The following is a 961,476-nucleotide window of genomic DNA, read 5'->3' on the forward strand; positions in this document are numbered from 1 at the left end:
CTTTATGGGAAATAGATGGGGAAACAGTGGAAACAGTGTCAGACTTTATTTTTGGGGGCTCCAGAATCACTGCAGATGGTGACTGCAGCCATGAAATTAAAAGACACTTACTTACTCCTTGGAAGAAAAGTTATGACCAACCTAGATGGCATATTCAAAAGCAGAGACATTACTTTGCCGACTAAGGTCTGTCTAGTCAAGGCTATGGTTTTTCCTGTGGTCATGTATGGATGTGAGAGTGGGACTGTGAAGAAGGCTGAGTGCCGAAGAATTGATGCTTTTGAACTGTGGTGTTGGAGAAGACTCTTGAGAGTCCCTTGGACTGCAAGGAGATCCAACCAGTCCATTCTGAAGGAGATCAGCCCTGGGATTTCTTTGGAAGGAATGATGCTAAAGCTGAAGCTCCAGTACTTTGGCCACCTCATGCGAAGAGTTGACTCATTGGAAAAGACTCTGATGCTAGGAGGGATTGGGGGCAGGCGAGGGGACGACAGAGGATGAGATGACTGGATGGCATCACAGACTTGATGGACGTGAGTCTGAGTGAACTCCGGGAGATGGTGATGGACAGGGAGGCCTGGCATGCTGCGATTCATGGGGTCGCAAAGAGTCAGACATGACTGAGTGACTGAAATAAACTGTTAACTATATTTACTACATTGAACATTAGATTCTCAGAATTTATTCATCTTATAACTGAAAGTTTGCACCCTTTGATCAATAGCTCCCTATGTGCCCCTTCCCTAGACTCCTTGAAACCACCATTCTACTCTCTGCTTCTATGAGTCTTTTTTTTTTTTTAAGATTCCACATATAAGTGATACCATACAGTATTTGTCTTTCTCTGTCTGGGTTTTTTCATTTAGCATAATGCCCTTCAGATTCACTCATCTTGTCTTTGATATCTATAATTTCAACACTAATTAAAAACTAGAAGCCTGTTTTAGATTTATTTTATATATTTCATAATAAAACAATTTTTAAACAAAAGCTAAATGCCTATTGTCAAACTTAGGATAAATCCCAAAAGGCTTTGAACAGTTACTGATACAAACCCATAGATGGACTGCCAGTAGATCAAACCAGTCAAACCTAAAGGAAATCAGTCCTGAATATTCATTGGAAGGACTGATGCTGAAGATGAAGCTCCAATACTTTGGCCACCTGATGTGAAGAACTGACCCACTGGAAAGGACCCTGATGCTGGGAGGGATCAGGGGCAGGAGGAGAAGGGGACAACAGATGATGAGATGGCTGGATGGCATCTCCGACTCAATGGACATGAGTTTGGGTGAACTCTGGGAGTTGATGATGGACAGGGAGGCCTGGCCTGCTGCTAGTCATGGGGTAGCAAAGAGTCGGACACGACTGAGAGTCTGAACTGAACTGATTGCTGGACCATGTACTGTTTTACTGTATTTTTTAAAGCTGTGATGAACTTTTTTTCACCATTTTTGGGATTATTAGCCTAAAAAGTTTCTAAGAAACAAAAGTACAGGGTGAAAGAGAATGAATTAAAAAAACTAAAAATATAATGCTAAATGACAGTAAAGAAGTAATAGAAGTGATGCTCTTGGAAACACTCCTGGAAACATTGTGAATTGTTATTTGGAAGGCAGCTTAGTAATAGAAATTGTGACCCGTACTAATAAATGGAAAGAAAACAAAACCTTGTTACTTTAACTTGAATTAACAGCGATATTGAACATCATTATATATGTTGATCACCAGTTGTACTTCTGTGAAATTTTTTTCATGCCTTTTGCACTTTAACTCATTGCTTTTCAATTCTTTTATAAAAATTCTTTATGTAAAATACACACCAATCCTTGTATCTGCAGTAAATAAGTCCGATTTTTAAGGTATGAAGTAAGTGCTGTTCATCTCTATCTTATGATATTGAATCCTTTTCTAAGCTCTGGAAGTTATTCCATCTTCAGAGATTCAATATTCTATTATGTTTTTTTCTACTGTTGGTGTATGTGTTTATATTTAATTCTCTAAGCTGCCTAGAATTCATTTCTGGATATGTTGTGAGCTGTCGTTTTAAATTCTCCAAAACTCATAGTAATAAATATGGCATACGGCATGTTTGGGGCTGGTACACGGGGATGACCCAGAGAGATGTTGTGGGGAGGGGGGTGGGAGGGGGGTTCATGTTTGGGAACGCATGTACACCCGTGGTGGATTCATGTCAATGTATGGCAAAACCAATACAGAATTGTAAAGTAAAATAAAAAATAAATTTAAAAAAATATATAGAATACAAGATAATAATAATAAAAAAGAAGATCTGGTAGATACATATAATTAAATGGCATATAGTCATTAAAAATCACATTTGAAAGAGTTTCAATTGCATCAGAAAGTGAGTATTCAGTGAAAGTAGGCATAATATGGTTGATCTAAAATATTGATATATGAAAATTTCACAGAAAAATGGGAATTTGAGGAAATCTACAAAAACATGAACTTTTAGCAATGGGTATGAAGAAAAAAGGAAAATCTTAAACACAGTTTCATCTATTATGTCTTAGGTTCAATAATATTTATATTTATGTGACTTAACTCTTTTATTTTTTGAGTGAGAATTTTTTTATTATTTTTGTTATTGCCCTAATTTACATGAAGGCATGCTATGCTCAGAAAAATTAAATAAGTCATAAAACTAAAAAAAAAAAAAATTTTAAGTTTTATATGTTTCATTTTATTCTCAGCACATTTATGGAAAGTCTTCATAAATTCATTGGTTAAGGAGCAGTTCAAGAACAGGGAAAGAATAAGATATATTTTATATATGTAGGCCTCAGTCTCATTGTGGGTGATTTTTTGTTTTATCTTTTTGGTTTGTTTTGCTTTTACAAATGAAAGTCTGAGTAAAGGTTTATCTACAAAGCCTGAGGGCTCTTAACTATGGATGGTTCTGGAATAATTATTAGAAAGGTAACATCTGAACTAAATGGAGATTTAAAAAAAAATTGAGATTCTAACCAAGAGTCAGGGACTTCCCTCTGTGGTTCAGTGGCTAAGAATCTGCCTGCCAATGCAGGGGACACAGGTTCAATCCCTGGTGTGGGAAGATTCTGGAGCAAAGTCCTGGAGCAAAGCCTGTGTGCCACAACTACTGAGCCTGTGCTCTAGAGCCCATGCTCTGCAACAAGATAAGCCACCAGAACAAAGAAGAGTAGCCCCCACTCACTGCAACTAGAGAAAGCCTGAGTACAGCAATGAAGACCCAGCACAGCCAAATAAATAAATAAAATTTAAAAAGAAGCTAATCTGAAAAGGCTACATACCATGTGATTCCAGCTATATGTTCTGAAAAAGGCAAAACTCTGGAGATAGTAAAAAGATTCCTGGTTGGACTCTACAAACCCTGGGGTTTAGAGGCAATTCAGGACAAAGAGGGAAACTTCAAAGAAGGAGCTAATTTTAATAAAAACTAGTAAAAAAAAAAAATGTTTAAAGAGCCAGGAGGTAATTATACCTGCTTTCTCAAAATCTCAGACTAGAGATGGCATGCTGGGATCTGGGAAGGTGTGTTGGGTGTCCTAAATTAAAAAGTTAGGAGTTAGTGAAGCATAAATTGAGAGAAAATGCTGAAATAGTTGAGCATGAGGGGACTGAATTTGAGTGGTACTTGTAGACCATATCCAGAAGCCAGGCCTTTCTCCTAAGGGTACATGGGAGCCACAGTGGATTCTATGCAAGGGAGTGACTCCAGTCTCTGGATGTGATTTGCATTTGGGAAGATCTCCTGTATTCCTGTGTATTAGCAGGAATAACACTGTAACTAAGGCTAGTTAGAAACTTTTAATAGTCTGCTGAAAAAATATGTTGAAAGTCTGAATAATAACAATCATTTAAATGACAGCAGACAGGAATTAAAACAATAGTCCCGTCACATATTTAATCTCGTTTACCCCACAGCCACCCAGTGTTGGCACTGGTGTCAGCTTCTCCATTTTACAAGTAAGGTAAAGAAGGTTGAGAGGATAAGTACAAATAACTTGATCAAGTTCACTCAGCACCCAGATCTGTTTGACTGCAGCGTTCTCTTCATTCCCTTGGACTAAGGTATTGGATGTTGATGCTGATGATCACGGTGATAACGGTGAATGTAAAGGCGTTTTCAGTCATTCCTCATACATTCGAGACCTGAAAGCCAGCTTCAGCATTCAAAAAGCGGAAAAGACAAAACTGATGAAGGTGTCTGAGCAGCTAACAGAATATAAAACTTCCCTAATTGCAGAGTGACGACACCATTACCGCCCGTTGATCCCCACTCACACCAGACACACGCCCGGCCGGGACTGTCCCTGCAGCGCCTCCAGGGCTAGCAGGCCCCGCCCCGCCCCGCCCCCTGGCGCCTCCTTGGATCACGTGGTCCGGCGTGCGCGCAGCAGGGTCCCGCGCCGGAGCTTCCGGGTTAGCTGCGACTACGGCGGCGGCGCAGGGACGCCAGCTGCTGGCCGGGCGGAGCTGGGATCCTGGGCGGGCCCGGCGCTGGAGTGCCCGCCAGGCAGCCAGGGGGGCGGGCGGCGATCCGAACCCTGCTGGGCGTCCAGATAGGTAGGTCCGCCACCAACCCTCCGTCGGTGGGCGCTGCACCCGTGCGCGTATCGACTCCTCTCCAGCCGCCGCTCCCCGGTCGGTCCCCAGGGGTCCAGGCTTGGAGGTGGGGGGCCTCCCTCGCGGCCGGCTCCCCGCTGGGTGGGCTCCGGGGAATCGCCAGCCAGGCGCCTTGCGCCGCGCGCGGTCGTCCGCCAGGCTGGGCAATCTGTGCCGCCTTTCCAAAGTGAGGGCCAATGCGCCTTACGTTATTGTCCGTTGCAGCCACCTCCAAATTTACATGGTACCTGTACGTTTTCTTCTCCCTTTCCATTTTTGTTTCACAGACAAAATGGCTCCTAATATGTGAAATCGAGACACCGTAGTTTTCATTCTCGTGTTTGTGCAACTGTGGAAAGTTAGCACAGTGAAGGACTTTAGAGATAGTTGATCCCAATTCCTTCATTTTACAGACCAGAAAACAGACCCCGAGAGATCACGTGGACGTCGGAAGTTCACCCCAGCTGGATAATGGTACAATAGGAATAAGAACCCCAAAGTTTTTACATAATCTTTTAAAAGTGGTAAAAAAAAAAAAAAAAGCTAACAAAAGTGAATAGTTCCTTTGGGCTGGGATTAATCTTGCTAGAGAATGTCTCCCTTTTAAACATTACTTTCTTATTTCAGGCTTAATCCTTCTTGAGCTTCTAAAGAAAATGGCAGAAACATCATCAGAGCCTTCTGGGCAGCTGGTTGTACACTCAGACACACACAGTAACACTGTCCTGGCCAGTTTTGAGGATCAGAGGAAGAAAGGCTTTCTCTGTGACATTACTTTAATCGTGGAGAATGTGCATTTCCGGGCCCACAAAGCCTTGCTTGCTGCCAGTAGTGAATACTTCTCAATGATGTTTGCTGAAGAGGGGGAGATCGGCCAGTCCATTTATATGCTAGAAGGCATGGTTGCGGACACATTTGGTATCCTACTAGAATTTATCTACACTGGCTGTCTCCAGGCCAGTGAGAAAAGTACAGAACAGATTCTGGCTACTGCCCAGTTCTTAAAAGTCTATGACCTGGTAAAGGCTTACGCGGACTTTCAAAATAATCATAGTTCCCCAAAGCCACCGACTTTGAACACAGCTTGTGCTCCAATGGTTGTTATTTCTAATAAGAAAAGTGATCATCCAAAGCGAAAACGGGGAAGACCAAGGAAAGTCAACAGTTTACAGGAAGGGAAGTCAGAACTGGCTGCAGAGGAAGAAATACAGCTGAGAGTGAACAATTCTGTTCAAAACAGACAGAACTTTGTAGTTAAAGAGGGAGACAGTGGTGTACTGAATGAACAGATTCCAGCAAAAGAACTGGAAGAATCTGAGCCGACTTGTGAGCCAGCTAGAGGGGAGGAGATGCCAGTTGAGAAAGATGAGAACTGTGATCCCAAGACCCAGGACTCTGGGCAGGACAGCCAGAGTCGGTGCAGCAAGCGGAGGATTCGGAGGTCTGTCAAACTGAAAGACTACAAACTTGTAGGGGATGAAGATGACCAGGGTTCAGCCAAGAGGGTCTGTGGACAGAGAAAGCGCCCCGGTGGGCCTGAGGCCCGTTGTAAAGACTGCGGCAAAGTATTTAAGTACAATCACTTTTTAGCAATCCACCAGAGAAGCCACACAGGTAATTATGCTTTTGCAGCTTATTGGAATGTGTTTTGGAGAAGTAACAGTAATAACAGCTTTCAGTTATTGTGCAACATCTATATGATGGGCATTGTAACAAAGAATGTGTTACTGCATTGAATTCTCCAAACTGTCTGGTGAAATATGAAACGTTATCCCAATTGTACAGTTGAAGAGACTAGGTTGTAGAAAGCTTAAAGTACTTGCCCAGGGCATCCATGTAGTGACAGAGGTGGGATGTGAACACAAGGAACCTGATTCCAGAACCTCTCTTCTTACCTGAAGTTGTTGCTTCAAGGCTTGAATGTTCAAGAATCGAGCGCTAGCCAAAATTAATCTGCTTTATGATTCTTGAAGCTTCCTCATCTTGACCACAGTTGTGTTTTTGCTTGGATATGTCTGGACAGTTCTCTCACTCAGCCATCTGTCTGTAAATGTTTGCTTTTTGATCCCTCTAGCCCAACGCTGGCCAATAGACCATTTTGTGAGGATGGAAATGTTCTGTATCTGTGCTGTTGTTTTTGGTGACCTCTCACTTTCATGCATTGGAGAAGGAAACGGCAACCCACTCCAGTGTTCTTGCCTGGAGAATCCCAGGGACGGGGGAGCCTGGTGGGCTGCCGTCTATGGGGTCGCACAGAGTCGGACACGACTGAAGTGACTTAGCAGTAGCAGTAGCCCCAGGTGTATTTTGAGTGCTTGACATGTGGGGACTATGACTAAGGATCTGAATATTTTAATTAAATAGCTACTATGTTGGACAGTGCAGCCCTAGGCAGAAATCCCTTCCTCCTTTGAGCTGTCTCTTATGTACCTACCTCAGTCTGCTTTTGATCAGGCAGTAGTTATATACCCTTCAGCCTAGTTGTAAGCATTAAGTATAGAGTCTGGTACTTAAGTACTTAAGACTTCTTGTCATCGAGCAACCTGATGCCTTAAGACCCAGCAGCATCCAGCACTATGGTTCTCAACCTGGCCCCACTGATGCCCCGAGGCGGGGGACAGGAGACCTAAGGTCGGGGCCAGAGGCTGCACCCAACCCCTGCCTTCCTCACCCTCCCAGATGGGCAGGGGGAAAGACAGGCGAGGGACCCCGCAGACAGGCCGGCAGTCTCCCAGGGAGCTTCTAACACCACCAGAGCTTCTGGTTTTATTGAGCGGTGGTGTTTTTAAAAGCGCCCTGGAGATTTTAAGCACAAAGAGCCTGAGAACCCTGAAGTTGGTTCTTTGAACAAAATAGACACTTAAGAAATATTTGCTTGTCTGTGACAGAGGCTAAAGAGTTAAATAGTTCTATAAGATTTTAAGGAAAACAAGGTGTAGGCTCTTCCCTTTCCCTCAAGTTGTCCTGCAGTTATGCATTGAATCACTTTAGTGTGGGGCTCTTCTTCCATTTGAGTGGATACCAGTAGATCCATACAGTATGGAAACTCATCTTTTAGTTCCAGAAAAATTTCCTGAATGTAATCCTTGCTCTCTCTTTTTGGAACTCCTCCTATTTGGATGTTGAATCTCCTGGACTCATCGTCTAACTTTATCTTTTCTCTCCTATTTTCCATTACTTTTTGCTCTACTTTCTGGGACATTTCTACTTTATCTTTCAACTTTTATTTTTCTACTTTTTTTTTTTTTTTTTTACTTCTGGAAACTCTTCTAAATTCTTTTTTTGTTTGTTTTTAAGTAGAATCCTCTTTTTGTTTCACAGTATAATGTCTTGCTTCTATGAGCCTCTTAATAACTTTTACTTATTTGTTATTTTTAAATGTTTTCTTCACTCTGGGAAGTATCTGTTTTCTGCAGGTTGCTTTTTCTCTTCTCTGTTTTGTTATCTATTTCTACTGTGTCTGGTGTTTTTTTTTTTTTTAACTCATTTAATTATATGCAAGAATGGTCTGCTCATAGCTACTTGCAGCTCTGCAGGTGTGGAGAGGGCCTGTAGACATCCTGGCTGATACCTGGCATCAGGTCCTCAGTTCTTTTACTGCGGGCCCTTTGTATTCCAGGAAAAGATGCTCCAGCGCCAGCCTGGAGCCATAGGCCTGGCTGCCAGTGTCCAGTACAGGAGGAGGCAGAAGTTTTCGGGGTAGTCTTCATCATCCCAGGTGTAAACTCTGACTTCTTGTCCCCGTGGTAGTCCTATTCCACTGCTCTGGGTGACCTCTAACCCAGAGACCCCTAGTCTGGAGATCCTTTGTCTGATTTACCCTCTTCAAGAACAGTCTCCATCTTCCACTGGGGAGAAGGGCAGTCTCCTGGTTGCATGGAGACTGGATCTGTGTGTGTGGGGGGGCCTAACTCCCTTTGAAACAGACTGTCATTTATTTCTTCCTCACCCCCATTTTCAGAGATAACAGATGCCACCAGCTCCTGACCTCCTGAAGGTTCTGTCTTCAGTTAGGTTGTGTATCAGCGTTCCTGGCGTCACACTTGTCTGCTCCCACTTGCAAAATGTTGTTTCTGATGTTGTCTCTCCTGCTAATTGTGATTTCCATTTGGGAGGGAACAAAGAGGCGTGCAGATTCTTGCTCACACCATGTTTCTGGGGCTCTTCTCCCAGGGGAGCGACCTTTCAAATGTAATGAGTGTGGAAAAGGCTTCGCCCAGAAGCACTCCCTGCAGGTCCACACCCGGATGCACACGGGCGAGCGGCCGTACACCTGCACGGTGTGCAGCAAGGCTCTCACCACCAAGCACTCGCTGCTGGAGCACATGAGCCTGCACTCAGGTACGGGCCTGCGCTCGGGAGCTGCTGCCACCGGGTGCTTGCTCCTGGGGTGGGCATTACCATGCTGTAAAAGGTCTTTTCTCAGTCTCAGGTCATTCCCCATGTGGGTTCATTTAAAGACAGAATCGTGTATCTCTCAGAGTGGTGGCTCAGGGGTTAAAGCGTCTGCCTCCAGTGCGGGAGACCTGGGTTCAATCCCTGGGTCGGGAAGATCCCCTGGAGAAGGAAATGGCAACCCACTCCAGTATTCTTGCCTGGAGAATCCCATGGACGGAGGAGCCTGGTGGGCTATAGTCCACGGGGTCGCAAAGAGTCGGACACAACTGAGCAACTTAACTTTCACTTTCAGAGTGTGGTTTAGAGTTCTGCCCAGCCTTGAGCCTTAAACTAGCATTTATAAACTGGCTGCTGAAAGTTGAGTGTATAATCAGGATGTGTTTAAACACCAGACTTCAGAATTATTTTACTTTGGACGATGTTGGGGGGAACTTGAATTCTTTAGCACTGCCCTAGTCTCTACCACTCCCTATTGCCTTACGTGCCTTCACACATTGATGGCTCTGAAGACATTTGGGTTTGTAGACAAGTCACTTGTGTTATTTGTAGAAAATGGGGACCTGGGCCCACTGTGATACTTAATTACTTTATTAGTGAGCATTCTAGTTCTTTATAGTGTTTTGTGTGTTTTGTTTTTCATTTGGCAGGACAGAAGTCTTTTACCTGTGATCAGTGTGGAAAATATTTCAGCCAGAAAAGACAACTAAAGAGCCATTACCGAGTTCATACAGGTACAATAAAGTGAGAGAAAATTTGGGTTGGTGGGGGAGAAATGCAAATACAAATTGTTTCTGAATCAGTAGGTTCATGTTGTAAAAGATAAGTGAGTTTTTAGGGAAGCAATCTAAATTAGGTGTCCTTGGGTTACTCTTACCACCTTGCAATTTATATTGTATTTTTATATTACAGTTTCTGTGCCACACACAGAAACCCTACAGAATCGGTACCCTTGAGGGCGCCACTTGGCTAAGAGGGCGCCAGTTGATTGGTTGTTAGTTGTGTCCGGACAGAGGTGTCACCACCCCGTAGCTGTCAGTCCAGGCTTTCTCCAGCCTGGCCCTACCCATTGTCCTTTTTTTTCTTTCCTGCCAACTGATGAAAAATGAAGATGAGATTGGGAGCATCATTTGAGATCAGTTGGCCACAGTCGCACCAGTGCTTTGAGGGAAAAAGGGGATTTACACTTAGGGGGATGGGAAGGGTCCCGCCTTTGTTTGAGAAGCAGTGAGTTGAGATGCATAGGAAAGTATTAACTGTTACCAAAATTAATTTAAAAATTGTTGTTGTATTAAAGTACCATATTTAAAGTGATTATTTTTCAGGGAAGTGCTTTAACACAAATCACTGAAGAAATGCAGGGACAGCATATATGCACTGACACTTTTTTTATTGTTGCGACAAGGCCACTCATTACCGGAATGCAACGACTGCCACCGCAAATTCATGGATGTGTCTCAGCTAAAGAAACATCTGCGAACACACACGGGTAAAAGTCCATCTCACCCTTTCTTTCTGGTGTATTTCATGTTTTCAGGAGAGCACGAACTGAAATATTCAGAATCCCTTCCTCAGGCTGTGCGTATTGTGGATTGTGCGGGAACTTTATAAGTAGACTACTTTGAAAGCCCGCTATCCTGTGTCGCGCTATCCTGTGGGGAAATCACATCTGTGTAGGTTAGCAAGATGAAACGTACTTACTGAGCGCTATTCATAAATGAAACCTCACTTCATACTACAGAAAATTGAGTTGGCCAAAAAAGTCCATTTGGGTTTTTCTGTAAGTTACCCAATGGTGGGCTGTACAGCAGCAAATGTTTCCTCCACAGAATTGCTCACCTCCTTGCTTCGGTGTCTACATGTTTGAGGGAAAGAACCACACCTTACTCTTCCTCTGTGTCCTCGACACTTAGGACACAGTGCTCAGGTACACAGTAGGTGCTTGCTAAGTGCTGCATTTAGTCGCTCATGCTTATTGAGGGTTCAAGTGGTATTGCCTTTGTTCTTTTTTATATTGTGAAACTGTAGGGGTGGTTTTCGCTTTTTGTTTTATCTAGGATAAAACAAACGTTTTCCCGTTTTTTTAGGTGAGAAGCCATTTACGTGTGAAATCTGTGGCAAATCTTTCACAGCAAAGAGTTCTCTTCAGACCCACATCAGGATCCATCGGTAAAGTTTCCCTCATACTTTTCTCCCATGGAGTTCTCATCCAGCCCTGGCATTCAGCAGGGTGACATCCATTACCTATATAGTGTGTGTGTTAGTCACCCAGTCGTGTCTGACTCTTTGTGACCTCCCAAGGACTATAGATCACCAGGCTCCTCTGTCCATGGGATTCTCCAGGCAAGAATACTGGAGTGGGTTGCCATTTCCTTCTCCAGGGGATCTTCCTGACCCAAGGATCGAACCTGGGTCTCCTGCATTGCAGGCCGGTTCTTTACCATCTGAGCTATAGGGAAGTCCCAGCCTGTGTAGTGCTTTCCCCAAAATTATTACTCTAGGAGAAATTCCTGGGCAGCTTATTATTTTGCTTTAAGAAATTCCTCATGCAGGCAAAATTAGGAAAACTGATTCTGACCAGCAAAAGTTTGAGTTATTAATGTCATTTGTCGAATTTTGATTTTGGCCTTGGGGGATGATCCAAAGTGTAAATCTTCAATCAAAACTAAATTTTAAAATATTTATTTATTTATTTATTTTTGACTGTGTTGGATCTTTGTTGCTGTGTGAGGGCTTTTCTCTAGTTTTGGCAAGCAGGAGCTACTCTCTAGCAGCAGGGGTTTGGTTGCTCTGAGGCTTGTGGGATCTTCACGGACCAGGGATTGAACCCATGTCCCCTGCATTGCAAGGCAAATTGTTAACCACTGGACCACCAAGGAAGCCCCTAAAACTAAATTAAGTTTAACTTAATATTTTCTGAATAAATTTTTTTGTTCACATAACTTGTTTCCAGAATTGATTTAGTAGTTCCTCTAACACAAATATTTAGGGGCTACTCATATCTTTAATTGGAGAAGGCAATGGCACCCCACTCCAGTACTCTTGCCTGGAAAATCCCATGGACGGAGGAGCCTGGTGGGCTGCAGTCCATGGGGTCGCACAGAGTCGGGCACGACTGAGCGACTTCACTTTCACTTTTCACTTTCATGCATTGGAGAAGGCAATGGCAACCGACTCCAGTGTTCTTGCCTGAATCCCAGGGACGGGAGCCTGGTGGGCTGCCGTCTCTGGGGTCGCACAGAGTCGGACACGACTGAAGCTACTTAGCAGCAGCAGCAGCAGCATATTTTTAATATTGAAATCAATCATATGTATACTTGCTTGGCATCTAGAATCTAAAAATTGGCTGTGAGAACTAAAAACAAAAAAGAACTTTTGTAACATGTATTAATATTTACCTTCTTATCTGAAGTACACACTGTGACCATAAAATTTTATCACATCTGACTCAGCCCCACAGCCCCATCCTTAGACATCCTTCCCCACCCCCATTTTTTTTTCTTGAGACTAGAAACTGAAGCCCTTGGCAAGTGTGATACTTGCTCCAAGTCTTTAAGTTAGTAAGAGAACCAATGACTTAAGTCTCCAAGTCAGGTTAATTTTCCTCTCCTCTGGACTGCTTCTCCCTAAATAGTCAGGAAGTAGTGAAGTCTGTTTTTAAAATAAAATGTATATTTTCTTGCAGAGGAGAAAAGCCATATTCCTGTGCCGTGTGTGGCAAATCCTTCTCTGACTCGAGTGCCAAGAGGAGACACTGCATTCTACACACAGGCAAAAAGCCTTTCACCTGCCCTGAGTGTAACTTACAGTTTGCTCGCTTAGACAACTTGAAGGCTCACTTGAAAATCCACAGCAAAGAGAAACACGCGTCTGATGCCAGCAGTATTTCTGGCAATAATAATGCTGAAGAGGTCAGGAATATTCTTCAGCTACAGCCCTATCAACTCTCTGCCTCTGGAGAGCAGGAAATTCAGCTTCTCGTAACCGATTCTGTACATAACATCAATTTCATGCCAGGTCCTAGCCAAGGAATCAGCATCGTCACTGCAGAGAGTTCCCCGAACATGACGGCAGACCAGACTGCAAACCTCACCCTGCTCACACAGCAGCCAGAGCAACTGCAGAACTTAATTCTTTCAGCTCAACAGGAGCAAACAGAACACATCCAGAGCCTCAATATGATTGAAAGCCAGATGGAGCCCTCACAGACCGAGCCAGTGCACGTCATCACACTCTCCAAGGAGACTTTGGAACATCTGCACGCCCATCAGGAGCAAACAGGGGAGCTCCATTTAGCGAGTGCTTCAGATCCGGCTCAGCACCTGCAGCTGACGCAGGAGCCGGCTCCGCCGCCAGCCACCCACCACGTGCCCCAGCCCACGTCGCTGAGCCAGGAGCAGAGCTGACCTGTTCACAGGCTTGGCTGCTCTGTTGGTCTCTTCTCCGTCAGCCCCCTGTGACCAGCCTGTGTGCTTGAAGTTAGGCTTTCTGCAATGCTCACTTATGGATTCTTACAGAGAAGCAGTAGCTTGCTAAGCTAGGTGATAGCTTAATGCTTTCCATCCGAGGAGCAGGATGTGGGTATCATGTTTTATATCTAATGTTGATTTGGACTTAACATTTCGATATTGATGAGTGGTTTTCACTTACTACATCTCTTAAAGACTTGGGTAACTTTTTTTGAGGGCATTGCATTAGACTTTTTCTAAGTGAGTATTAAATATTCACAGCCATAGATAATGGTCTTGCTGATCTTTCTAGTTATATTTGATTTTTTAGAACAAATGAAATCATATGTTGACTTGGGTAAAATGGTTGGTTCCCCTTCCTTATTTGTCTTAGGCAACACAGTTGCTACTACAAGTTGGGGCTGAATGTAACAGATTATGACTTGGGGATTCTGTCCTTTTAATAACTTCCAATCCCCTAAGACAGAGTAACTTCTCAAAATTTAATCTTTGCATGTACAGTGGGCTCATCATATCATGTTTAAGAAAGATTGAAAGACATAGAAACGAAGTGTCTATTTTAACTTGAAATTTACAAAGGAGGAAAGCCAAAAGGATAGGATCGTTGTTTAAATTCTGAATTCAGCTTTTCTGAAAAGCATAGATTGACATGGTTTCTAAAAGCAGGTTGTTGGAAATTTAAAAGTGTAATTAAGGTGTGAAATTGGACAAGATGTTCACCCCAAATTCTGAACTTTTTGTCGGCATTGATATTAATCTCCATGATGAAGATAAATTCTTTCTTAATTATCCTGGAGTGTAAAATTCAGTGTAATTTGTGTTAAATATACTGGATTCTAATTGATCTCTAGAAATGTTGATCTGTGTATTGTGTCTGGTAAGTTTTTTGATAGGAACTTATAATCTATTTTTATCACAAAGTAGGTTAAATCTCACAAAATAGATACATAATTTTTTAAAGTAAATTCTCCTAATTTTAAAAATACTTTTGAGCCTCAGCATCTTAGTAAGCCAGCATTGTCTATAATAGTGTGATTTCAAATAATCATCAGAAGGTTAAATTATGTTTTTGTTAAGTTTTCCAGCCCAGCCTATTTTATTGAATACTTTGACCACTTTCTCTCAAGTAAACTGATAACAGGTTATTGAGAAAAGAAGGTGGGCATGGGGGAGCCTGGTGGGCTGCCGTCTATGGGATCGCACAGAGTCAGACACGACTGAAGCGACTTAGCAGCAGCAGCAGCAGTAGTGTATATAAATTAACAATGTTGATTGAGAGTAGCAGTAATCGCCACTAAAATTAACAGGATCTTCACATCAGTCACTTCTTTGGTTTAGAGATCTTTGATTTCTACCCGAGTCAAATAAGTTTTTGGAGAAAACTTAGAATTGTTCAGGTTGAGAGACGATGAAAGTCTTTTTCTAACATGTCTACCAAACTATAGTTGTTTTATTGTATGTAATTAAAAAATCCTTAAATGATTTATCTTATATGTATCAGCCAAATTATGCTAAGTCAGGCCTGACTGGAGACAATTTTTATAAATACAGTTATGTCCTAAATATCATTTCAGATTCTTGACTTAGTCATTTAAACTATTTACCTTAACCTTATTGTTAAAATGCATTGTCTTTACCAGCTTTTCAAAGCCTACTGGCCCACATCTTTTTCTCCTGGAGATATGTGATATTAAAGCAGATAAATGCTTAACTACTCATTCTGGGTAGCTGGATAATTATTAATTATTCAGGAAGTATGATCATGATCATATGACTATTTCAAAGTGAAGTTTAACTAGCTTTATGACAGTCTGCCTCTACTCTAAGAGAAATGTAGTGTGAGCCACATGTATAATTTAAAATTTTCTAGTAGCCACATTAAAACATGAAAGATGAGATTAATTTTAATAAAATCGCTTATTTAATCTTAACGTGCCAAGCTTTGCAGCATGTAAATATGAAATATTAAAATATAATCATACTTGACAAATTCTTTTTTTCATACTATGTCTTCAAAATCTGGTGTGTATTTTACATGGGGACTGCACACTCAGTTTGGATGCTCATGTTCATGACACACTTGATCTGTTTTTAGGGTTCATACAGTTTACAGTTGAAAACCTAGGTTCACATATCTAGGTTACAGATACAGGTTTTCCCCAATAACTGAAACAAGTGTGTTTTAAAACTTGTATTAGAATTAATTAAAAATAAAACCTAGTTCCTCAGTCACAGTAGCTGCATTGTGAGCGCTTGGTAGCCACATGTTAGCTAGTGGCTCCTGGAGCACATGTTACCCGTCTCTAGCATGAGAGCCGGGCTCAGCAATAAAAATCTCTTTTGGAAGATTCTGGGTTATTTGACCAGCTGTCAAAGGGAAGTGAGAAAAGGAAAGCTTTATAAATCAAGTCTCTCTTCTATGTCCTAAATACACATTCTGTCCCTTTGAATTAAATCCTTAATTTTAAGGTTTCATTGTTTGGTTTTTTTTTGTCAGCCCAGGTGTGGGCACACAGGATCTTAGTTCCCCAATCAGGGATTGAACTCTTCCCCCCTTGAAACTCTCTCCCCTTGCAGTGGGAATATGGAGTCTAAGCCACTGGACCACCAGGAAAGTCCCTGAAATCCTAGTTTTAAAATTCAGTGACTGCACCCAAAGGAAATGACATGTACAGAAAAATGTTTCTATTGTCTTTGAGAAGTTGTTGGCTCATTGTTTCACAACTTATTTTGTATTAAGCTTGTGCAGTTGAAATAATTGTTTTAACAAGTACAGAAATACAAATTGCAGTTCTTAGGGACTAGTAGAGAAGTAGTACTAGTAGAAGCCTAGTAAGTCTTCCCTGGTGGCTCAGACAGTTAAGAATCTGCCTGCAATACAGAAGACCCGGGTTCAATCCCTGGGTCGGGAAGGTCCCCTGGAGGAGGGCATGGCAGGCCAGTCTTCTTGCCTAGAGAATTCCACAGACAGAGGAGCCTGGTGGGCTATAATCAGTGGGGTCACAAAGAGTCGGACATGACTGAGCGACTAACATGATAGAACTATAGCAGAATATTATGTTTCCAGACTGCTGAAACGACCTTATCACTTCTGCAGGTGAAATCTTTGGTTTTCTCTCAGTAGAAGGCTAGCCTTGGGAAGACTTGAGCTCTTGCCATCAAAATGAGCTGTCCTTGAGCTTGCCCTGTGTGTTTCTTGAAACTCCTCTTTCTGTCTCTCATCTGTGTATTTTTCTGCATCTGATTCTTGTGCTGTGCAGGTGAGCAACTGGTCACATGATGCTGAGGGATATGAGAGTCTCATTATAGATGCTTACACCTAGGTTTTCATAAGCTGGAGTAATAACAATATCTGCCACATTGAATCTTTACTGTAGGCCTTGAACAAAGCCAAGTGTTTCAGGTCTGTGTCTTAGGACCTCTGAAACCTTTTCTATATCAGGGTGCACAGAAGGTCTCATACGGTACCCTTCAGTTAGAGGACTCCAGGCATCTCTGGCCATGATTGGCATATTAGTTTGCTAGGTAGGGCTGCTATAACAAATACCACAAACTGAGTGGCCTAAATGACAAATTTATTTTCTCACAGTTCTGGAGGCTGAAAGTCTAGTATGAAGGTGTTGGACTGGTGAGGACTGGTGTCTTCTGAGGCCTCCTTGCCGTCTTTTCCTCCTTGTGTCTTCACATGCTCTTCCTCTCCGTGTTTTTATCCTAACCTCCTTATGAGGACACTACTCATATTGGATTAGGGCTTACCCTGGTGACCACATTTTACCCTGGTTACTTCATTAAAGGCAGTATCTCCAAATAGTCACATTTTGATGTATGTGCGTTAGTAACACCTGGCATCTGGAGTGAGAAGGGAAGTAGTGTTGGACACACCCATAACCCATTTGAAGCACAATCTTATTTTACTTAATTGTCATGACGTTTCTATATTATTACGCCTATTTTACAGATGAGAACACTGAGGCACCGACAGATGACGCCCATTGCCCAAGGTCACATAGTAAGTGGCAGAACTGGAACTGGGGCACAGGGCTGGCTGTTCATACCGGATGGGCTTAATACCATCAGCCTTTTGAAACATTAAGCTGGGTTTCTCTTTACATATGATCTGCTTCATGTAGTAGAACCTTATTGACTAGAGGATCTGTTTATGAAATTTTAGCATACAATCATAAGCTTTTTCATAAAACAATAATAGTAAAAGTCTCCTACAAAATGCACGAACTACCATATTAATAATACTCATGTTAGTATTTTACAACTATTAAGCTTCAAATCTTAATTGCAGTTTGCCAATTGAATAGAAGTTTCTACTAAAGTGAAAACTAATATGAACTTCTGTAAGTGGGCCCTTTTTTCAAATTTCTGACTGAGGCTATTTTGTATTTAAGGCAGATTTGCTTTATTTTTGCTAACCTTATAAGTATTAAGGTAAATGTTCATTCTTAGTTTCCAAACTAAAATAAGCTTAAGTTCTCAGGAATTTAAAGAAAATGCTTTGTCCTGCTTTTGTAAAGAGTAGATCTGGAGGACTTACCCGCCCCTCCCCCACCTCCAAAAAAAATTCCCTTTGCCTTTTGTAAACAGCAGGTATAACAGAATGACCTCTAAAAGAAGCTGGAATGTCACTGTGATAATTTATCTTGCTTTCAAATTCTTTACACATAGTTAACACATGAGTTGACTAGAATATATATACATATATATATATGACTTATCATCATTCTCACTGGAAATGTACCACACTAGGAGAGCTTTGGAGAAGGCAATGGCACCCCACTCCAGTACTCTTGCCTGAAAGATCCCATGGACGGAGGAGCCTGGTAGGCTGCAGTCCATGGGGTGGCTAAGAGTTGGACACGACTGAGCGACTTCACTTTCACTTTTCACTTTCATGCATTAGAGAAGAAAATGGCAACCCACTCCAGTGTTCTTGCCTGGAGAATCCCAGGGACGGGAGAGCCTGGTGGGCTGCCGTCTATGGAGTCACACAGAGTCGGACACGGCTGCAGCGACTTAGCAGCAGCAGCAGCAGGAAAGCTTTTGGGCTTCCCTGGTGGCTCAGACAATAAAGAATCTGCCTGCAATGCAGGAGACCTGGGTTCAATCCCTGGGTGGGGAAGATCTGGACAAGGGAATGGCTACTTACTCTAGTATTCTTGCCTGGAGAATTCCATGGACAGAGGAGCCTGTCCAAGAGTTGGACATGACTGAGTGACTAACACTTTCACTACTTTCAGAAGAGCTTTTATACTGAAGCTCATTTGATCACCTTCTGAACATAAAGTGTAGGAACTTTAGATAACATTATGAAGAGATCTTAGCTTTTTTCCTTTATAATATAAGTGAAAAATAGTACTATATCCAGTGTGACATATAGAAAGGGGAAAATTTGAGCAGAGGTCAGGGAACTTTCTTGGTCTCAGAGCATAGATTTATTGTTTTGATTTTTTTTTTTTTCTTTTGGCCACACCATATGGCATGGAGGATCTTAGTTCCCCAGCCAGGGATTGAACCCTCACCCCTTGCAGTGGAAGCATGAATCTTAACCACTGGACCACCAGGGAAGTCCCAATTTGTTTTGAATTCTTAATATCCATGATATTGTTAGTCGCTCAATCTTATCTGACTTTTTGCAACCCCATGGACTGCAGCCTGCCAGGCTTCTCTGTCCATGGAATTCTCCAAGCAAAAATACTGGAATGGGTTGCCATTCCCTTCTCCAGGGGATCTTCTTGACCCAGGGATTGAATCCAGGTCTCCTGCATTGCAGGCAGATTCTTTACCATCTGAGCCACCAGGGAAATCTTATCCATAATATTAGATCATTTAAAATATGGATTTGAAAATATTCCAAAGGAATAGTTTGGCTTTTGTTTTAGTTTGTTTGTTTCATCCTTGGATAAAAAGTTAAACTGAAGCTTCCTTAGGCTAAATTAGAGTTATAAACAAGAATGTCTACATTAAAAAAAAAAACCTACCTCTTATAGATAATTCTAGTATGATTAAGTGGCTTCTGGACAAATTTTCCTATAATCTTAATGTCTGAAGTATAAAAGTACTCTCAACAAAAATATGGGAAAGTATTTAAACAGATCCTGAGCCTATTTGTGTTTTTAATCTCTGTCCTTTGTGTTATCTCAGAGTATATGAAATCATCATTGATTTCTGGGGAAAGTATTTGAATAAAAAGCAGCATATAGAGGATGAGGTTTCAGGGCAGAGTAAGAAAGGATGAGGGACCCAAATTTTCAAGTCGCTCACTCTTACCAGCCAAAAGAGAACGCTGGGATTCATTCTTGATGGGCCTCTCCTCACGCTCCACTCCCAATCCATCATCAAGTTATATCAGTTTCACCTCAGACTGTACTTTGAGTCCATCCACTTCTTCCATCCAAACTGCTGCATCATCACCACATTCTCTTGCCAGTATGCCTGCCTTTCTTCCCCTCCTCTGCCCCCTTTTCTGCTGGAAACGGTGGTCCATCTGGGCTCACCGCCCTGCCCTGAGCATCAAGCACAGCACCTTGCTAAATGCATGACTAAAACTCAGCAGTGGCCACAGGACTGGAAAAGGTCAGTTTTCATTCCAATCCCAAAGAAAGGCAATGCCAAAGAATGCCCAAACTACCACACAATTGTACTCATCTCACATGCTAGTAAAGTAATACTCAAAATTCTCCAAGCCAGGCTTCAGCAATACGTGAACCGTGAACTTCCTGATGTTCAAGCTGGTTTTAGAAAAGGCAGAGGAACCAGAGATCAAATTGCCAACATCTCCTGGATCATGGAAAAAGCAAGAGAGTTCCAGAAAAACATCTATTTCTGCTTTATTGACTATTCCAAAGCCTTTGTGTGGATCACAATAAACTGTGGAAAATTCTGAGAGAGATGGAAATACCAGACCACCTGACCTGCCTCTTGAGAAATCTGTATGCAGGTCAGGAAGCAACAGTTAGAACTGGACATGGAACAACAGACTGGTTCCAAATAGGAAAAGGACTACGTCAAGGCTGTATATTGTCACCCTGCTCATTTAACTTCTATGCAGAGTACATCATGAGAAACGCTGGACTGGAAGAAGCACAAGCTGGAATCAAGATTGCCGGGAGAAATATCAATAACCTCAGATATGCAGATGACACCACCCTTAAGGCAGAAAGTGAAGAGGAACTAAAAAGCCTCTTGATGAAAGTGAAAGTGGAGAGTGAAAAAGTTGGCTTAAAGCTCAATATTCAGAAAACGAAGATCATGGCATCCGGTTCCATCACTTCATGGGAAATAGATGGGGAAACAGTGGAAACAGGTCAGACTTTATTTTTTTGGGCTCCAGAATCACTGCAGATGGTGACTGCAGCCATGAAATTAAAAGATGCTTACTCCTTGGAAGAAAAGTTATGACCAACCTAGATAGCATATTCAAAAGCAGAAACATTACTTTGCCGACTAAGGTCCATCTAGTCAAGGCTATGGTTTTTCCAGTGGTCATGTATGGATGTGAGAGTTGGACTGTGAAGAAGGCTGAGTGCCAAAGAATTGATGCTTTTGAACTGTGGTGTTGGAGAAGACTCTTGAGGGTCCCTTGGACTGCAAGGAGATCCAACCAGTCCATTCTAAAGATCAGCCCTGGGATTTCCTTGGAAGGAATGATGCTAAAGCTGAAACTCCAATACTTTGGCCACCTCATGCGAAGAGTTGACTCATTGGAAAAGACTCTGATGCTGGGAGGGACTGGGAGCAGGAGGAGAAGGGGACGAGAGGATGAGATGGCTGGATGGCATCACTGACTCGATGGACGTGAGTCTGAGTGAACTCCGGGAGCTGGTGATGGACAGGGAGGCCTGGCGTGCTGCGATTCATGGGGTCGCAAAGAGTCGGACACGTCTGAGCGACTGAACCGTACTGAACTGAAAGGAAAGGAAAGTGAAGTCGCTCAGTCGTGTCCGACTCTTTGCGACCCCATGGACCAAGCTCCTCTGTCCATGGGATTTTCCAGGCAATAGCACTGGAGTGGATTGCCATTGCCTTCTCCAGGGGATCTTCCCGACCCAAGGATCGAACCCAGGTCTCCCGCATTGTAGACAGATACTTTACCGTCTGAGCCACCAGGGAAGTCTGAACTGAACTGAACTGAATGCAAATATGATCATTACCTCTGCTCTGCTTATAATCCTTCTGCAGTTTCCCATTGCGCTCAGAATAAAATCCCCAGCCCATCTTCCTCTTGGGTCCCTTCCGCATTCTCACTTCCAGCTACACTATCTTCCTTGCTGTTCCTGAAACACAGCCAGCAACTTCCTGCCTGAGGCTTTGAGGCAGGCAGTTTCTCGGGCTTGAAAGGTTTCTGCCCCTCCCTCCGGCTCAGTGTCTGCACATCTGTCAGAATTCAGTGTGCGCGTCACTCCCTCCCCCTCTAATTCTCTCCTTCCCTTTAATCTCAGTCAAGCCACCTTCCATATCTGTCCACAGCAAGCTACACTTTGGACTCAGCCGGTAATTATTTTACATTAGGAGCTGTGTCTGCTTGGTTAGACGGCAGTTGTGGCTCCTGACACAGGACTGTGGGTGTGGCGTTTGAACACACTAACCTCCGGGTATAAAGTCATATATAGGATGGTATAGAACCATCACCTGCAGTATTAGGGATCCAGTTTCTGACTCCAGGTTGAGGAGATGAAAGGATGGCAGGTGAGGTAAGGATGGCATTGCAGAAAGACAACATGGTATAAATTAGAGGAAAGGAATCCTGTTTTAATGGCTCAGGTTTCTAACCTAGGCCACTACTCGCATGATTTATTTGCAAAATCATTGGAATGGGATTCTTTTATTATTTTTTAAAATGTGTATTTATTTTTGGTTGCACTGTGTCTTTGTTGCTATACAGGGACTACTCTCCAGTTGCGGTAGGGGAGTTTCTCAGTGTGGTGACTTCTGTTGGCAGAGGAGAGGCTCTAGGCGCGCAGGCTTCAGGAGTTGCCGCTTGTAGGCTCTTGAGCACAGGGTCAGTCATGGTGGCCCACAGACTTAGCTGCCCCACGGCATGTGGGATCTTCCCAGACCAGGGATGGAACTATGTCCTCTGAATTGGCAGTCAGATCATTATTCTGTGATCTTTTGTAAAGACATTTTACCATCTGCCAGTTGGAGAGTCAGATTCTTAACCCCTGAACCACCAGGGAAGTCCTGAGATTCTTTTAAAAGTGACTTTTTGTGGAATTCCCTGGCAGTCTAGTGGTTAGGACTCAGCATATCCACTGCTTGAGTTTGATCCCTGGTCAGAGAATTAAGATCCCACAGGCCATGTGCCACATGGCCAATAACAAACCAACAAAAAACCCAACTGACTTTTCACGTATCAGCCACTTATTTGACCCAGTATAAATTAGCCAGTGTGTTTGTGCCAGTATTTTTAGTTTTGTATACACATGTAATATGGATCATGACTCAATAATGTGGCTCACGACTGTCTTTGAAGAAAGTCTAAAATAGAATTTGTTTTGGGCCTTCTAGACTGTACATTTCTTAGAATCACCAACATTGAGTAACAGGATTTTAGAATCAAAATGGATTGAAGAGGTTCAGTAATTAAAGTGCCTCCATTTAGAGCTGAGACTGAAACATAGTGGTTGGTGACTTTTCAAGGTCACTTAAGTTCATGTGAAGTAAAGCTGCCATCTGGCCAGATCTTCTAGATTACAAACCATTCCCCATTGCTCTCTGCTCTACCCTGTATCTTTAATTAACATAGAGTGAAACTCCAAGTCAGCAGTTATTTTTAAGCATTGATGAAGTCATTATTCTGTGATCTTTTTTTAAAGACAAATTTTACCTTCTGTCATTTGGAGAGCCGCAAACCCCTATTTGGTTGAAATGCAAGTTATTCAGTCAAGGGCCAGACAGTGCTGGGCCTCTGCTAACCTCAAAGTCAGAGCCTCTGGTTATTTACCATCTACTAATGAAAGGGAAATGGAATGATTCTAAAACAGGTAACCCATTCAGAGTGGACTTAGAATCCTTCTGACACAATGTATTTAAATATGGGTGTGTCTCATATTTGGCAAATTGATTTCAAGCCAAATGACTAGTCATGCACAAGAGCTAGGATGGGCCCAGCTGGGAGACTGCCCTGGTTTCCTGAGCTGGACCTGGCTCAATTCCTTGCCTCTGCTGGCAGAAAGCAGGCATTTCCCCTTCCCTGCTTCTCATCTCAAGCTGGGAGCAGTGTGTATATAGGTTTTACTGGGTCTCAGAGGGTTTCCAGGGAATGCAAAATGAAAATAAAGAGGGGAGAGCCATAGGGTCCCCAGCTCTTTCCAGTGCCATTCATTCCTGTTTTGTGAGTGTTTCCAGTGTAATGGTGTCACTTCCTCTAAACAAGAAACAGTCTCTCAGGATGCCAGCCTTTCACTTGTCACATTAGATCAACACTGGTGTGGTGTTAGATAGACCTGGGTCCCATACCAGCTCTGCCACTTGCTATGTAACTTTGCCATGGGTGACCCTCGGTTTCCTTTTCAGTAAAACGGGACATTTGTGATCATTGAGATTAATATTCGTAATAGATGTTTAATAAAGGAAAACTGATGTTTTATTAATATTAACTAGTTGAATGACCTTGGAAGAGTGCCTTCGGATTCAGCTGTTTCCTCATTGGGAATATGAGGAAGTTGGTACCAAACAGTTCTGTGGATCCTTTCTCCCAGGCACTCTTGAATATTGGGGAACCAGCCTCTCATTTACACCTTTCTCATTTCCGCCTGTCTTAGAAGTGGTCCCCCAGCCCCACCCCAAGACCTTCTTGCCCCCACTTCTGCCGCTGTGAACGCTGCAGATTGCTGAGTTTCCAGGACTTTGCGTCCGTGCTGGATGCCCTCAGCTCGGGTCTAGGTGCAGACTGGTTGCAGGGTAGGCGGACACCGAGCTTGGATCCATCGTGGAGTACCCGGGCTGTGAATCTCCTCGTAGGAGAGGTGTAAAGGACGCAGATGCTTCGGCGCTACCCACAGCTTCTGCAAACTTCTTGATCAGTGCGAGCTCCTTCTCCGGGCCAGGGCTCGGAGGCGGCAGCTCAGTAGGTACTGCGCAAGGGCGGGTTGCCTCGCCCGCCTGGGAAGGACAAGCTTTTAGGCGCAGGCTCCGGAATGGAGCCGGAGGCCGCTAGTGTGCTGCCGGGCTCCCGGAGCCTCCGCCGCTGGTGTGCTGTCGGGATCCCGGGACCTCCGCCGCTGGTGTGCGGCCGGGCTCCCGGAGCCTCCGACCCTTGGCTTAAGCGACCAGGCTAGGCTGGGCCGGGGTCTCCCGCCCCTAGCCGGAACACTGCGTCTGCGGCGCCACGCCCTCGGGCACCACCCTGCAGCCGTGGGCGGGCCCCTGGCTGCCCCCAGCCGGGGATCGCCTGCTAATGAGATGTTAATGAGGCTCCAATAAAGTCTCTGCCGGCTGAGCGTGCTTGGCCGAAGCCCACGCCCAGCTAGACTCGCCGGTCGGGAGTACCGGCCCGCAGCCCTCAACCCCGGGTTTTGGTCCGCGCCTCCTCTGCCTCTTCCACCCCCCCCCTTCCTCCTCCTCCTCCACCCCTCTTCCTCTGTCCCCGCCTCCCAACCCGCCCAGACTGGCACGCCCGCCTGGCAGGAAGAGACCCCTGCGGGCTCCCAAGCCCCCGGGTAAGTTGTCCAGCTGCGCCAAATGTGCGCCCCCCGACCCGCGGGGTCCCGGGGTGGGGGTAGGGATGCGCCTCCTGGGAAATGTGGCTCGAGGCCCTCGTGAATCCCGCCTGGCCGTCTCTCTGCGCCTCCCAGCCCCTCCCAAACTTTACGGTCCAGAGTGAGTACTCCCAACCGCACGCTGCCAGTGGTCCAGCTCCCTCTATCCTTCTGGACCGCCCTACCGCTCGCACATTCTTTGTCTTGGTGTTTCCAGATTGGGTCGCCCCTCTCCCCACTTCGCTGAGGTCTTCCTCCTTTCCACCTTCCAGAGAGACCTTTGCTCTTACTGACATTCAGTCTGCCTAGTCCAGGTGACCTGTGGCGGTGATTCTAATCTCCTGCCTGGGCCTGGCCTGCGGGGCTCCGGGCTGGGACCGGGGAGGCGACTGATGGGGTCAGGGGGATCAGCTCAAGGGTCTTCCCCGGGGTAGGCCACGACCGTCCTTAACTCCCCCGTGGGCAACCACATCCCCTTACCCTCTGATTCCTCCTGGTCCCAACGTGAGAAAGCTCTGCCACCCCTCAAGTTGCGTGGGTGGGTGCCCCAGAGAGGGAAAAGGGGACAAAGAGAAGCCTTGTCTGGAGAGATTCCTGGGAGAGCGAGCAGGGATGGGGCGGGGTGTCTACGGGAGTGAGAGAAGCTGGGCGGAGCGAATCCTGCTGCCCTGACGCCCCCCAAATCCCCAACGGTCTTGTGGCCACTGGAGCAGTAGCAAGTCACAGGGGAAGTATTCTGACCACAGTGAGTCAGAAATAGGCCCAGTTGTTTGTCACCAGACAGATGCAACATCCTGGGGCTGTCTGTTAAGGTAGTTTGGTGGTGGGAAGTGGATCCTACTTGGTTAGAGAAGGGGCTTCCCTCCAGGCTCAGTTGGTAAAGAATCTGACTGCAATGCAGGAGACCGGGGTTCAATCCCTGGGTCAGGAAGATCCCCTGGAGAAGGAAATGGCAAGCCACTCCAGAGTTCTTGCCTGGAGAATCCCATGGACAGAGGAGCCTAGTGGGCTACAGTCCATGGAGTCCCAAGAGTTGGACAGGACTTAACGACTAAACCACCACCACCACCTCCTCCTCCCCTTTAAGGGGCAATGGCAAGTGCTAAGGAGGAAAACTTTGCCCCTGGCATAAGACACACCACACCCAAGGCACACTGAGTCCGTTGAGGGCTGCGGGGCACAGGGACGCATGGGGTGAGATGGGACAGTGTGTGTGCCTGGCAGCTGGGGTTGCAGATATTAGATCTGTCTCTGTCTGTACTGCAAAGAAAGCCCATTACTCTGACACCCTGCCCTCTTCATGTCTGAGAAATTCCCCCGGCCTGCTTGCAGGGCCTCACTGAAGGCGGGGTAAGAATTGCTGTCCCCCAGGGATGGAGTATAGGGCCTGGAGATTCCTGGCTGAGAAGGCTGAGCTGGAGGCTCCCTAGCTTTCTGCAGGCCCCCTGGGCTCAGGACTGCTGATTTTTCATTTCCAAATTTGGCAGATTTCACTTGAAGTGGAACGGATTGCGGCTGTCTGTGGAGCAGCTGACAGAGAGGAGAGGAGCCCATCTGGGTAGGACCCGGAGCTCCCTGGGGATGCCACACTGCCTTCTTCTCCTCTTCCTTTTCCCTTCCTTTCTCCAGCCTCTTGCAATCTCTTCCTTTCTTCTTTCCAGCAACCACGTGCCTCTGCCCCTCCCCAGGAACCCCTCCCTGGGGTCTCCATGGCCTCACCCACCTCCACCAACCCAGCGCATGCCCACTTTGAGAGCTTCTTGCAGGCCCAGCTGTGCCAGGATGTGTTGAGCAGCTTCCAAGGGCTATGCGGGGCCCTGGGGCTGGAGCCTGGTGGGGGGCTCTCCCAGTACCACAAGATCAAGGCCCAGCTCAACTACTGGAGTGCTAAGTCGCTGTGGGCCAAGCTGGACAAGAGAGCGAGCCAGCCGGTCTACCAGCAGGGCCAGGCCTGCACCAGCACTAAGGTGTGTCTCAGTGCCTGGGGCGGGGCTTGGAGAGTGGGCAGAGTCAGAGGAGGGGGCCGCCATGCCTGTGCTGCCTTGTGTGTTCGCAGTGCCTGGTGGTGGGGGCGGGACCTTGCGGTCTGCGGGCTGCCGTGGAGCTGGCGATGCTGGGGGCCCGAGTGGTGCTGGTGGAAAAGCGCACCAAGTTCTCTCGCCACAACGTGCTCCACCTCTGGCCCTTCACCATCCACGACCTTCGGGCACTCGGCGCCAAGAAGTTCTATGGGCGCTTCTGCACAGGCTCCCTGGACCACATCAGTGAGCACCGTGTGGTGGCCTGGAGGGGCGGATGAGCCTGGGCCTAGAGACAGGCCAGTAGGTGGGGGTCAGCCCAGGGCAGGGTGGTCAAGATTCACTGCAGTCAGATGGCTTTCAGGACTCAGGTCCCTCACCTGTAAAACAGGCACTTGGACTGAGTGAGCTCTAAGACCTTCTCCAGCCTGGACCAGGTACACACTGGTGTTTGGGGAGGCTCTAGGATCCTGGGGTCCCTGTCACTAATGTCTTCTCCCTTCCAGGCATCCGGCAACTGCAGCTCCTCTTGTTGAAAGTGGCATTACTGCTGGGGGTGGAAATCCACTGGGGCATCACTTTCACTGGCCTGCAGCCTCCTCCCAAAAAGGGTAAGTACTTCTCTGCTCTTGAGAACCCCCATGTACCAAGGATACCCTGGCCTTGCAAAAGAAAAAGGGTGGGTTGGGAGTCAGCTGAGTCTCCCTTTCTCACAGCCTGGCCTTTTTCAAACCCCTCTGAGTCTCATTTTGGGCTTTTGTAAAATGTGAAGTATTTCTTTCCTCACCTCCTTTCCATGGCTGTTGTGAAGGTATCATTTGATCGACAGTGTGTCACTGCTTTGTAAACCACAAAACCTTTTAAATGTTTTATTTCATTGGATTGTCCTGGGGATATAGACACCCCTTCAGTTTTCTATATTTTTGTACCACTCACATCCTCTGCCCCAGGGAGTGGTTGGCGTGCCCAGCTCCAGCCCAGCCCCCCAGCCCAACTGGCCAAGTATGAATTTGATGTCCTCATCTCTGCGGCTGGAGGTAAATTTGTCCCTGAAGGTGAGTTGAGTGATCCCTTCCCTTGAAGAAGCCAGCATCTTGAGCTCCTCCTGGGCCTTTCTAGGCTGTTACACCCCTCACCCTCCAGCCACTCCCCACCTGTCCTCACCTCTAGGCTTCACAGTGCGAGAAATGCGCGGCAAACTGGCAATTGGCATCACGGCTAACTTTGTGAATGGGCGCACCGTGGAAGAGACACAGGTGCCCGAGATCAGTGGTGTGGCCAGGATCTACAACCAGAGCTTCTTCCAGAGCCTGCTCAAAGCTACAGGTCAGGGCCCTTCCGCACAGGGTTTCCCTTCCGAGTGCCTAACTATGGCCTAGCTCCTGACTCTCCCTCTTAGACCTGTCCATAGTCCAAAGAATCCCACACTTGTCCATCTTTGTGGTCCTGGCAGCAAAGAACCTGAGCCCCCAGAGAATCAGCAGGCACAACCGCACTTGGTCACCCAGCATGACAAGTCTTAGAAATCTCTTGCCAAAAGCATGGGCTTTTGCTTTGTGCTTCTGTACATAGGCTTTAATATAAAAGTGACATAAATTCAAAGTGTAAGTGGTACTTCCAGAAGGTGTTCTAGGTTTTCTTTGGCTTCACACTACCATGCCCTTTGGAGTATACACATCTCATTTGGAGAAACCAGGCTGTCCTCTGCAAGCCTGTGACCGTGTGGTACACGTCTCCCCGCTGCCACTCCACCCAAGTTTCTCTCTTTGCTCCTCCATCTGCTGGGCCTGAGATAGATGGTCCATAGTGCCACCAGAACTCATGGGTCCCTGTGTAGGGAGGACCCACTGCAGGCTAAGCTGTGATCCCAGCTCAGAGGTCAGGCATGTCTGGGGTATTTGGAGAAGTGACACATAATGAGAGGAGACACATCCCCTGCACCCTGCCCTGACCCCACAGGCATTGATCTGGAGAATATCGTGTACTACAAGGATGACACCCACTACTTCGTGATGACAGCCAAGAAGCAGTGCCTGCTACGGCTGGGAGTGCTGCGTCAGGTGGGGCCCAGGCCCTGGCAGGGAGGGACTGAATGGTGGACCCTGGGAGGTAGGGTCCAGGCCTGGACATGGTCTCCCCCTGGGTGTGGAGGGAGTCCATCCTGTCTGCAGTGGCACTTTCTCTACCTCAATAAGCTCTTCTCCTCTGAGACTTACATGGCCACTTGAATCCTATTCTGGGGTCAACGCCATATACCAGTCACAGCACTGCACTCCATGAGAACTAAGCTCCACGAGGGGTTTTGTCTGTCTCTTCCTTGCTGATGATTCCCAGAGCTTAGAATGGTGCCTTCTATGTAGTAAGCACCCTGGCGGTATCTGCTGAATGAACTAGTTGAACACATGTAATGATGCTGGACCTGGGAGGCAAGATGTTCACGTCTAGTCCCAGCTCAGCCTCCAACTGCTGTGTAATCTGGGGGAGCCCGTTCCTGGGGCCTCAGGATGTGTACCTGCTATACCTGAGGGGACGGGACACTGATCTGTTGTTCTGATCTGTTGGCCATGCAGGACTGGCCCGATACTGAACGGCTGCTGGGCAGCGCCAACGTGGTGCCCGAGGCTTTGCAGCGCTTTGCTCGGGCAGCTGCCGACTTCGCCACCCACGGCAAGCTTGGGAAGCTGGAGTTTGCCCAGGACGCCCACGGGCGGCCGGACGTCTCTGCCTTTGACTTTACAAGCATGATGCGGGCAGAGAGCTCTGCTCGGGTGCAGGAAAGGCACGGCACCCGCCTGCTGCTGGGGCTGGTTGGGGACTGCCTGGTGGAGGTGAGGGCTCAGTGTTCCCTGACTGGGGGTGGCTCTCTGGATTCCGTGTAAGGAGGCATGGGGATTCCTTGGTTAGTGGAAGAAGTGGCCTCATAGAAGGGGAGGGTAATAAAAGGTTTACTGTTGTAAAGAGGAGCTGAGGGTGGCCTGGTGGTGTCACGGAGCTCCCTCCTCTGGCCTTGGGGGCATGTGGGCTCCGGCAACCCTGTTGGGTTGGGCCCTCTGCTAGGCTCTCACTGAACTGTTTCTTGTCCTCCTGGCCCTGCAGCCCTTCTGGCCCCTGGGCACTGGAGTGGCCCGGGGCTTCCTGGCAGCCTTTGATGCCGCCTGGATGGTGAAGCGGTGGGCAGAGGGCGCTGGGCCCCTAGAGGTGTTGGCAGAGAGGTGAGGCCTGAGTTGGGGGGTGGGGCAGGGCAGGGCTGGATGTGGGACAAGACTCGGGAATAGGTTCGGAGATGCTGGGTGAGTAGATGGGGGAGAACAAGGAGAACAAGGCAAAGGCCCGGTGGTGGTTGAGGGGTGAGCACTAATGGTGCCCTCCTGCTTGTGCCTGTCCCTCACCCTCATCCCCCAGAGAGAGCTTGTACCAGCTCCTGTCACAGACGTCCCCGGAGAACATGCACCGCAACGTGGCCCAGTACGGGCTGGACCCCACCACCCGCTACCCCAACCTGAACCTGCGGGCTGTGACCCCCAGTCAGGTCAGCACTCCACCCCAGGGCAGGCCTTGCCTCCTGGTCCCTGCAGCCACTGTCCCTCTGGGTGAGCCTCACCCAGGCAGCCCTCCCCCATGGGCTGAGCGGGTGGGTGGTGAGCCCGCCTGGAGACCTGAAAGGGGCTGCCGTAGGTACGAGACCTGTACGATGTGGAGGCCAAGGAGCCTGTGCAGAGGATAAGTGACAGGACAGACTCCGGAAAGCCAGCCACTGGTGAGCAGGCCTCCTCCAGGGGCACGTCTAAAAGATTGACCGAACAGTGATGCGTAAGCACCGATAGCAGCTGTAGCCACTGGCAGCAGGGAGCAGAGTGCTGGAGCCCCGCTGGGTTGGGGGGTGGAGATTGGGGGCGTCCTGGAGAGCAAAGGGCAGCGGGCGCTTGGCAGCAGCCTTTTGGCAGCCTGTGCAGAGTATCTCAGCACTTTACCGCTGAAACACTGGATGGCAGCCGTGCCGTGCTGTTCTCGGCTGTCCTGCCCCTTCCCACCTGGCAGACCCCCAAACCTTCCTCTCCTTTCAGCCTCTGGGCTTCCTTTGCCCCTCAGTTCATAGCCTGCTAGCCTCTCTGTGGCTAGCAGTGATTTCACTTTATTTCCCCCAAAGATTTTTTTTCAAATGAGAAAATGGGGATGAAGGAGGTGCTGCTCACATTCTTAGGCTGGTGCTCAGTCGGGGTGGGTCCCTGCTTCTGGCTCCCATAAAGACCCCCACAGCCAGCAGCTGGGCTCTCTCTGTGGGCTGGGGTGCCCTGGGTACAAGCGCAGCCTTCTCTTCCTAGGGGCAGTGGGCTCCCAGGAGGAGCTGCTGCGCTGGTGCCAGGAACAGACGGCTGGGTACCCCGGTGTGCATGTCACTGACCTGTCTTCCTCCTGGGCTGATGGGCTGGCTCTGTGCGCCCTGGTGCACCGGCTGCAGCCCGCCCTTCTGTAAGTCAGGGATTGGGCTTGGGGGTCCCTGATAGACCCTCCCTCTCTTCCATGCCTCTGCGCTGCCCCCTCCAGGCAGTGTGGAATGGCAGGGGATCACCATGTAGGAGGGGCACAGCCACTGCATCCCAGCACCATCACTTGCTAATAATTCTGCTCTAGTCACTTCACCTGCCTAGAGATAGTACTCCTGCTCCTCTGCCCATGAGCATGCATTCAATAGGGAGAGCTCTGTGAGTGGTGGAAGCCCCCCAAGGCCAGAAGCCGTTGTAATTGGCTAGGTGGTGGTAGGTGTGTGGTGGTGAATAAAAACCCTTCCTCCCTTTGCCTCCCTTTCCCGCTATCCCTCCCCTGCTGCTGTCTCCCCTTTCTGTGGGCTCAAGTTCTGGTCTCCCACTGACCTTTCTCCCTGCTGCCCCATAGAGAACCCTCCGAGCTCCAGGGAATGGGGGCTCTGGAAGCTACTTCTTGGGCGCTGAAGATGGCAGAGCATGAGCTGGGCATCACACCAGTGTTGTCCGCACAGGCGATGGTGGCAGGGAGTGACCCACTGGGCCTCATTGCCTACCTCAGCCACTTCCATAGTGCCTTCAAGAGCACACCACACAACCCAGGTGAGCTGGAAGATGAGGGTGGGACGACAAGGGGGTGTGTGTGTGAGAGAGAGGGACAGACAGAGCAAGGAAGAGAGCTCCCTATAAGGGACATCCTGGGAGAGGTATCCTTTAGCCTTCTGGGCTGGCTCATAGCTCACTTCGGGGGATATAGTATCGCCCCTGATCTCTACAACTCTCCTCACAGGCTCGGTCAACCAAGGCTCCCCAGGTGCTGCCACTGCTGTACTATTCCTTGGCAAACTGCAGAGGACCCTGCAACGGACCCGGACTCAGGTGGAGTTTGGGTGGGGTTGGGCTGGGCAGTGGGGTTCCCTGAGGTGAAGAGGACGACATCCAGGATGGGGGGAAAGGAGAAGTGGGGGCTCAGAGCCCACGCTTAGAATGTAGGACTTATTGCAGGAAAATGGGGAGGATGCTGGTGGCAAGAAGCCTCGCCTGGAGGTAAATGCATGCAGGGGCTGGACAGTCCCTTCCCTGAGGTGCTCACCCACGTCCTGTCCCCCAGGTCTTGCTTGCTACCCAAGCTCCTGTACCCAACCACCCCCCATCCAGTCTCACTGCCTTTCCCTTCCAGTTCTTTCATCTGCACACATGACTTCCTAACTGACCCTGTCCCTCTACCTCTCGGCCTTTTCAGATAGAGGCTGAGACCCCAGGTACTGAGGAGCCACCTGTCCAAGAGCCTGATCAACCAATGACACTGCCATCCCAGCAGCAGGACGTGAGCACAGGGGCCCTGTCTGCAGGCAAAGGCCTGGGAAGGGCAGGGAGGTGTGTTTCAGGGGAAGGGCCGACCTTGGCTTTGACTCCAGCTGACCTGGGACCTGGGGGTCACTGCAGGCCAGTGCTGAGGATCTGTGTGCACTTTGCGGGCAACACCTCTATATCCTGGAACGCCTCTGTGCTGATGGCTGTTTCTTCCACCGGAGCTGCTTCCGCTGTCATGTCTGTGAGGCCACATTATGGCCAGGTGGCTACGGGCGGCACACAGGAGATGGTGAGTGGGCCTGGGAGGCACTCAGAGGGACTTTGCATTTGGCCCTAACAGGTGGGGTCAGGAGCTTGAAAGTGGAGAGGAACTGGGGTGCTGTGCATGAGGTAGACAAACAAGCTGAAGATGACGCTTTCTTCTCCCAAGCTCAGTCTCCTCTGTCCCCTCCAAAGCCCCAAATGTGGGGTTCTGAGAAACCAGGAGGCTGGCAGAAATTCACCAGCAAATGCAGTCTTGTCACCCCCACCTTCCCTGATAGACTGAATATCTGATCCTTGGTCTGCCTACGTCTGATGCCTCCTTCCCTCTCCCACCTTCTCAGGATATTTCTATTGCCTCCAGCATCTGCCTCAGACAGGCCACAAAGAAGATAGCAGCAATAGAAGTCCTGAGACTCAGGTAAAAGCTGTGGAAGTGTGTGGTGGGGGTGGTGAGGAGGAGGAAAGGGCTCCCCGGCCCAGCAGAGTGAGTGGGGGGAAACTGAATGTCCTCCACGAGAGTGTAAACTCTGTGATGGCAGAGATCTTTGTCGTGTTTTACATACTGATGTATTTCAAGTATCCAGAACACTGCCTGACACTGTTCAGTAAATGGCACAAATGGATGCATGCCAGGGCCTACATCTCTCTCAAGGGGAAGCCTCAGCCCATGCTGGGCAGGTCACTGACCAGAACATTTGGTGGCTTTTCTAGGACCTTCCCATGCCGAGTGAGAATAACATGCCATCAGGCCCCATGACTCCCGTGGCCCTCCACCAAGGGACCAGTCCTGTCCCAAACCCCAGCCAGCCCACCCGTCGACTGATCCGCCTCTCCAGCCCAGAACGCCAGCGTTTATCGTCCCTTCATCTCACCCCTGACCCGGAAATGGAGCCTCCACCCAAGCCCCCCCGAAGCTGCTCTGCCTTGGCCCACCAAGCCCTGGAAGCAAGCTTCAAGGGCTGGGGAATGCCAGTCCAGAGCCCTCAGGGTAGCCGCTGGCTCAGGGTGGGGATGGGCGGGTGGTTTTTGGATTCTTGGACAGGGATGTGGGGCATGGGGAGAGAGATCGTGGGGATTCCAGCCCATGTCCACATCCTGCTCAGTTCTTGAGGCCACAGGAAAAGGGGAAGAAGAGAGTTCCTCCTCCAGTGAAGAGGAAACAGAGGAAGAGGAAGATGTGCCTTTGGACTCAGACATGGAACAGGTGAGTGGGAAGAACCTGGCCACCTATTCTGCCCAAGCCAGCACACATCCACTCAACACACACTTCCCCTCACCCAGGAGAAACCCACAGCACCCAGCCTCTTCTGAGCCCAAATATCTCCAAATGCCTTCTCGCCTGGTTTGACTGTTTCATGTCTCTAAGCCTCTACCTTTTCTATCAGAACTTACCCCACTTCCAGCCTAGGGTCTTTCTGGTCCTTCTTAAATGGGAGCTTCCCCAACCCCTATCTACCTGTCACAGTTTCTGAGGAACTTGGCTAAGAACTCAGGCACCATGAACAATTATCCAACGTGGCGTCGGACTCTGCTGCGCCGGGCCAGGGAGGAGGAGATGAAGCGGTTCTGCAAGGCTCAGGTGCGGCCTCAGGGTTCCCAGAGGTTCTGATGGGGTCAGAATCCTGAGACTGGGGATCAGAGCTCCTCTGGGACTCTGTTCTTGAGCAATCACCAGACTCCTGGGCCCCGTTTTGTACTCCTCAGGCCATCCAGCGGCGACTAAATGAGATTGAGGCTGCTCTAAGGGAGCTGGAGGCCAGGGGCACAGAGCTGGAGCTGGCTTTGAGGAGCCAGAGCAGTGAGTAAAGACAGGGGAGGGATAAACTAGGAGACCTCTGCCTCCTGGCACTCTGTTCTGACCCCAGCAACCCCCAAACTGCTAGGTCTGACTCACAGCAGGCTCAATTCCTCATGCCACGACTCCTATGATCCTGGCTGGAGCCCTGATTGGCCCCCTCTCTTCCTTATCAGGTTCCCCCGAAAAGCAAAAGGCATTATGGGTAGAACAGCTGTTACAGCTTGTTCAGAAGAAAAACAGCCTGGTGGCCGAGGAGGCTGAGCTCATGATCACGTAAGGGGTGTCAGGGTTGGGGAGGGGGGGACAGTAGCATTGCATCAGGCAGGCCCCAGCCAGGGCTTTGCTCACCCTAGGCATCTGTGCCTTTTCTATTCCTGCCCTCCACAGAGTGCAGGAGCTGAACTTAGAGGAGAAACAGTGGCAGCTGGACCAAGAGCTGCGAACCTACATGAACCAGGAAGGTAGGCAGGATGTGGGGAGGGGAGAGGCTGGTATTTGCACACGCCTCGTGACTGCAGACACTGCCCAGCAACAGTCCTCTAGTCTGCCCAGGTCCTCCAGTCTGAGTACCTCTGAGGCTGAAATGCCTCTGGAATTGCCTCTTGAACTGAAGGACGCCAGAGGATGGGGCTCCAAGCCCCTACTCTGAACCTTCAGTCAGAGCTGCACAACTGAGCTTTTACACCAGATTTCCTTTAAGAATGATGTTGCAGCTAAACAATGCTAGAAAACCATTAGTGTTGACAAGCCAATCTGACGGTGGGAAACAGCAGGGGTAGAAGTCACACAGGCCAGAATTAGGCTGTGCCTCTTGTGCCTCTCCGCCGCATCCTCTGTCCTCTAAGCTTCATCTCCTTCCTTCAGAAACCCTAAAGACAGCTGCTGATCGGCAGGCTGAGGACCAGGTCCTGCGGAAGCTACTGGATGTGGTGAACCAGCGAGATGCCCTCATCCGCTTCCAGGAGGAGCGCAGGCTCAGTGAGCTGGCCTCAGAGCCCGGGGTCCAGGGCTAGAAGAGGGCAGGCTGCCTGACTTATTTGCCAGGAAGACCGCCTTACCACAGGACAGCGCTATCCTGTGTTCATCTGGGCTGCCTGGGAGAGGGCCTCAGTGTTTACAATAAAGTTTCTGACATAAAGAGGATTTCTGGCTAGCGGCAGGTGTGAGGTGGGGACTGAGCAGGGAGGGCAGACGGGTGGGAGCCCAAAGGTCTACACTGTGACAGTCACACTGACCCCTGGCCCCAGTCACTGCCTCTATAAGGGAAAAGGCCGAGCCACAAAAGTGTCAAGCTTTATTGTTCCTCAGCTCTGTCTCTCTCCTGCTGCCCTAGGAGCAGGGCTGGCTGGGACTCTGGGCCCAGGTCCTGGGCCTCTCTTGCCCTTCCCAGCACATGCTGAAGCTCGGCCCGGGTCTTACACAAGCCCTTGGCCTCTTGCACGTGGAAGAGGTAGAAGGCACCTGCCCCCAGCACCAGTCCTACGCTGGGGGTCCAGAGCAGTAGAGCAGCTTCCCTGATCCATCCTCCGGCTGCCAGGGCACACAGCAACGCCAGGAGAAGAAGCCCTAGACCAACTGCATAGCCGGCCATGGTGGCCCACCAGTGAGCCTGGGCCATGCCCTGGTCCACTTCTGCCCAGGCCTCCCTTAGCACACTGGTCAATGGCGAGCTCTCTGCTGGTCCTACAACAAGGCAGGAGAGTGAGAAGGCAGAATAACGGTCAGAGTGGAGCGGATACCTGTGATGCAGAAGGGCCAAAGGAAGGGATGCAGATGACTCACCATGGGTAGGGCTGGGGTTGTGCTGGGCGGGGCTGTGTCTCACACACAGAGTAGCCATCAGGGCCTCATGATCAGAGAAAGGGGGGCCGCTGTAAGGGTCATGGCCTGTAGTAGTTTTGAAAGTCTTACAGGAGATGTATAGCCCAGACACTGCCTAGGAAAAGGGCCAAAGAGAAACTTCTATTTGGAAGTATGTTTCCAGAGAACCAGTTCCTGGCTATCCATTCTCCAGCTGCCAGTGACGTAAGACTAGACCAGCTGGACAAAGGATCAGCACAGGCTGGTGAGAGATGAAGAGACACGGTGGGTGTGGCAGGAAGAGGCCGGACCTTATAAAGTATGTAGTCGATGCGGATGCCTGAAGGAAACGGCCCCAGCTCCTGGTGCTTGACATAGCAGTTCTTGGGTACCATTGTACAGCCTTCTTCAGAACCCTAGGTGAAGAGTGGGCTTGAGTGAGGATGCAGGGGAAGGAGGAGGGAAAGAGGCTGAGGGTGTAGGTGGGGAAATAATTAGGTCCTCACCTTGAAGTCCCGGGTCTCCAGATAGGCATCATGCAGCCCGGTCCACTCTTTCAGCAGGCGGCAGCCCAGGTCCTTTGGGTGCAAGTTGAGGTCCCCACACAAGAGAACCACATCAGCCTTCTTGGATGTGTGGCTGGAGGAACCAAGATGGTGAGGCAGGAATTCTTCCCTCATCAGTTCTGCCCTAAAAGTGGGACCTTACAGCCACCACTCAGTTCCTCGATCCCACCCTATGTCCCCTGTTAAACCCAGGCTCACACACTGGATGAACTGGGCCAGTTCCCAAGCTTGGGTCACGCGATGTGCTAGGTAGATGTCCTTCTGTCGATTGTACTCCGCATGGAGCTGCTCAAGATAGAGGAGACAGTAACAGGTGAGACTCAAGGTCCCAAGGGCAAGTGTAAATCAAGTTTGTCACTTGCCATGGTGCTTGGTAAAATACGTGTGAACTTTGCCTACTGACCTTAGGAATCCTGCCCCTACAACTCACCCCAAGGCGACTCCACCAAAGGCATCCCCTCTCTCCCTCCCAGGACCAGGCTGCCTCTCCCAGCCCTAAGCACTGTGGGCTTCACTCACGTGGGTCACATAGGCGTTGAGCACCAAGCCACTTAGATGGAGTACCAGCAGCCCCACAGCCTTCCCACAGAACCAGTCACAATGATGGATCTGCAGGCAGGAGTGGGACAAAACTCAGAGAACTGCCACCCTCTCTCTGCCCATCCCTTGCAGTCCTGGGAAGGTTACCTCCTTTACCATGTGTTAGAGGAGGTGGGGGAGGGCGGTGGACCAGTTGGAGATCAGGCTCACCATGTAGGGGTAGCCATTGAGGCTGAAGACATGCTGGGTGAATTCCTGGATTGGGTGTTTGGAGAAGACACAGAGACCACTGCCAATGATGCCGCTGAAAGCCAAATCCTGGTTAGCAGTCACAAAAGCAGGGAGAAAAATACCCAGCCCTTTCCCCCTCCCTTATCTCCCAGCTCTTATCAGCTACTTTTTTCTCTCTCTGCAGCTGATGGAAGTTCACAAAGTGTTAAGCTGTTTGTGTGGGGTGATAGGACGGCCTGAGAGTAAGTCTGATGAGCTGTACAGCTAGATTTTCCTCATTCCACCTTCTGCTTCCACACCCAGAGGAGAGGATGCTGGGGGAGAGGAAGTAGAGTGCAGGCAGCATAGGGAGCAGGGGCTGGCAGAGCCAAGCACCTCAAGGTCTGAAACTAGGCTTCCAGGCCAGTTGGCTGCTCACCTCCTGAAGTAGTGTGCAGCCGGGTAGGTGGGCAACAGCTTCTGTCTCAAGTACTGGAAGTCCTGTTCACTCCACACCTAGGGGAAGGGGTTAAAGATACCTTCCCGGTCCTTCCCCCTAGCAGAGCGCCCCCACCCCCGCTGCCCCCCTGCAGCCCGGTTCCGCACCCCACCTCCTCCAGTAGAGCTAGGTCGAAGCTCTCCATGTTTAGAAAGTCTCCCAGGCGCTTCACGCGGTCGGCGCGATGCTTGCTCAGGTAGGGAATGCCCCTGAGGACGAGAAGCGCAGAGGGGAGGTGACGGCTGCGGGCGCTCGGCGCTCCGGGGCAGTACCGGACTTGGGGCCAGGGGCCGGCCGTGGAGGTGCGGGTTACCCCCCGCACCCCGAAGCTGTAGGGCAGGGGAGTGCCGTGGCCCGGATGTGAGGAAGGCCTCCTTCCTCTGGCAGTGCGGATGCCGGGGGGACGCGGCCCCAGACCCGCGCTGCGGGGCGCACTCACCAGCAGTTGAGGTTAAAGACCCTCAGTCGCAAGGTGAAGTTGGGCTTCATGGCGGGGACGCTCAGCGGCGCGGGACGGTTCGGCCTCCAGAGCGACGGCCGCGGCGGGGACACGGGCGGGGCGGCTCTCCTCCCGGGCCACTGTGTACAGGTGGCCGCCCGGCTCCCGCGCTCCCCGGAAGGCCGCGGCGCCCAAGTGCACGCGCCTGGGGGCGGATTCCTGCGTTACCCAGGCAACCGGCCGGCGGGGCCCCAATCTGGCGGCGCGCCAACCCGGAAAGGCGCTCTGCGGTAAAGTCTGGCGCTGAGCGGAGGCAACCGACGCGCTGGAGGACCCTGGGCGGGGGCAGAGGGATCCCAGAGGCGGGGGCGGGTGGGGGCTCCCAGACGAGGTTCTGGGAAGCGGCGAACCGGACTGAGGCACGCGGGACGTGGGCTCCGCGTTCCTTTTCTGCGAAGCTCGTCCCTGGTGGCCGCCGCGTATGGGTCCTCTCCCGCCTCTCCGCCGGCTCAACAGCAACAGGCGCAAAGTTGAGGAAAGGCCGGGCCTTCGCCGACCGCCCCGCCCCCCTCTTCCCCTCGAGCGGCGGGGGCGGGCTGAGCGGTGGTTGCCCTGGCGACGCGCAGTGTTTGTGACCCCAGGAGTCCCCGCGCTCAGGCATGGCGAGCCGGCAGCAGTCGGTTCCGTGCATCTCGCGGTCGCCACCCGAACAGCCGCTTCAGGTGAAGGTGGTGGGGCTTTTCAAGAGCTCCAGCTTTCAGATCGCTAAGAGCGCCGCTGAGGTAACTGCGAAGAAACCGCAAGTGCGACCCGCTTCCCGGTCTTGCACCACCTGGTGGCGGGGGTCGAGGTTCAGGGAGGGGTTGTCCCGGCTGGGGTTGATCGGAGCGTGCAGGTGACAAGTGCCGGTCTGGGCAGGAGTTCCACTTCGAGAAGGGTTGCCTTTAACGAGAGATTCGAGTGAAGGAATCGTTCAGAACCTTGCTGGGAATGGAAGGTGATTCCTATTTATACATTAACACATTTTATTCCACATTAATTTTTCATTGAAATTATAGCTTTTGAAACTCCGTGGGAAAAATATTGCCGTATAACTTCATAAAATACTTAACAAGCAACATTATCATTAATTGAATGTCATTGAAAACACAGTTGATTAGATCTTACTAGCTATTTATACTAAAAATATTCTAATTAACAAAATATTACCATATAACTAGCTGATTTTTTTTACAAACTCCTTCCCCAACTGATTTTTGAAAGCTATTCATTCGGGGGGAGTTGTTTTCTGTTTTTTCCTTTAAATTTTCTATAGCAGTCACTACATCCCAGTCGAATTGTTGCTTAAGGGATTTCTTAACAAATGACCCCCAAGTGCTCTGGAGAATCCAGACGTTTCTTTGTAGTAAACATGCAGAACATTGTAAAATGAAAAACACTTTAAGTAACTGAAAGAATTTGGCCAGGTCTGCAGTGCTGCAGCACTCCTATAACCCGAACACAGGAGAAATGTAGAAGTATGTGAAATGTTAAAATGTAAAATTCAGCATGTCTTTGGGGTTTGCTCCAGATATGCTGTTAGAAGATTAGGCCAAGCTTCCGTCCTTGAAAACTACACTGGACTACAGGACAAAGTCTTGTTAAAGCTTGTATCTCCCAAAGTACCCAGCTGGACCACTTGACACAAAATGTTCCCGAAGAGAAGAAATCTTAAGACATTGCTAACTTCTTGCCTGCTCCAAGTCCACAGAGTTACAGTTTTGAATTTACATCAAATCAGGAAATGGTGACGAATTTGTGAAATAGGTAAAGCCTCAAGATGAAGAGAGCAAGTGATAAGAAGTCTGTGAAAATAGTCTATGTTAGCTGGGCTGATGGGATCAGCAAAGTTATATGGCCCACAACTGTATTTAATGAGTTGGAGGGATTTTTTTCTCTTGCTTTTTCTTAGTTCCTTATCTGAAGGAGCATGTTTTCTTCATACTGTAGAGAAGATGTTGGCAGATCTTTTTCTGTAAAGTCCATACATAAAATTGTTAGGCCTTTGGAGCCACAGACTCTCAGTCATGACTACAAAACTCTGTCCTTGTGCAAAAAGCAGCCACAGAAGGTTTGTAAATGAATGGTGGTTTTCCAATAAGATTTTTATTCTGGACAGTGAAATTAAACTTGTATATAATTTCACATGACATGAAATGATTCTTCTTGTGATTCTTTTTTAACTATTTAAAAATCTAAAAATTATTCTTAGTTCTCAAGTCTTAGAAAAACAGGCAGTGGTCCAGATTTGGCCTGCTGATCAGCTTGTCAACCGCTGTCAGAGAGGACACTAAGTCAAGAAAACAACGTCTTTATTTTATTAATAATGTTGTTTTTCACTTTCTAAAGCTTTTGCCTACTGTAGCTCTATTTGAGTATGAAAATATATCAATGTAAATTCGGTTAGTTCTGTGTTAATAAAGGATCCTTGAATATATTTCCAACATGATCACTTGTAGGCAATCTCCGATACCTAATTAACTGGAAGATTTAGATTTATAAAGAGTAGTATTACATAATATAGTCCATTCTGGAACAAATTATGAAAAAAGTATGATTAAGTATGCTTAATTTGAAAACTCTTGGGCTTATTAGTTACACCAGGTGGTCCCTCAGTGAGAAACAGCAGTCATCTTGCATGACTGCCTCAGACAGAGCACAGACACTAGAATTGAGAAAAAAGGACCCATCAGCTGTTGGTTGGGTACAGTGGTCTAGGAAGGCAATGGCCACATTGCTGTTGCCCTCTTTTGCTACCCCTGGTCCCAAGGCAGGGTACACTCATGTCCTGGCTTTCTCCCCCTTGGACTATCCACCCTTGAGGAAGTATGCTAAGCCAGTGTCCCCTTAGACCATGACAGAAGCAGCCAGCTGACACTTTTCCCTGTTGGTTCATTTATTCCCCAGATCTGCTCAGAAAAGTGCTGCCTTCTCTTGCTTTAGAAGAAGACAAACTATAACATTAAAAGGAGCATTAACATTTAAAAAAACTTTTTTTTTAAACAGGTATTGTTAACCAGAAAGAATTTTCTGATTCATACAGACAAAATATATTAAGTCAATACATGCTCAATATCTAGACCAAAACATATTTAATATTTACTTCTCTTTTCCCCAGGGGCTATAACCACAACTATATCTTTTGGTTATTCTCCATGTCAGTGAATTAAAGTAATATATATATATATATTTTTAGTTAAAAGTACTCATGGCTCCACTGAGATGTAGTAAGAGTTAATTTAGGGAAAAACTGGTCCTAAAAGAACATGGCAGATCACAAAACTGTTGGCACAAACTCATTTGTTCACTTGTTTATGCAGTTGCTATGTGTGGATGGTCTATGCTGCTGCTGCTGCTAAGTCGCTTCAGTCGTGTCCGACTCTGTGCGACCCCAGAGACGGCAGCCCACCAGGCTCCCCCATCCCTGGGATTCTTACTGTGTACCAAATATTGAGGCCAGTGGGAAACTAAGACATAGTCTTTGCCCTCGGGGAGCTTATTTTCTTCAGATGAGAGACAAATAAGTGTGGCCTGGGAGGGCCTTAATAGAGGTAAGCATAGGGCCCTCTGGAAGCTGGCAAGGGGCATCTAAGCCAGACTTTGTGACTTGGGTGAACACTGTGTAAAACTTCCTGAAGACTCCATAAAAATCAGGGGGAATGATTTCTACTTTAAAAGAGAATGTACTTTAAAATAATATTCTATTTTGAAACCTAGAGTCTGAAGAGTAATTATCCATCCAAATTTGAAGATCCTATAATAATTCCTGTTCAAGAATTTGCATGGCATCAATATCTACAAGAGAAAAAAAGGGTAAAGGATATTTGGGGTATGGGAAATGAGCAAAGTTTTGTCTGAATTATTTACCTGTGCATTGCTTTGGAAAAACAAAAGCAGTAATTTTCATACAAATAGATTTTATTTCTCTAAATTATGCACTTTTCCTAAATTATTTCAGTCATTTTACCAAGCTGATATTAAGAAAAAGTAAAACACTTCCAGGATTTTCTTTTGGAAGGCAAGCAATAAAGGTAAGTTTGACACTGTCAGTGCTGCTATTTACTCTTGCTGATGACTACCCCTCTTTCCCTGCATATCACTTGTTCTACTTCCTGTGACACCCTGGCACTCAGGTTACTATGGCTTGGTACTCTTTTAGGCCTGAATTGTGGAAGGTTTCAGTGGTGTCCAGCACAGAAACAGCAAGAGAGCATGTGGGATGATCCCAAGGGAGCTCTGAGGGCAGGCATCAGCTTCCCACAGGATAACCATGTCCAAATGGGAGCTTCCTTCTCTGCACTCTCCCTAATAACAGTACCCCTTGAGGACCCCAGACCCTAAGGCTGGCAGAGATTATCCAGAGATGGCAGATTGGTTTCCTCTTGAGTGCCAACCCTAATTAACTGGTAGTGCTGCCTGGAACGTGTGATATGAAGGAGTCTAAGGTGGCATCTTAGCTCTGTTACAGCTCGTGTTGAGGGCAGACTGGAATGGATACATCTCCTGGCCCTGTCCTGTAGAGTCCCAGTCCTGGTTTCCCTGCCCCACCCCATCTCTCAGTGGCTGATGAGATCGTATTTCTCCTGATCAGAGCAGTTTTGATTGTCCTGTGTTTCACTGCACGAGGATGTCCTGTGATTATTATGCAGACTGTGCTGCTTTACAAGATCACTGTCTCCCCAGTCACATGAATAGTGCAAGATAAAGTTAAGAATACCATTTAAGTCTCATACCATTTTCACAGCCACAGTACATTTTCATTGTAATTCAAATAAAAATATAACAAACACTTAGCCTATGGTGCTTATTATATGCTAGGCTCTATTCTAATGACTTCTATAAAGATTAACTCTAATCATTACAACAGCTATGGTGACCAATGGTCCTGGTTTGCCTGGATTGGAGGGGTTTCCTGGGATGCACAAATTTCATTGCTAAAGCTGGGATTGTTGTTGTTATTCAGTTGTTAAGGCATGTCTGACTCTTTGAACCCCATGGACTATAGCCTGCCAGGCTTCCCTCTCCTTCACTATCTGCTGGAGTTTGTTTGGTCCATTGAGTCGGTGATGCCATCCAACCATCTCATCCTCTGTTGTCCTCTTCTGCTTCTGCCCTCAATCTTTCCCAGAATCAGGGTCTTTTCCAATGAGTTGGCTCTTTGCATCAGGTGGTCAAAGTATTGGGGCTTCAGCTTCAGTATCAATCCTTCCAGTGAATATACAGGGTTGATTTAAGCTGGGATGGTCTGAGGCAAACCCAGACAGTTGGGCACTCTAACGTAAAACAATGTTTTTCTTAATTTTTATCATCAAACTTCCTAAACTGCTGATCATACCATGTTCTCCACCTACAAGAGAGCCATGATTTCATGCTTTGAGGTTTGTACCCATTCTCTTCCATATTCCCACCATACTGGGAAGACTGGCGTGGGTTCCATTCTGCAGTTTCTGACCTGTCAGTCTGGGTTGCTGACAATGAGATGTTTTGTGTTCTCTTGTGCTTTTCTCATGGGGGCTGAATGAGGCTTCCTAGGTCATTACTGCTGCTTCTTCCCACATACCCTTTAACTCCTGTCTGTCTTTTCTCCACCTCCACCCGACCCTCATCTCCTGGATACTTGCCACCTTAACCTCTTCTTCCTCTTTAGTCTTTTGTTCTCCTACAAAAGCATTGTCATGGGACTTCCCTGGAGGTCCAGTGGCTAAAACTTCGAACTGCCAGTGCAGGGGCCTGGGTTTGATTCCTGATCAGGGAACTAGATCCCTACGTGCTGCAACTAAGAGTTTGCATGCCACAACTAAAGATGCTGCGTACTACAACTAAAAGGTCCTGCGTGCTACAACTGAGATGCAGCTCAGCCAAATACATAAATATTTTTTAAGAAAAGAGCATTGTCTTATGTTATACGTAGTGCTTCTTAGCACATATCAGGTTAGTCTGAGGTGGCCTTATGCTTCAGCAGAATGTAACGCCAACTCTGAGGGATGGCTTCTGAACATTCCGGAAGGCCTTTCCCCCACCTCCAAAAAAGGGAGCATCATACATCTTAGTGCTGGGAAGCCCTAGAAACCATCGGGTCCAGCCCACCATCTTGAGGCAGGTGATGAGGGCTCCTTATATATAGAAGACACCCAGAGAAGGCATGTAATAACCTTCAGCTTCCCAATAAAGTCTATTTGTTCCTGCATTTCTCCTACCAGGCTAACTAAAATATCCACAGTTAAACTTTTCCTCTCCTTTTTCAAGTTTTGTGTCCTGTAAAATGAGAGACCCCTTATAAATGTAAACATTCCAGGGAGTACTGACCCAGGGGCTATCTCAGTGACTGACAGTTCAGCATGAACAAGTGAGGAACTGGAAGTGAGCTCCTCCTGGGACAGGAGCTGGGAATGGAGCATGTTGTCAGCTAAAGGCACGCCATTCCCCAAACTGGCATTTCTTCAAGTGCAATCTCCAGACCAGCAGCAGCAGCATCTCATGTTCAGTTCAGTTCAGTGGCTCAGTCGTGTCTGACTCTTTGTGACCCCATGAACCACAGCACGCCAGGCCTCCCTGTCCATCACCAACTCCCGGAATCTACTCAAGCTCATGTCCATCGAGTTGGTGATGCCATCCAACCATCTCATCCTCTGTCATCCCCTTCTCCTCCTGCCCCTAATCCCTCCCAGCATCAGGGTATTTTCAAATGAGTCAGCTCTTCGCATGAGGTGGCCAAAGTATTGGAGTTTCAGCTTCAGCATCAGTCCTTCCAATGAACACCCAGAACTGATCTCCTTTAGGATGGACTGGTTGGATCTCCTTGCAGTCCAAGGGACTCTCAAGAATCTTCTCCATCTCCACAATTCAAAAGCATCAATTCTTCGGCTCTGAGCTTTCTTTATAGTCCAACTCTCACATCCATACATGACCACTGGAAAAACCATAGCCTGACAGAATGTGGTCCACTGGAGAAGGACAAACCATTTCAGTATTCTTGCCTCAAGAACCCCATGAACAGTATGAAAAGGCAAAAAGATAGGACACTGAAAGATGAAATCCCCAGGTCGGTAGGTGCCCAATATGCTACTGGTGATCAGTGGAGAAATAATTCCAGAAAGAATGAAGGGATGAAGCCAAAGCAAAAACAACACCTAGCTGTGGATGGGACTGGTGATAGAAGCAAGGTTTGATGCTGTAAAGAGCAATATTGCATAGGAACCTGGAATGTTAGGTCCATGAATCAAGGCAAATTGTAAGCATCTCACGGGATGCTGGTAAAAAAAAAAAAAAATGCAGTCTCAGGCCCCATCCCAGAATCAGAAACTTGGGGTGGGGCTCAGGGATCTATGATTCTGGAGAACAGCTGTCCCAGATGACGCATCGGTCTACCAGGACTGGCACTGGGTAATAATAAACCAGATCTCCTCCAAGGTGACGGTACTCAGCGGCCACACACAGGTTTAGCACACTGGCCGTCACTGTTGTGTGGATGAAAACACTTACACGCTTAATTTTGAAGGGCTTAGGACTTAAAAGTGTTAAAGAAGTTGAGTTACCTTCCTCATGGCCCCTCATGTGTTCCAGAAACCCTGCTGGCCCTCAGGAGGCATTTCCTCACCTGGTCTGACTTCCCTCCATCAAAAAGGACTCTTTTCCATCCTTGGCATTGAAAACCATGTCTTATTTAGGACCCCTAACCAAGTATGTGTACAGTAAAATGTGCTCCAGAAATGAAGCTAGAGGAGTGCATTTTGTTTTTATATTCATATATAACAAGTATGCTATGCAGACTGACTTTTATTACCAGATTACCATCTATTTTCTAAGATTGTACCATTTTAAAGATTACTTTTAGGTTATTGATTTCAGCACCTTCAGAGTTTTGAAATGTTCTTAAATTCCCTTTGAGAGCAAAATTCTGAAAGATGGCAAAAAATACATTTTTTTAAAGGTTCAGTCTTGGGATTGATGGAAGCTCTGGCTTGTGGGTTTAGCAAGGTTCACTCCCCATCCCCACACCCCATTAATTTTTTTTGTTTTTGTTTTTGTTTTGGCCTTTTTCCTTTACAGGAACTTAAGAATGAAGTCTGGGAATATTCTTCCTATGTGATGTGTTTTATTAATGATAAGCTCCTGGGTGATGCACTTGATCTACAGAAATGGGCCCACAAAGTATGGGATATAGTTGATTTTAAGCCTCCTGCACTTTACGAAGCACTTACTGTGGATTATTCTGCCAAATTCTTAAGAGACACCAAGGCAAGTTACGCTAATTTTTAAAAAAAGGAAAATAGTGGAATCTTTGAGCATTTATATTGATTAAGCACTAATTACTGATAAACCTAGTAAAGGGAATATAAAAGGACTAGGTTAAGTTCTCATTGAACTTGTGATCTTTAGTTGCAAAGAACTGATGGGGTTTGGCTTGGTGGTGTGTAAAGCCAGCCTATCTCACAGCAGGTAGATGGCACAGGCAGAAGAAGCATCCCTGTTCAAACATTTCGACTCTCCACGAGAAGCTTATGTGCATTAATTGGCATCTATTTAAAAATATTAAGACCTCCTCCCTCAGACAAAGTCAAACCTATCCTTTACTCACTTTGAGCATGAAATATTCTGATTAGTATTTTGTAACACCTAAGTGAGAGCTCCTGCATGGAAAGACTGGCAAGTCTGAGAAGAAAGGTGACACACAGGTGGCAGGAGGAGCAGCGAGCGATGGTCCTGCGGGTTTCCAATGGTAGAGGATGGTCATGAAGCTTGAGGTCCAGAGAACAAGAGACAGACATCAGGGTGGGATGGGCAACCTCCATGAGGCTGGTCAATGGATGCAGTTTTGCTCAGGAACCTTGTTGCAGCAACAGCTGCCACATGCTGAAAATCATGTCATGCCCATGGTGGCCTGTGCCTACATAAAGACCCAGAGCTAGGATCTAAGCCATGCAATGGCCAAGACCTTGTCTTGTTCACCCTTATTCAACCACTGCCTTGAACAGAACCTGAAACAAAAGAGGTGCTCAGTGAATATTTTGTTGAATAAACAGTACACTTGCAAAATGCTCTAAACTCTAAGGCATGGAGAGGAACTTAACATTCATAGCAGTTCATTCCCAAAGGGCCAAGAGTCTCAAACTACATGGTGTGCTCTGGGGACGACAGAGGACAGTAAGGAGGCCCGAATGAGCGGAAAGGACGCTGGGGAAATGAGAGCATCGGTTGGGATTCTTGGTGCCAACAGTACCAAGCTGTTCTGATTAACTTGAGAAAAAGTATGTACTGAGGGATGTTGGTAAATCCACAACTGACAGGAAAGTTGGAGAGCCAGCTTTGGAAAGCAGGCAGGAACCGAGGGAGACCTGGCAGCAGGAAAACATGGCCAGAGTCACGCCCCAGGCAAGTGCAGCCAGGGTGCTGCCATGGGTGCCTGCTGGCCCTTGGGTCTCCCTGCCGCCTTCGCTGAACATAACTTCTCTGTTCTCCTTGGGTCTGTGCCACTCCCCAGAGGTCGAAGGCCCCAGGCAGAAGCACCTGACCAGTCAAGCCCGGGTTATATGCCCACACCCTGGCTCTCACATGGTAGGGAAAGACAGAATGTTCTGCAGAGGCTGGTGCAACCCTGGGAGGAGTTTCCCAAAGAGGAAAGCTGCTTTCCTTTCCTATTTTTTTGTTTTATAAAAACAAAAAACAGAAAAACTCCAAAACCAGATCCACTAAGAAAAGGTTGAACTTACTGTCCACTCTTAACCAGGGAGTTTGATTTTATCTAGAAGAAAGCAGGCCAACAGAACTTTTCATCAGGAGTATGACATAACCTTCTTTGGTGTTTTAGAAAAAAGTTCAGGCCTGAGGCTGAACAGGGTGGCTTAGGGAAAGCTTGATGGCAGGGTGGCCATTTGGAAAGCTGCTGGAGTAGTGCGGGCTAGAAATAATGGCAGCCTGAATTAATTAGTGGGTGAGGAAAGAGGACCCAGATTCTAGAGAAAATCCTTGGGTTTTTTGCCCAGAGGCTAGATTTTTCATGCTGAGTTAAACCCAGGGAGACTTGTTTACTTCTGGTTTGGAATGATAGAGTAGATAATTAGGTTTGGCTGATAGGTGACATTACCTTGTGTTAAAAATCACTTGCTCTGTTTTTATTAGGATTTCTAAAATTATCTACTCTTGACAACCACATAAAGATAATATATTGATGCCCAGGGAAGTTTAATAATGCCTAAATGGACTCACGCATTTTAGAAGTCAATCATAATTTCCAATATGTCCTCTTTTTCCTCCTAAACCGGTGAAGTTTACCATATTATGCCTCTTAAAGTTATAATATTCTTTTATAATTAAGAACTTGTAATACAGAAGCAGAGAGGCACAAACATAATCATAATTATTAATAGTATGGATATAAATACTTCATTCCTGGATACCAGGTATTATAATACTATCTTAGTCTTTAATTTAAAAAAGAGCTTGCTGCTGCTGCTGCTAAGTCGCTTCAGTCGTGTCCGACTCTGTGTGACCCCAAGATGGCAGCCCACCAGGCTCCCCCGTCCCTGGGATTCTCCAGGCAAGAACACTGGAGTGGGTTGCCATTTCCTTCTCCAATACATGAACATGAAAAGTGAAAGTGAAGTCGCTCAGTCGTGTCTGACTCTTCGAGACCCCATGGACTGCAGCCTACCAGGCTCCTCCATCCATGGGATTTTCCAGGCAAGAGTACTGCAGTGGGTTGCCATTGCCTTCTCCGAAAAAAAGAGTTAGAGCGACATAAAATAATGATAGTGATACATTTAAAAGTGATTTCGTTTATGCCTCCTAGATTCTTAAGAAATAAAGTGAAAGTGAAGTCGCTCAGTCGTTTCCGACTCTTTGCGACTCCATGGACTGTAGCCTATCAGGCTCCTCTGTCCATGGGATTTTCCAGGCAAGAATGCTGGAGTGGATTGCCATTTCCTTCTCCAGGGGATCTTCCTGACCCAGGAATAAGGCAGGGCAAATTATGTACTTGTTCAATCAAGCAGCATTTTTATGTAGGAGAATGGTGCCTAAGAGTTGCAATGTATTCTATTAGATGTGGTTTGCTACCAAAATGAATGCCACTGTGATGGAGAACAGTGTTTTCATTTTGGGTGCCTCTTTGTAGGGCTAGGCAAGGGCTCACAAATGTTAGCTGCCTCTACCAGAAAGGATGTCAATTGAAAATAAGAGCTTGGGGCATCTGGGAGTATGAGGTCATGAAAGAAAGAACTAAAAAGTTACAGCATCCTCTCTTCCCTCCCCCTGGCATAGTACCTATGCATACAGTGGCCTTATTTTTCTACTCAGAAAGACTGTGGCCTGGCTCTGCTTAGCTAATCTGTGCAGTCTTTGAAAATCCAGAACACACAGTAACCAAACCTATGGGCTCATGTGGATCTTTCTCCAGAATTCCTCCGGAAAGAAAAGGCTTCCCAGTCTGCTCTTTCTCCCAAAGGGACTGATCAGTGTCCCTTTCCACACCCGGTTGTGATGTGGTTGCTATCTAGGCCGTGTGTTCTCAGCCTTGTGTGATAGGTTAATGTGATTCACTACTGAAAGATTTTAAAAAGCATGTGACTTAGGTTATAAAATTGTAGTATAATAAAATGGAACAGACTTTTCAAAGTCATTCGTTTGATTTTGCTCTTACATCATCTGTGTTAATGCTGTCAGTCATCTTAACACTGAAAACATTATTAGGTTGTATTTTTGGTCACTTCTAAAACTTTCTTCTGAAACACTGACCTGCATTACCTTCTTCTCTTTAATTTTAATAGCATAATTTTGTGTTCTTGGACATTTCTATTGATCTTTATCCAATTGGAAGATTGATTTTTGAGGTAAGAGGATTTTGGTGGTTGTTTTTTAATAAGTTGGGGAGAGTGAGAATCTCTATCAAAATGTTTAATCTTTGAAAACTTTTATCTTTATTTTTAGCTATATTCTGATACATGTCCCAAAACATGTAAAAATTTTCAGATCTTGTGCACAGGAAAAGCAGGGTTTTCCCAAAGTGGCATCAAGCTACATTACACAGGTTCCATTTTCCATCGAGTGGTAAGGAATGGCTGGGTACAAGGAGGAGGTGAGTTTTTTAAAACTATTTAAGTTGAAACCTTAAATTGCAACATCAAATCTGAATATCTAAACTTCTGTTTATCTGCCTCTTTGAAATTCATATAGAATTAGAATATATTTAACATTATATGTTATATAGATATATTTAAAGGATGGTCAAATAATGAATTAAGATATTCATACTCTTTTTTAAAATTCCATCATTATTAAAATAAAGTGTGTTACTAGGAATATTCCAGATTAAAAAGTGATATAAGAAAGTAGGATGGGTAACATATTTTTAACCAAAAGATAATTTTAAATGCTCACCTAAAAATAAAGTATATAGAAAATACAGTGCTTTTAAGAAACATTCTAAAGGTAGGAATTTGAAAACAGAATAAATGGAAAACAGCTTATTTCTCACCAAAGATGTTACACTGTTACAAATGAAATAAGATCAAAAGCATTTTGGTCTCCATCTTTGCTTTCTTTCCAGGTCAGTCCTCTGGCTTTACATAAAGGAGGTACCTTGATTAGCAACACAAAATTCAATTTTTGAGGCCTTTTAGGAGATATCCCATAGGGAGCAATCAGGCAGCAATTTAAAAATAATTGGTTTAGTGTGGAAGGAGATTTTCTTGAACTTGAGGAAATATGCAAAGGCTTAAATTAATAATGTTTCATTATTTTTCTACAATCTGGAACATTCTCAGGCTGATGAGGAGAAAAATATAGATTTAATCCAAGTATCTTGTATGTAAATCAGCTCTTGAATGTAAATCAGCTTCTCCAAAATGAGATATCACTAGTACTGTTTCTAATCCAGTTGTTTTTCTACTTAATATTTATGGTGTGTGCTAAGTCACTTCAATCGTGTCTGCCTTTTTGCGACCCTATGGACTGTAGCCTGCCAGGCTCCTCTCCAGGCAAGAATACTGGAATGGGCTGCCATGTCCTGCTCTAGGGGATATTTCCAACCCAGGGATTGAACCCATGTCTCTTACATCTCCTGCATCTGCAGGCGGGTTCTTTACCACTAGCGCCACCTGGAAAGCCTGGTCATGTCAGGTTGTGTGTGTGTGCACTCAGTGTGTGTGTGTGCGCTCAGTGTGTATGTGTGCGCTCAGTGTGTGTGTGCGCACTCAGTGTGTGTGTGTGTGTGTGTGCGCTCAGTGTGTATGTGTGCACTCAGTGTGTGTGTGTGTGCACTCAGTGTGTGTGTTTGCGCTCAGTGTGTGTGTGTGCACTCAGAGTGTGTGTGTGTGTGTATGTATGTGTGTGTGCGCACTCAGTTGCTCAGTCATGTCTGGCTCTGTGCAACCCTTTGGACTGTAGCCTCCCAGCCTCCTCTGTCCATGGGATTTTTCAGGCAAGAATACTGGAGTGGGTTGCCATTTCCTCCTCTTAGGTGTCTTCCCAACCCAGGGATCAAACCCAAGTCTCCTGCATTACCCCTGAGGCATTGGGAAAACCCACGTCAGTACACATAAATACATCAAATTTTTATGGTCCCTCTTGAGGATTGTCTTATATTAACAAAAAATGAAAGACAGTCTAAATGTTCACCAATGGGAAATTAATTAAATGAGCATAGCAATATAATGAAAAATTGTGCTATGCTGTGCTTAGTCGCTCAGTCGTGTCTGTCTCTGCAACCCCATGGACTGTAGCCTGCCCAGTGCCTCTGTCCAGGGGATTTTCCAGGCAAGAATACTGGAGTGGGTTGCTATGCCCTCCCCCAGGGGATCTTTCCAACCCAGGGATCGAACCTAGGTCTCCCACATCTGAGCCACCAAGGAAGCCCCTAAAAATTTTATGTGGTTATGTATATTGACATATAAAATGTTTAGGATCAGCCTAGTTTTTCATCATATTGCTATGCCAATTGAAGTAGTTTCCCGTTGGTGAACATTTAGACTGTTTTTGATTTTTTGTTAGTGTAAGATAATCCTCAAGAGGGCCCATATCCATGTCTCCTGATACTTAGTTCAGGTTGTCACTGCTCCTCCAGATGTGGTGTTCTGTTTTGTTTTTAGCTAGACCTCCTCTCACCCCTGTGAGCCAGAGCAGGATTTAGGGAAAGTAGACCATGATATTTATTTATTTGAAGCAAAATATCCAAAAAGTGCATAGGTCTCAGTTCATATTTTCAGATAACAAAGCAATGATGTTTAAGGAGTTTGGAAAAAAATTCTGGTTAACAGATTCAGATCCAAACTGACACATATAAGTTGCACCATGTTGGATAAGGAACTTGTGATCTCTGAGTCAGTTTCCTAATCACAAAATGGGGATAATTGTAATATTACAGGATATGTTCAGGATTCAAGGACATGGTATATTGAACTGCTAAGCTCCATAAGCAACCTCCTCCTTCAGATGTCAGATTCTAAAGGGCTTTGGGTAGAATTTTGGAGTACAGGAACTGACTGTGGTTTGGTGTTATGCCTTAGGATGCTTCCAAGCACTACTGCTTGCTCTCAGGGACCAAGAGGCCCTACAAAGTCTTCTTCCTCCCTCAACCCCATCTCATCATCTGACCTCTCCCTCTTGCTAATTCTGCTCCACACATAGGGCTCCTTGCTGTTCCTTAAGTATATCAAGCATATGTATGCCCTGAGATCTTTCATTGTTTCTTTTGGGGAGATATGTACACCCAGCTATTCCTCTGCAATCCCCCTGCATCACCCCCTGACCTGTTTCTGGTTTTTGCTAAGAGCTTATCTCAGGAGGGAATTACCTGACCACCCTATTGAAAACCAGCCACCTTCCTCTCCATATACTTCTCCTCTCCCCTTTCTGGGCTGCTCTCCTGTCCCCTTACCTAGCTTTATTTTTCTTTCTAGCACTTTTCACCACAGGACATACTATTAATACTTCTTTGTTAACTGACTGCCTGTTGTTTTCAATAGAATGTAAGTTCCATGAGTGCACAGATTTTTATCTATTTCATTCACTGTTACATCCTCAAGTTAGAGAACAGTGCCTAGCATACAGTTTTAGCAGATGCTTTTTAAAAGTCTGTTCAAGGAATGAATAAATGAAGACAAACGGGAAACATACACTCTGTTCATTTCTAAAGCTGAAGTTAATGAAAATACCAAGTTGTTTTGCCACTTTGGCAGGATCCTCTTTGTGGCTCCCACAAGGCCAACTGCCTTGAGAAGGATCTCTTGAGATTTACTTTAATATATTTTATCATCATCATGGTCATCAGAATGATAGTGAAAATGAGAAGATGCATTCCATAAGTGTGTGATGATGCACAATAATAACGGCCACTAATGAAGGAGCATGATACTCTGTCAGTCACCATACATGTGCTTTCCCTCAGTTTGGTTCAGCTGCTCAGTCGTGTCCGACTCTTCGCGACCCTGTCCATCACCAACTCCCAGAGTTTACCCAAACTCATGTCCATTGAGTCGGTGATGCCATCCAGCCATCTCATCCTCTGTCATCCCCTTCTCTTCCTGCCCCCAATCCCTCCCAGCATCAGAGTCTTTTCCAATGAGTCAACTCTTCGCATGAGGTGGCCAAAGTATTGGAGTTTCGGCCTCAGCATCAGTCCTTCCAATGGACACCCAGGATTGATCTCCTTTAGGATGGACTGGTTGGATCTCCTTGCAGTCCAAGGGACTCTCAAGAGTCTTCTCCAACACCACAGTTCAAAAGCATCAATTCTTCGGCGCTCAGCCTTCTTCACAGTCCAACTCTCATATCCATACATGACCACTGGAAAAACCATAGCCTTGACTAGGCGGACCTTTGTTGGCAAAGTAATGTCTCTGCTTTTGAATATGCTATCTAAGTTGGTCATAACATTCCTTCCAAGGAGTAAGCGCCTTTTAATTTCATGGCTGCAATCACCATCTGCAGTGATTTTGGAGGCCAAAAAATAAAGTCTGTCACTGTTTCCACTGTTTCCCCATCTATTTGCCATGAAGTGATGGGACCGGATGCCATGATCTTCATTTTCTGAATGTTGAGCTTTAAGCCAACTTTTTCACTCTCCTCTTTCACTTTCATCAAGAGGCTTTTTAGTTCCTCTTCACTTTCTGCCATAAGGGTGGGTCATCTGCATATCTGAGGTTATTGATATTTCTCCCGGCAATCTTGATTCCAGCTTGTGCTTCTTCCAGCCCAGCTTTTCTCATGATGTACTCTGCATAGAAGTTAAATAAGCAAGGTGACAATATACAGCCTTGACATATTCCTTTTCCTATTTGGAACCAGTCTGTTATTCCATGTCCAGTTCTAACTGTTGCTTCCTGACCTGCATATAGGTTTCTCAAGAAGCAGGTCAGGTGGTCTGGTATTCCTATCTCTTTCAGAATTTTCCACAGTTTGTTGTGATCCACACAGTCAAAGGCTTTGGCATAGTCAATAAAGCAGAAATAGATGTTTTTCTGGAACTCTCTTGCTTTTTTGATGATCCAGGGGATGTTGGCAATTTGATCTCTGGTTCCTCTGCCTTTTCTAAAACCAGCTTGAACATCTGGGAGTTCACAGTTCACATATTGCTGAAGCCTGGTTTGGAGAATTTTGAGCATTACTTTACTAGCATGTGAGATGAGTGCAATTGTGCAGTAGTTTGAGCATTCTTTGGCATTGCCTTTCTTTGGGATTGGAATGAAAACTGACCTTTTCCAGTCCTGTGGCCACTGCTGAGTTTTCCAAATTTGCTGGCATATTGAGTGCAGCACTTTCACAGCATCATCTTTCAGGATTTGAAATAGCTCAACTGGAATTCCATCACCTCTACTAGCTTTGTTCATAGTGATGCTTTCTAAGGCATCAGTCTGACTTCATATTCCAGGATGTCTGACTCTAGGTGAGTGATGACACCATCATAATTATCTGGGGCGTGAAGATCTTTTTTGTACAGTTCTTCTGTGTATTCTTGCCACCTTTTGTTAATATCTTCTGCTTCTGTTAGGTCCATACTATTTCTGTCCTTTATCGAGCCCATCTTTGCATGAAATATTCCCTTGGTATCTCTCATTTTCTTGAAGAGATCTCTAGTCTTTCCATTCTGTTGTTTTCCTCTGTTTCTTTGCATTGATCACTGAGGAAGGCTTTCTTATCTCCTCTTGGTATTCTTTGGAACTCTGCATTCAGATGCTTATATCTTTCCTTTTCTCCTTTGCTTTTCACTTCTCTTTCTTTTCACCGCTATTTGTAAAGCCTCCTCAGACAGCCATTTTGCTTTTTTTGCATTTCTTTTCCATGGAGATGGTCTTGATCCCTGTCACCTGTACAATGTCTTGTTCATTGGGCACTCTGTCAGATCTAGTCCTTTAAATCTATTTCTCACTTCCATTGTAAAATCATAAGGGATTTGATTTAGGTCATCTGAATGGTCTAGTGGTTTTCCCTACTTTTTTCAATTTAAGTCTGAATTTGGCAGTAAGGAGTTCATGATCTGAGCCACAGTCAGCTCCCGGTCTTGTTTTTGCTGACTGTATAGAGCTTCTCCATCTTCGGCTGCAAAGAATATAATCAGTCTGATTTCGGTGTTGACCATCTGGTGATGTCCATGTGTAGTGCTCTCCCTACATGACTGCATTTCACACTCAGAACTACCGGGGAGGCATTTTCCATCAACGCTGTCTATAGCAGATGAGGAAACAGTGTTGGGAAAGGTAACCAACATCAAGATCAAAATCAAAATCATCTGACTTTGGAGTTTACTTTTAACCACTGTTCTGCATTGCTGAATCTACTGTCAGAAGTATAGAAGATATCCAGAGCTGAATCCAAAGGGGTGGGTTATGGTCACAAAAAATATTAAATACTGAATGACATGGTGTCAATATAAAATATTCACCTGGGAGATCAGAAGCAAAGGGCAAGAGTAGTGACAAGTGTTGGAGAGAGAAAGCAAGGGAGTGTCACTGCTATTTACATAAGTCCGCAGACAGGGGAATCACCTGGGGAGGTTCACCAAGCAAAGCAAACTCTGGGACGGGAAGGAATTGGTGCTAGAGGACATTCAAACCTGGATTTAGCCTGTGGCTACTGCAGCAGGCTTCTGAGAACAGCCTTGGGCTGTGGTGAATGGGGTGGGAGTGGCAGGAAGGAAGTATATATCTGGCAGAGTAGGTTGAATACTTAAGGTTTATCAGTTAACTTTTGAACCAGCTTTATGAGTAGTATAATTTAAACACTATATGTCCCTTTCCTGCATAAATTCTCTTCACATGCTTGCTGTTGCATCAGATTTCTTTAAATAGCACAGACACTTTTATTATAAAGCACTCATACTGAGTTTAAATGGGCCAGTTCTTCAATTTATTTATTGCACATTATTCGAGGAGGCCGTCTAAAGAGCTGAAAGAAGGAAAAGGGCTGATGGGGAGAGCACAGACCTCGGAGACCTCTAGTTTCACTAGAGTTAGCTTTGCTTCTGTTGTAGCTGTGCATAGAGGAGTTTTATAGTGGGATCATTGCCTAAGCCAAAATATGCATATAATCCATATAATGTGAAACAGGTTCTGTAAATACCATTAAAAAATCTTTATATTGCAAAGGAACTTCAGTGTTAAAACACCAGATAAATGAGTTATCAGTACAGAGTTCCAAAGAATAAAAATTTGAACATTAATTCTTTTTACAGCATCTATTTTCATTCTTGTGTTAAAAAGACCTCACTGTTCCTGTTTCATCCTCTGCTAAATCTTTCCATTTTTTTTCTGAAAAGTAAGATCAACCATGGAATAACTTGTGAAATAAGTCAAACCTATATGAACACAATTTAAATTCTAGCCACAATTATAATTTAATACTTCATCATTTCAAAGGTTTTACATTAAATTTAGCCTACTTGGGAGTTATGAGGGGAAAAAATGGGATCAGGAATGTTAAAGTACTTACAAAATATAAGTGAATCATTATAGAAGTATTTTCATGGTATAGATACTGAACAACTAGGTCACTTACTCTGGTTATTGTTATAAATGGAATCATAATTTAAAGCATTTTCCCCTGCCATTATCTCTTTTTTAGTTTCAGAATTTTAATGTTTATTTACTGCTATTTCTCAGATATAGTTGCTGGAAAAGGAGATAATGGAGAGTCAATTTATGGACCAACATTTGAAGGTATGTGTCTTTAAATTTTGACAGTCATATTTTAATTGATAATTCAAATTTAACAGGACTGGACAGTTTCACAATCTCAAATAAGATAGCGTTTGGAGTAATATACTACAAGGACACACACTAGAAGTGGGAGTTAAAAATGGGATAGGTGGGAAGGCACCCCAATTCAGTTCAGAACAGCTTTGTACTTTCTTTCACTTGCCTCATTGTATTATTTCTTTAGAATAAGTTTCTAAAATTAGGATTGTAAGGGTAGAAGGGAATTTATGTTCTTAAGGCTTGTACTTTGCTATGCTCATACTTAGAATTGGTGCCTGATTACCGTCCTACTAAGACTGCCACTGGGGATCCTGGGAAGATGATAGTGGTAGTGGCATAGGTTTTAATTGTTTGAAATCCCAACCTAAAAACAGACAAAAAACTAGATGGGAAAACTAAAGACCCATGGGTAACACAACAAAACTACGTGCAAGGTATCTACACGAATTTAAAATATAAACAGGTGAGGTCACACTACCAACAGTCACACAGTCCGCATGGTATCTGCATGGATGTGAGCAAAAGCAGGACATTTTTGTCAGAGCTGAGGATATAAAACCCCACGATAGGCAAGAGCAGGGTAGTACAGGGGACCCCTTATAAGGCTTGAGGCCAGAGCAGTCAAACCTTTGTGAATTCTCAAAACTGATCTGAAAGCCCTCTGTTCTAGGACAGGCCCACACTGAGAAGAAGTGTTGGGAATGGAATCAAAATTATGCAGGTATTGGGATAACAGTGATGAAGAGGGAAAGGGAACAGAGCCAGAAATCCCAGAAACCACGCGGCCACTCAGATGACCAACACACGAAAACAGCACTAGAGGGAGTTTGTGAGGTTGGGAAACTACCTTCCTTCTAAAGCCACACCTCCTTCTAAACACCGAAGGAGACTAATTCTACATAAAAATAAAGTTGCATTCGAAAGCAGCAGAAATTTTCTTGAATGAAAAAAAAAGTACATAGTCATATAACTACAGATAATGAAAGTATCATAGAAAGAAAGCTCACAGGTCAAACTGATTTCAAAATAAGCTAAAAGACATAAAGTAAATTATATGACAGGAAAGAACTCGTAAATCAGAATTAGAAAACCTCAGATATGAGGTTGTTTACAGAACTGAATAAAAGAATTAGCAATAAAAGAAATTCCAGAAGTGAACAAATTATAAGGAACACAAGACCAAATAAAAACAACTGATATGTGTATTAAAAGAAGCAAAAGGCAGAAGGAGAAAAACATTTTTTAAACCAAAATGAGATGAATAAAGATGAAAAGGATTTACAACAAAGTGATATAGAAAGAAGATCCAGCATACAGATGATAAGTATCCTTAAGGAATTAAACCGATAGAAGGGAATGGAACAGATACTAAGAATCATAATTTTAAAAAGCTTTCCTGAAATAAAAAAGGATCTGATATTGTGTATTTTGTTTGGGTGGTGGTTACACAACTATACCCAACTGTCAAAATGCATCAAACCAAACATCTAAAATATATGCATTTTACTGCATGTTCATACCTCAAGTAAAAATATCTTTTTAAAAACTTGAAACTACTTACTGAAAGAACAGACAGCTATCTGACAGTACTGAACCAGAACAACCAACACCAGACATATTTTACTAATATTATTAGATATTAAAGAAAAAGAAAAAAGAATCTTTGGGCAGTTAGACAAAAACAGTAAGTGATTTATAAGGGAAAGAAAAGTACATTATCATCATATTCTTATGCCAGAAGAAAACAGAGTAATATATTTATGATGCTCAATTAAAATAAAATGGAACCTGGGGGCTTTATATCCAGTCCAACTGAATATGAATTTTAAGGGGCACACAGAGTTATCAATATGTAAAACTTCAGGGAATAGTGTTGTCATGAGTCGTTCCTGAGGAATCAATGACTGCAGAATGAGTTTCATTCAGCCAGGTTACAAGAGGGATCCTGACAGAAGAATTGGTGGTGAGCATTAATCATATAATTACTTATAAAACTAAAATTCAATGAGGAATAAAAGGGTGAGAGTATGATATATAATGACTATATGCTTTGTCTAACAATTTTTTAAAAATGAAAGAAATGGGGAGAATATATGCAAAATTTTAAACTACTTTCAGTTAAATTTTACTGGTGATAGTTGTATTATACTGAGATTGTTGTATATACAATGTAGGAAAAAACAAGTAATTATGAGATATTCTAATTTTATAATTTCCTGTCCTTCAGAGTTAGAATCTTCATTGTGGAAGAAAGGAAATACAGATAAAATATAATAGAGGTTAACAAGTAAAATATTCCATAGTCCTGAATATGAATTGCAAATATCCTGTTAAACTCAAGAAGTATCATATCTATATCTTAGTTAGGTCATGGAATTTACCTATAGTGACCAGCCCAGTAGTGATACATTCTCCTAGAATTTAGATTGTTGTTTTGAAATATCATTTCTTGCTTTAGAAACCAGGGTCTCCGGAAAACATGGCAGATTCGAGTTTTGAGACAGGAAATTTCAAAATGAGCGTGGAAGCTCATGTTCAGTCATGCTATCATGACCTAGCCAAAAGCGCTATTAAAAATTTACTGGGGTCATGGCAAAGGGCTCAGGAGTCAATTTGAAGAGTCTCTCACTGGTCAGAGATGGAGTAATTTGAGTGGTAATTGCAGCTAACTGAAACCCAACAAAGATTTTAAATCTATGAGTTCACAATGATATTGTAAGATAAATCCTACTTGTTTACCTTCAGGGAAATGATAGGAAACAAATTCATTATCTTGAAAACTGATAAATATAGGTAAAAATCCAGCATTTCTCTTGCCTCTCCTATAGGAACTATACTAAATCATAGATAAGGGGAAACATCTTGTTATAAAAGAATTCCAATTTACAGTGAAAAGGAAATTAGAATGTCACCCCTTTGCTGCCCCCAGTGAAATAATAGATGTGGGCATTTGCTGCATCCGTATCGACTGCCTTCACAAGAACAGGGACAGTCAGACAGTGTGGGCCTTCTGCTGAGAGAACACACTACCAAAGGGATAGAACATGAGCCCGATGAAGCTTTTGGACCCAGCATCCAGTTGGCGAGAAATGCAACCAGTTCTGCTAGTAATATGTTCTTAAAAGATCTCTGTGCTTTGTCAAACCACACAGTAAAAACCACAGGGCTGACTGATGGCATAACTGAGGTAAAAAAAAAAAATTCCTCGGTGACATATTAAAAAAATAAGTTCGCAATAAAAGCAGTAACATAGTTTTGGATGTTTTATGTGGTCAAGAAACACATCAGTGTGATAATAAATAAGGCACCTTACCCTGAAAAGCCCCTGCTGTGTGTGGAGGCGGTGTGGGAAGAGCGGCATTTGCGAGCGAGCTGGAGGTGGCGGCAGGCGCGTTCTCTGCAGTCGGAGGGAGGCTGTCACTCCAGATGGGGGCGGGCGCGGCTCACACGCGGTGACCAAGCTGGTTGGTCACGTCTGAGCTGTCTGTGCTCCTGGGCAGCTGGCTCAGTTCAGTGGAGGCCATTTCCTACAGTTACCTGGTGGTTCTCCCGGAGGGAACGGCACATTAAAGGAGGGGTGAGCTTCATCATGCTCAAGTCACTTCCTCCCTCACTTATCAATCAAAGTGAAGCAACATGCATCTTCAACACGAGCATTCACACAGAACCGACAGGACAGGGAACAAGCGAAACCTGCTGATCGGCACCGTGTGTGTGCAGTTGGCAGACTCCAGCCTGCGAGAAATCCTAAAGGTGAACTAGCTCAGGAACAGACAGTGCAAGGAACAGAAAGGGACAGAGAGAAAACCTGTGGATTAAGAGAGATTTAAAAGGCATCACAAGTTCAGTAAAATGAGAGAGATTCAACTATTGTGCCTAGGGAGGCATACTTGGATGGTAAAACTACATGAGTTACATAAAACATTAAGGATGTGCTTTGGAGGGGGAGAGGGACTTGACAAGACTCTGGGGAAGGCTGGCGAAGTTCTTTTTCTTGGCCAGAATGGTGTTTAAAAGGGTATTTGCCTTATAATAACTTTAACAATACTATACATTAGTTTTACAAGGCTTTTTGTGTCTACATTTTAATAGAATGAAAAGTTTTTTTTTTTATATAATCATATTGAATCAATGGCCAAAGAGAACAGGAAAAGAGCTAGTTTTCCTTCTAAATTCATGCGGATACAGCTTTATCAAATAAAATCATGCAAGTGACACTACTCTTTTATTTATTTGTTCATATAACTTTAAATTCTTAAGTGCCAACATGGTGCTAGGACCTTAGGAAACATACATGTTGTGACCAGGTTTCCACCCTTAAGGATTTCAGTGTTTTTGCCTAGACAGATGTTTAAACACATAAAAGAACTGGTGCGGTGCCCAGTGCCTTTACAGAGGAAGCAGCCAGGGCGGCACGAAAGAACAACTGCCTGGGAGAGCGGAGGGTGCTGACCAGAGCAGCTCTGAGCTAGGGCTTAAAATAAGACATTGCGGACAGGGAAAGGGCACTGGGGCAGCTTTCCTGAAATCCTTTATCTCCGATCAGGGTCCACAAACTTTTCCACCCCGCAACCATTAACAGATCACCCAAACTTTCTGCTTGGAAGTGCAGTCCCACGCAGAGCCTGGGTCTTCTGTCCAGGAGATCGATCTCTTGGCTCATCTGCTCACTTGGCCCTGTGGACATCCCCATGCCTCCGTCCATTCCCCGTTCGCTCCCGTTAGATACTGTGGGGATTTCCTCTCCAGCTGGAGGCCTGGCTCCTCTGGTGCCCAGGGAGCTTGGTGGGCTTAAGGAAGCTTTCATTCCTCAGTTTGTCTGGCAGTGCAGAATCCAAGTGAAAAGAGATGCTCCCAAAGGAAAGATAAATGGCTGAAAGAGAGAATGTGGGGCCAGTTTTCAAAACAGCTACAGCATGGGTTCCCTCTTCACATAGACTCACCCTCCCCTGGCCCCATGGAAGGTTAGTTAATACGTCGACAGCCAGACCTCCTTCTACATTCTCTCACTGGACCATATTTCCATGAGATGCACAGTTAAAACCCAGGGCTTCTTAAAAAGTTATAACCACAAAAATCACTTTTATTAAGCTTAACACAGTGAATTTAAAAGAATGAAATAAATTTTACCTAATTGTTGTTTTATAAATTGGTTAGTCTTTAACTTGAGGAAAGTTTTGCTTCGTTTTGAATAACTTTTTGTTTAGTTTTGGCTGTGCTGGGTCTTCGTTGCTGCGTGGGTTTTTCTCCAGTTGCGGCGTGAAGGCTTCTCCTTGTGGTGGCCTCTCTGGTTGCAGAGCACAGGCTCTAGAGCATGTGGGCTTCAGTAGGTTGGGGGGCTTAGGCTCAGCGGTCGTGGTTCCTGGGCCCCAGAGCACAGGCTCAGTAGTGGTGGCACGTGAGCTTAGTTGTTCCACAGCATGTGGGATCTTCCCGGACCAGGGATTGAAGCCGCGTCTCCTGCATTGGCAGGCAGATTCTTAACCACTGAACCACCAGGGAAGCCTTGTTTTGCTTTATTTTCAATCACAACTATTTTTGTCTTCCCAGATCCTGTTGTGAATGTTAGAAGCTAAATATCAACTCTTCCCCTGCTTTGTATTCCTTGTATAATATCCCTAATCCTTTGCACTCTCAAAGGATTGGTGACTCCATGGCCTGGGCTGACTAGAGAAAAGGCTATTTATGTGAACAGCAGAAGAAAAGAAAGTATATATGTATTTTTAAATAATTTTATTCATTTTGGCTGTGCTGGGCCCTTGATGATTTGCGAGGGCTTTCTCTAGCTGTGGTGGACAGGGGCTACTCTTCACTGCGGTGAGCAGGCTTCTCTTGTTGCAGAGCATGGGCTCTAAGCATGCAGGATTCAGCAGTTGCTGCGTGCAGGCTCAGTAGTTGTAGTTCACGGGCTCCAGAGCACAGGCTCAGTAGTTGTGGTGCACGGGCCTAGCTTCTCCGCAGCATGTGGAATCTTCCAGGACCAGGCATTGAATCCGTGACCCCTGCATTGGCAGGTGGACTCTTAACCACTGCGCCACTAGGGAAGTCAGTAATGCATTTAAATACTTGATTATCCTTATTACTTTAAGTAGACCAGTTTCTTAATATTAGCATGTGCTCTTAAAATCCATTTGTCTAATTCCTAGATCTCCTTTAAATGAAAGTAGACATTAACAAAAAGTAGAGAGCCTGATGCACTGTTAATATTCAATAATGCAACTAAAAGCTGTACAAGAGTATTTTTTGGTAGAATTAAGAACTGAAGATAATATGGCTGGGTAGCCACTTAAGGGCTATTCTTTTTTAATTCTGAGATTTATTATATATATATATATATATATAAAAATTTCATATGTACAGTTTAAAACTAATTATAAAGCAACCCCCTATATTACCATCCTTGTCAAGAAAGAACCACCAGCATGCCAGAAGCACCCCATCTGCCCATCCTCAATAATAACTCTATCTCCCTCTTAGAGGTAACCTCTAACCTTTTTCCTTGCCTTTCTTGTTAGTTTTACCATTCATGCGTGCGTGCGTGCTGTCGCTTCAGTTGTGTCTAACTCTTTGCGACCCTATGGACTGCAGCCTGCCAGGGTCCTTTGTCCATGGATTCTCCAATCACTCATGCATAAATCCCTAAATAAAAAAATTAAGTTTTTCCTATTTTTGGACTTTATATGAAGTGGACTTGGGCTTCCCTGTGGCTCAGACAGCAAGAATTGGGCTGCAATGCAGGAGACCCAGGTTTAATCCCTGGGGTGCAGGGGGGTGGGGATAAGATCCCCTAGAGAAGGGAATGGCTACCCACTCCAGGATTCTTGCCTGGAGAATTCCATGGACAGAGGAGCCCAAGGGCTACAGTCCATGGGGTCACAAAGAGTTAGACATGACTGAGCAACTAACACTTCACTTCAACCCTGAATATTCACTGGAGGACTGATGCTGAAGATGAAGCTCTAATACTTTGGCCACCTGATGTGAAGAGCTGGCTCTCTGGAAAGGACTCTGATGCTGGGGAAAATTGAGGGCAGGAGGAGAAGGGGGCGACAGAGGAAGAATGGTTGGATGACATCACTGATTCAATGGATATGAGTTTGGGCAAACTCCAGGAAACAGAGAAGCACAGGGAAGCCTGGCTTGCTGTAGTCCATGGGGTTGCAGAGTCTGACATGACTTAGCAACTGAGTAACAATAATGAATGGACTCATATGGCAGGTGTTTTGTGTCCTTTCTTTTGTTCATCACTGCCTGTGAAATTTATCCATGTTGTCTATAGCTGGAATTCTCTCATTTTCCTGGTTTAATATTATGAATATTCTTAAAGAATTTATCCATTCATATATTGATGAACACTTGGCTTTTTATACCTAATGTCATGCACAGAGTCAACATGTTTTAAAATAAATATTTCAGTCCCAAAGAATGTTCTGCCCATGTTCTCTTCTAGGAGTTTTATGGTTTTAGATCTTACATTGGAGTCTTTAATCCATTTTGAGTTTATTTTTATATATAGTTTGAGGGCATGAGGGTATATTCTAATCTCCTTGTTTTACACATAGCTGTCCAATTTTCCCAGCACCACTTACTGAGATTTTCTTCTCTCCATTGAATAGTCTTGCTTTCTTTGTCATAGATTAATTGACCATGGATTTATTGCTGGGCTCTTTATTCTGTTCCATTGATCTATGTGTCTGTTTTTGCACTTGTACTGTACCATGGCTGTTTTGATTACTGTGGTTTTATAGTATAGTTTGAAGTTTGAGGGGGAGATACCTCCAACTTTATTCTTTTTTTCCCAAGGTTGCTTTGGCAATTTGGGATATTTTGTGGTTCCGTAAAATTTTTGGTCATTCCACAGAATTTCTTCTAGTTCTGTGAAAAATGTCATAGGTATTTTGATAGGGAATGCATTAAATCTGCAGGTTGCTTTGCATCTTTGTATCTGTTTCCTAAGGCAAAAGAAATAAAAGTGAAAATAAACAGCCTAAACTTAAAAAGTTTTTTGCACAGCAGTGGAAACCACCTACAAAAATAAAGAGACAACCTACTGAACAGAATAAAATATTTGCGAATGATATGACTGACAAGGGGTTAATATCCAGAACATGTAAACTGTTTATACAATTCAATTTCAAAAAACCCTAAACAGCCCTATCAAATGGGTAGAAGATCTTCATAGACATTTTTCCAAAGAAGATATGCAGATGGCCAACAGGCACAGGAGAAGATGCTCTGGATCACTAATCACTGGGGCTTTCCTGGTGGCTCAGAAGGCAAAGAATTTGCCTGCAATGAAGGGAAAGGGTTCAATCCCTGGGTCAGGAAGATCCTCTGGAGAAGTGAATGGCTACCCACTCCTGTGTTCTTGCCTAGAGGGTTCCATGGACAGAGGAGCCTGGTGGGCTACAGTCCATGGGGTAGAGAAATATAAATCAAAATGATTGATTCATTGAGATATCACTTCACATCCGTTCAAATGGCCATCATCAAAAAGTCTACAAATAACAAATGTTAGAGAGGGTGTGGAGAAAAAGGAACACTTGCATATTGTTGGTGGGAATGTAGTTGGTATAGCCGCTATGGAGAACAGTATGGAGGTTCCTTAAAAAACTAAAAACAGAACTACAGCATGATCCAGCAATTTCACTCCTTGGTATATATCCAGAAAAAAAAAACAAAAACACTAATTCAGAAAGATACATGTACCCCAGTGTTCAAAGCAGCACTATTTATAATAGCCAAGATATGAAAGCAACCTAAGTGTCCATCAACAGATAAATGGATAAAGATGTAGTGTATGTGTACATATATATATGGATATATACACACACACAAAGAGATGTAGTGTATATATATGTGTATGTGTTTTTGTAGTGTATATGTGTAATATTCCATTTTGAATATTGTAACCATAAAAGTAACCACCATGGATATGGCTTGTTTTGTTGACCTAGCTTTGAAACTTAAGAATAACAGCAACTGCAGTTTAGAAAATCTTGACAGTTGATATTCATCTCTCAATACACACTCAGTCATAAAGAAGAATGAAATACTGTCATTTGCAGCAATGTGGATGGACCTAGAGAGTATTATGCTTAGTGAAATAAGTCAGAGAAAGACAAATATTGTATGTTACCATTTATATATGAATCTAAAAAATAATATGAACAAGTGTATATAGCAATACAGAGAGAGACTCATGGATATAGAAAACAAACCAGTGGCTACCAGAGCTGAGAGGGAAGCAGGGAGGGACAAGGTAGGGTATAGGATTAAGAGATACATACCACTATGTATAAAATAAACAACAAGATATATTATATAGCACAGGGAATTATAGCCATTTTCTTGTAATAACTTCTAATGGAATATAATCTGTAAGAATACTGAATCACTGTGCTGCATACTTGAAACTAATATACTTTAAATCAACTATAATTTATTTTAAAATATAAAAAATAATTTATTTAAGCAGCAATTTAAAAATGGTAGGCAGCACACCTACTCGGAGAAGGCAATGACACCCCACTCCAGTACTCTTGCCTGGAAAATCCCATGGACAGAGGAGCCTGGTAGGCTGCAGTCCATGGGGTCGCTAAGAGTTGGACACAACAGAGCGACTTCACTTTCACTTTTCACTTTCATGCATTGGAGGAGGAAATGGCAACCCACTCCAGTGTTCTTGCCTGGAGAATTCCAGGGACGGGGGAGCCTGGTGGGCTGCCGTCTCTAGGGTCGCACAGAGTCGGACATGACTGAAGCGACTTAGCAGCAGCAGCAGCAGCAGCAACAGCAGCAGCAGCAGCAGCAGACCTACTTTTATATAACAATAAATAATTAGTGAACATCTATTATTATTTAAAGATGCTGGTAAAATTAGAGCAGTAGGTTTAAAAAACTGATGTTGTAGGACTCAAGTCCAATTTCCACTCGACATTACTGTCTTCAGAAAATTATATGGAAATGGCCCTAAACTGTCTGATTATTCTCTTACCAGAGACAATGCAAGGCAATTTGCCTAAACCTGGTAAAGTAGTAGTTGCTTTCATTGTAAACATCAGAATGAGTTTTATATTAAATTCAGAAACTGATTTTCATCAGCAGTTGAATTTTGATTTCTAGTTCAAACAAATTTACACCTTTAATGCTTTAAAAGTTCTCCCATAATCACAGAATTTTTGGTAAAAATGTTACAACTCTATAAATTTTCTTTCCAACTAATTCCAGATTTTAAGAAAAATGGATCATAATATCTAAAAGCAATGACAAAAATCATTTTGTTAAAACTCTTTGAATCTTTGCTTGGGCAGATTTCTTATGCCATGCCATTTTCTGTGAAATTAATGGGTTACTCTCTATTCCATCAAAATGAATATGGAGTATCAATGTAATTATAAAGATACAATAATATTTTATTTGCATTTCATAAGATTTCAGGTCTTTATTCAGTGTGCAGTTTAACAAGCTAAAAGTAACTACCATGGGTATGGCTTAATTGTTTCATTGACTTAGCTTTGAAACTTAGAATAGTCAGCAACTGTAGTTTAGGAAAATCTTGACAGTTAATATTCATCTCTCAATTATCCCCAGAATTTGATATAGTTCCTGAATGAAAACTTTTACTGAATTTCTCTTCTATTATTTCCTTCTGTGTTTTTGGAGGCAAATCTTATTTCATGCTGGAAATGGTTCTTCCTGCAAATAGTGGTCTGATAATCACTGTATAATTTTTTTTACTTGTTAAATCTTCTGCTTAAACAAAAATCACTTTCCACAAAATCTTGGTCAATCCATGTAAGGTCTGAGATTAAAATTTACTTAAAGACTACTAACAATAAGCATAAATTATTTCCATCAATATTTAAGGCCACACATATGCCAAGTAATGTGCTAGGTGGCCCTGGGGATAAAAGGTATGATGAGATAAAGTCCCTGCCTTCACAAACAGGAAACAACCTGTGAACAATTACAGACTATTTTAAAGACTACAGTAGAGGCCTGTGGAAGATGCTGTGAAGGGAAGGGTCTGTCCATGAAAGGTATCTGCAAGGAGGCATTTTTAATAATCACATTGGTAGTTTGAATAACATATTACTGTCAAAACAATACAAGAATGTTTACTGTCTTTAATCCCTAAAAAAGGTACGCACTTCCGTTTACATTTTTAATTTCAAGTTTTTCCTTTTACGTTATCAATTTTCTTCCCACACTTGTTTTTAAGGATGCTAATGATAAACTAAAGGTAAATGTTTAAATAGTTATAATAAGACTTTCCAGCTTATCTTTTTTAACAGCCCAGTTGAGTGAAAGTTATAAGAAACAAATAGAATATTTACAATTTGGAATATATTGATAAATATGATTTGTGAATCCTTGTAACCAAGCATTCTGTTTGTGCTCTATGTGTTACAATCAGCCAAGAAAATAAATATTTTAATGACCTACTATGTATTGTCTTTTCTAGATGAAAACTTCTCAGTTCCTCATAATAAAAGGGGAGTTCTTGGAATGGTCAACAAAGGCCGTCACAGCAATGGGTCACAATTCTATATCACACTACAGGCTGCTCCGTATCTAGATAAAAAATATGTGGCTTTTGGGTACGTGCATTTTAAGTTTGTCTATGTAATATTTATATATGTTAAAATGTGGTTCAAAAATATTTGGGTGAGCATTGTACATAGCCTATGAGTAAACTAAAAACAATTAAAAAACAAAAGTAATACAAATACTATAGACAAATATATTTAGAAATCAGTATTTCGTAAGAAGCTTGCTTGGAGAAGGAAATGGCAACCCGCTCCAGTATTCTTGCCTGGAAAATTCTGTGGACAGCAGAGCTTGGCAGGCTACAGTCCATGGGGTCATAAAGAGACAGACACTACTGAGCGACTGAACACACAGGAAGCTTGCTATCTATTAAAAACACAGAAACTATTTAGCCATTACAATATTCTGTGCATCCATTCATCCATCATCCATCCTTCTGTGGATCTTTAGCCTCAAGGATATTGTCAATGAAAGTGAATAATACCATAGCTCTTAATAATGTGTATATATTTAGATGCAGAAGTGAGGCAAAGCCATTTAAGTTACTATCCATGAACAATGTGAAGAGAAAGATGACAGTCATCCAAGTTACAAGTAACTTTTTGTTACTGAGCAATTTAAACCGTGGAACGTGCATGCATGCTTAGTCGCTCAGTCATGTCCATTCAACTCTGAGACCCCCACGAACTGTAGCTGGCCAGTGTCCTCCATTCATTGGATTCTCCAGGCAAGAACAGTGGAGTGGGTAGCCATTCACTTCTCCAGGGGATCTTCCTGACCCAGGGATTGAACCTGGGTCTCCTGCATTGCAGGTGACCCATCTGAACTTTACCATCTGAACTACGAGGGAAGCCCTTAAAATACAGAAATGTCTCAGGTAATAATTATTAGAGTATCATTCAGTTCAGTTTAGTCGCTCAGTCATGTCTGACTCTCTGTGACCCCATGAATCACAGCATGCCAGGCCTCCCTATCCATCACCAACTCCTGGAGTTCACTCAAACTCGCATCCATTGAGTCAGTGATGCCATCCAGCCATCTCATCCTCTGTCGTCCCCTTCTCCTCCTGCCCCCAATCCCTCCCAGCATCAGAGTCTTTTCCAATGAGTCAACTCTTCGCATCAGGTGGCCAAAGTATTGGAGTTTCAGCTTCAGCATCAGTCCTTCCAATGAACACCCAGGACTGATCTCCTTTAGAATGGACTGGTTGGACCTCCTTGCAGTCCAAGGGACTCTCAAGAGTCTTCTCCAACACCACAGTTCAAAAGCATCAATTCTTTGGCGCTCAGCTTTCTTCACAGTCCAACTCTCATATCCATACATGACCACTGGAAAAACCATAGCCTTGACTAGATGGACCTTTGTTGACAAAGTAATATCTCTGCTTTTCAACATGCTATCTAGGTTGGTCATAACTTTTCTTCCAAGCAGTAAGCATCTTTTAATTTCATGGCTGCAATCACCATCTGCAGTGATTTTGGAGCCCCAAAACATAAAGTCTGACACTGTTTCCACTGTTTCCCCATCTATTTCCTATGAAGTGATGGGACCAGATGCCATGATCTTCGTTTTCTGAATGTTGAGCTTTAAGCCAACCTTTTCACTCTCCTCTTTCACTTTCATCAAGAGGCTTTTTAGTTCCTCTTCACTTTCTGGCATCAGGGTGGTATCATCTGCATATCTGAGGTTATTGATATTTCTCCTGGCAATCTTGATTCCAGCTTGTGTTTCTTCCAGCCCAGCATTTCTCATGATGTACTCTGCATAGAAGTTAAATAAGCAGCGTGGCAATATACAGCCTTGATGTACTCCTTTTCCTATTTGGAATCAGTCTGTTGTTCCAGGTCCAGTTCTAACTTGCTTCCTGACCTGCATATAGGTTTCTCGAGGCAGGTCAGGTGGTCTGGTACTCCCATCTCTGTCAGAATTTTCCACAGTTTATTGTTAGCAATAAGCATATAGGCATGTGGACCTAAAATGAATGGTGATGATACTCTTCACCACTCCTGTGTTTCATATCTCTATTTGATTACTGAAATGAATATAAGTTGAAGCTAATACTTAGTCTTTCCTGAAATGATATATAAAGTGTCAGAACGTTTCTGAATATTTAGATTATTCCAGCGACTCAATAGGGATAATTACTGACCCTTCATTCCAAGGAAAACTTCCAGGCCAATTTTAAGCACAATTATTCCTTCAGGGTAATGTGGATGATATTTCCAGGTTGAAAAAGCATAAAGTGTATTTTCAGCCAAAGGAGATTTCTTTAAAGAGGTAATTTTAACAGCTACATAAGCTAAAATAATGCATTTTCCTCCATCTTCCCTGGCTTAATAAACTATATTCTGATTTTGAAAATGCATTTTTCAATATGTTTTAAGTCCAAATAATTCTCACAGGTTCTTAGATCTTTTAAATATCTTCCTGTCACCTTCTGGCAGTGTCACTGCCCTCAACCATACTCTTGGATTCTTTATCGCCTTCTGAAAAGAACCTTTCTCAAACACACACTGACCGTTTTGCAATGTTTAATGCCTCTTTCACCATCTCCACCCCCAGATGCATACAGCCTGGAGTTCAGAGTGGCATTTTAGGTCCCGCACCCTCTGGCCCCCCATCTTTTTTCAGCCTTCACTGCGGCTGGCCTTCTGACCTATTTATTCACCTAGCATTTTATTAGGCTCCCACCAAATGCTAGTCCCTGTGCTCAGTCCTGAGGAAAGAGTGATGAGACGCAATTTCTGCCTTCAGGGAGCCTATAATATGTTAGAGAACCCAACACCTGAGAGACAGTGAGCCATGAGACAGCAAGCCCATAAAAAGTGCACTGGGACCAAAGGGGCAGGGCAAGGCAATAGATACCCTCCAGCTCCTTAGTAAAAGCCAGCGCAGATCCTTACAGGCCGGTAGTGGAGTAGAGGAGTGCTTGGTCTCCTTTTGATGACTGCTTTTCCCATGTGGTTCATCTTTGGGGGAAACTCTCCCACTGAATCATTATCACCAACACATTGGCCTCAGAGAGGCAGCTGCACCGTTTTATTGCTCTAGCCTAAATATAATCTCATTTTTTCCCCCCTGAAGCCTCCAAATAACAGCTGAGTCTGGGCTGAACTATTTAAACAAGACCTTCCAGAAGGTTAAGGGAGAAGCAGAAAAGTAATACCACAGTAGGCAACTAGATAATCCGACAAAATAGAACCAACTCCTTCAGAGATATCCTCCTTCCCTGCTGTGGGGCTGCCTCTAGTGGGAGATGCTTTTTCTTCCCTGTCATCACAGAGCACCCCCAGCTTCATCTGAGCTTCCAGAAGCTCAGACATGGCTGGCAAAGTCCAGAGAGATACAGAAATTTCCTCTCCTATTTGAGACAGACCCTTCCTCCAAGCCCTAGTTTCTGGTGCATCACCTTGCCTTGTCTTCAGAAGGATAACACTGGGAATGCCCTTTGGGGAGGCGGTGTCAACCCACAGCCCGTCTGGTTGATGCCCTTGCCCAGTGGTTTCATGGGGAAAGAATATCAAAATACAAGTCCATTCACACAAATGTAGAAGGGATATATGTTGGGAATAGTGCTAGGGAGGAATTAATTGCACTATAAGGGACCGCTAAAGTAGGGGGGAGTCACAGAAAGTTTCATGAGAAGGTGAAATGAGGACTGAAAGTCATAAAGAAGTTAGGCAGACAGAGCACAGTGGAAATCAAAATGAGTAAAATCCGTTTTGGAAGGAGTGAAGAGCCTTTGCAGAGGGACCTGAGGAGTAAGGGGAGTATCCTAGCTACCAGTCACTTAGTCTGGCTAGAGCTTAATGCCCAGGGGAAACGGAGAGCGCAGTGGCTGGAGAAGATGAGATGGCCAGGGCCCAGCTCTCAAAGGGCTGAGGGTGCCATGCTGCTGAGCATGGATCCCCACCGGAAGGCCCTGGGAAGCCATGCAAGAATTTTAAATTAGGAGCAACATGACGAGGTTTTCGTTCTGAAAAAGGTATCTTTTTAGCAGAAGTGAGGGATTAATTAGCAAAGGATGAAAATGAAGGGAGAAAGGCCAGGTAACAAGGGATGGTAACAGCAGGCCATGAAGTTTTCATCTAAGGCAATAGCAGTACATATGAGCAGGGGATAAATGAATACAAATTCAAGAGATATTTGGAACTTAGATTCAACAAGACTTTATGACTGTTTAGATGTTGGTGGTGAGGTTATGGGAAAATTCTAAAGCAATGATACTTAATAGAACTTTCCACAGAGATGGAAATATACTAGGATCAGTGCTGCCCAATATGATAGCCCCTGCCATATAGAGCCACTGAGCAGCTGCAATGTGGCCAGTGCAACTGAGGAACTAAATTTAATTAAATGTAATCACCGCCTGTGACTAGTGGCTACCATTCTGGGCAGTGAAGAGCTGGAGGAACTCCGAGGATTTTGGAACTGGTTGGATGGTTGGTGCCATTCACTTCAGCAGAGAATACGAAAAGGAAGATATGGGAGAGAAGACCATGAATTCAAGATGGATAAGTTATGTTTCAAGTGAAGACAGCTCTATGACAGGCAGGTGGCAACTCCTCAATACCAGAAGTAAGGGATTCAAGCTGCGCCAGGCCTGGAGATGTACATTTGGAAGCTTTCAACATGGCGGCTGAGCTGCAGCCAGACCCAGAGTACCATCCCTCCCAGAACACCCTCTGGGCCTCTGCTTGTCTTGTCACTTTCTGTCTTCCTTCAGTCTGCCAAAATCCCATGCAGGGCTTAGGTCAGAAATCCCCACCAACTACCAAAATCAAACTGCTTCCTTGTCCTCTTTGGCACAGTGTGAACAACTAGAAACAGGGACTGGGCCTCATTTATCTTGTGCCCTAACACCTGGAGAGGTGCATACAGTAGGTGCTCAGTCAGTGTCTATGAAACCAATTTGGAGAATAGGCTTCGCATCCTCTTTGGACAAAGGTGAGTCTATTTCTTCCCTGCTCTCTATCCTGAGAAAATACTTTTTGTCCTGCTCTGTCATGTTTTCTAACTGGGATGGAAAAATACAGCCCCTGCTCCAAAAGAAAAGAGAGAGAGAGATGACTAGCATATGGTCAGCATCAGCACTGACTGCGTCCCCTAAAGGGTCATGAAATGGAAATCACACCTCGTCAACCACTACTTCAACCCAAACCCTGGCAGGGGGCATAGTCCTATGTTTAGGGCTGGCTCTCTGGCCCCTGCTGCCTTTTTTTTGAGTTGTGAGAACCATCAGAAATCTAGTTCCACTCAGGGAGTTTTGGCTTGTGGCCACTGAATGAGTACAGAGACTCAAACTAGCACGGCTTTGGGCTGCCTTTAATTCATGTGTTCAGTGGATGCCGATGAGGTGCCTACTCTGTGCCAGGCACTGAGTAGCACTAAGCAACAGCATGATCTCTGCCCTCAGGGAAGAATCAGAAATTAACTCAGGAAGCATAGAAATAGGTGTCAAATTTATCCCTGATCACTCCTATAAAGAAGGGGAACTTGATATAAGTCGGGTGGGGAAACAGGGTAGTGTCTAGGAAACATTCCCCAAGGAAGTGATGACTGAGTGAGATCCGAAGGAAGCCAGGAGGTGACCAGGCAGAGGGAGTGGGAGGCAAAAACAAAGCAGACAGCTGTGGCAGGAAGGGCACATGGGGTAGCTGAGGTGCTGTGAGCTGGTCCAGCTGGAGCCGAGAGCAAGGGAGCATGCTGCAGGGCGCCCTCAAGGGGAGCGCGGAGGTGGGTGATGGTAGAGACCGTAGGTCTTTATCCTAAGGATAATGGGAGATTATTGAAGTGGGGAGGTGAGACTACATTAGCATTCTTAAAAGATCACTCTGGCGGCAGTGAGGATAACAAACTTGAAGAGACCCGGAGCAGGTGTGGAGGAGCGTGACAGAATACACACATCTAGAGCAATTTAAGATATTTATGACTGAGGTGAATTTAATTTGTAGCCTTAGCTAAGCTAGACAGGACTCAATTTAAGAATGTAAGGTATACGTGAAACTTGACAATATTTTTTCCCTTTTTTTTTCTCCGATATAGGCAACTGATTGAAGGAACAGATGTTCTTCATCAGCTAGAATCAGTTCCAACAGAGAATGAAAGACCAATACAAAATTGTGTAATTACTGACAGTGGAGAGCTTTATGCCTAACTTTCATATCAGTATTTTCTGACAGTTTTATTATTATATATCGGATCAGCTGTTTCTAGATTTAATTAAATGGTGCTTGATAAAATTTAATTTGAAAGCTGTGGCAGACGCTGTAGAGTAGCTCTCCAACACCCAATCCCTCCCCATTTTCCTTTCTTATCTAAAGCAAAACCCACAATTTTCCAGCTTCCTTTGCATCAGGAGTAGCCATGGGATACTGTATCGGCCAGTCAGACAGGAGCAGAATGCCAGTGGTCCCGCCCCTTCCCTTCTATCCAGTCTTGAATGCAGAGAGGCTGGAGCCATGAAGGAAAGGCCAAGAGAACAACAAAGATATCAGCTCCAGTTCTCCCGCTGTAAGGACCGAAACAAGCACTTACCTGTGTCTCAACTTCTTACTACAGAGACAAATAGACTACTGTTGGTTGGTTGGTTGATTTTGTTACTTGTAGCCAAAACCATTCTTAACTTAGCAGCAGTACTTAATGGCCTTGAATCCTAAAACATTTGTAACTATAATAGAATTATGTTGCTGTTTATAATTATATTTCTTCCATAAGAAGCTTGGTAAATAATCAAATATGAGAGGCACTAGAAAATAATTCATTGCAATATTTGTTTATACATAGCATTCAGAAAAGGGTATACACTTTGGATGTTTTTATGAGTAGAAAGCTTGTCTCTGAGTCACACCAACCATGTGAAAACCAAGGGCTTGAGTTACAGTCCCTGTGGTGGTGGATTCCTGAGATGCTACTGGGCTCCAGTTTTATCAGCTGCTCCTTAAGCTAAGAGGTGTCAACTAGGGAACTTTTTCAACACCGGTGGCTGGATCCTTGAGCCACAGAATCTCTAAACATGGGACACAGATTCTTGGCATTCACCCAGCTCTCTCCCCAGAGGTTCTTTCTTAGTCACCTGGGCACTGGTCACTTGGGAATCACTGCAAGACACAAGCAACAAGTTTCAGCCCCCTTCTGTAGTCAGGGCACGCTTGTCTGCGTTGGTGGTGGCCACTCTCAGTTTTCACCACTGCTGCCACACTGCTGCTCTGCCCAGAGCCACCACACTTTTCTTGCACTTAAGTGAAGGTTTGTCTCCCAAGAGCGATCTCTCTCTGAGCCAATCTTCAGGAGACAGCCCTCTAGTTGACTTGGGTTTTGCCAAAGAGAAGCAAAGGATTTAAAATGTTTTTTAGTCTGAAATGATTATAGATTCACAGGAAACTGCAAAAATAGAGTGGTCCTGTGTACTGATCACCATTTCCCGAGAGGTCCTATCTCTATGAGTGAAAAATGCTCAGTCATGTCCAACTCTTTGCTACCCCATGGACTGTAGCCCACCAGGCTCCTCTGTCCATGGGATTCTCCTGGCAATAGTACTGGAGTGGATTGCCATTTCCTTCTCCAGGGGATCTTCCTGACCCAGGGACTGAACCTGGGTCTCGCGCATTGCAGGCAGATTCTGTACTATCTGAGCCACGAGGGAAGCCCTTCTTATACTAAAGTACAATATTAAAACCAGGCAATTGTCAGTAGCGGAGTTGTCATTTTCTCCTGTGCAGATCTGCGTGACTGGCACCACAATCAAGACACAAAACTTTTTCAGCACCACCAAGACCTCCCTTGCCTAGCCCTACACAGTTATACCTACTCCCCTGCTTCCCGCCATGCCTAGTAATTCCTGCCAACCAGTGTCTGTGTATCTATCCATCTACCGATCTCCCTCCCTCCCTCTCTTCCTTCCTGATGACAGCTTTATTGCTGCGGTGACAAGGCTCCATCCTCAGGTCTGAGGTGGATGAGGAGGAAGCGTACTGCCTGTGTCACACCATCAATGACCTGGGGGCTGCAGAGTATTACGAATGTGTGCTCTGGAACTAGACAGCTAAAGTTAAGAGTCCTGGCTCTGCCCATCCCTCGCTGCATGAACGTAGGCAAGAACTTCGCTGTCTTTTTTGCCTCGTCTCAAAACAGCAGTACCTACCACACAGGGCTACTCTGAGGGTTCAGGGAATTAATACTTTGTAGACAGGATCTAGAATACTAACTGTTACGTTCTAAGTGCTCAATATATGTATGATTAATAAATTGCTGGTGTATGACCTTCAGAGTGTTGTCAAGGAACTTGCATTTAAAAAAACTTCCGCAGTGACTGATTAACAGCCAGATTTGGAAAACACTGAAGAGGAGCTATCTCCTTTTCCTCTACTCTGAGGGCCTGTACCCTACCTAAGAATCCCAGCTCTTTGTATTGGGAGGGGTTCCTCCGGTCACACTGATGACACGGCAAACAAAGGGGTGCTGACCTTGCCACAGAGAGACTCAGCAACTCCTGAAGCATGTGATTAATCAAACTGATGCTTTGCAAAAATCCTGGTTAAAACACATTACAAGCATTAGTCATGTAATAAGTAGCAGCAGAACAATTCTTACTGACACAATTAAGCATTTATCTAATATTGTTAAAGAACTGGGATATCGTCATGGACACAAGAAACTCTGTATTTTTAGTACAGCTGCATTGAAAAGGTAGAACTCCACTGACCAGCTAAAGGTGCAAGGTCACGGTCCCTTTGTCTGCTCTCACTTCCCACTTTCAGGGTGTGTAGAAACTTTAATCACACGTCTGTATGTGCAGTGGTTCTTATTCAGTTCAGGTCAGTTCAGTTCAGTCACTCAGTCGTGTCCGACTCTTTGTGACCCCATGAATCGCAGCACGCCAGGCCTCCCTGTCCATCACCATCTCCCGGAGTTCACTCAGACTCACGTCCATCGAGTCAGTCATGCCTTCCAGCCATCTCATCCTCGGTCGTCCCCTTTTCCTCCTGCCCCCAATCCCTCCCGGCATCAGAGTCTTTTCCAATGAGTCAACTCTTCACATGAGGTGGCCAAAGTACTGGAGTTTCAGCTTTAGCATCATTCCTCCCAAAGAAATCCCAGGGCTGATCTCCTTCAGAATGGACTGGTTGGATCTCCTTGCAGTTCAAGGGACTCTCAAGAGTCTTCTCCAACACCACAGTTCAAAAGCATCAATTCTTCGGCGCTCAGCCTTCTTCACAGTCCAACTCTCACATCCATACATGACCACAGGAAAAATTTAAAGGTACACGCACTAATACTTCTGTATTAGAATATATTCTTAGAATGATTTAAATGTTTAACCATAACATTTGGAGAAGCCATTACAAAGGACACAAGCTTATCCAAATAACTCCAAATATAAGACTTTGATTTAAGCAAAATGAAAGATTTTGATTTGATTAAATAGAAGGAATTCTAAATTTTTCCAAGTCCACAAATACAAGAGTAAGGGCATTCTGATGATTTATACAAAATGCTAGTTATGCAACCTTGTCCTAACAGCTGATATGGCAAAGGCAAGCACATATGCTGTATCTTACAGCAAGCTATGTTGATAAACAGAGTGTGGTATCTGTTCATTTTGGAGGGGGAGATTTGAGATAAATGTTTAAAATTCTACCCAAAGAACATGTTTTCCCCAACTCCAAACAATGCCAGCTATTTGTTAATGAATGAATAGGCTGGCAACCTCAGGATTCCATACTCAAGAGTATTTACATTTTATACATATTTAAAATCAGGTGTGTTTGTTTTAGTCCTAACTAGTTAGCAAAATGGTGGCCAAATCACTTAACTTTGCATTTTCTTCATTTGTTAAAAGAAGTAAAGAAGCTTGTCAGCTCCCCGCTGGCTCTAATACTGTGGTGGTTCCCTGACTAAATTTATATGATCAATAACAACACTATAATTTACTTTGGGTCTTCAATTTCATTAGTAAAATTGGGGCACATCTCATAACGGCTTGAAGATTGAACAAATTTGTGAAGACACCTCTAGTGATGCTTGACATAAAGCATAAATTCAACGAAAGTTGGTTTCCCTTCTGGAATGTCAATCCACAAAAACCAGAGAAAGTGCCACTAACAGAACATTATTATCATTTCGAGAACAAATCCCTGTTATGCTCAGTGTTAGCTATTCTCACTAACATACTAATTTCCAATTGACTGAATTAATTCAAAGGTAAATCCTCAAAATAAAAATTAATCTCCCTCATGGAAACTCACTTTTTAAACTACTATATTGCTTATACCATCCACTACCCTTCCCAAAATGGAATCATGGCTTAAACTAGCAAATCTAGTCAATCCATATCTCCAGTAAGTTTTATACATCATACAAAATATTTGTAACAAACTCAGTAGTAACACAACATAAAGTCTGACACTTGAAAGCAAGCTTTGAAAATGTGATGAATCATAGGTTCTTCAGTGTGCCTCAAAATGCTTGAGCCTATTAAACCACAGATTCTTGGACCTCACACCAGTTTCTGGTTCCGTGGATTTGGAGTGAGTTGGAGAATTTGCATTAACATGTTCCAGGTGCTGCTGATCTGGAGACCACATCTTAAGAACCACTGGGGACTTCCCTGGTGCTACAGTGGATAAGATTCTGCCTGCCAAAGCAGGCGACACGGGTTCAATCCCTGGTCCGGGAAGATTCCGCATGGCACAGAGCAACTAAGCCCGTGCACCACGACTACTGAGCCAGCACACTTAGAGCCCGTGCTCCGCATCAAGAGAAACCACTGAAATGAGAAGCCTGCACACCACAGTGAAGAGCAGCCCCTGCTTGCCGCAACTAGAGAAAGCCCGCTGGTAGCAACAAAGACCTGGGGCAACCAAAAATAAAAATTAATTTTAAAAAAGAACCACTGGAATGTACTGAAGTCATAGATACACGAGAGACTTCGGGCATACAAGTATGCAGAACAAAGATAAACGTTACTAAAACACCAAAGTGTGACAACAGAAAAGAATGAGGAGCATTCCCTGCTAGTCCAGTGGTTAGGACTCCGGGTTCCTACTACAGAGGGCCAGGGTTTGGTCCCTGGTCAGAGAACTAGGATCCTGCAAGTGGCATGGCCCCCAAAAGCCAAAACAACACACACACACACAAAAGAATGAAAAATAAGAAACTGATTTCATCAAGGCAGAAGGGAGGTATGCAAACACTGGCCAATCACAAGGGACAGCAACTAGAGGCCTGATGCAGGGTCCCAGAGCTCTTGGCTGGGTTGGAGGTGAGCCCTCCGCTGCTGGAGAGGCAACGGGGCCAAGTCGGGGGTTTCAGAGGAGGAGGGAGGGACCGTTGGGCTGCTCAGGGTGATGCCCTTCACCATTCAGAACAGAATCACTGGAATATTTTTAAGAAGCAGAATATTCATCGGGGTGTGTTGCGGCTGAAAAGCAGAACTCCAAATAGGGTTAGTTCGGTTCAGTTGCTCAACTGTGTCTGACTCTGCAACCCCACGGACTGTAGCACGCCAGGCTTCCCTGTCCATCACCATCTCCTGGAGCTTGCTCAAATTCATGTCCATCGAGTTGGTGATGCCATCCAACCATCTCATCCTCTGTCGTCCCCTTCTCCTCCTGCCTTCAATCATCCCCAGCATCAGGGTCTCTTCCAATGAGTCAGTTCTTCGAAACAGGTGGCCAAAGTATTGGAGCTTCATCTTCAGCATCAGTCCTTCCAATGAATATTCAGGACTGATTTCCTTTACCACTGACTGGTTCAATTAGGAGGAGCACAAAGATGCCTGGGCACAGGAGAAGGTAGCAAGTAATGCTGAGTATCAAAAAGCTGCCTGGGTATAGTTCAGCTTGAACTTTGGGGTTGTTCCTAAGGTATGAGTTATTAACAAGACTTTCTCTGTTTCCTAAAGAAATATAATGGGGAAAGTTCTAGCCTGCCCAGGATTTAAAGCAGTATAGAAATAAAAATAAATGCATCTCAAGTGCCAGTCTACAGGGAACGTAGGCTGGGCTCCAAGATTCCTGCACATCCAGGAGCTTTGTATTGTTTGTACCCCAACCTTACATACATTTGTAAAACAAGTAAAAACCCAAACAAAGAAACAAAAACTTCACATGTCCTGCTTGATGTAATTTTGTAGAGGATTCACCACTAAGTATTGCAGCCACTCAGGAGGGTAGACTCCTCCTGAGTAACTCCATGGGTTAGAGTGTCAAGCAATCTTCTTAGACTTTAATGGGCGTATGTTTTGATCTGCATATGGAACAAGGTGCAGCCTGTGATTCAGGAGGTTTGAGGTGAGGCCTGACATTCTGCACTTATAACAAGTCTTCAAGGGCTATGAACGGTATAGGTTCATGAGCCACACTTTGAGTAGCAAGAGTAAAGCAGTGGTTTGCTTTACTAAGATGCAGAATAAAAACATCTGCAGAGCTTTTAAAACTCCTGATACCCAAACTTCATTCCGGACGAATTAAATCAGTACCCAGGCATCACTGCTTTTCAAAACTTGCTGGTGGTTCTTATGTGCAGCCAAGGTTGAGAACAACTGCTATAAAATGTAATGCTTCCCTATGAAACCCTGAACAATTATCAAAGCAATATCCACAAAGTGGAGAGCATCTCTAGTATTTTATCACCAACCCTAATCACAGTGTTAACATTAAGAATCTGAATATACAGTTTTAGCTCACATTAATCTATGACTTATTACAATCCTTCTCTAACTTTGTTGGAAGTTAGTTAAGCTTTAAAACATGTTAAAACTGTATTATATGCATGTAAATCAATGAAGTTGGAACACTCCCTCACACCACACACAAAAATAAACTTAAAATGACTTAATGACATGACACCATAAGACTCCTAGTAGAGAACATAGGCAAAACATTTTCTGACATAAACCGGAGCAATGTTTTCTTAGGTCAGTCTCCCAAGGCAACAGAAATAAAAGCAAAAATAAACAAATGGGACCTAATCAAACATATAAGCTTTCACACAGCAAAGGGAGTCATAAACAAAACAAGACAACCTATGAACTGGGAGAAAATATTTGCAAATGAAGCAACTAACAAGGGCTTAATTTCCAAAATATACGAACAGCTCACATAACTCAATAACCAAAAAAACAACTGCATCAAAAAATGGATAGAAAACCTAAATAGACATTTCCCCAAAGGAGACATACAGATGGACAACAGGCACCTGAAGAGATATTCAACAATGCTAACTATTAGAGAGACATGAATCAAAACTACAATGAGGTATCACCTCATACCAGTCAGGATGACCATTATTAAAGTCTACAAATAACAAATGCTAGAAAGGGAAAAAAGAGAACTCTCCTACACTGTTGGTGGGACAGTAAACTGATACAGCCTCTATGGAAATGGTATGGAGGCTCCTGCTGCTGCTGCTAAGTCGCTTCAGTCGTGTCCGACTCTGTGTGACCCCACAGGCAGCAGCCCACCAGGCTCCTCTGACCCTGGGATTCTCCAGGCAAGAACCCTGTGTATATAACTGCAGAGAACTGTAACTAGAAAGGATACATGCACCCCATTGTTCAGGGCAGCACAATTTACAATAGCCAGAACATGGAAGTAACCTAAATGTCTCCCTGACAGAGGAGCGGATAAAGAAGATGTGGTACACAGATGTATTAATACAATGGAATATTACTCAGCCATAAAAAGAATGAAGTAATGCCATTTGCAGCAATATGGATGGACCCAGAAATTATCATACTAAATGAGGTCAGGCAAAGACAAATATCATGTGAGATCACTTACATGTGGAGTTTAAAAAAATTGTAGAAATGAAGTTATTTACAAAATGAACTCACAGACAGAGAAAAGAAACTTATGGTTACCAAAGAGGAAGGGGTTTGGGCGGATAAACTGGGAGTATGGGATTAACATATGCACACTACTAAAGAGATAAACAAGAACCTACTGTATAGAACAGGGAACTATAAAAAATATCTTGTAACAAACTATAATGGAAAAGAATAAAAAACAGATATACTATAATATGTATAACTGAATCACTTTGTTCAGTGAAAAAGCACAACACAGTAAATCACCTAGATTTCAATTTTTAAAAATCCTGTATTTTAAATGCCAGTCCCTGATCTGAAATGGTGAAAAAAACTTTTGAAGTTCTTGATCTAGCTCAACAGATGCCATGTAAAAAAAAATTAAAAAGAAAAAAAAACTGGTGATGCTTTTCTAGTCTTAATTCAAGAAAGTGAAATATCCCCCTAAAAACACTAACAAAAATTTGAGGACAAGAGGTAAACACCGAGATGGCAACTTGTAAAACAATGGCCTCCACAGTGAGGTGTGTTTATTTTAGCTTGTAAACAAGACACTCCATCGAGCTATCCAAAGAAAAGAGAATTTATATTTTTAACCTTAAAAATAATAACGGTTGACTACTGGCCTTCATTTGCTCTAGAGTCAGGTTATGCGCTAAATAAACACCGTGTGACGGATATCCTGAGAGAAGAGATATCTTTTTTTGTTTGAGGATGGATGCTGCTGCTGCTGCTGCTAAGTCGCGTGAGTCGTGTCCGATTCTGTGCGACCCCATAGACGGCAGCCCAACAGGCTCCTCCGTCCCTGGGCAAGAACACTGGAGTGGGTTGCCATTGCCTTCTCCCGAAGACGAATGAGACCTCACTTACTTGGCTGTATTCTGACGCTTCTTGCCATTGGTTGGATCAGTCAAAACGAGTTTTTTGTTTACATCCAAGCAAGTCTCCAACTAGTGTAGTTGATGGAACAAATGTTCATAGTCATGAAGGTACTGACTGGATTTTAGTTAGGGTTGGGTTAGGAAAGACTTCAATTTAGATTTTTTTTTAAAAGTGCATATGCAGTCTTTTTCGCGGTTTGCATAGCAAAGCAGATCTCAAAAAAGCAACTGATGTCCTATTATTTTAAAGGGTTGTTTGTAATTAAAATTAGATGATAAATACAAATAGTTGAAAATAAGAGTTAAATACAGCTTTTATGACCGAACTTTAACCACTTGATGTAAGCACGGCTGCACTTGTAAATATTTTTGTGAGACTGGACATCAGATGGCGCTCATCTCACTAAAAGGCTGAGCCGTGATAGGGATTTTGAAACACAGCCCTGAGGCTAAGCAACTGCGCCTTTCGGGCAAGTCTCTTGAGTCTCGGTGTTTTCACCTGTAAAGTGGGATTGGGAACAGACCGGATGAATCTCCAACCCATACTGTCTTTGATTCTTCGACTACAAAGGGGGCACTGACTAGCTGTTTCTACCGCTGGCTGAAATCCCCAAAAGAAGTCAGGGTGGGAAAGCGCGACAGAAGTAGCCGGTGTGCGGCACCGGCAGACTGCTTTCGTGTTTCAGCCGCTCTCACTACGTGGGCGGCGGAGCACAAACTCCTCAAACGCGTGGGGTCTCCATCTCCCTGGGGTGTCCAAACACAAGGTTACTTTCAGCGAAATCGACTTTCAAGGGGTAATGCGCGGGTCCTTCGAAGGATACCTATGCAAGCATGCTGGGAACGATGGAGGACAGTAAAAACTTAACTCTTGCCGGGGGTTCTAAGCGAAATGCTCGAAAACAACTTCCGCCCAGCGCGAATCCGTCCGGGAAGGCGCCGCCCCAGAGGTCACATGGGGCCTAGCAAGTCTTTCTCGAGGACGCCGTCGCCACGTCATGTAGGTTGTTCCATCTGAGTCGAGGTGGGATCCTTCTCTATTGCAGGAAGGAGAAAAGCCCGGCCGCGCCCTGTGTGGCAACCTGAGGGCAAAGAAAAGAGTTTGCTGTATCTGGCCAGTTTCTTCGATTGGCCAATACAGTCGCCTGAGATCGCCTGAGAGAAAACCTTTCCTGGGTTTCCTCTCGGTTCCTCCATCCCTCTCCTCCCAGAGGGTTCCACTTGGTATCGCCGGCGCCCCGCCTTCGCACGCCGCCCTCATGTGACGCCGGCGCGATCCCGCTGGGGGAGCGGAGTCTCGGAGGCGGCGCTGCAGTGGACAGAGGGACGGACGCGGCGCAGGCTGTCCCAGCTTCTCGCTCTAGCGCCAGCGCGGAGGACGCGATGTCTGGGCTCTCCCGCCCGCTGCTTTTGGCCGTCGGCTGCCTGGCCGCGCTCTGCGTGATCACAGCGGCCAGGAACACCACCGTGGCCCCGAACGTGACTACACCCTCGTCTCCACCGCCCACCACCGCGCCAGTCCCGGTGTCACCGACGACTCTCACGCCGCCGCCGGTGACCACTCCAGCACCAGGTGGGCGCCGGCCCAACGGGCTTTCTGCGCTCGCCCGCCCGCCAGTCGGGCCGAGCCGCCCTCCCTGCGTGTGGTGCGCGGGGCCGGGGCGGGCCGCGGTCCGGCAACATGGCGGCCCGTCCGAGTCCGGCTGGGGCCGGGCCGAGGTGGCCGCGGTGGCGGAGTGCCCTGGTTGGAAGGGTTGGTGCAGCCTCGGGGGCGTCGGGTTGTTTGCGACCCCACAGTGTTCCGCTCCGAGGTGGTGTTTAAAAGCGCCTCGTAATCCCCAGCCTCGCTTCAGGCTCTGAAGAGGGGACGTGGCTTCCTTCTGCGGTGGCGGCAGTGAGGTTGCTTGTGGGGCGGGCGAGGCGACCTCCTCCAAAGTTGGCGATGAGACCCAACTCCCTCTCCCCGAGGTTAGTCGTTTGTGTCCACCCGGGCAACCCAGGTCGTCTTTTCGAAGGGAGGTTTTTCCCGAAGTTGGCGAAAGAAGGAAAGAGACGCTGGGAGACAGAAATACTCGCTGGTGTCTCAGGGCTGGGTCTGAAAAAATTAGTCGCTTGGGACTTAATTACATAGATTTTGCAGGATATATCTGAAGTTTGAGCATTTTAGTTAATTAAAACTTTATACTCGGTGATGTGTGCAAAGGAGAAAAAGTACCTATTTGTGTACCCGGTGTTTCGCATATATCTCTTAGTATTTTAGGCTAAACTGGAAGATAAGTGGTGAAACCTAGGAGTTGGATGGAGATAAAATAATTCCACTAGAACCCTGTGTTTAGAGATTGTGAAGCTGACATTGGAACCCAGGTCTATCGATTTTTCAGAACCCGGTCGGGACCTTTTGTTAAGCTCTGACTCCATTTGGGGACTGGTTGAAACGTAAGCTGAGTCTTAACGGCGGAAAAGGCAATGTCATGGCAACACGCGTAACTGAGGGGGAGATAAATTTGAGTTAATAAGTGAAGACCCTCCCTAGATATTTAAAACTTACGAGTCCAGTTTGATTGGTTATCCTAGTTAATACTGGGTAAGGAGTAACATATTGACCTAAGAATTGCTGCAGTGTAAGAATTTTTTTCCAGGCCGATCTATTTGAAAATATCTTCTCTAGTTTTTGTGTTTTATAGGGGTTTAAATAAAATATATAATGAAAGATTGTAAACAGCTTTTAATGAGGAAAGTAAATTGCAGTACAGTACTGGAGATTCTAATCTCACTATTTCCAAGATGATAGACAGAATTTGTTTTGTGCTCTTTTGGTAGTTTCCTCCTAGAATTTTTTTTTTTTTTTTGGTAGGGTGTGTGTGTGTTTGAAGAGAGGTTTGGAGATACGTTAATTGCATTTGTGTATTTTGAAATGAGTTCAAAGGAGATGATTAGTCTCATCTGTTAAGTGGTGGTTGGATAAACTGTAGTCTGAAAGGCAGCAGTTTAGTTCATTGTAAGTAACACACACTATGCTAACCAAACATTCATGACAAGCACAAAAGATTTTAAACAACTAGCGTTTTTCAGGTGTATACAAACCTCTGAACTTATTTCTACTTTGTGACTCTCCTCCTACCCCCAAAAAAGTACTGTATTTGTTCCAATTTTTGATAAATAATGAAATGCAGTTCCTCTTTGCAGAACTCTTTTTTTAGGCAGGGGGAAAGCAAATGAGAATATTTTTGGAGGCACCTAGCTTCTAGGAAAATGTGTGGAGCCCAGACACTGAATTGTATGTAGCCTTCTTCAGTATTCTGTCTCAGAGCTGTTTGGCTTAAATTATTGACAAAGACCATGCTAACTTGTTAAATTTTGTGAATGTAGTCCCCTCCAGGTGAGTTGTCTCTTATCCTCTCATGGAAAACCCCGGAAAGCGTGGATCATTTGTGAGTTTTATGATCTCAGGTTTTTCAAAATAGAAATCATTGGAGCTTGGGTTCAACCTATAATAAATCTTTATTATTATTAATTCCATTTCACATCTGATGTTTGGGGGCAGTGATTTCCCCGTGTGTAATGTTGGCCTTCTAACAGCCTTTTTTCCAATATTTTTCTTTTTTAAAAATGCCTCAAGAATCTGAGCATCTGAAATGTTTCCTGTGCACAAAGGGGTTGTTTAGATAGGTACCATGAAGTGTTGAGTGTTAACACTAGCTTGTGCTTTGTTCCCCCTTTCTCTTGAGTTGCCTTCTGGTTTCATAAGTCTTTTACAATGATTGGAAAGAATTTTTTAGTAAACTATAGTTTGGTTTTTTATGTGTCTGGTTTAAAAACACATAAGATCTACCCTCTTAATAGCTTTTTTAAAGAATATATTTTTATTCTTTATTTTTTATTTTGCTGGGTCGTCTTCGTTGCTAGGTGCCAGCTTTTTCTAGTTTCCTCCAGCGGGGGTGACTTCTTTTGGTGGGGTGGCTTCTCTTGTTTCAGAGACTCTAGGTGTGCCATTCTGATGCAGGGGCTTAGTTGCCCTGAGGCATGAGGGATCTTCCCTGATCAGGGATGGAACCAGTAACCCCAGCATTGCAAAGCGGATTCCAAACCACTGGATCAACCAACAGGGACGCCCTCTTAATAGATTTTTAAGTGTACTGTACCATAATAAACTATAAGCACAGATCTCCAGAAATTTTCATGTTGTTTGAAACTTTGTACTCATTGAGCAGCAAACATATTCCCCTCTCCCAGCCCCTGACAACCACCATTTTACTTTCTGCTTCAGACTTTGACTATTTTAGATACTTTATGTAAGTAGAGTCATGCAGTGTTTGTCCTTCTGTGACCAGATAATTTTATTCATCATAATGTCCTCAAGGTTCATCCATGTTTTAGTGTATAACAGGATTTCTTTCTTTTTTTAATGGCTGAATAATATTCTATTGTGTAGCATATTTTTATCCATTTATCTGTGAATGAGTTATAAAGGTTTGCCATTTCTCTGAATAAGTCTGATACGTATGCAGTGCTTGCTGTTGTTTAACAAAGATAAGTAGTACAGACTCAAAATGAGATACCGATTGATTGATTTTATATATTTTAACTCCCACCCCTAGATATCTGTGGAAGCCGAAACAGTTGTATTTCCTGTGTTGATGGTAATGCTACCTGCTTTTGGATAGAATGTAAAGGTAAGAATCTTTGGGTTTGCTTTAAATTTGAGAATGCTATATTGTTTTGTTCTAACATTTTAAAAAATTGCTGCAAGTTATTCTTGAACATTTGGAAATGTAAAACATTTAGGATGGTGGGCACTATTTGTTTTGCAAATCAAATAGTTTTCCTTTAAAATATCAGTTGCTTAATACTCCCCCTAAGATCTTTTATTGTCTCCCATGCTCCCCCCTTTAATTTCTTAGACTTGATAATCAAGGCTCAATAGCTTTAAAAGGAAGGGAAATTTTAGACCTTGTGGTTAGGTTAAATGTACACTGAAATTAGCCATGAAAGGAAATTATGGGATTTTCCCCTGAAAACTGTTGCCCTGAAAAATGTTTGAACCATATTTATCTTCTGCAAATGTAAGATGGTTGAATTTTTTTCTTATTGGTAAAATAATCTCTCAGGTTTCCTTTTTATGTAAAGAAAAATCCAAAGCTGCATGGTATTAAACTTTGTTATTCTTCATTGAAAAATTTAAGAGTTCTGGAAATTGTATCAGTATGTAAGAAAGTTTAAAAACCTCTTTTAAAAATAAGGAATTAGCCTAAGTTTGAATTGAATTAACTTTTTTGTTATATAGGGTCACTTTTCTTTAGGTCATAAAATGGAATTTAAGAGTGTGCCCCTCCCCTCTTGTATGACAGGATCAGCAAGTTCTGGAGATTGGATGCCTTACCATTGAACATGTTGGGGAAAACTTTCTCTTACTCTTGCTACACATCTTCCCATCCAGGAAAGCAGTTTTAGAAAGTGTAGAAGACTAAAGCAGAGGTCTGGAACAGAGCTGCTGCTCTGGGGCACCTCCCATGTTTACTAAGCCTTTATTAGTTTCTAAGCACTTCTCCCTACTGACTCAGCCGTCTTGTGAATTCTAGCAACCTTCGTTGTACCACAGTTCTGCGGTCTGTGTGTTTTGGACTTAAACCTGTTCAGTATATTCATGTGGATTTTAGAAAGTCTTGGGAGAGATCCTGTGTAGTACTTAAAACAATGAGGAAAAGATAATAATGGAGTATTTGTGGACTTCTGGAGAGTTTGTACTTGAGTTCTATTTTGGGGAGGAACTCTGGAGCATAGTAACAAAGTCAGAGATAACATAAGTGAGTTAATTGATACTTTTTTTTCCCTCCATCCCATACCTCCCTCACTTCCCATAACAGGTAAAAGCTACTGTTCAGATAATTCAACAGTTAGTGATTGCAAGGTGGTGAACACCACAGGATTCTGTTCTGGTAAGTGTTCACTTTGGTATCTAAGAAGAGGAGATGAGGAAGATCATTGCCTCAGGAAACCTTATTTCAATATTTGGTGTGAAGCATTTCCATAATTCTATCTTGTAAGAAATTTGGATCTGAATAGCATATTCATACTCATTGCATTGAAGCTTGATTTAGTTGTTTGGTGGTACATATGTGGAATGCTATAAGTACAGATATCTCTTCCTCTACTTTTATTTTTCTTTAACCTTTTCCAGATAATCACTGAATTTTAGACCCTCTCTATTTGCTGCGTTTTACAGGCTTGAACAACATTGTTCTGTCACTTTCTTTATTATGGTACTGGTGATTATCACAGTCAGCTTAGTTTGTGCTGTGAGTAAATGAATCCTTGCTTTATTCATTTGTTTTCTGTATTTTAGTTTGAGAAACTTGATGGTTTAACCTTTCATCTTTGCCCAGGAAATAGTTAAAATTCCTGCATGAAAGCTGGTTTTTCTGAAAAGATTATAAATTAATGGGAAAGTCAAATTCCTAATTTGGTATATTAATAATTAAATAGAATAAAATATTTTTCTAGAGTAAATAACCTTTCAAGTCTACCTGTAACTAGTTTCAGTAGTCATTTCCCCTTCCCTTCCCTCACCCCAACTTGAACTTTCTAACTGAAACTTTCCTTAGTATGAGATCAGTGATACCCTACATAGAGTCCATAATATGGTTTAGGTGGTAAATGAATGAACAGTTTTAGTATTTAATGTAATTTTATGATAATATTGCTTAGAAATAAGAGTATAAAATTTTAAAATATGTTAAGGAAAAATTGAATAAGTAATTCTATTCATTTGGCCATCAAGGACACAAAACTCCAAATTAAAGTGGTTTAATTGATAAGATTAATTTGGCTCTCATGTAAAGGAAATCTGGGCTTGAGTGCAGCTAGCGGGCTAGAGTAGCATCTGCAGTCATTAAGACCCAGGCTCTTTCTATGCTTTTACTGTGTCATTCCTTAGAAATGGCTTTGCCCTTATTGTCCAAGGTGAATGCTCATGTTCCAGCCATCAGAATGGTTTTTCTGCCAAAAGGAAGAGGAAGGGAAAGTGAGAGACCTGTATGTACTTTACAGATGCTTTCTAGCAGTTACACATGGCTACCTAGCTGCAGGGGAGACTAAGAAATGTTTTTGCAGGGGAGGGTGTCACTAAAAATTGGTGCTATTTCTAAAGAATGGAGGACCGGTATTGGGACAGAGCAACTGTCTTGTCTCCTCCATAGGTGGTACTAAAATAAAAAAATTGTAAATGTACTCAAATGACTGCAGGTTGGGAAACAGTGTTATAGATTATTATATTTTAGCAGCTTTGATTATATTTTAGACGGCTTTGACTTACATGTTTGTTTTTTTAAATAGTGCCCACTACCACACCAACACCAACCAATTCTACAGGTAATACAAGATAATTGACTCTTTTCTTCCTCCTTTGAGGGTTTTTTAAACTTTTGTTGATGAGTAACTTTAGTAATTAATACCTAAAAATCATTAGTTTAATTTTAAAGATGAGTAGACATATTTAGTCTTGGACTGCAATAATTACATTAATATGTACTGTTTTTGACAGACACATAACTATAGTGTTTCATGTTCATTGAATCTGAACAGATTGGTTGTAGTTTTGTACATAGAGTCTAAAAACTGCGTTTTGTGGATTTTGTGAAACTTTTAAGGAAATACAGAAGCCTAAAGGAAATGAATTCTTGTCATCCATAGGTACACCAAAATGTCTTCAGTTCTTTCAGAACTAACTAAATATTTATATATATATAGATTTCCTAATAAATACACTTATTAGGAAATTGGTTGATATGCCCATGCACATTTGAATTGCTTTCTTACTGCACACGTAGTTGTATGCACTTTACCCATCTACTCTTAGTTGGATAGGTCATCTTTCATTCTCTGTGAGTGAATATCTTACAGGAAAATACTTGCTGTCATCTCTGATAGGATTGATTCAAACAGCATTCTGGGTCAAAGGGTATGATAATCTTAAGGCTCTTAATACTGATTGCTTTCCAGAAACCAGAAAGTTTTTAAACCACACCTTCAACAGCATTCCCTGGTGGCTCAGCTGGTAAAGAATCTGCCTGCAATGCGGGAGGCCTGGGTTCAAGCCCTAGGTTGAGAAGATCCCTGGAGAAGGGAACGGCTACCCACTCCAGTATTCTGGCTGGAGAATTCCATGGACTGTACAGTCCATGGGGTTGCAAAGGAGTCGAACACAACTGAGTGACTCATTTCACTTCAACAGCATTAAATATTATCTCCTTGTATAAATTTTTACCAGTTTAATAGAGTAAATAAAAACGTCTACTCCAGGACAAGTACTAGGTTAGAAGATAGGGATATAGGAACAGAAATAAGATAGTATTTTGTCTCTTGTAGGAACTATGAAAGGTCAGGAAGCACAGTGCGTTGGGGGATTTGTAGGAAAGTGTGTGTGTTAAGTAATATGTGGTGACAACTTCCTGGAGATGTTGAGTAGACTTCAGGTAACTGAGTCTTGAAGTTACCTGGTAAAATAAGAGGGGAACTTTCCAAGTAGAGCAGGGCAGACAGCACATGTGAAGGAGAGGTGAAAGAGTGTAATAAAGTCAGGGAATTGCATTTGAAGTATCCAGTAACAAGATGAGAACAAGTTAAGCAGGTCAAGAGCCAGACTGAGAAGTGCCGTTGTGTGCCTTGCTGGTATGTTTGAAGCGTGTATGATGAGATTTGCATTATAATAGGGAAAGAGGCAAGATTGAGCACAGATGGGGTATTCTGTTGTGGTAATTCTAGAGAACTATTTTAAAAATTGAGTGCAACTTCTACAAGTATCTAAAAATTAAACCTCATAGCTCTCTCTTCATTGATTATGTAGTAGGCTTCTAGAGCTTCAGAGACTGAAACCAGTGCAAATTAAAAAATAATTTTTTTGCCATGTTCAGAGGGTGAATAGACACAAATGGCAAATTTGCGAATTTTTTCTCCCAGTGTTGTCAGACAAAATTAGTAGTAGTATTTTAGTCTTGTAAAGGATTTGATACATGTTTAATTTATAAAGTATATTTTTTTATGGTTTCACAGAAGGTACAAACAAGGAAAACTTTGAATGGATTATGAGTCTTAACCATACCCTCTAATCTAGGAAATCTGTATAAGAATCCGTCCTATCAGAGAGGAGATCACGTATTTCCCTGTGAGATGTTCATAGCTTGGAGAAATGAAAGATGACCTAACTATCCAACCAAGAGTGGGACCACAGTGCTTACAATGACAGAGAAAGGAGTACAAATAAGTGTGTGAACATATCATAGTGTTTACTAATGTTATTGGTAGTATTGATTCTGTCTGAAGTCTCTTTTAACATAGTGCTGTAGTTCCTAAAATGTGTTTACATTCAAACTTATTCTTCCCATGAGTGTGCATTTCTTTAGAGACACCAGCAGATAGTTATTTGAACTCAGGTGCTACAGTAGAGGAGAGCTTACCCTTGGGCTCTTAACATCATTTAGATGAGGGAAATTAGGGCCTTAGGGTACCTGTGGTTATAAATGAAATTTTTTGGAACACAGCCATGTGGATTCATCTGCTTGTTGTCTTTGGCTGCTTGTGTATTACACAGTGCACAAAGTCTAAAATGTTTATTGTCTGCCTCGTTAAGTTCGCCAAACCCCTGAAATGAAGAAGATAAATCTTGATAGCTACTTTAAGAAATACTGAATTATATTTGTTTCTTACCATGACTTACTAAGTTAATGGGTTTTGTCTTAAAAGCAAGATTATTGAGAAAGAACCAAGAGTTCCCTCAGCTAAATTCTTGCCCACCTGTGTGTCTTTTTGCAAACTGTATCCAGGTGTATATATAAATTTTTATATTTAACTATGTATATAGATGCTAACATAGATACAACTTTATGATTGCTTAATGTTTTAGAATACACTTCAAAGCTAATGTTCTGAATGTGCAGATATGCTAGTAAACCATTAACTGAGATTTGGCCTTTATTCTGTTAAAAAAAAAACAACTGGAAGCATGTTGAAGTTGTAGTTATGTTTTTTAAAGATAGATGCTAGATAATTGAGAAATTCAAGTTTTTAATACATTTCATTTGCATTCCAGCTAAAACCACAACTCTGCCTTCCACTACTACAACTTCCACCACAGCTACTACATCAGGTAATTGTGGTTTTTAAAACTAACAGTGAGATAGGATGTGTGTGCAGTGTTAGCTTTTACTATTTGTTATCACTTTCCAATTTTATTTTTAAATAGTTAGGAACTGAAATCATCTCTTAGATTTGGAAGACCAAGGTAGTAGGCTGTTAAAGCAATAAGGATAGGTTTGCTGAGAGTCCTCTAATACATTTTAAAATTGTAATCACATTTGGCGTGACATGTTAGAATTAAATAGTAACGGTTTTCCAAAACCCTTTTAGTACAATCTGTAGGTAAAATCTAATTTCTTATAACTTAAACATTAAATACTGATTACTGTTGGAGATTGGTTGTGTGCTGTGTTAGACTATGTCAATTTGAAGATAATATAGCCATCCTTTTTACTTGTAGTTAATACTGAAAATTTTGATTCTGTGAATTTTTTTGGCTTTATTAAGATTATTTTTGTAATTTGAAAACCTGTAATCAAATTTTCATTTACCTTTTATAAATTTAGAAAAATGCAAAGTATGAATTTTAAACACAAATATTAATATTTACTCTAGCAGTTAACTAAGATATGTAGTCTGAAGAAACTGCAAATTTTAAAAGTGCTTAATATGTTCACAGGGCATACTGTGCTAAGAGAATAAATTTTCCTTTTCATATTTGAAATTATATTCGCACCATTGACCACTTGATGTTGTTGGATAGAATGAAGAGTGGGATTGATAAATGGTTCTTCCTCAATTAGGAAGCTGTTGACATAAGAGGAAATACTTTATAGAAACACATGACAAAAAGGCTCAGATGAGTCTTGAAATTATCATAGAGGATCATGAGACTTACTGAGTATCTTACTAAGTATTGTTATTTCTTTTATCTCATTTAACCAGGTACAACTAATACCACTTTAACTCCAACTATACAACCTATGCGGAAGTCTACCTTTGATGCAGCCAGTTTCATCGGAGGAATTGTCCTTGTCTTGGGTGTGCAGGCTGTAGTTTTCTTTCTCTATAAATTCTGCAAATCTAAAGAACGAAACTACCACACTCTGTAAAGAGACCCACTAAATTAACAAGGACTGGCGTGTAACTCACTGAAACCAAAATATTATCTTTCAAGATGTCCCACATGGAAGATGCTATTCTCGGATCTTTAATTTTTCAAAGATGCATATAGGAGCACCACCCTTGAAGAAGAATCAGTTCAGTCACTTTGCTCAACGGGGCTATTTAAAGTACACTGCATGAGTCCTTGTGGCTGTCTTTCATTTTACATGGCTGCTGCTGTGGGATTGTGTTCTCTCTGCTTGACATGCCAAATGTAACTGTAAGTGATGGAAAACATTGTCCTGCGCAGACAACCTCATGACTCTCTTGGCAATTTAAATGTAGTCGTTTTAAGCCTGAAAGCTGCATTGTTTTCATCCTAACTCAGGATGTAGTTTAGTGACCAGAATTGAGAAGAATGTGCCAAATGAGCATCAATCAGGTGGATTTTTGGCTATCGTTTCAAAAGTGGAATAAATTTATAAATTTAGTACCCTTAGAGTAAAATTTTGTGCTTGATACCAGTTATTTTTTTCTACATTAGAAAAAAGATGCCACACAGGGAATTACATTCCAGATTTAAAGAAATGAGAGGATACAAAACATGAAAAGTATAGCAGGTTATTGTTCATACTTGTAAAGCACCTTTTATCATTGAGAAAATAAAGAACAGTGCCTTAAAAGACAGACTGAAAGGTAGACTGTAACTTAAAAAATGTTAGTGATTTGTTCTTTTACGTTAATGAAGGGAAAAGTTGGTCTGAGGATGTAACTGTTGATGTGAGCAGTAGTAAACCTGCTTTTAGATACCATACTGTTAGTATTTAATTGAAAACTTACCTACTTTATTTCAAGCCTGAATAACTTAAATGATGTTCTACAGAGTCAAAAGCCTTCATCTATTGGACCTACCACCATTTTTCTTACGGCTGTTAAAAAGTATAAAGTTGATTTAATTATGTTTTCCTTTGTACTTCAAAAAAGTATCCTAACACTGTTGTACCTTAAAAAGATTTCCACCGAGCTTTTTTGAAAAGTAACTTCTATAAGGCAAGGAAGAAATAAATTATTTTAGAATCAGTTACTAACTCTTTAAATGAGACAGTCATTTTAAGTTTTGAAATAGCAAGTGTGAGCAGTATAATTTCAGAAAAAATTTAGTTGATCAGATGACTAAATTTTTATTGATAATTTCCCTGGATAAACAGATTGAACCTTTTGTTTCTCCTCTCCCAGCCTTTCTTCTTAGTTTCGATTCCTGTTGTAGGAAAAGCATGCGTACTTTCATTTTTTAGTTTCCTCATGAAGCACTAGTTTTTTTCAGGTTGAGGGATATTTCTTCCCTGCCTTTGACACATTGGATTAGTTTCAGGGGCTTAAATCAGTTTAAAATGAACTTTTGCTTTTCTAGGTCATTAAGATGTTTTGTTTTAGTTTCTTTAGCCAATAGGGGCCGATTTTAGTACTGGTTTTCAGTATTTTATAGTACAAGACAAGTTGCTTTGGTCCATTTCATAAGCCAGAATTCCTTATATTTAGATAATTAAAGGTTCTTAAAATGAAGATTTACTGTTTCTTTGTTACTTGCTGGTACAGCTAAAGTTTGTTTTACTTGCACATTTGTACATATACCTAATGTTTTCAAGTGCCTTAATTGTTTAAAATCTCTGGCTTCAAAGGTTTTTGGGAAAAGGTAGGCTTACCTCACATTTTTGTGTTTCCGTCAGTAGTGATATTCTAGGTACCTCACAAAAATTTTTATTATGGTGCCATGGCTGTTAGCTTTTAGTGATTGCTTTAAGATACAAAATTCAGTTGAAAATACACAGAATTTCCATTCTCCCAAAGGGGTGAAAATTAGCTACAGTGGTGTAATTGTCATTTACTTAGATACGAATACCTTGCCACACATTAATGTTAATGCTATAGCTATCTCTGTGAACATGTAGCTGATGAAGCCTCTCATCCTCTGTAGTTTTGAATACTGCTCTAACAGAATCACAATATGGAATCAGATTTTACAAGAAGAGCTCTTACAGCGAACTCACAGCCTTTTCCCCTCTTGAGCAGTTTAGTATCTTGAGCCATTAATGATTTGGGTTTTTTTTTTTTTTTGGATCCAGAAGGTATATAGAAACATTTTCAGATTTTTCACCTGATTTGTTCATGCAGATTGTAGTTCTATTAAAATCCCGTATCTTACCTTAACAGATAATTGTTGCACAGGCAGACACTGCTGTATTTAGAAATTTCTATTTCAGTTCATTAAAAACTGCAAAACCAATCTGTATCATGTACCAAACCAATCTAAAATAAATCTACATGTTTATTGGGTTAATCTGCTCTTTTTTTTAATTAACTGGAGTGTGTGTTTATATTTTGACTATGAAATTTAATGCTAGTGAATTTATTTCTTTTTGGAAATGGCTTGTCTACTCAGTGTTTCCTTGCTCCTCAAGACCAGCAGATAGTAGCTAAGGGATGTCTTTATCAGTGGTGAACAGAGTCTTAGAAAGGATAGTTGGAGGGAGGACTTGGTTTGCCTTGCTATTGACAAAGTTGATCTTCCTCAAATAGAAATCATCTACTTATGTGCTAGTTTACCAAGTATTTATGAGAATACCATCTGCTGTTAGATATTTGAAAGCTTGTTTGTGACTTTCTGCCTTACTCAGATTGCATGTAAAGTAAAATTGGGTTTCTGTTCAGAGTCTTTGGTATAAATATTTAGCACCAAGCCACATGCTGGTATGTGAAATCTGATTCTGTAGGCCCATGTTTTGGGCAAAATTAGGTTCTATATGAAATTGCAGAACTTGGACTAAAGAAGAGGGAATAAATACTCTTCTATCAGCCTTAAAGCCCAGAAGAGTGAAGACTCTTAGAACATTGCTAAAGACAAACTGTTATTTTGATGAGCATGGTGTTCACAGTTTGTTTTTTTGTTAATGTTTTAATGATTAACGTCCTGTGTATTTACCCATGTAGTTACTATGTTTGTGCTCTTCCTTAATTTGTGTAGGTAACATGTTGCTGCTGGTATTCACCTTCTGCCTAAAGGATGTCTTTTAACCTTCAACATTTCTAGTTTTGTTGGTACAGATAGTAGTTATGACTTCTTACAGTTTTTGTGTACTTTCATTTTTGAATGATTTCATTGGATAGAGTTCTAGGTTGACATTTTTGCTTTTAGCCCTTTAATGATGTTGATCCAGCATCTCACATGCATTGTGTCCTATGAGAAACCTCATCTTTATCTTTTGTTCCTCAGTACCTGTCTTTTTTTCCTCTTGCTTTTACAAGATTTTTCTCCTTATCACTTGTTTCGAGCATTTTGATTGTAATGTGCTATGCTGTAGTCTGTCTGGTCAAAGCTATGGTTTTTCTAGTAGTCATGTATGGATGTGAGAGTTGGATCATAAAGCTGAGGGCTGAACAATTGATACTTTTGAACTGTGGTGTTGGAGAAGACTCTTGAGAGTCCTTTGGACTGCAAGATCAAACCAGTCCATCCTAAAGGAAATCAGTCCTGAATATTCATTGGGAGGACTGATGCTGAAGCTGAAACTCCCAATACTGTGGCCACCTGATGGGAAGAACTGACTCATTGGAAAAGACCCTGATGCTGGGAAAGGCTGAAATCAGGAGGCGAAGGGGCCGACAGAAGATGAGATGGTTGGATGACATCACCTACTCCATGGACATGAGTTTGAGCAAGCTCCAGGAGTTGGTGATGATCAGGGAAGCCTGGCATGCTGCAGTCCATGGGGCTGCAATGAGTCGGACATGACTGAGCTGAACTGAACTGATGCTGTGCTGTTTCTTGTGGTTGAGGTTTGTTGAGCGTCTTGGATTTGTGATTTTTCATCAGATTTGGAAAACTTTCAGCTATTATTTTTTCAGATATCTTTTTCTGTCCTTCCCATTCTCTGTGTTGGGGACTTTAGTTCCACGGAGGCTGCTAGAAGGTGACTTAAAATTTACCCGTGCACTGTTTTAGTTTTTAAAAACTTTTTCTACCTCGTGTCAGATTATTACTATCTTTAAATTCACTAATACTTTCTTCTACTTTGTTTAATCTATTGTTAATCTTACCTGGAGTCTTTTCACTTCAGATGTCTTCATTTTTAAAGTTCAGTTTGGGTGTTTTTCATATTTCCACATATTCCAGTTTTACGTTTTGAACATGTAACAATTTTTAACATCTGGGTCAGTTTCTATTGATTTTTTTCTCACTATAAGTCATAACTTTCCTGTTTCTTTGTATGCTTGGTAGTTTCTTATTGCATACCAGAGGTAAATTTTAACTTGTTGGGTGCTGGTTATTTTTGTTCTGGGACATAGTTAAATTCCATGATAGCAGTTGGCTCCTTTCAGATCTTGCTTTTTAATCGTTGTTAAGAGAGCAGAACATTTGTTCTAGGATTAATTGTTCCCCAGTTCTGCACAGGCTAATTATCTACCCAGTGCTCCCTGGATTAAGAGGCTTTCTGGTCTGGGTTAGTGGAAACAGCCTCTATTCCTAGCCTTGTGTGCGTTCCAAGTACTGTTTCCTCTAAACCTTTCCCCAGCCTTGGATGGTTTCCTCGTGTACATGTCCTGACCAATACATTGTTGAATACCTGAGGGGTACCTTCTGCAGGTCCCTGGAGGTCTCCTTTGTGTAGTTCTCCCCTCCCTGGTCCTCTGCCCTGGGAACTCTATCTGGTTTCATCTCCCTTAACTCTCAGCTCCATCTCCTCAACTCAGGGAAGTCCACCAATTCTGCCTAGGTGTTCCCTTCCTGCATCAGGGTTTAGAAATTCAAGGCAGTAAGCTGGGTTGGTGGTTTCCTTGTTTTCAAGGATCACTGTTCTCTGGCTGAAGTCCAGTGTGTTGAAAACCACTGTTTAATGTGTTTTGCCTAGTTTTTCATTTGTTTCAGGGTATATCCAGTCTCTTATTTCATCTTGGCCAGAAGTAAAAGTTCAAGATAGGACTTTTGAAGTCTTCATTTTTAATTATTTAAGTAACAAATACATATTCTCTTTTTTTTTTCTTCTTAAACTATTACAGGTAAAGTCTGCTTTGATAATCCCAGCCCCTTCCCCGTCTTTGTCCTTCTCCACTTTCCAGAGATAATTACTAGAACTGGTTTGGTGGTAAACTCTCCCCCTCAGCATTTATATACTCACAACTGAATATACCCTTAGAAAATACGTGATATGGATTTTTATTATTATCCTGCAACTTTTTTTTCACTCATTAGCTATGCCAAATTCTTAAATTCTCTGTTGGTATATGTAGTTAGGACTATTGTTAAGTACCTACTGAAGAACAATTAGGCTGTTTGTAATTTGTAGATTTTTTTTTTTGTTTTCTAAAAGAATATCTTGGTACATGCCACCTTGCTTATATGTGTGAATGTTTCTCTAGAGCAAGCAGAAGTGTACACCTGTGCCCAGGGTTCCACTCTGAAAATTTTCACACACTGAGATTGCCTTCCATTTCCTACCAGCAGATATCAGAGTTTTTTCTTTGTCCTTCCACTTACTATTACCACTTGTTATTTCATCACTACCCTTGTGCATCACTCCCCTCCTGAGCTTATATCCACACTTCATTGGAGAAGGTGTGGCCAAGGCTGAATGGGAGAGGAGTTCACTGAAGCTGTGAAGGGTGGGGTAGTGGGGCAGGGGGCCGGGGGGAGCCCCTTCACAGGAGGTGCTATGCCAGTGGCACTCCACCAGGAAACTGCATGCACCACTGGAGTTCAGTACTGGAAAAGCGGCAGGTGCCTGCCTAGGTGAGGAGCCCAGAACCCAAGAGAAACCCTTCTTCCTCCAGCACTCTCTACTGACAGAGCTTAACATCCTGCCTGGTGGTAAAGAAGACATGTTTGCAGGGTCCAGATTCATTACTTGATAGAAGACAATGAAGAGTGAATTTGGACCTGAGAAACTTAAGTGGTATCTTACCTGGTCATGGCTGATTTTTTAGTTTTGATCTCAGTCATCAACCTTCCTTGTGTTTTTTATTTTGTTTCAGAAATAAATTTGCATGTGCATTTAGATATTTAATATATAAGTTTATGTCTGTAAATATGTTTCTCTGGTCTCTTCTGTTCCATTTATCTATTTATTGATGTTTATTCCTTTACCCAAGATAAATTTTCCTATCTCAACAAAAAGACTTGGATTAGGACTTTACAAAAATCTGAAGAGGGTTTTGCTGTTAGTAGGAAGAATAAAAAGACTTGAAAGAATGGTGCTCTTACGTGAAACAAATAGAAATAAGTGCTTTGAAATTTACTTAGCTTAGTCTCTGACCTGGTTTTTCACTTGTTAATAAATATGTCTGGCCAGCAATGCCCTCTTGGTTGTCCCACCTAATCAGTAACTAGAACCCATATTAAGAGACTGCTGGTTGACCTAGGCAAGGCTTAGGATGTAGAAATGCAAATCAACTGTTAAAATTTAGGGTCAAATCCTACTTCACTTGGGACATTCAACATATAATCATCTCAGTCCTTCCATACCATCTTCACATATGCTAAAATTTAGATAAAAGGCTTAATGGAATTTAGAATCATTTTTATTCATTCAAATGCTCATAGAAATAAAACTTGGGAAAAGGCTATATGATTACCAGTCATGTCTAAATGGGGTTCTGGATGGAGCTGTTTGAAAAGCTGGAAGTTGAACAGTATCTGCCACATTGGGTAGGAAGACATAGTCTGTTCTTTTTTTGTGTTTAATAGGTACCTGCAAAATAATTATTAAGTAGGTATTAGAGCCTTTTTAAAAGATGATGAATAATAATTATAGCATCATTACAAGTCACTGTTACTAATGAGACCAAGATCATTGGTTCAGTCTGGGTTAGACCATTTAGTGTCCCTTGTCATGTATATTTTGCCTCTTGTTTATAAAGGGAACTAGTCAGGGATGAATCCATTAATGGAAAGCCATGTCCAGCTAAGGAAGGAAAGATATCTCATGTTTGGAGAAATCAATAAATTCCTTAATGTTTTATCATTTATGTTAGTGCAGTGCTACTTTTAAAAGAAAATCAGTGGTGGTCTTGTATTTCAGCCCTCTATAAATTTCTCCCGGTCTGTATTTATCTGACTTGTCTCACAGACCTTGTTTAAGAAGTCAGACCTTAGATTCGAAGAGGTGCCAGATGATTCTGTGACTTTTCTGGACCTCAGGCTTTTTGCCTTTGGTCTCCACTCTACACAAGCCAATTGGCCCAAAAGACACTTCCTTATTTATTACAGTTTATTTATTTGATAATGTAGGCAACAATTGGTCTTAGACCATAACCCTTCTAAATCTGAAACCTAGTGCATCTCCGCTAATGTACGTAGCTCCTTGGCAGCTTTCTCAGCCATAAGAGTTGTGATCAGCAACCTGCCCCATAAGGAACGTTTGCTTTGGGGAGTGAAGTGGGGATAGAGTAAGGCTTAAAAGTCGTTGTGGTCCCATACAGGTCAACAGAACATCGCTTCCTTTTGGAAAGGGCTTTTGCAGAAGCAAATAGACATGTAGTAGAATGTCACCTTTTGGTGAAAGATGACTGCACAGAGATTGGTGGGTCAAGCAAAATGCAGGCATTGATAATGTAGCCCTACTTGGTCAAGGTTCTCAGCTGGGTATGTTCCTGACCTGCTTCTTCCCTCTCTGTGTGTCTCTCTTTAACTGCATGTCTGGAAATACTGCAACAAACTTTTGGTCCAATAACTAGACCATTGGCTTCAAGAGAGGCCTTAGGATGGCATATTTCTGACAGAATGATTGTATTTTTTCCTCTTAACTCTTCTCAAGGTAAGAGGAGAGGAATTAAGTGCTGATTAGATATATATACCTCTCTGGAGGGGATTCTGAAAAACAGAGGAGCAAAGAGTGTAATACTTATGAAAATAGCATAGAGAAGGTTGTGAAAGGGGATTCAAATGGTGTCTTACAATAAACTAAGAGGTAAAACAGTTAAAAACATTCTTCAAATAAGTGCTATACTTCAACCTAATCTGTATTCCAAGCATTTCTCACATGTTTTAAGGCTGACTTCTGAAATTATTTCTGCTCTGCCAGGGAACACAAAGGCTGTGGCACTGCTAGTTAATTACTGTAGATGATTGAAAAAAAAAAAAATTGAGAGAACATGTCCAGGTGTTGTACTGACTTTCACACCCATTTACTGAATTGTAATTGAGTAAGTGCTTTTGGGCTTGTTTCAACATTAGAATTTTATTATTGAGGAGTGATGCCATCAAGATGGCAGAATAGGAAACCCTAGACCCTCCTTCCTGCAGGAACATGTTGATTCAGCAATAATTCATGGACAAATTCCCTTAGTGAGAAACCCAGAATATTATTTTCTAAGATCCAACCATTGAGATAAGATCTTGATACACAATTTTTTAATGTAAGTTTGAAGTGACCCTAAATCCATGATTTCATATTTACATTTTTCATTGTTTCATATAATCAAATTTATCATTACTTACAGTCTTTGGCCTTTGAATCCTTGTTATTTTGCTGCCCATGAGTTGAGTCTTTAAAAGGTGTTGCTGGGTGTATCTGGATGATGTGGAAGCAGAACTTAGGGAGTAGTGAGCTTGGGATATAAGGCCTGTAATGTGAAAAATGTTAAATTATATCTCTGGTTGCAATGTACAGGTCTAGGTTTAATTCATAAAATTTTAGAGCTTAAAATGGGTATCTGATTCAGCTTCATCAGTTTTGAGTGAAGATGTCAAAACATGGATAGTGTCTTTTGCCTGAGTGTCTATGACCAAGTGAAAGAGATGATGGGTTACTTGGACCTGTGGGTAGAAGTAGACAGACTGAGATATTCACATTAATAGGACTTGGTAATTAGTTGGGTATGCAGGGTAAGGAAGAATAGCTTTCAGATTTCTGGCTCAAACAACTGATCAGATTTTATGGTGGGTTTTATGCTGGTGGCACATACATGCTCAACAAGTCATTGTTCATTGCAAGATCAGGATAGATGGGTGGGAAATATGAATGTGTAGACAGGAAGTAGACAAAGATTAGCTCAAGGACCCTGAGACAGAAGCCCGTGGGATGCTGGTCACAGTGATTGTCCCAGGGAGGAAAAGGAACACCTTTTCCATTTTAACAGGAAGGAAGGAGAAGCAGCTGAGTTTAGGTTTAGGTAGGCTGAGGACAAGAAGTAGAGGGTGTTCCCATCTGATAGGGGAGGAGGACAGTGTCTGCAGAGACCATGAAGATTGAAAATAGTTGCTGTATTATAACAACTTTTTAAAAAGTATAATCTATAAAAATACTGAATCATTATGTTGTATATCTGAAGCTAATATGATACTGTAAATCAATAATACTTCAATTAAGAATAAATAAGATAAACTAGTTGCTGTGAAGAGGAGGAGAGAGTGAGCTGACCTTCCCCTCAGCTCCAGGAGAACATGTGAGCTGGGCCTAAGCCCACCAGGCATCTCAGTCTCTGGCTTCAGTGATTTGTTCAAAACTGGTCACATGACCTGAGTCAGCCCAGTACCCTCTTCATTCCCCACTCCTGCCATGTGAGCTTGGACAGAGGATGGAAGCTACAGAGATGACAGACATCTTGCTTCCCAAGGGGCTCTACTTCCTGTCTGCTCCCAGCATGCTCAGGGCCCAGAGATGCAGAGAGAAATCAGTCCTCAAGAAACAAACCTTGATCAAGCCTGCATGAATCAGTGGAACAGAATAGAGAGCCCAGAAATAGACTCACGCATCCACGATCCGTTAATCTTTGACAAAGGAGGCAAGAATATATATACATTGGAGAAAAGAGAGTCTTTTCAGCAAGTGGTGGTGGGAGAGCTGGACAACTACATGTAAATCAACGAAGTTGTTAGAACATTCCCTCACACCATACACAAAAATAAAATGGCTTAAAGACTTAAACATAAGGCATGACACCATAAAATTCCCAGAAGAGAACATAGTCAAACATTCTCTGAAATTGTAGCAATGTTTTCTTAGGTCAGTCTTCCCAGGCAATAGAAATAAAAATAAACCAATAGAACCTAATCAAACTTTAAGTTTTTGCATAGCAAAAGAAACCATAAAACAGACAACCTACAAACTGAGAGAAAATATTTGCAAATGATATGATTGACAAGGAAGGGCTTAATTTCCAAAATATACAAATAGCTCATACACTCAATGACAAAAAACCAAACCAATAAAAAAATGGGCAGAAGACCTAAATAGACATTTCTCCAAAGAAGACACACAGATGGCCAACAAATACATGAAAAGATACTCAACACTGCTAATTATTAGAGAAATACAAATCAAAATTACACTGAGGTATTATACTAGTCATAATGGCCACCATCAAAAAGTCTACAAATAATAAATGCTGGAGAGGGTATGGAGAAAAGGGAACCCTCCTACACTATTGATGGGAATGTAAATTGGTACAGACACTATGGGAAACAGTATGGAGGATCCTTGAAAAGCTAAAAATAGTTGCCATATGATCCAGCAATTCCACTCCTGGGCATATACACAGAGAAAACTATAATTTGAAAAGATAGCATAGCAGCAGTATTTACAACAGCCAAGACATGAAGACAATCTAAGTGCTCATCAACAGATGAGTGGATAATGTGGCATATATGTATATACATACAATGAAAGACTACTCAGTTATTAATAAGATTCTTGCATCTTCCTGTACATAGAGAAACACTAAAATCATTACCTTGTTTTTCTGTGATTAGCAGTAATCTTATGATGTTCAACTACATGATTTTTTTTCAGCAAAAACTCTAGTAAGCTCTTCAAATAAAACTTAATCACAACTTTTAGGTTGTGCATTTCTTATTCAACAGACAACATGTAGAAAGTCCTGAGCAAACCCCCTCGCATGCAAACCCCCTCCCATCACTGCAGAAGGGAGCAGATGGGGGCTGACACCTGGGAGTAACTTCTACCTTTGCTTCCTGAAAAAGAGGCTTCTCTTTCATTCCTGCAGCATTCCTATCCTGGTAATTAGGGTTCTCCCCATGTACCTCCTGCCTGACTCTTGCCCTCTTTTGTAAATGTGCAGGTCTTAGAAGACACAGATGGCAGTTTGATTGGACATGTTCACTCGGAGAAGGATTTAAAAGATGTTTGGCTAGGCTGGAGGCAGAAGGGAAAGGGAGAAACAGAAAACCCGAGGGAATCTGTAGAGGATAGTGGGAGGTACAGAATCACTCAGGGTGATTGGTCAAAATAGGGCCCTTGGGTGCTCTTGACACTCTTTCTCTTTGCATCTGGGCTTGGGTGGGGGACGCCAGTCCCACTGTTAGGCCCCAGGCCGCAAGAATGGGCAGGGAGGGGGTGAGTGAGTGAAGTCGCTCAGTCATGTCCAACTCTTTGTGACCCCATGGACTGTAGCCTACCAGGCTCCTCCGTCCATGGGATTTTCCAGGCAAGAGTACTGGAATGGGTTGCCATTTCCTTCTCCAGAAGATCTTCCCGACCCAGGGATTGAACCCAGGCCTCCCTCATTGTAGGCAGATGCTTTACCGTCTGAGCCACCATGGATGTCACAAGTCAAGCCTTTTTCCTAGAACTCTCTTGACCTTTAAAAATGATCTTTCTGCTTCTGACTGTGTTTCCTCACATCATTCACACCACTGTTAAGTGGCCAAAAGAAAACACAGCTAAAGGAGGACACACGTATGAAAGTATAATAACAAACATTTGCACAATGACCTAGTGTTACTACACTCTGAGGCAGACACACACTGTTTCATAGAGTCCTCAGGATTCATCTTTGAGGTAGGTATTTTACAGAGAGGTGAATTAACCTGTCCAGAGTCACACAGCTAGCAGTGACAGAGACAGGATTTGAACTTTGGCTGTCTTATTTCAAAGTCCATACTGTCAACCACCAGGCTGTGCTATGGAACAGAAAGGAAAGGCCTAGCTGACCTTAACAATAGGCTGATTGTGGCTATTGATATCTTTGATAGACCTAAAAGAGAACTTGGAATTTACTTAGTCCTCATCTTACATAAGAGGAAGCTAGTTTAGAGACATCCCAGGTTCTGGCCTCCGTTCCATTGCTGCTCACTGACTGTGTTGTCCAGAGTGCTGTTTTGATTGTCATTTCCATAGGACTCCTCAAGCCCCTAGGACCCAAGAATCATAATGTGCTTTATGAATAACATCTGAGAAATGTGGTCGCTAGTATCCTGTCAGGAGGAAGAAATTTTTCTTTACCCTTCTAGGTTCTTCTTTTGGCTGGTCTAAGAATTCAATTGATACGAGATTAACAAGAGAAAATCACACAACAGTTTAATTTGCTGACATTTGTTGGATTATGGAGAAAGCAAGGAAGTTCCAGAAAACATCTATTTCTGCTTCATTGACTACACTAAAGACTTTGACTGTGTGGATTACAACAAACAGTGGAAAAATTCTTAGAGACCTTGCCTGTCTCCTGAGAAACCTCCATACAGGTCAAGAAGGACTGGTCACGGAACAGCAGAAAGGAAGGAGTACTACAAGGTTGTCAGAGAAGGCAATGGCAACCCACTCCAGTGTTCTTGCCTGGAGGATCCCAGGGATGGGGGAGCCTGGTGGGCTGCCATCTATGGGGTCACACAGAGTCGGACACAACTGAAGTGACTTAGCAACAACTACAAGGCTGTATGTTGTCACCCTGCTTAATTAACTTATTTGCAGAGTACATCATGAGAAACGCTGGGCTGGAAGAAGCACAAGCTGGAATCAAGATTGCTGGGAGAAATATCAACCTCAGATATGCAGGTGATACCACTCTAATGGCAGAAAGTGAAGAGGAACTAAAGAGCTTCTTGATGAGAGTGAAAGAGGAGACTGGAAAAGCTGGCTTAAAACTCAACATTCAGAAAACTAAGATCATGGCAACCAGACCCATCACGTCATGGCAAATAGAAGGGGAAAAAGTGGAAGCAGTGACAGATTTTATTTTCTTGGACTGCAAAATCACTGCAGATGGTTGACTGCAGCCATGAAATTAGACATTTTCTCCTTGGAAGAAAAGTTATGACAAACCTAGACAGCATATTAAAAAGGAGAGACATCACTTTGCCAACAAAGGTCTTGTCTAGTGAAATCTATGGTTTTTCCAGTAGTCATATATGGATTTGAGAGTTGGACCATAAAGAAGGCTGAGGCTGAAGAACTGATGCTTTCCATTTGTGGTGCTGGAGGACTCTTGAGAGTCCCTTAGACTGCAGGAGAGCTAACCAGTCAGTCCTAAAGGAAATGAACCCTGAATATTCACTGAATGGACTATTGCTGAAACAGTCAATTGGCCATCTGATGTGAAGAGCTGACTCACTGGAAAAGACTCTGAAAGACTGAAGGCAAAATGAGAAGGGGGCAGCAGAGGATAAGATGGTTAGATAGCATCACCAACTCAATGGACATGAATTTGAGCAAACTCCAGGAGATAGTGGACAGAGGAGCCTGCTGGGCTACTGTCCACGGGATCACAGAGAGTCAGACATGACTTAGTGACTGAACAACAAACACATGGGCGAGACCTAGGAAAACTGAGTACTTGGCAGCATTATTGAAGTGCTCAACTTAAATGCCATCCTCAGCTAAAGACAGGAGATGTTGAGGATGGGGGAAAGTCACTTATGAGAGGTTACCAGGAAAAGCACAGTAAATGAAGGTAACACTGTTACACAGATTTGTCTTTTCCACAGATAAATTTCTAGAGATTTGGTCATCCATCTCTTCCTTGTGCTGAAGAAAGAGATGCTCTTAAAACTGTAAACATTTCTTACAAAAGGGCAACTCCCTTCCCATGTCTGCTTTTTCTTAAAAATAATCAGCTTAAAACTTTATGCCAAAGAGACGCATTAGGATGGCAAATTCTACTCCTCTATTCTCCTAAGGTGTTAGCTTGCTTCAGAATCTCGTGATGTACTCAGTCTTCTTTTGGTGACATATTTCAACTTGAACTAGTTTTTATGATTGAAACCTTTTAATATATCAATACTCCAAGGTGAACTAAAACAGAAAGTTCTAACTGCAAATGAGAACAAAGGGTCATTCATTCATTCAACAAATATGAAGCCCTCCCTTCATGGCCGCTGGAATGTTGTCATTAGTCCCCAGGACCCTCCTTCAATCCCCACCCAAGACCCTGGGAGCTTATTCTACCCAGAGAGGGGGTATCCTTACCGCCAGGTGAGTTTCTTTGGGTGGAGGATTGCTCAGCATCATTAAGCTGACTTTGTAGCTCTTCTACCCACTGGAAAGCATCCAGCTTCACACTACGCTCATGGGCAAGCCGGCTTCTCACCTGAGTGGAAAAGTGCTTGGGAAGCAGAAATGCTTTGGGGAAGCAGAACTTTCACTGTGAAGGGTGGGGTAGGGGGATTGCCAGGGAGAGTGTGGGTCCAAAGCTATCCCAGGAATATAAGTTTTCAAAAAATTCCTGGTCAGGCTGAACTGAGCCTTATGAAAATCAGGAGCACCAGAAAGGTCAAGAACTTAATCAGCGAGGAACAGAGGCAGCCCTTGGAACATTTTATCCTCTTATAATAGAAGTTTACTCACAAAAGTTATCTTTTATCAGAGGAGAAGCGGGGAGAGGAGAGGAACCAGTTCACAGGGGACCTTGTAGGCCAAGCCCCAGTGCCTGTGGGACCCCTGATGCCTTCAAGCAAAGACTTGATCTCTCTCCCAGACATCTAAGTTCAACTAATCATCTGCAGGGAATGCACTGAGCACCATCTCCAGGCCTAACACAAGGCCCACATCCAGAAGACAACTTCATGTTTGCTCTCCCCTTGCAACCCTGACCCAGAGTCCCCTGGCCAGAGAGTCTCTGTCTAAAGTGACTCATCTGCATAGATCACAGGCATTTTTTTTCTTTTTAAATTTATTTTTTATCATCTAATTGTTTTTAATTATGAAAAAGTAATAGTGTAACAGGTTGAATAGTGTCTCCACAAAGTCATGGACACCTGGAACCTCAAAATGTTACCTTATTTGAAAATAGTTTTTGTAGACATGATTAAGTTAAGATGAAGTCATACTGGATTAAAGGGAGGGCCATAAATTGAATGCTGATGACCTTATAAACAGTGGGGCAAGCACAAACGCACACACAGAGAGATTCAGGGAAGAAGGCCGGGTGGAAAGCTGCAGCTGCATGCTGAGGGACACCGGGGACTGCGGTCACCGCCAGCAGCCAGGGGAGCCATGGAGCAGGTTCTGCCCAAGCCACCTGGAGGGACCCACACCTTGATTTCAGACTCTGGCCTCCTGAACTGTGAGAGGATACAGTTTTTGGTCATTTATTTTGTAAAATTCCCCTTATTGACTTCCTTGAGCACTTAAAACAGTCAATCATTTAACCTTCTGATTTCTGTTTACTAATATATCTGGGGAATTAATTGACTTATTTATTCAATGAATATGTGTGAAACACCTGCCCCAGAAAGTGCTATTTTGGCTTTTTTATTTTTCCTTTTGTGTTGAATTTCATTCTGTGGTCTCCTTTGTTGGAACTTACATTAGTCCACATGTACATTATTTCCTTTTTTTTTGCTGTGAGGTATATCGAAGAAGAACATACTGGGTCTGGAAACCACTTCAGCCTTTCCTTTTTATTTCTACAATTCCAGAAACACCATGAATAAAATTCCCTTACAATAATACTTGCTGCTTTTCCAGACTACTTGTCAGGATTTTCTAAAAGATCCCTCCTAGCTCAAAGATTAGAGCCATGTGGAAATATGCTTTCCAAGTGGATGACAAAGATGCTAAGATTCTGGGCATGGCACTCAAGTCATCATCTTTGCTCACAAGCAGCCTGAACAATCACCCAGGTATAGATATTTCCACTTCCCTGCTGTTCCTGGGAGTGACCAAGGTAAGTAACACCGCTGTGGAGGCAAGAGAGGTGTGGAGAGGATGACAAGAAGGAAACCACTCTGGCTGGTGCGCCCTGACTTGCTACCTCTCACTGGGGTTACCTGTCGGAGTTCTCTCTGAATTTTCTTCTGCTGCAGCTGGCCCAGTTTAGAAGCCCTCTTGGCATCTTCAGTAAGGAGCTGCAGGTGCTGTTCCTTTTGCTCCACATCCTTTAAGAGCTTCTCCATGCTGGAGGCTTTCATTAGGTCCAGCTGCTGCCTGTGGAGAGCTTCCTGGGTCACTCGGTGTTCTAACTCTTGCAGCAATTGTGCCTGTGGCAGGAAACAGCCAAAGGAAATGAGAAAGGCACACGGTCTTTCTCAGCAGAGGGAATGAAACGTTGGCCAACACAACTGTCCCCTCAATTAAAACCCAGGAGCAGAATTGTGTGAAGTGTTCCTGGGTTCGGGTACCACCTCCCAGCCATTCTGTCCTGTCTTGTGCCAACCAGCAGCAAGACCCAACAGTCATCCCTACTACAGACTGCATCTGCATGTCACTACACCTTTATCACGTGGTAGCAATGGAAGGGCTGGACCTGGGGAGAACGTGGTGATGCAATACGTACAGAGAGTGGGCAAGGGAGGCACTAATCTTGCCTGTTTTGACTTCTAAAAAAACCTGGGAAAAGCCAGGTTGCAGATGGTTTAAAAAGTGCAGTAATAATTTGGTTCTGTTCTGAAATTTTTCTAATCAACAGTTATCAGAAGGTCGATCCTTACTTACAATATTATATTAATAATGAGGATTAATATTTGTAGGGTGACCTCACATAATTATATATCATAACACACTGGCACACCATAATGAAGGAACTAGGGTCCAAAAGGAACAGATTATATTTTATGTCTTAAAATATGCCCAGGCTGTTTCCTAGGCTGTTATTTAAACTCAGCTCTTGTCTCTCTAAACCTAAGGTCTCTGTTTCATTTATGCTCAGAGGGTTGGCACAGTTATTAAGAGCATAGATTTTTAAAAGCCTTTATTTTGGTGCCAGTTCTTTAGAGCAACAGTAACTTCTGAAATTAAGATTTAGTGTAGGTCACCAGGAAAGGAACCAAGACTCTCTGCTTGGGGCATAATGCTGATGGCTGTACCACACTCATAGAAAACATGCTTGGAGCATGAAAGGAAGGTGTTAGAGGCAGAGACTCAGACCCCTAGATGCTCTCTGGGTAAAAAAAATACTCAGAGAAACACAGAGAGAGAGATCAATCTTAGATATGAGCAGTATTTCACCATTTTTAGCCAAATATGAATAACAACAAAAGCCTTTTGGCCACTGCCCCTGGTCTCTGGGCTGCAAAGGAGGGAGAAGGGAAGCTGGGGTCCAGGCCATCTTTCTCCAGCAGTGCCGTCTGCTCAGCTTCACACTGCGGCACTCTGGTGACTGCCACAGGCAGCTCAGTGCCGTGTCTCCTGGCCAGAACGTGTTCACAGAGAGGGAGGAAGAGGGCTTCTGAGCTCAGATACCTGATTCTCCTGCTGCCTGCACATCTTCACATTGTCCGCCTGAGCCCTAGCCAGGGCCTGCCTTAGAGCCAATAGCTGTTGACGAAATAAAACCACTTCTCGTTCTGCCATTAGCTTGATGTTCAAACACTCTTTTTTCGTTTGCACAGCTTCCTGTGAACATCCCAAACATAGTAAGGTAGGATATGAGTTTCTTTTCCACATTTTCAGTTTCATAAGCAGTCTCTGAACCATCATCCATCATTCTTTGAAATTTCTGGAAGCATAGAGCTCACGCTGGCCACTGCCTCCTTAATTTCAGTTAAGAACAGTGTGACAGATCAGCATAAATAAAATCTTTCAGAAACAGTAAGTCAAAGTTTCCAAACCACTATTGATATGTGCTTTGGTTTCAATTTTCCTTGAAACAGACTTTCAACTTACTTGTTAGTGCATTTCCCGCCGATAATCATGTTTGAAACCCAAAGATTTGCAGTGCTTTGACAATGTTTGCCAACTCCATCTTTTCCCTTTCCTTGTGCTAAACTCTCTGATCTGTCCTCTCATTTGCTTCTTTGCCATTTGCTTCTGGCTCTTTCCTGTTCATCCCCAGGCTCTGATATTACCAGTTCCCAGGAAATCTGCAACTGTCAGATTCTTTAAGATGGTCCATCCGTCTTGCAAGATGGTCCATCCGTCTTGCTACCTGACACCAGTGCGGCAGCTGCATACAGGGAGGCCAGTGCCACCCTTCCCCCTGGCTGTGCGGGGCCTCCCTCCCCCAGCGCTCACCTTCTCAGCCCTGCTCAGCTGGCCCCGGAAGTGCGCCTGCTGCACCACCAGCCTCCAGTGGCCCAGGCTCCTCAGTTTGCACACCAGGGCAGCCAGGCTGCGGTCGTCCTGCTCCAAGGCCTGCAGCTGCTCCTGCTTAGAAGGCTCACTTTCAGAAAAGGTTGCCCCCAGCACTTTCCTCCGGAAGGACAAAAATCCTAACGTCAGAAACATGCCTTCCAGAAGATGAGACAATTGTGCAGTGAGCCCCAGTGCCCTTTTAAAATGCCTGACACAGCTTTCTCTGGGAAACAGAACAGGAATGCAACCCAAGCAAGCGGCAGGGTCAGACGCTAGGATGAAGTGCTGATACCCCACTCTAAGTGAAATCACATACTTTGGCTGGATTTTCTTTCATTTCTTCGTCAGGCCTGGCGGAGCCCCACTTCTTCTTTAGGCTTTTCATGTTGTCAATCCCTTCTGTTCTTACTTCGCCGATGAGCTCACACACTTTCTGGATCAAATTAAGCTGATTCTCATCCAACTTCTCCTGCAAAGTGCAGACTCAGGTTTAGGAAGGGCAGTTGAGGAAGAGTCATTTTGCCTTCTAAAACCAAACTTTCAGGAATGATTTCACATTAAAACATCATCAACCAAACAATTACTCTTTCGGGTATTGTCTGAAAGTGTCGCTTGTGGCCCTTTTAGTCCTTTAGTGTTGTCCTCAATCTGCAGGGCTTCATTCTGCACATCTTAGAGCCTGTGGTTGTCAGACGGCAAGGAGGCAGAAGAATGGGATGTCACAGGTGGAAAAGCAAATCACCGTCCCATTGCCCCTCAACCCCCTCAGCACCAGAAACACACACAAAGGGTTACTTGGGAATTTGAACCTAGGGATTTTTGCTATGAGATTTACTCAGCAGAATCTGAGCAGATAAGACACTATCCATGAGCCACTAACAAAGAACTCCATTAAAATAGACACATTAGAGGAAGGAATCAGGCCGGCTGCCTTCCTCTCTAGGCTCCGGCGGAAATCTCATTATCAAACAGCCCGTTCATTCTGAGTGGCTGTGGCTAACAGCTTATGGTGAAACAGCTTGCTCACTGCTTAGTACAACTTGAAGACCCAGCATCTTGTGTAAGGAGTGACTGTGGGGTGTCCTGTCACCTCTGAACCACTTCCCTGAAGAGGAAACAGGAGGTTAGTGCCGAGGAGACACAGCAGAAAGCTTGGCTAGTGACCACACAGCATAAGCTTCACCACCTTCTTGGGACCCTGGGATAAAACAGGGGTTCCCTACCTCCAGGGGCTTGTGCAACTAGTTGAGCCTGAGAGAAATAGAGAATTTCTTGTCTTGGAATCTGACAGAAGCTAAAAAGAACCTAAGAAAATTTTAAACAATTTCACACCTGAAAGATGGCTTAGTAAATTCTAGGCTTCACTGTCTGCTTACACTTTGCTGCAGTGCCACGCCCAATGCAAGTTGGTTTGGATCCCTTAGTATTTGTAAGCACTTGTACTTTATGGACACTTCACAGTAAGAAGCAATGTTCAATCCTCTCTGCAATAACCAGATAAAGGCAGAGAGGCTCAGTGGAAACTCTTCTCAATGAACAAGTCCAGGAACCACCCTGGAATCTCCTTGGAGGAGGGAGTGATGGAAGGACCCACATGGGGCTGGCTCTGGGGAGAATCTGCTATCAGGGAAAGGGGCAGATTTGGGGGACTTGGAGGAGGTATGGCTGTGCTGAAATTCTCACTTGTGGGACAGCTGGACCAGGCTCCCTGATGGCCTGTTTTAGGCATGGGTCTCCATCTTACAGCTGCTCAGAAGTCATAAGACATGACAGGCTTCCACAGTGCTGTGGGCACATGTGCACCCATCACTCCTCTTCTGAGTAGACCTTTACTGAGGTGGGCTGCAGTCTGTGGGGTCACTAAGAGTCGGACACGACTGAGCGACCTCACTTTCACTTTTCACTTTCATGTATTGGAGAAGGAAATGACAACCCACTCCAGTGTTCTTGCCTGGAGAATCCCAGGGACGGGGGAGCCTGGAGGGCTGACGTCGATGGGGTCGCACAGAGTCAGACATGACTGAAGCGACTTAGCAGCAGCAGCAGCAGCAGCAGCAGCAGCAGTTCCCTGACACTGTATATGCCCAGCTAGTGGGAGTTTTGAGGGCTGTAAAATTTTCAAAAGCTGTTTCAAATTCTGAATCTGCCCAGTGAGCTTCTAGGAGGTAGCTGTTGCTACCTACCCTGGGGCTTGGCCTGGCCCAGGGTACTGCCCTCTCCTGTTTTGGATGGTCATTCAGTAGACAAAAGAGTAACATAAAACTGTTGGGGTTTGGGAGAAGAAGAACTCCCCCTTGCCTCAACAGCAATCAGATGGTAACAATGCAGTAGAGTGAGGAAAATAGCAAATACCTAAATTATTTAAAATTTAGTGTCTCTTTTGGTAGAATAATGACCACCCATCGCTGACTCACTCTCTTCAGTGAAAGCCTAGAGCTGGAGCATTCGTGGACCCAACAATCTCTTGTCACAAAGCCCACTCTGTTATCGATCCCTCTGTACAGCCACTGTGGGAGTCAGGTACACTTGGGTCTCCACAGGACTGTCCAGACATCCCACACAGGTCACTTACTTTGATGTGCAAACATGTCACAAACAAAGCTCGGACTAAAGCTTCATATTCTTCTTGGACTTCTTTTCTAATTTGCTTTTTGAGATTTAGATTCTCCTCCTCCAAATCCGTGAGTCGGGCTCTCAGGGCAGTGATTTCCATGATCATATTGTGACTGAGTTCTGCAACCTAGTGGCAGAAATATTTTTTTCTTAATGGGAACTAACTCAGGAATTCCAAATAGCCACTGCAGAAAGAGTTCTTTATATATCAATGTTGAATTGGCATTCTGCTTTGGGTCCAATGAAGAAGGTAAATGTCTTGTGCAAGTATAGGCAGAAGCTAAGGAAGGTTTAAGGGTCCCAGAACAGTTCCAGACACAGAGTAGGTGCTCAATAAATGGTTGACAAATGAATGAACCCAGAAGAAATGCTACTTAAGCACTTTTCATATGGAGAAAATACTTCAACTGTCTTGGCTTCCATTTCCAGACTGGCCTTCCCTTGACACCTTAGCCTAATTACCTTTTCCTCAGATGGCATCCTGACCTGAGAAGGAACCAACCCCCGGGCCCCCCCCCCCCACCACAACCAATAACAACAAAAAGAAAAAACAAAGAAATAAAAAATAACAAGAGTCACCAAAAAAACTAAGGGAAAAAAGTCTCATTGCTTAAAAAGTACAAACACACTCTTTGGATGTCTCTGCAGGGGACCAGTCATTGACAGGATTTCTACAGGAAGAGGCACAAGATGATGATAGCAGCATGTCCCATGTCTTGCTACTGCTGAGACTGTAGATTTGAAAAATGGAGAAGAAAGGTTTTAGAGTAACAACTGGCCTACCTGACCAGCCTTGTCTTCAGGTGGACTTTGACCTCTTCGTATAATGTCCAATTCCTGAAGAGGAAAAAACAGGGCACCGTCGAACTCAAACATTTATTCAGTACAACATGCTCCAGACTTCTCTTATTTGTGTTACTGGGTCTTTGTTTTGAGATCCTCAAGCTCCAACTGGAGCCAGGACTGTAGTTGTTGCCCTACTGCACTTGGGGATAAGATCTCATTTTAAGATGGTCTCATCAGTGAGACCCATGATGCGCATCCTGAAGACAGCTTACTCAGGGATCCTGGCTTCTTGCTGGACCAGGAACAGCACAAAGTTCCCTGTGTTTGCTGAGTGGGAAGGTCAGCTGAGGATCTTCTCCAAAGGGCCAGCTGCCTTGTTGTTCACCTCTTATATTCCCCATTAGAAGGCTCCAAAGCATACAACCAGTGTTGCTGGGGCCATCACCATCCCAGCTGAGAAGACCAGAGCCCAAGGAAATAAGCCAACAAGAAAAGAAATTCGGAGAGTACCATTTACCCTCAATTCTTATATTAAGAACACCTCTTGCATTGTGGAGTCACTCCTGGGCCTCCCTACCCACACCTTCCCCAGTGTATTTCTCATCTGTCTGGGAACATACTTGCTCCTTCTGGCAGAGCTTCTGTCTAACATGCTCCAATATATGCTCGTAAAACATGGAGTAGCTCTCGAAGTTGCTGCGTTCTCTGGCCATCACATCACAACCCAGGGAAAGGAGGCAGGCCTCGAGGTGGTCTTTCCTGAAAGTGACCTGAAAGGAAAGGGGCATCACTCACAACAGCTCCTCCAGGGCAGCGCCACCACACGATTGCTCACGGCACACGTTGCTTTGGCTCACAGACCCACTTCTGTTCATCCTCCATAGAAAAACATTGGTGTCAGCCTTGCAAGCTTCTCTTTCAGGTCTGGTCCTAACATCCGCAGGGTCAAGGATAACAGTACAAATGAGACATAAAGAACAGACCTATGGACACGGTTGGGTGGGGGGAGGGAAGGAGAGGGTGGGATGTATGGAGAGTAACACAGAAACATACATTACCATATATACAATAGATAGCCAATGGGAATTTGCTGTATGACTCAGGAAACACAAACCGGGGCTCAATAACAACCTAGAGGGTTGGGATGGGGAGGGAGGTGGGAGGGATGTTCAAGTGGGAGGGGACATAGGAAAACCTATGGCTGATTTCTGTTGATGTTTGGTAGAAACCAACACAATACTGTAAAGCAATTATTCTTCAATTTAAAAAAAAAAGTACAAATGGAGGCTCACATTCCAGATGTCTAAGTGTCTTAAATATTTAACAGTTATAAATCAAACTAACTGTTAAACTGAAAATGTTTAATTCTTCCACTTTGAAAAACAGACCTTCAAATGACTTGGGAGACCAGGTTTGATTTTATCATTCTTGGACAACCCTGAGTTCAGTGCTGAGATATGGTTACTTGGGGGAGAAGTAGGCCTCAACGCATAGTTTACAGTTTGACCCTCATCGCTCCCTACCTTTGCCCGCACATCACACTGTGGGACGGGTTGGGGGGAGGGTTGTATATGTGTAAGCAGACACCCCAGCTGTCCCTGCCCTTGCATAGCTGTCGTCGTCTATGCCACTGGCCAGACTGTGCATACAGGTGGTGAGGTCCACTCTCTCTCTGGGAAGGATGATCTGGGGACCAGGCCCCGGATTCAGGGCATCCCAGGGCCCCAGGTGTCTGGAGCATGGTCCAAAAGGGAAGCCAGGGATCTGAGTGGGTGCATCCCCTTGGCTATGAGGATTTCCTGTGGGGAACAGTGGGGCTGGAGCAGAGCCAGAGGGGCCTCTGAAGTGGGCCATCTGACAGGACCTCCTCTTGCCTTGGTCAAAGGGCCATAGTGCTCACTCTCTCGGCTGTCCCGTTTCTTCCCTTTCAACATCTTTTTAAAGAAATGGCCATTAAGGAACAGAGGAAAAGTCTACCCCTCCAAGGCAGACTTAGTCTTAGGTTCCAAGAGAAATGGGAGCCAATATGTGGGCAGCAGGGCGGAACTACCTTACCAGCACCTGCATGTCCACGGGAGTGCTCGTGTCTCTGCATGTCTGTATCAGCCAGTGTGTCTGTCCATTTGTGTGTGTGTCTGTATTCACAAGTCCATGTCTTTGTGTGTCTGTACCTCTCTGTGTATGTTTCCACCTGTGAGTATCCATATAGGTCTCTATGTGTCTGTATGTGTCCCTCTACACGTATTAGTAAGTGTGTTCGTGTGTGTGGGGCCCACTCCAAGATTCAGCCTGCTCACTTTATGCAATGACTACCCGTGACACCTCCAGTATCAGGCCAGCTCTAGGCTCCCAGGAAGTCTGCTGTAGATACTAGGTTCCCTTCCAGCCTGGGGTGGTTCCCCTGGCTCTGATTTGATTATCCTGGTGACACCGTCCCATCAGTGCAACCTCCATGCCATTGACCTCCAGAGAGAGCAGAGATAGGCTTTGCCAGCTGAGTTGTTCAGGCAAATTAACAGAGGTGGCGCATAGTGATAAAACCCAGTATTGACGGAATGAGGAGAACGGTTTCCTCATCACTGCTGATGGGAGGGGAAATCAGCAAGGTATTCTGGAGGGTGGACTAGCAGTGTCTATGAAAAGATTTTAAAATATTCATGCTCTGTGACCTATCAATGCCTCTTCTAGGAATTTATCTTTAGAGAATGATAAAAGTTATATACAAAAATATATGTTAACAGATGTTCTGTATAGTAGTCCTTTCAACAGAAAAGAAAATTTAGGAAACAACCTAAAGTGCTTAATAATGGAAAACAGGTTGAATGTGCTTATTCATCTATACAGGGAAATACTAAACAGCCACCAATAACTGTGCTGTGGGTGTATGTTTATTGACAAGGAAACATATTTATAGCATATAGTCAAGTACATCATAACAGAAAGGCATATAGAATAATCTTATTTTGTTTACTGCTAAGTCGCTTCAGTCGTGTCCAACTCTGTGCGACCGATAGACGGCACTCCACCAGGCTCCCCCGTCCCTGGGATTTTCCAGGCAAGAACACTGGAGTGGGTTGCCATTTCCTTCTCCAATGCATGAAAGTGAAAAGTGAAAGTGAAGTCGCTCAGTCATGTCCGACTCTTTGCGACCCCATGGACTGCAGCCTACCAGGCTCCTCCGCCCATGAGATTTTCCAGGCAAGGGTACTGGAGTGGGTTGCCACTGCCTTAAAAAGTTACAAATAAAGCTTGGAAGGAAAGGCACCAAAATAACAATAGTGGTTATCAATGAGGGTAAGCTAATGAGTGTATTTTCTAATACATATTTCTATTTTCTAATATACTCACAAAATGTATATATAATTAAAATAATTAGATATAAAATATATGTATTAATAAAACATATACTAATTAAAAAATAGCAAAGCTTTGGTAAAAGTTATCAACTGCAGCAACTTGGCAGGAATGCACTCAAGACACACAGAATGGAATGTCTTGGAGGATTTAATGAGCTGGAGCCAGGCAGTCAGGGGTGGTTCTCAGCCTCCCTCCCTCACTCTCCAGGGCCTCCTCAAGGGGGTCCCTCAGCTGAAGGGGGTGAGGGCAATTCATTCTGCCCCTGGCAAGTGAACAGTAGGACAGCCAGAGTCAGCTGCTGCCTCCAAGGCAAGGACACCAAGATTCCATCCCCTGGACCTTGTCTTCTTTATGGTGACAGGGCCAAGGCTACGTGAATTAGCATCCACAAAGGAAACATTTCTTGGACTGAGTACAATGAAAGCCTGAAGCTTTGAGAAGTCATGAGACTGCACTGGAGGCCAGCAGGGTGTGGCCAGTGACCTCAGCCAGGTGGGTGGAGCCCAGTGCTTGGAGTCAGCCGCAACTGACTCACACCTCTCTGCCCTGGGCGGCAGTGCCAGTGTGCCAACAGGGCCTCCACAGCTCTCCACTAACTCTCCATAACCACTGCAGATAAAGGATCCCAAACAAACAGAAACGCAGGCTCAAACCACCATGGCCCTCTGCCATCCTCTCTTAGCCAGCATGCTATTTGAACCAGCCCAGGTTAAGGAAGCCTTGGGTGAGTCCGTGTTATACAAAAAAAGTGAGAATAGCCAGGACTCCCCGGAGCATCTCCAGAGGCCAGAAAAATTGTGTTGCTTCCTTCCCTGCAATGGCTCAACTGAGGCCTTACGAGCCTGGGCTGAAAGATCAGCTCAAAGGGATGGCACACAGAGGGAGAGTGTGCAGGCAGGGAGAGAGGTAAGGGCCCAGCCAGGGCATCTTCAGTGGGCACTTGGAATGTGGACCATGTGTGAGCGGGGCAGACAGGCAGCCATGGCTGACAGGTGACAGAGAGGTACAGGGAGACCCCCAGTTCCCAGCAGTCCCTCTCTGCACATGGTCTTTGCTTTTGCAGATGGTGCCTGGCCTCCCAGAGCATCAGTGGAGCCACCAGAGAAACATCTATTATGGGGCTGGAGCCTACATGCTTCTCTTGGCACAGTCCTTCTATGAGGTCTCAGAGCAATTTGCTTCTCAAAAGTTGTTCTGCAACTCATCCCTGCCTTCCTTGGTCACTAAGAGCTCAATGTCAAAGTGCAGCACCAAGGGCCTTCATCTGCCAACTTCCCCTCCAAGGCAGGCCCCTGGGTTCCATAAGAACCAGAGTGATGACCGTTGGCCTGGTGCCCTCCAGGTGTCACCAACACTTAAACCTGAACTGTGTCAGATGGCATCGGCTGGAAAAGCATCACAGTGTCCCATGAATTCTTCTGGAGACCCAGCCTGGGTGAAGGATGGCAGGTGCCAGGCCTTGTTATGGCCAAAGTCGCTGCTGGAACAAACTGTGCTTCTGTAACTGTGCTTCTCATAGCAATCCATCTAACATCAGGCACACACATAGTGTTTTGATGATATTTCTAAAACCTACCTCTGCTGACAAAATGCTTCAGTGACTTCCCACTGACTGTGGGATGAAATCCAAACTCATAAGGCTTACACACAAGGCCATTCAGCATCTGGCCCTGCTTACTTTTACAACGTCCTCCTCTGAACTCTGCTAGAACCCCCTTCCTAGATTGTTGCCTTCCCTCCCCTGCCCTTTTTCATCTGGCCAATCCTGATTTATGCTTTATAACTTGGCTCAAACAATATCTCCTCCAGGAATTCCTCCCGGACTACTTCCCACCCCTCCTCCCGCTAGCTAGGTTGTGTTTCCCTTTCTCTAAGCTAACACAGCACCCTATTTGTGTATTTATCAAAGTGCCTAATGTGAAGTACCTTTTCTGGGTATCACTGGTTCACCTAACTTTTTCTATGAGTTCTTTCAGGGCAAGGACTGTGCTCTGTACATTTGTATCTATAATAAACTGCTTGAGAAAAAAGGAGATCCATAAACACTTGCTGAATGAGGGAATGACTTCCAGTATATGAATGAAAATGGTTCTGAAATCCACAAAATAGACTATTTCAGTTCTGATTTCCAAAAAAAAGGTCAGTCTCTAACTTCAGGCCAGTGTGTTTGGCATAAAATTTGGCCAATATATTAGAACTGATTGTGAAAGTCTGGTGTTCTAGAATTTGGAGAAGGAAGCAAAAATCACGAGATACTAACATGGGTTCAAGATAGTCAGATCAGATTAATCTTTTCCCTGAGGAAATACAGCAGATGCAATGTATCTGGGTTTCGGCAGGACATCTGAGAAGGTTTCTCATGATGTCCTTTTGGACAAATGGAGAACATGAACTGAGTGACAGGACAATCAAATGAGCTTCTGGTCAGTGCAAGACTGTGCCCAAAGCAACTGTTCAGTGTGGAGGGGACCCAGAGTGGGTAGCACTGCTTTGGGACCCATCTGTCATACCTTATTATTAGAAGCTTCAATGAGGATACTGAGGGTAAGCTGCTGTGAACCCGGGAGGGTGACAGAGTATGCTAGATGATAAATCCAGATTTTTAAAGATTTCAAGAGGTTCAAAGAGTGAACCAGGCTGAAAAAGAACAAGACTAATAATGTGGCAGCATCAGGATGCCTGAAGGCCTTGTGTGGGCTTCAGGTGGCTATTAGCCTAATGAGTCACCTATGACAAAATCCAGCACACTCATGGGCGCTAATCAAAGCACAGCACCCAGGACAAGGACACTCTAGACTGGTCAGACAGCCATGAAATTAGAGGAGCCTGACCAGGAGGGTGGGGCACTCCTATAGACAGATTGTAGGAAAGGAGGCTGGTGTAGTCTGAAGGAAGGAAGGAAGGTGGGCCTTGGATTTTCCTTGCACACTAGTGTGGTCTGCTCTGCACAGGGGCACCCAGGCCAGGTGACCATGATGCCTCCTTCATTTACATGTCTGTGTCCCTGATATAGGCTGCACTGCCCACAGAAAGGGGTAACAATTTGTTGCCCACCACCCAGAGAAACACCTGTTTGGGTGTGTCCTCCTGGAGCCCATCCCACTTGTAATTTTACAGAAGATTCACACGGGCTAGCAATGGCACCAACTGAGCTTCTCTGACTGACTTGCCCTCAGATATTTAAAGGCTTGTTGTGATGGGTTAGAACCATGATTTGTGGTATCCCAAGGACAAGAACTAGGATCCATGGTGGAGATGGTGGGGAGGCCAAATTCAGCTCAGTAAGAGCTGCCAGAAACAGGAGCTGCCAGGAATGGGCGGTGGGGGGTGACACTGAAAGAGAGTGGACTCTCTGACACTACAGATGATCCAGAAGAGTCTTGAGGCCCACCAAGCACAGATTTTGGAGAGACCTAACATCCTGGACAACCGTCAGCTGGTACCAGCCTCATCAGTGCACCCTGAGTTTCAGCTGTGCCTGATGTGGGCTTGCCCTGTTTATTAACACCCATATTTCTTCCTAGAAGATCCTGTCTTCAATGTTGGGGTGAAGTATATAGATAAAGGACAAGAAGATCTTAAGCCACACACTTTTTTTTGCTTTTGTCATGGTAAAATATACATGCGATTTGCCGTTTTAGCCATTTTTAGTGTAAAGTTCAGTGGCATTAAATACATTCACACCGTTGTGTGATCAATCTCTAGAACTCTTTTCATGTTGCAAAACTGAAACCCTATACATTGACAAATGCCATTCTACTTTCTGTCTCTTTGAATCTGACTACATTAGATACCTCGCATAAATGGAATCACACAGCATTTACGTTTCTGTGATTGGCTTTTTTCACTTAATAGAATGTTTTCCATGATGAAGCATGTGTAAGAATTTCCTTTCCTTTAAGGAAAGTCATATAATTTTTTGATTCAAACATTTTTCTGCACATACCCCACTTTAATCACCTCTGTATCTCTCATTGAGAACCACTGAACTGCAGAGACCCAGGAGGAAACACTTTACCCCCTCATCAGAATACATAGTATTACACTGGGTATAATGGAAAGCTTAAAACAAATACATTTAAATCACATGTGAATTCTGAGGAAGCATGTGCCTCTAACCAACCTTGTAAATTCTCTACCTTACAAGTAAGAACTAAAATGCTTATTATAAAATTATGGAGAATATTTGAAGAGTTTCAGTTCAGTTCACTCACTCAGTTGTGTCCAACTCTTTGCGACCCCATGAATCGCAGCACGCAAGGCCTCCCTGTTCATCACCAACTCCCAGAGTTCACCCAAACTCATGCCCATCGAGTCAGTGATGCCATCCAGCCATCTCATCCTCTGTCGTCCCCTTCTCCTCCCAGCATCAGGGTCTTTTCCAATGAGTCAACTCTTCGCATGAGGTGGCCAAAGTATCGAAGTTTCAGCTTCAGGATCAGTCCTTCCAATGAACACCCAGGACTGATCTCCTTTAGGATGGACTGGTTGGATCTCCTTGCAATCCAAGGGACTCTCAAGAGTCTTCTCCAACACCACAGTTCAAAAGCATCAATTCTTTGGTGCTCAGCTTTCTTCACAGTCCAACTCTCACATCCATACATGACCACAGGAAAATCCATAGCCTTGACTAGATGGACCTTTGTTGGCAAAGTAATGTCTCTGCTTTTCAACATGCTATCTAGGTTTGCCATAACTTTCCTTCCAAGGAGTAAGCGTCTTTTAATTTCATGGCTGCAATCACCATCTGCAGTGATTCTGGAGCCCCCCAAAATACAGTCTGACACTGTTTCCACTGTTTCCCCATCTGTTTCCCATGAAGCGATGGGACCAGAGGCCATGATCTTAGTTTTCTGAATGTTGAGCTTTAAGCCAACTTTTTCACTCTCCTCTTTCACTTTCATCAAGAGGCTCTTTAGTTCCTCTTCACTTTCTGCCATAAGGGTGTTGTCATCTGCATATCTGAGGTTATTGATATTTCTCTCGGCAATCTTGATTCCAGCGTGTGCTTCTTCCAGTCCAGTGTTTCTCATGATGTACTCTGCATAGAAGTTAAATAAGCAGGGTGACAACATACAGCCTTGACATACTCCTTTTCCTATTTGGAACCAGTCTCTTGTTCCATGTCCAGTTCTAACTGTTGCTTCCTGACCTGCATATAGGTTTCTCAAGAGGCAGGTCAGGTGGTCTGGTATTCCCATCTCTTTCAGAATTTTCCACAGTTTATTGTGATCCACACACTCAAAGGCTTTGGCATAGTCAATAAAACAGAAATAGATGTTTTCCTGGAACTCTCCTGCTTTTTCGATGATCCAGTGGATGTTGGCAATTTGATCTCTGGTTCCTCTGCCTTTTCTAAAACCAGCTTGAACATCAGGAAGTTCACGGTTCACGTATTGCTGAAGCCTGGCTTGGAGAATTTTGAGCATTACTTTTCTAGCATGTGAGAGGAGTGCAATTTTGTGGTAGTTTGAGCATTCTTTTGCATTGCCTTTCTTTGGGATTGGAATGAAAACTGACCTTTTCCAGTCCTGTGGCCACTGCTGAGTTTTCCAAACTTGCTGGCATATTGAGTGCAGCACTTTCACAGCATCCTCTTTCAGGATTTGAAATAGCTCAACTGGAATTCCAATAGCTCCACTAGCTTTGTTTGTAGCGATGCTTCCTAAGGCCCACTTGACTTCACATTCCAGGATGTCTGGCTCTAGGTGAGTGATCACACCATCATGATTATCTGGGTCATGAAGATCTTTTTTGTACAGTTCTTCTGTGTATTCTTGCCACCTCTTCTTAATATCTTCTGCTTCTATTAGGTCCATACCATTTCTGTCCTTTATCGAGCCCATCTTTGCATGAAATGTTCCCTTGGTATCTCTAATTTTCTTGAAGAGATCTCTAGTCTTTCCCATTCTGGTGTTTTCCTCTATTTCTTTGCATTGATTGCTGAGGAAGGCTTTCTTATCTCTCCTTGCTATCCTTTGGAACTCTGCATTCAAATGGGAATATCTTTCCTTTTCTCCTTTGTTTTTTACTTCTCTTCTTTTCACCGCTATTTGTAAGACCTCCTCAGACAGCCATTTTGCTTTTTTGCATTTCTTTTCCATAGGGATGGTCTTGATCCCTGTCTCCTGTACAATGTCATGAACCTCTGTCCATAGTTCATCAGCCACTCTGTCTATCAGATCTAGTCCCTTAAATCTATTACTCACTTCCACTGTATAATCATAAGGGATTTGATTTAGGTCATACCTGAATGGTCTAGTGGTTTTCCCTACTTTCTTCAATTTAAGTCTGAATTTGGCAATAAGGAGTTCATGATCTGAGCCACAGTCAGTTCCCGGTCTTGTTTTCACTGACTGTATAGAGCTTCTCCATTTTTGGCTGCAAAGAATGTGATCAATCTGATTTCGGTATTGACCTTCTGGTGATGTCCATGTGTAGAATCTTCTCTTGTGTTGTTGGAAGAGGGTGTTTGCTATGACCAGTGTGTTCTCTTGATAAAACTCTATTAGCCTTGCCCTGCTTTATTCTGTACTCCAAGGCCAAATTTGCCTGTTACCCCAGGTGTTTCTTGACTTCCTACTTTTGCATTCCAGTCCCCTATAATGAAAAGGACATCTTTTTTGGGTGTTAGTTCTAAAAGGTCTTGTAGGTCTTCACAGAGCCGTTCAACTTCAGCTTCTTTAGCATTACTGGTTGGGGCATAGGCTTGGATTACTGAGATATTGAATGGTTTGCCTTTGAAACAAACAGAGATCATTCTGTCATTTTTGATATTACATCCAAGTACTGCATTTCGGATTCTTTCGTTTACCATAATGGCTACTCCATTTCTTCTAAGGGATTCCTGCCCACAGTAGTAGATATAATGGTGATAAATGTGGAGAAAATGTTTCAAAAAACTAAGCACATTTTGCTAAGGCAGGGTTTAAAAATGATTGAATTTCAAAGGAAACTAGATTCATAGCTACTTACTGCACTTTGGTGTAATTTGTTAAAGATCCTAAAAACTCTGTTATGGCCAAATATCCACATATATACTCCTATCCTGCCCTTTCAGTAGATTCTTTTGATTTAGAAATGTACTTTCTGTCAATAGTAAACAGTTCAAAACTCCAAGGACCATATGTATGACTGTTCTATGTATTAACTGTATATTATTGTTATATATATATTATATAGAGTTGTTATGAATTCAAATACCAATAAATACATACAAATTATTGATACTGGCTTCCTTTCGGAGCGGAAACTGGAGATGATAGAGTGGAGGATGCATGAAAATGTTACCTTTTGGAACTGTTGTTTTTTTCATGTTGTTCATTTAAAAATGTTTTCTAGGTAGTGTTTTCATAGGCTATTTTGTTTTTTCTCTTAAATTTTTTATACTAAAAAATCAACAACAGGAAATGTTGCTAAAAATAACTCATCCATAAATAAGCTCCAAGGTTATGTTAAAAATTGGCCAAATCTGAAATTAGCCAACATGCATATTATAATTACTCTCCCATCTTAGTTAAAAATCAGTCTTTTTCCAAAATTAAAATTGTAACATGTTATTTCTACTTTGAGTTCAGGCTCAGTTCTCATATCTTCACTTTAGGGGAGTAAGAGAAGCATTAGGAGATGTATTGAAAAGAAAGTCTTTCTCATTTGGGTTTGTTTTTTTAAAAAAAAAAGCAAACGACACTCTATAATGACTAATTTTCACCTCATACCTCTAATCCACCATCCTGGTAATTCTCCAGTAATCTCTGTACAAAATTTTCAACTATTTGCGGTCTGATAATTGAAAAGTTTTCTTCCATGACTTGGTGTTTCCAAAGGTCTAGGGAAAGAAACACCAATAATAGTATCAGGAAACATTGAGCAACTATTAATAGTTACAAGTTGGCGACTGTCCAAGACACAACACAAGGTGTCATTTCCAAATACACAAAAACTAACAGGTGAGGGAGGGGAGGTGGTGGCTGAGGATTCAGGATCCTCCAGAATATGGGAATAAGGATGATCTGTAACAAGATTCCTAAGAAAAGATTTGGAAAACACCTCTGAAGCCCAGTGGACAATATTTTGTTACCATAATTGTTGACCTTATATGACATCTGTTTTCATAAATTCCCTACATGTAACTGAACAATTATTTTGATCTAACACAACTATCAGAAATAAATGAAGAGCTATTATGTTTATCTATTTATCTATTTAAGTGTTACAAATTCAAGTAAGTTGAATACAGAGTTAATTTTAAAAGGTCAGGAAATTCAAAAGAAAGAAGAGTCACAGATTAGAAATGTAGAGAGCTGCAGAATATGAACTTTAGCTCCTGTACTGAAGCAGCAACAAGGCTGACACACATGTGATAAATGAAAAAGTGAAAGTCACTCAGTTGTGTCTGACTCTTTGCAACCCCATGGACTATATAGTCCATGAAATTCTCCAGGCTAGAATACTGGAGTGGGTAGCCTTTCCCTTCTCCAGGGGAATCTTTCCAACCCAGGAATCAAACCCAGGTCTCCCGCATTGCAGGTGGATTCTTTACCAGCTGAGCCATGAAGGAAGGATGTGATAAGGCATATACACAATTATTGACTAGCATTGTTTAGGACATCAAAAACTTAGAAACTACACACAAACCATGGTATATCCTTCCAATGGGACAGTATGCAACTGTAAAAACAGAGAAGAATTTCTCCATGTACTAATGTGAAAAGAATATTCATAGATAGTTAAGTGGAAAATGCAAGGTGTATAACAGTGGATATAAAATCCTGTCTTTTATAAGATACAGTAAATACAATAAAGGGAGAGGCCATCCCCTCAAGCCTATTCAAAGTCATTGCTCCAAAAATTTGGCTTTCTCTGATATCATCATTTCTCCTGTTTCCCTGGATCCTTCACAACAGCACACATTCTTTCTTCAACCTCATAAAAATCTTCCACTTGACCCCATTTCCCATATCAGCCTTTGCTTCATTCCTTTGCTCCTTTCTCAGCAAAACTCTCAAAAAGAGATGTCTACACTTATTGTCTGTGACTTCTTTCAAAATCCTTCTTAGACCCACTCACCCAGCTGTTACCTTCACCATTCCACTGAAAGTGATTCTGTCATAAATACCAGTGACCTCAACATGGCTAAAACCACTGTTTTTACTTGACTTCCAGTAACATTTCACACAATTTTCCACTTCCTCTTGCTTGAGAAACTTCCACCACCAAACGTTGGGGGACCACTCTGTCCTAGTTTTCCTCTACCTCACTGTTTCTTGTAGGCTCCTTTTTCTGGTTCTCCTTCTACCCACCAGCCCCACCCAGCTCTTAACATTAGAGTGTCCTAGGACTCAGCCCTTGGTTTGCCTTTATTTTTGTTTCTATCTATACTCATCCCCTTGACTATTTCATCTAGCATCATGGCTATCTATATGCTGACAACTCTCAAATTTAGATCAAATGCCCACTTGGCATCTCTTCTTGCATGTCTGAAAGGCATTTCAAACTTCACTTGTGCATAATTAAACTTCTGATCTTCCCTCCCTAATTTGCCATCTCAGCAGATGGCAATTCAGTTTTCCCAAATGCTCAGGTCAAAAATCTTGGAGTCATCATGGACTCTTCTCTTTTCTCCAAACCTTATACCCAATCCATCAATGACTTCAAAAATATGCCCCAAATCTTACCACTTAATACTTCCACTGCTTCTAACTTTGATTCACCATCTTCTCTTGCTTGGATTCATAATGCAATAGCCTCAAAACCAACCTCTCCCTTCTTCAGCCTTTTCTTTCCAACATAGCAGCCAGGGAAATTCTATTCAAAAATAAGTCAGATCATGCCACTCAAATTCTGGGACAGGCTCCCCATCACATTCAGAGTAAACACTGAAGTCCTCACAAGAGCCTACATGATATTGCCCTTTCATCTTTCCTCTCTGACATCCCCTACTGCTCTCCTTCACTCTCTCCACTGCAGCTACACTTGGGTCTTTGCTGTTCCGTAAACATGACAGGTATGCTCTGCTTCAGGGCTCTGTATGGATTGTCTTTCTGTCTGCAATGCTCTTCCTCCAGATACCTGCATAGCTAACTCCTTCACCTTCTTCAATTTGGCTCAAAATGTCACTTTCTCAGTAAAGTCTATCCTGACCTCCCTATTTAAAATGACAGTGTGTCCCTTCAAACCACCACACCACCATCCTCCTCACTCCACTATTTTCTTATTTCTTATGTCCCTTGATTATTGTCTGTCTATCCCCTACAAGATGATAAATTCCATGAGAATAAGGATTTTTGCTCCATGAACTTTATTTAGTTAGGATGTACAACAGTCCTCCCTTATTCATGGTTTTGCTTTCTGCAGTTTTAGTTGCCTGTGGTCAACTGCAGTCTGCAAATACTAGATGGAAAATTGCAGAAATAAACAACTCATACATTTTAAATTGAGCACTGTTTTGAGTATCACAGTGAAATCTTGTGCCATTCAGCTAAGTTCTGCCCCACCTGGGATCCACAACCACTAACATAGTCTTCTCCTGGCATCAAAGCATGGACATCACAACGGCCGTATGATCCAGGATCACCCAAAGCAGATGATCCCCCTTCTGACCTATCATCGAAGCTCAATGGAAGCCTGAAGAGTGTTAAATCACAGTGCCGACGTCACTTTCTCTCGTCACATAGGCATTTCATCATTTCATATCATTACACAAAGAAGGGTGAGAACGGTACACTATTTTGGGAGAGACTACATTCATATAACTTTTATTACAATATATTGTAATTTTTCAATTTTATTATTACGACTTCCCTGGTGGCTCAGATGGCAAAGTGTCTGCCTACAATGCAGGAGACCTTAATTTCTTATTGTGCTAAACCTACAAATTAAACTTTACCACAGGTATGTATGTATAGAAAAAAACATAGCATACTATATATATATACATATATATAGTAAAGACACTATATTTACTGTAGTACAAATATGTATATATATTGGAGCAGGCAATGGCAACCATGGGCTCAGATGGTAAAAAATCCGCCTGCAATGTGGGAGACCTGGGTTCAATCCCTGGGTTGGGAAGATCCCCTGGAGGAGGGAATGGCAACCCACTCCAGTATTCTGGCCTGGAGAATTTCATGGATAGAGTCCATGCGGTCGCAAAGAGTTGGATATGACTTTCACTTCACTTTATTAATTTCTTACTGTGCTTAACTTATAAATTGAACTTTATCATAGGTATGTATGTATATAAAAAATATACACTATGTTTACTATAGTATACAATGCATTGGAGCAGGCAATGGCAACCTACTCCTGTATCCTTGCCTGGAGAATGCTATGGACAGAGGAGCCTGGTGGGCTACAGTCCATGAGGACACAGAGAGTCGGGCATGACTGAAGCATCCGAGTATACATACGTGTGTGTGTCTAGGGTTTGGTACCATCTCCAGTTTCAGGCATCCTCTAGGGGTGTTCGAACATGTTTTCCACAGAAAAGGGGGGACTACTATATGCCCAAAACAGTGCTTAAAATATATAGCCTAGAAAATAGCAGGTGCTTAGGAAATAGGTTGGAGAAGGAAATGGCAACCCACTCCAGTGTTCTTGCCTGGAGAATCCCAGGGACAAGGGAGGCTGGTGGGCTGCCATCTATGGGGTCGCACAGAGTCGGACACGACTGAAGTGACTTAGCAGTAGCAGTAGCAGGAAATCGGTATTGAGTAAAAGGATGAATTAGTATATGTATAAAAAGCACTGAAAGGATACATTAAAAACTGAAAAAGATGATTACGTAGCGGTGGCAATGAACCTTCTAAATATATGTTTAGTCATTTTGAGTTTTGAACCAAGTGAATGCATTATATGTTAAAAAAAATAAAATCAAGTTAAATATATGACAGTGCTGTAACAATGAAGTATGTCAACACTCTAACTTCCATGTGGGAGAGCAAAGGTACCTGTGCACAGTAATTATGCTGGGTGGGGCCTATTTCCTTGTGCATGGTGCCCGGATAGTCTTTTTTTTTTTTAATTAAGGTATAATTAACCTACAACATTGTGTTAGTTCCAGGTTCAAACAGTGATTCAATATTTCTATAGATCATAAAATTATCACCACCATAAGTCTAGTTACTGTCTGTCACCATACACACTTATTACAATATTATGAACTATATTCCCTATGCTGTATATTTCATCCCTGTGACTCATTTATTTTTGCGACTGGAAGCTTGTACCTCTTAACTTCCCTCACCTATTCTCTCCTCTTCTCACTCCAGGGTAGTCTTGAAACTACGAGAGACCTATGGTGTCAGAGGTAGGAGCCAAGCCCCGTTCCTCCACTCCCTTTTCTGTTGGGGGTAGGACTGGCCCTCAGCAAGTGCACCCACAGGGCCTCTCCCTGCCTCCGGCTATTTCTAATTTTAGATGGGATTTCCTACTCATACTTCCATTTTTCTGACAGGAGACTCAGTACACACAAGAGAAAGCATCCAGCAAAATCCTCCCAGAAATGTGATATGACAGAGCAGGAAACTCTGGACCTTACATTTACTGTTATTTACTGGGGGTCCTGGTTTTCAAAATGGGATTCCACATTTCTTCTACAATTGGCTACTTTCCATCATAAACAAATAAATCTGATTTTGTTTTCTTTAGGATAATGAAAGTAAATAGACATATTGCCACTTTCCTAATATAGTTGAAGTAGGAAATCCAAAAGAATTAATGTTGTGACTAGAAGTTCATGCTTCTAAGAAGTTTAAGACTTTCATAAATCTAAACTTTGATAGGGCAGAGCTCATGTATGCTTCAGAAATTCTCAGATAAGGAAGTGTGTATAGGGTTTTTCTTCCAGGGTACTCTCCTGGCAGGTCACTGGCTCAGAGATAAGCCTGGCGAGTGGCTACACATTTCTAGTTTGGAGACCTTCCCCTGCCAAATTCCTACAAAGCTGGTTTGGGGTTTAGCTATGGGCTTAGCTGAGGAAGCAACCCCATGTCCAAGGACTGGCAGCTGTGCAGGCGCAGGAGGGCTGAGAGGAGCTACTGCACGTTCAAGGTCAGGAGGGGCGACTTGTCCAAGATAAGGAGCAGTGGCTGCACTTTGCTAGAACAGCCGTGAAGAGATACCCCACGTCCAAGGTAAGAGAAACCCAAGTAAGATGGAAGGTGTTGTGAGAGAGCATCAGAGGACAGACACACTGAAACCATAATCACAGAAAACTAGCTAATCTGATCACATGGACCACAGCCTTGTCTAAGTCAATGAAACTAAGGCATGCCCTGTGGGGCCACCCAAAACAGATGGGTCATGGTGGAGAGGTCTGACAGAATGTGGTATTCTTGCCTTGAGAACCCCATGAACAGTATGAAAAGGCAAAATGATAGGATACTGAAAGAGAAACTCCCCAAGTCGGTAAGTGCCCAATACGCTACTGGAGATAAGTGGAGAGATAACACCAGAAAGAATGAAGGGATGGAGCCAAAGCAAAAACAATACCCAGTTGTGGATGTGACTGGTGATAGAAGCAAGGTCCAATGCTGTAAAGAGCAATATTGCATCAGTTCAGTTCAGTTCAGTTCAGTCGCTCAGTCGTGTCCGACTCTGCAACCCCATGAATCGCAGCACACCAGGCCTCCCTGTTCATCACCATCTCCCGGAGTTCACTCAGACTCACGTCCATCGAGTCTGTGATGCCATCCAGCCATCTCATCATCTGTCGTCCCCTTCTCCTCCTGCCCCCAATCCCTCCCAGCATCAGAATCTTTTCCAATGAGTCAACTCTTTGCATGAGGTGGCCAAAGTACTGGAGTTTCAGCTTTAGCATCATTCCTTCCAAAGAAATCCCAGGGCTGATCTCCTTCCAATGGACTGGTTGGATCTCCTTGCAGTCCAAGGGACTCTCAAGAGTCTTCTCCAACACCACAGTTCAAAAGCATCAATTCTTCGGCACTCAGCCTTCTTCACAGTCCCACTCTCACATCCATACATGACCACTGGAAAAACCATAGCCTTGACTAGACGGACCTTAGTTGGCAAAGTAATGTCTCTGCTTTTGAATATACTATCTAGGTTGGTCATAACTTTTCTTCCAAGGAGTAAGCGTCTTTTAATCTCATGGCTGCAATCACCATCTGCAGTGATTTTGGAGCCCCCCAAAATACAGTCTGACACTGTTTCCCCTGTTTCCCCATCTATTTCCTATGAAGTGATGGGACCAGATGCCATGATCTTTGTTTTCTGAATGTTGAGCTTTAAGCCAACTTTTTCGCTCTCCTCTTTCACTTTCATCAAGAGGCTTTTTAGCTCCTCTTCACTTTCTGCCATAAGGGTGGTGTCATCTGCATATCTGAGGTTATTGATATTTCTCCCAGCAATCTTGATTCCAGCTTGTGCTTCTTCCAGTCCAGCGTTTCTCATGATGTACTCTGCATAGAAGTTAAATAAGCAGGGTGACAACATACAGCCTTGACGTACTCCTTTTCCTATTTGGAACCAGTCTGTTGTTCCATGTCCAGTTCTAACTGTTGCTTCCTGACCTGCATACAGATTTCTCAAGAGGCAGGTTAGGTGGTCTGGTATTCCCATCTCTTTCAGAATTTTCCATAGTTTATTGTGATCCACACAGTCAAAGGCTTTAGGAACCTGGAATGTGAGGTCCATGAATCAAGGCAAATTGGAAGTGGTCAAACAGGATATGGCAAGAGTGAATGTCGACATTCTAGGAATCAGTGAACTAAAATGGACTGGAATGGGTGAATTTAACTCAGATGACCATTATATCTACTGCTGTGGGCAGGAATCCCTTAGAAGAAATGGAGTAGCCATTATGGTAAACAAAAGAGTCCAAAATGCAGTACTTGGATGTAATCTCAGAAATGACAGAATGATCTGTTTGTTTCAAAGGCAAACCATTCAATATCTCAGTAATCCAAGCCTATGCCCCAACCAGTAATGCTAAAGAAGCTGAAGTTGAACGGTTCTGTGAAGACCTACAAGACCTTTTAGAACTAACACCCAAAAAAGATGTCCTTTTCATTATAGGGGACTGGAATGCAAAAGTAGGAAGTCAGGAAACACCTGGGGTAACAGGCAAATTTGGCTTAGGAGCACAAAATGAAGCAGGACAAAAGCTAATAGAGTTTTGCCAAGAGAACACATTGGTCATAGCAAACACCCTCTTCCAACAACACAAGAGAAGATTCTACACATGGATAACCAGATGGTCAACACTGAAATCAGATTGATCACATTCTTTGCAGCCAAAAATGGAGAAGCTCTATACAGTCAGTGAAAACAAGACCAGGAGCTGACTGTGGCTCAGACCACGAACTCCTTATTGCCAAATTCAGACTTAAATTGAAGAAAGTAGGGAAAACCACTAGACCATTCAGGTATGACCTAAATCAAATCCCTTATGATTATACAGTGGAAGTGAGTAATAGATTTAAGGGACTAGATCTGATAGACAGAGTAGCTGATGAACTATGGACAGAGGTTCGTGACACTGTACAGGAGACAGGGATCAAGACCATCCCCATGGAAAAGAAATGCAAAAAGCAAAATGGCTGTCTGAGGAGGTCTTACAAATAGCTGTGAAAAGAAGAGAAGTGAAAAACAAAGGAGAAAAGGAAAGATATTCCCATTTGAATGCAGAGTTCCAAAGAATAGCAAGGAGAGATAAGAAAGCCTTCCTCAGCAATCAATGCAAAGAAATAGAGGAAAACACCAGAATGGGAAAGACTAGAGATCTCTTCAAGAAAATTAGAGATACCAAGGGAACATTTCATGCAAAGATGGGCTCGATAAAGGACAGAAATGGTATGGACCTAACAGAAGCAGAAGATATTAAGAAGAGGTGGCAAGAATACACAGAAGAACTGTACAAAAAAGATCTTCATGACCCAGATAATCACGATGGTGTGATCACTCACCTAGAGCCAGACATCCTGGAATGCAAAGTCAAGTGGGCCTTAGGAAGCATCACTATGACCGAAGCTAGTGGAGGTGATGGAATTCCAGTTGAGCCATTTCAATCCTGAAAGAGGATGCTGTGAAAGTGCTGCACTCAATATGCCAGCAAGTTTGGAAAACTCAGCAGTGGCCACAGGACTGGAAAAGGTCAGTTTTCATTCCAATCCCAAAGAAAGGCAATGCAAAAGAATGCTCAAACTACCACAAAATTGCACTCCTCTCACACGCTAGAAAAGTAATGCTCAAAATTCTCCAAGCCAGGCTTCAGCAATACATGAACCGTGAACTTCCAGATGTTCAAGCTGGTTTTAGGAAAGGCAGAGGAACCAGAGATCAAATTGCCAACATCCACTGGATCATCAAAAAAGCAAGAGAGTTCCAGAAAAACATCTATTTCTGTTCTACTGACTATGCCAAAGCCTTTGAGTGTGTGGATCACAATAAACTGTGGAAAATTCTCAAAGAGATGGGAATACAAGACCACCTGACCTGCCTCTTGAGAAATCTGTATGCAGGTCAGGAAGCAACAGTTAGAACTGGACATGGAACAAGAGACTGGTTCCAAATAGGAAAAGGAGTATGTCAAGGCTGTATGTTGTCACCCTGCTTATTTAACTTCTATGCAGAGTACATCATGAGAAACGCTGGACTGGAAGAAGCACAAGCTGGAATCAAGATTGCTGGGAGAAATATCAATAACCTCAGATATGCAGATGACAACACCCTTATGGCAGAAAGTGAAGAGGAACTCAAAAGACTCTCGATGAAAGTGAAAGAGGAGTGAAAAAGTTGGCTTAAAGCTCAACATTCAGAAAACTAAGATCATGGCCTCTGGTCCCATCGCTTCATGGGAAAAAGTGGAAACAGTGTCAGACTGTATTTTGGGGGGCTCCAAAATCACTGCAGATGGTGACTGCAGCCATGAAATTAAAAGACGCTTACTCCTTGGAAGGAAAGTATGACCAACCTAGATAGTATATTCAAAAGCAGAGACTACTTTGCTGACTAAGGTCTGTCTAGTATAGGCTATGGTTTTTCCTGTGGTCATGTATGGATGTGAGAGTTGGACTGTGAGGAAAGCTGAACGCCAAAGAATTGATGCTTTTGAACTGTGGTGTTGGAGAAGATTCTTGAGAGTTCCTTGGACTGCAAGGAGATCCAACCAGTCCATCCTAAAGGAGATCAGTCCTGGGTGTTCATTGGAAGGACTGATCCTGAAGCTGAAACTTCGATACTTTGGCCCCCTCATGGGAAGAGTTGACTCATTGGAAAAGACCCTGATGCTGGGAGGGATTGGGGGCAGGAGGAGAAGGGGATGACAGAGGATGAGATCGTTGGATGGCATCACTGCCTCAGTGGACATGAGTTTGGGCAAACTCTGGGAGTTGGTGATGAACAGGGATGCCTGGCGTGCTGAGATTCGCAAGGAGCTGGACACGTCTGAGCGACTGAACTGAACTGTACTAGCTGAGGGGGAAATACTCTATTTATTAAAGGTTTGAGAAATCTTCCCAGCATGCTTCTTCCTCCTGAGTTCAAGTTCTGGCATGCATCTGCATCTGTGTGCAGGAGTCAGGGTGAGTAGAATTCATCCAAGAGAAGCACTTCCTGGCCAGGTGGTGTCCGTGGTCTCCAAATGTGTTTTATTTTTGGTGTGTGTGTGTGGCTATGGCTTCTCTAAGAAGAAATGTGGACGTGGGAGGGAGATAGTACACTGGGGGTTCAATTAGGGCTTTTTCTTCCCTTTTACTTTGTTCTCAGGTCATTTGACTGAAGGAAACTTTGACTTCCTGGTGGCAAAACCCACTTCCCTTCTCTTCTCTGAGCACCCCACCTGCCCGACCCCCATACAGCCCCCTTCTTCTAGGAAGGGCACCTTGATTTGGCAGCACTTCACTTCTCTAATTCCTGGAGAAGGAAATGGCATCCCACTCCAGTATTCTTGCCTGGAGAATCCCCTGCACAGAGAAGCCTGATGGGCTACAGTCCAAGGGGTCGCAAAGAGTCAGGCATGACTAAGCACACAGTACAGCACTTCTCTAACACCACCACAGACTCACTGTGCCTGAGCAGCCCCTGGCTCCTAAGCTAAGGCAGAACTGAAGGCACACAAGTGCCAACAATCAGCGTTGTTTTCTTGACCAGCAGGGTGATGGTGGTGGGGAGCAGGTAGGTTGAAAGCCTTATTGCTTCAAGCATACGTATGAATTCTGTACTCCTTTGTGTCTCAAAATGCTGCCCAGAACACTAGTTCTTTGAGTTGACGAAAGATATTCCCAAGGTCCTGTGGTCATATAAATTCAAAGAACATTTCATGCTCTCTCTGAAGATTCACAATACACAGGATAGTAAAGGCTCTGAGAAGGTCTGGAGTAAGAGGACCTTTCTAACATTATTTACTCTCAGTTTCCCAAACACTTTTAAAAAGCTAATAAAACCCTTACCTTCTTCCCTAACCCCTGCAAGTAGAAATCCTCCTGTCCAAGCCAATCAAGAGTAAGAGTTGGTTGGTCAATCATAAAAAGTCTGTTAAACTAGAGAATGCTTTAAAAATGACATGCACTATCTAAAAAATTTTAAATTAAAAATTCACAAATATACAAACATTTGTCAGTCTTCTAACATAGACTCTAGGCTTTTTCTTTGTATGCACCCACTCACTGGAATTCTGTACCATAAGTCATAATACAAGTGTGTGGTCTACAATTGTGTGTGTGTGTGTTTTGCTTTCTTTTTATGGAGATAAATTTTAAAGACCATGAAACAACCCAGATGCCTGATGCTTTGTTTTTTTAAAGAAGTTTTAGGTCCACAGAATAACTGGACAGTTCAGAGTTCCCACAAATCCCCTGCACCCTCACTCAAAACACACAGCCTACCTGACTATCAACATCCCATACCAATGGGTACACTTGCTACAACTGATGAATCTACATTGATACATCATTGTCATCCAAAGTCCACAGTGTACATTATGATTCACTCTTGTGAAACTATGGATTTGACAAATGTATAATAGCATGTATCCACTATTATAGTATCATACAGAATAGTTTCATGGCCCTAAGAATCCCCTGTGCTCTGTTTATTCCTTCTTCTCTCCTCTCTCAACTGCTATCGACCACTGACTTTGTACTGGCTCCATAATTTTGTCTCTTCTTGAATGTCACATGGTTGGAATCACACAATATGTAGTCTTTTCAAGTTGACTTCACTTAATAATATGCATTTAAGTTTTCTTCATGTCTTTTCATGATTTGATAACTCATATCTTTTTTACTATTTAGTAATATTCCATTGACTAGATGTACCACAATTTATTTCAATTAGGTTTTTATAGAATAGATCTTTCTTTTTGTACTATTTCATTAGTTTACATAATAATTAAATTACTCAAACACAATGACAAGTAAAACTGGTACAAACAGGTTTGGAGCAAACAATGATCAGTGATGCTAGGTAAACATATGCAACCCAAAGGCTGTCATTAGTGAGCACCTTGCTGGCTTGTATTACCAAGAAAGATCCAGGTAATCCCTGAGTCTGTGGTTGGGAGAACTACTGCATTAACGTGTTGAGGAGTTAGTGCTCTAGGGCACACTGCTGGGGAAATGCTGACTCGGCCCATGTTCTCCCAGATGTTTTGATTGTGCTTCTTTCAAGAAGAGCATTTTTGTTGACTCACCTTTAACATATGTCTGTTTATGTATTCATAACTATATCCAGTACTATCACTGGCTAATATTGCAAAACATGCTGTACATAGGGTGAGATTCACCAACAGTGAGAGTGAATCTCAATCCATACTCCCAACAGTTTTTTTGACTTAAAAAAAATTTTTGTCTGACTTCTTCGATGTGATTAGTTTATCTTTTTAAACCTCATAATGTGATTGAAGATAAGCATGTACTAGGATTAAAACTGTCAACTCTATTATTTCTTATTATTCTCTTGTGGACTGCCTCCCCATGGTCACGTTAGGACACCTTACTATAGAGTGTAACATGGATTTCTTATGTACGGACTTAATCTATTTAGAAATTCTAGTATTTTCTTTCCCTATCCCTGGGCTATATGTCTCTACTCTGGAGACTGCTGGTCTTATAACTGCTCCGAGAAATTGAGAAAGTCAATTAAAAGTTACTTCAATGCCAAAACGTCAAAGATGGGGGATGCAGAGCCTCTTTGAATCAGTGGAGCCTATCTCTCTGTTAAGCAAGCCCTGAGGCTGAGCGAGGATGCCTGGGGCTGCTTTTGATTGCTCTCAGGAGGAACACAGACTACCAAGAACTAGGTATGGCTGTGACATTTTCAGATGCTCTCAGACAAACTGGAAGCTCATTCAGAAGCTTATAAAAAGATTAAGTTCCACGACAAGGTGTGGAGGAGGGAAGTAAACAGGAGAAATATTCAAGCCTGTGATGTCCCCTGTTCTCAATACTCTCCATTTCCAGCTCCCTCTGGAGAAACCCCTAGCCCCAGGCTAACCTTGACCACAAAGCGTGATCGCTGCATGAAGAGGCAGGCCCTGTTGGAAGCCCCAACTCACTATGGCTGCTTCCTGCTGCTGAGATGAGCAACAGGTGAGTGAGATTTCCAAGGTTTTACCATCCTCCTCTTCTGCGAGACCCAGCCCACAGAGGTCTCAGGAAGACGAAGTCGAAGAATATAAAAGCACCCCTGGTACACAGTGGGGACTCCCTCACTTGTACTGGGGGACACTCAGCAGAGGAGGAGACCCAGGCCTTCACACCAAAGCAAGGTGAACAAACCCCAAACCAGCAATAACAAAACACTCTCACTACTGCTGTTTATTTTTAAAATCTTATGAGTACAGAATCTGAACAAAACTTTAGAATTGGCCAGTATATTCTAGCCAGAGTTTGGTAATATCAACCTTACCACCATTAAAGATAACTCTACCCCTCCCCTTTGCCTGACTCCCACCAGCTCCTTACTGAAGGCCCTTTCGAAGCACAGCTGATGAGCGCCCTGCACAAGGCAACACACAGCACAGCCGCAAAGCAAAGACACTTCCTCCCCCGGGCCTCCACCTGGCCACCTCATAAGAACCACGGCCCTAAATCGTGCAGATGGCTGCACCTGCTGTGTGCTTGTGGATTTTCTCCAAGAACTCAGAAGGAAGTTGCCTAGATGCAGCAAACACAGCATAAACAATCGAGGCTGTGTGTCTTGTTAAACGCTCTGTAACTGGAGCTCAATCACACTGGGCTCTCTGGCTCTCAGAGACACTCAGTTAGTGGGGCTTCCCCTCTTGCTGCACAGTTCCTCAAAGTCCTGCTTGCAGAATCCAGTTACTTGAAGCACTGATGAAACCACAGTGTCTTAGTGAGGACAGAGGTTATTAATTAACATTACAATGTCTGTGGACCTTGTCTCAAAAGGAAACCGTAATTAATTTTGTCAGTCAGACAATTCTCCTTAGCTCAAAGACCGGGGCTTTTCCTACAGAATTAGTAGGAGTTAGGAACAGACACTGTAGTTCAGAGAGGACCAGTCACACAATCTATGGTGCCCCATGAAAAGTAAAAATTCAGGCTTGTTCAAAACACGGGAAAAAGGTGTTTAGTACCATTAAAGGTACTAAAATATAAAGTATTTTTCTTTCTTCTGTGGTCTCTCTCTTGACCTGTCATGGTGTTTTTGTTTTAATGTTGAACTCCCGAGCTTGGGGATGCTGGCAGGGCAAGTGCAACCTTCATAGCCATCAGGGCCCCTGCCCTGTAATGGGGGCATGAATACACATGGTCTACCAGCTACTGGACCGAGGCTTCATGCCCTAGCCAGGGGCAAAGACGTTAAGCCAGGTGTCTCTTCTTCCCACCGGCCCATTGCTCCTATCCACCATGGATGGGCAACCCCAAGGGTACTGCATCCTCTGCCCTGGGATATTCTAGGTACACAGGGATGGGCAGGCAAGCTCACTTTCACTAAGTCGCTCATCAAACACACCACAGTGCTGTCAGTATGGAGTCCCTGAGATGCTGCCAGGCACACATGCCCCACACATGCCCTCACATGCTCAGGCCCCCACTGGGGTGGGGAGTGGCAGCAACTGCTGGATGAGGATGGTGAGGGGGAGGTTAGTGATGCCTGGGGTGGCAGAGAACAGAGGATTGGCCAGAGAACTCCTCCTGGCAAGATGGGGAGGCAGCAGGAGGTGGGACTGTGAGCCCAGGCACCAAGCCTTTGGTGCCTATTCCATTGGTTCACTGGACACCACTGACAGAATACAAATTCTAGGTTGAAATAAAGCATGTCAAGATGGCACCAATAGAGCGTTAAACCCCATGTGCCCCTGTGGGAGTCTTATGAGAGTGCACGGGTCACTTAACCACGAAGTCCTCCTGACTTTGGACCTCAGATGAAAGGAAACAATTTTGATTGCCTTCCCACCCCAAGTATGTGTATTTCTAAGACAGATATTTATATACATATATATATAAGAAAAAGCTTTATGTATTTCCTCCATTTCAACTTTATTCTTTATTTCAGTTAGGAGTTAATCAGAAGAGACTGAAGTTTACAGATGTTCTCTATTTAAAAGCCTGCAAAGTGATATTCTTTAAAACATGAAAAGTACTCCTTTCTGAGCTCAGGTAACTATATTCAATATTTAGTAACAAACTACAGTGGAAAACAATCTGATAAAGAATATACATAACTGAATCACCAGATACAGATACAACATTGTAAATCAACTATACTTCAATAAAAATTTTTTAAAAGTACTTATTTGAACTCCTCTGGTGGCCCAGTGGTGAAGAATCTGACTGCCAATGCAGGAGACAAGGGTTTGATGCCTCATCCAACAAGATCCCACACACTGTGGAGCCACTGAGCCTGTGAGCCACAACCACTGAGCTCTCACTCTGGAGCCTACAAGCCGAGACCACTAGAACTCCCGCAGGAATGAAAACCCAGGGAAGCCAAAAATAATGTAAATAAATAACTTTTAGATACTATTTTCTGGGCATTGCAGTGTTTTTGTTTTCCCATGAATATGGATAGATACATGGATTGCTTTTATAATTAGGAAAAATAATTAAAATGTTATTTTCTAAAGTAATAAACATACTTTACCTGTAGGGAGAGTATGCTGCTCCTTGGACTTTTCTGATACAACCAGTGTTATCTCTCTGTTAACTTTCCTTAATACCTCCTGGATCATATGAATTTCAAGATTCTCCAGAAGTTTCTGAAGCTAGAATAAGCAGTTTGAGAGTCACTCTTCACTATTAGTTTATACTTCAGGCTCCTAAATTTTTATATAAGGGCCTTGGGCTGGGTCCTGTCCTTTAGCTACTCTCTACTGAGGAAGAAGAAAGGTTTCTTTTTTTGAGGTTCCCAAGTTGGGTAGAGGCATCTTTTTGGAGACATATGTCTCTTCTTCCTGGCTCATATCTCAATTGATAAAATACAACCCTTTTTTACCAGGTTCTGCTAAATTGCAAAGTGCTCAGTGTCTGAAGTGACTTCTTATGTTTTGGAGTCTCAAATACGGCCAGGAATTTCATGACGTGTTTTATAAAAAGCGTGAAGGTCTGAAACTCAATTTAGATACCAAGGAGGATTTCACAAGAAAATATTAATCCATACACGACCAAGAGAAAACTCTGTTCCAATACCCATGAGCCCTTACTCTACCCTTTATGCTTGCAAAGCCCATGTTTCTCCCTGTCAGAGAACCCCTGGTGGTAGAGAGGAAGCAGAGTTCAAAAGGGTAAGCAATGGTCATGAGACTGGGGTGTGTGTGGAGAAGGGATGGTGCTGAGTTCTCCTGGATGCTAACCGGACATGTATCTGTGTACTTACACCCATGCAGCTAGAGTCTTTGTTCCCTGTTACAATAAACACAGCCAGGGACAGCCTGTGTCCCAGGACCAAAGGGAACAAACACTTGGAAAAACAACCCCTCCACACACCATCAACACACACTGAATAGACTAGTACATAAATTGTGTTGTCTTATTCGCAGAAAAACAATTGCAGAAGCTATTTTAAATATTCTATTTCTGTGAGCGTGTGTTGGGGTGAGAGGATACTTGTGTGCTGAACTTTATGTTTAAGATGCTAGTGGTTATGTTTTCTGTTGTCTTTTTTGTGGTGGTGCACTTTGAGGAAAATAAGAATATGAAAACCTAGAATTACAGAACTGAGACATTAAGGTTAGCTATTTGCTTAATCAAAGCCCCACATACCTTTAAACATTTAAGCTTCCTTAGAGTCTGTTCAACAATTTACAAACCCTCAATTTACACTTAACTTCTAGAAGAAAAACACCACTTGGGTATAGCTGTAGGTTTACATGCTAATGCCATAAAGCAGGTTTTCAAGCCAAGTTCAAAATAGCTTCTACATACCTGTTGAGTTTTTATTTCAATTTCTGAAGCTCCTTTTGGGGGAAGAATAGACTGACTAGTTATTAAAATTTCTTCAAATTCATCTTCCTTCCCCATTCGCCTAGCTATAGCTTTCATGCTGGGGTAGAGAATATCAGTTCTATTAAAGAAGAGCAACAGAAATTAGCAAACAAACATTTTTTTCTCTTTTAGATTTTCTGACAATTCTTCTCACTCATATTCTGTTTCCTGTCATCATGCATAAACCTCCCAATTTGTCATAGATACTCACATCAACATCTAAATACACCATAGTTGCCACTCCCTTAGTCAATATTGAATCCCAAGGCCTTTTCTCATTGGCACATTTAATTTCTTTGTTCTTCAAAATATTGACATGTCTTCTCATTCTCTATTTACCAGGAAAGCTGGCTATCATAACTCATAACATAGACAATTTGGATTAGGCCACCAAAGTGGGCCTTAGGGTCCTCAGTGCAGTCCAGCATGGCAGGTGGGTGCTTAGTGAATGCTTGTTTGGTAACAGACACATGGCAGAGGCCACCTGCCTTTCCTGCCAGCGAAGGCATCCCAGCCAGCTCTTGAAGCTGAAAAAGCAACATGGGCCACAGACTGAACACCTCACACTGCACCATACTGTACCCCGGCTGTGACGCTGAAGCTCTCAGAGACTCATTAGACATAAGTCCAATGTGGCAGAGAGTGGGGAGGAGGTCACAGCAGCGGCACTCCCTACTCAATACTCACTGGGATCCTATGAGCTAAAGGGCTTAGAGTCAGTACTGAAGGGACACTTCAGAAGCACGTTTCCAGGGCCAGAACTCTGGGTAAATGATGTAAAGTGTTACTCAGTGGAATCCAGTGCTATGCCTGCAGTCTACAGAACTCAGCCTTTCCTGGAAGGCACTGCTAATGGACAGACACACTGCCCAGTTTCCTTGGCAATCAGTGGGGCTAGGTATACCAGATTCCCGGACCAAATGTCACCCTCAGAGCAAGGGCAGTAATCTGCCAGACCCCAGGTTCCACTCCTCCACATGAATTTCCCCCTGAGCAACACTCACCCATAGAGCTCCGAGAACTGTTTGTGGAGAGAGGGAGAGTTGATGTCCTGGACTTGGAGCTTGAGTCGGCCCCAGTGCTCCTTTAGCACTTCCAGCTGCTTCCACAGCACCAGAAATGATCTCAGCAAAGCAAGGGACATCACTGCATCACATGGGCCCCCTAGCAGCTTGGAGGCCTTTGGGCTGCTTTGGAACCGACTTCTGAGTCCTGGCACTCTGGACAAATCTGGCTGAAAGCATTACAGAAATTCTTCCTCATTCATCATAGACCACTACAAGATAACCTTCTACATGCAGCTCATGCACATTGAAGTCTTGGGAGAATGACTCTTCACCCCAGGAGGAATGGCTTACAGGCCAATAGCACATGTAGAACTTAGGAAGGAGAAGCATCCTTCCTGAACACAGGTAGTATTCAGAAAGGAGAGAAATGTCTCCATTTAAAATTTCTGCTTGAGTCATGAACCACTGACTTTTAAAACTCTTTTATTTGGGTGCTAACATTTTTATCTGCCTTTGAAAAATTGAGCCTTTCATGTTTAGCCTCTGTGTTTTGAAAAGCACTCTTCAACACACTCAAGATTTAACAGCCCATCATGGTAGAGCTATATTATAACCTTAAATTGAAGATTTTATCCATTTTATGGGTAAGGAAATGGAAGCTTGGGTTTATCTTATCTCCTATTCCTCCTTCCGTCCTCTAAAATTTAGGCAGAGAATATGTCACTTGATTTGAATTTATGATTCAATAGGCAATTTTACTTTAAAATCATGATTTATTCATTCATTCATTGGTGTTTCCTTAAATGAATGTTGGTTGAGGGGCTGCTGTAAGCCTTGGAGGATGTGGAGGGAACAGGGTTTTCAGGCCCCTGATCTCCTTTACATCAGCGATACGAAGGCCAGGGCTACCCAGAGAATGACAGACAGAATGGGGACCTGTATCTCACCCATGGCCTGAAGACAGTATCTCAGCTATAGGGAAAGGAGCTTTCCTTTGCAGACTCAGATCAGAGGACATTCAGGTAATAGCACCTTGGACACTCAAGCTTCCTGGCCATGAACAGGAAGAACCACCACCGGGGTGTAACTGGACCCTAGATCAGTGCTATTAACATATGGGGTGGTGGGGTGGAGGTGAGGCTGCCAGAAAGAGTTGGTCAGAAGAAGAACTAACAGGCATGTCCCAGAGGAGAGTGAACTCCTGCCAATATCTGGCAAGCCCTCCACCTAGTAGTCTACCTCCTAAACAATCAGCTAATACATGCACTTCTGGATTTATTTCATCCTCAGAAACTTATGCAAATGAAATCTCACTCAGTGACCCAAGATATCCAACAGACCAAGGCCAAGCACTGTGACAAGGAGGGGGCAGCCTACAGGCCACATAGTTGGACCCCTCCACTCAAAAGGCCCCAAGCTCCTGCCACTATTTTAAAAGCCCTGAGCTGGAACTTCCTTGGTGGTCCAGGGTTAAGAAACTGGCTTGCAGTACAGGGAATGCTGGTTCTATCCCTGGTCAGGGAACTAAGATACCATGTGCTGTGGAGCAACAAAGCCTGCATGCCACAACTAGAGTCCGTGTGCTACAATGAAAGACCCCACATGACACAGCAAAGATCACATGAACCAACGCAGCCAAATAAATAAATATTAAAAAAAAATAAAATAAAGGCCCTGAGCTAATCCATCCCCTTTACTTGGGAGTCTTAGAGATGGAAGTCTAAAAGGTCACAGAACTGGTGACATAGCTGGGACAGGAAACCTAGAGTCCTAGGTCATAGGCAGCATAAATTTCAGTGCTGCCCATTGTCTATGAACATGGAAATGCTATTAAATAGAACCAATCATAAAATAAAACTAATTAAAATAAACAATAATTTTAAAGCAAACGTATCTATTAAGAAAAGTCACCTCTTCCTAAACTTTGCAGAATGGGTGAAGGGACAGGAGACAGGATAAAGAACAAGGCAGAGGTGGCTAGGAGGTCAGGGAAAGATGATAACCCATCAGAAACAGGGCCAAAAGAGGGAAAATAGAAGGACCAAAGAGCCTAGCATGCTTCTTGGCCTTGGTATTACTTGGTCTACATCCAGCTTTGTAAATGCTCCTGCTAGAAGCACTGACTCCTGTTATGGATTCAGATGGCACATCTAAACACACTTCCTTTTCCACTAATTGGCCTGATATGTACTTGTGACTCAGTTTTAGCCAGTGAGAGACAAGAAAATTCTATTGGAAGTTGTCTGGAAAAGATTTCCCTCCTTGACAAAAAGACAAAACCCCTTAAGGGGAAAGCTTTTTCACTCCTATCTTCACCTTACAAGGATGAGGGAGACATTCTGCTGACACTCAGGATGGCCCAGGTGCCTCCACCAATGTGAACTGGCTCCTTCTAGACTTGACAGTGGAAACAAAATCAAATCCAAAATCACTGCAGATGGTGACTGCAGCCATGAAATTAAAAGACGCTTACTCCTTGGAAGGAAAGTTATGACCAACCTAGATAGCATATTCAAAAGCAGAGACATTACTTTGCCAACAAATGTCCGTCTAGTCCAGGCTATGATTTTTCCAGTGGTCATGTATGGATGTGAGAGTTGGACTGTAAAGAAAGCTGAGCAACAAATTGATGCTTTTGAACTGTGGTGCTGGAGAAGACTCTTGTGAGTCCCTTGGATTGCAAGGAGATCCAACCAGTCCATCCTAAAGGAGACCAGTCCTGGGTGCTCATTGGAAGGACTGATGCTGAGGCTGAAACTCCAGTACTTTGGCCACCTCATGCAAAGAGCTGACTCATTGGAAAAGACCCTGATGCTGGTAGGGATTGGGGACAGGAGGAGAAGGGGATGACAGAGGATGAGATGGCTGGATGGCATCACCGACTCGATGCACATGAGTTTGGGTGAACTCTGGGAGTTGGTGATGGGTAGGGAGGCCTGGTGTGCTGTGATTCATGGGGTCGCAAAGAGTCGGACACGACTGAGCGACTGAGCTGAACTGAAAATCAGAAAAAAGAATGCTTAGGTTGAATAAAATGCTACAATTTATGATATTAATACATTTTTCTTTATATTAACACAATTATAAGCTATAACTCTTCACGTTTTTTAATGGAGACATGAGCCCTCAAAGGCAAAAGTGGTAGAGTCATGGAAGTCAAAATGTAGCCCTGGCAGTGGTAGAAGTGGGCCAGAACCCAATAAATAACATTTTCAGGATTAGCAGAGGTAGGGGAGCTGACAGAGAAGTCTGAGAAGGCCTGGCCCATGACATCAGAGGAAGACTGGAGAGAGCTGTGCTTTAGAAGCTAAGGGCAGACAGGCTTCAAGAAGGACACACTGTTTCAAATGCTGCTAAGGCATCAGGTTGGAAGGGGACTGAAACATATCTATGGGAATTCAGTGGCAAGGTCTATGGTGCTCTTGATGAGAGCAGTCTCAGTGATGAGAGGAGAAAGAAGGCAGAGGGCAGTTTTTAAGGAGTGAATGGAAGGTAAGGACATGGAAATGGCTGGTGCAGAGTTTGGCTCTGAAAAGGGGGCTCTTTAAATGGGGCGATGGCTAGTTTACCCTGTGTCCACACAAGTTATCTGTCTGGTTCCAGATATATGCAGAATTGTTTCAAGCTATAATACTAGGGGGACTACAGGCTCCTGGTACCTTATAGCTTCAGAGGGACAAGTCTGGAGAAGGGAGTGCTTGCCTAGGAGTCCATGAGCTAGCTGAGTGATGAAGACAGGAACCAGGCTGGAGCTGTTCACCTGGAGCCTCTATCATACCCTTCCAACTCCAGTCCTAAATGTGTGACTCACAAGGAAAAACAGCCAGCTGGAGTATTCATTCAAACTGGTTTCAATGGACTGCCGCCCCCCCACCCCCCAGTGTCTGTAGTACTTCTAAAATTAAAAGAAACTGATATACCATTGATCATAGGATTATACTGTGAAAGAAAGCACTTTGGAGAGGGTCTGACTAGCTACTGCTGCTTCACTGCTGCTCCCGTGTGGCACTAGTACAGCCCTGGAACTCTGGGAGAGGCTATGGGACAGATGAAGCTCTTTAGTCCATCTCCCAAATAGAAAGGTCCTTCAGTACAACACACCACTGGTCAAGTATGTAGACTGTTCACCAATACCTGTGTATTTTTGTCTGGTGTGGCCTGCTGTTCTGGGAGACCCTCCATGATCATAGGATAGTTACTCAGAAGAATATCTTCCATTAGCAGTTGCATGCCTGCCAGCTCTCCATGAGCCACCTTGAGGTCAGGGTCACTCAGCCCACAGAGGCATAACTAAAAACAAAAAGGAACAAAACCAAACCAAAACACCCATTTTGAACACTTCTATGTATCCTTTACATGTGGTCCTGGGGGGAGATAACTAGGAGTAGTTGTGTTTACAAGCCCCATGCTCTCAATTATTTAAAAAATCCATAAAAATCAGAGTAACATTTTTAGTTCAAAATCTGCCTTGAAAATATTAGACATTTGGCTCTGTATGAAAGTCCAAGTTCCCCAAATGTTATGGTGGTGTCTGTATATGGTTGTATGAATAGTGTGATACACGTATGCACAGGGAAAACACAGGAGAAAAACCAATACCCCAAAGTGGGGGACTCTGATTAATATTTTAAAACTATTTTTACTATTTTACTTAAAAAAAACTTTATTTTTGGAAAATTCTGAGCATATGCAAAGGAACAGTTTGCATATGCAAATATATGCAAACAGAACAGTTCCCATCACTCAGTCCCCAAAACTACCAACCTCTGGCGAGTTCTACCCCATCCTCATCACTCCCCACCTCCTCATTATTTTGAAGCAATGTATCATTGATTTTCATGTTGTTGATAATACTTTTAAAGTATTTTCTATTTTAATACAATAAGACTTGCTTGAACAATCAGAGGGAAACATACATTTGAAAGAAATTCTCCTTCTGAGTTCTGCTTAAGGAGCTCTCTTCCTACCACTGTAGGTGGGTCACAAGTCACACATCTCTGAACTGCCAGTCTGGAAGTTACTCTAAGAGGCCCAGAGAGTGACCAGAAATGGATGACTACTCCCCGAGATCATTATTAGCCAGGAGAATTTCAGCTGATTCAAGTCTGATTCCAGCTGCAAACATGATTTTCTTCTGTCGTAAGAACACATGATTCATCCTGCAGCACTGGATTTATAGCTTCATAATCAAACACCTTGCTTATCTCATATTAATAAATTATTCACCACTGGCTAGAGTATGAAGGATTGGACCTATGGATGCAGTGACATCTGCTTTGCAGTCTGTATTCAGTTCTCTCTGTGACAAGCAGGAAGAACTATCTTACCTGCATGTGATATTCTAGGGTATCTGGGCTGCTACTTGTAACTGGAAATGGTCCTCCATCTTCCAGAAATGCTCTCCAAGGGAACAGCACAAATGCCTAAAAGAATCAAATAATAAATATAATAATGGTACATAATAATGTCCACGAGTAATAGGCATTTGTATATGAACAAGATATCTTCATCTGTACACTAAAACATTATGAGATTACTTCTCTATTATATAGAAATAGTTCTTGATGAATAGTCTCTGATGATGCAGAGGAGAGAGTAATAATTTTGTTTTTTAAACTGATTTTTCAGAAAGTAACTAAACATATAAGGGTACTTAAAGTTTCCGTGTAAATAGTCAGCACTAGTGTTTGGAAGTCCCAGAATAGTATAAAACCAATGATACATATTTATAATCAACAAAAGTAAACTTACTCAATTTTTTTCAGTATTACAAACCTTAAATATTTGTCCTTTATCACCACTGTGCTCCAATCCTAGGCAACAACTCAAAACGAATGCTATGACATTACACATGGGTCCCCATCTTTTCCACATCACTGTTCAACAATCAAGGCATTCCTACTCCATGGGGCATGACCTGCAGCCCAGGATAGAGTGGGCCTGTCCATCTGATTCCATTCTACAGTTTCAGACCTGGTACTGGCTTCAGACAATTCTCAAAGTTGGAGTTGATGCAGGTGGCAGGCAGCCAGGACATCTGCAACTACTTAATGCCAAGCAATGCCCAAAGGCAGCAGGAGCAGGCCCAGCAGTCACAATCCAACCCTGTCTTCAGGTCTTCATGAGGGTCAAGGCTTGGGCCGAGGGTCATTATCTTATAGCCAGGGAAAGTAAAAGTGTGAGACTTACATGGGGTTGATGCTGGCATTACCTGCCTTAGCTTTGTAACATAAAAACATTAAGTTGGAGGTTTTGGAGTCAAAAGATATGGGCTTGTGAGGTGATTTTAAAGATATGTCCACAGGGACTTCCCTGGAGGTCCAGTGGTTAAGACTCTGAGTTTCTACTGTAGGGGGCGTGGGTTTGATCCCTGGTTAGAGGCCTAAGATCCTGAATGCCATGTAACATGGCAAAAAAAAAAAAAAAAAAAAAGTGTCCACAAATTTTTTGATTCTGTTTCCACTAAGAGTTGGAGCACCTTGACCTTGACCACAGCTTCATAAGAGATTGTGAACTGCAACTACCCAGCTAAACTGTACCCAGATTCATGAACCTCAGAAACTATGAGATAATGAATGTCTATTGTGTTAATATGCTGTATTTGGGAGTAATTTGCTCTGAAGCCATAAAAAGCTAATACAGTTTGTGACCTAGTGTTGCCAGGACTGCATAGCAGTCTGATCTCTGGCCTTCCTGACCTCAAACTCTTTAGTTGTAGCAGGTGGATAATAGAGTTGGTGCCTAGGAGCAATAATAGTTGCCAGGATTACATTTGATAACACATATTATTATTGGGCTGTTCAAAACTCAGCTGCTGATCTAATTTACGTATCATAATTGCTATCATTATTATTTATTACATGAAAGAGATCAGGTGTTGGTTTTGCTACCAGCTGTGAGCAAATAAGCTGTTATCCCAATTAGCCTGTTAAGCGGTTTGGAGACAGAGCTCCTGACTAGAAATAACAGCAAGCCACAGGGGCCCTCTCTACTATATGAGTAAAGGGGAGCTTACCAAGGCCAATGGGTATTTTGGCATGAAGAGCCTCCTATGCACAATGCACATCTTATTACAAAATGTGCTCTTAACACATCTCAGAACAAAAATAGCTCTCAACACACCTGGAGGCTCTGTGGATCCAGCGGTTGTGGTAGGCTGAGCTGGGAAGCAAAAATGCTCTTCATTGGAGAGTTGCTCAGTGATGGCAACCCATGGTACATGCCGTCTGTGACAGACTGGTAGGCAGAAGCATTTCCAGCTGCCAAAAATGTTCGTCTACCAAAACAGGAAAGCAATCTCATTAAAAACAGTTACTCAAGTTTCTAAAGCTCAAAACTCTCTTCAAGGCTATTTGTAGCAAGATAATATTTTGAGATGTCAACAGGTTTCTTCTTCAGCAACATCATCCCTCATTCATTTTTATTTACCACTGCCCTTCACTCTCACAATTCATAGCTCTCAAGGGAAAGACCAGTGCTGTCTAATAAGATAAGTTGAGGGGATCCAAAAGGTCCCCAGGACAAAAGGGATCTTTTGCCTAAATCTTCCATAGACTTGGATCAAGTCATGCATAAATAGACATCAAAAAAGAGATTAGCAATGATTGAGGGAGATGTTATCACTGATGGGAGTGAGGCAGTCTCTCAGAGATTAGCAGATAATTAAGTGTTGAGGAAAGACCTGGGGAGTGCCTAAGACCCCACAAAGCAGTGTCCAAGTGGGGTGCTGAGCAGCAGGCCAACCAGAAGAGATCTGGGGTTGAATAGAGATGGGTGAGGTACCACTCCTCATCAACTGCTAGGATGACTTATAAGCACCCCAGAACTTAGATCACCTCTGAGAAGCATAAAGGAGGAGAAGGTGTGGTATAAGGCCTAAGTTAAGATCCATTATTAGTGCTGCCTTGACATCTGGTAAAACTGGCAGGGCCTTGAATGACCTAACTACAAGTTTCCCTCCCTATGGAGGGAAGGTCCCCTAGTCAAACATAGGGACCTATGTTTATTTACTTTCCTTATCATAGGGACCAAGTATAATTCCTGCTTATCCATCCACAAGCAGTGGTTTCCAGTTCCCTGACAGACCACAAAATTATTCCAATGGACCAAGCACATCCTCCCATGTGCCTTCAATAGGCACCACATCCTCTTGACACTCAAAGCCTGCCTCTCAAGCCCCTAGCTGTTCACTCTGTTCACAAGTACAAATCTTCTGTGGCCTTACGTGGCATGCAATGTTCTGTTCCCCTTGGCCATGAGTGTATGTAACTAGTAAACTGCTGTTGATCTCATTTGTCCAGTATTTAAAGTTATATGTTTGGTCATCCCCATAACCTTGGAGCAGAATCCTTCCCTCACCAACAAGGTGAAAAGGAGGCATTTAAAACAAAGGTAAAGGGGGATGATCTTGAAGTAGCTGATTTTATATCTCAAATTCACCACTTTAAATTCTAAATATGGCTGAATGACATAAAATTGAAAAAAGAAGTAGGGGCTTATGAACTTAAGTTCAAAGACAGATAAAGGGAGCTCTATATTTGCATATCAAACCATTGAACTAGTACAAAAATCATATTACCCTTTTCACATCCTTGTGAGAATTAACAAAAGATAGTTGCATACAGTTATATTCTGAGACACTGAATAAAAACACTGATTTATCCTGATAGTTCAAGGATGGAAACTAGAGTCGCTCATGCTCAGTGGATATGACCATTTTCTCCTGTTTCTCATATTGTTCACATGCTTTCTCATGATTCTCAATGGGCCCAGCCAAGGAACCTGTGATTCACTCAACACAGTGATGTTTATGTTTCAAGCATCTACTATGTACAGGATACTGTGTCAGGAACTGAGATACAAAGATGCTGCTGCTGCTGCTGCTGCTGCGTCGCCACATTCGTGTCCGACTCTGTGCGACCCCATAGACGGCAGCCCACCAGGCTCCCCCGTCCCTGGGATTCTCCAGGCAAGAACACTAGAGTGGGTTGCCATTTCCTTCTCCAATGCATGAAAGTGAAAAGTGAAGTCGCTCAGTTGTGTCCAACTCTTAGCGACCCCATGGACTGCAGCCTACCAGGCTCCTCTGTCCATGGGATTCTCCAGGCAAGAGTACTGGAGTGGGTTGCCATTTCCTTAGTGCAGACAAAAAATGTTGCCTGCCGTACCAGTTAACAAAGAATGCTGCCTGCCACCAAGCCATCAGCAAATGCAGCTGCCTTCCAATGGTGCACTCTGAGGGGAATTCAGGATAGAAAAAAACAGGATACTGGGTCTAGATAAGATGCATAGCTAAGAAATAATTTTAATGAGTCCAGATTCTTACCTCTTCCCACACATAGAAAAGCACTAAAATCATTAACTTGTGATGTCTGTCTTTTGTGATTAGCAGTAATTCTTTGATGTTTGATCACATGAGTTTTTGTTATTGCTATTGTTCAGCCCAAACTCCTCCATATCCTAGCTCCTTCCTTACTTCTTCAGATTAGATACTTAGCTATCTGACAAATTGTCTCCCAGGCGATAGTCTTCAGTAAGGTTCCAGAATAAAATATTTACAAATTCTAAGCTGTGCCTTTTTCTTTAGTCAGTGGCACTAAAAAGCAGGGTATTCTAATGGAAACATTTCTTTTCGATCCAAAATCAGCACAGAAGCCCAATATCCCAATGAATCTCTCCTTGGTTGACTCCTTCAGTGTCACTGCTGTGCTTCTCTCCTTCCAATCCACACAATTCTCTCTTTCTCTCAGCCTCTGGGCCCAGCTTTGTTCACGTCTTATTGTTTAATCCTTGACTGTATTGCTCATATTTTAAAATTCCATTTTTGTTTATTATGATGTTTTAACATCTTTAAAAACAACAACAAAAAAAACCCTGCTGGCTGGGGAGAGACTGTTCCTTCCTCTGTAGCCAATTCTTAAAGACAACTGAAGGCCTAGCATGCTTTTGATACCCAAACAAACCAGTCTGAGCCACACCTCCTCTGATCTCTGCAACCCAGGAGGCAATATTCCTCTCATTTAATCATCCTAGGGCTAATTAACAGGCAACTAGAGACCAACATGGGCTTCCCTGGTGGCTCAGACAGTAAATAAACTGCTGCAATGTGGGAGACCTGGGTTTGATCCCTGGGTTAGGGAGATTCCCCTGGAGGAGGGCATGGCAACCCACTCCAGTATTCTTACCTGGAGAATTCCAAGGACAGAGGAGCCTGGCAGGCTATAGTCCATGGGGTTGCAAAGAGTTGGACATGACTGAGTGATTAAGAATAGAACAGAGACCAACCCTACAGCCCAAAGCCTGCTGGAATTATTCAAACCAGCAGACCTTAAAATGTTCCCCTGCTCTGCCTTGCCTTTCCAGGCCATGGCCTAAGCACTCTCTTTGCTCCTGACCCATGGCCCTGTGCGACGTGGCATGATGGATGTGTCTAGGAACAGAATATAATTTTATTTCCCTGAGTCTCTCCTGTATCTCCTCCTGTGATTGCACTAGATTGATTATCACATAAAAGAACACAGAACAATGACTTGTTCTTTTATCTTGCTAAGTTTGTGCAGTTTTTAACTAAGGGCCACAAACAACCACTATTATCGGGAGAGTTTTAGAGCCCCGAACACATACTAGGTCTATTAATTTATACATACTTGGAGACTATTACAAAATAACACAGTTCAGATATGACTGCTACTCTAAGTGACAGAATCATAGCATATGATATACTGTCTGGAGAGACCAGAGTCAGTCAGATTCTAGGCATCACCACTGATCAAATCACTGGTTATCCTATTCCCATTTTCTTAATTCTTCAGTTAAGATCACTGTCCTTGGTAGGTCCCACATCCCCTTTATCAACAGAACTGTTTATTAGGAAGCTGAACAAAATAATGCCATGTAAAGAAAGGAGTTTCAAGATGATATCTAACATTTTTAGCACTATATCCTCTTTTTTTTCCTTCCTCTCCATGGACCCCATATTTTGAAAAAAAAAATTTTTTTTTAACCAAATTAAGCATTCTCCTGCTTTCAACTCAAAGCGACATAAGCACCTAGCCTAAGCTCTGAGCTGCAGGAAGAGATAAAGAAATATGATATAAAGGAAAGAACAGGGCTTTGGAGTCTGACAAACTGTGTTAATGTAAGGTCTGTTACAACAAGCATGTGACCCTGGGGCAGTCATGCAACTTCTCTCTATCCCCTCATCTGTAAAGATGGTAATGTAACTGCTTTCTCACAGAGTTGGCACATGGTAGGAGTTCAATCAAAGCAAGTTTCCTCTCCTCCTTATCTTACTCATTCTTATGATTCCAGTTTAAAAAAGAAAGAAATGTGACATTTTCTTTACTGCAAAACTTTTGGACAAATATGTCTTTTTCATCATGCCTAAAATACTTCTAAAATATTTCTAAAATACTGAAAACAGCTTATTGTGATAGCTCTCTCAGACCCTCAGTTGGTAAACCCTGGCCTGCACCTTCTGCTGGGCTAGCTCTAATCAGTGCAGCTTGCCAGCAGCATTCAAGATAGAGGGAAACCCATAGGAATGAAAGGTCAATTTGTTGCTTGTGCCAGTGGTACACCTGCCAACTGCCAGCTCCTAATCAAGTCAGGTCTTCCCAGCAGCCCACTAAAATACAAATATAGATGCCTCACATCCTCCGAATGGTTTTGCCACACTCTCGTTGCCTTACTGTCAACAAGAGTCAAGGGTTTCCTAGAATGCCAGTCATCTTGTGTGTGAGTTACCCATAGTGTGATCCCAGGTAAACTGGCTCCAGCCACAGGGAACAAGGAATTCATGGAGCATGTGCTAGGTTTTTTCCTGGATGCAAGGATATATATAACAAAACAAAACCCAAAAAACAGCTGCAAAGTAGTCCTGAGGAGGCCAGGAAAAAGTCGTGGCTCTTCACTTCTCAGACGCTGGAGACCAGGACGTCATGAGGGCTTCTCTGTATCTCCCAGAAATCCCCAGATAACTCTGAAGCACACTTTAATATCTGTGTGTTCAGAGACACTTAAACTAGATGAGCATAAAAATAAATTGAAAAATGAAGAGAAAATCAACACAAATTCAAGGACTAAAAAATCTGGTGTTTTCTTCAGAGATCCCTTGATGTACTCCTAAATAAGGCTTATGGCAGGAAGTTAAGGCACCTTGGATTTATTTCCTCAAACTCCTCCTTTTTACAGTAATCACACCGAACATCAACAGCACATTCAGATTAGTGGTACTTTTCAAGGCATATGTTTTATTCCTATAGAGTTCCTCTGAGGAACTTTGTTTTTTTCCTTCTTTCTCTCCATTCTTGAATTTCAAAGGAATTCAATCCTTTAAATCAGGGAGTGGCAAACTCTTTCTTAAAGGGTTGGATAGTAAATATTTTCAGCTTCATGAAGTATACGATCTCCACTGCAACTATTCAACTCTGTGGTTGTAATGTGAGAGCAGCCAGAGGTTATCCATAAATGAATAGGCAGGGCTGTGTTCCCAAGAAAAAAAACCCTCCATTTCTGGACACTGAAACTTGAATTCCTCAGAATTTTTATGTGTCACAAAATACTACTCTTGAATTCCCCCCGCCTCAACCACTTAAACACCAGCCTTAGCCCGCAGGCCTTACAAAATCAAGCAGGGGCCTATGATTTCTAACTTAAACAGATGAATTTGATTAAATCACTGTACCACACAAGCATTTATCTTTGGCACAAATGATTAATTCACCAGAAATTAAACATAAACTCAATTCTCAGGCATTTCTTGCATTGGCTAATAAATTTTATAGGTGGTGGACATGCTCAGAGGTGAATGGCAGGCCTTAGGCAATGTGATTCTGACACCATTGGAGGACACACCAATTTGCATCAGGTTCTTGCCTGAGTTTGGCAACAGAGGCAGAGAGAAACTTTTGTGCTTAGAAACATGTATCTTTCTGGCAACCTAAGCTGGTTTGTGCCACAGTGAAGCAGGTGCCAGGTAAAGAGGACTCCATGGGGCCACTATGCTGAGCTATATCCTGCCTTTCCTCCCCTGGTCTATGGAAGTATGCTGCTTTCATTTCAGATGAGAGTTTCTTCTTTTCAAACTCTGAAGAAGGCTTCAGTTTATGTAAGAAAAAGGTTTCCTGGAATAAAAGTCCTATTCACCCAGAGTTGGAGAGCTCTGGGAAGGGCCAGGGAACTTCCTCAAGCTTTCTGTCTCTTTTGGTTATCTAAGGACTTATTGCTCGTAGGTTCAGCACAAAGTGTTAATAAAATCCTCAAGTAGAATGACACTGATCTTTCACTTCTCTTTTTCTCCTGCCTCCTGTCTTCTCTTCAGAGTTTCCCTTTCCATCCATCCTGCTGCTGTCTGGCATCCATCCTAGGTCTCAGGCTTTGGAGTCAAATGCACCTAGGTTCTAATCCTGGTCTGCTGCTTACTAACTGTGTGACTCCAAACTCACACATAACCTAAAGGGCTCTGAAGAAAAAAAGGGCATTTCCTGTAAATGAAGGACTCCTGGTTCCTTCTGAGGTCCTCTGAAAAATATACTGACTATACAATACTGAAACCAGACATAGGACACATGACCCTCCATTCCTGCAGACTGAGTATGCCAGGGCAGAGAAAGCCCCCAAAAGCAGTTCCTAGGGGAAGCAGAGGAGAAGGCAATGGCACCCCACTCCAGTACTCTTGCCTGGAGAATCCCATGGATGGAGGAGCCTGGTAGGCTCTGGTCCATCGGGTCATAAAGAGTCTGACATGACTGAGTGACTTTGCTTTCACTTTTCACTTTCATGCATTGGAGAAGGAAATGGCAACCCACTCCAGTGTTCTTGCCTGGAGAATCCCTGGGACGGTGGAGCCTGGTGGGCTGCCGTCTATGGGGTTGCACAGAGTTGGACACGACTGAAGCGACTTAGCAGCAGCAGCAGCAGCAGAAGCAGCAGGGGAAGCAGAACGGTTTCCCTGGGAGAACAGGAGCAAGATGAACTCCATGGAGCTGGAATTCCAAAAGAATTTCTGGGGTATAGTCCTATTTCTTCAGTCTGTGTAAATTCCCTGCAAATTCTGACTTGAGATTTTCAGAGCCCATAGGGCTAATGAATGGCCACCCTGACAATTAGTCAGATCCTCTATATCCTACCTACTTGACAAAGCTATAGCTCCCAAAGCAAACTGTCAATAAAAAAACCAAACAAACAAAAAACCAAATAGCCTGATTATTTTCGTCCTGCTGAATTTGCATTCTAAATCCAGAGTCCTCTGATGCTAAGAGTAAAGAAAAAGCAGAGAGAGAAAACATTAGGTTAAGTATAAACTCCACATTTCTATTCTCTGTGGACACTCATGCCAAACAGTTGGAAATGATTATAATCCACTGATAAGAGTACTGCCCTCCAAGGTCCCCCTCAGTTCCCCTAAATACTCACACTGGGAATTTATTCAATGAAGTTAATTTTGACAATTTAAGAATAAGCAGGGACTCTCAGGTCTAACCTCTTCCCTTCCCATGTACAACTTATTATTTATACAGGAAACATTGTGATTCTTAATTCAAACTAGTTTTTTGATCAATCATGACTCATTAACCAAACAAACATTCTTTTTTGATGCAGAGTATTTAATACCTACAAGGCTAGAGGTAAATTAAGTTATTTATAAATTTAACTCAGGTAGTCAATTTTGTTGGTTTCAGATGTGCAGTGAAAATTCTGTTCTTCTGAAAGGTAATTAAGGGCTGAAAAAAGTAAAACTTGGTAGGAAGAATAATCTTCAGCAGTATAAAAAATATAATTCCCCATAAAACAGTCTGTTATGCAAATTAACTACATTGGAATCACATTTAACAAAATCAAGAATATTATCTAACAAGAACACAGTCCTCCTGGACAGCCTTTGCAGCAGAACACATTTGGTAGCCGCAGTGCTCGGGATCAGGTTGTGCCCTTGACTATTTTAAGCTCATTATCTAATCATGCCAAGAGTGGCCTCCCTCCGTGAGCACTCAGAAACACCTGCCCCACAGAATTTACTAGACAGGAATAGCCCTCCAGCCCTTACCGGATGAGGTACCTCACTGCAGCATCAAACCGCAGAAACATAACCTCCCTTTGGAGGAGAAGGACTTGGGACACCAGAGTGGGGTCTTGGGGGCTCTGGAGGCTGTCAATCATTTTCTGCAGCTCTTGAAGTTCAGATCCTAGAAGACAGATGACATTTTAAGTCAGATTGAAATACAGGCTATCCCAGCTACCTTGTGAACTATCATTTCACCTCCAAAGCTAACTTTTTACCTAAATCGACTTCTGTTTGTTTGTTTGTGAGTATACTAATTAAATATTTTGCAATATCAGCAAAGTCTTATGTTCCAGAATCCAAGGCCGGATTTATCTTTTCTTCCTTCCTTCCTTCCTTCCTTCCTTCTTCCCTCCCTCAGGAATATAGTAACTTCCATTGCTTTTCAGCAGAATAAGAACATACTGCTGAAAGTAAGTTTCAAAGTATGCAAGGTTATAAACTCTAAATAGATTGAAAAAAGAAATTACAAGGAATGGGAAAGGTATAGGTCTCAGTAAATCTATTCAGTTCAGTTCAGTCGCTCAATTGTGTCTGACTCTTTGTGACCCCATGAATCACAGCATGCCAGGCCTCCCTGTCCATCACCAACTCCCGGAGTTCACTCAGACTCACGTCCATCGAGTCTGTGATGCCATCCAGCCATCTCATCCTCGGTCGTCCCCTTCTCCTCCTGCCCCCAATCCCTCCCAGCATCAGAATCTTTCCCAGTGAGTCAACTCTTTGCATGAGGTGGCCAAAGTACTGGAGTTTCAGCTTTAGCATCAGTCCTTCCAAAGAAATCCCAGGGTTGATCTTCAGAATGGACTGGTTGGATCTCCTTGCAGTCCAAGGGACTCTCAAGAGTCTTCTCCAACACCACACTTCAAAAGCATCAATTCTTCGGCGCTCAGCCTTCTTCACAGTCCAACTCTCACATCCATACATGACCACTGGAAAAACCATAGCCTTGACTAGACGGACCTTAGTTGGCAAAGTAATGTCTCTGCTTTTGAATATACTGTCTAGGTTGGTGATAACTTATCTTCCAAGGAGTAAGCGTCTTTTAATTTCATGGCTGCAGTCACCATCTGCAGTGATTTTGGAGCCCAAAAAAATAAAGTCTGACACTGTGTCTACTGTTTCCCCATCTATTTCCCATGAAGTGATGGGACCAGATGCCATGATCTTCGTTTTCTGAATGTTGAGCTTTAAGCCAACTTTTTCACTCTCCTCTTTCACTTTCATCAAGAGGCTTTTTAGTTCCTCTTCACTTTCTGCCATAAGGATGGTGTCATCTGCCTATCTGAGGTTATTGACATTTCTCCCAGCAATCTTGATTCCAGCTTGTGCTTCTTCCAGTCCAGCGTTTCTCATGATGTACTCTGCATAGAAGTTAAATAAGCAGGGTGACAACATATAGCCTTGACGTACTCCTTTTCCTATTTGGAACCAGTCTGTTGTTCCATGTCCAGTTCTAACTGTTGCTTCCTGACCTGCATACAGATTTCTCAAGAGGCAGGTCAGGTGGTCTTGTATTCCCATCTCTTTCAGAATTTTCCACAGTTTATTGTGATCCACACAGTCAAAGGCTTTGGCATAGTCAATAAAGCAGAAATAGATGTTTTTCTGGAACTCTCTTGCTTTTTCCATGATCCAGGATGTTGGCAATTTGATCTCTGGTTCCTCTGCCTTTTCTAAAACCAGCTTGAACATCAGGGAGTTCACAGTTCACGTATTGCTGAAGCCTGGCTTGGAGAATTTGGGGGCCTGAAATTATTAAAACCAGTGGCCATTTCTTACAGCCCTACCATTCAAATCAACACTGGCAAAGACTCATCCTGTCAATGGCTCATGGATTAAAAAAGACTCAAGACCATCCAAGGAGGCAAAAATACATATACATATATGTATACACAAACATACATCCTTCTAGGAGATTCACATCATTTCAGGAGTAGATGTGAGAGATCCTAAATAGGCTTATTTCTTGGACCCTTATCCTAAAGGATGTATATATGTTTTGGATGGAAATTTAAGCTAGGGACTTTTTACGGTACTCAGTACTGGTTTGAGGAACCTGGCCTGGGTCTAGATGGCTGTACTAGCATCTCTATTATTGGCTCAGGAAATGAGGCACTCAGAATGGGAAAGCACAGAAAAAAAAATCATGGTCCTTAGGGAGCACTGGTCGGGTGGGTGGGTGGGTGGGCCCTGTTTCCAGGTCTACAGAATGTCAGTTGATGTGAAATGCTCATCAGCTCCCTGTGGAGACAGTAATAGTTTTCTACTTGAGAGGACATCCCTGCTATGCAAAGAGAAGCAATGTGGAAACTGATCACCATCTCTGATTGTAGCCCAAGGCAGAAGTGAGATGGGAGACCTATGAAGCATTTCCAAAGTTACGCTGTATAAACAGCTCACCCAGACTTGAGCAGCCTTGTACCCTAACTGGCTTGGTACTGGAACTCTGTCTATGTTTCTGGGATGGAAGGCAGGGGACTGAGAACAGGGAGGCTGTCCACAAGAGCCTGATCAGGGAAGAACCAGGTCTGAGAATGGTTGCCAACATGTGCTTGCAACATGGGATCTTGGCTTTAGAAAAGGATGTGAAGTAGCTCAGTTGTGTCCGACTCTTTGCAACCCCGTGGACTGTAGCCTACCAGGCTCCTTCCTCCATGGGATTCTCTGGGCAAGAATACTGGAGTGGGTTGCCATTTCCTTCTCCAGGGGATTTTCCCACCCAGGGATTGAACCCGGGTCTCCCGCATTGCAGGCAGACGCTTTAACCTCTGAGCCACCAGGGAAGCTCATCCTTAGAAAAGGATGAGCAGTCCAGATTTCATACCCATTGGACATTTTACACATAACAGAAGAATATTTTGGGCGTATTTTTCCAACCACAAAAGAATTGGGGTCAATCATTAGACTTTTTATGAATCCTTTATAAATCTGATGGTCATATCAGGCTGAAAAGAAACTTCCACCAGAAGAGGAGTCACAGCAAATGGTACAAGAACTCAAAGAATTCTGTGGTGGATGGAAGGAGGGGTAGTCAGTGAGCCTTATTTGTTCAAGGTCTAGTGTGCTTGGTCTACAAGCAATACACTCTGTCAGGCTATGCAGTAACCAGGAGAAAAAGTTTGTAATCCCCTGCAATGACAATAAAAAAAAAGAATATAAAGTTGCACATACCCTGTGATTAAAGCTCTGTAAAATGTATTTGAGCAGGGTTAGAAGGAAGTAAAGTAAAATTATTTCACTTGTTAGAATAGTTGGATTATGCATGATTTTTCTCATTATTTCCATTATTGTTTATAAAATTCTTTTTTTTTTTTTAATTTATTTATTTATTTTTAATTTTTACTTTACAATTCTGTATTGGTTTTGGCATAGATTGACATGAATCCACCACAGGTGTACATGCGTTCCCAAACATGAACCCCCCTCCCACCCCCAGTTTATAAAATTCTGTGTGTGCACTTTTACACGGTCACTTCCCAGCAAAACTGTTATGTGCTGGCAGATGGCATTATCATTAAAATATAGGTACAGAGGAGGGCCTACCTTTTCTTAGTTACACACTGATAATACTGCTCATTTGGGACTTTTTCTGTGGAGTCGCACTGCTCAGAGGGAGCAGGGATGGTGGGCATGGGCAGGGAAGGCAGCCTGTCTGTGAGGATGGGGCAGGTGGTTGCATGTGGTCATGGAGGGGGGCGATGGTGGGGGAAGGAGGAGACTCTTCACTAGGATACAAATGAGCCTTTTCTTGTGCCTTTCCACAGGAGGGTTCTATGTGGGAAATCAGAAAGAGAAGAATCACAGTGGCCCAGCCTCCATGTGAATACTCAAAGCCAGTACCTTTTGTTCCTGAAACCCTAAGTTCAGTGTGTAGTGTCTGGGTTTCTTTGGTCTCCTAATCCTTTACAAGGAAATCACAATGTAAACTCCCACATTCTGATTACATCTTCTGCTTCACACTGACTCCAAAGGGAGTTGCTGGCCTTCAGGGAAGGAGAGAATTTGGCAGGGTCCACAGAACTAGTCCACAGTGTCTAAGAGCTGCTTCCTCTGTCAAGTGGGAGGACCACAGCTGAAATTTGAAGTGTTTCTTTAAAAAAAAATTTTTTTTAAGTACATAAGTCTACGTACGTCCTTTTATCTAATCCAAATAATTCTGAAATGGCTAAAGGGAGTTGGGTGGGTATATGAACAGATCCATCTCATCTTTTCACCTTAGTTCTCCTTGCCTCCTCTGGGAAGCAGGCCAGGAACTAAGCAGCCTAGCCTTTAAAAAAGATGATTATCTTACAGTGGAATTTTTTTTAGTTCAGTTTGCTCTTTATCTATTTTCAGCAAAGCAAAGTATGTAAAACTTTGTACATTCTCCCTGGAGCACAAATATTTTTACTGGCAACATGACAACATGTAGGTCTCTAATTGCACACCTCAGAAAGCCTGGACCCCCGGATATTTCAATGGTTTCCAGTTCATAAGCATATAAATAGTAAGAAACCAATTGCCTTCTTGCTCAGTTCTAGGTCCTCAACAATTAGGCCTTATTTCCTACTATCCCTCAGTGTCGCACTGGTGGGTTCATCCTTCTGGACTGGCCACGTGTAGCCTGTTTCCTTTGCCAGCATCCTCTTTTCGTCCTCCTGCAGGACAAGCCCTCCTATTTTTTTCCATTGATTCAAGTGGGGGTAGGTCCCCCCAGATCATCTTCCGTGTGGGCTTCTCCTCTCCCAGCTGCTATAGAACTTCCTACGCAGGGATTTCTGGAAACACAGCTCTGGCTCTTCCTCATCTCCATATAACACCCGTCTGCCCTTCTTGAGGTGGGGGTGGCATTTTTCCTGGCCTATCCTCCTTTCTTCTTTTCCTCAACTAACGTCCAGCTCCATACCCCCCCAACATCCAGCTCTACTGAGAGCATTTTAGTTTATTTTCTGAGTAAACCCCTTTTACAATAGTCCCAAGATTAGCAAAAGGAAAGGAGCTAAGAGTGCTTTGGAACTTCTGTAATTTCTTGATGCTTATTGAAGACTTGCTAGTAGGCCTGCAGTAATTCTGAGCTTTCTCTGCCGGGGAAGCACCAACCCCATTCCTTCATGCTGGCTCTCCTCAGATATAGGCATCAATCTCCCTCCTGGAATAAGTCAGAATCTCCCACAAACACTTCCTTGATGCACTGGCCAGAGAGGAATAGATTCAAATTATATCACATTTGTTTTAAGATCACTTAGGTTTAAATAGGCATGTTGCCTCATTGTTTTAGCTCATCTCACACTTTAAAATCCTTGGCTACTATGTTATAATATATTGATATCAATTAATTAATATTTACATGACCAATGACATAATTTGGATGGGAGTCAAATTATTAAAATAGTAAGATTAGTTTCACTGCTTTTGATAAACCCAGTTTACTAAGCATCTCAGTGTCTTTATCTCATGTATTTATCCGAGAAATTGTGCTAAGTTGGATTAGCAATGGGCAGATAAAACTAAAGCCTCAACTGTTCTTACTAACAGGACTACCAAGTGGGTCTTGTTAGCTACCTAAGGGCTGTCTGCAAGGCTTTGACCTTTCAGGAAGGCCAGGAGGGGAAAGGGAATGAAAGCAAACTAGTATTTAAAGGATACTTGTACATCCTTCTAAACTTTTTACAGATTCTAATCCACAGAACAACCTTCTAAGATAGTTATCATCACCCTTATTCTACAGATGACAACAGAGACCCAGAGAGTAAAGAGCCCAGCTTCTAGTAATCCAAGTGACAGAGGCAGGGCAAAACCCCAGGCCCCACAGTTCTGACTTGGCATACTTTGTGGTTTAGCCAACAAATGTGGAAATCAATCAGTTTGGAGACAGTATATGACGGGACTTTCCCTTTGCCATTTTGTCATTTATGAGGAAATATTTTAGTCATGTCTTTTTGAGTATTCCTGGTGGCTCAGACGATAATGTGTCTACCTGCAATGGGGGAGACCCAGGTTCAGTCCCTGGGTCAGGAAGATCCCCTGGAGAAGGAAACGGCAACACACTCCAGTACTCTTGCCTGGAAAATCCCATGGATGGAGGAGCCTAGTAGGCTACAGTCCATGGCATCACAGAGAGTCAGATGCGACTGAGTGACTTCTCTCTCTCTCTGAGCATTAAGGGCTTCACAGTAATTAATTAGATGGGGGAAATCCTTCCACAGTGTATACTGTATATGTATATCAAATATTACATTGTTCACTCAAATTTTATTCTTCAACTATGCCTCAATAAAGCTTAAAAAAAAAAGCATGTCATGGAATTTCAACTGAATATTGAAGGCAATTTTAATCACCTTTAGTCACTTACCAATACCCTCAGTTCCTCCCCAATCACCTCTCAGGTTAGGACTCAGAGGAAATTCAAACCATGCTGGACAATTTCCAAGTTTAGCAAAACTGAAAAGGTAGGCCACAATGTCATGGAGAGGGGCTATCAGCTGCAGAGTTAGCTTTAAGGCTCTAAAAGCTACCTGTGAGTAAAATCAATACAAAGAAATAAGTTTCAAGAAATTTCTAAGGGGACATAAAAATACATGAGCATTGATTAGGGACAATATATTTAAGAATTTTTAAATAAACATTTTCACATAATAATACATGATAATAGCTACAAGGCAGTATCTGAAAAAATGAACAACAAGCTTTTCATGAACTCGGGTTATACAAGTCTTTTGACAAGGTAACTCCTGCTGGGGAATTAAAACAATGTGTTTCTCTTTCTTTAAAGCCATTGGTGGCCAAAAACACATCAAAATATGATTGTATTGCCAATGATCAACAAATTACAAAGTTCACAAATAAATTCCTAGCAGGGACTCATATTCAGACAACATTGCCCTGAGGGCTGTTATTTCTTCCTACCTGTAAGGAAAACATAACTACTTATCAACATAGTTTAAACACAAGACTAAAAAACAATGGATCTTAAATATCAACATTCAGCAAAGGAAAAGAGAAAAATTACGACTAACTGCAGAAAGTAGCAGTTTTATATTTTTTAAAAGCCCTAAAAAATGCTCATGGTGAATAAATGAAGTAAAGGGTAGTTCTATTTCTAATTTCTTGAGGAATCTCCACACTGTTTTCCATCATGGCTGCATCAATCGTCATTTCTACTAACAGTGCACAAATGTTTCCTTTTCACCACAACTTTACCAACAGTTGTTCTCTTGTCTTTCTTAATAACAGCCATCCTAACAGGTGTAAGGTGATACCTCATCACAGTTTTGATTTGCGTTTCCCTGATGGTTAGTGATGTTGAACACCTTTTCATTTATGTGTTGGTCATTGGTATGTCTCCTTTGGAAAAATGTCTACTCAGGTCCTTTGACCATTTTACAATGAGATTATAGGTTTAAAAAATTTTTGTTTTGTTCTTGCTTTTGCTATTGAGTTATATGAGTTCCTTACATATTTTAGGTATATATAGTTTGCAAATATTTTCTCTCATTATGTAGGTTGTCTTCTCCTTCCATTGATTTGTTCCTTTGCCAGCAGAGGTTTTTTAGTTTGATATTATCTCACTTGTTTATTTTTGTTCTTGTTACCTATGCTTTTGTTGTTGTATCAAAAAAAATCATTGCCAAGACTGGTGTCAAAGAGTCTTTTTCCCGGTTTTCCTCTAAGATTTTATAGTTGTCTTTAATCCACCTGAAGTTAATTTTTGTGATTGGTGTAAGACAGGGATCCAGTTTCTTACTGTTGCATGTAAGATTATCATATATGATCCAGCAAACCCACTTCTGGGGATATATCAAAAGAAATAAATCAATATATTAAGGAGATTATCTGCACTTCCATGTATAATTACTCACAATAGCCAAGATATGGAAACAACCTAAGTGTCCAGTGTATGGATAAATGGATAAAGAAAATGTCACACACACAAGCATACACACACACAGGAATATTATTCAGACGTAAAAAAGAACTGCCATTTACAACAACATGGGTAAACTTGAATGACATTATGCTAACTGAAATAAACCACAGAGAAAGACACACTGTATGATCTCACTCATATGTGGCATCTAAAAATGAAGGTCAAACTTACAGAAAAAGGTGGTTACCAGGGGATGGGGGAAATGGTGCGATGTGGTCAAGAGGTACAAACTTTATTTATAAGATAAATAAGTTCTGAGGATCTAATATACAGCACGGTGACTATAGTTAACAACACTGTATTGTATACTTGAAATTTTGTTAGAGTTGGATAAGCGTTCTCACCTCCAAAAAACAAAAAAAGTAACTATGAAGTGATGAATGTATTAACTGTGGTAATCATTTTATAATATATATCAAATCATCATGCTGTACAATTTAAATATATACAATTTTATTTGTTAATTACACCTCAATAAGTATTAGTTGGGAGAAGGAAATGGCAACCCACTCGAGTATTCTTGCCTAGAGAATCCCGTGGACAGAGGAACCTGATGGGCTGCTGTCCACAGGGTCTCACAGAGTCCGACACGACTGAAGCAACTTAGCAGCAGCAGCAGGAAGTATTTGTTGCTCAGTCATGTCTGACTCTGCAACCCCATGGACTGTTTGTAGCCCGCCAGGCTCCTCTGTCCATGGAATTCTCCAGGCAAGAATACTAGAGTGGCTCGCCATTCCCTTCTCCAGAGGATCTTCCCGACCCAGGGACTGAACCAGGATCTCCTGCATTTCAGGCAGATTCTTTACCATCTGAGCCACCAGGGAAGCCCCACACCTCAAAAAAGTTGAGTGGGGCTGGGGGGTGGGGGGGCGTGGAAAGGGTGACAAACCTAGATTGCTAAACAGGTTTTCACTTCCAAAGAAAAATCAGAATGTTCTCAAATTGCCGTTTTCAACACTGCATTTTATTTAGTTAATAGTTGAATGCATTACGCATTTCTGTATCTATTCTTTTTAATGGTTAACCTTTATCAGTAAATGAGGTACTTAGAGGAACTCTTCAAAAAAGAGAAACCAGCTAATTACTGTGATTAAGTGTGATCTCAACCTCTCTTCAGCTTCAGCACATCAGGGTGGGGTTTTCTTGGAGCTGGGGAGGAAATTAAGGATTAATAAGGAGTCTCAGAAGCTCCATTAGTGTTCAGTAATGACCACGGAGAAGCAGAACTATGAAATAACGAGGCACAAGGGAAATTATAATAAAGCAAGCAAAATATGAGAAGCTGAGAGATTTCAGTTATTAAATGTTCCTGGGGAAAAAACCCAACAAGAGATATTCTCTGAAACTGACATGTTTAACTGTGGGACATAAAAACAGCCAGTTTCCATTCTGGCACACATAAAAAAAAAATACAAACCTTTTCTGGCAGAGTTTTGAACATAACCAGCACTTCAGAAGGATGGGGTATGAACCATAAGTTGAGGAAGACTTTCCCATCAGCAGACAGCAAACGCCGTGGCCGGGGCTGAAAATTCCTGTGGTATGAGAAGAGAGATCCAGTAGTACAGCGTTTGTCTCTCTAAAAGGGGCTCCCGGTGTGAACTATTTATACCTCCGCCCTCCAGCCGCAGCACCAGAGTCCGCATTGCTGTACACACATCGAGTGTCTAAGCTCGAGGGCAGCAGGACTCCTTTTCAAGCAGCTCGCAAGGGGACACAGTTATAAATAACTCACCAGGAGAAGAGCAGTTGGGCTGGTTTTAGCCACAGCTGTGTTGGGAGGAAAGCGTGGGCACAGACGCAGGGAAAGGTGTGATAAGAAAGGAAGCAGAGAGGGCATGAATTAGGTGCTGATGAAGGAGGAAACAGACAGAACAGGCCTGTCTTGAAAGCAGGACTCCATCTTGGGCTGGACTCTGGACTTTGATGTATATGCCCAGTATCTATGGAAATGACATACCAACTGGAAAACCAGACCCCCGGATGGAAGAGCCCCAGGGCTCATACCTAGACTCTTCATCACCTAAAAGAATATGCTAATTATCTGTGTAACCGAATAGAATCATAAATTCTATTATGCTTACTGGGGTATGAGCACAGGCCTATTGATAATTGTCCACTGTTAACTACCTAGGCCTAAGGCATATGAATCACTGGTTATCTTTGACTGTATCTTTCTTTTCCTTCCTTCAGACTAGTTTCAGGGAATTTAGGGAGGTGGGTTTGGGCATGTACACCTAGGGTATATACGGTTTTCACAAAAACTGGTCCGGTCCTTGGCTAAGAGGAGACTCTGCCTTGGTCCCACCAGTGTAATAAACTGCTCTCCACTATCTGCATTGTCCTGCTGAGTGAGTTTGTTTCTCAGAACGCATGGCTACAACACTGACACCATATTGGGGGTGACAATTTTCTCACTTAATTCTTATGACAAACTTGGGACGTTCCTATGCTGTTCGTGGTTCACAGAGGAGAAAACAGAGGCCCTACCAGATGGCTGGATGGCATCACCGACTCAATGGAAATGAGTGTGAGTAAACTCCTGGAGTTGGTGACGGACAGGGAGGCCTGGCATGCTGCAGTCCATGGGGTCGCAAAAAGTTGGACACGATGGAGCGACTGTACTGACTGACTGACCAGGTTACAAAGATCTTGCCTAACCAACTCATAAGAGAAGAAGTTGAGATTTAAGCACAGATTTGTCTAGTTCCAGAATTCAGGCTCTGGGGACCAGCTTCTGTTTTCCTTCCTTCCCCACCAGATTCTTGTCAAGTTCTCCAGACTCTGGCCCTCTTTTCCCTCCTCCTTCCTATATTGTGCTAAGTCGCTTCAGTTGTGTCAGACTCTTTGAGACCCCATGGACTGTAACCTGCCAGGCTCCAGTGTCCATGGGATTCTCCAGGCAAGAATGCTGGAGTGGGTTGCCATGCCCTCTTCCAGGGGATCTTCCTGACCCAGGGATCAAACCCACATCTCTTGTCTCCTGCATTGGTAAGAGGGTTCTTTACCACTAGCTGCCACCTGGGAAGCCCCTCTTCAAATATTGGGTTGGCCAAAAAGTTGGTTCAGGTTTCCCCATTAGATGTTACAAAAACTTAAATGAAGTTTTTGGCCAACTCAATACTTTATCATTTCTTAGGCACCAGTATAGCAGGTTTTTTGTTATAAACATAATTCATTTATGTCTGGTTTAAGGATTCACACAGCCCAGTTACCCACTACCTGGCCTGGGGTATAGAACATGGCCAGTTCCTTGGAAGCCCCTTCCCAGTTCCTTAGTCCCAACTTGCTCCACCTTGGCTGGCAGTGCCTCAGACCACCTCAGTCAAAAAAGGCAAGAACTGAACTCCTCACCCCCGCCCCCACCCCGATCCTGGGCTTCGTCCTGTGTTAAGAGAACCATAACCTCCAAGTCCTCAAAACCAGAACCCAGGGTTTTTAGATGCTTCCTTCTTTACCCCTCAGGTCCTACTGACCCCATAGCTCTCTTGTGTGCAGTTTCCATTCACACTCCATTGTCTATAGCAAGGACTCTCAATGGGAGGGTTTCACCTTCTAGAGAGCATTTTGGAAATCACTGGGGCAGTTTTTGATTGTCATTATTTCTGGTCCTTAGAAGAGATTCAGATGACCCATTTCATTTCCTAAAATAAAATATAATTCATTTTAACTGAGGTCTAATGTTTTCCATATCAAACATTCTGAATATGAAACTTAAAATTTTTAAAACTCTACTTGGGTTAGTCTCAAGCCTCAGGATTTTAACCAGGTAATTTGAAGTTCAGAAACAAAGTATGGTCATGTTAGCTTGGAGAACTTCTCTTATTTCAGCCACCAAAAAGTCAGACTATCCGGTCCTGGAGCAGATCAAAACCAGCTTAATCTTGTCCTATCTCTGTTATATGTTCAAACGTGCTCCAAAGAAACACTACAATCAACAATGAGCACAGCCGATCATGTGAACTACACTCCCACCAGCACCTTCAATTTTTTACTTCTTCGTGCTTACAGCCCATCTATCTAGCAAAACCCCAACTCTGGATCCCTCTAGCTAGCCTGCTTTCTGCTTCTAGTCGCATGTTGCTGAGCACAGCTGGAGGAAATCACACTGTTAATTTTATTGATGCAACAAATAAATGGTTTCCAGTCTGAGCTGTGTCACGCCAGGAAAAACTGGTTTTCTTTCCCTTGATCAGCTCTCATGTCCATTTCCATTTTTCAGTAACTCCAAATCTTCCTTAAGCCTCATACCAGATTCCTAGCAGCAGATGATGACATGGTCTATTATTTCATAATTGAATCAAAGGGGCTGGACCTGCCTCCACTTCCTGAGGGCTCATTTCCCCCTCCCCATCCTCTCTTTCAAACCAAGGTCCAAGGCAGAAGTACACACCCAGGGTATGGAGTGAAGATAGGCTCTGCCCTCAAGGATCTTACATTCCAGAGGCAGCTAGACTTGAAGCATGATGCTGTGATGGATGTGGAGGAATGGAAGTATGTGAAAGTGGAGAACATCTAGAATAAGAAGAGTCTGAGCCCTGTTGGGAGACCAAGGGAAGAAATTCATAGCTGGTGCCTTTGAGCTGTGATTCATTATCTCCCCCTCCACATCTCTCCTCTTAATGGCATGACCATTCTTCCCCCCACATTAAAAAAATGTGATAAAACATTCATTAAATTTACTATTTAAACTGTTTTTAAGTGCACATTTCAGTGGCATTAAGTACATTTACACTGTTGGGCAACCTGCCACCATTTATCTCCAGAAAAAAAATTTTTTCCATCTTCCAAAACTGAAATTCTGTACCCATTAAACAACAGCAAGACTACCATTTTTTTATTCACAAGCCAGAGACTCTGGGTAACATCCTAGATTCCTCTTCCTTCTCCTCACTCAGTTCTGCATTAAATCTAGCACCTAGCTGATTTAACTTCCCTAAACATCTCCTGTCTGCACAGTTTCAGTAGGTTCCTAAATGGTCACCAACAATCATCTTGCTCCCCTTCTCCCTGTTTGAAAGTGAAAGTGTTAGTTACTCAGTCATGTTCGATTCTTTGCGAGCCCATGGGCTGTAGCCCACCAGGCTCCACTGTCCACGGAATTCTCCAAGCAAGAATACTGCAGTGGGTTGCCATTTCCATCTCCAGGGGATCTTCCTGACCCAGGGATTGAACCTAGGTCTCCTGCATTGCAGGCAGATGCTTTACCGTCTGAGCTACCAAGGAAGCCTGTTTGTTGAAGGACAAAGAGCAGACTTCTGGATCTTGCCCATTTCACTATCCATTCTGCTTCCCCAACTCATTCTCATATACCCTGGAACAGGAGCCACTGGGAGGTCCACATGGCTGTCTCATATCATGAGATATGCTGTCTCATATCTATGTGAGTCTCCCAGCTTGAACTGAAATTCTTTCCTTGTCCACCTAAAACACTAGTCTTTTCAAGACCCAGGTTTATTGTACCCCCTTCCCTGAAGCCCACCTAGTTCTTCATCCCCACCTCCCTGATCCTTGAGATAATACTGAATACTGCCTGGTGCGTTCTTTCATTATACTTCAATTTTATTCTTTATCACAATGTTTGGTCATTGTCTATTTCCCCTTGCCTGAAGGGCAAGAACCATGTTTAATTCATTGCTATACAGTTCTTGGCACCAAGGCTACCATGTACCATTGTTCAGTTTGTGTCCTGAGGCAACCAGCAGTAGCTAAAATCCAGCCTATACTTGACTTGCCAAACTGTGGACCCTGGCATGGGACTACCCTTGCCCAGAGGAAACAGCACTTTCTTATTCATAAAGCAGCCGTGTGGGAGAGTGGTGGATCTGCCTGTCACACAGTAAGGGCTTGAGTATTAGTGTCCTCTCTCTTTGTTCCTTCTTTAATCACCCATCAGCCAACACCACTACTCCTTGCTCCTGGGAGTATGGCCACACGTCAGCCTAGTTGAGACTCCAGTCTCCTCTAGAGCCATGAAGGGCACAGAGCCCTCAAGGGGCATCCTTCTTTGCAAGAGAGCAACCCCTGGCCCCTCTTCTATTTAGGTTCTGGTTCAGGGGCAGGGTGTCTCTGCTAAAACTAAACAGTATGTTTCAGCCCTTTAAGGATTAAGTAGCATCTTAGAATTTTAAACCTATGGAATATATGGGACTCTTCTAGTCAAGGAGATGGCAAACACAAGCAGGGAGGCCTCCTTTCTCCCTTTCCTTGACCATGGTCATCGCCAATCAATCACAACAATCTCATAAGCTTGGGGTGTCTTAGAATCCTTAGCAGGACACTAATACATTGTGGGAATCTACATTTAAAATAAAATATTTCTTATTCCTAATATAACCCAACTTCTTATTTTAGGAATAAGGCAAGGACTTCTACCCATGATCCTCATTCCTCAACTCTGTCCCTTCATCTTTAGCTAACCTTGACCAGAGTCAATGACATATTTACCTTTGCAACTCCAGGATACATAGCAAAGTGCTTGATACTAAGTAAGCACTGAACAAACAATGGTTGAATAATCCATGAATGATAAGGGAGCAAAAGAGTTGTCTGATACAAGTGGTCTTTCAATTCCCTTCTATCTTTCTGTTCTGTGGTCATATTTATTAAGTATTACCCTTCAGTTCAGTCGCTCAGTCGTGTCCGACTCTTTGTGACCCCATGAATCACAGCACGCCAGGCCTCCCTGTCCATCACCATCTCGTGGAGTTCACTCAGACTCACGTCCATCGAGTCGGTGATGCCATCCTGCCATCTCATCCTCTGTCATCCCCTTTTCCTCCTGCCCCCAATCCCTCCCAGCATCAGAGTCTTTCCCAGTGAGTCAACTCTTCACGTCAGGTGGCCAAAGTACTGGAATTTCAGCTTTAGCATCATTCCTTCCAAAGAAATCCCAGGGCTGATCTCTTTCAGAATGGACTGGTTGGATCTCCTTGCAGTCCAAGGGACTCTCAAGAGTCTTCTCCAACACCACAGTTCAAAAGCATCAATTCTTCGGCGCTCAGCTTTCTTCACAGTCCAACTCTCACATCCATACATGACCACTGGAAAAACCATAGCCTTGACTAGATGGACCTTTGTTGGCAAAGTAATATCTCTGCTTTTGAATATGCTATCTAGGTTGGTCATAACTTTCCTTCTAAGGAGTAAGCGTCTTTTAATTTCATGGCTGCAGTCACCATCTGCAGTGATTTTGGAGCCCCAGAAAATAAAGTCTGACAGTGTGTCTACTGTTTCCCCATCCATTTCTCATGAAGTGATGGGACCGGATGCCATGATCTTCGTTTTCTGAATGTTGAGCTTTAAGCCAACTTTTTCACTCTCCATTTTCACTTTCATCAAGAGGCTTTTTAGCTCCTCTTCACTTTCTGCCATAAGGGTGGTGTCATCTGCATACCTGAGGAGATTGATATTTCTCCCTTACTCAGCACTAAATTCTGTGCCATGCCATAAGGGAAAGAGTAAGGAGGGAGGCAACTTTACCTTATAGGGTGTTTCTGCTCACTCTTTTTAATACGCTGTCTAGGTTGGTCATAGCTTTTCCTCTGAGTAAAATATTAAAGCCACAACAGTTCTATATTATGTCTACTTATTTGCTCGCTTATTTTAGATTATGGCTTATATAAAAGGGTGTGACTGATGAAAATTTCTGGGTACTCCAGGGCAAAACAAAACTTCATAGATTGAAAAAGCAGTCATACAGCCCATAAACAAAGAACTCCTTCTATATTCAAATACAAAGATACTCTTATTCTTAGAGTATAAACTCTTTCTTTTGCCCTTCTGGACAGAAGATCAAGGTTAAATACCAAACTTAATAAATCTCTCCCCTGGGAGAAGTGGGGAGGGAATGGGGGAATAACCAGCTCGAAAGAAAATTCCACACCTGGGGTCATTCTTGAGGCCATCATTGGAGTTCCTCAACTCCTTCTTTTCTTGCCGTTGTCCCACCATGAAAAAAGTATCTCTGATGGTAGGGAAATCGTCCAGTAGGGCTCTCAGGCTGTTACAGTATGCTATGATCTGCCCCCGGAGAGCATAGTGAGACATATGGCGGTTGAACCTGAAAAGTCAGAAGAAGAGATAATGTGCAGAGGTGAATTCAAGTTGGTCAATCTCTCACAGAAGTTCGAGGATCTAAGTCCCTGGAGACTTTTCAAAGAGAATAGAGGACTTCTGTCAAGAAGAAACTTCTGACTTGGTCAGATTGCTATTGCCTGAACACAAAGGCATGAACCTCTTCCAAATGCCTCTTATCTGTCATTTCTGATGCTGCTTCCTCTGTGTGTCAGAGGACAGTTCAATTTGCTTTCATCCCAGAAACATTACTATGAAAAAGATAGTGGAGGTGATAGAATTCCAGCTGAGCTATTTCAAATTCTAAAAGATGATGCTGTTAAAATGCTGCACTCAATATGACAGCAAATTTGGAAAACTCAGCAGTGGCCACAGGACTGGAAAAGGTTAGTTTTCATTCCAATCCCAAAGAAGGGCAATGCCAAAGAATGTTCAGACTACCGCACAATTACACTCATTTCACATGCTAGCAAAATAATGCTCAAAATCCTTCAAGCTAGGCTTCAACATTATGTGAACCAAGAACTTCCAGATGTACAAGCTGAATTTAGAAAACGCAGAGGAACCAGAGGTCAACTTGTCAACATTCACTGGATCATAGAAAAAGCAAGGGGATTCCAGAAAGACAGTTACTTCAGATTCATTGACTATATATTCTAAAGCCTTTGACTATGTGGATCACAACAAACTGTGGAAAATTCTTAAAGAGATGGGAATACCAAACTACCTTACCTGCCTCCTGAGAAACCTGTATGCAGGTCAAGAAGCAACAGTTAGAACTAGAAATGGAACAACAAACTGTCTCAAAACTGGGAAAGGAGTATTTCAAGGCTGTACATTGTCACCCTGCTTATTTAACTCATGTGCAGAGTACATCATGCAAAATGCCAGGTTGAATGAAGCTCAAGCTGTAATCAAGATTGCTGGGAAAAATATCAATAACCTCAGATATGTAGATGATACCACCTTAATGGCAGAAAGCAAAGAGGAACTAAAGAGCCTCTTGATGAAAGTGAAAGAGGAGAGTGAAAAAGCTGGCTTAAAGCTCAACATTCAAAAAACTAAGATCATGGCATCTGATCCCATCACTTCATGGCAAATAGATGGGGAAACAGTGGAAACAGTGACAGACTATTTTCTTGGGCTCCAAAATCACTGCAGACGGTGACTGCAGCCATGAAATTAAAAGATGTTTGCTCCTTGAAAGAAAAGCTATGACCAACCTAGACAGCGTATTAAAAAGCAGAGACAACACTTTGCTGACAAAGGTCCATCTAGTCAAAACTGTGGTTTTTCCAGTAGTCATATGTGGATGTAAAAGTTGGACATAAAGGGGGATGAGCACTGAAGAATCAACACTTTTGAATTGTGATACTGGAGAAGACTCTCGAGAGTTCCTTGGACAGTATAGAGATCAAACCAGTCAATCCTAAAGGAAATCAACTCTGAATATTCATTGGAAGGACTGATGCTGAAGCTGAAACTCCAATACTTTGGCCACCTGATGCAAAAAGCTGACTCATTTGAAAAGACCCTGATGCTGGTAAAGATTGAGGGCAGGAGTAGACGGGGACGACAGAGGATGAGATGGTTGGATGGCATCACTGACTCAATGGACATGAGTTTAAGTAAACTCTGGGAAATGGTGAAGGACAGGGAAGCTTGGTGAAGGACTGTGCTGCATAGGGTTGCAAAGAGTTGGACATGACTTAGCGTCTGAACAACAATAGGACTGTTAAATAGGCTTATTTAAACACAAACCAGCTAACTAATTGTCCAGATTTCTACATAATACTGCTGTTTATTGAGTTCAGAGTCAGAAATCAGAATGTATAGTTTACATATATTATACTCACTTCTGGCAATATTCAACTATAACATCTCTCTTGACTTTCCCAATTTCATCCTGTAATAAAAGATAATGATAGTTTTCCTATTAGACAATTGGGTATAGGAATTCCCCAAGCTAATATATGTGCACAAACTTATAGTCAACTTAAAGTGGGAGTAGGTCACACCGTTGAGATGTTCTTTCTGAAGGTCAACCTATTGGGAGGTACTCTCCCTGTGGGTCTTTTCTACTCCTGCACATCTTGTGAGTACACCAAGAATTCAATGCCCTGACGACTTTTTACCTGAACCATTTCTCAGGGTTATGTTAGCAAAGAGCACTCTGGAGGGATGAGGTAATGTCTCCCTCCATGAAACAGAGCAAGTTTGCTATAATAGAGGTAGATTCCTAAACTCAATATTCTTCAACTGTGACACAAAACTGTACAACCTCGGCTCCTCCATGTTGCCCCTGTGGGACTTGGGAGGCAAAGGGAGATGACACAAACGTGAGGCTCATGATGCTGGCTCTGCTGTGAGTAACAAAGTTCTTTTTCTCTGACCTAAGAGTCTAGTGTTCTCTGTCAGCATCTTCAGAGCAGTAACAGGCTACCTTCTTAGCTTATAAGTAGGCTAAAATCCCAGACCTCGACAAAACTGACAAGTATCTTGCCTGAATCCTTTCTAACCTGATAGGCATTAGATATTCCTGAAGGGCAGTTAATGAGCTAATATATTTTCACTTGGTCAGTATTTTTTTTAATATTATAAAGAGTAATTTATGTATCAAAGTAATTTACTTAAGTACTTATCAGAAGGAGTCGTTTGCCCACATCATTGCTGAGCAGTAATCTAGAAGCCCTAGCTTCCATCATATCCAATTTGTAGAACTGAACTAGGTAAATTGAAGTCCTTCCTTTTCAGTCGTAAAAGAACAAAGCCTAGAGATTATAAACCTCGTCATTTCATTTCCAAATAACTATAGATTAGCCTAAGGACTTCCTCATCAAAGTAACGAGTAATGAAATAATATTCATAAAATTAAGCAACACTTTTAATGGACTAATGGTTTAAATTTTATGGAAAAGGAAATGCCACCCCAAGGGTTGCTGCTGCTGCTGCTAAGTCGCTTCAGTCGTGTCTGACTCTGTGCGACCCCATAGACGGCAGCCCACCAGGCTTCTCCATCCCTGGGATTCTCCAGGCAAGAACACTGGAGTGGGTTGCCATTTCCTTCGCCAATGCATGAAAGTGAAAAATGAAAGTGAAGTCGCCCAGTCATGTCCGACTCTTAGCGACCCCATGAACTACAGCCTACCAGGCTCCTCCGTCCATGGATTTTCCAAAGGTTAGGTTAGTATAAAACCCTTAAATGCAAACATGGTGGTAGTGTCTGAAAAACATAGTGGTGATGTCATCAACCTAACAGGTGAATTATAGATGGCAAATGCCCTTGGTTACCTTGTCTAAACCTAAGCACCTGTGGGTCACTCAGGAACCATCAAATGTTTCCAAGTAGGTACTGAAACTCTTTCTGTTTAGAAAGTGACAAAGCATAATGTGCCCTTGTGAAAATGTACATATCTTAAAAAGTAGACTGCAATTAGCTTGACTTCCTTCCTTTCTATTTCGTATTGAACTCTCTTTTTCAGTTCTTTATATTTTCAATGGTTTTACCCAAATAGGCTGAAAGCAACAGGTTCCAAGTTAAGGATTCTTACTTGCTCAAATGTAAAAGATGATGAGATCTTTAGGGAGCCCTTCTTACTATACTCACAAGGTTTTTCATTCTGTCAGCCATGGCTTGTTTCCTGAGGAGGAAGGCGTTCAGCATCATGTCCCGCAGCCCCACCTTTTCTAGTTGAATAGACACGAAAGCTTCCGGAGCCCTGACGAGTGAACAGAGGCATGTGAGCCCAAGGCAGGAGATGAGTGCCCATACAACAAGAGGACAACTTGAGAACTCTCTGACAGGAGCACCTGGGGCTGCAAACTGGGCACTGCAGCAGGAGAGCAGGTATCTCTGCTTCTGTGGTCCTCACCTGCTTCAAGTGTTTCTCTTATATTCACTGGGCATGCTGCTGTGTCACCATCCTTGTTGGGGACCACAGTGTGCCTAAAGCATGCACCAGCAGTCCCTCCCCACTCCCAAACTCCATAGCCCAACCCAGTGTTTATACTCCCAGTGTCCCTTTGTACCTTCCTGTTCTGAACTGTAGGGGTCCCTGGACTGATGTGGCCTTAAGGGTCCTCTTGACTAGACACATTGGTCTTAAATCTCCCATCCACACACTGGAAGTGTGGACTTAGGACACTTGAACTCTGGCCATGTGTCAGATTAATGGCATCTTGAGGAGTAGAGAAGCTTTGCTTGTCATTTTCTTTTTCATTCTAAATTTGCCAGGATTAGACTAGAGTGTCATTGGTATGCCTCAGTTATTCAGAGTATTCGTAATTATTACAGAATACAAATCTCTCTCTTTGTCACAGTGAGATGTGATCAGGATATAACAGGATGTCCCTAGTTTATAGTAGAGGCCCTGCCTCTCTGACAGTTACCGTTCTATTATTCTCAGCAATGGAAAAACCCGTGGTAGGATAGTGAGGGTAGTTCTGTACTTTTCTGTTTAAAACAGAAGTGGAAAACTTGGACATGCTCATACTTTTCTTCCTTATGTTCTACCTTCTTTGGAGTTTGAAAAGTAGAGAGGGAAGGAGGGGATGACAGGAAGAGAAAGATAAAGGAAAAGAGGGAGAAGAGAAAAGAGGTTGAAATTGGGAACTATTGACTCTCCTTCATAGACTGGAGCATATTAGAAGAAGCTAAGCCTTCTTAGTTGTTCATACAATGTTTTCAGACAAGGTCTTAAAATTTTTAACACATGCTGGTCACTCTGGGAGTTTAGGCATCCTTCAATCCCATAATACTTGTATTAAATAACTTAAAAGAGGATACTTTTGTTATTATAAACAACCGCCCACTGCTACCCCCGTGCAGTACCTTTTGGTAGCCTGGAATCTTTTTGAAGGATGAGTAAGAGCATCTGAGACTTTTGGAATTGGGGCTAACAGCATGCCTTCTATGCCATTCACAATTCTGGAATTTCTTCTGGTTGGACCCACTTCACTATGATTTCTCAGACCAGAACTTATTTCCTACAATATTTCAAACCAAAGTGAATTAAATTTGCTGAATTTGTAAGTCTTGTGGTGCTGACAGTAAAATTATCTAACAGCTATAACTGATCCCAAATACATGTAAATGGCTGGGCACCCTAGGGGTGAGAGAGAGTAGAAGGGAGAGAAGAAAAGAGAAGAAGTAAGGGAGCGCATGGAAGAGATACCAGTTTGTACAATGAAAGGGTGAGGCACTAAGTGTGACTATTTCCAGAACAGAGTTGTCTAAAGTGCTCTCAGAAAAAATTTCTCCATCTTACAAGGTGGCTAGTTGGAGTGCTTTGTATAGGGGCCTCTCAAGAAATACAGCTGATGAACTTCAGGGTACAAGATCTGAAAAATCATCTCAGGGTGCCCTTCTGGTACAACCTAAGCAGATGGAGGTGGGCCGTATATGCTGTCCTGTACAATGTAATAATGAATGAGGGAGAGGAGGAAGGATGGTGGGGAAGAATGGGAAGAAAAAACAGGGAAATCTGCATCTTCCAATATTCCTATTATTTAGGGAGGATAAATACAAGGAAAGAGAGATGGGATTCTTTTACATTTTTCTAAAATACTAAAAGAAAAACATTAAGCCTTCAAAGGAAAGCCCATTCTTTTTCAAAGAAAGAAGGTTTTCCACAGCTGAATTACTGAAGGAAAGGAAAATGAGGCAAAAGAAAAAAATCTTGAGTTAAAAAGTCTAAAGTTTCCATCTTGATTTTTTCTGAAGACTCTTGGGCTAGCCCAGTCTCCTAAAAATAGTAGAATATACCAGTTCAGAAAACACAAGGGGCCTTAGAAACGATATGAGTGAACTAAGAGGAAAGAAAAACAAGCTCTGTAATCAGAGCCCAGTGCTGACACTCAGCAGGTAGTCTTGGCTCTGTCCCTTAACCTATCAGCCTCCATCTCCGAAGGTTATTCAGAGCATTCCATGAGTCCAGGCTCATCCATCACTTAGCTTACCACCATGCCCGGACAACAGAAACTGCTAAATTGAACCCTTAATTTCTTGACTCCCTCAAGTGCATCGAAAATCCCAACCATGATGATCTTTTGTTTCTATCCTCAATTTCTTTTCCAGTCCCTTCCTACAAATATGATTACATCTATTTTATTCTTAATTCTCCTACACCTCAAGCTTCTTTTTAAATTCTGACCCAACTTCTTAAAGAGTTATGATGGACTAAATGTTTGTGTCTCCTCATAAATTCTTAGATTGAAGCCCTAACCCCCAATGTGATGGCATTTAGAAATGGGGCCTTTGGGAGGCAATTAGGGTTAGATGATGTCAAAGGGCAGGACCCTAATCTGATAGGGCTGGTAAAGCTGGTATAAGAAGAAGAAGAGACACCAGGACTTTCTTTCTGACTTGAGGACAGTGAGAATGTGGCCATCTGCAAGGAAGAGAACTGTTATTAGAAACTGACATGCTGGCTGCTTGATCTTGGACTTCTAGCCTCCAGAACTGTGAAAAAATAAATTTCTGTTGTTGAAGCTACCAGTCAATACTACCTTGGTATGGCTTCCCTAGCAGACTAATGCAGAAGCTGTAAATATTCTCTGCTTCTACATTTCTATCATTCTCTTACTTCTCTACTCTGGTAGTCTGGCTTTCACTCCATCCCCATTAGAATAGCTCTCTCAGAGTCAGCAATGAACTTCTGAGAATGTAAAATAGCCTAATTTCAATTCCTGCTCTTCTTGTTCTTCCCTCTACATTTAATTCAACTTCTTCCTTCTCCTCCTCCTAAAATATAATAGCTTTATTTAGGTATAATTGACATTCAGTAAACAACACACAAATATACAGTAAATTAAAGTATAAAGTAAATTAGATAAGTTTGGACATAAAAGTATACAACTGTGAAACCATTACTGCAATAAAAATAAAGACCATAGCCATCCCTCCTACCCAGCCCTCTTCCTCAAGCAACTACTGCTCTACTTTCTCCAACTATAGATTAGAACACACTTCCTAGAATCTTATATAAATGGAATTATGCAGTTATATATTCTTTTTTTTTGGTTTGGCTTCATCCATATTGTTGTATATGTCAACAACTTATTCCTTTGTATTGCTGAGCAATATTCCACTGTAAAATATACCACAATTTATTTATCTATTCACCTGGTGGTGGACATTTGGATTTTTTCCAGCTCTTAGCTGTTTTAAATAAAGCTGCTATAAACATTTACATATGTCTTTGGACAGACATGTGCTTTCATTTCTCTTAAGTAAACACCTAGGAGTGAAATGGCTGAATCATATGGTAAGTATATGTTTAACTTTCTAAGAAACTGCCAAGCTGTTTTGCAAGGTAACCAATTTGCATTCCCATCAGCAGTGTATGAGCTTCAGATCCTCCATGTCATGCCAAGATTCAGAATAGTTAGTTTAAATTTTAGCCATTCTAGTGTGTACGCAGGGGTTGCTCACTGGAGTTTAAATTGTATTTCTCTACTAATTAATGTTGTTGAACATTATTTACGTGTTTATCTGTCACCTGCTCATCTTCCTTGGTGACTCATTTCTTCTTGAAACACTCTCCACCTTTGGCTTGGACACAGTAACAATTTTATTACTGTATCAATTTTATTTTATTACACAGTAACAATTTTAGTAACAATTTTATTCTGTTTCTTTCCTTCCTTCCTTCCTCCTTTCCCTTCCTTTTACTTGTTCCCTCTCAAAGTCTCCATCATTTATTCTTCCTTACTATATCATTAGACTTCCTGTCCCACATCTGTAGAAGAGTATATAAATACACATACACACACACACACATATATAAAACTCACATGTATTACTATATATATTCATGTATTCATACACTGAAGCGACTTAGCAGCAGCAGCAGCAGTGCCTCTCTACCCCTCCTTGTGCTATGTCTTTTCAGGCTATTACTCTAAATGCCTTCCCACCCCTGTTCTATCTTTCTATTTGGTGACTTTCACCACTTACTTCCTGGAGGAATCTCAGGAAGTGACTTAAAAGCCTCTCAACCTGGAAAACCCCATTTATATCTGTTTTACATATTGGTATTCTTCATAAGATTCCATATGTCAACTATGCATGAAGACCACAGGTGGGGCCAAGCTGGGCATCCATTTTTACCTAGTACTCATTTGTCTTTTCATACTAGGCTTGAGCATCAGAAGGTCTTCTCGCCACTCAAAATGATCACATAGTCATCTCTGCCAGTCAAAACACTCATCCTTCAAGTTTTTCCAAATGTCCCCACTCTGTGCTGCCCTTTCTGGTTCCCCAGATGTGAGCTCTCTTTTTAAAAAATTCCTTCTATAGCTTGTTGAACCTCTATTATTCCTTGTATTTAAACCACTTATGAGCCTGTCCCCATTTTATACACCAGATATAATTTCTCTAGTATTCTTGCCTGGAGAATTCCATGGACAGAGAAGCCTGGCAGGCTACAGTCCATGGGGTCACAAAGAGTTGGACACAACTAAGTGACAAACACTTTCATTTTCACTTCATGAATCAGACTTCAGCGTTATCTGATGAGCCTAACTTAAAGTAGGTACTGAATTAAGACTTGAGGGGTTGAATTTTTAGAAATCAATATAACTTACTCTATCCCTATTTTCTACTTCAGTATTTGATTTCTATGGGAATTAGTATTTAGCAGTAGAAGTGAAGATTGAATATTCTTGCCATACTTATGAATGTATACTCTTTTATTAATGTAAAGAGTGAAAATACAGAAATGTGCTAAGGGATAAAATGTGGTAAGCTGTATAGAATTCATATATCAAGAATATAGATGCTGGGAAAGACTGAGGGCAGGAGGAGAAGCAGGAGAGAAGACGAAATGGTTGGATGGCATCACCGACTCTATGGACATGTGTTTGAGCAAACTCTTGGAGATAGTGAAGAACAGGGAAGCCTCAAGTGCTGCAGTCCATGGGGTCACAAAGAGTCGGATATGACTAAGGGACTGAACAACAACAATATACAATTCATAAGGCTTAGAGGATGTTTAAGACCATCTGGAAAGTTGACTTCCTAAAGTTATATTTAATTTTGCACCTAAATTATATTCACAAGTATATACACATAAGAGAGAACTATATAAAGTTGTTTTTGGAAATGGGGGGAAATCTCTGTGAATTAATTCAGAGTGATTTCTAGGATATACTGGTAAGTGGAAAAAAATGCCTTAGAGTATTATATACAGATAAAATCGAAAACCCCTTCATGATAAAATCATCAAAAAGCTATGAATAAAAGGGAGTGTCCTCAACTTGGTAAAAAAAGTTATCTAAGAAAAACTCATAGCTAACATCATATGTAATGGTTAAAGACTGAAAGCTTTCCTCCTAAGATAAGGAATAAGACAATAATATCCATTCTCACTGTTTCTATTCAACCTTGTACTACAGGGTCTAGCTAGGGCAATTGGACAAGAAAAAGTAATAAAAGGCATCCAGAATGAAAAGAGAATGTTAAATTTATCTCTATTTGCAGAAGACATAATCTTTTATATAGAAGATCCTAAGGAATTTACAAGCTCAGCAAGGTTGCAAGATAAAAGATCAATTGTATTTCTATAAATTAATAATGAACACTGAAAATGAAACTGACAATTCCATTTACAATAATATTAAAATAATAAAAATATTTTGGAATTAATTTAACAAGAGAAGTACAGAACCTGTACACTGAAAACTATAAAATATTGTTGAAAGAAATTAAAGAGTACATAAATGAAAAGACTTCCCATGTTCATGGGTCAGAAGATTTAATATTGTTAAGATGGTAATAGTATTCAAACTGATTTACAGGTTCAGTGCAATCCCTGTCAAAGTCCCAAATGGCTTTATTTTTTCAGAAAATGACAAGCTGATCCTAAAATTCATGTGAAAATGCAAAGGACCTGAAATAGCTAAAGCAATCTTGAAAAAGAACAAAGTTGGAAGACTTATACTTAATTTCAAAACTTATCACAACTCTACAGTTATCAAAACACAGTAGTACTGGCATGAAAACAAACATATAGACCAGTGGAATAGAATTAAGAGTCCAGAAATACACTGTTACATTTATGGTCTATTGATTTCTGTTAAGGGTGCCAGGACAATTCAATGGGGAAAGATGAGTCTTTTCAACAAATGGTACTGGAATAGCTGGATAACTACACTCAAAAGAATGAAACTGGATGCCCTATCTCATACTACATATAAAAATTAACTATAAATGAATCATAGACCTGAAAGTAAGAGCTATAACTACAGAACTTTTAGAAGAAAACATAGGAGTAAATTTTTGTGACTTTGGATTAAACAATGGTTTCTTAGATATTAATATAACACCAAAAGAACAAGTGAAAAAATAAAAATAGGTAAATTGGACACATCAAAATGAAAAACTTCTGTTTCAAAGAACATCATCAAAAAGTAAGAAGATGATCTTCATAATAAAAGAAACTATCATATACTTGATAAGGAACTTATATTCAGAATATGCAAATAACTCTTACAACTCAGCAACAAAAAAATTCAACTTTATAAAAGGGCAAAGGATTTGAATAGACATTTCTTTAACATATATATACAAATAGCCAATAAGCACATGGAAATATGTTCAATGTCATGTCATAAGTAATTAGAAAAATACAAATCAAAGCCACAAAGAGATATCTTTTTACCCTATTAGGGTGGCCAAAATTAAAAAGATAATAATAAATGTTAGCAAACTCAAAACATACATATGTCCTTAGAAAAACTTATACTTAAATGTTCATGGCAGTATTATTTATAATAGTCAAAAAGTAAAAACAACCCAAAGTCTGTCAGTTGATAAATGGATACATAAAATGTGGTATATACATATACTAGAATACTATTCATCAGTAAAAAACAAAACAAAAAGAAAATGAAGTACTGGTACTTGCTACGACATGGATGAAACTTGAAAACACTGTGCCTAAGTGAAAAAATTCTGACATAAAAGGCCAAATGTTGTATGATTCAATTGATATGAAATGTCTAGAATAGGGAAGTCTACAGAGACAGAAAGTGGATTACTGGTGGCTAGGAGATGAGGAAAGTGGAGGATGGGGATTGACTGCTAGTGGATACAGGATTTCTTTTTGAGAATGAGGAAATATTCTGGAATTAGATGGTAGTGAAGATGATATGATCCTGCAAATTATATGTTAAATGGGTGAATTTTATGTTATGTGAATTATATCTCAATAACACCTAAAAAGTTCAAGAGAATATCTTTTGTGTTACCTTTTGTGACAAAAAGAAGGGCAAATGTATGCTTACTTTTGCAAAAAGAAATACAGGAATGATAAAACAGAAAACAATGTAATCATCTGTCTACAAAGGGTAGGAGTGGAGGAATAGGCTATTTTCTGCTGGTTGATTCTAGCTGGTCAATATTACAGCATTACACACAATGGAAAAATTAAAATTATTAGCAAACTTCTGTAAATTAAGAGGCCCAGTAAGAATCTGATCATGTGTTACTATGTATTAGGAAAGGAGAAAGGGAGGGGAAGAGGGAAGGAAAGAAAATAAAAATATAGGGGGAAATGGTCAAAAAGGGAGAAAGGGAAGGAAGGAAATGGAAGGATGGGGAGAAAGCAAGTAGGGAGGCATGTCAAATTGAGGGAGGGGAAGGGGGATGGAGGGAGAATGGGGCAGCCTGACAGTAGCGGTAGCATGCCTCAGGCTTCTCTTACAGCTGACCTTGACATCAGCAGGACAGCTCCCACGAGGAGTGTGATAGCAGGATGCCTGCTGGACAGCCACCATTAAAGCATTCTTCTGAGTAGCCTGGCATGCTAGGGTCACTTGCATATTTTCCACTCCTGAATGGCACAAGAGCTAAAGGAAGAAAATGTAAAAGTAATCAGGAATTTCTCTCATACAGAAAGAGATTAGGTTGAGGGTGGGGATCACCACTCACTCAACATGTAAATTATATGGATCAAGCTTTTGGATTTGCTGAGACCCTTGCTCCTCTTCGACAAGCCTAAAGCTGGTTTCTCCCTAAGCAGTATTTCATCCTGTGAAGGCAGGCTCTAGGCCGAATTGCTCTGTATCTGGACACCATCAGGTTTCTCCAGTTGTCAGATGCAGGATGCATAGCCTCTGATGAACTAGCAAACATATGCTTAAAGGCAGGCTCTTGTAAAACTGCCAACATTAGATTAATGTTTAAAACATACACACACATATACAAACCTGCACATACACATACAGAAGCAAAGAAGTCCATCTGAGTGGCAGGGAAAAATAACACCAGGTTTGAAAATATCGCTGGACTGCCAGGGAAGTTCCAAAATGGGTTTCTTTTTAATACCAAGCAGAGGTTATCTCAAGAGGTATTACATATCAGACAAGAAAAGCCATCATCATTATTTATGAAGGTAGAACCTTTTCTTGTATATGAGATCAAACTAATATGAATTAAACATTATACTTTTTAAGGAATATGCAAACAAGTTGCTTAATTTTACTTTAGTTTCCTTTTTAGAAAAAAAAAAATTTACCTTAAGAATGGCTTCCTTTGTATAAAAACTAAATTTGCCAATTTGGTTATCATCCACTTCAGAGATAGCTAAGACAAGAGTAGCAGGAGAATATCTGCAAGAAGAAACATGAGGTTATTTTGATGTGCCATACAGTTAGCCAGGAGATGTCTGTTCTGGAGGGACAGAGTGACGAGATCAGCTCTGAAATACCAGTAGTAACAGCAAGGACAGATTGTGTACAAGACTTAGTATTTCCATCCAAAAGCTGAAGGGCTCCAGTGTCTTTGCAGTCCTTACTGGCCTCAATCTTCTTGCAGTTTGGTTGTGGTAACCATCTATCTCAGACTTTCTGAAATTCTTTTCTCATGATCACTATTCCTTTGCTCTCTTCCATATTTCCTCTTACCTTCTTGACCTCATTTGCACAGGCCCCTCACTGACTTGGCCCCATTTATTCACTTCCTCACTCTCTCCCATGGCTCCAACAATTGTCTAAATGGTCTTTGCAGCCATGTTTCTGTCTTGGGACATGGTCCTTCATTCATAACTATAAGACTTTGTCAAGTAATTGAATATCTAGGAATCTTGGTTTCTTCATCTGTAAATGGAAATACCACCTATCTTAATGGAAGTAATATGCATGAAAGTGCTTCTCAAAATGTAAGTCACTATGCTTACACTATGTAAGTCATGGTTGGACGGCATCACCGACTCAACGGACATGAGTTTAAACAAGCTCTGAGAGACAGTGAAGAACAGGGAAGCCTGGCGTGCTGCAGTCCATGAGGTCACAAAGAGTTGGATCTGATTTAGCGACTGAACAACAACAATAATGCTCATGTTTGGTATGTGTTGTAATGGCACTCCAAAGTGATAACTTGAAGGAATTAACACATAAAACAAATGCAAATTCAAGATACAAGTTCCTTGGATGTAAAACCTTCCCCTGGTAATTCAGAAAGTGCTTCAGATCTTGAAGGATCTCTGGGTCATCACTGGAAGGACCAGTCACCACTTGGCCAGGCCACAGAACATTCAGACAGTTTGTGTTGATGGGTTGATTCTAGCTGAACAAAAATATGGCCTATTTTCACAGCAGTGTAAAATAACAGCTCTGGCAGGAGGCCCTTGATGATCCAGAAAACAGCTTGGCTCCAGGTTGGGGACCTAGCCTCATTTGAGGCCCAATCACACTTCCTGCCTTCAGCTTCTGTGAGATATCTTTGTATCTTTACAATAAATCACCTTTTGCTTTAGGTTATATGACAGGATACAGCATGGGGGATTTTGCTTTCAGGGGACAAGTGGCAATGGCTGGAGACATTTTTGATCATCACAAATGAGGGAAAGCATACTGCTGACATGTGGTAAGTAGAGATTGGGGGTGTTATTAAACTACCTCTGATGTAAAGAACAGCCCTCTCCAAGAAACAGTTTTCCAGCCTCAAATTTCAAATTGCTGAGGTTGAGAAATCCACTCTGTGGTCCTAACCCCTTCATTCCAGCCTATGCTCTCTCCTTTAGCATACTGCTATACTTTGAGCAATGATACACAATAGCAAAGCAAAGGTGACCTTCCCTCCTTTAGAGTCAGCTCTGCCTTCCTTGGGGTGGGACTCATACCAGGAATCTCTAGGACAGAGCTAAGACCCTCAGGGGAAGACAGACAAGGAAAGAAGAGGGAGATGAGTTTAACCCTGACTTTGTATGGGGGGAAAAGATTCCCTTACCCCACTGAGTAGATTCTGGTCTGTTACTAGTAAGAGTGTTTTCTTTTGGGCAATGGGCTAAACCTATGGGGCATGAAAAAGAGGTCTCACTGGTTTGAGTTGGGTTCTTACACTGGCAAACAAAAGAGCCTGACAGATTGTCATACATGTTAGATACACATTGCATTAGAGTTTTGAGCAAACAGTTGCTAAAAACCTTGACTGACTTTTTCCTGGTCCCAGGGAAAGTAAGAGCAGGGACCTGGGCAGGGATCCATGATTCTTGCCCCATCAGACCAACCCTCACACCCCTTTCTATCGGGAAGCAACATGGTTGCCCTGGGCAGTTGCTGAGCCTAAGATTCCATCCATTTGAGCTCTCTAATCTGATTCTTCCATTTTTCAGTTACTCGATGTTTTTAATCAAATTATCCCCCTTGATTGAGATCTTATTTTTTCCCATCCTATTAAAAGGAAAACAAAATATTGACATCAAGGCAAATAGATTATAAAGGAGAGAGAGAGTTTAGAATGCAATTGCATTTGTGATGCTGATAGAAATTATTTTTCACTGCCATTCTACTGTTTCATTATTTTTACTTTGACTCTCTCAAGGCTCACCTGTCTATGCAATCACTGTCCTCCAGCAGAGAGGTTATAAAGACAGGAGGTGGATGGACCACCTTGTCCTTGTGTGATGCAGATTCAAAGTGAACAGGCCTCAGATACAAATGGAATTCCTCAAAACCCATCTCACATGCCAAATCCTTATAGAGACTAAACGAGAAAAAAAAAAAAGCCAAGAACATTTGCTGTTAATTTCCCCAAAAGGAAAGTAAGTGGCAAGAAAACCAAGGCATCTGAATAAGCATAAAAGCAAAAGTCAAAACAAAAGTAAGCCAAGTCCGATGTGAAATAAATGAGTCACAAAGGTTTTGAGTCTGCCCTCAGCTATGATGGTTAAAGATAGTAGTTAAGGTAGGAGGAGATATGCTTGGGTGCTTCCCCAGCTCTCATTTCCTGCAAGCTGGCTTCTGTCTTCCGAGTGCTCCTGAGGTCACCAGTATTGCTCTCAGTAGAAAGTTGACCATTTTTTTCTCAGAGATCCTCAGGGCTGGCCTGTCTGCTCCTTGAACCATTTTGTTCTCCTGAATCCAGGATCTCCATGCTTCTGCCTCATAACCACTCTGTCTTCACTGGCTTCTCCTTTTTTCCTTTTTTTTGAAGCAGCCTTCCCCCACCACCCAATGGCAACCCACTCCAGTATTCTTGCCTGGAGAATCCCATGGACAGAGGAGCCTGGCGGGCTACAGTCCATGGGGTCACAAAGAGTCGGACATGACTGAGCGACTTCACTTTCCTTCCCCCACCACCCATGCCATGCCATTGGCCTTGTTGGAGACCCTTCAGGACCCCATGCATGTTACCCAGATTGCTTGGGAGGGGACCCCCACCAGCCGCTCCCTCAGGCTGTTGATGACACAGTTGCTGATTGCTCTGATGGACCTCAAAGAGCTGCACTCATGCCATGCCAGGGCCCTGGCTGTGGGGGGGCGGGGGCCAAGCACCACTGCCCACATCCTGCCACTGCTGCTGCCACTGCTTTCTGGCTTCTCCTCTTCATTTTCAAATTCCTGGTGTTTCCTGGGGTTCCAAACCCAGTCCTCTTCTCACCTTCCCCATGCCCTCCTTGGGAAGTCTGTCATTCAACTCTCGGCCATTATCAACTCCCTTTTGTGTAAGAATCTGTGACCCCATCTCTGTCCTCCTTCAACTCTGAGCTCTACTCCCCCATGACTTGCAGCCAGGCTCCATTCAGATGTCGCTGTGGCATTTCAGCCTTTTGTGTTTAGAATTCCTTCCTTTCTTCTCTTATCCCCATTTAAACACATTTCTTCATCTTGAGAAGTTGGTACATTAAGGCTGAGTTCAAATGACACCTACATTAGTTTGCTAGGCTGCTGTGGAACAGTACCAAGAACTGGGGGTGGTGGTGCTTAAACAACAGAAATCTGTCTCAGTTCTGGAGGACAGAAGTCCAAGATCAAAGTGTCGCAGGGCTGGTTCCTTCTGAGGGTTCTGAGTGAAGGATCTGTTCTAGGTTCTCTCCTTGTCTTACAGATGTGCATCACATTCTTATGGCTTCACACCGTTTTTCTTCTGGATACATCTGTGTCCAAACCAGCTCTTCTTAGAAGGACACCAGATATACTCCAGGGCTCTCTATATTAGAGCCCACCCTAATAACTTCATTTTCTCTGTAAAAGACTCTATCTCCAAATAAGGTCACATTCTGAGGTACTAGGCCTTAGGGCTTGAACACTTGAATTGTGGAGGTACACAATCATCCCTAGGCCTTCTTCGGTGGAGCTTTCTCTGATTCACTTAGAAAGAATGAAATACTCCACTCCCTGTGCTCCCATAGTATTTTGTTCATATGACTAGAATAGCATATTAAACTTTATCAGGGGTAACTTTTACATTGTGAACTCCCTGAGAACAAGGATCAGAAATTATGAGGTGGTAGTATCATAGTGGTGAATATTATCTTGGCCCATAGTTTGATTTCTGCTTCTACTACTTTCTGGTTATGTGATCTTAGGAAAATTACTTTTCTGAGCCTCTACTTTCTTGGTGGTAAAATGTTTGCAAGCTATCATATCATAATATCATATCATAAGGACATCATTAATCTATTATAATATAAGAATATTTTGAGACTTAAATGAACTAATACATGGAAAGTTCCCAGTACAGACCCTGGACACAGTAGGCCCTAGATCATGGTTTATGGTGGATAATTGGACTCTCTGTGTCTTCAGGGACTCTCATGGGACAGAACACGAAACTCATATATGTTTGCAACAAATCCTCAAGTTCCATATTTTTCCCGTTTAGGGAACATGTTCACTTAAATGTCTTACCATCCTCTCATGCTCAAAGCCAAAACAGAACTCACCAAGCGTTCTCTCCCCCTACCTGTTGAACATTTCATACTTCCACCAGACCTGGATGCTATCACTGACTCATTCTTTCCTTTCTGAAGGCCCTCCACTGGTTCTTCTCTGCTATTCAACTTCATTCTATTTGAGCACTCAGTATCATTAGGTGCTTGATGAGGGTCAGTCTTTATACCCAATAGGATAGTATGGAAAACAACACGGACAGAGCTTTTACATTTAGGGAGCTTGCATTAGCAGGAAAACTAATAAACCAACATTAAGCACCTAATTAAAAGGCAAAGGCCGAATGGAGAAAAAGCCCAGGTGCTTACAGGAGAACCCAGACTAGCTGAGTAGTCAGAGAGGCCTGTGGGAGACCTGAGAAGAGAAACAGGGAGGGAGGGAAGGTGGAAAGGAGGTCATCATTTCAGTCATTTAGAAAGCTCACTCTGGCTACTCTGGGGGCACAGATGGGGCAAGGCTTGCGGTAGGAAGATCCACAGTCTATTACCCTCCATGTGGATTGTGAGTCCCCCTACTGACCGTGCCAAGTGTACACTCTCCAGACTCATCTCTATCAGCCTATGCCGGAGGGTCAAGAGTTCCAAAAGTTTGGAAAACATCTCCAGGAGCAGCATTTGGGAATCTTGGCCTTGGTTCTGTCCTTGGTCTGCTGCAGATTTGAGTGCAAGCAGTCCTGTCTCCCCCACAAGAAAGGGATCACCCATCACTTTAGCTGAAAATAGCTGAAAGAAAACAGAATACTTTTAAAAATACAAAATAAAGAAATTTGAACATACTAAGAAAAATATGTCAGCAGTACAGACTCTGGATCCAGAGTTCCTAGGCTTGAGTTCTAGCTCTGGCACTTACAAGCTGTGAGATTTAGGGCAATTCACTCAATTTAACTGTCTCTCAGTTTCATCATCTGTAAAGTGGCAGTAAGGATAATAACAGCACCTCAATTCAGTTCAGTTGCTCAGTCATGTCCGACTTTTTGCAACCCCATGAATCGCAGCACACCAGGCCTCCCTCTCCATCACCAACTCCCAGAGTTTACTCAAACTCATGTCCATCGAGTCAGTGATGCCATCCAGCCATCTCATCCTCTGTAGTCCTCTTCTCTTCCTGCCCCCACTCTCTCCCAGGATCAGGGTCTTTTCCAATGAGTCAACTCTTCCCATGAGGTGGCCAAAGTATTGGAATTTCAGCTTTAGCATCAGTCCTTCCAATGAACATCCAGGACTGATCTCCTTTAGGATGGACTGGTTGGACCTCCTTGCAGTCCAAGGGACTCTCAAGAATCTTCTCCAACACCACAGTTCAAAAACATCAATTCTTTAGCGCTCAGCTTTCTTCACAGTCCAACTGTCACATCCATAAATGACTACTGGAAAAACCATAGCCTTAACAGGAACTAATAAATCATAACTGTATCATAGGGTTGTTGAGAGGGTTGAGTTAAATATATGCAAAAGTGCTTGGTACATAGCATTTGCTATTATCATTATTATAAATGTTTTAAGCCAAAATAAAGACAGAAATGACAAAGATGACCTAAATAGAAGTCTCTGATATATTTCAAGTATTTTAGTGACCAATGATAATAATGATAATTTCTTATAAACTCTAATTGAGGTTTCAAAATTTCAAGTATTTTCATTTATATTAACTCATTTTTATTTTCAAAAGATCCCCATGATTTAAATCACAGATACTATTATGTCCATTTTATCAGTTAGGGATCTGAAGCAACACTGAAATTTTCTAAGGTCAGACAACACTACCAAGAATAAATTTAGTTTTCCTAGTTCCAAGCTACAGTTCTAGAGTATACCAAGCTGCCTCTTCAGTGCTCCTCTGCTCAAGTCATCCAAGCCTTGGGTGATTTGTGAAGTTACTACATTGTTCTTTAACATCCTCCTGCCTTGGTCACCTCCTCTGCTCTGACATTTTTGCTAGCCTCTAATATACCACTTCCAGCAAGGACCAAGTCTGGGGACCACCTCTAGTCTGTCTTTCCTGGCTTGGCATTCCAAGAGTAGACAGACTTATCTACCAAAGGCCTTGCCTACTCAAGGATGCAATTTCTAGATAACTGAAGTCTTCCGAAGTGATCAAGAGATTTATTAATTTCCTGCTTGTCTTTTGAGCACAATACCTGCCCCATTTTCTGTCCCAGTACAAAAGATTAATCTGAATATTTATCATTTCTCAATTTGAACATATTTTTAAAAATAATAATTTAAACTGTATGGGAAATTCTCTGGTGGTCCAGTGGTTAGGACTCGGTACTTTCACTACTGAGGGCCTGGGTTCAATCCCTGGTTGGGGAACTAAGATTCTGAAAGCCATGCAGAGTGACAATCCATCAATCAATAAAAAATAAAACTGTGTGGCATCAGCCCAGATATTCACTACAATTTTTAAGAGAACTAAAAATACATTTTAAAAATCTGGTATCATAATTGCTGCTGTTTTAGTCATTAAATCATGTCTGACTCTTTGCAACCCCATGGACTATAGTGCACAAGGCTCCCCTCTCCATGGGATTTCCCAGGCAAGAATACCAAAATGGGTCACCATTTCCTTCTCAAGGGATCTTCCTGATCCAGGGATCAAACCTGGGTCTCCTGGATTGGCAGGCACATTCTTTACTATTGAGCCACCAGAGAAACCCTGGTACCAAACTACAGTGTGAAAATAATCCTCAATAAATGGTAGTAGGCTACACAGGTAATAATGTGGGGAAAAATTCTGTTTTGAGTCATATCTTACACCACATACTCACTCATACGCACATACACACACACTCCAGGTGGAATACTAAAAGGAGTTAAATATTTTTGAAATAAAATAAAAACCGTTAGAAGTTAGAATAAAGGAAGACAAATATGAAACATCTGGAGGAAGTTTGGCTTTCTGGATTTAGGATAGAAGAAATCACAAAGGAAACGATAAACAGATTTGACTATATGAAAATAAGTTTCTGTTAAAAATTTAAAAGACAAATTAGGGAAAATAGTTGCAGAAAATATTATGGACAAAGTTTTTTTTTAAGAAGCGCTTGTGTAAGTGGATAGGAATGATATTAGGATTCCAAGAGAACAATAATCTAAGGGGAAGAACAGAAAATTCATAAAAAATACAGCTAGTATCATGACATTTGGAAGAATATTTAATCTCAACAAATAGCAAGGAAAGAAAATTAACAGTGTAATGCCACCTTTATATATTATATGCATATATTAGCACAGATATTATATGCTTACACCTAACACTGTAGAGTATTGCAGAACTGGTACCCTGAGACACTATTGGTGGTATTACAGTTTGGCATGACTTTTCTGGGAAGTGATCTGCCAACATGTATCCAAAGACTTAAATTTTCTTTCAGTAAATCCAATTCTAAGAATCTATCCAAAGGAATTGATTCAAAATATGGTAAAATCTGTGAGCATAGAGATGTATCTTATGGAATTTTTAATAATAATAAAACATTGGAAATTACTTGAATGCCTATTGATAGGGAAATGGTTGGATAAATTATCATTCACCACTTAAAGGAATTTTGTGGTCATAAAGGTTAAGTATAAAGACTATTAGCAACAGCGAAGAATATATAATATGATGCAACTCAGAAAAATAGGAGATAGTATATGAAGGATATGATTAGAAAGAACTATGTAAAATATGTATATAAAGAATACTTGAATTTAGAAAAATAATGATTACAAATGCATTTGAGTGGTTTTATTTAGGGTAATTTTCTGTTTTCCTCTTTTGCTAAAACTCTGAATTCTATTTTTTGATCAACTTAAAATTAATTTAAAAGAAAATAAACTTTTGTTTGAACTGGAGAAGATAGGAGGCTGAGATAGACCTGTAGAACAGATATTTTTGGCAGCTGGAGCCTGGACATTTCCTTTATCTTATAGCAAGTACCTACAGAGAGTAAGATCAAATTAGAAACCCAGGTCTCCTGCATTGCAGGTGGATTCTTTACCAACTGAGCTATCAGGGAAACCCAAGTTAATGGCAGGGCTGAACTCAGTCCCGATCACTGACTCCTCCCTCACTCAGTGCTATCTCTCCTCTACCAGATTTTAGCTCAGGACAAAACAGTACATTTTAGGAAGAGTCTTAGAAAGAAAAAAAATTTAATTAAAAAATATATATTGTTAAACTATAACAAACCAGAAAATACCTTCCCCCTACCTGTGTACATTTCCCTTTAAATGATAACTGTAGCAGCACCACAATAAACTGGAAACATTGACCAAAATGAACAAAAAAACCCATAAAAATGTTGGCAAGCCCTAGGACTATGATCAATCTCTGGCCAAACAGGAGGGGAATAGAGCCAAACAAAAACAAAGCTAAGTAGTAACATCTGGGAGGAAACATTCTCTTTGCCAAGGACCCACCTAACCCCCTCAGAGAACCTACATCTTTCTGGAGCTGTGCACTGTACCAGGACTCAGGCTTGGCTGGGGTGAGCCACACATCTAGGGCCAGCTGCAGCACACGTCTCTCCAGCAAGGTGAGGGCACTGGCTGATGTGGGCCTCCAAGTGTGGTGGGCCTCCCTGAGGAGGTACTCGAGGGCGCTGGGGATACAGGAAGCCAGGCCCAGGGAAGGGTGGAACTCCAGCAGATAAATGTTTTTCAAAGCCGAGCTTAATGAAAAGAAACAATTAATGACAAATTTTACACGATGAAGAACTTATTCTGTTTCCAGATCTTATATTTTTCAAGACCAATAAAACACTCTTACAATCCAGAGCATTATAAAAAACTGGCAACTCAACAGGGCCTTAGAGGCTGTCCAGGGAGCCCATCAGGTTACACAACATGCTTTTTGCTTTAATGTGAACTTTTTTTAAGACATAGTTTACTCTAAAAGCCAGTAAGAATAAGATTCATTCATTGTATGTCACATCATTATGCTGTACACTTAAATTTATATATGCTAAGCTGCTAAGCTGCTTCAGTTGTGTCCGACTCTTAGCGACCCTATGGACTGTAGCCCACCGTGGGATTCTCCAGGCACGAATACTGGAGTGAGTTGCCATGCCTTTCTCCAGGGGATCTTCCCGACTCAGGGACTGAACATGCATCTCTTATGTCTCCTGCATTGGCAAGTAGGTTCTTTACCGCGAGTGCCACCTGGCAAGCTCAAATTTATACAGTGCTGTATGTCAACTGTATCTCAACAAAATAGAAAAAAAAATCTAAAATTGTATATGGAAAACCTGTCAACATTTCATTAGCCATATATTTGAGAACAAGATCACTTCAAAGTGTCTAAATATTAAACAAATACCTTCCCTGACTATTTCTATTTTTCACCTGGTTCTTTATCCCTTTTTCTTCCCAAAATGATAATGAAGATGGTTTTTAAGTTCTGTATGCTGCTACTGCTGCTAAGTCGCTTCAGTCGTGTCCGACTCTGTGCGGTCCCATAGACCGCAGCCTACCAGGGTCCCCCGTCCCTGGGATTCTCCAGGCAAGAACACTGGAGTGAGTTGCCATTTCCTTCTCCAATGCATGAAAGTGAAAAGTGAAAGTAAAGTTGCTCAGTCGTATCTGACTCTTAGCGACCCCATGGACTGCAGCCTACCAGGCTCCTCCGCCCATGGGATTTTCCAGGCAAGAGTACTGGAGTGGGATGCCATTGCCTTCTCTGTAAGTTCTATATACAACTATTGGAATCATTCATGTTTGCCATAAAAATGTTATATTTTATAAATGAATGAGGCCAGAAACAATAAAACACTTGTCTGTGGGTTCTTTTGGAAATAAAGGATATAGTATCAGTCAAGTCAAGGGCCTTTCTATACCTGCTAAGTTGCTTCAGTCGTGTCCGATTCTGTGCGACCCCATAGATGGCAGCCCACCAGGCTCCTCCATCCCTGGGATTCTCCAGGTAAGAACACTGGAGTGGGTTGCCATTTCCTTCTCCAATGCATGAAAGTGAAAAGTGAAAGTGAAGTCGCTCAGTCGTGTCCGACTCCTAGCGACCCCATGGACTACAGCCTACCAGGCTCCTCTGTCCACAGGATTTGCCAGGCAAGAGTACTGCAGTGGGTTGCCATTGCCTTCTCCCTTTCTATACCTACATAGAACTAAAGCCCCAGCCCAGCTTGGAGCTTGTCACCAGCTTCTTGATTCCTCTGTACCCTCAAAGCCTGGAAAGGTGCGGTGAGGGTGAGTCACATTACATATCAAGGAGGTGACCTTATGTATTCTCTCCGGGTAATCTCAGGAAATTCAGTCTACAACAAAAGGGGTGGGGTGGGGTGGGGGTCACAAGATGAGTCTGCAGAAACCTTTCTGCTGACACTTGCTAGAAAAAAGAAATTCCTTTTTGAAAAATTTTAAGCACATCCATGTTTCACATATGTTGACTTATATGGCACCTCTAATAAATCCTTTGACAGCATTCTAATAGCAACTGGATTTTTTAGGACTTCTCATGGGAATGAAGATTCTGCACCCAGGGGCTGCTGCTGCTGCTGCTGCTAAGTCGCTTCAGTCGTGTCCGACTCTGTGCAACCCCATAGACGGCAGCCCACCAGGCTCCACCGTCCCTGGGATTCTCCAGGCAAGAGCACTGGAGTGGGTTGCCATTTCTTTCTCCAATGCATGAAAGTGAAAAGTGCATAAGTGTAAATTCTGGCCTTTTATTCCTTATTTGCAAAGTGAATCAACATCGAGTTCACAAAGGAATCCTTCTTCTATGCCTTTTATATTTGCTTCTCTCATCACCAAATCGGAGAAGGCAATGGCACCCCACTCCAGTACTCTTGCCTGGAAAATCCCATGGATGGAGGAGCCTGGAAGGCTGCAGTCCATGGGGTCGCTGAGGGTTGGACATGACTGAGCGACTTCACTTTCACTTTCCACTTTCAAGCATTGGAGAAGGAAATGGCAACCCACTCCAGTGTTCTTGCTTGGAGAATCCCAGGGACGGCGGAGCCTGGTGGGCTGCCGTCTATGGGGTCACACAGAGTTGGACACGACTGAAGTGACTTAGCAGCAGCAGCAGCATCACCAAATACTTGAGTGGTGTTTTGTAGAACAGTAGTATACTTAACAGCATACCCTTAAATTATCCAGAAATTAAATGTAAAATGTCTAAAGACAACACCAACTTACCAGCTATTGTTGATGGAAATGAGTTGTTTGCAAATTATGTTAAGGGGAAGTCCAAATGTATTGCTAGCATCTGGATGGCCTTTTTGCCAAAGCCTCTGGACATACTCACGCTGACACTCTATCTAGAAATGTCACATAAAAGTTAAAATTAGAAAAGTTAAAGTTTCCCATGGATGTGAGTTATGAGCCTTGGCATGAGAAGAACAGAACATCAGCCCTTTGCGTATCTTCATTATTTGACTAATTTTCACCCAGACATGAGTTTTAGGGATTCCCTCACACAGAGACATGGTTGTTTTTTAGTCTGAGGCAAGGATCAGTCAGAAAAAGCAAAGGCAACCAGCTTTAGCCAATCACAAGAAAACTTCTTTCTGTAAAATAACTGACTACAAGGAAAAAATTCTAAGCAGGCCTAAGGAACTGTATTAGCTTTTCCCTGGAAGTCATAGACTGTGACCATTTCCTGTAGTGTTCTAGAAATAGTTGCAACATTAAAAAATATATATATATATAATTTTACACATTTAATGTCTTACAAAGGGGTAGGCTTAGTCCTTTCACTATAGATAAACTGTGATTGAATGAAAATAGGTTGTCAATTCTTTGTGGATCATTAAATGTAATCAGGATTGGAAACCTCCCTTTAAGACTGTAGTTATGCTTAGAATTCAACAATGCAAATAAGCTTACAAATAAACATTATGTATATGCTCTTCTAGGAAACCCAGATTCTGAATTGGTACTGAAAGGAAAATACAGTTTTCAGTTTTGACCTGTGTTTTCCATCCCCTTCCCACATGGAATCTTCAGTTCAGTTCAGTCGCTCAGTCGTGTCCGACTCATTGTGACCCCATGAATCGCAGCACGCCAGGCCTCCCTGTCCATCACCAGCTTCCACAGTTCACTCAGATTCACATCCATCGAGTCAGTGATGCCATCCAGCCATCTCATCCTCTGTCGTCCCCTTCTCCTCCTGCCCCCAACCCTTCCCAGCATCAGGGTCTTTTCCAATGAGTCAACTCTTCACATGAGGTGGCCAAAGTACTGGAGTTTCAGCTTTAGTATCATTCCTTCCAAAGAAATCCCAGGGCTGATCTCCTTTAGAATGGACTGGTTGGATCTCCTTGCAGTCCAAGGGACTCTCAAGAGTCTTCTCCAACACCACAGTTCAAGAGCATCAATTCTTTGGCACTCAGCTTTCTTCACAGTCCAACTCTCACATCCATACGTGACCACAGGAAAAACCATAGCCTTGACTAGACAGACCTTAGTCGGCAAAGTAATGTCTCTGCTTTTGAATATGCTATCTAGGTTGGTCATAACTTTTCTTCCAAGGAGTAAGCGTCTTTTAATTTCATGGCTAAAAAAACCCAAATATACTCACGTGCTGGTTGAGGATGCCCCTCACCAGCTGCAGGTGAAGCCTCAGACAGGTGCATTCCTCTTGGTAGGCCTTAATGAAGTAAGGATGACTGAAGTCAAACCTTGGGCACCTGTGCATAATGTCTGTGATCACTTGTGCTAAGGCAAATCTCTCCTCTGGGTCCAATGCATGCTGGTAGGCTTCAAAGTAACTGTCCAGAAGCTGTAAATAAGGTTTATAGTCAGGGGACAGGGCCCAGCAAAGGAAGAGAAGTGAACTCCCAACCATTTCCATGCTTTAGGAAGCCTCTCACCATCAATAGGAGAGAGACAGCTCTGGGTATTGGCCCTGGGTGGGCAGCCGCAGCACCAGAGCAGCACAGACCAAGTTAGGGAGGGTGAGGAAAAAAGCACTCATTGCACCTCTGTCCCCTCTTCCTCTGCTCTCTACACATAAAGGGGAGAAAAATATCATGAATAATACAACATCTAACAATTATAAGTTCCAATGAGACAGTGAATTTGGTGTCACTTCATCAAATTCATTTATCTTCAACACCTTTTCCCACAGACCCACTCTCCTCCCCCTGTTTTATTCTATTACCAAAGGCAGGCAAGTAGCCTCCACCCCTCTTCTACATACTCAGCCCCATTTATGACACCTTCTCTTTAATAGCTTGCCTGTTTAAGTGTCACATATGTAGAAATGGTGGGGGAGGGGTTAGAATGGCAAGTGGAGGATGCAAGTCCCCTCTAAATATAAAGGTATTTATTCCAGATCAGACTCCACTCGGAAGGGCCTATGTACAAAACTCTCAAGAGCATCCGGGAAGCTTCTGTTTTACTGGAGTTCACAAGTCTTTTCTAAAAACTGAAAAAGGCTTCCCCACACTAACTGTTGAAGAAACTCAGAAAGATATGCTCTTTATTTTGTTTTTACATTTGTTTATGAACTTAGGGAATTTCTGTTCTGCATGTAAATTTTATTTATTTTTAGTTAGTCATGGTGCTAATCAGCAAAAGCTCTTCAGAGTTCACTGGACTGGAATCCCAAACAGATACCTAACAGCTGATATGCAAGTAGTTCTGAACAGTGTAGTTACTCTTTTTGGGTTGTTTTAAAACTTTCATAGGCCTTAGACACACTTAGTTTTGGAGACCCCGTCCCATACTATATCAAATATATTAAAACTCATATCCTAATCAATATTTTTGGTAAAAATGTTAAATGATATTTATAATTTTGCTTTTCAAATTGTTTGGCTATGAGCAATACATTTCATTAATGATGACTGATTTCTGGGTAGTATGCATTTGAGGATTTTTATGAAGTGAGAAAATCTGATCTATAAATTATTTTCACATGTAATGAGATGTTTCCAAGTACTCAAAGTTTTCACTTTTTATGGACATGTCATTTAAGCATTTATTGGTATCTATTTTGTATTTTCTTTTCATATTTCCATGTAATGCATGTTTTCTCTCAGATAGCACATATATCCAATGGTCCCTGAAAAGCCTTTAGATTCTAAACACTGAGTCTATATCACCTGATGGACAAAATCAACTCTGGCTGAAAGCTTCTGAACTTCTGCTCCCACCAGCCTCACAATGCAATGGATTCCTTTCCTCTGCCTATATAATCCAGCATCATCCCTAGAGTTTCAGCTCAACATGCCCCTCCTCAGTCTTCTCTTACCCACTCCTCTAATGCAGGCTTCATGCTTCTGAAAGGCCTCAGCTCCTAGGGTAGCTGTAGCATCAAAGACACAGGTGTGCCCAGTGAGTTAATTTAGTTGACAGCAAGGAGTGGATTGTTGAGTCTGCAATTTTTGCCAACCTGATAGCCAAGCACACTTTGAGATGCATTAGAGCATTTTTTGTTTCCTTGGGTAGTGGTCTTCCTGATGGTTTGAGGCCTGGGAGCCAGCCCACTTCTTAACAAACTAAGGAATTTCCTAAAAGGAGATAAAGAGCACCTTTCATTGTGTAGAGTCCATAGCTAGGAATGAAAGGCCAGAAAGAACTGAGAGGGTGTCAGCACTGCTTGAATATAGGTGGCAACAGCTCAGGAGGAAGTAAAGGAACCTGAGTGGCAAGAAAAACCAGGAGTGTCTCCATCTTGCAATAATAACTCCTGAGGCTCCCAAGAAGGCAAACACTTGAGAATCAATAGAAGCCTAGGAATCAAATACTGCCTTAGCAATAGATGTCCAGTGTCTGAAGGCTATTCAATGCTAAGGCTCAAGGAGGGAGAGCCTGGGGCACTTTATTTAAAGTGAAAGTGAAGTCGCTCAGTTGTGTCTGACTCTTTGCAACCCGTGGACTGTGGCCTACCACACTCCTCCGTCCATGGGATTCTCCAGGCAAGAATACTGGTGTGGGTTGCCATTTCCTTCTCCAGGGGATCTTCCCGACTCAGGGATCGAACCCAGGTCTCCCACATTGCAGGCAGACGCTTTAACTTCTGCACCACCAGGGAAGCCCTTAAATACAAGAATCCAAGTACTAACATAAAAGATTTCAAGGGAGGAAAGGAAGCCAGGTTGAAAGAAGAAGGGGGAGGAGGCGGGAGAGGGGGCGAAAGGGGTGGCCTTACAGACATCTCCTGCCACCTACATATATCCAGGCGTTATGGGACTTTTCCCTGGGCCTCCAGAGAAGGGAGGACTGGAACTCAGCCCTACCAGAAATCAGACCAGACCAGAACCAGAATTCGAATTCTCTGCCAAGAGGAGGTGATCAGTCTCCAATCCTCAGCTCAGGCTGAGGGCCCTTCGACCAGATTCCTGCATCTAGGACCGGGTGACTAGAAAAACAGGGAAGGATAGAAAGGGTTAAGGAGAGGAAAGAGAGAGGGAAGGGGAGAGAGGTCAATAAAGTCTCTTGTTCCTTACTGGTCAGGGCACTCTGGCCAGTTGTCCGCATCAGGGGGAGAACAGGGACAAAAGGGTCCCAGTTGCGGCTGCTGGGTCTGGTCCATTGGCAGGCAAGCTGGCCCCTGAGTACCCCGAGTGGTCAGGATGTCAGTCTCAGTGAAGAAGAGTCCTCACCAGAGTCGCCATTTGTTGCAGGAAGAGGGATCCCTTCCAGGGCCCGAAACTGGGCTCTTGTCTAACACTCGGAAATGAATTGTCCGAGGAGACACATGTGCTGACAGAGATTTTTTTGGGAAAGGGCACCTGGGTGGAGAGCAGTAGGGTAAGGGAACCCAGGAGAACTGCACTTTATTTAGCATCCAGTTTTGCAGGATGCACTTTGGGAAACACTGGTCCATGGGAACTTGGGTGAACCTTAGTATACAAAGGATAACACCAGAAGAAGCTAAAAGCTTAGTGAAGGAGACTTTTGGGCCTAGAAAAGAAAACAACAGTTTCAAAGGCCCTTGCTGAATCATCTAACTTCGGAGAAAACAAAACAGAACTTTAGGTCCCGCCCTGATGCTCCAGGCATCTATCTGGGACTTAGCCCCTGTTCAGAAACCTTCCACCCCCTACACCTGCCCAGAAGACTCATCACCCCCTGCCCAACTACAAATGCCATCTCAACTAAAGAATACTCAAAACATCCCGCCTGATTAATGTTTCCCTTATCGCTTCCACAAACCACCTTATAAATATGGAGCCTCCCTGATCCCTCTCCACGCTCAGCCTGGTCGTTAGGCCAACTGTCGCCCCTCCTTGCCTGAATAAAGGTAACCTACTTCTGTTGAGGTCGTCTTTCCTCTTTCTGCCTTGGCCTGAACTATACCTTACACTTAGGACAGAGAGTGTGCTCCACAAGTTAAAAACTCACACACCTCAGAGTGTGAAATGAAGAAAGGTGCAGATCCCTTGTCTTTAAGAGAGCCTCAGGGAAAATGAAGCCATCAGGGTGATCTAAATGACCTTATTCTATCCACAGAGCTCTCTACTCTAGAGTAGCATTCAGTTATTAAATAGCAGAAGACAAAGCAGGAACAGAGGAGTGGTGGGGTAAGAAGGCTGTCACTCAATAGCCTAGGGGAAGATTAAGAAAGAAACAGTAACTTCCCTAAATCATTCTCAATGAATTTAAACCTTTTTGGCAGGACCAGGGCAATCCCAGGAGCTGGTTTACAGAATTTGTATTGCTGTGACCTGCTTTTGTACAATGAGCCCTATTGTTTGGTTATTTGGCAGGGGAAGATTGTGGGGAGGGTTCTTGCTAGTGATTCCACTCTGGTGATACCAGGTTGCAGAGGCAGGTGCTAAATTGCCATCATCACTTTGTTGTTGGTAGAATTACCAGGCTTAACAAATAAACATACAGGTCATCTAATTAAATTTGAATTGCTGATAAACAACCAATACTTTTTTTAGTATGTCACAAATATTGTCATATTTTACCTGGCACCCCCAGTTGTTGAGAAGGAAAATGTGGCTCTTTTTAAATTGACAAGACTTTTTTCAAGCTTTGCCTTCCACCTTGAAAAGCTCTCAGATGGCCCTTTGCATAATTTTATTATGAATTCTTTCATCAGGGGTAGGGCCGTGATCTTTACACCTCACAGGTTCTATTTATTATCTGTTTGCTAACTGGCTCATTTCCATTTGAACTCTGGACTGGCATTTGTCTAAGAAGTCTTCCTAGCCTGTCAAATGTCACCTGTGTATGTCAAGGGCCAACTTGCAGGCAAAATAATGTGTGGTGCACACTGATGGTAGGCATCAAATACTGGAGAAAATAGAAAAGAGCCAGAATGAATAATCTCAAACCATACTGTGTTTATAGACATTTTTTTTTTAACCTAAGCCTCTTTTTATTTCTCGGATTTAAAAAAACTTTTAAAAACAGTACTTTAGGTCAAATGAAAGTGTAAAAGAGAAAATCAGTGGCAGATACATCTTGTCACAGAATTTTCTGCGCTCCCCCCGCCTCCCTTTTCTTAGTGCTCTAAACACTAATTCAAATTATCCTGAAAATGTGTCCTCTGGTGGCTATGGAGAGAATTAGCAGTTGGTATAAATGTCACTTAGGAACTGGCACAGCTGATGCCTGGCTTCTGAGTCTCTTAATCCACCTAAACTCATACCAGCTCTATTTTTATGAGCAGTTTATATAATATGGTTACTTGAAGGATTTAAGGCAACCTAATGTGTTTGAGCAATTTTTAACTTTAGTGATTCCAATATATTTAACAATCAAAAACAGCTGAAGATACTTAGCAGTAGCATCAGTACTGGGGGAAATCAATTGTATTCCAGATAAAAGTCTAGTTTATCAATTAAAAATAGGCTCTTTTGACAATTTCTGGAATTCCAGAAATTGATTTGGAAGGCTACATTTTCCGGGTTTTTGCAAAGATAAGTCAGTTTCTATAGGGAACTTATTCTCAGGGTAGAAAGGAGGGAGATTATTTTCAATGGTTGTTTTAAGTTAAAATATTTTCATGTACCATAGAAGAAACTAGTAGACAGCCCTGGTAACTTAGCACAGAATGAACACTAGGCCAAAGTGAGGAGAAATTGGTTTGTTTATTTATTACTCTTTGCCTTTCTGTTCTTCTCTACTATTAAGTCCTCTGTAGGAGGCCTAGAAGAACTGAAAACAGAGGTGGGGAGAGCACAGAAAAGGGGTACTGCCTACTACTCACATCTGGACAAATAAACATGTCAAGTTTGAGGATTTTGTATTACTTACACTTCATGCAGCCTCTCCAGTTTCTATACTATGAGGCTAAATCTCCCATTTACTCAGTTGATCACAGTGAGCTTCTAATTGACAGATCAAGTGTCCAGATGCACACTCTAGAAATCAGTTGTCTTTGGAAAGAGGAACAATTTTCAAAGCTATGGCTTGTACCCTGTAAGTCTAGCCAGTTGTTTTCCAAAATTGGATGATCTACATCTCCATGAGTAACAGACCAGAGGGTAGATGAAATGGTAAAACCCTCTACTAGAAAAACAATTCAAAGAAAACATTTCCCCGTCCACATCCTCTTACCACATCACACTACCCTGTAACCTGGTTTCCACCTCTGCTGCTTTTTGAGAGAGTCCTACAAAGCTAACTATGACTGCCTGATGGCTAACCCCTTGTCTGATTGTTAGGACTCACGTTTCTTTATGTTTCAACTGTTCTCCACACAGGTCATCATCCTCTCCTAATTAAGATTGTTTTCCTTCTGTGGGCTTTCCTAACGTTATCCTTTTCTTTTTGCTGCAGTCTCTGGCTACTCCTTGTTCCTCATGGATTCTTGTCCCATGACCTTCCCCTTAAATGTAAGTGTTCCCAGGGACCCATTTCAGACATCTCTTTTACTACTCATTTTGATACATTACTATAGTATGACTTCCACCTTTACACCTCAGCTAATATCTGCTCCTGAACTTCAAACCTACAGCTCCTGTAAAACATTCATGCATACGTGCTAAGTTGCTTTAGTTGTATCCCTATGGGCTGTAGCCTGCCAGGCTCCTCTGTTCATGAGATTCTGTAGGCAAGAATACTGGAGTGGGTTGCCATGCCCTCTCCTCCAGGGGATCTTCCTGATCCAGGGATCGAACCCGTGTATCTTAGGTCTCCTGCATTAGCAGGCAGATTCTTTACCACTAGCGCCACCTGGGAAGACATTCACACCTGAGTTTTAGCAAACTCTCCTCACATGCCTTGTGTCCTAGACTCAAAAAAATGTTCCCTTCTAAAGAGGCCCCTCTTCTTTCATTCTGTTTCAGTCTACAGCCTCCTCCCTGAGCTTGAGGAAGTCATTTTAATTCCACCCTCATTCTCTCATGCCAACATCTAGTTTTCAAATCCTGTCATTTCCATTTCTGGAAATCTTTGCCCAACTGCTCTCACCCACCCACATGTGGCCTACCCTTCTAAAGACCATAATAAGGTCTGTCGGTTTGTCTGCATTTAGCAAAGTGAGGCCTGTCCCTGACAGCACAATGAACGCGAATGGAATCATCACACATTCTCACTAAAAGCATACATGTCATAAAAGGGCCTAAATTATACAGCCCTCTAACAAATTTCCCTTAAGCTGAAGCCATATCCTTCACATTTTGTTTTTTGTAACAAAGAACCATAGTAAAGAACATAAAATTGATTATATACTTACAACTAGCTAAGATTTTTAAAACACTTATTCACTTCATTGGGAGTTGCCCTAAAAGACCCATGGGGTTAAACAAATATATTGGGTTTTATAAGAATGTTTTTAATAGGTGTTTTGTTTTCTAGGCAAAAATACCTGGCGCTTGCTTTCTAGAAGAGTTGCTTCCCAAGTCCACATGTCATACAGCACAGCAAATCTGTCCACACCTGCATGGGTCCATCCCCAGTCCTGGTCAATATGTGACTTGCTGCCCTCTTTGTGACCTGGGAGAGAAAAGGATGAAAATGATTTGAGACAGGCCTCACTATAGAGGTACTGCTAGTAGAAAATGGACCTGTCAGATTGTCAGCTCCCTCTCAGGAATGAAAACTGGGATTCCTAAGAACTGGCTAAAGAGACATGGGCAAGACTAGGTAGGTCTTAAGTTCATACTTGCTGACTTCTAGATCAACAAAGGTTTTTGTTTTTACTTTTCGTTTTAAAAGATAATTTTAGAAATATAAACCAAAATTCAGTTAACATAAAAGATTTACTAAAATCTCCTCAAACCTGTAATTTAAAAGCAAAATGTACACTTCCCCTCTGTAAAAAACAGGTTCCTGGTGGTTTAACAACAAACCTAGTTTAAACTGCTGTATCAATTGATGCCAACCAAGTCAAAAATTTTCAGGGAAATTTCTAAGGTATTTCTTAATTGTGCTAATTACTAACTTAAATCAGTAAGAGTAACCATTGCCATTATTCAGCTAAAATATTTTCCCACTATAGTACTGTAAGTTTTCATTGTCAGCATTACTATTGCTTAAAATTTTAAGTAGTCTGTTTCAGAATAAAATATTAAAAAGTAAGGGATTTTCAGGTTTAGTGATTATCAAGAATATGATGGTTACTGAACAACAGAAAGCCATTGGTCAGGAATTTCTCCAGCAGCAGTTGGGAAATAATTTCACAATGAATGACCGTATACTCACTAGCTCAGTGAGACATGCTCATGTGACTAAGTATTTCAGTCAAAGCAAGTTCTTAGTAGCTAAACATAGTCACATTCTATTATAAATTAACATCAGCAAAAATGGTGCATTGGTATGTAGGATCACCAGTAAAGATAAAAGCTAAAAGTTGAAATTAGGTGCTCTGGAATGTTGGATGCCATCACTGCATCCCATGACTCAGATCCCAAATGGTCTTTGGCAAAGGGAGAACAAAGAATTCAAACTAATACTAAATTAATTCTTTCTGGGATCTGAAAGGTTAACTGTCAAACATTCTTAGAGCAGCATTTTATAACAATATGAACATGAATCATCCTTAATTAAAGTCTACATATATTACAAAATAGCACAATCTCTTGCTAAATTTCCCTCTAGGTGTTACAATTCATCTAGAAACTCTAATTTCTTTCCAAATGGAATACTAATGCCATCATATTATTCCAACAGGAATATTCTTACCTCATCGATTTCTAAAACTGGATAAATTTGAGTGATGCCAAAAGAAAGAGAGAATACAGATTATGGGTTATTTGATTACCCTGACTAATGATTTCTCCCTCTGGGGCTTGTCTGACATTTTCCTAGCCAGGTCTTCTTGCATCCTGGTGGTTTTTTGTAAGGAACTCAGAAATATCTCTGCTTCTAACTGCAGTTTCCCCAAGGTCAATTATTTCCTTTTTTGTCACTTAGGGAAAAAAGTCATTAATTTCACTTGCTTACTTTGCTTCCCTCAGGGCCCCGCACCTAGTACATAATGCAGAAATGCTACTGGGCAACAAGTAGAGTCTAAACAACAGTGTCAGACTTTATTTTTCTGGGCTCCACACTGCAGATGGTGACTGCAGCCATGAAATTAAAAGATGCTTACTCCTTGGAATTAAAGTTATGACCAACCTAGATAGCATATTCAAAAGCAGAGATATTACTTTGCCGACTAAGGTCCGTCTAGTCAAGGCTATGGTTTTTCCTGTGGTCATGTATGGATGTGAGAGTGGGACTGTGAAGAAGGCTGAGTGCCGAAGAATTGATGCTTTTAAACTGTGGTGTTGGAGAAGACTCTTGAGAGTCCCTTGGACTGCAAGGAGATCCAACCAGTCCATCCTAAAGGAGATCAGCCCTGGGATTTCTTTGGAAGGAATGATACTAAAGCTGAAACTCCAGTACTTTGGCTACCTGATGTGAAGAGTTGACTCATTGGAAAAGACTGTGATGCTGGGAGGGATTGGGGGCAGGAGGAGAAGGGGACGACAGAGGATGAGATGGCTGGATGGCATCACCGACTCGACGGACTTGAGTCTGAGTGAACTCCAGGAGTTGGTGATGGACAGGGAGGCCTGGTGTGCTGTGATTCATGGGGTCGCAAAGAGTTGGACACGACTGAGCGACTGAACTGAACTGAACTGATAACCAAGCTACAGTTTCCAACAAAACTTTATCTTTTCTAGAGTGGTGTGTGTTGGGGAGGTATAAATGCTTATTGACTTTTCCAATACTATTATATATGTGTTTATATTTTGAGGTGGGAGGTGTTAAATAGAGCCCTTAGCGTTTTTTGTCTATTCGGATAGGTTGATTTTTGTCTGGTTAATTTTTAAAAATCTGACTTCTGACCTTTTTCTCTCTCAATGTAATGGCTGGCCACAAGCAGCAGTTCTGTCTCCAGGTCCTTCAGATCACTCAAGGCTTCATCATACATGACATACACCCCTTGCTGGTCCTGGGTGTGGATGTAACCAGCATCCATACTGTAGTAGTCATCCTGGTTCTCCACTTCTGAGAACTCCATAAATTGGATGCTCTGGACCTGGGAAAGAAAGCCAAGCCTGGAAGTTACCAGAACAGGGAGAGCAATATTTTGCCAGCTCAAAAGGACAAAATGGCAGGCTTCTGTTCCCACACAGTGGGCTATCAGCATGGAGCTGTAGACATGATGAATGTACAAAGAGCTAGCTATGTGTAGGGAAAAAGATGACAACAAAGAGTGTCAGGGAAGAGTAGTTCCTAAGATGGATAGATTAACCAGTTGATTAAATTTTATAATTAATTCAGGATTATCTGGGAAAAGGCAGACAATAGAGCCAAGGGATAAATGTGGTCTCTGAAACCAGAGTGCCTGCGTTTAGGTCCTGGGGCTTCCCAGGTGGTTCTAGTGGTAAAACAACCCGCCTGCCATTGCAGGAGGTGTACGAGACGTGGGTTCGATTCCTGGGTTGGGAAGATCCCCTGGAGGAGGGCATGGCAGTCCACTCCAGTATTCCCCCACCACCCCTGCAGATTTCAAACTATATTAGAAAGCTATAGTAATCAAAACAGTTATGACATTGTCATAAAAAAATTGGATAAATGAAACAGAATATAGAGCCAAGAAATAGACCAACACATATATGGCCAATTAATTTACCACAAAAGAGGCATTAAAATACAATGAGATAAGGACAATCTCTTTAGTTCTTTTTTCCTTGTTGGGAAAAATGAACAGCCACAGGCAAAAGTATTAAACTAGACCATTATTTTACATTATATATAAAAATTTACTCAAAATAGATTAAAGACCTGAATGTAAGACTAGAAACCATAAAATTCTAATAAAAAAAACATATATGGTAAACTCCTTGTTATCACAGTTGGCAATATTTTTTACATCTGACTCCAATAGTAACGGCAACAAAATAAATACATGATTTAAAAAAATTTTTTTAATGAAGAATGTGAATTCAGTGAAAGTAACTTTTTTTTTGACAAGAAACACAATTTATTATTTGCTTGCTTCTCTGAGGGTTCACCACGTGGCATAATGATACCCATAATGACCACATGATACCCAGATTAAAAGCATGGCTTTGGTGGTTGGGGCTTTAAGTAAGAATAGAAAATTCACCTTCATCATCGTGTATGCATGCATGCGCAGTCGCGTGCAACTCTTAGCAACCCCGTGGACTGCAGCCCACTAGGCTCCTCTGTCCATGGGAGGATTCTCCAGGCAAGAATACTTGAGTGGGCTGCCATTCCCATCCACAGCCAGTCCAGTATTCTTGTTTGGAGAATCCCATGGACAGAGGAGCCTGGCGGGCTACAGCATTTAGGGTCACAAAGATTCTGACATGACTGAAGCAACTGAGCACACATGCACTCTGCCAGGACCTCACTTTAAGCAAGTCACTTAGACTTTAGACTCCATTTCTGCATCTATCACACGGGGACAGTGGAGACACTACAAAGTTTGTTGCCTATGATACCATATGTGTATGTATGGCCTCACATGTATGTGAGGCCCTTGAGATCTATCATCAGCTATTTCTCTTAATATTATAAACACTTCTAAAATGCATTAACACAATCTCATGACTTGGTGTCCTCCCAAAATTCATGTCCACTTGAAACTTGTGAATGTGGCCTTATTTGGAAATAGTCTTTGCAGATGTACACCAGTTAAGATGGGGTTATACTGGATTAAGGTGAGCCTCAATCCAATGACTGGTGTTCTTATAAAAAGAGGAAATTTGGAAGCAGACACAGAGGAGAGAAGGCCACGTGAAGACAGAGGCAGAGACTGGAGTAGTGCATCTACAAGCCAAGGAGCACCAACGATTGCTGACAACTACCAAAAGCCAGAGAGGTAATGGGGATTTTCCCCTGGGGCCTTCAGAGACAGCATGGTCCTGCTGACACCTTGATTTTGGACTGTTTCCAGAATCGTAAGAGAATAAATTTCTCTCCCAGCTGTTGTGAGCTACTCACTTTGAGCTATATCACTTTGTGGTACTTTGTTATGGCAACCCTAGGAAACTAACACAAGTTTTGAGTAGTCCAATCATAATTTTATTTTTAGATGACCAAGGGCCTATTGCTTCCTGGGAATCATTATTCTCATAATAACTCTCATAATTTCAAACTCCTCTACCCTGTTCCCCACTCCCAATGTCCAGCCTCCCTCAGTCTCAGCTGATGCCCCTCCTCTTCTCCATTCACACACAAGCCCACCACGCTTGCCCCCCTCTACTGCTCCCTCTGCACTGTAGGGGCCTAGTATACTCCCCTTCACTAAGGTCACTCCCTCCCGCTCTGAAGCATCACTTCTCCTTGCACATCTAATTCATCTCAACCAGAGATTTCCCAACTGACACTGATACATGCTCCTGGCACTCTTATTTTAAAATGTCCTCATACCCTTCCCCAGGTTCCACCTTATGTCCCTCTTTCTCACAGTCCAATCCCTCCCTAAAACATCATCTGTCTCCTTCTCCTCACCTCCTAATCCTCACCCATTCCCATCTAGGTCCTGTTTCCATCAAGCCACCTGAACCACTTTTACAAAGACCAACAATGACCATCCAGCAGACTTTCTATAGTCATCTTTATGTAATCTCTCAGGAAGATTTGACATGGTTTAGCATTCCCTGCTTATTGACCCACTTTCTGAGGTGGCTTTCTGGGACTCCACATTTTTCTTGCTATCACCAATTTTTTAGCCATTTCTTCTTTATCAGGTCATCAAATAGTGGCCCACACTCAAGCTCCTAGGACTTCCATCTTTTCTTCCAATAGTCCTTCCCTTGGAGACTGTACACTTTCACAGCTGAGATAACCATCTTTAGACCATTTGCTCCCCCATTTATATCTCCAATCCAGACCTCCTAGAATTCCACACCCACATATCCAATTATCTATTTAGCATCTGTTTCTGGGCATCTCAAAAGCCCCTCAAATTTAACATGATCAAATCATGTGCTCTCCCCCATGAACCTAGGCCACCTCCAGCTTCCCCACTTAGTAAATTGCACCACCACCCATCTACTTCCTCTAGCATGAATCATTCCAGATGTCTCTTTCTATCTCACCCTACATGTCCAATCTATCACTAAGTCCTGTTGATTTTACTTCCTATGTCTCAAATCCATCCAACTGCATCTCCACCACCCACTAGCCTAGTCCAAGCTGTCACTATCAGGCACTAGAACTAGTCTAGCAGTTTCTAAACTGGTTCAGCCTGTTAAATGGTCTTTCCACTTTCCTTCTGGCATGGGCTTATTCTCCCCTCCATTTTATTCACTACTAGCAGAGGATCTTTTAGAAATGGAGCTTAGATTATGTTATCCATTCTCCCCTTTAACATCTAAAGCCTCTAAAGGCTTCCCATTGCTCATAGTACAAAAAAAAACTCCATAAAAAGACCTACATGGTCTGCTCCCTGCCTATCTCTTTCCAGTAGTTTTGAACCAAATGTGATTTTACCCTCAGAGGACATTTGGCCATGTCTGGAGACTTTTTTGGTTATTATAACTTGGGGGAGGTGCTACTGGCATCTAGTGGGTGGAGACCAGGGATGCTTCCAAATATTCCACAGTGCACAAGACAGTCTCTCACAATAAAGAATTATCAGGCCCAAAATGTCAATAGTGCCAACATTGAGAAACCTGGGGTTACTTTTGTTTTGTACCACTTTCCACCTGGATTACTGTGTCCCAGCCATTCATGTATTCTTTTGATTTCCTCTGGGTACCATGCTTCTCTGGCCACAGGTACTTTGCACAGACTACGTATCCTTTCTTTGTGGAATTGGCAGACATCTGGTGTTCAGTTGCTCAGTTCAGTTCAGTTCAGTCGTTCAGTCGTGTCTGACTCTTTGCGACCCCATGAATCGCAGCACGCCAGGCCTCCCTGTCCATCACCAACTCCCGGAGTTCACTCAAACTCACGTCCATCGAGTCAGTGATGCCATCCAGCCATCTCGTCCTCTGTTATCCCCTTCTCCTCCTACCCCCAATCCCTCCCAGCATCAAGGTCTTTTCCAATGAGTCAACTCTTCGCATCAGGTAGCCAAAGTACTGGAGTTTCAGCTTTAGTTGTGTCCAACTCTTTGCGACCTTATGGACTGCAGCAAACCAGGCTTCCCTGTCCTTCACTATCATCTCCCAGAGTTTGCTGAAACTCATGTCCATTGAGTTGGTGATGCCATCCAACCATCTTATCCTCTGTCATCCCCTTCTCCTCCTGCCTTTAGTCTTTCTCAGCATCAGGGTCTTTTCTATGAGTCAGTTCTTTGCATCAGGTGGCCAAAGTATGGGACTTCAGCTTCAGCATCAGTCCTTCCAAATGAATATTCAGGACTGATTTCCTTTAGGATGGACTATCTTGATCTCCTTGCTATCCAAGGGACTCTCAAGAGTCTTCTCCAGCACCACAATTTGAAGACGTTGATTCTTCCACACTCAGGCTTTTCTATTGTCCAGTTCTCACATCCATACATGGCTACTGGAAAACCATAGCTTTGACTATACGGACCTTTGTAGGCAAAGTAATGTCTCTGCGTTTTAATATACTGTCTAGCCTTGTCGTAACTTTTCTTCTAAGAAGCAAGTGTCTTCTAATTTCGTGGCAGCAGTCACCTTCCACAGTGATTTTGGAACCCAAGAAAATAAAGTCTGTCACTGTTTTCATTGTTTCCCCATCTATTTGCCATGAAGTGATGGAACTGGATGCCATGATCTTAGTTTCTGGAATGTTGAATTTTAAGCCAGCTTTTTCAGTCTCCTCTTTCACCTTCATCAAGAGGCTCTTTAGTTCCTCTTTGCTTTCTGCCACAAGCATGGTATCATCTGCATATCTGAGGTTATTGATATTTCTCCCGGCAATCTTGATTCCAGCTTGTGATTTATCCAGCCCAGTATTTCACATGATGTGCTCTACATGTAAGTTAAATAAGCAGGGTGACAATATACAGCCTTGATGTACTCCTTTCCCAGTGTGGAACCAGTCTGCTGTTCCATGTCTGGTTCTAACTGTTGCTTCTTGACCTGCATACAGGTTTCTCAGGAGGCAAGTAAGGTGGTCTGGTATTCCCATCTCTTTCAGAATTTTCCACAGTTTGTTGTAATCCACACAGGCAAAGGTTTTAGTGTAGTCAGTAAAGTAGATGTGTGTGTGTGTGGGTTTTTTTTTTATTCCCTTGTTTTTTCTATGATTCAAGATATTGGCAATTTGATCTCTGGTTCCTCTGCCTTTTCTAAATCCAGCTTGCACATCTGGAAGTTCTATGTTCATACACTGTTGAAGCCTAACTTGATGGTATTTGAACATTACTTTGCTACCTTGTGAAATGAGTGAAAGTGTATGGTAGTTTGAACATTCTTTGGCATTGCCCTTCTTTGGGATTAGAATGAAAACTGACCTTTTCCAGTCCTGTGGCCACTGCTGAGTTTTCCAAATTTGCTGGCATAGTGAGTGCAGCACTTTCATAGCATCTGCTTTTATGATTTTAAATAGTTCAGCTGGAATTCCATCACCTCCACTAGCTTTGTTTGTAGTGATGCTTCCTAAGGCCCACTTGACTTTGCATTCCAGGATGTCTGGCTCTAGGTGAGTGATCACACCACTGTGGTTCATTAAGACCTTTTCTGTGTATTCTTGCCACCTCTTCTTAAGATCTTCTGCTTCTATTAGGTCCATACTGTTTCTGTCCTTTATTGCACCTATCTTGGATGAAATATTCCCTTGTTATCTCTAATTTTCTTGAAGAGATCTCTAGTCCTTCCCATTCTATTGTTTCCCTCTATTTCTTTGCATTGTTATCTTAAAAAGACTTTATGTCTCCTTCTATTCTCTGGAACTCAGCACTCAGATGGTTATGTCTTTCCTTTTCTCCTTTGTCTTTCACTTCTCTTTTCTCAGCTATTTGTAAGGCCTCCTCAAACAATCATTTTGCCTTTTTGCATTTCTTTTTCTTGGGGATGGTTTTGATCACTGCCTCTTGTACAATGTTATGAACCTCTGTCCATAATTCTTCAGGCACTCTGTTTACCAGATCTATTCCCTTGAATCTATTTATCACTTCCACTGTATAATCATAAGGGAATTTGATATAGGTCATATCTGAATGGCCTGGTAGTTTTCACTGCTGCTGCTACTGCTAAGTCGCCTCAGTCGTGTCCGACTCTGTGTGACCCCATAGACGGCAGCCCACCAGGCTCCCCCGTCCCTGGGACTCTCCAGGCAAGAACACTGGAGTGGGTTGCCATTTCCTTCTTCAATGCATGAAAGTAAAAAGTGAAAGTGAAGTCGCTCAGTTGTGCCCGACCCTCAGTGACCCCATGGACTGCACCCTTCCAGGCTCCTCCATCCATGGGATTTTCCAGGCAAGAGTACTGGAGTGGGCTGCCATTGCCTTCGTTCTTCAATTTAAGTCTGAATTTTGCAATAAGGAGTTCATGATTTGAGCTACAGTCAGCTCCCAGTCTTGTTTTTGCTGACTGTATAGAGCTTCTCTATCTTAGGCTGCTGCTGCTGCTGCTGCTAAGTCGCTTCAGTCGTGTCCGACTCTGTGCGACCCCATAGACAGCAGCCCACCATGCTCCCCTGCTACAAAATACATAATCAGTTTGATTTCAGTATTGACCATCTGGTGATGTCCATGTGTAGAGTCATCTCTTGTGTTTTTGGAAGAGGGTGTTTGCTATGACCAGCACCTTCTCTGGGTAAAACTCTGTGAGTCTTTGTCCTGCTTCGATTTGTACTCCAAGGCCAAATTTACTTGTCACTCCAGGTATCTCTTGACTTCCTACTTTTGCATTCTAGTCCCCTGCGATGAAAAGAACATCTCTTTTTTGGTGTTAGTTCTAGGAGGTCTTGTAGATCTTCATAGAACCATTCAACTTCAGCTTCTTCGGCATTATTAGTTGGTGCATAGACTTGGATTACTGTGATATTGAATGGTTTGCCTTTGAAACAAACCAAGATTATTTTGTTGTTTTTGAGAATGCATCCAAGTACTGCATTTTGAACTCTTTTGTTGACTATGAGGGCTATTCCATTTCTCCTAAGGGATTATTCCCATAGTAGTAGACATAATAGTCATTTGAATTAAATTCACCTGTTCTGGTCCATTTAAGTTCACTGATTCCTAAAATGTCAATGTTTACTCTTGCCATCTCCTGTTTGATCACTTCCAATTTACCCTGATTCATGGACCTAACATTCCAGGTTCCTATGCAATATAGTTCTTTATAGCATCAGACTTACTTTCACCACCAGACACATCCACAACTGGGCACTGTTTCCACTTTGGCTCAGTCTCTTCATTCCTTCTGGAGGTATTTCTCTGCTCTTCTCCAGTAGCATATTGGACAACTACTGACCTGGGGGTTCATCTTTCAGTGTCATATCTTTTTGCCTTTTCATACTGTTCATGGGGTTCTCAAGGCAAGAATGCTGGAGTGGTTTGCCATTCCCTTCTCCAGTGGACCACATTTTGTCAGAACTCTCCACATATCCTGTCCATCTTGGGTGACCCTACACAGCATGGCTCATAGTTTCATTGAGTTAGGCAAGGTTGTGGTCCATGTGGTCAGCTTGGTTAGTTTTCTGTGATTGTGGTTTTCATTCTGTCTTCCCTGTGATGGATGAGGATAAGAGGCTTGTGCAAGCTTCATGACTGGGGAGGACTGACTGGGGGAAAACTGGGTCTTGTGCTGGTGAACAAGGCCATGCTCAGTAAGTCTTTAATCCAATTTTCTGCAGATGGGAGGAGCTGTTTTCCCTCCCTGTAGTTTGGCCTGAGGCCAGACTATGGTAGGGACAATGGCAATGGCAACCTCCTTCAAAAAGACTTATTCCAGCATGCTGGGACTCCCAGGACTGTTGCACTCAGTGCTCTTGACCCCACATTCCAGGCTACTGTTGAACAATATCTCTGCAAGAAACTCCCAAGCATACACAGGCAAATATGGCTCAGTCTCTTGTGGGGTCACTCCTTTCTCCTAGGTCATGTATGCACAAGATTTTGTTTGTGCCCTCCAAGAGTTTCTGTTTCTCCAGTCCTTGGAAGTTCTGTAATCAAATCCTGCTGAGCTTCAGAGTCAGATTCTCTGGGGATACTCAGTCCCTTTTCCAAATCCCCACGTTGGGAAGTCTGTTGTGTGGCTTAGAACTTTCTCAGCAGCAAGAGAACTTCTTTAGTATAATTGTTCTCCAGTTTGTGAGTTGCCCCCCACCCCCAGCCCTGGCGCCTCCCTGGTGGCTTTACAGTGGCACTAACAGTGATCTCCTTTGAGAGGACTTATGCCACATGACGTGCCTCCCAGGACTGCTGTTGCTAGAGCCTCTGTCTCCGTGGCAGACCACTGCTGACTCATGCCTCCACAGGAGACCCTCAAACACTCAAAGGCAGGTGTGGCTCCATCTCTTGTGGAGGTCACTGCTCCCTTTCCTTGATCCTGCTGTACACAAATTTTGTTTGTGCCCTCCAAGCATTTCTGGCTGGTATGTGAATGCACCCCTTCTACCATCTTGTTGCAGCTTCCCTTTGCCCTTGGTCATAGGATAGCTGGTCACATGATATAATTGCTAGACATAAGACAGTTCTATTTTTAATTTTTTGAGGAACCACCATACTGTTTTACACAAGCAGTTGTACCACTTTCAGTTCAGTTCAGTCACTCAGTCATGTCTGACTCTTTGCAACCCCATGAATTGCAGCACGCCAGGCCTCCCTGTCCATCACCAACTCCAGGAGTTCACTCAGACTCATGTCCATCGAGTCAGTGATGCCATCCAGCCATCTCATCCTTGGTCGTCCCCTTCTCCTCCTGCCCCCAATCCCTCCCAGTATCAGAGTCTTTTCCAATGAGTCAACTCTTTGCATGAGATGGCCAAAGTACTGGAGTTTTAGCTTTAGCATCATTCCCTCCAAAGAAATCCCAGGGCCAATCTCCTTCAGAATGGACTGGTTGGATCTCCTTGCAGTCCAAGGGACTTTCAAGAGTCTTCTCCAACACCACACTTCAAAAGCATCAATTCTTCGGCGCTCAGCCTTCTTCACAGTCCAACTCTCACATCCACACATGACCACAGGAAAAACCATAGCCTTGACTAGACGGACCTTAGTTGGCAAAGTAATGTCTCTGCTTTTGAATATGCTATCTAGGTTGGTCATAACTTTTCTTCCAAGGAGTAAGCGTCTTTTCATTTCATGGCTGCAGTCACCATCTGCAGTGATTTTGGAGCCCCCAAAAATAAAGTCTGACACTGTTTCCACTGTTTTCCCAGCTATTTCCCATGAAGTGATGGGACCGGATGCCATGATCTTCGTTTTCTGAATGTTGAGTTTTAAGCCAACTTTTTCACTCTCCTCTTTCACTTTCATCAAGAGGCTTTTTAGTTCCTCTTCACTTTCTGCCATAAGGGTGGTGTCATCTGCATATCTGAGGTTACTGATATTTCTCCTGGCAATCTTGATTCCAGCTTGTGTTTCTTCCAGTCCAGCGTTTCTCATGATGTTCTTTGCATGTAAGTTAAATAAGCAGGGTGACAATATACAGCCTTGATGTACTCCTTTCCCTTACCACTTTACAATACCATTAACCCTGGTGGCTCAGAGGGTAAAGCATCTGCCTATAATGCGGGAGACCCAGGTTCGATCCCTGGGTCAGGAAGATCCTTGGAGAAGGCAATGGTACCCCACTCCAGTACTCTTGCCTGGAAAATCCTATGGACTGAGAAGCCTGGTAGGCTACAGTTCATGGGGTCACAAAGAGTCGGACACAACTGAGTGACTTCACTTTCACTTTCAAGAAAACACAAGAGTTACAATTCCTCAACATCCTTACCAATATTTGCTATATTATATATATATATGTGTATTTTTTTCTTAGTTGTTATATTCATGAGTCATTTAAACTATGGAACCAACAGGTCCCAATCTTTTATTCCCTATCTATTCATTCTTATAAAAACTTTGTTCAGTAATCAGTTGTTGGATAGAATCCATTTATCTATAAATTTTAAGCAGTCATTACATGATGGCTCTCAGAAGATGTATCATTTACTTTTTGTAAACAGGCCAGATGATTACTTGTGTTGATGGATAATTGTCAGTATCAGAAAGGTGGATGGAGTGTACTCTGTGGGCCCTTTCAATACTCTGGCTCTGTATCAGTTTTTATGTCCTGTGCTTCCCTGGTGGCTCAGAGGTTAAAGCGCCTGCCTCCAATGTGGGAGACCCGGGTTCGATCCCTGGGTCGGGAAGATCCCCTGGAGAAGGAAATGGTAACCCACTCCAGTATTCTTGCCTGGAAAATCCCATGGACAGAGAAGCCTGGTAGGCCCCAGTCCATGGGGTCGCAAAGAGTCTGGCACGACTGAGCGACTTCACTTTCACTTAAGTACACCAGGTAATTAAATATTTAAAGTCCCTGAAAAGACTCCTCTTTAATGAGTTGTTCATTCAATTACAGATTTTTAAATATTCAAGCTGAAACTCAGAAATATTCTAATAAGTAAAACTAGGACCATTTCTAAATAATAGCTATGGTTCATGACATTCCACCAAGAAAATATTTTTTTGTTAAACATTTTTCTGGTAGGTGGTTGCTTTTGGTATACTTTTTACTATTCTTTTAGGCAAAAACTTTTTGATAATTAGGAGCTTCCTTTGTCTAGGAGTGCCAAAAGTGAACATGTTGTTTTTTGTGAAATGATAGGCACCAGTGGAAAACAGAAATGCTGCTGAGAAAATTACATGAACATAAAAAAATTAAACAGTTCACTTAGATTAACATGTTGACTTCTATTGGCATTTAGCTCCTAAAGCCTGTTATGCAAAATGAATTATTCTCTGAGGAAAAAAAGGGACAACTTAATATGGTATGCTTTACCCACTTCATTGGAAAAGACCTTTCTTTCTCAGTGTCCTTGTATAGCACAATTTCCTGAGCTGTTAAAGAAATGGCAACTAGATTAAGTTCTAAAGCTGATGGAAAGCAATAACAGAGTCAAGACACTGACTCTAATGCTACCAGCTATTTAAATGGTCTTTTTCCCTCCCCACTTTCCCCATACCCAATTCATTGTTTGAGCCCTTTAGATAGACATATATATTTTTCCCTTTCCCTCCCTGTGTCTGAAATGTATGCTTGTGTCCATAGAAGATGAACCTGAAGACCAGATGTCCAAATTACCCTACGTAGAATTATGGTTCAGTCATTATAATATTTCCTTTTTATTTTAGTTTCTTCCATGGCTATGTAGAAGACCTTCCTTCTAATGTTTTTTGTGTTGTAGAAAGTTGATCCTTCAATATTATTCTTGGAGGAGTGGCAAGAAAAGGAAGGCAATAATTACCTGTTTGGCTAAGGTATAATCTGACCTTTGGGATAATTCATATGCTTTTAAGTCTGCAAATTTACTGATGCCAAGGTAACTATTTGAGTATAGTAGTTATAGGAAAATTGGTGGGCCATCATTAACTCTTTTCACTCTACTGGTTTCTGCTATCACTTGTTAACAAAAAGTTTAGGCCTTTTGGAACACTTCTCTGACTAACTTGCCTTTTTCTAAATCATCTTTTCATTAATTTCAAATAATAAACAGTACTACTACTAATAATAATATTAATACAGTCTAAGAACTCATCAAACTTTGTTGGGTGAATGATTCAGTCTTTAGGCTCAATATTTTAAATCTTTTAAAAGGAAAACAAAAAATATCTCCTAGTCTCCGCCTCACTTGTAGAGTATAATACTTTACCAAAACTATTTTTTTCTGAATTTGAACAGTATGATAGACTCTGCAAAGCACTTTCATTTATGTAGACTTTTTGTGACCTCACAACTATTCTGTTATGAACAGTCTTTCTTTTGTTCAACAAACATTTATTAGATACCTACTAGATGAAAGATATATATGCAGTTCTCTATTTGCTTTTTGCCACCTGAACTTCTATTAAGAATGGCAAAGTTTCAATGCCCTTAACCAAGAGCCCGATCTTCCCAACAAATTTGCGCTAACCACATCATAGATGATGGCAACTCCAAACTTACAGATATTCAGGCCAAAACTTTGAAATCAACAATGACTTCTCTCATATTCTACATCCCAACAGCCTGGAAATCATACAGAACCTAACCATTTCTCATCCTGTGTCTTCTCAGATGGTGTCTCTAGTTTGATCAATGTAGTAGCTAGTCTCTGTTCAGCCCTTCAGTCTATTCTCAATACAGCAGCAAAGATGTTTAAAAAAAAAAAAGTCAAATCACATCACTCTCAAAACTCTCGAAGGGCTCTTCTTCTCACTCAAAGCCCTCAGAATGATCCACAAGGCCCTGTATAATTATTCCAGTCTCTCTAACCTCATTTGCTGCACTAAGCTCCTTGCTGTTCCTATGACACTGCTGGGCACAGTTCTGCCTCGGGCCTTTGCTCTTCTGCCAGTCAGTCACATGGTCTGCTTCCTGATTTCCTTCAGGTCTTTACTCAGAGTGTACCTTCTCAGTAAGGCCTTCCCTGATCACCTCCCTTCCACCTGCAATATCCTATCACCAACTCTCTATCCCCTTATCCTACTTAATTTTTCACCACAGCTTCTATCACCATCTTTACCAGTCCACAAAGGCTAGATTATTCTGTGACAAACAACCTTAAAGCTCAGTAGTCAACACTTCAAATTAATTTCTAACTCAGGCAGAGCCCACTGCAGGACTAGTTGCCTTCTAGGCTTCTCTCTTCTAGCAGTGACCCAAGGATCGAGGATGTTTCTATTTTGTGGCTTGACACATGCCTTCCACTGGCTGCAGCAGGGGAAGAGAGCTGGAGGGTCATGGGTCAGCCCTTACATGCTTTGGACTGAAGTGACACATGTCACTTCTCCTCACAGTCCACTGGCACCTCCCAACTGCAAGGGCCTAGGATGTCTGGAGAAACTTTGGTGTCAAACCTTTAGCCATTCTGCAGTGTCACTTATTTATTTAATATCTGTCTCTTTCTATTAAATAGTCCCATAATGGCAAGAATTTGTGACAGTTTTGTTTACTGCTGTATGCCTAGTGCCTAGTATATTTATTGGTCAGAACATTTGTGGGGTATATGAATGGGAGAATGAATGAATAATGGGCTCATGGCCTGTGGGAGTAGATAAGCCAACAGTCTGGAATGAGTCACGTGCTGTAATGTAGGTAGATAAATCAGAGGAAGAAGCACTAAGCTCTGTATAGAGAAATAAGAAAGACTTCTCAGAGAGGTAACGTTTGAATGGACTTGAATAGAGTGAGCCTTTATCAAGGAGAGGAGGTAAGGGACAAAAAGGTAGCTAAATATAAGATTCAGAGGCATGAACAGCTCTGCCCCTTCAGAGGAAGGGCAGGCCCAGGTCTGTAAGAATGAAGGTATAGGGACAGGAGGAGGGAAATGAGGTCCGAGAGGTTGGCAGGGGCCGGCTTGCACCCAGCCTTGTAAACTTCACTAAAGGGCTTGGACTTTATCACTTTATCTTGTGAGAATAGAAAAATTCATGAACAGTTCAAGCAAGGGAATAAACATGATTATGTTTGGGCAAAGATCTTGAGAAATTTAAAAAGCAATGAGGAGTGCCATTTTCTTGTTTAAAATTCTCTCTTCCTCACCAATCTTGAAATTAGTTCCATGTCCTGAACAGAGCCTAGCCTTTCATGGTCTCCTTTCTTCTGCAGCTTTATCTCCCGCTACTTGCTTACAACAGTCTCTGATACCGGCATGCCAAATCTAGGCAGATCCTGAACATGCCATAATGTGTCAGGCCTACATGCCTGAAGAAACATGCTCAAGGTCAAACAGCCAGGAAAAGCCTGCTGCCTCTCATTCTGGGGGCTTTTCTACTCCGCCACATGCCTATTAAATAGTCCCATAATGGCAAGAATTTGTGCCTAAAGTAGGCACGTGGCAAAGTGCCCATGACAGGTTGTAGGGGCTTTCCTTTTTTGGTATTATCACTGAGCAAATATGTGTTAATACTGGCCTAAGATTTTCCTTGTGCGATCAAACACCCTGGGCCCAGGGAAGAGGGTTTCCATCTCAGTTGCTTCTTCTTTATCTCTGCTGGCTGCTAAGCCCCAAAATCTTGCTCCAGGTAGCCTTAGCTCTGGTCTAGTAAGATCAACCCAACAAATTAGCATCTGTTTCTTCCATCCTCTACATGAGAAAGAATCACATAGTTAGTCTGGACATTCTAGATTAAATGCTGACATGGCCACATACAAGGAGTGCAGCTAAATCACATGGTCCTATTAAAGACCTCAAAGAAAGGCTACCTCCTTGAGTTTCTCACACTAAAGTAGCAGCTGCTGGCAGTTTCTTAAGGGTGATGTTATTCCTACCATTTATGAGACCATAGGAAAGAAATACTGTGTTACCCTTGAAAAACTCCTCCTATAATCAATGGGACAGGATGGGATTTGTCTCCTCTCTCCACCCTTCCTTTCCACCCTACCCCATCCTAGAACAAACAAACTGGGAGAGGGGTGCAGTGGTAAGAAAGATCTTTTTTTAATCTATTAGCAAATAACACACCCAGATGTGGTATAAGACAGGCTGGATATTAGCAAGACAAAAGATGTGTTTGTTTTATGGGTGTGTTTGTTTCAAAAGTGTCTTAACCCTCCTTTCCAGTTCCACTGAGGGACATACTAACTGAACTTGGCTCACCATAAATTAGGATCAAGCGAAGAAGGAAGAAAGGTAAAAAGGGAAATCTGTATACAGTGAGGAGAGGGGAGGGGGAAATTGATAGGGAAGAAGACCAAAAAGAAGAATTTCCCAGATATTGAGTAAGTTGGACTTGAAATGACTAGGCAGGAAAAATAAGAAAATGTTTTCTAATATCCAGAGCTGAATTTTTCAATACAGTAGGCTCTAATCACATGTGGCTATGGAGCACATGAAATGTGGCTTGAGATGTAACTCATCTCATCTGAGTTGAGATGTACTATACCTGTACATATGAGCTGCATATTAACAACAGGTTTTGAAGATTTAGTATGAAAAAATATATAATATCTCATCAATGATTTCTTTATATTGATTACATGTTAGAAGGATGATATTTTAGATACACTGGGTTTAAATAGATTACATTATTAAAATTAATTTCATGTTTCTTTATGTTTTTTAAAATATGGCTATTAGAAAATTGTATATGACATCTGTGGTTTGTGTTACATTTCTACTGGACAGCACTACTCCAGACTGCATATGAGCAACAGTTGATAATAAGATTTCATACCCTTAATAAAACATGACAATCATAAGTCACGGGTCATACAAGTTTAAAATATGACCTATTTAGTAGCAAAATAGATATTATTTTTCACATTTGTCAAGCTAGTATCTTTTAAGAAGATAAAAAATTCATATTAAACCCTACCATCAAGAATAAAATTTCTGGAGATTAAGATGAACATATTGCAAGAGTGTCTACAATATTTCAAGAAAATACATTTTTCAACTTTACTCCCAAAGAAAGGGATTTAATATGAGATTTAATATGAGTTTTTTTAGATTATATAAAAATATATCCAAGAGATATTAAAAGCACCAAGGGACTAGCAGGTTTGGGGAGGGATAGAATAATTCAATATTTGAATCTTTCAAGTTTTTTTCCTACATTTATTTTTTAATCTATTTTTTTAAATTGGGGCTTAGAAAACAGAAAAGAGGCAAAAAAAAAAAAAAAGTACTTCTTGCAATGTCAAGGAGGGTCTTATAAGAATTCCTCTGTAAGGACATGTGGTTTTCTGAAAGGGCTCCTCTTGGTCTGTTCACTATAAAGTGGATAAATCAGCAGTTAAATGCCTGCCTTCCTTCCTATTGTGGTTTCCAGGGCTTCATGTTCTCTGCCTGTGTCCTGCTCTCAAGTGGACACTGTATTTATTGTGGTTAAAAAGCCATTTCCCTTTTCACTGCAATTTTTCAAAAAAGTTATTTTCCTAGAAACTCCCACCTGTTACTTCATTATTTTAACTGATTCCAGGTGCTAAGAAGAAGTAGCTTGGAAGACAAGATGATCATGGGAAAAAAAACTGTAACACAATCCTCACCTTGTGCTCAGCAGGTGTCCCGTGGGCACAGTGGTGAGCACCTAGGCCTTGCGAGGCGCCCATGCCTCCTTTTGCTTTATTTACCCAGGAACTGTCTTCTGAGGTAGGGACCAGGCTCCCTGAAACCAAGGTAAGGCCTGAAGTGTTGATCGTCAGCGTTCGCTCAACAGATCTAAAATAGTTCAGAATTCCTAAGCAGATGCGCTGAAACAAAGAAAGAACAGGGTCATGACCCTGCCTTTGCTGGCCCACCCTACAGAGTGAAACTTACTGGGGTCCCAGAAGTTGGCAGGTCAACCCTACTGCTGGGAGAGGAACACACCACCCTCCAAAAGGCTTGATTTCATGGAAGAATCAGAACAAAGTGTAAAAATGCACATTGCTGGAGCAGCAGGCAAGCCCCCTTTACAGACAACCAAACAATTCAGATGCATGCAAGACCATCCACATACCTGCAGCTCCCGGATCCTCAGGTGACGCAGATACAGAAAGGACAAGTAGGTCCCCCTCATCAGGACAGGATCCCTGTCACTGGGCCCATTCCTGTCATCCAAGCCCAGCAGCTGTAGGGCCATTGCATAACTGTACCTTTAGCAGGCAGGAAAAACAGAACAAAGGCCTTTCACCTCAAAGTGGTTCAGAAAATTCACATACAGCATACTGAAGTCATTTTATTTAATTTCACAATAGCTACTCTTAAAATCCACTGGAAGGAAAATAATGGCTCTATATGTACAAATTTAAAAGAAATTTCTCTTAGCAATCACTCTCATTAAAAATTCAGTCCTAGGGTGAAACATTAGTTATCTGGTTGGCTGTAACACTACTTTTATTTCAGCCTTGAATATTTTTTAGTTAACTTGTAACTGACATGTTAAGCAATCATTCAGTTTTCTCCACAGTGTTTAATCATTTTCTTGAGTCACCATTAAGTGATTTCATTTTACCCTGTCTCTTTCTTCTGCTTCACAGGCTTATTAACACACTGGCTAAGATTTATTGCTGCTGGGTCATTTTCATCTTGTTGCACTGAAAGGTCATCTTCCTTAGTGTTTTCATTCTAGGAAAAAAGTAGCATTAGTTGAATTACATAAACATTTGCAATCTTATTAACAAAATCAAAGTTGGGTTATCACAAAAGTAAATCTCCTGATCCAAGGCATATTTCATGAACAAGTAGAAGAGCATTATGATCCATTTCAACCTGACATATGAAAATCTGGGTTTCTAAAATAAATTAGAGGTCACTATTTTTACTATGATTCATTTTATGAAAAGATGACCCATGCATTTGTAGATGTTTGGAACCCTGAACCTCTCTAATCTAGTCTTGTCCCAGACTGACAGAGATCAGTGGATTAAACTCTTCTACTTTTAAGCTATATGACTTAATAATTTAAAGTCTTGATCCTTTTTTCACATTTGTAAAATAGCACAAATTTGGAAAATAAGTTGCTGGTACCTCATAGGTGCTCAGAACATGCCAGTTCTCTCCTGACCAGGGATGGCATTAGTCAGTCAGCCCTGTAGGACTGATCACAGAACCTGTGGTTTACACTTATTTCCACAGTCACCTTTCGAGAAGGGTGAGGTCATGAACCTAGGGCCCTAAGGAAAACTGTGAAGAAGGTGATATTGATGTGTGGTCCCACTCCTGCCCTCTGGTCAGGCCCTCTCTGCCTGTCCCTGGGCATTTACCCCATTCTCATAATATGTGCTCTTTTATAGTAGAACTGATTCTCATGAAAACACTGAGTGTCAATGGCTTGCTTGTGTTACTTGTCTTCTAACAGTGGTTCTCAGAATTCCAACAAGTCCTTATGATAGAAACAAGTCCTTAACGGTTGCTCCCCAGTATCCATCTTCTTTTCCCATAGTACTTGAACATTTATTTTGGCACATGGCCACCCAGATAAAGATGACATTTCCAAGCTCCAGGGGGTAGGCTAGGAGCCATAGCTTTTCTCTGATAGGTTTGTGACTCTTTCAGGCTTCTAAAATTATCCAGAATTACACAGGAAGGAATAGAAAGTGACGTCAAGTTGCAGTGAATGACTTTGAAGGAATGACTGAACAAACTACAAGAATACTGTTGGACTGGCAGGTTGCTGGGAAGAAAGGAAGGCGGCACAGCAGGCTAGGGTGAGTAAAGACAGAGAGCCCAGCATCCTCCGGGAACAATGAGCTAACCATAACCCACAGAGACAAACTGCTCAGGAAATGCTGAAAGTCCACAAGTGTATTTCCCTAAGAGAACTGGACACAAAGCAGGTTAGCAGAGGGCTGATGAGGAAGCAGAACATCACCACCAACCGTGTTCTTTCTCTCTTCCTGGGCTGGTTACCTTCTTTGACATTTATTCTACCTTGTATCTGGATCTTCATCAGAATGGCTGAGTTCATGTATTTTGACAGTTCTGAGTTTTCCACTGATTGCAAATCTCATTTTCTCCTGGAAAACTGGCAGGGGCAGTGGAGTGGGAGGTAGAGTGGAGGGAATAATTAGGGGGAAAGTAAACCTATTAAGTATTTCCCACCTGCCCAAATGTCTCTACAGTTTACTTGTGTATACACACAGAATAAAAAGACTGGAAGGATGATATAGACCAAATGCTAACAATACTGTTATATTTGGGTGATAAAATAATGGGTGATCCGTATATTCTTCCTTGAACTTTTCTATATTTTCCAAATTTTCTGTGATAAATACATGTCACTATTGTCATAAGCAAATGTTTCTTTTTAAAATGTTCTATTGAATTTAATGAGGGAAGCCGGGAAAAAGGTGTTTCGTGTTTCCGTGAACTTCCTATAGAAGTTCAGGAAACATACAACACCACTTTTGTGAGCGTACACCACATACTCATGGTAACACATAATCGCTGGAGGTGGAGGGGAACCAGAACATAGAGAGGAGAAAATGACTGTCCTCTTCTTCCCTCTTTGGTGTGGCCAGTGAGAAGAAGCAAAAGAAGAAGCAAAGGATACAGTGTTTTTTGCCACTTTACCATAAAGTTAAAGAACAGTGACCAATTTAAACCATATCTTTAGAAATATGATGATCAATAGCAGTATTTAATGTCCATACAAAGCCATTTTCATAAACAGGTGTTTGGGGGGAGAATGGCATTGGACACAATGACTTAATTACAGGTCTGGGAGGATCCATGCAGGGCTAGCTGATTCTTCTTCTGATTAGGACTGCAGTTAAATTTTCTTCAAAAGAATATCTAAAAATGCAGTCCATTTGGATCAGAATTATCTCTTTGTAGTTATTATACTTTTGTCAGTTATGAAATTTTGATGTTATTTCTTTACCTCCCAAACCTAGATCTTTACATGAATGTCAAATTAGAGTTGTGTTTATAAAGAAAAGAGTGGCCAGTCTTCCATGCTAATATTAAATAAAAGGCCAATTTACACTGTAATAGAAACATGACAAACATTATCAATATTTAGACAAGCATATTCAATGTTAAAATGGCTGTGGGAAAACAGGTTTTCTTATAACTTGCTAATTAGGTAAAAATGGTATTACCACTTTGGCAGGATTTATGAAAAATTTCAAATGTGCACATTCTGTAACTTAGAAAATCAGCTTCTAAATATCTATGCAAAAGAGACACATCTCTGCACAGGAGGCATAAACAAGAAAGTTCAGTAACCATGGTTTCTATTAATAACTGGGGGGCAAATTGCAATAAGCATCCATAGAAGGGTAGCTGTGAGATCTATAGTATATAAGAAAATATAATGCAGCCATTAAAAAGAACAGCAGAGACAGGCCTCTAAGATGTACTGTTTGGTGAAAAAAGTACATTACAGAAAAATATCCATAGGGTATGACAGATGGTTCATATAGAAAATTAAAAATAAAATTATACTGTATATATACATATATGTATTCTTTAAATAGGGACATATGTATGGATGAAAATGCATTGAAAAGGCCTGAAGCAATACCAGTATAAACCTGAGGTAGTAAATAGAGGGCACAAGTACTAGAGTCCCCATTAGTTTATTTAGTTTTTACTTTTGTAGTTTAAGTTGATTTTTTAGAAACTCCTTACAGAGAAAAATGGTAACTTTACAATGAAGAAAACTGGCAAACATTAATAGCTTCACCATGCGGTCAAAATGAACATCCCAATGATGTCATGTTGATGGCGTTTGTCCCTGATATGATGTGATGAGAAGGGCACTTCACCTCTGGGGTGTTCTTAGCCAAAACCTATAATCCCAGTGTAACCACTAAAAAAAAAGTCTGACAAACTCAAATTAGGAAACATTCTACAGGTTGCCTGGCCAGTACTGCTAAAGACTGTCAAGGTCATGATAAACAAAGACAGACTAAGGAACAGGCACAGACCTGAGGAGACTGGGGAGATGTGACAATCAATGCATTGTGGTGCCCTGAGAACTCTTTGTACTTGCAAACTCTCTGTACTGTCTTTGCAACCTTTCTGTAAATCTAAAACTACTCAAAAATTTAAAAAAAAAAAAAACATTAAAAAACTCTCTAAAAAAAAAAAAAAAAACTCTCTAAAGAGAGGTTACTGGCCAAGAGTCTTCACTAAGAATTTTTCAAAAACTGTTCTGAAGTTGCTGTACAGTTAGTGCCTGTATTCTCTCAGAACTGTCAAAATGAACAGTACTGTGAGGTTTGCTTTCCTTCATGCAGAAGGGCCTTAGGAAAGTTATTTTTCATAGGATATTAGTGTTCAGAATCAGGATTCTGCTCAGCATATACACACTAAAATTCATACTTGACTGCTGCGTGCTTGCAAAATAGTAACAGAGCTTTAAAACTCTACCCATATTCCCAGTTGCCACCTTTTACTTAATCCTAATTTCATCTCACTAGTATTCACCATTCAGAATGGCAGCAACATTACCACTGATGCTCTGATACTGTATAAAGTGCTTGGCCAAAGCAGTACTGGAGCAGTTCACAAAGCATCACCCATAGGAAAATGTGAAGGAAGGTGGCTGCTGCCTATTGGTTGCTGCCTCAGGATTTACTTTTTAAACCCTGTTCTATTTTCTGGTCCCTACTTGGATACCTCTTTTCCAGCTTGTGTGCATGGCTGATTCCTTGTTCATCAAATTTCAGCTCACATGCACCCTTTTTTGAAGATCTTGGCTGAACTCCCTACCAGAGGGTGCTCCTCTCTACCCCACTGCCCTCTACTTCTTGGTTTTCTGCATGGCACCCACACATTAGAGATGCAGATTTAGTTCTCTGTTCACTTGTTAACTGCATGTTTCATTCCCTAAGCCAGCACAATTCCTGGCACTAAAGCAGTAGCCATGCAATTATTACTGAACAAATGAATAGGCAACTGAAAAACTTATATGACACTAATATGGGTAATGTGTGTGTGTGTGTGTGTGTGTGTGTGTGTGTGTGTGTTATGTTTCCTCCCATGTTCCACTTCTAGACTCTATAGATATTCTAAGTCTCCTTGGGTCTATATACCATAAATCAGCTTAAAAATACAGCACTCACATTTCTCTTCCTTTGGTCAATTTCAAGAACAATTTTACAAGTCAGTAACTAGCCAGAAAAGACCTTTTCATTGGAAAAGACTCTGATGCTGGGAAAGATTGAGGGCAGGAGGAGAAGGGGATGACAGAGGATGAGACGGTTGGATGGCATCACTGACTCAATGGACATGAGTTTGGGTAAACTTCGGGAGTTGGTGATGGACAGGGAGGCATGGCGTGCTGCGGTTCATGGGGTCACAAAGAGTCAGACATGACTGAGCAACTGAAGTGAACTGAACTAGCCAGAAAGTGATATTCTTTCTCTTCTTTCCACCTTCCTTTCATCCTATTAGCCCCCAGGAATTTAGTTTCCTCTGCTCTCATAGCCAAGGAGGTAAATAGATTTGTGGTGATGGCCCTCCGATGTTAATACCAGAACTTCCTGGGTAATTTCACCAGCACCTTTGACTATCAGGATCCTAGGAACAGAGGTCCTGTTCAGAGATACTTGAGCTGACTCTGCCTTCACCCCACTCCCTTTTTCCATACTCCTTGTTTCCTTCCCCTCAAGTCTGGTTCAAGAAGCAGAAGAGCCAGATGTTTTTAAAATGTCCCCTTGTTAGTAGAAGGTCTCTTTGAATGCTGACATATACCTCAGTGTGAAATGGCAATGGAATATGAACTATGTGGCAAATTTTTCAAGTCTGGCAGGATATTAGCTGAGGAGGGGCTGTCACTGGTAGCTGCACACCCTATTGGGCAATTCAGGGGCCAGGGAGGGCCATGATATGGTAGGCTGCATCTCTTCCTGGTCTGTGTGGCCAATTCATTACTCATTAGATTCTCTAGACTTTCTAGATTGAAAAGGTATAGAAGGTGTGTGTGTGGACATGGGCATGCTTCCAGCCTGTGTTTGCTTACAGACAACCTGCAACTCATTTGATGTATTTCGGGCTTCACCTTTCCCCCATGCCCACTCCCAGATAGTGGACCATGATAGTGCTTCTTTCCTCTAGCATTTTACTAAACTTCTGTATACCTGTGACTTTATGTGTAATTTTTAGTCACTCTATAATTATCTTTAGGGGTGAAAGTAGTAATTACGCAGAATGGACTCACTATAAATTTATGCCCTCTTACTTCGACTGGGCTCTGTGAACTACACTGGCATCCTTCTATTTTTATCTCACTGGTGGTTCTGTGGCCTCCCTATAGTGATACGCCTCCTCGTGTGTCACTCACACCTTCTACCTTACTAATGCAGATCTCTTCCTCCTCTCTCTGAGAGAGCCAGGGCCATTCACAAGTTCCTGTATCTTATCTTTCTGCACCTGAAAATTCTATGTACCTTTCTGCACCTGAAAATTCATTCACTGCAAGGGAAGTGACGCCATTCTCCCTTTTTCAAAATTACTCATGCGCCTGGTTTCTTCATCTCATTCCCCCAGGGTCATCTGTTTCTCAGATTTACGCTTTCATGTCTTTATCTCTTCTCCACTCCTCCTTCCACTCAGACTATAAACACACTGGTATTGCTATCTTAAATAGCAAATGAAACAAAACTCTTTTTTTAGAGCAACAAACAATAGCTGATAACAGCTTCAAATATATAGCCTTGATGTACTTCTTTTCCTATATGGAACCAGTCTGTTGTTCCATGTCCAGTTCTAACTGTTGCTTCCTCACCTGCATATAGGTTTCTCAAGAGGCAGGGCAGGTGGTCTGGTATTCCCATCTCTTTCAGAATTTTCCACAGTTTATTGTGATCCACACACTCAAAGGCTTTGGCATAGTCAATAAAGCAGAAAAAGATATTTTTCTGGAACTCTCTTGCTTTTTCCATGATCCAGCAGATGTTGGCAATTTGACCTCTGGTTCCTCTGCCTTTCCTAAAACCAGCTTGAACATCTGGAAGTTCATGGTTCACGTATTGCTGAAGCCTGGCTTGGAGAATTTTGAGCATTACTTTACTAGCATGTGAGATGAGTGCGATTGTGCAGTAGTTTGAGCATTCTTTGGCATTGCCTTTCTTTGGGATTGGAATGAAAACTGACCTTTTCCAGTCCTGTGGCCACTGCTGAGTTTTCCAAATGTGCTGGCATACTGAGTGCAGCACTTTCACAGCATCATCTTCCAGGATTTGAAATAGTTCAACTGGAATTCCATCACTTCCACTAGCTTTGTTTGTAGTGATGCTTTCTAAGTCCCACTTGACTTCACATTCCAGGATGTCTGGCTCTAGGTGAGTGATCACACCATCGTGATTATCCGGGTCGTGAAGATCTTTTTTGTACAGTTCTTCTGTGTATTCTTGCCACCTTTTGTTAATATCTTCTGCTTCTGTTAGGTCCCTACCATTTCTGTCCTTTATCGAGCCATCTCTGCATGAAATGTTCCCTTGGTATCTCTAATTTTCTTGAAGAGATCTCTAGTCTTTCCCATTCTGTTCTTTTCCTCTATTTCTTTGCATTGATCATTGAGGAAGGCATTCTTATCTCTTCTTGCTATTCTTTGGAACTCTGCATTCAGATGCTTATACCTTTCCTTTCTCCTTTGCTTTTCACTTCTCTTCTTTTCACAGCTATTTGTAAGGCCTCCCCAGACAGCCATTTTGCTTTTTTGCATTTCTTTACCATTGGGATGGTCTTGATCCCTGTCTCCTGTACAATGTCACGAACCTCCGTCCATAGTTTATCAGCCACTCTGTCTATCATCAGTTCAGTTCAGTCGCTCAGTCGTGTCTGACTCTTTGCGACCCCATGAATCGCAGCACGCCAGGCCTCCCTGTCCATCACCAACTCCCAGAGTTCACTCAGATTCACGTCCATCGAGTCAGTGATGCCATCCAGCCATCTCATCCTCAGTCGTCCCCTTCTCCTCCTTCCCCCAATCCCTCCCAGCATCAAAGTCTTTTCCAATGAGTCAACACTTTGAATGAGGTGGCCAAAGTACTGGAGTTTCAGCTTTAGCATCATTCCTTCCAAAGAAATCCCAGGGCTGATCTCCTTCAGAATGGACTGGTTGGATCTCCTTGCAGTCCAAGGGACTCTCAAGAGTCTTCTCCAACACCACAGTTCAAAAGCATCGATTCTTCAGCACTCAGCCTTCCTTAAATCTATTTCTCACTTCCACTGTATAATCATAAGGGATTTGATTTAGGTCATACCTGAATGGTCTAGTGGTTTTCCCTACTTTCTTCATTTAAGTCTGAATTTGGCATTAAGGAGTTCATGATCTGAGTCACAGTCAGCTCCTGGTCTTGTTTTTACTGACTGTATAGAGCTTCTCCATCTTTGGCTGCAAAGAATATAATCAATCTGATTTTGGTGTTGACCATCTGGTGATATGTAGAGTCTTCTCTTGTGTTGTTGGAAGAGGGTGTTTGCTATGACCAGTGCATTCTCTTGGCAAAGCTCTATTAGCCTTTGCCCTGCTTCATTCCATACTCCAAGGCCAAATTTGCCTGTTACTCCAGGTGTTTCTTGACTTCCTACTTTTGCATTCTGGTCATAGAACAACAGACTGGTTCCAAATAGGAAAAGGAGTATGTCAAGGCTGTATATTGTCACCCTGCTTATTTAACTTATATCCAGAGTACATCATGAGAAACACTGGACTAGAAGAAGTACAAGCTGGAATCAAGATTGCCAGGAGAAATAACCTCAGATATGCAAATGACACCACCCTGATGCCAGAAAGTGAAGAGGAACTAAAAAGCCTCTTGATGAAAGTGAGAGAGGAGAATGAAAAAGATGGCTTAAATCTCAACATTCAGAAAACTAAGACCATGGCATCCGGTCCCATCACTTCATGGGAAATAGATGGGGAAACAGTGGAAACAGTGTCAGACATTTTTTGGGGGGGTCCAAAATCACTGCAGATGGTGACTGCAGCCATGAAATTAAAAGACACTTACTCCTTGGAAGGAAAGTTATGACCAACCTAGAGAGCATATTCAAAAGCAGAGACCTTACTTTGCCAACAAAGGTCCGTCTATCAAGGCTACGGTTTTTCCAGTAGTCATGTATGGATGTGAGAGTTAGACTGTGAAGAAAGCTGAGCACCAAAGAATTGATGCTTTTGAACTGTGGTGTTGGAGAAGACTCTTGAGAGTCCTTTGTACTGCAAGAAGATCCAACCAGTCCATCCTAAAGGAGATCAGTCCTGGGTGTTATTTGGAAGGAATGATGCTAAAGCTGAAACTCCAATACTTTGGCCACCTGATGCGAAGAGTTGACTCATTGGAAAAGACTCTGATGCTGGGAGGGATTGGAGACAGGAGGAGAAGGGGACGACAGAGGATGAGATGGCTGGATGGCATCGCCGACTCGATGGACGTGAACTCCGGGAGTTGGTGATGGACCGGGAGGCCTGGTGTGCTGCAATTCATGGGGTCGCAAAGAGTCGGACACGACTGAGCGACTGAACTGAACTGAACAGCTTCAAAAAATCCTACAGCTCTGAGGCACTTTGCTCATGGTCCAATGGTTAAGAATCTGCCTTGCAATGCAGGGGACATGGGTTCGATCCCTGGTTCGTGAACTGAGATCTCACATAGCTCGGGGCAACTGAGCCCCAGTGCCATAGCCACAGAGCCTGTGCTCTCTGGAGCCTGAATGCTGCAACTAAGACCTGACACAACCAAATAAATAAATAAATTTAAAAAATCTTATAGTTCCATTGCAAAGATAAGTATCCACTAGCTTTGTATAGAAACTTTCCTTCATTGGTAATCTCCATGCCTATCCTATATAGTAGCTATCTATCTGACTTCCCTCCCTCCAATCTTTCCCTCTTTCAATCCAACTGATATCCAGCTGCCACATTAATCCATATATATTTATATATATATGATTAAGCACAAATTCCTTAGTCTGGATTTCTGGGCATTCACAAAGTACCTCTCCTCCCTACTAAAAATACTTCTCTTCACTCTATTTCCACATGAATCTTCCACTCAACCCCACTGAGCTTGAACACTCCATATACAGTATCTCCTCTGCATTGTTGTTCAAGTTTCTCTTCTAGAACAGGCTGCCTACTTCCCTCTCCACCACCACTTTCCTAAGCCTCATGCTTCCTTCAGAAAGTGAAAGTGGAGTCACTCAGTTGTGTCTGACTCTTTGTGACCCCATGGACTGTAGCCTACCAGGTTCCTCCATCCATGGGATTTTCCAGGCAAGAATACTGGAGTGGGTTGCCATTTCCTTCTCCAGAAGATCTTCCTGACCCAGGGACTGAACCTGGATCTCCTGCATCATAGGCAGACGCTTTACCGTCTGAGCCACCAGGGAAGTCCCTAGTGGCTCAAAGTAAATTCTAAGGTCTACAAACAGGTGGTGAGTTGAACAGAAAGGCATATTGGTTATTTCTTCCTGTTGTACCTAGTAGAGGTTGATGTTGCTATATATTTATGACCAAATCTCCCAGATTTGGTCATAGTTGCCCTGGGAAGCCACATGTATTGGATGAGACTAAGGCAGCAAGATTGCTTCCTTTAAGCCCACCTCAATTTCCTCCTCCTTCAAGAGATTTTCCCCAATAGAACCAACCCTGTGAAGACCACACTCCCTCTAAACACTCACAATATTTAAAGAAAGTGAAAGTGAAGTTTTTCAGTCGTATCTGACTCTTTGCAACCCCATGGACTGTAGGAAAAGATTTCTCCTACCAGGCTCCTCTGTCCATGGGATTTTCCAGGCAAGAATACTGGAGTGGGTTACCATTTCCTTCTCCAGGGGATCTTCCCAACCCAGGGATCAAACACTGGGTCTCCCGCATTGCGGGCAGATGCTTTACTATCTGAGCCATGTCCAACTCACTAGTATTCAGCACTAGAGTGCGCAACTCTGCATTGGTACTTATCCGCTGAGTATAAACCCTGGTAGCAAGAACATATTGTATTACACCTCTTTATATTCCTCTTTTGAGGGAGGATCTCTAAAAACCCACCAAAGTAAATTTCTAAGGTCTACAAACAGGTGGTGAGTTGAACAGAAAGGCATATTGGTTATTTCTTCCTGTTGTACCTGGTAGAGGTTGATGTTGCTATAAATAGTCTCCCAGATTTGGTCATAGTTGCCCTGAGAAGCCACACATGTTGGATGAGATGAAGCCAGCAAGACCGTCTTTGCAGCATGATCCTGGAGCACTTGCATTACTCGCTCAGGATTGGAAATCTTGAGTAGAACACAGAGGAGAAGAGATGGTTGGGAGAAAGGTTATTCCATTCTTCTCAGCAAGAATTTGGTCACATACACATGAATGATAAGAAGTCCCAGGTGGGACTTTATTCATTTAAAAAATAAAAGTAAACTCAAACATTGTAGTTCCCTTAGGCATGTTACTCCAAAGAACACTAAGTATTCAAATATACATAAGCAACTAATTAAAAAGTTCTGTGACAACCCCTGAAACACAGTAGCAAGTAGCACCCCTACACATGTTGTGGCACCAATGAAAAGATAAACTCTCATCACTTTTGGGTTTGTCTCCTCTTAGGAAGTTGCCAGGAGATGGAGGAGGAGGCAGCTGGGTAGTGTGAGAAAAGCACAGGCTCTGTAAGGACACAGCCCTGGGCTCATATTCCTGCTGAAATCCTGGCTTTTCATGTAGAGCAGAATAGGTACACTAATGAGGTCTCTCCCAGAATTGCTGCAATGCTTGGCATGTAGTAGATGCTGAATAAATGTTCCTCTAGAGGTAAAAACTCACAGTCCCAGAGCTGAACTTCTACTTCAGTGATACACATATTACTATATTTCAATTATTTTAATATTACAAGGAACCTTCAAAGATTATTTAATCCTATCTCTACCAAAATTTCAACAGTTTTTTGGTTTTTCTTTTTTTGGCTAAAAGAGAAAAATTCATCCCAAAATGCATATGGGATCTCATGTTCAGTCACGTCTGACTCTTTGCAACCCTGTGGACTGTATCTCGCCAGGTTCCTCTGTTCATGGGATTGTCCTGGCAAGAATACTGGAGTGGGTTTCCATTTCTTCCTCCAGGGGATCTTCCTAACACAGGGACTGAACCTGCATCTCCTGTGGCTCCTGCACTGGCAGGTGGATTCTTTACCACTGAGCCACCTGGGAAATCCCAAATAGCCAAAAAAATGTTGAAAAAGAAAAACAAAGTTGGAAGATTCAAAATCCTTGATTTCAAAACATATTACAAAGCTACCTCAGTCAAAATGGCATGGTACTGGTGTACATTGGACATACAGACCAGTGGAATAAAATGGCAAGCTTAGAAATAAATTTCTGAGTGCACAATCAAATGATCTTAGTAAAGGTGCCAGCACCATGCAAAAGAGAAGGAACAAGGGACATATGTATAACTATGACTGATCCATGTTGATGTATGGCAGAAACCAACACAATACTGTAATTATCCTTCAACTAAAAATAAATAAATTAAGAAAAAAAGAGAAGGGACAGTCTCTTCAACAAATGGTGCTGGGGAAAAAAAAATGGATATTCACATACAATATAATGAAGTTGGATCCTTATACCATATATAAAAGTTAACTCAAAATGGATTAAAAATCTAACCATAAGACCTAAAACTGTAAAAGTCTTAACAGAAAATGGGGAAATTTTCATGATATTGAACTTGGCAATGATTTCTTGGATATGACACAAAATGAACAGGCCAAAAAAAAAAATAGACAAATGTGACTCAGTCAAACTTAAACAATTCTGTGTATCAAAGGACAAAATTAACAGAGTGAAAAGGCAACTTAAATAATGAGAGAATAATTTGCAAATAATGTATCTGATAAGGGGGTAATGCCCAGAATATATAAGGAAAATTCCTACAACTCAACCATAAAAAAATCAAATAACTCAATCAAAAATAGGCAAAGAACTTCAAGGAAAAAGAAAGAACTTCAAAGGAATTTCTCCAAATATGATATACAAATGGCTAAAAATAATAGGAAAAAGTGCTCAAAATTACTAATCATTAGAGAAATTCAAAAAGGAAAAAAGATCACACTGAAACATCACTTCATATCTACTAAGATGACTAATATTAAAAAAAAAAGAAAGAAAATAACAAATGTTAATGAGGATATAGAGAAACTGAACCCTTCTGCACTATTGGTGAGGTTGTAAAATGCTGCAACTACTATGGAAAATACTGTGGCGCTTCCTCAAAAAGAGTTAAAAATGGAATGATATTATGGTCCAGAAATTTTACTTATGGGTATATATACAAAAGGACTGAAAGCAGGATTTCAAAGAGTTATTTTCATATCCATGTTAACAGTAGTCTTATTCACAATAGTCATGAGGTAAAAGCAACCAAAATGTTCAACAACAAATGAATAGACAAAATGTAGTGGATACATAGAAAGAAATATTCAACCTCAAAAAAGGAAGGAAATTCTAACAAATTCTATGAATGAACCTTCAGGATATTATGGAGGGTAAAATAAGCAGTCACAAAAAGACAAATCCTGTATAATTCCATAATAGGTGGTGCCTGGAGTAGTCAAACTCACAGAAACACAAAGCAGAATGGTGGTTACTAGAATTTAGAGGAAGAGAGGAATGAGGAGTTATTATTTAATGGGTAAAGAGTTTCAGTCTGCCAGATGAAAAGAGTTCTGGAGATGGATGTTGGTGATGGTTGTACAACTTTATGAACTTACTTAATACCACTGAACGGTAAGCTGAAAAATGGTTAAAATGGCAAATTTCAGGTTATGTATAATTTTACCACAATTTGAAGGGAGAGAAGGAAAAAATAATATAAAAGGATGCCGTGTAACCCTCACTTCGTTTTCGCCAATGTAATTTCTTGCAAAATTATAGTACAATATCACAACCTAGATACTGGCATTGAGACAATCAATATACAGTACAGATTCATCATAAGGATCTTTCATATTACCCATCTATAATTATACTTCATCTCCTTCCCCATCATTCTCTTATTAACCCCTAGAATCCATGAATCTGTTCTCCATTTCTATAATTCTGTCATTTTGAGAGTTTGCAGGGCTTCCCTATAGCTCAGTTAATAAAGATTAACTGCAATGCAGAAGACCCCAGTTTGATTCCTAACAGAAGCAGAAGATATTAAGAAAAGATGGCAAGAATACACAGGAGGACTATACAAAAAAGATCTTCATGACCCAGATAACCATGATGGTGTGATCACTCATCTAGAGCCAGACATCCTGGAATGCAAAGTCAAGTGGGCCTTAGGAAGCATCACTACAAACAAAGCTAGTGGAGGTGATGGAATTCCAGTTGAGCTAGCTATTTCAAATCCTGAAAGATGATGCTGTAAAGTGCTGCACCCAATATGCCAGCAAATTTGGAAAACTCAGCAGTGGCCACAGGACTGGAAAAGGTCAATTTTCATTCCAGTTCCAAAGAAAGGCAATGTAAAGAATGTTCAAACTACGGCACAATTGCACTCATCTCACATGCTAGGAAAGTAACACTCAAACTTCTCCAAGCCAGGCTTCAACAGTACATGAACCGTGAACCTCCAGATGTTCAAGCTGGATTTAGAAAAAGTAGAGGACACAGAGATCAAATTGCCAACATCCACTGGCTCATCAAAAAAACAAGAGAGTTCCAGAAAAATATCTACTTCTGCTTTATTGACTATGCCAAAGCTTTGACTGTGTGAATCACAACAAACTGGAAAATTCTTAAAGAGATGGGAATACTAGACCACCTGACCTGTCTCCTGAGAAATCTATATGCAGGTCAAGAAGCAACAGTTGGAACTGGACATGGAACAACAGACTGGTTCCAAATTGGGAAAGGAGTATGTCAAGACTGCATATTGTCACCCTGCTTAGTTAACTTATATGCAGAGTACATCATAAAAAATGCCGGAAAGCTGGAAAGCACAAGCTGGACTCAAGATTGCCAGGAGAAATATCAATAACCTCAGATATGCAGATGACACCACACTTATGGCAGAAAGTGAAGAGGAACTAAAGAGCCTCTTGATGAAAGTGAAAGAGGAAAGTGAAAAAATTGGCTTAAAACTCAACATTCAGAAAACTAAGATCATGGCATATGGTCCAGTACTTCATGGCAAATAGATGGGGATACAATGGAAACAGTGACATACTTCATTTTTGGGGGCTCCAAAATCACTGAAGATGGTGACTGAAGCCATGAAATTCAAAGATGCTTGCTCCTTGGAAGAAAGGCTATGACCAACCTACACAGCATATTAAAAAGCAGAGACGTTATTTTGCTGACAAATGTCCATCTAGTCAAAGCTATGGTTTTTCCAGTAGTCATGTATGAATGTGAGAGTTCGATGATAAAGAAAGCCGAGTGTTGAGAATCGACGCTTTTGAATTGTAGTGTTGGAGAAGATTCTTGAGAGTCCCTTGGACTTCAAGGAAATCAGACCAGTCCATCCTAAAGGAAATCAGTCCTGAATATTCACTGAAGAACTGATGCTGAAGCTGAAGCTCCAACACTTTGGCCACTTGATGCAAAAAAACAAAACAAAACAAAACAAAAAAACTGACTCATTGGGAAAAACCTGATGCTGGGAAAGACTGAAGGTAGGAGGAGAAGGGGACTGCAGAGGATGAGATTGGTTGGATAGCATCACTGACTCTAAGGACATGAGTTTGAGCAAGCTCCGGGAGTTGGTAATGGACAGGGAAACCTGGTGTGCTGCAGTCCGTGGGATTGCAAAGACTTGGAAATGACTGAGCAACTGAACTGAACTGAAGAGTGGAATAAATAATAAATAAATGGAATCATGCAGTCTTTATGGGTTGAGTTTTTTATTCACACAGTTCTCTGACTATTCATCCAGGTTTTTGGGTAAATCAACAGTTTTGTTCCTTTTTATAGCTGATTGATGTTTCATGACATGAACATACTTCAGTTTATTTACTCATAGTTCCAGAAAAACATCTATTTCTGCTTTATTGACTATGCCAAAGCCTTTGACTGTGTGGATCACAATAAACTGTGGAAAATTCTGAAAGAGATGGGAATACCAGACCACTTGACCGGCCTCTTGAGAAACCTATATGCAGGTCAGGAAGCAACAGTTAGAACTGGACATGGAACAACAGACTGGTTCCAAATAGAAAAAGGAGTACGTCAAGACTGTATATTGTCACCTTGCTTGTTTAACTTACATGCAGGGTACATTATGAGAAATCCTGGGCTGGAAGAGGCACAAGCTGAAATCAAAATTGCTGGGAGAAATATTAATAACCTCAGATGACACCACCCTTATGGCAGAAAGTGAAGAGGAACTAAAAAGCCTCTTGATGAAAGTGAAAGAGGAGAGTGAAAAAGTTGGCTTAAAGCTCAACATTCAGAAAACAAAGATCATGGCATCCAGTCCCATCACTTCATGAGAAATAGATGGGGAAACAGTGGAAACAGTGACAGACTTTATTTTTTTGGGCTCCAAAATCACTGCAGATGGTGACTGCAGCCATGAAATTAAAAGACACTTACTCCTTGGATGGAAAGTTATGACCAACTTAGATAGCATATTAAAAAGCAGAGACATTACTTTGCCAACAAAGGTCCGTCTAGCCAAGGCTATGGTTTTTCCAGTAGTCATGTATGGATGTGAGAGTTGGACTGTGAAGAAAGCTGAGTGCCAAAGAATTGATGCTTTTGAACTGTGGTGTTGGAGAAGACTTTTGAGAGTCCCTTGGACTGCAAGGAGATCCAACCAGTCCATTCTAAAGGAGATCAGTCCTGGGTGTTATTTGGCAGGAATGATGCTAAAGCTGAAACTCCAGTACTTTGGCCACCTCATGCGAAGAGTTGACTCATTGGAAAAGACTCTGATACTGGGAGGGATTGGGGGCAGGAGGAGAAGGGGACGACAGAGGATGAGATGGCTGGATGGCATCACCGAATCGATGGACGTGAGTTTGAGTGAGCTCTGGGAGCGGGTGATGGACAGGGAGGCCTGGCGTGCTGCGATTCATGGGGTTGCAAAGAGTTGGACACGACTGAGTGACTGAACTGAACTGAACTGAAAGGACATCCAGGTTGTTTGTAGTTTTTGGTTATTGTGAATAAAGCCGATATAAATGTTCATGAAAAACAAGAAGGAAGGAAATCTGGTCACAGGCTACAACATGGATGAACCTGAGGACATTCTAGTAAGTGAAACAAAGCCAGCACAAAAGGACAAATACTGTATATCCTATTTATAGGAAGTATCTAAGAGTAGTCTAATTCAGAAACAGAAAGTAGAATGGTGGTTGCTTAGGGCTGTGAGGAAGAGGAAATAGGGAGTTTTTTAGTAGGCAGAGAGTTTCGTTTTTGCAAGATGAGAAAGTTTTGGAGATCTACTTCACAACACGGTGAATATACTGAACACTGATGAATCATACACTTAAAAATGGGTAAGATGATACATTTTATGCTTGTGTATATTTTTTTTTACCATAGTAAAAGTAAGATGGTTCAATGTTTAGTCCACTAGTTTGGTTTCCCAAACGAAGAAATGAAAACCTAAAGAGGTTATGTGACTAGAGCAATATCACACAGAGACTTAGTGTTAAAGCCAACTCTTTTGACAACTGTCACTAATGAAAGCTAACAGGATATAAAATCTGGCAATTAGATTAGACAATTCCAAATAAAGCCTTCATAGTGAATCCATGGCTAACATTTTTTAAAAGTGTAAAGAATTCAATTTTCTGAGAACAGAATTTTATCTACAAGGAAACATGGTTACTTTTTTACCTTCAAAAACTTTGCTTGGAGTTGCATTAATACATCTATTCTTCTCCGTTCTTTTAGTTTGGTCAAAAGCTTCTTTTGCCAAGGATCACATTTTGGCTTAATCTAGTGGACAAACACACACAAACTTAAATATAACAAATGATTCTCAATAAAAGTTGCAAATAAAGAGAACCAAGGACTTTCTGAAATGGGATCTGGCCTCAGTGGTAGTTTTCTGGAGCATGTGAAGTCTTGGCAAGGGTCTGTGTGGATTCTCAGATCTGTGGAGGGAGAGGGCAACAGCAGTTTCTGCTGGTACCTGGCCTGAGATGCACTAGCTCCATCTAGAATGACATGGCATCATTTACTGACAGAAGGGACCCTAAATCCAACAATGTTGGGCACTGCACTAACTTTGTGGGGCAAGAGAAGTTTGCCCACAAAATCTCCTTGTGGCTCCACATGTAAAACTTCACCTTTCATATTAACAAGTTGTATTTCAAAAATTAGTTCTATGGCTGTAAATACTTCAGTGTACTCATAACTTTCAATTTTAGATCTAGCTCTAAGCTCCAGCCTGTTATATCCAACTATCTCCTTGATATTTATACTTGAATGGCAAGTATAATAATCTAAAACAGAAAGTCCTGCTTTCCCTACACCAACCACCTATTTGCTCAAGCCCCAGATTTAGGAATAATCTGTGATTTCTCTGCTTTCCTTCCATCCATCTTTATCACATAAGATGCCGGGGTCCAGCCCCGGTGGATCCAGGGAATTCGAAGCGGGGATGGCATTGGCAAGGAAAACTTATTTATTTATTAATATAGAAATAAACACATGTACACCCATGGTGGATTCATGTCAATGTATGGCAAAACCAATACAGTATTGTAAAGTAAAATAAAGTAAAAATAAAAATTAAAAAAAATATATAGAAATATAAGATTAGATTAGGGAGAAATAGTGTAGTAGGAAAATTAAGTGGAGAAAGAAGGCTGAATAACTTGGTTTACGTGGGAAGCCAATAAAGTTCCAGACAAAGAGCTTGCACCATCTACATTAGGCCACCGGCATCCTCTTGAATATCAGGGGGTGCCCCACCTTGGGCTCCCCCTCGCGTGGATCTTAAAAGCCGGGGCAAGTAAGTAGACATGGTGAGCCTCCACGCCCCAGATGGGAATTCAGCCAGAAATTAGAGAGGAGACACGGGGGGAAACCAGTCCAGCGACTGGCCCTGTCCTCTGTTGTTCAGAAGGCCTTTTATACTTTTTGACTATATATAGAGATCAATGGGTAACACAAAGTTATGCAGCGTTTAGCAGTCCAGACTCTTATCAAAACCTGGCTTTTCTCTCTGCATATCTAATTGTATACACAAGTCTTAGGTGATTTACATCATCTTCTGGCCCAAAAGGGCCAATTAACATTTTACAGCCTTTTTTCTGATAAGGGTTTGTTAACTAGAAGACTTATTTGTGTTGATCTTCCCAAAGTCTGGTGCCACTCTCAGAAAGCACTAAATAAAGTTACATTCTTATATAGCAAGGACACAAGAGGAGTGCAGTGATATATAACAAAGAGAAAAAATAATTAACTCAAAAGTCTAGTGTTGCTAACATCAAAACTATTATATATCTTTTTCTACATCCCGATTACACTGATTAACATCCTCCCAGGTGCCTAAAAGATAAAGAATATGGAGGCCTGGCAACAATCATTGAGTCAACAGTGAAAACCTGTCACCGATATGATCTTTAACTCTCTAGAAAAGGCTCTGTATCTTTAAGATGCTTTTAAGCTTTGTGCCTCTCGAGGTTGGGGGGCTGTAAGCAATTCACAAGCTGTAAGAGGTCGGGGGAACCTGTTAGGCAAGCTAGGGAGCTATCAGAGGGGTTTAACTGAAACATCCCTTTCAAATGCAGAATGCTAAAGCCCTGATTTGACTTTTTCCAGAGAATATTAGAAGAGTGGAAAAGCAGGCAGATTCTTATTTTTTGGGGGGTGGATGCTCAGGAAATTCCAGGGGGAATCCCTGAAGTCTGATCACGTCCTTGCGTTTTGTCAGGCTTCCTTCCTCATGACCTTGTCACTGGTGGGATTCCTCATGCTGGCTCCCGGCAATAAGATGTTTCCTTCATGACACAGTTGATTCTCATTATTCATGGATTTTGTATTTTTGGATTTGCCTACTCACTGAAACTTATTTGTCATCCCCAAATCAATACAGAAATTTCCTGGACATTCATGGACATGCACAGGATGGATGAAAAGTTCAAGTCACCCAACCCCACATTTCCAGCTGAGGACAAACAAGGGTGACATTCACCTATTTACTACTTATTTGAGTGTGTACTATAAACAAATGTTCTTTTTATGGCCTGATTAGTGCCAGGTTTTTATACTTTTTGTGCTTTTCATTAGTAATTTCACTATTTAAAATGGCCTCCAACAGGGGGCTGAAGAGCTGTCTAGTGTTCCTAAGTATAGGAAGGCTGTGATGTGTCTTGTAGGACAAGTGTTCAAAAAGCTTCGTTCAGGTATGAGTTATAGTGCTGTTGGCCATGAATTTGATGTTAATGAATCAACAACATATATTGGATAAAGTCTGTTCAAATAGAAACACATATAAAACTAGTTATGTATTGATCAGTTGATGAACTTAACACAGGGAGGCCTGATGTGCTGCAATTCATGGGGTCACAAAGAGTTGGGCACGACTGAGCAACTGAACTGAACTGACTGAACCTTTTACTTCCCCTATGAGCAGTGGCTTAGGATTTGTTAATTCAGTGTTTGTGGCAACTTTACAGAACATAACTACCCCCAAACAATGAGAATCAACTGTATTTACCACTATCTCAAATCAACTCATTTAATCTACTCACTTTTGAATAATTGTGAATTGTGTATCTCCAGCACCAAGGGCCACGTATGACACACAGAATGCAGTCAGTAAACAGTTCTTGACTAAAAAACTGGATTTACACAACTCAAGTATAACTTTGAATGTTCTTTATTCTTGCCCAGTAGCCCAGGTCACTAACAACAGAAAGGAGTTCTGACTCAACAGAGATGGGCAAAGAAATATGTGAGAACTTCCAGAAAAGATAGATCAGCCTCGCTAACTTCAACAGACTCAAGGCAGGAAGAAGCTGGGGGATGGTGGTACATGAGGCCAGGTTTTCTAAGCTACCTCTCCTAAGTCAGGCAGGCACCTACCCTTGCTCCCAGGGCACAGTTTGCTGAGGGCATTGAGGAGAGGGGATAATAGGCATCTGACAGACCTGATGCTGCCAGGTTGTCTGGCCTCCTTGGAGGACACTCTGTGACATGGCTGACATCATTCACAAGTGACTGTCACCACAGGGCTCCTTACCTTTATAAAGGAAGTCCAGTTGGCTCTCTTTTTCAAGGCCCTACCAGGTCTTGCCAAATCCAAATTTTCCACTTTAGCTATCCCAGCATTATAGTCTGGAAACGTGTGCATTCTCTGTTGCTCCAAGAAGATGCTTTGAAATTTTTGGGAAACCTAAACAGGATGGAGAAAAGAGAAGCCCAGAGGGGAAAAATAGTCTCAGGCTGCAGGCAATTTCAGGAACAGGTACTGACTGCCTCTGAAAGAGTTTTGGAGTCAAACTATTTTATACAACATGATTCTGTGACAGTAATAGGTCTTAAATGTAAATACTTGAGGGGCACATGCATTCAGTCAGCCTATTACTATAATCATGTGTGTGTTACTTGTTTTGAATATCTGCTCCAAAGATTGGAAATAATGTAATATATTCATTTATATATTTTTTTAAATGGACCCTCAATGAGCAGTAGACTGTCTTTCTTTGGGAATATATTCCCTTTTCCTGACCACCTGGTAAATGAGAAAATTTAAGGGTTAGATAAATCCTGCTCCCAGAAGCCTGACCAGGATATTGCTAGAGAGAAGAGTCCAGATGCTGGGACCTGTTAAAACTCCTTATGGTACATCAGTCACATCCCTCACATCTCAGTTCCAGAATGAAGCTTTCTATGATATAACGGCCTACTGCTAAGATGCAGACACTGCGTGCTCCCTTCTCGGGCAGACCCAGGCCTCCCGAGCCTGTGCAGGTGCCTTCATCAGTACACCGGCCACCTTCGTCATGACTTCCTCAGTGCAAGGAGAGCTTGTGGAGGGAATCTCAAGAATCTACCCCATTGTGATGGTTGCAAAACAATGTGAATGCTCTTACTACTACTTAGCTGTACACTTAGAAATGGTTAAAATCTTAAATCTTATGTATATTTAATTACAGAGAAAGAGAGAGAACCTGACACACCCTAGGGACTGAAAAAAAGTTTCCAGAATGAGTAAGTTCAGTGAGACACAGAGCTAAAGATTCTTCCAGTTAATGCTATGCTATCCAGGCTGTGCTATCCAATACTATTGCTCTTAGCCATATGTGGCTATTTAACATTTAAATGCAAATTTATAAAAATTAGATAAAATTTAAAATTTAGTTCCTCATTTACACTACCCAATGTTTTACAGTCACATGTGACTAGTGGTTACCACATCAGACAGACACAGATCATACCCATCAGTGCACAAAGTTCAATGAAATGGTGCCAGTCTAAGCTAGAGTGGCAAACTTTTTCTTAAAGGGCCAGATGGTAAATATTTTAGACTTTGCAAACTACATGGTCTCTGTTACAACTACTCAATGCTGCAGTTACAGTGTGAAAGCAGCCATAGCCTGTGTACATAATGAAAGGGCATGGCTGTATTCCATGGCTGTGTTCCACTTAACTTTAACAAACACTAGGAGGTGGACTGCAGGCTGTAGTTTGCTGACCCTGCTCTAGGGCTTTGGAAAACCAAAATAAACACCCTTCCTGTTTATAGAAATTCATCCTACACAAAAAAATGTGTTGTAATGTGATTATCTTGGGAGTACAATTAGCACTGCACATAATACTGTTACAAGAAAATCAAAAGTGGAAACTCTGTGTGAAGACAAGCTGTTCTTTGGGGAAAAGGCTCCTCTGTGCGAGAGTTCTGCAGCCTCAAGTTCTTTTGTTATCACTGATGACAGTCTACTGTGCCATAACCTATCTTTATTTATTTGGACTCTTTTTAACACTGTCTTGCTCTGATTCTGGTTTGGGTCTATCATAATACTTGCTGATAATGAATGAGGGTGAGGATACTCCCATAGAAGCACTCTCTACTGAAGACAGTGCTACTACTGATATGAAAAGAAAGACAAAAGCTAAACATCACCACCTTCAAAGAAACCAGAGGACATGTGATACCACTGGTTCCAGTGAGCTTAAAGAGTCCGTGTTACATAATAAAAGAAATAATCCCAGTAAAATAATGCTGGAACCAATACACATGGATGTGAAACTTCAAGGTAAAAGTAAATGGTGATATAGTAAGTAAGTAAGTGGTTCCTTCTTACACAAAGGGTGTTCAAAAACATACAGATTTGATCTTTGCCTTTTTGGATTAATCAACTTATTATTTTTACCTAGCAAATACACATATTTACAAATATTATACACCCAGATCTAGAAAAATACCTTTTTGTTGAAACTCTGGCTAAAAAGTTTATTATTGTAATTTTCAGGTTCTCTATGTATAATACTATTTTTTTCTCTTTGAAACAAGTTCTAATATGGCTTTTGATAATATGATTTTTTTATTCAAGGAGGTGCAACACTATGAGATAGCAGACTATGACTGCTTAATTTTAAAAATCACTACACAATATACACTGTACTGAATATAAAGCATTTTGCCAACTGAAGAGCTATTGGTACACTTTCTGAGAATCAAAGGGCTTTAGACACTAGACAACTCCATATTTTAAAAGTGCCAAATCTTGGCTATGTTTACATCATCTATTATGAACTACAACCTACCATTTTCTTTAAATTCTGCAGAAAAATAATCCTACAATCCCTCTGGGTTGGATATTCAAGGGTTTCAAAATTCTAACAGAGAGAAAGTTCAATTGCTAGTCTAAATCTCACCTATTACTATTATATTTTATCACTCTAGAAACAATTGCGGCAGTGTGAATATCCAACTTCGTGGCAGATACTAGTATTTTCTTTCATGAACACCTATATTTGCATTAAGAAAGAATCCATAAAGTACCAAGGCAAAAAGTTCTGTCTCCTTAGAAGCATCCTTCAGCTCTTCCACGTCATATGAGATACTGAAATGGGAGAGCAGAAGCCTCAGCTGAGGTTTCAGTTCTTCTGTTTCTGTTGTGTGTTGGGGCAGAACGAAAGCAGTTTCTGTTCTCATTGGCTCTGAAAATATCCAAAATCAAGAGCATTAACACCAATGAATACCAGTCTCAGAGGAAAAAAGGAGAGTCCTTTGAAAAAACTGAAGTCAGGGCCTTTTCCATGGATGGTGAGGGCCATTCTGCTCCATGCCCAGCCTTCTCTGCCTTCTCTGCAAGTCTAGCACACACTCAGCCAGGCCTACCTGACAAACTTCTGGTGCTGGTTTTCTGGGGGAGATAGTTAGGACTCCCCCTTCTCGTAGCCCGCAGGAGAAATCCAACAGACCCTTTGGGGAATGACTTGGTGAGAACAGAACTACTTGTAGTCCTTTGGAGTAGACAAAGAATATGACTTACAAGTTAACAAACAAATCAGGAGAAGCTGAGAAGCTTCACCTCCTTTTGCCCAGCTCATTCTTACACATCTCTAAGCACCCAGATTGGACTTCCCATTTGAGATACCTTCTCTGATTCCCCACAACAGGGTTGGCTGCCTCTCCAGATGCAACTGGTAAATTCATCACTCAGAGTAAAAACCTGATCAGATTTCTAAGTCATCTGTAACATAAGGTAAGGGTAAGAAGACTATTAAATTGATTCAGATAAGGGAAGTCTTTAAAGATCATGTAAAATTAAAAATGAAGGGACTCTGCTCAATGTTATGTGACAGCCTGGATGGGAGGGAGATTGGGGGGAGAATGGATACATGTATAAGTATGGCTAAGTCTCTTCACTGTTCACCTGAAACTATTACAACATTGTTAATTGGCTATACCCCAATACAAAGTGTTTTGGGCATATAAAAAAAAATAGAAATGAAAAGTTTTCAACCCTGGGGAAAAAAAATGAAGGTGACCTTAGTGATCACTTAATCTAAAAGGTTTATTTTGGAGATGAATAAATTGAGGCCCAAGAAGATGAAATGACTTTAACATGTAGGCTCACAGTGAGGCCACAACAGAATAGCCCTAGAGCCCAGTACTTCCAACTTCAAGTTTATTGCTTTTTCCCCTTCTCTTAATTGTCTAGCTATAAAGATGGAGATAATAATTTCCAAGAGAAGTGTTTGTTATTTTTTTCCACCAGAAAATTTTAGATTAATACTTGTTAATTAAGAAGATAAAACTTTTGGGAATTCCCTGGCAGTGCAGTGGTTAGGATTTGGTGCTTTCACCACCGGGGCCCAGGTTTGATCCCTGGTCAGGGAACTAAGATCCTATAGACTGCATGGCATGGCCAATTTTTTTTTTAAGATACAATTTTTTTGGTACATAGAAAAATTTCAAGCAAATCAGGTGCACACGTGCAAAACCACAATCTTTTCTCCACATTTCCCAAGGGAAAAGAAGACCTCTTACCTGAAACACTGGTATTTGTAGAGTCTGGAGATACAGAACCCTGGATGTCAGAGTCAGTGTCATCAACAGGAACCTTTTCATTTTCCTGACCAACCTCAGGGACTTCGTGAATAGCTACACTCAGAGCTTTGGAGATGGGTAAATACTGGAGGGCCTACAGAAGGGGACAACCAAGGGGCCACGTGTCAATTCAGTTTTCAAAGAAGCTTCCAGACTTTGTTTCAGGAGCAGCCCTTTGATTTGATAGAGAAGGAAGGAGGTGGAGGTGGACCTCAGTAATCTGCTCAATCATGAGGGTCTAAATTTGGAGCTAGAGAACTTGTGTTGTCACCAACTCTAAGTGACCTTAACATCCAGGCATGCCTACCTTGATCAATGACCCATAATGAGCAGGGCATCGTGTGGGATGCTAGAGATATGAAAATAAGTAAGACATGGACCAAATTCAAAGAGTTCAGAGTTTAGCGGGGGACCAGGACTTAGGAGCAGATCATTACTATGCCACATGACAGGGGAGAGATGCTTCACAGGTAGAACCCACAGTGACTGATTGGGGAAGGGATGATGTCAGGATGATGGCCAGGAGTTATGGTTGGTGGTATCACTAAGATGAGGTGTAGTGGAGTAAGGAAAAAATAGGTGGCAAAACAGCAATCTTTCTAAAACAGAATATGGTCACATCACTCCGTTCTGATGCCTGTATCTTGCAGTAGGGCCTCTCCTCTGTGACTCTCTTTACTCTGTGATTATACTCATCACATTGTATTTAAGTTGACTATTTACTTGCCCTTTCCCCTATCATCCTGTGACTCACATTTTGTTGCTGCTGTTCAGTCACCAAGTCATGTCCCATTCTTTGCGAACCATGGGTCACAGCATGCCAGGCCTCCCTGTCCCTCACCAACAGCAAAGATTATACACTCCCATTGGCCCAGGATATGTCCCTGGGATAAATTAGACCCTCACTAGAGGTTGCTGAATAAAAAAAGTAGATCTAAATTAGAGAGCATAAATCCAGAACAAGAGGCTGAAAACAAGAAATCATAGAGTGAATACAAAGTAGTGTAACAGAGACATCTTTGGGAAAGCTAAATGGAGTGATTTCATTACAGCAAGGTTCCAAAAGAAAAATAGTTTCAAAGGTCTCAAAGCAAAAAGCTAGTGACCCATTATTTTCCTGTCATTTGTAAGGCAGATAGAATACAGAAACTGACAACCCCAAATTAGGTGACAGGTGTGAAGAAAACAATGTCCTGACCATCCTGGGAAGGCAATGCATCACCATATAACTGTTTCACGTACCTGCACATAGTGGTGAATAATCTTGACTGAGTGTAGGTGACACACTAACCAATTTGTGTAAATAATCAGGTCTTCCTGTGTCACTAAGTTAGGAGGATTCTTTCTTCCCATAAGGAAGTTTTCTCGAGCAACAGACAATCGATCAGCTCTCTGAAGAGCATCATAGTATTCCTGCATAATGTAGACAACTTGTTTCTGTTTAAGAGAGATGCCAAGACAGAAGTTGATGATTTGCAAGCCTTATTCTTTGTGTCATTTGCTTCCAAGTATAGTGTATTACTGTTTGGGAGCCAAATAAGAAGCTCTTGTAATATTAAAACTCTTTCATATTTTGAATTTGACTGATAAGGACAGCAATCAGTCATATTCTCACAACTTTGAAGGAAACTGACCCTAGCAAAGAGTCAGTGCATAAGGAAATTTAGTAACTGGAGTTGGCTTCTTAGATTTTTTAGCTACAGCCTATGAATAAAAATAAATTTTCTATAATATAAAGCCACCCTCAAATCTCATTCTTAAAAAACAGTACCATTATCTTCTGCCACAGGAAGAAATGGCAAGTAAGGGCATCCATTAGTTCCTTTCCCATCTTTAACCACCACTTAAAACATTGACAAGATATATTGTTTGTGGAGATGTAAACTGGTGCATCTAATGATAATATGAAAACAATATAGAAATTTCTCAAAAAATTAAAAATAGAACTACCATACTGATAACAGCCACTATGGAGAAAAGTATGGAGATTCCATTAAAAACTAGGAATAAAACTACCATATGACCCAGCAATTCTACTACTCAGCATATATCCTGAGAAGACCATAATTTAAAGAGACACATATATCCCAATGTTCATTGCAGCACTATTTACAATAGCCAAGACATGGAAGCAACCTAGATGTTCATCGACAGATGAATGGACAAAGAAGTTGTGGTACATATATGCAATGGAATATTACTTAGCCAGTTAAAAAAGGAACAAATTTGAGACAGTTTAACTGAGGAGGACAAACTTAAAATCTGTTATACAGTGTGAACTAAATCAGAAACAGAAAAACAAATATCATATATTAATGCATAATATAAATGCATATATTTATATACAGAATCTATAAAAATGGTACTGATGAAACTATTTGCAAGGCAGGAATAAAGACAAAAACATAGAGAATGGATTTGCGGACATAGTGGGGGAAGAAGAAGGTGGAATGAATTGAGAGATTAGCACTGAAACATACATTGCCATGTTTAAAACAGATAGCTAGTAGGAAGTTCAGAGAAGGCAATGGCAACCCACTCCAGTACTCTTGCCTGGAAAATCCCATGGACGGAGGAGCCTGATAGGCTGCAGTCCATGGGGTCACTAAGAGTTGGACACGACTGAGCGACTTCACTTTTACTTTTCACTTTCATGCATTGGAGAAGGAAATGGCAACCCACTCCAGTGTTCTTGCCTGGAGAATCCCAGGGACAGGGGAGCCTGGTGGGCTGCCGTCTATGGGGTTGCACAGAGTCGGACACGACTGAAGCGACTTAGCAGCAGCAGCAGCAGCAGCAGTAGGAAGTTGCTGTATAACACAGGGAACTCAGTCTGGTACACTGGGATGACCTAGAGGAGTGAGATGAGGGGCTGGGAGGGAGACTCCAGAGGGAGGGGATATATGTATACTTATATCTGATTATTGTTGTATGGCAGAAACAACACAATATTGTAAAGCAATTATCCTCCAATTAAACATAATTAAAAAAAATAGAACTACCATATCATCCAGCAATCCCATTTTGGGGTATATATATCAAAGAAAACAAAATCAGTATTTTAAAGTGATGTATTTCAATATTCCATTGCAGCATTATTCATAATAGTCAAGATATGAAAACCTAAGGGTTTATTGATAGATGAATGGATAAAGAAAATATGGTAAATTACATATAATGGAATATTATTCAGCCACGAAGAGGAGGGGAATCCTAATAACAGGAATAAATCTGGAGGACATTATGCTAAATGGAATAAGCCAGACAGAGAAAAAGACAAATACTGTGTGGTATCCCTTTTATGTGGAGTCTAAAAAAAAAAAATATCGAACTCAGAGAAGCAGAGAATAGAACAGTGGTAACCAGGGGCTGGGGCTTAGGGGAAAAGGGGAGATGTTGGCCAAAGGGTACACATTTACAGTTTATGCAGCATGAATAAGTCTAGAGATATAAAGTACAGGCATGATGACTAAATATAACATTGATAAGCTTAATGGCCATATTGTTTCATTATAGAAAATAGCCCATAGATTCTGTTCATGGGCTTCCTACCTTGTAAAAAGGATAAAGTTGCTCCATGATCTTACTGTGATGGCAAAATCTCTTCCACCTAAGCATGTGTAAATATTTACTCTGGGCCAGCTGGGTAATTCTCTCTGTATAATGCTTTAACAACAACAACAACAACAAAAATTAACTAGAATACAATTATAATAGGAAGGAAGGGTGTTCTCAGTCATGACTGACTCTTTGTGACCCAATGGACTGTAGCCCGCCTGGCTCCTCTGTCCATGGGATTCTCCAGGCAAGAATACTGGAGTGGGTTGCCATTTCCTCCTCCAGGGGATCTTCCCACCCCAGGGATTGAACCCATGTCTCCTGCACTGGCAGGCGGGTTCTTTACCAACTGCCCTATGGGAAGACTGGATTAAACCTTAAGAACAAAAATAATAGGAAAATAAGTTTGGCTGTTTTGGAAGGACCTATCAATACTTTCTACATGAAGATCATAAAATTAAGAAACCTGGCTCAATATACCATTCAAATTTAAATAAGTATTTTGTCAGTCCAACAGATTATAATTTCATCTATCAGTTGTTGAAGTTTTAACAGTGACATAAAAGCCTATAAAATTATCTAAAGCTAAGCTTAAACATTTTTTAAAAACTGAAGTTTATGAACCTAAAGTACAAAGAACATTATAAATGAGATTATAGCTTTTAACCTTAGATCAAGAATTTTACTTGTACTTAAGTGTAGTCAAATAAGCCAATTCTTAAAAAATTTTATTTCTGATAAAAATAATACTGCTATGATGGAATAAGTGGGGTCAGATGCACCCTTCTATCATAAACAATTAGAAAATAGGGCAAATTACACAAGGCAACTGTTTACTGACATGCAACAACAGGCAATGCAGAACTCTTGTCCTTGAGAGAAAGGAAACAAATGAAATGAGCTCTGGTCTTCTGTCTGAAGAAGGCAGTTTTTGAACTAGAATAGGAAATCAGAGCATGCTGGTCTCTCCGAGTTAAGGATAGAGAAATCAAGTTTGAGAAGTTGAGTCAGCTGGAGTTGACAGGGCAGAGTAACGGAGAGGAGAAAGTTATGCAGAAAAAGGGCTCCAGAAACCTACATAGAGATTTCCGAGTTCTTTGCTGACTATTAAGCACTGCATGCAGAGGGTGGAACTCCCTGAGGCTGTGCAAAGAATAGCAAACTAGGGAACTGTAAACTGAACATTTCTCAGAGTTCAAACAGAACTAGGAGATGTTCAAATTTCAATCTGACAGAGTAAAGAATCCTCACTAAATACCTGGGGCATTCAGCAGAGACACAAAAGGGGTGACAATTTAGTAAGAAGAATAAACTATGTCTGGAGTAAAAGTTACTCTAAACCTGCTCTAGCAAAGCTTCAAGACCAAGCCTTGTAAGTGTGAAACTGATCTATAACTTAATTGCCTGCTAGAATGAAGTATAACATCCTTAGAGGAATGAAAAAAAAATCAGCATTCAGCAACGTAAAACTGCAATGCCTAGCCTCTAGGAAAAATTACTAGACATGGAAAGAAGCAGAAAAATATGACCCATAAGATGGAGAAAAATTAATGAAGAGAAATAGGCCCAGAAATGGCACCGGTGATGAAATTAGCAAACAAGGACTTTAAAAGAGTTTTTATTACTATGCTCAGTATGTTCAAGAATTGAAAGGAAAATGTGAACATAATAGAGAAATACAAAATATTTTAAAAAGTTAAATAGAACTTTTAGAAATGAAGACTACAATATATGAAATAAAAAATTCATTGGATAGGATTAACAGCAGATTAGAACTGGACATGGAACAATGGACTGATTCAAAACTGGGAAAGAAATATATCAAGGTTGTATATTATCACCCTGCTTGCTTATATGAAGAGTACATCATACTAAATGCCAGGTGGGATGAATCACAAGCTGGAATCAAGATTGCCAGGAGAAATATCAACAACCTCAGATATGCAGATGATACCACTCTAATGGCAGAAAGTGAAGAGGAATTAAAGAGCCTCTTAATCAGGGTAAAAGAGGAGAGTGAAAACTTGGTCTAAAACTCAACATTCAGAAAACTAAGATCATGGGATCTGGTCCCATCACTTCATGGCAAACAGATGGGGAAATAATGGAAACAGTTACAGATTTTATTTTTTTCTGAGCTCCAAAATCACTGCGGATGGTGACTGCCCCCACAAAATTAAAAGATGCTTGCTCCTTGGAAAGAAAGCTATGACAAACCTAGACAGCACATTAAAAAGCTGAGATATCACTTCGCTATATACATATAGTCAGTGCCATGGTTTTTCCAGTAGTCATGTATGTATGTGAGAATTGGACCATAAAGAAGGCTGAGTGCAGAAGAATTGATGCTTTCAAATTGTGGTGCTGGAGACGACTCTTGAGAGTCCCTTGGATAGCAAGGAGATCAATCCAGCCAATCCTAAAGGAAATCAGTCCTGAATATTCACTGGAAGGACTGATGCTGAAGGTGAAACTCCAATACTTTGTACACCTGATGGGAAGAGCTGACTCATTGGAAAAGACCATGATGCTGGGAAAGATTTAGGATAGGAGGGCAAGGGAGCAACAGAGGATGAGATAGTTGGATGGCATCACAGACAAAGGACATGAGTCTGAGCAAACTCAGGAGATGGTGAAGGACAGGGAAGCCTGGCCTGCTACAGACCAAGAGATCACAAAGAGTCAGACAAGACTTAGCAACTGAACAACAATAGGAGCAGCAGTGGATTAGACAGTGCAGAAGAAATGGTTAGTAAACTTGAAGATATAGCAATAGAAACTATACAAAATGAAGCACTGGGGGGAAAAAGACAGAAAAATTTAACAGAGCCTCAGGGACTTATGGAAGATATGAAGTGATTTAACATATATGTCTAGGCTTCTCAAGTGATGCTAGTGGTAAAGAACCCACCTGCCAATGCAGGTATATGTAAGAGACACAGGTTTGATCCCTGGGTTGGGAGGATCTCCTGGAGGAGGGCATGGCAACCCACTCCAGTATTCTTGCCTGGAGAATCCCATGGATGGAGGAGCTTGGCAGGCTGCAGTCAATAGAGTGCAGAACAGACACGACTGAAGCATGCATGAATGAAACGTATATGTCACTGCAGTCCCAAAAGGACAAGTAAGGATATAAAATACATTTGGAGAAATAACAGTTGAAAAAAATTTTAATTGATGAAAATGATAAAATTACAATCCTAGAAGTTCAACCAACTCCAAGCAAGAGAAACACAAAGAAAACCTCATCAAGGAACATCATAATCAAATAGCTTAAAACCATTAAGAGAAAATCTTAAAAGCAACCAGAGAACAAAAGAATAAAAAGTATTAGGAAATGGGAAACAATGCAAGCCAGAAGACAGTAGAGCAACACATTTAAAAGGATAAAAGGGAAAAAAATATCAGCCTAGAATACCATATTGAACAAATATACCTTTCTAAAATGAAGGCAAACAAAGACCTTTCTTTTTTTTTTCTTTCAAACAAATACCAAGAGAATTTGTCTTTGGCACATCTGTTCTACAAGAAATGTTAAATTAAGTTCTTTCGGCAGAAGATAAATGATAACATATGGAAACTTGGATTCTACCAAGCTTTTTCAAAGCTTTTGCCCATCTAGTTAAAGTTATGGTTTTTCCAGTGGTCATGTATGGATGTGAGAGTTGGACTATAAAGAAAGCTGAGTGCCAAAGAATTGATGCTTTTGAACTGTAACGTTGGAGAAGACTCTTGAGAGTCCCTTGGATAGTAAGGAGATCAAACCAGTCAATCCTAAAGGAAATCAGTCCCGAATATTCATTGGAAGGACTGACGCTGAAGCTGAAACTTCAATATTTTGGCCACCTGATGCGAAAAAGTGACTCATTGGAAAAGACCCTGATGTTGGGAAAGATTGAAGGCAGGAGGAGTAGGGGATGGCAGAGGATGAGACTGGTTGGATAGCGTCACTGACTCTATGGACATGAGTTTGAGAAGCTCCAGGAGTTGGTAATGGACAGGGAGGCCTGGTGTGCTGTGGTCCACAGGGTCTCAAAGAGTTGGACACGACTGAGTGACTGAACTGAACTGAAGTTTTTTTAGCCTCTGCACTATTGATGTTTGGGACTGAATAATTCTTTGTAGTGAAGGGGTGGTTCTGTGTATTGCAGGATGTTTAGCAGCATCCCTGGCCTCTACTCACTAGAACCCAGTAGCAACCCACTCCCTTCCCCAAATTGTGACAGCCAAAACTGTCTTGCCAAGCATCTCCAACCTTCACCCTCCCCTCCTCATCTCTCCTACACACACACAGGAATGAAGAGTGCCAGAAATATTAGGGAAAGAGAATCCTGGATGAAAATAAAGACATTAGTTTGACTTGCAAACAAAATCTGAATATTTTTGTTTCTTTATGATTTACTTATTAGTTAATTGCTAACTTATTACTTATTAGTTAGTTGCTAATAATATACTTTGTATGCATAGTGAGGTTGTAACTCAAAACACAAAAGTAAAGAACAATGAATTTTTAAAATCTAAACAGTACATGCTTATTATAAATTTTTTTAAATTTTAGAAAAATTATAAAATTAAAAAAAATTTCTTTTACAAAAAAATTAGAAAATACATAAAAGCAAAAAAAGGAAATTCATTGTTTGCCATTCAAAGACAGTAATTACTAACATTTTGGCCTATGTCTGTTCTTCAAGTGATTTTTCTGTACACTACATGATCATTATTGTAATATATATACATACATATGTTTTTGTTACCTAATGTTACATAACACAATAATTCCTTATGCAGAAAATCTTTAAAGGCAGAACAATAATCTATCAAATACCATACTGTTTTTCTTAACTCTCCTATGATTAGACATTTAGGCAACTCTAATTTTTTTCACTTTTATTATAATGCAGCAATAATGATCTTTATTGGAATATCTTCCCCCTACTCCCCATGTTGTGAGTTATTTTCTTAAGAGAGATTTCCAGAAATATCTTCCTTAGGTCAGCCAATAGTTTTTGAGGTCTGCAACTATCTTAGTCAATGTTGTATTGCTTCCTAATACCAGCACAGGGAGTAACTAGTAGAAACTTTGCCAATTGTTTAGTGGCTGTAACTAAGCTGAACTTAAATGGCATGTTGTAGCTGTTGTTCAGTTGCTAAATCGTGTCTGACTCTTTGTGACTCCATGGACTGCAGCACATCAGGCTTCCCTGTCCATTATTTCCCAGAGTTTGGCATGGGTCTCTAGCAAAGAAGAGCATTAATATATTAACCAAATTCTGCAAACCATACATATAGAGAATATTGTACCCTGGCCAGAGGACATACCAGAAAGCCAGTTTTGTTCATACATTTCTACTAAATTTCAAATCTGCTTTTCAAATTGCACAATGACTCTTACCTGCAACAGTAGCAAAGGTAAATTTTCAGGAGTGTACTCTCTCCTTAGGCAGCTCTCTAGCTCCCTCTGCATGACATCTGGTTGAATAACAAGGGACTTTGACTGAGCCACCTGAACCCCGGAGAACAGAGCAAGCAAAGAAAGGGAAAGAAGGAAACAAAACAATCAGTGTCTATGATAGAAAATGACATACAATTTCTGATAGCTTTCATATGTTATGCTGTTATACCTAAGATTTCAAATAAGTATTTTTAACATCATAAATCAAGGAACTGTAAAGTTGAACACTCTACAAAAATCAGGTATCTCCGAAGGATTGGCCTTCTCTGGTCCAGCAGTGTGCTGAATGTTTTTTCTTAGTAAACACCGTCAGTAAGATCAGCTGCTTGTTTACAAAAAGTTTTCCTTGTCAAGAGTTTCCAACAACTTAGCAAATCCTAATTCACTGTTATATTGAAATAGCCCATTGTTTTACTCACCTGTAAAGTTTTCTTTAGGGCCAGTTCCCTTTCTCTTCTAAAGTAAGAGATGTCCTTTGGCATTCGAACAGAGCTGCAGAAAATTTTATGCAATAGAAGTTGTAATTATAGAAGCTATTATAAATCAGATTAAAGACTGTTGCTATTGTTTAGTTGCTAAGTCAAGTCTTACTCTTTGCAACCCCATAGACTGCAGAGCGCCATGCTTCCTTGTCCTTCACTATCTCCTGGAGTTTGCTCAAACTCATGTTCATTGCGTCCGTGATGCTATCCAAACATCTCGTCCTCTGTCACCCATTTCTCCTCCTGCCCTGATTAATCTTCAACTCCACAACTGCTCATTTCTAAATAAATATATTATACTGGATTATTGGTCATATGTAAAGGCCACAGTCTTCTGTCTTCAGTCAGAATCTCTCTTGTGTACACCTCACTCCTGTTAAACCTTAACTTGGGCCAGATGTCCTCTCCTGCTCACAAATACAGAGTCTTTCCTTTTATCCCAACTTAAACCCACTCCAGTGTTCTTGCCTGGAGAATCCCAGGGACGGGGGAGCCTGGTGGGCTGCCGTCTATGCAGTCACACAGAGTCGGACATGACTGAAGCAACTTAGCAGCAGCTTCTCTCTAGAAACAGAGACAGTGGTGAGGCCATTTCTTACCCCTACCCATAGTTCCTTCAATAATCTCATTTCTAACAATTATTGTGCTTATCAGACCTCTATTTCATCAATTTTATTTGACACATAAAATAACATATTATTCAAACAAAATGTTTTCATTTTTGTGTTCTAGCTCAGTTATCTGAAGGGTGAAAATGATCCTTAAATATCAAACATGAACTACTCTGGAAATTATCTTAACCAAATTTTCTGCTTCAAAAAATTTATTCATCTCTAGGAAAAACACTGCAGAAGTGCTTGCTTAAGCACCCTCATTGACTGTTGTCCAAGCCTAACCATGAGGAAGGTGTAAGGAAGTACAAGCAGCATTGCCCTGGGGCCTGATAAAGGTGGGACCCTGGGTCAGAAAGAGGAATCCTCTCCACATTGGGTGTAAGATACATCCCAGGGTTTGGCAGCTTTGGGAACATTAAAACCATGGTGCAAACATTACTGTATTAAGATGGGACTCTGCAAACACTGGCAAGGGGACCACAGGAGATAGTTCTGGAATACACGTGAGAAACGAGATTTGAAGGGGATTGTAGTCAGTAAAGTTCAGATTAATATTGTTCATGTGACCATTTATCAGTCCTCCTTGGATAAGTTTTAAGGGAAGATGAAAATAGATTGTTAGTTTATACACTTGTCAGCAGTTCACCCCCACTGGAATCATGGTCCTGTTTCTCAAAGGAACACCAGGCTGACAGTCAGAAGGCCTCTCAATCATGTGAGACTAATAAACCCATGAGCCAGCTACGTTGAATTCCCAACTGCAGTTGGAATAATGCCTCCTCTTATCTCTTCATGTCTTGGTTTTGATGGAAAAAGATACAAGTTTTGAAAGGGCCTTGAGGGTAAAAGCATGAATAAATCAAAGGTATAATTTCTGTGATTACTGGGTACCTGTATCCTGGCTACAGCCTCACAGAGATGGAAAACCAGTAACCACCTAGAAAGGGGACCAGCTACTAAATAGGCAGTCAGGGAAACAGAAGAAACCTATTCTTTCCCTGCCTTCTTGTCTTCTAATTCTTTGGCATGCTGGGAGTTTGGGTGGGATTCAGGGTTCAGTTCTCTGACCTTCTCTTGCTCAGATCATGCCTTTCCTCTCAGTTAACCTCAAAATGTATGTGAATGACCTAAAGAGTTCAATTGCTATCATTGGCAGCATTTACCTATAGAATAGTTCCTAATAGAACATCATTTTACAGAATTCACTATCAAATACCTCATATTATTTTCGTTTTGAAATTTCTCATCAAAATCAAGGTCAAATTCAGTTAAAATATCATTGGAGAAAATAAGGTTTCATTGACTATGGTTTGTATAATAGCTTCTGGAATCTTAAGACAATGATATGTGTGAGATGGAAGAGCACTTTTTCATTTTCTTTCGTAGCACATTGCCTCCAAATGCCTTGATGATTCTAGAATATAGGAAAGCCTTAAGGGCAGCAGTCAAGCCTGAGCTTGAGATGATGCCAAATGTCCAGGTAAAAAGGAGAGGTGGGGCTCTGATGGAGATTATGGGAAGTGAGTAGGGGTTGAAGCTCTTGAAGACCATGCCTTCACACTGCCACTATTTACCTGTAAGTTTGATGAGATGACCCCTGGAGAGTCCGTTGTTCTTCTATCTCAGACTTCAGCTCAGTCAGTTGCGTAGCCAGTTCTTTTTCCAACACCTGGATCCTTTCTGTGGAAGCGATCTTATAAATTTCATCCATGGATAGCAATTAGTAATTTTCTGATCCCTGAAAAAAAGAGCACAAAACTTGTGGCTGAGTCTCTTGGTGACCATTACCCAGTGTGTGAGACTTTGTCTATCATTGTCCAAGAAATCATGTCAATTTTGTGGAAATGTATGCTTTTATAATTTGGAGAAACAACTGGATTAGACTATCATTTATGAGTTAATCACTGTTTGGTAAATAGTAGAGAAAATACAGGTTATATCTCCATTGATCATCTTTGTTCAGCCCAGTTCACCTTTAGAAATATCTCTATTTCAGCTTTGATTGTGCTGCTGCTGCTAAGTTGGTTCAATCGTGTCCAACTCTGTGCAACCCCATAGACGGCAGCCCACCAGGCCCCCCGTCCCTGGGATTCTCCAGGCAAGAACACTGGAGTGGGTTGCCATTTCCTTCTCCAATGCATGAAAGTGAAAAGTGAAAGTGAAGTTGCTCAGTCGTGTCTGACTCCTAGTGAGTCCGATTTATTAAATGAGATTGAATCTCCCCTGCCTGACCTCCATTGCCTTCATAAAGACTTGTGGGGCTTACACACTAAATGTTTGAGTGGTGGTCACTTCTGCTTTCTATCACTTCTGCTGGGACAAATAATAGGTATGTACAGGATCCTTCTACATGCCTAAAGCATATCTCCATAACTTTTTTGAAGGCATGAGCTTCTGACCAGAGGGAATAGACTGTGGGTGGACAGCTGTGTAACATGATCATCATCCATGTAACTTTTGGACTCAGAAGAAAATCATGCTTATGTATATGGAAGTATTTTCTTAATTTTAAATGCTTATATTTGTCCTATACCTTTCATAAATAAAATAGTTGATGACCGCAACCCCTCCTACTCCCCACCACCACCCCAGTTCACAGCCTGTCAGATTCAATACAACAGTATGCTAAGTACTTAGTGTCAATATTTTTATTAGCAACAGATTAACTTCATGACCCAGAATGAGACACATCGATTGCAAGAGATTCAGTAGATGACATGTTTCCTCTGCTACTGCTACACTCATCTGTCCTGGACAAGGGGGTAAAGTCAATCTTGGGCCACCTTAGGGAAGTTTAAAATCTTTAAATCTTCCTTTTAAAGATTTTCATTTTTCATCTTCAGAGGTATTTCCTCAAGTTATCTGCTGGATTTTCAAAAAAATATGTAAGATCTAGATTTCTTTTGTGTGTGTGTGTGTAGAGGCTACCTTTGGAAGCCTATTTATTCTTTTTATAAATATTATAAATGGAAATGAGCATCGTGTTCAGTCAAGGTTGTGAACCTGCAGAGTTATAAATCTGTCATGTTTGGCACACTGCTGGAGCTCAGTAAAATGTACTGTTGTTGTTCTCAGCAAAAGCAAAATGTTATGAAAACTATTTGCCACTTGGCAGTGAGTGTCCTTTCAAGTTGGGCAAACAGTTAAACAGCTGCCTTAACAGCTGCATTCCAACTAGCAGCCAAGAGTGGCAGCAACACAGACTGACATTTTTCTCCCAAAGGGTGGACATTCTGCTTTTATTTTCTGATCCATTTTCAACACTTCACAGCTCAGAAATGAGAACATTTATTCCGGCATCATTTAGCTTGCTACACAGTCAAATACAGTATTCACAAAATTAACATAAGGAGAGATTGGTCATTGCCAACTGTCCATGAAATGCATCCAACCCAGAGTAATCCATGCCTGCTGAGCACTCATAACTAGTGTTAAAGAGACAAACAACTGTTTATTCTGGGAGGGGAAAAGGTGAGTTCCTTTTATTGAGCACCTACTCTGTGTGAGGCAGGCACTGGGCTCTCATTTAGTCTCAGAAAAGATTCTCAAGAATTGTTTCAGTAGTGTTTTTTAAATAAATACATTTAATTAACTATCAACTGTAAACTAACCAAAACCCCCTTTATTAACTATGTTTAAAAAGTGATAGAATCTAAGCTGTAAGAAAAAGATGGTAAGATTAGCTTGAGCAGGGTGTGAGGGTGTTCAGTGCGTAAAGTGGGCTTCAAAGGGTTCAGGGATGTTTAGAAGAGAAATACTTAGCAACTTTAGAGTATTATAGGAAAACGTATAATTAGTGTCAAAAACTTCAAAGTGACTACAAAAAGAATGGAAATGCAACACAGACCTTCCCAAGCTAGTGGGGCAGGTGGGGTGGTGAGGGATAGGAAATGGGTCTTTTATATCCAATAGAGGGTAGGAAAAGAGGCTATGGTTTTTCCAGTGGTCATGTATGGATGTGAGAGTTGGACTGTGAAGAAAGCTGAGTGCCGCAAGAATTGATGCTTTTGAACTGTGGTGTTGGAGAAGACTCTTGAGAGTCGCTTGGACTGCAAGAAGATCCAACCAGTCCATTCTGAAGGAGATCAGTCCTGGGTGTTATTTGGCAGGAATGATGCTAAAGCTGAAACTCCAGTATTTTGGCCACCTCATGAGAAGAGTTGACTCATTGGAAAAGACTCTGATGCTGGGAGGGATTGGGGGTAGGAGGAGTAGGAGACGACAGAGGATGAGATGGCTGGATGGCATCATCAACTCGATGGGACGTGAGTCTGAGTGAACTCCGGGAGTTGGTGATGGACAGGGAGGCCTGGTGTGCTGCGATTCATGGGGTCACAAAGAGTCAGACAGGACTGAGCGACTGAACTGAACTGACCCTGAACTGAATGTAATGTGTTTGGAAAATGTGTGTAAACTAATGTGTCTGCTCCTCTTGGACAATGACCCTGGACTCCTTCCAAGTCAGTGCCATCATCCCCTAGGCATTGTTCAAAGAAACATATTTGTGTTTTCTCTTTAGTGTGGCTATAGAACATGACCTTTAGTTGGATGAAGGGACGCAGACAGATATATTTGATGTTCTGAATTGGTTAACCTGCTTCTACCTCTAGTTTGTTGTTGTTGTTCAGTTGCTCAGTCATGTCCAATTCTAAGACCCCATGGACTGCAGCATGCCAGGATTCCCTGTCCTTTGCTATCCCCCAGAGTTTGCTCAAACTCCTGTCCATTGAATTGATGATGTCATCCAACCACCTCAATCTCTGTCACCTGTTTCTCTTCCTGCCCTCAATCTTTCCCAGCATCAGGATTTTTTCCCAGTGAGTTTACCATGAGCTTTGTTTTTCTTGAATGGGTACTGAATTGTGTTAATTGTTTCTTTGGCATCTATTGAGCTGTGCTGTGCTTAGTCACTCAATTTTTGCAATCCCATGGACTGTAACCTGCCAGGCTTCTCTGTCCATGGGGAGTCTCCAGGCAAGAATACTAGAGTGGGTTGCCATGCCCTTCTCCCAACCCAGGGACTGAACCCAGGTCTCCTGCATTGCAGGCAGATTCTTTAACAGCTGAGCCACCAGGGAAGCCCAAGAATACTGGAGTGGGTAGCCTATACCTTCTCCAGGGGATTTTCCTGACCCAAGAATCAAACCGAGGTCTCCTGCATTGCAGGCAGATTCTTTAACAGCTGAGCTACCTATTGAGATTAGCATGTGATTTTATTTTTTAATATGGTGAATTTCACAGATTTTCTATTGTTAAAGGCAAAACTTCTTTTCTGGAATAAATCCCACTTGGTAATGATCTTTTTTTTTTTTTTTTAAAGAAAAATGAACTCACTTTGCTACCACGGTGTTTAGGATGTTTGCATTTATGTTAAAGCAGGCTTAAAATTAAAAAACCTAAGATCATGGCACCCAGTCCCATCACTTCAAGGAAAATAGATGGGGAAAAAGTGAAAACGATGACAAATTTTATTTCCATGGGCTGCAAAAATCACTGTGGATGGTGACTGCAGCCATGAAATTAAAAGATGCTTACTCTTTGGAAGGAAAGCAATGACAAACCTAGACAGTGTATTAAAGAGCAGAGACATCACTTTGTTGATGAAAGTCTGTATAGTCAAAGCTATGGTTTTTCTTGTAGTCACACATGGATGTGAGAGTTGAACCATAAAGAAGGTTGAGCACCAAAGAATGATGCTTTCGGACTGTGGTGCTGAAGAAGACTCTTGAGAGTCCCTTGGCCTGCAAGATCAAACCAGTCAATCCTAAAGGAAAACAACCCTGAATATTCACTGGAAGGACTGATGCTGAAACTGAAGGTCCATACTTTGGCTACACAATGCAAAGAACTGATTCATTGGAAAAGACCCTGATGATGGGAAAGACTGAGGGCAGGAGAAGAAAGGGGCAAAAGAGGATGAAATGGTTGGATGCCATCACTGACTCACTGGACATAAGTTTGAGCAAACTCAGGGAAATAGTGAAGTAAAGGAAAGCTTGTCGTGCCACAGTCCACAAGGTCGCAAAGAATTGGACATGACTGAGCAACTGAACAACAACAACCTCTATATTCCCATATAATTCCTTATTATAGCCTACCTTAACCTTAAAATTTTGTTTTCATGCTGTATTCCACTCTAAAGCTAGCATTTTTTTTGCAGTCTACCTTTTACTATCCAAACGAAAACCTTATAATGATTTAAGCCATACACCTCCTTCCTATAATTCATGCAAATGTTTACTTTAAATACTTCTACATAAAACTCCACAATATATTTTATTCTTGCTACTTTGAAAGTCAATTATTTTTACCCATATATTTGTCTTTCCTGTTGCTCTTCTTTCTGGAAGGTCTGTGCTACTATTTGAGTTCATTTTCCTTTACCCTGAAGAACTTCCTTTAATATTTTTCATAGTGTGGGTCTGCTGTTGATGGTTTCTCTCAACTTTTATTTGTCTGAATAAGTCTTTTACTATGATCTCTAAAGGTATTTTATCTGGATACAAATTTGACAGATTTTTTTTCTTTCAGCACTTTAAATGTCTTTTGGCTTCCATAATTTCAGTACAATAGTCATCTGCTTTATTGTTCCTTTGTGATAAAGTAATGTGCCTTGTTTTCTCTTGATGCTTTTAAGACTTTATCTTTGTCAGCAGTTCAGCTACAATACACTTATTTACTTAATCCTTTGCATATATCCTTTCTGTGGATTAAGGTTCATTGAACTTCTTTAATGTTTGAAATGATATCTATCACCAGTTTTGGAAATTTCTTGACTATTATCTCTTCATATATTGCTTCTACCTCTTTTTCTAATACTTATCCTTCTATGACTCTAATTAATATATGTTTAATTGCTTCCCCATATTCCATATATCTCTTATATTAGTTTTATTCTTCCCATTCTTTTTGTCTCTGTGCTTCAGTTTTGTGTTGTCAACTTTTCTGTCCTCAAGTTCACTCTTTGCTCAGTCCAAGCTATTGTTAAAACTATAAATGAATTCTCAACTTTAGCTATTATATTTTTAAAATCTATAATGCATGTTAAATCATTTTTATAGATTCCAATTCTCTCAAAATTATACATCATTTTATCCATTTGTCCCATCTTTTCCTTTTCTTCCCTGCACATAAATAATTATTTTAAAAACCCTGCTTGCTAATTCCAGTATCTGGATCATCTATGGATCTGCTTTTATTATTTGCATTTTCTCTTATCACACACATTTTCTTGCCTCTTCTCAAGTCTTGTAATTTATTATATGCCATATTTTGGGTTTAAAATGGACAAATGGGACTTGTAATGATGTTATTTTCCCTCATAAAGGTTCTCCGTTTCCTCTGTTAGATGCATAATTTGAAGAGCTGATCACCTTAATACAACAAGGAACTGAACTAAGTTGGTGCTGGATTCCAGTTTTAGACTCAGTCTACCTCTTACTTTTCTCCTTAAGGTGTGGCTCACTTGCACTTCTGATCCGTAGCTTGGGAGGTCTATTTCCTTTCAACACTTAAACACTATGGGAGATTCAGTCTGCCCTTTGGAAGTTTTGTTTAGCTCATTAGCCTCCCACCTCATGTAGCTTGAAAATCTGGCAAAGTCTTGAGAGGAAAATTTATCAAGTGTTCCATGTTGATTTCTGTCATTAGTATAAATTTGTCTTCAAAGCACTGTGGATAGATTTCACCATAACTTTGCAGTCCATCTTATTTCTTGGATATGGCCTTCTAAGGCTTCTGACTCATAGTTGGTCATTCCCTTCCTTCTCATGCCTGAAATTCCCTCCTTCAAAAATTCTGAGCTTAGCCTTCCATTCCATCAAGTTCAGTATCTGGCAAAAACTTGAAGGAGAGACCTATCATATTTTTGATGCAGTCCCTTTTTCTTGTTGTTCAGTCTCTCAGTAGTGTCCAACTCTTTGCAACCCCAGCATGCCAGGCATCCCTGTCCTTCACTATCTCTTGGGTTTTCTCAAACTCATGTCCATTGTGTGGGTGATGAAGCTCATCCATCTAACTCCTTTGTTGCCCCATTCCTCCTGCTCTCAATCTTTCCCAGCATCAGAGTATTTTCCAATGAGTTGGCTCTTTGCATCAAGTGGTCAAAGTATTGGAGCTTCAGCTTTAGCATCAGTCCTACCAATGAATATTCAGGGTTGACATCCTTTAGGATTGACTGGTTTGATCTCCTTGCAGTCCAAGGGATTCTTAAGAGTCTTCCCCAACACCACAGTTCAAAAGCATCAATTATTTGGTGCTCAGACTTATTTATGGTCTAACATATGTACATGACCAATGGAAAAACAATAGCTTTGACTAAATGGACCTTTGTCAGCAAAGTGATGTCTCTGCTTTTTAATACTGTGTCTAGAATTGCCACAGCTTTTCTTCCAAGGAGCAATCATCTTTTAATTTCATGGCTGCAGTCAACATCCAGTGATTTTGGAGTCCAAGAAAATAAAGTTTGTTACTCTTTTCATTGTTTCCCCATCTATTTGCCATGAAGTGATGGGACTGGATACTATGATCTTAGTGTTTTGAATGTTGAATTTTAAGCCAGCCTTTTCACTCTCCTCATTCACTTTCATCAAGAGGTTCTTTAGTTCATCTTGACTTTCTACCATTAGGGTGGTATCATCTGCATATCTGAGGTTACTGATATTTCTCCCAGCAATCTTGATTCCAGCTTGTGACTCATCCAGCCTGGCATTTCACAGGATGTACTCTGCATATAAGTTAAATAAGCAGGGTGACAATATACACCCTTGATATACTCCTTTCCCAATTTGGAACCAGTCCATTGTTTCAGGTCCAGTTCTAACTGTTGCTTCTTGACCCATTTACAGATTTTACAGGAGGCAGTAAGGGGGTCTGGTATTCCTATCTCTTTAATAATTTACCACAGTTTGTTGTGATCCAAACAGTCAAAAGCTTCAGTATAGTATATGAAACAGAACTAGGTATTTTTCTGGAATTTCCTTGGTTTTTCTATGATCCAACAGATGTTAGCAATTTGATCTCTTGTTCCTCACCCTTCTCTAAATCCAGCTTGTACATTTGGAAGTTCTTGGTTCACATACTGTTGAAGCCGAGCTTGAAGGATACTGAACACTGCCTTGCTAGCATGTGAAATAAGCACAATTGCATGGTAGCTTGAACATTCTTTGGCATTGCCCTTCTTTGGGATTGGAATGAAAACTGACCTTTTCCAGTCCTGTGGGCACTGCTGAGTTTTCCAAATTTGCTGGCATATTGAGTACAGCACTTTACAGCATTCTCTTTTGGAATTTAAATAGCTCAGTTGGAATTCCATCACCTGCACTAGCTTTGTTCCTAGCGATGCTTCCTAAGGCCCACTTGATTGCACACTCCAGGATGTCTGGCCACACCATCATGGTTATCCAGGTCATTAAGACATGTTTGTATAGATCTTTTGTGTATTCTTGCAACCTCTGCTTAATCTTTTCTGCTTCTGTTAGGTCTATACTCTTTTTGTTCTTTATAGTGCCCATATTTGCATCAAATGTTCCCTTGGTATCTCTAATTTTCTTGAGGAGATCTCTAGTCTTTCCCATTCTATTGTGTCCCTCTATTTCTTTGCATTGTTCACTTAAGAAGGCTTTCTTAACTCTCTCCGCTATTCTCCGCAACTCTGCATTCAGATGGGTATATCTTTCTTCTCCTTTGCCTTTTGCTTCTCTTCTCAGCTATTTGTAAGGCCTCCTCAAACAACTATTTTGCCTTTTGCATTTCTTTTTCTGAGGGATGATTTTGATCACTGCCTCCTGTACAATGTTATGAACCTCTGTCCATAGTTCTTCAGGCACTCTGTCTATCAGATCTAATCCCCTAAATCTATTTGTCATTTCCACTGTGTAATCATAAGGGATTTGATTTAGGTCATAATTGAATGACCTAGTACTTTTCCCTATTTTTTTTCAATTTAAGTCTGAATTTTATAATAATGAGCTTATGATCTGAGCAACAGTTAGCTCCAGGTCTTGTTTTTGCTGACTGAATAGAATTTCTCCATTTTTGGTTGCAAAGAATAAATCAATCTGATTTCAATACTGACCATCTGATGATGTCCATGTGTAGAGTTAACTCTTACATTGTTGGAAGAGGGTGTTTGCTATGACCAGTGTGTTCTCTTGGCGAAACTCTGATAGCCTCTGCCCTGTTTCATTTTGTACTCCAAGGCCAAACTTGCCTGTTACTCCAGGTATCTCTTAACTTCCTACTTTTGCATTCCAGTCCCCTATGATGAAAAGGACATCTTTTTTTGGTGTTAGTTCCAGAAGGTCTTGTAGGTCTTCATAGTACTTGTCAACTTCAGTGTCTTCAGCATTAGTGGTTGGAGCATAGACTTGGATTATTGTGATGTTGAATGGTTGTCCACGAAGATGGTAGAGAAGGACATGTGCTCATCTTCTCTTGCGAGAACACCAAAATTGCAGCTAGCTGCTAAGCACAATTGACAGGAGAATGCTGGAACCCACCAAAAAAGATACTCCATGTCCAAGGACAAAGAAGAAGCCACAAACAGAAGGTAGGAGGGACACAATCGTGTTTAAAATAAAAATCCCTGTCAGAGACTCTTAGAGGACACAAACAAAACCTTGTGCGCACTAGGACCCAGGGAAAGGAGCAGTGACCCCCCAACTACAGTCTGAGCCAGACCTGCCTGTGAGTGTTTGAGGGTCTCCTGCAGAGGCATGGTCAGCAGTGGCCTGATGCAGGGACAAGGCCACTGGCAGCAGTGGTCCTGGGAGTTGCAGCCTGTGACAAAGTCCTTTGGGGGAATTCTCTATTAGTCCCATCATAGAGCTGCCAGGCTGGCAATCCACAAACTGGAGAACAATTATACCAAAGCAGTTCTCTCACTGTTGTAAAGGTTCTAGGCCCCACAACAGACTTCCCAACCTGGGGAACCAGCAAAGGGACTGGGAATCCCCACAGAATCTGACTTTGAAGGTCAGCGGGATTTGGTTACAGAATTTCCACAGGACTGGGGAAAAAGAGACTCTTGGAAGAACAAAACCTTGTGTGCACTACAACCTAGGAGAAAGGAGCAGTGACACCATTAAAAGTTAGGCGTGCCTGTGAGTGGAAGTCTCCAGCAGAGGCACAGGTCCATTGTGCATGGCTCAGGGTCAGGTTCACTGGCAGGAGCATTCCTGGGAGACATGGTATGTTGGCATAAGTCCTCCTGGAGAAGGTCACCATTAGGTTTAGCACAGAGACTATAGCCCTTCCATAGAGACTACATACTGCAGAACTGGGCTGCCTCAGGACAAACTACATGAAGGGATCACAAACCCACTTATCAGCAGAAGATTGGATTAAAGATTTGCTGAGGTTGGCCTTTCCCACCAGAGCAAGACTCAGTTTTCCCCACAGCCAGTCCCTCTCATCAGGAAGCTCATACAGCCTCTTATCCACAACCATTACAGGGCAGACGGAATGAAAAACACAATCACAGAAAACTAACCAAAACGATCACATGGACCACAGCCTTGTGTAATTCAGTAAAACTATGGGCCATGTAGAGTAGGGCCACCCAAGATAGACGGGTCACAGTGGAGAGTTCTGACAAAATGTGGTCCCCTGGAGAAGGGAATAGCAAACCACTTCAGCATTCTTGCCTTGAGAACTCCATGAATAGTATGAAAAGGCAAAAACAAATGACACTGAAAAATGAACCCCGCATGTCAGGTGTTCAATATGCTACTGGAGAAGACTGGAGAAATAGCTCCAGAAAGAATGAAGAGGCTGAGCCAAAGCAGGAACGACACCCAGTTGTGGATGTGTCTGCTGCTCAAAGTAAAGTCCAGTGCTGCAAAGAACAATATTGTCTAGGAACCTGGAATGTTAGGTCCATGAATCAAGGTAAACTCAGTTCAGTTCAGTTGCTCAGTCATGTCTGACTCTTTGCGACCCCACGGACTACAGCATGCCAGGCTTCCCTGTCCATCACCAACTCCGGAAGCTTGCTCAAACTCATGTCCACTGAGTTGGTGATGCCATCCAACCATTTTATCCTCTGTTGTCTCCTTCTCCTCCTGCCTACAATTTTTCCCAGCATCAGGGTCTTTTCCAATGAGTCAGTTCTTTGCATCAGATGGCCAAAGTACTGGAGCTTCAGCTTCAGCATCAATCCTTCCAGTGAATATTCAGGACTGATTTCCTTTAGGATGGACTGGTTGGATCTCCTTGAAGTCCGAGGAACTCTCAAGAGTCTTCTCCAATACCACAGTTTAAAAGCATCAATTCTTCAGTGCTCAGCTTTCTTTAGAGTCCAACTCTCACATCCATACCTGACTACTGGAAAAATGATAACTTTGGCTAGACAAACCTTTGTTGGCAAAGTAATGTCTCTCCTTTTTAATATGCTATCTGTAGGTTGGTCATGGCTTTTCTTCCAAGGAGCAAGCATCTTTTAATTTCATAGCTGCAGTCACCATCTGCAGTGATTTTGGATCCCCCCAAAATAAAGTCTGTCACTGTTTCCATTGTTTCCCCATATATTGTCATGAAGTGATGGGATTGGATACTATGATCTTAGTTTTCTGAATGCTGAGTTTTAATCCAACTTTTTCACTCTCCTCTTTCGCTTTCATCAAGAGGCTCTTTAGTTCTTCTTCGCCTTTTGTCATAAGGGTGGTGTCATTTGTGTATCTGAGGTTATTGATACTTCTCCCAGGAATCTTGATTCCAGCTTGTGCTTTATCCAGCCCGGCCTTTTGCATAATATACCCTGCATATAAGTTAAGTAAGCAGGGTGGCAATATACAACCTGACATACACCTTTCCCCATTTGGAACCAAGGTAAATTGGAAGTGGTCAAACAGGAGATTACAAGAGTGAACACTGACATTTTAGGAATCAGTGAAGTAAAATGGATTACTATCATGTTGAATGGTTTGCCTTGGAAACGGACTGAGATCATACTTCACTGATTCCTAAAATGTCAGTGTTCACTCTTGTAATCTCCTGTTTGACCACTTCCAATTTACCTTGGTTCCAAATGGGGAAAGGTGTATGTCAGGTTGTATATTGCCACCCTGCTTAGTTAACTTATATGCAGGGTACAATGGTATAGATATAATGGTATAATAGATATAATAGAACTAAAATGGATGGGAATGGGGGAATTTAATTCAGATGACCATTATATCTATTACTATGGACAAGAATCCCTTAGAAGAAATGCAGTAGCCCTCATGGAGTGTCTGAAATGCAGTACTTGGGTGCAATCTCAAAAATAACAGAATGATCTTGGTTCATTTCCATGGCAAACCATTCAACATCACAGTAATCCAAGTCTACGCCCTTTCTCTAGCAGGAATTTATCTCTTCACCATGAGACTGCATATCTTATTCTGCCTTTCTTGGACAGTTTCTTTTATACTCTAGCATTCAGCAAATACCAGTCATACTTTTCAGAACTTAAACCAAATCTGTCATGTCTGTATCCATGACCTTCAAAAACTCCCCTGGCTTTTCTTTGTTCAAGGAGAGTACCCATACTAAAAGCAGGGTCACTGTGACCAGAATTGGTAAATACTCTAAGAAATAAAACAGGGATTGAGTGACCCAGGAAGGCACTTCCCTTTCTGGAATTTTCATTCTTCTAGTTTTCATTGTGTCTATAATTTTTAAATGACTTTAAACATATGACTTTATAATTTATCTGTTTTAGTGGGAGTGTGGCCTTTCTAAATCTTACCTGGAGTAGAAGTCTCAATAATTACTTGAGAGCAAATGCATTCTGATATTTTCTATCCTATGTCATTAAATCAAACTTTTAGTCACAACCCACCAGTGATCAATGTTAGGAGCCACTAATGTCTCATAATCTGTATTTTGAGAAAAACTGCTCTAATAGATCTCTGGGAAAAACCAAGATGTCTGGCTGTTTGGAAGAGTTCATCTAATAGATATGGATTAAATGGACTTCAATCCTCTTAATATTACATAAATTTTTGAACTGTAGAATTCTGCATGTATTTTTCTTTGAAGTATGATAAGGTCAGCTTTTGCATAGAATTAACCATCTCACTGAAATATTCTGCAAATGCAATTTTGTTCTACCGCTTCCCCAGTCTTTTTTTGTCAAGCAAAATAAAATTCTTATGATTTGTCTTAGTCATTAGTATTTTAACCCCCTACATTCTAAGTTTCCATTATTTTGTCCACAAGATGACAATTTCTTTCAAGAAAAGCGATCCCTCATATCTAAAGCACCTTCCCTCAAACTTTGGCTTTCCTCTCTGTATTACTGTCTTTCACCTTAAGTAATAAACCACCTCAGTACTTGTTCATGAAAGGATTTGTAAGTACAAGGACCAGGCAGAAAGGAAGCATGTGTGGAAGCAAGACTGACAAAATGCTTTGCTGCCATTATCAATAAATTTGTATATCATAATCAGAAAATAAAACAACTTGTACCCTGAGAGAACTAAAATAAGCAAACACAAACAGGGTCACTGTGCCTAGTTCAGTTTCGCAAAACAAAAGAATCCTTAGGTTTTGTTTGTAAGAACTGACTTCCTAATAATAGCAACTTTGGGGACTTTCCTGGCAATCCAGTGGTTAAGACTTTGCTTTACAATGCAGGGGGTGCAGGTGCAATCCCTGGTTGGGGAGCTAAGATCCCCATGCCTTGGGACCAAAAAAACCAAAACATTAAATATAGAAGCAATAGTGTAACAAATTATATAAAGCCTTTGAAAATGGTCCACATCAAAAATCTTAAAAAAAAAAAAAAAGTAACTTTGTCACCAACTTTCCGTAATATTGATAGTTGAAGATCTGTGATAATCTTTGTGGCTTTAACAACTGTATCAGAAAATTTCTGTCTTTTCTACCATGGACCGACTAATTGCAAACTTGGTAATGTTGGTAATTTTGTGGAGTTTTAACCCTCTTTTTTGTATATTTTAATTTGACGAACCAGTTTTTCTAAAACTTAAGAGTTTGGGACTTCCCTGATGGTCCAGTGGTTAAGAATTCACATGCCAATGCAGCAGATACAATCCAATCCCTCGTCCAGGAAGATTCCACATGCCGTGGGGCAACTAATCCTGTGCGCCACAACTACTAAGCCAATGCTCCAGAGCTTACACATTGCAGCTACTGAAATCTAGGTGTCCTAAAGCCTGTGCTCCACAACAAGAGATGTCAACACAATGAGAAGTCCGCACACCACAACTAGAGAAAGCCTATGTGCAGCAACAAAGACCTAGTACAGACAAAAAAAGAAAAGAAAAATCCTTGGAGTTTCTTGCAAACTTTTCTTGGAAGTAGACTTTTCCAAATGCTTGTATATGACTATTCCTTTGACAATTTTAGAGGTTCTGTCAAGATTTTATGTATTTATCTACCAGAGGTGTATTCATCAGCCAGAGCCAAGTAAACTGCATTGTCCATGAGGAGCAACTCAAGGGTTCTTTGAGGTATATTTTTTTCTAGTTTTAGGGTGAATCTCCTGTGGCAATATTTTTTTAATTGAATCAAATTATTATACTGAGTTAGTTTCAGGTGTATAGCACAGTGATTCAGTTATACATATGTACATATATTTTCAATTCTTTTCCATTATATATTATTACAGGACATCGAATATAGTTCCCTTTGCTATAGTAAATCCTTGTTGCTTATCCATTTTATATATGGTAGTATGTATCTGTTGGGGGCTTCCCAGGTGGCTAGGTGGTAAAGAATCCGCCTGCTAATACAGGAGACACAGAAGGTGCTAGTTCAATCCCTGGGTTGGGAAGATCCCCTGAAGGAGGAATAGGCAACCCACTCCAGAATTCTTGCCTGGAGAATTCCATGGACAGAGGAGCCTGGCGGGCTACAGTCCAGGAGCTGCAAAGAGTTGGACACAACTGAGCAACTAACACATAGAAGCACCTTAATATATAAGGCAAATACAGACATAAAAGGGGAAATTGATAGTAACACAACAATAGTAGAAAACTGGACAGCTATGTGTAAAAGAAAGGGATTAGAATACTTCCTAATACCATACACAAAGATAAACTCAAAATGGATTAAAGACCTACATGTAAGACTAGAAACTATAAAACTTTACAGGAAAACATAGGCAGAACACTCTGACATAAATCACAGCAAGATTCTCTATGACCCACCTCCTAGAGTAATGGAAATAAAAGCAAAAATAAACAAGTGAGACCTAATTAAACTTTAAGCTTTTGCACAGCAAAGGAAACCACAAACAAGGTGAAAAGACAACCTTCAGAGTGGGAGAAAATAATAACAAATGGAACAAGTGACAAAGGATTAATTTCCAAAATATACAAGCATCTCATGCAGCTCAATAAAAGAAAACAAATAATTCAGCCAAAAAGTAGGCAGAAGACCTAAACAGACATTTCTTCAAAGAAGATATTACAGATGGCTAATAAATACATGAAAAGATGTTCAACATCACTCAGTATTAGAGAAATGCTACTTAAAACTAAAATGAGCTATTGCTCAAAATGTCCATCTCAAAAAATATACAAACAATAAATGCCAGATAGAGTGTGGAGAAAAGGGAACCCTCTTGTACTGTTGGTGAGAATGTAAATTGATGGAGCCACTATGGAGAACAGTATGGAGATTCCTTAAAAAACTAGGAATAAAACTACCATACAACCCAGCAATACCACTACTGGAGAAAAACCACAATTCAAAAAAGACGCATGTACCCCAATGTTCACTGTAGCACTATTCACAATAACTAGGATATGGAAGGAACGTAGATGTCCCTTGACAGATGAATGGATAAAGAAGATGTGGTACATACACACAAATGAATATTACTCAGCTATAAAAAATAATGCATTGGAGTCTGTCCTAATGAGGTGGATGAGCCAGAGCCTATTATACAGAGTGAAGTACGTCAGAGAGAAAAGCAAATATTGTATCTTAACACACATATATGGAATCTAGAAAAATGGTACTGATTAACTTATTTGCAGGGCAACACTAGAGATGCAGACATAGAGAATAGACTTGTGGACACAGTGGGGGAGGGAGAGGGTGGGATGAATTGAGAGAGCAGCACTGAAACATATACATTACTATATGTAGAATAGACAGCCAGTGGGAATTTCCTGTATGACAGGGAGCTCAAACCTGGTGCTCTGTGACAAACTAGAGGGGTAGGATGGGATGGGAGGTGGCAGGGAGGTTCAAAAGGGAGGATACATGTATATATCTACAGCTGATTCACATTGCTGTATGGTAGAAACCAACACAAGAATGTAAAACTATTATTCTCCAATCAAAACAATCAGAAAACTAAGATCATGGCATCTGGTCCCATCAATTCATGGCAAATAGATGGGGAAACAATGGAAACAGACTTTTTTTTTTTGGCTCCAAAATCACTGCAGATGGTGACTGCAGCTATGAAATTAAAAGACACATGCTCCTTGAAAGAAAAGCTATGACCAACCTAGACAGCATATTAAAAAGCAGAGACATTACTTTGCCAACAAAGGTCCATCTAGTCAAAGTTATCGTTTTTCCAGTAGTCATGTATGGATGTGAGAGTTGGACTGTGAAGAAAGCTGAGTGCCGAAGAATTGATGCTTTTGAACTGTGGTGTTGGAGAAGACTCTTGAGAGTCCCTTGAACTGCAAGGAGATCCAATCAGTCCACCCTAAAGGAGATCAGTCCTGGGTGTTCACTGGAAAGACTGATGTTGAAGTTGAAACTCCAATACTTTGGCCACCTGATGCGAAAAAATGACTCATTTGAAAAGATCCTGATGTTGGGAAAGATTGAAGGCAGGAGGAGAAGGGGAAAATAGAGGATGAGATGGTTGGATGGCATCACTAACTCAATGGACATGAGTTTGAGTAAACTCCGGGAGTTGGTGATGGACAGGGAGGCATGGCATGCTGCAGTCTGTGGGGTCTCAAAGAGTCAGACACAACTGAGTGACTGAACTGAAGTGAAATTAAAAAAAAAAAAATCTGGAGACTACTTATTGCCTACTCTGTCCAGAATATACATTTTCTCTCAAGGTGATAGTTAAGTAAATCTTCATAACATGATTATGGGTTATTTCAGGAAAAGGGGGATTTTATTCTTCATTAACTGATCATTGTTGGCTACTACAAATTAATATGAGTCACTGAGTCTTCTCCAGGCTTCCCCTGTGGCTCATCTGGTAAAGAATCTGCCTGCAATGTGGGTAACCTGGGTTCAATTCCTTGGTTGGCAAGATTCCCTGGAGAAGGAAAAGGCTACCCATTCCAGTGTTCTGGCTTGGAGAATTCCATGGACTGTATAGTCCATGGGGTCACAAAGAGTGGACACAACTGAGCAAATTTCACTTTCACTGAGTCTTCTCCACAGGCAGTTTCTGCTTTTTCCTTACATTTGCCTAGTCTGAAGTTCCTATTATGAGCTACAAAGACCAGAAATTGGGTGTTCTGGCAGAAACATGAAAACAGTGAAAGCCTCAGTAAAGACTTATCATACTCATAACTATTAATTCTACAGGGAGTAGACTATGGAAACAGACTTTTCAGTGTAAGCTGATAACAGAATGACAGACAGATACCTGTCAGACTACCAAAAGATTCAGTTCAGTTCAGTTGCTCAGTCATGTCCGACTCTTTGGGACCCCATGAATCGCAGCACGCCAGGCTTCCCTGTCCATCACCAACTCCCAGAGTTCACTCAGACTCACGTCCATTGAGTCAGTGATGCCATCCAGCCATCTCATCCTCGGTCGTCCCCTTCTCCTCCTGCCCCCAATCCCTCCCAGCATCAGAGTCTTTTCCAATGAGTCAACTCTTCACATGAGGTGGCCAAAGTACTGGAGTTTCAGCTTTAGCATCATTCCTTCCAAAGAAATCCCAGGGCCGATCTCCTTCAGAATGGACTGGTTGGATCTCCTTGCAGTCCAAGGGGACTCTCAAGAGTCTTCTCCAACACCACAGTTCAAAAGCATCAATTCTTCGGCACTCAGCCTTCTTCACAGTCCAACTCTCACATCCATACATGACCACAGGAAAAACCATAGCCTTGACTAGACGGACCTTAGTCGGCAAAGTAATGTCTCTGCTTTTGAATATGCTATCTAGGTTGGTCATGACTTTTCTTCCAAGGAGTAAGCGTCTTTTCATTTCATGGCTGCAATCACCATCTGCAGTGATTTTGGAGCCCCCCAAAATAAAGTCTGACACTGCTTCCACTGTTTCCCCATCTATTTCCCATGAAGTGATGGGACCAGATGCCATGATCTTAGTTTTCTGAATGTTGAGCTTTAAGCCGGCTTTTTCACTCTCCTCTTTCACTTTCATCAAGAGGCTCTTTAGTTTCTCTTCACTTTCTGCCATAAGGGTGGTGTCATCTGCATATCTGAGGTTATTGATATTTCTCCTGGCAATCTTGATTCCAGCTTGTGTTTCTTCCAGTCCAGCGTTTCTCATGATGTACTCTGCATAGAAGTTAAATAAGCAGGGTGACAATATACAGCCTTGATGTACTCTTTTTCCTATCTGAAACCAGTCTGTTGTTGCATGTCCAGTTCTAACTGTTTCTTCCTGAGTCAGGATTTCTAGGATTCTTTAAATCCAGAAGCAGATGACTTTGTGAAATTGATTGCTTCACCCCAAATCAGAAAAACCAGAATTTTTTACCCAAGACTAAATTAGTTAATTATGACTAATGTCCTATATCTAATGGACATATAAGAATAATTCCATTCTTCATTTCAAACTCTTATTTGGCCACACTCGTATAAACTGGAATAAAACACTCTTTAAATGGCATTGTTCTAACAGAGGTTTTGGAATTCAGAAAAAAAAATTCTGTGGAAATCTTAATATAGCTTATCAGTAACACATTGTTCTGTTCAGTTCAGTTCAGTACAGTCACTCAGTCCTGTCTGACTCTCTGTGATCCCATGGACTGTTAGCACACCAGGCTTCCCTTTCCATCACCAACTCCCAGAGCTTGCTCAAACTCATGTCCATAGGGTTGGTGATGCCATCCAACCATCTCATCCTCTATCGTCCCCTTCTCCTCCTGCCTTCAATCTTTCCCAGCATCAGGGTCTTTGCAAATGAGTCAGTTCTTTGCATCAGGTGGCCAAAGTATTGGAGCTTCAGCTTCAGCATCAGTCCTTCCAATGAATATTCAGGATTGATTTTCTTTAGGATGGACTGGTTAGATTTCCTTGAAGTACAAGGGACTCTCAAGAGTCTTCTCCAACACCACAGTTCAAAAGCATCAATTCTTTGGCGCTCAGCTTTCTTCACAGTCCAACTCTCACATCCATACATGACCACTGGAAAAACCATATCCTTGACTAGACGGACCTTTGTTGGCAAAGTAATGTCTCTGCTTTTGAATATGCTGTCTATAGGTTGTTCATCACTTTTCTTCCAAAGAGCAAGTGTCTTTTAATTTCATGGCTGCAATCACCATCTGCAGTGATTTTTGGAGCCCCCCAAAATAAAGTCTGTCACTGTTTCCATTGTTTCCCCATCTATTTGCCATGAAGTGATGGAACCAGATGCCAAGATCTTCATTTTCTGAATGCTGAGTTTTAAGCCAACTTTTCATTCTCCTCTTTCACTTTCATCAAGAGGCTCTTTAGTTCCTCTTCGCTTTCTGCCATAAGGGTGGTGTCATCTGCATATCTGAGGTTATTGATATTTCTCCCAGCATTCTTGATTCCAGCTTGTGCTTCATCTAGCCCAGCGTTTCTCATGTACTCTGCATGTAAGTTAAATAAGCAGGGTGACAATATACAGCCTTGACATACTCCTTTTCCTATTTGGAACCAGCCTGCTATTCCATGTCTAGTTCTAACTGTTGCTTCTTGACCTGCATACAGATTTCTGAGGAAGCAGGTGAGGTAGTCTGGTACTCCCATCTCTTTAAGAATTTTCCAGTTTGTTGTGATCCACACAGTCAAAGACTTTGGCATAGTCAATAAAGCAGAAGTAGATGCTTTTCTGGAACTTTCTTGCTCTTTTGATGATCCAATGGATGTTGGCAATTTGATCTCTGGTTCCTCTGCCTTTTCTAAATCCAGCTTGAACATCTGGAAGTTCACCGGTCATGTACTGCTGAAACCTGGCTTGGAGAATTTTGAGCATTACTTTGCTAGTGTGTGAGATGAGTGTAATTGTGTGGTAGCTTGAACATTGTTAGAGAAACATAAAAATTATGATTCTGGAGAAGACATATAAAAATACCCCAAAATAGTTAAAATGGTTAAAATTACACAAAATACCTTTACCTAGCTCCTTTACTTTTCATGGCCATGTAGCTGTTTTACATTGTTGCTGCTGTTCAGATGCTAAGTTGTGTCCAACTCTTTGCCATTCCATGGACTATAGTGCACATATTTCCTTGCTATTTTACATAGGTTCAATAAAAATATTCTCCTTTCTGCAATGCAGTTATTTAATAATTGCTTTTGTAACCATGGTCACACCTCAAATCTCATTAAATTACATACAGAAAGCCCAATATTAAACAACAAGGTCCAAGCTTGAGGTGAACTGGATGGTTGTTGGTTTCTTGTCTTCATATATGAGCTGATAAGAGCAATATTTTACATGTAAAAATAATGAAAACCTTATGAAATTTACAAAGTTTCTAGATAAAGATAACTCCTAAATTTTAGTGTCATGTGACTTTAATTTTATTAACCAAATTACAAGAAGGTTTTTTGTATATATGTGCATACTTTCATCACATTTACATAATAAAAACAAAATATCCAAGTAATGATACTGCATTAGAAAATCACTAAACAGATTTATGCAGTCAAAGTCATGCCTTAGGAGGAAATTTGAAGGCAAAATTGACACTGTAACTAGAGTAAGAAATGCACATCACATTCCAAAGTCAGAAAATGAAATACAACAACCCTGTGTTGTAAAGGATTAACCTTTCACATTCCAAAGAAAGGTTTTACCCTTGCTCAACTCCTGGGAGATAACCTCTAAGACCATGGAATAGCCTGCCTGATAAAAACACTTTTAGTTGGTGGCTCAGATGGTAAAGCGTCTGTCTACAATGCAGGAGACCTGCGTTTGATCCCTGGGTCGGGAAGATTCCCTGGAGAAGGAAATCGGCAACCCACTCCAGTACTCTTGCCTAGAAAATCCCATGGACAGAGGAGCTTGGTGCAGGCTACTGTCCATGGGGTCACAAAGAGTTGGGCACAACTGAGCGACTTCACTTCATTTCACTTCATGCTCTGCAAGATAGTCTACGCTAACAATGTGATTTATGAGGGAGCTTTCAGCCATTTGGTACCAGCTTGGTGGCTCAGACAGAAAAGAATCTGCCTGTAATGCAGCAGTCCCGGCTTCAGTCCTTGGATTGGGAAGATCTCCTGGAGAAGGGAATGGCTACCCACTCCAGTATTCTTGCCTGGAGAAAACCGTGGACAGAGGAGTCTGGTAGGCTACAGTCCATGGAATGCAAAGAATTGGACATCACTAAGTGACTATCATTTTCACTTTTTCATAACCTCCAGAGGGACTGGAGACTGAAGGTCAGTCACATGGGCAGTCAGCCATGCTATGTGACCAGCCCACAATAAAAAAATTGGACACCAAAGCTCAGAGGAGATTCCTTGGTTGGCAATACTCCAAGCATATCATACATCATTGCTAGAATTAAGTGCTATCTGCATGACTTCACTGGAAGACAAGTACTAGTTCATGCCTGATGTTTCCTGGACTTTGCTGTGCTGTGCTTTGTTGCTCAGTTGTGTCTCTTTGTGACCCCATGAACTGTACCCCACCAGGCTCCTCTGTTCAGGCTCCTCTTGTTCTCCAGGCAAGAATACTAGAGTGGGTCGCCATACCTTCCTCCAGGGGAATCTTCCCAACCCAGGGATCAAACCCAGGTCTCTTGCATTGCAGGCAGATTCTTTACTGTCTGAGCCACCAGAGAAGCCTAAGAATACTGGAGTGGGTAGCCTATCCCTTCTTAGGGGATCTTCCTGACCCAGGAATTGAACTGGGATTTCCTGATTTGCAGGCAGATTCTTTACCAGCTGAGCTACCAGGGAAGCCCTAGACTTTCTGAACTTTACCTTATGTCCTTTTTTGAGTTGCTGATTTAAATTTGTATGTTTTTGTTGTAATAAACCATAACCATGAGTATAATCACTCTTCTGAGTTGTATGTATTCTTTTAGTGAATCACTGAGCCCAAAGGTGATCTTGGAAATTTGCAACCGAGATAAAGTAACATCAGCAAAAACAGTCAATTTGTCTGATTCTTGTTCCCTCAGTAAATGAAACCTTGAGTCTTTCCTATAAGATATTCCCTGACAGAAACAAATATATCCCTGATTTTGGCAATGCCAATGTCTGAAGATATGTGATAATCTTTTTGGATATATAATATCCAAAAGCTGTTTTCTACCCTGAAGAGATTAACTGTAAACTTGATGACCTTGGTATATTTGTAAGTCTTTTTTTTTTCTTTCAAATACTTGTCATATCTTTAATTTGTGAGAGCTATCCTTCTATATCTTGGACTCTCTCACAAATCTTGTTGGCATATAAACCCTTTTCTTTTCTAAATGCTTTAATCTCTGAGTGGTTTATATTTTACTTCAGCCAGTGGTAGTTTGTATCAATAGTATTTTACTAGACTGGTTAGGAGAATCAAACTCCACTATTTGTGGCATATCTATAGAAATGCTCAGAAGTGGATCTGAGAATTAGAAATCACAGGAAAACATTCTATCCAAATACCAAAGGCAAAGCTCTCACTCTGCTTAAGAGCTATACTATAAAAGAACAAAGAGAAAATGACCCTCTCTGAAAATTTACTTAGGCTTAGGTGTCCAATATTTAAATCACACCACAAGAAAGAAGCAGCGTATATAATACTGATATAAATTCTTTCAAGTTTATCAAATCAAAGAGTTATATACATAAAATCACAGAATAAGCTTTTAAAAGACAAGTTCATTTTGAAATTAAAGTAACAGTAGAACTTCTTAACCCAGAAATATTTCTTTTAATTCTGATACTGAACTTCCCAGTTTTAAATTTGTGGCTTAGCTTATTTTGGGGGAAAATAAAGGTAATAATTTTGTGCTGTGTCCAAGCATTCAATATTTTAAGATATTAATAGTGCTATTCTTTCACATGTATTATTACAAAGTCTGGGGTTAGCTATCTCTGAAAATACATTTTTAAGGTATTAAAGATACTTTTTTTTTTTTGCTAGAAATTATAAAACCAAAAATGTTCCATGGAATTCTCAAGAGTGTTTTAAAATTTAATTTTAAATGGGTTTCCTGTGTACCAATAAGATTTATGTTTTAAATAACACACTTGTGAAGTTAAAAGAACCTACAGTGATGAAAAGTTAAATAGTTTCCAATTTAACAAGAAGATTCTGGACAACTGCCTTGTAAACAACAATCTTATATTTCAGGCAAGAAATGATTCACATTCTGTACTAGTTCAGTAATAGATTTTTCTAAGAAATATCCCACAAGTCAATGTACATTTAATTTTAAAGAAAATTAACCAAAGAAAACCTTCCAAGGTTTTTCAAAACTTATCCTAAAATTTACTTGATCAGATTAAGCAAAATTAGGTCAAAAGAATATTTTAGCTATGACTAGAAGGTCTGGCTCACTTTATAATCTTCTTTTCATAAAGACTAAAATCTATTTAACAATTTAAGCACTTTTAATACTTTGTAGTGGTGAACAAACTTTTACAAGTGAGTAGAATCCTATTATAATGAACATCACTCTGATTAGCTTACTTATGGCACTTCTTCCTATGTTCTAACCACAGTCAAAAGCTGACACGGCCTGAAGAAACGTGTTGAACAGGGTATCAAGTCACAGAACCACAGCCTCTCCGTTGGCAGTTATTTCATTTAATGAAGCTGTTTTTCAGGTAAGATATTTATATACTCCATTCACTCTTTTCAAAATATTTTATCAGTTCAGTAAAATGACCTGTTTTTAAAGAGTGTCCTGTTGGTAGTACATCAGGTTTCAAACTTTTTTTAGTGTTGTTGACTGCTGATGCTCAAACAAATAGGGTTTCTCACAGGATAAAATTTTGCTCATTTCAGATTCAAGACATGCACACAGTTTTTCCTCTCACAAATCTCACTTCTTTATACATTTTAAAACTGTCTCAAGCACCTACAGAAAAGATTTTTTTCCTAATCATAAGACCCCTGCTTGGTTAGATTCCACACAGAGGCAGTGACAAGACAGAAACAATGGCTGAGGAATAATTGAGGCCTTTTGTTAAGGAATTCATGGTGAATATATTTATTTGTATCCACATTAGAAAAACAACACTTTTCTAACGTAGGTTGGCTAATGTTTGAAAAGAGTATTCTATAGACCAGCAAATGTAATGGTATTGACTAAACTGGGACTTTTACCTATAAAACATACAAAACAAATTTGAAATGATACTTCTGGGATCAACAGTAGACTGCCACAAGTCATAGTAGGGAACTTGAGAGTATTCCTATTTTATACTGGCTATCTCACTGTCCTCCACAACATTTTTCAAATTCATTCCCTTTGAACATTTATTAAAAGCTGGCTTTTTCTTTTCCAAATAACATTTAGAAATTATAATTTTACATTTTAAATTATAATTTTGCATTTTAAATTATAATTTAGTACTCAAAAATTTCATAAAACAGCACTACCTTCTCTATGTGTGAAGCACTCTGACAGTTTCAATGCTATTCTATATTATTTTTAAAAATGTTGACAGTGACCCACTAAATTGATTTCACAATCCATTAATAGGATATGATCTAGTTTGAAAAATACTGACTTGGCCTAAGTGATAAAGAAGATGAAGTATGAGGAAATTGGGAGGGTTAAATTCATAAGTAAAGTGACTAGAAATTATTTGCATAATTCTGTGAAAATCAATAACTGGTCTTTAGTATATAACTTGCCACTATATCATTTTTCTGTTGCAGTCTAAATCCTTATTGTTTGACTTTTGCCCCAATTACTCTCCACTCTCTTCCCATATACTTCAGTGTTTCATACCCATTCTTTTGACTCATGTCTTTGAATTTGGTGCTGGTTATGTGACAATACATGTGTTTGAGACTACTGGGTGGACTGATTTCCTCAATCAATAAGTTATGTTAAATTAAGAATCTGAGACCAATTCTGCCATGAGGAAATAAAGCAGAGGAGAGCCATATATATCAAGATAGCGAATGAAGAAATACAAACAGGCTGACTTCATCTATGAATGGATGAAAACAAAGGTTTGGTAGACAAATATTATTTGAGCATCTGCTCTGTGCTGATCATTATACCTCTGTGCCACCTGTTTTCTTTCTTATATGTTTACGTATAAGTCTTATCTCTACTATCAGACTATAAGCAACTTAAAGACATAATCCATGTATAATTTCTTCTATAGCAACTAACACAGTATCCTAGGATCAACAAATTCTTGATTATTAGAGATCAATACTTGCTGAATGAACATTTCAAACACACCAATATACAAGTAAAGAACTACCTTGATTCTCAAACCTCTTCCTCTTAGCATCATAATATCAAAGAAAGCAACATTCTGAGTGCCTATTGTCTGTTTCCCCCCCAAAAAACAAATAATAAAATACTTAAGTATTCTCAACTAGTGGTTATATAAAATATGGTCACATATCCTTAAAAGATGAAACAGCAGAATAGCTGAACTGGTGCCTGAAACAGCAGTACTTGATCCAATATGCTCATTCCAAATGAGTTCACCAAATAAAGTTAATGTATTTCCATGCAATGTAATTATTAAATACTTATTGAGAGGCTACTTATGGGCCAGGTACTATGCCAGGTTCTTGGCTACAGTGGTGAGCAAGAAATGATCTTGCCTTCAGGAAGCTTTCAATCTATGGGAAGACAAACAAACAAATGATAACAAGAAAGTGTGCAAAGTGCAAAGACAGAAGAAGTATCTAGAAAACACAGCTAAGCCAGATTTGGGAGCAGGTAGGTATGTGAAGAAGATACTTAAAGAGGGTTTTTTAGAGGCAGCAGTAAATTGAGATCTGAAGAATTAAGAGAAGCTAGATAAGCAAAATCTAGGCAGAAAGTATGGTGGATAACATCATACTTATTTTAAAAGATTATTCTAAAAAGCTGATTATACCATTCAAAGAACCTTTTCTGTCTTTCTTTGATAGAAAATTCATAATGCCCAGCATTCTGCCTACAGCCTGGATCCAGTCTCTCAACATTACAAACGGATGAACTGGCATTTATAAGTCTTACATGGTTGAAAAACAGAAACAAAAAATACCTCAGAGGGTAAAGTAACAAGAGATCAATTTACTTCTTTTCTGTTAAAACTGTTAAACAGATATAGTACAAGGAATACAACAGATCATGCATATATAATAAAAAATACATTTCTTCAGTGGGGGTGTCCTAGTTTATAAGTTTAATAATTGTCTACGGCATCTAATAAGCTTTTGAGAATGCAATGACACTATACTGGTATGGAGAACACTCTCAAAAACCCATCAGGACGGTTTCCCTGGTGTTTCAGCAGTAAAGAATCTGCCTGGCAATGCAGGAGTCACAGGTTTGATCCCTGATCTGGGAAGATTCCACATGCTGTGGAGGAACTAAGCCCAGGCACCCCACAACAATTGAGCCTATGCTCTGGAGCCCGGGCGCTACAACTACTGACCCACATGCCACAATTACTGAAGTCCATGTGCTCTAGAGCCCATGCTCTGCAACTCAAGAAGCCCCCGCACTGCAACTAGAGAGCAGCCCCACTTGCTAAAACCAAAGAAAAGCCCTCTCAGCAATGAAGACCCAGCATAGCAAAAAAAAAAACCCATCAGGAGAAAAAAATCAACCTGATTCTTTATGTAAACACTTCATAGCTATAATCAAAATAAACTCTGGTCTAGACAATATTTTAAAACTTTAAACTTTACCATTTTGCTATATCTAATTCTCCCTATATAACAAAACACCAAAAAAAAAAAAAGGAGGAAATTTAAATAAGTACACAGGTTATGAAGAATAAGGCTGAGGTACTGGCAAGGTCTATTTACCAAGAAGTGAATTTATTTTCACACCGGTGACAGTCAATTATTATTTTTATTTATTCTCATTTTACTTTAATTAAAAGGTGCCATGGCACCCACACAGAGTTTTTTTTTTTTTTTTTATCTCAAGATGCTATGCCTTAGATAGGTTTGTATTGTTATACATCTGGGAGTCAGCTTAAACTTATCTAAACTTCACATACAATTAAATTAAATGTTCTCTGTAGGTACAGCTTTAGTTACAGATGAATAGAGTTCCAGGAAAACTCCATTAGGAGTTTCACTATTTACACTATACCAACAATGGCAGCTGGCGCATTTTTGTCCACACTGAGCACTCCTTCCATTGCTCATGACCAACCCACCCTTTCCCTCTAGTTTGATATCTCACAAGTCAAGCTTTGATTTACATCTTGATGTCCTATCATGGATTAAGAATACTACTCTACAGTTTAAATTTTATTTTTAAAGGAAGAAAGCTTTACACATAACTAAAAAATAATTTTCAAGCATACCATCCCAGCCAGTTAGCACACTGTATTAAATATTTCCTTTAACCTTGTACTGTTGAAAATAGGGCATTTCCCTCCAATCTTCCTATCTTTAGCTACAACTTAATAAAAATGGTCATGTTACCAATGACCCACACAAATACAGTTAATTCAAGATTCCGACTCCTATTTCCAGGATTAGAATAGTCACAATACCTACTGCTTTAAACACTCAAACTTTCTAGTTTCATAGTCGCATCAAAGTTGAGACTTGGATAAAAGTTCTAATTTCATTTTTTTCAACTTCTGATTAAATAAAAAACAAGCAAACCTGTTTTTCACTTAAGTGAACAAAAATCTATGATATCCTACCGAGTTTCTGCTAGGCAGAGCACAGCTTCGGGGTTGCTACAGCAACTCTTGTACACTGACCATAGACAGCCCCATCCAGGAAGGAAATCGTTTGCTCCACCCCCTGAGGAGTCAAAGGCAAGCAGCAGTCTGTGAGCAGAGACACATTTTCAGTTCAGTAATTGTGATGGAGCAACAGGAGACCATTCTTTATCATCTTTCCTAATACATGTCACCCCAACAACCCAAACAAACTTCAAATCAAGTTGCTACATGAGTACATATTTCCACATCATGGTAGGATTGTATTCTTTACCCAACCCCCACTAGAAACCTGAGCCAGGGAACAAATCGAAGGAATTTCATCCTAGGCATGTAGAAAAAGAAAAAAAAAGTAAATTTAGAATATTCTCACTTTTATGAAGAGTACCTTTTGGTTCTTGCTTTCAGGCTTTAACCCCTGCAACTCAGGATCTATGACAATTTTTTCTCTTTTTGGCTGCTCAGATACAACATTTACTGAGTTTTTATTCAGTGCCAACCCTTCTGCTGGGTTCTTTGACATGTTATTTCATTTAATCTCACAACAACCCTATGAGGTAGGTAGTAATACAATCCCACTTTTACAAATGAGAAACAGAGGTTCCAGAAAGTCATTTGATTGTCTAAACTACTAAGTGGCAGAATCAGCACAAACCCAAGTCTCTTATTTCTGAGATCTATGTTTTTTCTACTACATTGCACTGATTTTGCATGAAAATTCACAATTCTTAGTTAAAATATTCAAGTGTTCCTTAAGTGATTTTAATTTTGTATGGTAATTAGTTTTAGTAAAACATTTCCACAAGTAATGACTTTAGTACTAGTAAATTAAAAATATTCAGCCACCATCTTAAGTGCATAGCAAATAAAGGCATACCCTGCTGAGTTTTTTGCCAAGTATAAACTAAGGCACTCACATTCTTGAGAAAAGATAAAGTAGAAAAATAGGTAAGGTGATGAAACTGAGTTTAGGTGAAGCAGTCTGTGGAACATCTCTTGGGTTGAAGGAGCTGTAAGGGGAGAGGGAGTGAAAGTGGGTGAAGGACAACATTTATTTATTTATTTATTTTTTTTTACACTGATTTATACATTTTAATTGGTTGCATATATTAACATGTACTATAAGATTCTTTTCTACGAAGCATTACATAATAAATGGATACTGTAAAAAGATCTGATTAGTTAAAAGTAACAAGCATTAACAGATACATACAAAACTCAGCCTGATCAGACTGGGTGTGAGCCTGTGATGGAGCGCAGGGCACCAGCCTTCCCACGTGGTGGCCTTCACAGGAGGGGGTGGGTAAAAAGACCACAAGACGGTTAAAAAAATCAGAACTAATTAGACACAGATTAACTGTAAACAGTTCTCTCTCCAGTGGACAAAAGGAAGAAGCTTCCAGCGCAGACTCCACCCAGGCGGGCGTGCGCCACCGGCGTGCTGCTGCCGTGGAGCCCGGGGGGGGGGCGGCGGTGGGTCTGTGGGGCGTGTGCGGGGGTCGGCGGTGTGCTGGGCTCTCCGGGCAGCTGGGCGAGAGATGACTGTCTGTGTGGAGGAGGGGCTTGTGGAAGAAGGCCTGCACGCTCTCGGTCGCAGAGGACTCTGTGCTCTGCTCTCTGCCTCTTCAGCAGCTGCAGCTCTCGGCCGAGGCCTTGGGGCGGTCGTTCTTGTCCAGTTTAATGGGCTCGGGGAACTCGTTGTACAGCTCCACTTCCGTTTCCTGCTTGAGAGCATTCCGGGCGATCGTCTGGAAGGCCTGCTCCACGTTGATGGCCTCCTTGGCGCTGGTCTCGAAGTAGGGAATGTTGTTTTTGCTGTAGCACCAGGCCTGTGCCCGCTTGGTGGCCACCTGTCTGTTTTCGAGGTCAATCTTGTTTCCCAGCACGACGAAGGGGAAGTTCTCGGGGTCCCGGGGACTGGCCTGGATGAGAAACTCGTCTCTCCAGCTGTCAAGGGTCTTGAACGTGTTGGGGGCGGTCACGTCAAACACCAGGACGCAGCAGTCGGCGCCTCTGCATGGTCACGAGCCTGTCGTGCACCATCACCTCCTTTGTCAGGAAGTCCGCCCCTATTGTGGCTTTGTACTGGTTACTGAACTTCTTGTTCACGTACTGGTTCATGAGTGAGGTCTTCCCGACTCCAGAGTCTCCCAGGATGATCACCTTCAGCAGCACTTTCTTTCTCGAGGTCATCCTTCAAGCGCGGCCGCTCCGCTGGGCTCCGGGCCGGGCGCGTCGCGAGGGCTCCGCCGAGGAGGAGACGGGGGGGGTGACCGGCGCGCGGGGAGGTCCAAGCTGCGGCTCCTGCGGGCTCCCGGGCCTGTCCAAGCCTCCAACGCCGCCGCCGCCGCCGCCTCGGGCTTTATGGCCAAGACTCCGGCTCCGCTCCCACTTCCGCCACCCAAGGACAACATTTAAACCAGAGGGAGAGAAACATTTATTTCAGTCATTAGTTACTTTCAAGGACAATTCCAGGTATAAATCTGCCCATTTTCAGTCATATCTCCTCTTCAGGTATGGAAAGGTCTTCAAGAAGCACCTCTTTTTCTCTTCATAAGAATGAATTATAGTTTTTCTCCTTCCCCCGCAGAGAGCCCACAATTACTCTCTTTCTCCTACATACACTCTTTGGGATTTCCCAAGAGGATATAAAGACTATCTTTTAAAAAATTGCTTTTCCTAGCTCCCCAAGATCTTGATCTTTTTATTCTTTCATACCTATAGTTTGAATATCCCCCAGCTATAGATAAAGATGTACCTCCAAAACTGTCCCTTTGGAATCACCATTTTTTAAATTGCTATCCTATCTTCTGAGCTCCTCCCTTCTGTTATGCCTTTTGTGTCAGTCTTCCAGTTCTACTTCAGGTGATGACTCCAGTTCTCTAGTTGCCCCAAAGGATTCTGGTGAGAAACAAAGTAAGTTCAGTAGAGTTGTACTAGTTTCTACACGTTTCTGGAAAGACAGGTCAACAAACGTAAATTCACTATAAAGCATATATGTACAAAGAAATATCTTATGGCATCACGAATCAAAGCATAAAAATATAGTTATAAAGGAGTCAGATTTAAAAAAAACAAGAGCTAGATTTACAAAAGAGAATGGGAATAGCAGAGAAAGGCTTTCACAGTTGGATTACTGTCATCTAAAAGTTAGTTAACTATGAGTTCCTATTTGTAACTGTCACATTAAAAACGGACTAAAGGCCTCTTCATGAAGCTTTTCCCTTTCCAAAAAAGAAAAACATTCCCCAGCTCTAAAACAAGACAGGGAAGAAGCACAAGAAAAGTTAAAAGGCCTGTCCATACTCTGTTAATTTTATATTTGTTCTTTATAAGCTTCTTAAGGTTACACGCCTATTAAATGAAAAAGTGGAACAGCACTTATATCTCAAATTCAATTCAATTTTAAATATCATCAGTCTAGTATAATGTTTTAAACTTAGCTTAACATATCTGCAAAGTGAACAATGTTTCTTTTTTAAAAATTTATTATTATTATTATTTTTTTAGTTCTACCAGTTTATTGCTACCAACCCATCACCCTCCACCCTCATGCACACATGCTCAGTCATGTAACCCCATGGACTGCAGCCCGCCACGCTCCTCTGACCATGGACTTTTCCAGGCAAGAATACTGGAGTGGGTTGCCATTTCCTTCTCCAAATAATGTTTCTAAAACATGGTATGCTGAGGTATTTTAGTCAATAAAAAAGAACAGGGAAGCAATCATTTATTATTTGGGTTTCTTAGGAGGTCATTAGGCATTCATTTTAAAATACTACAATTTGATACTTTATAGAGGCTAGAAACATAATTCAAAATTTCATAAAGGTTTTAAATTAAAACCACTTTAGACAGTTCAAGATCTCATTGACAAAGTTCATTCAAGATGATAGTTTTGCTTTGTGTTACTGTTCCCACATAATATCATCTTGTCTCAATTTCATCTGAAGATTATGGACTCGTATTGGACGACAGTTGCTGTTCTTTTGAAGAGAGTTAGTTAGCAAACATTTTCTGGAGCTATTTTTTATATTCTTTGTTCCTTTACAGTTGCTGTCTTCTTGCTGAATAGCTGAAGTTTCACTCATCTTTGAATTCTGAACTTTTTGCTGTAGTTTGCGGACCTGGAAAGGAAAAAAATCTAATATTTCAGTCAAAAATATACTTAAAATATACCTTATAATAGAGGATTGGATTGATGGTTTAAAGATTACATGAAATTAAAAAGTTTGGTAAGTATTTATTGAATACTTATTGCATGCCTAACACTGTGCTATTTATACAGAAACATAATGAATAAAACAACCATTGCTTTCAAGGAGCTTATTGCTCTTATTATTAGAGAAAAAAAAAGCATATATGTGACAACTAGAGAATAATTCAAGCCAGAATAACTTTGAGTAGGACAAAAAGTGTATTCTAAGAAGGATAAAGAAGGACAAGACTGATGTGGGCTGGAGAAGCTGAGAGAAAGAAATGTTTGTTTTTGTAAGATAAGAAATGGGAAAAATCAGAACATGAAGGAGAGAGAAGGACCTTTCTGGTGACATTAACAACAAAGCAAAAATTTGGTGCTAGGGGTGAACATCAAGTTTATAGAGTCTATATTTTTTCTTTAAAGTATTCCTGAATTTAAAGTACTACTGAATGCCAGTTTTGTCTTGTTTTTAAAGGCAAAGGAATAAATAACCTTATCTCATTGAGGAGTTTCTAGCAATGATTGGGTTGATGGAATTAAACAAAACAAAATCTATAAACTAGTTAAACCCTTTTCTTCCAAGTCTAGTCCATTACTGAATCTTTAAAAAAAATATTTATTTTGGCCACATTACATGGCTGGTGGGATCTCAATTCCCCAATCATGGACAGAACCCATGTACCCTACTGAGGAAGTGTGGAATCCTAACCAATGGACCGCCAGGGAATTCTCCACATTACTTCATCTATTTCACCTAAACATAGCCTGATCTGTAGAGCTGGTCCAGACATTGGCTAAGTATCTGGTGTTTTGTTTACCTAAAAATTATTAAAAATTTTTACTTCTATAGTATTATATATATATAATATATAAATTATATACATATATAATATTTTTCAAAATATAATTTATGTACATACTGCCTAAATTTTAAAAATACAACTACTCTTCTACTCCTTTCAGGTTTCTCCTATGTGATTCTAAGAAAGTATACAAGTTACATAATTTTCACCCTAACACAATCATACAGAAAGTTTACTTACTATAGCTTTAAAAGCCAGTTAAGTGAAAATGTTTGCTTCAAAATTTCATTTCCTTCTATCTTTCTTTATTGGCCACAGAAGAATAAAGGCAGTAAAATTTTGCATTCTTTATTACTTTCCTATAAAAGTGGGGAAGGCTTAATTGTGAGGTTAATATATTACCAACTTATATGAATGCTGATTATTCCATTAGCAGATAGCTACATGATATGACCTGAAGGTTCCTGGAAAGATTCCCTCTGCTTTCTGTTCCAGGAACATAATAGTCCTAAGAGTGAATTCATTGTCTTGGGATAAAATGTAATATTCCATGATTTTTTTTTGTCAAAATATTAAGACTGTTATGCCATTCATAGTTATTACGAATTTATACACAAGGATAGAGTCCTCCTCATCACCTCCACTAGAGTGAGCTAAGCATAGGTCCACAAGGAATGGAACACAGCATGGCTTGTTCTGAGAAACTGGAAATGGTGGTTTTAGAGATGGGGTATGCTTTAGACACCTGTTGACATAAGGGACTTCAGTAAGGCATTAGGAAAGAGAGGGATAAGAGGAAAGAATGCTAAATGGATAGCTGGGAGAGCTGTAAAGCAAATTTAGCCTGCTAAGTCACTTCAGTTGTGTCCGACTCTGTGTGACTCCATAGACGGCAGCCCACCAGGCTCCCCCGTCCCTGGGATTCTCCAGGCAGTACTGGAGTGGATTGCCATTTCCTTCTCCAATGCATGAAAGTGAAAAGTGAAAGTGAAGTCGCTCAGTCATGTCCAACCCTCAGCGACCCCATGGACTGCAGCCTACCAGGCTCCTCCGTCCATGGGATTTTCCAGGCAGGAGTACTGGAGTGGGGTGCCATTGCCTTCTCTGATATATACGTGTGTGTATATATATATATATATATATACACACACATATATATATAATTTACTTAAAAAAAATCAGATCCCTGAAAATTTAGGTCCTCCTAATTTTTAGCTATGGTCAACAAAGCAGCTGTATTTTGCAGACACTGACTGAGCAACCTGGGTCTGTGGGGCACTGTAGGGTGCTGCCAAGTGGCACTAGTGGTAAAGAACCTGCCTGCCCACGCAGGAGATGTAAGAGACTGCAGGTTCAATCTCTTTGCCAAGAAGATCCCCTGGAGAAGGGCATGGCAACCCACTCCAGTATTTAGCCTACCTCTCAATTTTCCCAAAGTTACTACTGAATACATAACTAAATTTTCTCGTTTTTTTTCTCCCTTTGGCTGTGCCGTGTGGCTTGTAGGATCTTAGTTCCCCAACCAAGGACTGAACCTGGGCTCCAGCAGTGAAAGCATAAAGCTCTAACCATTGGACAGCCAGAGAATTCCCTATAACTAAATTTCTTTGTTCCCTTCTCTTTATATTATATTGAGAATTATGTAACAGATCATATTATTTCAATGTACAGATGACTCTATTTTATGATAAGTCTAAGTGACTCCTATCTATCATCTTTTCACTAAGCCACACATACAGGCCTCAAATTTGGAAGGTCTAGAGAAACGTAACATTGAATCCAGATATATTATCTTTTTATTAAAATTTTTTACTAAAACTTTCTTACGCTATCTTGATGCTGCATTAGTTTGGAAATTTGTTCTCCTTTAATTTCCATTTTCTTGACTAAACACTCTAGTTCACATTCTATATCTTCACAGACTGATTGGCTTTCAGTTTCTTTCATTTGATTCAGCAGGTCCTGGTACTCTCTATGAAAGAAAAGCAAGTATCAAGCACTATTACAGTTTATAGTATACAAATTATATATATATATATAATATATATATAAATTATATATTAATCTTTGTCAAAATTAAACAATATTCTGCTCAATCATAAATTTTAACCAGAGTTAAATATTAACCTTCAAAGACAGCTTCTTTTTGTAGAGTTATCAAATTAAATGTATGGTAATTATAAACAGGCTCTTATGATTTGAGATTAGATATATTTAGAAATATCTCAGACTTAGGATCTCAAAGAATCTTAAAAAATGTCTGAATTCTTAGTGTTCATAGTTAAATGTAGTAAAATATTCTGATGTCCTTAGCTAGAGGCATTAAGGGACACTTTTTCATTCTAAGTTTGGAATTCTTAATGTAGAATCTTTGGAAGAATTCCAGCTATAGAAGTATTTGCCTGAGAAATTCCTAGATTTGGTGAATGCCTGCTCAAAAAAACTACTGCTAACAGAACTAGTTATATCTTCTTAGTTCAACTAGTTGGCCACCCAAGTCACATATTTTCTGGAATATCTTTTGAAAAGATATTTAAACTTGAAGCTTAAAATATGTATCCCATACAGAATCTTTGAAGCATATGGATGCTTCAAACATGCAATGCAGACCAGCCAGAATGGAAAATAAGAAATTGCATTCTTATTTGTCTAATGAAATAATTCACTTAACTGAAAAGATTATAAAAAGCAGAAGGAGAATCTATCTTGGAAAAGCATTTGTGAATTATAATTTAAGGTCACCAGACCCCATTTGTTAGAATGACAGAAATATTTGTCTATCAGTTCAGATCTTGGGAATATAGAAACACTTTAAATAGAAAAAAGTAGTAATCTTCAGATCAAAATAAGTTCAAAAGGCTAAGTAAGGCTTTCAGGAATTTGTAAGTGACATTGTTTGAAAGATTGAGAAGAAAAAAAGATACCTAAATTAATCTTGCTACTTCTAGTGATAAATACTTACATAGTCATTTGGTCCAGCTCATCTTGCATTGCCATCAAAAGTTCAGACAAATTGTTGCAAATAGAAATGGACTTTTCTGAGTCAGAAGGTACAGCTTTACATTGAGAAGTTGTTCTAGAAGGCTTGTAGAGACATCTAAGCTCAGTAACTTCAGCTGGTTTCTGCAGGATACGTGGCCCAGAATGTTGCACTGTTTGGAGGTTTTGTGTACTTGCATCCGCAGAATGGCTTGCACTGGCAGACTTTGGGGGAAAAGAAATGGCTGAGAACGATTTGAAATAACTGATGGCATTTAAATAGCACTTATACCAAAGCATGAATTTATCTGAACAAGTATCCTCATTTTTCCCTTCTTACCTTCTCAGCCATAATAGGCAGTGTTCCAAATTTTGAACAAATTTGCTGAGGCGGTCCTCTCTTTAAACATTTAGTTTTCTAAATATTGACAAGAGAAAAAGTAAACAAAAATATTTTTAAAGACATTTATCAAGTTAACACTATTACACATTAGGAAATGTAAGTTACAATGAAATATCACTACACACCTGTTAGAATGGGTAAACAAAAAATGTGACAACACCAAATGCTAATAAGGAAGTGGAGAAGCCAGATTGCTCAAACACAAAAAAGAATGCAGCCAGGTTGGCAGACAGTTTGGAAGTTTCTTGTAAAATTAAAGATGTATTGATAGCCATCATTTGATTCAGAGATTTCACTTTTAGATATTTACCCAAGGAAAATGAAAAATATGTTCACACAAAAACCTGTACACAAAGTTTATAACTGCTTTATCTGTGATAGCCTAAAACTGAGACAGCTTCCTTTGTAGCTCTGTCAATAAAGAAGCTGCCTGCAATGCAGGAGATCCAGATTCAATTCCTGGGTTGGGAAGATCCCCTAGAGAAGGAAATGGCAACCCACTCCAGAATTCTTGCCTGGAGAATCCTACAGAGGAACCTGGAGGGCTATAGTCCATGGGATCGCAAGAGTTGGACACGACTTAGCAACTAAACTACTACTACTAAAACTGGAATCCCATGGACAGAGGAACCTGGTGGGCTATATAGTCCATGGGGTTGCAAAAGAGTGGGACACAACTTAGCAACTAAACAACAAGAACAACAAAACTGAAAACAACCCAAATCTCCTTCATCAGGTAAATGGTTCAACTGTGGTACATCCCTAACATGGGATACTACACAGAAACTTTTAAAAATGCATCAATACTTGGATTGACTGAGTAAAACAAGCCTCTCAAAAGGTTATATACTATATGATTACATTTATATAACATTCCTGAAATAAAATTATAGAGATGGTAACATTATAAATTGCTAAGGGTTAGGGAGGAGAAGGCAATGGCACCCGATTCCAGTACTCTTGCCTGGAAAATCCCATGGAGGGAGGAGCCTGATAGGCTGCAGTCCATGGGGTCGCCGAGAGTCGGACACGACTGAGCGACTTCCCTTTCACTTTTCAGTTTCAGGCATTGGAGAAGGAAATGGCAACCCACTCCAGTGTACTTGCCTGGAGAATCCCAGGGACGAGGGAGCCTGGCGGGCTGCCGTCTATGGGGTTGCACAGAGTTGGACACGACTGAAGTGACTTAGCAGCAGTAAGGGTTAGGGAGGATGATGTGTAACTATAAAGGGATAACATGAAGGAACCTTATAGTAGTGGAATAGTTCTGTATCTTCATAGTGGTGATGCTTACAAGAATCTACACATGTGATAAAACTGTATATGATCACACAACTGTTGAAATCTCCATAAGCTCTGTGTATTATACCAATTTCAATTTCCTGGACTTTATTATATTTATGAAAGATGTTACCATTAGGGGAAGCTTGTTAAAGATATACGCTGCTGCTGCTGCTGCTGCTAAGTCTCTTCAGTCATGTCCGACTCTGTGAGATCCCATGGATAGCACCCCACCAGGCTCTGCCGCCCCTGGGATTCTCCAGGCAAGAACACAAGAGTGGGTTGCCATTTCCTTCTCTGATGCATAAAAGTGAAAGTGAAGTCACTCAGTTGTGTCCGACTCGTAGTGACCCCGTGGACTGCAGCCCACCAGGCTCCTCCGTCCATGGGATTTTCCAGGCAAGAGTACTGGAGTGGGTTGCCATTGCCTTCTCTGAAAGATACACTGTACCCCCCTTTATATTTTTTTTTATCACCTCTACTCTATAATTTTTCAAAATAAAAAGTAAAAAACAAACAAAAAAAGACACATGGTTAGGATATGGAACAATGGTAACTGCTGACTGGAACATAAACTGGTCCAGTCACTTTGAACAATATCTTATAAAGCTAAAGTGCATGACACTTATGGCCCAGTATCTCAGAGAAACTCCTGAACACTTACAGCATGAGGCATGTACAAGAATGCTCATAACAGTGTTGTTTATAATAACAAAAAGTGAGAAACAAATCAAATGATCACTGAAAGGAGAAGGAAAAAGAAATTTTTAGCAATAAAAAGCAGTGAACCATTCATATATGCATCAATTGGAAGAATATCATAAACTTAATGTTGAGTGGAAAAAGACAGTTGCTGAAGAACACAAATACAGTAAGCTCATTTATATAAAGTTCAAGTGTAAACTAACAAATATATTTCTTATAAATACTTATTTGGCAAAGTAATTTTTTTTTAAACCAGGAGAATGATAAAAACAAAATCAGAATTGTGGTTACTCCTTGGATGGAGGGAATACAATTTAAGAAAGATACACACTGGGCCTTAACAGTGCTGGTAATGTTCTATTTCTTAAGCTGTGTGGTGAGTACCAGTGTTAATGTCGTTATTATCCTTTGAGCAGACATTTTTTGTTATATTAGGTTGGCCAAGAAGTTTCTTCAGGTTTTTCAGTAACATTTTATGGAAAAACCCTAACGAACTCTTTGGCCAAATCAATATGTACTCCTTCGTGAATCATTTTTAAAAAGACACTGCTAAGGTCGCAAAGAGTCGGACACGACTGAGCGACTGAACTGAACTGAACTGAACTGAAGCTACATTCTTAAAAGTAAATGATTTCACTATTTTTGTTGGATGGATTGAACTAGGGTGACCAATTGTCTCAATCTGCCCATGATACAGGATCTTCAGTACTAAAACCAGTACAGTCATAGGCAAACTGGAGTGACTTGGTCACTCTATTTAACACTTTAGCAAGAGAATAATCAATAAGCTGAGCATATTCCATAATAAAAAGAAAACAAAATATTCCCAATTCTAAAGGAAAATTTAGGTATCTTAACTATCATAAACATTGATTTTTTTTTAATTAAAAAAATTAAATGGCTTAGAGGTAGAGATATCACGTTTGTGAGTCAGTTCTTATTCACTCAGATTTTCTTGGTGATCCTGGACAATCATTCAAGCTCTGTACCTTAGGAATGATAATTTCAAGTAATAGAAAATGATGGTCTGATCAAAGTCTATTTTAAGCAGTTAAATTAGAACAAAAGAAATGTAATTTTTTTTAGTTGTTATACTGAATGAGATTTCTGACTGATAATTACAATCTATCCTTTCAAAAGAATAATGAAAACCTCACAGGACAGGCTTCCATTATCTTGCTTACAATATTCAAGCTCACCTTATGCTGTTGTTGGTAACTATCTAGAAGTATAGCTCTAATCATGTCTCTATAAGCGTTCAATGGTTTGCAATGATTTATAGAACAAAAGTTCAAATTCTTAACACGGCATTGAAGATCAGTCATAATCTCACTTCAAGCTATATTTTCAGGTCTCATATGGTACTAGTATTGGACAATTATTTACAGTTTCATGTAAAAATCAGCTATACTCTCAGACTATAACACACCTCGCCTCATCTCTATCAATACTTACTCATTTTCCAAGTCTGCCTTTACTACTTCTTGTGTGATCTTTTCACATATTTTTTATGTGTACAGCACCAGAATACTTTGTTTATACCTTTATTAAGTTTTTAGTACACTCTGTCTTATATTTTTATTTTTGTCTGCTTCTCTGTAAATTCCTGTGTTATCTTTTTAATACCTAAAGGTACTAATCTATGTAAATCAAGACATATGAGTTGAATGAACTATGTCCAGGATATGAAGCAAGTGTCAGTGAGACAAGCAGGAATCTCACAGAGGTCTCTTAAAAAAACTCAGATACTACCTTCAGCAACATTAGTGCTCCTGTTACCTTTAAAAGGAGGCACTTACAGATCTATGAACTTGGAACTTAAGCTAACTGCTTTTATAAAGTGGTTTTGCTGTCAATTATTTTTTCTTTTCTTCCAGGAGCTACCTTTTCTTTCCTTCATTTCTTTTACCTTGTTTTTCCCTGTACCTTATTAAAAAATATTTTCCACCAGATCTTCAAAGGATGTCATAAAACATAACTACAAAAATAAGTCAGTATTTTTCCACTTGTATAAACTACTTATAGTGATTCTCTATTTGGCTTTGCAGCTTCTAATCTTACTGTGGAGATAAGACACAAAACATACTTAAGGAAGGAAATAAACTAAAAAAATCAATATAAACGGCACTGGGAAAATAGTCTTCATTACTGTAGTTTGTAAATTCTTTGAAAGAAACTAATCTGTGAAAAATGCAGCCAAACTACTGAATTTTTTTTTCTGAATTCTTATTTACGGAATAAACAACTAGCTAAAGTTAAGTATAATGTTTCCTCCATTATTGTATCCACGGGGTGAACCTATGGCAGTGGCCAGAACTCACAAATAGCATACTTGGTTTGTACAGCAAATAGCACACAGAAACACTACATGCATACTGAATAAACAGTAATAATGGTCATCAAAACTAAAATTTCAGAATCATAAAAGGGACTAACATTTTCTTTACCATTATAAATAAAAAAGTTTAATATAATAAATTCAAAACATCAATTTATCAAGAAAATTATTATTGGTAAAGCTATAAAGCACTCATTCCCCAATCTTTAGGCAAGTCCTAAGGATATTAGCATAAAAAAATACATAATTTCTTTAGAGAAATGACTATAATTATAATCTAATATTATAATTTCTAATACAATATAATTTAATAGTATATCTTGTCTTTTTATTGTGGGTGTATTATATAAAACTGCTTCCAGAATCTATTGTGTTGTATCTATTGTATTGTTTAGTGCTTCTTTTAAAAAGTATCCAAAGTACATTTCTTTAACAGTTTAGTACTAGCAATATGTTTACCTTTCTAGAAAAATTAGAATGCTTATTGTTATTTTACAAATTTAGACGTATTGCCCATTATATGTCCCTTTTTGCTTTGGGTGTCAAGCAAACTCAGAGCTAGGTTTTGTGCTCAAATGCTGCTACTTTCTTCAACCTAGGTTTTATGGAATTTGCTGTCCTCACACCCCAAACCATCATTACTTGACTTATGTTTTTAGGTCCATTTCATAGAATTATTTCATGTCTTAATATCTTCAAATTCTCTTTAAAAAATGCACAGGTATAATTACTAAAAGGATGAAGAAATAAGCACTAGCAGATAAGAATAAAGTATTTGCATACCTTTGAAGATTTCTTCTTTTCCTTGAAGTGCCTTGGATTTGTTACTGAAGACATTAAAATTCTACTGATTTCAAGTCCAGTTTGAAGCTATGATAGTGAAAAAAAACCTTTACTATTACTTGACTTTTAACAAATTTTTCTTCAAAAACATTATAATGAGGGATCATATATCAGTTGATATATGATTGATATAAAAACGTTTTTTTGAAGAAGAAAATCCCAAATATTACTTTTTTTGTGTTAAAGTCACCAAGTCTACCAGTAATTACAATCATTTTCTGTTTATAACAGAATGAGTTATTTTATATATCTCAAACTGAAAACAATTGATAGGATGAGTTCTTTCAACTGAGAATATATGTATGTTTCTCAGAATTTCAAAAGACCAAAAGATCTTTGGCAATACATCCAAGTCTATGAGTATACTTGCTGACTTACTGAAATTTCATTATTATAGCAAAAAAAGACAAAACTCATAAGTTAGGAAGCAGAAATTAGAGTCCAGGGTAAGGCTTCAGTTAATAAAGTATAATAAAACATGTGATTTTAAAGTGCCAGATAATACAGTTTTCTGTTTACCTGAGAAGCTTTATCTTGAAAGAGTTTACGCTGATGTTCTTCTTCCTTTAGTTTTTCCTCTAAATGTTTAATCTTGTCCTACAAAAGAATTGAAAAACTGGGATTATTATACAAAAACTAGAGCTAAATATCTTTTATTCCTTTTCCAAATAGAGCCCTCAGCATCTTGATTCTTAATAGTTTGGTAAATTAAAGCAGAAAGTAAGAAAAAGAAATGGCAAAAGATGCTAAGTTTTCCTTAGCTTTCTTTGTATGATTCTTTACCTACTTTATGTAAGAAGGACAAAGGAGAAGCAAAGAATTTATATGCATAGGCTCTATTAATTTTAATTAACAAAATCATAATACTGAAAATTTGGGAGGTTTTAAAGGTCTAGAAGGTCAAACAATATAGTCTTGGGTCTCAATGTTTCATTTAAAATATAGAGAACTTACAATAAAAGACTATGCTGTACTTAGGGAAAAGTGAAAGTGAAATTGCTCAGTCATGTCTGACTGCAACCTCATGGACTGTAGCCTGCCACGCTCCCCTGTCCATGGGATTTTCCAGGTAAGAATACCAGAGTGGTTTGTCATTTCCTTCTCCAGGGGATCTTCCTGACTCAGGGATTGCACTGCAGGCAGACTCTTTACCATCTAAGCCACAGGGGAAACAAGACTAATATACATGAAACAATACGATTTGACCCAGGTCATGAATATATATGTATAACGTTATACACAAATGTATTTCATCTTATATCCATGGTATAGTTTGGAATAGGAAGACAGTATTATCTCAAAGGGAGAACTTCCTGAGTGTTCAAAATCTCAAGGAAGGCTTCATAGAGGAAGCAGGAATGGGAGAATGCTACAAAATGGATGGGATTCACTTGGAAAAGGAGAGGGCATTTCAGGATAGGATCTAGAATAGGCATAACTTACTTGCAAGTGGTGAAAGGCTACCTTTTCAATATCCTTTAGGTAAATCACCTAAGAAATGAAAATATCCTACCACTGCAGAAGAAGGTAAAACTACAATTTTGCATCAAAAAGCACACTCATTTATGCTGTGATCTATAGGTAATAACTCATATCTGGCTTACTAAAAGCTATTAATGAAGTTTTACAAATCTAATTTTATTGTATATTCATATACAGGGTAATTACACATAACACTAAAGATTTATTTCTGGTATCACCACTTCAAAGAAATAAGTTGAAGCTTACCTCAGCAGTTTTCTGAGTTGTTGTAAGTTTAAAACATTCTTTTTCTAAGACATCAAGCTTTTCAAGTTTTGCATGAAGCTTCATATGATCCTGTTCTTTTTCCCTTTGAAGCTGGGCCTGGAAAGGAAAACAACAAAACCTAAATTTGGCAAGTGAAGCCGATTGCTCAAGAATAATACAATTTCTGAGAATTCAAAGCACAACATAAATTGTCATAAGAAACACATAACAAACATGCACATACTTTAGGTGCTTTAAAAGCAAAAAAACAAGAGAAAATACTTTTCAAAAACAAAGAAACTGTGCAAAAAAAGATATTAGATCAATGGAACAAAATCTTCTATGTATCTTTATATAACATTTCTACTATGGAAAAAATCATCAGTGAAACATATTAAATAAACAAGGTGTTATTACAAGGTGATCAAACCTACTTATTGACTTACCCTCTAACTATAACATAGAAAAGCAGCTATCAAAGGACTAAAGCATACAGAGAACTTGGAGAAAATTAGGAAATAGGGAACTTAAAAAATATTTTTAGTTGAAAGAATGAAAATATAAAGTGGCAAAACCTGTGGGATGCAGGTAAAGCACAGTTTAGAGGGAAATTGATAGTTTTTAATCACAATATATCACATTTAAAAAGAAATAATAAAGTTCTAAAATCAATAATCTAAGTTTCCAACATCCAAAGATAGGGAAAAAATAGCAAATTAAATCCTACATTAGTAGAAGGAAGGAAATAATAAAGATGAAGTGGAAAGTCAATGAAATAGAAAATAAAAGTTTTTATAAAGATTTATTTTTTTAATTTTTATTTATTTATTTATTTATTTGGGGGGGGGTCAGCAGCTTTAATTTCCAAATATTTTTTAATCTATAAAATTTATAAAGTGATATATAGGTTGATAGTTTTAAAAAGAGCACAAATACAATTTACTAGTATCAGGAATGCAAGAGGGGACATCTCTAAAGACACAAGAAAAATAGATAATCTGAGTAGCTGAATTTCTGTTATAAATAAACTGAACTTATAATTAAACACTATATATTTAAAGAAAACTTCAGTCCCAGATAGCATCTATCAAATTTGAACTCTGTCAAACATTTAAGGAGAAAATAAAACTATTCTTATACAAGGTCTTTCAGAAAACAGAAGGAATCCTCCCAACTAATTTTATGAGGTCAAACAAAACCATAATACCAAAATGAGACATTGTGAGAAAATTACAAACCAAGATTGCTTAAGGATGAAGTCACAAAAATTGTTAAGTGAAATCTTTGCAAGCTGAATCAAGCAATATAGAAAAAAGATACTACATCAAGATTGATTGGGGCCTATATCAGGAATGCAATGTTGGTTAACATCTGAAAATCAAACAATGTGAGAAATGAGAAGAAATGAGAAAAATCATATGACCCTTTCACTAGATGTATAAAAAGCAAATCGCAAAATCATTCACAGTAAAAGTTTTCAGCAAACTAAGAACAGAAAGTAATTTCCACATTTGATAAGGGATAATTATGAAAAACCTAGAGATAATAGTCTAGTGAAAGAGTAGCACATTTCTCCCAATGATCAGAAACAAAACAAGGATGTCAGTCTTTACTACTTCTAATTAACACTGTACTAGCTGCAATAACCAGTGCAAGAAAGTGCAAAAAATAAAAGCCATAAAAATTGGAAAGGGAAAAATAAAACTTTATTTATTCATAGATGACATGATTATGTATATAGAAAATCCGTAGAAAATACTGAGTTCTAGAAATAGACTTGATCTATCTTTGTCAATTGTTTGTTGATCAAGGTGCCCAATCAATTCAATGGGAGAAAAGAAATCTTTTAACAAATGGTGCTGGGACACCTGGGCATCCACATGGAAAAAAATTAACCTTGAATAATTTTCTCTCACTATACAAAAGTTAATCGCAGATGGATCATAGAACAAAATGAAAATTAAGAGCTTTTAGAAGAAAATATTTTGGAAAATACTGTGATAGTTTCTTATAAAAATACACCTACCCTGTGGTTCAGTAATTCTACTATTAGATATTTATCCAAGAGAAATTAAAACATATGGTCACAAAAAAGTCTGTACAAGAATGTTTGAAGTATCTTTACTTACAACACCTCCAAACTGGAAAAAGGTCAAATATCCATCAAATGAAAAATGGATAACCAAATTGTGGCATATCTATATAATGAAATTCAACACAGCAATAAAAGGAATGAACTACTGATACATGTAACAACATGGATTAATCTAAAAAACTTTATGTTAAACCAAAGAACCAGACACAAAAAGAGCATTTTCTATCATCCAATTTATATGAAGTTATAGGACAGGTAAAATTAATCTGAAGTAAAATAAATCAGAATAGTAGTTGCACTGTTGGGAGGTGGGGAGAGAGCAGGGAATAACTTGGCAGAGATATAAGAAAATTTCTGGGGTGATAAAAATGTTCCTTTATTTGGTAGGACTATAGATTACACAAGCATATTCATTTATCAATAATCACTGAACTACTGTATATTGTCACCTTGCTTATTTAACTTATATGCAGAGTACATCATGTGAAATGCCAGGCTGGATGAAGCACCAGTTGGACTCAACGCTGCCAGGAAAAATACCAATAACCTTAGATATGCAAATGATACCACCCTTATGGCAGAAAGAGAAGAAGAACTAAAGAGCCTCTTGAAGGTGAAAGAGGAGAGTGAAAAAGTTGGCTTAAAATGCAACATTCAAAACACTAAGATCATGGCATCTGGTCCCATCACTTCACAGCAAATAGATGGGGAAAAAGTGGAAACAGTTGACAGGTTTTATTTTCCTGGGCTCCAAAATCACTGCAATGGTGACTACAGCCATGAAATTAAAAGACACTTGCTCCTTGGAAGAAAAGTTATGACCAACCTATAGAGAGCATATTAAAAAGCAAAGACTTTATTTTGCCGATAAAGGTCTGTCTAGTCAAAGCTATGGTTTTTCCAATAGTCATGTATGTATGTGAGAGTTGGACTATAAAGAGTTGAGCACCAAAGAATTGGTGCTTTTGAACTGTGGTGTTGGAGAAGACTCTTGAGAGTCCCTTGGATGGCAAGGAGATCCAACCAGTCCCTCCTAAGGAAAATCAGTCCTGGGTGTTCATTGGAAGGACTGAAGCTGAGGCTGAAACTCCAATACTTTGGCCACCTTATGTGAAGAGTTGACTAATTGGAAAAGACCTTGATGCTGGGAGGGATTGGGGGCAGGAGAAGGGGATGACAGAGGATGAGATGGCTGGATGGCATCACTGACTCGATGGACATGAGTTTGAGCAAGCTTTGGGGAGTTTGTGATGGACATGGAAGCCTGGTGTGCTGCAATTCATGGGGTCGCAAAGAGTTGGACACGACTGAGAGACTGAACTGAACTGAACTGTGATTTCTTTTATCCTGCAAAATGCCTCTTCATAACTTTGCCCATTTTTCTACCACTGCTTTGTATTTTTTGTATCTTGCTTAAGAAATCTCTCTTAACTCTGAGGTCATAAAGGCACTATTCTGTATTTTCTTCTAAAAATTCCAAAGTTAACATATGTCTTTAATCCATCTGGAATTTATTTTTGTGTATGATGTGAGGTACAGATCCAATTTCTTTCTTTTTCTCTCACATAGATAATCAATTTCCCCCAAACATTTACTGAAGTCTAGCATTTCAACAATGTTATGCAATGGCATCCTTGTTTTATATTGACTTTCCATATAAGTGGGTCTGACTATACCCTAATCCTTTATTCTTACTGTCAGTCCATAAAAATATCAATCTAATTTTGATAGTATCAATATGTCATAGGGCAAGACCTCATCTTATTCTTCCTCAGAATAGGTTGGCTACTTTTGGACCTTTCCTTTTCATATGAATTTTAGAATCAAGTTTTCTAGTTCCTTGAGAAACCTATTAAATACTTGGCCCATTAAAATCCAGTATTGACTGGTACTTTTATCCATTTTCAACATAAAGCAAAGATCTTAGAACACTTAAACTGTATTTATCAGTTCTAATTTATAAGTTACTATTCTCATTAATTTCAGTCCTTTATATATATATTTAAATATATAAAATAAAACATAATTATTGCTGTTATATATTTATTTACCTATATATTTACCATCTTCATTGTTCTTCATTCCTTCCTGCATCTCTGATCTTCCATCTAAGATACTCTTCCTTCTGTCTGAATGATACCTTCAGTGTTTCCTTAAAATGTATCTCCTAGTAACAAACTACCTCAGATTTGGTCAGTCTTAAAATGTATTCACTTCACCTTTATTTCTGGTGGATATTTTCACCAGGCATTGGACTCTACATTGACAGTTATTTTCTTTTAATATCTTAATTATAATCAGTTTGTTTTCTTCCAGATTCAGTATTTTCTATTGAGAAGTCAGCTGTCAATTTAATTTTGTCCTTTTCAACAAAACCCTTTTATTTTCCCCAGAAGCTTTTAGGATTTTATTCTTGTCTTATTATTTTTTATTTCTATTTGTTTTTCCTGCTTTGGTTTTATAGGGTTTCTTAAATCTATGGTGTGATTATTTTTTTAGTCAATTTTTTAAACTTCCCAGCCATTATATCTTCAAATATTGTTTCTGTCCAATTCTTTCTCTTTTCCTTTTGGAACTCCAATCACACATAAATTTGACCTCACTCTAACTTATGTCTCTTGCTCTCTTTTCTAAACTTACCATTGTTTTGTCTCTTCATTGATCTGGATGGTTTCATCTTCTAATTCACTAATTATCTCTTCTGATCTACTGTTAGATGCACCATTAAGTTCTCAATTCCATTTATTGTATATTTTACAATATTGTAATTTTTATTTGGTTCCTTCTCAAATCTACTCTGCCATTTTATGGTTTCTAATGTTCTGCTGAAAATTTTGATCCTATTTTCTATCTCCTTGATTATAGCAAGTGTAATTATTTTAAAGTTTGTATCTTCTAGAGCTAGGATCTAGCTGGAGCAAACTTGTGAGAGTGTTTATATATAGTCTGTTATGTATGCTATTTCTTTTGATAGTGTTTTATCTCCTTCTGCCTGGTTATCTTTCATTGCAAAGTTTCTCACTGTGTAGAAGAAAAGTTTATAGAAATAATATGAGGACCCTGGGAACACTAGCCATCAAGGATCACTTTAATCCAATTTCAGGGACTAAGATTTTCTAGATTACTCTGCTAATCTAGAGCTGAGCTGTAATCTGTCTTATTTTCCTTCTTGTTCATCATTACAAAGCATTCAGAGCACAGAATATTTACCAGGGTTCCTACCCTTGGAAGATCTTGAACTCTAACTTCTTTAGCCCCATAATGATGGTTTTCAAAAGCACTATTTAGCCTTTCAACTGACTCTTCTGGAATCAAAAAAGTCCTAAAATGGAAGGGACCCAAAACCAACCACTCTGGAGGTCAACTTCTTTGAATTTAAGTATGCACACATACTTCTGAATTGGTGACCTTTCATCACCTGGTTAACTCTCCATCAATTCTGTGTATTTTCTTTTCTTCCTTTCTCCCTCCCTCCCTTCCCTCTTTTCTTTTTTAATATTCTGTCCAGTGTTTGTGTTTCCTCTATAGAAAAGTTGGTTCAAATGACTTAGTGTGCATCACTGTAACTGGAAATTTCCTACATACAGCTTTATATCCTATTTAAATTACAATATGACAATTTTCCCATGACATTAAATATTCTTCAAAAACATATTATATTGCTATAGAAAATATAGTCACCTGTTGTTCTAGGATCATATTCTTCTCTCGTTCTACATTGAGAACCATTCTCTTTGTATATTCTAGTTGCTTCTCTAGGAGGATGCAGCGAGACTGGGCTGAGCTTAACTGCATACTTATATCTATGAAAAAGAAAAAGTAATAATGAATCATATCAGAGAGTTATCACAAGAAATGTATTATATGAATTTAATTAAAAGTCAGAAGTTCAAAACTTCCTTACTTATGAAAATGACTCTCCCAAAATTATTAACATAAAATTTGTGAATATCTCATTAATTATATATAACTAATTTAACACTGACTCATAAAGACCCAGAGAGTATACTTCTGAAAGGGAAGGATGTCAGTGACTTGTGGGATCACAAAAACCTGGCTATTCCTGGGAAATAACACCATCTGGAAAATAGAGGACCTAAGAGAACATTTCATACAAAGATGGGCACAATAAAGGACAGAATGGTAAGGACCTAACAGAAGCAGAAGATATTAAGAAGAGGTGGCAAGAATACACAGAAGAACTATACAAAAAAGATCTTCATGACCCAGATAACCATGATAGTGTGATCACTCACCTAGATCCAGACATCCTGGAATGCGAGGTCAAGTGGGCCTTAAGAAGCATCACTACGAACAAAGCTAGTGGAGGTGATGGAATTCCAGTTGAGCTATTTCAAATCCTAAAAGATGATGCTGTGAAAGTGCTGCACTCAATATGACAGCAAGTTTGGAAAACAGCAGGGGCCACTGGAAAAGGTCAGTTTTCATTCCAATCCCCAAAAAAGGGCAATGTCAAAGAATGCTCAAACTACCGCACAATTGCACTCATCTCACACTCTAGAAAAGTAATGCTCAAAATTTTCTAAGCCAGGCTTCAACAATATGTGAACTGTGAACTTCCAGATGTTCAAGCTGGTTTTAGAAAAGGCAGAGGAACCAGAAATCAAATTGCCAACATCTGTTGGATCATCAAAAAAGCAAGAGAGTTCCAGAAAAACATCTATTTCTGCTTTATTGACTATGCCAAAGCCTTTGACTGTGTGGATCACAATAAACTGTGGAAAATTCTTAAAGAGATAAGACTACCAGACTACCTGACCTGCCTCTTCAGAAATCTGTATGCAGGTCAGGAAGCAACAGTTAGAACTGGACATGGAACAACAGACTGGTTACAAATAGGAAAAGGAGTACATCAAGGCTGTATATTGTCACGCTGTTTATTTAACTTATATGCAGAGTACATCATGAAAAATGTTGGACTGGATGAAGCACAAGCTGGAAGCAAGACTGCCAGGAAAAATATCAATAACTTCAGATATGCAAATGACACCACCCTTATGGCAGAAAGTGAAGAAGAACTAAAGAGCCTCTTGATGAAAGTGAAAGAGGAGAGTGAAAAAGTTAGCTTAAAGCTCAACATTCAGAAAACTAAGATCATGGCATCCGGTCCCATCACTTCATGGGAAATAGATGGGGAAACAGTGGAACAGTGGCTGATTTTATTTTTCTGGGCTCCAAAATCACTGCAAATGGTGATTGCAGCCATGAAATTAAAAGACGCTTACTCCTTGGATGGAAAGTTGTGACCAACCTAGACAGCATATTAAAAAGCAGAGACATTACTTTGCCAACAAAGGTCCGTCTAGTCAGGATATGGTTTTTCCAGTGGTCATGTATGGATGTGAGAGTTGGACTATAAAGAAAGCTGAGCACAGAAGAACTGATGCTTTTGAACTGTGGTGTTGGAGAAGACTCTCGAGAGTCCCTTGGACTGCAAGGAGATCCAATCAGTCCATCCTAAAGGAGATCAGTCCTGGGTGTTCACTGGAAAGACTGATGTTGAAGTTGAAACTCCAATACTTTGGACACATGATGCGAAAAGCTAACTGATTAGAGAAGACTCTGATGCTGGGAAAGATTGAGGGCAGGAGGAGAAGGGGACGACAGAGGATGAGATGGTTGAATGGCATCACCGACTCAATGGGCATGGGTTTGGGTGGACTCCAGGAGTTGGTAATGGACAAGGAAGCCTGGCATGCTGCAGTTCATGGGGTCGCAAAGAATTGGGAACGACCGAGCAACTGACCTGAACTGAATAATACATGAATTTTGTTGGTACTCTAAAAATATTATAATTCCTAAATACAATTTGCCTAAAACTTAATTTTTCTTTTAATCTCAATAATTTATGAACTGGGATAACGGATAATATACAGGCAAGTTTAAAATTATATCCATTTAGTGCAAATATCAAAATATCTGAGAACAAGCCCACAAGGTGTGAACGCATATAAGAACAAGATATTGAGTAAACCTTCTTAGACTGGGCTTTTTATATTCAAGTTGTAAACTTTGGTAATCTCTTCCTTCTGAGAATTATTGAATTTTCTTACCTTTTTTCTGCTTTATCAGTTCCTCGTGTGCCAGATTTCTCTCACTTGTTTCATTCTCCAAGGCCTTTTTATATTGTGCGGCTTCTCTGGAAAGAATGTTCAGGTTATCTTCAGCTTGTGTTCGCTCTAACTCTAAACGATGAATCTTTTCCTGAAGAGTTTTTAATGCTAAAATAAGAGCTGTTGAAAAAATTATCTTGATATTTTAAGTGAGAATTTTTGAGTACTTATAATCATAGCAGCATATAAAAGTAAGCAGTATACTTTTGTTACTTAAGTTAAAAAAAAGTAATTTATATTCCTCATAAAAAAGAAAAATGACTAAAATTCTAAAGAGGAACAAATTCTAACATGTCTTATAAAAATAATGTATTTATGATTATATTTAGTAGTTTTCTAAGTTTGAGATGTGAGAAAGCTAATAATCACATTTCAATTTAACAAAGCAAATATGTTCAAAACATGTAAAAAATATACATGTATATGTGTGTGTGTGTGTGTATAGAGAGAGGGAAAGAGTAAGAGAGACAGGAGTGTGGGAGGAAGGGAAGAAGTGGGTGAAGAAGGCAGGAAGAGAGGGAGCATGGGAGAAAGGAGAGGAAGTTTGAGGCATACAAGTCTGAGCATGGATAAGGAAAATTAAAATATGCTGTTCACTAATTAACAAGGAAATTTAGGTTTAAAGTTAAAAATTGTTCTCAGTTCTTGATGTATTCAGTTTCAGTCAAATCACAAACATTTATTGTTTCTTTGTCCAAGATATAATGTTAATTATTAGGACATATGAGGTAGAACATTGCTTCTTCCATCAAGAAAAAATTACAATCTAGTGGTTTAACTGATGTCAGGCTTGAAAGATTGTGATACACGTGTACTACTATGATTATTATTCAGATACATTAATATCTTCATAATTCAGGTAAGCTCGAGTTATAAAATTTTCAAATATTATATGTTCTTCTCAGTTACAACCTTAAATTATAAAACTATAGATGAATGGAATATAAATAAATATTCAAGATTAACTTTCATATAGTTCATATCCAATTAGAAAGATGTCTGTTAGAGATTATTGTTTGATTTGGATTAATATTTCTTATAGTTGCTTTGTCCACAAAGCTATAGTCTATCTATAATGGCAACCATTATTATTAAAGATTAAAAAACATGACTATCAGCATCTTAGAAAGTAATGTGTATGATACAGGTATGCCTGGAATCATAAATGTTTTTCTAATTCAATTTTAAGATTCTCCTAAACTTGTATTTTAAAAGTTATAATACTTGTATCTTGTATTTACTCCAGTGAACTGGATTCATGAAGAATTTTCAAGGGTAATTTTGGATCTATGCAATTTCTGAATTTAATCCTTGAATAAGATTAGAATCAACTTAATTTAATAACTTTAATATTCTAACCATCTTATTCATTAGAAGGATTCTCCAAATCTGATCTTTTATTCTTCAGAACATTTTCCTATTTTTAATGACATTTTAAAGATAAATCTGCAATATGTGCCTAGCTGGTTATATTAGTCTTCATCTTATAGCAAAGAAGCCAAAATAAAAAATGTTAAGTAACTTAAATTTACAGAAACTTTAAGCAACAGAGTAAAAATTAGCATTTTACTAAGATTAGTTAAATACACAATCATCTTATATTCTACATAAAAATGAAAAGTTTTATATAACCTGCTTCCTAATTTCCCTAATTTAAAATATGATTTTTATTAGCATTACCTTGGCTATTTGGACTACGAAGCATTTTAGAAGATGTAACTTCTAAGTTCACAGAGTAGTGAGTCTGAGATGATTCATCACTCTGAGTGACTGATGGAACACACACTCTTTCTGGAGGTTTAAGATAGCTTCCGACTATACTATGCATTAATTCAGAATCCATTATCTGTAGAGAATAAAGGAAAGATATAGTATAGCATCATTTTTTTCCTATGTGAATAACAAAGATATCAGAAAAAATTCAGCTGGAACTTTTAACATAAATATATAGTCACATACTGTGGAATTGTGTCTTTATAAAGTTTATTATCACAAGTTCAACCATAATAAGTTCACTAGTAAAAGAAAAAAAATGACAGTTTACTCTATAAACAGTATAGACAATTCTGCCTGATTCTCAGAGTATATGCTCTGAAGTGAGCATTACGTGAGTGGTGTGAATTTCCTGGTTTCTCACTTGATTGTAAGATCATCATCTGAGCACTCCTCTACAAAGTTTGACTCTAGCATTCAAACATAAAGTACATATTCTAAAAGACAACATAGCTTTGAAACAGAAGCCACTCATATAATATGATTCTCTAGACTCCAATATGACTTCCTAAGGTATTTTTAAGGGTAATTTTGGATATATCAATTTCTGAATCTAAGCCTTGAATTCTACAACCCTATTTAATGCACTAGCATTCTAAGCAGCTAGTTTAGGATTCCAAATCTAAAAATCTAAAAGAGCTTTATCTTGCCATTTTGAGGGTTTTTTTGTATGTTTGTTGGAGAGCCATTTTAAGTATCTTAGCAGGTAATTTTTAAAAGTTTCCTAAGTCATTTTCTTTTTCTTTCTGTAGTTTAAATATTTTAGAAATATATTATACTTAATAGATTATAGTCAATGTTAATTAATAACCACACTGAAGCAGAAAATTGTTTATATACAAAACAATTCATCTACCTAAAGAAACTAAAGACATATATATAGAAAACTATAAAACACTGATGAAAAAAATCAAAGAGGACACTAATAGATGGAGAAATATACCATGTTCATGGATCAGAAGAATCAATATAGTGAAAATGAGTATACTACCCAAAGCAATTTACAAATTCAATGCAATCCCTATCAAGCTACCAGCGATATTTTTCACAGAAGTAGAACAAATAATTTCAAGATTTGTATGGAAATACAAAAAACCTCGACTAGCCAAAGCAATCTTGAGAAAGAAGAATGGAACTGGAGGAATCAACCTGCCTGACTTCAGGCTCTACTACAAAGCCACAGTCATCAAGAGAGTATGGTATTGGCACAAAGACAGAAATATAGATCAATGGAACAAAATAGAAAGCCCAGAGATAAATCCACACACATATGGACACCTTATCTGTGACAAAGGAGGCAAGAATATACAATGGAGTAAAGACAATCTCTTTAACAAGTGGTGCTGGGAAAACTGGTCAACCACTTGTAAAAGAATGAAACTAGATCACTTTCTAACACCGCACACAAAGATAAACTCAAAATGGATTAAAGATCTAAATGTAAGACCAGAAACTATAAAACTCCTAGAGGAGAACATAGGCAAAACACTCTCCAACATAAATCACAGCAGGATCCTCTATGATCCACCTCCCAGAATTCTGGAAATAAAAGCAAAAATAAACAAATGGAACCTAATTAAAATTAAAAGCTTCTACACAACAAAGGAAACTATAAGCAAAGTGAAAAGACAGCCTTCTGAATGGGAGAAAATAATAGCAAATGAAGCAACTGACAAACAACTAATCTCAAAAATATACAAGCAACTCCTGCAGCTCAATTCCAGAAAAATAAATGACCCAATCAAAAAATGGGCCAAAGAACTAAATAGACATTTCTCCAAAGAAGACATACAGATGGCTAACAAACACATGAAAAGATGCTCAACATCACTCATTATTAGAGAAATGCAAATCAAAACCACAATGAGGTACCACTTCACACCAGTCAGAATGTCTGCGATCCAAAAATCTGCAAGCAATAAATGCTGGAGAGGGTGTGGAGAGAAGGGAACCCTCCTACACTGTTGGTGGGAATGCAAACTAGTACAGCCACTATGGAGAACAGTGTGGAGATTCCTTTAAAAATTGCAAATAGAACTGCCTTATGACCCAGCAATCCCACTGCTGGGCATACACACTGAGGAAACCAGAATTGAAAGAGACACATGTACCCCAATGTGCATCGCAGCACTGTTTATAATAGCCAGGACATGGAAACAACCTAGATGTCCATCAGCAGATGAATGGATAAGAAAGCTGTGGTACATATACACAATGGAGTATTACTCAGCCGTTAAAAAGAATACATTTGAATCAGTTCTAATGAGGTGGATGAAACTGGAGCCGATTATACAGAGTGAAGTAAGCCAGAAAGAAAAACACCAATACAGTATACTAACACATATATATGGAATTTAAAAAGATGGCAATGATGACCCTGTATGCAGGACAGCAAAAAAGACACAGATGTGTATAGCAGACTTTTGGACTCAGAGGGAGAGGGAGAGGGTGAGATGATTTGGGAGAATGGCATTGAAACATGTATAATATCATGTAAGAATCGAATTGCCAGTCTATGTCCGATGCAGGATACGGCACGCTTGGGGCTGGTACGCGGGGATGACCCAGAGAGATGTTGTGGGGAGAGGGGTGGGAGGGGGCTTCATTTTGGGAACGCATGTACACCCGTGGTGGATTCATGTCAATGTATGGCAAAACCAATACAGAATTGTAAAGTAAAATAAAAAATAAATTAAAAAAATAAAAATAAAAGTAAACAAACAAACAAAAAAAACAATTCACCAGCACAATTTTTAAAAATAAAGTTGCTTTAAAATGTAAATTTAAATTTCTTTATATAAATTAACCTATTTTAATTTTTGAGAATTGCAAATTTTCATTGATTTCACTACCTTCCCAATTCACAAGGCAAGGGAAGACACTTCCGTGACTGTGTTTCCTGTGATGGCAGGAAACATACTTCACTCAATAGGGTTTTCTGCTTAGCCACTGCCATGGTATGTTGTCTTCAAGGACATTCTTCATCAGTCTAGATTAGAGGTTAGATAGCCTAGGAAGCTTTGCCAGAATACTTGATGCTCTTAAATCTTGAAAGGCGATCGTTTTTCTATTGTTATCAGCACTGGCTACCATTTACTAAACATGTCTCTGTCTCTCTGGGTTCTTGCTCCTCAGACACGGTCTGCTCCCCATGGGATACTGTATCTATCTAAACTGTTGTTCCTTTAAAAAATAAGAGAGCAAAGTTAGGTAGAGCCCCAAAGGGCAGATGTTCTGAACATGACTGTACATCTTCAGAGAGAGGGATGTGTTTAAAGCTATCCAAAGAACCTTGGAGTTAATCAAGATACTCGATTTTGTTTTCAGCTCTCCTGTTGAGTCTCTCCAATAATGAAAAGAATAAAATGTTGGATTAGTTACTATACCCTGAAGTCCTTGGGAAGAGTGTCTGCTTCCTCAGTCCCAAATATGGTATTACTTTACTAGATGAATTTTTGCATGAATTAAAAACAATTTCAAATTCAAAGGTTTTAATGTATATGAAATGATTACTCAGAAGATACCAATTAAAAATTAGACCAAAGTTTATTTAAATTAAGTGTGTAAACACATCTGAAAGCAGGCATAAGCAGAATAAAAACCCACTAGGTTATGATGAAAAGAAAAAGGCAACAATAAATGAGAGAAAAGAGCCATGAGTTTTCACTGTACTAGGGGTTTCAGCTTAAGCCTTATAACCTAGTCCTATATTGTAAGTGAGTCCTTAAAAATTGTTGTTCAGTTGCTAAGTCATGTTTGACTCTTCCAACCTTCTGGACTACAGCATGCCAGGCTCTTCTGTCTTGCAGTATCTCCCTGAGTTTGCTCAAATTCATGTCCATTGAGTCAGTGATGCTATCTAATCATCTCATCCTCTGCCATCTCCTTCTCCTTTTGCCTTCAATCTTTCCTAGTATCAGGGTCTTTTGCAATAAGTCAGTTCTTCACATCAGGTGTCCAAAGTATTGGAGCTTCAGCTTCAGCATCAGTCCTGATGAATATTCAGGGTTGATTTCTTTAGGATTGACTGGTTTGATCTCCTTGTTGTCCGAGAGACTCTCAAGAGTCTTTCCCAGCACCACAATTTGAGAGAATCAATTCTTCAGTGCTCAGTCTTCTTTATGATCCAACTCTCAGATCTGTAAATGACTCTGGAAAAAACACAGTTTAGAACATATAGACTTTTGTCAGCAAAGTGATGCCTCTGCTTTTTAATATGCTATATAGGTTTGTCATACTTTTCCTTCCAAGGAGCAAGAGTCTTAATTTTAATGGTTGCAATCACTGTCTGTGGTGATTTTGGAGCTCAATAAAACCTGTCACTCCTTCTACTTTTTCCCCGCTTCTATTTGCCATGAAGTGATGGGACTGGATGCCATGATCTTAAGGTTGTCTGAATGTTGAGTTTGAAGCCAGCTTTTTCACTCTCCTCTTTTCATCAAGAGACTCTTTAGCTCCTCTTCGCTTTCGGCCATTACAGTGGTATCATCTGCATATCTGAGGTTGTTGATATTTCTTCTGGCAATTTTTATTCCAGCTTGTGATTCATCCAGCCTGGCATTTCGCTGACATAGTCTGCATAGAAGTTGAATAAGCAGGGTGACAATGTGCAGCATTGTCGTACTCCTTTCCCAATTTGGAATCAGTCAGTTGCTCTATGTCCAGTTTTAACTGTTGTGTTTTGACCTATATACAGATTTCTCATATAAGATGGTCTGGTACTTCCTTCTCTTTAAGAATTTTCCACAGTTTGCTGTGATCCACACACTTAAAGGTTTAAGCATAGTCAATGAAGCAGAAGTAGATGGTTTTTCTGGAACTCCCTTGCTTTCTCCACGATTCAACAAAATGTTGGCAATTTGATCTCTGGTTCCTCTGCCTTTTCTTAATCCAGCTTGAACATCTGGAAGTTCTCAGTTCATGTACTGCTGAAGCCCAGCTTGAAGGATTTTGAGCATAATCTTGCTAGTATAGGAAAAGAGTACAATTGAATGGCAGTTAGAACATTTTTTGGCATTGCTCTTCGGGATTGGAATGAAAATTGACCTTTTCTAATCCTGTGGCCACTGCTGTTTTCCCAATTTTCTGGCATACCGAGTGCAGCACTTTAATAGCATCCTCTTTGAGGATCTGAAATAGCTCAGCTGAAATTCCATCACCTGCACTCGCTTTGTTTGTAGTAATGCTTCCTAAGGCCCATTTGACTTCACACTCCAGGATATCTGGCTCTATATGAGTGACCATGCCATCATGGTTATCCAGGAAATTAAGACTTTTTTTGTACAATTGTTTTGTGTATTCTTGCTATCTCTTCTTAATCTCTTTTGCTTCATTTAGGTTCTTACCGTTTCTGTCCTTTATTGTGCCCATCCTTGCATGAAATGTTCCCTTGATATCTCCAATTTTCTTGAATAGATCTCTGGTCTTTCCCATTCTATTGTTTTCCTCTATTTCTTTGCATTGTTCATTTAAGAAGGCCTTCTTATCTTTCCTTGCTATTCTCTGGAACTCTGCATTCAGTTGGGTATATCTTTCCCTTTCTCCCTTGTCTTTTGCTTCTCTTCTTTTCCTCAGCTATTTGTAAAGACTCCTCCTCCAACCACTCTGTCTCTGTGCATTTCTTTTTCTTGGGGATGGTTTTGGTCACCACCTCCTATATAATATTATGAACCTCTGTCCACAGTTTTTCAGGCACTCTGTCTACCAGATATAATCCCTTGAATCTATTTGTTATCTCCACTGTAATCATAAGGGATTTGATTTAGGTCATACCTTAATGGCCTAGTGGTTTTCCCTACTTTCTTCCATTTAAGTCTGAATTTTGCAATAAGAAGTTCATGATCTGAGCCAGTCAGCTCCAGGTCTTGGTTTTACTGACTGTATAGAGTTCTCCCCTCTTTGGCTGCAAAGAACATAATCAATCTGATTTTGGTATTGACTGAAGCTGAGGTACCACTGCATAAAGAAACTATCCCCTACCTGAAGAATGTGTTAGACACAAATACTTAACTGAAAAGCATTTTCACTTGCTCTTGAGGGAAGCAAATGTTCCAAAATGGTCTGTTTAAACAACCAATGTCTATACTTGCTGGTGGCTGACTGTGCCATCATCATTGCACAATCCCAGAGGACTATTAGGGAGACAGCATTTAGGAGGCGATAAGAGATACTACAAGAGGGTCTTGAAACAGAGGACTCTCTGTTTGGCATTTCACTGGTAATTCTTGGTAATTCGCTGGTAATTCTTTCAAGTTTAGATTTTTCTTTAGAGAGACTGGAGAAAGGTCAATAGTTCTATTTCTTTTATCTGGTTTTCTTTGTGTATGCATATAGGTTAACTTATCTAAAGAACAAACACAGTAAAGGTTGGACTAACTTTATTTTATTGTTAATGTATATTATTATACTTTAAAAAGTACTCTTACAGCTGAGTAGAAAAATCTGTGGTTAAGGGATCTGCCTTATAGGTTCTCTAATAGATATTACAATCTATTATTTATAATATGTAATAATTATAGCATTAAGATAGTGATATAAAAACAAACTGGTCAATAGAAATTAGTAAATCTAAGAACTTCACATAAATACTTCCAGAGGATTCAACAAATGATTAATTTGTTGTCCGTTCAATAAATGATGTTACAAAAAATAGGGGGAAAAATCCAGTTAAACATTTATCTGACTGCACGCATCAGTATAAAACTTCAGATATAGTACAGAGTTAATTTTCTTCTATTAAAAAAAACAGTGGATAGTTAATATAATCTTAGAAGAGGGTGAGACATTTTATGTTTAAAACCAGGGAGAAAATAAAGATAAAGATATAAAAGCTACATTAAAATTCATACCACAACATACAGAAATTATGAACAAAATTGAACAAAATTGAAAGACAAAAGGAAAGCAGAATATATTATTTGCAATGCTGCATTCTGTCCAGGAATGTGTTACCTGAATCTTAGCACATCATATAAGCCCCAAATGAAAGACATTCTATTTTTACAAAGGGGGGACTGTATTCTTAAAAAATGTCAATGTCATAAAAATGACACTTCTAAGTATATATATCCAAAATAATTGAAAGCACGGTCTCTAATAGATATTTGTACACCCATATTCATAACAGCATTATTCTCTATAGTCAAAAGGTAGAAACAATCCAAACATCCATCAATGAATAAACAGATAAACAAAACATATAGACATACAATGGAATACTATTTGGCCTTAAAATGAGAGGAAATTCTAACGCATGCTAAAACACGGATGAACATTGAGGACATTATGCTAAGTGAAATCAACCAGTCACAGAAAAACAAATACTGTATGATTCCACTTATATGAGTTATCTAGAGTAGTCAACCTCATAAAAAACAAAAGTAGAATGGTAGCTGAGGGGAGGGGCAAATGCAGAGTTGTAGAGTTCCAGTTTTCCCAGATGAAAAAGTTGTGGAATATTAGTTGTACAACAGTGTACAGTCTGTACAACAATGTGTGGTAGGGGAGACAAATTAAAAACAAGATATGATTCAATGGGATCAATTCCATAACAAAAGCATACATAGAGTGTCACAGGAACACAGAAGAGAGATAATCTAACTCTTTTTGCTTGACAGAGAGATAAGTAAAGCCAGAAACAATTTGGCATTATGAACAGTTTGGAAAGAGCAGTTTAGGTAAATATGGCAGAGTGAACATATACACTGACTTTTGCTTCCTCTCTAAATCCACTAAAATAATATTAAAACTTAAAAAAAGTTATAAACCTACAAGGACAAAGAAATCAGAAAAGGTGACAACAATATAACTTTGGAAAATGGAAAACAGATGTACAAGTAATAACAGACTTAGCTAATGCAAAAAAGGCAAATTCCTAACTCAAGTAATGAAAATGACTTTTAAACAGATCTCTGAAATGGCTCATGAATTAGCTGTACCTCTGTAAGTAATGGGAGTCTCAGGTGGCTCAGGTAAAGAATCGCCTGCCAGGGCTGGAGATGCAGGAGAAGAGAGTTCAATCCCTGGGTTGGGAAGATCCCCTGGAGTAGGAAATGGCAACCTACTCCAGTATTCTTGCCTGGAAAATTACATAGACAGAGGAATCTAGTAGGCTACAGTCCATGGAGGTGCAAGGAGTTGGACTCAACTGAGTATGCACACATGCAGTGTGAATAAACTTGTAAGTTGTTAAGATAGGGCTGAAACCTAGAGAACAGGATGAAAGTTTAGTTTAGAAGTAAATTGTATGTCTAAATCCCCATTGCTTCTCCACATAACTGGAGATTGCTTTATCCCCCCTCTGGAAAGAAAATTAGAAGTTTAGTTTTGTTTTTTTGTTTACAAGGAGGGAATTTGGGAGTATCTCTGGATTGGGGGACACTCAGCACAGGTGAGGGTGGGAAACCAGACTGAAAGCAGGAAGATTCAGTTCACAGAATAGATGGGGAAACAATGGAAACAGTGTCGAACTTTAGTTTTGGGGGCTCCAAAATCACTGTAGATGGTGACTGCAGCCATGAAATTAAAAGATGCTTACTCCTTGGAATGAAAGTTATGACCAACCTAGATAGCATATTCAAAAGCAACGATATTACTTTGCCAACAAACGTCCGTCTAGTCAAGGCTATGATTTTTCCAGTAGTCATGTATGGATGTGAGAGTTGGACTGTGAAGAAAGCTGAGCGCCGAAGAATTGATGCTTTTGAACTGTGGTGTTGGAGAAGACTCTTGAGAGTCCCCTGGACTGCAAGAAGATCCAACCAGTCCATTCTGAAGGAGATCAGTCCTGGGTGTTATTTGGAAGGAATGATGCTAAAGCTGAAACTCCAGTACTTCGGCCACCTGATGTGAAGTTGACTCATTGGAAAAAACTCTGAGGGATTGGGGGCAGGAGGAGAAGGGGACGACAGAGGATGAGATGGCTGGATGGCATCACCGACTCGATGGACGTGAGTTTGAGTGAACTCCGGGAGTTGGTGATGGACAGGGAGGCCTGGCATGCTGCAATTCACGGGGTTGCAAAGAGTCAGACACCACTGAGTGACTGAACTGAACTGACACATCCAAGTGGAGATGGGAAAATCCTTATCAAGGGACTATGACTAGCCCACGGTAACTGAGATACTAAAGACAATAAAATGAATGAATTGGATAAATCTGGAGTTTTCAATTTAAAAAAAATTATTATTTTATCTTTTGGTCATGCCATGCAGCATATGGCATGTTAGTTTCCTCACCAGGGACTGAACCTGCACCCCCTGCATTGGCAACAGAGTCTTAGCCACTAGACCACCAGGGAAGTCTCCTAATCAGTTTTTTAGTGCTCCATTCTGAAATATAAGTTGTTCAGCCAAGGCTTACTAGACATTGAGGAAAGATATGAAAGATAGAAATCAAAACAAGCAGACAATAAGAGGCTTAACAGGAATATAAAATTTTCAGATACATAATTATTGGAGATAGAAGTATAAACAAGGAGGGACATGACAGATCCTAGTGAATTTGGTTGGAGGACACTAAATAAATGTCAGCAATAAGAGATGGCTAGAAGCTCTTAGAGGAAAACACAGGCGGTGCACTCTTTGATACATATCCCAGCAAGATCTTCTTTGACCCACCTCCTAGAGTAATGGAAATAAAAACAAATGCAAACTAATGGGACATAATTAAACTTAAAAGCTTTTGCACAGCAAAGGAAACAATAAACTAGATAAAACAAAGACAACCTTCAGAATGGGAGAAAATAATTGCCAATGAAACAACTGACAAACAACTAAATATAAAAACAGCTCACGCAGCACAATAAAAGAATAACAAACCACCCAATCAAAAAATGGGCAGAAGACCTAAACAGATATTTCTGCAAAGAAAATATACAGATGGACAACAAACACAAGAAAAGATGCTCAGTATTAGAGAAACGCAAAGTGAAACGACAATGAGGTATCACCTCACACTGACCAAAATGGCTATGATTAAAAAAATCTACAAACAATAAATCCTGGAGAGGATATCGAGAAAAGGGAACCCTCTTGCACTGTTGGTGGGAATGTAAATTGATTCAGCCACTATGAAGAACAGTATGGAGATTCCTTAAAAAACTAGGAAATAAAACTACCATATGACGCTACAATCCCACTAGTAGGCACATACCCTGAGGAAACCAAAATTGAAAGAGATACATGTATCCCATTCTTCACTGCAGCCCTATTTACAATAGCCAGAACAAGGAAGCAATCTTGGTGTCCACTGATAGATGAATGGATAAAGAAGTTGTGGTACATATACACAATGGAATATTACTCGCCATAAAAAGGAACACATTTGAGTCAGTTCTAATGAGGTAGATGAACCTAGAACCTATTATACAGAGTGAAGTGAGTCAGAACGAGAAAGATGAAAACCATATTCTAACACATATTTATGGAATCTAGAAAAATGGTACTGAAGAATTTATTTACAGGGCAACAATGGAGAAACAGACATAAAGAACAGACTTATGGACATGGGGAGAGGGGAGGAGAGGGTGAGATGTATGGAAAGAGTAACACGGAAACTTTACATTACCATATGTAAAATAGATGGCCAATGGAAATTTGCTGTATGGCTCAGGAAACTCAAACAGGGACTCTGTATCAACCTAGAGGGGTGGGATGGGTAGAGAGATGGAAGGGAGGTTCAAAAGGGAGGGGATATAAGTATACCTATGGCTGATTCATGTTGAGGTATGAGAGAAAACAGCAAAATTCTGTAAAGCAATTATCCTTCAATAAAAAATAAACAAATTTAAAAAAATGGGCAGAAGACCTAAACATATAGTTCTCCAAAGAAAATATACAGATGGCCAACAAACACATGAAAAGATGCTCAATATTAGAGAAACACAAATCGAAAAGACAATGAAGTATCACCTTACACTGACCAAAATGGGGCTATCATTAAAAAATCTACGAACAATAAATGCTGGAGAGGATATGGAGAAAAGGGAACCCTCTCGCACTGTTGGTGGAAATGTAAATTGATACAGCCACTATGAAGAACAGTATGGAGATTCCTTATAAAACTACCATATGACCCAACAATCCCACTACTAAGCATATAGCCTGAGGAAACCAGAATTGAAGCAGACACATGTACCCCAATGTTCACTGCAGCACTTTTTACAACAGCTAAGACATGGAACCAACCTAGATGTCCATCAACAGATGGATATGGAAATTATGGTATATACACACAATGGACTATTACTCAGCTATAAAAAAGAATGCCTTTGAGTCAGTCCTAATGAGGTGGATGAAGCTAGAGCCTATTGTATGGAGTGAAGTAAGTCAGAAAGAGAAACACATTGTATATCAATGCATGCATCTGGAATCTAGAAAGATGAACCTATTTGCAGGGCAGCAAAAGTGAAGAGGAACTAAAAAGCCTCTTGATGAAAGTGAAAGTGGATAGTGAAAAAGTTGGCTTAAAGCTCAACATTCAGAAAACGAAGATCATGGTATCCGGTCCCATCACTTCATGGCAAATAGATGGGGAAACAGTGGAAACAGTGTCAGACTTTATTTTGGGGGGCTCCAAAATCACTGCAGATGGTGACTGCAGCCATGAAATTAAGACGCTTACTCCTTGAAAGGAAAGTTATGACCAACCTAGATAGCATATTCAAAAGCAGAGACATTACTTTGCTGACTTAAGGTCTCTCTAGTCAAGGCTATGGTTTTTCCTTTGGTCATGCATGGATGTGAGAGTTGGACTGTGAAGAAGGCTGAGCACCAAAGAATTGATGCTTTTGAACTGTGGTGTTGGAGAAGACTCTTGAGAGTCCCTTGGACTGCAAGGAGATCCAACCAGTCCATTCTGAAGGAGATCAGCCCTGGGATTTCTTTGGAAGGAATGATGCTAAAGCTGAAACTCCAGTATTTCGGCCACCTCATGTGAGGAGTTGACTCACTGGAAAAGACTCTGATGCTGGGAGGGATTGGGGGCAGGAGGAGAAGGGGACGACAGAGGATGAGATGGCTGGATGGCATCACTGACTCGATGGACTTGAGTCTGAGTGAACTCCGGGAGATGGTGATGGACAGGGAGGCCTGGCGTGCTGCGATTCATGGGGTCGCAAAGACTCGGACACTACTGAGCGACTGAACTGAACTGAATGGAGATGCAGACAGAGAACAGACTTGTGGATGCAGCGAGGGAAGATGAGGGTGGGATGAACTGAGAGAAGAGCATGGAAACCTACACATTACCATATATAAAACAGAAAGCAAGTAGGAATTTGCTGTGTGACACAGGGAGCTCAACTTAGTGCTCTGTGACAACCTAGAAGGGGTGGGATGGAGAGGAAGATGGGAGGGGGATTCAGGAGGGAGGAGACATATGTATGCCTGTGGCTAATTCATGTTGGTGTATGGCAGAAGCCAGCACAATACTGTAAGACAATTATCTGCCAATTAAAAAAAAAGAGAGAGAGAAATGCCTAATAAGTATATGGGCCAAACCACCTAGGATCTGTATAACACAAAAGGAGTTTGTATTTTATAGGATCAGGCAGTGGGGAGGTAAGAAGGGATATAAAGGGGAACAACATGATCAGGTTTGTATTCTGACAAGTTTATTCAGACAGCCCTGGGCGGGAAGAAATTACAGACAGACAAATTAGGAGGTTACTGAAGTAAGTAAAATGGGGAAAAATATAAGGCCTGAATGAAGACTGGAGTAAGTGAGATCAACATGAAAGATTCTTGGAAGATACAGTCAAAAGGACATAGGAACCAACTAGATATGTGAAATGGAGGAGAGGAAAAAATCAAAAACACTCCCCAAAGTTTTACTTGGGCAAGGAAAAAGATAGTAGTGGCATTAACAGGAATAAGGAATAATATAAAAGGAGATACAAGTCTGATGAAAACAACAAACTCTGTTTTAGATATAGTTGAATTTGAGGTGCTTACAGACAAGACCTATCCACCAACTGAATTGAAATACAGGTTTGGAGTTTAGGTGAGCAGTCTAGGCTAAATCTAGAGATATAGATTTGGTTATCCATTAGATTACCCAAGGAGAGCATAAAGATTAGCATGTGTGTGTGTGCATGAAAAGGGGTGGCTAAGATTCAATGCCTTTATCCATTAGAGAGCTAATGTTATCTGTCCATTGTGGTGCCCTTCAGACATGAGGCAAAAATTTAAAAGGTCAAGAATGACAGATTTAGGAGAGAAATGAGTTGAGTTCAAAATGCTGATGACCACATAGCATTTAGAAGACAAATGAAGAATCAAAGGAGATCAAAGAGGAGGGAGCAAAAATGGAGGGGGTGGGGAGAAGCTGGAGAAAGTAGTAACAAAGTCAAAGTAAGAACAGGTAATTGTTTAGCATCTACATGTAACATGCTATGGCTTGTAGAGAAAAACAAACAGGGCATGGCTTCTGCAGTCAAGTAGTCTGCAATCTCACTTTTGAAGAAAGATGAGTAAGAGACAATGAGAGTAGGGACAAAACACAGGGGTTAAGTTTGTTAGCAGTATATCCAATAAAATTAGTTTGCTTATTTCATAATTATTAAAATTTTATTGAGCATTCAACTCTATTATCCTAAATGAGTTTAAATAGAAGAAATATGATTACATTAATACAATACCCAGTTTTTGAAAGAGTGCAAAGCAATGCCAATCTTTTATAAATTGTAATACAGCATCTAATTGTTATGTGCACAATTAATTCTCACTGCCATGATATAAGTGCTACCTAATTTCCAAGCAAATGTAACAGTGTGTAGATTTAAAACATCTAGACTTACAAACATTTTATCTAATAAGTAGAAAGTTAGATTTTTCCTTACCGAATTTGAATATAGCAAGTTTAAAACTTAACAATGTCTGAGATTATGTAAGTGATTAGACTCTCCATCACCTTTACCTGTACTTTATCTTGAATATTCAGTTTGGAGCAATGTTCTTGATTTAATATAAAGTGAATAAAGGATATAAAATTATATAATTATAGCTCGATTTTTAAAAAGGACAAAGATAAACATAGATAAACGACTATAAATGTACTAAATAATAGCAAATAATATCCATTATATTATATAATAATAATAATTGCAAATATATTAAATGTTACTAGAGGGACAACAGATTTTTCTTTTGTTATTTTGACACAGGATGAGATGGTTGGATGGCATAACTGACGTTATGGACATGAGTTTAAGTAAGCTCCAGGAGCTGGTGATGGACAGGGAAGCCTGGTGTGCTGCAGTCCATGGGGTTTGCAGAGTCAGACACAACTGAGCGACTGAACTGAACTGACTGATTTCTATTTTCTTACACATTCTCTACAATAATACATATTAGTTTTATAAGAAGAAACAAAATTTCCTAGTTTCTTTTTAATTAGATTTCTGCAAAGGTAGAAACAGCTGAAGACATACAGAATCAATGGTTTATATTGATATTTGTAGAGGCACTTATATCTTTCCATTTTTAAGGGTCTTATGCTCTTAAATCAACATAAATTCAGGGAAGGCAATTATGTTATTTCTTCTGTGAGTTCCTACAATCTAAACTTCTATGCTCTGCAAGAGGGCACTGTATTCTCAGGACCTAATCCAAAAAATACTTGTAAAATGAATTCCCTGAAACTAATTTGGTAGGTCAACAACTTTTCCCTACTTTTTTACACTAATGTTTGTCATAGTCAAACTGAACAATTCTATAAATACTGCCCTACATTAAAAAAAAATCACACATTCAGTTCAGTTGCTCAGTTGTGTCCAACTCTTTACCTTGGTATATACTTTTACATACAGTGTTTAATTTAATATCATTTTATTTAAGAAAGTAAATCTTAATTATTAGAATTTTAAAGTATTACTGATATTTCTTCAGAAAGTTTTCATTTAAAAAAGTGATTTTAAAGGGTTTCAACATTCTTAAGTTTATTATATTTATCTGTCGAACTTTGTTTCTAATCATTTGTCTTCTAAAAAGTTAATTAACAGAAACTTCAATTAAATAGAGTGGAGAGATCAGAAGAGGGAGCTCTCATGCTCTGTGACATGGCTGAGTCCAACAGGAAGAAAAAATAATCCTCTTTCCTGGCAAGGATTCAGCCAATGAAAAGCCACAGACTCTTGGTTTACTACAGCCCTCCCAACTTCCTTTTCCCCTGTATAAGAGTTCTCCTTCCCTTGCCCTGCTGAGACTTGCACAGGGCCCACCACAATTGCAGACTCCAAAGTGTAATTTTGTGCTGATGCCAAATAAACCCATTTTTTGCTGGAGAAATATCTGGCAGTCTATTTTTTTGGGGGGGTCAACACCCTTTAGAATGATTGATGGCAAAGTTATTAAATGTATAAAGAATTTAGAAATTGAGTCAACAAATAATGAATTTTAAAGTTAACAGTACTCAGGTTAGTTGCTATAAATCTTCCTTGGCCTTTACTTTTTTTCTCTCCCACAGACTGAGCACACTCAATATTTGGAATTAATTATGGGAGTACCGATTAGTCACACAACCCAAGGGGGAATGAGCTGTTGGACAATGATAAATAACTAAAGCTTATCTATTTAATTGCCAAATTTTATTTTAACTAGTTTTAAAAGAAATATTTCTAAAATGTTTAACCTAGTTTTCTTCCTTTCAGGCAGAGTATACTCAACACAATTTAACCTTTGGGATGACTTAAGGATATCATAATAGCATTTTAATTATGCATGATGATACTTAAGAGAATCACACTGATAATTGTTGATTTGCCTGCCCTTTTGCTGGAAAGTTCCAGATTGTTACAGACTTTGTTTTCTGTCTTTTCACCTCTTGCTATCTCTTCCCTTCCTGTCTTTTTATGAACTACTTGATGCAAGTAGAATATCCTTTCCCTAATTACTTTCCTAACCTATAACAAATAAGAAATAATAAAACAATCACATTTTATTTATTAGCCATTCCAAGATGAAAAACACAGTCCCTGGCAGTCCTTAAAACATTAACAGCTTAATTATACTAAAAAGGGTGCCATGGGAACCCAGAGGACGGGCATCTAAAACGTTTGGGGGTTTCAGAGATGGCTTCCTGGAGGATCTAGTTCTTAAACTAAAAAACAAAGGATGAGTAAGTAGGATTTGACAGGCAAAAGAAAGTGAGAAAATGGATAGAGAGGAGGACCAAGTATACAAGCAAAAGAAACAGCACAGTAATAAAAATAATGATACCTCATCTTTATTACTTGAGGGGTTAATTTACTAAAATCCACCTAACAACTCTATGAGGACAATTATTTTCACTTTAAAGATGAGTAAACTGTGGCACAGAAAAACTGTTTTGTGCAAGGTAACACAACTAAAGTAGCAAAGTCAGAACTTGGGCAGCTTGACTCTAAAGCTCACACTTTTAACCACCATGCTTTATTGCTTATTTATCCGAAGTTATGACATCTAGAGAGAATGTGATGTTTTGGGAGAGCTACTACAAGAAATGTTGGAAGACTGCAAATGTGCCTAAGTATTGCAGAAGAGAGGGCAGAAACCAGATCTGAGGAGCCTAGTAAGCCAGGCACAGGTGTTTGGATTTTATCCCATGGGCAATGAGAGTCAGAGAAGTAGCAGTATCACATTGCCTTTGATAAAGATTTCTGAGAGTCAGAACAGAGAAAAACAACCAGAGGTTAGACTTCCAGACAAGACTATTCTAGAATACTATGTGTGAAAATAAAGATCTGAACCAAAGCAACAGAAGTGGGAATGAAAAGAAGGGGACAAATTAGAGATAATTAGGATACTGAATTTATAGAATGTATGACTGGGATGAAGAAAATTAATGATAGGGAGAAATTAAATATAGCTCTAGTCAAAGCAGAAAACAGATTTTGAGGTGTGTCAAGGTTAATAAAAAAGGTTAATTTTAGACATGTTTTAAGTGTTTGTCAGACAATGTGTATGTGTGTGTGTGCACATGCTTAGTTGCTCAGTCATGTCCAATTCTTTGTGACCCCGTGGACTGTAGCCCACCAGGCTCCTCTGTTCTGGCAATTTTCCAGGCAAGAGTACTGGAGTGTGTTGCCATTTCCTTCTCCAGGGTATCTTCCCGATCCAGGGACTGAACCTGGGTCTCCCGCACTGCAGGCAAACACTTTACTGTCTGAGCCACCAGCGAAGCCCTTGTAGGACAATAACAACATAAAAACAGCTGCCACTTACACTGAGCTAATACCAGCCACAGGTCAAAGAAATTTACATGTGTTGATCCACAGAACTGTCAAAGCAACCCCTATAAAGTATTTGTGTTAATTTCATTTTACTTGAGGCAACTAAGAGATTAAGGAACTTTGCCAAAGGTCACACAGTTATAAGTGGCTGAGCTGGGACTTGAACCCATGTACCCTTGATCAGAGTGTATTCTGCCTTTAATAGAGGCATCAAGGAAGAATGGCTTAGACTAAAGATAGGATTTGAAAGTCATCAGTATATATAGATAGCAGCTCAAGCCACGAATATTCACTTAGATACAGAGTGTGCAGTTTTTCTCCAAGTATGGTTCTTCAATCACTTAGGTATAAACACCTTGAGGATATTTTATAAAGTGAGGATTCCTGGGCATCCCCTCAGTTCAGTTCAGTCACTCAGTCGCGTCCGACTCTTTGCGACCCCATGAATCGCAGCAGGCCAGGCCTCCCTGTCCATCACCATCTCTCAGAGTTCACTCAGACTCACATCCATCAAGTCAGTGATGCCATACAGCCATCTCATCCTCTGTCGTCCCCGTCTCCTCCTGCCCCCAATCCCTCCCAGCATCAGAGTCTTTTCCAATGAGTCAACTCTTCCCATGAGGTAGCCAAAATACTGGAGCTTCAGCTTTAGCATCATTTCTTCCAAAGAAATCCCAGGACTGATCTCCTTTAGAATGGACTGGTTGGATCTCCTTGCAGTCCAAGGGACTCTCAAGAGTCTTCTCCAACACCACAGTTCAAAAGCATCAATTCTTCGGCGCTCATCTTTCTTCACAGTCCAACTCTCACATCCATACATGACCACAGGAAAAACCATGTCCTTGACTAGACGGACCTTAGTCGGCAAAGTAATGTCTCTGCTTTTGAATATACTATCTAGGTTGGTCATAACTTTCCTTCCAAGGAGTAAGCGTCTTTTAATTTCATGGCTGCAGTCACCATCTGCAGTGATTTTGGAGCCCCAAAACATAAAGTCTGACACTGTTTCCACTGTTTCCTCATCTATTTCCCATGAAGTGATGGGACCAGATGCCATGATTTTCGTTTTCTGAATGTTGAGCTTTAAGCCAGCTTTTTCATTCTCCTCTTTCACTTTCATCAAGAGGCTTTTTAGTTCCTCTTCACTTTCTGCCGTAAGAGTGGTGTCATCTGCATATCTGAGGTTATTGATATTTCTGCCAGCAATCTTGATTCCAGCTTGTGTTTCTTCCAGTCCAGCGTTTCTCATGATGTACTCTGCATAGAAGTTAAATAAGCAGGGTGACAGTATACAGCCTTGACATACTCCTTTTCCTATTTGGAACCAGTCTGTTGTTCCATGTCCAGTTCTAACTGTTGCTTCCTGACCTGCATACAGATTTCTCAAGAGGCAGGTTAGGTGGTCTGGTATTCCCATCTCTTTTAGAATTTTCCACAGTTTGTTGTGATCCACACAATCAAAGGCTTTGGCATAGTCAATAAAGCAGAAATAGATGTTTTTCTGGAACTCTCTTGCTTTTTCCATGATCCAGCGGATGTTGGCAATTTGATCTCCGGTTCCTCTGCCTTTTCTAAAACCAGCTTGAACATCAGGGGCATCCCCTAGGTCCATGTAAATAATCTCTGGGATAAGATGCAGAAATATGTAATTTTCACTCTCCAATTGATTCTTATGCAAAAGTTTGAAGATCACTGATAGGAATGAGCAAAGAACTGAGTAACAATGACATTGAGTTTATTAGAACTATGTCTACAGTGAAAGCAAACAAGTTCTGAAGAAGTATGGTAAGGGCCTAAGCAAGCATCTGATGGATTTTTTAAATCAAATCTAAGCTACCATGTATTATAAGATGCACTAGTCTCTTATATACCACAAGAAGATAAAAATAGGAGACCTCTCATGTAAAGCTGGAACAACAGAAGAGCTAACAAATACAATGTAGAATACATGGAAACTAAAACCACAATGCAAAAAGAGACAGCAAGAAAACTTGCAAGTCTCTACCTTTTAAGTACTGGGCACCAGGTAGAGGGAATTTCACCCAAAAGACAGTTCTTACACAGGTTTATGATCTGAATTCACACTACTAGCAGGGTATAAAACAAAAAAACCTGTAGTGCTCAGAGAATTTAAAACGGTCTCAGGTAGCAGTGCAAATGACTGCTAGAGGCAAATGCAAGTCCTTTCTGAAGTAATCTGATTTCAATCTAGGACAATAATGACTACAACATGTACCCCTATTTTGGAAGTGTTTTAAATGTGAAAAAATATGTTTTAGAATCACAAAAATACAGTAAATGGAATATAAACCAAGGACTCTTCTGAATTCCCAGACACTTTGGGGTGGAGTGTCGGTGGAGTGGTTACTTTCTGGCTCTCAAGCGTACTTCACACATAATTTCATATAGGTGTTGATTTGTTTGTAAAAGAACTACCAAAAAAGATTGTTAAAAATTATAAAAATCCTTTTCCTCTCCATTGCAGTAAACATTTTTAATAATCCCTTTAAATATAAAAAGTCTCATCCATAAAAAAATATAAACCAAACACAAAACAACCAACAAGTGAGATCAGACAACTTGTACCCCAGAGTCCATGTAAATGCTTCAACATTCTCTGGAACTTTGAGAACTAGATTGCAAAATTCACCACAGGCCCTGGTAACTGTCCAGACATGACAGGAGGAAGAGAAAAATTTGCTCCTGCCAAGGAAGATGATTTACTGCCCCAGTCCAACACTCGGGGTTCTTTCTTTCACTCACAGGCCACAAACATACTAACTTAATATTTTCATTATATCCAGAATATCCTGGCCCCTTTTAAGAAAAGCTGATCAGTTCTCAACAAAGCCGCCATGAGAAAAAATTTCTTTAGCACTTTCATAATTTTCCAGAAAAGGAGTGTATTCCTGGTTCAGACAATGCACTTTTCATCTTTTCCAAGGGTAGTATAAAACATTGCACAAATCACTTCCCATGACTGCTCTGGGATCGTATAAAACTGCAAGTTCACTGAATAGCAAGCATATCACCCAAATAGGTTGTTAGAGGACTAAATGGCTTTAGAGTGAAAGTTAAGCACTAATTGATCACTGTGAGAAGTCCCCCAATTCAAATGTGTGACTTACAAATACACTAATTATAGAGCCAAACTGCTGCCTTCTTCCTGCTTTTAGTAGATGAAGGTCCTCAAAATCTCTCTCAGAGTGCAATCTATCTAGAGCAACTGATAAAATAATTCTGATTCTCACTCTTGCCACTCCCCACCACAGTACTTTCACTAAGGAAAGCTACTTCCTTTCCTAGGAGCAAATGTATACATACACGTATGTACATGAATATAGGGATTTTCTAAGACTGCAGAAAGTGAAGTTTCTGACACCCCTATCTACAATTTAATATTAACTTTCCCATAGAATAAAGAGAATAATGGTTTTGTATAGTGCCACTACTATTCCAACCATGTCATAAAAATACTATTTCTACATCTATCTGTGGAAATGTTTTTTGTGTGTGTCTATGCGCAGGAATTGTTTCATCCTCAAAACAATCCTCTGAACCAGAGGCTATTTCTCTCTCTTTTTTTAAAATATAAACTTATTTTAATTGGAGGCTAATTACTTTACAATATTGTATTGGTTTTGGATACACTGACATGAATCCACCACAGGTGCACATGTGTTCCCCATCCTGAACCCCTCTTCCACCTCCCTCCCCATCCCATCCTTCTGGGTCATCCCAGTGCACAAGCCCCAAGCATCCTGTATCATGCACTGAACCTGGACTGGCGATTCATTTCACATATGATAATATACATGTTTCAATGCCATTCTCCCAAATCATCCCACCCTCGCCCTCTCCCACAGAGTCTAAAAGACTGTTTTATACATCTGTGTCTCTTTTGCTGTCTCGTATACAGGGTTATTGTTACCATCTGTCTGAATTCCATATATATGCATTAGTATACTGTATTGGTGTTTTTCTTTCTGGCTTACTTCACTCTGTATAATAGGTTCCAGTTTCATCCACCTCATTAGAACTGATTCAAATGTATTCTTTTTAATGGCTGAGTAATACTCCATTGTGTATATGTACCACAGCTTTCTTATCCATTCATCTGCTGATGGACATCTAGGTTGCTTCCATGTCCTGGTTATCATAAACAGTGCTGTGATGAACATTGGGGTACACGTGTCTCTTTCAATTCTGGTTTCCTCAGTGTGTATGCCCAGCAGTGGGATTGCTGGGTCATAAGGCAGTTCTATTTCCAGTTTTTTAAGGAATCGCCACACTGTTCTCCATAGTGGCTGTACTAGTTTGCATTCCCACCAATAGTGTAAGAGGGTTCCCTTTTCTCCACACCATCTCCAGCATTTATTGCTTGTAGACTTTTGGATCAGCCATTCTGACTGGGGTGAAATGGTACCTCATTGTGGTTTTGATTTGCATTTCTTTGATAATGAGTGATGTTGAGCATCTTTTCATGTGTTTGTTAGCCATCTGTATGTCTTCTTTGGAGAAATATCTGTTTAGTTCTTTGGCCCATTTTTTGATTGGGTAGTTTATTTTTCTGGAATTGAGCTGCATGAGTTGCTTGTATATTTTTGAGATTCTTTGCCAGTTGCTTCATTTGCTATTATTTTCTCCTGTTCTGAAGGCTGTCTTTTCACTTTGCTTATAGTTTCCTTTGTTGTGCAGAAGCTTTTAATTTTAATTAGGTCCCATTTATTTTTGCTTTTATTTCCAACATTCTGGGAGGTGGGTCATAGAGGATCCTGCTGTGATTTGTGTTGGAGAGTGTTTTGCCTATGTTCTCCTCTAGGAGTTTTATAGTTTCTGGCCTTAAATGTTTAGATCTTTAATCCATTTTGAGTTTATTTTTGTGTATGGTGTTAGAAAGTGTTTTAGTTTCATTCTTTTACAGGTGGTTGACCAGTTTTCCCAGCACCACTTGTTAGAGATTGTCTTTAATCCATTGTATATTCTTGCCTCCTTTGTCAAAGATAAGGTGTCCATAGGTGCGTGGATTTATCTCTGGGCTTTCTATTTTGTTCCGTTGATCTATATTTCTGTCTTTGTGCCAGTACCATACTGTCTTGATGACTGTGGCTTTGTAGTAGAGCCTGAAGTCAGGCAGGTTGATTCCTCCAGTTCCATTCTTCTTTCTCAAGATTGCTTTGGCTAGTCGAGGTTTTTTGTATATATCCGTACAAATTGTGAAATTATTTGTTCTAGCTCTGTGAAAAATACCATTGGTAGCTTGATAGGGATTACATTGAATCTACAGTTTGCTTTGGGTAGTATACTCATTTTCACTATATTGATTCTTCTGATCCATGAACACGGTATATTTCTCCATCTGTTATTTCTCCATATCTCTCCATCCTCTTTGATTTCTTTCACCAGTGTTTTCTATATATAGGTCTTTAGTTTCTTTAGGTAGATATATTCCTAAGTATTTTATTGTTTTCATTGCAATGGTGAATAGAATTGTTTCCTTAATTTCTCTTTCTATTTTCTCATTATTAGTGTATAGGAATGCAAGGGATTTCTGTGTGTTGATTTTATATCCTGCAACTTTACTGTATTCATTGATTAACTCTAGTAATTTTCTGGTGGAGTCTTTAGGGTGTTCTATGTAGAGGATCATGTCATCTGCAAACAGCGAGAGTTTTACTTCTTTTCCAATTTGGATTCCTTTTATTTCTTTTTCTGCTCTGATTGCTGTGGCCAAAACTTCCAAAACTATGTTGAATAGCAGTGGTGAGCATGGGCACCCTTGTCTTGTTCCTGACTTTAGGGGAAATGCTTTTAATTTTTCATCATTGAGGATAATGCTTGCTGTGGGTTTGTCATATATAGCTTTTATTATGTTGAGGAATGTTCCTTCTATTTCTGCTTTCTGGAGGGAAATATTTTTTAAAAAAGTAATACTATTCACAGGTAACAAAACTTAAACAGCACAACAGAAAATCTATTCCTGGACCATTCATTCCCAACCACATTTACTGCTTTCCCCTCTCTGAAGATAGCTACCACTAGCAGATTCTTGAGAATGGAAAGAAAAAAAATTATTCCTATACCTAAGTACTATTATTTTGGTGACTCTCCTGTCATATACGTCAATTAGCAGGAAAGAGTCATCAGATTCTAGAAGCTTGGCCATCTTTTTAATTACATTATTACTGGTTCATTCCTTACATTGCATCCTTGCTGCTCATGCTACACTCTTGGATTTGATGATGATGACTAATTCTTTTCTTAGGCATTTCCCCCTCCATTTCTATGGATCTGAGGACTGAATCTGCATGGTTCTATTAAGGAATATGTAATGGAAAGAGCTCTGGATTGAGTCATAAGTCCTGGATTCTTTACTGTTTCTGACACTTAACTAGCAGGTAATCTTAGTTGTCACTTCCTTTCTCTTAGTTTTGAAAAATATAAAATATTATGTAAATATACAACGGTAGAAGTAGCAGTGATAATAAACTTTATCATTCTTTTCTTGGGAGTTTCCTATATTTCTATTTCAGAAATTTTTTTGACTTGTCAGGTTTTCCTTGCCCCTAATTAGCAACGTAATTCCTCTCCCTCGCTAATATATATATGTATGTGTATACAAACACACATGTACATATATATATAGTCTTGACACTAAACTAGTTCTGAAGTTTTTACCACTTTACATTTTTAGAAATATTACTTTTATAGGGACTTCTGTTTATACAATGCATTTCTATTCTCCCTAATGAGCAAAGGTACCTATAACCTGTATTGTTTAATAAGGCATAGTGGCTAACAGGTGGGTTCTGCAGCAAGACTCTTTGGAGGTGAATCCTGTGTGATCTGAGGTAAGTTTCTTAAATCTTCTATGGTATCCCCTACCTAGAAAATAATAATAATAAGTCTATATACAAGCTGAAATCAAGATTGCTGGGAGAAATATCGATAACCTCAGATATGCAGATGACACCACCGTTATGGCAGAAAGTGAAGAGGAACTAAAAAGCCTCTTGATGAAAGTGAAAGAGGAGAGTGAAAAAGTTGGCTTAAAGCTCAACATTCAGAAAACGAAGATCATGGCATCTGGTCCCATCACTTCACAGGAAATAGATGAGGAAACAGTGGAAACAGTGTCAGACTTTATTTTGGGGGGCTCCAAAATCACTGCAGATGGTGACTGCAGCCATGAAATGAAAAGACGCTTACTCCTTGGAAGGAAAGTTATGACCAACCTAGATAACATATTCAAAAGCAGAGACATTACTTTGCCAACAAAGGTCCGTCTAGTTAAGGCTATGGTTTTTCCAGTAGTCATGTATGAATGTGAGAGTTGGACTGTGAAGAAAGATCAGCACCGAAGAATTGATGCTTTTGAACTGTGGTGTTGGAGAAGACTCTTGAGGGTCCTGTGGACTGCAAGGAGATCCAACCAGTCCATTCTAAAGGAGATCAGTCCTGGGTGTTCTTTGGAAGGAATGATGCTAAAGCTGAAACTCCAATACTTTGGCCACCTCATGCGAAGAGTTGAATCATTGGAAAAGACCCTGATGCTGGGAGGGATTGGGGGCAGGAGGAGAACGGGATGACAGAGGAAGAGATGGCTGGTTGGCATCACTGACTCGACAGACATGAGTTTGAGTAAACTCCGGGAGTTGGTGATAGACAGGGAGGCCTGGTGTGCTGCGATCCATGGGGTCGCAAAGAGTTGGACATGACTGAGTGACTGAACTGAACTGAACTGAATTATCACTGATGTCCATAATGATACTGAGAAACCACAAAATCCAAAAATCCCTGTTAACTATCAAAAGCTAAACTATATCCATCTTGTTCTAGTATTATGTCATACTATGAAGTTTGCCAACAGGTACTCTATAAATGGTATATAAGATGACTTTTCATAAAGTGAACTCACAAAGTGAGTTTCCCACAATATTTAACCTACTTATAGTAATAACTTTACAATACTGCTGTACAAACTTGATTTTTATACCTAAACCGTTCTCTACATTCAGTCCTCTTCAAACAACAATATTACTTTGGGGGTTGTCCTAATATATTTGTTTTTCATTTCTACTCAAGATGATAATTTATTTCTTATCAAGTACTGATCACTATTTCTCTGAATTTTAAGAGTTCAAATCTACCCAGATGTCCGAAAGGCACCTCAAATTCATATCTGATACTTAGTATATCATGAGGTGAGGTGAAGTCGCTCAGTCGTGTCCGACTCTTTGCAGCCCCATAGATTGTAGCCTACCAGGCTCCTCCATCCATGGGATTTTCCAGGCAAGAGTACTGGAGTGGGTTGCCATTTCCTTCTCCAGAGGATCTTCCCAACCCAGGGATCGAGCCCAGGTCTCCCACATTGTAGGCAGATGCTTTACCATCTGAGCCACCAGGGAAGCCTTAGTATATCATAATTCCCCTGAAAACTTTTTCTTCTACGTTTTTAACCTCACTTAATGGTACCATTCTTCCTAACCCTCAACCCTCAAGTCCTCAGGATTTCAACACCTAAAACACTTTTTGAATCATCTATACCATCGCATTCTTACCACCACTAGTTAGGTGTCTTAGCCTAGGCCTTCATCATTTTTTGCCTGGACGACAATGGCCTCCTAAAGTGATTTCCCTGTCACTGATCTTGTCCCACTAAAGCTATACTCTTCTCTGCCTCTAGAGTGATCTATCTAAAATTATAATCCAGTCATGTCACTTCAGAGAAGGAAATGGCAACCCACTAAAATATTCTTGCCTGGGAAATCCCATAGACAGAGGAGCCTGGTGGGATTGAGTCCATGGGTTTCAAGAGTCAGACATGACTGAACGATTGAACCACCACCATCACCATGTCACTTCAATCTCTAAAACACTTCAGTGACTCCTCACTGCTTTCAGGATAAAGATCATACATATTCTCAGGGCATAAAGGGCCCTCCATAACCCATTCTCTGTCAATCAAGTTCTTTTCTTCTGCCTATATTGCATGAACATATGTTTCTAGTGTTCATATTGTTCTTTTTTCCTAGAATAGTCTTACCTATTATGCAAGACATAGTTTATCAGTTAATCTGCCCATGAAGCTTTCCCTTTGCATAGCTATATGCTTAATATATTATAATGAAATAATCTGATTATGTCCTCCCCATTAAACTGAAAACCGAGAGGACAGGGATCAAGTCTCATTCATCTTTATGACCTTAGTACCTAATTCAATACCTAATAAATGCTTACTAAACTGAAATGAATTAAAAGCCTAAAAGCCATGCAGAGTTTCAAGATAAATCCTACCAACAAGTCATCTCATTATGAGGTAAAAGGACGATGTCTATGCCACTGAGACAAAAGAGGGTTCAAATGACTAACAGGGATGCCTGAGTTATTCTTTCAAAAAGCAACACACCTAGGATTGTCTCCTTAGCACCCAGAGCTCAATATTCATAATTCTAGTTCTTTTCCCTATTAGCAAGTTGCAGTATCTTAACCACATCGACTTTTAACCCATATGCCTGAAGTGAACAACTGTTCTAAAGGGCTGAAGTAATCTATTGATGGACAGAGTTGTTGACAGGCTAATCTGTAAAGAGACACCATTAAGCCCTTATGTTTTTTTTTCAAACTGGACTTGTTGGCACAACTGTTAAGGTCTTAACATGAGAAATAGCATATGTTATTGAATAACACAGAGGGCAAAATGACAAAACCAGATTTTCCTGCCTAGCTGAGGTAGAAGCTTAGTTAAGATGTCAAAATACATTTTACTTAAAATGCATCTGTGAAAATTTATATTACTCTCCTATTAAATTTTCCAATTCTTCATTAGTTTTCAATATGTATACTTTATTCTAGCTAAGTATATATATCATTCTGCTAAGTCACTTCAGTCGTGTCCGACTCTGTGCAACCCCATAGATGGCAGCCCACCAGGCTCCCCCGTCCCTGGATTCTCCAGGAGTGGGTTGCCATTTCCTTCTCCAATGAATGAAAGCGAAAGGTGAAAGTGAAGTCGCTCAGTCATGTCCAACTTAGCGACCCCATGGACTGCAGCCCACCAGGCTCCTCCATCCATGGGATTTTCCAGGCAAGAGTACTGGAGTGGGGTGCTATTGCCTTCTCCGATATATAACATTCTAGCTAACTATAAATATATAGCTAAATGTAGATGTGCTGAGGGTCTCTCAATGTTTCACTGGTAGCCAAAGTACAAGAGGCATAGAGAAGACCCTATTATGATGGCTAAACATAAGATAGCTTCATTATTCCTAAGAACTTTTCATGCATCCAAACAGCCTAGCCCTGTGACTGTGTCTACATAACTCACTTAAGACTTAGATGACTTTTTAGTAAAGCTAATGCTAGGAATCTGCATAATTTTCAGATTTCATTCCACTTCAGTTCTAACACCATTTGCTGAGTGTCTAAATGTGCCAGATTTTGTGCTAGACATGGAGGTAGAAAGAGAAAAAGTTCACAGTCTAAGGGGAAATAAATTCAATGTCTAACCAACATGGGCCTTTGAACTTACTCTAAGCTAGTAAGAAGCTGTTGTTGCCGTTCAGTTGCTAAATTGTGTCCAACTCTTTGTGACTCAGTGGATTGCTGCACGCCAGGCCCTTTTTGCCTTTTCATACTGTTCATAGGGTCCTCCTGGCAAGAATACTGGAGTGGTTTGCCATTTTCTCCTCTAGTGGACCACATTTTGTCAGAACTCTTTACTATATAGACCCATCCGTTTTGCGTAGCTGTACACGGCAGGGCTCATATCTTCATTTAATTACCCAAGACCCTCTGTCAGACAAGGGAAGTACTTCCCTTGTCCCTTCCCTTCCACGAAGGGAAGTACTAAGCTGGTGTCCCACAAAACATGGGGTTGACCCTCCAATGCAGCTTTCATTGTGGTCACTGACCAGGTTTGCCAGTCCAGCTCAAATGAGCTCTAAGACAGACTCAATTTCCTTTTACATGACCAACTTTCATTTTTGAACTAAAAACTTCCCATTGGCTGCAAACTAGATTTCACTTAAAGATATACAAGCGGTAAAGCACAGCAAAACCAAAAGGCACAGCCAAAAGTATCTGCAATCATAAGTTCAATAATTAATAATATCATTCTTATGTATAATTATATAGCTAACAACTTCTTATAATTACATTATATATAAATCCATGATATTATGCTAGCTGAGAGATTAGAGTATTTGGAAAGAGGTTTGACAAAAAACCAAAAACACATAAACTGTTTTATCCCCCTGATTACAAGAGTAATACATGATCATTCTACAAAATTTGGAAGTCACAGAAGAAAATAACAATCACTATAAACTCTAGCAGTCTAAGACAGTTAAGGTATTTATATACTATTTTGGTATCTACAGTAGCTCAGATGGTAAAAAACCTGCCTGCACTGCAGGAGACCTGCATTGATCCTTGGGTTGGGAAGATCCCCTGGAGAAGGAAATGGCAACCCATCCAGTATTCTTGCCTGGAGAATTCCATGGACAGAGGAGCCTGATGGGCAACAGTCCATGGGGGTCTCAAAAAGTTGACACAACTGAGTGACTTTCACTTTCTTTGGTATCTATTAAATCAGTTTTTATTATTTTAACCAAAGTTCAGTCAGTTCAGTTGCTCAGTCGTGTCCTACTCTTTGAGATCCCATGGACTGCAGTTCACCACCAGGCTTTCCTGTCCATCACCAATTCCCAGAGCTTGCTCAAACTCACGTCCGTTGAATTGGTGATGCAATCCAACCATCTCATCCTCTGTTGTCCCCTTCTCCTCCTGACTCCAATCTTTCCCAGAATCAGTGTCTTTTCTAATGAGACAGTTCTTCACATCAGGTGGCCCAAGTAGTGGAGATTCAGCTTCAAGCATCAGTCCTTCAAATGAATATTCAGGACTGATTTCCTTTAGGATGGACTGGTTTGATTTCCTTGCAGTCCAAGGGACTCTCAAGAGCGTTCTCCAACTCCACAGTTCAAAAGCATCAATTCTTTGGTGCTCAGCTTTATAATCCAACTCTCACATTCATACATGACTACTGGAAAAACATTAGCTTTGACTAGACAAACTTTGTTGGCAAAGTCATGTCTCTGCTTTTTAATATGCTGTTTAGGTTGGCCATAACTTTTCTTCCAAGGAGCGATTTTAAATTTCTAGCTGCAATCACCATCTTTGGTGATTTTGGAGCCCAAGAAAATAAAGTCTCTGTTTCCATTGTTTCCCCATCTATTTGCCATGAAGTGATGGAACCATATGCCATGATCTTAGTTTTCTGAATGTTGAGTTTTAAGCCAACTTTTTCACTCTCCTTTTTCACTTTCATCAAGAGGCTCTTTAGTTCTTCTTCGCTTTTTGCCATAAGGGTGGTATCATCTGCAGTTTTAAGGTTACTGATCTTTCTCCCAGCAATCTTGATACCAGCTTGTGCTTCATCCAGCCTGGCATTTCGCATGATATACTCTGTATATAAGGTAAGTCAGCCAGGTGACAATATACAGCCTTGATGTATTCCTTTTCCTATTTGGAACCAGACTGTTGTTCCTTGTCCAGTTCTAACTGTTGCTTCTTGACCTGCATTCAGGTTTCTCAGAAGGCAGGTAAGGTGGTCTGGTATTCCTATCTCTTTAAAAATTTTCCAGTTTGTTGTTATCCACACAGTCAAAGGCTTTGGCATAGTTAATAAAGCAGATGTTTTTCTGGAACTCTCTTGCTTTTTAGATGATCCAACAGATGTTGGCAATTTGATCTCTGGTTCCTCTGCCTTTTCTTAATCCAGCTTGAACAACTGGAAGTTCTCAGTTCATGTACTGTTGAAGCCTCACTTGGAGAATTTTGAGCATTACTTTGCTAGTGTGTGAGATGAGTGCAATTGTGCAGCAGTTTGAACACTCTTTGGCATTGCCCTTCTTTGGGATTGGAATGAAAACTGACCTTTTCCAGTCCTGTGACCACTGCTGAGTATTCCAAATTTGCTGGCATATTGAGTGCAGCACTTTCACAGCATCATCTTTTAGGATTTGAAATAGTTCAATTCGAATTCCATCACCTCCACTAGCTTTGTTCGTAGTAATGCCTCCTAAGGTCCCCTTGACTTCACACTCCAAGCTATCTGGCTTTGGTGAGTTATCACACCATCATGGTTATCTGGGTCATGAAGATCTTTTTTGTATAGTTCTTCCATGTATTCTTGCCACCTCTTCTTAATATCTTCTGCTTCTGTTAGGTCCATACCATTTCTGTCCTTTATTGAGCCCATCTTTGCATGAAATGTTCCCTTCATATCTTTTCTTGAAGAGCTCTCTAGTCTTTCCCATTCTATTGTATCTCTCTATTTCTTTGCAATGATCACTGAGGAAGGCTTTCTTATCTCTCTCTTTCTTATCTTGCTATTCTTCAGAAATCTGCATTCAGTCTGCATTCCTTTTCTTCTTTGCCTTTTGCTTCTCTTCCTTTTCTCAGCTATTTGTAAGGCCTCCTCAGACAACCATTTTGCCTTTTTGCATTTCTTTTTCTTGGGGATGGTTTTAATCACCACCTCCTGTACAATATCATGAACCTCCATCCATAGTTCTTGAGGCACTGTCTATCAGATCTAATCCCTTGAATCTATTTGTTACTTCCACTGTATAAACATAAGGGGTTTGATTTAGGTCAAACCTGAATGGTCAAGTGATTTTCCCCACTTTCTTCAATTTAAGTCTGAACTTGGTAATAAAGAGTTCATGATTTGAGCCACAGTCAGCTTCCTGTCTTGTTTCTGCTGACTGTATAGAGCTTCTCCATCTTTGGCTACAATGAATATAATCAACTTGATTTCAGTATTGACTATCTGGTGATGTCCATTTGTAGAGCTGTTTTTTGTGTTGTTGGAAGAGGGTGTTTACTATGACCAGTGCGTTCTCTTGGCAAAACTCAGTGAGCCTTTGCCCTGCTTCATTTTGTACTCCACGGCCAAACTTGTCTGTTACTCCAGGTATCTCTTGACTTCCTACTTTTGCATTCCAGTCCCCTATGATAAAATGACATCTCTTTTTGGTGTTAGCTCTAGAAGGTCTTGTAGGTCTTCATAGAACCATTCAGCTTCTTTCGCGTTAGTGGTTGTGGCATAGACTTGGATTACTTTGATAATGAATGGTTTTCCTTGGAAACGAACAGAGATCATTCTGTTGGGTGCAACAGAGATTGCACCCAAGTACTGCATTTTGGATTCTTTGGTTGACTATGAGGGCCACCCATTTCTTCTAAGGGATTCTTGCCCATAGTAGTGGATATAATGGTCATCTGAATAAAACTCACCCATTCTGATCCATTTTAGTTCACTGATTCCTAAAATGTCGATGTTGACTCTTGCTGTCTCCTGTTGACCACTTCCAATTTACCTGGATTCAAGGAACTAACGTTCCAGGTTCCTAGGCAATTGTTCTTTACAGTATCGGACTTTACTTCCATCACCAGTCACATCCACAGCTGGGTATTGTTTTTGTTTTGGCTCTGTCTTTTCATTCTTTCTAGAGTTATTTCTCTACTTTTCTCCAGTAGCATATTGGGCACCTACTGATCTGGGGAGTTCATCTTTCAGTGTCATATCTTTTTGCCTTTTCATACTGTTCAAGGGGTTCTCAAGGCAAGAATACCGAAGTTGTTTGCCATTCCCTTCTCCAGTGGACCATGTTTTGTCAGAACTCTCCACCATGACCTGTCAGTCTTGGGTGGCCCTACATAGCATAGCTCATAGTTTCATTGAGTTAGAAAGGCTGTGACCCATGTAATGATCACTATGGTTAGTTCTCTGAGATTGTGGTTTTCATTCTGTCTACCCTCTGATGGATAAGGATAAGAGGCTTGTGGAAGCTTCCTGATGGGAGAGACTGATTGTGGGGAATCTGGGTCTCGTTCTGATGGGCAGGACCATGCTCAGTAAATCTTTAATTTTCTGTTGTTGGGGAGATTGTGGTCTCTCCCTGTAAGTTGGCCTGAGGCCAAACTATGGTAGGGGTAATGACAGTAATGGTGACCTCCTTCAAAAGGACTTATGCCTGCACTGTAATATTCAGTGCCTCTGACCCCACAGCAGGCCAGTATCGACTCATGCCTCCGCCGGAGACTCCTGGACACTCACAGGCAAGTCTGGCTCAGTCTCTTGTGAGGACATTGTTCCTTTCTCATGGTGCACCCAAGGTTTTGTTTGTGCCCTCCGAGAGTCCATTTCCCCAGTTCTGTGGAAGTTCTGTAGTCAAATCCCACTGACCTCCAAAGTCAAACTCCCTAGGGGTTCTCAGTCCCTTTGCCAGATCCTCAGGTTGAGAAATCCATTGTGGGTCCTAGAACTTTCTTAACAGTGTGAGAATTTCTTTGGTATAATTGTTCTGCAGCTTATGGGTCAACTGCTTGGTGGCTCTATGGTGGGACTAATCGTGACCTCCTCCAAGAGGACTTATGCCACACACTGCATGTCTCAGGTCTGCTGCAGCCAGAGTTTCTGTCCCTGTGGCAAGCCACTGCTGACCTGTGCCTCTGCAGGAGACAGTCAAACACTCAAATGCAGGTCTGGTTCAGTCTCTGTGTGGTCTCTGGGTTCTGGTATGTACAAGGTTTTGTTTGAGTTCTCCAAGCATCTCTGGCAAGTATGGGTTTTGATTCTAAACATGGATTGCATAATACAAAATGTTTATCTAAATTGCCTTTCTATTTAATAATATATGATAAATATTTTCTTGTATCATTAAATATTCTTTTAAAGTATATTTTTTTAGTACCAGTAGGTAAATATTTATGTAAACTACCTTTTTTTTTTCATTAAGATACAGTCTAGAAAATAGTATTAAGTTAAAGACAGTTTTGATGCTTCTGATACATACTGTCAAGTTGTCTGGGGCTATTTTAGATGAAGAGGTTACTGTTGCTTAGACTGAAACAAAGTCTTACAGTTCACAATTCTCACCATGTCTTGAGACTATTTCTCCAATTTATAATATTCCATTTTAGGCAAAGTTTCTCTTGGTTAGCTTCTTATTAAAACTTTATGACAAATCAGATTAATAGAAAAAATAGAAACTGTACATATATAGAGTAATATATATCAATCTGCCTACTACACTGTTAATAAAAGTATCTCTAAAATGCTTAAACAGCAGAAAATGAGATTCTAGGAAGTACCTACAACAAATTTCCTCCTTTAAAGCTAAAGCTCGTATGTGTGCATGTATGCTCAGTCACATGCAACTCTCTGTGACACCATGGACTATAACCTTCTAGGCTCCACTGTCTATGGAATTTTCCAGGCAAGAATATTGGAGCAGATTGCCATTTCCTACTACAGGGGATCCTCCCAACCCAAGAATCAAACCTGTGTCTCCTGTAGGCACACTATTATTTTATAATTAATGTATTTATATTAATTGGAGGATAATTACTTTACAATATTGTGATGTCTTCTGCCGTACATCAACATGAATTGGTCATAGGCATATATGTGTCCCCTTCTTCCTGAATGTCCCTCTCACCTCCCTCCCCACCCTATCCCTACAGGTTGTCACAGAGCACCTGCTTTCGGTTCCTTGGGAGTTTGGAGGTCATCAAACTCCCACTGGCTATTTTAAATACGGTAATATATATGTTTCAATGATATTCTCTCAAATCATCCCAACTTTTTCTTCTCCCACTGTGTCAAAAAGCCTCTTCTTTATGTCCGTGCCTGCTTTGCTGCCCTGCACATGGTATCGTTGGTACTATCTTTCTAGATTTCATACATATGTGTGAATATATGATATCTGTTTTCCTCTTCTGACTTCCTTCATTCTGTATTATAGGTTCTAGGTTCATCTATCTCATTAGGACTAACTCAAATGCATTCTTTTTTTATAGCTGAGTAATATTCCATCCCAACATTTCATGCAAAGATGGCCACAATAAAGGACAGAAATGGTATGGACCTAACAGAGCAGATGATATTAAGAAGAGGTGGCAACAATACACAGAAAAACTATACAAAAAAGATCTTCATGACCTAGGTAATCATGATGGTGTGATCACTCACCTAGAGCCAGACATCCTGGAATGTGAAGTCAAGTGGGCCTTAGGAATCATCACTACGAACAAAGCTAGTGGAGGCAATGGAATTTCAGTTGAGCTATTTCAAATCCTAAAAGATGATGCTGTGAAAGTGCTGCATTCAATAGGCTAGCAAATTTGGAAAACTCAGCAGTGGTCACAGGACTGGAAAAGGTCAGTTTCCATTCCAATCCCAAAGAAAGGCAATGCAAAACAAAGCTCAAACTACTGCACAATTGCACTCATCTCACACGCTAGAAAAGTAATGCTCAAAATTCTCCAAGCCAGGCTTCAACAGTACGTTAACCATGAACTTCCAGATGTTCAAGCTGGATTTAGAAAAGGCAGAAGAACCACAAGTCAAATTGCCAACATCCGTTGGATCATCGAAAAAGCAAGAGAGTTCCAGAAAAACATCTATTTATGCTTTATTGACTATGCCAAAGCCTTGACTGTGTGGATCACAATAAACTGTGGAAAATTCTAAAAGAGATGGGAATACCAGACAACCTAACCTGCCTCTTGAGAAATCTGTATGCAGGTCAGGAAGCAACAGTTAGAACTGGACATGGAACAACAGACTGGTTCCAAATAGGAAAAGGAGTACGTCAAGGCTGTATATTGTCACCCTGCTCATTTAACTTCTATGCAGAGTACATCATGAGAAACGCTGGACTGGAAGAAACACAAGCTGGAATCAAGATTGCTGGGAGAAATATCAATAACCTCAGATATGCAGATGACACCACCCTTATGGCAGAAAGTGAAGAGGAGCTAAAAAGCCTCTTGATGAAAGTGAAAGAGGAGAATGAAAAAGCTGGCTTAAAGCTCAACATTCAGAAAACGAAAATCATGGCATCCGGTCCCATCGCTTCATGGGAAATAGATGGGGAAACAGTGGAAACAGTGACAGATTTTATTTTTCTGGTCTCCAAAATCACTGCAGATGGTGACTGCAGGCATGAAATTAAAAGACGTTTGCTCCTTGGAAGAAAAGTTATGACCAACCTAGACAGCAGAGACATTACTTTACCAACAAAGGTAAACGAACAGTTTTACCAACAAAACTAGATTTACCAACTAGTTTTACCAACAAAACTAGACATAGCATCTAATCAAAGCTATGGCTTTTCCAGTAGTCATGTATGGATGTGAGAGGTGGACTATAAAGAAAGCTGAGCGCTGAAGAATTGATGCTTTTGAACTGTGGTGTTGGAGAACCAAAGTCTTCTCTTGAGAGTTCCCTGGAAAGCAAAGAGATCCAACCAGTCCATCCTAAACGAACTCAGTCCTATTCATTCAGGACTGATGCTGAAGCTGAAACTCCAATACTTTGGTCACCTGATGTGAAGAACTAACTCCTTGGAAAAGACCCTGATGCTGGGAAAGATTGAAGTCAGGAGGAGAAGGGGACAACAGAGGATGAGATGGTTGGATGGCATCACTGACTCAATGGACATGAGTTTGAGGAAGCTCTGGGAGTTGGTGATGGACAGGGAGGCCTGGCGTGCTGCAGCCCATGGGGTCGCAAAAAGTCAGACATGACTGAGCGACTGAACCGAACTGAACTGAATATTCCATTGTGTACATGTACCACTACTTTCTTATAGGTATCCTCTCACACCAGTCAGAATGGCCATCATCAAAAAAATCTACAAACAAAAAATTCTGGAAAGAGTGCTGTTGGTGGGAATGCAGGCTGATACTAGCACTATGGAGAACAGTATGGAGATTACTTTAAAAAGCTAGGAATAAAACTACTGTATGATCTAGCAATCCCACTACTGGGCATATAACCTGAGGAACCCAGAATTGAAAAATACACATGTACCCCAGTGTTCACTGTAGCACCATTTACAATAGCTAGGACATGGAAGGAATCTAGATATCCATCAGCAGATGAATGGATAAGAAAGTTGATGAAAGAAATCAAAGGTGACACAAATAGATGGAGAGATATAACATGTTCTTGGATTAGAAGAATCAATATAGTGATAATGACTATACTGCCCAAAGCAATCTATAGATTCAATGCAATTGCTATCAAACTGCCAACAGTATTTTTCACAGAACTAGAGCAAATAATTTTACAATTTGTATGGAAACACAAAAGACCCCAAATAGCCAAAGCAATTTTGAGAAAGATGAATGGAACTGGAGGAATCAACCTTCCTGACTTCAGACTGTACTACAAAGCTTCAGTCATCAAGAAGGTATGGTACCAGCACAAAAACAGAAATACAGACCAATGGAATAAGATAAAAAGCCCAGAGATAAATCCACATATCTATGGGCATCTTATCTTTGGCGGAGGTGGCAAAAATAAACAATGGAGAAAAGACAGTCTCTTCAACAAGTGGTGCTAGGAAAACTGGTCAACTACATGTAAAAGAATGAAGTTAGAACACTTTCTAACACCATACATGAAAATAAACTCAGAATGGATGAAAGACCTAAATGTAGACCAGAAACTATAAAAACTAAGTCTAGGAGAAAAACATAGGCAGAACACTCTGACATAAATCACAGCAAGATCCTCTATGACCCATCTCCCAGAGTAATGGAAATAAAAACAAAAATAAACAAATGGAACCTAATTAAACTTAAAAGCTTTTGCACAACAAAGAAAACTATAAGCAAGAAAGACAACCCTCAGAATGGTAGAAAATAACAGCAAAGGAAACACCTGACAAAGAATTAATCTCTAGAATAAACAAGCAGCTCATGTAGCTCAATACCAGAAAAACAAACAACTCAATCAAAAAAATGGGCAGAAGACCTAAACGGACATTTCTCCAAAGAAGACTTACAGATGGCTACTAAACACATGAAAAGATGCTCAATATCACTCATTATCAGAGAAATGCAAATCAAAACTAGAGGCAGGCAGATTCTTTCCCACTGTGCCATCTTGGAAGCCTCTTGGAAATCACCTGGGAAGTCCTGGGAAATCCCCAGGGCTGCAAGAGACATGGGTTCAATCCCTGGGTCAGAAAGATCCCCTAGAGTAGGAAATGGCAAACCCACTCCAGTATTCTTGCGTGGAAAATTCCATGGACAGGGGAAGTTGGTGCACCTACAGTCCATAAGGTCGCAAAAAGTCAGATGACTGAGCATGTACTCACAGTAAAGCTCATATTGTTGTCATTCAGTTCTATCCAACTCTCTGCAACTGCATGGACTCATAAACACAGATAAATCAAAACTGCTAAACTCAATTCTGCAGAATATTTATAGTCTTTTATAGCATATTCTTCATATCTGTACTAAAAGGCAAAAATCTAAAAATTATCAAACAATACTTGAAAAGTATTTACAATAATTTACAAAGCCTTTACACATCAAATTTTGTTCTAACAAGTTTAAAAAGTAGCACTACTTTTACTACAGTTATTTTTTAACACATGAAGAAAAAAGCAAGATTAAGTGACTTGTCTAATAAATGGCAAAAACTGTATTCAAATCAGGTCCCCAGACTCTAAATATGGTGCCCTTTCTTTTTCTGTACTGCTTTCAATAAATCATAGAGGATCTAAATTTCTCTATATTTGTCCTCAGATCACAAATAATATTAACAGATTTATTTTCCTAATGTTATTTATTTGAGCCAATATTAAAATAAGTTTGCATTCCCCAAGTCACACACTGATAATGGAGGGGGTGGTAACTAATACAACTGTTGAGAACAGACAGATGCGAGCTTAAGGTTAACACTTTTCCTTTGTATAAATCCAAACACAAACATGTCTGACTGAGTATAATTCAATTTGCAAATTCTTTTCCAAAGAAAACAAACATTTTATCTAAAGAACTATTTTCTCTTTAAATATACCACTATGAAGATAACAACTGAGAAAAATATATCTTTTAAGTAAATTCTATTCTCACCTTTAAAAAAAAAACACACACATATACTCAAAAATAAATATTTCCTTTCATTTTTCCCTCCTACCCACCAAGCCCCCAACTGCCTCTAACAATGAAAGAATAAAAAAGTTAACAACAGATGGTTTAATTGGTGATTTTCAACTTTTACAAAGCCATTGACTGTCATTGATTTAGCATTATCTTTAACATACTTGTTAATTATAGTTTGTGTAATTTAATTAAGTTGCTTTAAGAAACTTAGCTTTATTTTAGAAAGATTTGGACATATCTGCCTTCCTTTATGGAGAAGGCAATGGCAAACCACTCCAGTACTCTTGCCTGGAAAATCCCAAGAATGGAGGAGCCTGGTAGGCTGCAGTCCATAGGGTTGTAAAGAGTTGGACATGACTGAGTGACTTCACTTTCACTTTTCACTTTCATGCATGGGAGAAGGAAATGGCAACCCACTCCAGTATTCTTGCCTGGAGAATCCCAGGGATGGGGGAGCCTGGTGGGCTGCCGTCTATGGGGTTGCACAGAGTCGGACACAACTGAAGCGACTTAGCAGCAGCAACAGCAGCCTTCCTTTATATAGTTCCTTAAGAGCAGAGACATTTTATTTTCTGTTATCCACTGACCTATTATATGATAGTCATTCAGTAAATATTTGTTGCAGTGATTCAATTAATGTAGAAATACATAAAATGAAACACATCTAATAATTAATAAACATTTCTTAATATATGTAATGCATATATCCTACTACTCTGAAATCAGGATTTAACCTTAAATTATATTTGGCTTTTGCACAGCAAAGGAAACCACTGACAAAATGAAAAGACAGCCTACTGAAAGGGAGAAAATATCTGCAAATGATATGACCAATAATATCCAACACATATAAACAGCTCATACAACTCAACACCAAACAAACAACTCCATTAAAAAATGGGCAGAAGAATGAACAGATATTTTTCCAAAGAGGAAGATGTTCAGCACAGCTAATCATCAGGGAAATGCAAATCAAAACAACAATGAGATATTACCTCACAGTTGTCAGAATGGCTATCATCTAAAAGAACACAAAAAACAAGTGCTGGTGAGGATATGGAGAAAAAGGAACCCTCACACACTGTTTCCTAAGTCACTTCAGTCGTGTCCAACTCTGTGCGACCCCATAGACGGCAGCCCACCAGGCTCCCCCGTCCCTGGGATTCTCCAGGCAAGAACACTGGAGTGGGTTGCCATTTCCTTCTCCCATGCATGAAAGTGAAAAGTGAAAGTGAAGTCGTTCAGTCGTGTCCGATCCTCAGCGACCCCATGGACTGCAGCCCACCAGGCTACTCTGTCCATGGGATTTTCCAGGCAAGAGTACTGGAGTGGGTTGCCATTGCCTTCTCCACATACACTGTTTATAGGAACGTAAATCTGTGTAACCACTAAGGAAAACAGTATGGAGGTGTCTCAAAAAACTAAAAATACTACTGCCATATTCCTGCTGATATCTGAAATATATATATATCATATATATCTGAAAAAAATAAAACAAAAGCACCAACTCAAAAAGATACATGTACCTCCAGAGAAAAACAAGTACTGTATGATATTACTTACATGTGAAATCTAAAAATTACAACTAGTGAATATAAGAAAAAATAAACAGACTCAAGATACAGAGAACAAACTAGTGGTTACTAGTGGGGAGAGGGAACAGGGGAATATAAGGATAGAGGATTAAGAAGTAAACCTATTATGTATAACATAAACTAAAGATATATTGTACAACGTGGGAAATATAGCCAACATTTTATAATAGTTAATGGAATATAACCATCAAAAATATGAATCACTATACAGTATACCTGTAACATATAATATTGTACATCAACTATACTTCAATAAAGAAAAAATAAATAAATATATGAGGCAAGCAACAAGCAAATGAAATCAAATGTTAAGAAATTTTTCATTCCAGGAGGTAGGTGAAAGGGTTTTATTAATGTTATGTTATTCTTATTTTTTGTTAGAAATATTTAGCTTTTAAATGATACAAACTTTTAATATCTTAACTCTATATATGTATATATTCACATAAAATAAGTGGATAAGGAAAACAAGAATAGAAAAAAAAAAATGAAACCAGCAATGAAATTTGTCTATAAAATTTGTCATAAATTGTGTGTAGCTGCCTAGTGAGTTGACTCACAAATATCTCAATAAGGGCAAAGTGAATATAGATTTTTAAAAAAATTAAAAAATCTATTAAAGTATGCCAGAAATACAGGAGATTTAGACATTTAAAACATATTGCAGTAAATTTGGTAGGCTTTCCAATGGCTCAGTAGGTAAAGAACCTGTCTGCCAGTGCAGGAGACATAGCAGACGCGTGCTCAATCTGTGGGTCAGGAAGATCCTTTGGAGAAAGAAGTGGAAACTCACTCCAGTGTTCTTGCCTAGAAAACCCTATGGACAGAGAAGCCTGGTGGGCTACAGTTCAAAGGGTCACAAAGAGTCAGACACAACAAAGCACAAACACAGACACAACTAAGCACGCACGCATACCGCATAGTAAATTTGGTAACATCAAAGACAGATGAAGTAGAGAAAATACTAAAAGAAAAAATTTACTAAAATAGTAAATCTCACTTAAGTGGTTCATTCATTTATTCTTGAAAAATAGGAACAAAATAACACAAAAAAGAAAAAGGAATGCTTTTCTAAGAATAGTATGTATGATAATGTTTTAGGAAATAGGTGTTTAAAGGGTGAAAAGAACGTAATTCAAATCAGTCTTGTTAAGGAAAGAATTCAAATCAATTTTGTTACCAATACCTTAAAAATAAACTCTAAAGATTCAAAATTTAAAAACCTTTATGATCCATCTGGACAACACACACACATACACACCAAGGTACACATATAATAAATAAATGGTTGATAAACTATTTTTCTACAAGCCAAAATTAAAAAAAAACAAAAACAAAAACCTAGTATTTGGAAGTAAATCTATTTGTGCTACTAAATGATAGACGATTAGGAAAATTTCCTTTAAAAACATAAACTGAAGTCAGTCAAAATATAGAGAGATAATATTTAAGGTTCAGATGGCTTCAATATTTCACGGTATAAAAAGGTGAAACTACTGGAGAGAAACCACAGGTGGGCTTTTGCAAGCCTATATGACTAGTCAAGGGCTTTCCTGGTGGCTCAATGGTAAAGAATCTACCCGCCAATGCAGGAGACACAGGTATGATTCCTGGGTCGGGAAAATCCCATGGAGAAGATATATTTAAAACAAGACTGATTTGAATTATGTTCTTTTCACCCTTAAAACACTCCAGTATCCCACTGACAGAGGAGCCTAGCAGGCTATAGTCCATGGAGTTGCAAAACTTAGTGACTAAACAACAACAACTAGGAAAAGTTGCAAAGAAATCTCAAATGAACAAATAACAGGGGGTTTGATTGAAGCAAAATATTCCTAATTGTAGGCAGTCTTTCCAAACAATCTGCACATACACCACTCAGCCAGCTTAACAATATAAAACAGTAGAGTACTGAAATGGAGCTGTTAGTCCAGTCTCCTGACTGTTCCAGATAAAGCTCTCCATGACCCCATCTTTGGGTAGACTTAAAGTCTCTTGCTCAAGGAACACTTTGGAAAAACAAAACTTACATAGTTGTAAAGACTCAGCATATTATTTGTTCTTCTAAATTTCTGTCACCTTTTAATATTATTGATCAAAATGAATAATTTCAGATCAGAAGGAACTTTGTTAATAAAAATATAAGTGAATCAGGCATAGATCTTATAAGAAAAAAAAAGTTGCTCGGTTGTGTCTGACTCTTACTTCTTTCACCAAAAACACTCTACCTCGAAACATAAACCTGTAGCATAAAACACAAAGCTATGAAACTCCTAGAGGGTAACACAGAAGAAAACCTAGGTGACTTTGAGTTTGGCAATGACTTTTTAGATACAACACCAAAGGCATAATCCATGAAAGAAAAACTGACAAGTTTGCCTCTATTAAAATTAAAAACTTCTGCTTTGCAAAAGACACTGGCAAGAGAATTGAAAGATGAGCCACAGACTGGGAGAAGGTATTTGAGAAACATATCTGATAAAGAACTTATGTCCAAAATATACAAAGAACTCCTAAAACTCAACAACAACAAAAAACCAAACCAATCAGTTTTAACACTAATCTTTAAAAAGACCTGAACAGACATTTCACCAAGAAGATATACATGTGGCAAATGAGCATATTAAAAAATGCTCAAATCATATTTCACTAGGGAATTGCAAATTAAAATGAAATATCGTTATTTACCTACTAGAACGGCTAAAATCCAAAACAATGACAAACACCAAATGCTGAGAAAGATGTAAAGGAAGATGAACTCTCATTCATTGCTGGTGGAATGCAAAATGGAAGAGTCACTTTGGAGAACAGCTGGAAAATTATTACAAAGCTAACCATAAGTGATCATGGCGTGGCCTAGAGCTAGATATCCTGAAGCGTGATGTCAAGTGGGCCTCAGGAACCATTACTACAAACAAAGCTAGTTCAGGTGATGGAATTCCAGCTGAGCTATACCAAATCCTAAAAGATGATGCTGTAAAAGGACAGCACTCAATATGCCAGCAAATTTGGAAAACTCAGCAGTGGCCACAGGACTGGAAAAAGTCCGTTTTCATTCCAATCCTAAAGAAGGGCAATGCCAAAGAACATTCTAACTACCATATAATTGTGCTCATTTCACATACTTGCAAGTGAATATTCAAAATCCTTCAGGCTAGGCTTAAGCAATATCTGAATTGAGAACTCCCAGATGTACAAGCTGGATTTAGAAAAGGCAGAGGAACCAGAGATCAAATTGCCAACAACCACTGGATCATAGAGAAAAAAGGGGGGGGGCAGGAATTCCAGAAAAATATCTACACCTGCTTCACTGACTACACTAAAACCTTTAACTCTGTGGATCATAACAATCTATGGAAAATTCTTAAAGAGATGGGAGTACCAGACCACCTTACCTGTCTCCTAAGAAACCTGTATGCAGGTCCAGAAGCAACAGTTGGAACTGGACATAGAGCAACTGACAGGTTCAAAACTGGGAAAAGGAGTACTTCAAGGCTGTATATTGTCACCCTGCTTGTTTAACTTATGTGCAGAGTACATCATGCAAGATGCCAGGCTGGATGAAGCACAAGCTGGAATAAAGATTGCTGGCAGAAATATCAACAACCTCAGATATGCAGATGATACCACTCTAAGGCAGAAAGCAAAGAGGAACTAAAGAACCTCTTGTTGAAGGTGAAAGAAGAGAGTGAAACAGCTGGCTTAAAACTCAACATTCAAAAGCTAAGATCATGGCATCCAGTCCCATCGCTTCATGGCAAAAAGATGGGAGAAAAGGGGAAACAGTAACAAATTTTATTTTCTTGGCTCCAAAATCACTGCAGATAGTGACTTCAGCCATAAAATTAAAACATGCTTGCTCCTTGGAAGAAAAGATATGACATACCTAGACAGCATATTAAAAAGCAGAGACATCATTTTGCCAACAAAGATCTACATAGTCAAAGCTATGGAAGGAAAGTTATGACCAACCTAGATAGCATATTCAAAAGCAGAGACATTACTTTGCCAACAAAGGTCCGTCTAGTCAAGTCTATGGTTTTTCCAGTAGTCATGTATGGATGTGAGAGTTGGACTGTGAAGAAAGCTGAGTGCCGAAGAATTGATGCTTTTGAACTGTGGTATTGGAGAAAACTCTTGAGAGTCCCTTGGACTGCAAGGAGATCCAACCAGTCCATTCTGAAGGAGATCAACCCTGGGATTTCTTTGGAAGGAATGATGCTAAAGCTGAAACTCCAGTACTTTGGCCACCTCATGCGAAGAGTTGACTTATTGGAAAAGACTCTGATGCTGGGAGGGATTGGGGGAAGGAGGAGAAGGGGATGACAGAGGATGAGATGGCTGGATGGCATCACTGATTCGATGGACGTGAGTTTGAGTGAACTCTGGGAATTGATGATGCACAGGGAGGCCTGGCGTGGTGCAATTCATGGGGTCGCAAAGAGTTGGACATGACTGAGCAACTGAACTGAACTGAATTGATGGTCTTTTCTAGTTGACATGTACGGATGTGAGAATAGGACCATAAAAAAGCCTTAGAACCAAAGAACTGATGTTTTTGAATTGTGGTGCTGGAGAAGACTCTTGAGAGCTCCCTGGACAGCAAGGAGATCAAACCAGTCAATCCTAAAGGAAATAAACTCTGACTATTCACTGGAAGGACTGATGCTAGAGCTGAAGTTCCAATACTTTGGCCACCTGATGCAAAGAGCCAACTCATTGGAAAAGACCCCGATGCTGGGAAAGATTGAGGGCAGAAGGAGAAGGAGCAACAGAGGATGAGATGGTTGAATGGCATCACCTATGCAATGGACATGAGTTTCAGCAAACTCCGGGATATAGTAAAGGACAGGGAAACCTGGCATGCTGCAATCCATGGGGTCGCAAAGAGTCAAACATGACTTAGTGACTGAACAAAAATAACAACCATAAGATTACCATATAATCTAGCAATCATGCTCCTAGTTATTTATCCAAATAAAAACTTATATCCACAAAAAGCCTGCCCAAGTGAAAACTTATGTCCACAAAAACCTGCACAAAATATTCACAGCATCTTCATTCATGACTGCCAAAAACTAGAAGCAACTGATGTCCTTCAACAGGCAAATAGATAAACTACAACCACACAATGAAATATTATTCAGTGATAAAAATAAACAAGCTATAAGCCATGAAAAAACATGGAGGAGCTTTAAATGTATATTTGCTAAGTGAAAGAAGCCAATTTGAAAAAGCTACGTACTGTATGATTCCAACCACACGACATTTTGAAACAGCAAAGCTATACAGATAGTATAAAGATCAGTGGTTGCCAGGGGTTCAGGGAGGGAGAAAGTCTTAGTTGTTCAGTCATGCCTGACTCTTTGCGACCCTACGGACTGTAACCCACCAGGCTCCTCAGTCCATGGGATTCTCCAGGCAAAAATACTGTAGTGGGTTGCCATTCCCTTCTACTAGGGGATCTACCCAACCTAGGGATTGAACCCAGGTCTCCTGCACTGCAGGGAGATTATTCAAGGAGAGGGAAGTGTGAAAAGATGGGAGCACAGGGAATTTTTAGGATGGTGAAACTATTCTATACGATACTGCAATGGCAGATAAATGACATTATGCATTCATCAAAATCCATAAAACGTACAAGTGTGGACCCTAATGCAAATTATGGACTTTGTTAAGAAAAAAAGAAAAAATATATAGTCCAACTCCCCTCATTTTACAGCCAAAGTCTCTGAGGCCCAGAAGACCAAGAGACTTGCCAAAAATTACACAAAAAAAGAAGAGCTCAGGCCACAGCTGCAATCTGTTTTTATGGATATAATTCAAAAACTGCACTGTGATGGATATCAGGAGTTAATTCAGCTCTGTTAAAGCTTGAGCTGGGCTACTATTAAAAGTTAAGACCCTTGAGGCTTTCTGACAGTGAGATATTAAACACAATAAGGGTACAAAGGATAAAGAATTCAGCTTAAGTTATGATTCTTTCATTTTAAGTACAACTGTAAAGAAGAGGCTAAACAACTGGAACTCACGAGGTGGCACCTCAAGAGAGTAGAAAGCTTTTCTTCAGGGAAGGCTGAATGAACATATGAGCTCTAATTTGGTATTTGAGCTCTACACTTAGGACCAAAAAAATAAAATAAAATAAATCTGCAACAAGAAAAAAGTTACCACTAACAGTTCTTTATCAGGAAGCAGATAGATATGGATTTCAATTCTGGGCCTGCCATTTATTTGCTATGTGTTATGGGGAAAGTTATTTCAACTCTCTGGACTAAGTCACCAGGGAAACCCAAGAATACTGGAGTGGGTAGCCTATCCCTTCTCCAGGGGATCTTCCCAACCCAGGAATCGAACCAGGGTCTCCTGCATTGCAAGTGGATTTTTTTACCAGCTGAGCTACCAGGAAAGCCCATGCTGCTGTACACTCATTGCCAAACATAGAGTGTGGCCATATTAGGTTTTCAATAAATACGGAAGTGCTGTTTAGTCGCTAAGTCATGTTGACTCTTTTCGACTCCATGGACTGTAGCCCACCAGGCCCCTCTGTTCATGGTATTTTCCAGGCAAGAATACTGGAATGGGTTGCCATTTCCATCTCCAGGGGATCTTCCCGATCCAGGGATGGAATCCTCATCGACTGAACAAATGAATGCAATACTGGGCTTTCATTTCTCCATTCCCCAGCAATGAAAAAAGGTCACTGATGTAACTGATGAAGGAAAATGGCATTGCTTTCTTTAATAAATAAAACTGAGATCTACGGTTGACAATGAAAGAAGAATCTCTACATACAGAAGGGCAATTTATGAGTTAAATCCATGAGCTCCAGTTCTTGTCTTCAATATTGACTTTCCCCTTGGAGATCTCATTATCACTGTCCCTCCTTACTGGCCTTGTCGGGAGAAGAGTGTTGCTCCCCTTATAATGCTCGTCCCTTGTTAGATCTACGATATGACTCCCTTATATATCTTGATACAGAAAAGATAAAGTTACAATATTTAAATAAAACTTTACCAAGGCCAGAAGATAATAAAAGAGAAGAAAACACAGACATCAAAAAATAAATCAGGCAGAGAATCTTAAAAGTTAGGATTTTTCTCTCTGGGGCTTTTAGGTCCTATTCTGTGATAGTTCCTGATCTACCCACAACTGGTGAATAAGAATCCATGCTTACCATAACCCCTCCTTAAAGACTAAAGCTAGGAAAGAGAAGCCCAGAAGGATCCAGGGTTACCTCTCCCCACCTAGTTAAATCATTTTACCCAAGCTGTAGTTTCCTGATCTGGAACCTACATTTTTGGAAGGGCTGAACAAGAGAAACGTCGGTCCTTTAGGAGAGACTCTCCTATATTCAGGGAGCTGCTATGGTTTTACCCTATAGGCTATCCCAAGTCAATCAATCTTTATCTCAATTCAGCATGTGTGCATGCTCAGTCATGTCCAACTCTTTGAGACCCTAAGGGATTTTCCAGGCAAGAATACCAGAGTAGGTTGCCATTTTCTTCTCCAGGTAATCTTCCCGAGCCAGGGACTGAATCCACATCTCCTGTGTCAGCTGCATTGCAGGCAGATTCTTTACCACTGAGCCACCAGCGAAGCTCAATATTTCTTCAGCTCAATATTGAATATTAATAATTCAATATTAATATGGGAATATATGCCAGATGCATACACAGCAGGATAACAGAGACTGCCTACTGTCAAAGTGAAAGTGAAGTCGCTCAGTGTGTCTGACTCTTTGTGACCCCATGGACGGTAGCCTATCAGGCTCCTCTGTCCATGGGATTTTCCAGGCAAGAATACTGGAGTGGGCTGCCATTTCCTTCTCCAGGGGATCTTCCCAACCCAGGGATTGAACCCAGGTCTGCTGCATTGCAGATAGACGCTCTACCGTCTGAGCCACTAGGGAAACCTACTGTCAAACCATTCAGTAATTTTAGCCCTCTAGAAATGTTAGTTGGAGAAGGCAATGGCACCCCACTCCAGTACTCTTGCCTGGAAAATCCCATGGATGGAGGAGCCTGGTAGGCTGCAGTCCATGGGGTCGCTAAGAGTCGGACACGACTGAGCGACTTCTTTCACTTTTCACTTTCATGCATTGGAGAAGGAAATGGCAACCCACTCCAGTGTTCTTGCAAGGAGAATCCCAGGGACGGGGGAGCCTAGTGGGCTGCCATATATGGGGTTGCATAGAGTCGAACACAACTGAAGCAACTTAGCAGCAGCGGCAGCAGAAATGTTAGTAGCATTCTACAAGTTGACTAGTCATTTCTTCTTGAAATTTGCAAATTCTTTGTTGCCCATTTCTAGGTTATTCTCTTTCTTCTCTGGTTAGTTTCAGACTCTCACTCATGCTTGTGTCATGCTCAGTCATGTCTGACTCTTTGCAACCCCATGGATTGCAGTCTATCAGGTTCCTCTGTCTATGAATACTGGAGTGGTTTGCCATTTCCTCCTCCAAGGGAGAGCCAGGCATCGAGCCCAAGTCTCCAGTGTCTCCTGCACTGGCAGGCAGATTCTTTACCACTGAGCCACCTGGGACGCCCAGTTTCAGACTATCCTGGCTCTTATTCTGCATTCTCACCATAGCCAATTGAGTTGTTCCCATGGTTAGAGTATAACACTAACACAATGGTTACGAGTAAGCTTTGGATCAACTCTAGCATTTTTTTTAAGCTATGCAAGGGTAAAATAATATATGTGCAAAGCATTTAAGAGAGTGCCTGAAACACAGAAGCTCACAGACATGGTAGATTAAAAGCAAAATAAAACAAAATATTGTAATAATTTCCAAATATACATATCTAGCTCAGACCTCACTGCTGAGCTCAAAATGTATCCACATATGAAACATGGGGCCTATGAAAACTTAGAAATAAGATTACCCTCTGAAAGCTAAACTATCAATCTGTACATAATGGACCAGAGCAGATATATGCAAAGTTGGCTTAAAGAGACAGAATGACTCCAAGACTAGAGACTAGGTTACAATATAAATGTTTCAACATATTTAAAGACAGAATGTTTTCATCAAAAAGAAGAGTTGTCAAAGAATGGAAAAAGCAGCCTAAAGAGGTAAAAACTGGAGGCAATCTTAAGTTCTGCTGTAAAGGTTCTCATAGCTTAATGTTATCAAGTGACCACAGCATATATCTAATTTCCTTTGTTCCGAGTCTAAGCTCCTAAGCAACCTGGTGATTTCTCATATACTTTTCCTACAGAGAAAATCCCTTAGTCAGAGAATCAGTATGCTATGTACTTGACAAATATCTCAAAGAATTCAATAATTTGGCATACTAATAAATTCATCGGTCAGGTGTGTATGTGTATCTCACAAACTCTGGTGCACTTACCAAGACTGTGTTTGTAAGTGCACAAGACTTAGGAGCCTTGTACAAAGCCCAGAGATAAATCCATGCACCTACAGACACCTTATCTTTGACAAAGGAGGCAAAAATATACAATGGAGAAAAGACAATCTCTTTAACAAGTGGTGCTAGGAAAACTGGTCAACCACGTGTAAAAGCATGAAACTAGAACACTAACAACATACACAATAAACACAAAATGGATTAAAGATCTAAATGTAAGACCAGAAACTATAAAACTCTTAGAGGAAAACATAAGCATAATACTCTCTGACATAAATCACAGTAAGATCCTCTATGAACCACCTCCCAGAGTAATGGAAATATAAACAAAAATAAACAAATGGAACCTAATTAAACTTAAAAGCTTTTGCACAACAAAGGAAATGATAAGCAAGGTGAAAAGGCAGCCTTCAGAATGGGAGAAAATAATAGCAAATGAAACAACTGACAAAGAATCAATCTCCAAAATATACAAGCAGCTCATGCAGCTCAATACTAGAAAAATGAACAACCCAATCAAAAAGTGGGCCAAAGAACTAAACAGACATTTCTCCAAAGAAGACATATAGATGGCTAATAAACACATGAAAAGATGCTCAACAGCACTCATTATTAAAGAAATGCAAATCAAAACCACTATGAGGTATCATCTCATGCTGGTCAGAATGGCCACCATCAAAAAGTCTAAAAACAATAAATGCTGGAGAGGGTGTGGAGAAAAGGGAACCCTCTTACACTGTTGGTGGGAATTCAAACTGGTACAGACACTATGGAGAACAGTGTGGAGATTCCTTAAAACACTGGAAACAGAAATGCCATATGACCCAGCAATCCCATTGCTCAGCATACACACCAAGGAAACCAGAATTGAAAAAGACACATGTACCTCAATGTTTATTGCAACACTGTTTACAATAGCTACAACATGGAAGCAACCTAGATGTCTTGTCCATTGACAGATGAATGGATAAGGAAGTTGTGGTACATAAACACAATGGAATTTTACTTAGTTATAAAAAAGAATGCATTTGAGTCAATTCTAATGAGGTGGATGAACCTGGAACCTATTATACAGAGTGAAGTAAGGCAGAAAGAGAAACACCAATAGAGTATATTAATGCATATATATGGAATTTAGAAAAACAGTAATGCTGATCCTAGGTGCAAGGCAGCAAAAGAGACACAGATGTAAAAAACAGACTTTTGGACTATATGGGAGAAGGCGAGTGTGGGATGATTTCACAGAATAGCATTGAAACATGTATATTACCATATGTAAAACAGATGGCCAGTGCAAGTTTGATGGATGAAGCAGGGCACTCAAAGCCAGTGGTCTAGGACAACCCAAAGGCATGGGGTGGGGAGGGAGGTGAAAGGGGGATTCAGGACGGGGGGCCACATGTGCACCCGTGGCTGATTCATGTCAATGTATGGCAAAAACCACCACAATATTGTAAAGTAATTACCCTCCAATTAAAATAAATAAATTTATTAAAAAAAAACACTGATCATACCTCAAGAAACAAGAAAAAAGTCAAATAAATAACCTAACTCTACACCTAAAGCAACTAGAAAAGGAAGAAATGAAGAACCCCAGGGTTAGTAGAAGGAAAGAAATCTTAAAAATTAGGGCAGAATTAAATGCAAAAGAAACAAAAGAGACCATAGCAAAAATCAACAAAGCCAAAAGCTGGTTCTTTGAAAGGATAAATAAAATTGACAAACCATTAGCCAAACTAATCAAGAAACAAGGGGAGAAAAATCAAATCAACAAAATTAAAAATGAAAATGGAGAGATCACAACAGACAACACAGAACTACAAAGGCTCATAAGAGACTACTATTAGCAATTATATGCCAATATAATGGACAACGTGGAAGAAATGGACAAATTCTTAGAAAAGTACAACTTTCCAAAACTGAACCAGGAAGAAATAGAAAATCTTAACAGACCCATCACAAGCACAGAAATTGAAACTGTAATCAGAAACCTTCCAGCAAACAAAAGCCCAGGTCCAGACAGCTTCACAGCTGAATTCTACCAAAAATTTAGAGAAGAGCTAACACCTATCCTACTCAAACTCTTCCAGAAAATTGCAGAGGAAGGTAAACTTCCAAACTCATTCTATGAGGCCATCATCACCCTATTACCAAAACCTGACAAAGATGCCACACAAAAAAAGAAAACTACAGGCCAATATCACTGATGAACATAGATGCAAAAATCCATAACAAAATTCTAGCAATCAGAATCCAACAATACATTAAAAAGATCATACACCATGACCAAGTGGGCTTTATCCCAGGGATGCAAGGATTCTTCAATATTCGCAAATCAATCAATGCAATACACCACATTAACAAATTGAAAAATAAAAGCCATATGATTATCTCAATAGATGAAGAGAAAGCCTTTGACAAAATTCAACATCCATTTATGATTAAAAAAAAAACTCTCCAGAAAGCAGGAATAGAAGGAACATACTGCAACATAATAAAAACTATATATGACAAACCCACAGCAAACATTATCCTCAATGGTGAAAAATTAAAAGCATTTCCCCTAAAGTCAGTAACAAGACAAGGGTGCCCACTTTCACCATTACTATTTAACATAGTTTTGGAAGTTTTGGCCACAGCAATCAGAGCAGAAAAAGAAATAAAAGGAATCCAAATTGGAAAAGAAGAAGTAAAACTCTCACTGTTTGCAGATGACATGATTCTACATAGAAAACCCTAAAGACTCCACCAGAAAATTACTAGAGCTAATCAATGAATATAGTAAACTTGCAGGATATAAAATCAACACACAGAAATCCCTTGCATTCCTATACACTAATAATGAGAAAATAGAGAAATTAAGGAAACATTTCCATTCAACAATGCAATGAAAAAATAAAATACTTAGGAATATATCTACCCAGAGAAACTAAAGACCTATATATAGAAAACTATAAAACACTGGTGAAAGAAATCAAAGAGGACACTAACAGATGGAGAAATATACCGTGTTCATGGATCGGAAGAATCAATATAGTGAAAATGAGTATACTACCCAAAGCAATCTATAGAGTCAATGCAATTCCTATCAAGCTACCAATGGTATTTTTCACAGAGCTAGAACAAATAATTTCACAATTTGTACGGATATATACAAAAAACCTCGACTAGCCAAAGCAATCTTGAGAAAGAAGAATGGAACTGGAGGAATCAACCTGCCTGACTTCAGGCTCTACTACAAAGCCACAGTCATCAAGACAGTATGGTACTGGCACAAAGACAGAAATATAGATCAACGGAACAAAATAGAAAGCCCAGAGATAAATCCATGCACCTATGGACACCTTATCTTTGACAAAGGAGGCAAGAATATACAATGGATTAAAGACAATCTCTTTAACAAGTGGTGCTGGGAAAACTGGTCAACCACCTGTAAAAGAATGAAACTAGAACACTTTGTAACACCTTACACAAAACTAAACTCAAAATGGATTAAAGATCTAAACGTACGATCAGAAACTATAAATCTCCTAGACGAAAACAGAGGCAAAACACTCTCCAACACAAATCACAGCAGGATTCTCTATGACCCACCTCCCAGAATACTGGAAATAAGAGCAAAAATAAACAAATGGGACCTAATTAAATGTAAAAGCTTCTGCACAACAAACGAAACTATAAGCAAAGTGGAAAGACAGCCTTCAGAATGGGAGAAAATAATAGCAAATGAAGCAATTGACAAACAACTAATCTCAAAAATATACAAGCAACTCATGCAACTCAATTCCAGAAAAATAAACAACCCAGTCAAAAAATGGGCCAAAGAACTAAACAGACATTTCTCCAAAGAAGACATACAGATGGCTAACAAACACATGAAAAGATACTCAACATCACTCATTATCAGAGAAATGCAAATCAAAACTACAATGAGGTACCATTTCACACCAGTCAGAATGGCTACTATCCAAAAGTCTACAAGCAATAAATGCTGGAGAGGGTGTGGAGAAAGGGGAACCCTCTTACACTGTTGGTGGGAATGCAAACTAGTACAGCCACTATGGAGAACAGTGTGGCGATTCCTTAAAAAACTGGAAATAGAACTGCCTTCAGTTCAGTTCAGTTCAGTTCAGTTCAGTTCAGTCGCTTAGTTGTGTCCAACTCTTTTCGACCCTATGAATCGCAGCACGCCAGGCCTCCCTGTCCATCACCATCTCCCGGAGTTCATTCAGACTCATGTCCATCGAGTCCGTGATGCCATCCAGCCATCTCATCCTGGGTCATCCCCTTCTCCTCCTGCCCCCAATCCCTCCCAGCATCAGAGTCTTTTCCAGTGAGTCAACTCTTCACATGAGGTGGCCAAAGTACGGGAGTTTCAGCTTTAGCATCATTCCTTCCAAAGTAATCCCAGGACTGATCTCCTTCAGAATGGACTGGTTGGATCTCCTTGCAGTCCAAGGGACTCTCAAGAGTCTTCTCCAACACCACAGTTCAAAAGCATCAATTCTTCGGTGTTCAGCATTCTTCACAGTCCAACTCTCACAAACATACATGACCACAGGAAAAACCATAGCCTTGACTAGACAGACCTTAGTCAGCAAAGTAATGTCTCTGCTTTTGAATATACTATCTAGGTTGGTCATAACTTTTCTTCCAAGGAGTAAGCGTCTTTTAATTTCATGGCTGTAGTCACCATTTGCAGTGATTTTGGAGCCCCCAAAAATAAAGTCTGACACTGTTTCTACTGTTTCCCCATCTATTTCCCATGAAGTGATGGCACCAGATGCCATGATCTTCGTTTTCTGAATGTTGAGCTTTAAGCCAACTTTTTCACTCTCCTCTTTCACTTTCATTAAGAGTCTTTTGAGTTCCTCTTCACTTTCTGCCATAAGGGTGGTGTTATCTGCATATCTGAGGTTATTGATATTTCTCCCGGCAATCTTGATTCCAGCTTGTGTTTCTTCCAGTCCAGCGTTTCTCATGATGTACTCCGCATAGAAGTTAAATAAGCAGGGTGATAATATACAGCCTTGACGTACTCCTTTTCCTATTTGGAACCAGTCTGTTGTTCCATGTCCAGTTCTAACTGTTGCTTCCTGACCTGCATACAGAACTGCCTTATGACCCAGCAATCCCACTGCTGGGCATACACACCAAGGGAACCAGAATAGAAAGAGACACATGTACCCCAATGTTCATCGCAGCACTGTTTATAATAGCCAGGACATGGAAGCAACCTAGATGTCCATCAGCAGATGAATGGATAAGAAAGCAGTGGTACATATACACAATGGAGTATTACTCAGCCATTAAAAAGAATACATTTGAATCAGTTCTAATGAGGTGGATGAAGTTGGAGCCTATTATACAGAGTGAAGTAAGCCAGAAAGAAAAACACCGATACAGTATACTAATGCATATATATGGAATTTAGAAAGATGGTAACGATAACTCTGTATGTAAGACAGCAAAAGAGACACAGATGTATAGAACAGTCTTTTGGACTCTGTGGGAGAGGGAGAGGGTGGGATGATTTGGGGCAATGGCATTGAAACATGTATAATATCATATATGAAACGAATCGCCAGTCCAGGTTTGATGCATGATACTGGATGCTTGGGGCTGGTGCACTGAGACGACCCAGAGGAATGGTATGGGGAGGGAGGAGGGAGGGGGGTTCAGGATGGGGAACATGCGTATACCTGTGGCGGATTCATCTTGATGTATGGCAAAACCAATACAATAATGCAAAGTAATTAGCCTCCAATTAAAATAAATAAATTTATATTAAAAAAACACTGATCACAGATCAGAATAACAAATATAATAATAATGATTTTAAATACTGCGACAATTACCACTATGTGACAGAGACATGAAGTTAGCAAATGCTGTAGAAAAAATGGTGCCGATGTACTTGCCCAATACAATGTTGGGCAAGTATATAAAAGTCCAATTTGTAAAAAAAATAAAAATAAAAAAGCATTACTTGTGAAGAACAATAAAAACAGGTATACCTGTTTTTTTTAAAAAAAGATTTAGGAGCCGTGGTTTTTTAATGAATTTCATAGTGAAGGCCTCTTGTTGGAGTACAGCCAGTCAGCCTTTTCCTTGACTAGAGTACTATTCATTTAAAGCAGGAACTCCTCTACATATCCTCTACTTTGTGTCCAGTCAATATCAGACTCTTTGCGAGCCCATGGACTGTAGCCCACCAGGCTCCTCCGTCCATGGAATTTTCCAGAATACTGGAGTGGGTTACCATTTCCTACTCTAGGGGATCTTTCCAACCCAGGGATTGAACCCACATCCCTTGTGTCTCCTGCATTGGCAGGAGGATTCTTTTCCACTTAGGGCCACCTGAGAAGCCTCATCCTCTACTCTATACTATAAATACGTGTGACTATCTTATAACAGGATGAGATATGTAGGAACATGATAAAAATTATTAGCAAATCCAATTTCATGAGGGTGAACACTACAATTTACTAGCAATAAGTTTGCTCTGTTAAGACTACTTTTCTAAAATGTTGCATTATAAAATACCTTCTTCCATTCATTAATTATCTCATGTTTTTGTGAACAGGTAAATATGCAACACCTTTGAAAATTCTGACATTAACATTTTTCTTCCATTCTTTCAAATATTTAGTAAGTTCATTCTGTCAGGTACTGTACTCAGAGCTGGAGGTGATTTGCAAAAACTGGCACAGCTGCTGCTCTTGCTTGCTAACACTTAGAAGCAGACATATTTCAATCAAATTATCATACTAACAATTGTAAAACTACATTTGTGACTTACTAGCAAGTAAAGGTGGAGAAGGAAATGGCAACCCACTCCAGTATTCTTGACTAGAGAATCCTGTGGATAGAGGAGCCTGGTGGGCTGCTGTCCGTAGGGTCGCACAGAGTTGGACATGACTGAAGTGACTTAGCAGCAGCAGCAAGTAAAGGTATAGGGCACAATAAGAGTATGTAATAGGGGCATTTAATCAAATCAGGTAAATTTCCTGACCCAAGGATCGAACCCAGGTCTCCCACATTGCATGCATAATCTTTATGGTCTCAGTCACCAGAGAAACCCCAAGATTATTGGACTGGGTAGCCATGCCCTTTTGAGAGGATCTTTCTGACTCAGGGATCAAACCCAGGTCTCCTGCATTGCAGGCAGATTCTTTAGCATCTGAGCTATCAAGGAAGCTCATAAACTTCTCTGAGTAAGTGATATTTCACCACAGATCTATAGCACAGGAGTCAGAGACTAGTCTGAACAAAGAAAACGGTACAGGAGGTGCTGCATCCATATTCAGTGTCTCTAGCTCTTCTCCTGAAAGTTGCTCAGTTGTGTCTGACTCTTTGTGACCCCATGGACTATACAGTTCATGGAATTCTCCAGGCTAGAATACTGGAGTGGGTAGCCTTTCCCTTGCTCCAGGGGATCTTCCCAACCCAGGGATTGAACCCAGGTCTCCCACATTGCAGGCAGATTCTTTACCAGCTGTGCCACAAGGGAAGCCCAAGAATACTGGAGTGGGTAGCCTATCCCTTCTTCAGTGGATCTTCCTGACCGAGGAATCAATCTGCAGTCTGCTGCATTGCAGGTGGATTCTTTACCTACTGAGCTATCAGGGAAGCCCAGCTCTTCTATTCTCTCTTAAATAAAACACCCTTCTGGCTTTCAAGATCCTCAGTGAGCTCCATGTTGCTGTATGCAGGGATCAGTTATCCTTATACCACTTGACTTAAAGCAGCATTTAACATAGCATTCCTTCCTCCTCAGCCACTTTCACTTGGCTTCTAGGATATCATGCTCTAGGTTTTTCTCTCTGTTCACTGGCCACTCTTGCACAGTCATCAGTTGCAGGTCACTCCAAATTGATCCAGACTCCACGGAGTGCCTCTTTCTGTGATATCAACTATTCTCAGTCTTTATCTACTATCAAAACACTACTGGCGGGGGCGGGGGGGCAGGTGGGCAGGGAACTACAGTGAAATCCAAAATTGTATCTAAGCCAGATCTTTACCCTCATCTCCAGACTCATTTACCAAACTGCCTACTCCATATCTCTACTGTAATATCTTAGAGTCATCTCAAACATAAAATAGCCAAACTAAACTCCTGATCTACCCATTTACCCCCAAACACGAATCTGGAGACTTTCCCATTACATTGGCAATTCCTTGCTTGTAGTTGCTCAAGGTAAAAAATTGTAATCATCTTTGACTCTTTTACTTTCAAAACCTCATAGCCAATCTGTCAGCAAACCTGTTGGCTCTACTTTCATAATACATCCAGACCCTGGCCTCTTCCCACTGCCTCCACTGTTATTATCCTGGCCCACTACCACTAACATTTTTCACCTGGACTATTAGCTTACTATTAGTGTCTCTGCTTCTACCCTTGCTTCTCCGTGGTCCACGAACAACACAATTTAAAAGAAGTAATCAATTTAAAAAATCAGATTATGCAACCCATCTGCTCAAAACCTTCCAACAGCTTCCTGCCTCAATCAAAAAAGTCAAAATTTCTTTCAGTAATCTACATGACCTCCTTCCTCTGTGACCTCATGCTATTCTCTCTTCCCACACTGCTATTTGTCAAATGTGAGGACCTGCAGGTCTTTGTACTGGCTGTTCTCTTCATAGAAAATTCTTACTCCAGGCCTCTGCATGACTTTCTCCTCCTATTTCAGATCCCGTCAAATGTCTGCTCCTTGATTAGGTCTTCTCTGACCACCTTATTTAAAAGTGAAACTTGCCCCCCAAAACCTAGAACTCTCTATTCCCCTTCTGAGTTGGTTCTTCTTTTTTCTCCACTGCATTTGTCTTCACTCCCAATATGTCACATATTTACTGTCTATATCTCCTTACTAGAATGCAAAATTATGAGTAAGGACTTTTGTACATTGTGCTCAGTAGTATAACATCAATGTCCTATTACATAGTAGGTACTCAACAGATAGTTGTTGAGTGAACAAATGGATAAAAAGGAATAGGAGAAACAGTGACTAAAAGATCTGTATGACTGAAGCACATAAAGTTGGAGAGTGGTATGCTAGGTGAGGTGGAAAGGGGCCAAATGACATTAGGTTTTATAAAGAAATTTTGCCTTTAAGATTAAGGTAAGACATCACTACATAGTTTTAAGAGAAATTTGCATTTCAAAAAGATTATTCTGGCTGCTGTGTGGAGAAGTGAAGTGAAGTGAAGTGAAGTCGCTCAGTCGTGTCCGACTCTTTGTGACCCCGTGGACTGTTGCCCACCAGGCTCTTCTGTCCATGGGATTCTCCAGGCAAGAATACTGGAGTGGGTTGCCATTTCCTTCTCCAAGGGATCTTCCTAACCCAGGGATCGAACCGAGGTCTCCAACATTGCAGGCAGATGCTTTAACCTCTGAGCCACCTAATGGAGAACCCCCAGGCTGAATAATCACTATTGCAATGGTAATGGCAAGAGATTATGGCACTTTAGAAAAGACTGCTTATGTAGATTCAGGGAAAAGGATGGATTTGGGTGTTTGGGAGATAAAATTCATAAGACTTAACAAAATCACTGCTGATGGTGACTGCAGCCATGAAATTAAAAGACGCTTACTCCTTGGAAGAAAAGTTATGACCAACCTAGATGGCATATTCAAAAGCAGAGACATTACTTTGCCGACTAAGGTCTGTCTAGTCAAGGCTATGGTTCTTCCAGTGGTCATGTATGGATGTGAGAGTTGGACTGTGAAGAGGGCTGAACACCGAAGAATTGATGCTTTTGAACTGTGGTGTTGGAGAAGACTCTTGAGAGTCCCTTGGACTGCAAGGAGATCCAACCAGTCCATTCTGAAGGAGATCAGCCCTGGGATTACTTTGGAAGGAATGATGCTAAAGCTGAAACTCCAGTACTTTGGCCACCTCATACAAAGAGTTGACTCATTGGAAAAGACTCTGATGCTGGGAGGGATTGGGGGCAGGAGGAGAAGGGGACGACCGAGGATGAAATGGCTGGATGGCATCACTGACTCGATGAACGGGAATCTGAGTGAACTCCGGGAGTTGGTGATGGACAGGGAGGCCTGGCGTGCTGCGATTCATGGGGTCGCAAAGAGTCAGACACAACTGAGCAACTGAACTAAACTGAACAATAATCTGGCTACACATGTATTAAGGTGTAGGAGCAAATTAACCAAGATGGTGGTGGTCAAGCTCTCTCGCCTCCACAGCCTCTCACTATTGCCCCATGTTTCATAAATACATGGTTATGTAACAGCTGAGATCACTTACAGCACTGCACATGCAGGTCAAGATGTACCCGCTTGGCCACCAGCCACTTTTTGCTCTGTAAACACATATAAGCTCCACCGGAAAAGCCGCTGCAGCTACATTATAGCTGTGTCCACTGGGTCAACCATGAGAGAATCCAGTGTGTCTGCTGTTATGGTTGCTACGCCAGTCAGGAGAGAATAAACATGTCTGTAGTTTCTATGGGTCCTTCAACTTTGTTCCAGCTTTCCTGCTTGCGCCTTGCCTATCCTGGGCTCAATGAACAGTGTAAACAGTGAGGAACAGTGAGGCAGAAGCACATTAAGAAACCAAGAATAAAGATTAGATTTCAAATTTTCATCACAAGTGGTTGGAGTTACCCTAAAGTGAAATATGGAACACTGGAGAACAATCAGAGGTGATAACCATGCATTTGGTTTTAGGCCTGCTGAATTTGAAGTGCTTGTGAGCTATCCAAGACCTATCTTGGAAATGCATATAACAAAGCTCAAAGGTAAAGCTGGATGGAGCTATACATTTAAGAGTCATAAGTGGTGGTGAAACCACAGCTACGAACGAGATCATATTAAATTACACAGTAAAAAGGAGACTTGGACTTAAGAAACTACCCTACCCTTTGTGGGCTGGATAAAGGAGGATGAGTCCCTCAAAAAGAAAAGAAAAAAACAGGTTTTTTGGATTTTGAACCATATTCGTAAGTTCTCTTTTTAAAAAAAATTGATTTAAGCCAGTAATCTCAGAATGTTGAAGGCTTCCCAAATTAAACCAATTCATCAGAACTCTTTTCAAAGATAGGTCACTTTCAGAAACCATCTGGAAAATTCACAGTACCATTCTACTTGCTGCTTGAAAATACATCAATATACAAAAAGCTATCTCTTCCAAAATATATATGACCTCGGCTTACTGCAGTTTCCTGAAATTACCTTCTCTCTCTTTTGCTCAGGGCTTCACCATATGCTGTTCTTCTGGCCCTCTTTCCCCAAGATGAAGATTTTCCTAACTTTCCAAAACTTGGCTAAGTGATCTTTTTTCTGTCCATCCCAATAATATATCATAGTGCTGTATGTTTAATGTGTGTACTGTGTGTTTAACCATTAGATGTCTTTTCCACTGTTGTATATTTAGTACCTAACAAGGCTAAATTTTTAGAGACACATCTATTCTGCAACTTTAAACAGTTAAAATCTAATTTGGTTATCAGTCCGTTGCCTGGCGTGCAGCTGTCCATGGGGTCGCAGAGTCAAAAAGATGGAGCTACTGAACAACCACTGCTGCTGCTGCTAAGTCGCTTCAGTCGTATCCGACTCTGTGCGACCCCATAGACGGCAGCCCATCAGGCTCCCCAGTCCCTGGGATTCTCCAGGCAAGAATACTGGAGTGGGTTGCCATTTCCTTCTCCAATGCATGAAAGTGAAAAGTCAAAGTAAAATTGCTCAGTCGTGCCCGACTCTTAAGAGACCCCATAGACTGTAGCCTGCCAGGCTTCTCCGTCCATGGGATTTTCCAGGCAAGAATACTGGAGTAGGTTGAACCACTGACAACCGTTCAAACGTTGACTTTCCTCTAGAGGAATGACTCAAATGGTAATTTGTAAACAAACAATTGAATCTTTAAAACGTACTAAATTTTGGAGATTCTTTTCATACGGTATCCTTAAGGCCTGCAAAAATTCATATTTAGGAATACCAGGGATTCTTTCCCCTTGAGTCTCATACAAAATGGATTTGACAGCTTTCTTTGAATGCCTGGCTTGGGATGTCATTCCAGCAAGTAAAGCACAGAACACCCCTGTACAATGGCAAACAAAGACTGCAACTGCACAGGGATACCCAATCCATCACGCGCGAGCCCGCTTGGCAGGACGGAAGCAGAGGCAGCAGAGTGGAGCACCGGTTTCCACAGCATCCCCCTTGTCTGGCCTTACGCCTCACCCTCCGACCCTCAGGATAGCGACCATTCCCAAATTCTCGCCTCGACGCGGGAGAACTGGACACCCGGACTAGTCCTTCCCAACTTAGATTACTCATAGAAGTCCCTGGACTAAGACTTACAGTCCTAGATGGCTCGGTTTCTAAAATCCCAGAGGAAATGGAGGAAGGGAAAAAATCCTGTCAAGGAAAAGTGGCAGCCAAGCCCACAGTGCTCACCATGCCGACGCTCTCAGTCAATCCTTGTCAGCGATAACCGTTGGCTCGCAGGCCGCCAAACGCAATGTCGCAGTGGCTCTTGGGGGCTGTAGTTTTTGCCGCAAACGAAATGCGCAGACAGCACCCAAACTACCTTTCCCAGAAGTCAATGCGAGCACGCCGTGCTTCCTTAAATCTGGGGTTTGGCGTAATAAAGCCAGCGTTCTTAGTTTTAGACTGACCTTAAACTTAGATTCAGGCACTTTCAGGTGTACGTCTGTGCACACTTTCTTTTCCCTGTTTGTGTTGTCTGTGATAGCGTACTTCAACCTCCCCTCACTTTCTTTTCTCCCCCTTTTTCGGGACAAGGAAGCCAAACGCCAGGGGATAGAAAACGCTCCCCGGCGCAGATTAAGTGCCTCTTAAAGCGCATGCGCCTTGCTTGCTGTCACGCTTGCGTAGCAACCGGCAGCGGTTGGCGGCCGCGCGCGGACTTGGGGTCTGGAGGTAGCCAGTGGGTGGGCGGGACTTTTTCCAATGGCTTTGCCTCCGCGGGTCGCGTCTACTAGGGCGGGGAAGAGGGCGCAGGGGCAGGGGAGGCTCCTGGTTTGTGCCGGGCGGAGAAAGGGGAGGGGCTGGGGGGTGAGGACCCCATCTTCCCTCCCCGCTCCCGCCCTCTGGGCAGAGCCCCACAGATGAGGCTGGGCGAAGGGGCGGGCTCTGTGCCGCGGGCCCCGCCGCTCCGTCAGCTTCGCGGCCCAGCCCTGCGCTCGGGGACTGCGGGGCTGCCCTGTGCCCGTCTGGCTTGGAGGGCGGTGGGCGAGGACGCAAGGATTGGAACAGAAGCGGCATCTGCCCAGGGCACCCGGAACCGTTAGGACAGGAGACGCTTTTCCTCCAACGCTACCGAGACAGCGGCTGCACAAGGCTGCCGCCCCCCGGGAGCGTCAGGGTCTCTGGCCGTGGCGGCCAGCGAGCCAGGGTTCCGCAAGCCTTCCCAGCCAGCGCCGGGCCGAGAGGGAGGAGCTGCAGAAGGCGGGGACTGGTGCCGGAGGAGGGGCGGGGTGGGAACGCTCCCGAGAACACCGTGGCTGCTCTGACAAAAAACACCGAATGGCTGGAGAGCGTTCAACTGTTACCAGCCTTTTTGGGCAGAGCACGAGTTTGACAGCTCCCCAACGTGAGGATATCCGCTGACCCCGCGGGTCGCTGGAGAATACTTTCCCGACACTGGCTGTGCAGAAAGCCAGCGCTGTAAGGTTTCAACTTGCCAACTTTTTTTTCCAGTCTCTGGCCAGAAGACTGCCCCTCCGGGTAAAAGGAGAGGGCGAGCTGTATTGTAGCTCGAAGAGACGCTTCTGGTTCCAAATGTCACCCAGACGTGTTTTTTCATGACGATTCTAGTTCTCTGATTCCATTCTTATATTTCTCGTTTTAAAAATATAAAGTGCTTTGGGGGGCATGCTGAAAGTTAACTGAAGACGGCAAAGAAAAAACTCCACGGTTGTCATGGCTGAAGGAGAGAATGAAGTGAGATGGGATGGACTGTGCAGTAGAGATTCAACTACTAGAGAGACAGCTCTGGAAAACATTAGGCAAATCATTGTGAGAAAAACCGAGTGTCTTCGTTTGGTGAAAGAGACACCTTATCGGAGTCCAGCAGACGGCCTTTCAAATGCTGTTTCTTTGGATGGACTGAATAAGCTTCTTGCTCATCTGCTTATGCTTTCTAAGAGGTGTCCCTTTAAAGATGTGAGAGAGAAAAGCGAGTTTATCCTGAAGAGCGTCCAGGTAAGAAAGAGCATTTTAAGTACAACCATTTATCTAGTACAGTGACGTTTACTTGCAGATATTCACTTTGTAATTGCTTCAAGTAAGTTGTTATAATTTGAATTACCTTAAATTTAGAGCGTTCTGTAAAACGTTTAATTTGCGGTTAAAATTGCACAAGGTGAACTAAAGTAATTTTCAAGTACAGCTAAATAAGTATTGTCTTTCTAGAGAGTTTTAGCAGAAATGCATTCTTCCTGGGAAAAATACTTGAAAATTACAGTTAATTACAAGTAAATAGTTGCATTTCTTTACATTCATTTTTACATGTTGTTGGAAACTGTAGCCAGTATGCTTTTCATATTGTTACAAACAATGTTCTATGTGGAAAGTTTCACGTTTAAAAGCTTCTAAAATGATAAAGAATATTAAATGTTTCCTAGTCAGCTTGTTCGAGATAACTGGTGAAACAATTTTCTCTTGTTCTTAAAAACAAAACAAAAAACCCCAGAATCTGTTTCCTAAATGCAACCTTTCTTTTCTGAAAGAAAGAATTATATAAATAATAAAAGCCCATGTTGTAAAGGAGCTGACATCTGCAGATTGAAAAATTGGATCCAGGTTGAGTGACTGATAGACTCTTATGGTCAATTACTTAACTAGCTTTCTCTGTGTTTGCCTAAGTTTGATTCTTTTCTTTCTCACATACATTTCTATTTAAGTTGTAAAAAATTAAGAATGCTATAGTTTTCCTTCTGCTTGTACATATTCAGTTTATCTTTTTTTATTTGAAGTTTTTTTTTAAGAATAAGGTTTTTTAGAAATTAAGAATGGTCGAAATGCTCTTTATGTTTCTATCTAAATTACTCAGTTCACATGTGTTCAAAGTCATGGCACCAGAATTTTTTTAAATGTATGATTTACTTGGGTGTGTATATATACATCTATATATATATATAAGCTAAGATGAACAGTTTTTCTGTTCTGGTTTGAATTCAGTTTAAAGCAACAAAAAAATAATAATGTACATAAAACAAAGACTCTTTAAAATCTTGGATATTTCTTTTTACAAACAGTGGAAACAGTTGTTACAATTTACATTTATCCAGAGTTACTAGAGAGGAATTATTATTCCAGCACTTGAAGTTTACCCTTTTTAGCATCAAAAGTTATTTCTCTATGTTAGTGACTACAACAGCCATTCCTTTTTTCATAATGGGGTCATCATTTTGCATATCAAGTACATACTGTTGTACAGTTGAGGGTGGAATGTATGTATAGGACTCTATGATCCACTTTGAATTTGTGTGTTCAATTTTTATAGTTTTTCTGTTCCTTCCCTTGCTGTCAGTATTCTTCATTTCATCCTCTTCTTGAATGCTTTATTTTGCTACTTTAAAAGTACTAGAATGGGAAACCAGATAGCCAATTTTGTTAAGAGTTAGATTGAAAACTGAAGTAATTAGGCTCTGGAGATTACAAGGAAAAAGGACTGACATAATGGTAAGTAAATGGGTACCGGTATCAAACCTGGGCTCAGATTCTCCTCCTTTATTAATATACTGTATAACCTTGAATGAGTTATTTGACCTCTCTTAGCTTGGATTTCCACATCTACAAAATGGGTATAATAATACAGAGGTGTGTTATTATAGTAAATTAATATTATAAAGGAGATATAAAATGCCCTATATGTAATGGATGCTTCTGTCTTCTTCCTTATTTTTTAAAAAACATTTATGTATTTGTCTGCATGGACACTCAGGACCTTCAATCTTCCTTGCAGCATGTGAGATCTAATTCCCTGAACTGGGACCTAAACCCAGGCCCCCTGCATTAAGAATGCAGAGTTTTAGCCACTGGACCATCAGGGAAGTCCTTCCTCTCCCCTTTCATAAATGAAATACATGGACTATGTGATATGTATTTTAAGACTCATTCATTCTGCAAAAGGAATCAAGAATCTCTACTATGAAGTTTTCCTGTCAATTTATACCTTCATTTTCATCTCTGCATCTATTGTATATCATTCCAGCCACAATTCTAACAGGCACTTTACTTATATTGGGTTATAATCACATATTTATGTGTCTGTCTCCTCTAGGAGGGCTATAAGTTCTCACGAGTATTGACTGTGACTTGCAAGCTACTAAATAAATATTGTGTCTTAGTCTGAATAGGTGAAGTTACTATTAATAGATATGGGATTTTCCATCCCTACATCATTCATTCCTGCCTTCATTCAACAAATGTTAATTGAACTGCTAAATGCCTTTCTAAGAACTGAGAATCAGTGGTAACAATTTTGACATTCTACTGAAGGGAAACTGACCATAAAGAAGTAAACAAATAAACAATGTAATTTTAGATAATATAGGAAGACTTCCCTGAAGAGATGGCACTTAAGCAGAAATGAGTAAGTATTATCCAGGCAAAAATGAGATTGTGAGGGGAACATTCCAGATGTAGGGAATAGTATATGTGAAGGCCTCATGGTAAAAGAGATCAGGTGAATTTAGGAGTGGAAAGTAATGCAGTTTGAGGAGAGTGTGAAAGTTTAAATAGATGCTTAGGAGTCAGAGCTGACTCCAATACTATACTAACTCTACAACCTTTGGTAAGTTACATAATCTCTCCTTGACTCAGTTTTCTTATCTGCAGAATGAGGATGAGAATAGTTCCTGCTTAACAATGAGAATAAAGTGAAATAATGCTTACAAAGCATAGCACAGTGCCTAGCAAATAAGAAACACCATAAATCTAGGAATTCTTCCTGTTTTTAGGCAGGAGCCAGAGAACAGAGGACCATGTTAAGAGTTATAGACTTCATCCTAGGAACAATGAAGGGCGTTGAGCAAGATGGTGACATGATACATGGTGTATTAGAAGCATCACTTTGGAAGAAATTTGGAGAATAGATTTCAGGGGTCGAGACTGAATGTGCAACAGTAAGGAGGTTGTTCACTGCTGCTGCTGCTGCTAAGTCGCTTCAGTCGTGTCCAACTCTGTGTGACCCCATAGACGGCAGCCATCCCTGGGATTCTCCAGGCAAGAACACTGGAGTGGGTTGCCATTAGTCCAAAGCAAAAGTGGTGGAGTGGGATGTAGTAGACAAAGTGGGAAAAGGTGACTAGGTTTGGGAGGTAGTTAGGAGTTAGAAACCATTGGATATAGTATTCAATTGGATATAGGAGATGAAGTAAAATGAAGCATGGCTCTAAAGTTTCTAGCTTAAACTCCTTGGTGAATAGTTAAGTCATTTCAGGAGACAAGAGTGGTAGAAGGTTAATTTAGGGGAGTGCTGAGTTCTGTTTTACACAGGTTGAGATTAAGTTGCCTTTGATAAATCTGATTAGAAATAGCTCTTAAAGGGATTTCTGCTCCTGACACCACTGTTCTACTTCTGACATTGATATCTCTCACTTTGCCAGACAACCTGTCCTCCACCTTCCTATCCATCCTCTTTATCTAAAACAGAAATCTGACATGTTTCTCTCCTCCTGAAAATCCCTTAGGTTGGAATCTAAACTTCTTAATGCCTAGCATCATCTGGTCTGTACTTGGTGCTGCAGCTTCACTTCTCACACTAGCTTCACAAGGGAAACCAGGTAATGTAGTGCTCCATAATACCTTCTGTTGTTCATTAGTAAGCAGCAGAAGCTGAACTGTATTTGCAGTTTGTGCAGCTATTCCTGATGGCGCCCTTAATTGCTATAGGTCATGTTGTCAGGGAGAGATGGTAGGATGGATTCAACTCAAAATCACTAAGTGTGTAAAAATGGGCACTTTGAGAGGTAGCATTCTCTGTTTGTATTCCTGTTCTCAATTTATTGATTTCAAGTCAACATACTTAAATCTGTTCAACACATTTTTGAGAGCTCTTCTTTGCTAAGCAGTGTACTTAGGAGTCAAAGATCAATTAGATTTATTCCCTGCTTTTGAAGAAGTTCTTCTGTTCTCATAGGAGTTGTGCTATTTGTTTAAACCTATAATACGTTTTGGATATGCTTGATTCCCTAAGCAAAGAAACGGACTGGCCCATTATGCTAATACAGTCTACCTGTGAGCTATGGTCTTTATGATGCAGGAAATTAAGGGAGAAAATGTGTGTGTATATATTCATCAAAACATCATGAGGTGTATCTGGAATAGCCAAGTACTTTCCCAAGAATAGTCATTTGATCCTTTTCATTTCTGTACCATGACAAAAGATAATTTAAACTTTCTTATATGTCTGCCAGCAATGAACATTGTCTGAAAGTAACTTGGCTTAAGGTAGAAAATTTAGACCATGCAACAGAGTATTTATCTTTGTTATGTGGGATGGAGGAGACTTTCATTTAGTGAAGTGATTGTTAGCAGCATCTCCCCACCTGCCCAGGGAGAAATGAAACTTTAACTGTTGGGTATGGTGCACATTTATAGTTGTTAAAGTTGCAGTTGAAGTATCCAGTTGGTATCCATTGGGTAATATATAGTTTGTGGGTTTAACAATAGAGGTTAATAAATCTCTTGTTCACATAGTGAGTCTGGAGGTTGGGCTGTTTCAGCTTGAATGATTCATTAGCTGAACTGCATTACCCTTTTGCCTTTTATCATTTTGTTCACCTTTGCTCAGTGTAGCAAGGGCTGTCTTAGCTCATGGTTGCAAGGTTGCTACAGCAATTCCAAGCACCATGTGCAGTCATTGAACATTTTCAGCTTAGGAGGAAAAGAGTTTTTTCCTGTCTATCTGTCAGGGGAGAAAAACTTTCCCCAGAAACCCTCCAGCAGTGTCACATGCCCTTTACCAAGCCAGTAACTGGCAATGAAACTGGGCACTTATATTTTTGGTTTGGATTAATCCACATCCAGCCTCTAAGAGCCGGGAGAGCCCCCATCATGTGAACAAAGATTCCTGTTCTTGAGGAAAAAGAGGGATGGAAGATAGGTTTAGTTAGAGGCTGTCAATAAAACTTATATTGAACTAGGTAATATATTGCATTGGTCAAGTTATAATTTAGATTCTGTAAGATTAGGAACATAACTAATTTATAATGATACTATGAAATATAACAGATTGGGAACATTCTAGAAACAGATTTGGCCTTTTAAGATGATTTTGTTTTTATTTCTGTTTTACTGCTGTGACTAGTCAAAGTCACACATTTAAGGTAGTCCATCTGAAACATTCACTGCTGACTGTTATGTATCACAGCAGATATGAAAGTGCTCTTTCAGTATCTACACTGAGTTTCTCTCTTCCATATACACTGGTTTTTTGCCTTCCTTACTTTATTGATACACTGAGAACTCAGTCCCTTTCCCTCAGAAAGCCTACTGCCTTGCTTCTCTCTTCTATGCTTCCTCTTATTACTATCTCTGACCACTTTCTTTGCTTTTGAGTGCAGAGAATACTATCTACCCTCAGGTTGTCTGGACTTGTTTGAATGAAAACTGTAAAGAAATTGAAACAAACCTTACAAAGTGAAGGGCCTGTGTTCTTTTTAGCTACTGGCTTACAAGGATGAATAGTATCTAGGCTCTCTACCCTCAGTGTCCTCTTGAAATATATAAATCATCCTGTCCTCTTTCTTTGTTTTGACTTTTAAGAAAGATTGAAACTAACAAGGATTATTTTTTTTTAAGTTTTCATATTTCAAATATTTTTCCTGTTTTAGTGTCCCAAATGGTCTCTAGCATAGAAACAAAAAGGTAGAATGATTAGTTTTTAGAATAGTTTTTTTTTTAACATAGTTATTGTTTTGTTTATAAATGGGATGTAGTGTTTGGTAGGAAAATGGGATGTTAAATGTTTGCCTATTAGATTTCGACTTAAGGTCTTGGATAGTCTGTATTAGGAGGACTCCCTGAAAAAATAGTTTAGCTTAATTAGAATTATTTTATCTTTAACACTTTGTGCCCTTAAAGTGCTGTACAGATCATTCATGGAGTAAAAGACAACAAATAGATGTGCTGATCTTTGTTTTAGAGTTATATTAATTTTCTTTTTGGTAAGCCATTAGAAATTTGCAGGATATCTTTTAACTATTTGAGTAGATAATAACTCAGACAGCCAATTTAAAGATTTGTTGAAACTTTGATGTAACAGAAGTAGCTGCAGACTCTTGGGTCTAATGAAGAGTTAGTAATCAGAGCCCTATTTGGTGTTATGTCTTCAGTTCAGGTCAGTTGCTCAGTCATGTCCAACTCTTTGTGACCCCATGAACCGCAGCACGCCAGGCCTCCCTGTCCATCACCAACTCCCGGAATCTACCCAAACCCGTGTCCATTGAGTTGGTGATGCCATCCAACCATCTCATCCTCTGTTGTCCCCTTCTCCTCCTGCCCTCAATCTTTCCCAGCATCAGGGTCTTTTCCAGTGAGTCGACTCTTCGCATCAGGTGGCCAAAGTATTGAAGTTTTAGCTTCAACATCAGTCTTTCCAATGAACACCCAGGACTGATCTCCTTTAGGATGGACTGGTTGGATCTCCTTGCAGTCCAAAGGACTCTCAAGAGTCTTATCCAACACCACAGTTCAAAAGCATCAATTCTTCAGTGCACAGCTTTCTTTATAGTCCAACTCTCACATCCATACATGACCACTGGAAAAACCATAGCCTTGAATAGATGTACCTTTAATCATAAATAATTTCATATCTAAAAACAGTGTTTATAAGTAGCAAATCAGCAGGTACTGGAGGAACAGGGGAGATACGGGTGAAGGGAAGGCAGTGCCTAAAATTCATAAAGAGATGAAAGTTACGCTGGACGTACATCAGTTCTTATGTCCAGCTCGTACTAGCAAGCTTCACCAAAAGTTATAATCTTCTTTGTCACAGTTTCTCAAATCAGTCTATTTTTTTCACACCATGGTAAAATATTTGTTTTTTAATTGAAGTCAATGGAAAAAAGGATTTATTTTAACCCAGCTTTTATAGATCATATTTATTACATTAAGAGAAAAAGACCTAATGGACCTTGATGATATGACCTAGTACTTCAGCGACACTGGCACAGTGTACTCTGGGCACCTGAGGATTCTTTAGAGTATTTGATGACGGTATTACTGCCTACAGTGGGAAAACTGGAAATTTAAGTCACACTCCCTTGGAGAAGGAAGTGGCACCCCACTCCAGTATTCTTGCCGGGAGAATCCCATGGACGGAGGAGCCTGGTGGGCTACAGTTGATGGGGTCGCAAAGAGTCGGACACGACTGAGAGACTTCACTTCACTTCACTTCGTGGCAACATTGGGGCTTCCCTGGTGGCTCAGAGGTAAAGAATCTGCCTGCAATGCAGGAGACCTGAGTTCGATCCCTGGGTCGGGAAGATCCCCTGGAGGAGGGCATGGCTACCCACTCCAGTATACTTGCCTGGAGAATTCCATGGATGGAAGAGTGTGACAGGCTACAGTCCATGGGGTTGTAAAGAATCAGACACAACTTAGTGACTAACACACAAACATGGAAACATTATTTTATGCTTTGCTTTTTTTTCCTGTTGGTTACTATACCAAGTTAAACTAATGTCATTAAAGATACATTTACCATGACATTTGTGTGTAGAATAAAAAGTGGTTTAAAAGATTCCAGTTTTTTTTTTAATGGTTTTTCACTGAAGATACTTAGGGAGTTTTTGTAGGATGACTGTTAGGACCATTTATTGGATTTTCACAGTAGGCATTTTTATTGCTGAAAGCTTGTGCACTACTAATGGACTGTCACCATTTGTGACATGAAAAGTTTATATGAAAACTTGTGAAATTTGGCTGTGAAAGAATTGTCTTCTGATATTCTAATCTCTTATATAATTACTTAAAAGAATCGAATTCGATTGCAATGAAATATGGAATTACTTTAGGAAAAAATGAGATACTTTTAGTGTTTTGCTTTAAATTTTACTTTTTTAATTTTAAAAGGGAAAGGTCCTCATAGGTTTATAAATTATTACTTATAAAATTACTTTCAAACTACTTCCTAAACTTTTAAACCATACTAAAGGAAAATAAAGTTTATGAAGTGAGTTTTGTTAGTCTTATTACCCAAATAAACTTTCATATATACATATTCATTAAATGAATAGTATTAGTGTTTTAACTTAAATATATGTATGTTTTTTTAAAAAAATTACCTAGGATAATTTGTCAGTTCTGTGTGTAATGTTTCAGTAAAGTCTAATTAGAATCTTAGTTTACTCTTTCTCTAATTAGAATTTTAGTTTACGGGTAAAAATGAGCATTTACTCTTTTGACACTTGACAGGCATTGCACAATCATCTTTAAACTTTACATGATTTCATTTTCTAGCAAGTTGGCAGGTGTTAGCTGTCTATAATTATAACTGAGTAATTTTTCAAATGCTATTCATAGCCTAAACACAGTAAGAAATTCTTCCGATCATGTGATAAAGACCAAGCCTTGCAAAATAGTGGTAGGGTGATATGTGTTCAGTGGTACTAAAGGACATATTTAAGAGAAGCCTTTCAAAAGTGATTTAAATGATAGGGAGATGGGTTTTCTCAAAAAATAAGATCTCTCAAAGTCATTAATAGTGATCACACCTCACCAAAGTAAGGTGTGTCTCTTTTTTCATCTAACAAGTAATGCATAATTTGACAGACTTAAAGGATAAAGTCTATATTCAGTTTTGTTGATGACAGAGATTCTGAGTATAAGAAATAATTGAAATTTTATTGAGGCAGTATAGATTTTACCATTGAACCTAGGGACTGATTTCTTCTCATTTTATGCATGAGGTATTTACTCTGTACCTACTATATGCCAAGCACTGTGCTTATCTATCTTTTGACATATCAGAGGAAAGGCTGTAAGCTTCTCTTAATTTTAGCAATGATTTGACTTTAAAAACAAGAGAAGCTGTTGCTTTCTTTTCCTTGATTTTTTTTTTTCTTTTCTTGTCTTCTATTTTAAATATACAAGAGTTTCACTTTGACCAGAGATACTACTTCAGAAGGTTTAAAGATCGGGGATTTGCTTTACTAGCTATACACTCATGAATAAATTAACCTCTGCAGTCTGTTTCTTCATCTGTGAACTGACATAATTTTAATATATGCCTCATGATGTGATTATAAAAATTAAAGATCATATTGGTAAAACATTTTGTTAACTTTAATATACTGTACCAACTTAATTACAAATAAATTTTGAGACTATTCATCTGCAATATGTGGGTAATAAGAATACCACTCTCATAGGGTAGTTTCAAGAATTAAGTGAACAATGAAGTATGTAGAAGTGGGCCTGGTTCATAGTAAGTGCTCAGTAGATATTGGTGATGAATACTGGTGATAATGAAGGTGAAGATGATGAACTTGATCTAGTTCTTTTAACATGAGTCAAACTCCAAACTGGCATTACTTTAGGATTATTATGTAATCGACTGTCATATATCCCACCTTTTGTGTTCACATGTATTTACACCTCTAATTGCCTTTTGTATGGTAAATTTTAATATATTAGCTGATTAATGCTGATCTCTACTTTACCCAAGAGTGCTTCTAACCAACCGCTGCACAGGGTAAGTGGTAGACTTACCCAGAAGTTTGCCTTATGAGTGAGGCAGATCTGTGGCATCCATCCCCTCCTTGGAGTTCTTTACCTTTCTAGTTTGTCAGCATGGCACTAGTAGGGAGGGGTTGCAGGCAGTTACACGTGTCATCCGGGTGCTTCATTGCCAAGGCCTATGCTTTAATTATCTGTACAACAATAGAAGAGAATGGTCAAAACCATGAGCTTTGGAGTTAGTCAGACCTGGCTGTAAATCCCACTCTGCCAAACTTCGTGACCTTGAGCAAGTTATATAACCTCCTTAAGCCTCAGTTCCCTCAGAGTTGTGAGGATTAAATGAGGCAACATGTGCAATGTTTACTGTAACTCAGTAAGCACTCAGTGAATATTAACTATTAGTCTTCTGATCTGCCCTCACAGTGTGATTGGGGGAGAGGAGATGGGAAGTTGAGCCCTCTGGTACCATCTGCCCTTTAGGGGACCAAGTCTCTGGGACACTGGAAAAGTTTTAACCTGCTTTCAGGGCCCTTGGCCCTATAGAATAGCACCTTGGAAGAAATAACACCTCTAGGAACCAAGGTAAGGGTTTTGTGAATATTGTTTTAGCACTCTTGGAAACTGGATTTCTCCCCTGAGATCATGCTTATTTATTATTCCACTTAGGAACATTTGACTTTCCAATGTATCTTCAAGGATATAAAATATGGAAAAGCAAATGATGGCTTGTATGCCAGTGCTATCAGTAAGCAACTGAATCCTCTGTGCCTCATCCATTCACATCTGATACTTCAGGCAAGTTTGCTGCAGAGACTGCTTGCCTTGAAGGTCTACTGAGGGAGATTAAAGCTGCACCATCAGTGTTCCTGCTCTGCATTCCTCAATGAGAGCTTGAGATATTAACCAAAAAGTCCCCCAAATAGTCCTTTCACTCTGCGGATAACTGGCCTGGCCTAGACAGCTTGATATGATTTTAGAAACAGAGTAACTAAGCAAAGATTACATTGCCCTAAAGATACCCCAGAAGTAACAAGGCTTGAATAGATTTTGTACCATGTTTGATTTGAATTTGCTTCATTGTGTGTGGCAGGTGTCTTTCAGGTTCCTGAGCTCCCATACCTGCCCCACCCCCCACCCCCACCTTCTGCCACACATTGACACAAAGTTATCTTTTCTTCAGCAATCTCAATCTTTCTAGTTTTGTAGAATGTATATTTTTGAATGTAATAAAGATAGGCATTCGGTATGTGAAACCTAGTTCTTAACTCTCTTCATATATTCTTAAACCCTTTTTATTTAATTTTTACCACACTGTAAGAATAGGTATTATTATCCCCATTTTATGCATCAGGAAAAAAAAATCAAGGCTCAGATAGGTTAAATAACTTGCCCAAGGTATCATAGCTTAGTAAGAAGAGGAGCCAGGTTTCAAACCCAGGCAATGAGACTCCAGAGTTTAGGCTTTTCACTGATGTACTGCATTATCTGAATAAAACTTTAATATCAGCTTCCTAATAATGAAAATATATAATATTTTCTTTTCCAAATTATTTTTCCTTCAGGATGAAATGTGAAAGCACATTTCTCAGGTATTATTAAATTGCATATCAAATTCTTATTTAAGCCCTGACTCATCTTGAGATTGTATTTGAATCCTGATGAATCTTTGTGTTTCACTGTGGCACATAATTTTCATTATGTCATCATTATACATTTCAACTGATTTCAAGAAGGTGCTAGGCTGTGATCTTGGAAATGTGATATATAAAAGGCTTATCTTTACATTAAGAGATTACCAAATAAGATGATTTCTTTAGTGAACTGCCTAAAAGAAAATGTGGTATATTTCCATGGGTAATAGACTCAAGATTAGCTTTGAATGTTAAGAGAGCATTCTCCTAGCTAGTTCATTGTTGCCATGACAGTGCTGGCAGTGCAACTGTTGTAGTAACTCCTTGCAATGATCTTATTTTAGACCCTAATGTTTGCAGTGCTGAACATCCCCTTCCCCGCCCCACAAGTAACTAGTGGAAAAGTACTGGTTTTTTAACTGGCTTATGGCTTTGTAGCTGAAAGACTGCACTATTGTGGGCTTAAAAAAAAAACAGTGTAGGAGTGTTGAGTGTTTTTCCCGTGGATTATAAATGTTTGAAGTTTCCCAAAATATGGTATTGCATTACATGTCATACAGCAAGTTGTTTACAGCTAAAAAGAAAAGGGGCCTCTATTGTCTTTTTAAGAAATCAAGCCCAGATTATACCATTAATTTGAGCTCATTTATTAATAGAAATCATTTTTCCATTTGTATGTTTCATGTGCATATTTTAAAGTCTTTAGATTGTTTTATTTAGTTATTTTGGAAAATTATCATTAGAATCATAAAGGATTATGTTTAAATAGTGTAAAAGGTATTTTTTTCTTGTCCTTTCCATAGTTCAACATTTATCTGATTGAATTGGAACATTTTAATCTTGATTTCTGAAATTATGAATTAGAGTTATGAAATGATTTCAAGAAATTACCCAATTTGAACTGTGTACTTAAACTAACATAATTGTTTAGGCATTCTTAACTTTGTTGCCTGTAAGTTATAAATTAGATTTTTAAATATTTCATTGATATTTTCTAATTGTAAACCCCATTATAACTATACTGTTAGGCACAAAATATTTTCAAACTCGTAATAGTAAGTGCCATTTTGTATACTTTTGCATACCCTTTATTAGGTCAGAGTTTTGGTATCTATGGCATGTGCACTAAAAATACAGTATACATGATGAAAATAATAATTATGGCAATAAATCTTATCAAAGAAGATGAAAAGTCTAAATATTATACTTCTTTCATTGGTGTGACAACTACTAACAAATGATTACATTTGCTTTTTTGTCCCCTAAATGCTATATTAAAAGTTTACTTCATCTTCCATAGATGCTGAAAATTGAAACAAATCTTGTGTGATTGGGCCTGTACTGAGTATTAGAGTATGGGTATCTGGCAAGCTCTTTTCTTTTTTCATTCTAACATACACATTTCTAAACAAAAACTTGACTCCAAGCTAAAGTTGTGTTTGGCTCTTCCATCAGGCAATCAGTATTTTTAACCTTTATTTTATTATTAATATTAGTTCCTTTAGTGCATTTTATTATTATAAATAAGTCCTTAGTGGTGATTGTTCTGATTAAGATTCTAATTCCAATTTATACCGGTCTTTGGCTCCTTCTTTGAACTTGGAAGTGGTTGTATAGTCAAATGTGAAGTCAAACCTGAACTACATATTTGTATTGAATGCTTTTTATTTTTGGAACGAAACTAAATTATAGTTCTTTTTCCTTTCATAAAATAATTAATAGCAGGATTTTTTTTCCTGAACCTCAGTATACCTCTAGCTGACCTCCCTCTCCATTCAAAGCTGAAATGGAAATACTTTTTTAAAGTGAGAATTCATTTAAAAATCTTTCTTTGTGCCTAGCACTGTTATGAGATATAAAGAGAAGTTGAAAACACCACTACTATCAAGAGTTTTGCAATGATTTGGAGAAAAGAGATTAAGAACAAATCAAGACTTTCACTAAAAATGTTAAATTTTATGATAGTGTGTTGACAATAGTGTGACCCTTGGTGGGATTGTATGTGCATAGTAACAATTCCACATCTAAGAAATCATCTGAATTAAGATTTATATATGAAACAGTCTCATTTATGATATATAAATGTGTTATATTTATGCATTATTATTTATAAATTGGTAACCTAAATATCCAATCACTAAGTTATTAAATTATGGTGCACTATATAAAGGACTTTAATAGTTACTGAAAGTTGTTTTAGAACATATAAGAAAAGAAAATATATATACATATATTTAAGTGGAAAAGCAACTTTTAAAATAACAGGCTGCATATATATATATATATTTATAGAGCAGGGAAAATGAAACCCGCTTGTACTAAAACAATACTGAAAGCCTGGTTCTCTTTTAGAGGTGGGATTGTTGGAGATTTTAATTTTTCTTTTTATAATAATCATTAATACTTAATTTTATTGAGTGCTTACTATATGCCAACCTTTGTTATAAGCTTTTGGCATACAACATTTGCAAGATTTCAAGTGGGTTACAGGTTTTTAGGAAGCTATCTTCCCAAAACAAAACAAATATACAAATATGGATACCCCGCTTGCTGTGAGATTAGATTAAGTTTCTGATTTATTTAGCTAAGGAGACAGGAACATCTCAAAAGCTAGGCTCTCTCATTGAGAAGACGCACTTAGAGCCAGCTTGAGGGGTGCTTGACTGAGCTGAGCTTCCCTGGCCCCTGGCGCTCCTCGGGCGGTGCAGCTGCTGGTGACACTGCCTGTGTCAAACCAGATCCACGAAACTCACTTTTTACTCTATTACTGCCTTTTTGTATTTGAAGTTTATCTTCGCATACTGGAGAATTTTTACAAACTATCCATGCACTTCCCTTGAAGGCCCGTTTAACTGCAATATCTAGTTTTGTAGATACAACCATTCTCTGATGTGAGTTTTACATTTTATAGATGAGGAAACAGATTAAGCAACTTAATTCAAGTAGTAAATACTGAGAGTCAGGAAGTGAAGTCTTACTCTTCATCCTCAAGCACTAATCTGTTTTCCTATAGCTTTTTGTTTTTGTTCTTGAGCACACATTACTTGCATATTGGAAAATGACTTAAAATCAATGTGAAAAAATTTTATGACATATAAAGTGTTAAAACAATTCAGTACAAGGAAAGATCAGAATGGGTTGGGTCATAAAGACAGCTTAGTGGAGCAAATAAATTTTAATGTAATAATTAACTTTTCTTCTCGGCTATCTGTTTGTTTACACAAGTACACACTGCTTCTATCCCCAAACCAAACCTCTCATGACTGGCTGTAACTAATGCTCTGTTGTTCTTTCCTACACACTAAGTTTTGGCCTCATTTTTGTTTCCTTTTTGTGCCCCCCCCTCCTTTTTCCCTTTTGCAGTCTGTCAGTGCATATAAGAATATAAAACTATGACTTTTGTCGAAGCTCCTTCTCACTATACTGTTGGGCATTATAAATAAAACCCCTTTAGCTTGGGAGTTTCCATGTGGTGATACTATCATAATATAAAGACTGAGCTGGCTAAAAGGAGTTGTAAAAATTACATTAATTATGTTTAAAAACTCATTAAAGGAACTAGAACTAAGATCTTAAATATTATCTGATAATCTAACCTTACAGCATAAACTAGAGCTGATATTCAGTCAGTATGTGCTGGCACAGCAGTACTTGTCAAAACACTAAAGTATTTTCATACTAGTTGGTAAATAGTAAACAAATTCCAGAAAGCAATAAAGCTAATAATATATAGTCAGGATGAGTGTTTGTCTTAGAAAACCACACATGCCCCTTAGATTCATAGTCTGGTCACTAAAACATGGAGCTAGGAGTTTTGCTCAGGTGTTCTGTTATTTATTTCAGATGTTGAAGGTGCAAAAGCCCTTGGGTAGGAAGGAGAGACCAGGCAGGTGAACTGAGGAGAACCTAACTGCAAACCCACAAAAGAAGTGCCCAGTTGTGCCAAGGGGACAAGCCAGGTCCAGGCTTTTGTGTGACTAGCGAGGATGCCGTAAGCCAGCGACAGACTCTCAGGGTATAGTCTCTCAGGTGAGCCTGAGCAGTTTCTTTGTCTAACAGCTGAATTACTTCTCTATTGCTTCATAACAAATTTGGTGAACTGAACTGAACTTAAAACAATACACTTATTATCTCATGATTTCTTTGGGTCAGTAATCTGGCTGCAGTTTAGCCAGGGACCTTTGCTTCAGGGTCTCCCATGAAAATGCAGCTAATATGTCAACCAGGGCTATGGTCTCAATTGAAGGCTCAAATGAGAAAGACTGTTTTCAAGTTCACATGCTGTAGGAAGGATTCAGTTCCTTGCTGATAATTGACTGGCAGCTCTCTCTATTCCTTGCCATGTGGGGGTCTCCACTTGCTTCTTCAGAGAGAGCACCTGAGAAGAGCCAGAGACAAGGTACCAGTGAATGAATGCCAGCGTGACAGAAGTCAGTTTTTTGTAACCAAATCTTGGAAGAGACATGCCATCACTTCTACCTTAATCTATTCATTAGAAGCAAAACACGAGTTCAGCCCATACTCAAGGGGAGCATATTAGAGTGAATGCCAGAAGATAGGGCATAGATCCTTGGGAGTCATTTTAAAGCAACCTACTACAACAACTCATCTCCTAAACTAGGTGCTGGGGAGAAGTGACCTCCCTGCCTACTATGAAGAGTTATGATTTAGGTTATATGTTCAGGAATGTAATTAATGCCTAGAAGAGAGTGTAGTCCAGCAAGTGATAGTCTTACACTACCAGGCTCTGCCCCCCTCCTCAGCCTTGCAACCAGTCTCCAGATAAAGGAGCCTCACCCCAGGGCCCACCAAGGTTCAGTTGGAGAGGCCCGCCCACCTCTCTCTGGCAGCTTCTCGGTCTTTTTTCCTCCATATTCCCCCATGACTCTTCTGACCCTGTTATTCCTTTGTGATCCTAGGAAATTCCCTGATTCTCACTCTTTGTCCTAAATATAAAAACAGCATTTTTCCAAAAGGTAGAAAGTGGCAGGCAGCTTTCTTTTCATCTTTTAATGACTATCTAATAAGTTATAAATCAAATCTCAGCTGTCTCTGTGATTTGAGGGGAAAGGGAATTAAAAATAAAGCCAAAAACACTTATGTTGTTGTCCAGTTGCTCAGTCATGTCCGACTCTTAGCGACCCCATGGATTGCAGCATGCTAGGCTTCCCTGTCCTTCACTGTCTCCTAATTTGCTCAGACTCATGAACGTTATTGTGTTGATGATACCATTAACCATCTCATTCTCTGTTGCCCCCTTCTCTTCTTGCCCTCAATCTTTCCCACCATCAAGATCTTTCCCAATGAGTTGGCTCTTTGCATCAGGTAGCCAAAGTATTGGAGCTTCAGCATCAGTCTTTCCAATGAATATTCAGGGTTGATTACCTTTAGGATTGATTGTTTTGATCTTGCAGTCCACGGGACCCTCAGGAGTCTTCTCCAGCTCCACAGTTTGAAAGCATCAATTCTTCAATTCTTCAGCACTCACCCAAAATGGCAACCCACTCCAGTATTCTTGCCTGGATAATTCCATGGGCAGAGCCTGGTGGGCTGCAGTCCATGGGGTCACAAAGAGTTGGACACGACTGAGTGACTAACACACCAGCCTTCTGTATGTTCCAGCTTTCATATCTGTACATGACTACTGGGAAAACCATAGATTTGAATATGCTGCTGCTGCTAAGTTGCTTCAGTCATGTCTGACTCTATGTGACCCCATAGACGGCAGCCCATCAGGCTCCCCTGTCCCTGGGATTCTCCAGGCAAGAACACTAGAGTGGGTTGCCAGTTCCTTCTCCAATGCATGAAAGTGAAAAGTGAACGTGAAGTCACTCAGTCGTGTCTGACTCTTAGCGACCCCATGGACTGCAGCCCACCAGGCTCCTCCATCCATGGGATTTTCCAGGCAAGAGTACTGGAGTGGGGTGCCATTGCCTTCTCCAGATTTGAGTATACAGGACCTTTGTCAGCAAAGTGATGTCTCTGCTTTTTAATATGCTGTCTAGGTTTGTCATAACTATTCTTCCAAGGAGCAAGCATCTTTTAATTTCATGGCTGCAGTTACCATCCATGGTGGTTTTGGAGCCCAAGAAAAAAGAATCTGTCCATTTTTTCCTCATCTGCTTGCCATGAAGTGATGGAACCGGATGCCATGATCTTAGTTTTTTGAATGTTGAGTTTTATGCTAGCTTTTTCACTCACCACTTTCACCTTTCACCCTCATCAAGAGGCTCTTTAGTTCCTCTTCGTTTTCTGCCATTAGAGTGATATCATCTGCATAGCTGGGGTCATTGATATTTCTCCTGGCAATCTTAATTTCAGCTTGGGATTTATCCACCCTGGCTTTTTAAATGATGTACTCTGGATATAAGTTGAATAAGCAGGGTGACAATATACAGCCTTGATGAACTCCTTTCTCAGTTTTGAATCAGTATGTTTTTGCATGTCTGGTTCTGACTGTTGCTTCTTAACCTGCATACAGGTTTCTCGGAAAACTTTTATGAGCATTCTCAAATTGAATAATAATAATATTGTTATTGAATATTATTTAATTGAATAACAAATAATTATTTAATTTAATAACAAACATTATGGCAAACCTAAATTTTTATTCAAATATCCCAAATCCAAATTGGTATGTTTTACTATCAATTTTGTAGTTTCTGAGAGAGAAAAGATGAAATAATTTCTTTTTTCATTATATAAGCCCCAGTTCTTATAGATTTTGGCTATTGTAAAACCAGATGAAAATGTTTACATAACTGAAAGCAATTTTTAAAAATTGTACTCCACTGAATACAATGTTGAGGCTAGGTTTTCTTTTAAATGTAGAGAAATCTTTTAAGTTTAAAAAGATTATTTATAATTTTTCTCATATTTAATTTTTAATATTTTGGCCAAATATTTGGTAAAAATTAAAATATTTTCCATGTATATTTTAAATCAAGGATCAGTTCAGTTCAGTCGCTCAGTTGCATCCGACTCTTTGCGACTCCATGATTCGCAGCACGCCAGGCCTCCCTGTCCATCACCAACTCCTAGAGGTTACCCAAACTCATGTCCATCAAGTCAGTGATGCCATCCAGCCATCTCATCCTCTGTCATCCCCTTCTCCTCCTGCCCCCAATCCCTGCCAGCATCAGGGTCTTTTCCAATGAGTCGACTCTTCGCATGAGGTGGCCAAAATTCAGCATCAGTCCTTCCAAAGAACACCCAGGACCGATCTTTAGATTGGACTGGTTGGATCTCCTTGCAATCCAAGGGACTCTCAAGAGTCTTCTCCAACACCACAGTTCAAAAGCATCAATTCTTCGGCGCTCAGCTTTCTTCACAGCCCAACTCTCACATCCATACATGACCACTGGAAAAACCATAGCCTTGACTAGACGGACCTTTGTTGGCAAAGTAATGTCTCTGCTTTTGAATATGCTATCTGGGTTGGTCATAACTTTCCTTCCAAGGAGTAAGCGTCTTTTAATTTCACGGCTGCAATCACCATCTGCAGTGATTTTGGAGCCCCCCAAAATAAAGTCTGACACTGTTTCCACTATTTCTCCATCTATTTCCCATGATGTAGTGGGACCAGATGCCATGATCTTAGTTTTCTGAGTGTTGAACTTTACGCCAACTTTTTTACTCTCTTTCACTTTTCATCAAGAGGCTCTTTAGTTCCTCTTCACTTTCTGCCATAAGGGTGGTGTCATCTGCATATCTGAGGTTACTGATATTTCTCCCAGCAATCTTGATTCCAGCTTGTGCTTCTTCAGCCCAGCGTTTCTCATGATGTACTCTGTATAGAAGTTAAATAAGCAGGGTGACAATATACAGCCTTGACATACTCCTTTTCCTATTTGGAACCAGTCTGTTGTTCCATGTCCAGTTTTAACTATTGCTTCCTGGCCTGCATATAGGTTTCTCAAGAGGCAGGTCAGGTGGTCTGGTATTCCCAACTCTTTCAGAATTTTCCACAGTTTCTTGTGATCCACACAATCAAAGGCTTTGGCATAGTCAATAAAGCAGAAATAGATTTTTTCTGGAACTCTCTTGCTTTTTCCATGATCCAGCTGATGTTGGCAATTTGATCTCTGGTTATATGTAAAATCTCCAAATGCTAATAGTTACCTCTAGGCTGTGGTTCATACTCTTTTACATTTTTCCAAAATGTTTATGATGGATACTTCTGTTTCCTCTCATAAGACCAATGAACACATGCCATTGAAAGGAAAATAAGTTCAATGCACTGCTCATAGCAGGATGACCTTTATGGTATGTAGAACTTGAGCATACTCTCTGAAGTGTTTCTTCAAATATGGTGTATACTAAGTTTTACAGCTCTAATTCTTTCATTTTCTATAGAAATACCTTTCTTTTAAAGACCTTGGCTGTCGATAAACCAGATTTTCTTAATTAATTTTGCATTTTTAGGGTTTTTTGTCTTCACACTGAAAATTTACTCTGAATTTTCAGCTTGTTGTAGTTTTTATGAACACTAGATGGCACTCTCACTCAACTGAAATCCAGCTTATCGATCATATTTTGGCGCTGTGAGCCTTAGAAGAGTTGGAGGTGCAACTGAAGAATGCTTGTTTCCCTTTTGTTTTTAGAGGGAGGGAGTTTGGGGATAAGGGGAAAAATTTTCAAGTTTAAGTAGCTGAGCTTAAATGATTCAGGTTTTTTTTTTTTTTCATCTATCCAGAAATCACCACTTTGATAATAGTAGTATCAGTCTTTCATTCCACAAATATGTACTGAGCACCTGCTGTTTTTAGCACTATTCTAAGCACTATGTACATCAATGGGCAAAAGAGATTAAAAAATCTCTACCCTCATATAGCTTACATTCAGTGCTTGGACTTTTTCTTCATGTGCCATTCTAAGTACTGTACTTAGAATGTACCTCACCCATTTAATAAGGGGAAACTTAGGCACAAAGAGGTTATCTAACTTGCCCCTGTTCACCTGGTTAGTAGTATACATGGCAAAGCTAAAATTCGCATTCAAGCATTTAAGTCTCTGAAGTTTATTCATTACAACACTATTCTGACTCCAAAGCCAAAGAATATTTTATGATTGATTCTGTTGAATGTAAGTAATATAAATTTACCTGTTTGTTTATATTTGTTCTCTGCCTATGGAATTCTCTAGGCAGGAATACGGGAGTGGGTAGTCGTTCCCTTCTCCAGGGGATCTTCCCAATCCAGGGATCAAATCCAGGTCTCCTGAATTGCAGGCGGATTCTTTACCATCTGAGCCACCAGGGAAGCCCATATTTGTCCCTAAGTAAGTAAGTAAGTGTTAGTCGCTCAGTCATGCCCGACTGTGACCCCATGGACTGCAACTCACCAGGCTCCTCTGTCCGTGAGATTTTCCAGGCAATGATACGACAGTGGGTTGCCGTTTCCTTCTCCAGGGGATCTTCCCAACCCAGGGATCGAACCCAGGTCTCCTGCACTGCAGGCAGATTCTTTACTGACTGAGCTACAAGGGAAGCCCCCCCTATATTTGTCCCTGCTGCTGCTGCTAAATCGCTGCTGCTGCTGCTGCTGCTAAGTTGCTTCAGTCATGTCTGACTCTGTGCGACCCCATAGACGGCAGCCCTAGATCTATCCAATTCAAATACTATTGCCATTTTTATTGAAAAAACATGGGCTAAATAAAATGCCTATTTTTTAATGATTCTGTGGCCAAATATCAAAGTATTCATTCTCTTTCAAGATAATAGCAATCAAGTCACAAACACAGCTGGCCTTGTTGAAGCATATATTTAAGCATCTTTATAGCTCTATTTACTTTAAACTGTATTGCCATATAATAATTTGGGTATGTTGTATTAATGACAGCTTAATCAGGTTGTGATTCAATTATTGTATAATGAAACATGGGGCATCAGGTGATGAAAGTTACAACTTCACTATTTGGTTTTACATTTTAGTAGTACTGTGTTTATAAAGAAAATAGAGTAAGGCCAACAGTACGCTATGAAAGTTTCATGATTTAGGGGAGGAGTGGGAAAATTTACCTTCCTCTAATAAAAAGAAAGTTTTATGTAACTTAGGATACTTGTATTTCTTGTATTTCTGAAGGACCAGAGTTATATTTAACAACATACTTATTGTAAGCCACTAAGTGTAAAGGGAAAGGTAGCCACCACAGAATAAAAATATTGATGACTAATTCATATACAGATAATTGATAGTAAACCTTGTCTTCAGGGAAGTGGAAATAATTAGTTCTTAACAGCTAGCGAGGTGCCTTTTGTTTTTTTGCTGCAAAACTGTATTAGATTACAAAACTGTATTTTTTATTTGATTGGGCTTCATGGGTGGCTCAACAGTAAGGAACCTGCCTGAAGTGTGGGAGACTTGTGTTCAATCCCTGGGTAAGGAAGATCCCCTGTAGAATGAATTGGCACCCCACTCCAGAATTCTTGCCTGGGAAATCCCACGGACAGAGGAGCCTGGTGGGCTATAGTACATGGGTTGCTAAAGAGTTGGACACGACCGAGTGACTAATGATAACATGTTTTTGATTGCTAATAATTAGATTCACTATCTTTTAATTAAATGAAATAATTAGTAAAAGAGAATCACTGTTGTTCACCAGGGAATAGGTAGAAGTTTTTGGACAAGAGATTGATTTTGGCAGATGCTACAGTTTACGGATTCTTAAATTGGGAATTTTGGCTTTTCTAGGGGCCTCTGTGCCCTATAGATTGAATGCAAAGCTGTGTACACTGATGAGCTTTATTTCTTGGGAGAGAGCCCAAGTTTTATCAGATGTTCAAAGAGGTTATAACCCTAAAAGATTAAGAACTACTTCAAAAACTAAGTGACCCACTGCATATTAAACTTGCTTTTCTTAAACTTTAGAGATAAGTTCAAGTGATTGAAATGTGGGAAAATTTTGCTGATTCAGTGTTAGCTTATCCCTCTTGGTCTGCTGATGCTCTTGTGGTATATCTGGTGATATTGGTACTTGAGTTACTTATGTTTGTCATAAACTGGGGCAGGCCCACACCTGGCAGTTTAGACATTAAAAGTTCAAGTCTTGCTTCAAGACTGTGAAGATCCAGCGAGCCCAGCTGAGCACAGCAGCGCTGCCAGCCACTGAAATTTGGGGGTTGTGGTTTTCCTCAGCAAAAGTTCATTAATACAGAAGTTGGAAATAGTCATACTGGCAGGGTCCATATCCTGGTTATTCTAACTGTTTAACTGTGGACAAGTTACTCAACATCTCAAGGTTTCAGTTTTATTACCAGCAAAATAAGACATTAGCACCTCATATCAGTGAGATAATAGCACCTTTATCTCTAAGGTACTCAGCATAGTGCCTACTTTAGTACTTAGTATGGCAAAAACATTAAATCTATCCCTGTATATGACTCAGTTGTCTAAAATAGCGAGCCTTCTTATCTGCTAGCTCCTTATGTTGATTTATTTTTCTTCTTAGCCCCAAACACTACCTGACATTGCTTCCTTGTTGATTCTATCTGCCCTACTAGGTTGTAAGCTCCTTGAAGATGGAGACTTTTTCTTGTTCATTTCTGGGCTCCTTAGGATAGTGCTAGCAAATACAAACAGATGTCCAATATTTGATGAATAAATAGCTACTATTACTAACTGGCAATATCTGTCTACCCTCCCATCTGCCTGTATCAACTGCAGCTTCAAAATGAGGTAGGTAGACCAGGAGGACGGAGAAGGCAATGGCACCCCACTCCAGTACTCTTGCCTGGAAAATCCCATGGACAGAGGAGCCTGGTGGGCTGCAGTCCATAGGGTCGCGAAGAGTCAGACACGACTGAGCGACTTCACTTTCACTTTTCACTTTCATGCATTGGAGAAGGAAATGGCAATCCACTCCAGTGTTCTCGCCTGGAGAATCCCAGGGACGGGGGAGCCTGGTGAGCTGCCGTCTATGGGGTCACACAGAGTCGGACTCGACTGAAGTTACCTAGCAGCAGCAGCAGACCAGGAGGAATGTCTCTTTCCCTAACTGGGATAGCTGAAATTATAACTTCAAAAGAAACAGTAATCTCTTTAGGCACTCTTCTGCGGCCTATAGACCAGTAGCATCTGTGTCATCTAGGAAGTTAGAAATGAAGAATCTCAGGCCTCACCCTAGTCCTTCTGAATCAGATTTGAATCCCCAAGTGACTGTAATACACATTATAGTCTAAGAAACACCATGTTGACCATTTTAAGGATTTTGGATTTTATCTGAAAAATAATAGAGAACCCACTACATTTTAGGTTGGAGTGGAGATTACATTTTCAGATTTGTTATTTAAAATGATCACTCTTGTGTCAAAAACAGTGGTTGTCTTTGGAAAGGGAAAGCTTTTGACTGGGGACAGAGTTGGGACTGATGCTTTTTTCAGTATATTGTTTCCCAGATTCACTCTGATACGGCCAGCATGTAGCCTGCCTACCCTGTCCTCCTATCCCAACCCCACTCTTTTGACTTATACCACGAAGGCTAGACACCTGCCCTCATATCAAGACTCTATGCACACCACACATATAGCTACCACTTGCCCACTTCCTGGGCTTAGAGGTGTCCTGATGGGCCCTGTGTTCAGCCAAAAGGAGGACAAGCCATAAAGCCTTGGAAGAGAGCTTAGCCCATTTGGGCAGAGAGTCCCAGGATTCAAGTACTTGGAGCATGGTCTGGATGAATATGGCCTTGACTCTGTGTGTAAGTATAAGTGTAGTTGCTCTGTGGTGTCCGACTCTTTGTGACCCTGTGGACTGGAGCCCACCAGGCTCCTCTGTCCATGGGATTCTCCAGGCAAGAATACTGGAGTGGGTTGCCATTTCCTTCTCCAGGGGATCTTTCCGACCCAGGATCAAACCTGGGTCTCCCACATCACAGGCAGATGCTTTACCCTCTGAGCCACCAGGGAAGTATTCTTCACCTACTGGAGGGGTGCACCTGAAGGAGGCCTGTAATGAGCCCTCTAAAGTGCAGGGACACCACTGTTTAGGTCTCAAAGATGTAATGCCTTTCTGTACCTTCTATTTTCAATGTACTTTTTAATGTGAATATATTACCTACATTAAAAAGTAAGATAGAATATTAAATCATAATAAAATCACATGGGCTCCTGTGTGGGAATGGATAAGAGAGGTACAGCAATGGAAACACAAAAACCAGTTAAAAAGCTATTGCAGTGTTTCAGTAATAATTGATGTAATGTTTTGGACTAGCGGGCTTCTCTGATAGCTCAGTTGGTAAAGAATCCACCTGCAATGCAGGAGACCCCAGTTTGATTCCTGGGTTGGGAGGATATGCTGGAGAAGGGATAGGCTACCCACTCCAGTATTCTTGGGCTTCCCTTGTGGCTCAGCTGGTAAAGAATCCGCCTGCAATGCGGGAGACCTGGGTTCAATCCAGGGATTGGGAAGATCCCCTGGAGAAGGGAAAGGCTATCCACTCCAGTATTCTGGCCTAGAGAATTCCATGGACTATACCCATGGGGTCGCAGAGTCAGACATGACTGAATGACTTTCACTTGAATTTGCAGAATAGTAATGAAGATGCAGTTTCAACTACTTTTTCATTTGAGTATTTCACTGCTATGTTGCTTAGATTGCATAAACTCAGTATTATTTTTTCTTCAACAGTATGTGAGACTTAAACATTTGACCCTTGATTATTTGTGTTTTTACTCTGCCCTCAGGTTTTATTATGGTTCATTAGAATTCTAGACTAAAATCATTTTCACAGAACTGTGGAGATGTTCCATCATTTTCTAGCACCTAGTGTTTATAGTGGAGAAGGCAATGGCACCCCACTCCAGTACTCTTGCCTGGAAAATCCCATGGATGGAGGAGCCTGGTGGGCTGCAGTCCATGGGGTCGCTAAGAGTCAGACACGACTGAGTGACTTCACGTTCACTTTTCATTTTCACGCATTGAAGAAGGAAATGGCAACCCACTCCAGTGTTCTTGCCTGGAGAATCCCAGGGACGGGGGAGCCTGGTGAGCTGCCGTCTCTGGGGTTGCACAGAGTCGGACACGACTGAAGCAACTTAGCAGCAGCAGCAGCAGCAGTGTTTATAATAAGAAATCTTACGTCAGTCTGAGTCTTATTCTTTTTTAATGAAACCTGTTTTTGTTTGTTTTATTTTACCTTTCTCTGGGAACGTTTTCTTTTTCTCCAACTTAAAAAAAAAACTCTTGAACAGATCAATGAATAATATAGTAAATACCAAGTAGCCTTAATTCATAAATTAACATTTTGCCACAGTGCCTTTCTCTAAGTTTTTTTCTCTCCTTTTGCTGAACTTATTGAAAGTTACAAGCACTTCTCCTCTAAAATACTTTATCCTATTATTTTCTAAGGACAAGGATGTTCAGGGAACTTAAGATTTTTTTTTTCATCCTTAGATTTTTGAAATATTGTTAGTATATGTTAGAGTGTGTGTGTGTGTGTCTCTGCTGCTGCTGCTAAGTTGCTTCAGTCGTGTCCAACTCTGTGCGACCCCATAGATGGCTGCCCACCAGGCTCCTCTGTCCCTGGGATTCTCCAGGCAAAAACATTGGAGTGGGTTGCCATTTCCTTCTCCAACGCATGAAAGTGAAAAGTGAAAATGAAGTCGCTCAATTGTGTCTGACTCTTCGAGACCCCATGGACTGCAGCCTACCAGGTTCCTCCATCCATGGGATTTTCCAGGCAAGAGTACTGGAGTGGGGTGCCATTGCCTTCTCTGGTCTCTCTCTCTACCTATCTTTTATTATTAATCATTGCAAGGGCTTCCCTTGTGGCTCAGCTGGTAAAGAATCTGCCTGCATTGTGGGAGACCTGGAGTCAATCCCTGGGTTGGGAAGATCCCCTGGAGAAGGGAAAGGCTACCCACTCAAGTATTCTGGCCTGGAGAATTCCATGGACTGTTACAGTCCATGGAGTCACAAAGAATCAGACATGACTGAGTGATGTTCACTTTCACTTTCTCCTTCTTGGTTTTATATATACCCTCAAGCAAATCTCTCACATGTTAGAGTGTGTGTGTCTCTCTCTCTACATATCTTTTATTATTAATCTGTTGCACTCCATGTCTTTCAATATAAAGATTTGAATCTCAAACTATTCTTTTTCTTCATTATCTCTGTTATATCTGTCCTTTTGGACCTACTGCTAGGTAGGTATTAGAACTCCATCTTAATGTCTTCCAAATTATAAATTTGCTCTTCAGCCTGGTTCTGTTCTTCAGTGCTTCTGCTGATGTGTTTATTTAGTGGTGGTGGTTTAGTCCCTAAGTCGTGTCCGACTCTTGCAACCCCATGGACTGTAACCTGCCAAACTCTTCTGTCAATGGGATTCTCCAGGCAAGAATACTGGAGTGGGTTGCCATTTCCTTCTCCAGGGGATCTTCAGAATCCAGGAATCAAACCCGTGTCTCCTTCATTGCAGGCAGGTTCTTTACCAACTGAGCTACGAGGGAAGCCCTGTTTATATGGTAATAATGTTTTTAATTTTCAAGAACTCTTTCTTATTCTCTGATTGTTCCTTTCTCAGAACAACCAATTCTTGTATTATGAATATTTCATTCTCTGTAATCTCTCTAAGGATGCCAATATAATTTTTAATTAGTTTCTTTTCCTCCTTGCTGAATCAGCCAGGATTCTGGCAGGAAATGATGGCACACTCAGATGGGGTGTCTGAAGAGAATTTAATGAAGGTGTGGGCAGAGTTAAGGGAAACCAACAAGATGAAACCAACAAGATAGTTCTTTTGAACTATCTATGAACCTAAAGGGACAAGGTCTGGGAGAAGTTACTGGAACTCCATGAAATTTACAGCTATAGGAGAAGTCTGCCCGCTTAACAGGAATTGTGGCCTTCAGTAGAGGAATATATTCATTGCTAGCCCTCAGCCTGGCACAGAGTAAGTGGAAGAATAAATACCCTGACCTTCTTCCTCCTGACTTTTAATTTGTTAGTGCCTCTCACTGGAAGAATGAAATTGTAAGCCAAATGGCAAGGGAACCCCAATGATACAGTCCATAGGTCAGAGAGATGATTTGGAGAGGCAAATAGAGAATATATGACATGCCTATATTGTATCAGTTTCATGGTGTTTAGGAAGACATCTTGATGGGTGGATTGGGCTGTGAAGAGAGTAGCCCTTTGGGCTGATGTGGTGTGGTAGAAGATCAGTCAGTCAGTTCACTCAGTCATGTCTGACTCTTTGCGACCCCATGGACTGCAGCATGCCAGGCTTCCCTGTCCATCACCAACTCCCAGAGCTTACTCAAACTCATGTCCATCTAATCGGTGATGCCATCCAACCATCTAATCCCCTGTCGTCCCCTTCTCCTCCTGCCTTTAATATTTCCCAGCATCAGTCTTTTCCAGTGAGTCAACTCTTCATATCAGGTGGCCAAAGTATTGGAGCTTCAGCTTCAGTCCTTCCAGTGAATATTCAGGACTGATTTCCTTTAGGATTGACTAGTTTGATCTCCTTGAAGTCCAAAGGATTCTTCAAGAGTCTTCTCCAACACCACAGTTCAAAAGTATCAGTTCTTTATAGTCCAAGTCGCACATCCATCCATGACTACTGGAAAAACCATAGCTTTGACTAAATGGACCTGTGTTGGTAAAGTAATGTCTCTGCTTTTTAATATGCTGTCTAGGTTGGTCATAGCTTTTCTTCCAAGGAGTAAGCATCTTTTAATGGTAGAAGATAGAAGGTAGCAGCAAGAATAAATTGTTTGGGTGAATAATCAAGGTGAGAGCAGTTGGGAGCATTATCATTATTATTATTATTTAAAGATTTGAGGATTCAGAAACAAGGGAAGAGAGAGGGAGGATAAGACTGGAATATAGCTATTGGAATGAGACTCTGCCAGGGAAATGGATCCCTTTGAAGTGTTTACATTCATTCTTATTTGCATTTGGAGAACAATCATATTTAGCATTTAGTTTTAGGAGAGCTTCTCGATCCTTACAAGACTTTTACACTCAGTGACTATCTGTTAGTGATGCTTTGGAGATTGATGGTGGGGTGGGCACTGTGCAGGGGGAGTGCCATGAGAGCTCGAGGAAGTGTGTTACTGTGTGGAGGAGCCCACAGTAAAGGTGACACAATCCCTTTGTGCCCAGATAAACTGGATCTCTGTGGATGAGAAGCGGAGGTTACATAGTTTGAGATTCAAGTTTTTGTTGATTAATAAGGGCTGCAAGACAGTAGGACATCCAGAATGCAGGCTCTCGTGGCCATATGATCTTTTAGTCATCAGAAAAGCAGCTAGATTCAATGATATTAGGATGAAGATTTAAAAGAATATATGTTAAGTAAATCTATCTAAGGGAACAATTGCTTTTCTTAGTATTGCACCAGAATAACTGTGTCCAAGGAGGTGAGACGATAATAGCTTTTTGTCCTCCCTCTCCACCCCCTCACCGCCAGATCTGTTGGTTTTGTATTCCGGTATCTCTTTACTACTTCATATGTGATTTATGTTTGCTGTGTTGCAAGTCTTCATTGATGCTTGACCCAAAGAAGTCAGTTTTTCTCTGCATGGACTCTCAAACTTTTAACACTGTTTCACTGTTGTAATGTGTTTCCTGTGAAAGCAGTCACTGTTTCTTCTTTTATCCTTTAAGATAGTTGATTTATATTTATTGGATATTCAAGGAGTTTAAGAACTTTCACCATTTTAGATGTCTTCTTGGACCCCTTGCAACGTCTACTCCCCTTTTGGTAGTTTTTAATACTTGTTCCTTAGACTTATGTTAACTTTAGAGTTACATTGTTGTTGTTCAGTCACTAAGTTGTGTCTCTGACTCTTTGCAACCCCATGAATTGCAGCACACTAGGCTTCCCTGTCATTCAGTATTTTCCATGAGTTTGCTCAAACTCGTGTCTATTTAGTCAGTGACTCCATCCAACCATCTCATCCTCTTTCGTTCCCGTCTCCTCTTGCCTTCAATCTTTCCCAGCATCGGTCTTTTCCAGTGAGTCAACTCTTCATATCAGGTGGCCAAAGTAGTGGAGCTTCAGCATCAGTCCTTCCAATGAATATTCAGGGTTGATTTCCTCTAGGATTGACTGGTTTGATCTCCTTGCAGTCCAAGAGACTCTCAAGGATCTTCCCCAGAACCACAGTTTGAAAGCATCAATTCTTCAGTGCTCAGCCTTCTTCACAGTCCCAACTCTCACATCCATACATGACCACAGGAAAAACCATAGCCTTGACTAAACAGACCTTTGTTGGCAAGGTAATGTCTCTGCTTTTTAATATGCTATCTAGGTTTGTCATAGCTATTCTTCCAAGGAGCAAGCATCTTTTAATTTCATGGCTGCAGTCACCATGTTGATTGGAGCCCAAGAAAATGAAATGTGCCACAGTTTCCACTTTTTATCCATCTACTTGCCATGAAGTGATAGGACCAGATGTCATGATCTTAGTTTTTTGAATGTTGAGTTTTAAGCCAGCTTTTTCACTCTCCTCTTTCACCTTCATGAAGACACTCCTTAGTTATATGATATTCTTCAGAGTTATATGATATTCTTAATTTTATCTTGTTATGTTTTGGTCTGCTTTTTATTGATTCTGGTAGTTTGGTGGTTCTATGATAGATTTTCTAAGAGTGAACATTTATTATTCCATCATCTTCCTAGAAATCCCACTGGCTTTTTAAAAAAAATTTTAATTGGAAGGTAATTACTTTACAATATTCTGATGGTTTTTGCCATATATCAAAATGAACTGGCCATAGTCATACATGTGTCCCCTCCCTCCTGAACCTCCCTTCCCACCTCCCTCCTCACCCCATCCCTCCAGATTTTCACAGAGCACCAGCTTTAAGTTCCCTGCATCATACATCAAATTTTCATTGGCTTTTTTTCCCCCTAAAATTAAATAACTATTTGATAATTTTCTTGGGTTTCTAGTCTGCTGCTGGGTTATTTAAGCACTTTGCATCTTTTTTTTTTTTCCTCCATTAGTGGCTCTTTCAGAGTCACCTCCAAGATAAATTCATTTTCTTTACATCATATCACACATTCCTGAAAATAGAAGACTATCTAATTGACCTCTTTGGCTTCATTTTTTATTAAACTTAAAGGCCATCAGATAATCTCAGTGCTATGATACATGTCCAGATCTTAGTTACCAAATTGGTTTAATTTTCCTAAGGGAAATAGAATAGACCCACATATGAATAATACCTATTTTCTTTTTCATCCTATCCCAGAGGGTTTCACATGACTTTCTTATCCTCACTACAGGGAAGAAAGAGAAGTAGTAACCTCTACCCCTCCCAAAAACAAGAACAAAATGACAACAACAACAAAAAACTGTAGTAACTAATCTGTGCTTCCTAAACAGGCTTATGCTTGCTTTTCCCTTTATTAGGAAGCTATGGCAAAGGATCTAGGGAGAAAGAGATATGAACAGAAATTGTAGGTTTGTGTCTTTTTATTAATTTACAGATATACTAACCTAAAAATCAAGATATGATATCTAACAAAGTATTACCTGTGAATATGAATATTAGAATTAATTTGGATGCAAAAGAAAAATTTCTAGAGTATTATCTCAGTTTCATAATTTTACCTTCCACTCTGAATATATTCGTAATTCTTTTATCTGTTTGGAAAATATCTTGTTCAGAATTTGAGAGGCAATCTCATTCTTAGCTACCTTAGACTCTTTACCTTATATTAGAGTAAAAAGAGTTCTTATAAGAAACCTTCAGTGTTTTGGTTTTAGACTATAATTATAGGTAGTAGTTTGTATTATAATAGAAAAAAGGTATTACTGTGTTTTAAAGAAAATAAATTATATTTTTGTTATTAATATTTTTATTTCTTTAATTTATGGGCAGTATTTTGTGATACTGAGAAAATTACTGTCACTCTGTCCACGCATGTCTGAAAGACAAATGTGTGATTCAGAGCCTTTCTACACCTGAATACACATGTACTTTATTTTGGGGCTTGTAAGCCTTGTCCTTGTTAAGTCCAGTAATCTTGTTTTTACTTTTTTTCAATCCTCTAGTCATCTCATATTACCTTTGAAGCTACTTTAGAAAAAACAACTCTGCTTCACAATTTCCTCCCCTTGTCTCCATGATCATAGAGAAGGGAATGTGTGAGAGAGTCAATTAAATGATTTAAAAACTTTCTAACACCATACACAAAAATAAACTCAAAATGGATTAAAGATCTAAATGTAAGACCAGAAACTATAAAACTCCTAGAGGAGAACATAGGCAAAACACTCTCCGACATAAATCACAGCAGGATCCTCTATGACCCACCTCCCAGAATACTGGAAATAAAAGCAAAAATAAACAAATGGGATCTAATTAAAATTAAAAGCTTCTGCACAACAAAGGAAACTATAAGCAAAGTGAAAAGACAGCCTTCAGAACGGGAGAAAATAGCAGCAAATGAAGCAACTGACAAACAACTAATCTCAAAAATATACAAGCAACTCATGCAGCTCAATTCCAGAAAAATAAACAACCCAATCGAAAAATGGGCCAAAGAACTAAACAGACATTTCTCCAAAGAAGACATATGGATGGCTAACAAACACATGAAAAGATGCTCAACATCACTCATTATCAGAGAAATGCAAATCAAAACCACAATGAGGTACCATTTCACACCAGTCAGAATGTCTGCGATCCAAAAGTCTACAAGCAATAAATGCTGGAGACGGTGTGGAGAAAAGGGAACCCTCTTACACTGTTGGTGGGAATGCAAACTAGTACAGCCACTATGGAGAACAGTGTGGCGATTCCTTAAAAAACTGAAAATAGAACTGCCTTATGACCCAGCAATCCCACTGCTGGGCATACACACTGAGGAAACCAGAATAGAAAGAGACACATGTACCCCAGTGTTCATCGCAGCATTGTTTATAATAGCCAGGACATGGAAGCAACCTAGATGTCCATCAGCAGATGAATGGATAAGAAAGCTGTGGTACATACACACAATGGAGTATTACTCGGCCATTAAAAAGAATACATTTGAATCAGTTCTAATGAGGTGGATGAAACTGGAACCTATTATACAGAGTGAAGTAAGCCAGAAAGAAAAACACCAATACAGTATACTGACACATATATATGGAATTTAGACAGATGGTAATTATAACCCTGTATGCAAGACAGCAAAAGAGACACAGATGTATAAAACAGTCTTTTGGACTCTGTGGGAGAGGGAGAGGGTAGGATGATTTGGGAGAATGGCATTGAAACATGTATACTATCATGTAAGAAACAAATCGCCAGTCTAGGTTTGATGCAGGATACAGGATGCTTGGGGCTGGTGCACTGGGATGATCCAGAGAGATGATATGGGGAGGGAGGTGGGAGCGGGGTTCAGGATTGGAACTCATGTACACCCGTGGCAGATTCATGTCAATGTATGGCAAAACCAATACAGTATTGTAAAGTAAAATAAAGTAAAAAAAATTTTTTTTAATTAAAAAAAGTAATATATAAAAGTAAAAACTTAAGTGAGTTTGTATTTTAGTTATTTATAGCACAGTAGATTACTGTTTTTAAATTGAATAGTAAAAAGAAACAAGTCTATGAAGATTGAATGAGTAAGTGGAAATAGGAAAAGAAGTTACTAAATGCCAACATTCTTATAAAGCTGAGAAAGGCGGTATAATAATAACAGTATCAGGGGAAAACAATATTTTTATAAACCTGTAAGAACACTGATAATATTGGGTTGGCCAGAAAGTTCTTCAGATTTTCCCATAAGATGGTACAAAAACCCTGAATGAAGTTTTTGGGCAAGCCAATAATGATTCTCAAATATGCCTATATAGTTAAAGAATATAAAATTTAATGAAAATTAAGGCAATTTATGTGAAAATTAGAGATAATAGGGAAAGAAAATTTTAAAGGGTTAATTCTCTATTAATTGGGGGGACTAAACACAAGCTGGAATCAAGATTGCCGGGAGAAATATCAATAACCTCAGATATGCAGATGACACCACCCTTATGGCAGAAAGTGAAGAGGAACTCAAAAGACTCTTGATGAAAGTGAAAGAGGAGAGTGAAAAAGTTGGCTTGAAGCTCAACATTCAGAAAACGAAGATCATGGCATCCGGTCCCATCACTTCATGGGAAACAGATGGGGAAACAGTGGAAACAGTGTCAGACTTTATTTTTTAGGGCTCCAAAATCACTGCAGATGGTGACTGCAGCCATGAAATTAAAAGATGCTTACTCCTTGGAAGGAAAGTTATGACCAACCTAGATAGTATATTCAAAAGCAGAGACATTACTTTGCTGACTAAGGTCCATCAAGTCAAGGCTATGGTTTTTCCAGTAGTCATGTATGCATGTGAGAGTTGGACTGTGAAGAAGGCTGAGTGCCAAAGAATTGATGCTTTTGAACTGGTGTTGGAGAAGACTCTTGAGAGTCCCTTGGACTGCAAGGAGATCCAACCAGTCCATTCTGAAGGAGATCAACCCTGGGATTGCTTTGGAAGGAATGATGCTAAAGCTGAAACTCCAGTACTTTGGCCACCTCATGGGAAGAGTTGACTCATTGGAAAAGACTCTGATGCTGGGAGGGATTGGGGGCAGGAGGAGAAGTGGACGACTGAGGATGAGATGGCTGGATGGCATCACTGACTCGATGGACGTGAGTCTGAGTGAACTCCGGGAGTTGGTGATGGACAGGGAGGCCTGGCGTGCTGCGATTCATGGGGTCGCAAAGAGTCGGACACAACTGTGCCACTGAACTGAACTGAAAAAGGAGAGATATTGAAATAAGTATAAAATATTAAGTTTGGCAGCTCAGGAAGTTGGTTCAATAAGAGAAATTGTTGGGATACATATTAGGGTAAACTACCCAAGTTAATTCATATGTCTTATTCAAATAACACAGTTTCATATGTGAAAGGTAACCTATATGTCACAGTTAATGAAAAAACTAAGAGCATACAGTTCTGTTATTGGTAACTATTTTTATACTGTCACAGCATACTTGGTAATCTGAAGGTTTGATGATGATAGATGGGTGTATAAAGTATGAAAGAGAGGCCAGTTAGTTGTTTTGCCTCTGTTACATAAGCAGAAAACAAAGTGTTACTAGTTTATGAACACACAGATTTTGCCAACATTATATTATCAGTGATGCATATTTGTTACATTTGATATACTCTCTATGGTTTTCTTTTTTCCTTTGCTTTCTTTTCCTTTCCTTCTCCTTTTCTTTCTCTCTCTCCCTCTGCCTCCCTCCCTCCTTTCCTCCTTTCCTCTCTCTCTCTCTTTCTAATATTTGATATTCTCTAAGCTTGTTAAAAAACTAGCTGGTTATGATCCATGTTTTGATTTGGTGATTGATGATGGCTTATGGCTTTCAGATCTTGCCTTTTGTTCTCAAGGACTACATACTGTCCTTAAATTACTTTCCATTTTGTTATTGATTAGTACGTCATGGGGCAAAGTATTATCTGCATAGCTGAATCCATGACGCTTTGGGGTCAAGTATACTGCCTCCAAGTATAGCCTTATATAGGGCCTGAATCACCTTTAGGTTTTTTTATTGACTTTAAGCATATAATTCAAGAATATAAAGGTATAGCTGTTTAATTATTTGGAATGTTCATAGCCTATAGGAAAAAAAGGGGTTGGGAGAGGAATCCTAAAAATTTGCAGATATCAAGCCAGTTTAATGACCAGGCTAAATATTAGTTCACAAAGATCCTAAGACTATTTCATGATGATTTGACCATTTGTTGTTGATTTCCATGTTGTGAATTTCAGTTAATTCTTTGGATCCAAAATTATGCACATGGCTCGGTCTTATTTCTTCTACTTAGCATTGATATGAATAGAATCAAAGATTGAAAGTTAGGGTGAAATAGGAGAAAACCTAAAATTTTCAAGGTTTTTTTCCCTCTTTAAAAGTATAACTATTTTCAGATACCAGATGTGAAAGTTTCTTTTTTCCCCTCCATAAAATGCTTTATTTACTTCACAATATACAATGAATATCTTTCGACACAAATGTCTAAAGCTCCCCTGATAAGGGATTTATAGACTGAAGGGAAGATAATCAGATTAAAATGTTTAACACAAGACTCACCCAATAAAAAGTATATCAAAAGATTAAATCAGCAAAGGTATACCCAAAAGATGCAAAGGGAAAACAGCAGTGGTCACAGTATTAATCTCAGAGACCTCAGGATTCAAAGATTAGGCAAATGGCAGAAGAGTGAGGAGGCATAGAGTTCCTTGGTAGTAGTTTCCTAAACTTTCTCTTGATAGTTCTCCTCTCCTTCATGAACATTTCCACATCCTCTTCATCCCCTCCCATTCATCATTGTCATTGAACTGCCTGCTGGGAAAGGCCCATGGGGAATTCGGGGCAAATAATTGGTCTACTTCCTGCAGCCTACTGGCCTTTCCCCACCCTGGTGGCTCAGACAGTAAAGCGTCTGCCTACAATGCAGGAGACCCAGGTTCAATCCCTGGGTCAGGAAGATCCTCTGGAGAAGGAAATGGCAACCCACTCCAGTATTCTTGGCTGGAAAATCCCATGGACAGAGGAGTATGGTAGGCTACAGTCCATGGGGTTGCAAAGAGTTGGACACGACTGAGTGACTTCACTTTCTTTCTTTCCGTTAATGTCTGTCCTCCACTAGGTAGAGATCCTGCCAGGTTTTATCATCATTTATTTATCACTCAGTTTTTATTGTTGTTCAGTTGCTAACTCATGTTCGACTCTGCAACACACTAGGCTTCCCTGTCCTTCACTATCTCCCAGAGTCTGCTCAAACTCATGTCCTTTGAGTCATGATACTATCCAAGCATCTCATCCTCTGTCACCCCCTTTCCTCCTGCCCTCAGTCTTTCCCAGCATCAGGGTCTTTTTCAGTGAGTTGGCTCTTCACATCAATCAGGTGGCCAAAGTAGTGAGCTTCAGTATCCGTCCTTCTAATGAATATTCAGGGTTGATTTCCTTTAGGATTGACTGGTTTGATCTCCATGCAGTCCAAAGGAGTCTCATGAGTCTTCTTCAACACCGCGATTCAAAAGCATCAGTTCTTTGGTGCTCAAACTTTTTTATGGTCCAGCTCTCATATCCATATGTGACTACTGAAAAAACCATAACTTTGACTATAGGGACCTTTGTCGGCAAAGTGATGTCTGCTATTTAATATGCTGTCTAGGTTTGTCATAGCTTTCCTTCCAAGGAGCAAGCATCTTTTAATTTCATTGCTGCAATCACCATCTGTGGTGATTTTGGAACCCAAGAAAATAAAACCTGTCACTGTTTCCATTGTTTCCCCATCTATTTGCCATGAATTGATGAAACTGGATGCCATGATCTTATTTTTTTGAATGTTGAGTTTTAAGGTAGCTTTTTCACTCTCTACTTTCACCCTCATCAAGAGGCTCTTTGCTTTCTGCCATTAGGGTGGTATCATCTGCACATTTGAGGTTGTTGATATTTCTGCTAGCGATCTTCATTCCAGCTTGTGATTATCCAGCCTGACATATCAAATGATGTACTCTGCATATAAGTTAAATAAGCAGGGTGACAATATACAGCCTTGAAGTACTCCTTTCTCAATTTTGAACCAGTCCGTTGTTTCATGTCTGGTTCTAACTGTTGCTTCTTGACCTGGATACAGGTTTCCTGAGAGACAGGTAATGTTGTCTGGTATTCCCATCTCTTTAAGAATTTTCCACAGTTTGTTTTGATCCACACAGTCAGAGGCTTTAGCCAGTGAAGCTTAAGTAGATGTTTTTCTGGAATTCTCTTGTGCCAGTGAAGCTTAAGTAGATGTTTTTCTGGAATTCTCTTGCTTTTTGTGTCCAATGAATGCTGGCAATTTGATCTCTGGTTCCTCTCCCTTTTCTAAATCCATCACTCATTAGGCACATAGTAAAAGTTAAATAAATATTTGTTAGATTAATTAATTTGGAAGAGAAAGACAAAGTCAAGTTTACTACATAGCTCAAAATATTTAGGGAAAATCAATTCTGATATATCCATTTAATTTTTAAAATAATTAATACATTTATGTTTATAAGTGTCCAAAATTTTAGAATTTTTATGTTATACATAAATAAAAAGTTCTAAGACTTTAAATTTATTGGAAAAAACAATTTTTTGTTCAAGACTCTTTCTTATATAACATGCCTTTCAATTATTTGGATTTAATCTGTGCCTTTAGATGTGGCTCCCAAGTCTCTGTGTAACTAGTTGGCTCATTGTCCTTTTTTCCTAAGGGAACTTTAAAAAAAATTATTGTTGCTTTGATTTTATATTCATATTTTAAAATCAGTTACACATCTGAGTTGTGAATAATATGTATAAAATATTTCAGAATTGATTGTATTTCAAAGAAAATGTTAACTTTCTATTATTGTTATAGCAGTTTTAATCACATTAAATCAAGGCTCATGCACATTTAGTGAATCGACCATTTAAATTTATTTGATTTGAAGTAGTCTATCCTCATGGAAAAATTGGAAAGGGAAGTTAGTATATTTCCCTTTTGAGACATTGAAAGTGTCTGGCATAAATTTAATGCAGAGGGAAGGAAAAGCATGTGATTATTTTTTATAATCTTGGTCACATGTCTTGGAGGAAAATTTGTTACCTTCCAGTAACAAATTTTCTGAGGTTTACTAAATTTCTCCATGACACAGTTAGTACTGATCTCATTTAGTCATAATTTAAATAAGATAGTTTAAAGTATTCTATGTAGTTAAAGTAGGATGGAGCATCCAACAGATACTGTACTAATTATAGTCATTAATGGCCTACTTTTTCTGACCTAAAAAGGTAAGGAGGGAATTATCTTTGTTTCAGGGATTTTCCCTCTGAAAGATACCAGTTCACTGTTATTGTTCTTTATTTTCACATGACACTTATCTAAAATCCTTCTAAAACTCCACAGTACTAAACTAATCCATGGCATCTTCTCCCATAGAAAAAGACAGCAGGTCAGACCTCTCTCACTTCGATTAGAAATTGTGAGGTTTGGGGAATTTCCTGGCTGTCCAGTTGTTAGGACTTCACACTTTCACTGCCAAGGGTCAGGGTTCGATCCCTAGTTGGGGAACTAAGAAATTGTGAAGTTTTATAAACAGGCTCTTTATTAAAAGAACGTAGACGTAGATTGGATCTATGAATCAGCAATCCACACATAAAGTGTTAGTATGAACATGCTATTACAACTTTCCTTATAATACTACCCTAAAAAGTCTCCTTTTAACTGTTTTAGAATCTATTCCAGGAATTAAAAAAACTCAAAAAATTACACTTTGTTAATGTTTTAGTTAGTAGTATGAGCTTTTTCACAAATTAGGTGATATTTACTCCTTAGTATAAATGTGCTTGTGTATTGTTGTTGTTCTCTTTTATTAATGTGCAATGCTTAACCGAAACCTATGTGGGTGCTTTTAGGCTCAGAACTAAAGGGGTGATTTGTAGAAAACCAAAGTAGGTCAAAGAGTACCATGGTAAAGCAAAGGGGAAGTCCCCAAGCTTACTCATATTGTCTTGCCTCTGTTGGAGTTCACTTTCATTGTTATGGTCTAGATCTGTCTTCCTGTGAATGGAAGAAAAATCAAATTGAAGAAAAATCTCAAAACATTATCATAAGTAGAATAATATGTTATTAGTTATTGGCAGGACAGGTGGGGGCAGCATAGGTGGGAATGAAAATTAGAACTGAGTTTAACCCTAAATTTTACAGATCAAAAGCAGTAGTATGCATAAATAGATAGCTTCTCTAAGTATAATACAAGGAGTGCTGTGTGGGTCTGTGTGGAATGGGAATTATTAATAGTATTTCAACTTTTGCCAGCCTGTTCTACTTTTTCACGTGTTGTAGAAGTGACCATGTTTTAGGATGAAGGAATCAATCCATTTCATATTAGTTCTGAACATATGCAATTGAATGAACATTCTAGGCAAATCTACTGACCATTGGAATAGCAACTATCACATGTCTGTGAAACACTTGTGCCTGCTTTACTTCACTAATCTACTATTAGAATCTAGGAATGTACTTAAGCTAGCTTCAACCATCCTAGAATGCTTTTTACATCTTAGAGTGAAAATGAAATTTTCTTAAAATGAAATTTTTAAATTTAATTAAAATGAAATTTTTAAAATGAAATTTTAAGAAAATTGGGAAACTAAATTAGGTGTTTCCTCAAATGTAGTATGCTAGTATCTTGGATCATATTTTCTCTTACAGTAGAAGATTTCTTTTCTGGCTAAATTTCCTTTCTTGGGTTCTTCCCCTGCTTTACCTTTTTTAAAGGCAAGAGACGTGTGAAAGCTAAACCTTTTAGAGCTCAGAGTTGTTGAACGTACTTTCTCTCATCCAAGTACTAACCAGGCCTGACCCTGCTTAGCTTCCAAGATCAGATGAGATCGGGCATGTTCAGGGTGGTTGGCCGTAGACGAACTTACTTTCTGTCCTTGTATTTGCCAAGAACTGCTGACAACTTAAAAGCTATCATATGAGTGAATACCAGTTGTCTGGTTTTTTGATTTTTGGACAAGCGTGAATCAGGATTTCCTGTAATTTTTCTTCCTCTTCTGGGGCTGTGTTGCCTCTATCTCTTGAGCAGTTTTACACTTGGAAAGAAAAAGCAAGGTCACTGGATCTAAATTACTTTTACTTCTGTGCCAGATGAAACTTTCCTTCTGTTATGTGTTACAGTTTGGGTATCTTTTGGCATCTAGAGAGAGACTTACATTTGGAAAGGGGAGTGTGGGGGTGTTTAGGAGAGGAGTTTGTTTGTTTTAGCTTAATCCTCACTTTTTCTGTACTTCATTCAGGATAGACAGCCAGTCCCTGCTCTTTGGCTGACACACATGATAAAGCAGAGCATCCTGAGAGAAACCAGTGTTCCTGTGGATTATAGCATCCAGCAGTATAGAATCCATTCCTGAATTCTCTGTTCTGAGGTGTAGCTGAATGGATTTTTAAAAAGGATCCATCAAAGGAAAGATTTATTTGAATATTAGGCATACTACTTAAAGAATGTAATTACTGCCTAAGTGAAGGGGGTAATTCTAACCGTTGCCTTCAGATACTAGGAGTATCTGCTGTTCAGTCTGGATATTTTTTCTGGATCAGGGAATGAACAGCTGGGTTCCAAAAGATAAGAGAAGTATGAACTTCTGAGCAGAGGCATAACTTTGAATAAAAGGAACCTCTCTTTGAAAATTATAATTAGGTTTGGGGTAGTGTTGAGTGTGTTGCTTAGGAATGTGTTTGGGTGCAGATAACAGAAAACTTTACCATGTGGCTTAAACAGATGGAGGTCTTCCTCTATAAGAAATCTTAATTGAAGTAGTTCAGAGCTGATGATCATGCTTAACTATATTAATGATGACTCTATACCATCCATAGAATGAGGTTCTCATCCTCAAGGTCACCAAATAGCTATTATATTTTCAGGCATCACTGTGTTTTTTAATCTATTGTCCACATTACAAATTACCCCAGAGCATATCTTAAAACAACAAACATTTATTATCTCATACAGTTTCTGAGCGTTGAGAATTGAGAGTGGTTTCTCTGGGAGGTTCTGGCTCAGGGTCTCTCATGAGGTTGCAGTCCAGATAACAGCTAGGACTATCATCCAGTTAAGGTTTGGCTGAGCTGGGGATCTGCTTCCAAGCAAACTCACATGACTTTTGGCTGGCGACTTCAACTCCTTACCACGTAGACCTCTCCATAGGGCTGCTCATGACTTGGCAGTGGGCTGTGCTGTGTTGTGCTTAGTTGCTCAGTCATGTCTGACTCTATGCAATCCTATGGACTGTAGCCCGCCAGGCTCCTCTGTCCACGGGGATTCTCCAGGCAAGAATACTGGAGTGGGTTGCCATGCCCTCCTCCAGGGGATCTTCCCAACCCAGGAATTGAACCCAGGTCTCCCTCATTGCAGGCAGATTCCTTACTGTCTGAGCCACCAGGGATAGTGGAGTGGAAGCCTATCCCTTTTCCAGGGGATGTTCCCAACCCAGGAATTGAACCAAGGTCTCCTGCATTGCAGGTGGATTCTTTACCAACTGAACTACCAAAGAAGCTCTGGTAGTGGGCTGCTGCTGCTGCTGCTGCTGCTAAGTCACTTCAGTTGTGTCCGACTCTGTGCGACTCCATAGACGGCAGCCCATCAGGCTCCCCCGTCCCTGGGATTCTCCAGGCAAGAACATTGGAGTGGGTTGCAACTTTCTTCTCCAATGCATGAAAGTGAAAAGTGAAAGTGAAGTCGCTCAGTCGTGTCTGCTACCCCAAGGCAAATGATCCAAAAGGGAAGGGGAGCAGTCTTTTTATAACCTCAGCTTGGAAGTGAGATATCATCACTTCTGCCTTATTCTGTTGGTCACATGCCCTGATACAGTATGGGAGGGAACTACACAAAGGTGTGAATAAATAGAAACAGGAATTACCTAAGCTGCCTATTACACATCACAAATGTGTTCCTGTCAATAAAAAGTAAAGGAAAGAAGCAATGCTAACAGACATCTGTTTGTGTCTCACTGGCCAGAAATGTGTAACAGGTCCTCTAAAGGGAGGCCGAGAAATCAAGTGTTTAGCTCTTAGAGCGTCTGTTGTAGAGACAGCGAGGGGAGAAGTGGGTGAGAATTGGAATTTGGGCTGGCCTGATGTCCATTGTCTGCCACTACCAGGAGATTTGAAGACTATAATTATTTTTATTTGTCTGTATCGCCCATTCTGATTTAACAGTTTTCCAGGAGGAGATTTAATCAATAAAAGTGTGAATAAGTGGCACCCTGAAAAACTTTTTAATTGAGGTATATTTGACATGCTATGCTACTCTGCTGCTAAGTTGCTTCAGTCATATCCAACTCTGTGCAATCCCATAGACAGCAGCCCCCCAGGCTCCCCTGTCCCTGGGATTCTCCAGGCAAGAACACTGGAGTGGGCTGCCATTGTCTTCTCTGTGACATGCTATAGTAGTTTCAAATATACATTGTTATGATTCAGAATTTGCATATATTACAAAATGATCACCACAGTATATTTAGTTAACATTCATCACCATAAAAAGTTATAGAATTAAAAATTTTTTCTTTTTAATGTAGTGATTCCTTTAATTTTACAGAAATAAAGCTCTTAGTGGTGGCTTGCTACCAGAAAATATCAGACATTTACTTAATTATGAATCATAATAATGAAGTTTATTATGAAGAAATTTTAGGTTATTTTCTCCTCTGTATTGTTTTTTATTTGTTTGAACAAAATGTTCTGACATTAAAAGTTCTGAAATTTGAAATTATTCCTGGTGTCTGTATTTTCAGACCTAAAAAGATAAATGCTTCCCTGCAACAAACATTCGTTGAGGGCTTATTGTATAGCATATATAATTAGATTAGTAACATAAAATTTTTGGAAAATTTGAAGTAATCTCTGCCAGGCACTGTTTCACTTGGTGATCTTTTTCTTTTTATTGATTACTGAATTGGGGGGAGCCATTTTGTTGATTGGAATAACCATGTTTGAATTTCATATATTCTTTCAGTGATTAATACCAATTAAACACCTGAAAAATGCCCTACAACTTGAAAACATGAGAGTAGAATCTGAACTTAACCTGGGGACCCAAGAAGGACTGGAGAGGAAGGAGGAGGAAGCTGGATGCCAAATAAATTAAAGGGAGGTTAGGAACAGAGTTATTCTATGCTGTTTTACCCAGAGACCTATTTTCTCTCTTCAGAAAATAGGCTGTAAAAGACACTGTAAAAATCTAATGGATGAATCAAATCTTCATTGTAAAATTTATGGTAAAAGAATTTATTTCAATGAAAGTCATTTCAGGAAATTGAAAAAGTTGGGTAAAATGTAACTATCAGTTCAGTTGCTCGGTTGTATCCAACTCTTTGCCATGGACTGTAGCACTCCAGGGTTCCCTGTCCATCACCATCTCCCGGACCTTGCTCAGACTTGTGTCCATTGAGTTGGTGATGCCTTCCAACCATCTCATCCAAATGTAACTATACTATATAGATAATTCTTCATAGTCTTCAGTTGCTTTAGAAAGTATACTCTAGATGAAATTGATTATCATCATAATTAATAAAAGTTCAGAAGATAGAGTTAAAACATTCTGAACCTATGGGATCCAAAGGACTATGTAAATGAATATAGCAACTAATCTACATGTTAATGGAGATTACAAAAGATTTATTATCCAAGGGTCAAATTCACTGAAAGTAACATAGTTTCTATATGATATACAATCTTGTTATATTAAGATTGTTGGCATATAGGGAGGGTATTTTAAAACTTATCTGGGAAATACCTTTTACTATTAACTTTCCCTTTACCCTACTTCCCACAACCTGATGAATAGCCCAGGTTTTTCCAGCCTATTCTTAATGGTATGTTTCCATTTTCATAATTTGGACACCATCATTTCTTGACTCTATTAAGTCTGAAATCTGTGTTAACTTTTCCCTGCTTCTAGCTCAGACTTAGGGCCTCCATATGCCTCGGTATTAAATATCAGCTGACTGACCCTCATCCATTACAACCTAGACCGGAGCCATTTTCTAGTAGTATCTCTTTATAAAATTCTTTTATCTAGTTGTACATCAGATGCAGAAGGAAAAAAACCAAACCTCTTTTAAATTAGTCCATATTTTAGTTTATTTTTAAAGGTATTTAAAGGACTACTTTTGTTCCTAAAGTATTCAGGCTTATTGATATAGATATGATAGGTACCAGAAAATATTTTTACAACTGAGCAGATCTTTGTCCTTCTATTCCTTCTTTCATTAATCCAGCCTTTGTGAATTTTCCACCCTTAAGTTTTTAAGTTTCAAATAAAAGAAATAAAAATGTCTTGTGCCTTTTTAGGATTAAAGCCAGTATTCTTGGTGTGGCCCATGAGGGCTTTCACTGCCTGGGTCCTGCCTGTTCTTTCATCAGGGGCTCATTAGTTGTGGCACATGGGCCCAGATGCTCCACAGCATGTGGAATCTTCCCAGACCAGGGATCAAACCTGTGTCCCCTACACTGGCAAATGGGTTCCTATCCACTGCACCAGCAGGAAAGTCCCTGCCTATATAAAGTAAATCATTTGACTTCTCCCTGAGACTCAATTTCTTTATCTGTAAAATGCGGGGAAATAATTGACTCATAAGGTATTATGATTATTAAATGAGAATAAGCCATGTAATGTACTCAGTTTAGGGCCTAACATTGAATAAAGTAGTCAGTAAATGTAGATAAAAGTATTCCCAACTCACCTTCAACTCCTAGTTCCTGATACATACACACATATTACCAAACAGTCTAGGCCAACTCTTTTGCTATTATGTAGAGACAAGTTATATACGTCTTATTCCTAACACTTAAAGTTCACCACCACTGTGTTTTTAAATTCATTTGTTGATTGGTTAATTACTTTATAAGCTCAATGGGAGCAGTACCTCTAGTTTTGCTTATTATATCCTTATATTACTGTTGTTGTTCAGTCACAGGGTCATGTCACACTCTTTGCAACCCCACAGACTGTAGCACACCAGACTTCCCAGTCCTTCACTTTCCCAGAGTGTGCTCAAACCCATATCCATTGAGTCAGTGATGCCATCCAACCATCTCATCCTCTATGGTTCCCTTCTTCTCCTGCCTTCTGTCTTTTCTCAGCATCAGGGTCTTTTCCAATGATTCAGCTCTTCACATCAAGTGGCCAAAGTATTGGTGCTTCCGCATTAGTCCTTCCAGTTAATTTCATGGTTAATTTCCTTTAGGATTGACTGGCTTGATCTTCTTGCCATCCAAGGGACTCTCAAGAGTCTTCTCCAACACCACAATTCAAAAGCATCAATTCTTTGGTGACCAGCCTTTCTTTATGGTCCAACTCTCACATCCATACATGACTACAGGAAAAACTATAGCTTTGACTAGATAGACCTTTGTTGGCAAAATAATGTCTCTGCTTTTTAATACGCTGTCTGGGTTTGTCATAGCCTTTCTTCCAAGGAGCAAGCATCTTTTCATTTCATGGCTGCAGTCACCATCTGCAATGATTTTGGAGCCCAAGAAAATAAAGTCTGTCCCTGTTTCCATTTTTTTCCCCATCTGTTTACCATGAAGCGATGGGACCAGATGCCATGAGCCTAGTTTTTTGAATGTTGATTGTTAAGACAGCTCTTTCACTCTCATCTTCCACTTTGATCAAGAGCCTTCTTTAGTTTCTCTTCACTTTCTGTCATTAAGATGGTATCATATGCATATCTGAGGTTGTTGATATTTCTCCCAGCAATCTTGATTCCAGCTTGTGCTTCATCCAGCCTGGCATTTTGCATGAAGTACTCTGCATATAAGTTAAATAAGCAGGATGACAATATACAACCTTGATGTACTCCTTTCCCAATTTGGAACCAGTTTGTTTTTTCACATCCAGTTCTACCTGTTGCTTCTTGACCTGCATACAGGTTTCTCAGGAGGCAGGTAAGGTGATCTGGTATCCCATCTCTTTGAGAATTTTCCAAAAAAAAAAAAAAGAATTTTCCACAGTTTGTTTTGAACCACACAGTCAAAGGCTTTAGTGTAGTCAATAAAGCAGAAGTAGATGTTTTTCTGGAATTCTCTTGCTTTTTCTGTGATCCAACAGATGTTGGCAATTTGATCTCTGGTTCCGCTATCTTTTCTGAATCCAGCTTGTTCATGTAGAATTTCTTGGTTCACATACTATTGAAGCCTAGCTTGAAGGATTTTGAGCATTACTTTGCTAGCATGTGAAATAAGTGAAAATGTTCTTTAGCTTTTCCCTTCTTTGGGATTGGAATGAAGAAAACTGACCTTTTCCAGTCCTGTGGCCACTGCTGAGTTTTCCAAATTTGCTGGCATACTGAGTGCAGACTTTAACAGCATCATCTTTTAGGATTTGAAATAGCTCAGCTGGAATTCCATCACTTCCACTAGCTTTGTTTGTAGTGGTGCTTTCTAAGGCCCACTTGACTGCACACTCCAGGTTGTCTGGCTCTAGGTGAGTGATATCACCATTGTGGTTATCTGGGTCATTAAGCCCTTTTTTGTACAGTTTCCATGTATTCTTGCCACCTCGTTTAGGTTCATACTGTTTCTGTCCTTTGTTATGCCCATCTTTGAATGAAATGTTCCCTTGGTATCTCTAGTTTTCTTGAAGAGATCTCTAGTCTTTCCCATTCTATTGTTTTCCTCTGTTTCTTTGCATTGTTACTTAAAAAGGCTTTCTTATCTCTCCTTGCTGTTCTTTGGAACTCTGCATTCAGATGGGTATATCTTTCCTTTTCTCCTTTGCCTTTCACTTCTCTTTTCTCAGCTATTTGTAAGGCCTCCTCAGACAACCATTTGGCCTTTTTGCATTTCTTTTTCTTGGGGATGGTTGTGATTACCACCTCCTATACAATGTTACAGACCTCCGTGCATAGTTCTTCAGGCACTCTGTCTATCAGATCTAATCCATTGAGTCTGTTTGTCACTTGCACTGTATAATCATAGAGGGATTTGATTTAGGTCATACCAACCTAGATAGCATATTCAAAAGCAGAGACATTACTTTGCCAACAAAGGTCCGTCTAGTCAAGGCTATGGTTTTTCCAGTAGTCATGTATGGATGTGAGAGTTGGACTGTGAAGAAGGCTGAGCGCCGAAGAATTGATACTTTTGAACTGTGGTGTTGGAGAAGACTCTTGAGAGTCCCTTGGACTGCAAGGAGATCCAACCAGTCCATTCTGAAGGAGATCAGCCCTGGGATTGCTTTGGAAGGAATGATGCTGAAGCTGAAACTCCAGTACTTTGGCCACCTCATGCGAAGATTTGACTCATTGGAAAAGACTCTGATGCTGGGAGGGATTGGGGGCAGAAGAAGGGGATGACGTAGGATGAGATGGCTGGATGGCATCACTGACTCGATGGACGTGAGTCTGAGTGAACTCCGGGAGTTGGTGATGGACAGGGAGGCCTGGTGTGCTGCGATTCATGGGGTCACCAAGAGTCGGACACTACTGAGCGACTGAACTGAACTGAACTGAATGGTCTAGTGGTTTTCCCTACATTCTTCAATTTAAGTCTGAATTTTGCAGTAAGGACCTCATGATCTGAGCCAGTCAGCTCCCAGTCTTGTTTTTGCTGACTGTATAGAGCTTCTCCATCTTTAGCTACAAAGAATATAATCAATCTGATTAAGCCAGTAATAAATATTTGTTGAGTGGATGAGCAAATGAAAGAATGAGAGATATATCTTGTCTCTTCTCAAAACAGCATACTAGATGGTAATGTTTCCTGTAGGATAATCTTGCTTTTAAGCCCATAAATCACAAAGTCAACACCAATGACTAGAGAATAAGCTAGTACCAGTACCTTACATAAAACTTACTTGTCACTAAAAAAATGTTTTCAGTTCTTTTTGAATATAATATTTTAAAAATATTAAAGAAGACCCTTGTTTCCATCATTAAAAAAGGCTTACAAAAATGTAAATGTACAGTGAAGGCTAGATCAGTTCAGTTCAGTTGTTTAGTCGTGTCCGACTTTCTGCGACTGCATCATGCCAGGCCTCCCTGTCCATCACCAACTCCCAGAGTTTACTTGGAATCATGTCCATTGAGTTGGTGATGCCATCCAACCATCTCATCCTCTGTTGTCCCCTTCTCCTCCTGCCTTCAATCTTTCCCAGCATTCAGGGTCTTTTCAAATGAGTCAGTTCTTCACATCAGGTAGCCCAAGTATTGAAGTTTCAGCTTTAGCATCATTCCTTCCAAAGAAATCCCAGGGCTGATCTCCTTCAGAATGGACTGGTTGGATCTCCTTGCTGTCCAAGGGACTCCCAAAAGTCTTCTCCAACACCACAGTTAAAAAGCATCAACTCTTCGGTGTTCAGCTTTCTTTATAGTCCAACTCTCACATCCATACATGACTACTGGAAAAATCATAGCTTTGACTAATCATACCTTTGTTGGTTAAGTAATGTCTCTGCTTTTTAATATGCTGTCTAGGTTGGTCCTAACTTTTCTTCCAGGGAGCAAGCGTCTTTTAATTTCTTGGCTGCAGTCACCATCTGCAGTGATTTTGGAGCCAAAAATAAAGTTTGTCACTGTTTCCACTGTTTCCTCATCTATTTGCCATGAAGTGATGGGACCAGATGCCATGATCTTAGTTTTCTAAATGTTGAGTTTTAAGCCAACTTTTTCACTCTCCTCTTTCACTTTCATCAATCAAGAGGCTCTTTAGTTCTTCTTCACTTTCTGCCATAAGGGTGGTGTCATCTGCATATCTAGGTTATTGATATTTCTCTCATCAATCTTGATTCCAGCTTGTGCTTCATCCAGCCCAATGTTTCTCACGATGTACTCTGCATATAAGTTAAATAAGCAAGGTAACAATATTACAGCCTTGACGTACTCCTTTCCCTATTGGGAACCAGTCTGTTGTTCCATGTCCAGTTCTAACTGTTGCTTCCTGACCTGCAAGCAGATTTCTCAAGAGGAAGACTAGATAGATTAGTTTAAGTAATGTTTGCTCTCAACTCTAAAAATATGCATAGGAAAAAGGGCTGAGAGTAAATATATCAGTATGTTACAGCAGCTTTGTTTGAGTGGTAAAATTGTGATCATATATGTTTTAATATATGTTTTAATAACATATATGTTCATACAGGTAACTTTCTGTAGTTTCTTACAGCAAAAATATTAGTTTTACATTAACAAGAGTTATCTTTAAATCTTTCTTAAATATTTCTGAAATGTGTAGAGGATTACTTTTCATTCAATTGTTTATCCAACAAGTATTTATTGAGTTAGGTGCAAAGTACCAAGCACTGTTCAAGTGGATGAGCTTATAATAGAATAAGTAAAAATCTTTGTCTTTGTGGAAATTCCATTCTGATACATTGCAGCTATCTGTGTGGCTTTGGTTTGAAACTTATTTTTCACATCTTTCCTAAAAACTTCTGATATCACATTAGTAATTTATCATTTTCATCCTGTATTCAGCTACAGAAAAAAGAAAAAAAAGAAAACCATAACTGCAATTTCTAAACTTTTTGCAATTCTTCAACCCTTCTAATGTTTTTCATACTTTGGAATGCTGTCTTTGACTTAATAATAGTCCTGTGTAAAGTTGATAAGAAGGACCCAATTTAAACATTCCTTAAAAGGTTACCTTTTCTCTTACAAAGAATCCATTCAGTTATTAGCATACACTGTTGCAGTTTACCTGACTTCTTTAATGTTAAAAATAGTCAGCTGATTTGTTATATCATCACTAAAGTAGCACTGAAGTAGTCCCATTATAGTCTGACTCAGTTCAAGTGTTCAGTAAATAAAAAACTATTAAATCTAATTTTCTTTGAAACTTCTTGAAACCCTGTTACTACGTAAAACCAACTTTAAATAAAGCTACTGATCCAAAAGAATTTTAAACTGGTAAACTAATCTCTGAAATGAATTCCTCAGTTTTTTAACAGGAACTAGTTTGTAAATCAGCCATTTAGGACTCACCTTATATTTCTGTGTATAAGAGGTATTAATACTTGGTGATTAGTTCCAAGGATCAGCTCACACCAAGTGTTCAGCCCATTCTTACTTGAAGAGTTATGATAATTGAACAATTTTTACCATAACAAACTACCACTTCCATTATTCCTATGGAAATGGATGTTTTGTTTCTATTGCCTCCCCTGCCTAGGCAATAGAAGCTGTGCTTTTGCTTCTTCCGTTTCCTTTCTAGACTGGGATATAGAGACATGAAAGAGGGTTGGGAAAAGAAGGGAGTCCAGTGGTGAGTGATTATTTGTTGACACTAGTATTTTGTTAATTCCACATGCTTATTAAAAGAAGATAGCTCTCTTGGAAAGTTGCTTTTCCTGCGGTCAAACTGGAAGACAGAGCATTTACCCTTAGGCCTAGAAACCTTGGTTAAGGGTTGTGTATGTCTGCTGTTGGTGATTTGGGAGATGGGAGGGAACTACTACTGTTGCAGGAAGGGAGACCCCTTCCAGGGCCCGAGAGCAGGCAGGCTTTTGTCCAATACTCAGAAATGAATTGTCTGAGGAGACACGTGCTGACAAAGCAAGAGACTTGATTGGAAAGCGGTGCCTAGGCAGAGATCAGGAGGGTAAGGCAACCCAGGAGGACTGCTCTGCCATGTGGCTTGCAGTCTTGGGTTTTATGGTGATGGGGTTAGTTTCCAGGTTGCTTCTGGCCAATCATTCTGGCTCAGGGTCCTTCCTTGTGGTGCATGCATTGCTTAGCCAAGATGGATGACAGCAAGAAGGATTCTGGGAAGTGGTAGAACACATGACATCTCCTTTTGACCTTTCTCAAACTCCTCTGGTTGGTGGTGGCTCATTAGTTCTTGTTCCTTATCTCCTGTCATAAAATAGCTCATGCAAATAGTTACTATTCGTGCCTGGCCAGGGTAGGCAGTTTCAGTCAGTGTTTCACCTAACTCTACTGCTTGCCCACTTGTTTAGACCAGGTATTTGAAAGTTGGAAACTGCTTTGGTATTTGTCTGCCTCCCTTAGAAAGTGAATCTCATCAATCTTTTAGATCATTGCAACTAACTTGATTCCTCTTGCAATTTAAACTCTGCTTTTTAATATTTAAAGGCTTGCCATACTGTCTCTATTCTTTAGCAAGATGGTAAATCTATGACTCTTTATAATTGAAATGATTTTTTTTTAATCCATTTGTCTTTTCTAGGCTGGGGATGTATTCGCTGCTACCTAAGGTATTGTTGCAGACAGACACCACCTCACCTGCAGACAGACACCACCTCACCACCTCACCTCACCACAGTTGATCAGTCTTTGGGCAGACCAGTTATCACTCTTATTTGGACACATTTAGATTTGAAGTTTCTCCTTTCCACTGGGTGTCTCTAACATGTGACTAGAAAAAGATTGTGACATGCCACAAAACCTGTTGAAAATTGAAAAAGTAGTTAAGTCAGATGCCTGATAACCAATTTGACTTTGTCACTGAACTGGCCAATATTTTTACTTCACATATAGAGAGGCTTAATGGAGATGCACACATGGAGAACAGACTTGTGGACACGGTATGGGAAAGAGAGGGTGGGGCAAATTGAGAGAGTAGCATGGAAACGTGTACATTGCCATATGTAAAATAGATAGCCAGTGGGAATTTTCTGTGTGACACAGAGAGCTCAACCCAGTGTTCTCTGACAGCCTAGAGGGGTGGCAGGGGGTGGGAGATGGAAGGGAGGTTTAAGGAGGAGGGGCCATATGTACACCTGTGGCAGGTTCATATTGATGTGTGGCAGAAACCAGCACAGTATTGTAAAGCAATTATCCTCCAATAAAAAATTTTTTTAATCAGTTTTTCCTATACTTACCTTTCTTGCTGTTGTTGTATTTTACAACACTGTTTTATTTATGAATCATCATTTCAAAATTTCATTTAAAGCTGTTGCCTAGGTTTCAAACCAAAGTCAGACATGTAGTTTTATTTATATATGTACTCTTCTCTGGATATTTATGTTTTTTAAATAATTTTATTCTGGAGTATAGTTGATTAACAGTATTGTTAGTTTCAGGTGTACAGCAGAGTGATTCAGTTATATGTATATATGTATCTGTTTTTTTCAAATCCTTTTCCATTTAGGTTATTATAGAATATTGTTCCTGGTGCTATACAGTAGGTCCTTGTTGTCTGTTTTAAATATAGTAATGTGTACAAGTTAATCTCAACTTCTCAATCTACCCTTCACCCCACATCCTTCCCCCTAGTAACCATAAGTTTATTCTCTATGAGTCTGTTTCTGTTTTATAAATAAGTCCATTGGTATTGTTTTCTTTTTTAGATTTTACATATAAGCAATATCTCATGATATTTGTCTTTCTTCACTTAGTGTGATAATCTCCAGGTCCATCCACATTGCTTCAAATGGTGTTATTTCATTCATTGTAATGGCTGAGTAATATTCCATTGTATATATATACCAAATCTTCTTTATTCATTCGCCAGTGGACATTTAGGTTGCTTCTATGTCTTGTCTATTGTAAACAGTGGTGAAATCAACATTGGAGTGCATGAATCCCTTTGAAATATGTTTTTCTCTGGATATATGCCCAGGAGTGGGATTGCTGGATCATGTGGGAGCTCTATTTTAGTTTCTTAAGAAACTTCCATACTGTTCTTCAAAGTGACTACCTACTTACATTCCCCCCAACACTGTAGAAGGGTTTCCTTTTCTCTACACCCTGATGATGGCCATTCTGACAGGTGTGAGGTGATACCTCATTGTAGTTTTGATTTGCATTTCTCAAATAGTTAGCAGTATTGAGCATCTTTTCATGTTCCTCTTGACCATCTGTATATCTTCTTTGGAGAAATGTCTATTTAGGTCTTCTTCCCTTTATTTTAGTTTTTGCTACTGAGTCACATGAACTGTTTATAAATTCTGGCAATTAATCATTTGTCAGTTGCATCATTTGCAAATATTTTCTCCCATTCTGTGGGTTGTCTTTTCATTTTGTTTATGATTTCCTTTGTTATACAAAAACCCTTAAGATTAATTTAGTCCTATTTATTTATTTTAGTCTTTATTTTCATTACCCTAGGAGATGGATTGAAAAGGATATTGCTGCAATTTTATGTCAAAGAGTGTTCTGCCTATGTTTTCCTAGTTTTATAGTGTCCAGTCTTATATTTAGGTCTTTAATCTATTTTGAGTGGGGTTTTTTTTGTATGATGTTAAAAAATGTTCCAATTTCATTATTTTACAGGTAACTGTCCAGTTCTCTCAGCACCATTATTGAAGAGAGTGTTCCCTCCATTGTATGGTCTTGCCTCCTTTGTCACAGATTAATTGACGTAGATGTGTGGGTTTATTTCTGGGCTTTCTATCGTGTCCCATTATCTATGTGTCTGTTTTTGAGCCAATACCATACTGTATTGATGACTGTAGCTTTGTAGCATAGTCTGAAGTTGGGGAGCCTGATTCCTCTAGCTCCGTTTTTCTTTCTCAAGATTACTTTGGCCATTCAAGATTTTTGTGTCTCTGTATAAATTTTAAGATTGTTTGTTCTAGTTCTGTGAAAAATGCCACTGATAATTTAATAGGCATTGCATCTAATCTGTAGATTGCCTTGGGTAGTATTGTTGTTTTGACAATACTGATTCTTCCATTCCAAGAATATGGCATATCTTTCCATCTGTTTGTATCATCTTTGATTTCTTTCATTAGCATCTTATAGTTTTCAGAGTACCACTCTTTTGTTTCCCTAGGTAGGTTTATTCCTAGGTATTTTATTCTTTTTGATGTGATGGTACATGGGGTTGTCTCTTTAAATTCTATTTCTGATCTTTTGTTTTTAGTATATAGAAATGTAACAGATTTCTAGATATTAATTTTGTATCCTGCAACTTTATCAGATTCATTTATGAGCTCTAGTAGTTTTCTGGTACATCTTTAGGATTTTCTATGTATGGTATTATATCATTTGCAAACAATGAAAGTTTTATATCTTCTTTTCCAACTTAGATTCTGTTTCTTTTTCTTCTCTGATTGCCATGGTTAGGACTTCCGAAGGTATACTGAATAGAAGTGGTGAAAGTGGACATCCTTGTCTTGTTCCTGACTTTAAGGAAATGCTTTCAGCTTTTGATCATTGAGCTTGATATTAGCTATAGGTTTGTCATATATACTCACTACAGTATTCTGGCCTGGAGAATTCCATGGACTAGTCCATGGAGTCACAAAGAGTTGGACATGACTAAGTGACTTTCACTTTCACATTCACTTTGTCATGTATGGACTTTATTATGTTGAAGTATGTTCCCTCTATACCCACTTTCTAGAGAGTTTTTATCATAAATGTGTGTTGAATTTTGTTGAAAGCTTTTTTTTGCATCTAATGAGATAATAATATGATTTGTATTCTTAATATGGTTGATGTGCTGTATCACACTGATTGATTTATAGATACTGAAAAATCCTTGCATTCCTAGAATAAAATCCCACTTGATCATGGTGTATGATCCTTTTAATGTATTGTTGGATTCAGATTGCTAGTATTTTGTTGAGGATTTTTATGTCTGTGTTCATCAGTGAAATTGGCCTGTAATTTTCTTTTATTGTGGTATCTTTATCTGTTTTCGCATCAGGGTGGTGGTGGCCTCATAGAATGAGTTTTGGAGTATTACTTCCTCTGCAATTTTTTGGAATGGTTTCCAAAGGATAGGTTGGTTGACTCTTCTTTAAATGTTTTATAGAATTTGCTATGAAGCCATCTGGTCCTGGACTTTTGTTGGGCGTTTTTAAATCACAGTATCAATTACATTACTTCTGATTGTTCTGTTCATATTTTCTATTTCTTCATAGTTCTCAGAAGATTATATACTTCTAACGATTTGTGCATTTCTTCCAGGTTGTCCATTTTACTGGCATATAGTTGCTTGTAGTAGTCTCTTATTATCCTCTGCATTTCTGTGGTGTCTGTTGTAACTTCTTTTTTCACTTCTAATTTTATTGATTTGAGCCTACGGTCTTTTTCTCTTGATGAGTCTGTCTAAAGGTTTATGAATTTTTAAAATCTTTTTAAATAACCAGCTTTTAGTTTCATTGATCTTTTCTGTTGGTTTTGTTTCTATTTCATTTATTTCTGCTCTGATCTTTATTATTTCTTTCTTCCTACAAACTTTGGATTTTGTTTATTCTTTTTTCTAAAACTGCTTTAGGTGTGAGGTTAGGTTGTTTATTTGTGATTTTTATTGTTTCCTAAGGTAAGATTTTATTAGTATAAACTTCCTAATTAGAACTGCTTTTGCTGTGTCCCAATGTTTTGGATCATTGTGTTTGTGTTTCATTTGTCTCTAGGTGTTTTTGATTTCCTCTTTGATTTCTTCAGTGATCCATTGGTTGTTTACTAGCATATTGTTTAGCCTCCACATGTTTGTGTTTTTTTACAGTGTTTTTCTTGTAGTTGATTTCTAATCTCATGGTGTTATGGTCAGAAAAGATGCTTGATATGATTTCCGTTTTCTTTAATGACTGGGGCTTGTTTTGTGGCCCAGTATGTGGTCTGTTTCAAAGAATGGACATGTGCGCTTGAAAAGCATGTGCATTTGCTGCTCTATAAATATGTTAAGTCTGTCTTATATAATGTGTCATTTAAAGCCTGTGTTAACTGATGTTCTTTCTGGATGATCTGTCCATTGATGTAAGTGGAGTGTTAAAGTCCCCCACTATTATTATGCTACTGTCAATTTCTGCTTTTATGGCTCTTAGTATTTGCCTTCTATATTGAGGTATTCATATTTTGGGTGCATATATATTTACAACTTAGAATTCTCATCTCTTCTTGGATTGATCCCTTGATCACTGTGTAGTGTCCTTCTTTGTCTCTTGAAACAGTCTTTATTTTAAAGTCTATTTTGTCTGATGTAAGTATTGCTACCCCAGCTTTCTTTTAATTTCCATTTGCATGGAATATCTTTTTCCATCCCCTCACTTTCAGTGTGTATGTGTCCCTAGATCTGAAGTGGATCCCTTGTAGATAGCATATATATAAATATTGTTTTTGTATCTATTCAGCCAGTCTCTGTCTTTTGGTTGGAGCATCTAATCCATTTACATTTAAGGTAATTATTGATATGTGTCTTCTTATTGCCATTCTGTTAATTATTTTGGATTTGCTCCTGTAGGTCCTTTTTCTTCCTCTTTTGTTTTCTTCTCTTGGGATTTGAAAACTAACTTTAGTGTTGTGTGTGATTTCCTGTGTGTATGTGTGTCTGTCTGGTTCCTGCCCACTGATGCCTGCCCACTGGTAAGTTGACTTGGATCTTGTCAGCTGGGATCTTGGCGGATCTTGTCAACTGCTGGGCAGGACAGTGCTCAGGAAGACTTTAAGCAGCCTGTCTGCTGTTGTGTATAGCTGTGTTTCTGCCCAGTTGGTGGTTTGGCCTGAGGCATCCTAGCACAGGAGCCTGCAGGCTGTTGAGTGAGGCTAGGTCCTAGGGAGAAAAATGGCACCTTCAGGAAGGCTTATGCCAATGAATATTCTCCAGAACTGCCACTGCCAGTCACTTTGTCTCTGCAGTCAGCCACAGCTGCCCCCTGCCTCTGCAGGAAACCCTCCAACATTGGCAGATAGGTCTGGCCCAGTCTCTTATGTTGTTCAGTTACTAAGTCATGTACAACTCCTTGTGACCCCATGGACTGCATCATGCCAAGCTTCCCTGTCCTTCACCATCTCCTGGAGTTTGCTCAAATTCATGTCCATGGAGTCAGTGATACCATCCAACCATCTATCTCATCCTCTGTGTCCCCTTTCTCCTCCTGCCCTCAGTCTTTCCCAGCATCAGGGTCTTTTCTTATGAGGTCACTGCTTTTTCCCCTGGGTCCTAGTGTGCATGAGACCTTGTGTGCACCCAGTAGAGTTTCTGTTCCCCCCCATCCTGTGGAATTCTTGTGATCAAACCTTGCTTTCACTCCTGTAGGAGAACTTCTATGGTATAATTATTTTCTAGTTTATATGTTGCTCACCCAGTGCATATTGGATTTGATTTTATCATGATGGCACAGCTCCTACAGTTACATTTAGTTTCTTCTTTGTCTTTGGATATAAGGCATCTTTTTTGGTAGGTTCCAACATTTTTTTGTTAATGGTTATTCAGCAGTTAGTTGTCATTTTGGTGTTTTTGTAAGGCATGAGCTCATGTCCTTCTACTCTGCCATACTGAGACTTTCTCCCCTTTATGCTTGATTACATATTAATTACTATGATGGAGTTTTCTTCTTGAAAAAATAAATTTAAAGTTTTTATGTAAGTTAACTTCCTTTCAGTTCTATATTATTAAAATATGTGTTAATATATATAATTGACTTCAAACACTATATATTAAATGTTAGTGTATAGCATGTTAATATAAATAATAAATATCCACTCTCCTCTGTTTCCTGCTCTGATGTGCCAAGATGTTCTCCACGTTTTACAGAAGTTTTGGCTATCGTTCACTTATTCATTCAACCATTCATACATTCTACAGATGTTTGTTGAAAGGCAACTCTGAGAAGTATGCTAAGCAAAAGGAAGAGAAATACTGTGTCCTAGCTCCTGTCCTCAAGAGACTAGCTATTTAGTGGAGGAGATAAAATAGTAAACAGTTAAAATGTTTAAAGTACTCACCCCCTCACTTTTTATAGTTCTCAGCTTCACAAATTGGAGTATTATTGCAGCCTAGGATATGTGGCTATACGTCTGTGGAGTAAATATATGACAAGTTATAACTTGAATCTATTGCCTTGCCTTTATTACATGTAAATTTTGAATTTTGTGACCAGTGATGTTGGTTTTATTTTGTGTTTATAGGGTTTGCCATTAATAATTAATGCACCTCTTACAGAATACTTCTATTTGTATGTCAACAAATGTACATTTTTTCTCCTGTTTAGCCTACAACCCTTTTGGTACACTTAGCAGTTGATTTCTGTTGATGGTTCTCTTTCTTAGTGTTTTAAGTTGGAACCTAGTTTGCCTCATGAACATTTAAATTATTATTTTAAGTTTCTCCCAGATGAAGTACTCTCATCTAACATATGCTTGAATTGTGCCACTTCCAGTCATATGCCAGCTATACCATCCTCTCCAGTATGATATTTCTGTTGCACCTTGTATGCTACACACTGATATTTGATATTATGCTACACACTGATATTTGATATTATGCTACATGCTGATATTTGATATTATGCTACACGCTAATATTTGATATTATGCTACATGCTAATATTTGATATTATGCTATACACTGATATTTGATATTATGCTACACACTAATATTTAATATTATGCTACACACTGATATTTGATATTATGCTACACACTGATATTTGATATTATGCTACACACTGATATTTGATATTATGCTACACACTGATATTTGATATATAGAAATCTGCATATCTTCTTTCCCACCTAGAATAAATGCACCGTATCTCCCTGGAATTTAAAGTGGGATGGCGTTTACAGGGGGAACTAGTCTGAACAAGAGATAGGTAATTTAATTGTTAAGTAATTTTAAACATTATTTTAGGTGAAAAATAAGAATGGCTGTGTTAGGGACTAAGATACAAAGTTTGACATAAGTAATTATCCTGCTTTGGGCCAACTATTCCTGGGTTGGTCACTGCTTTATCCTCTATGGAAAGAGTTCTCACCCTTAAAAGATTAGAAATGCCTCTGTGGAAAATTTTGAGAGGCTCTTCCTATCTGATCTTATAAACTTGTTGGTGTTAAAAGGAAAGGCTAGAGAAGGTAGCTGCCTTTTCAAAGCCTTATTTCTTTGATAGTTGCTACATTTTAACAGCTGTCCTATAGATGTAGTTCCACTGCTTTGTTGACTAAATCCAGTGGAGCAGTACTGATGGGGCAGATCTCAAGCTGAATAGGCAAGGTAAGCAGAGGAATGTCTATGGTAAACTCCTACACTACCTATGAGCAGGGCCAGTTAGGGGCAGCTAAAGGTTTATTTAAGACAAAAGATGTGGGGAGGCTGTTTATAATGGACATTCTTCTTATCATGGTCTCAGTGAATTCTGAGAACAAAAGTATTCCATCAGATTTTTTAAAACCTTGTAACTATACCATTTTTTACTTATGTTCCACATTGGATGAATTATTGAATGTTGAGGCACTGATTTTTCTTTTAGAGCAAAGAATGGAATACACTTTCTCTAATCCATACAGATTCAAAATCAAATTCTCATTTCATTTAGGGTTTTTCTACATCATGCCTCACATGCATTTATTTATTTAAGAGACATTATTGAGTATTTACTCTGTGTACTGGGAAACAAATAAGGCAAAGGCTTCACTCTCAGGGAACTCACAGACAGGTGGTAGAAATGGACAGGTAAAAAGCAGTTGCAATACATAGTGGCAAGTGGTCTGAAGGAAGGTAAACTCATCCAGGAAGATGACTAAAGGGGCAAGACCTCTGGTGGTACTATGGTATGAACATGTGCTCGACTCCAGAAGTATAGGGTAGTAGAGGAGGCTTTGGATGATTGAAAATGAGGGGACTCAGATAAAGAATGGTCAGAGGAAGGCTCTATGGAAGCGTACAGCCTCACCTAAAGCCTGACTGAGAAGTACCTGGTTGAAAAGGTGGGAGATAGGGTGCTCTCATCAGAGAGACAAGCATGTGCAAAAGCACAGAGTTGTGAGAGTTAGCATGATTCAGAAGGGAACTGTATTCCATGGGAGGAATCTGGATCTCATTCTAAAAGTTAAGGGGGAACCTATGAAGGACTGTAACATCATCAGACCTGCAATTTAGAAAGACTGTTCCAGGATGGAGAATAGGCTAGAAGGTGGCACAAACAATGAGAGAGAAAGAAGGCTGTTGCCATAACAAGAGAGACTGGAAGCAGAAGAAGGCAGCCATGGAGTAGTGAGAAGAGGAAAACCCTGAAATAGCTGACAGATATTCATTGGGAAATATGGGCAGGCCAGTCTGCAAACAGTAGCTGAAATTGGGAGGAATTTTGCTTATTCCCAAAGTAGATGAGTGCAAGAGATTCACTGTAAGAAGAACTGAAGAGACTGGAACAGCTTTTATGAACTCTTAAAACCAACCTTTCCATGACTTCTTTCTAAGATAGGGTCCCCTATTGAAAAACAGTTGCTAGGAGTAGGATAACAATTAAGCAGAATAGGGACAACAGAGATGAAAGGAAAAGAAAGTCTATGAGAGAGGAGAATGGAGCCCTCAAAATTGCAGAATGCAAGTTGTCACACTGCTCAGAAACAACAGAAAATTCCATGTAGTTAGAAAATCTGTTCTGACTCTATCTCATTCAAGCTTATTTCACATAAAAATGAGCAACATATAAAGTTATAAATGAGAATAAGGAGTTGAATATTATCTACAATGAAAGCATACTTGAAAGATTAGTCAAATACTGTAACCTACTATTTAAAACAGAAGACATTAGGAAAACAATAAATGAAAGAACAACAAAAATCAGAAATAGAAAAACTCAGAAATGAGGTAATATAACTCTGCAACAACAAAAAAAAAGAAAAATCATTTGAAGTAATGCATTAAACTGGAAAGAACATAAATCCAAATAAATTATACCATAAGAGAAATAGGTTAAAAATAAGGACGCTTTAAAAATATAAAAGAGATGAAAAAAATTTTTAAGGATTTTTGAAAAGTGACAGATATTAAGAGTAGACAGAAGAGCCAACATACAGATTATAGCCACTAGAAAAAAAAATCAGAGGAAGGGGAAAATATGAGTACTAAAAAGTACAATTCAAGAATATAGTCTTGAAATTAAAAAGAAAGAATCTACATATTGAAAGAATATATTGCATGCCTAACAATATTAACCCAGAATGACCATTACCAAGACATAGTCATACTAACTTATAAGGGAAAAGTTACATTATCATCAGACTTTTCAATAACAATATCAAAAGAAAATAGAGCAGCATATTTAATATACTCTAGGAAAGAAAATGTGAGCCAAGGATTTTCTAACTTTCAAGCATAAACAACAAACATTTTCAGTATTTCAGAGCTGGAATTTCCCTGGTGGTCTAGTGGTTAAGAATCCACTTTGCAGTGCAGGGGACGTGGATTTGATCCCTGGTTGGGGAACTAACATCCCTTGTGCTGTAGGACAACTAAGCCTGCGTACCGCAACTACTGAGCCCATAGGCTTTGGAGTCCACGTGATGCAAGGAAAGATCTTGCATGATGCAGTGAAGATCCCGCATGCTGCAGCTAAGACCTGTCACAGCCAAATAAATAAATATGTAAGGGGAAAAAAGCTCAGAGAATCTGTTTCCTGTGGTCACTTCCTATAGAATCTACTTAAGAATGAGCTTCAGATTATTAAAATGACCAGAGAGACATCAGCGAGATGTGCCTATTGCTACTAGGGTGTCATTCATTGCTTTTAGGCCCTCTTGGCAGACAGAGCAAGGAAATATATATGTGTGTACATACCTGTGTATGTGTGTGTTAGTCGCTCAGTCCTGTCCAACTCTTTGTGACCTCAGAGACTGTAGCCCACCAGGCTCCTCTGTCCTTGGAATTCTCCAGGCAAGGATACTAGAGTGGGTAGCCATTCCCTTCTTCAGGGAATCTTCTGACCCAGGGATAGAACCCAGGTCTCCTGCACTGCAGACAGATTCTTTACTGTCTGAGCCACCAGGGAAGCCCTATGTATAAATCTATAAATACTTGTGTATATAACCCTCTGTATCTGTATTAAGCTAAACTTGAGTTTGTAGTGATATTTCTAACTCTAATCAGTTACCACATGGACCATTCTAGATTTCTCTCCTTATCTGTAATGTCCCTCCTCCAACAGTGGGACATCTGGCTCACACCAGTCACAATTCATTTACTTATTCAATTGTAGTATATATGTATAGCAGTATAAAATTATTGACCCATATTATGTGGAAAACTTTAGCAATGACAGTACAGTGCTTACATACAATTCCTTTTGCTTTAGTCTTATAGACTCTACTTGTTTTCAAAGTTACTTAGGTCAGCACATTTTTTCCTGTTATTTAAAAAATAATTTCTCAATGCTGTATTGGTAGATTTTGTTATGAAATTTTTAAATAGTTCAGGAATTATGACATCGTTTAAGGGAGAAGAAATCCCAGTATTCTTAGTTAGGCAGTCAATTCTGAACTTATCAGTGCTACATTATTAAAGTATTTTATGTTATTCACATATTAATTATGGGTCCTATTGTTTTCCCATGACATAAGGAATTTTGTGATTGAACCTTTATTTCTTATTTTCTGAAAACTTCTACTACATCTTCATTGCCCTCAAAATCCCTCTTTTGGATCATTAGTTACTTGTTAGTGGCACAGGTACTTGTACGGGTAAATGCTGGGTTGTCCTTGAAGGGAAGAAATTGTAAAATGTTTGAGATTTTTATGTTTCAAATTAAAATGAACACTCTGCAAACTGAGGATATGTTATTTTAAAAAATTTGTACTAGTTTGCCATTTAGGTGGTTTTAACATTTCATTTATTTGTTTGTTTTAATTTTTTATTAAACATTAAAAAAAGTGTTTGTTTATTTATGTGGCTGCGTTGGGTCTCAGCTACAGCACCTGGGTGTCTCTCTACTTGTGGTGCGTGGGCTCCAGAGCTCACAGGCTCAGTAGCTGTGGTAATGGCTTTAGTTGCCCTGTGACTTATGGGAGCTTAGCTCTCTGATCAGGGATTGAACCCTTATCCCCTGCACTGGAAGGCACTGTCAACCACTGGACCACCAGGAAAGTCCCCACTTTTTTTAAAATTTATTTTTAAGAAGCTAAAATAAAATCAAGGAAGTGATACCAAGGACTTCTGTTTTAATTTAATCATCGTAGCAAAACACCTAATGTAATTTGCTGGAGTTGCCTTAAGAGTCCTTGGACAAATGTTCACATGAAGAATAAAGTAGCACTACTAAAGTGATAAATTTGTAATAATTCCTCACATTTAACAACTAAGTTGACAGAGAAATCAGAAGTCTGAACATTAAATTCAACCCTTTCATCCTTTCTGAAAACCCATCACAAAAATCCTTCAGTTTAATACCTTTGTGCCTAATTGAAGAAGTTCATTTAAGTACAATGAAAAAAGGATATCAAATAAGAGACCTGCCAAATTATTTCTTTTGTGGAAGGGAGAGTTACTTTTGTTGCTGAAATACTTTTCATAAGTGCTGTAGCTATAGACTAGCTATTCAAATAATAATCTCTAATCCCATAACTGGGGTTTTCATGCTAAAGATAACACCTGGTATCAATTGGTCATGTGTTTCCAGTAGTTGTTTTCCCAATCATGGTTCCTAAGTGAGCTCAGCCATATGTGGTACATATGCATTTGTGAAATCCCAGTCACAGCCATGGTGCAGTATGTGGCCACAAAATAATCCCTCTCAGTGTGTTTTCTCCTCTCACCCATCCCTGTTTCCTTTGGATTTATTTATTTATTTATTTTTGGCTGTGCTGAGTCTTCGTTGATGTGTGTGGGCTTTCTCTAGTTGCAGTGAATGGGGGGCTACTCTCCAGCTGCAGAGTTTGGGCTTCTTGTTGTGGTGCCTTGTCTTGTTGTGGAGCCCTGGTTCTAGGGCGCACAAGCTTCAGTAGTTGCCTAAAGCACAGGCTCAGTAGTTGTGGCACACAGGCTTAATTGCTCCACAGCATATGGAATTTTCCCAGACCAGGGATGGTAACCAAGTTCCCTGCATTGGCAGGCAAACTCTTGAATATTGGACCACCAGGGAAGTCCCTGTTTCCTTTTTAGACTTGAAGCCATAATAATCCACTTGACTAGTATATCTTCTACACAAACAATAGTTTAATTAGGAAAAAAGAGGACTATCAACCAGCTTCTTAAAGAACTGAATCTGTAGCCAAAAGAACTCTTAATAGAAACTTAGTTTGTAAATTCATGAAAATACTTGTTCCCATTTCTGTCAACTTCATTTTGCTCTCTGGGTCAACCAGTTTAGAATCTGTACATGTAAACTGTCTTTATCTAATTTGGTAACAGGATTTTTACTACTAATGATAGGACTATGACCCCTCCACTTCAGACACTTTAGCAGTGGTTAGCTCTCAGCAAGAAGCCAGCACTTGCTGGCAGTACTCAATAGAGAAGCCACAAGACAACACTGTGACTTACAAACTTGATATTCTCACCTTCAAGTTCGATTTTTTATATTGGACCTCATCTTGAACTGAAAACAGTAAAATATAAAGATGATGATGTGTGTGTCCTTAGTTGCTCAGTCTTGTCCGACTCTTTGTGACCCCATGGACTGTAGCCCACTAGACTGTTATGTCCATGGGATTCTCCAAGCAAGAATTCTGGAGTAGGTTGCCATGCTCTCCTCCAGGGGATCTTCCCAACCCAGGGATCGAACCCAGGTTTCCCACATTGCAGGTAGATTCTTTACCATCTGAGCCACCAGGGAAGCCCCAGTATAAAGATGATACTTTCACACTAATAGTTACTGTGTGTAAAAATTCTCAGTAATCTATCATGTTTGAGAATATTGGATATTATGGTTAATAAGCTCTTGCAACTTATAAGCTTTATGCAGCATATGTGTATCTATGTTCTAAACAGATTTGTGAAGTAGGCAAAATTTATGTTTGACTGTGGATCTGCCACAGAGTAGATCCTCTGACTACTACTACTAAGGAGTAGATTCACCCTCCATGAGGTCTTTCCTTGTTCACAAAGAATCTGTTCTTTTCTCTGTTGCCCTAATAGGCCATCAAAACCTGGTCTTAAGGAAAGAACTGACTCTTAAAATAGAATTACATCACTCATACATTTAACTTATGTAAATGTAACTATTCTTACTCATCAAAAGAGTTTTCAATGTGAGGCAGAATGTATTTTAATATAAATATCATAGGCAATTCTGCCTAACATTATACTCAGTGAGCATATGCTCCTGAGTGAGTGTTAAATAAAAAGTAGAAATCTGCTATGTTCTTCCTTGGTCTGAGTTCCTGCTCACTTCTTATAGAATGAGCACCTGATCATTCTGAGGGTGTTTCAAGTGTTAAAGACACATCTTTTACACAAGGCTTTTTTTATACAAGGCTCCTAAACACAAACCAATGACTCCAGCAGGTGTTGAACCAAATAAACAGTCATCAGCTCTAATGCTGAGGGACACACTGCCTGTTTTGGACTTAGTAAGAAGTGGTTTAATCTGTCTTCAGTCTGGTACCTTCTAAAGAGATTTTCAATGATAATTTTATCTACATGATTTTTATCTTACATGTCTGTGTAAGGTTTGAGTCCATTATATGGTTTGAGTTTTTTCTTTTGTATGAGTTTTATATTTGCATTTTAATAAAAATTAATAGAACTGATCTGCTTATAGAATTATTAAATCTCAACTAAATATGTAAAAGAAAGATAACTAGATATCATTTTACTGTTTTCATCTTGAGGGAAAATTTGGGTGACACATTTTTATATGGTTGGGGTTTTTGTTTTTTGTGTTTTTTTTTTTTTTTGGTAATAGCACTTCTAAAATTACACCAAGTAAGCACTCATTTACTCTATAAAATCCAAAGATCAACCCTGATTTTTCACACAGGTGCCCAATTTTTCCCAAAACTATAATATGATAAATACCTCAACATTAAAACTATGTATTTTGCCTCTGGTTCTCAATTTTTTCATTTATAGAATGAAAGCATTTGTACTTAGACACTCTCCAAATTCCAATTCTAGCTTCAGTTTATAATTATTTTACCTCTGAAACCTATGATTATTACATCAGATGTGGACTAGATGCTGAATGCAATTGTGTTGTTTAATCAGAGGAGATTTTTAACATCTTGTAGTACTTCAAAATCATTCCCATGAATTAAGGTTGCCATAACTTTTGCTGTGCAAAGATACCAATTAGTAGAGATTTATAGTTTTTAAAGCCTAATGAGGTTTATTGTGTAAAATAAAACATACTTTTTTCTACTCCCTAAATCCAATTTGAAAGAATAAGGGAAAAAAAAAAAAAAACTAGATTTTTAAAACTTTTCTGGCCAACATTTGAGCTGAGATTGTCATTGAAAGAGTACATTTTTATAGAAAATAGCAGTGCACATCACAGTCTTAAATAGCATGGTTCATAAACAAGGAAACTTGTTTTTCTGAACTTATGGTCCTTTGGGGAAGAAAAGACTGTCTTTACTACTTAGAATGTTTTCATGCTTTTTTATGCTGTATCAGGAATATATTAATAACAATCGTTCTTTTTTGGCTGCATGTTATGGACAAGGGTCCTGTAGAAAAAGGCAAAGGACCCTGATCAGTAAGAGTTTCCTGACTCAGGTGCTAAACAAAAGCCAAAGAAAATTTTAAAGCATCCTATAAGCCTTTTGCTAGTACTCGTGGAACAGTGTTCCTATTTTTTTCTGTTTCAGATTTATAATTGTTTCATTATTTTACCATAATTATTTCATATTAATTTTTATATACTGTAAAAAATTTTATTAGGTTAGAGAGTAAACGTATGATGCTTTACTAATAGAGAAATATTGAGAATAATATTGCTCAAGTGGAAACAAAAAAGCTAAAATTGTGGTAGCACTTCCTCCAGGTATTTAGCTCAAGCTTAAGCAGAGTTGTCTGAAAAGTTAACAGGAAAAGAAACTACTTGCGAAGTGTTAAAACCACAATCTAAGAAAAAAATTCATAAAGTCGTATTATAGAGTATTAAGAACTAAATGTCACAAACGTGTTTAGTAGTATTTAATAAATATACTTTTCCTCACCTAAGATAACAACAGCAACAAAAAGCACCAAAATCCCAACACTGGTGGCTGAGTTGTTTGGTGTTTTGTTTTTGTCTTTTCATTTTTCTGGAACCATGTGTCCAACAATAGTACTATCTTTATATTACCGGCAAAGGATGATTTTCAGGTTTTCTGTATCTGACAGTGGGGTGACAGTCCTAAGGTAAAATTCATATTAATTATTTGAAACTTTGAACTTATTTTTTCAGTCTGGCAAATCCTAAAGACAACCCATAAAAGCCAATTTTAACTGCTTTATTGCCAGACAAAAGAGTTGGTAACAAAAATGATGTTTACATTCTATTTTAGCAGTGTTTGAATGAGCAAATCAAACCTAAATTTTCACTGAGGATTTCAACAGTACTTCCTCCCCATTCTACTGAATCACTTCTTCCCTCAGGAGACCCTGGCAGAAGGAAGTGCCAGTGAGAAGTGAGAAGGGGTAGAAGTTCTAAATAGGTTGCTGGGATTGTGAAGCAATAATGGAGAGCCTTTTGAGAATTTCTGAAGGTCTTTGCTTTAGCAATGCACACAGCAGATATAATAAGGAGAGCAGTTGCTATGCTCTAAAGGTTCCAGAAGTTTAACAATAAGCTTGTCCCTGTTAATCATTAACACATGAAAGAGGTTGTGAGGGTATATGAAGCCCCATAAAATTCAGTGAATGTGTGTTCCTTTCCCTTCTCCCTTTGCTGTACAGTTACATCTTTGCCTTTGTCCCTGAGAATTCTCCTCCATCCCTCCCAATTTCCTGCTCCCTCTCCATATATCTGCTTTCTCCCTATCTTTTACATTTACTTATCTTTTTCACTTTGATCCTTTGTAAAATTTGGGGACCATAGAGGTATAATACATAAATAATAAAACAAAGTTCAATCTGCATTTTAAGATATTGCTTGACAGCTCTCTGAAGTCAGGGTCTGTTTTATTCATCAACTAACAGAATACAGTAGATACTCAAAATTTGTTGAATGGGTAGTGAACAAATAAATGCTTTTTCTGAGGACAGTTGTTTAATGGAGTTGAAATTCTCGGATGAAGAGGAAACTAGACTCTAGAGTGGATGGAGGTAGACTAAAGGTAGATAAGGAATATAGTAACTGAAAGCGGTAAAAAGAAGGTGGGCTTCCACACTAAAGGACAGGTTAGGAATGTAACAACTGATGGTGGTGGAGCAACTGAGTGAACTCACTCTCTCTCCCTCCCTTAACACCATGGAAATGAACCAAAGGTAATATCTACACCATGGAAATGAATCAAAGGTAATATCTACAGGGGTCCAGGAGTTTACAGAAGGAATAAGAAGAAAAGGGATATAAAAAGACCAGGCATGGTATAAGATGAGAACAAATTTGTTAAGGAAACAAGTGAGTTTAAATCTTGGCTTTCATTTTGTCTGTATTTTTTAGGACTGGATTACATTACGTTGCCAGTTTAGAAAATTCAATGTAAGAATTCTAATACAAGACAGTTTCTTACTTTCTCATATAAATGAAGGTAGTCCAGGACTGATTTAGAAGCTTCATATAATCATCAGGTGCCCTTTTCATCAGCCTCAAGACATGGCTTCCATCTCTAAGACAGATGTCCAGAATGGCTGCCCCAGCTCTAAAATCACATCCACGCTCCAGATAGAGGGAAAATTTACCAAGAGGATAAGCATATGCTTCCTCACTTTAGTGACATTTATTGTGCACACTTCATTTTCCTTCATAATCACATTGGCCAAAACTTTGCAACTTGGTCACACCAAGGAAAACTGGATAATTTACCTTTATTCTGAGTGGCAATATACCCAACTGAAGATATGGGTTTTTATTAACCATAGAAGAAGCAGAGAATCCACACTAGGAACAACTAGCCATCTCTACCGCATTGACCAGTGGATTTTCTTGGAAGAATATCAGTAATAAAAGATGGACAAAGAGTTGTTAAAAGAAGCATTGTATTGTTTTTAAAATATAGGTTCTCTCTTTTTTAAAATTTATTATTTATTTTAATTGGAGGCTAATTACTTTACAATATTATAGTGGTTTTTGCCATACATTCACATGAATCAGCCATGGGTATACATGTGTCCCCCATCCTGAACCCCCCACCCAGCTCCCTCCCCATCCCATCCCTCAGGGTCATCCCAGTGCACCAGCCCTGACTGCCCTGTCTCATGCATCGAGCCTGGATTGGCGATCTATTTCACATATGATAATATACATGTTTCAGTGCTATTCTCTCAAACCATCCCACCCTCGCCTTCTCCCAGAGTCCAAAAGTCTGTTCTTTACATCTCTGTCTCTTTTGCTGTCTTGTATATAGGGTCATTGTTACCATCTTTCTAAATTCCATATATATGTGTTAATATACTATATTGGTGTTTTTCTGACTATTATACTCTGTATAATAGGCTCCAGTTTCATCCACCTCATTAGAACTGATTCAAATGCATTCTTTTTAATAGCTGAGTAATATTCCATTGTGTATATGTACCACAGCTTTCTTATCCATTCGTCTGCTGATGGACATATGGTTGCTTCCAAGTCCTAGCTATTGTAAACAGTGCTGCATTGAACACTAGGGTACATGTGTCTCTTTCAATTCTGGTTTCCTCGGTGTGTATGCCCAGCAGTGGGATTGCTGGGTCGCATGGGAGTTCTGTTTCCAGTATTTTAAGGAATCTCCACACTGTTCTCCATTGGCTGTACTAGTTTGCATTCCTACCAACAGTGTACGAGGGTTCCCTTTTCTCCACACCCTCTTCAGCATTTCTTGTTTGTAGACTTTTTAATAGCAGCCATTCTGACCAGTGTGAGATGGTACCTCATTGTGGTTTTGATTTGTATTTCTCTGATAATGAGTGATGTTGAGCATCTTTTCCTGTGTTTGTTAGCCATCTGTATGTCATCTTTAGAGAAATGTCTGTTTAGCTCTTTGGCCCATTTTTTGATTGGGTCTTTTATTTTTCTGGAATTGAGCTGCAGGAGTTGCTTGTATATTTTTGAGATTAATTCTTTGTCAGTTGCTTCATTTGCTATTATTTTCTCCCTAGATTCTCTTTTAATGTGTAAAATTGTTGAGGATAGGTTGTGCTTGATGTTAAATTATTTGCAGATATTTAGTGAACATTGCAATTAGAAGAAACATAGCATTACAGATACTAAATTTTAAAAGTGTATCAATACCTAGTAATTTTAATCTTAAATACACATTGTTCTAGCCTAGAACACCAAAAGGAGGAGTAAATTTGAGTATTTCACAAATGCCATGCTAAAGAGTGATTTAATTAATGATTTACATTGAAAAACAAATTTTGGCCACATTGTGCAGCATGCAGGATCTTAGTTCCTGAACCAGAGATTGAACCCATCCCCCTTGCAGTGGAAGCGTGGAATTTTAACCACTGAACCACCAGGAGAGTCCCTTAATTTATATTCTCAATAAGACAGGGCTGCTGGTAGTTCTTACTATGTAGTTCTCAAAGCTAATATTTACTGACGGCTTACTATTCCAGTCACTGTTATGTGATTTCATGTAATCCTCTGGCCTTCTAAAGTCAATGAAGTATCATTCCCATTATACATGAGGACATCAAGGCTAAAAGAGATTTTATTTTTCCTTGGAACCCAGGGTTGTTGGACTCTAATGCCAGTGCTTTTAGTCATTATACTTTACTGTTTGTTCTTTATAAATGTTTAATAGTATAATCTGATTGTCATCTTGTATCTACATAGAAAAAGATCTCATTTTAAGTATTCTTTTCATTTAATCATACTGCTTTAAGTTCTAAAGATAATTGCAGAGGGACATTATGGAATAAAAACAGCTGGAGGCATTTGTTCATAAGTGAACTATCACAAATAAAAGCAACCTCAGTATCCTATCTATAAGCGTCTCATCAAAACTGTCTTAGAGAATGCCACCTTTGTCTTATATGGTATTTGCTTAGTTATAAAGTGGAAAGAAGCAAAGGTTTCTTTGGAGATATATTTTCTTTCCATAATCCAGTTTTGAGGAGGCATCATCTTAGGGATGACCCCCTAGGTAAAAATCTGAATTTTCACCTGCTAAAAAATTCAGTTCACATTAACAGTAAGGATTCAGGCATTACTTTGACGCATTTTCCTTACTCATAAGTTTAAGGCATTCATAACCAATTTTTAAGATTCTGCCTTCTTGACTTTCAGAATGTTTCCTACATGCATTTCTACTCTCATCATTCTGGCTTATGCGTCAGTTACCCCTTAACTATACCATTACACTGTCTTCAAGTCTACCTGCCCTTAGCTTCTCCTCACCACTCAGACTTTCTTAGAGGCTTCTAATCTTCTAACATCGAAGACCAATCATCTCTTCTCCCTGCCTGACACACTTTTTTTATGGTCTCTTGACTTCTTCCTCTCATCTGAATCTATAGCACTACTTATACTTTTAACTGAATTCCACCGTATGTAGTTCTTTATTGGATTATAAAGCTCCTTAGGGCTGGAATTATGTTTCTTTCATCTTAGTATGTTCTAAAATACCTTGTGTGGGTTCTTGCAAAGCACTGTGCTCCCTGTAGAGAGCTGTTAAATGAAAGTTGTTAAATTCTTTGCTCCCTTTAAGGCCAAAATGTGGTTAAAAAAAAAAAAATTACAGCCTGTTTCCCTCTAGCAGTGGTTATAAAAAGTATATCTTCTTCGTACCTTTGTCCTGACCCTGATTCAACCCTCCCCTTCCTTAAGGGGTTTAGGTAGATAGAAGAAAAGAAGGCTTGGAATGTCTTTTTTATTGAGATTGAGGTTATCTTCCAAATTACTTCTTCCTTATTTAAGCATGCCTATACATGTATCTGTCTTTTTACTTGTTCATATAACTTTAAGGATATGTGTGTGTGTTAGTTGCTTAGTTGTGTCCAACTCTTTGCGACCCCATGGACTTAGTAGCTCACTAACACTTGCATTTTGTTTCACAGTTCTATAGAGTTATAATCATTATATAATGTGTGATTTTATGGTTCCTTCCAAGACTTTGGATCTTGAGAATTTCAGACAGTTATTTTTCCTTTGTGACATGAAAGAGTGAAGTGAAAGTCACTCAGTCATGTCCAACTCTGTGACCCCATGGACTACAGAATCCATGGAATCCTGGAGAATTACTGAAGTGGGTAGCCTTTCCCGTCTTCAAGGGATCTTCCCAACCCAGGGATCAAACTCAGGTCTCCCACATTGCAGGTGGATTCCTTATCAGCTGAGCCACAAGGAAAGCCCAAGAATACTGGAGTGGGTAACCTATCCCTTCTCTGGCAGATCTTCCCAACTCAGGATTCGAATCGAGTCTCCTGCACTGCAGGTGGATTCTTTACCAAGTGAGCTATCAGGGAAGCCTGGATATGTCCTTTGTGACAGATTTCTGTCTGATCCAGGTCCTGGTCATTTTTATTTTTTCTCTTTTTCACCTGTTTCTACCCTGTTCTCAAACTTATGGATGAAATCACTTTAGGCAGCCAAGAAAATAGGTTGAGACATGAAAAAGTTCAGTTTCCTAATTTACCAATACACTGATGAAATCTCCTACTGTCTTCTTCCCATAGCATACACTGCATGTATAAGAACCAATTACTTAGCATCCACACCTTTATATGAATGCTCTGGACGTAAAGCACTGCTCAGGCCATTGTGGGCATTTGTAGTCCTAAGTAGTTTTTCTGATATCCCTGTTTCCCCAGAACCCATTATTCTTATTTTTTATTTTTATGCCTCTCCTCAGATGATTCTCAAATCAAAGGGTTCTATCAGTCACTTATTGTCAGGTGCTAAAGCTCAGATTCTGAGGGTTCCAGAGCTAGGGATCTTGTTTATGCTTTTGCAGGACCAAAGAGTGAGGAAACCATAGAAGCAGATACATGCCTCTAATCCCAAGTGTCAGGGAAAGCTATGGCCAAGTTAAGAGGCTGTTTAATTAATTTTTACCTACCACAGTACTAGAGGGAAAGAAGGGACCCACCATACTGATATTGGTTATCTTACTAAGAGCTTATATTTTCTGTCAGTCTTTGACTATATCTAAGAACTTTACTGAGGGGATTGAAGAAGCTCAGGAAAATAGACTTTAATTGAATGCAGATTTATATAGGAAAATAATGAACACTTCCTTCCTTACTGAAAAATCTGCTTATTATTGGGGAGAAGGAGTATTTCAGTGGGAGAGGAGGTGGTATAAAAATGGCAACATTTAAAATTCAGCATTCGTGGCATTTTAGGCAATAATTCACCCTCAGGAAAAGTATTTAATAAAGCAGAATCAAACCTGCTGCTCATAAGAATTTTTCTGAAAAATAAAATTGCCCTGAATCAAGTGCACTTAGTCTGGAGACCACCTTTTTGGTACAATTACTGTATTTTAAACCATGGTTTCATTGTTCCTAATCATGTCTTTAGTCATGAATGGCTAGGAAAAAAAAAAATCTTTCTAGGACACCGAGCTTTGCAATCTTTAGGAAGTGTAGCTCTCTGAAACCCTCATAGAACTCAAGACCATTTTTGCCACTTTAGTCCCCCATTTACTACTTACATTATTGCACATTTTTAAGAATAAATAATTTTCTTAAGCAGAGAGGATAAAAAGTACCTTGAGTTCATCATTTTCATATGCTAAATGTGTTTGAGTAATCATGAAACTGTAAGAATTTTAGATTATCAAATGAATTTAGACTCTAAATGTATAGACAATGTACATTTTCAAAGTAATCTTCACACCCAGTTCAAAGATGCCTTCTCTCAGGCCACCAATAGGTACCACTGTGCCATTCCAGTGCCATTTTTTCATTTCTTCATCTGCAGAGTTTTTTGAAATATTTTTGGTGGTATTATTTTCTGATACAAATAACCATTGTTTAGGGACTTTTAAAAAGTATCTCTTTGTTCAACATACTGCTTACATGCATGCCCCAGTGTTTGTTCTGTCCCACATCCTAGGATTAAGGGAATCATTTTTAATTATTAGATTCTTTGTCCCTATGGTATATGCTGCCCAGTTTTCCATGTGTTATCAACTAATACTGCTTTTTAGGAAGTGCTTTTTTATGACCCAAGGATTTTAAAAGCAAAACTGTGTTACTTAACCCAATCTTACTTCAATTTCTGCCTGTTTTAGTCTCTGGAAGAAAGATCACTTTATTTTTTGCCATATTGAGTTAATGTAGCAGAAAATCATCAAAACAAGACATAGACTGAAAGAAAGTATTTACAACACATATATCAGATAAAGCACTTGTGTACAGAATAAAGAATACTTTCAACTCAGTAACAAGACTCCCAGCCAAATATTTAAAAAATGAACACAAAATTTGAACTGACACTTCATGAATGAAGATATATAAATGACCAATAAGCATATGAAATGATATTCAATATAATTATCCAAGATATGCCAATTAAAACCACAATACATTTTAATTTGCCTTATACATAAGGGCTTCTCAATTTCAGCACTTGGCATTTTGGGTCAAGTAATTCTTTGTTGTGAGGGATTGCAGGATGTTGTGTTGTAGGATGGTTTGGCAGAATCTTTAGCCTCTACCAAGTACATGTCAGTGGCAGCCCATCTACCTACCAGTTGTGAAAACCAAAAATGTATCCAGACATTGTCAAATGTCCTCTAGCCGGGCAAAATCACCCCCAGTTAAGAACCATTGCACTACATCCATTTGATTGAAATGAAAAATATTGACTACGCTAAGGGTTGGTGAAGACGTGAAGCCTCTGGAACTCTTTGGTACACTGCTGGCAGTGATCTAAAAATGATACAACCACTGTGGAGAACAGTTTGGCAGTTCCTTGCATCCCCAGCGGCTCAGAGGGTGAAGAATCGCCTGCAATGCAGGAGACTTGGGTTTGATCCCTGGGTCAGGAAGATCCCCTGGAGAAGGGAATGGCAGCCCACTTCATTATTCTTGCCTGGAGAATCCCATGGACAGAGGAGCCTGGCAGGCTACAGTCCACGGAGTTGCAAAGAGTTGGACACAGTTGACCGGCTAACACATTCACGTGCTTATTATATGAGCTGGCCACTCCACTCTAAGTGAAGAAAATGAATACATACATTTATACAAGGCATTTCAGATCTTTAAGGAATATACTTTCCTACTTAGGTGAAAAGCTTTTCATTTCACAGGTTTTCTCTTTGTTGACATATAGTTTCCATACTAAGATCATTTGGCTTACTAGGATCATTTTGCTTCTTTCTGAACCAAAGCTCCTTCAGTGAGGATCTACTGGTGTACATTCTTACTTTTTTTCTTTTAAAATGCGTTTCTTCCATTCACTTTCTTGAAAGATAGTTTCATATGTGAATACAATTCAAGAACGGCCATTTTCTCTCAGTGTTTCAAAGACAATCTTCTGACTTCCATTGTTAAAATTAGGTTAGTTTAGTTTTTCCTTTGTAGGTAATCTGACTTTTCTCTTGGATAACCTTTAAGATCTTTCCTTTTTCTTGGAATTTTTCAGTTTTACTCTGTCAAAAGATATATATTTCCTTTCAGTTATTCTGCATGGGATTCATTGTGCTTCCTGGAAAAATGAGGATTGGTGTCTTTAATCGGTTCTGGAAAATTCTCAACCATCATCTCTTAGAATATTGCTTTTATCCTTTAAGAACTCATTAGATTTATATTAGACCTTCTATTCCATCTTCCATGTTATTTTAATTTCTTCTTTCTTATTTTCCATCTCTCTGTGTTATGTGCTACATTCTGGAATATTCAGATTTTCTAGTTTATTAATATTTTTCTCCTCATCTATGCTAAATATGCTGTTATCCATTGAATTTTGTTTTGGTTATAAAATCTATATTTAATCCATTTTAAAATCCATCTTTTTTTATGGTTTATTGTTCCTCACCCATACTTTCCATTTCCTTTAAAGATTTTTTTAAATATAAATTTATTTATTTTAATTGGAGGTTAATTACTTTACAATATCATATTGGTTTTGCCATACCTCAGTATGAATCTACCACAGGTATACATGTGTTTCCCATCCTGAACCCCCCTCCATCCATTTCCTTTAAAGATTTAAGAAATGTATCAAACTGGTATTCTGTATCTATAATTCTAATACCTGAAGTCTTGAAAGTTTGAGTCAGGTGATCATTGTTTCTTCAGACCTCAATAATGTTTTTTTCCACAGTATGTTTTATTATCATAAGCTCATATTCATTGGAATTTTATCTCCTTCAGATGTAATCTGCATTTCTGACTGGAGCCTGGGGGACATAACCAATCCACTTTAACTGAATCCTTGCCTTTTTTGATCATTTGTTTTCAGTCCAGGTAGGTAAAGGGATTTTAGGCCCCAGCTTCTTATGTGTGAGCCACTTTGTGTTTGTACATCTTCAGGGGAGATTTCATCCCTTCAACCAAGAACAAAGTTGAAAGATGAGGTGCTTTTCCTAGATAATGCCTTCAATGATAGTTTAGCCCTTTGAGGTTGGCATTTCCTTTTGTAGATGAGGTGCTTTTCCTGGTTAATGCCTTCAATGATAGTTTAGCCCTTTGAGGTTGGCATTATGATGGGGTCTCTTGCCCACCCTCCAGTTTCCCAAGTCCTAGGCTTTACCATCTGTTCCCTGTGTTGCTGCTCTAGGTTACTGGGGATTTATAGCCCCAAGCCTATGAATGATCCCTACCTCCTTGGATTCTTCCTATTGGTCATTTTTTACTTCTGAAGATTTCTGTTACTTTGCCAGTTCAGCTATACCTTTTAAATTATATTTCTTACAGAAATATTTTTAGGTGTTTTGTACACCATGAGAAAGAATCATTATTTTGGAGGTTAGTTATTACCCTAATCTGTCAGAGAGTGGTGCTATTAGAGTTCTTTAAGGCTTAGGTCAGAGTACACTTTTAGTAAACGGCTTGCTACTGTGCTGTCCACATTCTTATTTCTGCTTTTTAGAATTTTTCTGACTGTTTCCTTGTGATCAAATGATTGACTATCATTCTTTCTTTGTCAGTTCAGACAGTAGTTCCTACTTCCTTCTAAATTACTGTGGACTTAGAAACTAAATAAATAAGCTAGTTATAATTTTGTACAAAATAAAAGTAAATTATCTCTAAGGTAAACCAAAGGTTTTCCTCTGAGTACAGTACATACTCTTTGGTATTAATATATATATTCTGTGGCATCTGTTTAACTTTTTTTTTCATGCTTATTCTAGATTCTCAAGCTTGTCAAAAAGTCAATTCAGGTATAAAGAGATATTACTATATTAATAGTCTATAATAATCACCTATTTGGCCAGAATTACTGATTTTCAAATGTAGAAGAAGATATTTTAAGGGATTAAAATCCCTTAAAATATGTATGTGTAAATACATACATAAAATATGTATGTGTAAATAATCACTAGATATAATCCTACTAAATAAATCACTCTGAATTCTATATTTCATTTTTTTTCAGTAGGTAATATGATATTTAGCCACTAAGAAAAGTTACCATATTTTCTTATGTTTGAAGTCTTTTATACTGACTGATAATGATTGTGTGCCAGTTTGTCTTCATTTATGTTTTCGTTTTTCCCTTTTACATAAAATGCAATAATGTTTTCTAGATGTTATAGAGCATTTTTATTCTGGCAGTAGCGTCAGTGGAGAGTCAGTCTAGATTTCCTGGAAAGGTTTGATGTTCTAATGAATTGGGTGGTCACAGAGAGTGGGCTGAACAGTCAGTTATACAAAAGAGATTGCAGAGAAAATAGAACAGGGAAGATAGGAAGAGATGAAGAGGAAAGTTCATGGTCCATTGACCTCTTTCCTCAGCGACATGCAATCACTGGAATATTAACAGTGAAAAGAATACTAAATCTATGAGACATCATCATGGTATAGTAGAAAGAACATGCCCTTGGAGGCAGACAGACTTAAGTTCTAACCTTCACTCAAGCCCCTTGTTTGCTCTGTAGACTTAGGTATTTAACCTCTTTGTCTCGCAGTTTTTCATTTCTGAGGGGCATCCCTGGTGGCTCAGTTCAGTTCAGTCACTCAGTCATGTCCAGCTCTTTGTGACCCCATGGACTGCAGCATGTAAGGCCTCCCTGTCCATCACCAACTCCCAGAGTTTAATCAAACACATGTCCATTGAGTCGATGATGTCATCCAGCCATCTCATCCTCTGTCATCCCCCTTTCCTCCCACCTTCAATCTTTCCCAGCATCAGGGTCTTTTCAAATGTCAGCACTTCACATCAGGTGGCCAAAGTACTAGAGTTTCAGCTTCAACATCAGTCCTTCCAATGAACACCCAGGACTGATTTCCTTTAGGATGGACTGGTTGGCTCTCCTTGCAGTCCAAGGGACTCTCAAGAGTCTTCTCCAATACCACAGTTCAAAAGGATCAATTCTTCGGTGCTCAGTTTTCTTTACTGTCCAACTCTCACACCCATATATGACTACTGGAAAAAACCATAGCCTCAACTAGACGGACATTTGTTGGCAAAGTAATGTCTCTGCTTTTTAATATGCTGTCTAGGTTGGTCATAACTTTCCTTCCAAGGAGTAAGCGTCTTTTAATTTCATGGCTGCAATCACCATCTGCAGTGATTTTGGAGCCAAAAAAAAAAGTCTGTCACTGTTTCCATTGTTTCCCCATCTATCTCCCATGAAGTGATGGGACTGGATGCCATGATTTAGTTTTCTGAATGTTGAGCTTTAAGCCAACTTTTTTACTCTCCTCTTTCAGTTTCATCAAGAGGCTCTTTAGTTCTTCTTCACTTTCTGCCATAATGGTAGTGTTATCTGCATATCTGAGGTTATTGATATTTCTCCCAGCAATCTTGAGTCCAGCTTGTGATTCATCCAGCCTGACATTTCACACGATGTACTCTGCATATAAGTTAAATAAGCAGGGTGACAATATACAACCTTGATGTACTCCTTTCCCAATTTTGAACCAGTCCACTGTTCTATATCTGGTTCTAACTGTTGCTTCTTGACCTGCCTACAGGTTTCTCAAGAGGCAGGTCAGGTGGCCTGGTATTCCCGTCTCTTGAATTTTCCACAGTTTGTTGTGATCCACACAGTCAAAGGCTTTAGTGTAGTCAATGCAGCAGAAGTAGATGTTTTTGTGGAATTCTCTTGCTTTTTCGATGAATCAACGGATGTTGGCAATTTGATCTCTGGTTCCTCTGCCCTTTCTAAATCCAGCTTGGACATCTGCAAGTTCTTGGTCCACATACTGTTTAAGCCTGGCTTAGACAATTTTGAGCATTACTTTGCTAGCATGTGAGATGAGTGCAATTGTGCAGTAGTTTGAACATTCTTTGGCATTGCCCTTCTTTGGGATTGGAATGAAAACTGACCTTTTCCAGTCCTGTAGCCACTGCTGAGTTTTCCAAATTTGCTGGCATATTGAGTGTAGCACTTTCAACAGCATCATCTTTCAGGATTTGAAATAGCTCAACTGGAATTCCATCACCTCCACTAGCTTTGTTTGTAATGATACTTTGTAAGGCCCACTTGACTTCACACTCAGAGATGCCTGGTTCTAGGTGAGTGGTCACACCGTCATGGTTATCTGGGTTATTTTCTGTATAGTTCTTCTGTGTATTCTTGCCACCTCTTCTTAATGTCTTCTGCTTCTTTTAGGTCCATACCATTTCTGTCCTTTATTGAGCCCATCTTTGCATGAAATGTTCCCTTGGTATCTAATTTTCTTGAAGAGATCTCTAGTCTTTCCCATTCTATTGTTTTCCTCTATTCTTTAGCAAAACCTAGAGTTAGTCTCCAAATATATTTTAATTTCCCTCTAACTTCCTAGGGATGTATAAAATACAGTGAAATATTGAGAAGTATACATATATACATTTTTGACAGCACCCTACACTATTGGTAGGAAATCTCCCTATGTTTAGTACATGGTAAGTTCAAGAGACAACTGATATGGCAAGTCAAGCTGATGTATTTAAAGTAATTATCTTTTTAGGGAGCTAAAACTTGCAAATGATTTAAGCAGTACTTGAAGGAAAAAAAAACGAACAAAGCCATTCTTGAAGATTTTTAGGGAAAATATTAGAAACTGCTTATAAATTTGGCAAGCCAAAAACAGAATGAAGAAATTCTTCACTATTGTTTCATTGTATTTTTATGTTTCTACTTCAAGTAACTCTGTCAATTTAAGCAAATATTTAGGTTTGAGTTAAACATTACAATGGTGAAATCTGTAACTGGGAAAAATTTCTTCTAAATCCTCAAACTTTCTTCTCTCAAGGATATGTATTGAGTAATAGAAATGAAAAAATTTTACATAGAATGACACTGTACAATTTGTTGTTTGCTTGCTTGTTTCAAAAAGTATATTTGTATGTGGTTGTTTTTAATCATATTTTACATTTTTGGATCTGGATTGCAGCATTTTCTTGTTTGGTAGGTACTCCCTCTCAAATCCCCTCATGAATTTTAGAAACAGTATTAGGGAATTTTAAAAGAGAAGAATCTTATACATACTCTTACCCTTATCCTCTATCCACAGATAAGAAAGAAAATTTCCCACAAAATTCTATATACTATTACAAATACAAAAATATTTTCAAGATAACTTTAATGTATACAGTGTCTGGCACAATAAAAATGAAAACAAAATTATCATGACATTATTAAAATTGGATATATTTTGTTAAAGGTTGATGAAAGGATTTTATCTTTCTGTATGTTACTTTTAACCCAGGACAGTCTAATCTGTTATATAACTTGTCTCTGCTCTGACACTGTATAATTTAAAAACAAAAAAACATACATTGAAGGTTGGACTTCCTTGGTATCTGGAGTGGTTGAGGCCTTACCTCTTTGTCTGCTTTCTGATTGGCTGGAAACTGTTGCTAAGCTTGTTTCTTTGTTCTTTGGGAAAGTCAAAAGTTGAGTGTGACCTATTTGAACTGTATCCTGCTGCTTTTGACTCTGCTTTTGCCTTCCTCCTGATCCATATGCTTTTTTCTGATATTTTTTGGAGTTTAGATTTTTTTAACCCGTCAATTTGTAAATTTAGTGTTCTATATTTTAAGGTTTTAAGATTTTAGTTGTACCTTTATAATGCACAAATTACTATGGTTTAATTTTTTTTAATCTGATTGAATAGTTGAAAGTTGAATTTTATGTCAGAAAGCATGTTCTCATTGTAAAGAGTAAATACACTATTTAAAGACCTGCCTGTCACAAACACAGAAGATTAGCTTGGAGATAATAATATCCTTATTGTTAATAAAAACAATTCCAAAGTTCATCATTGAAAAATTTAGTAGGTCAACTTTTTGTGTTTTAGTTTAAAAGCTACTATTAGTCATATTGGCATGAATGTTACTGAAGGATAAGACTGACTTTATTCATGTTTCTGGAGAAGGGCTAGAAGGATTGATAGTCCTTTCAGTTATAGACCAAATCCAGGACAGCTTAAATAAAAGTTGTACTGGAAGACAAGTTTGGTTTTTCATTCAGTAAACCATAATCAAATCATTGTGGTTATAAGAGCCTTTCCTCTAAGGCTCTATTTGGCATTGATGGGAATGAGACTTTGAACTAGATTTCCCCTAGCACTCCTTTAGAACCAGCATAATTCCTGGGAACATTCTCTGAACCTTAAAGCCTGACCCAAGCCTTGGATGAACAACATTGGGAGCTACAGACTAGATGGATTTTCTAAACCTACTGAGAGTTCTAGTAAACAGAACAGGAGATATGGCATGTATATAAAAGTAATATTCACGTCTGATTGTTTTTTTGTCAGCATAGTCTTTAGTGAAACAATATTATCAGGATTCTGATTTGTATACAATATCTAAAACTGGTATTTTACTAATAAATGGTCTCTTTAAAGTTCATCTAAGTTACATTATTAAGCCAATTAGAACAATGAGGCTATCTTTATGTTTTAAGCAAATTTGAAATAAAGGGGTTATGGATTATAGTTACAGGATTTCTATATTTTCTTATATTCATAATATCAGAGAAATCTATATTCACACAGCAAAGTACCTACATGCTGTGGCAGCCCACTCACTACTATAATTTTACTCACTGAGCAGAGGCAGACAGGCATGAATTTTTTTTAAAGGCAAGAACACACAAACTATACCCTTCCTTGTCACTGACAAATTTATGAGAATGTTCAAATGTATACTCACAGAGAAGATGGAAAAAGTTTTATTTACTCCAGTATCTAAATTATTATTTTGATGGTTTCCAGTGCATTTAATGTTTACATATGTTTGTAGGTTACCTTGAAAAAAAAAAAAGCTCAAATCTAATGTTTTATAATATCTTTAAAGTACTTGCAAGAAATACAATTCTGAAATCACTAGTAATGTACAAAGAAGCCTGGTATAGAAGGAGGCCAGGATCTGGTTAGCTTAAAGCATATAATTCTTGATAAAATCAGGAATTATATTCACAGAGTAGAACTTTAAAGCTGAAGTAAAGTTTGAGAGCTCATGAAGTTCAGGAGCCCTTCATTTTAAATTTGAGGAGACTAAAACTAGAAGGGTTGTTAAGAAATTGCCATACCTTCTGGGTTTTTGTTTTTCTTATTTGTTTGGTACCCCACCCCCCCAGAGTTGGACTATAAAGTATATGATTCCCTATTTAAAGCTCCCTGACAGAATCCCAAGCTATCTGCCAATCTGTGTGACTTATACAAGAGGTTTAAGTCTAAATAAAATAGATGTCCAATCTCAAATTAAGATATTTCTGCTTGCCTATAGATTTAAGAAACTAAATGCATATAGTTGGCATTCAGTAAATATAGATAATAAATGACTGAATACTCAGTGTTTAAGATTTCTGTTAATTGGTAAAATAACAGCACTGACATCCATACATAAATCTATGCCCAAATATATTTTTTTAATTAAAGATATAATGAGTTTAAAAAGAATACTACCTTCTCCAACTTGTAATGTCTGAATAAAATCCTGTTTTTGTATTTCTCAATTATTTGCCAAAAATTAGGAAAATCAGATTTTTCTGTCACTACAAATGAAATCTTGAATTCTGTTCAAACTTAAACTCATGTAAAAAAAATAATTTTTAAAGTTGCATTATTCTTTTTTTTGAGTATTTTTAGCTAAACAGAAAGATAGTAATAACAAGTGAAAATAAATTTATGTGTGAACTGTGATGTCCTGAATGTACTCACATCCTTTGGACAAAGGGAAACGTGGCCCACAGAGGTGCAGTGAGGGTTTTGGAGGGCAGAAGAACAGATGAGAAAATACAGTGAAATGCCATTATTTCTGAAACACTTAATAGCATGCAGGTAGTTTGTAGATGTGGCCTTGTACTTTGTGACCAAGTTAAAGATCTACAACTTAATACCCTCTTGAAAAACAGGATATCTCAGAAGGAGGCAAAGAAAGAAGGTGATTTAAAGGATTAAAGGACCTTCAACTAAAGATTGTCACAAAGGAACTGGATTAGAGGGTTCTTTGAGCTGTGTTAGAAAAACATATATTATTGAACTTTATTCACTGCTTGGTAGTACTAATCATGGTGAAGGGGCATGGATAGAGAAGTCAGGATAGCTGTTATAAACAAAAAATAACTTGATTGAAAGATTTAGAACATTGTCATTAGGATTTTGTTTCTTTGAATGAAAATTATCTCTAGTATGAATAAAACATTCAAAATTCAGACATGATTAAGCTGATGACTTACTAATATGCATTTAGCCTAAACTCTTTAACTATGGGTAAATTCAGTTCTATAAAGTCTGTGGGCTCAGGATAAGTTGAAGACACTACATTTGATTTTCTTCTGTTTTGGAAAGATAATTTTTTAATACTATGCCAGACCAATATATTCCTTAAAATTATAGGTTACATATTTAAACCAGTTATTGCCTAGTGCCCACAAAGAGAAGCATTTTGAGAATTTAAAAAATATTTTCACATATGTTTTTAGGTAGAGATTAAATCTGGCCCCTCAAAAACTACTTTAAATATAACATATATGCATAGTCTTAGAAATATTTCTACTTGAACATGTCATACATTAAGTATCTTCCATTACTTTTTTTTTTAAGTTGGTATCTTAAGTTCATAAGTTGAACTCCTAAGAACATATGGGGAAAAGTCCTAACTCTCAATTTCCCACTACACTCACCTTTTTCCTGAACCTTGTCCTATTCCAAGTTAAACCTATTCCTTCTTATTTACCTCAAAACAATGCTGAAAAGTAATTAGCCTCTAAAAGTTGTAATGAATGAATTCTTCCATCTAACCTTGGTATCTCAACTGGCACTTTCTTTCCGATATTTCACTTTAGATAAGCCTGTGGATGTTTAAAGCCAGACTTGGGCTTTAAAATGTTCATAAATTTGTCAAACAATGGTATGAATACAGGCGGTGTCTGACTTGTAAGTACCTGTCTGACTTGTAAGTACCTGCCTGACTTACCATTGCCCAAACCTTTATAGCCTCTATCTTGGCAGTAAAGGAGAACAGGAACAGAAAAATCAAAGGAGCTTGGGAATATCTGGGGTTCCTGATGAGAAAAGACAATGAAAACTAGAATTTGCATGTTAGAGCTGGAAAGGAGGAGTGATTCCCAAGCAGAGCCTGCCTGCCTGCCTAAATAGTGACCCCAAAGCCTCCAAGAGTGTTGGTCTGGATGGCCCAAATCTTTTATAATACGAATGTTGAAATTCATTATTAAGCTTTCAGTTGAGTTAAACTTCTTTTTTAATGGAATCATCTCTGTGGAGTTCATTCATTACATTCTTATTGAAGGTCTACCATGTGCTGGGCACTAAGACATTGGAAATACAGCAATGAACAAGACAAATATTGATTTTACATTCTATTGAGACAAACTAAATAAATTAGCATGAAATGTCAGTCCCTCATACAATATGTATGAGTTAGTTTAAGAAACCTATTCTCTTTCTAATACCTACCAGTTATTCTAAGAAAAACAGTGGTAATGTGAGGAGCAGGTAGGAAGTTGGGTAGATTCAGGTGAGTTATGTAGTAGGAGAGTTTGGGGTAGCATGAAGTCAGCAAAGGTCTGGGAAGACACTGAGAAATGATAGGGATAGAGAAATTAGAAGAAAGCAGCTCTCAAAGACCAAGACCACTGATTCCATGATTGCTTTTTTACTTTTCTTTCTTTTTTTTTGAACCAGATCTCACCCTGAGATAACTAGATCTCACAAAAGGGATACATTTTTCTTTCTTCCTACCTTCTTCTCTTGCTATCAGAATCAAGAACTTAGGCTAACACACAGTTATTCTAATTTTTAAAATATTCATTACAAGCAGCAGCCTAGCTTCTGCTGCTTTGGATTCAGACAGACCTAGGTTCTAAACTCAGTCTACTTTTACAACTTTTGATGAATTACCAATATTTTATGTTTCTGTTTTACAGATTTTTAAAATAGAAATAATTGTATCTGCCTTACATGTGTAAGGCAGGAGGAGATTGGGGGCAGGAGGAGAAGGGGATGACAGAGGATGAGATGGCTGGATGGCATCACTGACTCGATGAATGTGAGTCTGAGTGAACTCCGGGAGTTGGTGATGGACAGGGAGGCCTGGCGTGCTGCGATTCACGGGGTTGCAAAGAGTCGGACACGACTGAGCGACTGAACTGAACTATATGTGTAAAATCCTTAGTGTCTGATATTTTGGTCTTATTATCGTTAGTCTGGAAAGCCTGACCATGACTTAGCATGCTTATTCTTTTAGGAAAGGGATTTTCTAATTTAAAACTACTGACACTATTTGGAATATCTTGTTTACAAATATGAGTGCTGGTCTGTTTCTAAAACCCTATATAAAAATTTAAAACTGTTCATTTCTAAAAGAAGAAACCCTGAAGGAGAAAAGAGAGCAAAAATTTGTCAACATTCTTGCTTCTTTATAAGTAACATAATTCTAAAAATTAAATTGAAGAAGTGAAAAAAGTAGAGGACAAATAAGAGAAAGGATCTCAGTGTACCCAAAACATGATGTTGAAAGGAAAAAAGTGCTTAGCAGGCAAGCTATATAAGAAACAGGAAGATATCAACTAGAGGAGGAAAATCTAGACAAAATTAGTAAGCAGAAGTAATATTATAAACCAGAATTCATTCCAAATAAAAAATGTTTTAAATGACAATAGGGCATTTTTTCAAGAAGCTTAAACTACATAAATCTAACAAATCCCACTCCCATTCTTAAAAGAGTTGTTTGGTTTAATGGCTGAAATCATTGTTATGTGTGTCTAATCAATTTTTAAATATTTCTATTCTGAAGAATAGATCTATATATCTACAGTACTTTAATTTGCTTTCAATTTCTTCAGTTAATAAAAAAAATCCAAGGTTTAATATATGGCCAATGAAAGTGTAATTACACCTTTTGCCTAACTAGTGTTCTATTAAAATATATCTATTCTTTTTCATGAATTGACTATGTTTTTCAAAGTTTAATGGGTTTAGGGAAGCCACTTGGTCAAGAGAGCATACAATTTGAGATTTATCTCCTGAATTTCAAAAACAAGAGTATAAGGCATCATTTCCTTTCTCAAGTGCGTGGTGGTTGCATGCTTAGTTGTGTCCGACTCTTTGTGACCCCGTGGACTATAGCCTGCCAGATTCCTCTATCCTTGGGATTTCCCAGGCAAGAATACTTGAGCGGGTTGCTATTTCCTACTCCAGGGGATCTTCTCGACCCAGGGATTGAACCCATAACTTCTGTGTCTCTTGGATTGGCAAGTGGATTCTTTACCACTGTATCACCTGCATAGCCCCAAGAGAGAGAAATCCACCTTCATCCCTGCACTTTGCTTCATTTCCATTGTTCTTCAGAACACCAGCTTGCCTTTGCCACAGTTGTCTCAACAATCTTCGTAACACATCTTTCTACCTCTAGTTTTGCCTGAACCTTAGCTGAAATGCAAATTTGATGTCATTACACTCTTTAAAACTTTTAGTAACTTCACAGTACTCTTAAGAATGAAATTTATTGTCCTTAATGAATCTTAAACAAGGTCCCTCCTTACTGTTTGACCTAAACTCCATCCATTACTCTCCAAACTCTCTGCTCCAGACACCAGTGAGTGAGTGAGTGAGTGAGTGAGTGAGTGAAAGTCGCTCAGTTATGTCCAGTTTTTGCGACCCCCATGGACTATACAGTCCATGGAATTCTCCAGGCCAGAATACTGGAGTGGGTAGCTATTCCCTTCTCCAGGGGATCTTCCCAACCCAGGGATTGAACCCAGGTCTCCCGCATTGCAAGTGGAGTCTTTACTAGCAGAGCCATCAGGGAAGCCCTCCAGACACCAGTTGTTGTTGTTGTGTTAGTCGCTCAGTCGTGTCTGATTCTTTGCGACCCCATGGATTGTAGCCCACCAGGCTCCTCTGTTCATGGGATTCTCCAGGCAAGAATACTAGAGTGGGTTGCCATTCCCTTCTCCACCAGACACCAGTGAACTTCCTTTAGTCAGCTTCCCTCTCCCCTGCCTGTGGGCCTTTGCACAGTGCTAGTTTCTTTGCTTAGAACTCTGTCTTTACTCTCCCAAACACTCCACCAATTTTCTTTCCAAGGCTTCTCTATTAATCCTCTAAGCCCTAGCTCAGATATCACTTACTTCAAGAAGCCAATCTTGAACCACCACTCCAAGTCTGGACTCTAATGCTTCATGGTTCTCTGCTCAGATCAAGTCATTTGACACCACTCTTGTTTTTTACATGGATGTACCATGGGTTTCCGTAGTGGCTCAGATGGTAAGGCGTCTGTCTGCAATGCAGGAGACCCCCGTTCAATCCCTGGGTTGGGAAGATCCCCTGGAGAAGAAAATGGCAGCCCACTCCAGTATTCTTGCCTGGAAAATCCCATGGATCTCGGAGCCTGGTAGGCTACGGTCCATGAGGTCGCAAAGAGTCTGGCACGACTGAGCGACTTCACTTTCACTTTCACCATCTTGTTCTGGGGCAGTTAGCATTGAGATCATTACTGCTAATGTCAAGTGCAAAAACCTCACTTTGATACAGTTGAGTTGGGTAGGTTAACCCCCCAAATTTATGTATGTGTGTGCTCAGTCCCTCCAGTCGTGTCCAACTCTTTGTGACCCCGTGGACCATAGCCTGCCAGGCTCCTCTGTCCATAGCATTTTCCTGGCAAGAATACTGGAGTGGGTTGCCATACCCTCTTCCAGATCCAGGGATCAAACCCGCTTCTCCTGGTCTCCTGCATTGCCAGGTGGATTCTTTACCACTGAGCCACAAGGGAAGCCCATTTATGCATGTATGTATATATGTGTGTTTCATAGCTTGTAGGAGCTTAGTTCCCCAACCAGAGATTGAACACACATTCTCAGCAGTGAAAGCATGTAGTCCTAACCATGTAACTACCAGGGAGTGCCCAGAACATTTTTAGAAGGAGAAATTCAGAATTACTATACTTCTTGGATTAGATGTCAGGATTCTTCATTGAAGAAATAAAATGTTGAAATGAAATGTTTAAATAGCAGACTTTGTAAATAGCTGCTAACCTATAATGATAGCCTGTGGTAAATATCAAAAGCATAGTCCTTTCCAATTACTAATTGGTGTTCAGGAGGTTTATTACATGCTTAGCACTGGAAATTCATTAAGAGAAGTACCTTCAGGATATCTGGCCAACTCAAGTAGTGAAATCTTTGAAAAATACAAACTTTTTATTAAATGATTTGTAAAAAATCTCAGAAATGAGATCTGCATAATATTTGCAAGTCAATACAGTTGTTGGAACTCTTGGTTAATAGATTTATTTGGAGGCAACCTTCTTATGTTATTGAAGAGGGTGACTAATTCAGTTACTGCTCTATCAAAAAGCAAAAATTAGTACTATCTAGTGACTTGAAGGGCCTCAATAGGACTGAATTAGAATATACTAAAATTATTTTTCTTTTTATGTAAGGCAACATCAAAATAAATTGAAATTTTCTTTAAAAAAAAATCCTAATGGGAGCTTCCTATTAAATTTCAACACACGTATCTTCAAAATTTATGAAGCATGAAGTATCAGATATGAACATATATGTATACATATATACATATGAATATATACACATGTACACACACAGTTTGCAGTTCTAATTTGCATTTAAATGTTTTAAACCATTTTTGCATTAGCTAGATACATGCTTTTCCCTTGGCTCTCATTTAAAAAAAAAGTAAGGCAAACATTCTCCATTTTGTAAATAATATAATTTTAATATCAGACAAGGTCATGCCCTACTAGACAACGAACCCTCACTGCTGTTTTCTTTCCAGAAAATAAAATCACAGCTCAACTCTTCTAGAACCAGAGTCACCATTTTTCACATACTTCCCTCATTAAGTAGCTTTATCGCTCACAACCCCTACATCAAGTCATTTATGTTTCCAAGTTACTCATGTACAATCAGTTTATCTTAGAGAGTATGTCATATTGCTGCAAATTGGATGATTTTCTGTGTTTATTTTTGCCTGTTTGTTTGGGGCTGAGTGGGCATTATTCTCTTTTGTTGTTGTTATTGTTTTGTGGCTCAGCTCAGAGAAAGAGCACTTGGAAGTCTCTGTACCCTTTTATTCTGTGTTATTGTTAACCTCCAGTTGCTTTTCTTGACCAGATATTTGGGTGCTTCAGCAATTTATAAAAAGTATATGAGAACATATAATCTTATTTATCCGGAGAAGATAAATAAAAAGTAACCATTTTAACCTTCTACTTTTAAAATGTGACAGTTTAAGAGCTAAAAAAGTAACTCAGTTTTCTGTGAGACATTGTAACCTCTCTTCTAAGACTGAAACTTAATATTCATCTATGAGCCCTGGTTCTGTGTCTGTTAGTGTTCATTGACTTAAACTCTACTTGTTTCTGATAGAATGTTTCAACTTCTTTTTTTTTTTTAAACCTGAGCATGTAAGGTTGAAAATACAGGGCAACCATGCAAAAAGAGATCTAATTTAGGAGTTAATTTATTTATTTTTTTAAAAAGTTAATAGAGCCCTGTAAGCCAACAGTTTTGACAGAAGACTTGAGAGATCTGTGTTCCAGGTCCAGCAATGTCAGTTGTGTTCCTTTATGATCTGTTTTTTCAAGTTCCTCATCAGGTTTCAGAGAGAGATTCTTTCTTTAGACCTAGGTTACTTATGAGGAAACATTAGAAATTTAAATGCTTTCGAATATACTTGGGAAGAAGAAAATTTAGAGATCTGCTGCCAAGGCTTATTATCTGTGTAGGAGAGTTGACACTTACTGTTTCTACATAGTTTACCAAAAATAAGTTTTACCTGAATGTAGGTCATGGTCTCCTGCTTGCTTCTGCATTTTATGGCCCAATCAGCTTTGTTTGGGCATTTTTGGAAAGAAAGAAGGGAAATTTCAAGACTTCATAAAATGTGAAGCAAATTTGATTTCCTCCTAGTGGTGTCGGAGTCAGCCTACAAGTTGGTTGCCCTTTGGCAGGTAATTGGACCTGAGCGGGTGGATGGAGAGCAGGCTCTCGGCTGCTGATGCTGGGACAGGGGTACACATTTGCCTTTCACTGAAGCCCGACGGTTCAGGCTGCACCTTCCAGCCACACTGTAGGCTCACATCCCGGCAGACCAAACCCACTAGGGACCAGAGGATTGAGCTCCTTGGGGGAAGGACGGTCAGTCCCTAGAGGTTGTTTTTCGCCAGGCGGCATTGACTGCCCCCGCCAGCGCCCGCTCCTCCGCGCCGAGAAGGCGGGGCGCCGCGGCGCTGAGGGCCCCCATTGGCTATCGCGGCCGCCGACTCAGCTGAGTGACGGCAAGGGCGGGGCCGCGTGGCTTGTTTGTTTGCGCCGCCCCGTCCCGCCCCACGCCGCCTCGGCCGTCAGCGCTGACTGAGGCTGCGGCTCAGATCTAGGCTGGCCGCCAGCCCAGCGCTCTCCTCCACGCTGTTGCGGTTCCTCTGCGCGTCCGCCACTGTCCCTGCGCCGACATGCGCCTGGCTACAGCCGCGAACGAGGCGTATACGGCGTCTCTGGCCGTCTCGGAGCTGCTGGGCTGCAAGCAGTGTGGTGGGAGCCGTGGCCAGGACGAGGTACCCGGGCGAGGGACCGGGCGAGAGGGCGGGTACCCAGCCGACTGTCTGGGCTTTACAGAGTCGCATCGCTTCTCTGCCCTCGCACCCTAACAGCTTCGGAGAACGCTCCCCAGGGAGGGCGCCTCTGGAGCAACCGCCCGGCCGGCGCCCTCCCCGGCGGGGCGTGGCAGGCTGGCCCGCGCCCCTCAGGTGAAGGGGCGGCGGCCAGTGGTGGGCTGGGGGGACGTTTGCCACTGCGAGTCGTCCCCAGGCAGAAAGTGCCACGGCTGGAAGAAAAAGCTGTCTGGATCATTTAAATGGAAGTCTCCAAAACGTAAATAACGTTGTCTTCTGTACAAGTCTCCACAAGTCAGAAACCGAACAAACTCTAGCCCCGAGGTAGAACAGCCTGTGGATTTTTCCCCCCTCAACGTCTTGTGAAAACAGCTTATTTGGTGACCCTCACTCTCTGCCTTTTACTTAAAAAAAAAATGCATCTCAGTCAGTTTTGCCTAGAATAACTATGTTCTGCCAGCTCTATGACGTTATGCACAGCGTTTACTCTTGTTTATTAGCATTTCTTTTGTGTCTGAATTGGCCTTCAGAAAGAGCTATTTAATTGTGACATTTTGTATTTTTCCTAAGTGGTTACAAAGAGGGCACCAATCGAATATCCTGTGGCATGCAGGATCTAGTTCCCTGACCAGGGATTGAACCCAGGGTCCCTGCATTGAGAGACCGGAGCCTTAGCCACTGAACCACCAGGGAAGTCCCATAGGGCCCCAATTGAAAGTTACTAGTACAACGTTAACTCAAATTTTAGCCTTTAATTCAAGTGGTAGCAAGGAGGGAAGAGAAATAGTAATTAAAATTGAATTGAAATCAGATTGTTTTAAGTATTGACTTGGTTCAAGAAATGTAAATACGAGGTAATTTCTCTGCACTATTGCCCACTAAGATGACTGTTAGTTTTATGTTTTTTGTAAATGGAGTCAACACTGTGAGTATACCACATATATTCATATAAACTTAAATGACACTTTCTCCTGAAGGTTGTAGAACACCAAACACTTCTGTATTTTAACATTCATGTTTACATAGCATGCTTCTTGTTTCCAGATAATACAGCAACCTAAAAAGAGTCTCATGACTGTTGCTTTGAAACTTTACTATAGAGGGAAAACTGTTCAAAAGTGTTGAAATAGCATTTACAATTTCTGTTTGCAGGCCATAACGGATCTTTTGTCATTTTGAGAAGTGAGCCTCATGATTGTGCTTGAATCTGTTCTTTCTAGTGGTATTTGTGTGTAGAATCTTGGTTCTTGCCCAGATCTAGAATCTCTAAATATAGCCATGTAAACTAAAAGATAGAGAGATACATTTTATCTTACACATTGATTACAGAGCCTATGGGATTGTGTCCAGGAGACCAGACAGCTTTGTGTAGTTGTATTTCATTTTTAAAACATCCCACATATGGGAAGATAAATTAGGAGGTAGTGCTTTACAAGAAAACTATTCACTTTACAAAAGAATTAATAACAGAACTCTTTCAAATAGCAAACTTCCACAGTGCCTTTAAGTTAAACACCTTCCAGAAAAGGAACTCCTGACTAAAGCGTAGGGCACACATAAGAGCCTAAGTCAGCCTTATAAATCCAGTACTTCGAAGTCAGTTGAGTTTTTCTAGGATGTAGTTCATAGAATACCAGACACTGGAAAAAGAGATACCTGAACTTTAAATATTTCTAAATTCCCTATAAGAGTTAGTGACAAATTTAGAAGAAGCACTAGTACATTTTGTTTTGGTATATAGGAAGATTTCTTTATAAGGCTTTTGGATTTCTTCATTTCTATTTAAAAATTTCAAATGTTAAAAGGCTAGCACCCAGCTATAGGCAGTGATTCTCATAAACAAGGGAGAGTGGGATGGGAACTCTTATTTTTTTACACAATATATTTTTGCCTTGTTGAAATGTGTTTCAAAAAGAACTGCTTTTGTAATGTTTTACAAATCAAAGTTAGCATCATTGTTGCTATTATCAGTATTAAGACATCTAGATAGTTTTAAAATGCATCAAGTGGAGTGAGAAAAAATAAAATGATTCGAGAGATCTGACTGTTTTTACTTTTCAAATGGATAGATGTGTAAGCCAGTAAATGCTCTCATTTTGCGTTTGTGGCAAATTGTCCATTCCTTTGCTTAAAGATATTTATATAGATTCATAAATGTATCTCTGACAAATTTGAAAAATCTGATTAGAACAATACATTCAGTACATAAACAGATTTACACAGTGAATATATTACATTCATCAGTCATTCTGTGGTATTGTCAACATTTGCTGAGAATTTTCATGTTGTGAAAATTAGTATGTTAGTATCATACACTGGAGAGGAAACAGATACCAAGTCAGAGATTTGCAGAAATGTTGTGATGGCGGAAGCTGTTGCTATCTCTTTCAAAGATGCTGATTAGGAGGACTGTTGAGAGGAGAGGACTGTTAGTTCCTATGTTAGATTTCCCAGCCACACCTTCACCAAGAACCAATGAGGTTTTGTTTTATCTGCTTCACAACAAGGTCATTAGTTGTTGGCAACTTCTGCCTCCTTGAATCTAAATTGGCCAAAATTTGTTCTAAATCTGTAATTCAGTTTCTTAGATACATATGAAGGCACACTTGAAGTAACCTTTAGGAAGTTACGAAAGGCACTTAGTTTGGCTTTCCATAAGCCAACTATTGAAGACCATAGTGCCTTAAAAAAAAAAAAAAAATCAACAGCTGTTAGAAAACAGGGTAGCAACTATTTTGTCATGTGACTAGGAAAAGAAGTGTTTCAAAAGTGAGTTTTCCAGTAAATAGAAACTTTTAACCCTTTAGAAGTTGAGAATACTATTGTATAACAACAGTGGTATCTAAAAGGACCTTTAAGTATCAAAAATTCTTAAAGAAACTCGAGAGTAATTAAAGACACCAACTCTAGAAACAGACTTCATGGATGTTTTCAACCTAACTGTCACCTGTTTACTTTTTCCAGAAGTTAGAGAACAGTTTGTGTGCAACAGGAAGCTAGATGGAATCAATTATCTGCTTTCTGATAGAATCTGAATTAGGATAAATTGAGATACAGCTCAAAGCTCATAAAATTCTGTTTTACCTAGAACTAGCCTTAAATGGCAACCCGCTCCAGTGTTCTTGCCTGGAGAATCCCAGGGACAGCGGAGCCTGGTGGGCTGCCGTCTATGGGGCCGCACAGAGTCGGACACGACTGAAGCAACTTAGCAGCAGCTGCAGCAGCAGCCTTAAGTAAAATAATGAAATTAGAGTATTGAGTATCAGAGACTCCTTTCCATTCCTTTCCTTCAGTTTTTCTTTTCTGTCTCCTGCTTTACTGTTAGACTGGTACCTCATCAAGGAATGAATGTGATCTTAACACTGAGAGGTTGTTAGCATAGAAAGTGAAAGTCGCTCAGTCAAGTCCAGCTCAGTCATGTCTGACTCTTTGTGACTCTGTGGACTGTTGTCCATGGAATTCTCCAGGCCAGAATACTAGAGTGAGTAGCCTTTCCCTTCTCCAGGGGATCTTCCCCACCCAGGGATCAAACCGAGGTCTCCCGCATTGCAGGTGGATCCTTTACCAGCTGAACCACAAGGGAAGCCCGGTTATTAGCATAGTAGGTCTATAATCCATTCCTAAGAATGTTTGCTTTTTCTTAACATCCTGTTTTAAAACAATTTTTCACTCTTAAAAAAAAAAGGAAATTTCTAAAGGAACTGGGAAGGAAAGGTTTGATCTGTGAAGGCAAAGAAGAGGGGAAACAGTGATACCATTATAGCTACTAAATTTGGCTATAGGGATAGACTTTCAAAGACTTGAGAATTATGTAGGACCACTGGTAAAGACCCTTGGCATACCTATAGGAAAAGATTCCATTTCTGAAACACTGATAGGCACTTGCTTAGAATTATAAAGCTGTTGCTGCTGCTAAGTCACATCAGTCGTGTCCGACTCTGTGCGACCCCATAGACGGCAGCCCACCAGGCTCCGCTGTCCCTGGGATTCTCCAAGCAAGAACACTGGAGTGGGTTGCCATTTTCTTCTCCAATGCATGAAAGTGAAAAGTGAAAGTGAAGTCACTCAGTCGTGTCCGACTCTTTGCGACCCCATGAACTGCAGCCCACCAGGCTCCTCCATCCATGGGATTTTCCAGGCAAGAGTACTGGAGTGGGGTGATTATAAAGCTAGTGTTGTAATATTAATAGTTTGATATATAAACTATCTATTTGGTATAGAAATAAAACCAAAGTAATATACTTCAATTTCTTTGTTTTGAAGCCTGTGTACTAACACTCTGGTCTTAAAAAATACACACATACACACAGTCTACATGATGCTAATGTATGTGGTAAGATAAAGTCCTAGAAACGGAATTTCTAATTTTTTTCCTTTCCTCACAAATAGTAATATATACACTTTGCCTTTTTCCCCCCTACATAATATATTCTATATCTTTTAAAGTCAACTTGTATACAGCTGCTTCATTCTTTGTAAGGACCTCATGCTGTTCTAGTCTATGGTCATGCTAAACTTTATTGAAACAGCCCCCTATTGATGAGCACTTAGGTGGTTTTATGTCTTATACAATTGTAAACAGTGTGACAGTGATTATACTTTTAAATACAACATTTCAAAAATGTGGGCATAGGTTAATGTCTAGGATGGAATTGTCAATTAGGGTATGTAACTTCTAAATTTTAATCATTATTTCAGATTGCCCTCTTGGAAGTTGCAGTAATTTGTACTTCTTATATATTTCTTGATCTTTTTTCCTTACATTTCAAAACACTCCCATCAGAGATAGTATAAGTATTGAATAGCTATTTCTCCACCCCCTCTCCAACATAGTCTATCATCAAACTTTTTGATCTTAAGCAGTCTTTTAGGTGAAAAATTGTATCTCAGTGTAGTTAAACAGCAGTTGTTTTGTGAAGATTGACCATTTTTTCAGACGTTTATATTTCCTTTTCTTTGAATGGTTCATGTCCATTGTTCATTTTTTCTATCAGGTTCTTGGGGGGTTTTCTTAGTGATTTGTCATTATGTATTTTTTTAAAAAGCCCTTGTCTGTGTGAGTTGCAAACATATTTCCAAGTTTTCTGTTTAATTTTATATATGTTTATTTTTCTCATATGAAAGTATATTTATGTCATCAAACTTATCAGTCTTACATTTTGTGACTTCTGGGTTTTGTTGCATTTTTAGGTCTAACTCCACAAGTATTTTCTTCTAATTTTGTAATTTTTTTTTACTTACATATGATTTATTGTGAAGTAAAGTATGAGTTAAGGTTCCAATTTCACTTTTTTCTGAGTGGGTCTCCAGTTGTATCAAAATCATTTTTTGAATAATCCATTTCTCTTCCTTTGAAATGACATCTTTTTGTATACTAAACTTGCAGGAATAGTGTCTTATGTCTAAAATGAATAATAAACCCCTGAAAAGTGGGGTGTGTTGCTAAAATGCATTTTGTTTAAATAAAATAGTAAAGAAATTAAAAAGGGTAGATATTAATTTTAGCCTTGAAATCTTGCCCAGAATATTTTCTTTGAAATGTATGTAATTAGATCAGAAATTCAGAAGTTAGAAAGGCCAACAGTCATCATTTTATATAAATAGCTGCATTTGTGCCAAGATTCTGTATTGAATAGAAGGAATGTGGGGTTTTTTCCTTGCATTTATTATAGTATATTAAATTGAGACACATACATATCTGGACCAGTAAATTTAGTGCCTCCTCAGTGAAGGATACGGTTATTAGATATTACTATCTTCAGTATAAGTCTGTAATTATCAGAGTAAAAAATCACTGACCTCTAATACAAAATTATTTGAAACCTATATAAAATTTTAGATTTAGTTTGCAAATAGAGCCTACTTCAAATCTGAATCTCGAGTTTACTGATTAAGATTCTCTTCGATTTTTTCCTGCCTGCCTAAATCAGTTCTGCTCAAAAGGTTTCCATTCACTTGGACCAAATTTCTTGAATTGCTGCCATATGTTCTTTTCTGTCTGCATCACTGCGCGCCACCCCCCCCCCCCAACGCGCGCGCCCTCCCCCCACACACCTTTTTTTCTCCTTTAAAAGAAAAGCATCTGGTTTGTATCATGAAGGACTTTTGGAAGCAGTAAAGAGAGGGTGGAAATAGTATTTGTATGTAATTATATAAGCAAGGGTTAATATTTAGTTGTTAAAGAAGGTGGGGGTTTGTTTGCCTAGAGACTAGATAGATAGGACATGAACTCAAAAAAAAAAAGGCTAAATTACATTTTGGTGTTGTTTCTATAAGCATATTACATTGAGGGGAAAGCTGTTTTTGTTAACCATACTACATTGTCACAGAAAATACAGAATTCTAGGTTCCCTATGTCAAAGAGTAGAAAACCATTTTTTTCTTAATTTGTTGAGCTCAAAAATATAAATGAAGTCAGTGAGATCCTATAAATTAAAAATTTAAGGAAAACTCACAAATTAGTTTCTCGAAAACTTTTACTCAACCACAGAGAAACCATGTCCTGCAGCACTTTCTCCTTTGTGGGTTTAAATAATTTTTATTTTTCATAATATTTCTGTTCTTGTGAAGTATTATTATAGATGCAATAATAATTATACTTCTTTCAGTTTAAGACATCTAGGTAGAGGTTATGACTTTTTCATTTCCTGATAAGATGCACAGGGATTGATATTTTGGTTGGTTGGGTTTTAGATGTATAAACACATTGGTCTTATTTTGTATCACTGACAATCCACAGGGTTGGCTGCTATGTGCTGAACTTTCTGTCCTAGACTTTCTGCCAAGTACTTTATGCAAAACTCTGGTTTTAGTGAAACAGGTTTTATTGTTTCTGGTCGGAGTCTTATTATAAACTGTTGTCAGTTATGTGATACAAAAAGAGGAGCTGATATATATATGGTCATGAAAACAAACCACCAAAACAAGCCAGGCTCTGTTCAACTGGTTGTTTTTCTCTCCCATTCCTGTGGCCTCAGTTCATGTTGTTTACTGCTAGAGGCCTGAGATGGTGTAATTTTCTTTTCTAGGAACTTGGAATTAGAATTCCTCGACCACTAGGACACGGACCAAGCAGATTCATCCCAGAAAAGGAGGTATGTTGTTTGTGAAAGTACACAGTGAACTGTATGCTTTTAAGGAAAAGCTTTCATGACCCACATCTTGGCATCTGAACAATTGTTGGTCAACAATATGCTTTACACAGAGTTGATCATTGTTAATCATCATGCTTTGGCAGTGAATCTGTGGGATTAGAAAGCTATTATAGTCACTTTGATTTCTAGTATTTCATGGCACTTTCCTAACACCCATAATTAGTCAAGCAAAGGCAAGACTTGTTTTTGACCAATGATATGCCACCTGCTTATATTTAGATGTTATTTAAGTGTGCCCATACACTGAGTTACTTGGTCTTGGCCAACTCCACAGGCTGGTATCAATGCTAGTTTAGATCTTTTAATTCTAAATATGTAAATGCTTCTATGCTTTGTTTTCACAAGGATTGTTTACTGTTAGTTCATTTTGGTTCTCTGTAAATCGTGGGAGAGTAGGTGTTGTTAAAAGGAAAGGCATTAGTGTCTGCAAGCTCTGCAAATTTGATAATCTAAATCTGCTTCTTTATCTGGATTCTGGCCAGGTCTACAAGCAGCCTATCTAGTGGCCTTTGTTGTTTCTCCCCTGCTACATGATATGTGACTTTTATTCTTCTATCTTGCAACCAGTTGAGTTAAATTTGTAGAATTATAACCTCCCTTTCTTAAGCCAAATTTAATCTGCTTCTAAATGACACACAGAATACAGTGCATGCATGCTATATTTCTCCCCCTACCGTGTTTTCTTTTTTTTTTTAATATAAATTTATTTAATTGGAGGTTAATTACAATATTGTATTGGTTTTGTCATACATCAACATGAATCCGCCACAGGTATACACGTGTTCCCCATCCTGAACCCCCCTCCCTCCTCCCTCCCCGTTCCATCCCTCTGGGTCATCCCAGTGCACCAGCCCCAAGCATACAGTGTAACACCGATTTACATTCTGTAACCATGGTTTTCCTCTCTTTTATACAGATTCTCCAAGTGGGGAGTGAAGACGCACAGATGCATACTTTATTTACAGATTCTTTTGCTGCTTTGGGTCGTTTGGATAATATTACCTTAGTGATGGTTTTTCACCCACAGTATTTAGAAAGTTTCTTAAAAACTCAACACTATCTACTGCAAATGGATGGGCCATTACCCCTTCATTATCGGCACTACATTGGAATAATGGTTTGTAAACATTCAGTGAAAAATTCTTTCTCCCTGCTTTATTAATCTTTTTAAGATATGGTTAATGCTTCAAACACAGGAATAAATACTTATATCCCAGCTTCCAACTGGATTCCTGTTAAGTAGTACCTAGAAGGCAATGGCACCCCACTCCAGTACTCTTGCCTGGAAAATCCCATGGACGGAGGAGCCTGGTAGGCTGCAGTCCATGGAGTCGCTAAGTCGGACATGACTGAGCAACTTCACTTTCGCTTTTCACTTTCATGCATTGGAGAAGGAAATGGCAACCCACTCCAGTGTTCTTGCCTGGAGAATCCCATGGACGGAGGAGCCTGGTGGGCTGCCGTCTCTGGGGCTGCACAGAGTCAGACACAACTGAAGCAACTTAGCAGCAGTAGCAGCAGCAGCAGCAGCAGTCTATATTTACACTTTGTTGAGTCCATGGAATTCTCCAGGCTAGAATACTGGAGTGGGCCTTTCCCTTCTCCAGGGGATCTTCCCAACCCAGGGATTGAACCCAGGTCTTCCACATTCTGGGTGGATTCTTTACCAGCTGACCCACCAGGAAAGCCCAAGAATACTGGAGTGGGTAGCCTTTTCCTTCTTCATCAGATCTTCCCAACCCAAGAATCAAACTGGGATCTCCTGCATTGCAGGCGGATTCTTTACCAGCTGAGCTACCAGGGAAGCCCTTATTGAGAACCATTTTCTACTAAATAAGAAAATAAAGTAGAAAACAAGATTATTTCACTACTATATAAATAGTTCAGATTGACATAAGTGGTTTTTACTCATGTTCAATTTATAAATAAGATTTCATTATTTTATGGTTGGCATCTTAATTGAAGTTTCTTCTTAACCAGGTTCTGACAGTAGGTATAAAATTTTTCTAAAATTCAAATACTTTTTTCAAATATTTTTTGTTCATGGTATATTTTTGAGGTGTTTTCTATAGCATACATGAATTTATGAATGTCAAAAACTTCATTTCTGTAGTATATGGAAAATTTGAGAACATACTAATCAAAAAATTAACTGTTTTGCCCATTGTAAAGAAAAAAGACATGTAGTTGTTCAAGATTTGAATATGTATAGTTAGAATCATCTTTTGTTTTCTCTTAGGCTGCAGCAAGACATCAGTGCTCCTATTTAGTGAATCTCCATGTAAATGATTTCCTTCATGTTGGTGGAGACCCCAAGTGGCTTAATGGTTTAGAGAATGCTCCTCAAAAACTACAGAATTTAGGAGAACTTAACAAAGTGTTAGCCCATAGACCTTGGCTTATTACCAAAGAACATATTGAGGTAAGCAGAGAATATATCTAGGGTGTCTTTTTTATTTTAATTAATAGGCTGTTTTTTAAAGCAGTTTCAGGTTTACAGAAAAGTGGCACAGGGAGTTCCCGTATTCTACCCACTTCTGACTCCACCCCCCTCCACACACATTGTTTTATTACTGATTTCTAGTATTAGCTTAGTACATTTGCTTCAATTGATGAATTAATAATGTCTGTAATTTACTTTGGGGTTCACTGTGTTGTACAGTTCTATGGGTTTTGACAAATGCATAATGTCATGTTATCCACCATTATGGTGTCATACAGAATAGTTTCACTTCCCTAAAAATCTCCTATGCTCCCCCTATTCATCTCTCTCCCTCCCCTCTCGGAACTACTACTCCTTTTATTGTCTTCATAGTTTTGCCTTTTCCAGAATGTTATATAGTTGGAGTCATATAGTATATAACCTTTACACACTAGCTTCTTTTATTTGTCAGCATGTATTTAAGGTTCCTCCTTAATAGGAGGACTTGATGGCTCATTTCTTTTTATTGCTGAAAAATACCCCAATGTGTGGATGTAGCACAGTTTGTCCATTCACCTCCTGAAGGACATCTTGGTTACTCCCAGTTTTTGGCAATTATGAATAAAACTTCTACAAACATTCACATGCAGGTTTTTTGATGGACACTAGTTTTCAGCTCAGTTGGGTAAATAACTGGGATTGCTGGATTGTATGGTAAGCTTGTGTTGAGTTTTGTAAGAAACTGTGAAACTGTCTGATGAGGTGGCTGTACCAGTTTGTGTTCCCACTAGCAATGGATGAGCATTGCTGTTGCTTCACATACTTGTCAGCATTTGCTGTTGTCAGTGTTCAGATTTTCGCCATTCTGATGTAAAGTGGAATCTTGTATATCTTTGCAAAATACCATCTTAAACTAGTTTCTTCTGGTCCTGTTTATTGAAAGTGTTAAATGCTCACTTATTCATATCTGACTCTTTGTGATCCTATGGACTAGAGCCCGCCAGGTCCTTTTTCCATGGAATTCTCCAGGCAAGAAAACTATAGAGTGGGTAGCCATTCCCTTTTCCCAGGGATCTTCCTGACTCAGGGATCGAACCCAGGTCTCCTCTATTCCAGGGTTCTATTCCAGATTCTTTACTGTCTGATAATAAAGACAACAGAATAAAAGTAGATTGACTTTCTCTAAAAGAATCTGCCATGCAGTAGAAATTTTTAAACATTTCTTTTTTTCTAAAATAATGTATTGGCCATTCCTCGAGGCTTGTGGGATCCTAGTTCCCCAACCAAGGATCAACCTGTGCTCCCTGCAGTGGAAGTGCAGAGTTCTAACCACTGAACTGCCAGAGAATTCTAGAGTAGTTTAGATACTTCTATATAACTGAAGCATCTTATTTTCAAGGAGATATAAGATTTGAATATGAGTAATGCAATGTCTGTTGTATGTCTAGTAACATAAAATTATACAATACTATGAAATAGATAATGAAGCAGAATGGAAACAGATTTGTAAGACTTTTAAGAATTGTAGACTTTACCTTAGCATAATTTTTTAAATAAATATAATTTGATTATTTAGACATATTCAGAGTCAAGTTGTTCAAATCACTATCTTAAAAATTCCTTGAGGAAGCCTGATATTAAAGAAAAAGAGGCATATTTTCCACAGTAGCTTCTACTTTAAATTCAAATTTATTGCATTTGGTTTGAGACTTCACACTAACAACATAGTTAATGCATTCATAATCCATTGTCTGAAACACAGCAACTGCCTTAAACAAAATGTATTCTACTGCATTTTTAGATCGATTTTAGATAATCAAAATAATAATTAGTTATTATCAGATTATGTTAAGCTCAATTTTTGAATATATATTCATAAAAATTAGCAAATTCTGAGTTCTACATGCCTCAAATTGTCACTTTATCCTAAGTTTTATACAGTAACTAATCCTGTTTTCAATAGATTAAATACAAAGATGAACTATATTCTTTCACCAACACCATACCCCAGTATAAAAATATACTCTCATTTTTTCCCCAAGGGACTTTTAAAAGCCGAAGAGCATAGCTGGTCCCTTGCAGAACTGGTACATGCAGTAGTTCTCCTCACACACTACCATTCTCTTGCCTCGTTCACATTTGGCTGTGGGATCAGCCCAGAGATTCACTGTGACGGCGGCCACACATTCAGACCGCCTTCTGTTAGTACCTACTGCGCCTGTGACATCACAAACGGCAATCACAGTGTGGATGAGATGCAGGTCAACTCAGCAGGCAATGTTTCGGTAAGTATCTGTTTGTTACAGGATTGTCGTAAGACTAATCACAGTAATTGCTGTTGTATTATTTTTTTACTTGGCTTTTAGGAACATTTACCCTGTTAAGTCCTTTTAAAAAGGCATTAGCCCCCCACCACCACCCCCCGATCTATTCATTCAGCAAGTATTTGACTGCCTCCAAATGCTGAGCATTATAGTGTCTGATGCTAAGGGACATATACAAAATTATATGACTTATATATAATTATAAGACCCTCCAGGAGACTACATTCGAATAACTTCAGGATTGGAAGCCACCAGGATGCGCCAGAGCCAGCTAGTATTGAATGGCTACTGAATGTGAGATACGGGAAGACTGAGGAAAGAGGAGCTTTATGATACAAACTGCCTGCTGCTGATCATATCCCATTCTTCCCTTTTGCACGAAAGAAATAGGCTGTCATCTCAGTTGTTTCTCTTGTAGAAGAGTTAATCAGCTTTGATCTGGAATTTCTCCTTTTAAAATACTTCTTCATGTTTTAACTTCTCACAGATATATATAGAAGTGAATGTAAATTTATTAAAATGCTTTTACCTCTATTCCTTCTCTTCTCCAGCATTTATATTTTCTCAGCTTTGTTATTCCTTGGAAAACAGATCACAATGAGTTGAATTTTCTATGAGCAAGTTTTAACTCCTATATATGATGTGTCAAAATTCCCTCTGCATTCTTTAGCTGTAGTGAAAGAGCAAGGGTTTATATTTCCGGACAGAAACAACATTACAGCCTCTCAATACTTCGTACAGATTTTCTCAGTTTTATTATTACTTTAAGACAGATTTGGACAGGTTGAATTTATATATTTGACTTTAACAAACACTTGACTATTAACATATTATTTGACTGTTGGCAAGTTATCTACCCTCCCTGACCCCCCATTCTTTCATTTCTAAATAAAGGTCAAACACAGGTTATTGCAAAGTTTAAGTGAAATGTCTCTAGAGAGGCAAAAGGCCTACTACAGTGCTTAGCATTTATCAGGTACTAAGTAAGAGGTAGCATTTACATATGGTGAGATTAGCACAGGAAGGAAACTCATTTTCCCAAGGTTGATTGCTGTGCTGTGGTGTGCTGATAAGGCCCAAGACCATCAGTTTCACCCTCTTTTGAGCTATCTGGATTCATGTGAGAGGCCCACATATGGACACTAATTATTTATCAAAGTTTAAAGGCTATAAGATGGACTAAGAGTGAGTACATCAGTTGCTGGGATGCTGAGAATTGGATTCTTTCCCCACCTTTGATTTAGTACGAGGCTAAAGAAGTACTGTTCCTAGTTATCCCTCAATTAAATGAAATAATAGTGAAATAATATAATTTTTAAAAAAAATTTCCCTAGTAGATAAGCTCCCTATCCTGGTGTTAAGTATTTTTAGTAATGAATTTTTTAAGGTATGTACATTGTTTTCTAGACACAATACTATTGCACACTTAATAGACTACTGTATAGTATAAATATAACTTTTTACATGCATTGGAAAACCAAAAAAATTCTTGACTTGCTTTGTTAGGATGCTCGCTTTATTCTAATGGTTTAGAACTGAACCTACAATATATCTGAGGTATGCCTGTCTATTGACAATATGCCTAGTGTACAATGTTGATGTAAAACCACTTTATATTTTGTATACCTTATTTGTTTCACTGGGCAAGTAGAAGTGTAACTCAGTTCTGTTTTAAACTGACAGGTAGTGTTAAATTTTAATTTTTAAAACTTAATGACAGTAATAATATTACTAACTTTTGAAATAAAAATTTAAATATTAGAATACGTTCTTAAAATTTTTTCTATTTTAAATTTTAAAATTTATATCTGTATATATGATAGGTTAAAATAATTGGTTTTGATTCATTCGTGTGCATTAAAGTTATAAGATCTATTTTTCTTGTATTAAGATGCAAATTCTTACGAGATAGACTTAATAAAATTCATTCCATATTTGACATATGTAACAACCTTAACTGCACTTTTGTTTCAGGTAAGTGATTCCTTCTTTGAGGTTGAAGCCCTCATGGAAAAGATGAAGCAGTTACAGGAATGTCGAGAAGAAGAGGAGGCAAGTCAGGAAGAGATGGCTTCACGTTTTGAAATAGAAAAAAGAGAGAGCATGTTTGTCTTCTCTTCAGGTAAAAGCAAGGATTACATAGTCAACGTCTATTATTTCAAAAAAAGCCCAATTTTTAAAGACAATTTAAATAAGTTTTTCTTATTGGAATACAGTTGATTTACAATGTTGTGTTAGTTTCAAGTGTACAGCAAAATGAATCTGTTACACATATATCCACTTTTAGATTCCTTTCCCATACAGGTCAATACAGAGTTTTGAGTAGAATTCCCTGTGCTATGCAGTAGGTCCTTATTAGTTATCTGTTTTATATATAGTAGTGTGTATATGTCAATCCCAATCTCTCAATTTATCCCTCCCCCTACCCCCACCTCCCTACCCCGGCTGCATCCCAAACCCTTGTAACCACAAGTTTTCTACAACTCCACATATAAGCTGTATTGTATGATATTTGTCTTTTTCTAACTTCACATAATATGGTAATCTCCAGGTCCATTCATGTTGTGGCCAATGGCATTGTTTCATTCTTTTTTATGGCTGAATGATAGTCCATTGATATATACACCACATCTCTATCTACTGCTGTCAGTGGACATTTAGGCTGCTTCCGTGTCTTGGCTATTATAAATATGCTGCTGTAAACACAGGGGTGCATGGATCTTTTTGAATTACAGTTTTCTCTGGACATACACCTAGGAGTGGGATTGCTGATCAGATGGTAACTCTATTTTTAGCTTTTTAAGGCACCTCGGTACTGTTATCTATAGCGACTGCATGAATTTACATTCCCACCAACAGTTTTGTAAAATTTATTGTTCGTAGATTTTTTGATGATGGCCATTCTAACTGAGGTGAGGTGATAACCTCTCTGTTTTGATTTGCATTTCTTTTCATGGGCCTATTGGCCATCTATATGTCGTCTTTGGGGAAATGTCTGTTTAGCTCTTCTGCCCATTTTTTTTTTTTCTTTAAAATGAGGAAGTTGCATTCATAAAGGCCTAATAGTACTTCCAGCTTTAAAATTCTATAATTTGTGAAAAGGAGCTACTTATTAGATAACTAACAGCTTAAACCCTTTGTTAGGCCTTTATCAAGTGTAACCTATAGGATTTAATAAGTAAACTAGGTAATTTAAAGGAAAAAGGTTACAGTGTCAATATATTTTGACAATAATACAGTGGAACAAAGAGTACATTGGTTTTAATAACCAATTTTCTTAATAGCAAAGAAAAAATCAAATTTGTATAAATGGAGGTTTGATGTTGGCCTGAGGAGAAGTCTTTGATTCTATTTACTTGAAACTAAATAATCTCATCAACTCCTAAACATGAAAATAATCTAAAAAGGCTTAGTGAGCCTCTTTCCTGTCTTCATTTCAGAATTGTTTCTAGGACTTTGAACTGTTAGTGTTAGTTGCTCATTTGTGTCCCACTCTTTGAGATCCCCACAGGCTATATAGCCCACCAGGCTCCTCTGTTCATGGAATTTCCTAGGCAAGAATACTGGAGTGGGTAGCCATTCCCTTCTCCAAGGGATCTTCCTGACCCAGGGATTGAACCCAGGTCTCCTGCATTGCAGGCAGATTCTTTACCATCTGAGGCATTAGGGAAGCTGTTAAAGAGATCATTTTACATATTGTATGACATTAATATTCAACTAAAAATAGTCCAAATGCTAAAGTTTAGAACACAGCTGATTTGTTAGTACCATAAAGATTATTTCAAAAGGGTATTCATACTCGGAGTACATACTTTTAAGTAGAACCTCACATCTATAAACTAGAGAGGGGACACAGAGGAAGAGAGGATCTGTGAAAGAGTGGAATGAAAAGCACAGTAAATGCAACCATGAGTATGTTTTTTAACCTTTATATTCCATTTATTATTAAGCTATTTCTTTATAGTTTTAAGACTTTATTTTAGTTGACATTGGTTACTAAGTATCAGAAAAAGGGTTATCCTATTTTTACTTGTTATAGGTAAAATGAATTTTAACTAGCATCCTGTTTTTGAAAAGCTTTCAGTAGCTTTTTTAAAAAATTATTTCAGATGATGATGAAGTTACACCAGCAAGAGATGTATCACGTCACTTTGAGGATACTAGTTATGGCTATAAGGATTTCTCTAGACATGGAATGCACGTCCCAACATTTCGAGTCCAGGTAAAATCACAACTTGTATGTACATGACTGGTTAGAAATATCTCAATCTGACTTAAAATTAGAAAGAACCATCTGGATTTGAGAACAGAAAGCATTGCAGAGAGAAATAACTTTTCTATGTACATCCAGTTCCTTAGATATATTTATTATATTGTTAAAGTTCATAAATCAGTTGCTCAGAATTCAAAACACATTCACCCATAAAACAAAATTACAATAGTGGTTAGGATCCCAGATGGTATACTAAAACTCAAAGTTCATAATATAACTAAACAGTAAATAGTTGTGTTAGAACCTAGCTAGCATTTATAGCATTGTTTTATAGAGCACCAGTATTAAAGTGAGGCCATTTCTGTGACAAGAGAAATGTCCTCAACATTTCAGGCATTATGTGTGTGTGGGTAGAAGGAAAGAGGATGAGAAAATCAGAGTGAAACATGTGCTTCAATTAGAACTTTTAGGGACAGCAAATTTGTTTTAATTTGGGTGAGTTCTTATAAATCTCATATAAAATAAGTCATAGTGATTAACCTAATTCCCTGGTAAAATATGAACTGAATGTCATTTGAAGCAATGAGAATTTTTGAGAGTTTCAAATTTAAATCTTGAAGAGGATTTTTATATAAAGATATCTTATTCCAAAATTAAATAATGCCTATCTCTTAGAATAAAGTTTTAGGTAGGGAGTCAAATTATTGTTGGTAGACCCAGTTTGTTTAGCTCCATAATCATTAACTTTGAAATACACAGTAAAAATTCCCAGTGCAATTCTGTGTATATAGAGTCCATGGAAACTTAGGGACCTTGTCATCCTCCGAGATACCAGGCTCCTTCTCTCTTTTTGCATTGGCAGGAAGCTATGTGCTTTGCAAATATATTGCAGTAGCAACAATTGATGTATCTTCTAGTTCCAGAATAAAGTTGAGGATCATCAATTAGGAAACATTTATCTATTCTATGCTGTAGTTTTCTAAGACTGCTTCCAATCCATTACTAGACACATAGTGCATTTAAAATTTATTTCTTAAACAGTCTGTTATGAGTTGATAGTTCTAACTTTCCCACTTATTGTGAAGGGCTGCTGCTGCTGCTAAGTCGGTTCAGTCGTGTCCGACTCTGTGCGACCCCATAGACAGCAGCCCACCAGGCTCCGCCGTCCCTGGGATTCTCCAGGCAAGAACACTGGAGTGGGTTGCCATTTCCTTCTCCAATGCATAAAAGTGAAAGTGAAGTCGCTCAGTTGTGTCCGACTCGTAGTGACCCCATGGACTGCAGCCTACCAGGCTCCTCCGCCCATGGGATTTTCCAGGCAAGAGTACTGGAGTGGGTTGCCATTGCCTTCTCTGATTGTGAAGGACTAGTATTAAGTAATAACTTTTAGCAGAATTATGAAAATATTTGGTATATGAGATTTTTTTTTCTTGGCTCAAGGAACTAACATTATTTAAGGAGGCAAATTAGGCACAGGAAGAAATATAGAATATGTTACTTGGTAGTGAAGTTGTATCATGAAATATAATAAATTACAATTGGAGAGATCATGTGGACTAGAAAATTTTTTTGGAGGCAGATTAGGATTTGACAGATTTGAATAGCTTAAAAGCATAAGCATTGTAAGCAGAGAGGACTGTAGGCAATAATTGAGCCTAAGTTGAAGGACAGAGTGAGGGAAGGTATCATATACTGGCTGGGCTGCTGAAAGCTTCAAGCAAAGGATTTTTCTGATTAGTTGGAAGTTACTTTAATCAGACTTGGAAGTTTTGACCACAGTGACGGCATGATATCAAAGAGGTGTTTTAGGAAAACAAATATGGGAGCAACGTAGAAGTAGAGGCTTATTAAGTTTTGTTTGAGATAGAAAAAAAGGAAATGGAGATTTAACGTAGGAAAACTAATTAGAAGACTTAACAGAGCTAAGAGGAAGGGGGGTTAGGAGGAAAAAGAATGAGTGATGGATGTGTTGAATTAAAAATTTACAAAATTTGAAGACACTTGAATGCCTGCAGCAATATAAAAGGAGAGTAGCCTCCCAAGACGAGTCATCTCTGAGGCTGACAGGGGAAACAGTGAGAGAAAGCAGAATACAAGTGGCGTGTGTATAAGGCAGAGATTGCACTAGTTTTTAAACTTGGTGAGTTGCAAAATTTAACTTTTGCATGTTGCAGTATACACATTGAAAACATCAAACTGGAATGCAAATGAAACAGAAAGCTAGGGATGTTCTAGAAAGCGAGTGGATTTCAACTGCCAGTAGTCTTACTGCACCACAGAGCAACAGACATAGAACTGTATTTGACCACATTTTAATTATTCACTTTTGTTCTGTTCTCTGTATTTAGGACTATTGCTGGGAAGACCATGGTTATTCTTTGGTAAATCGTCTTTATCCAGATGTAGGACAGTTGATTGATGAAAAATTTCACATTGCTTACAATCTTACTTATAACACAATGGCAATGCACAAAGATGTTGATACCTCAATGCTCAGACGGGCTATTTGGAACTATATTCACTGCATGTTTGGAATCAGGTTAGTCTATTTTCTTACATTTATGAAGAGAGATTTTCTTTTAGGGAAATCATTCAGGTGCTTGAAACACATATGCAGATACACATGTTAATACACTCAGAACCATCCCCTCCCTAAGAGCTTATTTTTATGCTTTTTATGCTTCAGAAACTTGATTTTTTGCAGCTTAGTGTGTTTCCTCTCACCTAGCTAGGCAGGAGGAGGGAGAGTTAGGAACAAGAGTTAAACAACAAGCAAGGTTGTCCAGGAGCATGGAGGAAGAGGCAAAGTTTGTCTCTAAACATTCATGTGTTTGTATCATTTTTATCTCCTGACACACTTGTACTTCTGCCTTCGTGGAACTTAGCACTCTTAGAGTGCTCTTCTAAAGAGTACCTACTCCCATGATACTTCATAAAATGCAAAACTTTCTTATCAGTATTATGCTATTTATATACACACACTATTCACCACCTTATAACATACACAAACACCCACACTATGGTCCTTCCTGATTATTTTAGCTGTAAAGTCAGACTTTTCTCTTGGTTATTCATTTTTTCAGCAGCCAGGCTATTGACTTTAGACTCCCGAATGGTTATATTATGGACCAACTTTACAAGAGTTTTCTCCCTTTTCCACTAAAAACCAAATAGGAGACTGAAGATCCTTGGATGTTGTAGAAAGTATTCTCCAGTGGGGCAGAGCAGGCACTGGTGCCTACGACCATCCTGGCCTAAAGCAGAATGGCCTAAGTGTAGACACTGTGAGGCCATCTTAGAGACCAGTTCTTTCTTCATCTGACCCCAAGAACTCCTGCTAACATGAGAAAATATTTATACAAGTAGATTATAATTTATATATCATGGGATATATCAATATTATTGTCTAATTTGTTAATTTCTTAATATCATCAATACTCAGTTTCCAAAATTTGTTCCTCAGTGTGGTTGCTTATTCACGATGGTAAATATATACTGTTATTTTGGCACTAGCAAATTTTTTGTTCATCTCCCTAACTTCTTTATTTCTTACTCGTTTATATTCATTCATCCACCCCCAATTAAACATTGTAAAGCTCTTATTTTAGGGGACAGCTGCCTATATAAAGAGGAGAAAAGAATATAACATTTACTATTGATGTCTGTACTTCTATAAGAAAACAGACTATACATCAAAAATATAGTAATTCTCACATTGTCTTTTAACAGATACGATGACTATGACTATGGTGAAATTAACCAGCTATTGGATCGTGGCTTTAAAGTTTATATCAAAACTGTTGTTTGCACTCCTGAAAAGGTTACCAAAAGAATGTATGATAGCTTCTGGAGGCAGTTCAAGCACTCTGAGAAGGTATGTACCTGTTGTGTTTACTCTGTAACTTAGCAGTGGTTCTTATTCTTCTTCACCTAATCTAATGGGTCTCCAGCCCTTTCCATCACCTCTACTAACCCAGAGAAGAACATTCCAGAACAGCTGTCTTAGATATGCCTTGGAAGGGAACCTCATTATGGTATAAAGCAGAGGTCCCCAATTTGCAGGCCAGGGATTGGTACCTGCTGCCAGATCAGCATGGCATTAGATTAAACGTAACAGGCTTGAATCATCCAGAAATCAGTTCCCAATGCCAAAAAGGTTGGAGACCACTGGTTTAACGTAAAAGAAGAATGACAGGGAGAACAGATCTGCTAGCCTGTCTTCAAAGTTCAGGCTTAGGAGAAGAGAATACTTGAACTGTCTTTACAGAAATTACTGAATGATGACTTAGCAAGGAAAATTTATTATTCTAACAAACCTTCAAAAAGAGATGTGATCAAAGATAAGCTCAAAACATATTTCCAAGAAAGATCAGACGGCTTTTGGTTTTAGAAATTGATACTCTGTTCAACAAACCCAAGACTTGTGTTAAGCTATTCAGTGGTACACATAAAATACTACTTATATTTGGTGTTTATTAAATGCACTGAAACTGATTGTAAATGCTTATAACCATATCTTAAATAATGTTGTGTTTTATATTTAGGTTCATGTTAATCTGCTTCTTATAGAAGCTAGGATGCAAGCAGAACTCCTTTATGCTCTGAGAGCGATTACTCGCTATATGACCTGACGCCTTTCCTCCATTAAAGATGATGGAACGATCAGCAGATATAGTCTACAGGGGGAAGGTACTCAGCCCCAGGACCAATGGTAGATAAAAGAATTCAAAATCCATTGTGCCATGATTCCTTTAGTTTCTGCTATTTTACTGTGGAAACGCCACTGCTGGCACAAGCAGTGAGTGCTCGGCAGCTTCAAGTTTAGAGCTGTGAAGAAGGGCTGCTGTTCACAGTATTTTGCTTTTTGACAGTACAAGATGCTGTATAACTTTTAATACAGCAAATAGTATCTCTCCAAATCCTGTTGCTTTTATGTTAAAAAATAAGATAACAAAAATTGGAGCATGCAAAGAATGGGACTTTGATAATGATGTAAGCTTTTATACATAAAGAATTTTAGATATTGGTGCTGCTATTCCTGCTGGTGGAATGAATAGAGTGGCTGTTCCGGTTAAGCTATTAGTAATAAGGTGAACACTGCTACTATCTGAGCCTACATACGTAAAATTTGTGTGGTTTCAAATTAAACTTACATATATGTGTTAATTTTTTTGCATCTAAAATTACTCACAGCTCAGCAAAGACCATTATGATGGTAACAGCTCATTTTTTTCATATAGTTTTTTTTAATTCAGTTATTGGATGATATTAAATTCCAGTGGCATTCTTAAAGACTTCTTCAAAAAGCAATCTTACATGAAAAATGTATAAATTATCTTTTGATGTGCTGTTTCCAAGGTTCTGTGACACTGGAGGGCAGCTGTCCTGTGTGGTGTTTTTGTTTCCAGCACCAAAGTTATGGGAAATATTGTGTAGCTGCTGCTCAGTCCCAGGTGCATTCTGCCCACCTCGTGGTCCCCCCTTCAAAGATTGTGCAGCTCCTTAAATAATAAAGCTGGAAAATATTTTTAGTCAGGTTATCAAATTTGATTTACAAAAAATGCTAACTTTGAAATGCAAACAGGCTTGAGAAATGTATTAAGTACATTGTATTCTGGAAGCGTGAATTGCTTTTGAAGTCTGTCAGTATTATTAGTATTTTTCAATAAAGAATCATTTTTCTCCAATTTTATTTGCTGTCTCAAAAAGTCATGACTTAACAATCAGTCACTATTCTTAGTTTCTATTGATTTTCATTAGCTTTCACACTTAGATAATTCTGTAGTCAGGTGAGACTATTATTTAAATGGCAAACTTTTGCAGTCATTTTGAGAGCTACAAAGAAAAGTTTTATCTTGGAAATAACTGATACAGTCCCATGCCTTGTCCATTTTGAACTGAGATGTTTTAGAGATCAATTATTAAGAATTATTAGAAACAGGTTAAATTAGGGAGTCACTACAGAACAAAAAAATGACAGTCAAACAATTAGTTCTAATCAAAGCTTTTTTGATAACTGAGCTCAATAAATGTTTTGATGAGTAACAAGATAGTACCTATAAAATTATAGTGTGGGGTGGGAGCTGGGAGGCATAATTTTGAATGGAGGTGATATAAGCTACTTCATGGCTACATACCCTAGTGAGAAGAGAATACTGTCATCTTAGATAAAAACTGCTTTCAATATATTTTATAAAGAAACATATCAGCCCATCTATAGTTAGCTTACAGTAATATACAAATGGTCTTACCTGTTGAATTTGCATCATGCCTCTGCCCTTTTTTGTTTGCTGCTGGGTTATTTCATCATAGGTGAATCCAACAAATAAGTTTGCATTGGATAAATTTTTACTCATTCTGCTTCTGCTCTTTGTTCTTGGCACTTCCTCTTAGAAATACTACATTTCTAATAGAAGTTCTAATCAGTAGTAGGATGATCAAGAAAAACTGAGTTTATTATCTTATTCCACTTAGAAATCATGAGATGAAATGAAAATTTTAATGAGTAACAAAGTATGCTTGTACCTAAAGTAATAAAGGCATGCCTGTGACACAAAGTTGATGTTTCAACACCTCCAATTCAACAGGTGTTTCCTGTTAATGTTTTCTCAAAACTAAACATACAGGGTTTTTAATATTGCTATTTATCTTTGAAACTAATAGTTTCCAAAATAATTGAAGGCAGTAAAATAGAATATGGGATATCAAAACTTTTCCCCACAAGAGGAATCTTTTTCTTAAATAACCATGAATAGATTTCTAGTTGAGGTTTCCAAGATTCAATTTTTTAGATCACTTTTTTAGTAAAAATTAGGAAACTTTTTATTAGGCAATACTCAATTCAGTATCTCTTTAAGAATGAGATTAAATTCTAAACACATTTACCACAGTTACTTAATTCCATATAAATACTAGTGATATTTTTAACTCGGAGGAATAAAATCTTAGCTTTTAAATGAATTTTAACAGTTTATTTCAAATTATTTTGATAACAGACCATTGGTAGAAATTTTGTTACATATTTGTGACTAGTGAATATCAAGGGAAAGCAAAGGCAGGTAGAAGGGGAGTGACATTACCTATGATGTACCAGGTCCTTATTCCCAATGGAGATACTGAGCTAACAACAATATAAGGACCAAATACCTTTGTGAAAACTCTAGAAACCTCTTGGGAAGCTACAGCTCAGGCAAACACAAACGTGGAGGAGACTGCACCAAAAGGTGTGGGAAATTTGGGGCATTTTGCTTGTCCTAACCTGGTGTACAGCATGACAGCAATTGAGAGGAAATTCCTAATTCCCAGCTTCTCCCTCGGGACCAAAAGAAAAAAGGTGAACTTTTGTGTTTGAGGGACTGGATTCTATCTCATCCGACTTGGAGCACTAGTAGGAGAGGCAGAATGGTTTGGATGCTGGTTATAGATCACTGAACACAGAAGTGAGCATGGAGGTGCATCAGGACAGCAGGGAATCTACAGTTATGTAGGCAGGTGCAGGGGATTCAAAAGAATACAGATAGGAATAAAACAGAAATTAGAACAGGAAGCTCCTGAGAAGAAACAGAGGCAAGCCTCTTAGGGAAATTAAGACAGCTAAAAGCAGATATTATATCCTGGAATAAAAACATATACACTTGTCCAAAGAAGATACATCCCTGGTAATGGTAGCTATTTTTCAAATGCCCAAATTACAACAAACTTTGCAAGGAGTGTGTATGTGTGTGTGTGTGTGCACGCACGCACGCAGGAGAATGTTGCAAAAGCCAAAAAACAAATCCCCAGAAACCAACCCTAACACAATGTAGGACTCTGAATTACCCAACAAAGAATTTTAGGGACTTCCCTGGCAGTCTAGTAGTTAAGAAGTCACCTTCCAATGCAGACGGTGCATGCTCAATCCCTGGTCGGGGAGCTAAGATTCCACCTACCTCGGGGCCAAGACCCTCTCCCAAAACATAAAACAGAAGCAGTATTGTAACAAATTCAATAAAACCTTAAAAAAAAAGACTTTAAACAACTGTCTTAAAGATGCTCAGTGTACTAAAGAGAGAGAACAAGACTGACATATCAGGAAAATGATGCATGAACAAAATAAGAATATCACCAAAGAGACAGAATAAAAAAGAATCAGATTCTGGAATCAGATTCAATAACTGAATAAGGAAAAAATTGACTACAGCAGGCAATTTGATCAGATAGAAGAAAGACTTTGGAGAGTTATTGATATTATCAATAATAACCTCAGAGGTTATTTGATATTATCAAGTCAGAGATAAAAATGAAAAGTGAAGAAAGCCTAAGGGACTTGTGGGGACATAAAGTAGGGATTGTGCAGAGCTGTAAAGGAATGGAGTTTTGTATGCAAATCAACTTATCAAAATAAACTTATAACTTTAACATTTTTAAACTTCATCCCCATGGTAACCACAAAGAAAATCTCTTCAGAATTTACACAAAAAGAAATGAGAAGGAAATCAAATCATGTAACTCCAAAAAAAGGTCAATGAAACACAAAGGAGGAAGAGGGGGACTGAAGTACAAAAAAGCGACAAATCTTGCAGAAAACAAAATAGCAATAGTAAGTCCTTCCCTATTAGTAATTATATCAAATGTAATAAATGGCTTGAATCCCCCAATCAAAAGTCTCAGAATGGCTGAATGGATAAAATAAAAAAGAGGATCCAACTATATGCTGTCTGTAAGAAACTAACTTCAGATCTAAGAACACATATAGGCTGAGTGTGAAAGGATAGAAAAAGACATTCCATGCAAATGGTAACCAAAAGAGAGCAGAGGTGGCTATATGAATATCAGAGAAAAGGGTCAATTCACCAGGAAGATAAAAGTTATAGGCATCAAATACTAACACTCCTAAACATAGGAAGCAAATGTTGATAGAATGGGGGAGAAACAGATTTGTTATTGTTTAGTAGCTAGGTCATGTCTGACTCTTTGCAACCCCATGAATTGTAGCCTGCCAGGCTCCTCTGTCCATGGGATTTCCCAGGCAAGAATACTGGAGTGGGTTGGCATGTCCTTTTCCAGGGGATCTTCCTAACCCAAGAATCAAACCCACATCTCATGCATTGGCAGGCAGATTCTTTACCACTGAGCCACCAGGGAAGCCCAGGAAATAGACAGCAACACAGTAATAGTAAGAGATTCAATATCCACTTCTAGGGACTTCCCTGGTGGTCCAGTGGTTAAGAATACTCCTTGCAATGCAGAAAACACAGGTTTGATCCTTGGTTGGGGCACTAAGATCACACATGCCACAGAGCAACTAAGATTGCATGCTGCAGCTACTGAACGCATGCACTCAGGAGCCCATGCACCACAACTAGAGAGCCCACATGACATAACAAAGATCCTGCATCCGCAACTAAGACCCAATGCACCCAAATAAGTATCTTTTAAAATACTTCCAAAAATGAATAGAACCAACATAAATAAGGAAAAAGAGGACTTGAACACTACAGACTAGTTGAATCTATCAGACATATGCAGAAAATTCCAACAATAGGATATACAGTCTTCTCAAGGGCACATGGAACATTCTCCAGGATTGCCGCATACTAAGCCATAAAACAAGCCTTAACAAATTTTAAAAGACTGAAGTCATACAAAGTATCTTTTCTGATCATAATAGAATGAACCTAACAATCAATTGCAGAAAGAAAAGCTGGAGAGTCCACAAGTATGTAGAAATGAAACAGCATACTCTTAAAAGGCCACTGCAAAGAAGAAATTACAAATGGACTTAGAATATATCTTGAGATAAAAACACAACACACCAATATTTATAGATGCTGTGCTAAGAGGGAAGTTTACAGCTATAAACTCTTAGACTATAAAAGCAAAGACAATCTCAAATCAACATTGTAACTTCACTTGTCAAGGAACTAGACAGAACAGTCCAAACCCAGAGCTAGCAGAAGGTAAAGAAAGATCAAAGCAGAGATAAATAAAAAGCACAATAGAAAAAATACAACAAAATTAAGAGTTGTTTGAAAAGATCAACAAAATTGACAAACCTTTAACTGCATTAAGAAAAAAAAATCAGAAATGAAAAATGAGACATTCCCAATCAATATTTAAAAAAAAAATAGAGAATACTATACACCGTACATCAACAAATTGGATAACTTAGAAACACACAGCCTACCAAGAAGGAATCATGAAGAAATAGAAAATCTGAAAAGAACTATAACTAGTAAGGAGACTGTAATCAGTAATTAAAACAAAGCCCAGGACCAAATGGTTTCACTGAATTATACTAAACATTTAAAGAAAAGTCAACACCAAATTCATCAAAAAAAATTGAAGACAAGGGAACGTTTCTAAACTTATTCTATGAGGTCAGCATTATCCTGATAACAAAGCCAAAGCGACTGCAAGAAAACTACAGACCAATATCTATGATGAATATTGTTGCAAAAATCCTTAATTCTAGTAAAGAAAACTCAACAGCACATTTAAAAAATGAAGTGGGGGACTTCCCTGGCAGTTCAGTGGTTAAAGAATCTGCCTTCCAATGCAGGGGATGTGGGTTTGATCCCTGGTTGGAGAACTAAGATCCCACATGCTGCAACTAAGACCCAGTGAAGCCAAAAGTAAATAAATCAATAAAATACTTTAAAAAAAAAAATGAAGAGGGATATATTCCTGAATATATATTCCATTTATAAAAATTGATCAGTGTAATATACTACAATAACAGAATGAAGGGTGAGAAAACAAACACATGATCATATCAGTTGATGTAGAAAAATTACTTGGCATAATTCAGTAGCCTTTTCATGATAAAAAAAAAATACTCAACAAACCAGAAGTAGAAGGAAACCATCTCAGTGTAATAAAGGCCATATGTGAAAAGCACATAGCTAATATCATACTCTGTGAAAGATAAACTGTTTCCTCTAAGATCAGGAACAAGAGAAAAATATCAACTCTCACCACTCATAGTATACCAGAAGTCCTACCTAAGCAATTAGACAAGAAAAAGAAAAAAATCCAAATTAGAAAGGAAATGTAAAATTATATCTGTATGCAAATAACATGGCCTCATATTAGAAAACTCCAAAGATTCCACACCAAAATACAAAAGCAAAAAAATCCTGTTGGAACTATAAAAGTCAACACAGAAAAATCAGTTGCATTTTTATATACTAACAGCAATCAAGTAAGAAAACTAAGGCAACGGTAGCATCAAAAAGAATAAAATACTTAGAAATAAATTTAACCAAAGGAGTTGAAAGACTTGAGAATGAAAACTACAAAACATAACTATAAGAAAATAAAGAAGACACAAATGAAAGACATCCTGTGTTCATAGACTGGAATTCTTCATTCATATTATTAAGATGTCAATACTACCTAAAGCAATCTACAAATTCAATGCCTTTTCCTCCTGCAGAAATAGAAAAATCCATCCAAAAATTCACGAGGTCTCAAAAGACTCAAAATAGCCAAAACAATCCTGAATAAGAAGAGAGTCATAAGTCTCACAATGTCCTAATTTCAAAACATTTTCCAAAGCTACATTATCAAAACAGTATGGTACTTGCATAGACATACACCTAGAAATAAGCCTTCATGATCTTCAATAAGGATGCCAGGACTATTCGATGAGAAGAACTGTCTGGGAAAACTAGATATTCACATGCAGAAGAATGACGTTAGACCTTTATTTTAGAAACATATACAAAACTTAACTGGATTAAAGACCTAAGTGTAAGAACTAAAACTATAAAGCTCCTAGAAGAAAAGATAGGCAGTATAGCTTCAGGATGCTGGATTTGGCAATGATTTATTGGACATAATACCAAAAGGCAAAAGAAAAAAATAGACAAATAGAACTACATCAAATTTACTTCTGTGCATCAAATGGCATGAAAGTGAAAGTCACTCAGTCATGTGCGACTCTTTGCGACCCCACAGACTATACAGTCCATGGGATTCTCCAGGCCAGAATACTGGAGTGGGTAGCCTTTCCCTTCTCCAGGGGATCTTCCCAAACCGGGGACTGAACCAGGTCTCCTGCATTGCAAGTGGATTCTTTACCAGCTGAGTCACAAGGGAAGCCCAAGAATGCTGGAGTGGGTAGCCTGTCCCTTCTCCAGGGGATCTTCCCGACCCAGGAATCGAACCGGGTCCCCTGCACTGCAGGCAGATTCTTTACCAACTGAGCTATCAGGGAAGCCCAAAAGGCATGATCAATAGTAAAAAAAAAAAAAAAAAAAAGTAACCTACAAAATGGGAGAAAATATTTGTTAATCATGTACCTGATAAAGTCTTAATATCCAAAATATATAAATAACTCCTTTAAATCAGTGACTACCACAAAAAAAAAAGCTTGATTAAAAAATAGATATCTTAGAGTTTTCAGAATATAGGTCTTTTGGCTCCTTAGATAGGTTTATTCCTAGGTACATTATTCTTTTTGATGTGATAGTATATGGAACTGTTTCCTTAACTTCTTTGTCTGTTGACTTTCTACCTTTACTATGTTTGCCTCTACTTGTGAACTTTTCTGTTTCATAATTTTCTTGATTTTAGATGTGGTCTTAAATATTATTTGGCCGCACTGGATCTTAGTTGCAGCATGCAGGATCTTCAGTTGCAGCATGTGAACTCTTAGTTGCAGCATGTGGGATCTAGTTCCCTGACCAGGGATTGAACCCAGGTTCCCGGCCATTGGGAGTGCAGAGTCTTAGCCACTGGATCACCAGGGAGGTCCCTTGATGTAACCTCTTCTATTTAAAGAAGTTCCTTTAGAATTTGTCATAAAGCTGGTTTGGTCATGCTGAATTCTTTAAGTTTTTGCTTGTCTGTAAAGCTTTTGATTTCTCTGTAACCTCTTATGGAAAAACCCAAATGAGCTTTTTGGCCAACCCAATACCATACCTGTACTCCATAAACAGTAAGATGCTAATGAAAGAAGTTGAAGATGACACAGATGGAAAGATATACCATATTCTTGGGTTGGAAGAATCAATATTATAGAATGACCATACTAACCAAGACAATCTATAGATTCAATGCAATCCCTTTCAAATTACCAACAGCGTTTTTCACAGAACTAGAACAAAAATTTTTTTAACTTCTGTGGAAACACAAAAGACTCCAATAACCAAAGCAATCCTGAGAAAGAAAAATGGAGCTGGAGAAATCACACTCTCTGACTTTAAACTGTATTACAAAGCTACATTAATCAAAGCACTATGGTACTGGCACAAAAACAGACACACAGACCAATGGAACAGAATAGAAAGCCCAGAAATAAATGCTAACATCTATAGTCAATTAACATACAACAAAGGAAGCAAGAATATACAATAGAGAAGAGACAGTCTCTTCAACAAGTGGTGCTGTGGAAATTGGACAGCTACATGTAAAAAAAATTTTTTTTAACATTTCTTAACACTACAGACAAAAATAAACTCAAAATGGATTAAAGATGTAATGTCAGACCTAAATGTAAGACTGGATACTATAAAACTCCTAGAGGAAAATTGCAGCAATATTTTTTTAATCCCTCTCCTACAGTAATGGAAATAAACAAACAAATGGGACACCCGTGGTGGATTCATGTCAATGTATGGCAAAACCAATACAGAATTGTAAAGTAAAATAAAAAATAAATTAAAAATAATAATAATAAATAAATAAAAAATAAAAACTTTTGCAGAGCAAAGGAAATTACAAACAAAACAAAAAGTTAACCTATGGAATGGGAAAAAATATTTGCAAATGATGTGACAACAAGAGATTAATTTCCAAAATATACGAACAACTCTCACAGCTTAATGGCTCAGGAAACTCAAATATCGCTCTGTATCAACCTAAAGGTGTGAGATGGGGAGGGAGACGGGAGGGAGTTTCAAAGGGGAGGGGATATATGTAAACCTATAGCTGATTCATGTTGAGGTTTGAAGAAGACAGCAAAATTCTGTAAAGCAATTATCTTGCAATAAAAAATAAATAAATAAAATAAACAGTTCAATCTATTTAGAAGCCTTAAATGGACACTTCTCCAAAGAAGATATACAGATGGCCAACAGGCATATGAAAAGATGCTCAACATCACTAATTATTAGAGCAGTTGAAATCAAAACTAAAGTGAGGTATCACCTCACTCCAATCAGAATGGCCATCATCAAAAAGTGATCAAACGGTAAATGGAGACTATGTGGAGAAAAGGGAGCCCTCCCACACTGTTGGTGGGAATGTTAATTGGTACAGCCACTATGGAGAACAATATGAATGTTCCTTAAAAAACAAAAAATAGAATTATCATATGGTCCAGCAATCCCACTCCTGGTTACATGTTCAGAGAAAGCTATAATTTGAAAAGATACATGCACCCCAATGTTTATAGCAGCACTACTTAAAATAGCAAAGACATGGAATCAACCTAAGTGTTCACTGACAGATGAATGGATAAAAAAGGTGTGGTAAAATGTACACAATGGGATATTACCAAGTCATAAAAAAAATGAAATAATACCATTTGCAGCAACATGGATGGATCTAGAGATTACCATACTAAAGTGAAGTAAGTCAGACAAAGATAATGATATCACTTATTATATGTGGAAAGAGTCTAAAATAAAAGCATAGAAATGAAATTATTTACAAACAGAGTCAGAGATATGGAAAGCAAACTTATGGTTGCCAAAGGGGAAAATGGGGTGGAAGAGGGATAAATTAGGACTTCGGGATTAACATATACACACTACTATATATAAAATATTGGGTTGGCCAAAAGGTTCATTTGGATTTTTCCACAGCATCTTACGGAGAAATCCGAATGAACCTTTTGGTCACCCCAATAGATAATCAACAAAGACCTATGTATAGTATAGGGAACTATACTCAATATCTTATAAAACCTATAACAGAAATGCATCTAAAAAATGTATGTCTGTATATCCAAATCACTTTGCTAAACACCTGAAACTAACACATTATAAAACCAACTACATTAAAATAAATTTTTTTAATTTTAAAATATAAAAATAAAAAAATTTGAAATGGCAAATGGCTTCAATAGGCATTTCTCCAAAGATGATATATTATAGATGGCCAATAAAAATGTGAAGATACTCAATACCATTACTTATTAGAGAAATGCAAAGCAAAACCACCGTGAGATACCGTTTCACAATCACTAGAATGGCTGCTACCAAAACAACAACAACAGAAAGTAACAAGTGCTGCAGAAGATGTAAAGGGAACCCTTGTCCACTGTTGGTGATGTGAAGTGATATAGCCTCTGCAGAAAACACAGACATACCTCAAAAAATTAACAGTAGAACTACTATATCATCCAGTAATTCCATTTCTGGGTATACATCAAAAAGAACCGAAAGCAGGATCTTGAAGAGGTATTTATACACCCATGTTCACAGTCACATTATTCACAATAGCCATGAGATAGAAGCAACCCGAACGTCCTGATGAGTTAACAGATGAAAAAATATGATATAAACATACAAGAAAATATTATTGAGCCTTAAAAGGAAGGAAATCCCATCACACACCACAACACGGATGAACTTTGAAGACATTATGCTAAGCAAAATAAACCAGTCACAAAACGACAAATGCTGTATGAGGGATCTAAACTAATCAAATCAAATTCATGGAAACAACGTAGGATGGTGGTTGCTAGGGGCTGGAAAGAGGAGGAAAGAAGGAGTTGTTTAATGGGTACAGAGTTTCAGTTTTGCAAGATGAAAAAATTCTGCAGAAAAAGTTCTGCAAAGGAAGAACCTTGCAGACAAATATGAGTAAGCTTAACACCACTGAAACATTTAAAAATGGTTAAGATGGTAAATTTTCTCACTGTAATTTTTAAGGTAGGCAGATAGTTCCAATAATAAGGTAGGCAAATAGGCAGAGGAGCCAGAGATCAAATTGCCAAAATCCATTGGATCATCAAAAAAGCAAGAGAGTTCCAGGAAAACATCTACTTCTGCTTTTTTGACTACACCAAGGCCTTTGTGTGGATCACAACAAACTTTAAAAATTCTTCAAGAGATGGGAATACCAAACCACGTGACCTGCCTCCTGAGAAATCTGTAGACAGGTCAAGAAGCAACAGTTAGAACTGGACATGGAACAACAGACTGGTTCCAAATCCAGAAAGGAGTACATCAAGGCTGTATATTGTCACCCTGCTTATTTAACTTATATGCAGAGTACATCATGAGAAACGCTGGACTGGAAGAAACACAAGCTGGAATCAAGATTGAATCAAGATCTCAATCAAGATATTGAGAAATATCAATAACCTCAGATACGCAGATGACACCACCCTTATGGCAGAAAGCAAAGAAGAACTAAAGAGAGTGAAAAAGCGGGCTTAAAACTCAACATTCAAAACACTAAGATCATGGCATCTGGTCCCATCACTTCATGGCAAATAGATTGGGAAACAATGGAAACAGTGGGAGACTTTATTTTCTTGGGCTCCAAATTCACTGCAGATGGTGACTGCAGCCATGAAATTAAAAGACGCTTGCTCCTTGGAAGAAAAGTTATGACCAACCTAGACAGCATATTAAAAAACAGAGATATTTCTCTGCCAACAAAGGTCCGTCTAGTCAAAGCTATGGTTTTTGGTGTTAGAGAAGACTCTTGAGAATCCCTTGGACAGCAAGGAGATCAAACCAGTCAATCCTAAAGGAAATCAGTCCTGAATATTCACTGCAAGGACTGATGCTGAAACTGAAACTCCAATACTTTGGCCACCTGATGCAAAGATCTGATTCATTGGAAAAAACCCTGATTCTGGGGAAGACTGAAGGCAGAGGAGAAGGGGACGACAGGGGATGAGATGGTTGGATGGTGTCACCGACTCAATGGACATGAGTTTGAGCAAGCTCTGGGAGTTGACGATGGACAGGGAAGTCTGGTTGCTACAGTCCATGGGGTTTCAAAGAGTCAGACACAAGTGAGCAACTGAAATGAACTAAGATAGTTGTACGTGGTCCAGCTTGCACATGAGTCTGAGGGAGAGGAGTTTAATATGGAGAACAAATATAATGGTATTCTACTATGAGTTATTATATTAATTATAAATACTGAGGGGGCTCTTTTAGGGGGAAGAGAGTTTTTTCACTGAAAGTAGAATATATAGCCTGCTATGGTAAAAATACTTAGATCTTCAAATGTTTTTGAGAGATTAGCCTGTCAGACTTTTAAAAAATGTTTCCAGGGACTTCCCAGGTGGTCCAGTGGTTAGGACTCCACACTCCCAAGGCAGGGGACACGGGTTTGTTTGATCCCTGATAGGGGAGCTGGATCCCACATGCCACAACTAATTTATTTGGCCCAGTGCAGCCAAATAAATTAAAAAAAAAAAAAGATTTCAACTGTTGGAGTGAATCTCCTAGCATATATTCATGGGTGACAGAGTGAGTGTCTCTAGATGGTTTTGCTGAGCCCCAACCTGGGATGAGCCAGCCCCAAACTAGAGGAGCCCTTGGAAAGTCTGTTTCTGGAAATTTAGGGTTTTTCTAATAGACTTATAAGAGTCTATCTAGTCTCTTAAAAAGCCTGCCTTTATCTCATTAGTCTTGGTATCTTGTTAGGGTAAGAAATGAGTTTTTGAGTTTTTATGTTATTAATGGTTCATCTCTAACCCTACAGAGCAGAGTATCAAATCTACTTTTATTCTGAATCTTTCCTTGGCTAATATAGGATAGCAATGGTTATCTCAATTTCTTTGGTGTTGATCATTTATTCAAAGACCAATCTTATCCTACAAAGGGTGGAAAATCATAATTTATTGAGTACCTACTACACATCAGTCAGCATACTGGACAATTTGCCCATTTTTGTTTGTTTGTTCCTAAACTACATGATTACATTGTACACTTAAGCTAAAAATATTAAGTTAGTTGCCCAAAACCTAGGCAGGGGAGAACTAGGATTCAAACTGAGATCTGCCATATACTTCTAGTATATTAGATCACCTCTATAGTCACAGAGAGTTATAAGTACAATTGTCTGATCTACTCAGTTTATTTCAAATAAAAATAAAAAGGGAAAATACTCTCTTTTTCATCTATTTTACTTATTTAATAAAGAGTAGATGGCCCAAAGCAGTCTTCTCTAAATTTTTCTGCTTCCCACTCCTCTCAATATGACAACCAGAGAAAATAGTGGTACCTAACCAGAAGATTATTATTAAAAGCTGTAAGAATTAGTGCAGATGCTTATGTAGTAATGTATTCCTAATAGTGTTGACCACCATTCTTTCTGTACATAAAATCCATCTTCACTGCACAGTTCATTGACTGAACTGACAAGCAATTAAATTCTAGAATTGTGACATCAGGATTTTAAGACTAGAACTAAATTATTCAATAGAAAATAGAATAAAAAGTCATTTACTTAGAAGTACCATGACTATATTTTCATCTTAAATTTCTCATAATAGGAAGCACAACATGTATATTCATTTTTCCACAATACCTGACAAGAAGAAATGCTTATTTCTTTTAATACACTAAGACTACTCACTAAAATAAGTACCTGAAAAACTTTGAATATTTGTTAATATTGAAGAAAAAAGTTCATGCTTGTTACCACTTCTTAAGAATGATGGAGACCTGACTTCCTGTTTCTGTTGTTAATCTGCATCATGTTAGAAAGAAGGAATAGGCAGAGGTTCCAGGAAGGTGTGATGATTCTTAATTCGGTTTAGAAGCTGCTGTGCCACCGGTCTGAATTCTGTTTCCCAGTGGAGTTTGTGATAGTTTTTTAGGTCTTGGTCAAAACTCCCATTCAATGCTAGTTCTTCATCTGCATCAGAAAAATTAAAATTACAGCAATTATTTAGAAATGTGATCCTACTGAATGAAGTTTAATTTTTGATGGCATGAGTTAAACTCATCCTGAGTCATCTCTAATTACAACAAGGCTTTTTTACGGGAGTAGTTCTTTATAGAAAAAATTTTAAGTGTATGATAGTTTCTTAATTTAAAAAAAATATAATCTTGAGGACTTCCCTAGCAGTCCAAGTGGTTAAGACTCTATGCCTCCACTGCAGGGGACCTGGGGTTGGATCCCTGGTCAGGGAACTAAGATCATGCATCGTGTGTGGCGTGGCAAAAAAAATAATAAAAGATAGCGATCTTCCTAAAAAAAACCCCTAGACTGAATTGAGTTCTTACTTCAATTTATCCCTAATGTTACATCTAACTTTATATCCAAAAGACAGATCACAATTTCTCAGAATAAACAAGTATGAATAGATTATTTCCTTATCTGCACATTAAAAATGTTAATTATTTCTTCAGTGGTTGACAAATATAAAAGAAGTTAGGAAATCTTTTGGGAAAGTAGCACAGTTGAATTTGACTGAAAATCAACTTTGCTCATTTCAGAGCAGCCTGGACAAACTTCTTTGAAAAGATAACACCTCCCTCCCCCTGCCACCTTATGCTCTCCCCAATAAAAGTGAAAAGTGGAAGACTTTGAGAATCCTAAGGAATATTAGAATCCCTAGTGAATCCAGGTATAATGCAGAAAAGCACTTGTTAAAAAAATGCAAAATTACAACCTTGATTTGTTTCTTAATCCAACAGCACTTTCAATTCTGTGAATATCGTGAAAGTATATCCAACCCAAGTTGGAAGACAAATGGCTACTGAGGTTTCTGCACCGACCTGCCACTGCATTTCTCTCTGTTTACACTGGAACCCATGAGAAGGACTTCAGGAAAATGCACTGGCCTGCCAGTCAGAAGGTTGGCTCTGCCACTTCCTAGGTCTGAGGCTGAGACAGACTTCTTAAGTGGTAACCACTAAGTCCTAAAGTGACCACAAATATTGCTGCTTGCATAATTTGCAAACTTCTTTCATAAGGCCCACTAAAATCCTACCATCAAATACTTCCTTGGTGCTTACATCAAATTTCCTACCCTGAATATTTTGGGTACACTCTAAGCACACTGTGTGTACTTTGGCACTACTGGTGTTGGTGTCACCACCCAGAATAAGATAGGTCTGGAATCCCAGTTTGTACCTTCCCGTCCTCTCCCCCAGCCAACTGGACAGCTATGCAACTCTGAGATAAGTTCTGGGCAGACACAAACAATTCAGCAAAGCTCTCCATGGAGACCCCTGTAAGCAAACCTGACTCTCCCCACCCATTTGATAATCAAGGCCTTGAAAGGAGGAGAATCCAGATGGTGTTTGATGCCTTGAAAGGGCTTCCTGTTGGGCTATTTCCAAACTAAAGCTGTCTGTGAGACTCTGAGTGCTCTTGAATTCCTAGATCTACTTCCTGCTCACTCTTCTGCAGATGTTCTGAGTACTAAACTTTCGTTAAAAATGAATTCTCTTTTTTTATGCTCTTTTTCTAAAGCAGCTTAGGAGTGATGGCTGCCCAGGCAACCTTCAGTCTTTCTCTCTGTCCAGGACTTTGGCTGGGTTTGATGATTTTAGCCAAGTCACTGTTTTGGTATCTGGGGTTTTCTTAATCTAACACTGAGACTATATTACTCTTCTTGAGGCTCAACGTATAATTAGTTAATCTACACTTGTACCCTATTAATTGTAAATTGGGTTAGGCAAGATAACAAAAGTGGCCAAATAACTACAGATAAGAGAAAAGCAGTCTCAAGTTGCAAAGTAAATACAGCAACTCAATGCATAAAATGGTCATATTTTGCTAGGTGTTAAATTTGGAACTCGTATTGCAATGAACAGCAGAGGCTAACCCAAGAAAACCTTAGTTCTATGATTTTCAAACTTTTTTTTTTTTTCTGTGACCTAGGAAGTCCATCGGAGAAGGCAATGGCAACCCACTCCAGTACTCTTGCCTTGAAATCCCATGGACAGAGGAGCCTGGTAGGCTGCAGTCCAGGGGGTCGTGGAGAGTTGGACATGACTGAGTGACTTCACTTTCACTTTTCACTTTCATGCATTGGAGAAGAAAATGGCAACCCACTCCAGTGTTCTTGCCTGGAGAATCCCAGGGACGGGGGAGCCTGGTGGGCTGCCGTCTATGAGGTCGCACAGAGTCGGACACGACTGAAGCGACTTAGCAGCAGCAGTAGCAGCAGGAAGTCCATATTACATGATGACTATATATATATATATTTATAAACAAATAAATGTTTCATGATAGAATACTTATCTTTTCTACATGTAATATATTCTGATATTCTCTTTGTTTGCTGCTTCATTTTTCAAACTGGTCACAGTGTGAAAAGTACTGATTTAGATAAGCAGTTATTGTTCAACTTTCTTTGTACACAGCACACTTCCAAACACTAGAATTTTAGGTAAGGTTTCTGAAAGAATTAAAAGGCAAAAAGGCAGAACACTGAAAGATGAGCCCCCCAGATCAGTAGATGTCCAATATGCTCCTGGGGAAGGGCAGAGAAATAGCTCCAGAAAAAATGAAGAGGCTGAGCCAAAGCGGAAACAGTGCCCAGTTGTGGTTGTGTCTGGTGGTGAAACTATAGTCCGATGCTGTAAAGAACAATATTGCATAGGAACCTGGAATGTTAGGTCCATGAATCAAGGTAAATTGGACATGGTCAAGCAGGAGATGGCAAGAGTCAATATTGACACTTTAGGAATCAGTGAACTAAAATGGATGGGAATGGGTGAATTTGATTCAGATGACCATTATATATCTACTATTGTGGGCAAGAATCCCTTAGAAGTAAAGGAGTAGCCCTCACAGTCAACAGAAGAGTCTGAACTGCAGTACTTGGGAGCAATCGCAAAAAAGACAGAATGATCTCCATTTGTTTCCAAGGCAAATCATTCAACCTCAGTGTAATCCAAGTCTATCTCCCAATCACTAATGCTGAAGAAGTTGAACCATTCTATGAAGACCTATACGACCTCTTAGAACAAACACCAAAAAAGATGTCCTTTTCATCATAGGGGACTGGAATGCAAAAAGTAGAAAGTCAAAAGATATCTGGAGTAACAGGCAAGTTTGGCCTTGGAGTACAAAATGAAGCAAGGCAAAGGTTAACAAGAGTTCTGCCAACAGAACACACTGGTCATAAAAAACACCCTCATCCAACAACACAAGAGATGACTCTACACATGGACATCACCAGACAGTCAATATTGACATCAGATTGATTATATTCTTTACAGCCAAAGATGGAGAAGCTCTATACAATCAGCAAAAACAAGACCAGGAGCTAACTGTGGCTCAGATCATGAACTCTTATTTGCAAAATTTAGGTTCAAATTGAAGAAAGTAGAGTAAACCACTAAGCTATTCAGGTATGACCTAAATAAACTCCCTTATGATTACATAATAGAAGTGATGAATAGTTCAAGGGACTAAATCTGGTAGACAGAGTGCTTGAAGAACTAAGGGTAGAGGTTCATATCATTGTACAGGAAATGATGACTAAAACCATCCCCAAGAAAAATAAATGCAAGAAGGCAAAGTGTTTGTCTGAGGAAGCCTTACAAATAGCTGAGAAAAGAAGTGAAAGGCAAAGGACAAAGGGAAAGATAAACCCAACTGAATGCAGAGTTCCAGAGAATAGCAAGGAGATAAGAAAGCTTTCTTAAGTGAACAATGCACAGAAATAGAAGAAAACAACAGAATGGGAAAGACCAAAGATTTCCTCGAGAAAATTAGAGATACCAAGAGAATATTTCATGCAAAGATGGACACTATAATGAAAGAAATGGCAAGGACTTAATAGAGAGTTCCAGAAAAACATCTATTTCTGCTTTCCTGACTATGCCAAAGCTTTTGACTGTGTGGGTCACAATAAACTGTGGAAAATTCTGAAAGAGATGGGAGTACCAGACCACCTGACTTGCCTCCTGAGAAACCTATATACAGGTCAGGAAGCAACAGTTAGAACTGGACATGGAACAACAGACTGGTTCGTCAAGGCTGTATATTGTCACCCTGCTTATTTAACTTATATGCAGAGTACATCATGAGAAACGCTGGACTGGAAGAAGCACAAGCTGGAATCAAGATTGCCAGGAGAAATATCAATAATCTCAGATATGCAGATGACACCACCCTTATGGCAGAAAGTGAAGAGGAACTAAAAAGCCTCTTGATGAAAGTGAAAGAGGAGAGTGAAAAAGTTGGCTTAAAGCTCAAGATCATGGCCTCTAGTCCCATCACTTCATGGGAAATAGATGGGGAAACAGTGGAAACAGTGTCAGACTTTATTTTTTGGGGCTCCAAAATCACTGCAGATGGTGACTGCAGCCATGAAATTAAAAGATGCTTACTCCTTGGAAGAAAAGTTATGACCAACCTAGACAGCATATTCAAAAGCAGAGACATTACTTTGCCAACAAAGGTCCATCTAGTCAAGGATATGGTTTTTCCTGTGGTCATGTATGGATGTGAGAGTTGGAGTGTGAAGAAGGCTGAGCGCCAAAGAATTGATGCTTTTGAACTGTGGTGTTGGAGAAGACTCGAGAGTCCCTTGGACTGCAAGGAGATCCAACCAGTCCATCCTAAAGGAGATCAGCCCTGGGTGTTCATTGGAAGGATTGATGCTGAAGCTGAAACTCCAATCCTTTGGCCACCTCATGCAAGGAGTTGACTCATTGGAAAAGACCCTGATGCTGGGAGGGATTAGGGGGCATGAGGAGAAGGGGACGACAGAGGATGAGATGGCTGGATGGCATCACCGACTCGATGGACTTGAGTTTGGGTAAACTCTGGGAGTTGGTGATGGACAGAGAGGCCTGGCATGCTGCGATTCATGGGGTTGCAAAGAGTCAGACATGACTGAGCGACTGATCTGAACTAACAGAAGTAGAAGAGATTAAGAAGAGGTGTCAAGAATACACAGATGATCTGTACAAAAAAGGTCTTAATGACCCAGATAACCACAATCATGTGGTCACTCACCTAAAGCCAGACATCCTGAATGTGAAGTCAAGTGGGCCTTAAGAAGTATTGCTGCTGCTGCTGCTGCTAGGTCACTTCAGTTGTGTCCGACTCTGTGCGACCCGATAGATGGCAGCTCACCAGGCTCCCCCGTCCCTGGGATTCTCCAGGCAAGAGTACTGGAGTGGGGTGCCATTGCCTTCTCCTTAAGAAGCATTCAGTTCAGTTCAGTCACTCAGTCGTGTCCGACTCTTTGTGACCCCATGAATCACAGCACGCCAGGCCTCCCTGTCCATCACCAACTCCTGGAGTTCACTCAAACTCATGTCCATCAAGTCGGTGATGCCATCCAGCCATCTCATCCTCTGTCGTCCCCTTCTCCTCCTGCCCCCAATCCCTCCCAGCATCAGATAAAACTAGGGAGGTGATGGGATCACAGCTGAGCTATTTCTAATCCTAAAAGATGATGCTGTGAAAGTGCTGCATTCTATGCCAGTAAATTTGGAAAATTCAGCAGTGGCCACAGGACTGGAAAAGGTCAGTTTTCATTTCAATCCCAAAAAAGGCAATGCCAAACAATGGTCAAACTAGCATACAGTTGTACTCATTTCACATGCTAACAAGGTAATACTCAAAATCCTTCAAGCTAGGCTTCAACAGTACATGAACCAAGATCTTCCAGCTATACAAGCTGGATTTAGAAAAGGCAGAGGAACCAGAGATCAAATTGCCAACATCTGCTGGATCATAGAAAAAGCAAGGGAATTAAAAAAAAAGTCTACCACTGCTTCATTGACTATGCTAAAGCCTTTGACTGTGTGGATCACAACAAACTGTGGAGAATTCTGAACAAGATGGGACTACCAAACCACCTAACCTGCCTCCTGAGAAACCTGTATGCATGTCAAGAAGCAACAGTTAGAACCAGATATGAAACAGTGGACTGGTTCAAAATTGGGAAAGGAGTACATCAAGGCTATATATTGTCACCCTGCTTATTTAACTTATATGCAGAGTATATTATGTGAAATTCCAGGTTGGATGAAGCTCAAGCTGGAATCAAGTTTGCCGGGAGAAATATCAACTTCAGATATGCAGATGATAGCACACTAATGGCAGAAAGCAAAGAAGACCTAAGGCACATCTTGGTGAAGGTGAAAGAGGAGAGTGAAAAAGCTGGCTTGAAATCAACATCAAAAAACAAAGATCATGGCAGCTGGTCCTATCTCTTCATGGCAAATAGATGGGGAAAAATGTGGAAACAGTGACAGATTTCATTTTCTTGGGCTCCAAAATCACTGCAGCCCTGAAATTAAAAGATGCTTGCTCCTTCAAAGAAAAACTATGACAAACCTAGACAGCATCTTAAAAAGCAGAGACATCACTTTGCCATCAAAAGTCAGTCTAGTCAAAGCTATGGTTTTTCCAGTAGCGATGTACAGTGTGAGAGTTGGACCATAAAGAAGGCTGAGTGCTGAAGAATTGATGCTTTTCAACTGTGGTGTTGGAGAATACTCTTGAGAGTCCCTTCAACAGCAACAAGGAGATCAAACCAATCAATCCTAAAGGAAATCAACCCTGAATATTCACTGGAAGGAGAGATGCTAAAGCTGAAGCTCCAATACCCTGGCTACCTAATGTGAACAGCTGACTCATTGGAAAAGACCCTGATGCTGGAAAAAACTGAGGGCAGGAGGAGAAGGAAGTGACAGAGGAGGAGATGGTTGGATGGCATCACTGACTCAATGGACACGAATTTGCGCAAACTCCAGGAGATAGTGAAGGACAGGGAACCTGGTGTGCTGCAGTCCATGGAGTCACAAAGAGTCGGATACAACTGAGTGACTAAACAACAACAAAAGGACTCAAAATAACTCTGTCAGTGACCATTATAACATGGTCTCTACTACAGTTTAAGGATCCTGTGCATCACTGCACTCTTTCCTAGCCTGCTGTTCAGCACCAGGTAGCTACCAGGGGTTTGATTACTGCTGTAATGCTTATAAGGCACAGTTCTCACATGTTCTAGAAGCACCTGATGACTCTTTGGCATGAGCATGATGATGTGACCCTCTACTTTGAATGCTGGGGCCCCCTCTATCCCCTATCACATAACCTAGGTTCTAAGTTCCACATATCTTGTTATTTAGTTGCTAACTCATGCTCAACTCTTTGCAACCCAATGGACTGTAGCCCACCAGGTTCCTCTGTCCATGGGATTTCCCAGGCAAGAATACTGGAGTGGGTTGCCATTTTCTTCTCCAGGGGACTTCCTGACCCAAGGATCGAACCTGTGTCTGCAGCATTGGCAGGCAGATTCTTTACCATTGAGCCACCTAGGGAAGCCCTGCACATACCTCAGATGAATATAAAATAACCTAGAGTCATTTACGTTCACAATAGCAAACTGTACACACTAATCACCAGTGTATACGGGTGATCACCAGTTGCCAGCAGCCCTGAGAGAAGCTCATGGTAGTGTGCCAGGGCAAACCACATAAGAACTTCCAGATAGACTGCTCAGGAGCTTCTGTGAAGTGGCTGTGGCACATCAGGAAGTTTTAGACAGCATTCTTCTTAAGCCACTTTCCTAAAAGACTGTCAGCACCCCAGCCACGCTGAGCCCCACTGCTTTCTTCTTCCAGCTTCCCATCAAGAAAAAGTTGGGTAGCTTACATTGCTATATCAATTGCCCTCCCGTGATTTCTAAAAACAGTGCTCACACTACATTGTGGGACTTTTGTGATATAACAGCCCTTCCTGTTTTCAAAATGGCCTGTTGTTTTTTTAACCTATCACTGTAAAAGAATTGAAATTTAAGTATACTCTCACTCATATATCCATTTCAATTGCTGCCACCCAGCTGGCCAGACACAACTACAGCCCATGTCAGAAGTAAGGCTCTGAGGTCCACACTGTGGAGAGAAGAGCCAGAGAGTAGCACTCGTGATCACATGAGACATGCATGCCACACTCTGATGGTGACCTGGCTCCCTGGTGGACTGTGTTTATTTTTCTTACCCGTGCCTCCATCCCCTTCCAGGGGAGGGTGGGATGGGGTAGGGTAAGGGCATACTATGTAATGGAATAGCAGAAAAACACAGGGGCTCAATGTTTACTTTCTGATGAAAAGCCCTGGCTTTGCTACAGTATGATCTTAGGCAAGTCACTTAACCCTCCTAGACGTACCTACCTCCACTGTCACCTAGCTGATGACCTTAGATCTTAGAAGGATAGAATGAATGTCCTTTTAAAAGTATACAGCACTATTAAAGATACCACCATTGTCAGTTAATCCACAAGCATCCATCAAGAACCTGCTTTGCCCAAGGCAATATCTTTGAGTGGCTCCGTTGGAGTGGGGAAACAAAAGGTACGAAACAATAATACAGAACAAGTCACACAGCTCATGATTAATTGCTATGTAAGTAGTATAGCTTCCCTATGACTGTGGGCTTGGAAAGCTCATGAGAAGGGCCTGCCAGGACCGGCAGCCTTGGGCCGGACAGGTAAGAGACCTGGCCAGAGCAAAGGTGCAAGGTTAGGGAAGCATGAGGGGAAGCCCAGTCCTGCTCCAGGGAGGGTTGACGGGGGGAAGAGGCAGGAACAGGCCCATTATAGGCAAGGGCACGCCAGGTGTGCTGCCGCGTGTGAAGCCAGCCATGCCCGCATCCCTTCTTAGGTGGTGCCACACGGCCCCACCAGTTTGCTATATATGGTTGACTGTCCCAGCCTGAAGTGCCAAAGGAAACCACAGACAGCCTGCAGTGGAGGCAGCTGCCGCCTGAGGCACGAAAGCCTAGAGCCCAGGAGAATGACTCATGGAACCAGTCACATCTTCTCCCCAAATGGGAGACAGAAAGTCGTGCCAACAGCAGAGGAGACAAAGGCCCACTCACGACAGCAGCAAGAAGCGGCCTTGAGACAGCTGGAGCCGGGGCCAGGCGGGAGCCTGCAGACGAGGGGAGCAAGGCCTTTCTCCTCAAGAGTGGAGCCAGCGCTGCTGGCTCTCAGCACGGTGGGGTAGATGACGCCTGCTACTGATGGGCCGCCTTCCACATCCCGAGTGCTGGCCCCGCAGGCTCTGCGCGACACGCGTGTTTCCCAGCTTCCTCCTTTCCGGGGCATCCTTCCCTTCAGCTCCTTCACTAACCAGGGTGGAGTTCTCAGTGCTGCCCGAATAGCAGGCTCCCCTGTGGAACTTTTTAATGACGCAGATAATTGGCCTCCCCCAGAGCTCCTGAATCAGAATTCCTAGGGATGGGGCCAGGACAAGTGGGGGGTTATTTATTGATTTTTCTTTTCAATTCCATATGTTCTGACTCTAATGTTCTGCCACAGTTGAGAACTGACTTAAAGCAAATTGAGCGCACTTCTGCTCCCAGCAACCCAAGAAAACTTCAAGTCCACAGAGCAGAATGTGAACCTCAATGATTTAAAATTGTGCTCATTTTGAGAAGGGAACCCTCCTACACTGTTGGTGGGAATGTAAATTAGCACTGCTACTATGGAGAACAGTATGGAGGTTCCTTAAAAAACAAAACACTGAACTACCATATGACCCCACAATCCTACTTCTAGATATCTATCTGGAGAAAAACATGATTCGAAAGGATACATGAACCCAAATACTCACTGCAGCCAAAACATGCAAGCAACCTAAATGTCCGACAGAGGAATGGATAAAGAAGATGTGGGACTTCATATACAATGGAATATTACTCAGCTATTAAAAAGAATGCCATTTGCAGCAACATAGATGGACCTAGCGAGTGTCATACTGAGTGAAGTCAGTCAGACAGAGGAGAAATACAATATGACATCCCTTATATGTGGCATCTAAAAGGAAATGATACAAATTAACTTATAAAACAAAGATACTCACAGACTTAGAAAACGAACTTCTGGTTGCCGGGGGAAGGGACGGTTAGGGACCGTGGGCAGGTCATGTACACACTGCTATATGTAAAATGGATAACCTACAAGAACCTATTGTATAGCTTTCTTTCAAATAGCTCTGGTCCGGAGTTCCTGTTTAATAACATACTGTTACAACAACAGAATTTACCAAGCATTTTCACAACCGTGTTTTGAGAACTAGCTGTGTGTCAGGTTCTATGTGAATTTCTTTGTGTAGGTCTATTCATTTATCACCCTAACAACTCTGCAAGTGAAAGTGAAGTCGCTCAGTTGTATCCGACTCTTTGCAACCACATGGACTGTAGCCTACCAGGCTCCTTCATCCATGGGATTTTCCAGGCAAGAATACTGGAGTGGATTGCCATTTCTTTCTCCAGGGGATCTTCCCAACCCTGGGATCGAACCCTGGTCTCCCACATTGAAGGCAGATGCTTTACCCACTGAGCCACCAGGGAAGCCCAACAACTCTGCAAAGTGGATGTCAATCATCCCCATCTTAGACATGAGAAGATATACATTCAGAGGTTAATATGCCCTGAGTTAAAACTTTGCATGTGATAAAGTGAGACCTTAACTCAGAACTGCCTGACTACAGCCTCTAGTCTTCCTGGAATGCTCTCAGGATGCTTGTTTGATTCTCACAACTCCCTGCAACACAGAACAGATATAACGTCCCCATTTTACAGATGAAAAGACAGTTTCTGAGAGATTCTTATGTTGAATCACACCATCCCAGAGAGTCACAATTTGAACTCACAGCCTCTGGGTCACAATGAGCCTTTCTGCATGGCTTTGCTGAGATGATAGGCACATCTTCATTTTGAAAATGAAGATTTTCCACTCACTTCTGACCTAAATCACTGCTGTTAGACCTACCCCAGGATGAGGAGAACTATCCTAAAAACAGAAACTTTTGCAATGGAAGAGACTCTCATCTTTCCTTTGGTTTGTATCAGTGATTTCTTACCTTTCAGTGTATGTCAGACCACATAGTAATGTCAAATGATTTCACAGACTCTCCCCACATAACACAATCATATATGCATAGGTTCATTAAAAGCATGACTTATTTCAGAGTAGCTTTTAACCATATTTTCTCAATTACAATGTCTATATACTTTTTAAACAACAGCAATACATTTATGCCTAGATCGTCTATTTATGAAGCTTATAGAAAATTCAAAAGAAGGGGGAAAGCCACAAAAGAAATCATGGCAGCACCCAGTGAGTTAAAAGTCCTCATGTCCCCACTGTATATAAGATTCAGCCTCTTCCAGGTATCTCCAAATTATAATCGTCTTTAACGTCTCTTGTTCCTTATTGAACAAAAAGCTACCCAAAGGCCTACCAATCTTTATCCACACAGGTCACAGGAAACAATTTTTCTCATTTTGGTAAGATTCACAGATTCACAGTCAGGAGTCTTACCTAAGAATGATGACAGCAAGGCTAAGAGTGTGTTGGCAACCTCATCTCCAAAACAGGATGAAGCATTGGTGATGTTTTCACTGAAGTTCCATAGCGTTTTGCAAACCAAGCAGGCCAGCTGCCAATCAGTAGGCCCAAAATCTCTTAAACAATCCACTAACCTGAGTGAAAAGTCAAATTGAGAAGTTATTAGGTCAGCATCTTTTTTATATTTTTAACATGATGATTAACTTTCTTTGATATTGAATATACATTTTATATGTAATTCAGTGTTATTAAAATAATTTCACATCTACCAATTTAATTAACAAATTTAAGCAATAACCTACTTCTTAATTATTTTAAGTGTCCAGTGGAATCTAAATCCCCTCCTTAGCCTAGCTAGGCACTTCCAGATGGAGAAATATCTCTGCCCGGGAGAAATGAGGTGGGGGGCCTAAGCTCTCCTGTGAATCCTGATCGAGGCAGGACTCTGTGCCTTGAACTTACTTTTTAATGCTGCCTCCTTCTTTTAGGATGACTCTCTTGTCTCTGTCCACGGTGAGGTTTAGGAGAACACCACAGGCAGAAAAGCAAATATCCTGATGCTTAGCATCCAGGAGAGCAATCATGAACTTGTGGACTGGAAGGGCAGAGAACAAATGCTGATCAGTGAAGCGCAGGGGCCCCAGCCATATTTCATTCCACAAATGGCAGAGGGGAAATGGGGAGCAGCTTGTGAAACTGGAAACCCTGCTAGGGGATTTAGCCCACTCTTCGTAAGGCTTCCCCACTGCCCAGTGGGGAAAGTGCCTTCACCAACACCCACACTGTCACTTCAGAACCTGCTCCCCACCCCCGGGGTCCCTGTTCCCAGGTACTGCTATATCCACCGCAGCATCAGCTCTCCCTTCTAGGCAGTGTTAGAGTCCCCGCCCGTGGAGAGGAGGGAACCACCTCCTTCCAATCACACAGGTGCCATTCATTTCATCTCTAACTTCTGGTTGTTCTCAAGGGCTCTTGTGAACCTCCAGCAGAAATTTTCTTAAAATACACAGCCCTGGAAGGGGGGCAGGGGGAGTAGGCTTCAGTGATCTTCCTGGGAAGTCCTCCAAGGCCATAGCTTCTAAGAGAAGACTTGCTCAGACTGCTGGAAACCAGTGCGCAGGGAGGCCAGACTTCCAGTGTAGGGGACGTTTTATATCAGGACAGGCTCCCCCCACCCCCACTGCCTTCCCTTACTCCTAGAAACTGAACTATTTGTCCTGTTTGCTCATTGCCCCCAGCAGGGGTTGGGGGAGAATGAATGGGCGTGCGCTCCTGTTCCACTGCTCACCTGAGAGGCAGCCACGCCATGCTGACCTTGGCCTACTGTTGGGTCAGCACTGAGCTTGGCAAAGGCTGAATCACATGTGTTTTTAAGAGTTTAAAGAATATACACCAAAATTTGACAATTATCTCTAGGGAAATGTTTTCTTTTTAATCTGTATTATATAATTTTTCTATCATGAACATGAATAATTAGGTATTTTTAGTTACTGTTTTTACATGAGATATTTGAGAAAAATAGTATGTTTAGTATACACTGTTATGTACCTGCTACACAGTTGAAGAAATAAAACATTACAGATCCAATTTTATATTTGGGGCATCCATTCAAATTTAACTTTGTCTTAAATGTGGAGTTTCTAATTCCAAATGCATTTATGCCTTATTCATTAGCGCATGAGTACATTACATAAACAATACCCAGGACCATTCTGCATGTTTTAATACAATATTAATGGTATTATTTCACATGTGTCCTCCTATTACCACTAGCTTTTTTGCTCCTATAGTATGTGTTTGAGGTTGATGCATGTTGATACATGAACTTCTAGCTCATTTATTTTAACTGCTGTAAAAGTTTGGTTGCATGAATATACCGTAATATATTTATCCTCTTACCTGTTGACGGACATTTAGGTTGTTCCCATTTTTCACTATTACAAGCAGTACTCTAATAGACATCCCAGTGCATGAAGAACAGGTCTTTTGAGTCCATTCCCATGGACAGAAATGATGTGTATAGATCACTTGTTTCACTTAAACACAAACACATACACACACCATCTCAAAACTCAAAAGACCACTCATCAGGGAGAGGGAAACCCTGAGAACACAGCCCAGATCTATCTTGGCATCCTGAGCCAAGAGCCTCACAGATAGATGGAACAGAATGTAAAGCACCGCTTGTCCCAAAGCAGAAACAAGTGTTAGGTTCTTGTGACCCAAGCTGTGAAACCACTCAGTTGTTTACTGCCAAGACGTGACTGCTTTTGAATGTGTGTCACTGACTCACCATTTTTCTGCACTATGAAATCGCAGATGTCATGGTCCTGGGAGAGATTTCCAAAAACACGCACAGCCTCCAGAATCCCATCCATGTTGTTACTCACGAGGAGCTTTAAGAGCACTGGGTTTGGTGACCAGAGAAATAAAATCAGTGAATTAAAGTTTCAAGTTAAAGGCTATTAGAAACCAAGATCATGCTAAATACTGTAACTTAAAAATTAAAAGTGATAATAAAATTCCAATGATAGGGGACATAAGCAAGAACTAAGAAACTAATGTGTCCCCATATTCAACTTTCTTAGAATTAAATCAGGCTCTTAGATACTTGTACCAGAAGTCAGAAACTATAAACGCCTCTAGTTCTGTGTTTAGTTAACAAAGTCAAAACCTTAAATGAACATGCATCTACCCAAACCCAACTCTGAACCTTACATTCAGCAATATATAGCTTTCTGTCTTGAATTATGGAATTCTTCACTTTGTAGTAAGATAAGTTGTTGATAGTTGCCGTAGTGTTGATCACCAGCTCCTCACAATCATCAATTGACTTGGATTCTGAAATAAAGTGAGCATAATAACCTCAGATATGCAGATGACACCACCTTTATGGCAGAAAGTGAAGAGGAACTAAAAAGCCTCTAGATGAAAGTGAAAGAGGAGAGTGAAAAAGTTGGCTTAAAGCTCAACATTCAGAAAACTAAGATCATGGCATCTGGTCCCATCACTTCATGGGAAATAGATGGGGAAACAGTGTCAGACTTTATTTTTGGGGCTCCAAAGTCACTGCAGATGGTGACTGCAGCCATGAAAAGACGCTTACTCCTTGGAAGGAAAGTTATGACTGACCTAGATAGCACATTAAAAAGCAGAGGTATTACTTTGCCAACAAAGGTCTAGTCAAGGCTATGGTCTTTCCAGTGGTCATGTATGGATGTGAGAGTTGGACTATAAAGAAAGCTGACCGCCAAAGAATTGATACTTTTGTACTGTGGTGCTGGAGAAAACTCTTGAGAGTCCCTTGGACTGCAAGGAGATCCAAGCAGTCCATCCTGGGTGTTCATGGACTGATGAAGGCTGAAGGACTGATGCTGGAAGGCGGAAGGACTGATGCTGAGGCTAAAACTCCAATACTTTGGTCACCTCACGCGAAGAGTTGTCTCATTGGAAAAGACTCTGATGCTGGGAGGGATTGGGGGCAGGAGGAGAAGGGGACGACAGAGGATGAGATGGCTGGATGGCATCACCAACTAGATGGACATGGGTTTGGGTGAACTCCGGGAGTTGGTGATGGACAGGGAGGCCTGGTGTGCTGCGATTCATGGGGTTACAAAGAGTCGGACACGACTGAGCAACTGAACTGAACTGAAGGGTATCAAAGACTCGCTGCAGGGCAGAAGCCACGACCTCCTAACTACAGCCCAGCTGGTGCAGGGACCCACCGCTGTTCCAGGCAAGGTCTACATGAATGCCATGTTGTTGCTTTATTTCCCATGACTCTTCCTACAGGGAAATGCACCCACGGCCGGGGACCACTCCAGGCCAGCATTTGGAACACTCTAAGCTCAGTCCCTCTACCCAAGGGTCTGGAAAAGTCAGGCTGATCTAGTCCCTGTATGCAAAGGTGATCAGAGCTGGTATGCCCTGACCCAGAACTGTCCCGGGGCTTGCACCTTGGGAGTCTGTTCCCCGGACCCTGGACCTCCCAACAGAATGGCCCTTGGGTCATAATCCGTCTATAATTCCTGTCAGTGCGGCCTTCCAAACACACAGACTCTGACCACCTCTCACCTCCTCTACCACCACCTAGTCCATCTTTCACCTCTTCACTGGCTTCTCTTCTCTGCCTTGGCCTCCTTGAGCCTGCCCTCAATGTGCGGATCCTTTAAAAGTCAGTCAGACAACGCCACTCATCTCCCCCAGCCCACGGGCCCGACCTGGCTGCCCAGTCCTTACCTCCTGGGCCTTACTTGCTGCTCCAGCCTCAGGTCCCTGATGCCAACCACACCAGTCTTTCCCTCTTTCTGAGCATTTCAGCCTGAGCCTGCCCAAGAACTTTGCACTGCTAGTCCCCCTGTCTGCAATATTCCTTCCTCCAGTTATCCTGGCTCACTCCTCATGTCCTTCTGGCTGCCGCTTAGCTATCACCTTATTGGACACAGTCTCCTCAGCCACTCTGTATAAAACAGCATTGTTACCCACATCCCCTCCCCTTCTTCCCTATAACACGTGGAACCACCTGACTTATGTGTTTAATGTCTGTCTTCCAGCTCTAAGGTGTAAGCTCCATGAGACTAAGGACTCGTTCTTTTCATCATCACATTCTCAGCATTTAGAACAGTGTCTGCACAGAGCAATGCTCAACAGATAATGAGTAAGAACCTGGTGTATACCACAGGGAACTCTACTACACACTCTGTAATGACCTGTCTAGGAAAAGAATCTGAAAAAGAATGGATATGGTGAACAGCAGTGAAGAGGCCAGGGTGTCCTCTGCTCCTGGGCCTTCTCCAACATTGGCTCCAGCCTTCCCAAGACCCCCATCCTGGCGACTCCAGCAGGGCCTCTGCCTCGGCCCTCGGGCAGCATGTAGACCAACATCCAACAGCCAGTGAAGGTTTACACACTCAACAAGGACCAACAGTGGTGCCAGGCATGTTATCTAGCAACATGGAGAGGCTGAAGGGCATGTCCCAGCTAGTCAGGGTCTGACAAAATGTGGTCTACCGGAGAAGAAAATGGCAAACCACTTCAGTATTCCTGCCTTAAGAACCTCATGAACAGTATGAAAGGGCAAAAGAACATGGAAAGATGAGCCCCCCCTAGGTTGATAGGTGTCCAACATGCTACTGGGGAAGAGCAGAGAAATAGCTCCACAAAAAGTTTAAGAGGTAGAGCCAAAGCAGAAACAATGCCCAGCTGTGGATGTGTGTAGTGGTGGAAGTAAAGTCCGACGCTGTAAAGATCAATACTGCATTGGAACCTGGAATGTTAGGTCCATGAATCAAGGCAAATTGGGAGTGGTCAAACAGGAGGTGGTAAGAGTAAACATTGATATTTTAGGAATCAGTAAACTAAAATGAATTTAATTCAGATGACCATTATATCTACTACTGTGGGCAAGAATCCCTTTGAAGCAATGGAGTAGCCCTCACAGTCAACAAAACAGTCTGAAATGCAGTAGCTAGGTGCAATCTCAAAAATGAAAGAATGATCTCGGTTCATTTCCAAGGCCAACCATTCAACATGACAGTAATCCAAGTCTATGTCCCAACCACTAATGCCGAAGAAGCTGAAGTTGAATGATTACATGGAGACTTACAAGATCTCCTAGAACCAACAGCAAAAAAAGACATCCTTTTCATTACATCGGACTGGAATGCAAAAGTAGGGAGTCAAGAGATACCTGGAATAAAAAGCAAGTTTGGCCTTGGAGTACAAAATGAAGCAGGGCAAAGGCTAACAGAGTCTTGCCAAGAGAACTCATTGGTCATAGCAAATACTTTGTTCTAACAACACAAAAGATGACTCTACACATGGACATCACCAGATGGTCAATATTAAAATCAGATTGATTGTATTCTTTGCAGCCAAAGGTGGGGAAGCTCTATACAGTCAGCAAAAACAAGACCTGGAGCTGACTGTGGATCAGATCATGAGCTCCTTATTTCAAAATTTAGGCTCAAATTGAACAAAGTAGGGAAAACCACTGGGCAATTCAGGTATGACCTAAATTAAATCCCGTATGATTATATAGCTGAGGTGATGAATAAATTCAAGGGACTAGATCTGGTAAACAGAGTGCCTGAAGAACTCTGGAAGGAGGTTCATACCGTTGTACAGGAAGGAGATGGTGACTAAAACCATCCCCAAGAAAAACAAATGCAAGAAAGCAAAGTGGTTGTCTGAGGAGGCCTTACAAATAGCTGAGAAAACAAGAGAAGTGAAAGGCAAGAGAAAGGGAAAGATATACCCAATTGAATGCAGAGTTCCAGAGAATAGCACAGAGAGATAAGAAAGATTTCTTAAGTGAACAATGCACAGAAATAGGGGAAAACAATAGAATGGAAAAGACTAGAGATCTCTTCAAGAAAATCAGATACCAAGGGAATATTTCATGCAAAGATGGGCATAACAAAGGACAGAAACAGCAAGGATTTAACAGAAACAGAAGAGATTAAGAAGAGGTGGCAAGAATACACAGAAGGACTGTACAAAAAAGATCTTAATGACCCAGATAACCACAATGGTGTGATCACTCACATCCTGGAATGTGAGGTCAAGTGGGCCTTAGAAAGTATTACTATGAACATAGCTAGTGGAGGTGATAGGCTTCCAGCTGAGCTATTTCAAATCCTAAAAATGATGCTGTTAATGTGCTGCACTCAATATGCCAGCAAATTTCGAAAACTCAGCAGTGGCCACAGGACTGGAAAAGGTCAGTTTTCATTCCAATCCCAAAGAAGGGCAATGCCAAAGAATGTTCAAACTATTGCACAATTGTACTCATTTCACACACGAGCAAGGTAATACTCAAAATCATTCAAGCCAGGCTTCAACAGTATGTGAACTGAGAACTTTCAGATGTTCAAGCTGAATTTAGAACAGACAGAGGAACCAGAGATCAAATTGCCAACATCTGCTGGATCATAGAAAAAGCTAGGGAATTCCAAAAAACATCTACTTTTGCTTCAGTGACTATGCTAAAGCCTTTGACTATGTGGATAACAACAAACTTTAAAAATTCTTAAAGAGATGAGAATACCAGACCACCTGACCTGCCTGGTGGTATGGTCTGATATATCTGTATCCAGGTCAAGAAGCAACAGTTAGAACTGGACATGGAACAACAGTCTGGTTCCAAATCGGGAAAGGAGTACATCAAGGCTGTATATGGTCACCCTGCTTCTTTAACTTATATGCAGAGTATACTGTGCAAAATGCCAGGCTGGATGAAGCAAAGGCTGGAATCAACCCTGAACATTCACTGGAAGAAATTGTGTTGAAGCTGAAGCTCCAATACCTTGGCCACCTGACACGAAGAGCTGACTCACTGGAAAAGCCCCTGATGCTGGGAAAGGTTGAGGGCAAGTGGAAAAGAGGACGAGAGAGAAGGAGATGGTTGGATGGCATCACCGACTCAACAGACAAGAGTTTGAGCAGACTGCAGGAGATAGCGAAGGACAGGGAAACCTGGTGTGCTGCAGTTTGTGGGGTCGCAAAGAGTGGGACACGACTTAGTGACTGAACAACAACAACATGTGTATAACTAATTCACTTTGCTGTACAGCAGAAAGTAACATGACAAAGTCAATTAACTCCACTCCAATACAATTTTTTAAAAAGTAACAACTTGAACCTCCCTGGAAATATCAACTTACAAAACGGAAAGCTGTAGCATTTCAGTGTCTTGGGGGTGGATCAGGATAAAGTTTATATGAAATATTTTTGGAGCTAGTAATAATAATAATAAACTCCATTGTTGTAAAAAAATAATAATAAGTGGTTAATGAATGCAAGAATGAGTGAATGAATGAATGAACGAATCCTTTAGCTTAGCCGATAAGACCCTTAGTAATTTTATCCCTGCCTTCCACTCCATCTCCAGACTCATCTCCTGGTGACTTAGGCCACAGTACAGAGAAGGGCGGATGTTGGGGACCGGTCAGGAGACTCCTGTGGTGTCCAGACGGCAAAAAGCTCAGGTGGGGGTGATGACCTAGGATGACCTCTGGGTTCCTGGATTACAAAATTGGATGGACAGCAATCCCATTCTCTGAATTAATGGGAAGAAGGTCCAGTTGGGGGTAAGGTCATGAGTTAGATCTCTTGGGGTACTTCTGAAGTAGCCACAGTTGATGAGATTAGGTAAGGCAGTTAGGTGGACATACAGGTCTGGAAGTCAGAGAAGTCAGGAGTCGGGTTATACTAAACTGGCTACAGCAGTCTCTGCCTCGCTTTGGGCGCAGTGCAGGGCCCCCCAGTGCCTGGAGAACATTCGCCCCCCTCGCTGCCTGGCCATCGGCCATCGCCTGCCTGGGAAGGAGTCACCGCAGTGCCTGTGCGTGTCTTGGGCCCTGACTTGCCCACTGGGTTTTACTGGTTAAGTAGTGCCTTGTACCTCTTAAAAAAAAATAAACTGAATACAGTTGATAAACAGTAGTACATCAAATGTAGAACACAATGATTCAATGTTTTTATAGATTACACTCCTAAAGTTATTATAAAATAACTGGCTGTAATTCCTGCCCTGTATGATATATCCTGTTGCCTATCTATTTTATACATCATAGCTTTTGCCTCTTAATCCCATACTCCCATCTTGCCAGCCTCCCACCCCCAGACATTTCCCTCTGCCCTGGTAACCACTAGTTAGTTCTCTATTTCTGTAAGTCTGTTTCTGTTTTGTTGTCTTCATGTGTTTATTTTTTTAGATTCCACAAATATGTGACATCATTACAGTATCTGTTTTTCTCTAACTTATTTCACCTAGCATAATATCCTCCAGGTCCACCCATGATGCTGTTAATGGCAAAATTTCATTCTTTTTTATAATTAAATAGTATCTTTTATCTCCTGTATGAAGCCAAAGCTCCTCAGGGATAAGAGGGAGGTTGTGAGCTGAGCAGGAGGACTGTGCTAGCTCTTACACTTTCTGATTTAATTATCTCTCCTTATGGCCTTCTTTTCATTAAAGAGAATGATCTTTTTATAGTCTACTCTATTCAAAGGGAAATTCAGTCATTTGTTACCCTACAGAGAACACACACTGGCCCTTCAGCCAGGGGTCCCTCTGCCCCACCCCACAGCAGCAGCATGGGTCCTGTACCTGGTAGAAACTCAAAGAATATTTGGAGAAAGCAAGAATAAATGAGATCCTAATCGCCTGTTTTCTTAGTTCAAATACACGCAAGTATTAGTCACTCAGTCGTGCCCAACTCTTTGGGACCCCGTAGACTGCAGACCTCGGGCTCCTCTGTCCGTGGCATTTTCCAGGCAAGGATACTGGAGAGGTTTGTCATTCTCTTCTCCAGGGGATCTTCCCAACCCAAGTGTGTCTGTCTCCAGAGTATCCTCACTTGCTTGGCCGTGACTCTGGAGCTGGAATCCTGATCGTCTACCTGCTGGCTGTGTGACTGTGTGCAAGCCATTTAACCTCCTTGGGGCTCAGTTTCCTTGTCTGCAAAGTATGGTAATAATCGCAGCTACATTACTAAGTTTAAATGTATTAATACATGTAAAGGGCTTATAAAACTGTATGGCACATTGCAGGTGCTAAATATACATCTGTGAGATGCATGGATGGGCTATCCAGAAAGATGGCTCTCGGGGAATGGCTTGGGTGAGTGTCTAACACTTAGCAAAGAGGAAGTCTCAGCCCCAGTTCCCTCTATCCTGGGACTGACGATGCTAGATGTTGGGCGGTGTCCAGGGATCTGTTTTTCTCTTGCCTTGGTGGGAGAATTAGTTAGCTCGCCCAGAAAAAGAAGGCTAGCTCTTATGTATCACCACCTAAGAGGTAAGGTGCCCCTGTAGGACCTCACGTTTGGGAGCAGGAAGAACATTTGGCATCCGGGACAAGACAGGAGGCATTCACAGCTACCAGGCATCTACCATGAAGGGCTCCAAGCACTTTACATGCATTTAACCCCACAAAAGTTAATTTTTAATAGTGCTTCTATTCAAATGCACTTACAAGCATCTGTGCTGAGATTAGTCACTCAGTCGTGTCTGACTCTTTGCAACCCCATGGCCTCTAGCCTGCCAGGCTCCTTGACCAGGTCCCTTCTCCAGGGATCTGGTCGCTGTCCCTCACTGAAGCAGAGATACCAGGTGGGAACCAGCAGAGATCAGCTGAGGGGACTTTGTAGAGCTCAGAGCATTTATCCCTGCAGCTGAGCTGCCAAGTGAGGGTGGAGGTGTGTGATCCTCTATCAAGATGACTTCACCCCTCACCCCCATAAAGCTCTTTGAGGGAGGTCAAATCGTTCCAAAGACAGAAAAGACAAGGGATCCCTCTGCGTGCCCTAACAACTGCCCGCCACCATGGGCCAGGTAGAAGGCTTTCTTCACATATGCTTAACCTCAGACGGCACTGAGCTCTAACACAGACTGAAGCATCTCGAATGAGACCGCTCACCACCTGCGCTGGGGCCGGCCAGGGAGAGGGAGTTCGGAAAAGAAAATGCAGATTCCCAGGTTCCACACCTCACTTGATCAGTCACAGCCTCTAAGGGTGCGGTTTAGAATCTGTGTCTTTCATGAGCTCCCTGCATGATTCTTACGCAGTTTTTGGAGTGCCAGATTTGAGTTTCATTGGTCACTTTAGAGCAAAAGAAAGAAAGTAGGTTATGCGTAAGTACCAGTAACCTCAAGAGAGTATACTGGAGAGACCTCACGTGGGAATCCCCCAGTGACAGAGGCAGAATAGCTACCCTCCCAGAGGACTTGATGATGGAGGTACAGAGGGGACAGGCCCAGCCTCCTGAGGACTCTAGCCAGGCCCTCTTGGTTATTTAACCCTAGAGCTAAAAGCTCTGGCCCAATCTGCTCTCTGCCTCTTTCTTCTGCCTCCAAAGCATTACTTTCCTAGAATTCAAACTGAAATTATCCACTGTATTATATTTTTAGTTAATAGGTGGAAATGTAATTTCTAAGCTCATAAAATATATGTAGGACCAGGAATGTTCTCACTTTACATATGAATAACTGCAATAAAATGAAACATGAACAGCTTTCTTTCTTGACTATCCACAATGATGTGCTCCCAGTCCAGGTATCTGAGGGCAGGTCCTCAGGCTCTCCCCAGGTAGCTACAGTCAGGTGAAGCGATTTGGCCCACCAACAGATGAGAACTCATCCGGTGGGTTTCAGGCTCCTGCCAGCTCCTCACTAGCCAGGGAGGCTAAAGGCGGTTCTCTGAGCACTGGGTCTCAACAGTTAAGGGGCAGAAGAATCACCTGGGGCAGGGGGGGAGTAGAAATGCATATTTCAACCCATCCTGCAGGCAAAGCAAGGTAAGATCCAGAAACTAGAAAAGGAATCCTAATGAGCCCCATAGCTGATTCTGAGGCAGTTGGATCCCTGACTTCTGGGTGGAGAAGAACTGATCCTCCAGATGCAGAAAGAAGACAGGGAGATACTAGAGTCCAAGTGCTGCAAGGTTGGAAGTTGTTCAGTTCAGTTCAGTTCAGTCGCTCAGTCGTGTCTGACTCTTTGTGACCCCATGAATCGCAGCACGCCAGGCCTCTATGTCCATCACCAACACCCAGAGTTCACTCAGACTCACATCCATCGAGTCTGTGATGCCATCCAGCCATCTCATCCTCTGTCGTCCCCTTCTCCTCCTGCCCCCAATCCCTCCCAGCATCAGAGTCTTTTCCAGCGAGTCAACTCTTCGCATGACGTGGCCAAAGTACTGGAGTTTCAGGTTTAGCCAAAGTTGTTAGAGAAACCCAATTTTTGGAGCAGCTCAATGCAGATTTGCACAGACAGTATAATGTGCAGTCAGCAGCTTGGAAGAGAGTTCTAGACTAATGTGTAGATTTTGAGTTATCGCATGGAAATGAAATGTCACAAGGACAGACCTCAGTCAGAATGTAAGAGTCTTGGGAATTCTCTGGTGGTCCAGTAGTTAAGAATCTACCTTGCAATGCAAGGGGCATGGGTTTGATTCTTGGTCGGGGAACTCAAAAGCCCATATGCTGCAGAGCAACTAAGCCCATGCACCACAACTAGAGTCCATGCACTGCAACGAAAGATCCCACGTGGTGCAATGAAGATTCCATGTGCTGCAACTAAGACCCAGTACAGCCAAACAAATATTTAAAAATATAAGAATTTAAGAATCCTTAAGACCAGCAACATGTGAGTAACCCTGCCACTTACTAACTTTGTGACTTTTAAGTCACTGCATCTCACTGAGCCTGTTTCCTCCTCTGTGAAAGGCCTAAAATAACAACCCACTCTCATGTGGCTGCTCACATGAGGGAACAGATGTGAACAGGCTTCTTAAACTGGGTAGCTCCAATGGCGATCATTTTGTAATGCATAGAAATACAGAATTACTGTGTTGTAATCTGGAACTAACATAGTGTTGTAGTTCAATTATATTTCAAAAAACAGATATAGAAAACAAAAAACAAAAAAGACTACGCAGCTCCGTAACAAGAGAAGGCAAGGTCAATTACAACCCCACACACCAAAAGCCACGCTCTGTGGCTCAGTCCTCTCAGCCTTCACGCTCTGTGTGTGCTTTGTTATGGGCACTTTTCATAAGCTTGTGTGTATAATGCCTGATATTCCTCCATGATGTACCCTGTTCCTTGAAAGTAGATACCAACCTACACTTTCTTAAACCTTGTGATGGATGGAGTGTTTGTGTCCCCTTCAAATTCATATGTTGAAGCTCTAACCCCCAAAGTGACTGTATTTGGTGATAGGGCTGGTGAGGTATAAAAGTTACGTGAGGTTGTGAGGGTGGGGCCCTCATCTGATACGACTAGTGCTCTGATAAGACGAGGAGGAGACACCAGAGCTCTCTGCCCATCATGTGAGGACACAGTGAGAAGGGGGCCATCTACAAGCCAGAAAAAGGATTCTCACCAGGTATCAACCCTCTGGCACCTTGCCTGGGACGTCCAGCCTAGGGACTGTGAGAAATAGATTTCTATTGTTTAAGCTACCCAATCTGTGGTATTTTCTTATGGCAATCTGAGCAGACTAAGAAACTTCTTTTTATATGAGCACAGCACTGACTATGTAGTGAGGTTATACAAAGGGCTAAAGTTCAAAGGTTACCCCCAAACATTATTTTCATCAGACAGTAAAGCTTCTTTCACAACAAACTCTTTCAGAGTCTGGTAAGTAGTGGCAAAGTAGATATCTCTGGATGGCAGTTAATTTCCTTGCACACTGGTAGGCAGAAGTGCCCATGGGAAATGACAAGGCCTAAAAAGTGGAAAGCAGGGGTGCTACAGACTGAACTGTGTCCCTCCCAAATTCATATGTTGAAGCCCCCACCTCTCATGCAGCTTTTAGGAGATAATTAGGGTTAGATGAGATCGTAAGGGTGGAGTCCTTTTCTGATAGAATTGGTGGCTTTAGAAGAGGAAGAGAAAGGAAAAATGCAGCCATCTATGAGCCAGGAAGAAAGGCCTCAAGGGAACCACGCCAGCACCCTGAACTCAGACTTCCAGTCCCCTGAAGTAAGAAGATAAATTTCTGTTGTTTGAGTCACAGCCTGTGTTATTTTGTTACGGCATCCTAAGCTGATTAAGGCAGGTTTGGGTGCTTAGCAGTAGGGTGCTGCTGTAACAAAATACCTAAAAATATGGGCAGCTTTGGAACTGAGTAATGGGTGGAGGCTAGAGGAGTTCTGAGGGGCATGCTAGAAATATGGATGTTAAAGGTTGTGAAATAAAATTCATATTTTATGGCAAGATACGAAAAATTTAAACATAACTCTTTTCTGGCCTCTCTCTCCTCTCTGTGCTCTGTGTATCTGCCAAACCTCTCCCTCAGTAGGAATATCTGCTCAACCATAAAGAGCAACATTCTCCCAGCATCAGGACAAGTCCCTCCTTAAAAGATAATAGCCCTTCTTGACTGTGTAAGGAGTCACATGGCATACCAGGACGATGCTTAGATCTGGATAATGTAAACTGTCAATAACACAGCATTTGATGTAGAGCCCTCTGTCTCAAAAACTGTTACACAACTGTGCCTTGATTTCTAACCAGTGGAAAAGTTCTCAAGAGCTTTCTGAGATGTTCTTCCTGGGTTACAATCCTCAAATTTGGCTTGAATAAAAATTTCCAATTCTTTCTTAGATTCACTGATTACTTTTTCATTGACAAGGTGATTCTGGCAAAGGGTGAAAGACAACAGAAAGCTTCCATCTTCTTAAAGAACACAGAAATAGTCATGAGCACAATGCTGTTAGAGAAATGGACATTAAAGGCCACTCTGGCAAAGTCTCAGATGGAAAGGAGGAGCTGCAGGAAAGGAGATCCTTGTTATAAAGTGGCAAAGGACTTGGCTGAATTGTATTCTAGTGTTTTGTGGAATGTCTAACTTGCAAGCAATGATATTGGATGTTTAACTAAGGTTTCCAAGCAGAGTGTTTAAGGAGAGGTTTGGTGCTCCCTGACTGCTTATTAGCATGTAAGAAGAGAGGGATGGGCTTCCCTGATAGCTCAGTTGGTAAAGAATCTACCTGCAATGCAGGAGACCCCGGTTCGATCCCTGGATTGGGAAGATCCCCTGGAGAAGGGATAGGCTACACACTCCAGTATTCTTGGGTTTCCCTTGTGACTCAGTTGGGAAAGAATCTGCCTGCAATGCCAGAGACCTGAGTTCAGTCCCTGGGTTGGGAAGATACCCTGCAGAAGGGAAAGGCTACCCACTCCAGTATTCTGGCCTAGAGAATTCCATGGACTGTATAGTTCATGGGGTTGCAGACTCAGACACAACTGAGTGACTTAAGGGATGAAATGAAGAAGAAACTTTTAAGCAACAGGAGCTAGAACTTGAAGACTTGGAAACTTCTCAGCCTGCCCATATTGCAAGAAATAAGAAGGCGTGTACTGGAGGGAACACCACATGTGTGGTTGTCTTATTGTCACTCAGTACAGAGTTTGAGAGAGTATGTGAGCAGAAGCTGCCAGTCTGAACTGAAGGGGGCAGAGACAGGACCGAATGAAGGAAGCTGTCAGACTCCCTGGGCTTGACAGGGCAGCGTGTGGAGCTATTTAGTTGGGAGCATGCACTATTTTGCAAGCAGAGGAGAGAGTGACCCCAGCAGTGATGCAGAGATCACCAGGGCCACTGCCTCCGCTTCAGCAGGTCATACTGGGCTCCATCCCAAAGCCTTAAGGGCAAGACTGCCCTGCAGAGCCCTGGTGGCCTAACTGACAGAGCTGTGGAGGCAGGGCCACTGCCCCAGTGGGTCTGGAGGGAATAGCATGTAACCAAAGAGGATTATCCTCAAGCCTTAAGATCGTATGGAATTCACCTCACTAGGTTTGGGCCCTGGTGGGGACACATCACACTTCCCTTTTTCCCTATTTCTCGCTTTTGGAATAGGACCATCTATCTTGTGCTGGTCCTGCCATGCAGCTTTGCCTATAACTTGTCTGGTTTCTCTGGTTCAAGCAGGAGAGGAATTGTTCCTTAGGATGTCTCATATCTCACAACTCATGATAGCTGATTTAGATGATATTTAAACGAGATCTGGGACCTTAGACTTCAGAGTTGATGCTGAAATTAATTAACAAATTTTGGGGCTGTTGAGATGGAATGAAAGTATTCTGCACATGGGCAAATCAGGAATCTGGGGAAGGGGGGGATCAGAGGTAGGATATTATCAACTGCATTGTGTCCCCTCCCCCAAATTTATATGTTGAAGCCTTAAACCCTAATGTGATTATTTCTGGAGACAGGACTTTTAGGAGGTCAAGTTAAATGAGATCATAAGGGTGGAGTCTGTATCAGATAGGATTGATGGTTTTACAAGAGAAAGATCATTCTCTCATGTGTACCCACACACACTGAGGAAAAGCCACAGGGGAATGAAGCTACCTGCCAGTCAAGAAGAGGGCTCTCACCAGAACAGAATCAGCTGGTACTCTGATCTTACAATCCTAGCTTCCAGAGCTGTGAGAAATATGCTTGTGTTGTTTAAGCCACCCACCCTGCAGTGTTTTGTTATGACAGCTCCAACTGTCTAATACAGGGGAAAAGATGGGACCTGGAGTCTATAATTGCAGATAATGTAAAAAGGTGAAAAAATAAAAAGACAAATAAACTTTAATTATGTGGACTAATCCAGGAAAAATCTGGAATTTTAAACTCTGTGGTTAGTTGGCCAATTTTGATAATTTGATTGGCAAGCTTTTTTTTTTTTAATAGAAGTTGTGATATAATTCACATACCATAAAATTCACTCTTTTAAAGTGTACAGTTCAGTGGGTTTTAGTAATAATTCTGGTAGCTCAGATGGTAAAGAATCTGCCTGCAATGCAGGAGGCCTGGGTTCGATCCTTGGGCAGGGAAGATCCCCTGGAGAAGGAAATGGCAACCCACTGCAGTATTCTTGCCTGGGAAAAGCCATGGACAGAGGAGCCTAACTGGCTATAGTCCATGTGGACACAAGAGTTGGACATAAGAGCCGACTTATGATTTCAGGAGGATGTATTACTATTTTTTTTCTTTTTAAAAAAGCTGGATTACTTTTGAGGCAGTTCTGAACAGAAGACAAATGAATTTCCTGTCACAACTGAGAAGGCTCATTAAAGCGAGCAGGTTGTACTGCTAAAACCCTCACAGAACCCCAGTCCATCTAAGGCCGCATTTCTTACCCAGTGTGGCGAGGAGAAGGCCGACGATATGTGAGTGGGCGGCGATGGCTGGGCCCACACCTGGGTGGATGGCCAGGTTGGCGAGCACACGGGTCAGTTTGATGAGCACATCCTCTGCCTGGGCCGGCCTCGGTGCCTTGGGACGCTCGTCTCCTTCCCCCCAGCGCTTCCCAGAATGCAGATCCAGTTTGTAGAATGTGTGGAATAAAGACAGCAGAGTTGGGATGCTCCCTTTCTCCTTGGAAAACTGCTCACGAGCCTGGTTATTTTTCGCTGTCAGGTTGCCAAGAATAAAAACAATGCGAACAACTAAATCCTGCAATAAATTAAAGACAAAGAGTTATGAGAGCAAAGGGGCTGGGACAAGTTGTTGGGAAGAGGACAGTATTTAATCAATTCATGATTTAATTAATAGTAAGATGGAACACGTCTGGTTTCTGCTGACTTGTACAGTATTTGATTCCCAGGACTGGTGCAAAGTGACAGAGGAGATTAAAAGCATTTGGCAGCAATGAAAGAATGGAAACTGATTGATGCTGTTAGCAAGGTCTATTAACTTCAGATCCTTCATCTAAAATTCAGGCTGGCTTGTTTTTTCCTTCAGAAAACAATTAGTTGAGTGAGATGACATTACTAACAATGTGTTATATAAATCTAAGTCTTGACACAAACAGGTTTCTTGAGCACCCAAATCTTTTCCTAAAAGTTCACCTCCTTCTCAAAATGGGGTGTCTGTCCCATAGGGCAGTCAGTTTGTGTTACATCAGACTTTCTCAGCCGGGGCACTGCTAATTCTTTGTTATGGGGGGCTGTTTATGTTTCGTGGCACCCCTAACCTCTCTTACTAGATACCAGAAGCACTGCCTCACATACCACAACCAAAAATGCTTCAGTGTCCTGTGGGGGCAAAATTGCCCACAGATGAAAACCACCATTACAGAGTATTTACCACTTTAAAGCAGTATTTGTTTTTCTTGAGCAGAGTAGTGGTTACATGGCTGATGCTTTTATAACTGTTTGCTAAATGGTACATATGTGTTTTGAGCACTTTTCTGTATATAAGCCGTTGTTGTTGTTTAGTCGCTAAGTTGCATAGGACTCTTTGCGACCCAGTGAACCGAACTGTGCAAGGCTCCTCTGTCCATGGGATTTCACAGGCAAGAAGACTGGAGTGGGCTGTCATTTCCTTCTCCAGTATATAAGCTATATTTAATAACAAATAAACGTTTCTTTAAAATCTCAGCTGAGGACAGTTTATGACTGAACAAGAAACAGAAACAACTGTGCTCTTAATTGGACAACAGTGGGCAGATAGAGCAGTTCTGTTGTTAAAGGAACACTTCCTGAGGGGCTCCAACTAGCCAGGGTGCTGATACTCATTGCGCGAGTGCTGTTTACCGACAAATAGGCTTGGAGAAGCCGCCCTTGTCACAGCCAGTGAGGGGTGGAGTTAGGATTTGAACCCCTGATTACCCAGACCTGGAGTCTTTGGTACACAAGTGCCTCCCAAGTGGCTTGTTATTTACCTCCTTTGCCTTGCCTGCTTTTTGAGCCATAAAGGAATTATCTCCTTTCAAATGCAAATACAAATATAAGGAGGAATTCCACAAACCCTACCTTATCAGATCTGTAGTTAGCAGCAGCCTTAAGGAATTGGGACAGAGGGCAAAGGGCTGGGCCGGTTTTTCTCCAGGTGGGACCTGGGGGACGGGAGCAGCCCCAGCACTGCGTGTGGCCTAAAGAGAGTGGAGGATCCAGGACAAAGGGCAAGACGCTGGGGCTTGTCTGCGTCTGCTCTGCCAATACCAACTTGTTCCTGCTTGTTCTTGAAAACGTTTTCTCTGGCCCTGGTGGAGAAGCAGCCAGGTTGCTGCTTGTGCAGCTGTGAGCCATTTGCCAACATTAAGAAAGGACAGAGTCTAACACGATGTGCGCTGGCCCAGGAAAGTGTTCACACCCAGAAAAACCTCAGCTGGGCAGTATGCAACCCATCACGCAGGTGGACCAGGCAGGGGACTCACTCCTGCCCCCACCACAACTGGAATGCTAGTCCTTGGGTACATTTTGAATGCTGGGGTCTAGGGGAATACACACATATACAAACAAGGATGAGGCAAGGTGCTCTGAAGAGTTCACCATCTACTTGAGAAGACAAGGCTAACAATAAGCGGAGAAACTGCAAAGACTGAAAGGGCTAAGGAAGAAACTAGACACCCAAGGGGATTATGGTTCCCAGCTAGAGAGCCAGGCAGCCTGGGTCCCACTTCACTTGGCCTTACAGATTAACTCATCTGTAAAATGGGGGAAATACTGTGATGCAAAACTAAATGAGACAAAACAGATAAAGCACAGACCGTAGTGAGCGATGATTCAGCACTGTTCTGAATCCTTTACTATCGGCAAAATACTAGTAGTGTTAACCTATGTGGGAAAGACCCAGAGGTCTTAGAGGAGTCTAGATAAGAGGACGCTCAGTGAACAGGGGGTGGCGGCGGGAGAGGTTAGCAAAGTTATGACCATGGTTTTGAGTTCAACCTTGATAAATTAATAAAAGCAGATGTGTGGTGTGGAGGATAGGTGAGTTGACACTGGGAAAAGGAGCATGTCTTGAGAAAGAAAGAACACCTGGGGCAGTCCCTTTCCGGGTCTGGGGTCACCTTGTTTGTGTCTGATCACCAGACAGTTCCCTAAAGAAGCTGAAGCAGGTAGGTCTTAAATCTAAACCAAGCTCACAAAGTTGTGTTATAAAACTCCAGTTTCCCTTCACGTGAAACCAGTGGTTACTTCATGTAATTCCCTGTGGGGCAGGCCTCTCCCTGGGCTCTGGAAAGAGAGTACTCTCTCCCTCCCTTGTCACACCCAACAGCAAAGCAGACCATTTTCCAACCAAGACAGAGGCTGTTTCTGAGAACTAGGCTCCTTGAAGGAAAATTCCACTGTGTTTTCTAAACTGAGGAGCAAGAGCTTTTCCCATAAACTCTGATACACAATTTCTGATTAAAGACTCTGCACTAGCCCTACCTCTGAAAATTGTAATAATTACTATTATTACTAATAGTAGTAGCAGCAACTAATACTCTGTGTTTATGATGCACCAATCACTGTTCCAAGCACCTAGGTACACAAACTAACTCTCTGAAGTGACAATTTGCAGTTCCTTAATTGGAACAAAATGTTCCCACAATCCGGATAGCCACCTCCCTCATGCCCTAGGCAGTAGTTATGGCCAACATTTCTAGACTTCCCCATGTTCCCTGGACTTGCTCTTATTTCCACAAAAGCACATTAAGCAAGACAGGAAAGACATGATCGGTGTTTTTAAATGACTTCTTAAAGCACACAATAAATAGCTGCATTCTGTTGGCTAAATCATCAAGAGAATGAATTTACCTCCTAAGATTTGTCTTCTGAAGGATGCTAGACTATTTGTTCCACCCCTCTCCCTCTGGCTAGCTCTGCCACTTCACCTCTGCCTCCAGTGTTTGTTTTTCTGGTTGGTCTAGCTCAGAAGACTCCTTGGCCCTGTGCCACCTCCAACTGTCGCTGCTGATTTGCTGACCAGATCTCTGGCTGCAGGTAAAAGCAGGTTTCCCTCTAGGTCCTCATTCTTCAAAATTCAAATTTCTACCCACCATCACATTTGGTCCCACCTGGGAAGACTGGGTGCTGCTTTTCCTGCTTGAAAACCTTCCTCAGGCCCCTGCCACTTTTAAAATTCTTTGATTCAAATATCTCTGTGGGTCCTAATATGGCACAGGTCATTAAGCCTGACACGGGGATAAGAAACTCTCGACTTTAGGGCAGGAAGAGTTAATGCTGCCGCAGTGCCTCTCTCCCTGCCTTCAGATGGAAAAAGGAGGGGGTGGTTCCTGGCAGCAGTGGTGCCAACTGAGGGATGGCATGCAGAATCAACAAATGGGCTGGCAGATTGCACTGTGTGCACCACCAAACTTCCAGCAACTGCTATGCTTACTACTTCTGTCCTCTTTCTCAGGCTGTCTAAAGCATCGTCTTCTTTTTCTCCCCTCAACCCTTCTCAAATATGTTCTCCATGAATCTCGAGAGAGAATGGAATAGGCCAGAAGAGGAGCAGGCTCACAGGCAGCTGGCAGAGGTGATGTTTCCTTACTCCCCTGCCAGTGCTTGTCTGGACTCATCAGAAATCCTTAACGAGGGGGCTGAGGAAGAGGGCCCCTTTGCCCCCGCGGGTGGTCTGTGCTCTGTGAGGTACTCGGTCCCTGAACGGTGCTACCGTGAGGTTTTTTATTGTTCCATAGGTCTACTAAATATCACTTAATTAAAATCCTATAAAGATTTGAAAAATTACACAAAGGCCGAGATCATCAATTTGCAGAGAAATAACTCGCAAAAAACAATTTCATCATTGTGCCATTCTCCGTTGAGGTACAGAGCCTCTCCTTTATTCTAAGACAATATCTGAGAACCACCTATAAATCAGCACTGTTACAGCCTTTTTGTTAAACTGAACACAAAGTTGTTCAGACCACAACTGTGTAGTTTTGAAACAGCAAAATGAAGATGAATCAGGAGAATCGTTTTGTTTTTTTTTTTTTTTAAGAAGGCAATCTAGTATAACCAGTTCACATCGACTTTCTAATTTTGCTTAAAAAGGAATCAGCCCAGCAACAGCTCTGGCCAACCAGAACTCAGACAGATTCACGTACTGGACGAAGCCTGACCTCAACTGTGCGTCCCAGGTATAGCCGGTAGAAAGCTGAATGTTCTCTGTGGTTTAGCATAAGCTGTGCCCTCATGAGTAAACATGTTACTCAATCTGAATGGGCTCCACACACCTGTAAATCAAATTACTTTAACTGGAACAAAACAAGGAGCAGGACACTGCTGAACAGAGCGGTCTCTGTCAAGTTCCAGCAACAGCCTCTGTGTTGACTGTTACTTTCCATGTGAGAAACACTGGCCTAAAGTCCATGAAGGAGATTTCTCCCTACTCAGAAATGTAGAAACTGAGGCTTGAAGAGGCTCCCTGGCCCCAGAGTCCCACACTGGTAAAGAGAAGAAGCAGGACTCAGACAATCACTTCTGTACTCACAGATGGATTCCCAAACCACTTCAACCCTCCTCCTCATTCCCATGACCCTCGTCTTCCCCAGGCTCAGCCCCAGTGGCATCCTCTATTCTTCCCTCTCTCACTCCGTCTCCAAGTTCCCTCCACTCTGTCATCTCAGAATCTCCCCTGACTCCCACTTCCCACACCCACTCTGGCTAACCCAGTCTGTAGACTCTTGTCAGAGATCCTTGACAGGCTCCTCCCTCTGTGACCAAGGTTAACACCACTTCTAGAAGCACAGCTCTTACATCACCCCCTTGTTCAAAATCACCCACTGCCTATAAAACACCAAAGCCAGCATCTAATTACCATCCAGCCCCACGTGACCACTTCTGCCATTACCTCACTTTACTCCCCACCCACTGTCCACTCCTCCCTGACTCCACACCCTTCCTACCCACGGAACCTTAAAATAACCCATGTGCATAATGTTGACCATGGGGAAGGAACCATATCAAGATGTCACAAAAAGAATCAACTATATTCAGCAGGCTCCATCACTTATTTCAGAGAATACTTCTCCTAAGTCAAGGAAAACATTTTAGAAAGATTTTCAAAAACGGGTTGAAATTGAAGGGGTTGTAAATGTGCTCAAAATTGGAACCCTCCTTTAACCAGAAAATTAAACTCATCAAGATGCCCTCTTTAAATTTTGGTTAGAAACTTCTCACGTAATCTGGATCTGAGAGCTCAATCAGGATTTGCAATTTGCAACATTTACCCAACTTTCCACCCTCAGACAAAACTCCAGTGTTAATCGAGCTTACAGGTGGCTTGAAGAACAGATAAATTTTACCATTGGGAAGACAGACTGCAGTGCTGCAGAAATGCTAATTAACCCCAGGCTACTGAAAGTGGGTCAACACTTTGCCCAAGTGCTGAGCCATACAAATCAGAAGAATTGGAGATGTTGGAGGCTCAAAACCAGAATCGAAGTAGAAAATCATTTAAAAATCAGAAGAGATTATACTTGATGCTTACATCCATCTATCCTTCCCACCAACATCCCTTTACTGAGCGCCTACTGTATGCTTCTGAACGCAGCTATCACTCAAAAGCACCAGGGCGATGCTAGAATTTCACTGGGCTGTGTTCTTTTTTTTCAAGTCAACAGACATAAATCAGGCATTTGGGTTCTGTGCTGAGTCGGAGGAGGTGGGCGGGAAGAGCCAGCTCCACAAGGGCAAAGCAGCAGGAGCTGGAAAGAATGAACAAGCTAAGGGTTTTTTGTGCCGCCCGCCCGGTCAGGGGTGCAGACCAAGGCCAAGGCCGAAAAAAGGAGCGAGCTCAGCCAAACGCTCACAGCACCCACTGGGAATGTGGCTGCCGAGAGGCTGGGAAGACAGCCACAGGGTGCTCCTGCCAGGCTGGAGGCGGAGGGCGAGTAGGGAGCCAAGTCACCATATAAAGGCGCCGGGGAAGGGGTGGAGGCGCCTCCCTCACCAATCCTCTGCAGCCCCAAAGAGGATGGAGGTGGGGGGGAAGAAAGGTCGCGCTATCCTCTGGCCTGCCACTCGGCTGTGGTTGCACTAGAGAACAGCTCCAAAAGGGGCCAATATTTTTTGCTTTCAGCCCTACGCTCTCCAGACATTCCGAGTCCATTTTCAACACCAGGATGCCTGAGCACTCTGAATCAGACAGCGTTCACATGCCTGAAGACAGCCGCTTGCCCTGGACAAGAGAGGCTCAGCTTAACAAGCAGTACAAGCACGGACACGCTGGGGGATTCCCAGACAGTGTTCTCTGAGGCTGACGATTGCCCTGCATCGGGAAGTTGTGTTTCCAAAAAAAAAAACAAGGAACTGAATGTATCTAAAAGTGGGGAGGGTTAGACAGATAGCTGTTTAATGGACAGGAGTGATGGGAATGTAGATAAAGGGTTTTTTTTTTGTTTTGTTTTGTTTTTTTTTTACTGTGACCTTTGTAAAATATTGCCAGACTTACAAGTCTTATTTGAGGGATTTTACCTGATCTCCTGCCCAGTAGATATTTTTAGAGGAAATGGGGGAAAATCCTTTTGTGTTCTCCCAAAAAAACAAACCCAAACATATTTTGGTGAGCTGCTAAATGTGGTGACGCTGATGTCAGAGGCACCCCTGAGGCGGGTCTGCTTTGCAAGGCTGCCACAGACCCCGCTCACGCCTTCCACGCTGGGCCCATCTGCTTGCACATTTGGTTGTACCAAATGCAGTTTACACCATAAAGCATACAATATGTGCATAGTTCTTAAATGAGATTTGTCATTTAACTGAATTTCGGTCAGCATTTTAAACAGATACATTTCTTTGTGCTCTAGTCTAACTTACAAACCGCACCCGGGCTGACTGCAGTGCTGTGTTTTGGTCTCAGTTTTTGTGTGTGTGGGAACTGGGAGTTGCCAGTTAGACCATGGATCCTGGACCAATCAACCTCATAGACAGACATGAGCCAAAGAAGTTCCCCTTGTTCTCCCTGAGGAAGTCCTTTGTGAGAGCTGGGAGGAGTGGATTCCTTTTCTCTGAGACTGCTGATGAAACCCTTGGCTTGTACCACAGCCATCATATTCTGACAAGCTCGCGTCACTGGAGGGCTATGGGTGGACAGAGTTGTTGTGAACCCAACCAAGCGTTATTTAAAATGAACAAACTGTCCTCAGCTTTGCTGCAAACTTAACAAAGGTTAGATATGGAGATATACTGAAAGTTCTCAAAGCAGAAATAAAATTCTGTGGTTGCTTCATTAGCAAATGTATCAAGAACAACTTGTGGCTTGTCTAGCTAACTGAGGATAAGGAATCCTCCCCTTCTGCTGCCAGTTCAAGGGTCCCCAGGGCTCACTTTTCCTGAGTAGCCCAGTGTGACCAGTGTTGGAAGCCCATTCGTGCAATGGCTTGGTCTCAGTGTCATCTGTTTTGACACAAGCCTGGCAGAGAAAGTCCCTGGCAGGGTCGAACGGCCCATCTCATTTTCTCTGGCTAAGAAAGTGCTCCTTGGCTGCCTCAGCAAAAGACACGAGGCAGGCGGTTATCACCACTTACTGGGGAAACCTACACCAACACCTGGCCTGTCTTGCTGATTTGGTTCCTACTTTGTAAGGGAGATTCACTTTCAGCCACATGCCTGAAGAAGATTGACCCTGCGTGGCTGCTTTGATTAATCACTTTAAAATCTCTTGAGGATCTGTAGAAAACCCTTTGCTGTCAATATTGGGGAAAACAATTTGTTTTAAGGGGCCATCTTAATAATTTACACCACAGGTTCCCACACCTGCTCTTCACCTGAGGTGTCTATTAAAAATAGGTTCTCAGGCCCTATCCCAGACCTGAATCAGGCTCTCCCAGGGTGAGGCCTGAGAACCTGTATTTTTAAAACTCCCCAAGTTTAGGAGACAATGATTCAAATCAAGAAAGAATTTGATATCTCACCACTTTAATACCTACTGTTTTTATATCATGTTAAAAAACTATGAATCCATGTTTCTTTTAAATAATTCTCACAACACAGACGGGTAGAAAATAAAGGTGAAAATGCTTTCCCCACCACCTTTCATTATCAACTGACCTAATAACTGAGTCAGATTAAGGACACTCCAAAAAGACCAATTTTCATATGCTGAAGTCAGACTTTTCCTTGAAAACAGATGAATATGAATAAGGTGTGAAAAGAAAAAAAACAGGAAAAGATTTTTTTACTTTTGACATTTTCTCACTTTTTCTTTTTTTCCCTTTAATGGAATACACTACCGGATGGGGGAGGAAAGATTCCACTTCTCCCAGCAGCCATCAGCTTTGGTGCTACCTGGTTCCAAGCAGGATCTCCCCCTGGTGGACGGGGGAAGCAGCTGGCCAGAGATTCTTGCTAAGCTCCTCACCTGGGTGGTCAAAAAACACTCAAAGAGGTGTGTGCAGGTGACAGTTCATTTATCACTAGAGAGGGGTTTTCTTTCTTTCTTTCTTTCTTTCTTTTTGAGATTTTTGTTTCTATGTTCTCCAAAAATACACTGAGTCACAACATGATTAAATTTAAAAATAAGTCGCAGAGATATGAAATCTCTGCCAATTATCAATGTAGCCTTCAAACTTTTAAGAGAAAGGCAATGCTAACCTCTCAGGACAAAGATAAGGGCTGCAGACTGATTACTGAGTCCCTGGGTGACAGCTCTGAACACTAAGAGACTATAACGGGTCCAAAGTGTGCATGTGTCTATAATCCAAGTTAGCCTTGGAGAAACATTTCCTAGAACTGAAATAAAAATAGTTCTAGGAAGTAATAATTCCAGTTTAAAAGTTGCTGGAGGACTGGGGCACATTTCAAAGATCAGTTCAAAAGTCTCAATGTCCAAGTAAACCTCAGGTGGAGCAAAATCTGAGCCACCGAAGATTAATACACTCACATCAGGATGTGGTGTGTGGTTTCTGTTTCTGGAAATCACTTCTATCTCTCGGGAAAGAGGAAAAACAAATCTTATCCAACTAGTCACCTGGGCCAAAGGGAACAGGAACCTAAGTTGCTGTGCTGGTCTGAAGTAATTTAAGATCCAGCATTTCTGTTTTGCTGCTGTGCATGGCAGCCCATCAACAAGAAAAATGTGGGGGAAATTATTATTTCCTCCTCCAAAGTAGGAAGAGGAAAGTAAATATTTAAGGAAGAAGTACTAGAGGACTAGACAAAATATATATTGTATAATACTTTACAGATTCCAAAGCATTTCACATATGCAAAATTCATTCTTTCAGCACTTATCATGAGTCTGCTAAGCCAAGAATCATCTCAGGTTTATAAAGACAAAGCCTATGTCCTTAGGGAATCCCAATAGTGCATAAGGCAGCTACACAAATGATAACCATTTAGAGAATCACAAAAGAAATATTTACAAAGATCTCTAAAAGCCTTTGGTTAACGATTTTAGGAAGTGGTTGGGACACATAACTATTTCCTTGTAGCTGAACAATTTCCCTGCTCTTCTAAAGCATTCTGGTTTTGAGGAAAATGTAAAATATATTTATTTTTCCTTACTAGAAAATATCAAAGATGATTCAAAACTGTAATATTTCCTTCTTTTGCATAAGTAGAAGACAATATAAAGTCAAAGTATAATTTATAAAAAGTTAACTTGGCTCTCACAGAAATATAAAATGAACACATTAAAAGAATTACTTATCTCATTAATGAGGGAAGCCAATACAATGGTAAAGTGGGCTCCAAAAACAAGAACTGGGTGTTTACAAGCATTAAAAAGAATGTTAGAGTAAGACTACTAGGTTAGAATCATACCTGGCTAATGGCCTTAAGGTAACAAACCATAACTTTGAGGTTATCTTGTCTTCCAGAGAAAAAAATGTACAAATTAATGTGTAACTTTATAGTGTCTGGGTTCTAATCAAATAGTAAACAGCAAGTTTAAACAAAGATATATTCTCCTTGGGAATTAAGCCCTGTTGGTTAAACAGTGCCCCAATATGACTTTGTCAGAATATACGGGCTCCTACCCCTCACTCTAGCTCTAAGTTTTGGTTGATTTTTCTTAATAATAGTGAAATAGTTAAGGTCAGAAACATACTGCTTGGTTCCTCAGCTCTGACTGTACTAACTGGGTGTACTAGCTACATTAAAGGGTTTAAAATCATGCATGTAGTATGTAACATTTGGGGACTGGCTTTTTCCACTCAGTATAGTTGGAGATTTATCCAGGATATAGTATATATAAATAGTTCGGTCCTTTTTTAATGCTGAGTAGTATTCCATGGCATAGATATTCCACAGTTTGCTTAGCCATTTATCCAGAAAAGGACATTTGATTCTTTCTAGTTTTTGCCTATTACAAATAGAGCTGCTACAAACCTTTTTAAAAAATAAAAATTAAATGATGCACTGATGAGGAAAAAATTGGCTGGTCTTAGAAGGCTTCATAGAGAAAGGAACACAAAAGCCACACCTTGAATATGAATTGGCTTTTGAAGATAAGAACAGCTGAGAGAAATTTCATCAAAAGTCCCTCAGGCTCTTCTCACTCAGAACCTATTCAAAGTCAATGTTTAGACTCTTTAGGTGTTACTTTTAAGAAGGCTGGTTATAAGGTTCCCCTACTAATTACAAATAATTGCAAAAGACAGATACTGATTACCAAAGCAAAGTTAGTAACAATGGAAAGGGAGAGAGAAATCTACACAAAGATGACACAGACATTTAAAGAAGTTTATCAATAGACTCATGCTCCCAATGTAGGACAAATAACCTCTAGAGTAATAATTACTGCTTGTAATATTGACCTTTGTCATCGATAAGAGGAAATTATTTTTAATATCTTCTAAGAGAGCAAGGAAATATGTAATATATTTGAATATGATTTTTACCACAATGACTAAAATAATTTCGGTGAGGGCTTCCCTGGTGGCTCAGTGGTAAAGAATCTGCCTGCCAATGCAGGGGACACAGGTTCCATCCCTGATCTGGGAAGATCCCACATGCCATGGATGTGCCACAACAACTGAGCCTGTGCTAGAGCCTGGAAGCTGCAATGCTGAGGCCACATGCTGCAACTACTGAGCCTGTGCGTCCTAGAGCCCGCACTCTGCAGCAAGAGAAGCCACCGCAATGGGAAGCCCGTGTGTTGCGTCTAGAGAGTGCCCCTGCTCGGCAAAAGAAGCATCAAATGTGAGCAGCAATGAAGACCCTGTGCAGTCTAAAGTAAATAAATAAAAAATTTTTTGAAAGTTTAAAAAGGTAATAACTTTGGTGATTAAAGGGGATAAATTGCACATTTCCTTGGTAGTTCTAAACACAACATGTTACTATACTTACTTTGCAAGATGCTCTTTATTCATCTTTGGACCAAAATAATTTTAATAGGAATACAAAATTATAACGTAAATCAATAGAGAAAAATATGGCCTTTAAATACCAATTTTGCTTTATAGATAATCCCAGATGTTCAAGCTGGTTTTAGAAAAGGCAGAGGAACCAGAGATCAACTTGCCAACATCCGCTGGATCATCAAAAAAGAAAGAGAGTTCCAGAAAAACATCTATTTCTGCTTTCCTGACTATGCCAAAGCCTTTGACTGTGTGGATCACAATAAACTGTGGAAAATTCTGAAAGAGATGGGAATACCAGACCACCTGACCTGCCTCTTGAGAAACCTATATGCAGGTCAGGAAGCAACAGTTAGAACTGGACATGGAACAACAGACTGGTTCCAAGTAGGAAAAGGAGTACGTCAAGGTTGTATACTGTCACCCTGCTTATTTAACTTATATGCAGAGTACATCATGAGAAATGCTGGACTGGAAGAAACACAAGCTGGAATCAAGATTGCCAGGAGAAATATCAATAATCTCAGATATGCAGATGACACCACCCTTATGGCAGAAAGCGAAGAGGAACTAAAAAGCCTCTTGATGAAAGTGAAAGTGGAGAGTGAAAAAGTTGGCTTAAAGCTCAACATTCAGAAAACGAAGATCATGGCATCCAGTCCCATCACTTCATGGGAAATAGATGGGGAAACAGTAGAAACAGTGTTAGACTTTATTTTGGGGGGCTCCAAAATCACTGCAGATGGTGACTGCAGCCATGAAATTAAAAGACACTTACTCCTTGAAAGAAAAGTTATGACCAAACTAGATAGCATATTGAAAAGCAGAGACATTACTTTGCCAACAAAGGTCCGTCTAGTCAAGGCTATGGTTTTTCCAGTAGTCATGTATGGATGTGAGAGTTGGACTGTGAAGAAGGCTGAGCGCCGAAGAATTGATGCCTTTGAACTGTGGTGTTGGAGAAGACTCTTGAGAGTCCCTTGGACTGCAAGGAGATCCAACCAGTCCATTCTGAAGGAGATCAGCCCTGGGATTTCTTTGGAGGGAATGATGCTAAAGCTGAAACTCCAGTACTTTGGCCACCTCATGTGAAGAGTTGACTCACTGGAAAAGACTCTGATGTTGGGAGGGGTTGGGGGCATGAGGAGAAGGGGACAACAGAGGATGAGATGGCTGGATGGCATCACTGACTGGATGGACGTGAGTCTGAGTGAACTCCAGGAGTTGGTGATGGACAGGGAGGCCTGGTGTGCTGAGATTCATGGGGTCGCAAAGAGTTGGACACTACTGAGCGACTGAACTGAACTGAATGAGTCCAAAGTGAAAAGTAATTCAATAAGAAGTGTGGTAAAATTTTATGCCAATTAAGCTTTAAGACATTTAGTCCCTTGAACCAGAAAAAGCATACCCTTAACTATACTCACATCTCAAGTATCTCATATTATTAACAGTCAGATGCCAGAACTTTCTACTTTCTATTAAACACAATCATCATCTAAACTACAAATAGAGAAACAAACAGTTATGTACCAGTAATACCATAACAAATAGGTCTATTTGTCAATACTGAACTGATGGGTTTTCTTCTTTTTCAAAAAAAATTACAGGTTATGACATAACTTGAAATCAAACTGTTAAACAGAAATGTTTCCGTTAAATCCACATTTGAAAACATCTTCTCCAGTTACTGTCTAATCTAAGTCATCCATGATCAAAACACCAAAGTAAAAAAGAAATTATGATGGTAAATTAAAATTAAAACACATAAAGTAATCCCATAAAACAAAATTACAAAATAAAATCCATAATTAAATCCCTTTATAAGTATAATATTGAAAAGTTTCTTTTAATATTACAGCAAACTATCTTTTCTACCCTTTTAATTTTTTCCTTAAAAGTGAAAACCAGAACTAGGAGTATCTAAGCTCCTAGGGGGTTAATTCACTTGTCTAAAGATTAGAGTTCTGATAGTATATTTTACCAAAATCTAAATCAGTAAATGCCTAATGGATACTTAACAGCACTGTGAATACTGTAAGGTAATCAAATTCATTCTTCAGCTGACACAGCAAATTCTTATGCCATGAAATCTTTCAAAGTATGTAATTTAGAGAAAATACAAAATACACAGGGGAAAGCATTTGTAGTCCAAATACTCAGAATCAGGAACCCAAATGCATATCTGTAAATTGTTTTTTTTTTTTAAGTGAAATAGAGACATGAACACTTTCAGCAAAGTTTATCTTCTTTAAAACGTACAGGTGGTACTAGTGGTAAAGAATCTGCCTGCCAGTGCAGGAAACTCAGGTTCAATCCCTGGGTAGGGAAGATCCCCTGGAATAGGAAATGGCAAACTGCTCCAGTACTCTTGCCTGGAAAATTTCATGGCCAGAGAAGCCTGGTAGGCTACAGTCCTGCCACAAAGACTCAGACATGATTGAGCAACTGAGCACATAATACATAATGGTGTAATATGAACACAGAAATTTCTCTTTATCAATATAACCAAATTGAGACTGCTGCTGCTGCTAAGTCGCTTTAGTCATGTCTGACTCTGTGCGACCCCATAGATGGCAGCCCACCAGGCTCCCCTGTCCCTGGGATTCTCCAGGCAAGAATTCTGGAGTGGGTTGCCATTTCCTTCCCCAATGCATGAAAGTGAAAAGTGAAAGTGAAGTCTCTCAGTTGTGTCTGACTCTCCACGACCCCATGGACTGCAGCCTACCAGGCTCCTCCGTCCATGGGATTTTCCAGGCAAGAGTACTGGAGTGGGGTGCCATTGCCTTCTCTGAAAATGAGACTAGCAACCTTTTAATAAACAGCTGATAATAGCGTAAAATATGACAAATTTAGTCATTCTCAGCAGAAGTACTTGGCTAGGTAAAAATAAGTTTAGCGCTATTTGTGGCAAACAGGAATTATATTTTGAGGTGGTTTTGATATGGTTAATATAAACACAAAGCTTTATATTAAAACCATTTTAGAATATATATAATTTGATTTTAAACTGGTGATACCTACTATGTACTTTTGAAAATTTACCATACTGGAAATTAATACCTATTTTCATGTATAAACCATCCCCACTAAAGAGCTGATGTCACTTTAATCATTTATAAAGGCAAATAAAACTAGCCTGCATTTAATGACTATTCAAAACTGATAATATCATAAAAATTAATGTTTGGATTAAGTATTATAATTTTATTAAGGGAAAGTCATTTGTGAGTTCTTCCTTTTTTTAAAAACAGCTATTACATTTTTGTCCAACCCATTAAAACCAAATTATTTCCTTTAAATAACCTCGAAATGTCATCTTCTAAATACAACAGAGTCAAAAAATTAGAAAATTTCAGGGCTAGAAGAATCTTCGGAGTATACCCAGTGTAGGGGATCCCGAACTTTAGTTTGCATTAGAAGTCCCTGCAGTTCTTGTTAAAGTGCAGGTGGCTGGGCACATCTGCACCCCCCTGGCTCCATAGGCCTGGGTTGGGGCCTGGAAATAACCAGTGTAACCTCACTCCACCCAAAGGTGCCTCCTGTAGGAGCCGTCCACAGAGCACTAGGGGGAACAGGACCCACCCTTCGCCCAACATCGTGAATCCTTGTACTGCAAGCACATCCTTCTGAGGCCATCTCTGCCTCAAATTACTTCCTCCCCACCTCCTCCATGGAACTCTCTGCCTCCTAGGGGCAGCTCATTACATATCTAATGGAAGCTTCTAAGAGAAAATTATACATTCAAAACACAAAGCCATTCAGAGTGGCCTTATTACACAAATACACCAATGCAAAGACACACTGAAGAGTTAAATGTATAAAGAACTGACCTGCTTCTTCTGGTATTTGTTTATCAGATTCAAAAACAAGGCATAACATCTGGAATAGCTGGCCAAGGCTACACAGCAGTCATGGTAAGAAGTAAGTTTGCTGTAGAAATGTCAAATGGAAAAAATAAAAGTCAGCTTTGTTTTTCAATAAAACTCAAATATACCTACTAAGTCACTGCTAAGTCGCTTCAGTCGTGTCCGACTCCGTGTGACCCCATAGACGGCAGCCCACCAGGCTCCCCTGTCCCTGGGATTCTCCAGGCAAGAACACTGGAGTGGGTTGCCATTTCCCTCTCCAATGCATGAAAGTGAAAAGTGAAAGTGAAGTCGCTCAGTCATGTCTGACTCTTTGCGACCCCATGGATTGCAGCCTACCAGGCTCCTCCATCCATGGGATTTTCCAGGCAAGAGTACTGGAATGGGGTGCCATCGCCTTCTCCAAATATACCTAGGGTTGCTTTAAATGCAGACCTTCAAAGCATTGTCCTGTGCATGAAAAGTAGTCTGGAAATACTCTATACACTGGCCCAGAGATGCCTCAGGGAGCTGGTAACCTGCTCTAGATTCCAGGAGCACAGGGTGGGAGCAAGGAAAATTTCAAATTCTTTGAAAAAGAGAAAGCTGAAACCTCTAATGCAGGTGGTGGTGGTTTAGTCACTAAGTCGGGTCTGACTCTTGTGACCTCATGGACTGTATCCCGCCAGACTCCTCTGTCCATGGAATTCTCCAGGCAAGAATACTGGAGTGGGTTGCCATGCCCTCCTCCAGGGATTTTCCTGACCCAAGAATTGAATCTAGGTCTCCTGCATTGTAGGCAGCTTCTTTACCAACCGAGCGTGTGGTTCAGAAAACACAAGATAAGAAATTTACACAATATCTGGTAAATTTCAATCTGGTAGAGTCAATCTCCTGGAACTTTAACACAAGCAAATGTTAAATTGCTCAAATATGCTAGGATATTAATATACTATATTAATATCAGGCAAAATAGACCTTAAGGCAAAAAACCTTGAAAATAGCTTCAAATTTTCCAAAGTAAGCAAACTAACATAACCCACAAGGTGGAACTCACAAACCTATATCAAAGTAATAGATGTTCATAAACCTCTCATTAAGTGACGGATTAATAGAAAAAACATCACTAATATTTTAAAAACTTGATCATGTGCCAGGCCATTAACAAGTCTCAGTAAATTACCAATGTTTTAGATCACATTTTAAAGACATAATTTTGGAAATTTAAAAACACATAACTTATGGGTCAAAGAAATAAAATAAAAAAACCACATATCTGCATAATAACAAAAAAGACTACAGATCAAAATTTAGATGCAGCTGCAGCAGTAGCGGAAAATTCATAACCTTAAGAAAGCTGACAGGAAAGGGATTTCTAACCAGCATAGAAAGAAATATGTGCTGTGTTTAGTCACTCAGTTGTGTCTGACTCTTTGTGACCCCATGCACTGTAGGCCGTCCTGCTCTTCTGTCCACGGGGATTCTCCAGGCCAGAATACTGGAGTGGGTTGCCATGCCCTCCTCCAGGGGATCTTCCCAAGCCAGGGATCAAACCCAGGTCTCCCCCACTATAGGCAGATTCTTTATCATCTGAGCCACCAGGGAAGCCCAGAAGAAAATACAATATATCCAAAAAGAATAGAAGAATTACTAAGGCTAAGAACAAGGAATACAATAGGAAAGAAACTTACAATAGAGTGGTTTGATAAATCTATTGGTTCTTTGCAAAAACTAATAAATTGGCCAACCTTTGGCAAGACTGATCAAGAGAAAAAGAGAAATATCATAAATCTTCAAAATAAGGAATGAAAATCAACATCAAAATGAAGAAGCAGTGTGACATAGCAGCTAACCATGTAAATTCTAGAGCCAGACTATCTAGTTTAAATCACAGCTGTACAACTCTGGGAAAACTAGCAAACTTCTCTATGCCTAGCCTCCTCATAGGTAAAGTGAAGATAATAATAATAAGTACCTACCTCTTAAAGCCGTTAACAGGAATAAATTAGTATTTAGAAAGTGCTTAGAACACTGCCTGGCACATAGTAGGCACTGCATAAATATTTCTTAAATAAATAATATAAATAAAAGGGGTATAATTAGAGAGGCAATAGAGATTAAAAGAATAACAGATGAGATTGGGCACATTCAGGGTGGTATGGCCATAGACAAGCCACATGTAAAAAAATGAAATTAGATCATTCCTTAACTCCATACACAAAAATAATGGATTAAAGATCTAAATTTCAGACTGGACACTATAAAACTTAGAGGAAAACATAGGCAGAACACTCTCTGACATAAATCACAGCAACATCTTTTTTAATCCAGCTCCCAGAATAATGGAAATAAAAGCAAAAACAAACAAATGGGACCTACTTAAATTCAAAAGCTTTTGCATAGCAAAGGAAACAACAAATGAAACAAAAAGACAGCCCACAGATTGGGAGAAAATATTTGCAAATGATGTGACTGATAAGGGATTAGTCTCCAAAATTTACAGCTTATGACACTTGATATCATCAACACAAACAGCCCAGTCAAAAAATGGTCAGAAGATCTGAACAGACATTTCTCTAAAGGGGACATACAGATGGCAAACAGGCACATGAAACGTTCAAAAGTGCTAGTTACCAGAGAAATGCAAATGAAAACTACCGCGAGACAGCACCTCACACCGGTCAGATTGGTCATCATAAAAAATCCACACACAACCAGTGTTGGAGAGGGTGTGCAGAGAAGGGAACCCTTCTGCACTGTTGGTAGGAATGTAAGTTGGTGCATCGACTATGGAGAGTAGTATGGAGGTTCCTTAAGAAACTAAAAATAGAGCTACTATATGATCCTGCAATCCCACTCCTGGGCATATGTCCAGAGAAAAATATGGCCCGAAAAGATACATGTACCCGTGTTCAATACAGCATGTTGTTTACAAGACATGCAAACAACCTAAATGTCCATTGACAGAGGAATGGATAAAGGAGGTGTGGTGCGTACACACACACACACACACAGACACACACACAGGAATATTACTCAGCCATTAAAAAGAATGAAGTAAGGCCATTGGCAGCAACATGGAAGGCCCTCTGGTGGCTCAGCGGTAAAGAATCTGCCTGCAATGCAGGAGACCTGGGTTCAGTTCATGGGCTGGGAAGATCCCCTGGAGAAGGGCATGGCAACCCACTCCAGTGTTCTTGCCTAGAGAATCCCATGGACAGAGGCGCCTGACATGCTGCAGTCCACAGGGTCGCAGAGTCAGACACGACTGGAGTGACTAAGCAGCAGCAGCACATGTGGACTCTAAAAAGAAACGATACAAACGAACTTACAAAACAGAAACAGACTCACAGACTTGGAAAACTCATGGATGATGTGGCGGGGATAGAAGGGATAGTTAAGGACTTTGGGCAAATCAGGTATACACTGCTATATTTAAACCAACAAAAACCTATTGTATAGCACATGGAATTCTGCTCAATGTTAAGTAGCAGCCTGGATGAGAGAGGGGTTTGAGGGACAATGGATACATGTTTATGAATGCTGAGACTCTTCCCTGTTCACCTGAAACTATCACAACATTGTTAATCAGCTATATCCCAGTACAAAATGTTTTTGGTGTTAAAAAACAAAAATAAAAGGATAACAGAATATTTGGAATGCCTTTATATAGTTTGAAACTTAAATGAATGAATCCTTATAAAAATATAACTTTTAGAAACTAAACCAAGTGTAAATAGGATATGACTAGACCGTTAAAGAAAGTGAATCAGTTGTCAATGATATTCACACACGCATGCACACACACACGTATACACACAACAGGATAAAACAGCTTTTCAAGCAAGTTCTACAGACTTTTCGAGAAGCAGATAAGTTTAATTTTCAGAAATTCTTCTAAAAGAGAGAAAATGTTGGAATATATCCCAGTTAATTTTAAGAGGCTGGTATAAACTGGACATTAAAACCAGACATGGACAGTATAAGAAAGGAAATGTATAGGTCAATCTAACTTGTAACTATAAATGAAAAATCCTAAAGAAAATATAAGCTGAGGAAACCTAGCAATATATAATGGTTTAACATAAGAAAACCTGTTAATGTAATCTACTATGTTAAAGAATTAAACAAAGAAAATCCATATAATCAAAATATATTCAAGAATCCAAGGAAATTTAAAATCCATTAAAGGGAAAAAAATTGTTCCTTAACTGTTAAGGGGTATCTACAAAAACCTACAACAAACAATTTCAACTGGCAAAACTACAAAAACATTTCCCTTAAAGTCAGGAGAAAGTCAGCCAGCCTAATACTCTCACAACTTTATACCGCACATCCTAAGCAACGCACCCGAGGAACAGGTGAGGACAGCGGCAGAGCTGTAATAATGGGGAGAAAAAATATATATATATATATACACACACACATATATATATTTTCCTGGTAGTTCAGCTGCTAAAGAATCTGCCTGGAATGCAGGAGACCTGGGTTTGATTCCTGGGTCATAAAGATCCGCTGGAGAAGGGTTGGGCTACCCACTCCAGTATTCTTGGGCTTCCCTTGTGGCTCAGCTGGTAAAGAATCTGCTTGCAATGTGGGAGATCTGGGTTGGATCCTGGGCTGGGAAGATCCCCTGGAGAAGGGAAAGGCTACCCACTTCACTATTCTGGCCTGGAGAATTCCATGGACTATATAGTCCATGGGGTTGCAAAGAGTCGGACACAACTGAGTGACTTTCACTTTCAAGCAATGCACCCAAGAAATAGGTAAGGACAGCGACAGAGTTGTACACCGGGGGGGGGGGGGACAAACTATACTTGTTTGCAAATAATTTGCATAGAAAATCCCAGAGAATCTATAGACTCTTAGACTTAACGTTAATCAAGGTGTTCTGGATAACAAGATTAATAAGCAAACATCAATACTGTTCATATACACTAGCAACACTCATTAGAATTGTTTTCTTAAAAGATGCATTTATAATTGCAGCAAGAGTCATGAAGGAATACATCTAACAAAAGATGTATTCTATTCTCTGAAAAGTCAAAATTTTTAAAGAGAAAATTATAAAATTTTATGAAAAGAAGAAACATCACAACTGTTTATGGATGGAAGACTTGATATCACAAAGATGTCAGTTCTCCCCACCTCTGTCCCAGTTACCCTAAATACTGAGTATGGTTTCATGAAAAAAAAATCCAAAGTTCCTTTCATGGACTTTTTAGCTGATTCTCCAGTTCATGAGGAAGAGAAAATAAAAATTTGGATTTTAAAGAAGAAAAGTGGAAGATTCATTTTATTAATATCTTATAGCAAGACTTAAACCCATAATGGTAAAAAAACAACATGTTACTAGTCTGAGGATGGGTCAGACAGAATGTTCAGAAACAGACCTGCAAGTATATGGAAGCTTGCATTCTCTTGAGTAGGCATTCAAAAGCAAAGAGAAAAGGATGGCGTATTCAGTAACATGTGGTGGGAAAATCGTCTGTCCACAGGGAAAAAAAACTAAATTGGATCTTTACATGCTGCCATACACAGAAATAAACTCTTTATGATTTTATGTGCTTCAAAATGGGACTAATTAAGTACCCACAATTAAGGACAGATAGGAAAGTACAGGGCTAAAAGATCAAAGCTGGACTCACACCCTCATGTTGGAGTCAATTACCAATTCAGTCTTCAGGAAATTTTGTATTCTGTTAAACAGCTACAATATTACAGTTCAAGAAAGGCCCAGGTCTCTTGAGAAGGATCATTATGTCAAAACACTGGTGAAGAGCAGTGAAGGGAGAAATGTAAATACATAATTCAAAGACAGTTCTGAAAGTTAGTCACATCTTGTTTCGAGGCAGCCTAGATTCAGCTTATCACTGCTTCTGCAGCAAAGTAAGTATAAACATGACTACTGGATGTGTGAGCCAAAGTTCAGCCAAAGAACCGAAATAAAATAACCTGCGATTATAAATTAAGTCAGATCAGACTTTGTAAGCAACGGCTCATCTTTTATGTTAGAATTCTTAAGCACTGTTTCCAATGCACCAGCAGGTTTGCCGGGTTTTGTGATACAGCTCTTTATCTCCAATAAGTTGAGAGTTTTGTTTCTTTTATAAAAAACTAGGACAACTCACAACTTTAAAGTAACTTAAAATCAATAAGTTTAGAATCACATTAGAAATACGTAAGAAATGAAGTCAATAAAATAAGTTTTAAGTCACTTATTTTAAACGTGGGCCACTAGGTTTACCTTTTCTTCTAGGCAACATAAAAAGCAGAAACCAGATTCTTTGCCAGTCACACACACAAATACTAAAGATAACTCCCGAATCTAAACATTAGCGTTACTGTAAGGCTGCTTTGTGTTCCTCCTCTACCTTACCTGAATATTCTGGCAATGTTGGTACAGACATCCTTGTCACCTATGTGCTGTTCCATTACTGTGCAGAGCTGGGGAAGGGCACTGATGCTTAGCAACTTACTTCTTGCTAGTGGTGAATCAACCAAGTTTCTCAGTGTAGCAGTCATCTAGGGAAAAAAGCACGTTAGTGGCTTTTTTTTTTTTTTTTTAAAGAAAACACTAATACAGCAATACTAATCAGTACAGGAGAACCCACACCATAAGCTTTGTTACATCAGTAGCTAAACCAAGGCCCCTTTATGCATCACCCATCAAAGAACCTGGGCCTATGCACAAGGACCAAAAAATGAATATAAAGAAAGCCTACTTTGGTTCAAAAGTAATGAATGAAATATTCCTGTTAAGAAGCAATTAATATACCAAAACGTGTAGAAGTCATAACGTAATTAATTGACCCTGTGACATGCCACTTGAGTTCCACAGATCAGAAACTTCTTGTTCCATATTCTTACAAATACCATCAAATAATAATGCTGCAGCCAAAGGATATTCAAGAATGTTAGTCTCTTTCTCTTCCTAGAAGCAAGAACTGACATCTTGCAAATTTGTCTTGTTTTGTAAAAAACAAAACATTCAGAAAATCTATGTACTTTAACCCTTGTCTGAAAGTGGAGAAGAGAACAATTTTTAAAATCTATAAAATGAAAGCTGCTGTTATCTAATAATTTTACATATACGCAAGGTGTTCTTTCCTCCTGAGATGGTACAGGCAGGCCACGGGTTAAGGGAGTCAGCATCGTTTAGGCTTAGTTAGTTAACCTCCCAGAGCACATTTTCCTCATCAATAAAATGGGGATGGTGACAGCTGCCCTGGCATTGTTAGGATTCAATGAGATGAGATGTGTGGCTGGCATTGCCAGTGCCGATTAATTAACAGGAGTTCAAAAATCACAGGTTCCATCCCCGCCTTTGTTATGGGTCTTCGCATCCAAAATGCAGAAGGAGGGAGATCACTAGCCTTAGACTCAAATGATGGATAGTCAAGTTCCAAATCTCCCAAATCTTCCTAAATACGTGACTGAGGCAGTCATTCTTCAACTGCCCCGTTCCTTGTCTGTGAAAAGGGGATTACAAACTCTGCTCACCAGCCAAGGCTGCGTGTAACAGGTGGAAAAAAAGGTAACACGGTTTTTGTACACTGTAGAGGATTATGTAAATAAAAAGCATCATTACAGCCATAACAAATAAACTTTAACACTTATTAAGATGACATGTATGTTTGATTAGTTTTCCTTTGTAACAAATTGCAACAACAAAAAATTTTTTAAAAATATAACCAACCAACTATGTTCTCTCTAAAGCAGAAAACATAAACATAATACTTCAAACAAATGTGTGCAAGTCTTTTGTAGTTGATTCAATTACACAGTGATTCAGTCAGTTTTTCCCTGAAAGGTTCAGTATCCAAAACACTGCAGGGGAAACAAACTATTCTAGCATTCCACTTGACCTACCAATGTAGTCTCTTAAGCTAAGGAAGGTTAACAAGCCATTCGAGGCATTCCAAGCCGTCACTGCCATAAAATGGAAAATTCCCATCATCTATCCCCGACTCTAACCTGTCCACCCTCTTCAGAGACAGCCCAGGCACTTGGGCACTGCTGGTTTATGTCAACCCAAAGGATGACTCGCAAGCTTCTCCACTCCTTCATCAAAGAGCACAGACGCTCGCATGAATCCTGGCCAGAACCAGACAGGCAGAGACTGCGGCAAGATCGTGCAGCACTGATCCCACCCACTGTGCACACAAACACCCCCTTCCCTGGACCCCGAGGCTTCACAGATCCGGTACCTCAATCTGTTGTCATCTTCAAACTCCCCACAGCAGGAGGGACCAGAGCTTTCTTAGGAGCTTTTATTTTCTCGTTTCAAATTCAGTTTTTGTCTTTTTTCCCCCTCTCCCTTTCAACCTTTTTCCTCAGTTCATTAGGAAAAGTCAAGACAGTTCAAGGTTCTTTTGCCCCAAACACATAACTTTTACAAATGGCCCAAATCAAAATGTGACATATCACCTGATTTTAAATCAGTATCTACTGCCTGGATCACATTGTGTGGAGTGCAAGGAGTTGAGCATGATATGATACCTGGAATGTTTCCATATTTCTTGGTTGTGATGCTACTAGAATCACATACATGAAACATACACCATGCACTTGAAAAATACATAGCAGTGACGCCTCAGTTCATGACACTACCATCAACACAGCTGCTTAAGTCGCAAGACTCAGAGATATTCCAGAACCCTGCCTTTCTGCTTTCTGTTTCCCTAAGCCCTACTGGCTTTTTGCCCATTGCTCCTACCATACGATTCTATTTCCTGACTTTCGTCTACATGGCCTGGTATGGCCTGACTCTGGCCAACCCCTCAAACTTCATCTCATACCACATACCTTGACAAACTGCTTTATTTTAGGTTACTTAATATTGTGTTTTATTGTTTCTCTATTTCTCTATATTAGAAGCTTCAGTGAAGGTACACATTTTGTCTTTTCACCATTGTGCCCTCAGGTCCAACTCTAGTGCCTGGTACACAGTCAGTCAGTTCAGTTGCTCAGTCATGTCCAACTCTTTGTGACCCCACGGACTGCAGCATGTCAAGCTTCCCTGTCCATCACCAACTCCTGGAGCTTGCTCAAACTCATGTTTACTGAGTCAGTGATGCCATCCAACCATCTCATCCTCTGTCGTTCCATTCTCCTCCTGCCTTCAATCTTTCCCAGCATCAGGGTCTTTTCCAATGAGTCAGTTCTTCACATCAGATGGCCAAAGTATTGGAGCTTCAGCTTCAGCATCAGTCCTTCCAGTGAATATTCAGGACTGATTTCCTTTAGGATTGACTAATTTGATCTCTTTGCAGTCCAAGTGACTCTCAAGAGTATACAGTGGGTCCTCAATAAATATTTGTTGATGGAATGGATTACTGGATTAGTATCTACAAAGGTACCACTGGTATACATAGAAAGGTAGGGATCCAGAAAACCTGGATGAATCAGACAGTATCTCTGAGGGAGATGGATTTTAAGATGATTAATGAGCATCAAAGAATTGATGCTTTCAAACTGTGGTGCTGGAGAAGACTCTTGAGAGTCCCTTGGACTGCAAGATCATCAAATCAACCAATTCTAAAGGAAATCAACCCTGAATATTCATTGGAAGGACTGCTGTTGAAGCTGAAGCTCCAATACTTTGGCCACCTGATGCAAAGAGACGACTCATTAGAAAACGCCCTGATGCTGGGAAAGATTGAGGGCAGGAGGAAATGGGGGAGACAGAGGATGAGATGGTTGACTGGCATCATTAACTCAATGGACACGAATTTGAGCAAACTTCAGGAGATAGTGAAGAACAGGGAAGCCTGGCATGCTGCAGTCCATGGGGTCACGGACCCATGGAGTCCAACACTCCAAAGAATTGGACATGACTTAGTGACTCAACAACAAAAAGGAGCAAAGAAATAAAAAAAATAACTGATGAAAGAAAAACAGACTTCCAGGAGGGGCCCTAGTGTATTCCCTTTTCATTTCAACCATGACAGCAGCTCCTTCCTGGGCTCTTAACTCCTCTCTCCCCTTCCGTTTCAACACCTGACTGGTCACCTGTTCCACCTCTTCTTCCCACCTCCAGGGTTGCTGGTTCTGTTTAAGCCTACTTCATCTCTTTCCCAAAGTCTGCACCCCCTGACTGGGCTGCTTCCACTCTCTGGCCTGGTCAGCTCACCTCCCCACAGCCTCTCTCTGCTGTCAGGGGAAGCATCCTGAAACTCAGCCTTCCCTGTTCAGACTTCCTCTGATTTCCAGTGGCCTACTGGGCAAAGTCCATATCCAAAAGGCTCTTTGCTTTGGAAAGCACGCCTCACTCCACCAGGCTCATCTCCTTCATCTCCCTTCCTCCCTTTCCCTGCACATGGGTCATCTTTCAGACTCTGCACCACACACAACCTCCTGATCCTTCCACAGTTCCAAGCCTCTGAATGAACCACTGCCTCTGCAGAATATCCTCCTCCAACACTCTCCTCTGCTCCTTCTCCAATTTGTTCATCTCTTGCTCGGGACTCTGAACCCAGCTCAGGCTCACTTCTCTGTTGAAGGCTTTTCAGTGGTTGATTGTTTGCCTTCCTAGGTAAACAAACCTTCCTGTTCACACCTGTTTCACACCTAGACCCCTTACAACTTGTATCAGACACTTTCTCTCCCACTGTGAGCTTCTCTAGGGTCCAAACAGTTTCTTATTCCTCTTTCTATCTGGAGGACAATAAACATGCTCACAAATACCGGCTGGATGATACACAGGAGGAGAAAGGAAGAGGGGATGAGGAAGAGAAAGAAGAAAAGGGGGAAGGAAATGAAGGGACATGGGAGACAGGAGATGGAAAAGGAGGCTTTTCCCCTTTAAGAAGCCTCTGGCAAGAAAGTGCTGGGATTAGCAGAGGCCTGGTGGTAAACCAGAACTTAAACCCCCCCAGGGAGGAGGATCAGGAGGAGGTCACCCAGCAGATGCAGCAATGAAAGCCCCCCATTTTGAGGAGCTGGCTGTGAGCCAAGGGTCTCACTGTGGTGGGGCTGAGACTGAATACAGCACACAGACAAGTGGCTTCTTCTGGGAAAAACATAAAGAGGGCGGTGGGAGGAGAGTCTAGCTAAATACTGTGGTAACACGAAAGGCAAATTCCAAGTCAGCCCACTTAACTCTCAACCTTGCTCCAACTTTTAACAGAGATATACTTGCAGAAATTGTTGACGGGATGTGTGTTCTGCAGCTGAGTCTGTTTTCTAACCCCCTCCCCAGGAAAGCCCACACACTGGGCCTACCCCGCAGAGCAGGAGTTCAAAGTCCAAGCTCCCTGCTTGGAGAAATACATCCATTTCTTTAAGTTTCTATTCTAGTTTATACTGTTATTAATTCCACTTAGTGATGTATTTTTCTATTTTATTGTATATAATCTTTTAAACCATCTCAAATACTTTATGACCAAAACAAACAAACAAACAAAAACCCCAAAGTTAAAGTTAGCTGCATACATAGATGCTTGTTTAGAATCTAAAGGGCTTACTGGAACAATTCCCAACCTCTTAACGGTCATCTCATCAAGAAATAGTAAACTGAAAAACAAGAGTTTCAATTATTCTTTTTCCCATCTCTTAATGTGCAGCCCCTTGGGACAGACGTGCTGAGTCAGAAGGCAGCCAGTGGGAAGAAGAAAAAGGAGAAGAATACGGAACTGGCAATCCACAAAAAGGATGGATAAAAATGTAAGTGTCCTTACTAATCAGCAGTTTTTATTTGAGACAAAAGGGGATCTGAATGTTTGATATATATCAGGGAAGAACCATTCTAGCCTGATTTTGGTGGCAAATCTACTGCTGAAGTGACTGAGCCGCACTCCACAACTTTGTGGTGTCACTTTTCCGAGGCAGCTTTTCCTCTGTGTGTGTGTTGTGTTAGTCGCTTAGTCGTGTCCAACTCTTGGCGGCCCCCTGGACTGTAGGCCGCAAGGCTCCTCTGTCCATGGGATTCTCCAGGCAAGAATACTGGATCGAGTTGCCATTTCCTACTCCAGGCAATCTTCCCAACCCAGGGATTGTGGCTCCTGCACTGGCAGGCAGATTTTTTTACCACTGAGCCACCTGGGAAGCCTTGGGTTCCTCCACATTCCTTGATCATTTTAAGACTGGGCCCCACCCTCAATCAGCATCTCCAGGTAAAACACCTGGTGAGTTTGGCAAAGCTATCCCATCTCACATTGAATTAGTTGGGTCTCAAAGTTCTCACTGTCAGTTAACAATGGGAGACCCATTTTAAAGGGAAAAATTGTAACAAGTAGTGATCAGATAATTTATAAGGGCTCAAACAGCATTTTAGTAAAGCAAAATTAGAATTCAAAGGATTTAGCACTTTAAAAAATCAATTTAGGTACTTTATTATCAATTTCAAATTATGTTTCCAATTATTAATTATTTGAAAAATCTTAGCAAACACATTGAAATCTCTGCCTTAAAGCGTGAGTCCCTCCTGATTTAGATCACTGAATTTAAGAATGGTAACGCAGGGTTAGCAGCTGCGGCCCCACCCCCAGCATTCTCTACTGCACTGGGGTGGGCGCACATGGGGAGGGCTGGTTGGTCCCCCTGAGCCTGCACAGAAAACTCATTTCACCAGTGGATGACTTCCCTCTTCCCTTTGCACTCTCCCGCCATCAGAGTCCTCAGTCCCCAGGGAACTCACTGGATTCTGCCCCAGGAGGCATTCAGCCATCAGAGCTGGCCCAGATTAGAGGGGCTTGTAGCTCACAGCCCACCACAGAATTCCCATTTAGGTGCATCAGAAACTGAACAGGCTCTTTGGCTAGCCCAGGAACTTCACCATCAGTCACGGCATTGTTCCTTGGAGAAATATTTTCCCAAATTGCAAAGAAAACGTTGGAACATAATGCAATTGAAAATTATACCACTAACAGTCTGAAAGTTATTAAGCTTCCTTTACCAAAACTGACATCAAGATTCATTTTATTTTTAAATATTGAATGCTGTTGCGAAAAAAAAAATTTGAGCAGCTTACTTTGTTTTTAATAAAGCTATCTTGTGAGCTTGATCTCGTTTGCTCCCTAAATTTGTGGACAGCAAAGGTATTCTGAGCCTCACTTTTCAGATGAGGAAACTGAAGTTCAGGAAGGCCACCAGCTCCAGGCAGGTGGGCTTCCAGGACCCCACCGACTCCTCATCTGTTGTCTCCCCTGCTCCATTTACTGTCTCCTAAAAGCATTCATTTTATTGCCCAATCATCTGGAATATCCATAACCAAAATCCCTAGAGCTTTATCTCAACTTGACTGCCAACTGCAAAATGGTTCGCTTCCCGCTGATGACGTGAAAGAATAAACACAGCCGCCAGAGACCACAAACAGTGTCAAATGATTTAAGACCAAAGCCACACCATTTTTCCAACCTCAGCAAAACCCTCTCCCTCTATTAATGAGAGCATATTCATTTTCTGGATTTGTGCCCAACTGAGACCACATATATGCCAAAACTAGAGCCTCTGTGGTAACCCAAGGAGTTTCATATTGTCTCATATATTAATATGAATAGTACAGTTCTAGCTGAGATAAAAGAAACCAATTATAAGATGCCACTATATACATGAAACTGCTAATCCCAGACATTCCTAAGCCTTTCACTGGAGTTAAGATACATGTATGTGAAAGTAATACTAGTTCACAATCCTCAGTACCGCTTAGTGATGGCTGTGGAGCCTGGATGGCACATTCCTACCAGAGGGGTCCTGCTTCAGCGGGCAATGATCCTGCCCTCCTCAAATCTTAGCGCCCTCCTGTTTTGAGATTCTACTTGATGTCTGCCTATGTTTATTATTGTTTCTCCATTCACCATCACTATGTCAGTTACCTTGATAAAACGAGTAGGCAGCTGATTCTTCCAGTTGTGGCTATTACATGTAACAGTTCAGCAGAAATTTGAACGTCTCTAAACTATATACACTTACTCCTTAGAAGAAAAGTTATGATCAACCTAGATAGTATATGCAAAAGCAGAGACATTACTTTGCCGACTAAGGTCCATCTAGTCAAGGCTATGGTTTTTCTAGTAGTTATGTATGGATGTGAGAGTTGGACTGTGAAGAAGGCTGAGCGCCGAAGAATTGATGCTTGTGAACTGTGGTGTTGGAGAAGACTCTTGAGAGTCCCTTGGACTGCAAGGAGATAAAACCAGTCCATCCTAAAGGAGATCAGCCCTGGGATTTCTTTGGAGGGAATGATGCTAAAGCTGAAACTCCAGTACTTTGGCCACCTCATGCGAAGAGTTGACTCATTGGAAAAGACTCTGATGCTGGGAGGGATTGGGGGCAGGAGGAGAAGGGCATGACAGAGGATGAGATGGCTGGATGGCATCACTGACTTGATGGACGTGAGTTTGAGTGAACTCCGGGAGTTGGTGATGGACAGGGAGGCCTGGCGTGCTGCGATTCATGGGGTCGCAAAGAGTCGAACACGACTGAGCGACTGAACTGAACTGAAGCTATATAGAATTTCAGAGCAGTAAAACAAGGAAAATGAGTGTGAAAAGAATGCTTTAAGAACTACAGAGTAATAACACTGACTTTCAGAATTAGCTGTTGAAGGTAGTGACATTTCTTTATTGCCACAGCTAACAATGTCTAGAATGAAGAGCTGAGACTGAGCAAATATGACAGCAATTGAAAAGCAAAGGTTCTCCCCAGAAGCAGGTGGTGTAGGAATACTTATTTCCCACACTTGATGTTCCTTCCTTGTGAGGAGACATCCCTTAGCATAATCTCCTGGTCACCTCACTTCCTGCTTGGCGAGCACAGGTGTTCTGCCCTGCTCCACCAAGGCAGGCGTGGCCTGTGACCAGGTGGGCAAATCTGATTCAGGGGCTCAGGACTAGAAAGCACTCCCTCCTCAGCTATAGACTACAGCCTTCAACTTTCCTCCCCATCTGTCTTAGTTTCTCTTCATTTCCAAATTCAAAGGCCATTAGATGTTTGGGATCCCTGACTCTCCCCAGATCTTTAGACGTGCCACCCATGGGGAATCAAAGGGGAACATAAGTTGTTTAAATGTAGTCCCTTCCCAGGAAAGGGAAGAGTAGGCTCTGACTACCCGCTCTCTCAGGCCAGATGGCTGAGTGAGTGATCAGTTACACTACTGGGTACTCCTTTATAGGAAGGAAACCTCATAAGCAGAAGTAGCTCCCCTTCCCACAAACAAATATATCATCAAACAATTAGCAAGGGACTTCCCTAGTGGTCCCTAGTGGTTAAGAATTTGCCTGCCAATGCAGGGAACACAGGTTCGATCCCCAGTCCAGGAAGATTTCACATACCAAGGAGCACCTAAGCCTGAGCGCCTAGAGCCTTTGCTCCACAACAAGAGAAGCCACCAAAATAAGAAACCCACAAACCACAACTGGAGAGGACTCCCCATTCACTGCAACTAGAGAAAGCCTGCACATAGTAACGAAGACCTCATGCTCCTGCTCAGTCCCTCAGTCATGCCTGACTCTTTTGCGACCCCATGGACTGTAGCCCACCAGGCTCCTCTGTCCACGGAAGTGTACAGGCAAGAAATACTGGACTGGGTCGCCATTTCCTACTCCAGGGGATCTTCCTGACCCAGGGGATCGAACCCGAGTCTCCTGCATTGGTAGGCAGATTTTTTACCACCGAGCCACCTGGGAAGCCCAGTGAAGACCTACAGCAGCCAAAAATATAAATAAATAATTTAAAAATTGGCAAGCCTAATGACCAAACCAAAGACTGTGACAAAAAAAAGTTTCACCCAATCACAAAAACAATATGCAAATAAGTAAAATAGCTAATTGTATTATACCCATATCAGTTTCCTACTTTTAATAATGCCCTATAGTGATGCCCTTCATGGATCACTGCCTTGTCATGGTGAAGGGGCTTACATAACTTAGTGAAGCTATGAGCCATGCCATGCAGGGCCACCCAAGATGGACCAGTCACAGTGGAGAGTTCTGACAAAACGTGATCCACTGGAGGAGGGAACGGCAAACCACTTGAGTATACTAGCTGTGAGAAGCCCATGAACTGTATAAAAAGGCAAAACGATATGACACCAAAAGATGAGCCCCCCCACCACCCTCAAGGTCAGAAGGTGTCCAATATGCTACTGTGGAAGGGAGGAGGACAACTGCTAATAGCTCCAGAAAAATGAAGCGGCTGGGTCAAAGTGGAAATGACACTCACTTGTGGATGTGTCTGAAAGTAAAATCTGATGCTGCAAAGAACCATATTGCATAGGAACCTGGAAAGTTAGGTCCATGAATCACGGTAAACTGGACATGGTCAAGCAGGAGATGGCAAGAGTAAACATGAACACCTTAGGAATCAGTGAACTAAAATGGACAGGAACAGGCGAATTTAATTCAGATAACCGTTATGTCCACTATCGTGAGTAAGACTCCCTTAGAAGAAATGGAGAAGCCCTCATAATCAACAAGAGTCCAAAATGCAGTACTTGGATGCAATCTCAAAAACGACAGAATGATCCCTGTTCCTTTCCAAGGGAAACCATTCAATATCACAGTAATCCAAGCCTATGCCCCAAACACTGCTGCCGAAGAAGCTGAAGTTAATCAGTTCTATGAAGACCTAGAAGACCTCCTAGAACAAACACCAAAAAAGATGTCCTATTTATCACAGGGGATTGGAATGCTAAAGTAGGAAGTCAAGAGATACATGGAGTAACAGGCAAGTTTGACCTTGGAGTACAAAATGAAGCAGGGCAAAGACTAATAGAGTTCTGCCAAGAGAACGCACTAGTCATAGCAAACACCCTCTTCCAACAACACAAGAAATGACCCACATGGACACCACCAGATGGTCAACACCGAAATCAGATTGATTATATTCTTTGCAGCCAAAGATGGAGACGCTTTATACAGTCAACAAAAACAAGACTGGGAGCTAATTGTGGCTCACATCATCAGCTCCTCAGCAAAATTCAGGCTTAAACTAAAGAAAGCTGGGGAAACCACTAGGCCAGTCAGGTATGACTTAAATCAAATCCTCTATGAATATACAGTGGAGGTGACAAGTAGATTCAAGGGATTAGATCTAGTAAACAGAGTGCCTGGAGAATTATGGACAAGGTCCATAATACTGCACAGTAGGCAGCAAACAATACCATCCCAAAGAAAAAGAAATGCAAGAAGTCAAGGGGCCTTTACAAATAGAGAATTGAAAAGCAAGGGAGAAAGGGAAAGGCATACCCAACTGAATGCAGAATTCCAGAGAATAGCAAGGAGAGACAAGAAGGCCTTCTAATGAACAATGCAAAGAAATAAAGGAAAACAGCAAAAAGGGTAAGACTAGACATCTCTTCCAAGAAAACTGGAAATACCAAAGAAACATTTAATCCAAGATGGGCACAATAAAGGATAGAAATGGCAAAGACCTAATAGAAGCAGAAAAGATCAAGAAGAGATGGAAAGAATACACAAAAGAACTGTACAAAAAAGACCTTAATGACCCAGATAACTTCGACAAAGTGAGAAGTCACATGGGCCTTAGGAAGCACTGTTGCCAATAAAGCTAGTGGAGGTATGAAATTCCAGTTGAGCTATTTAAAATCCTAAAAGATGGTGCTATTAAAGTGCTATACTTAATATGTCTGCGAATTTGGAAAACCCAGCAGTGGCCACAGGACTGGAAAAGGTTAGTTTTCACTCAAATTCCCAGGAAGGGCAATACTAAAGAATGTTCAAACCACTGGACAATTGCACTCATCTCCACTGCTACCACGGTTATGCTCAAAATCCTGCATGCTAGGCTTCAGCATTACATGAACAAAGAATTTCCAGTTGTCCAAGCTGGGTTTAGAAAAGGTAGAGGAACCAGAGATCAAATTGCCAACATTTGCTGGATCACAGAGAAAGCTCTAATTTCTGATAATAAAAGTATCATTTTCTGAGCCACCCAGGATCAATCTCTGTTTAATTCATTTTCCTTTTCCCCACACTTCAGAGCCAAAGCGGAAGAGAGGGACTGAAAAAGGGTGGGAGGACTGACCTTTCTAAGAAACTTCCATTTAGAAAAAGGAAGGATGGGAAACTGGAGGTGTATAGAGCAAGAAGGGGGCAATATTAGAACTTAGGGGTCAGAGAAACCAGGTGTAAGAGGAGGGAAAGAAATTATGTTATCTGGGGTGGGGTGGGAGCATGCGGGACAGTTCCAATCTCAAAAATGTGAAATTCGAAGCAGGGAAAGAACATATTTCTCTAAGGATTAAACTCAAAATTAAAGAATAAAAGGGTGTAAAGAAGAAAAGATTGGAAATACAAAGGAATCCATAAAAATAGGAACATTAGTTTAAGTCAATCTGGGTTTAACAGTTACACTGTTATTTAGTCACTAAGTCATGTCTGACTCTTCTGCTGACCCCATTTTCACCAGGTTCCTCTGTCCACGGGATTCTCCACGCAAGAATACTAGAGTGGGTTACCATTTCCTTCTCCAGGGGATCATTCCAACCCAGGGATTGAACCCTAGTCTCCTACATTGGCAGGCGGGTTCTTTATCACTGAGCCACCTGGGAAGCCCAACAGTTATGTTATATACTTACAAATTACTTAGCTGTAAATGTGAGTACCTTGAGATTTTCTTCAATTACTGTGTCCTCAAGACACAAGAGGACAAATGAGTCACTGGGGGATTGGGGCCTGTTTGTGATTATGACACATACAAGAGACTCTTCCCTGGTGCCCAGAAAGGGGGTACAATGGAAACCACAACAAACTTTCTGATGGAGGGGACTCCAGGAATTATCCTCAGTTCTTTCCTAGTTGTTGGCCCTTACAAGTCCGGCCAGATATTAATGTCTGGTGACTCAGACGTTAAAGAATCTGCCTGCAATGCGCGACACCCAGATTAGATCCCTGGGTCATAAAGATCCCCTGGAGAAGGAAGTGGCAACCCACTCCAGTAGTCTGGTCTGGAGAACCATGGACAGAGGAGCCTGGCGGGCTACAGTCCATGGGGTCACAAAGAGTCTGACATGACTGAGCGACGAACACACACCAGTCAGAAATGAACCATAACATCTTCTAATAACCCTCTGAGATTAACATCGACAAACCCCTATTTCATCTGTGTCACCTCCTTAGGTGATGTGATTTGCTGCTGGAATCTTGCGGGAGCTAACCTTTCCGCTGGTCTGTATTTCTCTTTTTCCAAGTTTTAAGGAGCTCTCTCAAAAGTCTAGCATTCTGGAATTTAGTGATCACGCACAGATTAACTTTCTTTATGCTTATGATTTTTCAGACAAACTCTTGTCTCTTGTTTTGCCAGTCTGGGAGTGTTAATACTTTCACTTGGTGGAAAGTGGTGCTGGCCCCTTTGAATATCAACAATCATTCTCTCAACCTTCTCAAAACGCTACTAACATCAAGCATCTGACAGTTTGAACTGAACACATGGGTTCAGTTCAGAGTTTTGTAGAAGAATAGGGCATCAGAATACTACTATCTGGACACGGGGATCACCAAAAAGCAGGCCCCTACTGGTATTTTCTTCACCGCTCAGAATATACCTGACACAGAGCAGCCACTGCACAAACATTGGTGAGGTCAATGTCTCAATATCAGGTGTGCGGTGATAAACATATACATATGTGTATACATATATGTAAGAAATAACACAAAGAAAACTCAAAAAAAAAAATCTCAACACTTCAGTAATTTCCTCTAAGCATCATTAGCCCCTATGCTGTGGAGGAACTTTTTTTATTGCTTTCACATCCACTTCTGGATCTTGCTCCTTTAGCTCCTTTATAATCAGTCTAAAATCTATTAACTACAGCAGCGTCTCTTATTTGGGGCTGCTGTGTGTGAGATCTGAATCCGCCCACCTGACTGTACCCCTGATACACTCCCCTCTCATCACATTTCAGTTTTTTGGTCTTTATCCATTTACTGTCTTGTTTCTTTCTGCTGCTCTGATCTCATCTCATTCCCACGCACAGACCTCCTGCTCTGTGTTACTCCATGTCCACACTCAGCAGCCTGATATTCGAGGCCCGTGACCACAGCCTTGGAATCTCGCCTCTCTCTGCTCTGGACAGACCACCTCTTCAGGACCCCCAAAGACACCTTGTCCCTTTCCCTTGGTACTGGTTTCCTACATCCTACATGGCCCTCAGAGTCCAGCTTTGGTGCTTTCTACTCACTCAGTGGCCTGCAACAGGGCTGAGCAAGGGCAAGGCCCCCAGCCCTGTGCTGGGTGGAACACATGAAGCTTTACAGCACGAGGCAAAGCTACTGAGGTTTTCAGGCTGAAAATCATAAAGGAGAGGACATCCTGCCTTTACCTTTTTGCCTTGCGTGTTCTCTCTGGTTTACAGATATTACTCCATTAGAACAGACACAGGTTATTTATTTACTTTTTCAGTTGAACAAAGTTGCTTTCAAAAAATATCTCATAAGCTACAGCTATCAGTTCCAAAAGCTGGTGTAATCAAACAACGCTACCTGTGGCCAGATCTGTTTGGTTGAATATGCACAGGAGTGGGCAATAAAAGGCCAGGCAGTACGACAGACTCACTAGAGATTTTCATCTGTTCTTATAGTGAAGTCAAGTTGCTTACATTTTCTCATCCAGATGATACAAAACAGCTTCTCTTTGTCTTAATTAAACACAAAGGAATGCCCAGTCCAGAAAATTCTGCAAATGAAATGGCCTAAAACGATATCTCCCTTCCCCCACATCTGTAAACATACACACACGTAATGGCAGTGCACAGGGACACACAGGCTCCACGGGAGGAGCACGTTCTCACGTGGTGGCAATAACGGGCCCCACCTTCTCCTGCTGGATGGGGATGTGAGTGCTGACTAGGCTCCAGGGAGAGGCCTCAGGCTGTGTAGTCCCCACACCCCCACGCCAGATGCCAGGCAGCTGGAGAGGAAGACTGTGGAGACAGTGCCTGGTGAGGGCTAGGTGGCAGTGTGGACAGAGTCACTTCTCCCTAGAGGGCTGCATTCCCACCTGGAGGGATGCATGGATGGCTGGAAAAGAAAGGGGCATCTGTCCTAGTGAATCCGTTTGCATTTGAGGAGGCTGAAGCAAGCGAAGAGGGAAAGGAGAGGAACGTGGGGAGACATGCACCGCCCTGACTGGCATGCCAGGGGTCCTAGCTCTGGATCGGAAGTATTTTGGATCACGGGTATGTGTGTGTATGTGTGTGTGCTTAGTCACTTCAGTTGTGTTCGACTCTGCAATCCTATGGACCACTGTCCACCAGGCTTCTCTGTCCATGGGATTCTCCAGGCAAGAATACTGGAGTGGGTTGCCATTTCCTTCTCCAGGGGATCTTCCCAACCCAGGGATCGAACCCACATCTCTTATGTCTCCTGCCTTGGCAGGCAGGTTTGTTTTTTTTTTTTTTTTTTTTTTTACCACTAGCGCCACCTGAGAAGCCAGTTCTCCTTTATACCAACTGATTTTATTTGTATATTTTTATTATACATTACAGTAATCCAAGTCTATGGTCCCGACCACTGAGGCTGAAGTTGACTGGTTCTATGAAGACCTACAACACTTTCAAGAATACCAAAAACAAGATGTCTTTTTCATCATAGGGGGTTGGAATGCAAAAGTAGAAAGTCAAGAGATACCTGAAGTAACTGGCAAATTTTGCCTTGGAGTACAAAATGAAGCAGGGCAAAGGCTAACAGAGTTTTGACAAGAGAACACCCTGTTCATAGCAAACAGCCTCTTCCACCGACACAAGAGATGACTCTACACATGGACATCACCAGATGGTCAATACTGAAATCAGATTGATTATATTTCTTGCAGCCAAATATGGAGAAGGTCTATACAGTCAATAAAATCAAGATCTGAAGCTGACTATGGCTCAGATCATGAACTTCTTATTGCAAAATTCAGGCTTAAATTGAAGAAAGCAGGGAAAACCATAAGACCATTCAGGTACGACCTAAATCAAATCCCTTATTCAGTGGAGGTGAACAGACTCAAGGGATTAGATCTGATAGACAGAGTGCCTGAAGAACTATGAATGGAGGTTCATAACACTGTATAGAAGCCAGTGACAAAGACCATCCCCAAGAGAAAGAAGTGCAAGAAGGCAAAGTGGTTGTCTGAGGAGGCTTTACAAATAGCTTAGGAAAGAAGAGAAGTGAAAGACAAGGAAGAAAGAAAAAGATATACCCAACTGAATGTAGACTTCCAAAGAACAGCAAGGAGAGATAAGAAGGCCTTCTTAAATGAACAATACAAAGAAATAGAGGAAAACAACAGAATGGGAAAGACTAGAGATCTCTTCAAGAAAATTGGAGATATCAAGGGAACATTTCATGCAAAGATGGGCATGATAAAGGACAGAAATGATAAGGACCTAAGAGAAGCAGAAGAGATTAAGAAGAGGTAGCAAGAATATAGAGAACTACACAAGAAAGGTATTGATGACTTGGATAACCACAATGGTGTGGTCACTCACCTAAAGCCAGACATCCTGAAGTGTGAAGTGGGCCTTAAGAAGCATTACTATGATTAAAGCTAGTGGAGGTGACAGAATTCTAGTTCAGTGATTTCAAATCCTAAAAGACGATGCTGTGAAAGTGCTGCACTCAATATGCCAGCAAATTCTGAAAACTCAGCAGTGACCACAGGACTGGAAAAGGTCAGTTTTCATTCCAAACCCAAAGAAGGGCAAGGCCAAAGAATGTTCAAACTACTGTACGTTTGCACACTTTCCACATGCTAGCAAGGTCGTGCTCAAAATCCTTCAAGTTAGGCTTCAGCAGTATATGAACCAAGAACTTCTAGATGTACCAGCTGGGTTTAGAAAAGGCAGAGGAACCAGAAATCGAATTGTCAACATTCATTGGATCATGGAGAAAGCAACTGGAGTTCCAGAAAAATAACTACTTTTGCTTCATTGACTATACTAAAGCCACTGACTGTGTGGATCACAACAAACTGTAGCAAATTCTTAAAGAAACAGGAGTACCAAGCCACCTTACCTGTCTCCTGAGAAGCCTGTATACAGGTCAAGAAGCAATGTTTAGAACTAGACACAGAACAACAGACTGGTTCAAAGTTGGGAAAGGAGTGCAACATGGCTGTATATTGTCATCCTGCTTATTTAACTTCAGTGCAGAATACATCCTGTAGAATGCTGGGCTGGATGACTCACATGCTGGAATCAAGGTTTCTGGGAGAAATATCAATAACCTCAGATATACAGATGATACCACTCTAATGGCAGAAAATGAAGAGGAACTTAAGAGCAGTGAGCAAACTCTGGGAAATAGATAGCATCATCAGACTCCATGGACATGAATGTGAGAAGACTCTGGGAGATACAGGAAGCCTGCGTGCTGCAGTCCATGGGGTCACAAAGAGTCAGGTACAATTTAGCGACTGAGCAACAATAATTATATACAAATACATTTCTACACTTATTTCTAAATTTATAAATTATATATAAATGTATGTACATATATACAGTTGCCTTCGTATATTTTGCATTTGCAGATTCAGTCAACCATAGATGGTACACTGTATCCACGAATACAAGGACCAAGTACGCAACCTGACCACCTGTGGACTTTGGTATCTGGAGCAGGTCCTGGATTCAATCCTCGGCAGATACTGAGGGACAACTATATGCTTATGAAAGAGCTTTCTGAAACAAAACAAGAATTCTAGAAGCTTTTATGTAAAAATTAAAAGCAAAGTACCTCAAGAGAAGAATGCTTGAGAATTTGAGGTATATTTTCACCACAGGATATTATGCTGCCAATAAAAAGAATAAAATAAGTCTCTAGAGTTTTTACTATGTATTGTTAAATGAAAAAAGAGACGTGAACAGCATATTCCATTTTTGAAAACCTATGGGTGTATTAAAAGGCGCTGAGCACATGTGTGAACCAAGAGGAGAAACAAGGAGGAAAGAGGGTGATGCAAATTAAGCAAAAGCAACTGTTAGAACGAAGAAGTTCATGATCAAAAGCAAACACTATACATATGTAAGTATATATAATACATATGCATGTAAAATGCATGGGAGAGTGGTTATTAAAAGTTGGAGGTACATTAGTTCGGGGTGAAAATAATTCAGGTGATGTCTGCACTCTTACTTTTTGCATTTTAACAAGAAACATAATTATATAACCAAAATAATTATTTTCATTGAGGGAAAGTTTGAATAACTCAATAACACTGACAGTATGAAAATGTTTCTTATTTAAGTCTTCCTAGCCAAAGGATGGCACATCCATTCATAACAGAAGGAAGTTTTCACAGTCTTTTTCAAAATGGAGACAGACCACAAAGTCTAAAATTAATAACATCTTAAAGGCAGGAGATAAAACTAACTTTTAACATGCCTTCCTGAAGGCTTCAAGCACTCAGTCCTTGATCAATCCCTATTAATTGACAAGGACATTTCAAACCTCATAAATTATTACATCAAAGATACTATTAACTGGTATTCAAATGTTATTAAAGAGTACAGTCTCATCTAAAGAATGGAGACCTGAAGCAGCTCCAATGAAAGTAATTCGACTATGAGATTTAATCTGCTACAGAAGTAATAAAACTGTAACACATACACATTTTTTTTCTTCCTGCCCTGGTCATTCTAAATGGATCTGGCTTTGCTACCATCATTCCTGTAGTCTCTGGCCTATGTTTCGTCTACGTATCCCCTCAACAGCTGTCCACTCAGTGTCATTAACTTCTGATCTTTACTGCAGATAAAAGATGCATGACAGGAGCTACCAATGATCATGAGCAATCTCCAGCCTAGACCTGGCTTCAAAACTCTCAAGAGTTAGGGGCTCCCCTGGCGGCTCAGTGGTAAAGAATCCACCTGCTAATGTAGGAGACATGGGTTCAATTCCTGATTCGGGAGGATCCCACACGCCACAGAGCAACTAGGCCCGTGTGTACACTGCAACTATGGAGCCTGTGCCCTAGAGCCCTGGAACCACAACTATTGAGCCCTCATGCCCTAGAGCTCGTGTTCTGCAACACAAGAGACCTCTGCAATGAAGAGTAGCCCCCACACGTCACAACTAGAGAAAAGCCCACGCAGCAACCAAGACCAAGCAGTCAAAAATAACAACAAATAAATAAAATTATAAAAAAGAAACTCTAAAAGTTCAAACTCTGCCTGTTAAAGTTCTGATTATAACATGCAGTTGGAGAGGTGCTAAGTATTCATTCTTCAGGCCTGCTCTCTCTGCAGGGTAGCAGCAATAGTTGTCCACATGCTGGAGACAACTGCATGTAAAAAGCCACAGAATAGCCTTTCCAGAGGAAACAGGCAAACACAGGGTGGAGGTGGGGCTGGGACTGCTGCCCTGATCCCCGAGGCCAAGCACTCCTACCTGGCTGTGGATAACAGGCCACCTGTTACACCCACCTGGCAGGTAAGTGATATTAGATAACATGAAAACTAATTTTACAAGTCTAACACTTTCAAGTAAAATACTTACTTGGACTAACAAGTGGCCTGAATTAGGCAAACATGTCCCAGATTTCTTGGTGTTCTCGTTAACTTGCTTTATCAGATTCATCAATATCTCAACAGCACCTTTGCCGATCATTTCATGAAGAAATTCTGGATTTCCAGAAATGAATTTGATGGTCCCCATGCAGTACAGGAAAGCTTCAGTGTTAGCTTTCAGATCTTCACTTCTCAGGACCTCCAACAATGATTCTGTCAAAAAGATGAATTATTACAAATGTATGAGTAGAACCGCTGGAAAGAGAGAGATTAAAGCACTTGTATGTGAACATCAAATACGATTTGTAAAATGTTAGCCAGGATCCACGTTCAAATGTTTGTTAAGAGTTACTCATAAAGCATAAAGAGGAAAGCTTATGAGACAAATCTCTGTAGTATTAATGACAGCAAAAGATGGGATTATTAATACGTAAATAAGAAAGTGTTCTTTTAACTGAATGCCATTTCTAGCCTCTTACTAATATTGGCTAACCTTTATTTTTGGTTACAAACAGTTTATTACAGAATAACTAATAATTAAAATAATTTAAGAGTTAAATTTCAACAAACCTTTAAGAATATACTGGCTGCTGTATGAATAGGAAGTTAATCAAGATAGGAACTTTAAAAAATATCTCAACCATAAAAAAGGATGCTTCAAATAAAACATCCACCCTTCCCTAAGACAACTTAAGAACATCCATCCAAATAACATACAAGTGGTAGCTTTTAGGATAATCCAGGCAGCTCTGATAAGGTTAATTATGCCTATCTCACATTAATTTTTCTTAATCAGTGTGATTATCTGTCAGAATCTTTATTTTTAATCTATTATTCTCAACAAGCTGATTCAGCATTATATATTTCTTTTCAGTACTGGCTTTGTTCCTGTCTGCTGGGATTTAAAAAAAAAAGATCATTTATCCTTAACAAAGGTCTTAGAGTATTTTCCATGTTGTTGCCTTAGATCAACAGTACTAATTCATAAACTATTTCTGTTTAGGTAACTATTTAAGATCTTAATTATTTAAGGATATATAAAGAGTTATATATTGTTAGCTAGGTAGTTAGGATGTATTACAATACCTACCCACATATTTGAAACATTTGACACACTTTGATGTCAATTTTCTACAACAGTTATATATGTCTTCCAAGTTAATTATCCCTACCATATCAAAAGATCAAAAATGTCAGTTATGTGCTATTAAATGTAATTTTTTAGTAGATCCAAGACCAGGAAATAAATTTTTAAATAGGAAACACTTTGTAAAGTTACATATTGTTACTACAGGCATTTAAAAAAAAATAGCAGGGTATCCTCCTAGGCTCCAAAGGATATATTAACTGAAACATGGAAAACACAGAGGACAGAGAAAAAACAAGCATTACCTAACTTCTGCATATGATAAGAATGTAAAATATTCCAGCTACCATTAATTATAACTTTGCTCTCCAAACTTTTCATTCATATTCAAGTGTAACATTTGCTCAATGGTAGTACTGAATAATACTCACCCAGAATGCTGTCATTTCGAATCAGAGAATCATTCTTCTCACTTCTGCTAATTTTAAATATAAGTTTGCAAACATTAAGAAGATTCTTTCCACTCACTTTAAGCTGCAGAGAAAGAAGTCACATTACCATTGCAGAAGGAAATAAAGACACGCTGTAATTTTTCAACACGAACATCTAATTTAGAAAGTGCAGCAAGAGTGTATCTAAAACATAAAAAGGAGGTCTAAAGAAATCAACTTTCAAAAGTTTTGGCCACATATTTGCCAACTATGGTATCTAATTAACTCACTTATAGTAAATATAATATAAATGATATTTAGAGTAAGCACATTTTAATGATAAGCATTTATTTATTTCATAAAGCCTTGTGCTTATATGTGAAATTATTACTTTTTAAAGAATATTTGAGGAAAAAGAAAGGGCTGATGTTGATCAATTTGATTAAATGGAGTAACTACTTTTCAAAATAAAGGAAGATGAATATTAAAATTTCAGATTAAACTAACCTAGAAAAGAACACATCATGGAGGTGAAGGAGAGAAAAGAAAGCGGGAAAGTAAAATTCTATTTATCATTTGTATAAAGTAAAATGAAAAAGTAATACTTTTGATTAGATAATACATATGTATTTATTATTTAAGCCTATTTCTGAAATGCTTTGAGATAATCACAAATAACATTCAAAGGTTAAAATTACCTTCTAAATCACAGAAAAATATTCAAGTAAATTAAGCAATAAGGAAGTACACTCTTAAAAAAATAGTCTAGGAGGACTGAGTCAAATGGTCGAAATGAGCTGCATACTTATGTAAAGTAGTAAAAATTAAAATTAAAAATCCTAAATGTCCACTATTTGGGAACAGTTTAATAAACTGGAACATCAATACAATTCATGTTAAACAGTCACAAAAGTATAATTGAACACTATGCATAAAAAGACATCTATAATCTACGGTAAGATGGAAATACTGTGCGCCTTCGTTGCAAGAATGTAAAATGTTTGTAGGAATGAGGTCATCCGAACAAACATATCTGTATGAAAAAGATGACATGTGGTTCATTATTTTATCATTAAAAAGCATCCTTAAAATTATCTTCAACATTGTTTACTAATGAGTCTTCACTTAGTTAAAAAGACAAAGATAATGGAATTTGTCATTCTGTGTTTGACTCAGATATTAATGAGCTCTTGTTGTCTACCAGGCACTGTGCTGTTCCCTGTTGCTGTTCAATCACTAAGTTGTGTCCAACTCTCTGCGACCCCATGGACTGTAGCCCACCAGGCTCCTCTTTCATGGGATTCTCCAGGCAACAATACTGGAGTGGGTTGCCATTTCCTTCTCCAGCCGTTCCCTGTAGGAAATACCAAGGTAAGTGTGGTTGGCCCTGAGCTGGAGAGGAAGGGAGGAGGTGAGTACTGTCCATGAAGCATTATCCATTATCTGCCTGCCCCCATGCTCTGGCCCTTTTCATGACATCTCATAGCTAACCCTGCAGATTAGGTTTACTTGTTTCATTTTGCAACCACAGAGTCTGCTCCTCAGACGGGTCATGTCATCTCATCTCAGTATCAGCTGAGTATGTATTAGAAATGCATGATCTCAGGTCCCAGAAGCCCTACTGAACCAGAATGTGCCTTTTTACAACTTTGCAAGGGGATTGAGTGCATATTCAAGTCTGAGAAGCTCTGTTGTGGAAGTCTCATTAACTGTCACACGGGCAGAATGGAAATTTCCTCTGTTCGCAGGATGAAAAGAGGAAATGGAAACTTTAAAAAAACATTTTTTTTAATGATTAGTATTTTTAAATTGTTTAAAAACCCAGAAAAAAAAAAAAAGTGACTAGAGAGAAAAAAAATCTGTATCAAGGGAAATATATTGCCCTTTATATCTGGAAATATACTTTAATCTGCTGGCAATCTTCCACTACATTATGAACCTTTGAGGTCAAAACCATGGTTTATTACTCTTTCTGTGTGTGGAAGGTACCCTGTGCTATGTATTCAATCAAATTTGTTGAATAAATGAATGAATACAACTAACCTCACTCCCAAGTCTTACATTTTTAGTAAAAAGTGGCAGAGGACAAATAAACAAAAACACCTAGTATCAGAGTTTTCATTAAAAAAAAAAAAATCCCAACAAACCAACATTTCCAGGCCTGCTGTAAGGTTGCTGCTGCTGCAAGGTTAGTTTACATTCAAAGCAAATTACTATACCTTCTCTTTTGGTAACTGTAAAATTATGACTTTGAGACACAAAACGACAGTAAAACATTGTATGTGAGGAATGTAGACTACTCTGTGTAAAATAGCACTTCCTCCCAAAGCGGGCCATTCCCTTTACTCTGCTTTATTTTCTTCTTACAGTGCCCATCAGCCCTGTTGGCACTTCAAGTGTTTACTCTCTGTCTCTGCTGCTACATGGTCGGTCTGGAGGGCAGGGGTTATTTTATTCATTTTATTCCCAGTGTCAAGAATCCCTGGTGCCAAGTGGGTTCCTGCAGTGGGGCAGTTTACTTTTATGTTAAACATAGTAGTTTACTTGATTTAAAGCAAATTTGGAAAATTAAAGGGAAGTTTAAAAATCACTCATAACACTGCCACTATATATAATCACTGCTGACTTTTCTGTTTTCCCCTTTGTATAGGGTGCTAGATTGTCTTCCTTTTCTGAATATAGTTGCATTCACACATTGCATATATGTCTGTACTGTTTTAAAAAAAAGTCATAAAATAGGCAGATACATTTTTGTAAGTTTTTCTGATACAAAAGTTAAAGTGAAAGTGGCTGTCTGTCTGGCTGTCTGGCTGTCCCACTTAAGCAAAAACACAAGAAACCTGAACTAACAGTATACTCATTGGATTTTTTAAAACTACAAATAACTTTAAATGTTTGAATTATAATAGTCAACTGGTAGATAAAAGTCAATGTTAGCAGAAAGAAGAGGCTATTACAAAATTTTAGTACTATTTATCTTCAGCTTTTTTGTCAATTTTTTTCTTTCAACAGCTTTTTATGTCTTTTAATTTACATAGAACCCCATCACCAAGGTCTAAGGGAAGCAATGCCTTGCCCGCAGTATTATAGAAGACTCTGGTGGCAGATGGGAAGTTGGACCTGCTGGCCTTGAAGGTTGTTCCTGACCTTGAGGTTCCACAGTCAAGCAGAAGGGACAGCCTACCCACCTCTGCACTCTGGACCGTAGCCTGGAGGAATCTTGCCCCTGATTCAGCACGGCAGTCAGTGTCACAGAAAGGGCTTTATCTAAACATGTTTCATTCAGAATCTGTTCACTGCCTGGCAGATCACTTATCCTTTTGCCCTAAAGTAGTTAAATTGTGCCATGTATATAATTAATTTGAATGGCACCTTTAATAACCAAGATGATATTTTCTCTGCAGAGTATTAACAAATTCATGGCATTTTCCTTCTTTCTTTCTCTATTTATTTTTGGCTTGCTACAGAGCACAATGTCTCAGATCCTTATAAGAGACCAAGGCAGTCCCTGGGCAGCTGGCCCCTTGGGTCCTGCCCAGGGCAGCTATACCAAGAGAGCCTTCCAGTCTCTGGGGCTCTCCCGGGCCAGGAGGGGCCCCAAATCAAGGGCCAGAGAAGAAACTGGGCAGGCATGCAGTCACCTTTTCATCTCTACTTATTACTTCTGACTGTACATCCTCCCTGTGCCTTTTCTTTCTCACTAAAGCTGACTGATCAATTATCACCAATGAGAGGGGATTAAACTACTACTAAAATCACTATTTCAAAGAAATGTTGCTTTCTGCATCACATATAATATCACCATTTTTACAAAGATGGTGAACAGTTTAGGGTGGCAGCTAAATAAGAATGTATCCCCTCCAAAACTGCACAGAATATGTAAGGACTTTATGAAAGACTTTGAAATAAGGATCAGTGGGCACCCTCACTAAGCCATCACTAAGTACCAATGCTCACTTTCACTGTGTACTCTAAGATTTTAAATTATATGAATTATGGGTTTTAACATAATAGCTTTTATTTTTCTGAAACCAGGTAAACAAAGCTTCATTCATTTGTTTTAGCGGCTCTCTTAGAACATTCTATAATAATTGTGTCTTATCTTTTAGTTCCAACTGTTTATGGCTGTGACCACAAAGGGCTGCACTCAAACAATGATACCATTTTGCTTGAGACAGAGTTTCTGCAGTTTTATTTGGTGTCTGGCCTTTTCTCTAACACCTCACAGAAGCTTTCTATGACCACCTTTCCGTGACCACAGAGCAGCTGGTTCTCCATTTCACGCGGCCTCATAAAGCACCTGGCCACTATGTCCACAGCCCAAGTTATCTGAAGTTATTTATTAAACCATGTGACAGAAGCACCAAGCGCCCAACAGAAACCATAGGGCAGAAACCACAGTCTGCACTCTCTGATACTGATCTTCAGTCAAGTTACTTGAGTTTCTGTTTTGAATGTGTTTGCCTATTTTTAAGAGAAAAAAAAATATTTGCCACAATCCACATGTGAGCGTTTATTTGTTTGAACATTTTCTCTGTACTCAGCCTTATTTCCTTGGTACTTTCTGATCAGATTCTGGGATGTTAGTTCACCACCTCAATTCTGTTTTCAAGATTCTAAATGAACACATTGCATTTCTAATCTTCTTTGTAATGTTTTACAAACAAAGCATTTAACAGAACGTGTACATGCTACAGTCTACGAGACCAGAGAAAAGAAAAACTTACTGCTAGAATAATTTTTGCAAGTTTAAGGCTCAGCAAGTCGGAGCCAACATCAACTAGTTTATATAGGGTCTTCAGGAGAACACTTCTTCTCTTAAATTTATTTCCAAGCATGTTTCCTTCCTCTAAAGCATGATGAAGTTGTGTGCAAGTAGCACAGACCATTTCAATGTTTTCTTCTGTTGGGGCAAAGAGAGTAAAGCAGAACTTACTCACTGAGGTCAAGTTTTCAAGTATGTCAAACACAGACAGTGTATGCAAAAACCCATAATTACCTCCCTGAACATCTTCCAATTCCTGAACTATGTTGTTTTCTTCCTCTTTTCATTTCCATCTATCTGATTTTTTTTTTCTATTTTGTTGCTCTATTTCCTACCATGTTGACTTCTTTACTAATCAGTTAGCTTATCTAGAACACACAGTCTTTCAGGGAGTGTACTGAGGAGGGGAACTCCCGATTTCACTGGCTCTCCTTTATTCCTGCTGCCCGCTACCCACCAGGGCTCTGCTCAGGGCCCTGGAAGCTTCTGCTTTGCATCTCCACCTCCACCCCTCTGTCATACAGTTCTAAGGGCCCAGAATGTTCTCCTTACCTTCATCCCTACTGATTTTGGTCCTTCAAGCCCCTGTTTATGTTCTGGCTCCTCCAGAAAAGGTATACAATGCCACATTCAACAAATACTATTATTTTTCACACATATATGTATGCTGTTCATTTTGCATGCTAGTAAGGTTATGCTCAAAATCCTTCAAACTAGGCTTCAGCAGTATGTGAACCGAGAACTTCCAGATGTACAAGACGGGTTTAGAAAAGACAGAAGAACCAGAGATCAAATTGCCAACATTTGTTGGATCACAGAGAAAGCAAGGGAATTCTACTTCTGCTTCACTGACTACACTAAAGCCTTTGACTATGTGGAAAATGATTAAAGAGATGGGAATATCAGATCACCTTACCTGTCTCCTGAGAAACCTGCAGGTGGGTCAAGAAGCAACAGTTACAACTGGACATGGAACAATTGACAGGTTCAAAATTGGGAAAGGAGTCCATCAAGGCTGTATTTATCACCCTGCTTATTTAACTTACATGCAGAGTAATCATGAGAAACGCTGGACTGGATGAATCACAAGCTGGAATCAATATTGCTGGGAGAAATATCAATAACCTCAGATATGCAGATGATACCACTCTAATAGCAGAAAGCAAGAGGAACTAAAGAGCCTCTGGTGAGGGTGAAAGAGGAGAGTGAAAAAGCTGGCTGAAAACTCAACATTCAAAAAATTAAGATCATGGCACCTGGTCCCATCACTTCATGTAAAATAGATGGGGGAATAGTGGAAACAGTGACAAATTTTATTTTCTTGGGCTCCCAAATCACTGCAGATGGTGATCATAGCCATGAAGTTAAAAGATGCTTGCTCCTTGGAAGAAAAGCTATGACAAACTTAGACAGCATATTAAAAAGCAGAGATATCACTTTGTTGACAAAGGTCCATACAGTAAAAGTTTGGTTTTCCAGTAGTCATGTATGGATGTGAGAGTTGGACCCTAAAGAAGGCTGAACACCAAAGAATTGATGCTTTTGAATTGTGGTACTGGAGAAGACTCTCGAGAGTCTCTTAGACTATAAGATCACATCAGTCAATCCTAAAGGAAATCAACCCTGGATATTCATTGGAAGGACTGATGCTGAAGCTGAAATTCCAATACTTTGGCCACCTGATTCAAAGAGCTGACTCACTGGAAAAGATCCTGATGCTGGGAAAGATTGAAGGCAAAAGGATAAGAGGGCAGCAGAGGATGAGATGGTTAGATAGAATCACCAATTCAATGGACATGAATCTGAGCAAACTCTGGGAGATAGTGAAGGATAGGGAAGCCTGATGTGCTATACAGTTCATGGGGTCACAAAGAGTCAGATATGACTTAGCAACTGAACAACAACAACAAATGCATGCTGTGTTACATGCCCAGTGCCCTCAGAGATATGCTGAGTAGGAACAGTGTCTTAGACATCTTTGTACCGCCAGTGCACAGTACAGGGAGAATACTGTATTGACAGCCTGTAACAAAGTTTAATGCAGATTCACATTCTATTAATAATATGCCTATTGATGAAAACAATGATCAATATCTTCCTACGAGAATAATGCTCATTATCTGAGAGAAGGCGCAAGTGGAACAAAATTTCAAAATGTCACCATGTCCACCATTATTTGGAGGTGAGTATTAGCAATTTAAGTTAAATGAAAGTTGCTCGGTCATGCCCGACTCTTTGTGACCCCATGGACTATACAGTAAGGCCATGGAATTTTCCAGGCCAGAGTACTGGAGTGGGTAGTGTTTCTCTTCTGCAGGGGATCTTCCCAACCCAGGAATCCAACCCAGGTCTCCCACACATTGCAGGCAGATTCTCTACGAGCTGAACCACAAGGGAAGCCCAAGAATACTGGAGTGGATAGCCTATCCCTTCTCCAGAGGATCTTCCCGACCCAGGAATCGTACCAGGGTCCCCGGGATTGCAGGTGGATTCTTTACCAACGGAGCTATCAGGGAAGCCCCAAATATTAGCAAAGAAGATAATAAAAAAAAAAGTAGACTTTAGTTAGGAAGCAGGGGAGCGCTTCATTTTATAATTAGAATTCTGAGGAAAACAATTTTTGAAAGTGGTAGCCATACCAAAAGTCATACATGGAATAAAAGCAGCACACAAAACAGTCCATGAGGGGAAATGCAAGGATCCAAGGTATAAGACGTCCAGCTGAAAAATATTATCTCTGATAGATTTCGTCACAAAATTTAAAAGTAGGAAGCCAATCTTAAATAAATACCATAATGTGCTCTTGAAAGCCCGCATAGAGGAAGTGTGCGCCTGCAGAAGGAAATGACTCAGGCCATTTTTAGCTCTTTTCAACAATAACATCTAAGAAAAAATTTTAAACCTCAATAGCTAAGTAACCTTCCATGCCTTTCAGTTAAGCACTTAAATAAAATGAATTGATGGGAAATGACTGAGACTAACTTTAAATAAAAGGAAAAAAAACTGAGTTCTATTGTAAGAAAAATACTTTTGTTTTGTTGTTTCATTCTTCTGTTACTGGCAGTTTCTTCACGAACCCCAATTCCAGGCTGCAGGCTACTCTGTGGCAGTGGGTAGACGTCAAGGTATTTTTCTAATACTTCCCTCCACACACTCTTCAGCCTGCTGGGTTCTACTCAAGAGTAGCTGTTTTAGCTTAAAAGAAATTAAAAAGGAACGCACCAGGGTCAAATTCTAAACTACTAATCAAAATACCTCTTTCTACTGGTTGGTTTGTTATATCTGCTAGGTAGGCTCAAAAAAACAGCTTGAACCTAAAAGCAATCAAGATCCTCAAGGGACTAAAGCTAGTGGGTGAAAGTTTGATGAGTAATAGAAAGCAAGGTAGACTCTGCAGTAACTTTTCCCCATAAGAGAACTATTAATTACAAAGGGAAAAATAGTAACTTTACATTGAAAAACCATGCAGACACCACCTGCCCCAAGTGATCAAAGTCCACATCACCAGTAATGGACCAACTCAGCATCCCGTGCCTCCTGATAATGATGTACGCAGGAAGGACACAGCACCACTCAGGCTACACGCCTGCCCAAGTGCCTAACCGCCATCAAATGGTGAGAGAGTACCAGACAAACTCAATGTGTGGAGGCAGTCTATGCAATGACTGGCCTGTGCCCAAGTGCATCAAGACCATGAAAGGGATGTGACAAGTAACTGTATTCAGGATTTTCCTTTCCTATGAACAAAATTATTAGGATAACTGGCAAAATCTAAATTGGGTTTGCATAGTGTTGTATGGTGATTTCCAGACACGTAATAGAATGCTCTTACTTCTAAAACTACTTGCCAGGGTACTTAGGAATACGCGGTGTCATAATGGCAACTTGTTCTCAAATGGTTTGAAAAAAGGGAAAAATGTGTCTGTGTTGAGTAGGGGGTGTATAGAGAAAAAGAGAGCAAGAGGGAGAGAGGGAGGAAGGGGGAGAAAGAATTATAAAGCAAATATGGTAAAATGTTAGTATTTCTGGAATCTGGGGGAAGAGTATACAGGATTTCTTTGCACTATTCTTGTAAGTCTGAAATTATGTCACAAAAAAAAAAGGAAAAAAAGGAGAGAGAAACAAAAAGGAATCTCAAAGGGTCAAGTAACCTGTGTTGGTTTGAATTCGCAGATGTAGAACCCGTGGAGGGCCAGCTGCTGCTGCTAAATCGCATCAGTCGTGTCCACTCTGTGCGACCCCATAGACGGCCTCCTACCAGGCTCCTCTGTCCCTGGGATTCTCCAGGCAAGAACACTGGAGTGGGTTGCCATTTCCTTCTCCAATGCATGAAAGTGAAAAGTGAAAGTGAAGTCACTCAGTCATGTCCGACTCTTAGCGACCTCATGGACTGCAGCCTACCAGGCTCCTCTGTCCATGGGATTTTCCAGGCAACAGTACCCTGGAGTGGGGTGCCATTGCCTTCTCTGACAATACCATTTTATACACAGGACTTGCGTATCCACAGATTTTGGTTTTCTCAGGGGTCTTAGAACCAATACCCTGTGGCAAAACTGCCACCGTTTGCTGTTTTTCAATTTGTCTATGGAAGAGATACCATTCTTCAGGGTTTAATCATCCCCTGAGAAGGGAGATTCATCTACATTTCGAATGCCAAACTCCTCAATTTTCTTTGTGGTGACAGAGCCCTCAGAACCCTCTTAAAATCCTTCCAGCTGAAGACTTTCTCCAAGACAGGCCTCTGTGCTGCTCAGTCACCTGCCCTGCTGTGCTTTCTTCTTTACCACCAAGCACCCCCAGAGAGCCCAGGATGGGTGAGGCCATTCGAACCTTCAAGGAAGTAGGTCTTTTGCACAGCTTTCCTGGTGGGCTGGTGGCCAGGACTCATTTACCCTGCTTCTCCTAGGGTTTCTTCCTGTGGCTACCATGCTGGTTTGCTCATCCAAGGGACACTGGTTCCACAGTTGCTACTGCGGGCCTCATGCGTGCTGTGGGCCAGGACTGCAGCTCCAGAGGAGCCCATTTCAACTTCAGAAGTGGAATCCCTGAAGAGTGGCAAAGGGGTAGAAAGCAGGAGCAGGGGCGTTTCCCTGCCAAGCTTTCCACAGGTCACCTTGGCAGAGGCCCATGGGTTGCAGGCCTTCACTGCTGGGGCGTTCCAGAGTTCAAGGGCGGGGCACATCCAAGCCCACTTCTCTGAGTGGCATCCCCAACAAACATGTTCAACCTTTGGAAAACTGGATATACAGCCTTCCCTCAGGAGCCACAGGGTATTGGTTCTAGGACCCCTGAGTATACCAAAATCCATGGATGCACAAGCCCTGTGTATAAAAGAGTATTGTATAGTTGGCCATCCATATCCGCAGGTTCTACATCTGCGAATTCAAACCAACACAGAATAAAATTCCATTTATGGCTGGTTGAATCCATGGTTGTGCAGCCTGAAGCTATGGAGGGCCAACTGTATACACTTGGATCTAGAAAACCATGGGCATACCTGCCAAGGATGTCAATCTATGAGACTTAGCCCATGTTTCAGAGGACTGAAATTTATTTTAATTTTGCACTGTTATTCATGAACTACCACTCCAGAGAGTTCAAACTGGCATTTCCTTGGGCAGAAGTAGTGGTAATTTATATTCTAAAGGGACTTTTAGAAGTAGGTTCTCTTGTGGTATTTAAAGTATAATTTTAAAATTAGGTTTACATATAATATTGAATACATACATTACTGGGTAAATAGATGATTTCACTTGTTTCTGAACAAGTTCACAGAAATGACAAAGTATACTGAAAATATCAGGGAAATGGGGAACATAAAAATAACTGGAGATATTTTCGATCTAAAGCGACTTTTTTTTTTTTACCTTTTTCTAAGTCATGCAAAATGGGTACAATCCTTGTATTCCAAAATACTTCATCTACTTCTATTTCTGTATTCTTTTCTTGCAAGTCAGCTTTTGAGCCTGCAACAGAAAAACAGAACAAGAGAAAGAGCCGTGAAAAAGGAGTTAGAACTAGAGCACTGCCAATGAGAGTTCATTATCCATCCCTAAAATTAATAAACTCTGGAATTACACTGTGCCCCCCCAACCCAACTAATTCTAATGAGAATTACATGTCTTCTAATCAAATCAAATTAAACTCAGTAAAGATCATGTAAAGAAATCATAACTTTAAACTCCGAGGCACTCTGGAGGTCTGGCTTGTTTCTGCTTGTTTGTTTTTTCTTTTTAAACATCCCTCTATAACATAAAATAAATAGAAAACTATAGATATGTAAAGAACAAGGATTTTGAAAATGTTTTAGTGGAAAAATTTCTGAGAGGGAGGCCGGCAGGGACTTTCTCTCCTACAGAAAATAGAATGTTCACAGTATCGTGGGGCCAGGGCTTCTCACACCAGTGGTTTTGTGTGGGGCAACAGGAAGCCTGAGCTCTGGGTGCTGACAAACCTCAGTTCAAATCCCAACTCCATTACTGACGCACTGGGTGACGGGGGTCTGGTTTCTTATCCTTTCTGAGCCTCATCAGCAAAACAGAGATTAAAATATTTGCCTTCAGGGTTATGAGAATTCAAAGACACGATGTAAAGTGCCTAGCATCTAGAAGCACTCAGTCAGCATGGTTTCACTTCCCTGGTTAAAAAAAACAATAAAGAGGTCATCCCTGTCTGAAGGGTATCAGGCTGTGTGTTATCACCAGATCACCGCGAGAGAGGCAGCCTGAGGAGACAGCTGTGGACGAGTCAGAACTCCCACAGATGGTGTACTTTAGATCCAAGAGGTCTGCATTTTTGTCACAACACTCTCAGGAGGTCCCCACATTGTCACTATTTTCCAGATGAAGTGAGAGGGGCTCAGGGTTATTAAGTAACCTGGCCAAGGTCACAGAGCTCCACTGCATTGCACTGACCTCTTTGGGGGCTATTCTGCCCTGAAGCAAATTGGCAAACTAAAAGATAACTTGAGGGAGAAATGTAAATCGTATTAGAAACTGCAAATCATGATTACATTTCACACAGGCACGATCTCAAGGTCTAAAACAAAGACTGTCTAGCCGGGGGTAGGGGGTGGGGGCTGCCGGGCCAGACACTCAGAAGCAGAGCTAGACACAAAATCCACAGCCTTCCTCCTCTGAAGGCCTCGCCCTGAGGCCCTCAGGCTCCCCAGGTGGCTCTAGTGGTAAAGAACCTGCCTGCCCACGTAGGAGACCTAAGAGGCGGGTTTGATCCCTGGGTCGGGAAGACCCCTCGGAGGAGGGCATGGCCGCCCACTCCAGTATTCTTGCCTGGAGAATCCCATGGACAGAGGAGCCTGGAGGGCTGTAGCCCATGGACCTCAAAGAGCCAGACATGACTGAAGCGATTCAGCACAGGCACACGTGGTGCTTACACTGCTTTACACATCACTGCCAGCACGGTCTTCTGAGGCAGTACCCTGCAGCAAAACATGTGACTATAACACACTAAAGAAACAAAAACGAGAACTGGACTCCCACCAGCGCAGGTCAGGCATCGTCACTAAATGAGTTTGTACAGTATCTCAGCTCTCAGAGCTCTTGAGGTTTAGGAACTGCAGGGAAAGGACTGCAGACCACCACCTCCATCTTCTGGCTCATTACTCTTACAAATCTTCCCTGACACTGATAAATCACGGATACGGATCCTAAAAGTAAACACGACTATTCAAGCTGTATAAACAACATAGTTGCTCGTATTCCCAGGTGTCGGATACCCTCAAAGTCCAAAGTATGAGAAATAAAATCAACATACATCAAGGCAAGGGGAAAGCCCAGAGATAAGAAGCCAGACAAATAATATAATAGACAGTCATCCATGACAAACTTAAACTTATTAGAAATACAGACTTCAATGAGTCCAAATTTCATTGATTTCAGTTGAAATCAGTTTTTTTTTTTTTTTACCTTCTAAGCGGTATGCTTTCTTAAGCAGAACCACTCTGTGAGAAGCCACAATTATCAAATCGTTTGTCAGGACAAACAAAATTGATAACATGTTCACCCCAGGAAGAGCCGAATTACAGGGGTGAGCCAGAAATCACAGAGCAGTTTGTTTAACCTTTGGAAAGGAAAGGCCCTCACAGGCCCTTCCGAGTGCTTCTGAGACTTGTTTCTTCTCAGAACAGAAGTTAGCCAGACACTGTGGCGTAAGAGTTCGCTTTCAACCCTCTCCCAGGAACCCCCGTGTGAGCTGGGGTGTCCAGCCATGGCCTTTCCCCTCGCGCACCTCCTCCAACTCTGCTCTCCAAAGAAATCTCATTTTATACACTAACCCAGCTCCTACCCTAGAAACGGAAGCCTGGAGTCATGTGATCACTTTTTAAGATCCCCAGATGATAAATAAATAGAGTTTGTCTCTGTCTTGGGCAACAACCTAACATTCTAGAGAGCACTTTCATCTAGGTTCACACTTAGCTAAATATAAAAATTATGATTCAACAGGAAATTGGGTAAGTCAAGCAGAAATTTCAGCATGTTTTTTTGAAGATTTTGCTGTCTCAGTGGTTATAGTTCTTCACCACAGCTTTTGAGTTCGGGACACAAAAACTTGACACAATGTTTATTGGCTGCTGTTTTTAGCATGCACACGTAAGATGCTTAGCAACAATGCTGACTGGGAAATCAGTCTAAGATTTTCCTGACTACTACAGAAATTCCTGCTGGTCACAAAAGTCATTTTATTGATAAGAAATTTGTTTGGAAGATAAGAAAATATTTTTTGAATTATTAGCTTGGTTTCATAAAAGTTCATGTGCACCAAAATATTATACAAAGAAGGTAATGAACACCTGTGTGTCCACAAATAGTCTGGTCAAATATTAACTGTATTTTCATTCTCTTCATTTCAAAGAGATAAACATTATAGATATTGTTAATGCCCTCTGTGTGCCTCCCCCAACCATCCCCCTCCCCAAGGGTTACCACCATGCTAAACTGAATGGGTATTTTTATCACATCTACCACATAGATCTGTATCCATAACAACACATGCCTTTGTTTTTGCAGCTAATTTTTTTCATGTGATGCTATGTTTATATTCATTTCATTCAATATTATAAATGTACTCCAGCTCATTTTTCTAACTGCTATATCCCATTGCACGAATATATTCTGTAGCATTTCTAGCCTGTGATTTACATTGTTACATATTTTCTCAAACAGTTTTAAAGCCTCAAAGGGCTGGTTTGATGTAGCTAATATAGTGTCATTTAAGCAAGCCATGATTTTGACTCCTTTTCAATCAGCTTAAGAACTGTGTGAATGTCACGTTTTGCAATCTTCCAAATGCTTCTACAAAATAACTTCTGTGCAGTCATCAGTGCAGAATTATAAAATCATTTCTGTGTAGACTATAACCTGTAGATGCTTGAGGCGCTGGAGTCGAGTAAGGGTCAAGTGCTAAGACTGCTGTGAAGATAATAAAAATTTATAAAAATAAATGCTGATGTATGACCAAGCTGGCTAAAGTTCCTGGAAATTTCGGAGTGAGGCAACATCAGACATCTTTAAAGCAAAAGATTATCCTACAGATGGAGATGCTGAGGACAAGATGCTGGGGACCTCTAAGAACACAGGAGCCTCACCTGCTCTGATGTCCAGCCTGCTCTGGTCTGGGCTGCGGGAGCTTGAGGAGGCCCTCGGACGTCTCTTCCCCTGGTCTCTGTGAGGAAGATGAATACACACAGCACTCAGCACAAAAGGCAAAGCAGTTCTCTTTCTGTGTCAAGAGTAGGCTAAATACGATTTCTGAAGAAACCACAGAGAATTGCTTATGAAATGGAGTTTGGTGCTCTTACTACCTCATTTTAATCAACCTCTGATTTTCAGCTGAGATTTACCTTTTAAAGACAAGTCAGATTTGCCTTACAATACGAAATACAGTTACTAGAAACAACAACAAAATAAATCCAAAGTTTGCTTTGCAAACCAAAAAAAACTGATGAAGGATCTATACCACAAGAGGTCACTGTTACAATAAGAAAGAACTCTGCTGTGCTCGAATCAAAAAGCCTAGTGTTCAGGAGACCTCTTTCTCTCACACTCCGGTGCACACGTGCTGCCGGCAAGAAAACTGTTCCCAGTTAGATCAGATGTGCCCAGGAATCACACAGGGGCGTCAGATCTGGAACCCAGGTTTCATAATGTCCAATTCACTGCTCTTTCCACCAAATTGCTATGTCTCCAATCTCTATTTGAAAATTAATTAATATTCTACGAAAAAAATTTTAAAGAAATATTTGAAATGTTAAAAAATAGAAAATAAATTCAGGCAGTCCCCAGATGACAAGTATCTTGTGCTTCAGATGAAAATTTGGTGGCTGGCCAACAGCAGAATTATATGCTTAGGTTTTGTTTGGAAGGTTATATATAATGTAGAAATGGTCTATGAAGGACATAACTTCTCTTTAGCTAGAGCTGATGCTTAAAGTACTTACTTTTAAATATCTGTACAAAATTCCAAGGTAAAAAACACAAAACACTGAGAGATTAATAGTGCAAGTTTTACGACAAAATTTCATTTTTATCATCAAATATAATATTTGCCACAAAAATCATAAATGCACACACGTGGCCATGGTCAGCCATTAACATCCATATGTCTGTCTGTCCACTGCTCCTGCTGCCGCTGGAGTAAGATTCCCACTGAATGCTCAGTGCTGTGTCTTGGCCCTTGGCCTTGACTGCTGCCCAAGGATTAGTTTCTCCAAATATCATTTTTTCCATAAACATTTCCTTTTTTAAAAAACACTGGATTTAACATTTCCTCTTATCGTGCAATAGAGAAAAGATCAAGTTACTCTTCCCAAAGAGTCTGATTATTTAATACTCCAAAACAATTGCTTTATATTTATACATAGCAACAAAACAACAGATCTGGTAGCAAGAAGTCCTGGTCAGTCAAAGAAAGAAATGGGGATGGAATCCTTTTCGTCAACACTCAAGAGTAGAGATCCAAATGGAGATCTCAATGAAGACAGAAATAAAGGAAATCAATCTTATGAAAAGGCAAAATACCAAAACTTTGGCAGGGTGTAAGGCCAAATACGTTCCCAGACTCAGCACTCCTAGAAATAATAAGAAAATCTGAGGACCACAGAGGCAAGCCTTTCTTTTCATCATTGTCCTAACAGCTACTGAAGTCAAGCAGGATCGTTTGCACCTAACGGCCTCCCAAGTCCCTGATCTCTCCTCCCTGAGGACATGGCCATGACAAGGCTGCCCTCCTAAATACCACGTTTGTGTGTCCCCACTTGGGGGGATGCTTAAGAAGGGTCCTGCTTATCAACCATCAAACCTTGACAGTGTTGGATCCTACTGGTTCTCAAGAAGAGCTCAGAGTTGAAAGTGAAACTTTTGGTCACTCCATCCTGTCCGACTCTTTGCAACCCTATGGACTGTAGCCCACCAGGCTCCTCCATCCATGGGATTCTCCAGGCAAGGATATTGGCATGAGTAGCCATTCCCTCCTCCAGGAGATCTTCCCAACCCAGGGATTGAACCTGGGTCTCCTGCACTGCAGGTAGAGCACAGGGTTGGCCTTAGCATCCATTAACCCTCTGTGTGATCTTCACGGTGCAGTGCTTGAGGGGGTGCAGGCTCTGGATCCAAACTACCTGGGATCAAAGGGGTCCAACTCTTGTCTGCCACGTGGCCTGTGCAAGTCACTGAAACTCTTGGCCTTGGTTTCCTTTTCTTAAAATGAGGGCTATGTTTCTACTTAGCACACTGACTGCTGTGTTTGAAGAACTTAATAAAGTGTCAGTATTCTTTTGCTCTTTTGTTCTGAGTCAACAAACACTTGTCTGAGCAATCCAGTGGTGGGTGTTACTGTGATAAAGAACATGTAAGGTGTTGCCCAGAAGATGTTCAAAACCTGCTTCAAGGAACCAAAGAAGCTTTTATTTAAATGGAAAACTCTAATGGAGTCTCTAATCAAATACTAGAATGAGAAATTCAGCAGGTCATAAGGACAAGAAAAGTGCTGAGGATGGACTGATTACTGAGAGGGAGAAGTGGACCACAGGGTGGGACTTAAAGGAACAAAAGTCAAACCAACACATGACCACCCTGCTCTCAGGAGGGGAACAGCATGAGCGAAGGTGAGGAGGAGTGGGAGCAGCCTGGTGGGTAGGGCGAGTGTGGGGAGTGACTGCACAGGGCCAGTAATTTAGGAGTAAGTGTCTGCTGGGAGGTATTGGGGACAGCCACTTGAAACTTTGGGTTGAATAAACAGACTCAATTTGATGGTCAATAAGGATCTGCCCAGAGAAGGCAGTGGCACCCCACTCCAGCACTCTTGCCTGGAAAATCCCATGGATGGAGGAGCCTGGTAGGCTGCAGTCTATGGGGTTGCTAAGAGTCTGGCACGACTGAGCGACTTCACTTTCGCTTTTCATTTTCATGCATTGGAGAAGGAAATGGCAACCCACTCCAGTGTTCTTGCCTGGAGAATCCCAGGAACAGAGGAGCCTAGTAGGCTGCGGTCTATGGGGTCACACAGAGTTGAACACGGCTGAAGTGACTTAGCAGCAGCAGCAGCAAGGATCTGCCCTAGGTTCTTAAACAAGGAAATGATGAGATCTGAAGTTATGTGATGACAGTGGTATTTAGGAGACTTGGAGGGAGGTAACAAGGACTAATTCTTTGAGGGTGACGGTGGAACTGGAGAAGGAATAAATTCAAGAGACTCTCTAAGTGAAAAGTCAGTAGGATTTGGTGGTTGAATCCAGGCTGAAGAAAGACAAGAAGGCAGATGCAGAGCAACAGGACAGCAGGGCCACTATAACAGAAATGGGAAGGTCAAAGAGCAGCACAGTTTGAGGAGTAAGGCAAGTTTGTGTTTTGCCAGGTTGAGCTTCTGATGATAAATGGATCGTTGGCAAAGGAGATGTGAAAATCAGGAAAGGAGCCCTGTTAAAGGTCAAAGCAATACACCAGGATGAGAAGCATCAGAACAGTGGCTCCAAGACCAGAATCTCAGGACATGGCCTTGTCTCAGACAGTCAGGGGTAAAGAACAGAAAGGGGAGGAGGAGTCCAAAGGAAGGAGAGAGATAACATACACTCTCATGCGGTCCAGCATGTTGAGAAAGTGAGCATGATTAACAAGTCCAAGAAGATGAGGCTGGAGGAAGGACTTTCCAGTCTGGCGAGGGTGAATCTCACAGGGTTTCTGCGGCACAGTACAGCATGTGTCTCTCACAGGGCGCATGAAGCAGGGAGGGAGGCATCCAGAAAAGAAAATTCCCTCTCTGCTAAAGAAGGGAAGACTAGATGGCCTTGTACTCAAAGGAAAACCGTCTCGCTGTAACTTCTACCCACTGGTCCTGGTTCTTCTAACGAAACAAATCTTCATCCTTCTTCCTCTCGACAATCCTTCAGATATTCAGAATATGTCATGATCAGCACTTCAGTTCATCTCCTATGGCTTAAATCCTATGGTTCTGCGGCTTCTCTGGGTAAGTTTTTAACCGAAGCTTTGGCTTCCCTATCTGATATATGTGAAAGTGAAAAGTCGCATTAGTCTCTCAGTCATGTCCAACTCTTTGTGACCCCATGGACTGTAGCCCACCAGGATCCTGTCCATGGACTTCTCCAGGCAAGAGTACTGGAGTGGGTTGTCATTTCCTTCCCCGGGGCGGGCGGGGGGGGGGGGTCTTCCTGACTCAGGGATTGAACCCAGGTCTTCTGCATTGCAGGCAGATTCTTTACCGTCTGAGCCACCAGGCAATATATGAGGGGGTGGTAAATGATAGTGCCCCTCAAAGTAAGATTATTGTGAGGATTAAATGATGTGATGTGGAATCACTTAGCCCAGCTCTGGCACACAACAAGTACTCAGTTTTTACTGTTATCATGGCTGTATCAGTGATGCCATTAACAGACTCCAGTCCTTTCATCTGCTCCTCATATGATATGGTTTCAAATCACTTTACCAGCCTGTTCAGTTACTCCGAGAGTCAGTTTGTCTGGATTCCTTTTAAAGTCTGCAACCCAGTGTTGAGCTAAAGGCGTGGCCTGAGGAGCAAAGAGAAGAGATTCTAACTGATGCAGCCTAAAATTGCATGAACAGCTTTGGTGGTGACATCACGTCTTGTCTTGTCTTCCATATGCAGCTAAAGGCAGACTCCCCCATCTACACTGGACTCCTTCTCATTAAATTTCACAGTTATACTTGGCAAAGAGTTCCTGCCTATTAGATGTTTCTAGATCTTGATTCAGTCATCCAGTATAATTGTTCTTCTTCTCAGCTTTCTGTTTCATGCTGTTAAAGACCATAATTAGATTTTTTGGAATATCTTCTGATGTACCAAGAATAAAACAATTCCAGAGAATATTCCTTAAAGCTCTTTTGTGAAATCCTTCTTAAAGCCAGGATAAGGCCATTTCACTGGGATATCTTCATCTACAAATAACAGAAACCTATTTCTGACTTAAATGGTACATGGAATTAATTGGCTTGTGTGAGTGCCAGGGGGAGGTTTCAGGTTTCAGGTATGGTGTCATCAGGGCTTTGGCTCTCTTTCTGCAGTTCTCTCAGCTCTGCCCTTCCTCTCCTTTTACCTGTAATCAGGTTGCAGTCCTGAGGAAAGCAGAGTGGGAAAGGCATTCCCAGGACACCCCTCTGAAGCCCACGTTTCAGAGCAAAAACAAGGGTCTCTCTTCCCAATCATTAACAAGTCCCACCTTTCATTCTGAACCGCCAGAACCAAGCTCTGTAGACAAGGTAATGCTACATCCTGCCTGGGTTACGACTGCTCATCCACACATCAGTCATGTTGGCAACATTTACTTCTGGACCATTTATATTCCAAAGAAAGAAAAGTATATTTCTTTAAAGGTCTTCTAAAATTCACATTTTGCTATAATTCAGACAATTCTTCCCATTACTATGACTAAGGTTCTTTAGGCAGGGGTCAACAAACTTTTTCTTAAAGAGCCAAACAGTATGTATTTTATACTTTGTGGGTCAGGTGGCAAAAGAGAGGCTATTATATAGATACTCCTGTGACCATTTAAAATGTAATGATTTTTGAATGTAGGGAAAAATTTTTTCCGCTCAAGGGCTGTAAAAAATATAAACAAAATAGGTGGTTGGCCAGATCTGGCTCTAGGGCTATAGCTTGTTGACTCCTTCTTTGGAGTAATAATTTTAAAAGATATTAAGAAGTAGATAAGTGGGAAGATTTGGAATTAGGGGGGGAAATAAGCTTTTTCCATTTAGGAAATAATTACATGTGAAAATGGAGAAGAAAAATTTAAAAGATACACATGATAAAAAGAAAATTTAGCAAATTTTGAGCTAACATTTTCCTGGCCCTAAGAAGACTTTTCATGTTTAGAACTAGACTCAAGCTGTATAGATTCAAGTCAGGCAGTAAACATCTTAGGCACTGCAGTCACAGAGTCTCTATCACAACTACTCAGTTCTGGGGCTGTAGTGTGAAAGCTGCCAGAGACAGCAGATAAATGAATGGGCATGGCTGTGTTCCAATAAAACTTTATTGACAAAAACAAGTACGCTGGATTTGGCCCACGGGCCTTAGTTTGCTAGCCCCTGCTCTGCAGTCTCTTTGATTTTTTGATTGCAGTTCAAGAATGCCACCACCAAAAGGTGCTGGTCCCTGTATCATGTCTTCATAGCCTGAATCCCCAGACACACAGTTCCCAGACACTAGCACTCTATCTTAATAACTAACACTAAAATTGAATTCTACATAAATGGTTACACAGAAACAGTGAAATTAAAGAATATGATTTTAGAGGAATGGTCATAAGATCAAAATTTTGAGAAAATCCTCCAAGGTTACCATAGCTTTGAGTTGGTGGTCCAAGATTTAAAATATACATTTTCAGAGACTATGCATATATATACACTCTTGCACCTTTTCCAGTAATCACTGACTGGTTATGGTTGTCCAGTTGCTCAGATGCATCCGACTCTTTGTGACCCCGTGGACTATAGCCTGCCAGGCTCCTCTGTCCATGGGATTCTCCAGGCAAGAATACTGGAGTGGGTTATCATCTCCTTCTCCAGGGGATCTTCCCAACCCAGAGGCAAGCCCGCGTCTCCTGCATTGCAGGTGGATTCTTTACCAGAGCCTTCAGGGAAACCCAAGTGGTTATTACTCAAGTTCTGTATGTAGAAATTTGATTAGACACTGCTCTGTGGCTAATCACATTAGCTTAACTTAGGCTTAAATTCCCTTACTTAAGAGTAAAAGTCCACAGTTCCATGCTCCCCATCACCTTTTACAGCTCCAGTTTCAAGGGGTCTCACATGAAGAGCCCTGTAGCTTCTCACTATGGCAGCAACAAGTACCTCAGCACAGTGGAGAGTTGCTGGCATTTACCCTGTTCCACGGTGTTTCTGAAGAAATGATTCCACGTGGTTTGGACGATCTGCTCTCCATTTCCATGTCCCAGTGGGCTGCTCCAGCTCACACATTATCGTCTTCCCAGTGGAACGGCTACAACTGCTCTCCCCTCTCCAACTGTCCTTCATGCAGCTGCCAGCATCACTCCCTGAAAACCTCTCAGCACTCCATGTACTAGCCTAGAGCATCAGGACCCATGTGTCCACTACAACAGGCCATCTGCCTTTCTCTGAACTCACCACCAAGTCAAAACCACCCCCCCCCCGCCGTGGCTTATGCTGCTCCTGTAGCAAAGAACACAGAACCTTCCCACCCCTCTTTTGAAAATCATCCTCAAGGGGCATCCCAAACCCCACAGACGCCAGGAAACCTTCCCTGATCTCCAAGTCAGAGATAGGTTCTTGCACCTCTAAACTCCCAAGGCACTTTTTTTTCCAGTTCTTTCACTCCTCTAGCATTAATCCTTGAACAGTGCTTCTGAAACTTTCGCGTGTATTAGAATCGCTTGGATACCTTAGAAAATGCAGATTCTAATTCAGCAGGTCTGAGATCCTGCGCGTCTAATAAGCCCCCAGCTGGTGCAGTTGCTGCTGGTCCAAGAACCGCGCTTGAGCATCAGAGCCTGACACGTCAGGAAGGTCCTCATGGATGGGGATTATTTCTGTATCTCCCAACCCCACTAGTCCAGGGCTTTGCTTATCGTGAAATCCTCGTCAAATAGATGCTGTCCAAGAAGGTGGGATTCCACGAAATCATTCTGATCACGTCTGTCTTTTCCAAAGGAAACAGTTTCTCAGTCACATTTACTTAATTTCTTAAAAGAATAATGACTTCATTATGTTTGGAAAAAATGATATATTTATTATTTTTAAGGCTGGGCAATATAAGAAGTACAAAGAAGATGTAGAAAATCATCCAGGACCCCACCACCCAGAAATAAAGAGTTAATATGTGGCAAACATCATTCCAGGCATATTTTGCATATATTCAGATGAAAAGACAAAAGAATGAAAGAACAGAAGGGTGACTTGGGGGCAAGGGCAGGTAAAAGATACATATAAATGGGATTTGACACACCAATAGTATATGTGTCAATGTAATTAAAAGTATAAATTTCACTTCAATATGACAGAGAAACAGAAACTGAGGTGAAACTGAAGGAACTGTAGAGCTTCAGATGAATGGGTCTTCACAAGAGATATTAGTTTCTAAAAGATCTCTCTAAAGTTAAGGAAAGAAAGAATAAAAAGCATTAGGATGCTGAAATCACTCCTTTAACTACATATTTCAATTTCAGACCGCAGCTACTGACACAGCTATTCACTCACACTTTCTCCCAGGTACCAGATTTGGTTATTTATGCTAATATTACAATTGTCAAGGTTTCTGTTCCGTACCATCATTTTCAGAGTTGTTTAAATTCAATAGGAAAACAAAGTCAATACTCACCATGGATAATTTTATGATAGCTTCCTCGTTTCTCAGTTCTGAATTTTGACTCATCATTTTGTTGTCAAAGAGTTCTCTAGAGAGTGCATGAGTACTCTAGTCCCCCAATCCATTCACAATGAAAATGTCTCTCTGTTGCCTTTTAACTGAAGGACAACGTGGCTGGAACTCAGGACTCCATAGGCCTTACTCCAACTGTCTTCCAGCACTGAAAGAAACTCTAATAAAGCCAGAGGCAGCCAGCCTTTTTCTCTTTCTATGGGACTTGCATGTTCAGCCTGATCGCCATAGGCTGCCTTCTTGCATTTACCCACTCAATCAGCAATTACTAATGGAGTGTGTACTACATACTGGGCACTGTACTAGTGCTGAACACTGTTAGAAATGTCTTAGTGTGGATTATTCCATGTCAAATTTTGTTGGGACATGATGCGTCCTTTTGAGCTCCAGATTTGAATTTCTGTTTCAGAATGTCATCTTCTATTATGTCAATATTTTTCTTGTTCCCATCTCTTCCATTCTCAGTGGGTTGTTGTGAATATCAAATGAGTTAATATATGTACACTTGGAAGAGTGCCTGGCACTTAGTCAAAGTAAGATGGGGGAAGGGAAGAGAACTCTCCCCTTCAGGCATACAAGTGCCATACCTCTCATTTCTCTCTGTCTCTCTAATCATTTTCCTATTTTCTCATTCACTCCTCTATGTTTCATTTCCTCTAGCTTAACCACCATATCTGACTGCATTTTCAGCTGTTTTTACTTCTGATGTGGCTTTTCTCTCCATGTTTATACATTTTTCTTTCATTTCTTTTTTAAGAACTGTGAGTGTACTCTCTCTCTTCACGAGATCAAGGACTTAAAATCTCTAATTTGCATTCTTACAAGCCAACGGAGAGCTCTTTTCCCTTTTGTAAAACTCTGCTTATTCTTGGAGGGCAGTTCCTTTTGCGATCCATTTCCTTCATCTGTCTTTTGTTATGTTCATTACAAAGTTATGCTCGGTTCCATGTTCACTTTTGTCCTAGCGTTATTTATCTTGAAACAGAGCCATGGATTTGCTGAAGAATGAAAACAGTCCATGCAGGGTGAGATCTGGGGTGCTCTGTAGCTTCAACTTTTCCCTGAATGTCTATCTGAAAAGTCTGTCCTTTTTCTCAACCTGCAGCGTGTGTTCCCTTGGCTCGTACAGAATGTAGCAGGTTTCGTGACTCACAGAAAAGCCCCTTTACAGGCTGGGTTCCTTAGGTTCTAATCTATCAAACTCACTCCCACATAAACACACACACACACACACACACACACAACTGGCTGGATCACCGGAAATGAGGAGAACATGTTACCCTCAGCTGCACTTTCCCTGTGCTGTTTCACAATTCAGCTCTCTGCACTTTGGCCATGCCGCACGGCTTGTGGGATCCTAGTTCTCCGACCAGGGACTGAAACAGGACTCTGAGCAGTGAAAACATAAAGCCCTAACCACTGGACTACCGGGGGGCTCCCCACACTCTGGCTCCTGAGTGAGGTCTTGACTGTGGCTTCCCCATTTCTCCTGTGGCTTGCTCACATCCTTACATCTCTTTTCTCTAGTTAAAGACTACTGGATACATCTTTCTTAACGGAGAGATTCACTTTTAGTGAAATTTGTTTCTTGCTTTGTCTCTATTTCACAGAGTCTAGCAGGTTAACAAGACTCTTGGTTGCCATATTCCAAGCAACAAAAAACTAAAGTACCATAAGCTGTTTCCGTCAAAGTAAATAAAGGAAGGAAGAAAGATAAGGAAGGAAAGAAAAGAAAGAGGAAGGAAGGAAAGAAAGAAGAAAGGAAAGAAGGGCCAGAGAGAGAGAAAAAAGAACATATTGTGGATGTGGTGGCCTCACGCACAGCTGGATTTAGGGGCTTATATGTCATCCTTGAACTTAGTCACTGTCTCCATTCCTTGGCTCTGCTTGTTTACACGTCACTTTCTGTCAGTCACCCTCCACAGGCAATGAGATAGCCACTGTTGGCTCCAAGACTATGTCATTCTTTACAGCCTGTGAACCTTGAAGAAGAACGCTTTCCCCAAAGGCTTTGGCAGAAGTCCCAGGGAAGGATTCAACTGGCCTGGGGTAGATCATGTGCCCACCTCCGAACCAACTACTCACAGCTTTTGGTGAGTGCTGGGAGGAGACAGGGGTGAAAGGAGCACAGCTTATAGATTAGAAAACTGAGCCCTTGGAAGTGTTCAGAGGCTTGTCCAAGAACACAGAGCTGAGGACTTCCCTGATGGTGCAGTGGCTAAGACTCTGACCTCCCAATGCAAGGGGGCCAGGTTCAATCCCTGGTCAGGGAACTAGATCTCATGTGCCTCAACTAAGAGTTCCCATGCCGCAGCTAAAGAACTGGCGTGCTGCAATGACAACTTGGCACAGCCAAGTAAATAAATTTTTTAAAATATATTTTTTTAAAAGAGATCATACAGCTGAATCAAGTGGCTGAGAGAGAACTGATTCTGAACCCACAGATTCTGATCCCCAAAGAGTTCTTAACCCTCCACAAGTAACTGCTCTTGGACTTTCCTCCTAAAAATCACATTTCCAAACCACAAGAAGTTGAACAATATTTACACAGAAACTCTTAGAAGGTTTTTAAAAGCAGATGTATAAAAGGGTTCATCAGATAGAACCACTGGATAGATGATGGAGATACACACACACACACACGTATTTTGAAGAAAACTATTTTCAAAACATATAGCAACATAAAGCAAGAGAAGATGGGGTGTTGCTGATTGCAGGCCTGCCAAACTTGGAATCCTCACATGGACACACAGGCTGTCACTGATTGGCACATGGTTTGAAGATGACAGTTCAGTGAGGGCTGGAGAGTGCTTTTCTCGCCTGGAAAGTTAAACAGTGCCCACTTCCCCACCCCCAACCTGTTTGCAAAGATGCCTTGTCTAGCAAGTTCTTTTTCCATCACGACCAACATAAAGTTAAACTCCAGTCCATCCTAGGTCTGAGTTTGTTCTAAATTAAGGGTTTCCCTAAAATCAACACAGTTTCACCGAATTAAGCTACTCCTTTCCCTCGCTAGGCCATGAAGCACCGGCATGAAGGTGGCGGCTCCCACGCCAGATCAGCAGCAAAGACCCTGTGCGGAGCCTGACCTCCCTTCCTCCGCCCTCAACCCCCTGTCAGCTCCAGTTATGCAATCCCTTTTCTCCCTTCTCCAGCCAGCTCAGCTCACTGACAAGAGTCTTCATTTCCTACTTTCTGTTCTAAACATGAAAACATGTTAATTGAGGGTAGGGCTTTAGCATCAAGACTGGGAATACTCCACTGCACAGCAAAGATCATTTCTTGGAATTATTTGCTTAAATGTTTACCAGAAACAACCATCAAGTGTTCCAGATTGATTCACGAATGCAATTAATGAAAGAACTGCTAAGAGTTTCCATTTTCTGGTTTGTTTTAATCCTACTGTATAAAAAAAAATTTTTTTTGGCACCACCTCAACAAAAATCCCATCCAATGATTAAAGGGGGTAAAGAATCATAAAGCCAAAATGTTACTGGAAATTAAACCTGCCAGGGTGTATGACAAATCCAGGGCAGACACAATTCACTGAACAATGCAAAAGACATCCTAACAAAGCGAAAAGAAAGCAACCAGTGCTGCTGCCCAGCACCTCCTAATTCTGGACCATCAGGAAGAAGCGCCACCAGTCCCTAACTGATTTCTCCTCTGCTGTGTGTGAGATAAAAATATGTAACTGAAAATGCCTTTGCTGTCCCAGACTGAGGAATAAATACCGAACCCTTGCTACATTATTCCACAACATTTGAAGGCTTGCAAAAGAAGAAAAGAAAAACAGCTCTTGTCTGGTTTTTCCTAGTCAACTTTAATTACTGTAAGGGTGGGTGCAGCAAGATAAATGTTTCCGTTTCAGTTCAGTGCTGAAAGAAACACAAGTTCTCCTGCTGCCTTTTATGTTTAAGCTCTGAGGTTCACAGCCTATTCTTATTCACCAACTGGAAAAGACTTGTTGCAATGGCCAGTTTGATGTTTTGTGCTCAACTCCCAAAGTCCCAATTTGAAGTCCTTCTCTTCCACTTAAGGAGACATTTCATTTTTCCTTTAATTTAAAAAAATGTTCTGAATGCAAAGCGACATTACAAGGACTACTAGGTTGCCTAATATAAAGTCTGTGTGTGCAACGCTCTGCGGGCTGTGTCAGCAGACAAGGTCAGTTCAGCTAAACTAACTAACTGCCAAGCAGCCAGTAGGGGTGGAGGCAGTTCTAAGCACACAGCATGTGTGCAAGCCAAAGTCAGACCCGAATCTAAAGTAAGGGCAACAAGCACTTGGTCTTAAAATGGCCCATGGAATTTAATCTTGTTAAGCAAATCCTAACTGGGCAGTTGTTCACAATGACCCAATGGAAAATCATAGAAAAATATCTCTGAGTGACCCTGTCCAGTTCAAGACCTCCTGCCTATCTTAGCACCACTACTGGCTGGGACACCACTACTGGCTGGGACTGGAAACCACAGCCTGCTCTCTTTCCCACCCTGGTTCCCCAGTTATTCAAGGCTTCCTTAGGAAAACACCAGTAAAAGAATTCACAAAGTGAACATTTCTCTACAAATCCTTAATATGGTAGGAAAATTGCTAGAAAACCATATCTAGGAACATGGTGTGAACTTAGGGGTTCTTACACAGGTAGTGGGTGGTGAAAGGGTCAACACAGACTGCAGTGGGAAAAAAAAGCCTTCTCCAGGAATGTGGTATAAAACAGAGTAACTCCCAATCGTTCATTTTATGAGGGATTAGTAAGGAGGTATTACAGATAAGAGAAATCCACAAGACTCTCCTGTTTTAACTTTAGTTTGCAAAATAAACATTTTAATCCAAGTTTCTCCTGGAAAATAAGATAAATCAAGTTTGGTGGAGTCCACAAGAGTGAACTAACCTAAAGGGAGGTAGTGAGAAATTCCAGGCCGGGCAAGAATCCCACATAACACAAACAAGTCATCACTCAAGGGCTGGCTGGAACAGCCCAAATAAAGCAGAGACTTCGGTCTGACAGCCCTATCAAAGCAGCATTTTGGCAGGTACGAATAAATGTTTTCCTGAGGAGTAAAGAGGGAGATGTAAAATCAACCCCATTCAGCCCTGAGAAGAAACCTCTCCTGCTCATGCATCATAAATTTAAAATTTGTTTATATAAAAGGGAAAAATGCAAATCAATCATCTACATAACGGAGAGAACAAACTGGTAAATGACACAGTTGCTCTGACCTGGAAATTAAGTGAAAAGAATACTGACCCTCCACTTCTGAGATGAAATGGCAAGGACGTCGCCCCTTTCAACATTTCTTGCTCCGTGATTTTACTGAAGTCTCCATCATATGTTAGCTGAAGTGGGTGACTCTTTAAGTTGCCAGTGGCCTTTGATTCTGTTAAGTAAATCCCATTTATTTTCACCACAGAGTCCCTTGTCATAACTGTTTCTTCGGATACCACTCTCTTTGCTGTAATAACCAAGGAAATATTTTGTCATTTATTTTAGGCTTCACCGTCTTTCAATATTTTTTTTAATCCAAGAATTTATACAATTTAAAAATTATACATTACTTATAATTGAGTCTGGAATTGTATGGACAAAATCTCCCTGAACAGCTTTACTTAATAACAGTATATCAATATTGGCTCATCTAGTGTAACAAAAGCTTTCCACTAAGGCAAGATGTTAAATAATAGGGGAAATGAGATGGAGGGTGTGGGAATTCTCTGTACTTGCTATTCACTTTGGCTATAAAATGAAACCTAAAACTGCTCTAAAAAATAAAATCTATTCATTAAAAAAATCTCCCTGAATGCATACAAGACCTCATCACTAATTCAGGCATGACATCATCAATTCAGCAGGTAAAAATTAATAGATCTTAGCTCTATTAGCTTAGAGTTCTGTTGCTGTTCAGTTGTTCCGTGTCCGACTCTTTGTGGCCCCATGAACTACAGTATGCCAGGCTTTCCCTGTCTTTCACTGTAGGCAAATACTCAAATTTAGGTTTATGAACTACCTAGTCCACATAAATACCTCTGTGTCCCATAGCAATGCTTCTTCCTGGATTTGATCATGCTGGAACATTTTCATTCAGAAATATCAAGTGTTTTCTTGATGTCAGGCACTGTCCTAAGCACTTGGGGTGCGTTAGTGACAAGCAAAGATCCCTGCCCTCACAGAGCTTACATCCTTACAGTACGCCTGTTTACACAACAGACAATAAGTAACAGACCATAATAAGTGAAGTATATAAGAGGGTAGGTGCTATGGCAAAAAGCAAAAGCAGAAACGTGGAGAAGGGGAAGAGGGGATTGGGGTTGGGAATGGGGGCAGAGAGCAAATTTTAACAGGTGGGTATGGTAGGCAAACCCTAACTTGGGGGGGGGGGCATCGAGTTGTCAGATGACGAGGGGCTGTGTTTCCAGCGCAGGGACCTGGAGGTGCAGACACCCAAAGGCGGGAGTGTGTCTGGGGCCCTCAGAGGACAGCATAAGTGGCGTGTGTGGCAGGGTGGGGAGGAGAAAGCTGGTCAGAGGACCAGGAGCTGGCTCGTAGGGGCCCAGCAGACCATTTCCCAGCAGGGATAGAGGAGGGCACCTGAACAGTTGGAAGGCTTTCTCAAGAGAAATAAAAGTTGCAAAAAAAAAAGACATTCAGTCTCTGAACTGAAACATCTACTGTGTTTACAGTGGCAAGATCCTTAGATTTAAAATATAACACTGTTTCTTCCTCAGCAAATTGACATTAGGAATAGCTGACCCATGATGCTGCTACTCAACTCTAGTTCGTGATAACATATGTTTTTCAAAGGGGCAAGGAGGATGAGCTATTTCTCATACAGAAGTAGTTTTGCAAGCTTTTCCAAAATGACTCAAGGTTTCCTTTTCTGTGCTTGAACCATCAAACCAATAAAAACCAACAATAACAAAACCACCTCGTCTGCTCCTCTGACTAAGCTCTCTCTGTGCTTTCAAAACACTGAATTTTATAGCAGAGAGGAACTTTAAAGATTGGCTAGTCTAGCCTTCATTTTTCAGATGAGAAAACTGAGAACCCAAAAGGTGATCAGTCCAAGGTCACAGAGCAGGTTTAAGGAGAGCTAGGAGGTATGGCAGGGAGAGGGCAGGCTTGGCATTCTATCAGACTTGGGGTCAGGTACAAGCTGTGGGATGCAGGCAGCTCCCTCAGCTTCTCTCCTCTTTCTCAGTGGTCCCCACCTCTAGGAGACGTGGTGAGAATTAAGTGGTCTGGCCTGGTAAAATGACTTCCGTAGAGCTAGCACACTCAACACCCAGAAGTCGTGGTCATTATTATTCATGGAACCCAAGAATCCGGATTGCTAGTCCAGGGCTCTCTCCATAGCACCACACATCCTTAAACATCTTGAGGACTGAATTACAAAGCACATACTTCATTTCAGATTACAAAGCATTTTTAGCCTGGTCCCTGTATTTTAGTATTCGTTTCTTTCACTTGTTCGCTCTATAAATATTCATGAAGCACGCGCTGCCATGTGCCAGATGCTCAGTGGCTGGTGGTCTAGGGTTGAAGTGAGAAGTCCCAGCCGCTATGGAGCTTCTGTTCTAGAGGGGAAAACGCAACCCCCCTTGAAGACGGAGGAGCGGTAGCCTCTGTTTTCACAGTCGAGGAGGGGCCGGTCAGTTAGCACGACAGCAAAGAGCAGCCGGGGCTCACTCTTAACTCTGCCTGAGGGCCACCATTTGACCAAGCCTGAGTGACGAAGCTCTGGCAAATACATGCAGCATGCTGTACTCATTTTGTAGTAGATCATAGGTACATTTCAAAAGGATTCAACAATCAGTAGCCTTACCATGAAAATAAGAACTGTCCTGTTTCGGGATATTTCTTTGGCACTTACTGCAGACTACACCCTGTTTCAGGCTCCTGGGCTTCAAACAGAGAAACCCCCTTTTCCACTCAGTCTAGTAGGGGAAAACAGACAGACAGATCTGTCCAGAGAGAGATGCAGAGTGTGTGGTCTGCACCAGGTAAGGAGGAGTGTACGGAGAGTTCTGAGGGGTTGGAGTTGCTCAGGGAAAGATTACAGAGAAGGTGGAGCCTGAAAAGCATTCCAAAGGGTTAGCAGAAGCCCCACCCCCCTACCCCCACCCCCACACAAAAAAATAGTTCTGAGACAAAGGAGCAAAGATCTGGGATGAGAGCTGGCTTCAAGTGGGTTCAAGCTGGACCGTCAAGCTGGGCCCCAGGCTTACAAGGGCCTCACACTTGGCTTAATGCTTTGCTGTTGCCATTGTGAAATTCTAAAGAATTTTTGAACAAAGAGCTCCACATTTTCTCATTTTTCTCTGGGTCCAACAAATTATATAGCAGAGCCTGCACAAAGCTCAAAACAGCAGGATGGGTAAAGGGAACTGCAAGGGTTCCATACTGCTGGTGCACAGACCAGGGGTGGGGAGCGGGTGGGCGGGCAAAAGAGAGGACTGAGAAGGGCCTGGAATGTGAGGCTGGGGCAGAGCTGTGCACACTGGAGGGGGAAGACTTCACCCGTGAACCACAAGTCAGTCAACTGCAGCCCCACCAAACTTGGCCTACCACCTGCAACTATGTAGCATGCAAGCTAAGAATGGCTTTTATGTTTGGATGATTGATCAGAAAAAAAAAATCAAAAGAAGAGTATTTTGTAACATGTGAAAATTATATGAAACTTCAAATTTCACTGGTCAGTCTACGGTTGCTTTCCCACTGCATTGGCAGAGTTGAGAAGGTTGACCAGAAGATTCTGAGGCCTGCAAGGTTTAAAATATTCACTTGTTGGCCCTTCACAGAAAAGTTTGCCAACTTCTGTGCTAGGCCACTGGTTCCCAAAGACACAGTCCATAGCCAGGCAGGTCTGGGAAATGCTGGGCTAAAGTAAAACTAAGCAGGCGACTTCACCAGATGGCCTTCCCCATCCTGTAATTGCTCACGCGCACTGCAACCGAGCACAGGACCTTTACTCCAAGGAAAAGTTGCATTTTTGCCAAAAGTGTTCCCTGGAACTCAGTTTGGCAACCACTCCTTTAGACACAGCAAGGGCTCTCTGAAGGGTTTTCAGCAAGAAGACAAAGCAATCTGATTTTTATTTGCTTCCTGACCTCTTGTTCCTTATGGCACACTGAGAGAAAGTCATCATTTTTCCAGTCCACCAGGGTAGAAGGACAAGGCTGCTGCTCACAGCCATGTCTGGGTGGGCACTCAGTGTGATCAGGCTCTGACACCTCCAAGGGCCAAGGGTTCCAATGCTGACCCACCTGCAACCCCCTAGCAAGCTGAAGGTGGAGCAAGATAGGAGCGCTAAAGGACCAGGGATAGGGTGAGAGGTGATAAACGTGGCGTGGCGTCAGTGGGATGGAGAACACAGACTCTGGGGACATTCAGGAAGCCCATGCAGGACGCCTGTCTGGGATGGCTAAGATACAAGGGCTGTGAGAAGGTGGAACCTACTCGGAGGTCTCCATCTAGCTGGAGTAACCGGAGCAACACGGTCACCTTCAGCCGAAACCTCTATCTGAACAGAAGAGATTACACTGCTGGCCCCATGAACATGACTATACACATCTCTTCTCTCATTTTCCTCAATCAGGAATTTCAAATCCGCCACCACACACCCCCCCCCCCAGCTCTGCTGGGGGAGTTGTCAGCTACTAACGACTTCATACCAGGGGAAGGGACACACCCTCTGGCCCTGTCTGCACAGCAGCCTTTACAGCCTGTTTCCCAACAAAAGATACCTTTTCTTAAACAATAGGGATTCTGAGACAAGCCCGGGGAGCGCTTGTACAAAGGACAGGGAGTCCAAGCCTGGAGCGTTAGAACACTTTTTAACATTGGATGATGTGCGCTTTCAAAAAGACAATGACTTTTTACTGCCGTTGTTTCCCGGGTGTTGACGCAGACCTCAGGGTTGGCGGGAATGGTGAAGGGGGCAACTGCCCACAGGGTGGATGGAAGAACCCAGACAAAGACATGCTTCAGCCAGTAGGGAAATATCCACCTCTCCTGGTACCTTCACACTACATGGAAACAGCTCAGCAAGCAGCCAGGTTTTCAAGTGCGAGCCACCAAGAGTTAAATGTGTGTGGCGTTTGGGTTCAGAAGCAAAAACGTCGCATAAACAACAGCTCTGCCCTCCTGTTTACAGGAAGTGGACCTGTTCCTATCTGAGTCTGACCTCACTCCGCACCGTGTGGCTGCCGGAGCCCATCCCCTCTCAACTTGGCTCCCATAAGTACCAACCCTTTCTGATGTAATTGGTCTGATGGGGGCCTTGGTGGAGTAACATCTGAAAAGTTCCTCGGTGACTCTAAAAGTGCAGCGACTATTGAGAAACAGAAGCCCGATGATGTCTCTCCCTTGCTTAAATCCTGTCTTGGCCTCTCACTGCAGCAAGGATAAAGCCCTGGCCACGTCCTCCCACTGGCCTGGCCCTGAATGGCTCAGGAACCTCAGTTCCCTCCCACTTCTGGCCACACAGGCCTCGGGGTCCACCAGCCAAACTTGTGCCCCCCTCCAGCCTTACTGCCCCTTCAGCCTGGGCAATGTGCTCACAGATTTCTACCTGGCTATCTTCTTATCGTTATTCACATTTCAACTCAGACACCACCTCTTCAGGGACACCTTCCAGAGTTGACACAATTCCTTCTCCCAGTCACTCCCCATCCCAGATCCAGCTTATCTTCTTCTTAGCACTCATCAGAGCCTCATTATCTTATCTCTGGGTTTTCCTGTTTACTGTCTATCTCCCCTTTGAGGGCAAGACTGTTGGCCTAAACTGGTACCTGGCGGCTAGTAGGTGCTCAATAAATAGCCAGTGGCCTATTAGAAAAGTAACAAATGGGGACAATGAGGTAACGCAGAATGCCTAATTACATACCTTTTACAACATCGAGCAGTGGCCCGCACACCCTGCGCTCCTGCCTTTTCCTTTCTCCGTGATTCTATCTCTTCGGCTGTGTCAGGGACCATAGGGACCAGACAGGAAAGTGAGTGCAGTGGGCTGGGGAGACCTGGGAACTGCAGGTCACACACCAGGCTAATGGGGGTGAGGGCTGCTTGCATAAACAGTCATGCATCTAGAGTCCTCAGTGAGATCTTCTACATTTATGCTCACGACTAGTTTGAGAAAAGGCTTATATGTCAAACAAGTAGGATGCTTAGGGAGTGGCTTCTACTGGAACTTCTGCGATCGTCTGCAGAGTGTCTCCTCTCTGTGAGTGTAAACCTGCCCACTCTTCATCAATCCTTGTTGATGGAAGGACGGCTGGTTCTGTCAGCCCCAGCTAAAGTGGATTTTCAACTTTCAGGAAATGTATAATATGGTGTGATTTTAGTAATGAGAAATGTATAATATGGTGTAAGCATGATGTATAGTAAATTTATAATATGATACTGAACACACATATGAGGCTGAAGTGAAATCCTTAAAGACATACTAACGTTCACTGTCTGCAATGGGCTCTGATATTTTCCATTCTATTTTATCCTACTTTATATTGTTTTAAATGCTTGTGTGATCCACTAAATTGATTGTCATCCCACTAATGGAGCATTTGCTACAGTCTGAAAAACTCTTAGTATGCTCTGGACAAGGGGTGATTCCCATTATCGGGACGTTCCTTAGAATCTGAGGTTTTTAGCTTCTCTGTTTACAGGTTTAAGACACCCGCCAACATTTCTGGGGCTGTAGGAAAAGTCCCATTCAAGTTGTGCTTCTAATTTTCATAGGGGATCAGAAAGGTATTTTCATGAGTGTACATTATATAAATCTTGACTATGCCTAATGAAATGAACAACTTTTGGAATTCTAATTTAGAAATTACTTCCAATGTAGGTGAACTCATTCACTAAAAAAAACACTTATCCTAAGATTCTTTTTCTACCAAGTAACATTAAAAAAAAAACCAAAACCTAATATTTTGGTATTCTTTATAAACACCCAGAAAAATATACAAATAATGTTTCTTAACCAGCTTTTGCACGATACTAAGTCTTAGTTAACGTAAAAAATCATATAAACATAGTTCCTGTGTGTAAATTCAAGAAACACGCTTGCCCCCAGGTTTTAAAGTATATTACATTTTAAAGGTTTTAAAGACCTTACACTGAGTGGGAAGAAGGGTCCTGGCTGGCAGAAGAGCACCCTGGGAGGCTGCCCTGAATAAACGCGCCCGGGCACTGCTTATTCTTCTAATCTTCACCGGGTCCACTGGGGGTTTAGGAAAGGAAAGGCAGAAATCTTCCACTGTGTCAGGAGATGCTGGAGCTTTCGGTTTCTGGAAAGAGATTTTTTTTAAATGACTGGCATGAGCTTCTGTCTTAAATGAGACTCATCACCCAGAGCTGACCCTGACGCTTCCAGAGGAGTGCACGGCTTCCAACAGGGCTTCTCCCCAGCCCCTGATGCTAGATCTCAATGCATCAGGTATATGACACTTTTTCATTGCTTTTGTCAGTTATATTGTATTAAATACTCTACTGTCCTGCTTGGTATATTAAAAAAAGAAAAAAAGGTTTACCCATGCCAAACAAATCTGATTAAGAGACTATAAAATACAGTATAGTACGTTTAACCTACTTTGGAAATCTTTGTGTTCGATCTGATTCAGTTCAGAAAACACATACTGGGCAACCAAGAACTATGTGGAATATAAATACGACCTTTATATATTTTGGACTACACAAAAGTAGTTTTTAATAATATAAAAGTTTTTAAAATAATTTAGGCTAATAAATCACAAAAGAGCAAGCAGTAGTCTTGGACTTACGATATGTGTTATTTTCTACATCTTAAAAATTCTAAATGTCCATATAGTAAAAGCTATGGTTTTTCCAGTAGTCACGTACGGATATGAAAGTTGGACCATAAAGAAGATTGAAAAACAAAGAATTGATGCTTTCGAATTGTGGTTCTGGAGAAGAGAAGTCCCTTGGACAGCAAGGAGACCAAACCAGTCAATCCTAAAGGAAGTCAACCCTGAATATTCACTGGAAGGACTGATGCTGAAGCTCCAATAGTTTGGTCACCTGATGCAAAGACCCAACTCACTGGAAAAGACTCTGATGCTGGGAAAGCCTGAGGGCAGGAGGAGAAGGGGGCGACAGCGGACGAGATGGTTGGATGGCATCATCGACTCAGTGAACATGAGTTTGAGCAAACTCCAAGAGATAGTGAAGGACAGGGAAGCCTGGCGTGCTGCAGTCCATGGGGTTGCAGAGTCGGACACAACTGAGTGACTGAACAGCAACAACCATTAGAAAAGGGACATTAGGGGCAAAGTTCCAGTTCCCTAAAGACCTGCACCAATCACTACGCCACCCAGAGCACCTTCGGCTCTAACCTGCAGATGGCAGTGACCTCTGACCCACCCTGGGGCCACATCCTCAGAGGCCTGGACCCCCACTTGAAGTGCTGCCCGGTGTCCCTCCTTCCTCCCACTCTATCTGGATTATCTGTCTATGAAAGAGCAATCTTATGGCAGCAGATGCTTCCAGCTCTCTAGTCAAAAATAATCAAGTTAAAGTTCCTAAAATCACTTACATAATAAAGTGACTCTCAATCCAACAGATTAATCAACAAATTCTTTTTAAAAATCCAGTGTGAAGTTCAACTCAGATAATTTGGAAAACGGGTGAGCTCATTTATCGTATGACACATCATTTGAAACGCTGGTTTTCTCATATACATTAATAGGCTAGACATCTTTATCAGAGTTCTCTTAAAAAGTTTCTTATTTCAATAATGAAGACATTTTTCAAAAAATTTTTTACATCCTCTATTCATTTGCAACCGTAATCAGTTCATAAACCAGACCCCTCCCTAAAAAAATCAGTTTTATGACTATAGAGATACATTCTTCTAAACAGAGTTAGAAAAAAACAAATAATCAGCATAATAGGCAGGATGAGTCACTGACTGGGATCAAACCCACTTACTAGTTATGTGAACTTGGGCAGGCCATATACTTCTATGAGCTTGTCCATCTATCAAATGGAGTCAGTAGCCCCCTTTTTGCAGGGACACTCAAGTATAAACAAGTCCTGTTATGGAGGCTTGAAAAATGCTAGCTCCCTTCCTATGTAAGCTGCTCACCCTTTATGTATGTACCATATTTAGTTCCAAGTTACTTTTAAGTCTCAAAAGCTAAGGCCATAGACCCTGATGCAACCTTGCTAGAAAACAGATCCCGAATCCAGAGGGGTCTATTTTGAAGGAGACAACACTCATCTGTCTTTATAAATTATGTTATATTTAACAGTCCCTTCACTTTTTAGTCTCCTTAATTTGCTGCAAATAATTCATGTGACTTAAATCATGAAACTAATAGTAAAAACAAATCTAAGAGTATGATATAGGAAAATAAGTGCTTTACATGTAATTATGAAAGATGAAATACATAAGGATAATCTCAATACTGAATGTCGATTCAAGGTTTTCTTATCTCAAAATGTCTGTGCTCTGCAGGTGCCTTGAATCTGAAACAAAGATTGAGAAGTCTGTAAAATAGTAATGCAGATAAAGTAAATGGCTGATGTTACAGATTCTTTAACTATTAGAAATGTTTGGGGGTACTAAATAAAAGATCTTATAAAACAGAAAATATGGTTTTGCAACGTGAATTTCTACCCCAAAAGAATAATCTAATTATGTCTGGATGGCAAGATAAATCCCTTTAACTGCTCCTTGATAAAAGGTATCATTTTCCTAGTGAAAAATTAGCCATTGTTTGTATAATAAAACTTAGTTCCATTTTACTACTGACCTTTACTAAATTATTCATCCCATTTAAACATATATCTCTTTGGACTACTTCAAATATAAACTGATATGTGTGAAGCATTTTTAGTTCTCCAAGGGAAAATGAAACAAGCCACCAGTTTCTATATCACACCAGGTTCTACAAAATGTCCTTTAACCTTGTGGAGCAAAATGGCTGTTTTGAAGCACAACAGTAAAATTTTTTCTTGTAAAATTCACTTTATTTTAGAGTACAGAGAATGCTGCAAGTGGGTTTAAATCTTCACTTAAAAACTCCACTTCCCTCAGGTTCTGTGCCAAGATACTAGCCAGTGATGGGGGTACAACCAAAATACTGAGAAAGTCAGATTTTAAGATCTGTCCTGGATGAGAAAATTGCTAGAGACCCTGAAGACCAAAAGACTACTGTCATACAACAATACAATCAAAGAGGACAAATGTCTAGGACATTTAAGGCATCTGGCTGGCCTTAACTCTCATCCAAGCATGGGGGCAAGGGAGCCTTAACTACGTTCTGACCTAGCTCCTCCAGATTACCAGCTGGGAAGGTGAAGTCCCACTCTACATGAAGACTAGAAAAGGGGGTCCAAGACCTCCAACCTCAGGAAGTCACCATGATTTTATTTGCACAGCCACGGCACCCGCACGCGCATACCTCACCCACCCCCAACCCCTCTTGGAAGTCCCAAAGCGAGTACATATTAAAAATTCTCCCAAGGACATAGCCTTTGGACGTGGCAATTGTAGGTGCATTTCTATTACTATGATTTTCTCCACAGGTCCTCTGGGCTCCTCTGTCACTCTCAGCATGCGACTCACTGCAGTAATGTCACCATTTGTTTCAGAAATAGTGAAAGAAAAACACTGTATGACATTCTCATTCTGCACTTTCTTACCCTGGATCTCCCATAGGGACATATGGGCTCCTAAGTCACTTTCTCTTTAAAATATGTATTCAGTTTTGTTCTAATTGTTAAATACTATAAAAGATATGAATGCTCCCCTGGTGGCTCAGACGGTCAAGAATCTGCCTGCAATGTGGGAGACCTGGGTTCCATCCCTGGGTTTGGAAGATCCCATGGAGGAGGGCACGCTACCCACTCCAGTATTCTTGCTTGGAGAATCACCATGGTCAGAGGGGTCTGGTGAGCTGCAGTCCATGGGGTCGCAAAGAGTCAGATATGACTGAGTGACTAAGCACAACACAAGATACAAAAACCAGCTGAAACTAATCTATGCTGTGAGAAGTCAGGACAGTGGTTACCCTGGGAAGGTGGTTTCTGAGATGCTGGAAACTACATGTTATTTCCTTTTCAGTGCTGGTTACCTAGTATGTTGAGTTTGCATAAATTTATGAAGCTGCACTCTTATAATCTGTATCTTTTCTACAGGTCAATAAAAAGTTTAATAAAAATGTGTATGCTCAGTTGCTAAGTCATGTCTGACTCTTTGCAACCCCATGACTATAGCCCACCAGATTCCTCTGTCCATGGGATTTCCCAGGCAAGAATACTGGTGTGGCTTGGCATTTCCTTCTCCAAGGGATCTTCCTGATCCAGGGATCTAACTCTCTTCTCCTGTATTGGCAGGCGGGTTCTTTACCACTGAGTCACCAGGGGGGCCCAACTTGAAGCTTAAATAACTAGGTTTTCTAAGTTTGATAAACATAAGGAGAATTCTGTTTTGACAATAGTGATGAAATAACTACCACCACACAACAGCCCCACGTCTCAGAAGTGCTGTGAGAAAGGGGGGAGACGCTAAGAGAAAGTTGTTTGCAGCTCACCTACATAGTGGGTGTATATAAATGCTCATGGCATACTGCAAACTGCAGTGCTTTCCCTTGACTTGACTTGACTTCCTGGTGGCTCAAACGGTAAAAGTGTCTGCCTACAATTTGGGAGACCTGGGTACTTTGATCCCTGGGTCAGGCAGATCCCCTGGAGAAGGAAACGGCAACCCACTCCAGTTCTCTTGCCTGGAAAATCTCATGGAGGAGCTTGGTAGATTACAGTCCATAGGGTCACAAAGAATCGGACACGACTGAGTGACTTCACTTTCTTTCCCTTGACTTATAGGATTACAGGTGCTGATGGGAACCCTGGTGAGTGAGCCAAGCCCAGTGTGCCCTGAGTGTAGACAGTCCACTCCTGCTAAAGGCTGTGGTGGGGACCGCCTGGCGGGGGGCCATGAGCACAGGACAGATAGGAGGGGAGAAACAGAGAGAAGGATCAATGTACAAGTGTGAAAAGCTGAGAGGATTTGTTAAATGCAGGAACTGGAATGGGCTGCTCTTCCCAGGTCCCTCTCTTCCCTGCCTGACTGCTGGTTGAGGAATTATTAAAAGGCAAACAGCCCGAGAACATGTCCCAGATCAAAAAAGGGCTGAAATTCAATTGCTGAGGTCTTAACAAATTCAGCAACTGCATCCATAAGGGACTTAAGCAAGCACCACCCCACCCCACCCTCCAGGGGTCACTACTCCCTTCCCTTTCCCTGGGCTCCCATTGCTCCAGATCTCCTTCCTGCTTGTTAATTTAGTGGTTGCAGCACCAAAGAATTCTTCAAAAGGTGACGTGGAAAGGAGGAAAGAAAGTGGAAGGGGAGGTAATTATGAGGTCACTTGCAGAGTTTTTTTTGACTAGGAGCTCCAAAGTTTATTGTTTGAAAGGAAATATGCCCAAGACCCTTACATAATTCAGTATAACCAAAAAAAAAAAAAAATTCAAACTAACAGACTACTCTTCACTTGCTTTGATTTTGCACATAGCACCCAACCATCCTACAGTAAAGGAATTTAATTGCATTGACCTTAAACAGGGGGGCAATGCCAACATTTTCTTTGCTTAACAGGGACCAAGTGAACTCTAGAAACTGAGATTTGTAGGAAAGAGTACACCCAAATTGAGCGAGTCCCCCAAAATTACAGCAATATTAAAAACAAACCGTAGGAGTCAAACGGCAGAACTGTAGAATGGAGAGCCACTCAGCAACAGGGCAGACTGACCACTCAAGGGGCCCTCTTGCTGTAGCTGGTTCTAAAACAAGTGGTTTCCCAGGTTGTAGGTGCAAAAAGACATGTGTCAACAATGGTTGACAAAGTACTTATTGCACATTGGTTCATAGTTTGCTAATTTGGTATCTTATTTTTGGTCATCTGAAATATAAGAACAAGTACAGTGTTCCTCACAGAGGCCTTTTGATGAGTATTTGGGAATAAAAGATGCATTCTGAAACAACTGAGGTCATTTGGATATGGACTGTACATTAAATAACACTACTGAGTAATGTTAACTTTCAGAGCTTTGATGATTGCATTGCAGTTGTGTGGGAAGCTGTCCTTCATATGAGATGCACACTTAAATTTCTGTGAAGTCTTATAAGGACTGCAACTTCCTTTAAAATAGTTCACCAAAAACAAACATACATACACACAAACATATTCACAAGCATGCACACACACAAACAGTATTAAAAACTGAGAAGCTGCTTGACTGACATACTTTCTATGAAAGTCTAAGGAACTGGTATCACCAGGTACTGAAATATCTGCCTGAAAAAAATGTGTCTGAAATAAGGAGAATTGGCTGAAAGTCTGGGTAACTCCTTCCCTCTCAGCTGCAGGCAGCCAGGCTACTGAACCCAGGAACAGATGGGAAGTCTGTTCTCCAGAGAGGGTAAAATAGTGTCTCTGGCTAACCAGGCACTGTTGAGGGTCAGGGTACTTAATGTAAAATAGATATTAATTGGATGTTTATGCAGTGAATGCTAGGCATTTGTACCTTCTTCCTCTTGGCTCCTGGAAGTTGGTCTATGGTCAGGCCACTCAAGATGACTGTTCTGTACGTCCCCTGCCAGAATAGCATCTATTTTACCTGCACTCTACTCACAGGACAGACCTTCCTACCTACTTGCTCCCTCCAAGCTGGAGACCTTTCTAATCTTTAGATCAGAATATCTCCACCTGATAGTTAATCAAACTGGCAGTGAGGGGCAGCCCCTCTGCTGGTTTCCCTGGTAACTAACAAGCCTGGGCTTTCCAGATGGCACTGGTGGTAAAGAACCTGCCTGCCAGTGCAGGAGATATGAGATGCGGGTTTCATCCCTTGATTGGGAGGATTCCCTGGAGGAGGGCATGGCAACCCACTTCAGTATTTTTGCCTGGAGAATTCCATGGACAGAGGAGCCTGGCGGGCTACAGTCCATGGGGTCACAAACAGTCAGAGACAACTGAAGCAACTTAGCATGCATGCAATGAGCTAGGGAAACTGCCCCCTATATCTGATGTCTTTGTTGTTGACTCTGGGCTCTTTCTTTGGTATTAAAGCTGGGCAAGTACAGCCCAATAGTTAGCACTCGGGCTTTATCCTCCAAGAAAAACTTTATAGAGAATTGACTAGCTCACAAGGAAAGCCCTAAACAGATATGCTGTTGAGGGTTTTATAAATAACACAGCCCAGTCAAACCCCGCTAAATGTAGCTTTGGGTAGGTATCAGCTAGGGATTGACTAACCCGTCCCATATGCTTCTACTCTCAAATAAGAACGGCCAAATGAGCAGCATGAGCTATCAGAAGAGAATCTCTGATAAGGAAAAAGAGAGACAAAGACAAACATAAAACTGCAACAGTGACACAGAGGACAGACCATGTAAAGAAACAGGGAGAAGATGGCCGTCTGTAAGCCAAGGAGAAAAGCTGCAAGAAAGCACCAGCGTTGCCACCTTGATCTTGGACTTCTAATCTCCAAGATTGTGGGAAAATAAATTTCAGTTGTTGAAGACACATATATACACACCACAAAAGCAACAGAAGTTTTAAAAGAACAATTAAAAAACCAAAACTACCATTAATATACTAAGAAAAGATGCTACTCTTGAGAGTCCCCTGCACTGCAAGGACTTCAGTCAGTCCTAAAGGAATCAACCCTGAATATTCATTGGAAGGATGCTGGGAGCCAGTACGGGAGATCCCACCCATGACAAGGTCATGCGGAAGAGGCCTGATGGGCAAGGCGAGTCAGGCTTCAGGGGTTCCCCCTGGGTTTTCCTGAACATCTACCCACCAAAACCAGAGTCTGCCTGCTTTATTGTACTGTGCTTTCCACTCTCCTGACATTCTCTGGAAAAAGTTAACTCAGGGCTTCAGTTAACAGTCTCCTGCATATAAGAAGAAGGTCTCGGTTTAAACTCCTTTGATGGCTTTCTAACTTACCTAACCGGTCTGCCCAGACTTTTTACAACTTGTGAATTGTTTACAGCCCCTCAACCGTGAGAGGAACAAAGCTTAAAGCATCTTAAAGATACAGAGCCTTTTTTAAAGAGCTAAAAATTATATCAGTGATGGGTTTCACTGTTGAGTCAATGACTGCTGCCAGGCCTCCATATTCTTTATCTTTTAGGCACCTGGAAGGATATTAATCAATGTAAATGGGATGCAGAAATAGGAATATAGTAGTTTTTGATGTTAGCAACACTAGACTTTTGAGTTAATTAACTTTCTCTTTGTTATAAATCACTGTACTTCTTTCATTGTTATAAATTGCTGTGTCCTTGCTATGTAAGAATGTAACTTTATTTAGTGCTTTCTGAGAGTGGCACCAGACTTTGGGAAGAACAACACTTTTAAGACAAATAAGTCTTCTGGTTGACAAACCTTTATCAGAAAAGGGCTGTAAAATGTTAATTGGCCTTCTGGCCAGAAGATAATGTAAATCACCTAAGACTTGTGTATACAACTAAGTATGCAGAGAAAAAGCCTGGTCTCGATAAGAGTCAGGGCTGCTGATGCTGCGTAATTTTGTATTATCCATTGATCTCTATGTAAAATCAAAAGTATTTAAGGCCTTTCCAGACAATAGAGGATGGGCCAGTCACTGGACTGGTTTCCCCCGTGTCTTTTCTTACTCTATTTTCTGGCTGAATTCCCATCTGGGGCGTGGAGGCTCGCCATGTCTACTTACTTGCCCTGGCTTTTAAGATCCACGCGAGAGGGAGCCCAAGGTGGGGCACCCTCCACTATTCAAGAGGATGCTGGTGGCCTAACATAAATGGTGCAAGTTCCTTGTCTTGGAACTTTATTGGTTTTCCATGTAAACCAAGTTATTCAGCCTCTTTTCTCCACTAAATTTCCTACTATACTATTTCTTCCTAATCTCTCTTATATTTTTAATTAAATAATTCTTTCTAAGACGCCATGCCGCCTCCCCTTCAAATACCCTGGATCCACTGGGGCTGGACCCAGGCAGAAGGACTGATGCAGAAGCTCCAATACTTTGACCACCTGTTGCAAAGAGCTGACTCACTGGAAAAGACCCTGATACTGGGAAAGATTGAAGGCAGGAGGAGAAGGGGATGAGGATAAGATGGTTGGATGGCATCACCAATTCAATGGACATGAGTTTGAGCAAACTCCCAGAAACGGTGAAGGACAGGGAAGCCTGCCATGCTGCAGTCCACGGGGTAGCAAACAATCAGACATGACTGAACGACTGAACAAGATGCTTCAACCATGAAATAAGAACAGAGTACCACTACTAAGAAAAAGATACTTTAGAGGGGGAAAAGCTTTTGGAAATTAAAAATACCATCCTAGAAATGAAAAGGACCCAACAAAAGGATTAGAAGATAAAGTCCCATTCAAAAAATGATGGGAAAAAGAAAAGAGAAAAATAGGAAAACTGAAGTGCAAGTCCAGGGGATCCTATACCTGAATAATAAATTCCAGAAAGGGCAAACAGAACAGAAAAGAGGGGAAAACACATCAAAATAACTCAAGAACATTTCCCAGAGCTGAAGGCCACTAGATTTTACATCGGAAGTGCTCAGTAACAGGACATTTCAGAACACCGGGAACAAAAAGAAAAATCCTACAAACTTCCAAAGAGAAAAAGCAGCAACCAAGGCCTCAAATAATTTATCTCCCATATGTCCTCTCTCAAGAAGCTGTTGGAGGGAGTACTCCGGTAAAATAAATCAGGACAGAAGAGGACTTGGGATATAGGAAATAGGAAAGCCAGTACTGGAAACAGGAGTGGGCTGTGTGCAAGATGCCTGGACAAATGTTCCAGGAAGGGATTGTAGAAAGTTCTCCAAGGAGATGAATCAAAAAATATCTCATGTGCCTGAATATATGAAGGGAATTTACACCTGAAGAATTTAGAACTGAAACGATAATAATATAACACTATTAAAGCAAGGCAACTATTAACACCAGGGAAAACAAAAAGCGGTACAGATAAGGAGAAGCAATCATCACCAATCGTTAGTTCAAAGCTTAGCTATAAACAGAATTTATACAATCACAGTCAGAAAAAAGGGTTCTAACCAATATTTGCTGTATCTATATAGTGAGCGGCAGCGGAGACAGAAACGGTCAATGTGCTGTGAGGAGGCACTGGAGGCAGACAAGAGTTAAATCTTCTACTTTCCTACTGGGAAGTCATTAGATAATTCCTCAAGCTTACAAGTCAGAGAGCAGCAAGACCCTGCGTTATTTAAAAATCTAGATGTAAATACCAAAAAAAAAAAAAAGGCACTAATAGAGTTTAAAATGAAAGCCACTGGGGAGTGGAGAATGAAAAATAAGGGGGCAGGAGACTGTTGGAGGGTGTTTTATTTTTTGACTCTATGTACATGCGTCTATAATTTGTGTACATAACTACTGAAAATATAATACACATGCATAACTTTAAAAATATTGTGAAACATTCTCTTTGCCACTTATCCTCTTTGTTATCAAACAAAATTCCTCTTTGTTATCAAACTATAAGTGCACACATGCTCAGCTGCTTCAGTCGTGTCTGACTCTCTGCAGCCCTAAGGACGGTAGCCTGCCGGTTCCTCTGTTCATGGGATTCTCCAGGGAAGAATACTGGAGTGGGTTGCCGTGCCCTCCTCCAGGAATCTTCCCGAACCAGCAATCAAACCTGCATCTCCTGAATTTGCAGGCAGATTCTTTATCCACTGAGCCACCTGGGAAGCCCTATCAAACTATCGGTGGATAATAAAAAAGCGTTTCATTAGGTATGACCAATTATATTTGGAAAGACATAAAAGAATTTTATTTCATATTAAATTATTAATACATTTAGGTCTATGTGATCATTCTCTTAGAATATACATGCTGATTCCAAGTACTGTGGCCAATTCTATTTCATGACACCCATGGTAATATAAAATACTCACAAACTCCAGTGGACTGAGGCGTGTGCCAGAGATGGGCCTGGAATCAGAGAACTCAAAACTGGATGCATGGACGCTAGCAGAGGAGATGGAACAGAAACATAAGTTTGTGAATAATCATTTCTTTTATTTCTAGTATATACTAGTTAACTCTAACCCCACAACAAGTAAAAGCATTCAATGCATAAGCCTTGAGGAAGACAGAATTTTTAAAAATCATAGTACTTTAAATATTTTATTAACAACTCTTCTCTTGCTTTTAGAAGGATTAAAAATAATGAATAATTCAAAACTGGAATGTATATAGCGATTTTTTTAAAGCTTTGTTCACATGACTTTATAAAGTTGGTATAACAACTGTTATTAACCATTTCCAACCACAGCCAACTTCTTGGACCCAAGGTCTGGAATTATCTTTAGAAATCTTGGACAGATATAAGTGATATAATTAGCAGAAGTCAAACTTAGGAAAGCAACTATCCAAACCTAGAATTAAGGGAAAACGTCATCTGGTGACATATACACATTTGAGCATATAGACAAGGGAAGAGCTAAATACCTGAAGGAGGATGGAGGTCTGTTTTCTGGTGTTCTTGAAGATGCAGGCCCAAATAGTTTTCTTTGGTCTTCCCGTGGTGTAAATGGTCTTTGGGTCCTAACAGTTCGTAAGGCATTTCGTGCTTCACTTATGATTTCTGCACTGGTCTTCTGCTTGGACAGTGAAGGTCGGTAAAATGGATCCAGCTTTTCTAACTTTTTATCATTTGGAGACAGCATCTTTCCTTTTAAAGTACAATGTTCTTCAGCAAGACACCACACCCTGCATATACAGGGCACAAAATACCAACTATTTTCATCCAGTCATTTAGAAAGGATACACGCTTACACAATTCTTGTACATTAAACTTAAAAATAAATCACAACTTTTAATTAAAAATAGACCATGCAGCTATACTTTGAAGATCAGGATGGGAGAAGAGCTTTCCAAAAACAAAAAAACATAGGCTGATGTGCACAGTGATGCCTTAGGGAATACATGCAATTGAGGGAATGACAAGCAGGGAGGAGACAGCGTGAAAGTTAAACCTGGAGAGAAAGAAGAGAAGTTGTGAAAGAAGACACCCTAGGAAGGGAAAACCATCTCAAGGTCTCCAATCGTTTTAGAGATGGGAGATCCACAGGAAAGGTGGGAGGGGGTTTCTGTTAACTGAAGTGTGTGGTTCTGCTTAACTGATGTTTCCCTTTCTTTCCCACTGCCCTCCACACAAAATGCTAGTATAAGATTAACGTTAGTCAGACGGGGTCTCTTTCCAAACTATACTAGCTTTTATAACTGTAGAAAGGTTCAGCCTTATATTCGCCTATGATATATCTGAATGAGTTGATTCAAACTGCCTTCAATTTAATGTCCTACATGAATAAATAACAAAATATCAAATGATCTTTTCCCAAGACACCACCCTCACTTAAAGAGGTACAGTCACACACAAGGCCATGAGGATACACATCCTTCTTTTTAAATTTTTTAAAAATTGGTGTATAATTGCTTTACAATGTTGTATTAGTTTCTGCCATACAACAGTGTGGCAGCTAAATGTATACATATGTCTCCTCCTTCTTGTGCCTCCTTCCCACCCCACCATCCCATCCCTTGAGGTTACACATTCTTAAATGCTTGTGTGCCCCACAGAGGCCTGGCTAACTTGGCAACACAACTTTGACAGCTTTACACTTTAAAACAGTTGAGATTTTAAAAACTTAATTCTAATTAGTACATGGTATTAAGTATTCATTCATTTAAAATAAAAGAAAAACCAATCTTCTGAAAATGTATCTCTAGGGAGACTGAAGTCTGTAAAATTATTCATATATTTTGGTTGCTCAATTTTAGAATAACTTTTGCAAAAAAAGGAGGTTTTGTGAAATATATCCAAGGAAACTGAAAACAGTCCATTTCTGTAAGTAGAATCAACAGGTGATTCCTTAGACAACCAAAGAGGATTTACTATATTATGATTCTGTACATTAAGGTGTTACTTAACAACAGGCAACAAGAACATTTGTTTAGTTCTATCCACTCTAAGAGTTTTTGAAGAATATAATGATAATTACAAACAACATGCCATTCTTTTCACAGGGAAAGGCCAGAGGGTGAAGTAAAAACAGTTAAAAAAATTACTAGATAAGCAATACTATTCTGGAAATTTTCAATATAGGCATTTGAATGTAAGCAAGGTCTCCAGAATTATGTACATTAGAACAACTAACAAAAACTAGCAGGCCTGGTATGTTTATTTCTGATATGATATGATAGACTCTTTACTAAAAAATATTCAATGTTAATTGTATATATATATATATATAAAATACCAGTGGAAAAGATGGACATAATGGTTTTAAAAACCTTTTTTGTCTGTAAATTTTTACCATCAATTCTAACCCGACTTTCTCCCTTTTCCTCTCCTCTGCAACTCTCACTTCAGCAGTTACACTTTGAGAAACCCTTTCAATAATGTAGTATCTGTACAGTTAATCTATTATCATATCAATATTAATATAGTATTAACCAAATCAAACATGAAAATGTTCGATAATGCAAGTGAACTGAGTTAAAAGTGGGTTTGAGGGGGTATTTTCTTTATAATTATTAAATTACAAATTCTTATTAGAGATGGTTTTTGCCAATTTAAAAAACAATCAGTTCATCTATTACAGTAAAGCATGCCTGAGCCATAACATCGTAGTATTACAGAAATTTTAACTTTACAAAAATCCTCCTGACTACTGGAACAAATCCATTCAGCTGTTTCCTCTATTTGGATCTCTGGGAATACAGACAGGAATAAACACTGTCTTCACTCTCAGGCAAGGACCACTAATTCTCGTTCAACATGTACTTTAATACCAAGCAGTGTGCCAAGTACTCTCATGTACATCATCTCATATAATTCTGTGAGATGGATAAAGTCTTAAGCAATTACACGCATGCACACATGTTCCCAGAGCTGAAGATATTCAAACTATTACCCACTAGATGGGGTGGTAGAAGGTGGGGTGCTCAGAGGCCTCACGGCTGTAGCTATTTACACACCAATACAGAAACATGTGCGTGTCTTCACAAGCAGAATAGACTTCTCAGTGTGAACCAGCTGAGTATCAACCCTGCTTATGCCCACATGCTTTTAATACAAGGTAGAAACTGATGGAGGCAAAAATAAATAAAGATAAACTACCATGTGATTAGGAAAGAGAAAGAGATTTCTGATTGGGAGGTGTCAGGTAGACTTCCTGGAGGAGACGATGTTTGAGCTGGGTTCTGGAAAATGGTCTGAATTTGAGCAAATGACAATGGCTGACACTGAGGCTGGAGTAGAGAAGGAGTTTCCAGCCAAGTCAACGAGTGACCCAGATGGATAAGAAGGAGCCCTGGAAATGAAGACTGGAGATGTAGCAGGGAGAGACCTGAATGGAAGGTCAAGAAAGTAAATAAAAGCTGATAAGCAAATTAAAAGATGCTGTGGCATGAAATGATGGCAGGGATGGGCAGGATGGAAAAAAACTAGAAGGGACAAAATCAGGCAGTTTTTATATAACCCAGCTATCTCCTAGAGGCCCTCAAGAAAGCTTTCCTGGACAAGCCTCTCCCACCTTCCCAGCCTTAGTCAGGGGTCCCTCCCGCATACTCCATGAGGTCCCCTGTGGCCTGTCAGCACACTCCCCCCTCACCGGGTTAGAGCTGTCTGCGCACCTGGTGTTGCCCTACCAGGCTGGGAGGCTGTTCTTCATGAGAAGCGCAGCTTAAAGTTGATATTTGCATAATCACTGGACTCCAAATACAGACCCTAGCTAGAAAACATCCAGATGAAGGTTGCATGTCTTCTGAACTGGAGGCATTTGTTATAGTGGATTAAGAAAACTTATGGGGCTTTATTTCAAGTGGCATCTGATTCTTGATGCTATATGCCATAGGAGCTCAAACTTAACCCCTTTTTGCTTTCTTGCTTTCACTTTGAGTTGCCCAGCATGGAGTAAGACTTGATAAATGTCATGATTAGTGGATGGGGGTGTTAAAAGCCTGAAGTATAGGAGTAAAGGTGAAACAGAGGTAAGAAGAGAGATGAGAACAAGTAAGTGGCACCAAGAACACGAGAACCATGAGCAGGATCTGGCATCTGAGAGGGCAGGCAGGGGACAGAGATGACACTGGGTATGCAAACCTTGGGAGGGCAAAGTGACCTTTTAAAAGAAAATAGAAGGAGATGTGAACTACAAAGGGAAAGTAGCAGCTGAGTTCTGTCCTGCGTCACCGTCTTGAGTTTATGATGTGCACAGAAACTCTAGGGGATGAACACCACCAGCAGAAGGAAATTTGAAACTGGAGACCTTTTCAAACAAAATATTTCTTATTGGTTAGGGGAAAGGTTGTAAGTCATCATTTATAAGTTTATACCTAATTACAAACATCTGTCTTTACCTCTGCTGTTAACAGTCATCTGAAGCAGAGCCTCCTGGCGAAATGCAACACTGCACTATCAGGATGTTTGCAATAGGAGAAAGACTTGTCATCTCCATATTCCTTTTTTCCTGCAAATCAAATGCTCAAGACCTTTACCATGATTCTGAATGACTTTTGTGATAATATGAGCATCCAAACAAGCAGTGGTTAAATGCTTAGATGCTGGAGTAAAGTTCAAATCAGTTCAGTCCAGTCTCTCAGTCGTGTCTGACTCTTTGAGACCCCATGAATCGCAGCACCGCCAGGCCTCCCTGTCCAACACCAAAACTCTTAACAATTTGCAGCTGTAAAACCTTGGGCACGGTTTCTAACATCTCTAAGCCTCAGTTTCCTCATCTATAAAAAGCATGCTGTAAAGAGTAATTGCCTCATAGGACTGTTTTGAAAATTAAATGATGTAATTAACATAAAGTGGGTTAGCATGGTGACTGGCCCTTAAAAAATGTTAACTACTGTCCCAATGCTATGTGATAAAAGGATACAACAATTAATTTTCTCATGAAGGAAAAGTCGCATTTCAAAAAAGAAACTGCAAAAGAAAGGAAATGCCATTTGTTCAGTGGGTTTTTTTTTAATATATGTTTTAAAATTTAAACCACGGTATTCTGCTTTGTGAAAAAAGAATCTTAAGTATTTTATTGACTATAAGCTGTGTCAAACAATCAGAATTTTATAAATCTACAAAAAAGATATATGTAAGGTGTGGTACTTGCTTTTCTACCACGTAAAATAATTCTAAATCAGGATGAGACAGAAGGTCTGCTGTGATACTAGTAGGAATGCATGATAAAAGACGTTATATGTAATACGATATATTTTAACGTATATTGTTACACATACGCTTATTTATTTAAGACCCTATCTGTTGCCTAGAGGAGCCCAGGTATAATTTATGTGACTTTGGGTAGGTCACTGTCTGCCTTGATAGACAAGTCCCTTTGTCTATCACTCTCTCATTCAACAACTACTACTGAGTTTCAACTAAGCACTACGCGCTTGGCTAAACCTCAGCGTGTAGAAATAAAGACATCCGCGACCCGACCCCAAGAGCAAGCACAGTTCACTCTCATCACCTCTCTCTCTGATCCAGGGACAGAAAGGCGACGACAGAAGAAGGGGTCCCCGGTGAACCTGCAGGGGAAGCCTCACCTCCCGCGCGGCCAGCGGCTGCCCGACTCCTGGCAATGCCCCCTCCTCCACCGGTCCAGGCCAGAGCAGAGCGCCGCAGCATCTTCACCCTGCCCGCCTGTCTGCCTGCCAGCCCGCTCCTCCCGGCCGGCCGGCCTGCGTCTCCATGGTAACGGTACACAAACTACTTCCTCGGGCGGCCCGGCCGCCTCCCTGCACAGCCAGGTAGCTGCTGGACAGGCGGAGTGGAGAGACTGAGCTGGGAGTGGGCGCAGGGAAGGGGGCTTCCGGCCAGACCCAAAGTACCTTGTGGTTAGCGCTGGAGCCAAGTTTAACAACTGCGGACATTCAGCTCATCCTCCAGTTTTTCCGCAGGCAGCAGCCTCAGCCGAGGAAGGAGAGCAGGCGGGGCTCAGCAGGGTGGGGCTGGGTGAGGACGGACTGACAGGTCCCCTGGCGCCGCTCGGCCACTGGGCGTGCGCAGACCGCCCGGCGCATGCGCAGAAACGCTGAGGCGTGGACGCAGCGGGCCGAGGAGTGGGAGGAGCGTGGGCGAGGGCCGGAGGCACGAAGAGAGCGTGTTCAGGTGCGGCCAGAAAGGGCGAGGGGGACCCCGTGGAAGAGCCAGGGTGGGAAAGCATCTGCTTTTAAATTAGCAATTTACGGAACCACGGTCGTTGAGCGCATGTGAGATCTCAGCGCCTCTATTAAATAACAGTACACAGAAAGGGTAGCTTAGTGTTTAGGAGTAAGATTCAGGATTTTCTGGTTCAAGTTGAGGTTCAATGTAATCTTGAACTAGATGCTTAACCCTCCCAGTCGCTCCTCATCTGTAAAACGGAGGGAATAATAGTACCTAGCTAGGTCTTGTGATGGTTGTGAAGACTGAGAAAATAGATTTCAAGTGCTGTGCATGTGGCAGTCAACGAATGTTAAACTGCTGCTATTATTAAGACCTTGCACGGGTGAAGCACTTCAGAGTTTACAAAGTGTGTCTCTGTGTATTATCTTTTTGAGCGTCCCTGACACTCTGATGAAGCCACCCCGGCATCCCTATTCACAGGAGAGGAAATATAGGCCCGAGGTCTAGTGAGTGACAGCGGTAGATTTAAGTCTAGGCCTCCGGTCGGCAGTTTTTGTTCTTACTGTTAACTGGTGAAAAGAACCCCGTTTATGTTTCTGGCTTAAATTTTGTTTTCTCCTGTTAGACCATTCAGCAACACTTTACAGTGTTAAATACAAGTGAGACCATCACTCTCCATTCAGGATTGCACCACGTTTTTTAAATATGGGGATTTTTCAGCTAAAGTGTTGTTGTCACAGTGGGAAGATGCCACATGCTTTGGTGCTAAGTATCTTGTAAAGAATAATTAAATTGAAAATATTTGGGGGCACATACTATGTGTAAGGCATAGTGTTAGGTGGGGGAAATGATATTAACCTGAACTAAAGGAAGCTAAGTGGTCTTCAAAGTACCCAACAGGATTTCACATACAATAAAACAATAAATACTTATTAGTTGATTGGATAATTTTAGGGCCTAACACAAAGTATTTGCCTCCTTCGGAGTTGAAATCTTTCTCAACTACTCAGCATGAATTACTGGTTGCTTTCAGTTCCTTCCCATCCCCTAGAAATCCAGGGTTTGCTCCAGCCCCTTTAGATGGGTCTCAAGACGTCCCCATACATCTCTTGTCCCTGAGACTCAGAATGAAGGCTCATGTCACCCCCTCCTTGCTGTCCCAGGTTGGAGCTTTAGTTTTCCCTGGACCATCTAACTGCAGTCACTGGGAAGACCTCTCACTGAATTTGAGATGAGGGAGGTGGCACCCCTACCCTCCTCTTCAAAGAAATTGTCTCATACATTCTCCCCTCTTCCACTCTCTGACTCCTTACTTTTAGCCTCAGCCTGGACTCTTAGGGCCAGGGAGTCTGATGTTTCTTTATAACTTGACCTATGGAGCTTTACCTCACTTTCAGTTTGAACTAATGATTATACAATTACCATCGCAGTTGAAACTTCAGTTTAAAACCATGTTGTACATCCAATTACTAACTATGGTCTTTGCACCTAGGATCTTGGGCTAAAATAGACCTTACAAGCACACTGCTGGAACGTGAAGCTGGCTGGCTCAGTCAGAAAATGTCTGCCAGGCAAGTCAGAATGATTGAAAAGAATGACAAGGGCAGAATTATAGGCAGCAATTTATTTAAAAGCAAGGAAGCTGCCCAGCTTACCTCACTGAGGGACATAACATGGGAAAATATTGTGGATATCATAGCAATGGCCTGGTATACTGACCTGACTCTTCCTCCATGGTTACCTAATGGCTATTTAACAGATTTGACATAGTTAAGCTTGTAAGTGGAATTACTTTAGAAACAAAATTGTTGACAGTTCTTATACCTTAGATTAAAGAGGAAAACATTTAGTCTCTGACATTTATAAAGCACTTTATAGTTTCTAAACTGCTTTCATTTTGAGCATGTCCTTTTTATTACTTTATTTAGAGTTTATAATAGGCCTGAGAGGTAGTTGGTTTGGAGATTATCATTCCAATTTGAGAGTAGACACAACTCAGTTTCAAAGAGGGTAAATAACCCACAGTCACACCACTAGTAAGATCTGAGATCTGGTGTTTTTGATGCCATCCACCACTATACATGAATAAATGTTATTTTTCAGGCAGAGGCTTCTTGTTTACAGCAGTGAGAAGTACCTCCTAGGCTGTTGACACTGTTAAGATATGCTTCTTATTTTCTCCCCTCTCTTATCTCAACGTATTTCCTATATGGGGCTACCAGGAACAAGAATCTTTATGTTCACCTGAAAATGTTGGATTTCTGAGTTTGGAGTTAAGGTGAGAATTATATAGGTGGCAGAACAGGTAATAATAAAATTTTACATACCCTAATGATGCAAAAGTATAACAGAATGATAGCTATTTTTAACCACAGATGACCAGTGGGTTTTATAATTTATACTATAGTTTATATTATATATACTTAATATTTAATATCTATAGCTTATCTTTAAGAGTATATCATTAGACATACTCTTGAAAATATACAAGTTAAATACTTCTTTCATGCTCACGATTTCAGTGATTTTTATGACAATAACAAAGATGACTCAGAAAAAAATTGCTTCTGGCATGGAATAAAAATCACCCGTTTAGAATTCAAATATTCAGTCTGAGATACTTTCTGCTTTTGTCAATATGGAATCTCAGTACTTTAATTATTTTTATCACATAATTCCTGTGAGGCGTTCATCAAATTGATAGCCCATGAAGACTTTACATATAAATTTAAAGGCACAACTACATCAGAATGCAACTTGGTAAAAATCTACAATGCAGTGGAAATTAAGTAATTTCATGGAACTAGATAGACACAAGACAGAGGAAAGGTCCTAAAATGTATTCACTGGAAAAAAATTACATAAAAAGCCAAATGGAGCTCAGCTTTTACCTGGGCACCTTCAGTCTTACTTGCCTTTGATTACCACAACACCACAACCACCTGCGCCACATTCTGCAGCAGCAGTCAAGTCAGGCATTGCTGGGGATGGTAACAAAGAGGGTCCACTTAATTACTAAGTGATCACAAAGAGTCTCTGACTACCTAGTATTTCATTGAGCAGAAGGGGGTTCTAGTTTTCGGGGATTGAGTTGGGAGTCTTAACTGCAGATTGCTTCATCTTAAACAACTGCTGAAGTACCTCTATAGGAGAGACCATCAGAAACCTCCTATTCTTTGTCAGACTCACCTGTGAGGCATTACTGAATGAGATGTCTATATCTTTTGGAAGCTTTCAGCTGTGAATAACAGGATAACCACCTCCCCCACCCCCACCCCCTGCCATGAAAAGTAGTATAAATAAATACCAAGGACATTTAGCATTTTATTTCTCTATAAATCTCAAAGCGGGTTGTTTCAGGGTTGGCCCTGCAGCTGAGGGGTGGCATTAAGGCATATCAGACACGTCTCCCTACCTGGTCACAAGACCAGGTAGGAGCGCTGACCTGTGCATCCTCATAGAAGCCTCTCGGAGCAGGGAAGAGAGAGGAAAGGCCAAGCCCTTTTCACATGCTCTTTACACTGAGAAGGGAAAATTTCCTAGAAGCACCTCCACTGTATTCTTCTTGAATTTCATGGGGCAGAACTGTATCATACCCACACGGCAGTCTCTGGAAGAGATGAAGAGGATTACTATGACCGTGATTAATTTAGATCAATCAAATTTCATCCCCTGGGGGTTGGGGATGGAGCCCCTCTTCTCTGATGCCACAACCTGAACCAACTGGAGTCTGTTCAGCAAGAGAAGGATCAACTGCCATTGGGTAGATGCTGACAGCATTCGCCACAATGTCTGGGTTAACTAATGAAGAATGTCTTCAGATAGGCAAGAAATTCTGAGAAATGCTCATCCAGACTGGAATGAGAAAACTGAAAGAGTCACGCCCAGGCAGGGTGCTGTTTGGTGCCAAGTCCTGAAGTGAAACTGTGGTCCCTGGTCTGACTGCTGCCCAATCGTGGCTGCCACATTAGAACCACCCAGAGAGCTGCAAAAAGCACCTCTGCTCTGCATTCACCCCACTGTTGGTCCAGTTGCCGGGGGAGGAGAGCACAGGGGAAAGGGTTAAGTGTTTTTTGCAGCTGTTGAGAAAGCTGTAACATACAGCAGCCTGCAGGGAGGACCCCAGCCCTGGTGCAGGTGAGAGCTCCTCTGTCCGAGGGCCTCAGCCAGGATTAACAGGAGGCAGAGATGTCACTAGAATCCTTGGCTTCAGAGCAGGAGGAAAAGAGAGGATGCTAATGATGCATGACCCAGAGATGAGACTCATGGACCTGCGATGCTGTCCTTGATGTCCCCCACTCCTGTTACCATGCCTTCTTGGAACTTACCATGCCTTCTCCACCTGGTCACTCTGACCCCACTGCATTCTCCTCCTGCTCCAAGTCCACTCCACAGGCAGCAACCCAAGTGACTCTCACAGACTGCAGTCCTTGCAGGCCTCTGACCACAAGCTCTCAATGTCTGCCCATGCATACTTGCATGCATATTCAGTCATGTCTGACTCTTTGAGACCCCATCTATTATAGCCCACTCTTCCTCTGTCCATGAAATTTTCCAGCCAAGGATACTGGAATGGATTGCCATTTCTTCCTCCAGGGGATTTTCTGGCATCTCCTGCATTGGCAGGTGAATTCTTTACCATTGAGCTACCTGGGAAGCTCAGCCTGCCCATTGACCACCAAAGTACATCCCAGATCCTCTGGGTTCTGTACTGCAGCCTCTGCTTCTACCTCATTATAATAACTAGGATTTATTTGGGGGTTATAACAGGCTGTGTGCTAAGTGCTTTCATGACTTTAAATGAGCAAATCTTTCAACCCCAAAGTTCTAAAATTATCCTCATTTTACATGCAAAGAAACTGCAGTTTAGTTTCTTTACTTGCCCAGGTCACACAGGTGGTCAAAATGGTGGGTCTAGTTGGGACATTTCTGTGGCTTTCTGTACAATATGCCATGGCCCAGGAAGAGGAGCGGAAATAGTGTGTATGGGGACAACCAGAACTGGGGGTGGCCCAGAGGTTGGAGTCTGAAGGAGCGGGCTGCGGGCCCTTAGGCCATGTGGTCTGGGAGGTGTGGGGAGGGTGGGGGACAGGGGTCACATGAGGGCACCAAGCAGATGAGGCGGTTTGAGGGAGGGCATGAGCAGTGTGCTAGGGTAGTGCAGGAGCCCCAGATGGGAGTCAGGAGGCCTTGCCTCAGATGCCCCCCCTGACACTCCTGAGCCCTGGCCTGTGAGCACCTCACTGAATAGCTGTGCTTTTCTCATCTGTGGGATGTGCAGGGTGGACTAAATGACTCCTGAGGTACAGCCAAGCCCTAGCAGTCCATGGCAGGAGGCTGTGGTCAGAGAGGCGGCTGAGGGTTAGATTTTAGAGGTGGCTCAGTGGTAAAGAATTCACCTGCAATGCAGGAGATGTGGGTTGATCCCTGGGTCCAGAAGATCCCCTGGAGAAGGGAGTGTCAACTTGCTCCAGTATTCTTGCCTGGGAAATCCCATGGACAGAGGAGCCTGGTGGCCTTAGTCCATGGGGTTGCAAAAGTGTTGGGCACAACTTAGCGACTAAACAACAGTTGTGAGAGCCAGACAGTGAGGGCCAAGGTGTGGCCTGGCTGGTCACCTCCATGGGGAAAGCGAGAGGCCTGAGGAGGCTGGAGGAAGTGCTGACGAGGTGGGGCTAAAGGGAAAGAAGAGCTAGACCTGTGAGATACTTTGTGTCTCAATACTCTTGAGCTGCTAACACCTGTGTCCAGGTGTCTCCCCACAGAGCCTGGCAGCCCCAGAGAAGGCTGTGGCCCCCGGGACGTGAGGATCTAGGAGAGAGAAGTGTTTCAGCCCTCTTGGGTGATGATGGCAGTTGGCTGCCCTGAGGAGGAGCCCCCAGCCAGGCTGGAGACCTATGGCTTAGAGGACCTCACCCAGGAGGCTTACATTGTCCCTTCTTGGGGCCCTCAAATTCAATTTGTTTGGTTTTCAAAACAATGTACTTCTGTACTATGGAGTTACCAGCCCAAGGATATATTATCTTGGCAATATGACAAGAAGGAAAATTTAAATAGAGGGCAAAAAGTTTAACTTAGCTTAATTTTGAATTCATGCAATCAAGGAAATGTAGAGTCCAGCTTTAGATTTCAACATTCAGAAGAAGGATTTCTAGCAGGTCCCAAATTTAGCTGATCACAACTGGGCTGTTAATAGTAATATCTTTAAGAGCTAAAGATGCTAAGGACCTATGTTCACTGCAATGAGAAGAGTCATACAATTCTTTATGCTATTCAGCTAAAAGTTATTACATAAATTGGGTCCAAAATATTATCTACCAAGAATGCAAAGGTATTAATAATAGCCATGGGACTTCCCTGGCGGTTCAGTGTGCTCCCAGTGCAGGGGGCTGGGCTCCATTCCTGGTCAGCAAACTAGATCCCACCCACATGCAGCAACTTAAAGACCTAGCATGCCTCAACTAAGACCCTGCTGCTGCTGCTGCTGCTGCTGCTGCTAAGTCGCTTCAGTCGTGTCCGACTCTGTGTGACCCCACAGATGGCATCCCACCAGGCTCCCCTATCCCTAGGATTCTCAAGGCAAGAACACTGGAGTGGGTCAACTAAGACCCAGTGCAGCCAAATAAATGATAAGATAAATAAACATTTAAAAACCCAACAGAAGCGATAGCCACAAGAGTGGAAACCTCATGATAATCACTGTGCACTTGAAAGCACTTTGCATCCGAGCTCCCAACACTTCACATTTCATAGAGGTAAACACACAACCCCCTGCCCCCCACCAGAAATTGCGGATAAAAAATTTCCATCTGAAACTTGAAAATGTTGACCTTGCCTGATCAAGAAACTTGAAATTTCAGCACTGAAATTCTCAGCAAAATTATTCTTTCTGTATGTTTTCTGTGTTCACACTCAGAGATTGTTAAAACAAATGGTGTATCAATCGGTTATTTATTTTTTTATTTCATTGTGACAGTTCTTGTTAGGGTATGGATAGAAACAGAAGCTTTTCAGTTTGTGAACCATTTTGATTTTGAGAGCTCAAACTCAACTAAGGGAAGGAATTTTCGGCATAGATGGCAGTGTTCAAAGCATTTTTATCAGGAGTGGAGACCCCCTGGTTCCTCAAGGCCTCTGCTACTGTCTGCCCATTGGCTGCAGCTGCGCCAGACCCCCCACTGGCCCTACCTTCCTCCGCCCTCTAATTAAGCTGCAGGAGCCAAGCCCCCAGCCAACCACTGCTCACCAGACGATGTGCCACCTCCTGTTTCAGCCTAGCACCCAGTGCTAAAGATCTGCCAGGCTTTGAGCTAAGTGGCTTAAGTTCTTAGGAAGCCATGTGATTGCATCTTGTTGTACCAGCTGGTCTCCTAAAACAGCTCCAGGCAGAGACCGCTGTAGTTCTCCAGATAGGACCCAATCTGAGGTCATGATTTGCCATGAGGAAAGCTCATCCAACGTGGAACAGCATCATTTTCTGTCCTCTGAGCCCTCAGTACAAGCCTCCCATGCCCCAAGACTCCTTAGTCTCAAGAATCTCACCAAAAAAGAAAGATTAATGCTTCTGTGAGGAGTTGTTAAAGATGCTTCAAGCCATCTCTTTTTTGGTAATTATTTTTCTCACTGTACTTTACCCTTCTCATTCACTTGGGTCCCAGAGAGGAGAAGCCCAAGGAGAAGAGAATGGAATTGCATAAGCTAAGCAGGATAGTAAGCACCTGAAAACAGAGGGCTTTTCCTTCTTGCTCACCTTTGGGTATCCTTGATACAAGAATGGTAGGCTGTATTGATTTGATCTATCAATATAGATCTATACTGATCTATACTGAGCATATAAGTGTTCCATAAATACTTGCTGAATAAATGAACAAGTGAATGCGGGCTTGAGAAGATGATATTCAGGGTCAGGGTCATGATGTAAGACCCATATATTCCAGGGTATCAGTCCACTGACAGTCACCCCCAGCCCCTCTAGGCCCAATCACCACCAGTCTCTTGCCAGGTACTTCTGGGAGTGCCTAAGGCTGTGCTGTTTTACCTGTGCTCGGAAACAAGTCCCATCACACCCTCGATTCACACCATCTCAAGGGCTCCTCGCTGCCCCTGCTGTGGGAGCACTTCCTTTGGGAGAGCGTGGTCTGCCTTCCTGCCTACTCTTTCCACCTGGGGTGGGAGTACTAGGGTGGGCTCTCCTGATTCTGTGTGTACCCATCTCCAGGCCCTGGAGCAGCATGGGTTCCTCCCAGAGTCGTGCTTAGCCATTCACAAGCGGGGCACCCTCACTTCTCACCTGCTTCTCACTCCTGGGGCTCGGAACCGGTCCACGGGCCTGGCTAAGGATCAGACCTCCCCCTCCATCCCTCTCTTTTTCTTATCTTTCTATTCCTTTTGGCCCCAACAAAATCCTTTCCCATCAGCGTCAGTGTAAGCCAAAGAGCTCCTGCAAATCAGCTCCTGCAGGCAGGCACCTGCAGGGGTCACCAGCCTCCCAGATGCAGTCAGCCAAGATCCGGTGGGAACTACCCAGGAAAGAGCCCTGGGCTTAGGGCCTGCAGTCTGAGGTCAAGCCTCACATCTTTCCCCTGACTGCTTTGTAACTTGGGAGAAAGAATCTATGGGAGACTCCTGGGCCTCCCTTTCTGGGTCTGTGAAGGCAAGTGGGTTCTAGCAGTCTGTGGTACCAGGTGATATCTGAAGGAGAAGACAGTGAAGACAAGAGGCCAGGAAGGAGATGGAGGTGTGAGAAATCAATGGTTACCCAGGACAGGCAGGTAAGGGAGTGTTCCTATTGGAGGAGACAGTCCACCACGGAAGATGACAGGGGCAGCTTTTGTATCAAGTGCAGAGACAGGACACACCTCTTAGGTAGGGATACCTCTTTGGTTCTGTGGTTCCAGGAGCTTCATCAGGATGAAGAGCAGATGACATCCTTTTGTGCAGTCACACAGGAGATGACCAGAGTGAACGGTGACATTTTATGAATCAGTGAACTAAAATGGACTGGAATAGGTGAATTTAACTCAGAGGACCGCTATATCTACCACTGTGGGCAAGAATCCCTTAGAAGAAATGGAGTAGCCATCATAGTCAACAAAAGAGTCTGAAATTCAGTTCTTGGATGCAATCTCAAAACTGACAGAATGATCTCTGTTCATTTCCAAGGCAAACCATTCAATATCACAGTAATCCAAGTCTATGCCCTAACCAGTAATGCTGAAGAAGCTGAAGCTGAATGGTTCTAGGATGACCTACAAGATCTTCTAGAACTAACACCCCCCCCCAAATGTCCTTTTCATTTTAGGGGACTGGAATGCAAAAGTAGGGAGTCAAGAGATACCTGGAGTAACAGGCAAATTTGGCCTTAGAGTACAAAATGAAGGTCAAAGGCTGACAGAGTTTTGCCAAGAGAACACACTGGTCATAGCAAACACCCTCTTCCAACAACACAAGAGAAGACTCTACACATGGACATCACCAGATGGTCAATACCAAAATCAGATTGATTATATTCTTTGCAACCAAAGATGGAGAAGCTCTATATAGTCAGCAAAAACAAGACTGGCAGCTAACTGTGGCTCAGATCATGAACTCCTTACTGCCAAATTCAGACTTAAATTGAAGAAAGTAGGGAAAACCACTAGACCATTCAGGTATGACCTAAATCAAAAACCTTACGATCATACAGTGGAAGTAAGAAATAGATTCAAGGGATTAGATCTGATAGACAGATTGCCTAGGGACAGAGTTTCGTGACATTGTACAGGAGGCAGGGATCAAGACCATCCCCAAGAAAAAGATAAGGAAAAAAGCAAAATGGTTGTCTGAGGAGGCCTTACAAATAGCTGAGAAAAGAAGAGAAGCAGAAGGCAAAGGAAAAAGGAAAGATATACCCATTTGAATGCAGAGTTCCAAAGAACAGCAAGAAGAGACAAGAAAGCCTTCCTCAGGGATCACTGCAAAGAAATAGAGGAAAGCAATAGAATGGGAAAGACTAGAGATCTCTTCAAGAAGATCAGAGTTACCAAGGGAATATTTCATGCATAGGTGGGTACAATAAAGGACAGAAATGGTATGGACCTAACAGAAGCAGAAGGTATTAAGAAGAGGTGGTAAGAATACACAGAAGAACTATACAAAAAAGGTTTTCATGACCCAGAAAACTATGATGATGTGATCACTCACCTAGAGCCAGACATCCTGGAATGTGAAGTCAAGTGGGCCTTATGAAGCATCACTATGAACAAAGCTAGTGGAGGTGATGGAATTCCAGTTGAGCTATTTCAGATCCTAAAAGATGATGCGTGAAAGTGCTGCACTCAATATGCCAGCAAATATGGAAAACTCAGCAATGGCCCCAGGACTGGAAAAGGTCAGTTTTCATTTCAATCCCAAAGAAAGGCAGTGCCAAAGAATGTTCAAACTACCACACAATTGCATTCATCTCAAATGCTAGCAAAGTAATACTCAAAATTCTCCAAGCCAGGCTTCAACAGTATGTGAACCGTGAACTTCCAGATGTTCAACCTGGAATTAGAAAAGGCAGAGGAACCAGAGATCAAATTGCCAACATTCACTGGATCAGCAAAAAAGCAAGAGAGTTCCAGAAAAACATCTACTTCTGCTTTATTGACTATGCCAAAGCCTTTGACTGTGTGGATCACAACAAACTATGGAAAATTCTTCAAGAGATGGGAATACCAGACCACCTGGCCTGCCTCTTGAGAAATCTGTATGTAGGTAGGAAGCAACAGTTAGAACTGGACATGGAACAACAAATTGGTTCCAAATAGGAAAAGGAGTACGCCAAGGGTGTATATTGTCACCCTGTTTATTTAACTTATATGCAGAGTACATCATGCGAAATGCTGGGCTGGATGAAGTACAAACTGGAATCAAGTTTGGCAGGAGAAATATCAATAACTTCAGGTACGCAGATGACACCACCCTTATGGCAGAAAGTGAAGAAGAACTGAAGAGCCTCTTGATGAAAGTGAAAGAGGAGAGTGAAAAAGTTGGCTTAAAACTTAACATTCTGAAAACTAAGATCATGACCTCCGGTCCCATCACTTCATGGCAGATAGATCAGGAAACAAGGGAAACAGTGACAGACTTTATTTTTCTGGGTTCCAAAATTACTGCAGATGGTGACTGCAGCCATGAAATTAAATGATGCTTGCTACTTGGAAGAAATGCTATGACCAACCTAGACAGCATATTCAAAAGCAGAGACATTACTTTGCCAACAAAGGTCCATCTAGTCAAATCTATGGTTTTTCCAGTAATCATGTATGGATGTGAGAGTTGGACTATAAAGAAAACTGAGTGCTGAAGAATTGATGCTTTTGAACTGTGGTGTTGGAAAAAACTCTTGAGAGTCCCTTGGACTGCAAGGAGATCCAACCAGTCCATCCTAAAGGAAATCAGAACTGAATATTCATTGGAAGGACTGATATTGAAGCTGAAACTCTAATACTTTGACCACCTGATGTGAAGAACTGACTCACTGGAAAAGACCCTGATGCTGGGAAAGATTGAAGGCAGAAGGAGAAGATGACAACAGAGGATGAGATGGTTGGATGGCATCACCGCTTGATGGACATGAATTTGAGCAAGCTCTAGGAGTTGGTGACGGACAGGGAAGTCTGGCATACTGCAGTCCATGGGGTTGCAATTAGTTGGACATGATTGAGCTACTGAACTGAACAGAGTGGTTGCCCATACTCCTAGTCAAGACTAGTTTTCTTTTGCTTAAGCTTTTGGTGTCATATCCAAGAATCCATTGCCAAATCCAAGGGCATGAAGATATTTCTCCTCTTTTCTTCTAAGAGTTTTATGATTTTAACTCTTACATTGTAAAGTCTTTGGTCCACCTGAGTCAATTCTTGTATGGTGTAGGTAATGGCCAAACTTCATTCTTTTGGTTATGACTCTCCAAGTTATTCCAGCTGTTGAAGAGGAGTGAGAGACTTTTGTGAGGCAATAATACATTGTGTCACGTAAATGTCCTTTGATCCAGGGCCTAGAGAAACTGAACAGAGATCAGGAAAATGGGCTGTAAGATTCTGAGGGTACAAGCTTACCAGAGAGTGCACAGTGGTTGCCATAATGCATTAAAGAAACAAATCCCTTTCCTTCTTAGCGAGAAGGGCTTCAGCTGACACCCAAGGTGGACATGAAGGTACGGGCAGCAAGGAAGGGCTGGTGGCTTTGGGGCAAAAGGTTAAAGCGGAGGCCGCAGTTGCAGCTTGAGGCCACCAGGGGGCACCAAGTGAGGGCACCTTAAATGGCTACCATGATGCAGGTTATCCAGAGGGTCATCTCCTAGAGGAAGAGAACTTAGAGCACATGGGTTTTAGCATTTCCATTGATGGACACTTGGAGCCTAAAACTATTTTTGTTACTTTTTGTTTATCCTCCCCCAAGATGGCATGGACTGGAAAAGCAAGAGTTACAATTAATCTCCCTTTCCAAAGTGTAGTTCAAAAAAGAACATTCTGTTTTTCAGGACCCCTGCTCTCTGTGAGAAATTCTATACTAGCATTCAAAATTAAGCCATGTTTGCCAAAATGTAAATTTCTTTTAATGGCTAATTTTTTTTAAAAAAAGTGACTGCTTATGTTTGCAGCAGAGAAAATAAGAGAAAAAGAGGTATAATTTATCTAAAAAATAGCAGTTCTATTTTGGGGAAGGGATGTTACAGAGAACCAACGTAATTCTGTAATATTAACCTATTTTAAAATTTTCAAATGTCAAAAATGCAGTTTACATTTATTGCCACAAATTCAGTGAACATTTTTCATTATGCCCTAAGCAGAAAATTTGAAATTAAATGTTCAGCAATGTTCAAACAAATGAAGAAATCCCCTCCCCCAGGCCATCCTTTGACATAACTAGGACAATCCAATATAATAACTCTCTAAAAGGATTAATTCTGCCTAAAACCAGCTCCTGAAAAAAACCACATGGCACTTTCTGAAACATTCTTGATAATGTGAACACCATTATTACATTTACAACCCAGGAGCCTGGTGCTGACTCTGTCTTGGAACATTCTATGATAATGGTGAACAAGGGAGTCTTCACAATCAGAGTCACAAGAAAACCTAAATAATAATTAAAATATACAAAATAAAAGCAATAAGGTTGCATTTTACTTCTATTAAATTAATAAGATATTTTAAACATACTCGCTGCTGGCAATGTTGGAGCAAAAGTGGCCCACATGTGTGCTGCTGATGGCAATGAAAATCAGCAGTGCCAGGCAAAGCCATTCAAAGTGTTTATCTGATTCAATGATTGGCATTATTCATCAGAAGAACAATGTTTTACACCTGCTTAATGCAAAATTATTATAAGAACGTTTGTAAGCTTGGAAGCCTCCTAAATATCTACTGAAGGTGGTTGATGATTAGGTGAAATGTGAGGTACCCACTTAATGGGGGGATTCCCTCATTGCTCAGTTGGTAAAGAATCTGCCTGCAGTGCAGGAGACCTGGGTTCAGTTTCTAGGTCGGGAAGATCCTCTGGAGAAGGAAATGGCAACCCACTCCACTATTCTTGCCTGGAGCATCCATGGACAGAGGAGCCTAACAGGCTACAGTCCATGGGATCGCAAGAGTCGGACACGACTTTGCAACTAAAGCACCACCACCACCCGACCTAATGAAAGGCACAGGTATATGCAAATAAGACAGTGTTAAGAGGCACAAGTAGTTCTGTTGAGGCAGGGAGAGGGGCAGAATTGTAAATGCAGTTTTTTTCTTCTGCTGTTGAAAGTTTCCTTAATGTTACCATAAATTTATTTGTTGGCTTAATAAAAATGTTAAGTAAATTGCAAGCAAAATTCCTTACCTTTTGGTTATTTGTAAGAGGAGATACAGTCGTGCGTATGACTGTGTCATGCGTATGACTGTGTCATGCATCTCTTTTTTCTTAACCTTTTTATTTATGTTTGACTTGACTTGGCTAGACTGGTCTGTGATGTCTTCCACACAGTATTAAGTTACACCTACCCATTAGGCCCGGGGAAGGGCGATGGGAATTCTCAGAGTATGAAGCCATTCGAAAGTGCTTAAAGAGAAAGGCAATAAGAGCAGATTTCCAGAGGAAAAGTAGTAATGCTGAAGTCATCCCAAGGAGGACAACTGAGAAAGGAAGCCAGATCTGGCAGCAAGGCAGAACTCCTGGGGTGTTGTTCATGTGGTATTTTCTGTAAGGGGGGGTGTAGCTCCACAAAATCCAGCCCCCTGGTAATTTGCAGTGCTGACTACCTACTTTTTAAAAAAGTATTTATTTATTTGACTGCTCTGAGTCTTAGTTGCAGCATACTGGATCTATTTCCCTGACCAGGTATCAAACCAGAGTCTCCTGCATTTGGAGTGCAAAGTCTTAACCACTGGACCATCAAAGAAGTCCCCCAATTACCTACTGCTGCCCTACTGTAGTAGACATGGTTTTGTCTACCCAACAGCCATTCTTTATTTCTTCCTTGCAGAGTTCCTGGTAATGAACAACAGCGCCATCTCAAGCTAGTTTAAGCTAGAAAAGAGTTTATTTATGGACTCAGGGAGCTCACAGGACCCCCAGGAGGGCTGGAACACCAGGGTTGAAGACTATATAACCTGGAACAATACCCAAGTTATGCTACCAAACTGCTCCAGTGAAGATCTGTGGCCACTGCTCACTGTAACATGGATGTGATGCACGAGATGTTACCACTCAGCTGTTTCCAAAAACTGCATTGTCTACCCAAAAGGTTCCACCATCTTCACTGGAGAAAAGAAACTGCCGGCCCCTAATTTCCTGCCTTTGCTCAGTTCTAAATTCAAGTCTTGAGCAGGTGTATCTGGTTGGTGGAGTCCTGCACCCAAGCTTTCCTGCCATTCGGGAAGGAGAGTTCTGTTTCCATCTGGGACTCATAATGTGTGGAATTTCTCAAATATAAGGAGCCACCAATGTGACAAATGTCCACAAAATTTCACCCAACTTTGTTCAGTTGTCGATTTTACTCTTTGTGGCCACAAGGTTCAGGGAAGGCTGGCCTCATATCTCGATTAAGCCAGTTGTGGCAATGCCGTTTTCCTTCATGGTAACTGGCCCCAAAAGGCACATGACCCAATTCTGACCAATGAGGCACAAGAAAGACATCTGCTGAGGGCCTTCCGAGAAAGGTTTCTTAGCTCTCAAAGAGAGACACAGGGACACAATAAGCCCTTTTTCTGTCTCTGGATGGTGGTATGTGGGGATCGGAACACTGGAACTGCTGCCACCGTACCAGGACTGATACATTTATAATGACAAAGCAGAAAGGTGGAATTCATCTGGATCCTTGATAACATTGCTTAGCCTCTGACTCAACCAAGCCATCCTGTCTCAGGATGACTTGCTGGGTGAAATAATCTTTCCTGTATTGTGTGAGCCAGGTGAGGCTCTCCATGCAGCCCAAAGTATCCTGAGCGACCCACTCTGTCCACGGCAGCAAGGATGACTGAGGATGATCAGGATCATAAGACATGGCCATCTTCTTGGACTGGAGGAGCCTGAGGATGTATCAGCATAGATGAAGTGGACAGGGAACGTGTGGCTGTGTTAGAAAAGTCCCTTCTGAGCAGCTTCCCCTTCGCAGAAGTGGACCCATCTGTCCCCTCACTGCAACAAAACCCTCTTGCCTCTTGTGAATTTCATTTCCTCCAGTATGTTCAGTAATTGGAGACACCCTGTCCTGCCACTGAGAAGGCTGAAGGAGTTCCTGAAGGTTCTTCATGGTAGAAACTTCCTGTCACCACCCCCACTTCCATCCTCCACCCCCAACAGCCAGCGGCAGGTTCATGGCCTCACCTCAGGCAATCAGACTGTTTCTCTCTAGACCTGACCTCTCCAACCAAATGACTCAATGATGGAAAACAGTAGGCATTCATTCATTCCGGAAAACTCTCCCTCCAGCCCTACTATCTGGCCAGGACTGCTGAGTCCTTCCTGCTGCCTGGTTGCCCCTAAACTGCCCTGGAGGAATATCTGTTCTGTTTCAGAAACCACAGAGTTCCCAAGAAACAGAGATTTCAAAACTACCCGAGTTGCCCAGCCAGAGACATTCCAGTGTGAAAGCTTATACTCTTGAAGAACTTCCAAATTAAAACTTTATGAAAAGTCAGTGCTACAATGCCATCTTTTCCTCTAAGGATTGCTTTAGTGAATTTATACTGAGATGTTCTTTACATATGAAAGCCATCTTATTTCTTCTTCTTCTGGCCCTCCACCCCCAAATTGGGAGTTTAAATTATGAAATAAAAAGATTGATATAAACAAGCTGCTAAAATTAAACTCATCATGAAGTTTACACATGAAGAAATGGTTCATGAAGCATTTCTGTTCATAAATTTCAGGGAATATTGGTATCCTGGATCTTTGCTTGTTGGGAACTTGAGGACAATTATTTGAAATATTTTAAAAAGTGTTTCACTTCCCGGAACTGTAATGAGTACCATGTGACATCCAAGGGCAAGAGAAATAAATATTGAGTATGTGGAGGAAAAAGAAAACCATTTTATCTCTTCATCTGGAACATTTTTGCTTACATAAAAATTTTTAATTGTGGTAAAAACACATAGTATCCTAACCATTTTTAAGTGTATAATTTAGCAGAATTTTAAAAAATTAGCCAATTTAATGCTGGAGTTTATCAAACATATTCTTATACAACTTGCTAACATGAGCAGTTGTTAATTTTCTGATAAAATTAGCCTTTAGTCTGCTTTCTGAGGAAATGTTAGTAATAAAGTTTAATACTGAGACCGTACTACAGTGATGACCTCTCTTCTATTTTTGAATACTGAAACAAATGAAAATGATCCAAGAAATAAAGAGAAACACATTCATGAGCAAAGCCAGTTAACTTCTCGTTTTAACCTCCAGCTAATTAAAAATACTAGATAATGTTCAATGGGTCTTTGCTGTAGTCAAAAGGAATTGTATACTATTATATTTTTAAACTTCTATTTTGTAAAATTTCCAAGTATACAAAGTGAACAGAAAATGAGCCCCCATGTATCCAACCTCCAGCTTAAACAGCTGTTAATATTCTGCCATCTTTGTTTCATCTGTTTCTCTACTCCCCACATACATACTTAATTACAATTGTTATCATTCATTCTTTTAGGCAATTTCTACACACTAAAATATACAATTTTTCACTGTGCAATTGTGGCAAATGAATACTCACACATAATCAATGTCCCTATCACAATATAGAACATTTTCATCTCCCCAGAAAGTTCCCTTGTATCTCCTCTTACTCCCATTCAGAGACAAGCCACTGTTTTTAAACTTGTGATTATTTTTGCCTGCTATAGAACTTCACATAAATAAAACGATACTCCTTTGGCTCTGCCTTCTATTATTCAGCATACTATTTGTGAGACTCATCCATTTTGCTGAGTAATTCCTTCGTGTTTGTTGTTGTGTAGTATCCCATTGTGAGAATACTGGCTCTTATGGTGGAAGAACCATTGTTAGATGGTATCTTACTATTTGGGTGATGGACAGTGAGTTGCCTCCATCTTCTGCTTGCTTGCTTCACTTCAGTTGTGTCCAATCCTTTGCCCCTGTAGACAGTAGCCCCCCAGGCTCCTCTGGCCGTGGGATTCTCTAGGCAAGAATACTGGAGTGGGTTGTCATTTCCTCCTCCAGGGGATCTTCCCAACCCAGGGATCAAACCCACATCTTTTGCACCTTCTACATTGGCATGTGGGTTCTTTACCACTAGCACAACCTGGGAAGCCAGCTTTTGGCTATTGTAAAAAAAAAAAAAGCTGCTATGAACAGTCTCGAACAACCGTTTTGTTTGTGTGTGTGTGTGTTTTCATTTCTCTTAGATAAAATACCTAGAAATCGCTAAGTCCAGGTATAGCTTGATATTAATAGTATGATACTGTCAAGCCATTTTCCAAAATGGTTGTACCATTTTAAAGTTCCACATATATCCAACTACATACAACAACATATGAGAATTCCAGTTACTCTATATTCTCATTAACATTTAGCTTTATAAATCTTTTAAATTTTAGCCATTCTGATGGATATATAATGGCATCCTATACCAAACTCTGCATCTGACTGTTTAATCCAGCAAGACTGTGGATATTTGCTGCCTCTAAGCTGTCCAGAGGTTGGGAAGCTATCAAAAGCAAAAAGCTGCTGCAAATAGCAAATCTCACTCGGGTAGATTCTTGTCTAGTTTCTCTCAGTTTTTGGTTATTCTTTGGTGTTTTCTAATAGTCATTTTTATTAAAAAATTTCCCAAATTTGGAAAAGTTTGCCCAACCAAAATACTCTGTTACTATTAGCTATTATTTTTAAATATATTAAAAATATTTGAAATTATTTCTTGAGAAAATAAAAATTAACCCAAATGCTCATAACGAACCTAGCTATACATAGTGAAAAGTAAAGCACGATGTGGACCTCAATACAAAAAATTGCACAGAATGAATACACACACACACATGTATACATATACATGGGTTTCCCAGGTGGTGCTAGTTGTAAAAAACCCTGCCACCTGCCATTGCAGGAGATGTGAGTCCATCCCTGGGTTGGGAAGATCCCCTAGAGGAGGGCATAGCAACCCACTCCAGTATTCTTGCCTGAAAAATCCCGTAGACAGAGGAGCCTGGCAGGCTCAGTCCATAGGGAGTGGAACATCACTGAAGTGACTTAGCACGCACACATACACATACACCCCTACCCCCCCACGCACAGGTATCTTCATCCACAAGGTGTTGTCCCTTGACTATTGCTGTTGGCAGTCCTGCCCTCACTGACAACTGATGTAGGACAAAGCAGTCCAGGGCAGGTGGGCCATGCCCATCTACCTCTCAAGTGTTAGCAGTGAGTCCTCCACAGATAGTCCCTTGGCACAGTTAGCCAACCACCAGGCTTATAGCCTTAATTATGGGACAGTAACAGAGAGATGTGCATAGAAGTAGGACAGTAGAGTGATAATGAGCAGACATTGTATACTGTCCAGAAACAAAGCAACTTCAGGCAGGGTGGGAATAAGATTGCTTTTGAGGACATACAATTTCAAGCATGAAACCAGTTATTTTTCAGGTTTACATTTGACGAAGGGATGAGGGAGGAAGGGTGACTAATAGGAAAAGAGGGAAGAAAAAGTGCTCCTATTATGTGCATGTCCAAATTCCCTGAAATAACTTCTGTTGTTATTCCCCTTTATCAATTAAGACAAGCACAGTACTCTTGCCTGGAAAATCCCATGGATGGAGGAGCCTGGTGGGCTGCAGTCCATGGGGTCGCTAAAAGTCAAACACTACTGAGCGACTTCTCTTTCACTTTTCACTTTCATGCACTGGAGAAGGAAATGGCAACCCACTCCAGTGTTCTTGCCTGGAGAATCCCAAGGACGGGGCAGCCTGGTGGGGTGCCGTCTATGGGGTCGCACAGAGTCGGACACGACTGAAGTGACTTAGTAGCAGCAGCAGCAGTGAGGTAACTGCTTAAGTGACTCCAACATGTTTCACGTATCATTAGGGCAACAGTAGTCAGTTTTTAGCAGTTGGAGCTCAAGTTACTAAATCCTTTGCTTTTGATGGATGATGAAATGGTCACTAAAGGCATGCAAGACATATAAAGAAGGTGTCATTGTTTCAAAAGCTCTAGCTCTGCTTTGCACACACAATCTGTTAATCAATCAACCCTCTCGTCAGTTAATTAGAGTTTTAAGTGGGTTAAAAAGTCACTTTTAAAAAAATACAACCTATTCCTGGGTGGTGTATATACCCGTCATGCACATCAATGTATTAATTATTTTACTTGCATGACTTTCCTCCTAATGGCTATCTGAGCGAGAAGTGTGTCACCTTTCTTTTTTCCCTTTGGAAAAGAAAGAAAGGCAGTTGTGAAGCCAGGGCACTTAGCAGGGAACTCTGGGGAAAGCGGGCAGCAGAGAATATCATGGCTTCTGGAGGGCAGAAAGAGGAAAGATGTTAATTGTCAAGAAACTGTTAAAGACTCTTGCCTCTTTGAACTTTTCTAGGGTCTTTTTGGAGACAACCCTCATAAGTCTGATCACCACTGAAAACCCTGCATGCGATGCCAGCACAGAGAATGAGTTCGTCTCCTTCTGATTTATCTTTCTCATCCTCATTGGGTGGACTCTTGAAACGAATGGGCATTGTGCTTGCAGACAGTTGGTCCACAGGCTAAACTGAGGGCTCCTCCCTATCCTATGGTTTCAAACCCATGTGGCACACCATGGTGGACACCAGAATGACTAACCCCAGTGAAGAAAGCCATAGAGAGGTGGGGTGCAGTATCTGGTATGCAGACACTAAGGAGCAGGTCTTGATTTTAAACACACTGTGAAACCTGTCAATTGTGTTCTCTTCTTTGCCTGCATCCCCAGGAAACTCAGTCCAAACTCAAAAGTTCAAGAATTCCTGACATGTATTTCTGCATACTAACTTTATCCTTATCTATCTTATTATTCCACTTTTATTTTCCTTTTGCCCTCTGTTTGTTCTTAGTTTGATATATTGTGCATTTGTATAAAGTTGACTCAGTTCCTTTGGGGAGTAAGGTGGGCCTCTTTAGATTGTCTTTTAATAGCCAGAGTGCACAACATTACTTGGCAAGAAGAGTTAGAGCTGTTTGGTGTCCTTTGTCAAATGAGTTATTGAGCAAGGCATGAGTCTTGCTTTTAAGTAGGAAAACAGTTTTTGTATGTGCCCATCTCAAAGCCAAGTCTTTTTCTTCTTTTTGATTCCTTCCTATTGAGACCAAATTGCTTACTAGCCTTTCTTAAAAAAAAAAAAAAAAACTTACTTAATATCTCTCTCCAAGCTTATAAAGGGTCAACTAGGTTTTCTCTAACTTAATGGAAGTTGAAATTAGAGAAAACTTTTAAAATTTGCAGAAGCATTGTCCTTCAGTTTAAAACAATGAAAGCTTTGTTCTAAAAATAATTCAGTTTAAAAGTGGGCTTATCTGGTAGGCTGTGGAATTCCCACTGTCTCTGGCTCAAACAATTAGCACAGATAACTCCTATGATTGGTTTTTAGGTACAACTATCTTCATAATGTCCTTAATAAAATATTTCTGGCCCATCACTAACAAACATATATCTATCATCTTAACTATGTTCAAGATACTATTCTCAGCACCCAGGGGATTGCCTCTGGTGAAGGAAATAGCAACCCACTCCAGTGTTCTTGCCTAGAAAATCCCATGGACAGAGGAGCCAAGTGGGACAGTCCATGGGGTCACAAAGGGTCCAACATGACTTGGTGACTGAACCAAGGGATTGCAGAGATAAATAACCCCAGTTCTTGCCCTCTGAGACCCTATGACATGGGGGCTGGGAGATAGTATGTGTGGGGAAATAGAAAGATAAGTAAATCTATATATTGCTAGACAAAATGAGAGCAGTGCCATGATGAAGAACATGCATTGTGAATGCAGGAGAGGGTCTGGTTTGGCAAGCAAGATGGGCGCTGACTTCATGGAAGATGGAAGGGGGTTGTGGGGAACAGTGAGGCCCACTGAGGCCCACCATATGGATCCTGGAACTCAGGCTCAAGGCTTTTGTCCTCAATTTTGCAGTAAGGGGGATGGGATGTGGGTACTAAAGAATTTACAACTGGAGAATATGAGAGCAAAGACATTTTAATTCCATTTTATTTAGATACCACATACCTCCAGATTAGATTTTGTGGTGGCTTAGGACAAAAACATAAAACTTTTTTAAAAAAAGAAGTGGAATGAAAAGCACAAGTCCCAACTCACACTCCAGCAAACTGATAACAAGCCAGCCCGTTCTTGAGCTACCATGGCCTTGTTTAGATTCAACAAATTACCTTCGTAACTTGAATCATGGAGAGAAGTAACCAGAAGTCAGACGACATATATGGGAGGGCAGTTCCCCGTAGCTCAACATCCTGACATTTTAACCTGTCTGCTCTCATTTCAGCTGCCTGGGTTCACCTCCAAGAAGAGTGCAGACGCTGTAATAGTATTGTTACACAGCAAGCTTCCTTTGACTTTACCAAATTTTCCCCCTAACTTGCAGCTTTCCTGACACGACCGAATTCCCCATCAGGAATGGCCCTCTAATTAAATTGCTTCCTTCACTGCTCCAGCCCCTGAAGCTAGGGAACCAATATGTTTCTAATTTCTCTTTGGGGTTCTTATTCTCAAGTCAACCCTTCTGCTCTAGTCATATTATTGATGTGGCATTTTATGTCCCCAAAATACCTCGTGGCCTTTCTAGAAAATAATACCTCTATTAACAAAAAGGATGGTTCCAATGGCATTTCCTTGGCAGACATTTTATTAGTAGAGGGAAAAATGAAACTGGGGGAGAAGGGGAGGTAAGGTATACAAAATAAGGCCAGGAAGGTTAGTAGCAAGAAATCATTAAATATGACCGATGTTGTCACTTATATGAGAATGTATGTGTCTAGGAGTCTTGGGTCGGAGAAGGACATGGCAACCCACTCCAGTGTTCTTGCCTGGAGAATCCCAGGGACAGAGAAGCCTGGTGGGCTGCCATCTATGGAGTCGCACAGAGTTGGACTCGACTGAAGCGACTTAGCAGTAGCAGCAGGCAAGACAGGCAAGCAGGTTAAAGCAGGCAAGACATGGACACATAGGAGAAGATGGGAAGGAGGTGGGGCTGTCTTTAGGGAGGGAGTGAACATGAGAGGCTGGCAAAGAGGCCCAGGTTCCCCGTCTCATTGACTCTCTCGGGCCCAGGCCCCATCCTGCTGGACCTACCAGGCTGGAGGAAGCAGAGGACTCTCAGGCTCTGGCTCACTATCCAGGGTTCCCTAAAGGCCAACCTCTCACCACCAGGCCTGGGACAATTCCACCACCTACTGACCCAGGACCATTGCCCTGAGAATGAATGGACATCTCCTCCCCTATCTACAGAGACCTGAAATCCTGTTAAAGAGAGAGACAGCCTTTCATTCCAGTTAATGACAGAAGTCTTGAAATGAAAGATTGGCAGGGTAACACTTTCTATGAAAAGACTGATTACCTTAACCTTCGCTATAGCCAAAAGCAGTTAGTTACGGGGAACTGGACATTGATCAGAGGTGAGCTATGGAGAAGGAGAGAGAGAGAGAGAGAGAGAAGCTTGTTAAGTGGAGACTCTGTGATGGAAGATGGACCTGAAAGGCATCTTGACTTTGGGGTGTCACCCTGATACCCTCAGTGGGCCCAAGACAGCATATGCTGTGCCCAGGGTTGGCCTAGGGGAGAAGTGCAGGGTCACACAAACTTTCTCCTCTTGGTTATATAAATTCACCCACTTGTTGCAGGTATCAATGCTTCCAGTAGGTCCTTCATCCTCTTCAGTCATCTGATGGCTGACTGCACAGTGACAGCATAACGTGACTGTGCTGGTCCAGGTACCACAGCCCCAGGGCCCCACCAGCTCATCTCTTCACTTTGGTTTTGCCATAGAAGAAGCAAGTGCGCTTGGCCTGCAGGTTGATTTCAAATTTCTTCATCATTTTCCTGAGAGAGGCACCATAACCAGTTCCCTGTTTGCAAATGACATGAAATTTCTGGGTGCATTCAGCCCTGCCTCCACAAGCTGCCCCCTAGCCCAGAGAGGAAACAACCCCCTTTATTATAATGTCAGCCAATAAACGTATAGATTGTCTTCACCTCCAGGAGGTTTGATAACTGAGGTGACATAATCTCTGGGCTTCCCTGGTGGCTCAGCCAGTAAAGAATCTGCCTGCAATACAGGAGACCCAAGTTCAATCCCTGGGTTGGAGAAGAAGAATCCCATGGACAGAAGACCCTGGCAGTCCATGCAGTCACAAAGAGTCAGACATGGCTGAGCAACTAACATAAACTCTCTGTTCCTAGGAATTCAGCTTTTTAGGATATTCCCCTTTTATTCCTGGCCCCCCTGTGCCTCCTGACCAGGAACTGAACCCAGGCCACAACAGTAAAAGCACCGAGTCCTAACAATTAGAACACCAGGGAAGTTCCCCAAAGTGCTATTTTTAAAAATGACTTGTTGGTCAAATCAGAGAGTGGTATTTCAGTCACTGAAACACTGATAAACAGACTCAGAAAAAGCAGAAACTGGGCACAGGCCCAGATCCAGCGCTGCCTGGGGAAGGGGCAGGGTCTGGGTGAGAATTCTCAGGGAGGAATCCTACCACTCCTGCTTCATTAGCGAAGGACACTTCTGTCCTCTACACACTAGGATTCTCCCTCAGAAAAGAGCTGTTTGCTTTACAGAAAATCTCGTTGACTGTCAGCACATCCTCTGAAGTGGGTATCCTCCTCCTGGTTAGGCAGCGATCAAGGCCCTGCCCCAAGCCACACCACCACTAAGTACAAAGCTGAGGCTGAGGCGGGCCTGTGAGACTATGGAATCACGGTGCACACCATGGGGACTGCCCCCGTTTGTGCCAGGGGTTGAAGAAGCAGCATGCTGTCTTGGGGCTGGGGGGGATGTCTACCCCTGTACCCCACCTCCAGGATGCTAAAAGTACAGGCAGAGAAAGGGTCAAGCTTGCTTCTGGAACACCTTTTTGCCCCTCATTCCGAGCCAGGAGAGCTGCCAGGGCCCCAGTGTGGCCCCCAATTTGCTGCTGTGGGAGGCAGCTTGGCCAGGGCCCTGAGGAGAGGGTGGCAGGGATCCAGGGGCGTCTGTGATGACGGAGAGTGGCAAGGGGAGCCCAGATCCACAGGAAGGGGCCACAGGTCTACAAATAGGCTGAGAAAGAACACACCATGAATTCATAGGCAACTGAGACCAGTAAAACACCAAACCAGCCTGACCACAGTTTAGGGGTCACAGAGAGTATACACACATATGGACCAGCACAAGGCCAGGGGCCCATCTCACTCCCAACTGTCATGAGATCTTAAAAGGACTCTGCTGCCACCCATCCTTCTAAGAGAGGAGCAGAGAACGGGGATGGGGTGGGAGCTTGAAAGATTGAGCAAAATGGAGACAGACATCGCCCTAAAGAGAGTGTAGTAATCATTGCATCGAAGTCTAAACTGATTAGACTCAATCTGGCTTCTCTTCACCACCATCCAGTGGGTAGGGGCCTCACCAGGACCACGTCAGATATTAAGTTGCACTCGTGAGCTCCGTGAGCCCATCAGAAGCCCTGCTCCTCACTGCAGTCATGCCCTGGCACTGCCTAGGCTACACTTGGCAACCTCGTCTCGTTTATTCTCCATAAAGTACGTCATGTGCCTCTCCTAGAGGAGACCTGGTGCCCACCTGGGATTCTGTGTGTGGGCTGTCAGGCCTTCCCTGGCACAGGGCCCTGCCATCTTCAGGATCAGGGTGGATGCAGGGCTCTCTCAGGGTCCTAATGCTCCCCTTTTATCAAGTTATATTTTTAACACATCTTGAGCCACTAGGGCCCAGCATGTCCCTCTCTACTTGGGTTTCCAGAGCATGAGGGTAGAGGGTGTAGAGAGCTCTGGGCTGCCAGGCAGGTAGTTGTAGGAGGCCCAAATCATCAAGAATTCCAGGCCTGGGGTGGTTCATCTATGCCAACCTTGCCACTTGAACAAACCAGGAAACTGAGGCTGACCTCATCATCGTAAGGCCCAGCCTGAGCCCCAGCGTGGGGCTCTCTGTCCTTGGCAGTCCTCCCATGGGGTCCAGAGAGGGCATGTGAGGAGGCCGCACAGGAAGGACTAGTGGAGCTGAGCTGCTCACCTTCTGTTTTCTTCCAGGCTAGCCTGGAGCATGAGATGCACTTATAGCTCTAGTTTATTCTTCTCGCCTTCCCAAAGAAAATTTAAAGGAACTTCACAGTGTTAATTAACCTTTCCCGCTGTTTGGTGGCACCCTGGTCCCTGTGCTCTGTCTTCCCCCAGCAACAAGTCACACTGTTTGCCTATTGATTGGCTATAAATCAAACCTTTTACAGCCAATTAAATCATACCAGCACGACTGGTATGATCTTTGCAAAGTCAGCATTTTGGACGAGCAGCGTTGTTTCTTCTCCTCTACCAGTTTCGGAGATGGGTAGAATTCTCCGTGTGGGGAATGGGAGATGTTGACTTTGGAGCTGAACAGTGTTGGAGGGTCCAAGCTAAATTTAGCTGGACCCTCCCGGTTGGTTGTTATTCCAGCAACTAAATGTGGGCTTGCCCAGCTGTATTCTAAGCTGAGACCCAATTTCCCTCTGTTTGGTTTTGTTGTATTCTACAGGACTTTGGTTTGGTTACCAAAAATATAAAGGGTCTTCTTGTGGGCTCTGAAGTAAGTTCAACCAGAGAGAGTGAGAACAAACCGTTTGGTACTGACGTGGGGTCATGTGATCTGAAGGGACTTGTCTAGCTAGTATAAAACATTTTTTGACCCACCTCCCAAGTTAATTGTCTGAGACCAGGCAAGAGGGAAGAGCGTGATTGCTAATTTGCACATGCAGAAAGCTTACTATTTTTGTATGTCAACTATACCTCAACAAAACTGAAATTAAAAAAAGAAAGAAAACTTATTATCAAGAAGCTCTTCCAAAATTTTCAAAACCCTGTGCTTAAGTACTAAACCATATACACAATATGCTACCATCTGTGCAAGAAAATAGAAAATATACATTTGCATATGCAAATACGATTTCTGGAAGCATTCACAAGGAACTGGCAATGCTAGTTGTGTCTGGAGAGAAAAGCTGGAGGACTATAGACCAGAAGGGTCACATTAGAATTTTTTCCTGTGTGCACAGGTTACTTACAGTTTTTATGCTTAAAAATGTATTATTTGGCCAATGCATTCTGTATACATACATGTGACATCACTGCTTCGTGATTCCATTATTCCCAGAGCAGTTTGTAACATAGCACCTTCCAATTTGGAAACTCCGGGAAAGAGCAAGCAAAAAGCCACAACTGTTTGAGCAAGTATGTAAGTGTGAGTTCATATGGTGCACACACACAGTGACATACATCATATTTTTTTTCACATAATTCCACAGTGTAGGTTTTAAAAACTGAGTACTGAGTGGAAAGGCTGGAAACAAATATGCCCACATTGTTAATAGTAATTAATTCTGCATAATGGAAATAGAGATCACAGCTATTTTCTTCTCTATATGTGTGGGCACCTAAAAAATATCAACCCAAAGTTTCTCCTTAAACGTAAATTTTGACCCTGTGTTAAAAAGCAGTGTCTTAAGTACAGGAAGATGGTAAAGGAACTCCCATGACCACAGTCTCCAAGTGCTAACGTTCAGTCTCTTATAAGAAGCATTGGACTTTCTTCTCATTTCACTTACTTGACATCATTCAGGGATGACTCATACCTGTCCATGTCTTATCCTTAGATCTGTTCATTTCAGTTCAACAAATGCTTATCGAATGAGTGTGATGGGCTGGGTGCTGGGGGACATGAACCACTGCCATTTCTCCCACCTTTAAAAAGAGAAAAGAAAGAAGACACTTTTCTGGACTCATCTTTCTCTCCAGCTCCATGCCTCCTACTCTCCTTTGCAGCAAAATTCTCCCCATCAGTTGTTTACACTCTGATTCCTCTCTTCGAACTCTCTTTTGAACCTCCCTCAGTCAACCCCCCTGCCCCACCCCCCTCCTGCCACCACATTCTTGTCTGGTCACCTGTGACTTGACCCGGCTAAACCCAATGGATGCGTCTTAGTCCTCAATGCCCTTAGCCCTGTTGTAGCAGCTCCTCTCCCTGGAAACACTCTGGGACACAGCTCACTCCTGCTTCGCCTCCTCCCTTGCCAACCACTCATTCATTCTCCTTTGCTGGTCAGTCTTTTTCTCCCCTGCTGTAGAGTGTGAGGGGCTCCGGGGCTCAGGCTCCAGCCCCCTTTTCTCCCTGCACTTTCTTCTATGTGATCTCATCCATTCTCACAATCAAAGTGCAACTAATCTGCTGAGAACTCACCCATGTATGTATTCATCCTGGGTCACTTCCCTGAACTCCAGTATCTCACAGCCAACTACCTACTGGATATCTAAGCACTTGGGTATCTAAAGACATCTCAAGATTAGCATGTCTAAAACTGAGCTCCTAAATTCCTACCCAAAACCACTCTCCTGAAGTCTACCCCTCTCAGCAGCTCCATCCTGTTGCTTATGCCCCAAACCATGGTGCTATCCTTGCTTCTCTTTCTCTCATAGTTAGTTAGTCAAGTCACTCAGTCGTGTCTGACTCTTTGTGACCCCGTGAACTGCAGCATGCGAGGCTTCCCCGTCCTTCACTATCTCCCAGAGCTTGCTCAAACTCCTGTGCATCGAGTCAGTGATGCCACCCAACCATCTCATCCTCTGTCGTGTTCTCTAACATGCCGCATCAAATGCATGAGTATATTATGTTGACTGCACTTGCAAAATACGTCCAGGGTCCAACCTCTTCTCTCCTCCACTGCCACCACTCTAGCCCAAAAGCCCAACACCTATTACTGCCATAACATCCTTAACGTTCTTCCAGCTTCTCCTTTCTCCATCATCAATACAGGAACAAGACCGGTTAGTTTAAAACACAAGGCAGATTATGTTACTTACTCCTCTAATCAAACTTCAGGAGCTTCCCATGTCACTTAGAATAAAGGTCAGAGTTCCTCCAATAGTCTGCTGATGAGGCCTCAGGTGACCTGCCACCACCTCCTGTCTGCCTCTCGTCATCTCCCTGAACTCCTCGGCCCCTGGCCCCCTTACTCGTCCTGCCTCATGCTACTCCTCTACACACAAGTGTGTTCCCGCCTCGAGGCCTCTGCCCTCTCTGTTCCCTCTACCTGCGTCACGCTTCCGGAGTCAGAGTTCCCAGGTACCTCCTTAAGGTCTTCTGCCCAAATATAATGTTCTCAACAAGGCTTAACTTGGCGTACTCTGTCGAAAATGGCAGCACCCAGTGTTCCCTTTCCCCTTCCATGTTTTTCCTCTTTAATGCTATAGGATACTCTCTATTTTACATATGTTTTTCACTATTAGTACTGTCTACCTCTCACCATAAAACATAGACTGCTCGAGGGCAGAGACATTTGAACATTTGTTACTCACTCCGTACCATCCGTTAGGGCCTGGTATGTGGTAGGTGCTCAACAAATAATTGTGGAATGATTGCTGTTGGCAAAAATATTGGGACTTGGTCTTGCAGGGACAAGTGGGCATCAGAATGAACCCAAAAGCCCATGTTCCCATTCTACACCTACATATTCGACTAATCACCTCTATTTAGAGGAGTTTTTTTATCCCCATCTCTAATCTTCAAATACATATTCCCAGTGACCAATTAATACATCTATGAGAAATTCAGAATGCACATATTCTGAGCTTATACTTCTTTTGTGTTTCTCATCTCAGAAATAATAGGTCATTAGCTACCATCCGTCCAGCTATTCAGATAAGGAACAGTGATAAATTACACTTGTGTAAATGTGTGTTGAGCACTTATCTTGGGGCATCCAGTAGGCCATGCCCTAGTCACACAGGGCAGTGGAGCTAACTGTGGTGTAGTTATCACTGTGATGAAAAAATGTACAGGGTGCTATGGTTCATTTTTCCAAAGTAGAAATAGCTAGTTTTTATGATTACTAAAATAATGTATGCTCATTATAAACAACTTGATTAAATAAATAAGTGAAATGAAAAATAAAAGTCATCTTGAATCTCACACTTGAGAGAGAACTGTTGTTTAACAGTTTGGTATATATTCCTCCAGACATTTTTCTGTATGTATTTAAAGATAACTTAACAGTAACTTCATATAATAAACTGAACATCATGCAATGTGATTTAAAGTTAACTCTTTTTAAACTCATAATCATCCCCCTGCTTGCTTGCATGCTAAGTCGCTTCAGTCGTGTCCGACTCTGCGCGACCCCAGAGACGGCAGCCCACCAGGCTCCCCCATCCCTGGGATTCTCCAGGCAAGAACACTGGAGTGGGTTGCCATTTCCTTCTCCAATGCATGAAAGTGAAAAGTGAAAGTGAAGTCGCTCAGTCCTGTCCGACTCTTTGTGACCCCATGGACTGCAGCCTACCACGCTCCTCCATCCATGGGATTTTCCAGGCAAGAGTACTGGAGTGGGGTGCCATTGCCTTCTCCGAATCATCCCCCTTATTATTCCCATTTCATAGATAAGGAAACTGAGATTTAAAGAAGTTAAATAAGATCCCATTGGTTGTCAGATGTCTATAGTCAACCCAGACTGAGTGACAGCTATAGTAACAGCATCTTTGATAGCTCAGTGTCTGACACTAACAAAGGTTTGTTTCTTGCTTATGCTAATGAGCCCTGTCAACCACAGTTGGCTTGGCTCCCTGCTGTCTTCATCCCAGGACCCAGGCTGAAGCCAAAGGAGCACCTCTATGTGGTACTTAGCTGATCCCTGGAATACAGAGAAAAGAGAACACAGATGAAGCCAATGACAGCTCTTAAAGCATCTACTCAGAAGACACACACCTTGATTTTGCTTTCATTTCATTGGCCAAAGCAGGTCACAGGACCAGCCTGGTATCAGTGAACAGAAAAGAATAACCTTCCCCCAGGAAGGCTCAGAAAATATTTTTAACAATAACACAATCCACTGAAAGTAATAAGCTTAGATTTTAATCCAGTCAGCTCATAGAGCTTAAATGTTCAACGACTATGCACATATATACATATATATATTATGCACATATATATATATATATAGTATATATATATTTTAAACCCTAATTCTAAGTACATTGCTGAGTGACCTCTTTTCATGTAGTCTATATTGGACAGTTTGTGCTATTTCTTCATATAGACTCAGTTTTCTTTTTTGAAGGCTGAAGACTTTCACAGGCAGTATCCCCCATTCTGCATGCTGAAATCCTCCTCATTCCTCGGGTCCACTCAGAGGCCTCACCCCTGGAATGAATCACTGTTTCTTCACCTTTCTTGTTGCATTTTATTTACACTTTTGCCACATATGTGCCTCGTCTTATAGTTACTTGTATACATACCTGCTTCCTTCACTAGATTTTGAGTACCTCGAAGCAGGAATCGTGTCTATCTAGAGATGAAGATTTTTATCTCTCTGTGCCTGGGCCTGCTTGGAGGAGATGAGATAATGTCTGTGGATTTTGCAATATCATAGAATTATACTCTTTCATCTCCATCATTTCGTTACTTATACTGATTCTCCTCTATCATTTAAATTTACTGATCTCTTCAGAATTCATGCAGAATTTGTTGGCTAAAGAGGTCTTCATATAGTTTGCCTTCTCGTACTTGTTAAAATTATAGCAGCAGTAACATTAGGGAAACAAAATGGCAAAGAGATATTAATACATCCTTGCTTACGCCTTAAAGGAAGAGTTTTGCAAGAGAAACACAAACCAAATATAATTGCTCAAAATTCATATCATCATCAAGTTTTCCCCTCCTCGCTCTACAGTTACTAATGAAGGACAGTTCATCTTGAAGAAGAGAGCGTTTGGAACAAAGCTGGGGTGGAAGCCTGGAATAACACTCAAGTGCTGGGATAACTTGCTCATTATCTTAGAGAGGGCCTTGCCACAAGTACTCAAACATGCAGAATACTGTTAGGGTTGAAAAGCTCCCTTTCTTGTGCCCAGAATGTTTATTTTTCAAGAGTGGCAAGTTAAAACGGATCCCTAATCTGCATTGCAACTCTGGAGCACCAGACTTGGAAGGAAAGCCCTTCCCTGACACAAAGGGCACGGCCATCTGGAAGAAAAGCCACCCTCTTAAGCAGATCAGCTGCAGGTCCCATCGCACTGGGTGGATTTGCCCGGAAACAGGCATCTCGCCATTATTAACTTACCCCCTTATTAGCAGTAATCAGTGTGTCCTCGCCATCTAATTCTTACTGAGCACCTGTGTAAGTGGCATGGCATGGCCTCTCCCTGAGAGACCCTAAGGGAAAATGCTGCAAGCCTCTTGTCTACTGGAGGTGCTTTGGAAAAGCAGGAGTGAGCAGGGCTTAGAACAACCAAAACTGACACAATTTTTAGCTGCGTGATGTGTGCACAGGTAGACTGTCAAATCCTGGCTGACAAGAGGTGCTCTCATGAGCCTCACCCTCCTTCCTTATGGCCTGTCCCTCTGCCCGAGTTCCCCAGGGGCTTGGCCAGATTTCCGCTCTCACCCTGAAGTCTGATGAGGCTCCTGCCGCAGGGGGGTTGCGGGGGGTTGGAACTGGAGTGTGAAACCAGCTCCCTGCCAGGCCCCAGGGGCTGTTATCACCACTCACCACGCCGCTTCCGTCATGTATCCTGTGCCAGCGCTGTGTCAGGCCCATCTTACATTTTTCAAAATGCCTTTAGCATCATTTCCTGAGCCTGAACATTTTGCTCGTGCTGCAAAACGGCATCTAAGCTGAGAACCATTTTTGCAAGTTTCACGCGGGGTTATTGGGACCACAGACTTCCAGAGGCGGGAACAAACGCTTTTCTCTTATCAGTGGGTGTGAGTCGGACCAGCTTTCCGGTAAAACCTGGGCAATGTGCAAACCAGAGCCGGTTCGTGCATTTTTATCTAAGTAGAAAGCTGCTCTTCCAGTTGAAAAAAAATCATGTAAGAATTAAGCTCTCCCCATCTCATTTAGTGTCAAATTATTTTCTTAGCCATTCCTCCTTTCTCAAGGCTGAGAGGAAGCAGCTTGGAGGCGAGGAGTTTGGCTCAGGGCACAGGTAGTGGGTGTGTTCCTCTCTGCTTAGCCTCAGCCCAGCTCTCTGTAAATAATGCAGCCTGACAAGATTCCTCCTCTCCTTTAGCCTTGCTCCTAACCCTTTCAGTTCTGCTTGCTGACATCATCCTGGATGGATTTAAATAGCTAACTGTGCCACATTCTCCTGGATACAGACTGCCCGATTGGCCACCTCCCCAGCTGGCCTCTACCTACTGAAAGGCAGAAGGTAGAGTTCTGGGGCCAATGGCTGCTGGAGCTTAACTGCTGCTGGAGTCCAATGGGTTTTCTGTCACTAAGAGGGGGAGAAAAGTGGAAGCACCAGAGGTCTGTCCTGTGCATGGCAACACTTGCATGCCCAGGCAATGAATTGTGTTCTGCTAATCTTACTGCATCCTGGGCATAAAGGGAAAAGAGTGTGTACATCTTTGGTTCCCTCCTGTTGAACTGAAAGCAGATTATAAAATCAGACTCGGTGGCTAACTGATGGAACAATTTCAGTTCAAAGAAAACAGAAAGAAAGAAAAGAAGGATAGAAAATCTCAGGAAACTGAAGTCTTTCCCAAAAGGCTTTTTGAGCATAAGTTAGCTACATCCTTGGAGCAGAGAGACATGACATCAATATCAAGCTGAGTTTAACATCTTTGTGCTTAACAACGAATATTTTAAATTATTTTAGTGTTTTCTTAAGTAATGAGTTAATAGTTAAGCAGTCTGCTGGGCTGCAGTCATCTCCAATAATTCTAGCAAAGAAAAATACTATAACAGAACACCAATTGAGGAAGGTAAAAGTAAGACTAATGTAACCCACTGGAATTGTATCATTCTAGAATTTTAATTAAGTAATTTTAAAAGCACTGCAGAGCCATCTACACAAATACTAGGCCGAAAGTTATGAGGTTGTGTTTAATACTGCAAAATCATTGTTTGAAGGAAAACTAAAGTACCTTAATCTTAAATGTACAACATGCAAGAAAGTAAACACAGTGGGAGCAAGGGATAGGGCACAGAGAGAACCCTGACTTCCTATTCAGAAAAGCATTATTAAAATCCCTGAAGAAGGTATGAGGTCTATGATACACTATAATGGAAATTATTCCTACACATATGCTTTTACATAGAAATTAAACCAAAATCAATTCAAAAACTAAGAATAACATTGAAAGCTCATTCCATTGTATACAGAATAAAATTAATCCCTATGAAGTCATTTACTCATACAGCTGGATACTTGGGGTGGACTCTGTGTCGGGGAAACAGTCACTTCTTAGCTAATTCAGGTCTCTCACCGGCCCCCACACTTTGTCAGACTAGGCCTCAGTCTTCTCACTGTTTAGGGGCAAACAAGACTTTATTTTTCTGGGCTCCAAAATCACTGGTGATTGCAGCCATGAAATTAAAAGACACTTACTCCTTGGAAGGAAAGTTATGACCAACCTAGACAGCATATTAAAAAGCAGAGACATTACTTTGCCAACAAAGGTCCGTCTAGTCAAGGCTATGGTTTTTCCTGTGGTCATGTATGGATGTGAGAGTTGGACTGTAAAGAAAGCTGAGCGCTGAAGAATTGATGCTTTTGAACTGTGGCATTGGAGAAGACTCTTGAGAGTCCCTTGGACTGCAACGAGATCCAACCAGTCCATCCTAAAGGAGATCAGTCCTGGGTGTTCATTGGAAGGACTGATGTTGAAGCTGAAACTCCAATACTTTGGCGCCCTGATGTGAAGAGCTGACTCATTGGAAAAGACCCTGATTCTGGGAAAGATTGAGGGCAGGAGGAGAAGGGGATGACAGAGGATGAGATGGTTGGATGGCATCACCGACTCAATGGACATGGGTTTGGGTGGACTCCGGGAGTTGGTGATGGACAGGGAGGCCTGGCATCCTGCCGTTTATGGGGTCGCAAAGAGTCAGACATGGCTGAGCAACTGAACTGAAATGAATTGAACACCAAAGAATCCTATTAAGCAACACACTGCTGATGGGTTAGAAACACAATCCACTTTGGACATTGGTGAGGCCACTAGATGCAACACACGTACAATCCTAGTTACACTTGATACAGGCTTCCAGATCATAAAACAAAAAGAGATAACCTCCTCATCCCTGGAATTAGTACATAACCTGTGATAGTGACCATACACTGCAGTGCTTCCCAAATGGAAGGTGATTTTCCTGGCTGAGATGTAATAATGCTGGGCAGAGTTGGTTATATTCAGTTCAGTTCAGTTCAGTTCATTTGCTCAGTCATGTCCGACTCTTTGTGACCACGAGCATGCCAGGCCTCCCTATCCAACTCCTGGAGTCCACCCAAACTCATGTCCATTTAGTCGGTGATGCCATCCAACCATCTCATCCTCTGTCATCCCCTTCTCCTCCTGCCCTCAATCTTTCCCAGAATCAGGGTCTTTTCCAATGAGTCAGCTCTTCACATCAGGGCGCCAAAGTATTGGAGTTTCAGCTTCAACATCAGTCCTTCCAATGAACACCCAGGACTGATCTCCTTTAGGATGGACTGGTTGGATCTCGTTGCAGTCCAAGGGACTCTCAAGAGTCTTCTCCAACACCACAGTTCAAAACCATCAGTTCTTCGGTGCTCAGCTTTCTTTACAGTCCAACTCTCACATCCATACATGACCACTGGAAAAACCATAGCCTGGACTAGATGGACCTTTGTTGGCAAAGTAATGTCTCTGTTTTTTAATATGCTGTCTAGGTTGGTCATAACTTTCCTTCCAAGGAGTAAGCGTCTTTTAATTTCATGGCTCAAATCACCATCTACAGTGATTTTGGGGCCCCAAAAAATAAAGTCAGTCACTGTTTCCACTGTTGCCTCATCTATTTGCCATGAATTGATGGGGCCAGAGGCCATGATCTTAGTTTCCTGAATGTTGAGCTTTAAGCCAACTTCTTCATTCTCCTCTTTCAATTTCATCAAGAGACTCTTTAGTTCTTCTTCACTTTCTGCCATAAGGGTGGTGTCATCTGCATATCTGAGGCTATTGATATTTCTCCCAATAGTCTTGATTCCAGCTTGTGCTTCATCCAGCCCAGCGTTTCACATGATGTACTCTGCATATAAGTCAAATAAGCAGGGTGACAATATACACCCTTGATGTACTCCTTTCCCTATTTGGAACCAGTCTGTTGTTCCATGTCCAGTTCTAACTGTTGCTTCCTGACCTGCATACAGATTTCTCAAGAGGCAGGTCAGGTAGTCTGGTATTCCCATCTCTTGAAGAATTTTCCACAGTTTATTGTGATCCACAATGTCAAAGGCTTTGGCATAGTCAATAAAACAGAAGTAGATGTTTTTCTGGAACTTTCTTGCTTTTTCAATGATCCAGCGGATGTTGGCAATTTGACCTCTGGTTCCTCTGCCTTTTCTAAATCCAGCTTGAACATCTGAAAGTTCACAGTTCATTTACTGCTGAAGCCTGGCTTGGAGAATTTTGAGTATTACTTTGCTAGTGTGTGAGATGAGTGCAATTGTGTGGTAGTTTGAACATTCTTTGGCATTGCCTTTCTTTGGGATTGGAATGAAAACTGACGTTTTCCAGTCCTGTGGCCACTGCTGAGTTTTCCAAATTTGCTGGCATATTGAGTGCAGCACTTTCACAGCATCATTTTTTAGTATTTGAAATAGCTCGATTGGAATTCCATCACCTCCACTAGCTTTGTGTGTAGTGATGCTTCGTAAGGCCCACTTGACTTCACATTCCAGGATGTCTGGCTCTAGGTGAGTGATCACACCATCGTGAATATCTTGGTCATGAAGATCTATTTTGTACAGTTCTTTTGTGTATTCTTTCCACCTCTTCTTCATATCTTCTGCTTCTGTTAGGTCCATACCATTTCTGTCTTTTATTGAGCCCATCTTTGCATGAAATATCCCCTTGGTATCTCTAATTTTCTTGAAGAGGTTTTTCATCTTTCCCATTCTATTATTTTCCTCTATTTCTTTGCACTGATCACTGAGGAAGGCTCTGATCTCTCCTTGCTATTCTTTGGAACTCTGCATTCATCTTTCAGTGTCCTATTTTTTTGCCTTTTCATACTGTTTATGGAGTTCCCAAGGCAAGAATACTAAAGTGGTTTGCCATTCCCTTCTCCAGTGGACCACATTTTGTCAGAACTCTCCACCATGACCCTTCCATCTTGGGTGGCCCTACACGGCATAGCTTAGTTTCATTGAGTTGGACAAGGCTGTGGTCCATGTGATCAGATTGGCTGAAAAGTTACATTATTCTTTACTTTTTTTTTTTTGTAGATTTAGATTATCTCACAGCTTTTAAACTGTACATACCATTTGATCCAATAAGTCTACTTACAAGGATTTATTCTACAGACATACTTATATAGAACCATTGTTTAAAGTAACAGAAGACTGCAAACAACCTAAAAGCAGAACTGGTATAGATACTATGCTATACCCACACATGGGGGAAACTAAGCTGCCCATCGAAAGAATGGGATAGTACTGACTGTAGTGACATGGAATCATCTCCTCAATATGTTATTAAGAGATGAAAGCAAGGAGAACAGACTGGACAAAATACTGTCATTGGGTTTTTTTTAAAGATCATAAGGGCATGTAGGGAATATCTCTGGAAGGCTACACCCCACTCTAACAGCAGTGGCCTCCAGGGAGGAATAGGGAGGGTGGGGACAAGAATGAGAGGAATTTGCCTTTAATATCATAACCAGTATTTTTTTTTCTAGTTTACATCAGTAGTTTTGGGATATAACATTTGATGAGTTTTAAAGAATGAATGTTATGCTCCTTGTATTCTTTGGTTTTGTGCATGTATTGCAAGAATTAATTTTAAGGAAAAATATCTGTTTGAGCTAGATTCTTCAAAAGTTCTATAGAATAAAGTATTTACACAAGATACTTTCTTTGGTCTATGAACTAGTGGTAGAAGGCAGCTACTTTTGGAGGATCAGTTATTCTGATCTTAAAGATGAATGGCCCACATGGTAGCGAATCACCTGGGGGAAGTATGAAGGCCAAGCCCATGGAGGAGGGGTAAGCAGGGAGAGAAGAAGGAAGGTGACCCAGAGAAAAGAGAGCCTGGGGGTTGTTCTCATTCCGAAGAGCTAAGAGGTCCTCCCCTACGTTATAATCTGAATGACAGAGTCCCCCATGATTCAGTTGGTGAAGCCCCAATCACCCCAATGAGATGGTATTAGGAGGTGGGGCCTTTGGGAGGTGATAGATAAGGTTAGGTTTAGACAAGGTTATGAGGGTGGAGCCTCATGATGGAATTAGTGGCCTTAGAGGAAGAAGAGATATCAGAGATTCCTCCTTCCACTATGCAAGGATACAGTGAGAAGATGGCCACCTCCAAGCCAAGAAGAGGACTTTCACCAGAACCCAAATATGCTGGCACCCAGATCTCAGACCTTCCAGCCTCCAGATCCATGAGAAATACATTCCTGTTGTTTAAGACACCAGTCTATGGCATTCGATTGTGGCAGCACAAACTGACTAATGCCACCTGGTACAGAGGATGAGACTAGAAATCTCTTTTATAATCATGATATCAAAATTTAAGAAAGTTTAAATAAAATTTAAGAAGGTCCTCCTGGAATGCTCACTTATGGCCCAATGTTTCCAGACCCCTCTAAAGAAATATAGTAATTAGTTCATGTGTCAATGCGAGTTTACCATTCTAACTGTACCTTCCATCAGCTTGGGAGGTGGAATTTTACCTCAAGCGATTTGAAATTTATGATGTCAACTTGGTCGGGGTCCTTTGGCTTCTGCTGTGTCAGAAAGGCCCTATGATATATGGGCAACAAAGCTGGGGGACAGGCACAGTCAGGCAAGGGGATGGGAGGGCCACGGCATGGGAACATGGTGTATTAACTCCACCAGAGAGAAGTGGGCTAGAGACCAGCTAGGTGTGAGGAAGAAGTTGGAGATGTCCTGCTTGCACTTCATCAGCTTGTTCCCAAACACTATTGGGTCCGTCTCTAGTTGTTTCACATTTATGCAGCCTGTTTGCTGACATAAAACACAAGCTTCCCTAAGAATCTCTTCTTTTCCACTTTTTCCTTCTCTTTTTATGTCCAAGCCCTCAGCAAGCATGAAGGAATAGGAGGGTAAGGAAGGGCAGAGGAAGCGGAACTATTGCCCAAGTGCCAATGATATTCAGGGAAGTAAAATGTAAGGTAAGTATACAACTGAAATTAAGCAAGAGCTAAAATTGCTGAATTGCAGTCGTTTGACAGTATATCTAGAGGCGTTTTCTATAGTAGACTGGTGGGTAGAAGCATGACTCTAGGAATCACTGAGCAAAGAGAGGGCAGCCCTGCACCTTCACGTTTCACCACGTTCACATCGTGAAGCTAAGATGACTTCCTGGTGGCTGCAGCTCTACCACTGCCCTAGCTGTGCAAGCTTGAGCACCTAACTCCTTGGGCTTCATTTTCCTCAACTGTAAAATGGGGCTAAAAGTACCTTCCTCACAGAATTATGGTGAAGACCAAATATAATATATATTTAGTTCAGTTCAGTTCAGTTGCTCAGTTGTGTCCGACTCTTTGCGACCCCATGGACTGCAGCATGCCAGGCTTCCCCTTGTCCATCACCAAATCCGGAGCTTGCTCAAACTCATGTCCATTGAGTTGGAGACGTCATCCAACCATCTCATCCTCTGTTGTCCCCTTCTCTTCCTCACTTCAATCTTTCCCAGCATCAGGGTCTTTTCCAATGAGTCAGATCTTTGCATCAGGTGGCCAAAACATTAGAGTTTCAGCTTCAGCATCAGTCCTTCCAATGATTATTCAGGACTGATCTCCTTTAGGATGGACTGGTTGGATCTCCTTGCAGTCCAAGGGACTCTCAAGAGTCTTCTCCAACACCACAATTCAAAAGCGTCAATTCTTCGGTGCTCAGCTTTCTTTATAGTCCAACTCTCACATCCATACATGACTATTGAAAAAACCATAGCTTTGACTATTGGACCTTGCTTGGCAAAGTAATGTCTCTGCTTTTTAATATGCTGTCTAGGTTTGTCATGGCTTTTCTTCCAATGAGCAAGCATCTTTTAATTTCATGGCTGCAGTCACCATCTGCAGTGATTTTGGAGCCCAAAAAAAAATAAAGTCTGACACGGTTTGCACTGTTTCCTCTTCTATTTGCCATGAAGTGATGGGACCGGATGCCATGATCTTCGTTTTCTGAATGTTGAGCTTTAAGCCAACTTCTTCACTCTCCTCTTTCACTTTCATCAAGAGGCTCTTTAGTTCTTCACTTTCTGCCATAAGAGTGGTGTCATCTGTGTACCTGAAGTTATTGATATTTCTCCTGGCAATCTTGATTACAGCTTGTGCTTCATCCAGCCTGGCATTTCACATGATATACTCTGCATATAAGTTAAATAAGCAGGGTGACAATATACAGCCTCAATGTACTCCTTTTCCGATTTGGAACCAGTCCTTTGTTCCATGTCCAGTTCTAACTGTTGCTTCCTGACCTGCATACAGATTTCTCAGGAGGAAGGTAAGGCAGTCTGGTATTCCCATCTCTTTCAGAATTTTCCACAGTTTATCGTGATCCACACAGTCAAAGGCTTTGCATAGTCAATAAAGCAGAAGTAGATGTTTTTCTGGGAACTCTCTTGCTTTTTCGATGATCCAGCAGATGTTGGTAATTTGATCTCTGATTCCTCTGCCTTTTCTAAATCCAGCTTGAACATCTGGAAGTTCACAGTTCATGTACTGTTGAAACCTGGCTTGGAGAATTTTAAGCATTACTTTGCTAGCGTGTGAGATGAGTGCGATTGTGCAGTAGTTTGAACATTTTTTGGCATTGCGTTTCTTAGGGATTGGAATGAAAACTGACCTTTTCCAGTCCTGTGGCCACTGCTGAGTTTTCCAAATTTGCTGGCATATTGAGTGCAGCACTTTCACAGCATCATCTTTTAGGATTTGAAATAGCTCAACTGGAATTCCATCACCTCCACTAGCTTTGTTCCTAGTGATGTTTCGTAAGGCCCACTTGACTTTGTATTCTGGGATGTCTGGGTCTAGGTGAGTGATCACACCATCATGGTTATCTGAGTCATGAAGATCTTTTTTGTACAGTTCTGTGTATTGTTGCCACCTCTTCTTACTATTCTGCTTCTGTTAGATCCATACTGTTTCTGTCCTTTATTGTGCCCATCTTTGCATGAAATATTCCCTTGGTATCTCTAATTTTCTTGAAGAGATCTCTAGTCTTTCCCATTCTATTGTTTTCCTCTATTTCCTTGCATTGATCACTGAGGAAGGCTTTCTTATCTCTGCTTGCTATTCTTTGGAACTCTGCATTCAGATGGGTATATCTTTTCTTTTCTCCTCTGCCTTTGACTTCTCTTTTCTCAGCTATTTTTAAGGCCTCCTCAGACAACCATTTTGCCTTTTTGCATTTCTTGGAGATGGTCTTGATCACTGCCTCCTATATAATGTCACAAACCTCTGTTCATAGTTCTTCAGGTACTCTGTCTATCAGATCGAATCCCTTGAATTTATTTGTCACTTCTACTGTATAATCATAAGGGATTTGATTTAGATCTTACCTGGTCTACTGGTTTTCCCTATTTTCTTCAATTTCAGTCTGAATTTTGCAATAAGGAGTTCATGAACTGAGCCACAGTCGCCTCCCAGTCTTGTTTTTAATGTATACACACAAATATATAGATTAATATATGTGTGAGCTCAGCATATGATTAGACACATAAGTGTGTGTGCACGCGCTCAGTTATATCTGACTTTTTGTGACCCCATGGACTGCAGCCTGCCAGGTTCCTCTGTCCATGAACGTTTCTAGCAGGAATACTGGAGTAGGTTGCCATTTCCCTCTCTAGGGGATCTCCCCGACCCAGGGATCGAAACTGCATCTCTTGCATCTCCTGCTTGGCAGGTGGATTCTTTACCACTGTGCTACCTGGGAAGCCCCATCAGGCACACAAGACCATATGATACATATTAACTATTATAATTATTAACATCACTAAATTATTTAAGGTTTCCCCACCTTTAATAGATATTAACCGTAGGATTACTATTTTGCCAATGGTTCAAGCATTCTTTGGGCCCTGAGTAATAATGACATGTATAACAGGGGGATACAGATAATAGAGTAATTGATGTTGTTTAATAAAGATGAGATTTATTCTACATTCTGGTGGCTGTACAATCAAGGTCCGTGAAAGATCTGAATATACTACACATATAGGGGTGCTAGTCACTAAAATGTGCTTACAGGAAAAATCTTATTTCCTGCCATAATTATTGCTAGAAAAAGAATTCATTAGAACAGCCTTGTGAAGGCAGTATTTGCCATCACACCATGAGTGCAAGGTAGCCTCAAGTTTTGGAGACACTGAATGCCCCCACCAAAGGCAGCATAATTCCTGCATCAATATATTATATTCATCCCCTGGACTCATCTATCTAATGTGAATTCAATTTAGAGGATGCTGCCAGACAGAATTAAATATATTAGTTTGAAAAATCACAGAGGAAGTATGTTTATAGCTGTTCCATTTGATTGAATCAATTTTCTAAGTGTTTAAGAGTCCTAGAAATCTTGCTTAAAGGGTGTGCCTCCAAGACAGACATTGCGTTCCCATCTGCTACAAGAAAGAACCCCAGAATGTTTTATTTGGGGCCTTCAGTAGCTGCCCAAGGGGACTGTTGCAGGAGAGAAGTGCATGAAATACCACTTATCAGACATTTCCACAAGCAATTATTCTATCGCTTACCTGGGTTAATTATTAATCTGTGTATTTTAGGAGATCAAATTTATAGCAAAGGGGTTATGATAAGACATGCCTAATGAGAAGATCTCAAGCACGGAATGGGGATAGCTCACATGATGGCGCCAGCTCTAATTAAGATTTCTATGCAAGAAATAATGATAATCCTTTATGAAGCACCTGCCATTGGCAGACTATGCATAAGGTACTTCACATGCACCTGATCATTTGTTCCTCAAGTCAGTGCTGGAGGGTTTATTTTATAGATGATGAAATTAAGATTCAGAGAGATTCAGCAAGGTTAAAATTAGTTGTCCAAGTCCCACATCTAGTTAATGACGGAGCTGGCATTGGAACTCAAGTCTGGTTGACCCCAAGCATATGCTCTTTGGCATCCTACTGATCCATCAGGTTCAACAGGTAAGAACATGAAATATGTGATCTTTCCCTGCAACATTTTCAGAGATATTCCCTTGGCATAAATCCAAAAAGTTAATAAAATATTTACATTCAAAACATTATAGCCACCTTAGGACAATTCTCTATATTTAAAGGATGTATTTGGAAAAGGTATAGTATCTTCTTTATGGAAAAATTTCCCCCAGATGAGTTTTTAAGATTTAATATTCTTTTTGAGGAGAGTTAACTCCTTTATTTTGTAGTAAATAAAAAATCATAACAAAAAAACTGGAATATGGATCTGAGAAGTATTCAAAATACAATTCAGAATGAGTGTTTATGATGAAAATAATAGAGAATAAAATGAGAAAATATAATATTTAAAGAGGTCTATAAAGAGATTAGAGAGAATGAAATATTCAAATACGTAATGGCTGAGAATATTCTAGAATTAAAAACCACAAATCTTCACACTGAAGAAGCACAGCAAATATTGAATAAATAAAATAAATTATCACTAAGATACTAAAAGGCAGAGGAAACAGAGGTCAAATTGACAACATCTGTTGGAACATAGGAAAAGCAAGAGAGTTTCAGAAAAATATCTACTTCTGCTTTATTGATTATGCCAAAGCCTTTGACTGTGTAGATCACAACAAACTGTGGAAAACTCTTCAACAGATGGAAATACCAGACTGCCTTACCTGCCTGCTGAGAAATCTGTATGCAAGTCAAGAAGCAACAGTCATGCAAGTCAAGAAGCAACTGGACATGGAACAAAGGACTGGTTCCAAATCGGGAAAGGAGTACATTGAGGCTGTATATTGTCACCCTGCTTATTTAACTTCTATGCAGAGTACATCATGAGAAACACTGGGCTGGATGAAGCACAAGCTGGAATCAAGATTGCTGGGAGAAATATCAATAAGCTCAGATAGGCAGGTGACACCGCCCTTATGGCAGAAAGCAAAGAACTAAAAAGGAGGGTGAAAAAGTCAGCTTAAAGCTCAACATTCAGAAAACTAAGACCATGGCATCTGGTCCCATCTCTTCATGGCAAGTAGATGGGGAAACAATGGAAAGAGTTACAGTCTTTATTTTTTGGGCTGCAAAATCACTGCAAATGGTGATTGCAGCCATGAAATTAAAAGATGCTTGCTCCTTGGAAAAAAAGCTATAACCAACCTAGACAGCATATTAAAAAGCAGAGACGTTACTTTGCCAAGCAAGGTCCAGCTAGTCAAAGCTATGGTTTTCCCAGTAGTCATGTATGGATGTGAGAGTTGGACTATAAAGAAAGCTGAGTACCAAAGAATTAACGCTTTTGAACTGTGGTGTTAGAGAAGACTCTTGAGAGTCCCTTGGACTGCAAGGAGATCCAACCAGTCCATCCTAAAGGAAATCAGTCCTGAATATTCATTGGGAGGACTGATGTTGAAGCTGAAACTCCAAGGCTTTGGCTACCTGATGCGAAGAACTGACTCACAGGAAAAGACTCTGACACTGGTAAATACAGAAGGCAGGAGGAGAAGGGGATGACAGAGGATGAAATGGTTGGAGGGCATCACAGACTTGATGGACATGAGTTTGAGCAAGCTCCAGGAGTTGGTGATTGGCAGGGAAGCTTGGCATGCCGGAGTCCATGAGTCAGACATTACTGAATGACTAAACTGAACTGAAGACACATATGGGGAAATGGTGGAACTTCAAAACAGTAGCAAAATTTAAAACAATCAGTAAAAAACAAACAACAACAAAAAAGTCACATTGTTTGACAAGGAGAGCTGACATCTCAGGAGCAAAAACTGAGCCAAAATAAAATAGAAATACATCTTAAGAACTGCTGGCTTGTAATTTTATACCAAGTTAAATTATCATTTAAGAAAATAAAGGGCTTCCCTGGTGGTCCAGCAGTTAGGAAACCACCTGCCAATACAGGGGACACAGCTTCAGTCCCTCTGGAAGGATCTCACATGCTGCAGAGCAGCTAAGCCCATGCACCACAACTACTGAGCCTGCACTCTACAGCCTGTGAGCCACAACTACTGAAGTCCTCAAAACCCACACTCAGCCATAAAAGAAGCTACCGCAGTGAGAAGCTGGTGCACCACAATGAAGAGTAGCCCCCACTCTCTGCAACCAGAGAAAGCCCGCATGCCACAACGAAGACCCAGCACAGCCATAAATAAAAACAAACAAATAAATCTTAGAAAAGAAAAGAAAGACATTTTCACAGAGGGACTAAGAGAATTTTCCATTCACAAATTATGAAAAAACTCCATGAAGATGGGAATAGGAAATACGAACCAATAAGAAAGGATTCAAGAAGCAAACAATTTACAATGAACAGGCTGAATATATCATTAAAAAATAATTCCATTTATACTGGCATCAAAAAGAGAAACTACTTAGGGATAAATTAAAGTATTAAAAAATTGCAAAAATTTGTATGCTGAAAACTATAAAATATTTTTAAAGGAAGGTAAAGAATTCCTAAATAAATGGAAAGGCAATCCATGCTCATGGGCTTAATATTATTAAGATAACAATAGTTTTTTTTTTTTAAATTTATTAGAAGATAATTGCTTTACAATATTATGCTGGTTTCTGCCAGACATCAGCATGAATCACCCACAAGTACACATATGAAGATGATAAATACTTCTATATTTATCTATAGATTTAATGCAATGCCTATCAAAATCTCAGCTAGCTTTTTGTTTAGAAATTGAGAAGATAGTACTAAAATTCATATGTATGTCCAAGGCATACAGAATAGCAATCTGTGAACAAGAAAAATAAAATTGGAGAACTCACCCTTCTGGATTTCAAAACTTATTACAAAGTTACAGTTATTTAATATTTGTTATGTTTCTTCAATGTGAAGACTTGTGTTTTTTAATTCTAGAATATTCTCAAAACTTACTACAAATTAAGACAGTGTGATACCGGATTAAGAATAGACACAGAGATCAATGGAAATGAGTCCAAAAAGTGATTGTCAGCTAAAATGCAGAACATTCAATGGGGAAAGAGTAATCTTGGATAACTGGATAGCCACATGTAAAAGAATGAAGCTGGACCTCTTCACTGTACACACAAAAATTAGCTCAAAACTATCATAGACCTCAATGTAAAAGCTAAAATTATAAAATTCCTAGAAGGAACATAGGGATAAATTTTCATGACCTTGGGTTGTACAAATGGCCAATAAATACATGAAAAGATGTTTAACATCATTAGCCATCAGGAAAATGCAAACCAAAATCACAAGATGCCACTTGAAAACATTAATTAAAAGAAGCCAGTTACAAAAGACCATATATAATTCTATTACTAAGAATGTCCCAAACAGGCAAATCTATGGATATAGAAAGCAGGATAGCAGCGGCCTAGGGCTGGGAGGATTGGAGGAAAAGGAGGAGTGACTCCTAATTCATATGAGGTTGCTTTTGAACTTTTGAAAATGTTCTAAAGTCAATTCTGCTGTTGGCGGTGCAACTCTGTGAATATACTAAAAACCACTGAGCTGTAAACTTTAAATGAGTGAATTGTACAGTATGTGATTTGTATCTCAATAAATGATGTTTTAAAAAGAAGCAAATGGAGAGTAAAAAAATCTGATAAACATTTAGTAAGCCTAAACAAGCACTGAATGTCTGAAATAATAGTAATAAAAACACTAACAGAAGTTTTTAAAAATGGAGCTAAAGGACTAGAAACAATAATATGTGCCAAGAGAGGAAGAATGACTAGAGATGAAGCATCTTCAGGTCAATATTTTGTTTGAAAGGATGGTGAAGTGTATTGATTAACCTACAAGATTGTCAAATAATATGCTTGTTAAATTTAAAAATAAAGAAATATTATCGCTTGAAAGAAAAAAAGATCAATTTAATAGAAGTCAGAAAAAGAGAAAAAAGAACAACATGGTGAGTGGAAAGCATAACATAAGATTAAAGAATAAATTCATCACAATAGATAATCACAGTAATGTAAATGTGCCAGTTAAAATACTGAATCTCAGATTTAATTTAAATAAATCCAGTTATATTATATATATATGCTACTGCTACTGCTGCTAAGTTGCTTCAGTCATGTCCGACTCTTAGCGACCCCATGGACTGCAACCCACCAGGCTCCTCCACCCATGGGATTTTCCAGGCAAGAGTACTGGAGAGGGGTGCCATTGCCTTCTCCATATAAATATATATATACACACATATATGTGTGGGGTGGTTTTTTAAAATTGCATTTCTGACTGTTTGTTCCCGGTAATTGGATGAAATTTTCCCTTGTCTTGTTCCTGACTTTAAGTGGAATGCTCTTAGCATTTCACTATAAAGAAAAATATTTGTTTAGGATTATGGTAGATACTCTTTTTCAGGTTAAGGGATTTTCCTTCTATTCCTAGTTCACTAACAGAAATTATATTCAGAATATTGAGAGAAAATACCATCAGTTTAGAATTCTATGCACAGTTAAACCATCATTCAAGAATGAGGATAAAATTTAAAAATATACCATTTACAATAGTCTAAAAAACTATGAGATGCCTAGAAGTAAGTCTAACAAAAGATGTGAAAAACTTCAATGGAAAAAACTGTAAAATTTTATTGAAATACATAAAAAATAACAAATAAATGGGGAGATATAACATATTCTTAACAGTACTTAACTGCTACTGCTGCTTAACAGTAGCAGTTTTCCTAAATTTACATCACAAACTTAATAAATTCTACTGACAGTTCTGGGGGAATTTTTTATTGACCTGTATAAGCAAATCATAAAATCTAGTCAGAATAATAGAGGACCAAGAGCAGCCGAAACAATTCTGAAACGAGAAAGGATGCACCCTAGCAGATGGTATCAAGATTTATCACAAAGTTATGGTAATTACGCAGATGACACCATCCTTAAGGCAGTAAGCGAAGAGCTAAAGAGCCTCTTGATGAAAGTGAAAGAGGAGAGTGAAAAAGTTGGCTTAAAACTCAACATTCAGAAAATTAAGATCATGGCATCCGGTGGCCATCTCTTCATGGCAAATAGATGGGGAAGCAATGGAAACAGTAAGAGACTTTATTTTGGGGCTCCAAAATCACTGCAGATGGTGACTATAGCCATGAAATTAAAAGACAAGTGTTCCTTGAAAGAAAAACTATGATAAACCTAGACAGCATATTAAAAAGCAGAGACATTACTTTACCAACAAAGGTCCATCTAGTCAAAGCCATGGTTTTTCCAGTAGCCATGTACAGATGAGAGAGTTGGACTATGAAGAAAGCTGAGAGCCAAAGAATTGGTGGTTTTGAACTGTGCTGTTGGAGAAGACTCTTGAGAGTCTCTTGGACTGCAAGGAGATCCAACCAGTCCACTCTAAAGGAAATCAGTCCTGAATATTCATTGGAAGGACTGAAACTGAAGCTGAAACTCCAATATTTTGGCCACCTGATGTGAAGAGTTGACTCACTGGAAAAGACCCTGATGCTGGGAAAGACTGAAGGTGGGAGGAGAAGGGGAAGACAGAGGATGAGATGGTTGGATGGCATCACCAATGCGGTGGACATGAGTTTGTGTAGGCTCTGGGAGTTGGTGATGGACAGGGAAGCCTGGCATGCTGCAGTCCATTGAGTCGCAAAGAGTCAAGACACGACTGAGTGACTGAACTGAACTGAACTATGATAATTAAAATACTAGGATATCATCCTTTGGACAAATAAGTAGATCTATGGGACAGGTTTCCCAAAGTCAAAACCACTAACATATACAAAGGAATCTGTAATATAAGAGAGGTGACTCTACAGATCAGGGGAAAAAGGATGACTATTTAATAAATGGCCCTGTGACTATTTGCTAATAATATTTTCAAAGGGAAAATGAGATTTATACCTCACAGCCTGCACAAAAGTAAACTTCAGACGTGTTAAGGGAAAGCTGTACACATTTAGACTATGGAAATTATATATAACATCCTGCTGCTGCTGCTGCTGCTGCTAAGTCACGTCAGTTGTGTCCGACTCTGTGCGACCCCATGGACTGCAGCCCACCAGGCTCCTCTGTCCATGGGATTTCCCAGGCAAGAGTACTGGAGTGAGGTGCCATTGCCTTCTCCCATATATAACATCCTGCTACTGCTGCTGCCAAGTCGCCTCAGTCGTGTCTGACACTGTGCGACCCCATAGACGGCAGCCCACCAGGCTCCTCTGTCTCTGGGATTCTCCAGGCAAGAACACTGGAGTGGGTTGCCATTTCCTTCTCCAATGCATGAAAGTGAAAAGCGAAAGTGGGAAGTCGCTCAGTCGTGCCCGACTCTTAGCGACCCCATGGACTGCAGCCTATAGCATCCTAGAAGGGCACAAAATGAAAATCATCATGAAAAAGTGATACATTGAATCATATAATTTTAAAACACTTGTCCATGACAAATGACATTAATAACAAAGTAAAAAGGCAAACATAGACCTAGAGAAAATATTAGCAACCTACATTTCCAACCAAAGATAATTATCCAAATTATAGAATAAGTTCCTAAAAATAAGCAAGCAAGAAGAGAAATTACCAAACAGCAAAAAGGCATAGAATATGAAGAAGCAATTAATAGAAGAAGGCATTCAATGGTCAATAACTCTGATAATACCAACAACACCAGTTGTGAGAATGGAGAAATGAAAAACTTTCATCCATGCCAGAGGAAGTATAAATGATCTAACCACTGCAGAATACAACTGGGCAAAACCTGGTAAAGTTAATCCATGTATAACCTATGATCAACAATTTCACCTTTATGTGTTTAGAAGTTCCTGAGAGATATATGGGCCCAAAGGAAAAAAAAAAAGAATGTTCTTTCCAGCATTCCAGGTAATAGCTAAAAAGTGGAAACAAGCTATCTGACCTTCAGGAGTAAAATGGGAAAATAAAACGGGAATTATTTGTACAATACAACCTTGCACAGCAGTTAACCTGAGTGAACTAGATCTGTTTCATCTACACCATTAAATCTAAAATACATCATGATAAGCTAAAAAGATCCCAAGTAAATATTATATGTAATACCATTTATATAAAATTTTACATAAATGACACACTGGCGTGTAGTATTTACCAATACTACACTAAAGATACCCAAATCTTCCTGGTTTTGATTCAGTTCTCTAAGGTGGAGAGAGGGGTATCTCCCAACCCAGGTGTTCCAACACTACAACGTCTAAGAGGTCCTTGAATTTACACATCATTAAAGTGGAGAAGGAAATGGCAACCCACTCCAGTATTCTTGCCTGGAGAATCCCATGGACAGAGGAGCCTGGCGGGCTATAGTCCATAGGGTCTCAAGAGTCGGATATGACTGAGCAACTAAACCACCACCACCACCAAAGGTAACAAGAATGACTAGGCTACTGATGAGAATTTAGCACTGTTACGGGTTTATGCACAGAGAGGTCCTAAAGCATATCTGGAGGCTTCTGATATCAACGGCAAGTTCCTCTTCCCTCAGGAACTGATGATAATAACCCTCTACTAGTGGGGCCCAGAGATTGGGTCTGGCTCTGTTTCGTGTCATCTTCTGCAGGTCCTGGGTGGTTCTCCTTCACCCAGCCTGGTCTGCGCTGGGAAATCTCTCTCCTGCTTCAGAGAGCCTCATTCCCAGGTTTCCTCTGGCACTCACCAGGAACACAGACCTGACACGCCGAGTTTCATCTGCTGATTTCTATAGAAAGCTCTATAGCCCACCTCTGCCTCTTGGATCCGTGCCTATTCAGGGGGTGGGCTTCACTTTCCTCTAGGGGTTGCAATGCAGGACATAGGGGCTTTAAACCTAGTTTGGCTTGAAGTCACAGAACAATATTCCTTTCCGAGTTCCTCCATTAAACACACACACACATTCATATATACTCAAACACATGCTTACATACACATACACAGACACATTTATATACACTATGCACACATGTGCCCAAGCTCATACACACAAAGAAACACACACACATATATACCACTCCTTTTTTCCAACAGAAGTCAGGTTGTTTCATTAGTCAAAATCCAATATCCAAAATCCAATTAGTCAAAATCCAATCCATAATAATATTGGATGTGTTTCATGAACACATCAAATAGCAAAGGACAACTATGGGATATCGCTGGAACAACGATAATACAATAGATTTCCTTCTCATACAAGCTGAAATTCTCAGTTTTCTTTTTTCGCTTTGGGAGCAGAGTTGATTCAATTCTACTCTTCAGTTACCATTACAACATGCGAGGCCCCTCCCTAGCTTCATTTTACTTTGTTTTTTCCTTTGTGCCCAATGCCACTCTCGTGTCCCATCCCTCTCATCCCTCACAAGCATCCTCTGTGATGTGTTGGATGTCTGTTCGATTGTTCTTATCCCATAGCTTCTTTACTAAGATGGCACAGCAAGGCGATGCTCATCTCTGATTCGTTACACTGATTCATTTTTGTTAAGACGCCATAAAATGGTAGGTTTATATGTGAGTGGCCAAATGATGCACACGTGCTCGGCTGTTTAATCTGGTGGGGCCAGATGTGCCTATCATATTGCCTTCTTTATACACCGAAATTAGCTCTCAAGATCATACTCCTGTGAGGGGAAAACATTTAAATCAGGAAAATGATAATTTGTTGGGAACAAGTTGAGAGTTTTTGTCTGTGAGCAGAGAGTGGGGCAACTAGCAGCTCCACGAAGGCTCCTTTCCCTGTGGAGTCTCTCTGGCTGAGACCCGCCTGTGGGCTCCCTGGAACCTGGCCCGTAGGTGGCAGTCTCCCTTCATCATTGTTGGACCACAAAACTCTGGAGGGCAGGCTGCCATATCGGGCTCTTTTGCATTTTCCTTGGGGTTTCCTAAGATTTAACATTCCCACTGCTCATCTTCTGCTCCTCCCCACACGGAGAGCCAAGGGAGTGGAGCTGAGGACCAGAGAAACTCCGTCTGCACCCGGCCCTCTTGGCAGTTGTTTGAGAGTTGTCCTGGAGCCCTCTTGCAGAACTGCTCTGTAAATGACAAGGAGTGCCTTTCACTCTAAATACTGTAGAAAGTAAAGTCTTGCAATTTGTCGTATTTCTTTAATTGTCATCTTTTTAAAAAGCAACCATGTTGATGCAAGTCTTTCTCCTCTCTGTTTCGTCTCGCCCTCCAGCTCTCTGCCAACACACCTCCACAGATTTGGGGTTAATCTTTAAGAGTAGGTTGCTGCCGGACATGCTTCCCCCAGTATGCCCCAGCCTTCACCCAGCCCTTCAGAGAGCCTGTTTGACAACACAGAGAATAGTCACAAGCAGAGAGATGGAGTGTGTTTTCACGCAGGAGCGTGAAATCCTCTTGCCCCATCTCCTGTGCAGAAAATTCTAGATGGAGGATTCAGAAGAAAACTGAGAGATCAGGAAAAGGTACCACTTTCTCACTTTCCTTCCACCACACTCACCCTGTACCCAAGAACGGAGGCAGGTGGAGAAACACCCCAGCCCCAGGCCTTTTGGGGAAGCCGGCCCAATGGGCTTCTAGTCAACCAGCACTGTGTGTCTTGGCCCCCACTGTTTATGGAGCTGAAGGAAGTTTCAACCATTTGCAAGTGTCAAATTGCGTGAGGATTGTGTCCGCCTGGGACGCCAAGTGGAGTGGTTCATTAGCATTTGTAAAATCTGCCTCAACTGAAACTATAGAACCCAATACTGGAGTGGGTTTTGTGTATTCCACTTGAATTAGCAAGTATAATACCTTTTAAATCTCATGAACACCTGTGTTCTGAAAGGAAGGGGCTTCCTGGTCTGTGCGGGAAGGAGGATCTCCCTGCTTGTAGGTGTTTCTCCTCCTCAGACTAGAGATCTGGTCAGATGCCCTGTCCCCTCTTTCTTCCCCAGAGGTGAGAGGAGGGTTCGGAGATTGCCGCTTAGGGTAAGAAGATACAGAAAGTCCTGAGGGTTACAGTCAGCTTTCCTGAATCAGACAGAGGTAGCCGGTGGTTGGCCTATTTTAAAGGGGGGTAGATTCATGTTCCTCCAAAGGACTAGACCCTGGGGTAGGTGGGGTGGAAGGGCTGGTGGAGGGGGTGGAGGTGGAGGGGCTGATGGAGGTAAGGGTGGTGGACCACATTCATTTATGACACAGGAGAGACAGATTGAAACCAATTAGCAAAGAAGCTGTGAATGAAGTGCTGTAAAGAAACAGAATTTCGGGTTAATTTCTATCTGAATCAAACCTTAGTCGGTTATAATTCCACATTGCTTTACCATTCTTTATTTTCCACTGATTTTGGAGACGCCTACCAATATGGGAAATGAACGCATAAGATCTAAGAACATATAATCTTTCCTCCCTTTAGACCCTTTTCCTTGAAAAGCTACCTCTGAATTAGGATTTTTCTTTTCTCATACGTCAAAGAACTGCTTAGTGGCACCACTAATCCTCAAAGTCTATAAAATAAAGCCTTGGCAGGGTATTTAAATTCTGCTTGAACCTGAGTTCAACAGCCTTTCCCACTTCCTCTCCCATCACTGATGTGTTATCAGACATATCCCAGTTATCCTACTAATTCCAGGAGTGTTTCCACACCTCCATTGTCTCTGTCCATCCCTCAGCCCGGATGCCCTCTCAACCTACTCCACATAATGGGATCCTACTTATTCCTCAAGGCCTGCCCCAGATCTGACTTCCTTCCTGAAGCCGGGTCCATCTGGAGTGAGTTAACCAGCCCCACCCTGCGCTCTCATGGGTGAACCTCCATCCCATATATGCACACAGCCTGGTGGGTCAGCAGGCTGTGCAGGTGCCTTTCTCCTTCACAATCCTGAGCATCCTATGAGAGTCATCCATGTCTCACTGTATTTCCTCTAATACCCAGCCAAACATTGCCCAACGAGTAAAGCTTGACAACGGTTGGTAGAATTTGTAGTCCAATCATGTTAACTTATAAAAATAAACATAAATGTCAGGCCTAATTCTCCCCAGTTCAATGTAAGAGGCTCCATGGATTCACTTTTGACAGAGGAAAATTAGTAATTTAAAACTAGAAATGAATTAGTCAATGAAGAGAAAGGTAAAGAATGCTCAACCTCTCTGGAATTCAAAGACTTGTTTGTGAAAAAAAGGAAATGCCCTATTTGGCAAATCAAATAGGCAAATTTAGAAGAAATTACAATGATCATTGTTGCCAGAGTTGCAGTGAGACATACACTGTCAGGGCTGCTGGCAATGCAACAGGTACAGTGTCCCTCAATGTAATTTCATGAAATTTTTCAAGAACCTGACAAAACTTTGTTCACTTTGATCCAGCAACTCCAACAAGAATGTTTTGTAAGGTTAAAAACTGTGATGTGCATGAAGAATTGTGTTTATTAACTTATTTCATTGTAGAAAGCAATGGCACCCCACTCCAGTATTCTTGCCTGGAAAACCCTATGGACGGAGGAGCCTGGTAGACTGCAGTCCATGGGGTCATGAAGAGTCGGACAGGACTGAGCGACTTCACTTTCACTTTTCACTTTCATGCATTGGAGAAGGAAATGGCAATCCACTCCAGTGTTCTTGCCTGGAGAATCCCAGGGATAGGGGAGCCTGGTGGGCTGCCGTCTATGGGCTCGCACAGAGTTGGACACGACTGCAGAGACTTAGCAGCAGCAGCAGCCAGCATAGTATATACACTGAGAAGTTGATAATAACCTAAGTATCTAATAATATGTAAATAGGGCTTCCCTGGTGGCTCAGTGGGAAAGAATCTGCCTTCAGTGCAGGAGATGTGGGTTTGATCCCTGGGTGGGGAAGATCCCCTGGAGAAGGAAACTGCAACCCACTCCAGTATTTTTGCCTGGAAAATTCCACGGACAGTGGAGCCTGGTGGGCTACAGTCTATGGGTCACAAAAGAGTCAGACATGACCTAGTAACCAAGCAACAACAACAATATGTAAATGGTTCAATAAATATTGGATCTGTGTACTAATATGCTGTGCATTAAGATAATTATTAAAAAATATTTTCTATCATGGGAAATTCATATAATAGAATGTTAACTGAAAAAATAGGACACAAAACTGAATATGCATTAAGATCTCAAGTGTGATGTTGTATGTATATATATGTACATATATATGTCCCTATATATGTGTATATAACCTGTGCTATCTAACACAACAGACTCTAGCCACACGTACCCACTGAGCACTTGAAATGTGACTAGTCCAAAGTGAGGGGTGCTGTGTGAAACATATATGGGGTTCCAAAGACTTAGGAAGAAAAACTAATGTAAACTACTATGTTAATAATTTTTATATTGATTATATATTGAATGATATTTTAGACATACTGGGTGAGATAAATTGAATTATTAAAATAAATCTCACTTGTTTGTTTTTCCTTTTTAAAATATGGCTTCTAGAAAATGTAAAATTACATATATGACTCACATTCTATTTCCATTGGACAATGCTGTGTTTGGCAATTATATTTTTTTTAAAAGATGAAGAAAATTGCTAACTGAGGTTATGCCTGGGTTTTAGAATTACAGGTGATTTTAGTTTTGTTTTTTAAACTCTTCTGTTACTGTTTTCTCAATAAGCATATATTTCTAGTGTTTTATTTCTCTTGGGGAACTTTCTCCAGCCTACCAAACTGGTTTTAGACGCAGGCACGACTCTATACTTTTTCTTTGCAGTAATTATTAGAGTTTGAAATTGTATGTTGTCTGATCATTTGATTCATGTCAGCCTACTCGGCAGACCATAGAATCCACAAGTCTGGACTCCATGACTATTTTGCTCATCTTTGCATCCCCAGCTCTTAACACATAGCATTGAGTAAGTATTTAATAAACACTGGTTGGATAAACGAATGAATGAGTGAATGATTAAAGAGAAAAATGTTAAGCAACCATAACCCAATACATTTTTTAAAATAAGAAAAAATGTTAGTATGCAAAAGCAGAAAAGGCCAAGTCATTACAACTGCAAAATCAAAATAAATCATCATATAAGAGAAGAATTTGCAAACTTCAGTAAAGGGATGGCCAGATAGATGTTGGATCTGCTGCTGGGAGTGCAACTGATCAAGGGCTCTGCCTGTTGCACTCTGCGTTCACCCACAGTTCTGAGGCTGCCATTCCCAGTGCTGCTCCCAGCCAGTGACTAAGCAGGTCAGGGACGCTAGGGCACTCTCATCCCTGTGGGAAGCGGGACACTTCCCATGGGTGGTTTTGGCTCAAGGACTTCCACTGGCCTTGTCAGAACTTCATGCCTTTCCTCTCTTCTTCTCAGGGGTCAGACCTTCATCACCATCTGGGGGCCTTCCCTGTTGCCTCTCGCTCCCTCCCCATATTCTCTAATAAGTCACTTGCATGTCTGATTTCATCTTGTGGGTTTGTTTCTCAGAGGATTCAAATAACACATTTGCTTCCAAAATGTAAAAAAGTATACTATTTACTTTTTTTTTTTTTTGCATAGCAAAAGAAACCAAAAACAAGATGAAAAGACAACCCTCGGAATGGAAGAAAATATTTGCAAGCGAAGTAACTGACAATGGATTAATCTCCAAAATATACAAGCAGCTAATGCAGCTCTTGGAGAAGGCAATGGCAACCTACTCCAGTACTCTTGCCTGGAAAATCCCACGGACAGAGGAACCTGGTAAGCTGTAGTCCCTGGGATCGCTGCGAGTCGGACACAACTGAGCGGCTTCACTTTCACTTTTCACTTTCATGCATTGGAGAAGGAAATGGCAACCCACTCCAGTGTTCTTGCTGGAGAATCTGAGGGACGTGGAAGCCTGGTGGGCTGCCGTCTATGGGGTCGCACAGAGTCGGACACGACTGAAGCGACTTAGCAGCAGCAGCAGCAGCATGCAGTTCTATCAAAGAAACTAACAATAGATTCAAAAAATGGGTGGAAGATCTAAAGACATTTCTCCAAAGAAGACATACAGATGGCCAACAAGCACATGCAAAGATTCTCAACATTATTCATTGTTAGAGAAAAGCAAATCAAAAGTACAGTGAGGTATCACCTCACGTTGGTCAGAAAGGCCATCAGAAAAATCTACAAAAAATAAATGCTGGAGAGGATGTGGAGAAAAGAGAACCCTTGTGCACTGTTGGTAGGAATGTATATTGATACAAACAGTATAGAGTATTTAAAAAAACTAAAAACAAAGCTACCCAGCAATCCCACTCCTGGGCATATACACTATGAAAACCATAATTCAAAAGGACATATTACCCCCATATTCATTGCAGCACTATTTACAACAGCCAGAACATGGGAGCAACACAAATGTCTATTGACAGATAAATGCATAAAAAAGATATGGTACATACATACAATAGAATATTACTCAGCCATAAAAAGGAATGAAATGGGGTCATTTGTAGAGATGTGGATGGACCTAGAGTCTGTCATACAGACTGAAGTCAGAAAGAGAAAAACATACATTGTGTATTAAGGCATGGAATCTAGAAAAATAATACTGACGAACCTATTTGCAGGGCAGGAATAGAGGTGCAGACGTAGAGAATGAACTCGTGAATGTGTGGGGTGGGGAAGGAGAGGGGATGGATTGAGAATAGCACTGACATATACACACTAGCATGTGTGAAATAGCTAGTGAAACCTGCTGTATAGCACAGGGAGCTCAACCTGGTGCTCTGTGATGACCTAGGGCAGTGGCAGGGAGGCTTCAGAGGGAGGGGATATATGTATATATATAGCTGATTCATGTTGTTGTTCGGCAGAAACTAACACAACATTGTAAAGCAATTATGTATGTGTGTGTGTGCTCAGTAGTGTCAGACTTCCTGACCGCATGGACTGTAGTCCACCAGCCTCCTCTGTCCTTGGGATTTTCCAGGCAAGAATTCTGGAGTGGATTGCCACTTCCTTCTCCAGCAAATCTTCCCCACCCAGGGATCAAATCCACATCTCTTGTTTTCTGTATTGGCAGGCAGATTCTTCACCACTGTGCACCTGGGAAGAACTTGGCATCGTACAAAGCAATTATTCTCCAATTTAAAAGAAAAAAAAACATTATAATCTATAAATGGTATTTTATGATAGATTTTAAAGTGATTAAATTATAAATATCTATACTATTTACTTTTTCATTGGGCAATACATGTACACAGTGTAAAATTCAAAAAGGACAAAATGTAAAAGTTGGGCATATAAGAAAAGGAAGGGATTTTTTTTGCATCCTTTTCCTACAGCCACCTGTTTATCTTCCAAAATTCCTATTTTTTCCCTAGAAGTTAATCTCTGTTCTGCTCTTCCATATAATTGTTGAAAACAACAGGCCCCAAATGGTGACACTTATGCTAAGCCACATGTCACCAAACAGAGACACCAAATTATTTACAGTCTCAGCCTTTCCTAGAAACAGAATCTTAGACCAGTCAAGCAGGAATTACTTGACCAGCACTAGTCAGGCAATCTACCTGAGAGACCCTCTTCATTGCCAAAGGAAAGTGACCTGCAATAACGAATCTAATTTTTGCTAGTATAACTTCCTTGTTCCCACTCTGTTCTGCCTACAAAATCTTACATTTTGTACAGCTCCTCAGAGCTCCTTTCTGTCTGCTAGATTGGATGTTGCCTGATTCATCAATCATTGAATAAAGACAATAGGACCTTTAAATTTTGCTCAGATGAATTTTATTTTTTTTAACACTATATATACCTGGTGGCTCAGAGGTTAAAGCATCTGCCTGCAATGCGGGAGACCTGGGTTCGATCCCTGGGTCGTGAAGATCCCCTTGAGAAGGAAATGGCACCCCACTCCAGTATTCTTGCCTGGGAAATCCCATGGACGGAGGAGCCTGGTGGGCTACAGTCCACAGGGTCACAAAGAGTCGGACACGACTCAGCGACTTCACTTTCACTTTTACTTTCATACTATTCTTACTTTACTTTTGTGGTATAAGAGTGTGTCTTGACTAGTATTCCATGACTTTATATATCATATCTTACTCTTGTTATGGCTCCACAGTACTCCCCTGTTTTTCCACACTGATGAACATCTAAGTGTTTACAATCTTTTGCTATGACTATTGTACTGTTGTACATTTATAGTCTTTTCATTTATGTACATCCATACATAAATTCCTACAGATAAATTCCTGGAAATGGACTTACAGGATCAAGGTCAAAAATATGCTCCATTTTACTGTTAAATTGCTCTCCATAGAGGTTAGACCAATTTATAACCCCAACAGCATGACTTTATGCCCTTGCCAACACAATGTATTAACTATCTTTTCATCTTTACCAGTCTGACAGGTTAAAATGTAACTTTGCATTTTGCTTATTATATTAATGACACAAAAAAATCTTTTCACACTTTTAAGAACCATTTTATTCCTTTTCTGTGAACTGTCTGTTCACATCCTTTGCTCATTATTCTATTGCTCTTTTAAAATCGTTCTTTTAAAGTTCTTTAGACTTTAGGAAATTTACACTTTGGTTAAGATATTAATCTGCTAGATTTTTCCCAATTAGAATTTGACTTGCTTTTACTTTCCTTTGTGCTGTTTCTCTGTTTTGTCAGAAATAATTTTTTTTATTTAAAATTAGTTGAATTTATCACTCTTCTTTTTAATACTTTCTACACTTTAAGTCACATTTAGAAAGGCCTTCTTCATTGGGAGATTTTTTAAAATATTTTTTTTCTGAAAATTATCTTAAAAAATAATTCTCCCATTCATGATTTCTTATTCTTTCCTTCCCTTTTTCCTTTCTCCCTTCCTTTTAAACATTTTATTCTTTCATTCCTTTATAATTAATTTTGGTATAAGGTACAGGGATTCGTGGAAGAGACTGCTAATATTAGCCCAATCCATTTCCTCTTCCTCTTGAGTACAAAACCAGTCTACTTTTGTTTCTTTCTGTGAGTTCAGTTTGGTTCAGTTCAGTCACTCAGTCATGTCCAGCTCTTTGCGACCCCATGGACTGCAGCAAACCAGGCCTTTCTGTCCATCACCAACTCCCGAAGTTTACTCAAACTCATGTCCATTGAGTCGGTGATGCCATCCAACCATCTCATCCTCTATCGTCCCCTTCTCCTCCCACCTTCAATCTTTCCCAGCATCAGGGTCTTTTCAAATGAGTCAGTTCTTTGCATCAGGTGACCACTGGAGTTTTCAGCTTCAGCATCAGTCCTTCCAATGAATGTTCAGGACTGATTTCCTTTAGGCTGGACTGGTTGGATCTCCTTGCAGTCCAAGGGACTCTCAAGAGTCTTCTCCAACACCACAGTTCAAAACCATCAGTTCTCCAGTGCTCAGCTTTCTTTATAGTCCAACTCTCACATCCATACATGACTACTGGGAAAACCATAGCTTTGATTAGATGGACCTTTGTTGGCAAAGTAATGTCTCTGCTTTTTAATATGCTGTCTAGGTTGGTCCTAACTTTTCTTCCAAGGAACAAGTGTCTTTTAATTTCATGGCTGCAGTCACCATCTGCAGTGATTTTGGAGCCCCCAAAATAAAGTCTGTGACTGTTTTCACTGTTTCCCCATCTACTTGCCATGAAGGGATGGGACCGGATGCCAGGATCTTCGTTTCCTGAATGTTGAGCTTTAAGCCAACTTTGTCACTCTCCTCTTTCACTTTCATCAAGAGGCTCTTTAGTTCTTCGCTTTCTGCCATAAGGATGGTGTCATCTGCATATCTGAGGTTATTGATATTTCTCCTGGCAATCTTGATTACAGCTTGTGATTCACCCAGCCCAGCATTTCTCATGATGTACTCTGCATATAAGTTAAATAAGCAGGGTAACAATATACCAGCCTTGACGTACTCCTTTCCCAATTTGGAACCAGTCTGTTGTTCCATGTCCAGTTCTAACTGTTGCTTCCTGACCTGCACACAGATTTCTCAAGAGGCAGGTCAGGTGATCTGGTATTCCCATCTCTTGAAGAATTTTCCACAGTTTATGGTGATCTGCACAGTTAAAGGCTTTGGCATAGTCAATAAAGAAGAAATAGATATTTTTCTGGAACTCTTGCTTTTTCGATGATCCAATGGATGTTGGCAATTTGATATCTGGTTCCTCTGCCTTTTCTAAATCCAGCTTGAACATCTGGAAGTTCACGGTTCACGTACTGTTGAAGCCTGGCTTGGAGGATTTTGAGCATTACTTTACTAGCGTGTGAGATGAGTGCCATTGTGCAGTAGCTTGCGCATTCTTTGGCACTGCCAAATGTAAGGTAAGATTAGGCTATGATTTTATTTACTTTTGGTGCTATTTTTGGAGGGTTTTGACATCAATCTTACACTCATAAAATAATTTCACCTTTGATTTTTTTCCTTCATTCTGAAACAGTTTAAAAAGCATTGAAGTTACTAGTTTCTTGAAAATTTCATAAAATTTGCCTGAGAGACTATATAGGCTCATTACTCTGAGTGTTAGGTTCTTAAACACGTTTTCTAATTCCTTCATGTAAATTTGGTCTGTTATGATTTTCCTTTCTGTTCTGAGAATTTTGGCCATTTTTATTTTCTAAGAAAAAAATCCACTTAGTCATTTATTTGCATATTTAAGCAGAGCAGCCATTTGTGTTTCAATTTCATTCTGTAAATTTGTGTTTTTGCCCCTCTTCTTGATTAGATTACTTAACATCTATACATATTTTATTATTTTCCCCCAAAGAACCAGATCTTGGGTTGATTTATTTCTTAGTATTGCCATCTTTTTGTTTTCTAATGTAGTAAGTTAAGCTTTTATCTTTAGTATTCTTTCCATCTGCTTGTCTTGGTTTTGTTCTTTTACTAACTTTCAGAACTTGATTCTTAATTTATTTTTATTCTTTCTTGCTTAATGATATAAATATTTAGGACTTTAAATTTCTTTCTGAGTCCTATTTAACTATATATCATGGGTTCTAATATGTCACGTATGTGTTACCATTACTTTGTACATTTTCTATGCTTTCTAATGTCCTCTTTAATCAAAGAGGAAATGGAGAATTTAAATTCTCCAAATGATAAGGTTTTTAGGTTTTTTATTATTGAAAAATCGATTTCCAGTTTTATTAAATATTGCCAGAGAATCAGGCAGATGCTTTGCTGCCCATGTAACCTAGTACCAGAAAACATAGAGTGTAATCTTGGCCTTATTTCCATTGGCAACCAGTCACTACAATTGGTCAACAAAACACTAAGGCCCAGATTCAAGGGGAGGGAATATTCACTCTCCCTCTCAATGGAAGAAGTATCAAAGAATTCACAGATTTGTTTTAAATCCACTACATTTTCACTGCTCATCACTGGGTCTGTCTCTTATCTCTCTCTCTCTTTCTCATTTTCTCTGTCTCAAACACATCACAGTCACACCCATATTCACAGACTTGCATATAGTTGCTTGTAGGTACACTAGCTATCAGTATCAGAAACAAAATTGTAGTGATAGTTGTTGTGGTACTTTGTAAGTAATGACAGCTAAACTGAAAAAAAGTGAAATATGTCAGTTATTAACTAATAGCAAATATAAGATTATTCCATTTCCCTAAATATTCACAAATCATAAGGACAAAATCTTTGAATAAAGTCATACAACCTAAAGCCCAGAGTCATTGGGAGAATGTAACTTGCCTCCTGTTTAATTTCCCATGTGCTGGGTGGGCTCCCTGGTTTCATCTATATTGGATTTTTCCTTAAATCTCCCTTGGTTTCTTTCTTCCTTGACATAAGGATTATGTATCTTTTGCTAACATTTACTCTGACAGGATGCAGTGTTTTCTCTCTCCCTGATCCTACGACTGTTACCTCTGCTGTACCCACACTAACCTCGCACTCATTACTATTCCTCTGTTTCCCCTACACAACACTTCATTTAGAGTGCCAGGCCCCATGAGCTGGTAAGCCATTTCATCCAAGTCTGGAAGGGGTGGGAGGAGCCAGAATCTACAACATGTTGCCATTTGACATGACAGTGAGGTGGCAGCCAAGGAGGAGGGTCTGGTATAATCGCCCACATGCAAGTATATTCAATCAACTGGGGATGACCCCCATTTAGAGCATATGGCTGAGGGTCCAAGAGGCAGTGGTGTCAACAAAATGTGTGAAGGTGCATAAAATGCATGTCCCATCCATCTGGTAGCTCCCAAATCTATATCCTTTGATGTCTCTCCTCATCCTCAGACCTACGACTCCAAAGTGCCCAAATCCTAATTATTTTACCCCTTCTACCAAAACATGCTTCCAAACCATGTACCTTAACCCAATGATGGGTGTCACCATCCATTTATAACTAAGCCACGAAGAAGAAGTTATCATGAATTCTCTTTCATCACTCCTAAATTATCAAATCATCAAATACTCCATATTTTACCTCCTTAATAGCTCTCAAAGTAATATAGTTGTTCCCATCCCATTTGTCATCATCCAGGTATAGCATTTAAAATGACATCTGACATCTACTAAGTATTGCCATCTCTCAGCTGTATCACTGAAACAGATTTCTAACTGTTCTCTGCCTATGTACTTGCTCTCTCTGAGTCATTCACCATTTTGATCTATTTGTCTATAGTTGAGATGTTCTGTTTGAATTACTATAGTTTTAATATAAGGCTTCATATTTGGTAGTGTTCAAAAATGTTTTTTCTTCTTCAGTATAGTTTTTGCTATTCTTGGCCTTCTGCCTTTCCATATAAATTTTAAAATTAGCTCATCAATTTTCACCAAACTCTGGGCATTTGATTGGAATTATATTTCATTCTCTCACAGATAATCCCCTACAATCCTGGCTGCCTTGATGTTTCTCCATGCTGTCAGACAACGGTATTTATAAGTATAGATTTTATGGTTGCTTTTGACAGGAGGATAGTCTGGTATCTGCCACTGCCTGGAGCCAGAAGCAGAAACACTTTGCAAATCTTCCCAATTTTCTATGAAAAAAGAAATTCCTTAGAAGAAGTTTATATGACAAACCTTGACTCTGCCAATAGTTAATCTAAAGTTAAAATATTACTTTACGAAACTTGATCCATTTGACCACAGTTTGAGAAAAGACATATGCCAACTGGGTTATGCAACAACCACCACAAAGTGTTGGCTCCTAGAACTGAAGTTTTCAGGAAGAAGGTTGTTATAAACAAGATTTTGAATGAAATTTATCAGGATCCAATTTTACCTCCATCTCTCTGCTCATTTCTTGTTGAATGTTGAAGCCATTCAGAAACAGGCACATGTCCATCAGATAACTGTCAGCAATTCCCAGAATTACACACTTCCGGGTCCACACCCAGCAGAAAGTGGGTCTTTGTCCTAGAGTATTGGGAAAATCGTGTTGGCTCTAACTGGATCACTGCTCATTCCTAAACAAATCATATTGCCTAAGGAAATCCGGAGCAGTGACTACCTTAGGCCCAGGTCGGGTTTTTGATTCCTGGGCCGGGGTCAATTTAGCTCCTCCAGAGACCCATAGGTTGAGAACAGGGTTAGTGGTAGTTTCCAAGTAGGAATTTAGGTTGTGGTTAGCAGGAGAAAAGTGAACAAATGCTGAACAACTAAAAGGACAAATATCCACCTGCCAAATCCGGTCTCTAAAGGCACATCATCTGAAGGTACCTGAAAGAACAGTGTCTTTCTGCTCTGGTCCTCCAAGGCTATTTCCATGATCCTGCTTCTTGGATTATGACTCTACTCTCTTCACACTGCCACCTGCTCTACACCCATCTTCTCCACAAAACACCCTGAGCTGTTTTGTCTCTGGCGTGTCCCTCCTCATGTGCTCTCTTCTTCCTATCATTCTGAAGTCTTAGCAAGAGTTGAGATAGGAGTAGGAGGAGGATGAGATGGGTTCTGTTTCTTCGTTGTTGCCATTTTCTGTCTCTCTCTTTACCTCCTCAATAGAATACGAGTCAGATGATCAGACTGAGCTTCATCATTCTGCCATTTACTGCTATGATTCTAAAAAGTCACTTCACTACTCTCTCAATTTCCACAACTGCAGATGGAGCTAATGATATCCACTTCACCTCTTTCCAGGCAATAGCTCTAAAAAGAGTAGTATAAATGAGGGAGAGTAAGAGGGTGACAGGTCTGGAGACTAAGTCCTTTTAAATGACTGTTGAGATTGCGGGTGATGCTTCTGCTAGAGAAATCTTAAAACGTGGTTTGTTTTTATTTTTTCCCCTCAAGCATTTCAGTGATTGTGAAGGCTAAATGAAATATTTTGAAAATGTTTATAGACTCTGAGGCTCTTAAGAGATGCTGAATTGTATTATGGGCCTCATACAGATGATTACGAAGCTCTTATTCCACCCCAAGTATTGTTTGTGTGTGTCACTTGTCAAGGGTCTCTACCTAGGGAACAAAAGCACAAAAGTTGCACTGAAGTCCTCTGGCCTAATCCTCTTAACAGTCATTGAAGCCTCTTTGAATTGATCCAAAGGGAGTCAAGTACCTTTTTCAGACAGAAGGTTCTTTTAGGTTTCCTCACTGTTCCTGGTTCTGACAAGCCCACTCAAGTGTTCACTGCTACACACCACTGTTGCCATGCACCACTTGGAGCCAGAGATTCTGTGCAAGATCACAATGCCAGGAAATGGCTGAACAGAGATCTTTCTAGAATCCACCGTCCTTCCATGTGGCCAACAAACAGCACAGTCACAAGGGGCACTGTCAAGAGCAAGGCTTCAAAGGCTTTCGAAACACAGATCTTGACTGCACTCTGCAGGAGGAATGGGACAGTGTCTGAACAAGGGTTGTGTGTGCAGGAATGAGTGGATCGGGAATCAGGAAGATCAGCTCTTAGCCTGGCGGGGTTGCCTAACCCAGGACTGAAGGCATTAGACCAAATGTTTTAATGATCATTGCATTTGCAGAGCCCAGCACAGTAGCTGGCTTCGGGGATGCTCTGTTGAGCTGATGGTGCAGGTGGAAAGGAACAGAAAGACTTTAAGAGGTGGTCTGGAGAGGAGACAGCTAAAATTTGTGACTGGTTGAACATGAAGGATAAACAGTGACTAAGTAAACTCTAATTCGGGTCTGGGGAACTAGCAGACACAGGGACAATTGAGTGAGATGATTAAGAGTTCAGTGAGTGGCTTTAGTTTGAAGTGATGGTAGGTCAGCTATGAAAACTCTATCAGAGACTTACAACATGAAGTGGTTTCTTAATGAAAAATTTATATGAAATTCTACAGGTTTTTACTATAAAATGTTAAGCCAATAGAATGTCTTATAGAAACTTTTCCTTTCTGTGGAGCACAGACCACTAGACAGACCGCCTCCCAGTGTTTTCCTTACTAATGAAACTCTACTTTTGAGTGAAGCATTAGTGAGCCTGACTCAATATTTTCATATTCCAATTTCCCTTGCCAGATGACTATGGAACTAAACCTAGCCAATGAGGCATAAGTAGAAGATCTTGGACAGGCCCCAACCAACTGGTTTTGCTCTTGGACTTTTCATTTTTTCCCCACTTCCAATATGGGCCTGATGGCTAGAGCTCCAGCAGCCTTCTGATGACCACAAGGATAGAAACCACATGCTAAAGATGGCAGATGGAAGGAAGCTGAGTTCCTCATGGCACTGTGAAGCCATCATACCAAGCCCTCGATGCCACTGTGTAACTTCTATTTAACATAAGAAAGCAAGCCTCTAATTTGTTGTGTCTTTGTTTTTCAAATCTCTATCTGTCAAGGCCAAATGCAATTGCTTTAAAATTGCATTTGTCATTAAAATTATGAAAGATCTTTGCTTTTCTTCCAGAATGAGTTTTAGTGTTTTACAAAAGTAATGAGTCTTTAGTCCTTGATTTAAAATAATGTTTCAACCTTATAAGCATGACCATCATTTACAATATCTGAAAGGCGCTTTTGGGAGACTGGTGAAAACAGTTACAAGCATAGCCCATGGCCTACTTGTACATTTCTTCAAAAAGATTGAGAGAACAGCATGTTTTAAATGCTACACAAGTCAAGTTCTAACCCTTGCTCATGACCACTACTCTGCACTCAAAGCAACCCACTACTTTTAATCCCAAATAGCCTAATAAATACCAAGAGCATCCTGGTTTTTATAGTGGTGGAATCTGTGAAAATAGATCCGCTGTGAGCAAACTCATCCCAGGGAGATGACAGTTGTTGAGGCGAAAGAGGGAGACTCCAGGCACCCACAACCTCATCAGCCTGTCTCTTAGTTATGGTAACTGAACAGGATGTTTTGTTTGATTGAAAGCACATGTCAGACAATGGCTGCTTCAACTCTGCCCCTCTATCTCAAGCCCAGCTTCAGCCAGCCACTGACCACCTGACTGGCCAGGCCTAATATCATTTTCCAGGAGAGAGTCTTTGCTTAATCCAGCCCACTTTGTACAGGGGTTCCTCCCAGGTCCAGGGTGCGGCAAGGACTTTTGGTTTGGGACTATCTTCTGTGGTTGGCTAGGGGCTGTAGTGATTCTTAGCGTAAGGGGCATGGGGTAGGGGAGGGTGTCCAGATATGAGGAACAAACAGCAGAGGTAGGCACACCACAGCTGCAAAATGCAAAGTGACCCTTCAGGAAAGGTCCTCAGTCAGAATCCCATCTGGTTTCATGCCTGAAGCCGTGGGCTTCATTTCCACAGTGTTCTCAAGCCTAAGAGCTTCATTTTGTCAATCACCTTCACGGATACAGAGTTCATTACTTAGCACCTGAATAGTAGTTCTGTTTGAAAGATAAATTTCTCCAGATTTGTTCAGCTGATCTATTAGGTAACCCAGAAACCTCTAAAAAGAAACAGAAAAGAGAAAAACCTCAACCTTAATTCTGTAGATCCAAAAGGAAAAAAAAAGATACCCCAGTAAAGCCAGACTCACAGAGCTTCCAGCTCATTTGTCTTGCTTAGAACAGACTCCCTCCCAAGAGGGGAGCCTTTTCTGGAGCTTTCTCAGAATTTCTCCCCTACCCTGAAGTCTTTGCTACTACTTCAGTGTCCCCAGGTGGGAGATGGAAATAAAACACACTCAAAACATTCTGGTCTCCATGCCTATTCAGAGGAGGGGCAGAGTCTAGAGATGGATCCTAAACTAGAGGAGAGCTTCTACTCCTGCCCAGGACAGTGGAAAGTGTTGATGAAGGAAGGCCCGGGCACGACCCCAGCTCCTCAAGCAGAGTGAACTTACACTCACAGAGCATGCAGAGTTTGCATCACATGCATTCTCTCCTTTCCCACATCACTGGAGGCGTCTCCCAGCGCCAGTTCCACACGGGGCAGGAACCCCCCATCAGCAGGTCAGGCTGCACATCTGATGGGCAGGAACTCACCACTTCGTAAGGCCTCCCGCCCCCATTTTTACATCTAAACTCTGCATCCCTCTGGTTTTCATTCACTAATCTAGTTCCAGCCCTGCAGCTCTCTATGTAGATTATGCACTTCCGCATCCTCCTGATCATTTAATTGTGTGACAACCTCTATCATGTCATTCCAGTGAGTATTCTCCTTTACAGGCCACAGGAAAGTGTTAGGCGCTCAGTCATGTCCGACTCTTTGCCACCCCATGGACTGCAGCCCACTAGTAGCCCACTAATCTCCTCTGTCTATAGAATTCTTCAGGCAAGAATACTGGAGTGGATTGCTATTTCCTTCTCCAGGGGATCTTCCCAACCCAGGAATGGAACCCAGGTCTCTTGCATTGCAGGTGGATTCTTTACCATCTGATCCTCCAGGGAAGCCCCTTATAGGCCATAAAGCCCCTGTCATAGACCTTGATTTCTTCTCCACTTACCCTGCCTCCAGCTTGTCAATAACCCTCTTGAAGAGCATTGTTATGGAGGCCTGTGTTCACTTGACTGTGCATGCAAGCTCAAGGTGAGTCCTCCTAGGCCCTACACCTCTGTCAATAGAGTCCATGGTTGTACTAATGTCTTTGTCAGCTCCAGTCACACTGAGCCTCTGGTCAACTAAAACTCATAAATCTTCTCCAGTGCAAACATGTGCCTTTCACTTTCTAAGAGTGGGACTGATGTCGATCAATAATGAATGTTGCCCCTGATGCAATTTTTGTTAAGCCCGAGGAGAGTTCTGTCCATGTACCTTAGAGGTTCCATCCTGATGTTCCAACTAGTCTCAAGATCTAGAAAACTGACCTGTCATTTGTCATCAGCTACACTTTCCAGCTTTGTGGCAATCACAAGCTTGTGGACCTGCTTTGTATTTCTGTGTGTCATCCATGGCTACATTCCAATGGAAGCTGACTGCCTCTACCAAGGGGTGAGCCAAGGTGATAGAATCTATCTTACATGGGGTTTGCCCAAGGTCAGGCAATAGACCTATGCCCTGTGGAACTGCTCTGGAATTCTGGTCTCCTGAAGCCCAGGGTGGAGATTTCCCCAGAGGGCCATGGGGCAGCTGCGTGGGATGGTTTCCTCCCCCAGGTGCTGCCACACCTGCTTCGTGCTCGTCAGCCACTCTGCAGGTCGAATCTCCATGTGGTTTTCAGGGTGAGAAACTCTGTTCATTATCTTGTGTTGGCTGACACAGAAGGCCAGAGCTGCTGACAAAGTTGCTTTCCATTTGCATTCACTTCTAGACTTCAAGGGTCCCTGATCAAACCCAGCTAGACCTGCCACCTCCATGGACCTGCCTATATCACCCAGGTTTCCGCCCTGGCATGGACAGCTCTGACCTAGGCACTAAGACTGGGATCCTAACGCTCATTCCATCATGCTTAATTCTTTGACTTTGAGACAAGCCATTTCCTCCTGAGCCTCAATTTTCTCATTTAAAATAGAGGACACAGCATCCTTCCTTTCAGGGTAAATTTGAGCATCAAAGGAGAAAATGAATATAAAAATTTTTTGAAAACTCTCCAGTGCTTTGCAAAGTATATTGTTATTATCAAACGGGTACAGAACTCCAAAATGAGTCAGAACCACTTAAAATTCCTTTAAAGCAGTTCATTGTATCCTAACCTATTTATTCATTCTCTTTTTTTTTTTCCCTCTTAAATTCCCAGTAAAAACTGAATATTAAGAATGCATGCAGGGAGAGCACTGAATACAAATTAACTATGTAATGTTCTTTAGTCACTTTGGCAGGGAAACGATACACCTATTAAAATACCCCAGGCAGAGCTGGCACGTACTTTGCTGATAACCCCAGCAGAGAATGACCTTGGCACCATTACAAGGGCAATATTTTCTAATGGATGAACTATTCTTGAACAAAGTGTCCAGTGTACTAGGAATAAACAGGCTTTTCATCAACAAAGCTGTGTGTTTGCTGGTTCCAACAACCTTTCCCAGAGACAGTGTCAGAGAGTGGGGAGGACCAGGAAGTGGCACCTCCAAGCCACTTGCCCAGTCTTGCTCATCTCTCCTCAAGAATCCTGTGACTGAAAGGGCCTTCAAACCTCCCTCCTCTCTTTTGCAGTTGTCATGATGACTTGTCTGCACCTTTGCACAAGTAGAACCTGGTGCTGTCCACTGTGCTGCTGGGCAGACCTCAGTGAGTGCGTGGCAGGGGTCTGCAGTATCAAATGGGGGCCCAGAGCCTCGCGAGCAAAGGCTGTGCTGGGGACTCATGTCCGATGCCACCAAGAGCGTCTAAGAGGCCAACTCCCAGGCAGTTCAAAACAGGGTACACGAGAGGCTTTGAAGACAAGATCCTTGTGACAAAATTCACAAGGAGAGCAAGAAAGGACTCTCAGTCACCAGAAAGAAAGCGCATATGTACCATATGTGAAAGAGACAGCCAGTGGGAATTTGCCAGGACTCAGGGAATTCGAACCGGGACTCGGTAACAGCCTAGTGGGGTAGGATGGGGAGGGAGGTGAGAGGTTCAAGAGGGAGGGGACATAGGTATACCTGTGGGTGGTTCATGTTGATGTTTTGCAGAAACCAACACAATATTGTAAAGCAATTATCTTTCAATTAAAAATAAATTTAATTATTAAAAAAACTCAACTGGTGAGACTTGCTTCCCCTGCTGGGCCCAATGAGGCTGGTCCATTTAGCTATTCATTCTTTCATTCATTTCAGATGTTTTTTTGAGTACCTACTGTGCACCTAACCTTGTTCTATGTTCTGGGACACAGAATAAAGAAGATGGTCTGTTCTCCTTACATTCTGGTAAGAATAGGCAAACAAAAAAATAAGTCTATGTCTAGTCTGCCAGGTGGTGGAAAGCGCTAAGAAGCACAGGGAGTACAGGGGTGGGTGGGCATAAGTTTATCTCGGGGAAGGCCACGCTGTGAAAGTAAATTGGACTGCAGATTTAGAAGAAGTGCAAGAGTGGGCTGTGACTATCTGGGCAAGTGTATTCCAGGCAAGAATATGCTTCAAACAGCAAAGAAGATAGGGTTACAGGAGGGGAGCCAGCCAAGGAGAGAGTCAGAAGAGATGAAGTCAGAGAGGTGATGGGGAGCCAGTCCATGTGGAGCCTGAGAGCCATTTCAAGGACTTTGGTTTTAATTCTGAGTGATCTGGGGGCAGGGCGAGACTGGAAAAGTAAGATAATCTGATTTCTGGGTCTAAAGATCATCCTAGATGTTCTATTGAGAACAGCATGGAGACAGGCAGAATGTGAGCAGGAAGAGAATTAGGAGGATATGGCAAGAGTGTCAGCAAGAGAAGACAGCGGTGGCTGGAACCCAAACAGCACCTATGCAAGAGTGAGATGAGGCTCAGGATGTTTTTAGGTAAGATCTGTAGGAACTGATAATAATGGGATGTGGGAAATAAGGATTAGTCCATTGTTTTGACTTAAGCACCTGGGAGGACAGAGTTAACATTTTATCAAGAAGGAGAAGATGATGGGTGAAACGTGACTAAAGGCATCAGGAGTCTGGTGTGGGACATGGTGAGTTGGATGTGTGCATGATGTGAAATCACTTCAGTCATGCCTGATTCTTTGCGACCCTATGGACCATATCCCTCCAGGCTCCTCTGTCCTTGGGATTCTCCAGGCAAGGATACTGGAGTGGGTTGCCAGGCCCTCCTCCAGGGGATCTTCCTGACCCAGGGATTGAACCTGTGTCTCTTGTGTCTCCTGCATTGGCAGGCATGTTCTTTGCCACTAGCACCACCTAGGAAGCCCCATTGAGATGTCTAGTGGATGCCAAGTGGAGATGCCTTGTAGGCAGTTGGATAAGCGAGCCTTGGGCCCAGGCTAGAGATATAAACATGGGGATCATTATTGTAAAGAAGGGAAGGGACAGTCCACGTCAAAGCACAGCCTTGCTCAAATGCCTCAGCCTGAAGGTTCACACTCCCACACCAAGAACTAGTCATCTGGGCTTATTTACATGCACAGATATTGAGAAATGTCAGTTAGTTGTGTCTCCAGAAAGAGGAAACAGTTGGGTGACCATACAGCCAGTTTCTGCCAAAATGGCCTTAGCAAGTTCATCTTGGGGATGGTGGGAGGAAAAGACTGATTGAGGGGATGTTAAGAGAAAGAAGGAAGTAGAGAAATGGGGTGGTGGCTAAAGTGGGATTTGGAATCAAGAGAGGTTGTGTGTTTTGTATCCAGCCTATATACAGGATGGAATGGAAATTTATCTATCCAAAAGAGGAAAAAGTGCAATGATGCAAAAGAGAGAGGGGACCACCCCAGAGGGATATTCCTGAGCAGGTGAGAGAGAAAGGGTTCTAGCTAAGTGCTTCTTATTTTCACTGTGCTGAAGAATCACTTGGAGAGACAATTTCCAGGCTCTACCCCACAAATTCTGATTCAGCAGGTCTGGAGTGGGCTGGAGAATTGGTACTTCTGATCACCCGCCAGGTGATGCTGATGCTGCCAGTCAGGAGCAAGGACCACACTTTGAGTACTGCTGATGGAAGTTTGGGAAATTCACCCCAGTGCCAGCAGGGAAGGCAGAACAGATATGCACTGATGAGGATGGGTGGGTGGGTGCGGTGGTGGGAATGTGGAACTTGTCAGTTTATTGTTCTATAATCCCACTGAACTAGGAAGCAAGGTCATCAGCTGAGAGTGAGCATGGGGGAGGAAGACTGAGGGTTTGAGAAGGGAGGAGAAAATGGGAAATCATTGTCTTACAGAGTGGGAGGATAATGGTGTAGGGAAATGGAATAGAAGGACCAGGCCAGCACCAAGGTCCCACCTGAAGTTCAACCACAGCCAGTGGCATGCTCAGCCTTGCTGGAGCAGTCACAGTGGACAGAGGTAGATTCAGCCAGGCCTCTCTGGTCTTGCCAAGAAGGTGCAATGAAGGAAGAGGTGGAAGGGAGTGTATTAGTGGCCAGGGTGATAATGAGAAACCACATAATCTAAGTGGGTAAGGAGGGCAGTGAGGACTTGTCGGTGACAATGGGGGTGGTGGGGAATACTGAAAGGGTGACAGATCCATTGACTGTGAATCTCAATGAGGTTGAAGAACCACGACAGAACAAAAGCCTGAACTGGAAGGAGAAAACTATGATGAGAGGGTGGAACATTTGAAATTGAGATTACCAAGGGAGTACAACTGTTAGTAATGGCAAGGTCAAGGGCATGGACAGGGGCATGAGTGGCCAAAATACCATAATGAATCAGTGGAACAAGATAGAAATTCCCCAAATAAACCCACACACCTATGGTCAATTAAACTATGATGAAGGAGGCAAGAATATACAATGGACAAAAAGTCTCTTCAATAAGTGGTGCTAAGAAAACTGGACAGAATGTAAAAGAATGAAATCAGAACATTCTCTAACACCATATACAGAAATAAACTCAAAATGGATCAAAGACCTAAATATGAGGCCGGGTACTATAAAATTCTTAGAGGAAAACAGGCAAAACACTCTTTGACATAAATTGCAGCAATATCTTTTTTGCTCCGCCTCCTAGAGTAATGAAAATAAAAGCAGGAATAAAAAAACAGGATCTAATTAAACTTAAAAGCTTTTGCACAGCAAAGGAAACCATAAACAAAACAAAAAGACAACCCACAGAACAGGAGAAAATATTTGCAAATGAACTAAACAACAAAGGCTTAATCTCCAAAATATACAAACAGCTCATGCAGCTCAACATCCAAAAACAAAAACCCAACAAAAAATGGGCAGATGATAAAAATAGACATTTCTTCAAAGAAGACATACAGATGACCAAGAGGCATGTGAAAGGATGCTTAATATCACTAATTATCAGTTCAGTTCAGTTCAGTCACTCAGTCATGTCCGACTCTTTGCGACCCCATGAATCGCAGCACGCCAGGCCTTCCTGTCCATCACCAACTCCCAGAGTTCACTCAAACTCATATCCATCGAGTCCGTGATGCCATCCAGCCATCTCATCCTCTGTCGTCCCCTTCTCCTCCTGCCCCCAATCCCTCTCAGCATCAAAGTCTTTTCCAATGAGTCAATCCTTCGCATCAGATGGCCAAAGTACTGGAGTTTCAGCTTTAGCATCATTCCTTCCAAAGAAATCCCAGGGCTGATCTCCTTCAGAATGGACTGGTTGGATCTCCTTGCAGTCCAAGGGACTCTCAAGAGTCTTCTCCAACACCACAGTTCAAAAGCATCAATTCTTTGGTGCTCAGCCTTCTTCACAGTCCAACTCTCACATCCATACATGACCACAGGAAAAACCGTAGCCTTGACTAGATGGACTTAAGTCGACAAAGTAATGTCTCTGCTTTTGAATATGCTATCTAGGTTGGTCATAACATTCCTTCCAAGGAGTAAGTGTCTTTTAATTTCATGGCTGCAGTCACCATCTGCAGTGATTTTGGAGCCCCCAAAAATAGAGTCTGACACTGTTTCCGCTGTTTCCCCATCTATTTGCCATGAAGTGATGGGAACAGATGCCATGACCTTCGTTTTCTGAATGTTGAGCTTTAAGCCAACTTTTTCACTCTCCACTTTCACTTTCATCAAGAGGCTTTTTAGCTCCTCTTCGCTTTCTGCCATAAGGGTAGTGTCATCTGCATATCTGAGATTATTGATATTTCTCCTGGTAATCTTGATTCCAGCTTGTGTTTCTTCCAGTCCAGTGTTTCTCATGATGTACTCTGCATAGAAGTTAAATAAGCAGGGTGACAATATACAGCCTTGATGCACTCCTTTTCCTATTTGGAACCAGTCTGTTGTTCCATGTCCAGCTCTAACTGTTGCTTCCTGACCTGCATACAGATTTCTCAAGAGGCAGGTCAGGTGGTCTGGTTATCAGAGAAATGCAAATCAAAACTGCAGAGAAATGCAAATCAAAACTGCAGTGAGGTATCACCTCACCCTGGTAAGAATGAACATCATCAAAGAATCTACAAATAACAAATACTGGAAAGGATGTGGAGAAAAAGAAACCCTCCTACATTGCTGGCAGGAATGTAAATTGATATAATCACTATGGGAAGTTTCTTTGAAAAGCTAAAAATAGAACCACTAGATGATCCAGCAATCCCACTCCTGGGCGTATATCTGGAGGAAACTATAATTTGAAAAGATACGTGTACCCCTATGTTCATTGCAACACTACTCACAATAGCTAAGACATGGAGGCAGTCTAAACATCCATTGACAGAGGAATGGATAAATAAGATGTGGTACATACATATAATGGAATATTATTCAGCCATAAAAAAGAATAGTCGGGGGAATGTCTTCACCAACTTCCCATGTGCCCCCATCCCCTCCCACCTCCTGCGTCAATAACCCGGGGCAAGAATCTCGACTTTGTCATTCCTCCCCCAGTCACATGCTTCTGTGAGCAGCCCATGCTGGAGCCTCGGGCCAAGTGCCCTGACCACCAGACCTGCCCCAGCAGTTTCTAAGGAGACCAGCCACATGCCCAGGGAAAGATGAATGAGCTTCTGCACCTCCAGCCTGGCAGCCAGGGGAGAGTCTAGTCTTTCCTCCTACCTTGGGTAACTCACCTGCACGCCCTCCACGGACATGCCTGTGTTACCACCTCTCCTGGGGACAGGCCAGGCAGCCTAGAGAGCCACTTTCCCATCTGCAGGACAGATACTGACACCACCTTACAGAGTCAAAATGCCGATTAAACATTTATGCTTAAAAACAGAATGTGCTTAAAAACTTCTCGGTGCCATGTTTAATTTTTTTAAAAAGTCTTAACAGTGAGCATGTGACAGTGCCTATGTCCCAGATGCTGTTCTGGTGCTTTCCACACTTCACCTCAACTCTCAAGGTGCTCAGGTTAGGTCATCTCATTAACGTTCCAGAGCAGGGACTTGAACCCACCACTGACGAGTCTCAGTGCGAGCTCTCAGCTGCTGGGTCACTGCCTCCCTTAACAGACCAAGTTTCTGTCCTGTTCCATCCTAGCGTCCCCTCTCCTAAATCCGCCATCTGGATGACCAACCAGTTAAGGTTTTGAGATATGTGGTCAATTCTGATGAAACTGGTAGGAAATCCTACTTAAAGAGCGTCACTGTCATTTCCTAGCGGCTTCCCAGATGACTCCGTGAGTAAAGAATCTGCCTGCAAAGCAGGAGACACGGGAGATGTGGGTTCAATCCCTGGATTAGGAAGATCTTCTGGAGAAGGAAATGGCAACCCACTCCAGTAGTCTTGCCTAGAAAATTCCATGGACAGAGGAGTCTGGCCAGCTACAGTTCATAGGGTCACAAAGAGTCGAACGTGACTGAGCGACTAAGCAAAAAAAAAATGAAAGAATGCCATTTGCAGCAATTTGTATGGACCGAGAGATTATCATACTAAGTCACCCAGAGAAAGACAAATATCATGACATCACTTATATGTGGAATCTAATTTTTATAAATGAACTTATTTACAAAGCAAAAATAGATTTACAGATTTCAAAAACAGTTTCCAAAGGGGAAATGTAGGAGGGTGAGGTGGGGTGGATAAATTATGAGCTTGGGGTTAAAATACACACGCTACAATATATAAAATAGATAACCAACCTGTACAAGGACCTCCTGCATGGCACAGGGAACCCTACTCAATATTCTGTAATAACTTATATGGGAAAAGAATCTGAAGAAGAATGAATATGCGTGTGTGTATATATATATATATATACACACACACACACACATATATACAAAACTGAATCATTATGCTGTAAACCTGAAACTAATACAAGGTAAATCAACTATTCACCAATAAAATTTTTAAAAATGAATGAAAGTCGTACCCTATGTGAGATAGACATATAAAAAAATTTTTTAAGATGCCATAAAGGATAAGATCACTGGGAGGAGGAGAGGCTGAACTGGGAGACAGTATCAGAAAGACCATGTTTGTGGCTATTGAAATTACCAATGATTATTATCAAGAGTATTTTTGGAAGAGCACTGAGAGCTATTGTTTTCAAACTCTGACAGAATCTGGTGCTCTAACGAGAAGAAGTTCTGAAATATAAATTCTGGGCCCCCAAGCAAAAATTTCCCCGTGAGTCTCCTTCTAGTGCTAATTGCAGAATAAACAGATGAGCCAGCAGGGGCTGCCGGTGAAGAGGCTGAGCCAGCAGAGAGGATTGCTCTAGCTGGCCAGTGCAGGCCTCAAAAGAGCCCAGCTTTCCCCAGCTCTTTCCTTGTTTAAGCTGAAGAATTCAGAGTGATACACTGTTAACTGGCTATGTGCGTGCTTGTGCTAAGTTGCTTCAGTCGTCCGACTCTTTGCAACCCCATGGACCGTAGCCTGCCCGGCTCTTCTGTCCATGGAATTCTCTAGGCAAGAATATTGGAGTGGGTTGCCACGCCCTCCTCCAGGGGATCTTCCTGACCCAGGGATCAAACCCACGTCACCTGTGGCTTCTGCATTGCAGGCAGATTCTTTGCCACTGAGCCACAGGGGAAGCCCCCAACTCAAAATTTAAAAAAATTTTTTTTTAAGAGTGGTGGGGAGATGTTGAGAACCTGAGGTGATTCATCAGAGCCTGTGAATGCTGGTGATGTCTCCTCATCATTTTATATGAAACAGGAGGCCGATGGTTTATGACGTCTTGGATTTCGTATTTAACTACTATGCATGTGCTAAGGCAGAAAAGACTAAATACAGACTTCAAATTAGGAGATCTAAAGGGAATACCAGGCAGCATCAAGGGTGAGCAGAGGAACCAGGAATTAGACTGGCAGACACTTGGCAAGAGGGTGGTATCCCTACATGAGGCCCCCCACTCCATGACAGGGGTGTCCCAAGAGGAAATTAGCAGCTTCAATACATGATGGAGAACAGACATCCTTCATTCGCCTGAGCAGAGCTGAACTTCCAAGTCTTCACTGTGTGGGACACACTGAATCCTACTCAGAACTGTGGAGCGGGCTCCTCCCTCCTCACACCCCATCAGATTCATCCTTCCCTGAGACAGAAAGGGAGCCTGACTCCACGCTGTCCTCTCGATTACCCTCTAAGCCAGAGAATCCACACACCTAACCCTAACCCTAACCCTAGCCCCTTCTGCAGTGTAGACACTGCGGCAAAGCAGTGGGGATGGGCGTGGAGGGCAGGGATGGTGGAAGAATGCCCATGACTCTGGCCATGTACGAATCCCACCTGGGACCTTCCACAAGTGTCTGTAGGGCAGCTGGGGTTCACATCCAGAGCTGGCTGTCCTTATCTCTGGGGAACAGGATTGTGGGTGACTTTTCCACTTTCTCATCTGTATTTTCTGAAGGAGTGTGTAGTGCTCCTGTATGTGGAAAACCCCCAGTAAACTTGTTTTGTTGTTTATAAAATGCTTAGTTGGATGGGTTTGCCTGGACGAGGAGCACATCAATCATGCGAGCCCACTCCAGGCAAACAGCTAAGGATTCGCCTGGCACACACCTGGGCTCACATGTGGCATATGGCACACAGCAGTGGCAAGTGTAAGAGGTGGTGATTCACTGCTAGCGTCGCCTGGCAGGAGCCCTGAAACCCAAGGCTGGAAAAGACAAGGAAGTGAGGAAGGCAGAGCTGCCCTCAGGAAGGGGGAGGACCCTTAGTGTCCCTCCACCTGGTGATTCTCCATCTGGCCCCAGGCTGTGGGCACCAGAGCATCTTCCTGTGGATCAGCTGCCTCGGGAGCAAAAGGACAAGGTGACGTTGCACAGGCCAGCATTACAAAGGAGGACACTGTGTCGCCCAGGAAGACAGATGTTTCATTTTCCCACCTGGTCTGGGTTACCCCGGATGTCACACTGGCTTTGCCCTGAAGGTTGAGGTCAGGTTCAAAGACCCCTGTGTTAGTTACTCTGTCATGTTTGACTCTTTGTGACCCCATGAACTATAGCCTGCCAGGCTCCTCTCTCCATGGGATTCTCCAGGCAACAATACTGGAGTGGGTTGCCATTCCCTCCTCCAGAGGATCTTTCTGACCCAGGGATCGAAACCTGGTCTCCTGCACTGCAGGCAGATTCTTTACTGTCTGAGCCACCAGGGACGTCCTCAAAGACCTCTGGTCTAGTAGAAACACACAATGACCTCGGATCCAGGGCAGACCCCAGATAAAATTGTTAAATGAATAAAAGGCACCTTTGGACATCTCCCTAAAAAACAGCAGCTACTTCTCACCAGGTACCTCACTTTCTAGGGTCCCCAAGGGTAGCCGCTGCAGTACTCCCCCATTCTGAGTCCCGATCCCTCAAGATTCTTATTCGGGAAAACCTCCCTAAACTGAGCCACTTGTGCAGAGACTCAGGTGGTGTAGCCCAACATGTCACACATCCTGCCATATCCAAATTATATCTGAGCCAGAGCCTCTTTCTAGAAAGACATGGCTTTACCTAAACAGACAAAATGCTAATGATAGAAATTTCAGGTTGATTTATAGGGGTGCAAATCAAGGAGAACTGGGGGGATAGGGACAGCACCCCCCCTCACTAAAATAACACTTTACTTATTCTGCAGTGTGTCTCTATCAATAAGAAGGTTGACTTACTGGAAGAGTAAGCCACTTTAAATCCTTTATGGAGCAATGAGGAATTTTTAAATGAAAAGAAGAAAGGAGGGAAGAGAAGAGAAAGAAAAGGGAAAATAAGGAGTTAGTAGAAAGAAAGACTGATTCTTAAAACACATTCATGCTCTTTCATTCGTTTTTCTCCTTGTCTTTCACAAGGACAAGATGCTATTTAGCCCATGATCATGTCCTTCAAGTCTTACTTTTAATATATGATTTTCTAGGACCTCAGTTCTCAAACTGTGTTCCAGGAAACCCTGGAGGGTATCTTTGAGTCAAAGTTGTTTTCCATTTTAGTGCATTCTTGAGGTCAAAGCTATTTTCATAACAATACATCAAATAAAATTTGCCTTTTTAACTTGATTGAGTTTTCCAGAAGCCACATGATGTGTGATGACATCAATGCATGAAAAAATGCTCTATGTTCCAAAAGGTTTAGGAAAGGCTTTTAGACTCTTTTAGAAAATTCACAATGTCCATTGGCATATTGAAGGCTCTGAGAAGTTCTGTGGTAAAAGCAATTCTGTTTAACTTGTTTTAATACAACATTGCACATTTGTTTGACCATGGACTTTTTTGCTTAGTTTTAGTTTCGGTCGAAGCCTTACTTTAGTACCTCATACCATCATGTTTCAGGAAATGTCCCTCCAAGGGTAAGATATCAAGCCAGGAATCCTCTGGCCAAGGAATTTATTAGAGATCCTTCCTCTGGACCGTAAGTGAGTAAAGACCGCACGCTAGTATGTCAGGACTGTGCAGGGGTCAAGAGCAGAGCCAGACTGCTTGAGTTCAAGTTCTGGCTCTGCCAGTCACTAGCTATGACTTTGGGCGACTTACTTAACATCTCTGAGCTTTGTAGTCCTTATGCATAAAATGGGGAAGATAATATGCACACAACCCTATACATATTTTACAACAGCACCTTGCACATAGCGAACTAAACAAGAGTTTGTGTGTGTGTGTGTGCGTGCGCGCACACTCTTGCTATTATCTATTACTATGCCAAACTTGCCAGCCTAGGGTCAGGACCTAAAGCTAGTCACTAACTAGTGATGCGCCCTGAGACCCGTCATCTCTCTGCCATGAACTTCGTTTTATCCATATGTCAAATTAGAAAGTGGGGTGAGGCAGTCTCTGAAGCCCCTTGTGCTGCTGATATTCTCTGATTCCACTCGCTTCTTACAGACCATGGCACTAACCTGGAGCACAACTAAAGAAAGAGCACAGAAGGAGAGGACGATCTAAGAACCCTCAGGTCCTGGGTAGCATCATCTGGAGATGAAGGGGTCCATAAGATGGGATGGTCAGCCCTTGAGGATGGAGTCCTTCAGTTCCGGAGTGCTGCCTCCCACTGACTCGGCTTCTCACCCTGCACAGACATGAAGGAGAAAGAAGGTGGGGTTTTATTCCCACCACTTCGACCCCACCCTTATGGCATGACTACCACTTAAAACTGGCTGCTTGAAGACATAGAGAACAGACTTTTGGACATGGCAGGAATGGGGGGTGGGGAAGGAGAGGGTGGGATGAATGGAGAGAGTAGAAGGGAAACATACACTACCATATGTAAAAAAGACAGCCAGTGGGAATTTGCTGTATGACTCAGGGAGCTCACACTGCGGTTCTGTGACAACCTAGATGGGTGGGGTGGGGTGGGAAGTGGGAGGGAGGCTCAAGAAGGATGGGATATATGTATACCTATGGCTAATTCATGTTGATATATGGCAGAAATCAACACAATATTGTGAAGCAATTATTCTTCAATGAAAACTAAATAAATTCATTAAAAAACTGGAAAAAAATTGGCTGCTTGAGATGAGGGCCTGGCTACAGACAGGAACATGTTCTTCATAAGGCATTAATAGGACACAGGACTTCCAGCTTCTCAGCAGGTTTTTCTGCTCTCTTCTAAAGACCATCCCTACCACCCCAGCCCCAGGGAAACCTTTTAGACACCTTTGGTTGGTAAGACACAATGGTGACTGCCTCTATAAAAATTCCTCCAGGGTAACTTCACCACCATTGGGAGTGAGAATACCTAAATTTAAAAAACTGAAAATGTCTGTACAAGAAAGAGCTTTGGATTGTTGGCAGCTGTGGACCAAGGTAGAGGCGCCCAACATAATGCTTCAGAGGCTAAATTGGGAACATTTGAATGCTTGGTTTTACTTGTGCTTAAAAAAGCCAGTGGCAGCTCAGCTGCCAGATGTTGGAGAACTTCAACATGTAGCTCGCGGGCATGGTATCAGCGATGCTATCGCAGGTGACCACGCGTCAAAGGGAGATGATGACTTGCTTTCCTAAAACTGCTTCTAGAGAGGGAGCCCAGTGGCTTTCATTTTTCACTTTCACTGAAGAAGTTAAATTTGGGAACACCAAAAAGATTTCACTTAACTCAGAGAGTATTGACACCAGGGCTTGTCAGCAAAGGAAGAATTTCTGAGAACGGTGCCTTTATAAGAGCTCAATTCCCTGTAACTAAGGTCTTCAAGTATTCACTGAACTATCATCTAATTCAGTGTATCAACTAGAAATTGCTGTTAGTTGCTAGGAATAGGGCTGGTTACAGTGACTTAAACACAATGGTCTATTTATTGTTTAATGTGAAATGACAGTGTGGGTAATTACTGGCATTGGATCAGTGGCTTATGAATCAATTAGAATCAAGAAAATTAGTACTGAGTCTTTGTGATTCTTTTAGTCTCTTCTTTGTGAACTCAATATGGTTCTTGCAGCTCCAGCCATCATATCCACACCCCAAACAAGGCAGGTAGGATGGAAGGGTGAAAAAGTCTTTCCCAGAAGTTCCATCCAACAATTTCTGCTTTCATCTTCTACAAAAGAGGCAGAAAATCATAGTCCTTTGACTGACTACATGCCACCTGGAATTACATTGTATCTCTGTCTCTAAGAAAGAGAGTAGATATCACATAGAAAGCTAGCACTCTCTGTATAGGGCTTTCTAGAGAGATGTGGAGGAGAAGGCAATGGCACCCCACTCCAGTACTCTTGCCTGGAAAATCCCATGGGCGGAGGAGCCTGGTAGGCTGCAGTCCATGGGGTCGCTAAGAGTCGGACACGACTGAGCGACTTCACTTTCATGCATTGGAGAAGGAAATAGCAACCCACTCCAGTGTTCTTGCCTGGAGAATCCCAGGGACGGGGGAGCCTGGTGGGCTACCATCCCTGGGGTCGCACAGAGTCAGACACGACTAAAGCGACTTAGCAGCAGCGGCAGCAGAGAGATGTGGTTAGACAAGAATGTGCTGCCCAAACTGGTTTTTCTGGGAGAACTTGTTATGTGAAACAGCAGGCATCTAGGGGAGCCTCAGTTTACCCATGAGACTGACTTCCAGACCTCTCTCACTACGAGAGGAGGGGAAGCTAGTTCCCTTAGTTCCCAAAGCAACTTGGTTAGGGAAGAAAGAGAGGAGTCAGAAGACAGGAAAATCTCTGAATAGCAGTGGATTCATTTCTTGGTCAAAGGCAGGGTGCTCAACATTAAGTCTACAAAGATGAATGGATGTGGACACAGGAGCGACAAGCACTGCTTGCTGATGGAGTAAGGCAGGTAGTGAATGAAGAAAACATGGTTCAGACCCTCCAGAATCTTATCGTTTAGAAAAGAGAGACAAAACATGTAAACTAGACAATGAAAGAGGTTGCTATAGATTGAATATTTGTGTCTCCCCCTCACCAAAATTCATGTTGAAACCTAGCTCCCCAAAATGATGAGGCCTCTGGGAGGTGATTAGGTCTTGAGGGTGAATGGGGTTGAATGAATCCTGCATGAATGGGATTGGTGCCCTCATAACAAAGACACCAGCCAGCTCCCTCAGCCCTTCTGCCATGAGAGGATGCAACAAGACACAGCTGTCTGTGAATGAGGAAGCAGGCCCTCACCTGACACCATATCTTCCGACACCTTGATCTTGGACTTCCCAACCTCCAGAACTGTGAGAAGTAAGTTTCTGTTGTTTATACGCTACCCAGTCTGTGGTGTTATAGCAGCTTGAACAGACTAAGACAGAGGCTAAGTGGAGTCAGCACCAGGCACAGAGAAGGGGAATGGACACCACCACCAGGATGCTCCCAAAGAAGTCAGAGAAGAGGGGAAAGATGCAAAGATTGCTGACCAGGTGGGAGAGGGGGGGTGTCAGGGGAGGGGAAGGAGTGGGTTTTGCTAGCTACACAGTGGGTCTCCGTCAACTGGCAAGAGAAGCAGCCCTTGGCCTAAATTCCCAAGGGCCATCACGGATCTCAAATGAGATGTCATCCCGACATTTCCAGCTCTCCATCCAGCCCCATACAACAAAGACGAGGAATTTAAGGTCCAACCAAAACTGGAAAAGGAGAGGGAAAACTCTCACACTGATGTGTGGGGGATGGATTGAAGATGAGGAAATAGTTTGTTCTGGACTTTCTTCAGATTTGGGAGTGAAAATGGGCTGTGGGAAAAAATGCGAAGGGCAGGAGTAGTACAAGAGGAAGACAAATACTGCATATAATCACTCCTAGTGGAATCTAAACAATAAAACAAGTGAATGAATATAATCAAACAGACTCACATATTAGAGAACAAACCAGAGGTTACCAATGTGGAGAAGGAAGTGGGGAGGGCCAGAGAGGCAGAGGGAATTAAGAGGTTAAAAACTACTAGGTATAACTAAATAAGCTACAAGGATATATTGTACAGCATGGGGAATATAGCCAATATTTTCTAATAATTTTATTTTTTCTAATAATTTTAATGGAGTGTAATCTATAAAAATATCGAACTACTATGTTCTATACCTGAAACTAATATTGTAAATCAACTATACTTCATTGTTTAAAAATTGTGTGTTTCTTTTCACACACACACAAAAAGAGAGTAGCTGGTTTGTTCCTTAAGTCTATGGTTTCCAACTGCTATTCGGTACTTCCAGCAGTTACCATATGTTCACAGATTCTAGAATCACAGTAAACGTCAGGGTGAGCTGCAGTGCAATAATTCCCAGCTTTGTTCACTTTCCAGCACCGCCCCCCAACTCATCAGATCACATAGCTTAAATAATGACTGGCCCTCCCTCCCCTTGCACATTAAGTGCACGGCTCCTCTCTGCTAACGGCAGCAAGAACAGCCAATTTTACTCCTGTGGGAGTTAGGAGATGTGCAAACTGACCGGTGAGCTTTGAATGGATCATGAAACCTTCTGTTGCTAAAACTTGCTTTTCCAATGGTTAGACTTTAAAAATAAGTTTTCTCCCTAGTAGCATCCTTTAAATGATCACAGAACACTAAAGCAAAGACTGATTCCACCCTGTCCTGCATCGTGAGAGGCCGATAACCTCGGAAGCAGTTGGAGGAGTGACTCTGGAGGGGGACTATCTGTGTTCAAATCCTGGTTCTGTCATTGATTTGCCCTGTGAAACTGGGCCCAGTATTTAACCAGTCTGTGCCTCGACTTTCTTGTTTGTAAAATGAAGCTAATCAAAGTGCCTACCTCGTAGCACCATGAAGATTAAATGAACTGACAAGTGTAAGCGGATTAAAACTGTGCCAGGAACAGATGCCGGTTATTATTATTAAGTAACTAGCCGTGAATGTAATCACGTACTTATTTGCCTTGGTGGCTTCTTAAGGGTTAATCCTTAAGGCTCAAGTCCTGCAGGGACCTGCAGTGGGTTTGTCCACTTAGATACAGGTAAGGCCTGCTCTTCTGCACACCTCCCCTCCCTCTCCCCTTTGCCCTACCCACCACCAGCACCTTCCACAACACATGGAGCAGACCTACTGGCAAGTTACTGGCTCCTCTGTGTCCAACAGCACAGGAGGGTGGAGGAAAGATGGAAGGAGGGCACAGACCTGAGGGGCAGAAGTGTCCTCAGCTCAGAGTTCTTTTCTCTTTTCTGCAAGCCTGGTACACCTTTGCAGTCTATCTATGACAGTCAATTATCTGTACATCTGTTTGCAAAGCAGCCTTCTCATGGGGGCAGAGGCGAGCAGGCCTGGCCCAGCTCCTTGTGACACCAAGCAGGCTAGCACTGCTCTCGGGAGCCTTGCCCAGTGGTCTGGCCTTGGAGGAGCTGCCAGCTCCCCCGAGAGAGTTGGACCTTATCCATGTAACAGGATTGACTCAAAAAGAAGCAAAGTTGCTCTCAACACCTGCTCACCCTCTCACAGCTCTGAAGGCCAAGGGTGGAACGAGTAATTGCAGACCATGGGCAATGAAAGGAAAAGGAGGGAAAATGTCAGCAGCCCTTATTCAGCATCTTCCGCACTGTCCTTTCACGGGAGATCAGTGCAGGACTCACCGTGTCTACCTCTGGGTGGAGAGCTGGGAAATAGCGCAGTGGCTCAAAGGGCAGCAGATGGGATGGGACAGAGGGATCCAGAAAAGCAAACCCAGAAAAACTCTCCTACTCTGCTAAAGCTAGCTTGAAATGGATTCCTACAACTTATGCATGTGTGCATGCTCAGTCGCTACTGTTGTGTCCGACTCTTTGTGACCATATGGGCTGCAGCCCACCAGGCTCCTCTGTCCGTGGGGATTCTCCAGGCAAGAATACTGGAGTGGGTTGCCATGACTTTCTCCAAGGAATCTTCCCAACCCGGGGATTGAACCCGTATCTCTTATGTCTCCTGCATTGGCAGGTAGGTTCTTTACCCCTAGCAGCACCTGGGAAGCCCTCCTATGACCTGTACCCACTCTCATTTGCAAGACATTTTGTGAGAAATGCACAGGGGTCCCTGAGCACAAGCAGAACAGCCTGGTCCCACTTCAGCTGCAGGGTGACTTCTGGGCCCCCGAAGCATCCCACAAGCCCAGCTCCACTCTTTGAGGGACCCCCAGCATCACTTTGCTTGGCGCCAGCTCCCAGCCAGGGCCATGCTCCACAGGGCTCACAGAAGACAGCGGAGACAAGGACAGTATGAAAAGAGGTTCTTAAAATCAAGTGCCACCCGTCTGTTGACTAATGTAATCAGACCACTAGATTTTGCCGTCATGTTTGTAGAGGGCACCTCTCCTGGTACCTGTCCCCCAGCAGGGATGGACAGAGGATGACGTTTATCAGTATGACCCCTTCCCACACTCACAACTCAGCAGACAAGGCATGATTGCCTGCCTAGGCTGAGCCATAAGTGAGGACGTGAGAGAAAAGCCTGGGCTCATTGTTTAAACAGAGGCAGGTAATCACAGGTGCCATGGGGTGACCATATTTGGCCTGCAGGCCAGAGCAACAGAAGTCAGCCTGCAGAGAGAAAGGGGCATGAAGACATATGGACGCACAGAGGAGCCAGAGGGAGTGAGCTTCCAGCTCTCCAGACCGCATTTCTGCATCCAGGCTCACTCCCTGCCCCTGGTTTCTAGATTTCCCGGTATCCTTTCAACTCAGTGTCTTTTTTCTGTTTTTTTTTTTTTTTTTCTCATGTATTAGGTTTTCTATTATATACATCCAGAACACCTTCCACAAGGGCAGTGATTCACAGTCACTGAAGGCTCACTTGTTATCTTGTTTGGATTTCGCTTTTCACGCTACTCCAAGAAGATGAAATGGGAATCACCATCGATATTTTATGGCCAAAGAAGGCCAGGCGACTGGCCAGTCCTCAAGGTCTCCCAGGAAGGGAGGCAGTCTTTGATCCAGACCCAGCGTCGCCTCCACCATGCCTCCTTGACCTTGACACCATGTCTCCTTGATCTTGAAGTTTCCTCCAGAAAAAGGAACGCTGGCTCCAAGGCATAATCAAAGGAGATGTGCAGCATTCCTAAGCACAGTCAGACATTTCCTGGGAGTACAGGAGCTTCAGCATGGTCATTAGTTGTCACAACTTCACCAGCCTCCAATCAGCAGAGCTAGCCATGCCTCTGACTTTGAAAACAAAGGATGCAGAAAAGCAGAGATGCCTCCCTCTTATAAAAGTATGTGAAGCCTGTACTCTGACGATATTATTTTAGTGTCCATCATATAATACTTTTCGGAGAAGGAAATGGCGACCCACTCCAGTACTCTTGCCTGGAAAATCCCATGGACGAAGGAGCCTGGTGGGCTGCAGTCCATGGGGTCGCTGAGAGTTGGACACGACTGAAGCAACTTAGCAGCAGCAGCAGCATACAATACTTTACATCTTTCTCCCTTCCTCCAGGGCACTTTAAACAAGGGATATATATGTTACATTTCTCCTCCATGCCTTGGTCTAGTCCTCACTCTGACATTTCCACCCGAAGTAGATTAACTCAGAAGTTGGCAGTCTCTCCTGCTGGCCTGTGTCTGTGCTTGTACATATGTGTGTGTACACACATACACACACACACACACACAAAACTCATGGATATCAAAAATTTTAAAACCAGCTTAAGATACAAATTCAGATACCATACAATTCACTTCATTTAAAATGTACAATTCAATGGTTTGGAGTATATTATACTATTTTTAAACTGTGTTCAATATGTACATATAACCTAAAATTTGGAGTTTGAGCAAATTCCGGGAGATAGTGAAGTACAGGGAAGCCTGGTGTGCTGCAGACCATGCGGCTGCAGAGAGTCAGACAGGACTTACCGACTGGATGACAAGTGTACAGTTCAGGCATTAATTACATTTGCAATATTGGGCAATGGTCACCACGATTTCTAACATTTTTTGCTCTGTCTCCCTCCCTTCCTTCCCGCCTTCTGTTTTTATTTTTTAAGGAGAGAGGGAGAGTGCACCTCTCCTCCAGCCCTGGCATCCCAACGTGTGCTAATCCCCACTGCACTGCTTCACTTTACATTCCACTATTAACTAACAGAGGCCAAGCCTTGATGGCAAGATATTGACTTAAGTGTGAATTTCTGCCTGCTCCCAAGTCCCCACAACGCAGAGAGAATAACCTGCTTCTGGGAAGTCTCCTGGGTGCCACACTCCCCTGCTGAAGGGGAACTGCTAGAGGTCAGGGCTATGTATCCTCAGGGGCTCAGCAAATGTCTGCAGAGTGGTCTTGGGGCCATGGTGGGCTGTCCTGTGCACTGGCTGAGATGCAAGCACCTCAAGGAATGTACACAGATACGTCGAATTCCTCAAGGAATTCCCCCTTGCTGAAAGTTAGGTTTTTTTTTTTTCCTTGTTACTCATTAAGTTTTATAGAAAGAACACACCTAAGTATCATTCTATTGGTGATGACAATTGAACAATACTCATAAACCATAATTCTTGAGTAAGTAATAATTATCAAAGATTATAATTGTACAATATGGAGAAGTATCGAAAAAAATACAATTATTGGAGGACAACTGCTCTACCCATGCTTTATTCCTTCATCACTTTTGCTTGCCTATTACTTTGCACATGTCCTAATTGCTGTGAGAAAAGAACCTTCTGGAAATTCAATCTAATCAGGTGCTAATGTGGGCTTAGCAATTTCATGTGGTTGCTGGTGGCCAGTGGGGGAAAGTGGGTCCTGATACTCTATTAGGTGCCAGATCCTTACTTCTGGAGGCAGGCAGTGCTCCCCTTCCAGAATCCACTCAGAGAGGAAGAGAGGGAGGCAGGAAGGTGGCATTTCAGAGGAAAAGTGCAATTCTTAAGCAGAATCTCAGGTTGTATGCACAGGAATGACTTATGAACTTGTCTGGAAGGCTACCATGAGTCCCATCCCCTTCACCAAAAGCCATCGTTGGGGATATTGTTACTGTCATTCATCATGCATGTGGACAATCAACAGCCCAGTCTCCTTGTGAGAGTTTTCTATGTAATTAAATGTGCTAGCCTGACACCACCTCTCCCAAAGAAAAGACAATATCTTCTGGATGTAAAATGACTTTTATTTCATGCCAAGGGGCAGCATGCTGTTGCTAGGTGCCTATTTTTCTGCCTCTCAAATATAAAGTGATTAATGGGGTACAGTTCATAAAACATCTGCAAGGATGTAGTTATTCTTATACTTCAGTGCCCTTTAAGATATTATTATCTGCCAACACTTGGACTAGGTGCTATTATGCAAATTAGACATAATAAAGGAAGAAGGGAGAGGTTCTTTGCTCCTGAAAGATCATATTTATAAGGTTAATGAGATTTATATATATTACATCAGGGAACTGGGGTTAGAATGCAAGACTTTTTGAAATGTAGTAGTTGGCAACACTAAAGATTTGCTGGTGTTTTTCCCTGCACAAGATCAAAACTTTTCTTTTCTGTTGAGGTTTAATGAGATGAAAAAAAAAAACTCCCACAAAATCAAAACACATAGAATCCAACTTCAAGAACAAGGCAGACATTCTAAGTTGAATGTTTTCAATTAGTAGTGCCAAGAACAGGAGAAGGGTTTTAAAAACACATAATTTTGCATTAAAAAATCAAGTTAAATATTTCAATGAGATATCCATTGAAGCCAGGAAAGTGGGCACTTTTATTTTTCGGATGAAAGGGAAAATACCAGAAAAAGTCAATCTAATAAAAGAAAATACACATGCCCCCCCTCAAAAAAAAAACTGGAAAAAAATATATATATGTACATATATGCACACTTTATAGAACTATGAAGTATTCTATAAACAAACAGGAAAATGTTCTGAACTCAGTCTGGTCAAATAATGGGAAGTTATAATTTAGCAACTATTCTGATTATAGGGAACTATCTATATCTTAGAGCATAACTCTATTTAGTATTAAAATAGAAACACAACTAAGTTTGTACTTGCTAAAGAATCAGATATCAGCAAAATACACTCAACACTAAAATAATTCTGCTGATTAAGTTATCAGTGACGACTCAAAGGCACTTTAGGATCTTGTAGCACTTGGGACCAATACTACAGACATGAAGTTACAGCTGTCTTTGTAGCTATCGTGTGCAAGCCCTGAATAACAGAGTTCCAGTTGATAGGATGTGGGATTAATCAAATGTAGGTGTTCTGGAAAGGTTTTAGGAGGCCAGTAATGGTGGATCCGCCCAGAACACCCAGAAGTGGGTCAGGGCTGGGTCAGTTTTGCTCCTTACTGAGTACACATGCACATAATCCTGGCACATGGTTCCCCTGGGTGTTTACTGAATAAATATTGTGGATGAATGAATTATTAGTAGTGAATAACAGAAGGTTAAATTGGAATTTTTCTGTTGAGAACTTTTGCTGAGGCTTAAAGCAGAGCTGGGTAACAAGTGGCCCAAAGAGAGATGAAGCTTCCATGTAAGCCTTGTTAGGACTTGGCCAAAACAAGAGAGATAGATGATAGAGGTATACAGATATGATTTTAGATGGACTACAGGGGAGTTCTAATAAGAAGTATTGTGCATTTATCTTCCTTTTCCTCTCATCAGAGGAGGGGAGGGGGTGCTTCCCCCATCCAGTGAGGCTGGCTCTAAAAGGCCCATTCAGAGAGTAGGGAAGTCAGTCAAGAGCAGAGATAAAATCTCCTTTCTTGGTGGATGCTTGCTGAACTGCAGGGTCTAGAGACAATAGGTGAGAATTCCTCTGTGGACCACATGGATCCTGAGAATGGTAGTTGGGCTTGAGCCCTCTTAATAGGACTGGCCAAAGGCCTTGACTGCCACGGGGAGGTGAACCTGGCATTAGATGGCCATATGCGGTATCCATTGGTTTGGATCTGAAGGGGGTTCCTAAGAGTCAGCCAGAGAGTGTGGGTGGGAATGGGGCTTCCAAGGAGCCCATGAAAGTGCCTTACAAGAGAAGGAACCAGTACCCCAAAACTCCCATATCCAGAGGACATCAGTGGCTGTGTTACAGCAGACCCCACAGAGTAAAAAGACCTTTTTGCTTCTTCTCCTTTCCTCCCTACTCTTCCTCTACCTTGGAGAGTCAGAAGCAGATAGTAAAAGTCAAGAGACAACACAACAATCAAAGACTGGGCAATCTTTTTGAGCTTGGGTGAATCCTGAGCTGAGGGAAGATGAAATAACTTTGAATTTGGCAGGAAACAGTTGTAAAATGTATATTGGACTGGGCTGTTTAATATTTTAACATGAAGACAGTTCATTAATAACCTGAAAGGGACCAAATAGTTCTGGGATCTGCCTGAGATATTGCCCAATGAAAGAAGGTTTGACGGCAATTTGAAAGGGCAGTGATAAGAGAGAGAAAAAGAAGCAATTTCCTGGTTGTATCCCACCAAGTCCAGCCCATTTGATAAACTAGTTACAGACGAGTAAATGAATGAATGAGTGAAATCATTTCTGTATAATTTAGTTGGCACTATGTCCCCCTGTCCAGCGCCCTGTTCACCTTATCTGCCTCCAGATGACGTCTCAGCTATAGGTAGGGGATCCGTTGAGACCTCTCCCCCAGCTTCAGGGTGTGGCTCGGAAAAGTCACCCTGTTGGTGAGTCAAGGAAGGTTGACTTCTTGCATTCCTGATTTCTCTCCAGTGTACTGTGGCTTGATCACTCATCACCATCTTATCAAACACTATGATTGCTAAGTATTACTTTGGCCCCAATAAGAAATGACTCTCAGAGGGCACGTCAGCAAAGTGCCTGGGTGTGACATCACCCTCTGTTTGGTACAGGACGTCTCCACTCCAGGCTGCTCAGGACACGCCCCAGACAGTAGGCCTGAGAACTTGCTGAGAAGTGTGGGAACCCCTCTGTCCCAGGTCTCTGGGTGTTGCAGGGACCAACCCTGTGCTGGAAGGCTGAACGGTCCCTGCTTTTGCCATCTCTCCCTAGATGAGCACAGCACAGGTTCTTTTGTCAAGGCGCCTATGAAACGATGTTGACAAGAAGATCCATTCTAACCCTGATCTTTAAGTGCAGGGCTCACAGTAGTCTCCAGGGCATCATCCCCATTTTTCTCTTGTAACTTAATTGCATTGCCCAGAACTAGCTGATCACTAGTCTCTCTCTTCTTCTAGGGCTGGAGTTTCTCATTATTCATGATTCTTCCTTCGGGTACAGAGTAGAGCCTCAAAAGATGGTGGTTCAGTAAATGAGACTGACTTGTCCTGTGTGTCTCCTGGAGGTAGGTGGAGTTAGGGAGAAGACACATCCTCCAGAGGGGGTGGCAGAAGCATAGGTAGGGTGTGGGGGAAGGGCTCGGCCAAAGGTCCGCGGTAAAGCAGGAGGACAGGTGAGCACAGGGCAGAGTGACGAGCCTCGGAAAATAAACATGAAGCCAAAGGTCTCGGTAAACACAAATCAAAAGCTAGTTGCCTGGAGGTCAGGGTGCCTTCTCAGGGTACGACTCTTAGTCCAGAGCCCTGGATAACCATGATGTCATCGCCTGTTTAGTGGCATCTTACAGGTCATCAACTCACTTTTCACAGCAGCCCAGAGAGAAGATGATGTTACTCTCTGGTCCAGAGAGGTTAAATGACATTCCTGATGACGCACGCCTACTAGAGGAGGAAGTGCGATGGCCTCAGATCATGTGGTCCCATATCTGTGAGCTTCCCCCCAGCCCTGACCAAACCCAGCTGTACAACAGCATACAGAGCATTTCAGGACCCCCCAGGTGCCCCTCTTAAATAGTTTCAGGGCAGTGTTAGGAGAGATGTTTCTCAGTTTTTATATATACTTTAGAGGTTTCTTCAACTCTGCCCTAGCAGAGCCCACTGGGCCAGGCAGCGCTCTCCTTCGCAGGAAGAGCCATACATAGTCCCTCTGCCTGGGTCCCAGTGGTGATGCGGGAGCCTGTTGCAGAATCCAGCTCCAGGTTGGGCTCCACAGCTTGTGCTGGGCCTGGACAGGACAGATTGCTGGGATCCGGAAGTGCCTCTGCAGCCAACACACTTGCCGTATGGGAGAGGCTGCCGTGCCAAGGCTGTCATTTTCTGCTCCAAAATGTTGGGTGAGAAGTGAGACAGGCAGCATCCTCCCCTCGGTGCCTCAGATGGGAAGCTTTCCTTTCCACTGGTAACACCCAATATATTTCATTCTCTTCGGAGGGTTGTCTCGGCATAAAAAGAGTTTCTGAAACTTGGCATCCTCAGGGGTCTGATTTACAAAGTTGGGACCAGAAGGTGGAATTGCTTTCGAGGTTTTGTTCAGATTGTTAAAAGAGATGCCAAAAGATGTCTTTTTTATGTTCAGTTGGCTTCTTCTTTTAATGTCAATACCAGCTTAATGTTTTTAGGGTAACAAATGACACGCTGTGATAACTTGCCCAGTTAATTTTTAAAAGGAACTTTAGAGGGAGAGCCTGAAATTACTTTTTGTTTTTTAATGACAAAGCATATTTAGGCAGGCTAAATGTGGCAAAATAAAAAACAACAAAAAAAGTAAATATCAGTTCAGAGACTTCTATTTACTGAAACTCATTTTAAAAGCAAGAAGAGACACGAAAGGCAAAAATTCTACTCAAATTCAAATAGTTTCCAAGGAAAATTCCTGTAACCTTGAAGAATAATAAAGGCTCATGGATATATTTGGAATTTCTGAATGGTAGGACTGTTTCCTGAGAGCATTTTAAACACCCAAGTGAAAAATGAGAACAAGGCCTAAATTGTTTGGTGAAGAGCAAAGAACTCTTCTTTGGTTTGAGAAAAAGAGAGGGGACTCTAAGAGTCAAAAAGTGCTGTGAGGGTTGGAGTTTCACATAAAATATGATTGACGGTAGTTTTTGCCAGAAAACGTCTTGCTAGATGCCATATGCAAAAAAAAAAAAAAAAATGTATGTTATAATCATTTTTTAAAGCCCATTTCATGCCATCTTGCATTGCCTAAGCTTTTCCCTTTGCTTTTTAGCCCCGAACAAGGTGTCAGGGTCTGAGCCTCTGCTGAGTGGGACCTGCCAGGTACACTCAGCCAAGCCCTTCTTTCATCTTTGCAGGATCCTGGGCATCTGCAGCCCCATCCCTGCCCAGATTTGTGTTCATTTCAAGGCAGTGGAGCTTCTTTGCATTATTTTATATTCTTTCCAGCATTTCTAAGCCACTCAAACCTCAAAATTGGACATTACACTGAAACCTAATAAGGAGGATACTTGGTAGACTGACATACACAACTGCCCTCAAGTAGTTTATAATCCTTTGGTGTAGACAGTATTATGTGACACACATAAGAGGTGCAATAATAGCCAGCATTATCTGATGCATGTAATAAAGCCTAAGCACTTTGCAAATGCCAACGGGAGAGCAATTACTTCCATCTGAAAGGAGGGGAGAAGCCCTCATTCAAGCAGCATCAGTGCAAAAGGAACCTTGAGAGATGAATTGAGATTTAGCAGGGAAAGAGAAGCAGGTGGAAAGATTGCCAGGGAGCACAGGCCTGGAGCCTGGATGTGCCTGGCACCTTAGGGAAACTCCAGCTCCTCTGGGCCTGGTACCAACACGCAGAGTGGGACCTGGGGCTAAGGGGGAGGTTGGGCTGTGCCTTGGGAGGTTTGAGCACTGTGCTAGGGCTCAGAGTTGATTCTGGAGGTTAAGGGAGGCCACGCCTTTGGGAGGAAAGAAATTATGAAACTCAGGGGACCTGGGAAGAGTCTGAAACTGCATCTATTCCTATGCTCTATATGGTATGTGTGGTGAGTAGGAAGATATGTCCATGGCTTTCTCTAGTTTTTCAAAGGGTCTCACTGTTCTGAAGCCAGGTGTCAGAGCCAGGCTGGAAAAGAGGCTCACTGCCATCTTGTCCCCAGAACCCCCTACCCCACGCATCTACAGTCAAGACATAGGCACAAAGGATGCCTCCAGTGCACCCACCCCTGGACAGAAATCACATTAAAATGGAGACCTGGGGAGTGCTGGTTCCCTCCTCTGGGATCTCCTTGTGGTATTGCATTTCCGCACTACCTAAGGGTGTTTATTTACACATTTTAATGTCAAATAAATGGACAATTGTCCAATAACTTCAGCCATGAGGTTCAGATTTCTAACTTCCCCCTTTGGCAACATCATCTCAATTGTTTAAAACAAAGCAGCAGACTCTCCACTATTTCCCTGCTCCTCCCAAGGCTCAACACCAGACCGCAGCCTCCGGTCCGTCTCTGACCATCACCACTGTCCCCAGCTAGCCACCAGCGGAACCCTGCTGGCCTTGTCAACCTTTTATCTAATGAGAATAAATGTGTCCTTCTCCCCTTCATCCCACTCCTCTCACACTTTTCCTTGGGGGCCAGGCTGCAAATCTTGTCCTCAGAGCCCTCTGCTCCATAGACCAACAGTACTGATGGAGTTTTCCAGAATGAAGCCCATGTTCTACTTGAGATGTATCCTGGCTATTTTATTAAAACCATTCGCCACTGTTGGAAATCACACCAGGTTGCTCATGAGAAAGCCTCCACATCTCGAGCGGTGGGCTGCAAGAAATGGGGAAGAGGTGGCACAGAATCCGGGGAAGGGACAGTCAAGGCCCCGTGAAGACTGCAGAGAGATGAGCCTCACAAGCAGTGGCTGCTAGGCTGTCAAGGCTGACTTTAGAAGTATGGAGGTTGGGCTCCAATTCAAATAAATACATTTTTTTTTTTTTTAAAAAAAGAAGAAGTATAGAGGCTCAGAACCTGAACCACCACTCAAGAAATGAGTATTTCCTGGATTCAAAGCATGCAAAGTTAACCAACAAGCACATGTTACTATGTGCAAGCACTGGTCAGATTTAGAGGCTCAGGAGCCTGGATGTGTCTGCCCCCCTCACCCCCACAGGTGTCTTTCCTCCCCACCTGACTGTGATCTTGCAAGGTGCAGGTGCCCGACTCACTTGTGACCCCACTCCCACCACCCCTTCACTCACAGTCCTGGGTATGGGTCTTGTACATGGTGGACATCAGTGACTGTGTGCTAAAGAGCACTGGCCTGTGCAAATGTTTGTTGAACTCTCCTGATGTACCAGACACTATATCAAGCCCTGAAGACAGACTTAGATAAGTAAAGCCCAGTCCCTGCAGTCCAGAGGCTAAATGACCATGGCACATGTGAAGGGAAGAGCTAACATTTAGGTAAAATGACCTAAGACCTAAACAAAGGTAGAAGTAAAACAAATGAACAGGCGTAGAATGAGTCTGGCAAAACTTTGCTTTGATTGGCAGGGCAAAACTGCTCGTATTAACTGGACCCAGGGCAAGGAGCTCATTTACTTACTTTCTCCTCGTCTGGTAGAGCCAAAAGAAAGAAAACCACATCTTTGCCCCAGCAGGAGAATGTGCCTGGATACATACCCCTTCTTCCCTCTCATCCCATCTCTGCATCTCTGGCAGCCGGACACTCAGAAACACAGAAGGTAGGACACATACCACCACAGTTTAGCTCAGAAACACAGAAGGGTCAGGACAAATGCACTGGAAAGAAGAAGACAGGAGGAGGTTGATTTGCAGGAAAAGTTTGGAGATAGAACTGCAGGTTTTCAGAACTTTCTAAAAGTTAAACGTGTGCACACACGTGCACAGACAAAATCTATCTACTTACCCTTTATCACCCATGCGTTGCCCTTTCCTCTTTGCTTTTAAAAGTGAAAATGAAGATACAGCTAGCCAAGAAACACATAAAAGATGCTCAATATTGCTAATTATTAGAGAAATGCAAATCAAAACCACAATGAGTTATCACCTCACACCAGTCAGAATGTCCATCATTTAAAAAGTCTACAAACAATAAATGCTGGAGAGGGTATGCAGAAAGGGGAACCCTTTTACACTGTTGGTGGGAATATAAATTGGTGCAGCCACTATGGAGAACAGTATGGAGATTCCCTAAGAAACTAAAAATAAATTTATCATATGATCCAGCAATTCCACTACTGGGCATATATCCAGAGAAAATCAATATTCAAAAAGATACATGCACCCCTATGCTCACAGAACCACTATTTACAATAGCCAAGACATGGAAACAATGTCCTAAATGACCATAAACAGATGAATGGAGAAAAGAAAAAAAGGTGTGCTACATATATACAATGGAACATTACACAGCCATTAAAAAGAATGAAATAATGCCATTTGTAGCAACATGGATGGACCTGGAGATTATCATAGTGAGGGAAATGTCAAAGAAAGACAAATATACCATATCACTTATATATAGCATCTAAAAATATGATACAATTGAACTTATTTACAAAACAGAAACAGACTCAGTCTTTGAGAATGGAACTCATGGTCACTAGTAGGGAAGGGTCAGGGGTAGGGAGAGATTGGGAGTTTGGGAGTGACATATACATGCTATACTTAAAATATATAACCAACAAGGATATACTGTAGACAGCACAAAGGATGCTGCTCAATGTTGTAATAACCCAAATAGGAAAAGAATTTGAAAAAGAATGTATATGTATAACTGAATCACTTTGCTATACACCCAAAACTAACGTGACATTGTCAATCAACTATACTCCAATAAATTTTTTTAAAATTATTTTAAAAAGAGAAGTAAAAATGAAGAAAACAGAGGACTAGGCTATTTATGGGGTGAAAGGAATTGGGGCTGGGTCAGAGGTGGAGCTTCCTGTTTTGTTACAAACTCTAAACCAAGGACCATGGCTCTCTCTCACCCTCTTGCTGGACTCATACCCTGCGCCCCACCCCCTGCTTTGCTCCTCTTATAAAAATCCCTGGTTTTGTGAGAAAAACGAAAGAAAACACATATTACAAAATCTGTACAGTCCCATCTAATTTGCGTTTCTTTCTGAGTAACTACCCCCATTCCTACATTCACGGCCCTCCTCCCACACCACCACTTTCTAATTTTAGAGTTAAGAGCAGGGAACTTGACACTGGATATGTCTCCATTTACCATGAAAGGCATGTTTCTTCACAAACAACTGGAGGGCAGGCTTGGAAAACAGGTTTAGAGACCAGACTTGTAGAGTTTTGGCACGCAATTCTCTGGAAATGTCCACCAACCGGGCAAGAGGCAGGAAGCATTGAGAACGAATATGTTCTCTGGCTTCTTTCAAGTGAAATGATTTAATTTTAAGACTTTCAATTCATAAAATAGCCTCAGCTAATTTTCCAAGGAAAAATTAGCATATTTTGTTTTTCTTCATTTTTCAAAGAATATTTGGGCCACGAAAAAGAATTTATACTGACTTTCCTTAAAAGACCTAATTGGGTACTGACCCCAGTGCTTTAGGAATCAATATAAAATAGTGAAAGAAGCAAGTTTACTAGGGATACAAACTTTTTTGTGATGTAGAAATTAGAGATCAGTTCAGCCTTCAGGATATTCACAAATAAAAATTAAACCAGAAGAAACCTGTCAGCTTGCTGTAGTCCATTTCTGTAATTTTGTAGATTTATAAATTTAGAAGTAGAAATAGCTTCTATTTCTACAGAAGGAAAGGCCAAGTCTTTGACTGTGAAGCTAACGTTTTTCTATCTCCATGGATGTCCTCTTTACCTAAACTGTAGATCAGTGCCTTTTATTTCCACTTATATAGTCAAATTATCAATATTTTCCTTTAATCATCATTTTATAAGAGGAAGAGTCAGAAACCACTCACTGTAGTTTTAAACATGTCATTTTTTGTTGTTTTTATTTTTTATTGAAGGATAATTGCTTTACAGAATTTCATTGTTTTCTGTCAAACCTCAACATGAATCAGCCATGCTGCTGCTGCTGCTGCTGCTGCTAAGTCGCTTCAGTTGTGTCTGACTCTGTGCGACCCCATAGACAGCAGCCCACCAGGTTCCCCCGTCCCTGGGATTCTCCAGGCAAGAACACTGGAGTGGGTTGCCATTTCCTTCTCCAATGCATGAAAGTGAAAAGTGAAAGTAAAGTCGCTCAGTAGGGTCGACTCTTCACGACCCCATGGACTGTAGCCTACCAGGCTCCTCCACCCATAGGATTTTCCAGGTAAGAGTACTGGAGTGGGTTGCCATTGCCTTTTCCATAGGTATACACATATCCCCTCCCTCCTGAACCTCCCCTCCCATCTGCCTCCCCATCCCACCACTCTAGGTTGATACAGAGCCCCTGTTTGAGTTTCCTGAGCCACAGAGCAAATTCCCCTCAGCTATCAATTTTACATATGGTAATCGGACACGACTGAGCGACTGAACTGAACTGAATGTAAGTTTCCATGTTACTCTCTCCATACATCTCACCCTCTCCTCCCCCCATGTCCATAAGTCTATTCTCTATGTCTGTTTCTCCATTACTGCCCTGTAAGTAAATTCTTCAGTACCATATTTCTAGATTCTGTATATGTCCATTAGAATATGATATTTATCTTTCTCTTTCTGACTTACTTCACTCTGTATAATAGGCTCTATGTTCATCCCCCTCATCAGAACTGACTCAAATGTGTTCCTTTTTACGGCTGAGTAGTATTCCATTGTGTATATGTACCACATCTTCCTTATCCATTCATCTGTTGATGGACATCTAGGCTGCTTCCATGTTCTAGCTACTGTAAATAGAGCTGCAGTGAACAATGGGATACATGTGTCGTTTTCAATTTTGGTTTCCTTAGAGTATATGCCTAGGAGTGGGATTGCTGGGTCATATGGTGGTTTTATTCCTAGTTTTTAAAGGAATTTCCATACCGTCTTCAATAGTGGCTATATCAATTTACATTCCCACCAACAGTGCATGAGCGTTCTCTTTTCTCCACACCCTCTCCACCATTTATTGTTTGGAGACTTTTTGATGATGGCCATTCTGACTGGTGTGAGTTGATATCTCATTGTAGTTTTGATTTGCATTTCTCTAATAATGAGCAATGTTGAACATCTTTTCATATGTGTCAGCCATCTGTATGTCTTCTTTGGAAAAATGTCTTTTTAGGTCTTTTTCCCACTTTTTCATTGGGTTCTTTTTCTGGCATTGAGTTGTATGAGCTGCTTGTATATTTTGGAAATTAATCCTTTGTCAGTTGCTTCATTTGTTATTATTTTCTCCCATTTGGAGGGTTGTCTTTTCACCTTGCTTATAGTTTGCTTTGCTGTGCAAAAGCTTTTAAGTTTAATCAGGTCTAACTTATTTACTTTTGTTTTTATTTGCATTACTCTAGGAGGTGGGTCATTGAGGATCTTGCTTTGATTTATGTCGAGTGTTCTGCCTGTGTTTTCCTGTAAGAGTTTTATAGTTTCTGGTCTTACATTTTGGTCTTTAATCCATTTTGAGTTTATTTGTGGACATCACCAGATGGTCAACACCAAAATCAGACTGATTATATTCTTTACTGCCAAAGATGGAGAAGCTCTATACAGTCAGCAAAAACAAGACCAGGAGTGGACTGTGGCTCAGATCATGAACTCCTTATTGCCAAATTCAGACTTAAATTGAAGAAAATTGGGAAAACCATTAGACTATTCAGGTATCACCTAAATCAAATCCCTTATGATTATACAGTGGAAGTGAGAAATAGATTTAAAGGACTAGATCTGATAGAGTCCCTGATGAACTATGGACAGAGGTTCGTGACATTGTACAGGAGACAGGGATCAAGACCATCCCCAAGAAAAAGAAATGCAAAAAAGCAAAATGGCTCTGTAAGGAAGCCTTACAAATAGCTGTGAAAAGTAGAGAAGTGAAAAGCAAAGGAGAAGAGGAAAGATATACCCAATTGAATGCAAAGTTCCAAAGAATAGCAAGGAGAGATAAGAAAACCTTCCTCAGTGATCAATGCAAAGAAATAGAGAAAAACAATAGAATGGGAAAGACCAGAGGTCTCTTCAAGAAAATCAGAGATACCAAGGGAACATTTCATGCAAAGATGGGCTCAAATAAAGGGCAGAAATGGTCTGGACCTAACAGAAGCAGAAGATATTAAGAAGAGGTGGCAAGAATACACAGAACATCATGACCCAGATAATCACTATGGTGTGATCACTCACCTAGAGCCAGACATCCTGGAATGTGAAGTCAAGTGGGTCTTACGAAGCATCACTATGAACAAAGCTAGTGGAGGTGATGGAATTCCAGTTGAGCTATTTCAAATCCTAAAAGATGATGCTGTGAAAGTGCTGCACTCAATATGCCAGCAAATTTGGAAAACTCAGCAGTGGCTACAGGACTGGAAAAGATCAGCTTTCATTCTAATCCCAAAGAAAGGCAATGCCAAAGAATGCTCAAACTACCACACAATTGCACTCATCTCACATGCTAGTAAAGTAACGCTCACAATTCTCCAAGCCAGGCTTCAGCAATACGTGAAATGTGAACTTTCGGATGTTCAACCTGGATTTAGAAAAGGCAGAGGAACCAGAGATCAAATTGCCAACATCTCCTGGATCATCAAAAAAGCAAGAGACTTCCAGAAAAACATCTATTCCTGCCTTATTGACTATGCCAAAGACTTTGACTGTGTAGATCACAATAAACTGTGGAAAATTCTTCAAGAGATGGGAATACCAGACCACCTGACCTGCCTCTTGAGAAATCTGTATGCAGGTCAGGAAGCAACAGCTAGAACTGGACATGGAAGAACAGACTGATTCCACATAGGAAAAGGAGTACGTCAAGGCTGTATATTGTCACCCTGCTTATTTAACTTCTATGCAGAGTACATCATGAGAAACGCTGGACTGGAAGAAACACAAGGTGGAATCAAGATTGCTGGGAGAAATATCAATAACCTCAGATATGCAGATGACACCACTCTTATGGCAGAAAGCAAAGAAGAACTAAAGAGCCTCTTGATGAAAGTGAAAGAGGAGAGTGAAAAAATTGACTTAAAGCTCAACATTCAGAAAACGAAGACCATGGCATTGGTTCCATCACTTCATGGCAAATAGATGAGGAAACAATGGAAACAGTGGCTGACTTATTTTTGGGGGCTCCAAAATCATTGCAGATGGTGATTACAGCCATGAAATTAAAAGACGCTTACTCCTTGGAAGGAAAATTATGACCAACCTAGACAGCATATTCAAAAGCAGAGATATTACTTTGCCAACTAAGGTCCGTCTAGTCAAGGCTATGGTTTTTCCAGTAGTCATGTATGGATGTGAGAGTTTGACTGTGAAGAAAGCTGAGCGCCAAAGAATTGATGGTTTTGAACTGTGGTGTTGGAGAAGACTCTTGAGAGTCCCTTAGACTGCAAGGAGATCCAACCAGTCCATCCTAAAGGAGATCAGTCCTGGGTGTTCACTGGAAGGACTGATGTTGAAGCTGGAACTCCAGTACTTTGGCCACCTGATGTGAAGAGCTGACTCATTTGAAAAGACCCTGATGCTGGGAGGGATTAGGGGCAGGAGGAGAAGGGGACAACAGAGGATGAGATGGTTGGATGGGATCACTGACTCAATGGACAAGAGTTTGAGTAAACTCTGGGAGTTGGTGATGGACAGGGAGGCCTGGAGTGCTGTGGTTTGTGGGGTCACAAAGAGTTGGACACGACTGAGCGTCTGAACTCAGCTGAACTGATGATGTTGGGAAGTGTTCTAAGTTCATTCTTTTACATGTAACAGTCCAGTTTTCCCAGCACCATTTATTGAAGAGGCTGTCTTTGCAACATTGTATAGTCTCGCCTTCTTTGTCAAAAATAAGGTACCCATCGGTGCATGGGTTTATTTCTGGGCTTTCTATCTTGTTCCATTTGTCTATATTTCTGTTTTTATGCCAGTACTATACTGTCTTGATGACTGCAGTTTTGTAGTATAATCTGAAGTCAGAAAGGTTGATTCCTACAGCTCCAGTCTTCTTTCTCAAGACTGCTTTGGCTATTTGAGGTCTTTTGTGTTTCCCTATGAATTGTAAAATTTTTTGTTCTAGTCCTGTGAAAAATTACATTGGTAATTTGATAGGGATCACATTAAATCTGTAGATTGCATTTGGTAGTATTGTCATTTTCACAATATTGATTTTTTTCTACCCAGGAACATGAAATATCTCTCCATCTGTTTATGTCATCTTTTATTTCTTTCATCAGTGTCTTATAATTTTCTGTGTACAGTTCTTTTGTCTCCTTAGGTAAGTTTATTCCTAGATATTTAATTCTTTTTTGCAATAGTGAATGGGATAGATTCCTTAATTTCTCTTTCTGATTTTCCATTGTTAGTATATAGAAATGCAAGTGATTTCTGTGTATTGATTTTGTATTCTGAAACTTTGCTAAATTCACTGATTAGCTCTAGTAATTTTCTGATACTATTTTTAGGGTTTTCTATGTACAGTATCATGTCATCTGAAAACAGTGAGAGCTTTACTTCTTTCCTGATCTGGATTCTTTTTATTTCTTTTTTCTTCTCTGATTGCTGTAGCTTGGACTTCCAGAACTATGTTGAATAATAGTGGTGAAAGTGCATACCCTTGTCTTGTTCCTGATCTTGGGGGAATGCTTTCAGTTTTCACCACTGAGAATAATGTTTGCTGTAGGTTCATCATATATGGCCTTTACTATATTGAGGTAGGTTCCTTCTTTGCCCATTTTTTGAAGAGTTTTAATCAAAAATGCATGCTGAATTTTGTCAAAGGCTTTTTCTGCATCTATTGAGATTATCATATGGTTTTTATCTTTCAATTTGTTAATATGGTATATCACATTGATTGATTTGCATATATTGAAGAATCCTTGAATTCCTGGAATAAACCCAACTTCATCATAGTGTATAAGCTTTTTGATGTGTTGCTGAATTTTGTTTGCTAAAATTTTGTTGAGGATTTTTGCATCTATATTCATCAGTGATATTGGCCTATAGTTTTCTTTTTTTGTGTTGTCTTTGTCTGGTTTTGGTATCAGGGTGATGGTGGCCTCATAGAATGAGTTTGGAAGTGTCTCGTCCTGTGCAATTTTTTGAAAGAGTTTTAAAAGGATAGCTCTTCTCTAAATGTGTTTAAATAAAATTCTCCTGTGAAGCCATCTGGTCCTGGGCTTTTGTTTTGGGGGAGATTTTTGATCACAGCTTCAATTTCAGTGCTTGTGATTGGGTTGTTCATAATTTCTATTTCTTCCTGGTTCAGTCTTGGAAGATTGAACTAAGAATCTGTCCATTTCTTCCAAGTTATCCATTTTATGCCATATAGTTGTTCATAATAGTCTCTTATAATCCTTTGTATTTCTGCATTGTCTGTTGTAACCTCTCCTTTTTCATTTCTAATTTTGTTGATTTGATTCTTCTCTCTTTTTTTCTTGAATCTGGCTAAAGGTTTGTCAATTTTGTTTATCTTCTCAAAGAACCAGCTTTTAGTTTTATTCATCTTTACTATTGTTTCTTTCATTTCTTTCTGCTTGGATCTGTGATTTCTTTCCTTCTAATTTTGGTGTGGTTTTTTGTTGTTGTTCTTCTTTTTCCAGTTGTTTTAGGTGTTAAGTTAGGTTATCTATTCGATATTTTCCTTGTTTCTTGAGGTAGGACTGTATTGCTATAAACATCCCTCTTAGAACTGCTTTTGCTACATCCGATAGGTTTTGAGTTGTCATGTTTTCATTGTCATTTGTCTCCAGAAATTTTCTGATTTCCCTTTTGACTTCTTCAGTAACCTGTTGGTTATTGAAATGTGTTGTTTAATCTCTATGTGTTTGTATTTCTTACATCTTTTTTCTTGTACTTGATATCTAGGCTCATAGCATTGTGGTCAGAGAAGATGCTTGATATGATTTCAATTTTCTTAAATTTACTGTTTGATTTGTGACCCAAGATGTGGTCTATCCTGGAGAATGTCCTATGTGGACTTGAGAAGAAGGTGTATTCTTCTGCATTTGGATGCAATGTCCTGAAGATATCAATGAGATCCATCTCATCTAATGTATCATGTAAGATTTGTGTTTCCTTCTTAATTTTCAGTTTTGATGTTTGGTCCATTGGTGTGAGTGGGGTGTTAAAGTATCCTACTACTATTGTGTTACTGTCAATTTCTCCTTTTGTCTGTTAGTGTTTGTCTTATATATTGAGGTGCTCCTATGTTGTGAAAAGTGAAGTCGCTCAGTCATGTCCAACTCTTTGCAACCCCATGGACACCAGGTTCCTCCTTCCATGGGATTTTCTAGGCAAGAGTACTGGAGTGGGTTGCCATTTCCTTCTCCATGTTGGGTGCATATATATTTACAATTGTTATGTCTTCCTCTTGGATTGATCCCTTGATCATTATGTAGTGTCCTTTCTTATCTCTTGTAATCTTCTTTAAGGTCTATTTTGCCTGATATGAAGATTGCTACTCCAGCTTTCTTTTGCTTCCCATTTGCATGGAATATATTTTTCCATCCTCTCACTTTCAGTTTCTATGTGTCTTTAGGTCTGAAGTGGGTTTCTTGTAGACAGCACATATATGGGTCCTGTTTTTGTATCCATTCAGCCAGTCTGTGTCTTTTGCTTAGAGCATTTAATCCATTTACATTTAAAGTAATTGTTGATATATATGTTCCTATTGCCATTTTCTTAATTGTTTGGGCTTGATTTTGTAGATCTGTTTTCTCCTCTTGTATTTCTTGACTATATAAGTCCCTTTAACATTTGTTGTAAAGCTGTTTTGGTGGTACTGTATTCTCTTAACTTTTGCTTGTCTGAAAGCTTTTTATTTCTCCATCAATTTTGAAAGAGATCCTTGCTGGGTACAATAATCTTGGTTGTAGATTTTTTTCCATTTTAGTACTTTAAATATATCTTGCCATTCCCTTCTGGCCTGTAGAGTTTCTGCTGAAAGATCAGCTGTTAAGAGTATGGTGTTTCCCTTTTATGTTACTTGTTGCTTCTTCCTTGCTGCTTTTAATATTCTTTCTTTGTATTTAGTCTTTGTTAGCTTGATTAATATGTGTTGCGTCATGTTTCTCTTTAGGTTTATTCTGTGTGGGACTCTTTGTACCTCTTGGAGTTGACCATTTCCTTTTCCATGGTGGGGAAATTTTCAACTATAGTCTTTTCAAAATTTTTCTCATACCCTTTCTTTTTGTCTTCTTCTCTGAGACCCCTATAATTCAAATGTTGGTGCATTTGATATTGTCCCAGAAGTCTCTGAGACTATCTTCAGCTCTTTTCTTATACTTTATTCTGCTCTTCAGAAGTTATTTCCACCATTTTATATTCCAGCTCACTGATTCATTCTTCTGCTTCAATAGCAGATATTCTATTGATTCCTTCTAAAGCATTTTTAATTTCAGTAATTGTTGTTTGTCTCTTAATGGTTATTCTTTAATTCTTCTAGGTGTTTGTTAATTGATTTTTGCATTTTGCATTCTTGCATTTTCTCCATTTTGTTTTGAAGGTTTTTGATCATCTTTACTATCATTATTCTGAATTCTTTTTCAGGTAGTTTACTTATTTCTTTTTTCATGTTTCTAGTTTGTTCCTTCATTGGTGTAGTATTTCTCTGCCTTTTCATTATATATTTTTTTAACTCATTGTGTTTGAGGTCTCCTTTTCCCAGCCTTCAAGGTTGAATTATTTCTTCCCTTTGGTTTCTGCCCTCCTAAGATTGGTCCAGTGGTTTGTGTAAGGTTCATATAGGGTGAGATTTGTGCTGAGTTTTTGTGTGTGTGTGTGTTTTTCTTCTGATGGGCAAGGCTGAGTGAGGTGGTAATCCTGTCTGATGATTTGGATTGTATTTTTGTGTTTTTTTTTTTTTGTTTGTTTAGATGAGGTGTCCTGCACAGGGTGCTACTTGTAGTTGGGTGATGCTGATTATTATATTCAGATGGTTTACTTTGTGTGAGTTCTCACTATTTGATACTTCCTAGGGTTAGTTCTCTGGTAGTCTAGGGTCTTTGAGTCAGTGCTCCCACTCCAAAGGCTCAGGGCTTGATCTCTTAAGTTTTGTAAACAATGACATTGCTGACCTTGGTAACACTTAGCCTGCACGCCCACTTGGCAATGGGCCACTTTTGTCTGTCTTAGTGTATCAGTAGTCTTTGAAGACTCCTTGCCTCTGCTGCCCAGAGAGAATAAACATGTCTGCAGCCCCCACAGCTCCTCGAGTCTTCTTCCAGTTTCCCTGGTTGCACTTTATCTATCCAGTGCACTGCTGCACAGCAGCCAAACCGTAGCTCCCTCCATCAGTGCTAGAAGGCAGGTGCTACACTGATGACACATGTCATTTTAAATGGGATTCCTGCTTGTTCATTGTCTATGTCACCTGCCTGTGTCCCCCACCACCACACCTATCCTCCCAGGAGGACAGCACAGTGCCCAGTACACTGGCCCAGGTGTTTGGCCTGCTTTTCTTTCCAGTCCAGAGCTGCTACAACCAACAAAGAGCACTTTCTTCTCCTGTGACCGGCTCTCGGGCAAAGCAAAGTCTCCCCAACTCCTCTCTTCTACCTCATCCCTCAAAACAAGCAAATCAGCAATCAGCTCCCCTTTTAGAGAACTTACTGCTAATTCCTCTGTGGAAATGGACGTCAGGCACTGAAAATGATGAGCAGGAAGAAGTTGGGGAATCTCCTCAGCTCTCCAAGGCTCTCTCTGATTAGAGCCTGACATTCTCCTTCTTACATGGCTGGCAGGAGCTTCTTCCAGTTGGTATTGGATACTGAGAAAACCTGTAGAGATCAGAGGCAAAATTAAATTTGATCTAGCTTACCTGCTGGATGAACTGATCAACAGAATTCTTAGCTATTGTGTAGGTACCTACCCGGGATGGCAAACTCTGCGACCTCTCTACCCCATGTCCAAAGCAGACTTGGCTTAACAATCACGACTTCTTTCCTGGTGAGCCTGGATGCCACCCAGAATGCTTCTTAACAAGGTGCTAGAGGCAACCACTAGAAACTCTTTGGATTAGGCCTGTGAGATGGACTTAGTTGTCATTTCTGTCCCACCCTGTCCCATATCCTGGGTGCTCTGCTGTATCCACCTTGCAGGAAAGCTTGACTTCTTCTCCTCTTGTCTTAAGAACAAGAGAGAAGCATTAGCTTTCTTGACCCTCCACTGGGGTGTGTCAGGTCTCAGGTTTTTAACAGATCTCAACATTTACCCAGTTAGTTTGTGCATATGAATTAGTCAGGGGCTAACTACATGCCTATCAGAAATTTGAGACATTGGTCTAAACATGGGCAAAGGAGTTCTTATGTGTGGATGGGACATTTTATTCAAGTTAATGGAGAGGCCAGTGGGCCCACTTTCTGCTAGTTCCTCATCAGAAGGCCTCTGAGCCTGGCAGCTAAGGCTCCTCACAGGTAGGAGAGGGAGGAGGTGATTGAGGCAGTGGTTTTCTTCATGCTCGTGCACTCCTCTGTGGCCTTTTATGAGGCACTTGGAAGAGTGCACACATCTAATTTGTTTTCACGCAGACAAACGGTAGGGTTTGGGGAGCTTGGAGAGATTTCCTATGCCGCTTCCTCAGATGTGGGTCTTGTTAGCACTGACATACTCTAACAAGCCTACCTTCTTAAAATGGTATAAATCATCTGAAGGCAGGGAGCTGTGGCTCTGGGGAGGAGAGCATTTCTCATGTAACATGGAAATACAGGCATCCTGTTCACCTAGGCATGTGGTTGTAAGAGGACTTAGAAACACCCTTTCTTTCCCCAAACTGCCCAGCTGCCACTGTGGAACAGATTTGAACCACTGAAGCGTTATTTGGGGGAAATGAAGTCATAACTGAAGGAGAACATCACAGATTAGACGGTGTGAATCACACATACATCTCTCTGGCCAGCCTCTGGAGTTGAAGCCCACGGGGTGTGGCTGACTTATCAAGCATGTGTCCTCTGACAGTGACTCAAGTTCACTGGACTGGCCACCTAGATGACACGATATTTCTGGAAGCTTGGAGCTCCATCGCAGAACATGAATTACTGCTATGAGCCAAACTCTATGCCTCACTTATATCATAAATCAGCTGGAATGAAGTCAAAAGTCCCCACTCATAATGTAAACCTATATCCAGAACTGAGACGTGGTTTTGATTTAAGACATACCGTAGTCCTGAGAAGAGTTCAGACTACTAAACACCAGGGATCACTTGACTGTATCTGATTAAAGACGAATTGTGGGCCTCTGACTGTATATTAGGATCTGGAAAGGGGGGGTTGGACTGTTTCGTATTTCTGATAAGTATCTTCATGTTCAAACAGCTAAAAACATTTGCCATTTAAAATTTTCATGCAGCAAAATACACCACATACTGATTTCTGAGGCAATGGTTTAAAAAAAAACAAACAAAACAAAAACCTAAACACAGTCCTCTCTTAAGGTAATGCCTGGGCCTGATTCTACATATTTGACATATTCCAAGTCTTTAATCCTTTTAACTTTTAAAAAATTTCCAGCAAAGTATTTGCTTAAATGCAAAATATCCTAAGGCTTAGGTTCCTGATTCCAGTATGAAAGAAAGTCCTTCTAGGTTCACTGCCATTTGCCAAGCTGCAATGATTGACACATGCTGTGACTAAAAAGGGCCTCATCTTCCCTGTTTCAGAGCATCAGCTCCCTCCCCCTCCTAAGCCCTTGGTTTTCTGCAGTGACTCACTATCCTTCTCCTCATAGGCCTCTCCCCTTCCTGCAAGTGAGCCTTTGAAATTCCCATTTTAAGGGGTAAAAATAGAAGGAAAAAAAAAGAGAGAGAATTCTGCCAAGAGAAAGAGTCCTCTCAGTATATCTTTAACAGGAATACCTTAGCCTTCATTCTGAAGCTCTTGAGAACATAGAACCATCTCAAGGGAACTTTCTAAGCACTAGAAACCATTCCATCTGCCTTCTTACCTTCCATTCCTAGACACTAGTGAGTCCTGACTGGCATCTTCCATCTCCCCAGGCTGCATTCTCTGGCTTTTCTTTGTGCTTCTCTGCCAAATGGGTCCTGAGTCTCCAGAAAAGTTGGCTCCTTTTTCCACCCTGGCGTATAACAGAAAGAATGGGGAAAAGAGAATGTATTGAAAATGAATCCCAGACAGTTCATTCCTGGACCTGGCACTGACTCTCTCTGTGGTACTGAGAAGTTCAGGGCCGGTGTCTCTGGTTTCACTGCCTCATATCACATAGGAGGCACCAGAAGACCTCCAAGGCCCCACCCAGGTCTAGGAGGATAGAAGCTACCCTTCCTCAGCAAGCCCTGGAACTGGGCTCCATGGAACTGATCACTCCTAGCTGGGGACAAGTGGCTGGTTCTGCTCTGAGAATGTGGTGGGAGGGGCAGGGAGAGGGAAGCACAGAATTACAGAAGTAGGTGGGGCAGTCAGCTAGTACTTTGCGAAAGGACAGATAGCACAGTGAGGAGGGAGGAAAGCAAACACTATGGGCTTCCCTGGTAGCTCAACTGGTAAAGAATCTGCCTGCCATGTAGGAGACCAGGGTTTGATCCTTGGGTTGGGAGGATTCCTAAGAGGAAGGCGTGGCAACCCACTCTAGTATTTTTGCCTGGAGAAGTCCCATGGACAGAGGAACCCAGTGGGCTACACCAGTCTACAATCAATGGGGTTTCAAAGAGTTGGACAAGACTAAGTGACTTTATATACATATATATATGCACCCTCTCGTTATATGTGACATCTAAAATTACCAAACTCATAGGAACAGAGAACAGATTGGCAGTTGCTAAAGGGAAGGGTGTGGAGGTGGGGAAAATGGGTGAAGATGGTAAAAAGGTTTTTATAAACTTTCAGTTTTAAGATGAGTGAGTTCTAGGGATGTATTATATAGCATGATGACTATAATTCACAATACTGTATTGTATATTTGAAAGTTGATATTCTAAAAGTTCTCATCACACACACAGAATGTAATGATGTGAGGTGGTAGATGTGTTAACTAACCTTATTTTGCAATATACACATATATCAAATCACTACCTTGTACACCTTAACCTTACATAATGTTGTAAGTCAATTATATCTCAATAAAGCTGGGGAAAAATAAGGACAAACAATGGGTGCATGGAAAGATGTTCAACATCATTAATCATCAGAGAAGTGCAAATCAAAACCACAAGGAGATATCACCTGAAACTTATTAGAATGACTGTCATCAAAAAGGACACATAACAAATGTTGGCGAGGATGCAGAAGAAGGAAAACCATTGTACATTGTTGGTGGGAATGTTGGTGTAGCCTCTTTGGGAAACAATATTCAGATTCCTGAAAAAACTAAAATTAGACCTACCTATGACCCAGCAATTCCACTTCTGGTCATATATATCTGAAACAAAAGTACTAATTCAGAAAGCTACATGCACCCCAAAGTTCATGCAGCATTATTTATAATAACCAAGATATGGACCTGGATAGCATATTAAAAAGCAGAGACATTACTTTGCCAACAAAGGTCCATCTAATCCAGGCTATGGTTTTTCCAGTAGTCATGTATGGATGTGAGAGTTGGACTGTGAAGAAAGCTGAGCGCTGAAGAATTGATGCTTTTGAACTGTGGTGTTGGAGAAGACTCTTGAGAGTCCCTTGGACTGCAAGGAGATCCAACCAGTCCATCCTAAAGATCAGTCCTGAGTGTTCATTGGAATACTCCAATACTTTGGCCACCTGATGCAAGGAACTGACTTATTTGAAAAGACCCTGACACTGGGAAAGATTGAAGGTGAGAAGAAAAGGGGATGATAGAGGATGAGATGGGGGGATGGCATCACCGACTCAATGGACATGAGACTGAGTAAACTCCAGGAGCTGGTGATGGAAAGAGAGGCCTGGCATGCTGCATTCCACAGGGTCACAAAGAGTTGGACACAACTGAGTGACTGAACTGAAGATATGTAAACAACTTTAGTGTCCATCAACAGATGAAAGGATAAAGAAGATGTGCACACACAACAGATACTACTCAGCCATAAATAAGAATGAAATGCTGCCATTTGCAACAACATGCACGAACTTGGAGGCTATTATACTTAGTGAAATAAGTCAGAGAAAGATAAATACTGTATGATATTACTTGTATGTGGAATAAAAAAAAATAAAACAAACTAGTGACTATAACAAAGGAACAGACTCACAGATATAGAGAACAAACTGGTGGTTACCAGCGGGGGGAGAGAAGTGGGGAGGAGAGAGATACGGGTATGCAGTTAAGAAGTACAAACTACTATGTATAAAATAAGCTGTAAGTATTTATTGTTCAGCACAGGGAATACAGCCCATTTTTTATAATAAGTGTAAATGGAGTATTCGTGCTTAGTCACTTCAGTCATGTCCAACTCTCTGCGACCCCATGGACCATGGCCAGCCAGGTTCCTCTGTCCATGGGATTCTCCAGGCAAGAATACTGGAGTGGGTTGCCATTTCCTTAAAGTGAGTGAAGTGGGTGAAGTGAAGTCACTCAGTCCTGTCCGACTCTTTGTGACCCCATGGACTGCAGCCTACCAGGCTCCTCTGTCCATGGGATTCTCCAGGCAGAGTACTGGAGTGGGGTGCCATTGTCTTCTCCAAATGGAGTATAACCTTTAAATGGAATATAACCTTTAAAAATTGTGAATCACTGTCATACACCTGACGCTTACATAATACTGTAAATCAACTATACCTCAGTTTTTAAGTATGCTATTTAAAAAGAAGAAACTGGAAAAAAAATCAAGGATGAACATATATATGGCACTTCACAGTTCAGAGAAGCTTTCACTTACATTATCTCATTATTATCTCATGAGCAGAATTTCTTAAACAGAAGAAGTAGGTCTCTCTGTTTAAAAAAACAATCCCTCAAGCCTCTTATCACTGATTTAAATTATTTCACTATGTTTCTTGACTATATCCAAACTAAATATATGCTAGATATGAAATTTAATAAAAGCCCCTTAAACTTTATGGCACTTAGGTAAGTGTCTGGTTTTGCTGAAATTAAACTGCCAACACTGATTAAATGGTAGACTTAGTGCGGGTCTGCATTGGCTCCTGCACTTGGCCATAGAAATGTTATTGGCAGATGATGCCCGTGCACTGGGTGCATGGTGGGATAACTGCAGAGCTTTTTTGCCACTTCAAGATCATCACTTTCATGTTGAACCAAAGTTCTGCCAGGAGCGAGCCTTGAAAGCCATCTCTAACTGTGGCCATCCAAGACTTCTGCCTCTTCCACTTAAAGATAAGGTTCATGCCTTGCTGGGCAATTCTGGCTGCAAGCTGTTAGATGAAGACCAGCATAGAGACACAGATGTGTGTCTGCATGCCTGTGAATGTGGGCTCTGGCTTCTGGCAGGCTTTTCCTGTCACATGCTCTGGGGAGGCCCAGGTCTCCCACCTCACTAAGGGTAATGCCTTCACAGCCTGCAGGCCCCAAAGAGCCAGGAGGCACTTGAGGCTTGGTGGTCACCCGAATGACCCAGAAGTGGCTCATGTAATTTGGGGGATCATCACTGCAGAACTCTCAGTGCTACATAGACCTGTTGAGAAGCAGTGGTCTGAGCTATAAGATGTCACATTCTGTTTTAAAGCCCTGCTCCTGCTTTTTGATAACTGTCATCTAATCCCAAGTCACCAAACCTCCCTGCATGTCAATTTTTTTCTCTGAAAGATGGAAACATTAATAACACCTGCTCATCTAATCTTACAGGGTTGCTACAGTGCAGTGGTTCTCAAAGTGTGAGCCTCAGAACAGCCCAAAAGCAGCACCTGGAAATGAAAAATGCAAATTCTTAGGTTCCACCCCAGACCTACAGAATCAGCACTTGTGGGTTGTGGGCAAGCAATTTGTGTTTGAACAAACTCTCTAGGTAATTCTGATGCCTTCTAGAGTCTGCTAAAAAGAGAGGGGATAATGAAGGCGAATAGCATCTGCAAACTGCAATGCCTGTGTCCTCACTCTGAGAACCACAAGTCTCCAGAAATGCTGGTGGCTGTTCTGCTACCCAGGCTCTCCTTAAAATACAAATAGCCCTCAGTATTTGTATAACAGTTGTCAGTGGCTCCCAATAAGCATGGAAGGCAGTTAGGTGAGAATAACCCTTTCCAGAAGACTGAGAGTCTCCATGGCAGACAAGGGGGAGGGAGAAAGGAGACAGGGGTTTGGAGCTGCACAGATGGAACATATTCCAGCTCTGCCACTTACCAGCTACATGACCTTAGGCAAATTACTTAGACATTCTAATGGTGCTAATGACCTCCAAAGGGTTACTGAGATTAAATGACAATACATGCCAAGCACTCAGCTCAGTGCATGGCTCGTACAGGAATTCAATACATGACACCTATCTTAAGTAACAGGGTGTCCAGGCTGTCTGAGGTTTCCACCAGGACGAGTCCTCTCTCCCACATTGCTCAAGCTCCTCCCTATCATCCTGTCTCTTGGCATACTCATCATCACCAGCCACACCCTCACCCTTTCTTCCCTGGAGCTTCCTGACCTTAGACTTAAGACTGCCACCCTAAAGTGTCCCAGAAAGGTTAACCACCAAGAAAGGAAAGGGGGCATTTCCCAGAATGGCATAGCTGCCTCCAAAGACAGGTCAGGCCGTGCTCTGAAACCTGAGAGATGGCAGGCAACCCATGGCGCAAGTCTTTCCTCTGCGTCCATCCCCTTCTCTGACCTGGAGGTGTGGCAGGTACAGCCTGAGGTGGGCAGAGTGGACAGGAGCCGACCCACAGCCTTTGTCCATTGTTGACCCTGCCCACTTAGGGTTTATCTCTCAGGTGGCTCCCACCTATCTGCGCAGGTTCAGACCTCTGAGATGGGTCATATGAACTCAGCTCATCTCTCTGGGATGACTCAGGGTCTGTTGGCTGAGAGTCACTCTCAGTCCCCTCCCAAAAATGACAGGAGGTCAGATGCCTTCCGGTTTAGTAAAGGCACTCCTTGAGGCTGCCTTTTGTCACCCGTCCATAGTGGGAATTCTTCTTTTGTGAGCAGGGAGCCACACCCTTCCCCAGAATGGGGGGTGGGGTGGGGTGGTCTTTCCAGGTGGCACGGAAGCAGGGCTGGTTTCACAATGGCCAGCCCACAGGTAAGGGACCAAGGGCAGGCCTGGCCTCAGCAGCTGAATGGGACACAGCCTCCTGAACCTGCTTGGTCAGCCCTCCCCAGGCCTCCCTCCCAGGCTGCACCTACTTGGTGCTCCGCCCACAGGGACAGCTGGGGAGAGAGGCTACAGCCGGCGGGGGGAGGCAGAGGAATGACAGAAGAGTTGGGGTAACTGAGTGCTCGATGATGCCTGCAAACCAAATAAAGCTGCAAACCAGCCAGGCGGTGCTGGGCCACTCCTGATCATCCAGCTCTCCCCTGAGAGCCCCAGAGAAGCCAGACCACCATGCGGTGTCCCCCAGTTCACACACATGCTCATGCAGTGTCTCACTTTTTTTAAACCTACCAGCCACAGGAAAGTAGTATGAACCTTATCTGCAGCTCAGGATGGTTAAGGACATGTCTGGGTTACATGAGGATAAAAAGAATTTTGGACTCAGTCCCATGAGGTCAACTCCAAAACCTGTCCATTTGCTACTAAGCCACTGATTTTTAAGCTTCTTTTGAAAAAAAAAATCTGAACATTGAAAAAGAATATGAAATTCTATGTTCCTTGCTATACTATCTTTGCAACTTTCTAGAAGTCTATAATTATTCCAAAATAAAAAGTTTTTAAAAACCTATGTGAGGCCTCAATGTGTAGAATGTATCAATGAGATACTATCAGAAATCAAGAGCATGGCTCCCCTTTTGAGGGAAGTGCTGAAAAGGAGCACCAGAGGGCTGGGAATGTTCTGCTTCTAGAGCAAGGGTGGTTCCACACGTGCACAGAGTCTGTAAAATCTCATTGAGCTGCACACTCAGGATAGGTCCCCTTTTCTATGTAAATGTTAAAAATCTTTAAAAGTTAAAAATGTATTGAAGTGGAGGTACACTGGTTGAACAGGAAGAGAGGTTGAGATTTGCTTCTCCCTCCTTCCCCTCAACCCCCTGAACACCCCAGGGTTCTGTGGAATGCAGGTTGGAATCTGGGTCCCAATTCCTGGGTCAGAGGACTGCAAGTCTCAGGGTTTGCTCTGAGCTGGTTGTCCGAGTGCCATTTCCCATTGTCGTTGTTGATGTTTAATCACTGAATCATGTCCGACCCTTTTGCGACCCCTTGAACTGTAGCCTACTAGGCTCTTCTGTCCATGGGATTTCCCAGGCAAGAATACTGGAGTGGGTTAGCATTTCCTTTTCCAGGGGATCTTCCCGACCCAGGGATCGAACCAGCATGTCCTGCATTGGCAGGCAGATTCTTTACCACTGAGCCACCAGGGAAGCCCTGGGAAATGGACATGTCCATTCAAAGGCATGTGAAGAAGAGCATAATCCCAGATGTGGAGGAGACCCCAAAAGGATGCTGAGTGAGAAAGTAAACAGCAGGCTCTAGGTTTCCCACTTGGATAGGGCAGCCTTACTCAGAAACTGTAACTTAGAGTGAAAGTTCCAAAGAAAACTGGGTTGTTGCGGTTTTGAAAAGGCTTTATGCCTTGAAAGGAACTGGTTCAGACTTATAATCACAGGAGCTGAAAATAATGGCTATTCAGTATATTCTGCACATAAAAAGCACCTGACGACATAAAGCAAACAAGCAAACCTCCCTCGTGACCTAAGTTGGCCGTGTACTTCATTTCCACTCGATTTGGCTTTGGTGAAGACTTCTGGGTGGATGGTGCGCGTTTGCTGGGCAATGCTTTAGCAGGTTATTGTTCCCCTTCATGGTTGGAGGATATGGTTAACATTTGTTCCTTTAATCCACCAAGTTAATTTCCACTGTTACCTGCCCACTACTGTACCTGGAATCAGCAGTAGCTGCCAACACACAGCTAAGGGCAGAAGTTAGCCCAGTGTGAGGTTAATTGGACCAAATTGAAGCCATTACAGCTTAACAGATCTTCTCAGAAGTCTATGGGAGGAATGCTTAAGTGGGCTCCCACGAGACTTTGGGAAGTTTGGAAATAAACTTGCTCTTGCTGTTGACTGTAGCAGGGCCCCCAGTATTTACGTGTCAAACAGTCACTGTCCAGGCTACAGTGGGATGAAGCTGTTAGACAAAGGAGAATCTTTTATGAGCTCTCATATCTAGAAGAGGCTACTTCCTGAGGGGACTGCTGCTGCTGCTGAGTCGCTTCTGTCGTGTCTAACTCTGTGCAACCCCATGGACGGCAGCCCACCAGGCTCCCCCGTCCCTGGGATTCTCCAGGCAAGAACACTGGAGTGGGTTGCCATTTCCTTCTCCAATGCATGAAAGTGAAAAGTGAAAGTGAAGTCGCTCAGTCGTGTCCGACTTTTAGCGACCCACGGACTGCAGCCTACCAGGCTCCTCCATCCATGGGATTTTCCAGGCAAGAGCACTGGAGTGGGGTGCCATTGCCTTCTCCAGGGCATCTTCCCAACCCAGGGATTGAACATGGGTCTCCTGCATGGCAGACAGACACTTTACCGTCTGAGCTAAAACACATAAGACTAATGACCCAACTGAGCGGGGGAGGGGAGGGGAGGGGAGGGGAGGAGTGAGGCATGCAGGTGTCAGGGTCTTCTATTTGGTAACATGGCTTTTCTGGGAAGTTCTTTCCTGTTCAATAACACTCCGCTTCAAGGAAAATGGGGGTTTGTTTCACTGAATTTTCAGGCTCAGTGGAAAATTATTTTTTGGTACATCATTTGTCATTGGAGCACCATATTTTCTGTGATTTCTGCCCAGAGCACTCTGTACCTGAGGACTGCTGCTCTGCAGAATAAAGCCAAGGAGGTTCCAGTTGGTCAAAGGGTAAATAGACAGTGGCAGGACACAGTTCTTGTTTTAGAAGCCAGCCCGACAGAGACAGCCTCCATCAAAGGGCTCATCTAATAAGGAAGATAATAGCGTGGTCCTTCTGTGCTTCCAGGACATCTGGCTTGTTGGGTACAATTGTAAGAGGTTTATTTCAACACTGACACACTAGAATCTTCCCAGAAAAGAGCCCAGAGTGGTAACATGTCTGAGAGCTGGGTCAGTTACAGAGAAAGGGCATTCACATCCCAGGGAATAGAAGACTTATCTGGGGATGGGGTAGTCCCTGGGGGAAGAGCTCTGACCTCAGAGTTATGGTTCTAATGAGGGATTGTTCAAAACCAAACTCCTAGATAGGGTTTCCCCATGCCCCAGTCACAGATCTAAACACTGCACATACCACAAATTCATTTAATGCTCACAACAGTCTTATGGGGTTGCTAGCTCATACTATCATCCTTGTTTTACAGATGTAAAAACAAGTAACTTGCCCAAAGTCACACAGCTGTACATGATAGAATTGGAATTCTAATCCAGCTTTCTTACTAGACCAGGGTTTCTCAATCTTGGCACTATTGACATTTGGGGTTGGGTAATTCTTTGCTGTGGGGGACTGTCCTGTACAATGTAGAATATTTGATAGCATCCTTGATCTCTGTCCACCAGAAGCTAGTATCATCCCTGAGTCTTGACAACCAAATGTCTCCAGACATTGCCAAATGTTTCTGGGAAGGCAAAATCCCCCAGTTGAGAACCACTAAACAAGAGTCTTTGGGATGGGACAGCCTGTGTCATGCTGGAGAGGGTGCCCCTGATGTCCCCTCCAGCTCACTGTGGGAGCCACCAAGGACCTTTCCACCTCAAGACTTTAATGATGCCCATCTTAACAGAACAAAGTTCTACAATGGACCTTGTATCTGCCTAGAGAAGTCCTGGCACTAGAGGCTACTTTGCAACATTTCCAATAGTGATCTTTCAGTTCAGTTCAGTTCAGTCACTCAGTCGTGTCCGACTCTTTGCAATCCCATGAATTGCAGCACGCCAGGCCTCCCTGTCCATCACCAACTCCCGGAGTTCACTCAAACATGTCCATCAAGTCGGTGATGCCATCCAGCCATGTCATCCTCTGTCATCCCCTTCTCCTCCTGCCCCCAATCCCTCCCAGCATCAGAGTCTTTTCCAATGAGTCAACTCTTTGCATGAGGTGGCCATAGTACTGGAGTTTCAGCTTCAGCATCATTCCTTCCAAAGAAATCTCAGGGCTGATCTCCTTTAGGATGGACTGGTTGGATCTCCTTGCAGTCCAAGGGACTCTCAAGAGTCTTCTCCAACACCGCAGTTCAAAACCATCAATTCTTCGGCACTCAGCTTTCTTCACAGTCCAACTCTCACATCCATACATGATCTTTAACATTTACTAATTTTATTGCCATCTGGCCCTGTGTCTCAAAATGAAGGCCAGGGAGACACAGTTTCAATCCCTGGTCCAGGAAGATTCTACATGCCATGGAGCAACTAGGCCCATGTACCACAGCTACTGAGCTTCTGCTCTAGAGCTTGGGAGCCACAGCTACTGAGCCCATGTGTCCTAGAACCCATCACAACAAGAAGCCACTGCGATGAGAAGCTCATGTGCCAACTAGAGAAAAGCCCGTGCGGGAACAAAGACCCAACAGGGCTGGAAGTATATAATTAATTTTCTAAAAATGAAGGCCAGAAAGCAATTCTGATTCACTGGGGCAAAAGCTGAGGAACGGCCTAAATTTTACACAATAAAAAGGCATAAATCCTTACAATAATCCTACTGGGGCAGATATTTTTTAACTTTTTATTTTTATTGGTGTATAGCTGATTAACAATACTGTGATAGTTTCAGGGGAATGACTCAGCCTTACACATACATGTATCCATCTCCCTGAAACTCCCCTCCATCCAGGCTGCCACGTAACACTGAGCAGAGTTTCCTGTGCTATACAGTAGGTCATATTGGTTATCCATTTTAAATATAGCAGTGTGTACATGTTGATGGGCTTCCCTGGAGCTCAGCTGAGAAAGAATCTGCCTGCAATGCAGGGGCTGGCTAATTCTTTGTTGTGGGGGACTGTCCTGTACAATGCAGGATATTTAACAGCATCCCTGACTTGCTTTTGATTCCTGGGTCAGAAAGATCCTCTGGAGAAGGGATAGGCTACCCACTCCAGTATTCTTGGGCTTCCCTGGTGGCTCAGATGGTAAAGAATTGCCTGCAATGCAGGACACGTGGGTTCAGTCCCTGGGCTGGGAAGATCCCCTGGAGGAGGGCATGGCAACCCACTCAGTATTGTCTGGAGAAACCCAGGGACAGAGGAGCCTGGTGGACTACAGTCCATGGGGCTGCAACAAGTCAGACACGACTGAGAGACTAAGTGCACAGTACATGTCAATACTTTTATGCCCACTTTACAGAGAGAAAACTGAGGCTCAGAAAGTTTGGTAACTTAGCCAGAATCATAGCTGCTAAGTAATGGAGCCAGGATTTGTAGCCAGATATGTTGATACCAAAATCCAGACACCTTTTTGAGGGACACAGATTAGGACAATCAGAGAGAAGCTCAGACACTCAATGCTTACAGTCACAGACTGGGACAGGAAGCGCCTGAGCTGGAGGGCGGGGGTGGGGACAAGGGGCGGGAGACCTGTTGCCTCCACTGTCCCGGGAGACAAAGTGGTGTCACAGGCGATGGTGACAGGGCCTGAGGCCAGAGTTGAGGAGCACATTACAGAGGCTCTGTGCTCGGCCCCCACCCTTGTCCAGCTCAGGCCCTGATCTCTCTCTTGAGGGCCCACCAGACTCCTTAGCCTTCAGCATCTCATGGGTGGCCGTGCCTTCCTCTGAAGGATCTTCCTGACCCAGGGATTGAACCTGTGTCTCACATCACCTGCACTGGCAGGCGGGTTCTTTACCACTAGCACCACGTGGGAAGACTGCCCATGTCAGTCCTCTGCTCTAAGCCTCCACTGTTGCCCTCCTCTCAGAGCCACAGCCCAAACCACCCAAGTCCAGACTCCTGCAACCTCTTGGCCACCTGACCTCATGTCCTCCAACCCCCACACACCTTCCTTCTAGCTCTTTCTGGAACTGCATGTTCTCTCTCGTATGCCAAGTTCTTCATGTGAAATCAAGGTTTTGAATGAGGTATTTGTGAGTATGTATATCCCACTGATTTTCTTTCTTGTTTCAGCTCTAGGTGGCCCAGGAGACTCCTCCCAAGATCAATCTGTGCAGGGCCAGCTCAGTGCCTGTTGCACTATAGGACTCAATCGATTTCTTGCTGAATGTATATTAAACAAGCATATAATGTATGTTCTCATTTAAGTCACTGACGAAAATGCCAAGCAGTGGCAGATGGCTGTCAGCAAATACTACCCTCTGGGTGACATCAGGTCCTTCATCCACACCATCTGGGTCATTCAACCTCCTGACGCCATCCACCTACATCTTCATGCAGTCTGTACACCTCCGCACCCCCAGGTTCTGTTCACCAGGCACCGTGAGAGCCCAGAAAGGCCTGTTAAAGTCCCTGCAAGAGGTGCCGGCTCGCTCCTTTGCTCTCCCACACCAAGAACCCTTTTAAAAAAGAAAATGAGTCTAATTTTCTTGATGCAACTTCCTGCCTTTAATGGTCCTTCTTCCTTAAGTTCTCAAAAGTCTCTCAGTTATTGTATTACTTATGATCTGATTCTTAGGAAACTGGGAACAAGCTCTGAACACATGGGCCAGGAGAGGTGTGATCTTTTCAACTTTACTAAGGTAATTGATGTTCGATAAACTGCAAAAATTAAAATTGTAAAACTTGGTGAGTTTAGGCAAATGTTTATCCCATGAAACTATCACCTCAGTCAAAATAATGAACATTGACTTCCATAACCCCCAAAAGTTTCCTTGTACCTCTGTGTCATCTATTCCTTTCTCTACCCCCATCCTGAGGTAGCCACTGATCTTTCTATCATGACAGCTTAGGGTACATGTTCAAAAACTTTAAATAAATGAAATCACATTGTATGGATTTTTAGGAGGAGGTAACTGACTTCTTTCAGTCAGCATAATTATTTTAAGGTTCATCCATGTTTGTGCGTGTAGCGGTTGTTCTTTTTTTTTTTTTTTTTTTGCTAAGAAGCTTACATACCATTATGGGCTTCCCTGGTGGCTCAGACAGTGAAGAACCCACCTGCAATGCAGAAGACCTGGGATGGGAAGATCCTGCGGAGGAGGGCATGGCAACCCACTTCAGGATTCTTGCCTGGAGAATCCCAGGGACAGAGGAGCCTGGCGGGCTACAGTCCATGGGTCGCAGAGAGTCAGACACGACTGAGCATCTATGCATAACACAGCAGCATACATACCATTATATAATATGCCACAATTTCTTTATCTATCTACCTGTCATGGACATTTGGGTTATTACCCAACTGGGATCATTTCAAATAAGGCTTCTATGGACATTTGTGTACAAGCCTTCTGTGAACACGTTTTCATCTCTCTCATTTCTTTTCTGTTTTATTTCTCTACTTGGGAGTAGAATGGCCAGGTCATTTGACAGATGGATATTTAATTTTTTAAGAGAATATGAAACTATTTTTCCAAGTAGTTGCACGTGGCTGTCCTGATTACTATAGCTATATAATGTCTTAAAATCAGAGTAAGTCCTCCAACTTTTGTTTTTCAAGTTAGCTTTGGTTATTCTATGTCTTTACATCTTAATATACTTTTTAGAATAACCTTGTCAGTCTTTACAAATGATCTTCCTGGGATTTTGATTGAGAAATGGTGAATCTGTAGATCAATTTAAGGAGAATATTGAGTCTTCCAATCAATGAACACAGTGTAGTTTTCCATTTCATTATCTATTTTTCTCAGTGATGATCTATAGTTCTCAGTATGGAAGGCTTGAACATTTTTTATTAGTTATATTTTTAACTATTTTAGGTTTTGTGGTATTATTATAAAAGGAATTGCTTTTTCAAATCTCATTTTCAAATTTTTTGCTGCTAGTGTATAAGAATATAATTGATTTTCTTATAATAATTTTGTGTTGTGCAATTGTACTAAGTTCACTTATTCTTATTTTGTGGGTTCTTTGGGATTCTATATATCAGCAATCATAACATCTATAAGTAGGGACAATTTTATTTATTCCTTCTTTTTTAACTATATTTTGAAATTAATTAATTTTTGACTGCACTGGGTCTTTGTTGCTGTGCTCGAGTTTTCCCTAGTTTTGGTGAGTGGGGGTTGCTCTCCAGTTGTGTTGTTTGGGCTCCTCGTTGCAGTGGCTGCCCTCTTTGAGAAGCATGAGCTCTAGAGCGTAGGCTCAGTAGTTGTGGCACACAGGCATAGATGCCCTGTGGCATATGGGATCTTTCTGGACCAGAGATGGCACTCATGTCCCCTGCATTGGCTGGGGGATTCTTAGCCACTAGACCACAAGGAAAATCTTATCTGTTCTTTCTTTTTTTTTTGGAGAGGGTTGCCATTTCCTTCTTCAATGCATGAAAGTGAAAAGTGTTCTTTCTTGATCTTTATGCCTTTTCTTTCTTTTCATGCCCAATTTCAATAGCTGCTGCTGCTGCTTCTAAGTCGCTGCAGCCGTGTCCCCATAGACGGCAGCCCACCAGGCTTCCCCATAACTGGGATGCTCCAGGCAAGAGCACTGGAGTGGGTTGCCATTTCCTTCTCCAGATTTCAATGGCTAGGACCTCTAGAACAACATTGAATAGAAGTGAAAGCAGGCATCCTTGCCTTGTTTCTGATCTTCGGGAGAAAGTCTAATCTTTCACCATTAAGTAAGATATTAGCTATTGGGTTTTCTGTAGATATCCTTATAAACTTGAAGTTTCTAGTTGCTGAGGGTTTTTATCATGAATGAGTGCTGCATTTTACCAAATGTTTTTTCTGTGTTGATTAAAGTGATCAGATGATTTTTCCTAATTGTCTTACTCCATTCATGCTGCTATGTCAAAATGCCAGAGTTTGGGTGGCTATTAAACAGTAGACATTATTTCTCACAAACAGGGGAGCCTGGTGGGCTTCCATCTATGGGGTCGCATGGAGTTGGACACGACTGGAGCAACTTAGCAGCAGCAGCGCTGTAGGCTGGGAAGCCCAAGATCAAGTCACCAGCAGATGAACGCTTGGGCTCACTTTCTGGTTCACAGCTGTGTATTCCCTGTGTCTTCACATGGCAGAAGGGATTAGAGAGTTCTCTGGGGCCTCTTTTAGAAGGGTACTAATCCTGTTTATGAGGACTCCACCCTTATGACCTCATCCCCTCCCAGAAGCCCCAAATGCTAATACCTTCACATTGGGAATTAGGTTTCAACATATGAGTTGTAGAGAGCCACAAACAGTCGGTCTATAGCACTAAGACAGATGTGACTTTATGGAGGTAAGAAAAGGTGTGGAGTATGATATCCTGCCACCATAGAAACCTTCAGGCATCTTGGAGAAGAGGAGTGAAGGTGACAAAAGAATTAGAAAGAATACAAGCATTTCAGACAGCCAACCTGGCCTTTGATACTCAAGCTCTACATCTTACTACAAGCAAGTTAACTTAAGTCTCAGTCTTCTCATCTGTAAGACAGAGGAAATACCTTCCTTGAAAGGCTGTGCTGAGGATTGAAAAGAAAAATATATGCATAGTAGGGAGCATGTATAAACAACAGATACTCTTGCATATGTTGTTGGATGTGAAACTGGAGGCATTGATCCTTGGGTAAAGACAAAGTGTGCACAACTGTGAGACGAAAACAAACATCCCAACCCAGCTTCAGCTGAGGATGTCTGGATAAAGGTTTCTCTACTTCCTTCTTGTGTGCCTTGATGAGCCTAGCAGACATATTAGATTTAAAAAAATGCATCAAAGATGATGGTGTTTTTTTTGTTAAACCAGAGGCAGGTGTCTCTGACTTCAGAAGATTCAGAACCCATCCTTTGCAAGAAGTCATTCTTTTTCAATCATAGGTTAAAAAATTTCTGATGGCTAAGTGTATAGTCACAGAAACCCCCATTCTGAATTTCCAATTCAGTTTAAAATCTATCTCTAAAATTATCACAGCAATTGGTATCATCCAATCCTTGGCGAGGTTACATTAGGAATAGGGTAATTTAATATTTCTCAAAGTGTGTTACATTGAATCTGGGATATAAACAGAGTGACATAAATAGAAGTGTCCATTTTTTAAGTCATCAAATAAATGTGCAAATAGCAAGTTTATCATAAACATCCTTTTTAAATCACAGGACTTTAAGATACTAACATGATGTAAACCCCTAAAAAGAATACACAGGCTATGGAGTTTTCCAGTGATTTGACTTCAGGACCCTTTCTCAATTAGTTTTTTTTTTTTCCCCCCACTTTAGGAAAGCCTGCTATAGTTTTACTCATGCCTTTGTGGCATCAAATCTTAAAGGTTTTAACATCCTAATCAAACATTAAAAAAAAAATTCAGACATATTTACTCCCTGCAGCCTTCCACATAGCTCAATGCTTAGTAGGCCATTACTTAGTAGGATTATATTATATTATAATATATATTGTTAGGTAGTATTATCCCCATTTCATGAATGAGAAGAAACATAACATAGAATGTTAACCACTTTTACATCTCCCCCAGGTTAATCATCTCAACACCCCTGTAATGTTGACATCATGGTCTCCATTTGACAGCAGGGGAAGGAAGTTAAATAACTTGTCCAGGGTCACATAGCTAGTGGTAGAGTAAGAAAGGGAGTTCTGTCTTCTGGCACGGGGGTAGCAGGTCATCATGGCTGCCTGCATCCGCCTGAGGAGAGCCAGTCACTAAGAGAAAGATGGACAGAGATGCGGTGCAAGTTCCTCCAGGAGGACGGCACCATGCAGCTGCTGCTGACTCACCCCCACCTCACCGCCCTTCCAGGTGGGCCTTGGAGGGGAATGAAGCGTAGGTGGTAAAGAACTCCTGAACAAGAGGGTTTTGTTTTCTGCAAACACCAGATAGCGCCAGGAGATAATCTGGGCTCACAAACACGCCAGCCTGCAGATTTGTAAGGCTTTCTATGCAGCCCTTGTTGTCATCACTCCTTTCTTACTGATGCATTTAGAAAGGAAGTAGGTAGAAATCCTTCACTCAAATGTCCACATGAAAATTCACTACTCTTAGTCCTGAAATTAAAAGACGCTTGCTCCTTGGAAGGAAAGCTATGACAAACTAGACAGCATATTAAAAAGCAGAGACATCACTTTGCCAGCAAAGGTACGTATAGTCAAAGCTATAGTTTTCCCAACAGTCATGTATAGATATGAGAGTTGGACCATGAAGAAGGCTGAGCGCTGAAGAATTGATGCTTTCAAATTGGGGTGCAAGAGAAGATTCTTGAGAGTCCCTTGCGTTGCAAGGAGATCAACCAAGTCCATCCTAAAGAAAATTAACCCTGAATATTCATTAGAAGGACTGATGCTGAAGCTGAAGTTACAATACTCTGGTCATCTGATGTGAAGAGATGACTCATTGGAAAAGACCCTGGTGTTGGGGAAAGATTGAAGGCAAAAGGAGAAGGGGGCAGGAGAGGATGAGATGGTTAGATAGCATCACCAACTCAATGGATGTGAATCTGAACAAACTCAGGGAGGCAGTGAAGGACAGGGGGCCTGATGTGCTGCAGCTCAAGGGGTCACTAATTGGACATGACTTAGTGATTGAGCAACAACCCCTACTCCTGCCCAGTTTTAAGGTGAACGAGAGGGGAAAGGGAGACAGCCCAAGCCTTGAAAATTCAGGAAATCGTGGGTAGAGGAGAGTAAGGAAAATGTTAACCTGACATTCAAAATGAAAAGTTGTCATAAGGTAGTTACTCAATTGTATTAATTGGCAAGTAATTGCCAGGGTGTGGGGAGGAAAACACCTCATCACAGGAAGCCGAGTGTAATTTAGTAATCCCACTGAGACATACAGACACTGTCCTCAGATGTTTGGAAATCTGACCTTAAATGTAATATGTGGGTGGAAGGGGGAACTCAGGTTTGCCTTTATTTTGAAGATGCTGAACATGGCCACATTATTCCAGGTTTAGATTTGAATATCTTAATGTTGGTCAAGGAGGGGAGGAACTGGCAGTGAGGTGTTAGCTTCCCCACAAAAGAAAGATACAATTTCTTTCTTAGCTGCAAAAACAGTTTGATGAATCAGCTAGTAGCTTTTCTTGGTACAATGGTCCATTTATAAAGGCCACCCTAAGTAAGAGAATAAACGCAGAGATCAAAATGAAAAATTGGGAGACTGTAGAAATGGGCCTGTAAAACAAACAGCACCCAAAATCAGGCTGGCAGTTGTGGCCTCTGTCGGGTGTCCTGGACCCACTTGGCAATTTGACAAACATGGCAATCAATGCACACAGCTTTGTGTGAACCTAAGGTGCTCATTGTTCCACGGGGGCCTCACCATAGACCTTCTGGGCATGGAGAGCCTAGATTTAGAATCCCTAACCTGGCAGAAAGCATCTTTAAACTGGCAAGGGGCATTATGACTCTCTCCTTTTGAGATAATTAGCTGAGACCTCTTTTAGAGCTACATCTGGGACTGCTCCAAGAAATCGTTTCACTTAATCATCTGAGGCGGTCTATTAAATATTGGCTGTTCTGAAAAACTGGCCTGCAATCTGCCAATACTGGTGACTTATTAGAATTGATAAAAGACAATCACCTACAGGATAGATGTGGATCCCATCAACCCCTCTCTGGCTGTGATGCAAATATTGAACACGATGACCTGGGTAATGAGGTGGGGGTTGGGTGGGATGGGATCTTCAAATGCCACCAACTATTGATTCCCAGGGAATTGATTTTGTCCTTAGCAAAGCACATAGCAAGATAGGCTCTGTGTCCCTTGTGACAATTTGATGAAAGTCATCTTCTACGCAGGAGGTCATCAGCAAACACTGGGTGGGGGACCTCAGGCTCCAGGGGAAATGTTCAGGGATTCTCCATCCTGAACTGGAGTTGGTGTCCCCCGCTCCACTCCTTAGCTATGGACTTACACAGACTCCCAGCCATGACCAAGTTCAGAAGGTGAAACTGAACAGCTTTAACACTCCACTCATCGGTCTTGGCTGCCTTTTGGGTTCGTTCAAGGAGTGCTAGAGAGCGAGAAGACTTGGTTGACCAGTGACAGTCTCTCTCTCCATATACCCAGGCAAGGAAAACACTTCCTAAATCCTTCCTATACTGCCAGGTCATTCCAGAACAATGTCCTCTGAGATGTATGTGGGTCATTCTACCTGGACCAAGTTCTGTTGCCTGGGGCAACAGTGTTTTCTGAACCAATATGGAGGCTGGGAGATCTCCAGGTCTGGTGTGTTGCAGTGTAAATGGAGGGTCAGACGAGTTGGGGCTGGCTGAGTCTTGGAAGCTGAGGGTCACCATAACCACATCTCACAGTGTCTGCCCTTCTGGACCAATATCTGAATGTGACTGGAGTTCTGCCACTTTGTGGCACACTTTCAGTTATTCAGTTATTGTAAAATCAACAATAAATCAGATCACACTTCACATTAGAGCCTAGATTTCAGGTTATTTTTAAGAAAAATCTAAATATAAAAATTCTTAAAATTGAAGAAAATTATACCATGACCCTAATTTCCCACCCTCTCCACTTTCCCCACCCCACCCCATGAATTGGGAAAAGACCAGGTTTCTTTGCATTGGGAACAAATTGTCTCAACCTAATGTGTGATGTAAGAGCACTGGCCGAGAGACATTGGTTTAAAGTTTTAATAGAGAACTGAAGGACAAAAACAAGGAGGAAAAGAGAAGGAAGAATTATTTGCATTAAGCATTTTCTTTTGGCCTGTCTTGTTTCTCAAAAAATCATAGTGTCTCACCCAGCTTTCCATTAAGTCTAACAATTTAAATCTATTTCTAGAAGTCTGAATGGCAGTCTGGTGTGGACTCTGAGAATTCTATTTAGATTTTCTGAAAATACTTAAAACAAGAATTTTAAAGTTATATTTATTTAGGGCTCTCTAGCAATAAGGAGTGGCTGCTGGAGTAATTTTCAGAGGCCAGAGCCATTCTCACCCCAGAATTCTCCTTCCACTGGCTTCCCACAGTGTGTCTAATGTTTCCCAATACAGTTTTCCAAGAAGTATTTCCAGAAGGCATATTAGAAAGATAACAGTATGAAAACGCCAAAGACCCCAAATAGCCAAAGCAATCTTGTGAAAGGTAAATGCAGCTGGAAGAATCAGGTTCCCTGACTTCAGACTATACCACAAAGCTATAGTTATCAAAACAGTATGGTTCTGGCACAAAAACAGACATATAGATCAGTAGAACAGGATAGAAAGCCCAGAAATAAACGCACATACCATGGTCAATTAATCCATGACAAAGCAGGCAAGGATACAAAGGAAAAAAGACAGTCTCTTCAATACATGTTGCTGGGAAAACAGAACAGCTACATGTAAAAGAATAAAATTAAAATGTTATCTAACACTATGTACAAAAGTAAACTTAAAATGGATTAAGATCTTAATGTTAGACCAGATACCATAAAACTCCTACATGAAAACATAAATAAAAGACTCTTTGAGATAAATTGCAGCAGTATCTTTTCAGATTCATCATCTAGGGAACTGAAAATAAAAATAAAAAGAAACAAATGTGACTTAATCAAGTTAATAAACTTTTGCACAGCAAAAGAAACCATATAAAGCAAAAAGGTAGTCTATGAATTGGGAGAAAATATTTGCAAAGGATGCAACTAATGTGGGCTCAATTTCCAAAATACACAAACAGCTCATATAACTCATATCAAAAACAACCAACCAACCAACCCAATCAAAAAATGGGCAGAAACTATGGAAGATGGTATGGAGATTCCTTAAAAAACTAAGAATAAAACTACCATACAACCCAGCAATCCCACTCCTAGGCATACTCTGAGGAAACCAAAGTTGAAAAAGACACATGTACCCCAATGTTCATTGCAGCACTATTACAATAGCTAGAACATGGAAGCAACCTAGATGTTCATTGACAGATTAATGGATAAAGAAGTTGTGGTATGTATACACAATGGAATATTACTTAGCTATAAATATGAACACATTGAGTTAATTCTAATGAGGTGGATAAACCTAGAACCTATTACACAGAGTGAGGTAAGTCAGAAAGAGAAATATAAATATTGCATACTAATGCATATATATGGAATCTAAAAAGATGGTACAGATGAATTTATTTGCAAGGCAGCAATGGAGAAACATAGAGAACAGACTTATGGACATGGGGAGAGGGAGAGAGAGGGTGAGATGTATGGAGAGAGTAACATGGAAACTTATATTACCATATGTAAAATAGACAGCCAATGGGAATTTGCTGTATGTCTCAGGGAACTCAAACAGGGGCTCCGTATCAACCTAGAGGGGTGGGATGGGGAGGGAGATGGGAGGGAGGTTCAAGAGGGAGGGAACATATGTATGCCTATGGCTGATTCATGTTGATGTTTGACAGAAAACAACAAAATTCTGTAAAGCAATTATCCTTCAATTAAAAAATAAACAAATCAGAAAAAAATTTTAATAGGCTAAAGACCTAGATAGACATTTCTCCAAAGAAGACATACAGATGGCCAAAAGGCATATGAAAAGATATACAACATCACTAATTATTAGAGAAATGAACATCAAAACTATAATGAGGTACCACTTCACACTGGTAAGAATGGCCATCATTTAAAAGAGTACAAATAATAAATGCTGGAGAGGGTGTGGAGGAAAAGGAACCCTCCTGCACTGTTGGTGGGAATGTAAATTGGAGTAGCCACTCTGGAGAACTGTATGAGGTGAAGTCGCTCAGTCGTGTCCAACTCTTTGCGACCCCGTGGACTGTAGCCCACCAGGCTCCTCCATCCATGGGATTCTCCAGGCAAGAACACTGGAGTGGGTTGCCATTTCCTTCTCCAGGGGATCTTCCTGACCCAGGGATCGAACCCAGGTCTCCCGCATTGGAGGTGGATGCTTTAACCTCTGAGCCACCAGAACTGTATAGAGGACTCTTAAAAAGCTGAAAATAGAGTTATCATATGACTCAGCAATCCCACTCCTGAGTGTGTATCTGGAGAAGACAAAAACTCTAACTTGCAAAGACACAAGTACATGGTCACTGCAGTGCTATTTCAAATAGCCAAAGCATGGAAGCAACCTAAATGTCCATCAACCGATGAATGGAAAAAGAAGATGTGGCCTTCCGGGTGGTTATGAAAGTGTAACTTTTTAGTATTGAGGCTAGAACATGTTCTATTCAGCAGGTATTAGCTTGATTTGTAAGTTTCGTGTATTTGGGGCTGTCATTTATACCACAGCCCCCACACATGTTAAGGGTGTGCCTGGGATGGAGTGAACTGGTTCTTCAACCACAATTTGGGTTCTGATAGTATGGGATTCTATAGGCAAAGAGGGAAGAGGAGGTGAGACCCACAGAAGCTCACAGACCAGGGAAGAGCAAGGGCTCCACACCCAGGCAGAGCGGTAGGGTCAAGTCTTCTGAGTCTGCTGTTTGCAGTCCTCTAGACAGAACTCCCTTTGGCTTTGGGGGACAGCACCAGTTTTTTATGCTAACGTTTATGGAATACGGCAGACATTGTTCTAAACGTATTTCATGTATTGCCACATTTAATCCTCCTATGAGTTGGGTAATATTATTATCCCATTTCACAGATAAGGAAACAGACAAGGAGATGAGGCAACCTGCCCAAGGCACAGCTGGGATTAAGGCTCAGGAATCTCAAGTCATGCTCTTATCCATATCCTATCCTACATCCTACTCTGTGAGAACTCTGTGAGTACCTGGAGAAGACTCTGACCTCCCTACTCCCCACTCCCTCCCTGGACAGAGAGAATGACCACTTGCTGTCATTCTCCAGCACATTTAAAAAGACAGCTTTTGCATCCTCATCTAAGCCTTCTTTTCCTGGCTGAACATGGCCATCTTTGTGCCTTTCCCCATGTGGCAGAGCTTCTGCTCTCCTTACCACCCAGCTTGCTCCTCAGTGGGGTCCCTCCACCCTATTTCACTATGTCTTTTGAAGTAAGGGACCCAGAACTAAAATCCACATTCAAGTTGTCCAAACTGCACTGTGTGAGCAGAATTAGGAAATCCTTTCTGCCCGTCACCCCTGTACAAACACAGCGAAAGACAGGGTTAGCGTTGGCGACAGCCAGACCTTCTCTGCAAATATTTGTTGGGCATGAGAGAGCCCTGGCCCTCAGGGAGTGCACAGTCCCATGAAGGAAGCAGCAGGTGAACTGGTCACCGGAGTGAAATGTGTTGAGTGAGGGGGCACAGAGAAGTGAGGACTCTGTGACTGGGTCCTCAGGGTCCCGAGAGGCTCCACTCAGGCGGAGCTGCTGATCTGGGTCTTGAGGAGCAACTAGGAGTCCATCAGGTGATCTAGAGGAGCAGGGAGAGGGGACAGTGCATGCAGAGGTGTGGAAGTGTGCAAGGACACAGAACATTCCAGATCATGTCCAGTGATGGTGGCCAGATCACATATGGATCTGATTCTATGGAAGGATAGAGCACCCTGATGGCAGAGGGGAGCCGTGAGCTCCTTACCATGGCTTGATTCCTATGAACTCAATGGAGCTTTCAGTTCACTAAAACCCTGGGTCCTTTTCACCCCGTGTCACAGATTTGTTAAACCAAAGTCCAGAACTTTCTACTTATTCCGAATGAGCCTCAAACTATTAGATCCTGCCCATTATTTCAGTCTGCCTGGGTCCTATTTCTGTATCCAAATTGCTAATGATCTCTCCCAGTGCTGCAACATCTGCCCTTGGTGTTATTGATAAAAATACCCAAAATAGCAGACTCGGGCCAGAGACTTGGTGCCCACCACCGCAGACCTCCTTGGAGTCACCATCGGTCAGCATTCCCCAGGTTATATGTTTAATCAACTCAAAAATAGCGCTCAGTCATGTTCAAATCCTCCAATCCCATGGACTAGCCCGCCAGGCTCCTCTGTCCATGGGATTTTCCAGGCGAGAATACTGGAGTGGGTTGCCATTTCCTCCTCTAGGGGATCTACCTGACCCAGGAATCAAACCCAGGTCTCCCGCATTGTAGGTAGATGATTTACCAACTGAGCTATGCACAAAGCCCTTAATCAGCTATGCATTCTTCCAAATAAAAGCATCTCTAGCTCACAATTGGCCAATTTAGACTATGAGGAAGTCACGGGAGACCTTATCAGCTGGCTTGCTGAAATCAGATATATACCACGTCATCAGCACTTCCCTGATCAACCAGCTCAACAGCCCTATTAGAAGAGGAAGTGAGATGAGACCTGGTTTGTTTCAAGTCAACCCTGTAGCTCTTTAGGGATCTGTGCTTCCATTGTTAAGGGGCACAAACCATTTGCTCAGTGGCATACAGTGCAGTTTCTCTGGGGCTCCCTTGTACCTGTGGGAATGCAGTATACAGAATCTAAAGTGTCCTCCTTTTTGAAAACTAGGGGTCTTGCCCAGCCCTGGAGCTCTCTCCCCTTTGCTCTATGAAAGATTAACAACAGCCTTGGAGAAAGCTAAGCCCTTCACTCTTTGAAGCCTGGGCTGGGGCTGGGTGTGCTGGTTGGGGAAGGGCACTGCGACGACTCCCTTCCAACTTTTTCCTGCTCCTCAGGCATGTTCTCACCAATCTTGGGTTCCAATCCCAACTGAGCAGAGCTTTTTTTTTTTTTTCTCTCCAGACTGAAGATTACTTTTGAAAGAGAAAAGAGCAACAGGGTTTTGGCATTTTATCTCTTCTCTGTGGTGCTTTGTATTGCAGGCTAAAGAGTTTAAACTTCATCTGGTAAGTAGAGAAATCACTGGAGAATTTGGGGGGCGGGGGGAAAGAGTGATCTGATCCTATTTTAGGTGAAAGGTTTCAAGGTTTTCAACTGTTTCATGTCATTACTAACCACTTTTAGCCTCAACACTGAACACTAGCAGTTGCCTATAAGTGTGATAGTGCAAAATCTACTAGCTAAGGTGGATCATTTTATCTTTAGTGTGAGGTGGAAAGGGAAAAGGATATATATAAGTAGGTTTTGGAGTCTGATAGACATGGGTTTAAATACCAATTCCATCACTTAAAGACTGGGGACCTTAAGCGAACTTTTTTAGCTTTTTTAGCTAAAGGCTTACCACTTCTAAGCCTTAGTTTTCTCATCTGAAAAATGGAAATAAATAATTGTATCCTCCCCACAGAATGGGTGTGAGGATAGAGATAATGAGTGTAAAGTGCCTAGCTCCACAGACAGAGCAAGTTCAAGAAGCCGTCCTTCACTGGCATCCTTCAGCTTCAGTGTTACAATTACAAAGTGGTTATCCTGCAGGACTCCCAGGTGCCCCAAGACCAGAGGGTATACTCCCACAGCAGCCCGAAGGGAGTGGGGCTCTGTAGAAGCAGACATGGAGATGGTGTCTGCTTGCTGCCCAGCTCTGAGCTGATGATGCCAAGGCCTGGCAGGGCCCCAACCCCTGAGTGACATGCAGGTGAGGCTGGCACCAAATTCCTAGAGTCCTGATCTACCATCCTACCCTAATTAGCTCCGCCTGGGTGTGTGTTTTGTCAGGAGTTGCAGGGTTAATGGCTGGAAGAACCGGTTTTAAAACATATCCTCAGGAGTTGGTCTGGGTGACTCTTCAGAGGAGCCTGGATGGGAGGCACCAGGCCCCAGAACTGGAGTATGTCCCAGGGCCCCACGTGAGGTACCCACAGCTTCCTGCACATGTGGCCTATCACCCCCCACACACCTGGGCTGCCTCCTCCCACCCGGTGTGGGTGTGCAGAGAAGGAAAATGAAATAGGCCTGGGGACATATTGTTGGGGAGGTGCCAGCCGTCCCTCATCCGACTGTCATTCCAAGCTCCAAGGCTGGCCTTCCAGCCTTCCAAGCTGAGCAAAATAGCTCTGGATAGCACACAAAGCTATTCCGACTTCTGACCTGGGACCGGCTGGCTCAGGCCATCAGTTTATCCTGGCCAGAAGTAGCCACATTTTCTTTTCACTGAATGCATTTCCATCCAGATGCCCAGTTCTCTACTGCAGCATGAATTCTCCCATACTCACCTCAACCCTGTCAAGAAGACTGGAACTTTCTAAACACTAACACAGCACATTGGACAAAATGCTGAGGGATCCCACAGGATGACTTGTTCAGTCCTCACCCTATGCCAATGATGGACTATTACTGTCCCCATTTTACAGATGAAGAAACTGAGGTACTTGAGAGCTCAGACACCTTGCTAAAAAAGCTACATACCTAAGCAAGTGGCAGAGTTGGGAACTGAACTCTTGAAAGTTTTCACTGCTCTGTATTCTATTTCCTCTCCTGTGATAAAATCTGGAGAATTTGGACACCTGGGGGGGCAGGGACAAGTGCCAGTCACTTAACCACACACCCCTGGCCTCCTCTTCTTGGGTCCAGGCAGCAGCAGCCATAGCCCTTGGCCATTAGAAGATTAAGCCTCTTTTTTAAAATGTGTTTTAAAAAATTATATTATATATGTATGTATGTATGTATATAATTTAGCATCTTAGCCATTTTTCAGTGGAGAGTTCAGCAGTGTTTCTATATTAACATTGGTGTGAAACAAATCTCTAGATTTTTTCCAACTTACAAACCTGAAACTATACCAATTAAACAGCAACCTTCCCTTTCCTTCCCTCTTCCCTAGCCCCTGGAAACTACCACGCATCTTCCTATCTCTCTGAGTTTGACTTTTAGATAACACATATGTAAGTGGAATTATATGATATTCTGTCTTTTGTGACGGACTTATTTCATTTAGCATAATGTCCTCTAGGTTCATCGTGCTATAGCATGTGACAGGATGTCCTTCCTTCTCAAGGCTAAATGATATTTCATTGTCTGTATAAACCACATCGTGTTTACCCGTTCATCTATTGACGGACACCTGCGTGGCTTCCACCTCTTGGTTATTGTGACCAGTGCTGCTGTGAACACGGGTGTGTAAATACCTCTTTGATACTCTGCTTTCAATTCTTTTAGATATATACCCACAAGTGGGGATTGCTGGATCAGATGGTCATTCTATTTTTCATTTTTTGAGAACCTCCACATTGTTATCATAGAAGCCGCACCATTTTACATCCCTATAAACAGTGCACAAAGTTTACTATTTCTCCACATCCATGCCAACACTTGTTATTTTCTGGTGTGTGTGTGTGGAGACGATCCTGTTGGGTGTGAGGTGTGAAGACTTAACTCTTGAGCATGGAGTCCTGCACACACTGACTGGAGGCTTGGACTTCCCATTGCCAGGATAGAGACTCACACGTGACAACAAGAGCTCTTGTTACATTTTCCTCATGACCAGAGAAGCCGAGTGACGCTTGCTGACTTGCTGAAAAGCTTGACATTACAACTTCGTTTTAGAGAACCCCTGAGGAACTGCCATGGTTCAGTGAACTTTCCTGTGTGAGCAGTATTTTCAGTGGGTGCTGGGCAGACATTAATGAATGTGAGTTCCTGTGCAGGCAGAGATGTTTGTCTTGGTCATCCCCAGCACTCGGTACATGGAACATGCTCGAAAAGATTTGTTGAATAAACAAAGAAATGGGTAGCTTTCTAAGACTATTGAAAGCAGTCCCTCTGAGCTAAAGCGGTCCATGAGTGGTAACGTTTCGCAGCCTGCCTTTGGTGGCTTGTAGACTGTTTTTCATGAAAGCCCCAGCTGCCCCTCCCTCCTTGCTCTAAAGCATTATGCACCTGGCTCCCGGCCGCCAGCCCATTCCTGTCACCCCTTCTCTACAGAATGACTCTGGACTTTGTCATTCTGACAAGGCTGACAGGGAGAGAGTTTTAAAAGTTTGAGAAGGGATGCCTTTGAGGGAGGTTTTGACAGGCAGTGATAAATTGTCAGCTTTGCTTCAAGAAAAACAAAGTCTATCCTGTCCTCGCTCCTTGCAGGGAAGAGTTTTTAAGCATCTCAGCACTTTTCTGTGCAGTGAGATCTAGCAGTCCACCAACCCCACCTCCAGACACAAAGACTGCAGTGGGGAATGAGAATGAGGGGGTTTCAAGCTAATTCAGATACAACGAAACTTGCTTCCTCCAGGATGGTATGAGGGAAGGGCAACAAGTGTGAAGAGAGTTTATGCCAGCCCCGTTGTCACAGCCTGGGGAATTCAGTGAAAGAACCCTCATTGTAGGCCTGGCCTTGTTCTCTGTTCTTGACACATACTAACTCATTTAGTCCTGCCAACAGTCTTGAAGGATGTATATTGATGTCACACCCATTGTACAGATAGGAAAACCAAGCCACTGAAAAAATCAGGTCATCTGCCCACAGTCACACAGCCCGTAGGATTTGAATCCAGATGTGTAGTCCCAGGGTCTGGGCTCTTATCTGTGAACCATGCCAACTGTCTTAAGTCTGTTATCAATTTATTTGCTAATTCAACAACCATTTCTAGAGAGCCTACTATGTGGCAGGGACCATGCCCAGCAACGAACAAAACACAGGTCTCACCATCCAAGGCTTTCAGTCTAACAAGGACATTTACAGGTATCTGGTCTCCGAAAGGACACCAGGGATAGTGGGAATCCAGACCCACAAATCACCAAACCAAATTCAAATTCATTTTGTGATCAAGAGAGTCCTGACAGACTACTTTCCAGGAGCTGAAAGTTAACCTTTGTTTTTCAAGTAAACAGCAGTAAGTATAAGGGTATTTTAGATGGTGACTCTGGCCTCGGAAGAGAGACACTGGAACCTCCAGACTGAAAAGGGAGCCACTGATGCTGCTGCTGCACCCTTCGCACAGGGCACACCTGCCCATCCAAGAGCCAAGTAATGCCAAGATTTCCTCATGAAGACGCCAAATGAAGTCACGAGAAATATCAACTAACAGCGGCCAAATTCCTGCACAGGAGTAGGATGAGAGGAGCTAAGAGCTGCCCTTAGCTTCTCTGGGGAGACCAGCCAAGTAGCACTTTCTCATCGACTCAGATAAACCATGGGTTGTGTGTGTGTGCAAATAGCCTGCATTCCACAGACGTGTTGGGGAAAGATGGAACCCTTGTGTGTCTCTACTTGTGGAGCAGTGGGCAGTTCAGAGCACAGATCTCAGTTTCATCCTGGCCCCACAGCTCATACAGGCAAATCTCTGCCTCTCCTTCAGCCTGTAAAATGGGACTAATTTCTAATCATGCACCTTCTGCATGGGGTGGATGTAAGGATGAAAGGAGAGAATCCTGTTGAATATTTAGTATGGTGCCTGGCCAGAGAAAGCTACCAGAAGTGTCGGCTAATATTCTCTTATATATTATCAGCAAATAATTTCACTGACTTTGAAATTCACTACATGTAAAGAAATGTGTTATGAACACTGTATGAAAGTATTTGTTCTATATTGCTCAAAGTTAAAGCTTTATCCCCATCAGACACACAGTATGGCCAAGGCCCATATTTCTTCCCATTTTCAATCAGGTGGCAATAGGAGCAGGACCCTCAATGTCCAGTTCAAGGGTTTGTCCAGTGGCTCAAACTTCCTCCCTTCAGCTCTGGCTTCAGTCCATTGCACCTACTCAAAATCAGAGAGTTTTACCCACCCCACTCATCCACTTCCAGGCCCCTGCTAGGTTGGCTTCCCCAGGAAGCAGACTCTTTGGGGTACAAGTAATTTAGCAAGGAGAGGCTCCTAGAGGAAACCAGTAAGGGGAGCAGTCCAGGGAAGGAGAGAAGGTCCATCCATGGTGAGGTCTCAGCAGAGCCTCATGGAGGGTGGCTTCAGACTGACTCTGCTGGGCACCTGTGCGTGCACCTGCATCTTCCCTGCCCACAGGGACAGGAGCCTGAAACACAGACCAGGGAATGACAGGCAGTGGGAGTGGCCCGCTCACCATCTCTGCCAGTGACCTACTTGGGGGAACCTGGGCTTCCCATCGTCACAACTTTAGGTTCTGTGGGTCTAAAGAGCCTAATTTCCAGAAGGAAGACACAGAAACGGTCTACTCAGTCTGAATCTATGGCAGCCACTTGGTCATCTGGGAGCTTCTCATGCTGTAGAGAGAGCATCAAGCAAAGAAAGAAGCTGCCACGCCAGCCAGGGTAATTAACCCTGATCGTTAGGAGGAGGCTCTGTCGCTGCTACCACGGGCCAGGCAGGGCTATGTGCGGAACTCAGGGCAACTGGAGGTCACTCCCACGCCCAGGGTTAACTGCAACCCAGCAATCATAGCCAGCATGGCCATAGTAACTGGGACTCAGACTCTTCCCAAATGAAGGGCTGGGTCACCCCATCAGAGGAGCAGCCAGCAGCAGTGCCGGCCAGCCGAGGGTGAGGGCTTGAGGAGGGTTATGTAGGTATCCGTTGCCTCCAGTCTAGTTGTAACAGTGAGGTCTGTGAGTGGTCCAACTAGCCCACCTCTTGTAAGTTTTCCCTATAAACTGTAGCCAGTCTCCATCGTGAAAACTCCATGATGAAGTGGAGTGGCTGCGAATGTGGGATGTGAGTGAACGATGTCTGTTCACTCCAGCAGGTGCTCTCGGATCCCTTCTTGTGGTTTTTGTTTACCCCTGGCTCCAGTGTGCTTAGCTTCCCAGTCCCACTTTTGAAACCAACTGTCATAGGTTGGGTTCCCCAAAGCAGGCTCCAGACCACGGTTTGTGTGCACATAATGTGGGGCCCCTGGGAGGGGGTGCGGGGTGCAGGACAGGGTCAGGGAGGAGCACAGGCTGGAGCTCCTGCAGGGCAACGGGGGCTGACCTGCCACTGGCGCTCCAGGTGTCTTCTCTGGGCAGCCGAGGCAGTGCCAGAGCCCTGCGGGCCATCCTGCCACACTCACCACAGAGCTAGTTTTGGGACCAAGACCTGGGGTGCGCAAGAGGTGCTAAAAAGGAACTGAGGGGAGTATGGATGTAAGCACTGGCATTTTCTGTTACCAGCTTTACTACACAAACGCTTTTTGAGGTGCTTTGCTACCAGTAAGAATGAATTTGGGTCCCCAAAAACCCCACAGAACCAAGGGAACAAACAGTCGGCCTGTTCCAACAGGACCAGAAGACCACGTGTGCCCAGCTTGCCTCTAAGGGCTGGGGGAGCAAGAGAGAGCGATGCACAGTCCTGCTCTCCGGAAGGTCCCCTCTGGCTGCAGAGAGGAGAAGCCACCTGTGGACTTCGCAAGCCACAGCCCAGCAAGCCCCCAGGCAGCCTGTTATTACAGGGCAGAAGGGAAGTACATGCCCCAGGAGATTCGAGCCTGGCGAGGTCGCCCTGAACCTGAGAGGTGAAAAGGCAAAGCAAAATAGACAGAGAACTGGCAGTGACAAATTCAAGACACAAGTTGTTTCTTCAAATTACACTTCCTTAAGTTTTGCTTGGACTTGGAGTTATTTTCAAGCCAGGCAGGTTTCCAAGCGTCCAAAGCTGTTTTGAGAGCAAGCACATTCATTGGTGCCTTTCTTGTGCCTTTCTTTCAGTACACTTTAACAGAATGCCTGCTCTATAAACAAGCACGGGCTGTGAAAAAGGAGTCATCGGCCCTGCCCTTTTGGAGGTTATGGTTTACAAGGGAGACAATCACTACATAAGTAACTCGTAGGTATGAAAGTTCAGGTTGTGATGGGCACCTTGGAGGAAAAGTGTAGAATGTCATGAGAGAAAATACTGGGGCGAACTAAATTAACTTCATTTGTCAGGAATGATCCCTCTGAGGAAGTAACCTATAGATTGAGGCCTGAGGATGAGTAGGAGCTAGACTATGGAGGGGAAGGAGGTTGGGCCTTGGTGGACTGGCCTTTCTGGGCAGAAAGAATAGCCTGGAGTTGTGGAAGATAGGGGTTGACCTGAGGATCACACAAACCAGAGCAAGCAAAGTAGAGCACCCCAGATCCCCCAGAGGATCCAATCAGAATCTCCAGCATGTTTCTGCATGTATTCAGTCGGTGTAGGGTTTCAGAAGTGGAAGGGGACCTGGAGTGGTGATAAGCATTAGCTTTGAAACCTGCTCTGGTTCGGAGATTTAAATCAGACCAAAACAATCAACCTTTTGAGAAAAGACAAGGCAGAGTGGTCTCAGCTTATAGCACCGCACAACTCCAGGGGGCACTGTACACGCTGCAGTCTTTGTGAAGACGGCCCCCAGGTTGTGTGGCCATCAAGTGCGTTTAAAACCAGAGCTATGTGTCTTCCCTGGTAGGCCAGTGGCTAAGATTCCATGCTCCCAATGCAGGGGGCCTGGGTTAGGTCATTTGTTGGGGAACTAGATCCCACATGTCGCCACTAAGAGTTCATGGGCTGCAGCTAAAGATCCCACGTGCTACAACTTAGACCCAGCACAGCCAAATAAGTAAATCAATAAAATAAATAGTTTTAAGTGAAAGTCATTCAGTCATGTCCGACTGTTTGCGACCCCAGTCCATGGGATTCTCCAGGCCAGACTACTAGAGTGGGTAGCCTTTCCCTTCTCCAAGGGATCTTCCCAACCCAGGGATAAAACCCAGGCCTCCCGCATTAAAGGTAGATTCTTTACCAGCTGAGCTATCAGGGAAGAAATATTTTTTAAAAACAGATTGAAAAATAAAACCAGAGCAAGTGGGAAAGAAGCTCTCTGGAGAAGTCAGTAAAATAGTTTTATCATTGGGAAAAAAGAAGAAAACCTCATCATTGAAGCAATGAGGTTTTATTCTGTGGAGAAGTTGGAGGCCACTGAGGCAGAACAACAAAATGAAAATGTAATATGTGTTGAGAAGAGTTTTTCTCCTACAACAAAAAGGGTTTGTGGAGCTTTCTGCCAGACAGATAAGATTGAGGAACACAGACAAGGTCCTACCTTCATAGAGCATACAGTCTAGTAGAGAAGGAAAGACACTAGTATAAATAATATAAAAACACATGTGCCCTTGTACATTGAGAAGAAGCACGCAGGAGAGGCCATGGGGTGAGGTGGTTGGAGGTATGTGCCAGGTCCTATGTCTGGAGTGTGTCAGGACACCTTCCTTGAGGAAGCAATGTTTCAGTTGTGATCAAAGGGATGATCGAAAGTTAATCAGACCAAGGAGGTGGAGATTCAGAGATTCCTAAACCTTTTTGACCACAGAATCCTTCTATCCCAAGGCACCTTGGTGCAGTAGGCAAACCTCTCTGGCAGTAGACTAAGGTAACCAGGGCACTATGCTATTTTTCCTTTGAGGACAAAACCAATTGTACAGTGCCTCACACTTGACTTGGTGCTTTTGTATCACTTTATTTTTACATTTATTTTTAATTGGAGTATAATTGCTTTACAATGCTGTGTTAGTTTCTACTGTTACAACAATGTGGATCAGCTACAGCTTCCCACTAGTAATCTATGTTATACATCATTCATCCCATCCTCTCCTTTCCATACCGCGTCCACAAGTCCATTTTCTCATGTCTGCATCTCTATTCTTGCCCTACAAATACGTTAATCAGTACCACTTTTCAAGATTCCTTAATATGCATTAATATACGATGCTTGTTTTTCTAACTTACTCAATTCTGTGTGACAGACTCTAGATTCATCCATATCACTACAAATGACCCAAGTTCATTCCTTTTTATGGCTGAGTAATATTTCGCTGTATATACATACTGTTTAGCTCCCCAGATAACCCTACGTGGGTGGTTTTAGTATTCCCACCTACAGACAAAGCTTTCACAGCTAGTGAGGTGCAGACCTGGAACTAAAGCTGGGGACAACCAGGTCACCAGACCCCAGACTGCTCTCACAGGGGAACACAGTGTTATTAACTGAATAGTTGTAATACCGATGCTTGGATCCTCAGAGCCTTCCTCTGCTAGCTGAAAAGACCATGCTTCTGAACCAGACCTGCTTCTTCTTAATAACCTAAAAATGGCTGCACTGAATCAGACCCAAGGTCTACATGGCTGTCCTCAGGGAGGTCAACTTTAAAGGCCAGAGCCCTCCCCCAAGCATCCTGCTTCTCTTTAATAGCGTGCTATTATGTAAACACCATGCAGATCAAGAAACATAAAGCTACCTGTGCCTCTTATCGACACAACACCTCCTCTCCTTCCTAGAGGTAACCAGTGTTCTGAACTATTCTGACCTAATAATTCTCCCGTTGTTACTGTAACAAATTATCGCAAACTTAGTGGCTTTAAAACAACATATATTTATTCTCTTATAGCTCTGGAGAGTAGAAATCCAAAATCAGTCTCACTGGGTTAAAAATCAAGGTGTCTGGGGCTTCCCTGGCTCAGAATCTGCCTGCCAGTGCAGGAGACACAGGTTCGGTTTCTGATGTGGAAAGATCCCAAATGTCTCGGAACGAATAAGCCCGTGCACCACAACCAGAGAGGCTGTGCTCTAGAGGCTGGCAGCTGCAAGTATTGAGGCCCAAGTGCTCGAGAGCCTGTAGCTCTGCACCAGGAGGCGCCACTACAATCAGAAGCCTGCACACCGCAGCTAGAGAGCGACTCCCGTCCACCGCACGCAGCTAGGGGAAAGCCCGGTCAGCCAAAAAGACTCAGCATAGCCAAAAGTAAATTAATTTTTAAAAAAATAAAGGTGGCCGCAGGGCTGGTTCTTTCTGGAGGCTTCTAGGGGAGAATCTCTTTCCTTCTCTTTTCTAGTTTCTAGGGGCCACCTGTACTTCCTGACTTATGACCTCATTCCAATATCTTCAAATTCAACATCGCAGCTCTGACTCTCCAGTTCCCTCTTATTGGGACCCTTATAACTGGACTGAGCTCACCTGGATAATCAAGGATAATCTCCCCATTGCAGAATCCATAATTAAATCACATCTACAAGATCACTTTTTACCACGGTGGTGGTGGTGGTGGTGAAGTCGCTCAATCATGTCCGACTCTTTGTGACCCCGTGGACTGTAACCTATTAGGCTTCTCCGTCCATGGGATTCTCCAGGCAAGAATACTGGAGTGGATTGTCATTTCCTTCTCCAGGGGATCTTCCCGACCCAGCGATAGAACTCGGGTCTCCCACATTGCAGGCAGACGCTTTAACCTCTTCGGTCATATATTCTCAGGTTTAGGGGACTAGGATGTAGATATGTTTGGCAGGGGGGGGCGGTGCTATTTGGCCTACCACAGACCATAATGCTATAGATTCACTTTGTTTGTTTTTAAACTTCATGTAAATAGAGAGTCCCTTGGACTGCAAGGAGATCCAACCAGTCCATTCTGAAGGAGATCAGCCCTGGGATTTCTTTGGAAGGAATGATGCTAAAGCTGAAGCTCCAGTACTTTGGCCACCTCATGCGAAGAGTTGACTCACTGGAAAAGACTCTGATTCTGGGAGGGGTTGGGGGCAGGAGGAAAAGGGGACAACAGAGGATGAGATGGCTGGATGGCATCACCGACTCGATGGACATGAGTTTGAGTGAACTCCAGGAATTGATGATGGACAGGGAGGCCTGGCGTGCTGCGATTCATGGGGTCGCAAAGAGTCAGACACAACTGAGCGACTGAACTGAACTGACTGAAATAGAATCACACACTCCTTAAATGATATCTTTTGATTTTAAAAACCTTTAAATTTTAGAATAATCTAACTTATCAATCTTTTGCATTAAGGTTAGCCTCTTTGTGTCTTTAAAGAAATAGTTGCTCACCTCAAATAATAAAGATGTCTATGTTTCTTCTCGGGATTGGAATGAAAACTGACCTTTTCCAGTCCTGTGGCCACTGCTGAGTTTTCCAAATTTGCTGGCATATTGAGTGCGGCACTTTCACAGCATCATCTTTCAGGATTTGAAACAGCTGAACTGGAATGCCATCACCTCCACTAGCTTTGTTTGTAGTGATGCTTTCTAAGGCCCACTTGACTTCAAATTCCAGGATGTCTGGCTCTAGGTGAGTGATCACACCATCGTGATTATTTGGGTCATGAAGATCTTTTTCGTACAGTAAAGTACAAAAAGTAAAGTAATGCTCAAAATTATCCAAGCCAGGCTTCAGCAATACGTGAACCGTGAAATTCAAGATATTCATGCTGGTTTTAGAAAAGGCAGAGGAACCAGAGATCAAATTGCCAACATCCACTGGATCATCAAAAAAGCAAGAGACTTCCAGAAAAACATCTATTTCTGCTTTATTCACTATGCCAAAGCCTTTGACTGTGTGGATCACAACAAACTGTGGAAAATTCTTCAAGAAATGGGAATACCAGACCACGTGACCTGCCTCTTGAGAAACCTATATGCAGGTCAGGAAGCAACAGTTAGAACTGGACATGGAACAACAGACTGATTCCACATATGAAAAGGAATATGTCAAGGCTATATATTGTCACCCTGCTCATTTAACTTCTATGCAGAGTGCATCATGAGAAACGCTGGGCTGGATGAAACACAAGCTGGAATCAAGATTGCTGGGAGAAATATCAATAACCTGGGATAGGCAGATGACACCACCCTTATGGCAGAAAGTGAAGAAGAACTAAAGAGCCTCTTGATGAAAGTGAAAGAGAGAGAAAGTTGGCTTAAAGCTCAACATTCAGAAAATGAAGATCATGGCATCTGGTCCCATCACTTCATGGCAGATAGATGGGGAAACAGTAGCTGACTTTATTTGGGGGGCTCCAAAATCACTGCAGATGGTGACTGCAGCCATGAAATTAAAAGACGCTTACTCCTTGGAAGAAAAGTTATGACCAACCTAGATAGCATATTCAAAAGCAGAGACATTACTTTGCCAACAAAGGTCCATCTAGTCAAGGCTATGGCTTTTCCTGTGGTCATGTATGGATGTGAGAGTTGGACTGTGAAGAAAGCTGAGCACCGAAGAATTGATGGTTTTGAACTGTGGTGTTGGAGAAGACTCTTGAGAGTCCCTTGGACTGCAAGGAGATCCAACCAGTCCATCCTAAAGGAAATCAGTCCTGAATATTTAATGGAAGGACTGATGGTGAAGCTGAAACTCAAATACTTTGGCCACCTGATGTGAAGAGCTGAGTCATGTGAAAAGACCCTGACGCTGGGAAAGATTGAAGGCGGGAGGGGCAGGGGATTACAGAGGGTGAAATGGTTGGATGGCATCACCAACTCAACGGGCAGGAATTTGAGTAAACTCTGGGAGTTGGGATGGACAGGGAGGCCTGGCGTGCTGCAGTCCATGGGGTCGCAAAGAGTCTGACACGACTGAGTGACTGAACTTGAGTGATAGTTAAAAGATTGTAGCATTGCTAATTATTTGAGTTTTGATACTTGTCCTGCTGCTGCTGCTAAGTCGCTTCAGTCGTGTCTGACTCTGTGCAACCCCATAGACAGCAGCCCATCAGGCTCCCCCGTCCCTGGGATTCTCCAGGCAAGAACACTGGAATGGGTTGCCATTTCCTTCTCCAATGCATGAAAGTAAAAAGTGAAAGTGAAGTTGCTCAGTCGTGTCCGACTCTTAGCGACCCCATGGAGTGGAGCCTACCAGGCTCCTCCGTCCATGGGATTTTCCAGGCAAGAGTACTGGAGTGGGGTGCCATTGCCTTCTCCTATTGTTACATAAAACAAGCATTAGGAGCACCTATGTAGAGTGAATGAGAGCTCTATTTTTGCAATGCCTGTAAATCTAAAATTATGTCAAAATAAAAGGCTAAGATAATTCAATTAATGTAATTTACTACATGAACAGAATAAAGGGGGGAATCTTATAATATTCTTAATAGTTATAGAAAAAGCATTTAAATACAATTCAATGTTTATTCATTTAAAAAAAATTTAGCAAACTAGAAATATAAGGAACTTTCATAATCTTTTAAAGGGTACCTATAGATAACGCTATAGCAAACAGCATGATCCCCCCTCATCTGGAAATAGTTATCACATCTATTCAGCATTGGACTAGAAGTTCATAGCTCGTGTGGTAAGGAAAGAAAAAGAAATAATGTATGAGGATGAAAAAGGAAGAAGCAAAACTGCCATTATTCATCAGCATCATGGATAATATACAGAAATATATATGAATATGTGTGTATATATGTATTATTTATATAGATGTAACTATAGGGAGGAGATCCAAAAGAATATATTAGACTCTATAAATTAGTAAAAGAATTTAGCAAGCTAGCTGGAGGTAAGATCAATATAAAACATCAATTGTATTTCTATATACCAGAAATCAGCAAATGAAAATTTTGAATAATGTTACAGCATTGTAATAAGACCATTGAAAGTGGTGCATCTCTAGAGGAAGAAATCCAATGAAAGATGTGAGACACCTTTGTGCAAAAGAATAACATGTCATTGAGTTAAGTGAGAGAAAACCCAAGTGAATATTCAGGGGTTAGAGGGCTCAATGTTGTACAGAGGCGCTCTCAAATAATCAACAGATTCATTGTCTCATTCAAATTCAAAGAAAGTGGTAAACATATTCTAAAATTTATGACAATGAAAAAGGTCAAGAATGCCAAAGTAATCTTGAAGAAGTACAGATTTGGAGAATTTGCACCAAAGATTGTCTGGATTTTTTTTTAAAGACTACAATAATTAAGGCAGTGTTATATGGTGGGAATCAGATGCTTAGATTAAGACAAAAGTGGCAATTCAGATCAGTGAGGCAAAGGCCATCTTTTCCAAATCATACTGGGTCATTGGGGTATACATATCAGGAAAAAATGAACCTTCATAAGTACCTCACACTGTCCACTAAAACTAATTCTAGGTGGACTGTAGGTTTAAATGTGTAGGTAAAAATTTATAGTGACAAGAAATATCAGTTCATTTCAGTTGCTCAGTTGTGTCCGACTATTTGCGACCCCATGAATTGCAGCACGCCAGGCCTCCCTGTCCATCACCAACTCACGTCCATCAAGTCGGTGATGCCATCCAGCCATCTCATCCTCTGTCGTCCCCTTCTCCTCCTGCCCCCAATCCCTCCCAGCATCAAAGTCTTCTCCAATGAGTCAACTCTTTGCATGAGGTGGCCAAAGTACTGGAGTTTCAGCTTTAGCATCATTCCTTCCAAGGAACACCCAGGGCTGATCTCCTTCAGAATGGACTGGTTGGATCTCCTTGCAGTCCAAGGGACTCTCAAGAGTCTTCTCCAACACCACAGTTCAAAACCATCAATTCTTTGGCACTCAGCTTTCTTTATAGTCCAACTCTCACATCCATACATGACCACTGGAAAAACCATAGCCTTGACTAGACAGACCTTAGTTGGCAAAGTAATGTCTCTGCTTTTGAATATACTATCTAGGTTGGTCATAACTTTTCTTCCAAGGAGTAAGCGTCTTTTAATTTCATGGCTGCAGTCACCATCTGCAGTGATTTTGGAGCCCCCCAAATAAAGTCAGCCACTGTTTCCACTGTTTCCCCATCTATCTGCCATGAAGTGATGGGACCGGATGCCATGATCTTCATTTTCTGAATGTTGAGCTTTAAGCCAACTTTCTCTCTCCTCTTTCACTTTCATCAAGAGGCTCTTTAGTTCCTCTTCACTTTCTGCCATAAGGGTGGTGTCATCTGCATATCTGAGGTGATTGATATTTCTCCCGGCAATCTTGATTTCAGCTTGTGTTTCATCCAGCCCAGCGTTTCTCATGATGTACTCTGCATTAAAGTTAAATAAGCAAGGTGACAATATACAGCCTTGACATATTCCTTTTCCTATTTGGAACCAGTCTGTTGTTCCATGTCCAGTTCTAACTGTTGCTTCCTGACCTGCATATAGGTTTCTCAAGAGGCAGGTCAGGTGGTCTGGTATTCCCATCTCTTTCAGAATTTTCCACAGTTTATTGAGATCCACACAGTCAAAGGCTTTGGCATAGTCAATAAAGCAGAAATAGATATTTTTCTGAAACTCTCTTGCTTTTCCCATGATCCAGCGGATGTTGGCAATTTGATCTCTGGTTCCTCTGCCTTTTCTAAATCCAGCTTGAACATCAGGGGGTTTACAGTTCACGTACTGCTGAAGCCTGGCTTGGAGAATTGTGAGCATTACTTTACTAGCATGTGAGATGAGTGCAAGTGTGTGCTAGTTTGAGCATTCTTTGGCATTGCCTTTCTTTGGGATTGGAATGAAAACTGATCTTTTCCAGTCCTGTGGCCACTGCTGAGTTTTCCAAATTTGCTGGCCTATTGAGTGCAGCACTTTCACAGCATCATCTTTTCAGATTTGAAATAGCTCAACTGGAATTTCATCATCTCCATTAGCTTTGTTTGTAGTGATGCTTCATAAGGCCCACTTGACTTCACATTCCAGAATGTCTGGCTTCAGGTGAGTGACCACACCATCGTGATTATCTGGCTCATGAAGATCTTTTTTGTACAATTCTTAAAAAGCAAGAGAGTTCCAGGAAAACCTCTATTTCTGCTTTACTGATTATGCCAAAGCCTTTGACTGTGTGGATCACAATAAACTGTGGAAAATTCTGAAAGATATGGGAATACTTGACCACCAGACCTGCCTCTTGAGAAATCTGTATGCAGGTCAGGAAGCAACAGTTAGAACTGGACATGGAACAACAGACTGGTTCCAAATAGGAAAAGGAGTACGTCAAGGCTGTATATTGTCACCCTGCTTATTTAACTTATATGCAGAGTACATCATGAGAAACGCTGGGCTGGAAGAAACACAAGCTGGAATCAAGATTGCTGGGAGAAATATCAATCACCTCAGATATGCAGATGACACCACCCTTATGGCAGAAAGTGAAGAGGAATTAAAAAGTCTCTTGATGAAAGTGAAAGTGGAGAGTGAAAAAGCTGGCTTAAAGCTCAACATTCAGAAAACGAAGATCATGGTATCCAGTCCCATCACTTCATGGGAAATAGATGGGGAAACAGTAGAAACAGTGTCAGACTTCATTTCTTTGGGCTCCAAAATCACTGCAGATGGTGACTGCAGCCATGAAATTAAAAGACGCTTACTCCTTGGAAGAAAAGTTATGACCAACCTAGATAGTATATTCAAAAGCAGAGACATTACTTTGCCAACAAAGGTCTGTCTAGTCAAGGCAATGGTTTTTCCTTTGGTCATGTATGGATGTGAGAGTTGGACTGTGAAGAAGGCTGAGCACTGAAGAATTGATGCTTTTGAAATGTGGTGTTGGAGAAGACTCTTGAGAGTCCCTTGGACTGCAAGGAGATCCAACCAGTCCATTCTGAAGGAGATCAGCCCTGGGATTTCTTTGGAAGGAATGATGCTAAAGCTGAAACTCCAGTACTTTGGCCACCTCATACGAAGAGTTGACTCATTGGAAAAGACTCTGATGCTGGGAGGGATTGGGGGCAGGAGGAGAAGGGGATGACAGAGGATGAGATGGCTGGATGGCATCACCGATTCAATGGATGTGAGTTTGGGTGAACTCCGGGAGTTGGTGATAGACAGGGAGGCCTGGCGTGCTGCGATTCATGGGGTCGCAAAGAGCTGGACGCGACTGAGCGACTTAACTGAACTGATACAGACATTTCTCCAAAGAAAACATACAAATGTCCAACAGGAAATATGAAAAGATGATCAACATCACTAATTTCAGTTAGAGAAATGCAAGCCAAAACCCCCATGAGATATCATCTCACAACAGTCAGAATGGCCATCACAGCGAGTCGTCTACATACAAAACTTCAAGCTACGAACTTTCAAAGATGAGAACATGTGTTTACGTGTCCAGTCACGTAAGTTAGTTCACATATCTGGCATGCATTGTCACATGCCTACATACTCTACACGTGGTCATGCTTTTGTGTACTTTGCTGTACAGTACTGTATATAATTCAGTAGTACAGTATCTTTATTTCAGTATCAGGATGTCTGGAAGCAAGAATAAAAGCAGCAGTGATGTAGATGGTACTGCCAAGAAGTGCCAGCTGTTATACCGTACTATTGTACTTTTCAAGGTTCTGTACTGTAAGATTGAAATGTTTTCTTAATTTTTTTGTGTTGATTTTTATGTAGTATTTGTGTAAAAAGTATTATAAACCTATTACAGTATAGTACTATATAGCCAGCTGTGCTATGTGGGTACCTAGGTTAACTAACAAATTGGACTAATGATTGCACTCCAGGAATGGAACGCTTTCATATATAGGGGACTTACCATATTAAAATGTCTACAAATATTATAATAAGTGCTGAAGACGATAGGGAGAAAGGGAACCCTCTTACGTTGTTGGTGGGAATGTAAATTGGTGAGATCATTATATAAAACAGTTTTGGAGGTTTCTTAAAATAATAAATAGAGTTACCATATGACCCAGCAATTCCACTTCTGGGCACATACCCAGAAAAATCTCTAATTTGAAAATTCTAATTCAAAAATATACATGCACCCCAATGTTCATTACAGCACTATATGAACAGCGAAGACATGGAAAGTGAAAGTGAAAGTCACACAGTCATGCCCCACTCTTTGGCACCCCGTGGACTATGCAGTTCATGGCATTCTCCAGGCCAGAATACTGGAGTGGGTAGCCATTGGAAGATCTCCAACTGATGCTGGCAGTGGAGATCTTCTAGTGGAAGATCTCCAGGGGGTCTTCCTAACCCAGAGATCAAACCCAGGTCTCCCACATTGCTGGCAGATTCTTTACCAGCTGAGCCACCAGGGAAACCCAAGAATACTAGAGTGGGTAGCCTATCCCTTCTCACAGCGGATCTTCCCGACCCAGGAATTGAACCAGGTCTCCTGCACTGCAGGCAGATTCTTTACCAGCTGAGCTATCAGGAAAGCCCCTAAGACATGGAAGCAATCTAAATATCCATTGACAGATGAATGGGTAAATATGATGTGGGGGGGTGTGTGTGTGTGTACATACACAAAGGAATATTCCTTTTTGTATCTTCTTGATTCCTTCTGGGATTCTTTTCTTTCTACCTGAAAAACTGTTTAGTTTTTTCCTTTGGTGTCTGTTCAGTGAAGTCGCTCAGTTGTGTCTGACTCTTTGCGGTCCCATGAACTGTAGCCTACCAGGCTCCTCCATCCATGGAATTTTCCAGGCAAGAGTACTGGAGTGGATTGCCATTTCCTTCTCCAGGGGATCTTCCCAACCCGAAGATTGAACCCAGGTCTCCTGCACTTCAGGCAGACACTTTACCGTCTAAGCTACCAGGGAAGACCTGGTGTCTGCTAGCTAGCTATAAATAATCTCAGTTTTTTGTTTGGGTGGAAATGATTTATTTCACTTTTGAATAATACCTGGACATAGAATTCTGGGTTAGCAGTTATTTTCTTTTAACCTTTTAAAGATGTCATTGTATTATTTTGACTTTCAAAGTTTTGGTTGAAAACTGTGTATATTTTCTTTAGAAAATTTCCTTATTGTGTCTTTATTTTCTTAGGCTCAAAAATCACTGCAGTCATGAAATTAAAAGATGCTTGCTCCTTGGAAGAAAAGCTATGACAAACCTAGACAGCGTATTAAAAAGAAGAGATATCACTTTGCCAAAAAAGGTCCATATAGTCAAAGCTACAGTTTTCCAATAGTCATGTATAGACGTGAGAGTTGGATCATAAAGAAGGCTGAGTGCCAAAGAATTGATGCTTTTGAACTGTGGTGCTGGAGAAGACTCTTTCTTGAGAGTCCTTTGGATTGCAAGGAGATCCAACCAGTCAATACTAAAGGAAATCAAGCCTGAATATTCACTGGAAGGACTGATGGTGAAGCTGAAACTCTAATACTTTGGCCACCTGATGCAAAGAACTGACTCATTAGAAAAGACCCTGATGCTGGGAAAGATAGAAAGTGGGAGGAGAAGGGGATGACAGAGGATGAGATGGTTGGATGGGATCACCGACTCAACAGACATGAGTTTGAGCAAGCTCCTGGAGATGGAAAAGGACAGGGAGGCCGGGCATGCTGCAGTCCATGGGGCCTCAAACAGTTGGATACGACTGAGCGGCTAAACACCACCAATTATTACTCTAAGCAAAGTATAGCTTTGTTGTTGCTGTTTGTTTTTTAACATAGGCCGCTTCTGTAGTTTTTTCTTTGGTTGTTTTCACTATTTTACTATAACGTGCCTAATGATTACTTTCTTTGTACTTGCCTGCTTAAGGCTTATAGCGCTTTTAGAATCTATGACTTCATGCTTTTTTGGTCAGTTTTTAAATCCTCAGATTATGTTCTCTTCAAATCATTTATGCTACATTGTCTGTCTCCTTTCCTTCCAGGACTCAAATTACACAAAGTTTACACTGGCTTTCATATATATTGTACGCTCTTTTTATAAATGTTTTATCTTGTTATTATAGTGACATCTGCATATTTTCTTCTGGCTTATATTCAAATTTATGAATCATATTTGTATGTAGTCTGTTTTTAAATTCTTTCATTGAGTTTTTAATTTCAGTCCTAGAATTTTTATTTGATTATTTTTAAAAGAGATTCAACATATATGTTTGAATTATATCCTTTTTCTCTTAGTTTTCACTTATTTGGTTCTATCTTCTGGTATGCCTGTTTTTTTTAATGTATATACAGTGCATGAAAAATTGTAATGATACTTCAAGGCTCTGGATGGTATTAGCTTCTTCCAAAGAAGATCTACTTGTTTCTGGCAAGCAGATAGCTAGGAGAATACATCCTTAATTAAATCTGATTGAATTGATTCAGATCTGAATTTCAGTCTCTGTACTAGTCTGTTTTCAGGCTAGCTTTACTACCAGGAAGAGAAAGGGATGACAGAGGATGAGATGGCTGGATGGCATCACTGACTCGATGGACGCAAGTCTGAGTGAACTCCGGGAGTTGGTGATCGACAGGGAGGCCTGGCATGCTGCGATTCATGGGGTCGCAAAGAGTTGGACACGACTGAGTGACTGGACTGGACTGAACTGATAGACCTTCAAGGTTTCCAGCTGAAAGAGTGGGGCATTTACTAGAACACCTCCTTTTAGAAAGACTGAAATCCCAATTTTTGTTTCCTTAGGCCTGTGAAATTGCCAACAACCCTGCTCAGCTGCTCAGCATCTCTGTACTTATTCAAAATTGCAAATACTTTATGGAGAAGTCAGCTGTATATTAAGCTACTCACTGCTTTGAGTTTCATTTTCCTCTACCACCTTTGACCTTGTCTTAGTTGCTCTCCAGTGCTTCCAAACAGATAATTCTGAGTTTAAAAAAAAAATCTAGGTTTTTGTTGTTCTCACATGGAGGACTGGTCTGCTATTGGGTTGGCCAAACAAGCTGTTCAGGTTTTTCTATAAGATGTTATGGAAAAACATGAATGAACCTTTTGGCCAACCCAATATGTCTCTAATGTCTGGAAGCAGAAGTCTCCCTCTAAGGAATCTGTAAGTAGTACTGCTCTATTTTATCAACCTTGGTTCCTGCCCTTAAGGAATCTTTGCTTTAAAACTCAATCTCAGTTGCTATATATATTAAAAAAAAAAAAACCTCAGGATAACAAAAATAATTGACACCTTGGATATTGAGTATTATTTTTCAAACAATATGTTATAATGTCAACAACAATAATAATCAACAATTACTGAATGTTTACTCTGGGTTAGGAAATGTCCTAGGACCTTACATGCAGTAATTTATTAAATGAGAGACAGTGAAATTCTAGTGCTGTCCATATTCCTCAATTACAGAATTTGATCAAGGGTGAGTCTTGGGTGAAAGATGACAGATAATTCCACAAACACAGCCAAGGCCCAACTAAGAAAAAAGTTTAGACAGTACCTAGGCTATTGAATTGGAGAAGGCAATGGCACCCCACTCCAGCACTCTCGCCTGGAAAATCCCATGGATAGAGGAGCCTGGTGGGCTGCAGTCCATGGGGTTGCTAAGAGTCGGACACGACTGAGCGACTTCACTTTCACTTTTCACTTTCATGCATTGGAGAAGGAAATGGCAACCCATTCCAGTGTTCTTGCCTGGAGAATCCCAGGGGTGGGGGAGCCTGGTGGGCTGCCGTCTATGGGGTCACACAGAGTCAGACACAACTGAAGCAACTTAGCAGCAGTAGCAGGCTATCGAATTACAGGGAATGCACAGGCAAAAGGGTGACTGACATGCCTAACTACTTCCCCACTAGTCTTTTCTAGTGGGAACCTCTAACAAAGTTAGTTGGCAACAAAAGACTAACAATGAGTGTGCTTTCCTTCCACCCGTGTGCTTCCTGGTGGAGGTGGCAAAATGTAAGTAGCAGAGAAGCAAGTAACAGGAGGTGAAGAGGAAACAACTAAGAGCCTAAATCGACTGTCACTGGGTATTGAGAACCAGCTTCCTTTGCATTCAGCAGACACCAAATAACTGCAGGTCTAGGTCATGGAAATGAGTTGTGTGACAGATATAAGGATGAAACAAAAGTGATATGGTATTGATGGCTCAAGGTACCAAAGAGAAGTGAAGAAAATCTTTAGGCTATCTGCCCAGAAGAGCAGAAATGTACACCAAACACCAGGCATAGAACACAGAACACGCTCATTGCAGTCCAGCTTCCACTCTCAGCCAGACCCTCTCCAGGGCCAATACTCCTCACCCTTCAGTATCCTCTAGCCAAAGTAATAAACTGTGTGTGTGTCTTATTCTTGCTCTTGGGTGAAACTCTATTTAGCCCCATCCATACTCCAGGAAATTTTGTTTCCACCAGCAGAAGCAGTCTGGAGTAGTTGAAACATAGGCAGTAGAATAAGTTTCCCCTGGGTCACGTCTTGGCCCTACCTGAACTGCTTTGGACAAACTGTTTAACCTCGCTGAGCTTCAATATCCTGCCTGTGAAATGGGGGATGATGATAATAGTTATCAAGATGACATTATTTAACTTAATTTAGGGTCCTGTAGTGTGTAGGGAGGGCTTGTACTATTCTCATCTACTGGATTCCTCATTTAAGAGGCAGCCTCAGGGGACTTCCCTGGTGGTCCACTGGCATTCCCAACACAGGGGACCCGGATTGATCCCTGATCAGGGAACTAGATCCCACATACTGCCAGGAAGAGTTCACATCCACAACTAAACGAATCCTACGTGCCAGCCGCAACAAAGATTGAAGATCCCGCATGCCACAGCTAAGACTCAGTGCAGCCAAATAAATAATTAAAAAAAAAAAAAAAAGAAGTAGCCTCAGGAGTTCTGTGGGAGGGGAAGGAAGAGTTAGAAAACATAGGAGTTTCTGTGACTTCATGGGTGAGCATAAGTTTAATCCAACAGCAATGGTGCTTCCAAGGCTGGTATCTAGATCTTTTTAGAGACATCACAGATCTCAGCTTCCTCTCACCTATGCCTTCTAGAAACACCAAGGCTGAGATGGCCTTAGATTGATCACAGATTGAGACAGGCTGGGACCCGGGGCCCTTTGACCTAGTACGTGTACCTGGACAAACATTTCCTCAAGCAACAAACTATATGGGACTAAAAAGAGCTGTGTGCATGTGCATTTGGGGCAAATTATGGCCACAAGACACACAAAGACCAAGAACCCAACCGCCACTTTGCAAAGCTGGGAGCAAAAGCAGAGTACTGAGCATACCCCATGCACACACCACCACCAAATGGGTAGGCAAACCACCTAAGTTATACCCCTGGCCTGATCCCTGGACACAGCCCTACCCTCACCCCATAAGGTACCAGCGCATCCGCTCCCCTGCCCTGTCAGGAAGCAAGGAAGGTAATGTGTTACTTGACTTCACTCCCCCCCACCGCAGCAGCAGCCCCAGTAAAGCCTTGCCTGAATTTCCTGTCTGGCCTCTTATCAACGTCTATTCTCTAGGGAAGGCCAAGAACCCTGTCAGTAACAAGACGATGCCTCCCCATCCTGGTGGTCAGAAGTGCTCCACCATGGAGCTCAGGGACCTCCCATCAAACTCTCTCCCCAGTAAAGTATTAAACGTCAGTTATTTAGCTCTTATTGTGAATTAATATGTCATTTCACCCAAACGCATTTGCGAGTCGTTTGAGCCGTACCTTTACCCGACTGTGTCCCCAGGTAAGCAAGGAACAGCACTGTGAAGGGGGCCTAGTGGATAGCCATCTTAGGAGTCAGAAGACCCCTGTCCTCACTTCCAGTCTCATTAACTGTGTAGTTTTAGGTAATTTATTTTTCCTTTGTTGCCCTCAAATCCTCATTAAAGAGGTCTCTAAAATCCCTTCCAGCTCTAAAATCTCTTATCTACAAAGAGTAGATCCCAGAAATCACCCTCAGGCACCTACACTCATCCCAATCCCACCCTGACCCAGGAAGCTTTCAACGTGACCCATGCGCCCTCTCGCCCCCCCTCCCCCCCCCGCCCCACCCCACCCCACCCCACCCCACCCCACCCCACCCATCCCCTCCCCCTCCGGCAGGGCCCCCCACCCCCACCCCGAGCCAAGCTCCCAGGGTGCTGGTAACCTGGGCCCAGCCTCACTGGTTGCCCCCCTTCTCCCCTCCTCTCCAGATCCCTGTTTCCTGTCTGGCAGATTTACGATGCAGTTCAAAGAAGGAAGGATGATATAACGCTTTCCTGCTCCCTCCCTCTCCCAACCGACAGGCTAACTGGCTGGGGGCCAAGTGGTTTGTTTTCCGAAGCCTTGAGTTTGTGAAAATACTCCAGGCCCCAACCTCCTGCCTGTGACATGGCGTCAGCTCCCAAACCCACTGGTCAGGCCTTTGCTTGTGGGCGGGAAAGAGGCAGCCTTGCGCTGGGCTGGAGTCTAATTAGTGCTGAGCAAATAAACCATGGGCTTCAATTTTAGCTCTGAAAATAGCTAGGGCCCAGGATTCCTCTCTCTGGCCTGAGCTGTGAGGCTGGTCCCACCACAGAGACCTCCACGGCCAGGGCCGTGGGGTCTGAGAGGAGAGGGGTCTGAGGAGCCCATGGAGGCCCGTGGGCACAAAGCCAGTGGGGGAAGCCGACTTCAGGGAGAGGGAGACTCCAGCCTGGGGGTGGGCTGCCCTGGCCCTGCCTTAGCACTGTGCTGACCGCTTGCCTGCAGGACGCCCAGGAATTCTGGGTCCCACTGCCTGCCTCTCCGAGCCCCATGTGTCTAAGAATGCTAAGCTCTGGCCAACACTGAGGTAATTCTCTAGGCAGATCATAGAATACACATCACAGTTTCATGCATAATCAATCCTCCTGGGCAATGAGGATGAGGAAAAACATCAACAAATGAATGCGTGAAAATAAAAGCGCGAGTCAACTGAATGTGTTACTGGCTCAGTTAGACTGGCTCCTGAGCATCTTCCTGTCCACCCCTGCCTGGAGGGAAAGAGGGTGGCCTGCTGAGGGGGCGGGCGGGGACAACTAACCACCCCATTCCAGGTGAACAAGAGGGGTGGGCCGTGAGAACCAGGGCATGTCCAGAGGGTCACTGGCTTTGCCTTTCTGGGCACCTCCTCTGTCCTTCATCCCATCCCAGCTCTTCTAACGCCATGCCCTCGTCGGCTGTCCATCTGCTGATTAGACCCTGGATGGAAGCTCTGTTGTGTCTCCTCCCCTCCCCCACTATGGAGGCACCTGGCTTGACAGCTTTTGTTCCTTTACAGCCTCCCTTCTGCAACACCTGCGACTGAATTTGCTGTGTACTGGCATGGAGCCCGCGGACCTCAGCATCAAAGAGGCAGGGTGTGAAGCTACAATCAAGAACAAGTGAAGTGAGTGCAGGGAATTTGCTTATTTGGATGGTGTCTGCATGTCTGGATGACCCACAGGGAAGCAGACCTCCAGTGCCAACAGCGGCTGTGAAGACAAAAGTCACAAGTGCCTCACACGAAGCCAGTACTCTCTGCTTCTGTGGAATGGTTGGAAGAAAAAGGAACGAGAAACTCAAAGGAAATCCAACAGCAAGGGCAGGAGTGCAGGCTCTTACCTGGCACTCCTCGGTGAGGGCTTTCCCAGCAGGACAAAATGCCGAGCAGGTGTTTGGGGGACACAGACCCCTTCTGCTCACTCCTGCGGTTGCCTTCAGAGGTCCTGCTTCTCTTCAGCACCTTCACTCACTCCATGAGCAGGTTTGAAGCGGCAGGAGCATGTGGTCGTGCAGCAGGGGCACAGCCAGCCACACGAGTGATGGCAAGACGGGGGGGAAGGTTACAGTCGTGTGACCAGTGCTGCACGGAGGACGGGACCGGGGGGCCGAGGGAAGACGGGGCACAGGCGCGCACGGCCGCCTGGCAGCCAAGGAAGGCTGCCCCGAGAGGGTGAGGGTGCCCAGGCCTTCTCCAGGCCTATCCGCTGCTTTCCCCCACTTCTCCACTAAGGGGCTGGTCAGGGGGCCCCGGGCCGTGGGAGACAGACCGGCAGTCAGAGGACACTCTTCGTTCAACAGGGACCTGTCGGCACCCTGGTCTCCCCTTTCCTGCTCCGAGGAGCCTCCTCCGGCCTAGTTGGTCCTAACTCACCCCCTCTCCTGGTGGAGCCTGAGGCCAGAAAGCAGGCAACGCTGGGGCAATAATAATAATAGTAATAATAACGGCAATGCGGAGAAAGGGGGCAGGGAGGGGAGTGGAGGAGGAGAAAGGCCGCTTTACCTCAAACCCCACCCTGTGGGTTAAGTGTCTCCACCCCCAGCCATGCTTGTGGAGAAGGCAGCTCCTTGTGGCCAGACCACTGAGTCCTCATTTGGAAGATCCCCTTTCCTAACCACCCTGGCCCAACATCAGTAGCATATTGCCCCACAAGGAGCAACGAGCCATTTACTGCAAAAATCACCAGCGTCAGGGCTCAAACACCAAGTTCAGACACGAAGAACTTCCCCCTCTGGAGCGTAAAACCAAGTTCAGAATGAAGAAAAACAAAATTTCCAGCCTGAGCTTCCTCTGAGGAGACACCCTGGGTGCCCCTCCTCACAGCTGCAAGGCCTCTTTCCCAGGCTGGGCCCTCATTAGGAGCTAATGGGCCCCAGCTGTGCCAGCTTCCAGACTCCTCCTTAACCCCTTGGTTTCCTCCGTCACTGCCAGAGGAAAATGAGGCCTCGGGATTTCCGTGCAGGATTGAGAGCAGAGGGCACCCAGTGCACAGAGTTAGTGGTGTGCACCTTTTATGGTTCCTCCTAAGAAACCAAATAATTAACAAGTACTACTATTTGGGGGGTGCCTCGTGTGCCTTTGTGCTGTGCTCAGTCACTTCAGTCACGTACGACTCTTTGTGACCCTATGGATTAGACGGTAGCCCACCAGGCTCCTCTGTCCATGGGATTCACAGGCAAGGACACTGGAGTGGGTTGCCATGCCCTCCTCCAGGGGATCTTTCTGACCCAGGGATCAAACCTGGGTCTCTTGCATTGCAGGCGGATTCTTTTCCATTGAGCCACCAGGAAAGCTCTCGTATGCCTTACCCACTAGGATTATTAGCTCCTCCGGGCTTTCTCATCTCTGCAGACACAGTGAGGGGGGTGGGGGTAGGAATTATTGCACCCATCTTATGAATGAGAACATTGAGGCCAGCAAAGAGACATGATTCAAACCTGTTCTGTTGTCTTTCTGCCCACCCTATCACTTGCTCTGAGCAAGAGTTGATTCTCCAACGCGCAGATGAAAGAGATAAAGGCCACTTTCACGTTGTCCATCTGTAGAGGTGGTAAAACTCTAAAGCCAGGGAACACTGAGTCGAGAATCTGAAGAACCAGGTTTTCTCCCCAACCGAGGGCCTTTGTTGACTCTGGACAAATACCAGCTTCCTTGAGCTCCCACAATCTTATCTTCAAAATAATGCAAGTGAAAATACCTGCCTTTCTTCCTCATGGGCCTGTTGGAAGATCAAATAGATCCAGCTGGGCAAAAGCACTGTAAACTGTAGGGAAGAAGGAAGATGACCTTGGAGGACCTCCCCCCAACCCCCAACATTTATGAGACATAGACTCTGAGGCATTCCGTCAGAAGCTGTTATTTCTATGATTTTGGAGGACCAGAGGTTTATTATAATGACAAACTTTAAGTCCTCCCTGGCTGACCTTAGTCTCTTAAAAAGGTGAACCCTGTTTGAGCCAGTCTTTAACTTACCACCTATCCCCTCTTACCACATGGCCACTATATCAGATTTTTCCTCTCCCATGGAAAACAATCAATTAATTAAGATAATTGGGTTTATCACCAAAACCCAGAAATGACCCAAATGTCTTTCAGTTGGGGAAATGATAAATGACTCTGGTACATTCATATAAGCAACCAAAGGTGTGAAATACTGTTACCTATCATAAATACTTTATGCCAAGTGAAAGAGGCCAGACTCCAAAGGCTGTGTATCATATGATTCCATGCAAGTGACATTCTGGGGGAGGCGGAACTACAGAGAGGGGACCAGACCAGTGGTCACCAGGGGTAAATGCTCAGGAAGGGTTTGACTAGAAGGGTGCAGGGAGCACAGAGGGCTTCCTGCTGGGGCAATGGAACTATTCTGTATCTTGATTATGATGGTGGCTACAGGACTCAAAGCACTTGTTAAAGCCCACAGAACTGTGTACACAAAAGTGGATTTTACTGTAGATAAGACAGATTATTAAAAATTAAAAATTAAACCACTGAGATTGTTTACAAAAGGATCATTGAGAAAGTAGAGCAGTTTAGCAGGGAGTCCAGTGGCAGAGTGCACTGTAGTACCAGGCTGTTTAGTACAGAGCAAGGGCTCAGGCCATGGGTTCTCTTCCTCAAATTGGTAGCAGTGGCCTGGAGAAGGTATTAAGAATCCAGGATCCCGCCCCCAGCTGATACGATTCCCTGGAGCTAGGGTAAACCTGGGGGTCTCATTCTGAACAAGTTTTCCAGGTTATTTTGGTTCAGGTAGTTAACAGCCCAGACTTGGAGGCCCACTATTAGGCCTTTCTTCATTATTTGAGAACTAAATTCTTGTGTGAGCAGGTCCCCTTTATGCTTTTGTATTTCCACCATAAAATCAGGACGGTTCACCAGCCTCCTACTCTAAGGGATCTGACATGGGAGGTCACTCAGGACGCCATGGGGTGGCCCCATGCTGGAACCTGCATTCAGTGGCAGGAGGCTCGGCCTCTGGGGCCTGCACCCTGAACCTCTTTTCCCGCAATCTGCCATCTTAGAATTTACCTCACCTCTTGGCAAGTGGTGGCTTTCACCTTAAGAGGATATTGTTAACATGAAAATTTGTTACTCTGAAATGCTTTGAGTTTTCTCACGGAAAGAAATCCCAAGTCAGAGGCATGCTTTTCTGGGATGACGACCAGAGTTCTGAGCTCTAGAACCATTCACACAGAAGACAGGAGGTGAACCTGGATCAAGTCCCCATTCCATCACTGACCATTCTGGATAAGTCATTTCATTTCTCTGAATCTTAAATACTTACATTCGAATTCCTCAGGGGTAAAGCAGAGCTGATAATTGCACTTTGCTGAGAAACGATGAGTTGAAAGATGCATGCTGAGGCATTTAGAGGAGAAGAGTTGTGATGGCTGAATATTCAGAAGATTTGGTGAAAAGAAACACACGTGTGCGCACACATGCATACACCTGATGGATAAGGATATAAAGCAAATGTGGCATAGGTTAGGCACTGCTGAATCTAAGTGACAGGCATGCGGGTAACCACTTTTTCAAGCTTTCTGTATGGTTTTATGTTTTTATAATGAAATCAGGAAGAAGAGCTGGCATGTGTCAGGCAGTCAGCACAGGGCCTGTCACTCAGTAGGTCCCAGCAGCTTGGAGAGCAGGGCGCTGAGGACGGCACGGTGGAGGGTAGGAGGGCAAGAGAAGGAGGAAGGCCTAGCGAAGGCTTGCCCACTGCAGGAAGAACCTGGGGAGGGAAGGAAGCCAGGCAGTGCCCCATCTCAGTCAGGGTGTGGGTGTGAGAGCCTCCCTTTGTCCCGCTCCAGAGAATCAGGGGAGGCTCCACCATGCTCCTTTTCATCTCCTCAGGATCTGAGAACCAACAGTGCACGCTCATGTGCTTCAGGCCCTCTTGGCTGAGGTCCTTTGGGTCTCTGGAGATATATATATATTTTTTCCAATTTACAGGCACTCTGAGCCCCCATCCTGTATAAACGTCCCCCTCAACGGCTGTCCTGAGCACCAGAGTGGAAATGAACAAGGTACAAATAACAGAGCGGGTCAGCCAAGCCACGAAGACAGCCTGTGAACCAGACAGCCTATCCCCGTCCCCTGCCGTTCCCCTCAGCCACGGGTGCCCGCCCTAGACCACGGCTGGACCTCGTGGGTCTTCCAGATCCAGTGATGTGAGTCCTGGTCGAAGAGGACACATTTGCTTCCTGTTGCTGCTGTGACAAGTCACCACAAGCTTAGTGGCTTAAAACAACATCATTTTATTATCTTGATAATTCTGGAGGTTAGAAGCCCAGGTTGGGTCTCATGGGCTGAAGTCAAGCAGGGCTGCATTCCTTCTGGAGGTGCTAGATGAGAATCTGTTTTCTTGCCTTTTTCAGCTTCTGGAGGCTGCCCTCATTCCATGACTGGTGGCCCTTCCTGTATCTTCAAAGCCAGAGGAGTCTTCCTCAGAACACTGTCTCTCTGGTTCCAACTCTACTATCTCCGTCTACTCCATGTAAGAACACTTGTGATTACACTGGGCAGATAATCTTCTCATTCTGAAATTTGTTCATTAGCAACCTAAATTCCCCCTTGCCATATAATCTACGACAGTCACAGTTTCCAGGCACCAGGACACAGACATCGTTCATCGTCGCTGTTCAGTCACTCAGCCATATCCGACTCTTTGCAACCCCACGGACTGCAGCACACCAGGCTTCCCTGTCCTTCAGTGTCTCCCAGAATTTGCTTAAACTCATGTCCATTGGGCTGGTGATGCCATCCAACTATCTCATCCTCTTCCGCCCTCTTCTCCTCCTGCCCTCAATCTTTCCTAGCATCCAAATCTTTTCCAATGAGTTGGCTCTTCAAACCAGGTGACCAAGTATTGGAGCTTCAGCTTCAACATCAGTCCTTCCAATGGATATTCAGGCTTGATTTCCTTTAGGATTGACTGGTTTGATCTCTCTGCAGTCCAAGGGACTCTCAAGAGTCTTCTCCAACACCACAGTTCAAAGGCCTCAATTCTTTGGCTCTCAGGCTTCTTTATGGTCCAACTCTCACATCCATACATGACTACTGGAAAAACCATAGTTTTGACTAGATGAACCTTTGTTGGCAAAATGATGTCTCTGCTTTTCAATATGCTATCCAGATTTGTCATAGCTTTCCTTCCAAGGAGCAAGCATCTTTTAATTTCATGGCTTCAGTCATCATCTGCAGTGATTTTGGAGCCCAAGAAAATAAAGTCTCACACTGTTTCCATTTTTTTCCTCATCTATTTTCCATATAGTGATGGGACCAGATGCCATGATCTTAGCTTTCTGAATGTTGAGTTTTAAGCCAGCTTCTTCACTCTCCTCTTTCACCTTCATCAGGAGGCTCTTTAGTTCCTCTTCATTTTCTGCCATTAGGGTGGTATTATCTGCATATCTGAGGTTATTGATATTTCTCCCAGCAATCTTGATTCCAGCTTGTGCTTCATCCAGCCTGGCATTTCACATGATGTACTCTGTGTATAAGTTAAATAAGCAGGGTGACAATATACAGCCTCAATGTACTCCATTCCTAATTTTGAACCAGTCCATTGTTCCATGTCCAGTTCTAACTTTGCTTCTTGACCTGAATACGGGTTTCTCAGGAGGCAGGTATGGTGGTCAGTATTCCCATCTCTTTAAGACATTTATTTACAACATCTTTGGGAGCCATTATTCTGCCGACTACAGAGGATGCCCCAAGTGGATGAGCATTCTCACCTTTTACACCTGGGAATTTTCAAACTTTAGTATACTTCAAAATAATGGAATGTTTGAAAATGCTTGGAAATGTTTGGAAATGGAAAAATGCTTGAAAAGCCAGATTTTTAGCCTCTTTGGATTTTGATCCAGCACTTCTGGAATGGATCCAAGGACTCTGAATTTTTAGTAAGCTCCCTCTGCCTTCTGATACACTTGATACAAGGAGCACATTTCTTTTGTCTTTGGACATGGTATAGTGGCTACATTTTAGCAACCTAATTACAGAATTTATGATCTATGATTTACTGAGCAATTCCAGTGTACTAATAGACATAACTAAGTGTAGCAGGGACTTACCATGTGCCCTATCTATTCTAAGTGGTCTCCATGCCTGTTCTCCTTTAATCCTCATGATAATAAGCTGAGGTATGGTTATCATTATCATCTCTATTTTGCAAACGAGAAGATGAAGGTACTGGAGTTTAAGTACCTTGTCTAAGGCAAAGCACTTACACAGGCAAATCCAGGTGCCTATCCATGCCACCCTCCCCCCTCTGCCCCAGCCCTTTCTTTTCGAAAGCCCGAGTGGCAGCTCTGCTCCAAGGCTGGAGCTAGCCAGGGGTATAGCCAAGGGGTGGGGGTGGGGAGGCCTGAAACTTTCCACTCACTGAGACACAAACACAGCAATTAAAAGCCTCAAACTATCCGGTTAGATACTCTTTAATTCTCCAAACACCCACCAGAGCCACAACAAGGCCAGCTGACAGGAAGTGGTCTGTTGAGGAAATTCCATATTGGCCTATCCTGGAGACAGCTATATCAGAGGGTCTCCTCTCTCTCTCTCATACACATACACGCACACACACATACACACACACACACATACACACACACAAACACCCCAGGGGACAGTTTCCCTTTATTCCAGGGCCATGTTCCAGCCTGCTGCCATTTCCTGTACCCTTCAAAGTAGCAGCAATGACTCTGGCCTCCTGTCTGTGTCTGAGAGACCTTCCAGCTGGGCCCCTGTGGGCCCTTGTATCATTTCACTTCTTTAGAACAGAAACTGGAGAGACTCACATAACACCAGACAGGTTATGGGGCTGACCTCTGTGTAGGGCACACCAACCCCTCTGAGGTGGACACCACAGAACAAGACACTCTCTCCCCTTCCACCTCCTTCAACTCCAGTCCCATTTCCTCATCCATCCTGTTCGCTTTCTCCATCTTTTCCTGCATCTTCTTAGGATGCACTCTGTACTCTTATCTCCCCAGGGTCTTACTGCCTTAAATGTGTGGCATTGGAGACAGACTAAGGGATGGTTGCAACCAGAAACCATGAACCTTTAGGCTGCTTTGGACTTTGCCTCAGTTTCCCTTCTGGAAAATGAACGTATGAACATTTGCCAGTTTCCTGACTCAAAACAGTGTCTGTACTTCTGATCCCTGCTTTGTGGTTTGTAAAGCATGTGCTCAATTTCCAGGTTGGTCGTGATGACTTTAAAGTCTGAAGGGTTCATGAAGTGGATGGCGCAAATGGGGAAACTGGTGCCCAGAGGGAGGGAAATGACTCACTCAACATTCAGGGGCTGATCCTGGGCTAGAAACAAGTCTTCTCAGCCAGTCTTGCCATGACATTTGCATTCTCTGTGACGATGGTGACAATTCTATGGTACACGGCACGGAGGACGTGGACCACAAGCATGGCTGCTTGCCAACAGATCCTGAAGAACATCAAAGATGAGAGCAGAAAATTCTTACAAGTCGGTTACCTTTTATGTTTAATTACTATGCAGTCTAATTATACCAATGGGGTTCGTTAATATGTCAGATTGTGTTTTATGTTTTTATATCATAAGAAGCCATCACCCCACGGGGTGTGGGCCAATGGCGTGTGTATAAGGAGAGAGGACTTCTGAGGCAGGGCTTGCTGGTGACTCGCTGGAGGCACATTTCAGTACTTCCCGGGTGCCCTCTCAGGTCATCCACCTGACCCCAGACACAGGCAGACTTGTTTCCATTTCACAGATGAGAAAACAGAGGCCCAAAGACGTTAAGGGACTCACCTATCATCATGGAGCTAGTGAATAGCAGATTGGCTCTGATCAACGTCTGCCCCATTCCAAAGTTGTGCTCCTCCCCGACTCCCTGATGCCAGGTCCCTGCAGAGACAACAAAGGCTCTGTGGTAAAGTGACTGTTTCCTCTTCTGTAAAATCCTGCCTCCTGGTTTCTGCGTTCACTAAGCAGGGCTACCCCTCCCCACCCCAGGTGCCACATGCAGTACCTGCCCACAGGAGAGTATCAGAGCTTTTCCTTTGGAGGAACAAGTTCCCCCCAGCACGAGAGGAGGTCAGATCTTTGAGGCACCCCTCCAGCCCCACCCATCCCTTCTGGGGACAGCCCTGCCCTGAGAGCTGGAAGCCTTGCCCAGGGGCACTGGTGGGTCAGGACCCCACTGAGGAGCAGCCCTGCTCACCCCACGCCCGGCTGGGCTTTTCTCCAGCCGGTTGTGCAATCTTGCTATGAATAGGTCTAGGTGTGTGTTTTGGTGCCAAAGAGACCAGACTTGATTCCTTCGGGTGACAGCTCCCCTCTGGAATCCTGGGAGGTTAGGGAGCACAGCTGTGAAGTCAGGCCGCTGGCCTGAGTGGGGCGGTGCGAACTGGTGGCGTGAGGGGCGGGGCCTGCGGTCAGACTGGCCAGGCAGGCTGGCACCGGGACCGAGCTCTTCTCCCTCCTTGGCCATCGCCAGGCCACCCATAGTCTGCCTCCTGAGCCTCTCCCATCTTCCACTCCTCACTCTTGCCAGGCCCTCTTTGCCTTGGTACAGACTTAAAGAAGTTTAGAGGGAAAGGGAAAAACAGACTTGCAAGTTTATTTTTTAAACTTGAAAATTACAAGGCTGTGGGGAACCAGGGATTTCTCATATACTGTTGGTACATCGAATTGGTACATTGCAGGGCAATTTGATCCATTTATGAAAATTGCAAATGTATGTGTATCATTTGCCCCAGAATTGTTTCCACTTTGGGCATTAATTCTACAAAGATTCTTACATGTGTATGTAATATATGTATAAGTTTGTAACTGCAGTGTTGCTGATAATAAAAAATGTTTGGAAACAAAGTCCAGTGTCTATCAATAGGGGAATACAGGTTAAATGAATTGGGATATAATGATGCAGAAGACCATGCAGCTCTAAAACTGAGGAGGCTTTCTGTGACTGATGTTTCCTCCATGTGTGAGAAAATCATTAACAAAGCAAGATACTGGTCAGTGGCTATAATGTACTTTTAGGGTAATAAAAAAGGTAGATATATAAGAAATTCTGGAAGGATATGCAAGAAACTTTGGGTGGGAGGAACTAGGCTGAGAACTAGACAGGGATGGGAAAACGTTCCCTGTGTGTGCATCTATATGCTTCCTAGATATCAATCGTGCCAACACATTACCTTCCAAAAATACAGTGCAACAAGTGCATATAACAACAACTTGCAAAATACAGTGGGCAGTTGTCTTTTGGGGCCAAGTCTTGGCATGAGAACACCCTCCTACTTGGGGAATTTCCCAGTGGACACATCGTGGTGACAGGAAGAGCCCCTTTTCCCCCATAGAAGTGCAAAGTGGCCAAGAACCAGTATCAGCTTATTCATAGTGCCAACAGTTGAGGTTGTGAGTCTAGTGTCAAGGCCAAAGTGTCCACAACATAGGAATTCTCTCAATTTGGGGCTTTTACCTTTTAGTATTTCTCCTCAGCCACAGTTTACACTGGCATATAGTAGTTCTGCTTTTTTTCTTATATCAGTATAAAAGTTACAACAGCAATAGATAATTACATTTCTAAGAGTGCATCCTGCATAAGCATATAGTTTTTATAATTATTAACAGGTGCATAAAATTCCTTTGTTCTGATTAGGTAATTCCTATAATGATATTCAAGGTGTTAATAGGAGGAAATTATGGAAATCCAAAATTATGAAGACACAACTTTGCAACGATATTATTCATTTATCAATCAGATTCCTTTTAGACAGTATCATCTCCTTATCTCTACTTTTATTCCCTAACCCTTTCTTCCACTTTATTCGTTATTCCCTCCAGTCTCAGAAATGGCAACCCACTCCAGTATTCTTTCCTGGAGAATTCCATAGACAGAGGAGCCCGGCAGCCTACAGTCCATGGAGTTGCAAGAGTCGGACACGACTTAGCAACCAAACCACTCAGAGAAGAAGTCAAAGACAGCCTCTCCACCTTGGCTCTTTAGAAACCATATTTATCTTCATAAAAGTAACACACTCCCACTTTGACAAATTATGAGTATACAAGGACAGAGCTGAAAGTCAAAACCCTTGCATCCACCCCTGGACTGAACCATTATGGAGTTTTCTATGGTTTCTTCCAGATCAGGGCTCTTAGTTTGGCTGGGAAGTTACAGGGGTGCCAAGCCATCGACCCCGCAGCCTTTGGGGCAGCCTGTTTGGCCAGGGACTGTGAGACATCTGAGACAGAAGCAGCTTTCTCTGTCATCCCGCTCTCTGGTGCGTCCTGGTGCTGGTGGGTGGATGAACGTAGGGCTCATGGAGGCGGGCCTGTGCCCATCCAAGAAGAGCACTGCAAGTTTTCTTCCCTGAGTGGGAGTGGGCAGGTCTGTAGTGTGTCCAGTAAGTCCTCTGAGAAAGGTAGCAAAAATGACATTTTGGGTCATTATTATGTGATGGACAGTAGGCAGAACTACAGACACACACAGACACAATCGAACTTTCTTCAGGTCTTATATATTGCTGAGAGTCTTCCTCTTTTAACGTTTGAATGAAGAAAATTCAAGCAGAAGGATCCCTCTTCTTCCAGCTCCAAAGGTGTCTACTCCTTGGGGCCCAGCACCCAGCCGTCTCCTTGCTGGCAATGGAAGCAGAGGGAGGAGGGGTCCCCTTCCGGATGACCTTCTCTCCACCTCTGTTCTTCAAGCACACTCCCCTGAGCATGCTCACCACGAGCTGAGCTGAGAGGCGCCCAGGGCACCACAGCCATCTCCTTTTTTCCCAAGTTCCAGGGGAGTGGCCAAGGGCCAAGGTCAGGGAACGTCTGGCAGGTAAGTCCTGGCTATGAACTCTACCTTCCTCCACCTCTGACCTGTGTTCCAGCTGTGACGTGAGTGGCTTGGCTGATACATGTCACATGCGTGGGATTAGAAGTTTGCCCTTACTACTCAAACATTTTGAGATCAAATCTGTAAATCGTTAGTGAGATTAACCATTACAAATTCTTCCTTTTCTAAACAAGAAGATGAAAGCAAGGAGAGCTGGCGACAGTTAGCTCTTTATTCCTCACGGGAACAGACAGATGACACCTTGAAAATAAACTCACAGAAGCCAAGGCCCCGGTCCCCGTTGTCTTGATGTCCATCACGGTCTGGCCCCCTGGCACACTTGACGTTGACCTCGTGTTGTTCATTTAACTTCAATTAATTTGAGTTTTTACTTGGCTTGGGGGAACTCTCAGAATCTTGTGATGGCTGGGTTTGGATTTCCATCTTTAATCTTTTGACAGGCAGGATCAAAACTGGAAAGCGATCTCAAATGAAATATCTTTTAGTTGGCTTTGGTCTTAGAAGATGGTGAGGTTTTTACCTTTACAGGAAATTAAAACAATGGTAAGGACAGACTTACGGAAGCATGACTCTCCACCAACACAGACCTTATCCCAAAGGCAAACTTTAAAATCTTTCTTACTTACTTGACCTGAATGGAGTCCATCAAGTTGCTTAAGACTTTGAACCCAAAAGCTGAATTTTTATGATGTTTATTAATAGGAAAAACCACAACATGTGCTACTAAGAATAGTTTTACAGTAGGGTGGAGTTCCCCTGAACTTAGCCGTGAGGAAATATTTATGCTATTGCCACCAGCAGCCTTAAATGCTGTTTGCTATGTAGGAGGGTACAGTGATGACCGACGACTGGTGTTCATCTGCTGGACTCCTGAGAGCAGGACCCTCGTAGGGTCAAAACCTCTGACACCCATGTGGGGCGCGGAGTCCAAATCCCACCACCTGCACAGAAGCTCCCCCAGGGTGACCTGACTCAGGGCAGGCTAAAAGTGGCTCTCCACCACCGTGCACAACGCCATAAATCTGCTTTATCAAAGTGTCTGGTTGCCTATGGAGGTCAAAGTGGGTCACAGAAAAAGTCCACAGGATTCATTAGTTTAGAGATCTCAGGACAGTCTCTGGTCTGTGCCTCTCCCACAGGGAGACCTTGAGATAAACCCAGCTATTTCACTTCTCAGGTTAGAGACAGAGAGCGAGAACAAACAATCTCTTGGAGTAAGGTAGGGTGTCACTGATGCTTTATTTACATGCGTCACCATCGCTTTTACAAACTAGATTACGGTTTTAAATGGAATACACAAGGCAGTATCTACAAACACCAAGGAAAGTTAAGTACTGCATCTCTATTTCACTTGGAAAGGAGATTCCCAAATCAAACTGGTTTTGATTCTTGAGACAAAATGTGGTAGAGATATTTCATGGTAACATATGGACAGACAAAATCCTCAGTAAGAATGCAATATGATAGTGTTCGCTTTGACAGGAAGGATGAGGTGCTTCAAACCAAAGGATCAGCTGCATGACTCTTGGGTGTTTGAATATGGCCATGCACCACACTGAGTTCTAGTCTGCAGGGGGTATGAGCAAGAAATTGAAACAGATAAGACAGTTTTACAGATACTGTATACAGATTTTTTTCCCATTCATGCAACTTTTTTTCTTAAAAAAAAAAAAAATTAAACATGTGAAGCCAAAACATACATTTTTATTATTAATTTTTTTTTCTGGTCCTCCTTCACATCTGTTTACATTTCCTGTGTACATAATGTGCTAGGACAAGTATATTGAGAGAAGACTGATTGCCAGGCAATGAGATAATTTTAGAGAAATAAGTGACCAGACACACAGCCTTTTTTTTTTTTAAAGCAGCCACACAAATTATTTCTGGAGTGTGGCAGAAGCCTTGGAACCAATCATTCATCAAAGTAAAATACATACAAATAAAACTAAACAAGAGGAAAATATTTTTATTCATTCAAACTGCATAAAATGTTACCCACTAAAGATCTAGATCAAATATAATACACAGTCACCCCCGGTATCCATAGGGGATTGGTTGCAGGACTCCATCCCCCCGCCTATATCCGGGAAAGCCCAAGTCCCTTATATAAAAAGGCGTAGTACAATTGGCCATCTGGATCCGCAGTTGGCTGACTCAGGATGTGGAGCCCGTGTGTACTCGGGGCCAACTGTACTCTTCTCAGTACCTGGGCACCTGCGTTACGATCTGGTCTGACAAACGGGATTTCACAAGGACTGCTCTCTCCCCTGCTGCACCCTGCCACCCCTGGTCTCCAGGAGAGGCTGGCTGTACCTCTTTGCCAGCGATTGAATTTCTACAAAAAATTTTTGCTTTTCTTAATTAAAAAAAATGTTATACATAATCAACGTTTCCCAAATACACCAAGAAAGAAGAAATCACAGTTCGGACCTGTCAGGATTTTGTTTCTGCTTTTAGAGAGAAAAGGTAACTTATTTTCCTTCACCAGCCCTTGGCATCAGTGTACAAAAACATGGGTGTAGCTGTTTGCTTTCCTCTTGATGGGCTTTCCAAGAGATTCTAATATTCCTTATTCTTTAAGTTGGGGGTTCACGAGATAGACTCCCTTCCAACTTTAACAGGTTCAGAAGCTGCCTGAAATGACCCCCTGAGACTGGGCATACCTGTCCTGAGTAGTGAGCCATGAGGTCTTCTCAGAGTCAGGAAGCGACACACACAAGGCTGAAACCCAACACCAAACCCTGACCCCAACTCCCCCCAGTCCACCAGTACATGTGTGTGCACGTTCCACCTGTTAACAGCAAAGACGAACTTCTGAAATCTTAAAAGAATGTGTTTCAGCAATAAAGGGAACTGACCTCAGATTCATTCACAGTTAATAGGATACTCTTGATTCTGGCAGTCAGGTCTCATGCCAGGACAGGGAAGGCTTGTGATAAAGCTCTTTTCTAACTTTGGTAAAAGGTTTCTGGTTCTGGAACCCTGAAGGTAACAACAGAACCCCAGAGTTCAGGTCATGTTTTCAACACTGTTACTCTTCTTTATAAATTTCCCATCAAAAAGTAGGCGGCTCCCTAGAGCAGCTTAATGAGAGACTGAGGGTAGACTCTGAGAGTTGATGGAAGCAAATATGACTGCCAGACCCCCGAAGGCTACTGAGTATTCCACTGAGATGCACCAGGTCAGAAAACTTCCTGTGGGAGACCTGTGAGACTCAGAACTTCACATGGTGGCCACTGGTAGGCCCTTCCTGAAAGCAGGGTCTTAACAGAAGGTGGCTTCTCTGCTCTGCGTCTGACTGCGGCAGGACCTGGTTAGTCTAAGGGATCCTGGCCTCCAGGTGAGTGGCCAAGGGTGAGAGTGAGGCTGTGTGATCCTGGACAGGCCTAACTATTCCATTCTTGCCTGGCCCTTTCTAGCACTGATGCTGGCACCTGACTTTGCCCTGATCTCCGCTGTCCATGATACTCTACATGTAGATGCTGAGTTACTTTTTAAAAAAGAAAAAGTAAAGAAAAGATTCAAAGGCCCCCTCCCTCTCCACTTTCCTGATCTGTTCTATGGCTGTCTTGCTCTCACACACCCCCCCCCGTTTGTCCCTCAGCTGTTTTCAATTAAATTATAATCTGGTTCTAGGACATTTTGTAAGACATTCTGCCTGAAATCTAACAAACATTGGGGCGGGGGTGGGGGGGAGAATAAATAAGATGCCACAGGTCTGAAAGGAGTTCAACATTTTAAGGTTGAAACACATCTGAGGGTTGCCTTTCTTACTCCCAAAGTAGTTTCCACAGTCTAGAAAACTGCAAAGGCAAATAGCTATTTTGTTAGTTTTCTTGTTTCTCTGAGCTCAGGAGAGAAAGTCTCAGGGCCCTTGTGTTGGAAGCACTTCGGATTCGCTCCTGAATCCGATACCCCCTGGTCCTCCCCTGTCCCTGACCAAACTGTGTCTCCACCGAGGGCAGCATCACTTGGGGACCCAGAGAGCAGCCCCCTCTCACTGACAATGGACAGTCCTCATGGACAGCAGACTACCAAAGACTCGAGAAGGGGCTAGCCTTACTACAGAGGAATATGGTAAGCAAAAGTCTGTCTCACTGAGAAGCAGATTGTGTGAATAGAATACATAGTTTCAAAAATTATACGTACTTTCAAAATGAAGATTATAAACTTGGAGCAGTTTAGAAAAGGCAATAGGCTACAGGTCTACTATAACCACAAACTGCACAACAATTTACCGATTCCGTAAAAGGCAGGGTGAAATCAATGGGGCCATCACTCACACATGACAACCTAAGCGAGGCGGGAGAGACAAGTGACAACACCAAATGGAACTTTCATTATGCTAGGAGCTGTTATCACCACCGTCACCCCCAGAAGAATCAGGAAGCCGAGATGCACAAGGGGGCCCCTGGCGGCTGGCGACGGGTGCAGGTGGTCGGGTGGCATGTCTGTGTTGGTGGGGGAGTCAGCGCCCACTGCATGGTGCAAGCGTCTGCAAGAACTCACGCAGGGAGGTCTGTGCTGAACTACGAGCCTGGATTCCTAACATCCGTGCAGAATGTTCCGTTTTTGTAACTGTACGTGATAAAATATATTTATACATTTATATGCCTAATGCTTTGTATGCAAAGAAAAGAGTCTTCATACACCTTTTTGGAGAAGTATGCATATGCTGTGCCAATCAGAGTGTCACTGTCCCAGTTTCATATGTACCAAAGGTGTTCCCAACTATTCTGTCTACCAAAGAGGGCAACTAATATAACCACACTTTCTGGGTTAAACAGAAAGCACCTATACAGCACCATAACTTTTTGAAAAGAAAATAAAATGAAATCCATACAAGCAGGAAAAGTGGAAGGAGGGAGGTCAAAACGGCCCTACCTTGTACTTCCATTGAGTCACTTGTATAATTACAACCTAAGCTTATTTATATTAAAAAAAGAATCAGTTTGTATGCTATTGCCTCTCATTCATACACGTCTACTAGATGAGATTATACAGAGCAAGGCTAAAAGTAATCAAGGGTGTGCATTTAGAAAAAAAGAGTGACTCGGGTTTGTACTTTCCACACACTTCTCACAGCAGGCCTAACGTTTACCTGTAAGTTCACTTCTGCAAAGCAAAACAAGACTACTTTTTTTTTTTCCTTTTCTTTTCTTCTTAAAACTAAATCCATTAATGGCCTTTGGCAATGAGTGAAGAGCTGAGCAGATTTCTTCCTTGAAGAGATCCTAATTTCTAACCAGCATATGATCACTGTGACTGTGTGAGCTGAGGACACTGACAGACCACAGGCCAGACCCATCCAGCAACTGCAGACCAGGGCCAGGGTGCTGTCCCCCGACCGCCCTGCCTCGGGCCGAGCACTTGGGCTCAGATGCCCGGCGCCTTCAGCCTGCAGATGCAGGCCTCTGTCCCTGGGCCGGTGCGCACAGCAAGCACTTGTACCACTGTTGCTGTTGTTGTTTTTAAAGAAAAGAATAGCTTTCTACCAAAGTAAAGAAGACAGAAAAACCTCCTCTAGTTTACGTAATGTGTTAGTCTGGGGAGTTCTATAGGCTTGGACGTTTGTGACACCCAAAGCCAGCGCAGTAGCTGGTACACTTTCTGTTTGTAAATGTGCCAAGGGAAGGATGGTTAACACTTTAACATAAAAAGACTCTAAGTCAATGCATGTGAGAAACTGAAAGTCAGAGGAAAACGGACACAAAAACAACACTTCACACATCCCATAAACCATCGCGATATTAAAACACCACAGGACGGCCCGTGGGCTGACGGTGTGCTCTGAACGGGGTGGCGGTGCTGGCAGGGTGCTGTCCTTCGCTGGCAGGTGGCTGTCACCCCGTACAAGGAAGGTTTTGCATACTTTATAGAGAGAGTTCTGTGCGAGGATAAGTGCTTCACCCGGGGGAAGGGGCCGATAACAGTCTCTGCTGGGGTAGGAAAGGCGCGGGCTCACAAAGGTGTTAAGCTGTAAACGGTATCACTGTCCACTTGCTGAGAGCAGATTTGGCAAAGGGTTTTCTCGGTAGGTCTTGCGTCAGTTTGAGGGTCTATAGGAGGAGAGAAGAAAATCAGAGACGGTTAAGGACATTCAACAGCAGCAGCGGGCCCTCTGGGTCACACCTCCTGCGCCTCCCCGTTCTCCTCACCCACCGCTGGGCTGGGGTGCTCCAAGTCAGGCTGTTTTGCGGCACTAGATTCAAAGGTCTGAAAACCTAAGGACAAAGCCTGAAGATTACTTACCTTACTCCTGTGCTTGATAACAAAATGCTCTCAAGTTCAAATGCCTAGAGGAAATGGGGCCATTCACCCGGGGAGGTTAACGAAGCCACGTAAACCGGGGGTGTCTCAGCAAGCCCTTCCAAGATAGGGAGGGCTAGCTGCAGATGGGGTTTTACTTCAGATTTTTGGATTGAAGGGCTTCCTAGGACATAGGACTTTCATGCTATAAACCAGAGAAGCTGGTCACCCCAAACAGACCAGCTATGCTTCTCTAGTTCTCCCCTGCTGGCTCTGTGGACTAAATAACCTTGCTTACCACCCTTTCCATTGATAGCTCAACACCAGAGGAGGAAATGGCCACTTTCCATAAATGCTTCATCAGTCTGCACAGATGGCCAGGGCTAATCTTGACTTCCCTCACCAAAAACCAAGTAATCTCTAAGTAGACTGTCTTGGGAAGTAGACTTTGTCTTGTCTAAGTAGACTTTGCTTTATATAGTAAAAATCTACAGAGGAAATAAAATTATATCACGCACAAATGGCTCAGAAAACCTCCCATAGAATACCCTTTTCATAACAAATAACATTACTGTTGGCATTATTATTATGCCTCCAAGAAATCTTCAAATCGTAAGTCCTCTCAAAGCATCTGAATTTACACAACTCTTATCAGATATCATATGACCACCAAGCCAGGAAAAGTTGGAGAATTAAAAAATAAACTTATTATATAGACACACACATATATTTATCCACACACTCAGGAGATGTAGCTAAATGAACTGATGTGACAGGCCTCAAGACCACTTGTTTACGGAGACAGTGTCAGCAGTCATGGTTTAAAAAAAAAAGGCTCTAGGCCAAGAAATGGATAGAAAGGTGAGAGGGAAGTAACATGAACTCTGGATCATCTCATCAGATAAGGTGAACAAGTAATGAAAAATGCATCAATATGCTCCCGCCTCTCACGCACTCACACACACACGTTATTTACAGCTGCTTCTCTCTCTTGACTGGACTGCTTGGCAATCTTCCTTTTCACTACCCCTCAGAAAGACAGCAGGGCTTAGTATTTGTGATATTACACACCCACGGTCACAGCTACTCTTGCTGCAGCTCCAAAAAGAAGAGCTTGGGTTGTTTATGAGAGGCAGAGATGATAAAGCAGGAAAAGACCCCTTCTTTCCATCCCTTCCCCAAGTATTGTTTCCCTGGCTGATGGCTTTTTTGGAGGTATTCTCTGCTCTGTAAGGATACTAGATAATATTATCCTGGACTATAAAATAACAGCTTGCTGATTTCAAAGGGAGGAAAGGTCTGACGGGTATCTGCACCTGTGAGGCATTTAGCCTGCTGGAACTGGTGCTGCTCTAGCGGCTCCGCCTGGGAACCCTGAGGCCCGAGCAGACAGGGTACGGATATGGTTCTTTGGAAGGGGATTTGGTTCTTTCCTTCACAGTAACACTTAACAACCACCATCTATGCAGTCATTCATCAGGGGACTCTGGTCCCCAAGTCCAGGCCCTGGCTTACTCCAAGTGCCAAGAGAGGAGCTGTGAAGTATTACCTAGCCCAAACCCCATCCCCCAGTTCCCTCTGGTGTTAATTACTCAGCCACAGACACTAGTGCATGCTGGGGAGTTGACGCACTTCATTCCCCAAGCACAGCGGCAGAGCACACAACTTGCTCCGATGCTGGCGCCGGGTCAGCACAGGAGGGAAGAAGGCAGGAGGCACCTAAGCCCGTAACGTGGCATCGTTCTAAGCAAAAGAGGGCATCAGCCATCACAATCTCATCCAAGGGTCCACACTAGCAGGGAACTTCATCATAAAGCAAGGGATGTGCTGACCTGCCCGCTTTCCTTCTTTGCAGAATGGGCTTGGGGCCCCTCGTGGCACTAAGTCCTGGCACGCCCCTGAGGTCGCAGAGGAAACAGCCTGCGCCTGTAAGTTCAACTGGCAGAGGCCAGGCCCAGGCTGAGAGGCAGCCCTCACGGAGGACAAACTGAACAGAGAAACCCCCACTCCACAGGATGGAATGGCAACTTGTTCCTCTGTGGTAGAAGGCAAGCAGTTTGTAAAATACTGTGAACACAGAAAGGAAACGCAATCACCCTTCTAAGAGGAGCAGCAGAACCAGTCTTCACGAGGAAGACCTTACAATTCCAGTTCATTACAATTCCAGTTCAGCAGCCCCTCTGAGGCCCCTGCCCTAAGACTTTTTAACCTCTCTCTGGTGGCTCGATGTTTACACGTTTATCTGACACCATCTGGAAAACTGACTGACTGGGAAAATGAAAGGAGCACAGTAAATAACCAGATTTAATGAGACCTGGTTTGGACACAAACTCCCTGCGTTTGAATGGTGCTCTCACTAGCCTTACATTCTTTAAAGTGAGATGCTTTAGTTAACTATGAGGTTTACGTGTGTATGTTGATGGCCTTATGAGTCTAAAACCACATCAGATTAAGCAAAACTTCAGGAAGGAAAAGGAAGCCTACAGCTGAAGGGGATTACAGCCATCACTTTGCAGTTACTAGGCAGTGGGCCAACTAACAATAAATAGGAAGACACTGTCCTGTCCCATCCAGGACTTTCATTAGCAGGGAGAAAATCTACCCCCCTCCCTCCCTGCCCAAGACTAAGTTTGAAATCAGGCTGTTGATGCAAAGAAAATGAAATAGGGAAACCAAATGATAGGCCCCTTCTAAAAATATCTGTGGATGCTGTCATCTGGTCTCTGGTGAGAGTAAGTCCCTCTACAACCTTGGCATCTGTAGGGAAGACAAGTTTCTGCCTAATTATCACCACTAAATCACATGATGTTCTAAGAGAGGGCCACGCCTCCAAAAAACTGTACACAAAACATAACCCCCATCAACTTTAATCTGGGAATAAAACATAAACTGTTCCTGCTGCTGTCCTCCCACAACTAACTCCACTGTGACAAATCCGGATTTCTCAGCAGTGTTTTTATCTTCCTGGCAGAGAGGAGAGGAACAGGGCCCCAGTTCCAAATATGACAGGGAAGGAAAAGGAACCACAGGGACAAAACTCTCCCATCTGCAAATCCACGCAGGTTAGCCACACTTTCCTGGCCAAAACTAAAAGATGCTTGGAGGAAAGTCTGCCTGAAACACAAAATTACAGTGAAATACCACTTTCTTTACTCTTTAAACATAAAGATAATTTAAGCAAAACTTGCAACCCCTGGGGTGAGTTGGGGACTAAACATAGAACATTTAGGATGGAAAAGAAATGAATCCATGTTTGCTCAATGACAGGGAAACTTCAGGTGGATTTCAGAGAACAGGTGTGGGTTTCAGAGAATGAATGCTTCTACCTGAGTAGAGAGCAAAAAAATGCCTGCTGGCCACCATCTCTGCTTCCCCCCAAGGAGGGTCTGAGGGACACCCAATCTATCACAGGCCACAACCATCTGACAGCATCCAAGGCTTCTGCTGGTATCACCCCAGGAGAAACAGCAGGGCTTGGGTAAGGTGGCCCTGTCTGATGTTGGAGAACAGAAATGTCAGCGAGTCCTGTGGAGCTCATCTTTACAGTCCAACTACGAAGCAGCTCAAGAAAACACCTAATGGTGTTGAGGCACAGCACTCTGGCTTAATTTGGTATTTTCTTAGTCTCTTCTGGGTTGGAAGAGGGCAGCACATGAAAACCAACCTGGAGTTCAGGGACCGCAGAGGCCTGGCTGATTAAAATGCAGCCCTCTGCTTGTGAGGCTGGCTGAAGAGAACCACCCTCCATAGTGGCCTGAGAAGGGGAATTATAGGAGGTGCAGCTCTATAAAAACCGTTTGGCAAATGCTATCAACTTGCCATTTTAGACACTGAATAGTTTATGAGAGGAAAGAAAACAGGTATGGAAATTCTGGCCAAATCTGTACTCAGTTGAGGAGGCTCCCTAAAGGAAAATCAGGTTTCCAGGAAGGGCAGCCCATATAATACTCCAAAGCTGTGGCTGGCAGAGACCTGGGGGTTTGGCTCTGCTGACCTCATTCCGGCTTTGCCACCTGATCCGATGGGCCAGGGTCAGTGCCTTGCCTGGCCTGCTCTCCCAATCCAAACATCCAGACAGTTCCTCTAGCCCACCCCGCCCCAGGCTGTCCTCTGCTTAACTCCTAAGCCACACCTGGCCCTGCATCACAGAGTGCCCAGAATGGTTGCTTTTTCACACGTATCGAATTCCCAGTATACTGAGAGCAGAGCAGAGCCTTCAAATCAAACCACTTACGGACCATCTCATTATCTCAAGAGCACTGTCTTAGACGTGGTATTCACCCACGAGAAGCGTACATTCCAGCAGGGACACATTTTCTTGATGTCCCAAGTAGCCTGCAAAGTTGAAACAGAGGAGAGGTGCACAATAATTGCTGGCTGAATAAATGAACAAACGTCATCCTGAAACAGCCCTCTCTTCCCCCTGCCATTTCAAACACTTAGCGCTCTTTCAAGCCTTACAGCTTCCATGAAGCATTTCAAACCTACACCTGCTAAAAGTTAATCTCTGCTGAATCCAAGCAGAACGTACTGCCTGTGGGACAAGACCTAGAACTTTAATGATCCCCTTCTGGAGGGAGGATGGCTTCTTAGATTAAGTTTCTACAACTCACATTTCTTGTAAGATGAAACTTCCTAAGGATCAATACAAGGCACAGTTTTAACACCCAAATAATTCAACTTTTATAATAATAAAATTTTAAATAGTAAGCATTTAATAAAGAATTTATCCTCTCCCATCCTACTACATCCCCTCTTAAGTCCAGCTCCCTGAATTAAGAGTCATGCTACTCTAGCTCTCAAATTGCTGTCACGGCTAAAGAGATTCACCATTTAGAAACAAAAGGGAACTGTAGTCCAGGAGGAAATCTTAGACCCATAAACCATGACCTGAACATCACACTGTTTATGTTTGCTGGGTGTGGGCCCATCCTGTGTGACTCCTCACTGCATTCACTGGCCAGAGGGGGTGAGGGGACAAGTGGCAGTGTGCCGCTACACTGCTGGGCTGGGATGCCGCATCTCCCTTGGGGCCAGGGGCAAGGGTAGCTGCAACGCTCCAGCCCAGCTAAGGGTTCGGCCACCGAGCACTGAACAGCAGGGTCTCTAAAGGCTTCTTTCCCTGCTTTAGCTATGCAGGATTTTGCAGACAATCTAAAAATTTCCAAAAGTGACTCTGAAACTGATCACACAAAATCAGCTATTTTAGTTCCACAAACAGTCCAAGCCCCTCGTTCACCTATAAGACACGACGAGGACATGCAGGTAACACAGATGGTGGCCAAGAAGCAGCACCCACGTCAGTTCAGCAGAGGAACGAAGTGAAGGAGGAGCCCAAAGGAGGGTCTCCAGGGTGGCTCCAAGATGGACAAGAGGCAAAGGCCCATCCATCCTGAGGGCGGCAGTCTGGCGGGAGGACAGATCCAGGAATCAGGCAGAAGCACACAGTGGGCGGCCTGGGTGGTCCTCCTCGCCCCTGACCAGCACTGCAGTGGAATGTGCCTGGAGCTCCCCACCTTGGTGCCCCACCCCAGATGGCAGGACAGCCTGAGATGACCAGGGCTGGGCGGGAGTGCACTCTGGCCACAGGGCCACCTCCACCTAGGGGCCACCTTCTAACAGATCTGTCAGTCACACCACATTTTCTGATTACTGGGCTCCACTGCTTTCCAGTCATTTCTGAACACACAACTGACTAATGGAAGTTACAATTAATTACAGTGCCATGTACACAAATAGAGGCCCAGTGGAAATTAAAGTTCAACCTCAGAACTTCTGGCCTCTTCGTGGTCATTAATTTCCATTAAGGAGTCAAACTGAACACTCTACACAGACATGAATACTTAAAAAATGTCATGGTCCAGACTAGTTTCATCAGAGAGAAAGAGGAGAGAGGAAAGGAGAGAGGAAAAGAGGGAAGAGGAGTGGAGGAGACGGACAGAGAGAGAGAGCATACTGTGGATCAAACCAGGACTTGCAGTTCAAAGTTTTACCCTTAAAAACACTGGAATTATGCTTCATGACTAAGTATTTCTCATCCTTTAATAAATGAATATCATAGATTTTAGCAAAAAAGGGGTTGTTTAAAAAAAGCAGAAATCTAGAATTACAGAGTAGGGTTCACATCTGTTACTGGGAAGAGAACAAAACCCCTGCAACCACGTGGCAGCTTTCCCAGTGGAGTGTTTCAGCTCCGGGCTTGGTCCTGCTTCTCTGGGAGGAAAGCTCCTGGAGAACAGCCCGATTTCTCCGGGTTTTCACTGACCCTAGATTTGGGAGATCTTAATGATACGTCTGACTATATTTCCTGAACCCCAAATTGGGTCACGTTAGCCAGAACGGGGGTAAATCACTAGCTCTTGGGAAGGTGGGGTCCACGGCCAGGCCCCTGACAGCATCGTGCCATTTATCGTGTGGTGATCTTTCTGCTTCCAAGAGGTTCTAGGAGAGCTGGACCAGCTCTTCATTTCTCTATGTGGCTGAGGTGGCCTGGCATGGAGGGGGAAGGTCAGATTTCCAGGCTCCCACCTGACAGGAAGGGGCTCCGCTCACAGGAAGCAGGGAACTGGAGGGTGAGGCTCTCCCCCAGCACAGAGTAGGTATGACAGGCCCCCTAAGGAAAGAAAGCAGAAGCCAGACAGCTAGGATTTCTCAGGCAGTCCTTTTAAGATGCTAATGGAACACTTTGGGTACCATGTATAAAACTTCCCTAATCTACCTGTGGCAGGAGGCCCTTCACTAGTGAAAAAATAGCCTTTGTCAGGGACCCCTAAATTGGCAAGTAGGACTTCTAGGGGACATCAAAGGTTTCATACAACAGCAAACTGCTGTACCTTTTTAATGAAAAGAAACCTGATCGATTCTAGTTTACTGAGGAAAGTGACTACTCTTTGTGCCAACAGCGTTAAGACTGGCTTGGGAGTTTCCTTAATTTTGCGTTAACCTCTGGAGCCATTTTAAGTAACAATAAACATCAAGTAACTTTTTAAAATGTTGCCAAGGAAATTAGGTCATCTCACAGGTAGTTCTTTCAAGAGCGTTTGTGGAGTAGGTTTCCATTTCAGCCCCATTTCACAGACAAGCAAACTGAGACTCAGAGAAATGGAGTGACTTGACTCGATGACACATACCCATGAAAATGACAGCCTTCTGCTACAGATTCATAGGTTCTCTGTTGTACCACAGACATTATTTAACACGGGATGGGCTGCAGAGAAGGCTTTTTAAATCTGCAGGTCTTTTCAGAGCAGAGCCCTAGGGACAGCGAGCTTGGAGCGGGTGGCTGGCTCTCATCCAACTGTGATGAACCAATTCTAGAAATCAAACATAAAAGCAAGTATCCTGCAGGGCTTTCAACAGGAACCAGGATCTGGATTTAGTCTGAACTCTGCCCAATCAGCACGGATCCTATGTTTTTATCCCCCAGCCAAAGACAGGTGAAATAGACCATATGATAACAGAACAGGACATCTGAAAGCAGGACTGTCCCAGAAAACCAAACATGCAAGGTTGCCACTGCCCAATGGGGCCTTCGCTCCAGTCTCGCATGAAAGCAGTCTTCCTCCATGACAATGGTCACCGCCGGCACTGCCCCACATCCCCAGCCAGGGATGACGCCTTGAGGGGAGACCCTACTTCACCTTCCTCACTCCGCTGTGCCTAGAGTACTGCAGGTACTGTATGAATGAATCCTGTTTAATGAACAAACTTGAGCACCTCCACCAACATGGAGCCTACCCTTTTGCCAGGCAGATAGCTCATTCAAGAGCAGAACCCACTCTGTGGCTGAGAAAAGCTTGATATGTGACAAGGTAGAACAAAAAGCTCCAGTAAGAATCAAGAAGGGAAAAAAGCAAAGAAACAATTATGGCTGATTCATGTTGATGTTTGACAGAAAACAACAAAATTCTGTAAAGCAATTCTCCTTTAATTAAAAAATAAATAATTTTTTTTTAAAAGGCAAAGAATCCCCAGTTCTCAAGAGGTTGCTGACCTCTTTCAGGATTTCTTTAGGGGTTTCCTTAGGACGCTGGTCCTATGGTTTCCAGAATAAGGATTTAATTCAAGACATCAAATAAACTTAGGAAACAATGAAATCTGATCCTAGAAAGTTTATAACATATATTAAACTTCTAAGGCTCTGAGAAGTCCTACAGGAAACAACCCTATTTCATTTTATTTCACACGGCATTCCTCAAACATTTGGTCACAGGATCTATTTTCTGTTTACTAACCATGAATAACCCTGAGGATCTAGTATTCTGTGAAACATTTTGAGAAACACCAATCCATGGGACCTCTAAATACCTGACGTGTCCTGAGTTCACAATACAGTGTTTTAATTCATTTTAGATTTTAAAATTTTAAACTTCAAAACAATATGGAGGATGGAGGAGGCAGTATTTTCAAATCAAATGAACACAACAACAAACCAGGGTAAAGCAGGTCAAGTCTCTTACAAGGTGGGGAATCTCCACCTTGGAATGAAAATCCAGCGTTAAGACATGCATCCCCCAAGTCAGGAAGAGAAAGCAGTGCCAGCAAGCATCCTTCTATCAGCCCCAGGCCCAGGCGGACCTCTGACAGGCCAATCTCTCTGGCTACCGCACAGAGGCGGGTCCCAACCCATCCACCCCCATCTCTATACAGAAAGGTACGTCTCTGAGAGGCAGGCCCCTGGGGGAAGACTCCACTCATAGGAAACAATATTTATAAGATGTTGAATACTGAGCATTATGAACACTCTGAAAAGAAGCACTTAATGGGAACTTAGAGTGTACAAGAAGTTCCAGGAGTAGTTCTGGTGATTTTTACTCTACTTCTTTAGCTTCCGCACAACCTCTGTGGCCAGAAGACACCTTTCAAAAGCCATATATACATGCTACTGCTTGAAGGGCCAGGGCCACTCAGGCTCTGCACCATATTTAGCAGGCTGGTCAGAGGTGAGCAAAGCTGCGCTGAAAACCCAACAGGCCCAGGAAGAGCAGCCTCAGTGCTGGTGTCACTGCTTTCCAGGGAAAAGGGTGTGTGTGTGGAGCACACCAGCCTCTGCACAGAAAACTCTTTCCAGGCTCTGACAATTTTCTCTCCCTGTCAACACTACAAAGATCCAGACAGCCATTCTCTCCATGAATGACCATTCAGACTTTGGGTGTTTTAAAACTGAGAATAAAGATCCTTGCAGATGCATAATTCTTGAGGCTGGCACACCATAACCAAAGACTAGACAACAGTTCAAAAGTGTAAGTAACAGGGCCTGTTTTCCATGTAATACACACCACGTGTTACATTCCCTAATGGGAATATCTATAGCAAGAAAAAACATCACATAAGTAGCCCTATAATATTGCCTGTATTTGGTTAGAATTAGTCCTACACGAATATTTAAAGATATAATGGAATCACAGCACTTAAACATTAGACAAAAACAAGTATCAAAGACTTGCTCCTTCAGAGAAGTAGCCTAAATTTAAATTCTAAATGACCTCCAACACTGGCGCCTGCTGTTTCTACACTGTTATATCACTATTTCTTTACAGTTCTATATCATCACTTACCCTTTACTGGGGCCATTTCATGGACAGAATGTTAGGTTTCAGGTTCAAAATTATACATCCTCTATACCCTTAATATTCTATGATTCTGCTAAAAAATACAACTAGTGAGCATAACAAAAAAGACGCAGACTCACAAATACAGAGAATTAGTGGTTATCGGTAGGGAGAAGAAAGCAGGTAGGGGCCAGATAGAGGTAGGGGATTTAAAGGTACAAACTACCAGGTATAAAATAAGCTACAAGGACGTTCCGTACAACATGGTGAATAGAGCCAGTATTTTATAATAACCATAAATGGAGTATAACCTTTAAAAATCATGAATCATTATATTGTACACCTGTTATATAATACTGTACATCAACTAAACTTCAATTAAAAAAAAATCTTATTGGTTAAACAAACAAAAAACAGCTCTCTGATTCTTTCCTCTTTTTACAGATGAAGAGTCATCAGTGATGTGGCCAGTTGGCAGAGACAGGAAGAGAACTCCCTCTTCTCCACATGGGCTCTTCCTGGTTAGTATTTTCCAGTCCTTATCATTAAGTTGTTTAAAATGCAACTAAATATGAGGTTGCTCCCTAATGGGGTCTCCAAATGCCAAAAGATATAGATGAACGAAAGAGCATGTAAATTTAGGCATCTTTTGACATCAAAACTACAGTGAAACTGAAGCTGCTTTCCCGTTGAGAAGAGACACATGACAGTCTCAAGAGGGCTTACTGGAAGCTTAGCCTTGCAGCCAGCAAACTCGCTCACAGACATGCCTGCTGCAGCCTGTAAGTATGTGCACCAAGTTCCACCAATGCCTAAGAGACGAAAGTGCCCTTCACACCCCAGTAGCTGGCACTCATGAAAAGGTACAATTATTTTTTCCTTTTCCAGATAGATCCCTAGGTCAAAGGATTTCACACATGGTCTAAAAGGAATGATATGTGTGAAACACCCAGCCCTCCAGAGAAGCATCTTGCCACAGCTCTCCAGCAAGATTGTCTGTCAGCTAGACAGACCTGCTCCATTAACTCCACAACCAGGCAGCGCCCACTCGGGGTCATGTGACCTTCAGTTAGCAAGACAGGGATAGAGTCCAGAGAAATACCACAACTACTGGCTTTAAAAAAAACAAAGTCAAACCAAGAAAGTCATTATAGAACAAGTCTTGGGAAGCTGGGTATGCTAAATTTTGAAGTGGGTTCTGAGGGGCTGGGAGGACCAGGAAAGGGTCAATGCAAGGGGTCCTTGAGAAGTGCCTGAAGCAGCTGTTTTTGTGTGGGTCTGGCTGGTTTTCCCACCCCTCTGCCCTGGGAACATGTTCCTGTGAGTCGGGGGTCTGTGGGAGGTGAGCCTAGGGGCTGAGGGGCCAGGGGCACTGCTGACCTTCATGGACGGCGTGAAATAGGTGCTGCCCGTGTTCACTGCATGTGAGCCATCACCTGCAGAGACTTAAACACCCTGCTGGTACCTCCCCCAGCCACGCCCCAACCCGGCGCTTTTAAAGTCTCTTCAGGTGATTCCTGGAGAAGGAAATGGCACCCCACTCCAGTATTCTTGCCTGGAGAATCCCATGGACGGAGGAGCATGGTGGGCTACAGTCCACGGGGTTGCAAAGAGTCGGACACGACTGAGCGACTTCACTTCACTTCACTTCTGAGATTATACTCTGAGGCCTGTTTTGTGAATTCAGGAGCATCTTCAATAAAGTGACAGCAACAAGTTAAATGTAAAAGCAAAGAATACACGTCAGGCCACACGTGACCCTGGCTGTTTAGAGGAGCGAGCAAATCATTCCAAAGCAAGATGGAAACTCTAAAACCCTAAAACCAGATGCTCACAGCCCTTCACTGTCTTCCGTATGTTTCTTCTCTTGCTCTGGTCATACTAAGCTGGTTTACTTTCAGGAAAATTTATTTTCAGGTGACTAGTTTTTTTTTTTTTTTACTGAAGAAGCTATATTCTCAAAAAAAACTTCCCCCAAAATGTTTTGAGAAAAAGATGACTAATGGCCCTAAGATTCTAATATAATAATAATAAAATGTGTAATCTTAAAAGTAGTTATTATCAAAATAAGAATGCTTTAAATAAATTTTTAAAATTTAAGTATTTAAATCTCCCTTAAGATATTTTTATATAATCTTTCAGAATTACACACACGCACACACACACACACACAAGAAAGGTCTGCTATTCAACTAAAGGAAAACATACACTTGAAACATCAGGAAAAAATTGCTACCACATTTTCTTCTCTTACTCTTCTCAGTGAACTAGAAAGTAGGCTCCTTACAACCAAACCAAAATTAAAACCTACTCAAGTCTTTAGAAGCCACAATCACATTCCTCTTCTTAAAGGAAGACAAACTATCCTTCTAAAAGCCAAATACCTAAATTTCTCGAGGCAAGTCCCCACCAGCCTGAGTTCTGGCAGCATGAAAGTGTGTCAGCCGCCTTAGCTTCTGTTGCAGTCTTTTTACCATCTCAAGGGCTATTAAGTGACTGGAAACAGATGTCCGAGTGCCATTAGGGGCCTGCTTCTGCCGGGAAAGTGGAGAAGCTGAGCATCCAACACTCCTGACACTCCCCTTTGCACAACCACCCACGGCTGATGCGCTCACCAGGGGAGGCTCCTCCAACTCCTGAGCCAGGGCAGAGGGGTAAACAAGGCTCAGGCTCTTATGGCTCTGAATCTCATTTCTCTTTCACACCACTTAAAGAGTATAAGTAGCTTGCTGATGGTACCAAAAAAAGGAACCGAGACACAGAACAGAGCCCCTAAACATGGGAGCATCTGAGGGTGCAAACCTGTTACAGTAGAAGACCCCAGGGCTCTTTCTACTGCTTGAAGAGGAGAGTTTAGGGGCAAGCTGTGTATTACCCGCTACTCTGGCTCCAGTTCAGAGTGCTTCCCATTTTTATCATCTGGCCATGATAATGATAAGAATGATCATGGTTCTAGCCATTCCAGAAACAGAGATTCTGGGTTCAGCTGGGTGACCTTGGGCAGACCACTTAACCTCTCTGGGCTTCCTGCTTACTCATCAGTTAGTGTGCGTACCTAGTTACACCGAACATAGCCCACTTCAGATTTACAAAGCACTTTCACACCCTTCAGTACATTAGATTCTAGCAGTAACCCCATGAAGTAACAGGGGCTGTTATCCTCATTTTATAAAACTGGAAACTGAAGCTCAGAGGCTAAGTGACACACTCTAGATGGCAGTCAGAAAGCAAAAGAAGTGAATCTGAGCCCCCGACTTCTGATTCTAATCAAATGCTTTTCTTGCCACATCATGTTGTGTCTTTTTGATTCCAAGAGAATTAAAATGCCACAACTTAAAAAAAAAAAATCATCTTTCACCATTCACAAATCATGTCACTATTTGGAACCTGACATCATTTATACACTGGGAAAAAGAAGCACATGAATAAATGCTCCCTCACATAAGAGCTTCTGTTTTCCATTTAATTCTTTTGCTTTTTAAAACTGCTTAGATGCTGAGTGCTAATAAAGATGCTGAGTACTACTAGTGAAAAATCGAAAGATGTTGCTTCTGGTGGAAAGAGTCTAGAAACATAGTCTACAGTTAAATTAGAAGCACCTAAAAATTGTTACTTTGTTGGAATAAAAGACACAGAAACCATCGAAGATGGACCATGGCAGTGCTGGACCAGAGGGTCTAAGAAAGTCCTCTGGCAGGGTCCTGAACCATGACGTTTGTATGGCCTAAGGTTCCTTTCCTCCCTGCCCTTCTATCCTCATCCATCCATCCAGTAGGGGTATCTGCGTCACAGGTCAGCGAGGGTGACTGGATACAAAGAAAAATGAAACCTCTGAATGTGTGTGTTGGTTTTACTGGCAGTAAAAGTCCTGAGCTGTCAGCGAACTGTGGAAAGGGGCACCTGACAGCCCTATTTGTTCTGCAGGTACAACTCGGGATGAACTGGCTGGGGGCCAGCTTACTGCACCATGTAAATAAAGGCCAGCGTCCCCCACCACCCGCTCTGTTAATACTATGCACTGACCTGCTCTGCCCACTTCCCCTTTCCTCAGTGAGCCTTCAGCCTGGCACCCAGCTCTGAGATGAGGCCTGCTTAGCACCAGTGAAGCTCCCCACGTTCAAACCAACAACGTTCTGTGTGGAGATGAGGGAATCAAAGTTAAAATCCAACCCATCAGCATCCATGAGTTCGCTACGGATAATGGACTCCATGTCACATTCCAAGCTCCCATTGAACATGTCCAGGTCCAAGTCGCTGGGGAACTTCTCGTGGCCCATGACTGGAAGGTTCGCACTGGTTGAGTACAAGGAGGAGCCTGAGAGAGAGTCCGAGAGGGTTTGCATAGACTGGCTGACGGGAGACTGTTGCTGGTGTTTGGCTGACCCGAGGCTGCTGGAGTCGCTCAAGCCCATGTTGCTGACGGAATTCGACAAGGCACGGCTGCCACCGAGAGCGCCCTGGGTTTGGTGCTGGTGGTGGAGCAAGTTCTGATTGACCAAACTCCCCTGGTTAGGCTGGGCGGCAAAGGACATCATTGGGTCACTGCGAAGCATCACGTTCCGGCGGGAGTTCTGGGCGGACACAGCGGTGCTGGCCTGAGACATCAAGGGGTCCGACTGGGTCATCATGACATCGCTGTGGCTGAGTGAGTCCGACGTGAGCAGGTCCTGGAGTGTCTGGCTGCCATAGTGGGACATGGAAGAGAAGGTGGCTGGCTTGTTCTCTTGAATGGTCTGCATGGGAGACTGGCGCAGGGAGTTCAGGGACGAGGGGCCAAATACCGCGCTGCTGAAGGAGCTGGTGGGGGAGCCCAGGCCGGAGCCCTTGGTGGTGTATGGGAAGCTGGAGCTGCGCTGCATGAGCGCCCCTGGGGGCGACGGCTGGGATGCAGGGAGCGTGATGTTGTCCAGCAGGTCGTCCATGAGGTTGTCGGCCAGCCCGTCGTTCAGATTCATGGTGCCCGCCATGTCGGTCAGCCGGGGCAGCTCCACAGTGCACGGCTTGCTGACGGAGGGAGACAGGCTGGCCGAGCTGCTATAGAGCATGGGGGACAGCGGTGCGTCATCATCCTGGACGTCGTCCAGCTCTGCGCTCGCCAGAATGGGGGACAGGCGGCCGCTGACTGTGCTGGCGTTGGAATTGGTGCGCGAGCGGAAGTCAGTCCACGCGTCCAGCTCATCGCTGCTGCGGGACGTGGGGCTGCCGGGCCACTTGGAGAGCTGGGAGGGACTGTCGTCGGCTGACTCGGGGGCAGCCTGCAGGGCTGCCTTCTTCTTGGCAGCACGGCCGCGGCTCTTGGTGTACTTGTTGCTGTTGTCCATGGAGACGGCCCGCCGCCGGGGTGCCTTGCCACTCTTCCCGCCATCAGGGTTGATGATCCACCACGAGCTCTTGCCGGTTCCCTCATTCTGGACCCGCATGAACCGGCTGTGCAGTGACAGGTTGTGCCGGATAGAGTTCTGTAGAGAGAGAAGGGACAATGCAGATGAGCCGCAATGGTCTAACTGAGCACCCAGGAGAAACAGTTACTAATCTGACTCAATTTTTAAAGCAGCCTCAATTTCAGAGGCTTTAAAAAAAGGCATTTGCATGAGTCTCCTTGGCTTGGGATTAAATGACAATATTGTAGATGGCATTTTCATAGTCAGGGTGTGGGAGATGGTTTCATATTCAGAAGATGCGGGGGACTGTAGGACTTCACAGGTTTCATTGTCCTTTCTGTAATTGTACTTCCTTTACTGAAGTTTGCACTTACAATGTATTACCACATCATCTCCCCTTGCATTTTGCAACAAACTTCCCTGGCTCTCTAAGGGTGATTCATCACCTACAGGGCTATTTTATTCCATTTTGGTCCCTTCCTCCTCTAGTACAGAGGCAGCATCTACCTTTTCTGAGCTACTTCTATTTAGAACTGGTGTGAATTTTTACCTATCTTTTCTCTGACTCCACCTCCTCCTGCCACAATTTCACACCTGTCTCACAGGCATAAGAAAAAAATGGCAGAGTAAGATTTGCTGAGTTGACAGAAGAAGTAAGGCAAGTCTCCCATTCAGAAAAATTCCAGCTAATTTATTCAGACACTCCCTCCTCAAGGCAATGTGAGCACAGTAACTTCCTTCCAAAGAGCACAGTGTGGAAAGGGGAGGTGAGGGAGAGTAACTTTACAGTGAAGAAACGTGCCAGCTCAGCCCGGTAATCAAGGTCAACATCAAAGGGCAAAGTCAGATTGTTGCTGTGCACTCAAAACAACATGATGAAAACGGCACCCTCCCCTGTGGCCTTCCTTCCAAAACCCATCACCTCATTCCAGTAGTGAGAAAAAGAGGAAACAAGTCCCAAATAAGGAACAGTTAAAAACGCTTGTCCAGTTCTCCTCAAAACTGTCACACCCACAGGGAGCCTAAGAGAAACATGCTGACTAAACACATTGTGGAATCCTGGATAGGATGCTGGAACAGAAAAAGCAAAGTATACGGCAAAAGCTAAGGAAATCGGAATAAAGCACAGACCTCAGTTAATACTAATAATGTATCAACACTGGTTTATCAGTTGGGACAAGTGCACCAAACTGATATCGGATATTAATAACAACAGGGGAAACTTGATGTGGATAGCCAACATCAAGAACTTTCTGGGCCAGTCTGGTAACTTCTCTGCAAATCTAAAACCATTCTATATTAAAAGGTTTATTCTTAAAAAAAGGAAAGATGAGGGCAAAATATCCTCAAAACCCTAACAATTGCTCCCATCTTGCAAGAATCCCCCTCCTGATTTAGGGAAGCCCAGTTAACAGAGATGACCCTGATCCAGCCCCGTCTCTGTCACCGACCAACCATGAGACCTGAGCAAATCATTCAGTCTATGTCCAACAGCTTCACTCCATTTTCATTACAGCCATAGCATCTGAACCATCCCTCTCTGATAGGGGTGACGTAAGAATGATGTATGTTAATATACTTCAAAAGCCAGTCACGCTACTAAGTCAGGGTGTTCTTACTGCCATTATAAAACACAGAGTACATGACAGACAGAGCTCATTGCCTGGGGAGGTCTCCTTCTATTCTGTAAAATGCCTCGTGTGCTGTGAAAGAGAGGAGCTGATGATGGCATCTGCCACATCTGGAACAGCACCTGCAGGTCAGATGAGTTTTTATTTGCAAGTTAAAGACAAAAGATATTGCCTGCTGCTGTCTATTAAATGCAAACCATCCTAAAAGTTACCGTAGTTAAAAAAAAAACTGGCAATCACCAACTGTATTTATGTAGAAGATACAAATACATGTGTTCTACCAGAATGTTTTTAAAACACAGAAAGTCAGTGGGATTTCACCATACATAAATAACCCAAAATACTCAGAGTGTTTCTGTGTATATATGTTCCCATGCAAGGAAGTCCGACAGCTCTGGCTGGGCAATGAGCATCACCAACCATGGGTCATAGCTCGGCATCTCTATGACAGGCGTAAAGACACGTTTGAGAGGACATGCTCAGTATCTGATGAGCCAAATGGTGCCCAGTAGACTATATACCCAGCTTCCCTTTCACTCTTTTGGTTTTTTAAAGAATAATGGCATCTCTACTCATGGTTCAGAAATTACATTTCTTTAAAAAGTAAAACACTTTCTTCATAAAGATATGAAGCATGCTTTTAAAACTCACTCCACAGGGTTCAAAAAGCAGGCAAGTGCACAGTGATTCTATTACTGAGTACCCAGGAGACTAGATATATGAACCACAAACTTAAGCTCAAGCTTCTGGTTAGGAAAAAAATAGGCTTCCGTTCCTGAAGCCCTGTGGGGGCGATGTGGACACTGATTGAACCGCCCCTCCCGTGGCCAGGCCCCACTGCTCCAGATTTTGGAAAGAGTTCATTCATACCAACACCCAGCAACAAAAATGACCAGTCATAAATATCCAGTTATCCACCCTTTAAAAAGCATTTGTGGACAATTTTTTAAATGAATTTTTAGTTTCACCAATTCCAAACCAAGCAGAAATGAAAATGTTAACCCTTTAGAGACCTCCAAAATGTCCTATATGGATGGTCATCTATTCTACAACTCTAACCCTAGTGATGTATGTAATTTTTTTAAATTATAAGCCACCATTGGTTAAAATTTGGAGAGAGAAGCTAAGCTTCTGTAGGGCCTTGTGGGAAAGGGGCTGAAACACCCTCACAGAAGACAGAACCAAGGACTGTCAGACCCGGGCCCTAATTGCCAGGATGAGGAATGGAGCTTGACTGACTACAAGAGTCAGTTCCTGGGTCAGTGCTTTTAGATTCCTCATCTCTAATCTTCCTAACAAACCACAAAGTCAATGCTCTCATCATATATATGAAGCCTCAGACTGAGAGAGATTAAATAACTTATAGAAGGTCACACAGCTTTAAACCGAAACTTGTTTTTCCAACTCCACTCCAGTGCTTTCTCCCAACCTTTCCTGGATCTGTCACCAAATTATACAGAAGTCATCATTTAACTTCTCTGAGCTAACATCTAAAGAAAGACATTTATTTAAGAAAGACGAAGGATACAAAGGCATAATCTTATGACTATAATTTTGTGAAATAGTTAACAGTAACAATTTAGTAGGTCTTTCCTAAAAATGTTTTTAAAACAAAGTCTTTGCAAAGAGTAATCCTATAGCCTGCGTTTGCATTTCTTTACTAAGGTGGCCATCACAGCATTCATCCTAAAGAGAGGGCAGTGTTTACCATACAAACCCAAATAAGCTACACTTAGATTCTGAACCAAAACCCAATTTATTAAATGGGTGATCAGCTTCAGTGTCAAATCTTAGTTCAACTCTTGCTTTAGAGGTTACTAATGACAGAACACATTCCCTAAGGCATATCACCTACGCGACACTCAGACAGGATTTTCCAGTTTCATTACTAAGACAGTGCAAACAAAAACTATGTCACAATCATCCTCATGGTCCCTAGCCCTCCATTTATGCAATCCATAATCTGAAGCGGTGGGGGGACATTGACAAAGACCCATCAGTACGGCCCCCCGTCCATTTCTAGCTCAAATGCCCCTCACCCTAACAAGGTCAGATGTCAGAAATGTAGTCTGCTTTTTTGCCTCACAGGTCATGATTCTAATCACCAGGTTCTCTACGTTTTGGTGAAACCGGAAAAAGTAAACATAAATGCCCGAGAACGTATCAGAATTGCAGTGTTTCCCCAACACCTTCCCTGATAATGGAAGTTAGTGGTGATATAATTTCTGTAAGATTTCAAACTGCCCCTCCCTCACCTCAAACCCAGGAAGGAAGAAGTGGAATTTATAAAAAGAAACCAGCCAATTATAAAATCCTTTTATAATGTGTAGTTTAAGTTCTCTAAAGACCTCTTTAGTCGGGGGCTCTAAATTAAATTTCCAATGTATTTCGTGCATGTTAAACTATAAAACTGCTGTTAAAAATATTCTATGCTTTTCCACTAATTCATCTATCATACCAAATAGTCTAAATTTGTAAGATATAACATTAGTTTGAGGGTTGGGAGCTGACAGAGAAGGAGGAATGGTTTGATAGGACTAGAGAGATTTTTCTAGTCACATCTAAATACACATTTTGGAAAACATTGTGAGGTCCTTACGGCTAAGGTGATAAGGTAAATATTACCAACCAGGACTCCCGCTGCTAGATCTCAGGCCATTCTGTCATCACATTCATTTACTAGAGAAGCCAATAAATTACTATAACCCCAACCCAAAACCATGTGAATAGTTCTGCTTATTTAAATCCACTACTAAAATTTTTTTCTTCCCTGGTAACTCAGACAGTAAAGAATCTGTCTGCAATGCAGGAGACCTAAGCTCAATGGGGAAGCCCCCTGGGGAAGGTAATGGCAGCCCACTCCAGTATTCTTGCCTGGAGAATTCCATGGACAGAGGAGACTGGCAGGCTCCAGTCTATGGAGTCACAGAGAGTTGGACACAACTGAGTGACTAACACACAACACAACTAAGAAATTCAGAGATTGATGAATTACAGTAAACTAAACATTTCTATGAAGAAACTTTTGTCAGGGACAAAAATGCCAGTGTTTGCCTGCCCACCCCCCCCCCCCCAACCAGGGCCCAAAGACGTAGAAAACCCTGAAAACAACTGTAGCACAAGTTGTCTGAAGACAGAGCAGAGATTAAGAATAAATACCCTTTGATTCACTTTTTATGTCAATTTTCTCTTTTACAAAATGATTTCTACTGAAGCAAGGCCTACTCTGGGGCAGAAAAAAACAGGTGTAGGTAATTAGCAGCAGAGGTGGCACAGCTGTCCTGAGTGACTGCAGCTGTCATTGGTGGCCTAGCCCATCAAGGAGGGGTGCACAGGTGCGTGGAGGAGGAAGATGTGCCGACATTTCACAGTCACACGCACTCACATTTTACAGTCAGGCTGACTGGCCATGTGGTCCAGAGCCTAAGGTTCCCTTGGCCTGGCCCTCTTTGAAGAAATCAGCATAAAGATGACTATCCTCATCCGAATTTGGTCATTCTTGTTCGTGCTATAATGAAGACAGTGTTCTAATGCAAGACACGTTTATCCCTAATGCTAAAGTGCACAGCCACTACATTTATGCCAACTGGCTGTGAAGATAGATAGACCCCAAACAGATTAGATCAGGTGTCATAGAGAAGCTGCCTGAAACAAGTAAGTATTCCACCAATATTTACAAAGTGGGTAATTCACACATGCAATTTTTTAAGGTGGCCAACGGAGGGAGGTAGGCTTTGATGTCAGCCAGGTCGGAGCTAGAATAGTGGCCTAGGCGTGTGTCCTGGACAACTGAGCCAACTTCAGTTGCCCCTTTTATAAAATGAGAATAAAACCACCATAACTCTAGGATTTTGGGGACGATTAAATGAAAGTGTGCATGCAAGTTACTCATCCAGTGCCAAGCACAAAAAGCAGCTCTCAACTGTCAAGATTCCACACACGGAAGCAGTGACATCACAAACGTTCACTTACTGTTTTCCGAGCATCATATGCTTTAAACCAGATGAGGGTGGCTCCTTTCAGGAAAAGATTTCAAACTTGTAAAAGTATTTCAAAGTGCCGTGCTGCTCAGGAGTAGCTGGTAATTTCCCAACTGTTGCTACCCTGTGTCCGCTCCAACCCCTTCCAACCCATGTTTACCTTGTAAAGACTGTCCACTAACCCAGACACCAGCTGCATGTGCTTCCCCTGGAATACAGAGAGGGTTTTGTCTGGAAGCAACATGTGGTATCAATTTATCTTTCTCAGCAAGGGCAACAAGGAATCCACTGACTTTAAAAATAAAAAGTGAGTTGTGTAATTTAACTCTTAAAGGCCTCTACCTTTCTCAGTCACTTCCTTTTTTTGGTTATCTCAAAATGAGTTATGGTTGTCAACTCCCAAGCCAGACCCACTGATGTCCACCAAGCAGACTGCAGGCAGTGCCCTGGTCCTCATGAGAGATTTCAGTGGGGATGATCTATAAAGGACTGCTTTTAAATCCAGTGCTCATCTACGCTGCACACAGGACCAGTATTTCAAGTAGTATTTCTTGCTTTGACTTGTTATCACTGATAGTTCAGAATGGGACTGCCAAAGACCTGAATTCTAAAATATGTAACTGCTGAACAGTTGACAAAGGTCATGGGAAACCCAGTGGAGACCCAGGGAGCTGTGCACCATAGCAGAACTACGCAGAGACAGCTTCGGGAGAGATGCTGCCTTTGACTTCTGATGATAGGCTCTTTCAGAGGCAGTTCTCTGGATGATGCCCTGATTTCTCTTAGGTATCAGTTCTCCACCCTGGCTGCCTCTTCCAATCAGGTGCAGAGGCTTTAAGCACTCAGTCGTAGAGACTGGTGTGAGTAAGCCTCGGGGAGGCACAATTTGAAAGCTCCCCAGATTATCAGCTCAGAGCTGAGAGTCCCTGGAATTTCCCCCTTACGTTTCTGCTGGCTGAGACTCTAAGCTAAAGATTCCTAGTCTCCCCAGGTCTGATGACACAGCACAGCAGATGTTCTTTAAGCCCAAGTTTCCACCATTTAGAAGATAAGGATGAGAATCGGGCTCACAGATTAAAGCTGTGTTTATACGCAGGGAGTAAAACGGAGAGTTAGAGCAATCTATCAGATCACTGGAGTCCAGATAGGGTTTCTTCCTAAAAAAAAAGAAATAATAAGGTGGGGGGGAAGGGTTGAGAGTTGAGAGGGAAGGGTCCTTGACCTTGCACTACCTTGTGGACGGTCATCCATCCTGCCCTGTGCCACTTCTCCACCCAGCATGGATAAGCATGGACAGAAAAGAGGCAAGAGGACTTTCCCAAAGGTAGTAACTGATACAGGCCACAGAAGGGATGGGCTGGGACTGTAATTGATCCCTGTAATTCTCAGAGCTCTCCCTGAATTAGCAATGCAACCTCACATAATCCCTTTTATAAGAGACTGTCCTTCAAATGAAATGCCAAAGATAGACTGCATAAAAATAACCACTGAAAAGGCCGTACCCCAATCCTGAGATACTTATTAGCTTCCATTGTTAAGAATACAGCAAAGTATTACTTAATGAACTCCCTTGAGACAGAAAGCACATGATTTTAAGCAGATCATCTCAAGAACGTTAATAACAACCACACCGTTTTTCCTTCCTCGACTGTAGGAAACACGACGTCGCTGCACTTGGTGCAAAGACCCTGGATGGAGGGAGGTGGGGAGTGGACACTGCAAAGGGCCAAGAAGGGCCCATCTGAGGGAGAAGAGTGAGGGCTGGGCCTTCTCATTAGACAGTAGACATTTAGCTGGCTTGCCTTCTTCTACTACATTTTATCGACTTTGGGGCTAATTTGTTCAAAAGCAAGTACACAAAGTATGACAGCATAAAACAGACTTGAATTCAGAGCCACTGTTTCTGACTATATGGAATACCAACTATAATAGCCTTTCAGACACATAAGAAAAACATTCACATAAAGGACTGCATAATCAACCCTGATGTGTAAGACAAGTTCCAGGCTAGTTCCACTCTTACGTTTGTCTAAAACACTAAAAGTTTAAGCTATTAAAGGACTTATTTTTAAAAGATGATGTTCTAAAATAAATATTGTCGGGAATTTGTCTGAAGGATTAAATTTCCAGCTAGAAACAAGATTTCCGTTAAATCTGTTGACAGTCCTCTACCCATAGAGATCTCCTTGGAAAACTAACATTTGTTTCAAGTTTTTCACACAGTAAGCAGCAGTTTCTGGTTCCTTGTTTGGAGGAATAAAATAATAACAACCTGGTGATCAGTAAAATGAACCCATTTCTTACCCAAGACAAATGAGACACATGAAGCTTTCTTGGTAAAAGAAAGGCTTGGCAGACAATTTGCTCTTCCCCTCAACTGAACAAGAAATCCTAGATGGGAAGAAATTTCTCTTAAAGAGCTACTACGCTATTACAGACAGTTTTGTTGGGTTTTCCAGTGTGGGTTTTATTTTCATATTAATTTTTTTTTATTTTTTTCATTTAGCAATTTTTTTTCAAGCCCTTCCACAGCTGTTTCTGCTCTTGGAGGGCAAGAGGGAACATTCCATTCCTCCCAGCCAAACCTGCACTTCCGGCACACAGAGAACCCTGGCAGCCTTGCACCCTCTGCCCACACCCACTCCCCTCAGCAGCCTCCCCACCCCTCCGGCTAGAAGCCGCACGTCCTCCTCCCCACCCCCGAGGAAGCAGCAACTAATGCACGCAGTCAAAGGAAAGACAATCTCCAGAAAGTAGGTTAAAGCTGCAGCATTTGGCCACCCCTGCCCTCTTGGTTCCAGGTTTCCTCCTGATGGGACTGAATCCCTTCCCCTTCCCATAAGGGGCTCGGCAAACACATGCTACTTAAATTCTCCTCCCCGGTGGCTCAGACGGTAAAGAATTCACCTGTAATACAAGAGACCCAGGTTCAATCCCTGGGTCAAGAAGATCCCTTGGAGAAGGAAATGGCAACTCACTCCAGAATTCTTGCCTGGAGAATCCCATGGATAGAGGAGCCTGGCAAGCTGCAGTTCATGGGGTCGCAAAGAGTTGGACATGACTGAGCAACTAACACACACTTTAAGACCGTGCAGGACAAGCCACACAAAGTCGATGCTTCAAAGGGTTAAAAACCATGACATAAAAGAACATTCCTGAAACTGACTCTGCAAAGTAGAACGAAGTAGAACAGAAATAGCTTTGTTATTAACAAAATTTTCACTTAAGATTAAAAAAATAAAGCTGCAAGTTTTTTCAGTTTGAAAATGTATTGTGGGTGGAAATGGAGAGAATAAAAGGGCATTGGAAATACACATCCAGAATTCAGGAATGCATTGGAGTTTAATCACTTTCAAGGCATTATGTAAGTGATCATCAGGACAGGAAGTTCAGTAAAAGGTAATACTGTGGAAAATGGAGGGCTGCTAAACTCATCTAATAACAAGCAACCTTAACTTTACAGTGAAAGAAACTGAAGACCAAAGAGATACAAGGCATAGCTAAATTCAATCAGCTAGGAGGTGGCTGCCAAGCTGAGACAAACTCAGATCTCCTGGCCTCTAGGTGTTACAGTAATACCACCCAGAAACACCGTTAGTCCCAGTGTCTAGATTACCATGACAACTGAAAAGGTGAGATGAAGTGCATGGAGCAGAGGATGGATAAGATCTACCATCCATCCATCCATTCAGCTTCAGTCTGCCTTGCTTTACAACTTATGGAATAGGTGTCTGTCTCCCCTAACAGTTACTGAACCCTTTACAACCAGATGCCATGTTTTATTACAGCTTTACTGCCTAGCATGGCACTGCCACATAGCAGGTGCTCAAAAATATTCCTCTAATCAGTGAATTAGTGGGAAGGGGACAGCAGCCACAAAACAGGCCTGAACTATAATGTTAAAATGAAATGTTATAAAAACATGAGACCAATAAATGATCCTCAATATGAAAAATGGAAGGAAACGTCCATTGCAAAATGTGAAATAGCACCAAGGTTTTTCTAAAGTCAACAAGTCTCAGCCTTGAATATAAACTTCAATTATACAACCAAATTTCCCAAAACAAGATGACATAGTCTAGTAAGCAGGCTTAAGGTTCTCTGTAATAATATTATAGAGATGGGCAGAAGGATGGCACGTAGGCTATTTGGGGGAGCAAGGGTTTGGGAGAATGGTCTCAGGTCCAGCCAGAGTGTAGATGCCTACCTGTCTCTACCCGTCTTGGGGTGTTATGGAGCCCCCATTACTTGGTAATGCAGTTGATTGGCTCAGAGCACTCAGAGGCATCCTTGAAACCACAGATAACACACCTAGTTCTAAATCTCCCCCAAGCAAACACAGGGATAACAAGAGAAATCCAAAATAAAGTCTACCTCACCTGCAATCTGAAGGAACTTACTGTATTAGCACCTGCCCAAGCCAACACTCTGTGCTTCACAAACCTAATCTCACTTTATTTTCATGGGAAGTCCGTCAGGAGGAGACTGGGGTGCAGGATAGTAACTGTCTATAGGCACTGGGGCCTGAAATCAAGCCCAAGGCTAACTCCTATAGCAGAGTTCTAACCACTGCACTGCGTGTCCCTCTCCAGTCCCCGAACTGACTAAGGACAGAGGCACCATTCCAAGTGACCAAGGAGCTTGCAAGACTACACTAACCTGTGTCACTGAATTAAATGTCTTCAGCTCTAAGTTTCTGTACATGGTTCCTAGGACTATGAAAGGAGAGTAAAAGGTGGAAAAAAATCACTAACCATAAGCAAGTGTTGGAACTGGATCATTTTTAGGAATGATCCTTTTCTCTCAGACACTCCCCAAAAGGAACACTATGGACATGTTTTGCCTTGACCTGGGATCACTACTTTTAGGGAATGAACAAACTGGATCACTGCCATAAACTTTTGAGTGCCCAGGCCTTCCTCTGTGCTATATCACCTGTGACCAATTCAAGCCAATTTACCTGGTTGTCCCAGGCAGGCCTATCCAGGCCCCCAAGAACTGGCACCATTCTAAGGTCCTGAAGCCAGAGACATCAGGCAAATGTCAGCTTTACCCGGGACCTTGCTATTTACAGGGCTTAATCTGAAACAGGGACTCAGCTCTATACTATTTAAAATATGTAATTAGTTTATTATTGAGCCAGAAATGATTAGCTTGCTTTCAAACTATGTGAATTTTAAAACATGATGTCTTTTGCCTGCCAGCTGACAGCATGATCGGGTTGCTTCTGTTTAGCCTCAATCAAAAACTCTGGTAGAAAACTGCTTTAAGGCTTCATATGCATGCTATTTTATTATTTGTCTTCTGGCATCAAAATCTGCAGAAACAGAAATCACTGACAATGCAAGCACACTAAGAGGGTGGATGTGGAGGTGCTGAGTGGGTGAGTTCAACAGCTTGAGAGTTTGACATCTGAGATCCAGGAGAACTGCCTTTCTCTTCTTAGGGTACAATCCCTCTCTTCACGTGGAATTCACTGGCTGTAGCATCACACATACACACATTGACTGTTTCCAGCTCTTCAGATGGTCTGATTCAGGAAAAAATGGTTCTTTTCTGTCTTGTTATTTCAAGAGCAATGAATTTCTTCTTGGTAGCTCTGAAATATATGCCAATGTGTGAGCACAGTCACACAGCTACACACGGGCCCACACCCTGGAAAGACTGGGAGGGGTGGAGGCACATTTTTTTCAGCTAGGGCAGGAAAAAGTTCGGGCTGGTATTTATAAAACAGACGTGTGTATGCATCTGGAAGCAGGCTCCCTTCCAAGTGTCAGTGTTAATTATTCTAATAGTCATCAAAAATCAAGGTGTTACTGGTGAAAGCAGAAAAAGGAAGCAAATGCCACCTAACAGAGTATCTCCTGCTGGCTACTGCAAACACAACCACTGATGGACTTTTTCTTTACGGGAATAAAGAGTAGAGCAGTCGACTCTACAAAATGATTCAGGCCTGCAGCCCCTCTATCCACTCCACACCCGAGTGAAATTCGGCTAGCAAGGAGTCTCCAGAGGAACTGCTCCCTCTACCTGAGGACCTCACCTGCAAGAGCAGCATTTCACAGTACTGGTTTTGCAAGATTTCTTGTTTAAAATCACAGGATGCAAAAGTGGCTGATGACCAATATGATGATGTTGCTAAATACCAAGTGAATCAACCATTTATTCCTGGACACTCCTGGGTGCCAATTACACTCCCAGATGAGCACCAGCCAGCTTGAAAGTCCACATGAATGATCAAATAAAGATAGGAGATGACATTCCATTTGCTGAAGAACCAGGCATTCATTCCATTTTTTTTTTCCTGAAGAAAATACTGATTGAGCCATTTGTATACAAGTGCATTTTAATTTATAATCTAGATGTTCTTCACTTTCACTTTTCACTTTCATGCATTGGAGAAGGAAATGGCAACCCACTCCAGTGTTCTTGCCTGGAGAATCCCAGGGACGGGGGAGCCTCATGGGCTGCCGTCTATGGGGTCGCACAGAGTCGGACATGACTGAAGCGACTTAGCAGCAGTAGCAGGATGTTCTCAAATGTGCAAGCTAACCATTAGGACTATCCCTCAAATTATGATGAATGAAGCAGGTTGAATGTGCATGGGATAAATCAGTTTCTCTGAAAACCATGACACGAATGCAGTATTTTAATACTAATACGTATTAGGCTGTCATCTCCTCACATACACTGCTAGGTAAGCTTGAAAGCACTTAAGAAACTGGAAGCAACTAGTGTCAGTTGTGATACTAATCTATCACCCAAAGGGTAGGAGGGATAATATTAATTGGCAAGGACAGTCATACAAGAGACTAAGAGCCTATGGGACATAAGAGACACTACATGTGTGGTGGAGAGTTGGAGGTGAGACCACTCCTCACCCAGCAGGCGTCACAGCGCTCCAGGGCTCCCTGGTTCCCACACACTTGCTGCCAGTGATTCCAAAGCCATGCCTGAGCATACAGGACCCCTGGCTTTACAACTACCTCCTTGGCTGAGTCTCATTTGGCAGGTCTGGCCCTCAGATTCTCTCCCCCAACTTTCTGGAGCTCATCACCTGGACTTCTTGAACTTTCCAATTCTTTCTCCTTAGGTTGTTCATTTGCTAATAGGAAATGTGTGTGAGCTCATAGGACAACCAGGCCCTAGGTCTTTACCTAAGACTTAACAAATCATCATACATACAGGGTCCACTGAAACCAATTCCTTTATATCAAGACAAGGGAAGAAACATGCACAAGAACAGATACTGCTGAGCCATTCTTAGGTTCAAAGGTAGCTTCATGTAACATACTTCAGACTCTCTGAGGCATTATGTGGAATAATATCACCCTATATTCCCTGCAGATGGTGACTGCAGCCATGAAATTAAAACACGCTTACTCCTTGGAAGGACAGTTATGACCAACCTAGATAGCATATTCAAAAGCAGAGACATTACTTTGCCAACAAAGGTCCATCTAGTCAAGGCTATGGTTTTTCCAGTGGTCATGTATGGATGTGAGAGTTGGACTGTGAAGAAGGCTGAGTGCCGAAGAATTGATGCTTTTGAAGTGTGGTGTTGGAGAAGACTCTTGAGAGTCCCTTGGACTGCAAGGAGATACAACCAGTCCATCCTAAAGGAGATCAGTCCTGGGTGTTTTTTGGAAGGAATGATGCTAAAGCTGAAACTCCAGTACTTTGGCCACCTGATGCGAAGAATTGACTTATTGGAAAAGACCTGATGCTGGGAGGGATTGGAGGCAGGAGGAGAAGGGGACGACAGAGGATGAGATGGCTGGATGGCATCACCAACTCGATGGACGTGAGTCTGAGTGAACTCTGGGAGTTAGTGATGGACAGGGAGGCCTGGCGTGCTGCAGTTCATGGGGTCACAGAGAGTCGGACACAACTAAGCGACTGAACTGAACTGAACTGACTGATATTCCTTGTTTCTCCAGCAACGTGTTCATCAGGTTCTTCCAAACTGCCGTGACCCAGGGTCTCCCCAAGTAAAAAAGATAGCCAAGTCCTGATGCTAATTTGTGGACAGAATAGGAAATTAAGCTTCTCATAAGGTTAATGATCCAAGTTGGGAAGACAATTCTCCACAGGGTCTCTGCAGATCTTGCAAGCAAAGTACGAACAGCCCTTAGTTCTAGACTATCATTCAAAGATGTCTGTATTTGCATAGCCTTGAAAAACAGCGATGACACTGCACTCCAGAGTGAAGGACAGATGTGCTGATTGCTCATTACCAAACATGTAGGATCCCCAAACTCAGGATCCCTCTTCCATTAACCAAACTCGCTGCATACATGCATCAACCTGGACTCATCTGTGTCACTCATTCCCATGGGATTTGGGAGCAAGGATGGAGCAATGGGAAATATGTGGCTGCTCACGCTGCTTGCTGGGCAACCAGTGAGTAATAAATTCTCTGCCTTTGACCCAGGAGTCTCATGTCCAGCAGGGTCAAATCTCAGATCCTTCCAGTTCCTGACAGTCTGCTACTTTAGTTTATGAACTACTGACATTTCCTTAACTGTACCAGATAAAACTGGGCAATTCATCTCTAGCTAACTTTCTTCTCTACTCCTACATAAATGAGAAGAAACACAGATAATGGGATGGAGGAAAATGAGGTCATGAGTAAGAGGCATTTTGAAGGTTCTGATCTGGCTCTGCTGAGGACCCATAAGGCTTTAAGAAGGCAAAGCATGAATAGAGGGGGAGGGGCAGGGGAAAAGGAAAAGCTCCTCCTGTAGCCACTGTGCAGTGTTTCGTCCGCATCGGTCACCATCTTTGTCAGGGGTTGCTCAACTCTGCGGTTTGCTCATGAAGAGCAGAGTGAGCAGCAGCTTGGGTCTGTCGCTTTTGCCTTCCTCCTCCACTGAACAAGAGGACAGACCACATTATGTCCTCTAGGTAACATCTGTTGAGTTTCTGCAGTGGCTGGATCTCCATCAGGGAGCCCTGGGCCATTCTCAGAGGAAAGAGGCTCTCCCTAGTCCTTCTGACTTGCCTATGAGCTATCCCAAGTCTCACCCTGATGGAAATACTTTCATGGTCTTTATCTCGCCACCTGTCACATAGGCAGAAGCCTGAGATTCCCTCCTCCGTCTTTGCGAGCTCTTCTACATATATTTGCTGCATTCCTCGGACAGTATTTAGCAGCTTCAGACCTGCAGAAAGGAAGACGGACTAGGCGGTTCCTGTGAACCAAGAGCAAACACACACATTGAAACACTCCAAGTTTCCAAAAGAGAGTTAATTTTCTAGCTTATTAACTATGAACCAGGAGCCTCTACTATGAAATATAAAAACCTTACAAAACTTCATGCTCTTCAGTTTTTAACTACTGATTTAAGTCAGACATGTTCTGGTACATAGGAAATTGGTATTTTCTTTTCCTTCCCTTTTCCTCCTGGATAACCTACTTCCATTCTTGGCAAAAAGAGGTGTATATTTACTATAGTGTTCACATGCACCTACACGTCCAGAGACTCTGGAATGAGGCTGGGTTGTTGCCACACAGCCAAATAATGTGCCCTTTGAGAAATAATTATCAATTAGAGTGCTATAAAATGGGCCAGCAGTTTTACTCCACTCACACTGTGTGGTATTTTGGCCACCAAACACAAGCTTTCTTCAGTTCTCTTTACATCAATCAGAAAATTACGTTAATTTGCTCCGATGCTATTTGTGGACATATGTGGACAGAATGCAGACATCCAGGGGCAAATCAGAGTCGATTCACTCCACGTGGGCAGCAGGTCCCCACACAGACATTAACATTATACAGGGACCCCAGCCTGGGCTGTAGCAATGGCTCCACAGTAAGGAACTATTAGCCACAACTTGCAAGTAATCAATTTCCAGCACTTTTGAGTCTAGAGGAGCTGCCAAAAGAATCTGGCAAAAGCCATCATTTTAAAAACACCAATTTAAGCTACAGTAAGGTATTCTTACTATAGCAAATAGGTTTTATTTTGTCTCTTTAAATCTATATAGGAGGTTGAAAAATAGAAAAAATAAAGGTTTGAAATTTAGATATCACTTGGACATTTTAAATCTTACAGCTTTTCTGTCCTTCTTCCTGACAGCTCTCTTTTATGTGACATTATGTTTGGTGATAATTATTAAAATATTTCCTGGGGGGAAAGACATAAAAATAGGAAGAAGTTATATATAAGTTCTTAAGAGAAGAAAATCTGGGAAGAGTTAAAGAGCAAAAGAGGGCACAACTACATCCCCTGTTCTATCCTGACACACGGAAGACTCTTAATACACCTTCTTGACAGGATAAATGAATTCCCCCCTCATTTTCTCTACTGAAGTAATCCATGCTGAATAAGTTTAGCGTCTGTAATACAGCACAGGAAGCCCAGCATTACAGAGGTAGAAACTCTTTTCTCAGGTTCTCCATCTCCAAGGAACTCTATCTCTTGCATTTAAAGTCACAGTAAAGTATCAGATTTACGTAAATTTAAGTCATCTGTAGTAAACTTCAGAAACACTTAGATATTCAAAATGTGGATATTATTCATTTTACTAGAAATCACACATGCTTTAGGTGAACTATACAATTCAAACTACTGTAACAGTAGCAAAGAAAATTTTATTCTTAATTAAGATACATGACATTTTTAAACCTGAGGAAAATAAACATTTAAATTGATTTGCAAAAGTATTAAGTAGGTACAAACTTAAAAAAATCAGTATCTACTGATATTAAAAATGTACATTACCTTTGACTTAGAAGAACTGATCATTTCTCTTACGTGAAAATAGTTCACTATTAATTTTGGGCTTTTTGTCATAAATAGCCAAATCTAATCCTGATTCCAGTTTGTGTTTCATCCAGTCCAGTGTTTCTCATGATGTACTCTGCATAGAAGTTAAATAAGCAGGGTGACAATATACAGCCTTGACGTACTCCTTTTCCTATTTGGAACCAGTCTGTTGTTTCACGTCCAGTTCTAACTGCTGCTTCCTGACCTGCATACAGATTTCTCAAGAGGCAGGTCAGGTGGTCTGGTATTCCCATCTCTCTCAGAATTTTCCACAGTTTATTGTGATCCACACAGTCAAAGGCTTTGGCATAGTCAATAAAACAGAAATAGATCTTTTTCTGGAACTCTCTTGCTTTTTCCATGATCCAGTGGATGTTGGCAATTTGATCTCTGGTTCCTCTGCCTTTTCTAAAACCAGCTTGAACATCAGGAAGTTCACGGTTCACGTATTGCTGAAGCCTGGCTTGGAGAATTCTGAGCATTACTTTACTAGCATCTGAGATGAGTGCAATTGTGCGGTAGTTTGAGCATTCTTTGGCATTGCCTTTCTTTGACATTGGAATGAAAATTGACGTTTTCCAGTCCTGTGGCCACTGCTGAGTTTTCCAAATTTGCTGGCATATTGAGCGCAGCACTTTCACAGCATCATCTTTCAGGATCTGAAACAGCTCAACTGGAATTCCATCACCTCCACTAGCTTTGTTCATAGTGATGTTTGCCAAGGCCCACTTGATGTCACATTCCAGGATGTCTGGCTCTAGATGAGTGATCACACCATCATGATTATCTGGTTCGTGAAGATCTTTTTTGTACAGATCTTCTGTGTATTCCTGCCACCTCTTCTTAATATCTTCTGCTTCTGTTAGGTCCAGACCACTTCTGTCCTTTATCGAGCCCATCTTTCCATGAAATTTTCCCTTGGTATCTCTAATTTTCTTGAAGAGATCTCTAGTCTTTCCCATTCTGCTCTTTCCCTCTATTTCTTTGCGTTGATCGCTGAAGAAGGCTTTCTTATCTCTTCTTGCTATTCTCTGGAACTTTGCATTCAGATGCTTATATCTTTCCTTTTCTCCTTTGCTTTTTGCTTCTCTTTACACAGCTATTTGTAAGGCCTCCCCAGACAGCCATTTTGCTTTTTTGCATTTCTTTTCCATGGGGATGGTCTTGATCCCTGTCTCCTGAACAATGTCACGAACCTCATTCCATAGTTCATCAGGCACTCTATCTATCAGATCTAGGCCCTTAAATCTATTTCTCACTTCCACTGTATAATCATAAGGGATTTGATTTAGGTCATACCTGAATGGTCTAGCGGTTTTCCCTACTTTCTTCAATTTGAGTCTGAATTTGGCAATAAGGAGTTCATGATCTGAGCCACAGTCAGCTCCCGGTCTGTTTTTGTTGACTGTATAGAGCTTCTCCATCTTTGGTTGCAAAGAGTATAATCAGTCTGATTTCAGTGTTGACCATCTGGTGATGTCCATGTGTAGAGTCTTCTCTTGTGTTGTTGGAAGAGGGTGTTTGCTATAACCAGTGCATTTTCTTGGCAAAACTCTATTAGTCTTCGCCCTGCTTCATTCTGCATTCCAAGGCCAAATTTGCCTGTTACTCTGGGAGAAATATCAATAAGCTCAGATATGCAGATGACATCACCCTTATGGCAGAAAGTGAAGAGGAATTAAAAAGCCTCTTGATGAAAGTGAAAGTGGAGAGTGAAAAAGTTGGCTTAAAGTGACTGAACTGAACTGAATCCTACCTGATAGACTCAGAAATTCTATTTTTAAGAATCAATTTTACTAAACCTTCTGCACACACACACATTCACTCTCAACTTCTGCATATATTTGACTGATAACAAAATATCATTGATTATAAAATTACACTTATTAAAAACAGTAATGAGGGGTTAAATGGTAACAAGCAGCTTAAAACTCAACATTCAAAAAATGAAGATCATGACATCCTGTCCCATCTCTTCATGGCAAATAGATGGGGAAACAACGGAAACAGTGACACACTTTATTTTCTTGGGCTCCAAAATCACAGCAGATGGTGACTGCAGCCATGAAATTAAAAGACGCTTGCTCCTTGGAAGAAAAGCTATGACAAACCTAGATGAATATGAAAAAGCACAGACATTACAGTCAAGAAACACCTGGAGTAACAGGCAAATAAGGCCTTGGAATACAGAATGAAGCAGGGCAAAGACTAATAGAGTTTTGCCAAGAAAATGCACTGGTCATAGCAAACACCCTCTTCCAACAACACAAGAGAAGACTCTACACATGGACATCACCAGATGGTCAACACCGAAATCAGACTGATTATACTCTTTGCAGCCAAAGATGGAGAAGCTCTATACAGTCAACAAAAACAAGACCAGGAGGTGACTGTGGCTCAGATCATGAACTCCTTATTGTCAAGGAGTTAAATTTAGACTTAAATTGAAGAAAGTAGGGAAAACCACTAGGCCATTCAGGTATGACCTAAATCAAATCCCTTATGATTATACAGTGGAAATGAGAAATAGATTTAAGGGACTAGATCTGATAGACAGAGTGCCTGATGAACTATGGAATGAGGTTCGTGACATTTTTCAGGAGACAGGGATCAAGACCATCCCTGTGGAAAAGAAATGCAAAAAAGCAAAATGGCTGTCTGGGGAGGCCATACAAATAGCTGTGAAAAGAAGAGAAGCGAAAAGCAAAGGAGAAAAGCAAAGATAAAAGCATCTGAATGCAGAGTTTCAAAGAATAGCAAGAAGAGATAAGAAAGCCTTCTTCAGTGATCAATGCAAAGAAATAGAGGAAAACAACAGAATGGGAAAGACTAGAGATCTCTTCAAGAAAATTAGAGATACCAAGGGAACATTTCATGCAAAGATGGGCTTGATAAAGGACAGAAATGGTATGGACCTAACAGAAGCAGAAGATATTAAGAAGAGGTGGCAAGAATACACAGAAGAACTATACAAAAAAGATCTTCAAGACTAAGATAATTACCATGGTGTGATCACTCACCTGGAGCCAGACATCCTGGAATATGAAGTCAAGTGGGCCTTAGAAAGCATCACTACAAACAAAGCTAGTGGAGGTGATGGAATTCCAGTGGAGCTATTTCAAATCCTGAAAGATGATGCTGTGAAAGTGCTGCACTCAATATGCCAGCAAATTTGGAAAACTCAGCAGTGGCCACAGGACTGGAAAACGTCAATTTTCATTCCAATCTCAAAGAAAGGCAATGCCAAAGAATGCTCAAAGTTCCGCACAGTTGTGCTCATCTTACATGCTATTAAAGTAATGCTCAAAATTCTCCAAGACAGGCTTCAGCAATAAATGAACCGTGAACTTCCTGATGTTCAAGCTGGTTTTAGAAAAGGCAGAGGAACCAGACATCAAATTGCCAGCATCTGCTGGATCATGGAAAAAGCAAGAGAGTTCCAGAAAAACATCTATTTCTGTTTTATTGACTATGCCAAAGCCTTTGACTGTGTGGATCACAATAAACTGTGGAAAATTCTGAAAGAGATGGGAATACCAGACCACCTGACCTGCCTCTTGAGAAACCTATATGCAGGTCAGGAAGCAAGTTAGAGCTGGACATGGATCAACAGACTGGTTCCAAATAGGAAAAGGGTTGCATCAAGGCTGTATATTGTCACCCTGCTTATTTAACTTCTATGTAGAGTACATAATGAGAAACGCTGGGCTGGAAGAAACACCAACTGGAATCAAGATTGCTGGGAGAAATATCAATAAGCTCAGATATGCAGATGACACCACCCTTATGGCAGAAAGTGAAGAGGAATTAAAAAGCCTCTTGATGAAAGTGAAAGTGGAGAGTGAAAAAGTTGGCTCAACATTCAGAAAACGAAGACCATGGCATCCGGTCCCATCACTTCATGGGAAATAGATGAGGGAACAGTAGAAACAGTGTCAGACTATTTTGGGGGGCTCCAAAATCACTGCAGATGGTGACTGCAGCCATGAAATTAAAAGACACTTACTCCTTGGAAGGAAAGTTATGACCAACCTAGATAGCATATTCAAAAGCAGAGACATTACTTTGCCAACAAAGGTCCGTCTAGTTGAGGCTATGGTTTTTCCAGTGCTCATGTAGGGATGTGAGAGATGGACTGTGAAGAAAGCTGAGAGCCGAAGAATTGATGCTTTTGAAGTGTGGTGTTGGAGAAGACTCTTGAGAGTCCCTTGGACTGCAAGGAGATCCAACCAGTCCATTCTGAAGGAGATCAGCCCTGGGATTTCTTTGGAAGGAATGATGCTAAAGCTGAAACTCCAGTACTTTGGCCACCTCATGTGAACAGTTGACTCAAAGGAAAAGACTCTGATGCTGGGAAGGATTGGGGGCAGGAGGAGAAGGGGACGACAGAGGATGAGATGGCTGGATGGCATCACTGACTCGATGGACGTGAGTCTGAGTGAACTCCGGGAGTTGGTGATGGACAGGGAGGCCTGGCGTGCTGCGATTCATGGGGTCACAAAGAGTCAGACATGACTGAGCCACTGAACTGAACTGAAGGACAGGGACCCAGCACATCTGCAAGTGATGAGGCTGTATTTATCGTGAGGCTCTCAACACTTCTTCATTTGGACCCACCTGGATCTCAAGAGAAAGAACACTTTCGTGGTTTTAGACATAAAAATGTATCATGCAAATTATGGCTGAGAGACATATGGTCTTAGCTTCTAGGAATTAATTTTACAATAACACGATATATAAAGCTATTTCTGCTGATCATGGCAATTATGCAAGGCCATACCTTAGCAATGATTTTCACAAAACTATCAGAAATAACATAAACAGCCAGTGAGCAAAGAATATCTACAACACACCATAATGTTCTAGCTTGGACAAAGGCTTGCTCTTGTGACTCTGGAGCAACATGAAATGAGTAGAAAGTGAGGCAGACACAGTGACATCATCAGTCTCCACTCAAGACCAGAGCATCAAATCCGAAAAATAAAATCCTATCCAAAAAGAAACCAACACTCTCCCATCTGGACATCATGGGATAGCATCCAGTAAGAGTATTAAAATAAAACTCTGTATTCCCATGGAACCAAACAGTGGTCAGCTATCCATCCCTAAAATGAATTTTCAAAAATCAGGAAATGAGTAAATGAAGAGATCTGTCACAAAGCTATTGCAATATTCTGAATAATCAATGCTATACAAGAATAGAAACTTTATTGCATTAAGATACCACATGACTATCTCAATTTTTCATGGCTAAAGGTTGGATATTGAAAATTACATCTATGAAGACCTAATAAACAGAGCAGCATTGCAAATGTTTAAGTATACTGTCTAATCTCATCCATATATAAGAACATACTGGTGAAAGAGTCTTGAATATTCCCAGTTAGGTCGGTACTATGGGTTGTAGTCATTGACTTGAAAACAGAGTCATCTCCAGAAGAAGAAGATAAGATGGGTGATTTCCTCAGAGGAAAGATTACTTAGTAACTGATATCTCACATCTATTTCACTGATAAATACTAAGCAGTTACTCTCCAAGCTCGTGTGGGATGAAAATAGTTATTTCAGAGTTTAAATTGTCCCTTGCAACATCTTTTAAACTCTTCTTAATATACTATTGAGTCAATTCCTGGCACTTCATAAATAAAGCTATAAAGTCTTGCCTCTGAATGGGTTATCGGGGCATCAACACCTCTGCTAGAAGGCAAGGCCACTGGGCCAGGACTACCAACATCTCTGGTGTCTCCCACACAACTCCTCACAAAGGGCTCTGCACTCTTTCCACGAAACTGCAACCATCCTAATTTACAGTCCATGAGGTCACAAGTGTCGGACAAAACTTAGCAATTTAATTTCCCCCTAATTTAAAAACGGGGGAAAAAAACTCCTTGAAATCACAATATATGTTTAATGGACTAATAGCTCTTTTGAAAAGCGATTTTTAGTTTACTAACATTTTGTCCTTAGGAATAAATGTCCTATATCAAGTCTCAATTTCCTTTTGCTTCAGGATTTGAGCAAACCCCCTAGGCCATTCCATCCTGATCACTTGCCCAGAACTAGCACCTGAAGCTAACGTGAGTCCTTTGATTGTTAACTTTGAGGATGCTATCACTTCAAGATGACCGTGGCTGGAGGTAAAAGAGAAATAAGACCTTCCCTGACACGGAGTGTGGATCCAGGGTGGCAGGGGCAGGAAGGAATGGCGACCAAGGGGCAGCCTCTCCCTCTCCCCTCATGCAGACTGTCAGGGCTGGAGCAGTGGAGGAAGAAGTAGAGGGGCCTCCTGCATACACATTCGAATAGGTATTTACTGCGATCCTTTCGAGCACCAGGTGCACAAACACCAGTAAACAAGACACAGACGCGGCCTCATTCCCGGATTTTACAATTCTGTGGTGTGGGGGAGAGATAAGGGACAGATAATAATTAGAACAAACAAATGCATACATAATTACAAGTTGTGAAAAGTGCCCTGAAGGAAAACAGGAGTACCACAAGAGAAAGTAACAGGGTGGGTTAAGATTTAGATTGGGAAGTCACGAAAGACCCAAGACCTGGAGGATGAGCAACCAAGCAGTGAAAGTCATCAGGGTCGATGTATTTACCTACAGAAAAAAAGGGAGGAGAATCTGAGATGTTCTCCCTGAAGTCAGGCAATGTGAGGTCAGGTAGAGATGAGGACCCAAATGGAGAGGAGCCACCAGACAAGAGGGGCCATGGTGGTCATGACTGTGAGAATGCAGTACTTCCAGAAGACACAGTAGGCACCGCTCAAAGGCGCAGAGAGAGGAGGAGGTGAACACTGTCCATGAGCTTTGGCAACAAAGAGGCATCCCTGGTGGCCTTGGTAACAGCAGTACTAGCAGTGCCCGGGGCAAAAGTCAGGGAAGATACCAGCAACCGATAATAAATAATAAACCATAATCATAAGTCATAATCATAATTAAAAAGGTAACACTTACTGAGTGTCTATTATGCACTAAGCGCTGTTTTAATATTATCCTATGTGCTGCAAATGAGAACACTGACCCCTCAGGAAATCTGCCCAAGACTGCATGCTGTGTGCAGAGGGTCCAGGATTAGAACTCCAGAAGTCTGGCTCGAGTCCAAACACTATGTGTGGAAGTGGGTGCCAGGGCCTATGGGTAGGGGCTGGCACGGTCCTGGCCTGGAGTCGCATGCAAGCCTCTCCCAGCAGAGGACATGGCTAGGCAGACTCTACTGGCTACAGTGGCCACAAGACTGTCCTTCCACCTTGGGAAAATAATGACTGTCTAAGGAAGGGTATGTCTCAGAATAGGCACTCCGCAATTTCCCACTATTCGTCCAGTGAGACCCCTAGAAGTTATTTCCACTCAGAGATTCCCTGAAGGGCAAAAACGCAGCTGCAGTGCACACTGAAGTCAGGTGTTACTGCCCTGCCGCATGCTGTAACTCAGCAGCCCAGCCCTGGATCACACACTTTTCATCAGTTGGGTCCCAGAGGCACAGGGTGAGATGGGGCAAGGCAAAGCGAACACACTGGACATGTCCTTTGCCCCTACAGTTTAGTCAGGAAGGAAAGTCACGCCGTGAGAACAAACTGCTGCACTGCTCCTGAGCAGTCCTTTCAATCCATAACCAGGACAATAAATATAGACACAAGCGAAACAGAGGAGCCATTGGCTTCTTTTGAGGTCTGCTCATTTTCAGGACCTGGCAATCTCACGCTTTCATCTCCGCCAAGCACAATTTTTAGGTCTTTGGGAGGATGAGTGCTAGTTCTGAGGTGACCTCGTGGTCAAAACCAGTGAGCTAGGGCCTTGGAGGGCCTCTCTAAGCCTTCCCTTCCCCTTGCCCCTTTCTCATCCTTTCTGTCTTCAGACAGTTTAACATAGACCAAGCCTGAAAACACCAAGCTGGCCCAGGGTAAAGTTACTAGTTGTTTACACAGCAAAATTATGAGCCTGAACAAAAAATAAAACCATCCTCTGTGGAACAGCACTACACACACACACACACACACACAAATGAGGCAAAATAAAATTCCTCATTCAGTAATGCCCTCTAAGTTACTTTACTCTGCTTTCGCAGAGACTACCAAAGGCGGGGAATCAAAGAGGCTGGAAGCCTATTTAACATTTTATGAGTGAATCTCCAGGTTAGGAAGTGGAGAACATGTAGAAATTCTTTAGTTAGGAAGTTTAGATGCACTTAGCAAACCATGTGAAATATATATTAGGTTCTAGAGTCTTACAAATGAACTCCATCTGTATGCAGAGGACTAAAAACGAGCTGCAACAACAGTGAGGACTAAAGCGATGAATGAGTCTTGGGGCCAGTAACTAGACTGCCTGCTACTCAGGGAGGAATCATACAATCCTTCCAGTGACTGTTGCAGCAACTGTCCAAAACAAGGCAAGTTCAGAGTTCAAACTTTAGTCTCTGTGAAAGGAGTAAAGTAACTTAGAGTGCAACTCCTGCCATATGCAAATGACTCTAATTTTTCCAAATCTTTGTTATTTGCTAGCCTTGAATTGGCTACAAGCTGTTGAGCCTTTTTGTTTTGTCTTCAACTTTCCTCAGAGCAGCAGCTGTGCTTTGCTAGAGCAGCTGTAAAGAGATATCCCACGCCCAAGGTAAGAGAAACCCAAGTAAGATGGTAGGTGTTGCAAGAGGGCATCAGAGGGCAGACACACTGGAACCATACTCACAGAAAACTAGTCAATCTAATAATCACACTAGGACCACAGCCTTGTCTAACTCAATGAAACCAAGCCATGCACGCAGGGCAACCCAAGATGGGTGGGTCATGGTGGAGAGGTCTGACAGAATGTGGTCCACTAGAGAAGGGAATGGCAAACCACTTCAGTATTCTTGCCTTGAGAATCCCATGAACAGTATGAAAAGGCAAAATGATAGGATACTGGAAGAGGAACTCCCCAGGTCAGTAGGTATCCAATATGCTACTGGAGATCAGTGGAGAAATAACTCCAGAAAGAAAGAAGGGATGGAGCCAAAGCAAAAACAATACCCAGTTGTGGATGTGACTGGTGATAGAAACAAAGTCCAATGCTGTAAAGAGCAATACTGCATAGGAACCTGGAATGTCAGGTCCATGAATCAAGGCAAATTGGAAGTGGTCAAACAAGAGATGGCAAGAGTGAATGTCGACATTCTAGGAATCAGCGAACTAAAATGGACTGGAACAGGTGAATTTAACTCAGATGACCATTCTATCTACTACTGTGGGCAGGTATCCCTCAGAAGAAATGGAGTAGCCATCGTGGTCAGCAAGAGTCCGAAATGCAGTACTTGGATGCAATCTCAAAAATGACAGAATGATCTCTGTTCGTTTCCAAGGCAAGCCATTCAATATCACGGTAATCCAAGTCTATGCCCCAACCAGTAATGCTGAAGAAGCTGAAGTTGAATGGTTCTATGAAGACCTACAAGACCTTTTAGAACTAACACCCAAAAAAGATGTCCTTTTCATTATAGGGGACTGGAATGCAAAAGTAGGAAGTCAAGAAACACCTGGAGTAACAAGCAAACTGGGCCTTGGAATGCAGAATGAAGCAGGGCAAAGACTAATAGAGTTTTGCCAAGAAAATGCACTGGTCATAGCAAATACTCTCTTCCAACAACACAAGAGAAGACTCTACACATGGACATCACCAGATGGTCAACACCGAAATCAGACTGATTATACTCTTTGCAGCCAAAGTTGGAGAAGCTCTATACAGTCAACAAAAACAGACCGGGAGCTGACTGTGGCTCAGATCATGAACTCCTTATTGCCAAATTCAGACTCAAATTGAAGAAAGTAGGGAAAACCGCTAGACCATTCAGGTATGACCTAAATCAAATCCCTTATGATTATACAGTGGAAGTGAGAAATAGATTTAAGGGACTAGATCTGATAGATAGAGTGCCTGATGAACTATGGAATGAGGTTCGTGACATTGTTCAGGAGACAGGGATCAAGACCATCCCCATGGAAAAGAAATGCAAAAAAGCAAAATGGCTGTCTGGGGAGGCCTTACAAATAACTGTGAAAAGAGAAGCGAAAAGCAAAGGAGAAAAGGAAAGATATAAGCATTGGAATGCACAGTTACAAAGAATAGCAAGAAGAGATAAGAAAGCCTTCTTCAGTGATCAATGCAAAGAAATAGCGGAAAACAACAGAATGGGAAAGACTAGAGATCTCTTCAAGAAAATTAGAGATACCAAGGGAACATTTCATGCAAAGATGGGCTTGATGAGGGACAGAAATGGTATGGACCTAACAGAAGCAGAAGATATTAAGAAGAGGTGGCAAGAATACACAGAAGAACTGTACAAAAAAGATCTTCAAGACTAAGATAATTACCATGGTGTGATCATTCACCTGGAGCCAGACATCCTGGAATATGAAGTCAAGTGGGCCTTAGAAAGCATCACTACAAACAAAGCTAATGGAGGTGATGGAATTCCAGTGGAGCTATTTCAGATCCTGAAAGATGATGCTGTGAAAGTGCTGCACTCAATATGCCAGCAAATTTGGAAAACTCAGCAGTGGCCACAGGACTGGAAAACGTCAATTTTCACTCCAATCTCAAAGAAAGACAATGCCAAAGAATGCTCAAAGTACCGCACAATTGCACTCATCTCACATGCTATTTAAGTAACGCTCAAAATTCTCCAAGACTGGCTTCAACAATATGTGAACCGTGAACTTCCTGATGTTCAAGCTGGTTTTAGAAAAGGCAGAGGAACCAGACATCAAATTGCCAACATCTGCTGGATCATCGAAAAGGCAAGAGAGTTCCAGAAAAACATCTATTTCTGCTTTATTGACTATGCCAAAGCCTTTGACTGTGTGGATCACAATAAACTGTGGAAAATTCTGAGAGAGATGGGAATACCAGACCACCTGACCTGCCTCTTGAGAAATCTGTATGCAAGTCAGAAAGCAGCAGTTAGAACTGGACATGGAACAACAGACTGGTTCCAAATAGGAAAAGGGGTGCATCAAGGCCGTATATTGTCACCCTGCTTATTTAACCTCTATGCAGAGTACATCATGAGAAACGCTGGACTGGAAGAAACACAAGCTGGAATCAAGATTGCTGGGAGAAATATCAATAACCTCAGATACACAGATGACACCACCCTTATGGCAGAAAGTGAAGAGGAACTAAAAAGCCTCTTGATGAAAGTGAAAGAGGAGAGTGAAAAAGTTGGCTTAAAGCTCAACATTCAGAAAACGAAGATCATGGCATCCGGTCCCATCACTTCATGGGAAATAGATGGGGAAACAGTAGATAAAGTGTCAGACTTTATTTTTGGGGGCTCCAAAATCACTGCAGATGGTGACTGCAGCCATGAAATTAAAAGACGCTTACTCCTTGGAAGAAAGGTTATGTCCAACCTAGATAGCATATTCAAAAGCAGAGACACTACTTTGCTGACTAAGGTCCGTCTAGTCAAGGCTATGGTTTTTTCAGTGGTCATGTATGGATGTGAGAGTTGGACTGTGAAGAAGGCTGAGTGCCGAAGAATTGATGCTTTTGAACTGTGGTGTTGGAGAAGACTCTTGAGAGTCCCTTGGACTGCAAGGAGATCCAACCAGTCCATTCTGAAGGAGATCAGCCCTGGCATTTCTGTGGAAGGAATGATGCTAAAGCTGAAACTCCAATACTTTGGCCACCTCATGCGAAGATTTGACTCATTGGAAAAGACATTGATGCTGGGAGGGATTGGGGGCAGGAGGAGAAGGGGATAACAGAGGATGAGATGGCTGGATGGCATCACTGACTTGATGGACATGAGTCTGAGTGAACTCAGGAGTTGGTGATGGACAGGGAGGCCTGGCATGCTGCAATTCATGGGGTCGCAAAGAGTCGGACACGACTGAGCGACTAAACTGAACTAAACTGAATGTGTATATTCTAAAAAACTAACAAGATTAGAAAAGTGAAGCAGCAGAAAACAATCATGTACTTGGCCCTTCCAGACACAACCTTTGCAGATTTTGCTATTTATTTTCTATAGTTTTTGTTTATGTGAATGGGAACATCCTGCATGCTATTCTGATGTTTTACCCAAATTGATGTTGAATTTATTACAAACAGAGGCTCTTGTTTATAAGCCCTCTTAAATGTATTTCTTAAAACATCACTGATCTGTATTTTTCTTTATTGAGTTGTACTGCTCTCAAAGTTTGATTTATTAAGGTTTTATATTTCAAGCTTTATATATTCTTGCATTCTTCTTCACAAATTCCATGCAGAACGCAGAACGTAAGTAAGTATGCAGGATGTTCTCCCAGTTGTCCTACTTGCATAGACAGACCTTAATACAAGGAATGGCATCTGTATTTCAGGTACAATGAAAAGTTTATCCTTTACAAGCAAAGTGCAAGAGGGATTTGGGCTGTAGGGTGCTCTCTGTTCTGTCTGTTCAGGGACCGCTCTAGTCCCAACCATACACGGCACACCCGAGCATGCCCCCACATCCTCGTGTTTCCATGGCTGCTTCTGCACTCCCCAGTCCTCACCCTGCTACTATGGGGGCAACTGGGCCACCAACAGGAGGAAAAGACCCAAAAATGGATGAGGGGGAATTATCCTTTACATCTGTACCAAATAGTCATCACAACTCCTGTTTAGTTGATAAGTTAAATGTTACTACTATCCTGTTAATGCAGGAGAAAATGGCACAAAGAAGTTAAGACAGAATTTTAGAATGGGAAGGGACTTCAGGGATCAACTAACCCAGTGGTGATCAAATTCCTTAGTGGATTTGTGGAGGTTCTGGTTCTTTAGGGACTTAGGCAGGAGAAGTAGACCAACTCAACAACATTTAATGTGGCAAATTTCCCAAAACTGACTGCCTTCAAAAGCATTTTCAGAAATGTTTTAATAGTGTTTGTATGTTTGTTTTTTTTGCTATTGATGGTGAAATGTATTAAAATAAATCAACAGTTTAAATTCAAAGGCATCAAAAAGGAAACAATATTAATTAAAACCACTGTATCACATTGAAATACTAAGTTTTGTTTCTAATCAGTAGTAACTAGGAGCTCAATACCTAGAACAGTGCCCAGCACATGCTGCTGCTGCTGCTGCTAAGTCGCTTCGGTCGTGACTGACTCTGTGCGACCCCACAGACGGCAGCCCACCAGGCTCTGCCGTCCCTGGGATTCTCCAAGCAAGAACACTGGAGTGGGTTAGTGCCAGGGTCCAGCTCCGGTGGATCCAGGGAATTCGAAGCAGGGATGGTGTTGGCAAGGGAAAAACTTATTTATTAATATGAGATTAGATTATGAAGAAATAGTGTAGTAGGAAAATTAAGTGGAGAAAAGAGGCTGACTAACTTGGTTTACGTGGAAAACCAATAAAGTTCCAGACAAGGAACTTGCACCATCTACGTTAGGCCGCCGTTGCCCGTTTGAATATCGGAGAGTGCCCCGCCTTGGGCTCTCTCTCTTACGGATCTTAAAAGCCGGGACAAGTAAGTAGAGATGGTGAGCCTCCACGTTCCAAGGAATCAGCCTGAAAAGGAGTAAAAAGGAGACACGGGGAAAACCAGTCCTTCCAATGACTGGCCCCGCCTCTATTGTCTAGGAAGGCCTTTTATACCTTTCTGACTGTACATAGAGATCAATGGGTAATACAAAGTTATGCAACGTTAGCAGCCCAGACTCTTTCCGTATATCTTTTTGTATACAAAAGGTCTCAGGTGATTTACATTATCTTCTGGCCAAGAGGCTTGTTAACACTTTTTGGCTCTCTTCCTTAATGAATGTTAATCTTGTTTCCCCTGAAGTGTTTTTCTTTAATCTGCATCTCCTTAAAGCACTAAAGTTACATCTCTATAGAACAGAGGTGCAGTGGGCTATAACAAAGAAGGTATTTAACTCAAAGATATAATGTTGCTACTTGTTTTTTCTATATACCAACTATATCAACAAGTAAAAGATATGAAAATTTGGCAGCAAGTATTGGCTCAACAAATGAAACCTTTAATCAGTCCTATTCTAATGATTTTGACATTCCTAGGATGTTTTAAGCTTCCTGTGCCTCCTGCGGTCTGGAGGCTTCAAACAACCACATGCGCAGCTGAAGGCAGGCTAGAAAGCCATCAGAGGGGTTTTTGGATTGAAACACTCGTATTATGCCCAGGAGATTTATTATCTAAAAGCTCTAATTTTTCCAGAAAAAGGTGGTGGGGGGACAGCCCCCTGTTAATGATAGAAGAGTAGGTGGAAAGCATAACACAGTAAAGCAGGCAGGCTCTGGTCTTGGGGGGTGGATGCTCAGGAAATTCCAGGGGGGGACCCCTGAAGCCTGATCGCGTCTTTGCGTTTTGTCAGGCTTCCTTCCGCATGACCTTGTCACGGATGGGATTCCTCACGCTGGCCCCCAGCAGGTTAGCACATAGTAGGGCCAAATAGGTATTTGTTGGATGAACTTATGAATGAATGAGATCCATCAACTTCATAGAAAGCGAAAGTGAAGTCACTCAGTCGTGTCCAACTCTTTGCGACCCCGTGGACTGTAGCCCACCAGGCTCCTCTGTCCATGGGATTCTCCAGGCAAGAATACTGGAGTAGGTTGCCATCTCCTTCTCCAGGGGATCTTCCCAACCCAGGGATCGAACCCAGGTCTCCTGCATTGCAGGCAGACGCTTTAACCTCTGAGCCACCAGGGAAGCAAAAACTCCACATAAAAGAGTAAAATCATTCAAAGCAGTAAGTAGAAAGGAAGTCTGGAAAGCATTAATGAGATGGATGATTCATAAGCAATTTCATATCTACTAGTTACACACATGAAATTGTGAAGGATCAAAAACTCAAACTGATTAAATACCTTAAACATGCTTAAACATGCCAAAAAGTTCACACAGCTGTAAAGGATGGAAAAAAAAATTAAACATCAGGATAAATGGAACTATATCCACATGAAACTGATGAAGCATATTGTTATGAATTTGCTTAAATACGCGCTTCAGTTCAGTTCAGTTGCTCAGTCATGTCCAACTCTTTGTGACCCAATGAATCGCAACACGCCAGGCCTCCCCGTCCATTACCAACTCCCGGAGTTCACTCAAACTCATGTCCATCGAGTCAGTGATGCCATCCAGCGACCTCATCCTCTGTCGTCCCCTTCTCCTCTCGCCCCCAATACCTCCAAGCATCAGAGTCTTTTCCAATGAGTCAACTCTTCGCATGAGGTGGCCAAATATGTGCTTAAGTACAGTGTATTGTTTCTAAAGCACCTGGTGACCTAACATATAAGGCCTACATGGGGAAGCACATGGCCAGCTCGGGGTGGGGCAGAGGGTATCTCTGTTTCAGTTCAGCCTGTTTGTATTGCTGCCCCAATTACTCTCCTGCCAAAGATGACCTTAATGCTTCCTGCAGCAGAGCAAAGCTTTTCAGCAGTTGTGCACGTGTTTTCAAAGCCTCCACCTTTCTTACTAACATGCAGCAGCATCTCTACCTTCCACCTACAATGAAAACAATCAGCTTGCTTCCTTCCACAAACCTCTCCAGGAGCACGCCTTGCCTCCTCCATCCTTCCTTCAAATTCCAGCTTCAAGCTCAGTGCCTACAGCTAGGCCAGCTCCACCTGATTCAGATCACTGCTTGCACCTGCATCTGGAAGAAGGTACTCCACATTTAAAAGCACAAACACTGGGTACTTTGCAGTTTTGAACTGTTTCAAAACTGCTTCACAGGTGTATGATCTTCTGTTTGCTGCTGTCTCTTCAAGTAGTTAACCCGAGACACAACCAGTAAGTTTTCTATGCTTCCTGTATCTCAGAGTGACTGACACAGTTTGATGCATGCAGTATGGTGTTCCATCAATATCTAGAAACTAAAATCTATGGTAAAGATCTATGCTATAGGACGGAGACCACAACATATAGATCATCCAAGTTTTGTCCTCTTAAAATTCACTGTACTTTTCAGGGAAAGTTAGTCCATACTTAATTCATTCAAATTAAAAAATTTTAAAGGTACCTAAGTAATTGCTTACTCCTTGGAAGAAAAGTTATGACCAACCTAGATAGCATATTCAAAAGCAGAGACATTACTTTGCCAACAAAGGTCCATCTAGTCAAGGCTATGGTTTTTCCAGTGGTCATGTATGGATGTGAGAGTTGGACTGTGAAGAAAGCTGAGCGCTGAAGAACTGATGCTTTTGAACTGTGGTGTTGGAGAAGACTCTTGAGAGTCCCTTGGACTGCAAGGAGATCCAACCAGTCCATTCTAAAGGAGATCAGTCCTGGGTGTTCATTGGAAGGAAGGATGCTAAAGCTGAAACTCCAATACTTTGGCCACCTCATGCGAAGAGTTGACTCATTGGAAAAGACATTGATGCTGGGAGGGATTGGGGGCAGGAGGAGAAGGGGATAACAGAGGATGAGATGGCTGGATGGCATCACTGACTCAATGGACATGAGTTTGAGTGAACTCGGGAGTTGGTGATGGACAGGGAGGCCTGGTGTGCTGTGATTCATGGGGTCGCAAAGAGTCGGACACGACTGAGTGACTGAACTGAACTAATTACAGTAGCTGTCATTACAGTAGCTGTAATTACAGGGAATATTAATCAACCTGGGAACAAACCTAAACCTGCCTTGAACAGGGTCAGGTCCACTTGCCCCTTTCTGAAGGGCCCCTGTCATTGCTGTCACCGAGGGTTGTTGCTGCTGCTGCTAAGTCGCTTCAGTCGTGTCCAACTCTGTGCGACCCCATAGACAGCAGCCCACCAGGTTCCCCTGTCCCTGGGATTCTCCAGGCAAGAACACTGGAGTGGGTTGCCATTTCCTTCTCCAGTGCATGAAAGTGAAAAGTGAAACTGAAGTTGCTCAGTCGTGTCCGACTCTTAGCGACCCCATGGACTGCAGCCTACCAGGCTCCTCCATCCATGGGATTTTCCAGGCAAGAGTACTGGAGTGGGCTGCGTTACAGCCACACTTAAGCAGGATTTTCTGTCTCAGGGAATGCTTTCTGTGTAGTACAATAAGAAATAAGACAGTCTCATCTGGCTTTCTCACATTTCAGTCCTAATGCAGTTTTGATCAACAAGCTGAGCATTAGCTATTATTTACAACTCCATATACATTATACATATGAAAGCTTCTCCAAAAAGTCAAAAAGCTAACACATAGTAGTGTGGACACCGGTGGAGTTCCTCATTCCTTCCCCAGAGGCGTCCTGGTGAAAGGATGATGCTTTGCATGGGAAAAGCAGCAGGTTTTCGGCCTCACTGAGGTGGCTGTGAAAGGTGTGAAGGAGGACGCCCTATCTTCAGGTCAGTAGAGCTAAGTGATGCCAGGGCTCCAGGCCTCTCCAATGAGAAAGGATGGATCCCAGTGACCTTTCCTCTTGGGCCGTTAATGTGAAAGGTCTCCTGTGTCAGCCCAAGTGTCAGAGGGAGTACAGCCTTCTCACACCCACCTAAGGCCATCTAGATAGTGTGGACCCAGCAAAGGGAATGAATTCTAGAAGAACACCCCAGACCAGTTAGCCAAGATAAGGTGAACATTTCTGGCCTTTTTCCTGCTGTCAATTTGGAATAACTTCAAAGTTGAGAGTAATTACCATTCACTTTTCCTAAAGAGTCCAGACCTCTAATCTAAACCAGTAAATCATCTTTAAAAGCAGCAGTGCACATCACTGTGCTGGCTCCTCTTGCCTCTCATCTTAACCACACATTCCTATCAGAAAACAGTTCACAAGTTAACCCAAACTTCCAAACAGGGGACTTGCCAACGGGGCCTCTGGTCTTCCAGGTGGGGGTGGTGGGAAGAGGCTGGGAGTCACAGCACTCTTTTCCTTTTCTTCATCACCTGAATGGAGTCCCAAATAGAATGTCCTGAAATGTCAGAGCTGTAAGGGACTTCCAGATTGCTCCTCACCTGAATGTTCCCCTCATCTCAAGAGACAGGAGCACCAGCGTGCAGAGAACTGAAGTGACATGCAGAGCCCCTCGCCCTGGTTAAAGGCTTGCCAGGGCCCACACCCGGGTTTCCAGGCTCTGACACCGAGATTTGCTCTTTTCTCTACACCAGTGGTTTTCATATTTTATGTTCAGCAGAAGAATCCTTTCCAACCAAATGAAATGTTAGGCAAACCTTGATTCAAAAAGCAAATAAAAGTGGCAACACTCTGGATCAAGTGGGGTCTAGAAGACCCAGAGGCCCTTCCCACAAGCCTGACTTCACCTTCCCTCAGGGCCCTGCAGCTGCTCTGAGGACCCCAGGGGTCTCCTGGGACTGCATTTGAGGAAGACTGCTCGTATACCCTGCTGTACCACACACCAAAAAATGCCGTATGGATGGAGGGGTGGGTGGGGGTAAATATAAGCACACAAATAATAACATTTCTGAAAATTTAGAAAACAGAACTCAAAGCACGATCTACAAACACAGTAAGTCACACGTGGACTGGAACCTAGGCACGGGGTCACTCCATCCGTCTTCCTTCCTGGAAGGAGGTAGGGAGGAACGGAGGTGCCGGTCACATATTGGAAGCAGGCCATGAACCCAGGCCTCAGAACAATTGATCTCACTCCCTGAACTAAGGGTGAGCCTGCCAGGCTGAGGAGTGACACAGCTTAACCCTGCTCTGTTTGCAAAAGCTGACGAGATCGCCATTCCGACAACCAATCAGTAGGAGAACCAGCTTTCTTTCTTTCCAAGACGTCTTATCAAGTGAACCAGTTATTATATTATACACAAAGATACGCTTTTAAAAAGTCTCCCTTTTCTCTGTTGTCTCTAAACACTCAAGTCATCGTAACTAACATCCCCCATGACGTGGCTCAAACCTTCTCATGAAGGCAACAAGTCAGCATGTTTCAGAAGACAGTGTCGTAGCTAACCACCTTTCATCCCGACCCCTCACCTCCATCTCTCCTGACTCATGAGGGCCCCCTACCCCTGCTGTGCAGCTGCACGGGCCACGCTGGCCACGCTGTGAACTGCTGTGTCAGCCAATGCGCCTCTAACAGGGAAGAAAGCACCCCTGCAGCGTGGCTCCCCACATGTCTAAAAACACTTCTTGATACAGAGTCATAGCTTTATTACTCTTTTTATTGTGATTTAATTTCAACAGAAAAAAAAGGCTCCACAATGTAACAAATACCCATGTATCCACTGCTCAATTTTAACAAACCTTAATATTTTGCCATGTGCATGCTAAGTCACTTCAGTCGTGTCTGACTCTTCGAGATCCTATGGACCATAGCCCACCAGGCCCCTCTGTCCACGGGATTCTCCAGGCAAGAATACTGGAGTGGGTTGCCATTTCCTTTTCCAGGGGATCTTCCAGATCCAGGGATCAAACCCATGTCTCTTGCATTTCCTGCACTGGGAGGCAGGTTCTTTACCACTAGCACCACTTGGGAAGCTCCATATTAGCTTCAAGTAACTTAAAAAAAATATAAGTAACACATTACAGATACAGATGAAACACCATGCATCCCCCTGCTCATTTTCCTTCTCTTCCACCCTCCTTGGAAGTAACCACTATCCTAAAGTTAGTATTTATTGCTTTTTACAAATGTTTAAATTTTTATTATATAAGTATACATGCACAAATAATATATAATATTCTTTGCCGATCTAGAACTTTATATGAATGGCATCACACTGTCTATATTGTTATGCATTTTTTGCTCAATTGTTATAAAAAGCTCTTATGGAGAGTTTCAAATACATGCAAAAGTAAAAAGAATGTTATAATAAAAACCCCTACCTACTCATCATCCAGCCTCTTGAGCAATCTTATTATATCTAAATATATAGAGATTATATCTATCCCCAACCCAATCACCCTGCTGCTCTCCCCCAATTACTCTGAAACAAATCCTATACATGCAAAACTTTTAATGGTCTAGTTTCCATCAGAGCTGGGTTTTTTCCTAAAGAGAAACCAAAGTAGAAGGGGAAAAAGTCCAATACATAACCTAGTTTCAATTACTCTAGGAATTATAGTAGGCCCTTCCTATCTGTATGTTCTGCATCTACAGATTCAACCAACCTGGATCAAAAATATTTGGGGAAAAAAAATTACAGTAAATTCCAAAAAGCAAAACTTCAATTTGCCACACACCAGCATCTATTTATATAGTGTTTCCATTGTATTTAAACTATTTATATAGCATTTACATTGTATTGGGTATTATAAGTAATCTAGAGATGATTTAAAGTGTATGTGAGGATGTGCCATAAGTCAAAGAAAGAAAGTGAAGTCGCTCAGTCATGTCTGACTCTTTGTAACCCCATGGACCGTAGCCTACCAGGCTCCTCTGTCCATGGGATTTTCCAGGCAAGAGTACTGGAATGGGTTGCCATTGCCTTCTCCAGGGGATCTTCCTGACCTGATGTGCCATGGTTATATGCAAATATACCATTTTAGATGAGGGACTTGAGTTTCCACAGATTTTGGGAACTTTGGATCTTGGAATTCCCAGGGGTTCTAAAACCAATTCCCCATAGATTCTGAGGGATGACTATATAGCTCAAATCATTAGCAAATGTACCAAATTGGGTAAAAAAGAATGCCCAGAAGTCAAAGCATAAGCTGCTCCCTTCATACGACTATGAGGCCAGGAGAGAAGTCATCCCTGAACCTCTCCAGTGTTACTGCCTTCAGCCCCAGCTCAGCCTTTTCTCTGAATACTTGAACTGCTCAAGATAATATCCTCTTGTCACCTAGAAAGAAACCCCATCTTCACCTTTCTTTTCTTACTCAATGTCTGAACTGCATCTCTAAATAAATTTACATATATACATGTAACATTAGCAGTTAATGTTTACCAAGTGCTTTCTTTGTGCCAGGCAATTTTTCTCTTGCCTGAAGTTGTACTATTAACCTATTTTACAGATAAGAAAAATGAGCAGAGGAGTTAAATAATCCCCCCAAAGCCAATCAGCTCACCAGTGGAGCCATGTATTGAACCAAGGTGGACTAGGTCCGGTCCACGTCACCACCCCCACAGCCTCCTTAGCAAAAGGACCAGTTCCCAGCAGAATAAAAAGAAGCCACAAGCCTGAACACTTGGAGGCAATCAAAACTCGACCAGTAAGTATGTAATAAAAATTGGGAATAACTGAGCCAGACTGGAGTAACTGAGCCAGATTGAAGGCTATTTGTGGACTGCTCTAGGCAACTGGTTCTCAGAGCCATGACACTTAATATTTCCTTTTAAGAGGTCACAATCAAATTGACTTCTCTGAAGGAAAAGTAAAAAAATAAAATAAAAATAAAATAGCACAAAGGTAGAGAAAAGCCATTCATGAATCAGCTTCCCCCTTCAACTTTACCCTCAACAGCCACTTAAAACAGGGAACTAAAGAAAGAGTAGATCATGCTCTTAATGCCTGAAACACGCGACTGTCCTTCATCCTGAGAATGTGGCCGTGCCATTTCAAAGCGCTCATTGTGCTACATGCACAAAAGGGGGCAGAATTATAATGATCTTAGTACTTGACCTTCATGCAGCAAATGCATCAAATCCTGCTCCCTAACAATCTCTGGTCATTCATAACAGAGAGGGATTTGTAAGGAAGAAATGCCACTTTTCTTTTAAGAACAAAGTCCAGAATTTTACTCAGCAGCTTCTTAGGACATATGTGTGTGTATACGTATCTGTAAGTTAAATGCTATGTTGTTTATAAAACAATCTTTTTAAAAAAAAATCAGCATGTAAGAGAAATCCTATTTGCCAACGCAACACACACACACACTCCTCCCTATGCACCCCCTAGTGCCCAAGCCAAAGCCCCTTATCCAAAATGGACTGGGATTTTTCACTGTGATCATATTGTTTACTTGCGATTTCTAAACAAGAGTAAACATTACTGTGCCAACATCTCATTTTATTTATTCAATGAGTAGTGTTAAATGTTGAAACACAACAGTGAACAAGATATTCCTTGAGAACTTTAAATTTGAATATACAGAGGAATTTCCTCTTTTGCTTAAGTTCTTGACTTACAAAGCCTTGGCTGAGAGCACATCTTCTAGTTGGAAATTTTACTTTCTTATGGGAAAGAAAAATGTACAAGGGGTGGGGATTAGGTAGAGGCAGATAAGAAGATCATAATATGGTAACATATTTTTTCATAGGTTTTAAAGAACAGTTCTATAAAGGCTGTATAAACAACTTCAAAGTTCCAGCTTCATTCTCGGTAAAGTGTAAACCTCTCCACAGTAGCCCCTCAAAAAAAAAAAAGGGAAAGAAGGAAAAGAAATACAAGGATGTTTGCTAGAAAGCTGAAAGTCTTTTACATTGTACTGTTTCTGTGCTCTAAATTTACATGGGTCGGGGAGGAGGAGGTAGAGAAACAGAGCCACTGACACGGGCGATCTCGTCAAACATGGCACAGCTTGCTTTCTTACCGTGAACTTTACTTGCCTTTCGTATGTCTCACTGACCAGACGTGGGAAGTCAGGTGCGCTGGAAGGCATCTACAGCAAAGTTACAGTGCCTTGAACAACGCAATGCACAGTGGGTTAGGGAGAGAGAAAAATTACTTTGAAAAGATTTACAGGGAATAAAACTAGCAGTAGAAAAGAGCAGGGACACCATGGGATGGGAGAAAGCATTATGTTTCTGTATTAACTGTTTCAGAGTGCTAAAATTTCAAAGGCTTCTAAGATAATCTCTCTTGATATAAGGCTAACTCTTGACTTCCTGGTCCCAGCTACATTTTACTTATATCTTCTGTCATGCTGCTAGTCACTGCTTCCAAAGAGAAATGTGAGGCATCTTCGCAGTTCCCCAGAGTGCCTAGTACTGTGTCTAAACCAAGCTTGGGACTCACCAATAAAAGGTTATCTTTAATTAAGTGAAGGAGGCTTTCTTTCCCTGGTGTGAAGCCACATGAAGGTCACAGCACTACTAAGAAGGCCGAACCTGAATCTGGCCTCTAGAACAAGAGCTAATTTCCAGTTTCAGGAAATTCAGGCGATAGAGGAACAAGATAATGGCACCACAAGAAAGCTGATACATCCAGAATGTGGGGCACCATGCAGGACAACTGACCCAGTTTCTGAAACAAGTCAACGGCCTGAAAAGAGCAAGGGGGAAGGGAGGTGGGGGGTGCTTTTGATTTTGAGACATAACATCCAAATGCTACAGGCGGACCCTGGTTGAATGCTGAGTCCAACAAAATAACTGTTTAAAAAAGTTTCTTTAACACAAAAAAATTATTCTAAACTGGGCATTAGATGATACCAATAAAATATAGTAAATGTAGCCATGATAATGGAACCGTGGCTACGTAAGAATGTCTGTATCTGTCCAAGAGTTATCCTCAAGTATGCAGATGTGAAATAACTGGCCTAGGAGTTGCTTTAAATTTTTCAAGAAAGAAAAAGGGAAGATTAAGCAAATGAGGTAAAATCTTGATAACTGTTAAGTATGTATTCCATATTTTTGAACATGTTTTTTTCATAATAATTTTTAAATTAAGGAGACTCAGAAGCAGTAATTTAAAATTTTATGCATAAATGAAGCAAATATTTTTAAACCTCTCTGACCACATTCTCATGCCCATTAGTGAAGCAGTTTAAATTGGCACCCCATTCGTAGATCCTCACACCTATGACTTCGGGAAGGAAGAAAATGGGAGTACAGGTATGTGTGGTCAGGTGTTTCCAGGTATTTGCAGATGAGAGGTGGAAATGACCACATATGTCAGGTCCCTAAAGGGAACAATACCCCAATCATCTGGAGACAGTCTGACAAGCAAAACTGGCAGTTTCTACCCTTATCAGTCTGTATCATCACTCAGAATTTACGGACTCATCAACATATTCCCAAATGCACAGCAGGTAACACACCAAAGGAATGTGCGTAAATACAGCTACCACCCTAACTACTTCAGTCTTCTGTCGTCTCAAAACCAGAAGACTTAGTTTATTATCATGGACATCAATATTTTCTAAGTTCCACAAGTGTAGCTTAAGAAAGCAGTACAATTTAATATATTTTAGAAAGACTACTATTAAAATGTCTAAAATAAATGGGCTAGGGCACTTATACTTTGAAAAACACACACACATTCAACAATCTCTATTCCATGAAAATAAAAGACCCTAAATTTCATGACTATTTTATGCATTCTAATCAATTAATTAACAAATACAATTTTCTATAATCACTCCTTGAGAAGGAGTATGAGGAATAGCTCCTTGATAGTAACAGGAAAGAAAGAAGAAAGAATAGCAGAGCTTGAGAGAATCTAACAGAGCTTTTTCTTCTTTTTAAAGTGAACCGAGTTGCCAAGAATTAGAGAGAAGTGGCAGGACCTATGCACAAACTGATCTAACTTGGGAGGTAGAAATGTATTACAGAACCAGCTGATCCAACAAGATAGGCCTAAGTCACGAGATCACAGCAAAGGGGCAGAGCTGCCTTCTACTCTTTCTTCTGCACCCAGAGCACCAAGTACAAGGAATCCCATCAGACACAAAGACCCCGCTGACTCCTGGTTCAGGTTCTCAATGACTCCCTGGTCCCCTCAAATGTTCAAATTCTCTTGAAAGTCTCACAGCCACAAAGGCATCCTTCAGGCTCCATGTCCCTCAAATCGAACCCTTTCTCCATCCCCCCAGTTATCAGCCTCCACCCTTTGGTCTCAACCTCATCTCTGGCCATCCCCACCTAACACTTTCTCTGTCCCCTCGGGGCTGTTCCACGTTCTCTACTTTCACCCTTCTGCCCTTTTTCTCCCTTTCCCTTCCAACCCATTCTCCTCTCTTCACCTCCTCTTTGTCTCCTTCTCCCTTTCTGCTTTATACCGGTCCCCAGTCTTGCTTCCCACCAGAGCTTTCTGTCCCTACCTGTTCTCTTCTTCGCCATTCTATTGCTAGAAGCCAAATCATTTGTTCTGAAATTATTTGTCAGCTGATTAAACCAGAGGAAACAATCTTCTCCTAGAAAGGGCCAATCTGGGGTTTAAATGAATATAATATTTTAAAGTTGGTCATGTTAAAAATTGTTTTAAACATCAAGTATGACCTGGTTGCAATAAGAAGGGCCCCAGAGCTTCAGGTGGGCTTTTCCAAGCTTAGGTCCAGGAGGGCAGAGTTTATATAACCAGACAAATGTATCCAAATCAACCTCCTGGTCTGTAATTCTTTTATCATGAGTCCACCAGCAAGGCCACAGGGATTTATGGATGAAAAGGTCGCTTTTCATTGGTTTATCATCTGAATTCCTTTCAAAGGTGCTTAAAGACAAGTGCTACTTTATTCACAAGAAAGCCTGAGAAGAGCGAATAAAGAGAGCAGTTCATTTATTTAAAGTGTCCTGCAGGGGCAGGGGCGGGGAGAGGTGTTTTTTTAAGATCATAGAATAATACTGCTGAAAGAGGTTTTACTATGTAGCAAGTAGTCTATCTCCTCTTAATCCCTTTTGAAAAGATAGAATATTTGCTTATAACATTATCATTCTTTGACTTTTCGGTAAGAGAGAAGAAATAAGCAACCCGCCCCCTTAACTGATACTGCAGCAGACCAAACCTCTTCTGCTGGCAGTTCTCCCCCGCCTGCTCCTGCCCTGCAACCACTTGATTCCACTGTGTCTCAGAGCTTAAGACACCACAGTAAGATCGCACCAGAAAATTACACAGCCCTCATCCTCAACCTTCCCTGCCTTTCCTACAGAACTGAATTGACAGAAGGTCTTAAAGGGGCCCTTCATAATTTAGATCGAAGGCAACACTGCTCTTTCACTCTTGAAAATGCTGCCTACTACTTCTGATTTTTCTGCCCTCCTTGGCACCTCTGACTTCTGTTGGTGATTACTATTCATCACCAATAGTAAAGGAGCATTTTTGCTAGGAACTATGCTAAACACTTAATATGCATAACCTGGATACAATCCTCAACTGGGATTTTATTTATGAGAAATGGGGCATGGAAAGGTTATAGAACTTGCTCAAGGTCTTACCAGTAAGTCAGGGAGTTCAGACTGGCACCCCAAGTCTGTCCTAAAGCCCAAACTCTAAACCATGAGACAGTGTTAGGCAAACAGGATCCTCCAAGCTCCTATCCCAATTGCAAAAGTTCAAAACCTCATAGAAGTCAGAAGACCACCCACACTCATTCTGTGAAAACCTCTTCATCCACCCAAGGGTCCTCCCACCTCCCGCCTCTGCCCACCAGTGCCCAGTGGGCAGGAAGGAGGTCCTCCCCACTCTGTCCCAGGGTGGAGTACTGTTCTACCTCTTCTTCATTACAACTGGCAAAAAGTGTGGGTTTAAATGCTTTCAACACTATGACACCTGCTTAGAACCCTGATTGAGCTGCCTTCCTCCTACGTGCCCTACCTCATGTCCTGGATAAAGCAAATGGACCAGAGAAGAGTCATGTACCAAGTGACACAACTCCATGGTGAAACACCACTATTCCTCCCACCCAAGCCCTTAGAGTGACATTCCTTTGGAAGGACCACCCAAATGTCCTGTCCCTGCTGGTTCTTCTCTTATGTGGGAGAAAAAGACTGAGAAAACGGGCTACTGTGGATTAGCCATTAGAAAGCTCCTGCTGAGCTCATGCTTTATCTTAGTTAATGCTTAAATATGCAAGTCAGAGACTTCAAGTTCACCAGGGCTTTTGGAGGAGGGGAGAAGAATACACAGAGGTAATCTTGTTACTTTTCTTGGCATGAGGCAGCCCAATTAAAAAAACACATATTTTCCACTGAAAAGTAGATTCTGAAACCAAAAGAAAAAATAGAGAACAAAAATACATGATAACTTCCCATACATCTGTGGAGGAAGAACCAAACAAATTTGAACCAAGGGGCAAGTATCAAAAAATAAGACTGAGAACAGTTACTGGTGACTGAACACTTGGGTCTCTGCCAGATGCTTCATAGACAATTCCTCATTCAACCTTCATAACCCTGTGAAGTTCTTATGAAGAGAGGAAACTGAGGCTTAGGGACTCTATCTCCAAGGTAATTATACAGCACTTATTGTGTGCCAGGCTCTTTAAATATGCATATGTTGACTCCTTTAATCCCATTGTAAAGGATTAAAGGAGCAGGTGATACCAGTAGAGATGAGCCATCTTACTGAGGGAGTCACTTGCCCAAGGTGATGGAGCTGATAAGTAAAAGGGTTTAAACCAAGGCACTCATGTCTCTATCATCTGTGCTCTTGTCACTGAACTATACTGCAAATATACTACCTGGGTTTGTTTGTTTGTTTTTTTCCCTGCTGTTATTTCTCCAACGAGACCGCAAATTCTTTGAGAAGAGGGAGCACTCTTCACATCCTACTCGGCAATCAGCATGGTGAACCAGGTAAGGCAGAATCATCAGTAAACCAAGCTGACCCTTGAAAATGTGGGGGACTGGGGGTTTAATCCATGTACAATATACAGTCGGCTCTCTGCAGCCATAGTTCCTCCAAATTCTCAGATTCAAGCAACTGCAGACTATATTATACAGCAATATTTACTGGTAAAAAACATCTGCATATAAGTGGACAAACGCAGTGCCAGCCCGCCTTGTGCACGGGTCAACTGCAATGAGTCTGGTGCAACACAGGGATGGGGTTGACTGCCGGGAGTGTCTCACCCAGCTCCACTGCCCAGGTCCAGGCCTCCAGGTCCTCCCACCTCAGAAGTCCCCAAAGCCCCTTGACCAGTCTGGGTCCATTTCGAGGTGAAGCACAACTGGTACAGACTGAAAATGGCCTAGCATAAAGGTCAGATTCTTTTACTCCCCATTTCCAATCCACAGGGGGAGCAAATGCACAGCAACTGGACATCTGCTCCTTCCTGCTCCACCCCCCAACCCGATGTCCACAAGAGCCCTCTCTCCCGCCCCTGGAGTGACCTCAGAAGCCACCATCAACCAGCAGGTCAGCAAGCAAGAGGGCATCTACCGACCACTCCTGTCTACAGCATGAAGGACACACTCTTCCTGACCTTTGGGGGGACCTGTTCCCTTTCTTCCCACTGTCCACACTTACCTGCGGTCGTTATTCCTTGACAACTGTTTCTGGAGTGCCCACCACACACCTGGCTCTCTGTAAGGGGTTGGGAAAAAGGTGAACTAGAGACACACAGTCTTCCCTCATGGAGCTTACCCATCCTCTTCACCTTAAGAAACTCCAGGTTTAGCTCACACGCCACCACCTATGTGAAATCTTTCCCCTTGTTTCAAGTAGCTGGCTGTTAAGAGTTATGTCTGTGTGTTTAAAAATCACCTAAAATCCAAATCAAAATATTGGCATGGCCAGTGGGGAAAATAAAATACCAAATGAAAGAAAATAAGATTTTACTCAGAAAATCTTAGAAAGAAAGTAAGGACATGTTACTCAACAATATGAAGAATGCTGCTAAGTCACTTCAGTTGTGTCCGACTCTGTGCAACCCCATAGACGGCAGCCCACTAGGCTCCTCTGTCCCTGGGATTCTCCAGGCAAGAACACTGGTGTGGGTTGCCATTTCCTTCTCCAATGCATGAAAGTGAAAAGTGAAAGTGAAGTCACTCAGTCGTGTCCAACCCTTATCGACCCCATGGACTGCAGCCTTCCAGGCTCCTCTGTCCATGGGATTTTCCAGGCAAGAGTACTGGAGCGGGGTGCCATTGCCTTCTCCAATATGAAGAATGGTAAAGGTTAAAAGAAAAAAATCCATGAAATCAATGATTCCTGGGAACAACAACAAAAAAATCTGACAAGGCAGAGAACTTTGATCCACTGTAACCCATAAACTGATTTTATCTTGCTCTCCCTGGCTATCTAGTTCTTCATTTCAAAAATCAATGGCCTGCCTGTGCATCTCAGGTCATTAAGTAACCAAGGAACATGGATTATGACAATGAGGCTTGTGCCTTAAGGTAGGTGACAGACATTCCAGAAAACCACCACCACTTGCTAGGAGGACAAGATAGCACAGGCATCTGAACCGGCAACACAGCCAGTGAGCGATATCCCCAGAAAGAGAGCTGGCGACCATCCTCGGAGCTCAGGCTGCTAAAAGTGACTGGAACTCTCCTCGGGCCAACTGACACACCTTGTCTATGTGCAAACCACAGAGAATACACCTAAGTGAAACTAAACTAACGTCTGCTTCTCAGTGCCAAAGAAAATGTGAGCAAATTAAAAGAGCGTACTGGACACAAAGGAGCAGTTTCTGGATGGCCAGGTCATACTGAAGTGAGCACCTTCGCAAACCGCCTCAGACTGCTTCCTCTCCTTAGAGTCTGCTTCAAGCAGCTACTTCCCCACACCCCAGCCCAGCCTCCCCCACACCAGCTGTCTACCTAGCAAGAACTGAAAGGAAAAGCAGATAACTGCACTTATGCAACACACCAGCTAAATTGAGACACAATTCTAAGTAAACCTGCTCTGGTCTCCCTTACAAGGAGGCGAGAGGCAGGGAAAGAAGCCAGCAGGTACTGAGCGCCCGTGCAGGGAAGGCACCACTCCGCATTTCACAACTCCAACACAGAGTAACACCAGACAACTCAGCACGGAGTAATATTATTTCTAATTTCAAGAGAACGTGAATGAGCTCTGGTAAAGTGGGGAGCTCACCTCAGGTCTCACAGCTGGTAGCTGACAGGGTGGGGGTAGGTCCCAGTTCTGACCCCAAGTCACATCAGCTCTCACTACACCAAAGGTGAGCCACGGAGGAGTCAAGATCTTGCCATAAGACTTGATACAGATTGTGGAGCTTAGAACTCTTCTCACCACAACCTCCCAGAGTTTCTTTAGTTTTAAAGAAATCGTTCTTCTTACTGTTGTATCGTTTAGAAGTTAAACTTTATAGGGAAACAATTAATACAGTGAAGACAAGTATCCCACACCAGACACCAGAATGCACCTTTAAATGAGGTGTTATAAACAACCTAGGATCTTCAGTATAGTTTTCATCAATAAACTTACAGGAAGAAATTGTCATGACTATACAAAAGGGGAGACCACTCACCTAACAGCCTAACAAAATTATTACTTCAATCATTATCTTAAGATTGAGCAAACTCACCAAGAAGCATGAAAATATTTAGAAATTGAACTTTTCACAGGAAACTAAACAAAAATTAAGAAAACCGTAACTGCAAATACATGTCAGTTCACTGTATATAGTTCTATATACTCGATAAATTATAACAAATACCAGATATAATCCTCTACACATGGCATGTGTTCAGTGAACACTTTTTCAGTAACTGCAAAAAATATGATAAACATGAGAAATATCAACACCCATTTCCACTCAGTTGAGGATGTACTTGTGATTTCTTTGACCCTCACTTTTACACATAGAAAAAAAAGTTTTTAAAGAAATTAAAACATCTAAAGCTTTTACCAAAATGCAACACAAACCTTTAACCTTTTACACTTTGATTGCTGCTGCTGCTGCTGCTAAGTCACCTCAGTCGTGTCTGACTCTATGTGACACCATAAACAGCAGTCCTCTAGGCTCCTCTGTCCCTGGGATTCTCCAGGCAAGAATACTGGAGTGGGTTGCCATTTCCTTCTCCAACGCATGCATGCATGCTCAGTCACTTCAGTTGTGTCCGACTCTGTGCGACCCCATAGACAGCAGCCCATCAGGCTGCTCTGACAGGATTCTCTAGGCAAGAACACTGGAGTGGGTTACACTTTATTTCCTGCCAAAATAAAGTGGAAATTTAAATTCTTCTCTCCACGCCCACATACAGGATTTACCCTGCAACTACCAATCTTTTCTAAAAGAAAACTCATCCTATACACATAGCTTCATTCCTGCCACTATTTATTAAGTAAGCAACCTACAGGTCTAATAAACTTGATAATTTCTCCCTTCACATCCTGAAATATATTTATAAAACCTAATCCCTTCATTTGAACTGCTTTGGATTTGTGCCCAAAGAGCTATAAATCTTCCTAAAGTAAATGAGAGTTGGTTTTTTTAACCATTAGTTACCCTTAAAAAAAAAAGTCTCTTCAAAACAAGGAAAGGAGATACACACCCTATAGACTTTCAAGTTCAGACACAAGTCCCTGGGAGGCACGGGTACAACCTGGTTTGGACCTTGCTCTCCAAGCAAGTGAGAGAACTTCTCCCTAGTACATTCACAAACTATCAAACAGGTTCATAGAAAGAATGAAATTTCCTTGTTCCAATGCTGTCAATCCAAATGTCCAATGCTGTACAATCCAAATATCAAAATCTTGGTACCTATTTTCACTGAGAAATACAGATTTCTCCATTACTTCAAAATTCACTTAATAAATGAACCAACACTACTTATGGGTTGTTCTCTCTTTTTTAGGGAGGGGGATAAAAGGAGGAAACTCTTGTATTAACTGTGCCCCAAAGAGGAAACATTAAGAAGTTAGTATCATGAAAGAAAGAAGACTTTTCTTGTTAAGACCAATGTATGAACCCATAGCCAAAGACCTCAATTTTATTAGCTGATATTCCTTACTCCTTAGTGAATCAGCACAAACTGGCATAAATACTTGATTTGTTACAACTGTGTTTTCTACAAAGGTCAGAAGATCGACCAGGGTCTATTCCTTTGCCTTCCTGGAAAAAGGCTCTGTAATTTCTTATCATTAATGACGTAAAAAAAAGCAAGAAGTCTGACAAGGTCTGCCCAGGGAGAAAACAGGCTTTTCCACAACTGAAGGGCCAGGCCCAGAGGCCACAATGGGGCTGAGCCAGTGTCTGTCAGTTCTGAGCCTGAGACAATGCTGAGTTGTCCTCAGGGAGGAACCTGGAGGTGGCAAGGTCTCCACCCAAACTGAGGAGGAGAGACATTAAGGAAAGCTTTGCATGTGCAGATAGGTTCATGAAAACCTACTCACCGCAAGTATCTTTTACTCACCCACAGAATATCCTACAAGTTCCCACCCACACTCACCAATGACCCAGAAATCATGAAAGGAGATCAGCTTATAAGGTCACCAGGAAGACTTCAGAGACACCCAGGGCTCTGCCCCGACCCCTCCTGACGGTTAGCCTGGGAACACACAGAATCCTCCTTGATCCGGAGACTGGAAGGCATCAGCAGGTTCTGGAAGGCTTCTGAGGCATGCTTTCGTCATATGACGAGCTCAAGATGAGAAGGAGCCACGCCACAGGACGGAGGTGGGTACACAGCACCTGCCAGGCTCAGACCTCCTTCTGTGCTTCTCCCTGACCTGGGAAGTGGTGGACCCTCCCACTGCCTCCACTGCAGCTCAGGCAAGGGAACATTTCCAGTTTTTTTGTTTGTTCGTTTTTAAGGCCAATGTGATCCTAGGACTCCAGAGAAGCACACTACTGGAAGAATGTCTGAATGGGAGACATGACACACAGGCGGCCCCGGCTCTCTCACAGACATTTGCAAGATGAGTCACTTCATCTCCATCTGCTGCTGCCACTCCTGCTCAGAGCAAACGAGTGAGGCAAACGGACCCACACCGGATCCCTGGAAACTGAACGAGTGACTATCACAGCAGCGGGAAAAGGGTGCTCCAGAAAGGCTCCCCTCCATGTCTGCGCAGTTGCAGGGAGAAGAGAAAACAAGGAGATACTGGGAAAGGAGGGGAGAGAGATACTGGGGGGAAAAAAAAGGTGGGGAAAATCATCTCAATTCAACCATGCCCTCATAACTGTCCTGGGGCAGGGACTCTCCTTTGACTTGATCCCAAGCAGAAACTATACTGGACAAGACCCCTCTTCCCTCCCTCCTCGACCTTCTGGCTGATTCTAGTGGACTCTCAGGAACAGAGTAAACCTCAAGACAGAAAGAAAGTTTCCGCTCCCAGCTCTCCTGTTCTCCAAGAGGAAATTAAGGAGAGCTGCCTTGATCTCTCCTTAGAGCTTCAGATGCCTCTGCTTCCTCTTCCCAAATCTCCAGGCAGAACTTGCAATTCACTCCTCAGTGGCATCAGACCCACAATCATCCCTAATGTCATTATCAACCTGACTGCACGAGCATGAGGCCACATTCAGGAGAGGCCCTCTGAGCATGCCCTGCCATTAGGCATCACCTGGCTGGCAAGCACTGACTGGCCTGACTTTAGGGAACTGAAGACTTCTCCCCACCAAGTTGTGAAACAGGACCCCTGTTAGGCTTAAGGCAAGGTTTCTCAGCCTTGGCACCACTGACATTTTGAGCTGGAGGATTCTCTGTGGTAGGGGCTGTCCAGTGCACTAGAGTATGTTCAGTGGCCTCCCTGGCCTCTACCCACCAGACTCCAGTAGCAGCCCCTCAGTGGTGACAATCAAAAGGGTCTAAATGTCCCTGGGGGTTACCCCCACCCAACACACATGTCCCCTGCTCATGTTGAGAACCACTGGCTTAGGATAATCAGTTCTGAATAGTCTCTCTGTAAATTCCTGTTTTCTTAGGTGGAGAAGACAGACATGAGCTGCTGCAAGCGAATATGACTTCTATGTGAATTAATCTATGCTGAGAGGAGTACAGCCTGACAAAGGCGTGATTACACTGAGGGCTTGGCCTTTGTAGCAGGGCTGAGAGTGGAGATGGGAATGGAGATGCCACCAGTAGGAAACATGGTACAAAAAGAAACAGCTGACTCTCCATTTGCAGCAGGGACTTGAAGCTGCTTACCCCCTACTTATGAGGGAACAGAACGGAATCCACATCTCTGTCTTACCCACGGAATAAGAACCTCAGCAAGACTGAACCTCATCAAACATCCATTACCAAAGGGTCAAACTGGACCTGGCCAATGAAAGGAAGCCAACAACTCCAGCATTTCTGCCTGAGGGCTGTCTCCAGGAGCCCTTGACAAGTGTCCTGATGTCTACATAGAGAACTGGAACACATGAGACATGAGCCTGTGAAATGGAGTGACTGGTGGCAGCCTCAAAGGGATGTGAAATCACACTGAATAAGCAGCCAGCAACTCTTAAGAGTTCAAAACGATATACAAAAGGATAAAACATGGTTTCTGCCCTCAAGTTGCTGACAATCACGCTGGGAAAAGGGTAATTACACATTCATCATCATCACCATCTTAACCATAACAGCTAAAATTTATTGGAAGCTTATAATCCTAAACTATGCAGGTCACTGTACGTCCATTATCTCTTTTAATCCCTATGATATAGGGAGTATTACTATCCCTGTCCTATACCTGAAAAATTGAGGTTCAATGTGACAACCTGCCCAAAGTCACAGAGCTGATAAGTGATGGAGTTGAGTTTTAAATATAGATTCGTTTAACTCCAGACTCATTTATAACCAATGTGCAATGAATGCTGTGCTAAAGACTGCAACACCACAGGAGAGCACAGGGCCAGCATGCTGGGGCCTGGCAGACCGCTGGGACTCTCAAGGAAAGCCAAGGACTGGGGTTGGCAAAGAAGAGAAAAGTTCTTCCAAAGCAAAAAGTTCTTTAAAAATTAGCTCTATGTCTTGCAGCAGCCTAATCAGCTATTGGAAATATTACTGCCCACAAGGGAAATCCTTAAGCCATTCCTTAAAGGATTTAGAGGTTGGGATGAGGGGGATGTTGCAGGCAGGCACAGCTGAAGGCCAAGAGATGCTGGGTTTGCATCCAGGGATAAATATCGCCCTTTCTGTTGGGTTTAAAGCTTTCGCATTCTTTTCACAGCCACACCATCCCTCTAGGTCACTGGATCCTCATTCTGTGGAGTCATGGACTCTTCTGAAAGTCTGGTGAATGCTACACACCCAACTTCCCAGAAAAACGCCCATATACGTAGCTTTCTGCATACCATTTTAAGAACACTAAAAAGGCTTTATACTTTACAAGTACAGGAGGATCAATTCCGTTCAGTCACTCAGTCGTGTCTGACTCTTTGCGATCCCATGAATCGCAGCACGCCAGGCCTCCTCGTCCATCACCAACTCCCGGAGTTCACTCAAACTATGTCCATCAAGTCAGTGATGCCATCCAGCCATCTCATCCTCTGTTGTCCCCTTCTCCTGCCTTCAAGCTTTCCCAGCATCAGGGTCTTTTCCAATGAATCAACTCTTCACATGAGGTGGCCAAAGTATTGGAGTTTCAGCCTCAGCATCAGTCCTTCCAATGAACACCCAGAACTGATCTCCTTTAGAATGGACTGGTTGGATCTCCCTGCAGTCCAAGGGACTCTCAAGAGTCTTCTCCAACACCACAGTTCAAAAGCATCAATTCTTTGGCACTCAGCTTTCTTCACAGTCCAACTCTCACATCCATACATGATCACTGGAAAAACCGTAGCCTTGACTAGACGGACCTTTGTTGGCAAGGTAATATCTCTGCTTTTCAATACCCTATCTAGGTTGGTCATAACTTTCCTTCCAAGGAGTAAGTGTCTTAATTTCATGGCCGTACAGGAGGATACGAATACCTAATTTGGCCCTAGGTTTGGATTTCACTTTTTTCAGGCATTTTCTTCCTAAGTGATCCATCTTCTCCTTCCAGAGCAGGTCTGCACTGGACCAAACCTAGCCAGTGTGGTAAGAGATTCATCCCAGTAGATTCATTCCCTGTAGTGGCTGAGGCACACCATGCACTACCCATCCACTTAATTCTTACTCCTGAAGGTTGCCTTGCTAACTGTGCTCTGAACGTGACTCCTGACACGGCCTTAAAAATGACCAAGGAAGGCCCTGATATGGTTCTGATGTCATCTGATGTCTTTGGGACTCACACAAGCATTTAGTCAGCAAGGCAGCAGGCTTGTTCCCATGAATAGAAGCTCCACTCTGTCACCCTGATGACTGAAGCCTGAATGAATTGCAGCTCCTCATGGTAACTCCAAGTTATTCAGGCAGAGCAAGGACATACAAGCTTGCCTTCCAAAATGCTTAATGGCAATTATGCTGGTTTGGTGATTCATTGAGCAGTACAGGATGTGCCCAATTACACACTCTATTTTTTCCCATTCTTATTTCATAAACTCCGATTTCATAAGAACATAGATTCTCCATCCAAACAAAATTATCCTAAGTGAACAACTGAAACACTAGCTATTCCCAAAAGTTTCTTTGGAAGTAGAGATATAAGTAAGACATGATTTTAATAAACATTTTAATAGTTTTGGTTGTATCATTCATTCAAACATTGATGAAGTGCCTACACTTGGGATACTTTGGCAGGTCACAGGTACAGGGAGAATCATTTGCTATATGTTAGTAATAGTAAAACACTACGTGATAAAGACACCAGTTAGGCCCTGTATCAAGTAAAACAACTTTTATCAAGTAACATTAATAATTTTAATTGTTCTTTCCTATTCCCACCCCAGATTAAAGACTACAACTTGAAATTTTTAGTAGTAAGCTGCCAACAACAGCTGCTTTTGAAAAATAAAAGAAGATTCTTATTATAAACAAATTATTAGTTCTGTCCAAGATAAATAATAACTTGGTGTTCTCGTCCTCAGACTCAGAAACACAGATTCATAATACAAATGATCCCAGCTCCACCAGAAAAGCATCATGCCCTCAAACACACGCAGCCTCATCCATCTGTAAAACACTATAAAGCACTTCCATCTATAAAGAAATAAAGGGGTACTATCTCCAAAACACTGGTAACTTCAGTTTCCAAGGAAAACATCTAGATTCTACATGAAATAAACTGTTCTTTTAAGGAAAAGGACAGACCAAAAAAATGTACTGTTAAACGTGTTAAGGAAAAATGTTTTACATACAAAAACAAATCAAAAAGGCAACATGAAACCATGCAACACCTCTAAAACAGGAATCAGTCAATGATACTGTATATTTCTGGGCTCCTACATATAAGCATGGTCTGTTTTCTGACCCCAAAAATATAATGAAAGGATTTAATTAACTAAAAAATTTAACACAGGATACTGTTAGAATTCGTTTGGGAAATGGACCATGCTCTTGGGCAAAGAATGTTATTTAACAAACCTATGCTAAGAATGATCTGCAGAGATTCCCTATGGCTCCATGCAAGCTCGGTCCTAAAATTTAACCTCTAAGAAACCCAGGCAGGTTTAGGAAATGGGGTCCCAAGAGGGCAGTGACATGTCTCAGCTTGGCCAAGTTCAGAAGACTCATTTGTCAGGCTTTGCAACCAAGCTTAAGTGTGGTTTAAAAGTAAGACACGCCAAATTAAAACTAGTAAGGGCCATTAATCATACCCTCATGACTTCAAATACAGCCATACAACATATGCTTATGTAGGTCTGGTCTTTACTCTTAATCAGAGGTATTAGCTTCCTACTTCAACAGCCTATAGGAGGAATTGTTTCAAAAGTGGGGCAAGCATGGTACAGCCCATTCATTATTTTAAGTAATTAAATAATAAAGATGTGACTATGAAAATTTTGTTATTCTTGGACACAAACAGATGGCTAGTGAAGAAATGAGATCAATTTTACAGCTGAGAATATACCATATTCCTCTTCCAGTTTCTCAATATCAAAGCTTAACAGATATATCCAAGAATCCAATTGATAAACAGAAGAGGAAAATCATTTTTATTTCATTTGTTTGGCATATTTCAACTGTTAAGAAATAGAAATAAGGAGAAGTAATGCCTAGCAGAGCACCAAGTACCTGGTGGGTATTTAATAAATATTAACTTGGATGACTAAAAGGGGCAATCACTCAAACAATGACTAGCACATTGAAGACTCAGGGATCTCTTATTTAAATCACAAATGCCCTAAGTTAGAAAGTGAAGGTACCATTTCTGTGTATAAGCAGACTGCTTTCTGCCTTGAAGCCACAGTTACACTTACTCTTCTTCTCCCTAGAACAGGCTCTACTCTAAACAGTTAATATAGTAGCAGATTTTGGCACAGAAAACACATTTATCATGGACTCAAGCCATGATGGAGTAACAGCTAGAAAACTGACGGACTATATGAAACAACTGTTCTCAGACCCTGGACAACAGGCAGCACAGAACTCGATTTCTGAGAAAAGTGAGGCAAGTGAGGCAAGCCCTATGTCTGCCTGAACGTACTGCCAGGAGGCAGTTTCCACACCACAGAACAGAGAAGCAGGAACTGAGAGGACAGCAGTCACGATGAGCTGAGGGGACATCGTATTCGGGGTGGCCAAGATGGCTAGATTTGGCAGGGCGGCAGAGAAGGCGGCAGGCAGCACAGAGGTCCCCCAGAGTCAGGCTGAGTTCTGATCCATGGGAGAGAGGACTACTATCAGAGACTCTCTCTCTGATCCATGTGAGAGAAGCTGGGGACAGAAGCACCAGAAAGTAGTTGGTCTAAAAAGTCCCAAAGCTCACACAGGGCTAGAAACAGTTCATGTCTCCACCAACAAAAATGGAAATAATTCATTAATAATACGCATGGCATCAGATAAAACCCTCAGAAGAATATTACCTTAGTATTGGAGAAAAATCATCCCTAAACTACCAACTGCTCTAGACCCACACTAACAAAGCCTAAAAGCTGGCTTCAAAACAATACAACTAAGTCCCAGCAACTTAACTGCACACCAGAGCAAAGTCCAGCACTACTTAAAAAAGTACAACAAAATTTAGCACCCAAACAATATACAGCTCAGTTGGAAAAGAATCTGCCTGCAAATGCAAGAGACCCTGGTTCAATTCCTGGGTCAGGAAGATCCACTGGGGAAGGATTAGGCTACCCACTCCAGTGTTCTTGGGCTTCCCTTGTGGCTCAGCTGGTAAAGAATCTGCCTGCAATGAAGGAGACCTAGGTTCGATCCCTGGGTTGGGAAGATCCCCTAGAGAAGGAAAAGGTTGTCCACTCCAGTATTCTGGCCTGGGGAACTCCACGGACTGTATAGTCCATGGGGTCGCAAAGAGTCGGACACAACTGAGCAACTTTCACTTTCACTTTTCAAACAATATGTCTGATACCTAAGCAAAAATCATCAGGCAGGCAAATGGAGAAGAATTATGACCCATAACCAGGATAAAAATAAATCAATAGGAACAGACCTAGAACAGAAGCCCAGGAATACTGGAGTGGGTAGCCTATCCCTTCTCCAGTGGATCTTACAGACCCAGGAATCAAACCTGGATTTCCTGTTTTGCAGGCAGATTCTTTACCAGTTGAGCTACTAGGGAAGCCCAGAAATGACAGATGATGGAATCAGCAGACAAGAACATTAAACAACTTATTATACTGGTATAGCTTCTTTGGAAAACAGCTTTGCAGTTTCATAAAAGGTTAAATTGGAACAGGTTACCATTTTCTTCTCCAGTATATCTTCCCCACCTGGGGAATGAATGTGCATCTCCTGCGTTGCAGATGGATTCTTTACCACTGATCCCATCTGTAAAGCCAGTATATTTGGATAAATATAAAAACTTTTTCTTATTTTTAATTTTTTAAAAGATAATGCCTCTTCAAAGCAAAATAACAATAATATATTGTGGGGTTTATAGCATATGTAGAAGTAAAGTAGGACTATATAGGAAGGGAGAAAAGGCAGTTTATTGTTTCAAGGATCTTACACTCCATGTAAAGTGGTATATTTGAAGGTTGACTGTAGTCAGTTAAAGATCTACAAACCCTACAGCAACCATTATTAAATAAGAAGGAAGTACAGCAAATAAAGAGTGGAGACTGAACTCAAAAGAAGACAGGCAAGAGGGGAAAGGACATAAAGAACATAAAGGACAATAGAAAACTAGTAACAACATGGTAGCTTAATTAACAAATCATAATTATATTATAGAAAATGGTCTTTGAAAAAAATCTCAAATAAAAAGCAAAGATTGTCAGACTGGAACAAACAACAGCAAAAACAACAACAAAAACCAAGACCCACGCACGTGCCATCTACATACATACAAAAATAGACTAAATATGAAGACACAGGTTAAGAGTCTAAGGAGGGAAAAAACTACACCACACAAACACTAATCAAAGGAAAGCTGAAGTAACTGTGTTAATATCAGCTCAAAAAATACTGTGAGGATGAAAAAGGACATTCCATCATAATATAGGAGTCAATGTATCAAGAGAATATAACAACCTTAAATGTTTATTTGCCAGTAATAGAATTTCAAAATACAAGAAGCAAGAACAGAACTGAAAAGAGGAGACAAATCCACAATTACATCTGGATATTTCAAATTTGCTTCACAAGAATAAGAGGTCACAAAATGAAGTTGGACATCTTTATCTAACTGGCACTTATAGAACACACCATATAGTATATAGCATTCTTTTCAAGCACACATAAAGTGTTCTCCAAGACTGCTCATATTCTAGGCCATAAAACAACTCCTGATAAGTTTTAAAAGGATTGAAATCACATAAAAATATAAAGCACTTAGGGATAAATTTTACAAAATATGTGTAAGACCTACCTGTACTCTGAATTTCAAACATGGCTGAGTGAGATTAAAGAAGACTAAATCTAGAACAGCCCAAACAGTTTTGAAAGAGAACTAAATTGAAAGGCCTATACTATCTGATTTCAAAACTTATTACAAAGCTATAATGATAAAGACAGTATGGTATTGGTACAAGATATGTATATCAACAAAACAGGAAAGAGTCTAGAAATACACTAAGATGTCAAGGTAGCTCAATGGATAAATTAATAATATATTACAACTAACTTCAAATAGATCAGAAACTTAAAATTAACAGTTAAAACTATGTAGCCTGTTGAAAAAAACATAGGGGGGAAAAACTATCATGACCTTTGATTAGACAAAAATTTCTTAGGACAGAAAAAGTACAAAGTGGACTTGACCAAAATTAAAAGCCTGTTCTTCAAAAAGACACTGTTAGGTAAATGAACAAGCAATCCACAGACAGGGGGAAAAAAATCACAAATTTTATTTTTGAAGAAAAAATTGTATTCAAAATATATAAGGAACTCTTATAACTGACTAGTATGAAAACAAATACTCTTATTTCTAAAAAAGGCCAAAGATCTCAATAGATACTTGACCAAAGAGGGTAAGTAATTACAAGTAAACACATGAAAAGATGCTTAACATTAGTAATTACACAAATGCAAACAAAAATCAAATCTACTATTACACACCGTACATTCTACAAAAGATAAAATAGTAAAATAACTGACAATTACAAATATGGAAAGGATGGAGAACAACTAGAACTCTCATACTTTGCTGGTTTGTTGGTCTGGCAGTTTGGTAGCTTCTTAAAAAGGTGCATACACTATACATAATCTTATGCTGAGCTATTTACCTCAAAGAAATGAAAACATACTGCAGAAACACTTGAACATGAACATTCCTAGCAGTTTTATTCATAATAGTGAAAAAAAAAAAAAAAAACCCAGAAACAACCCAAATGTCCAATGTCCATCTACTGGTAAATGGATAAACCATTATGCTATTGACATATTTATGGCCACACTTGGCAGAAATTGAAGAAGAACTAAAGAGCCTCTTGATGAAAGTGAAAGAGGAGAGTAAAAAAGTTGACTTAAAACTCAACATTCAGAAAATAAAGATCATGGCATCTGGTCCCATCACTTCATGGGAAATAGATATGGAAACAGTGGCTAACTTTATTTTGGGGGGCTCTAAAATCACTGCAGATGGTGACTGCAGCCATGACATTAAAAGACACTTGCTCCTTGGAAGAAAAGCTATGACAAACCTAGACAGCATATGAAAAAGCACAGACATTACTTTGCCGACAAAGGTCCATCTAGTCAAAGCTATGGTTTTTCCAGTCGTCATGTATGGATGTGAGAGTTGGACTGTGAAGAAAGCTGAGCGCTGAAGAACTGATGCTTTTGAACTGTGGGGTTGAAGAAGACTCTTGAGAGTCCCTTGGACTGCAGGGAAATCCAACCAGTCCATCCTAAAGGAGATCAGTCCCGAATATTCATTGGAAGGACTGATGCTGAAGCTGAAACTCCAATACTCTGGCCACCTGATGTGAAGAGCTGACTCATTGGAAAAGACCCTGATGCTGGGAAAGATTGAAGGCGGGAGAAGGGGACAACAGAGGATGAGATGGCTGGATGTCATTACCGACTCAATGGACATGAGTTTGAGTAAGCTCTAGGAGCTGGTGATGGACAGGGAAGCCTGCAGTGCTGCAGTCCATGGGGCTGCAAACAGTCAAGTATGACTGAGCAACTGAACTAAACCGATTGATATATTTATATAATGGAATATTCATACAATGGAATACTTCATAGTAATTAAAAGGAATGAATCACTGATAAAAGTAAAACAAATGAATCTCAAATGCACTATGCCAAGTGATTGGAGCTAATACAAAAGTTATATACAGTATGACTCTGTTTATATAAAATTCCAGAAAAGGCAAAAAGCAGCTCAAATGTAGCTAGGGGCCAGGAGTAGGGGCAGGGGACTGAATGAAAAGGGGCATTAGGGGACTTTTGGGGTGATAAAAAATGTCTGAAATGTTTTATACCACAACTAAGGTGTTACACAACTGTGTACACATTTATGAAATCCAAATTATACATTTAAATTGTTATAGCTTTAATGTATTCAAATTATATAACTCAATATATTTGATTATTTTTTTTCCACAATTTCAAAATAAACCATCTTAGGATTTTTTTAAGAGAATTTTTTCTTTTCTTTTTTCTTATTTTTATTTTAAAAATTTATTTAAAATTACACTGAAATTTAAAATACATTGAAACTTTATTTCAGTGTAAAATTGTCCAAATACTTCAAACTGTCAGACTATAGGAAAAAAATCTTTATCCTCTTTGGGTCACAAATTGGTGGGGATGGGAGGTGGCATTAGACAACAGGAATAAAAAACACGAGTGCAAATAAACCGTGGAGGCTGTTCTCTGAATTGTTAAACCATTATACGCCAAACCCCCACCCTTATCACTTACATCTACTTGTAAAGGACAGAATGGGAGTGTATTTCTTTCAAAAGCCAACACACACACACACACACACACACTCACGCACACACACACACACACCTCCCCACCCCCAGTCCTTTATCTATTCTTTCCCTCTTTGACTCAGAGCACAAAGATGGAGAGGCTCAGACTATTAGGCTGAGGGGTCCAGTCTCATGCCTGTCATTTGTACAGGCTTAATATTGAATCCTCCTCTCTTAATTCTATTGTGTTTCTTGTGGGGCAAATTTCCCTCTAGCTAGTTTACTGTGAGTTCCTGTTCAGGAATCCCATTAGAACCTTCACAATTTACAAGACTCTTAGATGCAGTCTTTTTATTTTAAAATAATAAAGAACAATAATTATATTATTAAAGAATACCAAAATAAAGGGAAAAAACCAAGGGCTCTCCAACAGGGAAATAGTTAAAATATGGATAAAAACAAAAAAAGAACAGAGAATATCTTAATGTAGCTAAGTAAATAGTTCATATGCATATAATCAAATCTGCAAGAAACTCACATAAATGAGGTTATAACAGATTTCAACTTTTTTCTTTTCAAAAGTATACTGTACATATGTGTGTACAGTATTTTTTCTCTTTTTGTAATAGCAGTTTGTACCTCAAATACCTCCCCACATCAGATCTCCATCCTTACCTCCACTGTTAAGCACTAATTTGTTCTACCTGTGAATCTGTTTCCTTTTTGTTATATTCACTAGTTTACTTTTCAGATTCCACATATTATATCATATAGTATTTGTCTTTCTGTGTCAGACTGTGTGGTTTTTTTTTTTTTTTAATTGAGGTGCACATCTCCTAAGCTTAATGAAAGGATTCGAGCCTAAGCAACAAGCATCCTTGTGGTCAATAGCCAAGTCCTCTAGGCATGTTACCACCATGTATGTACATGTGTTGTCAGCCCTAACCTGTAACTGAAGGACCTGTGACAATGTGTACCACTAAAGGGGAGTGACATGAAGAAACAGGTGAGAAGAACACTGCCTCCCAATTAAGAGGTTGCTTGTTGGTCCATTTGGCTGACCCAGAAACACAAAGATGTCCATCCTAAAGGTGATCCATAGTGTTATTCAGAGAGAGAGAACAGTGAGACACAAATTCACTTGTCTACCTGGTACCTTTGCCTCCCTTCTAAACAAGACCACCTTCAATCTCAATACTCTATGTCCATCACCACCTTGAAAGAAGTAGACAAAGCAGCCAGGGTTTTGGCTAATGTTAAAACTAAAGAGATCAAGGCCCAGTGCTTTACAACTCTGCCCAGGGTCACTCAGCTACGAAGCAGCTAAACCTGGCCGAGAGTGGAGGCCCTTTGGCACCCGGACAGGTGACACTAGGGTGATCTCCATGAATGGTGGACACTATCCCCAGTCAGCACAACCAGTCCCACCCTTCCAGGAACAACTCCAGGGTCCTGTCCTGTCTCTAAGCCCTCACTAAAACAAAACCTCTTGGAAGTGACATGACCATTCATGATTCATTTTGGGGGGAAGGCTAAAAATAATAAGGTTCAGAGATAATCCATTTACTCAGCTTACCAGTTACAAACCATTGCTGGTTTATACCAAACATTACAGCAGACCAATCTTAAAGACATTTAAGAACTAACCTCTTCCACATCATGTCCTCTGGTAACTATCCATTTAAATGAAGGCAAAATCTTGAGGTCTGGTGAACACTCATTTGCAGTTGGAGGAAGCACCCCAGCTACCTCAGTGTTAACAGAAAAAAAACACACTGTACTGCTGAGCATTAACTGCCACTGCTGAAGCAGCATGAGGAAGAAACAAATCTGTCCCGGGAATTCAGGGCCAGTTTTCTGACCCTGGGAGAGTAGGGGTAAAGAAAAAGTTAAGCTTTTCAATTTTTTCTTTTCCACTTTTGAAAACAGCATGGTCCTCTTCAAACTTTGGAGAACTGACGAACAGCAACGCTAAATCCTATTTTTTTTTTTTAAAGTATCAAGGCCAAAAGAAGAGCTTTTAAATTGTCTTCTGCTTATAAGCACACACTGGAGTGGTTTTCAAATAAATCTCAAGACAGCTAAAAGGAATCCTCAATGGTACACTCTGTTCAGAACCCCTAGAGTTGGCTAGCAGGTAGGATATATTTTTGTTTCTGGATTGTGTTTTTGATAGAGAAAATGCAGAAGCACCAGAAAATGGTTGGCTTTTCTTTTTATCCAAGTTCTGAAAAGTTCTTTGAGTAGCCTTCTATTTTGTTTAGACTATGTTCCTAATCTAGTCCATGTTCCATTTCCCTCTAGGGGGAAAAAGATAGTTTTTAGTAGAACTACTTGTAATACCAGAACACAGGTCTGTGATAGCCAATTCTCAATCATCTTTAAGTAGAAGTGTCCATTTATCCACGGATCAAGTTTTCCAAGATCCTGTACTAGAGATTTCACTCAACTCGAGCATTCAGAAAATAATTCTGAGTATAAAACATATACTTAGAATGGAAACAGAGAAGCTCGAGGTGATCTTAAGGCTGACTAGGACTATGCATATGGAATTCTATATTACTCCTGATGAATAGAATGAGGGAACTACATTAGTACTTTCTACATATATTTCAACTCTGATATTCTATGATCCAAAGGTCCTTGGAAAATGGCAGCAAACAGGATAAACAGTATTGAAGGCCAGACCTGCCATTGACTCTCAAACTGCTGGGTGATGAACTAAGACATGGGTAATGATCAGATAGTTCTTCCAGGGTTAATTCACTGTTAAAGAATATACATTTCAGTGCCTGCCACGTAGTAGGCATCAATAAACATTGAGTGAATGAATAAACTTCTTCCTTAACATTAAAGCATCCAAAGAATTTAATCTGTGAGCCATTAAAGGATGCTTATATATTACTACATGTCAGGATGGCAGACAAGTAATATAGGGCCTCCCTTGGGCTTTGGAGACTGAGTAGAATTTATTCATAGTCATTTGGGCGTCCGAGTAGAGCAAGACAAACTAGGTTAGAAACAAATGCATCTTACAATCCAGTCTTCAAGACATAAAACTTCACCAGGATCAGAAAACCTAGTATTAATGAAACAAGTTTCTGATAAAGGAGTGTAGAAAATGTTATTCTTCCACAGTATTTCAAGTAGTGATTAAAAAAAAAAACACTTTTATCTCCTAAGTATGCCCTTTTGGGTATGAAAGACAAAACATAACAAGTTAATCAATTAAAAAGTCCAGTTCTAAATTCCATGAGTTTAAGAGCCAATGACAATACTTTGCCCCTCAGTATTCTTCTATCTCAGAGGTTCATTTGTTTTTCAAATATAACAAAATAAAAAAACAAACAAACCCAACATGGACACTTGCTAGTTGAACTAACACTGCCTCTTCAACCTGCTTCTGTTGAGCTATCTTTATGGGACCTGCACCCTGATCCTGGTGCGACAGAGGGCAAGAAAAATGAAAATCACACATAAACAACCAGCCAGCTATGCAAATCGGCTGATGTAAAAAGTGATCAAAATACACAGGGTAACTACTTAAAACATGGAGATTGATCACGAAGCCCTTGGTAAAAGTAGGTCTGGCTGATAAAAGCACTGGAAAAAAGTTTCTTGGCTCTCTGGCTTTCTGAACCTGCCTGTTCACAAGGCTGCTTCCTGGGAAGAAGGAGAAGAAAGTTTTTTAATGGGGCTTCCTTGATCACAGCATGGCAGAACTATGCAGACACATCAAATTGAGAAAACTTCCCCCCTCCATTCTCTTATTGATTTTTGTTCTACTAGCAGTCATGCCACTGTGTGTGAGGAACCCAAAGAGTTTAGGGTGAGAGGAAGGAAAATCACAAGAGTAGAAGCCTGATTACTATGAAAACACCACCCTACCACACAGCAAACCGCCCTTGGGAAGAGAAGCCAGGGTGTAGTCCGTGGCAGCAAACAAAAAGGGTGATGTACTGTGGGATTTGTTTCAGAAAGAATCCCTCTTCTCCAGAGTTTCTGGATTTCTAGGCAAGAGCAGCAATTAGTCATTAACTGAGAAGAGCATTACGGACAGCCAAGAAAGAGGCTGTGATCAGCCTCCTATCAAAAGCATACAGAATTCTGGTCTTCAAACCCTGAATACCAAACTGTGCTCCCATCCTGCCCCCCCTCTTCTTTTCAAGGTTGTTTGGTTGTGCTTGCTCTTTGCTGTTTGAGGACCTTCCCCGTGTGGTGGCTTCTCTGGCTGTGGAGCACAGGCTCTGAGTGCACGGGCTTCAGCAGGTGCAGCACTTAGGCTCAGCAGTCGTGGCTCGCGGGCTCCAGAGCACAGGCTCAATAGTTACGGCTCTTAGTTGCTTAGTTGCTCCAAGGAATCTTAACTGACCAGGGATCAAACCCTTGACCCCTGCATTGGCAGCTGGATTCTTCTCCACTGTACCACCAGGGAAGTCCCCCACCTCTCGTAAAATTTATATTGTTTTGTTTCAGACTAAAGCTGTCCAGATCAAAGTTTGTTAATGCACAACTGTCTTAATTTACTTGTAATTCTTATATTAAAAAATCCACAACATTCTACCGATGACAATCTGCAAAGCAAATTAATTTTCAAGTATCACGTATTTGCATTATAAGATTAAAGAAAAACCTTTTTTCTGGTCTTTTGAGTGATGTGAAAGTACCACATTTTACAAAATAATTGTATCTTGTGACTTTTCCATTGAACCTAATTTTCTGTCCTACCTCAACCTCATACTACATTTCCACACTCCCCATCTCAGGCCCCTCATTTTCTCTGAGCAGGTTATCAAAACTGGAAATACTCCAATATTCCCTGTGCTAAAACAAAAAAGAAAAACAAATATATGTTCTTTTTGTAGGGTAATTCCAATCATCCCTGAGCCAAATGTGAAATTAAGATAATTCATTCTGAATTCCCACCCTTTTATTTATGAAGAGTGTCACCTTTGGCAAACTTTTAATTGATCTAAGCCTCTGTTTCTTGTTTGAGAAATCAGTAACTTTCAAAGTGTGTATTAGAAACAGTGTATGTACAGGACCCAGTGCAGTGTCTGATACATTACGTGTACTCAAAAAGAGTAGTAGTACTTAAACAGAAGGATGATGGTAAGGTGTGACTGCAAACTCCACTCATCTCAATTAAAAAGTTTATTTTGGCCTAAGCAATATCTTAAGTTTAAAAATAAAAATTAGGAAAGCCAGGAGGCCATGCCCTTGTAAGAAAGTATGAAAAACATCTACAAAACAGAAGCACTTGGCTTTAAGTATCCCTTTCTCTCTTTTCACTGGGCTGTTACAATCCCCAGGTGAGCCGTACCACAAGGAAATGGTAGAGGTGTCAAAATCACCACCCTTTTGGGACGTTCAGAAGTAGTGTGTGAGGGCCTCTCCATGGGGATGCACCAGAGCTAGGACAATTCTCCAGAAGCTTTAAAGGAAGACAAAAAAAAAAAAAAAGGCCAAAACCAAACAGCAAAAAAGCAACAGCCAAAAAAACCAACATTTAAAAACTTTGGGAACCCTGAAACATTCAGACTGGCTGTTTTCTTTGGTTGAATTCACAGGCTGTTGTTCCATTTCAGTTCAAGCACAGACTCTAAAACTGTAGCACTTATTTGTTGTTCAAACACAATAATGAACAATGAATGTGAACTGAATATTCCTTGTTCACAAATAGGTCAATGTCAAATACGATGTACTAATAAATCATGTGAAACCTCCACACTCCAATACAGTTTTAGAATAGGACTATTCACTCACTTCAGGCAAAGGCATGGTGCTGTTAAATGTTATCCAAATCCAAAAAGAATTTAAAAAAAATATGTCAGGGAGTTCTTCCACATAGTCATCCCAAAGGTATAACAATCCACAAAAATTTGACTTGATACTGAAGGGCTCAAAGTAACCCAATGATTTTCATCGTATTTATTCACCAAGAAATATACTGCTGTCTTTCAGTTCCTCTTTATTACTTATTAAAACCACCATAATTCTAGATTTTCATATGCAAAAATTTCCTGAAATAGCTAAAAAATAAGTCTTGTTTGTCTAAAATGTACATTTTCCTCTCCTCTAGCATCTTCTGGGGCTTCCCAGGTAAAGGTAAAGAATCTGCCTGCCAGTGCAGGAGATGGAAGAGACCCAAGTTCAGCCCCTGGGCTGGGAAGATCCCCTGGAGAAGGAAATGGCTACCCACTTCGGTATTTGTACCTAGAAAATTCCATGGGCAGAGGAGCCTGTCAGGCTACAGTCCAGGGGACTGCAGAGTTGGACACAACTAAGCAACTGAGCACATACACACACAGCCCCTTCTGACTTCTTCAATAAACTAATTTTGCATGACACTGAACTGTCTCCTAATCAACATGCAGATTAGAACTAAACATCATTTCAGTCAAAATGGTCTGAAAGTCTGATGCTGCTGTTTGCATCTGATCAAATGTAAATCATATTCTTTCAGGGTGGCTTCAGTCACCATTACTAGTAAATTTCATAAGCAAAGATTCTGCTGCTGCTGCTGCTAAGTCACTTCAGCTGTGTCCAACTCTGTGTGACCCCATAGATGGCAGCCCACCAGGCTCCCCCGTCCCTGGGATTCTCCAGGCAAGAACACTGGAGTGGGCTGCCATTTCCTTCTCCAATGCATGAAAGTGAAAAGTGAAAATGAAGTCACTCAGTCGTGTCCTACTCTTCGCAACCCCATGGACTGCAGCCTACCAGGCTCCTCCATCCATGGGATTTTCCAGGCAAGAGTACTGGAGTGGATTGCCACTGCCTTCTCCAAAAGATTCTTCTAGGAGTTCTCAGACCTACAGGTATTTCCATGATCATTACCAAAACACTTCTTTTTAAATTAAAAAATTGTCTATAATGTAACATACCAGAGAAAAATTATTTCAAAATAGAACTAAACTCTGAGATTAAAATAAGTTGATATATTCCAGAGCCCTCATACTGCCATGAAGGAAAATGATGCTACATATCAGTCTGGGAAAGGCTAAATTAGCCAATACTCCCCCGGCAGGTCACCCTCTCTCCTCCATTTGGCAGAGACTCCTTCCTGTATTATATATACCTGGAGATAAGAACAACCAACTTGATGTTCAACACTATATTTTCTTTCCTAGGTCAACATGCATATGAATGTTCTAGATACTTAATTTTCTTTTCTTTTTTCAGCCATACCACATGGCTTGTGGGCTCTCAATTCCCCGACCAGGGATTTAACATAGGTCACTGTAGTGAAAAAGCCCAGAATCCTAACCATTAGGCCACCAGAGAACTCCCACCAGATAAACTGAAGACCACCAATGCTGTAAGAATCGTAAGAAATTGGGAAAAAATGACAATAGAAAGTTTTATCATCCTTAAAAAGTGAACAATTTTTATGGACGATATTTTACTTGATTCACTCATTTTGTTACATTCCCTGTTAGTCTTCAGCTATGAACCTGTGTATTAAAATGGCAAAATGAGTAAGGACTGCTTATAACTTTAAGAAGAAAAACGCCAGATTCTGCTAGCCTCCTTTATTCATTTATTTGTAAGAATGAGGTCTGCCTCCATTATGTCAATTAAGCACCGAACAAGTTGGTGGGCACAATCTCTTCTGAAATTGTCCAACCTTCTGTAAGAGTGACTAGCTATTCTAAGAGGTAAACAATTTTTACTGAAATCAGACTGATTCAGGTTAAATATGGTACCACAGGTAAAGAAGAAAACAAGTAACTATAGATCTTGAAACACAAAAAGGAGAAAACATCTTACACTGGAAGGAATGTCAGTTTGTCATATTCCAACCAGAAAGTAACTCTGAAACCAGACTTCATTTATATCAGAGAAACAAAAATACATTCCCCAGGTTTTAGTAGATATATATTCTTAACCTCATCTTAATCCTTGAAAATCACTGCCTAGTCACACACACAGAAACACTAAAATACTTTAGCATGAGAAAGAAAAGTATCTCAAAAAAGTCTATACTTAAATCTCACTCATCTCTAAGAGCTTCAGATGAGCATAACACACAGACACACATACAAATATCACTACATTGTTTATATTAACCAGTTTTTATAAAAAGTGATTCACATCTCAAAGGTTTTTTCTTTTTTAAGGTCTAGTTCTTCTGCGCCAATATGAGATACAAAAGAAAACAACATATAGAAATTCAGAATTCTTTGTATCCATCTTATACCACGTCTTCTGAGGTTTTAGCAGACTCCCAAATCTCATGCAAAACAAGATCTTGGTGGTATTCTCTGATTCTAGAAGATTTTCTTAGGCAAGCAAGATTGGAAAACTAACAGTTGAGTTGTGGATGTATGCTGCTACTGGGTAAGGGAGAAATTTATGAAGATTTATTAAAGTAATAATGCTCTGTGTTGTCAAGGGCATGGAAATGGGCACTGCTGGTGGGAGTCCAGCAGGTTTTTATGAAAGATAAAAAGAGATACAAGGGGGAAAAGTTTTAAAATTATGCATACTCTGAGGCATCAATTCCACTTCTAGAAATAAAAGATGTGCATAAAGACTTATCTACAACTCTAAAAGATACATGCACCCTAATGTTCATAGCAGCATTATTTACAATTGCCAAGATATTGAAATAACCTAAGTGTCTGTAATAGACAAATAGATAAAGAAGATATGGTATATATACACAGTGTGGTACAGATATACTCAGCCAAAAAAAAAAAAGAACAAAATTTTGTCATTTGTAGCAACATGAATGGATTTGGAGGGCATTACACTATGTGAAAACATGCTATGAAAAACACATTATGCCATCATTAAATGTTATGCCATCATTAAAACAAAGTCATTGGACATTTAGCCCAGAAAATGGAAATTTATGTTCACACAAAAACATGTACACAAATGTTCATAGCAGCTTTATTCAAAATAGCCCCTAATTGGAAATAACCCAAATATCCAGTCAGCTGATAAATGGATAAATAAAATGTGATATATCCAAATAATAGAATACTATTCAGCAATAAAAAATAAACTATTGATTATGTGTAACAACTTGGATAAATCTTCAGGGAATTAGGTTAATGGAAAAAGTCAGTTCCGAAAGGTCACATACTGTATCATTCTTGTATACACTTACACTGCATTTTGAAAAGACTAAATTACAAAAAGGGAGAACAGATGAGTGGTGCCAGGGGTCAGGGTGGAGGCAATAAAAGGTGTGTATGGCTATAAAAGGGCAACAGGAAGAACCCTAGTGATAGCAATGTCCTATAGCTTGAACGTATCAAGGTCAGTAACTTGCCTGTAGGTACTAGAATTTTGCAAGATATCGCCAATTGGGGAATCTGGGGACGGCATATGGGATCTCTCTGTATTATTTCTTACAACTGCATGTAAGTCTACAATTATTTCAAAATAAGATGTTTAATTTTTTAATTAAAGTCATTAACAATTGTTAATGATATGGAAAAGTTTCCATAAATCCCACTCCTTTTATGAAAACTGACCAAGTTCCTGAGGCTTATAGGAAAAAACAGGTTTTAAGGCCATAGGTATAATAATACATAATACTAGTCAGCCAAACAATTAAAAATAAGCACAATAAAAGGTTAACAATAAACCACAGAATCATAGGCGGTTTTTATTTTCTTCGTTTTTGCAATCGGCGGTTTTACATTTTCATCAGTGAACACAAATATTTTAATAATGAAAGAAAATATTCAGCACCAATTCGTGTTAAGCTAATCCTCCTAGGTAATACAATAAGATTTGTCAGTAGTCTCTTAAAAGTGAATGACTTTAAAAAATTGCAAATATGTATGGTGATGGATGTTAACTAAATTTATTGTGGTTACACTTCAAAATAATATACACATATAAAATCATTACATTGTACACCTAAAACTAATACAATGTTAAATGTCTACTGTATCTCAATAAGAAAGAAATAAAAACAAATAAAGTAAATGGCTTACTTCTCAGAAGTCTTGAAAGACCAATATCTAGAGGCAAATGTTACTGGGCAGCAACTCAATCTTTTGCTCAAATAGAGGGCTGGTATAGCCAGGTGGATCTTTTAGGAAAGAACCATCTATGCAACATCTTTTTGCTGGAATGTGGTTACATTCTGGAAGAAAACTTGAAATGGGACAATCTACATCCACAGTCAAAAATAAATAGGATGGAAAGAAGGGATGGAATTTGTCTGAAGAAAGAGTATAAGCCTTAACAGAAAGAACTATATGGTGGATGTGGAGCAAAGCCTACTTCTCAGATACTTACTCTAAAGCATTGCTAAGTTTGTAAATCAGAGTTTAATGGACTAAAATTTGTCACTGGCTTGTTTCCCCGCCGCTGCCCCCCCCCACCCCACCCAAGGAAGGTGGAAGAGGGTTTTACAAAACTAAGCCCACTGAAATAAAGTCAAAAATATTAATAAACTCAGGAAAGTCTTCTGTGACAGTTAACCAAGAAAAAAGATCAACTCTGTAGTAGAAAAGACCATCTTTGTAGAAGCACAAAATTCCCATCAAATGCCAGGGCAAGGCATACACCACATAAAAGATCATTATGAGAAGCCTTATAAAAGCCTATAATTTTAAAGTATTTATGCTTTCTTTTTTCAATTCAATTTATTTAGGCTGTGCTGGGTCTTCACTGCTGCCCAGGCTTTTCTCTACTTGCAGTGTGTGGGTTTCTCATTGCAGTGGCTTCTCCTGTTGCGGAGCATGGGCCTTACAGCACACGAGATTCAGTAGTTATGGCTCCTGCGTTCTAGAGCATAGGCTCAATAGTTGTGGTGCATAGGCTTAAACACTCCATAGCATGTGGAATCTTCTCGGATCAGGGATCAAACCCGTGTCTCCTGCATTGGCAGGTGGATTCTTTACCACTGAGCCATCAGAGAAGCCCTATACTACTTTCTAAATCAAACAGTAAACACCATTCAAAATAGGAAAAATAACTGTATTCAAAACATAAATCTACAAATTCCAGTTGTGATAAGTACACAGACACTCACATACACACAATTCTAGACATAGCTGAGAGCATACAGATGTATAGAAATAAAATATTTGGGGGGACGGTATCCTAACTTGAATGGAATTTGTAACCTATTGCAGTTAATCATGTTGAATTGATTCATAGTGCTTTTCAGGTTTACTATATCCTTTTACTTTCTGTATATTCCTTCTATTAGTTTTGAGAGTCTGATACTGAAACTTCAATTAAAAATCTTAATTTATTTACATAAAATATTACTTGCTATATACAGTGGGATTACATGTAACTTTGTTCTGTATTTTCCAAGTCTCCTGTAAATGTGTTATCATACTTCCATAATTTAAATACTAAAAAAGAGAAAAAATATTTGGGGGTCCTAAAATAAGCCTAAAATAATACCTAAAAGGATTATACTTTTTATATAAAATTGCCCTGTTTAAAAGAAAATCCCTATTTAAAACGCATATGTTTTAAAGAACACTCCTAAGCCTTTTTCAGTTCAGAGGGTCATTTACTTATTAACTGGAATAATAACAGGGTAAAAGGAAGATGGAGGGCAAGGAATAAAAAAACACCCTGCTCTTGCAAAGTTATTCTGATCCAGGAATATGCAGACAGATGTCATTCAACTTTCTAATAAACCCAGTTTACATCTCAAGTTTCTTATATAGTAACTTAATAATCTTTCTATTAATTACATCTAAAAAAGAAAAGGAGAGAAAAAGAACATGCATAGAGGAGACTGAGAAATCTCTCCCTGGCCATTTTAGTGAAAAGCCAAGAGTAAAACCCATTACCATACTTCTTTCGATAGAGCAAAGAAGTATATCTCTCCCTCTTCTCTTGAGATAGAGGGCCTCTGCCCTAGGTGGGAGTCTTCCAGTCATTACCAGGTTGCAGTGAAATGAACAGAGACTATCAACAATTTCATCTTGCTATATAAGTCTGGTTGGCATTCCTGGAAACCATTTGTCTGCCAAACCAATTCCATGAATGGAAGCCTTCCCAGAACATATTCAGAATTCTTGCCCTAAATCTCTGTTTCCATGATGGTGAATTTCCAGTAAGTCAATCTCCATAAAATGTGTAACACTCCTCCCCCCAGCCCACCCCCAAATCTGGATAGCCCCAAACCTTTGGAATTGTGCTTCTGACTCATGGTGTACTTCAAAACTTTGCTCAAGAGTCGGTTCTAGATTTTTTTTCTCCTCTTTCCCAGTAGTCCCAGCACAAACAGTTGGTTCAGAGCATGGCCAGTGTGTCTCAGTGGCTTTTTTTTTGGACATCCTGCTTGCGGTTGCCTTGGTTCAGTTTATCACTCAGCAACTGCTTGGTAATCCCCTGTCATCCCCACCGTGAATGTGCACATCAACAGAGCTGGGGAGCGACGTGTCAGCAGAACCGAGCCAATCCCTTCCTCCTCTGAAGGCTGAGGTGACGTAAGTGAAGATGAAGAAACCACTGAAGAACACAATTCTAGGGCAAAAAGACCATTTCAAACCGAGAGAAGCAAGGTGGTAGGGGGAGGTCCTTCACTAAACTGGGGGAGACAGAAGACAGGAGGGTCCAGAGGAAGGCACGAATTAAATCAGAGAGAACCCACATTACTGTATTATTATGAACTGCATGGGAACCAGATCCTTAAAGACAGACACGAGCCTCACCAAGTATTTGGGAACCTAAAAACTGCATGAAAGAAATTATATCTCTATTTTTTATTAAGTTTTTTCTTGCTTTAGCTTGAAGGTTCACAAATTCTAGCTTAGAATTTATGTGTTTGGAAGAGGTTATTTAACAAATATGGCTGACTAGAAGTAGTTTCAGCAAAGGAAGAAGAATCACTAACTTAAAAAAAATAAAAATAAAAGCCAAAGCACGGATCCTAATTTTAGAACCTCTTTAGTACTGTAGTAGGTGGCATGTGATGGACTCTGTGATACACCTCAAAAGCCAGGCAGACCTAAGTGCTTATTAAAAATTAGAAGAAACACTGAGATTTGTTCCCAAAATAGCTCTCCAACTACCACACATGGTACCGCTGGACTCAGCCACATACAGGTCTACAGTATGAGCCATCAAAGCGTATTAATACTGCAGAATATCTATTTTTAAAAATATATATCAAAAACATGCAGGCACATAACCAAGTGAATGCTAGGCTCAGGAGACTGATAACACAGTAGAACAGGCATAGCAGAATCAAAGTGCCCTTTGCCCTGTAAAGGCAAAATTTAGGCTTAATTTTAGCCCATGGAATCCATAATTTCACATAATCATTATCCAGAATGGTATGAATACCACAAGGCAGCAAGGAGATGTCCTGATCTCATTAAACACATCACAATCATTTTGTTTAAGAAGAAACAATTTCTCTTAAGCTAGCATCCTCACAGCTGAAAAGGAAACTCCCTTTTACACCTGGAGACATTAATTTTGTTCTACTTCCATGTGTTACCTGGTCTCAGACTGGTGGGCTTCTGGGTTTAACGGGTGACATCACTTCTGACAGCTCAGCTGGACACTCTCAGGTCTGCTGTTTTGTTTTTTTTTTTTTCCTGTCCCTGGTAGGAACTCACACAACTTCTGGGCTGTGTGCCTCTCAACACAGTCCAATGGCATCACTCACATTCTTGCATATCCCCTCTGGGCCACGGGAAGACACAACCGCATGGCCTACTTATGGTCTCACTTAGCTTCTGCTACCTCCACAGTGATATTTTCTAATCTCTGGGGATTTCTTTCTGCTTATTGTGAGTTCAGGATGTCATCCACACCTCAGAAAGGACAAGTTTCTCTAACCCAGTATTTCATTTCCTAACGTGTGTTCTGCTGACAACTGTTTTCTGCAGAAAGCATTCCTTGGACCTGAAACTGGGAGATGCTGGATTAAACTATGTAAAACAGGTTCTTTACTGCAGGACTCCTCAGGGACATGAGCCAGAAGATATGCATGTTCGAGACTCTAAAGGGTGATAGTATATTAAGCATTTTCCAAGTTCATCTAACCACAAATCTTTTAAGAAACAGTATGTGTGATCATGCTAGGGTTTTAGAGTCTCCCAAACACTCTACAATTTTGCCTCTGGACAGGTGCACGGTGACCTCCTCTTTCCCCTGAATAGTCCTGCTCAGCACTATCTTGGACTCTCACCTCCTGCTTAAACTTTCCCACCCCCTCACAAACAAACATTCTCCTTCCCTGCTTTATCACTCATCAACTCATAACTCTTCCAAGTAATCTGGACATAGGTTTTTCCCCCTCTGTATATCCAAGTCCACATTCCTACTTTTACTTTGAGCAGTATTTTTTTAATTAGGGAATTAAACAGAAGTCCATGGATGGGATTTAGAACATAAACAAGCTCCTAAAATTGTATGTAAATCACATGCAAAATGTCTTATGTAACCACATTTTTCTGGACATAGGCAGTACAACTCTCTCAAAGGGGTCTGATAATAACACATAAATAATAGGAAAAATTGTATTATAAAAATATTTTCAATGCTATGGGATAATGGAATGGAGAGGAGACATATAGAAAATAGAGCATTTGACCTTTTTGGTAAAATAATACATACTGACAGATTATAAGTTTAGGGAAAATTCTAAAAAGGGAATATTGTAGGAAGGAAAAACAAAATGGTAAGCTTAAACAAAAATGACAGGAGAAAGGAATCAGGGTCTAAAGCAAAGCTGGACAGAATGACAGAGGACCAGGCTGCCACCACTAAAACATTTTACTGGAATACTGAAACATACTATTGCTGTTGTTCAGTCGCTCAGTCACGTCCAACTCTTTTGTGACTCCCCCTGAACTGCAGCATGCCAGACTTCCCTGTCCTTCACCACTTTTCAAAGCTTGCTCAAACTCATGTCCATTGAGTAGGTGATGCCATCTAACAATCTCATCCTCTGTCATCCCCTTCTCCTCCTGCCTTCAATCTTTCCCAGCATCAGGGTCTCTTCTGATAAGTTAGCTCTTTGCATCAGGTGGCCAAATTATTGGAGCTTCAGCCTCAGCATCAGTCCTTCCAAAGCAATATCCTATGCTTAACCCTACATATTTTGCAATAATGCAAAATCAATTTCCAACTGAACTATGAAGCTTATCACTAACAAGATAAAGTGGCAGCTTCCCTGATATCTCAGTTGGTAAAGAATCCACTGCAATGCAGGAGACCCCAGTTCGATTCCTGGGTCGGGAAGATCCCCTAGAGAGGGACAGGCTAGCCACTCCAGTATTCCTGGGTTTCCCTTGTGGTTCAGCTGGTAAAGAATCTGCCTGCAATGCGGGAGACCTGGGTTTGATCCCTGGGTTGGGAAGATCCCCTGAAGACGGGAAAGGCTACCCACTCCAGTATTCTGGCCTGGAGAATGCCATGGACTATATATAGTCCATGGGGTCACAAAGAGTCAGACACGACCAAGCGACTTTCACTTTGGCATGGTAACACCAGCAAGGCACACATAACATGTGGTCTTACAGAGGTCATTGTGATTTCATGTGTGCACAAAAAGTTCCCTTTAGATAGTAATTACTATAAACATAAAAGTAGGTTTTATTCTAAAGTGTCAGAAACGAGAGACGTAAGAAGGCAGATTCTATAAAGCTTTTGCTTTCATTATGCCTTTCTGTCCTGGAGTAAATAACTAATCTTCAGGAACTGCATTAACAAACTTGCCCTCCCCTCTAGAAAGGCATGTTTCTAAGAGAAAACATCGAACAATGACACGGCAAACGCATCCCCTGTACCCAATAGCTTTTTGTTGAGTTTTTTCATAATAAAAACATATGTGGTATTTCATATGAAACAACAATGCTTGGGAAGTAAATTCAATATAGTCAGCACCAAAGATTTTCTATATCATTAGTTAAATTCTGCTCAAGTTGAAGAGTTAGAGCTGTGACAGTTATATTGAAAAGTATTTTCACCCTAACTCCTTCTTCAGAAATACTTCCAGTATTCAATCTGCATGCCACAGCACTACCTAAAAGCACTATATGTTCACAGGTTTCATAAACTCAACAAAAATAAGCAGCAGGCTTTTGACCTCGACAACTTGTGGCTTGACAAGGGTTTGCAAAACACAGCTGCTGGGAGCAGAGGGGAGTGGGAAAGATGGAAGTCACACCTCTTAAAAAAAAAAAAAAATCTCTGCTTGAGAACAACATTAAAATACCGAAGGATAAACCAAACTCTTAGTTCTTGCCAGTGTTGTTTGGGGAACCACCATGAAAATACTTTGGATCACAAACATCTCTGCCAAAATCACGCATTTTCCCTGACACTATAGCCCACTAACCCACATTCTGAAATGGTTTCTATACAAAGGAAGGGGGAGACGCCCCACGAAACCGCTCAGGTGAAGCCCATTCTTATCTCACAGCACAAGGGCGTCAGGAGGCGGTTTGGAAAGAGCTGAGTTTTTGCCAGAGTCAACAAAGCCAGATTTGGGGACGAGGGCTGCTTGTGCCAACCTATCCCAACTCAGTCACTGCGACAGGACAGCCAGGCCCTGAGGCCACTGGGGCGTGAGGGGGCACGGAAGACCAGGGCCACCACCAGGGACGCAGAGCCCGGCTCTGTCATTTGTATTCTTAAAGAGTTTGCAGCAGGAGAATGAAACTAGCAGGGCCAAGCCCACGGAAGAAGGGCTGTGATAGGGCGGTGAGGGCACAGAGGGAAATGGGGCTGAGGCCGCTCACCTGACCCTAGGGCCAGGAGGCCAGTACCTCGGTTCTATTAATAAGAAGCCAGAACTCCAGTAACTCGCCTGGAGTTTTCTTTATTTGGCTTGTAACCAGAGGTGCTTTTAGATAAGCTTTAGATTTTCTAACAACTCTCCTGAGAAAGGGAAGGAAGAGGGAGGTAGGGACTCTCTTTTCTTCTCTAAAGTTTCATAAACTTCATCTGCTTTATTTTGTGAACAAATAGACAGCTCACACCCATATAAAAATCTCAAGTGGTCCCCATCAACTTGAAATTAATTTACCAACAACTTTTGGGAGAGGGAAAAACCAGAAAGAGGGAAGAGCATCTGCATAAAGCTCTGTACCATCTCTCTGCTCAGCTCTAGTCGTCCTAAGGAAGCCAGTTTACAGAAACACAAGCACACAACCAAAAGATGTCCAAGAGAAATACAGCAAAGAAAAAAAAAATTACCTTCCCCACCCCCACCCCTAATTATTTAGCTCTTCTCTGGCACAGCTTACCTTTCTTATTCTTTTGAGCTCATCTATTTTAAAACAGTAAGATCTAAAATATCTGCACACCCTATTTCCCAATCAACATCTTTTGATAAACTAGGAAATAAAAGAACATCTTGTTACTATAATGCGTAATCCTCCCTTCTAAGAAAAAACACTTGAACCAATTCCAGCTAACATGATCCATTAAGAGCAAGCCTGTTCTTTCTTAAAGCCTAACTCTGATTATATATGGAGGACTCGAACTTTAAGAATACACACTCAACAATGTTCCCAATACCTGGACGTTTCAAATTACCCTATAAATTATACATTCCTGAGCATGCATTCACTTCTCTGTGGACACACAAATAACCTAACTTCTAATGGGATTAAGATTAAAGACCAGGTGCAGGGGGCAGGGAGCCATGAAAATGCTGAGGACCATCCTCCACCCCTTACCCACCAAATTACCACCCGTGCAACCATTCTCAACAAACGGCTTCTCAGAGACTCTAAAACCACAACAAGTGTGCGCCCCTAGGCCCCAGCTGGGCCAGAAGCGGACTTCATGACATTCTCTTTAAGTACTCACAGAGAAGCTTAGGCAGGTGTGAGGAACCATGGCACAATTATCTGAGGACACACACCCTCTTCCCACACACACACACTCACACTTCCACCACACCTCCATTCCAGAGAACCACTAATGCTTAAAAGGCCGCCTACATGAAAAATAATTTCAGGGGAATTTAATATGCGTTCTTGCTGACGACTAACAAGGACTCTAAGTTCCCAAAAGGAAAGAATTTTCTAAAGCTCAAATCACAAAAACAGTGATCAAGCAGAAGAGATGGGCAGCTTCTTAAGCAGTCATGAACACCGGAATAAATGAAGAACGTCAAAGCAAAGGGCCAGGCTTACTATGCTGAAAAACTGGCCAATATGCATGATTTGTTCCTCGAGCTGCACAAATTCCAATCATAGCCTTTCTAAACTTTCTCCTCTTTTAAAATCAATTTTATTGATGTATTATTTACATACCAAAAATGCACCCTTCTTCAGCAGTTAGATGAATTCTGACAAATGTATACATCAATGTAACCACCACAAATATACAGTACAATTTTCATCTCCCCAGAGAGTTCCCTTATGCCCTTTGAGCAGTCAGTCTCCTACCCCCGTAGCCCCTGGTGATCACCGATTGGTTTTGTGTCACCATGGGTGAATCTTGCCTTTTCTATAACTTCATAATAAATGAAATCAAACAGCTTGCACCTTCTGCATGTTTGAAAATCATTCTTTTTTTTTTAATCAGTGGCTGTTACTCTTTATTGCTGAGTAACACTCCTTTTGAATCAAGATACTACAATTATTCAAATTTTTAAAATAAAAAGGCAGCTGTGGTTAACTCTAAAAGGTACATAAAACTTCTTAAAATGTATTTATTTTTTAATTGAAGGATAATTGCTTTACAGAACTTTGTTGTTTTCTGTTAAACCATAAAACTTAAGAATACCATTATTTTTTTTCTTTCAAAGTAGCTGTAACCTCTAAGTAACTGAAGTGTGGATCTCAAAACCTTTGGCTTCAGGAACACAGGTTTTGTTTTGTTTCACCTCCCTACACAATAATTTGTTCGATTAAATGGAAAGAAAAATGACAACCTGAGATTTCTGTTTACTGCCAGCTCAAGATGATATTTCAAGCTGCTGAAGAACTATGAGGAAACTGTATCCAAGCAAATTTTTATGTGCTGCTTCCTGAATGCCTGACCCAAAAGTGAACTTCAGGGCTATGTTTAATTTAATTCTCATCCTTCTGCTTCTGCCTGATTATAGTCAGAATTTGGGGTTTCATGCTGACTCCTGAGTTACTTTACCACCAAAAGGATATGATGAGATTGCCTCAAGAAGTCCTGTTTAGAAAATAAATGAAAATATATCACTTAAACTGTGTTCACCCTAACTGCCTTAGAGACCCAGGTTTGATCCCTGGGTCAGGAAGATCCCCTGGAGAAGGGAATGGCTACCCACTCCAGTATTCTTGCCTGGAGAACTCATGGACAGAAGAGCCTGGTGGGCTTTTAGTCCACAGGGTCGCAAAGAGTCGGACACGACTGTGGGACTAAGGCACTTTTAACTGTCCAAATCAGGAAGCCCACTACTATTTAGAGGAGAACACAGTTTGGGAAACACTGTTCTAACAGATGCAAAGAATATCCCTAGGAGGGCTGCCCAGCTGTAATGGGTAAGGTTATCCTGAATGTAAATGGACCACCCTTAGCCCCACTGTTGGGTACAATGTCAAAACCTGAGGTTCTGACAGAGCTCCCAGTAGTCCCAGCCGCACCTGGGCTGGGAAAGAGAAACTCTAATGCCCCAGAGGCAAAAGCAGATCTCTGTGACCCCATCCCCCACTCCCTACCTGCACCTCAAGTAGGTCTTTATATTAATAACAGTCACAGAGACAGGCAGCAACTTCTTTTGAAGGAAAGTTGTGGAATGAGAATTCAGCTTCCTTCCTACTCTGCTTAACCTATTAGCTGGGTGCTGAGTCCACTCCAAATTGTGGGCCTCAATTTCTTCTATTGAAGGAAGAGGCTGGCCTAGAATGAGCTGTTACTTCCTCCAGTCTGAAAGCAGTAATACGAGTCTCATAAAAGAGCAATAATGTTGGGACTTCCCTGGTGGTCCAGTGGCTAAGACTCCATGCTCCCAGTGGCCCCCTGCGTGGAACCTGGAACCATCCCTGGTCAGGGAACTAGATCCCATATGCTGCAACTAGAGATTCTTCATGCTGCACTAGACCTGGTATAGACAAATAAATAAATGAACATTTAAAGGAAAAAGGCAATAATGCCAAGATTAGGATGAGAAAAGCTGCACAATTTTTGAACCATGACAGAATCTGTAAATACGGCCATTCAAAATTCTGACAGAAACATAAGCCTCAATTGTTCATTCCTAATTTTGGGCCATTATAGTCTGTAAATAAGACTTTTGCCTATCTATTATCTCTTTCCTTTCCTCTAAAGTATTACCCTGTCAAAAAAAGGAGGGGTGGGGGAGAGGTGGGATTTAAATTAAATCCTATTAATAAGCTGCAGTCTTCACATTTAACTTTGTACATTTATATGCCTGTTTTCATCTGGAATACTAATGCTTAACAGCTTTTATTATGACTTATTGCATAGAAAATGGTCTTCTTTGATTAAGAATAAATCTCTAGAGGATGAAAAGTTCCCTGGGGGGAGGGGAATATTATATATATATATATATATATATATAAAAAACTTAATTTTGCAACAGTTTCAAACATGGGCAATATCTTTTGCATTTTGATTATTCATGAAGTTGCAAAGGATCACCTAAGCTTGACTAACATTCAGTATGAAACAGTTTATACACTTGAAATTAGAAGGCTGTGTCTTAGAATCCACATTAGGCAACACTGTATAATCCAAAAGCCCCTCAACTTTCCCATCAGAATCCAAGGAAAGCACTCCTTTCCTAAACATTAGTCACAGGATCCCATGCCGTGCAGACAGCCATGCAGCTCCAGCACGGTCTACCCAGCCTGACTCCTCCTACGGCTCTGAAAGTTCACAGCTGCTAAAGCTGAGGATTCTGTGGGGGCTCGGCTGCAGGGGAGAGAGCCTGTAGGTCTTCTCTGGAATCTGGGGAAGGGGTGTGTAGCTGGGGTATAAAGCCTGCACTCGAAGAACAAAAGCCTGCCTTGCAGATGGAGCGCTTTCCAAGACAGTCAGGAACAGCAGGACTGAGCGTGCTGGCAGGAGCACTCGTGTGCAGGCGCACAGTCCTTCTTAGTACTCGATGTCCCAGCCATGAGAGGAAGTAAACAAGGGCCCCGGCTTGTGCATGCGACTGTGTGACCCAGGCTGGCCGAGGCCTGGCTGGTCAAAACACTTGACCCTCCAGGCAAGGGTGCTAACGTCACAGAGCTCCAGAATGTGGGCTGTGTGTGACCAGGGAAAAATTACAAAGGCCAGCTTAAATACAGCCTAGATTTCTCTCCACCATTTAGATTTTCTTCTTTGAAAAACAGTAATTTTCTGAAGAAGTTCAGCAAAGCTGGAACACGGAAACAGCTGCATGTGGAATGGCCCACAGGAATCGCACCAGGCACTGTGCATGGTGCCATCCCTTCTCAAAATACAGCTCCATCGAACTACCCCAGCCCTACCAGACCCAAACAGGCTTAGCTATTTTATGTTAGGAAAGACCCTCAGAGATGTCCATTTTTAACTTCTCTACTGCAGAATGTTTACAATGTTTACCTAAGAAATATTAAGGAACTGAGATCCTGTCAGGACCTCTCATCAAAAATTGTCAGCATTCCTTCAACCTTAACCATTTTCCAGTCCTACCAGAGCAAACTACCTTTCTGGCTTTCACCCAGTTGCATAGAATAAACCCAGCAGAGCAGAAAGCATCCTGCAGAGGCTTTGCATGCAAGCACAAGGCACCATCAAGCCGGTCTGTTTCTTCAGCCCAGACCACTGCCTCCCCGAGCCAGCAAGACACCACATCTTCAGTCACTACTAAGACAGTCTAGTGTGTCCCAACAGTCAGTTTCTTCTTAGCCTCTGCCTCTTGGGGAGGGAGAAAGCAAGAGACTGGGAGAGCTGGGTCTGGGTCTCTGCATACACATCTTATTTTGTATAACACATGCATTCCTATAAAGCTGACTCTAATTGCACTTCTGGAATCTGATTTTTTAATGTAACAGCTCATTAATTAAACAAATGTATAACAACCTCAGTTATGTCTTTTTCATATATCTTAAGTTTTCATACAGTTCAGCTTTAAAAAAATACTATGATATTCAGTCCATGGTCCATGCCAATGAATCAGCATGCTCACAAAAAAAGTGACCACAAATGTGGAGAAAAACCGTGAGTAGACTTTTTAAAAATATATAGCTCAAAAGCAATTTACTTAGCTCACACTTATCATCTCTACCTTTGCTGAATTCATCAATTTAAAGATTTATTCTTAAATAAAACATCACAGGCAATGCAACTGGTTAGCAGACTGTCTCAAGAACTTCACAGCTTTTAACTCTGTTAAAGTAGCCTTAAGAAGCAGCTTCACTTTTAAATGGGACCTTACACTTAGAAGGTAGGTCCCTTTGGCCTTACTGCAAACAAGAGGTAACAGGACAGGCAGCTAGCCTAGTGAAAAGCTAGGGCAGGGAAGAGAATGGGAAGCCCTTCTCTAGCGTGTGTCCCAGTTAATTGTGTTCCAAACTAGTAACAGTTTGGAAACACCGGTCTGAGTCATCTCAGAGTGCAGGAATCCTTTAGTTTTCTATAAAAATACTTGTGTGTCCTACGACTGACTTAATGTAACACGAGCAGGCAAAAAGAAAGTTCCAGGTTCTAGAACCAAATGTATTATCGGGCAAGTCAACTAAGTACAGATAACCTCAGAGAGAAATTAAACATTTCGTCAAGGGTTTCTGATGACAATGCAAAAGCAGGCAAGTAAACTGTACTTTAAACAATGCCTTGTCTGTTTGCAGGAACATGGGCTGGCCTAAAATGGAGGGGAGGAAAAACAAGGACAGCGCCGAGGCCCAGCTTCCACTTCACAGGCAAACTGTGGAACCTGTGTGTGTGTGCACGCGCGCATGTGCATGCACACACACACACATACATATTCATTTTTGTAAGAATTAGCATAATCTGTGTCCCACCGGTGGGCACACAAAGCTCTGAGCACTGCCGGACACCCCACTCCCATTAGCCCCTGTATCTGATGCCTCCACATGGAGCCACAAGACTCCCATGAGTGGTCTGGGGACCAACTCTGCCCAGAGAAACAGTCTCGGGATCCCTTCATCTGTCACTTGGAGGCTGATTCCAGCCCCGAGCAACTGTTCTATGTAACAGGGGCCTCCGACAAAGGAAGGGAAGCCAGGAGGTGGAGCAGGCAGGCTAGGTATTCATTCACTGCCACTCAAGAGCCAGCTGGGCTGGGCCCACTGGGTGCACCAAACAACCACTGGACCCAGCTGGGGCCAGCCCCAGCCCCAAGCTTCAGATTCTTCAGCAACTAAAAAAGGAATCATCTTATCTTCAGGTTTTATCAGGAGAATGGTGCTCAATAAACCAACACGCTCTCCTTGCTGACTCCCTGGCCCTTCCCTGAGGCATCACGACAACCAGTCTGGTTTCACAACCCAAATCCTGGCAGACGCTAGACACCCCACCACACTGAGCTGAGCACCAACTGACCCCTAACATTCCCCTTCTGCTGAGCCCTGGGCTTCTTGGTAGACACAATTCCTTAAACAAAGACACCTACCTTCAGCCACATCGTCTCACTCCTCAGTTTCCCCACCAGCCTCAGCCTCCTGCCCTGGGCTGCTCTGAGGCCCTTCCCAAAGAACCTCATTCACGCTGCTTCGTCTGCGTAAGTCCCAGTTGCTCCCTAGGTCTGGAGCCACACACATCCAACCAAACTCCTGATATGTCAGAAACGGATTTACAAGGCTAGACAGACAGACAAAATACAATGAGGAGAGAACGCTCAGACTGGCTCACGAGAACCAAGTTCCAAATAGGAGCGTGTCACCCATTAGACCAGTGTTCTCTTTATGATGTCCTAGAAGGAAAAAGTTCCTCAGTAACAGAAAAGGCCATGCCTCTTCTGTGAAACTGATCTGTTTTTATTTACAGGCAATTACAAATCTGGAAGCTGATCTTACGTCCCTCTTCCCTTCAGCTGCTGTGAAACTCAAGAGCCAGATCTGTGGGCTAACTCAGCACCTGTCGACTACTGTATTGTCCTCTGGCCTCAGGTTTTATCCCCTCACGCTGCATGTGTCTTACTAAGTTGCTGCGGTGGTACAGAGGAGCATAAACAAACTTTCATTTGAAATTAACACCTTAAGGGAAAGGTGATCTTTGCTTTTCTGCAGGTTTTCTGTGGGGTCGCACAGAGTCGGACACGACTGAAGTGACTTAGCAGCAGCAGGAACAGTAGACTGATGTCTGTTTTTAGACTAGCAATAATAAAGCACAGAGCCTGTACGAATGTGGGATGGAAATGAGGTAGAAGCAAACTCAGGCCTGTGCCCCTCACTTCTCTTCCAGGTACCCCTGAAGGATGCATGAACGCAGCAGCCTGAACAAGGGGTACAGATGCCTGGGGCGGCACACCCTACCACTCTGTGCAAGCCAACGTGGGATGATACCATTTCCAGTGCCTAATTAAAGCAGTTTAGGTTTTCACTGAAGACTAATAGAATAGTAATAACAATAGCTTTTCCTAAGTTGCCCTTAGAAGCACTCTAATGGGAGGTAAAGGCATCTCTAAAACGGGGAGAGCACGCGGCACACCTTGCAGAAGCTCTCTGTCGTCCTGGCGAAAAGAACACAGCCACTCCCCACTGAAGCACCGACCAGGGCACGGGATGCTCCAGAGGGCAGAGGAGCCATGCACGCGCTGCCAGCCGGCTCCAGATCCAACAGTCAGCGACTGGTCCCCAAGCCGGGGGACCCGTGGACCCCGACCCACTCTGAGATTGGTCAGGCTTCGACACAGGCACTTTCAGCAGAAGTCAGACTCCAGATGGGAAACCTTTGCTCCACAGGAGCTGGAAAATACGACAGCAAAGATCCTTCGTGGTGTGGAGACTCTGCAGACAGCAATTCCTGGCAGCAAAGCAAGAGTAAAAGCTGTAGGCTCATGAATTTAACTTCCCGTTCAAAGGGGACAGCTCTGTGACCCTGTGCAGGCTACCATGTATCAATTTCATCACTAACCAAACAGAATAAAGAGTCCTGCCTTTCACTTCCCATTCTGATGGGAGCTATTCAGGGCTCCTTAGGAGAAGCTATCATTATTATTACTCTATTAGTCTACAGCCTCCTAGGTTTTAGCCAAATGAAAATCTAAACCAATTTAAAAGTACATGTTGGACTCAGCACCACCCGAAATTGGCTCTGCGTCCTGGTAAATGTTGAGTTTCCAGATGGCACAATTCTAGGTGAAACCATCAAAAGACTACATAAGTGCTGTGTATCATCCTGCGCCTTCCACTCATCAATTCACCCAACGCTTGGCACTTTAGGGGTAAGCCAAGGAACCTCCTTTACAAAAAGCAGACTTAGTCTTCTCTTGGGGTTACACAAACAAACAGCCAAGCCAAAACAAAAGGAAGAACTCCCTCCTCCCCAGACCCTGCTATCTGTCAAGCCGGGTCTGTGTTCTATCACTTTTCCTTGAGGGCTGCAAAAGTTGTGCAAGAATTCTTTGATGACTGTGATACTTTTACCAACGAAAGAAAGTGAACTCCAACACACTGCACTGTGAGAAGTCTCCTTATCAGAGGTGGAAATAATGAAGGATGGGCAGAAATACACGCCGGGATGCAGAGCTCAGCAAGACTGCCCTCCTTTCCAGGTGAGACAGACTCTGGGCCCAGAGGGGCCTTGCTCAGTGCCGCCTCAGCAGACAAAGGTCAGCGTCCTGTGCACATCCCTGTCATTCAGCCGACCAGACACTCACTAGGCGGTGCCCACTTACTTCTACAACCATTGTGGTCATCCACACATCACCCTGTTGGCTGAGTGAGAGCAGATGAATGAATAATCATGGCTGCAACTCATCTAAAGGTCCATGTCGTGTGAGCCCTGGTAAGACCTAGACCCTGGCCTAAGCTACAGAAGCCAGTACCACTGCCACCAACCTGCTGGGGAGGGACCAGAGCTTCCAAAAACTTGTGTGGCTGGAAAATCTTACATTCACGTGAGCTTTAGTCAGATAATTTGCTGTATTTTTAGTTCACTTTTAAGGCACATATGGATTTACTCACCACATTAGAAATCCTATTTGCTACAGACCTGTAAATAATCAGCACCAGGTCTGAGAGCTCCCAGTAACATTAAAAGTAACTAGAAGTGGCACTTTTCCTCTCAATGCCAAAGCCAAAGAAACTGCTTGTTTCAAAGACTACCAAATTTCTCCAGTGCCTACAAAAGAGCTTAAACATTATCAATCGGACTTTAATAGTTACAGAAAGCTGCTTTGGGGACTTAATTCTCAATAAAAGACTCCCAAGTCTACCCAACAGATGTAATGTACAGGCTGCCCGGCATTAAGACCAATGGAACCAGGAATATTCCTTGGAGCAATTCGCTGCCAATTAAAACCACTGACCCAGGCAGCAGTACCCACTCCTCCAGCACAAAGTAACTAATTCTTGGAAACATTACATGCAGTGCAACTCTTTCCCATAGTCACACACCTCCAAGTTACAACCACTTAAGAAAACTTAGGCCCCAACCACTCTGGATTATACAGCTGCTACCAGGCCGTCATTCTTCAAGGCCTGGAGGTCTATGAGGCAGCATTTTGGCTGCCCGAGGGTCTCCTATGGGTACACTTCCACAGAATGCCTCCACACTGGCTCTACCTTGTTCCTCCCTGGAGAATAAATAGTGTAGGGCTGTCCGAAATGAGGAATCTGTCCAGGCAGGTATTAGCCGGTGCACAGACCCTCATGAGACAGTGGAGCAGGTCATCCTCTGTAAAAATGACTGAGCGGACCACTGAGGCAGCTCACAACTAAGAGTGGCCTCCCTGTGTGCTTTGTATCTCTCATCCTCAATTTCCTCCTCCAGAAAATAAAGGGGGAGATCAGACAACATCCGAGACATTCAGTCCTGGAACTCAGAGGTTCCAGCATCAACTTAGCATCAATTTGTTTCTCAGATCAGTCCTTTCCCTAGAAAATCCCTAAGGAAGCAGGGTCCGGGTTAGATGAACAGGGAGATGTTGGGTACATAACGTGGGGGTGCCCAGAAGGGTGGTCTAGCTACCAAGAGTCAGGAGTAAAGGGCTGGTAGATGTGGAGTCCATCACACCTCACACAGGGGTGGAGAACAGAATCGAGGGCTGGACTGATCTACTGCACTGTTGGTTTTTTTGGTTCCTATATGAATATCCAGGAAGAAGGGGAAAACAAAATACCGAAAATCCGTCCTGAAAACTATCTCTTCAAAAAAGAAATAATCCCATTCCTTAACATCTTCTGAAGGAGGCGCTCACCATCTACATGATGAAAGCCTTAACTAGAAGGTATGAGGTTAAACAGGGTTAATGCATTATCTTACAAACACCTCCTTATTTTCTATTTACATGCAAAATGCAAATTTTTCATTTTAAACACTCCTTTTAAAAATATTACTAGTTCTACAATATTGTAAAGTAATTAGCCTCCAATTAAAATAAGTAAATAAATTTTAAAAAATACATTACTAGTTCTGACTTCTTACAACTAGATACAAAGACCTTCATGTGACTTCTGGGATGAAAAACTATTTCCCACCAGCACCTGGGGCTGGGTGTTGTGGCCTTTTTAGCACCTGCTTCCCCTCCACTCCCAGGAGAAGTCACAAGCCCACTGGGCCTGCCCCTCACATCTGGAAAACAAGATGTTTAGGATGAGCCCTGTGTTTAATCTAAATGAAGCTGGTACACACTTGCTTCTATGGCTAGTAAATAAATGGCCTATACCAAACCAAGAAAGAAAGGTGATTTATCCTTTTTCCTAGGGCTCTGTGTGTGTGTATAACTTCACTTAAATCTGGTTTGCAAGCAGTTTGAAGAAAACAGGCAGTCTGGAGAGGTCCCATCCCGGCATAGTCACACTCCACAGGAGCGCAAGTCTTAAAAGGCTTCTGTGCTCACTATGGATGCTTGTCCACAAATACACACTGAAGTCTGTTCCTCTCAGGTTCTGAAAGTGACAAGCCAGGTGTAACACATCTGCCTCAACTTTAATAGAAGATCATGCAAACTCCCCTCCTTCCTCTTAAAACAAACTGAGAGAGATGGTAGGAACAAACAGCCCAGTGAGATCTCAGGCAGTTCTATAAAATCAAAATCCCTAAAGCTTGAAGTACTGGCTGTGGAGTTTATTTAGTCAATGCAGAGATGTGTTGATAGAGGTATCCCACCTCTATCCCTTCCCAACTGTATGGCTTTGGCTGAGTCACGTAACCACCCTATCTATCAGTTTCCCCATCTTAAAGAAGAGCTAACATGTATAAAGCCCACAACAGTGTCTGGCACATAAATAAGTGTTCAATTAATAGTAGATTTTAGTTACAGCATGAAAATGATGCATCAACCTAAGGCTATGCCTGCACACATCGCATCCATTCGCACCAGTACAACTCAAAGATACAATTGTTGGGGGATAGGGATAAAAACTTTCTAGCTTCAACTGTGACTTCTTCCATAGAAGTCAGGACTCAAGGACCATATCCTCAAAACCAGAGGCCTCCATTACCACCTGGCAGAGGGGATTTCTGAAGACGGGTTGAGCAGACCAACACCCCTTACTTCTATCTTCAGATCTGGGCCACTGGAGCTAAAGACTCAGACCCCTCTGGTCCTTGGGTTGGGAGTCACGCCTTCTCCATGGCTGCCAGGCAGTCTTTTTCTTAGGAGCCTGGCTGGCCTGGCTGTTCCTTAAAGCACTGTACTCCTCTATAAATGCATCCTTAATATCAGATTTTTTTCCAACATACACCACCACCAGCCCACTCGCCGAACATGCAGGCAGCAGTCCATTCTTCAGGAAAACTAAAATGGAAATGAACTAACACGTGTCTCTTCATCTGCTTGCAGCGGCCGCTTTGGGAAGCATCCCCCCATGTGGGACACTCAGGTTTCCACCAGCTGACTAACGTGTGACTTCTTTAAAAGGCCTGAGCGCTCTCCTGGAGTCTAACTTTGAATGCTGCTCACGGTGTTAATGGCACCATATTCGGGACTCTCGTCAAAACTCTGGCCCCAGACATAAGCCTCTCAACACAGCATTCCCCACTGCTGCGTGAATCTTCTGATGTTCTAACAATAGAACCTGCCTTCTTGATCCTTCCCAAGAATCCTGGTGAATCTGAGGAGAGTAACTTGCCTGCCCTCCCCATTGCCAAGAAGAAAACCCAGATTACTGTCCCACTAAAGCTCAGCATCCAAGCTGAGTCATCTCAGGTAGACCTTGATACAGAAAATGGTATCTACTCAACTGCAGAAAAATTTGTAATCCAAACTAATCCTATTTTTTTTAATGTGTCAGATATATGAGTATTTATGAATCTCAGGCAACATCCTGAAGCAGCTGCTAAGCGGTCCTGCAATGAACTTCTAAGACCCGGCCAACCCCCTGTTCTTTGCACTATTTATATTCCTAAAGCCAATAGCTATGTTAGATACAGCTGATCGTGAGGCCCTGTTTAATGGACTACAGAATCCAATGACACTGACAAGCAGCGATTAGCCGGCTTGGTCTCTGCCTAGCTTCACCTTGTGGTAGGAGAGGCTGAGCACCATTTAAGGCTCTGAGCCAAGATCCAGGCCTCACCTCTACCTCAGCATCTCTCTTCCTTTCACTTCACTCGCCCTCTCACACTGATTACACCCAGCACATTTTAATCTTATCTCTCCTCCACATGTCCCATGTGTGTCTGTGGATGAGTCAGGCTGATGTCTAATGCTGGTCTTAAACTAGGAACATTCCCCAAAGACCAAAACAAATAAGCACGGGAAAAGATCACCAAACAACAAGAATCCAACCTAAACATAGTCCTCTGAACAGAGTATATGCACCAGGGTGAACACGTGGCTTCCTCTGTGCATCGGAGCGGATTCTTTATTACTGTTGTCTGGGGGAGGGGAAAGGACTTCCCCCATGGTTCAGTGGTAAAGAATTCTCCTGCAATGCAGGAGCCAAAGGAGATGTGGGTTTGATCCTTGGGTCAGGAAGATCCCCTGGAGGAGGAAATGACAACCCACTCCAGTATTTTTGCCTGGAGAATCCCATGGACAGAGGAGCCTGGCAGGCTACAGTACATGGGGTCACAAAGAGTCAGATGTGACTGAAGCAACTTGGCAGGAGGTGAGGGGGAGGCTGGTGACCTTGACTGCACAGAAAGCTACACAGCAAATGAGGATCTGTGGATAGTCTATTCTAGGGCCAAGAACTCTGTTACATCTCCACAGATACCACTGCAAGCTCTCTGTTCATCTTTTTCAACTCTTTATCAGGCCTCTGAAGTCAAGATGGTAAGAAAAATTTGATTGTTGACTCCTAATCTGGACTCAGCGGATGACTAAAAGCAGTGGTTCTCAAACTTAAGCTTGCAGCAGGATTACTTAGAAGCCTTGTGACAACACAGATTGCTGGGTCTAGAATGTCTAAGTCAGTATGTTTGAGGTGAGCCAAGAATATGAATTTCCAAAAAGTTCCTAGGTGATGCTGCCGCTGTTGGTGTGGGGACCATGCTTCGAGAAGCACTAGCTTAATGCATCAGAACATGGTAGAACCCTCTAGTACAAAAGATTAGGCTGCACAAAAGAGGAAGAGTGAGTTTATCTGTCTCAGATTTCAAGAATCATACCATAACTTGAACTAGCAGCATCTCTTCTTACAAATTCCCTAACACTTAAAAATTAAATAGGGTCCAGTGGAGACTAGAAAAACAAGTGGGAGCTGGAAAACTTTAAAGAAACCACATTCATTTACACAAAAGAAAGTAGAGAAGAAATCCTAGTTAAACACAGTTTATCAAATAATGATGCTCTTGTCTTAGAAGTCAACTGTTCACTTAGATCCCAATTTGACAGCACTCCTCCCTTTTTATATGGAACTTTCAGGGAGTAAATTCACCTTGTAACCTCCCCACGGAGGAGAGGGTGGAAATAGACCTAAAAGTCATCACTAAACTGGCTGATAACTTCCACAGTCAAAATCTCTCATTTTTTCTAAAGCAATGTTCTCAACCCTAGCTGCACACCCGTAACTACCTGGGAGCTTTAAAAAATACAGATGCCCAGGCCCTACATTGAGAGATTCTAACCTAAATGGTTTCAGACTGGACCTAGACGGCAGTGTTTTTAAAAGCTCCCTGTGATTCTCAAATACAGCCAAGGTTGAAAACCACTGATGCAGGAGAAAGGTCCCAGAGAGATGATGGATGATGGGAAAGAGGGAAGAAGGACAGGAAGACCTCTTCAGCTAATGTCTAATGACACAAAACAGCAAAGAATGGGACAGCAGCTGGGAGCAATTAGAACAAGTAAAACGGGCTCTTAGATTCTGAGACTGAGCTAAGGCTCAACCCAACACTGGCAGTCTCAGGTTCAAAAATCAGAAACAGCTAGATAATCAAGGAAGTGCCCTCATTTGTCAAAGACAAGGCTTCAGTCCAAAGGAAATACTAGGAAACCCTTTTTTAAAAGGGTACTATTTTTTTCAGAAGTTAATGAATAACTAAACTTGAGGCAAAGAGCTTTAACGTCTCACAAGGTTCAACTTAGAAATCATTTGCCTGAGAAACAGTAAAATGTATCCTTGACTAAAATTACTTTTTTTCCCAAAAGGGTGGCAAAAATGAAGAGATGACAGCAGTAACTCTCAGAGCCCACGGTAATCAAAATTATCTCCCCACTAACCACACTGACAAGTGAGTTTTCAGAGCTGTAAAATCATGTGATGCAAATGATAAAACCAAGATAGAGTTATTTTCTTCTCTTCCTTCTTGACTAAGCACAGAAGCATGAGGTAACAAGCTAGAAAAGACATATGAAAGCTTTATGATCCTGTTTAAGATAGAATGATGAACACAAAACAAAGCAGTTAGAAGAACACAGTGTTGCTGGTCAGTGGACACAGCAGGAATCTCAGCTCAGGTAACAGACAGAAGTCAGGTGAAAATTATCCGTGCTCACAGCAGGACAAACACTGGGAGCCCAGAGAGCAAAGCCCAGATGTTATCCCACTGTGTTAACAGTTAAAACTTACCCATCAATTTAAAGCCCTGATGTGATTAGAAAACCAAGATGTGGGGAAAATATGCACCTTAAAAACGAGCATGGTAATTTTTGATAAAAACATTCATTTGTGAAGTCATTATGTTAAAACCAAATTTGGAGGATGGCAGTTTTTACCACCTCAAGTTGTTGCTATTGGTCACTCAGTCGTGTCGGACTCTTGATGACCCCGTGGACTGCAGCCCACCAGGCTCCTCTGTCCATGGGATTTCCCAGGCAAGAGTACTGGAGTGGGTTGCCATTTCCTTCTCTAGGGGATCTTCCTGACCCAGGGATCGAACCTGTGTCTCCTGCATTGCAGGCCGGTTCTTTGTGGCTGAGCACCAGGGAGCCCATAACACCACAAGTTAGCTCTCCTAATTTGACACATGGTGCTTTACTTAATTCAGTACTGACTGCTGCTGCTACTGCTGCTAAGTCACTTCAGTCGTGTCCTACTCTGTGCGACCCCACAGACGGCAGCCCACCAGGCTTCCCTGTCCCTGGGATTCTCCAGGCAAGAACACTGGAGTGGGTTGCCATTTACTTCTCCAATGCATGAAAGTGAAAAGTGAAAGTGAAGTCGCTCAGTCGTGTCCGACCCTCAGCAACCCCATGGACTGCAGCCTACCAGGCTCCTCCGTCCATGGGATTTTCCAGGCAAAAGTACTGGAGTGGGGTGCCATTGCCTTCTCCTCAGTACTGACTATCCACAAGTTAAGTTGGAACATTCCCCGATATTATGAGATTATCAGAATAAATCCCTCACCTCCTCCCAAACAACACCTACTAAAAGATGCCTACAATCAGATGCCAGGGAATTCCCCTACGGTTCAGTAGTCAGGACTCCATGCTTTCACTGCTGAGGGCCCGGGGTTCAATCTCTGATAAGGGAACTAAGACCCAGTAAGCTGAGCGGCATAATCGGATGCCAAATTTCACCTTGGTGACTGACGTGAAGGTTGACTGTGGTGAAGCCTAACATGTGGCCCAGATCACCTAGACTTCCAGCCTGGAAAAAAAGGATCTTTCATGTAAAGGAAGGAGACTAAACAGGACTGATTTAGAAAATTCAGTTCAGCACAGGGCACACATCTATTCAAAGAGGAGGCAGTAAGCTTATCTCTACTGGACAGGGTTGGAGATAGAAGGCCTGATCGAGGCCACTAATTTCAAGAAACAGTATACTAGCTCACCTAGGAAGCTGCCTATCCAGAAGCTTAAGAGCCCAACTGTGCTGAAGCAAGCCACTCACAACTGTGTCAGCCAGAAGACAACTTTGAAAGAATCGGGCCCATGACATTTCTAAGGCCCATTCTGGGTTTCTCAGGATTACACAAACGATACCCCCCAAAATAACTGATCATTGTTCTTAAAAAAAATTCACAGGAATGTCTGGGGCTCAGTGTCAATTTTTACTTTAAAAAAAAAAATTTACCTTGCTTAAAATGTAGTCTGTGGGCCATGGTTTATTTATAATCATAGGTATATTCATAAATGGCAAATTAATGCTGTTAATTGGACTATTCTGACAAATAGTGAATAAAGGCATGTTCCTTCTCATTCTACCAGCTGGGGAAGGAAGGAAGGAAAAAAAAAACCAAGGTACTCAAATACAGACCAAGATGCAAAGGTATGATGGGTGAGATTAACAAGTCCTTGATTGGAAACGAATGCTGACGGAAAACTCCGGACCAGCTATCATACACGGTGAAAATTCTAGAAAAAATAAACAGCAGAACTGACTTTTAAAGTAGGTTGAATTTTAAAGGAATTTACCAACAAGAAGTTCTAATGGAAAGATGTCGAGAGAGTGTTTTTACTTTATGAAACCATTTACAGCATTAGAAGTAAAACCACATTAAAAAAAAATTAAGTAAAATAGAAATGAAAATTAAAAAGAGAAAGGAGAGGAAGGTAAGAGAAGGCTTTAAACATCATTCAGCCAAACTTAATGTGAAATATGGAACTGAGGCAATTATTTAGATAATTTATGATGAAAGAACTATCATTTTTTAGAAATTAATTATTATGACACTTTGGGGGGAAAAAAGCAGTTCTGAAATTTGAATTATGTGAATTAATGGCTTAACTCTCCATTTGATCTTTTTAATGTAATACCAATTTTCAAGGAGACATCTAACAAGCTGTATTGGATGTAATGCTATGCCCTCCTTCAACTTCAGGTTTATACCCAGAGTTGTATCTTTAAAAGTCCACAAGGCCAAGGCCACCTTCTTTGTAACTGCCTTTGGCCCCACCATGCTCCCCACACCCTTGGCTCCCTCAGTTATCAGGCAGAGCCATTCTGCTTGCCCCACATTTATCACGGGGTTTCAGTCTATCTTCTGGATACTCTCCAGACACTACTCATCTATCTTTACTGTGAAACTGAGAGTTCTAAAATTTTTTCCAACACACACATGGGATTAGTCTTCTGCAAGCTGTATTTTATCTCAGGGCACATGGATGCTGTATTCCCATGGCCAATTAAAACCATCATTTTAGGTCCTACTCATACATATTCTACCTTGAAGACAAAAGCATAAGTGCCTTAATAAGATAAACCCTTTAACCTGGCCAGCAGCTTGCATTTTGCAACATTTTCTGTGTCTGTCTTGCCTTTAAATGTGTTAGTAACTGCGAAAGTATGCTTAATATCTCACAAAATATGCTTGATACCTTTAATTTTGAGATCTGATTGGGCTTCGACCACACTTCTGCCAGAAACCTTTTACAAATGTCTTTTTTTTCCCTGAAATCCATTTTTCTTGGTGGTATTATCTCCATCCATCTACCTACCTGAAGCCTACAGAAGCACAGATACACCCTGTTCTCCCAAGGCAGAAATTTCTCAGAGATAATAGCCCAGCCCTAAGGATTTCCACACACTATGGTATCACTCTATTAGTTCTGAACACTAGTACACTATCTGACTCATAGTAAACCATGGTTAAACAGTGGTTTACTAAAGCAGCGTCCAAACAGAAATAGAAATCCCCAAATTAAATTGCTCTACTAAGAGCCCAGGCACTGATTGGATTCTTAAAATTATTCACTCAGACAAAATCAAGGGCAGGAGCCTAAATCATGGGTCTGTGTCTACTCCCCCTCCAACACAGAGAGGTATCAGTTACCCCGAGTCAGCCACAGTCCAGAAGATAAACATTCAAGACAGCATTCTGAAAGATTAACATCAGGACTGACGGTAATATATACGAAGAATGTGGCACATAGTAGCAACTTTTTCAATGGCAGCTATTTACTTTTATTGTTGTACTCACCACCAGGCAAAGTCCCACCGCACTCAGGAGGCAGCAAAGCTTAGCAGAAAATGTTGACGTTCAAAGAAATCTTCCTCTGAATCCCAAGCAATTAAACTTCTCTGAACCATTTTCTTGTCTCTAAATTGGGTTTATACTTAAATGCTTAACATGTAGGATCAATATTAGATGTAAAAAATCTACCTGAGTCATTGGCTTATGATAGTGTTCAATAAATCATAGCTACTATTATTATTATTATAACTAGGCTTCAGAATATCTTGTGTCAACTCCTCTTTCTATCGTAAAAACCAAACTGTGTTTCAAAATTGATTTATAATCTTGGCTCCCTTTTCCCAAAATACTATTTTGAAATATGAGCATAAACAGATGTAATTCTAATTCTGAAATACTTCTGAACAATTCAACTCAAACACCTTCACGGTACCTAGAAAACACCTGTTGCTCCTTGAATGAGGACTCCCACTCCATGCTCCTTCAGCACGGCTGGGTTTTGCGGACATAAACGTATACAGAGGGGATGGGAGCCTGAAGGCTCGAGTGTTGACACTTTGAAAGGGCTTGAACCAAGCACAGGAGGAGCCAAGGAGACTCCAGAAAGATTCTGATTATCCTTACTGCCACCATGGACGGCAGTGAATCTGATGGGGCTCTATCTTCTCAAGCCTGACTGGGATGGGGAAAAGAGAATTCTTCAACCTTCTCCTTCCGCTGAGGACCCAGGCTGCTCCCTCCCTGAAAGACTGACTATCGTAGACCAAAGCTCTCAGCCAGACCTTGGCCTTAAACCTCAAGTCCACACTCCCCAAGTACAGCCATTTCACCAGCCTCACGAAGTAGAAACTGAGTAAGCAGAGTGGGAGGGTTAGGAGGGTGCCCAGGATACACGCTAAACGGAGGGCGGAGGGCTCGCTGCAGCAGTTCTCACTGGGAAATCAGAGTAATTCACACCTCCCTTCTGTGCCTCACAGCAGGATGAAGAAAGAAGAAATTTAAGTTACCAGAAAGTAGCCTCGGAGTAATTAACATTTTAATTTTAATCTAAATATAAATTTGGAGGGAGAGGGCAAAATGGGTGAAGCGGGTCAAAAGAGACAAACTTCCAATTACAAAATAAGTCAGTCCTGGGGATGCAATATACAGCTTGGTGAATATAGTTAATACTTAGGTATCTGAAAGTTGCTCAGAGAGTAAATATTAAAAAGTTCTCAACATAAGAAAGAAAAAGAAAAATGTTAACTAGACTTAGTGATGATCATTCTGCAACATGTATAAATACCAAATCATTATGTTGTACACTTGACACTAATGTTATGTCAATTATATCTCAATTTTAAAAATAAAACCTTCTTTTCCTTTTCTCCCCTATCTGCATGTTCTCCCCTTCATGTTCCTCTCTTCCATCCCTGTGCTCCTGTGTGTTTCCTAGGGCTACCATGACAAATTACTACAAACTTAGGGACTTCAAACAATAAAAACATATTCTCTCACAGTGCTGGAGGCTAGAAGTCCACAGTCAAGGTGAGGGCAGCACCATGCTCCCTCTGAAGGCTGCAGCGGAGGGTCCCGCCTGGCCTCCGACCAGCCCCTCGCGCCCCCAGCAATCTGGCGCTCCTTGGCTTGTGACTGTGCTGCCCCACCTTCTGCCGTGGCGTCACGCAGCCTTCTCTGAATCTACCATGTCTTCTGCCCCCCGTCATACGGACACCAGTCACTGGACCCAGGCCCATGTGAATCCGATGACTCCACCTTAATGTAACTACCTCTCTCCAGAGAGATCCTAGTCCCAAGCAAGGTTACGCTCTGAGGCTACAGGTGGACCTTAATGAGGGGGTTGGAGGGGTACTATTCAACCCACTACAGCTCCCAAATTAAAATAAGCCACCACCAGAATACGGGGCAATGTGAAGAGTACGACAAACTACAGAACACAGAACTGCAGAACTTTAGATTACGAAACTGCTAGCGGGTCCATGACTGCTAAATCTGAATTAAGAATAATGGAGGTTCTGCCTTTCTTTCACCTACAGGAAAATGGCATCTTGGAAAACATCAAGAGTCTCAACCAAAAGAGCACTAAAACACAGAGCCCACTGATCCTGACACACTGTGCCGTGTGCTATCAGTTATAGAAGAACATTCACATGTTTTCAAGAGTGAAGTACTGCGACTCCACTGAAAGTGGCTGATTCATGTTGATGTTTGGCAGAAACCAACAAAATGCTGTAAAGCAATTGTCTTTCAATTAAAAAATAAATAAACTTTAAAAAATAGTGAAGTAGCAAAAATATGTAAAACAAAGGAGGAAAATTTTCAGTTAAAAAGGCTTTAATTATTTGAGGATGGGAATTAGACCATAAGTCTCAGAAGACCAAAGTTCCTTTTTTAAAAAGTTATTTTAGGTTTTTAAACACTCTCTCCTCCAAATTATCCTTTTCTAACAATGACATAAGCCTATACAGAAACACTATATATTACAGATCTTTTTTTTTTTTTGGTGTTTTTAACCAAGGTATTATTTTAGCTATGTGGGGAAAAGAACTCGAGATCAGTTTAAAGACATGTGCACTCCCTCTGCTGGCTCTAAATTTAAAGAAAATTCTCAATGGCTGCAAGAGCCAAGTTATTAATTTCACTAGACATCCAAAACACAAGAAAAAATACGATGTGAATTCTCCCACACATGCACACTTGAAAGTCTTCACAGAAATAAATAAGAAATTACAAAACACATACTGAAAACTGTCAAAGGCATCTGCTGGAATTATTATGGGTTCACTCCAAAGGAAAGCTAACGCATTTTGTTTGTCTGTGGCAGGGGCCACTTCCCACCTTGGCCTTCCCCTCTACAAGTGAGCCACAGCTTCCTTGACCTAAGCTCACCTCTCCACTGCAGAGTGGGGGTGCATTTGGATACCCAGGCATGGTGAGCCCCAGAAGATAAGCTGGCTTCTTCACTACACACAATTATGAGAGGACCAAATGAGTGCAAGTACCACAGGCCACCAGAAAACTTCATCTACTTGACTTTGTACCGTTATCTCATAGTTGGCACTGACATGCTGCAGAGAAAAAGTCTCAAGATTAAAATCTCCCAAAAAGGTCCAAGTGAAAATACACATTCTGAGGCGGGTGGGAAGCCCAGCTTGAAGCATACTCCATACATCTGTATTTCACCAGAAAGGAGTGATACATCACAATATCCTACAGATGCTTGCTATTTTACTTCTTTTTCCAACTGGGGAAATTGTAATACTGAGAAATGGAAGAGAAATGAAAGTCGTTCGATCAAGAATGAAATGGTGAGAGATGCTGAGCCTGTCTGGACACTGATTTGATCAGAATTGGGGTCTGCCATGATAACCAGTAGCCAAAACACCTATTCAGAAAACCACCTCGGAAGAGAGGCAGGCTGGCCCTGGACAGGTCCAGCTCAGACTGCCCACTCTCTCTTCTTCCTTCAGCTGCGACTTGTATTTACCAATCCATTATGTAAAACTTCAAGTACATCTGAGACTTACATCTGCAAACGCAAAACACTCTGGACAACTTAATTTTACACCAGAGCTCTGCTTCTGAAGTGGATATGTATATTTGGTGACTCTTTCTAGACAGTAATACTGATGCTGCATAAAGTATCAGTACACACAGAAGGGTCCACACACAGAAGGAAAACATGATTTCAACTTTCTCTTCAGGAAAGGTCATCCCAAGATCAGGTTTCTCTCCGTTTCTGTGATGGGTAACGACTGGCACTGATAAAGTTTTCAGGGACTTCTCCACTAGGAAACAAGACACTAAGAAATGCCTTAGATAGTACAGCCCATTTCATAATTACATGACATCATATCGATACCAATACTAGGAGGTCTGGACCACCTTCGTAGCTACAAGTATCCAAAAGATTCTACACATGACATCACTCCACTCCTGAGTCACATCATCCCCCTTCCAGTATCACTGTCCCAGAACGAGGCTAAACTCATGGGCTGAGGACATAATCAGCCCAAAAGCAGCTCCAAGTTATCAGAAATGTTTTTGTCTGGTAGGCACCTTCCTTGCTTTCAAGGTTCTTACACTGTTCTTGAGAATATATAGGAGTCACAGAAGAATGGCAAAAGGAACAGACAGAAGTCAGGAGGTGGGCAGGGTAGGACGAGGTTGAGAGAATAGGCTTTTCCAGCAAGGTGAGCTGAGTGCTGATAAAGAATGCAAAAAGAGAAACACAGCTACTCTCCTGCTGGCCAGCCAATCTAAACGATGGGGGAGGGGAGCCGAGGAGAGAAAATGAAGTAAGAGTTTGCAGAAATGGAGGCACTGACTCGAACAGCTGTGAAACCACAATGGTTAGCAACAGACATTACAGAACTCTGGTGCCCTGGGCTTACAAGGACACATTTAACTCCACCCCTGCTACTTCTGGGTCCCTGAGCTAGTCACTCACATGCTCCTGCCTGTTTCCTTACTTGCAAAATGAAGTATTTAGATAATCCTTAAGACTTCATTTAGTTTTTAATTTGAGACAAGAAGTCATGCAGACAATTCGACTGTGTCAAGGCTCCACATCCACTCCAAGAGGCTGGTCCTATGTCGTGACCCCATAAGACAGAACTGGGGACCCAAGATGAGTACAGGGCTACCAGAGTGCTCTAATTCCAGCTTCTCCCCAAAAGATCCAAACTACAGGAGCCATGTAACAGAGGCCCTGCATCTCCTAAACAGGCTGAAAATTATGGTCTGCAGAGAGCTAAAGGCCAGCTCCAAGCCAGGGCCCAGCATCCACTTTGCCATTTGCTGGTGACTTCCCCGCAGAGAGCCGGAGCACTAAGGAAAGCAGAAGCACAGGTGGGAAAAAGGCAAAGAGAAGGGGCAACGATGACAAGTTTACAGGGCACAGATTTGCATGTTTATTTTCTGTCTTCCCCCAAGAGAACACAAACTTCTGTGAACTGGAACCTTATCTGCCCTGTGCTACCACTACACCCCTGGGCCCGACAGAACACCCTGCACACTGCGTGCCTGTGATAAATATTTGCTGAATGAATGAAATGGCATGAGATGCAAATAAGTAAAAAGGGTTTTCTCTTTTCAGTCTTTTACTCACCTACTGTGCACCAGCTGCATCACCCACTGACACAACCCACCTGCATGTATGTCACCCCAGCTCTTTTTATAGCAGCAGCAAGTCCAAGTGGCCCTCAGGGCGCCTCCATGTGCGATACAGGAAAAGGTGAGGAGAAAACCGAGGACTCATAAATAGGACTGAGCCTGTTCCTCACAGACAAGACAAAAGAGTATGAAAACAAAATAAATTTCATTCTCTCCAGCCCAGGGAATCCAAAAACTGATCGGCAAGGGGTAGGCTGGGTATCTCCTCAGAAGGCACTAGCTTAAACAGTCTTATCTTTGCATTTTTATAAAGATCTTTAGATGAACAGTGTCTGCTAAATTTTTGCAAATCAGGTAAATGATTTTTTTTAGTGAGACAAGGCTTCTTCACAAATTTTCCAAATAAGCATCATAAGTAGAGTATTAAAAAGTTTAACTACAGATGTTCTTCTATGGTATCATTCCCTTAAAATAGAACCCTCCTAAAAACTCCTAAAAATAAGTCTGCATAGTTTCATTTCGTTTTCAAAGAAGGAGATAAACATATCAAAACAAACACTTAACTTCTTTTTAAAAGAGCCTCTCTGTTACATGGGGCTCACAGATCAAAGTCTAAAATGGTCAATTTCTTCACCTCATAGGTCGATGACACAGCTTTGAAAAAGAAGAAAAACAGTCCCCCTAGTGTACTGCCACTGTAGAAAGAGGAAGTATGTTAGTTGAGAATCACTGACGAAGACAGTACTGCCGAAGGAAATTACAAAACAGTATTTCAGCAACAGGGGCCAAGCTGAAGACAGATTCCTCGTACAGCACAACCCTAACTGGCCCTTTAGTGAGTTAGTCCAAAAGGTGACTGGGGTCAAAATCAGAGGCCAGTATGAAATTATTATGCCTCTGTCGTTTTGAAATTGTTGAAAATATTTTTAAACATAAAAATTGCAGTTAAAATAACATCTTTAAAAAATACAGTATGGTGAAAAGGAACTGGGTGCATTCATCTAAAGAGCTAGAACTGTAAGGACATGAGCAAGTATTATGTGGCAGGCCAGCCCTCATCTTTTAACCTTGCGAAGAATCGGCAAGAGGACGCATTCTCACATGAAGGAAGACTCGGTCACTTGCAGCAGCAGCAGTTCTCTCACATTTGTGAAGTTGTAGGAACCACCACAGAAACTCATAGCTGCCTGATGTTATTGTGCCCTGACCCATGGGAAGTACTGATGAGCGGGCGTGTGCAGGAGAATCAGTGAAAAATGGGCCTCACCAGGTAAACTCTGGAGTTCTAGAGGTCTGCCTGAGACAGGAGGAAACAGAGACCTCACCAGCTCAACTATGGGTGCAGCGCAAGTAAGCTTAATCTGAGTTAAAGGAAATGTAACCTTTTCCCCCTTTAACCACATCTGATTATTCATTTCTACTTTAATGCCTGAGGTAAGGGAACCTGCAAGATAGCTATCACCTTTCTCCCTGGCACGGTTTGCATCTGACAAATTCAAGTTAACCAAGAGCTTCCTCCTTTTGTTAAAATGGTCCTTTTTTGCCACCTTTGTCACTTCACAGTTCCTAAGTACTCTTCCTGATAGGCACCAGACAGTTTTACAGACACTGTATGCTCCCTCAGCCTCTATCAATAATCAGTCATCTTCCCGATGCTGAAATAATAATCGAGATTTTTTAGATGGAGAGACAAATATGCTTTTTAGGAAAACAACTTCTACTTATGTAAGACTACCCAGTGCTTAGTACATAACCTTTAAAAAGGATCAATTTAAAGAGAAAAAAAACAGTGTAATAAAGATCTCTAGAGCCACAGGCTGCTAATTATCTCTGTATTAACCAGCTGTGAGATCTTAGTAAAGTCATTAACTTGAAGAATCAAGATCTTCACCTATAAAATAAGGGGACTGAACTAGATCAGCAAACCTCATCCTGGCTGTACATTAGAATCACCTAAGAAACTTCAAAAATTAAACAAAAACAACCTCACCAACCAATACCCACACACTGGCCCAATTAAATCAGGTTCTCTGGGTACTGATATTTTTTACAAGCTCCCAGATAATTCTTACATGCAACCAGAGCTTTGATTCACTGGTCTTGATTCTGATCGCTAAGACCTCTTTTCTAATTCGCTCTATGCTCTTAGGGTGATAATTCTAGTTACAAGATCTCATTAATACAAAGGCCCAAAAACTACAAAAGAAGTAAGGCCTAGACGCTGCATACTACACCTATGTGCACACATGACTGGGAGAGGTTAACCTGAATTCTAGACATTTTTAGAAGTTAAAAACCTGAATGTAAAACTCAGAATGAAAATAGTGTGGTTTAAAAGCACACACCTGCTTCCAAATGACTAATCATGACAGGAATCAACTCCTGAAACTTGGATGTGTGGAAATAGGTCACAATTAGCTCCTGACCTCTCCCCTTTTCCCTCTCTTCCACCTCCACTAAACCGCAAGCACAAAAAAAGCTTGGCTATTACTCATAATCGGAATGTGAAACCACAGCCCCAGTTTCAAAGGGCCTTCTCCATCATCAAAGATTTGGAAGTTCTTGCATGGCTGCATCTTTTGGTAAAGATTATCTTGCAAAAACTCTAACTCAATTATATCTCTATAGTCTTCAAGGATTAGTTATCATGTGATAATCAGAAATGGACCTGGTATAAAATTTTAAAGATAAAATATTCATAAAATATGCACACTGTATTAAACATATGACTGCTGGACAGTTTCAATTTACAATGCTTCATAAGATTTTAGTTAAAAAAAAAAATGAGATAGCAGAGAAGGAAAAAACAAACCATGAGACCAAAAAGAGTTAAGATATAAAACCACAAAGTTTAAGACTAGGCCCCAAATCTCTATTGCAGATCCTGTAAGCTACATGAAAATATAATTAATTCAGTATCAATTCACGGCTATTTTTGGTAGCCACACTTTCCCACATAAGTCTTAAAAAAAAAGTTTCAAATGCCATCAACTGGTATTATCTTTAACCATAAACATGATACAAGAAATATTATTTGTGGTGTTAAAATTACTTTCATAACCTTAAAAATCATAAAAAAGGTGAAAACCATTGCTATGTTAACTTTCTAACTAACTTAAAGCTAACTTTTAACTAACAGATTCTCTGCACCAAATCCAAAATACATAGGACTAAATTTCAAGTGTGAGAAATTTGGAAAAGACTCCACACCCCACCCAATCCATCTTCTTAGATCCCACAAATTCATCCCTTCCTAACACTATACACTGAGATCAACCCTTGCTATCCACTTGAAAACTCAATTTTTAAAAGTATCACATCAGCACTGCTTTGAAACAGAATTCTCATCCTTTTCATAAATATCCTATTATCACAAAACTGGCATTCTTTTGCAAAGCAATACAATTGAATTGAACCTAAAATTCATAATAACAGCGTCTGTTCAAGGATGAGATAGATTTGTGGAACAATATCAAAGCACTTGTTTTGCTTTCAAAGTATCAAACCCTTTCCCTATACTAGCTATAAAAAAATTTTAAGGCATATTTCAAGATTTTTTTAACCAAATTAAAAGTCAATGACACTAAATTCTTTAGCTTTTTCATGTACTAGCTCCTCTCCAGTGCTTCAGTTCTCCTCCTAAGGTCAAACTGTTCTTATTTTATACACCCACTGGAACCTAGGAAGTACAGAGCTCCCCACAGACAACAAAGGAAGGGACAGAAGGAGGAAGCAACCACCTTTTTAATTAAAAAAAAAAAAAATCCAACTTGTTACTAGAAGCAACAGACAGAAAGATACATGACTACAGCTGCACAGGGCTCCCTTTAGCCTGGTATGCATTCCTATCTTGGGAGATGGGGCCAGGAGGATGAGGTGCAAGAGCAAAGCCGCTGGGTATCAGCGGCCCAGCAGGGGCACAGGAGTTAATCTCTTTGGATGCCCAATTGCAGGAAGTCATTACATCATAGGCCTTTCCACACCTCTCTCCCTACCACGTGTCCAGTGCTCCAAGAGGCTGAAAACGAACAGTAGAGAGCCTCTCTTCAGGTTCACTTACAGGTAGAAGCCATTACGGTCCAGCCCTGCCAGCAAACCTCCCTCCCCAAGGCCCAGGTGAGGCGCCAGGCGCGGGTGCTGCGCACCTGGACCCCCTGCCCTCAAACAGCGCCAGAATCCGGACCTCTGCGCAGAAGCAGCAGGTGCAGCGAGTCCCCGCTGAGGTAGAAGGGCTGGCCCGTGCCAGGCCCCAAAGCATCTCAGAAGCTACCTGCTGTAGAGACATCTCTGAAGAACAGAGGTGTGGACACAGGCAAGGAAAGGAAACCGGCCAGGAAGAGGTTTACAACCACCGCTTTTTGTAATGGGATTGATGTGTCTGTGGGAGTGAACACCCACAAGCCCGAAAACTTGGGCACAAGGGTTCTCATCCAGGTAGTCACAACACACCAGGCTTCAGCGACTGACTTAAAACCACAAACCCACCCCTCCCAACCCGTCCCCTCACTCCCCCCGTAGTGGCCTCGCCGCACCCCCACGATGGGGGACTTCTACTCCCAAGTTGGCCGCAGACCTACCTTCTCTGCGATGACCCAGGAATCCGGCAAATTCACTCCGGTCCGTCTGTCCTTCCCTCGCCAGTGTCCCTCAACCCCTCGCCTCACCTGGCCATGCCTGAGGTTTCCCCAGGAGCCTTCTCTCCCCACCCTGCCACCTTCGCGGCCGTCCCCGGTTGCCCCTCCTCCGGGATCACATAAAACCTCCAAAGCATCACAGCGGAGGCTCTCCCTGCCAACCCCTCTCCCCCGCGCCCGCAGGAGCGCTCCGTCGAATCGAAGACGCGCCTCGCACTGCGCAGGAGGCCCGGCGGGTCCGGCCGCCCGCCCCAGGTGGGTACGCACCTTCCAGCCGGCAGAGCTGTTGCTGTCGCCCTTATCCTTGAAGTAGGGCACGCACCGCACCATCCACTCATAGATCTGGGACAGAGTGAGCCGTTTGTCTGGGGAGCTCTCGATTGCGCGAGTGATCAGGTCGGCGTAGGACAGGTTCCCCCAGGCGTTCCTCCGCGACGAGCATTTCCTCGGCTGCCCGGAGCCCCCAGCCGTCCCCGGCTGCGGCGGTGGCAGTGGCTGCTGAGGCTGCATTGGTGTCTGCGCTCCCCCGCTCAGCGCGCCCGCCGCGGGGGCTGGCCCGGACCCGGGGTCCTGCCCTCCAGGAGCCAGCAGCCGGGCCGAGTCCTCCAGGAGCAACCCAGAGCCCAGCGGGCCGCCCCCGCCGCCGCCAATAGCCATGGCCGAGCCAGCCCTACCGCCACCGTCCTCGTCGTCTTCATCGTCCTCCTCCTCGGGGATCATGGAGTCAGCAGCCGCCTCCCCAGAGGGCTTGGCCGGGCTCCCCTGGAGCTCCGGCCTCTGCAGAGGCCACGTACAGGAGCGCGGCCGGCTCTGGGGCTCGAACTCCGGGTCCAGCTCCACTTCGAGCGGAGAGATCGGGGCTGGGGAGGCCGGCGCCTCTGCCATCTTCGCCGCCCGCCCGCCCCGCGGCTCGGGCTCTCGCGCTCTCCTCTCGCGCCGGGGCGGGGTGCGGCGGGGGAGGGACGGGGGCGCCGAGAAGGCTCGGGCTCCCAGGCGGCGCCGCCACCGCCGCCGCCGCTACTGCCGCCGCCTGGGGAAGCACGAGAGAAGAGAGAAGGAGAGTTGGTTATCCCGGGCTGGAACCTAGTCTTCTGCGAGTCCTCGCCCGCCGTCGCCGCCGCCACCGCACCGCGCCCGCCTCCCAGGAGCAGGCAGACCTGGAGACGTGCGTCCCGCGAACCTGGCGCAGCAGACGCCGCCCCCAGACCAGGCCGCTGGGGAGACGGGAGCGAATGGACGGGCTCGCACGGGGCACCCCCTCCCCCGCCGCCGCCGGAGCTGCAGGTCTCTCCTGGGCTAGGTGGCTGGGCGGGGAAGAAGGGGGAGGGGCGGGGCGGGGGAGGGGCGCGGGCCGCGCCTTTAAAGCGGGCAGCAGCCGGCGCTGGCGCAGCCCAGCTGCGGTCCGAGTCCGAGTCCGGGCGCGCGGGCGTGCGTTTGTTTATGTTTCGCTCGGGCCCGCTCAAGTGCTTCCCGCGATGCCGCCGCCAAAGTCTGTGGCGTCTTCGGCTCTTCTTCCAGTCCCCGGCCCTGCTGCCTCCGCGCCCCTCTGCCACCCCCTCCCAGCGGAGGGCTCGAGCCCGGGGACGGCGCGGGAAGCTCCTTATTTCCCTCTCCGCCCGCGGGCTGAGAAGGGCAAGCGTGGGTCCGAGCGCAAACGGGCCCTTGTCACTTCCAGAAAAAGGGGAAGCCGGGAAAAAGGAAGGCAAGCAGCTCGGTGGGTATTTGCCAAGGGTCGAGCCGAGCGGCAACGGCCACTTTCGGGGTTTGTGAGGCTTATTCTCCCACGAGCGTTGTGCCTTACACCCCCTTCCCACTGAAGAACGGGAGAAGGGGGCAAGTCGGAACGTAAATCTTCCAACAGGTCAGGAAGCACCAAGTCTCCCGGGCCGCCAGAAAGCTCAGACTAGCACGTTCTTCACCTCCTTGCTCCCGCTGCTGCCATCTTGACAGTTTCCCCCCCTTCACTCAAGTCCTTTAAAAACACTAGCTGGAGAGAAGAGGGGCGCGCACACCGAGTCACGGGGAGGGAAAAGGGAAGCGCCTGGCCCAGCTCAGAAGCAGATCCGGAGTCGCCGGGAAGGCGGTCGACCCGCTCACAGCTCCGGCGCCTACCTCGGTTCCTTCCCCTCAGGGACGAGGGGGGAGGACGCACAATCCCGCGCGGGCCTGGGGCACGGTGAGGAGGGGGCGCGCAACCTCGGCCGAGAGGCGCTCCGGCCGCCGCCGCAGCCCGCCTGAGAAACCGCCTGAGAAACCGCCTGTCAGCCTGCGCCCCGCCGCCTTCCACATTCCTCCTCCTCCCTTCCACAAGCAGAGCGGCCGAGGCAGCCACACAAAGTTATAGACACACGCAGGGTGCCTCAACCTAGGCTGACGGCGGGCGGGCGGGTCCCCGCCCAGGGGGAGGGCTGGGCGGCGGGCCGGGGTGTGCTCGCGTGCGTGCGTGTGTGTGCGCGCGCCCGCCTGCGCGACCCGGTTCCGCGAGGCTGCAGGCTTGAGTGTCAGGGCGCGCGCCGGGACCGAGACTCGGCCGGCTCCTCCTCCCTCCTGCGAGCCTCAACGACAACAAAGCACGGCGCTGGCTCAGGAGACGAGGGAGGGGGGCCAGCAGAGCTCCAAACGCTCAACGAGCGCAGTCGCGTGGCCTCCCAGACTCCAAGCAGGACGCCTGGCACCCTCTCCGTCGCTCCGCCAGGCTCTGGGCCCGCCCTGGTGTCCGGTTCCCCATTAGAACCCGACACCAGGTAACACCCGAGATAAGATGCTGACCGCAGGCGGCAAGGGTTACCTCAGCGTGAAAATACTGGCAAGCGAAGATGTTGGTGTCCTCAGGACTTCGATAAGCTGATGCTCTCAGATTTGATCAGGAACCAGGAGGTTTGCAACTGAGTCTCTAACGTAGGACACTTGACTGCAGTCGTGTTTCGTTTTGCATGAATTTCATGGCCAGCGAGTGGAGAAGTGTAACTAACTCGGGAGAAAAGCAAATTATTCCATATTCCTAAATGCAAGAACAAATTCTGAACACCTGTGAAGGGGAAATAATGAGTCTAATTTTTAAATGATGGCAAAGCAGCTAATTGTGTTTTAAACTTTTTAAAAATAAAGACACTCCTTCAGGTTTAGAAAAACATCTTCACACGTCCTTATCCTACGACAGTACCCAAGTCGTTCATTCGTGCACTAAGAATGCACTACATGCAACACACACACCGAGAGTCTATCAATTTTGATTTATAACTATCCCGCCCCATCCTTCCAAGTCACGAGAAGTATCTTAAGCAGTCGAGAGCGGTCTCGGCAACAACCCCATACACAAAAAGGTCCAACTCAGCGTAGGCAGGAATGAGCCCATCCACCCGAATCCACGCTCCGGGCTTTGCGCAGAACCCGTCACTCAAGTGACGCGCGGCCCCGCCCCTGCACCAAGCTAGTTCGACGCGTACAAACAGATGATGTCATTGTATCCACAAGCGCGTGACCCGGGATCTCTGCGCCGCATTGCCATTCGCTGCGCCGCTCAATCGTCAAGCCATGCTGCGCTCTGACTGGCCGCGGCCACCCGTCTCCAGGCCCCAGACACCTCTCTCCGCCCCCCGCCTCCGCCCCCCCATCAAATAATAAACAATCGAGTAAAATTCGATGGAAGGGAGGAGAGGACAGAGAGACGGCGAACCCAGAAGCCAATCCTTCGCGTGCTGACGGAAGGGAGAGTTAAAAGGAGGCGGGTTTGAGAGGAGCGGGTTGCGGGGGGAAGGAGCAGACCTGAGGCGATTTGTCCCGCCTCGATGAGGTGGCATCAGGGGAGGAAAGTTGGAGAGCACTCTGCGGGGCACGCCTGGTAACGCAGGGGGGCTCTAGGGCCCCGGAGCGGCAGGGCTCAGGACTCCGCGGTGGTGCGCTGCCAGCCGAAGGGGCGGAGATTGGGCCTCGCTAGCGCTGCGCAGGCGGAGCTGGCAGACACGTGCGGGAGGAGGGCGGACGCGCGCCGCACGGGCTCGCCCCGGGCACGCGGCTCCGGGAGACGCGCGCGCTTGTTTACCAGCGCACGTGGGTGTTATTTTTAAATGGAATGTTGTGCTGGCAGCTCGGTCGAGTGGCTGGCTCGTGGGGCTGCCCGCGCCGGCTGGGGGACGCGGCGAGGCCGCGCCGCGGCCTCTTTGAGCGCAGCTCACGGGACAGCAAGGCTGTCCCTGCTACGGGCTTCCTTTGCAGACGGCCGTTTGGGCCTGATGGCGAGTTTCGCGCGCCGTTTCGTGAGAGTTTCAAGCTTCTACGGAGACAATGTGTTCTCGCTGCAGAATACTGCCTTTTGTAAGCCCGGGCTCGGCTCCCTCATTCACATTCCGGAGCAAAGCCACCTGTTTCTTTTCATCCTGGAGGCCGCGCCAGGCTAGGCTCCGTGGCCACCGGCTCCGGAGCAGATTTCAACACACTTAACTGGCACTAAACACCCTTGTCTGTGCCCTGCTCCCTTGCTCCGAATGTCCCCAGTCATCTGTACCTGTCTCTTGGGTGGACATCTCTGCCCGCGAGTCGCTGCGCTTCGTGTGCAGAGCTGGAAGTCTGGAGTAGAGCCGTCTCTGCTTCTAGGGCTTGTTGTGAGTGCGGCCCCTCTCCTCTCATCGTGGGCCTGCCACGCTGAGAAGCCCTGAGTTTACATCTGGTTTATAGCCTAGCAGTGTGGAAGGTGTAGTAGAATTTATTGCTGAGTCTGGTTTTCTGCTTTGCAGGAAGAACCAGGAGGCCTCATCACCTAGGCTTTGCCCTATGGTACAGCATAAAATCCAAAGAACTTTCAGTTGCTTCTTTTTAATACTTTAACATGCTGTAAAAGAAATCACGCCCTTTCTTCTCTAAATCTAGGCAATTCTTTGTCTTTAAGACATAGAAAGAATGTGTTTACACTGGCCGGGATCTTGGCCATTAGAATTTCACTAATGAAAACAGGTTGAGTGTGTGTTCATTAACAGAATGCATATCCCACGGACCTTCCCCCTAAAATGAAAAAAATTAAAGATTCCTAGATTAATTGAGCTCATTGTGACTCTCTTGGTGATTAAAGAGGGGTAGGGACATAATAAAGCTACTTTCCTCAAAAAGCTTTACAGTCTTAATTGTGAGGGTAAAACGTATAAAAGTTCAGTATTTCAAGAGTTTAAAGGCAGTACAAGACAAATAGAAAAGGTCGTACATACAGTGTTGGGTAAGTTTCTAAATGAGTTGAAGATCAAAACTTCAGATGGCAGTGACTGTAAACATACAGACTGGTAAATGTAAATCTACCCAAAGAATTAACACTTGTAATGTGTCCCTATGGGCAAGCCTTTGAAAACTCAGAGTGATTGTTCCCTCTAAGTCAGAAATTGCTTTGACCTTTGTCTTCCCCTTGAAGGCTTCCTTGGTCCTTCATTTCTTCGCAGTTTAGTATACGAAAGCTGAATAAGTTATGGTTGTTGATCGGGAAGGAATGCCAACATTACCTTTGCGATAGAATTTTTGGTCAAAATTTTCCCTACTTATTATACCTTGTTATTTCTACAGTTGATTTAAGGTAGTAACTGTCCACTCCAATTTGTAAATTCAATCACTGGAGGAACAAACATTAAAAAAAATTTTTTTACTTGAATAAGCTAAGTAAGTTCACCATCCCAAACACCCAACTTGTGGGGGTTTTGATAGTAGATGCCAGAGTTCTCTGAGGAGTCACCACTAGGACTGGGTCCCTGCCCAGCCCCTTTGCAGCTGGATACTCCCTCTAACACCAAAGCCCAAACACCAGGGACCGAGCATGCTGCCCATAAGCAAAGTGCTCATTTCCCTCTTGGATTGGCTTCTGTGTCTATTTCAAGAATGAAAACAGGAAACAGTCGTGTCTGACTCTTTGTGATCCCATGGACTATAGCCCACCAGGCTGTTCTGTCCATGGAATTCTCCAGGCAAGAATACTGGAGTGGGTTGCCATTTCCTTCTCCAGGGGATCTTCCCAACCCAGGGACTGAACCCAGGTCTCTCGCATTGCAGGCAGACTATTTACCGACCGAGCCACCAGGAAAGAAAGAAGGAGCCCCTATGTACAGGTCTCCAGTGGTTTCCCATTCTTTGTCTGATATCTTCATCAGTCCCTCCTCTGCTTCCTCACTTCTCAGCATACTACTCCTCTGGAAAACATACTGAACAGTATGTACCAAAGAGCTTGAGCTTTGACTTGTCCTCTGGGGCATCAACCCAGGCATATTTCACCACCATTCTCTCTAGGAGTCTGGAGCTCTTGTCCTCTCTCCTTCTCTTTTCCCGCTTCAGGTGAGACATACCTTGGCAGAGTCTCCCCTAGGTCATTACAACGACTGGCCTGTGGTTCATTTGGAGGGCAAGTATGTATGTTTTCAGGGAGAAAAAAAGTTGATCCAAAAAATGGTGAAGATTTACCTCAAATGGAATTGCACAGACAAGAGCAAGTGGGAAAGGATTCTCTGTTTTGGTGTTATGAGGTAATGATGATAGCTAACATTTGTCACTTAACATGCTCCAAGTCCTGAACTAAGCACTTTATTGTCAGTGTTTAATTTTAGCCTCACAAAACCCCTATATGATATGTACAATAGTGCTAAACGGCATGGGGTTTGATAATTCAAGTTCTGAGGTTTTAAGTCTGATCCTCTTCCCTACCAGTTGTATGACTTTGGGCTGTTATTAACGATTGAGCCTCAGGTCCTCATTCATAAAATGAGAAGAATACTATCTAAGATCGTTGGAGTGGGCTAGGTGAAATAAGATGATGAATCTAAAGCATTTAGGATTAGAATCTGAGGAGAAGGGGGTACTTTTTAAGATAATGATGACCAGGCTTCTTGAATCAACTGAATTAGAATCTTAAACAGGAGGCTCTGGCACTGATATTTTTAAAATATTTTCCGGGTAATTCCAAGGCAGTGAAGGTTGAGAAGAGTGAGCTACAGGTCTGTCTTCCACACACACCAGTGTTTGCCTTCAGCTGTGACTAATTGACTTCTGCTTAAGAATGATAACAGAGCCATAACTAACTCCACACAGAGGGCAGTTTCCCTACACATAACATCTCGGTTTATCTCTAGAACAACCTACTCAAGCAAGGACCACCACTCTCATTTTACGGACTTTCCCCAAGATCAGAGAGTAAGCAGCAGGCTCAGGATTTGAAATCTGAGGTCTGTCTGAATCCACAGTGTGTGCTCTTCCCCCAGCCCTCCACTGTCTCTCTAACAGCATTTCTTTACATGGGCCATTTGGCCTAAAGAAATAAGGCTAGAACTAGATAAGCAAGCATAACCCCAAGCACTAGCCCAACCAGTCCATAGCTGGTGGATATCTGGCCAAATCTGTCCCCTCTTAGGGTGTTTTTCTGGCTCTCTCACATATTTTCAAAGTTTGTGAGTCAATGGCCAACATTTAAAAAGATTCCAGCTAAAAGCTAGATTTCTAACTCTCCTTGAGAATTCACACCTGGTGGCACTGGCACAATGCCCGCACGGCAACGGGAAGCTGGTCTGTGCCCTCCAGGTCCCCTCTTCCTCATCAGGCCCTCTTCCCTCACTCGTCAGTCCTGCGTGGCTTCCAGGCGCCCGACTCAGCCACCCTGTCCTGCGTCTCCTTCTTGTGCAGTAGGGAGAGTTAGTTCACTCCAGTGCATGAGGAACAACTGTGCACATCTCTTTCCAACTCTTTGTTCTGTGAATTGACCCAGTAGCTTGAAGGCAGCTGCTGAGGGAATATTCAACCCCCAGAAACGGCAAATGCTCATAATCAAGTCTTCTGTGTTTCTCTCTGAGAGCCAGTTTGCTAGCACACCATTATCCCTATTCTACTCAGCTACCGTCTGGTATTCTGAGGACAGAGATTTGTTCCAAATAAAAAGTGAAGGCAACAGAAATCCTTGAGAAACTGTACTTCAGCTGTGCTTAGCACCTGGTTATACATTTCTAACCTTGTTTCTATAGCACTTCAACTTAACATGGTGGGTAGATAACCGGAAGAGACCACTTGATGAAAACCAAAGCTGGATAAGATTTTAAAATATTTTTTTCAATGAATCATTGAGCTGGAAAGAGAACCACAGAAACCAAAAACAAAGTTAAAGTGGGACTCCTGGGAAGTGAGCAAGCTCCTAGAAAATCTGTCAAACCACAGTGTCATAAGTTTTCACACTGTCAAGGTACAGGGGCTGAGAGAAGATAAAGCCTCAGGCTTGTGCAAGATCATGAGCAAAATAAGAAATCTCTCCCAATGTAAATTGATATGATCACTATGGAAAGGAGTGTGGAAGTTCCTCAAAAAATTAAAAATAGAATTACCATATGATACAGCAATCTCACTTTTGGGTATATATCCAAATGAAATGAAATCATTATCTGAAAAAGATATCTGCACCCCTACATCCATTTACAGTAGCCAAGACATGGAAACAAGCTAAGTATCTGTCAACAAATGCATGGGAAACGTGGTATGTACATATGTGTATATATGTATATACACATGCTGCTGGTGCTAAGTCGCTTCAGTCGTGTCCAACTCTGTGCAGTCCCATCGACAGCAGCCCACCAGGCTCCCCCATCCCTGGGATTCTCCAGGCAAGAACACTGGAGTGGGTTGCCATTTCCTTCTCCAGTGCATGAAAGTGAAAAGGGAAAGTGAAGTCGTTCAGTCGTGTCCGACTCTTAGCAACCCCATGGACTGCAGCCTACCAGGCTCCTCCATCTGTGGGATTTTCTAGGCAATCCAGGTTTTCACAAATGGCATAATCCCTTTTTTATGATGGAGTAATATTCCATTGTGTGTGTGTGTGTGTGTAATGGAATATTACTCCATCATAAAAAAGGAAATTATGCCATTTGTGAAAACCTGGATGAACCTTGGGGGCACTATGCTAGGTGAAATGAGTCAGATAGAAAAAAAAAAAATTGTATAATCTCATTTGTATGTGTAAACTAAAAAAGCCAAACTCACAGAAACTGAAAGTAGACTGGTGGTTGCTATAGGCTGGTGAAAGAGGGAAATGGGAAGATGTTAGTCAAAGAGTATAAACTTTTAGTTATAAAATGAATAAGTTTTGGTGACTATAGTTAACAATACTGTTGTATACATGAAAGTTGCTAAGAGAGTAAATCTTAAATATTCTTACCACATACCAAAAAAAGTAACTATATGAGGTCACAGATATGTTAACTAACCGTATTGTGGCAGTCATTTCACAATATATATATATATATACCAAATCATGAAAATCTTAAACCTATACAATCTTGTATGTAAGTTATCTCAGTAAAGTTGGAAAAAAATAATTTCACATAAGCTAAAAATGTATATATTTAAAAAAGAACTTCACCCATAAAACTGGGACTCCAAAGAGCTAAAGTGCAGGTGCACACGGAATTGACCTGCAGAAGAGAACCCCTAAAACTTGGTTGTCTTCATTATGTGCTGGATGAACTTTAAAAAGATATCTAAATCTTCCTTGAGAGTTCATAACTATGGTGTAGTCTACATATAAAATTGTGACCCAAATTCATGACACCGGACAGTTTTTAAATCTTAATGAGTTCAAGTTTCATTTCAGTTCAGTCACTTAGTCATGTCTGACTCCTTGTGACCCCATGAATCACAGCACACCAGGCCTCCCTGTCCATCACCAACTCCCTGAGTGCACCCAAACTCATGTCCATCGAGTCAGTGATGCCATCCAGCCATCTTATCCTCTGTCGCCCCCTTCTCCTCCTGCCCCCAATTCCTCCCAGCATCAGAGTCTTTTCCAATGAGTCAACTCTTTGCATGAGGTGGCCAAAGTACTGGAGTTTCAGCTTCAGCATCAGTCCTTCCAATGAACACCCAGGACTGCTCTCCTTTAGAATGGACTGGCTGGATCTCCTTGAGTCCAGGGGACTCTCAAGAGTCTTCTCCAATACCACAGTTCAAAAGCATCAATTCTTCGGTGCTCAGCTTTCTTCACAGTCCAACTTTCACATCCATACATGACTACTGAAAAAACCATAGCCTTGACTAGATGGACCTTTGTTGGCAAAGTAATGTCTCTGCTTTTCAATATGCTATCTAGGTTGGTCATAACTTTCCTTCCAAGGAGTAAGTGTCTTTTAATTTCATGGCTTCAATCACCATCTACAGTGATTTTGGAGCCCAAAAAAATAAAGTCTGACACTGTTTCCACTGTTTCCCCATCTATTTCCCATGAAGTGATGGGACTGGATGCCATGATCTTCGTTTTCTGAATGTTGAGCTTTAAGCCAACTTTTTCACTCTCCATTTTCACTTTCATCAAGAGGCTTTCTAGTTCCTCTTCACTTTCTGCCATAAGAGTGGTGTCATCTGCATATCTGAGGTGATTGATATTTCTACGAGCAATCTTGATTCCAGCTTGTGCTTCTTTCAGCCCAGGGTTTCTCATGATGTACTCTGCATAGAAGTTAAATAAGCAGGGTGACAATATACAGCCTTGACGTACTCCTTTTCCTATTTGGAACCAGTCTGTTGTTCCATGTCCAGTTCTAACTGTTGCTTCCTCACCTGCATATAGGTTTCTCAAGAGGCAGGTCAGGTGGTCAGGTATTCCCATCTCTTTCAGAATTTTCCACAGTTTGTGGTGATCCACACAGGCAAAGTCTTTGGCATAGTCAATACAGCAGAAATAGATGTTTTTCTGGAGCTCTCTTGCTTTTTCCATGATCCAGCTGATGTTGGCAATTTGATCTCTGGTTCCTCTGCCTTTCCTAAAACCAGCTTGAACATCTGGAAGTTCATGGTTCATGTATTGCTGAAGCCTGGCTTGGAGAATTTTGAGCATTACTTTACTAGTTGTGCTGCTGCTGCTAAGTCACTTCAGTCGTGTCTGACTCTGTGCGACCCCATAGATGGCAGCCCACCAGGCTCCCCCATCCCTGGGATTCTCCAGGCAAGAACACTGGAGTGGGTTGCCATTTCCTTCTCCAATGCATGAAAGTGAAAAGTAAAAGTGAAGTCACTCCGTCGTGAGATGAGTGCAATTGTGCGGTAGTTTGAGCATTCTTTGGCATTGCCTTTCTTTGGGATTGGAATGAAAACTGACCTTTTCCAGTCCTGTGGCCACTGCTGAGTTTTCCAAATTTGCTGGCACATTGAGTGTAGTACTTTCATAGCATCATCTTTCAGGATTTGAAATAGCTCAACTGGAATTCCATCACCTCCACTAGCTTTGTTTGTAGTGATGCTTTCTAAGGCCCACTTGACTTCACATTCCAGGATGTGCCGAGGGCCAGGAGGGCCGAGAGGAGCTACTCCATGTTCAGGGTCAGGAGGGGTGGCAGTGAGGAGATACCCCTCGTCCAAGGTAAAGAGCAGTGGCTGCGCTTTGCTGAAGCAGCTGTGAAGGGATACCCCACGTCCAAGGTAAGAGAAACTCAAGTAAGATGGTAGGTGTTGTAAGAGGCATCAGAGGGCAAACATACAAACCATAATCACAGAAAACTAGTCAATCTAATCACATGGACTACAGCCTTGTCTAACTCAATGAAACTAAGCCATGCTGTGTGGGGCCACCCAAGACAGGTGGAGAGATCTGACAGAATGTGGTCCACTGGAGAAGGGAATGGCAAACCACTTCAGTATTCTTGCCATCTGACAGAATGTGGTCCACTGGAGAAGGGAATGGCAAACCACTTTAGTATTCTTGCCTTGAGAACCCCATGAACAGTATGAAAAGGCAAAATGATAGGATACTGAAAGAGGAACTCCCCAGGTCGGTAGGTGCCCAATATGCTACTGGAGATCAGTGGAGAAATAACTCCAGAAAGAATGAAGGGATGCTGCTAAGTCATTTCAGTCATCTCATTCCGACTCTGTGCGACCCCATAGATGGCAGCTCACCAGGCTCCCCCATCCCTTGGATTCTCCAGGCAAGAACACTGGAGTGGGGTGCCATTGCCTTCTCCGAATGAAGGGATGGAGCCAAAGCAAAAACAATATCCAGTTGTGGGTGGGACTGTTGATAGAAGCAAGGTCCGATGTTGTAAAGAGCAATATTGCATAGGAATCTGGAATGTTAGGTCCATGAATCAAGGCAAATTGGAAGTAGTCAAACAGGGATGGCAAGAGTGAACATCGACATTCTAGGAATCAGTGAACTAAAATGGACTGGAATGGGTGAATTTAACCCAGATGACCATTATATCTACTACTGCGGGCAGGAATCCCTTAGAAGAAATGGAGTAGCCATCATGGTCAACAAAAGAGTCCGAAATGCAGTACTTGGATGCAATCTCAAAAAGGACAGAATGATCTCTGTTCGTTTCCAAGGCAAACCATTCAATATCACGGTAATCCAAGTCTATGCCCCAACCAATAATGCTGAAGAAGCTGAAGTTGAACAGGTCTATGAAGACCTACAAGACCTTTTAGAACTAACACACAAGAAAGATGTCCTTTTCATTATAGGGGACTGGAATGCAAGTAGGAAGTCAAGAAACACCTGGGGTAACAGGCAAATTTGGCCTTGGAATGCAGAATGAAGCAGGGCAAAGGCTAATAGAGTTTTGCCAAGAAAATGCACTGGTCATAGCAAACACCCTCTTCCAACAACACAAGAGAAGACTTTACACTTGGACATCACCAGATGGTCAACACTGAAATCATACTGATTATATTCTTTGCAGTCAAAGATGGAGAAGCTCTATACAGTCAGCAAAAACAAGACCGGGAGTGACTGTGGCTCAGATCATGAACTCCTTATTGCCAAATTCAGACTTAAATTGAAGAAAGTAGGGAAAACCACTAGACCATTCAGGTATGACCTAAATCAAATTCCTTATGATTATACAGTGGAAGTGAGAAATAGATTTAAGGGACTAGATCTGATAGATAGAGTGCCTGATGAACTATGGACAGAGGTTCGTGACATTGTACAGGAGACAGGGATCAAGACCATCCCCATGGAAAAGAAATGCAAAAAAGCAAAATGGCTGTCTGGGAAGGCCTTACAAATAGCTGTGAAAGGAAGAGAAGCGAAAAGCAAAGGAGAAATGGAAAGATACAAGCATCTGAATGCAGAGTTCCAAAGAACACAGAGGAGAGATAAGAAAGCTTTCCTCAGCGATCAATGCAAAGAAATAGAGGAAAACAACAGAATGGGAAAGACTAAAGATCTCTTCAAGAAAATTAGAGATACCAAGGGAACATTTCATGCATAGATGGGCTTGATAAAGGACAGAAATAGTATGGCCCTAACAGAAGCAGAAGATATTAAGAAGAGGTGGCAAGAATACACAGAAGAACTGTACAAAAAAGATCTTCACGACCAAGATAATCACGATGGTGTGATCACTCACCTAGAGTTCAAGTTTGGAGTCCTCCAAACAACTGGCAGAAGCAAACACAATGCCTCTCTGAAATAATATCTTGAGCCTAGGCCCCAAACGATGCAGATAAAGTTTCAAGAGCAAAAGTTCACAATCAGAAAACACAGAACACACAAGAAAGCAAGCCTCCATAAATAAGAGCAAATGGAAAGAAAATGTTGGGTCAAACACATGAAGATTTGGCATACTGGAATAAACAGATGCAGAAAATAAGTGTGCTTAATGTATTTCAAGAAATAAAAGAGAAGTTTGAAAATATAAACAAGGAACAAGAGTCTATAAAAAACAACTGAGTAGATCTGAAAGCACTTCTGAAAGTGGTTCACATACTCCATTTTTCATCTTGGAAAATCTTGTGAAGTGAGCATGTGACCATGTCCCCTTGGTATGAAATCTATTTTAAATGACTAGGATTGGCATCTTAAATACAAATTAGTTTAAAACATTGATGTGGTACTTTAAAGAAATCAAGGCCATATGGAACCATTCATCTCTCTTCAGAATGTATGGCATCTCCCTGGGGTAATGTGGCATGTCCACTAACGTGTGAAGTTTTCTGGAATAGTCTGATACTAAATCCCCCAACAGGGTATGATTTAGGACTCAAGGGATATCAACTCTGATTTTTGCCTCTGCCAAATCCAGACCCGGGAATGGAGCAAACCTGTAAAGCAGGAAGATGTCAGAGGAAAAACTGTAGAGTTTGACAAAGTTTGCAAGCATAAATTAAAGTTCTCAAGCTGACAGGGTATGAGGACTGTGTCTATGTTATAGCAAACCCTGGCTGTAACATAGAAAAGTACCACGCAAAGCCACTCCCACAGTCACTGTGAGGATGGCGTATTTGAACTTGAATGCTATTCACGAACAAATGGTTCAAACATCTTAAGAGAAAGTGTTTCCTTCATTGGAAGAAATGTTCTCTGAGTTGGGTCCTTTGTGGTGGCCTGTTAGCATAGGGGCGCTGTGGGGCACGCTCTGGGAACTGGCGCGGCCCACTCCAGGAGATGGAGTTTAAGGCGAGTGACTGGAGAGCACTCAGGTTCTCACCAGGGAAGAAATTCTGGTCAATGGTTCAATCCCCTCTTCTCAGAAAGTAGCTCTTTCTCCTCATGTTGGAAAGGGCTCACCTTCACTCTTTTTCCCGTTCCCTGGAGTAGATCACATGTTTTTAAACACATTTCTCTGCCCTCTTATGGACTACTTGTGCTCATTTCTGGAAGGACAGCTGATGCCACCAAAGCAGGTGACAGAATCACTAAGTGAAACCTATGTGAGGAGAAAGTGTCCAGGCCTACAAACAGTGGTTATTTTGTGAAAGCATTAAATCTGAGCCTCACAGATTTGCATAGCATTTAGAGTCCTTTTGCTATTTCATTTCTCAAATGTATAATTTGAAGCCTTCATATTTTATCACTTAAAATGATTTTCGTGAAATCTGTATTTGGGAAACAAATAACTAAGCCAAGTGAATATTCCATAGAAGAACACAATCCCTCCTTTCATAATATATGCAAACATCAAATCACTATGTAGTACACCTAAAGCTAACATAATATTATAGGTCAACTATATTTCAATTAAAAAAACAAAGAGAACAGAAACCCAGGGTACCTGTCCTATATGGGGAACTGACCAAACCCATTACTTTTGGTCAGGCTTCCCTATTCTCTGTGAAGAGTGAAACTCCTTTTGGAATTCTGGGAGTGGGAATTTTGCCAGCCAATAAAAGGATGAGGTCTAAGCTGGATCATTTTTTTTTTCACTTTTTTTGCCATAAAAATATGTCGTTGACATGAACGGACCTAAAGATTATCATACCGAGTGAAGTAAGTCAGAGAAAGACAAATATCATATGATATCACTCATATGTGGAATCTTATAAAATGGTACAAATGGACTTATTTATGAAACAGAAATAGAGTCATAGATGTAGAAAATAAACTTACAGTTACCATGGGAGTAAAGGCAGGGGATAAATTGGGAGATTGGGATTAAAATATACTGTATACAAAATAGAGAACTAACAAGGACCTACTGTATACAGCCCCGGGAGCTCTACTCAACACACGGTAATGACCTATATGGGAAAAGACCTAAAAAAGAGTGGATATGTGTATATGTATAACTGATTCACTGTGCTGTACAGCAGAAAGTAACACAACACTGTAAATCAGCTACACCCCAGGGATTTTCCTCATGGTGCAGTGGCTAAGACTCCACAGTTCAAAGCAGGGGGCCTGGGTCCAACCCCTGGCCAGAGAAGTAGATCCCACATGCCGCAACTAAGAGTTTGCATGCTGCAACCAAAGATCTCGGCTGCTGCAACTAAGATAGAAGATCCCATGTGCTGTAACTAAGACCTGGCACAGCCAAGCAAATAAATAAAAATGTTTTTAAAGAAATCAATTACACCCCAATACAAAAAAAGAAAAATAGATGTTGAAAAGTGAATGGGCTATCATGACAACTGACTGGGAGAGTTGTGACATGGAGCTTTAAGATGGAAGGGATCGTGGGATGCACAGGAGGCCTTTCTCCAGTGAACGGGCAGTGGGGATGAGGGCCCAAAAGCTAAGGGAAGGTCAGTGACCTCAGGAACCACTGCCAGCAGGCCCCCAGACCTGCACATCTCTGGGTTAAGTGGTAAAATCAAGTCTGCTTACCCAATGAGTAGAGAATCAGGCCTGATCTGGGGAAACCAGAGGCAAAAAATTCCATGAGGCCCAGACTAAAAGAAGTGACTGTTTTGACCCGTTTCCCCTGTAAAAACTCCATGTTGTCAATAAATTGTTCTTCTCAAATTAATTGATCCCCTAGTGAAAAATAAGAGTTGCATTCCTGTCTCAGTCGTATAAGACTTGTTTGCATATATAGGTTTTAAGTTATTCCCCTCCACTTTTTCATAGTTGTATGTTAACACTGAAATTAGGCCAGATTGAAATTTATCTATCATTGTTACTTAACTTCTGAATCCAAGAAATACTCAGAAGATGAGAATGTTAGATGGCTTGAAAAATTCCTTCTGGAAATTCTTAATGTGATCCTACTCATGCTACTGTATTCTGTCAGATATAAAAATTTACAAACCTTGAATGTCTCAACTTATCCAATATGAATCACAGGCACTTAAAGTGTTTTAAAAGACACATTTTTTCTTGTCCTATATCTCTGAGGGTGGTTCTCTCATTTTCTTCAGCATATTTTTTTTTCACTTTTTGTTGAGAAATCTAACCTGCTTACAGAAAATCACAGAACAGCTGAGAGTTTATGTTAATGGTGCAGTTTAATGAGTGGTTACAAAGAGAACACTCATATTAAAAAGAGAAAGCGAGCAAGAACACCCATATAAGTAACACCTGGGTCAAGAAATAAAATATTACTAACACCTTACACATTCTTGGGGTACCCGTCTCCATGAAAACTTTCCTCTTCCCGCCTCAAAGCAATCACTCCTAACTTATGTGGTAATCATTTCTTTGCTGTTCTTAGTTTTCCACCTATGTTTGCATCCCTTAACACTATCATTTAGTTTTGCCTGCCTTAAAGAGATGAGAATACCAGATTACCTACCTGCCTCCTGAGAAATCTGTATGCAGGTCAAGAAGCAACAGCTAGAACCAGACGTGGAACAATGGACTGGTTCCAAAATGAGAAAGGAGTACATTAAGGCGGTATATTGTTACCCTGCTTATTTAATTTATATGCAGAATATATCATGTGAAATGCCGAGCTGGATGACTCACAAGCTGGAATCACGATTGCCAGCAGAAATATCAACGTTAGATATGCAGGTGATACCACCCTAGTGGCAGAAAGTGAAGAGGGACTAAAAAGCCTCTTGATGAGGGTGAAAGAGGAGAGTGAAAAAGCTGGTTTAAAACTTAGCATTCAAAAAACTAAGATCATGGCATATGGTCCCATCACTTCATAACAAATAGATGGGGAAACAGTGGAAACAGCGACAGATTTTATTTTGGGGGAGGGCTCCAAAATCATTGCAGATGGTGACTACAGCTGTGAAATTAAAAGACGCTTGCTCCTTGGAAGAAAAGCTATGACAAACCTAAACAGTGTATTAAAAAGCAGAGACATCACTTTGCCGATAAAGGTCTATATAGTCAAAGCTATGGTTTTTCCAGTAGCCATGTATGGGGTTTGAGAGTTGGACCATAAAGAAGGCTGAGCACCAAAGAATTGATGCTTTTGAGCTGTGGTGTTGGAGGACTCTTGAGAGTCCCTTAGATTGCAAGGAAATCAAACCAGTCAATCCTAAAGAAAATCAGTCCTGAATATTCATCGGAAGGACTGATGCTGAAGCTGAAACTCCAATAATTTGGCCACCTGATGGGAAGAACTGATTCACTGGAAAAGACCCTGATGCTGGAAAAGGTTGAAGGCACGAGAAGAAGGGAATGACAGAGGATGAGATGGTTAGATGGCATCACTGACTCGATGGACATGAGTTTGAGCAAGCTCTGGGAGTTGGTGATGGACAGGGAAGCCTGGCGTGCTGTGGTTCATAGGGTCGCAGAGTCGGATAATTCTGAGTGACTGAACTGAACTGAACTGACCTTCAGTGAATGGAATCACACCACATATATTCTTTTCTGTCTTGCTTCTCCTTCTTGATACTATGTTTGTAAAGTTCACCCATGGTGCTGTGTGCTGCTGTACTTGACTCATTTTCGTGGCCACATGGTACTCTGTTATATGAAGAGTTACCTGTCTATAAGCTGTATGTGTGTGTGCATACTGAGTCACTTTCGTCATGCCTGACTCTTGGTGAACCCGTGGACTGTAGCCCACCAGACTCCTCTGTCCGTGGGATTCTCCAGGCAAAAATACAGGAGTGGGTTGCCATGCCCTTCTCCAGGGGATCTTCCCAACCCAGGGATCGAACCCACATCTCTTGTGTCTCCTGCACTGGCAAGCAGATTCTTTACCACCAGCACCACCTGGGAAGCCATAATCTGTATATAGAGATATCTATATTTATCTATTGTTATGCTGATGAAAAGCAAAGGAGAAAAGGAAAGATCTAAGCATCTGAATGCAGAGTTCCAAAGAATAGCAAGAAGAGATAAGAAAGCCTTCCTCAGCAATCAATGCAAAGAAATAGAGGAAAACAAGAGAAGGGGAAAGACTAGACATCTCTTCAAGAAAACTAGAGATACCAAGGGAACATTTCATGCAAAGATGGGCTCGATAAAGGACAGAAATGGTATGGACCTAACAGAAGCAGAAGATATTAAGAAGAGGTGGCAGGAATACACAGAACTGTACAAAAAAGATCTTCACGACCCAGATAATCACCATGGTGTGATCACTCACCTAGAGCCAGACATCCTGGAATATGAAGTCAAGTGGGCCTTAGAAAGCATCACTACAAACAAAGCTAGTGGAGGTGATGGAATTCCAGTTAAGCTGTTTCAAATCCTGAAAGATGATGCTGTGAAAGTGCTGCACTCAATATGCCAGCAAATTTGGAAAACTCAGCAGTGGCCACAGGACTAGAAAAGGTCAGTTTTCATTCCAATCCCAAAGAAAGGCAATGCCAAAGAATGTTCAAACTACTGTACAACTGCACTCATCTCACATGCTATTAAAGTAATGCTCAAAGTTCTCCAAGCCAGGCTTCAGCAATAAGTGAACCGTGAACTTCCAGATGTTCAAGCTGGTTCTAGAAAAGGCAGAGGAACCAGAGATCAAATTGTCAACATCTGCTGGATCATGGAAGAAGCAAGAGAGTTCCAGAAAAACATCTATTTCTGCTTTATTGACTATTTAACTTATATGCAGAGTACATCATGAGAAACGCTGGGCTGGAAGAAACACAAGCTGGAATCAAGATTGCCGGGAGAAATATCAATTACCTCAGATATGCAGATGACACCACCCTTATGGCAGAAAGTGAAAAGGAGCTAAAAAGCCTCTTGATGAAAGTGAAAGAGGAGAGCGAAAAAGTTGGCTTAAAGCTCAACATTCAGAAAACGAAGATCATAGCATCCGGTCCCATCACTCCATGGGAAATAGATGGGGAAACAGTGGAAACAGTGTCAGACTTTATTTTTTGGGCTCCAAAATCACTGCAGATGGTGACTGCAGCCATGAAATTAAAAGACACTTACCCCTTGGAAGGAAAGTTATGACCAACCTAGATAGCATATTGAAAAGCAGAGACATTACTTTGCCAACAAAGGTCTGTCTAGTCAAGGCTATGGTTTTTCCAGTAGTCTTGTATGGATGTGAGAGTTGGACTGTGAAGAAGGCTGAGCACCGAAGAATTGATGCTTTTGTACTGTGGTGTTGGAGAAGACTCGAGAGTCCCTTGGACTGCAAGGAGATCCAACCAGTCCATCCTGAAGGAGATCAGCCCTGGGATTTCTTTGGAAGGAATGATGCTAAAGCTGAAACTCCAGTACTTTGGCCACCTGATGCGAAGAGTTGACTCACTGGAAAAGAGTCTGATGCTGGGAGGGATTGGGGGCAGGAGGAGAAGGGGGCGACAGAGGATAAGATGGCTGGATGGCATCACTGACTCGATGGACGTGAGTCTGAGTGAACTCCGGGAATTGGTGATGGACAGGGAGACCTGGCGTGCTGTGATTCATGGGGTCACAGAGAGTCGGACATGCCTGAGGGACTGAACTGAACGGACTGATGCTGATGGCTAATTGGGTTGCTTCCAGTTCAGGTAACTGCAAATATTGTTGTACTGAGCGTTCCTTGGCATGTGTGCATGAGCTTAGCAAGTACTTAATAGGAAAACTTCTAGGTCAAAGCCATGTGCATTGTCCACTTCATTGAATATGAGACAGCTGTCTAAAGTAGTTGTACAATTTACACTCTCAACCACACTGTATGGACATGGTCCTTCATCCACATTCTCAACCGGAAATTGGAATCATTGGATTGTTTAATGGTTTTATTTTCTTTTAGTGATGATGGATTTAAACAATTTAGATTTAGTTAAGACTTATTAAGCAACTGCAAAAAAAGCAATGCCTGAACTGAGAGTTTCTATATATCATATCTATATATATATCTATATAGAGAGAGTTTCTATAGATATATCTATATATATCATTAACTGAGAGTTCTATATCATCGTTAATCACCATAGTCCTATAAAGGAGATCATGTTCTCTGCATTTCAGAAACGAGCAAACTGAAGCCACAGCCTGGAGTTTCCAGGCTGAGACCCTGACAGAGCTGGGACTTGAACCCAGTAGGTCTGGTTTACTGTGAAGACCAAGGCCTTCTGATCTTCCCAAGTCTCCATTTCCTCTTCTGTAAAATGAAAGAACTAGTGAGAGGATCTCGGAGGTGCTGTCTAGCGCTAGCATCTGTGACAGTGTTAATTTCTCCAGCAAGCACTTAGCCAGCACCTTCAGTGTGTGCCCTTTCACAAAGCTTTGGCCCATATCACTGATACTCAGGTAAAATGCCAAGGGACTGTTTTGTTTCGCCTTGTTTCCTGTTGGTTTTTGTTATATCTTCATGGTTTACCAACTTCTAACCATTGGATTTAGCTCTTTTTTTTTTTAAGCAAGGGCCACCTTTGCTGTTTCCCCAGTTGACTGTGAGGCCAGGGACTATGTCCAGCTCGTGTTTGTCTCTCCCGCACATGGGAGGCACTCGACAAATGGAGAAAGGAAGGAGAGAGGAAAGACAGGAGAAAGGAAGGCAGGACTGATCTCTGGAATCTTCCCATACCTCTGATATCACTGTGCACAAAAGTAGTCAATATTTAAACTACAGTCCCTGCTCATAGAGCTGCCATTGGTAGCAGACTCTGACCTCTTACTGAATCAGCAAATGATCAGAGATATACAAAATTACATTACTTTTATCAAAGCCTTTTGCAGGTACCAAATGTAATTATAGCCTTGATGAAGGATGCCAAGTGCTCCTGAGTGCAAAGGAGAAGAGAAAAATATTATAATACAGTTACCAGACTCATCTGGCTCCTAACCATAGATAATCTGCCCTGGAGGATCCTTATTTCTGCTGAATTGGCATTACTGTAAAGCAACCTGGTTTCTATCTGCTTGTGTCGGTGTGTTTTAGAGACGCTTTTTAGGAAGGTCTAATTTTCTCTACCTGGGTCCAGCTCTGGAGCCTGCCAACTTCCTGGTGACCCTTGGTTTATTATGACTATGTCCCAATTACATCTTCTGCTTGCCACCACGTCCCTAACTCAACTGTAAAATACAAAATTTTTGTTCGCTCAACCGTGTTCTCTCATGCTGAGTCAGGGTGCCTTCCTGCACTCACATGACTTCTGGACCTGTGGCGTGGGCGGGGGGTGGGGGGTTGCAGAGAGAGGACAAGGGAAAGGGGGAAGGGAGGGGCAGACTTGCCAATCTCAATCTCCCCACCCCCACTCATCAAAGTCTAACCACTCGCTGGTCTGGGAGCATCAGATCAGAATACTGATTTATTTTTTCTTTAACCACTTAGCTCTAAAGTATCCAGGGAAGGAGGACTAATCTCTGGGTAGAAAGGTGAACTTTTTAAAAAACATTAAGTATCACTGTGATGACCTTTCAGAACTATGGGGCAGTGTGTTGTCCAGCTCCTGGAGAAGTCAGTCTGTCTTGCCCAACGATCCTGTGTTTTGTTTCGTTTTACCTGGAGTATAGCTGCTTTACAATGTTGTGTTAGTTCTTGCTACAAAGTGAATCAGTCATGTGCATACATCCACTCTTTTCTGGGTTTCCTTCCCATTTAGGGCAAGAAGGATGAACTCTTTTCTAAAGCACTGGAATGAGCCTGTAATAGAGCCAGACTGCCTTCAGGCTAAGCTTCTGTCTACAAGGTTCCCCGTTTTTCAAGCCTGCTGGGCCTTGGAGAGGTTCTGAAGGAAATCCCCATTTTCTGTGAGGCAGACAGAAAGAACTGTCTCAGCTCTACACCAGGCAATGCCAATTAGGTCTTCAGGTAGGGAACCACCGAGAAATGGGCAGTCCCATCTTACTCTTTTGGCTCCCCTGGAGGCTCAGCATAGCAGCTGCTGTGTGTCAGGCCCACTTCCCCTCCCCTCCCCCTCACCTCCCTTCTGCCCCTTTCCACCTCCTCTCCTCTCCCTTCCCCTCCTGTGCATACATGCTAAGCCACTTCAGTCGTGTCTGACTCTTTGTGACCCCATGGACTGTAGCCTGCCAGGTTCCTCTGGGCATGGGATTCTCCAGGCAAGAATTACTGGAGTGGGTTGCCATGCCCTCCTCCAAGAGATCTTCCAAACCCAGGGATCGAACCCACGTTTGTTATGTCTTCGCCCCCTGGGAAGCCCTGCTCTCTCCTCATAGTCCCCAGTTATTCAGCAACAGGACTTTCCGGGTGGAGGGTCCACGTAATTGCCTGCCTTGTCCCAAAGTTCTCAGCCTGTCAGTGCTGTGCTAATGCCAGGTCAAAGCCTGTGGTGGGCCCAATTTTAAAAACTAGATAACAGATTTCTTAAGGGTAGGGATACATCTCAGTCTTTTACCTCCTGGGTTTACAGGAGCTGTTACTGTGTCTCTGCTAATATCCTCCAAACATTGCCTGAGGTTGAAAAACAGTCTCTCACACGTTCCATGCATTACTATTTCTTGAATGGTATTTAAGTGTCATTGTAAATACTTGTCACTGTGAATTTTTCTCAGTTAATCAATCGAGGCCTCTCACAATCATGGGAGAGGCCTTGGCTCCTTTTCACATTCATTGGGGGGCCTCATATACAAAAAGGCTGGGCAAAGATATCGATGGATATTTTTACTTGCCTGGCTACTGAGTATCCCCTTTCCTGGACCCCTGGCTTCCTATTCTTTTGGGATGCCAGCATTTTCTCATCAACAGCGGGGTTCTGCGTTTGTGGGCAATGGGCTCAATGTCTTCCACTTCTGCCTTGGCTAATTTACAGCTGTTGTTATAGGAAAGATTCAGCTTTGGGGGAAACAGCCCTTTTTAAAAAGAGATGAGCTATACCATAAAGCCCTTAGCATCCATCCTGGGTTTTATAGTCACCATGACCACTTTCATTCTAATCTTGTATATCTTTTAAAAGTTATCCATAGTTGCTGAAAAGTGAATCAGTCACCTTGGGGATGAGATTTGAGCTTAGAGCATTTTTCTCCCAAATGGACTGTTTTTCAGAACAATCTTGGGAGGTGAAACTGGGGCTTGATGGTGAGGGTCCCAGTCCCTATTCATGCCCCTGTTTTGCCTGCATGAATTCGGTGTGAACCCAGGTCCTCTTCATGTCCTGAGCCAATGCCATCCCAATGCTCCTGACACCCTCGCCACTGCCATCCTTGCTGGAAGCATCCGTGTGATCCTGTTTGACATCAGTCTCTCTGCAGGGGTGGCTGCGGATCCTCACTGACCTCCCTGCTGTGGGTGCCCTGCTCTTGCTGCTGCTGGCTACCAGGTCCCCTGGATCCCTGCAAAATGGCCAATGGCAGGGTTCCCATGAGTTCACTCGTGCAGGGCCCCTCAGACTATGCCCAAGGGCCTAGCAGCTGACCCAGAAGTCCGTGGCAGCCTTCTCCACCATCCCAGCACATGACCCCACCAATGCCTCCTTGTTCCAAGGTTGTTTTGTATCAATGACATGTCTCCACTTGAATTCTATTTCTCAAGTTCCTTTTATTTGGACCACCAGACTTTCTCCCAATGCCCAATCCAGGAAACACTCCAACTCAAAAAGGGTTTATTCTTAGGCCAAGATTTCTAGGTTCCTGCGAAGCCAGCCAGAGGCTACTCTGTGGCTGCACTTGGAGAAAAATTGACGCCTTGAGAGATGCTACTCGGCAAGGCCTTAGCACCCTGCCTCCTCCTGTAGGGCCTTCATCCTGCTGCTGCTGCTGCTGCTAAGTCGCTCAGTCGTGTCCGACTCTGTGCAACCCCATAGACGGCAGCCCACCAGGCTCCCCCGTCCCTGGGATTCTCCAGGCAAGAAAACTGAAGTGGGTTCCCATTTCCTTCTCCAATGCATGAAAGTGAAAAGTGAAAGTGAAGTCGCTCAGTCATATCCGACTCTTCACAATCCCATGGACTGCAGCCTACCAGGCTCCTCCGTCCATGGGATTTTCCAGGCAAGAATACTGGAGTGGGTTGCCATTGCCTTCATCCTAGTAATTCTGAAGTCTCCAGTTTGTTTTAATTTTCACCTCCCAGCCACCATGTGTAAGATATTTGGAGGGTCAGGATGGGAACAGAAGGAACTTTGGTAAAGTCTCAAGAAGAATCTCTTGATTAAAATGAAAACACATAGTGACCCCAGTTACATTGCTTCCCTTACAGCCTAAGATGCTAAGAAATACCAGTGATGTGTATGAGATAGGATGACACAGAAAGAAGCCCAAGCTGGCTGACCAGAAACAGACCGGAGGGGCCTCCCTCCACTCGCACCTCGAACGCCACGAGGTTCCTCTAAGCCCAGAGAGGAACATGTTTCCCTGAGAGGGCAAGAAGATACCCTGAGAAAAGGGAGAAATTGAAAATGAAGGACCAGGAAGCAACCATTTCTAACTGCCACACATGGTTATGTACAAAATCTGTTCAGATTGGAATTAACGTGTTTTTTTTTTTTTTTTCACTTTGGCCAAGCCTGTGAGGGTTTATGAGACAGGCATGACCTTCAGGTGGAGGGAGTTGAGGTTCAGACAATCAGGTGGGGTCTGAACAAGACTGAGGTCTCAGCCACAGCCCCTGCCTCCAAATCCATCCACCCCAGAGTGCCCCCAACAAAGGAAACCTCCTTCTCCACTGCCTCTGGCACTTGTCAAGAAACACCTCTTTCTGGCGAGGGTTTGTCACTATCTTCCTTAAGTAGAGAATGAGGTCAGGGTTTAGGGACCATCCCAGGGACCACAGCCACCGGAATCACAGGGCACGTCACTGTTCCCAGAAGGCTCCGAGAGAGCTGGACGTGCATGGTGCCCTGACGCCAGGCTTCCCAGAAAAACCCCTTTCACCTGTGGCACTCAGGGTAGTTCTCTTACCTGCTCTGTCACGGTAACGTAGGCCAGAACCAGGACCCCCACTTTGCAGATGGAGAAAGAGAGGCAGAGAGTGAGAGGAAGCAGCAGAAATGCCTACCCATCCCTGGCGGTTGCCTTCACTATTAAGGTTCATAGAATTCACTTGTTTGGGCCAGCACCTCTTATTGTTTTACAGGGGACTCTAGGGAAAAGAGAAAATGATTTCTCTCCTTAGTAACTTACCCAAAATGGGGAGTTGGCCAGGTGCTGGCAGGTGATGGTCTCCCTAATGGGGAGCAAGGGCTGCCTTCTGCACACCCAGGAAGACGCAGGGCTTTGCTCTGTTTACTGGTCTTCTCCCGCCATCTAGTGGCCAAGAGCTGAGTATACATGCAAAGTCCAATCCTCCGGTGCTCTCTGTCCCTTGCAATCCACACCCTGGAAGGGAGAATCCACTGGACCCTTAATTCATCTACCTCTTAGAATGAAACAAGTGAGAAGAAACTGATTGTCTGAGAACATGGTAAAGTTACCAAAGGGAGGCAGAAAACATGAGATGCCAACTTTTAGTAAGTTGATCTCTTGCTGAAATTGGGTAGATAAGGTGCTCCAACTCATCCCATCAACTCAACTTTGTTCTGAAGTGCAAAATTAGCTAGGCTTCAGGACAGACTCTACAAATAAGTCCTAATTTAACCAGCTGGCCCGTCAGTGGTATTCCAGAACATTTATGTTTCTACTGCATAGTTCAGCTAAATTTATGACTCTCTGATTGGGACTTTTCGATTTTCAGTTCAGTTCAGTTCAGTCGCTCAGTCGTGTCTGACTCTTTGTGACCCCATGGACTGCAGCACACCAGGCCTCCCTATCCATCGCCAACTCTAGAGTTTACTGAAACTTGTGTCCATTGAGTCAGTGATGCCATCCAACCATGTCATCCTCTGTTGTCCCCTTCTCCTCCACCTTCAATTTTTCCCAGGGTCAGGGTCTTTTCCAATGAGTCAGTTATTTGCATCAGGTGGCCAAAGTATTGGAGTTTCAGCTTCAACATCAGTCCTTCCAGTGAATATTCAGGACTAATTTCCTTTAGGATGGACTGGTTGGATGTCCTTGCAGTCCAAGGGACTCTCAAGAGTCTTTTCCAACACCCCAGTTCAAAAGCATCATTTCTTCAGTGCTCATCAAGTACCAATAAAATAAAAGGAATTTCTTGGCTCCTATAACTGGAAAAAAAAAAAAACAAAACCCGAAAGCAAGGGAAACTTCAGGCATGGATTAATTCAGAAGTTCAAGTTGTCTCAGGGTTCTGGGTCCATGTCTGTGTGATTCTTTCCATTCTGACCTCCTCCGAATGTCACCATCATCCCTGGGCTGAAGAACTCACTGCAGCAGAGCCAGGTCAAGCCCTCATATCTTCAGCCTACAAGGTCCAGAGAAAGACAGGATATCTCTTCTAGTAGTACACAGAAAATCCAGGAAGCTTCCTGGTCAGAAGCCCTTGGTGAATATTTCTCCTCTCTGTGAGGACCAGGCAGCCTCATCCCTAAGTCAGTCACAATGCCCAAGAGGAATGGACTCCTCTGATTGGTGTAAACCAAACAGGGACCACTCCTGGAGCTGGGGTGTGATCAGTCTCGTACAGCACGCCTGGCTGCCACAAAACGACATGGGGCATGGCCAAAGGAAATGGGACCCTGAATTTTGACGGAAGAAAAGAAATAGATGCCGGCGATGTGGCCCATACAAGTGTACACACTAATGGGTGATCTCCAGTGTTTTCCATCATCTAACTCAATCAATAAACATGATACATATTTTGCTACCAATACAGCTTCTACTAATGTAGCAGTATATTGTTCATCATAGAGCAAACATGTGTTTTCGAAAGCTGAAATAAAAGAAAAATTATAGTTTTATGTTTTATCTATTGTGGTGGTGGTGAAGTCGCTCAGTCCTGTCCAACTTTTTGCGACCCCGTGGACTGTAGCCTAACCAGGTTCCTCCGTCCATGGGATTCTCCAGGCAAGAATACTGGAGTGGGTTGCCATTTCCTTCTCCAGGGGATCTTCCCGACCCAGGGATCAAACCCAGGTCTCCCGCACTGGAGGCAGACGCTTTAACCTCTGAGCCACCAGGGAAGTTTTATCTATTAACAGGGTTCAAAAAGCTTTTTGCCATCAAGTCTGTGATTGGAAATACCTTACTCTCTTTTTAAAAATTCCAGCTTAATACTTCATGATTCAAAGGCCTAGTCTTAAGTTTACATCTACACTTGGTTTTAATGGCTGTTATAGCAAAACAAAATACTCAAATGTCGATTCAAGTTAGACAAATTATATTAATGTCTGCACCTCCTAATTCCTGATACTAGTTTTTTCAGTTCCATGTACCATTTACACAAAGTTGCCAAAAGGTTAAAAAAAAATGAACCCTTAATTTGGAAGCTCATGAAATTTCATGTTTTGTAAGTGCAGATGTGGGAATTTTTATAAGTGACATCATTTTTGGCCACAAACCACATCTTGATGCAATATTCACAGACATGTTCAAAATGTTCTCTTTATAGCAGCAGTTACAGCTGTTGTAAAGCTGCTTCTTTCTTCCTCTGACTTTTAAAACATCACTCATTCCTTCAAGGTACTGATTTGAAAAATACTCATTAGCAGAAAACTACTAAACTACTTATCACAGGAATGCTTGGCAAATTTAGAACAATTAAGTTTTTTTCTTTGTCAAAGAAAAATGTATCTCATCTTTAAGTCCCAAAATTCTTTTAAGCACTTTGCCATGAGCAATCCAAAAGCCTCTATGTGGAACAAAAGTTTTTTGTGGCCACATCAATCCTCCACCATTTCATTTGCAACACTCTGTGAAGATCCTGCTACTGGAAGCTCTTGTCTTTATAAAAGTAACCATGTCACTGGCACCCTGGAACACTGAACTGCAGCACGAGGTGATGCACTGCTGGCGGATGGACAAGCCTGTCAAGTCTCAGCACTGTGGCTGCCACCTCGCCCTGAGGACAAGTCACGTGGCTCTGGCTGCCTGCCAGCAGGCCTTGAGAGGTGCTAAGGGAAAGCCTGGTTGTGAAAAAGAGTAAAACACTTTTTATTTCTAAGTTTTTGGCTTATTTCTAAATTTTAAATATGCTTTCCAACAAAACAGAACTTCCTGTACTTTTTTCCTGCATCTCAGGACCTGTCATGTGCCCTGGCAGTGTGTACTCTCCCCAGTTTGGAGACCGCTGCCCTCTGGTAGGACTTCGAGGATGCTAGCTTTGCTGCCATGGGTTTCTTTTTTTTTTTTACTTTACAATTCTGTATTGGTTTTGGCATACATGCCATGGGTTTCTAAGCTTCTTAGGAACAGGGGCTGGCCTGGACCTTTCCGTCCCTCCCAGGAACCCGGCACAGGGTCGGCTGCTCCATGATGCTGGATGAATGGATGCCAGCATTCTGCCAGCTGGAAGCTCTGGGATGTGCTGATGCCCATGCAGACCCAGATGGGGTAGGGCTCAGAAAGGAATAAATCCCAGGCCCTGTTCTTGAGCCTTCCTCATGTACTGGCCTGCTGCTGCTGCTAAGTCGCTTCAGTTGTGTTCAACTCTGTGCAACGCCATAGACGGCAGCCCACCAGGCTCCCCCATCCCTGGGATTCTCCAGGCAAGAACAATGGAGTGGGTTGCCATTTCCTTCTCCAATGCATGAAAGTGAAAAGTGAAAGTGAAGTCACTCAGTCGTGTCTGACTTAGCGACCCCATGGACGGCATCCTACCAGGCTCCTCCGTCCATAGCATTTTCCAGGCAAGAGTACTGGAGTGGGGTGCCATTACCTTCTCCAGTTCTGGCCTGAGGGATGTATAAATATGGGATGGCATACAACCCAGGGCAGAATGAAGTAAGAGCTGCTGAAGAAATGCTAGAAAAGGTGTAGGAGAAAGGAGTAAAAGACCCTGTGTTCTTGTTCATTCTCCCTAGAAGGATTGTGAAAGGCTTCCTGGGGGAGGTGGCATTTTGTTCAGTGGTATAGGTTTTTGTACCATTGAAACAAGGAAAAAGGAGAGAGAGAAGAGGATGAAGTGAAGTGGCCTTTAGGAAAGTGAAAGTCGCTCATTTGTGTCTGACTCTTTGAGATCCCAGGGACTGTACCCCACGAGGCTCTTCTGTCCATGGGATTCTCCAGGCAAGAACACTAGAGTGGGTTGCCATTCCCTTCGCCAGCGGATCTTCCCGACCCAGGGATCGAACCCAGGTCTCCCGCATTGCAGGCAGATTCTTCATCATTTGAGCCACTGGGGAAGCCCTTCGTCAACGAGGAGGGCCTGTAGGGAGAAAGTAAAGGTGGAGGATGGAGAGCTCACCAGATCACTCTCAAGGACAAACTAGAAAATTCCACAGGTGGTGGGCTGGGACGTTGTAATAGTACTCCAAATACACTAGGCTTTAATAAAAATGATTGCCTCATGGGAAGACGGTCATGAGCTGTGGACTCACAGATGTTCTTCCTCTTCCTCCCACATCAGTAGTGTGGTCCTTAACCTTAGGGTCCTTGCAGTAGCTTCCCTCTGTCCAGAATGCCCTCCCTGGAGGGTTACACGGCTGGTCCCGTGTCATTCGGGGATGTACTCAGATGCACTCAGATCCCTGCTCAGAGGGCTTCTCTGAGCTCCTGAGGGGCGCTCGGGCACTATCCACCACATCACCCTTCCTTTTTGTCTCAGCACTAAACACCCTGGTGTCTCCTTGTTTATTTTTATGGTGATTTGTTAACAGGTGTCCCTCTCCCGCTCCTCCCACCAACAAATGCAAGGGTCAGGGCTGCTGCAATCACCAAGCACACATGTCGAGTGAGCGACCTTACCCAGGTCCTCTTAAAATACTTGCTATAAGGTCATTTTGATTAAATGGTCCAACTTAAGATTATCCTAAATCCACTTATGGGGGAAAAAAGAGAGGGGGAGGGAGACAGACAGACAGAGGAATATAAGAGAGTGGTAATTGGTCCAAGGAAATCAGATGTATGAGGCTACCAGGCAACTTTAAATGCCTATTCAAATTAATTTCTGTGTTTTATGTACCTCTTAAAGATGCCTTGGGTTACAGAAAAATGTGGTAAAACTAATAAATACATTAAAAAATATTTGGGGTGGGTAAATTTTGAGTATTTGATTTCTTGGCAAATTTCTTTAGGAACATTAAAGCTATGGAGTCTGTCTCAATTTCAGTTAACCACAGTTTCTCTGAGAGCACTTCTTTGAAGTACAGATTCTCAGGCCCCTTCACTGAAGATTCAGATTCATTAAGTTTGGGATGGGGTCCAATAATCTGTATGAAGCTTCCCAGGTTATTCTGCTGGTTCAGTAGGTTTGGGGAACACACAGTATACAAATCATTCTATACCATTATCTAGAAAACAGTATCAATGGTTCACTCTACTGCTTGAAAGTTCGTTCCTGTAAGGGAAACAGTATTGAAGAACTCTAAGATCTTATTTGAGTGAGTGAGTGAGTGAAAGTCGCTCAGCTGTGTCTGACTCTTTGTGACCCCAAGGACTATTTGGTCCATGGAATTCTCCAGGCCAGAATACTGGAGTGGGTAGCCGTTCCCTTCTCCAGGGGATCGTCCCAACACAGGGATCGAACCCAGGTCTCCTGCACTGCAGGCAGATTCTTTACCATCTGAGCCACCAGGGAAGCCCGAGATCTTCCTTACAATTTGCTGATTATAATGCTGACGCTAGGCCACACTCTCTCTGAAACTGCAGGATACCTCAGGGGCCTTGTGGGGGGCCGAGGGCCTTTGGCCTAAAGGAGGAGGTCAGTGCAGGGCTTCCGTCTCCTCTGCAGCCTCAGTGTTACCAGCAGCTGCTCCTGCGAGGGGGGAACCCTGGCCCTGACCCCGTCACCTTCCAGAGAGCAGGCCAGCACTCTGAGCCCTTCCCTTCCTGGAAGATGCTGCTGCACACATATGTGGAGTGACCTTGACTGTCAGCTTCTTAACGTAGCATCCGTGGGCCCCTCAAGAATCCACACAGCGGCCTCAAGGTTCTGTGTGCAGAACTTTGGCAGACTTTCGGTTACAGTGAGAGGAGTTTCCTGAGCATTCGTCCTATGTTCTCTGTGGACCCCACAACTCAGCTTAGAGAAATGAAGCCATTTTTTTCACAGCATCACAGTGCCAATTGGCTGTCCCACCCCACAGCAGGAGGTCTGTGCTGGGGCCAGAGTTGGGGGCCTGCCTCTCGCTGCTGCAGAAGCACACACACACACAGGGCGAGGTCTGCAGGAGGACACCTGAGGGTGAGAAGTGGGCTACCCCAGCCAGAGTCCGGGGTGGGAGTGCAGGGGTGGCGGCAGCCTCCCAAGTTCATAGGTAGGTTCTTCAGGCCCCCGCTCAGCCTCCAGAGGGAACCGGTGTCCACCCCTTCTCTTCCTCCTCCCAGCATGGGTTACATCACAGAGGCCCCACCATTAGGGTGTAGGGGTCCCACCCTGAGGATGTAGCTCACCCACACACTGGATGTCTGTTTTGCCCCAAACAATGTTACTCTTCATATTTTGAGGATTATCTTTGTGCTGCTAAATCTGAGTATGTCAGTACCTCAAAGGTATAAGCAATTGCTTTTAATTCTACAGACTGTATTTTAATCCACAGAAATCAATTGATACTTCTTTAGCAATTGAATTTAATATTCTGCATGCTACAGAATTTCGTAGAAGTATGATAGGTTATTAGTGCAAAACAAGGGGCATGTTTCAATGACGTCAGCAGCTTTCACACTATGCACCCTGAATTTGGGGTTCTAAAGATGAACCATTGAGTCTGGGAGGATGAAGTTACATCCCAGTTCTCTCTGATCATTCAGAAGAGTAACATTCAAGTCACTGTATCTCCCTCTTCTGAATTTCCAAAGTACTCAGTATTTCTCATGGTAGCTATCACACTCTGCCCCATGTATCAGAGCTCTGTTTCCACACTCAGTTCATCTCCTGGACAGGAGGGGTGGGTCTTGTCACCCTGCACCCTCTCCCCCAGCACACAACATGGCTCTGTCCTTTCCTCTTCCTTTTACTAACTTCCTGGCTGACTTAAGTGCTGTCAATGTTCCCAGGACACCTGGGCAAGCTGCCCTTTTGGCACTCCCTACACTACGCCCGTGTATTGTCCCAGAAGAGCAGCAGCTCATTGTGGTGAACGTGTGTCTCGTTCACTTCGGTGTGCCTAGCTCCTGGCAGAGGAGACAGCAAATAAATGATGAATGAATGAATGATTAGTGGATATCTGTACATGATGTTTAACAGCTTTATTGGGAAATAATTCACATACCCTAAAATTCTACCATGCCAAGTGTACAGTTAGGCAGTTTTTAGTATATTCTCAGAATTGTGCAATCATGACCACACTCTCATTTAAGACCCCCTGAAATTATCCCTAGAAAAAAAACCGGTACCCATCAGCAATTATTCCACATTCCTGCCACCACCTCTAGGCCCTACTTTGTGTCTCTAGGGATTTGCTTACTCTGGCCATTTCACATATATGGAATCATACAGCATGTTGGCCTTTGTGGCTGGCTTTTCATTTAGCACAATTTGTTCCAGGTTTGTCTGTGTTGCAGCATGTACTGATACTTCATGTTTTAAATGCTGAATAATAACCCATTGTGTGGATATACCACATTATGTGTATCAGTTTATCAGCTGGAGGATATTTGGGTTGTTTCACTTCGGGGCTAACATGGATAATGCTGTCTATGAACATTCATGTAATGCTGTCTATGAACATTCACGTACAATTTTTGTGGGGACCTATATTTTCATTTCAATTGGGTATATATTATACCTAGGAGTGGAACTGCTGAATTATACAGTAACTTTCTTATTTTTAAATATTTATTTAATAATCAGTAGTATTTTTATAATAATATTTATTCATTTTGGCTGTGCTGGGTCTTAGTTGTAGCATATAGGGTCTCAGTTCCCTGTTGTTGTTGTTGTTGTCCAGTTACTAAATTGTATCCAACTCTTTGTGAGCCCATGGACTGCAGCAGGCCAGACTTCCCTGTCCTTCATTATCTCCCAGAGTTTGTTCAAACTCATGTCCATTGAGTCGGTGATGCCATCGAACTATCTCATCCTCTGTCATCCCCTTCTCCTCCTGCCTTCAATCTTTCCCAGCATTAGGGTCTTTTCCAATGAGTCAGCTCTTTGCATCAGGTGGCCAAAGTTTTAGAGCTTCAGCTTCAGCATCAGTCCTTCCAATGAATATTCAAGGTTGATTTCCTTTAGAATTGACTGGTTTGATCTCCTTGCTGTCCAAGGGACTCCAAGAGTCTTCTCCAGCATCAATTCAAAAGCATCAATTCTCCAGCACTCTGCCTTGTTTACTGTCCAACTCTCACATCTGCACGATTACTGGAAAAATCATAACTTTGGCTATAATGGACCTTTATCGGCAAAGTGACATCTCTACTTTTTAATACACTGTCTAGGTTTGTCATAGCTTTTCTTCAAGGAGCAAGCGTCTTTTAATTTCATGGCTGCAGTCACTGTCCACAGTGATTTTGGAGCCCAAGAAAATAAAATCTGTTTCCTCTTTTTCCCCATCTATTTGTCATGAAGTGATGGGACCAGATGCCATGATCTTAGTTTTTTGAATTCTAAGTTTTAAACCAGCTTTTTCACTCTCCTCTTTCACCTTCATCAAGAGGCTTTTTAGTTTGTCTTCGCTTTCTGCCATAAGGGTAGTTTCTTCTGCATGTCTGAGGTTGTTGATATTTTTGCTGGCAAGCTTGATTCCAGCTTGTGAATCATCCAGTCCAGCATTTCACATGATGTGCTCTGCATATAAATTAAATAAGCAGGGTAACAGTATACAGCCTTGATGTGAAACTTTCCCAATTTTGAACCAGTCCATTGTTCCATGTCCAGTTCTAACTGTTGCTTCTTGACTTGCAAACAGATTTCTTAGGAGGCAGGTAAGGTGGTCCAGTATTCCCATCTATTTAAGAATTTTCCACAGTTTGTTGTGATCCACATAGTCAAAGGCTTTAGCATAGTCAATGAAGCAGATGTTTTTCTGGAATTCTCTTGCTTTCTCTGTGATCTAACAAATGTTGGCAATTTGATCTCCGGTTCCGCTGCCTTTTCTAAATTCAGCCTGTACATCTGGAAGTTCTCAGTTCACACACTGTTGAAGCCTAGCTTGAAGGATTTTGAGCATTACCTTGCTAGCATGTCAAATGAGTGCAATTCCCTGACCACAGATCAAACTTGGGCCCCTGCTTTGGGATCTTGGAGTCTTAACCACTGAACCCCCAGGAAAGTCCCTATATAGTAACTTCAAATGTTTAACATGTTGTGAACTGCCAAGCTATTTCCCAAAGCTGCACCATTTTACATTTTCACCAGCAATTTCTGAGGGTTCCAGTTTCTCTACCTCCTTGCCAACCCTTGTTTTATCTCTCTCTCTGATTCTAGCCATCCTAGTGTTATGAAATAGTAGATCACTGTGGTTTTGATTTGCAACTCCCTAAGGAATTATTGGGAGAAGGCAATGGCACCCCACTCCAGTACTCTTGCCTGGAAAATCCCACGGACGGAGGAGCCTGGTGAATTGCAGTCCATGGGATCGCTGAGTCGGACATGACTGAAGTGACTTAGCAGCAGCAGGAATTATTGAACATTTTTTCATGTGTTTATTGGCCACTTATATCTGTACACTATTTAATCAAATTATAAGCAAGAGAGCTTCACAGAAAAAGCTTCATAGCTGAAGCCCAAAGAGTAGTGTTAAGTTATGGAAGGTTTAGCAACACAAGGTCTCAAGTACACTCCTGGCTCCTCCAGTGCTCTGTTCTAGCTCCCGGGCCCTTCTGTCAGGCCCTCTGGATCCTTCGTCTGGATGAGTGGAGTGTCCGGATTCCTTATGAGTCAGGATATGCATATGCTCTAGCGCTGCTTGATTTTACGCCTGTTGGCCATCTGTATATCTTTTTTAGAGAAATACCTAATTAGGGCTTCTGCCCTTTTCTGACTGGGTTGTTTGTTTCAATACGGCTATATGAGCTGTTTGTACATTTTGGAAATTAAGTCCTTGTCAGGCGCGTCATTTAGAAATATTTCCTCTCAGTCTGTAGGTTGTCTTTTCATTTGTGGACTGGTTTCCTTTGTTGTACAAATGATTTTAACTTTAACTAGATCCCATTTGTCCCACTCTTGCAGACTTCCTACAAACCCTCACTGCCAATCCCCAAAATGTCTGTTGTCTTTGCACCTCTCTGGAGGTGTGCTGGAGAAATTCTGACGACTCTGTCCAAAATATTTTCCATTCTTCTGTCTTTTGAGGGACCTCTGGTGCAACAAATTGTGTTGATCATACACCTCAGTTTAAGACACGTTGACATCATTTGCCCAGGGGAGGCAGCCTTTTTATTTTTTCTCTTATCTACCATATTCAACCTCATTTCCTTCCTCCCATAAGCATCTACTCTAGTGTATGTTGTTTTCCTTTAATCTAGTGCCATAAATATATTTAGATTTTGTGCCTTAGAAAAATATTTAG

General features: G+C 41.6%; 11 protein-coding genes and 2 long non-coding RNA genes across 35 annotated transcripts; 5 read left to right on the top strand and 8 right to left on the bottom strand.

The window, feature by feature from the left end:
• Window positions 1–4,493: 4,493 nt before the first annotated feature.
• Window positions 4,494–15,468, top strand: ZBTB24 (zinc finger and BTB domain containing 24). 4 transcript variants are annotated; one of them, XR_005720793.1, is made up of 7 exons: window positions 4,494–4,572; window positions 5,239–6,225; window positions 8,785–8,952; window positions 9,657–9,740; window positions 10,332–10,495; window positions 11,094–11,175; window positions 12,692–15,468. XR_005720793.1 is itself a non-coding variant. In XM_040238521.1 (7 exons), exons 2-7 carry the CDS (start codon window positions 5,268–5,270, stop codon window positions 13,410–13,412), a joined length of 2,097 nt encoding a protein of 698 aa, XP_040094455.1. In that variant the 5' UTR covers window positions 4,494–4,572; window positions 5,239–5,267; the 3' UTR covers window positions 13,413–15,468. The 4 variants fall into 4 exon arrangements, 1 of the variants encoding a protein (XP_040094455.1); XR_005720794.1 differs by having other exon boundaries at window positions 9,662–9,740; window positions 10,412–10,495; window positions 12,692–14,053; XM_040238521.1 differs by having other exon boundaries at window positions 10,412–10,495.
• An 8,592-nt stretch (window positions 15,469–24,060) lies between these two features.
• MICAL1 (microtubule associated monooxygenase, calponin and LIM domain containing 1) lies at window positions 24,061–36,204 on the top strand. Its single transcript, XM_040238524.1, has 26 exons — window positions 24,061–25,147; window positions 26,674–26,744; window positions 26,848–27,153; window positions 27,243–27,450; window positions 27,711–27,815; window positions 28,155–28,259; window positions 28,375–28,530; window positions 29,164–29,264; window positions 29,775–30,032; window positions 30,301–30,416; window positions 30,607–30,733; window positions 30,880–30,961; window positions 31,527–31,674; window positions 32,098–32,288; window positions 32,476–32,564; window positions 32,691–32,732; window positions 32,929–33,012; window positions 33,132–33,288; window positions 33,605–33,681; window positions 33,975–34,251; window positions 34,367–34,467; window positions 34,729–34,842; window positions 34,968–35,061; window positions 35,235–35,334; window positions 35,449–35,522; window positions 35,926–36,204. The coding sequence occupies exons 3-26, from the start codon at window positions 26,896–26,898 to the stop codon at window positions 36,072–36,074; spliced, it is 3,213 nt and encodes a 1,070-aa protein (XP_040094458.1). The 5' UTR covers window positions 24,061–25,147; window positions 26,674–26,744; window positions 26,848–26,895; the 3' UTR covers window positions 36,075–36,204.
• Window positions 36,205–36,338: 134 nt separating this feature from the next.
• On the bottom strand, window positions 36,339–39,634 carry SMPD2 (sphingomyelin phosphodiesterase 2). Its single transcript, XM_040238525.1, has 10 exons — window positions 39,116–39,634; window positions 38,789–38,885; window positions 38,617–38,693; window positions 38,178–38,271; window positions 37,947–38,036; window positions 37,630–37,712; window positions 37,368–37,500; window positions 37,173–37,277; window positions 36,844–36,997; window positions 36,339–36,744 (listed from the first exon to the last, which is right to left on the bottom strand). The coding sequence occupies exons 1-10, from the start codon at window positions 39,163–39,165 to the stop codon at window positions 36,356–36,358; spliced, it is 1,272 nt and encodes a 423-aa protein (XP_040094459.1). The 5' UTR covers window positions 39,166–39,634; the 3' UTR covers window positions 36,339–36,355.
• A 117-nt stretch (window positions 39,635–39,751) lies between these two features.
• On the top strand, window positions 39,752–78,161 carry PPIL6 (peptidylprolyl isomerase like 6). Of its 7 annotated transcripts, XR_005720796.1 has the most exons (9): window positions 39,752–39,897; window positions 42,872–42,967; window positions 47,204–47,392; window positions 50,920–50,982; window positions 51,080–51,227; window positions 58,246–58,302; window positions 69,809–69,944; window positions 74,706–74,841; window positions 75,940–76,025. XR_005720796.1 is itself a non-coding variant. In XM_040238529.1 (8 exons), exons 1-8 carry the CDS (start codon window positions 39,775–39,777, stop codon window positions 74,716–74,718), a joined length of 825 nt encoding a protein of 274 aa, XP_040094463.1. In that variant the 5' UTR covers window positions 39,752–39,774; the 3' UTR covers window positions 74,719–78,161. The 7 variants fall into 7 exon arrangements, 6 of the variants coding, with proteins under 6 accessions (XP_040094463.1, XP_040094460.1, XP_040094461.1 ...); XM_040238529.1 differs by having other exon boundaries at window positions 74,706–78,161; XM_040238526.1 differs by lacking the exon at window positions 74,706–74,841 and having other exon boundaries at window positions 75,940–78,161.
• Window positions 78,162–84,843: 6,682 nt separating this feature from the next.
• Window positions 84,844–98,098, top strand: CD164 (CD164 molecule). Of its 2 annotated transcripts, XM_040238533.1 has the most exons (6): window positions 84,844–86,158; window positions 89,184–89,258; window positions 90,450–90,521; window positions 91,918–91,953; window positions 94,670–94,726; window positions 95,602–98,098. In XM_040238533.1, the coding sequence occupies exons 1-6, from the start codon at window positions 85,969–85,971 to the stop codon at window positions 95,766–95,768; spliced, it is 597 nt and encodes a 198-aa protein (XP_040094467.1). In that variant the 5' UTR covers window positions 84,844–85,968; the 3' UTR covers window positions 95,769–98,098. The 2 variants fall into 2 exon arrangements, with proteins under 2 accessions (XP_040094467.1, XP_040094468.1); XM_040238534.1 differs by lacking the exon at window positions 91,918–91,953 and having other exon boundaries at window positions 85,860–86,158.
• On the bottom strand, window positions 97,878–294,825 carry LOC120862521. Its single transcript, XM_040238532.1, has 47 exons — window positions 293,757–294,825; window positions 266,374–266,537; window positions 264,123–264,195; window positions 263,644–263,754; window positions 258,246–258,359; window positions 255,936–256,130; window positions 254,634–254,787; window positions 253,140–253,297; window positions 250,374–250,526; window positions 247,016–247,117; window positions 240,323–240,472; window positions 229,755–229,867; window positions 229,260–229,395; window positions 228,808–229,011; window positions 212,582–212,774; window positions 210,114–210,241; window positions 202,920–203,120; window positions 201,536–201,657; window positions 198,825–199,053; window positions 194,919–195,121; window positions 192,055–192,210; window positions 189,743–189,836; window positions 188,937–189,074; window positions 182,056–182,210; window positions 180,832–180,943; window positions 179,081–179,130; window positions 177,034–177,210; window positions 170,566–170,683; window positions 167,574–167,736; window positions 161,225–161,363; window positions 153,301–153,454; window positions 151,506–151,601; window positions 150,313–150,468; window positions 146,176–146,405; window positions 145,112–145,250; window positions 143,832–143,952; window positions 128,474–128,583; window positions 118,019–118,168; window positions 117,396–117,449; window positions 116,572–116,739; window positions 114,316–114,468; window positions 113,940–114,119; window positions 113,169–113,321; window positions 111,758–111,967; window positions 109,956–110,076; window positions 104,252–104,376; window positions 97,878–102,503 (listed from the first exon to the last, which is right to left on the bottom strand). Exons 2-47 carry the CDS (start codon window positions 266,508–266,510, stop codon window positions 102,384–102,386), a joined length of 6,618 nt encoding a protein of 2,205 aa, XP_040094466.1. The 5' UTR covers window positions 266,511–266,537; window positions 293,757–294,825; the 3' UTR covers window positions 97,878–102,383.
• Window positions 294,826–294,850: 25 nt separating this feature from the next.
• Window positions 294,851–296,173, bottom strand: LOC120862523 (ras-related protein Rab-7a-like). The gene is given in 2 exon segments (XM_040238535.1): window positions 294,851–295,793; window positions 295,795–296,173. Coding segments are annotated over 2 exon segments (567 nt in total). The 5' UTR covers window positions 295,971–296,173; the 3' UTR covers window positions 294,851–295,402.
• Window positions 296,174–297,071: 898 nt separating this feature from the next.
• Window positions 297,072–381,028, bottom strand: CEP57L1 (centrosomal protein 57 like 1). Of its 7 annotated transcripts, none has more exons than XM_040238536.1 (11): window positions 380,633–380,729; window positions 318,968–319,133; window positions 317,228–317,407; window positions 314,835–314,956; window positions 309,059–309,175; window positions 307,850–307,927; window positions 307,271–307,357; window positions 302,101–302,178; window positions 301,744–301,985; window positions 300,609–300,753; window positions 297,072–297,904 (listed from the first exon to the last, which is right to left on the bottom strand). In XM_040238536.1, the coding sequence occupies exons 1-11, from the start codon at window positions 380,633–380,635 to the stop codon at window positions 297,686–297,688; spliced, it is 1,437 nt and encodes a 478-aa protein (XP_040094470.1). In that variant the 5' UTR covers window positions 380,636–380,729; the 3' UTR covers window positions 297,072–297,685. The 7 variants fall into 7 exon arrangements, with proteins under 7 accessions (XP_040094470.1, XP_040094475.1, XP_040094474.1 ...); XM_040238541.1 differs by having other exon boundaries at window positions 317,228–317,313; window positions 380,633–380,698; XM_040238537.1 differs by lacking the exon at window positions 380,633–380,729 and adding an exon at window positions 380,854–381,022 and having other exon boundaries at window positions 297,166–297,904.
• A 330-nt stretch (window positions 381,029–381,358) lies between these two features.
• On the top strand, window positions 381,359–494,732 carry SESN1 (sestrin 1). 4 transcript variants are annotated; one of them, XM_040238547.1, is made up of 10 exons: window positions 381,359–382,402; window positions 479,956–480,021; window positions 480,998–481,198; window positions 482,321–482,503; window positions 484,546–484,788; window positions 486,802–486,949; window positions 488,937–489,049; window positions 491,389–491,579; window positions 492,770–492,914; window positions 493,585–494,732. In XM_040238547.1, exons 1-10 carry the CDS (start codon window positions 382,121–382,123, stop codon window positions 493,669–493,671), a joined length of 1,659 nt encoding a protein of 552 aa, XP_040094481.1. In that variant the 5' UTR covers window positions 381,359–382,120; the 3' UTR covers window positions 493,672–494,732. The 4 variants fall into 4 exon arrangements, with proteins under 4 accessions (XP_040094481.1, XP_040094484.1, XP_040094482.1 ...); XM_040238548.1 differs by lacking the exon at window positions 381,359–382,402 and adding an exon at window positions 472,613–472,870 and having other exon boundaries at window positions 493,585–494,722; XM_040238550.1 differs by lacking the exon at window positions 484,546–484,788 and having other exon boundaries at window positions 381,644–382,402; window positions 493,585–494,722.
• ARMC2 (armadillo repeat containing 2) lies at window positions 420,847–630,329 on the bottom strand. Of its 4 annotated transcripts, none has more exons than XM_040238546.1 (18): window positions 629,905–630,329; window positions 624,799–625,059; window positions 624,243–624,315; window positions 613,404–613,575; window positions 606,542–606,746; window positions 592,988–593,064; window positions 589,251–589,349; window positions 583,346–583,521; window positions 578,619–578,721; window positions 577,090–577,313; window positions 558,027–558,172; window positions 551,633–551,732; window positions 535,924–536,239; window positions 521,999–522,121; window positions 521,574–521,687; window positions 519,743–519,875; window positions 519,254–519,414; window positions 420,847–421,080 (listed from the first exon to the last, which is right to left on the bottom strand). In XM_040238546.1, exons 2-18 carry the CDS (start codon window positions 625,014–625,016, stop codon window positions 421,067–421,069), a joined length of 2,454 nt encoding a protein of 817 aa, XP_040094480.1. In that variant the 5' UTR covers window positions 625,017–625,059; window positions 629,905–630,329; the 3' UTR covers window positions 420,847–421,066. The 4 variants fall into 4 exon arrangements, with proteins under 4 accessions (XP_040094480.1, XP_040094478.1, XP_040094477.1 ...); XM_040238544.1 differs by lacking the exon at window positions 420,847–421,080 and adding an exon at window positions 506,816–507,856 and having other exon boundaries at window positions 630,190–630,328; XM_040238543.1 differs by lacking the exon at window positions 420,847–421,080 and adding an exon at window positions 506,816–507,856 and having other exon boundaries at window positions 629,905–630,328.
• A 3,454-nt stretch (window positions 630,330–633,783) lies between these two features.
• Window positions 633,784–644,410, bottom strand: LOC120862528. The gene is made up of 3 exons (XR_005720797.1): window positions 644,318–644,410; window positions 642,316–642,411; window positions 633,784–634,076 (listed from the first exon to the last, which is right to left on the bottom strand). It is a non-coding gene; the product is annotated as an uncharacterized LOC120862528 (long non-coding RNA).
• A 156,999-nt stretch (window positions 644,411–801,409) lies between these two features.
• Window positions 801,410–926,826, bottom strand: FOXO3 (forkhead box O3). Its single transcript, XM_040238552.1, has 3 exons — window positions 925,837–926,826; window positions 820,013–821,448; window positions 801,410–806,248 (listed from the first exon to the last, which is right to left on the bottom strand). Exons 1-2 carry the CDS (start codon window positions 926,452–926,454, stop codon window positions 820,048–820,050), a joined length of 2,019 nt encoding a protein of 672 aa, XP_040094486.1. The 5' UTR covers window positions 926,455–926,826; the 3' UTR covers window positions 801,410–806,248; window positions 820,013–820,047.
• Window positions 892,719–921,387, bottom strand: LOC120862530. Its single transcript, XR_005720798.1, has 4 exons — window positions 921,376–921,387; window positions 908,205–908,209; window positions 896,757–896,762; window positions 892,719–894,712 (listed from the first exon to the last, which is right to left on the bottom strand). It is a non-coding gene; the product is annotated as an uncharacterized LOC120862530 (long non-coding RNA).
• Window positions 926,827–961,476: the final 34,650 nt, after the last annotated feature.

This window comes from Oryx dammah, unplaced genomic scaffold, assembly GCF_014754425.2.
Source record: "Oryx dammah isolate SB20612 unplaced genomic scaffold, SCBI_Odam_1.1 HiC_scaffold_4, whole genome shotgun sequence".
Classification (NCBI taxonomy): Eukaryota; Metazoa; Chordata; class Mammalia; order Artiodactyla; family Bovidae; genus Oryx; species Oryx dammah.

Bases quoted from the DNA above. Each gene is read 5' to 3' on its own strand.
- ZBTB24 (XM_040238521.1), top strand. From the start codon at position 5,268: ATGGCAGAAACATCATCAGAGCCTTCTGGGCAGCTGGTTGTACACTCA. The intron at 9,741-10,411 runs GTACAATAAAGT...TGTTGCGACAAG, and splicing joins CCATTACCGAGTTCATACAG to GCCACTCATTACCGGAATGC. The intron at 10,496-11,093 runs GTAAAAGTCCAT...CCGTTTTTTTAG, and splicing joins ACATCTGCGAACACACACGG to GTGAGAAGCCATTTACGTGT.
- MICAL1 (XM_040238524.1), top strand. From the start codon at position 26,896: ATGGCCTCACCCACCTCCACCAACCCAGCGCATGCCCACTTTGAGAGC. The intron at 30,033-30,300 runs GTGAGGGCTCAG...CTGGCCCTGCAG, and splicing joins TTGGGGACTGCCTGGTGGAG to CCCTTCTGGCCCCTGGGCAC. The intron at 30,417-30,606 runs GTGAGGCCTGAG...CTCATCCCCCAG, and splicing joins CTAGAGGTGTTGGCAGAGAG to AGAGAGCTTGTACCAGCTCC.
- SMPD2 (XM_040238525.1), bottom strand. From the start codon at position 39,165: ATGAAGCCCAACTTCACCTTGCGACTGAGGGTCTTTAACCTCAACTGC. The intron at 38,272-38,616 runs GTGAGCAGCCAA...TTTGGCTTTCAG, and splicing joins GCTGCACACTACTTCAGGAG to CGGCATCATTGGCAGTGGTC. The intron at 37,501-37,629 runs GTGTGTGAGCCT...TGGTTCCTCCAG, and splicing joins GAACTGGCCCAGTTCATCCA to CCACACATCCAAGAAGGCTG.
- PPIL6 (XM_040238526.1), top strand. From the start codon at position 39,775: ATGGCGAGCCGGCAGCAGTCGGTTCCGTGCATCTCGCGGTCGCCACCC. The intron at 39,898-42,871 runs GTAACTGCGAAG...TTTGAAACCTAG, and splicing joins TCGCTAAGAGCGCCGCTGAG to AGTCTGAAGAGTAATTATCC. The intron at 69,945-75,939 runs GTACGTGCATTT...TCTCCGATATAG, and splicing joins AAAAAATATGTGGCTTTTGG to GCAACTGATTGAAGGAACAG.
- CD164 (XM_040238533.1), top strand. From the start codon at position 85,969: ATGTCTGGGCTCTCCCGCCCGCTGCTTTTGGCCGTCGGCTGCCTGGCC. The intron at 90,522-91,917 runs GTAAGTGTTCAC...TTTTTTAAATAG, and splicing joins CACCACAGGATTCTGTTCTG to TGCCCACTACCACACCAACA. The intron at 91,954-94,669 runs GTAATACAAGAT...TTTGCATTCCAG, and splicing joins AACACCAACCAATTCTACAG to CTAAAACCACAACTCTGCCT.
- LOC120862521 (XM_040238532.1), bottom strand. From the start codon at position 266,510: ATGGATGAAATTTATAAGATCGCTTCCACAGAAAGGATCCAGGTGTTG. The intron at 170,684-177,033 runs GTGTGGAATTTT...CTCATACCACAG, and splicing joins GGCCTCAAGAATGACCCCAG to GAATTTTCAGCCCCGGCCAC. The intron at 161,364-167,573 runs GTAAGTGACTAA...TCTGTCTTCTAG, and splicing joins GGGAGGAACTGAGGGTATTG to GATCTGAACTTCAAGAGCTG.
- CEP57L1 (XM_040238536.1), bottom strand. The intron at 314,957-317,227 runs GTAAGAAAATTC...TCTTTTTCATAG, and splicing joins ACTGATAAAGCAGAAAAAAG to ATATAAGTATGCAGTTAAGC. The intron at 300,754-301,743 runs GTAAGTATTTAT...TTTCTTTCATAG, and splicing joins GAGCTGGACCAAATGACTAT to AGAGTACCAGGACCTGCTGA.
- SESN1 (XM_040238547.1), top strand. From the start codon at position 382,121: ATGGCTGAAGGAGAGAATGAAGTGAGATGGGATGGACTGTGCAGTAGA. The intron at 484,789-486,801 runs GTAAGTATCTGT...CTTTTGTTTCAG, and splicing joins ACTCAGCAGGCAATGTTTCG to GTAAGTGATTCCTTCTTTGA. The intron at 486,950-488,936 runs GTAAAAGCAAGG...AAATTATTTCAG, and splicing joins CATGTTTGTCTTCTCTTCAG to ATGATGATGAAGTTACACCA.
- ARMC2 (XM_040238544.1), bottom strand. From the start codon at position 625,016: ATGCTGTCTCCAAATGATAAAAAGTTAGAAAAGCTGGATCCATTTTAC. The intron at 613,576-624,242 runs GTGAGTATTTTA...ATCTCTTTCCAG, and splicing joins GCCTCAGTCCACTGGAGTTT to AAACCGAAAGCTCCAGCATC. The intron at 507,857-519,253 runs GTAAGACTCCTG...TTTCTGATGCAG, and splicing joins CTTGCTGTCATCATTCTTAG to ATGAAGAACTAGCATTGAAT.
- FOXO3 (XM_040238552.1), bottom strand. From the start codon at position 926,454: ATGGCAGAGGCGCCGGCCTCCCCAGCCCCGATCTCTCCGCTCGAAGTG. The intron at 821,449-925,836 runs GTGCGTACCCAC...CTCTCTCTACAG, and splicing joins ACAGCTCTGCCGGCTGGAAG to AACTCTATCCGGCACAACCT.